Raw genomic sequence first — 1,153,433 nt, 5'->3', positions numbered from 1 at the left:
CTGCTATACAGGAGAATCACCTCTTAACTGTTTCAGTTGAAGGCTTTCGACAGTGTTGTGGTGAAAAAGAATATGGGCTTTTAGTGGTAAACATTAGGGTATACTTCCCAAGTCTATGATCTACATGTGACTTAACTTCTCAAAGGCTCAGTGTTATAATCTGTAAAATGAGTCTAGTAATGACACTTCCCCACAGGCGTTTGAATATGTTCATTATGTACTGTATACAGTGGGTGCTTAATAAATGTTTTTATCTTAGAGGGTTGTTATGGCTCTTTGACAGAAAGCAATTTGAGTCTAATTGATGCCTGAGAGAACAATTGCTACAGAAAATTGAGAGAACTCCTTTGCAAGTAAATTTTACTTCTGCAAATGAATTTCCTTTTATAAAGTTTTTAAAATATTATAGACAAAAACATGGCATGTGGAGGTAAGATTTGGGGTAACGAATGCAAACATTTCCATTCCTGGTGGTTTAATAAAGAAGTTCATGTCACAGAAACATGTAATTGGTATGGAGACGGGGAGCTAAAAAAAAAATCTGGCTTGGTGGAGTGTGGACTACATCCTTTTATGCTGATATTTTTCCACTAACTGTGCATTGGTGGGCCTCAAAAATTGCAAGTCAACAAAATTTGAGCAAATAGAATCTTCTTTTCCCTTTGAATTTACGATCAATATTCCAGCAAGGCACTTGAGCCTTTGCCAGACAATCTGATCACCCTTCCCATGGTAAAATTAGGCGTCTCTTCTCCATGAGGAGCCAGGTGCCTGAATTTTAGAGAGCAGAGCTACCAGCTCTGGCTGGACTCACTCTCAGACCTGGTGGTTGCATCAGCACACACCAGCGTAGCAGGCCTTCTCTTGAGTCCAGACAAAGCTGCAGAGCCCCAGGACAAGGTGAAAGAACGCAATTCACCGCTGGCATCTCACTGCTCCACTGGAACATCACTTCCAGATGTTGACTTTTATGTGAACGTTGAAGTGAAATCAGTCAGGGACCAAATAATGAAAGCACAACCAGCATTTATGCCTGCAGCCGAACTGCAGTGGCACGGATGTGGTAAAAGCAACACAAAAGGTCATATCAACAAATGTATTGAGGGCACAGTCTGGGAGTAGATGAAGAGAGAGCTGTTTGAAAACCCGGGGACAGGAAGTCCTGGGGCTCCCACGGGGGGCTGCAATATCTAATTGCAGAACGTCTGTTTCTCCTGGACTTGCAGAAGGCAGAGTTGATCCTTTCCTAGTACTTCACAAGGCGGGACAAAATAAATACTACAGTAAACGTCTGAGATTCTCTGATTCCTGGGTAATCTGAGGGGTGTCTTTTTGTTTCATTGTACTTCAGTCAACCTCACATTTATGCTTTGAAGTCTCACTTGCTCTCACCCCCCAAGATCGACTACACTAACACCTAATGTGTGAATGACACATCCTTCCTCATTTTCTCTCTCTTCTGATCTCGAGTCCTTGTTCAATCCAAATGAGGTAGATAACAGCACACATCCCTGAGAGAACCCAAGTAGCCAGACTTAGTGGGTTTCCCAGCTCAGCAAGGGCAGGCCCCAGTTAGAGTTTGGGATTCCTGACTCCCTAGGCCTGGGGCTTTTCCACTTAATTACACTCATTAGTGATTCTTAACACAAACAGCACAGTGGTGTGCATATATATCCACATGTGGTTAAAGGAGTGAATGTTAGGTTGTAAATATGGGAAAAGAACAAAAATTTTTTAAAAATCCATGGAACTGCACTGCACGTACATTGGGTACTAAATTAAAACAATGGGTAGTTAATAGCACAATTATAAAAATGTGTTTCCATTAATTGTAACATGTGTACCAACCACAATAATGCCAGGTGTTAATAATAAGGTGGTAGATGAGAATCCTGTATTTTATGCATGATTGGTCTGTAAACCCACAGCTTCTCTACTAAAATAAATAAATAAATAAATAAATAAATAAATAAATAAATAAACGTCACATTAATAATTCAGTGCAAACAAAGCATTGAAATGTCAACTTTGTCAGTTTGAAATTTCATATTGGACAAATATTTCAAGCTCCGGTAGAGGAAGGAATTCTTTCTTACTTCTGAAATCCTAAATTTTGGCTTTTAAAGTCTCCAACTGATTGGATAAGAAGATACCCCATATTGCTGAGGGCAATCTCCCTTGTTAATTGTAGATGCAATTAGCCATAGATGCAGTCAACTAACTAAAGTTGCAAATCCATCTATGAAATACTCTTACAGTAGCAATCAGGCCAGTTCTTGCTTGACCAAATAACTAGAAAACATAATCTAGCCAATATGACACTTGAAAATGCCCAGCACAGTAACCCTGAGCAAGTTGTTAAACTGGGCATCAGTTTCCTCACTTGTGGAATGGAATAATAGAACCTGCCTCCTATAGTTGTTTTGAGGGATAAGTTAGATGATATTAAGTTTTAAATTTTCTTATATAATGCTGGCTATGCTAATAAATATCTATTGTTATAAAACATCATTTTAGACATCCTCAGAAGTAACTTTCATACATTTTACTTATTAAAGTTAATGAATAATCTGATAGAGTAGCACCAAATCTAAAATAGAAATCATTCTGCTGCCCTCAAAGTGATATAACTAGCACTATTTGTTTAAAGCTTTTATATTCCTATAAAATCTGGTAGATATTCAAATAAAGCATTAGTGAGAGTCAGGGTGCCTAGAAATTCAATACTCCATTTCTTCAAAATAGAGTTTTTATGTTATTAGCATTAAACTGTACACAATTATATCTTTTGTAGAAAGATCTACGTCTTAGTTTTTTTTTTAGCCTTGTATCTCCATATCACCCTGTACATTATAATTTCTCAATTACATTTTTATAAATTAACTCAGATAATCAGAACAAAAGATCAAATATGTAGATGAGAAATATTTTTTTCTAAGTACTGTGCACCATCTCAATACAAATTACCTCTGTATCTTTTTACCTCCCCTGCATATCTCCAAACTTACTCCCGTTCTTACCTCCTGGTGGTTATTGTTTAAAAAAAGAAAAATTCCTAAAGGCCCACAAATGTTAATTACTATCCATCCAGGTTTGTTGGTTGAGGGCCCCATTCTTTATGCTTCCTTAGCTCTTTCCAAACCTTTAACATAGTACATGTCACTTGGAATTTTAAAATTTCATGAACTTTCCTGCCTCTCTGTCAGTTCGTCTGAGACTTGGGGTTTGGTTTGGCTCATCTTTTGGTCTCCAGTATCTAGCACATTGCCCACCCACTGTAGGTATGAAATGGAAGACAAAAGAACAGATGAACAAACATATGAATAATTACTTAGTGAAACTTGAAAGTGTGCCCTAAAATTTGAGATACCAAAAAACAGAGACCCATAGGTAACAGATAGACTCAGATACGGGATCACCATGTCTCTGTAAGGCTCGTGGACCGCCACACGCACACAGCATGATCAGTTGCTTTGAAACTATGTTTTTTGTGGTAAAATTATACACTATGGTCCACTGAGCCCAGAGAAATTGACTCTAAAATTAACTTTTTGGCTGACTCAACTTCGTTCAGTGTGAAGACTGAGAAGGTAGTCTCTGACATCAATTCCTTTAACACTAATTATCAGACTCTTACCAGATTAAATTCGCAATAGAGTATCCAGGTCAGGCAATCTACTTACACTTTAATAGAAGTTAATTATTCATTGACCAAACTCATTTATATCTAATTAAAGTTTTCCTGCATTAGAAAATACAAGGTAATAGAAATTACGTCAGTCTCCTTGGAGGTGCACCTGCTGCAGAAACAAATGAAAATGTTTATGACATTTATGGTCCATGAATACAGGTTTTGACAATTGAATTATCTATTGAAGGCATAATTCTTTTAGGTGACTTTACTATGTTAATACAATTTCCAAGATACTTCCAAATTTGGGTAATTTTTGTAGCCAGAAGAATACAGCCTGACTATAGGCCAACAAAGCTTATCATGCTGAAATAAAATCACAGGGACTGAATTTTATGTAGATAACTATTACAGTTTTATGAGGCATAATCAATTGTGCTCCCCATAAAGATTTATAACAGAAGACAAAACCTTAAGGTTAATATGGAACTGCAATTTTACAATTGATTTTCATGCCAACCCCTCCTAAAGCCCACAAAATGGCAAGACTGCCTACAAAGTGGTAAGGATTGGATGCCTTACCTGGCCAAGGAATATATGTTTATCCTAAAAAAAAAATTTCCTGTGTATTTCACTTCTAGAAATCATCAGTTAAAATACGCTTCTTGAAATATGTTGCTTTCTTTTACAGAGCATTTTCTAATATCGAGCACATTTCAAAGTTGTAGACTTTGGCTTCAGGGATGTAATTTCTTTTCTAAAGACATATCTTTGAATTTCTTGTTTTCTTACTATTGCAGGAATGACAACTTTATTTCCTGCCACTAAACATCCTCAATTAAATCACTGTCTGAAAATGCCGACAGCCATAAATAAGCCATTATAAATAAATTTCATTGAAGTCTGAATATTCTGAGGACTAAGTGTTAAATCTCTTTTTAAATCTGTAAAATGTTTTACTTTTGTTTTCATGCATAATAATAGGAGTGATCTTAGCTTTGAATTGAAACCCTCAACTCACTGCAGTCTTCATCTTTAGTGTACACAAAAAAGCCCCCACCCCATGAGTCTATAAATATAGTAAATGAGGGTGTCCTTCAGGCATTAATTTTTTTCCTTGGGAAAAAAAAAGTCGCTTCATTTTTTGGAAGGGACTATTGGCAGAGTAAGGTTTCCATGTTGCTGATTTGATACTTCCCATAGTTTTCTAAAATTAAATTGTCTTATAAATGATCTATTTTTATGCCTGTCTCCCTACCAAACTGTGAGTAATATATGTGTTTTATTTATTTTTCTTTGCATCCTAGAAATTAACAAAAATCTATGTATTGGATGCTTCCAATAAATGTTTATGAAATAAGTAAAATATGGATGGATGGATGGATGGAAGGATGGGTGGATGAATGGATGGATGGGTGGATGGATGGATGTATGGGTGGATGGATGGATGGAAGGATGGAAGGATGGAAGGGTGGGTAGATAGGTGGATGGATGGATGGACAGATGGAAGGACCGATGATTGGATGGATGGATAGTTGGATAGATGGATGGATGGATAAGAACACAAAATCACCAATTTGCTGCCAGATGCTGTTGACATATTGACTGACAGAGACGTTGGACCCTCCAGCCCTATTCCCTGTTTTAAGATAAAGACCTAAAATGAACATCCAAAAGATGTGGCTGTATGTTCTAATTTAAAGAACATAAGAGCTCTTAAAAATCTTCCTTGAGCCATACAAAATCCTTTCTTTGGAGTGCACAGCCATTGTTTCTCCCAAAGAACTTTCACAATCTTGAAGGCTATTATATTCCCTGTAGGTAAGCACAAATTAAATGCTTAAGAGTCATCGGCATTTTTTGATATTGTACCTAAATACTCACCTAACTGGCTAGATAAGGTAAGTAATTGCTTTAGTTAAGAAAGTAGTGTATTGGGGTTTTTCAAATACTTATGATCCCCAAATAACATATGCTTTTAGAAGCATGACGAGTGAAATACAGCTCTAACTAAACAGCTTCCAGACAGCCAATCTATGTGTCTGAAACAACTTTTGCTTGTGGCTATACACTCTACTGTCTTAATGGCTTTCCTATGCAATAATTTTTTCTCCACTGCTTCCAGATTTTTAAAAAAAAGGGGGGGTTAGTTTTCCAATTTGATGTCAATGAGTCACAGCCCTACCTTATTTTTCCATTAGCTCATTTTAAAATTCTTTTTAATCGGAAGCACAGAGCAATGCAACTTGGAACCAGTATAAGCTGTTTCACTGAACAAGCCAAGCAGAAAGATATTTTTCTCCTTCTGAAAGATAATAAACTTTATTTTGAAATAGCCTCAGCCTTATGTAGGCAGGCTGAGAGAACATCTTTCATTTCCAAGCCATCTTTTAATGAAAATAGTATCACATTGATTTGGTAAAGAAAAAGGAGAAGGCTTTTCTTTACTAGAAAAGAATTAGATATATAGATTTTAAGGAATAGAAACAAGTGGATAATGGCACTCAAGCACTATACTGCCTGGAGAATTGGCAATCAGCACCCAATTTTGGAAGAAGTAAAGGCACAATAAGTGGCAGCTATCACAGATATTTTTCTCTGCCAGCTAACATCGCATAGATCTTTCGTTAATTGGATTAAAGCCAGCTGCTGCACATCCAAAAACCTTTCCACACAGGGGAGCATAATGGTAATAGCAATGCTTACTCTGCTAAAAGAGTAGTGCACCACACTAGCGTTTATCACTCACATTTTGGAAATGGGATTTTCCTGTTATTTAAATGAACTGAACAGTACCATTCAGGAATTTTCAAAGAATTAAAATATAAATGACTATACTTTCTATTAGGCATGAATTTTGACAACTGTGGAAGATGGCCAGAAATCCAGCGAGATATGTGCATGAGGGGCAGAGAAGATGGGGTGACCCCTTGGTCTCCCTGGCCAGGTCCTTGAACCCCCTCCTAGCACATGATGGAGGACACAGATGTTGCAGTGACTTTTTCCCCACCTCCCACCTAAGTGTCTCCAATGCATTGCAGCAGCTCACAGGACATCCAAGTTATCCCTGAAAAGATCAACCTCTCCAATTCAGAAGGTAGGAGTTCAGATTACATTTTCACTCGTCCTAAAAAAGTTCTTTGGAGACTGTTTTTTAAATAAGTCCATTTGTTTTCTTTTGCTTTCAGCCTGTTTGTTGGATTTGCAAATAAGCAGTACACACATTTCCTGTGTTTTCCCACATGCTCTGTCACTTGCCCAACCCCAGACTGTCCTCTTATGATATGATATTCCTCTTTGGGAAAATCTTTGAGACAGGTGGAAGTTTTTGAAATAGTTTTAAAAGGGGAGAATTTTACTGACATTATGGATGCTGTGAGGTGACCTGAGGCAAAATTGCTAAGTATTTGGCTAGCACAGGTCAGAGAGTCATTTGATCATTAAAAAAATCATCACTGCTATAACTTATCTGCTTGTGCCCCCCATACCAGTTCATCTCATACCATAAAGAAACAAAGAAGAGCAAGGTGGAAAATAACTCCCTTGTGTTTTAGAATGCAGTACAGTTGGCAGCATCTACTTCATGTAAATACCCCCCAAATCCATCTTTAATATCATCAAGGAAATTGTATAGTAGGCTCAAATGTCACTCTTGATTGGCTATATTGTAATATTGTTGCTGTTAATAAAGACAAAAAAAAAATTACATTATTTTAAATAAGTTTCGGGAAAACATCCATCATAAGCCAAGAACGTTGGTACATTATTCCTCGTAATTTCTCATTAGCTTCCACACAATTAAACACCCCCTCCTTTCCGAAACTCTTCTCTAACCTTCCACGGAAACCAGCGCTCAGGTAACTCCTTCTCCAGTGGCTGCTTTTCCCCAGTTTTATTTGACAATAACTCCTCAATCTAATCATGAAATTTTAGTCAATACTCAGGACTCAGAACAAGGCCCATTCTCTTCTCACCCTATGCTCTCACAACCCATGCTTCTCCCCCCACACAAACCTGCTCCTTCAGTGCCCTTCCTCTAAATAGATGAAACCACCCAAGATTTTTATGCTAGAAACCAGGTGTCCACTGTCAACACTTCTCTCTTTCAGTTCCTATAGCCAATCAATTTTATCTCTGAAACATAGACACACTCTGTCGTCTTCTTTCTGTCTCCCCACATACAACTCATCTCCAAGCCTTACTTATCTCTCACCTAAATCTCTGAGATTTTCCACAAATGGTTTTCCATAGCCACTCCTGCCCTCCTGGACCTATCCTCCAAATGGCAGCCAGGGTAATATTTTAAGGCAAATGGGACCACATCATCTCTCTGGGTGATCACCCTTATCAAAGCCCTGAATCTTCTCGTCCCTGTCTACCTTCTGCAACTTCAGCTCATGCCCACTATCCATAATGTTTCTAAGACCCTACCACACTGTCTTCTTTTAGTTCCCTAAATGTACAAGGATCCTTCATATATGACTCTATCTAATATATTCTCTATTGTTGTTCTATCTAGTCAAGTCTTGCTCATTCTACAAGTATGAAATTCAGTAGTGCAACCTCAGAAAAGGCTTTCTTAACTTCAAGAGTAGTGACAATCCCCCATGATATGCCATCAAAGCATCCTGTGCTTTTCTGCTATTACACTTCACCACCACTGTACTTATTTGTAAAATTGTTAGTAAAGTGCTTAAGTGTAGAGTCCATGTCTGCCTTTTCACTACCTGACACTAGTGTACTACCTGGCATGTAGTAAATACTGATAGAAAGGAAGGAAGGAAGGAAGGAAGGAAGGAAGGAAGGAAGGAAGGAAGGAAGGAAGGAAGGGAAGGAGGGAGAGAGAGAGAGAAAGAAAGAAAGAAAGAAAGAAATAAAGAAAGAAAGAAAGAAAGAAAGAAAGAAAGAAAGAAAGAAAGAAAGAAAGAAAGAAAGAAAGAAAGAAAGAAAGAAAGAAAGAAAGGGAAAAGAAAGAGAGAAAGAGTGCTTCCTAGGAAAAGAACTGAGAAATAAGTAATTGCACCTTGCACCTTGATATTATGATATTCTGACAATTAATAGAGGATGTGATTGGAATGCATCAGTCTTGAATAATATGGAGAAATAACAATATGGGTTGAGACATTTTAAATGGCCTAAGTTAAATACATTACTTTAAAATGGAGTTTTTAAATATTAGTGCAGAATAAAGCGATAGTAAATGTATTATGTACTGAAATTTTTTTAAAGAATTTTTGTAGTACCTATTTTTTCAGATATTTGAAAATATATAAAATAGTAAGTAATGCAAATTAAAATTCAGGCTTATCAATGTTAGATCGTAACCTCTTTTTCTGTTCGGTCTGTATTCCAGCTGCACCTTTTAGTTTTATGAACAAGACAGAAAGTGTCAAAGGTCATTCCATTTCCCCCAACCTGAAAACCTTTAAAGGCCCCCATGGCCCCCAAGGTCTGCAGGATTCCCCTCTGCCTGACCCACTAATTATATGCTGCCTGACCCTTCCACACTGATCATTATCATTTCTCTCTTTACAGATTCTTAACACTTTTTTTTTGGTTTTTTTTTCAGGTTATCTTCCACTTTCTGCTCCATTCCCAGCATGTTGCCTCCACCCTGGTCATAATAAACCATTTTCCATGGCCTTCTGGTCAACCAGAAGAATGATGTGGCCAAGCTCCATTAATTCTGTAAGTAATTCCACACATATTAGCCTTCGCTTCTTAGTCCCTGCTAAAATCCTCTTCATTCCCCAAAACTCACATCTATAAACATGATCTGACCATCAATCTCTAGACCACTCATGCTTTGACACTTCTCTATTACAGCTCTTATAACACGATACCAACAAATATTTTAACTTACTTACCCTTTCAATAAATGATTACTCTCTTAGCTTCTCTACCAGCTTTTAGGTTCCCTTATGCCCTTATTTCTCCATGTCTTATGGAGCTTTATATTTTTCTGCTGGCTTTGTTACATTTTTGAACCTCATAGTAACTGCAATCATATATTCAAAAAATATTAAATAAGCATTTACTATGTGATAAGCACAGCTGTAGTGCTAATATGACCATATAGTAGACATGGTTTTGTTCTCAGGGAAATTACAATCTGGTACAGCAATAGGCAGTAAACAAATGATTGCATAAGTAATTATTCAATTGCAGTGGTGGTAGGAGATATGAAGGAGAAGAGCTAGCTATTTGGAGAGTGCAGAATTGAAGGTAAACTTTAAGTCAAAGAGTCAAGGATGTGTTTTACTTTTATCCTGTTGAGTTTTCCAAGGTAAGGGGTGCATATATGTTTCTCAATGTCAGTTTTACCTCTTGAGTGTAAAATCATTCGTGGATGCACATGTATTAAGGCACTGGAAATGGTCCTCATTCTCCCATCTCCAAAATTTTAAAACATAACATGCACCCTTCAAGCAACATCTTCCCCGCCAAAACATACAACCCATTCCTTGCCAATGGCTGCTGTTTTCCTCTTTACATTCTCCTAATGCCCTTTTCTTCTCTTCCCTTAACTTCCAACTTTCCTTTGACCTTTCTACTCATCCATTGCCTTATATTGAACCTGATCTTGTTGAAAAATTGTGCAAGTGAGAGAATTACTTTGAAAGATTTGGTTGTACGATATCCTTTACACTTCGCCAACTACCTCCTTCATTCGTGTTGTCCATGTGAGAATGAAATTTTCCAGAAAGCAGAAGGCACAACTTGGTTCTATTTGTCATGGTGTAAGTAACAGAGGTGTCAGGTACACCTGTCCCCCAAGTTGCTCCACATCACCTATTTATCCACATTGCTTTCAATGATGCAAATGCAGTATTCCCACTACCCCTGGCAAAGCATTCTGTGCAGCTCAATTCTTTTGCTACCACTCTTAAAATGATGTTTTGAGTAATAACTTTCAACAGTATATCATAATAAAAAGCAAACATTAAATCAATAGAAAGCATGTGAAGCTGAAAACTTCCTATGCCACCAAAATCTCATACCTTCCCATTTCTTTGACTCGTTTATAGCAAATGATGAAGTGGGACATTTTGGATGGCAATTTTCCCAGGGACCACTAATGCATCTTCTAGTTTGTGGCTTCATCTTGCCAAATTAACCCAAGACCTTGTTTTTTTGTTTTTGTTTATTCACTTCTGTTTTGTTTTAATATGAATGCATTGTGTCAGTCTTATTAGCGGCATTTTTTCCTCTTTTACTCTTATAAACAATACTGATGCATCTTATCAGTAAAGAGGTAGACACAATGAAGTACTGTGAATGTCCAGTCATTGATTTTGTTATCCTGTTAGCCTGAATATTTCAGCATGCTATCTTAAGAATGAGGACCTTCTCCTATAAAACTGAGGAATCATTATCACGTCTCAGAAAATTAGCACTACTTCCATAATGCCATATAATAGCCAGCCTCCAGCTGTAACAAACATGTCTTGAATAATATTTTTTCATAACTCAAATCCAGTCAAGATCCATACACTTCATGTGCCCGTAATTGCTATTATTATAAGTTCCGTGTTCCAGCTACTCAGTAGCAATAATTTAACTACAACAACAACCAAAAAAAACTCTCATTTTTTTAAAGGCATAGTTTCCCTCACTTTCATCATGTTTTTATCTTGTAGGCCTCTTTTAAAAAAAAACTTTATTGAAGTATGTTTTACATATTATAAAATTCACCCATTTCAAATGTACAATTATATGAATTTTAGGGACTTCACCAAGTAGTAAAACCATCACCATAAATCAATTTTAGAACATTTTCAACCCCCAAATAAGATCTCCCACATTCACTGACAGTTAATCCCCATTTCCAACCCTAGCTTCAAGCAACCACTTATATTCTGTCTCTATAAACTTGCCTTTTCAGGACATTTCATATAAATGGAATCATATTATATGTGGTCTCTTGTGTCAGACTTCTTTCACCTTGCATAATGTTTTTTGAGGACGACTTTGTTTTAAACTTTTACTTCACAGCCTTTTGAGCTCACCTGGCAATCCCACCAAGTCTGCCATATTCTCAGATATAAACTCAACTCACTGGTTACTGTGAGTCCAGCTACTCCCACGCCCATTGTCTGGTGGCGAAGAAAAGAGAAAAGCACACTTCCGTTTTCTCTCTGCCTTGACATCCTTTTCTCTGCGTCCAGATAGTGACATTTTGATCTTCTTCCATGGCTTCCATTGCTATGATTTTAGAAGGGTCTTTCTTCAATCCACTGTCTACTAGCTATTCCTCACACCAATATGAGAACATGATGTGTTAATTGAGATTCTTTACTTTGGAAGGATCAAAACCCAACTTAAAATAAGGTGTAGGGGAGTTCAATATGGCTGGATCCCAGGTGGCAGGCCATATTATCTGGACTTGAACTCTCCCAATCTCTCTCTCTCTCTCTCTCTCTCTCTCTCTCCCTCTCTCTCTCTCTCTCTCTCTCTCTCTCAATACTTGACTCTTCTTTCCTGTGATTAATTTCAATCACAGGCAGGTTCTCTTGAAATGGCAACAATTAGGTTATCTCCTATAAACCCAGCCAAAAAAAACAAAACAAAACAAAACAAAAAAAGAGCTCTCATATCTAGTGGAAAATTCTTCTATCAAAACCCTTGAATTGGACCAAAGTAAATAAAGACTCATCCCTGAACTAATCACCTGGATTCTGATTGCCAAAGTTGGATCAGGTACCCGCCCCTTCCTGGAACTGGTACATGTTGAACCCATGAAAGAAAACAGATTGAGAGTGTAAGAGGCTAGTTCCCCAAAGAGAAACCATAAAAAGGGGAAACTGGAAGAAGGACAGGGAAAAACAGTATTTTCCCACTGCTCATACTTTATGTCAGGGATGGCAAACTTTTTTTGTAAAGGGTCAGATAGTAAATATTTTGGACTTTGTGGTTGTATAGTGTCTGTCAAAAATATTCAACTCTGGCACTATAGTGCAAAAGGAGCCATAGACAATATGTAAATGAATGTGCATGGTTGTTGTTCTAGTTTGCTAATGCTGCCAGAATGCAAAACACCAGAAACAGATGAGCTTTTATAAAAGGGGGTTTATTTGGTTACAAAGTTACAGTCGTAAGGCCATAAAGTGTCCAAGGCAACACATCAACAATCGGGTACCTTCACTGGAGAATAGCCAATGGTGTCCAGAAAACCTCTGTTAGCTGGGAAGGCATGTGGCTGGCGTCTGCTTCAAAGTTCTGGTTTCAAAATGGCTTTCTCCCAGGATGTTCCTCTCTAGGCTGCAGTTCCTCAAAAATGTCACTTTTAATTGCTCTTGGGGCATTTGTCCTCTCTTAGCTTCTCTGGAGCAAAATTCTGCTTTCAAAGGCCATCTCCAAATGTTGTTCTGTAAGTTGCAGCTCCTCTGAGCTCCTGGGTGTTCTTCAAAATGTCCCTCTTGGCTGTAGCAAGCTCCTTCCTTCTGTCTGAACTTATATAGTGCTCCAATAAACTAATCAAGGTCCAAACTGAATGGTGGGGCCACACCTCCATGGAAATTATCCAATCAGAGTTATCACCTAAGTTGGGTGTGGCACATCTCCATGGAAACACTCAATCAAAGAATTACAATCTAATCAACACTAGTATGTCTGCCCACACAAGATTGCATCAAAGAACATGGCCTTTTCTAGGGGACACAATATATACAAACCAGTATGGTTGTGTTCTGATAAAACTTGATTTATAAGAATAAACAGCAGGCCAGGTTTGGCTGGCAGGCTGTAGTTTGCCAGCTCCTGCTCAATTTCATCAAAAGGTCCCATCCCCAGGGACAATACGCATGGTTGTAATTGTCTACTAGATGCTTTGTAATAAGTGAATTTGATCCAAATATTATTTCAAAGTCCAATTCAAAGTTCTCTTTTAAAAATTATCAATGAATAGGATGTGCACTAGTAAGCAATTACTACAAAAATAATAGCAATGACAAATCCCAAATTGAAAAGATTATCAGAAACTAAAGAAATTCCTTTAACATTACTCTTGATTTTTAATCTGACTTAAACAAGGATGGCACAGTTTAGAAGACATTGAAAGAAATTAAAATTTTATCTCATTTTATACTTCCGTATATTTAATTAAAATCATTGCTAGCATTTTCCAGCATTAATATTTCTTTTAACCAAGAAAACAATAGTATTTCAGCATTACTAATTGGGAAAGCTGGTAATTTTTAGAAAATATGGAAAATTTCATCCTTCCTACCTAAAATTAAAAAATAAGAGAACATTTTATGACTCATATTTCTAACACTTTCATGATGAAATACTAGATGAAAGCAGAGTTGTTCAAGTTTTTGAAACTTCACAGTTCAAACTAAGTGTAATTATCACAGTAAATACAAAATTTTTCATGGTCTATTATTTGTTTGTTATAGCCTCAAAACATGATTCTTTTAAATATGATTCTTTCATTATAATGAATTTGTGGACTGCCACTACTTTATAATAGTAGTTACTATATTCATTTTGACATCTCCTCCTGTATATCTGAATTTATTTTTTATTGCCTTTTCATAATCATTTGCAAAACTTTCATAATGAGCACTCTCTCCCAATCTACACAGATTCATTTCATTCCCACCTGTGATGGTTAGGTTCATGTGTCAACTTGGCCAGGTGACAGTACCCAGCTGTCTGGTCAAGCAAACACTGGCCTAACAATTGCTGGGAGGACATTTGAGGCTGTTTAATAAACCAACAGGCTGGTTTATTAAATCATCAGTCAATTGACAGCAGCTGTGACTGATGACTCACCAAAGGGCGTGTCTTCCACAGTGAGAGAATGCAATTGGCTGGATTTAATCCAGTTAATCAGTTGAAGAGTTATAAGCAAGACAGATAGAGGACCTTCACTTCTTCGGCTGCTCAGCCAAGCATTTCCTGAGGAGTTCATCGGACATCTTCCTTGGAGTTGACAGTTTGCTGACTGCTCCACAGAATTTGGGCTCGTGCATACCCACAGCTGCGTGAGTCACTTCTATAAATTTAATACACCTCTCATTGATTCTGTTTCCCTAGAGAACCCTAACTAATACACCACCCAAATCCTGTGTGGTAACTAGGTCAGAACCTCAGGTTTTCTTCTAGGAGAGAAAATCTGTTTCTTCTTTAGAGTGAGGGCATTCCATATTTGGGTGTCTTGAAAAGGCAAAAGTGAAAGTGTTGGCTCTTGTAGAATGTGCTCACATTTTCATAGAACTAGGAATAAAATAAACACCTCAATTTGCACACAGGTTAGTAGGTTCCACTTGGTTTCTGAAGGCACCAGTGAAGTTGGGCAATTTGTCCAAAGTGGCAAAGCTTATTCTTGACATGGTCTATCTCCCAAACTCAGGAACTGCCCTTCATACCACGGGTCCATAGCAACCTGTTAGTTGTTCAAAGTTAAGTTATGCAGATTGTGGGGAGTTTTTCTGCAAGACTGGGGCTTTCTATAACCCACCCCCCAACAAACATCTCCTGGTACGTAGCCGTGTGATGTTTATTTGGGTAGCTTCCTGATCCGCAGACAGTGAACTTTCTGGTGGCAATTCTTTGACCTTGGAAAGCCTAATGATGAGAAGCAGAGGAATAAAGCATCTGGAGTCTTCTGGCCCTTACTAAATAAATAACCACTCAAGTTAGCAAATGACTTTGTATTTAGTCTACTCATTTGCTACATGGGAAGAGTAACACTCATCAAACCTCACCTGAGTGTTGGAAAGCTCAAATAAAACACTTTAAAAGTATAAAGTAAGTTCTATAGTCTATAATAACAAAATTTTAACTATTGAAGGAAGACACTATAGCTTTCCTAGTTTCTAATTCCCTCTGAAACACTGCCCAGGGCCTTGACAAGTCATAGTTTGGATTTTATATAAAATATACTTCGTGTATGGTAGACAAGCCACTGTGTACCATGCCTTGTGAGGGTCAAGGAAGCAAAATCCATGGTCTTCGAAAATAGGGAGATAATCATTTTAATTGAAGAAATAAGACATATGAACAGAATATAAACAACATGATAAGCCATTGGCAAATGAATGATACAATGTACTTTAGGACTGAGTCCCCCACTACCACCCCACAATGTGTTCTGTGGAATCCTAATCCCATCTGTCAGTCCATGAAATCAGGATTGTTTACTCAAGTATAAATGTAAAAACCTGCCTACTGCAACTCCCACTAGAAGCTACCAAATGCAGATGAGGATATTAAAAGCTCTGAGAAATCCTGCAGTAAAGAAACCTAATTAGCTTCATTTAGATCAGCAACTCCCAAATGTATTTGACCATGTAACATTTGACCCTGTATTAATGAGAAAAAAAAAATCAAAATTCCAAAGAAAGAGTGTTCTGTAGACCAGACTTCAGGAAATGCTGTATTAGAGGTGTGAGGTAGGGGTATGGTGTGGTGAATAGGAATTAAGGAATTTTTATGGAGGGAAATATGGTGGAAAGTTTGAGAATCAGATAAGAAGAGAAAGGGGCATTCTGCCTTGGGGATGAGAGGTGGATGCCTGCCAAAGGCAGAGAGCATGAGCTCTCACAAAAAGTTGGAAATGAACCACGTACCCGTGTGGATATAAAAAATTCCATCCTGGTATCATCACTATGACAGTTATTCAATTTATGCTTGATTAATTAAATTCATGAATTAGGAAACTGGGATTCATACACTGCAAGTATGAATCCCATTTTAGTAGACTAAATCAATACAGCAAAGAAGTGGACTATATAGCCAGGAAGGAAAATAAAGGAAAGTACCTGGAAAGGAAGAAAATTAATTAAAATCCCATTATGGATTCATGAGCTGAGCTCTGTGTTACAGATATTTCATACATTGTCTCACCTAAACCTAGCAATCATCCTATGGTGGATTAGTGAATGATTAGATTTAAAGAACAAAAAAGAGGTAAAAAAAAAAAAAAGGAAGCAAAGGTTCTGAGGAGCAAAGGGTCAAAGGAATAGAAATTATGGTAGCAGGAGTTGGGAGAGGGAATGGAATCTAGACGTAGACAAAAAGTGCAACTTGATAAGAAAGGAGAACCAAAACTTTCTCTAGAAGAATTATCATCAACCTTTTAAAACAAAACTGATGAACTTTTGTAATACTGCCAGCAGACTTGATTCCTGAGCTATTTTATCTATTTTCTATAAAATTAGCAAGAATTATGCATTTAGACTAATTATCATTTATTCTTTCTTTTGTTAAAAAAAAAGTATCCTATTTCCTATTTTCTGATCTTCTGATACCTTCCCAGGTCTCTATTTTTGGATTCCAAAAATAATCTTTAGTAGTTGAACATGTTCCTTAGTTAATTCAGCTGTGGCACTTCATTTAATGCCATCTGGAACGACTAATTTTATTTTGTTCAAATTATCCAAGTGTTCACTTACTTACCTGAATTTCAACAGCAGCTATTTTTACAAAGTCTTCATTATTTTCCAATTTCCCAAACCACATTTCTTCTTTTCTGCAGTACTGTAAAAGGAGTGATTAAAACACTAAAAGAATTGAGGCTCTGGGAAATCTTCTTTGAGACATCTCTAGTTTAACAGCAAATGTCAATAAGATTTGGTTGAAACAATAGATTTTCATTCGTTAATTTCCTTTAACATGCTTAATTAAAAGCCTCTTCAAAGATTACTTTAAAAACCTTCATTTTCAAATCAACAGGATACTGATTTAATTGGCTTTGACAGATATTTAATAAAAAAAGAGTCATAAACAACTATTTCAATAACTAATGAAGCACAGGTGAGCTTGTACGACTAGAACGGGAAGCAATAAGTGACTTCTTTGATAAAGCTGTGTGCACTTTCAAGTAAAATCTACACTAGTCAATTTAACACAAGGCTCTCCAAGTGGTGTCTTGTCCTTACTCTGTTAGACTTGAAACTCTAATCCTCCGTCTGCAGGATCAGCTCCACCAGTCTCTATACCATCTCTGACAAGGAAAAGTTTAAGAAGCTTAACATTTTAGCCTTGTCCACCAAATCCTGCTCCTTCTAACTGCTACTCAGACCTTGCAACCTAATTCAGCTGACTGGGCTTCTGTCTTCCATCCTTATGCCTGAATCCTTGATCAAGTCAACTTTCCAATACCCTTGGTTCTCTGCAACTGGGATCCCGTCTTGCCTTGAACATCTACCTCCCACAGCTCTTCCTTCACCTACCAGTCCTTGAAGCCCTGCCCAAGACTGAGCTCGGCTGCTTGAGGGCAGTGTTCCCAGTACCTTCTATTTGCCTCCATAACCATCTGTCCTTCGTGTGACTTAGATTGCCCATTGCCTCATGCTCCCTGTGGGTGGACCCACCACTCTACCTTTTTGGCTGAATTTTCACTCATCGATTATCAGATCCTTTGCTTTAGACACCTCTGCTTTGGATTGGACCTTCACAGTCCTTCAGATGGCCACGCTAAGGAGCAAATTTGGTCTTGATCTTTCAGGGTCTACTTTAATCTTAATAACAACTGGGCCAGGTTTGACAAAATCTAAGCTCTAAAAGCACTTGTGATATCTGAATAAAAATTAAACTGGCAAACAGTAGAAAGTTATCCATTATTATACAATTATTAAAATTGCAATTATGTTTTAACAATTAATCTAATGATAAGTAACAATGGAATATGCAAAGAGGCTTGAACAAGGCAGTGGAGAGTATATTCTAGGCCAAATAGCAGCATGCTAAAGGGCACAGAGACTTGGAGCTTCAGATAGTGTTGCTGCAGTTTCAAGGGTGAATCTGAATGTGATCAGAGGTGAAGCTGGCCAAGTAGACAGAACTTGGTCAATGGCCCTGATCTCTGTCAATAGGCAGATTAAATTTTCTCCTGAGGAATTTTCTCTACTAAAAGATTTTGAGCAGAGAGTTAATTAATCATATTTTAAGTTATGAAGATCAATCTGGCAGTGGGATAGAAGAAAGATAAGTGGGTAGCAGTGAGATTGGCAGAAAGTAGACCAATAAGGAGGCTCTGAGAATTATCAAAGAAAATGGAAATGAATATTTGGGTATTTCAGTTTGCTAAAGCTGCTGGAATGCAATATACCAGAAATGGGTTGGCTTTTTCAATAGGGATTTATGAGATTGCAAATTTACAGTTCTAAAACCATGAAAATGTCCAAATTAAAGAATCAAGAGGTAGATACTTTCTCTGAGAAGAGGTTGATGGCATCTGGGGTTGCTCTGTCACATGGGAAGGCATGTGGTAACATCGGCTGTCCCTTCTCCTGGATTCTGGTTTCAAAATTGGCATTCTCCATTTCTGGGCTTTTTCTCTTTAAGCATCTCTGAGCTCTCTTGGTTTCATCTCTCTTTTATCCTCTCAAAAAGGACTCCAGCAAGGGGATTAAGACCCACCTTGAATGGGTGGGGTCACATCTCCATGGAAACAACCTAATCAAAAGTTGCCACCCATAAAAAGTCTGAACCCACAAGATTGGATTAAAAGAACATGGCTTTTCTGGGGTACGTAACAGATTCAGACAAGCACAATGGGTTATGAGTATGATTGAGGACATAGAAAGAGAAGCAAAAAATATTTCAGACAGATCATGGATAATATGAAGTGATTGTTTATTTGGGGAAGAAATGAGAAAGAAAAGATTGAGTGTCCAGGTTTCTGAAATGGGTAAACTTGTGAAGTTGATGAGCCCACATTACAGGAATCCATTCATTCATTCATCTCTTCTTTTAAGAAGCACTTAGTAATGCCTATGTGTCTCCACTATGAAAGGCACATTTGGAATATTCAGTTGGACATACGGCTCAGGGAGTCAGGAGGACAGCTGGACTGGGCTCCTCAATACAGAGGCAGAAGCTGAATGCTGTAAAAATCAAAGGAAAATAGGTGGGAAAAGAGAGTTTGTAAAACTAAGGAGAAAAGGGCAGGAGAATATAACTTTTAAAGATTAGATATATTAATACCTGGTTCAAACTGAACATTTTCTCAAGGAATAAAACTTAAGGACCTTATGGAGACAACTGACAAAATTTGAATATGGTCCATGGATTAGAGTGATAAATATCCTGATTTATTTTTTAGCTGCAATAGAAAATGCTTAATGGTTCTATTACACTCTTACATATTAAGTGTCTGGAGTGTGACAGGCATTAAGTATTTTTAGTAAGATATAGTCTTTGACTTAGGGGAGTTTTCAACAATGGAAAAAAATAGATTCATCTCTTTGTGCTCTATTCTGATATCGTTTACTGCAGAGTAAGCACTTAGAAAGACAGGTCATCTTGCACCTTCTCAAGAACCCAGTCGTATCTGCACTGAACATACGATAAGTGCTCAGTGAGTATATTGGTGAGTAAATATTAGTCAGTGATGAAGATTTTTTGTGCTTAAGAAGCAACGCTATTAAAGGACACTGCAACCTATACAAGTTCAATGAGAAAAGTCTGGTTTTTATATCACCTATTTTAGGTTCTCTCAATTGGATTATGAAGAAGAGTTATCTAGAAAGAGCACAGCATATGCTGCCAAATATATTTGTAAAGGGTTCCTTTGCAAAATGTATACATTCATGAAAAATATTCTTACTTTGATAACTGGGCTGTGGTTGTTCCCTTGTTCTTAGGAGATTCGTTCTGAAATATTTAAGGATAAAGGGCATGATGCCTGCCAATTATTCTCTAATAGTTCAGAAAAATAAGATTGACAGATGATAGATAGAAAGATAGTGTGTGTGCAGAGAGAATGTAACAAAATGGGCCAAAATGTAAATACGTGATAAATCTGGATACATAGGTGTTATTTATCTAGTCTTACAACTTTTCACAGTTTTGAAATCATTGCAAAATGAAGAGCTTTAATGACAACTTTAGGAAATGTGTTCATTTAGGAAAGGTTGAAAGGAAAGAAGAAATTCTTCCATAAACTAAAGTTTTAGGGGTTGTTTAATATGAGTGAAAAAAGAAGTCATTTAATCTAAGGCATGCAGGATCTACCCTACTGTGTAATAAGCATTCCTTAATCCAAAGCACAAGCTTTGATAAACAGAAAGGGTTGAGCTGGGCTATTAAAAATTTATGGAAAATCAGCAGGACAGAGAAGGTGGCCTGGGCATCAGACATTTCTGGCAACTGCATGTTAAAAATATGTGACATTTACTGTCTCTACTCAGATTACAGGAGGCTTGAGGCACTGGAAAAAACTTAGGAACCTGTACCCGTTTGTATATATTATGTTCCCCAGAAAAAGCCATGTTCTTTGATGCAGTCTTGTGGGGGCAGACATATTAGTGGGGATTAAGTTGGCACATTTAGATTAGGTTGTCTCCGTGGAAATGTGCCCCCCAAACTGTGGGTAATAACTCTGATTGGATAAGTTCCATGGAGGTGTGGCCCTGCCCATTCAGCATGGGCCTTAATTAGTTCACTGGAGCACTATATAAGCTCAGACAGAAGCAGTGAGCTTTCCACAGCCAAGAGGGACACTTTGAAGAATGCGCAGAAGCTGAGAGAGGAGCTGCAGTTGAGAGACAGTTTGAAGATGGCCATTGAAAGCAGACTCTTGCTCTGTAGAAGCTAAGAGAAGACAAACACCCCAAGAGCAACTAAGAGTGACATTTTTGAGGAACTGCAACCTAGAGAGGAACATCTTGGGAGAAAGCCGTTTTGAAACCAGAGTTTTGGAGCAGACGCCAGCCACGTGCCTTCCCAGCTAACAGAGGTTTTCCAGATGTCATTGGCCATCCTCCAGTGAAGTTACCCTATTGTTGATGCCTTACCTTGGACACTTTATGGCCTTAAGACTGTAATTTTGTAACCAAATAAATCCCCTTTACAAAAGCTGACCCATTTCTGGTGTTTTGCATTCCAGCAGCATTAGCAAACTGGTAATGCTGAGAGTTGCTAGATGGCTCAGTGTGCTCAGGGGCAGTATTTGGGCCATGTAAGAGTCTGTCTAGCCTTCACACTTTGTGGTATGTTATGTGATTTGACCATTCTGCCTTTGGAACATTCATGTGAATGTACATAAATATCCCCAAAGTAGGCCTAAATATAGTAAGTCAACAGTTATTTTCCTACTTTTTCATTTCTCTTGAGTGCTATGAAAGTACTGTCTTCAGGATGACACTCATTGATTGTGTAAAAGGGAATTCTATGAGCTGCAAGTTGAGTGGTACTTATGACGAGGATTTCAAGTATAGATGCATCTCAAGGAAACCCGGTGTGGAAATGTAGCTCATGTCCAGGACAGACTGGAAGTAGGAGCTCGTGCGGGACAAGGATTCTCCATCTCTTGCATGCTTTTCTTTTGTGTTTTTGTTTCAATATCCTCTCACCACAGACTTGCTTCTGCATGATCCCCGTTAGGATATGTTTACCCAGATCTCCTACATTTAATGGAAAGGGGGAAGAAAATCCAGTCATAAACAGAATGTATTAAAAATACAATTTTTTCTCACTTCAATTGCTGATTTGGGTCTTCATTTCCACTTGATAGTGGAAATGTCCACAACCATTTCTGGTTTAAATCTCACCATCTCTTGGTAAATCGTCTATTCAGTATTTTCAAGTCCATCCACATTTAAGCCATGATCATTTCAAAGATCCACCTCCTCCCACCTTATTCAGGGATGACTCTCAGAATGTCAACTTGGCATGGCAGAATGTGGGGCTCAGTGGAGAGATAGTCACTTCTTTACTGTTACCACTTGATATTGGTCACTATTGAAATGATGAGTTACCTGTTTTCCCAGCTCAGACAATGATAGTAAGTATTCTGTTGGGTGAAGATGGGCCACTTTTGCAGCTCCATTCACCCATCTCTCTGAGGTTCCAGCAGTGTTTCCTTCTTTCTGATGCTCAGACGGGTGACCATTCCACATCCTTCAATGAAATCTTCCCTACCTACGTAATGATAATTTAGCTCCACTTCAGTCAAACTCTGTGTCCCATCTGTCTACACGGGGACATTTGGCTGCCTTATATGCCACTTTGGGACTAGCAGAAAAGTTGGGGGCAAGCCTGTACCCTCTCCAGCCTGGCAGCACCATGCCATTCCCACCCTATTTCTTCTCTACCCTCTTGGTACAGAAGAGGTCCTCAGGACTGCTGTTCTCAAACTTCCTTTAGGAAGCCTACTGCCAATTTTCCCTGCTGTGGACAAGACTGCTAATTTGCTCCCAATAGTTATTCTTTCTCCATCCTCTGATAACAGCACCCCTAGTTTTCACCAGGCAAATTCTCTCGCAGCTAAAAGACATTCGCCAATCTCCCAAGCAGCTAGTTGTAGTCATGTGACTAAGAACTGTAAGATAAGATCCTAGCTAAAGTGTTGTGTGAAACTGTTAGATGATACCCTAAAAAGAAGTGGGCAAGCACTTCATCTGTCTTGATGGTTGAAAGGTAGGCATGAGAGCCAAAGCATCTTCTGTCAGTGGTGGCACACTATGCGGGTTTGCATATTTATGTCCCCCAGAAAAAGCCATATTCTTTAATGCATTCTTGTAGGGGCAGATGTATTAGTGTGGATTGGGTTGGAACCTATTGGTTCAGTGTCCATGGAGCTGTGACCCACCCAACTGTGGGTGATAACTTTGATTGGATAATTTCCGTGGAGGTGGCATCCTGCCCATTTTGTGGGGGATTTTTTTTTTCTTGAATACAGGTCATTTATTTACCTGAGGCTGTAATGTGTCACAGTTACAGTCTTCAAAAGCCTCACAGAAACCCAAAAGAGGTTTCTATTAGTGAGGACCCTATTAATATGCTCTCTTCCCTCATTGTAAACCGTATATCATCCTTCCCTGGTGAATATAGACAGATGGTAGTGAATGCAGACATGAAACCAAGCAGAGCAAACATCTAAACTCCAGCCACAACCCACAAGACACTGCCACAGTCCCCGCCTTAGCCACAGGGACATGCAGCGGGCCCATTCATTCTCGGTCTGTGGCCACTGTAGCTGCTGCATCTGACATTAGTATCCACCACGGTCCAAGCAGGAAACACAGCATCCACTCAAATGGGAAAAATGAGGAGCATTTAATAAAGGGACAATTTATAAAACTGCATAGAATTGAAAGGAAATCAGCGACGGATGACAAAGCATGTTGGGGTCAGCAACAGTGGAGAGCCTTTGCCACTCTGAGCCAGAAGGGAGGAAGGAGTTGCCAAAACCCAGAGACCAACATTACAGCTGAGCTCTCCAGCCAGGCCACGATGCAGCCAGCACCCCATGGCTGGCAGGGAGGGAGGCGTGGGGATAAAAAACACCATGACCTAATGCTCCAGTCTCCTCCTGGGGACTCTCATTGACCAAACCCAACTGGAAGGGAGAGTGCTCAGGCAAGGGTTTCATTGATACGGTCCTTACAGATCAGCCTCCTATGCCAAAGAAGGTAGAGAAGGAGTGGAGGGTGGATAGGAGCAGCAAACAGAAATTATGGAGAACTCAAACAGGCAATTGTTCTAGTTTGCTAATGCTTCCAGAAAGCAAAACACCAGAAATGGATTGGCTTTTATAGAAGGGGATTTATTTGGTTACACAGTTATAGTCTAAACGCCATAAAGTGTCCAAGGTAACACATCAGCAATCAGGTACATTCACTGGAGGATGGTCAATGGTGTCCTGAAAACCTCTGCTAGCTGGGAAGGCACGTGGCTGGTATCTGCTCTGGAGTTCTGGTTTCAAAACTGCTTTCTCCCAGGATGTTCCTCCCTAGGCTTCAGCTTCTCAAAATTGTCACTCTTAGTTGCTGTTGGGCCGTTGGTCCTCTCTTAGCTTCTCCAGAGCAAAAGTCTGCTTTCAAAGGCCATCTCCAAAATTTCTCTATAAGCTGCAGCTCCTCTCTCAGCTCCTGTGCGTTCTTCAAAGTGTCCGTATTGGCTGTAGCAAGCTCACTTCTTCTGTCTGAGCTTATATAGTGCTCCAGTAAACTAATCAAGGCCCATTCTGAATGGGTGGGGCCACACCTCCATGGAAATTATCCAATAAGAGTTATCACCTACAGTTGTGTGGGTCTCATCTCCATGGAAACAACCTAATCCAAAGGTTCCAACCTAATCAACATTAATGCGTCTGCCCCCACAAGATTGCATCAAAGAACACAGCTTTCTCTGGGGATATAATATATACAAACTGTTACAGCAATTCATGAACCTCTCTGAGTCTTTCTGCTTCTCTCTGTCATAGCATCATTTATAACCCCTTGAATTGTCCCTGTCTCTGTGTCACATGCCATATCCATACTGACCCATCTCCTTCCTCCTCCTGGCATGGAAGAACCAGTGGGGAGAAAAGGTCAAGGTCAAGAAAACCTGCTCATTCTCATGGCTCTTTTAAAGGGTCATTCTCAGTCTCCTAAAGGTCAAACCCTGGCTTTTGTTCATGGCTTGATTCCTAACTTCCTATTCTAATGAAGATGAATATTATACAGTCATGAAATGTGTACTGAGCTCATAAATGAATGAATGAAGAAATGCCTGATCTTTTCTCCCCAAAATGGGCATTGTCCAGAGTAATTGGATGCCACAGAATTTCCAGAAGCACTGTTATTTCAGACACACTTACCTAACATTCCCATTTAAGTACATTTACACTTGATGTAGCAAGTGTCCTGATTTTGTGCTCTGGAAACAGTCGTTGCAGCTATAGAGACCTGATTTTAGCATGCCAAATGTAAGCACTGAGGCAGAAATGGTAATTGATAGCCTGTGGAGTTCATGTATTATAGCTATCAATAGTCTTGCTCAATGGCACATGGTAATACACAGCCCTGAAACCAATTTTGTGTGTTCAAATGAAAGTACAAAAATCAATTACCAAAGAAGGATTATTTTTGTATTGCAACCTCTTTCCTTTTAGGGTAATTTGAAAATCGTTAGAGACCCCCACATTCACAGAAGCACAGTTCTTCACTTCTTTCCTGACAGATTTTTCATAACAAAAAAAGGAGAAGAACATGACAACCTGTTTATTGAAAGGTAGAAATGTCTTTGTTTTACTGTTATTTCAATTTGAAATCTCAGTGCATCTCTATCTCCATCTATACAAACTAAGTTGTCAAATTTAGTCAGTTTAAAAGATAAGTTAAGGAGAAGCTAGGGTTCTCACACGGATAGTTATAAAGCCATTTTTCTGCTTTATTAGTCACATTAGCATTTTATTTCCCTTTAAATGTCACAAGTTCAAAAGCACAGCCGTATGCTTCCTGGAAATACTTCTCATTGTAATAAAGCATGAAGACGCAATTTCCTGGGACTTAGACAAGATGACAGAGAACCAACAAAATGAGAATCAAAACAATTTGGGTGCTCTTACAGATAAGAAGCTGGGTTATTTTTTTCATTCAAAGCCCTGACATTGTTCTATCACTGATTTAGTCAAGAAATAGTTTGCTAGTTTGTTTACTGGTACTTGCTGTTTTTTGTTTTTTGTTTTTTTCTTTTATCTAAACCATGATTAGAATAATTGAATTGGTTCACTCTCAGATGTGCAGAAATTGAAGATGTGCTCCTTTCTGCAGGAGGGGAGCTCACTTCACAAAGTGCAGAATTCTTCTTTCAGAAGAGCTTCCAAGCTGGGCATTATTTCCAGTGTTACATCACTAGAGTTTCAGGTGAGCATATGGTTAAAGCATTCCCAATAATCTGCCTGGCACGGTGGGATGTGGCTCCTGGGGATGAGCCTGGACCCAGCATCATGTGATTGAGAAAAACTTCTGGACCAAAAGGGGAAAGAGAAATGAACCAAAATGAAGTTTCAGTGGCTGGGACATTTCAAATGGAATCTAGAGGTCATTCTGGAGGTAGCTCTCATGCATTATGTAGATAACCCTTTTTAGTTTTTAGTTTATTAGAAAAGTTAGAAGGAAATATCTGAAACTGTTGAACTGCAATCCAGTATCTTTCATTCTTGAAGATGAGTGTATAACTATATAGCTTACATGGTGTGACTGTGTGATTATGAAAACCCTATGGCTCACACTCCATTTACCCAGTATATGGACAAATGAGTAGAAAAATGGGGACAAAAAAAAAAATGAATAATAGAGGGAAAGAAGGGTATGGGATATTTTGAGTGTTCTTTTTACTTTTATTTTTATTCTTATTTTTATTTTTTGGAATAATGAAAATATTCAAAAATTGATTGTGGTGGTGAAAGCACAACTATATGATGATACTGTGAATGATTATTTTATACTTTGGATGATCGTAAGGTATGTGAATATATTTCAATAAAATTAAAAATAATAATAATAGAAAAATTCCCAATAGCTGAAAACTAAAGCAATCACAGCATCCTTATGGAAAAATAAGTGTAAGGAAAGAGCAAAGAAAAATGAATTCTGTTTTGTTTTTTTTTTTTTCCCAAATCCACATTTAGCCCATATAATAAAGGGGGGAAATGTGATTTCCTTCAATATTTTCATTGACTGATGCCCAAGAAAGTACATAAAAGGGATTTTTTTTTTCTTAATCCTACTCTCCCTATCACAATTCACAGCATTTTCTGCAATCTGTAATTGTTATTATTTATTCTTTCTTTATTCACCTACACCCAGGACCATTCAGTTTTCCTTCCAAAATACTTTTTAAATAAATCTTTTTTTGTTCCCCATCTGTTACAACTTTCCTGGTTTCTATTCATCATGATTCACCTGGATGATGAGACTTTCATCGACTTCTGACTCTTTCCTCTCTATTTCATCTACTACCCTGTGATCAGAATTATCTGTCTCAAACATAAATCCAGGCATGTACTTTCTTGGTAAACAATACTCTATGTCTTCCTTTCTCTTATCACTGATCCCAAAACACTGGCAAATATATGTGTACACATTTTCTCAATCAGCATGTAAAAAACAAAATCAGTCACTATGTGGTGGACAAATCAAAAGTTTCCTACTTCCTTGGGGGAAAAAAAAGCATAATTTGAATAAGCTTAACCAACAAAATAAATTTACTGGTTTAAGTATACAGGAAAAGGGGTAACTCGTCAAGAAGAAGGATCAGTGATTTCTCTCCTAAAGGATTCTTTTGTTCACTGTTTCTCACCCTCTGCAGGCTCACCTTTTCCTTCTATGAGCCTTTCTCCAAAAGCTGGTGGTTCCAAAAGTTTATGCACTCGTACGCTTAAAGAGTTTCACAAAAAAGAAAAAGATTTTTCTCTCTGGTTACGGTTTTTCCAATTCTGATTGTCCTGGCGTGGGGGCTGGTGCACGGTGACTGGCAGCTCTGCTCAGCTCTCGGGGCTCCCGCGGAAGTTGGGGTGCTTTCTGAGCCTCCAACTCTCCAGCCAGAACGGGGGGCTGTGTGCCTGTCAGTCAAAAGTGGGGGACCACTATCAGGGTCTCTGGGTTAAAAAAAAAGCCACTACAGAGGGATTTTCCTGTTCTCACCCCAGTGGATTAGTTTGTAAGTAACACTTCCGCAGAAAAATGCTTGGAAGCAATCTCAACAGAATTCAAATATTACTTGCCCTCCATATGCTTTCAAAAAGGAAAGGAGGCCACTGAATTGTACACTTGAAAGTGATTAAAATAGGAAGCTTTGAAATGCTGTATGTTACAATAAAAAGTTAAAAAAATATTGGTATTGACATCAGGATAAATATAGAGCTGAAGATATGCAAAATTTGTATTTTATTAACAAAAATCTGAGTATATTACAATTTTCCATTCTTGCTTAACAATAAGACATGGACAGTTTTCTGACTAGCACATATAGCTCTAACTCATTTTTTTGTAATAGTTATGTAGCAATCCATTGAAGAGCTGTGTCATTTCTCTATTAAAGGACACTTATGCTCAAAAAAAATTGATAAATAAGAAAGAAAAGGAGGGGGAGCACAACATAATTCCAAACCGCTACAAAAATTTTTAATCATTTTATTGAGATATATTTCATATATCATAAAAGTCCCCCATTTAAAGTGCACAATATAATAGGTTTTTAGTACATTTTACAGACTTGCACAACCATCACTACTGTCTAATTTTGGAACATTTTCATCACCCCCAAAAGAAATCAATACAGATATATAATATTTGGACAATGTGGTTAGCTAACTTGATCAAATTGAAAAAAACATAAAACACTGCATTCGTGAAATGCAAAATTCACATTCTTTTCAAGTACACAGTGAATATTTACCAATATATACCATATACTGGACCTTAAAGCAAATGTCAATAAATTTAAAAGATTGAATCTAACTTGAATCTAACAGGTTTTGTAATTAAGCAATACCCTATTAAATAATTCATGGATTATGAAAGAAATAGCAAGAAATTATTTTGAACTGAATAACTTTTAAAATGATAAATGCAGTTATGGATGATGCAGCTAAAGCAGTAATTAGAGAAAAAAAGTATAGCTTTAAGTATATATATACTGGGAAAAAAAGTTGAAATCAATTATCTAAGAGTCAATCTCAAGACACTAGAACAAGAACATGCAAATAAACCCCAGAAAGTAGATAAAAGGGAATGATAAAGAGTAGATATCAATGACGTAGAAAACCAACATATATTCTTAAAGGTTGGCTCTTTGAAAATATCAATAATGTGTATGAACCCAGAAAAGACATTTAGGAAAAATAGGAAGAACACAAATGACTAATGTCCTCATGTTTCTATCTGTATTTAAAAGATCGCAAGAGGACATTTTAAGCTAATTTAAACAAATTCGTGCCAATACGTTTGCAAATTTAGATGAAATGAACCAATGCCTAAAAAAGCAAAACTTACCAGAATGTATCCAAACAGAAATAGAAGATGTGAATAGCACCACTATGTTTAAAGTGAGTAAATTTGTAGTCAGAAACTTCAATCCTCAAAGGTTTTACTAATAAATAATTCAGACTTTTAAGGAAGAGATAATGGCACTCTTGTACAAGCTCTTCTAGCAAATAGTAAAAGGGGCACACACACCTCACCCCAAGCAGACAGTTGGCCCTAAATGGTAAGCTAACTATCCCCACCACCCTCGGATCCCCCTGTCCCTTTCCTTCTCAAGCACATTTTCTTTAAACTAACCAATCCTTGTCACCTGTGGTAAATCTACTAACCTGGATCTGAGCCAATTGCACTTCTGGTGGACCCCCGGTGACACTCCTCTCTCTCTGGGACCTGTAACTCACTATCTTTTTCTCATGCCTTGAGGCCTGGTTCTCCCATTGCATCATACCAGACCTCCACATGGACCCAAATTTAAAATCCAGCTTAACTAATTCAGAACAATCCTTGAACCTACTGGCAGCCATGGTCAACCCCACCAAGTTTTTCCACATGTCTGTTGACATCGAGCCCTTGGGCCACGTCTCCTTTGAGCTGTTTGCAGGCAAAGTTCCAAAGACAGCAGAAAATTTTCATGCTCTGAGCACTGGGGAGAAAGGATTTGGTTATAAGGGTTCCTACTTTCACAGAATTACTCCTGGGTTTATGTGCCAGGGTGGTGACTTCCCACACCATATTGGCACTGGTGGCAAGTCCATCTACAGGGAGAGGTTTGATGATGAGAACTTCATTCTGAAGTATACAGACCCTGGCATCTTGTCCATGGCCAATGGTGGACCCAACACAAATGGTGCCCAGTTTTTCTTCTGCACTGCTAAGACTGAGTGGTGGGCTGGCAAGCACAGGGTCCTTGGCAAGGTGAAAGAGGTCGTGAATATTATGGAGGCCATAGAGAGCTTTGGGTCCAGGAGTGGCAAGGCCAGCAGGAAGGTCATCATTGCCAACCATGGACAAGTCTAATAAATTTGATTTCTGTTTTGTCGTAACCACCAGATCATTCCTTCTGTAGCTGAGGAGAGTGTCCCATTTCCGCTGGTCTGCTCTTGTATCCTATTATCTTTGTGCTCTGGCTAGTTCTTTGGGTTCTACATTATCCTCCCCCTTCCAAGTCTATCTGGATTCCAGAATTAAGTTTATGATCATGAAATAAAAACTTAAATAACCAAATAAGAAAATCCTTGATAACAAAATCTGAGAAGAACATTTCAAAACATGGAACCCAGACCAATCATGAACATAGATGCAAAAATGCTACACAATATAGTAGCAAACTGAATTGAGCAACATATAAAAAGGATAATACACCAAGACACAACTGAATTGATTTGAAATGCAAGGACATTTGAATATGGAGAGTCAATGTAATTCTCCAAATCAATAGAATAAGTGGGGAATTTCATATAAGTAGATTAATAAATGCAGGAAACCATTTGATAACACGTGTATGCCTGAGAAAGATCTTTTGGATGCTAGGAACAAAGGGAAGGTAAATTATTCTGATAAAGTGTGTGTATAAAATTCCTTAGCAAACCATATGCAATGACAAAGTGTGAAAAACTTTCCCTCTGAGATAAGGTATGTTGCAAGGATACCCACTATCAACAGCATGCACAGGTCCTATAAGTCAAGAAAAAGAAAGAAGCATATGAATGAAAGGGAAGAATTAAATCTGTAATTATTTACAAGTGATATAACTATGTACTAGAAAATGTGTAAGAATATATAGTAATTTATTAGAATTAATAGGTATGTGTAGTAAGGTTGCTCTATCTAGCCACTTCACTAGAAATACAAAAATATAATAGTAAAGCTGCAAAATTCAAATACATTTTTTATACCAGCAGCAAACAAAAAACAGTATATCAAATGTACCTGTTCCTTTTACTTATTCTTCTCTTCTTGAACCATTAAGTCCCAAGGTCATCAGGTAGAGCAGAGCAAGGTCTGCTTTGGGGGAGGGGATGGCTTGGGGTGGCCTGTGAAAACCAAAGCAAGAGGAGGAGGGTATCCACATGGGTGAAAGGAAAGCATCCAAACATGGGGGACATCCTCCAAAGCAGAGGAGCAGGCTTCATGTAGGGTGGTTGATTACCAGCAGTGGTGGGCGGAGGGTGTCCACAAATTGGAGTGATGCACATTGGAGAGTCAAAAGTTGACTTGGGTGAGCAGGGAAAGTAAAGCACCTAGGCAGGTGGAACTTCCAGCCTATGATATCTGAGCCTGAATCAGGCAAGGAAGGCATCCATGCAGAGGGGAAATGGTGGTGGGAGTGAAGAGTTTAGTTTCACTTGGGGAATTGACCAAATAGGTAAATAAATTAAAGAAAATGACAGCAGTTTTCTTAACGTGTTATGTTCCTGACAAAACACAAATCCAGAATCTCATCCAGAGGAAACACCAGACAAACCCAAATGAGAAACATTCTATAAAACAATTTATCTTTAATCTTCAAAAGCGACATGTTATAAAAGTCAATGCTGTGGAAGTTTTCCAGGTGGCAGTGGTTTCAAGAAACACGACAACTAAATGGAATATTGAGTTCTGATCTGGATTTTTTGTGTAGGTGATCATTGGGACAATTAGAAAAATTTGAATGTGGTCTGATGATTAAATACTGTTACTATGCCAATATGCATTTTTTTTATTTAGATGGCTGCATTTTTTATCATGTAGGAGAATTCATCATTCATAGGAATTATATACTAAACTATCTTCAGGGTAATGGAGTATCAGGTTAGCATCCACTTTCAAATGGTTTGGGAAAAATAAATCCTTGTACTTTCCTTGCAAATTTTCTACAATTTTATGATTCTTTCAAATTTCTAAAAAAAATGAACAAAACTACTACACTCCTTAAAATAGCATTTCTAAAGTGATATGTATATATTTCTTTTAAAAATGTCTGTCATGCCATCAGTTTTCTATAGAGAAAAAGAAAACATCGGAGAAAAAAGTTACAGTGGGAAGGTATACCATGTGTATCAGTTCTCCCCATATTGTTACATAGATTTCATGAAATCTTAATAAAATTGGGTGGAAATTAGCAGCATGTTTCAAAAATTTACATAGGAGCAAAGAAACAAGATTATTTGAAGACAGTCTGCTAAGTGTCAAGAATTGTATAAAGCCACAGTTTAATTACTTAATTGAACTTGTGTTATTGATGCAAAAGTAAACAGAAATAAAACAGAAGAAGAATCCAAAAATAGAACCTCCCATACATGGACAAAGCTTGTACCACAGAGCCAAGGGAAAGAATAGCCTTTGCAATAAATTTTGCTGGGTCAATTGGATATCAATATGGGGAAAAGTTAAAAAATGTTCCCTACCTCACACCACAACTAAACATCTCTGCTTGGAGAGCTGCAAATCTAAATGTGAAAAGTAAAACCACAGAGCTTCTTGAACAATGCTGTCCAGTAGAACTTTCTGCAGTGACAACAGCTTTCAAAATTGCACTGTTCAATGGTGGCATTAGCCTCACATTGCTTTTGAACACTGGAAATGTGCCTAGTATGATGAAACAAATGTACTTTTTATTTTACTTAATATTTAAGTTTAAATATCCACATATGGCTAGTGGTTACTGATTGGACAGCCCAAGTTTAGATGATAATGAAGAGAATATCTTTATAGCTCAGGGTAGGCAGATATTTCTTAATAGAATACAAAAGATGACCACCATAAAGAAATAGAGTGATTAATGAGACCACATTTGAGTTAAGAACTTCTGTTCATCAAATGGCATCATTGACAGGGTAAAAGGTTAAGACAAGGAGATGGAGAAAAAATGTGCAACACATATACATGAAAAATCCTTGGATCCAGCAGATGTAAAGGCCTCCTATAAATCAATGAGAAAATGCCCAAACAAACAAGCAAACAAACAAAACCCTACAATGAAAATAGTGGACAAATGGCTTAAACAAGTATGATCCAATGAAAGAGTGCTTTATGTCATCAGTCATCAAAGAACGTCTGATTAAAGTCACAATCAGATACCTCTGCCCTCCCATCAACATGGTTAAAATAAAAAGACTAATAGGACAAGTGACAAAGATATGGGAATAACAGGAACCATCATACACTCCTGGGGGGAAATTGGAAATCACTTTGGAAAATAGGCATTCTCTACTGAATTTAATCAGAAACATATCTTTCAAAAAGCTCCACAACTGCACTCTAATGTCTGCCCAACATAAGTGCATGCCCATGGGCACTGGAAGTCCCAAACCAGACATGTCTAATGTTCCTCAATTTGGGTTTTTATGGATACATGTGTTTGTTACCATGTGATAATGTATTTAGCTTTGCTTACGATCTGTGCACTATATTGTGTGTTGTTTTTATGGCAATAAAAAATGCAAACTATTTATTAGGAATTAACAATCTTATAAATTTATAAACTTGTATGATTTCTTCTCTTAAACTAGCAATTCCAGTCCTGGTTTTATGAAAGCATAGGGTGTCTCCTGCAAATTGTTTCAGGAGCATGCTTCCTTGTTTCAAATATCCTCAAAATTAAATTAATTTTATTTCTTTGCAATTCAAAAAATAAATTTGATATTATGGCTTTAAGAGACAGAAAGTCACTAATTCCACAAAGAATTTGAATTTTGTTCCCCACCCTCCACAATAGTGGGATGTACTGCTTTAAATTCATGAATTGCCTTGTAGCAAATCTTGATGGAGTCAGTTCTAACTTTGCAGAGTGAATTTTTATGGTGCTAACAACTTCAGTAAATGATTTCTAGGCTAAAATATTGAATTAGTACTATTATCCTTCTGTGTGTCATTAGGTGTTTAATGAATGTTATTTTTACACAGATTACAATGGACACTGATATCCTGGTAGACATATAAAGGAAACTATTATCTCCCCACTTTAATATCCTTCTTTGCCTTAGTTCTCTTAAAATCCTTCCGGAAGAAAAATGCAAATATCTCTTTTCATTCTGTATGCCTCTCTGGGGTTTAGATTGTTTGCTAATTGCAGTGTCTTGTTTTATCTACTTGGGTCCACAGGGATCAAAGACCTTTTTGTGACTTCTTCTCCATAAAACCAAGCATAAATTGCTATTTATTATTAATGTATATAACATGCCATCATTGTCAAGGGGAAATTTCTCTTAGATGAGGAAATTTGCATAAAGCCAGATGTTTGCATTTTAATTTTAGAGGATATGGCTACTCTTATTCTTATCTGTGCTGGAAATAAGAAATAAAAACAGCAAAATAACTATGCAATGGAGAAAAACCTAAATCATATGCTAATATAACTACCATAGCTTCAGAAATTAGTAGTTAGATGAAAATGTTTTCCTAACTTTAATAGGTCCAAGAATCATTCATATGGAATCCAAAAACCTTGTGGGGAACCAAGTCTTTCATGTTACTTAGACCATGTCCGGGGTGGCGGCCTGGAATGCTGGGCCACAGGCCTGCATGGAATGCTGTGCAGGCACACCTTGTAAAGATATGTGTCTTGTGACTATGACAACATTTACCATTGTCCTGAACCTAGATTGTTCCTTCTGATATGCAACAGGATATAAACACAGGTATCTGGTGGGCTCTGCGTGCCTTAGGACACTTAGCACATACTCTCTTATCTTCTGAAACAAATAAATAGCTGGAGCACAGGTGCATTAGCATCCACTTAGCACACGATGCGGTGGATCTCCTGCTCCCTTAATTCTTAACTTTGTGTCTGTGTCTCATTCCTGCACCACCCTGTCAGCAACAAAACCTGAGGTTGTTTTTTTTTTTGTTTTTTTTTTTGTTTTTTTATGATTTTCTGGAAAACTTTACCTTAAATTTCACATTGTGGCATTTCAAAAAATAGTCTAATAAAACCTGGGAAGATTTATATTTTGCACATGCATTTGCACCTTCTCAATCCTTCTTACTTCCTCTGTTGGGAATCAAATCATGCTCCCCATAAGAGGTGTGTTCAAATCTTAACCTGCATTCCTGTGGGTGTGAATCCATTCTTAAATAGGAACTTTGAAGATGTTATTGTTAGTTAAGGTGGGGATTCATTTGCAAACAGAATCTTTGAAGATCCTATTTAGATGAGGCCAAATTGAATCAGGGTGGGCACTAAGCCATATGCCTGAAATCCTTAGCAGGAGAGGAAATCTAGACAGACACACAGACAACTGAGCAGGAGAAGCAGAAGCCAGACCTAAGCAGAGATGAAGGCCAAGGAACCCCAAGGATTGCAGATTGCAGCAAGCCGACACCAGAACCCTACAGGCTCTGGGTAAAAAACACAGCCTTTTGAGACCTCGAATTTGGACGTCTACCCTCCAAGCCACGAGGCTATAAATTCTTTTTCTTTCAACCAGCCCATTGTGTGGTATTTTGATAGCCACACCTGGCACACTAAGACACCCTCTCACTCTATAAACCCCCCATTCATTTGAAAAAAGGAATATTTCCTTAAAAATTGGAGGCTTCTCTCGTCTGCCAAGGGAACTACAAAAAACGAAAAAGGTATTTTTACTAAACAGTGTGTGACAAGTTAGTCTAATGCACTTTGGTGATTTTGACATACATCTGTGAGCCTGCTGAAGAGTTACCAGTTCATTTTATGGGCAAGAATTGCAGTCCTCTTGATAGAGTTTCTACTTTCCATAATAGCAACAAAAACCCAAATCATTCGATGTCGGAACTGCTCCCACATTGGGACATCCAACAGAATCCATTAATGTCATTTCACAGCTGCCACAACCAGGCTATGTCACAACCAAAGTATGTGTTTGTGTGCATGTGTTTTCTATTTATAGTTTAGAGGAGGGAAAGAAAAGAAATTTCTCCTCTTCTGATGTGAGAAAAACAAACTATGCTTTCCTTGAATACTTTAAATGCCTTTGTGCTCCTATTAAAACCAAAAACAAAGAAGCAATGTGGAGTATTTCATATGGCTTTTTTTTTTCTTTGGAGACACCATGATTTCCAACACCCACTGATCCCTGGCTGCTAACTCTCACACTTTTAAAAGAAACTTGATAGTTCTGCTCTGTTTCTCTGCCATGTCTTTATTTTTGTGAATTTTCATACTTGGTAAAGTTATAAAAGGAAAGAAAAATAGCACCTGAAAATAGTTTACCTCTTTGTGGACTGTCTTTAGGTATTATTTCAGCTATTTGTGTTTTGAGTAAGAGTTTTCCTCCCACTGGAAGTGGCTTCTCCATCTGCTTGATCTTCTGGAGAATAAAAAGTGAGGGCCCTGCCAGAGATTTAATAACAGAACTTCATTGTGGTGTTGATATGGCTCCAGTGTGTCCTAAGATAGGAAATAATGAGGCTTCTTTTGTTTTGCTTTGTCTTGTTTTGTTTTGTTGTTGTTGTGTTCATTGGCTCCAAATAGAAAATAGAGGCAAAAGAGGAAATGAAAGTCAAAGGAAATTGAGAATTTATTTTATATGATGACATATTTTTCAGCCTTTTCCCCAAGCTGGTTTTATTGTCTTTTTTTTTGTCTGTCTGTTTAGTTACAAGGCACAAAAATAGTTGAAATAACAAGAAAAAGGTAACATTGATTTAAATTTAAGGCCCTTCTGTTGAAACTTCAGAATAAGACCCTGTAAATATTTTAAAAATTCCACTATCTTGCCTATGAATTCAAGTTATTTTATGAATTAATCCTCCCAGAACATGACATTTCTTAGCCCTGCCAGCTTTTTCAGGCTGTCACTAAGGATATAAAATGAGGGTCATTACAGAGGAAGCACAGTCAGTGAAAAGATGAAATCTTATGCATCACAATAAAGAATTAAGTTTTCCAGCTGGGCCTTAGGTTTGCAGTTTGAATTTTATCAACAAGCTCAGCAATATCAGGCTACCAATGGAGACATTCTGAAAACAAGAGGAAACCAAAGTCTGTAGGAGAAGAAACCCAAACTCCAAAGTAAAATCTTAAACTATATCAGAATGTGGCAGCCTCTGGGTTTGTTCTTGGACTTTTTGTGGGATGGGGGCAGGGGTGGAGGGGTGGTGAGAAGGGGTCAGGTTTGCAGGTCCAGGCATTCTTCTTTTGAATGGATGTGAGTTGCTGTCACAGACCTCCATGGGTGGGTATTGTGTCTCCAACCAAAGAGCAGCATGTGCCTGGTGCTCCCAGGCAAGACGCTGTTCATGTCATCTGGTAGATTACCAGGATAAAGAGAACATTTCTGATTCAAAAGCCAAGCATATATACCAGTGCTTCAACAACTGTCACCCTCAGTTGCTCCTTAGCTTCCAATCCTCTGTGCCTAGAATTAGGTTTAAAGCAAGAGACAAACAGAGACAGAAAGAGAGGGAAGTTGGGGTGGGGGGGTGGCATTCCATATCTCACTAGCATTTAGTACACACGTGTGCTGGTTTGAATCTGTTATGTACCCCATAAAAAGCCATGTTCCTTAATGGAATCTTGCGGGGGCAGAACTATTGTGGGTGCAACCTTTGATTGGGTTATTTCCATGGAGATGTGAGCCACCCAACTGTGGGTGAGACCTTTTGATTAGATTATTTCCATGGAGATGTGAACTCGCCCATTCAGGATGGGTCTTGATTGGTTTACTGCAGTACTTAAGAGAGCTCAGAGGCCAACAGAGACCAAATGCTTGGAGATGCAGACAGAAGGACTTTTGGAGATGCTAAGCAAAGAGATGAAGCCCAGAGTGTGCCCCAGAGAAGCTAAGACAGAACCCCCAGACACTTAGAGAAATGCCCTGGGAGAGACAAACAAGGATATATGGGAGCTGAGACAGAGAAGCTAAGAGAGACAAAAGCCCAGAGACCTTTTGGAGGAAGTCATTTTGAAACCAGAACCCAGGAGCAAAGGACCAGCAGACACTAGCCATGTGCCTTCCCAGCTGACAGAGGTGTTCCAGACGCAATTGCTTTTATTATTGATTTGTATGAAGTTGGATCTAAATCAAAGTCCGTACTTTGCAGTCTGTCGATACCTTTTCATCTGTAAGTTTCCCCTCCCCACCCTCTTTTTTGTACTCTTTGAAGATATTGGATTATTTGCCCTGTTGAGTTTTCCACATCTAGATTTAAAGTGTAGCTCTACCCACACCCACTCCTTTATATTTTAGGACACTGGTTGTAGAAGATGCTATGGTCTAGCAAACTGATGAGAAGCTGAAGTGAGTTCTCCCCTTTTCTGGAGAATCATCCACAACCAACAGAAGCTGCCTTGTCTGGAAAACTCCTGTCATCCCACTCTCCCTCAAACCTCAAACCTAATGACCCCAAACCAATGACTGACTGCTATCAGAGTATAGAAGACTGGCTCATTTTCTCTAGTGGGGTAGGGGGGCTGGGGAACGCTCTACTCTGGTTAATGCTCCAAAGCCATCCCTCTGGATCAGGTCACAGCTGGACTTTACCTGAGACCTGTGCTCTCAGCTCTTTCCCCCATCCTGTCCACTTCACAATGTGCAGCTTTTTCTAAAGAACATTCTCACAATAAATCACACACACCTGAATCCCTGGGTTGGGATCTGCTTTTAGGGAACTCAACCTAACCCAGTTAGTGACAGTAGAGGTGCTAGGATGCAGACTCATTAGATGGGTTATGGAGTTGGAACCCTTGTCATCTTGATGACAATGAATAGCCATCATTGGTGATCAGTGAAATATTGATCCTACCTGGGAAGTAGCCATATGTCTGCTAAGATCTTTCCCTGTGATGAACTGAAAGAGGATAAATATAGAAGGGAATATACTAGTTATTACAATATCTCTGGCATTTGGGGGAAAAATGGGGGAAATGGGAATTATAAAGACTATGGATTTAAGCAGATATTTCAAAGTGCTGTGGATTCCTTAGAGAAAGTGACAAAGATCTATTCATCACAACTGCAAACACACGATGAAGATCAGAAAGCTCCTTAAGAACAGTTAAATAGACATTCATCCCCTGCAGTCAGAGATGGGCAAAGCTGAAGACCAAGCCTGGGCTCTAATTTTAAAGATGAAAAATTTTGAAGAAGGCTTCCCTAGCAGTCTGTGATAGCCTCCTTGATTTGTGGCACAACAAAATGTCTGGAGCATGTCCTGCACCTAAAAGCAGCCATTTCTCTAAAGAATCCTGTTTCCCTCCTTTCAGTGGGAAATGGTGTTTAAATTCCGCAGTCCAGATGTAAGAGTGGTCTGAATATGGATGGAAATGTGGAACCCAATAAAGTCATCCTAAAATCAGTTAATTTTTTATATGTGTCAGTGTTTATTTTGTAGGTTTATTCAAGATGAATATCCTTAAAATTTCATTTCTCAATGAGAAGCATTCGCACAGAAGTCATAGCTGAGTTTGAGACTTGACAGGAAACATTTTTAGTATAAAGTGTGTACCAAATATATTATTTTTCCTAACAAAGCCTAATAAGAGGAGGACTCAGGACAAGATCTTTTCTTAAAAAACTTGCATTAAGAAATGAAACTCTTTGAATCTGTATTTTGCATGGATGATTGAATGCAGTAACAGAAAAATTCACATATTTTATTTATTCTGACTTCTCTGTCAATTCTGAAATCTTGATGCTTTCATTATTCTAGATTAAGCCAATTAAGCAAATATTTGTTAAAGACCTACTATATACTTTATTGTATTGTACTTTGAGGAAAATTCAGGTGGAAATTGGGTTCCTTCCCTCAGGGAGATTTTTGCAAATTCCTATAATACAAGGCAATTGTGCTATGTGCTATAATAGAATAACACAAAATTTTAAGAGTATAAGTGCTGGGAAAATTATTTGTCATGGGCATTCCATGGAAGTATTAATGTAGGTAGATTCACCATGACAAGGGAATCATGCAAGGCATCCTGGAAGACTTTACGAGTGAGCTAGATCTTCTAGCTCAGATAAGATTGGAGAAAAGAATATTTCAGATAAAAAGTCAAAGAATGCAAAATTATAGGTCATGTTTGGGGAATGGCAAATGTACTAGTATTGCATGTTTGCACTATCTTTGATCTGACCTCTATATGCTTTATCATAAAGTATTCTACTTCCTGAAAGCGTTAAGAAGCTAGGGTCTGTGAATGAGAGTTTTAATAAAAATGAAAGAGCAAAGGCCAGATCATGAAAGACTGAAGGAAATCCAGGTAAGGGAATTTCATTTTATTATGAAATACGGAAATATTGAATATTTTTGATCAGGGACTAATTAGATCTAGACTGCTCAGAGGCAGGGAGAAGAGATCGGAGTCAAGAGATACTGCAGGCAGAACCAGTATCAGATTCCATCACTGAAGTGAAATGTTGCTAAAATGTGTTGAGAAACTACCCCCAGGCCAGGCACCAGGCTGAGCACTTGCAAGGATCTCCCTTTTCATCCTCATACTGTGAGGTCAGAAGAACTTTAATCATCAACGCAGTTTTACCGCCTGTGGAAGACACTGAAACATAGAACAAATAGCTTGCCGAAGTCACACAATGAATATATTGAGGATGCATAGCTCAAGCCTTCAAACACTAAGCTATGCTGCTTCTCAGTGAAGATGGCTAAAATATAATTAGCAGCATCTCTTCAAGGCTTTGGCCTTATTATCTTGGATTCCTCTAATGTTCTTCTCACCATATTTCCACAAGCAGCTTCAGTAATCTCTAGATAGTCCTTGTTACAACAAACATGATCTCAGTCACTCTGTACTATGTTATTTTCCTCCCTAAATGTCCCAGTGGGAGGTGGGATTCAACAAACTGTTGTTTGAATCTTAGATCTTTACCCCCTTCGTCCTTTCTGCATGTCAACCAATTGAACTCATTTCCTTGGCATCGTTTAACATGAATGATGAATGCTCCACTTTTTGTAAAAGAATATAAGAATCCTCAGTATCCTACAGTCAACACCCAGTCATCGATTACTTACTCAGTGTGTACTAAATGTAAAAACTGAAAAATGGTCAAAAAGAGGAATATAGCTGAAGACACAGAGCCTGCTCTTTCAATAGTCTTAATCTAGTTAGAAGGATAATATGGGTGTGCTTGAAAAATGAACACAAGATCAAAGGCACATAAGTCCTAAAGACGTCTGTAAAGGTAAAGCCAATTCTCAATGCCTTCCTCATTCATGAGCATCAAAATGTTAAATGGGAACAATATGGTAAGCAAATAAATGGATATTGTGGATCCCTAAATAAAAGATGGCAAATAGATACAGTCAATTCCAGCTGGTTGATTCTATCTATCTAGCCTTTTGGCCAAAATTAGAAGGTTCTGTGAACTGTTATAGTGAGCATAGAGGATGGTAGATTTGGGTTGTTTGAGTAAAAGATGCAACATATAGAATAATATAATGGTTAGAGGAACCAAGATGCAGATGCTTCATAAGTATTTTCTGGCAAAAAGAGAGTTTTAAGAGCTGTCTGAAGTATATGTCCCTTGCACAAAACCTTTCAATTATTTCCTGCCTGTTTTTAGCTAGTTGATTTTAGCTTAAAATTTTATCTCGCCTAAAAGAAAAGAGCTACTAAAAATTAATTTTCTAAGATCACCATTGAGATTAAGGATGTGAAAAAAATCCTAAAGGTTATTTTTCCAAGTTTTCTATGGGCTTAGCTAGCTTAATAATTCAAACTCCACTGCAAAAACTGGGTACTATATTTCTTCAGATTCTCAAGGGAGAATCTCTTCCATTATTTGTGGAGGAACTGAATAATCTCTCACACAACAATCACTCACAAGGGAAGGAAGCTAAGTGATGAAGGACAATAAAAAAAAAAAAAACTGGATTGTTGCTGAATAAGCAACTCTAAAAGCATGTATTGTGGATCTGAAGGAATGAAAAATATTTCCTCTCTTAAAAATGGCTTTATGACTAAACATCTCTAATATTTCCAGAGTTATAAACTGCCATATGGAATTTTAGAAAGCCAAAATAAATAATGTTTCAGAACATAAATTTTGTAATTAAGTTAAACAGAAGGTGTACTTGTCAGACACTGTTCTTGCTTGCACAGAACATAATCCACTCTAGCTGATTTTAACAGTTAGGAGATTTTAAAATACACTGAGGTTGACTTCCAGGTTCAGCCAGGTTGGGGTAAAAGAGATAGCATTTACCCAATAAACTGAAATGACTAAAAAGCTGGACAAAATATATGGAACAATTGATTTTCAAGATGTGGAACATCAGAAAAGTCAGGACAATGTCCCTGAAAGACAGAAAACAAAAATAAAAGTAAGCCCTATGATTACCCTGGTTTATTGACTTGAGACAGTTTCCAAGCCATGGGGAGGAGGTACAGGTGTAGCTGGTGGACTCCCTGAGTTGAGAATATGGAGCCGAGGGTCTGGGGAGAACTAGGCAGCTAGAGTCCACAGGGCAGGGTTCCAGAGGAGAGAAAGCTGCACAGAGAGATAACTCTGGGGATCTGCAGAGGATCCCCTCTAAGTCCTCAGCAGAGTATTGATTGACATGCTTGGAAGGAAATCACCTGCATCTGGGGAAAGAACCACTCCAAAGGGTTAGCAGGAATGCTAAGTGTAGGACTCTAGGGAACAGTGCTTTTCCCACCAGCCAGAATAAAAAATCTCATTATTAACAAGCCGTTGAGTAGAGTATCCGGAAGAATCATGCCTCCGTAGTGAGCCACATTAGCCCTTGATTAAATGCTGTTCTTGACCCACATAATGAAATCTTAAAAGGAAGAGTCAAAGGGATCAAACTATTTCTACATATCTGTGTCCCAGAACCAAGTCCAAGAATATTCATAAGAATAAAATATTAAGCATGCAACATAAAATCGTAATAGCTGGCCTCTAAAAAAATTATCGTACATGCAAAAGAGCAGGAAAATATGACCCACAATGAAGAGAAAAGTCAATGATTAGAGACCAACCCAGAACTGATACAGATGTTGGAATTAGCAGAGAAAAACATTACAACAGCTATTATAAACTATTTTCCATATGTGCAAAAAGTTAAGTAAATGTTAAACTATAAAATTTACCCAAATCAAAATTAAAGAAATGAAACTGCAATGTGTGAGATAAAAAGACTATGGATGGGATTAATAGCAGATTAGAAACTACAGAGTAAAAAAATATATAGTTATATTGAAAGCATAGCAGTAGAATAGAGCCTCACAAAATAAAATACAAGGAGAAAAAAAAAGTTCAAAAAACCCAAAAGAGTATTAGTGAGCTGTGGGACATTTTAAGCTGTTCTTAATATGTGGATAATTGGGGTCCCCTAAAGAAGAGGGAAAAGTAGTGACCGAATTATTTCCAAATTTTATGTTAACTGTAAACCCATAGATCCAGAAAACTCAATGAAACCACAAACAAAAAAACAAAACAAAACAAAAAAACATAAAGAAAACTACACCAAAGCGCATAATGAAACTCTTCCAAGCAACCAGAATAAAAAGATACGTTACACACAGAGGAACGATATACAGTTACAGCAGATCTGTTATCAAGAAAAAATGCAAGCATAAAGACAGTGGAGTAGCATCTTTAAAATACTGAAAGTAAAAATAAGTCAACCTAGAATTCTGTATGCAGCAGAGAACCTTTGTTCTTTAAAAAAAAACCAAGGTGAAATAAATATTCTTTCAGACAAAACCTGAAAGAACCCATTCTCAGCAGATATGTAAAACATGTTAATGAAAGTTCTTCCAGCAGAAGAAAACTGTTATAAGATGGCAATACAGATTCACACAAAGAAATATAGAGTGTCAAAAATGTTGACTACACTGGTATATCTGTTTAAAAAAACAGTTGGCTATTTAAATAAACATAATAATAGTCTAGGGTAGAGTGTATAACATAGGTAGGAGTAAAATATGTGACAATACACAAAGATTGGGAGATGAGAAATGGCAGTATATTATTTAAAGATTTCTATACTGTAAATGAAGAACTATAGCATCACTTGAATTTAGACTATGATAAAGTAAGGATGTTGCTTTAGTTTCCTAGGCTGCTTAAGCAAATACCATAGAAATGGTTCAGCTTTAAATGATGGGAATTTATTTCTTCACAGTTTTGAGGCCAGGAAAATATCCAAGCCAAGGCATTATCAAATCAATGCTTTCTCCCTGAAGCCTGAGGCTTTCTGGAGCTGGCTGCTGGTGATCCTTAGTTTCTCTGACATATGGCAAGGCCCATGGGGGTATCTCCTGGTCTCTCTGTTCCCTTCTAGTTTCCATAGATGCTCAGCCATTTGCTTCCTGTGGCTTTTTTTTCCCACTGTCTGAGTTTCACTCCACTTATAAAGGACTCCAGTATTAGAATTAAGACCCATTCTGAGATGGGCCACACCTTCTTAAATGAAGTAGCCACTTCAAATGTCCTACTTACAATGGGTCCACACCCACAGGAATGGATTAAATTTAAGAATCTTTTTTCCTGGGGTGCATTCAGCTTCAAACCACTGCAGATGTATACAGAAGCACTATACATAAATGCCAAAGCAACTATTAAAATAACAAATTAATAATTGCAGCTAACAAATGATAATAATAGGATCATAAAAATTGAATCAAAAAGATGGCAGAAAAAGAGGTAAAGGAAAGCAGATGGGACAATTAGAAAACAAATAGAGATGGTAGATTTATATTCACAATAAATGGAAATGGCCTAAATACTCCAACTCAAAGTCAGAGAAGAGACTGTCAAATAAATGAAAAAAAAAAAAAAAAAAAAAAAAAAAGCATGACAATTATCTGTTGCCGCTTTAAGTATAAATACACAAGTAGGTTAAGGATAAAAGGATGAAAGAAGCTATTCCATGCTAACACTAATCAAAAGAAAACTGAAGCTCAGAGATGTCGAGAGCTAGAAATAGTGTTGTTCCCTTCTTGCAAGAAAATAGCTGGACAAAGAGCAAATTAATAATATTTCTTGAACCTGTCAAAGAACTGAGGTCACAGAACAAAGAATCAATGCAAAGTCTTTATTGGGAGAAGCAGGAACTAATCCTTTGCTTAACTGATTCAGGAGCTCCTGGATATCAATATGAGCTGGTAGAAAGATTAAACTAGAAATGTTTAACAAATCTATTTATTTCTCTATTTAGCATGAGAGTATAAAGCTCCAAACATAGGCGGTTCCCACCCTCTTAGGGATTTTCCTCAAGGAACCCAATAAAGCTTTCACAGAGAAGATCAGGGAAAACCCAGAGAAAATGCCCCACTGGGGCTGACTGAGGGAAGGGAAAAGTAGTCACGAATGAAATCCACCCAGACCCACCTCTATTATCCCACTACAGAACAAAAGATCAATCTGCAGAAGAGGAGTCAACAAAACATGTAGCCTGAGAGCCCTGGTGAAATACTATTGCAAGGGCTGGAGAAAAATGGGAGGAAACAGTCAAATGCCATTGGGGACCATCCACTCTATCCTGAATAATAAGAGTCTTCATCTATACAGGGAAGAGCATCAAAACTGGAGCCTGAGGCCATTGTTGGAAACCCACTTTGGCTAGAGAGGGGAATGAGAGGCAAAAAGAAGCTCTTCTTTTCAGGGAGGGGCAGGAATATATTCTAGGCACAGCATTCCTCCTGGAGGAAGTTCAGGAACACTTGGGCAGGAAGACCCAGGTTCACCTTGCTTGGATAAGACTGAGGCTAAATCAGAGCATCAGAGAACGCTCCCATCCCTACCACTCCACCATGGTAACACTTACTGAGTAAAAACAACAGGGAATGTAGAGGAACATTTATCAGAGGTGCACAAACCACTAATTTGCAGAAATAGTGGCTAGTAATTTTCTAAAATTAGTGACTGACAACAGCTGTGGTGGTTTGGAACTGAATATACCCCAGAAAGTCATGCTCTTAAAGCAAAAAGAGATACCCTAAGCCAAGCAGGGAGACAAAAACGAGGTATCACTAGAGGAAGTTGAAGTCTCCAGTGCCCATTGCAAGAACAAATTTCAACACTGGCAACCCTAGCAAGAAAGGCAGCCAAAGCAGTCTAACTCCTGACTAGGTTAACACAAACCTCTATTTTAGAGGAAAGAATTCTCACCTCTAAATAGAGCAGTCTTTACCTCAGTATCTACTGTCCCATACATGTCTGGCTTTCAACAAAAATTGAAAAATTAAAGCACAGGATGACAAGACAAAGTAGTCACCTGAACAGCCTCATACAGGGACTCTTGGAGTTAGCTAACAAGAAATTTAAAATAATTATGGTTGGTATGTAAAAGGTGCTAAACAGTAGACAGCATGCAGTGTCAGATAGGTGATTTTAGCATAGAAATGGAGGCTCTAAAACAAGAATCAAATGAACATTCTAGAAATCAAAATCACTGCAATGGAAATTAAAAAAAAAAAAACCTTTAACAGGCTCCACAGTGTTAGGTTTTTCAATCGAGAAGAGACAAAACTTAATCAAAAGGAATTTTATTGTTCGGCCATGCTCAGGCAGGTTGAAGCCTAAGAAAATGGGAACAGAAGGGCTTGTAAAGGATGGTTGGCGGGAAGTTCTTTGTCTGGGGAAGGGGAGGCTGGCAGGTTTAGGTTTGCAGTCTTTCAGTGTCTACTTTGGGGAAAGGGGGTAGTTGGCAGGTTTCCATTGACTGGTTTGAGAGTAGGGGCTTGAGAGAGGGAAAGTTCAAAATTTTTAAGGTTATCAAAAGCTTTCAGAATTCCTGAGGGCAGGGGCGGTAGCTTACTGCACACCTGCAGTAAGGGTGGAGAGTGGTGGTAGATTTATCTCAAACTTGCAGAATTCCTAAGGGCAGGGGTTGGGTGAGGGCCCAGGGCCTAAACCTAACACACAGTACACTTGACACAGACAAAGAAAGAATCAGTCCACTTCAATATAGAAATTATCCAAATCAAAATGACAAGAGAAATAAATAGTGAAGAAAAATCAGAACAAAGAGCATCAAGGGCTGTGACACAACATCTAACAAGTAATTAAAATCCCAGAAATAGAAGGGAGAAAGAGGCAAAATAATTTGCAGAAATAGTGGCTAGTAATTTTCTGAAATTAGTGACTGACAACAGCTGTGGTGGTTTGGAACTGAATATACCCCAGAAAGTCATGCTCTTAAAGCTAACCCATTCCTGCAGGCTTTCATGAGGTTACTTCAATTAAGGAGTGGCCCAGGATGTATCTTAATCTACTTGCTGGAGTCCTTTGTAGCATAATGCAATTTAGATAAATAGAAAGTCACTGAAGTAAGAAGCTGAAAATAATGAAACCCAGAAGAGAAGGGAAAGACCAGCAGATGCCGCCATGTGCCTTGTCATGTGACAGAGGAGCCAAGGATCACAGGCAGCCGGTCTTCAGGAAGAAAGCATCATCTTGATGATGCCTTGATTTGGACATTTTCATGATCTCCAGACTGTAAGCTAATAAACGAATAAATTCACATTGTTAAAAGTCAACCCATTTCATGGTATCTGCATTAAGCAGCCTAGCAAACTAAAGCACCAACCAATTGATCCAAGAAGCTCAGAGAATGAACAAGTAGGATAAATACAATAGAAAAAAAAAAGGAAAAAATGTCTAGGCCTATCATATTTAAACTGCCAAAAACTGAAAACAAAGAGAAGATCAGGAATAATATAAACAGTTTATGCCAATCAACTCAACAACTTAAAATAAATGGACAAAATGACAATTTACACAATGGAAAAAATATTTGGAATCCACATATCAGAGAAGGATTTAATATCCAAAATATATAAGGAAATGCTACAACTCAACAGCAAAAAAGACAAAAAAAAAAACAATTTTAAAAAATGGGCAAAAGACTTAAATAGACAGTTCCCCAGAGATGATATACAAATGGCCAAAAAGCACATGAATGAATGCTCAACATCACCAGCTATTAGGGAAATGCAAATTAAAACCTCAGTGAGATACCATTTCACACCCACTAGAATGGCTACCATTAAAAAAACAAAAAATTTACAAGTGTTGTACAGGATGTGAAGAAATAGGAACATCATTCATTGTTGGTGGGGATATAAAATGGTGCAGCCACTGTGGAATATAGTTTGGTAGTTCCTCAGAAAGTTAAATGTAGAACTAACATAGGATGTGGCAATCCTACTTCTAGGCATATAACCCAAAGAATAGAAAGCAAGACTCAAACAGATATTTGCATACCAATGTTCATAGTGTACTATTCACAATTGCTAAGAGATGGAAGCAACCCAAGTGTCCATCAATCAATGAATAGATAAACTGTGGTCAATGCACACAATGGAATATTATTCAGCCATTAAAAGGAATGAAGTTCTGATACATGTGACGACATGGATGATTCTTAAAGGCATCTTATTGATTAAAATAAGACAGAACCAAAAGGATAAATATCGTATGGTTTCATTGATATGAAAAAAAATAGAATATGCAAATTCATAAGAGTGAGAATTTATAATACAGTTACCAGGGGCCAGGGAATGGGGAGGTAATGCTTAAATTGAACACAGTTTCTATTTGGGATGATGGAAAAGTTTTAATAATGAATTGTGACAATGGGAGGACCACACTGTGAACATAATTAACAACACTGAATTTTATATCTGACTGTGGTTCAAAAGAGAAAATTTGGGTTATATATCTATGTTACTGGAGTAAAAGCTTTTTAAAAAATAAAATCTACAGGACTGTACAACACAAAGAGTGAACCTTTAACTGAATCATGGACTACAGTTAATGGTACAATTATAAAAATATTTTCATCATTTGCAACAAATGCACCACACTAATGCAAGATGCTAACAATAAGATGGCATATGGGAACTCCATATTTAAGGTAGGCATGATCTTGCTGTAAACCTCCAACTTCTCTAATTCAGAAAAGAAAAAAGAAAGTGGAGCCTCATTCCCTTCTTCTTGAGTGTAAGCTGGACTTAGTAACTCATTTCTAACAGAGTGTGGCAAAGTGACAATGTGTAGCTTCCAAGACTAGGTCAAAAAGACAGTGTGGCTTTCTCTTCGGTCTCACTTTTGGTTCACCTGTCTGGTGAAAGGGGGCAGCCATGCTGGAGAACACACAAGCAGCCCTAGGTAGAGGCCCATTTGGTAGGACCAGAGGCCTCCTAACAACGGCCATGAGATCTGTGCCATCTTGGAAGGGGATCCTCCAGCCCCTGTCAAACTCTCAGATGATGGCAGCCCTGGCTGACATCACAAGAGAACCTGAGCAACCTCATGAGAAACCCTGAGCTAAAAGCTCTCAATGAAATCTGAATACCTGACTTTCAGAAACTAAAGTACATGTTTGTTGTTTAAGCCACTGACTTTGGGAATCATTTTTTTCATAGTATCCAAGAGTATACAGTTTAAAAAAGTATTATTCATTCTTATGATGTAATTTTATATGTGGAAAATGAAACAAAATTGTTTTCATAATACGAATAAAATATAAAGCTTGTTAAAGCAAAAAAAAAAAAAAAACTTCTGATAAAGAAAACGTTAATCAAAGTTGAATTCATTGGTCAATTCTACCAAACATTTAAGGAAGAAAGAATACCAATTCATTATGAGATCTTCCAAAAAATATTAGAAAAGGGTGCATTACCCAACTCATTTTATGAAGACAGCATTATCCTGATTAAAAAAAACCAGATAAAGAAATTACAAGAAAACCATGGATGAATGTTTCTCACCAACATAGGTAAAAAAAACTCCTTAGCAAAATTTTTGCAAATAGAATCCAGCAATATATAGAAAAAGTAAAACATAATCAAGTCAAGTGTACCCTACACCTGCAAAGTTGGGTTAACATTTTAAAATTAACCCATATAATTTACTATTTTCACAGGTTAAAGTAGGAAAACCATATGGCACCTTAATTTGTGCACAAACAGGTAAGTTTTATCTTGTCTTTAATTTCAGTAGTTGGAATGTGATATGCTTAAGTGTGTGTGTATATATATCTTCATGCTGTTTTTATTCTCTGGGCCTCTTAACTCTGTAAAGATGTCAGTTCTCCAAAAGTATTCTGTAAATTCCATGAAATCCAAAACAAAATTCCAGAGATTTTTGGTAGAAATTGATGGGCTACCTTAAAATGTATTTGGAAATGCAATGGACATACAATAGTCGAATTTTGAAAGAAGAATGAAGTTGAAAGTCTTAATTCTACCCAATTTTTAAGTGTTAGAATGATGCAACAGTTATCAAGACAGTGTGGTATTGATGTAAGAATGGGCATATATAACAACAGCATAGGATAGAGAGTCCAGAAATAAAACCATGAATATATATTCGAAAGATTTTTGACAGCATTGCCAAGGTGTTTTAATGGGTAAAGGATGGTCATTGCAGCAAATGATGTTGCAATATCTGGTTGTATATATGCAAAAAAATGAACCTCAACCCTCACCTTACACTATAAACAAAAATTAAATAAAAATAAATTATGAACCAAATGTGAGAGCTAATTCTATAATACTTTGAGGAAAAAACAGTCAAAAACCATTGTGACTACAGGTTAAGAATAAAAAAAAATAAAAGAATAAAAAAAAATTTCTAAGATAATCCATGAAAAGGATATACTGTAAAATAAAAAAAAATGAACATTAGATTACCTCAAAATTAAAATTTTTGCACTTGAAGAGACACTGTTATAAATGAAAAATTCAATCCACATACTGGAAGGAAATATTTTTAAAACATGTATCCAAATAAGAACTTGTATCAAGAGTATATGAAGAACTCTTGCAGCTTAATTGTAAGAAGACAAACAACCCAACTGAAAAATGAGAAAAAGACTAAAATAGACATTTCACCAAAGAAGATAGGTGAATGACTAATAAGTGCTAAGAAAAAAGCTCCAAATTAGTAGCTATTAGGTAAATGCAAACTAGCACCAAAATGAACTACCACTTCACAAGTACTAGAATAGTTAAAATTTATGTGTCTGATTTTACTACATTTTGGCAAAGATATGGAGCAACTGGAACTTTCACACATTGCCAACAGGAATGTGAAATGGCACAGCCACTTTGGAAAACAGTGTGGCAGTTTCTTAAAAGGTTAAACCATCTGACTCAGCAACCCCACTCCCATCTACCCAAGACCAATTAAAACTCATTTGCGCACAAAGACTTTATTCATAATAACTGGAAACTATCAATAACTGAAATTCCACCCACAGGTGAAGAGACAAATAAAACAGAAGACATCCATACAGTGGAATATTATTTAATAAGAAAAAGAAACACATAACTGATACAGGCAACATGCATGAATTGCAAAAATATTGAATTGCATTGAGATACATGTCAGAAAAAAAGAATAGGTGAAGTCATAATGACAGAAAGAGTATCAGTAGTTCCCCTGGGCTAGGAGTGAAGGTGATAGAAGACTGCAACACATCACAAGGGAAATTTTGGGAATGATCAAAGTGATTTATACAGTGATTGTGGTGGTGGTGCTGATGTGATTGTACATACTTGTCACAACTCATTGAATGGAAACTAAAATTGTTAATTTTTATATGGAAATACAAAAAAGCTTGATTTTTAAAATACCACCAAAGTTTGTGAGCACGGCACATGCAGAAACACAAACACAAGATTTGGCAACAATTTTCCTAGACAGCCTCCCTTTGGGTTCAGGCCTGAAGATTGAAAAAAGGCATGAATCCAAACAGAAATAAAATTACGTTTTTCTCAGCATGCTAAGAATCATTATCGTGATTTGATCTACGCACTGTGTTAATCTAGAATTTTACCATCCAATATGGTAGACACTCGTAACATTGGATCTATTTAAATTTTACATTTATTTTAATATTTACTTTTAAATAAACATTAAACAGGTCTAAAAGTTCAGTTCCTCATTCATACTAGCCACATTTCAAGCATCGAATGGCCACTGGAGAAAGTTTTATTGGGCAGCATCAATCTAAAATTATTCACAAGGAAAATTCATTGTTTTCAGATCCAAATGGAAGAAGATGCATAGTCTCCATTTTGTTCGGACCTGTACTGATTACAGTAGAAGTACAAGTACTTAAAATTAGTATATGTGGAGGCTGGATGGTGGAAAGTTAAAATTTTCAATATTTTGCAGTTTGAGAGAGAGAGTGATTATTTCAGGGGATTCTTGGTTATGAAACAAGACAGGTAATCACTGGAAGCAATATTTCTGTCATGCAAACTGACTAGAGCCTATAGTGAAGGTCTTTGAAGTTGTGAGCTGATTAAAAACTCAGCAAGTAATGTGCAGGCTGATACAAATGCAAGTGTGATGGACAGTTGTACTGTCTTCAAGCACCACCCCCTACTGTGCACTTGGCAGAGCTTTTCTGTAGGCAGAAGATCAAGTCCCCTCAGCCATCTTTTCCTTTACCTTTTTTTTAATGAATATACCTAGGGGACATGACATGCTCTCACCAGAAAATGTCTTTAATGACTCCCTATTGCAGTGACCTAGTTCATGGATAAGAATATTAATTTTATGCAAAAAAACACATATTTCGTATGGACTTTTCATGGATAAAACATTTTAACAGACTCTGGTTAATTAACAGTGTTTCTTGACTTTTGGGCTTCTAAATAACTATCATATAGTTCGAATAAACTTAACTGTAGTGACAAATTGTATATTAATGTCATAGGCTTGCACAGGATCTTTTTCCCATATTTCTTGGGGTATGAAGATGTTCCTGTATTTTCCATTTCTATGTGCCAGAAATTTTATTTAAAATATTAAGAAACAATTGCAATGCAGTTGTTTTGTTTTCTTAAAGAGATTTATAGTTTCATTATTCTGGAGAAATTCTATGAGACAAAAGTATGTTACTGGGAAATTTTTGAATTAAATATTTTATGTCTTTACATTCAAACTTGTAGAGGCACAGGGAATGAATGACTCTTCTAATTAGATGTCCCATCAGTTATGAGATGACGGGTCCCGGGGAAGACTGGCATTTCTCATGAAGTATTTATCAAGCTATGGTGGGTGTTTTCCATTTTTATTGTTGGTCATGCTCTAATGTGTCTGTAGAAGAGATAGCAAAATTGAAATTGGACCTGTCCTATCTCTCTATGTCAGCTGGGTGCTGGCAGTCTGGAGAAATTATAATGTGTAGCTCTCATGCTTTTAAAGCAATGACTAAAGGTATATTTAAGGGGATTTTTCTTTACTTCTGAAGAAAGATAGACTCCGCCACCTATTTGCATGTATTAAAAGGGCCAAACCCCTAGCATACTGTTGAATTCCCTCTGCCTTCTGACTTCAACATATTTTTCTAGATTCAACCTCAACCATGTAAGCCACATTTCCTCAATATCCCCTTATATATCCTACAGAGTCATGAGGAACTCTTGATCCTTTCCACCTACAACTCTCCCCTACCCATTGAAATCCTTTAAGGTAGAGCTCCAATACCTTGATCTCTAATAAATGTATTCAATAAATTATCAAAAATTGTCATAAAGGAAGAATTACTTAGTGAACCATTATTTATTCATGCATAATAACGGTCATCCATCAATGAACATTTATCAAAAATGATTTAATAAACAAGTATTCTGTACCATGCATTGGGCTGCACTTTCATCTAACTGCAGGTACAGCAACAAAAACAACAAATATCAAGCAATGACTTTAAAAAATAAGGGCTTATTTGTATAGGAATACTGACTGCAGGACTGATATGATGGTTCAAGAGATTCAGGCTCCTTATATCTTCCTGCTCTGCTGTCCTTACTGTGGGACTGTTGTCATCATGGTAATGAGGTCATGTTTCACCTCCAGATGTGTCTTCTACATTCCAGGTAAGAAGAATGGAGAAAAGGGTAGGCAACTTCTGGAATGATGGAGTGAGGATCACCAAAAATCTGCTCCTGGAAATCCCCACTTACAAGTCTTTATTTGACCTCACTCAGAACTCTCAAATTGCAAACACTTTTCCTAAGGGTATTTGTAGCACATAATAAGTGGCAATCGTTTAATATCACGGCTGCCTGAAGAGGGGATAACAGTTGAAGTAAACATTAGCCTGACTAAAAAACAAAAAGGAAAGCTGAGGAATGAGCTGTCCATAGAAGGCTTTGAAAAGCTCTTAAATATGCTGTGCTGGCTTGTATATATGATGTCCTCACATATTCTTTTTTAAAGAATATTATTTCTATTTTAAAGAAAAAGCCATATTCTTTAAATCTAATCTTATGGGATATTTGTATTAGGTTGTTTCCATGGAGAGGTGACTCACCCAACCATGAGTGATTACTTTGAGTAGATTATTTCCATGGAGGTGTGACCCTGCCCATTCAGCATGGGTCTTGATTTAATCACTGCAGTCCTATAAAAGAAATCACAAACAGAAGGACCTCAGGGTTGCTGCAGCTGAGACAGACATTTTGAAGATAGCCATTGAAAGCAGAGTTTTGCCGATACTGATGCTTAGACATGCTTGGTGATGCAGACAGAAGGTTTAGCTAAGAGATGAAGCCCAGAGTTTGCCCTGGGATATGCTAAGACAGGACTCCCAGGAGCCTAGAGAGAACTATCCTGGGAGAAGGAACCAAGAATGCACAAGAGCTGAGAGAGGAGCTGGAACACAACCCAGGATAAGCAGATACCAGCCATGTGCCTTCCCAGCTAACAGAGGTTTTCCAGATGCCATTGACAATCCTCCAGTGAAGGTACACTCATGTTGATGCCTTAGTTTGTACACTTTTATGGCCATTGGACTGTAACTTGTAACTTAATAAGTCCCCTTTATAGAAGCCAATCCATTTCTGGTATTTTGCATTATGGTAGCATTAGCAAACTGTAACATATGCATTGGAATCTAAAAGGCTACACAAATACACAGGGTTGCATGCATGTCAGGAAAGACCTGAGAAGGTACTCAGCTTTTACCTCCAACTTACCTTGAGTCTCTGTACAAACAGGAGATGAAAACAAAGGCAGAGTTAGAAACTGCAGAAGCATGGAAGATGGGCATCCAATATGAATACAGAATCCTTCAGCACAACCGGCACACTTATTGGTTCAAAGCCTTTAAGGAAATGTTGATCCAATCATTAGTTAACAACTAAGCTAACTAAGCAGAGACCTCAGTGGTTGCACATGACAAAGAATACAGACATCACAGAATTAGTCCAGGAAAGCCACTAAACAAGCAACAGCAACACAAACAAAAGAAAACAGGAACAATAGGAAACTCTGAATGGGAGAGAATCTGTTTTCCAGAGTCACCACATTATATTATTGAAATTCCAGTTTTATGGCCAAAAAAAACCACAAGATATACAAAACAGAAGGAAGTTGTGTCCCATACACAGGGGGAAAAATATGCAGTCAATATGATTTCCTGAGGAAGTCCAGACATTGGACTTAATAAAAAAATACTTTAAATCAGCTAATGGTGTGTTCAAAATCTCAAAGAAACTATGTCTAAAGACTTAAGGAAAATATGAGAACAATATCTCACCAAACAGAGAAGATAAAAAAAGAGGCAGAAAGTTTTTAAAAAAAAACTATATAGAAATTCTGGATTTCAAAGTATAATAATTGAAATGAAAATTTCACTAGAGCTCAACAGCAGATAGGAGCTGGCAGAATAAAAAAAAAAAAAAATCAGTGAACTTACAGATAGATGATTGAAATTATCCAGCCTGAGATACAGAAATTAGAGAGAGAGAATAAGAGAGAGAGAGAAATGAACCAAACTTCAGAGAACTATAGGACACCATCAGATTTTCCCATATATGCACAATGGAAATCCCAGAAAGAGAGGAGAGAGGGAAAGAAGCATAAAGAATATTTGAAGAAATAATAGCCAAAACTTCCCAAAACGGATGAAAAACACTATTCGTCACATCCTAGAAGCTCAATGAACTTCAAGTAAAAATAATGGTTGAAGCCTTCAGTTTCCCACTGTCAGTAATAGATGGAACAAATAAACAGAACATCAACAGAGAAATAGAAGACTTGAACCACACTATAAGTTAGAAAAATCTAATGTATATTGAATAGTGCATCGTTCTTCAGTACACAAGGAACATTCTCCAGGATAGACCATATGTAAGACCATGAAACAAACCTCAGAAAATTTAAAGGATTGACACCATGCAAAGCATATTCTCAGACTACAATGGAATAAATTACACATAAAAACAGAAGGAAATCTGAGAAATGCATAAATCTGTGAATGTAAACAACACACTCATTAACAATGGGTCAAAGAAGAAATAACAAGGGAAATTAGAAAATACTTTGGGATGAATGAACATGACAACAAAACACAAAAAATATTATGGAATGCACCTAAAGCAGAGCTTAGAGGGGAGTTTATAGCTGTAAATGACTATACTATAAAAGAAAATCTCAAACCAATAACCAAACTTTCCATCCTAAGAAATGAGGAAAGAGAAAAGTAAACCCAAAGCAGTAAGAGGGAATTAAACAATAAAAATTGGTGCAGAAATAAATTAGATAGAGCATAAAAAGCAAAAGAGAAAAATAATGAAATGAAAAGTTGGTTCTTTGAAATGAACAACAATATTGAAAAACCTTCAGCGAGAATGGCTGAGAAAGAAAGAATACTCAAACTACTAAAATCAGAAATGGAGGGGACAGCCCACCAACCTTGCAAAAATATGAAGGATTATAGCAGAATACTCTTAGCAAACATTTGTCAACAAATTAGATAACCTAGATGACATGGACAAATTGCTAGAAGGACACAAACTACCACAGTTGACTCTGATGGTTTGAAGCTGTATGGAACTCCAGGAAAGATCATGTTCTTAAAGCTAATCCATCCTGTGGGTGTAGAGCTATTGAGGGTGGGACCTTTGGATTAGGTTATGTCAGTTGAGGCTGCCCCAGGTGGGTCTTAATCCTTTTACTGGAGTCCTTTATAAGAGTTGCAATTCAGAGAAGCTGAAAGAGAAAAGCCAGAGAAACTGAGAAAGGACACAGAAAACAGAGAGAAATCACAGAAAGAGAGAGGAAGCCACTGAAGCCAGAAGCCAGAAACAACGAAACCCGGGAGAGAAGGGAGAGACCAGCAGACATTACCATGTACCTGGCCATGTGACAGAGGAGCTGAGGCTCGCCAGTAGCCAGTCTTTGGGGAGAAAGCATCACCTTTTGATGCCTTGATTTGGACATTTTCACAGCCTCAGAACTGTAAACTTGTAAGTTAATAAATCCCCATTGTGCCGGTTTGAATGTATTGTGTCCCCCAAATGCCATTATCTTTGTGGTCTTGTGGGACAGACGTTTTGTGCTGGTTAGATTTGCTTGGAATGTGCCCCACCCAGCTTTGGGTGGTGACTTCGGTGGGATACTCCCATGGAGGTGTGACCCCACCCATTCAGGGTGGGCCTTGATCAGTGGAGCCATATAAATGTGCTGACTCAAAGAGACTGAACAGAGTGCAGCTGTGAGTGATGTTTTGAAGAGGAGCAAGCTTGCTAGAGAGGAATGTCCTGGGAGAAAGCCATTTTGAAACCAGAACTTTGGAGCAGACGCCAGCCACGTGCCTTCCCAGCTAACAGAGGTTTTCCGGATGCCATTGGCCATCCTCCAGTGAAGGTACCTGATTACTGATGTGTTACCTTGGACACTTTATGGCCTTAAGACTGTAACTGTATAGCCAAATAAACCCCCTTTTTATAAAAGCCAGTCCATCTCTGGTGTTTTGCATTCTGCAGCATTAGCAAACTAGGACACCCATTGTAAAACCCAACCCATTTCTGATATACTGCATTTTAGCGATTTTAGCAAACCAAAACACTGACCCAAGAAGAGATAGAAAAATCTGAATAGTTCCATAATAAATAAAGAGATTGAATTAATAATAAAAAGTTTTCTAAAAAGAAAAGCCCAGGCACTTATAGTTTCATGGGTGACTTCTACCAAAATTGTATTAAAGAATTAACACCACAAAACATGGTACTTCCATGGAATGGAATATAATTTGCCAATAAAAAAAAGTACTGATGCATGCTACAAAAGGGATGAGTTTGCAAACATTATGCCAAATGACAGGAGCCAGACATAAAAGGTAGTTTATTTGTATGATTCCATATATATGAAATTCCCCTAATAGGCAAACCCTTAGAGTTAGAAAGTAGAAGTAGCGTCAGAAAGTAGAAGTAGATTAGTGATTGTCAGCGGCTAAAGGGCAGGAATGAATGAGGAGTAACTGCTTAATTAGAATGGGGTTTCTTTATGAAGTATTGAAAATGTTCTGAAATTAGATAGGGGTGAATCTAATTAGAAATTAGATTGCACAATTCAGAACATACTAAAAAAACACCGGATAGTACACTTTAAAGGGGTGAATTTTATAGTATGAGGATTATGCATCAGTAAAGCTGCTATTTTAAAAAAAAAATGGAGAAAAGAAACGTGCGTATTATGAGGCAAAGACCTGAAAGAGCATAGCAGTTAAATCTGTACTTAAACACATGCACGTGCACGCACACACACACACACACATTCCTAAGCCCCACCCAGCACAACCATTTGCATCTCGTTGGCCAGAATCAGATTACTTGACAACCCATAACCGCATATTGCTACTCCAAACAAGTTTGGAGTTAGATTTTCGCGGTAATAGAAAGGAAAAATTGGTATTTTTTGATATTTATAAAAAAATTGTATTTGTAATTGATTTTTATAAAAATATTTTATAAAATAGCTATTTTGTGCCTAGACCCCTCTAATAAAATATTCATTGCACTATGTATTCCTCTTTTGTTATATTTGCCTATATGGCAATTTTCTTTATTTTGTGAATTATCTGATTAATCCCTGTATCTCCTGTTACAGTCCTCAAAGACAGGAACTGGGTTTGTTTTTACCCCTATTTTATCCCCAGTGCTTAGATCCGTAACTTCACATAGAATACTCAGTTGATAAATATATGTTGAAATTGAACTTTAAGAATATGTTGACTGTCAGTATAGAAGAGATTTTAAATAGCCCCAGGGACTAAAACAACAAAAAAAGAGAATCTATAATAGAAATAATATTGTACACTTCAAAATAAATTTTATTGATATTTTTAAATTTGAAAATGTATATTTGTAAAGTACATTTTAAAATGTTTATTTTTAAAGATTTACTCAAATTATTTCTCTAATTGTTACTATTAGAGAGATGATAGAAATTTGTTCCAGTCCCTTTTCTCTGTAATATTTTTGTTACTTAATTTTAATATTTTCTTGTTCAGAATCTTACATCCATACTCCAGAATATCAATTCTTTTTGTTTTAAAAGCACAGGTACCATTTTTAAATTATATTTTCTATAGCTTTCATTATAGTGATAAAATATTTTGCTTTTCTCAAAATTAAAAGCCATTCAGTGAATTTTTGGAAACATAAAGGAAATAATAAAATTAAAACAACATTTCTAGGCCTTTAAAGAGATAACGGCTTCTAACATTTTCTTGTAATTTCTTCTGGTCTTTTGTCAGGCATACTTGTTTAAACCATAGCAATGGTCAAATCATTACTATATTCACAGGCTATAGGTGGGAAAGGAGTTAATGGCAATTTGGGATTAAATAATACTATCAATAATTGGTTTATTTGCATTTCCCTATTGAAAAATGTGCAATGATATAGATCATTCAACATGAAGTTTAAAGAAAAACAAAATTGTTACTCAAATTCTTTTATAAATGGTCATTTTGTTGTTTTTCAAAATTATTTGTTTGAACAGGTATTAAAATTTATTTTTTTTTTCACTAAGTAATTCTCCAGGCTCAGAAATCAGAATCCAAAAATGAGTGGTACAACCACTGAGGAAAACCTACCTTGGCTCAACTGCAGAACTTCAGAACACTCACAGCTCAACTGGATTCCAGAATCTAAGGTAAAACCTAGCATGGATGAATTGCAAGTCCTGTTTTGTTGTTGTTGTTGTTGTTGTTGTTGTTGTTGTTATTTTTTAGGAGTCAGCATCTCTGGATGAACCAGATCATACATGTGCAGAACCATTCTCTAATGATCACCGTCCTTGGAAGACAGAAAAATTGGACAAGTAAGTAGATAATGGCCTTATGAGAACACAGAAGCAGGAGGAGAGTGTGGGGATCATACCTCAAGTGTCCTGGAAAACTACCCAAGATCCCAAGAATAACAAATGAGGGGCCGTGTCCCTCAGTTTAGCCTTACATTGACTTTTAAAACCTTGCTTATCCCCGTATAACATCACACTCTTATACAGATTTAGGTAAGCAAGTTGCTTAGCTCTCGTGCCAATAATTCACACACTCCACTCCAGCCGTACACACACCCACACACACACACACAAAGCATCTGCACCTGATTTAAATAACTTATCAGTTATAATTCTTTTAAGAAAAAAGATCAGTCAGTAATAACCCACTGATTGTATATCTTTGCTCCCTCCAAATTGCCTTGGGAATTTTTTTTAATACTGTAAAACTATCCTTTGAGCCACCCATATAAAATCTGCTAGAGTAGGTAGAACCCTTTTACTAGAGTACTGAATGTCAGATATGCACGCAGAGTGGACCTAAATATTCTCTCTTTAAATACCAGACACTGTGCCACGTGGAAGTTGCCCTCCAAGTCTAGGATGAATCCCACATTCCCACCATCACCAAATCCTTGCTGTAGTTTGAAGCAAGAGCATATGTAAGTGCATAAGACTGTGGCATCCTATTGTGCACCTTTGTTGTTGTAAGATGTTATTGGTCATGTCTAGAAAGATTACGTTGTGACATCTCTTGAGACCAGTAATTAGCATTTGTCTCCTCCGAGAAGTTTTTACTCTTGTCATGCCATGAATTACATCCCCACACTCAAAGCTTCAAACTATTTATTTCCTATTTAAAAGTCAAAGTTTTAGCTCAGAACCACACCCAATGCTTAACAAATATTATTGGCTTGAGTTGAACACTTTTAAAAATAATCTTTGTTCCCTTAGATTTATTTATTGACCATTATCTGCAATTTTCTAGTATGTCAAAAATATATCTAAATTTGTTTTGCTTTAGGATCCAGCGTTTGCTGCTTTGTTAATCATCCAAGCACAAGTCCAAAAGGAGATTGTAAACACATTGAATTAGGAAAGGAGTCTCTCTATCCACCAGCATTCATTTAAATAATGAATTTTCCAATCTCAAGGTCATAACTGATACATCTTGGCGTTTTTTCAAGTTCTTCTTTTTCTCCAAGAATAGTAAATCAACAGCATATAGCCCAAGTCCTTGCATATCTAAAAATGTCTTTAATTCCTTTCTGCATAAAGGCAACTTCTCTGGGTATAGACTCATTGAGTAACTTCCATTCATCTAAACAATGTTGCAGATGGCTTTATTGTCTTCTCAACCTCAGAAGCAGAGGAAAAGCCTGAGGCCAAAAAGTTTTAATGTTCATACTTCTTAGATATTTTTGGAATCTTTTTAAATTCTTATAATTAAAAGGAAAAATACCTGCCTGAGTTTAAAAGTGAACCCCGTTCCATTTTTTATCTTGAAGTGCAGTCATCATTTTGGACAAGCATCTTTCAACATTGATTTAATTGTACCACTACATTTTTAAAATTTCATAGCATTCCTTTCTTAATTCATGCATCCCTATGCTGTCCTGTTGAGTTTTTATAATTTAATATTTTCTACTCTTAAATTTCCTCTCTGACCTCACAATGCTATTCACCTATTCTTATGGAATTCCTGCATAGAAAACACCTTAGTTTCTCTCCCTCTCTCTCTCTCTTTCTTCTGTAAAAAAAATCAACTTCATTAATAATTACAGGAATGCAATTTTAAACAATGATATATTATATTCATTTTTAAGCATCTCTAATCTTAGTAGAGATTTTTAAAGTGTAAACAGATTCTTTTGAATGTGCATTGCTGGCGAGAGTGCCAATCATTGCAGATTTTTTAAAAAAAGGACCATACTTTTTAAATCAGTAATTCTATGACCAAGAATCTATTCTAAAGAAATTATAATAAAAAATAGTATTTACAGCATTATTTTTAACAAAATAAAAGCACTAGCAACAGAATGGCTAAAATGCAAATCTATCATGATGTTTTATGCAATTCTTTTGCATAATGCTTTTTAAAAATTTTTGACAACATTTTTAAATGCTCATTAATAATGTTAGGTTGAGAAAGGATCCAAAACTCTGTTATATACCATACATCTTGTACAGAATTACTCAATTTTATTCTATACATGCATATGTGTGTAAGAAAGAAATGTCTGCCATATGAACATAAAGTTATATAGGTATATTTAGTTAGAAAAAGTTATTAGATATACATATAAAATATAATGATGATTGTTTTTGTTACAGTTTATAATTTTTTCCTCAACTTTTCCTGTTTCCTATAGACTTTATTATCAGATTATGTTTCTTTTAAAATTGGAATAAAAACAAATAGTATTTTAAAATATTTTTGATTTTTAAAAAAAATAATAGGTTAATGCCCAGATACAATATTTGGTATTTTTGTGCTTGCTATTAGTTATTACTTGGCCTCAAAATATTATTGTTTATGTGGCACAGAATGAGACATAACCATGTTTCTTCATTATAAAAATCACAGCAGCCCAAATAGTAGGAAAATGGATGAAACAATCGATCATGTTAAAAACTGCTTTAAGCAAACTGTATTCAGCATGATATGATTAAACTCACGGAGGACACTCTGGAACTGTTTACTGCATGAGGAGAAACACTTCATCAAACAGTCTCCTATATATGGATTAGAAATGATCAGTGCTTCCTTGCATTTAAGATAAAAGCGATCTGTGTGCGTATGTAGTACTAACAGCACAATTAGAAAGGGAACAGAAAAACAGTTAGTGGTGGAAGTTTTATTTACTTACTTAATTTGCTCATTTGTCATTATTATTTTGTCTCTTCTGGAGAAAGAATCAGAGTTCCTGAATCTTCACTCTCTGGTAGTCTTCTGTGGGCATATATAAACACAAAAGGCTGTAGAAAAAAGGAACACATTATAGATTATTAGACATTCAGCCTCAAATCTCTACAAACACTCTCCTGTGGTAACGTGGGTCAGATCAAGAAATCTTGGTTTTCTTTTTAGTTTAAGTGGCCTGTCCCTGCTTACTGCCTTCTAGGCGCTACCAAGTTCCAACTCCCTGGCTTTATAACTTGGAGGTTTGTAAACACAGGGATGGGAGAAGTATTTGCTCACAAGTTAGAGGAAATCCTGGACCTATATTTCATCACAATCCACAGGAAAGAGGAATACAACAAAAAAATGAGTATCTAATGGATAAAGAAATCAAAGAGGGGCATGGAAAAATTTAGCCACTTGGAGTTTCCAAACATAGGTTCCACTTTCTAACAATAGGGCCAGTTTTCCTTCCCATATTCATTTACATAACTCTCCCTTTGGGTGAGGTGCAGTGGGAAACTTTGAAACCCCCTTAGGGTGGTAGTTCTAATTATAATTATCCACTGCTTGGACTCTTTCTTTAAAAAGTAATAAAACAGCTAATATTTTATATTTCATTATATTCTGGGCACTATGCTTTATTATTTCCTTTTATTATTTCAATTATCCCATTGAAACCTCTAGAAAGTAAGTACTCTGACTGCCATCCCCATTTTAAAGATAGAGAAACTGAGACTCAAAGAGAGTCACACAGCTGGAAAGAGGCAGAGCTGGAATTCTTGTCCAAATCTATCTGAACCCAGAGCCTTTGTTTTTCATATCTCTGCTATACTGCCTAGTGAACTGACTAATTTAACTAAATCAACCTTTTTATTTTAAACCAGTATAAGCATGGTTGTAATGCATTCATGCTATACTTCATTCCAGGTTTTCAATATGGATTTTAAGATCAAACATGCTCTAAGTATCTGTACCTAGATGTCATCTGGTGTCTAATCCACTGCATAAACCCAACGTTTAAGCCTAATAGGCTTCTAAATTTATACAAGCACACACACACACACACACACACAAAAAAAAAAAAACACGAAATGTGTTGTATTCTTCTTTAAAGATTTAAAGGCTCCAAGGAGAGGGGCTTAAAGAACTAAAGCACAAAAGTTGACCCCCTCCATCATGGAAAGTACCATTTCCCTTGTTTTCTTTGTCACTGAATTCTGCTGGTTCTTACCCTACTCTAATAGCTTCTTTGCAACCTTCTCTTTCTTCTGATAATTATTCCTTAAATGCTGGTATTCTCCAAGATTTAGCATCTGTGTCAGTCTGCTAGCTGACCAACAAACCAGTTTTTTTCATATTTTAGGGCACAGTCAATCTGTATTTCCCAGCTTCATGTGGAGTAAGTAGAAATGATTTGTACAACACACAGGCCAAACCCATAAAACGATTCTATACATGATCTATCATATCTTTACTTATATGCTGGCTCACTTTTGGCAAGCTGTGTCACTGAGAAGTCAAGTTCTGAAGATGATAAAGCTGTTGACAGCCTGGATCCCTGAATAAAATGTAAGAAGCAGAATCCCCCACATTCGACCCGGATTGTCTGGTTAGATGAACAAGAAATACATTTTCTCTGTGTTAAACCAATGAAATTCAAGGATTTGTTTTATGCAGCAGTTAGCCTAGGCTAAGCAAAATAGAACAAGGTACTTCGATGTGGGGTGCTGCCCAAATGAAACCCTAAATATATGACATTGCTTTCACAGGCAGGCAACAGGTGGCAAGGAAACTGATCCAGGCTGGGAAACAAACAGAACCTTGTTATGCCATGGAAAAATATTTGGTTAAGACTCTTTCCTGCAGTAACTTGGCAAGCAGAGTAACTTCCAACTGAGCCTCTAGCTCTGGGGAATTTGATGGAGAAACACAGAGGGTTATTATGTTTGGGCAACTTGGGCTGCTCTTAGCAAGGTATAAAGTAAGCTTAGGCAAGCCGTGGATGGTTTTCAAGCAGAAATTAAACGAAATACAGAATATGTAAAAACCAAGACCTTCCAGGATTAGAAAAGCCAAGTTTTTCTGGCACTAAATAATAGGGATTATAGCTGATTACAACTTTGAGCAACAAAAGCTAATACGACTTCTCAGCTGAGTGAAGTGACTCAGAGTGATATTAAATACCAGACACTATCCCCAAGTCCAATATTTAAAATACTGTGGTGGTTTGAAGATGCACGTTACCTCAGGAAAACATGTTTTTAATTTAATCTATTCCTGTAGGTGTGGTAAGTGGAAACTTCGATGAGGTTACTTCAGTTAAGATGTGATGCACCCCATTCAGGATGGGTCTTAATTCAATTACTGGAGTCCATTATAAAGAGAATGCATACAGAGAGAGAAAAAATCATGGAAGCAAGAGGCTGAAATGGACAAAACCTGTAAGAGAAGGGAGAGACCAGTGGAGACCACCATGCACCTGGCCATGTGACACAGGAGCCAAGGATCACTGGCAGCCAGTCTTCAGAAAGAAAGCATCGCATCAATGCCCTTATTTGCATGTTTTCCTGGCCTTAAACTATAAGCTAATAAATTCCCATTGATTAACCTGACCATTTTATAGTATCTGCTTTAAGCAGCCTAGAAAACTAAAACAGCTACCATTAAATTGAGAGAAAGACGCATGCCTGCAGGAAGCAAAGAGTTATCTAGGAATGAACTTTGGGTGTGATTATTCCACAGGAACTGAGTAGAAATTAATAAAGCAGAAGGCTACCAGTTTATGAGGGAATGGTATTGCCAAAAATATCATAAGCCTGGTCTATAATAATCTTAGGATTGTTGGATGAGCCCTAAAACAACCTACTGGACCTGAAATTTGCACAAGCAATTAGAGTGCAAGTTACTCAGGCAGGGAAGAGAACATACTCCTCACAAACTATTTCAGGTATAGCCATGGAAAATAAAATCCTCTCAATTTCTGAGGTCGGGAATCCAGGAGATGAGAACCTAGGTATTTCAGGCTCAGGGTCCCTTTAGAGGTTGCTGTCCAATGTCGCCTGGGATCACAGTCTTCTGAAGGCTTAACTGAGGCTGGAGGATCTGCTACCAAAGTGGTTCCCTCACAGATCTAGTGTCTTAGTTTCCTAGCTGCTAAAACAAACACCATACAATGGGTTGTCTGAATGACAGGAATTTGTTGGCTCATGGTTTCAGAGGCTAGAAGTCTTGCTCCTTCCTGAGGTTGGTATCTTCTAGCCATCTGGCAATCTTTGGGCTTCTTTGGCTCTTCTGTCACATGATGATGCACACAGTGGCATCTCCTCCTTTTTCTTCTGGATTCTACTGACTTCTAGCTTCTGACTGCTCCCTGCAGCATCCTCTTTGTGTACAACTTCCTTTACACATGAGGACTTCAGCCATATTGGATTAAGGCCAACCCTCCTTCAGTTTGGGCACCTTAACTGGTAACATCTTCAAAGGTCCTCTTTACAAATGGGCTCACACCCAGGACCAGAGGTTGACACCTGAGCATGCCCCTCCTGGGGGACATGATTCAGTCCCAACACATCGCATGTTATTGTTGGTAGTTGGCAGAGACTTCAGTACCTCGGCACATGGACCTCTCTGCTGGTCTGCTACATGTCCCCATGACACAGCACCCTCTGTTCCCAGAGACAGAAATTCAAGGGAGGGCAAGATTGATGCCAGTGCTGCCCAGGTGAAGAGGGGGCTGTAAAACGGCCCCGTACACCAGGAGTTGAGAAGCACACGGGGCCATCTTGGGGGCCCACTACACAGCCCTTGGCTTAGGGTTTTCATTGCTAGCATTTGGGTTTTTGTTGCTGCTGCTACTGTAGCTGCTGTCGTTGTTTTTGTTGCTGCTATAACAGTTAAAGTCCTTTAATTCTTCCTTCCCTTCTCTTTTCACCCCACATATCCTCCCTTGGCAATTTCTTCTACTCTCAGGGCTTCAACTAGCATCACTGTGCTGTTGAACTACAAACCCCTGCCTGTACTTTGGATACATCTTCTGAGCTCCAAAACCACATGGTGATTTGCCCGATTAGCATCCCATCATATTTTCTGAATCCTAGCAGAGCAACATTTTCTAACCAGAATTTATCATATAATCCACTCCCCCATGACACACACACACACACACACACACACACACACACACAAGCCAAACTACTCTGATTCAAATACAATGGTACTGCCTGTCTTAACCTCCACTCCAGTCAATTATTAAATCCCTTGTCTTGCATCTACCCTTATGTTACTGCCACCACTGCCCTAGTTCATGCTTTGAATTTATGGCCCTTTGCTGCCATTCTTGCCTGCTCCAAATTTGTGTTATTTAACAACCATCGCCATCAGGCTTATGTCCATAAATATGGAGCAAATCATGCCTTCCCTTTATTATAAGAATTTGGATTTGGATTTGGCCAGGAATTCTTAGATATAATATCAAAAGCACCAGCAACAACAAAAATGGATAAATAAGACTTCATTAAAATTAAACATTTTGTGCATCTAAGGACATTTTTAAAAAAGTGGAAAGATAACTAAAGAACAGTAGAAAATAGTTACAAATCATGTATCTGATAAGGGTTTAATATCCAGAATTTTTAAAGAACTCATACAACTCAACTACCAAAAGACAAACAATCTGATTAAAAAAAAAAAAAAATGGCAAAGGATTTGAATAGACGTTCTTCAAAAGAAGATACACAAAGAGCCAATAAACAAATGGAAGTTTCTCAACATCATTAGCCATTAGAGGAATGCAAATCAAAGCCTCAATAAGATACTGCTTCACACCCACTTGGATGGCTATTGTTAAAAAAAGAATGAAATATAACAAGTGTTGGTGAGGATGAGGAGAAATTGGAACCCTCATCCATTGTTGATGGGTATGTAAAATAATGTGTGTGGAAAATAGTTTGGCATTTCCTCAAAAGTTAAACATGGTATTGCCCTATTACCTGGCAATTCTGTTTCTAGGTATATACTCCAAAGAACTGAAATAAGGATTCAAACAGACACTTGTACACCAATGTTGATAGAATTATGTATGGTACCTGAAAGGTGGAAACAACCCTGGCATCCATCAACAGATGAATGGATGAACGATGGAATATTATTCAGCTGTGAAAAAGAATAAAGTTCTTATATATGCTATCACATGAATGACCCTCAGAAAACATTATGCTGAGTGAAATAAGCCAGACACAAAAGAACAAATATTATATGATTACACCCATATGAACTATCTAAAGTAAGCAAATTCATAGAGTAGTAAAGTAGATTATGGGTTTTCAGGGCCTGGGAGAAGGGAGAAATGAGGAGTTATTGCTGAATGCGTACAGAGTTTCTGTTTGTGGTGATAAGAAAGTTCCCGTAGTGGAGGGTGGTGGTGGTAGTGGTAGCACAATAGTGTAAATGTAATCAATACCACTGAATTGAACACTTAAAGTGGTTAAATTTTATGATATATATGATATTACCAAAATAAAATTACCCCAAAAATTTTAAAAAGAAAGAAAGAAAATTAAAGGGAGAGCTAAGCTAGATCTGATGAAGCCAGCCTCAGGCATCATCAGGGCTACCGCCCAAAGGCATCTTCTTGGAACTCGGACACCAGCTGCATTGCCTTCCCCTGGGTCCCCCATGCTGCCCAGAGAAGTACAAGTGAGTTCATTATCATCAAGTGAACTTTTATTTCCACCAGATGTCTGTGGATCGTGCTTTCTGTGTAGAACACAGTAATTCATTCACACACGTCCATGCTGCTTATTCGGTGTTTTTGGTACTATCTTCACCCTGTTTTAATCATTAAAATTTTATATTAACTCTAAAGATCTAAACAAAAAACCCATTTAAGGCAGTGTGCCAGTTTGGATATAGTATGTCCCCCAGAAAAAGCCATGATCTTTTAATCCAATCTCATGGGATATTGGGATTAGGTTGTTTCCATGGAGATGTGACCCACCCAATTGTGAATGACACTTTTGGTTAGGATGTGACCTCTGATTGAATGTTTCCACAGAGGTATGGCCCCGCCCATTCAGCGTGGGTCTTGATTAGTTCACTGGAGTCTTATAAAGAGGCTCACAAACAAAAGAACCTCAGAGCTGGAGGTGAGACAGACATTTTGAAGACGGCTGTTGGAAGCTGATACTGACATTTTGGAGAACGCCATTTTGAAATGCAACCTGGGAGCCAGCAGATGCCAGCCACGTGCCTTCCCAGCTAACAGAGGTTTTCCAAATGCCAATGGCCTTTCTCTAGTGAAGCCAATTCATTTCTGGTGTTTTGCAGAATGGTAGCATTAGCAAACCGGAAGAGGCAGTTCTCCCTAGCTTTTCATGTTAAGGACTTTGAATGATTACCACTTAAGTTTCAAATGCTGGCAGTCAATTCAAGGATGAGAAAGAGGAAGAGAGAGAGGGAGAGAGAGAGAGAAAGAGAGAGAGAGAGCTAGCTTACTGTCTTTTAATCAAAGGGAAATATTGATTCCAAATCTTTATTTTGGAAACTCAGACTAAATGAGCATTGGTTTGCCTGGCTTAATCTAGTGATGTTTCTTCCCAAAATAAAAGTTAGTGGAAGATGTTTCATCAATGATGAGACAGTGGAAGTGTTTTCACTGGATGGGTCTCAGAGATTTCCCCATTTTCTGGGACTGTATTTCCCGTCGCAAGATGTATCCTTTCCCTTAGTCAACAAGGACATTGTATGCCACAGAGCTTGAATGCATGGCAGTGTCAGAGAGGCTTTTTTCTGTTTCTATGTTACATTTTTCCTGAATAAATATAATTTCACCAAAATCAGAAACCTTAGGACTAGATTTGGCCTATTGATTGGTGAGACTCATCTTGGTAAGCCACATAAATGCCTTCTGCTTTGAAATATAATTTATGCAACTTTGTATTTACTGAAATCATATGAAAACATGATCAATTCATCAATTTACCACCATTTTAGGAGGACAGAAATCATAAAGTAAAGATTCACTCTAAAGAGCAAGAAGTAAGAAAAGCTGCAGGCATTTGGAGAAGTACCTCCTTCATAAAATGAGAGGACTGGTTGTGATTATCTGTTATCAGATTTATGGCAAGAAACCAACGGTTGCCTTGTCTGTACTGGATGTATGATCTCACTCTTTATGTCCATGATTCCGTTTCGTCTACCTGGTTCACCCGATGCCAGAGAGGCCCTGGTCAAAACACTTACCCAGGCAAGCAACACATCTTTGGTGCTCTCTCTCTCCACAGCCCTGGCCACTTCTACCCAGCACCCAGGACATCCACAGTCTCCATATTTGTCCCTCTTTGGGCTTCCCATTCAAGTCCCTTCCCCCAAATGACTCCATACACTGGATACTTCAGTCCCATTATAATATAGGAACCCATAAGCATTGGAATCTTTGTCCATTTTTTACCCCGGACACATCTGTGCTGGTTTGAATGTATTATGTCCCCAAGAAAAAGCCATATTCTTTGATGAAATCTTGTAGGGCAGATGTTTTAGTGCTGATTAGATTGGAATTCTTTGAGTGTTTCCATGGAGATGTGACCCACCTAACTGTAGGTGATAACTCTGATGAGATAATTTCCATGGAGGCATAGCCCCACCCATTCAACATGGGCCTTGATGAGTTTACTGAAGCACTAGATAAGCACAGACAGAAGGAGCGAGCTTGCTTCAGCCAAGCAGGACACTTTGAAGAATGCACAGGAGCTGAGAGAGGAGCTGCAGATGAGAAACACTTTGAAGATAGCTGTTGAAAGCAGACTTTTGATCCAGAGAAGCTAAGAGGGAAAAAGCCCCAAGAGCAACTAAGAGTGACATTTTTGAGGAACTGCAGCCTAGAGAGGAACGTCCTAGGAGAAAGCCATTTTGAAACCAGAACTTGGAGCAGTCATCAGCCACGTGCCTTCCCAGCTAACAGAGGTTTTCCGGACACCATTGGCCATCCTCCAGTGAAGGTACCTGATTGCTGATGTCTTACCTTGGACACTTTATGGCCTTAAGACTGTAACTGTGTAACCAAATAAACCCCCTTTTATAAAAGCCAATCCATCTCTGGTGTTTTGCCTGCTGGCAGCATTAGCAAACTAGAACAACATCTTAAGTCCTTGAGCCTCTAGATCATAAAAAGTTTATAAGTAAACACTTGGTGCATGAAGGAATGACCCATCAGAAGCTCCAGAGTCTCAGAGGATGACTCAAAGGTGAGGGTTGGAGCCTCCTCCTGCTTTAGTTCTGTAACCCTGGATCCTGCAGTATAACATGACACAGCGAGGGCATCAGCTCCAGCTTCAGCAGAACGTGTTGGTGGTGATGGCCATAGTGACAGCTGGCAACCCCACTTCTCTGGCTTTAGTCCAGCGGACTGGCAGGGAAACTTTGCAGTGTTCTGTAGGTACTGGGAGCCTTTGCCACGTGTGGAAGGCTTACCGGGCCAAAGCAAATATGCAAAATCCTTTAACTATGTGTTTTTCTAAAATGTAAAGAATCAGTGATCCTTTGCTGTATGAAAACTACTTAGAAATTTGAGGCAGGCCACATAAATTTTATCTGTAAATATACTGTAATCTCTGCCAAGGTTTAGCATTTCCTCTTTTATTTATAAAAGGTAAGACGTGATGATGACATTTTAAACATTGAGCAGCCAGGGATCAATCTATGAAATAGAAGTTTTAAGTTTTCTAAACATTATCTCCCTCCCCTGAACATTTATTTCAGGACATAACTGCCTTTGCTCTGGAAGTTTTTATTTCTTATTCTTAAAATATATGATAATAATACTAATATATTCTTAACAGACATAATAATATATTATATATGCTGTTATATAACATATATGGAGAAGAATATTTTTCTTCTTAAAAAAACAAACATGGAAAACAGTATTGTAAATAAAGAAAACACACCATCTAGAGCTCTGACATCATCAGAAGGGAAACACACTTAGCAAGCATTAGAGTAATGCTACAATAAAGTTATAACCTTCCAGAAAGAAATACTGACCTCTCTCCTATGCACCATGAGGTGATAGCCTATGAGCTGATTAAGAACAGACTGATGAGAAAGTCTGAAGTACTGGCACTTAACATTTAAAATTCAAAATAAAATGTACATCTGGAATGCAGAGATCTTAAGAAAGTCAATGAATTTCTCAGCACTTCTGAAAAATAACTACTAAAAGATCACCTAAAAGAAATCCATATGTGCTGGATAATCTCAGCCCTAAGCTTATTTAGTATGGATAGACACCAAGTTATTTCTGAAAAACTGTATGTTTTCTCAGCTTTAGACATGTCGGAATGTAAATCAATGGTGTTAAATATTATCAGAGGAATCATTAGCCAGTGTGCTCCTTGGGAGCAAAACTCATCCAATATCCATAGCTATCTCCCCATACTGAGGAGAGTAGTTGGCTTCTTTTGTTTCTTGTTTTTTTTTAATTCAAAAAAGAGATCTGAAGTTCATTTGGAAACTTGACATCTAAGCTACTAGATTACAAACTAAGTAGACGATTTTCTAACATTGCTGCTTTATTTTGATAAAATATCTATAATTGGATTCCATTGGACCTAACTGCTATAGAATCCAACTTCTTAGTCCATGGAAAAATATCAGCAAGAACCAGTGCCAGCCCCTTTAGAAAAGCCTTCTTAAGTCAATAAGCAGCATTTAAAATCAAGTAGACTATTCCAAAAGAGATGCTAGATAAATTTCTGTAAACCAAAGCTGTTTATTTTTTTTCCTTTTTTCCTCTTCTATTTTTTTTACTTCTTTTGTCGAACCTGAAAAAAATTTAATGGTTAGAGTATCATTTTAAAATCTCTTTTCTTTTTCTTAATAATCCTAACTATGAACTTTGCACAGTGAACTTGTGATGTAAACACAAAAAATACTAATATAAGCACAGTGAGATGTAACTATTGACTGAAAGCTGCAATGCACAGCTACCCAGCATTAGCTGGAATTGGACAATGCTACACTACAGTTATGCTCCTGGGTTCGGAATCTATTGTACTCTTTTATGCACTCGCTCTTGCTAAAAATACAAGGAAGCTATCAAGTGCCATGAGAAAGCTCATGGAGCAGCAATTCAATCAATCGATCAATAATCACCCAGCACACATCCCTTGTAAGGCACTGTGCTATGACATAGAAGATAATATTGCTTATCCTCAATAACAATTAGTCTGTAGAGGAGGAGGATATAAATGCTTAAAAAGGTAATTTATGTTACAGGATGAGGAGAAAACATAAACAATGGGGAGAAGGAAATAAAATCCACATAAGTATGTAGTCCACTCGACTCCACTGGCTATCCCACCAAATTGTAGGGTCCAGCCAGGAAAGTCAGAGAAGCAGTAAATCCATGCAGTTCCGGCTGCATTTGAGCCCTCTGTTATCGTTGTCCACTCTGGCTTACTTGTCAATGGAGATCATTTTGAATCTTGTGACTGTCTGGGACTTCAACGGCAGTGGTGGAAAATCCAGCAATTCCCTTGTGATCTGGTACTTGCTTCCTTGACCTAATCTGGGGGACTTGGAGCAGTTGAATATCAAGGATGTGCATTCCCACCATCCATCCACTGCCCTACTTTCAGGGAGAAAGTTGCCCATTCTGTTTCCCTAACTCTTCAAAAAAGGAGCTGGGCAGCAGACAGGAGCCAATTGCAAATGAGCTGCATGTGATTTAATGTTGGTTGAAGTTACAGTGCTTAAAACAGTGCAAGAGCTCAATAAATGTTATTTGTTACCATCACAAAAATGTTTGACTACAATCATGTTCATAGTTACATAAACTTTTTCAAAGTGTTTGATACAAATATCTTTTTAGAAAGATTGTACCAATTTAAATTCTTACCAGCAGTGAATGGGAATAAACTTCTCTTATAACCTTGCAACATTGAGCTTCCAATTCAGTATTTGAAATTTTTAAAACCTTTTTTTATATGTATTTGAATATATGGTGAGGGTGACCTTTCTTTTCAGCAAATGACTAGTAGCCAATTGCATTTCCTCTGCTCTGAGTTAATTGTCCATGTCCTTTGGCAATTCTATGGAGGTTTTCCACTCAATCTGTTTTGACCTGGGAGAGACAAATTTAAAGTGGTGTGCAGAAATGAAGCAGGGACCTTTTGTCATTAGAGGATAAATAGGTGGTGGAGTTGACTGCTGCAAGAGTAAGCATTTACTGAGCACCTACAATGAGACAGACTCCATGATAAACAGTTCCTTAGTTAATATTCATAATACCCTCCTAGAAAGTAGGTGTATAACTTCACTGCAGTTTGATGACTAGATTGGAAGGAGGCAAAACTGGAAGAAAGAAAATCAATCAAGAGGTCATTATAGAATTCAAGTGTGAGAAAATGGTGGTTTGCACTAGACTCATTAGAGTAATGGCAGTGGGGACGGGAAAACATTTGAGCAACATTAATGTCTCTAAGATTCAGGATTCTGTAGTGCCCCATGGTTATTATTGTGAATATCCATTTTTGCTGTCTAGGTTGTGATCCAGGAAAGTTAAGTGATTGACTATATCTGTGTTACGCCCAGATTACCAGATCACACACTTTACATGTCCTCAATAAGCAAATCTTTATAAAGAATATTGTAAAAAAAAAAAAAAATTTAACAAGAGTCAAGTTCAGAAATAAAAGTGTTCTGGCTTTTCAAAAAATAAAAAATAAAAATAAATAAAAGAGAGAAAGAAAGAAATGAACCAGAGGGTCAGTGTGATGGAGAAGAAATCTAGAGTGTATTATCTGGCTGCTAAAGTGCCGTCAAATATTTATTTCATCCCTTACCAGTTTTTCAAAGATTTTATTTAACAACTGCAACAATAAAGATTGCAAATATAAGTAACAAATCATAAAATACACTGGACACAAGAATAAATTAAACCTTGAGTGTAAAATTTTATGGAATCTTCAAATATTCAAAATGTACTGTCAAATGGTCAAGTTAGGTATGGAGCCGGTTTGGGGACAATTGGGATGGGTTCTTGTGCTGCCTTAGCTAAGCACACCAAAGAGACCCCATTCTACTTCCATCTCAGCACCTCCTGCTCTGACCTCCATCGAAATATCCTCTTGGTGCCTGTTCCAGTTTACTAGAGCTACCATTATGCAAAATACCAGAAATGGATTGGCTTTTATTAAGAGAATTTATTAAGCTACAAGTTTACAGTCCTAAGGCCATAAAAGTGTCCAAACTGAGGCAGAAAGAAGCAGATACCTTCACTGAAGAAAGGCTGATGGCGTCTGGACCGCCTCTGTCAGCTGGGAAGGCACGTAGCTGGTATCTGCTGGTCCTTTGCTCCTGGGTTGTGTTTCAAAATGGCTTTCTCCAAAATGTCTCTGGGTGTCTGTCTTAGCTCCTCTCTCTCAGCAACTCTGCATCTTTTCTTCTTTCTCCCAGGATGTTTCTCTCTAAGCATCTGGAGCTTCTCCAGGGCAAACTCTGGGCTTCATCTCTTAGTTTAACTGCATCTCCAAACATCCTTCTGTCTGCATCTCCAAGAGTCTCCAAGCATCAGCAAGCATCTGAGTCTGTGTCAGCTCTTAGCTTCTCTCTTAAATACTCCAGTGAACTAATCAAGACCCACCCTTAATGGGGGGAGGGCACACCTCCATGGAAATAATTGAACCAGAGTTTCCACCTAACCAACAGACTAATCAGTCTGCCCCCACAAGAGTGCATTAAAGAATATGGCTTTTCTGGGGGACATAATATATCAAACCAGCACAGTGTCAAATGGCAAACTTTTTGGGTGTTTTCAAGTCAGGTCATGATGGCGAAGGTGAGGAAGGTTTAGTCCATGAGTTCAGCCAAGCATCTAATCATGAGAGCAGGGTCAGGGGTCAGGAGGATGAGGAGAACAGTTACGATGCTGAGGTTGCTGACAGTTATTTATGGAGACAACTATGACCCAAGCATTGAGCTGAAGTGTTTCCCATGCATCATTTCATGTACTTTGCAAATGGTAAGATGAAAACCTAAGTAACATAAATTATGTCAAGGTAACAAAATCACAGCTAAGAAGCCAAGTCTTTCTTTCTGCTTTCAGAACATGAGCTCAGGGCCCTTAAAAAATCATTTTAAGTAGCAAGATTAACATTAGCACATAATAGATACACTGAAAAGAAATTATAAAATCAATGTTGCTTATGAATGCTGATGAAAAATACTCAATAGCCAAGTTTTGATTGCTGGCTCCAGCACTTACTAGCTGTGTGCCCTTGGGCAAATCACTTAACCACTCTGTGCTCCCAGTGTCCTCATCTGGGAATCATAACAGTATCGACCTCATTGGATTATTGTGGTGACTAAATGTGGTAATGTATACAATGGGCAATGATCTATCAATTTCATATATCAGTTTATTAAGCTATTCTGCTATCAGAATAGATTTCTCAATGATTTTTATAATTCTACCATTTTTCTTTCACTTTAAATATTTTGAGGCTTTGTTATTAGATTAATGGGGCATGATATTTTATGTAATCTTAGTGAATTAATGATTTTATCATTAAGAACTGTCCTTCTTTGCTCTGGTTAATGCTTTTTGGCATAATTGTTTTTCTGATATAGCTAACATAGCTTTCTTTAGGATATCTCTGGTTTATCTTTTTCCATTTCTATATTTTCAACACTTCTGTGTTCTTGTGTTTTTGGTACTTTTCTCCTGTAAGCAGCATATAGCCCGATTTTCTTTAATCTAATCTGAGAATAATTGTCTTTTAATAGATGAAGTTAATTCATTTAGACTATTTTTAAGTCTAGTCCTATGTTATCTTTTTTGTTGATGTGTAAATGGAGTATTCTCTTCCATTATGTATTCTCATTGGTTATTTTTTCATTAAACCTTTTTCATTAAGGCTATTGATTTTTGCAAGTAAAGTTTATATCCTGCTACTTTGATGAGTTATTTTTATTGTTTGAGTTAGTTTTATTATTGATTCTCTAGGGCTTTCTGGGTGTATTATCATATATCAGCTATGAATGATGATTTTACTTCTTCTATTCTAATTCTTATGCCTCTAATTATTCTCTCTTGCTTAATTACATTGGCTTAATAAAGATTGTGTACACACTTTCCTTGCTCCTTACCCTGAAGGAAATGTTTCTAGACTCCCCATTAAGATTCTAGTATCAAGATTGAGGTATATATATTTTATGATGCTAAGAACACATCCAGTAATACCTATTTTCCTGAGAGTTTTTAAGAGGCTGAATATTGAATTTTGTCAAAACCTTTTGCAAAAGTCTTTCTAAACCATTTGGATATAATTATATGATTTTTCTTCATAGATGCATTAATAAGGGAAATTATACTAATAGATTTCCTAGACTTGCATTCTTAGTATAAACTCAAGTAAGTCATGGTGTACTTTCTTTAATGTTGTTTTTCAATTAGTTTACTAATATTTTATTTTGTTTTTCATTAATATTCATAAGTAACATTGACCTACCATTTTTCAGTGTATTTACTGGTGTTAATCCTGCTTCTTAAAATAAATTTAGAAATTTTCTCTCATTTTCTATGGCTTGAAACAATTTTTTGTAACAATGGGATTATCTGGACTTCTAATAATTTGGTAGAATTCCCTGTGTTAACCTCTAGGTGTGGTGATTTTTGGTGGGATATTGTCTTCTATTTTTTTCCCCATTTCTTCTATGAGAATTGTTTAAGCTTTTTATTTCTACTGGAATCAACTTGTACAATTTTCCTTAAAAAGTGTCCAATTCATCTAGGTTTTCAAATCGATTTGCATACAGGTGTGAAAATAATGTTTTATGTCATTTCAAATTTCCTCTGTAGCAATAGATATTTTGTATATTTCTGCAGTCTCCTATTTTGCTGATCAAATTGACCAGTTTTTTAAATATGTTTTTGAAGAACCAAGATTTTGAATGGTTAGTTTAGGCTATTATTTTTCTGTTTTCTGTCTTGTTGATTTCTGCCCTTAGCTTTATTTTCTTTTTGTGCTTTCATTTTGTTTACTTTGTTTTGCTATGAATAACTTTTTCAGTTGGAAATTCAATCCATTTATTGCCACTCTTTTGCTTTTATTGCTAGAGCTATTTAAGGCTCTGAATTTTTCTCTAGACACTGCTTTAAGTGTATCGTATTATTCTGATATGTAGAACTTTCGCTATACTTTCAAAAGTTCTGAAATTTCAATCATGTTTCTTCTTTCTTCCAAGAATTGTTTAAAAGAAAGTTTTAATTTTCCAAATGGAAGGAACTATTTGTTGCTTTATTTTTATAATTTCGTATTTAATTTCCAGATTATTTTTTGTATTTTGATCAGAGGTTTTTATTTATAATATATTCACTATATGAGATTTGCCATAGCTTTCTTGGTAACCTAATATATGATCAATATATAAATTTTGTGAATGTTCTCTGTGAAATTGTGAAAGAGGTATATTCTCTATTTTCATGGTATAGTGTGTGACATATATCCATAATATCTAGTTTATTCCAGATGTTTAAATCTTCTATATTCTTGATAATTTTTTATGCACTTCACTTATCTTTTTATGAGAATGATATTTTAAATCTCCTCTAATTAGTGTTTTAATGTCTATTTCTGTCTCCTGTAGTTTCTACTTTATGAAGGCATTGCTATGTCATTTGTTGACTAGACATTCATAAATTGCAAAGAGTCATTATGAAATTGGGCTTTAGCATTATAAATTGTCTTTCTCAAACATGCTGTAAGCAATGTAGTTATTTTAGGTTATTTGTTTTTCTTATTCCTTTGTTTTAGTTCTGTTTGAAATGTTGCTTTTTTATTGTTTGTGGGTTTTTTTAATTTTTTGATAAATAAAGTTAAAAAAAAAAAAGACAGAAAAGTAGGTTAAGTCCTGACAGCCTCACAGTGCCAGTTTCCAGGAAGCCTGGATGCAAAGTTGTTATTCTTATTCTTCAGATCCCATAAACTCACAATTCCCCTTTTTTTGAGCTGGCTTGAATGGGTCCAGAAGGGCCACAAGAAAATAGGGCATTTTATAGCTGAAAAACGAGTTCAGAGTAGTTAAGTGAATCTGTAGAAGTTACACAACTATCAAGTGAAGGAGCTATAAATATAACTCATAACTGAGCCTGAAGTCTATAGTCTTTCTACTATATCAGTATGATGTAACTTTCCAGCAAAGTGCCTACTATAGCAGAGAAAGTAAATATTTACATAGGAATCTAGAAGACATTGCTGAAGCAGCTTTCGATAAATACCCAATATTTCTTTTAAGTATCTTTTTTCCCTTAAAAATTTATGTGAATTTAAACTAAGCAATGGTACTGAGAGCCACTGATTGTAGACTTTGGATGGATTGCATTGTGTGTGAATATATCTCAATAAAATTGCATTAAAATTTTTTTTTAAAAAGTTTCCTACTCATTCAATGATTTTGGCTTGAATTCTTTGTCTGAATTCAGGTTTGTCACATGCACTTTCTCATTGTTTCCGTCTCCCTGATAAAATTTTGCCCATCTCTTTATCTTTAGCCTTGTTGAATCAATGTGTTTTAGGTATTATTTGTTTACAGCATGAAGTTGTGTTTTACTTTACGTGCCACTATGAAAATTGTTTTCTTTTAATAGATGAGTTGAGCCCATTCATCTTTATTTTGAAATGAGTGATACATTGGTCTCAAGTCTGTTATATAGTTTTATTAAAATAGCAGTAGGTATTATGTCATATGCACTGCATTTCTTTTATGGTGAATCTTCTCTGTTATCAATTTTCAATTATTTTGGTATTTGGGGAAGGCTTATAGTGTTGTCCCAGTGTTTAAATATATATTTACACTTTTTATAGGGCTGTGGTCCTCTTCTTTGTTTCTTGTTTAGCCATTTAATATCCGCCCTGTGAGGTTTAAAATGGTAGCCTTTAACTCAATCTATTATCTATATATGTTCAACATTCCCCTTTATCTCTTCATTGATTTTCTATTTTTATGTGTTTTATTTCTACTTTGTCAGGACCTATAACATCCTTGTTTTAATTTTAGCTCAACAGTTAAAAGTATTACATTATTACCATTGGTTCTTTAAGTTTCCCCAATTATCTCTTGCATGATTGTCATAGCCTAGTAGATTTCTCAGGAAGGTAATATGTGCACGGAATTCCCTGACTTCTGGCACATTCAGGACTTTCTCTTTTCTAAAACCTTGATACTTGAAGGATAGCTTGGTTTAGAGTTTGCCTAATTCACTTAACCTTATCAGCCATTTGAATTTTACTCCTTGAAGGACCCAATGTATACTTTTACTAGGCTAACTCAGAGTTAATTATTTCAGTACAGTTTTTCCAGGAAAACAATTACCATTTCTCTTACTTTTCCAGAAAATTTATTTGAATTTTTTCTTTAAATATTGGTCCTTCACCTTTATTTTGTTTTACTACTTCAGGGACTCCAAATATACCTATTTTGGACTTTTTTTGCCCGTCTTCCATTTCAATCGTTTTCCCTGTAGTCATTTTCATTTCTTTATTTCATTTTCATCCTCTTAGTTGTTTTCCTGTCTTTCTTCAGTCATCTTTATTAAATTTCATTCATTTGAATTGATTCACTCAGCAACACCTAATAACTGTTTCATTTCTGAGATGGTTTTTGACTTTTTTTTCCGTATTTTTCCTGATTTCTATTAACTAGTTGAATTGCTTCCTTGTTTGTATTTACTTGCTTTGTTCTCTTATTAATTTTGGAATTTCTCATCTTAAAGACTTTTGATGTTATTTCACTGTGTTTAGAGTGTTCATAACAGTTTTCTTTTGTTTCATGGTTGGTTTGTGGGGGGGGGGTGGCGGATTTTCATCAATGGAAATATTATTTCCATTTTCCATTTTATTCTTAGAGCATATTTACAAGAAGTTGCTTTGAATTTTTCCATTCCTAGGCATTTGTGGACAGTTCAGAAGCCATCTTCTGCATCAGTTTAGTGAAACACAATTTATTAATGAATGATGTTGGCATTTGTGGAAAGGGAGGGGTTGTTGTATCTTTCTTCTTCATTACTTCAAATAAGAAATTACTCCTCTTTTCCTTCTTCCCTTACACTGATGCCTCTCAGAGAAGCTCCATCCCTTGTATATCTGATTCTTCCCCAGAAGCAGCATTTCATTGAAGTGTCAAAATCCAGTGCTGCTCACTTACAATTCCCTGCTCTGTAGCCAGTTTCAGACTAACCTTAGCATTTTAGCTCTTGGTGTTGGACCTTCTCTTTCTGAGAGTGATTTTGCCTATATTTTGTTTTACTTTCCCACTCCCTTCTTCTATTTTTCTTGGAGGCTTTGAAGCTTTCTGCCTTCCTCCCACCCTCACACTCCAACTGCCCCGTTTTGTACACTCAATGGCTTGCAATGGTGATAAGATCTCTTGGAGATTTGGCAGTCATTTCTCTACTTTCAGGCAATTAAAATTTGTGGAACTCTGATCCTAGCAACAAGTATGATGGGGTTTATTGTGACTTTGCTTATGTTCTGTATGCTGGAGAGATTCTGATGCAAACCATTGTCATTCTCCCCCGAACCAAAGTTCATCCTTTCTATTTACTTCTGACATTATATCTACTGAAGAGTATCCCTTTTGATTGTCATTCATTTGTAGATGTTCTATCTTTTGTCTTTGGTAGCATTTTAAATATTTTTCTTCATATTTGATGGTCCAGTTTTCCAGTAATGTGCCTAGGTCTTTATTTGTATTTATTTGTTGTAATTAAGATGCGATATACTTTTTCATACTGAAGATTCATGTCTTGTTTCAATTCCAGAAAGCATTATACTTTTGAATATTGCTTCTTCCTCACTGCTTCATTGAGCTCTTTCTGGAACTCCTATTTAATATATGACGGAAATTCAATTTCTACACCAACATCAATTTTCCTCTCTTGCTGGAAACAAAACCTCAATTTTTATTTGGGTTCATGACCTTGTTAGTAAATTCTGGCCAATGAGCAGGAAACTTGGAAAACTATTACATTTCTGTTATCAGTTACATTAATTTATTCTCAGGGGTTAATAATACAGACAAATAAAAGTGTCACTTATTTTCAAATTAATCACTCTAGAATAATATAATTTCAAATATCAGTAGCAGACATTCCATCTGCATCACTTCAAATCATACCACATAATACTTTTTATGACTATCTGGGAAGCAACTCATTGGGATAACATTAATAAATGTTGGTCATAATCCAGAAGACAGTATCATGCAAAGTCAGAGATTTGGGGAAGCAGTGTTGGATCTGGAAACTTCAGATTTTATATTATATCCCAGCCCTGCCGCTCACCATTTGCGTGACCTTAACAAAGCCAATTAAATTCTCTTCCTTAGTTTCTTCAGTTGTTAAACAGAGAGAGTTATTTTAATAGAATAAATAATCAAAGTGCCTAGCACAGTGATTAAAAGAAAATATTTGTTGAATCTGAATATGATATCTGAAAAAATGAACAATGATTCTGTGTGATTCTTTACATCCTCTAGTTCATTAAACTTTTGTACTTCTTACATTCCAGTGACGTTACTAGGGTATGCAAACCTAAGGGAATGCTAGAACTCAGTACTTTAACATCACCCAATCCAACACCCTCATTTCAGCAGCAAGGAAAACAAGGTAGAGTGAGTGGCAGAATAAAACTATAAACAACCCAAGTCTCCTGACTTCCCTCCTTAGTTTTTGTTTTTTTTTTTTTCCGATATCCTACCCCACTCTGATTATTCTGGCTCAGAACATGCACTCACCTTAAAGACCCTGTATTTTCAAAGTGATTTTCCATGTTTGTTATATTTTAAATATCAGGTGTGTTTCATTCTTTAGGGGTATCCTAATTAGCTGTATGAAATTCGGATGGGAAATACCTATAAATGTTTAAATGACCCTCAAATATTTGGGTGCAAGATCAAGGATCACTCATTCATATGAGAAATAGGTGCTTATTTAGTTAGTTTCAAAGAAAGAGGGAAGCCAATAGGTCATCATTAACATTTTAGACTATCTTCATTTTTTATTTTATTATATCAAACTCAATGTTACTGTCAAACTCTTATTTTACTTTGAAATATCAGCATCATTCTGAACGTGTCCCAGCTGTCTTCAAAATAGACTGTGATGTAGACAAATAATGAAGTGGAGTTGAAATGAGAGTAAATTTACTCTTGTTTGTTGGAACTTTTTCTTAAAGTTCACATCATTCTTATTTTAGAATCTCTTGTGCAGTTTTTCTCTCCACATTACAAATGGAAAATTAGTGGGCAACAGATAAGGACCTGGTAATTATGTGACTGCAAGGTAGTAAGATTAGGAGTCTATAATTTAAAGCAATCACTGACTAAGCTTGCTAATTTGTAAAGGGTATTAAAAAGAGTGCATTTGTGCTGACGAAAACTTTTTTCAGTCCTCGTTTGCCATTATGCACAGACACCCACTTTTTCTGTGGGAAATGTGTCCTGACTCTTAAAATATGCAAGTGCAGTTGGCTGAGAATTAGTCATGATATAAAACTAGAACTCATCAAGAGAGAGCAAAACACTGTAACATTGTAAACAAAATTTTTATGGATTCTTAGATTTTTCTGGTCAAGAAAGTTCCTGAAAAGCTATTTAGTTCAATCTTCAGATGCAGTCCTTAATTCATTTTGTGGTGGGATTTTGTTTCTGACCTCTGCTATGAAATACTCTTCTCATTCTCAATTCTGGAGGATTAAGACCATTTACCAAAAGCTCTGGGGAACTGATTTAAACTAACCCGGTCATCTGGAGGCCAGTCCAGTGGATTACAACATAGAATGCCAATAGACTAGTTGATAATGATGAGAAAATGAACAACTTCCCAAAGACTAGCACAACTATGTTCAATCTCCAAGGAGACCCCTTTCCCAGAAAAAGAGCCTAGATGACAGAATTGGAGACATTACTCAATAAACATAAATAATAATGAACAAATGCTATGCTTTGGAAGATAAGTAAATTTAGATTTAGAATTTTAAAGGGCATTTAGACATATCCAAATGAACACTGCTATATAAAAGGGAGAAATTCTGTAAGAAATATTGGCATTAAAGTTCATGATTAGATGTTGTGGTGCTTTGAAGCTGAAGTACCTCCAGAAAAACATGCTATTAAACCTAATCCATTCCTGTGGGTGTGAACCCATTGTAAGTAGGGCCTTTTGATGAGGCTACTTCAGTTAAGGTGTGACCCACCTCAATCGGGATGGGTCTTAATCCTATTACTGGAGTCCTTTATAAGAGAATGAAGTTCAGACAGAGAGAGAGAAAGCCACAAAAGCAGGAACTGAAATGGAAACTGGAAGAGAAGGAAGAGACCAGGAGATGAATCCAGCTGCCCTGTCATGTGGCAAAGGAGCAAGATTTCTGGCAGACAATCTTCAGAAAGAAAGCATCACCTTAGCAATGCCTTGATTTGCACACTTTCCTGACCTCAAAACCATGAGTGAATAAATTCCCATTGTTTAACTTGACTCATTTCATGGTATTTGCTTTGAGTAGCTTAAGAAAGTAAAACAGATGTATATAGGGCTGCATACATCAGAATTTTTTTAAATAAGGTTGAATTAAAAAGTAAATGTCAAAAAATCAAGTAAAATTTGGTTCCTTACTAAGTTTCATGGATTTCCAAAAGTTAAAACTAAACCTAAAATACTGTACTTTTTTTTTTTTTCCTGTCTCTCCAATATCTATGCCATTAAAGCCATCAATGATACACATTTTCAAAAATCTGAGAACTGCACTGGTATATTTTCCATGAAGTTTGCATATTCTTGGCATTTTTACCATCAAAAGAATCCCTGGGAAATAATTTCTCTGGAAAAACAACAAATGCATAGAGTATGCTGAAAGCTTATGATCGTTGGAATCCCCATGATTATTACATAAATGTACCACGATGCAAAATTTAAGCTGGGTAACCTTAAAATACTAGGCTTAAGGTACAACCCTTGAAATTTTAAGTTCTGAGATTAGAGCTTCTTGCCTAAATAAAATTGAAAATAACAGATAAAGGCTTATCTTTATACTTTGCTTCTGTAATCCAGAGACTTGCTGGATCACTGGCTCCCAGGCTGATGGCTACAATTTTTGTAGCTGGAGAGAGAAATCTTTCACAAGACTTATTTTTTTTTTTTTTTTTGAGCTTTCCCTTTGTTCTTTATTAGAGAAGTTGTGGGTTTACAGAATAGTCATGCATAGAATACAAGATTCCCATATACCACCCCGACACCAACACCTGACATTAGTATGGAACACTTATTACAATTGATGATAGCACATTTTTATATTTGTACTATTAATTAAAGTCCATGGTTTAACTTAGGGTTCATTGTTTGTGTAGTGCATATTTTTAAAGTGTTTATTCAATCTACTCTTTTCCATTTTAATCATATTCCAATATATATTTCAGTACTATTAATTGCATTCACAATCTTGTGCTACAATCACAACTACCCGTTACCAAAACATTTCCATCACTCTCCATAGGAGCCCTTTGCATTTTAAGCCTTAACATCCCATTCCCTATACCAACTCCATCCCCTGGTAAAACATATTCTAGAATTGGACTCTATGAGTTTGCTTATTCTAATTGTTTCAAATTGGCAAGACCATACAATATTTGTCCTTTTGTGTTGGGCTTATTACACTCAATATGTTGTCTTCAAGGTTCATCCATGTTGTCACATGAATCATGTCTTCATTCTTTTTTATGGCTGAATAATATTCCATCATATGTATACACCACATTTTATTTATCTACTCATCAGTTGATGGCCATGGGTTGCTTCCATCTTTTGGCAATTGTGAGTAATGCTGCTATGATCATCAGTGTGCAAGTATCTGCTCAAGTCCCTGCTTTCAATTCTTGAGGGTATACACCTCATAGCGGGATTGCCAGGTCATGTGGTAGTTTTATACTTAGCTTTCCAAGGAACCACCAAACTGTCTGCCACAGAGGCTGCACCATTTTACGTTGCCAACAGCAATGAATGAGTGTTCCTATTTCTCCACATTCTCTCCAACACTTGTTATTTTCTGTTTTTTAAATAGCAGCCATTCTAATGGCTGTGAAATGGTATCTCATTCTCATTTTGATTTACATTTCCCTGATAGCTAATGATGTTGAGCATCATTTCACATGCTTTCCAGCTGTTTGTATATCTTCTTTGAAAAGATGTCTTTTCAAACCTTTTGCCCATTTTTTAAATGGGATTGTTTGTCTTTTTGCTATTAGATTGAAGGATTTATTTATATATGCTGGATATTAACCGTTCATAAGCTACGTGGTTTCCAAATATTTTCACCCATTGTGTATGCTGTCATTTTACTTTCATGAAAAATTCCTTTGAGGAACAAAAGTTTTTTATTTTGATTAGGTCCCATTTCTCTAATTTTTCTTTTGTTCTTGTGCTTTGGGTGTAAAGTCTAAGAAAGCATTGTCTAACACAAGGCCCTGAAGATGCTCCCCTATGTTTTCTTCTGGAAGTTTGTTGCTTCTAGCTCTTATATTTAGGTCTTTGATCCATTTTAAGTTGGTTTTTCTATACAGTGTAAGGTAGGGTTTCCCCTTTTTTTCTGTAAATGGTGATCCAGTTTTCCAGCACTGTTTGTTGAAGAGACTAATGACTAATATTTTCCCCATTGAGTGGTCTTTGCCATCTTGTCAAAAAACAATTGGCCATAAATGTGAGGGCTGATTTCTCAGCTCTCAATTCTATTCTATTGATCCATACATCTCTTCTGTGCCAGTATCATGCTGCTTTGATCACTGTAGCTTTGTAATAAGTTCTAAGATCAGGAGGTATGAATCCTCCAACTTCATTCTTCTTTTTCAAGGTGGCTTTATTTATTCAGGGCCCTTTACCCTTCCATATAAATTTGATCATTGGCTTTTCCATTTCTGCAAAGAAGGTTGTTGGAATTTTGATTGGGATTGCACTGAATCTATAAATTGCTTTGAGTAGTATTAACAATTTAATGATATTTTGTTCTCCAATCAATGAACATGGAATATGGAATATCCTTCCACTTATTTATGTCTTTGATTTCTTTTAGTAATGTTTTGCAGTTTTCTTTGTACAGCCTTGGCTAGATTTATTCCTAAATATTTGGTTCTTTTAGTTGTTATTGTGAATGGAATTGTTTCTCAGTTTCTTCTCCTGGTTGTTCATTGCTTGTGCAGAGAAAAACTACTGATTTGGGGCTGTTGACCTTGTACCCTACCACTTTGCTAAATTTATTTATTAGCTCTAGGAGCTTTGTTATAGATTTTTTTCAGAATTTTGTGTTTATAGGATCATATCATCTGAAAATAGTGCAAATTTTACTTCTTCCTTTCCAATTTTATTATTTTTTTCTTGCCTATTTTCTCTGGCAAGAACTTCCAGTACAATATAGAATAGCACTGGTGACACTGTGCATCCTTGTCTGGTTCCTGATCTTAGATAAAAAGCTTTCAGTCTTTCATCATTAAGTAGGATGTTAGCTGTGGGCTTTTCATATACACCTTCTATTATGTTGAGGAAGTTTCCTTCTATTCTTAGAGTTGGAAGTGTTTTTAATCAAGAAAAGGTGATGCATTTTGTCAAATGCTTTTTCTGCATCGATTGAGATGATCATGTGGTTTTTGTCCTTCATTCTTTTAATGTGGTATATTCCATTTATTGATTCATTATATTGAACCAATCTTGCATAACAGGGATAAATGCCACTTGATCACGGTGTATAATTCTTTTAATATTCTGTTGGATTCAGTTTGCTAGTATTTTGTTAAGGATTTTTGCAGCTACATTCTTTACAAGACTTTCACTTACAACTAAAATATCTATATCTATATCATTCATGCTCAGCATGACTTTAAACAGGTCAAATTGCATATCTAATCTTTAATTTCAATTCTGGTTGGTCCTTTCTTCATTGCTACTTTGAGGAAGTATGATACTAATAATTTTCATATTTTTGTAGGGGAAACAAGATGATGTGAAATTTATTTTTTGTACTTTTATATGTATTTGTTTCTGTATTTTTTCTACTTCATGATCTCAGAAGTCCTAGTACCCTATTTTCAATACTAAAGTTCCTGAATATTCTCTAGTATTTACAAACATAGGCCTGAGCACTGCTTAAAATGATTTTCCCCAGTACATGTTTGAGGTACTGTCACTGAAAAAAAAAGAGCACAATGGGCATAAAGAGAAAAAAAAAAAAATCCCAAAGTAATTTGGGCAGAGAACAAAATGTATTAGCAAAGCCTTCTTGGGGGACTGGGGAAACAAGTGGAAATATTAAACTTACCCACCTGGTGAATTCCTGATATTCTCACAAGCATTGGGGACTACCAATTGAGCAGGCCAAGGCCTCGATCTTAGGGCTTCTCCTTATGAAGCTTGTTCCTGCAAAGGAGAGGCTAAGTCTAGTTATAATTGTGCCTAAGAGTCTCCCCCAGAGAACCTCGTTGTTGCTCAGATGTGGCCTCTCTCTCTCTCTAAGCCAACTTGGCATGTGGACTCACTGCCTTCCCCTCTATGTGGGACCTGACTCCCAGGGGTGTAAATCTCCCTGGCAGCATGGGACATGGCTCCCAGGGATGAGTCTGGACCTGGCATCATGGGATTGAGAAAGCCTTCTTGACCAAAAGAGGGAAGAGAAATGAAGCAAAATGAAGTTTCAGTGGCTAAGAGATTTCAAATGGAGTTGAGAGGTCACTCTAGAGGCTGTTCTTATGCATTATATAGATAACCCTTTTTAGTTTTTAGTGTATTGAAATAGCTAGAAGGAAAGACCTGAAACTGTTGAACTGCAACCCAGAAGTCTTGATTCTTGAAGATGTTTGTATAACTCTGTAACTTACGTGGTGTGACTGTGTGATTGTGAAAACCTTTTGGATCACACTCCCTTTATCCAGTATATGGATGGATAAGTAGAAAAATGCAGACAAAAATTAAATGAATAAATGGGGGTGATGGGGGAATGGGAGGTTTTGGGTGTTCTTTTTTAATTTTATTTTTATTTTTATTCTTTTTGTGTTTTTTGGAGTAATGAAAATGTTCCAAAATTGATTGTGGTGATGAATGTAAATCTACATGATGATACTGTGACCAATTGATTATACACTTTGGATGATTGTAGGGTATGTGACTATATCTCAATAAAATTGCAGGAAAATTTTTTTTTAATAAAAGAAGCTGGCAAGTCCATGTTTGCTCCCAGCGTCTGTAGCATTCTGGTGATGATGGTCTCTGCCACATGACAAGGTCCTTGGTCTCCTCCAGTGGCTTTATTTAACTTCTTGCTTCTCCACTTTCTGGCTTCTCTTTATTAGATTTCCAATAATATGGATTAAGATCCACCCTGATTCATTTTGACCACACTTAAATAGGATCTTAGAAGACTCTTTTCACAAATGAGTCCATACCTTAACTGATAATACAGCTTCAAAGGGTCCTATTAACAAATGAATACACACCCACAGGAACATGGATTAATATGAAGAGCATGTCATTTGTTGGGAACATGATTCAAACTACTTCAGAGACTCTATCAGGTATACGTAATTTTTAAAGGAAACACATGTATTTTATGAAGTTAAAAATGTTTTTAAAAATTAAACCCTGTATTAGTCAGTGTTCTCTAGGGAAACAGAACCAACAGGAAATATCTGTAAATATCAGATTTTATAAAAGTGTCTCACACAAATATCGTGATGCACAAGTCCAAATTCCATAGGGCAGGCCATGAGCTAATAACTCCAATGAAGGCCTTTGATGAATTCCCAGGAAAGGCTGGTTGACTGAAGGAAAAGTGAAAATTCTCTCTTCTCCCTTAAAAAGTCTTCAACTGATTGGATTCAGTCCAACTGATTGGATTCTCTCATTGTGGAAGACACGCCCTTAGTTGATCCTAGATGTAATCAGCCCAGATGCAATCAATTGACTGATGATTTATTATGGTTTATTAACCAACCATGAAATGCCCTTGGAGTAATGGTTAGGCCAGTGCTTGATTGATGAGACACCTGGACACTATCACCTCACCAAGGTGACACATGAACCTCACCATCACAGACCCTATAAAATAAAATATATCTATAAATTTTATTATATATATCTATGAAATAAAATATAGATATTTTCCCATGAACTCATCCCCTAGATAACCACTTGTCACTATTTGTATCATATCATCCCAGACCTTTCAATCGTATACCATGTGCACACACAACATAAATATATAGCTTAAATTAGATGCATACAATTATATAACCTGCATGTGTATACATATATATTTACACACACATGTAACTATTATATAACCTGTGTTTGTCCTTACATGTGACAAAGATAGCTATATCCCTCCTCTGTGGTCTGGAGTTGTCACAGGGAAGTAAGTGACTGCTCACCCAGAGATTATGTGCCTTTGCACTCCTAGCATGTGTAGGACTAGTTCTGACCAGTGAAATGCGAGTGAAAGTGACGTGTGTGAGTTACAGGCTGAGGCTTTTAAGCAGCAGCAATACCTGTTTCACATGCTCTTATGTGCAGAGAACTGAAAGGACTCAGGTGGAGAAAACGTGGGTCCTTGAATCACTGCCTGGGAGAGGCTCGTCCCCTCGCCAAGAACAACCACCTGCTGACTATCAAAAAAGTGAGAAATAAACCTTGGTTTTGTTACACCTTAAACCATTTTTTTGATCTATTTGTTATAATGGCTAAGATGCAATATTACACGGAAATAATTTCAGAAGACAAATATAACTCTATCTAGTCATTTTTTATCATCACAAAATTCCATTGAATGAATTTACCAGAATTTGGTTTCCCATTCCTTATTTATAGTTGTATGGGTTGTTTCCAATTTTTGGTATTATAAATAATGTTACAATGCATATTACTATGGATGTATATACATACACACATATATAATTGCCATGGATATACATAATATCGTTTCCTAGAAATGAAACTTCTAGATCAAAAAGGGGAGGCAAATATTGACTCTTTGTTCTCCAGAAAATTTGTATAGATTTTCTTTCTCACCAAAAATATATGCAAGGATTATCAGTCTTTTAAAATTGTAAACTGAGAGGTAAAAATTACACTTTATTTTTTAATCTGTATAGTATTCCTATATTTTTATTATTTTCAGCATATTTTATTTGTTTATTTTTCCTTCCATTTTATTTCATTAACTCTAGAATATATATTTTTTCACATTTTAACATCTCTGAAATTGGGGTTTGTCTATAACTGATTATATCTTCCAATTAAAATTGACAGCATTTATTCATGTTTCATAAAATAATGGTGCATCTTAGAAATGATGATAGCTTAGATTTAATGAAATTCAATGTTGTGACTTATCTGATTATATCCTTTGACTTTTTTTTTTCTAGTGGGTTATTTACCTGTTTTGTATGGATTTATGAGAGCTCTTTGTGTACTAGAGATAGAAACCCTTTACATTTTATATGTAGGGCAAACTATAGTTTACCATTTATTTTTTATTTGATTATTTGTAAACTTTTTCCGTAAAGATATTTTAATTTTTATCCATCAGTCTTTCTCATTACTGTATCTGGCTTGGTGAATTCCTAAGAAAGCCTGCTCTCACCTCCATGATACTGAGCTTCTTTTCCCAGATTTCATTCTAGTGCTTTTATAATTCTACATTTTACAGTTATATTTTAATTTAACTGGAATTTGTTTTTTGCATGGAATAAGTTAAAGATCCAATTTCATCCAAATTTTAATCTAATCATGTTCAAATAATTTATTGAATAATTCATCCTTTCCTCACTGAGTTGAAACACCACTTTTAATATATATTTAATTCTCATATCTTTCTGGATCTTCTCCAGCCCATAGTTTTAAATATTGTAACCTAACAGCATGTATTCAGAACTGTGTAAGAGCAGAGCTGTCTTACAGCTGAACTGGAACAGCTCTGAGCTCACCTCTGGGGACACTTTGACTCTTGGCCAAGATACGGAGCAGACAGGGTAGTTATTTATAATGTGCTGTTTAAACTTTGGAACTTCCCTGGAGAGACTCCATATTAGTTTGTTTATCTTGTTTAGGGCTGATTTGCACCTGGTTAACCTGGCTACATACTCTAACTTTAGCCATGTGACTAGAGGTATAAAAGATACCTCAGTGAGTTTCTGCCCAGACTCCCCTTAAATCAAGATACGTTGCACATTTCTCAGTGGTTCATAATCTGAAGATGATGCATATCCTGTGACAGTGAGAATGAGCTGGGGCAGGGGAGGTGGCTGCACCTGGACATTTCTGAACCATGTGATGGTTATGATAACTGCACGATCTCCTGTTTGCCTGGTGCTTCCTTTATCTATCTGCATGGGTAGACCCTATGGAGTCTGTGAGTCCTTTCAGCTTTTCTACCCTGGGTGATTTTTGCAAAATCTTACATGGCAAATGATCCTACATTATTAATTTATACAATATCTTAATCTCAGATACTTCTGCATTAAGAACTTCAGAAAAAGACTTGTCAAATTCTAAAAGAAAACATATTAAGAATTTAGTTGGAAGTTTGCTAAATATATAGTTATCTCTATTGAGTTAGAATTGACAGTTTTACATTTCTGTCTACCTCTTATGTCCTTCTGTAAAAGAGGGGGATAAACATACATAATAGTGATAGATAAAAACAACACAACAGGGCATATATGCAGCTGCAAACATGGGCTATTTAAAGGGTGCCACTGACAATATTAAAAGCTAACACTTATTAAATGCTTTCTACATGCCAGACACTATTCTGTCCTTTGTACAGATTAACTTGTTTAATCCTCAAACAACCTCTGAGGTATGTAAAGATAGAGAGATGAGTGATGATAGATAGACAGACACAGAGATATAAATAGTAGATAGATAATAGATAGATGACAGAGAGAGATGATGATGATAGATGATTGGTAGATAGATATAGACAGAGAATACAGGTAGATAATGATAGAAGATTGGTTGATGATAGATAGAAGAAAGATGATTGATAGATAATAGGTAGATGATATGATATATGATAGGTAGATAGATGATAGATTAGAGAGATAGATAGATAGATGAAAGATGATTGATAGGTAATAGGTAGATGATATGATATATGATAAGTAGATAGATGATAGATGAGATAGATAGATGAAAGATGATTGATAGGTAATAGGTAGATGATATGATATATGATAGGTAGATAGATGATAGATTAGATAGATAGATGAGAGATGATTGATAAATAATAGGTAGATAGATATGATAAATAATAGGTAATTAGATATGATATATGATAGATAATAGGTAGATGATAGCATAGATAGGTAGATAGATGATAGATTAGACAGATAGATAGATAGATGAAAGATGATTGATAGGTAATAGGTAGATGATATGATATATGATAGGTAGATAGATGATAGATTAGATAGATAGATGAAAGATGATTGATAGGTAATAGGTAGATGATATGATATATGATAAGTAGATGATAGATGAGATAGACGAAAGATGATTGATAGGTAATAGGTAGATGATATGATATATGATAGGTAGATAGATGATGGATTAGATAGATAGATGAAAGATGATTGATAAATAATAGGTAGATAGATATGATAAATAATAGGTAACTAGATATGATATATGATAGATAATAGGTAGATGATAGCATAGATAGGTAGATAGATGATAGATTAGACAGATAGATAGATGAAAGATGATAGGTAATAGGTTGATGATATGATATATGATAAGTAGATGATAGATTAGATAGATAGATAGATGAAAGATGATTGACAGGTAACAGGTAGATGATATGATAGATGATAGATGATAGATTAGATAGATAGATGATAGATAGATGATAGAGATACATGATGTATAGATGATTATCTGATGATAGATGATAGATTAGATAGGTAGAAAAAAGAAGAAAGATGATAGGAAAAAGATGATGGAGTAGATAATAGTTGATAGATATAGATTATTAGATAGGTATAGATAGGTAGATATCCAATTTTCACCTGAGGAAAGGGAAGTACAGATGTTACACAACCCACTCAAAGTCAATCTGCAAATGGAGGCAGGATTCCGAAACAGGCAATGTGTCCCCAGAGCTGGAGTTCTTCACCATCGCTCTAGACTTCTAAGCACATCACGGAACAGTGGGCTAGGACACCACAAAGTTAGCAAGTTAGCAAGAAGTAGTTATACAGTAGTGACCCTGCTTTCATGGTGTGTGTGAGTGCACACGTCTGTCCGTCCACGCACACAAGCACTTGCTTGCACTACTCGCGGGGAGGAGCGAGATTTCTGGAAGGGAGTATTTACTATGGCTGCATAGGCCGGATCATCACATTTTAAAACAAAGACCCACTTTTTGGTATATATTCCCAATCAGGATGATACCCCTCTCCCATGTGGTGGAGAATCTAGAAAATAAACCAGGGTGTTCAGCCCAGAGAGAGAAGGCCTAAACCCTCATACCTAGTGGCCCTATTTCCAGGCTATTATGTCGCTGGCCTTTTCAGCACATATCAGAATACAAAACTTTGAGAGAAACCCATTACTAAAGACTGCATATCAAAGGAATTTTTGAGCAAAGCCAGAGGGCTTTCTGCAAGAGCCCAGAAACAAGCAGTACTTCAGTGCATTGGGCAGAAAAGCCTGAATGGTGGAGGGAAATTCAGCAGAACCTGAAGAAAGCTGAATTCAACAGGGAGAGACGGTTTCCCTGGCATTAGTTAAGCATAACTCTTAAGTCAGGTAGAAACTGAAGCAAGGTAAAAGCTCCACACATTGTTCTCAGGCACCGTCATAGGTAACTGTAACTAGCAACTGTACGTCATTCTTATTCCAGAATATGGGCCATGTCATGCTCAACAAATGCTTTCCTTTCTTCAGAGCTCTGAGGTAGAGTGGGCCTCCGTGCATTTTTCATAGTCTGGAATGGGTGGATCCAAGCTAAACCATTTGAGTCAAACAGTCAAACTCCTGGTGTCCCCTGTGGGTGAATCCAAGTTTGTTGCAAGCAGTTGCTCTTTTCAGGCTATGTTGAGTCATCTCATCTGAAACCTTTTAACAAGCACCAGCCACAGGCCAAGGCAAGCTGCTTTGTAATTCCATAAACAGTCCAAGAATTCTCATCACCCTTTTTAGATTCCAGATTCCTCGGGTTTGGAGAGGTTCTAATTAGCTGAAGTTAATAACGTTTACACAGATCTCCCCCGCTGCATAATTCCCCTACAGCCCGAGGATGGAACATAATCTTACATAATCACCAATCTTATCCTACAGTGGCTCTCCATCTCATTAGATGCAATTGCCCTATGTTGGTGGCAGAGCAGAAGCCAGCTCTGTGCGAAGACAGTAGCCAGAGACTGAATTAACCAAACTGGGAGAAAGTGCTTCAGAAAAATAATAAAAAGAATGACTCCCATGAATTTTCACCCAGACTCAGCCACAGGGGCCAAAGTTTATTTGCTTAGGAACAAGATTGGGATCCATTTTCCCCTTGACTTACTTGTAAATACTCTAGACTTTGTACAAGATTCTCTCTCTCCATAGCTGCTTGGACCCTTTGCTTGCTTTTCTCCACCATATGTACCTGCCAGAAATCAGTGGAAAACACACAAGTAGTGGATCTCATGCATTGCTTAATTATTTTGTTCTGGTCCTAGTATCTAGCTTAGAGAACATAGCTACAGTCTGACAGGTCCCAGCAATTCACATATGTTAGCTATGAGGGCTGGAGACAAGGAAAGGTCCAAGCTTACAAAAGCACATTTCATTTCATTAGAAGTCTTATAAAGTATGGTTGGCATCCTTTCTTAATATTGCTTAACAGGGCCAGAAAGGAAAACATAAGGGTCTCGTTTTCCAAATAAATTTACAGCCATACCTCACTGTACTGCACTCTGCAGTTATTCACTTTTTTACAGATTGCAGATTTGTGGCAACGCTGTGTCAAGCAAGTCTATGGACGCCATTTTTTCCAATAGCATGTGCTCATTTCATGTCTCTGTGTCACATTTTAAATAATGTGCATTGTGCTTTTTAAGACATTATGCTATTGCACACTTAATAGACCACAATAGAGTGTAAACATAACTTTTAAATGCTTTTAGATTGCTTTATTGCAATATCTGCTGTATTGTGGTGGTCTGGAATTGAACCACAATATCTCCAAGGTGTGCCTGTATATCAACTATTCGGAGATGAGACACAGCCTCCATCCTGTTCATTGCATTCCCAGTCACGTAGGCAGCCCCTGAGATGATGCCCCATGGCCCACCCACCCCATCTAGGGTGGGTCTGTGTGACCAATAGAATATGGCAGAAGTGATAATACATCACATCCCAGATTGTTATAAAAGACCCTGCCACCTCCATCCCCCAGCCCCTCTTTCTCTCACTGTTCATCAGCCCACGTGTTGAGGAACTGAGGCCTCTTGCCGACAGCCCTGTGAGCGAGCTTGGACGTGGAATCCCCAGCTTCAGTCAGGTCGTCAGGTGACTCAAACCCTGGCTGTCCACTTATCTTCAACCTCACAAGAAACCCTGAGCTGGAGTCACCCAGCTGGGCTGTTTCCACCACCCTAACTGTCAGGAAGTGGGTGAGATCATAAAAGGTGCTTTCAGCTGCTGAGTTTGGGGGCAATTTTGCTGTGTAGCAATACATACCCAATACCTCCGGTGATACCCAGGATTTCCGGAAGTATAAGAAACCCATCACTAAACCACATGCTGTGGGGCACTTGCCCTATAGTTATCTTTGCCACATTTATTCCCTGTGCTCAAATCCAAGAATTCTGGGAATTGAAGCATTGAGAAATATTAAAAATAGGTATTCTCCTGATACCTGTCTGTTTTTACCTCACAAAGTATATTGAATTTCCATATTCAAATGTTCTTTATAATGCATGCGTCTCTAATAGGATACTTTACTTTTCAAAGTAACCCAGCATTTGAATAGGTTTTAATTAAGTGCACCAGAACAAAAATCAATAAGAATGGAGTGTTTCCATCTAAATAAAATTCCAGATAACAGGAATTCTTAGATTCACCACAATATAAACCTAGATTAATACTTAATTAGGACTTGTAGATTTAATTCTAGGTTATTCCTCTTCTGTAGCCAATACCAATTAAGCAGATTCTCCAGGGGTTTGAAATCCACTCAATTTATCATGTTTAAGCGTAAACCTAGGTTTAATAGTCTCCTTTCTGTAAAAAAAAGAACTGATATGCCAAGAGATGGGAGGATTGAGAATGACCCAAAATCAGATTAACTCTACAGCCGAGTAATAATTTTCTTCCCTGTGTTAAAAATATAAAATAAAATCCTGCCGAAATGCTTAAAAGCAACAATGTGCCGTGAAACTAGACAATGTGGGAGAGTGGCCAGCAGGGGAGTGGCAGAATGGGGAACCACTTCTCTTCGGTTTGTGTTTGTCTGTTTTGTTCTGTTGTAGTTATTGCAATTGTGCATTACAGCACTTGCCAAAACTTTCCTTCTGTCACAGAAAGAGATCGGATTAACATGGCAATGTGTATTTTTCACAAAAACTGCAAAATTTTCCAGAGGTTTATCCATTCGACATTGATGCTCACAGACAGAATTTCACCAAATTTTTGAACATTATGAATATACAAAATCTAAGATACCAAAAGGCAAAGCACAGAGAGTGCTTTTTACAGAGCTAAGATTTTCAAGAATTTTTTTTTTTTTATTTTAGGCCTGGACTAAAAACAAGATTTAATATATTCTTCTAAAAAATAGAGTTTCCTTCTCCAAATGGAATGACCTGAAACAGAATTCTATTCTTGAACCCCACTCCAGGCTACAGAGTGGGGTGGGGGAGGAGAAAGGGGCAGTGATAAAGTAGCTGGCAAATGCCATTTAACAAGCTCTGGAGCACTCAAGTTTGAAAACCAATACTCCAAGAGGTGACATTTTTGGTGTCATGGAAGAAAATACATTTTCTGCATCTCCTGACATTATCTAAATGTTTAAATAGATCAAGTGGAGAAAATAAAAGATCTACATTTTATATTTTCAGACCACCTTAAAAAAATTGGGGTATCACCCAGTTGTTCATTATAGGGCCCGTATCATATTCAGTTTTTCAATCTCCATAGCATCTGCTAGAGCTCTTTAGATGAAGCACATGTTCAACATTCATCCAATAAATGTGTGAGTCAATGAGTGAGGGAGTGATGGAATCTTTTCCCTGTTCAATTCAGGCTATGTCTGCTGCCTTCAAGAATATCATAACTCTGATGATCTAATTGCATAACTGGACAGATTGGTGCAGAGTCTAAGAATGAAAAAATGCCTTCCCTCAGAAGGAGTCACAAAGAGAGTGTCATCCCACCAGCTAGCTGGAGAGGTAACTGCCTTAGGTTGCATCGCATCTCTACCTGCTCTGAGACGGTGAGATAACAAGACCCTCTTTTCCACCAGTTTGTAATCAATATCTAACACTGAGTGTTAGATGACTGCAAGCTTTGTTCCAATTCTGTCCCATATCCAGCATCTTAATTGCTTCTTCCATAAATGAAAACCACATGAAATCAGTGTTTTTAATCTGGGAAGTGGAAGGTGGCAGAATGAATTGTCTCACAATATCCAGTGTCAAGGCATTTAACTTCCTTAGGTGACAAGAAAAAAATAAAGAAAGGGTAACAAGAGCATGTATTTCTGTGCCCCTCTACTTTCCATGGTGACTACCAATTGGATCTCCAAGACTTCTCACTCTAATTAGCAGTGTCCATAGCATGTTAGAATCTCAGTATTTATTAACTATTTTAATGCAACTAAAGTAAACGTGTAAGGCACCTAATGCTGTGGTCATTTTACTATTTGTCATACGAAGCAAGTGTTCCAAACTCAATCCCAGCCTGTATTTCACACAATCTTCTTACCATAATGTTCATTTTTAAAAACTGGATAATTCCAGTGTCTTCCAGAAATGCTTATTTATATGAAGTTTGGGATGCTTCTTTACGTTTTAGGACATCCCTTGCTCTTTGTGTCCCTCATGGTTACTTGTCAACCAAATTCTGCAAAGCTCATGTCACCTGTCTTTGCTCATTGTCAGTTTCAGAAACCCACGCAACTCACTGTCATGAGTATCGCCTTTGATAAGCTGGTGGGGAAGTGATTTCCAAGAAGGTAATGCATAGAACACATAAATTAAGAAACCATACAGTCCTATATACTTATGGTACGACAGCTAAGAAATGAAAAAAAACAGGACTTTCATAAATACAGTTGGAAATTGACAGGGAAAAATATATTGAGTTACTATTTTCACTGTCTAAATGACCCTGCATTTTTTGGATCTATTATTAACTTGCTGTGTTGTCTTAGAAAAATCACTTCACGGCTCTGAAAACCAGTTTCCTCACTTTTCCCATGAGGGGATTTGATTAAATAAAGTGTTCAGTCCATTTCCTCTCTAAAACACTTCTAAAAAAAGCAGTGAATCCCTTTTCTTCTCACTTTTTAGTGTTCCCCATCCATACCCTGCCATTTCCAGGAAGATCTACTTCATTGGCTCAGAAATAAGCTTGGTCCACTGTGACATTATTCATTTCATAAATGGTTCTCGGCAGATCAGCACAGCTCACCAACAAAGCGTCTGTGGGCTGCTCCTAGGCATCCCGTGAAAAATTCTATTTATGCAAATTTGCAAACTGCAGATTGACAGGACGCTTTTTCTAAAAGATTCCTTATTCATGTCTACGAGCAGGCAGCTGACAGGATACGTTGTCAGGGCTCCTTTGTGAGACCTCGGGCTCCTTGACTGGGCAGCTTTTCTCCCTTTCTGAAGCACCGTGCATAGATGAGTAATGAGTGATCTGAAGGAAACCAAGTGGGAGCCATGTTCATGGCAACCCAGATCCGTCAACCAGCCCCTGCAACACTGGATTACACGTCACTCCCAGCACGAGCAAAGTGAGCCAGTTGGTCTCCTGGCCCTGTTTCACCTGAAGTCTTCAAATTAAGGGTGATTGTAAGAACATGATACCATGCTCCACAGTATTCAACCTCCTGCAGGTGCAATATTACCACCTAACTGAGAAAAACCTACACATGATTACACCATCTTTAAATATAACACTTAAAGGTGATAGGAAGGTTCAGAGAATCATAGATCCTTAGAATGGGAGAGCTCACACCTGGGTTGCTGATCAAATACAGGTTTGAGATCTGCCTCCCATGCACACTAGACCTCCAAACTCAGAATCTTTGGGGCACAATCAAGACAAGAACCCAGATCAGTGTGATGGTCTGTAGGTTTGGGAAGAGGAAGCATGAGTTCCCAAGACATTATCTGACTTGCCCAAGATCAGTTAATTAAGTAACAGAGATGAATTTAAATTTAAGGTGTCTTGATTCCCAAGCAAGTGGATTTTCTTACCATTGTCCAGCAAATAGAAGGAATTCAATGCCATGCAGACCATCCACTTTTTTCTAGATACTCTAAGATACATCCTCAGAGCTAGAAGATCCAGCAAGACACTGGACATCAGTATCAAATTTGTACACTGTAGAATTAGCTGTACTGAATTGCATTTTCTTTTGATGACATCAACTTGCACTGATGATCTTCACATTGAACAACTGTGTGAAAATTATTGCATCTCTAGGGGACCAATTAGAAACCCTCTCTTCCCCTATGCAAAAACTCAACCAGTTGAGAAATAAGACAAATATGCATATAGATGGCAATTCAACGTATTATCTTCTGACTGATAAACTAATGTTAAAGAGTCTTCAGACAATAGGATTACCAAGATTAATTCAAAGAATCAGGAGATGAGCCCAACTACTTAGGGACAATAATGGACTGGCAGCCCTTCCCATGATTTTTGTGACATTAAAATAGGTATAATGGAGATTCAAGTATAATAAATACCTAATAAATTAGAGGATCAAAGGAAAGCCTGAATCCCAGCAGGCAGCTCACTCCCAAGGAGACAATGGAGAAGTAGCTGTGCTATACATACCAAGTTTTGCCTTCTTCCAATTTCCAAAGGAAAAGAGGGAATGAGGAGAAATCAAGAGTGTTTCAGTAATAAAGCATCCTCCACATGAAGGGAAAACTCAGCTGTATGAGAAAAGCATTCCCTTCTAACAAAATTCACTGTTACTACTGTAAAAATATTGCTGAGTCTCATGTTATTACATTGCATAGGACGAAACATAATTCTTTATCTGATACTACCCCCAAAATAGTTTCAATTCTGAGTAATAGGTCAATTTCATCTCATGTACATAAGAATGTATATATATGAAAGTTGTCTTTGTCAGATGTGCAGGCAGAATGCTTTGGAAATCACTCATAGAATATATGCAGGCCTTCATAGTGCTCATTCTTAGCTTTGTCCTTGCCTTGAAATTTATTATCATTTTTCTTCTTCTTCTCCTCCTCCTCCTCCTCTGGCTCCTCCTCCTTCGTCTTCCTTGAAAGTCACCTGAAATTCTTTCTACAGCAAGATGAAGCTGAAAATAAATAAGTATTTGATTTACCTCATAAAATGGCTCTAGCCTGACAAATGATACATCAAAGACATGATGCATGCAATTCACCTCGAGAGCAGATTTTCTCACCTTTCCATATTGAAACCATCATTCTATAGAAGTAATCACTCTTCTTTCTCCACTCCCAAGGCATACAAATCTCAAATATATTTCCCCAGCTTACAAATCTTCTGGGGCTCCAGGTGACCTGGGTGTCAACAACCATCTCAAAGACAAGTTCTCGACTGAACTGACCATCTCCCTTCCGCATCTCTCCCCCTATAAAATTTCCTCATCATAGAACATAGAACTACCTCTTTAATGCACCTTACATAGAAATTTGGATTCTGTACCAGAGTCTTTTTTACTTTCAGCCCTGAATGCCATAAAGAATGAAAAGTAAACATTGTTATATAGCAATATATCCTAGGATATTTTTCAAAAATAAAAATGGCAAGCATTTTCTCCAGGTTTTTTGACTAGGACTCTCCCAAGATAGAATACAGGAAGGGGAATTTTTTAAAGTCCTCAAATTTCTAATGCAGTTGGTCTATAGGCTATGTTTGGAAACTCCCACTAGAGGTAACTGAGCTGTAATTTTTAATTTAAAAAGACTCCTTAATATTTTCTGTGTATATAGCTGAATAATCTGCAAACAACAAGAGATTTACATTTTCCTTCATGATCCCTATGACTTTTATTTCTTTATCTTTTTCATGCCTTCTTGAGTTTAACAAAGTCTCAAAAAACAAGGTGAACATGAAAAATCTGTTGTGTTCTGTGTAATAGCAATGAAGAGGAAATTAAAATTTGAAAAAATACATTTACAATAACATCCCAAAATGCAAAATTCTTAGGGATAAATTTATTAAAATATATGGAAGATCTATACCCAAAAAACATTGCTGAGAGAATTAGAGGAAAATTAATAAAAAAAGAAATATTCCACATTAATGGATTGAAAGCCTCAAAATTAAGATGAAAATTTTCTCCAATTTAATCTCTAGATTAATGCAATCACAATCAAAATCTCAGCACATTGTTGCATAAAATTTGACAAACATTTAAAAATTTATCTGGAAATATAAATGACCTTAAATAGCTAAAATATTTTTAAGGAGAAGAACAAAGTTGTAGTACTTACACAAACTGATTTCAGGACCCATATAAAGCCACAGTAATAAAATTGCATGGTATCAGTATATGAAGGTAGACAAATAAATCAATGGAACAGAACAAAGAGTATGGTCAATTGATTTTCAGCAAAGGTGTTATGATTATTCAGTGGAAAAGTACATTCTCTCCAACAAGTGGAACTGCAATTATTGGACATGCACAGGCCAAAAAAAATTAATAAATTTAAAATAAAACTCCATTATTGCCTAAAACCATCATACTACTAACTTAAAATGGATCATACATCCAACTATAAAATTAAACTACAAAACTCTAGAGAAAAAAATATTAGCTTAGGCAAAGATTTTGTAAGGGTACAAAAAAGCACAAACAGTAAAAGAAAAAAATTAATAATTAAAATGTTGCTTTTCAAAAGACACTTTTAAGAAAATGGAGAGAGGGAGACTTTTGGGAAAGATGGCAGAGTAGGGAGCTCCAGGACTCAGTGCTCCCACCAAAACAACTACTGAGCAAGCAGGAATTGTCTGAAAAAAATTATTTTTAAACTCCAGAGGACAGAAAATTGCTGTACAGCATCCAGGAAAGAGTGGGAGTAAGAGACAAATAAATTGTGCTAAAGAAATGTAAATTGCTCTCTCCGTGCAGTGGCTATTGACACCTGTCCTTCACTCTCATGGTAAGCTATGGTGGTGTCCAGTCCCTGGCTAGCAGCTGATGAAAGAAAGAGATCTAAAAATCTTCTTTGATTTGATTGCTGATCACAGGTTTTGGTTAGAAAATTTGTATTATTGGTCCCAGCCTGAAGGCAGCTATTGTTTCAACCCTCCACAGAGAGTGGCGGAGGTAGTGATGATTTAAAGAAACAGTGGTTCCTCAGGATTGTGGCCGACAGTTAGCAAAAGGGCTGCATTTTCTGGGCAGGCTAGGAAAGCTCAGCTTTGGGGAGCCATCAGAGAAGCTTCTGGTGCCCTTCCTGATCTCCTTCAAAAGGACACTTTGGAGCCAGTGTGCACCCCTTTCATGGATCCCTGACCCTGTTTGGGCTGGGAAAGACTGCCTTTGGGAAGTCCTTTCTGAGGTGACACTCCTTCTAGAATTTTCCCTCAGGCAAAAGCTGCATGAGACAATGAAAGGAGTGTAAAAACTCTACAGGTGGACAGTCTTGGACAAAGGGCTGTCTACATCAAATACACAGGAGAGGGAGATATGTGTCCTGGGAAACAGAGAAGACAATCAAACTCCTGTCAACAGGGGAACTCCAAAGCAACTGAAAAGCAAAGGCCAGGACAAGTCAAAGACCCAGAAACATAGGGAAAATTCTGTACACTACATTCACCTTGGGCAGACCTTCCTGATAGGAGGGCTGAAGCTAAAGAAAATCTGTCTTATCACCAGCCGGTTACAAAACCAAGAAGCAGACATCCCAGGGAGTAAATCCCAGGGTTAGCATTTTAAAATATTAAAATGTACAGTGTGCAACAAAAGTTTACAGGACAAAGAAAAAGCAAATGATGGCCCACCCAAAGGAAGAAGATAAAAATAAAAGAATACCAACAAAGAAGATAAGGATGTAGACATACTGAACAAAGCCTTTAAAAATGATTTTAAGAGAACTTCTGGGGAAAATGGTGGAGTAGGGATATGCAGAGCTCACTTCTCCTCCAGGGGCAACTAGAGAAGAGGCAACAACTGTCAGAAGCTACTCTAGGGCTCTCGAATATCAGGGAAGAGCAGGATGAAGAGACTGAGAAACTGCGGTGAAAAACTGTGATTAACTTGCTGTGCCACTGCTGCTGGCACCCATCCCCCACTCTCAAGGCAAACAGCCTCTGGTCCAGTCCTGGGCTGGCTGGCAGCTGCAGACAGAGAGGGACATGGATGCACGCTCCTTCCCAAGAATGTGGGGGTACATGTCAGAGTACAGATCATGGCTTTTGGTCCATGAATTTAAATCATTATGTCCCACTGTTTTTGCCCACCCAGGACTAGAGCTGCCACACCATTGTTTCAACCCCGCCTTTGGCAGGGGTGTTCTTAAGGCTTCAGGAAACAGCTTGCCAAAGAGTGCCATCTGCAGGGCAGGCCAGGAAAGCACAGCCTTGGGAAGCTGACAAAAAAGTTTTTTGGCAACTTTCCTGACCCTCTTCCCAAGGCCCTTTGGAATGCTCTGCAACCCTTTCATGGGTCCCTAGTGCTGTTTTGGCTGGGAAATACTGATGAACCAAGTGTCAAAGGAGAGCTTTAAAACAAAGCTCATCAACAACAAAACCCTTGAGAAGAGAGAGAAACTGACAATCATAGTAAACTTATCAAGATAATGAGATGACTAGACATCAGCAAAAAATTACAAGCCATACTAAGAAACAGGAAGATATGGCCCAATCAAAGGAATGAATTAAAAAATTGTAGGAGATACAGAATTTGGAATAATTAATCAAAGTTGTTCAAACAACTCTTCTAAATTAATTCAAGGAGATGAAGGAAAATATGGTTAAAAAGCTAAAGGATGTTAAGAAGGCACTAGCTGAGCATAAATAAGAATTTGAAAGTGTGAAAATCAGCATAACAGAACTTATGAGAATGAGTCATGATAGAAGGAATTAAAAATACTCTAGAGGCATACAGGAGCAAATCTGAACAGGGAAAAGTAAGAATCAGCAAACTGGAAGATAGGACATCTGGAACCTCACAGACTAATGAAAAGATAGAGAAAAGAATGGGGGAAAAAATGAGCAGGGTCTCAGGGAATTGAATGACACTATAAAGTGTATGAACATATGCGTGATGGGATTCCCAGAAGGAAAAGAGAAGGGAAAGGGGGCAGAAAGGATATTTGAGGAAATAATGGCTGCAAAATGAAAGACATAAATATACATGTCCAAGAAGTGCAATATACTCAAAACAGAATAAATTCTAATAGACCTATTCTGAGACACATACTAATAAGAATTTTAAATGTCAAATATAAACAGAAAATCCTGAAAGCAGCAAGAGAAAAGTGATTTGTCACATATAAGGAAACAACAATAAGATTAAGTTTTGACTTCTCAGCAAAAACCATGGAGGTGAGAAGTCAGTGAGATGATATATATTTAAGGTACAGAGAGGAAAAATGACTAGCCATGAATTCTTTATCTGACAAAACTGTCCTTCAAAAATGAGGAGGAATTTAAAATATTCACAGATAAACCAAAACTGAGTTTATCAAGAGACCTGCCCTACAAGAAATATTAAAGGGAATTCTCCAAGTTGACAGGAAGAAACAAGAGAGAGAGGCTTGGAGGAGAATGTAGAAATGAATATTATCAGTAAGTGTAACTAAAAGGATAAAAGGGAAAAAAATAAGATATGACATACAAAAACCAAGGAATAAACTGGTTGAGGTAAGTACCACCTTTACAGTAATAACACTGAATATTAATGGATTAAGCTGCTCAGTCAAAAGATGCAGATTGGCAGAATGGATAAAAAAGTATGATCCATCTATATGCTGTTTATAAGAGACTCACCTTAGACCCCAAAACACGAATAGGTTGAACGTGAAAGGATGGAAAAAGATATTCCATGCAAATAGTAACCAAAAGACCTGGGGTAGCTATAGTAAGATCAGACAAAAAAGACTTTAAATGCATAACTGTTACAAAAGATAAAGAAGGACACTACATGTTAATGAAAGGGGCAATCCACCAGAAACAACAAATATTTACACACCAAACCAGGATGCCCCAAAATACATGAGGCAAATACCTGGCAAGCTGAAGGGAGAAATAAACACTTCTAAATAATAGTTAGAGACTTCAATACACCACTCTCATCAATAGAACATCTAGACAGGGGATCAATAAGGAAACAGATACCTTGAATAATATGATAAATGAACTAGACTTAACATACATATTCAGAACCATGCACCCCAAAATAGCAGAATGTACATTCTTCTCAAGTGCTCATGTGTCATTCTCCAGGATAGACCATATGTTGGGTCACAAAACAAGTCTCAATGAATTTAAAAAGATGGAAATTATACAAAGTACTTTGAGGATAATGGAATGAAGCTGGAAATCAATAACAGGTGGAAAACTGGAAAATTCGAAAATATATGAAGGTTAAACAGCAAACTTAAACAATTAGTGAGTCAAAGAAGAAATTGCAAGAGAAATTAGTAAAATCTTGAGACAAATGAAAATGAGAATACAGCATATAAAAACTAATGGAATGCAGTGAAGGCAGTGATGTGAGGGAAATTTATAGCCCTAAATGCCTAAATTAAACAAGAAGAAAGAGCTAAAATCAATGACTTAATTGCCCAATGATCTAACTGGAGGAACTAGAAAAAGAACAGCAGACTAATGAAACAGGAAGCAGAATGAAAGAAATAACAAAAATTAGAGCAGAAATAAATGAAATTGATAATTAGAGACATTTAACAAAAAAAAAAGTTGTTTCTTTGAGAAGATCAATAAAGTTGACAAACTCTTAGCTTGAGTAATAAAGAAAAAAGAGAGAAGATGCAAATAAATAAAACCAAAAATGGGAGGGAGGACATTACAACTCACTCCACAGAAATAAGAAAAGGATCATAAGAGGACACTGTGAACATCAGTATGCCAAGAAATTAGACAACTTAGATGAAATAAACAAATTCCTAGAAACAAGCAGCCTACACTGACTTTAGAAGAAATAGAAGACCTCAACAGACCAATTATAAGAAAAGAGATTGAAACAATCATCAAAAACCTCCCAAAAAGAAGACCCAGGACCAGATGGCTTCACAGTTGAATTCTACTAATCTTCTAGGAAGAATAAATAGCAATCCTGCTCAAAGTCTTCCAAAAACCTTGAACAGAATCTGTGAAGCCAGCCTCATACTATGAAGCCAATATCAGCCTAATACCAAAGCCAGATAAAGATACTACAAGAAAATAAAATTACAGACTAATTTCTCTAATGAATAGAGATGCAAAAATTGAATCAACAGTATATTAAAGGAATTATACACCATGATCAGGTATGCAAGATTAGTTCAACACAGGAAAACCATTTAATGTAATATACCACATTAACAAATTGAAGGGAAAAATGCTACATAATCTTCTCAATTGATGCATTGCCATGTAATCCAGCAATCCTACTACTAGATATATATCCAGAAGAGCTGAAAGCAGGGATGTGAACAGGCATTTGCACATGTATGTTCATAGTGGCACTATTCACAACTGCTAAAAGAAGGAAAGCACCCAACTTGTTTGGATGATGAATTCAGCCCAAGATTAATGCATAAACAAAATGTGGTATATACATATGATGGAATATTATTCAGCTGTAAGAAGGAATAAAGTCCTGATGCATGCAACAGCATGGATGATTCTTGAGGACAGACATTATTTTGAGTGAAATAAGCAAGACAAAACAGGACAAATATTGCATGACCTCACTAATATGAACTGATTATCACAAGCAAACTCATAGAGTTAGAACCTATTCTTTCATCCATTTCTTAAGCCAAACTGTTTCAAGCAACTTCAAGTTTATAAATATCCAATGAGGAATAGAAGCCTAACCCGAATGTGGACAGAATGTGTTCCAAGTTCCTCAATGAGGTCTCCTATGGAGCACCTGTGCTCCACTGTACAGTTAAGGTTTTCTTTCTGCAGATCTTAATGTGATGTTTTAAATCATCTAAACATTGCTGGTTTAGCTCCTGATTCTAATGGTGACCTGCTTTGTTGTCTAGGAGGTTGCCTCTGGATGCCCCTTTGGTAGGCCTCCATTATTTAAGTATGAGACTCAGAAGAGCCAGCCAATCTGTAGATCTGTAGGCTGGCAACACTTACTGAAAGCAGTATCTACCATTCCAGCATAAACCTTTCCTTAGTCCTACTTCAGAAGCTGTTCTCTTCAGGGGATGGTCAGTCCTAGACGCAGATATCCTAAGTGACTTCCTTCGAAAGTTTATCCTTAACAGAGAGTTATGGCCACTTCTTTTTCATCATATTTCTAATAACTGCTCCATTTCCTCAAGGGCTGTTGTCGAATCACTTACTTGATGTGTTAATATGGTTTGCTGTTCTAGGAACTGATCCTTTCTTCATCTTACATCTTCAACAATATTTTGTAACTCCTGTAACTCCTCTGAATAATTTTTGGCTGTTTCATTAAGAAGTTTCAGCTCATCTTGCAAAGCTTCCAACAGCAACATATACTGCATGGGATCCATAGTGGATTCTTGTTGTGATACCAAGATCTCCTTGTCTAAAACTAGATCAATGCCCGTGCTCTCCAAAACTGCCAAACAGTTATCCTGAAACTTCTCCAGCAGCTCCACCTTCTACGTCAGGTCCTTCAGCTCTCCCTGAGTTTCAGTCAACTTCAGGTGCAATGGCTTCTTGACTGACTCTAAGAGTTGGTTCTTATTCTTGAGTTCTTCCTCTGATCTGCTTGCTCAATGGCTTGTAGCTCTTTCTAACATTCTTTCCAATGGCGGTGTCTGCAACTTTCCTCTGTCCATTCTCTCATCTTGGTTGGATGATTCTCATAACATTACACTCTGAACTTTCTGAGTGATGTTGTTTGGAAATGTCTACTTCTTTGGAGTTAACAGGTAATAGGCTCAGAGAAATGGCTCCCATTTCTGTGTCCACAGGCAGACTGCTGCTCAGCACAGAGGAGACTGCCAAGTATATGCTGTCTTCACCACACTGGTTATCATAACAAGGCCACACAGCTAGACCCCAAGCACCCATTGTTCCCTCCTGCAGTCCTCTTGGCCCTCATTTAAAGAAACTCATCAGCAATTGCCATCCCATAGCAAAATTCCTCAGAATAACCCAAAAGTGAAAACATCCTAAATGTCGTTGCTAGTTTGGATGTATTATGTCCCCCAAAATGCCATAATCTTTGATGCAATCTAGTGGGGGCAGACTTATTAGTGTTGATTAGGTTGGAAGCTTTTGATTGTTTCCATGGAGATGTGAATCAACTGGGTGAGACCTTTGATCGGATAGTTTCCATGGAGGTGTTATCCTGCCCATTCAGGTTGGGTGTTAATTGGATCACTGGAGTCATATAAAGGAGTTCACAAACAGAGGGACCTCAGAGCAACTGAGAGTGACATTTTGGAGAGCTGCAGCTGAGAGACACATTTTGAAGACAACCATTGGAAGCTGACACTGACATTTTGGAGAAAGCTATTTTGAAACCAGAACTCCGAGCAATGCCAGCCATATGCCTTCCCAGTTAACAGAGGTTTTCTGGACACCATTGGCCATCCTTCAGTGAAAGTACCCTATTGTTAAATGCCTTACCTTATACATTTTATGGACTTAAGACTGTAACTGTGTAACCAAATAAACCCCCTTTATAAAAGCCAATCCATGTCTGGCATTTTACAAATGGCAGCATTAGCAAACCAGAACAATGTCCATCAACTAATGGATAAATAAAATGTGGTTCATCTATACAATGGAATATTATTTGGTCATTATAAGGAATGTAAGACTGATGGATGCTACCACATGGATGACCCTTGAAAGCATTATGCTGCATGAAAAAGGCCAGACACAAAAGACCACATATTTTATTATCCCATTTATATGAAATGTCCAGAATAGGCAAATCCATACAGAGAAAATGTAAATCAGAAGTTGGCAGAGGTTTGGGAGAAGGAGAATGAGGTGTAATCACTAATGGGTATGTTTTTTATGGAAGTGATGAAAATGTTCTAAAATTAGATTTTAGTGATGGTTGCACAATTCTTTGGATATACTAAAAACTACTGAATTGGACACATGAAATGAGTGAATTGTATGGTATGTGAATTGTATCTCAATAAGCTATTTTTTAAAAGTTATACATGGTACTTATTTTTTTAACTTTCAAAAATTCAGAAGTATACAAAATAAAATGCAAAAAAAATGCCTTCTACCTCTCTTCTACCACCTTCTTGCTGTATGTTATTCCAATCTTTCCTTCAGAAAGAGACAGAGAGAATCCAAGAGATGGACTGAGAGAGTTGTAATTCAAAAACACAGTAGACACTTAATGTTTGTTGTTTTATCACAAAGCTCTATATTTATTTTTTACATCATCATATTACCAATCAGCGAGTGTGTCATATTACCAACCAGTAAGGGTGATATATTTAGAAATAAGATGGCCATTATGGTGGTTTGGAGCTGTATGTACCCCAGAGAAACATGTTCTTAATCCATTCCTGTGGGTGTGAACCCATTGTAGGTAGGACATTTTGATGAGGCTCCTTCAGTTAAGGTGTGACCCACCTCAATAAGAATGGGTCTTCATCCTATTACTGAAGTCTTTTACAAGGGAAATGAAATTCAGACAGAAAAAGAGAAAGCCACAGGGAACAGCCAGAAGCTGAAATTCAACAGAACTGGAGAAGAAGGGAGAGGCCAGGAGAGGCCGCCATGTGCATTGCCCTGTGACAGAGAAGCCCAGGACCAAGGATCACCATCAGTCAGCCCCAGAGAACCGGTCTTCAGGAAGGAAGCAACACTTTGATGACACCTTGATTTGGACTTTCTTTTAGCCTTAAAACCCTGAGCAAATAAATACCCATTGTTTAAACTGACCCATTGCATGTTATTTGTTTGAGCAGCCTAGGAAACTGAAATAGATATTAAAAAATAATTTTAAAGAAAAAAATATTTGCAGATTCTTAAAATAATATTTTTTATATAATGATTTTCAGGAATGTTTATGATAATATATCTAAAAACACTTGTTAGTCTATCTACTTTCCTCCAAATATGTTAGAAGATCCTTTTAGAATATATTATGCTTATCCAAGATTGTCCTTGGCAAAAATCGAGAAGTAAGAAGACTTTGCTTGAATAAAGGCAACCAGGGTTTCATGCGCCTTTCCCATGAGCCCACCACTGACACACTCTCTCTCTCTCAGCCTGTTCTCCTCAACCCTGGCTTCCTTCAAAAAGCTTGAAATCTTTCTGACTCCATCCTTCTCTTCACAACTTACTAATCCTCTGCCTCACCCTATGACGACTACATTTTCCAAAGTTATGACTAGCTGTGGTTCGTGTTAAGATATCCTTTGGGAAGGATGGCCCATGAGTCATTACTTGATCTATGATAACTTCATTAAATATAGAGGTGATACTTCCAACCAAAGAAAGGGTTGGGGACAGTGGTTTGAAGCAATCAGGGTGGCTGTGTGCTACCTTAAATCACATTTATTCTGCTGCCATTTGAACTGCTCCAGTGACAAAAGGAAAAAGTCTAGAAATAGAAAAAAGTGAGAAAATACACTCTTACAAGGATTTTCTGATATGTTCTTCTTTTAAACATTCTTTGACCCACATAATTGTCAAATTCTTTTCTAATGTTTTGCATTTGCTCCACATTGGTGGTGGCAATATGAAACTTTTACCATGTCTCTAACAATAGATATGAAGAAATTTAGTCAAAATTATTATCTATAATAGGAAACAGTTCAGGGTGAGGAGGGCTTGGTAGCTGGTGAAAGTTGCAGCTGCTTGAGTAAGCACATATGATAGCAAATTCTTTTATTGACCTCCTAAAACACTTTTGTAAGATATGGAGCATTTATTCTTGTGGCCAGGTCAGTTTTCAGTTCAGGTAATTTTCTTTTTGATGCCATTTCAATTTTAGAATTTACCCTTGACATCTTCACCTTGAGAAAAAATAACAACAGACAGCTGTGTTGTATTGCTGATACCAAGAGGCTCCCCACTTCTATCTTGATATGACCGACCTTCTCAACCTTGGCCAATAAATGATGAGTAATTAGTCAAGACACATTGACTGCTTGTCTGCAAGCTGTCCACATACAAAGTATCAATAATTGCCCCATAATAATTTGCTTCTATCTTACTTATAAGGCACAAAAATTCTCCATACCTTTATCTTTCACTTTTATTGTGTTGGTCTGCATTGGATGTGCACTGCATTAAGTAGACAATAGCATGGAAAAAAACATTTTGAAATAAATTAATTGATAGAGATTTCAGCTTGGCTTCAACTATCCTAAAAACTTAACTCATACAGACATTTCATTTTTCTAAACTGGACATTCTGCAGAGATAAATGAAGACAGATGGCAGCATCCAGAAGCTGGTTATCTGGGTAAAAGATCTCAGGGAATCACAGCTGTAAGCAACTGTGACCCTTTGCCATCTTACATGTAGACAGGTTTGGGGGAAGAGAAGAGGCAGTATGTTAGCACAGCTGCATCTCTGATAGGAATGCTGACAGCACTGCTGTGATTATTTTTGTTTAAATTCTGCATCCCATTAGCCCTGATACGAAAGGCTGATTGCGTGACTCTAATGTATTCACATTTCCACCATCAAGAAAAGTCAGAGTCTGGTTTAGTGATGCTAGAATCTAAACATTCAGTCCAAAGCAGATAAAACTTAAAGCCCAACCATGTCATGTCATATATTTCAAGAACCCAGTCAAGTTGGTTGTCGAGTAAAATTTAATCAACTGACAGTAAAAAATAATGAAAATGGGGAAATCTTAAAAAATAAAAGCAGCTGAATATCTGTAACTGTCAGGCTATTAAAGCAGAAGCCTGGGGTTGTTTTCCAATGGGCAATGATGAATTGGAAGATGAGGAAAAATCTCTTATCTCTACATGGACTACAGAGTACTTGACAACTATTCTCACATCCTCTGTGTGCATTCAGACAAAGAGTGTGTGATTAGTTTCCCTTGGAATCTTACACTGAGTGTTTCTGCATCATTCTGAATGAATATTTGTTCAGAGAGCTAAATACCATACGTAAACATCATGGAAATAGACGTATGTGGAAGATGGTAGAGTTGACAAGTGGGAGTCATTTTTGAAAGACTGAGGGAGAGAACTGGGAGCAATAGCACATTTGGATATTCCTATGAATTATTATTTTAATGACCCAGATTCAGGTAAAAAAAAAACTTAAATACATCAGGACTGGAATAAGCTAGAGGTGTCCATCCCATCAACATTTAAGAAATGTATCCGTCACCTGGTGGAGGAGAATTCAGTGCGAAATGAAACATGAACATTAAAGTAAGTAACATGTGGGACATTAAAGTTAATTATCATTCTACTCATTAAAGTGTGTATAATGAACAAAACTGTGTAATTAAAATTATTTAACAAATTGAACCCAGAAAATAAAATACATATTTGCTGGTTGCTAATATTTCCATCAATATTACCAATCAAAATATTGGTCCTTTCATTTGCCTAGAAAATAGTAAAAATAATACAACCAATGTAAGCCTGTGTTTCTTCAACTGTAAAATGAGAATAACAAAATCACAAGTCATTGTTGTGAGGATTAGACCAGCTACATGTCCTCTGGGTACGTAGCTGGTGCCCATGATGAGTTTCCGTTGACTCGTCCCCATCACAGTCCTTCTTCCCACATTCCCTTCCATGGTCCTGCCATAATAATCCGCCTAACCCTGATATTTTCAGACCATTCCTTCAACCTCTTCTGATGCTGCTTCCCTCTGTGATCATACCTGAGCTGCCTTTTAAGAAACTGTGCTGGTTTGAATGTATTATGTCCCCCAAAATGCCATTATCTTTGATGCAATCTTGTGGGGGCAGATGTATTAGTGTTGATTAAGTTGAAACGTTTGGATTAGGTTGTTTCCATGGAGATGCGCTCCACCCAACTGTAGGTGATAACTCTGATCGGATAGTTTCCATGGAAGTGTGGCCCTGCCCATTCAGCGTGGACCTTGATTAGTTTACTGGAGCACTATATAAGCTCAGACAGAAGGAGCGAGCTTGCTACAGCTAAGAGGGACACTTTGGAGAAAGCACAGAAGCTGAGAGAGTAGCTGCAGATGAGAGACAGTTTGAAGACAGCTGTTGAAAGCAGACTCTTGCTCCAGAGAAGTAAGAGAGGACAAATGCCCCAAGAGCAACAAAGAGTGACATTTTTGAGGAGCTGCAGCCTAGAGAGGAACGTCCTGGGAGAAAGCCATTTTGAAACCAGAACTCTGGAGCAGACGCCAGCCATGTGCCTTCCCAGCTAACAGAGGTTTTCCAGACACCATTGGCCAACCTCCAGTGAAGGTACTCAATTGTTGATGTGTTACCTTGGACACTTTATGGCCTTAAGACTGTAACTTTGTAACCAAATAAACCCCCTTTATAAAAGCCAATCCATTTCTGGTGTTTTGCATTCTGGCAGCATAAGCAAACTAGAACAGAAACTAAGATATTAGGCATGTTAAACAAGACTTTTCCAGTCAGAATTTCTGCTGAGATCACCAGATGCCAAGTATCCTGTGTTCCAAAGAGATGCACTCGCTAGTCCCAGCAGGACATAATGTAAGGTTGGAAAGCCCTTTGGGGACTGTACGTAGCCCACCTCCAGCCTGTACGCAGGTGACTCATCAGGGAGGGAGAAGACTGACAGTGAAGATTTCCCAGGGGAGAGTTTTTAGGAGCACTATGTGCTTCCCCTCCACCAGGCAAAGGGAGTATTTCCCCCTAATCCAAGTTAGTTAAAGGGGAGCATGACATTCATCCCACAAAGATTAAAAAGTATAGAGACTGAGTGCCTGACTCTTATCCAGAAAAATTCTACAAGCAAGAGGTTGGCTAGAGTTGTCGGTGATGGATGAGGGAGAAAAAAGTTTTTTGAGAGGGACCTGCCAAGTTCATTCCATGGGCCAGAGGTGACACCATGGAGAGCAGCCCATGAGCTCTCCCACATAACAGCTCACCGGGGAAAGGTGACCTCAGTGTATGTGAGGTGTGCCCCAAGATGCAGAAGGTGGAGAGGACCATTATCTGTACAGGAAACGATGCTATAGGAGGCCCCAAGTAGGGGATGGGTGACTTTTCAAAGACCTCACAAATGGACTCTGCTACACTTAAAAATAGCATTTTTACAACAGATGGGATCAATACCAGATTACAAGGGCACTGGTCAAGTGAGACCTTAACATTTCCCCATTACTTGCCAGCCTCTCTCATTCACCCTGGAAGCACCAGAAGAAGCAGAGATAAAAGAAGTAGAAGATATTTGCACACATTGTTTCTTAGCAACATTATTTACAATTGCCAAAAGGTAGAAGCAACCCAAGTGTCCATCAACTCACAAAGCGATAAACAAAATGTGGAACACAATGGAATATTATTCAGCCATAAAAAGGAATGAAGTTCTGACACATGCAACAACATGGATGAAACGAAGACATCATGTTCAGTGAAATAAGCCAGGCACAACAGGACAAACTTTGTATGATCTTGCTGATATGAAATAATTAGAATAAGCAAATTCACAGAGTCAGAAACTAGAATACAGAATTGCCAGGGACTGGGGTTGGATTAGGGAATGGGGAATTAATGCTTAATTTATAAAGAGTTTCTCTAAACCTTCAACATCTCCAATCAAAAAAAAAAAAAAAATCAAAAAGGGAGAGAAGCAAAAGAGCCAATAGAGAAAATCAAACCACACCCTCTCTCTCACTATATACTTCTGAGATTGGACGAGGCCAAAAGATGTGTGCAAAAGAGAGAAAGTTTAACTTGAATGAAAAATTAAAGCTGTGAGATCAGGTAGCCTGTTTTTAATATCTGTGCATAAATCTCTTTGTTAATATCTGAAATTGACTGGAAGTTTGTCAAAGACACTGTTCTGGGGATAGGATCCCACAGGGAGGGTTTGAAAGAGGGTTGTGTGAATCAAATAAAGCTGCTTCATTATTTCACTGCTCAGAACCAAGGTTATTGAATGCACCTGTTGCAATTGTTAATGTTTAGTATTTCCTTAACATATTATCCCTAACAGGGTGTTTTAAATATTAAAAGAGCTTTCTTGGAGGGATTATTGAGAAAGTCACTACCCCCCAGCAAGTACCCACTCAAAAAAGTTCTGCTGCCACATATTAGTCTTATGCATGCTTTTACTTATTTGTTCATTTAACAAATATTCACTGACGTCCTACTAGGAATACAAATAAGGCATATTTGTTAAAATTATGGAACATTGCAATCATCTTTTGCCTTGTTTGAGTCCCAGCTCCTCCGCATGCAATCTGAAAATTAGCAAGATACTTAACCTTTTGAGATCTCAATGTCCTTTTTTAATAAAATGTAAATAATAATGTCAGCATTACAAGAGATAACCCAAGAAAAAATGCTTAAAATGGTTCTTTCCTGGTCATAAAGGTTCAGCCAGCTAAGGCTGAAAATAAGCTAAACAGAGAACATTCTAGGGACAGCAGGTGAAAAGACCCAGATAAAGGAACTGGTTTTGCCTGTTAGAGGAAAAGAAAGAAGACTGGCGTTGCTGTGTAGCAAAGCACCACAAAGCATAAATGCTTTAAAACAACAACTGTTAGTCTGAACCCCAGTTCTGTGGGTCAGCAATTTGGGCAGCTTCAGATGTCTGCACCCCTGATCTCACCTGAGCTCACTGTTGCATCCGTGGCTGGCTGCTGGCGCTGCCAGGGGCACCTGGGTCTCGGAAAGCCTCAGCTGCAAGAGCTCATCTTGCTACATGTGCTCTCTCATCCTCCGGTAGACAGCCCACATGGCAACTGGGCAGTGACCCGAGTGCAAGCAAGAAGCAGTGATGTCTGGACTCAAAACCATACGACAGCACTTCAGCTGCGGCCTATTAGTCAAAGCTGATCAAAAGATCAGCCCAGACTCCAGGCAGAGAGAAACAGACTCTGTCTCTTGATGAGAGAAGTTCCAAAGTCACACTGGAAAGAGGAACGGGTATAGGAAGTGCCCTATTTGTCACCACTCTTGCAAGCAATCTCCCACAGTTGCAGAAGTGCAGACAGTGCAGTGTGAGAGAGAGACAGCAGGCAAACAGTTTAGGGCCTTTCAAGCCATGGAAAGGAGATGGAATCTTCTTTCTAAATTCAGTGAAAGTCACTGTGCTGCTTTGAGTCTATTATGTGCCCCAGAAAAGCCATATTCTTTTATTCAATCTTGTAGGTGTAGACTAATTGTGGGTGGGAACTTTGTTTAGATTATTTCCATGGAGATGTGACTCCGCCCATTAAAGGTGGGTCTCCATTAGTCCACTGGTGTCCTTATGAGAAGATAAAAGGCAGAGACATTTTGAAGAGAGCTTAGAGCCGACACAGACCCAGACTCTTGGAGATGCAGAGAGAAAGACGTTTGGAGATGCTAAGCTAAGAGATGAAGCCCAGAGTTTGCCCCAGAGAAGCTAAATGAGAACCCACAGATGTTTAAAGAGAAAGCCACTGGGATCAGAAGCTGAAAGCAATGCAACCCAGGAACAAAGGACCAGCAGATGCCAGCCACGTGCCTTCCCAGCTGACAGATGTGTTCCGGACACCATGGGCATTTCTTCAGTGAAGCCAATTCATTTCTGGTATTTTGCATAACAGCAGTGTTAGCAAACCAGAAGAGTCACCAAAAGCTTTTAAGTAATAAAATGATGCACTGTGGTTTATGTTTTTAAAATATTGCATAGAGATGCTATATGAGGTATGAGTTGTACAAGGCAAGAGAAGCAGAGTGATCAGTTACAAGAAACTGCAGTAATGTACGCAGTATTTGGTGGTGTCTTGAATAAGCAGCAATGAAGCAGGAATAACCTCAATTAAATCAAGAAATGTTACATAAATAGAGCAGATAGGACTTGCTGACTGTCAGAGGCTATGGAAAGAGAGGAATCAAGCATGATACTCAGAGGTTTACGATATCTAGAGCTTCACGAACTGGGTAAATGTGTGGTATTATTTACTAAGAAGTGGAAGAGTGGAGACGAAGCAGGTTTGGTGAACTGATTCAAATTCCATTTTGTGCATATTAAGTTAGTGGTGTCTGTTATTCATCCAAACAGAGATGTCAAGCAAACAATTAGATATATGAGTCTAGAGGTCACTGGAGTGTTTAGAGATGGATTGATCAGGATATTAAGAGTATTTAAAAGCACGGAAACATATTTGATCATCTATGGAGAGAATATAGATAGAGAATGAGGTCCAGAACAGAAAAGCAGGAATCAGAAAAATAAAAGGTAACCTCGATACCATTCACATTTTGAGTCAGCCTCTGTCCCCTATGACAGCATCCCCTGAGTTGTGACAACCTAAAATTTCTTTATTTTAGACAAATAACCCATGGGGAGACAAACTCATCCCCAGTTGAGAAGCCGTGCTCTCATTAAAAGGAGTTGCCAACTACATCAGATGCTGTTGTAGGGTCAAATGCAACGGGGAAAGAGAAGTGACCACTGGATTTGGCCATGTGGACACCACTGGTAATTCTCACAAAAGCCGCTTCCGTTGCGTGTTGGAAAATGAAACTGGATTAGATTGGGTTGAAGAGTGATACGAGATGAAAAAGTAGAGGCAGGAAATATAGACAGCTCTTTGAAGAATCATTGCCGTTACCAGGAGGAGAGAATTTGAGCTTTAACTACAAGGGAAATTGGGGTAAAGGGAGGGGCTTTTTGTGGGAGATAGTACAGTGTGTTTGTGTACTGACAGGAATAATTCAGCACAGAGGAAGAAATTAGTAATTCAGGAGACTGTTGTGAGTGGTACACAGAAAAGAGCAGATGGGGCCAGACCTCATGTCAGCATGATGGATGTTTGTCCCATGGTAAAAATGGGGATGAACAGAGGATACAGACATGCAAGCAGACACGTGTGTGGCTTTGTTTATGGAAAGGTGAAGGAATTCAGCAGTCTGCTGCTACACACAGAACCTTTCTTTAAAAGAAGGCCTGCCTTCAACTTAAAAGGCTGTGCCTGAGGTGTTCAAGGATTTTCCTCTCAGATACTACTCTACTCTGATTATATCAGCAGCAGCACAACATACGCAATATCTGTTTAAATGCACAATTAATTTCTTTACAGCATGAGGAATATTCAAGATATACATTCTATTCAATGTATTCTTTTACAAGCACGATTAATTTGGTACAGGTTTAAAACACCTAGGAGCTTCTATGTTACAGGGGATTGTCACTCTCCTTAAAGTTTCACAGGCTCACCTTCTACATTCCTCAATTCTGGTGCTACTTCATCCATAAATTGCAGTTTCCACCATTTCTTGGTGCTATTCCTTTGCCCTTCCCAGACATTCCTTCCCAATTCAAATCAAACAATAACTGCAAACACATTTGTATATTTTCTTAAGTTTTCTAATGAACACTATTAACTGAAAATTTGACTAGGACTTATTATGAATCCCCCCCAATCATAAAGTTTTACCCACAAATTCCTTCATGCAGTAGTAAACTGACATTTTTTTTCAGGTTTCATTTATTTTATTTTTTTAATTCAGTTTTATTGAAATATATTCACATACCATACAGTCATCATGGTGTACAAACAGCTTTTTACAGTTCCATCATATAGTTGTGCATTCATCACCCCAAACTATTTTTGAACATTTTCCTTACACCAGAGAGAATCAGAATCAGAATAAAAAATAAAAATAAAAAAGAACACCCAAATTATCCCCCCCATCCCAGCCTATTTTTCATTTAGTTTTTGTCCCCATTTTTCTACTCATCCATCCATACACTGGATAAAGGGAGTGCGATCCACAGGGTTTTCACAATCATACTGTCACCCTTTATAATCTACATTGTTACACAATTGTCTTCAAGAGTCAAGGCTACTGGGTTGGAGTTTGGTAGCTTCAGGTATTTACTTCTAGCTATTCCAGTACAATAAAACCTAAAAAGTGTTATCTTGGTAGTACATAAGAATGGCCGCCAGAGTGACCTCTCGACTCCATTTGAAATCTCTCAGCCACTGAAGCTTTATTTCATTTCATTTTGCATCCCCCTTTTGGTCAAGAAGATGCTCTCAATCCCACGATGCCAGGTCCAAATTCATCCCCAGGAGTCATATCCTGCATTGCCAGGGAGATTTACACCCCTGGTGTAAACGTACATTTAATTTTAAATGTATTGTGTGAATTAGATATGAATGGGGCTAGATCAAAGAAAGAAGTGTCATGGGAAACATGGATAAAACTGGAAAATAAAAAAATAAAATCCCAGGAGCACAAACTTTGCTACTTTAATGTCTCTCCTACTTAAACTTCAGTAGGGTTGACTGAGAGTTTGACCATGCAGAACACAACTGTCAGGACATAGACATTGCTTCAGACCCATCTAATTTTCATTCTTGGCTTATTGTTACATCCCAAATATTAAGGTGATTGGGTGTAAGCACGTTGTTATAATCACATAAACTTCTTCATCTATTCATAACATCAGCTTTGTCCCACAGAAACTTATGCTTCTACCCAGGTAAGTATGCCAGTTGATAACTCTGACATGGATGATATCCCCCAAAATAAACTCGTCTAAAAATAGACTGTCCAGAATAAATCTGATAAGGCTTTAGATCCCCTTTGGGGTCTACGTCTCTTAAAGCTTTTGCAACATACAATCATAATCTGAGCTTGGACATAAATAGTTATTGCTCCCTTATCTCACTGTATGACCAGATTTGCCTTTTATCCACCTATTTCAAGCTGTGGGCTCTTGCTCTCATCCTGCTCATGACAGTTCTTAGCTCCACACTCTTTTTCACTGACCAAGCTCAGACTCATCTTGCTTAACAATCCATTTGGAAACAATCCTCCAAGTGATTGATGTCAGCCCACGATAAGCTTAACTCAAATTAATTGCCTCCCCAGGTCATAAATATGAGGCTGAGAGTGAAAGATGATCCTCCTTGTTGACCAGGTCCAGTGGGACCTACAGCCACCCAGCCAACTTCATCAGGCTTCTCACTAGGGAAGGGATCTCAATATGAATATATTTCAATAAAATTACATTAAAAAATAATAATATATGTGCTTTTCCAGCTAAAGAGGGTTTTGCCACCTAATCCATACTCCTTGCCCACTTTCTCTTGTGATCATCTCTCAATTTCATCAGATGGATTCAGGCCATAGACTTTTGCTCTCTGTGGGAAACACTCTGGCTCAGATGACAACTGACAATTATGGTAATGTTAGACCATATTCTATCCAAAAATAGTCCACACTATGAAAAGAAAATGAATGCAAAAAATATATTTTAGTATCTATATTCTAGTCATTCATAAGAAAAATCCTAGAGCCACCTTGATGCCTCTCTCATTCCCCACATCCAATCCAGCTTACTCTTTATCTACTTTTTATCATAGCACTCATCATCTGCTAACATGCTATAATTTAAATATATCTTGTTTTTTGTTGTTTTTGTCTATCTTCAAATCTCTACCACCACCCTGGTTAGAATATAAGCTCCATGAGGGCAACAAACTTTGTCTGTTTTGTTCACTGTTGAATCCCAAGTGCCAAACAGAGTGCCTGGAGCACAACAGGTGTCTAATAAAGGATTTGTAGAATGAATTGGATTTCTTACAGTTTATGGGGATAGCAAAGACAAAGACTTACCCAATCAGTCCCCCAAGCTCTCCTTCTTTCCTCTTAAAGAGAAGCAGAAAACTAAGGAACTTCTTCTATTGCATTTCATTTGGCATTTTAAAATTTCTATTGTTTTTTTCATCACAATGAAAGAAAATCTTGGAACAAAGTATATACAGACTGGGGAAACGATGGAGAAACGATCTTATAGGATTTTTTTCATCTTATTGGAGGTGTAAACATTAATTCAATCTCTTTCAGGGTTTTCCTTTTCAAATCAATCATTTAATTATCATAGTGATAAAGAGCTCTAGGAAATTGAAAATATATTAAATATGGATTTTTGTCCTGAAGGCAGTTATACTTTAGTTAAGGGAATAAGATATGTTTCCATGAAAAGTTACCTTTCCTTGAACAGTACAAAACAATATACTATGATTCAGAGAAAAGGGGAAGATAATGTTAGTCTGAAATGATTCAGGGCAGGACAAGGGTTAATACAGCAGATGGGATGTTCCTTAAAAATTAGCTCTGGCTGACTAGATAGACCAGAGGAGGGCAAGTATGCAGAAAACAAACAGACATTTGACAGGCAGCAGATGGTTGGTTGCTGTCACTGGATTAATTCATTCATACATCAATCTATGAAATCAATAAATGTTTAGTGAATGTGTTTAATATCCTAGGCACAGTGCTGTATTAGTGCAGGGAATATAAGTGTAAAAACAGAAATAAGTCCTGCCCTCATGGAGCTTATATTTTAGTGGAAGACACAGAAGATAAACAAGGTTACTAACTGATAAACATTGTGTTAGGTGCTAGGGAGGAAAGAAGGAGGGTTCTATAAGATTGGAGGGTGGAGGGGCCACATAAGAATAGCTGGAAGGACATTAGCTGATGCAAAGCCTCTGAGGGGCAAAAAACTTTGATATGTTCCAATAATAACAGCAGAATAGTGTGACTGGTTATAAGTAAACAACGGTTAAAGAAGCATAAAGTGAGTTTGCAAAATCAGGCCCAGTCCAGGTTATATAAGAGGGTGGGATTTGTTCAACATGAAGAGGAGCTTGGCTTTTATTCTAAGAGTACTTGGGACACATTGGAGTATTTTACACCAGAAAGTGACAGAATGAATTTGTGCTTTAAAAAGATCATTAGTGTTGATTTGTGGGGAATAGTATGGACAGGACACAAATGGAAGGAAACCAATGGGGTAATGACATCAAAACACAGGGGAGACATGATGATTGTTTGGGGAGGGTTCTATGCTTTTCCACTCCATCACCATTGACTGGCACTGCAACAAGGTGGAGACAATCATGGGTTGTCGCAGAAGGTGTCAATATGTTAAAGGTTAATGGGCCATGATCATCAAGAATTTGAAGAGGATAATATCATCAGATGTTGAGGATTGTAAAAGAGAAAGAATTGTTGAGGAATAGTGGTGGGATAACATTCTAGAAGTACAGCAGAGAGCAGAGAGCCTGACAACTCCTCTCCTTTGCCAGTACATCCAGAAATGTGGAAAGGAGGAGCTCCATAAGAGAGCCACTCCCAACAGCAATGTCAGAACGTTCTGGCAAGGACTTACTGTGATACAAGCTAGAAATAGCAAATGGTAGATCTGAGATGCGAGTTAGGGCCTCTATCTCCAAATCTGGACTCTTTCCGCAAGGAGAGAGCTAGAAGAAGTGTATGCCTTGGGCAGTAATTTTTTTTTAAATTCAATACTTTTATTGAACCACATCATCTTAAATTTATAAATCTTGAAGTTATAATTAAATACTGTTAGGGACAAATTTTATTTGCACATATTACATAATGGGAAACATTCAGAAAGTGTCAATATCTACCTTGAGTTTGTTTCTTCCAAATTTTTTTGTAGATATCTAGAAATGTGTTACCATAAGCTGAATTCACAGCTTCAGAAAAGAGCTTGTGTTTCATTGTGAATTTCCTGAAATATATTTATCACTGTTGGCAATACTGAGCACTAGAATTTTAATTGGATGACAAATTTTAAGTGACTCTTGCTTAATTTTGTTTCTTCTATGATTCATTCAAATATCAAACCAAACTTACTTAACTTATAACTGAACCAGTTCTATTGTTTTCAGATATACACCTTCTGGAATACTCAAAACTAATCCCTCCCAAAAATATACCTCTATTTATGAACATAAGAAAATAGAGCATTCTTAAATATGGGGCAAATTAAGTTCCCTGAGTCTACTTAAAGATTGGTTTAAGTTGAGAAAAAAAAAAATTGTGTCTGCTTTCAGGAAAAAGCAGTAATTTTGTTCAATAGGGATGAGTGAGTCAGGAGATTTGGAAATAAACTGGTTTTAGTTTGGGGAGCCAGATGAGTAATTATGGAGAATTTGGCTATTGGAATTTATGAAATTGGCCATTTCTAAATTCCGTTTGGAATTTTGTCATAATTGCCTAAATAGGATTCTGTCTTGAGCAGTAGTTGGCCACTCTGACAAGAAAAAAATAGGCCAATCAAATGGGGGTTTCCAAAATTGTGTCCCAGTGCTGAGCTATTTATCTTTACCAGAGCTGGACTTTTCTGAGCTTTCACATACCAGTTTTTTCAAGCCGTATTTCTTTACATTTCCTTCCCCAACTCTACTATTGCCCTAAGAAACTGGAAATACCACATCTCTCCGGAGAGAAGCCAGATCCCAAAATCCTCGTTGCTGGACCACTATTTTAGAAAAATAGCACAGATGCAACTCAATCAAACTTCATTGCCCTGCAACTACTATGATTTGGGGGGAAAGGCGTTTTACTACAGCTTTAGCTGATGATCACTCTCAGTAAGGGGAAAATAAATTGGCTCAATAAAGATTTTTGAGCAAAAACCCTTGCTGGGATCATCCGGGCTTAACATTAAGGAAATAGTAGCTTAGGTCCAAAACGCATCAATTGGGACATCACCTAACAGAATGTCCTCTATTTAAGGCTTTATGGAGTCATAATATCAATTTCCAGTCTAGTTTATGCTTTGTTTAAGTCTTTTATGGTGTCTTTGGAACTTAGTCACTCTTACAATATTTCTACTTCATCTTCATTCTATCTAAAAACATGGGTTTTCTGAAATGTTTCAAGATAGTTCTGAATCAGAATGCTACAAGGGCAGGATGGAGGTTTTGGCAGTGTGAGGCTTTATTAAGTAGAGTCAATTTAGTACTGGATAAAGGAAGAGACTAAATTAGAATCGTGGTTGGCAGAAATAGTCTCCCATCTGGCACTGTAATTACATCCTACCTTGACTTGCAGCAGTCCTTGCTGTTCAATGCACAAAGATTCCTTTGGAGAGGAGGAAAAATAAACCAGACACAAGGTTGGGAACATGTATTATTTAGAATATCTTCTTTATCTTTTTCAGAAATAGATGGTGTGGTTTTTTAAAACGGCTATCTCCTTCGCATTAAAAGAAACTTCCAATTACCTAATGAGTGCCATCACTTTATGGCTGGAACAAACAGATGAGACCTGCATGCCCATTTTCCCCCATGACATCAGACAATATTTTAGACAACATTTTAACTGGGACACTGATTCAGTTCCCTCTTTGGTGTCCTCATTCCTGGGAATTTTTTCTTTTTTTTTTTTTTTAGGGTCAACCTTAGATGTTGCTGCCATGCGGCATTTTCAAAGACTCAAAGTGCTCTTTATTACAACCCTTGGCTCCACCTTCTATGCCAACGGGAAATTTTATACAACTCTAATCTCCCCTGTTACAACAGTGCCAGGAAGTTGTGCTCTGACATGGTTTGATATCACCATCTACTGGTCGAACATAGTCTGCTCCTCTTCTAATTTTTTTCCCTCTTTTAAGTGTTTCCATTAAATTCATAGAGATTTGGGTTTTTTTCTTCTACTTAAGCTATTGTTAATTGGGTTTAGAATCAAATAAAATCTGCATGTGTGTATTGGTTAGTCAAAATTTGTAAGACCTTACCCCTTAGAAGTGAAATCATCCAAGCAAGGCAGCCCCTTTTTTACCATGTCAAGTGCAACACTGAAGCAATGATCTCCTTATTTTCTCAAGCCTTGCCCTACAGGTTCATTCAAGCCAGCTAAATAGCCGGGACTTTCACCTCTGCCTTCTCTTCTAGACCCTCCAAGTTGCGCCAATCATAATTAGACCCCTGAACTAAGTCTTTTAATTCAAGACTCAAAAAGGCCACTGTACTTAGAGGCAACCAAATAAGTGGATTGCTTTTAAACAAAAAATGACACTGATTGTCACTAAATATAACAAGTGCCTTATGTACATTTCATTGGAACCACAAGCTCAAATTAGCCTGTCAGAATTTTACTATTACTGATGCCAGCGTGTCAAATGACACAATTATCTCAAGAGAATAAAGAAAAGCCTTGTCAAAGCCATCATAGCTTTTCTCATCTCTGAGTTCCATCCCTTTGCATGGTGCATGGATTTAACTCAAACTCTTTTCAAGCTTGAAGCTAGGTGTGTGTGGGGGGGAGGGTGTGTGTGTGAGAGAGAGAGATGTGTGTGTGTGTGTGTGTGTGTGTGTTTTACCCTTCAGACTTCAAAATGATCCACAGAGTTAGGGGGAAATCAGTATATTTTTAATAAGGCCCCAGATGCCTTTTTTTTTTTTAGCTTTCACTTCCCTTCTGCAAATAAGAATTTATCAAAAGCCAAATTCCACTCCTTTTTGAGATAAACAAAGTACACCAAAAAAAAAAAAAAAAAAAAAAAAAAGGTGTAAAATTCACGTTGTAAAAGGAAAGATCAAAGCTTTAAGAATACTTATGGTCCCAGCATGACTTTTTTAGTTTCCCACTTTTTTAGTTTCCTAGGCTGCTCAAGCAATTACCCTGAAATATGGGTCTGGATTGAAAACAATAGGAAATTTATTTGCTCATGGTTTTGAAGCAAAGAAAGTAAAAATGAAGGCATCATTAAGGTGATGCTTTTTTTCCCTTTCTTGGCATTCTGGGGCTGACTGCTGGTGATCCTTGGCCTTGGCCTCCTCTGCCACATGGTAATGCACATGGCGGCCTCTCCTGGCATCTCCAATCTCTTCTAGGTTCTTCTGAATTTCAGATTCTTGCTTCCATGGCTTTCACTCTCTGTCTTAATTTCATTCTCTTATAAAGGACTCCAGAAACAGGATTAAGACCCACTCTGATTGAGCTGGGCCACACCTTAACTGAAGTAGCCTCATCAGAAGGTCCTACTTACAGTGGGTTCATGCTCATGGGAATGAACTAAGTTTAAGAACATACTTTTCTGGAGTACAGACAGCTCCAAACCATCACACCCACCAAATCTAAAGACTTCGTGACTACCAAGAGAAGCTTTTTTCGGATGACAAGAAACAGAATTAAATTTATATTTAGTGCTGAATCCCAATAAGTGTTCCTCTGAAACCATGTCCTGCCTCCAGCAAGAGTAAGTGTGACATTTGTTCCTTTAGCGTAAACCATAAACACACACTACTCCAAAATGAATGTCTGGAGCAGAGCAAACACAACAGAGTTGACAGGTATTTGGGGATAAAAAGATGTACATCCAATCCTGCAGAGAGAATGAGGATAGTTTCAGATTCTAATACCAAGGACTGTGATTAAAGCTTTTTAAATGTTGGGAGAATGAGCCCCAAAGATACAGAAGTTGCTAAATCACCGAAGCATAAAAACAAGCTCCGCAGCTCGTTATAATATCTTGGGCTAGCACCTAAGTCAGGGGGCAGAGGGGCCCACCATGGTGTGAGAGATCTTCAAGACTCATGGCCCTGGAAGGCCTGGAGGATTGCAAATTCTCAAAAAGTGAAATTTACATAAGCAAAGTATAAAGATGCCTCCTTTTATCTTTAAAGTTTCCTTCTTCCATGCCATGCAAGAACTACAGTTTCTTCTCCTTTTTATTTAAGAAGGTAACTACTAATGATAAAACAATGCCTCTTTCATATCATTTAAGATTCTGTAGTATTTAGATCCTGGTTTAAAATATAACAGATCCATTCTGTCGTTTCCTTTCTTTGGCCTTTCAAACCCCCCACCCTCAGCTCCCACGTCATCCATTTTTATTCCCTCCAATCTGGCATTGGAATGGTTTGCGACACTTCTGCAAAGCAGAGATGCCGGCTTGACTTATCAGGAAGGCCCAAAGCTCTTACTTCATGTCCCACAGCCCTCGTAGTGCAGGGACCACTGATTTGGGACATTCTGCCTTCTTTCAAACCAGGTGTAGCTGACTGGGAACCAAGGTGTTCAGGACAGAAATCTCATCTCAGTCTGCATCTCCTCCACATCACAGAGGTAGCCAAATCTTGCCAACCAAACGCCAACCATGTGCCTTCTGGCAGATGATATAACAGTTTCTAAAGACAGAATCTGAATAAAAATCAGCAAGTATCTTCTTGGTCTATTTGGCTATATTTTTAAGTCCCAAGAGAAAAATAAACATTTATTTTCTCCAAATGTCTCCTACCAAGCGCTATGGAAAGATCCCCTTTGAGCGTCTGTCCCTCTCTGGTTCTCCAAATTGCAGGCAGCCCAGAGAGAAGCCCCAGCTCCTGGTAAGTTAGCCTTTTGGAGTAGGTGGCTGTGAGCTCCCTGCTAGGTTGAAAGCATCTCAGACGTCCCTCTGCTTCATTTCAAGTTGAAATCATGGGGGGCCGCAGGGAAGGGCTCCCACAGCAGGCTTTCAAGTTACAGGCTCATCACGGTTGGTAGCAGTCAGCTCCTGCAGAAGAGAATAAAGTGGCAGGTGTTTGGCAACCTCCAGATTGCCCAGCAGGCATCCATTCCCTGGTCTCAGACAGCCAGAGCCCGTGCCCAGTCAAGGCTGCAGAGAAACTGGCATCGGCAACCCTGCTGTTACTCATCCCTGAGAACTGCCCCCCACAGACCTCAGTTCAGAGGTTTCTCCGATGATATCTGGATGCCCGGAATAAGACCTGGTCACAACCACGGATGTTTCTCACTACCCTCCCCTCCCCTTCTCTGCCTTGCTAGAGCACAGCGCGATGGGCTCTCGTGTCGAGATTCCCCCCCATAGGACATGCTTCTTAAAGGACTGACTGGGGTGTGCTGCTGCTCACCCACCCTCTGAGAGGGGCAGTTAGTGCTTCTGGAGGGTCACAAAGCCTAAGGCAGATAATAACAGCAAGGAGAAGGAAAGCTGTAACCCTTTCTGCTTAAAAACTGCACTGCCACAGATTCTAGCTTTTATTTGGACCTGAGTGTGTGGCAGAAAAAGGGCTGCAGCCTGATCGGCAAATGTTGCAAAAGTGCATTCATTAAATAAATAAACATTGAAATTAGGTGCAGACAAAATTGGTTGCATGTATTTGATTTAAAAATAAAATTTAAAAAAAGCAATGGCAGACTCGTGCATTAAATTGGATGTATTATGTCCCATAAAACACCATGTTCTTTGATGCAATCTTGTGGGGCAGATGTATTAGGTTGATTAGGTTGGAACCTATTGATTGAGTGTTTCCATGGAGATGTGACTCAATCAGCTGTGGGTGATCAGTTTGATTAAATTGTTTCCATGGAGATATGGACCCCACCCATTCAGGGTAGGTCTTGATTTAATCACTGGAGTCCTATAAAAGAGCTCACAAATAGAAGAAGCTCAGAGCAGCTGAGAGAGACATTTTGGAGACAGCTGCTGAAAGCAGACTTTTGCTGACACTTTAGAGATGCTAGCCTAGTGTTTGCCCCAGAGAAGCTGAGAGGACAAAACACCTCAAGAGCAACATTTGAAGAATGCACAGGAGCTGAGAGAGGAGCTGAAACACAACCCAGGATCAGCAGATGCCAGTCACGTGCCTTCCCAGCTAACAGAGGTTTTCTAGACACCACTGACCTTCCCTCGGTGAAGGTATACTCATGTTGTTCCCTTAATTTGGACATTTTCATGGACTTCAGACTGTAACTGTGTAACCAAATAAACCCCCTTTATAAAAGTCAATCTGTTCCTGGTGTTTTGCATGATGGCAGCATTAGCAAACCAGAACACTCATGTATCAACAGAAAGAAGCAATGACTTCAGATTTCCTGGCTTGGTCCTAGGAATAAAATAACACCTGTAGTCCCTGGTCCCAGAGGAATCACCCTCTGTGAAGAGTGGCTGGTGAGGGGGACCCTGCTGGTAGAGCAGCAGTCGCATGGGCTAATATATGTGCAGACGTGAGAATGAGCAGACCTCGGGGTCTGACGTCTAGAAACCAGATCACTCTAGGTTGGTAAAATAGAGCCTTGTTTTGAGTTGGGTTGGGTTCCCCAAAAAGACACACTGAAGTCCCACCCCACCCCCAGCCCCATGACCTTATTTGGAAATAGGGTCTTTGAAATTGTGATTGGTTAACATGAGAAGAACTGGATTAAGGTGGGTCCCTATCCAGTATAATTGGTGTCCTTCTAAGGAGAGGAAATTTGAAGGCAGACGGAGACAGAGACATGGGATGATGGAGATTGAAGTGCTACAGCTGCATGCCAAGGAACACCAAGGATTGCCAGCAAACCACTGGAAATTCTAAGGAGAAGCAAGGAAGGAACTTCTAGAGCCTTTAGAGAGACTATGGCTCTGCTGATGTCTTGATTTAGGACTTACAGCCTCCAGAGAGGCTTACTTACTGACAGAACCATATGACAGTAAATATCTGCTATGTTATATCACCAAGGTTGTGGTACAGTGCTTTGTTACAGCAGCCCTGAGAAACTAAGACATGCATTATACCACAACGTTTCTAAAATTATTCGTATTTTTTATTTGGGGGTAAATAGAACCACATTCTCCAGTATATTTCAATTTTATTATTTTACTTTTATTTTATTTTTATTTTAATAGCTTTGTGGAGGGGGCAGACACACTTAACATTCAATGCACTGCACATATATAAAGTGTAGAGTTTGATACATTTTGGCAGGTTTATATACCACTGCCAAGATTATGAATATATACATGATGTGCAAAGTTTCTTTGTGCCCCTTTGAAATTTCTTCTTCCTACCCCTCCCATCTCTCTCCATCCCCAGGCAACCACTAATCTGATTTCTGTCATTATAGATTAACTTGGATTTTCCATAATTTTGCATAAATGAAAAAATGCAGTATAGACCCTTTCTAATCAACTTCTTTCACGCAGAATAATCATTTTGAGATTCATCCATTTTGTAACATACATCAATAGTTTATCCTTTTTCTTGCTGTGTAGTATTCCATTTTATGGATACATCACAGTTTGTTTATCCATTCATCTTTTGATGGAAATTTTTTTCCCAGTGTGAGGTTATAACAATTGTAGCTGCAAAATGAATATTCATGTGAAAGTATTTGTATGAAGATACGTTTTCATTTCTCTCAAGTAAGTAGCAAGGAGTAGTTATATCAGTGTCCTATGCCAAATTTTTTTCCAAAGCAATGCCCCATTTTATATCCCCACCAGCAATGTAGTCTCAAGTCTTCCACATTCTTATCAACACTGATATCTTTTTTAATGTTTTAGATTCTAATAGGCACTTCTTACTGTGGTTTTAATTTGCATCTCTCTAAAGTCTAGTGAGTATCTTTTCATGTGCTTATTTGTCATGGTTTTATTGATTTTTCTCATTGATGGATGCCCTAATCACCAAACTTTTTCCACATACAGGAAATAGATTTTAATATGGCTTCAGATAGTGAGCATATTTTGGCTTTGCTATTACAATTTGTCATTTATTTTGCCTATATGCCTATGGTGCAGTTTTCCTCCAATCTCTACTATTTACTTGCAGGACACACAGCATATCATTAACAGTAAATCAATTGTAAGACAACTCTTTGAAGTAAAAATGAACCAAAATATATTTTTAGAGTCTTATACCCAAATCTATTTGAAAGATAAACTTTCCATATACCAATTTATCAGAGAAAAAGATGTGCTTTCATTTGAGAAATCAATTCATTTTCTCAGTAAATTCAATATAGTTTTAATAAACATTAGTTTTAAATCATTTGAGGGAGGAGTTGAACAACTCTTATATTGCACCTATCTTTAAAAGTTATTTTCTTCAGAGTAATCTCTAAAAAGTTCAAGAATTTTTAACACAATTCTAAAATAATATTTTGCTGACAAATTTGTGCTTATATCTTGCCAACTTGTCACTTCTACAACATTTAAATGCTGCATTTAATTACTTTTAATAATTTTGAAGTCTTCCGAGGCTAATTTTATCAGAGTCTAAAAAATATAAATAAACGATTACCCTTTGGTTATTATTTATAAATATATATATCTCATCTACATATGAGTTTGGATATGTGAGAGACAGAAAAACAAGTAAAACTCTGTTTCTCTTTAAAATAAGGGAAATATTATGCTAATATAAAGAGCATATACTGACCAGAAAATAATTTCTACTGCATGATTTACAAACTTGGAATTCTCTTCTAGAACATTCTACCATATACACAATGCATTTTCCCAACCTATGACAGGTAACATACACATTTCTAATTGTAAAACTTCCCAGTTATGCCAATAATCTAACATGCAATAAATACTCACATTTCTGCAATATGCCTTTGACTAATCAGTCAGCTGTCATTTCTCACATCTAAACATGCTGTTTATAAATATAAATGCATATTGAGCAGTGCTCGGGTTGTTCATTTATTACGGCTGAATAATTTCATAATAGAAATGCGAAATGTGCTGGTGAGGTAGAGAAATGAACTGTTCACAAATGAAACAAATGGATGAAGTCTTCAGAGGAACACATTGAGGCAGTGAAAGAAAAAGGGATGGAGTAAAAGGAAAATAAGAGAAAAAAAGAAAAGAAAATACACTGTAGGATGTTGACAAAAAAAATGGAAATTAGATGAAAACTTGTCTGTGTGAGGAGACCTGTAGAAAGAAGTGTTCAAATAAACTTTGAATATTAGGCAAACCCCAAATATTAAAGACAATTTCTATCACCCAATTCTTAAGTTAGGAGAGTGCCCCCTCCCACAGCTGGTCAGCATCATTTTTGCACAGATCTATTGGAGGGCAATTCTCAATTAGTGCTTTGCCTTTGCCGAGACAAGTCTTTTGGGGACATCTGATGAATTATTTCTTCTCTGTAAAGTACCAAAGTGTGTGTGGTGGTTAGGTTCGTGTGTCAACTTGGCCAGGTAATGGTGCCCAGGTATCTGTTCATGCAAGCACTGGCCTAACCATTACTGCAAGGGCATCTGTGGCTGGTTAATAAACCAGAAGGCTGGTTTACTAAATCATCAATCATTTGCACCTGCGGCTTATTACATCAACAAAGGGCGTGTTTCCACAATGGGAGAATTCAATCAGCTGGATTTAATCCAATCAGTTGAAGACTTTTAAGGGAGAAAGAGAGAGGACCTTCATTTCTTCTTTGGCTAGCCAACATTTCTTGAGGAGTTCATCGAACACCTTCATCGGAGTTGGCAGTTTGCTGCCTGCCCTACAGAATTGGGATTCATGCATCCCCACAGTTGTGTGAGACGCTTTTATAGATCTTATATTTATAGATATTTCTTGTTGATTCTGTTTCCCTAGAGAACCCTAACTAATACAGTATGTGAATGTGATGGCAAGACAATTCTGCAGAAAGGAAGAAAATGAAATGCACAAAGAATAAACCAGCAGCTAAATATTAATTAGGTGTAAATAAAACATGGAAATACTAGAATAAATGCTTGAGGTGATATTATTAAATATTAACTTTCATGCTTTCCAAAGTGCTTTGTAGGGAAGTATGCCTGTTCCAGTCTAGGAAATAAACGTTTTTCTGTTGTCATCAAGTTAAATAAGTAAAAGATGTGATTGATATTTTGATTCAAAAAATACAAAATTCCTTTAAAACCTAATATTCTACTAAGCTCTTCAAGGATCTGAATCTGTTATTGTCTTTAAGTGCTTATTTTTTAACCAATTTTCTTTGACATCTTCAATTCAATCAAATTTTTTGTCTTTTGGATTCAACTCAGAAATGCAACACGCGTAAGTCTTGATTTCTTAACCTTGTAAGCTAAAGATCAAATTGGTGTCTAATTCTGGTTTAGGTTTTTGCCACAGTCCTTTTACATAATTACAGCAAACTTGGAAAATATTGAAAAGTAAAAAGAAAAACAAAGCTCACCTATAAGCCATCATTCAGAGATGGGAGTTTTAATTTTTCAACTATTATTTCTTCTTCTAAGACACGATTTTTTAATTGCTTCTTGATATTTTAATGTAAGAATATACAGGATATTTACTATATCTTGTTGTAGATTGAGTCATATCCCCTGTAAAAGATATTTCAAGTCTTAATCTGCATTCCTGTGGGTATGAACACATTAATATATAGGATCATTGAAGATGTTATTATTGGTTAAGCTGTGGACTCATTTGTGAATAGGATCTTGGCAGATTCTATTTCCATGAGGCTGATCAATTCAGAGTGGGCCTTAACCCATATGACTGGAGTTCTTATATGGAGAAGAAATCTAGACAGAGATGCAGATGAAAGAGCAGGAGAAATAGAAGCCAGAAGGAGAAGCCATGAAACAGAAGAAGAGATGCAAGTTAAATAACCTCAGGGATTGCAAATTTTGCCAAGCCAGCACCAGGATGCTACAGACTCCAGGAGAAAACATGGCCTGGTGAGACCTTGATTTTGGATTTCTAGCCTCCAAAACCATGAGTCAATAAATTCCTGTTGTTTAAGCCAAGCCATTGTGTGGTATTTGTCAGAGTAGTCCTCACAAATGAAGACACATTGCTTTAAAAGCATTTGGGGTATTTCATCATTATCTTTGCAACACAAGTGGCTCCATCTCTGATCATTCTTATAAGAGAAATTCCCAGAAGTGAATGTACAGAATCAAAGCTATGTATACTTTTAAGCTTTGCGTATATATTGCCAAATGGCTCACCAGAAAAATTGTACTACTCTACGTTGTTACCAGAAGGATTTAGTTATGCTCTTTTTAAGCACCTCACTGTATTGCTTAATATAATATCTTATGAACTTATATCTATAGCTCCAAACTAAATATATGTATATCTAAACTTGGAATTGCAAACACATAAGACGTGTGTTATCTCTATCCCACTCCTGCCCTCAAGGCAGAACTTTTTATCCAGCAGCTAACTCAAAGTCTTTCTCAAGATAGCTCTCCCAGTCAATGACAGCTCCAGATGAGACCTTGAAATTTGGTTCTTTTCCAGCACTTCTTCCAATGTGAGTTTTCATCCTTCCAAACAATCTAAGGCAAAGCTAGGAAGCACAAACTGAGCTGCCTCTCGCCTTTCCTGAATATTCTTTTCCCAAGTCTACCTTTCCTTCCCCCGGAAACCCAGTTCCCTTGTGTCATTTCAGGTTTTTCATAGCGGTGCCCATTTAAACCTGACCTCCTTGGTCAGAGCTCCAGGTTTCAGAAACACATCATTTAGCTGATGAAATTCTCCCTGAAGTAGTTACTATCCCTGCAGGTACTTGCCCTTTTAAATAGCAATTACCTCTACACATTAGATATTATCAAGGGCTAATGGCCTAATGTATTAATATTCTAGCAGAGGACTCTAAGAACTCCCAGGAAAAATAAAGAATCACCAATGCTCTAATTTTAAGTCCCTGCATGTCTGAGTTCTGTGTTAGACCAGCCTGGGAGATATGAATGTCATACTCAAATTGTTCTTTATCTGACTTGGGGACCATATTCTAAAGGTTGCCCATTTACCTGGTTTGTCCATTGTAGAAAACTACTACAAGAGTTATTTGTTTATTCCTGTTTGAGATGCATCTCCTGGTTGAGATAGATCAAAAGAGTCAGACAAAGATACTGTATTATTTGCATATATATAATGACATATAATATACCTATTAAATATATCTAATATGTTTTCACAAGTGCCTGTACATATGCATGCCTAATTACCCAGTATCTGTGATTAATATTCTGGCATTAACTACCAATTATTCCCTCCAAGAGAAAAAAGTAAACCCACAACTCCAAGAGCTTAAGGGTTAGGATCCAGCTCCTCTTTCTAATCGATGATTCTGGTTCTACACCATCATTTGGTTTTCCACCACCTATGAATCTGTTTGGGCTACTCTTACCAAACGATATCCTTTGCTGATTTACACTAGTCCCTGGTAAGTCACTTCTGAGATTGATGGGAATACATTAACTCCAGAATGTATTCAATCTTCATGTAATTGGCATAAGCTAATGCACAACCCTGAAGTGCATATATAGTAATATCTCTTCGAACTTTTTCACTTCATCTTTCTTAATAGCAGAAAGTTTGGTAACCCCAACTTGAGCCCCACCTCCTTTAATTGCCCCAGAACCCCAGGAACTTGTTGTGAAGCAGGGAGGGCAGAGAGGGGACATAAGTATTCTTTCTGCACTAGGTCTAGACAAGTGGGAGCCATTGTTTCTTGCTACTGAATTTTAAACTGACACAATGCAATTCCATTTGTCACTCCTGGGATGATCCTGCACAGCCACGTGGTTTCTGAGGGGACAAAGTCCCCATCCCCTGAGAGTCTCACCCCTGGGTTCTTACCAGCTGAGTCCCAGATCACAGCTCTAGCAGATCTTTGTGTTTACATGCAAAGCATTTCTCAGGGAAAAGGCCAGCCCTAAGAAGATGTGCCAAGACTGGATACAGTATCTGTCACCTCACAGAGCCAAAGCCTCTGTTTCTGTTTCCTCTTTAGTGACTGCTGTCCAAGGAATAAAACAGCTTTTCTTTTAAATCCTTGAAGATTTAAAAGAATATCAAGGATCCAGCACTGTCTCAAAACAGAACTGAACAATGTGAATTGAATTTTTGGAATGGCAGTGCTTCCATCAGGCATCCCACTCTATTAGCATCATTAAAATGAAGAAGAGACACTTGGGGAAATGTAACTGGGGGAATTCCTAGGAGCACATAGGCATGTGCAAGACAAGAAGCATGTGCAGAAAAGACCAGGGCTGCCTGATGTTTTAGCCTGGAGCTTTTCTCCAAACTCATTGTATGGATATGCCCTGAAGGAAAATACTTGCACAGGATCAATCTGAAAGACTAGGAAAGGTGTTTCATTTTTTCTTTCTTTCTTTCTTTCTTTTTTTTTTTGTTTGTTTTTTGTTTGTTTGTTTTGTTTTGTTTTTTTGTTAGCTTCTGGAAATCAAGGAAAGCTGTTTCATAATACTAACTGGGTACAAGCTTAAGGAACAGACAGCTTAAAGTCTAAATTCCAGCGATACCAAATTAAAATATAAAAATGTCCAGGTTTCCACAAAATATTACAATACATACAAAAAAGCAGGAAGAGAAGGCCTGTGCAAAGTGGAAGATTAGCGCATTAGAAAGCATCAATGAGACAATCAGACCCTGGAATGCCAGACAAAGGCTTTTAAAAAATGATCCTAAATGTGCTCAGAGCTAAAGGAATACATAAGCAAAGAACTAAAGGAAATCAGAAAAATAATAGATGAAGAAAAAGAGAAAACCAATTGAGAGATGGAAATTTAAGGCAAGGAAACGAACGGAGCTGAAAACCACAGTAACAGAAATTTAAAGTCCCCTAGAGGGGTTCAATACCATATTGGAGTTGGCAAAAGACAGAGTCATAAAACTTGAAGGTTAGAGAAGTGATATAATCCAGTCTGAGGAGCAGAAAGAACGAAGAAGAAAAGTAAACAGACCTGAGGAACCTGTGGGACAACATCAAGTATATGTGTGTGTGTGTATATATATATATGTGTGTGTATGTGTGTGTGTATAGTGAGGGTCCCAGAAGAAAAGAGAGAAAGGCGCAGACAGAATATTCAAAGAAATATGGCTTAAAACTTCCAAATTTAATGAAAGACATGAATATACACATCCAACATGCTCAATGAACTCCAAACAGATTAAATCCAAATAGACACACCATGACATATTATACCCAAACTTACCAATGCCAAAGATAAAGAGACAATTCTGAAAGCTACAAGAGAGAAGCAACATGTCACATACAACAGAGCCTCAGTAAGATTAAGTACCAATTTCTCAATCAGGCAGTGGGATAACATATTAAAAGTACTGGAATTAAAAAACAAAGAAACAAACAAGGAAAAAAAAAAAAAAAACGGCTACCAACCATGGATTCTATATCCAGCAAAACTGTCTTTCAATAAATGAGATTATACATTTCTGGATCAATAAAAGCTGAGGGAGTTCATCACCATACACCAGAGCTATAAGAGATGCTAAAGAGAATTGTGCATGAAAGGAAAGGACAATAGAAAACGGATTGAAGCCACATGAAAAAAGATCTCCAATAAGGGTAATGATATGGGTAAACATAAATGTCACTACTGTTGTAATTTAAATTTGTAACTCCACTTTTTACCTCCTACAGGTTCTAAAAGGCAAACACATAAAATGTAATGATAACACCAGTATTTTTGAACTTGTAGTGTGTAAACATACAAAAAAAGAAAAAGAATAATATGGCAAGCATAGCAAAATGTTACAATTCCTGGATCTTGGTATCTAGTGGGGTGGGGGTATGTGGGAATTCTCTGTATGAGGTTTGTATTATTTTTGTAATTGTCCTGTAAGTTGGAAGTAGCTCAAACTAAAAAATTTTCTTAAAAAGTAAAGTATTTCAGATACAAATGCAATAATTTTTATTTTCTATTGTGGAGCTAATTTACTTCTCTTTTTCTGCTTGTATGTTTGCTCATATGTTTTTTGGCTCATGTATTTGCATGGCATCTATAAGGAGGTCTGTACAGATCTCCTCCAAGAAAAACACACCCTGAAGAGTTCCTTTTACAAATTACTGTGGTGCTCTTTCAAGAAAGGTTTGGCTTTTTTTCTTTTTTTTTTTTTTAACCTCTTTGACTCAAGGTGACAAAGAATATTGAATGTGCCAATTTTTCATACCGGTTGTTTCCCAAAGCCATGCACTTTGAGACAGCCACTCTCCAGTTGAGGAGTTAGGGTTAAAAATTGTGACTCATGGCCTTATGTGGTCTGTTTTGGTTGTATTTTGTTGTTGTTTTCTGTCTAAAAATTTCATTCCTTCTCATATATGGGCTGGAGGTGAATGACTCACGATCGTGCAAAATCATGTCTCGCATGAGGACATCAGTGGCTGGCACAGGAAGGAGACAGAGGTTGGAGAGTTGGCATTGCCACTGCCCAATCTGACAGTGAGCCAGACGCAGGAATAAGGCATTACTGTGGTCACTGCCCTTCCCTTCTGCTCCCCTCCCCTCTCCTTGTGAGTAGAAGCAGGTGTGGAGGAAAGAACTTTAGGAACAGCAAGCTAGTGATCAAAAAATGCAAGATGGGATTTCAAGTACAATGTGGTTTCTTGACATGGCCTCTGAAAGCTACGTAACAACAGAGCTCAGTGTGCATTGAAAAAAATTATTACATACATCTCAAAAAACCCTGTTTTAATAAACAAGAAAAAGTATCTCCAAGTGCACCCCTGCTATTATATGATCGGTCTGCCATTGCACTGATGCTTGACGAGGAATTTGTTTGGCATTTCACACAAATAAAAATGCAAATCCAACAGAAGCTCGTTGTGCCCAGATCTCCAAATGAACAAAGCGTGGCTCGGAGTCACGAGTTGGCATGGGGTGGCTCTCCCATTCAGATTGCTGCTACCTAGAGGTTTTTGTCACTCAAAATGTCAAATATTCATTGTTAGAATCATAATAATACTCTTACGTATAACCCTGAACGTGTTAAAATGTTATTAAATGGGCTGCCTGCCATCTTGTGGCCATTATGAAGAAAGACACCCTGTTTAAAATTGACTCCCAGAATTTGATCTCTCTTGTTTAAGATGATGGTGTCTGTATTTCAAATGGAATGTTCTGAATACCCCAAAAAAGAGGAGTGATGGAAGAGGCCTTCAATTTGGCCCAATTTCAACCACCTCCATGGTGCTCACTGAACTTATTTGGAACTCCTAATAAAAATTTATGAGACTTCTTTTTGTTCATCAAATTTATTGATTCACATCTTTTGAGTGTACAGTTCAATGTTTTGAAAAATGTAAACAAAGTGCTACTGCCATTACAATAAAAATTTCCATCACCCCCAAAATTTACCTCGTGCCTTTTTTTGCCATAAAACCCCCAACCCCTGACACCAGCCCTAACCACTGCTTGTTTTCTTTCATTATAAATTAGTTTTGCCTGCTCTAGAATAGTATAAAAATGGAATAGCATAGTATTTCTCTTTTTTCCTAACTCCTTTTACTTACCATAATGATTTTGCAATTCCTTTGACTTACCATAATGATTTTGCAATTCACCATGTACTGGTAACTTAATCTTTTTTATTGTTGAGTAGCATTTTGTTGCATGGCTAGACTACAATTTGGTTACCCATTCATTAGCTGATGGACGTTTGGGTGATGGATATTTGAGTTTTTCCAGTTAGGGACAATTGTTAAATAAATCAGCTCTGAGCATTTAAATATAAGTCTTTTGTTTGCACTTATGTTTTAATTTCTCTTGATAAATATCTAGTAATAAATACACATCATCATATTATAAAAGTAAAAGTATGATAGCTTTATAAGAAGCTACCAGATCTTTTCCCAAAGTGGTCATGCCATTTTATATTCCCACCACCAATGTATGACCATGTTTGTTGCACCACATCCATGTCAACAAGTAGTAGTGTCAATCTATATAATTTTAGACAATCTAGTAGTAAAATCTCTGTGACTTTAATTTGCATTTCCCTAACAAATGAACAAATTTTCAGATGTGTATTGGCCATTTATATATCATCTCTTATGAAATTTCTTTTCAAATCCCTTTCCCATCATTTATTTGGGTAGATTTTCTTATTATTATTGAGTTGTGAGAGTTCTTTATATATTCTGGATATCAGTCCTCAGTCATATATGTGTGAGTGTGAGTGTGTATGTGTGTTGAGAGGATTTTTTTCCCAGTCCTTGGCCTATCATTTACTTTAAAGATTTAGAATTGTTATGTCATTTTGATGAATTGACCTTTCATTATTATGAAATCCCTGGTAGCATTCCCAGTTTTAAAGTCTACTTTGCTTCATATTAACATGACAACTCCAGCCTTTTTTCCATTGCATTTGCATGGGATATCTTTTTCCCATGTCTGTATGTTTAAAGAGGTTTCTTATAGACAGCATTTGGTTGAGTTTTGTCTCTACTCAATGTGCCTCTTAGCTGAAATTTTGGATCATTTATATTTATTGTGATTTATTATCTATATAATCAGGTTTACATCTATAGTCCTGCCATTTATTTTATAATTGTCCCATATATTCTTTGTCCTTTGCCCTTTCTCCTGTCTTTTCAGGGATTCATATTTTTTACCTCTGTGTTTTATATTTCTAGTAGTTGTTCTAGGGTTTATGATGTGTATCTCTATGTAATTATAGCCTATCTTCAAATAATAACTTCACTTACAACATAACAACCTTAAAGCAATATACTTCCATCCCCACTTTTTCCTTATGTTCTTGTGCTTTTGAACGTAGGCATATGTTTAAAACTCCACAATGCATTATTATTTTTGCTTTACAGCCAATTATCTTTTTCAATAGATGACAAAAGAAGAAAAAAATTCTAAATTCTAATTATCCAAGCTTTTACAATTTCCAGTGTTCTCCATTCTTTTGTGTGCATCCAAGTTACATATATGTAGGTTAGTATTTAGCAAAGCCTCAATAAATCTCTTAAGCAAATTTCTAGAACTTGTTCCCTGCACAGCTCCCAACTTGTCTATACTGTGTCCTGCAAATTTCAACCACCTTTGCCCCCTCACCTTTCAATTTCTGTATCTTAAACTCAACAAGATCACTGTTCTCTGCTTATGACATCCTTCCCTGCTAGAAGGACCATTTCATTTTTCCCCCTTTTCTCAGGGAATATTAAACTGCCTGTTGTCCAATGTCTGAAAACAGCTATTTCATTACTACTTCCAGTTCTGTAGCTTTGCATAGCATGAGGGTATATCTAATCCAAGTGAATCCATCAATAGATATAGTAGAAATTTCCAGGAAGTTATCTTTTGATATTCAGTGAACACATGGTATGGCAACTTCCAATCTTTGCTTTAACAAAGTAGCAAAAACAGGAATTTATTCTCTCACAGTTCTGGAGGCCAGAGGTCCAAAATGAAGGTGTAGGCAGAGCTGCACCCCTTCTAAGGCTCTCAGGGATAATCTGTTCTTTGCCTCTTCCAGCTTCTAGTAGCTGTCAGCATTTATTGGCTTGGTCCACATCACTCCAATTTCTTCTTCAGTGGCCATGTGTCTCCCCTCTGTCTGTGTGTCTCAAATATCCCTCTGCCCTTCTGTGCTGGTTTATATGTATTATGTCCCCCAAAATTCCATTATCTTTGATGCAGTCTTGTGTGGGCAGGAAAAGTATTGGTGTTAATTGGGTTGGAGACTTTTGATTGGATGTTTCCATGGAGATGTGATCACTCAACTGTGGGCAAGATCTTTCATTGGATAATTTCCATGGAGGTGTGGCCCTGCTCATTCAGCATGGGCCTTGATTAGTTTACTAGAGCACTACATACACTCAGACAGAAGGAGCGAGCTTGCTACAGCCAAGAGGGACACTTCGAAGAATGCACAGGAGCTGAGAGAGGAGCTGCAGTTTACAGAGACATTTTGGAGACAGCCTTTGAAAGCAGACTTTTGCTCTGGAGAAGCTAAGAGAGGAAAAAATCCCCAAGAGCAACTGAGAGTGACATTTTGAAGAGGAGCAGTGGCCTAGAGAGGAACATCCTGGGAGAAAGCTATTTTGAAACACAACCTGGGAGCAAGCAGACACCAGCCATGTGCCTTCCCAGCTAAGAGAGGTTTTCTGGACACCATTGGCCATCCTTCAGTGAAGGAGGATGCATTACCTTGGACACTTTATAGCCTTAAGACTTCAACTGTGTAACCAAATAAAGCCCCTTTTATAGAAGCCAATCCATTTCTGGTATTTTGCAGTCTGGCAGCATTAGCAAACTAGAACACTTTCTTTTATAAGGACACTTGTCATTAGATTTAGGGCCCCCTCACATAATTAATTACATCTGAAAAGACCTTTTTTTTTCCAAATAAGGTAACTGTGCCAGTTTGGATGCATTATATCCTCCAAAATGCCATGTTCTTTAAGGCAATCTTGTGGGGGCAGATGTATTAGTATTGATTTGGTTGGAATCTTTTGATTGAGTGTTTCCATAGAGATGTGACTCAATCAACCATGAGCAAAATGTTTGATTGGATTATTTCCATGGAGATATGGGCCCCACCCATTCAGGATGGGTCTTGATTTAATCACTGGAGTCTTATAAAAGAGATCACAAACAGAAGGACCTCAGAGCAGCTCGGAAAGACATTTTGGAGATGGTCATGGAAAGCAGACTTTGCTGACACTTTGGGGATGCTAGCCCAGTGTTTGCTCCAGATAAGCTAAGAGAGGACAAAACACCACAAGACCAACATTTTGAAGAAAGCACAGGAGCTGAGAGACGAGCTGGAATGCAACCCAGGATCAGCATGTACCAGCCAAGTGCCTTCCCAGCTAACAGTGGTTTTCTGGACACCACTGGCCTTCGTTTGGTGAAGGTATACTCGTGTTGATGCCTTAGCTTGGACACTTTTATGGCCTTAAGATTGTTACTGTGTAACCAGATAAACCCCCTTTCATAAAAGTCCATCCATTTCTGGTGTTTTGCATAGTGGTAGCATTAGCAAACCGGAACAGTAACATTCACAGGTTCTTGGGATTGAGATGTGAACTGTTTCGATTTCCTAAAACTGCTGTTATGCAAAATAGCAGAAACAGATTGGCTTTTATAAAGGGAATCTATTAGGTTACAAATCTACAAGTCTAAGGCCATAAAAGTGTCCAAACTAAGGCATCAACAAGAGGAAACTTTCATTGAAGAAAGGCCAATGGCATCCAGAATACCTCGGTCAGCTGGGAAGGCACAGGGCTGGCATCTCTGTTCCTTTGCTTCTGGATTATGGTTTCAGAATGGCTTTCTCCAAAATGCCTCTAGGCTTCTGTCTGTCTTAGCTTCTCTCTCTCAGATCCTGTGCATTCTTGCTTGTTCTCCCAGGGTGTTTCTCTGAGGTTCTCTGGTGGTCCTCTCTTAGCTTCTCTATAGCAAACTCTGGGCTTCATCTCTTAGCTTAGCATCTCCAAATGTCTGGGTCTGTGTCAGCTCTTAGCTTCTCCCCGGGGGAAACTCTGGATTATATATCTTAGCTTCTCTCTGAAATATCTCTCTCAGCTTCTCTAAGCTCCTTCTCTCCATGAGCTCTCTTAAAAGGCTCCAGTAAACTAATCAAGACCCACCCTGAATGGGTGAGGTCTCAGCTTCATGGAAATCATCTAATCAAAAGTCCCACCCACTATTGGGTGGGTCACATCTCCATGGAAACAACTTAATCAAAAGGTCCCACCCACAGTAGTTCTGCCCCTACCAGATTGCATTAAAGAACATAGCTTTTTATGGGGTACATAACATTCAAACTAGCACATGAACATACTTTTTTTTTGGGGGGGGGGTCACCACTCAACCCACTACAGTATTCCCTCTGACCCTACAAATTCACATCCATCCCATATGCAAACTACATTCACATACACCCTAACATCCCTAACAGTGTCAATCCATTGCATAATCAACTAAAATCCAAAATTCCATCTAAATGTCATAGAAATCTTCTAAATCAGGTATGAGCGAGACTGTGGAAATGATCCATCCTCGGGCAAAATTCCTCTCCATCTGTGGACTTGTGAAACCATAGAACAAGTTATTTGCTTCCAAAATACAATGATGGGAAAGTTAAAGGAAAACAGTTATGGATATTCTTATCCCAAGAGAGAGAAAATGAAAGGTAGAAAGGAGTCACTGGTCCCAAGCAATATCTAGATCCAGCATTAGATGTTGGTTTTCCACTAGACTTCAAGGCCTGAGAATAACACTCTGTGGCTTGATACTCCAGTTTCTTCACCCAAAGCCTCCCCGGTCTCTGCCCGAGCATCCTTGACTTGGTCCTCTGCCCGTGCACCTGCACCTCTTCCCCCTCCTCTCAACACTGCACCTTGGAGTTGTCCTGTTTCCTTGGAGGGCATCAAATTTGCAGCCAAGTTGCTCTATCAGCCCATTTCCTGCTTGTAGATTTTTTGTTTAATCTGACAGCCATCTTCCATATAGTCCTGCCTCTGTCTCATTCAGTTCTTGCTGATGGTGTTCCTGCTGATACAGTATTCTCAAAAACCTTATGAGTCTTCCTATATATGCCATGGGGGATCCCCACCATTAGACTTGATCTTTCCAGGATAAGTTTATCTAGTTCCTGGCTTCTGAGAGGGTTGAGTGGAGCTGCGAGTCACATACCTGATATCTTCAGTACAAAGGTATGCAGTTACACCCAGGCCTTTTTTCCAGATTGTACATCCCTAACAGTGAAACTTGTAATATTAGGAGCTCTGATTTAGTGACTTTGGACAAGGAGCAGGGAACCTGCATTTTCCAAAATCCAAAATCCAAGAAGATTCTGATTCAAGTGGCCATGAAACCACACATTGAGAAACAGCATCCAAAGGGTTCTCACCTGGAAATAAAGCAAACAGCTAAACCCACAAGCCAGAGGAGCGTGATATCCCATCAGAGTGGACAGCAAATTAAACCTGCAATGTCGGTGCCAATTCTCCTAGATTCTGCTACTTTCGTAATAGTTTACATAATATTCAACCCCAACCTCCCTAGTAAACTTAGCACTAGATATTTTTGCTTGAATCATATCAAAATGGATCCTGTCCTTCTCTAACGCTTGGGTCTCTAACAAGCTGATCCTAATAGAAAGTTATTGGCTCATGTTTGAGGATCTTTAGCACCTGTGACCTCACCAGGGAATGAAGAAACCCTAGAGCACAAGTTCTCCAGGACTTTCCCAATACAAACTCCATTCTATAGTCATAAGGAGTCTCCCTGCTGATAACAACCATGGAGTTACCACTAAAGACTTCCCAGAAAATAAGTTTCAAGTGGTCTAATGGCCTTAAAGAGAGAGACAAATTAAATTTAGGATGTGTCTAATTTACTCATTCATCCTTAAAACCATTTCCGTAGATCTCCATAGATCAATAGGAAATGGGAAAAAATTTCAAGAGAGGTCTACAGTGATCTATTTAAAATATTAGAGAATAATATATACATGAAAGTTTAAATGACTGACAATTTTAGCCAAAGAGCAGCCTGAAAATGATTTTGCCTATGTGTTCTCAGAGCCAAAACCACCAGTCAATTAAATCAATCCCAATGGAGAAAAAAGGTCAAACTGTTAAAGGATGAACCTAGTGAATACAAAGTTTCCATTTGAAGGGTGAGAAATATAAAAACACAAAGAAACTAATATTAAAAAGATTAATATTCCATGCATCATATGAACTCTTACTTTTATCCATTGCAGGAAATGACAAATGTGTGAAAAATTTACTTTGGACCTTTTATCATTCATGAAAACAACTTAGTGATATGAACATAACCTTGTTTGCCACAGTCTGTAGCTTATAGAAGAGGCTTAACAAATATTGTAATAATTCCATAGGAATGAGGCATATTTGCTAGAGTAGAAGGACCTTAAAGCTTTTGATAAACATGTTTTATTATGATGCTGAAAATAATATTGTATAGAATCTATGATGCTGAAATTGTTGCTACATGAAATTTAATACTTCTTTCTGCCGAGCTCTTGAAACTCCTAATCTGACAAAATCGAATAGCAATAAATATATATATTCCTATGTCTACATATTATATTTCATTTACACATGAGACTTAAACCAATTTACATAAAAGAAAATTGCTTTTTAAAAGTAAGCAATTATCTAATGGAAATCTATAAAATGTTCTATGCAAGTCACAAACATTCCAATAATACATAGTCATTATTTTAATCCTCAATTTTATTCCATCCTTTATACTTAAGTCTAGTATATACTCCGTCCATTGGTGGCCACAAAGATGACACATTGTATCACCTACAATATTTAATAGCAAGTGAGATCTGAAATTAATATTTCACTCATTCACTATAAATATTTCTTTATGTTTTCAAGTAAAGTGCCTCCATAGAAAGTCTTGGGAAGAAAATGGTAAGTGTAAATGGAACGCAAAATGGAAAATACTTTCTGATCTTGTAGATGACTAGATATTAGAATTAAAATGTTGAATTGGAAATAGGAAGCATGGGGTGGGTTGGGAGGGGATAATAGATGATCAAATTACCGAGAATATTAAGCTCCCGAAAGCTATAGCAGCATCTCCAAGCCACAGCTTTCAGCAATCATCAGCACAAACCATTAACTTGTAAGGCCCTTGCCTGACCACGTACATCCATGGTTGATATTTCCTCCTCAATTCCTAAGAGCTATTATACAAACGAGAGAAGTGGATCTGGAGTCTCCATATTTATGGAAGACATACACTGCAACCACAACCAGTTTTCAACAAATTAGAAATCTATAAGTAAAATAATTCCAAAGTAACGCTAGATAAGCGTTAGATTTTGGAATGATTCAGAAGCCTATCAAGAATTTCCAATGCCTCTGGATTATTTTTGTAAAAATTAATTATTCTATTGACAAAGTATATCAGAAGCCATTAATTCAGATTTGTTATTGAAAATAGGATAGAAAGAATGACTTATACTTCTGCTTAGAATGTAGAAAGCTGAAAAAGAGCCTTCCTCCCACCCTAAGAACAAGAAAACTATATGACTTCAAAAACATAACTTATTTTGAACCAATATGGGAGCTAAGATCACAGAGTAAATAAGTAGCCTGAAATCTAAAGAAGATGCCTCTCCAAGGAAATGAGATAGGACACTGGCTCACTCATAGAAGAGCCCAGAGGAAGAGATGTTGGGAACTACACTAGCAGACAGGAAAACTGCTTTAAAAAATGTGTACATTTCTAAAGGCCATGAGTGGGCAAGCAAGGGAATATAGAAGCTCTGGAAACTGCAAACCTGAGAGGAGTTCACACACACCCACAAGCTCTACTTTACATATTTCCACCAGGTGCTCACAGAGAGATCAAGGGCAGGATGAAAGAATAGGGAAAGCCTCGCATGGTGGGGCCAGAGGAGGGGTGGTTTGCTATTGAAGAAAAGGCACAAAGCAGATTCTGAACTCTTCTCTCTTATGAAAATAAAGCTTAAAATTACTAATAGAAGGGAGAGATAACACACTCCCCTTTCCCCCAAACCCCCAAGACATAGGAGCACAGGTGTTCCTGTTTGCTAGAGCTGCCGTTATGCAAACTACCAGCAATGGATTGGCTTTTATAAAGGGGATTCAATAAGTTAAACAAATGTACAGTTCTAAGGCCATAAAAGTGTCCAAACTAAGGCATCAACACAAGAATACCGTCACTAAAAAATGGCCAGTGGTGTCCAAACACCAATGTCAGCTGGGAAGGCACGTGGCTGGCATCTGCTGGTCCTTTGCTACTGGGCTGTGTTTCAAAATGGCTTTCTCCAAAATGTCTCTGGGCTTCTGTCTTTGCTCCAATCTCTCAGCTCCCGTGCATCCTTGCTTCTTTCTCCCAGGGCATTTTTCTTTAAGTGTCTAAGGGTCTTCTCTTAGCTTCTCTAGGGCAAACACTGGGTTTCATCTCTTAGCTTATCATCTCCAGAAGTCTTTGTGTCCACGTCTCCAAGCATCTCCAAGCATCAGCGCCTCAGCTCTCTTAAGTACTCCAGTGAACCAGTCAAGACCTACCCTGAACAGGCAGGGTCACACTCCATGCAAGTAATCTAATCAAAAAGCCTTGCCCACAGTTTGGTGAGTCACATCTCCATGGAAATAATCAAAAGTTGCCACCCTAATCAAAAAAACTAAGTCTGCCCCCATAGGATTGCATTAAAGAACATGTCTTTGGGGGGACATGATAGAGCCAAACTGGCACAATAAGGGAGAGCAAAAGCTGAGGATGGAGCACACCAGCCATCACCACAAATTCAACTCAATGTTCAAAGAATTTGAAGTTGGTTCTGCAATGGATGCAGCCATCTCAGCAACAAAACTAAATCCTCCTCCACTAGTGATGGGGTGGACATTTTTGCCATATTACCCTTATTTCAACTGTCATTTGTAATTGTCATTGTTGTTCCCAGAATATCTCCCGAATATCCATAAACGTCTTAAGCCACTGAGCAATGAGAATTAAATTTAGGCTTTTTCTCACCTGGTCCTTTCAAAAAGAGGCATGTACCACTTCAACTCACAAGATTCAAGCCACTCAAGGAAAAGACATTCTTATTCTGCCTTCCATTCTCCATAGACCTGACTGTGCTTTACACGTGGCAAGCCTCATTAGATGTATGTGGGATTTAATTGAAATTGTTCCTGCATTATATTGATTGCCTTATAATTCATCTCATACTTTTCCCTTCCTCATTCAATCTTTCCATAGTTATCTAATCATATTCCATATGTGTTCATTTTTACTTCCAAACTGAAGTAATCTAAGAAGTTCTGCAATGAGTTTTTTTTTTTTAATTAGAAAATATTGTGCAATTTTTTAAAAATACTTAAAATTTATGTTTGGATTGACAGCTTTACTAGGAAAAAAACAAGTTCCACATTTCTGTATATTTCATTTAATTATTGTGTTTTGCAAGGAGAGTTTATAATTAAGTTATACTAGGAAAAAAAAAAAGGGAAACAACTAACTAACCCTTTCAGAAAATCTTATTTGAAACTCTTCTGCATTTCGGCATAATCTTGACTTCACCTGTTAGAGGAATAATTGTTGACAAGTCAGAGAATTTTTGTTTTTTTTTTTTAATTTGGTTTGTCAAGATTGGGAGAGAAATTTGCCTTACTTCAGCAACAAATGTCATTGGAAATAAAGACCAAGCACACTTTAGTTACCAATTCATTCATTCATCATATATTTATTAAAAACATACTACATGCCAGGTACTATCCAAGACACGTGAGATGCATCTGTGAGCAAAATAAAAAATGAATGTTCCTGCCCTCAAGGAGCTTACATTCTAGCAAGAAGAAACTGAAAACTAAGTAAGTTATATAGTGAATAAGTAAAAAAAAATAATTAAATTATATTGTATGTTGGAAGGTGGTAAATATTGGGGGTGGGGCTTAAACAGTGGAAAGGGAGTACAAAGGGAGGGATGTGTCACACTGCAGGTTGAAAACAGAAGAGAGCAGAGAAAGTATAAGGAATTGGTTCAAGAAATACAATCAATCAACAGATCAAATGTTCCATACTTAGAAGCTGTATTAGTCAGTGTTCTCTAGGGAAACAGAAATGACAAGAGATATCTATAAATATTATGAGATTTTTATAAGAATTGCCTCACATGACTCTCAGGATGAGCAAATCCAATTTCCATAGCGCAGCCGCAAGCTGGGAACCCCAATGAAGGTTTTTGATGAATTCCCCAGGAGAAGTTGGCTGGCTGATGAAGAGATGGAAATTCTCTCTTCTGATTGCTGAAGTCATCACTTCTCCTTTTAAGGCCTTCAACAGATTGGATGAGACCTCTCTCACTGTTGAAGGCAATCTCTTCAGATGATTGCATAGATGAAATCAACTTGCTGATGATTTAAGTCCACGAAATGTCTTCACAGTAACACTCAGGCCAGTGCTTGCTTGACCAAACAAGCAGACGCAATATAACCTGACCAAGGTGACATGTGAACTTATCCATCACAGAAACCTTCCTATTCAAATTTGACTATTTCATCTACCTGATGTTTTCTAATGATTATTAACTGTTCATGTAGTTTATGCTTATTTTATGCTTGTATTATTATATTTGTGGATGTCAGCTGTGGCCCTTCCCTGAGACCCAAGACAAACCCTACACTCAGGACCGAATGTGTTGGCCTGTCTCCTGGGATGGGATGACAACTGTGAGCTGGCTCCCTTTGGGGTGTCTGCCTGTGCATTACTTCCCCTTTTGCCCTGAGCACATGTGAACCCTCCCAGACTGAGTGGATATATATATGTTTTATGGCACCTGGGCCACCCCCACTTCTACATCTGCTGCTAGCGGGGAGGGAGAAGCGTGCACAAGAGGGATGCACATAGATCGGATCCTCTCACTGTGTGGACCACAGGTAGAGATCCATTGGCCATGGAGACCAACTCCCACTAGTGACGTTGGCTTTGCCCTCTCTTCTCTCAGTACATGTTCTTTCATCGAGAGCCCGTGTAAGCTGTGCTTTGCTGACCACCCGACACCTCAAAAGCATGGAGTGTTTGGGACCCCAGAACTGCTGTTCCTGGTGGCAGATACTGGTATGTTCTTGCTACCCTCCATGCAGGGAGACCCCTCCCCTGGAGGTGATAACGGGTGTCTCTCTTTCTGACCAACAGCTGGGCAAGCAAGCAGGGTAACTTCAATAGCCAATACCTGTCCCCAACTAAATATTTGCCCTTATGCAAAATTCTGGTATGCATAAAGATATTTATGTGTATGTTCTCAACAATGGCAAGAACTTGAGTGTGTCCTGGGGATAATTAAAAAAAGAGAAAGCTGGGAGTTAGGTACAGAAATGAACCCTAAAGCAGGCAAAGCAAAAATCAAGGTGTTTTACAATCAAGTGTTGGGAGAAGTAAACGAAGTTAAGAGGGTATAAAACTAGGCCTTAGAGCCAACCTCTTCCATTTGTTAGGAAGGAGGAAGAGATTGTGAGATAGGCATGCAAAGGAGTCTTGTAAATATCCTTAATCTTATTTTTGTGTGTCTAGAGCAGACCCAACACTGGCTTGTGTCCACAGATGGAGGCACCAATACGTATTTGATGCAGTGAACTCAGCTGGAGCCAAGACCTCACCTCAGAAACAAGTGACTCTTCAAAGCAACAAGTATGAAACAGTTTTAGTTTCCTACGCTGTTCAAGCAAATGCCATGAAATGTTTCTGATTAAATAATAGGTATTTATTAGCTTATAGTTTTGAGGCCAGAAAAATGTCCAAATCAAGGCATGGTCAAAGACATGCTTTCTGAAAAATACGATGTTCTGGGGCTGGCTGCCAGTGATCCTTTGTCCTTAGCTTGTCGCAGGAAAATACACATGGCGGCATCTCCTGGTCTCTCCTTCTCTTCCAGATTCTATTGATTTCAGCTCCTGGTGGCTCTGACTGTGGCTTTCTCTCTCTTTGTCTAAATTTCATTCTCTTATAAAGGACTCCAGTAATAGGATTAAGATCCATCCTGAATGAGGTGGATCACACCTTAACTGAAGTCGCATCATCAAAAGGTCCTACTTAACAATGGGTTCAACCCACAGGAATGGACTAGATTTAAGAACATGTTTTTCTGGGGTGTCTACATCTTCAATCCACCACACACCACCCTCTGGACCCCAAAAGACATTCTTTATGTAAAACACATTCATTCCATAAAAATACCCCCCAAACCTTATATATTTGTAATTTTGTAAGGGAGAAAGGTTTATAAAAATGTTTTAATGTGTATGTAGTTTTTAAATAAATGTCAATGCCTTGAAGGCAAAAAAGAAAAGGAGAATAAGCAAAGCTATGCACAAAGTCCCATGAAAATTGGCTATGGGTGTGATCTGTTCCTGGGACAATCTCAGCCTGTGGACTTGTGAAACCTAGAAAACAAGTTATCTGCTTTCAATAGTCAATGGAAGGACAGGCATAGGATAAACATTCCCATTCTCATAGGGAGAAATTGGAAGGAAAACAGGGGTCATGGATCCCAAACAATTCTGAAACCCAGCAGGGCAGACAACATTATATTTCAAGGTCTGAGTGTTATTTATGGAGCAATATATTGTCCTCCGGGCCTGATGGAGCGGTAATCTCAACCCTTCCAAGTGCTTGCCCAGTGGCCATGCTCTCTTCTAACACTGGGGTGAAGCTTCCACTCTCTCCAAGCACTGGGATGGTGACCAGACTCTCCACAATCCCCAGGGCACAGCCTCCACCCTCTCCAAGCTTTGGGGTGGCAGCACTCTTCCTGAACAACTGGTAGATAGCCTGCCCTCTCCAAGTGCCAGTGCAGACTCAGACTTTCCACACATTACAAGGTGATAACTGCCTTGGGGAAGAACTAAGAAGGTATGCAGGGTAGGGGTGAGAGGTGGGGAGTCAGGGAAGGCCCCACTGGGGTGCCCAAGAGCACAGACTGTGCTCAGTCCAGGAAAGTGGGTCTTGGGAATTCGAGGAAGAGAGCATGTGCAAGTTCTCCAAGGCCAGCACTTATCTAGGCTGTTCTAGAAACTGTGAAGATGCTGATTTTTTTCAAGTGGACCGAATGAGGGGATGGGACAAGGAGAAGGGTCAATAACAGAGAGAAATGGGGAGGGAGGAGACCATGGGAAGCATTCTGGGCACTGTAAGGGCTTGGGTATTTCCCCGGGGAAGAGGGCTGTCATTGGATGAGAGCCTTGCCCACCATTTTGGGGGGCTCCCTCTAGCTGCTGTGCTTAGGGGTGGGGGTAGAAGGTTACCAAGATGGAAGCTGGAACACCAGCCAGGAGGCTATTACAATAATCCCAGCAAAATACAACAAACACTCAGACTACAATGATGCAAGTGGAGTTGGTTGGTGAATAGCAATGAGGTTCTGGATATACTCTATAGGGAAAGCAAGTGAAGCTAATTTCAGTCAAGAACATATTATCTGCCAATGCTTTCTTGATGAACTCATCACAGCTGGTGAGCAAAGATGGTGGATCATAGGGAGCTAGAAATCAAAATGCTTTTCATTGTCTTTAGAATATCTTGCTGACACAGCTGTTCATTTTCTGATTCTGCAGATGTAAAAGATCTGCTGTCCATGCTTCATGGCAATAATGTATAAATTTGGCAAAAAATGAGTTCGGTAAAAGTTCAATTGCAAAGTATTGATATTTTCTTGTAGTAGAGAGACTTATGAATGTGCACTAAGTCAAAAAGATAAAAGTCCTTCTGCAAATGGGTGGGCTGGAATAAAGCAGCAGACACCCACAGAGAATCTGTAATGAACACTCCCGAATCTAAATCAGCAGTGCGCCTATCATGTAAAACATATCTGCTCTGAAACAGCAATGTGCAATTTGTATCACTCATATCATTAGTCAAGAATTTATCATTTTGTATCCAATACGGAGCTTCATATTTCAGTAAAATGTAATGAAATGGGCATGGATTCAAATTGCTCATCCAGAGACAATTAAAAACAGGAGTTCAGTTCAAGGGCATCAAACATATTTTAGGTTCAATATTTGGAAGCACATTTCTTTAGATGGGTCATTATGTCTCCAAAAGGAGAGATGTCTTTCTCAGTGACATTTAAGAATTGCAAAGTAATTTTGTTTGGTAGCTTCAGGGCAGCCCCACTAGGATGCTGAAAGGTGACTTTGATGCAAGACAACAGGACTTGATCCCAAGAATCCTCCACTCAAGGGTGGTGGAAGCAGGTCCAGAACCTCCAACCCATAACCAATATGGGGTTGAAAGTCAAGCTGAGCCATCATCAGAACCAGAAAAAAATGAAATTAGGCAGTAGCGTGCTCTCTATTGAGCAAACAATGAACTAACTCTCCTCTAAATGTTCTCCTTTTCTAGGAAGCTAATCTGTAAACGTAAATTCCAAATAGATATGTTAAAATATTCCTTTGAATATTAAAAATCTCCTTTTCTTCAGAAGTAATAACTGTTTTCAGTTTAAACAGCTCTGCACAGTGGAAGAAACTCAAGACAATTTCTACATTTTGTTCGTTTTTGCTGCCCCAGCCCCAGGGCAATGGCACACCAAGAGTCAGTCAGCACTCCAAGTTTTATGAGCAAATGCTTGAAGGTATGAAATCATAAAGACACTCAGGTTGGGCACTTAGTAAGGGAGAGAAATCCATTCAGACTGGCCTAGGCAGAGGAGAGGTTTTGTAAGGCTGCAACAGGACATATCTCAGACATATAAGGCTAAAACCAAGCCAAGCCGGGGCTCCCAGGCTTGGATGTAGGGGAGCCAGGGACCCACTCTCACCTCATCTCTGCTTCTTTCTGCACACACACTTCTCTTTCTGCTTCTGATTGGCTTCCACTCAATGTTGACTAGCAGAATATTGTCCCAGCATCCCACACAAGTCCATACTCCCACCCTGGGTGTCACCTATTGCAGATCCCCTATGGTCTCCAAGGCCCAGTGTCCCTCTGCCTGTCTTCTTTCTCTGGCACAGAGGCCTGCTGGATCAGGCAGATCAGGCTTGAAAGGCTTGGGTGAGGGGTGGAGATAACACCCCAAGAGCAATCCTCGCAGGAGTTGGACAATTGCTCCCAACTTCTCACTTCTCCATGGGGCAATTCTGGGGTGTGTATTACACAGTTGCTCACAGTGGGCTGCTGGGCAAGCCTAGGATTCAGATGTCCATCCTGGAGTATCAAGGGCTGGTGCCCCGTAACCTGCTGCATACTCACAGGGAGTATTCTGGTTTGGTAAAGCTGCCAGAGTGCAATATACCAGAAATGGGTTGGCTTTTTCAATGGGGATTTATTAGTTTACAACTTTACAGTTCTAAGGCCATGAAAATGTCCCAATTATGGCATCAAGAGGAAGATACCTTCTCTGAGGAAAGGCTGATGGCATCCAGCATTTCTCTGTCACATGGGAAGGCACATGGTGATGTCTGCTGACCCTTCTCTCCTGGCTTCTGTTCTCTCTAAGCTCTGTGGGTCCTTTCTCAGCTTCTCCAAGGCAAACTCTGGATTTCATCTCTTAGCTTCTCTCTCTGCTCACTGAGTTTCATCTGTCTTTTAACCTCTCATAAGGAATCCAGCAGGGGGATTAAGACCCACCTTGAATGGGTGGGGTCACATCTCAATTAAAATAACCTAACCAAAAGGTCCCACACAAGATAGGTCTGCCCCCCACAAGAATGGATTAAAAGAACATGGTCTTTTCTGGGGTACATAACAGATTCAAACCAGCACAGGGAGTGTGGGGGATTCCCTGAGACAGTGATTGCTGCAATGATTGATCTCTCCAAAGCAAGCATCTTATTAGACTTGATCTTCACAACAGTTATTGTAATTATCATCTCAGGGTTTTGAAGAGGGAAACATGGGGAAGTTAAGATACTTGAAGAAGGTTGAAGTTCATCATTTGCTCAGAATCCTCTTACTAAGCTTTGACTTCCCTCCAAAGGCAAGTGGAACCATCGACACCCACGAGTAGTGTTTAAAGTTCACATGTATTATTAGTTTTTGCTTCAGTGATGTGAAGTTCACATCAGATACTTGGGGTTCTTCTTTGTAGTTTTCCACATAATGTGACAATTATCTTTGCTTCAAAAGTAGTGGTTCTGCACATGCTTAGGAAAATTGAAAGTTCATGATTTGGATGAGGGGAAAATCTAACCTTGCAGATAAGAAGGAAATACAATAGCAAAATGGGCCTATTTAAAAATGTAAAGCGTAATGCTCCAAGGAAGAATAAACTAAATGCTCCGAGGAAGAATAAACTAATGGTTATGGTTCTGAAACAATTACATAATAAATGTTCAACCATCAAATTAAAAGAGTAAAAATCTGTCTACATGTGTGCAAAATCTTTGAGACTTTCCAAAACAATGGAGAACAGTTTCACTGCACTATCAAAAGAGAATTTTACCATTATTTTGTCGTTTCCTCCAAGAACTCCAAGTTCAGTATGTATTGAAAGTAAAGGAAAATGTGCAATAAAGCATTGGCTGGAGCAGAGGGAAAACCTGAATTACTTTCAGTGAACTGAGAGGATTTGAAATGGAAAATATGGTGAAGCAAATAATTGCCTTGAAATAGATCTTAAATATGCAATTATTTATAAGATCATTTGCATTTCAGAAAATTCCAGGATAAATTGTTTAAAGAGTAGAGAGAAGAAATCTGTATAAAATTTAGATTCAATAATGGTTTCTTAACTTTAAAAGAGGGATCTGAATTCAGGTATAAAAAGGCACATCCAACACATCTGTACCATTCTTGAGTAAAGGCCATGTACACCATGCTCCCCCCACTCTGTGAGTATGATTAGAGTAGGGGTTAGAGTTTCATTCTGTGGGCTAGGGTTTGGATTCCCTGTTCTTTCATTTCCTCGGTTATCCACCATGCATATATTCATTCCTCACTAAAATGTATCAAGCATTATGAAGATATTGAAGGCTGAGACATGACGTTACAGCCCCCAGTGACACACAAATAGAAAATTACCAAATATACACGAGCTGGGGGAGGGGCTCCAAACCCTCTTTTGCAGGATCAAGAAGGAGGTGAACAACCGAGCTGATTCTCAAAGATGAACTCTATTTAATCTAACAAGTAAGAGGAGAAGGGTGCTATAGGCTGAAAATTCCCCAGCTGTACAATCAAAGTCACTGAGATGGTGTGATGGTGTGGATGGCCAAGACAATGGGTGCCTGTGACAGAGAGTGAGAAAAGGATGAACAGGTGAACTATAAAGAAGCAATCACTTTAGCAAGAACAGTGTCAATCAGTGCAGAGGACAGATGTCCGATGGAGGCACTCTTACAAGTAAATTGGAATTGAGGAAGTTGACAGGCCATGACTTAAATATTTAAGATGTTTGCTAGTGAAGAGGAAAGCAATAAGGAAAAGAAGGGTTTCAGGATGCTTTAGGCTTTGACTCAGCATGCCTTGGACGATACAGAGACATCACCTCATACGTTCAGAAGACCAGAGTTAGGTCATACTCAAAAGAACATGATCAGGGTCTTTACACCAATGCCCAGTCCTTCCTCCAATCTCTTGATTCCATTGATCTGGATTGAGGCCCAGATATCCATATTAAAAAAAAGAATACTCCCAGATGAGTCTAAGGTGCATATAAATTTAAGAATGACTGACAGATTAATTTGGGATTCACACATGAAGCTTAAGAGAGAGCCAGGACTGCTGCATTACAAGGTCTGTGAAAGAGGAGAGATGGATGTTGGGAAAAAATATTTAATAGAAAACATTATTTTTTTAAAAATGGATTCTTTTTAGGAAGGCAGAAGTAGATAATGAGCGTTGGATGAACAACCAACACTGGAGAAGGTTAAAGTCAAGAGAGGTATTTTTTCTCTTTGTTGAATGTTTGTAAGATGGGAAAACCTGAGCATGCTCATAAGTTAGGGGAAAACATTGAGGAGCGAAGGAGAGATTGAAAAGAAAAGATAGAGGGTGTAAGTGATGCGAGGATATTGAAGAGTCAGGAGAAGATACATGCAGAAACTTGGAGTTCACACCAAGTGAAACAAGCATAGACATGTATTAACACACCTTTGGGTCCTTTGCAAATAAGGGTAGACTCAAGAAAGAGCTGCTGCTCAGAAACAGGAGTTATTAGACAGTACGTAAATCAGGAAAAGAGCCTCTGAGAGCAGTTCTATGGGGCTGTCCCTAAAAACAATTGTCGTTATTTCCAGCTCTCCTCAGTGGGCAGGGCTCTCTCCTTCCATGGCTGATTGTAGCTCATGACAGTCTTGCATCATTTGACTGTATGAAAATTATTCAGAGTGCCCTAACTTCTAATATTCCTAGCAAGAAATAAGAGAACAAGTCTACAAAACACACTGATAGCAGAAACTGGAAACTGATCTTGGAATTAAAGTTCTCCTGTTAGACATCACAAGAAGAAAATATGGGAGAAACAGCATGCTCACAAACCAAATTGAATAATTATTGAGGTAATACACATTTTAAATAAGTAGATCCAAGGTATTAAGATATATTTGAACATAAAACAAAATACTTATTTAAATATAATAATTATAAGCCTGAGTGAGAACCAAAGCTGAACAAACCCTGATGATAAAGTAGTAGTTTTAGATCAGGTCTTTATAATAATGGTAAATGGAGACTGCAAAAAATTATACAGATTATTGTTGCAAAAATGTTCCTAGAAATTATTTCTATAGTGAATGGACCCAAGAGCAAAGTATACTATGGCAGTAAATCCAAGTTAATATAATGTCTTTATTTAGGACTTTAAAGATAAAGACATTCTTGAAAATAAATTTAAATGAGCTCACTAACTTTAAGTTCAAATTAATTAAGTTTTTAAAATATTTCACAAAAAATCTTATTTGATTAAAGTTATTTTTAGTTTACTCACTCTGCTAGTTTAGACAATTTTTTTATTACTAACATCAATGGAGGTTGTACCAGTGTACCCCAGAAAAAGTCATATTCTTTGATGCAGTCTTGTGGGGCAGATGTTTTAGTGCTGATTAGATTGGAATCCTTTGACTGTTTCCATGGAAATGTGACTCAGTCAACTGTAGGTGATAACTCTGATGAGATAATTTCCACAGAAGCGTGGCCCCATCCATTCAGCATGAGCCTTGATGAGTTTACTGGAGCACTATATAAGCTCAGACAGAAGGAGTGAGCTTGCTACAGCCAAGAGGGACACTTTGAAGAATGCACAGGAGCTGAGAGAGGAACTGCAGTTTACGGAGACATTTTGGAGATGGCCTTTGAAAGCAGACTTTTGCTCCAGAGAAGCTAAGAGAGGACAAACAACCCAAGAGCAACTAAGAGTGACATTTTTGAGGAACTGCAGCTTAGAGAGGAACGTCCTGGGAGAAAGCCATTTTGAAACCAGAACTTTGGAGCAGACACCAGCCACGTGCCTTTCCCAGCTAACAGAGGTTTTCCAGATGCCATTGGCCATCCTCCAGTGAAGGTACCTGATTGTTGATGTGTTACCTTGGAAACTTTATGGCCTTGGGACTGTAACTATGTAACCAAAGAAACCCCCTTTTATAAAAGCCAATCCATCTCTGGTGTTTTGCCTTCTGGCAGCATTAGCAAACTAGAACATATATATATACATATATATATATATACACACACACACACACACATATATATATATATACACATATATATATACACACACACACACACACATATATATATATATGCACACACACATATATATACATATATATATATATATATATACACACACTTCAGAACTATTTAAAAAAAATAGATAGTAATTAGGTATATTTTACCTAGTACAAATTATCCTTTGTGATAAAACATTATTAAATGCACAGTAGCCTTTTCAGATTCCATGCAGTTTTAAAGATTACCTAAAACTGTTGGCACTAACACAATTTTATTCTTCCTACTAGTCATGCAGTACCCTTGAACATTTTTCTGTTTCCTTGAACTACCTACTTCTTTTCTAATTCTGTTTCCCACATCACAGTGGCAGGAGAGGAACCCAAGCATTCAGATCAAGTCTTTAATTTGTTTTTATATGCACAGGTCCCAACAGATGCTCCAAAAACAAAGTTACATCTAGGAAAATACTGCATGGTCCATTTCCTCTTACAGATTGACCATATGCTGAAGGAATGGCTTGAAAGATTAGACAATTAGGTTTAATTATAAATTCTGATTATCCCCTTGACTTGTTGTGGAATCTTGGAAAAAATCCCTTAATCTAATTGCTTTTCTGTGCTTAATCTGTAAATGAGGGATTTGATTTAGATTCCACAGACTTATAGAATTGAAAGTTTAAAATCATCTGGTCTAATCAAATATATAATTTTTCTATTCTGTGTTCATTTGTACATAAATATAATGTAATAAATAGTTATATTTTCATTCTTATGAAAGGATTATTCAATAAATGGTGCTGAACAATTGCTTATTATTGAGAAGAGGTGGCATATTAAACAATGGTTTATGTAGAAAAATCCAGAAAATTTATTTTTATAAAGGGATGTTAAAAAAAACCTAAGAAAAAAGAAAAGATTGGCAGGAATAAATAAATATGCCAAAATATGAGCATTGGTAACCTCTGGGATATACAGCATTATGGACATTTTTCTACTTTTTAATGTATGCTGGTATTTTGCAAAATTGCTAAGAGAAGTAAGTGTTTTCTTTATAATAGTAAAACACATGCTCTCTGAAAACACTGAACATATTCTGAAGTTTTACCCTCATCCGCCTAAAAAGTCATCTTCCTTATTTCCTAACTAGGGGAGTGTAAGAGGAAAGTATTGAGTTAATGGCTTAATCCATTTGTCAAAGATTTTCAGGGATGGCTTAATTTATGCTAAAACAAAATAACCAGACTTATAAATATAGGTGAACCATCCTTGCCCTTGGGGATTTTAAATCGTTGGTTTTAATACCTGGAATAACGTGGAGGTAGTGAGGAAGCCTGGGGAATAGTGCTGAGGACCCTCTCTGGGTGGTACCTGGAGAGCAGAGAATCAGGAATCTGGGTCCCCTGGAGCCCGTCCGCATCCTCCCTGGGAGAACCGGGCCCCTCCCCATTGGCTTCTCCCTGCCCACAGCTCCATTCTCTGGAGCACTTGTGACACATGATTCCACTAATTTCCTTACATGTCTGTTCCTTACTGCAAATGTTGAACTTGAAAGAAGAGCCCATCATCTATGGAACATGGTCTCAAGGGTTTAAATAAACAGGATGTTTTTCTTCTGGGACAGGGAAAGAGGGAAGGTAGGAGCAGATACCAAAAAAGAAAAAGAAGAAAAGAGAATGAGAAAAGGAAGGCCAAGAGAGTTTGCATTGCACAAATAATTGTTAGCAAAATTGGGAAGAAGGGAGGGAAAGAAGGAGGGAGGGAGCAAGAGAGAAAAGGACTGAAAGAGCAGGGGAAGGTGAAAGAGAGAGAGGGAGAGTGAGAGAAGGAGCCGAGGGAGGGAGGGAGAGACAGATGGGGAGAGGAAGAGGAAGGGGACCTGAGAACATTGAGCCCTTAGGTTCTGTTCTGGTTTGCTAAAGCTGCAGGAATGCAATATACCAGAAATGGGTTGGCTTTTAAAATGGATACTTATTAGTTTACAAATTTACAGCTCTAAGACCTTGAAAAAGTTCCAGTTAAGGCATCAGCAGAACGATACCTTCTCTGAAGAAAAGTCGCTGGCATCTGGGGTTCCTGTGTCAAATAGTAAGACATGCAGCTGGCATCTAATGGTCCTTCTCTCTCGGGTTTCATTGCGTTCAGCTCCTGGCTTCAGTGGCTCTCTCAGCTCTTCTAGGGGCTTTGCTTTCCAAGTTCTCTTAGCATCTCTGGGTATTTCTCTCTCTGATTTCTCTTGGTGTTTTCTGCTTTTTATCCTTTTTACCCTTGATCCAGTAAAGGATTAAGACCCACCTTGAATTGGGTGGGTCACATCTCAATTGAAACAATTAGTCCTACCTAATAAAAAGTTCCCACCCACAATAGCTTTGTACCCACAAGAATGGATTAAAAGAACATGGCCTTCTAGTAAACATTTATTACCAATTGATCCTAGGGATAAATTGTGGTATTAAAATATTTTATAAATAAGCATACTTCTATGCCTCATCATTTTTCTAAATTCATTTAAAAAATTGATGGAAAAACATTTAGTCTCAATTTAGGAAGAGATCTAAATCTTTGCTCAGTGTCCAGATCACCAGTAAGTGAGTTTTCAATTATATTACTGGGGGTATAAACTCTTGGTTTGAGACTAGAAAATGAAAAAAAGGAAAATAGAAAAAAAAATCAGGATCTAGGGCAGGAGTTCATAAGCCTTTTTGTGACGCTGTTAGGTAAAATAAAAAGGCCAGGTGAATTCAATGCTGCAGGGAGGGAACATTACAAAAACAATTGACCTGGAGGAGTTTTTCAAGCAAATGGAACATACCCAAAAGGTGTGCTGATAAGCAAAATGTGGTGATAAAACTAGTTTTGGTGCTGTGAGATAGCTTATCAGAATGGACAAGTATGCCATACCAATCAATGTGTATCTTCTTCCCACTTTGTAAGACCCCTCCATGTAAAAAGGGAATATAATATAATGTCAACCAAATCCAAACATTTCCTCACTTGCCCCTGTGCATTCCCCCTTCATGAATCCCCTCGAACTTTCTGAACGGGATGCTGCCTGATTAATGTATTTCTCAGCAAATCGGTGAGATCCTAAATTGCATGAAAAGTTTTTCTTTTATCAAAGCCTATGAACTCCTTCTCAGCCTGTTTCTCATGCATAAAACAAAATAGACAGGATTTCAGAAAGATAAATTACGTTGAATTATAGTTAATAAATATTAAAAATGAAATTCATTATATAGTAACGTGTTTCTTTATTAACGAATCTACAAATAATATATTAAAATATATGCAAATTAATGTTTTTTAACTTTTCAGTTTGAATAAGGCCATCAATGTGTGGGCCAATACAATCCCAATATGTGGGATATTCATACTGACTATCCAATTAATTCTTATTTTTTCACTTTTATTTTTGCTTTGATGTTACAAGAGCAGAAAATATCTGTTTGCAAAGATATATTATTGAAAATGGAATTACAGCTTTCATAACCACCTTTACAATAAAAGGATAGCTTTTTCACAATTTAAAAAAAAAAAAACACAAAACATGGCCTTTTCTGGGGTACATAACAGCTTCAAATGAGCTTTCCCCTCCATCCTGCCCATTTTAACCCTCCACCTCCCATATCCCCACCCTCCCACCCACCATTTGAAGTCAAATACATGAACTTAACTATAAAGTAAGCCACTGTAATATCCTCATTTTTTTAATTTTTTATTTATTTATTTATTTTTATTTTGAAATAAATTCAAAGTTATAGGAACAGTTGCAAAAACAATACTAACCTCATACACAGAATTCTATCATACCCTGACACCCCTCCCCAATACCCCAATCCACCAACTTTAACATGCTGTCACATCGCTATTTCTTTCCCTCCCTGCCTCCCTCCCTCCCTATCATCCATCATCTATTGCTCTGTCTTCTGAACATATGAGAGCTAGCTGCTCACACCCTTGAACATACACTATAATTCACATATACACTTCCCATGAACAAGAACATTCTTTTATGCAATCCCATTAAGCACAGTTAAGAAGTACAAGAGATTCAACAATGATACAAAGCTTACATTCTATATTTCCTTTTCCTTATGTCTCAACTGTGACCCTTTGAGCCTCCTGTCCTCCATCCTCCAATCCCATCCAAGTTCATCCTTGGCATTCAATTGTCATCTATGTAGACTGTCTTTTTTTTTTTAATTGTGGAAACATATATACAGCCTAAATCTTCCCATTCCACCCCCTCCCTAGCCTTCCATTAGTGGGATTAATCACATTTAGAATGTTGTAATGCTCTTTCCCACCATCCATTACTAGAAATTTCCCTTCACCTCAAACAGCAACTCCACCCTCATTTCTTAACTTCCCATTGCCCCTTCCCCCATTTCTCTTAATCCAAACTCTACATTTCATCTCTATGGTTATATTCTCTGATAATTCCTTTGTGTTTGCTGTGGGAGTTAAAATTAACCTCTTAAATCCATATCAATCTTCTTTTTTTTTTTCCGATACCATCTTCACTTCAATAGGACACATAAACTATGTTCCTATACTCCTCCATTCCCCCATCTTTATACAGTTGTCTAAAATTATATATTTTACACTGAGTTCAAAACCACTGATTTGTCATTAGAGTTCGTGTAATTTATATCATGTAGGAAGTAAATAGTGGAATTACAGTTCAAAAATTATTGACTTCTATTTGTATTCCATTGTGGTTGGAGAATGTGCTCTGAGTTATTTGATTTTTTTTTTTTTTTAAATTTCTTGAGGCTTGTTTTATGTCCCAACTTATGGTCCCTTCTGGAGAAAGATCCATGATCACTAGAGAAAAATGAGTGTCCTGGTGATTTGGGATGTAAGGTACTACATATGTCTGTTAAAATTCTCTATATCTCTTTCTCCTTTCTTTGTTTCTCTGTTGGTAGGGCTCCCTTTAGAATCTGAAGTAGGGCAGGTCTTTTATTGGCAAAGTCTCTCAGCATTTGTTTGTCTGTGAAAAAGTTAAGCTCTCACTCAAATTTGAAGGAGAGTTTTGCTGGATAAAGTATTCTTGGTTGGAAATTTTTCTCTCTCAGAATTTTAAATATGTCATGCTACTGTCTTCCGCCTCCATGGTGGCTGCTGAGTAGTCACAACTTAGTCTTATGTTGTTTCCTTTGTATGTGGTGAATTGCTTTTCTCTTGCTGCTTTCAGAACTTGCTCCTTCTCTTCAGTACTTGAGAGTCTGATGAGAATATGTCTCGGAGTGGGTTTATTTGGATTTATTCTATTTGGAGTTCGCTGGGCATTTATGCTTTGTGTATTTATATTGTGTAGAAGGTTGGGGAAGTTTTCCCCAACAATTTCTTTGAATACTCTTTCTAGACCTTTACCCTTCTCTTCCCCTTCTGGGACACCAATGAGTCTTAAGTTTGGACATTTTATTTTATCTATCGTATCCCTGAGATCCATTTCGATTTTTTCAATTTTTTTCTCCATTCTTTCTTTTGTTCTTTCATTTTCTGTTCTGTGGACTTCTAGGACACTGAGACATTGTTCAGCTTCCTCTAATCTTGTATTGTGAATATCCAGAGTCTTTTTAAATTGGCCAACAGTTTCTTTTATTTCCATGACATCTTCTATTTTTTTATTTACTCTTGCAATGTCTTCTTTATGCTCTTCTAGGATCTTCTTTATGTCACTTATATCCTGGGCCATGGTCTTCTTGATGTCCTTTAAATCCTTTGCCATGTTTTCATTCCTCTATTGTAGTTCTTTGATTAATTTTGCTAAGTACTGTGCTTCTTCCGATATTTTGATTTGGGAGTTTGGAGTTGGATTCTCCATATCATCTGGTTTTATCATATGCATTAAGATTTTCTGTTGTTTTTGGCCTCTTGGCATTTGCTTTGCTTGATAGGGTTCTTTCAATTTTTTAAAAAAAAGATACTAATCTAATTTTTCAGAAACACAGTTTCTTGGCATACACTTTCTCTAATTAACCAGCAGATGGCATCTGCAAGTCACCTATACACCTCCAGTCAGTTCTCCCCAACTCTGTGTGGTGTGTGGGGAAATGGTTCTTGTGGGGTTCAGTTGGAGAACTCAGTTTGGGTGTGTTGCTGGAGCCGTCTGCCCTGAATGTGGGGTGCATGTACGGGTGGCCAGAGAGGAAGGGCAGCTTTAATATTCAAATCCCCCAGGTTCCCGGAGATGCAAGGCCACCACAAGAGTCTAAGCCTTCATTTCAGTTTTGCCCCAGATTTTCTGTCACTGACCCACATACCACTGGCATTGACGTAGCATCCCTGGGTTTTCCAAGTGCGCCTCCCTTCTCAGCTGTGATCTTCCAGGACCTCTGCTGAGGGAAGGCTGTGCACGTCATCCCTCAAGCTAAGCCCCGTGCAGGGAGGCTGTCTGCCTGATGCAAAGATTAGCCTATAATTCTTGACTGGTGTAAGTTCTGAATGAAAAGCAGGCAGTAAAGCTGGGCCCCATCCCTTTCCTTTTTAGAGAAGATGGATGCCTTAAGGGGAGGTCATTAGCATTTCAGTGGTCTCTCTCTGCCTGTGCCACGCCCTTGTCTGGGTCACAGAACTGGGAACTCAAAATGGCCGAGGCTTTCTCCACTGAGTTGAAAAAGGAACAGAGCTAGTCTGAGGAGACCCTCCAGTTTTCCAAGGTTAGTCGTCACCCAAAGCCTCTGTCTACTTGTTGGGGATTCGCACATCGTAGTGAGCAGTTCACACTCGCTACTTAAAACCCCAGTTGGAGCTCAGCTGAGCTATATTCGCTTGCTGGGAGAGAGCTTCTCTCTGGCACCACGAGGCTCTGTAGCTCGGGCTATGGGGGAGGGGTCTCCTGATTTGGATCCGCAGTTCTTACTTACAGATTTTGTGCTGTGATCTCGGGCATTCCTCCCAAATCAGGTTGGTGTATGATGACTGGACATTCACATCTGTCCTCCTGCAGTTATTCTGGATTGTATACTAGTTGTTTCTGGTTTTTTTTTTCGTTGTTCCAAGGGGACTACTTAGCTTCCACTCCTCTCTATGCTGCCATCTTCTATCCTCATTTTTTAATTATCCTGGTTTGAGTTGGTTTCTATCACTTGAAAAGAGTCCTCCAATCTAAAGATTTGTGTTCACAAACACAAATTTTCACAAAAACTAAACAAAGCAGTAATTGAAACAAAGGACTCCATACATATCCCTAGTAGATGTGATTTTGCTTCTTGTATTGACTTAGTGCTTGCTTCCTCTTTACCAAGAGGATTGAGATGGAGAAATAGCTGTAGCTGTGCATAGAAGCATAAGTGAGCCTTCTTTAATGAGTTGAAAACCCCTAGAAAATAGGCCTTTGCAATCACTAAAATATTTATTTTTGTAATTAGAGTTTGTATTTTGTGTAACTTGGTCTGTAAACCTTGCTTTAATGTAAATATAAAATAAAAGTTAATGCCTTAAGAAATCCATTCTTATCTCCAAAGTACACATCTTAGCTTCCTAGGGCTGTTGTAACAAAATACCACAAATGGGATGGTTAAAATAACAGAATGTTTTTGTTCCATGATTCTGGCAGCCAGAATTCCAAAATCAATGGTCAGAAGGAGCATGTTTCCTCCAAGTTCTCTGGGGAAGAATCCATTCCATGTCTCTCCCCTTTGTGTTCCTTTGACTGTGATTCAGTCTGTCTCTGTCTTCATATGGCTGTATTTTCTGTCTGTCTGTGTTTCCTCTTCCCTCTTATAAGGACACCAGCTGTATGGAATGAGGGACTCATCCAAACCAACATGCCTTCATTCTAACCTGCCCCAGTTAAAGCAGATGGCCAAACGGAGTGATGCTGTTAACCAAAATCAGCATTAACTTGCGCAAATGAAAACTGAAGTCTGTCTCTGATGTCGCTCTGTTTTACCAGTCTAACCACACTTTCCAGATTCCCCCAGTTAGTGAGTTCACTGGGTCACTATCAGACTTGCTCTCGGCATGTCACTGTTCCTCGCCACCCTACACCTTACCTTCAGGAACTCTAGTTTCTGAGGGAATTTCCTTTCCCTAGAATCTTCAGGGCTCCCCAGGGATTCTCAAATGTGTTCCTGAATCACAGTGCCCCTACCACCACATCTCAGAGGAGCCTGCACTCAAAAAGTGGGGTGTAGTGCTAAATGTCAAACCCACCCCAGAGTCACACCTGCCTGCACACCAGCTCCAGCTTCTGTCCTGGAAGCGTGGTTCAGAGGCCCCCGGAAGGCTTATTAAAATGCTGGATTGCTGGGCTCCTCACCCAGAGTTCCCATTTCAATAGGTCTGGGGTGGGGCCTGAGAACCTGCATCTCTAACAGATCTCCAGGGAGGCTGTGCTGGCTGTCTGAGGACCACACTTTGAGAATCACGGTCACAGAAGATGCTAGCACTTCCCACAGTGATTCTGACTTGAGAGCACTGGAAAGGGGGGAGCAGGTGAGGAAAGAGACACAATAAAAGAAATACACATGATGGAATACTACACAGCAGTGAAAAGGAACGAGGTCCTGAAGCATGTGACAACACAGATGAACACTGAGGACATACGTTGATTGAAATAAGTCAGACACAAAAGGGGAGACATTGTATATCACCACTAATGTGAACCCTTATTGTAGAATATGGGGAACCCATATTGTAGAATATGCAGTTAGTGAAGGGGGTACGATAATCTAATCAGAACAGATAAGATATTGAAGGTAATTGTAATGATATGGGAATGTTCAAGAATGATTATGGTTTGTTAATTTTCTTGTGGTATGGTAGGAGCATATTGGAAGCAATGAAGTTATTTCAGGAGTTTTTCCTATTCCTTTGTTTTATTTTATCTGGAAATGCTTTTTTTATTTTTTTATTTTTTGATAAAGTTAATTAAAAAAAAAAAGAAATACAATACTAGGCAGCCCTTACAATTTCAGTAGTCCAAGCAGTGTGTTGAATACTTAACCTTCATTTAAACACTCAATCTTGAAATAACTACAAGAAGGAGGAATTATTGTCATTTGACAGGTAGAGAAATTTACAGGGATGAAACTTTGCGTGATCACACAGCTCACACACAGTTGTGGCGAGTGTCGTTGCTTGCCTGCTGGACACCCACTTCTTGCTGAGTATCCCTTCTATAAGGGCTGAAAATGCTAGAGTCGCAGTTTCCCAATTGAGCCAGATGGCTTCTGTGTGCTCATTTAGATCCACCTTCTTCTCCCCACCCTGCTCTCTGCCCCTGAGGGTCAAGCCAGACTTGACTCTCCAAGTTGGGTTTGGCTGAGGGTGAGACCTGACAGGAGGTGAGAAGATGAGCATGAGGTCAGAACGTCTATTCCTGACTCCTTCTCCAGGGGTCACCTTGGGCTGGCTGTCCCCACTCCTCAAGGTGGTCTCCCTTCCATGACTCTCCTTTTGGGGTCCAGTCACTGGCTCCCTCCAGTCCATTTGCCCTGAGCATGCTAACACTCCAAAAACACCGGCCTTCCTTCCTCCACTCCAATGCCCCTGTATATAGTCTTCTGTAAATAAACTATTCTCAAATTATCCTAATCTGAGTTTGCCTCCTTCCTATTGTACCAGACTTCCTTGGAGCTAGAGATGCAGCAAATGACTCAACTCTGTCCTGTAAATCTGGTGCTAAGTCTGCTGATGGCTTCTGGGCAAACATTCTCCTCTCGGATAAAAGACACAGATAACATGAAATACCTCTCTCTCTTTCTCTCCCTCTCTCTCTCTTCCTCCCTCCCTCCCTCCCTGCCTCCCTCTCTCTCTCTCCCTCTCTCCCTCTCTCTCTCTCTCTCTCTCTCTTTCTGCCTCCCTTTCCCCCCTCTCTCTCTTCTTCTTTTTGGCTAATTTACCAGAAAGGGAAAAACCCAAATATTAAGACAAAATACTAAGAATGACAGAACCATGGGAAAAACTTCAATACTTGATGACATTGTCCAGCCATTGAATCAACTCTGAACCTGCCTACACATAAAATGATAAATGTCTCTGGTGGGTTTTTTTGTTTGTTTGTTTGTTTAACTTTTTACTTTGGAATCATTTTAGATTTACTGAAAACTTACTAAAGTAGTACAGAGAGTTCCTAAAGACCTTCACTCAACTTCTCCTAATGCTAACATCTTATATAACCATGGTATATGGTATAAAACTAGGAAATTAATATTGGCCCAGTACTATTAACTGAACAGTAGGATTTATTTGGGTTTTCAAGCTTTTACACTAGTATCGTTTTTTCTGTTCCAGGACCAAATCCAAAATACCACACTGCATTTTATTTTTTGTTTTCTGCTTTCTGTGCCCTCTCAAAAAATTCTTTGCTTGCCCCAAGCTCATGAAGATATTCTTCTATGTTCTCTTTTATGTTCTCCTTTAGCGGCTTCTATGTTATGCATATAATCCATCTCAAATTGATTTTCATGTCTGGTGTGAGGTAGGACTTGTAGTGTTTTTTTTTTTTTTTTCCTTATGTATATCATTATTCCAACACCATTTGTTGAAAATATTTTTCTATTCCCATTGAATTTCTTTGGCACCCTTTCCAAAGTTCATTTATCTCTATACGGGTGAGTCTATTTCTGAACAGTCTAGACCTGCTTCAAGAATCCATTTGTCTATAATTTCACCAATACCAAACTCTGTTGATTAACTTTATAGTATGTTTTGAAGTCGGGTAGGGTAAGTCCTCCATTCTTGATTCTTTGCTTTTCCAAATAAATTTTTAAATTGTCTTGTCAGTTTCTAAAAAAAAAAGTCATGACCAGAATTTTTATATCTACAAGAGAGAAACTTGAGAGGGAAACTCTGATAACAATTGATATTAGTTATCCTCACATTGGATGGATAAGAATCTCAGGCCAAATTCAATGTGATTCAGAAATAAGACAACATGGTCTTCGTTGCACGTTGTGGAGCAAATGATCCCTGTTGAATTTTAATTCTAACCTCCTAAACTAGACTCTCAAGCTTCTTGATGGCAGGAGAGCAGGGGGGAATATATCCCTTATGTTTGCGCTTAGCACCATCCCTGGCATACAATGTGCAAATATCTGCTGAAAGCAAAGTACTCATCCAAGAAGTTTGATTCAGAATTGAAGGTCTGTCTGTAGAGGGGGATAAAGGACAAAGGTATCTTTTGCTTCCTTTTTATTTTTAAGTAAGAGAAATTTAGACATCTTTTATCCATTTGTGAAGGAACTAATGAAAAACTGTAACCCAAGGACAGAGGAAAATATGAGGCTTCAAAGAGGAGAGAATTCCTACACACATATGAAGTGTCTGGGTGGACAGACTTGCCTTGTACAGAAAGAACATGGACTCCAGAGGTCACGGAGAAAAGTTCTTAAGATCATAGGCCCTGGAGCCAAACCACATGGCTCAGCCCCTTAAACACAAGTGACCTAAAGCAACAAATTAAGTTCTCTGTTTGTCAGTTTCCTTATCCGTGGAGTTGGGATAGTAGCAGCTCCTTCTGAGTCTGCTCAGCACAATGAGCATGGATACAGGCTATTATTATTATAATGTTATTTGGTAACTGCAAGGAGGGAGGCAAACGTGAATATGGATATAGATGGTTTTGTAGATGAACAACAGGAAAATAAACAGAGGGCCTCAGTGTCTGTTCATTTGTTTTGTGCACAACAAGAACAAAGTCATAGGAAAGAATGAGGCAGGCTAGATGAGGTGGGAGCTACGGAGGCAAAGGAAAGTAACTAAGGACAAATAAAGAGATATTTGATTCTTTGATTCTAAGTCAGATCCTGAGCCAACATATTTGTCCATGAAATTTCCAGCAGTAACCTTCCTGGGTAACATATGTGATCTTGATTTTCAGTAGCAGGTAAGAAGTTGCAATCACAGGGAAAGACCACCTTTCAAAAGTCTGGCTGACATCACTACTTTCCTTTGTAAAACGAGGACAAAACATAATTTTCCTTGAAGAAGAGCTACACATATGCTTCAAGAGGCTCTAACCAGCTGTGAGAGCAATGAGAATTTTGCATGTTGCTATTTTCTCCTTAAGAGGATCGGTATCTGTATATACCATCAGGCCAGCCAAAATTTAGGGTGCAATCAGTTGTGCTCCAGCCAACTCACCTGGGCAACCACACATGCAAACACCAATGCCCAAACATACTATCATAACACCACTGGAGCAGGTGTAAACATCAAGGGAAAACCTAAGAGGGTTTAATTACAAATAGAACACAATTTCATCTTTCTTGCTGTTTTAATTAAATGAATAAAATAACACTAATAGCATACATCTTGTATATATTATTGATGGGTGAATCAGTTCATGATTACTTAAGAGACTTGAATCCAATTATCTAATTGTTCTCATTCCAGATAGAAATCAATTCTTGGTATTTTTCAAATGCTGCACAAGGTATCCTATGTGAGCAGCACAGAATTAAGATGAAAAACCCATAAAAACAGGCATGAAAAATATGGGCAGTCAATAAACAATTAAAGTAGTGATTAAGTGTCTACTAGGAGCCAGAAAACTCACAGAAAGGAAAAAGGCAATAGTTACTGTGCCAGTTTGAATGTATTATGTCCCCCAAAATGCCATTATCTTTGATGCAGTCTTGTGTGGGCAGACGTATCAGTGTTGATTAGATTGTAATTCTTTGATTGAGTGTTTCCATGGAGATGCAACCCACCCAAATGTAGGTGATAACTCTGATTAAATAATTTCCATGGAGGTGTGGCCTCACCCGTTCAACATGGGCCTTGATTAGTTCACTGGAGCACTATAACAGCTCAGACAGAAGTCAGCCAAGAGGGACACTTCGAAGAACACACAGGAGCTGAGAGAGGAGCGACAGCTTACAGAGCAGCATTTTGGAGATGGCCTTTGAAAGCAGACTTTTGCTCTGGAGAAATTAAGAGAGGACAAATGCCCCAAGGGCAACTAAGAGTGACATTTTTGAGGAACTGCAGCCTAGAGAGGAATGTCCTGGGAGAAAGCCATTTTGAAACCAGAACTTTAGAGCAGATGCCAGCCACATGCCTTCCCAGCTAATAGACGTTTTCCAGATGCCATTGGCCATCCTCCTGTGAAGGTACCCAATTGTTGATGCCTTACCTTGGACACTTCATGGCCTTAAGACTGTAACTTTCTAACCAAAAAACTGCCTTTATAAAAGTCAATCCGTTTCTGGTATTTTGCTTATTGGCAGCATTAGCAAACCAGAACAGCTACCAAGCATCTTTTCACATGCTCCATCTTGCTAATAAGCAAAGAAATTCAAAAGATGAAATTACATATTTTTAAAAGCTTGAGTAGGAAACTAACAAAATAACTAAAAACTAATGATTCCCTCCCACCTCCAACCCCTTGGCCATCCCAAACCAGTACCTCCTGCAGTCAACTCCTTTTCAGGGGCTCAGAAAAAAAATCCCTAGCATCACCCTTGATTCTTTGCTTTCCCTCACACCCAATATCCAGACACAGACAGACTCCCATCAGCAAATTCTACTCCCATTTGCTCCCATCGGCAAATCCTGCTATCTCTACCTTCAAATCCTGCTCTTCTTGTTCTCTCCACCACAATCTGAGCACTTCTCACCACCCCCAAGGCTCCTGCCCTCGTTTAAGCCACCATCACCTTTCTCCTGGATTCCTGGAAAAGTCTCCCACTGGAGTCCCTGCTGCTGTCCTAGGCCCGTATCTTAGTTGGTGAGAGCTGCCATAATTAAGTACCACAAACTGGGGGGCTTAAAAACTACAGATGTCTGTTGTCTCACAGTTCTGGAGAACAGGATTCTGAAATCAAGGTGTCAAGAGGGCCAGGTGCCTCCATAACCTGCATGGGAAGAGCCTTCCCAGCCTCTTCCAACTTCTGGGGTTTGCAGCTATCCTTGGAGCTCCTTGGCTGGCACATGCAACCCTCCAGGCCCCACCTCTTCCATCATCACATGGCTCTCTCTCCCTGGGTCTATCTGCATCTGAGTCTGTGCCAGTTTGAATGTATTATGCCCCCCAAATGCCATTATCTTTGATGCAATCTTGTGAGGGCAGACTATTAGTGTTGATCAGATTGTAATTCTTTGAGTGTTTCCATGGAGATGTGACCCACCCAACTGTGGGTGATAACTCTGATTGGATAATTTCCATGGAGGTTTGCCCCCCCCCCATTCAATTTGGGCCTTGATTACTTTACTAGAGCATTATATAAGCACAGACAGAAGGAGCGAGCTTGCTACAGCCAAGGGGGACACTTCGAAGAACTCACAGGAGCTGAAAGAGGAGCTGCAGATGAGAGACAGTTTGAAGACGGCCATTGAAAGCAAACTCTTGCTCCAGAGAAGCTAAGAGAGGACAAACACCCCAAGAGCAACTAAGAGTGACATTTTTGAGGAACTGCAGCCTAGAGAGGAACATCCTGGGAGAAAGCCATTTTGAAACCAGAACTACAGAGCAGACGCCAGCCATGTGCCTTCCCAGCTAACAGAGGTTTTCAGGATGCCATTGGCCACCCTCCAGTGAAGGTGCCTGATTGTTGATGTGTTACCTTGGACACTTTATGGCCTTCAGACTGTAACTGTGTAACCAAATAAACCCCCTTTTATAAAAGCCAATCCATTCCTGGTGTTTTACAATCTGGCAGCATTAGCAAACTGGAACAGTGTCTAAATTTCCTCTTCTTATAAGGACACCCATCACACTGGATTGGGGCTCAACCTCACCCAGTTTGGTCTCATCTTAATTTCATCTTCAAAGATCCTATTTCCAAATCAAGTCACATTCATGGAACTGGGAGTTAGGACTTGGACATATCTTTTTGGGGGGACATAATTCAACCTGTAACAGACTCCAACAGCCCGTTCTCACTGCAGGGACAGACTGAGCCCAGCCCTCCTCTGCTCAGGACCCTTCCAGCACTGCCCATCTTGCTGACAGTAGAAGCCATGTGCTAACTCCCAATATCCTTCCCTACTGCTCTCTCCCTCGATCCCTCCTCTGCAGCCACAGCAGTGTCTTTAAGGTTACTCGGGCACACCAATCGTTTCCCCCAGTTCTCGTATTCTTGAGATTCTCTCTGCCCACAACACTCCCACCAGATGCCTGCACGCCTTGTCCCTCTCTTCCTTCAGCCTCTGCACGACGATCACGGCATCAGCATGAAAGAGCAATGCCCTCACCATCCTCCACTCTCTCCGTCTCCTTCACTCTGCTTTATTTTCACTCAAAGCACTTGCCACCAACCAATATGTTTACTGGTTTTCTGGTTTGATTGTCTCTTCCTCTCCCCCCAAATGTGATTTCCATATTGTAGGGAGATTGCACGATGTGTCCACTGCTGTATCTCCAATATCTGGAATAATGCCTAGTACACAAGTACTCAATAAATATTTTTGAATGGATAAATGAATTAGAAATAACAACTCCAACATGTGAACTTAGGAAGAATTGAAATGGGCACTCTCATATACAGGTGCTAATGGTGTAATCTGGTAGACCCAAATTACCACTTGACAATTTGTACAATTTGACAATATCTACAAAGAATTAACGTATCTACCATTTTACACAGAAATCTTTACTTTGGATTGTTTATCCTAAGAAACATTGGCTCAAATAAAGGATGTGCATTGCAATGGCAAATGTGAATTGCATTGCCAAAAAAAATTATTGGGTATGAGCTAAAGCCTAACAGTTATTCGACTAAAACCATGGTCAAATTGTTAAACGGTTAAATGAAATTGATATAGCGTACAATGTAGCACTCAAAAATAAAGCAGATTTGCACGCTCTTACTTAAAAAGGTACCATCACTATAACATTACATTAAAAGGGCCAAGCTATTATAATTAGATTCAATTTTGATTTTAAAATATGCATAATGCATTTATTCATATAAATCTACAACGCATATACATGGATATACACATACACAAAATACACATATGCATAGAAAGATATCTGAAAGTTTGAAACAATGATTATCTTTCAGACATATATCCTTGGGATGATATCATGAATTGTGCTGTTTCTATAATCAAGACACATTTTTAATGCAATTTTATTGAGATATATTCACACACCATGGAAACCATCCAAAGTATACAGTCACTGGCTCACAACTCACAGTATCATCACATAGTTGTGCATGTAGCTCCATGATCAATTTTAGAACATTTTTATTACTCCATAAAAGAAATAAAAACAAACCACAAATCCTCCCATACAGCTTAATCCCACCCCCCCCCCCAATTATTGACCCATAGTATTTGTATGGTACATTTGTTACTGTTGATGAAAGAATATTAAAATATTACTATTAACTGTAGTACATAGTTTGCAATAGGTACATTTTTTCCATATAACCCTCTGTTATTAATTCCCTGTAATAGTGTTGTACATTTGTTGTAGTTCATGAAATAACTTTTTTGTGCTTTAACTTCCAATATGGTATCATGAATTGTATTGTTTCTATAACCAATATAATTTTTTTAAATTACACAGGATGGAGTTTAAAAGTCAAGATCCTTGACGATTCCAACATGCAAATTAGACCTATGAGCAAACTGTAGTCTAGAATTTTGCCTCTTGCAGAAATGTAAATAAAGTGAATATGTATTGCCTAGCAGGTTTTTATCACTTCGCACTGAGGATCAAAAGCATTGCCCCAAATAAACTCACTATCCTTCCCCCTACATGGGACATGGGACATGACTCCAGAGGTGTAAGTCTCCCTGGCAATGTGGAACATGACTCCTGGGGATGAGCCTGGCCCTGGCATTCTGGGATTGAGAAAGCTTTCTTGACCAGAAGAGGGAAAAGAAATGAAATAAAATAAAGTCTCAGTGGCTAAGAGATTTCAAATAGAGTCGAGACATCATTCTGGAGGTTATTCTTATGCATTATATAGATATTCCTTTTTCTATTTTCTAGTGTGTTAGAACAGCTAGAAGGAAATACCTGAAACTGTTGAACTGTAATCCGGTATACTTGATTCTTGATGATGGTTGTGTAAGTATGCAGCTTTTATCATGTGACCATGTGATTGTGAAAACCTTGTGACTGACACTCCCTTTAATAAGTGTATGGGTAGATGAATAATAAAATAAAGACAAAAATATACATAAATAAAATTTTTTAAAAAAGCAATGTCCCTTAAGTGCTCCCATTACACAAAACATAAAACATGCCAGAGATTTTGGTTCCCACTTCCCCCTAGATTCTGAGAAGGCCAAGGTATTCTGGCAGCAGAGAAAAGCAGAGCTCAGTGGGAAACATGGAGCAAAGCATTTCTGCAGCATACTGGAGGTGCCCTTTGGCCCTGGAGATCCAGCCCTTGGGGTAATCCCTGTGGACAGTTACCCATGGGCTTCCTCTAGCCTAATGCACAGGATTCAGATAAATATCAACCAAAATAAATCTGTCGGAGGCAGGAAGCATGGCAAGGCATGGTGGCTGCACACATCTGGGCAGGGTCTAAGAGGGTGCAAGAGCCAGCCCAGTGCTTTCCACTCGGCTTTGCTGGAGTTCCAGGTGGGCCCTCTCTCCAAGAAGCTGCTCAGATTGAAACACTGACACATGAATTGATTAATGAAGTGGGGCACAGCATATCCTATCGTTGATGACATTCCTAAAATGACACCAAAGGCAGCTAGGATGACACATCAAAATAAGAAGCAAGAAGAAACAGAGAAGGACTAGATCATAATTTTAAATAAAATACATGCAACAATTAAATTCTGTTAAAGCTCTCTGTTGTAGTTTGCTAATGCTGCCAGAATGCAAAACACCAGAGATGGATTGGCTTTTATAAAAGGGGGTTTATTTGGTTCCACAGTTACAGTCTTAAGGCCATAAAGCATCCAAGGTAACACATCAGCAATCGGGTCCCTTCACTGAACGATGGCCAATGGTGTCTGGAAAACCTCTGTTAGCTGGGAAGGCATATGGCTGGCATCTGCTCTGTAGTTCTGGTTTCAAAATGGCTTTCTCCCAGGACGTTCCTCTCTAGGCTTCAGCTCCTCAAAAATGTCACTCTTGGTTGCTCTTGGGGTGTTTGTCCTTTCTTAGCTTCTGCGGAGCAAGCCTGCTTTCAAAGGCCATCTCCAAAATGTCTCTGTAAGCTGAAGCTCTTCTCTCAGCTCCAGTGCTTTCTTCAAAGTGTCCCTCTTGGCTGTAGCTCCTCTTCAAAATGTCACTCACAGCTGCACCGAGTTCCTTCTGTTTGTCAGCTCATTTATAGGGCTCCAGTGATTTAATTTAGACCCACCCTGAATGGGTGGGGTAACAACTCCATGGAAATTATCAAATCAGAGTCATCACCCACAGTTGGGTGGGGTGCATCTCCACAGAAACAACTCAAAGAATTACAACCTAATCAACACTGATAACGTCTGCCCACACAAGATTACATCAAAGATAATGGCGTTTGCGGGGACATAATTCATTCGAGCTGGCACACTATCTATCTTTTAAAAAGTCAGGGTGGTGGATAATAAGTGGGGAAAAGTATGTTTCTTGTCCAACATTGACTCTCCTTATTCCTCTGTTCTCTTTACAGGACTGCTGTATTCAGTCTTTCCACAGGGCTGCACCAGCACAACCAGCCTGTGCTTTTACAGTCTGCTCTTGCCAATTACCAGGCCAATTTATGTGTTCTCCCATCTTTGGACTTGGATGGTGTTCTGGTGAGTTCCAACTGGGACATGAGATTTCCACAGTTTCTACAAGCAGGAAATGTCTCTTTCACAGTCCACACTTCTAATCGACACTATCCCTGTGCTCACATCTCTCCTTACATAGGACATACTCCTAGTCTTTCTAAGGGAGACAATGCAGAGTCCCATCCCGTCACTCTGGGGACACACAGTGGTCTCTCCATCTATTGAGAGATAGGGTCATTGCAATACATTTCTATATGAATGTTTGCACAGAAAGGGCAAGAAAAGAAGACACAGACAGCAGTCTTTGATTCGTAGCAATTTTGAAACCTGCAGACAAAATATTTGTCTTCTACCCAAGACAAGAGGAGAGGGATATTCTTGATGAAGTCCCGATCTGCATTCTGGAAGGACCTCTTACATGAGGTTCCTGATTTCCGTGGAAACAAAACTCTCTCAAAACCCAGTAGACTTCTAATCCATTTGCTTCCAGTCAGTTCCACATGTCCACGGTTTGGTTAGAGATGCTCTCAGATCTTTTTTCTTTACTTTCTCACCCCATTGCTTCTCTATCATTCTCAATTCAAAGACAACGCCCTTGAGGATATGAGCTTTGATGAAAAGGCCATATCTGTAATCTATTCTCTACTTTTAGACATTCAGTTAGGTTATATATGTCCATAACGTCATCTTTTAAATTTGAGTTCTCAAAACAGTCAACTTTTCTACATTGAGAGCTCCAAATTTCTGAGTTCTCTTTATTCCTTTTCCTTTCTTTTTACAAAGTAGCCAATTCTTTCCAGAGCTTACTTCTTTCTCATAATACCTTGCAACAGCCAGTACACATTGATCCAAACAAATTGCATGGCCCTGATTAGATGCAAGGAGGGCCAGGATATATAACATCTCTCTCTCTCTCTCTCTCTCTGTATGTGTGTGTGTGTGTGGTGAGCCACACAACTCATTGCTAAATTGCTTTCCAAAACGTTCATATATCAATTTACACTTGAGCCAACAATGGGTAAGACTTTGCTTATCCACATCCTTGCATGTACTTAATCTTATCAAACTTTCTTGTTATTCTCCCCACGGTTCTGCACAACAAACTGTAAACTCCCTCAAGACTAGGATATGTCTTACTCATTTCGTACTCCCAGCCATCAGCACACCATCTGAAATGTACCCACATGATGATCTAGTGAATGTCGCTTGAATAAATGAGGGACAGGTAGGATTACTTATCTGTTTTGAAAGAAGAAATTTACCAAATCCCAGGAAGCACATGTTAAAGACATGCTATGAAACTTTGATCTTAACAGAGCTTTATCGTAACCTGCCTCCTTCCTCTTCAAAAGCTGTGTTTTTGTGATGTTAACCGGAATAGTGTCCAATTCAAACAAACCTTTCAGACTTAATGCAAGAACCACTCAACATGGAATAATACGCCCCTTTTTGCTTCCATTTCTAGTCTTCTACATTCAAATTGGGGACTCACTAAACTTTGTCTCTTAAGTGAAAGGTTCTCCCTTGCTTGACAAGCAAATAAACTCAGCTCTCTCTCTGTTTGTTTAGTTCTAGTGGTCTTTATGTCCTTTGGCAATGTATAAATTCATTTCCCTATATCTCTATTGGTGATGTATGCAAATGACACAAATGTTGCAGTATTAAGAGCTTAGGCTTTCAATCAGACAAATCTGGGTTGAGATCCTGCTCTACCATCCACAGTACAATTTGAGCAAATCAAACCACCATTTCAGTTTTCTCCTGTGTATAAAAGGAAATATGACACCTACTTAACAGGATTACAGTGGACATAAATAACCAATAGAAAGCAACTGGAACATGGAGAACTCAACAAACATTAATAAAATCCAATTGATTTCTAGATATGGTAACATTTTTCAGTTCCCATCCCATTTATCTCTAAAGCAGAATGAGCCATGCCACAGGAGGACATGGTTCCCAGCCATGGTTCTAATTATTCAAAGTTTAATCCTAACTCATGTTCAGACTTCATCCCATATACCTGATCTTCATTAAAACCCTATCTGTGGTGGCCCAAAGAAATCAGGACTTGTGCTTTGTCTAGGTGTTCAGACTAGCTAATAGGCAAATGGGGGATAATAATAATCTCCCAAGTCACAAGGTTGTCACGAGGTCCACGTCAGTTAAGATATGTGCATTGCTAAGCAGCATGCTAGTGTTGTAACATTTGTAGAGCACTGCATCATAGATAATTATTATTGATTATTTAATAACTGGCTATTAACTGGATTGCTACTAAATTTTATTAAACATCTATCTATATTTTTTTGTGTTATAGCAGAACTGAATTTCCTATTTCTCTCAGATAATCAAAGATATTTCTCCTATGAAAAAAGTAACAAATGAAAGCAGATAATGCCCAAAGAATTAAGATTGTTATGCTTTAGTTTATTAAAGATTAAAAGTTGCAAACAAAATGTATCTTCATTGATTTACATGTCTGCAAACATCCACACTATGTACACGGCAGTTCTGAATTTTCGTCGGTCATTTTTCCAGTCACTTGAGAGTTATTTTCTTTGGCTTCCAATTTAACAAATCCGTTAATAAATTCCCAAAGCTTCCTTGAAATACATAACAAATGAGTACAGCATGTTAGGGGAAAGTACACTAAGCATAAAAGCAAATTTCAAAATAAATATTTATCTTAAGGACACAAATATTGACTCCAAAACAGATGAAATGAGACTCGGCAACCCTCCACTTTTGTTTCCAAGGGTATTTTTAGTAGGTTTTTGGCCTTGAGTGTAGCAAAGATAATCTAAATACATGGATGCCTTTCTCTGATTATGCTTTAGCATTTTGCAATTAAAAATTCATAACTTAAGAGTGACTAAATCTCACTAAAGTGACACAAAGGATATAATAAGCCCCTCTCCCAACTCCATCGATCACAGCAATGTCACAAGGATCTCCCTTTGATTCACCTGGCCCCCAAAATGCTGCATACCCCAAAATATGCTGCACTTTAGTCTCTATCCTTGTGGCTATTTTTCTCACTAGTTCTGATTGATTAGAGGAAAGCCCAAAAGAAAAAGCGATCACCACTAAGGACATCTGCATGGGGGGAGTAAGAACACTAGTTTTAAATAACCTGCTATACCACCATAGTCAGCCTCAGGCCATACAGCAGATGCAGCGTTTTCCAGGCTAATTTATCCCGAGGCTGCAGAAGTGGATTTACCATGAAGATAAGATGTTTAAAGTCTCAGGTCCCTTCCCTGGCATGGGCCCTCGCCGAGGCTGTGGGAGCATCCTTAGGGATTTCATATTTGCCACTCAGGTTTCTTTTCCTTTAGGATGGCACCCAAAATGGATCGACCCCACAAGCCTGAGCCCACCGTGCACAGTGATCTGCAGCTCATTTGCTCAGCGCCCACCCAGCACCTTTCTGCCATGGCTTTCTCAGCCACTCGAGTTGGGAATGGAATATTCCATTTTCTGGTCTCCCTGGCAGCTTAGGGTGGCTGGCCAATGGGATGGGGGTAGAAGGCTCCTTCCTAATTTAAGGGGAAAGCCTCATGGTGAGCTTTTTGCCATTTGTCCTTCCACTTCTGCTTTCTTCCTCCTGAAAACTGCCATGTTGAGGTTCTGAGGGGGAAGCCCTGACTCAAAGGAAAACAGGGAAGGAAGACAGAAGACTCCTGGTTCTTTCATAGAAGCATCCAGCCCAGGCCACCCACACAAATCCAAGACACTCTTTCCATGTTTAAATCGTGGTGTGGTTTTCTGTTGCTACCTGAGATTCAAACTGTAATCCCAGCTCTAAGAAAATTAATTATATAACGTCTAAACTTATATCAGACAATATAAATCAACCATTTCCTTTTGAAGTGAAACTTTTCAGAGTTACAAAGCATGGGGTTGTTAAAAGATTTAATAGCACTAAATGCCATATAATTAAAAAAAAAAAAAAAAGCATTCCACAGCCACGTCTTCCCCACCTTTCTGATTCCTGTCCTTGGAGAATCCACCTGCAACTCTTCTGCTTTTTCTGAAAAATTCATTTCTATATTGCTAAATAATTTGTACAGATGGAGGTTTAAATCTTGGACTTAAACTAAGCATTCATAAGCACAGCAAAGGGTGTGGCATGTATGTTTAAAGTTAATATTCCTGAGCGTGAACACTTTGGGGGTATGGTCTAGTGTTGTAAGATATCGTCCCAGTTCTCTATGTTAATACTCACTGCTGCTCCTCTCTATTCATCTTGCTTTTCTCTATATTCTGCTTCACATGGTTTTCAGTAACCTACCCAAAATTATAAATCATCCGGTCACGTATATTGGCAATAGCAATGAATCCAAATTATTACCACTTCTATAATCAGACATAGCATCCTAAATCATACTGTACATGATATGTAATCAAAGCAGAACTAGCATCTGTTAAACAATGAATGTTGTATGTGTTTTAGAGGCATACCCTGCAAGTTCTTAGGGGAGCCAGTTAATTATAATCCCTTGTCATCTAATAGACCCGGTACGATTAATTGTAACGTCTGGAAGGCTTAGAAGCATGGTTGACATATTCAACCATTCAAAAATAATGTTTAATCTCTTTTCATTAATATATTAGCTTACAACTGCCCGGTTTTAAGCAAATGTCTGCATAGCCAGACACTCCTAACATTAGAGAAAGTTATCGTTTAGAAAAAGAATGCATATATTCTTATTTGGTTTATGACATAGGATAAAGAGTTACTAGAGTAAATATTCCTATTGATATACACTGATTCACAAAAACTTACATTTATTTTCTTCTGTAAAATCTTGTTTGCTGTCTCCAATTTTGAAGCCTCAAACTGAAAAAGAGATGGTTTTAAGAACAAGATACTTGATTAAAAATATTTGTTAACTATTTTCCCCTTTTATGAAACAAAAGGTATTATAGGATTGCTCCCCCAAATGAATCTATAAATTCATTGCAAGTCCAATCAAACCATCAATAATATGATTAATGGAACTTGAAAATTTAGTCAATAATATGAATGAGAATATCTAAAACAATTGTGAAAAATAAGATCGTTGGGCAGGGGGATATAAAGACTTGCTCTATGAGATATCCAAATATTAAAAAGGAAGATATCCAACAATTAAAACAGAGGCTGGACAACGTATTATTGAGAACCTAAGCTGCTGTGAATTCCAAATTCACTACCCGACAACTTAGCTTTAGTGACGTTACTTTGCATATTCACAGATCTTTCCTTACCTGCAGAAGAGGGTTAATAATCACAACTATCTCTTGGTTGCTGATTAAATGGAAAAGTATTTTTTAAATGCTCACCACAGTGTCTGGCACATTGTAAATCCTTAATAAATTTAGCTATTTTTTTAATATCTTCTGATTAGAAATGATGCAGAAACCAATTATTTAATAGGATAATAAATGCAATTTTACTGTGTCTCCCAGTCTTTCAATGAAGGAGCCAAACATAATTAATAAATAATATGATAGTGATAAATAATAATAATTATTAAATTAAAATAATAAAAGAAAGTGAAGTGGAATCATGATAGGGAATCATCTATTTCCTAGATTCAATCCATTTAAAGAGGTTCTAACTGTGAAAGAAATGCTTATGGTTTTGACATATTGAGCTTGCTATAACTTGTTCTTTTCACCATTTAAAAACTCAACTATAAATTAGTGTTGGTTCTCAAGCATTATTTAGCTTTGAAAAAGAGCAAACTCTCTAAACAAAAAACACAGAAGGAAATCTGAATGCATTATTTTTAAAGAGGAAGAGAAAGAAATCAAAATGAGTTTGAACCACCACTACCCTTCTACACACTTGATAATTCTGCTTTAAAAAGTTAGTGCTGGGAAAATTTATGTAACTATATAACCAAGGTTAAAAAGAATAATCACACATCATTTATGAACTCCGTAACTAGAGGTTGCATTGATTCAGATTCTGCATGGATAAAAATTAGGCTATAATATATAAAAAGTAGGCACCTCACCATGTCAAAAACATAGATTATAATTAACATTTATCTTGTTCATCAACAAAACAATAAGCAAAAATCATGAAAAGCGTTTACAAAAAACATTTTCTATACAAATTTTTAAAATTTTAAGGACACAGAAATCTACCTGAAAGAGATCCAGCTTGGACATTAACAGACATCTACAGAAGTTTTTGATGAGTTTGTGCAAGACCTTTGTAATTAGGCTAATTATTTGTTAAAACTTTTTGAAATGAAAATATATTAGGAGCCAATTTTATGATATTTTTACACTATGACAAAATCAAATTAATGTGTTTGCCGAGGTCCTTAAGAAAAAGAATAATCTAAACATTCATTAAAATAAATAAAACTGCATACCTCTATGCTCTTAATGCTATTCTCAGTGATGTCTGAAATTCCAGTGTGAATCAAAGTTGTTTTAATTTCTTTTTCAAGATCTTGAATTTCATCCCATTTATTGAGTATCTCACACCTCTTCTTTTCAACCTTCTCAATAAGAGTAAGATGATCCTCATCAAGTATTTTTTTCTCAGATGATTCTGGAAATATTTGTAAAATCAAAATATTGTGTTTAATATCAGCTCTTATTTTTATTGGTATTATTATTAAGAGTATTGTGTATGTTAAAATATAATTTTTTTCTTGAACATCAAGAGCTTCAAGAAAAATAGTCTGATCCAAGAATGCAGTTATTCCTCCTTTAATTAATCCATATAAACAATAAGTATGTATTCAGTATCTAATTTGTGCAGACACTGCCCTGGGTGGAAAGGTTCAATGATGAATTGGGACACATAGCCCCTTCCAGAGTTTACAGTCTAGCAGACCAACAAGCAACTACAAGAAGGTTACGGTAAGGGTGTAAGGAGAAGGTTCAATGAGGAGACAAAGCCAGAGTGCCCGGTGCAGGGTGGGGAGGTTTAAGGACGACTTTGCCAGAGTGATTAATTGTGACCAAGTGGAAACCCAAAGGGTAGGGAGATGATGGAGAGCTGAATTTGTCACATTCAGTAAAAAGGTGCCCAATAGATTCAGTTATTAAGGAAGAGGTTTTATGACCTGTGTTAAGACTCTTAAGATGGGAAGATACACAATCAGACCATGGAAACTCAATCTACAGTACGGAAAGTGGATCAGACAGGGCAAGACTGGGATTAGGGCGGCCAGTTCGAAAGCTACTGGAAACATTCAAACAAGAAGTGCAGCTCCACCAAATCAGTTGGTCCCCATGGCATATGATCAAGTGGAAAGATGCAAAAGCTAATTAGGAAATGGGAAAAAAAAAAAAAAAAAAAAAAAAAAAAAAAAAAACAAGGCTTGGTGATTGACTAGACCTGGGATATAAACAAGAGGTAGGAGTCAAAAATAACCCCTAGGTTTTAGCTTCGCTGTAGTGAGGAATGGATTTTGTGGGACGGAAATAATAAGTTCAGTGCAGGATAGAGGTAAGGGGCAGATTTGGGGTCAAAAGAGGTGGCTTCAAATGCCAACTTGGCCATTTACTCCAAGCTGTGTCAGAAGTGGTTGAAGGGCGAAGGATGAACGATGCATTTTCTGATGAGTGACATGTTTTCTGGTGTGAGCCTCTGTGTGTTTGGTGATGCCATTCACTGAGATAGCCAGGAAGATGTAAATTGAGGGTGGGAGATAGTGTACTTAATTGCGGACACGTTGAGTTGCGATGCCTATGGGACACTCAAGTAGACATGTCCAGTAGGCAGTTGGATATACACACCTCAAGCCTAAAAAGAGATTTCTTTTTTTAGCAGGAGATATAGATTTGGAATAAACAATGTGTAGATTGAAGGAAAGATACGCTAAACTCTAAAGCACATCAATATTTAAGGAAAACAGAAAGATGATGGAGACATTGAGTGTGCTAACTGCTAATAGCTACTTTGTCATCAAGCAACACAGTCAGATACCGATTACAATGACAAGGCATTTTTTTGAGAAGGAACAATTGCCCCCTTTTGATAGAAAAAAAATCAATTAGAAATATTGCTAATTGATTGATAATTGATTGGTTGATAATTAAGTGCAAATAAGAAACTAAATGGAAGTCATTGCTCTCCTTCAACTTTTCCAAGTTTGGAAGGAGGGAGAACTTTGTAGTTAAGTTTTTTAATTCTTGGGAATCAGTGAAGCAGATACGCAGTGAACGAGCTGAGGGGACGGAAACAGCCAAAGTTAAGCTTCCAGACAAATTCTAAGCTGAGAATTTCAACCTGAAACAATTAGCTGAAGACAAAGAAGGCAAAAAGACTGCGAAGCTATTTGAGTGACCCAGCTGCCACTCCTTTTCTGCCTAAGGAGCTTTCATAGTGAGGAAGAATGAGTATTCAAAAGAGCACAAATTTCACATAAAACCTGAGCCATTGGAGAAGAAGTCTCCAAAATGAGACATGTGGGAAAAGAATAAAGCAGGATAAAGAGAAATAATACTGAAGGAGAGCTGTCAGAAATAGTCAACTAGGATCAAATATTATAAGTTTATGAGTTCCAGAAAATCAGTAATTTTTGCTTGTTTATTATTTTTTTATTAATCTGCCTTTTTTTTCTGTTAGGGGTTAATAACAAAACTCTTTTAAAATTTGTGGGCTTACACCTCTGCAGGTGAACTCAGTGCCCTCCCCTCTCCACGGGACCTGACTCCCAGGGGTGTAAATCTCCCTGGCAATGCAGGATATGACTCTCGGGGGTGAGCCTGGACCCAGCATCATGGGATTGAGAAAGTCTTCTTGACCAAAATGGGGAAGAGAAATGAAACAAAATAAAATTTCAGTGGTTAAGAGATTTTAAATGGAGTTGAGAGGTCACTCTGGAGGTTATTCTTATGCACTATATAGATATCCCTTTTTCGTTTTTAGTGTATTAGAATAGTTAGAAGGAAATACTCGAAACTGTTGAACTGCAACCCAGTAACCTTGATTCCTGAAGATGATTATATAACTATATAACTTTTACGGTGTGACTGTGTAATTGTGAAAAACCTTGTGGCTCACACTCCCTTTCTCCATTGTATGGACAGATGAGTAGAAAAATGAGGACAAAAACTAAATGACAAATAAGGGGGGGAAGTGTTGTTTTGGGTGTTCTTTTTTACTTTTATTTTTATTTTTATTCTATTTTTACTTTTTTGGAGTAATGAAAATGTTCAGAAATTGATTCTGGCAAATGCACAGCTAAAATGATCATACTGTGAACAACTGATTGTACACGGTGGATGATTGTGTGGTATGTGGCAATATCTCAATAAAATTGCAGAAAAAAATTGTGGGCTTATTTTAAGAGACAGGAAAAAAAAAAACAGAGAGCCAGAAAGCTGGGGTCCCATTCCACAGACCATTGGTGAGAAGAACCCTAAAATATGAGCCATATGGGACAGGAAGAAAGGGAGCCAGACAAACTCTGATCCCTGATCTGGGGAACCCAGGCAGTAAGAAACCCCTGCATGGACAGCCAGCAGGGTAAATACACTCGTGTTGCTCATAAGAAGGAAAGCCAAAACAGGTGGAAGGATAGAAAATCAAAATATTGTGGCAAGAGCCTTTGAGGTCTGGCTCTGCTTACAACTGAAAAAAGTTAGATCTGTCTGAGGATATCCCAAAAAAATGCTGATAAAAAAAATAACTCCAGTATGAGTTAGCATTTATCAAATTTGGAAGAAAAAATGGCACTCAACTGATTCCTCACGTAAACATTAAAAAACAATGAGAAAGATCCTTAAGTGAACCTATATTGATTATTTAATCATTCTCAAAATTGCATATCTTTGAGATCACTTTAATATACATAAGCAAAAATATTCACAAAATGTTATCAATTTCCCATGAAATGTATATTCTCTCCTCACAAGTAGTAATGATTAATAATAAGAACTAATAAGCAGAAGAGGCGGGGCAAGATGGCAGACTGGTGAGCTGTATGTTTTAGTTACTCCTCCAGGAAAGTAGGTAGAAAGCCAGGAACTGCGTGGACTGGACACCACAGAGCAATCTGACTTTGGGCATACTTCATACAACACTCATGAAAACGTGGAACTGCTGAGATCAGCGAAATCTGTAAGTTTTTGCGGCCAGGGGACCCGCGACCCTCCCTGCCAGGCTCAGTCCCGGGAGAGGAGGGGCTGTCAGCTCCGGGAAGGAGAAGGGAGAACTGCAGTGGCTGCCCTTATCGGAAACTCATTCTACTGATTCAAACTCCAACCATAGATAGACTGAGACCAGACACCAGAGAATCTGAGAGTAGCCAGCCCAGCAGAGAGGAGACAGGCATAGAAAAAAAACAACACGAAAATCTCCAAAATAAAAGCGGAGGATTTTTGGAGTTCTGGTGAACATAGAAAGGGGAAGGGCCCTGAGGCGCATATGCAAATCCCGAAGAAAAGCTGATCTCTCTGCCCTGTGGACCTTTCCTTAATGGCCCTGGTTGCTTTGTCTCTTAGCATTTCAATAACCCATTAGATCTCTGAGGAGGGCCCGTTTTTTTTTTGTTTTGTTTTGTTTTTTTTAATCCTTTTTTCTTTTTCAAAAACAATTACTCTAAGAAGCCCAATACAGAAAGCTTCAAAGACTTGCTATTTGGGCAGGTCAAGTCAAGAGCAGAACTAGGAGAGCTCTGAGACAAAAGGCAATAATCCAGTGGCTGAGAAAATTCACTAAACACCACAACTTCCCAAGAAAAGGGGGGTGTCTGCTCACAGCCATCATCCTGGTGGACAGGAAACACTCCTGCCCATCGCCAGCCCCATAGCCCAGAACTGCCCCAGACAACCCAGTGTGACGGAAGCGCTTCAAATAACAGGCACACACCACAAAACTGGGCGTGGACATTAGCCTTCCCTGCAACCTCAGCTGATTGTCCCAGAGTTGGGAAGGTAGAGCAGTGTGAATTAACAAAGCCCTATTCAGCCATCATTTCAGCAGACTGGGAGCCTCCCTACACAGCCCAGCAGCCCAGAACTGCCCTGGGGGGACGGCACTCACCTGTGACATAGCACAGTCATCCCTCAACAGAGGACCCGGGGTGCACGGCCTGGAAGAGGGGCCCACTTGCAAGTCTCAGGAGCCATACGCCAATACCGAGGACTTGTGGGTCAGTGGCAGAGACAAACTGTGGAAGGACTGAACTGAAGGATTAGACTATTGCAGCAGCTTTAAAACTCTAGGATCACCAGGGAGATTTGATTGTTAGAGCCACCCCCCCACCCCGACTTCCCAGAAACACGCCCCATATACAGGGCAGGCAACACCAACTACACACGCAAGCTTGGTACACCAATTGGACCCCACAAGACTCACTCCCCCACTCACCAAAAAGGCTAAGCAGGGGAGAACTGGCTTGTGGAGAACAGGTGGCTCGTGGATGCCACCTGCTGGTTAGTTAGAGAAAGTGTACTCCACGAAGCTGTAGATCTGACAAATTAGAGATAAGGACTTCAATTGGTCTACAAATCCTAAAAGAACCCTATCAAGTTCAGCAAATGCCACGAGGCCAAAAACAACAGAAAATTATAAAGCATATGAAAAAACCAGACGATATGGATAACCCAAGCCCAAGCACCCAAATCAAAAGACCAGAAGAGACACAGCACCTAGAGCAGCTACTCAAAGAACTAAAGATGAACAATGAGACCATAGTACGGGAGATAAAGGAAATCAAGAAGACCCTAGAAGAGCATAAAGAAGACATTGCAAGACTAAATAAAAAAAAATGGATGATCTTATGGAAATTAAAGAAACTGTTGACCAAATTAAAAAGATTCTGGACACTCATAGTACAAGACTAGAGGAAGTTGAACAACGAATTAGTGACCTCGAAGATGACAGAATGGAAAATGAAAGCATAAAAGAAAGAATGGGGAAAAAATTGAAAAAATTGAAATGGACCTCAGGGATATGATAGATAATATGAAACGTCCAAATATAAGACTCATTGGTGTCCCAGAAGGGGAAGAAAAGGGTAAAGGTCTAGGAAGAGTATTCAAAGAAATTGTTGGGGAAAACTTCCCAAATCTTCTAAACAACATAAATACACAAATCATAAATGCTCAGCGAACTCCAAATAGAATAAATCCAAATAAACCCACTCCGAGACATATACTGATCACACTATCAAACACAGAAGAGAAGGAGCAAGTTCTGAAAGCAGCAAGAGAAAAGCAATTCACCACATACAAAGGAAACAGCATAAGACTAAGTAGTGACTACTCAGCAGCCACCACGGAGGTGAGAAGGCAGTGGCACGATATATTTAAAATTCTGAGTGAGAAAAATTTCCAGCCAAGAATACTTTATCCAGCAAAGCTCTCCTTCAAATTTGAGGGAGAGCTTAAATTTTTCACAGACAAACAAATGCTGAGAGAATTTGCTAACAAGAGACCTGCCCTACTGGAGATACTCAAGGGAGCCCTACAGACAGAGAAACAAAGAAAGGACAGAGAGACTTGGAGAAAGGTTCAGTACTAAAGAGATTTGGTATGGGTACAATAAAGGATATTAATAGAGAGAGGGAAAAATATGGCAAACATAATCCAAAGGATAAGATGGCCGATTCAAGAAATGCCTTCACGGTTTTAACGTTGAATGTAAATGGATTAAACTCCCCAATTAAAAGATATAGATTCGCAGAATGGATCAAAAAAAATGAACCATCAATATGTTGCATACAAGAGACTCATCTTAGACACAGGGACACAAAGAAACTCAAAGTGAAAGGATGGAAAAAAATATTTCATGCAAGCTACAGCCAAAAGAAAGCAGGTGTAGCAATATTAATCTCAGATAAAATAGACTTCAAATGCAGGGATGTTTTGAGAGACAAAGAAGGCCACTACGTACTAATAAAAGGGGCAATTCAGCAAGAAGAAATAACAATCGTAAATGTCTATGCACCCAATCAAGGTGCCACAAAATACATGAGAGAAACACTGGCAAAACTAAAGGAAGCAATTGATGTTTCCACAATAATTGTGGGAGACTTCAACACATCACTCTCTCCTATAGATAGATCAACCAGACAGAAGACCAATAAGGAAATTGAAAACCTAAACAATCTGATAAATGAATTAGATTTAACAGACATATACAGGACATTACATCCCAAAGCACCAGGATACACATACTTTTCTAGTGCTCATGGAACTTTCTCCAGAATAGATCATATGCTGGGACATAAAACAAGCCTCAATAAATTTAAAAAGATTGAAATTATTCAAAGCACATTCTCTGACCACAATGGAATACAATTAGAAGTCAATAACCATCAGAGACTTAGAAAATTCACAAATACCTGGAGGTTAAACAACACACTCCTAAACAATCAGTGGGTTAAAGAAGAAATAGCAAGAGAAATTGCTAAATATATAGAGACGAATGAAAATGAGAACACAACATACCAAAACCTATGGGATGCAGCAAAAGCAGTGCTGAGGGGGAAATTTATAGCACTAAATGCATATATTAAAAAGGAAGAAAGAGTCAAAATCAAAGAACTAATGGATCAACTGAAGAAGCTAGAAAATGAACAGCAAACCAATCCTAAACCAAGTAGAAGAAAAGAAATAACAAGGATTAAAGCAGAAATAAATGACATAGAGAACAAAAAAACAATAGAGAGGATAAATATCACCAAAAGTTGGTTCTTTGAGAAGATCAACAAGATTGACAAGCCCCTAGCTAGACTGACAAAATCAAAAAGAGAGAAGACCCATATAAACAAAATAATGAATGAAAAAGGTGACATAACTGCAGATCCTGAAGAAATTAAAAAAATTATAAGAGGATACTATGAACAACTGTATGGCAACAAACTGGATAATGTAGAGGAAATGGACAATTTCCTGGAATCATATGAACAACCTAGACTGACCAGAGAAGAAACAGAAGACCTCAACCAACCCATCACAAGCAAAGAGATCTAATCAGTCATCAAAAATCTTCCCACAAATAAATGCCCAGGGCCAGATGGCTTCACAGGGGAATTCTACCAAACTTTCCAGAAACAACTGACACCAATCTTACTCAAACTCTTTCAAAACATTGAAGAAAATGGAACACTACCTAACTCATTTTATGACGCTAACATAAATCTAATACCAAAACCAGGCAAAGATGTTACAAAAAAGGAAAACTACCGGCCAATCTCCCTAATGAATATAGATGCAAAAATCCTCAACAAACTACTTGCAAATCGAATCCAAAGACACATTAAAAAAATCATACACCATGACCAAGTGGGGTTTATTCCAGGCATGCAAGGATGGTTCAACATAAGAAAATCAATCAATGTATTACAACACATTAACAAGTCAAAAGGGAAAAATCAATTGATCATCTCAATAGATGCTGAAAAAGCATTTGACAAAATCCAACATCCCTTTTTGATAAAAACACTTCAAAAGGTAGGAATTGAATGAAACTTCCTCAACATGATAAAGAGCATATATGAAAAACCCACAGCCAGCATAGTACTCAATGGAGAGAGACTGAAAGCCTTCCCTCTAAGATCAGGAACAAGACAAGGATGCCTGCTATCACCACTGTTATTCAACATTGTGCTGGAAGTGCTAGCCAGGGCAATCCAGCAAGACAAAGAAATAAAAGGCATCCAAATTGGAAAAGAAGAAGTAAAACTGTCATTGTTTGCAGATGATATGATCTTATATCTAGAAAACCCTGAGAAATCGACGATACAGCTACTAGAGCTAATAAAGAAATTTAGCAAAGTAGCAGGATACAAGGTTAATGCACATAAGTCAGTAATGTTTCTATATGCTAGAAATGAACAAACTGAAGAGACACTCAAGAAAAAGATAGCATTTTCAATAGCAACTAAAAAAATCAAGTATCTAGGAATAAACTTAACCAAAGATGTAAAAGACCTATACAAAGAAAACTACATAACTCTACTAAAAGAAATAGAAGGGGACCTTAAAAGATGGAAAAATATTCCATGTTCATGGATAGGAAGGCTAAATGTCATTAAGATGTCAATTCTACCCAAACTCATCTACAGATTCAATGCAATCCCAATCAAAATTCCAACAACCTACTTTGCAGACTTGGAAAAGCTAGTTATCAAATTTATTTGGAAAGGGAAGATGCCTCGAATTGCTAAAGACACTCTAAAAAAGAAAAACGAAGTGGGAGGACTTACACTCCCTGACTTTGAAGCTTATTATAAAGCCACAGTTGCCAAAACAGCATGGTACTGGCACAAAGATAGACATATAGATCAATGGAATCGAATTGAGAATTCGGAGATAGACCCTCAGATCTATGGCCGACTGATCTTTGATAAGGCCCCCAAAGTCACTGAACTGAGTCATAATGGTCTTTTCAACAAATGGGGCTGGGAGAGTTGGATATCCATATCCAAAAGAATGAAAGAGGACCCCTACCTCACACCCTACACAAAAATTAACTCAAAATGGACCAAAGATCTCAATATAAAAGAAAGTACCATAAAACTCCTAGAAGATAATGTAGGAAAACATCTTCAAGACCTTGTATTAGGCGGCCACTTCCTAGACTTTACACCCAAAGCACAAGCAACAAAAGAGAAAATAGATAAATGGGAACTCCTCAAGCTTAGAAGTTTCTGCACCTCAAAGGAATTTCTCAAAAAGGTAAAGAGGCAGCCAACTCAATGGGAAAAAATTTTTGGAAACCATGTATCTGACAAAAGACTGATATCTTGCATATATAAAGAAATCCTACAACTCAATGACAATAGTACAGACAGCCCAATTATAAAATGGGCAAAAGATATGAAAAGACAGTTCTCTGAAGAGGAAATACAAATGGCCAAGAAACACATGAAAAAATGTTCAGCTTCACTAGCTATTAGAGAGATGCAAATTAAGACCACAATGAGATACCATCTAACACCGGTTAGAATGGCTGCCATTAAACAAACAGGAAACTACAAATGCTGGAGGGGATGTGGAGAAATTGGAACTCTTATTCACTGTTGGTGGGACTGTATAATGGTTCAGCCTCTCTGGAAGTCAGTCTGGCAGTTCCTTAGAAAACTAGATATAGAGTTACCATTCGACCCAGCGATTGCACTTCTCGGTATATACCTGGAAGATCGGAAAGCAGTGACACGAACAGATATCTGCACGCCAATGTTCATAGCAGCATTATTCACAATTGCCAAAAGATGGAAACAACCCAAATGTCCTTCAACAGATGAGTGGATAAATAAAATGTGGTATATACACACGATGGAATACTACGCGGCAGTAAGAAGGAACGATCTCGTGAAACATATGACAACATGGATGAACCTTGAAGACATAATGCTAAGCGAAATAAGCCAGGCACAAAAAGAGAAATATTATATGCTACCACTAATGTGAACTTTGAAAAATGTAAAACAAATGGCTTATAAAGTAGAATGTAGGGGAACTAGCAATAGAGAGCAATTAAGGAAGGGGGAACAATAATCCAAGAAGAACAGATAAGCTATTTAACGTTCTGGGGATGCCCAAGAATGACTATGGTCTGTTAATTTATGATGGATATAGTAGGAGCAAGTTCACAGAAATGTTGCTATATTAGGTAACTTTCTTGGGGTAAAGTAGGAACATGTTGGAAGTTAAGCAGTTATCTTAGGTTAGTTGTCTTTTTCTTACTCCCTTGTTATGGTCTCTTTAAAATGTTCTTTTATTGTATGTTTGTTTTCTTTTTAACTTTTTTTTCATACAGTTGATTTAAAAAAGAAGGGAAAGTTAAAAAAAAAAAAAAAAAAAAAAAAACAAGGAAAAAAAAAGATGCAGTGCCCCTTTGAGGAGCCTGTGGAGAAGGCAGGGGTATTTGCCTACCCCACCTCCATGGTTGCTAACATGACCACAGACATAGGGGACTGGTGGTTTGATGGGTTGAGCCCTCTACCACAGGTTTTACCCTTGGGAAGACGGTTGCTGCAAAGGAGAGGCTAGGCCTCCCTATGGCTGTGCCTAAGAGCCTCCTCCCGAATGCCTCTTTGTTGCTCAGATGTGGCCCTCTCTCTCTACCTAAGCCAACTTGAAAGGTGAAATCACTGCCCTCCCCCCTACGTGGGATCAGACACCCAGGGGAGTGAATCTCCCTGGCAACGTGGAATATGACTCCCGGGGAGGAATGTAGACCTGGCATCGTGGGACGGAGAACATCTTCTTGACCAAAAGGGGGATGTGAAAGGAAATGAAATAAGCTTCAGTGGCAGAGAGATTCCAAAAGGAGCCGAGAGGTCACTCTGGTGGGCACTCTTACGCACACTTTAGACAACCCTTTTTAGGTTCTAAAGAATTGGGGTAGCTGGTGGTGGATACCTGAAACTATCAAACTACAACCCAGAACCCGTGAATCTCGAAGACAGTTGTATAAAAATGTAGCTTATTAGGGGTGACAATGGGATTGGGAAAGCCATAAGGACCACACTCCACTTTGTCTAGTTTATGGATGGATGAGTAGAAAAATAGGGGAAGGAAACAAACAGACAAAGGTACCCAGTGTTCTTTTTTACTTCAATTGCTCTTTTTCACTCTAATTATTATCCTTGTTATTCTTGTGTGTGTGCTAATGAAGGTGTCAGGGATTGATTTGGGTGATGAATGTACAACTATGTAATGGTACTGTGAACAATCGAAAGTACGATTTGTTTTGTATGACTGCGTGGTATATGAATATATCTCAATAAAATGAAGATTAAAAAAAAAAAAAAAAAGACATAATGGTGAGCAAAATAAGCCAGGCACAAAAAGAGAGATATTGTACGTTACCACTAATGTGAATTCTGTGAAAAATGTACAATGTTTCATACTGTAGAATGTAGGGGACCTAGAGATACCAATTAGTGGAGGGGGAATGATAATCTAATAAGAACAGATAAACTATGGAGGGTAATCTCAATGTTATGGGAATGCTCAGGAATGATTATGGTTTGTAAACTTTCTTGGATATAGTAAGATCATGTTGGAAGCAATAGAGTTATTTTAGGTTTTTTTTTCTCTTATTCCTTTGTTTTCTTAGGGGTTGTTAATTTTCTTGGGGTATGGTAGGAACATGTTGGAAGCAATGTAGTTATTTTAGATTATTTGTTTTTCTTACTCCTCTGTTTGGACATGGTTTATTAATTTTCTTGGGGTATGGTAGGAACATATTGGAAGCAAAGTAATTATTTTAGGTTATTTGTTTTCCTTAATCCATTGCTTTGTTTGAAATGTTGTGGGGTTTTTTTGGTTGTTGTTTGCCTGTTTGTTTTTAATTTTTTGATAAACAAAGTTAAAAAATTGAAAAAAAATCAGTAGAAAAATGGGAGTAAAAACTAAATGACAAATAGGGTGGGATGGGGGGATGGTTTGGGTATTCTCTTTTCACTTTTATTTTTTATTCTCATTCTGATTCTTTCTGATGTAAGGAAAATGTTCAGAAATAGATTGTGGTGATGAACGCATAACTATATGATCATACTGTGAACAGTTGATTGTATACCATGGATGACTGTATGGTTTGTGAATATATTTCAATAAAACTGAATTAAAAAAAAAAAAAAAAAAAGAACTAATAAGCAGAGTGGCTTCAACGTGTCAAGCTATGTGCTCTCACTTTTCACAGAACATCACACCAGATCTTCACAACAAACCTAAGAGGGAGGTTCTATCATCATTCCAATGAGCAGATGTGCAGCAGAGACTAAAGAATTTTAAATAATGAAGCTCGGTCCCAAGCGATGTTGGGGATCAAGATCAAGATCAGGGGGAGTGCTGAAACGGACAGCGATTGGGAAAGTGTTTGCAAAGTAAAGAGCATCCCAAATTTGGACAGCCTTAGGGATTCATTGTTCTCTGTAAGAGCTTACTTCTTTGAGCCAGGGAAAAAATAATATTCTGAAAACCGTAATGGGCTGTGGTTTCCTTGTTGTTCCCCTGTTGACCACAAGAGGTCGCAGCTCTGCTTCCTCTATTTCAACCACGTGCACGTGCTAAAAACAGTTCTCAGTTCTGCTGCTGAATTCCTTAACATATTTAAGACATTTTCTTTAGGATAAACACCTTTTAGTCCTCCAGTTTTACCACCTGGGATTTAATTCCCATATTTTTATCATTTGGTCCAATTTTCTTGGCATCTATTTTAAGTGTTTTGATCAAAATGACACAAACCTCTCTATACACAGCCCTGAGTTAATTCAATGTTGCAATTAAAACAACGGAGACAGAGAAACTAAATAACCAAAGGTATCCCTAGTAATAGAAACTAGGATTGTAATAACCCTGGAAGGAAGCTCTAAAGAGATCCACTGCACTGTGTCTTTGTGTCTTTAAAGTACTTTGTTTAAAGGACTGCAATGCAAATGCAATGCAAACTTACCTTGTTTCTAAAGACCTTGCTGGGGAAAGAAATGAATGAATAAAATCTACTAACCCCTCTGAAAAACCCTTTCAAGTAACGAATGGCAGGTGGCCATGTACTCCCAGGGCTAAGTTTGAAGATTCTTTATGCAAAAGTCACAGCAAAACAGCTGTCAGAATAGCAACATCACACAAGCACTTGCCTGATTTTTCCTTAGCAATTTGCAGCAACGAGCGCTCCATCTCTAATTCATTTCTGAGTCTACAATTTGACAATAGAAAAAAAAAATACAGTGAAATAGTTGAACCTTATTTGTAACTTTTTCTTTTGACTATTTTATACCACAGGTCTTTTGTAAAAATTGAGAGATCGACTCTAATCTCCTTAGCTTCCAAAAACAACAAAAGTAATTTGAAATGTATATTAAATTAGAGCCTCAGTCAGTTCCATTAAATAAACAAAGGAAAATTTTTAGCAAAATTGCATGAACCACTAGTTAAAGGAGTTGGCTAATTTAAAATAAATTATTACCTGTCATGTTTATTGATATTATTTGGGAATTTGAATTACTAAAAAGGAAAAAAGGCAAAGAAAGTAGCACTTTGTACTCTGAGACAAGCCACAAATTGAGGGTGATGGAAAGATCTTACCGGCAATGAAACACACATTGCATCTTTCCTGTGCATTCTGAATCCCCCAGATACGATTTATAAATTCCACTATATGTGAACTAAAAGTAAAATGCAAGACATTTTAAAAAGAGGGAAAAATGTTCTTGTAATCTCTTTGCATCCTCTTCCTCGTTCAAAATAAACCAAATAGGCTTTATTATTTCTAATAGATTAGAGAGGAATTTAATAAGATATTGCATATAATGAGGGAAGTTCTATGACTTGATTAAAAACACCAACCACCACAAATCACTTAATGTCACATAATGTGCCTGATTCCTAATTCAAGGAAACTTTTTTGTCAGTGTAGCAAATTATGTTTTTATGTTGTTGGTATTCTTTTCTTTTGTTTCTGATTTTTGTTTGTTTGTTGTATGTATGTTTTTTTGTTTGTTTGTTTGTTTGTTTGTTTTATTACTGGATAGCTGTTCAGTTTGCAGGGAAGAAGAGAGGGGAGTGGAAAAGTGTTGTATGCCCTTTAATTTTCTTTTCTTCTACAGGAGTCTAAATTTCCCTTTCTTGCTTCATTTTCTCTTCACTGTTTGGTTCCAAAGGAAACTGCTCACTTTCTGTTCTGCTGTGTCCACCAGGACATCTTTGCAGGGTTCTCGCTGAGGGTTTACCCTTCCTCTCTGGCAGTGGGTTTAGGATAATCTCAAATCTTCCACTAGCTCCACTCCTGTCTCCTCCATGCACTTGCCCCCCAGCTGCCCTTGTTCTCACCAAGGTGAGCAAAAGGAGCATGGAAAAGTGTTCACTGGCACATGATGTTTACTTATTTTTTTTTTATACACGTATTTTGAACTTTGGATGTTTTCTGCCTTTAGTTACACTGGGGTCATCATCTTTGCTTTTTATTTTTTGTTTTCTTGAGTATGTTTTGGGTGTTTCAGATTTACATGGTTGCCATAGCTTTGCTTTAATCCTTTTTTAAAAAATCCTTTACAAACAATGCACCTTATCCAATTACGATTTAACCCTGGAGGACTATCCAGAGAGGTTACAAGATTTTTTACATTAAAAAAAAATGGAATTTATAAAAGGTGTTTTGACTCTGCAGCCTTCTCACCAATCAGTGCATCTTCAGGTGACTACCAAAGAAGAAATGAGATCCCTTCACAGAATCCTCTCCAACCCCCTCTGCAGAAACACCAGATGTAATAGAATATCCTACTCCTGTGGGGTGGCTTGTGGAAGATGCCAGAAGATGGGCATGAAATCAATAAGTGTAGCATGCCACACCCAATAGTACAGAGAACACACTCTAGGTCTGTGCTTGCCATGTGGTTTTAACAACTTGTAAAAGAAATGTAAGCCGTACAGAGATCAGGTCAGATCTTGGACACCTTACTTGTCATTCTGCTCCAGGGCTGCTTTGACGGCCTTCACCACCATCCTCAAGTCCTCCTTGGCCTGAGCCACATCGGCTGTCTTCCTGGGGCTTGTCTCCAACCCCTTGAGGTGAGCCAGCAAAGTCTAGGCACAACGAGACGTGTAAAGTGTGAAGTAAAACACAGAGAAGGGTGTGAGGGTTTCCCTTTGTTGTTATTGCAGTGTAAGAGGATATCCTAGTTGGGGATAAAATTCTAGTTCAATCACTGAATAGGAGGATTCCAGAGACGGAGGAATAAATTGGCAAAGAAATGGCTGGTCAAGTGAAGATCTGGGTAAAATTGATTTTATTTTCCTAAGACATTTCCTTAAAAGGTGGGGGAGCTTCAAGGTTAGTTTTCTTGGGGGGGGGGGAGGATATGCTGAATAATGTGCTTTGGACAAATTATGGTCAGCACCACAACTATTTCTTCCAAATCAATGAGAAAAAAGGTATTAATTCAATTACTATATGTAGATAGAAAGCAATAAATGTGGAGCAAAAAAGATCTCTGCCTGTCGGATTCGTGGGTAAAGCCAAGTTTCCAGGTTTAGAAGGAAGAATCTGGTGCCCTATTAGCTTGTCAATGTTTTCATTCTGATGTTTGATTGTGACATAGTTTCCTTCTTGATTCAACCTCAAAGAGTAAGGAGCAAGGTAGGCCTCCAATGGGAGTCTTTGCTTATTCCTGTAAAACAGAAAGCTTATTTTTCTGCGGCAATGGAAAGGCTCAAAACAAAGAAGATGATGCACACATACGATTTTGGATGGAGAAGGAAGTTAGGACCCACCTCCTGGCAATTCTGTGATTTTGTCATCTACAACGTAAGCAACTGTACTTCCTAATTTATCAGTTAGGAGTTTTAAACTTAATTGAATCACAAATGTCAAAAGTCATTTTAGCTACAGTATTATATTGTCTTGGTTTTTGAAAATGATAAGTTTATTAATGAAGCATATTTTTCCTCATCAGAACAATCACATGAGTAACCTAAACCTGGAGAGAATACCTCGGAAGTTGTCACCTGTTCGATGAAGGTGGGTTTATGCTTGCTGAACTCCTTGCACACTACCCATTCACGATGCAGTCTTTATTTTAAGCCCTAAGGTAACAACTGGACAATGATTTAGGACAGTCACTGACATAATACCATTTATATCCCAAGCCACTAAATATATATATATGTAATACAGTGTGTGTATATATATAATACTAAGAAATACATATATATTTATAATATATAGGAAGAAAAAATATATATATCAATATATGGTTCCCTTAATATATATATATTCTCTATATTCTTTATATATATATATGTACACTCTTAATTGTGCCATGTTACCCATTGTTATTGAAATTGCTGGGGTTTTATCCTCAAAGCTTTGTATTTCTGGAAATGCCCCATCTCTATAACTGACTCATGAGAAAGATCATAAGAGCACTTATGAGTTCTTCTGAGACACCCTGACATTTGAAAGCCAACCTCCACTGTCTTGTTCAGTCACTACACATCCTCTTTAAGAAGTCACCCACGCTAAAACTACGGCAAGAAGCCCTCTTATCCAAGGTGATGCTCATTTTTAAAAAGCTGGTCAAATCTGGGCATGGTTTATAAATGCAACTTACATACACACATTGAAGAGTATACTTTAACTTAAAGCCTGTATACATTCAGAAATGAAAAGGGGCTACAGAAATGAATCATGTCAATCAGGGAGCGAGTGAAGGGAGAGAAGAGGGCCAATTCTGAACAACAGAATTCTGAGCAACAGATTATTAGGATAATCCAGCAGATGTAACTGAGAATTTGTGGCCAGAGACAAAGGCAAAAAATAAGAAATGTGAGTGATCCTCAGCTCCTCACTCTGGACGTGAGCAAGGAAAGTTATTACTAGTAATAGAGTAGAGCTAGTATAAAGCTACCTCTATTGGAAGTATCAGCTGTTCTAAGCTATCAAGGCACAAGTAGGGTTTTATTGGATTCAGGATGTTTTTCTCCTTTTCACAGAATGCGAAGAAATAAACAGGCAATATTTAAGTGTTCCCATAACTGGTTTTACCTTATACTGCACTGTAGGCTGGGAGTGCAGAAGGATTGCCATGTAGAGCTCATATTCATTCTGTAACAACAAAAAAAATATTCCATTGGAAAAGTGTCATGAGATAATACTACTCAATATAAGTTTGTGTGTAAATCATATGGAGGTTAAGTATGTCAATTTGGATTACCTCAAAAAATATGAATGTTCTTACAAATTACTAAACAGTATAAATAAAATTTATAAAATCTGACTGTCTTGGAACCGTATTTCCATACTAACTATTGATCACCTCAGAATATTAACATAAAATACTTTGACACGCATGCAACAAATGATCCAGCAAATGGAAAGCTCAGTAGTTGTGGGTACTGTCCAACAATCAGAGATACACATTCCACTGCTAAGCACCTTTGCTGGAGAATGGGCGACTGTACTGCCATTTTTAAGTATTCCTTATCCTTATAGAGACAGAGAAAAGTAGGGTCTTTTAAGCAACCTAATTTTAACTCATCTTTCATATGAAAGTCACCATAACCATGAAATCACAACACAAAGCCCCGTAATGTTATAACTTGCTAAGGAGTCACATTACATTATGTACATACAATTATAAAGATTTATGTGTTGCATATGTATAATGTATAGAAGGTTACGTGAGTGTGTGTGTGTGTGTGTGTGTGTGTGTGTGTGTGTGTGTGTGTAGTGGAAAACATGTGGCTAAGGAATGAGCTAACTGCATTTTTTTGTTCTATATGACCCATTTATGGTTTGCTTGATTGACTTTGGGCAGATGACTTCTGGTCTCCGAGTTATTATTCTCAACTGTAGAACAGAGAACATATACTTGGCAGATTTTCTATGAGGCTTGAGATAATGTATGTAAAACATCTTGCATAGTTTTCAACTGTTATGTGGGAAATGTGTGTTTCTATTACCTTAATTTCTTTCAAGATATCACCAAATATAAAAGAGCTATTGCAAATATCTTCAAAGACTTTTCCAAAGACCTGAAGTCTGTTGAACTGTTGAGGGTTGCACGTACATATTTTCTGGAGCTCCTGTTGTGGGGAAAACAGAATTAGCCTGTTTCAGGATTTCTTGACTTTCCTTTCAGACCAGAGCTTCTCAGGCTGAGAAATCAAACAATGTAATCACCAGAGAGCATTTCATCAAAGTGTGCAGTGGGGGCACTACTACTTCAGAGTCTGTGCATGGCAGATGGGGAGATAAACCATGGTGATTCTATCTCACCAATTGCTGAGAAATGTGGCCATCCCTTGATTTTCTGGTCACTCAAGATTTTTTTTTTTTTTTTTTTTTTGCCTTTGTTTTTGTTTTTGCTTTATTCATTCTCTTACATCCTGCATTCAAGGATTCACTTCTCTGCCTACACAATATTCTCCAGGCCTTTTCTCTTTTCCATCAGTCCCCTCAGTCAAAAATCTCAGCAAGGTTTGGTTATTTCCTATACAGGCTGCTATTTTCTTTTCTTTCCTGGATTCTTTCCCTTAAAATGTCATGTCTCCAATCAACATATAAAATACAGCTCTAAGCCCTCAGCTGGTTGGCAGTAGCACTTAGATCACACGAAATCTCCTTATATGGAGATTTATGGCTCCTAGGCAGACTTCACATTCATGTGTAATTCATCAACTCACTCTTTGCCCTCACCTACGACATTCTTTTCCCTTGTTAGGCAAAACTTGCCTCAGTTCCTTCTGCTATCCCATTACTATCGCTGTTATGTAGAATCTACTGCTTTTGATGAAGAAATCCCCTCCAACTGAACCAGTTTCCAAACTTAGCCTTATTTTTATCTCCCCCTAAATGTTCTCAATACCGATCATGGCATACATCCTCAGCAACTGACAGCTTTGTTATATTCTACCAGGAAAGGCAGATGAAGCGTCTGCGAGTTTCTCAAGAGCACATGTTAGTAATATTGCAAAATTCCTTCCTTACCCGTTTCAACTTCTTTTCATGACACAGCGCTGCCTTGCTCCCGGTGAAGTCATTGTTCAGAAGATCTTGCTTTGCAAGCACATCTTTTTGGAAGTGCAAGAACTTCTTATACCTGTCAGTTTTAGTTACTCCAGCTAAATATGAGCTAATGTACCGGTACTCATCTTTGCCCGGGGGAGACATGACACACTGCCGACTGGATTCCACCAATTTGTACTTGAGAACTTTCATCTCCGGCAATCTTAACTCTTCTCTCCTTTGCCCTTCGGGAGGATACGCACTCACTTTCTCTTTCTGTTGTTTCAAAATTTCCTCTGGAATGGAATCCTCTTTTGAAATATAAGTGTGGGCAACAGGTGCCTTAGGATTCAGATACCTGAATAGCGGTGTGTTCCTGCTGTCATTTGGAAGCAGAGCAGTGTGGATGGTAAAATTAGCCAAAGCATCTTTCATCTTTGCAATCTTCTTATCGGATCGTTTTTTCTCTCTGGGGATTTTTTCAGTCTTTGGTCTACTGGCATTAGGCCAGTGATACAAGATGGTTTCAGGGGGCCTGTAGAGCTTATTGGGATTGAGGTGTCCAGAGGTATAAAGGCAGACGTCATCTCGGTGATCCTTTTGAAGTTTATTTAGAAGTTTAGTGAGATTGCATGAAGTTTTAACACCCGGCGTTTCACAGTGCTTCCACCTTAGGTAAACTGTTGAAAAAAGATAATGAGATCATTAAACTGCATCTTAGTTCCACAATAAAAAATTTGTGTGCATTTGCTGATCTGGCATGTTCCATATTTAAAGGAAAGGGTCTATACAAGAAGAAAGGAAAACGGTCCCTGACCTGGACTTTAAAAGCCAAAAGAACTTGTGCCAGGGCTAAGATCTAAGGTATTGGTCTTGAATATTGGGCACTCAAGAGGCACATAATGTACAATTCTGATCCAAAAGCCTAAAGTCCTGCAAAGCCAATAAGGAAGATTTTTTTTTTTCATTCAACAGAGTATTTCATACAATATTAGCAAAAGTCCTGGAAGAAAAGTTTTAAAATGTAATAATTCTTGATGATGTTTACGTCACATGATATGTTAGGACTACTGTTTAGTGTTTTTGAGAAAGGGCCATTTTTGAAGCAGGGATATAGATAAAATAAAGTGTTAGGGGTTATTTTAGGGTTTTTTCCTCCCTTTGTACTAAAATTTTTCAGGATTCCCTGACCAAAACTTTCAGTAACTGATGGGTCATTCACTTCTTTCCCTCTTGTCCCTGCTTGCAAGAGGATAAAGAGCTACACAGAGAAACATTCGGGGATGTTGACAGGGATCCTAGGTCTTTCAGCAAAGGGCTCCATGCTTCTCACATGTCCCAGATGTAAGGCTCCACCTGGGCACATGGCCCAAGACATAAAATAGTGGAAAAAAAAAACAAAACTGGATTTTGAATCAGCTTCCTAACTTCCTAACTATATAAGCTTGAAGATATTACATAATCTCTCAGAACCTTCATCTCCTCCCTGCAAAATCAGGATAATTAGTTACTCAAAAGGGTTGGCCGTCCACCAAATGGAATAGCTTTTGGGGAAGAAGCATTTGGCATAGAATAGATACTCAGAAAGTTTTCATCACTTTTATTGAAGGCCTGCTGTATGGGGAATGCCTTCCTAAATGCTTCTATTAGAGCATCAGAAGGCACATATTTGTCCCTTCACTATGTTGTGACATGTACTGTGACAGCCAGAGGGCAGGCAGCTCATAGCATAACTTTTTCAGAGATCCGGGGATGAATAGGTAAGCACACATCCATCCACTTGGCCACGCTGAGAAATAACATATTAGCAGGGCTGTGGGGAGCAGGAAGCAAGCCCCATCGGAGCCTCCAGTTCTGAGCACACAGGGGCCGAGGATCTGACCTGTTCTCCATGCTTCCATCTCACCATTGATCTCCATAACAATCCATTCTCTCACTATCATCATCCCCATCTTACAAAAGGGACGCTGACAAAAGTGCTGGGACTGACACAGGTTCAGACAGCTGGTAAGTGGCAGAACTGATTTCTGAGCACACGTCTGTTTTCACCCTAACCCTTGGATCGTTTCTCTTCTACAACTGCCTGAGCAAAAAGACTCAGGAGGAGGAATTTCTGTGACCCATACCACACCCAAAACAGTTCTGCAACCAATCTTTGTCTATAAATGATAACCGTGGGGTCAGGATGCATTTTTTTTTTTTTTTCATTTCCATCTAAGAGAATAAATAAGGGTCCAGAGAAAATAAGGGACTGTAAGTTTCCTACTACTGTGTAACAAATAAGGGCAAACTTCGGAGCCCAAAGTCATGGTCAGTTACTAACTCACACTTCTACAAGTCAGAAGTCCAGTTTAGTACTGCTCGGTCATCTGTCAGGTTATCACAAGGTTGAAATAAAATCTGGTCCAAATGAGTTTTCGTTTGGAAGCTTTGGGGGGAAATCTGCTTCCAGGCTCCTTTTCATTGTTGGCGGAATTCATTTCCTTGCAGTTGTAGGACCCAAATCCCTATTTCCTCACTGGTGCCAGCCTGGGGTCACTCAGCTTCCAGTGGCTAACCCTCATTCCTTAGCATGGGGCTCCCTCCGTTTTTAAGTCAACAACAGTGCTTCAAATCCTTCTCATGCTTGCAAATTCTGCCTTCCTTTCCTGAAAAATCTCTCTGCTTTTGAAAGCCTTGTGTGATTAGATCAGGCCTACCGATAGTCTCTCTATCTTAAGGTTAATTTACGCCATATAACATAACACAACCATGGGAGTGATATCGCATCGTATTCGCAGTTGCAGGGTGTTTTAGTTAGGTAAAGTTGCCGAAATGCAATATGCCAGAGTGGACTGGCTTTTACAATGGAGATTTATTTACTTACAGGCTTATAGTTCTGTGGCTGTGAAAATGTCCAAATCAAGGCATCAACAGGCGATGCTTTCTTCCTGAAGACCAGCTACCAGTGATCCTCAGCTCCTCTGTCAGACACATGGAGGCATCTTCTGGTCTCTCTCTTCTCTCCCGGGTTTTGTTGCTTCCAGCTTGTGGCTTCAGTGGCTTCCTCTCTGTTTTCTATGGTTTCTCTCTGTTTTCTGTGTGTCCTTCTCTCTCAGCTTCTCTGTGTGCTTCTCTGAATTTCATCTCTTACAAAGAACTCCAGTAAAAGGATTCAGACCCACCTGGGGAAAGCCTCAATAGAAATAACCTAATCAAGAGATGCCACCTACCATAGGTCTACACCTGCAGGTATGGATTGGCTTTAAGAACATGATCTTTTCTGGGGACCACGAAATCTCCAAACCATCACAAGGGGATTATGCAGGGTGTGTATCCCAGGGAGGAAGAGAACTTTGGGGGCATCCTAGAATTCTACCCACTCCAGGGCCATTGCCAAGTCTAGAACCCAATTTCCTCTTGAAAATGAAGACAGCCTCTTCCTCCCATGTCTACTGATGTGGTCAATTTTAGAGCAAATGTTTCTGGCAGTGGGGTTTTTAAGAATTCCCTCTATTTCAAACCACTTATGAAATATTAAAGTATTTACAGAGCTATTTATTGAGACAGATAATCATTATAATTCATCAAAGGAATTAACACCTAATGAAAGCACTAAAAAACGTATTATACCAACTCTCCGGAATTTGGGAGAAGGAGGGAATTTAATTGTTCTGTTCTTCTTTGTTTATTTTATTTCCAAAAAAAGATTTGACGCTACCAGCCAATTAATTAGCACAAACATTTTCCTACTTGGAATAATTTTGCCTTTGATTGCAATAAGACTTGCTTCACTGGACTGGATGACTATGCATTCATCTCTATCTGCAAAGATCTTCCAATATATACTGTGGCTCCCATCCTGGCAATGAATATTTAAATTAGTTTCCTAACTGAAACATTGTTTTTTTGCATATCCTGTTTCCTAAACCTGACTTCAAAAAAAAAAACAATTTAATATAATTCATTGGAAAATTGGGTCTTTATAAAGTGATCTGAAACAAATATTGCTTTACATATAACCAAACTGAATTTTTGAATATGTTGTTGAGAATTGAATCATGTCCCCACAAAAGACCTATTCAAATCTTAATCCACGTTCCTGTGGGTGTGAACCCATTTGTAAATGGGATCTTTGAAGATGCTATCAAATTGACTTATTTGCATATTGGATCTTCCAAGAGCCTTTGTAGATGAGGCCAAACTGAATCAGGGTGGCTTTAATCCATATGACTTGAGGCCATCTAAAGAGAGGAAATTCAGATGCAGTGAATCAACAGGGGTCAGAAGTCAGAAGAAGCAAGAAGTCGATGGAAATGAGAGGAGCAGACACCAAGAGAGGGGGTTCACCATGGGACAGAGGCTGAGGCGCAAGCCAAGGAACCCCAACGAGCGGTTGCAGCAAGCTAGCACAAGAACACTGCTGATGCTGGGAGAAAGCATGGCCTATCAAGAAATTGGTGGCCTTCTAGATTCCAAACCATGAGACAATAAATTCCCATTGTTTCAACCAACCCATCATGTGGTATTTGTCATAGCAGATTTTGCAAACTAAGACAATATGAATTATATAAAGAAGACATAGTCATAGGCTTTTGACTTAGCTTTGAACTAATACTTCCAACATTGTTAACATCTACCATTTTTAAACATGGGATGTTATTAGTCTTTTTCAGGAGAGAAGCAATAGGTCTTTAATGTCAAAATTATTACAAATCACTGTTCCACATTGTTTGGGCTAAAGCTGCTGGAATGCAATATGCCAGAAATGGGTTGGCTTTTACAATGGGGATTTATTCGCTTACAGATTTCCAGTTCTTAGGCCAAAGAAATGTCCAACTCAAGGCATCAACAGGATGATACCTGGCTGCAGCATCCTGGACTCTGCTGTCACATGGGAAGGCACATGGCTGGTGTCTGCTGGTCCTTCTTTCCCAGATTTCATTGTTTTCAGTTTCTGGCTTCAGTGGCTTCCTCTCTCAGCTTCTTTGTGTCCTCTCTTAGCTTCTCCAGGGCTTCTGTCTATGAGCTTCTCTTGGTTTCATCTCTTTGCTTCTGTAAGTCTTTTATCCTCTCATAGAGGACCCCAGTAAATGATTAAGACCTACATTGAATGGGGTGTGTCACATCTCAGTTGAAACAACCTAATCAAAATGTCCCACCTACAACAGGTCTACACCTGCAGGAATGGATTAAAAGAACATGGCCTTTTCTGGGGCATATAACAGCTTCAAACCAACACACACATTTTCTCATTTCTGGGAACCCTGGAATCCCACAGAGGTTCTCGCTAGTCTCTTTCTAGAACATTCTTATTTCCCCCGTTGCCTGCCTTCTGTCTCCCCTGCACCCACTATACTACAAGGGTTAACAAGCACCGTTAGAGTGTATTAGTGACAAGAACTACAGAGAACATAATAGACAGATATGGCCCCTAGACTCTCTCCCCAGGGGGCATGGTGTAGGCTGAGGAGGGGGTCAGCAGCTACACCTCACTCCGAGGCCCCTTCTTTCCCTGCATCCCTCCTTTAATAGTGTGTTCCCACACACAGAACTACTTTTAATACCTTACTAGAGCATCCTTCCACCTCTGTGCAGACCCCACTCCCTCTGGGGTTTTGTTGTTCCCCATCTTATCTATATTGGGAATCTTTTGAATTCGCTTTCCTTTCCTGAACCACTTGTGAAGAGTTGACTCTGTGTACTTTACCTGGACACACATCTGTCTGCCCCATCATACTCTTTTGCAATTATTTTTAAATATCCTTGAGGGAAGGAGCTTTGTTTCATTCATATTAGCATCTTCAGTAAAAGATAAGAATAACTGTTTTGTTTAATGAATAAATGTGCAAAACAAATTAACATTATTTGAATTGTGAATAATGGGTTGCATGAAGGCCAAATGGTGAGCTGGCTCCGGGAACTGTGCGCTCAGCCTGTCCACTAACCAACACATGAGATACACTAATATATACCTTTCAAAGTAATACATAAAATTTCTTTTAAAATATTTTAAATTCAGATTGTTTCGATCAATCCAAAAAGCTATCTCTCAATCCAAAATTCATCTGAATCAGTACTCCTGTTTTCATGTACAGTGTGTGGTAAAAGAAAACAATGGGTTGAGAGCCCCAACGGTGGATTTAAATCCCCCTGAACTTCCATGAGTAAAATTGCAATAATAAAACCATTCTTCAAGAACATGAAGACTAAATAAAGTAAGTAATGGTAAAGTATTTTGTATATGATAAATAGGGATGTTTTGTGGTTTGGGGTTTTTTAGTAAGAATCATATAGACTGGCAACATGGCATAGAAAATTTCCTGAAGTTTAGATTTTTTAAAAAAGTATCCTCTGTACTAGCATCTAGAAATACTCCCTAAAAAGGCTCATCCATCCTCAGTCTTTCAGAGAACACACACACACACACACACACACACATTTACCCTACCTCTTTACTTTGTGTACTGTTAGAGTTTCTGAGAAGGCAACACATCTCCAAATCCAATCCTAAATTCTGGTGATCCCGTACCTGATTTGATTCAGAGGAGCTAGGTTCCTAGGCAGTCAAACATCAAACAAACACCCAAAGCCAAACACAAAACCCTCTGTGTGTGTACTTACATTCAGGCTCCAAACCCTGAGCCATGCCTCCCGTCACAGGCAGCCACCTTGGCTGAGGCAGTTGAGTTACTAAGGAAACCGATAAACATCCTAAGTCCCTCCTCCACCACTGGCTTCTGTTGCTAGGCAACCAGGGCACACAGCCCCCACCATGGAATCTCTCCCACTGACCCCTCACCTCTCGTAGGCTCGCTTGTCTTCTCGAACAGGGAGTTGTACCAGGTGCTGGCTTGCATGTTCTATCTTTTAAAATAGAGCACATTTTTGTGATTTGAAAAACATCAAGTCCTTGGTTGGCATCTCTTATTGTGATTGTCCAGTGCACAACCTAATTAACTGAACCTGGCTCTTCTACCACATAGCAAGTGCCAGGCTCTAAAGTCTTATTTAGTCATTTGAGTGTTATCATTCACATATTTCTTAGGAGAAAATTGAGATACTATGACGTAAAGATCAGTTAGCTTTGTAAAAGAAGAATGTAAATGCACATTTGTTTGATTGCAGTCTGTACTTTTTTCTCAAGTTAATCCCTGTTTGAGGGAGGAAAAAGCCAAAAACCTCCACTCCTATCTTTTATTACTAATTCCGTTTGAATTTCTTTCCAGCCAGAAAGAATTAAGGTAGTGGAAGGATGACTATATTTGCTATTCAGGAAGCAAAACTTGGAAACCATCCCTTGCTACTCACTGGCTCTAACTGAGAAAAATAATAACACCTCATGGAGTTGTGAGAATGAAATCAGGGCTTGTGAAAATTTGGGGCATGTAATATTTTTCTTTCATTCCTGTTGATGCAGGTCTGATACTTAAATGTCTGCATTTTGGGAATCATGTAGTTGCCATGATTCCATCTTGGTCCAGGGGCCCCCAAGTCAGGTTAAATTTGAAATTTAATGTGGGTAAAAGGTGAAAAAGGTCCAACACAGTCAAAAAGCCCAAATGCATATTAATTTTTTTCTCCAATGTTAACAGAATTTTAGGCACCTAGCCACATCCAGGAATGTTGAAATGAGAATGCCCACAATATATAAGGGTATCTAAGTATTGCAACATGAGAGGAAATGTTTTGCGCTTCCCACATTGTTAATTATAATGTAGGATCAAAAGTGTGGCAACTCTGGCTTTTATAATGCCAACTGTTGAAGACTAGGCAATGAGCCTCTTTGCTCAGAACTGCTTAGAAATTTACAAAAATCACTGATGACTTTTACAGATTGTAAAACATTCCACAATTCTCCCATACTGTGCAGAAAGGCGGACGACAAAAGGCACTTTTCATTTTCCTTTCACAGAGGGGCCAAGAGTGACAAGAGCTCCACTGACTTTGGAAGATGCTGTGAGACAAGTATACGCCCCCCCAGCCCCCCACCCAGCTCCACGCTTCAGCACGTGCCACCTCCACACCTGCTCTCTGGCACAAAAATGGATTTGGCTCATTTTACGAGGAATTGCAGTTTGGGTTGATCAGAAAGAAAAGAATGTATTTGTATCTAGGACCCCAAATTCTCACAAGTCATCCCTCACAGTATAAGTTAAATATCATAAAGCCCAAATCAGTATCAAATCAATATCAGGCTTTAAAAACCTACTTGCTCTGCTGCTGCTAAATATTTCATCCAAGTGTTTGAGGTTGAAATTTGATTATTATGTCATCAGAGCAATTAATTTGATCTGCCAAAAACACGCTGACTCTTGCTCAAGATCAGACTTAGTGCTGACTTCTACATAGGAATCAGCAAGAACTGCTCACTATGTGAATTCTGCATGCAGACGTTTCAATTATTATTACTGCTATTTTACTTTTCAACTCTAGAGGGCACTTGGACACCTCTTAAAAAACTTCACTGACCAACTGAAAGCAACCGAACAACGAGCCTTATTCTAGCATCCTGCTCATTCATTTATTCTCCTGTTCTTTCATCCTACCCAGCATTCAGAAAAATGTATTGTCTACTATTATTACTTTGCTAAGAATATAAAAATGCAATATTTATTCCTTACCTACAGCTGCTTGCTTAAGAGGAAGGGACCAAAACTTTGAGTATTTAAAATTCAGTGTGGTATGAGCAGAAATAAAAGCATGAATAAACCAGCATAGAAGGGGGTATTTTCATTCACTAAAGTTGCTGAAATGCAAACTATCAGAAACAGGCTGGCTTTTAACAATGGAGATTTATTAGTTTACAAGCTTGCAGTTCTGTGGCCATGCAAATGTCCAAATCAGGGCATCACCAGGGGATCTGGTGATCCTGGACTTCTCTGTCACTTGGGAAGGTACATGGCAGCGTCTGCTGGTTTCCTTGCTTTCAGCTTCTGGCTTCTCAGTCTGTGGATTTCTCTCTGAGCTATGTGTGTCCTCTCTCAGCTCCTGTGTGTTTTTCTCTCTCTCAGCTTCTGTGCTTTCTCTCTATTTCAGGTTCTTATAAAGGGCTCCAGTAAGAGGATTAAGACTCACCTGGGACATGCCTCAAGTGAAATAACCTAATCAAAAAGTCCCACCCACAATAGGTCTACACCCACAGGAATGGATTAGCTTCAAGAACATGACTTTTCTGGGGTAAGTAACCAGCTTCAAACCATTGCAGGGGGCCTGTAGGAATCTTCTTCAGTGGCTTGGGGAAGACCTTCCAGAGAGTCATCTTGAAGGAGCTAATGGATGGTGAGCAGGAGCTCCCGAGTGAGCCCCTGGGGAAAGGTGCACCTCCTGTGAATTAATCAAACCAACAAATTGATCGGAAAGATGAGTAGGTCAAAAATAAACATTTCCAGTTACCACTTTTCAGCTTATTGAATGTGTTGTACACAGATGAACAAAATTGCAACAATGTTTCAATGTATAAGTCTTTGGGCTTTCAAGGCTCCGGAGACGTGAAACAGACTGATGTGTTTAAGGAATTTCAAGTGAATTGAAATTACACGCTGGCTTGAGAAAAGTGTGTAGAAAGTATGCAGAAATGCTAGGAGAGGTTGCTAGAATTGTACACAGTGGCAAAATCATGAGAGAATTTAAGTTTGGTCCTGAAGACACTTAGTAGTACTGAAAACTTTTTTAAATAGAGGGACTTTATTATGAAATTTTCATTTTAGAAAAATAACTGTTGCTACATTTGCCAAGGTGAATGGTGCAGTGGTAAGAGTCTAAAATTACACTTTCAATTCTACACACTTAAGTAATGGCCACCTGCAATTATACCTCAAATTATTCTCCTCCCTCCCTCCTGACACACTAGAAGAAAGATTTCTCCATCTACCAAAGACAGGAAGTGCAAATAGCTCTCCAGATCCTTTGTCTCCTTGCCTTTTCAAGGGCTTCACTCTATTGTTTCTTTTCTTCTCTTTCTCTTTCTCTCTCCCTCCCCACCCCTTCACACCTGCGTCATCCATCTTGGCTTTGCTATGGGAACAATTCCATCAGAGAGCAAATATGCTCTAGGGTGTCTCATCTTACAAAAAATAGAAAAATGAAAAAATATTTGAGTCCACATCTATCTAAAGCTACATTCCCATCATTGCCTTATTGCTGCTCAGATACCATTGCTACATCCTCACCCTTCCTGTCTTCCTCTGACTCACTCGGAGTGGGGTCCCCCCACCCACAATTTCAGTGAGGCAGCTTCTGACAGGTCCAGCTTCTGGTAGTGATGGATGTCTTTTTTTCCTTCTATTCTGAAATGCTCTCTTCTTTCAGCCACTTGGACGCCATTGTTTCCTGGTTCTCTTCTACATCCCTGGCCACTCTTATCTCAGGTCCATTTTAGTTTCCCAGCTGCTAAAACAAATAAACAAATATCATGCAATGGGTCGGTTTAACAGAGGAATTTATTGGCTCACTGTTTCAGAGGTTAGAAGACTTGCTTCTTCCCCAGGTCAGTAGCTTCTGGCTGGGTGGCAATCTTTGGGGTTGCGTGGCTTTTTCCTTCACATGGCAATGCACATGGCAGCAAGTTTGCCCTTCTCTTTCAGGTTCCCGTGAATTCCAGCTTCTGGTTGCTCCCCATGGTTTCTCTGTCTTGACTGTCACTCTGCTTGTAAAGGACTCCTGTAATCCAGATTAAAACCCAACCTGATTCAGTTGGGCCATCGCTTAACTGAAGTAACATCTTGAAGAAATCCTGTTTACAATGAATCCACACCCATGGGAATGTGGAGGAAGATGAACAAGTCCAAACCGGGGTACACAACCCAATCCACATGAGGCTCCCCGGCAGCTCCTTGCCCTCTACCTATTCTCTAATTTTGAGGTTCCTGAGTGTTCAGTCCTAAGATCTCTTCTGCTCTTTCTCCACTCTCTCCCTAGGGAACCTCCTCCACTAGGTAATCTCATCCATTCTCAAGAATTTAAATATTCTTTATTCTACTGACTCCCAAATCTGTACATCAACCCTCACAGCTCCTCCAGGCTCAAGATTTGCACACTCAAACACTTACATTACATTCCTTCATGAAGGTCTCAAAAGACATCTCAAATTTAACATGTTCAAAATTAAACTCTTAATATCCACTCTCCCCACTCCACTGTGAAATGTGTTTTTCTCTCTCTACCACCAGCTGCCAGTCTTGTCCAGATCAGCAAATGGCACCATTATCCAGCCTCTTATTCAAGTCAGAACCCTGGAGTCCTCCTTGATTTTTCCTGTTTCCTCACATGCAACATCCAATCCAACCAAAGAGTGTTCTTCATCCACCCCCATGGCCACCACCTCAGTGCAGATCACACCATCTCTCTCTCCTGCCTTAGTGTAAAAGCCTCCTGTTCTGGTTTGCTAGAGCTGCCATCATGCAAAATACCAGAAATGGATTGGTTTTTATAAAAGGGGTTTATTTGGTACAAATTCAGTCTGAAGGCCATGAAAATGTCCAAATTAAGGCATCAACAAGAGTATACCTTCACCAAATAAGGCCAATGGTGTCCGGAAAACCTGTTTTAGCCGGGAAGGCACGTGGCTGGCATCTGCTGATCCCAGGTTGTGTTCCAGCTCCTCTGTGTTCTTCAAAATGTTGCTCTTGGGGCATTTTGTCCTCTCCTAGCTTCTCTGGAGCAAACTCTGGGATAGCATTTCCAAGGCATCAGTACAAGTTTGCTTTCAATGGCCATCTCCAAAATGTCTCTCAGCTGCTCTCCAAAATGTCACTCTCGGTTCTCTGAGCTCCTTCTGTTTGTGAGCTCTTTTATAGGACTCCAGGGATTAAATGAAGACCCACCCTGAATGGGTGGGGTCTATTTCTCCATGGAAATAACTTCATCAAATGTTTCACCCACAGTTGATTGAGTCACATCTCCATGAAAACACTCAATCAAAGGATTCCAATGTAATCAACACTAATACATCTGCTGCCACAAGATTGCATCAAAGAATATGGCTTTTGGTGGGACATAGTATATCCAAACTAGCACACCTCCTATATGGGCTTCTTCCCCTCTGGCCCCTCGACAAGGAAATTTTGCTAAGACCCAAACTGGAAGTCTATTTCTTGTTTATGGTTTCTCTGCCTTGGTTTCCTTTTGTCTCTAGAATAAAATCCAAAGTTTTCCTTGGCCAACAAGACCATTAAAGATCTGGTCTATACTTATGTCTTCAACCTCATCCCACTACCCACTTCTCCTTACACACCACACTTGTCTGATCTGATGTTACACTCTGTGCCAGTTTGAATGTATTATGTCCCCCAAAAGTCATTATCTTTGATGTAATCTTGTGTGGGCAGACCTATCAGTGTTAATTAGATTGCAATTCTCTGAGTGTTTCCATGGAGATGTGCCCAACTCAACTGTGGGTGATAACTCTAATTGGATAGTTTCCATGGAGGTGTGGTCCCATCCATTCAGCATGGGCCTTGATTAGTTTACTGGAGCACTATATAAGCTCAGACAGATGGAGCGAGCTTGCTACAGCCCAGAGGGACACTTTGAAGAATGTACAGGAGCTGAGAGAGGAGCCGCAGCTTACAGAGACATTTTGGAGATGGCCTTTGAAAGCAGACTTTTGCTGTGGAGAAGTTAAGAGAGGACAAATGCCCCAAGAGCAACTGAGAGTGACATTTTGGAGAGAAGCTGAAGCCTCGAGCGGAACATCCTGGGAGAAAGCCATTTTGAAACCAGAACTCTGGAGCAGACACCAGCCACATGCCTTCCCAGCTAACAGAGGTTTTCCGGACGCCATTGGCCATCCTCCAGTGAAGGTACCCAATTGTTGATGCATTACCTTGGACACTTTATGGCCTTAAGACTGTAACCGTGTAACCAAATAAACCCCCCTTTTATAAAAGCCAGTACATCTCTGGTGTTTTGCATTCCAGCAGCATTAGCAAACTAGAATAGATTTTGGTACCAGAGAAGTGGGGAGCTGGTGCTGCTGACTTTGCAAATACCAAACAAGTTGGAGAAGCTTTTTAAATGGATAAGGGGAAAGTTCTGGAAGAATTCTGAGGAGCTTGATAGAAAAGAAGGCCGAAACTGCTTTGAAGAGACAGTTTGTGGAAATATGGACTCTAAACATACTTCTGATGAGGCCTTGAACAGAAATGATGAATGTGTTGCTGTGAACTGGAAGAAAGGTGATCCCTGTTTTAAAGTGGCAGAGAATTTGGCAAAATTGAGTCCTGGTGTCAGATGGAAGGAAGAATTTGAAAGCAACAACCTGGAATACTTAGCTGAGGAGATCTCCAGACTATGTGTGGAGGATGTATCTTGGCTTGTCCTTGTAGCTTATAGTAAAATGCGAGCAAAGAGAGATAAGCTTAGAACGGAACTCTTTGGTTCAAAGAAACCAGAAGCTGATGGCTTGGAAAATTATGAGCTTCCAGGGGGTGGAATCCCAGAAGCTACAGCCCAATGTGAGGATGTAACCAAACATGGAACCCAGCTGCCATTTCAGTACAAGCCAAGATTGGAAAAGGAGTTAAGCAGAAGGGATTTGTGGAAAGTCCTATTGTCTGATGGCTTTGACCCCTGCGTGCTTCATGCAAAGCCAACAGAATTTTTGCGAGATCTTTATAGATGGAGCCATTGCCAGTCGGGACTGGAGGAGAGAGACAAGGAACAAATTGAAGGAAAATTTTCTTCAAAGACAGAGCCATGGAGGTTGAGGTCTGGAGTCAAGAGGCCTTGGGCTGGGAGAGCGGAGCAGCCCACATACATGGAAAGGGTGAGTTTGTCCTGGAGGTCGAGGGTGGGCCTTCCACCTGGATGCTCTGGAAGAGTTTTGCCACCCCAGGACCCAGAAAGGGTGATGCACATTCCCAGGGAATTGGGGAGAGCCTGGCTGTCACCCCACTGTTCTGAAAGGGTTGAGTGTGTGACCCAGAGATGGAAGGGAATCCAGGTGCTGCCCCGATGTTTGAGTAGGGTGGGGCCGAGAAGGTGGTCTCCCCAATGTGTGGATATGTTGGAGAATTCACCCCAGCGTTTGTAGAGGAAAGGGCTGTGGCAAAGGCCTTTAGGAAGGGTTAGACTCCTGCTCTCTCAAGCCCCAAGGATGCGATGTTATTCTGTAAATGACTCTCAGACTTCGAAATGTAATGGAGTTTGTCCTGCAGGTTTTAGGAACTGTTTTGGTCCTGTTAACCCTGTTTTTCTTACAGTTTCTCCTTATGGCAATGGGAATGTTTAGCCTATGAATGCCCCTCCTTTGTATATTGCAAGCACATGACTTGTTCTAAGTTCACAGACCCACAGCTAAAGGAAAGTTATGCCTTAGGACTGACCATGCTTATAATTGATTTTGATGGAACCTTGTACTTAACTATTGCTACTGAAATGATTTAAGTTTCTGTGATACTGTGATGGGATGAATGTATTTTGTATATGGAAAGATAATGTCATTTTAGGGTCCAGGGGGTGGAATGTGACAGTTTGAATGTATTTTGTCCCCCCAAACACCATTATCTTTGATGTAATCTTGTGTGGGCAGATGTTATCAGTGCTAATTAGATCGTAATTCTTTGAGAGTTTCCATGGAGATGTGCTCCACCCAACTGGGGTGATGACTCTGACTGGGTAATTTCCATGGAGGTGTTGGCCTGCACATTCATGGTGGGTCTAAATTAAATCACTGGAGCCATATAAATGAGCTGAAAAACAGAAAGAACTTGGTGCAGCAAAGAGTGACATTTTGAAGAGGAGCTACAGCCAAGAGGGACACTTTGAAGAACACCCAGGAGCTGAGAGAGGAGCTGCAGATGAGAGACAGTTTGAAGATGGCCATTGGAAGCAGATTTTGCTCCGGAGAAGCTAAGAGAGGACAAATGCCCTAAGAGCAACTAAAAGTGACATTATTGAGGAACTGCAGCCTAGAGAGGAACGTCCTGGGAGAGAGCCATTTTGAAACCAGAACTTTGGAGCAGACGCCAGCCACGTGCCTTACCAGCTAACAGAGGTTTTCCGGACACCATTGGCCATCCTCCAGTGAAGGTACCCGATTGTTGATGACTTACCTTGGACACTTTATGGCCTTAAGACTGTAACTTTGTAACCAAATAAACCCCCTTTATAAAAGCCAATCCATTTATGGTGTTTTGCATTCCAGCAGCATTAGCAAACCGGAACACATTCCAAGGTCCAAAAGGCTGCTTGGCACATGGGGGACCCTCAGTATATATGCGGGGGGAGGTTATTATAGAGACACCGCAAACCAGAATTTCCTCTTCACAATAGCACTATGAGTAGGTATTCTTATTTTCTATATCTTAAGGATGAATAAACTGAGGTTTATGGATCATAAATAATTTCCAAAGATTGCCCTGCCAAATAAGTGATGGAACCAGATTCAAAACCAAGTTTTCAGAATTGAAGACCTGAACTCTCAGCCCAATCCAAGAGGATGAGAGAGAGGGGAAAGAAGTGTTTAGATTTGTGGATTGAATATTTAGTAGAATGATGGTGCCATTAAAAAGTGAGGGGATACCATAGATGTGGGGATAGGAGAAGGACCAGTTCGATCTGTGATATATAAATATTGAGGTGCCCAAGGAAGAGTGAGGTTGTCATTTTGGCCAACTATATATATATTCTAGAACACTGGAGACAGACGTGACCTGCCCACTCATAAGGACTGAAGAATCATTGCACGTACATGATACATATAGCTATGAAACTTGACATGCTTGGTAAAAGGTTGGGAAGATTCACTCAATGTTAAAGTTTGTCCCCATCTGTTCCAGTTTGCTAATGCTGCTAAAATGAGAAACACCAGAGGTTTATTTGGTTACACAGTTACAGTCTCAAGGCCATAAAGTGTCCAAGGTAACGCATCAGCAATCAGGTACCTTCACTGGAGGATAGCCAGTGGTGTCCGGAAAACCTCTGTTAGCTGGGAAGGCACATGGCTGGCATCTGCTCCAGAGTTCTGGTTTCAAAATGGCTTTCTCCCAGGATGTTCCTCTCTAGGCTGCAGTTCCTCAAAAATGTCACTTTTAGTTGCTCTTGGGGCGTTTGTCCTCTCTTAGCTTCTCTGGAGCAAGAGTCTGCTTCCAACAGCCATCTTCAAACTGTCTCTCATCTGCAGCTCCTCTCTCAGCTCCTGTGCATTCTTCAAAGTGTCCCTCTTGGCTGCAGCAAGCTTGCTCCTTCTGTCTGAGATTCATACCATGCTTAATCTTTTACCAGCTAATAAAGGTAAGTTACTTAATTTCTCTGCATTTCGTTTTCCTCATCTGTTTTTTCAGAAGGGGGCAATAACATGCATGATGCTTGGAATTGTGAAGATTAAGGGAGTTAATTCAAAGTGCCTAGCAAACAGCAAGTGCTTGAGAAATGTTAACCTCCGTGGTTTCAACCTGGGTGTGATGTTCATTACAACCCTATTACCAAAACACAGTGGGAGAAGAGAGAGTACGATTGGGAGGGGAGCACACTGCTGTTCGGGAGAAAGTTACAGATTGTCAAATAGAGAGGGATCATTTGAGATTTGGGGGATGAGTTGCCCAAGCAGAAAATGGAGAGTGGAGATATTCCAGCAGAGAAGACATTTAAAAGGACACAGTCTGCTTCAAATCTAGGTGTGCCCTCCTCCATGTGGCTGAACTGCAGGAGATCTGGAGGTTGCATCCAGAGTGCCCACTTAGGAAGTTTAGCACTTTAAAACTTTATTCTGTAATAAGTAAGGGTCCAGTAGAAGGCCACGGGCAGATTTCTGGGGGAAGGAATGTCAAGAATAGCACAGGCTCCTAAGTCAATTTATGTGAAAGCAAAACAAACAAAACAAAACAAAACAAAACAAAAGACCAGGTTGAGTATAAGGAGGCAACACAGCTCTTCTCCAAATATTTGAAAGGTTGTCTGATGAGAGAGGAAGTGGACTTATCTACATGTCTGCAAATACAGAACAGACATCTTGGAAAAGAAATTAACGGGTAACAAATTTCAGGACAACTTCAGATCGATCTTTCTGGCAAACTAGATCTGTCAAAGATGGTCTGATTTACATTATGAGGTAGTGTGTTCTCCACCACTGGAGTTCTGCTGAAGTTGGGTGACTAAATTATCAGAACTGCTAACTAAGTGATCTCGCATTTAGGTGGTGGAAGGTTTTACTAATGACCCCCAAGTCCCATTCCTAACATTCATGATTTGACAATCAAAATTTAATTACCTACAGGCTTAGGAAACGGGGTGTTCCGAAACCTGTTTTTTTAGCTAATGCAAGGTTAAGCAGACTAAAAAAATAGTTGTTTTCTTAATATATATTGATGTTAATGTGCTCTAGTCATCCTGTGTGGTAAAAAGCTTTGAAACTCCTTTTTCTTTTTTTGGATAACTGAGGATTTAATGGGTTTCAAGTGCATTGTTCTGAGCAAAAGTAGTTGCATTGACATTGTCACAAGGTTAGGTGTTATCTGAATGTAAACAATTACCAGGTAAGAATCTGGAAGATGATATTTCAATGAAATTCCTGATTTCAGTTTTCTTTCTCGTCACTTTCCTTTTTCTCTTCATCATCAGTCAAGGAAAAGTCTTAATCTCTTGTACAGTGGGCAGAGGGAGGGGTATTCTTTTTTGTTTTTGAGGGGGGGGAGTGGAGAGAAGCAGAGAGTGAAAGGAACCATGCTTCAGTCTGTTTTCTATTTAATCAAACTGAGTTTACTTTTGTGAACACAATGTCAACTGTGAATTATTTGGAAAATTAAAATAAAAATTTTTGGTACATGTCGGAGATCTTCAAGCCTATACAAGTGTGGTTTCCCTTTCATCTTTCAGTAACTATAATCACGAAGACAGAAGGCTTTGGTGAGATGGAGACATCAAATCCAAACCTATAGAAACACTAGGTCCAGCCTTCTATTTCTAATTTTCCTTCCTTAAGTTCCATTCACACAGTGAGTGTCCAATAAATACTTGTCAAAGATAAGGTTTGGTTGGAGGAATGTTTGCTTCTGAGGATTCCTTTTGCATCAGGAAACAGATATGGAGAAAGGTAACTGCTCATGGCTCTTGAATTACATTAAAGGTGATGGAAAAATCAAATGTATGCAAAAGTAAGATGAGGATTCAAAGTCAGATCAACTTTACAGGGTGCCAATTTGAAACCTGAATTACCAAATAACCTTATGGAATATTCGTTCATGAAATATATTTTAACACAATAAACATTTTATTCAGTTTCACAGGAAATGAAGTTAACAAAAATCCTGTCTGTAGTGTGTACAGTGCTGTGCATTCAGAGGTTGCTCGTTAGCAGTAGTTTGGTAGTGGGAAGAATTTCATCCTGACAGTTCTTTACATTTCCTTCCAATTAACAAGGCTATGAACTCTCGTAATGCACGATGCAGTGGGTCTTCATTCCAGTAAACGTTGATTTTTTTTTGCTCCTGAATTTAGTTATAATGTGTTTAAGGTCAGGGTGGTTTTGGGAATAAAACTGAACTTTAACTCATGGTCTTAAATATTTAACCACCTGCCTACCTGAGGGCAAGAAGAGATATCCAAAAAAATATATAACCCCTTAGGTAGAGTTTTAAAGATAAAGTCATAAGTATACTTATTACTGGGTACAGATTATGTGAGATTTTAGGCCCAAACAGTTTATTATAGCAGAAAGAATGCCAAAACTTACACATAAACTACATGTATCATTGTTTCCTTCCCAGCACTTCTTTATTTTTATTTTTTTATGAAGATGTGTTCTTGGTGATAGTGGATTTGGATTGTTCCTGGAAAAGATCCTGATCTAACGTAGCTCAGGAACGTTAGAGTAAGTGTCTAGAGTGTCATCAGCATTGTAATCTGAAGCAGTAATTTAAAAAAAGTTTCTTAAAACAGCCTTTGAACCGTTAAAATTTTACAACAGAGCTAATAAGTCACCTAATGAAATTGGACATTTTTATGTTGTCTGGTACTTTCAGCTAGAACATGGCTGAAGAAAACATATATTATCCTGCTGTTAACTTGATGCCTTCTGTGCTTCTCTCTAATATGCAAAATGCCTTTTATCTTCCCTATGAATGAGAGCAAATAACCATGAAAGATGATCTCTTGACAACTCTGCATTCAATTATTCACACCAAAGAATAGCCATTAAAAGTATGAACATTTCTAAATATATTTTATGTATCATACATATATATATACGTTATATGTATAATTACATATTGACAAAAGATTTCTTGCTGCTCTAGGCGTGTAAGTAAAACAAAGTTAGGCTTTGCAAATGTAACACCCATGTATGCATACAGGCTGCTGTTTGATTTATGAATTTATTTACAACTTGCCTATATAATAAATGAACACTGTCATACTGTACAAACATAACAGTAAAGGTTTCTTTTAAATACAAAGACTGCAAAGGAATACATGAAAAATTACAGACATATACAATATTTATAATTTATAAATGCAAAGTTAAGACCTCTTGAAGTTATTGCACTTGCTCATTTTACAAAGATTTTTATATGTCATAGATATAAAATTTTTTTTTTTTAGTTTACTAACTCATCAACTATTAACAACATAGGATATTGTTAACTTGACATTCTTTCTCCTTCCAAAAGAGCGCCTATCAGAAATTTTGGCTACAGATCCAGCAAGTCTCCGAATCAGTGTACAGTGAGCCTGGAGTTTTCCACGGCACATACAACACAGCCGTGTTACATGCCAGCACGGTTTTGGCTTAGCAGGGAGACAAACACCAGCAAACTCTTAGACGCCTTTGCTACATAGGGTTATAGGATCTTTTTTGTTCACATGGATGTGGAAAGAAAGTCGCCTTGTCTTTTGAGAAAGAATTACCATTTCTACAAATTTTGCTAACTGTCTCACAGTGTTTTGGGCAAGCACATTATTTCAAATGGGTCGGTGGATCCGGTGAATAGGTAGGGATATTGTACAGAAACATCTTCTATGGAGAAATCTATTGTAGTTTCAATTTGAATACTAAATGAGTACACAGCATATACACCATACAACAGATCACAAGGAGAAAAATGTCATTTACATAGGCTATTTCAGATAGCATGGGACTATAGGGGAAAAAAAAAACTGGAAGGCTGTGATGGCCATGATATAATTAGTATGATGTTTCAGGTGGGTGAGAGTACTAGATAAAACACTTGAAAAACTTCAGCTTACAACAGGAATAAAAACTTTCTGCTTAAACTTTTGCAAACATACAGTACCCCCAAAATATCAGCTGAAAACCAACATGTGTAGTGCCCACTTCTCTAGCTGACAAACTCTCTGGATTCAGCTTGTATGTTTTCATCTCAGCCGTTTAGAGATATTATTCCATGTACCAGCAGAAGCCATGCTTGGGGCTGAGTGCTTCGAGCTAGCATTTTTCCAATTCTTGCTGGAAAGAACAGTCAGATTATGTACAATATAAAAAGCACTGCTTTCCATCATCAGGTTGAGAAGAGGAAAAGATTAGAGTTTGAGTGAGGAGAGTAATATTCTTTGGATTATAAACATGTTTCTTGGGAAACATTAATGTCTTTCTTCTTGTGACGTCTTAATTTAAGACCAATAAGAAACCGCTGAAAGTTATCTGGTTTTTTTTTTTTTTGAGAATTCTTTTTTCTTTTTGCTGTTATTAACATCACATAAATGCATTCAATGTTTCAGACAACCAAATATCAAATAAAAAATAAACATGTGCACTGCATTGGGTATCACTAATTTAAACTTAGATAAATGTTTAAAGAAGTCAGCAAAATCTGTATCAGTATAAACAGTTATGCAAATGTAAAAATATAACAGCCTTGTGATACTGACAAGCATGGACAAACAACTGAGAGTGCATTCAACTAATTTACATTTTACTGTGATGTTTTAATTCAGACTAATATTTGCAAAGAGAAGGGATCGAATAAAGTGACTGAATATAGTCTTTAAAAAATTAAATCCTACATAAAATCAGCAAAGTGGAGAAAGCAAACATACGTTTGAAATATAAAAAGAGAGACGGGATCTTCAAGATCAAAATCATGCTTATGTACCCGAAACCCCACAAAATCACATCTAATCAGTGTTATAGTTCTTGGAAGTTCTTATTAAAAAAACTGAATCTGTACAGACCATTGGTTACAGAAAACAGGGTATGTGCAAATGAGGTTAAATAAAGGGTAGAAATCTGATGAGGTCCTGTTCGTTCAACTTGATAAAATTATACATGGGTGTGTCCCGTTACATGTTTTCAATTACAGTTAAGCAAGACAAGCAAAATAATGAACACATGAATGAAGAATTAAAATCGCAGTATTAAAAATAAAGGCACCGGCCAAGGCATGGTGAATAAATTAGTCCTATTAAAGCTTAAACCTTCATTTTGAGTTTGAAGACGATAAATATTATACCCTAAACTAAACCTATGAAAAAATTCAGGTATCTTGGGGTTTATGCATCTATGTATGTCATGTGCAAACTTATCTAGCGTACTTGCACATACCAATAAAGCAATAACTGAGTGATTGTACTAAATAAAAATATCTAAAGCGCATGCTCAGAAGAGGAAACTTCCTACACTGAACAAATCTGGTTTCAAATTAATTCTGTTTCTGCTGCTTTGAGAATGAGTCATTTCGAGTACCAGTAAGAATCATATGTACAAACCCTTTTTTAACAAGAGTAGAACCAGGAATATGGACAATTGTGTTTAATGCTCGGTTTCTTTTCCAAGATCAGTTTTTTCATACGCTTCTGAGAAATAACTAAAGCTGGGAGAGGGATCACAATTCCTGCCACTGCAAAAGGGCCATTTTTGAAAAATTAGCTTCCATATCCATTGCATTTTCTTTTAAATTTTTCTAATTTATTCACAGAGCTATGAACCAGTTACTAAGATGTCTGCATTTTTAAAGATTTTATCCCATGACCCAAGTTTAATACTTAATGTTGACATACATTTATGTTTCCAAGAAATTTTCTAGTTAAAAAAATATATTTCCTATGTCTAGAAAGATCATGGTAAAATGGCATGTGACAATAAAACTCTTACCTGCTATGAACCAACACAACCAATTTTTTGCCAATCTAACATTCTATGTATATTGATAGCTGATTACCAATTTTATACTGAAGAGGGAACAATCAGCCCAACATAAAATATCATCTCAATGAGAAACTCATAAAGACTTTTGGTAATAAAAACCATCTGCCTGGCTTCTGGTATCACACTGTCCTTTTAAGAAAAGATGTGGGAAAAAAGACAACAAATGGAACTGGAAAATTTGTCTGCAAAAGATAGCTGCCAAAATACATACATCCCCCTGACTGCATTTTTTTCTCCAAACAGATCATTAACTAAATATCACTGTATTCTGGGCCCTTTTATGTTAGGTGTATCTGTGATTCCTAAGCAAATCTTATACATGGTAAAGATAATATTAACAGTGTACATTAGAATTTAGTCCTTTGTTCAAACTTTGCTACATTTTGACCATAATTCACAAGAAATCAACCAACCAACAAATCCATACCCACTCTTCTTTGGAAAACTGTTCAAACTAGAGATCACATAATAATACAATACACTTTGACATATCAAATTAAGATAATTTTTTGTAATAAACTTATCAGAACAGCAACCTTAAAATGCAACGTGATTTCCCCCCATGTGTTGCTTTTCTACATATCAAGAGGCAGAATTCATGCATTCCTTTAAAATTCTTTTAATTAAACAACAATCTTAAATGATAACCCCCCGAACCAGCAATTCAATCTCCAAAATAAATATGACTAAATCAACTTTTGGAATTGAAGTTGAATTTGGTGGATCCAGTTTCATAAATCTGGGAGCATAAAAATATGCTGTTTTTTATAATTCAATTCTTTGAATAAACTAAACATGAAAAATAACACTTTCTGGTCACCTCCTCAAACAACATACATTTCTAACATGAAAAATTACTGTTTGTGAAGAGTGGTACTGATTTTAATTTTTTGTATATGTATTTGTTTCTCTCTCATTCTTTCTCACATGTATTTGTCTAACCAAGGTGGTATTGCTGCCTCTTCAGTTGTTACATTTTACCTCATATGGTATAATTACGATAGCAAATGGAGCTCAATGTAGGAAAGAAGATAACTTTTGAAAGCCCATAAGAAAACTGAACACATAGTGTTAAATTATAAAAAAAAAAGAACAATGTAGATGTACAGCTAACCATGTTGTAGAAACATCTGATTTAATTTTCTTTTTTGCAAAAGTCAAGCTCATATGAAGGAATAATTTAAAAATTTATTTTATTAGAAGTAATCTTCCAGTTTCCTGCCATGTGAAGGAGCTACTCATTGTGAATTGGCCCGTCATCTCTGGGACTCCAACTAATTCCTTCAGGTTGGGTGGAGGTTACTGTGTCATTGTGCTAAAAAATCTTTAAAGCATTAATATGCACCAGAAGTGGCTGGCTTATAATCCTGTAGGAAGGGGTTTTGAAACATTTACATTGTACAGTGATATTAGTCAACCAAAAAGTTTTAGAGAACACACCATCCAAATTGTAGGTTTCTATGTAGTATTTGATCTGTGAAAAGAGTAAAAGAGTAAAGAAGGAGGTTACAAGGTAACTGCACAGCTACCTTCGTGTCTGTCTCATGTCACGTACGTACCACTTAAGAAATATGACAGAGTAGCACAAGGAAAGGGATAAGTGAGGCATAAATGCAGGACATCAAAGGAAAATTACTGAAGACTTTAAATTTTATGGTTTAGTTTGATTCGGAAAGAAAATTTATGTTATTTTAATTAAATAATTTCAGAAGAAACCTCTTATTTTGAAAGTGAGTTTAAAATTTTGCAATGCTACTGAAAGTGAAAATATAAAAGAATCATTATTAAAAATTCACATTTTACTTTATTACTAAGGCTTGTCTGTTAAAAAAAAAATTATATGTCTTACTTTTATTTTGTTCTTTATGCAAAGGGTCCAGTATATTTGCAAAGCTAAATGAGGAAGAAAAATTAAAAAAAAAAAAACAAAAACACAAAACAAAACTATTCTTTGACATCTTTTGAACTGATACTTGGAATTCTGAGATTTACGATGATGTGTTCCTGTGTCTCTTTCTCATAAGGATAGAAAGTCGACATCTTTCAGTGTCAAATTTATTCATCTAAGCCCTTTGGTGTAACTTCAAGGAATACATTTTTGTCCTCCTCACTTTTAATTCATGGCGCTTTGAGAGAAGAATTTGCCTTTTTCCCCATCACTGACTGCAGAAAGCACTCCTCACACTGTAATGCCAGGGGCACTTGTCCTAAGGTTGCCTGACACAATCCTGATTAGTTATACAGAGGTCACACACAGACGTCCACAACAATGTGTACATTCCCTACTCATAACCAACAACATCGAAGCGACACTGGTGTTTAAGCCAAAACACAATACCAGATAGTACCATTTCACACCCTCGCTAGACAGGTACAGTGGAAAAGTAACCCCCTTAGGAATATTTCTGTCCGTTTCCATTAAGGCTTCAGCAACATTAGCCTGTTAGAAAAGTCCAGTTCACAAGTCAAGTGGCGTTCACTCGGACAGCAGATTCCTGACCCATGCGAGGGGGTCTGGGTTTTCATTGTCTATAAGACATTAGAAATAAGACTGGCAGGAAGTCATCTGGTTGAGATATCTACTTGATGGTACCTTCTTGAGTAGGTTTGTATTCCACTTACCAGGTGCAAGTTTTTTTCTCCCACAAAAATAAAAGGAAAAAAAAAAAAGGCAAAGAAGCAAGATGAGAATTTTTCAGTGAAAACTGCTGATCAGCGGTGGTCAGTCGTCGATCTTAACGGGCAGCTTTTCTGAGGTCCCTTGCGTCACTGGTTGTGATGAGATCCACACTGCACTTTCCTCTCCTCGAATCACTTTTTCCCACTGACTGAGATTATTCCTAGGGATAAAAGATGCAATCATAGGGGAAGCTTAAGAAAGGACTTTGGACTCTGCCTCAAAATTTAACTAACAACTTCTGTGGCTTAACAACATGTAATGGCTTTCCTCAGTGTCCTTTTGACTCAGAAGAACCAGGTCAATATCTGGGAAATTCTCATTATGCCTCCTTGACTTTCCATTGCAGCCTTAATTTCTTCAGGAAACGGCCTCACCATTGAAGCAGGGTGGATCTTGTCCTACCAGTCCCAGACTGCAAAGGCCAAAAAACAACGCTGTTGGGCTGGAATATGTCACTTGTTAACCAATTGGAGGGGATTACCTTGAAAAGGGGAATAAGTCTTGGGGTTTACTATTGAGGAATCGGCAGAAGAAATGGCAAGGAAGAGCTTTGATAGTAGCCAGAGTTTTGGTAACATCACAAACAGCCAGAGGAAGCAGGGGACCCAGCCCTGGGGGTCCTTAACCCAAGGAGACCACACTTGAAATGGGGGAGTATTCTTACTATGAACACAGGCATTTCAGAAAATCACCCCAAGTTACACCTGGCACAAATCTTCGGAAATTTCATTGTCATAGTAAAATCTTATCTGGTAAGTGCAGCTTCTTTTCCTCACCAGTCCTCTGATCTTTCTCTAGCAGTACCTCTAGTTAAACCAGGCAGAGAGCTCATCAGCAGGTCCCACTTGGCACCTTGTTTTCTTATAAGCAAAGTCAGAATCAGAAGAGGCCCTTGGCATTGGCAAAGACAAACTTCACACAAAGCACAATTCAAAATTTCTTCCCCTAAACTCCCTTTTAGTAAACATATGCTAAAATACCTTTGGAATGCTCAACATCACAAGCCATTAGGGAAATGCAAATCAAAATCACAAAGACATACCATTTCCCACCCATTGGAAAGACTACAATGTTTAAAAATCCAAAAATAAGTGTTGGAGAGCACATGGAGAAACAGGAACATTCACTCATTGTTGGTGGGAATGTAAAATGGTGCAGCTGCTGTGGAAGACAGTTTGGTGATTCATCAGGAAGCTAAGTATAGAACTGCCACATGACTTGGCAATCCCACTATGAGGTATATACCCAAAAGAATTGAAAGCAGGGACTTGAACAGATATTTGCACACAAATGTTCATAGTGGCATAATTCACAATTGTTGAAAGATGGAAGCAACCCAAATGCCAAATGTAGTATATGCATATAATGGAATATTATGCAGCCAGGAAAAGCAACAAAGTTCAGATACGTGTTGACAACATGGAGTAACCTTGTAGACAGTGAAATAAGAGAGTGAAATAAGCCAGACATGAGGACAAATATTGTATGATCTCCCTGATATGAAATAATTAGAATAAGCAAATTCATTTCAGAGTCAGAATGCAGGCTACCAGGGGCTAAGAATGGAGTAGAGAATAGAGTGTTAAAGCTTAATTGGTACAGTATTTCTGTTGGGGTTGATGGAAATGTTTTGGCAATGGATGATGGTGATGGTAACAAGACACTGTGAATATAATTAACACCACTGAATTATATATCTAAATGTGGTTAAAGGGAGAAATTTTAGGTTGCATACGTTATTAAAATAAAATTTAAAAAAATAAAAAAATAAAAAAAAATAAAATACCTTTGGAATATATAATCTGAAAATTGTAAAACTTTTCATTTTTAGATTATATCAACAGGTATCATTTTTCACAGAACCTAAAGAGTTTTTTTGATATAATAGGGAAAAAAATACACTGATTTTACTATGTATCCTTGGACATCAAGGATACAGATTCAATTTTTTAAACGTTAATGGTAAGATTAAAATAGCCTTTGAGAGATTATATGGCTCAGCCAAGGATAGTGAAGCAGGAATGCACCAAAGTTGCGTGGATAAGTGAATACAACATGTTACAGTTTCCCAAGTAAAATGACTCACTGACCTACTCCAGGGCACGGAAATCAGAGCATTCATTCTGCTGGTGTCAAAATATTTAGAATAAATATAGAAAATTTTTGGGTTGGAAAGGAATTTTGAGTATTGCCTAGAGTTTTTTTTTGTTTTTTTTTTTAAGAAAACATTGTTTCGACTTAGATTTAGACAGATGTTCCCATTTCTTTTCATTCACTTTTACCATCTGATTCTGCCAAGAATGAGTCCTAGCTCACACTTCTTACTGTCAGTTATGGCCTAGCTCCTTTTGTTATAGGATATCTGAATTAATTATGACCTACAGAGGGAAAAACTTGATCCTTTAATTTCAACAGCAAGAAGAGCTACAAGAAAGATTTTGGATTAATAACAAACTAATTTTTTATTTTCTTACAAAATATTTTTATTATTTTAATAGACTAACCACACAAATGGACATCAGTTATGGCTCAAAAATATAAGCTGGGATGTTGAGCACATTTCTCCAGGAATAAAGAAGAAGAAGACACCATTGCATAAATTAGAAGAAAAAAACAAAATCCCTTTTTTGTAATCTTGTTTTTTCTTTTTTTGTCTCTGTTGTTTTGCTTCTTTTCCTTTAAAAATATTATTCCATAAAATAAGTTACAAGGTATGGAAGGATGGGAGTACTCTATTTAAGTTTTTGGTTTGGTTTAAAACATTCTGGCCAAATGTCCGTCCTTCTCTCATCTTACCAAGGCACAGCCACTCCAACCTCAGTGTGTGGCGATGGCTGAGTCATTAAAAAAATCACCTCTACAACAGTTTATCTGCAGAAAATAAACACATGCAGCTTCTTCTCGTCACCCTGTGCCTTCCCTAGAGGGATCTTCTTTTAAAAATAAAATTAAAATCCTTAAAAAACGTCAGTCTTCTTAGTTGAGCTCAGCCCACAAAAAGGATGGAGGAAAAATCTGGAGCTATATCAGGAAACAGATGGCTTACATTTATTTTTAGAAGGAAATAAAATTTATGGAGGATGAGGATCCCCTTTTGAGTCTCACACTCTTCCATTTAAACCATAAACTGTGATTTAACTGACCCTCCTCACCTACTAAGCATTCCTGAGCAGACATGTCCATCCTGTCTTTTTAAAATAAACAGCCTGGGTGGGAGACCCTGGATCATAAAAAGCCTCTTAAACTTTTCTTTGGGGGAAATGAATGACTTTATGGAAAATACTCTAGGCACATCCTTGGAAACTATGCAAACACAACAGAGTATAAAATTGTAACATTTATTATAAACTGTAGATAAGACAGATATGCACATTGATAGAGCGAAAATCCTATACACAATTATTTTTTTGTAACAGTAAAGGTTGAACAATTTTACATACCTGCACGCTTTAAGGAGTGGCTCAGTTGGAGGGAAAATCTGGGTAAGTGTGGTGTAGCAAGGAATGGCTACAGCATTATAGAATCCGACCTGCCCCAGTGCAAAAAACACAGTCAAGAGACAGAAACTCACATTAGTAGTTCTAGTAGCACTTACATTTCTCAAGTGAATATTCTGTTTCTGAAGTCTAAGTATAAAATAAAATGTCCTAGTTTTTGCTGAGGATTTCATACTGTAAAATGCATTTAAAATGCACTAAAATACATTCTAGAAATAAAACATGAAAATCGAAAACATAAAAAATTAATATCCACTGAAATATAAAATCCCAAGTACAGTATTGAATGAGATTCTACTTGTAGACCTCTGGTCTAATTTAGTGCTCTATTCTAGACATTTCAAAATCAAATACACTATTCTATATGCATGATATTTTCAAGTTAATAGCTCAGGAATTATTACAGTTGTGTGTGTGTGAGAGAGAGAGATTGTTGTTTGTATTCTATCCTTGACTTTTACTACCTTGATCAGTCACTAGGTTTCTATCCGTCCTTACCCCTTTTTTTGACCTACCAAACTCATTAATTTTATTGTAGTAATTTTGGGTTGCAGTTTTTTCTGTCAGATTTCACAGTTGCAGAGTTTATATATTGAGGAGTTAACTTATTGTGTGATCCTTTTAAAAATATATTTAAAAATATTTTAGTAGGAATTCTGGGCCACTCCGCAAGTAAATGATGCTAGTTCAGACTGGACCACAGAGAGAATGATTTAAAAGAGCTACCAGGTCGTTAGACAGACAACACGGATTGTCTCGCTGAACGCAATTGCCCAAGTGTTGACAATACATACAAGGCAATATTAGTTCCCCGGATTAGGTGACCCCAAACCAGAGCTTACCAATTTCTTTAAAAAACTCAACTTCAAAGAGATACAGCCAAGGATGGGGGAGGATTGAACTCTACCTGGTTTCTTTCTCCTGGTGTCAACTCTATCATTACCGTAATCTTACTAGAATCAGGCCTACACATGTCAGCCTTTAACTTTATGGATTACGCAGAGACTTTCTTATCTTAATATGTAGCAGATGTCAGGGGGTAGATGATCCTGAGAAAGATATTAATCACTGGAGACTATTTTAGTAAGTATGTCAAAGAATAATTTCAGAGTAATCCACCATTTAGGAGCCAAACGGTTGGTAAAATGTTAGCTGATCAAAGGAATATTTTATTTAAAAAACCCTCTACTACAGTAAATGGACTTGGAATTTTAGCAAAATTAACAAACAAAAAAGGTGATTTGAAAGCAACTATTCTCTTAAGTAAATAACACTAGAACAGAGCCCACTCCGAGGGCATTCGTGAGAAATTGTCGGCTATCCTCTACATTCTGTTGGAATGACTGTTTATTTGGAAAGAAAAACTTGTTAGATCCCTATCTTAAACCATATAACAAGATCGTTTCCAAAGGAACCAACAAATCAAATGTAAAATAATGAAACATTAAAAAGGACTACAGGAAATATTGGTAAATTTTTATACAATTTCAGGGTGGGAAAGGACTTTTAAAATATGACATGAAAAGTAGACATGATAAAGGACAAGAGTGATGGATCTGAACACATATATGAAAAAATTCTCTCTTGAGTGGTAGAAGAAAACAATACTTCAATGCCATTTTTTTGTGTGCAACAAATAGCATATATTACGATCAATAATAAGCAAGTATTGGTGAAAATGTGGGGAAATCAGCTCTCAAGAGTGCTGGTATAAGTATAAATTGATACTACCTTTCAGAAGGGAAATTTGACAAACTGGGAGCAATAATAATAATGACAAAAGATAACAGTAACAATAACAGCTAACATGGGCCTGGTCGTGCTATGAAGGTTTCACTTTATCTGAATAAATTTGTTCCTCACACAAATTATGAGGTAGGTATTATTATAATCTGCTCTTACATGTGAGGAAACTGAGGCAAGAAAGGTGAAGTAATTTGCTCAGTTGCCCACCTAGTAAGTGGCAGAGCCAGGATTTGAACTCAGGCAGTCTGATTCTCCTGCACAGCCTCAGTCCATGTTCTCTACTGCTTTGGGGGCCATATACATGAATGTGGATCAAAGGCTTTAGAAATAAAAAGTCTAAAGCCTCTGAATCAGCAGTTCCACTTTTATGAGTCTCATTAAGGAAATAATCAAATAAATATACAAAGATACATGCATAAGCATTGTTTACAAGGGAAAAAAAATCTGAAAACACCATATGCCTGACCAGACAGAAGTGTTTAAACAAATTACAATATCTCCACTCAATAGGTAGCCATTAAAAGTAAGTCTGTATCCAAATATATTTATATAATGGGGGGGAGGGTAAGGGGTATGGGATGGTTTGGGTGTTCTTTTTTATTTTTATTTTTTTCTTTATTTTGGAATAATGAAAATGTTCTAAAATTGATTGTGGCAATGAATGCACAACTATAGGATGATACTGTGAGCCACTGACTGTATACTCTGGATGGATTATATGGTGTGTGACTATATCTCAATAAAATTGCACTTAAAAAAAAAAAAGTAAGTATCAACTGAACAAAACGTTTTAAGAAATGTGTCATTAAGTGATAGAAAACGGTTGCAAAACAGAATTTGGGGTATTATCCCAATTTGAATAAAAAAATAATTATGTGTCTGTGTGTATATACATACACAAAGAAAGTTTAGAAGGAAATATAGTAAAATTTTATAAGTATTATCTCTGAGTAGTTAGATAATAGATAATTTACCTGTATTTTCTAGTTTCCCTATATTGAGTACATATCTTTTCTGTAATGAAATAAAATTTATGTAATAAAATTTTGCCCCATGATAATAAAGTTAATCTTGGAAAAGAAAGTATATGCCTATGCAAATGGGTGATTCTTCCATAAGTAACTTTATACACCTAGTTTGCTCCATGGTAGAAAAACTAAAATGACCTACCTCAGATGATACACTAAATCAAGAGAGACAATATATATAATATTGCCTGATGCTTTTTTTGTTTGCTTGTTTTTTCTGCAATCTCTTGATAATTATTAATATCAAACACTGATATTTAAAATATAAAAAGGAAAAAAGCTCAATCTATGTTATTTGGGAATTATTTTTGTAGCAATATTAATTGAAGGGGGGCAAGACAAAAAAAAACAAACTTGTTTCACAGACAGGTGCAACAAACCCATTAAAATCTCCAACAAGAATTTACTGCAAAATGAAAATACAGCTATCAGATATTTGGTAGCTTCTAAAAAAGTATGCCTCCCGTTTTAATTTTTACTTTAACTATGTGCTGATTAAATATGTAAATATAATAATAAAATGCATATGGTTATAAAGATATATATGAAAAATATGGATAGAATTCTATATTAATTGGCACACACTCACACCTACAAACAAAATTTAAATTTTGTAAAATGTAAAATGTTTCAAGTGGTTACATTCATGGAAAGAATACGCCATTTGCCTTACTCTATTCAATATTCTGTCATATAATTAAATAATGGATACTATTTTATCACCTCATGCAAATTTTTCCGTGGCTTTTAGTCATGTAGGAGATTACATTAATCCTTAGCCAAAATATTAATTTCTTTTTAAAAATTCCATTTTGAGCTTCTAAAATGTAGACATTATTAACTTTCAAAGTAGTATGTTAGTGATATGAATATTACATGACAATTGCTTTATATTATATAATTACAGCTTAAATTCCTTACAGAAGACATGCAGTCATGTTTATATTTTGAGGTCTACTGTTCAGTCATTTACATTCATAGGACAATTATTGAGTTTTCTGGAACTGATTTACATCCCCTGAACAATCAATTCATGAGCGGCATCGGACTATAGAAAGAGTCTTGGCTTTAGAGTTACACAGATGTGGCTTGCTCCCTGACCCATATTAACTGTGTGACTTTGAGTAAATTACTTAACCTTCCTGGGCCTTCATTTCTTCATTTGTTCGGAATTGTTGTGAAGATTTAGGATAATGTATGTAAATCACCTGAAATAATACCAGGGACCTAAAAGATTCCAACAATGCTATTTTTATACTATGAGCCACAGAAGATAACCTGTTCGTAATTCTGTGAATTGAAGACAGAAGCAAGTTATAGGCTACACAACTCGCTAGGGATAACTCACAAAGAGAATTTATTATCAAGGACACAATTCATATCTGACTGTGATTCAATGTCTTTCTAACTGCAATTCCTTAAGTTTAGTGCCTACTGTTAACCATTACATATTAGGGTCATAGAATGTCCTGATAGAACTGCTGAGATGTGGATTCAATACTGAAACTTTCTTTCTTCTGGATCTGCAGAAATCCCTGAAATTCAGTGAGGCTTTACCAAGTATTCCTTACACAACTGGCTTCCAAATAAGGAGACAAGAGAGTGCTGTGTTGGTGACACACTATGAGCTGTGGATTTGCCTAAAATTTGTGTGTTAATATTTAATAACTTTAAATACAGTAGGGTAATTTAAGAACTTATCCAAAACCATCACCCTGTGAAATCTGGAACTTTTTTCTTCAACTAAATTCTGCGTTATAATTATTTTTCCATAAATAACTTCCTTATTACAGCATTAAAAGACTGTTAGTTAAAAAGACCCTAATTTGACACTACACATACATACAAGAAAAAAATAACAAGGCAAAACAGCTTTCAAAATATTAAAAATTAACAAAAATTATACAGTAAGACCCGGAAAGGGAATAACTATTGTCAAATTTTTGCTGAGACAAAATGCAAAGCGTACTAAAATAAATACTAAGCATTATTTGTTAAGAAAAATGTACCTGAGTCAACATCTATGCTGTTACTCTCTAAAAAAATACTTTTGCATATTCAATGTCAAAATATTTCCTGCTTGTTAAAAATATTAACAATTCGAATTCATTCATCTCCTTGTTTTCAAATCAGAAAAGAAAGCCACTTTACTTCAACTGCCTTTCTCCAGAGAGAAGTGATGACAAGGGTGAGTTCTTTAAATCCAAATGACTAGGATCTCCTGACCTTCCTCTTAAGATCCAAAAACTCCATGAAACTGGAGGCTCCACATGGTCCAGACCCCAGCCACAGATCACCACCTCTGCCCAGTGCACAGCACGGCCACAGCCTCAAGGCGTCTCAGTTTGACTCGCAGTCTTATGAACAAAATCAGAGGTCATAGTTGGCTGTCAAACCCAGGTCCCAAATTTCTCTTAAGAGTGTACTTTCCCATCAACACCACTGAGAAACCTAAGAATGTCTTAGCACGGGAAGGCTCATTTGAGGGGAGGAAGATTCCAAGTGCCAAGGGCTGCTCTTTTTCTATTTCTCAGCCCTGTTGGGATGAATCACTAAAGCTGCCACATCACTCACCAGACCTGAAATGACCCATCCTCTTATATAAAACATTTCATGAGATATCATATGCCTTTAATTATGTACGATTTTATGACCACCTTAAACTATTTAACTTTTAGCAAGATAATTCATACTTGGCCTTGTGGAACATCATCCTTTTTGTCTCTGTCCATCATAGGAATAGGCTGTATGCCCAATTTCTTCATTTCGTCACCCTGAGATAAAGGGGAAAAAATTATACTTGCTCCATTTACAAACAGTTATAAAATTTTGGTATTAATGAGTTGTTAGGAACCTAGCTGCCCCTTCCAGTTTCATTTGCAGAAGATAGTAAAAGTTACGACAAGACGACACCCATCGATGACGGGGAGCCAACACTAACCACAACAGAAACATGGAATAACCTCAAAGCCTTTCTCACTTTGCTTCCTTGAATTATTTTTCGTGTGCACTGAACTGGGTGAAGCTGGGCTCTAGAGGAATAGTGACAAAAACCACCACCAAAAGCACCAGATGAACAAACAATGGTCTGCTAAAATGTGTTAGGGAAGATCTAGTAAAATTGGCTATATCAGTACTATGAAATTTACAATTACAGATAATACTTATCAAGATTTATTATGTTGCAGAATCTGGCCTAAGTGATTTGTATACATTATTTCACATAATCCTCATGGAATACTATGAGAGACATTATCGCTGTTTTACAGATCTTGTAAAATATTGCTCTTTTTATTTAATTGTTAAAATTAAAGTTTGTTAAAATCTTCCTTAACATCTCCTAATTTCCCCTGATCCCCACTTCTTTCTTCATATGCCTTTATTATTTCGGTATTTTGGTTATTTTAATTATGCTTGTTTTCAAGAATCAGAATTACAGAACTAAAAAAAAAATCTTAGATTTACTGAGAGGGGCTAAAAGCAATTGTCCATAATCTTCATCAAGAATTTTTACATAAAAGGCAAAGACACTTGTTCTAATAATATAAAGACATTTCAGCTACAGCATTTGCTCTAGTCTTGCCACAAAAGTATTAAAATCAGTGGCTCTCAAACTTTTTTCTTTGCTGTCCTAAGAAAGTGAAATACACGAAGTCCTGTGCTCACAAGGATTTTACAAGTCCAATGAGGAAAAAAATTTTAAATAAACAGTGACATCAATATGTGCTTGTAAACAAGGAAAAATGCTAAAAAGGAAAACAACTGAGAACTATGGAATAGGTGTATAATGGAGAACGGGCCCAGGCTGTGGCTTTAGGAGACAGGGGGTTCCGAGAGGGTGGGCAAGAGTACCCTAGGCTGATGAAAACTCTCGGTGGGGAGATCAGGAGCGGGGAGCAGTCAGAGAACCAGAAGACGAGGAGAGACCGGAATGAAGACATGCAGAGGGCCTGGGACAGATCATGTGCCTGGAAGGGCAACTGTCGAGAGTCTGGTGATGTAGGGGTTCAAGGCCCAGTTCAGGATGTTGGTTATCATCAGGGCAGCAGTGGAGAAGCAGAGGATGTGAAACAGGGCATTGGAGTCATCAGAATCATGTTCATCCCTGTCTGGCAAACCAGGCAACTGAGGTACAGGGATAGGTCAGAAAAACTAGCCCAAGATCATGACCCCGTGCTACAGCAGGGGTTTAATCTTGAAGACAGGGTCAATGAGCAGGCTAGGAGCTTAACAAATGTTTGATGACTGAATAATCAATGGGCATATAAAGAAAAAAATCTGTATCTGTCATGTTTTGATTCATATTTTAGAATACAAACATAGATATTAAAGTAGTGAAATAGCTCATAGTTAAATACAATTATTTTCAAAACAATTAGCTACAGATGAATTTTCTTATGTCAAAATTATAGAATGCATTCTAAAGTTATTATTTTAAGAAACACATACACATTAAGTTGATTATAATAAAGTCAAATATAAGAGTTCAGATGTGTACATCTAAAACAATTTTCCTAAATAAGCCTGACAGTGACTAGGTTCTGACGACAGTACAACAAAGAAAAAAGTATGAGAAAATGCTGCATCACTGTTTAGTGAGTAAGTCACTGAACTCTTTCAGTTGAGGTCAGAAAATTTACACCCATATTCAAGTATGATGTAACAGGATGCTTATTCTTGCTTTGTATCTCCACTAATGCCAAATCCTGCACTGTATGTGATTCACTAAAAAAGTTTTGGAATAACTAGCAATGTGACAACAAAGAAGCGGTTAATAAACTGTTCACTTACTTGATTTCTCCTAAAATTTTCCCATTTCTTACTATTATCTATGGTCATATAAAGATCAAGGACATACCTCAGCCCAGAATTCTGCATATATATCATTTGCTGTCAATTTTGTAACTGGCCACAGTTTTGTCACAGAACAAAGATCACACGCGGTCATCATCAACCCAATTACACGGTCTCTAGAACACAAGAACATAAAACTGGTCAGCTCAACATTTGCATATTTATGATAAGGACTAAAAAGACTTCTATATTTTCAGGAGTAAGGTTTAAAGTATATTTTACTTCATCAAGGGGAAAAAGATAGTGTTACAGAGCAGATGCAAGAAGGCAGGATAAGTAAAATGGAATTAAACAATATTGTAGCCTTAATTGTAAGAATGTCTGTCACTTCTATTACTAATACTTTGAAATGAGTACATTACACATTCCTGTTGCCTCAACATTACTGTTAAACCAATTATAATCTGGGCCACAGCTAATTTATAATTTAACCCCCCTGATACATACTTTTACAGCCACAGACTAGATTTTCATTTTTAAGAATTCTGGAAATCTAGAGTGAGAAGGAATCTTAAGGGAAAATCTATCCCAATCATTTCATTTTTATATAAGGAAAATCTGAGTTGCAAAGAAATTAAGTGACTTCTTCAAGGTGATAGAAGCTCTTGACAAGGTCAGAGTGGAACTAAGGTTCCCAGCCAGAGAATCTGCATGATGGGACACTGTCTCCCAAGTGCTTCATTTTCCGTTAATCAAGGACTCCTTTTCAAATGTGAACTTTTCAACTGAAATGAATTTTACTTTCAGCTGCTTTACAGTCACATATCTGTGTTCCATGTCTGACCTTTCTGCTGTAAATAAGGTTTTTACCAGCTACACGCTGACGGATATATTGGGTTAAATATTTGGTTATTCTTTCCTACTGAAGAAAATGATAATTGCTTAAAGAATTCAAACAGACACAGATCCTATAATTTTAATAGGTTTCAAAGGACTGATGTTGGTCTAGTGACATGAGATTACCCAAAATGAAGTCAACACTTAACAGAAGAACAAACCATTAGTGACTAAAGAACTTCAGTAACCTAATTTTAATTTTATAAACCAGATCTTATTACATCGTACTTAACAAAGATACAAAACTCTGACAAATAAGCATTTGCCATCATTTCCAGGTCATATCTAAATTCTAATGGGGCTTATGAATTCACTGCTGCTGAAGACTGCGTGGCTTTTTCTAGGTCCACAGACATTCTCCATTTGTAGGTGTGCCCTGCCCTGGTTCCTGGGTCCCTGGCTGAGCAGATTAGTCGGCATATTAAGAACACACATCTGACAATGTGGTAGGCTTTCTGATTTACTTGTGCTCCTTAGCCAGGATTCCTGGGCATCTGGTAGACCCTGCTCCTCCTTCCTATCCACCTTGTCTTTGAATACAATCAATTGCAAAGTTTCTTTATTTTTCATCAGCTTGTTTTCTTTACCCCATTTGACTAAACTAATAATCCTTTGTTCAACCTTTTCATAAGGACACATCAAGAGAGTATTGTGTCTTTAACAAGGCAGACTAGATAACTTGAGAAAGTGCTGATTAGACTCAAGTATACCTTTCCTGTAAACCCAAACAGATGTTACATGAAGACCGAAATCCCTTCAGATGGCCAGGGAACTATAAGATTTTCTGGATGAGGTTGCTCACTAAGCTCTTTGTGGTTTGAAGGAAGTCTGTTAATTTCTTGATTCAGGCTTATAAAGGAAATAGTACAGTATCTGTTTTCTCAACTGGTAAATTCATTTAAACAGAAATAGAACATGGGAAAAAAAAACATTACTGGGCTTACAAATAATTATTTCACCCCCAAAATTCAACACATTTCCCTTGTTTAAATATTCAAATAAGATTTATCTCAAAAAAAAAAAAAAGCTTTCTTAGCTCATAAATTTGTGAAACAAAAAGAAATGTTAATGGAAGTGGCCATTGCAACACTTAAGGAACACTTTTCTCACTGGAAAGTGATTCCATATGTAACACTGCTACCAGTAGGGCTGGAAAGATTATGCACTGGTTACCATTTAGATTTCGCTGTCAAAATTACTTACACAAAACAACTTAAAAGTAGCTGTTTTACAGTTAAACAAAATATAAGAATAAAAGAGATTAGAAATTTGGCATTAAGCACCTGTAATATAATTTTTCATTTTTTACTCTCAATTACAAATCAGTTGGATGGTCATAGTGACCCACAAATGTTAAACATGAGTTGGAATTAACTTTTTATTTCTCTCCATGAAATGGAATGTAGACCTTATTGTATGGAAACCTCTAACCCTCAAGGCATTTTAATAACCAATTATGAAAGGGATTGTGTTTGTGCTAAACACACTCCTGGTATAATCCGGTATAATCCGGTCACTAAAAACAATGAAGTAAGAGCCTGACATAATGCCTATGTCACAAATGATTCTTAGGCAAGATAATTTCAGTGTTTCACTTCATTCGTTTGTTCCAGAAAGTTTTGAATACCCACATGTCTCGGGCACTGCTATAATAATGAACAGAATAAACAATTCCTTGTAGAACTAACATTCCAGCAGGGAGAAGCAGAAAATAAGCAGGTTAAAAAAAAATTAACACACTGACAAGTGCTATGTTACAAAATAGTTAAAGGAAGCAATCACGGGAAGATCTGTGCAGGGGAAAAAAAAAAATCCAGCAGAGAGAACAGTGCATGTAAAAGTTCTGATATGAAAACAAGCTCGGCAGGTTTGGGGACAAAAAGAAGCCCAGTTGGACTGAAATGAAAAATGGATGCGGTAGGTTTGCAGAGATGGGCTGGAGACAAGATGAGGAGTTTAACTTGTATTCTAAGCCTGATGGTAAGACTTACTGGAGTTTTGAGCAGAAGAGTGCCATGGCATGTGCTTTAAAGAGATCACTTGGGTTTGCCACAGAATTACAGGGGGGAAGGGAGGATGCAGAGGGAATATTAGAGTGGTCCAGATGCAAGATGACTGCAGCTTCAATTAGGGGGCATTAGCGAGACAAGGAAAGCGGAGGACGCTAGATGTTAAAGAGTAGGCTCAGGCTGGAGTGCGTTGACAGCCAGCCACAGGTGTCACAAGGGCAGAACATTTCCCTTGCTCTGCCTCCTCTTTCCTCCACCTCCCCTTCAGCATATCATCCCAGACCAGGCGGTATAGATAAAGCTCACAGAAGCTATCACAGCTGTGTAGACGTTCTGACCTGAAAGAAGGGAACATCTCTCGCCACGGTGCACCTGAGCCTTCTCAGTGCCATCTTACTTTAAAATCTTCTCCCAACATCAGAAGATCATAGAATCACAAGACTTTACAAAAGGGAGGGAAAAGTAATCATGTTACCTGCAGTATTTTATGTGGGTTACTGATTAGCAAGAAGAAAGTCCCAACTGTCACATACCGTCCCCTCCCCCATTTCACCCTGCACGCTCTAGAAAGTTGGAGTATTTTATTTGTTTAATTAGCCAAGGATATAATGTTTTATTGGAAGAGAACTGGAAACGTGGCAAGAGCAGACAAAACATATAAGTAACTTTCTAAAAGATTTCAAGATCCAGGATGAACTCTCATAAATTCTTTACACAATTTTCCCAATTGTGTGAATATCTATAATTTAGAAAGAGTAAATGCCTGACTCATTCTCCGCAGGTGAATCTGGAGATGTAAAATTCAAGGCTTTTAATCCTGTGTCCTTGCTGTTCATTAGACATGTAGCAACCTCCAGGGACATGATATATTCTAATCTTTCAAACATACACTCAGTTATTCCAGTTTTAAAATATAATCAGCTTACCTACTTTAACATGGGTGTATCTGCCAGGGTCCTAATACCAAACAGATGATAATCTCAGAATATGTGAAGGGACCACTTACGAATGAGGGTGCAGGGTGAAGGGACACTGAGGACCGGTGAGGGCCCCCAGGGTGGCAGCAGTGAGGAGGCTGCTAGGCTTAGGGCTGAAGGGGAAACGAGGGGAAAAGCTGGGAGAACTCAGCAAGGCTATAAATGGAGGAGGGGTCCCTCCCTGAGAAGCTGAGACTTTGGAAGAGAAACAGAGCCACTGCCAAACTCTGTCTAAACAGGGAGGAAATGAAGGGAACAAATGCCTGAACTTGCCTCCCACCCTCCGATCTCTTGGTAATGCCACCACTGGCTGAATCCAGCTGGAAGCCAGAGGGTGAGGAGACTAGCTCATTCAGTCCAGAGAGGCCCACGTGGAGAAGGACAGCTGCTGGATATGGGGCCAAACAGAGATCACCCTGCACACAGAGGTACCTCAGAGGCGAGAGCTAAAGAGCCATTGTTTGTGTTTTAGAAGTGCATCTGCACCTCTTTTTTTCGTGTATTAATACAGCACATAAACACACACACACACACACACAAAATGGTTATAAAGCCAAAATTTCTGCTATTCAAAGAAAATCCATGTCATTGGTCTTTGAGAACCCAGGTAAAAGTGTTTCTCCCCAAAAGCGGGAAAAAAGAAAATAAATGTTCAGTATATGTTCTATCATAGGATGCTCAAATACAAAGAGCTGATCAAAGATCAGAATTCTGTTACAGGGTAGTGTTAGTTTTAGTTGGTATAGTGGTTAAGTAAAGAGGTGCCAAGTGGATAAGTAAAAATGGAGCATTTGAGATATATACTACATTTTGTTTAGAAATTGTCATCCAGCCTTCAACTTAATTTCTTTATTTCATTTTGAAATAAGGTCATACATCATATTTTTAAGGAGACTAGGCTAAATCTCTTTTTCCCTTAAATTAATTGAATGATCTTTCTATCTTTTGTTCCTAACTCTTCTTCAAGGAATTTTAAATCACTGTGTTGAGGAACCTGAATCATGTAACTTACATCATGTCTATGGTAACTTCCGTACTTCACTCCAAATAGGATCTATTTTATTTGGCTAATTTATCAAACATTAAAGCAGACCAAGGATGATGCAGACTCTCTGAAAATATTATCTGAATAACTGCAGACTCCAAATAATATAAAAGAGTTTAGAATCTTACTGTTTCCAATGGTATGAACTAAGTCTTTCATGTAAGCATAAATATGGTTTAGTGATTATATCATTAAAACACAATTTAAATTCCCAATTATTGTTATAGGACCTTAAGTATACTACCTCTTTCAAATATGCTATTAGAAAAAGAAATTGCATATGAATGGAAAATGAGTCTTGAATAACTGTGTATCACAGAAGGGTTTATTGTTCTTAAACATATTCTAACTTAAAATTAATTTGCTTAGCTGAGGTTCTTATACACTATTTCTAAAGAGCTGAGAATCCTCACAAGATTTATACGAGTTACTGTGCATAATCTAAATCTACACATCTAAACAGAAAGAAACAAGAAGGATAAAAGATCCAGAGAGAGACTGGAGGAAGGCAAATGATAAGAATTAGAGATCAAGAGGCGGAAAAGGAAAGATTTTTAAGAATGGAAATGGTAAACTAAATCTACCAGTTGAGTGAAGAAATCAGTGATTTCATTTTAAAACTTAGTTACCCTGCATATCAGTATTCTTCAAGTGAAACATAAAATGTACATAACAGAATGAGGGCCCCACACATTTAGAAAGGCATGTCCAGAAAATGCTAGGAGTAAGGCATTATGATCTGAGAATAAAACATATCACACAGCTATATCTCTTGCCCTTCAAAGCACATTTGCAGTAGCTTTCATTCTTTCAATACCTTTTCTAATGCTCTCCTGAATTGTTAAAGAATTATTCAAGTGTTTATTATTGCACCTTTTCTTTGAAGTGTATTTAAATCTAAATTAAGGAAAGGCTTTGGGTGAGATGGGGCAAAGCAATTGCCTTTGAAGGGCACAAACATTCCCTGGGATTAAGAAAAGAAGCATCTGTATATTTCCAAGTGATTTTAGAGTTAACAAAATTGAAAATCAGTTTTAAAATACATGTTTCAGAAAGGCAATTTCACCATGTAATACAAGGAAGGAAAAATTACAAAACAACCCAACTCATATATGTGCCATTGCAATATTTAAAAGGAGACTTTAACTTGATTTCATAGCTTATTTTCTGTTTGCTGGAGGGATCCTTAGGCACGGTAATATGTTTCATACAGCAGGGAAAATCCTGCTATAATGTAAGAGTAACACTCTGATTTCTGTGGTTGTTCAGGTCATATTTAGTCATAAAAGAACCTATTATCGCTAGTTACAGAGATTTAAAAACAAAAAAAAAAGTACACCTCGCTTACACTTGGCCTGAGTCTAGAACTGATTTTCAATTGTGACAGTCTTTTTTAGTTGCAGTAAGGGAAACTGCTTTGAAGGCTCAGTGAAAACATCAATTAGTTTACAGATCATTTCTGCTTCTTTCTTAGGGGGGTCCCGTATTTTTCCTCTCCATCATTTATATCACCATCAAGTGCTCTTTTATAAGTTTGCTTAAACTAGTCCAATAACTCATTTCTGGGATCCCAAATCCACTTACAATTTATAAAACTTAAAGAACTTATCCATGATCAATTGTAAGATACTTGTGAAAACTAAACTGTATGTATGCCTAATGAAAGTCAATTATCCATTTGCATATGAAAGACACATGACAATGACTTTCATACATAATTGATCCTCTGATTGTTTCAATAAAAAAACAAATAATAAAAATTACCTAGTGTCTTTAAGTAGAGTTGTGGCCACAGTGTTATGTTCATACTAAGATATAATAGTAAATGTCAGGGGAAGATGGCAAGGATCATTGGTAATGACAAGAGATGAGGAATAAACATCAGATTTTAAGACTTTCAGCAATGATCAAGAGAAGAATGTAACTGACATTGAGCTCTGGATTTAGTAAAGGAAAAAAGCCTGTGAGAGGCCAAAAAGGAGTGAACAATCTGGGTAAAATCCAACAGACCCAAAAGGAAGAAAAGTCACAGTTGGGTGAACATAAAGGAAAACACACAAAAGGTACGATGATAAATATTTTATCTATCATGGTTGATGCATATAATATGGAAAAACTAAAGATAAGGGCTTAGGAAATAAACAGTATGGATATATGATGCTTCCATTTACATAAGCAACTAAAAGAATCAAATATCTAGGACTAAATCTAACCAATGATGTAAAGGACATGTACACAGAAAACTACAAAACACTGCTAAAAGAAATCAAAGATCTACATAAATGGAAGGACATTCCATGTTCATGGATTCGAAGACTGAATATCGCTAAGTTGGCAATTTTACCCAAAGAGATCGACAGATTTAATGCAATCCCAATCAAAATTCCAACATTCTTTGCAGAAATGGAAAAAGCCAATCATCAAATACAAATGGAAGGGTAAGAAGCCCTGAATAACCAAAGCCATGTTGACGAAAAAGACTGGAGATGGAAGACTCACACATCCAAATTCTAAAACTTATTACAAAGCCACAGTAAAAGAAACAGCATGGTACTGGCGTAAGGAGAGACATATAGACCAATGGAATCAAACTGAGAGCTCAGAAATCAGCCCTCATATGACAAGGGGGCAAAGACCACTCAACTGGGAAAGAATAAGTGGTTTTGGTCAAGTCTGCCACCAAAACTCCCAGACAAATTATATGACTTTTTCATGTTTTAATATTAACTCTAAGTATAAAAGGGAGAGGATACTGTCTGCCATTCTCAACTATCAATGGGAGTGATTACAGTTAATATCCCCAAAAAGACTGTCTAAGAAACCCCATCATATGTTTAACTCCAATGACTCCAACAATACCATATAAATTAATTTATTAAAGGTATAAAAGAAACAAAACTGAATTAGATACTAACCAACCTATTCAAAAAGAGTCATTTTGAAAATTACAGTTTCCCATAAGAAGAAACATTAGTGGGCCAAGATAAAGGCCCACATCAGAAATAGCACCTCACAGAAAAGAGACCTGACGCCATTTGGTGAATTAAGGACCCTTCTATCTATTTTACTTTTTTTGTGTGATTTCATTTAGACATATTGATGCAATTACTCTATCTTATTTAGGAACAAAACAAACAAAACACCTCAGATTTAATCAAATGACCAGATTTCCAAATTGTATTTTTTTGTTTTTTATACTTTAATTTAGGTATAATATCTATATAATAAAATTCATAAATTTGAAATATATACTTAAAGCATAAAAAACATATACAGTTCTGTAACAATCCCACCATAGATTCACAGAACATTTTCATCACCCCAGACATCCCTCATGCTTTTTGCCTGTGAACGTCCCTCCTCCAGCTCAGGCAAACTGCTGATTCGAATTCTATTGCCCACTAAAACTATCGATGCCTTCTGTCAGTACTACAACTTCATAAAAATGGTTTCATACAGTGTGTATTCTCATGTTGGATTCTTTTGCTCAGCATAACATCTGAGAAATTCATCTGTTGGCGCATGAATCAGCAGTTCCTACAATTTATACTGCTGAATAGCAGAGTATTCATTCCATTGTATAAAATGCTAGAAACTGTATCCATTCACCTGTTGTTGGATATTTGACCCACTTCTGGTTTGGAGCTAGCATGAATAATGCTGCTATAACATTTGTGCTTTCTTTTCTCTTGAGTAAATGCCTAAGAATGAACTTACTGGATCACAGAGTAAGAATATGTTTAACTTTATGAGAAACTTCCAAAGTATTTTACAAAGTGGTTTTAGACTCTCATCAGCAATATCTGAGCATTCCAAATGCCCCACATGCTCATCAACACTGGGTACTGCTGATCTTTAATTCTGGCCATTCTAAAAGATGTATCGAGGTATCACACTGTGGTTTGATTAGTGGATTTTCTTACTGTGTTGTGAGAATTCTTCGAAATTACATAAAACCTGTATCTAATATAGACACTGAGAATATTTTCTTGAATTCTGTGGCTTGTCTTTTCATTTCTTTAGAGGTATCTTTTCAAGAGGTTACATTTTTAATTTGATGAAGTCCAATCTATTATTTTTTTGTTTGCTTTTGTGCTTTTTTGTGTGCTAAGAAACCTTTGCCTACTCCAAGGTGGTAAAGATTGTCTTCTTTGTTTTTTCCTACAGACTTTATAGTTTTAATATTTACATTTAGGTCTATAATCCAACTAGAAATCCAGTTCTTCACAAACTACTTGTTGACACGAGTATCCTTTCTGCATTGCCTTGGAATCTTGCTTAAAAATCAACAGACTATATAATGTGAGTCTATATCTAGACTTCTGTAATGTTTCACCAATTTATTTGTCTAACCTAACACCAATATACACTATCTTAACAACTGTTACTTTATAGTAAGCCTTGAAATCAGATAGGGCTTAACATCCTCCAACTTGTTTTATTTTCTTTTTCAAATTATGCTTGGACTATTCTAGATCTTTTGCATTTCTATATAAATTTGAGAACAGCTTGTCAATTTCTACAAAAAAAGTTTGCTGGGATTTCACTTGGGATTGCATTAAATATAGATATCAAATTGAGGAGAACTGATACCTTAACAATATTGAGTTTTGCAATTCATAAACAGGATATATTGCTCCATTTTTAGTACCATATTTCTCCATTTATTTAGTACCATATTTCTCCATTTATTTAGTACATTCCCCATTTTTTAGTACATGATCTTGTCATTTAAAAACAAATGCAGATTTACTTTTTCTTTTCTAACCTTTATGTCTTTCATATACACTGTTGTGTCTTTTATTTACATTGTTATAAAATTTTACATCTGTGTTCATGAGGAATATTAATCTCTAATTTACTCTTTGTAATGTCTTTGTCAGATTTTGGTATCAGGATCATGCATGCTTCATAAAGTAAGTGGTCATTTTCTCAGGTTTTTGGAAAGATTTTTGTGAGACTGATATTATTTCTTCCATAAATGTTTGACAGAATTCACATGTGAAACAATGAGGATGTGGATTTCTCTTTAAAAGATTTAAATTTCTTTAATGGGCTATATAGATTTTCTGTTTCTGTTTGCATCATGCGTAGTAAGTTGTGTTTTTCAAAGAATTTATCCATTTCATCTAATAAATTCCAAATTTATTAGTATAAAAGTACTATAATTTAGTTTGAAATATTTACTGATTTCCTGTGTGATTTCCATTATGACCCAGGGGTTATTTAGAAATGTGCTGGGAGAACCTAAGATGGAGGCTAGGTGAGACAGGGCAAAAAAACACCTCTATGAAAAATACTAGATAAAAACCAGACGGTGACCCAGAATATCGGTTTCAGCGATGCACCAGCTGGACAAGGTCTGCTAGAACCACAGGGGATGTGCACTTGGTGAAATCGGGAGTCTGCATTCTGAAACGAGTGAGTAAGCCGGCTGAAAGACCCACGGCCGTGCTGCAGTGTGGGGAAGCCGGGGGTTGGTGTTTGGAGATGGACTGGTTCTTTTTTAAAAAAAAAAAAAAAAAAGGGAAAAACCCAGGAGTGGTTGCAGTTGCGACGGTGGGAACCGTGCAGTGAAGCATGGCAGGAGCGGGCTGAGCCAACCTCTCTGTGTCTGGCGTGGAAGATAGCCTGCTGCAGATTCCCTCAGGGCCAGGGGAGCAGAGGGGAGAGCCAGAAGGAGAAAGAAACCCTGCTGCTTGCAGCTGGCTCCCCGGTGGGCTGGAGACACTACTGCCCAGGGCTGTGCCCACAGCCCAGAGCCGCGCCAGTTGTCCCAGAGCTGGGAAGGAGGAACTGTGCAAAAGGCGGGGAGGGATTGAGACGCCCCATTCAGCCATCTTTGCATCAGGCTGAGAGTGCCCCTGCATGGCCCAGCGGCCCGGGGCTTCCCTTGAGGGATGGATGGCATGCACTTGTGATGTAGCACAGCCTTCCCTCAGCAGAGGTCCTGGAAGTTCACAGTTGAGAAGGGGGGCCCGCTCGGAAAACCCAGGGATGCTACGTCAATGCTGGTGGTTTGTGGGTCAGCGACAGAGAAAATTTGGGGCAAAACTATGAAGGCTTAGACTCTTGCAACAGCCTTGAATCTTTGGGAACACCTGGGAGGTTTGAATATTAAAGCTGCCCTGCCTGCCTAACCACCCAGACACACGCCCCACATTCAGGGCGGACAGCTCCAACAACAAACCCAAACTGAGTTTACCAACTGAACCCCACAAGAATCATTTCCCCACACACCACAAAGACAAAGTTGAGGAGATGTGACTTGAGGGGAATAGGTGACTTGCAGATGCCATCTGCTGGTTAGTTAGAGAAAGTGTACACCACCACCTTGTATTTCTGAAAAATTAGATTGGTATTTTTTTTTACAACTTGAAAGAACCCTATCAAGCAAAGCAAATGCCAAGAGGCCAAAAACAACAGAAAATCTTAATGCCTATGATAAAACCAGACGATATGGAGAACCCAATCCCAAACACCCAAAATCAAAATATCAGAAGAGATACAGTACTTGGCACAATTAATCAAAGAACTACAATTGAGGAATGAAAACATGGCAAAGGATATAAAGGACATGAAGAAGACCATGGCACAGGATATAAGGGACATAAAGAAGACCCTAGAAGAGCATAAAGAAGAAATTGCAAGAGTAAATAAAAAAAATAGAAGATCTTTTGTAAATAAAAGAAACTGTTGGCCTAATTAAAAAGACTCTGGATACTCATAATGCAAGATTAGAGGAAGCTGAACAATGACTCAGTGTCCTAGAAGTCCACAGAACAGAAAATGAAAGAATAAAAGAAAGAATGGAGAAAAAAATAAAAAAAATCGAAGTGGATCTCAGGGATATGATAGATAAAATAAAACGTCCAAATTTAAGACTCATTGGTGTCCCAGAATCGGAAGAGAAGGGTAAAGGTCTAGAGAGAGTAATCAAAGAAATTGTTGGGAAAAACTTCCCAAACCTTCTACACAATATAAATACACAAAGCATAAATGCCTAGCGAACTCCAAATAGAATAAATCTGAATAAATCCAAATAAACCCACTCTGAGACATATTCTGATCAGACTCTCAAACACTGAAGAGAAGGAGCAAGTTCTGAAAGTGGCAAGAGAAAATCAGTTCACCACATACAAAGGAAACAACATAAGACTAAGTTGTGACTACTCAGTGGCCACCATGGAGGCAAGAAGGCAGTGGCATGACATATTTAAAATTCTGAGAGAGAAAAATTTCCAACCAAGAATACTTTATCCAGCAAAACTCTCCTTCAAATTTGAGGGAGAGCTTAACTTTTTCACAGACAAACAAATGCTGAGAGACTTTGCCAATAAAAGACCTGCCCTACTTCAGATACTAAAGGGAGCCCTACCAACAGAGAAACAAAGAAAGGAGAAAGAGATATGGAGAATTTTAACAGACACGTACAGAACCTTACATCCCAAATCACCAGGACACTCATTTTTCTCTAGTGATCACAGATTTTTCTCCAGAATGGACCATATGCTGGGACATAAAACAAGCCTCAATAAATTAAAAAAAAAAAAAAAACAATTGAATATATTCAAAGCACATCCTCTGACCACAATGGAATACAAATAGAAGTCAATAATTTTTGAACTGTAACTCCACTATTTCCTTCCTACATGATATAAAATACACAAACTCTAATGACAAATCAGTGGTTTTGAACTCAATGTAAAATATGTAATTTTTGACAAGAACTATATAAAGGTGGGGGAATGGAGGAGTATAGGAACATAGTTTATGTGTCCTATTGAAGTTAAGTTGGTATCAAAGAAAAACAAGATTGTTATGGATTTAAGAGGTTAATTTTAAGCCCCACAGTAAACACAAAGAAATTATCAGAGAATATGACCACAGAGATGAAAAGTAGAGTATGGGTTAAGAGAAATGGGGGAAGGGGCAATGGGGAGTTAAGAAATGAGTGTAGGGTTGCTGTTTGAGGTGAAGGGAAATTCCTAGTAATGGATGGTGGGAAGGAGATAGCATTGCAACATTCTAAATGTGATTAATCCCACTAATGGAATGCTAGGGAGGGGGTGGAATGGGAAGATTTAGGCTGTATATATATTTCCACAATTGAGGAAAAAAAAAAAAAAAAAGACAGTCTAAATAGATGACAATTGAATGCCAAGGATGACCCTGGATGGGAACTGAGGATGGAGGACAGGAGGCTCAAAGGGACACAGCTGAGACATAAGAAAAAAAAAAAAAGGAAATATAGAATGTAAGCTTTGTATCAATGTCGAATCTCTTGTACTTCTTAGCTGCATTTAATGGGATTGCATAAAAGAATGTTCTTGTTCATGGGAATTGCATATGTGAATTACAGTGTATGTTCAAGGATGTGTGCAGCTAGCTCTCATATGTTCAGAAGACAGAGCAATAGATGATGGATGATAGATAGGGAGGGAGGGAGGGAGGGAGGGAAAGAAATAGCGGTGTGACAGCATGTTAAAGTTGGTGGATTGGGGTATTGGGGAAGAGGGGTCAGGGTATGCTGGAGTTCTGTGTATGGGGTTTGTATTGTTTTTGCAACTGTTCCTATAACTGAATTTATTTCAAAATAAAAAAAAAGAAATGTGCTGTTTAATTTACAGACAGTTGTGTCTTTACTAGATAGCTTATTGTTATTTCTAGTTTAATTCCATGCTGGTCAAAAATACCTTATGATTTCAATGTTTTTTAAATTACCTAGATTTATTTTATATCCATGCACATGGTCAGTCTTGTAAACATTCCATGTGCAGTTAGAAAGAATGTATATTCTATAGTTGTAGTGTTCTATAAATATAAATTAGATCATGTTATTTCATAGTATTGTTTAGATCTTTTCAGCTTTACAGATACTTTATGTACTTGTTCTATAAATTACTGGAAGAGGGATACAAAAATACTCCAACCATGATTTTGGATTTGTCTATTTCCCTTTTAAGTTCTGTCAGTTTTTCATCATGTGCTTTGAAGCTTTAATCGGTGCATATGCATTTTGGATTTTTATGTCTACTTGAAACTAATATTGTTCCAATTAACACTACTCTTCACCCTGCAGAAACATAAGAACCCTAGAACACTATAATCCAATATATCCCTCATCTTATTTTATATTGTTATCACATATTTAATCTTTACATATAATATAAACCCCATTACTATGACATTATTTTTGCTTAAACTACTCACTTATTGTTTAGGGAAATGAGAACAAAAGAAAAAGCAATCTGTTAATCTGTCATATTTAGCCACCTATTTACTATTTTTGGTGATTTTTTAAGTGTTTTGGTTTGAAATAATTTCTAATGCACAGTACAGTTACAAAAATAATACAAACCCAATACAGTGAAATCCAGCATACCCCTCCTCACCAGATACCCAGATCCACCAATTTTACCATTTTACTACTTTTGCCTTCCCTCCCTCTCTCTCTCCAACCCCCCTCTTTCTTTCTATACATCTTTTAATCTTTCTTCTTTCTTATCTATCTGCCTGCCTGCCTATCATTCTCATTATTTATCATCTGTCTCTATTTTCTTAACTTTTGAGAGCAGATTGCACACATCATACTCATTGAACACTTAATACTCCCATGTACATTTCCTATGAACAAAGATATGCACTTACATAATCACCTTAAGTACGGTTATCAAGTTCAAGAAACTTAACCATATAAAGCTTACATTCTACATTCCAATTTGTTTCTTACGTGCCAATAATATCCTGAGGCTTTTCTCCTCCATTTGTAGATCTCATCCAGGATCATGTAGTGCACTTAATTGCCATTATTTCCTTAATTTCTCTTTTTTCTTTTTTTTTTAAATTGTGAAGCATATATACAACATAAATCTTCCCATCCCAACCCCTCCCAAGCATACCATTCAGTGGGATTAATCACATTCATAATATTGCAGTACCCTCATCACCATCCATTGCTACAAGCCTTCCCTTCACCCCAAACAGAAACCCTACACTCATTTTGCATTAATTCCCTATTGACCCTGTTCCCACCCCTAGAAACCTGTATTCTTCTGTCTGTCTCTGTGAGTTTGCATATTCTCTGATATGTTCTTTATGGTTACTATGGGGCTTGAATTTAACATCCTAAATCTGTAACAAGCTCATTTTTTATACCAACTTAACAGCTTCAGTAGTATACATAAACTATGCTTCTATACCCCTTCGTCCACCTCTCCGACATTTATAAGTTCTTGTCACAAATTACATACTTATACGCTATGAATCCAAAACCATTGATTTATCATTACATTTTATGCATTTGCCTTTTAGACCTTGTAGGAAGCAAAATGTGGAGTTACAAATCAAAAATATAGTAGTACTGGTATTTATATTTATCCATGTCATTATCTTTCACAGAGATCTAAATTTCTTCATATGGCTTCAGTCAACTGTCTATTGTCCTTTCAACCTGCAGAATTTTCTTTAGCATTTTTTTATAGGGCTGGTTTAGTGGTGACAAAGTCCCTCTGCTTCTGTTTATCTAGGAATGCCTTAATCCCCCCCTCATTTTTGAAAGTTTGCTGGATACAAAATTTTTGATTGGCAATTTTTTGCTTTCAGCACTTTAAATATGTCATCTTTCACACCATGTTGCCTCCACGGTTTCCAATGAGAGCTCAGCACTTAATCTTATTGAGGCCGCCTTGTATGTGACACATTGCTCTTCACTTGCAAATTTCTGAATTCTCTCTTTATCTTTGGCATTTGACAATTTGATTATAAACTGGTGTGGTGTGGGTCTATTTGGGTTTATCCTGTTTGGAGTTTGTTGAGCATCTTGGGTGGGTGTGTTCATGTCTTCCATCATATCTGGGAAGTTTTCAGTAACTATTTCGCTCTGCCTCTTTTGTTCTTTCTTCTCCTCTGGGACTCCCACAATGTGTATGTTGGTAAACTTGATAGCATCCCACAGACTCCTCAAGCTCTGCTCACTTTTCTTCATTCTCTCCTCTTTTGCTACTCAGACTGGATGATTTCAGTTGTCTTATTTTCAGGTTCACTGATTCTTTATTTTGCTAGTTTAGATCTGCTCTTGAACCCTTCTAGGAAATTTTTAATTTCTGTGAGTGTGGTCTTCAGCTATTTGATTCCTTTATAAAATTTCAGTCTCTCTATTGATATTCTCTTTGTGTTCATCTATTATTTTCCTGATTTCCTTTAGTTCTTTGTCCATATTTTCCTTTAGCTCTTTGAACATATTTAAGACCATTTAAAAAAATCTTTGGTATGTCCTAAGTTTGACTGCTGATCTTTCTCATGGATGGTTTCAAATGCTTTAATCTTCTTCTTTGCTTGGGCCATCATGTCTGGTTTCTTTGCATGTTTTATAACCTTTTGTTGAAACCTGGACATTTTGATATTTTAATGTGCTGTGGCTGGATTGCAGACACTGAAGCATCTGTTCCTTAAGCTTGTATCCATCTAGTGTTATGAGAGGGCTTTCCTGGAATGCCAGGAGTAACAAAAAAAAGGGGGGGGGGTAGAAAACACCCTTCCTAATCTTTGCAGAATGACCTGTGGGTGTTCTCTGTCATGGATTATCCATATAGTAAGTTTGGAGAACAGATCCAGGCCAAAGCATAGGAGCTTCCCAGATTCTTTCTTTGCATGCTTCTTGTCTTGGGCATGTAGCCCTAGGAATTCCCCCTTTCACACAAGTACAGATGTCCCCTCTTCCATAGGAAACAGTTTCCTCAGTCCCAGGCATTGCACTTTATGTTCCACAGCCAGCAATCCCAGTTCCAGAAAGCACGACTTGACTGCTCTCCCACAGTGTTCTGTAGGAGAGCTCATTGAGCCACCTTTTACATGCAGGACAAGTTCTGGGATAGCGAGACCCTCAGGTCACCACCAGACAGACTGGGCCAGACATACCTGTGCCTAACATGTGACTGGGATAACTCTCTCCCCTTTTAATTAGCTTTTATCTTGATTTGGCACTTGTCCTGTTACTGCAGCTCTTTAACTATTTTCTGGAGTTTTTAGAAAGATTTTTCTGCCAGTTCTTGCTGGCTGTTATAAGCTTCTACGGAGGAACAAAGCTCTGAAGCATCTCACTCTGCCATCTTGATCCAAAAGCTCCATTTTTGATGATTTTCATACTTTCCTCTTTCTGATGAGAAACCTGTCATCATGCAAATGTTTGCTACCCTATTAAGTGCTGTGTCTCTCTGGTACTTGGCTGTTGTCAAATTTCCAGTTGACTCTATTTTATAATTCCCATTTCTCTGCTGAAATTCTGCATTTTCTCACTCATTATAACCAGATTTTTAAAAGTCTTAGCGCTGTTTTGAAGTCCTTGTCTGCTAATTCCAAAATCTGGGTCATCCTGTGATCTTTTTCTATTGACTGCTTTTCTTGATTTCAAGTCTCCTTTTCCTACTTCAATTCTCTAGGAATTTTTTTATTTTATGCCTCTAAAGGGACAGATGGTAAATATTCCTGGCTTTGTGAGCCATGTACGGTATCTGTTGCATATTCATGTATTTTTTTTTTCCATTTTTAACAGCTTTTTAAAAATGTAAAAATCATTCTTGGTTCATGGGCTACAAACAGAAAGACCACACATTGGATTTGTTCTTCGGGCCATAGTTTGCAGATCCTTGATTTAGACAGTATGTTGTAAAGAATTTGGATTATAATGTCTTCCTCTAAAGAATGTTGAGCTTTGTTCTGTCAAGCCATAAATTTACTAGGGCTTCTCCTTGATCACGTGGTGGCTTGGTTTGGGCTTGGATAAGGTGTATCTAGTGTTGCCTGTGTTTATGGCACGGCCCACACTTCTGAGATGGCCTTGCTGGTGCTCCTGCTTGCTGTGCTAACCAGATCGCTCCACTCAGGATGGGCTGGAAGTCTGTCTCTTGGCACAGTAAGATCCCTAAATTCTCCGTGCTGCTCTCATCCTTGGAGTAACTGCTCTCTGCTAGGGCTCACAGTCTCTCACCCTAGGTATTAGCAACCCAGCTCCAGCTAATGAGTCACGGGGAATCTCCACACATATTTCTAGTACTTCCCTTCACCAATTCCCATGTCTACACGACTGCTAAGTAAAAGAGCATTAAAATGGCATTAATGGAAAACTACAAGGAAAGCACCTTGGTCGATGAATCATATATACCCAGACTTCATGTTGTTTAAATGTGAAGGAAAAAAAAAGGTTCTTCAGACATTAAAATGAATAGTATCCATGTATTTTCTCTAAGCAATTTATTCAAGAGTACTCTGGTGAAATGAAAATTAAATTAAACCACAAATCTTGATACTATAGAAGAAAAAACTTCATAAAATATGTATCAGATATTATCTAAGTAGGTGATAGAATATGACTGAGAACTGTAATGTAAGCTTTAGTTAATGATTCTTTAAAAAAAATGAGGATGAATACACAGGGAAAATCTAAACATGGTTTGGAAAAATCTCAACTATACTAAAAGTCTACAAGGGTGCCAATATGACTCAATGGGGAAAATTAGTCTTTTCAACAAATGGTGCAAAATAACAGTTAGACCCTTACTTTTCAGCATATATAAAAATTAACTCACAGTGGATCAAGAGACATAAATGTTAGCACTAAAACTATAAAACTCTTAGAAGAAACATAGGGGTAAATCTTCATGACCATGGATTTGGCAATGGATTCTTAGATATGACACCAAAAGAACAAGCAACAAATGAAAAAAAAAAAAGGTAAGTTGGCCTCATCAAAATTAAAACCTCTTGCTTCAAAGTACACTAACAAGAATATGCAAAGAAAACCTACAAAATGGGAGAAAATATTTGCAAATCACAGAGAATTATATCTGTAAATATACAAAGAACTCTTACAACTCAATAATAAACACACACACAGAAAACAATCAAAAATGGGCAAAGGATCAGAGTAACGTTTCATTAAAAAAGATATACAAATTGACAATATTTACATGACAAAGTATTTAGCATCATTAGTCATCAGGGAAACATAAACCAAATCACATGAGATGCTACTTTACACTCACCAAGATGGCTTTTTGGGTTGAATTGTATTCTCCCTAAAAGACACAATTTTTTTTTTCAGTTTTCAAGACACAAGTCTTTTAGTTTTCAAGTTCTATCTCTGTCCTGTTAATGTGAGTGCAATTGTACAAAAGGGCCTTTGAAGATGTTATTTGTTAAGATGAGGCAAGCTAAATAACGGTGGGCCCTAATTCACTATGACTGGGCCCTAATTCACTGTGACAGATAGACAAACACGGGAGAATGTCATGTGACAAATGAGGCAAAGAAAACCATGGATTGCTGGCACACCATCGCCAGAAGCCAGGAGAGAGGCCCGGAACAGATTCCTCCCTACAGTCTTCAGAGATGAATCATGGCCCTGCTGACATTTGAGTTCAGACTTCCAGCCTCCAGCGATGTAATACAGTAAATTTCTGTTGCTTTAAGCCACTCAGTTCACGGTACTTTGGCTGGCAGCCCCTGGAAACTACCACAATGGGTATCATCTAAAAGTCAGATAATAACAAGCATTGGCAGGGATGTGGAGCTAATGGGAAAATAAAATGGTAAAGCCACTTTGGAAAACAGTCTGGTAGTTCCTCAAATGGCTAAACATATAGTTACCATATGTCCCAGCAATTCTACTCCTAGGCATATATCCAGGAGAAATGGAAAAATATGTCCACACATCAACTTGTACGTGAATGTTTATATCAGAATTATTCATAATAGGAAAAAAGTTAAAACAATGTAAATGTCCATCAACTCATGAATGGACAAACAAAATATGGTATATCCATACAATGGAATATTATTTGGCCACAAAAAATATTATAAGGACCACACACAAAAAAACACCATACCTTTTAGAACTACATTGCTCCAGTTTGTCTGCAGTCTTGTGATTTAAAATATCCCTGTTCTATTGAGGTATAAAGTCACAAACTTTGGTAAAGTCAGAAAAAAGCTAGAAGCACTGATACAACATTGATGAACACTGAAAACATGACAAGTAAAAGGAATCAGTCACAAAAGACCACAACATGCTATAGGTTTTCATTTGTATGAAATGTCTAGAACAGGCAAATCCAAATTTAGAGACAGAAGGTAGATTGGTGATTGCCTAGGGTAGAGGAAACAATTGCAGTAGGAGGTGACAGCTAAAGGATATGGAGTTCTTTTAAAGTGATGAAAATGTTCTAAAATTGAGTCTGGTAATGGTTGCATGTAATTGTGCATATACTAAAAACCATCAAATTGTACACTTTAAAGGGGTGAATTGTATGGTACCTGAATTATATTTCAAGGAAGTCATTATAAAAATAATGAGAGAGGGGAACATGTCTCCACTCATTTTGTGAGGCCAGCATTACTCCAATACCAAACACACACAAAGATGAAAAGGAAACTATAGATCAATATGCCACAAAGATACAGATGACAAAATCCTTAAAATATTAACAAATTTAATTTTGCAACACATGAGAAAGATTATACACCATGACCAGGTAAGGTTTACCCTGGATATGCAACATTGAACTTTTGAAAATCAAGGAATGCAATGCACCACCTTTAACAGAATAAAGGAGGAAAAAGCAGTATATTCACACCAATAGATACTAAAAAAGCTTATGAAATAATTTAATTTCCATTCATGATAAAAACAGAAACTTTACAAAAGAAGATATAGGAATAGCCTAAAATAATCACAAGAATAGATGCTCAATATCATTAGTCATCAGGTATATGAAAGTTAAAATCACACACCTACTAGAATGGCACAAATTAAAATGTCCGCTGTTGGGGACTGAATCATGTCCCCCACAAAAAACATGTTCACGTCTTAATTCACTTTCCTGTGGGTGTGAACCCATTGGTAAACAGGACCGTTGAAGATGTTATTATTAGTTAAGGTATGGACTCATTTATGAATAGGATCTTCCAAGATCCTGTTTAGATGAGGCCAAATTGAACCTCAAGGTTAACCTTAGACCATATGACCGAAGTCCTTATACAATAGAGGAAATTTAGACATCATCAGTCAGAGACCAAGGAGACAGATTACCACGTGACGGGGGCAGAAACGCAAGCCAAGGAAGCCTAAGAATTGTGGCAAGTCAGCACCAGAAGGCTACAGACTCCAGAGAAGCATGGCCTTTCGAGACCTTGATTTTGGACTATCTAGCCTTCAAAACCACGAGAAATAAATTCCTGTTCTTTAAGCCAACCTGTTGTGTGATATCTGTCATAGCAACCCCAGCAAACTAAGACAGCTGCTGGCCCTTCAGTTCCATTTCAATGTACTTAGTCATGAGAGAGGAAAACATATATGCTCATCAAGACTTGCACACACATATGTTAATAGCAGCATTATTCATAATAGCTCCAAAGTGGAAACAACCCCAGTGGTCCATCAACGGGTAAATGAATAAACAAATAGTGATATATTAATAAAATAGATACTACTTACCAATAAAAAGGAATGAATTACTGATAGATGTAACACCAATGAAGTCAGATACAAAAGACACATACTGCACGAGTCAATATATTTGAAACCCTAGATAAGACAAGTATAATCTATAAACACAGAATATATTGGTTCCTGGGTCAGGCATAGGGAGCTTTGATTAGAAAAGTGTAAAATGGTGATGGAAATTTTCTGTATCTTCCATATGGTAGCAGTTAAATTTGTCAAGACTTAAAATGGGTGTATTTTGTTATATGTTAATTATGCCTCAATAAAGTTTTAACAATAATCTCTCATGTCTTAGCCAGAAAGAAAATATTAATTACAAAATTTTACAATTTTACCTGTCATTTTCTCTTCACAATGCTCTAAAAGACTACCCCTAAAAAGCAAAACAAAAAATAAAACACACACACAAATCATTTGGAAATTAGGAAATCCCTTTAAATAACCTCTGAGTCAATGAGGAAAAAAAAAAAAAATCAGAAATTACACATTAAAAACAAAAAGAAAAAGAAAGTGCTTCATGAAAAACTTGCAGGGTATAGATCAACCAGTATTTAGATGACATTGTATATATAATCCAAGAATTCCACTTTTACCTAAATTTAAAAACAAGAAAAGGAACAATTAGAGTATAAAGAAGGAATAGATATGTAAAGTTAAAATGAATGAAAGAGCAAACACATGAGAAAGAAATGATAAATTTTACAAAAGATAGTTTGTAAAAATGGAACAATTAAAATAAAAATTCCAGACAAGTCTAGCTAAGAAGCAGAGAAAGAAAATACAAATATACGAACTAGAAATTAGAAACGACTAAAAATATAGCAGAATTAAATAAATTAAATGTTCTGTGCAAATACTTTTATATAAATTTTAACATTTAGGGTTTAAAGATGATTTTCTAGCAAAATAAATTGCTCAAGAGGTGGCATAAAATGTAGAAACAAAACAAAACAAAACAAAAGCCTTAAACCATAAAAGGCATTAGAAAGTTTGTTAAAGATCTTCCATTTAAAAAGTTGCCAGACTACAAATGGTTTTACAAATGCATACTAGTAAACCTCACCCAGATGGATAAATCTAGTTATTCAGACTCTTCCAGATCATAGAGAAAGACTGACAGCTTCCCAATTTACTTTTAGAAAACCAGCGTAATTCCCATAGCAAAATACAGTACTGATAATACTATAAAAAAACACAACTATATAACATCAAATAAATTAGATGCAAACTTTCCTAAAAAGGTAGAAAATAGATTTCCTCATTGACTTAAAGGAGTAATTCTACAAGAAAGTAGAGTTAAAGAAATTCAGCAGTAGCACAAAATTAGGAAATCTGAAAATCTATTAACAACAACAAAAAACGTAATTACATAGGATTTGAGAGGAAACTCTTATATCAACAGAACTTGGATATGAATTCAATAAAATTCCTAATTAAAAGTAAAATAAACAAGAATAGAAGAAAATTACTCATGCATAATGAAAATGACTATAAAAGATATCAAACATCTCACTAAAAATTAAAATTCTAAAACTATTGCTATTAAAATTGTACACGTATTAGATGTGTTTGCTTTCTCCACCAAAATCCATTATTTTGTAGGTTCCAGCTACACAGTCAAGATAAAGGAAAATGAGAACTATAAGTATCATAAAAGTAGAAAAATTATATTTATTTACAGATGACATAACTGTATGCCTAAAATCCAGGAGACTCAAATAATCTTTTCCAACTGATAATTAGAATGCAATTAAATGGTGAGATATAAAACAAATATTTAGGCTTCTGGTTATGATGAAATAACAATGATAAACTCCGGAAAAAATTAAAAACAACCCTTTGAAGGCACTGCAGAGCACCTAAATGCAGGGAGAAACAGGAGAGCACTGAACCTTTGAAAGAAGGAAAACACACTGTGGGAGAGCCAGTTTTATCTAGCTTTTTTCCCTGAGGGAAGTCAAAGTCTAAGCACATGGCAAATAAAAGCCAAAAGAAAACCACAGAAAGATCTGAGAGGCTGGAGCTTAGGGCTGCCAGAGCAGCTAGAAGTTGAGGAGAGAAATCCTGGAGAGGAAGGAATCACAAAGGCAGAAATCCCTAAATCAACACAGATATTCCCCTCAAATTCTTGGTGACCCACGAATTGCACTTGAGTGTAGCACCTTCTCACATCAGGAAACAATAAAATCAGTGTTCACATCCTGCCAACTCGGAGGGGTTTGGTAAACATTACTGGTTTCCATTTAACTCTAGAATCAAAATGCATCAGGAATAAAGATCACCCTCCAGGACTAAGGTATTTCTAGCCCAAGGATCAAGGCCAAAACAGACACAGACTCACCCAAACAAAGGTTAACGTTAAATCTCAGATTAATTTAAATAAATTTAGAGGGATCTGTGGAAAATTTAACTGGCTGCTAGGAAAAAACCTTAATTCTCTTCAGAGAAAGATAACAGAATCAGTCTCTACAGCAGATTTGCCACAATGTGGTGGCTAAATCCAAAAGTACCAGACATGTAATGATACAGGAAAATGTGATTCATAGTTGAGAGAAAGTGAGTCAAAAAAATAGACCCATAGAGGACTAGATGGTAGAGACACAGACAAGGATTAAAAAATAACTGTTGATAGATATAGTAAAGAAGATTTAGGAAAATATGGATATAATGGGTGAGGAGATGGGACATTTCAGGAGAGACACGGAAGTTATAAAAATGAACCAAAGCAAAATCCTGCAATGAAAAGTGTAATAAATAAAATTTAAAACTTCTTTGGATGAGATTAACAACAGATTAGACATGATGGAAGAAAAGAGCAGTGAAATTGAAGACAAATCACCACAAATTATCCAATCTCAGGCACAGAGAAGCAACAAATTAAAAAAAAAAAAAAGAAAAGAAAAAAGGATATGTCCTGTAAGACAGTATTAAGAGGTCTAATACATGTGTAATTAGAGTCTCAGAAGACAGAGACTAGAGCAGAAAAAATATTTGAAAAAATAATGGTTGAAATTTTCCGAATTTCATTAAAATCAGAAGCCACTGAACCGAGAAACCTCAGAGAACCCCAAGCAAGATAAGTATGAAGAAAAACACACACACACTTAGGCGTATTATAGACAAAGTGTGGAAAACCAAAGGTATAGAAAAAATCTTAAAAGCAGCCAGAGTTAAAAACACATCAGAAGAAATACGTTAAGAACAGCAGCCCTTTGCTAATCAGGAGTAAAAAGAAAATGCAGGCCAGATGAAAACTGAGCAACATTTCTAAAATTCTGAGGAAAAACAAAAACCAAAAAAACACCTGTCAAATTATAATTCTAAATCCAGAGAAAATATCTTTGAAAAATGAAGCCAAAATAGAAGCATTTTCAGATAAATAAATGCTGAAAGAATCTGTTGTCAATATCCTTCAAGAAATGTTAAAGAAAATTCTTTGGGCTTAAGTAAAATGACACCAGATGGAAATTTGGATCTACCCAAAGTTATGATGGTAAATATATGGGTAAATATGAAAGACCATTTTTCTTTTCTTTTTAAGCTCTTTAATAATCAATGAAGTATTTAATTTAAAACATTAGCAACTATGGTTGGGTATATAAATATACGGGAGTATAATGTATTACAACAAAGCCTAAAGGATGAAAGGGGGTAGGCATAAATGAGATTATGAGATACAACAAAACATATAAACAGGTATAACAAGAAATGTCAATAGAGGATAGAGAACAGAATACTAAAAAAGTCAACTCAAAAGAAGATGGGAGAGGAAGGACAAACAAAAAGGGGTCAAAGAGAAAACAAGTAAGCTACTTCACATAAATCCAACCATAAATGTAATTGTATCAAATGCACAGACTGAACAGTCCATTACAAAACAGAAACTGCTTAATTATATTCTACTTATCAGAGGCACGCTTTAAATATAAAAGACAGTAAAAGAATGGAAAAGAATACTCCACACCCAAAGCATAAGCAATCTGTGGCTGTTTTAGACACAGAAAACTTTAAGGAAGGGAGTATTACCAGAAATAAAGAGGGTATGTTTCATATGCCTGAGGGCAAATTTATCAAGAAGATATAAGAAATCTAAATGTATATGCACTTAAAAACGAAGTTTCAAATACTTCGTTTTTAAGTGCATATACATTTAGATTTCTTATATCTTCTTGATAAATTTCATGAAGCAAAATTGACAAAAATATAAAAATATAAACTGTACCTCCAGTTAGAAATGGGAAAAAAATTAAATTCACAAGTGATAAATCTCTAAAATACCTGGTATAATTTTTATCAAGAAAGCTTTAGGGACTAAGTAAACAATATAAAATTTAATTAAAAAAGTCAGGTGGGGTTTTTGAATAAGAAGACAATGTACTTTCATCTTCAAGTGAATAAATAAATGTAACATAACTGTAATTAGAATGCCACTGTAAATATTTTAAATTGAAAAACAAAACAAATAAAACAACCTGTTAGCTGAATGCTGTTTTTCTTAAGTATTCATGAAGGGAGTGAAGTGTCATGATGCCTGTAATTTACTTTGAAATTGTCCAGCAAAATAATAAAAATAAAAAGGTAAAGTAAATACAGTAAATTATTAATAGTTCTTGAATGTGGGTGGTGGGTGTGGCTGTACATTTGGGTATAATTTCTACTTTTCTGTAAGTTTGAAATTTTTCTCATAAAAAATACAAAAACTTACTAAATAATAACTTTCATGAAATTTTTGAAAAGTAAAATGGAAGGTGAGGATTAAGTATGCATGATAAATTTCAACATAGTTAAAGTAAACAAAACAGTAAGGTCTCATTTGAAGATTAGATAATTAGCAATTAAATGGCTTAAAGGATCTGAAGTTAACATAGAAATTTAATAAATTCAATTCAGTGGAAAAAAATGGATTATTCATTAAATGGTATTGTTATAACCCATCAGGAAGAAATAAACTTATATTCACAATTCACAATATAATTCCAGAAGGATTAAGACGCAAACATAAAAATTAAAACGATAAAAAATATTTAAAGAAAATTTAAAACAAAATTTATTTAACTGTGGGGATGGGAGAAGCCTTCTTAAGAAAGACAGGAAACCTAGATTTGATAAAAACAAATGACAGATTTGACCTCATGAAATTAAATTGTGTTTAAAAGAAAAATTGAATAAAATTTTTGAAAATCACCTACAGAAAATATTTGTAACACATACCAGAGAAAATTTTAACATCCCTAACTAAAATGAGAATGCAAACTAATGCATAAAAAGTAAATGACTCAACAGAAAATAAACAGTTATTAATAGAGAAATAGACACAAAAATAATATGTATTCAAGAAACTTGATACTATTTACATGATTCCTATTTATAACCTAAAAGAAATTTAGGGACATAGGTTTCAGAAAGCAAAATGATACTTAATCCAGGCTATACTTCCCTTATTTTATTATTGCAATTAAAAAAAGATATCTGTGAACAAACAGCAGTTTCTATAGCTCTTAGTACAAACAACTGCGTGTAAAACCTGTTGGAGGCACAGAAACGTTAACTATTGTAAATCATCCATATTTGAGTGAGGTAGAAACTAGCCCCTTCCAGGATCCTGGGAGGGATCTTTGCGACATGTTCCTATGGGAAAGTAAGATGTCTTTGTATTGTTTCTCTAAGAGAAAGCTCTCCAATTTGTGTTAAGTTTCAAGTTCCACAAAATCTGGATCTGTTGAATCACACACTGTTGCTTAATCAAAGGCATGGGCATAATTATAAAAAAAATGATAGTTATTCTTGAAGACATACATGTTATTATATATCTATATTCATTTGTAAAACTAATTTCTTGTGTTTGGGGTATGCAAGTGATTTGCTTCTAAGAACCTGAAAATGAGGAAAACAGAGATTGTCTAATTGAATGAAACATCAAGATCAGTGCTTAAAAGATTCTAGAGGAGCTATGCAAAGCACCTGAACAGAGAATAGCTCCAAGTTCAGCAAGAATGGCATAGACCTATGAATGTTCAAAAACATACAGAGAAAGAAAGAAGGCATTACTTAAGGTGGAGTTAGGCATGGAAACAGCTGAAAGGAAGTCAGAGCAACAGACACTGGTGGCAACCACTTCCACAGTGGTCAATGCTCTTCGACTTAGATCAAATATACAGATGGATGCACGAGTTCATAATGAACAGACCTGACATGGTTTTGAATCCACTAGCAAGACATCCCTTCTGAGAAGAGAGAGCATCAGACTAACTTTCTGCCTGAGGCCATTAGAACATCAGTTCACCATGATTCCCCTCGTTTGGATTCCACATCCCTGAATCAACCTTTGATTGCAACTTGTCTCCTTCCTAAATGATTCTGGTCACAAAGAATGACGATATTCCGATCCTTGTGACTGGAATACACATTGTAGGTAAATAAAAATGGAATTTTGGATTTACGGATCAATCACAGGAGCTTGGTTCATCACGTTTCTGAAAAATAAGCCCATTTTTCTTTTCTCAGCAAATCAGGCTTTTGAGTCTATAAGGCCCATAGCCAACTCCTGGACTACAATATATTCAGCAAAGGAACCCCTGGGAAACAACCTGCCATCCTCTTCCTTTAGTGTCCATTCCTGCAGGGCTAGTGTAAATTCTAATTCACATTTAAATTATTTTCATAACCCACTGTCAGCAATCTTATTAAGAAATGAAATACTCAAAGTAAGTATAGATAAAATGCACATAAAACAAACAAAAAACTATATAAAAGTTTTTTGCATTTCTTCTTTCAGATATCAATTTATGACAAATTATATTTCCGGATATAAACATATTTATTCCATATAACAATTCCTGAACTTCTAAACATTTAAAAATTGTTTTTACCTATGCGACTGATTATTAAGGTTTAGCGATCCAGTCTGGTACATCTCTTCCAACTGTTTCCTGTTTCCAAAGTACAAAGCGAGGTCGGTGGCAATGATGGCTTTGCGGATGATCTCAAGCACCTGTTCGTATTCGCTGGAGCTCAGGGTGGAGAAGATATTGTGCCCTTCCAACTATGGAAAAAATACAAATAAAAACCACCAATAAAAAGCACAGGCTCTAACCTTATGACATTCTCAGTTATATGTGAAACAATTGTCAATGCCACTTGGCATACTAATGACAGTTTTGGGGGGAACAAAAAATGGCTGGAAAAACTGTGATGAAATTAGCGCTTGGGTTTCTCTTCTGATAAGCTACAACAACAAAGATGCTAACCCTTAAATGCACTATTTTAACTACAGTGAAAATCATTAGCTACCACAAACCCCAGAGATTTAAGTATACCTAGTTTTCAGATACTTCTGGTAATTAAAGGACCAGAAAATGTAAAATGTTTAGGTTACAGACTTTTCCTCTTCAACTGATTAAAAACTTTAGGAGTTTTCATATTATATTGGAAATGAGTGGGCTGAAAAGGCCATTTATATCCTTATCCTCCACTTCAGGTTCTACTGGGCCACATCAAGCTTAATGAATAATATTCTATGTTTTATCCAACCTAGAGGAGAATGTTCCATAACCACAATATGAAATATATTCAGGCACATTAAAAACTCTCCCTACAGGAAAGAATCATTTTTACATAAAACACAAATCACTGATGGTGCAAAAACTATAGGGTCATCTCTTCTTCTGGCCTCATGGGATACGGGCAATAGCAAATCACCACCCTAAACAAGACCAAAACATCGGTAATTTGGTTCTATTATCTCAGAATATAGAATTATTCTTCTGTATATGAATCTTTGAAAAGATTCTTCTGAGAAATTTAAAGTTTTTAGTAACTGAGATAAAATGGGTCTTTTTGTTCAAACTAAAAAGCTTGAGATAATTAAGATGCATTGAATTTGTGGATCTGCCAAATTACTTTTTAATGATTCCATCATTAGTCCACATATTTCTACTGTAAATTGATTTCATTTGTCTTAATGTACACTTATTGATTTGTAAAATACATTAAAAACTTTAAATTATATATATTTCTTTACAAATTGAGACATTTCTCTAAGACATTGCCTAATTTAAATTATTCTGAAATAAGGCTGTCCTTGCACCATTTGTTTTTAATCATCAGAATACTTCTATATTATTTATTCTTAAGGCCTTATAAATATTTAAATTACCCATGATAAAATGCAGCAAATGGAGCTACTTCTAGCTGGTTATTTTCATGACAGTAATAATAGTAAGGCTTTACATCTGAGGAATGCTCTATAGTTGACAAAGCACTTTCAAACACAATTTCACTTTCAAATTGTAAAATTTAAATAGGTCATTGATATCTATCAGAAATCAAGTATCTGCTGAAACATTAACAAGACTTTTCTTTGTTTGCAAGAAAGTGCAGTTCTTATAAAAACTTGTAATTTTTAGTAACAAGCATGCAATCTTATTTAAAGCAGCTTTCATGAATATAAGTAGGGGCAAAGAGGCAGAAGTGATAATGATGGATTTCAGCTCAACACAAGGAGGAATTATCCAACTGTTCAAAGAGGTCAAATATGGAATATCCTTCTTCTGAGATGCTTTGGGTTGAAATGTTCCAGCACAAGTTGGTTGGTAATTGATGGGGACACGGGGGCAGATTCAAGCATTGGAAACATGGTTGAACTTCAACACCTTGCAAACTCCTTCCAAACTCAACTCTCCACGATTTTGTGTTATAAGAAGGAAATCTTTACTCTGATTACTGCTAAGAAATCTGCTTTGTTTTTATTTATCAGAATTCAAATGAAACAGCTGACCTTTGCTTCAACACTCAGTCTTTGTGACCCGTGCCTCTAACCTCATAAACATGTTTCACATTAGACCACGTTCAGTTTGCTCATATCGGCTCATGCCCACATCTGCCATAGGCGTCTTTAAGAGGAATCACATCAAATAAGTTTTTATACACTTTATTCTATTACCAATGCTTAGCACCATAATCCTTGAATAAAAGTATTCCAGCATGCTCTTGAAGTTTTTTTTTGTTTGTTTGTTTTAATCTCTCTAAAATAGGGACTTCTTAAGTGGGTTCTAGAAATTATTTCTCTAGGGGGATTAAAGAGTTATGAACTCCCTGCAAATAGATATAAAAAATTGAGTGTGCCACCCATGTTTTCATCAGGGCCTCAAAAGTGCCCATGATCTAATACAAATTAAAACCAGTTTTAAGGGATCTATGTTTTTCTGCTGGGTACTTCAGATTCATTGTTTCTTTTGTTACTTTTCAACCAAAAAAGGCAACCAGGCTGCAGAAGTTCAGTGGCGGGCCTTTACAATGAAAAGTTATTACCAGGAATCTTGTACTGTGACCTTAAATATTTCGCAAGAGTAAAGGGAATAAATGAATAAACAAACAAACAAGCAAACAGTAAATGGTCCCCTGCCTTCAAGAGAATCTAGGATATATTTTGCTCCTGGCAAAAAAAAAAAAAAAAAAAAGAAAAGAAAAGAAAGAAGATACAAGCAAATAAACACACCAGATAAAACAGCTTAAAATCCTTTTAAAGGCCCATTTTCACATTAGTTGACAACTAATAAAACCTCATAAGGTCATATAATACTTGTACGTACCAACTGACAAGTTTATTATAGTTGATGGCCCAAGTTACACAGTTTGAAGTCGATCTTGTTTCACATGAATCAAGTATGAAATAGCCTGCATTTTATACTCAGAAGTGTTTCTAAAATCCTAAAATGGGTGACAAAAAACTCTGATGTCTATGAAAGAATACACGTAGGCTCTGTTTGCAAAAACTCTAAGTAGCTGAGATGCTTGATGCTAATAAACCATTGGGAGACACAGAATGTAAACAATGCTGAAACTGGATCAGATGCTGAAAGACTACTCAGGGACTCACTCTGAATGGATGACCCTTAGGCTCCTTTTAGCTCTTAATCATGTTCAGTTCCATGGTTTCTTAGCATCCCAATTCACTGCTGGAGTATTAAGAAGCCACTTCCTCACTGGCACAGCCTTGACTTTCTCTTCACAAAATAAAGAATACATGTCTCCATTTATTTAGCAGACATTTAGCGTGTGGTGCTCCACTTTGTTTAAGGACATTCATTGATAGTTTAGTACCTACTACTTCTGAGGCCCTAAACAATGTAAGTTTTTTTTTTTTTAAGGAGTTCATCGTTTGGTGGGAGAGACAGGCCTAGACACACAATTAAAATAGAGGGTATTAGGCTCTGTGACTGAGTTAATTAAGTAAAGGATTGTGAGAGCACAGGAGAGGTTTTTTCTTGTTGAGGAAATGGATTCTAAGGGACAAGTGGAAGGTAGCAAGTGAAGAAGTAGGAAGGGCAGTCTACACAGGAGGAGATGACACCACAGAAACCATGGTGGTTGGGTGGGAGCTGCAAAAATTTCAGTATGGCTGAAGCAAATTGTTCAAATAGGGAAATGAAGAGAATCAAAATTAAAGAGTTAAAAAGGGGGGGGGCGGCTTTCATACAGAATGGAAATATTATTTTGAAGGTGATTAAGATTCTGTTTTACAACAATCACTCTGCCAACAGTGTGGATTGGAGTTAGGTCAGAATGGAGGCAGAAAGACAGACTGCCCAATCTTTACTCAGTAAGTTTTAAAAATGTTATTATTAGCCCTAAATAATTCCCCAAATCTCTGTAAATGAGATTCTCATGGAAGGTTGAAAGCTCAGGTTTCCATACCTGCATGCCAACCAATCCAGACCTCCCTTCCCACTAATCCTGTCCCTCACTGGGTTGTGAGTCACTTCTACAGGAAGCCACAGGTATGGACTGATCCCTCCAGTGCTTTGGTATGGGAGAAGTCAATGGAACTAATTGCTTCAAGCATTCACAACAGCAATACCTTCAAAAGATATAAAATACTTATTTTGAAAGCTAGTCCTCTAGTGCATCAAACCACATACTAGGAAGCATTATAATATTGCCATTAAGAGGACAGATTTTGGAGTTAAATAGTTTTAGTTTTTAATCCCATTCTGCCACTTACTAGTTGTGTGTCAACAGACCAGCTACTTAACCTTTTTGATGCACATTATTCTCATCTGTAAAATGAGAATAAATAACAGTACTTATCTCATAGGTTTCTATAAGAGTTAAATGTATTGATATGTACAAAATACTTAAGTTTAGGGCTCATTGTAAGCACTCAATAAATTATAAAATGATTATTATTGTTATGATGATGATGGTGGTGGTGATGGTGGTGGTGGTGGTGATAGTGATGGTAAAATCTACCAGACTAACTTCTTGGGTCAGACTTAAGCGAGAGAGAGAAGGAAAAATCAACAAAATGAATGAATACACTGATCAAACACCACTTCATTCAGAATACATTTGTAGAAAAGAATAGATTTAAACTGACTTCTGTGTCGTAAATTTTAAAGTATTAGTAAAGATAGTGTTGAATATAATTATACCAATTTTGCTATAATTGTGATGGAGCACAGTAATTTCAACCTAGTACAGACAAATTGGGAGAACTCTTTATATGAGTCAGAAAAAATGCTGTTGCTATAAAAATCAGTGAAAAGTCATGTGATCCCAAGATGTCTGGTGAAAAGATAACTTTCTGAAATCTGATTCTATCTCATAAATAACAAGATAATTCAAGATTACTGGAATAATGAGAAATTTTTCTTGGTAATGAGAATAATCATTCCTAATTGTTCTGTCTTCTAAAGTTTTGACTTTTGATTACTTAACATGGAGTATACACAGAAGGCAAAAACCAGAAAAAGGATAGCTTCACTATTCAAAATAATCATTAACATCTCATTAGGAAAGAGAATAAATGGATTTAATATTCCAATATTAATGGTTATATCACAATTACTGAAAAAATCAAGGTCAGTTTTTAGGTTAGAAAACAGGGCTCACCTACTTTCTTGGATGTCAATGTCTATAAAAAATAATCTACTTTACCTGAGGGCATTTCACTTACCTTCCACTACAAAGACCTCTAACCCTTTCTTTCCCCTAAATAAAACTTGCAGTTTCCTATCTCCCAACTTTTCATGCGCGGTTCTCTACTGAATTCTTTCTTACCCATATTTCTTATTCCAGTTCCCAGCTCTGCCCTTATCAAACATCATAAAGTGAGCATCTGCCAATGGCAGACTCTGAGATGGGTCTGCAGATCCAGAAATGAATAGATGCGGTGACCGTCCTCATTGGGCTTCTAATTCAGAGCAGGTGGAAGGCTCACAAGCAGAGACCTTCAATACCATGTGAAAAAAATCAAAGATACGTGTATGCTTGACGTACTCAGAGGTCATGGAAAAGGGGCTCACTGCTGTGCCCGGCTGTGAGGAGGCCCTAAAATAATTTTCCTAGAGGAGGAACCCTCAAGCTGAGCCTTAAAGATAAGGAGAAATTGACCACTAAAAGGGGACTGGGGGAATGACAAGTAGAGGGAATCTAAACAATGCCATGGAGATAACAGTCTGGATCAACAAGTATAGCGGTGATCTAGTTATGAAACAGGCAGAAGCCATTCATAAAAGACTTGTATACCAGTTAAGAAATTGGGAGTTTATTCTTGAGGCCACAGAGAACCGCTGATGGCTTTTAAACAGGAGAACAGCAGAGTCCAACATACGTCTGGAGAAAGGATGATCAACTGGGGGAAGGCAAGGGGGAGGCAGTAAAAACAGGGAAAATGTGATGAAGGTCTAATTCGGGATGTAAAATATGGAAGGTGTTTGACAGTTATGTAGGAGACAGTAGTGGTCAGAAGGGCCAGTTTAGCACTTACAGTGACTTCAATTTTCAATTTTCTCTCTCCTAAACATTCATCATGGCCTATGCATAGCAATGGACCCCAATCACTAGGAAAAATCCTGATGCTCAGTGCTAAGACATAATGAGGAACTCAGCAAAAGATAAGAATGGGAATTCCTTGTTTCTCTAGATGCTCTTATGGTTTTCCTAACTTTACTCACGACTCCAGGACTTCTCATTACCCAGTCAACAAGGAGAGCCCGCTGCATCCTTATCACTGTTTTGAAGTCAAGGCAAGCTTTGACCAGAATATTTTTCCTGCTTTGTTGTACTATGAATGTTTACATGTGTTTGTGTGTGTTAGACTGAAGGTTAGTTTCATACACACACACACATACATACACAAATATATATATTCTCTCTACTTTGATGTTCCTGGTGGTTAATCAGTAGTGAACTTGTCCATCCCTCTTTTGATTGCCTACATGATCCAATGGTTAACAACAGTGGCAGCCAAAGGGAAAATTAGCACTCAGGTCAATAATATGCAGACACACACACACACACACACACACACACAAATACACAACTTTGAAAAGGCTTCACTGGGGAACTATTCCCAACCCACGTATGCTGAATTTCTATCTTTTATCTGGCTCTGTTGCCAGAGAAGGGATCGGTGCAGTTCTACAATCATCTGTGCAGCAACGGAGATAAAGCATATCTGGAGAGATCAGGGAAGCAGTATGAAAAGTCTTTCAATACAGGGAATACTGTGGCTAGCCAGAGACATTCTTGATGCAATATATAGTTCTGTCTCATATTTTAATGACTGGATGTTAGAATTTGACTGTTATCAAAGGTTGATCATGTTTGGCAATGTCTTTCTGATGAGATATAAAATTGGCAGGTGAATGCACAAGGTGGGTGGGGCAATGGGAGAAGGAACAGAAGCCTCTCAGGTCTCCAGGCCTTATGACTGGGTGGATGGGGTGGACATCATGGGAGACATAAAACAGAGAAGGGACAGAAGGTGTGAAGGGGAAAGATGATCAGCAGAACTTGGGACATATGGAATCCCAAGTTCAAGTAGACAGAAAGAGTAAGCACTAGCCTGAAATAAAGGTTTGAGGGCCTGTAGTGTATGAATGTCAGTTAAAACCTTCAGAGTGGACCACAGGCTCAGCACGAAGAGTGGTGGGGGAGAGAACCCTGGGAGATACATTCTTCACTCCCGAATGCAAGCTGCATGGGGACCAGGGCTTTTGTCTGTTTTGTTCATTGCTAGATTCCCCAGGGCCTAAAACTAAAGTCTTGGCCAGTAGGAGGTGCTCAATAAGTGTTTATTAAATTGAACTGAATTTTAAGGGCCACTCAGATGAATTTGGGAAAAAAGAGAGAAGTGTCACGAGGATAGGGTGTAAAATAAGCCAAAGGCATAGAAATTTTCAGAAAGGAATGAAACTTTTCCTGAATCCTCCTGCTCATGGGGATGAGGCCCAATCCATTTACGGCCTGGATATTTCTCCACGTCGTAGTTCCTGTGGGAGGTTTTTGGTTAATCCAGTATCTAAATGCTTTTCAATTGAATCCACGGCAATGCCCCAGTTCTTCTTCCCAGTGTCCTATTATTGTAATCCATTTAATACCTTATCTTCTCTAAAGATGCATTTGTCATTATCACCTTGCTAGGGACTGAAATCCTATCTCTAATACTTTGACTCTAAGAAACAACTAATTAAAAGTTCTCCAACAACTTTGTGAATGCCAACAAGCTTGCCCATCTGAACTTAATTTACTGCCTGGAGTTTTCTGTTACTATGTTCTCATAGTAGGATCTACTATGTTCTCATTCTAGGAACTCTGGAAATCTGAAATCCCCATGACGCTGGTGGCCTAAAATAAGGAAAACCATCCAGAACCTTTATTGTTGGTGACAGCAACACGGAAAAGCCTTCCTAGCACTCGGGTAGATCTAGGCCATCTCCATTCCCATCTGCTTTCTGATAGTTGCCACGTTACATAGATTATTTTTTATTCCACTCAACAGCAACACCCATTGCAATTCCTGTCTACTTCACAACTGACTCTCTTATATTTAAAATATTTTTTTCCAAAAAAGCTTTATAAAGGCTTTGCATGTTTAACTGCGAGAGTTGTCATAGTCAAATATATGAATTCATTTAGGATATGAGATGCAATTCAGTGAGTACTAATTATTACCAAATGAAGGCATCCTGATGCGATTTCTGGCATTTATCTTTTTTCCAGTAAAAATAAATAGCCTCAAATGATAAGAAGTCAAAATAGACTTAAACTGCTATGAGGTTCTGCAATGATTGTTGTTCTACAAAAAGCATGATGTAGTGGGTGAGTGTGTGTGTGTGTGTATGTGTGTGTGTGTGTGTGTGTATCTCTATCCATTACATAGATCCATTAAAAAAAGGATATATGTAAGCCAAGGGAAAATTAGGAATGGTTATTACAAATTAATTTTAGGGTCAGAATTAGCATTGTTAGCAAGTAGAACATTCAGCTACCTAATGGATATTGCTTGGAAATGACTAAAATAGTCACATAGCTAAAATAACTCCCAGATTTCCTTAGCAGGTTCAAACCTGAAATTCCCATCATTAAATCTCCACTTTGAATCAAGGCCTTAGTTATTCCTGTCTATATTAACAAACAACTCTGAAATCTTGCACAATAGCACTTGCACCTCGGTAAGTTTATCATTTACCTTCTCAGTCAGAAAAGTCGTGAGGAAATGGGACCTGGACAGTTGAATTTTTCTGGAGTTTTGAAAAGTCTGAGCATGCAGTATGTGGTGGATTTGAGCTATGTACCCTGGAAAACATGTTCTTAAATTTAATCCATTTCCATGGGTGTGAACTGTTGTAAACAGGACCTACGGATGAAGTTATTTCAGTGAAGGTATGACCCAACTGACTCAGGGTGGGTCTCACATCTTATTACTGAAGGCCTAATAGGGAAAGCCACAGAGAGAGAGAGAAAGCCACACAAAGAGAGCAGCTAGAAGCTGACAGTCAGTGGAACCTGGAAGAGAGGGGAGAAGCCAGGAGAGGCCGCTATGTACACTGCCATGCGACAGAAAAATCAGTGAGTCAAGGATCACTGGCAGCCAGCCCCAGAATGCCAGTCTTCTGGGAGAAAACATCGCCTTGATGACACCTTGATTTTGGACTTCTAGTGGCCTCTAAACTGAGAGTCAATAAATTCCCATTATTTAAGGAAACCCAATGCATGGGATTTGCTTTGGCAGCTCGGAAATTAAAACACATACTAACAATCACGTGGACAGTTAGACCAAATGAGGGGTCACTAGGAAATGCCTTTGGGAAGCCAAGGGTCACAAACCCTGGCTGTTCCAAGGTAGGACTGGGTAAAAGAGGAGACAGCACCAAGTGGCAAAACTTCTCTGCTTCACAATATGCCAATAGCGGGCACTGCTTAAGTCTCTACCAGGGTTTTGTTATGGCAGTTTTGAGAAATCAACATCTTTCCCTTACATAATCAGAAGACCTAATGAAGGTTTCTTTACCTACATGAGGTTTTGACACTAAAAGGAAGACCCAGGGTCTGCAATTCTTAATTCAAATATGAATCATATCCTTTAAACAACTATGAGAGCAGTCAAACCATCACGATGTAATAATTACCTTGCTAGCATAAATTTGAGGGGAAAGGTTTAAAGTAATGAAGGAGTACATATATAACATATTGAAGTGAGATCTGTTACTGTCCAGATCAATCACCAAAAGCCTCTAACAGCAATGAAATACAATACAAAAGACAGAAAGGAAAACTAGAAGGACTTCAAAGCACTTAAAACCTTGAATTTGCCTAACTTCTAAGATTCACTGTTTGATACACTCTGATTCAAGAATATAATAATCCATATTATTAAATTAAACTATTTGAAACAAACTTTGGGTATCCTGTACTTATTGATATAATACCTAAAATTCTAACATGACTGCAAAATACATATATTCAAAATCTTCATAAAGCATTCTTTATCCACAAAACCACTATTATTTAATAGTGACCAAATGCAAGGCTCTACAATAAAACTTAGTGATTGTTTGTAAAGTAAGCCATCATGATTTTCCTCTTTCACTTATAAAGCATTAACGTCTCCTAAAAAAATCACCATGACAACGGCAAGGATGGCACCGGTGCACGTGCATACAATCATCTTACCTGAAGGATAGACACTGTCTGAGAAAAGTGGTGTTGTTCCATCGTAGACGTGGAGTAGAGGGCTGCTAGAGGGTGATCGAATTTCTGCAGGTAGCTGTTACTGAAGCCCCGGTGATCCAGGTCGTGACACAGACATGCTATAAGCAGTCCTTTGCGCTTTAAAAAATAATACATTGCACAGATGTTCAAGACAAAGAAAGAGGATAAAAAGAGACTGACAGCTTACCATTAATACTATGTTAACCTCTGCAATTAATACAGCCAACTCACTAAATAATTCACTCGTTTCGACTGTCCATTTTCAAATTTCAAATTTCAATGCTATTTGAAAATACAATTTTGAGAAGTTCTCAAACTCACAGGTTTTCCTATGACAATAAGAGACAGTGAGATCCCCGTCTTAAAAGGAATTAAATGTGAAAAATGCTGGCAGTCTCAAAAATATGGGGCTTGATGGGATAGAAAATTATTTAGACAAACAAAAAAGAACAGTTCTACTGTTTTTTTTTTTTTTTTATTTTGGTGATAAATAATTATTTCTTAGATCAAACTAAGTCTGGACTAAAGATTAATTTTTTAATAAAATGAACGTTTTTTACTTTCTTTAAAATGGCACTTTTTTTTTTTCCAGGAATGCCGTATCCAAGTTTCCTGCCTGGATTGTGCATTTTGTGCAATACGATGGAAGAAGGGTAGGACTGGACCTCACGAGTACCGAGTTCTAGTTGGAATGTGATCTTGAGAAAAGCACAATTTACTGATTACAGAGATGCCAGCTTCCTTTGCACGGCACTGGTCAGACTCCCTGGAAGTATATCAGTTTGACAGAGGGGAGAAAAGGGGCACTTGATTTGGGGCTTTAGCAGATCCTACTAGGACCACTGAGGTGAGAGAAGAACAGGAGAGAAATCAGTAATCTGAATTAATCCTTCCTGGTCAGAAATGCCTGGAGAGGAATTAAGAATCATTTGGAGGTGTTGACTAATGGGATTCAGACAGTGGTGAGTGAATGCACTAGACATTCTCCAAATCTTCTAACTCTGAGATTGGGAAAGCTTTGCATGTGTTGCCAACCCTGGTTATGGAAAGTCAAATAAATCAAACATCTCAGAGCCCCTGTTTCCTTATGCTCCAGGGGAACAAATGAGCATTTATGTTTTAACTGTTTTTAATGCACTGGGTTCTCAAATCAGTAGTATATGTGTACATTATTCAGGGCACAGAGACAATGAGAAAAATTCACTTTGTTTACATTCATTCAGAAGACATAAGCTTAAGTAAGAATGAGTACTATAAAACTAGTGAGTCCGTGGGGATAGTTTGGTGCCGTTGAAATTTCTGTATCTACATTTCTTAGACAAAACAAGATGCAAAATGGCATCTTTAAAAATGGGATTAAAAAATAGGAATCCAAAAAAATGTGCTTTCTGTTAATTTACTGAACCAATTTGCTCTGGAATAACATGTCCCATATCAGGTCATAAATGTGCTCTAACCATTAATATTTGGAATGGGGAGCAGGGGGGTGATGACAGAGCATATCCACGCCTACCTCCAGATCTGTGAATAGCCCTTGGTTGTTCTGGAGTATGGCGTACATGCAATGGGCCACGGTAACGGCGTGTTTCCAGTTGTGATAAGGAACCCTCCGGTAGTTTTTCTTAACAGACATAATGAAACGACACAACTTCTCGAGTTCAAAGCTGTGTGGGAAAGACATCGTCATAGAAACCATTCTGTAACTTTGAAGGAAAGGATCGATACATTCTAGAAGAAAGCTCTTGTTTCTGTCTGTATCCACAACACCGGGGACCCTTATTCCTCTTGAGACTGTAAAGAGGTCTATATTGACCGAATCCATAAGCACTGGATCTCAAGGAACCACTTCTGTGTATTTCTCTAGCCAGAAAGAAATAGGAGAATGGAGATTCCTTTCTAGCTTCCATTGTGATATATTAACTGACTCACCAGGGAGAACAATACCAGATTAGCATTATGGACCAGCAAGTAGTCACCCATCATTTTCCTTACCTCTAGAAGCATTTCTTACACCCCATAGTACTCAATAGGCAACAAAATAGCATCATCCTGCCAAGGTTATATTGAGCTAATATTATGCAAAAAGCATATTCAGATTCAGGAACTGCAAATATGTATACCATGAGACTTTTCTAGATGAAAAATCTAGATGACACATTTTCTAAGATTCTTTCAAAGTGAATCCAAATTATCACGGTCCACTCAAATTACCTGTTTACACAGTATATGAAATAGGATACATACTTTTATTATACTATATTGTTATTATACTTTATTTTTTGTATTTTATATTAGTTTTATGCAGTGAAACTTATTTATGCACTATGAACTCCATGAATGGATTTAAGAAAGCTTAGAACAAAATCACACCTATATAAAACAGGGCCCTTTGAAATAACAGAGACGAGAGCTCATTAAACTTTTAAAAAACATATAGCCTGGGTTTTAGTTCACTGAAAATTTTCAAATGTCCTCAAAGTATAAGATATAGCATTTTAGGCATTCCAACTGATAAATTCTCAATTGATAGCTAATAAATAGCTGAAGTTAGTTATAGTTATCTTATTGCATTCTTTGCAAACAGCAATTTTTAAAAAGTCACTAGACAAGTAAGAGAATTCAATAGGAAAAGAGTGACATTTGAGTTCTAGAAAAACTAAGTTTCTATAAGCCACTTAATGCCTAAATGAGTAAAATGAAAACAATAACTTGCATTTCAAGATTGTGTGTTTAAGATGTAAAATATCAGATATAAAATCATGAAAGGTGTCTAGCAAACCTAAAGGCAGGGATGGGGCTTTCAAAGCAAAGTTGCTGTAATTAAATTATTGACCAAGTACCAGGTTTTGAATTAGTCTTATTTCTTTTACATTTATTCTAGCCAGTATATAGTGTAACTTGAAAGTTGATGTTAAGATTTACAAATAGCATTTCAAAACACAATCTTTAGAAGTATGTAATTGTATTGAATAGTAACCCTCTTTCAGTTACGTAAGTGTAAGGAATTTTAAGCAATCTATTTAAGATAATCTAATTAGACATGTGATTGCTAGCCAAAGCACAGCTATATTGCCAGAGAACTCACAGCCTCTAAATCTAAAGGAAGTGTGAACAGGCTATGAATTTGTCCAACAATCTCAGGCCTATTTTATTTTAATACTTAGAAAAATTAATTCATATACATCACATCTCACTCATAAACCAAGAGGGTGGCAAGGCATAAAGATAAGGAGGAAGAGATCATATCACCCAAGTATCTCAAAAAGGAAGTTTTTGGGGAATCCATACCAAAATGTCCCACAGGACCGATGGAGCATATGGACAAAAATTCCAGGCCACATGTTTTCAAAAGGACCAATATCAAAGTGGAATCTGAAATTAAAAGAAGTCAGTTTATTGCTAAATGTAACTTGGATAACTATAGTTACAAGTAAAGAAACTAACTTTTTGTCTGTCAAGAAACTAGAGACATTACAAGTTTAGCCATTCCTTTTCCAGCCTCCTCAGTCACATCTCTCATTTATTAAAGGCCTCCAAAGGAGGAAATTGCACACATTCTCTTAGGACTTAAGTTCAATATTCATGTCATTGCTTAATTTTCTATTATATAATCTGCAAAAAAAAATAATAATAAAGGATATTGCAGTTGTTATCAGAACAATTAAAAAGTACAAAAGAACTTCCGTACTTTTTCTATAGCATTCATTATCATGAATACTACAAATGTATTACACATCTCATAGATAAGGGGGGATATCTTATTAAAAGTACTTTTTTTAGAGTTGTAAATTATTCTATGTCCTATTTAAAGGCAGAGAAAAATTTTAGAAATAAAAACATCAAAAATTATTACCTATTTTTCATTCACTAATTTAGTTTCTAACATTTAAACGGAATACAGAGAGACATAAAGTATTCATTGTATTTTCATTGTAAGGCAAATATCCGTTCTAGGTCACTTTTGAAGATTTCCTATGTAGTTGAATTGTGTTAGCTTATACTTACAATGGGCATTCAAATTATCATAGGTCCTACGACCAGTAACTTAAATATATTAGCCTAGAATTGGAAAACAAAGTGTAAAAGTTGAACTAAGCATTACCAAATTCTCGAATTTAATTTGGGAATTTAAATTTATATGGAAAGGAAAACTTTTAGTTAGCTGATATTGCCAATTTGAATATTAAATAGGATGTGGTGTAAGGTATACAGTAGATTAATAAGAAATGCTAACATTTAGGTAATTCATTCAAAATCGAGTTTAGATTTTTTTTTTTTTTTTAAGGTAGAGAGATCTGGCATTTATTTCCAAGTTCTATCAAAAGATGTGAAATCACTCAGAGAAGGGAAAATGTCAACACATGAAACTCCACATATATATATGACATTTGTGATTCTAATTCTAGAATCCATTTCACTTTATGTTCAATCCAGTTAAAAGTCTGTCCCCAAGGAAACTGAGGAAGCAGAATACTCACAATTCAATATCTTTGCAGAGCCGCACGGGGAGGGTGAAATGCATGAGGCCTTGCCACTCTTCAGCAGTGCAAATGCTATGATAGGATAGCTTTTCCATAGTTACTCGGTAAATGCACTCGGAATGACGAATCCTATGATACATCTGAAAAGCAAAGCCGATAGACAACAAATAAATTAAAAGAATGTTTCAAGTAGGTATGTCATTAAAATTCAGAATTTGGTATACAAGAACAAGAACTGTAATCAAAACTAAGGTAGACTCATTACTACCCTTTCCCTATATTCAGAAGATACGCACATATGTGGCTTTGAAGATATAAAAGTTTTTTAAAAATTGTATCTCTGTTTTAAAAGGTTTATTAAATTCTGTAACAAATACCTTTTCACCAGATATTATGTATGGGTAGTGAGATTGCTTGGTTTATATTTGTGTTCTTTAAAATCTTCTGTATTTCCAAATTTTCAGTAATAAAAATAATAAAAGTAGAACATGTTCCTTTTATTATCAAAAAAACAAAATGAATGAGTGCTTAATAATTTTAAAGAATATAAGACCTAAGGTGTTTCTAAATCTGTGAAAAAGAAATTTGATAATTAAGCTTCTCTTGAATATCAACTCTGCGCATCAAACCCAACTTCACTGGGAGATTTCATAATCAATTCTGTGCCTCTTCGTCAAGCCCTACCCCACATTTTTGTTTCTGTCCATAAAATCACTATCTTTCTAGCCACAGTAGTTCAAAACAGTTTGTTTTTTTCACCCCTTCCTTTCCTTGTTCCTCGAATCCATTAAGATGTGTCTTGAATTCTCTCTTCCAATAAATCTTCAAGATCTTCAGCCTGCATCAGTATTTTAATTGCCACCTATTTACACTCAATTCTATTTATACACTTGGACAAGAATCAGCTTTCTTAATGCCAATTCTCTATGCAAAAATGTGAGCTTCCTTTAATGAGACAGATGCTTCATGACAAACACTTTGTGACTTTTCCAAAAAAATTTTCTGTATCTAAAAGCCACAAACCAAAAACAATAGGCTGTTTATAAAATAATCCCTATATTTATGAACTCCTTTCTACATGTAAAGTACAGCATTAGATAGTAAGTACAAATACTCCTCACAACAATTCCTCCGTGTTTATCATAATCCCTATTTAAGAGAGGAGAAAATGGAGGTTCAGAATATTTAAATAGAACACACACTAAAATTAAGTAGTCAAATCAAGATTTAAACTCATTTCAACACAATTATAAAGTCTGTGTTACACGTAGTTACTATGCTTCACTGGCTGGGTTGAACGGTAGGCCTTGTTACGGAAAGATATTTCTTCTAACACTCCTTTTGCCAGAGTTAATGTATAAATTCAAGGCAAATATTCATCTTTCTTTGGTTTTGATTTAACTGTATATTTATTCTGTTCCTAAGGACTGGATTCAGGGTTTTGTTGTTACAGCAAAGAATTCAAATACATAATCCAAATGTGTCTGTATCAGTCAAAGTTTGTCTCTCTCTCATGTTAGCTGGTGATTCCTTTAACAGGCACTTTTCACCATCCTATTCAACTGAGGTCTCTGTGTATTTGTATGTGTGCACAAGCGTAGTTTTATAAGTAATCTGTAAACCATATGTGACATATATAAATTTCCATTTTCCCTACTATCACTCATTCGTTCTTGCAAATTAATCCATTGCATTTTTACATATTATCAAAACAGGTTCACAACCAATGAAACTCTTCATGGGAAAGATTTTAGTCAGTTAAAATTTTTGTTCCACAAAATGAAATCACAAAAATATTTCCAATTTTTTAAAAGGTAGAAAGAAAGGAAAAAGGAAAAGAAGAACTGATGGGTCAAATAGAAAACAAACAGTAAGATGGTAGACTTAAACTCAAATATATTAATAATCATATGAAATGTGAATGGTCTAAAGTCCCCAATTAAAAGGCAGAGATCATGAGACTGAATAAAAAGTAAGACCCTATTGTATGTTGTTTACAAGAAACCACAAAAAGAGAAAAAGTAAAAGGATAGAAAAAGATATCCCCTGTAATATCAGTGAAAAGAAAGTTGGAGTGGCTATATTGATATCAGGCAAAGTTGATTTCAAAGCAAAGACTATTACTAGGGATAAAGAAGGTCATTTCAAACCATAAAGGAGCTAATTCATCAAGAGAAAAGAACAATCCTAAATGTCATGCACCTAACAACAGAGCTTCAAAGTACAAGAAAAAACACTGAGAAAACTAAGTAAAATAAACAAATAGATGATTCCATGATTACAGTCAAAGACCTCAGTATCACTCTGGGGTTTGACCTATTGATTCAACAACTCAATCAAAATCCCAATAGGTTTTGGAGGAATTACACTACCTGAATCCAAAACTTGTAAAGTTACAGTAGTTAAAGCAGTTTGGTATTGGCCACAAGAGACACAGATAGATCAGATAGTGTGAACAGAGCTCAATAATAAGAAAACAAACAACCCCGTTAAAAAGGATGGGCAGAGGATTTGAGAAGATAATTCACTGAAGAAGTATGGCATGCAGATGGCAGAAGTGGAAGGACTGGATCACACGTATACTGATTGGGAATGTAAAATGGTGTAACTATTTTGGATAACAGTGTGACCAATTCTTAAACAGTAAAACATATACCTACCATCTGACCCAGCCATTCCACTTCTAGGCATTTACCCAAGAAAAATGAAAGTGCATATCCATGCTGACACTTGTTTATGATGTGCCTAGCAACTTTATTTGTATTTGCCAATAACTGAAAAAAAATTCAAATGTCCACAGACAGGTGAATTAGCAAAGTCCATGGACAGTAGTGTAGTGTGCCCATACCACTGAATATTACTCAGTAACAAAAAAGAATGAACTATTTATACATGCAACATCACAATGAATCTCAAAATAATTATTCTGAGTGAAAGAAGACAGACAACAAAAGAATAAATGCTGTACGATTCCATTCACATAAAGTTCTAGAAAATACAAAGTAATTTATAGTGACAGAAAGCAGGTAAGTGGGAGGATGAAGATACGGAGGCAAGAAGAGAAAGATTTCAACGGGACACACAGAAACCTTTGGGAGTGATACATTCTTTATCTTGATAGTGATGATAATTTCTTGAGTGTGTATATATACATCGGCATATATATATTAATACTTGTCAAATTGTACATCTTAAGTATTTGAAGTTTTTGTTGTATATCAATGCCCTTCATAAAGTCATTTTTAAAAGTCTGATCAGTCTTTTTAAGAGTACAGATGTGATAATTTGTATATGTGACATATAAATTTCAGCAAAAAAGGTCCTATAACCATGAAAATACTTCCAAATATCTGTTTTCCAAAATGCTTATTCATAGCATGAATTTATTCAGGAAAGTAAATATTTTCTCATTCTGTGTTAATGTCACTTGCAACCTGAAAGTTAAGATTAAATGATGTTTATTTCTTTAAATACATCTTCCAAGTAACACAACATTGACTGTTACTTGTCACAGAAAAGGTCAGAAAATTTGGAACATTTGTCTTGTGAAAGAAATGTGTATAATTAGTCGAAGGATTCAATAACTGTTCCAACTATTTTGCCACAAGCAGCAACTCTGTGCATAGAACAAATGAAAGTGGATATACATTTCAAGGCCATCTTAATTGTTTTGAATTACTTCAAACAACAAATAAAACAACCCCCCCTTTCCTAATATGGTTGAAGACGAGCTGGAATCAGGATTAAAAGTGTGAGCTGGAATCAGGATTAAAAGTGTAAGCTGGACATCACGGTCAACTTTTCCTGGTTGAAGAGGCCCACCCTACAGCAGGATACGCTGCATCCTGCACAAGACACGTAGCTGCCTGCTACATGACCCAATGGAAGCTCTATCCATGTATTAAAAAAACAACAAAATATCTTTTCTTTAACATCATTTAGCTATATACTCCTCCCATGCCATGATGGACTATCACTTGCCTTCCACTTCAGAGAGATCGTTGTACATTTATTGTAACTTGGTGTTACCTGTGATTCAGTGTGATTCCATGTGAAAACTTCTAGTAAACAAACTATATCACATAATAAAACAATCTTGCTGTTACAATTATTAATACCAATGAGCACTTACTACGTGTCAGGCGTGTGCTAAGCACTCTGCATGCAATATTTCACATAGTCCTCACAACAGTCCTATAAAGTAGTTATTCCTGTGATCCTTTCACAAGCTTATGGCTCCAATTAAAATGAATATTCTTATTTATTTTGAAATTAGCATACATAAGTTGAAAGCATATGCACTTCAACTTTATGGTGAAAATGAGGTTTGGCAAATTTTATAGCTATTTAGTTTCCATGTACTAGATGACTTTCAATATGAATAGGAGAAAATAATATGTTCTAGGATTATTAGTAAATGGTTTCAACCTTATTCATACTACTGAAAATTACTAAAGAAGATAGAAAAGGATGTTGCCTTTTTAAGTTCATTTTGCATCCATTATTTGTCTATGACAACTGAGGAATTAATCTTACACTCAGCATCCAATTAAAAAGATTGCCAGTCAACTTGGAATATGACTCCTGGGGAGGAATGTAGACCCGGCATCGTGGGACGGAGAACATCTTCTTGACCAAAAGGGGGATGTGAAAGGAAATGAAATAAGCTTCAGTGGCAGAGAGATTCCAAAAGGAGCCGAGAGGTCACTCTGGTGGGCACTCTTATGCACACTTTAGACAACCCTTTTTAGGTTCTAAAGAATTGGGGTAGCTGGTGGTGGATACCTGAAACTATCAAACTACAACCCAGAACCCATGAATCTCGAAGACAGTTGTATAAAAATGTAGCTTATGAGGGGTGACGATGGGATTGGAAAAGCCATAAGGACCACACTCCACTTTGTCTAGTTTATGGATGGATGAGTAGAAAAATAGGGGAAGGAAACAAACAGACAAAGGTACCCAGTGTTCTTTTTTACTTCAATTGCTCTTTTTCACTCTAATTATTATTCTTGTTATTTTTGTGTGTGTGCTAATGAAGGTGTCAGGGATTGATTTAGGTGATGAATGTACAACTATGTAATGGTACTGTAAACAATCCAAAGTACGATTTGTTTTGTATGACTGCGTGGTATGTGAATATATCTCAATAAAATGAAGATAAAAAAAAAAAAAAAAAAGAGTTAGGCTTTCATATGGACCACACTCCTCTTTGTCCAGTGTATGGATGAATGAGTAGAAAAATGGGGGAGAAAAAAAAAAAAAAAAAAAAACAGAAAAAAGGCACCCAGTGTTCTTTTTTACTTTAATTGTTCTTTTTCACTTTAATTTTTATTCTTATTATTTTTGGGTGTGTGGTAATGAAAATGTTCAAAAATTTATTTTGCTGATGAACGCACAACTATATAATGTCTATGTGAACAACTGAATGTATGCTTTGTATGATTGCATGGTATGTGAATATATCTCAATAAAAATGAATTTTTAAAAAATAAAAAAAAATAAAAAAAAAAGATTGCCAGGAGACACAACTGCTATTGGTCTAAAAATGCAATTTATTTTGATAGCACATCAGTCCTGGACACTAGGATATGGAAAACAGCCTATGTGGTCAGAAGACAGAATAATAAATACAACCTGAGATTGTGCATAATTTGGTAAAAATTATCTATTAATATTTTATAAAATGGCATCCCTTCTTCTTGCTAGATAAGGATATATGGTTAATCATTGTTCAGAATGTTTTTCCTGCATCTGTTTCTACAATAATCCTTGCTTTGTTTAGAAATGGTGGCATTTTGGAAATGCTCTCATATTATGACTGTTCATAGTAGGTCAAGAGTCATTTTAGGGCAATTCAACTATTAAGAACCTGGACTCTGGAATCATCTAGCTGGGTTGAATCCCTTTTACTAACTGAATAAATTGGAGCAAGTAAACTAATTCTTTGAACCTTAATCCCCCATCTGTAAATTGCAGTGTTGTAGTAGCTAACTAATGGAAGAAATGTGAGGGTTAAATAGGAAAACACACATAAAGGAGTTTTAACACACACTCGCCAGTGACCATCAAGCTCTGTGCTTTTAGATGTGACCATTCACTCATCCTCGACCCATGTCTGCACTTTGCTGCCATTCCTTTGGCTCTTTTATGTTTTATTTGGGTGATTTTCAACGTTTTTGAATATCATTAAATGATGTCAGTACAATTTTTTTTTTTTTGATTCTTTAAGTATATCCTAAAATTGGACACGTTCTACATAAGCATGGAAAGCAATGAGTAAGAAACTTTGTGGTATTTATTTGGTAGTAAAAGAATTACCATTTTGACTGCAACTACTACCTCAACTTTTCTCAGAAATTTCTGTAATTATTTTTACAGATGCAAATCAGACAAATGACTTCACATCTACGCCTTGGTAAAGAGGCTCAAAATAAAAGGCTGAGAATAGCAGTGCAAAGGGGGACTGGAAATGGCTAAATTCAAAGTCCTCAGCCAAATTTATCTTATCTTCTGTTAGCCTAAGGGCTATAATTAATTTAAAAAGAATAATTACAAAGAAAACAAAGAAATCAATAGAAAGCAAGTGTTTTCAAGAAGCATAAGATGGAAACATTGAATTTGTGCTACAGACATTACAGTCTATATATTTTGTCTATGTGTTAAATGAAACACTGTGGTGCACATGTAAACAACGAAATGGGTAAGACACAATACAAAGTTTATCAGTGGGTTTGAAGGCAGAAATTTTCGATGCCAGACTGATGCATTTAAGCAATTACTGGACCAGAATAAAAAAGAAAAGAATGTAAAAGAGAAATCTGTTGAACCAAATTAAAGAGGAAAAGTACATAATAACTGCCTGTAATGAGCAGAATTCACAGAAAAGTGAAATATCATGAATGTGGATGAAATTAATAATGTAGCAAGAATACAGCTGGTATTCAGCTCTGCTAAAAAGAACTGAGTGCCCTGGTTCTGTAATGTTATGACAGACCAAATATTTAAACAACTTAGTTGGTAAATAACAATACTGCTTTATGAAGAATGTGCTCTAAATCATATCACACAGCATTAATCTTGATTCAATTGAAGAAACATTCATGCTGTGATTATCAAAATGCACTTGAATAGGTGCATCATTCTCAAATATAATTAATGATGACAAAGACAAATGATGATTCTCTGCCATAAAGGGAAGAAAGGTGATTATAAACCAATACAAAAAAAGAAAAAAGTCTTCCATGGATTTAGAATTGAGAGACTAGAGAGATGGAAGTAATATAGAATTGCTGAATCTTATACTCAATGAAATAACCATAAATTTGGCCTCTTCATTTCAAGGCTCCCAATCTTCTGTTGACTGTCAGGCAACATGGCTCATGGCAGAGAAGAGACAAAAGTGAGCAAGGCATAGCCATGCTGAGTCTGCCCTCGCTGGTCCTTTGCCCTTTTACCTTCCTACAACATGCTAAATTCAGGAAGGTTTTTCTGCATTTTATCTTTCACAATTCAAGAAAGCTTTTATTCTGCTGCTACAGAATAACAAATCATCGTGTGAAATGTGGGGAACTGAAGAGGCTTCCTTCCCTTTAACAACTATCATTAGTGCTCTGAAGTTTCAAAAGAAAAAACAGGCTTAGAAATTAAAAAAAAAAAAAAGGAAGGACTGTACAGCCAAAATGGGATTTGCACAAAATAGTGCTGCAGTGTGCCAGGGGTGTATCAGACCCAGCAGAGGTTGTGGCAGCACCGTTCTGGTATCTGAAGGCCCATGTGGGATTAGAGACTTGGCTATATGAGAGGGGGAGTTGAACTGAGAAGGTTATAAAAAGAAAAAGGAACCTTGTATCTACTTAGGGCTGTGGGTGGCAAATAGTCTTCTTTCACTGAGTAACTGAAAACCCAGCCTTCACCAATATGTAGTTGTAGTTTCCAAATTTATATTACTGACAAACTGCAAGGATTTCAAGCTCAAAAATTAACAAAAACAAAAAAGTGGGCCCAAAGTAGTGAAAACCTGGGGTACATGAAGGAACAACTACACAAACCAGGGCAAAGAAGCTTCCATGGGGGAAATAATCTGAGATGAATTTGAACTTATAATTTTAAAAAATATACATAAAACCAAGGAGGAAAGGATGAATACAAGAACAAGAGGTTAGCACCCCTAAAAATTGAGTTGATGGAACACTCTTTCAGAACTTAAAAGCAAACAGGTAAATAGTTATAAATTAAAGACAAAAAGTGTATAGAAATAATAATGAAGGGATCCGAAAACAAAAAATAGAATAACTTTACAAAGAAAAACAAAAAATGAAAATATAGTTGATAAAACAAAAAAAGTGGATAAGTTAAACAGCAAATTAGATATAGTTGAAGAGGGAGCTAGTGAATTGGGAGATTCATTTGTAGAAATGACCAAGATTGAAACACTGGGAGATATAGTGACAGAAATCATGAATGTGAGACTAAGATATATAACCAAAATGAAACAACCTGGTATTATAGTCAATGGGAATTCTAAAGGAAAAAGAAGAGAGAGTTCGGAAAGTTAACATTCTGAAAAATAACAGCTAAGAATATTCTGAAATTAATGATAAGAACAAATAATCAGAATAAAGAATAACAACGGTATTAAAATAAATTCACACTTACACATATCACAATAAATCTGAAGAACAAGAGCAAAGCAGATGACAATAGGCTTTACAGCAATGCTAGAGGCTTAAAATACAATAGACAGAGGGGACTGGTGGTTTGATGGGCTGAGCCCTCTACCACAGGTCTTGCCCTTGGCAAGACTTTGGCTGCAAAGGAGAGGCTAGGCCTGCTTATAATTGTGCTAAAAGTCTCCCCCTGAGTGCCTCTTTGTTGCTCAGATGTGGCCCTTTCTCTCTAGCTAAGCCAACTTGAAAGGTGAAATCACTGCCCTACCCCTTACATGGGATCTGACATCCAGGGATGTAAATCTCCCTGGCAACATGGAATATGACTCCTGGGGAGGAATCTAGACCCGGCATCGTGGGACGGAGAACATCTTCTTGAACAAAAGGGGGATGTGAAAGGAAATGAAATAACCTTCAGTGACAGAGAGATTCCAAAAGGAGCCGAGAGGTCACTCTGGTGGGCACTCTTACGCACAATATAGACAACCCTTTTTAGGTTCTAATAAATTGGAATAGCTAGCAGTAAATACTTGAAACTATCAAACTACAACCCAGAACCCATGAATCTTGAAGGCAATTGTATAAAAATGTAGCTTATGAAGGGGTGACAATGTGATTGGGAAAGCCGTAAGGACCACACTCCCCTTTGTCCAGTGTATGGATGGATGAGTAGAAAAATTGGGCAAAAAAAAAAAAAAAGGCACCCAGTGTTCTTTTTTACTTTAATTGTTCTTTTTCACTTTAATTTTTATTCTTATTATTTTTTTGTGTGTGGTTATGAAAATGTTCAAAAATTAATTTTGGTGATGAACGCACAACTATATAATGGTAGTGTGAACAACTGAATGTATGCTTTGTATGACTGCATGGTATGTGAATATATCTCAATAAAAATGAATTTAAAACAAAACAAAACAAAACAATGGAATAACATTCAAAATGCTAAGAGTAACTACCAACCCAGAATTTTATAACCAATTAAAATAACATTCCAATGAGGGAGAACTTTCCATTTTCAGACAAACAATAACAGATTTTACCACATAGATTCTCACTGAATGTACTAAAACCATAACTAAAAAGTAGAAATCTTTTAAAATTGAATATTTAAAATACTATATTCCAAAACTTGGAAACAGATAAACCAATATTGAAAGGTACACATGTGTGTGTGAGTGTATAATATACATATTATATATATATTATATAAATGTATATACCAGAAAATGTTATTCTGGTGGTTTTGTTACTTTCATTATTGAAAAACCTAAAAAAACAGACAGACGGACAGCAACAACAACAAAATCCTATGGAAGTTGCTGTTATTCTTCCAAGACCACTGAAAAATAAGGAATATATTACGGTTTTCAACATATAAACAAGCTGCACTGTTTTAAAAATCTACTTATCTATCAGTTCTTTGCGGGTGAAATTCATTCCTTAGATGTAGTGTCCTAATGTAGTAATGCTAGCTAACCCTAAATGAAGACTGCTGGCAGTTACTGAGCATTGCACCAGCAGATGTAAACTATACAGCATTAGCCACAATTTATAGATGAAGAAATAAACGCTTTGAAAAGTTAAGACTTTACCTTCTACTTACTCAGGCGCATTGTCAGCTCAGTTTAAATCCTGAGAGAGACTATCTGTCCTTGGTTCTTCTCTCCTACCTGCCTTCACTGACTTTATATTTCCTTTAGTCCTGCCCTTAAGGATTTTCACATCCAGGTTCTTTGAGAGTGTCATGCTCCAAAATCACATACTCTCCTTTTTACCTCCAAATCTACCATCATCAATACAGACTCAAAAACAAACCAAAACAAAAACACAAATCCTCCTATTTGATCAGATTTGATCAGTGGAATTAACCTCAGCAAGGTGTCAGGAGGGAAGGAAGTTGGTTGTATAAATGAACAACTGGTACGAGAAAGAACGTATATGTTTCAAAGAGAAGCTTATTAATCCCTAAGGAAATTACATTGGTGGCAGAATACAGACAAGATAAAGAGAGAGAATTCTGTGAATGTGGGGAGAGTTAATATTACTATCTAATATTTGGATGGTACTTCATAATTTATACTGAGCACTCACGTACAGTACATTTGAATTGAGCCTAATTTCAGTCCTGCAGGTGAGGCATGACCTTTCACAGATGAGGGGACAGGAGTCCAGGAGTCTGTGAGTTGCCCGTGGTCCCTCAGGAAACGTGGACATCAGAACCTAAAGTCATGGCTTCAGACACCAAGTTCCGTGAACCCAGAGATCCCTACCCATCTTGCTTAAGTGTCAATCCCTGAGATCTGTACTTGTTAGAGTTTTTTTCCCTTTTCACAACTCCTTGTTTTACTCTAGTTCAGAATCTACAAATTTATAAAAAAAAAAAAACAAAGCAAAACATCAAAATCACCCTTGCCTCCACAAAGGACTTTAAGTCAGCTGGACTTCCGCTACTTTAGTGTTGTACTGGCCTGTGAATGGATAGTTTTACCTTCATTGTTTATAAACTGGGAATCGTTTATTACCCAGCAATATTGGATAAACTTACTAATGACTTTCATATTGCCTGAGAAAAAAATACTTTTAAAAACTATAGCATTTGCCATGTTATTTCTTATGCCTAAGAAGCTCTTCTAGTTTATAGGAATCACAGTACCAGAAAGCACAGGAATGATTGTTTTTTTGTTCCTTTCTCTCAGTAGATTCATATCCTTGACCTACTGCTACATAGAAGTGTTTAAAAAGCTCTATTTCTTAAAGACAGGTGGAGGCAAACTTATACACAATATCAAAGAGAATTCTTTTCATGCTAAGATTTGCAAATGTGACACTAATATTCTCTAAATCCTTAGCTTGATGTGAAACCAACTAGAACAAAAAAGAAACTTGTTTTGTTTTGCTTTTGGTGTTATCACTACTAAGAAGGAGATGGTTGGGTTTAGGAAAGAGCAAAGAGAGTGAAAGCAAGGGCATAAGAAAATTAATCCTCGAGCTATGAGCCCAAAATGCATTTCACTGCATGGAAAATGTTGATATTCAAGTAAGAATTGTGGTTAATTCTCACTTTTATATAAAGTTAGAAGTTTTATCTTAGGGTAGATGTCAAGGGTTACTCTGTTAGCTTTTTCTGGCTATTTTCCAGTAACCGAAAGAGGGAATCTCAATTTTTATGAAAAGCCAATTTAGCCTGTGGAAACAACTATCCAGCTATATACATAACAATGAATTGGGACTTGGAAGAGGCTGCAATGATAGGTCATAAAATGTCGACATTATGACTAAATTGAGTAAAAAGTAAAGTAACATTGAATATAAACTATGCATTAAGCACAGAACTAAGAATTTTATAGATTATTATTTCTTTCAGTCCTCACAGCAACCGTATGAGACTAGTAATACTGTCATTTATCAGTTGAGGAAACTGAGGCTCTAAGAGGTGAGGTAACCCACCCAAGCTCATACAGTGGGAATATGATGACTCAGGAATTCAAGACGTGTCTGCCTGATTTCACGTTTGAGTTGGGAGTGACACCCAGCATGCATTAGGAACTAAGAAACTGACCAGAGAAGGATTTGGAGAGGCAGAGAAAATTAGCTGAAGGAAAAGTGGCATTTCTTGTAGAGCATACATTTTCAGAAAAGATGGCTTTAAAGTCAACTAAAGAATGGAAAATTGCTTTGTACTCAATGCCAAAATGCATTTTTTTAAAAAAGGTATACAAATATGGGACAAGAAACCACTTAGGTTTTGAGCCAATTAATTCTGAATCTGTACCAGCACAGAGTCTAGCACTGAGCAATTAATTCCTACTTGTGGAATGGGCAAGTGATGATGTCATTTATAAACTCTGTGGCACTAGAACCAAAGAAAAATTTTAATTCAGGTAGGATTAGTTATTCTATATACTTGTAGATTTGGAGAAGGAATGAACATTTAACTTTATTCCGTTAACCAAAGTTGCAGTCTAAGGATTGTTACTCATTAATTTCTTCTAATAGTATTCAAATGAAGATGTTATAGGGGAAAAAAAAAAGAACATTTTAAAAGATAACTTCATAACATAAAATATTTATTTAAGATATTTCTCAAAAAGCTTTTGTTGGAGGATTAAGGGGGCAAGATGGCGGACTGGTGAGCTGTATGTTTTAGTTACTCCTCCAGGAAAGTAGGTAGAAAGCCAGGAACTGCGTGGACTAGACACCACAGAGCAATCTCACTTTGGGCATACTTCATACAACACTCATGAAAACGTGGAACTGCTGAGATCAGCGAAATATGTAAGTTTTTGCTGCCAGGGGACCCGCGCCCCTCCCTGCCAGGCTCAGACCCGTGGGAGGAGGGGCTGTCAGCTCCGGGAAGGAGAAGGGAGAACTGCAGTGGCAGCCCTTATTGGAAACTCATTCTACTGATCCAAACTCCAACCATAGATAGACTGAGACCAGACACCAGAGAATCTGAGAGCAGCCAGCCCAGCAGAGAGGAGACAGGCATAGAAAAAAAAAACAACACGAAAAACTCCAAAATAAAAGCGGAGGATTTTTGGAGTTCTGGTGAACATAGAAAGGGGAAGGGCGGAGCTCAGGCCCTGAGGCGCATATGCAAATCCCGAAGAAAAGCTGATCTCTCTGCCCTGTGGACCTTTCCTTAATGGCCCTGGTTGCTTTGTCTCTTAGCATTTCAATAACCCATTAGATCTCTCAGGAGGGCCCTTTTTTTTTAATCCTTTTTTCTTTTTCTAAAACAACTACTCTAAGAAGCCCAATACAGAAAGATTCAAAGACTTGCAATTTGGGCAAGTCAAGACAAGAGCAGAACTAAGAGAGCTCTGAGACAAAAGGCAATAATCCAGTGGCTGAGAAAATTCACTAAACACCACAACTTCCCAAGAAAAGGGGGGTGTCTGCTCACAGCCATCATCCTGGTGGACAGGAAACACTCCTGCCCGTCGCCAGCTCCATAGCCCACACCTGCCCCAGACAACCCAGTGGGATGGAAGCGCTTCAAATAATAGGCACACACCACAAAACTGGGTGTGGACATTAGCCTTCCCTGCAACCTCAGCTGATTGTCCCAGAGATGGGAAGGTGGAGCAGTGTGAATTAACAAAGCCCCATTCAGCCATCATTTCAGCAGACTGGGAGCCTCCCTACACAGAACAGCAGCCCAGAACTCCCCTGGGGGGACGGCACTCACCTGTGACATAGCACAGTCATCCCTCAACAGAGGACCCGGGGTGCACAGCCTGGAAGAGGGGCCCACTTGCAAGTCTCAGGAGCCATACGCCAATACCAAGGACTTGTGGGTCAGTGGCAGAGACAAACTGTGGCAGGACTGAACTGAAGGATTAGACTATTGCAGCAGCTTTAAAACTCTAGGATCACCAGGGAGATTTGATTTTTAGAGCCACCCCCCTTCCCTGACTGCCCAGAAACACGCCCCATATATAGGGCAGGCAACACCAACTACACACGCAAGCTTGGTACACCAATTGGACCCCACAAGACTCACTCCCCCACTCACCAAAAAGGCTAAGCAGGGGAGAACTGGCTTGTGGAGAACAGGTGGCTCGTGAATGCCACCTGCTGGTTACTTAGAGAAAGTGTACTCCACGAAGCTGTAGATCTGATAAATTAGAGATAAGGACTTCAATTGGTCTACAAATCCTAAAAGAACCCTATCAAGTTCAGCAAATGCCAAGAGGCCAAAAACAACAGAAAATTCTAAAGCATATGAAAAAAACAGACGATATGGATAACCCAAGCCCAAGCACCCAAATCAAAAGACCAGAAGAGACACAGCACCTAGAGCAGCTACTCAAAGAACTAAAGATGAACAACGAGACCATAGTACGGGATACAAAGGAGATCAAGAAGACCCTAGAAGAGCATAAAGAAGACATTGCAAGACTAAATAAAAAAATGGATGATCTTATGGAAATTAAAGAAACTGTTGACCAAATTAAAAAGATTCTGGACACTCATAGTACAAGACTAGAGGAAGTTGAACAACGAATCAGTGACCTCGAAGATGACAGAATGGAAAATGAAAGCATAAAAGAAAGAATGGGGAAAAAATCGAAAAAATCGAAAAGGACCTCAGGGATATGATAGATAATATGAAATGTCCGAATATAAGACTCATTGGTGTTCCAGAAGGGGAAGAAAAGGGTAAAGGTCTAGGAAGAGTATTCAAAGAAATTGTTAGGGAAAACGTCCCAAATCTTCTAAACAACATAAATACACAAATCATAAATGCTCAGCGAACTCCAAATAGAATAAATCCAAATAAACCCACTCCGAGACATATTCTGATCACACTGTCAAACACAGAAGAGAAGGAGCAAGTTTTGAAAGCAGCAAGAGAAAAGCGATTCACCACATACAAAGGAAACAGCATAAGACTAAGTAGTGACTACTCAGCAGCCACCATGGAGGTGAGAAGGCAGTGGCACGATATATTTAAAATTCTGAGTGAGAAAAATTTCCAGCCAAGAATACTTTATCCAGCAAAGCTCTCCTTCAGATTTGAGGGAGAGCTTAAATTTTTCACAGACAAACAAATGCTGAGAGAATTTGCTAACAAGAGACCTGCCCTACTGGAGATACTAAAGGGAGCCCTACAGACAGAGAAACAAAGAAAGGACAGAGAGACTTGGAGAAAGGTTCAGTACTAAGGAGATTCGGTATGGGTACAATAAAGGATATTAATAGAGAGACGGGAAAAATATGACAAACATAAACCAAAGGATAAGATGGCTGATTCAAGAAATGCCTTCAGGGTTATAACGTTGAATGTAAATGGATTAAACTCCCCAATTAAAAGATATAGATTCACAGAATGGATCAAAAAAAATGAACCATCAATATGTTGCATACAAGAGACTCATCTTAGACACAGGGACACAAAGAAACTGAAAGTGAAAGGATGGAAAAAAATATTTCATGCAAGCTACAGCCAAAAGAAAGCAGGTGTAGCAATATTAATCTCAGATAAAATAGACTTTAAATGCAGGGATGTTTTGAGAGACAAAGAAGGCCACTACATACTAATAAAAGGCGCAATTCAACAAGAAGAAATAACAATCGTAAATGTCTATGCACCCAATCAAGGTGCCACAAAATACATGAGAGAAACACTGGCAAAACTAAAGGCAGCAATTGATGTTTCCACAATAATTGTGGGAGACTTCAACACATCACTCTCTCCTATAGATAGATCAACCAGACAGAAGACAAATAAGGAAATTGAAAACCTAAACAATCTGATAAATGAATTAGATTTAACAGACATATACAGGACATTACATCCCAAATCACCAGGATACACATACTTTTCTAGTGCTCATGGAACTTTCTCCAGAATAGATCATATGCTGGGACATAAAACAAGCCTCAATAAATTTAAAAAGATTGAAATTATTCAAAGCACATTCTCTGACCACAATGGAATACAATTAGAAATCAATAACCATCAGAGACTTAGAAAAGTCACAAATACCTGGAGGTTAAACAACACACTCCTAAACAATCAGTGGGTTAAAGAAGAAATAGCAAGAGAAATTGCTAAATATATAGAGACGAATGAAAATGAGAACACAACATACCAAAACCTATGGGATGCAGCAAAAGCAGTGCTAAGAGGGAAATTTATAGCACTAAACGCATATATTAAAAAGGAAGAAAGAGCCAAAATCAAAGAACTAATGGATCAACTGAAGAAGCTAGAAAATGAACAGCAAACCAATCCTAAACCAAGTAGAAGAAAAGAAATAACAAGGATTAAAGCAGAAATAAATGACATAGAGAACAAAAAAACAATAGAGAGGATAAATATCACCAAAGGTTGGTTCTTTGAGAAGATCAACAAGATTGACAAGCCCCTAGCTAGAATGACAAAATCAAAAAGAGAGAAGACCCATATAAACAAAATAATGAATGAAAAAGGTGACGTAACTGCAGATCCTGAAGAAATTAAAAAAATTATAAGAGGATACTATGAACAACTGTATGGCAACAAACTGGATAATGTAGAGGAAATGGACAATTTCCTGGAAACATATGAACAACCTAGACTGACCAGAGAAGAAATAGAAGACCTCAACCAACCCATCACAAGCAAAGAGATCCAATCAGTCATCAAAAATCTTCCCACAAATAAATGCCCAGGGCCAGATGGCTTCACAGGGGAATTCTACCAAACTTTCCAGAAAGAACTGACACCAATCTTACTCAAACTCTTTCAAAACATTGAAGAAAATGGAACACTACCTAACTCATTTTATGAAGCTAATATCAATCTAATACCAAAACCAGGCAAAGATGCTACAAAAAAGGAAAACTACCGGCCAATCTCCCTAATGAATATAGACGCAAAAATCCTCAACGAAATACTTGCAAATCGAATCCAAAGACACATTAAAAAAATCATACACCATGACCAAGTGGGGTTCATTCCAGGCATGCAAGGATGGTTCAACATAAGAAAATCAATCAATGTATTACAACACATTAACAAGTCAAAAGGGAAAAATCAATTGATCATCTCAATAGATGCTGAAAAAGCATTTGACAAAATCCAACATCCGTTTTTGATAAAAACACTTCAAAAGGTAGGAATTGAAGGAAACTTCCTCAACATGATAAAGAGCATATATGAAAAACCCACAGCCAGCATAGTACTCAATGGTGAGAGACTGAAAGCCTTCCCTCTAAGATCAGGAACAAGACAAGGATGCCCGCTGTCACCACTGTTATTCAGCATTGTGCTGGAAGTGCCAGCCAGGGCAATCTGGCAAGACAAAGAAATAAAAGGCATCCAAATTGGAAAAGAAGAAGTAAAACTGTCATTGTTTGCAGATGATATGATCTTATATCTAGAAAACCCTCAGAAATCGACAATACAGCTACTAGAGCTAAAAAACAAATTTAGCAAAGTAGCGGGATACAATACTAATGCACATAAGTCAGTAATGTTTCTATATGCTAGAAATGAACAAACTGAAGAGACACTCAAGAAAAAGATACCATTTTCAATAGCAACTAAAAAAATCAAGTACCTAGGAATCAACTTAACCAAAGATGTAAAAGACCTATACAAAGAAAACTACATAACTCTACTAAAAGAAATAGAAGGGGACCTTAAAAGATGGAAAAATATTCCATGTTCATGGATAGGAAGGCTAAATGTCATTAAGATGTCAATTCTACCCAAACTCATCTACAGATTCAATGCAATCCCAATCAAAATTCCAACAACCTACTCTGCAGGCTTGGAAAAGCTAGTTATCAAATTTATTTGGAAAGGGAAGATGCCTTGAATTGCTAAAGACACTCTAAAAAAGAAAAACGAAGTGGGAGGACTTACACTCCCTGACTTTGAAGCTTACTATAAAGCCACAGTTGCCAAAACAGCATGGTACTGGCACAAAGATAGACATATAGATCAATGGAGCCGAACTGAGAATTCAGAGATAGACCCTCAGATCTATGGCCGACTGATCTTTGATAAGGCCCCCAAAGTCACTGAACTGAGTCATAATGGTCTTTTCAACAAATGGGGCTGGGAGAGTTGGATATCCATATCCAAAAGAATGAAAGAGGACCCCTACCTCACACCCCACACAAAAATTAACTCAAAATGGACCAAAGATATCAATATAAAAGAAAGTAACATAAAACTCCTAGAAGATAATGTAGGAAAACATCTTCAAGACCTTGTATTAGGCGGCCACTTCCTAGACTTTACACCCAAAGCACAAGCAACAAAAGAGAAAATAGATAAATGGGAACTCCTCAAGCTTAGAAGTTTCTGCACCTCAAAGGAATTTCTCAAAAAGGTAAAGAGGCAGCCAACTCAATGGGAAAAAATTTTTGGAAACCATGTATCTGACAAAAGACTGATATCTTGCATATATAAAGAAATCCTACAACTCAATGACAATAGTACAGACAGCCAATTATAAAATGGGCAAAAGATATGAAAAGACAGTTCTCTGAAGAGGAAATACAAATGGCCAAGAAACACATGAAAAAATGTTCAGCTTCACTAGCTATTAGAGAGATGCAAATTAAGACCACAATGAGATACCATCTAACACCGATTAGCATGGCTGCCATTAAACAAACAGGAAACTACAAATGCTGGAGGGGATGTGGAGAAATTGGAACTCTTATTCATTGTTGGTGGGACTGTATAATGGTTCAGCCACTCTGGAAGTCAGTCTGGCAGTTCCTTAGAAAACTAGAAATAAAGTTACCATTCGATCCAGCGATTGCACTTCTCGGTATCTACCCGGAAGATCGGAAAGCAGTGACACGAACAGATATCTGCACGCCAATGTTCATTGCAGCATTATTCACAATCGCCAAGAGATGGAAACAACCCAAATGTCCTTCAACAGATGAGTGGATAAATAAAATGTGGTATACAGACACGATGGAATACTACGCGGCAGTAAGAAGGAACGATCTCGTGAAACATATGACAACATGGATGAACCTTGAAGACATAATGCTGAGCGAAATAAGCCAGGCACAAAAAGAGAAATATTATATGCTACCACTAATGTGAACTTTGAAAAATGTAAAACAAATGGTTTATAATGTAGAATGTAGGGGAACTAGCAATAGAGAGCAATTAAGGAAGGGGGAACAATAATCCAAGAAGAACAGATAAGCTATTTAACGTTCTGGGGATGCCCAGGAATGACTATGGTCTGTTAATTTCTGATGGATATAGTAGGAACAAGTTCACAGAAATGTTGCTGTATTAGGTAACTTTCTTGGGGTAAAGTAGGAACATGTTGGAAGTTAAGCAGTTATCTTAGGTTAGTTGTCTTTTTCTTACTCCCTTGTTATGGTCTCTTTCAAATGTTCTTTTATTGTATGTTTGTTTTCTTTTTAACTTTTTTTCATACAGTTGATTTAAAAAAGAAGGGAAAGTTGAAAAAAAAAAAAAAAAGAAAAACAAGGAAAAAAAGATGTAGTGCCCCCTTGAGGAGCCTGCGGAGAATGCAGGGGTACTGGCCTACCCCACCTCAATGGTTGCTAACATGACCACAGACATAGGGGACTGGTGGTTTGATGGGTTGAGCCCTCTACCACAGGTTTTACCCTTGGGAAGACGGTTGCTGTAAACGAGAAGCTAGGCCTCTCTATGGTTGTGCCTAAGAGCCTCCTCCCGAATGCCTCTTTGTTGCTCAGATGTGGCCCTCTCTCTCTGGCTAAGCCAACTTGAAAGGTGAAATCACTGCCTTCCCCCCTACGTGGGATCAGACACCCAGGGTAGTGAATCTCCCTGGCAACGTGGAATATTACTCCCGGGGAGGAATGTAGACCCGGCATCACGGGACGGAGAACATCTTCTTGACCAAAAGGGGGATGTGAAAGGAAATGAAATAAGCTTCAGTGGCAGAGAGATTCCAAAAGGAGCCGAGGTGTCACTCTGGTGGGCACTCTTACGCACAATTTAGACAACCCTTTTTAGGTTCTAAAGAATTGGGGTAGCTGGTGGTGGATACCTGAAACTATCAAACTACAACCCAGAACCCATGAATCTCGAAGACAATTGTATAAAAATGTAGCTTATGAGGGGTGACAGTGGGATTGGGAAAGCCATAAGGACCACACTCCACTCTGTCTAGTTTATGGATGGAGGAGTAGAAAAATAGGGGAAGGAAACAAACAGACAAAGGTACCCAGTGTTCTTTTTTACTTCAATTGCTCTTTTTCACTCTAATTATTATTCTTGTTATTTTTGTGTGCGTGCTAAGGAAGGTGTCAGGGATTGATTTAGGTGATGAATGTACAACTATGTAATGGTACTGTGAACAATCGAAAGTGTGATTTGTTTTGTATGACTGCGTAGTATGTGAATATATCTCAATAAAATGATTAAAAAAAAATATATATATAGCTTATGATGGGTGACAATGTAATTGGGAAAGCCATATGGATCACACTCCAGTGTATGGATGGATGAGTAGAAAAATGAGGGCAAAAAGAAAAAAGGCACCCAGTGTTCTTTTTTACTTTAATTGTTCTTTTTCACTTCAATTTTTATTCTTATTATTTTTGTGTGTGTGGTAATGAAAATGTTCAAAAATTAATTTTGGTGATGAATGCACAACTATATAATGGTACTGTGAATAACTGAATGTACAGTTTGTATGACTGTATGGTATATGAATATATCTCAATAAAATTGAATTAAAAAAAGAAAAAAAAAAGAAAAAAAAAGCTTTTATTGGAGATACACAATATTCTTAAGTGTTTCTTTTCAGCAGTCACTTCACCATCTAAAAATATAATTTAATTTACATAATTCTCTTTGGAAGTACATGAATATTAAAGTTTCTATCAACCTACTCCAAACTATTTTATTAATCCTATCTTGGTCCTATAATCTATATTACCTTATCTATGAAGGTGTTTTCTGAACTTGTCTCTAATTTTGGTTAATTATCCTTATCCTCCTAAGTACCACCTACTCTATGTTGTATATACAAAACTTAAAACACTTAATGTTTGTCTCCCTTACTAGATCCTAAGCAACCTGAGGGAAAAACAGTGTCAAACAAGAGGCAGGATATTTCGGGGCTCTGAGCCAATCTACAGGTGCTCAAAACCTGACTCTATCGCGTACTTACTGTGTGATCTTGAGCAAATGATTTCAACTATTCGGATCCATTTTTCCTTGTGTAAAATGGAGATATTAACCTCACTCATAGGATCATTGTCAAAATAACTAAATAAGTTTTAGATGTAAAGTGTTCAGAGCAGTGCCTAGCCTAGAGTTAGTGTTCTATCAAATAAAAGCTGAAGGTCGTACCACTCATTAAATTTGCCTACAACCAAGAGGTATTCCTTTTAATAATTTTTTTCCTTATCCCTTTAATGTTAAATGTCTTTGGATTCAAAATGTAGTAGAGTTAATTTGCATTAAAAGACTAATTTTAATAGGTAAAAGATGCAATAGATATTACTATCCTGTTAGCTCTTTGTATCATATCAGATTGTTGTTGTTGTTTTTAATCATAGTACGTATGATGTAATGGTTAAGTTCATGTGTCAACTTGGCTAGGTTATAGTGTCCAGCTGTTTGGTAAAGTAACTACTGACCTGATTGTTACTGTGATGGTATTTTGTGAATTTAAATCATTAGCCAATTGATTGCATCTATGGCTGATTACATCTAAAACCTAAAGGAGATTGCCTTCAATAATGAGAGAAATCTCATCCAGTCAGTTGAAGGCCTTACAGGGAGAAGTTCACCATCTAAAAATATAATTTAATTTACATAATTATCTTTGGAAGAACTATCACATGAATGTTAAAGTTTCCATCAACCTATTCTAAACTGTTTTACTAATCCTATCTTGGTACTATAATCTCTGTTACCTTATCTATGAAGATGTTTTCTGAACTTGTCTCTAATTTTGGTTAAATTATCTTTACCCTCCTAAGTATCACCTACTCTACGTTTTATATATATATATATAATCAGCAGTCAGGAGTAAGAATTTCTATCTTTATTTCAGCCAGCTAGTTTCTTCTGGGGAATTCATCCAAATCTTCATCAGAGTTCCCAGCTTGCAGCCTGCCCTATGGAATTTGGACTTGCCAATTCCCATGGTCAGGTAAGCCAATGCTTATAATAAGTCTCATATTACTTATGCCCATGTATATCTTGTCCATTCTATTTCTCTAGAGAACCTTGACTAATATAGATTTTGGTATTAGGAGTGGTTCTTGAGAAACAGAATCTTAAGGAAGATATTTCAGAGTTGGTTCTGGGGCTTTTGAAATTGGTCTTCAAATCTGATTAGATTCAAAGGTACTAATGACCTTATTTCCAATGATCAAGATGCCACTTATAGTCAGTGGGATGAATTGGCAATAGAGATATGCAAAATATCACCACCGGATACAGCTACTCAAATACTTTTAAGCAGCCAGGTTCTAGGTAACAGTGTATTTGATATCTTAACAGCGTATTGTGGTTGTTCCACATACATTGGATAAAGCTGTTAAAGGAAGGGATGAGCTGCAGGCTTCGAATTTCCAGCTCAAGCACCACATGAAGGACATGAAAGTTGCTATGTGTGCCCTGATAGAAACCGACTCGAGATTTCTGAAAACCAGATCCAGAGTCTCGTTTGCAAATGGCTGAACTACAACATAAGCTGAATTCCCAAATTTGCAAGACGTCTGCAGTTAAACTGAGGGCATTGATTGGGAAGGAATGAGATACTGAAAATTGGAATGGGAACAGATAGGCTGCTAATGGTAGGGACATTGAAACCCAAGATTCTGCTGAGGCTTCTTTGCCAAATAAACCTGTAAAGGTCTGTCCTGAGGAATCAATCATCCAGACTCCACCAGAAGAGATTAACTCTGCTATAACAGCCTCCCCTGAGGAAAAAAGCCCTCATACCTGTTTAAAGAGATTAACCCTGTTTCACCAGATGGAAGTTCAATGGAATGTCCTGCTAATTCTTCCCCTGACCCACCACTAATTCCCCTCTTTTCTTCCAGACCTATAACTGGACTGAAGTTCCAACATGCCCGAAAAGGTAAGGTAAAATGTATAGTCTATGAGGAGGTGTACTACCCTCCAAAAGAATTGCATGCTTTTTCCATTTTATGTAGATAGAAATCAGGGGAATATATGTGGGAATGGACATTAAGGGTATGGGATAATGGCTGAAGGAACAGAAAGTTGGGTCAGGCTGAGTTTATTGATATGGGCCCATTAAGCAGAGATTGTGGATTCAATGTTGTAGCTGGAGGGGTCAGAAAGGGCTCTAACAGTTTTTTGGGGGGGTTGACTAAAGCATGAACCAAAAGGTGGTCTAATTACCTGATGTCAAAATGCCAGAACTGCCCTGGTATAATGTAGATGACAGGATCCAAAGTCAGAGATATGGGAATGTTACAGTGGACTTATCCTGTTAAGATACGTTCACCCACCCTAGGAATATCCAAAGGACACATCTTTCATGAGAACGGGGTGGAATAAATTTGTGAAAGTTCTCCATCATCCCTAAATTGCTATGTGGTAGCTCTCCTGTGTAGGTCAGATGTTATTGGTGGGAACTGCTACCACTGAACTGGGATCCTTAAACACAATGGGGATGATCTGATCTCAGGTTGGCAGGAACCAAGTGGTAGCACTTACTTGCCAAAGACAATGTGGGCATAACTACCCTAATGAACAGCAGACTCAAAGCAGTAATCAAAACAGTCTGAATCATAGAGACCTATGGAGTGGGCTAGCTGATCATGGGGTACTTAGAAGTGAAACAGATGGGCAGTCTACTAATTCTTATTTGATCTGTGTAAAGAGAAGTTTCAGATCAAGTGAACAAAAGTCTACCTTGAATCACAAAAACAAAGGGTCATGGCCCCTCAATCAATCCCCAGAGTCCCTTGAATGAAGGGAAAGTCTGGTCCTCTTAGGGAAGGACCCTGTTACACTGCCAAAAATGTATACTGTTAATCTTCCTCCCAGCCTTCCCCAAAGGGACCTATGGCCTTTTATAAAGGTGACTATGCATTAAAGAAAAGGAAATGATCAGACATTTGGGGGATTATAAGATGCTGGCTCTGAATGGACATTAATTCCAGCAGACCCTAAACACTGTGACTGACAAGTCTGAGAAGGGACTTATGGAGATCAGGTAATTAATGGGGTTTTAGCTAAGGTCTGTCTCACAGTGGGTCCAGTAAGTATCCAAACCCATTCTGTGGTTATTTCCCCAGTTCCAGAATGCATACTTGGAATAGACATACTCAGCAACTGGAAGAATCCCTACACTGGTTCCCTGACATGTAGAGTGAGGGCTATTATGGTGGGAAGGCCAAGCAGAACTAGAATTGCCTCCACCTAGCAAAAGAGTAAATCAAAAGCAGTAATATTTCTGGAGGGACTGTAGATATTGGTGCTACCACAAAGGTCTTGAAGGATACAAGGGTGGTGATTCCTACCACATTCTCTTCAACTGTCCTATTTAGCTTGTGCAAAAAATAGACAGATCTTGGCCATGACAGTAGGTTATCATAAGCTAAATTAGGTGGTGACTCCAATTGCACCTGCTGTTCCAGATGTGGTGTCATTGCTTGAGCAAATCAATACATCTCCTAGTAGCTGGTATGCAGCTATTGAGCTGGCAAATGCTTTTTTTCTCAATACCTATTAGTAAAGACCACCAGAAAGTTTGCTTTCAGTTGGTAAGGCCAGCAATTCATTGTCCTATCTCAGGTATATCAACTCTTCAGCTCTATGTCATAATCTAATCTGCAGGGACCTTGTTCACCTTTCCCTTCCACAAGACATAACATTGTCACACTGGTCCATTATATCGATTACATCATGTTGTCTATAGTGAGCAGGAAGTAGCAACTACTCTAGACTAATTGGTAAAATATTTGTGTCAGATATTGGGGGATAAATCCAACAAAAATGCAGGGTCTTTCCACATCACTGAAATTACTAGGCATCCACTGGTCAAGTTATCCCTAAGGATAAGTTGTGACATCTACCCCTTCTACAACCAAAAAAAAGAGGTACAATGCTTAGTTGACTTCTTTCTATTTTGGAGGCAATCTATCCTTCATTTGAGTGTCCTACTCTCACCCATTTACTGAGTGATCTAAAAAGCTGCTAATTTTGAGGGGGGTTAAGAGACAATGCTCTATAACAGGTCCAGGCTGCCATGCAAGCTCCTATGCCACTTGGACCATATGATCCAACAGATTCAGTGATGCTGAGAGTCAGTGGCAACCAAAGACACTGTCTGGAGCATTTGGCAGCTCTAATACAATCACAGTGCAGACCCTTAGGATTTTGGAGCAAAGATCTGCTAACCTCTGCAGATATCTACTCTCCTTTTGAGAAATAGCTTTTGGCCTGTTACTGGGGCTTAGAAGAGACTGAATGCTTAACCATGGGCCACCATGTTACTGAGACCTCGGTTGGCCATCATGAATGGGGTGTTGTCTGACCTACCAAGCCATAATATTAGGCATGCAAAACCACACTCCATCATCAAATCAAAGGGTAAAAATGAGATCGGGCCCTAAAGGCACAAAGAAGTCCTGCCACATTGCCTTCTCTTTCCCAGTCCACAACTATGGCCTCTTGGGGAGTTCCCTATGACCAGCTGACTGCAGAAGAGAAAACTTGGGCCTGGTTTATAGATGGTTCTGCATGATATACAGGTATCACCCAAAAGTGGACAGCTGCAGCACTATAGCCCCTTTCTGGGACACTCCTAAAGGACAATGGTGAAGGGTGGGTAGAACTTTGAGCAGTACACCTGGTTGTTCATTGGCTTTGAAGGAGAAATAACCAAAGGTGCATTTATATATTGATTCCATGGGCTGTCACCAGTGGTTTGCAAGGATGGTCAGGGATTTTGAAGAACATGATTGGAGAATTAGTGACAAAGCAGTCTAGGGGAAAGGTATGTGGATAGCCCTTTATGAATGGGCAGAAAACATGAAGATCTCTGTGTCCCATGCAAATGCTCACCAGAGGGTAATTTCAGTAGAGGAGGATTTTTAATAATCAAGTAAACAGGACGATCCATTCTGTGGATACCAGTAGGCCTCTTTCCTCTGCTATTCCTGCTGTCCTTTCCCAATGGGCTCATGAATGAAACCGTCCTGATGATAGGGAGGGAGGTTATGCATGGGCTCAGCAACATGGACTCCCACTCACCAAGACCAGCCTGGCTTCAGTCACTGTCAAGTGCCCAATGTGCCGGCAGAGACCAATACTCAGTCCCCAAAAAAGCACCATTCTCCAATGTGATCAGCCTGCTACCTGGTGGCCCCATCATGGAAGGGGCATCATTTTTTTCTTACTGGAATAGACACATACTCTGCATATGATATGCCTTCCCTGTGTGCAGTGCTTCTGCCAAAACTACCATCCATGGATTTACAGAATGTCTTATCCACCTTCATGGTATTCCATACAGCATTGCTTCTGATCAAGGCACCCACTTCATGGCAAATGAAGTGTGTGAAAGGGCACATGCTCATGTAATTCACTGGTCTTACCATATTCCCCATCATCCTGAAGCAGCTGGATTGATAGAATGGTGGAACAGCCTTTTGGAAAATCAATTGTGGTGCCAGCTGGGTGGCAATACCTTGCAGGGCTGTGGCAGTGTTCTCCAGGAAACTACATATGCTCTAAATCAGTGTCCACTTTATGGTGCTGCTTCCCCCATAGCCAGGGTTCATGGGCTCAGGAATCAAGGAGTGGAAATAGGAGTGGCATCACTATTACCCCTAGTGATTCACTAGAAAAAAATTTGCTTCCCAACACTGTGATCTTATGGATGATCAACAGGTTCCAAAGGAAAAGTGCTTCCACCAGGAGAAAAAACAATGATTCCATTGAACTGGAAGTTAAGACTGTCACCAGGCCACTCTGGACTCCTCGTGCCTCTGAATCAACAAGCAAATAAGGGGATTACTGTACTGGCTGGGGTGACTGATCCTGATTATCAAGGGGAAATAGCACTGCAACTACACAATGGAGGTAAAGAAGAGTTTGCAGGGAACACAAGGGATCTCGGTACTATCATGCCTTGTGATTAAAGTCAATGGAAAACTATTACAACCCAATCCAGGCAGGACAACTAAAGGTGAAGACCCTTCAGGAATGAGTGACTGGATCACCCCACAAGGTAAAGAAACATGGGTGGTTGAGGGTACAGGGAATGTGGAATGGGTAGGGGAAGAAGGTAAGTTATAAATTCAAGCTACATCCATGTGATCAGTTGCAGAATGAGTTGCAGAAATAAGGACTGTAATGGTTATGAATATTTCTTCCACATTCTGTTATGAATATATTTGTATATATACATAAAGCAAATATCTTTGTTTTCTTTCCTTTCTTATCCCCTTACCATAGAAAGTAAGTTGTACTGTTATAAGATATCAAGTTTAAGAGTGAGTATTACCAAAGGACTTGCATCCTCTTCTGGAGAAAGGGTTAGTGCATTTCTGGTTGTACACAGGGCAGCTGAATTACATGAGGCAAGCGTATGACTATTATTGATTTTGTTTAGAGATTAAGCATGGCTTAAGGATCTGTATATGGGTGCCATGTTGACAAGGGGTGGACCGTGATGGTTAATTTCAAGTGTCAACTTGGCTAGGTTATGGTGTCCAGTTTGGTCAAGCAAGCACTGGTCTGATTGTTCCTGTGAGGGTATTCTGTAAAGGGATTTAAATCATTAGTCAGTTACTTGCATCTATGGCTGATTATATCTACAATCAGAAAAGGAGTTTGCCTTCAGTGCTGAGAGAATTCTCATCCAATCAGCTGAAGGCCTTAAAGGGAGAAATGATGAATTTAGCAATCAGAAATAAGAATTTCTACCTATCAGTTATCTTTCTCAATAAATGAAACAGTGTTGCTGAAGTCACATGCCCCTTTAATCCAATAAAAAGGGAGAAATATAACTAAAGACAAACTAAAGCAAAATAATAACATAATGAGTGTTATGTTCCTTGCCTCTTAATCAAACAAGATCACTGGGTCTAACAATAATAGAATATACCGTTATATTGTCCAGTTCAGCATTAGAAGCAATATTTAGGTACGAAAATTAACCTATTTAGGAAATAATGATTTGCTTAAGAACAGAGATATCTCCCAGGATTGATCAATACATTTAATCTGACTTAACAATAGCCGGAAATTTAAAAAGCACTTTACACTACACAAAGTTTTTTCACATTTATGATCTTAATAAATATTTGTGTATGTTCTCTAGAAACATGTAGGAGAAAATTCAGGGAAAGTCAGCCAACCCTTGATTTGATTAACTGCTTAAGACAATGTTTATTCCAAGGTGTTTTTCTTCTTCTTCATATAATGCTTGGAAAACATGCTCAAAATAGCAAATCAAACTTGCACAAAAAGACATAATGTAAGTACCCAAGTCAAGACTAAACTCAGGTTTCCTGGCCTCTCTTCTAGTGGTCTAATGCACCAAAGTTTCTCAATTGAAGAAAGCTCTCAGAAATCCTACTTGAAAGAAACCTGTCGCTCTCTTACTGAACTGACATAAATGTGGAGCCACTTTCTTTTATGTTTGATTTAAAAGGAATCTTGTTTCAACAAAGTAAGAAGTATCAGTTTAAAGAACATCTTTTCAATTAAGTCTTCTTTTGGAATTGGGAGCAAGTTTTGAAATAAACCAGGCATAGACTTCATCTGATTGGGAAGTCCAGGCAAGAGAAGGAGAGAAAAGTGGGTGTGCCAGTTTGAATATATTATGTCCCCCTAAACACCATTATCTTTGATCTAATCTTGTGTGGGCAGATCTATCAATGTTAATTAGATTGTAATTCTTTGAGTGTTTCCATGGAGATGAGCCCCACATAACTGTGGGTGATGACTCTGATTGGATAATTTCCATGGAGGCGTTGGCCCGTCCATTGGGTGGGTAAGACTTAAATTACTGGTGCACTATATAAGATCAAACAGAAGGTGCTAGCTTGCTACAGCCAAGAGGGACACTTTGAAGAATGCACAGGAGCAGAGAGAGGAGCTGCAGATGAGACAGTTTAAAGATGGCTGTTGGAAGCAGACTTTTGCTCTGGAGAAGCTAAGAGAGGGAAAATGCCCCAAGAGCAACCGAGAGTGACATTTTTGAGGAACTGCAGCCTAGAGAGGAACGTCCTGGGAGAAAGCCATTTTGAAACCAGAACTTGGAGCAGACCCAGCCGTGTGCTTTCCCAGCTAACAGAGGTTTCCCGGACAGCACTGGCCATCCTCCAGTGAAGGTACCTGATTGTTGATGTGTTACCTTGGACACTTTATGGCCTTAAGACTATAACTGTGTAGCCAAATAAACCCCCTTTATAAAAGCCAATCCATCTCTGGTGTTTTGCGTGCCAGCAGCATTAGCAAACTAGAACAGGGGGCAACATGAGGCTTCAGATTCAGAAGACTAGTAATCTTTCTGATTGGAAAAAACTTCAAACATTTTTATAAGCTTTAGTGAGGAGGAAAAATATTGAAGTAAAAAAAATGGTGATGAGTTCTGCAGAGAGCTGAAGCTACACTCCATATTATTTTGAGCATGTATCTTCAAGGCAACCAATCCTGGGTCAACTGATCCTGATGACAAGAAAACTTTTTAAGTCAACCAGGTAACTGACGACTCATGTTACAAACACTGCTTGCCACTGCTTCACTGCTGGAAGGCAGAAACAGTTTTTGGTGCAATTTGAAGTGTTTAGAAAAATTACAAACCACATGCAATATAAATTAATTTCAGTAATTCTCTTAAATGATTACCTATGTAGTAAGGAACTTGGCCTCACTCAAAAGAGGTCTGGCCTTTGCCCTGGGCTCCTAGGGGTAACCTCTAAATCTTTGGAATCTTCTGGAAGATTTGTGATCAAAGTGTCTTGATTATCCATGGTGAGCCTCTCAGACCACAGCTGACAGTTTATGCTAGTGAGGTGGCTCCAGAGGGCACCCTCAGCCACGTGATGTCAGCCTGACTTCTGGGGGAGAAGGGAGTGCTGGAGACTTAGTTCAACAATGTGGGCAAATGACCCTATCAATCACACCCATCCAATGAAACCCCAATAAAAAGTCTGGACGCAGAAGCTCAGCTGTGCTTCCTTGGCTGGCAGTACCCACGCATACTGTCACATCTATATCCAGAGGGTACCACGTCCCCAAAGGACAACAGAAGCTTTGCCTACGGAACCCTCTCAGACTCTGCCCTATGCATCTCTTCCTTGGGCTGATTCTAATTTGTATCTTTTCTCTGTAATAAATGTAACTGGGAGTACAATAGGCTTCAGTAAGTTCTTTAAGTCTTTCTAGCAATCTGTACAATGTGAACGTGGTTTGAGGAACTACCTGGACTTGTAGTTGGCGTCAGAAGTCAGGGTGGTGTTAATGTGGACTCTTCCCTCTATGTTATAATTGTACCTTAACACCTTGCAATTGGGGTCGGAAGTCTTGGCAGCCTTGGAGTCTCGAGGTATGGAGGACTATGCGTTCCCTTGAAGTTTGACTAACTCCCAGTATTATCCCAAATAATTTATCCTAAATAACCAATGTAAAAATAGAATCACTGTCAACTTATTCACGACTTTTCAGGAGTTTTCTTTTTTGTTTTGTTTTGGCTTGGTTTGGTTTTAACCATGATTGAATCCAGGTTTTATGGTGCAATTGGTGGTTTATTAAAGATTTTTAACCCACTGGTCTAGCTCCTTAGAAAAGATGGTTTAACCAATGCAGAAGTCTTTAAACTGATGTGTATGTATTCTTAGGGGTTCAAAACAATTTTTCAAGGAATACATGGACACATGGATAGATTCCAAAGGATAAATTTCCCTATTCTTTACTTTCATGCAAACTCTCATGCAAATATGACTTCTTTGAAAATGTAGGTTCTCTTTTCTCACCTCCTGTTTTAAAATAGTCCCTCTCTCAGATTACCCCAGAGCAAAAACCTCTTAAAACAGAGGGGCTATTTAAAATACTGGTGTTAATGGGGTTTAATGACCACAAAATGTTTCCTTTTGCAACCCAGGTAGTTTCTGAAGTTTTCTTAAAATATTAAACATGGGCTTAAGAGTTTAGCTTACAGATCATTAAATATAATTATTGCTGATAGACCTTTCAGTGATTTTTGGTATCTTAGCTCAGCTGGTGCTAAAACAATTGCTACTCATTAAAAAAGCAATTCCTACTGCTTTCTTAAAATTAAAAGAGAGAAACAGGAATGAAATTGATGCTGAACAGTAGGAGTCAACTTTCTCATTGCCAGATGAAGGGAGTTCTACTCCCCTCTACATGGGACATGACTCTCAGGTGTATAACTCTCCCTGACAATGTGGGCCATGAGTCCTGGGGATGAGCTTGGACCTGGCACCCTGGGATTAATAAAATCTTCTTGGCCAAAATGGGGAAGCGAAATGAAACAAAATAAAGTTTCAGTGGCTGAGAGATTTTAAATAGAGTTCAGAGGTCACTCTGGAGGGCATTCCTATGTGCTATATAGATATCCCTTTTTAATTTTTAGTGTATCGGAATAGCTAGAAGAAAATACCTGAAAACTGTAGAACTGCAACTCAGTAACCTTGATTCTTGAAGACAATTGCATTACTATGTAGCTTACATGGTCTGATGATGTGATTGCGAAAACCTTGTGGCTCACACTCCCTCTATCCAGTGTATGGACAGATAAGTAGAAAAATGGGGACAAAAACTAAATGAAAAATAGGGAGGGATGGGGGGCTGGAAAATTTTAGGTGTTCTTTTTTTACTTTAATTTAATTTTTTTTTTTGAGTAAGGAAAATGTTCAAAACTTGATTCTGGTGATGAATGCACAACTATACGATGGTACTGTGAATGACTGTACACTATGGATGATTGTAGGGTATATGAATATATCTTCATAAAACTGTACTTGAAAAAAAAAAAAGAAGGGAGTTCCAAAGATGAAAATGGGGGAGGCTAGAAGGCATTCTATGGTATTTGACTGAGGTATCAGCATGGACCTCAGGGACGGAGAGAGAATAGGAGACTATCAAAGCAAATATGTTAAGTATATTAACAGTTGAGGACCATGGTACAAAGGTATGTGGGAATTCTTTGCATCACTTTTGCAATTTTGCTCTTCATTTAAAATTATTTCCAAAACAAGTTTTTAAAAAATCATGCTGAACCTTTTATTCTAACAACTAAAATTCATCCATGCATATATTAACTGTTTTTGTTTTAAGTGATAGCTATCTCAATAAATGCATTCCCAAAATATCTTGTTTATTTTTTTATAATTATTTATCAAAATATATAACATGGTTGTGTTTTTTATCACGTAATTATAGATAATACTAGTACAATTTAAAATTAATTTTTAACAGTTATAGACTGTGGAAAGTTTAAATTTCAATTAATTATACATGTCTGCTTTAGAATATTAGGATAATTAATAAAATACTTTAAAGAACAAAATATATTATATTAAGGTAAACTTTGTGGGGTAATAGAAACAGAATGGAAAAAGAATGAAGCAAAAATTCCGATCATAAAAGCTTGCCATGGTATTTTTTAAATTGACTATAATGGGTATTTTATTGCTATAGTATTTAGATAACATTGGATCCACTTAAAAATGACGAAATGGTCAATACTCACAATATCCCAGAAATTTCATTCTTTGCAAGTTTTAAACTAAATAAGACAATGTAAGCTGTCAATACGCTTATTTATGAGAGAAATAAATAGATACTAAAAAGTGAAAAATGTTTGATGACATGTGTACCAGAACATTCCTGAGGAACTAAGTAACGATACACGCCCCCACAACAGACACCCATGTCCTCACAACAGTGCACGGAGAGTGTATGGGTATTCTCGTTAAACAGCACTAATTAACTGTAAATGGTTATCCCAAGTCACCACAGTATTATTTTTGCCATTTTTGTTCCTAGCCATTTCTCAGCTGTTTCCCTTAGTTACATGGCTGCTCCTATGCAGCTCGGTCCTGTTTCCAAAAAGCAATTTCTTTAAACTCTCAAGGTGGTAACTCCCATTCATGTTGGTGTAACCTTATAAAAAGATTAAAAAGGTTAAGGAAACTTTCCCTATCTCCAAAATTCAAATAATGTTGCAAAAGATTACTAAAGTTTACAGAATACTAAATGTTCAACTTGCTTAGGATACAACAATGTAAAAGATGATGAATGCAACCACTTTAACGTGACACTCTAGAAAATACATGAAACTTCATTTTATTCTTCAGTTAACAGGGCAGGATTGTCGCGAGGATAAAGTGAGTTAACATTTGTAATGCATCTGATAACTGTGCTAAGTGTTTACCCCAATATCGTGGCAAAATCCCAGTTGGGGTTAAAACATGAGGTGTTACTATATTCCAAATGCTGTACACTGACAAACAATAGAGATGTAGAAAATATGACCTTATTCATTTAAGTTGACATCCTGAACTATACACTTGACCTTGAACATAATACCTTAAATTAACACCACTTTTCCTTTTAACAAATTCAACATGCTGAAATCAATGCAAAATATTAGGTAATTGTTTTGTTTTGTTTTTACTTCCAGGGCATTTCCTAAAAAATGTGCAACCAGGAATCACTCTTTCTCGTTTATAAAGAAAATACAAAATTAAAAAAAAAAAAAAACTTTAACTACTTTAAAGGTTTTAAAATTAACAATGAATAGTAAAAAAAGGTGTTTAAAATATTACTTACATTAGCACAGTGTAAGGCTAAAGCACAAAAGACTGCAAACATTTTAAAGTTGTTTTCATCCGTTTTAGAGAAGGCACTTCCACTTATTTTGTTCACCATCTGTACAACACCTATTACACTCCCTCGGCTCACGATAGGCATACACAAGATATTCCGAGTGGTATAACCTGTGTACAAGTCTACTTCTCTGCGGGGATGTTAAAAAACAAAACAACAACAACAACAAAAGAAAACAGGCAGAAGAAAATAAATTATACATTCTATCATCAATTGCAACTCAGTTTTGCAATTTATACACTTTTATTACAAATAACTGCAATGTAATTCTTAGCTTCTAAATTCAGGGACAGTGTATCTAAAAGTTTTATACAAACATTTTCAAAAATATTATAACCAATTGTTCCTTTGCTTTCAAAAGTTTTCTAGGAAAGTCTCTAGGAGACTTCCGGCTTATCATTTGGTTTCAAATATTCAGCATTACTAAAGTAGACACAGAAAAGCAATGCAGATTCAGAAAAAACATAAGAAGGTTGGTAAAAGAAATGTTCCTTTAAACTCATATTTATAAAAGACATAACTTGTTGAACCGACTAAAATGGGAGTTACCACCTGCATAAGTGAGAACAGGAGTTGGCAAACTACAACTCATAGGCCAAACCTGCCTGCCCCTGTTTTATAAATAAGGTTTTAATGAAACAAGTCTATATCCATTGGTTTATGTGTTGTCTATGGCTGCTTTCACAATCCCAGACAGAGTTGAGTTCTTGTGACAGAGACTTTACAGACTGCAAAGCTAAACATATTTATTTCTGGCCCTTACCAGGGAAAGTTTGCTGATCCCTGATTTAAAAAAAATTGCCTTTTGAAATTAGGACTGAATCCATAGAAGCAACCATACAACTAGTGGTTGGTAGTTATATGGTAGTTTTTCATGTCTGGCCTCTTTGATTTAGCATAATATTTTTGAGATCCATCCATGTTGTTTCATGCATCAGTGGTTCAGCCATTTTTTTTTCTGAGTAGTATTCCATTGCATGGTATATCTTACCCTGTTTATCCATTTACCAATTAATCGACATTATAATTTGTGAATATCTAGTGGCTAGCAACTAAAAATCACACTTCGAAGATTTACATACAAGTCTTCGTGTGGACATATCTTTTCCTTTTTCTTGGGTAGATCCTAGGAGTGGAACTGATTTTTCGCTATTATTGTAAGTGTATGTTAAACTTTTTAAGAAATTGTGAAACTGTTTTTCAAAGTGGCTGTACCATTCTATGTTCGCACTGACAAATCCATTTTCTTCACATCCTTGCCAACACTTGCCAATGTCTGTCTTTTTACTTTTAGCCATTCAAGTTGGTGGGTAGTGGGATCTCATGTGGATTTAATTTATATTTCCCTCACACTGAAAATCTTGCCATGTGTTTACTGGTCACTCATATATCTTTATTTGTTAAGTGTCCATAAAAATTTTTTGCCTTTTTTTTTTTGATTGGGATGCTTTATTACCAAATTGCAACAATTGTTCATATATCCTGGATAAATGGTTTTAAGGATATATAAATATTTTCAGCATTTAAGCACTGAAATAACAAGTGTATTTTCTTGGCAAAAATTAAGATTTTTCAGTGTACTCAATTTATTGATAAAACATATTACTACACTATAGCTGCGTTTATATATGATTTGTAGATATTTGACATTAATCGATCAAATACATAAAAAACTTCCTACTGCTTGTATTATCTATCTACTAAAGTTAACCAAATATTTGAATTAATTAAACAATGTTGTCAAAATATCTGAAATTGTATTCCCTAAAAGCCATGGTGTCAATCTTAAGACCTTCTGGTTTCCTGTTACCTCCCCAAAAGAAAATAAAAACAAATGAAACACCTTTATAAGCCATTTTAATAGCCTATTTTAATAATACCATGTAAAGCTATAGCTTATTGAGTACCTACCTTGTCTGGTAAAGGTAGCAGACCTTTTATGAAAATTATCTGTAATCGTTTTAAAAATCTGCAAAATAGGTATTATCATGCCCATTTTAAAGATGAGGGAACGGAGGCTCAGAGAGATTAAGAAACTGACCCCATGACACACTAGGGCTAATAAATGACAAACCAGGATTCAAAATTAGACCCGTCAAACTCAAAAATATGCAATTTTACCAGTCTATGTTATAGCCTTGTAGTAAATTATTTGATAAGAGGACATGCTTATGCCAAATCAACTAAACGTTAATGAAAAAAAACAAAAAACAAAACACACCATAGCACTATGAATTAAAAATTTTGCTTTTAAGTTGTTTTTATAACATTTGAAACTCTGATAGCAGGATATCGTCATGTATTAATGGCTAAGAAGCCGTCATTTTATAAATACTTGAATATACTGACTGATGATAGTAGAGTCGTTCAAACAAAGTATAAAAGAATGCTAAGGAGAAAAGAATTAATTGAGCTAGGGGGGTAGAGACATGGAGATGCGTGAAAGAGGTTCCAGTGTGTGGGACAAGGAGAGACATGGCTTTGACAGGGAAAGATTGATGGTGACACAAAATGCTTCTTACCTGTTAAAGCGTGGGTCTGCGTAGGCGTCTGGGATGTTAAGGACTTCCCCTGTTCTCGCTACTTGACCAGCTATTCCTTTCTCAATTGAAAATCTGCATATGTATATATAAAAGAGAGGAACATGCTAATTAACATACAGATGCTGCAAAATAATTTTGAAATATTTCACTACCACCAAATACTGAATAAAAAGCATTGTTCTAAATGGCTTGTATTAACTTTACATTTACTTTTTCTAAACTAATTCATTATTATAAAATATGTAAAGGTAAAGGGCAAAAACACAACATAGTTATCAGCTTAGAATCTTATTTTAAGACACATTCACAATATACTTTATACTGTGTGTATACAATCGTGAATATTGTGAATATTGTATTTACACAATATACACAGTATATACACAATTTCCTTTAAAAGTGAAATTTGAAATTTAAAAATTAACTAGTGCTCTCCTGCACACAAAATTAAGTAATATTAATAATTAATTTTATTGAGTAATATTTAATTAATAATAAAATCCCTGACATTTACAGAGTACCTTATAATTTACAAGATACTTAAGATAAATTTTCTTATTTAATTCTCACTGAGAAGTGAGCTGAGGTCCATATGGGTTAAGCAACTTGCTAACATTCTAATAACAGATTAGTGGAACAATAAACAAAAACTAAAACTCACGTCTGTACCAGCATACTTTCTACCATACATATAACCAAATCCACAAGTTAAGTCTAAACATTGAGATACTATTCAACATTGAATTTTTAAGGTGTTTGCAATAGAAGTATTATATGAAAATAACAAGTGTACAACTTCCATTATTTTTACTTCTCTGATATAAAAATAATAAAATCACAACATTATGTGGTTACATTTAATTAACTTTTGGTACTTACTGTCATTAATTTTATCATATTTATAAACTTTTCTTATTTTAATATAACCATCAGACATGCACTTATTTAGAAATTTAGCTAATTAAGAAAGATGTCTACAATTCACAGTATCTACAATTCTCAATAGTTCAAAAATAACTTTCATATAATACTACTTTTTCAACATTGTAAGAAAAAATTATTAGTGAAATCAAGCTTCACCCATAAACGATTATCAGGAAAGTTAAAACAAAGAATTGACACAAAAGAGAATTAACTTTCTTAAAACAACAAAAAGTGAACCCAACATTGCATAGAACTCAAGGTTATTTTCTTCATGTTTTTCTTATGCTTTTGAACAACATGAACACAATGAATTAGGTTGCCATGAGCAAAGAGTATCAGATTCCATTTCATGATTTATGCTTGATTTTCCTGGTCTGAGAGTGGTCTGAATGATAACATTTATTCAAATTCTCTGTGATTTGCTCTCTATAATAAGGCCCATAAGGAAGAAGCATACCCTCATGTAAATGGTTGGCATCAACCAGTAAACTGAGTGTTCCAATCACAATATTCTGTTTTCTTCAAACTTGTAAACACAGACCTTCAGTTATTATCTTCAAAATAAGATTAATACTATGAGTTTTAGGGTGACACTCAAATATTCAGCAAGAGAAATGGCTTTAACTAAGTGACTATATCCAAACTGATTTACTGAGATCTAAAAACCAAACAAACCAAAGAAATAATGACTGCCCCCCACCAAGAGCCCCATAAATGGAAAAAAAAAAAAAAAAGCTAACCCCTGTATAGTGGGTCATAATTACACTGATATAAAACACAAAATACTTCATCCTAATAGACGACACCTGAAAGTGCCGTGGCAGGCAATCTTGAGGCCTGCAGCAGGGGCACACTCTCTGTTTCCTTGCCATCAGGTCAGTTTTCCTTATAAGCTTTAGGGACAGGCTGCCCAAATGAATGGCAACTCAGAGTTAATAAGGCATGGCATTTTACCAAAATGCTGCAATCACCAAGGCATTTTAAAGCTATGTGGAAAAGTAGTTAAACAAAAATACGTAAAACAAAAGTACTGCAAATGTCAAAAAAATGTTCAATTTCTGAATGCTAAGTTTGATTCTTCAGTGTTTTGTGACAGTGCCCTTTGTAGGTTTTCAGATCATGTCACTGAATCGCCATGCCCGCACCAACCAAACTCTATTCCATTCATTCAGATGACAATGGTTACCACTTAAATAACACAGAAGGCTTTATCTTCCAGATGCAACAAAAATGTGCTATATCATTGATTAAATCAACTGATCAGTTACAGAATAATGTGATTAAGTCATCCAATAAACCAGATGAATTTCCACCATGGTCTGGTCTTTGAAACAGCCACACAGGTTGGGAAGGAAGGGACATGGGCAAAACTGGTTGAGTGGACTTTTGCCAACCATTCCCATGCTCCTAGACATGGGAAAGCCTGCAGACTCCAGGTGGACTGTACCTTTACCTACCTGGGAGCACTAGTAAGTTTTTCCAACATGATTTCCAAAAGGACCGCCTCCGGAAGACGGCATTTCCAGGAGTGACGTTAAAGCTTCATTGGCGCGGTTTCGCTGGCACTGCAATGTCATTCCCAGAAGTACTACCTTCAGGAGGCGGGTCCTGGTGGGAATGATATCACAGTATGACAAGAATTGTCAGCATACCTGTGAATAGGCACAGAAAAGTGGGTAACAGAATACCTGCATAGCTGCAATCAGAGCACAGTGACATTCTATTTCTACCTGTACCTTATTTCTTTGGTCTTCTTGAAGACAGGTTTTCCTTCCTTTTCCTCTCCAATATCAAAAAGGTCTGAATACAGCTCCTTGTTCTTATGGTCCACCTGGAAAAGTGCACAACGGTCGGCATTCACCAGGTTTTTTGCATATATCTAAAGGCAAATAATAAAACCAGAGTCAGCCAATAAGAAATTCAAAGAATATACAGATGAACTTAATCATGAAAAAACATATTAATTTCAGCTACTTTGTACTCTAATTGAGTGGGAAATCAGCATGACAAATCAATAAATATATAAGTTTATGCAAATATAAAATGCATTATACGTAAATCTTTTATAAATATTTACACATTCATAATTTATGTTTATAAGCACAAATATATTTAAACCTATAAATAAATACAAAGTGTAAGCATTTTAAATTCATTTATAAATATATACATTATATATTTCCATGAAAAATTGTTAAATCTTAGGGCTTGAAAAGCTATACTTCGGAAATATGAAAAATATTTTCCTATGGTACTGAATAAAGTGTTAGGATACACTTTTGCAATCCAAGATGATAATAGAATGGTAATAAGAAATAAGTAAACAGATTTAAATAAAGTTAAATGGCATTATGTAAATAGATATTTACTATCATAAATAAGATCATGCAAAATGGAGTTACATAAGCAGCATTATGGACATATACCAAGTACAGATGAGATCATTTTTGCTATCGAAAACTCATTAGAAGTTTAATATGTGGAAGTCTAATATGCAACCGAATTGACTCACTGCTTTGATATCAAGTAAACAGGTCCAGAAGTGATGATGTAATTAGCCAAGCAATATCATTTTATTATTCTGTGTCCAGTTCATACTGTTTCCTTTGCTATAAAATGAAGTCTAACCTTCCCACCTCTGCAGATAATATAGGCTCACTCCAGCCTCATTCAGGACTATACACCTTAAATTCAGCTAGATTGATTTTTACCTTTCATTTTCTACCTCATGCCTAGAATGCTTTAATGCTTTTGCAGAATTCTGGCTCTGCCCAGAATGCTTTTCTTGCCTAGCTGTCTACTAACCAACCTTCAAGACCCACACAAAATATCATTTCAGCAAAGTCTCTGGGACTCCCCCTAGCAATTATATGCTTTGCAGAAAGTGTCCACATAGCACTTTTTAAATCAGACCTCTCCAACTTTAAGGAATATATTTGATGTATTTTTTTACACATCTGTGTCCTAGCCTAGAAGTAAGATCCTTTATGATGGGAGTTGCATATTATCCTTTATAGTATTAGTGTTTCCTAAAGTAAAATGCTTAATAAATGTTTGCGAAATGAATGAATGAACCGAGAAATTTTAAAGTCCCTAAAAAGATTTACTGCTATTACAAAATAAGAGACGCCTTCAGTAGCCTCTTAATTCCAGGTCAGTGATATCCAACTAATTTTCCTGTGGAATGCTAGTGTTCTAAGAATAAAATGGAAATTATTTCATGATAAAAATGATATATCAGTGATCTTTTATTACTTTGAAGAAAAACATTTCAAGCATTTCTCCCATAAATTATTGTCACATCATTGCTACTAACAGATATCAACAAGAATAGATAAACAGAGGGTATGCATCCACACTGTTGTACCAGACGCTAAAATACTGAAATAATTCTGTCTCATTTGGTAAACAGCTACTGATCTAACCGTCCAAGGACCCTCCAACATCCTGCCCTCTGCCAGGACTGTAGACGTCTCCTTGATCTAAGCCTGTGTCTGCACTAAGGCCAATATCCATTTGTACTGCTTTGTGTCTGTGAAATACTAGGTATAAAAAACATAAACTATAACCTCTAAAGAGACAAACAGTTTTCATATTTGCATTAACTGCATTTTATTTGCTGCACTGTGTAATAATAATAATTTGTGACAATTATTAAGTGTTTACAATGGACCACTTTTCTATGCACTTTATGTGCATTTTAAATTCACTTAATCTTCATGTTAACAATATGAGTTAGGGACAATTTTTATTCCCATTTTACATATGAGGAAAACTGAGGCCCAGAGAGAGGCCCACTGTCACACAGCTAATAAATAATGAATCCAATGTTTGAACGCATACAAGCTGCTTCATGGACCAGTTATGCAAACCCATTTTGGAATGGAAAACTGTGTTCATTCATTTCTTTCAACAAATATGTCTAGACTGCCTCATGTATTCTATTGTCCCCAGGGTTTGGGCTATCATTACATCATAAATACAGCATTTACCTATATTGAGAATTCTGGCAACCTCATCATCCAGATCACAGCCAAGAAATTACTCCTCAGAGAAAACAATTAATTCTCAGAGGAAAACAGACATCACAAAGTCTGTGCAAGAGGAACATGAGCCACCTTGTGGCCAGGGGAAAATGTGTAATCTCGTAAAACTAGCTTAGAGTCTTAATAAAAAGAAGTCAGAGTGCTTTATGTACCCTCCTTCACCCTCCTAGGCCTGTGCTTACTAATATTACAGAACTGTATTCATGCACCCAACAAATTCTGGCTGGTCCCCCATGCGGCAGACCGAGTATACTGGAGTTTCTAGTTTACTTGTCTTCTCCATTAGACTGTGAGTTCAACAACAGCAGAAACTGTTCTTATTTCCCACAGTATTTCCCACAAATGTGTAGAACGAGGCCTAGAACAGAGGTTGGCAAACTATAGCCTGTGAGCCAAATCTAGCCCACTGCCTGTTGTGTAAATAAAGTTTTACTGGAACACAGCCATGCTCATTCGTTTATGTATTGTTCATGGCTGCTTTAATGCTACAATGGCAGAACTGAGTAGTTGCAATAAAGATCACATGATCCACAAAGTATAAAATATTTACTATCTGGTTCTTTCCAGAAAAAGTTTGTCAACCTCTGACCTAGAACATAGTAAGATCTCCATAACCTAAAAACTGTCAATAAATATTTGAGGAAGGATGAATGGCATGAAGATAAGGAGAGAATAATGGGTCTGGGTTGCTGGCAAGTACAGAAGAATCACCCGTCTATCTATTTTGAAAACTCATGAAATGCTGATTATTAAATAAAAATGATCCTGTACTATTAAATATTAAATTATATTCAATAAAATTTGCATCCTTAAGGCTTGATAAATATCTTGGCACAATTTATGCTAATACTTGTAAAAATTTGGATGAAATTGACAATTTTCCAGAAAAATAAAATGACTGAGCAGGAGTTGAAAAATCTGAATAGAACCAGAATCCTAAAGATGATGGAAAATACTGTTGCAGAATTATCTTCATAAAGGCACCAGGCCCTAATGATTTCAAATATAAATTTATTAAGAATCTTTAACAAATAAATTCCCAAACCATTTAAATTGTTAAAAGTTCAGGAAAGAACAAAACTTTTCCTGTTATTTTTAAAATTCCAGCTATGTCAGTGATACTGAAATTTGACATTGATACTATAAAAAAAAAATTGCCTAATTTACCTTTGGAAATGGAAGAAAATTATAAACAGAAATATTAGCAAATCAAATTAGGCAATAAATTAAGTATTACAACCTAAAAAATTATCCTTATTTAAGAACTGTTTAGTGTCATAAAGTCTATTATTATAATTCACAGTAGCAATAAGACAAAGGAGAAAAGTTATATATGATTATCTTCATGGTTTCCAAAAGGCAGTAGGGTTGTACTCAGCAAGAAATAAGCCAGTGTTTTTGACCCCAGCACTGGAGCCAAGCCCAAGCTCAGAGATCTGGGGGGAGAAGCAGTATGGAAAACAGAGAAGGTGAAACCTAAGGGCAGTCTCAAACACAGTGGAGGCTGTGAGGAAAGGAACTCAGAGACTGACAGATTCACTGCAGACAGAGGTAAACTAGGTCAGCTCATCAGCTGGAGAGAAACAGGGAAAGAGACATCTGAGAGGAGTTCTCCTGTGGTCAGAACAAACAGCAAACACTAACCTTGGGAGCTATCCCTCCAAAGGACCTCAAATTCGATTGTGAGCAATTTCTGCTCTGGGTCACTATTGGAAACAATAGAGCAATGAGGCAGAAATTATTGATGTTTAACAGCTGAGTGTGGCCAGGGAAGGGAACAAAGGAAGCCCCAACAAAACCACCATCATCCTAAGGTGACTGTGGGCATACCCAAGGCTGTGTCTCCTAAGGAGCAACATCAGAGCCTACAAACAGGGGTGTGGGGGGTAGCAGAGAGACTACACTTAAATAACACAGCAGGGACTAAACAAGAAAACAAGCAAATAACAAATCCCAGAGAAGGGGGAGGGAGCTCCCAGAATTACCATATTATCTAAAATATCCAGTTATCAACAAAAAATTATGAGAAATGCAAAGAAACAGGGAATATGACCTCCTACAGTGGAAGAAAAAAAGTAGGCAATAAAACTTGCCCAAGAGAGCAACCAGTAGCTGGATTTAATAGAAAAAGACTTCAAAGTAGCCATTATAAATATGTTGAAAGAACTACAGAAGCAAAGGCTGGTGTGATGACAATGCATCATCATATGGAGAACATCAATAAAGAGACAGAAATTTTAGAAAAGAATCAAATGGAAATTCTAGAGTTGAAAAGTACAATAACTGAAATGAAAACTCAATAGAGGGGTAATGAATCATCAACGTGGTATTAAAAACCTCCTCAGAAATACAGCAAGTAAAGGACAAATCCCACTTGCTTACAACTCTGAAGGGCAGTAGAGACTGGAGAAAAACTCCACAAATGCTGAATGGAAAAAACAAGAAAAATACGAGGTAAGAAAAATCTGTCCCAGACCCACTGGTCCATTCACTCTCCCTCACTAGGTCCCACACAGCATGGGAGTTGCTCAGAGGCAGCAGCTCAGATCTCTGCCACCTCACAACAGGGACACAGACTTTAGAGCCACTCACAACAGTGAGTAATAACCCCAAGCATATCCAGGCAAGGAACCCAAGTCCACAGAGACCCAGGGAAGAACACAAGCCACAGAGGAGTGCTGCATACAAAGGGCCCCCAAGGGAAAAGAGGGAGGGAGGGACACCACAGTACAGCTTTGGCTGTGAAGTTGCACTAACTCATTCTAGTTTCTGTTGGTGGGAGCATCTAAGTGAAGAAAGAACTTTTCTGGAGTGACCCACCTAACTGGATTGACCCCTTCTGGCTCCCTGGACTGGGAAACCTAATGGGGAAGAAACTGGAGGCAGAAAATCCTCACAGAGAGAGGGAAAAGGTGGAATTATACTGAACTGCCGTAAGACAGGAGGGCCTGAGAACTGAAAAGTTTAAGGAAAACGGGACACAGAGTGAGGCAGAGAATTTAAACAAATCATAGGAGCTGAAGTCAAAATTCTGCACAAAACCAAACAGGACAGACCAAGATTCCTCGAGAAATAACAGAGGAAAGGGAGCTTTCTCCCAGTACTGAAATGATTACACAAAAAGTGCAATCTGTAAAGCATATCCAGGGCAAGAATCCGATGAAGAAGAGCTGAGAAAATCTGATCAGTTAAACAGGAGCTTTTCTAAAGGTCTAGAATAAGTTGGACCAAGCATTAAAGGGATACTTTTAACACAAAGCCAATCAACAATAAAACCCTAGACAAGAGGGAGAAACTGACCTTCAGAATAAACTCATCAAGATATCTAGGTGCCTAAATATCAGCAAACAATTACAAGCCATACTGAGAAACAGTAAGACATGGCTAAGTCAAAAGAACAAATTAACACTTCAGAGGAGATGCAGAATTTAGAACTAATGAAACGTAACAGAAAAGCACAATAGTAGAGAATAAAAATACACTAAGGGCATGTAACAGCAGATATGAATAGGTAGAAGGAAGAATCAGCAAACTATTAGATAGGACAATTGAAATCATACAACCAGAAGAATAGACAGAAAAGAATAGAAAAATTGAGCAGTATCTCAGGGATTTGAGTGACAGCATGAAGCACATAAACATATGCATTATGGAAGTCCCAGAAGGAGAAGAGAAGGTAAAATGGGGAGAAAAAATATTTGAAGAAATAATGGACAAAAATTTCCCAACTCTTATGAAATACGTAACTATATATGTCCAAGAAGTGCATATACTCCATGCAGAATAAATCCTAATAGACCTGCTACAATGCATGTACTGATCAGAATGTCAAATGCCAAAGATAATGAGAAAATTCTGGAAGTAGCAAGAGAAAAGCTATTTGTCACATCAAGGGATCCTCAATGAGACTAAGTGCCAATTCATCATCAGAAACCATGGAGGTGACAAGGCAGTGGGAGTGTACTGAAAGAGAAAAATTGCCAGTCCAAAATTCTTTATCTGGCAAAATTACCCTTCAAAAATGAGGAAGACTTTAATATATTTACAGATAAAACAGAAACTGAGGGAGTTCGTCAACAAAAGACCTGCCCTACAAAAAAATACTAAAGGGAGTTATGCAGGTTAAAAGGAAAAGACAGGAGAGGGGGCTTAGGAGTAGTGTGAAGAAAAGAAGATCTTCGGTAAGGGTAACTAAAAGGGTAAATGCAAAACTCAGTAGTACTGTATCCTCAATATAGAACTCTACTTTTTAATTCTTATAAGAGTAAGAATACAACTGAACAAGAAAAAGGCATATTTACTGCTAATGGACATGAAAAGTGGGGAAAAAACATAAAGAGCATATGGGAACAGAGTGCGTATGCTATTGAAGCTAAGCTGGTGTCCCTTCAAATTAGTGGGTTATGGATGTAGACTAATCCCCAAGGTAAACAGAATGAAAGTATTTTAAAAATATATAGAAACAGAAATGAGAAAAGGATCACTCAAATACATCACAAAAGATCAACTATAAAGAACTATACAGAAAAGAAAGTTGCAATAAAGGAAAGAGAGACAAAGCAAAAATATAACACATAAAAACTAAATCAAAAAATGGCTGAAGTCCTGCCTTTACAGTAATAACACTGAATATTAATACATTAAACTCCCCAACTGAATGATACATATGGCAGAATGGATAAAAGAGTATGATCCAACTGTATGTTGTTTACAAGAGACTCACCTTAGACCCAAAGAAACAAATAGGCTACAAGTGAAAGGTTGGAAAAAGATATTCTAAGCAAATAGTACCCAAAAAGAGCTGGCGTACTGTGCTGGTTTGTATAAATTATGTCCTCCAGACAAAGCCATATTCTTTAATGAAATCTTGTGGGGGCAGCTTGATCAATCTTTTTGATTAGGGTGTGACCTCTTGATTGGATGTTTTTATGGAGATTTGACCCCACCCATTCAGGGTAGGTCTCGATTAGTTTACTGGAGTCCTTTAAAGGGAGCTTGCACAGAGAACAGAGAGATGAAAATGCCCCGGGATATGCTAAGCCAAGGCCAAGATGCTTGCTAATACTTAGAGATTGTTGGACATGCACACAGAAAGATGTTTGGAGATGCTAAGCTAAGAGATGAAACCCAGAGTTTGCCTCGGAGAAGCTAAGAGAGGCCCAGAGACATTTTGGAGAACACCATTTTGAAATGCAACCTGGGAGCAAAGGAACAGGAGACACCAGCCACGTGCCTTCCCAGCTGACAGAGGTGTTCTGGATGCCGTCGGCTGTTCTTCAGAAAAGGTTTCATCTTGTTGATGCCTTAGTTTGGAAACTTAGAACTGTAAACTTGCAACTTAACAAATCCCCTTTATAAAAGCCAATGAGTTTCTGGTATTTTTCATAATAGCAGCATTAGCAAACTGGAACAGGTACCTATACTAATATTGAACAAAACAGACTTCAAGTCAAAAGCTGTTATAAGAGATGAAAGGGACACCATATATGATTAAAAGGGTCAATCCACCAAGAAGAAATAACAGTCATAAATATTTATGCACCTAACTATGGTGCCCCAAAATACAGAAGGCAAATACTAGGAAAACTGAAGGAAGAAATAGACACCTGTACAATAATAGTTGGCAAACTGAATACACCACTCTCAACAATAGATAGAACACTTAGACCAAGGATCAATAAGGAAACAGAGAACTTGAATAATATGATAAACAAATGAGACCTAACAGACATATACAGAATATTGTGCCCCAAGAGCAGAAGATACATTCTTCTCAAGTGCACATAGATCATTCTTGAGGACAGACCACATGTTGGGTCACAAAACAAGTCACAATACATTCAAAAGTATTGAAATTATACAAAGCATCTTCTCTGACCATAATGGAACAAAGCTGGAATCAATAACAGGTGGAGAACTGGAAAATTCACAAATATAAGGAAGTTAAATAGTGCACTCTTAAACAGTGAGTGGGTCAAAGAAGAAACTGCAAGGGAAATCAGTAAATATCCTGAAACAAATGAAAACAAAACACAACATATCAAAACTTATGGAATGCCACGAAGGAAGTACTGAGAGGGATATTTATAGTACTGAATGCTTACTTTAAGAAAGAAGAAAGAGCTAAAATCAAACATCAAACTGCAAGCCAGGAGGAATTAGAAAAAGAACAGCAAACTAATCCCAAAGCAAACAGAAGGAAAGAAAGAAAAAAGATCAGAGCAGATGTCAATGAAATTGAGAATAAAGAAAAAAAAAAAATAGCATTAACAAACCTAAAGTCGATTCTTTGAAAAGATTAATAGAATTGCCAAACCCTTAGCTAGACTGACAAAACAAAGAGAGAAGATGAAAATAAATAAAATGAGAAATGAGAGGGGGGACATTACTACTGACCTCACAGAAATAAAAAGGATAATAGGATTCCATGAACAACTATATGCCAACAAATTAGACAATCTTGATGAAATGGACAAATTCCTAGAAACATACAAGCAACTTATACTGGCCAAGAACTAATACCAATCCTGCTCAGGTTTGTCAGGGCTTTTATAACAAACAACACAGACTTAAACAACAGCTTAAACAATAGAAATGTGGTGTCTCTCAGGATCAAGAACAGAAGTCCAAGATCAAGGTGTGAGCAGGCTGAGCTTTTTCCGAAGCCTGTAGCATTCTGGCGGTGGCTTCCTGGCAATCAATAATTCAATACCTCCTCTATCACACGGGCCTCTGTTTCCTTCTATCTCCTCCTCCTGTGTCCAAATTTCCTTCGTTTATAAAGACTCTGGTCAAATGGATTAGCGCCCATCCTGATTCAGTTTGTCCTCATCTTAATAGGATCGTTAAAGACCCTATTTACAAAAGAGTTCCCATCCATAGAACTGGGGATTGGGATTTGAGTGTGTCTTTGTGGGGAACACAGCTCAATCCATATGTTGTACTCAAGGTTCTAGCAAGGGCAATCAGATGAGAAAAGAAATAAAAGGTATCCAGATTGGAAGGAAGGAAGTAAAACCATCTCTGTTTGTAGATGTCATGATCTTTAATGGAGTCTTGCCAGAGGGCTTAAGCAGTAACATAAGAAATTACAAATACAACTCTACTTAAAGCTTAAACTTAGAGTGCCAGTTAGTCTTCTAGGAGAGAAGAATAATTAAGACTAAAACTAAATAGAATGAAGTTTAAGATCAGGAAGAATCAGTTGGAAATCCCTAATGTAGCCTATATGCAAAAGATATTTTGGAGAACATAAAAAGAAATTTAATGCCTTTTTAAAGTATCTCTCTCCCTCCCAAAATAAAGAAAAAGTCTGAGGTATTTCTTAAATGTTATCCCGAGAACCCCATAATTATCAGAAGTAACAAATAAATCAAGGTGATACCTCCAGATCACTAAGCAATACCTTTTCATAATATTTAAAAGAGCTTATTAGTATAATAAATTAAAATGTTACACCATGTACAAGGACCTTAGCTCTAAGTATTAGACAAAGTCATTTTCAAAAGAAAAGGCAACCAACCTACCATTATGTGTTCAAGTAGAGAATCTATTGCGACTATATTATCAAAATATGTTCTGAAAAAAAAAGGAACATACAACCTGTAAGTTATCTTATTTAGATTATAGCACTTATTAGACTTTGAATACATGTTAGTTTTGTTTACATTTAAATTACAAAGATACTTGTTTTTCGATTTTTCTCCCTTAGTGAAAACAATCACTAATATTATTTTAAAGAGATAAATGAAACTTTATCAACAATCTTACTACAAGAACTCCAATTCCAGAGGATTTGTTAAGTAATTATTATATTGGTAAGTATCAATGTCAGGAGTCTGCAGAATTTAACTGAAACTATACAGGAATAAAATTAGGCTTACCATATTTAATATTTTCATTAATAATTGTGACCCATAATAAAAATAATTAAATTTACTAAATCTCATCAATATGGTCAAATATTAACTATCACTAAAATATTGGAGAAATTTAAAATGTTGTTTAACTGTATGAGAAGAAATATCAATAAAAATAAGTATCTAATGACTTTACACAAGTAAAATATATATATATGTAAATTTTTATAAATGGCAAGAAATTTATTAGAGGTGTATGATGTGTGTGTCTATTTGTTGTATAATGTAAACCTGATGTAAAACAGATAAATCAGGCATATTGATTGATAGGGAAAATGTAAAGAAGTCCTCTTAATATAGGTGCTACTGGTTAGTTACTACTTTTGGTTTAAGTTCATGTAAATTGAGCAATATATTCACAAATAATGAACAAAGAATTTTATTTCAAAAATGAACTACTAAGTTTGAAGACAATAAAACTTAGAACACACTTAATTACAGTATACACTGAGGAATCCACTGCAAGGAAGTGGATGAGATAAACGGATTTTCCACTGGGAGAAAATCAGGAGGGAATAAATATAAAGCATCATATGAGGGATTAATTAGACTTTAGAAGATTTGGAAAATATTCAAAAACATCAGCAAGGGAAGGTTCACAACTTTCTTTTCTTTACCTTTACAAGTAATATTATCATGCATCCCTTAGACATTATGTTTAATTGTGTTTGAAAGGAGATAGCTGGCTTATGTGATCAGTCCTATATTTCCTTAATTTTATATTTCAGAAAATAAGTTTAACATGAACTAGTGTCTTCAATCTGATTAGTCATGGGATTACAATGCCTCTTAATGAATAAATTAAGTGCTGCCATAGTGACATGTGAGAGACAACATATTTTTTGCTGGAGGACATGGACAAACAGGTATGTTATTCCTTCAGTAAACTTGTAGGAGGACGTCAACCTGAAGTTACCATATCCTGGGGTATTTTTTGGATTTGAACAGTTAAGTTGATGGTTCAGATATATAGAAGATCTCTCCTGTAGCAGGCAAAACCAATATGTACCTGGTCTATAATAAATATCTGTAATTGCTTCCACTGCCAGCTCAAGGGAGGTTTGCTAGGTCAAACTTTAGGGCAGTGGAACATTTTCTGAAAAGCGATTGTTGAGTTACCGCCTTTGGGAAAAGTAAAATAATACTAATATTAATAATAATAGTGTATTTTAATTTATTGGCTGTGCTGGTTTGAATCCATTATGTACCCCAGAAAAGCCATGTTCTTTTAATCTAATCTTGTGGGTGCAGACTTATTGTGGGGGGGATCTTTTGATTAGGTTGTTTCCATGGAGATGTGACCCACCCAATTGTGTGTGGGACCCATTGGTTAGATTATTTCCATAGAGATGTGACCCTGCCCACTCAAGGTGGGTCTTCATTAGTCTACTGGCATCCTCTATGAGAGGATAAAAGGCAGAGACATTTTGAAAAGAGCTCAAAGCCAACACTCAGATGCTTTAGATGCTAGGCTAAGAGATGAAGCCCAGAATTTGCCCCAGAGAAGCTAAGTGAGAACCCACAGGTGCTTAAGGAGAAAGCCACTGGAATCAGAAGCTGAAAGTAACACAACCTGGGAGCAAAGGACCAGCAGACACCAGCCATGTGCCTTCCCAGCTGACAGAGGTGTTCCAGATGCCATCAGCCCTTTCCTCAGAGAAGGTATCTACCTCTTGATGCCTTAATTTGGACATTTTCATGGTCTTAGAAGCGAAAATTTGCAATCTAATAAATCCCCTTCATAAAAGACAATCCATTCCAGGTATATTGCATTTCAGCAGATTTAGTAAACCAGAACACTGGCATTTGTAGAAAATACCATAGACGACTTTCTGGAAAATAATAAACTAGAACACCTCCCCTCCCCTTTACTGCTGTCAGTTTTCTCCTACAAAAATAGAAATACTTTGTGTCTTTAACATGTTCTGAGTGAGTCTATTTAGAAAAAACATATCAAATTTCAAATCAATATCACATATACCTATGATATTCTTCACTTCTAAAGTGAATATGGTAGGAACATAACTCTAGTCCAAAATATGATCAACCATTCGCTCCAGAGTAGTTACACAGCAAAGACTGATATTTGATTTTGGGCTGCAGCAGATGTTAGTCTACTACTGTCAAGGCTTGCACTTAATTTAAACTACTGGTCAATAAGAGCTACTACATTCTTAAAAATGAATCCTTACTTTGATACGTCGAGTAGGAAGTCATTCAATTCAGTTTGTTTGGCAAGACCTCTGCATACCTGGTATACACAATAACAGCTATTAATTATAAGAGATTACTCCTTTTCCAACAATAAAACTTTCAGGATTCTATTTGACATATTTATTTAAAAAGGCCTAATGCAATCATTTGGTTTATAATGCAAGAATGATATCACTAACAAATATTTACTGAATGCTTAAATGTGCAAAGCTGTGTTTAAAGTGCTTTAGGTTTATTATCTTGTTTAATCACAATACTCTATGGGTTTGACATACACATTTTATAACTGATGCATAAGGAAACTGAGAACTTCACTCAGGTCCCAGAGTTACTACATGGTATAGAGTCAGCATTTAGATACAGGCAGCCCACCTCCAGTCACACCTGAACACCACTTTAAACTTAAACTATACCTTAAAAATTGTACTTGGGTACGTAGTTCACTATACTTGATACTGTCAGATCCAATGAAAGCCTTGCTGATCAGACTATTTTTTATGGCTCTATTGGAGTAAGAAAAGCAATAGAATAGAATAAGAGAGGATAGGATGGAATAGATTAGAACAGAATAGAATAGAATAGAATAGAATAGAATAGAACAGAATAGAATAGAACAGAATAGAAAAAGAAGAAAAGAAAGAAAAGAAAAGAAAGAAAGAGAAAGAAAGAAAGAAGCAGTGCTCTACAGCTACCATGTTCAATCCTTCACCTCCCCAAGGAAAGTTGCAGGGTTACCAAATTTGCTTGCTTCTAATAGTTGCCTCCTTTATCTCTCTGTCAGTTAATACTAATGGCAATCAATGACAAAGGAAAACTCTAGGCAGTTGATGATCTTTTAGATAATGTCTTTAAGAGAATCATATAATTTAAAGTTAAGATTAATACTTTCTTATATCATTTAGTATAGAGGAAGCTTTAATTTAGGAAAATGGAATAGTAAAAATATTAGTGCCCCTCCCAACAGGAGATTGTTCCTGGCATTTCATTGGAAAACGAATACCGTATTAAAATTAACATACACCATTTATTGCATAAATGATTTTCAACTACATATAAATACATATAGATTGCAAGACACAAGGCAGGCAGTAAGTAAATATAAGTGAATAAATAAATAAAAATTTAAAAAAAATTAATAAATATTCCAATATCCAAAAATAAAGCATTAGGTCACTTTTTAACCTTCACTCCAACCCCCACTGCCGCATTCTAAACAACTATTATCTCTCGGTAAGTCCATGTGAAAACATCATAAAAACTCACCTGCACTTGATGTATTGCTACTGAAGCCCAGGCAAGATTTGCTGTTGCAACCTAAAAAAAAAGATGAAACTAGTTTTTACTAGTTGCATGATGGTATCCCTACAAAGGGCTCTAGGATAAATGTATATGAAGAATTTTCTGTGGTCACTGAGCTTTCACCAAACACAAAGCACCAACTACTTACAAGGTTTCCCTTTTATATTGCTCATTTCTATCTAGTTGAGAGTTTAATGCTCTCCTGTTCCTTTTAATTTTGGACAAGAAGGAAGAGAAGTTGACTGTTAAGGGAGAAACAGAGATTCTACTGATTTTAAAGTAAAAAGATTATTTTTCAGTTTAACACAAAACACTACTGAAATGTCTGTTTTCACTTTAAAATGATAAAATATTTCCAACAAATAAAAATCCTTTGTAAATATTAGCTGGCTAGATAATAAAGTACTAGTTCTTTTCTATTTCCTTTATCATTTGGTCATTTAACAAATATTTTGCCGGGGGCCTTCTATGCACTTAGATGTTGGAGGCATAGCAGTAAATGCCACCATGACTGGCAAAAATAGAATAGCTTGTAGTCTACTATGAGGAAAGACAAAGACAACAGAGAAAATTAATAAGTAAAAGGTATAGTATATTAGATGGCGATAGATGCTAAAGCAAAAAGTAAAGCAGAACAGAGGGATAAGGAATATTGGGCAGGAGCCATTCAAATTGAAGTAAAGTATTCAGGGAAGACTGCATTGAGGAGATGGCATCTGGGAATATACTTGAAGGCAGAGAAGGACCTGTATCATATGGCTAACCAGGGGGCCGAGGGCAAACGGATTCCCAGCAGGGGAAGAACAAATGCAAAGACCCTGGAGGACAGCCTGCCAGCTCTGCTCCAGGAGTCCCATGTGGCTAAAGTAAGACAGAGCTAGAGAAGCCACAGATGAGGTCATCTAGGCAAATGGACAGGGTGCTAGCCAAGTCCACTGCTGGGACTTGGGCTTATATAGGGTGTGACAGAGATACTATTTTAGTACTTGGTGTTAATATTAATTGTTCATAGAATGACAGTGGGAAGGTGAACAAAACTAACAAGCAGTAGGTGGCTTGGTCAGCTTTTTTTTGCCTTAAAGTCTTGGAGAAACTCTGTTCTAACACAGCAAACTAACACTATAAGCCACTCTGATTCAGTGAATAGTCAATGGAATTCATTGTTTTCCCAAATGTGTTTGAACCTGGAATCCTTTTCCAGGCCGCTTTCTAGGAAGATGATATTTTTAAGAAACCTTAAGGAAAATCAGAATGTGAAAACTCTCCAAAGTCATCCTACTACTTTATTTGGTTTACAATGTGGCACATCTTAAAAATTTTTATTGGTAAAATGGATTCTTACTAAGAAAAATGATTATACTTCTAATTTAACCAGACTCCTTTCTGTGCAACAGCAAAAGTGTTCAAATCATTACTATTAGTATCAAAATATGGTTAACTGAATCGTGATTTCAAATATTCATTCATTCATTTAACAATATTAATGAGAACTTTCTATGAGCCAGGCGGAACTAAAAATTCTAACAAGCAATTTTTAAGACATCACCTCCTGATGGCTGAGACAGAAGGCTTCTTTGCCCCAGTGCCGATAAAGCTCAAGAATACCAATCAAATCACCAATTGCAGTGACAATTGGTAAACAAAGAACAGACTGGATACGAGTCCCTGATTCCAGTCCAGTGCCTCTTGGAAATCGTTCATCCTAAAAAATAAAAGGGAAAATGACATCAACTCAATTAAAGAAATGGAATCATTTAAGTTGTGATTCTTATTTCTATCATAAATTGCCTGCTACTTGTAATCAATAAAAAGCCATCCTTTTGCAAAGGAAAACCCAATGATGGTGGTCACCACAAGTTGTGTTTAAGAAGATGCATATCCTTAGCATCATGGAATCTACTTTACCTTATTCAAAGAGTGCTATAATGTTTCTTTATCCTTGTACACTAAAAATTCAACGAATTAATGCATATTAATTTCATAACATAATAATACAAGTAATTACAATGGATAACATTCATTCATCACCTTTTATGTGCCAGAACAGTTCTAAGGGCTTTATGGGTATAATGCCAAGATGAAAATTATTCCAAATGTAAATACCATATAAAGAAAATTACATGTAAAACTATTTTCTCTTCTACTTTTAGGGTTAGAATAACACAAAAGTGTATGTTAATAGTATTCATTCTAATTGAAACTCAAAGGCCTATATTGCATATTAAGTATTCAAATCACCAAATAGTTATTAATTATTCATCACAAGAAATGAAATTAGTAATCTGACTTTTAGTTTAATAATTTTCCAGCTTAGCAAAATCACTCAAAGGAAGTTTAGGAAAACAGAATGGATTAAGATAAAAAAAATTCTATTCATTTTGGATGCCTGTAAGAAGCTATTAGGCAGGAATTAGAAATATTCATGAATTAAGAATCATACAGATCTATGTTTGCAATTTACAGCATTTATGAAAACTAGCATATACAACAGGACATTTCCAAATCACAGCTTAATATCATCTACTTTTAACCACTGTTTTCTTGGATAAAGTTATCTGCTGTCTTCAAGATCATGCAGATAATGAATGGCAAAACCAAAAAGTAAAACTCAGGTTTCATACTACAGTATACTGCTTTTTAAGGCAAATTTATTATACTGACACATTTGTTTGCATTCTTGTTCCTTTTAAATCTGTGCTCTATTCAGTGAAATTTCATCAAAATGCCACATGTTTCGTGGAAGACTGCATTGCTAGGGCCCTGCCTTTCCAGATCTCCCTGTTCTTTGTTAGTGCCTTCCGAAACTGACTCTGAGCTTGGCCAGGTGATTATTTTCTGGCCAATATGAGGATAGCAAAGCTGACGTAAGCAGAGGCTGGAAAACTCACTTGCATGTTTCCACTTCTTCTCTTGGAGCCCCACCACCATTGTAAAAACATGCCAGGATAATCTTACTGGTGGGATGTAAGAGGCACATAGAAAGCTGAATCAGCCAAACTTGGGCAGTCTGAGACCAGCCAGCTCCCCAGTGACTGCCCGTTGACCTCAGATGCGTGGGCACGCCCAGCTCAGTCTAGCCCAAATCAATAGAGTGACACAACCCACAGATGTATGAGAAATAACAAGTGGCTGTTGTATTTCACTGCTAAGATTTGGGGTAGTTTGTCACATAGCAATAGCTAACTCATTGATACATATCATGCCAGGAGATGAAACACAAAAGTGCTGTCATATAGGCTGCATGGATATAAATGTGCACATTGATGTTTAACCATGCCGATGTGTCAAAATAAGAACCACTCAAATCTAGTTCTTAGTGGGTACATAAGGTATGATTCTCTGAGTACAAAAGATTAATTTACATAGGCGTTCATTTCTTTGGCATCTTGCTTTACTCCTTTTATTTTATAAAATGTTTTAACTTATAACATCAAAATGATGCCACCTTTTTTACTTAAATACTTCTGTACAGAAGCGTCATAAAGAGTGGAAAAGCCACTTACTCCCAGAATATCTTCCACTAGCAGTGTTTTTCTAGACTTGGCTACATAAGCAGATATCGTGGTACCCTGGGAAATTGGCCCAGCAGGGATGAGCCGTGGTTTTCCTTCTTTTACTCCAGGTGGTGTGAACACACAAAGGCTCTGAAAAGGAAAAGAAAATGTTTTATAGAGTTTTACAGTATATTTGTACTGTACAAAATAAACCTACACATAATTTACTGGTCAGAGGAAATCTGTAAGCCAAGTATAAATTAAGACAGGTGCTTTGCAATGATCAAACTGGACTATCTGAGATGAAAGTTCTCATATTCTCAATTCACGCAAAATACAGGTGACATATAGGTTTTCATTAACTTTCCAAGCACAGAAAATCCCTTTAAGTAGCCTACTATTTTGACTCATAGAAAATATTAAGATGAGAAAAATGAATCCCATAATTGGGTTCAAGATACTATGATTAAGAAACCAACATTAGATCCAATTACCCATAGATTTATAAATATATATGAACAGTAGCTATGAATCAAGATGGTTTTGTTATACTTTAAATTTTGTTAAAAATCTTTCTTTAGTAGAACTCTATTTTTCTTATTAAGATTCAGTCACTCACATTCCTTAAACTGGCTTGGTCATAAATTTTCAGACTTAGAATATTCTTGATAAACATTTTGCTCCTCTTGGAGCAAAAACTTTGAACAAATCTGGGTATATATTCCCCTTTTAAATGACTAAGTGGGAGAGTAAAGTTTTAAAACTATTTTTAAATTAATCAGTTGTTTAACATTATATCAATCGTTCTGACTAAATCCAATCATTTATTTTTTAAATAATTTTCTGCTGAAAAAGAAATACAATGAAAGCAATTCAACCAAGGATTGGGGCAATACTTTCACATACTCATATTATGATTACCTACCCTATTTTAAAATTATTAAAATTCAGGTAAATTCTCCAAAGACTTCAATTAATATTTTTTTCTTAAATTGCATTGCTGTAACTTAAAGATTGAAGACTATTAAACTATTAGGGATCCTTTTGAACTAAAACATACTTTTATTACTAAACCAATTCTAAGGCTGAGACAGTGAGTTGGATATATTTATTAACTTATTAGATAAGTGGTTTCCAAACTTTGTAAAGTCAGAGAACCCTTTCATCAACAAAATCCAAAAATCAAAATAATCCCTGTGCCTTAAGGGATAAGCTACTTGGCTTAGACAACTGGGAGGAGGGAGGAGGAAAACAGAGCTCTGGTTTACCCTTGACTGCTTGAAATAATTTACCACAATAAAAAGTTAAATTCTAATCTCAAAATATTTTTATTCACAAGTGTATCTACATCAATTAGGACCAGGCTCTTTGGTAGTATTTGCGACTATGTACAATGAATGTGAAATATATATTTTAAGTGTTTCTTTTAAAAAGGATTAAGCTTAAAATGTTTAAATGCAAAGCATATACATTTACAGAGCAAAAAATTAACTACATTCATATGAAACGACAGTTTTATCATACTTCTTAAAAGGCTAGAAATCAGCATCATTGTTCTTAAAGTTATTATTTTTATGTATTAACATACATATGGCATACATGAAGCAAGACATTCACTAGATTTAGTATTTATCAGTGTCAGAACACAAATTAGTGTGTCACCCTTTCTTAAGGAAGATGACAGTGAACTGGAAAAGATTAGAGAAAACTAGAAAATGATTCAAACATAGGAAGAAGAGATGACTACAAGAAAAATTTTAAGGATATAGTATATTTAGCCTAAAGGAAAATCAAAATGGACAATGATTCTTAAACTATGAGAAAGTTAATCATAAGACGGATGCTAAGCAACTGTTCCTTTCTCTACCAAGGACAGAATTGAAGGAAATGAACTTCAATTGAACTGAGTGGTTTAGGTAACTCTTAAAGAAGAACTTTCATGACAATAATAGGAAGTAAACTCTGGAACAAGCTCCCAACAGTGGCTTCGGATTTTTGGGGGGAATAGGGGCATCATAATTGTTGGCTCCATTTGTTTGAAGATACACAACAGACATCTTTGGTTGGCTGACTTAGCCATAGCCCTTAAAGACTGAGGAATATCTTCAACCTATACTCAGCTTCATAATGATGGAATTCTTATACTTTCCTGTATCATTAGATGAAAATGTATTTAATATTTGATATTATAAATCATTTATTGCCTCTATATAGGCCATTATGTAAAAATGATATGCAAGAAAAAAAAAATTATGTACAAATAACAAGCAAGTAATGCACCCAGAGTCTACAGAATGCTATTCTGTATCTTAGGCATGCTGAAAAAGAAAGGTTTAGAAATCTTTCAATTTCTTGATAGAATCTGAAAAACTTCTTGTGGATAATGAAATATTCATCAAAAAATTAAATAATTCTTTACATGGGTACTTCTTACTTGTTTTACTAATTAGCTCATGATTTTTATTCACATTTATCAAATAAAAATGTCTCCAAAGCAGAGCTGAGGGTAAGTGACAACAAAACGCTTAATAAACCATGGTGTGAAGGCCAAAACTGAGAAAGGAAGATTAAAAAGAGGACCCGCCTAAGAACAGGAATCTGTTTCTAAGATGTTTTCACTTAACCTCTCCCACCTCCTTATTAGAGTTTTCCTATATATTTTTTGCCTCTGTATGATTCACCTGTGCAAAAGCTCCCTTCAGTAACATTATTTATTACTGACTAAGGATCAATCCCTGGTTTCGACTGTGTGTTCTGTAACAGCATGTTTTTCTATGATCGTTGTAGTCCGAATGGATTGCTAAGTAGCTATTACTGCAAATAGGAAAGGTCAATATCAAACCTCTAAATTGGGGGGTGAATTTTATGCTTATTGAGAGATGGGAAAAGTTGATTAAATCTACCTTTATTTATTCCCCAGAAATAGTCAAATGGAGAGTAACTAATTGAATAGTCTAGTCTGCCTTTTTCCTACTTATTGAGTTGTCACCTCCATCATACACTAAATCCTCAAGTATACTTGGGTACATTTATGAACTCTCAATTGTGTAAAATTGGTTTATGTGTCTATCACATTGTTTTAATTACTGTAAGTTTATGGTACTTTTGTGATCTGGCAAGGCAAGTCTTGCCTTTGTTTTAATGTCTCAAAATTATAATTCATTTTTATAAGCTACCCTTTGCATTTTTCTCTGGTGAAGAGTGTGCTTTAATGCATTAACAAATACTGAATGTAAATAAGTTTACAGAAGTTTACAAAGGAAATAAGGACTATTTTTCAAAATCAAACATAAGGTTTGATACAAGGATTTGACTGGAAGTTTCAGATTAATAAGACAACAAAAACATTACGTGCACTTTTAAAAGAAGGATGAATGAAAACTGCTCTTTATAAAATATCAACAGAGACTACTTTAGAATTTATTAAGTAAGGGACTCCCATATAATGCATTTAATTTATCTGTGACATTCAGTGTTGAACTGAGTCTTCTTTCAATTAATTCCAGTTCTAACACCAATCTATGAAAATTTTAATTAGCACCAACATTTTTTATAGGCTAGAGATAAAACAAAACAAGGAAAAGATTCTAAGTTCTAAACCCAACCACCTCTAGCTTTCCAGGGAAGAAAATGAACTGTTTCCAGGACATGCTAATTCATGAATGTCTGCTTGTGGTGTCTCATCTGTATTTGAGAGCCCAAGGGTCAATGCAACTTTTAGTCTTCATGGAAAATAAACACTAAAATAGACTATTACAATTTATAAAAATAATTTTTAATTGTTTTTTGATATAATGGGGAAATCTGATTCATTGACATTGACCTAGAGTATCTGCGTCACTTGATAAGCACTTGTTCTCATCTTTCTTCCTGAAAGCTTCATTTTCATGTGAAGACCACTCACAACTGGCTCTATTTTAGATTGACTTTTTAAGAAGAGAAAATATTATTTGGGCTTAAAATTCCGTTATTTCCCTTATAAGCCACTAGATGGTAGTGCATAGTAAACAAACACACACCAAAATAGCTTGGCATGAGGAGATCTCCTGGATTCCCTTCAAACTTGAAATATGGATAATTCACTTTGTTTACATAATTCCTAAAACAATCCTACTCAAATTCATTTCACAAGTGAATAAATACATGAAGAAAAGTATCTTGTAAGAATAATCACCTACAAGAAATGAAAATTTAATTTATACAGGAAAATAAGTAAAACAGAGGATACATTACAAATGTCATTTTAAAAAATCACACAATTACTATAAACTGCAGGCTCTACAAAGAATGCACATTTAAGGCAGCTACTGAAGGCATATATATTAAGGAAAAAATGTGGACTTCTCTGCTTTTCTATTTTCCCACAATTCATATTCCAAGTAACAGAATTGTTTGAAATATTTTCTACACAGACTGTGGCTAATAAAAATCAAGTAATATGAGGAGAAGAAAACAATCTATGCCCTTAAAAGAGGTGGTGTAGAAAGAGGACAGCTACGCTTTGTAGAAAGCATAAAAAATTTGGATTGGAAGCCTAGAAAATCAGACTTGCAGAAAAGCTTTAGATTTTCCCTAGATATGTGAACTTGGAAAACCACTAAACCTCATCATTAAAATGGAATGATTGGGTTGGATAATTTTGAACTACCTCTTTTAGCTTAAACATTCCATTATTCTAGGTATCCTTTACTTCTTTGTTTTAGTCTTCTGGCTGCCAAAGCAAACACTGTGCAATGGGTTGGCTTAAACAATGAGAATTTATTGGCTCACAGTTTGGGGCTAGGAAAAGTCCAAATCAAGACGTCGTGAAGTTGATACTTTCTTCCTGAAGACGGGTATTACATGGCTGGCTGCTGGCGATCCTTGGTCCTGGGCTCCTTTGACACATGGCAATGTATACGGTGGCCTCTCCTGGCCTCTCTCTTCTTTTCCAGGTTCCACTGACGTATAGCTTCTTGCTTCCTGTGGCTTTCTCTCTCTCTGTCTGAATTTCATTCTGTTTATAAAAGACTCCAGGAATAGGATTAAGACCCATCCTGACTGAGGTGGGCCACACCTTAACTGAAGTAGCCTCATCAAAAGGTCTTACTTATGATGGGTTCACACCCACAGGAATGGATAAATTTTAAGAACATGTTTTTCTGGGGAACTTAGCTCCAAACCACACATGATTCTAGTCCTTCATTTTTATATCAAATAAATGTTTAAATAAGCTAATTTACCAAACATGTAAATTACAGAGTGGTTATTTTGAAGACAATCAATATAGGAAAAGCTATCTATATACATAATTTATGAACTAAAATTTTTTAAGTTTAGAGTTTATAAAGTTTTCAGCTTCTCTGGACAACTCATAAGAATGACAAGAAAAATCATAATTATATTATAAAGTATGTTACATAAAAGTTTAACATGTGACCAAGTATAAATGACTGAAAAATGTAATCACAGTAAATTAAAAATTAAAAATTTAATTATGAAAAAATTACTTTTGTCCAACAGACATTTCAAGAGCACCTGTATTTGTGACACTGCAATGTACCAGGATATAAAACTAGGTTGTTTCCTTTACAAGCCCCAGATTTCTCACAAATTGCTTCTTCTGTTTGAAAAAATTCCTTTAAAGGACTTTGAAGTCCTGCTCAAACATCAACTAAGCCCAACCTGGTTTGAATGTGTCCCTTCCCACCCTCCACCCAATTCAAGATCCCAGAGTGCCATGGGCTCCTCTCCATTAGCACTTATGGCCACAGATTATAATTAACTGTTGACTTCTCCATTTCCTCCGTAGGTTGTGTATTCCTTGATGACAGGAATGGGATTTTTTAAAAATTATCTTCATATGCCCAGAATTCCACACACTTTCTTTTGTAGCAAGTGTTCAAAATAGTTTGTTGGAAAGTAACTGACAGGACATCACCAAGACAACAGAATGAGAAAGTTTAGGGGCTCTGTCCCCAACGGAAGCTTTGAACGACAAGCAAATTCTGGCCAAACCATCTTTCTCAGAGATCTGGAGAACAGTTAAAGGGTTATTGTAACTGGGTGAGCACCAAATTAAGAAAAGGGCAACTAAAAAATGGTGAAAAACCTTGTGGCCCCCTTGCTGGCCCTTCCCCCACCCACTCCTTGGCTCAGTGCAGAGCGAGCCTGCACTCTCAGTGCAGGCCCCTTGATCCAGAGGGGGCAGAGTACGTAATGGGTGTACTCCTTGTGCACACACTGGGTGCATGTATGTCTGTGCCAACATGTCTGGTGGCACCCTTAAGGACTGATGTAGGACACTCATCACAGGCTTACTATCCCAAGTCCCAGTTTGCCCTGCACGTGAAGGCAGCTCACAGAGGAGAGTGGTCAACTCATGGAAGCCTGGGGCAAATAAGTGTTGGCCTTGGGACATGCATCGTGGCATGCGGGACAAAGAAGAGAGACTGTTTTCTAGGTGAAGGGGGACATTTGGATCTGAATGGCTCGGAGAATTTCTGGGACCATACATGCAATCACAGAACAAGCTGAATATGCAGGAAAGACTGGGGAGAAATCTACACTTTGGCCTTGGGCTGGTCTTTAGATGCATTGTAAGGCAGGCTAAAACTAAAAGCGAGAGCTCGCACAGGCAAATCTGCAAAGACTGGAAAGGTGTTTAGGTTTCTTTTTTTGTTAGTTCCTGTCATTCAAAGGAATTTCAGGTATAGCAATAGCAGGATACAGGCTTAAGGAAGGGACACCTCAGTGACCAAATTCCAGAGATAATACATTAAAATAATAAAAAATCTAGTACTCAACAAAGAAATAGTAAATGATGGTCCATGCAAAGGAGCAAGAGAAAGCATTAGAAAGCATCAAGAATGAAGATTAAATTTTGGACATGCCAAACGAAGACTTTCTTTTAATTATCTTAAATATGCTCAAAGACCTAAAGGAAAACATGGACAAAGAACAAAAAGAAGTCAGGAAAATGATAGATGAACAAAGAGAGAATTTCAATAAAGAGAAAGAAATCACAAAAAAGACTCAAACAGAAATTCACACATAGAGAGAGAAAGCCACAGAGAGGAGCTGAAAGCTGGCAGTCCCAGGAACACAGGAGAGAAAGGAAAGGCCATGGTCACATGACGGAAAAAACAAAGAAACCAATGACTGCCAGCCAGCCGGAGCAGTATGTACCCCAGGAAGAGGCAAGGCTTCCAGCTTCTGAAACCCTGGAGACAACAAATTTCCATTGTTTAAGCCAACCCACTGGGTAGCATTGGTCTTAGGAGACTAGGCATGATCTGACTGACACTCTTGAAAAAAAATTTTTTTTAACTATTTAAAGGTTGGGTAAAATATAGTTGAAAATTTTTAATAACACATTGCTAGGCTGGAAACAATGGAAGGAGACCACAGAAGCCTAAAGAGAAGTAAATAAAGAAACCTCGGGATGTAAGCAAATCCCAAGGCTGGTTTTTTCCTTGGAGGTGTAAACTAAATCTAGATGTATCAATCTTTCTTTAATGAAAGCTGCATGGTGGATAGGAGATAATAAATAAAGCCCAGGTCTCTCTGGGTGGGAAATCTAATAGGAGACCCCTGAATAGGACTAGGAGGCCCAAGAGTCATACCCTCATTTTAGGCTGAAGGGGAAATACACTTAACCCTGCAAAGTGACTGCAAGGAAACCAGATTTTCTTGAACTTACTACTGGAGGGAAAATAAAATCTCCTCTGAGAAATCATAATTGCACATCATGTGGATTTGAGGCTTGAATTCATATACCATTTTGTTGTCTGAAAAAATCTCAACCAGGCAATTTAATTTAAAAAGATCCTGGATTGGTGGTATCCTTAAGGTGACTGACAGAAAGAGATGCATGTCCTATCCCTGGGAAAGGAATTGAAAAGGAACTTCAACAAGAGCCTCTAGAATTTCCATTTAAAAGGGCCCAGAAAAGAATATGATTCACAGTAAAAGCAAAACAAAAGAAAACCATAACAGACACGAGCAAATAAGCTACCATCTGTGAAAGCCAAACAAAACAAAAACCAAGAAACTGTAAAATCTGACAAAATATAAAAAGGATATTGTTGAATATTCCACAAAGCAAAAAATGAGATTGAAAATATGCCCAGGGAATAAAAAGCAACATTAAGAATCACATATAAACTTTGAATAGGGAGTGAGATCTAGTTGTTGGCACAAGTCAGTGTGAAACCCTCATACATTCCAAAGTAATTTAGGCAGAGTATGAAAATGTGTTGGCACAGGGCCCAGCTCCAGCAGGTGCCACGGAAGTTAGGCCCACGGAGGTGGTGTCGGATGGTGGGGGCGACAGCCCTTCAGCTGATCCCAGTGACAATGGCGGTGTTTCAAGACAAGGTGGAGATTGAGGACTTCCAAGTATGATGAGGACACGGAGACTTATTTCTACCCCTGCCCAAGTGGGTATAACTTTGACATCACCAAGGAAGACTTGGAGAATGGAGAAGACGTGGCAACGTGTCCTAGCTGCTCTCTCATATAAAAGTGATTTATGACAAAGATCAATTTATATGTGGAAAAACAATCCCAGCACCTTCCACCAACAAAGAATTAGTCAAATGCTGAAAAAGCCTTTAAGAATCCAAATCTGGAACAGTTGAGAATGAGTCAAGATGGAAAAATCAAATGCAAAGTTACAGACATCTTAACAAGGACAACCTTTTTGTGGTTTGTTGTTCTGTTACAGAGTGTGGATTCTTTCCAACAACTGCTACGTTCACCTTCAATTAAAGAAGCAATCCACAACATGACGTACCTGGATTTCGTGCATAAAACTTTGAATTGCAAGTGTTCTTAATTTTCCATCCAAAATTTTTTTAAAAGATAATTTCAAATCAGTACATTTTTCCCTCAGTTTCATTATTTTCATATCTTAGACCTAATTACTTCAGTATTTGATAACAGAATCATCCACCTCAAAGTTATTAGTATTCCTTGACAAAAACGGGATTTATTTTTACTTGGTTATTAAGATTATTAACATTAGCCCCTCCTTTGAAATTTGACATAAACTTTGCTAAGAAAATTTGCTAGCTAAAATTTGCCAACTTCCTCAGTCTTGTCACTGTTAGAGTACTCATATTCTGTTAAGTATGTCTTTCTTGTTATGCTTCATGCATAGCGTGCTGGTTTTGGTGTTAAAGAGAAAATACAGTGAGGTCATAATTTCTCCAGAGCTAAAAGTTAGTGAATAAGAAAGAAAAGTAAAAAGTGAAATGGTGAATGGTCAAAGAATATCGAGTTTCCTTTTCAATATTCTGTATGTTCCTTGAAAATCAGGATAAGATAAAAAGACAAGCAGCCAAGGGAAGCAAAATTGATAACAGAATGAGAGGAGCCAAACATGTCAAATTAGTAAATGAGATGCTTAAATGATTTTGTGAGATCAAAGAAAATAACATCTCTATATCTGGGTTTTGTTTGTTTCTTTTTAGAAAAGGCTAATGAAATCATACTCCAGATGGGGGTTAATGTCCAGTCTTGATGGCTGAAGGGAATGCTTTCAGCATGATTACCATTTCATGCCCCTACTCCTAAAAGATGAAGCTTCTACAATGGCTTCTGTTTGCTGAAGATGAGCTTCAAAACTGGAGGTCTTTGCTGAATAAATATATCCATGGAGTCACATTTAATGTGCCATCACCTGTAACCAAACCAGATACACACTCTTTCTGAGATGTTTGCCTGCAGAAAAATAAATATATAAAGATAGGCCTTTTGTTTTTCTTTGCTGCAGTGCTGAGAAGTAGCACGAAATTAGAATCACTTACATGGAAATTCAAAATTTTCCTTTATATATACAACTTTCCTGCATATATATAAAGTTGAAAAAATGAACTGATATCTGGCAGGTTGTTTGGGAAATGGCTCCTAAGAGAAAACTGACTTGCTAGAATTTGAATATTCTATTACTGATTGATAAAATGTGCTAAACACACTCACTGGGAGTTTAAATTAAAACAAGTGTATAGCCTTTTGCCTGCTTGCAGCATAGCTACGTGCAGCCATTAGGCTGAGACATAATAAATCACCAGGGTACATCATGTGAAGCATTACATGGCATATTCTTGATGTGCTGAGAAATCTCATTGCCATGTGGGAGACTGACACCCCTGAAGTTAACCACAACTGCTTTGCAAAAACTGGTCTCAGAAGCAATGACTGTTCAAACGAACAGAGCAGGATTCGTGATAACTCTGACTGAAATGCCCCAAACTCAAATGTTGATGGTTTGGTAGACACTGATACCAGGTTAGCTCCCTCTGCTGATGTTGAATCTCAAACAAGAACAGACACCCTAGACATCTGTTATGAACACACAAAAATGGGAAGAAAAGTTGCCAAAGTTGAAACATTGCAGGAGAAAAGAAGCATAAACAAACAGCCCTGGCAATCAGTGATCCATGATATTGCAATAGTCAGAATGACTAAATATGTTTGTCAACTACAAGATAAGATAAACTATCAGGATAAGATAGAAACAGAACCATCAGAATTCAGTCCAATGTTAAACAAACAAACAAACAAAAAAACCAGGGGCGTTTTAGATATGACTAGAGTTCTGTGTGATAAATGTGCCTTATTTAGCCTAACAGACATTTCTGGAGCCTTTCTAAGATAGATTTGTAGTCCAGACTTTTCCTCTCATTAGCTTTTGGAATCTCTGACAATGCCAGTGGATCCCTTACCTGTACAATTAGGTGACTGGATCAGATGGTTCCTGAACCATCAGTTCTACAGTGTCAGGTTTAGTGGCTTGCAGGAACTGAGATGGCATCTGAAACCTTTATAAGCTCAACTATTTAAATCATGAATTACAGAGAAAGATTCCGTTCTTCAACAGTTTTTGTTGCCACCCTTCTGAATTTGAAAATTATGAAGACAGCTGTTTAAATGGTTCTACATACACTCCAGAAAGAAACATCTTATTTGAAAAGTACCCAACATTTTTTGATAACTGTATATATTATTACTAGGTGAGGTGTTCCTGTTTGCCTAGGCTGCCATTATGTAAAATATCAGAAATGGATTGGCTTTTAGAAAGGGGGTTTATTTGGTTACAAAGTTATAGTCTTAAGGCCATAAAGTGCCCAAGGTAAGGCATCAACAACAGGTACCTTCACTGGAGAAAGGCCACTGGTGTCTGGAAAACCTCTGTTAGCTGGAAGACATGTGGCTGGTGTCTGCTTGCTCCCAGGTTGCATTTCAAAATAGCATTCTCCAAAATGTTGCTCTTGGGGCATTCTGTCCTCTCTTAGCTGCAGCTCCTCTTCAAAATGTCACCCTCAGTTGCTCTCCAAAATGTCACTCTTAGCTGCTGTGAGCTCCTTCTGTTTGTCAGCTCGTTTATACAGCTCCAGTGATTTAATTCAGACCTGTCCTGAATGGGTGGTGTAACACTTCCATGGAAATTATCCAACCAAACATTTCTCTCACAGTTGATTGAGTCACATCTCCATGGAAACACTCAAAGGATTCCAGTCTAATCAACACTAATATGTCTGCCTCCACAAGACTGCATCAAACATAATGGCGTTTTGGGGGCCATAATACATCCAAGCTGACATATCAGGATAAACTATTGGTATGCTAAATAAAGTCAGATAATTAAAAAAAAAAAAAATGTATTGGCAAAGCCCCTCTGAGAGACCGGTGGGAAATGTGGAAATATTAAATTTCCCAACCTGGGGAATTATTGATATACTCACAAGCACTGGGGACTACCAATTTAGAAGGCCAAGACCTCGATCTAGCGACTTGTATTATGAAGTTTGTTACTGGAAAGGAGAGGCTAAACCTACTTAAAATTGTGCCTAAGAGTCACCCCCAAAGAACCTCTTTTGTTGCTCAGATGTGGCTTCTTTCTCTAAGCCAACTTGGCAGGTAAACTCACTGCCCTCCCCACTATGTGGGACATGACTCCTAGGGGTATAAATCTCCCTGGCAAAGTGGGACATGAGCCCTGGGATGAATCTGGACCCAGCATCATGGGATTGAGGAAGTCTTCTTGACCAAAAGAGGGAAGAGAAATGAAACAAAATAAAGTTTCAGTGGCTAAGAGATTTCATATAGAGTTGAGAGGTCCAATCCTCTAGTTCAGTAATCCTTTCTTCTGCCTGTCCAAGTCTGCAGTTGTATGTCTTCATTGTGTTTTTCATCTCTTCTATTGTGCCTTTCATTCCTATACATTCTGCCATTTGTGTTTTCAAGCTCCCAAATTCTTCCTTATGCTCACCCAGTGTCTTCTTTATATCCTTCATCTCATTAGTCACATGTTCTTTCAACTCACTGATTTGATTTGGAAGATTTGTTTGAAGATCTTTAATTAGCTGTTTCGGCTTTCAAATCTCAGTTGAGGTGTTAATTTGTTCTTTGACTGGGCCATATCTTCAAGTTTCCTGGTGTGGCTTGTGATTTTTTCTGTCCAGGCATCTGATTTTCTTGATCAGTTTATTCTGGAAGTTGTTTTCTCTCTGTTGCCTTGGGTTTTCTTTGATCTCCATATTTCTTTATTTCTCTCACTGGCCAGTTGTCAGATTGGCTCTGCCCCCGAGACTTCCCCCAAATCAGGCACCCACTGTGGCCTGCCACAAGGATGTTAGGTAGGCACTGGGAACCCATTAAGTTCACTGTGTGTGGTAATATAGATCTACTGGCTTCCAGTGGTGCTGTTTCCTGCTGGTCAGCAAGACCTGGGTTTGTTTTAGAGCTCTGCTTTGACAGTAGTGTTGTCTGTATTTCTCATCCAAAACCAGGCTGGGATGCTGTGCAGGGTGTGTAGACCAACTCCTGTGGTCCTAATAAAGGCTGTGAAGCATCTTTTTAAAAGGGCTTCTATTTCCTTGCACTTTCTGAACTGTCCAGCAGATGGCAATGTTCCATAACTTAATTGTCCTCAAAGGCTGCTTTGCCTTGGAGCACAGCCTGTATCTACCGAGGTGAGTTGAAACTGTGGGATTCCTATGCTCTCACTTGGCTGGCCAAGATCTGGCTCAATATGGGGCTCTCCATGTGACCAAGTTCACCCTCAGCTGACCCAACACTCCAGCTGTCTCCAAGGCAAGGAAGGGGCTGCTGGCTGCTGCTTCCGTCAAGGGTGGGGGAAGGGTTTTCAGACCCAGGGCTGGAAATGCAGTCTCTGTCCATGTTTTCTCAGTCTTTTTGTCCCTCACTGACCTGGGCCTTGAACTGTCCTCCCCTGTGCCCCAGGACTTCAAGCAGTGGAGGTATGTTTTACCTCTGTGAGAGATTTTAAAATCAGTGTCCCTGGTGGGAGGGTTCCCATCTGCCATTTTAGTGCCTTTCCTGCACTGAGCACGAGTGAGTGGGAAGGGAGAGGACTGGCTGGTCTGGGATGGGAGATTCCTACCTGATGTTTCTTCTCTTCAATACGGCATCTCAGGGTCCTTCTCCAGTCTATATCCTCTTCCAGAGTTTCAAACAAGTCAGAATTGCCCTTTATTTCATTGAATTACTGGAGAGGAGTTTTCAGTAGCTGTTTATGTCCCCATGTTTATGACACCACTCTAGCAGCCTTGATTTTGAAGACGACTGTATAACTATGTAGCTTCCACCTTGTGACTGTGTGATTGTGAAAACCTTGTGGCTCACACTTCCTTTATCCAGTGTATGGAAAGATAAGTAGAAAAATGGGGACAAAAAGTAAATGAATAATGGGGGGTGAAGGATGGGATGTTTTGTGTATCCTTCTTTACTTGTATTTTTATTCTTTTTTGGGGGGGGAGTAATGAAAATGTTCAAAAATTGATTTGGGTGATGAATGCATAACTATATGACAGTGCTGTGAACAACTGTTTGTAAACTGTGGAGGACTGTAGGATATGTGAATATATCTCAATAAAACTGAATTTAAAAAAAAAGAATCAAATATAAGGCCTAAAAATAAGAAAATTAAAATGAAAATAACACTTTGAAGCATAAAGCAAAGTATAACTGCTTTAAAAAAAGAATTGGTGATCTGGAAGACAGAAATATATTATTCAGAATGTAACACAGAGAATCAAAGAAATGGAAAATGTGAAGGGCAGGATAAGACACATGGAGTACAGAATATGAAAATATAATATATATACAATCAGAATCCTAGAAAGAAAAGAAAGGAAATATGGCAGAAGCAACATTTGATGAGAAAAATGGCTAAGAATTTTCAAGAACTGGTGAAAGTGTCTAAACTAAATGTTCAGTCAAATGATGGCCATGGATCCCAGATAGGATAAATATAAAGAAATCTGCAACTACTAAAATTTTAGTGGAACTGCAAAGTAGCAAAGGCAAAGAGCATTACCTTAAAATAGGTCAAAGAGAAAAGACAATATAATCCTCAAAGGAGTGACTAAGAGTTGATTCCTCATGGCAGTCATGGAAGGCGAAGACTAGAACAGACTTAGTGACTAAATTATAGTTAATATACAGAGACAGAATATTTATCAACCTGAATTCTAAATCCAGCAATGATTTCTTTCCAGAAAACAGGTGAAATGAAGACATGTTCAGGAAAAGAAAACCAAAGAGTTTGCCACCTGCAAATTCACTAAGGGAAATTCTAGTGTGTACTTAAGATGGAGAGAGATAATCCGAAGAGAAAGATGTGAGATGCAAAAGAAATGAAGAACAAACAGAGAGTAATTATTTACATACATGTAAAGAAACATTGACAAACATGCACTATCAATGCTGTATATGTTTTAAAAAACAAGAACGAATTAAAACATATGATCATAATTGCACACAATTTGGGAGGGTTTGCTGAACACATTTAAAATGCTTGATGATCCTCATAAGGTACAGAAGAAGTACTGACAAACTTTATATCCGATAATATAGATATGTGTGTTGTAATTACAACAGTATCCAATAAACCACTGGGAAAATAATATGTAACTTCCAAATTAGTTGAAGGAAAACACTGAAAGAGAAAAACATAACTACTCAAATTTTTAAAAGTATACAGGGAACAGGGGTGAGAAACAAGAGTAAAAAGTATAGAAAGAGAGACTAGGTAAGAAAAGAGAAAGCGCAGAATAAAATCATAACCCTACATCCAAATATCAGTCATTGCAATTACAGTCGTGCCAAGTAAAATAAAAAGGCTGCCCATGATTTTTTGAAAGTCTAATCATGTGTTAATAAGAGATATATCCTAAACATAAAGATAAAGTTATAAGTAAAAGGATGGAAAAAAGATATACCAGGTAAATAATAACCAAAAAAAAGTTAGAATAGCTAAATTAATAAGTCAAAATAAACCTTGAGGTAAAAGCACTCTAATACAGTGATTTCATTTTAATAAAAGTGTCAATTCACCCATAAGATATAAAATTTTAATCTGTATGTACCTACAAGCACAGCTTCAAAATACATAAGGAAAAAACTCACAGAATTGAAAGAAGAAATCAATAACAGGACAACTAGAGAAACTCCATATGCTTCTAAACCATCCATAGACGAAAAAGAAATCATGACAAAAGTTTTAGAAATGAATAAAAATAAAAATATTATTTATCAAATCTTATGGGATATAAAGCTAAAGTAACATTTAAAGGAAATTTTGAAGCCATAAATAAAGCTTTGGTATATATAAAAAGGATGAAAGTCAATGAGCTAAGCTTAAAATGTTAAGAAAGTAACAAAGAGTTATAAAAAAGCAACCCCTGGCGTCAGACAGATCTGGATCTGAGTCCTGTTTTTGGACAAATGATCTAAACTCTACAAGCCACAATATCCTCACATTCAAATGTAACAGTACTCATCTCAGAGGACTGCTGTGATAACTAAATGAGATATTGTATATCAAGTGTGTGGCACCAGAAAGCACTGACATGTAAAATATTATTTCTATGTGCATATCAAAACCCTACAGACAATTCTGGAAAATTTCACTATAAATATAAAGGTTAATGAATTAACATAACTGGGTCAAAGTTTTTTTTTCCCCCTTATTCAATAATCCTAATTATGATACCTACCAGGAAGTAATCATTAATTGCATTTATAAATATTTACTGAGCATTTACTACTGTGCCAGGCATTCTGTTATGACCTCAGAAAACACGGGTGAATTAAACAGATGAGGCAGCCAAGAATCAGTCCAGAAACCAATGTGTGAGGGGAAAAAAATCCAATTTCTTTATTTTTTCTAGATCAACGTAATTTATTCTTTAAGCTTCCATATGGGGGGGGGGGTTAAGGAACTCCATTTCAGCTATGAACGGAACTTTATAACCAGCCCCCTGCCCCCACACCACTCCCTTCCTAGGACCACACACATACACAGTTCTGTGCCCAGGTTCTGGATTTTCTGTAAAACCTCTGTGACAGTGACATTCCACTCGTCCTTTATGGTTCCACAGCGGTCCTGTCCAGCTTTTTGTTTCAGCCTTCATGGTTTCCTCAGATCCTATGATTCTTCTGTTTTTTTCTCTTCATGTGGAACACAGGAATCTTCCCGAAGTTGGGAACTCAAGTGCTCCAAGCAGCTCCCTCAATCAGGGAATGAGGGCCCTGATAGTTCTCTCCTCACTATCTGGAGAAACTCCTCTTCCACTCCCCTTCCAAGTCACCTCCTAGAGCAATCACCTGAGTGAATCTAAAACTTGAGGCAAGGCCTTGTTTCCCACTCACAGAAATTCTTGGGTTAAGGAAATAATAAGAGCCCAGTCAACTCCATGGAATGCAGGAAAGGAAAAATACAGTGAGCAAAGCATGGTAATTATCTCCAAAAATTATCTTCCCAGCCAGACGAGGTCCCTGGCCTTCTCGAAGTTTACATTCCAGTGAGAAAGCCAGATAAGCAAATAATCACAGATAAACAGGCAATTACGAAGTCGGTCAAGTTCTATGAATGAGAAATACATGAAATTACGAAAGCATCATATGTGAGGATTTGATTAGGAAGGTTAGAGGCTACTTTTTGCTGTTCTAGGGAGACACTGTTGAACAAGACAGACTCAGTCCCTGAGATGTGGGAAAGAAGGAGCAAGGCAATGACTCTAGAGAGAGTCATGTCAAATAAATTAATTGACTTTAGAAGTTTTAGACTAAGGAGCCACACTGAAGCCTAAGATGATAGGAGATCAACTCCTGCTTACAAAAGTGAGCAATAAGAAAAAGGAAAGCATTAGAATTGACACACATAGAATTACAGTTTAGATGTTATTACAGATAAAAAGCCTTTCATAAATCATCTATTCAAAGGAAGCTACCTCATGGCGGTCAGCGTATAAAGAAGTTTTTAAATGATGAAGAGACAATTGACCTTTGGGATCAGATAAACCTGAGCTCTAGAAATCAGGCCTGTTTTCAGTTACTGCAAGCTCATGGGCTACTGTTCTGCTTCTCTCTGCCTGCCTGCCCCATCTCTCCCTCCGCAGGCTCCCTCTCCCGATTCTCTCCGAAACACAGCAGAAGAGAGTTATTTAGGGTTGCCTCCTCAGGTTCCCATCACTTCTTGTCAGGTAAATAGCCCAAGATGCTAGAAGAGCTGAGTCCAGGATCCAGGTTTCGAAAGAGGGACAAGGCTATGCAACACACATGTGGCCTTGTGGCCAAGCCCTCCTGGTGCTTTTGGGGAGATCTCAAAGAAGCAGCAATGAATTAAGGACCATGGCTATTACACTTAGTAATACACCACATCAGCAAATTCTAAAAATAATTGCAAATTGTATAATAATTTTCTGAAAGGAATTCTGAATTTTTTAATAAACTCAAAATGCTAGAAATAAAGTTTTAAAATAAACAGAAAAAAAGTGGGACCCATTTATTATTTATTTTAGTACTTTAAACATTTAAAACTACTGCCAGCATCTAAAATGTAGTTCAAAGTATTGTGAAGTGTGAGTGGTATCCAAATAATTCAATTTCATAAACACTCTTTTCTGCCTATTTAAATGAAAGGTACTGTGAACGATTCTGGGGAAATATAAGAATGAATGAGAAAAGCTCTTTGCCCTAAAGCAGCCACTAATCTTGAGAGGTGACAAATATACAAGTAAGTGATCAGAACTCAAGGGAAAACAAGAGCTGTGAAAATGAAGAGGTTCAATTATAAGTTAATTAAATCAGTCAATAAGTATTTACTGTTAAACTTCTTTTGTGCTTTGCACTATTATATTATTCAAGAATAATATTAAAAATCTAGGAAAATTTGTGCATCTATTCCTATTAACCTTTTACATAATATAAATAGAACATATTTGATTAGATTAAAATTTTAGGAAAATCTGTGTGTCTATTCCTATTAACCTTTTATATAATTTAAATAGAAATTGATTATTTAAAAGTAGATGTATCGTAGTGCAAAAATAAACCCCAAATCTCAAATAACAATGTCCAACAGTTAAGAAATATATAGCAATAATGTGCCAAATAAATTTATAAGAGAATTTTATAATTTAAACTATGACTATAAGTATTACTGGTCCAGAGTATCATGCTAAAATACGTTTCATATATATATATAATTTTTTTTTTAGTACTATAACTATCATATGTCACCAATCATAAAAATCAAATGTCAGTGACTGAACATCAAAATATTCCCGAAGTGCCTGTTCATGTTGCATTTGACCAGTGGGCTGTGCTCTAAGTCTGGTACACCAGGAATTCTGGATCCGGTCTGTCCCACAGGAGCCTGGAAAAGGCACTCATGCAGCACCCCTACGAGCTGAAAGGCTCCAAGCCTGGGACACTGACAGTTCAAGACTTAACAACTCTGTCCCAGTACTGTTAGAGTCATCCTTTTCAAAAATCTTAAAAATCACATAGAATATGCTCAACTTTTGTTCTCATTTTATTCTACTGCAAATTGTATACAGAAAAGGGCAGAGACTCTCCACTCTGAATTCCTGCTTACACTGCTAAAATAATTTGTTTATAAAACAGTAGGTCTAGAAATGCCATTCATAATACAGGATACCTCAAGTCAAAATCTTCCCAAATAAATAAATTATATAAATTATGCTTAAGTTTTGATACATCAGTATAATTCTCAGCTGGGAATAAAAACATACAGAAACAAAGCTCACGAGGAATTTAAAGTACTCAATTATGAAATGTCCGTAAAGCTGTTTGTCACATAATAGTCTATTTAAAAAAAGCGTATAATATTTTCTAATCTAGAGCACGAAAATCTAAATTTAGATACTTACATTATTGCACTCTCCGAGGAAATACAGTGCAAATCCATCAGCTTTTGTGGCTGCCAAAGTAATAAAAAAGGAATAAACTATTCTCAATGGAAGAATCAAGCACATACAAATTCTCTAAGGTGAGATTTCAGATATGAGTCTTTTTAATGGATTTGTTAAACATAATCAATGGTTGTATAGTAAACAAAACAAAATAGTTTAGGGCTTTACTTGAAATAATTAGAATATTTTCATATATGTTTCATCAGCTATTGCAAGTTTTATGATGCAACCTCCTCAAAAGCATTTAGCAGTCAACATACTAAAGATTTTTGTCAAACTTTAGGTATTCAGAATTATTGCAGAATACTTTTAAAATTTGGAAATTGCATTTAATTTTTGAAGTATTAAATGCCAAAAGCGATATTAACAATATTTAATAAACTTAAAAATGCCAAAAGCGATATTCACAATATTTAATAACCATGATAATCACCAACCAATTTGAACAATATATACATCTAAATATCACCACTTAAGAGAAAGTATTTTAACAAAATGAAAATTGCTTCAGGGTCATCGGAAAGGCAATTACCACGGTAATTAGTAATATGAGTCTTGGAGGAATTGTCTGAATTTAAACCCCTGCTCAACTTCTTTATACCTGTGTGTCCTTGGGTAGGATATACTTAACCATCTGGGCCACAGTTTCCTCATCAGGAAACAGGTGAGAATAATGGTACCTAACTTAGATGGTTGCAATGAGAACAAGTGAGTTAATGGATGTAATATGAGTAGAAAAGTACTTGGGATATAGTTAAAATATGTAAAAAGAAATGTTACTTATTATCATTTGTGTCATGAGTATTTTGATTTTCAAATGAAACACCAAAAGCTACACTTGCCATAGTCAGTATCCTAAAAATTTTTGGTTGGGAAAAAGTACATCCTAAAAATTACTTTTCTGTTGTAACTTCCCCCATTCCGTTTACAATAATACCATTTATTTCTTACCTAGTATGTAAAGTTGGCATCTCCCCAAATAAATTTTAAATGCCTGTTTTTCCTCAAAAAAAAAATAATGCATTCCTTTTAAAGGTGTGATATGATTCAATGAACCTATACTTTTCAAAGAAAAGTAGGTATTAATTAGAAGGCACAGAATATTCCATTAATGCATTAGGCTAATACTTAGCGGGAACGCAATAAATTTAGGGATTTTTTAGTTTTGACTCAATCTGGTAGTTTCATAATAAAATATGTTCACATCAAACTTAGTCCAGCAATAGAAGTAAATAAATGACTTGCATTTGCCTCTTAGTGAGAAAATTATCTCTGACATTTTTTTGCAAAGGAAAAAAAGAATCTTTGCTCCAATTTTTCTAGTAAGATTAACAAAACGTTTCTTACCTATTTTAATGAGGCTACTCAATTCATAAAGGAGTAAATGGTTGTCCCCTCCTGTATCCAACCGCTGTTCTATATAGCTGTTGAGTTCATATACAACGCCCTGCATATTCGTATCTTGGTACTTTGAATTAGAAAACATTGAGAAAGCACATCGTTAAATATGATAAAATATAATAAAAGTTCCTTAAATGGTAAAACATACAATTATATATATGATTTTATATACCAGCTGTTCATTATGCTTTAATAGAGCATTATTTAAATCTGTTGTGAAAAAAACAGATTGATAATTAAAATTACTATGACTTTTTTTTTAGGATAAGCCATTGACTGCATATATGCTGTTTTTCTTTTTTTTTTTTTTAATCTTTTTTTATTGAGATACGTTCACATACCAGATAGTCATCCAAAGTGTACAACCAGTGGGTGGTTCACAGTATCATCAAATACTTGTGCATTCATCACCACAATCAATTTTTGAACATTTTCATTACTCTCTCTATATATGCTGTTTTTAAATATTAAAATATCAAAATATTACAAATCACAACTTTATTTCTGAAGTTTTATATATAATATACCAGGCAATCCTGGTCTCCAGTAATCTGTATAAAAGTTTGCTAACTGAATGAATGAAACCTTGTAAGATGGTAGAGAAGTCATGAGGGTGCATTTCATTGATGCAGTAAAGTTCCTTGAGGCATTACTTAGCACTACCCACTTATTTCCATCAATATGTCCACCACCCTAGTGCAATCTCAGCATGGCCTTTAGGGCAGAAACAAAGAGACCTGACACTGTAGCAGCAGTTCCACAGCAGGACGAGAGAACTAGGCTTCATGTGTAACCAATAAGGTAGGGATCTGCGAAGAAGGTAGAAGCTAAATCTTAGCTACAGCCCTAGTCTAAACCACCATTCTCTCTTTTCTACAGTTTTGGTAAGGAGTCTTCCAACTAGACTCCCTGATACCAAGTCTGCTTTCCTAAACCTATTTCTGCAAACAAATGTAAAATAAAATAAAATGTTGTCACTTTCTTGTTTAAAAACTTCTGGGGCTTCCCACTGCACTTGCAATAATAGACAAACTTCTTGCACAATGGCCTCCCACACATTAGAAGAGGTGGTTACAGACTACCTCTGGAAACTTCATCTTTTAATATACCCATTGTACCTATCCTCACTGCTCACAACCCTTGGCCTATTTCTTGAACACTCAGATATCTTTCACACCCAAAGGTCTATCATCTGTGTTATTCTTGAGCACTGTACTCAATCTATATCTGGAATGAACAGATAAATGAAAGAAGGAAGGAATCAAAAATTATCCAACAAAGATGCACTAACAATTGACTATATGTAGGCTCTCACTTAGATATTAGAGATACAACAGTTCCTCAGGGAACTTACATTCTACTTGGAAGAATGGTGACATGTGCTATGTAGAAAGACAAGTCAAGGAGTACTGATAGTGCATACTTTCAGAGGAAGACAGGTACAATTTTATGCAGGATGGTTGGAAAGCTTCCAACAGGTGGGGACATATGTATAGATTCCAAAGAAGGTTAATACCTTCACCACCTGTCTAGCCACCCTGAGGTAGTTGCCTTGTAGGGGACGGCGGGTCAACCACCACTTCTTTTTGCTTCTGACCTTTCAACAGACTAAAGGCCTAGCAGGCCTAGAAAATGCTCATCAGGAGGTGCAATACATACCAAAAAGAACTGCAAGTTTAGCCAATTTATAGGGACAGAAACTTAGGAAGCAAATAAGAATGGATCTCAAGGGTATAGGAAAAAGACAGAAGAAATATAATGTTCAATTGGGCCAGATTTGTTGATGGACATGGGTATGCTAAACAGAGATTTTGGAGTCAGTGTGACTGGGAGTAGCTCTAACAGTTAACTTTGTTGGTTGATTAAAATCTGTTCCCCAAAATGGTCTATACTATGTGAAACTGAAATGCCAGTTTCAGTTTCCTCTATATCCAAAGGCTCAGAGGAATTGTAATGCTAGAGTTGATTTACTATGTAAGACCTGTTTACCCATCCCTTAATTGTCTCCTACAGATAACTCCCTTCACCAAGGCTATGAGAAACACACATGTGAGGGGAACCCTGGCATCCTTGGAGAGCACTGTGCTGTGGGCCAGGAACCACAGTGGGAACTGCTACCATCAAACCGAGTCCCCAGAATTCACTGAGAAAATGGAGTCTTCGGACAACAGGGTCCAAGTAGCAGCAGGGACAAGGTGGACATTGGTAGTATAATGGGCAGTAGAATGGAAGCTGTAATCAGAATCATTTGACCCACAGACATCTTTGAGATCTTTGGGCTTGGCCACTTGATCACGGTTGTCCCTGGAGCGGAAATAGACTGGGTAGACTACTAAAGCATTTTTTGATTAATATCACCAAAGGAAAGTCAGGGTACCTCAAAGAATTCACAGACTTGAGTAGTTCATAGATGTAGAACCCCTAAAGGGAGGCCAAGTCTCTCTGAGGAAGGATCTTGATACACAGTCAAAAATGTATAGTGCTAATCCTCCTTCTACCTTCCCCAAAGGGCCTGGCAGCCTTTTATCTGGTAACAGTGCTTTGGAGGAAGGGTAATAACTAGACTTGGGAGGACATCTGGACACTGGCTCTGAACTGACTCTAAGTCTAAGAGCCCCAAAACACCACTGTGTTCCACCAGTTGAGAGAGACTTGTGGAGATCAACCGATCAATGGAGTTTGAGCTCAGGTCCATCTCAACAACAGCCCCAGAGGACTGGGTTCTGAAACAAACCCTGTGGCCATTTTCCCAGTTTAAGAAAGCACAGTTGGAAGAGTTACTCAGCAACTAACAGAATTCCCACACTGAAGGATCCCCACAATGGAAAGGTATGGGGAAGCGAGACTTGTAGAAATCTGAGAGTTTGCCAAGAAGAAAGAATCACCAAAATAAATGAGTAATTATAATAAAAAAGCGGCAAAATAGGAACCTACCAAGCAACTTTTAGGCTTCATCACAAATTTCAAAAATTACTGACGTGGCTATTAGGCTCTGACCTTTTGTTGCCATTCCCTGAATCTTTTCTCAAACCTGAAAATCTAGGTTCTGAAATTAGAGAGACTAGAGCACAAAGAGGTTCAACCCTAAGATCAGGTTCTCCTTGTCGTATGTTCTGCTCTCTATAGTTTCATTCAAAAATCTTTTAAATCTGCTGGATTCCTGAGCCTTGACTAACATACCTGAAGTCTGATTTCCCTCCTTTTAACTTTGGCAATCTACTTGCTTTGATGCACTCAACCATAATAAACCATGAGCTCCCTGACACACTTTTGTGACTTTTTATTACTAAAATTTTATCTTATTAATCATCACTCATAACTTCTCAGTTATTTTATAGCTCCAGATATTTTCCAAATCCTGTTCTTGCTCCAGTACCAGTACGTCAGAATTTGCATAAATGTCATGAACACTTACAATTCTGGTGTCTCCAAAACATGACAACATTGAATGAGCTCACAAAAGCTAGTGTTGTTTTTTGTTTTTATCATCTGTAAATGAGATCCCATTTGAGCTATTGCCAAGAGTTTTTAAGAACTTCCAGATAAAATATTCTACACTAACATAAATTCTCTTCCTTACCACTAATCAGAACCACTAGTTCTATAATTGTTTTTTTTTTGTTTTGCTTTGTTTTGTTTTTAGTTCTCATACCATGGACTCTTGATACCATTCCTATTCCAAAGTCCTGGGAAAATGCTTATCTGAGATCCAAAAGAAAGTTGAGCCAAGAGATAAAAGACAAAGTTTTAATGATAGATTTTGAAATCCTAGATCTAGCCATGCCTTCATGGTGAAGATCTATCTCCAGACTTTTCATTTAAGTTAATCATACCTTCTTTAACACTTCCTCTTTCTTGGGAAAGAGGGGTGCTTTAGCTAGTATGAGGTGGGCTTTTAGTCATTAAGAAGAGGAGTCCTTATTCAAATGATAATACAGGCTTACTCCGTCTTCTGACACCATAATTCTGAGATAAGGCCCTTTAATAATGACTACTATGCAGTGCTGAGATTAATGACCAACTGTTCTCCATTTCCTTTGGGCAGGAAATGGGTTGTCACACACAGTGAGAATAAGAAGGCATTCTGGGATATAGATAACATTATGAAATTTCATTTCATGTCCTTGGGCTTTAGGTTCCCACATTGGGTAAAAACATGGTTGAATTATACTATCTTTAAAATATCTTTCAACGCTAACTTTCCATAATAACCTAAGACCTAAGTTTTTAATTTATTTTGTCTATATTAACCTTCAAATTCTAATCTTTAGCCCAATAGGATATGTTAGGATGTCCTATTTACTTGCAAAAATATTACAACAGCAACATGTTTTATTATTTGGTTGTAAGGTCTTACAACCATTTGACTGCTCAATACTTTCATAATGAAAGGAAGGTCAGAGGAAACAAATGGACAGGAATGTCAAATCACACACTTCAAAGATGCTCTTATGCAAAGTACATAATAAAGAAAGCTTACTAAGGAATCAGATCATTCTACAAACTGGCTAATGGAAAATTACAATAGCAAACTAATAACGATGTTAATAACTTACATTTGTACAGCATTTTTAACTTTAAAAAGTTATTTCATGTGCCTTTATTATACGAGCCTATACAGTTTATACTGGTGTCACTGACACATTTGTGCTTGAAGATAAGTTAATGTTCTACGGTAGAATAATTTGTACGCTGCACAACCCCTCAAACACTGGACTCAAACTGACCACCACCACCTTCATTTTCTGTTCCACTTTTGGTTTTTCATGCAGTACTTGCTTTTCATTGGAGCAAGCACTGAAAGCCTAGCTTAGTGAAGATATGACCTCTTTGAAAGGACTGTAGCAATCTAACATTCAATCTGTATATCATATCAAGTATCTGAACGATGCCATTGTGTTTCCCATTAAATTATAATGTATCCTGCAAAACCCCCGAGAATTTTTTGTGGTGCCTGGGGGACATTTGGAACACAGTTTGGGAACCAGGTGAAGAGCCACTATAATCCTCCAGGGGGAAATAATATTTTATGAGATACAATGGTAATAAGTGGAGCAGTTTTAATCCTTGGCTCAAAAAGCAGACTGAAAGGTGATCCAGCCAGGAGATCAAATGCCCCCAGACTTAATAAAGTGAATTAGGGGTATAATCAGATTGAAAGACCACTTTGCCAGTGGAGTTTACGGGCAATTCAAGAATCATATTGAGGCCTGAACAAAGTGAACTGTGTGATCCCTGTGAGCTGAGAGTCTGGGATTTCAGGAAGGAACTCCAACATGATCTTACAGCAAGAATACACCAGGAAACATTATAAGCTGAATATTAAACTCGCAAATACTAACAGGGTGCAAAAACAGCACTCAGTTTTCAGCATAATCCTCAATTTGTGAATAATATTTTACATTAATTTTCCCTTCACCATTCTTCAGATTTTTCCTTTCTGTTTCTTTTTTATAACTTCTAATTTTGACATAACTTCAAACTTACACTAAATGTCAAGAATACTATAAGGAACTCCTGTATATTCTTTATCCAAATTCAACATTACATTTTGTCCCGTTTGCTTCATCATTCTCAGTTTTTCCTTCCTTCCTTCTTTCCTTCCTTCCTCCCTTCCTTCCTCTTTCACTCCCTCCTATCTAGCTACCTATACACATATATACACACGCATATATATAATGACAATAATAAATTTGTCCTGAATATTTGAGAACAAATTGTTATATCCCTTTATCCCTACATACTTCAATATGCATTGCCTAAGAAAAAGAACAACCTCTTACACAGTCACAGTACAGTTATCATAACCATAATCAGAAGATTTAACATTGCTACAATATTAACTAATTTAAAGAATCCACATGCAAACTTCATCCATTATCCAAATAATGTCCTTTAAGCTATTTTCCCTCATTTCAGGATCAAACCCCAGCTCCTGCATGGCATTTACTTGTCATGTCTCTTTAGCATCCCTTATCTAGAACAGTCCCTTCAGCCTTCCTTTGTGTTTCTTGAACTTGGTAATTTGAAGAATACAGGCCAATTTGGATTTTTCTGGTATTTCCTCAAGATTAGATTCAGGTTTGCATTTTGGACATCAATCTAATGAAATGATGGAGGTAGCATTCATTGTTCCTTCTGTATTTATTACTTGGAACTCTACCATGAAGAAGCATTTTCCATCTTCCCTCATTCACTCATTCATTCATTTATGAGTAGGGACACACAGATTCTTGTTTTATTCAACGAGGTATTTATTTTGATTGTCTAAGACCTGGCCAATGGGAGATCCCTAAGGATGGCTCCTGTGTCCATTTGACATGTCTTCATGATTCTGTCCCTTACTTCCTCACCTTGTATATTGCCAGCCATAGCCCTGGAATCAGACATTTCTATTCCTTAAAAAAAAAAAAAAAAAAAAAAAAAAAGCCCTGATCCCTTTTAATAGGGAGTGGTGTTTAAAATTCAAATCTGGGGCATATTGTATGTGCTCACTGCTATCATTGTTTCTTTCATGTATATAAATATTGTATGTATGAGAGGGTCACATATATATGGACCTGTATTTCTATATTTATTTATGCATGGATAGATATGTACAAATATTTCTATATTTTACATTTGTCTATGTGTGTATAAAATGATGATTTCATACTGTTACCTCTAATTCCAATCCAACACCACAGTGTACATTCTAGTATTCCCCATTTCTGTATTTGTAATTTCTTATTCCAACAGTGAGAAGTCTGGCTGTCATTATCCTGAACATATTTACATATTTTCTTAAGCCTAGAATACAAAGAAGTAGTTTGAAAATTGCTAACCCATGCAAACAGCAAGCAGACTAACTAGATTTCAATACATTCAATAACTTTTGTCAAAATTTCTATGCCTATATTAGAGTGAAATAGCAACCCGTCCCAAAGTAATTTGGGCAGAGAATAAAAATATATACGCAGGGCCCCCCTGAGGAGCTGGGGGAAAACGCAGAAGTGTTGGACTTCCTCACCTGGATTCTTGCTGATGTTCTCACAAAATTGAGGACTGATGGCTTGGTATGCTGAGCCCTCTGTCTTGGAGCTTGCCCTTATGAAGCTTGTTACTGCAAAGGAGAGGCTAAACCTGCTTAAAATTGTGTCTAAGAGTCTCCCCCTGAGTGCCTCTCTGTTGCTCAGATGTGGCCCTCTCTCTCTAGCTAAGCCACCTCGGCGGGTGATTTCACTGCCCACCCCCATGTGGGGCCTGACTCCCAGGGGTGTAAATCTCCCTGGCAACGCAAGATATGACTCCCGGGGATGAATCTGGACCCGGCATCCTGGGATCGAGAACATCTTCTTGAACAAATGGGGGATGTGAAATGAAATGAAGTAAAGCTTCAGTGGCTGAGAGATTTCAAATGGAGTCGAGAGGTCACTCTGGTGGACATTCTTATGCACTATGTAGATGACACTTTTTAGGTTTTAATGTATTGGAATAGCTGGAAGTAAATACCTGAAATTATCAAACTCCATCCCAGTAGCATTGACTTTTGAAGATGACTGTATAACAATGTAGCTTACAAGGGGTGACAGTGTGATTGTGAAAGCCTTGTGGATCACACTCCCTTTATCCAGTTTATGGATGGATGAGTAGAAGAATGGGGACAAAGACTGAATGAAAAATAGGGTGGGATGGGGGGGATGGAATGTTTTGGGTGTTCCTTTTTACTTTTATTTTTTATTTTTTTAATTTTTTTGGAGTAAAGAAAATGTTCAAAAGTTGATTCTGGTGATGAATGCACAACTATATGATGGTGCTATGAATTGTTGATTGTACACTGTGAGTGATTGTGGGGTATGTGAATATATCTCAATAAAGCTGTATTTTCAAAAAATTATATGCCTATAAGTATACAAATCTGAAATGTACAGTTCATTAAATTTTGGCAAATGGATAAAATCATGATAACATACAGCCCTATGTCAAGAGAGATTATTTTCATCTTTTTCATAAATTTCCTCTGTGTTCCTACCTAATCAATCCCTGTCCCCAAGGTAACCACTGTTCGTTATTTTTTTCCTTTTTTTCTACCATAGATAAGTTATACCTGTTTTAGAATTTCATGTAAATAGAATTATACAGCATGCACTCACTTGAACACTGCTTCTTTTGCTCAACATAGTATCTGTGAGAATTATCCACCTTGCTGTGGTTCAGTAGTTGCTTCCTTTTTATTGCCTGCAGTATTCTGTTCTATAAATATACCACAAATTGTCCATCTGGTCTACCACTATTGGCCATTTGGAATGTTTATGTTTCCAGTTTTGGGCGATTATGAATAAAGCTGCTATGAACATTCTTTTAGCAGTCTCATTGTGGGCACTGTTTTTCAACAACTTTAGGTAAATATCTAGGAGTGCAAATGCTGGGTCAAAAGGTAAATATATATTTAACTTTACAAGAAACTGACAACCCTTTTTCTATGCTACATATTTTTAAGAATACAGTTATCAAAATGAAGTAAGAATTTTAGAGGAACATAAGTTACAAGTAAAGGTCATTTATATCATTCAAATGCCATAGATGGCCAAATGAGCAATCCCAATTAATAGTGAAAGAAATTGATGTGTCTCAAAAGTATAGTGGCAGAAGAACAGAATAGAGGGTAGCAAAGAAGGTTGCTGCTCACCATCGGAAAAAGCTTTTAAAGCCCTAAACTGCAACCAGTCAATAGAGTGACCACAGCTTATCCTCAGGGTTGACACTGGACAGTGAATTCATGATAAAGAGCAGTGAAAAAAAGCTGGCACCATTCTACAAAGAAGTGAGGCACTTTCTTTTGAAAACATGTTATCAACAGGGAAAAAAAATAGCAATAAAAAAACTAAATATATATAATAACATTCCCAAAGAACTTTACACTTTCCAAAGGGCTTTTCATAATCAACCTAATACTAACTACTTTAATTTAGGACAACAAGGTGCATGAGATGAAAAGAGTTTTCATAATACTAATTTAATTTAGGAAAAAGAGGTCTGTGAAATAAAATAGTTTTAAATCATTGACTGACAGAGTGAACAATTTTAATAAATTAAGACTGAGAGGAGAACAGATTAAGTGATTAAGGCATATGAATAATGAGAAAGTTAGGAAACCAAAAATGCATTAAGTGCTTTACCCAATGGATATACTTCTGGAAGTCAGCCTGCAAACAAGTCTTCTGTAAATAACCATTTGTTCAGCAATGTACCAAGCATTATTATGAGATAAGGCTCCTAACTCTCATGGAGCTTAAACCCTAGTTGGGGGAAAGAGATGAATAAGAAAATATTGGCTAACAATAAAATCTATGACAAAAATAAAACATCTTTGAAGCCATCTTTAATCTTAAGAAATTGTAATCTAGGAGCAATTGGATCTATTACTTGATCACTAGTATATTCTTTTTTCACACAATGAAGACATGTGCCAAAGACAATCATCTTTAATCAGCCTTTGATTCTGTGGATGAGGACCAGCTATCTACATGAGCTTAATGCAGTTCTCCTCCTGATAATACTTTTCAAAAATCTATATTCTAACACAGAACTGTGGTTGCCAAGAATGGTCTCCTGAAAAGAAACAGATAATTTATACTCTCATGTAACAGTATGCCTGAGTTCCTGATTCTTAAACTTTTTATCATAATGGCTTGATACTTCTTTTTTTAGCTGAAATGACCACGTGTCCACTATCATAGTTATTAATAGAATATGTGTCTTTCTATACACCATCAATATCCTTTAACTATTATGGATGAGAAGTAAAGGTAAATAGATTGATGGTCTTTAAGAACAAGGAAGCAAAAACCAGTCCTTAGCAAACATTTTCCAATTGTTAAATGGTCAACAATAATACTCCCATAGAGCAGAACAATGTATTCATTTAGTGTGCTGGTTTGAATCTGTTATGTACCGCATAAAAGGCCATGTTCTCTTAATTCATCCCTGTGGGGGGCAGACCTATTGCTGGGTAGGAGCTTTTGATTAGTTGTTTCCACAGAGATGTGACCCACCCAATTCAAGGTGGGTCTTAATCCTTTACTGGAATCCTTTAAGAGGGCTCAAGGAGAGAGAAAGCTTAGAAAGAAAAACACCCTGGGAGAAGCAAGAAGAACCCACAAGAGAAGCAAAGAGAAACAAAAGCCCAGGGATATTTTGGAGAAAGCCACTGAAACCAGAAGCTAAACCCAGGAGACAAGGACAAGCAGACTCCAGCCATGGGCCTTCCCATACGACAGAGGAACCCCAGATGCCATCGGCCTTTCTTCAGAGAAGGTATCATCCTGCTGACGCCTTAACTGGGACATTTTCATGGCCTCAGAACAAATAAAGCTCCATTGTAAAAGCCAATTCATTTCAGGTATATTGCATTTTGGCAGCTTTAGCAAACTGAGGCAATAAGGGAAATATTTTCCAACTCATTCTCTCTGGCAGGCACATCAGGAAGCCCAGGTGCTCAGAACTAGATTTGCCACAAATGTTTTTCTGAGATTTCTAAAGCTACGGTTCATAACTGGCAACTCAATCTCTGGGAAGCAGGCTAAAACAAATAATGCCATACTGTATGATATGAACTTTTCTTTAGGGTTTCCGCAAAACACAAATACAAGTGCCTGAAGAAAATTTAAACTGTTTTAAAGGCAAAACACAGACTTGCTTGCAAGGATCATCTGGGAGTCTTCCTTGTTACACTGGTATGACCTTCCAAAGAGGTAAGAAATCTGTGGGCTCTTCAATTTTCAAAATTCAAAATTTCAAAACTTCACTTTGACTGGAACATTAAATCTATCACTTGTTCCTCTGGCTTCTAAATCTTACAGATATTTTGATAACCAATAGTACAGGGTATCTGCCCTCCGGAAACTTGTTTATACAGATCATGTTTAATTGTCCAAGGTCTCCTCTTGGTAAAACCTGATTAAAGGAAATCATATTTAGGGATTTTTTTAAAGACATGCTTTCTATACACTTCCCATATTTTAACTTCTAACCTCAGGCCATTCCACTTGAGCCCAGAGGTTATCAACTGGAAATAGGGCAAAGGTAATTTGAGAAATTATTCTAGGTTATTCTAATATGTGTTTGCCCTATTCCCAGCCATCTAAATACCCACCTTCGCTAACTGAACATTACACTGCATTTTAATACTATGCCTTTGAATTTCACTGAAAATTGCTATAAAATATAAACTTAGATGTTTGTTTTATGAAATTCAATATTAATAAATACTTTGTCCTGAAAAAAGAATGATAGGTATTCTTTTCTTAGAGAATAAGTGAAGCAACTTATGGTTCCCAGTTTGCTTTACCCAACTGAAAGTTAAAAGCCAGGGTTTCTGCTCATTCACAGAAAAGTACTGACTCTTCCAGTTGCTTTATTCTCTCCAAATATGCCTTTTCTATTTCTTCCTTTGTTTTATTTGTTGGACTGTACTTGTTTTCTGACAACCAATTAAAAAAAATTGGAAGACTGATAAACCCTTTCTCAGCTACTCAGTGACATTGCTTCGGTGATTCTCCCCTCTTTCCTATATCATTACACACACTTTAATCACTACAATGAAACATTTCTTATAGAGATTTCCGATAGCTACCACATTGCTAAATCCAATGATGAACTCTCACCCTTCAGCTTCCTTGACCCATTGGCAGCATCTGATATAGCCGATTACACTTCTTTTACTTAAAACAATTTCATCACCCCACCCTGGTTTTCCTCCTGCCTCTCTGGACACTGGTTTTCAGTCTTCTTTGCAAGTTCTTCCTCCTATCTCAGACTTCTAAATGTCATGTCCCAGGGCCGGTCTTTGGATTTTCTCTTCCCTTTTTGAACCACACTCACTTTCTAAGAGATCTCATCTAGCTCCAACTTTACAGAACACGTATATGCTGATGGCTCTTACATCACCCATACTACTAATGATTCTCAAATTTCTATTTCTAATCCAGACCATTCCACTCAACTCTAGGATCATATATCCAACCTACTATTTAGCATCACTATTTAGAAATCCAAAACTAGGCTCATTTCTTTTGTGCCATTCATCTGGATCATCAGCAATTTTTGTTAGCTCTACCTTCAAAATATATCTAGAATTCAATCTATGTGCTGCACATTAAATAAATAAATAAATGAAAATAAATAAAATAAAATAATAAAATATAAAATAAAATGACTTAGAATCCAAGTGCTGTTCCCTACCTTTATCACTACCACTGGTTCAAACTCTTCATCTCATACCAGAATCACCACAGCAGACTTCTACTTGCCATCACACTTGGCAATGAAGAGTATCCTTTCAAAGCACTGCTGAATTCATCTGACAATATTTTTCCATACGACTTCTGCATTTATGTTTGTGATTAGTAAAACTGTTCAATAACTTTTCTATTTTCTCAAGTAATTCTCTAATTTTTGTGTCAGGAATAAACAGCACTGTTGGGATGTTTATCTCTTAGCTTTTGAAATACTTTATATATTGTAGGAATTTTCTCCTTTGGAATGTTTGGTGGAATTAACCAGTAAAAGTTCTGGAGCATCATGCTTTTTTTGGTGTCATTTAATTTTAGAGTTTCTATACTGGTTAACAGTACATTCAGGTTTACTAAACCTTCTTCAGTCAACTTTTGTAAATTATAATTTCCTCTAAGCTGGCCATCTCATCTAAATGTTCAAATGCATTAGTATATAATATTCCCTATTAAGTCATTAATAATTGTTTTGTAGTCCATAGTTATACCCCCTTTCTCATTCTTAACGTTTGTATCTTATTTCTTGAACAGATTTGCCAAAGATAGTCTATTTGAACAGTCTATTTATAGAAACATCTTTTGCAACATTAAATCTATATTTTAAATTTTGGTTCATTAATTTCTTCTCATATTTTATTTAGTCCTCCCTCTGCTTTTTAAAGCTTCTTTTCATGATGTCAAGTTGATGTTTGGTTTACTTTTTAAAAATCTTTTTTGTTTTCTAATAAATGAATTACAGATAAAATTTTTATTATTTTGGCTACATCCCTTACGTGTGATACATTTGATACCCATTTTACATCTGAGGCTTTAAAAAGTTAATTTTTAAAAAGTCACTCAAATGAAGAGTGGAAAAGAAGTAATTCAAATCAAAGTTTGACTTACCACTCCATCAGAGAAGCTCTTTTAAATCTGAAACATGCAAAAGATATGGAGATGCTACAACTAAGTAAAGATAATGTGGGAAACTGTTTATCTTGGGACAGAATACATGTTACATAAATTAGGAACCCATTACTTAATAAATCAGGCCCTTGACATGAGGCATGCTTTTGTGAAACTTAGGGCTGTAAATGGGAGGCTAAACCTTCCTATAATTATGCCTAAGAGGTACCTCCAGAGAACCTCTTTTGTTGCTCAGATGTTGCCTTTCTGTCTCTAAGCCCAACTCAGCAAATAAATTCATTAACCACCCCCTGACACGGGACATGACTCCTAGGGGAATGAATCTCTCTGGCGATGTGGGACACAACTCCCAGGAATGAGCCTGGCCCTGGCATCGAGGGATTGAAAATGCTTACTTGACTAAAAGGGGGGAAAGAAAGGAAACAAAATAAGGTTACAGTAGCTGAGAGATCTCAAATAGACTCGAGAGGCAATCCTGGAGGTTTCTCTTATGCAAGCTCCAGCTAGACATCCCAAATAGCCACAGCTTGCCATGCCCTTAACAACAGTAGTTCCAAAATATTGAGGTCCCTATTTGAGATTCTATAACAGATTCACTCACTAAGCTTTATCTCTCAGAAACTTAAATCCACCAGAGCATTTCTACGCCAGACAAGTCCTAAAACCCAGAAGCAACAGTCTCTTTAAGAACAACAATCAGATGTGGTCCCCTTCCCCATAGTGTCATCACCCCCTTTCAATACAAACAAGTTAGGGTGGTCACTGCCTAGACATCTCTAAAGATCAAGAAAGTGATTAAATGAGAGGAAGGGGTAGCAACAGATAAGATAGCATTTAACAAAGGACTACGAATACTGAAACTTTATATAAGGATATTAGAAGAGCCTGAAGGAAATAACTGAAATTGTGGAACAGTAGCCTATAACATTGTTTGAAATTTGCTCTATAGCTAGTCACTGAACTGTGCTTTGAAAGTTAGCACCTTTCTATATATAGCCTATATTTCACAATAAGGATAGAACTGAAACTGTAACCCATAACATTTTTTGAAATTACCTATATAACTCCTTGTTGAGCTGCACTTTGAAAGTTAATACCTTTCTGTATGTATGTTATATTTTGCAATAATGGAAATAACTGAAATTTCCTCTCTGGCTGCTTGTTTGATCGTACTTTGAAAGTTATCACTGTTATGTATATATGCTAAAGTTCACAATAAAAAAAATTCATTAAAAAAAGATATAGAAGTGCAATTCACACAAAAGGAAGTACAGTTAGAGGGCATATGAAAATACACCTATCTGCTTTAAGTAAAAATTAAAACGTCATGCCATTTACACATTTTAATGAAGTCAAAAAATTTATAATTGCTAATTCAATGGAGTATTACAGACTGTATTGTGTCCCCCAAAAAGATATGTTCAAGTCCCAAACACTGGTCCTGTGAATGTGATCCTATATGGAAACAGGATCTTTGAAGATGTGATTAGTTAAGATGAGACCACACTGGAATAGGGCTGGCCCCAATCCAATATGACTGGTGTCATAAGGAGAGGAAATTTGGACTTTGGACACAGACACAGACAGACAAGTAGATAAGGAAGATGGCCTTATGATATAGTGACTGCATTATCCCACAAGCCAAACAATGCCAAGGATTGCCAGCAAATCACAGCCAGCACTCTATAGATTTTAGAAGGAGCATGGTCCTGCCGACCCCTTGATTTGGGACTTCTGGACCCCAGAGCTGGGGACAATAAAAGTCTATTGTTTTAAGCCATCCAGTTGCTTTGTTATGGCAGCCCAAGGACACTAAGATGGGGTTGGGGTTGGGGTTGTGGTTGTGGCAGGTGGGGAATGAAACAAACTGGAACAGAAATTTAATAAACCAACTTAGCGATGTGTACTAAATGCCATAAAATAATTAGGCCTAGTAACCTCAGGTCCTAAGCTTTTTCCTTAGGAAATAGTTCACAACAAGAAAACCATTACATACATAAAAATTTTGTGATACTTAACTTCATCAGTCAACTTGGGTAGGTTATGGTGTCCAGTTGTTTGGCCAAGCCTGGTTGCTACTATGAGAGTATTCCATAGATGGGATTTGTAGCTACATGATCAGTTGACTGCAACCACAATCAACAAAGGAGATTGCCCTTAGTGATGTGGCCATCTCCTCCTCTGATCAGTTGGTGGTCTCAAAAACCAGAAGTGATGGTTTCAGAAGTCAAAAGAATTACTGTCTTGGGTTCAGCACTGGCTCTTGCCAGAATTTCCAGCCATCCAGCTTCTTATGGGGAATGCTAAGTACTCTAACCTGACCTTTATCAAGTTTCCAACTTGCAGTCTGCCTTACAGAGTTCGGACTTGCCAGTCCCCACGGTCACATGAGCGATTTCCTTATAATAAATCTCTTAACTTATACGGACTGGTTCTAATTCTCTGGAGAACCCTGAATAATACAGACATCTAGTCTATGAAAAACTAAGAACTAAAGACAGTCAACAATAGGAGAATGGAAAAGCAAATTATTCATGTATATGCTTAATGGAAAATTTTTAGCCATTAAAGATAATACTAGACTGCAAAACAGCATGGAAATGTTTATAGATAATATAAAGTAGAAAAAATAGAAATCAAAACAGTATATGCACTGTAAGTATTACTATGTAAATATTCCAAACTGATACATATATATCAAACCAATATATACATTTCAAACTCATATATAATATTATAAAATATGTATATTCCAAACTAAAACTAAGGAAATATTCCAAATTGATATTATTGACTGGATTAAGGTGGTTTTCATATATTTTAGAGACATAGTTTCCATTTTTTTAAAAGCAAGTATAAATTATTTTAATTGAATGAGAGTAGCTATATAGAGGAAGTGAATGGGAACAGGGTTAAAAGCACAGGGGGTAGAAGTAGCCTTTGCAAGGTAAATTAGAAAGTGACAGCTTCCAACACAAAAGTAAGAGAGCAGCTGGAGAGCATTTTGATCTACAGACTAACAACACAAAAGAGGCTTATATCAGATGCCCTCAGTCTTCTCATAAATACAGCAGAGGCTATAATTTAAGAATGATGGAGAGAAGTGCTGGTTTGATGACTAAGAGGGAAAGGAAAGGTTTAGAACATCTACAATATAAAGAAATCTCATCAAGCCTATATTACCGAGCAAAAAGTAGACCCAATCAGCAAAAGAAGACAGGATTTTAATAGGAAAGAATAAATAAAACAGATGAAACCAATAACCACTAAACAATGGAGGCATTCAGAAGACAGGATTTTAATAGGAAAGAATAAATAAAACAGATGAAACCAATAACCACTAAACAATGGAGGCATTCAGAACTATGTATTGAGAATGCTTTTCCTGAGACAACTGCAATCTCCCCTAAGACATTCAATTCTCAGAAAAATTACTCATCTGCACAATAATTATCTGATCAGTGACTTTAATAGCTCTAACAAGGCTCAAGTAATCTTTTAATTTCCAAGCCCTTCATTTATCAAAGGGAATTATGTCATGTCATTTCTCAAACAAGTTCACATAGAAACTTTGGAAGTTCCAGACCCTGTATTCAATAACTTTGATTAGTCATGGAGCATAATTATTATGATGACATCTAATCAGGTGTGCTCAAGTTTTATTTACAATCTTATAATATAATGTTTATGTTAATCCTGTTGTTTGGTGTAATGCCCTTAACAGAGTTCACTCTTACCTTTTAATAGATAATGGACCTGAATGAGCTGAAGCAACAGAGCATTCCCTCTCTGCAACCAGAGGGCTCTTTAAAATCATTGTGACAGCAGAAGCTGGTATGGAGGTAAGGGCCCAACAACAGCCCCTCGGGGAGCTATGCACTTCATCAAAAAGGCTAAGCAAAAAAATTTTAAGTTGCAAAGCAGAAATAATATATGGTACAAATAAATACAAAGAATTTGAATAGCAGGAGAAAATAAGGTGAATATAAGTAAGACAGCACATTAAAAGAATTATATACTGTGATCAAGTGGGATTTACCCCAAGTATACAGGGGAGTTCAACGTAAGAAAAAACAATTAATGTTATACACCATATTAACAGAACAATGGGAAAAAGCACATGATCACTTCAATTGACACAGAAAAGGCATCTGACAAAATTCAGAACAGCTTCTTGATAAAAACACTTAGAAAACTAGGACTATAAGGAAACTTCTCCAACATGATTAAGGGCCTATATGAAAAACCCACAGCTAACATCACACTCAATGTGAAAGACTGAGATTTCCCTCTAAGATCAGGAACAGGACAAGGATGCTCACTGGCACCACTGTTATTCTACACTGTGCTGGAAGTTCCAATCAGAGCAATTAAGCAATACAAAGAAATAAAAGGCGTCCAAATTAGAAAGGAAGATGTAAAACTTTCACTTTTTACAGATGACATGATCCTATATCCAAAAAATCCTGGCAAACCCACAAAAAGTTCTTAGAGCTAATAAATGAATTCAGCCAAGTGGCAGGATACAAGATCAGCACCCAAAAATCAGGAGTGTTTTCTATACACTAGTAATTAATAATCATGAGAAAAGAATTCAATTTACAACAGCAACTAAAAGAGTCAGATATGTAGGAATAAATCTAACTAAGGATGTAAAGGACTTATACAAAGAAAACTACAAAACATTTCCAAAAGGAATCAAATAAGATCTACACAAATGGAAGGACATTCCATGCTCATGGATTGGAAGAATTAAATATTGTTAAGATGGCAATTCTAATCAAACCAATTTATAGATTCAATGCAATCCCAAGAAAAATTCCAACATTTTTGCAGAAATGAAAAAGCCAATCATTGAATTCATATGGCAGGGTAAGGGGCCCCAAATAGCCAACGCCATCCTGAAAACAAAGAATGAAGTTAGAAGACTCACACTTAGCAATCTTCAAACTTCTTACAAAGCCACAGAAATCAAAACAATATCGTACTGTCACAAGGACAGAGATATAGATCAGTGGAATCAAACTGAGGGCTCAGAAATCAATCCTCACATTTATGGCCAACTGATTTTTGACAAGGGGGCAAACACCACTCAATTGGGAAAGAGTAGTCTCTTCAACAAATGATGCTGGGAAAACTAGAATGAAAGCAGACCCCTACCTCACACCATATACAAAAGTCAACTCAGAATGGATCAAAGACATAAATATAAGAGCCAGAACTATAAAACTCATAGAAAAAAAATGTAGGGAAGCATCTTTAGGACCTTGTGTTAGGCAATGATTTCTTAGAGTTTACACCAAAAGCACAAAAAAAACAGAAAAAATAGAAAAACGGCGCTCATCAAAATGAAAAACTTTTGCACCTCACAGGACTTTATCATGAAAGTAAAATGACAACCTACATGTTGGGAGAAAACATTTGGATACACATATGCAATAAGCATTTACTATTCAGAATATATACAGAAATCCTTCAACTCAACAACAAAAATACCAACAAGCCAATTAAAAAATGGGCCAAAGATTTCAACAGACATTTCTCCAAAGAAGATATACACATGGCTAAATAGCACATGAAAAGATGCTCAGCATCATTAGCCATTAGGGAAATGCAAATGAAAACAACAATGTGATATCATTTCACACCCACCAGAATGACTACTATTAAAAAACAGAAAATTACAAGTGCTGAAGAGGATGTGGAGAAATAAGAACACTCATTCATTGCTGGTGGGAACGTAAAATGGTGCAGCTGCTGTGGAACAGTCTGACCATCCCTCAGAAGTTAAGTATAGAATTACCACATGATCCAGCAATCCTACTTCTATATGCCCAAACGAATTGAAAGTAGAGTTTCAAATGGCTATTTTCACACTGATGTTCATAGCGGCATTGTTCACAGCTGCCAAAGATGGAAGTAACCCAAGTGTCCCTCAACAAATGAATGAATAAACAAAATGTGGTATATACATACAATGGAATATTATCTAGCCATAAAAAGGCATGAAGTTTGGATACACATGACAACATGGATGATCCCTGAAGACGTTGTGTTGGGTGAAATAAGCCAGACTTATAAAAGGACAAATGTTGTATGATCTCACTGATACAAAAAAATCAGAATAAGCAAACTCATAGAGTCAGAATCTAGAACATAGGTTACCAGGGGATGGGGTAGGGATAAGGAATAGGGAGTTGAGGCTTAAAATGTAGATTTTCTATTTGGGATGATGGAAGAGTTTTGGTAATGGATGGTAGTGATGGTAGCACAACATTGTGAATGTAATTTACAGTACTGAATTATATATTTGAATGTGGTTAAAAGGGGAAATTTTGGGTTGTTTGTCTGTTGTTGGAATAAAAACTGAAAAAAGATAAAAGGATCTGGGGGCTGCACAACACAAACAGTGGACCCTAAGTTGGACAGGGACCAGGGAAGTGACTTAATGGTACAATTGGAGGGATGTGCTTTCATCAATGGTGGCAAAGGTACCATAGCAATGGGGTGATGTGTGGGAATCCATCATGGTTGTTCTGTAGACCCACAGCTTCTCTAATTAAAATAAAATAAAATAAGAAAATTAAATCAAGTTAATAGAATATAATAGCATAAGAAAAAAAATAAGAGTTGACGCTAATCAAAATGAACTCCAGGGAAGTACATCTTATAAAACAAAGATTTGTTTTCCTATTATATGCACAAATGATCTTTATCAAGAGAAGATGTGGAGGAAAAATAGGAAAGAAATAAATTTCTGACTTTTAAATTGAAAATTAATCAAAATGTTGGAATCCAAGAGGCTGACTTTTTATATGGCTTTGCAGGAACTACTCATTTCAGAACTTTTTCCTAAAAACCAAAATAAAGATTCCTTGTGTAAAATTGCCAAAATATTCCTCAAGAATTGGCAAATACTCAACTTTATACAAACTTTTTTCCTTCTATACAAAATTGAGCATTGCTCTCACAGTTCCAATTTTGAGAGAACACATTTTGAAGAAAGAAAGAAATCTATTTTACTCAATTTCTTGCAGGCTGAATGAAGTCCTAACTCCACTGTCACTGTCTGAAAATATTTAGACATACACCTTACATCCTGAACTTCTTCAGTGGCATAACTATTATATAGCAATATTACTTTAACCAAACAAAGCAAGTGTTCATAAAGAAAACCTTTAAATAAATCTCTTAACATTGGGATGGGAAAGAGAGCAAGTTTATATGTTTTCAAGTTACTGTTTTTACTGCTTCCATCTCATATTAGAAACATTGAGACCTAAAAATTGACTATGCTCGGGTGACCCCTTGTGCCATGTTGTTCTGTATATCCATCACTCTGACCCAGTTTCCCACTCCCCACTCCCTGCCCAACCATACCCTTCCATCGTGCCCCTGGAACTCACTATCATCAGCAAAACCCTTCCATTTTCAAGCTCCTCTGAAAGGAACAAGTTTTTACTTCTGCCCTAACTGAAACCTTCGTGCCCTCCAGACAATATTGACACCAATAGCAGAACTGATTATCACATAATGTAAAAATCAATCTGTGGAATGTATGGTCAAGGATATTAAGCCGATAATTCAGAAATTTCACAATAAATGCAGTAACAGATATATTTAAAAATATGAAGAAAAGTCTGACTATTCCAGGAAAGGCAAGTATATAAAAGTTAATCTCTATCACTTTCTCCCTCCCTCACTCTACTAAATACCCAATGAAATAGAAAATGAGGGGGAAGTGGAATTGGCTGACTCTGGCTGCTCCATGCCATGACTTTCCCTCACACATTCAGTTCAAGTCACAATAACCTCCCCACAAGGTCTTAAACACACCAGACCCACTCCTGTCCCAGGGCCTCTGCACACCCCCTGTCCCCCACCCCACGTTGTCAGCCTGATGCACTTCTTCAGTCTTTTCTCAACTCTCCTCACTGCACGCTCGCACCCACTTCCAGCCCTAACTCTCTTATCCCATCCCACATCCAGCCCCATCCCTGGCCGCACACTCACGCCCACCTCACATCCAGCCATAAACCCCTTATCCCACTTCCTGTTTGCTTTACTCTGCAGCTCCCATCACCACCGAACATACTGCACATGTTATTTAGTTATTTTCTGTATTGACTTTACTCCCACAGTAAGGTAAATTTCACGAGGGCAGAGATTCCTCCCTATTTTCTTCACTGATATATTCTAAGAACTTAGAACAGTGCGGACTCAATATTTGCTGCCTGAATGGGGATGTCTGATTAGGAAAAAAAAAAACGTATTAAGCTGGTTAAGATACACTGGATTCAATAGGCATTTGACACAGTCTCCCAACTACTCTTATGAGCTTTCAAAAAAAATATTGTAGTAACATATATAGAACATAAAACTTGCTATTTTAATCATTTTTGAGTGTACAGTTCAGTGGCATTAATTATCATCCACAATGTTTTTGCACAACCATCACCACCATCCACTGTCAAAACTTTTTCGTCACCCAGTGAACCCACTGAGCCATAACTGCCCATTCCCCTGCTCCACTCCCCACCCCAGCCCCTGGGAACCTCTAATCTACTTTCTGTCTCTATGAGTCTGTTTATTCTAAATATTTCAATATTACAATTTTTGTCCTATGGTGCCTGGCTTATTTCACTTAGCGTAATGTTTTCAGAGTCCATCTATGTTACAGCATGTATTAGAACTTTATTCCTTTTTGTGCCTGGGTAATATTTCATTGTAGGAATAGACCACATTTTGTTTATCTATTGATCTGCTGGACACTTGGGTTGCATCTACCTTCTGACAACTGTGAACAAGGCCACTATGAACCCTGTATACAAGTACCTGCCTAAATCCCTGTTTTTAATTCTTTGGGTTATACATGCAGGAAAGGAATTGCTAGGTCATATGGTAATTCCATGAAATAGATTATGTGTTAGATTGAGACTCATCTTAAGGGGATGACATGGGTCAAAACAAGCTGAAATATAAGTACAGCCTTACAATTAAAATTATAAAACAAAATTAGTTTTCAAATAACTTTTCTTGATTTTTCTCCTATTTCACTGTCTTCTCCTTAACCTCCTTTGATACCGTTTCCATACCTTTGCCACCACTGAACATCGGCATGTCCATATTTTAGAGCTCAAACCTTTTCCCTGCGGACTCACTTCTGGGTAATGACATTTAGTCTCATGGCTTTAAATACCATCTGAATACTCTAGACTCCAAAATCTCTATCTCTAGCTGGGAACTACCCTCTTAACTCTGGACCCATAGGAACACTTGATTTCTAAATACCTCCACTTTGACGTCTGGTAACTCAAATTTAACATGTCCAAAACTTACTGATTTCCCTGCCCTACTTAACTCCCATTCCTCCTGCAATCTTCCTCATATTAGTAAAGAGAAACTATTCTACCAGCTGCTCAGACTTACGAAGTTGGAGTCATTACTGATTCTTCTCAACCACCACACACAACCCAGGAGCAAAAAGCTGTCTCCTAACGTATCCGGCCTCTGATTATTTCTTAACACTGCATCATAGCAACCCTCATCTTAGCTTCCATCAAACCTTCCCTAGATTCCTAGACTCCTACAGTTTCCTCTCTTACCTCCCTGTGTATTTTCTTAGTGGCTAGAGTGATTCTTTTTAAATGTAAGTTAGATGACGTCACTTCTCCATTCAGATCCTCCAGTGGCTTCCCATTGTTCTCGGAATTAAATCCAAAAGCCACACACTGGACTACAAGGCTTTCACCACCCCTATTACATTCTAACCTCAAATCCTATTACTCTCCCCACCACGGCTCTGCTCCAGCCACAAGCATTCTCCTCCTCCCTCCGGCTGATTCTCTTATTCTCTTCAGGTCTCTGTTCAAACGCCAACTTCTCGAATAAACCTTCCGTGACCACCTAATACGTCAAATAAGCCAATAAACTCCCCACCCCACCACTAATACCACCATTCTCCATCCCCTGATCCTGCTTTATTCGTTTATGTATTTATCATAACACTTAAAACCACCTGATAAATATGCATATTTTTCAGCTGTCTCATCCAGCTCATCCCAGACTACAAGAATCAGAATATCATCTATTTTGCTTGCCACCATATCCCCAGCCTCATGACTTAATGACAGGAAGGAAAGAAGACAGCAAGGGAAGGAAGGTGAGAAGAAAGATGAACGGAGGAAGGGAGGCAGAGAGGGAGGAAGAAAAGAAAGGAAGAGAGAGGGAAGGTTATGAAACCTATAGATCTGACTTGACTTCATGTAGAAAAAAGAGCTTATCTACAAGATGCTCAACAACCAGCAACGTCCTACAGGTTTGCAGAAAAGCTAATTCTCCCATAAAATTGTACCGACAGATACAAAGTATCCAAACCAAGAGAGGTATTTGTCCCATCTAATTTTATCAGGGCCAAGCCTGAATTGGTTTATAGTGTTCCATTATGACAGCCACATTTTAAACAAATATATTGATAAAGTATATTTTGTTCAGAGAATGTCCAGATCCTAAGCAGTATGGGAAAAAAAAAGTTTAAATTATCAGTATGTTTTACTGGAAAAGAGAGAATACAGTCCCTGTATACACATAACTCTCATATGGAATGGGGTGCAGCCTTTTCTGAGTCACTCCAAAAGCCAAAACTAAGACTAGTGAATGGCAACTAATGGGAGGTTTTTTGGCTCCAAGTAAGAAAGTACTTCACAGTCATCTGCCTGTGAGTTGAACAGTCTATCTCCCTAAAGGGCATGCTTTTTTTGACAACTGGTGAGTTCAAACAGAAGCCCTGTGACCAGTCAGTCACATCATGAAAATGTTGCACTAGGCATTTCTAAAACAAAATAATAGTATACCACTTCATAAAGCAAATTCTGAGTACTAGTCAAATAAGCATCGAACAAGAAATGGGGAATACTCAGAAAAAAACTTTAAAAGCTTCTGGTAACTAGTATTATTCTTAGTTTATCAGCTCAGTCATTCAGTATTTCTCAATTAGAGATGAACTTTCTCCAAATTTTGCACAATAAAATCAAAGATAAATCACATGTATGGTGTTATATTGTTACCAAAGGCCTTGAAGATACTCTATGGTATTCTCAGTGGTTCCTCATTTCTTTTCACTAGAAAATAAGGCACTGGCCTTATTTTGCCTTTCTTTAGCCTTTCTGCTATCCCTAGTGGTGACCAAAATTGCAGGCTGATCCCCAGAATGTACTCCCCTCTCCCCTTTCATACACCTAGAAGCATCCAGACTTGGGAAGTCTGTAACTTTGAACTCTGTGTGACATTAATGGTGAAGGCATTTAGTAAAACCCTTAAAGAAGTCAATAGGCTGCTAGGGACAGAGGGAATTCTGCCCCATCCACACCCCCCAGCAAACGCTCCGGTCAGTTTAGAGATTGCTGTTTTCCAATGATCACAAATTGATACATTTGTAGACATGATTCCCATAACATTTGTTTAGTTGTGACTTCTAACCAAGAGTGATCACTTACATTAGACTGCATCAAGTACAATTCAAACTGATTATTTTTGACATATAATCCACGTTTAACAAGATCCTTATCTGTATACAGGAAATATAATTAAGATATTTTCCTATGTCATTAAATATAATTTTCTGTTATTAAACAGAGTATGCCAAATGCCTTCAGTGCTTGTCCCCTATAAGCTTTTACAACTGCTAAGTCTCTTGTACATTTAATATTTCTTAAAATGTTGATGTACTGTCTTCAATAAATGAGTAATCACCTTTTGTTTTCCCAAAAGAAAGTGCATGAACTCAAATGCACTAACTAGATGGGTAACGTCAAGGAGTAAAGCTGGCTGATGGGAGGACTGTGACACACTGGAGAACACATAATTTATCTGAAGGTGGCTTCTTTTTGGCCTTAACAGATTGTTACCAGGAAGGAGTGCTGCCTCAGGGTTGCCATATCTTCTGGTTTTTCAAGAAAAGCCAGAAACCCAATCTTTATATGCAGTCTCTCAATTTCTAAATGCTGGCAACAAATTCAAAACAAAAACCTGTAAGCATCGTGTGGGCCGAATAAAACGCATCTGTTGGCTGTATTCAGTCTTGAGGCCTCCAATTTGCAAACTCTCTCCCTACTGACATCATTCCATATTAATGAGTAATATTTTGGAGAGGGCACTCAGGGTTTGCCATTATTTTCCTAATGCTTTAACGCATTAAGAGTATTGAGGAAGTGTACAAAAGGATTTCTTACTTCCTATATTGTGGTGGTAGAAATTATTATTCACATTACTTACCCTGCTGACTTCCTTAGGAGCCGATTCATCTGGGGGATGAAGAAGGAAGGGGGGGAAAAGACAATTAGAAACTCTACAAAGGTTTGAAAATATAGAACATGTCATTTACTCTCAATAAACTAGAAGATTCTTTTGCAATTGTCTTACTAAATCTAAGAATCTGGTTTTCTAGTAAGTAAAGATTAAGCAATACATTTAGAGATAGAAGTGCCTATTAACTGTGGAAGGAGAAATGAAATACTGTTACAACTTGCTAACCATTCTCAAGATTATATGAAGTTCTAAAATGGTTCTTCCTGCAAATACGGCTACAGTGTGGTATATTCGAATATATAGATCTAGGAGGGTTTATAAGACTTGGGCGATTATTCTAAAAGATGCAATCCATCGGAATATCCCAAGTGATAATTAGCGCTGTGCTGTGAGGGTTCATGATAGCTATCTTGGAATTGGCCTGAGCTATTTTACTAAAAAATGCTGCACCTTCATAGCACTAACCCCTGTTTGAGACCTGAAGCACACTAATTAATTGTGCCACCTTGTACCACAGTCCCAGAAACATGGGAGCTGCTTGCACCAGCCTGTTGGAGCACCAGGGTCTTGGTGAGCTTGGCAGCCCCCCCCCATTCTGTCTCCCCAAGACTTCTACCATCGAGACTGGTTAGGTAGCAAGAAAATGCCTAGGAGACCAGCAGGTGTAAATACCATGGCCAAGACTCCACTTTGGGTTACCTGGTTCTGAGATGCCCCAAGCACAGGTCACTGTTTCCTGATCTGTACTAAGGGAGAGCAACTAGAGCTCAGGCCTGGCCTCTCCTGATCTCTTGCTCTGTCTGCGGTGGCCCTTCATTTAATGCTGTTGCTATACTGTGTCCTTGTCCTGTGTCATTTTGGGTTCTGGACTCATTAGCGATCAAACCCTAACTGCCACCATTAGTGCACCCTTCGCATGCCAAAAACTGAGTATGGTGTATTACTGCAAAATACAAAACACAGCTTAATTCGTCTTGCTATGGCCATAACCATGTCCCATGTGTCCCGCAAGTGCAGAGGGTACTGTGATTCTCCTCTCTCCTTCAATATTAATCAAATTACTGAGGCCTGATGTCTCCTCTTCTCGCTCATTTTTCTCAGAATTAATGCTTAACACCCATTTCTACAGGTATCACCCGATCTAGCCCCAAATCACATTCTGACCAGTACCCTCAAAACTGGTCTCTGAATTCAGAATCTGACCTGGGAATCATGAGTACACACACATACACACTCGCATGCACACCCAATTTATCTTTCAAATACATTCCATCTATCACGCCCCTCAGATGCTGGAGAACCTAACGTGACTATAAAACTTACCTTCAATACTCTGCACACTGACTTCACCTGAGGACTTTTTAAAAACACCAGACTTGGTGCTATCAGATAGGTGTTCAATAATCAGTACCTCCTTTTTGTATTTTCATATAATTGTTCCATGATGCTGACATTAGGTCAGCATGGGAATTGTTTCTGACTTCCCTAAGAAGAATGTAAGGGTGTTACTGGAAAAACATTCATTTTACTTTCTACCCTGGATCACTTCATAGAAACAGCTCCTTTATTCCTACCTCCTAATCCCCTCCTAAAGCCCTCCAAAGATGGTACAATTTAGTTTATTCGTAACAACATATTTATTAACAGGTTCTACTGCTACAGAGGCTTGTAAGCATCTCTTAAAAAAAAAGTTTTATCAAAGAAATTCAATGACAATGGTTGAAAAGGCCAAACTGTATTAAAAGACAGCAGTTTTGTGAACAGGCTTACTATTAAAAATAAATGGAGTTAATCAAGCTATTATACTTTGGAATTTCTTACCCTTCACTAATCATCACTACAGATTTGAAAGTTAGCTCCAGGGCAGAATAGTTTCAATGTCCAGACATCTGTAAATAAATGTTCCTGTTGTTTTTCCCTTTAGTCTTGATTAAAATGTTACTCAAACTTGAGAGTGTGTAACATACCCCACCAGTCTGCATTTACTTAAAAGTTGATTTCTGGATATTTCTTCTTATGCACTGATTTAGAAATGTATCCCCTATCTCCTCCTCCAAACCAGCAGCCAAACAATTATAGTAAATGAATGTCAAGCCCCTTATATTCAGGAAACATGGTATTATTGCTAACTGAGGAAATTAATTTTGTGTAGTTAAATTAGCTAGGATAAGGAAACTCTTCTTCCTATTTCTTTTATATGGAATAAAATAATTTCAGAAAGGAACTGTCCATGGTCATTTAAGGGAAATTTTTAAGAAAAAGATAAGGCACCTTCACTCCAACATCATTTTAATAATTTTTAAAAGCCTTAGCAAAAATAGTTCATGAAAAAAAATCCCCCAAGGTAGTAACTTCAATTTATGCTGAAACCAGCGTCTTAATTTATGTATGTACATGCATACTATATTATACATATTTTGTATATGCATATATAGCTTATGAAATGTGTATGCATTTATGCATTTATCAACTTCAGGAAAAACTCTGAGACGAGAGTGTGTATTTTTCTTGCCAAATAAGATAATCTCCTTCTTTCCAAATCTTGGAGTCTTTTAAGACTCAGCTCATATTCTACTTTGTCCGGAGACCCTCTCAAAAGCAAGAGGCCCACTGATCTCTTGTCCTTAGAATTTTTATACATTTCCTTTCTGTTAGGAAAACAGGGTGCTATAGAAAAAAGAGGATAAGTTTGGAGTCAGAACAGACCTGCATTCAAATCTCAGCTTCATTTACAAACTATAGTCAGGTTCTTCAATCTCTCCAAACTTGGTTATTTCATATTTATGAAATACTTTGAAATGCTGTTGGGATTAAATGAGATAATGCATAGAAAGTTCCTACACATAGCATGCTCTCAATAAATTTTAGTCTTTTTTCCCTCTCTCATTCAACTTGGTAGTAACTATATTCTGCCTTCCACTGGTAACCAACTGTACACATGTGAATGACTTAACTAAATGTAATTTCTTGGAGACAAAAAACCGCATCTAATATTTCTTGTACATTATCTGAAAAAAGAAAAACAATCCAAAAAAAAAAAAGCTTCGGCGAACATCTGCAACATCTGACTTGTAAATACTGGAAGATTGTTACTTTTGCCAGTGGTTTCAAATCTCTTAGTCTACCTATTAAATATAACCGTCAAATCATTTAATTTTTGTTGTTGCATTCTTTCTTACATTAATATTTTCTAACATTAAGAACCAATCATTTATGGAACCACATGAGTCACGTAAGCAAAAACTGGAGTAATGGTTAATAGGTTGTACCAACGAACTCTCAACTTCACAGGGTTACTAATGGGAAAACATGAAATAAACAAAACTGTAAATCACTAAATAACTGGAAGGTGTAGAGAACTATATACTTGTGATATTCTTGGGTCAGAAAAAAAGGGGGAAGAGGGTATATATAAGTTTCTAAGCTTTATCATAAAACAGGAAAAGCAACCATTTTTACCCCTGAAGAACTATGATTTTCAAAAACCCGTAGATCACATTCTCTGACACATGTCGTGGGCCTAATATTTTATACTTAACTCTACATAAACAAAATAGGATCATTCCTGGCAAGACTTAGTTCATGAAACTCTCCAATTCTTAAAAAGGCAAACTTGAAAAGGTAAACTACGGGTATCATTCTGACAGAAGAAAGTGAAGTAATTACATGTAAATTCTGTTGACATCTGGAGAATATTTATTCACTGTCTTAATGTGGAAAGTCTACAATCAATCATGTCTTCCCAAATTCATAGTTTCAAGTGGTCATTCTGAAACAGCCAAGAAATTTTAGAATTTATTATGAATCAAAATTACTGCGCCTTCTTAAAACTCTTACAATGTTTTGCATTTTTAAACATCGGTATTAAATTGCTTGATTCAATGTTTAGGATATAGGAAAAAGAGAATCCCATAGCTTTCCTGCTATGTTTATAAAAATAATAAACAGAGGAAGGGCTTTGCATCAAGTTCCGTGTATTTCTAGGAATTTTCTGAAGATGGAACAACCTCAGAAAGTACAGCTTACCTCCAGATTCCAAAGATTCTCTGGGGCATATGAGATTTAATGAAATCTGGCTATCACACATTATCACACAAGCAAAGATTTTAATTGGAAATTGCAAATAGTCGAAGATGCTGGCACTAAATAGACTATAAACATTAATAACTCAGGAAGAGGTTGAAATGTTGCTGAACCAATGATCTCATTTTGAACTACAATAACAGTAGTAATAAATAAGTCGAAAAATGCATTACAAAATTCCAACTTGTCTGAAAATTTTTTTTACTTTAGAAAATGTGCTTTTGTTATTATCAGGTCTGTTACTGCCCTAATTACTACTAATTGTATTTGTACATTTTTGAATTCCCAATCTAAAACTGTTGAAAGGGAAAATTAGAGGGATGTATGATATCTCTAGGAAGGTGTCTCATTCCATCTGCACTTATTGAACAGTATGTCAGATGCACAGCAGGTAGAGGAAGTTTCTAATATTGGTTCTTTTTTCCAGTTTTTGTGTACTGAACACTGAAAACAGTCCTTTCAATTTTATAAAAAATTCTAGTATGGACAGAAAGGTAGAGACTGTGAGTGGCACTCTTTTTGCTTCGGACCAGTTTACAAGGAAAACAGAAAAGAAATCCCTTAGGGGAGAAGATTCTGTTAACATCAAAGGGAGCAAGGGAATGATTAGCGGAGAAGATGACAATTTGCCACAAGGAAACGAGTAGTGAGCCTGCATGAAGTACACTTACGTCAAGTCAATCATTTCATTCTCTATGAACGGACACTACTCTATTGGACACGTGTTTTATTTATTATTGATACAGCCCAAAGGAATAAAACAGAAAGTTCCAAGCCAATGTCCAGTGTTCTCAAATAAATACTAACAAAAACCGTCAGAACTGAAAAAATAATAATAATAAATGTCCACAATATTCAGCATATTGCCACTTTCTTGTTTCCATCATGCTACTTCCTCAACATTTCTTGTACCAGTTAAGAAGTAATGACTTGTAGAAAATTCTGTATTAAGTCGTTTTTTACGTGATGATTTAAAATAACAGCAGCATATAGCAATGAATCATTAACACTAATTTTCCCTTTGTCTAACGTCTGAGAGGACTGCACTTTATAAAAGACAATTTTATTTATGTTCCGAGAAAAGACTAATTAGATACAGTATTAAAAATAATATTTCACTTTTGCCGGTGAAGGATTAACTGCTACAGAAATTGCCCTCCAGTTGTCAAAAATAAGGAAACTAGACAAAATACACAAAACAAGGGTGGTTTTAGACATTGGACATTGGGCTGTGGAAGATCATGATCCGAGAGAGAAAACGCTTTAAAACAAGTCAACAATCCCCCAGGATAAAGGCTCCCAGCTGCTGGGAATTTTAGGGGATGCTCTGACCCTGCTAAAGGACATCTACAAAAAACCTACAGATACCATCATACCTAATATATGGTGAAAAATAAATGATCTGCCCCTAAAGAGGGGAAGAAACAAGGGTGTCTGCTCTCACTACTTCTATTCAACATTATACTGGATTCCTAGGCAGCAAATAACACACACACACTAAGACACACACATACACACACACACACACAGAGATATAAAAGGCACACGTTTGGAGAGAAAAAAAGGATACTCTTTATTCACAGATGGTATGATCATGTAGGTAAAAAGTACTGAGCAATCTACACACACCAAAAAACTACTAGAATGAGTAAGTGGATTTAGTAAGGTCACAAGTTACAAGGTCAATAAGCAAAAATCAGCTATATTTCTATATGGGAGCAACGAACATTTTGTAATTGAAATAAAAAATAAATTCACAATAGTATCAGAAAACATTTAACAAAAATGTGCATGATCTGTAAAAGTAGGACTACAAAACAACTGCTAAGAAATTCAAGTCCTAAAATAAACGGAGAGATATGCCCAGGCCATGAATCAGAATGTTGTCAATTCTTCCCAAATTTTTTGGTAGAGCCGGGCACACCACACAAACTCTCAGCAGGCTTTTTTTTTTTTTTTAAATTAAATTCAGTTTTATTGAAATACATTCACACACCATACAATCATCCATGGTATACAATCCACTGTCCACAGTATGATAACATAGTTATGCGTTCATCACCACAATCTATCTCTGAACATTTTCCTTACATCAGAAAGAACCAGAACAAGAATAAAAAATAAAAGTGAAAAAAGAACACCCAAATCATCCCCCCATCCCACCCCATTTGTCCTTTAGTTTTTATCCCCATTTTTCTCTCATCCATACACTAGATAAAGGAGGTGTGATCCACAAGGTCTTCACAATCACACTGTCACCCCTTGTAATCTACATTATTATATAATTGTCTTCAGGAGTCCAGACTGCTGGGTTGGAGTTTGGTAGTTTCAGGTATTTACTTCTAGTTATTCCAATACATTAAAGCCTAAGAGGTGTTATCTATATAGTGCATAAGAATGTCCACCAGAGCACCAGAGTGACCTCTCGACGCCATTTGAAATCTCTCAGCCACTGAAACTATTTCGTCTCATTTTGCATCCCCCTTTTGGTCAAGAAGATACTCTCAGTCCCACGATGCCAGGTCCACATTCATCCCCAGGAGTCATATTCTGCATTGCCAGGGAGATTTACACCCCTGGGAGTTGGGTCCCACGTAGGGGGGGAGGGCAGCGAGTTCACCTGTCGAGATGGCTCAGTTAGAGAGAGAGAGGGCCACATCTGAGCAACAAAGAGGTACTCAGGGGGAGACTTTTAGGCACAATTACATGCAAGTTTAGACTCTCCTTTGTGGTAATAAGCTTCATAAGGGCAAGTCCCATGATCGAGGGCTTAGCACATCAAACCGCAAGTCCCAATGTTTGTGACAACATCAACACCAGTACAGGTGAGGATGTCCAACACATCCACACCTTCTCCCAGATCCTTGGGGCTGGGGAGGGGGAGGCTGTAAATATATTTTTTATTATCTGCCCAAATTACTCTGGGATGTGTCACTATTTCACTCCAGCCTATACTAACCTACCGTATCTCACTTTCTATTCAAAGTTCCATGCAATTGTGGTGTTTGAACAAATCGACTGTAGAGTTGTACCGTTTAGAAAATTTTGATCCTGTACCAAATAGATATCTCTTCCCTTGGTCTCATATGGAAGTTGAAGTTTTAAAACACAATCAGTTTCAACCTTTACCCTTTGCCCTGGCTTGCCCTGGTCTTAACCAGACCTGCTTCATTCATATCACTAATTGAAGTCTGGGCTCTTTTTCAGCTTTTTTTTTTTTTTTGACAGTGGCTGTATGCACTAATACTGACATTCATATCTCAGCAGGCTTTTTGTACAAGCTGAGAAGCTGTTAGCATTATATGATAATGCAAATGACCTAGAAAAGCCATCAGTTTTGAAAACTAAGGGAAGTTGGAGAAGTTGCGCTACATGATTTCAAGACTTATTCTAAAGCTATGTTAGTCAAAACAGTGTGGTACTGACATATGATAGATATGTAGGCCAATGAACCCCAAATGAAGCTCTAGAAATTGATTCATGACAGAGGGACTAAAGTAATTCACTGAACAAAGAATCATCTTTTTTAACAAATGGTAATGGAAGAAATGGATATCCATATAGAAAATAAAAATAAACCTCAACGCTTACCTCCTACCAAATATAAAAATTAACTTGAAATGAAGAATCACTGACTTAAACATAAGAGTTAAGACTATAAAACTTTTGTAAGAAAACAAAGAGAAAATACTTTGTAAGCCTGAGTTAGGGAAAAAGATTTCTTGTGCAAAAAGCACAAATCATAATAGAAAAAATGGATAAAATGTACTTTATCAAAACTAAACACTTTTTGACTTCAAAAGACAGTCAAGAAAATGAAGAGAAAGTCACACATTGAGAGAAAGTATTTACGAAATACACATCTGATAAAGGATTTGTATTCAGAATATACACAGGATTCTTGCAACTCAATAATAATGTCATTAGTGAAAAGACAAATACCCCGATCAGAAAATATTTGAACATAGGCTTCACAAAATAAGATATATGGATGGCAAACTTCTTATTGAACAAACTACTGATACATGCATCAACATAGGATAATCTCAAAAGTTTTAAGGTAAGTGAAAAAAAATACACAAATTACTTTGACATATGATATGAAATTATCACTTATATGAAATTCAGGAAACTATGGTGAGAAAAGGCAGATCAGAGGTGGCCAAGAAGTGGGCAGAGAGGGAAGATTAAGTGTAACGAGGCACGGGGGAAATTGTGGGGGTGACAGAAATGCTGGTTGCAGTGGTGATTACAGGGCAGTACGTATAAAATCACTGAACTATACATTTCAAATTTTAGATCAGATTTTTATACATAAATTATACCTTAATAAAGTTGGTTAAATAAGAATAAGTATGTCTTCCCCTTAGTACGTTAGCTCAGCTTGAAGCAAATACCAGGATTTCTTTATTCCATTCTGGTCTTTGTATTTCCATTCAGGATACCACTTTGACTTGAGTGTCCCCCTAGACCCAAACCTCAGTGCCAGTGGGGGCAGTACTGGTGAGGGACGTTAACATGCCCTTCATTCCCTCCATTCTTCTCACTGTCACCAACAGTTACTCCTCCATGCTCACTGAGAGGTTATTCCTCCATGCTCACCGGAAATCACATTTACTCCTTTTCCACACAACTGCCTTACATCATTCTACCTGCTTCAGCATCTACATAGAAGAACTCTGGGTGCTCGATGGCAAGTAAACCAAGGTTATCTCTACAGGCGATGGCAAAAATTACCCCAGCAATAGGCTGCTGGGGATTCAACTGGAGTTTCATTCAGGACTTAGAGGATGGCAAGGGACAAAGTAGAAGGTTGGTTAGCAAGTAAGACCCAGGGGTCCTTGTCCATCATGAGAAAACAGACCATGAGTTACAAGAGCCTTGGACATTTGAACTGTGGATTCAATAAGAACCCAGAGGATGGGATAAAAAGCCTAATGAGATAAAGACAAACATGCACTCTGGAAACTGCTCAGCCACCATCTACTTATATTTTTGTAGTTACTCTTTGATACCAGTTAAGGTGTTTGGCTGTTTCTCTATTTGAAACCATCAGAAATGAATGGTTTCCAAAAGGGGATGGGTGAGATCATTTAGTTGGAAGAATCAACAGCCTCAAGTGTGAGAACCTGGAGAAAGCAGTGGCAAGAGAGATTAAGAAGTGGTGGTGAAAGTTGTAGTGGTTTCTGGTATACCATAACACAATAAACCATCAAGGATGCAAAATACGGTATTTGAGAACCTAGAAGATGGCGGTTAGGTGAGACAGGGCTAAGGAACACCTCCGTGGAAAACACTAGGTAAGGACCAGAGAGTGACCCAGAATACCGGTTATAGCGATGTGCCAGCTGGATGAGATCTGCTAGTTCCCAGGGGCTGTATACTTGGTGAAACTGAGAGTCTGCATTCTGAAACGAGTGAGTAAGCTGGCCGGAAGTACCACAGCCGCGCAGCGATCTGGGGAAACCAGGGTTTGGCATTTGGAGACCAACAGGCTCTTTTAATAAAAAAAAAAAAAAAAAAAAGAAAAGAAAAAGGGGAAAAGCCAGGAGCAGCTGCAGGTGCGATTGTGGGAAACACACAGTAAAACACAGCAAGAGGGGGCTGGGCCGGCCTCTCGGTGTCTGGCCTGGAAGATAGACCACTGCAGATATCCCTGGGGCTGGGGGAATGGAGGGGAGAGCCAGAAGCTGAAAGAATCCCCATGGCTAGCAGCTCGCTCCCGGGAGGGCTGGATAAACTCCTGCCTGGGGCCGTGCCCACAGCCCAGAGCCCCGCCAGTTGCCCCAGAGCTGGGAAGGAGGAACTGTGCAAGGAGAGGGGTGTGGAGACGCCCCATTGGGCCATTTTTGCATAAGGCTGAAAGCAAGCCAGCTCGGCCCGGTGGCCCGGGGCTTCCCTTGAGGGACAGTGCACGCTGATGACGTAGCACAGCATTACCTCAGCAGAGGTCCTGGAGGATCACGGCTGGGCGGGGGGACCTGCTCAGAGATCCCAGAGACACTACGCCAAGTCCGGTGGTTTGTGGGTCATCAAGAGAGAGCGGCTGGGGCTGAAATGAAATGAAGACTTGGACTCTTGCAGCGGCCTTGAATCTCCAGGAACTGGGGGGATTTGAATATTGAGGCTGTCCCTCCTCCCTGACCACCCGCACGAGCGCCCCGCATTCAGGGCGGACGACTCCAGCAACACACCCAGGCTGAGTTCTCCAGCTGGACCCCACAAGAATCGTTTCCCCATATAACGCGGGGACAAGGTGGAGAACTGACTTGAGAGGTACAGGTGACTCACAGACACCATCTGCTGGTTAGTTAGAGAAAGTGTGTGTCACCAAACAGTGTTTCTGAAAAATTAGATAGGTTTTTTTTTTTTTACAAATTAAAAGAACCCTGTCGAGCAGAGCAAATGCTAAGAGGCCAAAAACAACAGAAAATGTCAATGCATATCATAAAACCAGATGATATGGAGAATCCAACTCCAAACACACAAATCAAGTTATCAGAAGAAATGAAATTCCTCGCAGAATTAATCAAAGAAACACAATCGAGGAACAAAAGCATGGCAAAGGATTTAAAGGACATCAAGAAGACCATGGCCCAGGATATAAGATACATAAAGAAGACCCTAGAAGAGCATAAAGAAGACATTGCAAGTGTAAATAAAAAAATAGAAGATCTTATGGAAATAAAAGAAACTGTTGGCCAAATTAAAAAGACTCTGCATATTCACAATACAAGACTAGAGGAAGCTGAACAACATCTCAGTGTCCTAGAAGTCCACAGAACAGAAAATGAAAGAACAAAAGAAAGAATGGAGAAAAAAATAAAAAAAAATCGAAATGGATCTCAGGGAAACAATAGATAAAATAAAACGTCCAAACTTAAGACTCATTGGTGTCCCAGAAGGGGAAGAGAAGGGTAAAGGTCTAGAAAGAGTATTCAAAGAAATTGTTGGGGAAAACTTCCCCAACCTTCTACACAATATAAATACACAAAGCATAAATGCCCAGCGAACTCCACATAGAATAAATCCAAATAAACCCACTCCGAGACATATTCTGATCAGACTGTCAATTACTGAGGAGAAGGAGCAAGTTCTGAAAGCAGCAAGAGAAAAGCAATTCACCACATACTAAGGAAACAACATAAGACTAAGTTGTGACTACTCAGTGGCCACTATGGAGGTGAGGAGGCAGTGGCATGACATATTTAAAATTCTGAGAGAGAAAAATTTCCAACCAAGAATACTTTATCCAGCAAAACTCTCCTTCAAATTTGAGGGAGAGCTTAACTTTTTCACAGACAAACAAATCCTGAGAGACTTTACCAATAAAAGACCTGCCCTACTTCAGATTCTAAAGGGAACCCTACCAACAGAGAAACAACAGAAAGAAGAAAGAGATATAGAGAACTTTAACAGAAATATATAGTACCTTACATCCCAAAGCACCAGGACACTCATTTTCCTCTAGTGATCACGGATCTTTCTCCAGAAGGGACCATAAGCTGGGACATAAAACAAGCCTCAAGAAATTAAAAAAAAAAAAAAAAAAAAAAATTGAATATACTCAAAGCACATTCTCCAACCACAATGGAATACAAATAGAAGTCAACAATTTTTGAACTGTAACTCCACTATTTACTTCCTACATGATATAAATTACAGAAACCCTAATGACAAATCAGTGGTTTTGAACTCAATGTAAAATATGTAATTTTATACAACTATATAAAGGTAGGGGAATGGAGGAGTATAGGAGCATAGTTTATGTGTCCTATTGAAGTGGAGGTGGTATCAAAGAAAAACAAGATTGTTACGGATATAAGAGGTTAATTTTAACCCCCACAGCAAACACAAAGAAACTATCAGAGAATGTAACCATAGAGATGAATTGTAGAGTTCAGGTTAAGAGAAATGGGGGATGGTGCAATGGGGAGATAAGAAATGAGGGTGGAGTTGCTGTTTGAGGTGAAGGGAAATTTCTAGTAATGGATGGTGGGAAAGAGCATTACAACATTCTAAAGGTGATTAATCCCACTAATGGAAGGATAGGGAGGGGGTGGAATGGGAAGATTTAGGCTGTATATATGTTCCCACAAAAAAAAAAAAAAAAAAAAAGTCTAAATAGATGATTGAATGCCAAGGATGAACTTGGATGGGATTGGAGGATAGAGGACAGGTGGCTCAAAGGGACACAGTTGAGACATAAGGTAAAGGAAATATAGAACGTAAGCTTTGTATCATTGTTGAACCTGCTGTACTTCTTAGCTGCGCTTAACGGGATTGCATAAAAGAATGTTCTTGTTCATGGGAAGTGTATACGTGAATTATAGTGTATGTACAAGGATGTGTGCAGCTAGCTCTCATATGTTCAGAAGACAGAGCAATAGATGATGGATGATAGGTAGGCAGGGAGGGAAAGAACTAGCGATGTGACAGCATGTTAAAGTTGGTGAATTGAGCTATCGGGGGAGGGGGGTCAGGGTATGATGGAATTCTTTGTATGCGGTTAGTATTGTTTTTGCAACTGTTCCTATAACCTTGAATTTAGTTCAAAAAAAAAAAAAAACAAAAAAAAGCCTAATGACTTCTTGTCATCCCTACCATGATATTGCTTAAGCTTCCCTATGTGTCCAATTGCCACTGGAAGAAAGAAGAGACAGGAAGAAGCAATCAAAGACTGGAACTCTTGCCCAGACACTCTGGAAAACAGTTTCTAAAATTCTAGTCTAAGGACACTAAGACTAAGTTTTCAAAAGACTAAGTATCCAAAAAAGGTTAAGTTAATGAAAAGAAAGCAAGTTTAAAATTAGAAATAACTGAGAAACCCTTAACCTGTAAGACTGCTTTCTACTGTCACCAGAAAAATGTAACCCAACAACAAGAGGAGAGCAGATAAAGGAATTAAAATTATATATTCTTTTGCATATTCAAATCAACCCCACTAATCTACTTCCACAAAGACAACTAAAATATTGTCTTAAAATTCATTACTCTTCACTATATATTGATTATAATCAATTACAACTGAAATAAAAATTTAGTTTCAGTAAAGACATTGTTACTTGTGGTTCCCTAGAAATCTATAAACTGCCAAGAGAATAATTCTAGAATCCTACTAAGTAGAGACAGGTAGAACAACTATGACCCAAGGAAAAATGTTTTTTTAGAATATTTTGGAAAATTAGAGAAGATAACCACAAAGCAGAGAAAAGAGGTAATATTCTTAAATTGCTTTAGAGATCAATTTATATGCATAGATAAGTCACTGAAAATAGCTTATTATCAAGTAGTTCTTATCTATCCAATCATTCATTCAACATTTAGTTACTGAGTCATCTACTTTGTATCACACACAGTTTGAGTCATGGAGGATACAGAATTTTACAAAAGAGATAAAAATTCTTGCCCTCACTAAACTTGCAGTCTAGAGAGGTTGGAGGGAAGGCAGACAAAAGAATACATAAATAAGTTAGCTTATTATATATTATGCTAGAAGTGATAAGAAGTATGAAGAAAACAAAAGGCAGGGGAAGGGGGAAGGAGAAGTGTGGGGAGAGGATATTGTAATTTCTTACACAGTGTTCATGGGAACAGATAACTGATTTACAGTAACAAGAAGCTGCTTAATAGATGATACTCCTGTATAATGGGAAATTCTAATAAACATTATGTTAGAACCTAAATAGAAACATATGCAAGTATATGCAATAAGAAATGAAAGAGCTAAAATGCTAAAATATTCAAACCCAAGGGAAATCTTTGGGGAGGGGAAGCTTGTGTATCCAGAATTAATGTAACGCTTCTTGTGTGCCTGAAGTTGGACTTCAAACATGATTATCTAGGCCAAGTGCCTCATGCTTGAACCCCCTAAGCTTATTTTATTTGAATTCAGTTCATCTTACAGATCAAATACAGCTATAAAAATATAAACAAATAGATCTATATCATTAAATATCTTCAATTATTTAAAAATAAACTATAGCATTATTTATCTGAGATAAATGATGAGACATTTTTCATCTCTACTGAAATCCTGGGCCAATAATCTGAGGTCTCTAAACAAGCTGTAATACTGTTGTAGCCCCAATGAAAGAGATTTTTATGGCTTCAAATCAAGGTACAAAGAGGTAGAGTCATTCAGCTGTTAGAGGATTTATAGTTTGGGGTACTGATTATTAAGATCTAAATTTTGGAGCTCATATCAGTGGTCTTCAAATTTTTTCTAACAGTTTTTTTTTTTCTCCAAATAAAATTTTATATGGAAACCCAATATATTAAATAGATTCAAAGAAATATGGGGGTAGATATGTCATTCATTCATTATCAAATCCAACCTCCTTTCAGAGTTCTTCCTGTTCTGATCTGCTCAGGCTGGAAAGCCAAAAATGGCATTTTCAGATTCCCTTGCCTCTAATCAAAACGTACTAAACTGATACGAATTCAGAACTGAGTGAAGTGGGACCAAAGGCAGGGAACAAGGAAGCCATTTTGCTGGAGAGGATGAAGGCAGACAGTAAGATGTACAGTCACCAGATTCCTGATTCCCGCAGCTTTCCTGTAGCTGAGGTGGCAAATTTACAGGTCACAGCAGAGGAGTGTAATTCTGAGGGCTACACGTTTTTTGGACACTCCCCCAAGAGCAGACGTCTTCAGCCCTTCCAATGGTGTTGTAAGTCACCTAATACATTTCTGTTTGACCTAGTTTAAAAATTGCTTTGTACTGTCTATAACCAAGCCCTACTAATATGTTCTATTAGTAAAAGTTTAACAGCTAAAAATCATGAACTATTTAACTATTAAAGCTATTTTTCTTCTTACTTTTTTTTACCTACACACACTCCATATCCACCACACACAAACTTCCCCTTCCTCTGTGCCCCCACTGCCTGGTAAACTCCAATGTGTTTTGTTTGTTTCTGTGAATTTCTCTCTATTTCTAGCCATCTCTCATAAATGACATCACATAAATTTTGTCTTCCTGTGTCTCACTTAATCCAGTGAGCATGATGTTTTCAAAGTTCTTCCATGTTGTAGCATGTCTCACAACTTCATTCTTTCTTATGGCCCAATAATATTCCCTTGTGTGTATCGCACCACATTTTGTTTATCCATTCGTTGATGGGCCCTTGGGCCTTTTCCACCTTTTAGCTAGCTAGTTGAATGCTGCTGCTATAAGCACAAGTATCTGTTAAAGACCCTGTTTTAACTTTCTTTGGGTATATACCCAGAAGTGGAATTGCCAGGTTATATGGTAAGGAACTGCCATATTGCTTTCCACACTGGCTGCACCATTTTATATTCCCACCAACAATGCCCTTGTGTTCCAATTTCTCCACTTCTTCTCCAACATTTGTTATTTTCTGTTTCTTTAATAATACCTTCCTTGTTGGTATGAAGTGGTATCTTATTGTGGTTTTGATTTGCATTTCCCTACTGGCTAATGATATTAAGCATCCTTTCATTTGCTTAATGGCCATTTGTATATCTTCTTTGAAAAAATGTCTGTTCAAGTACTTTGCCCAATTTTGACCTGGGTTGTCTTTTTGTTGTTGCATTGCAGAAGTTCTTTATATATTCTGGGTAGTAAGCCCATATCTCATATATGGTTTGCAACTATTTTCCCCCATTCTGTAGGCTGTCTCATTTTATTGATAACACCCTTTGATGCACAAAAGTTTTTAACTTTGATGAAGTCAAATGAATCTATTATTTCAAGAAAGTATTTTTGTTAACATAAAATTTTGAAACCTAACATTATGGATCACGTTTGTAGTCCTATGTCAGTCTCAGAATAAGCATCAGACTTATTTCTGGATTGTTCTGTTTTGTTTTGAGACTTACCTTGATTCATAAAACAAGATACACGAAGATAAAATATTGCTTTGGGACATTTTGCTGTTGGCATGTTTGTTTATTTTAATGATTTTCCTTAAACATTCAAAAGATTCTTCAATTAAAATGACTCAGAAGCTTAAAAGAGGTATATTTATAGATTTTTCTTTCAAAGTTGAATCATTCAATATATAAACAACTATTCACATTTCTTTAACAAGAGACACCCAAACATACAATAAGCCAGCTCTTATATAATGTCATGTGATTAAATATTCACTTTTTTTTTCAAATGAGAGCAGAGCAAAAACTTTACTAGTATGACACATTTATAAGAAGTTTAAATAAATATACAGATAGATCACAATAAACTTTATCTAAATTCTGCATAAAAATGAGTTGAACAAACAAGTATAAAATTCATCTGTTGGTGGTCTCCAAAGGAATAAAACTTGGTACATTCAAATATGTTTGTTATTTTATTATAATTTTAAACTGTTAAAATAGAGGTAAATTAAACATTTCCAGAATCCTGGAAGTACTACTGCAGAACCCTAGATTTCTAAAGAACACAGCATGAAAACCACAGTTCATGTGATTTTATTTCCTGCTATTTTCCTTTTGGTTTTATGCCAAAAGAAAAGAAGATTCTAAATCATAGCTGTATTTGATCTATAAGGTGAAATGCATTCAAATAAAATAAGCTCAGGGGGTTCAAGTATGAGGCACTTGGCCTGGATAATCATGTTTTAAATCCAACTTCAGGCACACAACAAGCATTACATTAATTCTGGATACATGAGCTTCCCCTCCCCAAAGATTTCCCTTGGGCTTGAATATTTTAGCATTTTAGCTCTTTCATTTCTTATTGCATATGTTTCTATTTATGATCTAACAAAATGGTTATTAGAATTTCCCATTATACAGGAGTATCATCTATTAAGCAGCTTCATCTTACTGTAAATCAGGTAAAGTGAGCCCTATCCCCATGAACACCTTATAAGAAATTACAATATCCTCTCCCTACACTTATTCTCCCTTACCCTGCCTTTTGTTTTCTTCATACTTATTACTTCTAGCATAATATATAATATGCTAACTTATTTTATTTATTATTTTATTGTCTTCCTTCCCCCAACCTTACTAAAATGAAAGTTCAATGAGGGCAAGAATTTTTATCTCTTTTGTAAAATTCTGTATCCTCCATGCCTAGAACTGTATCTGATACAAAGTAGAGGACTCAGTAACTATATGTTGAATGAATGATTGAATAGATAATAACTATTTGATCATAAGCTGTATTAAATGATTTACCCATGGGGTAAACAAATTTACTGATGATTACCATGAACACATATTTGCTCAATGTTTACTAGGTTCTCAGCTTGAAAATATTAAAAAATATATCGTCATCTCAATGAATTGCATTGCTTTAATTCAGTACTTTCATGTCTACCACAGCAACAAAAGTATAGAATAAAGATCAACAGACCAAGGCAGTAGAAAATTTTAAAGGTCAAAGAATTCAACTATAATGTGACATAAAAAATTCTTCCAGTTTATTACACAATATTTTCATAAAATGCTGATAAAAATTCAAATGAACATTTCAAAATATAAAAACTGTGCAACAATAAACTTCAGAAGGTTTAATGCAGCAGAATTGAGAGTCAGAGATTTAAAAGGAAAATAATCAGAAGGTTTAAAGCCAAAGTGGAACCTAATATTATGAAGGTAATAAGCTGCTTATCCCACCTTGAAAAGAAAATACAATGTTCACCAATTTATATGAAGAAAAAAATGACAACGGGTTTTGAGGTAGGTGGCTTTATTTTAATACTGTAAGAGTATAAAATAATAAATCTTGATATTTGTAGATAAGCGAATCAAACACAGATAAAACATCTCAGGACTTTACAAGGAAATGAAAAGATTTTATTTCCTGTTAGATTAATATGCTTTTTTACTCCATCACTATCTTCCATAAGTGAACGAAAATAGCAATAACAATCATTTCTTTTAAATCCCCTAGTCATCATCTGCAATCATTAAATCCTTAGACAAATAAAGAAAAATTAAATGTAGAGCAGGTAGGCCAAACTGTGCTTTTAACCAAAGAGAAATGTCACATTTCTTAGCTTCTTTGAAATGGCAATTTAGACAATCTCAAGTCTATTATTCTACTTTAAAGTGATTTACAGCACTTAAGGCTGCTCGAAAGATAAGGTAACATCTCATCCCTAGGACTTCACCCCATCTCACAGGTGACTTAAAATGCCTAAAAAGTACTACTAAATGAAGGCACAAACATAATTCTATGGCCTGTGGTGACTGGAGGTCAAAGGGGCTATGGAGAAATACACAAGTACTAGAATACTGGATGTACCAAAGCCTTCCGGATATAGATCATCATAATGGCAAGGGCAGTGGACAATCCATAAACAATTGTTAGCAAGGCCAGGATGCACCCTTTAAACACTTGTAAGACAAGAAATCAGGAATTCTCCCAACCTGAAAGTGTTCCTTCCCTTATATTTTCCCAGTTCTTTCACATCTTCTATAGAGTAACAAAAGTTCTTCTTTCTCCTTCAGACATACTCTTTCTTTTATCATTTCTGCTGGCCTATTGGGTACTGAATAAAACATTCTTTACTTGCATTAGTCTTGTAAAATTAAGCTATACCTCTTTATAGATTTGTCATAATAATGCTTAAGAGATTCCGTGACTTGGATGTTCACAGCAAAACGTCCGGCGATCCACATGATTCACAGATTCCATATTTGCAAATTCGCCCCCCCCCCAATTTACCTGTAACCCCTAAATCAGCATGCATGGCACTTTCATGGTCACTGGCCAACACGTGCAGAGCATGGGAAACTTTTAAGTTGGTGACTCGCAGGTTCCTATCTGAGGTCCAAACGTGTGTCTTCTTGTTTCAACTCTCATACTGTAAAAAAGTGTCCTTTACAGTCTATTTAGTAACACATTTTTCATACTTTTGTGCTTTTTACTGGTGATTTTTCTGTTTAAAATGGCCCCCCAGTATAGTACTGGTGTGCAGTGCAGTGTTCTAAGCACAAGAAGGCTGTGATGTGCCTTACAGAAAAAATACCTACCAGATAAGCTTTGTCCAGGATTGAGTTAGAATCCCGTTGGCCTTGAGTTCAATGTTAATGGGTCAACACCTTATTTCATGAGCTCCAATTACCTGCTCCCCAATGCAATTTATGATTAAACTTGCTTAAATTTATGTTCAGCGACTTTGTTTAAATGTTGCTCTAAAATGTTCTGAAGGCAATGATTAGGTGTTTTACATGGGGTTAAAGGGGTCAGTCTCTAAAAGGCTGGTGAGACAAAGAACTCCCTAGGGAATCATATGCAAATTTAAGTCGGAAACCAAAGATTTAAGGTGTCTTTCAACAGAAACACACTTAAAACAAGGTTTCATACTGATCAGCTGATGAAATGCTGCGATCAGAGGATCACAGGAACTCAACTCTGTATTTCTCCTCAGAGCCATGGTTAGTATTTGTTAATGCCGTGTCTGCAGCAACTTTATAGAACACAACTATCGTGAATAACAAGAATCAAGTGAATATAAATTATTTCTGAAAATGGGAAATACATAACAAGAAAACTATACAAACTACACAGAAGAAACAGTTAATGGAGGGCAATTATACAGTCCAATAAATGCAACACTGATCTGGAATAAAGCAAACTTCCATAGGCATCTATATTATTTATATATCTGTAAGACTGTGCTAAGTATATTGTAAATATCTGAAGAAATAAAATCATAATATTCTAATACTTTCAGTCATTCTGATAAATGTAAACTTTCATTATTTTATTTTATTATATAAATAACATGTAAAGGGTGGAAACACTAGAAAACACAAACAAAAAAATTAAATCACTCATTCTCATGTATAAATCAGAGTTAAACATTTTAGGTTATCTCCTGTATTTTTTCTATGCCTAAATATTGTATATAATTCATATTTCATAAAATTGTGTCACTCTACATAAACTATTTTTAATTTACTTTTTTGGAACCTTAAAATATATTATCAACATTTTTATATACAAGCAAATATAGGTAAAACATAATCACTTAGACTAATTTATTTAACTAATCACACATGCACATATACACATAAACTTTGGGGTAGTTTCCTGATGTCATACACAATGATCAAAAAAAACCAAACAGTTGTGTGTTTGTGTGTCAGGGTATATGTCTTTCATGAAAGATGAAGAAACCTGTGGAAAAAAAGTCAAGTTTACTTTTTCCATTCAAATCTGGGTGCCTTTTTTGCTTTATTACTCAAATTTAAAAGGTTCCTTCTAGTTTGTGGAAAAGTTTATTATCATGAATGGCTGTTGGACTTTTGTCAAATACTTTTTCTGCATCCATCAAAGTAATTGTGTGTTCTTGTCCTTTATTTCATTACTATGGTCTAATAAATTAATTGATTTACTGATGTTAAACTGACCTCTTTTTCCTGGAAAAAAATCAAATCCAATGGTCATACTATATGGTATTTTTCTCATGTTCTGGATTTGGTTTGTGTAAGGGTATTAAAAGTTTCTATCAGCAACTGCAAAATATGCAGCAACTCAACTCAATTCAATTCTGACTCTACCTGGGGTTAGGCCAGACCCCACAAATTCAGGGCAACCCACTACGAGGCTGTCCTATGGTTCCAGGAGCAAGTTTGGGAGCCCAGCCACCCACACTTCTGACCAACTGGTGACAAATTCAAGGGTTCCCCCCAACCCCCTTGGAGACCACAGTTCATAAGAATGACTCACAGAACTCAGTGAAAGCACTAAATTTATGATCATAGCTTTATTATAGCAAAAAGATATAAATAAGTCAAAAGACGAACACATAGGGCAAGGCCTGGGAGGGTCTCAAATTCAAACACAAGCTTCCATGTCATCTCCATCTGGAATAAGAAGGCAGCCCCCTCCTGGCACAGAGATATATTTTCTCAATTGTGGAAGGTTACTGGAGCTTTGAGTGTCTGAAGTTTATATGGGGTCTCCTTACATAGTCATGACTGACAGAAGCAATGTCCATGTGGTTGAACCGATCTCCAGCTCCCTCCTCTCCCAGAAGTCGGGGAGGTGGGCTGACTTAGTGGCTTGAAGCCCCAACCCCTAATCACATGGTTGATCTTTCTGGTGTGGATGCCCCCACCCTACGACTGCAGGTGTGCCTGGCCCATCTGTCATCCCCTTAGCATATGAACTATCAGGTGTGGTCCTGGGTCCACCTCGAATGACAACTATCAAGGGAAATTCCAAAGATTCAAAGATTGCCTTCCCAGGAACTGAGGACAAAGACCAGCCAAGTTTCTTGTTATATCACAGTGCAAATATTTTTAAGGATTATGGCATCCACGTTCAGGAGGCGCACTAATCTACAGTTTTCTTCTGCTGTCTCGGTCTGGTTTTGAAATCAGGGTAATACATGACTCATAGAGGAGTTACAAAATTCTTCCTCCTCCATTTTCTGAAACTGTGTGTGAAGAATTAAAATTACTATTTTTAAAAATTTGTAGTACAATTTACCAGTAAAGCCATCTGGGATCAGGCTTTTTGTTGCAGAAAACTTAATTACTATAGGCCTGTTCAGGTTTTCTATTCCTTGTTGAATCAGTTTTGGTAACTTGTGTCTTTCTAGGAATTTATCTGTTTCTTTCAAGCTGTCTAATTTCTGGCAAAAAGTTCTTCATAATATTTCTTTTAAATTCCATAGACTCAGCAGTGATACCTTCTCTTACATTCCTGATTTTGGGCATTTATGACCTATCTCAAAGGTTTGTGGATGCTGCTTTTCAAACAAATGCCTTTTTTGTTTAATTGATTTACTCATATCTTTTTCTATTTTCTATTTCATTGACAGCTGATCTAAATTTCTTTTCTTCTGCTTACTCTGGGTTTAATTTGTCTTTTTTAGTTTCTTAAGTTGGAAACTCAAGTTGTTGATTTAAGACAATTATTCATTTCTAAAGTAGGCATGTAAAGCTATAGATTTACCTTAAAGGACTTCTTTAAACATGGTGATATACTACAATTGTCCCACATGTCTCTGTGGCTCTACTTGTGTTTCATCAGTCCTTTTTCTTTCTGTTCTCCAGATGGCATAATTTCTATCTTCAAGTGCACTCATTCTTTCTTCTGCCTTACCAGATTTGTTGTTGGGTCCCTCTAGCCAATTTTTATTTCAACTTTTGTATTCATCAGCCCCCAAATTTCCATTTGTTTCTTTCAATAATGTTACACCACTATTGAAAATCTCTGGTGGTTGACTCATTGTTAACATACTTTCCTTTAATTCTTTTAACACAGATTCCTTTTATTTTAAATACATCTGTAAGAGCTGCTTTGAAGTCTCTGTCAGCTAACTCCAAAATCCAAAATGCTCAGGGATGGTTTCTTTTCACTGTTCTTTCATTGACACATCTTCTTATGGGTTCATAACTTTTTGTTGAAAACTGGACATTCTGGTAATACTTTGTAGCAAATCAGGATTCTGATATGTGCCCCCTGACAGCTGCTGTGGTTTCAGCCATCAAGGATATTGTTTAAGGGCTTGCCTATCCTAAATCTGTGAAATCCATCTTTCCTGCAGAGTATGACTACTGATGGCTCTGTTCAGACTTGGTTTTATTTCATATTTTGGTAATTTTTTTTTAATTCTTGTTTTCATTTTTAAGCCTTGCTTCCTAGAAGGTTTCCCTATATCTGGATAACTTAGTGCACTGTCAGGCAGAGGTTCTGCTCAAACACCTCCAGTCACCGAGGCTTCCACTTCTGCAGATGGATCTGTGCATCAGACTATTTTCAGGCTCCACCAGGGCCCTTTCCAAGGGTTGACGAGCAAGAGCACGAGATCAGATCGAGGGCTTCTCTAGTCTCCGCTGCTCATGTGCGCATTACCAGCTAGAAACACACTTGCCCCAATATTGACTGTGACCTCGGGGCAGTAGGGCCAAACGACTGGCCAGCCCTCCCCTGCTTGATGGCCCCAAAAATATCAAGTTGAAGGACCCCTTTCAACTGCGGCAGAGAAGTCACCAGTCTTCCTGGCCTGTCCTGCCTGCCAGAACCTTAGCACCAACCAACAGGGGAACAAGGAGAACAAACAGCTTCAGGCCATGTCACAAATTCCCACGGCTCTTCGCTTTCCAGCAGTTTCTAAAGCATATAACTGCTTTGGTTGTTGTATTCCTTGGATTGATTTCCAGAGCACAGAAAAATGGCTGCTGTTGTCAATTCTTGCCCGCTTTAAAACTGCTTCTTGGAGACAGGTCTTGCTGCTCTCTTCATTCAGTCACAACTCAAAGTCCAACCACCTGTTCAAACTCATTATTTTTACTTTGTAGTAGCTTGTGGTTTCAGGACCTCTGGGCATCCTGGAGACTCTTCCAGAGGGTTCACAGGTCAAACTTATTTTCATAATAATATTGAGATATTATCTGTGTTCTTCATTCTCATTTTTTTACAAATGTACACTGGAGTTTTCCAGAGGCTGTATGATAGTCTAACAGTTAACGGACTGCTGCTTTGCATTCTAATGTTTTCTAAAAGACGTTAAGGTCTTAAGTTAGGATATAAATGTGTGAATTTTCAAAGGTTAACCCTGGTGCTTACTTTCTATCTTTGATTACACCTGCTATAATATCAGCAGCTTCACTAACATCTAACAAATAGTAATTTTGAAATCTGAAGTTTGCTTTGTACCTACCCAGGAATGTAAGATGTATATTTTCTTTTATCTAAAACTATTATTATTATTTATCATTTAATATTTTATATTATTTTATCCCAAAATGAAATTTATTAGTAGTATATTGTTTATATTTAAGAATGGGCAGTTGTCTTTAAAAAGGGAACCTTGAAAACTCCTTTTCTTAACTTATAGCTGCACTGTTTATGCTGAAAGACACTAATAAAGATGAAACTGACCTATCAGAAGATTCAATGACTCATGGAAGAGTGGAATCTACTCCAAATAAACTGGGTGAAACTGTAAATAAGAAACAAAAATATAATGAAATATCATTCCCTTGGCTTTTTAATAATTTACCTTACTGTGTCTTATGCAATAGAATAATTTCTAATAGCATTATGGCACCAGTTGAGATGCAGTTATATCCTGAGATGCAATCATTCAGAAAATAAAGAAAAATGAACTGAATATTTTCAGTGCAGACATCATGCACTCTGGGAAAGCCAGAAAGTTTTTATCTCGGCTTTTGTTGTGTTGGCTATAGATACACACCCAATAGCCAAGACAATAATAATATGTCACATAATTGAACTTGCTGAATGCCTGCTAGATGAAAGGTCAGTAAGAGAATTCACAGTGTTGCCATTTTTCAATGACATAGTAATATTAAAGACTTCAAGGCAAACATAAAGAGTGAGTACCTCATCTGCAAATATTGTAACATTGCCTTACAATAAACAAATGTGGCCAGTTTTGTTGTTTTGCTTTGTTGTTTGTCTGAAATCAGCACATAATAATCTAGGAGATTTTCTTTCAGGTGACTTATTAGACAACAAACACAAGTAGTAGGTTTTTCAGTACCATGGTTTATTCTGGAACAAACACAAGTAGTAGGTTTTTCAGTACCATGGTTTATTCTGGTTTATGCTGACATTTTTTTCTGGTAAAACCACTGATGGTTTAGCACAAATCAAGACAGTGATGCCAAACTTACCAGCATTGCATTCGTCTCCACCAAGCACATACAAAAAAATATAGAAAGAAAAATCTTTTATGTGACTATTGGGCAAAAAACAAAAGTGGTGCGGAAATATTCAAAGGGTTGAATCGCTTCTTTGAATTTCACACACCTATAGAAAAAACAAGGTCAAGCTGATTGAAGAATGTCCTTGATGAAGCAGATCATCTCTGCTGAACTTGCCATCAGACTAAGCACAGGAGTTCACCAAGAGGTGACCACATGGGTCACCTCCATACCAAACACATTCCCCTTCACCCCTTTGGGTGACTCAGTGTCTTTTCTCATAACTGACATCTCTAAGACCACAGGCTATGCCAGGAAATACGGCCCAAGAGGGAGGGTCACTTGCATTGCAGTTGGGATCTGCTGGAGAGATCTTCCTCTTCTGGACACCACAGTCCAACCTTTTGTGTCAATGTAGAAAATTTTCTCAATGTAGAAAAAAGCACCCTCCAGAATCTGAAGCAACCACCAGAAGCTGTGCTTCCTTGTCTAGCAGTGGGAGATCCAAGATGTAGAGATTTGCATTTGGAGGTGATGATCCAGACGGCAGAACACCTAACAATTTTACTGAATTTTTAGGTCCTCTGGATCACTGCAGGGTTTTTCTCCACTGAAGTGCTGGTAAATGTTTAACAACAGCTTCCCTGGGGAAACACATTCTGACTTGTAGCATTTGCCGATTTCCATGCTATAAACAATCCAAGGGAGACCTGGAGACAGTTTCCACAGACTTGCAAGGGTCAATTATTAAATTTTCAGGAATTTTGTAAGCTGGTCATTAAAATATAGCTATTAATAAAACAGAAATTATATAAATTTAAGATTAAATATTTTTATATAAAGGTAACAAATCCTCAAAGTCTAACATTTTCTAATTATTTTTCTACATTTTACAGTTATCTATGTTCTATCTGTTATATATTGTATCTTAATGGTGAAATACTAAATCATGGTGTGCAACCGTGTTTCTTATTCCTAACACCACTTGGTGGCAGCATGTTGCTACCCTGAAATTGACAATGGATGGATTATTTAAGTGCCCTGATAGAAAATGTTTAAAAACCACCTCTCCCAGCGGGGGGAAATAATGCCTTGATTTGAAGAATTTGCCTATTTCTATAGTGCAAATACTCCTATTGAAGGCAGATTTCAAGCTGCCAACCTGACATCAACTGGCCCACAAAATTTCTGAAAATTGATCAGTTGTGAGCCAATACAAGCCAGTTCAACAGACAGACCCGTCTCTTTTTATTTTTCTTTGTCATTAATTTTCTTGTTTTGTAAAGTTCTCAGTTTTCAACACAATGAGATTATTCAATAAATTATTTCTGTTATTTGTATAGACCTACACCTATACCTTTGAAACACTTCACAATCATTTAAAATAAAAATCATTTGTTTTACAGATTTACTTGAAGAGGTTGAAGAAATGGTGATGTAGTTGTTAGGGGCCCAAATATCAGAAGAAGAGCTCACTTGTAGGAAAAGTGGACATTCCTTTTACATTTTTAAGTTTATTGACAGTAGACATGGAATAGAATCAGATTAGGTAGAGAAACACTGTATTCAAAATATAGCTTTTTTGCAATACTATTGCAAAATAGTGAAAATAATCAGGTAAGATAAAATTCAGAAAATACAATACAGCTGATACTCCTTTATTTTACTATGTCAAAAGGATGTCTAGTTGTGCTGGGTTTGATATGTTATGCCCCCTCTCTCCCCAACAAAACCCATGGTCTTTAATGCAATCTTGTGGGGGCAGACTTATTAATCTTTTGATTAGGTTGTTTCCATGAAATGTGACTCACTCAACAGTAGGTGAGAAATTTTGATGAGCTATTTCCATGGAAATGTGGCTCCACCCACTTAGGGTGGGTCTTAATTAGATCACCGGAGTCCTTTAAGAGCTGACAGAGATGCTTAGTGATGCTTGGAGACTCTAAGCTAAGAGATGAAACCCATAGTTTGCCCTGGAGAAGCTAAGACACCCCAGATGCACAGAGAGAAACGTCCTGGGAGAAAGAAGCAAGGACACACATGCGCTGAGAAAAGGAGCTGAAATACAACCCGGGAGCAAGGAACCAGCAGACGCCAGCTACATGCCTTCCCAGCTGACAGAGGTGTTCTAGGCGCCATCAGCCTTTCTTCAGTGAAGGTATCCTCTTGTTGATGCCTTAGTCTGGACACTTTCATGGCCTCAGAGCTGTAAATTTGTAACCAAATAAACTCCCTTTATGAAAGTCCATCTATTTTTGGTATTTTGCATAACAGCAGATCTAGCAAACTAGAACACTAGTGAATAAGGTGTTTTGGTAAAACTTTACAAAACAAGAAAATAAAGCTAAGGAAGTATTTTAAAACACATACTACAAGATTACAGGAGAGGCAGGCCATTTATAGGAGCAAGACTTTTAAGAAATGTATAAACTGTTTTATAGACTAGAATCTTTCCATAAAAAGACAAGAGAATATACATTTCCAGTCATATGATTGATACTAATTGTATAGCGATTGTATAGGGAGATTTGTGTTATATGAAAAAAGGACTCCAGATTCTATGCTTTGTAGAAACAGAATACCTTTCCCAAACTTGACTTCTTCCCTGATCTACCCACACACAGTTTATATTTGCATCCAAAATGTATGTCAAGATGGAAATTTAATGAATGTGAGCAAATGTATCAGCCTTTATTTTGGATTTAAAAAATGTCACCAATGTGTTGAACTGGCTTTTGATTCCAAAAGTGGCCTATTAATAAGTGATACATATCATATATGTTCAATAATATCATAAAATGAGATGTTAACATCTTAGAAAATGAAGAAATGAAATGAATACATACATTATAGATAATTGCCCTAAATAAAGTTCCTGTAGGAAGTATGCAGGATGCTTTTTTTAAAAACCATAATTCCTTTCTCTTTCACAAAAAGCAAATCATGCGTTACCAAGAAAATTGTTAAAGCAGTGGTTCCCAAACTTTTTGGTCTCACATCTCTTTACACTCTTAAAAATTACTGAGGACTCGAAAAAACTTTCATTTATATAAGTATCAATGTTTACTATATAGGAATTTTAAATGAGGCATTTTAAATATATTTATTTGTTCATTTTAAAATAACAATAAACCCATTACATGTAAACACACACAATATATTCATATGAAAGATAACTATTTCCAAAAACAAACAAAAGAAAAAAAAAATAGTGGCAAGAACAGCCTTGTTTTATACTTTTCCAAATCTCCTTAAAATCTGCCTTAAATTTAAGGCTGGATTCTTCTTTCTTCTACATTCAATATTTTGTGATGTGTTATTTTCACTGAGGTGAAAAAAGTCTGGGCTCGTAAGGATTGCAGTGGAAAAAGGAAGAGCCGTTCAGATAATTGTCGATATTCTCCTTGGATACTACAAAAAAAAACTTGGCAAGAGATAGTTCCTTAGAGACTGACTGAAATGTGACTTCTGAAATCATATTAGTGACTTTTATGAACCTCTTTACTGCGGTGGCTGCTGTGGTGTGCCACCCAGATCTCCCTGACATTCCTCAGTGCCAGGGAAAGTTACCATCTCAAAGCCCAGCCCCTGACCAGTATGGCCCCACTGAAGCCAGTGCCCCCACTCGAGCTCACACCCACTTCCAGTGGTAACCCCAATCCAATGCCTGATAAAGTGGGGGGGGTATAAAGATCCAATCCCCTCAGCCTAACTCAGGACAATGCTCAAGGGTCACCCAGATTCAGAACTCTGCGTAGGGTTCTCCCTCTGCCAAATGCTGTTTCTTTTGTTTCCCTTTTTCCTTCCCTTCCTTTCCACAGGTGTTGATCACCTGAGCATTCCTTAATGAATCTCCTGCACACTAATCTCCATTCAGTGTCTGCTTCCCAAGGTATCCATCCTGTGACAGGAGGTGTCAAAGTCTCTTGGAGAAGCTGAGGTGGGGGGGGGCAAGGAGCACAGGGTGGACACTATTTTGCAAAAATATTTCAACATTTTCATACCCATATGGAAATAATTGGCTCAAACAGGCCAAATAACAGCCCGGCCTACAATCTACAAAATCGCCCTCTTACTGTCCCCTTCTACCCTACTGTCCTCTCTTCCTAATCTATCTGGCTTACATTTTGGTCAGTGAATATAACCCTTCCCTTGCCTACACTCTTAATTCCCTTCTCACTCTCCATTCCACATTCCCTTGCCAAAACCTCAGCTATGGCTACATCCAAACTTTTGCCTACATTACACCTGCACATATACAGCTAATGCTGGTGGTAGAAAACACACAAATAAACTAACTGGCCTCAATTTAAAGTTATGACCTTGAATCTCAAAAGGACTCTTTAAGGCTACCAAGTCATCATATGATACATCCCTAGCAGATATAAAATCTTCCATACCCACCAACTGCTCTCTCCTCAAACTTCTGGTATCTCCTAGTTCCAATAATACCACTTTAAATCGAGAACTTTGAAGCTATCTGGGAAAAGGCCCATAGCCTTCCACCGCCACCTATGCCTACTGTTCTGGTTTGCTAGAACTGACATTATGCAAACACCAGAAATGGATTGGCTTTTATAAACGGGATTTATTAGGTTACAAATTTACAGATCTAAGGCCATAAAAGTGTCCAAACTAAGGTAACAACAAGAGGATACCTTCATGAAGAAAGGCCAACGGCATCCGGAAAACCTGTTTCAGCTGGGAAGGCACGTGGGCTGGCATCTGCTGGTCCTTTGCTCTCGGGCTGCATTTCAAAACGGCTTTCTCCAAAATGTCTCTGGGCTTCTGTCTCTCTTAGCTTCTCTCAGCAATCTGCTTTGTTCTCCTGGGGTGTTTCTCTCTAAGCATCTAAGAGTCCTCTCTTTGCTTCTCTGGGACAAACTCTGAGCTTCATCTTTTAGCTTGGCATCTCCAAACATCCTTCGGTCTGTATCTCCAAGAGTCTCCAAGTGTCTGTGCCAGGTCTTAGCTACTCCTGGGAGCAAACTCTGGATTACATATCTTAGCTTCTCTCCAAAATGTCTCTCAGCTTCTCTTAGTTCCTTCTCTCTATGAGCTCTCTTAAAGGACTCCAGTGAACTAATCTTTGGATGGGTGGGGTCACACCTCCATGGAAATGATCTAATCAAAAGGTCTCACCCACAGTTGGGTGGGTCACATCTCCATAGAATCATTCAATCAAAAGTTTCCACCCTCATCAAAAAACTAATAAGTCTGCCCCCACAAGACTGCATTAAAGAACATGGCTTTTCTGGAGGACATGATAGATTCAAACCAGCACACCTTCCTATCATCATCTATACCAATACACTTGGCTTTTCTCCTATTACGATGCACATGCTGTCCTTGCTCCTGCCTTAGGCCAATCCCTCCACTTGGGAGCTATATTCCATTCAATGTATCTGCAAGGACACCACTCTAACAATCATATTCTCTTCCAGAACTCCAGAGTCAACAATCATCTCTATTGAATCATTCTCACCAGCATACAAACAAGCTCTTCCTTTGCCTGTGTTAAAAAAGAAACCCCCCACTCCAGATACCACCCCAATTCTCTGCTCTCCTATACAACAAACCTTCTTAAAAGATTTGCACATGTGCTCCATCTCCAAGTCCTCTCTTCCCATTCTCTCTTAGATCCAGCAAAATCATCTCCACCACCACTCCACCAAACCATTCTTGGCCATGTCTCTAATACTTGCGTGTTGCTGAAGTTAATGCCTCAGTCCTCATCTCACCTAACCCGCCAGCAGCACTGCCATAGTTATCTGCTTTTGACTCGGTAGGTGTTTTGCACCTGGCTCCCAGTATGCCAAACTCTCCTGGGCACACTTCTCAGTTTCCATTGCTAAGACCCTTGTCTTTTCCCCAATTCCAAACTGATGTGCTTCAGGGCTCGGTCCTTGGGCCTCATCTCTTCCCTGCCTACATGCAGTCCCTTGTAATTTCACAAAGTCTCATAGCTTTAAATGTCATCTACATGTACAAGAGTCCCAAATTCGTATCGTCAGTTCAACCACCCCTCAGAACTTCAGGCCTGTGGTGGCTTGGAGCTATGTACCCCAGAAAAAAATGTTCTTAATCCATCCCTGTGGGTATGAATCTATTGTAAACAGGACCTTCTGATGAGGTCATTTCAATTAACATGTGGCCCTGATGAATTAGGATAGGTCTTAATCCTTTTAAGGATGGCCTTATAGAGAAGGCATGGAGAGAAAAGCCATGGAGAGGAGCCAAAGCTGGAAGTCAACCGAACTTCCTGAAAAGAAAAGAGAAGACATTGCCATGTGCACTGCCATGTGACAGAAAAGTCAAGGACCAAGGATCACTGGCAGACAGCCTCAGAATACCACAGTCTTCTTGGAGAAAGCATCACCTTGATGACAATTTGATTTTGGATTTCTCCTGGCCTCAAAACCATGAGCCAATAAATCCCCACTGTTTAAGCCAACCCATTGCATGGTAATTTCTTTAGCAGCTAGGAAACTAAAACAGGACTCATATATCAAGCTGTCTCATAAAAATCTCAAACTTGTCCTGTCCAAAAATGAACTACTGATATCCACTTACCCAAAACAATGTGCTCTATCCACATTCCTCCCCATCTTCAAAATCTTCTGCATTTCAAACAAATAAGGTCAAATTCATTCTTTCAAATTAAAAATTGCTATTAAAATGGGTTCATTGTATCTGCTGCTACAAAATAATTACATGTCCATTAAATCATAAATGATTTGTGTGTCCAAATTCAAATATGGGGAAACAACCCTCAACATCAGTTTAAACCACCCTTTATAAATTCATTTACTACTCTGCTTCCATTTTAAAAACTCTCTGATAGAAGAATATGGATTAGGCAAAGCCAATTTAAAACTCCATGAAACAAATTAAGGTATCTCAGGGTTCTAACCTTATTTGATAATTAAGTATAATACAACCTCAACTGCACCAGTCAAAAAGAGAGAATAATATTTATGAAATCAATTCCAACACTCGCCTTTGTAAAATGAATAGGCTGAACTGAACAAAGCATTTGCTTTCCCTACAAAAATTTAATTTCATTAGCAAACACACATTTCCAATATTAGATAGCATTAGAATATCTACCATAATTACATTGTGCAGAATGCACCTGGCTAGTTTTGTTTGCTATGAGCAGACAGTACGGGAAGAATAAATATATTTTACAATGATGATTTATTACCAAAGATACCTAACACACTCCAACTTTTCATCTAACACTATGGGCTGACATTTAAACCAGATAGCCTGACCATATATCAAATCACTTGACTGAGTTAAAACAATTGGTTCAAATTCATCTATAGTAAACACAAAAAAGAAAGAAAGAATGATGGATAAAATAGACTAACCATGCACGTGTCTAAATTGATAGTCCACTTATGCAACACATCTCACAGATGCAGTGACCAGTGCTAACTGACCTAGGTGTGCTGTGGTGACTGTCAGGAAGCAACAACCTATTCTTTCTGTATGTGGAAACTGAGTCTGCTTTAAGTCATTTCTAAGAAATCAGAGTAAACATGACTAAAAGAATAATGAAATGAACTGCAATTATTCAACATCACAAGAAATCATTTATAAAGTTAACATAATATACAAAATGATGTTCCTCCTAATTTTTAAAAAAATATACTCCCAACAGCATCATGGAGTTTTAAGAGTAGTCAAATTAACCCTTTCCAAGTAAGTTTATATATTGCAAGAAATACGAAAGCACAGTAGGAATGAAACACATGATCATTCCAATGCTACAAAATCTCCTGAGATGAAGCAGAATTGCACAAATTATTTGAATTCTGCCACTGTAATTCTATTTTATGACTGTAACTACCTGCAACCATGCTGCTTCCCTATTATAACCCCAATGCCCATAAGTACAATAAAAAAAAAAAACTGGTTAAATTAAAATTAATCACTGCTTAATTTTGAGTCACATTATTCCAAAAGATCTAAACACATCAAAAAAGAGACTTTTTCTGTCCCGTTTTTATTGTCCCAGATCAAAGAATCTGACCCTTGTCATACATGAAACTCACTTCATAGCAGCAACTCGACTGAAAATACAGAAGCACTTTGCAATCTGACACCACTTCAAACGTTAAGAGTGCAAGGATAAATTATAAGCAACTTTACATCTCCAAAAGGAATTTCCTTTAAGGAATGAAGAGTGAGGCTCACATGAGAGCATCTGCGTCTTTGCAATAGGCCACATGCTTGTACTCCATCATGTGTTCAAATAAAATCACTAGGGGGGAAACTCAAGCAATTGAAAAAAATATTTTAAAAATCATAAATAATAACATGCTTTCCTTTAATTATATACATAATTACTCCCTCTGCCATATTCTTATCAACAGCAAAAGGCCACAGCAGTGTAAAATAACAGCTACCTTTGGACAATGTATCCTTAGGTATTAAAAACTAACTAATTTTCTGTCATCAGCAATACACGAGTCCTCTAAAAATTCAAGCTTCCAATCAATATAAAGAACTCTATTAACACTGCTAGGAAATACAACTTACATCATTATCTTACCATGAATCCAAATTAATCTTATTATAGACATTACAGTGCTTTTGAGTTATTCATTCACTCACTCACCCTTTCATTCATTAAATGAGCACTTACTATATACCCCCCCCCCATTCCATGTGTTATATAAGACAGTAGAGACTTGGTCCATGCATACAGAGCCCCACCAAATGAGTCATTCTTAGAATATGAAACCCAGTAAATAAAATTTATCTCTACGTATATATGTTATGCAGCCTGAGTACAAAAGACAAGATTTTTCATGTTTAAACTCATCTTATGATAATAGTTTTAAATGCATTCAGAAGATGAACAGATCTTTGTCAGAGATGAGATTTACTGTGCTTCTCAAATCTCATCAAAGAGAAAAAAACATAAGATTACCCATAACATAAAATAACCCAGTAAAAGCAATTATTTCTCATAAGAGAAACCTCTCATTCTTGGGACTGATTTAAAATAGCATTAATACTACTCATAATAGACCAAACCAGAAACAACCAGTTAGCAGGTGAATGGACAAGCAACCTGTGATACAGCCATACAATGCACTACTACTCAGCAATGACAAGGAACAAGCAACTGATACTTGCAACAACTTGGGTGGATCAGGAAGGCATTATGCTGAGGTTATATAATGCCTGATTCCATTTATATGCATTCTAGAAAAAAAAAAAAAAAACGTGCTATGATAGGCATAGGATGAATAGTTGCCAGAGGCTAGGGGGTATGGGGAGGTTGTGACTTTAAGGGGATAGCCCAAGAAAGTTTTCTGGGGTAATGGAATTGTTCTGTATCCTGAGTGTGATGATGTTTACACAAATATATACATGTTAAAATTCAATGAACTGCACACCAGAAAAAAACAGTCTCTTGCAAACAAAAGGATTCATATACACAGCTATCATTTCATGAGTGACAGACATGTGACAGGTGCTAATCTTCATGTCATTCCTACGAAGCAGATTTCCTTCTCATTTTAGAGATGAGGAAACAGACTCAGTAACGTTAAGTTTAGGTAACTGAACAAGATCACTCAGTTAAATATGAAGTGGTAGATCCTAAATTCAAACTTCAAGTTGTCAAATTCCAAAGCCTGCACAAAATATTTTACTGAACACTATGGATTTTTCTAGAAAACATTATCTTCTAAAAACGGTGGCTTTATGCAAACCCACCAATTATAAGAAGAGAACAGGTTAATGAGAGTAAATAGACGGCAAGATTTAAAATGATAAAAATGAGTATGTGGGTAAAACGAAGAAACATATTTACTTACTAAAATGGAAAATACTTTAAATAAGAAAATTAAAGATGGAAAATGAGATGTTATACACTAAATTTCTGTACACCATCATGAAACTATCATTTCACTTGGGTATGTGAAAAGTTTGAGAATATAACATTTTATCTATATTATTTATGCCTTTTCTGTCAATGATATTTGCAAACAAACTAGAATAGGCAACAAGCATTGTGCATTTGATAGATGAAGGCAGATTCTCAAATTTCAATGAAGGCATTCAATGTACAATAATAAAAGTTCAAACTTAAGATAATAAAACTGAAGGCACTAACTATCCATAAGAAGGAATAAAAAGACCCAGGGGCTAGAGTTTTTGATAAATGTGGGTGGGTTCTCTGGTACTGGTTATGGCATCAGCTGGAAAGTATCACTGCCTACAGCTCTTCCTCTGGGAGGCAATTATAACTATATAAGTGAAGAAAATAAGTGTATATTCACATCAAGAAAAATTATTAAAATTAATTTTCCTAAAATAAATATATTTTTTAATGTAGGCTTATTACATTTGATGCTTTAGTAAAACTCCAATAGGATATGAAGAAGACCATTTTAAATGAACAAAATAAACAAACTCAGATATCATCAAACCAAGACCTAAGAAAGTGGAGCAATTTGAAGAAGGAAAGGAGTTAGGGAAATTAAAAACTCTAACACCAAATTCCTTTGTTTAAACAGGCAAATAGGGAGGTGGGGCAAGATGGCGGACTGGTGAGCTGTATGTTTTAGTTACTCCTCCAGGAAAGTAGGTAGAAAGCCAGGAACTGCGTGGACTGGACACCACAGAGCAATCTGACTTTGGGCATACTTCATACAACACTCATGAAAATGTGGAACTGCTGAGATCAGCGAAATCTGTAAGTTTTTGTGGCCAGGGGACACGCGCCCCTCCCTGCCAGGCTCAGTCCCGTGGGAGGAGGGGCTGTCAGCTCCGAGAAGGAGAAGGGAGAACTGCAGTGGCAGCCCTTATCGGAAACTCATTCTACTGATCCAAACTCCAACCATAGATAGACTGAGACCAGACACCAGAGAATCGGAGAGCAGCCAGCCCAGCAGAGAGGAGACAGACATAGAAAAAAACAGCACGAAAAACTCCAAAATAAAAGCGGAGGATTTTTGGACTTCTGGTGAACATAGAAAGGGGAAGGGCAGAGCTCAGGCCCTCAGGCTTATATGCAAATCTCAAAGAAAAGCTGATCTCTCTGCCCTGTGGACCTTTCCTTAATGGCCACAATTGCTTTGTCTCTTAGCATTTCAATAACCCATTAGATCTCTGAGGAGGGCCCTTTTTTTTTTTTTTTAATCCTTTTTTCTTTTTCTAAAACAATTACTCTAAGAAGCCCAATACAGAAACCTTCGAAGACTTGCAATTTGGGCAGGTCAAGACAAGAGCAGAACTAAGAGAGCTCTGAGACAAAAGACAATAATCCAGTGGCTGAGAAATTCCACTAAATACCACAACTTCCCAAGAAAAAGGGGGTGTCCGCTCACAGCCATCATCCTGGTGGACAGGAAACCCTCCTGCCCATTGCCAGCCCCATAGCCCAGAGCTGCCCCACACAACGCAGTGTGACAGAAGTGCTTCAAATAACAGGCACACTCCACAAAACTAGGCGTGGACATTAGCCTTCCCTGCAACCTCAGCTGATTGTCCCAGAGTTGGGAAGGTGGAGCAGTGTGAATTAACAAAGCCCCATTCAGCCATCATTTCAGCAGACTGGGAGCCTCCCTACACAGCCCAGCAGCCCAGAACCGCCCTGGGGGAACGGCACTCACCTGTGACATAGCACAGTCATCCCTCAACAGAGGACCCGGGGTGCACAGCCTGGAAGAGGGGCCCACTTGAAAGTCTCAGGAGCCATACGCCAAAACCAAGGACTTGTGGGTCAGTGGCAGAGACAAACTGTGGCAGGACTGAACTGAAGGATTAGACTATTGCAGCAGCTTTAAAACTCCAGGATCACCAGGGAGATTTGATTTGTTAGAGCCACCCCCACTCCCTGACTGCCCAGTAACATGCCCCATATACAGGGTGGGCAACACCAACTACACACGCAAGCTTGGTACACCAATTGGACCCCACAAGACTCACTCCCCCACTCACCACAAAGGCAAAGCAGGGGAGAACTGGCTTGTGGAGAACAGGTGGCTCGTGGACGCCACCTGCTGGTTAGTTAGAGAAAGTGTACTTCACGAAGCTGTAGATCTGATAAATTAGAGATAAGGACTTCAATTGATCTGCACATCCTAAAAGAACCCTATCAAGTTCAGCAAATGCCAAGAGGCCAAAAACAACAGAAAATTATAAAGCATATGAAAAAACCAGACGATATGGATAACCCAAGCCCAAGCACCCAAATCAAAAGATCAGAAGAGACACAGCACCTAGAGCAGCTACTCAAAGAACTAAAGATGAACAATGAGACCATAGTACAGAACACAAAGTATATCAAGAAGACCCTAGAGGAGCATAAAGAAGACATTGCAAGACTAAATAAAAAAATAGATGATCTTATGGAAATTAAAGAAACTGTTGACCAAATTAAAAAGATTCTGGACACGCATAGTATAAGACTAGAGGAAGTTGAACAACGAATCAGTGACCTGGAAGATGACAGAATGGAAAATGAAAGCATAAAAGAAAGAATGGGGAAAAAAATTGAAAAAATCGAAACGGACCTCAGGGATATGATAGATAATATAAAACGTCCTAATATAAGACTCATTGGTGTTCCAGAAGGGGAAGAAAAGGGTAAAGGTCTAGGAAGAGTATTCAAAGAAATTGTTGGGGAAAACTTCCCAAATCTTCTAAACAACATAAATACACAAATCACAAATGCTCAGCGAACTCCAAATAGAATAAATCCAAATAAACCCACTCTGACACATATTCTGATCACACTGTCAAACACGGAAGAGAAGGAGCAAGTTCTGAAAGCTGCAAGAGAAAAGCAATTCACCACATACAAAGGAAACAGCATAAGACTAAGTAGTGACTACTCAGCAGCCACCATGGAGGCAAGAAGGCAGTGGCATGATATATTTAAAATTCTGAGTGAGAAAAATTTCCAGCCAAGAATACTTTATCCAGCAAAGCTCTCCTTCAAATTTGAGGGAGAGCTTAAATTTTTCACAGACAAACAAATGCTGAGAGAATTTGCTAACAAGAGACCTTCCCTACTGGAGATACTGAAGGGAGCCCTACAAACAGAGAAACAAAGAAAGGACAGAGAGACTTGGAGAAAGGTTCAGTCCTAAAGAGATTCGGTATGGGTACAACAAAGGATATTAATAGAGAGAGGGGAAAAATACATATGACAAACATAAACCAAAGGATAAGATGGCTGATTCAAGAAATGCCTTCACGGTTATAACGTTGAATGTAAATGGATTAAACTCCCCAATTAAAAGATATAGATTCGCAGAATGGATCAAAAAAAATGAACCATCAATATGTTGCATACAAGAGACTCATCTTAGACACAGGGACACAAAGAAACTGAAAGTGAAAGGATGGAAAAAAATATTTCATGCAAGCTACAGCCAAAAGAAAGCAGGTGTAGCAATATTAATCTCAGATAAAATAGACTTCAAATGCAGGGATGTTTTGAGAGACAAAGAAGGCCACTGCATACTAATAAAAGGGGCAATTCAGCAAGAAGAAATAAGAATCGTAAATGTCTATGCACCCAATCAAGGTGCCACAAAATACATGAGAGAAACACTGGCAAAACTAAAGGAAGCAATTGATGTTTCCACAATAATTGTGGGAGACTTCAACACATCACTCTCTCCTATAGATAGATCAACCAGACAGAGGACCAATAAGGAAACTGAAAACCTAAACAATCTGATAAATGAATTAGATTTAACAGACATATACAGAACATTACATCCCAAATCACCAGGATACACATACTTTTCTAGTGCTCATGGAACTTTCTCCAGAATAGATCATATGCTGGGACATAAAACAAGCCTCAGTAAATTTAAAAAGATTGAAATTCTTCAAAGCACATTCTCTGACCACAATGGAATACAATTAGAAGTCAATAACCATCAGAGACTTAGAAAGTTCACAAATCCCTGGAGGTTAAACAACACACTCCTAAACAATCAGTGGGTTAAAGAAGAAATAGCAAGAGAAATTGCTAAATATATAGAGACGAATGAAAATGAGAACACAACATACCAAAACCTGTGGGATGCAGCAAAAGCAGTGCTGAGGGGGAAATTTATAGCACTAAACGCATATATTAAAAAGGAAGAAAGAGCCAAAATCAAAGAACTAATGGATAAACTGAAGAAGCTAGAAAATGAACAGCTAACCAATCCTAAACCAAATAGAAGAAAAGAAATAACAAGGATTAAAGCAGAAATAAATGACATCGAGAACAAAAAAACAATAGAGAGGATAAATATCACCAAAAGTTGGTTCTTTGAGAAGATCAACAAGATTGACAAGCCCCTAGCTACACTGACAAAATCAAAAAGAGAGAAGACCCATATAAACAAAATAATGAATGAAAAAGTTGACATAACTGCAGATCCTGAAGAAATTAAAAAAATTATAAGAGGATACTATGAACAACTGTATGGCAACAAACCGGATAATGTAGAGGAAATGGACAATTTCCTGGAAACATATGAACAACCTAGACTGACCAGAGAAGAAACAGAAGACCTCAACCAACACATTACAAGCAAAGAGATCCAATCAGTCATCAAAAATCTTCCCACAAATAAATGCTCAGGGCCAGATGGCTTCACAGGGGAATTCTACCAAACTTTCCAGAAAGAACTGACACCAATCTTACTCAAACTCTTCCAAAACATTGAAGAAAATGGAACACTACCTAACTCATTTTATGAAGCTAACATCAATCTAATACCAAAACCAGGCAAAGATGCTACAAAAAAGGAAAACTACCGGCCAATCTCCCTAATGAATATAGATGCAAAAATCCTCAACAAAATACTTGCAAATCGAATCCAAAGACACATTAAAAAAATCATACACCATGACCAAGTGGGGTTCATTCCAGGCATGCAAGGATGGTTCAACATAAGAAAATCAATCAATGCATTACAACACATTAAAAATTCAAAAGGGAAAAATCAAATGATCATCTCAATAGATGCTGAAAAAGCATTTGACAAAATCCAACATCCGTTTTTGATAAAAACACTTCAAAAGGTAGGAACTGAAGGAACTTCCTCAATATGATAAAGAGCATATATGAAAAACCCACAGCCAGCATAGTACTCAACGGTGAGAGACTGAAAGCCTTCCCTCTAAGATCAGGAACAAGACAAGGATGCCCGCTGTCACCACTGTTATTCAACATTGTGCTGGAAGTGCTAGCCAGGGCAATCCGGCAAGACAAAGAAATAAAAGGCATCCAAATTGGAAAAGAAGAAGTAAAACTGTCATTGTTTGCAGATGATATGGTCTTATATCTGGAAAACCCTGATAAATCGATGATACAGCTACTAGAGCTAATAAACAAATTTAGCAAAGTAGCGGGATACAAGATTAATGCACATAAGTCAGTAATGTTTCTATATGCTAGAAATGAACAAACTGAAGAGACACTCAAGAAAAAGATACCATTTTCAATAGCAACCAAAAAAATCAAGTACCTAGGAATAAACGTAACCAAAGATATACAAGACCTATACAAAGAAAACTACATAACTCTACTAAAAGAAATAGAAGGGGACCTTAAAAGATGGAAAAATATTCCATGTTCATGGATAGGAAGGCTAAATGTCATTAAGATGTCAATTCTACCCAAACTCATCTACAGATTCAATGCAATCCCAATCAAAATCCCAACAACCTACTTTGCAGACTTGGAAAAGCTAGTTATCAAATTTATTTGGAAAGGGAAGATGCCTCGATTGCTAAAGACACTCTAAAAAAGAAAAACCAAGTGGGAGGACTTACACTCCCTGACTTTGAAGCTTATTATAAAGCCACAGTTGTCAAAACAGCATGGTACTGGCACAAAGACAGACATATAGATCAATGGAATCGAATTGAGAATTCAGAGATAGACCCTCAGATCTATAGCCGACTGATCTTTGATAAGGCCCCCAAAGTCACTGAACTGAGTCATAATGGTCTTTTCAACAAATGGGGCTAGGAGAGTTGGATATCCATATCCAAAAGAATGAAAGAGGACCCCTACCTCACATCCTACACAAAATTAACTCAAAATGGACGAAAGATCTCAATATAAAAGAAAGTACCATAAAACTCCTAGAAGATAATGTAGGAAAACATCTTCAAGACCTTGTATTAAGCGGCCACTTCCTAGGCTTTACACCCAAAGCACAAGCAACAAAAGAAAAAATAGATAAATGGGAACTCCTCAAGCTTAGAAGTTTCTGCACCTCAAAGGAATTTCTCAAAAAGGTAAAGAGGCAGCCAACTCAATGGGAAAAAATTTTTGGAAACCATGTATCTGACAAAAGACTGATATCTTGCATATATAAAGAAATCCTACAACTCAATGACAATAGTGCAGACAGCCCAATTATAAAATGGGCAAAAGATATGAAAAGACAGTTCTCTGAAGAGGAAATACAAATGGCCAAGAAACACATGAAAAAATGTTCAGCTTCACTAGCTATTTGAGAGATGCAAATTAAGACCACAATGAGATACCATCTCACACCAATTAGAATGGCTGCCATTAAACAAACAGGAAACTACAAATGCTGGAGGGGATGTGGAGAAATTGGAACTCTTATTCATTGTTGGTGGGACTGTATAATGGTTCAGCCACTCTGGAAGTCAGTCTGGCAGTTCCTTAGAAAACTAGAAATAGAGTTACCATTCGATCCAGCGATTGCACTTCTCGGTATATACCCGGAAGATCAGCAAGCAGTGACATGAACAGATATCTGCACACCAATGTTCACAGCAGCATTATTCACAATTGCCAAGAGATGGAAACAACCCAAATGTCCTTCAACAGATGAGTGGATAAATAAAATGTGGTATATACACACGATGGAATACTACGCGGCAGTAAGAAGGAACGACCTCGTGAAACATATGACAACATGGATGAACCTTGAAGACATAATGCTGAGAGAAATAAGCCAGGGACAAAAAGAGAAATATTATATGCTATCACTAATGTGAACTTTGAAAAATGTAAAACGAATGGTTTATAATGTAGAATGTAGGGGAACTAGCAATAGAGAGCAATTAAGGAAGGGGGAACAGCAATCCAAGAAGAACAGATATGCTATTTAACGTTCTGGGGATGCCCAGGAATGACTATGGTCTGTTAATTTCTGATGGATATAGTAGGAACAAGTTCACAGAAATGTTGCTATATTAGGTAACTTTCTTGGGGTAAAGTAGGAACATGTTGGAAGTAAAGCAGTTATCTTAGGTTAGTTGTCTTTTTCTTACTCCCTTGTTATGGCCTCTTTGAAATGTTCTTTTATTGTATGGTTTTTTTTTTAATTTCTTTTTATTTGTTTTTTTTTTCATACAGTTGATTTTAAAAAAGAAAAAAGTTAAAAAAAAAAAAAAAAAAAAAAAAAACAAGGAAAAAAATATATATAGCCCCCTTGAGGAGCCTGTGGAGAATGCAGGGGTATTGGCCTACCCCACCTCAATGGTTGCTAACATGAGCACAGACATAGGGGACTGGTGGTTTGATGGGTTGAACCCTCTACCATAGGATTTACCCTTGGGAAGATGGTTGCTGCAAAGGAGAGGCTAGGCCTCCCTATAATTGTGCCTAAGAGCCTCCTCCCGAATGCCTCTTTGTTGCTCAGATGTGGCCCTCTCTCTCTAGCTAAGCCAACTTGAAAGGTGATATCACTGCCCTCCCCCGTACGTGGCATCAGACACCCAGGGGAGTGAATCTCCCTGGCAACGTGGAATATGACTCCCGGGGAGGAATGTAGACCAGGCATCGTGGGACGGAGAACATCTTCTTGACCAAAAGGGGGATGTGAAAGGAAATGAAATAAGCTTCAGTGGCAGAGAGATTCCAAAAGGAGCCGAGAGGTCACTCTGGTGGGCACTCTTATGCACACTTTAGACAACCCTTTTTAGGTTCTAAAGAATTGGGGTAGCTGGTGGTGGATACCTGAAACTATCAAACTACAACCCAGAACCCATGAATCTCGAAGACAGATGTATAAAAATGTAGCTTATGAGGGGTGACAATGGGATTGGGAAAGCCATAAGGACCACACTCCACTCTGTCTAGTTTATGGATGGATGAGTAGAAAAATAGGGGAAGGAAACAAACAGACAAAGGTACCCAGTGTTCTTTTTTACTTCAATTGCTCTTTTTCACTTTAATTATTATTCTTGTTATTTTTGTGTGTGTGCTAATGAAGGTGTTAGGGATTGATTTGGGTGATGAATGTACAACTATGTAATGGTACTGTAAACAATCGAAAGTACGATTTGTTTTGTATGACTGCGTGGTATGTGAATATATCTCAATAAAATGAAGATTAAAATAAATAAATAAATAAATAAACAGGCAAATAAGTGTCAAAAATATCTATCTCCTTTAAGACAACGGAGAAAGCCCTGAGGAGACCAGGGAGAGGAAAAATTTTAAAAGACTTTTGTGGAAGAATGGGAAGGCTGAGCAGAGGAGAGATGGAGGTGCTTTCCTGCTGCCTCACTGACTCCACGCCCTGGCTCACAGCAAGCCACTGCAGGCTGCTCCTTTTTTTTAACTGTTACCCACCGTGCTTCACAGAAGATACGTAAAAATACGTTTGGCGGATATGTTGTGTGTGAAAATAAAATTAATTTTTAAAAAATTTTTCCAAGATACAAGAAGAGTTACAGAGAAACACAAGGAAGGAATAACTCTTCTCTAAGTTTCTTTCAAGCTGGAAAATACTGCTGAAAGCCTATTTCATAAAATCAAATAAGTGGAAGGGTCCCAGTGATTATCACTTTGCTTTTGGTTGTCCCAAGTGCACATCTGAAGTGTATGAGCAGAATACTGCCTCCTCAGTTTTAAAAGACTATTCAAGGTGAGAACCACAATGCTCTGAGCCCATATCAATGCTGAATGGTAACTTCTGCCAAATGTTTCCTGGTGTAACTAAATACCCCTTTATTCAAGTATAATTCTTTTTTTATTTCTCATAAGGAGTTGAAGAAAAGTTTGCAAGCACATTCTTCTAATAAAACTCTCAAGAGACTGTCCTCATTTGTCAAAGAAATCTGAATTTTATGGGAACTCCCAAGATATAAATAACATGATCAACTTCATGTGCCCCTGTATTTTTAAAAATACTCCCAACTCTGTCAACCAACTCATTTTATAAACAATGAAGAGAATGCTTCCTAAAGTTTATGATATGTATAACACCTGAGAAGATGAATCAATCTCCACTACCTCAGGCATGAGGGCTGTGATGAGTGTGTGAGAAGAGAGAATTCAGGTTGCGGGATGGTGGTAGGAGAGCTGTGGAAGAGCCCCCAGTAAGTTTGATAGCGATCTGAGGGGAGTAGAGGTCACAGAATTTTTAGATCCAGCACTAACAGTCTCCTCTCCTCCTCTGTCATCCTTTGACTAACGTTGAGGGGCACGGGAGTGGCCATAGGATTTTCAGAGTCCAGCTAAGGGAAACTGAATTGGCAAAATATTTCATTTGGATGTAGTGGGGTATATTTATAAGGGGTCCAGTCACTTCCAACCAACCACTGTTCAACTCACCCAGTACAGTGACACTGGATATCAATGACAAACTGGTTAATGTGTGTTGGCAATTCAGAGCGTTGACCTTGGAAACAACAGAACTGAAAAGTGCTACAATATTATAGACTATGTATGAAAGGAATTTGATACAAGTTTTTCCAACTTTGTGAACAATCCTACAATTTCCTTGACACAACCAATAATGAATAATAAAACTAACAGAAAATGTTCTAAATTATCAAAAAAAATCGTTAAACAAATTTCTCACAATCAGGCTGGCAGAAAGACTGAATTTCTTTCTATCCTCTCTTTAGAGAATGATATTACAAAATTATCATATGGAAAAAGAATGCGCAGGTAAAATATGAAGCAAAAAAGTACAATAGGGATATTTTAGGGAATTAATTAGAATAGTACAGTTTTAATTTCTTGGCTACTAAAACAAATACCATACAATGGGCTGGCTTAATGACAGGAAATCAATAACAGGCAGAGAACTGGAGTGCTGCACTTGTTGAATTCAATTTCTGCAGGCTGGACCACCTAAAAGCAAAAGACTTTTCTGGAATAACTCACCTAACTTAATTTACCTCATCTGGCTCCCAGGATATCCTAAAAGAGAAGAAACCAGAGGAAGAAAATCTTCACACAGAAAAAAAATGGCAAGGGGGGGGGTAGGGTTAAATTGAAATGCTGCAAGATGGGAGGGTCCCAGAACTGAAAAGTGTGAGGAAAACAAGGAGCTAGGAAGAGCATTCAGCACAAAAACAAACAGAACACATCAAGATTCCCGGAGAAGGAAGAGGAAAGGAAGCTTTGCACTGGAGGGGAAACAAGTGCACTAAAAGTGAAATCTTAAAAATTATATCACATATCAAGGGCAAATCTGACGAAAAAGAGCTGAGAAAATCTGAACAGTTAAACACGGGCTATTCTAAAGACCTAGAATAAGTTGGGCCATGTGTCAAAGAAGAACCTTAACACAAAGCCAACCAACAAAAAACCTCCAACAAGAGAGAGAAACTGACTGACCTTCAGGATTAATTCATCAAGATAATCAGATGTCCAGAAATCAGCAAAAAAATTACAAGCCATACTAAGAAAAAGGAAGATACAGCTCAAAGGAACAAATTAAAACTTCAGAGGAGACACAGAATCTGGAACTGATCAAAGAAGTTCAAGCAAATCTCCTAAATCAATTAAAGTAGATGAAGGATACTATGTGCAAAGAGATAAAGGATATTAAGAAGATAAGATGTTAGCATAAAGAAGAATTCAAATGTATAAAAACAAACAACAGAAATTATGGGAATGAAAGGAACAATAGCAGAGATTAAAAATACACTAAAGGTACACGCAGCAAATGTGAACAGGCAGAAGAAAGAATCAGAGAACCAGAAGAGAGGACAATCGAAATCATACATCAAAAGAAAGGATAAAAAAAGGAAAAATGAGCAGTGCCTCTGGGATTTGAGTGACAGCACAAAGTGCACAAACATACACGTCATGGGTATCCCAGAAATAATGGCCAAAAATTTCCCAACTCTTTTCAAAGACATAAATATACATGTCTAAGAAGTGCAACATATACCAAACAAAATAAATCCAATGGACTTACTCCAAAACACATACTAATCAGAATGTCAACTGCCAAAGATAAAGAGAGAATTCTGAAAGCAGCAAAAAGAAAGGCTATTCATCACACACAAAGGATCCTCAATAACCCTTAAGCGCCGATTTCCCCGCAGAAATCATGGAGGGGAGAAGGCAGTGGTACGACATACTAAAAATACTGAAAGAGAAACACTGCCAGCCCAAAATCCTTCAACTGGCAAAAGAGTCCTTCAAAAATGAGGGAGAGGTTAAAATATTCACAGATAAACAGAAACTGAGAGAGTTGGTCAACAAGAGGCCAACACTACAAGAAATACTAAAGATAGTTCTGCAAATTGAAAGGAAAAGACAGGAGATCGGAGCTTGGAGTAGTGTGAAGAAACAAAGATCTTCAGTAAGGGTAACTAAAAGGGTAAATGCAAAACCCGACAGCAATGTATCCTCAATATACAACTCTACTCTTTGATTCCTATAAGAGTCAAAAAACAATTGAATAAGAAAAATTCATATTTCTGATAACAGACATGCAAAATATAAAGTGAGACAAAACCAACATAAAGAGAAGAAACAGAGGGACATGAGAACAGAAAATGTGTATGCTATTAAAGCTAAGATGGTATCTTTTCAAATTAAACAATTACGTATATAAGGTTGTGCCATATAATCCCCAGGGTAACCACAAAGAAAGCATTTTTAAATTATACAGAAACAGAAATGAGAGTGGCATCAGTCAGAAATATCACAAAAGATCAATGATACAGAAGAGGAGGTTGCAATAAGGGAAGAAAGACGGAAAAAAAGATAAGACATATGAGTGAATCTCCCTAGCGACAGGGAACACAACCCCCAGGAATGAGCCCAGACCCGGCATTGAGGGATTGCAAATGCCTTCTAGACAAAAAGGGAGGAAAGAAAGGTAATAAAATAAGGTTACAGTGGCTAAGAGATTTCAAATAGATTCTAAAGGGTACCCTGGAAGTTACTCTTATGCAAGCTCCACCTAGATATCCCAAAGGCTCACAGTATGACAAGCCCTAACCAACAGTAGTCCTGAATTCCCTAGGTCCTATCTGAGACCTATAGAAGTTTCACTCACCGAGTGTATTTTTCAGAAACTTAAATCCTCCAGAGTGTGCCTACGCCAGATAAGCCCCAAAACCCAGAAGCAACAGCCTCTTCAAGAACATTAACCAGATGCAATCCCCTGCCCCATAATGTTGACACTGCTCTTCAATATGAAAAAGTTAGGGTGGTCACTGCCTGGACATCCCTGAAGATAGAGAAAGTGATTAAATGAGAGGAAGAAGTAGCAAAAGACAAGAAAGTATTTAACGAGGGATTACAAATACTGAATCTTTATATAAATATTTTTTAGATGCTAGGGTATTAGAATAGCGAGAAGGAAACAACTGAAATGGTGGAACTACAACCCATAACATTCTTGAAGACTTACTCTATAGCTACTCATTAAACTGCACTTTGAAAGTTATGATATTTCTGTAAATAAGTTATATTTCACAATAAAAAAAAATCAAAGCATAAAATGGCTGAAGTAAGTAATGCCTTTACAGTAATAACACCGAATGTTAATGGAGGTTTGCTAATGCTGCCGGAATGCAAAACACCAGAAACAGATTGGCTTCCATAAAAGGGGGTTTACTTGGTTACACCGTTACAGTCTTAAGGGTATAAAGTATCCAAGGTAATGCATCGACAATCGGGTATCTTCACTAGAGGATGGTCAACGGCATCCAGAAAACCTCTTAGCTGGGAAGGCACGTGGCTTGTGTATGCTTGCTCCCAGGTTGTGTTTCAAAATGGCGTTCTCCAAAATGTCTGCATCAGCTTCCAATTGCCATCTTCAAAATGTCTGTCTCAGCTCCAGTTAGCTGTGAGCTCCTTCTGTCTGAGCTTATATAGTGCTCCAGTAAACCAACCAAGGCCCACACTGAATGGGCAGGGCCACACCTCCATGGAAATCATCCAACCAGAGTTATCACCCACAGCTGAGTGAGGTGCATCTCCATGGAAACAACCCAATCCAAACGTTTCAACCTAATAAACACCAATACATCTGCCCCCACAAGACTGCAATGAAGAACATGGCTTTTTCTGGGGGACACAATACAAACAAACCAGCACACTCCCCAACTGAAAGATACAGATTGGCAGAATGGATAAAAAAAGGCATGATCCAACTATGTGTTGCTTATAAGAGGCTCACCTTAGACCCCAAAACAAAAAGACATTGAAAGTGAAAGGAAGGAAAAACATATTCCATGCAAATGGTTAACCAAAAAAAAAAAAAAAAAGCTGGGGTAGCTATACTAATATCAGGCTAAATATACTTTAAGTCAAAAGTTGTTGTAAGAGACAAAGGACACTTTATATTAATAAAAGGGACACTCCACCAAGATGAAATACAAATCATAAATATTTATGTACCTAATCACAGTGCCCAAAATATATGAGGCAAACACTGACAAAACTGAAGGGAGACTCAAAAAATTCAGTTGGAGATTTCAATATACTACTCTCATCAATACACAGAACATTTACACAGATGACCAATAAGGAATCACATAACTTCAATAATAAGATAAATGAACTAGACCTATTGCACCCAAAAGAGCAGGATATACATTCTTCTCAAATGCACATGGATGATTATCCAGGATAGAACACTTGTTAGGCAACAAAACAAGTGTCAATAAATTTAAAAAAACTAAAATTAACAAAACATCTACTAGCTCCATAAATGAGTGAAGGCAGAAATCAATAACAAGCAGAGAACTGAAAAATCCACGAATATATGGAAGTCAACACACTCTTAAAACAATGAGTAGGTCAAAAAAGAAATTATGAGGGAAATCAGTAAATATCTTGAGGCAAATGAAAATGAAAACACAAAATATCAAAACTTATGGGATGCAGCGAAAGCAGTGCTGGGAGGGAAATTTATAGCCCTAAACACTTACATTAAAAAAGAAGAAAGATCTGAAATCAGAGACCTTACTGCACACCAGGAGGAACTAGAAAAAGAACAGCAAATTAATCCCAAAACAAACAGAAGAAATAAGAAAAATTAGAACACAAATCAATGGAATTGAGAATAAAAAGACCACAGAATTATTAAACCAAAAGCTGGCTCTCTGAAAAGATCAATAAAATTGCCAAATTCTTAAATATACTGACAAAAAAATAGAGAAGATGCAAATAAGTAAAACAAAAAACACAACAGGGGACATTACTATTCACTCCAGAGAAATAAAAAGGACCATAAGAGGATATTACAAACAACTGTATGCCAATACAAACTAGATAACCTAGACAAAATGGACAGATTCCTAGAAACACATGGACAACCTACACTGACTCTAGAAGAAATAGAAGACCTCAAAAGACCAATTACAAGTAAACAAATTGAATCAGTCTCAAAAACCTCCCAACATAGAAAAAGCCAGAACCAGATGGTTTCACAGGGGAATTCTACCAGTCATTCCAAGCAGAATTAATACCAATCCTGCTCAAAGTCTTCCCAAAAATTGAGCAGAGGGAACACTACTCAACTCATTCTATGAAGCCAACATCACCCTAATAACAAAGCCAGATAAAGATACAAGAAAAGAAAATTACAGACCAATTTCTCTTTTGAATATTGATGCAAAAATCCTCAATAAAATACTTGTAAATCAAATCCAACAGCACAGTAAAAGAATTAAACACCATGAATAAGTGGGTTTTATCCCAGATATGCAAGGGTGGTTAAACATAATAAAATAAATTAATACGCCACATTAATAAAAGGAAGGAGAGAAAATACATGATCACTTCCATTGATGCAGAAAAGGTATTTGACAAAATCAGCATCCTTTTCTGATAAAAATAACTAGAACATTAGGAATAAAAGGAAACTTCCTCAGTATGATAAAGGGCATATATGAGTGACCCACAGCTAACATCACACTCAATGGTGAAAGCCTGAAAGCTTTCCCTCTATGATCAGGAACAAGACAAGGATGCCCACTAACACCACTGATATTCAGCATTGTACTGGAAGTTCTATCCAGTGCAGTTAGGCAAGAAAAAGAAATAAAAGGTATCAAAATAGGAAAGGAAGAAATAAAACTTTCACTCTTCGCAGATGAAATGATCGTATAGATAGAAAGTTCCAAAAAATCTACAACAAAACTACTAGAACTGCTAAATGAATTCAGCAAAGTGCTAGGGTACAAGATCAACATGCAAAAATCAGTAGCATTTCTATACACCAATAATGAGCAATCTGAGGAGGAAATCAAGATTTAAAAAATTCATTTACAATAGCAACCAAAAGAATCAAATATCTAGGAATAAATTTAATAACAAATGTAAAGGACTTGTACACAGAAAACTGCAAAACACTGCTAAAAGAAATCTAAGAGGACCTAAATAAACAGAAGGATATTCTGTGTTCACGGATCAGAAGATTAAATATTGTTATGATGTCAATTCTATCCAAAATGATTTACAGATTCAATGAAATCTCTATCAAAATTTCAACAGCGTACTTGGCAGAAATGGAAAAGCCAATTATCAAATTTACTTGGAAGGGTAGGGGTCCCGAATAAACAAAAACATCTTGAAAAAGAAGAATAAAGTTGGAGCATTTACACTTTCTATGTTAAAGCTACAGTGGTCAAAACAGCCTGGTACTGGCAAAGGGACAGATATATTGACCAATGGAATAGGACTGAGAGTTCAGCTGTAGACCCTCACATCTACGGCCAACTGATTTTTGACATGACTGCCAAGTCCACGCAATTGGGAAAGAACAGTCTCTTCAACAAATGGTGCCAAGAGAAATGGATATCCTTATGCAAAAAAATGAAAGAAGACCCCTATCTCACATCATATATAAAACTTAACTAAGGGATCAAAAACATAAATGTAAATCAAAACCATAACGAGATACCATTTCATACCCACTAGAATGGCTACTAGTAAAAAAAAAAAACAAAGCAAAAAAACCAAACAAACAGAAAATACAAGTGTAGGATAGCCCGCGGGAAAACAGAAACTCATTCATTGCCAGCGGGTACGTAAAATGGTGCAGCCACTGTGGAAAACAGGTTGGCAGTTCCTTAGGAAGCTAAATATAGAATTAGCTAATGACCTGGCAATCCCCCACTAGGTACATACCCAGAAGAACTGAAAGCAGGGACTCAAATAGATATTGGCACACCTATGTTCATATTGGCATTAATCACAATTGCCAAAAGATGGAAACAACCCAAGTGTTCAACAACTGATGAATGGATAAACAAAATGTGACACATACATACAACAGAAGATTATTCAGCTGTAAGAAGAAATTAAATCCTGATACATGCAACAATGCGGATGAACCTTGAAGACATTATGCTGAGTGAATTAAATCAGATACAAAAGCACAAACATGGTATTATGTCACTGATATGAACTAATTATAATAAGAAAATTCACAGAGATAGAATCTAGAACGTAGATTATCAGGGGATGGATTGAGGGTAGAGAATTGGGGGTTGATGTTTAATTTGTACAGAATTTCTATTTAAGTTGATCGTAAAGTTTCGGAAGTGGTTGGTGGTGATGGTAGCACATTATTGTAAGTGTAATTAACAGTCTTGAATTATACGTGTGAATGTGGTTAAAAGGGGAAATTTTAGGTCACACATTTGTTACTAGAATAAAAATTAAAAGATAAAACATAGGACTCTATAACACAGTGAGCTACTGTAGACGATAGGCAATAGTTAACAGTGCAACTATGTTCTTTCATGAATTCCAACAATTGTTCGACACTAATAAAAGGTGTTAATAATAGGATGGCACATGCAAAAAAAATACATCTACTGTAAACTATGGACCATAGTTAATAGTACAACTTTAATATTCTTTCATCACTTGTAACAAAGGTGCCACACCAATGAAAGGTGTCGACAATGCGGGGGGGGGGGGTATATGCGAATGCTGTATTTTATATGATTTTCCAGTAAACCTACAACCTCTCTCATTAAAAAACAAAGCATTAAAATAATCCAGTTGCAAGGAGGGATGAGAATTTAAATGAAACAAAATTGGCCATGAACTGATAATTGTCAAAGTGGGTGACATGGACATGGTAAGTCTTTATATTATTCTACTTTAGTATATGTCTGACATTTTCAGTTCCATTAAAAAAGTTTAGCACAACACTGTGATCATAAATAGCAGCACTGAATTATATATTTGAATGAGGTTAAAAGGGGGTTATGTTGTATATATGGTGCTAGAATAAATTTCTTTTAAATCCATGGAACTCCACAATACAAACAGTGAACCCCAAGTTAAATCATGCTCTATAGCTAATAGTACAATTATAAAAATGTGCTTTCATCAATTACCACACTAATGCAAGGTGTTAATAATAAAGTGGTATATGGGAACCCGTATTTCTGAAAACCAAAACTTTTCTACTTAAAAAAAAAAGTTTATAAAAGTACTATAGGGAAGTGTTAAGGCATTAATTAGTAAAGTATCATTTTAATTTCTCAGCTGCTAAAACAAATATACAATGGGTAGACTTAACGACAAGAATGTATTGGCTCAAGGTTTCAGAGGCTTGCTTCCTCCCAGGGTCTGTATCTTCTGTTTGGAGGCAATCTTTTGGGTTCCTTGGCTCTTTTGTCACATGGTAATACACATGGTGGCATCTTCTCCTTTCCCTTCTGTTGACTTCCAGCTTCTTGCTTCTCTTGTGGCTTCTCTTTCTGTGTCCCATATCCCTTGCTTATAAGGACGTTAGCCACACTGGATTGAGGCCCACCCTCATTCGGTTTGGGCACACCTTAATAACATCTTCAGAGGTCCTAAGACAAACAGGTTCACACCCACAGGACTAGGGGGTGGGACCTAAACATGTCTTTTATGGGGGGCATGGTTCAATTCCAAACAAATATTTTGTTAATTTTCTGTACAGTGGTACATTGGTACTTGCCATTAATTGGTTCTGGGAGGTGCAATGAGTACCAAAAATGACAAATGCCTAACAGATTTTTCCCACAAGGAATAATGTGAGTAAATTTAATGCATTCCTAAATTAAAGACGATGCACATTTTTAAGGCAATACGTAAAAAGACATGGTTGCATATTCATTACTTTACATGACAAATAAACCTAAAAATTAATATTTAGATTAACTAAAATAAAACCTGCACTCTACCTGTACTGAGAAGAGCCCATGGCCTAATGGGATGGTGGGAGGAGAGTGGAGGAGGAGAGATTAGAGGGGGTGTTGCTTGGAAGGAGAGTCCCCTCCAGCAGAACTCTGGGCACTTGCACTTCAGGTGTTCTCTTTTCTGCCTTTTTTCAACTTGCATCGCAAGCTCTGACACACTCTGTCCTTTCACTAAAAACTTATCCAGTGAGGACTACTTCTGTCTTCTTTTCAGGATTCCTCAAAAATGTGAAACCAATGATTCAATAAATTCATATTTCTGCTTCTCAGAGCCTTGTCCAGATGGTACTTCTCCACAAAGTTTTGAACTTCTGCCCATTTTGCACACTTCTTTTATCAAGGAACTGGGGACATCCTCCCTTATCTCCTCCTCAGTGGTCTTATGACAGTTAAAAACTTGGTGGGGAATAAAGCCGTCAGCCTTTAAGTAGTCTTGAAATTCGCTGACAAATTCATCAGCAGCCGTTTCATTAGCACTCGCTGCCCTGACATGCCTCGCAACACTATGGATTCCAATCCTCTTTATAAAATTATCGAACTAGCCATGGCTGGCCTTAAAAACTTCAGCACTCTCATCACTGGGTCCCAGTTTGTTTTTCAAAAGATTGGCACGCAACACTTTCACTTTTTCACATATCATGTCTGCTAATACACTGTCTGCCGCCAACTCCTTCTCATTTACCCAAATTAATAACAGCTTTTCAACTTCCTCCAGTGTTTGGGAAGGCTGCTTGGTTACTGTTTTAACTTCTTTTGCAAGATTATTAGCCTCTTTTATCATTTCTTTGTTCTTGATGGTGGAGAACATTGTTCTAGGCATACCGTATGTGCCGGTTTGAATGTACTATGTCCCCCAAACGCCATTATCTTTGATGTAATCTTGTGTGGGCAGACCTATCAGTGTGAATTAGATTGTAACTCTTTGAGTGTTTCCATGGAGATGTGCCCCACCCAACTGTGGGTGATGACTCTGATTGGATAATTTCCATGGAGGTGTGGCCCCACCCATTCAGCATGGGCCTTGATTAGTTTATTGGAGCACTACATAAGCTCAGACAGAAGGAGCAAGCTGCTACAGCCAAGAGGGACACTTTGAATAATGCACAGGAGCTGAGAGAGGAGCTGCAGTTTACAGAGACATTTTGGAGATGGCCTTTGAAAGCAGACTTTTGCTCCAGAGAAGCTAAGAGAGGACAAACAACCCAAGAGCAACTAAGAGTGACATTTTTGAGGAACTGCAGCTTAGAGAGGAACGTCCTGGGAGAAAGACATTTTGAAACCAGAACTTTGGAGTAGATGCCAGCCACATGCCTTCCAAGCTAACGGAGGCTTTCTGGATGGCATTGGCCATCACCCAGTGAAGGTACCCAATTGCTGATGTGTTACCTTGGACACTTTATGGCCTTAAGACTGTAACTGTGTAACCAAATAAACCCCCTTTTATAAAAGCCAATCCATCCCTGGTGTTTTGCATTCTGGCAGCATTAACAAACTCGAACACCGTATTCCCCAGCAAGACCAGTAATGCAAATACCACTCTCATATTTGCTTATTATTTCTTTTTTTTTTTTTTTTCTCAATGGTGGTGCGAAGTAATTTTATTTTCTGCTCAGTGCTATCACTGCTCATTTTCTTAGGACCCATGATGAGAAAAAAAAAGCACAAAAATACACAAAATGACCACAGAAGCTAAGACTGCAAGGGGATTTGCACAGGGCAAGAGCTACCATGTGACTAATGCACGACCCTTTGTTTCAGCTGAAAAGGGGAGCAAGTCACAAGGCAACTGACACCAACAAGTTCTAGCTGGTGCGTCAAGTACCAAATAAACGACAAATAATGGGGCAAAATTTTTGAATCAAAATGAGTTGAGTACCAATTCAACAAGTTTCAAAACAGTCGAGAACCAGGGTATCACTGTATTTGTGTGTGTGTGTGTGTGTGTGTGTGTGATGTTTATGGTATTTTTCAATTTTGAAAAATTTATTACTAATGGCAACTTCTTTTCCCAATTCAAAGAAATATTCAGGTTTATACCTAATTTTGTATTATTTTTCCTAAAGAGAGTCTCTCCCTCAAGCCTAAAAAACCATGGATCTACTCCTATTTCTCATGTATCAAGAACTATAACAGTTAAACAGCAGATAGGATCATCTAAGTCAATCTGGGAATGTCCACAAAGGCCTCCAAGAAGATGTGATATTTGATTTGAATTTTTCAGGACAAGTATGGATAGCCAGAACAAGGCGGACATGGAGAAAAGGCATCCAGTTAGCTGGGCCAGTATGGGAGCATGAAACAAAATCCTGTTTTAATGGTTCTGTATGGATTGAGTGAAGGGTGTATGTAAAGAAACAGAAAGGCAGATGGGCAGGGTGATCTTGAAGGAGTCAGCCCCTCTTTCAGTCTGCTTGGCTCTAGGCTGCTGAAATGCAGACATATCAGAAATGGGCTGGCTTTTAACAATGGGGGGTTATTATCTTACAAGCTTACAGTTCTGAGGCTGTGAAAATGTCCAAATTAAGGCATCATCAGGCGATGTTTCCTTCCCAAAGAGCAGCTGCCTGTGATCCTGGACTCCTCTGTCACATGGCAAGGCACATGGTGGTGACTGCTGGTCTCTCCCTTCTCTTCTGGGTTTCACTAATTTCAGCTTCTGGCTTCCAGGGCTTTCTCTCTTGGCTTCTTGTCTTTCTCTGTGTTCATTCCATTTTTAAAGGTCTCCAGTAAGAGGATTAAGACCCACCCTGGACCATGCCCCAGCTGGAGTAACCTAATCAAAAAGTTCCACTACAGTAGGTTCACACCCACAGGGATGGATTAATTTTAAGAACATAATTTTGTGGGGTCCATCAAGCCTCCACACCAGCACAGCTCCTAAAGAGTCTTGGATGGTAAGCTAAGGACTTTGAATTTTGTTCCCAAAGTACTGGGTAGCCAATGCAGGGTTTTAATCATGGGAGTAATACGTGAAAATAATATAGTATAACACATTTTTAAATACCAGCTTTGACATCAGTTCAGAGGACAGATTTTAGAGAACTTCTTTCTATAGACTACCAAGAGTCCCATTTGCACCTCACTCAGGCCTGCGCCTCTTAAACTAGGTAGGATGATTCTCCTCTCTGGCCATTCCTTGCTCTTCTGCTACAGTTTGCTGCCTAGGCCCAAACACATCTTCCACTTCAGGTATCTGCTCTCAGCCTTCTTGGGAGAAACCCATCGATAAAACTCATATAATGAGGATATTATGACCCAGGAACAATTTAACAAATAAGCCTTCTAAGATACATCAGTATTTTCTAAAGTGATTTCCAGGTTAAAGAAAATGTCTTAAATCAATGGCAAACAACTTGTTTTGCATTATGATTAATGCAAAAATATTTTTAAATGTTTTTTAAAATTTTATATATCTACAGGCTTCATTTTACTGAAAAATGAGAACATTTCTAATCCAATTAGAGAAATTCTTCCTTGTGAGAAAATTGGCTCTATTTCTCAGGCATTAAAATATTAATATCTCAGCATATTTGAAAAGCAGCAAGATGAAGGCATCTTTCTAAATTTTTATCCTGAAATTAGATCATGAGATGAGTGGCAGATATTGTTACCCAAACAATCACCATTCCTTCTTCCTTACCAAATGTGCCACAATTTGTTCCCGAGTTCTCTGTCTGGTAACCCTGTGTTCATGGAAGGTGTAATTTTCCAGTCCTAGGCAAATGAATTTTGATTGATAAACAAATCATGATAATTCTGTTCTCCATAGGAGTGACAGACAGATGGCACAAAGCAGACCAAAGAGACATGGAGCAAATTAGGCAGGTGGGGGACCAAGAGATTATTCCCTTATCTGCTATCGTCTGCATGTGGTCCCCTGAAGGTGTGACAACTCTGTTGGGACCCATGAGGGAAAACTTTAAGGGAAGAACAAAGATTTGCACTTTATCACCCATGAATCAATCAGCTCTGGAATGTCAGGACTTCTTGCCTGTTTAATTCACGGCATATTTTGGGAGCAGAGGGACTCTTACTTGCAGCTAAAAAGCACCCTAACTGATAAAGCCACATGGGTTGCTCTTCACAGCTTTATGATAATGAATCTCTAATGACAGGATATCAGGCACACACACATTTTGAGTAAATAGATCTATGCAAACATGTATTGTCAGTTCTTCATCTGGCAGATAATGCTTTTTTGCATGACTCTAAAAGCTTTGTAAAGAAATGACCATACAGCTACTGCAGAATGTGAGCTCCTTGTCTGTGATGCATGGTCGAGATAGGTTTCAAAGGGAGAACCTCGGATGTGCTAGAGGAAGGACTTCTTCCTGTCTATACTCAGACAGATGATAGGCCAGAGATGGCAAAGGGGGTGCACGATTGTCACCATATCCCCTTTCCTCCACGCATGGCCTAAAGAATCAAACCTGGCATCGCTAATCAAACATAGCACTCTTTCTTCCCAAACACAGTGATAGTCTCAAAATCCTTATTAGTTCCACATTCCAGGCAGCTATTACCAATCAATGAATAGTTTCTATCCTGTACCCAGATAACACTTCTGAGAATCAGGGTCACATGATACTCGTGTCAGAATAACTTCTTCAGGAGGTCATTTTCTCAGCAGATTTCCCTACATGCTTATGCAAGGACCCTTGACCGTGGCTCTAAAACCAGCAGCACACCATACACCAGCAATATGGGATAAACTGGTGCTTTAGAGGGATGGCTTTGAGTACCCAAGGCTCAGAATTAGTCTCAAGCCCCATTCTTCCATATGTTGACTGAGAAAAGGAAAACAGCATAATGGTGAAGAGTACTGTAGCAGTCTGAAGCTGTATATACCCAGAAAAACATGTTCCTTAAATCTAATCCATTAGAAGTAAGGCCTTTTGATGAAGTTACTTCAGTTAGGTTGTGATCTACCTCATTCAGGATGGGTCTTGGGCCTACTATAAGTCCTCTATAAACAGAATGAATACAGGGAGGGAGGCAGGGAGGGAGGGGTACAGAGAGGTAAGGGGAGAGAGAGAGAGAGAGAGAGAGGCAGGCAAGAAACTGAAAAGCAACAGAACCTGGAAGGCAAGGGAGAGACCAGGAGACACTGCCATGTGTCAAGAAGAAAGCAATGCCTGATGATGCCTTGATTTGGGCTTTCTCAGGGCCTCAAACTGTAAGCTAATAAATTCCCATTGTTTAAAGCAAAGCATTGCATGGTATCTGCTTTAAGCAGCCTAGGGAAGCTAAAACAAGTACAGACCATGGGACCAAAATCCCTGTGTTCAAGTCCCAACTCTGATGCTTAACAGCTCTTTGCCTCAGTTTCTACATCTGTAAAAGGGGGTTGATGATAATAATATCCTTCTCATAACACTCTTGTGAAGATTAACTGAATTGACATACCTAAATCATACAGGATAGTACTTGGCAAATAAGTTCTATATAAGCATTTGCTATTATTAGAGGCAAAATTTAATTTTTATACAAATTTGATACCAACTCTTTTACACAAAATTTATAATGCTTTACTCTGAGATCTCTGCTGTTTCTTTCTGAGTAAATTAATATACTTTTAATAGCATCTCCTATACCTATTCTTTCCTGTTAAACTTCTCGCCCACCCCTTAATAGCATAGAAACAGAGAGAAATCTCGCCCACCCCTTAATAGCATAGAAACAGAGAGAAATCTGAAGGTTTTCTTCTTACAGAAATCACAGGGAATTGGTGCAACCTCATGGGCTTCACTTCATTCACTCACCTCATTCTTTACCTATTCACGTTCACTAGTCAGGTACTAATTTCATTTCATAAAGATATGACTGACATATTACTAGTAAACCCCAGTTTTACTGAAACTCTGTATGTCAATATTTAACTTAAGTGTATTCCATCATTCAATAAATATTTACAGAATTATATTGTGCTGGCAACAGATTTATAATTCTCAAATCAAAAATAATTTAAATATATGCTACATGTTACATTCTCAAATATGTATGGGGAAATATAATAAAATAAAATAATTCTTTTCAATATGAAGAAAAATTAAAAATTGACTCTAACATCTTTTCTCTTTCTAACTTCCCCTTTAGAGTATTACAAGGAGCTGAATATGTATACATAATATACATATATAAAACATCTTGCTAGTAATTTAACATTTCCTTTCCCTGTTTTACAATTTCATATAAAGCAGCTTATGAAGAAAGCTCTGATAGATCTCATTTTAGAACCTAATTTTCTTAGCCTCACAGTAAAAGGACATCCAGAAAGCTGAATAGGAACTATAGTGTAAGGACAAGTATAGGCCAAATAGAGGGTCCCCACTGATGTATTTTGAAAAAATTCAAGGCTGTGAGAACAGTCATTAATAAGTTCATATCAAATAATTTTCACACACATGTAATTAGAAAAATAAATATTGTTGTTCATATTCTTTAGATAAATTCTTTTAAAAAAATCATATAAATTCCAAAATAATGAGCTTCAACTATGATTCATCAAGGACCCTTGAGTTTTAAAACCCTTAACGGGAGATCATTTCTAAAATATCCCTAGAAATAATGGCTCTCTTTTTTGATTCCAAGTTCTGGGTGTTTATAATTACTCTCAGATAAATCATTCCCTTCATCATTTTTAGTATTCTGTGTTCAATTGTTTTGGAAGTTTGAGAATGATCACTGTTCTGTTGTGTCTTTGCTCAATGTTTTGTACCCAGTGAGTCATTCCCAATAGATAATGTTTCGTGATCTACACAGATTAAAGATGAAGGCTTTCCTTCTTCCTCGATCTTGGTCACCCAATGTGCACTTTTCCCCAAATACTTTCAATGTTTTGCTCTTAATTTTCAAATTGGGCCAAGACCCAAAGGAATGTTTATTTTTACCCACTTGAAAATATTAAAACTATGCAGGTTCTAAAAAAGTTTCCAGCAAAACATTATTCCTTGATGGTTCACAATCATAACGCAGATATGTAATGGTTTGGGCTTCAATTTCAAAAGATTGATCAACTGAGTTAAACTATCTGCAAGTCAAGTTATCAGTTGCTATACAACATACTATCAAACAAGCATGCCAGTGGATTTCTGGGAAGGCACCAATCTGTGCGAAAGACTGAAACTTCACTCCCTTCAATTTTTCAGACGCTACCGATTATGATGATTCATTCCAAATATATTTTATGAAATATCCTTCAAACTTTTGAAAAATTTCACATCTCTCTTAAGATAAAGCCCAACAACCTTAAACATGGCCTAAAAGGTCTTGCATGATAAAGTCTCTGACCAATTCTCCATCCTCTTCTTCCAAAATGCTCCAAAAAAGCCCTTCCTGCTTTGAGCCTTTCCATCTCTTTCAATCTTCCCTTCTATCTAGCCAACTCTCAGCTTAAATTTTACAGTCTTCTAGAGCCTTTTTGTAACCCCAGGTCAGATAAGATCCTCGTGTTACATCCATTCATTGTACATTGCCCTTTCACACCAGAACATCTTATAAGCGATTTAAATCATTTGGTCCAAATACCTGGTTACTATTTTCTTTTCCTGATTAGCTTGTAAACTCCATTACAGCTGAATCCATACTGTCTACACTGTTTATTATTTTATTCCCAATTCTTAGTAAATGCTAAGCACTTGGTAGATATTTGATAATTCAACTAAAGTGAATTAATTTTTAAACATATAATGATGACTCCAGGAACAAAAGTGAGCTCTGCACTTTTCTAGACCCCAATTCTGCCACCAACTTCCTATGCACAAAACTAAATGAGCAATGATGGTGTATTATCAGGAGGAAAAAAGAAAATGGCCTGTGACAGGCTATTACTGAGTATAGACTAAATTTTCCACAAAAATGGAAAATTAATCAAACAGATGAGGTGTATTAGGTTAAAAATGAATTTGAATTATTGACAGGTGGGGGAAAGACTTCATAATAAGAAAAATTCCAATGCTTGTCTTTTTTATGTTTTTGTGTTTTTCTTATTTAAAAAGTGACATATGGAAGAAGAATATATATATATATCCCCCCAAATCCAAAACCACCACAATAAAATATATCTCACTGTTTGTGGATATGTTAATGTGTGATAATTCTCTTGCAAAAAAGAGATTATATATATATTCTTTTGCAACTCATCACCATACTTTATTAAAGCTATTAATCAATTAAACATCTATTTTGGATGTTCATATTGTTTCCACCCTTCCTATTACAATCAAGGCAGAACACAAGTAACTAGCTAAAATAAAGTGGGAGTAGAAACAAAAATTTAGGGGAGAGGAACTAAGATGGTGGCATAGAGCGGAGTGGAAGCTAAGTAGTCCCCCTGGAACAACTAAAAAAAACCAGAAACAACTAGTAAATAATCCGGAATAACTGCAGGGGGACAAACGTGACCGTCCACTCATCATACACAAACCTGAACTGGAGGAATGCCTGAGATCACAGGATAAAATCTGTGAGTAAAAACTGCGGATCCAAATTGGGAGACCCCCTCCCACACAGCCCAAGCTACAGGGTCTCCTGGTGCCAGAGAGAAGCTTTCTCCCAGCAAGCGAATATAGCTCAGCTGAGCTCCAACTGGGGTTTTAATTAGCGAGTGTGAACTGCTCACTACGAGGTACAAATCCCCAGCAAGTAGGCAGAGGCTTTGGGTGATGACTGACCTTAGAGCTGGAGGGTCGCCTCGGACTAGCTCTGTTCCTTTTTCAACTCAGTGGAGCAAGCCTCAGCCATTTTCAGTTCCCAGTTCTGTGACCCACACAAGGGTATAGCACAGGCAGAGAGAGACCATTAAAATGCTAATGGCCTCCCCCTAGGGTGTCTATCTTCTCTAAGAGGAGAGGGGTGGGGCCCAGCTCTACTACCCGCCTTTCATTCAGAACTTACACCAGTCAAGAATTATAGGCTAACAGGCGCCACCTGCTGGGCAGAAAAGCACAGTGACCAGAGGCATCACAGGGTGTACCAATTTTCTAAGACACACCCTCAGGGAAACCAGATACTGAATATTTCTTCCTTGTGGGACCTTAGCCCATTCTGGTCTGGGGAGGCCTGACTGGGGTAACCAAGGAAACCATGCCTAGACAACAGAAAACTACAACCTACACCATGAAAAACGAGGTTATGGCCCAGTCAGGGGAACAAACTTGCACTTCAACTGTGATGCAGGAATTGAAACAACTAATAATAACTGAATTCAAAAAGTTTAGGGAAGATATGGCAAAAGAGATGAACCGTATAATGAAAACACAGGGTGTGCATAAGGTAGAAATTGAAAGTTCAAAAAACCAACTGGCGGAATCTATGGAAATGAAAGGCACAACACAAGAGATGAAAGACACAATGGAAACATACAACAGCAGATCTCAAGAGGCAGAAGAAAACACTCAGGAACTGGAGAACAAGGCACCTGAAAGCTTACACACAAAAGGACAGAGAAAAGAATGGAAAAATACGAGCATCGTCTCCGGGAACTTAAATACAAAATGAAAAGCAAGAATTTACATGTCATTGGTGTCCCAGAAGGAGAAGAGAAGGGAAACGGGGCAAAAGCAATAACAGAGGAAATAATCAATGAAAATTTCCCATCTTTATGAAAGATATAAAATTATGGATCCAAGAAGCGCAGCGTACCCCAAACGGAATAGATCTGAATAGGCCTATGCCAAGACACTTAATAATCAGATTATTAAACATCAAAGATAAAGAAAGAATCCTGAAAGCAGCAAGAGAGAAATGATCTATCACATACAAAGGAAGCTCGATAAGACTATATGTGGATTTCTCAATAGAAACCATGGAAACAAGAAGGAAGTGGGGTGATATATTTAAGATACTTAAAGAGAAAAACCACCAATCAAGAATCCTATATCTGGCAAAACCATCCTTCAGATATGAGGGAAAGCTTAAAATATTCTCTGACAAACAGACAATGACTGAATTTGTGAACAAGAAACCTGTTCTACAGGAAACACTAAAGGAAGCACTGCAGACAGAAAGGAAAAGACAGGAGTGAGAGGTTTGGAGAACAATTTTGGGAGATAGTAGCACAGCAATGTAAGTACACTGAACAAAGATGACTGTGAATATGGTTGAAAGAGGAAGGCTGGGATCACGTGGGACACCAGAACAAAAGACGAACGATAAAGACTGGGACTGTAACTCAGGGAAACCTAGGGTGTTCAATGATTGTAATAAAAGGTACAAATACGTTTTTACATGAGGTAGAACAAATGAATGTCAACATTGCAAGGTGTTAAAAATAGGGTGGGATAGGGAGAAAATACAATCAATGCAAACCAGAGTTTAGAATTAACAGAAACATTGTAATATGCTTCCTTTAATGTAACAAAAACAATATACCAAAGCTAAATGCATATAGAGGGGTGGGGAATAGGGGAAGGTTATGGTACTCCAGGCATTGGTGATGTTGTCTGACTCAATTTATTCTACTTTAGGTTAATGCTATCTTTCCTTTTGTCACCTTCTATCAAGTTTTTTTGTTTGTTTGTTTTTCTCTCTTTCTCTTGCCTTTTTCTTTTGCCTCTCTGCCTTCTTTGACTCTTCCTCCATCTTTGTGGAAGAAATATCCTTGTATAGAGAGAGAGGCGATGGTGCTCAATACATAAATACATGACTATACGGGGAACCAATGATTGTTTACTTAGGATGAAATGTGCAGTGTTTGAACAAAACCATCCTAAAAGAAATGGGTTGATGAAGAAACCTTGAGGGTACTATATTGAGTGAAATAAGGCAGACATATAAAGGCAAATATTGCAGGGTCTCACTGATATGAACTAATTATAATATGTAAACTCATAGACATGAAATATAAGTTACCAGGATACAGAATGAGGCTCAAGAATGGGGAGCGGTTGCTTATATGAGCAGAATGTTCAACTAGGGTGAACTTAAATATTTGGAAATGGACAGGGGTGATGGTAACATGTAAAGAGAATAACTAACAGTGCTAAAAGGTGTGTGAAGGTGGTGGAAAGGGTAAGCTCAGAGTCACGCATGTCATAAGAAGGAAAGCTGGAGGTTAAAAGATGGGAATGTATAAAACAGTGAATCTTGCGGTGGACAATGTCCGTGATTAACTATACAAATATTTGAAATCTCTCTCACAAACTAGAACAAATGTATGTCACTATAACTAGATGTTAATAATAGAGATGCATATAGGGAAAAAATATATACCTATCGCAAACTATATACTACAGTTAGTAGTATTTTAACATTCTTTCATCAACAGTAACAAATGTACTACACCAAAACTATGAATCAATAATGGGGGGGGGCGTGGTTAGGGGTATGGGAGGATGTGAGTTTCCTTTTTTTGTCCTTGTTTCTTTTCTAGAGTAGTGAAAATGTTCTAAAAATTGAAAAAAAAGTAATTGTGTTGATGGATGCACAGCTGTATGGTGGTGCTGTGGGAAACTGATTGTATACTTTGGATCTTTGGATAGTTGTATGGTATCTGAACAATCTCAAAAAAAATTTTTAAAAAATTTAACAGTACTTTCTTCCATTCTTAAAATAAGAAAAAATGTTTTCAAAATTTATAATCTGTTAACAAAACTGATACTCCTTTTATCCAGTATATGGACGAATGAGTAAGAAAACTAAGACAACAAATATTACCAAATACTACTAAAATTTTTTTAAAGGAGTGACTTAACATACTCATTTTAACCAAACTATTGTCTAAACCAAACTGTCATATTCGCCAATTTGCTTTAAACCAATCTACAGCTTTCAATCAAATTGCTTCTACACAGACTCCTCCCACCCCTACCACTCCACAACCTCCCATCTTGAGACTCTCCCAAAAGCAAATCATCGGAAGTCAGCAGCCTTGCTTTGGTTGATGTTGCTCCCCCATCCAACAGGAGCCCCGCATTTACTCTTCCACAGATTCCCAATGCCTAGCAGAAAGGTTTCCAAACTTTAGAATGCATTAGAATTGCCTGGAGGGCTTATTAAAACACAAATCACTGGACTCCACAGAAGAGTTTCTCATTCAGCAAGTGTAGGGTGAGACAGAGCAGTGGCACTTCTAACTAGTTCCAAAGAAATGTTCATGTGGCATGTCTCAGGACCACATTTTAACAATCGCATCCAAACCCAACTCCAACAAAAAAAAGACCTCCATTTTTATACCTCTTAATGAACTCAGTTCTCAGGTGCCTTGATGTCTTTAAAATATATACCACACCATTTCACACATGATTATATCCCCTCAGTGGCTGCTCTCTGATAGTTTCATATCTTCTTTCCACCACAAGATTATAAGCCCATCAAGAACAGTAAACACACTCCCAGGGGTGTAAGTCTCCCTGGCTATGTGGGACATGACTCCTGGGCAATGAGCCTGGCCCTGGCATCATGGGCTTGAGAAAGGCTTCTGGGACCAAAAGGGGAAGAGAAAAGAAGCAAAATGGAATTTCAGTGGCTGAGAGATTTCAGAGTCGAGACATCATTCTGGAGGTTATTCTTATGCATTATATAGATACCACTTTGTAGTTTTTGGTGTATTGGAATAGCTAGAAGGAAATACCTGAAACTTGAACTGTAATTCAGTGGCCTTGATTCTTGAAGGTGATTGTATAATCATATAGTTCTTAGAGTGTGACTGTGTAATAGCAAAAACCTTGCAACTGACACTCCCTTTATCCAGTGTACGGATGAATGAGTAAGAAAACAAAGACAACTAATAAATAAATAATATGGGAGGGTAAGGCGTATGGGATGTTTGGGGTGTTCTTTTTTTATTTTAATTTTAATTCTTATTTTTATTTCTTTTGAGTAATGAAAATGTTCAAAAATTGAGTCTGGTGATAAATGCACAACTATATGATGATACTGTGAACCAGTGATTGTTCATGTTGGATAATTATCTGGCATGTGAATATATCTCAAAAAAATGCATTAAAACAAAAAAGAAGAACATGAAATACTGCTCCTGTGACTTACAAAGACCCCAGGGTATGACAGAGAACATAGCAGGTACTTAATATATGAGCCCTGTAATGCTAATTAAAAGAAAACAAAGTTGATTTTTAAATCTCAAACTATTTTATTCTATTCAAAATCTCTATTTGCTAGACATTGTGCTAGATGTTTTCAAATATACTGGCACACAGTCACCAAATACTAAAATAGACTTATTCTTTTATTTGATTATGTATTTGTTTATTATTCATCCTCCCCTATAAGAAAGTAACCTTCTGGAGGAGAGTATGCTTATATGCTTTATTCTACAGTCATGTATTACAGTAGTTACTCAATAACTATTTGTTAATTGGCATACTGAATGACTAGCCTCAAAAAGGAGTAGTACCTGGTCACATTTCAGGTACAATCAGCCACTCAAATAGAAGTTTCTAGAAATGATTATCCAATCTTACATGAAATAATTCAGATAACCGTTAAATCTTCATGAAACTTTGCGAGAGATATATTTTTTAAAAAGAGAGAAATAGTTCTACCACTTATCTTTCACAGTTTTAACTGTAATTTTTAAAACTCTGTTTATGTGGAACAAATTCTTAAATACAGAAAAGAATTCTATTAAATAGACATACCTAATTTTACTAACCATGTTTTTTCTAAAACCTGTGCAACTAACAAACACAAATTTTATTAAAAGAAACATGAATGAAAACATGGTACTTTCACAAAACCCATAACTCACAACATTTTCATTATGGAGAACCTCTCCTAAACCAAATTTTTACTTAAGAAATGTAATAATGATTTTGAATGTATAAATAATTGCTACCATTGATAAGAACGTCACAGCTATTATAGAGTAGTGCTTCAGAAATCAATCTAGTGTATAACAAAGCTATTATATTTATTTAAATTAGTTCCATAATCATTACCAATATTTGGGATGATATAACTTAATCTTTAATACTATCAAAATCTCAATCAGCTTGCTGGGATTGCTGTCAAGCCTTAATAGTAAGAGACAACCCACTTCAGTAACCTGGCCAAACAGTCTCAAAAAGAATAAAAATTAAAGATACACCTTTATAACAATATGAACAAATAATTAATAGAATAATGGAATATATCAAATAACTCTTTGATGATGAAGTAATATCACTTTATCCCCCTTCCAGTTACCAGATGGTGGACTCCTATTTATTTATAATTCAGATCATTCAATACATTTTCTGGTTTCTTTAAACACACCCACACACACATACGAAAGTATCTGTGATAAAGGGGATTTTAAGAAAAAGAGATAAAGTGCTCAAAATTAAGTTCCAAGTAAACCATTGCAAGGATGTGTCATTTCTTCTTTTTCATGATATCTACTAATAGTTAATACACCACTCATTAGTTTCCCACTTACTAAAACCTTCCGACACTGCATGCTTTTGCAAAGTAATCCATGGCCCATTAATACAATATCTCACTACATTTCACGTAAGCATAGAAACTATCTGTTTCATATCAATCAGTGTAAATTCTCTTTAATCTACATTTTATGCTATCAAATAGTAAGGTTAACGAGGCATGATTTAAATTCCATTTACTCTAAGTATGAAATATCTAATAGTTCTTTTGAATGTAAAATTCAATACCATTTTCCATTTCTAAAATCATGAAAAGGAGGAAAACAACATGATGGAACTGCCTTCTTTGAGTGAAAAAGGAAGCAATACAGGTAGTTATTGAAAAAATATTTAAGACAATTGACAGCACCAATATTTTCATTCCTTATTATTTGAAGTTTATAAGATATAGTGATATGGCTTGCTAGTAAATATTTTAGACACAGGAACAGAACAATAAAAATTACCACCATAAAACATAACATTGCTACTCACAATTCCAAAATGATTTGAGTTCAATCAACTACCTTCCTGAGCAACACATAACTTCCCTTTAGGAAATAAATATTACAGTTATTTTGGTTTTTTTTTCTTTTTATTACTCACATATTTTAAATATTATTTTAATACCAATAGATGCAAAGTATAGTCACTCTGACTTCCAGTGGGTTCAAGTCTTCAAACACTCTTTCCAAGATCACCAACATTCTTAACTAATAATTTTTCACATTAAAAGCCAAAAAGGGGCATTGCTCACAATCATAGTAATTCATGCTTCTTTCTCCACATACTTGAAATATCAGAAGGGCATCAGGGGTGTGAAATTGTCTCTCATCTTAGAATGCTCTTACAAGCAATGCAAGGGGTTGGATCTTCACCATCTCCTAATGCTTCTCACTAGTAATTTTACATTTATATTTATTTATTTATATAAATGTTATAAATCTGATCTGAGTCTTGAAGAGCATACCCTGAGCCTGTCAAATTTACCTTGCACAAAAATTAGCATAAAAATATTTAGAGAGACAATTTATAAGCTAGATAATATAATTTCCTACAAGGTTCCCAAATGAAAGTATGTTTTTTTTTTTAAATAAAATCTGTTGAAAACTCTTTTTAGCAGTTGTACTCTGCTCTGAGGGTTTACAAGCCTTAATGCTGCCATAAGAGAGCACAATAGTTTATAAGCGGAACAGAAGCAATATCCACATTCCAAATGTCATTTGAAAACTGGCTCTTTGGAATTTAGGTTCAGAGATCAACCTTCAAAAGGCAATCTATCTCTCAACTATAGACAGAATTTTATGCATTTAAAAGAAAAAACGGTATGAAAGCAATAAAATTATACTGAAAATAATAACTCTAAAAATCTTTGAGGATATGTGCGATCTACCGTTACCCAAACTCCCTTCTCTTTGTCAACACAAAATATACAGTGATTCTTTTATCGTGGTTCCCTGCTGTCCACAAGACTACCCTGACATGGAAACTACAAGTTTACTATGTTTAAAGTCACTGTAGGACTAACTAGGAGGAAGTGGTTACTTATAACTCTTTTTTTTCTATTTGCTAGGCTATGAACTCCTTAAAAACATAGTAATTCCAGAATCTAAACAGTGCTTAGCACATACTTTCGTGAATAAATGAAAACACAAGGTGCCTTAAGGGATTTAAAATACATATTCTGGAGGCAAGGCAAGATGGTGGAGCAGGGAGGTGTGGAGTTTCGCTTGTCCTCTAGGGCAGCTAATAAATAGTCAGGAAATGTCTGCAACAACTGTTTGGGGAACCTCTGTGGAAGAGCAACAAACACAGCACAAAACTGTAGGAAAAGTCTCCCAATCTGTGGAGATGGGTGCCCACTTCTCAATGGGAAAAAGCAGCAGCCTCTACGAGAAGCAACAGAAGGTAGCTCAACCAATCTCCAAAGGGGTGATTTAATCAAATTTGGACTGCTGAATACAAGCTCCAAGAACATATAAACCTGGTGAAAGCATGAAAGGAACCCAGAAGTCTCTCTGTGGAAGAGAGGAGGCAAGGCTGACAAGAAAAAAAAAAAAAAAAAAAAAGAGGTGTTTGGAGTTCAATGAGTGCAGAGTACTAGAAAAGTGCTGTGCTCCAAGAAAAGGGGCACAAAGAGCCAGGTACCAACTCCTGCTCTTGATTAGCAAGCTAAGGGGCTGGGAAGTGGCTCTGAAAAGGATTTTTTATTTTCATTTTTTTTTTTAGCATAAAAAAAGCAGCAGGCTTTTTCAGTTGTCAGCACTGCCCCAGGCAAGGGCAGAGCTAAGGAATATCTGAGAGACAATGTAACAAGTCAGGTAAAGGAGATAATTCCTTGAAGGGCATATCTTCCCCCAGAAAGGGGGTGAGAGGCCGGGCCCAGCATAAGTGGTGGCTCTCATTTAGAGAAAACAAAATCCAGGGGCTGGAAAACAGAAACAGTTTAAGCCTACCCTCTGCCTCAGCCTCTGTCACCACAATACCCCTGGCAGGGACAGGGTCTGCTGAGAATTAAAGGCACCGTACCATTTTACGCCAGCAGGGAGCTGCAGGCTGACAAGTGCTACTTGCTGGGCAGGACAGAAAAAGCACAGAATCAAGAGGCCTCAAAGAAAAGACTGGCACCCTGCTGGGTCTCATCCCCAGGGAACCTTGAAACTGATCACAGCCTCTTCCTGAGTCCTGAGCCTGTGATCTCTGGGAAAATATGATTGGGGGTGATCCTATCTGGGGAGACCCTCCTCAAAAAAAAAATTGCGGGGGGGGCAGGTGGAACAGTAGCCTACAGTATTCTTTGTGATTTGCTCTATAGCTGCTCATTGAATTGTGCCTTGAAGGTCTTTATGTATTGCATAATAAGGAAAGAACTGAAACTGTGGAACTGTAACCAATACCAATTTTTAAAATTACCAGTATGACTGCTTGTTGAGCTGTATATCACGAGATAACACCTTTCTGTATGTATGTTATACTTTATAATAATGAAAATGGCTGAAGTTGTGGAACTGTCACCCATGACATACTTTGAAATTTGCTAATTACTTGTGAAATCATACTTTGAAAGTTATCATTGTTGTGTATATATGTTAAAGTTCACAATATAAAAAATAATAAACTGAGAAAAAGAGAAAAAAGTTTGCATCTCATTCATATTTCTGAAAATGTCAAATATCTCAAAATATTTTTAAGTTTCTCAGGCTGGGTCATAGTTGAAATATGCTATGCCAAGCATTTCTCTTGATAATAAACACTATAATTATTTCAAAAAGATAAACATGTCGATTCATTTATATTTTCCTCTCCTTTTTCCTGCCACTCTCCCTCTCAATACACACACACACACACACACACACACACACACACACGTGCTTGAAAAGTAATTTGGTGCTTTAGTGGTAAAGCCCTTTTATAAAAAAGTTTACTTCTTATTTTATTATGGGAATTATATAAGAAAATTTCAGAAACTTTAAAATGAGACTGAAGAAAATCAGTTACATCCCCAGCACCATAACATTTCAGATCACTTTTGCACTTTTCAGGTATAGCAACTTTGTTACACTAAAAATAATTCCAAACAATAGTACAAATTTTCTATACTTATAAGTGTAAAATTTCTTTAGATAGTTAAAATTATATACATATAAATGTAGTTACCATTGTAATGTCTATATAAATAGGAAGTCAATTTGGGCAAACACAAACTCATTTAAAACCAAACTTAAAATTATACTACAATATTCAATCAAATTTATTAATGTATGTTCAATTTGGGGAAAAAAATTATTTGACTGCACATCTCTTTTGAGTCCACATTTCTTTTTTCTTAAATGTAACGGCTTCTTAAGTTATCTCTGCTTTAAAAATAAATTCATTGTAAGGAATAAGAGAACAATATACAAAGGGATTGTAGAAAACAACTTTGCAAAAATTTTATAAGTCTGCTTGAGATCTAAGTAAGGAGCCCCAAAATGTAAAATTGTAGTTCTCCATTAATTTTCTTTTTTTTTTTTTTTTCATTTCTCTGTAGTTTAGATTAAAAAGGTACCCTCGGTCTACTACTGAAAGCTTTAATGACTTAGGTTCTCTGTAGAACTTACAAGTGTGAATGGGAATTCCAATGCAAAGTCAAAAGTTCTTTCCCTACTATGCACAAAGAAAAACGGTTTTTGCAGAATGTTGTAAATATATCTTTGAAATACATGCAGAGTATTTTTATAATCAATTAATAATGTTAAATAAAATCAAATATAATATTCAATTCTCCATTTCTCAATATAGTCATGTCCAAATCAATTGAATTTTCAAGATTTTCCTGGTGTTGTTTTTTTGTTTGTTTGCTTTCAAGGATCATTCTTTTGCATTCATTTTCCCTTATTCTAACTTAAAGATATCTTATTAAACAGAATAAAACTGACAGAATTAAAATGCCAACATCTGTCTAATTCAGATTTTACTTTCTAGCATGTATTAAATGCCAATATAAGCTAGAAGAAAACTTGACCTAAAATGAGTCATTACTTGATCTGAATGAAATCTTACCTTCTGGTTTGTTGTTTTTCCTCTTCAGCCATTTTTCTACAGTTTCAGCACTAACACTTTCAGATACAAATTCATCTAATACCTGGGGGTGAAGAGAAAGATATGCCTTCACTTTTTCATCTGTCAAACCTGTAAAAAAAAAAAAAATTGAAAGGAATAAAATTTACCTAAATGGTGTCTTCATATACATGAAAGACAGTAATGACAACATTATGCTGTGACTGATTTCAAACACTTAACTATAAAAATAAAAAGTTAGAACTTCAGCAGTCTTAAAATCCACATGTTACTGTGTCCAGGAGTAAATTTCAGGGTTACATTAGAACCCACAATGTGAACCAGGGTTATACAACATGGTCTTACAAAGTACTTAGATTTTTCACAAGTGGTTATCATAGATTTGATATTCAAAGCAAGCGAAACTCTAGCAACAGCAGGAAACAGGAGAATCTAACATTGATTCATTTTAAGTGCTAAAGAAATAAAGTTTAATGAATAATCTTTTCTTGTCACACAACACAAATTCTTCTTTTCTTCAGGGGCACTAATCCCAATGCTATAACTAACATTCCGTCCAGAACAATCCTGACATTTGTTCACTGGTTGTCTATGTTTGTAGTCAACTTTACTGAAATCATTTTCAGAGTCTAATAATAACTGTTGAATATTCACAGGATTTTCAAAGAAAGTACTTTCACATGTTTTTATATCGAACATATAAAACTATGTTTTCAAATTGGTGCTTCATACTGGTAAGCTACTAAATTAAACAACTTCAAGTAACAAACAAGCTATGAGTAGTTATTGCTTGCTGATGGCAATTATCTTTCACAGCTAGTACTATGGTATCCTCCCTGCGAATTATTTCAATATAACGACCCTCCTTGGGGATGGTTAGGTGAAAAGGCAACAGAATACTGCACTTCAAGATGCAGAAAAGAAGAAAAGGAATCATATCTCAATGACTCCAGGGAGGAGACTGCATGTTTTCACAAACAGACAAGGCATAGAATTCCTAAGTGTTAATTAATTCTGCTGGGAACTTAAAGTCACAACTGTTATGATTCTGAAACAGAGTGATAGAGTTGAGAAGGCAAATTATTTCTTTCAATGAAAGAAGTACTTAAACAGTCAGTTTAAACTTATATATAAAACAGCTGTATTAGAGAAAAGAAACATGAGGCCCCTCTCTACGTTCACTCAGCAAAAGAGCCCCAGGGGTGTAAAATTCAATTTGAGAGATTCTTCAAGGCACAAAAGATAAGAGATTCATTACTGTAACAGAGTGCTCTCCTGACAGAGCAAGTTATAGCCCCCAGGTACAAAGGACACATAATATTTAAGTTAATTGACAGCATCGTTCACTTTTAAGAAAACAGACGGTTCTACTTCATACTCTATGTCCTCCACACTTGTACACAGCTGACACTTGAATCCTTCTGGAAACTCCTGTGATGGTTAAGTTCATGTGTCAACTTGGCCAGGTTTATGGTGCCCAGTTGTTTGGTCAAGAAAGCACTGGCCTGATTGTTATTGTGAGGATAATTTGTGGACTTAAATCATCAGTAAGTTGACTGCATCTGTGGCTGATGACATCTACAATCAACTGAGGAGATGGCCTTCAACAATGAGAAAAGTCTCTTCCAATCAGTTGAAGGCTTTAAAAGGAGAAGTGATGATTTCAGCAATAAGAAGAGAGAATTTCCATCTCTACTTCAACCAGCCAACTTCTCCTGAGGAATTCATCGAAAACCTTCACAGGAGCTCCCAGCTTATGGTCTGCCCTACAGAATTTGAACTTGCCTATCCCCATAATTGTGAAACGATTCTTAAAAAAAATTTCATAATACTTACAGATATCTACTGTCGGCTCTGTTTCCCTAGAGAACCCTGACTGATACAACTCCCTTCCATTACTTCCATGTCACATATTATACAATACTTTTCCAAACTTTCTAACTGCTCTTTACTTCTGCTTTCTCTTCTACAATCCATGAGGACACCTAAATCTGAATCATTGATCCTAATATATTTTTGATCTCCTGTACTATCAACCCAATCAATTCTTGGGAATTTTGCCTTAGATATTCTTTCATCACTTCAAGCTCCATCTTGGGTCAAAACTAAATGAGTCAACTCCTTCTCATTTCATCCTAAAGAGATTTCAGCGTTCAATTTTCCTTTTTCTGATACTATCACTCTCTCTATATTTTCCCAGGAATCCAGGCTGAAAATATAAAGTCATCACTGACTCATCTTGCTCTTGTCATCTCATTTCATCATAGTGTAGTACCATACAAAGCCTATTTGCTACTAATGTGACTTTTTCTTTCCAATTACTTCTGTCTCCATGAAGTAGGCCCTCTTCACTATTTGGTGCCCTCTAAGTTAGTCTGTTATCTTCCAACCTTCAATCCATTCCTTTTTTGTTCTGCCAACATTTACTAACCAGTAAAACCCCTTGGAGAAACACTGTGTCAGTCACTAAAGATGCAAAGGTGAATCAAACATAGTCACTGTCCTCAGAAAGCTCACCTTTTTGCTAAAATCAAATTGCAATGCAGATGGGCACGTATCATAGCAAAGACAAGAAGTAGCACAGGAACACAGCAAATAAGACAAATAACTTTGCCTAGATGTTCAAGATGGCTTTTTCAAGAAGGTAACATTTTATCTGGATCTTAAAAGGTAAGCAGGAGCTTTCCAAGGTAAGATAAGATGTCAGGAAATAATAGGCCAAGAAAATAAGACATGCAAAGGTTCAGAGTCATGAAAAAAAAAGTAAGCAGAAAAAAAGAATGGCAGGGGTTGAAAGAGGGAAGACAGATTGGAATTAGACTGTGATAGAATTTAGATTTTATTCTTATGAATTAATATATAAATCAGGAATCATCAGCGTATAGATGGGCTATGGAATCATGTGATCAGTCTATCAGGGTTAATGTAACAGGTACCCAGAGAGAGCTAAGACTGCAATGCTAGAGGATGCTAATCCACATAACGTTCCCTAAAACACATTCGTCATGTCACCCTTCCTTCCACAGGGATTTCACTGTGCACGGTATCAAAACTAAAATCTTATACCCAGTGTAAGAAGACTACTGTCAACCACTTTCCAATCCAACCCCACTTGGACCCTTCACTTTGAACTAGCCATACATGTCCACTGCCTATGCTCCCCTGTTCTTTCCTTTTCACTTCAACTATCTCAATCCTAGCCATCATCTAATTTTTTTTAACATTTTTTACTGTGAAATATAACATATACAGAAAAGTGGTAACTTTCAAAACACGATTTAACAAGTAATTAGAGAGCAATTCAAAGAATGTTATGTGTTACAGTTCCACAATTTCAGTTATTTCCTTATTGTGAAGTATACCATATATACAGAAAGGTGATCTTTCAAAGTATGATTTAACAAGTAGTTATAGAGCAAATTTCAAAGAATGTTGTGGGTTCCAGTTCCACAATTTCAGTTACTTTCTTATTGTGAAATGTAACAATATATACAGAAATGTGATAGCTTTCAAAGTACAATTTAACAAGTAGCTATAAAGCAAATTTCAAAGCATGTTATATATTATAGCTCCACCATGTCAGTTATTTCCTTCTAGCCATTCTGGCACCCTAGAAACTAAAAAAAAATTTATTAAAAAAAATTGTAATCCTTTGTTAAATCCTATCTGTCTACTGCTACCTCTCTCTCTCATTTGATCACTTTTTCAATCTTCAGGGATATCTGGGCAGTGACCATGTAACTTATTCATATTGAAAAGGGGTGTTGACCTTATGGGGAAGGGGGATGCATTTGGTTGATCACCATGCACCACAGCAAAACTAAAATCCTATGCTCAATGCAAGCGGACTACTGTCAACTACTTTCCAGTCCAACCCCCCCTTGAACCCTCTACTTTGAATTAGCTGTGCATGTCCACTGCCTATGTATTCTCTTCTTTCCTTTTTACTTCAACTATCCCAACCCTAGCCATTATCTAATTTTGAGCTAAAAATCCATCCACTCACAATGCCTTCTCTGATTATCGTGATATCCAGTGAGTTGACTTTTCTTTAAACTCTTACAGTATTTAATAGACCATATGAAACAACTTACTTGGCAACTAGCACAATGCTTGGCTTATTAATATTGTACAAACCATAATGTTAATTAACATTTTTTAGCACTCAACCATGTAGCAGACTTTGCTTGGTTCTAAGCCCTTTACTCATATTTCTCTCATGTTATCCACCAATGTTATTCTTATTCCCATTTTATGAATGAGAACCTATGGCAGAAAGGAGTCAAGATATTCACCCAATGTGACAAAGTTATAAAGTGGAAGAGCCAACATTCAAAACCAGACAGCCTAACTTTAGACATTAAGCTGTGTTTACCCTGCTAAGTCATGCATGTAATGTGGTGCTTGATAAAAATGCATGTATCAGCTATATTTTTGAATTCTTCAATCTAACAGACTGTATTTTATGCTTCTGTACACCTTGACACTTAGCCTAAAACTTAAATATAAGGTAGACAATAAATTCCAATAGATTGCTGATACTGTATTTTTCTGTTATTATATTTTAATCGATATCTTGATATGGATTAAAAACTTCCATCAAAAAGGGATTTTATGTTGCTCTAGTAAGAAGTATTTAGTAAATAAACTTTGGGTAAATAAAGGGGCAAAAATTAGAAAGGTATCAGTAAGATATTTTATTGTTGAAAATATGTAACAACCACTATCTTTTATGTCTTCAATACAACACTGATTAAACGACTTGAAGGCTGTAGACAGCCAAAACAGATCATTTAGGCCAAACTAACTTTAATGCAAATAGCTCCATCTTCTAATAATACAAATTGTGCCAGTTTGTATATTTATGTCTCTGAAAAAGCCATATTCTTTAATGCATTCTTGTGGGGCAGACATATTAGTGTGGATTGGGTTGGAACCTATTCGTTCAGTGTCCATGGAGATGTGACCCACCCAACTGTAGGTGATAACTCTGATTGGATAATTTCTACAGAGGCGTGGTCACACCCATTCAGCGTGGGCCTTGTTTAGTTCACTGGAGCACTATATAAGCTCAGACAGAAGGAGGTCAGAGCGAGCTGGAGCTGAGACAGACATTTTGAAGACGGCCGTTGGAAGCTGATGCAGACATTTTGGAGAACGCTGTTTTGAAATGCAACTTAGGAACAAGCAGACGCTAGCCATGTGCCTTCCCAGCTAACAGAGGTTTTTCGGATGCCAATGGCCTTTCTCCAGTGAACGTACCCTTTGTTGATGGACACTTTATGGCCTTAAGACTGTAACTGTGTAACCAAATAAACCCCCTTTTATAAAAGCCAATCAATTTCTGGTGTTTTGCATTCCAGCAGCATTAGCAAGCTAGAACACAAATGAATGCCTAAATGAGTTATGGTTAAAAAAAACTGCTATATGAAGCAACATGTGCATCAGAAGATATTGAAGGAATGCAAATCTTAAGCGGGGGCAGTTTCAGCTGAAACACCTGAGATTATGAAAGAAACAATAAGTAAATGCAGATCTCCCCTCACCTCCATTTTAGTCGCCACCCTGATTCCCTCCTTCTTCCCTCACTGACAGAATCCGCTTCCTGACTGTGCACAGGATCACCCCAGATTCCAAACTGCCTTTCCTAACAACAGACTCCTGACCGCTCCCTTTTCCTACCCTCCATCAAAATGTACTTGTCTAATGGCATCAAAATACTTCTCCCTAAAGTACCATTAACTAGAGCTACAGACAGCTAATACACCCACACTAGATTACTCACTTGAATTTCAAAAAATACTTCAGGAGACAGAAAACCTTAACATAAAGGAATAACAGTAAAAGTGGAAGAGCAAATGCAGGAGCTACCAGGGAGTCGAGTCCAGCTCCAAAATACAGCATTTGGCCTTTCAGATGATCCTCCATAACAGACACTTAGAAAATAACAATAAAAGAATCACATACATAGAAAATTCCTAATAAATGCTCTGTTGACAGTTAACATTTGTGGTAAACTATTGGTGTGAAATATGCATTAGTAAAAGGGTGATTCAAAATGCGAAGGTACCCTAAAATCTAATTATAAAGCAGAAGAGATGAAGATAGTAATAAGATAATAATACCTATTTCTCAATTACTACTACTTGGAAGTAACTGAAATTTCCATCACCTAATACAAGAAAGTAATTTTGTTAACATTTAGACACTTTGAACAAATGTGTTAACTTACGGAGTCAAAAACTCACTATTGACTTCTATTTCTGTCCATGATAGAGTAACAAGAGTGGAATTACCTGACTGGTTGAAGTAATTTAAAAAAATAAAATAAAAAAAGACAACACCTACCAAATAGTTTCTGGACATGGGACAACACACAGGGCAGTGATTTCTAAGACAAGGGAAACGCTCCACTGTAGTCCCAGCTCACTGCCTAGAGAGAGTTTCCAAGCCATAGCACAGAGAGAAGGAACCTGAAAAAGAGCTCAACAGTTTACCCAAGTTAAAGAGACAAGAGTTGAGTATTTGAAGAGTCCAAGACAGCTAAAATTTCCCAAGCAGAGTAACGGAGAGGATGAATCTGCAAGGAGTGGAGAGAGCTGGAAAATCTTCAGCTGAGCACTGCTTAGTGCATGCAGGTGAGGAAATAAATGCAAGGCAGGGAAAGAACACCAGAAAGATGGCAAGAAAATAACTGGAGATTTTTTAAGACTCTCCCTACTAAATGGAGAGGAAAAATGGAGAGGAGCAGCGAATAAATCATTTTCAGCTTCTTAAAGTCTCACAGCACTTTTTATTTCTGACTTACCATCTTAATATCCACAGAAAATTATTTTAGAAAATTGCTTTCAAGTCAGAGGCTAAAGCACTGTTTTTTCTCATTCTGAGGAACATTTGTAAATTAATAATCATAAGTACTAAAGAATCTATTGTTAGAAACAGAAAGATGATTTTTCAAGTACTAATTCAACCATCTAAGTTTGTGGAGAAAACTCCCAAAACCATGTCTGTATTCTTTTAAAGAACCAGTCAAAAAAAATATAGGCAGCGTCAAGCACACCTCACGTCCCTGCCTTACACATGAGCACTGCTTCCCAAACTCCCACATCCACAGGGATCTTATGCTGAATAACCCAGGTCCTCTTGACCATAAAAGAATCCTTTCCTCCCAAACCTGGTGTCTTATCATCAAGCCCTTTGCCCCTCCCCTATCACAGAAAGAGGAAAAAACTAAATTCCCATTATCTCACCTAAACTAATCTCAGCTAAATTAAGGTATGTGTGACTAATATATTTTAGCCTACTTATATTTTATCTTATTTATCATAATATTTGTCTCTATTTTATCATTTCCTCTGTGCTTAGTCCTGCTGCGAGCAGTACATAAATCATTTTCAGCTTCTTAAAGTCTTAGTTCAATGGTAAGATAGATTTTGATAAAAAAACAAAACAAAACACTGTTTTGTGCTATTAAATATATTGTACTCTAATACAATAGTTCAATTGTCAAAGAACAACCTGAACAGTGAGGGGACTGAAATGCATGTCATATGAGCAATGGGAATGATTACAAATGTTAGTTTGGAGAACACAAGATTTGGGGGAAATTATTGCTCAATCTCTATGCAATTAAATTTAAAATTAAAGAAAAGTTAAGAGTTGCTTGGCTGTTCTTGTTTTGTTTTTCCATGTATGAATCCAGGGAAAAAACTAGAATTAACATTTTAGGGAGTCAGATAACAATTCAACTTCAGAAAGTATTTTTTTAAGAAACAAAGCTTCTAAAAACAGATCAGGCTACCTCGGCAGGCAGTGCATTCTCCCACAGCTCAAGGACACGACTGTAGAGACCCTTCACGGTCAGAGATTTCATAATATTTTCAAAGCACACAGGAAATAGGTGTTTCTACAAATATATTCTTAAAAGTCTTACCAGTTTCAACAAAACAGTTCCCAAAGATATATCAGAAGTAACTTTTCTAAACGTATAGTAATATAAATGAATGTTAGTTCCTTAAAACAAAATCTGTTATGCCAAAAAAAAAAAAACAACCAAGTATCTTGGGTCATACTGAGCAGTGTTGGACTGTCATATTTCTCAATGGCAATGTTCTTGCTAAGTTGCATACACACACACACACACAGAGACACACACGCTCTTCTATATTAAATATAATTGTTCTTCTAGGTTGCACAGTACTATATATGCTTGTTTATTTATTTATCCAAGAGCAAATGAAGGTTAGGAAGGGAGTAAATTTAAAATCAGTTAAATTTGCTCTGGGAATCCCAAAACTCAACATTATAAACCGTATCTTTACTGGGTATTGACCCTCTCCTGCACCTGTGCTTCAAGTATTTTACCTCTCTCCAAAACAGCATTTATTAATAACAGTTGGCCTTACTTGAATGCTTACTATCTCTAAGATTCTATGTGATACACTTTGCACGTATTAGTTCATTTAAACTCATTAATGGAATAAGCAAATTGTAATCTCCAAAGTATAAAAAAATAAAGTGAAGCACAGAGCGATTAAGTAACTGTATGAGTTTTCTATTGGTCAAAGGAGCAATAATTAGTGATAGAACAAGGATTCAAGCCCAAGAGTTCAGTTACCTCTGAAAGCCAAAACACCAGTTTCTTTTTCCATACATATTGTTGTCTGATCTTATACTTTTCAACAAGAATGTCACTGGGCAGTGTTAACTCTCAATTAGGAATTACGTTTCACACATTTACCTCAACTTATAAGTTGAAAAATCTGACCGCTACGTCTCAGGCTTTGATAAGGTGAGAAGACGTCTTTGAGACAGAGCTCCTCCGCTCTTCCCCTTGCCAGGAGTCAAAGGCTGGCCCTGAAAATAAAGATAACTGGAGGCTGAAAGGGAGGCGTCTGTCTGAATGACCCCACTTCACCCATGCTTTCTTCATTCATTTCCTCCAAGCCACACCGCTGCCCAACTGAGACTCTTCACTGCTACTTACCCTGCCTCTCCACCACTCTTCACCTGCCTGAGACATTCAGCAATTTAAAAGCAACTTCCTCAGAAATACCTTCACTACCACACCCTCTAAATTCAGTGCCCTGTTCCATTATTGTGCCCTGTTCTCACTGGGACCTATTCTTGCACTTTCAGCTGCTTATCACAAGTTGAAATCTCCTATTTAATATGCTCTTATTAAACGTCAGCCTTCCCAACCTGACTGCAAGCTCTGTGAGCACAGTAATCCATCTGCCCCGATCTCCGCTGTGCATGGGGCATAGTGGTGGGCACTGCAGGAAACAGTGGGCTTAGCAGGCCTTAGAAAGGTTGGTCCTCGACTGGCAGCTGGAACCTTGGCTCTTCGAGAGCTCCTGGCCAACAGTTATCTGACAAGGGGAGTTCAGTGTACCTATACTGTTTGTGCAGACAATATCATTTGTGTTAAATACCCAGGTTCTTTCTGGGAGTCAAATTTAGTACTGCTAGGCCTACGTGGCCAGACCCCAGAAGAGGTCTTGGGCACTGAACCTCTAATGAGCCTTCCTGGTAGGCAACAATTCACAATTTGTCCCAACTTGCTGCTGGGTGAATTAAACGTGCCCTGCGTGACTCCACTGGGAGAGGATCCCTGGAAGCTTGTGCCTGTTTTTCTCTGGACTTGGCCCATGCACCCATTTCCCTGTGCTGACTTCCCTTTGTGTCCGTTCACTGTAGTAAATCCTAGCCATGAATATGACTAAATCCTGGGTCCAGCAGAGTCCTCCTAGCAAATGAGCAAACTTCTTGTGGTCTTGTGGATTGCCAACCCAGGGACCGTAATCATTAGGTGAAGAAATAAATGAACAACCCTTTATCTTGCATGGTTCCACAGAATAAGAGACAGTGACGTAGATGTGTTTGCTGGAACAACTTTTCCCAGATTCTACACCATCACAGAGACGTTCAACAGCGATCCCATGTCCTAAAGCAAGTGCCCTTGAGTAGCCTCCTGCTGCTACTCAAACTCCCACTCCTGCCTGAGCCCAGAGGAGATTATTCTCATACTCTTACTTCTTCCTTTTCTCTTTTTGTTTGAATGTATATATAAAGTTTCCTGAAAATTTAGTATTTCTTTACATTTTGAGTAATAAACTTTCTGCATTCTGACATCCACCAATTCTGGAAATATGTCCTGACATATACTACAAAACTCACTCTTTATATCAAAGTTTTTCCCCAAAATGCACACAAGTTTCTGAACAGAAGGACTGGCACAGCAGTTCCTTCTAACCATTTATCAAACCAAATAACAGAGGGGATTAATAGGCTCTAAAATTCATTTCCTTTGTGGCTTCTTTATAAAGACAAAGTCGCTTATGTACAATGAACAGAGGTTACCATGTGACAGATGTTAACAGTTTTCAATATGATTAAAATGCCTCTGAAGTTACAACAGAAGTCTATAGATGAGATGCTCTCTTGTATTTTGTTAAACCCCACAGCCACTGATGGCATTCTTTTTAATCAACGAGGAAAAACAAGGTGCAAATTAAAAACAAATGCCTTACAATAAGTATCCCTGCTTCCCATACACATATCACCTAAATAATTTCTTTCCACCCAACTATATTTTAAGGGTTTGCTTATGACCTAAAAGCAGTCACTTAATGAACCTTGATTTAATATACTGCCAGTATTCTGACCTACATAATTTATCACTATTCCACATGAACTAACAGCTTGTGGGGTGTCTTCACTGCAGAGAAGACATTTTTTCCGAGATTCAAAATTTGCATTTATCAGAAGGTAAATCCCACACTGTTGTATTTCTAAACCTACTTAACTAGGTGCTTTCCCCTGCCTAAGAACATCAATGAAAATTTCTTTAACTGAGAGCGCCAACTAAAAACTTGAGCTGCTCAAAGTGATAAGATAAAGATGAAAACAATTTTTGAATAGAACTATCAAGAGGAAGCTTAAATCTTTACCAAAATTTACCCTCTCTATGACTCAGAAAAACTACACCTCTGAAGAGAAGTTTAAAACGAAGACAGTTATTCAGACACAGTTTATACAGTGAATAGATTCAGTATTCTCACCTCTTAAACTCAAATTCAGTTCCAAATCAAAAGTAACTTCATGAGAGACAATAATCTATCATGATATTTAAGGTTCTGAATCACCAAACACATGTTTAAATACATGAGCTTTTCCTTAAGACAGGCACCTACCCTTCAAAGACTCATTTTCCTCAAAATCAAAAGATAGAGCCAATAGTAGTACCTACTCCATAGGATAATAATGTGTGCAAAGATGGAAGAAAAAACTAAGTGATTAATAAAAATTTTTTTCAGTATAATATCCACCTTCATCAAAACAGTGAGCACTCTTACATCAAGAAATATGGTTAGATTTAAGATTCTGACAAAACGCCTGCCTGTTGGAAAAAGATGATGCTGTTTAAATGTAAATGTTTTTACAAAACCTATATTTACGTATATTTAAGCGACATTTCATCTAGGTGTGTTTCAGAAAAGTAATGCTTTAGACATATCCATAAGTGATTGCTTAAATTAAGAATCACTGAAGTCAGAGATCATCTAGTTAACCTTCATATTAACCAGAATATGTACCTGATGCAGCCAACTCCAGGCAGGACAACACAGGGACAAGTGCCAAACGCTATATTCAGTCAGTTAGTGACAGGGCAACACTAGAGGAATACGGAGTCAAAGGGCAAGTATAAAACTATACCACACACAGTGCTGAGGGTGAAGCCACCTGAAGGCTCATCTGTAATTAAACTCAAGGTGCACGTGGACCAACTTGGAAAGGAGTAAACAGCCCAGGGACAGAGGTGGATGTAACACAAGAAAGTCCGGGGCTTTTGCCTTAAAGAGAACTAGGGTGGACAAAGCTCCCTGTTTTGGATGCTGAAGACATGGCTCCCATGTGGGGCCAGCTGCTTTGGATTAAAAGGATAAGGATGGAGTGGTAACCAGCTTGGAAAATAACAGGTGATATAGACATGTTATAAACGTTATCCACATAGCAAGGTTCACCAAAAAAAAAAATCTGCCAAAAAATCTGGCACCTGAAAATGAAAGTCAGTTTTCCAGAACGCTATGTAGTTGGAATCATACAGTATGTAGCCTCTTCCAACTGGCTTCTTTTACTTAGCAACATGCATTTAAGGCTCTTCCATGTCTTTTTGTGGCGTGATAGCTCATTTCTCTTATTGCAAATATAAATTAAAGAAGACTTAAATGGAGCAAAAATACCATGCACATGGATTAGAAGATTCAATATCATTAAGGTGTTTACTCTCATACAGATTCAACACAGTCCCTGCTAACTTTTTTGTAGAAATTGATAAGCCAATCCAAAAATTTATATGGATTCAAAACAACTAAAATAGCTAAAACTGAAAATGAAAAACAAAGGGGCAGGAAAGACTTATATACGCAATTTCAACACTTACTATAAAGCTACAGTATTGTATCTCACAAGAAAATGAATTGATTATGGTATCACTGTCTACCTAGACTTGTTTAATTCAGGCATTTCCATAAGAAAACTTCTACAGAACATTTCTCTTTTACTGTCTTCCCCATCTCAGTAAATGAAAATTCCATTCTCTCAATTGCTCCAGTTCAAAATCTTTAAGTCCTCCTTGACTCCCCTCTCTCTCTCTCTCTCGCTCCCTATATCCAGGTGGCTCTAAATTTTGAATCCAAATATTCAATACCTTCTACTGTCATGCAGATTCTAGCCACATTCTTGCTCACCTGCATTATTTCAGTACACTTCTGTTCCTATTTTCAAATGCTGCCACTATGCAAAACACCAGAAATGGATTGGCTTTTATAAAGGGGGTTTATTTGGATCCCAAGTTATAGTCCTAAGGCCATAAGATTGTCCAAACAAAGGCATAAACAGTAGGGTACCTTCACTGAAGAAAGGCCAATGGCGTCTGGAAAACCTCTGTTAGCTCAGAAGTCATATGGATGGCGTCTAATTGTTTCCAGCTTGTGTTTCAAACTGGCTTTCTCCCAGGATGTTTCTGTCTAGGCATCTGGAGGCATATACCTCTTGGTTTCTCCCAGGCAAACTCTGGAGTAGCAAAAGTCTCCTTTCAATGGCCGTTTTCAAAATATCTCTCTTGGCTGCAGCCACTCTCGAAAATGTCACTCTCAATTGCTCTCAGTTCCTTCTGTCTGTGAACTCTTTTACATGACTCCAGTGGCTTAATGAGACCCACCCTGAATGGGTGGGGTAACACCTCCATGGAAATTAACCAATCAAAGGTCTCACCCACAGCTGACTGAGTCATATCTCCATGGAAACAATCAATGGGTTGCAACCTAATCAACACTAATACATCTGCCCCCACAAGACTGCATCAAAGAACATGGCATTTTGGAGGACATAATACATCCAAATAGGCACAACTTCTAAATCCTAAATGGTCTCCCTGCTACTATTCCTTGCTCCCTTCGTTAGAGTCTCTACACAGCATCAGAGTGACCCTGTTAAAATATGTCAGATCATGTCACTCTTCTCAAAGTCTCCTGAAGTCTTCCCATAGTAATCACCAGTCTCCCCAGTGACCTCCAAGGCCCTAAATGGTCTGAACCTTGCCCATGCTCACATTTCTACTTTCCCCTTTGCTCCCTTCCCTCCAGTCACACTACTCTTTTCCCTTAGTCACACAGACCAGGAATGCTACCTCAGTGCACTTGCATTTGGGGTTTCTTTGCCTGGAAAGCTCTTGCCCCAAAAATCCTAATGGCTCCCTTCCTCACCACCTTCAAGTCTTACCTCAAGTAACTGTCATGTTCTCTGTGAGGCCTCTCCTGGCCACCTTTTCTAAAACTGTCAATTATCCTTCTCAAAAATAAATAAATAAATAACCTCTTCCCTACTTTGTTTTTCCTTGGGTATTGTCTTGGTTTCCCAAGGCTGCAGTAACAAAGTGCCCCAAAACTGGTGGTTTAAAACCACAGAAATTCATTGTCTCACAGTTCTGGAGGATCAAGCTGTTGTCAGAGCCATGCTCCCTCTGAAACCAGTAGGGGAGAATCTTTCCTGGTCTCTCCCTAGCTTCTGGTAGCTTTCTGGCAATCCTCAGCACCCCTTGGCTTGCAGCTGCAGCACTTCAATCTCTGTCCCTGTGGTCACATGGTCTCCTTCTCCCCTGTGTCTGTCTATATGTCCAAATTTCCTCTTTTTACAAGGATACCAGTCATATTGCATTAGGACCCACCCTGATCCAGTCTGGCCTCGTCTCAATTAATCACAGGACCAGGGGTTAGGACTTGAACTTATCATCTGGGGGTGGAGGGGAGGCAACTCAACCTATAACAGTTATATATCTCCAGCATATCATTTCTGTTTGTGTTATTCACAGTTCTATTCCCAGCCTAGACTACTGCCTGGCACATAACAAATACCCAACAATTATCTGTTGTATGAATGTGTATATCTTCTGACAAATCATAATATAAAATCAGTAAGTTAATTTTTATACAATTAAACATGTGGTCCACAGCAAGACTAAGTTAAAATCACATAAGCCTTTGAAATTTGGAGAAAAGGGAAATACTGACAAAAGCCCAAGATTTCTCCTGTAAGAGAACAGCACTGCAGTTTTGTCTGATATAACAAATCAATGCATTTCAGGTTTTTTAGAACTAAATCTCTGAGAAGAATTATGATATCTACCTTTAATTGTAACCTCAACTGCTGCATATGTTGAAATTCATTTAACTTCTGCATTTTATTCATACCCCATATTTTTTGAAAAATCTGAACCATGGAACTAGAGAATTTTAATATTATTTTTTAAAAGTTACAAAGTTATAACTATGATTTAACCAAATTCTGCTGGAGAGATAAGAAGAATCTTTTAATCAATGAATTTTTACTTCAGTAATAATATGACCCTAATAACTAATATTCCTGGAAAAATAATGAGTTGTAATAAAAGTTTCCAAGTTGGTCTTTGACAAGTACATTAGAGAAATGCATTCGGATAAAAGATACTAAAAGTACATCTTACATTACTGCAAAAAATGTTCTTTATAATTTCTCTTAAAATAGAGAAACAGAAAGGGATTCATACTCCCAGGAAGGGAGAATTGTGAGCAATTGCACTTTCAGGAAGCTAAAAGGAAAAAAAAAAGAAAACTCTATAAGAAATACAAGTTCTCCCAGAGTATCATTTTTAAATATCTAAGACGCATCACACATGAAAGGAGTTCATTCATGACTACACTTTTGAAAAAATTATTTTTTTAACCTCTGTCTCCAAATCATGGCCTTCTCTCGTGCTCAACAAGTCTTCATCCAAGTATCTCAGAACTCTGGATTTTTTTTTTTAGTTACAAACATACAACAAGCTGTCCCCTCTGCTATGGAGATGCTTATATATTTCAATACTTCCTCTGTTTGCAAGAACAGAGCAAACAGCCAATGTAATGTGTGCAAATTCATGGCCACTGTGATGTCTGCATAGTCAGTAGAAAATCAAAACAAAAACTGCTAGGTCCATTTAAGGGCAATTAAAGTCAAAATGCCTCTGACTGGAAAGGCTGAAAGGGTTTTTGATGCTTATGAATAATGCGGTTTTAATCCCTGTAAAACATTATGTTGACAGCCGATAAATGAAATTAGACCAATAACCACTAATCTCACAGGAGATTACTCATTTTAACTTCCATTCGATATTTTTCCCCAGAAAATCCTTCCTCCCACATACGAAGTTTTACGAAGTATCAAAATTGGTGTATCATCTCTCCAACGATTAGTGTCTTAGCAGTGAAAGTGTTTCTTTCTGAGGGCAGAATATGTGACAGGCACGAGAAGTCTTATCTTGATTTATCTGTGGCTAATCTAATCTCTTTAATGCTCTGGGTATGAGCTCATGATGACTTGCCTAGAAGAGATATGAAACATCTTAGTTCAAGTTATAATTTGGACTTTATTAGGCTTTCTTGAGGATATTTTCCTCTTCAGAAAGACTGTAAAGTAAAACAAAATGGCTGCCTGCATGGGCACTGCCACGAGAAGACTTCTTTCCCAGAAGGGCTTGTCCAGAGGACAAAAACAATTGGCCTAGGGGGTTCCCAAGAAAAATGGAACACATCTTACAGAGTTGATGCTAAGACTAATTTCAGTCCAGTAGAGAGAGCTTACAAGCATGGACAAGCACACCACACTAATGGATGTTTAATTGTTCCCCACCTTGTAGGAATCCCCCTCCCAAGTAAAATGGAAACTCAATGTCAGCCAATCAGAGCATTTCCTCACTTGCTTCCACATCTGCATTCAGCCTCTATGAGCTTCCCGTCAACCGCCATGATGGAGCTCCCTTCTACTTTCTGAATGGGATGCTGCCCAATTCATGAATCATTCATTAAAGCTGTGAGATTCTAAAAAGGTTTTCTTTTATCAAGACAATATAGTATTTAGAATTTTATAGAAACATTCTAATAGGGTCATAGGGAGGTGGCCTAGAATCAGAAGTGCTCCCAGAATTCTCCCGACTCCCTAAAATAGTTTTTCAACCTGGTGTTTGTGGTTCCCATATGGATGAATTTCAAGGAGTCCAAGGAACTCCTTGAAATGTCTATGGAATTTTGTATTCTTGAACATATGTACATATTTCTGGGGAAGGGTCAATAATATTTAATCACTTTTTCAAAGAACTCTATTGCCCCATCAACTAACCTGGAATCTAATCCTTTTGCTTTAATAATACCCTAAAGTTCATATGCTGTACTTACAGAAATGCATGTTAAGGCACATTTCAGAAATTCAGGACATCACTTTCAGTTCATTTAAAAATGCTGTTTTGCCTCATATAATGTGGACTTTCCAAGGACAAGTGTATAAAATACTACAGTCAAAATAATTTCAGTAGTTACTACAAAAGTATAAATATCCCAAAACAAAACACAGGGAAATCTTACACATGATATATATGAGTCTTTATTAATGAGACTGGAGATGTAGATGTTAATTCCCTATGGCATTGTAGACATTAGTAAACTGAAGCAAAGACTATATTTAGTAAATAAAGAGCAAAAGAAGGTATTTACATTCAGTATCAATGAGAAAAAGGACATACACAGCCATTTGCATCCTACTGGGTAGCAAATGGAGATTATAGCTATGGGGCAGGATTTGCTACTCCTTGAATTTAACCACCACACCCTCTCAAAGTACCAACCCAAAAGGCAAAGAACCCTCTCACCACACTGAGCAGCTGCAGGCCACCCAAGGAGAAGGGATTGCCCTACCCCCCATACCCAAACACAGCTGGAGAGAAAGAATGAATGATAAAAAATGTGCTCCTGCCATCCCAGCTCTAATTCACAATGCACCATTCTATAGGGGGTGAAACACTATAACTAATTATAGTATAAATGTAAATTATTAGGCTCCCAGGCTGAACAACAATGAACAAAGTTTTAATAGCGAATGAAGTTTTCACAAATGGGGAGGAAGAGAGGCAGGAAGAAAGAAAATATAAAGGGACACAAGGAGCAGGACAAAAATCTAGGAGGAGGAGAGAGTGAACAGGGAAACTCCTCATCTACACATAATTTAATTTAAGGTCAGCTACAGCATACGTTAAAATATAATCACAATTTTTTCTTAATGTTCCCATGTGCCAAGCATGCTACTCTGCACTTTTACTCAATCAACACAGACATAGTTACTTCTATTTATTTCCATTTTATAGATGAGAAAACTGAGGCAGAGAAAGTTCAAGCCACAGAGCTAGTAGGCAATTTAGCCAAATTCCACAGTTAAGCTCACAGTAATGTTGTAGAAATACTGTAGAGACTCTTGTGTTTCCTAAGAACCTAAAAACCAGGATTTATAAAGGAAAATGTGTATTCTCAGTCCCAAATATTATAATTAAATGTTCAGTGCCTACTATATGTAGAACCCTCACAGAAGGAAAAAAATATATATTAAATAGGGTTTTTGCACCCAAAGAATCAATAATCTATTTATCTACAAACTCTTACTACCCAGCCTGTTTCTAAATTATAACCTTGGCTTATAATCACCATATTCATCAAACATTTTCCTTTGAATCTGAAGAGGCTAAAAAATGCATGAGAAAGTACAATTTATTACATATTGATTCATTCTAGTATATTCATAGAAGCCCTGTTAAATTGGTAAGCCCGCCTACTTGTTACCTACCTCTCCTTGCTCACCTCATCCTACCCTTTCCTATCCTGCTTCAGCCAATGTCTCATTTTCAGACGTATCCCCAGCACTAATTGTTAAGATACTGACTGGGAACTTGTCTGACACTTAATACAACTTATTTTAATCCAAACTCTTTAATATCCACTTATAAAATTGAAACAACACTAGATAAATCAGGACTTCTTCAATGGACAGAAAAATTAACTAATCCTCCTTAACTAAAGAAGTGTAATAAGAGATAGGATATACAATTATAAATAAGTGTTTGCATGATCTACTTCTAAGGTACGGCACTGGTACACAGTTAACAACAGAATGGTATATGGGAAAAAAGTACCTATTGCATTCTATGGACTATTCTTAATAGGAATACCTTACTAGTACCACACTAATACTAGGGATAAATAATTAAGGGGTGCTAAGAGCTTTGGGGAGTTGGGGGTTATGATAATTGTTTAAAATTGAGACTGATGAGTACTGTAAAACTAAGTGAAGATAATGTGAGACACTAACGATTTATCTTGGACAGAATATATGCTATGTGAAATTAGGAACCCCCTACTTTATACGTCAAGCCCTTAATCTTGAGGCTTGCTCTTGTGAAACTTACTGCTGTAGAGGGGAGGCCCAGCCTACCTATGGTTGTGCCTAACAGTCACTTCCAGAGAACTTCTTTTGTTGCTCAGATGCAGCCTTTCTCTAAGCCCAACTGTCCAAATAAATTCATTACCCTCCCCACTACGTGGGACATGACTTTCAGGGGAGTGAGTCTCCCTGGCGTGTGGGACACAATTCCCAGGGATGAGCCTGGCCCTGGCATCAAGGGATTCAGAGTGCCTTCTTTACCAAAAGGGGGAAAAGAAAGGTAACAAAACAAGGTTTCAGTGGCTGAGAGTCAAGAGGCTATCCTGGAGGTTACCCTTAGCAAGCTTCAGCTAAATATTCCAGATAGCCACAGTATACCAAGCTGAAATCAACGTAGCCCCAAGAATCCTAAACAATATCCAGGTCCCTATCTGAGACTCTATAATAAAGTTTTACTCACTAAGTTTATTTTACAGAAACTTAAATCCTTCAGAGTGTGCCTATGCCAGATAAGCCCCAAAACCCAGAGGCAACAGCCTCTTCAAGACAACCAGATGCATCTCCCTTTCGCATAATGTTGACACCCCTTTTCAGCATGAACAAGTTAGGATGTTCACTGCCCAGATACCTCTGAAGACCGAGACAGTGATCAAACGATAGGGAGGAGTAGCAACAGACAAAAGAGGATTTAACAAAGGATTACAAATACTAAATCTTTATATAAATGTTCTTGTTTTTTAGTCTCTGGAGTATTAGAACTAGAAGGTAATAACTGAAATGATGGAACTGTAACCCGTAACATTCTTTGAAAGTTGCTCTATAACTACTTGTTAAATCGCACTTTGAAAGTTATCACTTTTATGTATATATATTTCACACTGAAAAATATTTTAAAAAAAGAAAAGGGGTACAGACAGCTAAAGAGATAAAAGCATTCCTAAGGTATTCAAAATTTCAAAACTTCTTATGACATTTACAATGCAGTGTATTAAAATAAGAGGTAAGTTTACACCTACCTACATTGAGATGTTAGGAATTTCCCTAAGGAAATGAAATATATAACAATATTCCAGGGAAAATATGCAAAAAATTGCACTAAATTCTTGCACGATTACAATTAAGAATATCTAGTGACAAAAATTATCTTCTTGAATCAATCCTAATTCCAGGCTTTAAAAAGCAATATCTATATCTAGCATATGGGCTACCAGAGGATAGGGTGGAGGTAGGGAATAGAAGTTAAGGGTTAAAATGTATCGAGTTTCTATTTGGGGTGATGGAATTAATAAAACTGACATATATTTGAATGTGGTTAAAAGGAATAATTTTAGGTTGTATATATGTTACCAAAAAAGAATTTCTGAAATCCATGGAAGTGCACAACACAGTGAACCTTAGTTAAACCATGGACTATATTTAATAGTACAATCATTTAAAAATGTGCTTTCATCACCTGTAACAAATGTTCCACATCAATATAAGGTGTTAATAATACAGTGGTATATGGAAACCTTGTGTTTTATCACAATTATTCTGTAAACCCACAACTTCTCCAATTAAAAAAAAATCTATCCATAAAAAGACATAAACTCACAACAAACACCTCAAAGATACTGCCACAAAACTGTGAAACTTTGAACAGTCTCCTAGAAATCAGGGAACTTTAAAAAAAAATAAAAAAGAAAAGCAATATGTATGAAAATTCTGAGATCCCTCTATCAGAGTAATTTCACTGCTCAATATAGACATAGAACTATTTTGGATAAAAATCAATAAGGAATAGAAAGCCAGAACTAGAAGGAATTTTAGAAATCACCAAATTGCTCATTTATAAATAAGAAGGCTGAAGCCGGGCAAACTTAGTTAGGCCAGAGTAGTACTAGACCCCAGGGGTCTGCCTCTTACTGTAATATAGTTTCACTTCCTTAATTCTAAGTCATTGCTTTTTCTTAAAAAAAAAAAAAAAAAAAAAAAATTCCTCCTAGCCTTTCCCAAATCTATCCATGGCTTTCAAGCAACATGCTTAATTCAACAGTGTTAAAGGAAATAAAGAGATTTCCTATTTCTAAGACTACAAAATGCTTCTAGATTGTAGCAAACTATTTAGTCAAAAAACTACACAAAGTATTTCCAACAGAGCTAAGGATAGTCTTTAAAAATAATGAGTTGTTTACATCACTTGGATAATATATAAGATAAACACAGGGAAGCAATTGGAGGGGTACTTATCACAAAGACACTCAAGCCTAAGAGGTTAAAATCAAATCCATTCAGACTGAATTTTTTTATAGTGACATCAGCAAAAACGGAGGATGAGGGAGCTTCAAGGTCCCATCCCTTTCATAATAAAAAACAAGGAAAAATTTGTCAGAATGAACTTTGTCAGAACTTTGGAAAACAATCAAATGTTTATAAGCAAACAAGTGAATGCGGAATCAAGGAAAAGGTAAATAGTAGGAGAACTTTAAGACAGTTTTATTTGTCCTTCTCCCAATTCCCTCCCTGGCTCGGTAATCGTCTTCAAGAGAGCAGCCCACGTTTCCAATGTGCAGTCCAGGTCTCTGGCTCTGGAGGAAGCCAAGCAGACCTTGTTCTCAAAGAACTGTGTCTGTCTCTTTTGACCTATATGGAGGCTAGCTGAAGGACTGACCCAAGGAACTTGTCTTTGTTTCACTTAACTTGGAACTTTTTCAAGGAGAAAAAGCTTCTATGTGGAGAGCATTTCTCAAAAATGTTAAAAGGCAAAGGAATAACTTGCTGTCACAGGGGCCAAAAAGTTACAGTTGAGGCAAACAACAGGCATACTGAAAGCCTAGGAAGATAAGCTGGGGAAAGAGATTCTCTGGGGAGGTAGGGTATTCAAAAGCTCCCACTTATATCAGGAAATTTAGAAAGCTACGTGCATGACCAGGGCAGGATGGATGCTCAAAAAAGCATTATATCTGACTTCCAAGCACTAGAATGTTCTATCACTGAAGGAGATTCCCTGGAAGCTAGTATTATTGTGCAGGGGAAGATGGGATGGCATTATCACTGGTAATAAACAAGGTTTTCAGGGTTTTTTTTAACTCAGAAATAAGGGGATGACTTTTAAGGTGGATGACTAGTAGTCTCTGAAAGTGAAAATAATCAGAACAAATGTTTACTGAAGCCACTAAGTCCTCAGCAGAAAAAAACCCGGGAGTGTCCAGTAAATACAAGAGAAGCTGAAATTTGGGCATATATAAATCAAGTACATTAGGCAAAGAACTCTTGGATATGACACTAAAGACATGACCCATAAAAAAAAACTGATAAGGTTGATGTCACCAAAATAAAAAGTTTTGCTCTTCAAAAGAAATTGTGAAAAGAATGAATGACCAGCTACAGACTAGTAGAACATATTCGCAAATCACATATCTAAAAGAGAACTGTATGCAGGACAGATAAAGACCTTTCAAAAATCAACAGAAAACAAAAATTCCAATTTAAAAATGGGCAAAAGACTTAGACATTTCAACAGAGAGGGTATACCAGTGGAAAACATGCACATAAAAAGCTGTTCAAATCATCAGCCATTAGGGATATACAAATTAAAACTACTATGAGATATCACTACACACCTAATAGAGTAGCTGCTCTGACAATAACAAACACTGGTGAAGATATGGAGTGTGGTGGTTTGAGGCTGTATGTACCCCAGAAAAACACGTTCTTAAATTTAATGCATTCCTGTGGGTATGAAACCATTGTAAGCAGGATCTTTTGATGAAGCTACTTCAGTTATGGTGTAAACCGACTGAATCAGGATGCGTATTAATCCAATTTCTGGAGTCCTTTATAAGAGAATGAAATTTGGACAGAGAGAGAAAGTTCACCATGGAAGCAAAAAAGCAGAGATCAAAGAAACCAGGAAGAGAAGGGAGAGAGGAGCACATGTCACCATGCTGTGGCAGCCAGCCCCCGAACACTGGTCTTCAGGAAGAAAACATCGCCTCGATGATGCCTTCATTTGGACATTTTCCTGGCCTCAAAAGCATGAGTGAATAAATTCCCATTGTTTAACCTGACCCACTACATGGTATTTGCTTTGAGCAGCCCAGGAAACCAAAACACGGAGCAACTGGGACTCTCATACCTTGCTAGCAGGAATGGAAAATACAAAGCCACTCTGGAAAAGAGTTTGGTCATTTCTTATAAATGTAAGCATTCACTGACCATACGACCCAGCAATTTCACCTCTGAATAGCTACCTAAAGAAATGAAAACTTACATTTGTGCAAAAGTCTGTACATGAATGTTAAAAGCAACTCTATGCCAAAAACTGGAAACAATCTAAATGTCCTTCAACAGCTCAATGGATAAGCAAACTGTGGCACAGCCATATAAAAGAACCCTACTCTTCCAATAAAAAAAAAATACTATGATACACACAACTTTTAAGATTCTTAAAATCATTATGCCAAGTAAAAGATGCGAGTCTTCAAAGGTTATATACTGCACCATGTGACATTCTTGAAAAGACAAAACTAGAGTGACAGAGAACAGACCAATGATTGTCAAGGGTTAGAGATGGGTAAAACTGTCATTATAAAAAGGTAGCACATGGGAGTTCTCTGGGATTTCGGAACTATTGGGTATCCTGGTTGTGGTTGGGTTACATGAATCTATGCATGTTAAATTCATGGAATAATATGTACACACAAATAAAATCAGGGTGTAGTCTCTCTTCATTGTGATCAAGAAACTAAAAAAAAAATTGTGCATTAAATAAAGTGTATTAATATAAAAGGAAATAACTATATGATGGTTACCCTAGCCTCTATCTATCAAAGAGAAGTAGTACAGGAGTTATTCACCAGAATTTGCCTGGGCCTAGATGAGCTACCTCTCCAACTCTTCACATCTCCTTATTTTTATCCTCTGCTCACAAAGAAACATTTTGATGGGTAAAATGATTTATCACCTGGTCTGGTGACACTAGGCAGGGTTGCTCTGTTCAGCAAATACGAGCATCTGTGTAACTAAAAAGCCACATCTCCAAATGCAAATTAATAAATCAGCATTATTGTTAATTAATTAGAGTCTCATACAACTGGAGCAACATTAGGATGTATCAGACCCCTGGTGATACCACCAAGGCATTGTTACCGTATGATGCCTATCTGATAGCCAGATGTTCCCCAAAGCTTGAGCAAATCTAAACATAGCACAACATAACAACCAAAAAAGGGACAAGAGGACTGGTAAGACAGGAATAATAAACTGTTTTATTTCATAAAAGTAGGAATGCATCTCACTTCATATATTGTTCCAGAAAAGTTGCTGGTAAAGTGAATAACTATAAATCAAATACATTTTACTAATTATTTCCATCATAAAAATAGATCCATGTTTCCCTGGAAAAAATTCTGCCCAAAAAATCTTAAAGTCACATATTTAAAGAGTAATTATGATCTTGTCATAAAATAACAACTATGATATAAAGTCACACAGTAGAAGTTTTAAACACTGTCATCATTTATTTTTAATTCAATAGTGTACAGCTGAAAAGAAAAATGGTAGTTTGATTAATCAACTGAAAAATCATACACACCCTCTTTCTATCAAACTACTTCCCTAACCCTTTCTGGTTGCACAGATGCTCTTGATATTGTACACATGATTTACAAACATAACCATGCTGATCTGAACCAAAGGGTAGGAAAGAGAAAGGTAAAAGAAGCACTAATTCAAAATGTAGCAGCACTTCTGTCAGTGAAAGGGTATCTTCCATGGAGACAGAATAGTAGAAAACCAATCAGCATGCGTTTGAGTACATCTGTGTTGTTCAGCACTCTGCAAAACACTGCAAAAGATACTCTGCTCTCAATTTGCCAGCTTATTGCTACCTTTTAAGAATTTAAAAATATGAAATATTATGTTAAATACTCAACTCCATCTAGCAAGTAAATGTGCAAAAGCATTTCAGTGCTAATAGAAATTATAACATTTATATAGCACCCATTAAAAGTGCCAGCTCTATTCCTAAGTGCTTTGCCATACATTAATCTTCACATTTAATCCTCCTCCCCTTTTCTCTTTTCTTCCCCCTCCGATACACTCCCCTCCTTCTCCTCCTGCTTTTCCTCTCTCTTTATTTATAGATCAGAAAATTGAGGGAGAGACAGAAGAATCAACAAATAAATTCATCTATTCACACAATGAAATACCATACAACAATGGGAACATACACTTAAGAGGACACAAAACCATATGGATGAATTGTATAAACATAAGCCTGAACAAAAGAAGCCAGAGAAAAGAGAGTAAATACTGCATGATTCCATTTATAAAAAGTAAATAACTAACTAAATAAACCCCAGCTGTAAGAAGTCCAAAAAGTGGTTACTCTTAGTGGGAGTAACCGGCAGGGGCACGAGAGGGGCTTTGGGGGTTCCGGGAAAAAAAAAAAAGTTCAAAAGACAGCAAGAATACTGGTTCAAAAAGTACAAAGGCAGAGTTTTGTAAAGTGAACAGAAACAGCTGAATAATCAGTGTGACTACATTATGAAGTCTGAGGATTGCACCATTGACAGAACCTGGTCTTCAGATACTCACTGTGAAATCAATGCTCAAATGTCTGAACGCGTGAAGTCTCTAATACATAATGGCACATAAAGATCCAAGCAACTGAGTCACTTTTATTTAATTATATTACCTCTGCAACAAACTATTAAAATACTAAACAGGGAACATTTATATGCTACTTATAAGAATTTAAATAGAAAGACCATGAATAATGGTACTATCAGCTTTTCTCCGATTTTAGGTTTATTAGCATTTTCCTATTTTACTCTCTAAAACACATATAGACAGTTACCTACACAAAAAGCCACTTTCTTTCAAGGGTACCAGAATAACATTTAGTGCAACTGTTTAGGTATACTTAATGAAAGCCATGCTAAAGGGTTTTCTTGATAACGTATTGAGCAGTATCTTACTGGTGATAAGATTCAAGCACCTGAAAGGATCAAACTTGTAGCCAGTGTGGGGGTAGGGAGAAGATACCCACAGGATGTGGTCTAGGAGCAAATTTATGATTCCATGAATTTCTGCAGTTCTGCAATATTTAGAGGGAAGCCCATCTTGTGCCTCTCTCCCCATCCACCTCAGGGAGTTTAGTGGAAGTTTCTTGTTGTTGCATTGGTCCGACAAAATAAGGATCTTAGAAAACGTATTTAATTGATCAGAAGTTAAACTCTTGTTCCCTAAGGTCTTATTTCATTTGGTGGAAAATGTCAAATAAAAGCAAGCAATGTTTTTAGATGACTGAGGAATTTGTCGATACGAGCCAAAGAAATGATCACATACTCTTTTTTCTTAAACAACCTATGATAAAATGAATTGCCTCTAACAGAGATATTCAAACTTTTTTTGATCCCATGTCTTTTGTGGTACGTTGTTATGTACCCCAACAAACACACAATCTTAATCCATGTGCCTGTAGGTGTGAACCCACTGTGAATAGGACCGTTTGAAGACATCATTTTTAGTTAAGGTGTGGCCCAACTGAATGAGGGTAGGTCTTAATCTGGATTACCAGAAGCCTTATAGAGGGGACCCAGAAGTTACAGAAGAGAGAAAGGAGAAGACATTGATTGCCTTGTGATAGGAAGCAGCCATAAAAACCAAGGAACTCCAAGGATTGTCAGCAGCCAGTACCAGAATGTACAGACTTTGGGAAGAAAGCATCATTTTGCTGACACCTTGATTTTGGACTTCTGCTAGACTCAAATCCCTAAGCCAATAAACTCCTATGGTTTAAAGCATTGTAGTTTAAGGCAACATAGTGGTTGTTCTGGTTTGTTAATGCTGCCTGTTATCCAAAATACCAGAAATTGATTGGCTTTTATAAAGGGGGTTTATTTGGTTACAAAGTTACAGTTTTAAGGCCATAAAGTATCCAAGGTAAGTCATCAACAGTCAGGTACCTTCACTGGAGGATGACCAATGGTGTCCGGAAAACCTCTGTTAGCTGGGAAGGCACATGGTTGGTGACTGCTCCAGAGTTCTGGTTTCAAAATGCTTTCTCCCAGGATGTTCCTTTCTAGGCTGCAGTTCCTCAAAAATGTCACTCTTAGTTGCTCTTCGGGTGTTTGTCCTCTCTTAGCTTCTCTGGAGCAAGAGTCTGCTTTCAACGGCTGTCCTCAAACTGTCTCTCATCTGCAGCTACTCTCTCAGCTTCTGTGCATTCTTCAAAGTGTCCCTCTTGGCTCTAGCAAGCTCTCGTGCCTTCTGTCTGAGCTTATATAGCGCTCCAGTAAACCAATCAAGGCCCACGCTGAATGGGCGGGGTCACACCTCTATGGAAATCATCCAATCAGTTATCACCCACAGTTGGGCAGGTCTCATCTCCATGGAAACACTCAAAGAATTACAATCTAATTAACACTAATATGTCTGCCCACACAAGATTGCATCAAAGGTAATGGTGTTTTGGGGGACATTATACATTCAAACTGGCATGCAACTGTAGTGTTTGACAGAGCAGCTCTGGTAGACTAAGACACCATTCAAGGGCAAAAACTTTGCCTGTCATTAACATCTCTCCCTCTTCTTCAAAACTGATTTTCAATCAGGCAACCTTAACCAGAAAGAAATGAGCCCCTCTGTCACTCCAGGAAAGAATCACTGGTCTACAGGTTAACAAAAATGGCACCCACTATCATACACAAGCTGGGCCCACCCTACCCTTGTAGCCTTTGTTCCCACCATGTCTTCCCTTCCACTAACACCTCTCCCTTTAGTCTAGTAAGTGAAGGTGCTGAACAGAAAGAAGATAGCAGATATCTGCACTCTGAAAAAATGAAGCCACTATATATATTTTTTTTTAATTTTGGAAAAAAAATACCACCTATTGTTTTCAAAAATCAAACTTGAAAAAATAAAATGAGACCAAATTATCTTCTGTCAATCTGCTGGGGAGCATACTGGAATCTTGAAGTTGGGAAGAGATGGGTTGGAGCTTTTAACATTTATCAAAAGTAGCCACAGAAAGAGCCAGAAAATGGGATTTTAATTATGTTTTAATGATGTGTAATAACTGCTAACATTTATTGAGTGCTAACTATTCCCAGACATTTTGCTGTTTTATATGCACAACGAATAGAGAGTAAGAAAGAGTATATACTCTGAAGATAAACTGCTTGGGCTCATGTCCCAGTTCCACCACTGACCAGGTGACACTAGGAAGTAGTATGGCCCCTCAGTCTCAGTTTCACCATCTAGATAAAATATGGTGGTAGGTGGTACCTAAGTCTTGGGCTCATAAATTAATGAATTGACATGTCGGGAGGATGGCACTCAGAACAATGTCCGGGATTAAAACTTAGCTATTATTTTCATTAGGATCCCATTTAATCTTGGCAATAGCCTCATGCTCTAGGTATTATTACTATCATCCCCTTTTGGTAATTAAGGAAGCCAAGATTTAGAGAGGTTAAATTACTTACAGCTAGTTAAGTAGTAGAGCTGGCATGTGAAGGCAGGTTTATCTGATAAAATGAAAACGAAACAAAACAAAAATACCCATGGCTAAAAACCACTCAGAGAAACTGTCATAATGTTTTCCAATTAATGTTGATTGTCCTCCCTAGGGCTGTATCAACGTTGAGTCCATGGAGAACAGTAGCCTTTCCTCCCCCTTTTTCAGTGTTAAACATCTGTACATTATTCCCACTTCGAAACAATTACCCATCTTTCCCCCACACCCTCAGAAAAACCTGGTGGGTAGCTTTTTTTGGTATCCTAATACTCTTTTTTAATGATCGTTTATTGGGCACTTATTAAGTGCCAACCATTTTATCAGTCTTTTCTAAGGTCACATGGCTACCTAGTATTAAAACTAGTATCTAAACTCAAGACTTTCTGAATCCAAATCCAAAGCTCTTTCCACTGTATTGTTTCCACCTTTTATTCTCTCTTATTACTGATGATGTATTTATCTGTTTTGACCTCAAGATTCTAAGTTGTTTGAAAGCCAAGCATCTCTAAATTATTTATCTTTGTATCATCTGTTCTAAGTAGAGTGCCTAGCAAACAAAAGGTGTTCAACACAGGTCTTGGAAAGAACTAAGTAAACAAGACATGTAATTACCTCTAAAGATGAAGATAAAGGCTCTGTTACGAGTACAGAGATGCTTAATTCCACCAGGACCTTTAACCCATGCAAAAAAAATTCAGCAAATGCCTCCAATCAACTCAGGAATTTTGACATTTTCTGGAGAAGGAAAATGAAAAGGACACTATCCTGATTCTCACAAAAATATAAACTCTAGGGCTGTGCCAGTCCAAAAGAGTAGTTTTTAGCCACATGTGGCTGCTGGGCACTTCAAAAGCGGCTAATCCAAAATGAGATGTGCTATAAGTCTTAAAGTACACACCAGATTTCCAGTGAGAAGAATGCAAGACATCTCATTAAATAATTTTTTGTATTGATCATTTGATAAAATTCTATTTTGGATATATTGGGTTAAATAAAATTTTACTATTAAAATTAAGTTCACCTGTTTAACTTTTTTAATGTGGCCACCAGAAAATTTTAATTTTTTTTATTTAGAGAAGTTGTAGATTGACAGAAAAATCATGCATAAAGAACAGACTTCCTATATACCACCCTATTATTACATATTGCATTTGTGTGGTACATTTGTCACAATTCATGAAAGAGTATTTTTAAAATTGTACTGTTAACTATAGTCCATCTTTTAAATAGGATTCCCTCTTTGTGTTGTACAGTCCTATGTCTTTTTAAAATTTAATTGACATACGTGGGTAACATTCTATTTCTATTGGACAGTAGTGCTCTGAGAAATACAACTTCTTATATTTCCTTTGGACTATTTAAAAAAATAAAAACTTTTTTTGCTTCTTCAAGATCTTTTACCCCTAATTGAGACTCTTAAGAGAAGCAGTGGAAACTAACTGACAGCCCACTCAGCTGCTATCCTGTGTCCAGGTTCCACATGAAGAAGTGAATTTATAATTTTTCTTCTCTTGCATGTTTTCTTAACAGCTAGTCATTGTCATAGCAGAGACTCAAGCCAGGTTTGCATTCAGATACATCTGAGCTGTGTTTCACAATAAGCAATTGATTACTCTCTTAACTTCCTATGGCTGCTGATACAAACTGCCACAAAAAAAGGGCAGCTTAAAACAAAAGACATGTATTTTCTCAAAGTTCTAGAAGCTAAAAGTCCAAAATCCAGCAAGGTGATGCTCTTTCCAAGGCTCTTAAGGGAGAAACTATTCTTTGCTTCCTCCAGCATCCTTTACTTGTGGCCAAATCACTACAACCTCTGCCTCTGTGGTCACGGTGCCTTCTCCTCTGCTGTGTAATCTCCCTCCGCCTCACTCTTATCAGGATGCTTGTCACTGGATTTACGGCCCGCCCAAGTAATCCAGGATGATCTCATTTCAACTTCATTACCCACCCAAGTAATCCAGGATGATCTCCTCATTAACTTCGTTACAACAACAAAGACCCTTTTTCCAAATAAGGTCACAATTACAGGTCCTGACGATCAGGCCATGGACATATATTTTGGGGGGACCCCATTCAATCCATTACACTCTTCTTTATTACCCAGAGTTACTCCCCTGAACAGAACCCCGGCTCTGTCCTCCAATTCATGGGTTCTGGCTTTTGTGCCTGGGAATGACAAAACAAAACACTCTCATGAAAAAGTTAAGCATTTGGAGTCAGACAGCCTTGGACCCAAAAAGTGGCTCTAAAGCTTGGTAACTGTGTGACATTAATAAGTTATTTCATCTTTCTGGGCTTCAGGTTTATTTTTTGTTTGACCGAAGTAATAATACCTGCATGTTGGAGCTTTATGATCATGAAATTAAAAAAAACAGCAACAACACGTAAACCATTCAATGTGCAATGTCAACTTCTCAATGACCAAGTGCCATGTCAACTTCTCTCCCCCGACCCTCCATCTTCTTTTTCAGATTAATGCCTTCAAGTCAAATGATATTTGGAGTTACTTTTCAAATTTAATGATCTTTAGAAAGTCCACCACACATCTATTACACACAGCCTTAAGCAAATCTAGGGTGTAAAATCTCTAAATTTTCTAAAAGGTTCATGAGTGATTACGTGCTTTACACAAGGTTCCTTTGCTTTATAAAACAATTAAACACCCAGGTTTATTTTAAACACCAAATCAAATTGCAAATCTCTTTTAAAGATTACCTTGCTCTACATATGATTTATGCCTAATGAATGTTCTGACTCAAAAGAATGAGCACAGTATCTGCATAAAAGGAGGCAAACATGTGGTCTCTTGTTTAGCATACATCCTTGTTTCCCACTATAATTGATGCCACGAGTAATAATAAAACTAGATTTGCCACACTGGAATCACAAACTGATAATATAGGTGAGAGGAGTTTTCTTCAGAGAGCTAAAGCAGAAGAACCTCACTCTCTTGCAAGTCATCCTTACATGCTGTGATGGTTAGGTCCTTGTGTCAACTTGGCCAGGTGATGGTACCCAGGTGTCTAGTCAAGAAAGCACTGGCCTAATCATTACTGCAAGGACATTTGTGGCTGGTTAATAACCAGAAGGCTGGTTTATCAAATCATCAGTCAATTGGCTGCAGCTGTGACTGATTACATCCACGAAGGACATGGCTTCCGCAATGAGAGAATTCAATCAGCTGGATTTAATCCAATCAGTTGAAGACTTTAAAGCGAGACAGATAGACGACCTTCACTTCTTCTTCGGCTAGCCACCGAAGTGTTTCCTGAGGAGTTCATCGAAGTTGCCAGTTCGTTTCCTGAGGAGTTCATTGAACCCATTCATTGAAGTTGCCAGTTTGCTGCCTGAGGAGTTCATCGAACATCTTCACTGGAGTTGCCAGTTTGCTGCCTGCCCTACGGAGTTTGGACTCGTGCATCCCCACAGTTGCGTGAGACACTTTTATAAATCTTATATTTATAGATATCTCTTGTTGATTCTGTTTCCCTAGAGAACCCTAATTAATGCACATGCTGATGTTGATTATTCTTTGGAAATACTACTATATTGGCCTTAGTGATACTTTCTGACGCACAGTCAAAGTATTAACGTTATACAGCGGAGATAAAAATGCCATCAGAATAGTCTGAGAAGTAGTTTAGCTCAAGAAACAAAATGGACAGTCACTGACTCAGGACTGCATTTTACACGCTGGAAAACATTGAGAAGTAACAGGAGATAACGTAAAACAATGTGTAACATCCTCTCACTGATTCCTTCTCACTTTAAAGTTGTTGAACCTCACATCTGTGTGTTCTGTCAGACTAAAATAGATTTTTCTTTCATTGAAACCACATTTCCACGCTTTTTCCTCTCCAAACCTTAGTTCTGTTCCCCACAATCGGCCCACTCAGTGGAAACCCTGTGACCCAGTCCCAGGCCTGACCACTGGTGATAAAACCTTGTTCATCATAAACCACCCCACTATTGCATTTCTCATTTTAGTTGTTCAGGCTGTTCATTCAACACTCCTATTTACCCTGGAAATATAACTTTAAAAAAATGTATATTCCATCACCTTTGGCTTGATTCTATTTATAACATCCTCAAATTCAAAACTGCCTTTTAGTTTTCAGAATTCCCTCCTTTTCTGACTTCACCTTCCCCTCAATTTTCCCTACTCATTGCTAGTTCCTGAAGTTCTCTTCACAGTTGCGGGAGAGACAGTGGTTGCTGTATTCGAAGTGCTTGCCTCACATCTGTCTACCCTCTGTGAAATGTTTTCCTTTTCCTGCTGAACAAAGACTCATTTCCTCTTCTTAAATCTCATCTCCAACCTTTTAAATTTTTTTACCAAGAAGCCTGCTTCACAGGAAATATTATTCCCTCATTTCATTCTAGTCCATCTTTCCCTGTGTATCGGTGCTTTGAGGGTCTGAACATGATCATGGAAAGTAAAATCAAGAGAAAGGAGAGCAACATAAAAGTGCAGAGACCCATGTTTGGTTTTTTTTTTGCTGTTTGAGAAAAAGTAAGAAAAAAACGTGAAAGTGCCAAAAGGTTTTGTTTTCTAGGGAGGAAAAAAATTAAGTGAAAGGAACTTTCCATTGTGAACTACACATAATGACTTAAGTGATGGCTAGGCAAGAAAAGTTAGGACAGAGGCTAAATATGGGTTATTCTCTCATTTCTGAAAATCAGGTACTAATTCTAAAATTTTTTTAAAAGGGAGAATGAATCTTTTTAACAACTGAATAAATATTAATTATGCCAAAATTAATAAATGTGCAATAAAAAGAACCATATATCTAATGTGATATCTAAAATATTCAAATGTATGATCAGTGTTCCTAATGCTTAAATTTAATTGAACCCACCAGGTGAAACAATCGAGATAAATGGGACAATCCCGGAGTAAAAACTAACACAGTGCATATAATAATGTATTTTTCTATATACTTTCAAAAAGCACATCCTTGAATTTTACAATAATTCACAGTATTTTACTGTATTAATATTAGAAAAATGGCATATTTTTAAAGTATGACTGATGTTTTCAGTACCAAAACCACTCAAATACTGCTCAATTTTCCTTACTGAACTTAAAAACTGGAGTCTTAACACAAAAGAGTCTTCAAAGCCTTTGCTGGAAGACCCATGTAATAAAGGACCTTCTGTTATGTCAATTTCCTAAATATTTAAAGTCTCTCTCCACCATTAGCATGGTCTTTGAAGGTAGAGATTACATCTTATTCCTCTGTAAATCCCCAGATTGGGTAACTACTTGCAACAGTAGCCATTCAATGAACCTTTTAGAACTGAATGAATAAATGAATGAATGAAACCACTTTCACAATGAGATACCTCCTTTACTTTTGATCTCATTTAAGATATACCCAAATTACACTAACCTACCAGGTCACAAAGCAGTATATATTCTGACCCAAGCTATTTGTTAGCAGACAAGCAACCTAAGTCTCAGATTGTCTTCTGCCTTGCCTATCTAGCAAACAGGTTTTTTTCTGTTTATTTTACTAGCTCTTGGCTGATAAAAATGAAAATGTTGGAGGAGCACAAGCCATGAAGTTTTATTAGGAAACCCAGGTCCTGCCAACAGACTGAAAGAAGAAATTACACATCACTGAGGCACTGGATTAAAATATTAAAAACATTTCTATCTTTAAGAGTCACTCTCAGTGTGATGGATCATGTTCTCTCTGAGTGAAAGAAAGGCCGGAATGGCTGACATCCTACCCTAAATTCTTGTCACACATTGTTCCTGGAAACACAGTTCTCTAATTTGTGGCTTTAGCCATTTTAACACATCATGATACCCTTGAAACATCACACTTCACCTCTTAGGCAGAGATTTTGTTTAAAAAAAAAAAATCCCATTCCTAAGCGTTCAGTACCAATTAATGGGCCAGCTATGTTTATTTCTTCACAATACACTGTCATGCTATCATGTGGGAAGTTGTGCCATGAATATCTTAAAAGTTTTCATTCACTTGCTCCCACTCTATCTGTTCACTTCAGATCATTTGACAGCTGCTAACTACCCTGCTGTCAATCATCTTGCCCCTCAACCAGAAAAGCTGGTAACTCTTTCTTAACAATTAGAGAACCTAATTCTCCCTAGTGACAAAGAAACGCCCTGAGAAGGAATATAAACATCTAAACTTTTTGCTCACTAATATAAACATTAATGCACAGAAAAGCAGAATTGTGTTGATTTATGTCAGAGAAAAATTTAAATATGAACACAGCACATCTGCTTTCTGAAAAGCTTCATGAATATCACCTATCAGCTCTAAAACTTCAATTCTCTTTCCCCACTACTTTACCCTTAAAGTTGTAAAAGTTAGCAGCTGAAGAAAGAGGACTTTATTATTCTGGTCACGGTGGCACCGTTTAATTTAAAGCATAAAATTCTAGTTGTTAAAGATAGACTGCCAAGGGTTCTTCTCTCAGTTCTACCACTTACTGAGTTACCGAGCAAGTTAATTAAGCTTTCTGTGCCTCAATTTCCTCATCTGTAAAATGGAGATAAAAATAGTACCTATGCGTCATAGGTTTTAAGGATTAAATAAAACACATGAAAATTATTTAAATAGTGCTCAGTAAATGTTAGCTATTACTAGCACTTAAATATAAACATTAGTTATACAATAGTCAATAAAAGGCACCTACTACATTATAAAAGTGGCCTTGGTAAAATACCCCATCTTCAAAATGACTCTATAGGAATTAAGTGGCATCTCTAAATTCCCAAAACATTTTTTTCAGCTTTCTTTTGGTGACAAAAAGTAACACACACATTAAACAGTCATTCTCAGTTTTTCCATTTTCAACATAAGCATTTTCACCATTCATCGTGGTTCTAATTAGTTGTACATGCTTATTAGTGTGGTCCACAAGTCTCATTGCTAGCTTTATTCAACTAGTATATACGCTGCAATTTAAAGTTTAGATGATAATGCAAAAACCTTCTGAATTTCACTAATCTAGGCTGATCTCATAATTAGTCACTAGTAATTTTTAATATATAATGCACTTGACTGCTTAGAAATCCATACCTTCATTCTAATATAGGCCCCTTGGGCTCCTCTTCTTAATATAGCACCTATAAAATTAGAAGTCTGCAGTTGTCTTCATTCTTTAGTGTTTCATAATAAGCTATTAAAATAGTTAAGCAGACATCTTACAAGAAGAGGCACTACTCAGACTTTATTGTTACAAGGATGGTTTGGCTCTAGAGTATGTTCTGATGTCTGGACTTTTTTTTTTTTTTTCAGTAGCAAGAAAATGTTTGACATGTGCTTTAGTAGATCAGCACCAGTCTTGAACAATTCAATCTCATGAATCTAATTACTTCTCCATATTTCAGTATAAATGCTAACAAGTACAATGAAGTAAACAGCTTGTCAGATGTTAAGTGTTCTCGAAATGATCCTAATCCATATTCATTTTTTCCTCCCTCTTCAGAGATACATAAGGATGGGGGTAAGTGCACAAATAGTGGTGACAAAACATAATAGTTTCTTTATATGAGACCTACTGAACTCCCCCTTCATCAAATTCTCTCACTTCTTTTCTCACAAAAAAATACCAACGTGAAGCCTTGTAAGTGGCAACAAACACATCAGAGCATCATGCATAATGAATTAAACATATTTTTGCCAACAAACCTTTATTTCTGCCAAACAATTCAGAAATAATACTAAATCGTTTAAACAGACAGGAATCTGGCCGACAGTCAAGAAAAGTACTAAGATGTTTAATAAAAAAAAGAAAATAAACCTCAATAGAGCTGCTTTTTTCAGACAAAGAGCCTTTTCCCACTCTGGCACAAAATGTGGGAAAGGTGCCAAGGCGCTACTTATCAGCTGTCTGACATCAGGGGAGGACTGCGTGCGTCAGCCGGTCCAGTGGGGACCCCTGGCTTATGGCAATGGCCCATGTGCTTTCCATCTTATCAGTTTACAGTGTCTGGCACTTCAACCATTACAATGTGAACCAGAGAGGAAGGAAGGTGTGTGCATTTGTGAGGGTGTAGGTTAAAGCTGTGAGCTAAGCAGGTTTCAGTGACTTATTAACAAAACAAATTGTCCAACAGAGATCATTAATTACAAAGAAAGTTTCCACTCTCAAAACCAACTTTAATAGAAAGTGCTATTTTTTAAAGCGTGGTATAGCTACATATGACAACCATTTCTCCTCCAACTTATACAAATATATGTCAAAAGTTATAGTTTTAGAACAGTGACTGCAACATTCCATTTGGAAGAGTTAAGAAAAAGCAATTTGTTAGAAAATGTACCTATAACTCTTACATCAGCTCTATTAAAAAAGGTGTTTGGAGGGTGGGAATAAGGTCAAAAACTGCTTTCAAATATTTGCCAGTGTTCCCATCTCTAAAGACAAGATCTGGAAGACGGGAAAGAGGTACATGCAGTGTTCTGGTTTGCTAATGCTGCCGGAATACAAACCACCAGAAATGGATTGGCTTTTATAAAAGGGGGTTTATTTGGTTACACAGTTACAGTCTCAAGGCCATAAAGTATCCAAGGTAACGCACAAACATTCGGGTACCTTCACCGGAGGATGGCCAATGGTGTCCAGAAAACCTCTGTTAGCTGGGAAGGCACGTGGCTGGCCTCTGCTCCAGAGTTCTGGTTTCAAAATGGCTTTCTCCCAGGACGTTCCTCTCTAGGCTTCAGCTCCTCAAAAATGTCACTCTTAGTTGCTCTTGGGATGTTTGTCCTGTCTTAGCTTCTCCGGAGCAAGATTCTGCTTTCAACGGCCATCTTCAAACTGTCTCTTATCTGCAGCTCCTCTCTCAGCTCCTGTGCATTCTTCAAAGTGTCCCTCTTGGCTGTAGCAAGCTCGCTCCTTCTGTCTGAGCTTATATAGTGCTCTAGGGAACTAATCAAGGCCTTTCCTGGATGGGCGGGGCCACAACTCCATGGAAATTATCCAATCGGAGTTATCATCTGCAGCTGGGTGGGACAAATCTCCATGGAAACAACCTAATCCAACTGTTTCAACTTAATCCACACTAATATGGCCGCCCCCACAAGGCTGCATCAAAGGTAATGGCTTTTTTGGGGGGACAAAATACATACAAACCAGGACATGCGTAACCAGGTGTGACTCAAACAGTCACACCACTCAAACCAGGATTGAGGGACTCTAAGAAAGAGTTTCCTGAAGAGAAGAATTAACTGCCTTACAAAACCTACTTCACCCTAAAACTAATTTAAAAAAACAAACCTTTACCTGACTAAAAAATTTTTTTAAATTTTAATTATCTAAAGAAACTTTACACGTGCTAATTAAAAACTAATTTTGCCAAGGTAATAAACACTTATATTTTGAAAATCTGAAAAAAAGAATGTTTATTTACTATGGTCTTAACCCACTGAATATAACATTAAACATCAAAAAATGATAGTGCATGATTAATTACATATTTATCTATATTTATTATTATATGCTTTACAACTACCTCAGAAGTATCATATTTCACAAACTACATTGTCATCCTAGTTACACACTTAATAAAACAAGATTTAGGGTATTTCATTAAATCTACTGCTGGTTATTATTCCTTCAAGCTTACCTATTAAATTATAATAAATATCATTAATTTGTGCCTAGTTCCTACTCTATTATTGGTTGGAGGTCATACTATTATAAACCATGAGTAAGTAGAAAAATTGATCTCTCCCGCCCAGGATGAAATTCTCCTCTCTGACCATACTTTCCTATCCTTATTTCTTATTCATCTTTTTGTTCCTTTTGGGTCTGGTCTTTGCCTTCAACTGTATCCTGTGATCCCCATTCACCTTTTTATTGCCATCTGAATTAACTTTGCATCCCTATTCAGTTTGAAAACCCTTTGCCAGTCATTGCAACGATGCCTTCACTATCAACATAGAATCACTTGTTAATCCCCAACACTAGGTAGAACCAACCTTCCAGTTCTCCTTACTAGCATTTCTAATCAGTCTCAGAAAAACACATAGTCATGCCAATTCTCTAATCTCTGCCTAGATGACTCCCTACCATGATCCTACAGCAGATGAACCAAGACTATTCCATTACTCAGAAGCACCCGGACACAGTATTTTCTCCCTGACACATGACTTGACCTCCTTTTTTTTCTGGCAGGATTCTTCATTTTTCCTCTTTGACACTTCAACATTTCTCTGAATCTTTACTTACTTTCTGACTTCCCTCTGAACTCAGCTAGCTCTCCTTCTTTGCTCGATTCCTTCGTTGCTTTGCTTCCTTAATTATTCCCCCACTATATCAATATCTGCTCCCTTCCAACAAATTTCCACCAATGCTGAAACATCAATAACAAAGCATTCCTTCAGACCTAGTAACTCATACATTCTGTTTTCTTTCTAAAAGAATGGTCTAGTGCTTACATGCTGGTTTGAATAATTACGTCCCCCACAAAAGCCATGTTCTTTTAATCCAATCTTGTGGATGCAGACTTACTATGGGTGGGATCTTTTGATTTGATTGTTTCCATGGAGATGTGACCCATCCAACTGTGGGGCGGGACATTCTGATTTAATATTTCCATGGAGATGTGGCCCCACATAGTCAGGGTGGGTCTTAATTAGGTCACTGGAATCCTTCAAGAGAGCTCAAAAAGAGAAGGAGCTCAAAGAAGCTGAGAGAGACATTTTGGAGAGAAGCTAAGATATATAATCTGGAGTTTGCCCCCGGGGGAAGCTAAGAGCTGACAGAGACCCAGATGCTTGGAGATGCAGAGAGAAAGACATTTGGAGATGCTAAGCTAAGAGATGAAGCCCAGAGTTTGCCCTGGAGCAGCTAAGAGAAGGCCCCTAGATGCTTAGAGAGAAACACCCTGGAAGAACAAGCAAGGATATACCAGAGCTGAGAGAGAGAAGCTAAGGGAGACAGAAGCCCAGAGACATTTTGGAAAAAGTCATTTTGAAACCAGAACCCGGGAGTAAAGGACCAGCAGATGCCAGCCACGTGCCTTCCCAGACATCAGAGGTGTTACAGATGCCACTGGCCTTTCTTCAGCGAAGGTATCCTCTTGTTGATATCTTAGTTTGGATACTTTTAGGGCCTTAGAACTGTCAATTTGAAAACTAATAAATCCGCTTTATAAAAGACAATCCATTTCTGATATTTTGCAAAATGGCAGCTCTAGCAAACCGGAACAGCTTATTAATGTACTTAACTCTGATTCATGCTTTACTTGTCACTCCATGACTTCAAACCCCCAGTACTACACTGAAACCACATTTTGAAATAAAAGCAAACACCCTCTAATGGTTAAATACCATTATCTCAGTTCTTTTGATTATCTCCGTCTTCATCTTACTCCATCCCAGCAGTGTAGGCTATTATTAACCAATTCCTGACTTTACGAAAATTTCTCCGAAATAACATAGCAAAAAAGCAGGTCAGTTAGCCAACAATCAATTTACCTAAAGCATGTGTATTAAGCAGACTAGACCACCCTATGAAAACTAAAATTGAAAATCAGCAAACTAGAACTTCCCAGAAATCTTTAAAAGCTGTTAGAACTAATCCATCCAGCATGCAAATTTGTAAACTTTTAAACACAAGAAAACCCTGCCAATAATGCCATGGTGAGGGGGCAGGGGCCTGTCTGAAAAATTCAGTGTATGAATGAAGCAAGTTTTCAGTCCAGGGATAATTTTAATGAATTGGCAGATCAAGACTTAGAACTACAAAGTCCTGGTTTGCTTTCTATCTGAATGCCCCATCTACATTTCTTTTGCTGGTTTAGGGTCCTCTACGCACCTGACAAATGTTGGGATTTCCTCTCTTCTATCCTCATTCTACATTCTTTTCCCTCCAACTCTCCCCAGTCCCCATCTCTCCAATTGTAACATTTCTGCAGATGACTTCTATAACTATACTTTTAGCGTCTAAACAACAAAAATAAAATGTAACTATCAGATAATTCTCAGCATCACCATACTCTCCTGAATTTTTACAACCCTCTCTCCCCTGTAGCCCCTCTCTTTAAGTGAAATCATCCTCCTCCCCGTCATCTAAACTATATCCCAGCCATCCTTCAATCCACCATCTCTTTCAACCCCCAAATACAAATAATTGCTGAGTCCTGTCCATGCTACCTCCACAGTATTTCTATAAGCTTTTAACCTTTTCCATCCCCACCCTTACTGCATTTGTTCAGAACTCTGTTGGCCACCATTTTCCCCTCTGTCCATCAGGGAAGGCCATCATCCACCTCACCCTACCCCCTTCTTCAGAATAAATCCTGGTTAGCAAAAACAATGATGATAATAATTGGGAATAATAATAATAATAATAATTAAGTAATAATTCTTTCCCCAGCAAATCCTTTGTTTGGCTATCACTCAGGAAAAGCCACTCTTCTTCCAAGGTGTTAATGTGCATACCAGGCTTGTAGCTAAAGTGCTTTCTTGCTATGATGAAAACAAGGCCAATAAGCACAGTAGGAAAAGATAAATACTGGATTCTTAAGGAGGTCAGTGGCCAGCAAAATTGATTAATTCAGGAGCCCCTGGCCTCTGGGCTTTTTGTTTTAGCAGAAAAACTGTACTCATTGTTTAAGCAATTTGAAGTAGGGTTCCTATTACTTACAGGCAAAAGATACCCCTTAAATGGGGTTCACACAATCAAAGGTTCAGTCACATGAACAAGGGTTACAGACTCCTTCCTGAATGTGTGGCTTGAGTCACCTGATTAATCTTTCCTCACATTACCCTCAGAAGCACATTCGTGGAGAGAGAAAAGAGAAATCCTTAGGCCCAGAAGTCTGTGACTGGGAGATCTCTGGGGCCATACACAGCTCATGGACACCGGTATTCACTGGGCAGCCTGCCATTCCAGGCCACATTCCTTGCTCAACTAACTCAGGGCATTGGGGACATCAAGAAGCTATGTTGATCACCGACCACAAAGGGACGGCCTTGTCATAATCACAGACGGTGCAGCGCCTGAAATGGCTGTAAAAAACCCAGACCTATCAAGGCCACAGTAAATCTCGTTCCTGGGCGCCACCCCCAGAGCCTGCAGATGGGCTTCATGCCCTACTGTTCTGTCAGCGTCCAGACCCAAACCCCATCACTGTAGTTGCTCCCGTCCCCAGCCTGCCCGGTACACTCTGGTCACCTATGTCCAGCACTGAGCGCTGTGCCCGGCTCGCATGCAGCCACCAGCTGTCAGACGTCCCTGGACGCCGAGTCTCAGGCATCCCCGGCCACCGCCCGGTCCAGTAGGGCCGAGAACCGCCACACAGCAATCAGAAGACAATGCAGACAGGACTGCAAAGAACTTCCGGCCGGGTGTAGCGTGCCCCGGAACCAGCTGGGGCCCGGGCCTCGCCACGCACTTCCACTTCCGGGGCAATTGAGGCACCTGCAGGCCCAGGTTAAATATTCAACTCCACAATGCCCTGGGGCCTTGTCATCTTTTCCTGGCTCCCTCTCCTTATGAGGCCTTGCTGAAGAGAAAACGGGAAAGAGAAAACCTACTTTGGGATATACACTGCAATTCCATTCACATCAGCTGGGAAGTGCAGTTGAAACATGGCTGTAAGTACCTATTTCATTGAACTCCAGCTTACTTATTATTAATAGGTAGGTTCCTAATAATTGGCTGCATTAGTTCAGGGCAGAAGCCAGACATGCCTTGTAATTCAACTGGCTGCAAGATTTTTTCTTATCCCAATTGTTAAACTGTTAAGATAAATTTTAAAGGGTGTCTGTGTACTCTCGACACCCACCCACCCCCATCAAGAATCCAGAACGTGTTGTTGACTTTCACAGGTTATCTTTTGTAAATGCTACAAGCCAGTGAAACAATGGCAGTATTGTGGGATAAGAGCAGCGTGCACTCTAACCAAAAGAACAATAGTCTTTTAAATTTTTACTTAAAGAACAAAAGATATTTGATCAGAGCCTTACATCCTCCAAACAAAGAGAAAAACTCCTTTGAGTGTTGAAAAGCCTCCATGATCTGCCTCTCCTGTGCCCTCCATACTCCCATGAAAGCTACACTTGTTTCTCAGCTCTTTCCTACTAAATACTTTTGCCCTTCCTAGCCAGCATACACTCTTTTTCTCCTTTTGTTCTTATCTACATAATATACGGTCTCTGTCTCCAACTAGTTTCTAGCCATTTCTGCCTTAAAACCCCAATTACATCAACTAGACCTAACAAACAGACATAGAATACTTTACCCCACAACAGAATACACATTCTTCTCAAGTGCACATGGATCATTCTCCAGGATAGACCATATATAAAGTCACAAAACAAGTCTCAATTCAAAAATCTGGAACTAAAACAATGGATCTTCTAGAATGAAGCTAGAAAACAATAACAGAGAGAGAAATGGAAATTCACAAATATGTGGAAATTTTAAAACACACTCTTAAACAACCAGTGATTGAAGAGGGAATTGCAAGGGAAATTAGGAAATATCTTGAGGCAAATGAAACTGAAAATACAATGTACCAAAACTTATGGGATGCACCAAAGACAGTGCTGAAAGAAATTTATAATGCTAGATGCTTTTGTTAAAAAAGAAGAGGAATTCAAAACAGAGATCTAACCTCAAAGCTGGAAATCTAGATAAAGAAGAACAAATTAAACCCAAAGCAAGCAAAAGGAAGTAAATAACAAAGACTAGAGTGGAGATCTTTGAAATCGAAGATTAAAAAAACAATATGGAGAGATCAACAAAACCAAAAATTGGTTCTTTGAGAATATCAATAAAATTGACAAATCTTTAGCTAGACTGGCAAGAAAAAAAAAGAGGACACTAAGAATGAAAATCAGAAATGAAAAGGGGGACTTTACTACCAACTCCAGTGAAATAAAAAGGACGATAAGGGGATACTAGGGAAAACTGCATGGCAACAAATTAGATAACCTATATGAAATGGACAGATTCCTAGAAATACACAATCTAACTACATTGTCTCAAGAAGAAAGAGAAGATCTCAACAATCCATTTATTAGGGTTTAATTTCCATACTATATAAAGAAATTCTTCCACTCAACAACAGAAAGACAAACAACCAAAAAAAAACAAAAAAAAATGGGCCAAAGACTTCAATATACATTTCTCCGAAGATATACAAATGAACAAAAAGCACATCCCTAAAAAGGAATGAAGTTCTGATACATGTGACCACATGGATGGACCTTGAAGACATCATGTTGACTGAAATAAGCCAGACACAAAAGGACAAAATTGTATGATCTCACTGATAAGAAATAATTACAATAAGTAAACTCACAGAGTAGGAATCTAGAATATATGTTATCAGGGGATGGGGTGGGGTTAGGGAATAGGGAGTTAAGGCTTAAAATATAGAAAGTTTGTCTTTGAGATGGAAAAGTTTTGGTAATGGATAGTGATGATAGTAGAACCACATCGTGAACATAACAGCACTGAATTATATATTTGAATGTGGTTAAATGGGGGAAATTTTAAGTTCTATATAAATCCATTAGAATGAAAATTTAAAAATATCCATGGAACTGCACAACACAGGGAACGCTAAGTTAAACCACAGACTGTAGTTAATAGTACAAGTATAAAAATGTGTTTTCATGTATTGTAACAAATGTACCACACCAATGCAAGGTGTTAATAGTAGGATGGTATATGGGAACCCTGTATTTTATGCATGGTTTTTATGTAAACCCACTAATTCTCTAATTAAAAAAAAAAAGAAAAAGAATGCTATAATGAAATTTAGATTTCACAATGATCTGCTCTCCTGTGCAGAGAATTGCTTGAAGCCAGGAATGGTCATTAGGAAGCTATTGTAGCAGAGCAGTTGAAAAACAAGGGGATAAAGCAAGACAGGCAGGAGTGATAATCAAATGGTAAAACTGACAGGACTGGATTACCAGTTAAATATATAGCATAGAGGAGAAACAACAGTGAGGTTTCCAGCATCATCCGTACTCTTCTCTTTCCCCCATATCTCCCTTCCAGCCATGAGACAGTCCTGCTGTTTCAAACTACCAAATATATCCAAAATCTGGCCACATTTCATCTTCCTCATTCAAGTCATCATGTTTCATCTGGATTACTGCGATAGCCTCCTAACTGGTTTCTCTGCCTCTATGTATCTGTCAATACAACAACCTGTCAAAACATGTCAGATCATGTCACCCCTCTCCTCAAAACCCTCCATGGCCTCCCCATCTCACGCAGAGTAAAAGTGGTTTACGAAGCCTTACAGGTTCTGACACACATTACCTCTCTGACCACTGAATAGTGGTCTCTTTGCCATCTGTCTTGGAACAAACCACACATTTCCACCTTGAGGCCTTTGCCCTGGCTGGAATAATGGTCTATCCCCAGATTACAACGTGGACACATCGTTCACCTCCTTCAACCCTTTGCTTCAAATGTCACCTTCTCAATGATGGCTAGACTGACCATTGTGTTTAATACTGCTGCCTACATCCAGCCAACTCTTGATCCTCCTCACTCTAATCTCCAGATAGTCACTTTTGCCCATGGCACTTTACCACTTTCTAATATTCTATGTCATTTACTTTTTATTATATTTACTTTCTAATATCTGCCTCCCCTACTAGAATGTAAGAACCCCAAGGGCAAGAATCTTTGTTTTCTTCCCTGATGAATCCCAAGCACCCAGAATAGTGCCAAGCCCACAGTAGGTTCTCAATAAATAGTTAAATGAATGAACGTTTGAATAAATGAACCCAGTTCAGGAAGTCAGGAGAGAGGCAAGGCAGGAAGTGGGTCACTTACGTCTTCTGGAAATGACGCCCGAGCTGAATCTTAATGAAAAGGAGTTGACCAAACAAGTACAAGGTTTTGGAATTTCCAGACAGGGTCAGAGACCACATCACAAGAAGACACAGAAGGAAGGAGGGCAAGGGGCATGTGTGGAGCTACAAACAGTGTGGTGTTGCTGAAGCTTAAATAAGAGGCAAAGACGTAGAAAAGAGGCTGGTGCTGGTGAATTAGCCACAGGGCCAGATTACAGAATGCCTTACATTCCAGTTTGAATAAATTTACTGTGCATTTCTGAAACATTCATCTGGCTTTCATGGAGGCAATTAATATCAGGAAGAAAATAGTGTTTGTATTAGGCAGCAGGGATGCATTTGGGAAATATTTATGAAACATCACCAGCAGGAATTGTTAATTGGCTAAAAAGTGGTAGAGGGTGGTAGATGAGAATAAGTGTTCAAACTTGGGTAGCTATATGTATGGCATAACTATCAAAGGAAAAAGATAGTTTTGGACTGTTTACAATTTTTAGTACAAGTTAGAAAAATAAGTGATGAAAATAAATGTTAGTTTCCCATTTAGATCATTACAGTAACATCAAAGAGGGAAAATTAAGGTAAAAAAAAAATGTGTCAACTGTTTCAGTTCTAACTTGCCATCTGTCTTAACATTCATAAAAAAATATATACTCAGTTGTCAATTAAAACCATCCCAATTGAGAAGAACAGGTTGAATCTATTAATAGTAATTGTTGCATCACCGTGCTCTGATAGAATGATAGGTATAGAGCAAATAACTTAAAACTTACGATAAGCAGAAAAAACAAAACAGTGACTTTCTCAATAATGTACTTCTGTAGCTTTCAAGGCTTGAGAATTTTGCTCTGATTATTTTCATGAGCAAAAGTGCAAAATCCTACTTGGGTTGGGGAAATGATTTATTCAGTTTGACGCAAAGGATTCGAATATCTTTCCAACTGGTCTCATATTTAAGGCAGAGAATAGGAAATCAATCAGCTGTCCTGAGAGGAACACTGGAATTGAAGTTTCAGGACATGGATTCTGATTCTGCTTCTGCTTCTTTCACTCACTTGCCACATAAGCTTAGGAAAAATCACTAAATTAAAAAATAGTGATTTTTCATATCTTTCTCCATCTAACTATACACTGATTTGTACATTTAGCAACCATTTTTGTGCTAGATGCTAGGAATCTAAGAATGACAAAGACACAATCTCTGCCTCTTACTCAAGCTGAAGAGCTTAGCAGATAAACAATAAATAACACATGAAGATAAATGAAATTAGCTATGCCTGACCTACTGACTTCCCAGAGCTATTATGAGACATAAATAAAATAACATGAAAATGTTTTCAGAAATGTAAAAAACTACCCAGAAGTAAGGCGATAACAGTATTTTAAGATAGATGTTCACCATAACTGAGCAAATTTCTCCATCTGGACTCTTTAAACAGTCATTACTGAGCTTATTAAGTTGTCTGGAAGTACAGTGCCACACAGTAAAATGTCAGTGAATTGACAGCACAATGGCTACACAAGTGGTCATTTATGGTTTATGCAGGGTCAAAACACACAACCAATGGAAAAACAAAAATTATACGGTGAGAGCTCACTAAGTATATGTTTTAAGTCTTTATACTTCAAAATTTAATTATCTGTCTCAATTTAACAGCAAGTTTATTGTTATTTATTTATTATAAAGAAATATATTTCTTCAAATTAAGTACATTTTTCTTAAGTGGAGTTGTTCTGACAATGATCTAATTATCAAATCTTAATAAAAATAAGTCTATGTTAAAAAAAAAACCACACAAATGAAATTTACACAGAAGATTGTTGAGAAAGAATACTGAATATAAAACTGGATTCAATACAAAGGACAAAAATCATCATGTACCAAAGGAAACAATAGAGATTCATGAGTCATGGGAACAGACCAAAAAAAATTTTAAGTTTACTCTTGGGGGATTTTTATTAGGTATGTATTTAAGGCAAGTATAGATAATCTTCTCTGTATGAACTTTAATTTCTTGAACTTCCTTTATTTAGTTGTCATTTTCAAACTGTTGTAGATTCCAAAATCAAAACAATATTAAAAAAAAAGTAGACGTTGACAAGCCTCACTGTATACCACCCCTCACATGCACACACAACAATGATTTCCTGTGTATATTACCAGTGTTTCTTCATGTAACATAAAAGTAACTAACTCATAGATTTGCATAAATATGAACGAAGCACATCAAATGTGCCCATCAGCAGGTACAAACCTCCACAGCTGCTTGATTTATACAAAGCTTTTCCAAGCCAACTGCTTGTAATAATATTAACATTTGTTGAGCTCTGTGCCAGGAAGTATTCTAATCACTCCCTGTTTATTAGCTCATTTAATCCTCACAATAATCCTGTGATAAATCTGCTGTTATTATCCCCATTTCACAGAAGAGGAAAAGATCACTAAGAGGTTAATTAACAACTTACCCAAGTTTATACTCCAAATAAGTAACTGAGCCATGTTTCAAATTAAAGTAGTATAGCTGTAGGTTCCACATTTTTTAACATCTACTTTCTACTGCCTCTCAGCAGTTTAGCAGTAAAGAAGGCAGATGCTGAGGTAGGCCCCAAAATGCCCCCTTCCCTCCCCCACCCCCCAAAAGATAATCCATGTCAAACGCCTGGGAACTGTGACTGTTACCTTATATGTCAAAAAATTAAGTTAAAGATCTGGAAAGGAGGCACATAGCCTGGATTATCCAGGTGGGCCCCAAGTGCAGTCACTGTCGTGGAATTCCGCACACCACTGCATCTGATCATGGCCTTGACGTGCATGTTCATGGAATACACCAGCCTGACCATGTGCCTCACCATCCTGAAGCTGCAGGCTTGGTGGAAGAGGTGAATGTCCTTTCGAAGACTCAGCACCAGCTAGGGTAGCATACCTTGCAGAGCTGGGGACTGTTCTCCAGGAAGCTATATATGCTGTAAATCAGCATCCGATCTATGGTGCTGTTTCTCCTATAGCCAGGATTCTGGGGTACAGGAATCAAGGGGTGGACATAGGAGTGGCACCACTCACTATTATCCCCAGTGATCCACTAGGATAATTTTTGCTTTCTGTCCCCGTAACCTTAAGCTCAGCTGATCTAGACATCTTAGTTCTAAAAGGAGGAGTGCTTCCACCAGGAGACACAACAATGACTCCACTAAACTGGAAGTGAAGACTGTCACCTGGCCACTTTGGGCTTCTTATGTCTCTGAATCAACAGGCAAAGATGGGAATTGCTCTACTGTCTGGGGTGACTGATCCTCATTACCTGTGAATGTTACCTTAGATAGCCCAGAGAAGGTGATGAAGGATCTTGAGAGGGAGAATTTATCCTGGATTATCTGGGTGAGCTCTAATTGTCACATGCATCTTTATAAAAGACAAGCAGAGGGAGAGACACGCAGAGAAGAGAAGGTGATGTGGAGACAGAGGGAGAAGCTGGGGTGATATGGCCATAGCCAATGAATGCCTGCATCATCAGAAGCTAGGAAGAGCAAGGAACCAATTCTCCCCTACAGCACTGAACAAAGACTGAAATATTACATACTTCCACTAAGTTCCTGTACAAATAAAATTAGTCTTTAAAACTGATTTCTTAATCAGACATCAAATGTGAAGATGGTCTTCCTCCCCTCCCCTACCCAAAATAGGAATTCCAGAACTCCCCAATACTTCCTTTCCCATTTTCCCATTTCCCCAGGGCTCTGAACAGGTGTGGCAAATAGGCAATTCCCAGGAGACAGTTGATAGTTTATACAAAAAGGCCTAATAAAAGCAAAGCAAAGCAAAGCTCCAATTAAAAATTTTATTACCATCCAGAAGCCTAAAATGTAGTTGAAATACCTGAAATTCAATTGGAGAAATAATATTCTATCTGATACTACAGTGTTGTAGCTTACTAATGAATCTTACTGCAGGTAAGGTCTAGAAGCCTCCAGAAAGTGTGTAACTCTTAATGCTTGACCAACTTTTCCAACAAATGTTAATTGGCTTCAAAAGTTAAAAATGACCATTGACATCCTTGATTTGAAGTCTGCCATGAAAACCATGTCTAATGTGTGTGGAAAATTAACACGCAAAGACAATTTGGAAAGGTGGTGTCTTTGGAATCAGTTCCTTGCATATAGCGAGTGCCCACTAAAGGTCTGCAGAATGGAATCAGAACACTAACAGTATTTTAGAGGGAAATCCAATCTAAAATGGGAAAGGAGAGAGGGGAAAAAAGGCACATACAATGTCAGCTTCATAGAGGCAGAGATTTTTGTCTTGCTTGTAGTTGCTACATCAGCAGTGCATGAAACATAATAGGCACTCAAAAAATATTTATGGAACTGACGAATGTATTAAGTACAAGGGGAGGAAAGGAAAATGGGAAAAAAGAAATAGGAAGGGAAAAGCACAAACTTTAATTTAAAAGTACATATGGGGAGAAAGCAATTAGAACAATTAAGCAGAGAGCTATATACAAAAAATCTAGCTCTCAAACCTGAATTCAGAGGTTAAATTTCTCACTCTTAGTAACAGTTTAAGGAAAACAATATGGGTAATTTCTTTAGGCTCTCAGGTCTCAGATGTGGATAAGTTATTTTTTGCTATAAACTTTTAGCATTTATTCCCTAAATAGATTAAGGAATTCCTAATTGAATTCAGTGTCTCATTTTATTAACACTAACAGAACTGAAAGAAAGTTTAATCGTTGCAAGTCGCATCAAGTAAAAAGTGAAAGAAACTGAGCAATTAACAGATTCCTGACCCACCAAAGCCACTGAGGGCCACTTGGGGACAAAACTCCAGGCTCGGGCCTTAGAAGGAAGAAGACTCTACTAAGGGCATGGTGCAGGAGGAAAAGAAAAGAAGCCTTATTATCATAGGATACCTGAGAGCAGATTTATGAGGGAAAACTTTATTCAGACACATGCAAATCAGTTCAAAATGTATACGTTTTGCAAAAAGCAGCAGAAAATCTACTGAAATGCTCAATAATTCTTAGAAAAACAATTAGCAACATTTAGTTGAATCTTATCTAATACAGCTAAGCAAATACAGTACTAGACTTCATGTCCTTTCCTCCAAAAAGCCTTTCTGGGCCCAGTTTATTAGGTGATTCTGTATGCCCTTGGGTTAGCTGACTCTAAATCCATCAACCAGTATTTCAAATATTTTGGAAGTTTCTCCAAATATAAGATATCAATAATTAATTGTTCTCCAACTTAGCTGATTTATATGGTAAAAGAACTAAAGCACATAAAATTTTGAGAAACTATTGTTTGAAAAAAAAAAAAAAAAAGACTTAATTTTCCAGTAAAGAAGAACATTATTTTTGGCTTTTTAGAATTCAGGCTGCAAACTACTAAGGTTAAATGAGGTTAAACACCTCTAAAGGTCTCTGCACACAGAAAACACCCAGGAAATATTGCTAACAGACGACCTTTAGATCCTTGTAGGTATGCAGATCCAGCAACCAAAACCACATTTCATTACTCTCAGTACAATGCTTTTTGTTAAATTTGTTTTTGTTGCCACACCTAGATGACTAGGTGATTCTGTTCTATTTTAACTAATGTGGGCCTTTAAATTTTTCTTATCGTCAACCAAAATTTATCTTGTTTTCTTAAGGTAATTTATAAAGTTGGTAAACACTGCTCTAAGAAAGGATAGGCATTTTAAACTCTATATCTCTGCATTTCAACATAAGTTATTCGTACTGTAATAGACACCAAAACCAAAAAACAAAAAACCTCCCTTTAATATTAGAAAAACATTTTCTTGGTGGTATTAAACTATTAGGGAGTTAGGGAAATAGAGTTAGCTTTATAATTTTACTAGGTAAAATCATAGTACTTTCGGACTATTTCAAGATGAGTGGAAGTTGAATTTTCTCATCTGTTACAAGGAAAAAACATATGGTCGTTTCATAAATAGGAAAATGAGTCTCTGTTACTTCTCTAGTAAAACCACAGTTTTTTTTTTCAATTCCTGTCTTTAAGAAAAATAAAATGCTATATGTTCATGTTCCCAATCATTATTCCATGAAAAATATGCAAAATAGTGAAATTACACCAAATAAAGGATACAGGCTCTAACGCTTGTAAAATAGACTCTAGTTTCCATGTTCTGAAGTTTGTCTCTGCATCTCTATGTTCTTCATGTTGCTGCCAACTTCAATGATGCCATCCCCTAACTGAGCAAAATCTTTCAGGGGGATAAAGTAGAATAGGATGCAGCAAGCAGTAGAGTAGTTCCCTACAACATGAGAAATGTATGACTCATTTTATGACTAAATGACTCTCACTCTGCCACTTACTAATACCTAACTTGCATGTGAACAGTTTCCCCACGTACACTAGAGTCTCTGTGAATGCTAAGTGAGATAAAGTAAATAAAGGCTCTAGCAGAACCCTAATACATGGGAAGTCCTCAACAAAGATTTAAAACAAATATTCAAGAAAAAGGCAGCTCTTTATACATCTTTATATTTTCAAATATTCTATTACGTGATGAAGTCCTTAAGAAAGCGTGAATAAATTATACAGTTCCTTTCCAATCAGCCATGGCCACAGAAGTAACAAATTTAACACATTAATATACCACCAACATATGCAGACTCATTTGTGCATTTCTCATAAATTGCTGAGGTTGTAAACTAAAAATTTAATCAACTGCAAACAAAAGGGGCTGTATAATTAAAATATTGCAGCCCTCTATATACCTTTTAATACTGTTTGGTAGACAGGCACTGACAAAAAAAAAAGGTTAATTGGGTAAAAGTATTTAAAATAGAACCGAATTTCAGTTCAATGAGGTCTGTGTCTATTTGGCTCTGTGTACCCTATAGCATTCAGCACACATGACCTCTACAAGTGTGTGGATTGGATAATATTAAATTTTTCCACTTTCAGTTACTCTCTAAAGTTGCATTGCTTTACATTTAAAAATGTGATGAAAAATTAAGACAGATGTTTCATTTGTCACTTCATTTTAGCTTTAAGTAAACTGTTTGCCAAAAAATAAAGAAAATGAATACAGTATTTTTTTAACTTTGAAAATAAAGTTAGTATTTCTTAAGCTGGTTTGTGAGCACGTGGGTATTTATTTCATTCTCATTCTTTAAACTAATTACATTTATCCCCAGACACAGAACAGTGCCTGGTTCAAAGAATGTTTTGTTATTGGATGGATGGATGGATGGGCGGGTGGGTGGGTAGCTGAGTGGATGGATGGATGGATGGGTGGATGAATGAATGAAAAGTCAAATGGATGAATAGGAAAGCTTGTAGATTGGGGGGAAAATCATTAAGTGGAATTTTCTGCGAGTCACAGGCTAAATATCTTACCTGAATGCCATATGAATTTTAGGTCGTCTAACAAATTGCCAGTGAGGGAATAGTTTCAAACCTCCCAACTGTCCAGGTACATAAAAAAAATTCAGTTAAATTTAAAACTTTGTCATCTCAAAATATAAATTTAGAGTGCGAAGTAAAAGGTAAACACTTCAAAAGGCAAAATGTTAAGATTGACCATGCATACTACATTATTTCATTTTTTTAAACAAGCTAAGATAAAAAGTATTAAAAATAGTAAATTCTTCTGAAAGTGTCTTGAAGAATTTGGATTTTTAGTTATATACATCTGAGGATAAGGAAGGTCATTGGATTATGGGTATATATGCTCAAGTGATGTTTATAAAGACTAGAAGAGGGTCAGAAATTGAAGACTACTTGACTAACTTTTTAATTGTTAGCTTTTCATTTAAAATAACCAATATTAATTTCAAGAAAACTTATTTAATGGCTTTTTGTTTCTGCTTTGACTCATTATAAGGCAGTTAATATCCATTTACAGGAAAGTAATCATAATCGCAGCTAACATTAATTGAATGTTAAAATCACAGTTTTAAGTAAGTGTTTTGCATGTATTTATTCATCTATTCTTTATGGCAGTTTCATAAATAAAAATCATTCCCTCCATTTTACAGACAAGGAAACTCTTAAATAGCTAGTCACGCAGTTAGTTACTGGCAGAACTGGGATTAAAATCTAGTATCTGACTACACAGTCCACCTTCTTAATCACAAGAGTAGAAATGTTTACTGAATTAAACTGAACCATAACAGCAAGTTTATACCAAACATAAAGAGTTCTATCTGCTTTTAATTTTTACCCAATTTTGAGTACTTAATATGCCAGTTGCAAAATCAGAGCCTCCTTTTTTTTTCTTCTAACTGCATAAATTTATAATATGTCTGGATAGACACTTAAAAATGACTTCAAATTAAAGAAGCATCACTTTCAAAAAATAGTCTAGACATTTAACTCAATTACAATAGCCATGATGAAATAATACATTTGTGTAGTTATTTCCCCTCAATTAACAAAGTGTTTCAATAAAAATAAATTGGAAAATGAGACAGAGCTGCTTTGCCCAGATCCGTTCTCATTGTATCATATTAGTCATCTGGATTATAGAAGCAGCAAAGCAAGAGAAGTGGTATTTTTATTGGGAAAAGGAAGAGGAGCAGAGGGTGGAGTAAAAGAGGGAAATTAAAAGATCTTGCATAATTCATTGTGAATTAAATAACAGGGTCAAAAGGAATCATGTTGCAACCTTCCTGTCTATAAATCGTAATGGCCAGCACAATAGTGGTGTTTTTTCCTCAGCCCAGACAACAGCTAAATGCATTTCAAGTATTTTTCCTGAGCAGTATTTCCAATCTACCTTTGTCTGTTATCCTTTGAAGGAAGAAACAGGAGTGAGGTACAAGTTTTGCACTTGTAATAGAATTCCTCTAATCATTGTTGATGTCAATATAGAAATTATTTATGTATTGTTTTGTTTCACTTTGCTTTGCTCTACTACAGTAAACCTCTCTGTCCCCAGCTGTTGTCCCTCATTCAAAGTCCAGGTTTTCCAATAACTAGGAACCACAGCTGTCTGGAATGGTCCGCCCGAGATTTGAACCGCTACAAGCATTACTCATCTGATCCTGCCCAGCTCTGCAACTTTGGCCAAAAGGCAGTGTCAAGTTTGTTTCACACTTGGGACACACAAACAACCAAAGAGTTGAAACAACTTTTCAAAAGATATAATATTTTAAAGTAGGTGTTGAATATATATTAACCTGACATGAATTTAAAATAGACATTACACCTGACATTACCTTTAATGGCTTTTATATTGTTTGCTAGAAGAAAGCTAAAAACCAATAAAGTCAATCTATTCATTCATCAATGCTTTTTATTTAAAAGGCCATATCATGAGTTCATTACAAAAATATCAGATACCAACTTTAAAACAGAAAAAAAAAATGCTATACAAAAACCAATCCCCATAGCATAATCAGTTTTAAATTAAATCCTTATATATATGAGAAACCTAACAAATTAAAGCTTAAAAGGTCCTAATAAGGAAAACCAATACTACGATCCAATGTTCTCATATAGGCAAAAAGTACAAATATGGGGTATTATTATAAACTAAAACAGCCATCAGTGAACAATGCATATATCAAATCAGCAAAATCTACAACTCTATTAAAACATTACATTAGCCATATTTCAATTTCTTTAAAGTCTTATTTATATGTTAATGAAGACTTTTATTATATCTTGCTAAGAAATTAAATAATGGCAAATGTTCTACTAAATTATCCATCTCCTAAAGATACTAATATTATGAATAATATGGGTCAATGTGAATAAGTTAAGGATGCAGAAAGTATCAATTTGAAATTCCAAAAACAATGAAAACTTTCCTCAGATTTCTTTGAAAACTATGCTTTATCACAGCCCACAGCAGAAATTATTGTAAATAGCCAAATCACCAATATCAATATCCATACCATAGGACTAGATTGTTACTAATCACACTAACCTGTACTAATAAGCTTTCCAATAATTGCTTTCCATATATGTTTTTATTTATATATAAATTTATAAAATTATTTTTTTTAAATTGCCTTCCCTGGTAAGGAAAAACACTATGGTATTAATTCAAGTTGGAGATATCAGTGTAAACCCACTATTGAAATAGATATTTCCTAGGTTTATTTACTGGGGAAGGGGCCTACTAGGAGTGACACCCACATTGCAAATGAGCACACCTCATGCTCAGGTCTTGGCTACTAAACACCATAAGTGAGGAGCCTTGGAGAAATGGCTGATTCTAGGTTTGGGATAGGAAAGTATAAAGTAAGCATGGAAAATTTTGTGCCAGAAGGCAAATAAGTGTGGAAGGCTAGTGGAGACATGAAAAAGTTCATACTGACCAAATTTGGGGCAGCTTGAGAATCTAAAATAATAAATCCACTAACAGATTATAACATATCAACATACAAGGAAAAAGAACATACTAATGTTATTATTATAACATATGGAACATAAAAGGAATCCATGAGTTCATGATACCCAAAGCAAGAAAAAAATATAGAGAGAGGTGGGGAAGGAAATGAGGGGAGCTCTTTACTGAAGAATTCTAATCAATGGAAAAGTAATGGTAGAATTTTTTTAAATCATTTTGTAAGTCCCAAAGTAATAATTAATTCTGGCAAAGATCTCCAATGATTGCTAAAACCATTTAATGAAAGGGTGATGGGAAATAGGAAATTCAAACCCTCTCACAGTATCCCTTCACAGATTATTTGTACAAAGGAGAAAAGATATGTCTACACTGGAGATATCTGATAGATATCACCTGAGCAAATGAGGAAACTCAGCATCACCAAAAACAGAACTGATATTATGTGATGCAATGAGAATTTGCATGAAGCCAGAGAACCATAGACCCTCCTGTATAAATTGAAAAACAAGTGCATATAAAAGGATGGTAGGAGAAAAGGCTGATATGGAATATAAGATCTATATTATGAAGTTAGGATAATCACCAACCCACAGGTGTAAAAAACTGAACTTCAGAGAAATATTAGGTGACTTCCTCAAAGAAGCCAGTGATTCGCAAAGCTGGAATGTGAACCAACTCTGTCTGATTCCAAAACTGAGATTCTTTCAACTACCTGAGCCAGGCAACACCTCCCACCACTGGGTCTAAAGTCTAGGTATGGCCAAGCCAAGATTGCTCCCTTAAATACTGGCCATCTCCTTCTGGGACTAGCCCTCCAGCCAGGTCACCTGCCGCAGTCTCAGTCTTTCCTTTCCCCAACCTTCTTGTCTCTACAGCAGTTCTCCTAGGAGATTCCAACTAGTACAGCTCCCTCCCCACCAAAGCTTTGCAAGAGCATGCTATAGAAAAGACGGCTAGAAGTCTTTGCCTGTACTATACAACCAAAAAAATTGGCTCATTCATAAGGACAGATCCCTGCAAAATTAATAAAGGTAGGCCTTCAAACAACCACAATTTTAAAAACCACGATCATTTTGTTTTCAGGAACCTAAATGACTGGATTAAACAAACAATGAGACATACCATGAAATGCTTGCTCGTGGTCCCTTTTAACAGCTTCAAATGAAAATCAATGCTCATTTTAACACCCAGACCTCTTATCATAATATAGCCAAAGCCTACTGGATATCTCCGGTTAACATGTTCAAAACCAAACACCTGGTTTCTCCCCTAAACCTGATCCACCATTCTTCCACTTGCTCAGACCAAAACACAACCCACATCTGATCTACCAGGAAATTCTGTTGGCTGCACCTGTTAAATATATCCAGAAGCCCACCACGTGTCCCCATGTCCACTGCCTCCACTCTGGCCTGAGCTACCACCATCTCTTGCCTGGATTGTTTACAGCCTCCTAACTTGTCTCCCTGTTTTGGACCTTCTCCTTCTACAGCCTGATCTTATCACAGTCATCAGATGACATCATTCCTTTGCTTAGAGCCCTTCAATGGCTCCCATCGGCGAGTACAAGCCAAAGTCCCTCCTGTGGCCCCACACACACTGCGTGATCTTCACCTTTCTCCCTCCCACACTGGCCTCCTTGTGGCTCCTCCAAACCTGCCAGCATGTTCTCGAATCAGGCTTTTGGACTTGCTGACAGTCCCCTCTGCTTGAAACATGTCACCAAGCTCTCTGCAAGGCTCACTGCTCTAAATTTTTTCTCAAATTTACCTTCTCAGTACAGTCTTCCTTGACCATGTTAATTAAAATAACTGTACTCCATATCCCCCTTCACTGCTTTATTTTTCTCCATAGTATTTACCACCAATCTGACACACTAACTGTCTTACTTACTTGTTCATTTGTCTTCCCATCCCTTACTCCCATAACCTGAATACATGTATCTAGGAGGGCAGAGATTGTTTTTAAAATCTGTTTTATCCACTGCTATATTTCCAATACCTAGAATAGTGCTTGGCACACAGTAGGTTGCCTAATATCTGTTGAATAAATGAATAAATAAATGAATATATGATAAATCCACACACACAGAGCATGAATTAAGATAATTATCTTTAGGGTTTTAAGATTTTATAAAGCCATTTTATTCTGAAATACAGTACTAAAGCCAAATTAGATTTTACTCTTAAATTGCTCATGAAGTTATCTCAGTTATTAAAACTTTATTTATAACAATAAGCCAATGAGTCTTTGTTCCATTTGTCCCCAAGCATTTTCATATGCAGAACTTGGGTTTTATTAACAACGTTTTCTCCCTTAAGTTATCTGCACTGATTAAGAAATAGTATTAAGGCAACTTGTGCATGATATTAAATGCGACCAATTAATAAGAGAATATCCTGTCTCAAGTAAGTGCAGATATAGCACATGAATGAAGATTTGGAACAAATGTTATAGGACAGAAATAAAGTCAATTTAGACACAGAATGCCTATATTATGTGCTCCAGTTAATTCTTTTCCTGATAGCTTAATAGCTGTGGACAAGATCTTAGCAAGGTCAAACTAAAGCAGACAAGGGAAAACATGAATGTTATTAGGTTTACTTACAATTTTTGCTATGTCCTTCATACTCCCCTAAATTCCATTTATATAATAGAATGTAAATAGAGGGCAATAGAAAGAAGGGAAAAAAAAAAAAGACTAAGAAGCTAATATAATGGAAAAGAAGAAAGAGGGCAACTGTGGTCTGCTATGTGTGATTCACACATACGAGTGAAGTTAGATGTCATCTTACAACCAAACACTGAGGGCGACAAAACTACACTTGCCTAAGCAACATCTTCATACTGCAGCCCACTCAAGGCCGTGAGTGAGGCCAACAAGCTACCTGTTAAGGCAACTTGTGCATGATATTAAATGCAACAAATTAATAAGAGAAAATCCACGCTCTATAAGTGCAGATATAGCACATGAATGAAGATTTAGAATAAATGTTATAGGACAGAAATAAAGTCACTTTAGACACAGAATGCCTACATTATGGGTTCCAGTAATTCTTTTCCAGATAGCTTAATAGCTGGCCAACAAGCTACTCATAAGTGTACTTTGAAAAGACTTTTTTCCCACTTATTTTGTATTGAGGAAGAAACCCCAAACTGTCAATTTCCTGTTTACATCTTAAAATACCAATATACATTTCAGCAATTATTTCTAAGAATGACCAAACTTCTTGTCACAAAAGTGTGTGATTTGCACACTGAATGAATTATTTTGAGACCAAATTTTACTATACATATTTAATTTCTATTCTCCTTATTTCCAGATCTTGGAGTGAAATAGCCTCAAAAGACTATTAATATCAAGGAGATGTTAAAAACATAATTTTTAACAAGTAAAGTACAAATGATGGACAACTTATTGTCAAAATTTCCTTTGAAATGGGAAAATTAAAGGGAAAAAATACTTCATAGCAAAACTGTTTTTAAAATGTTCCAAACTCAAGACACTGATAAACAGGTTCTTCCACTGGATACTTCTACTTTCTATTAAGCTAAAACAACAGGTAGGGTCACAAGTCAATACCAAAGGGAAAAAAATCTCCCATTATACCCAGCCTTTTTCACATACATCAGGAAAACTTTAAACTTCCAACCTGGACAGGAGTTAGGAGACCTGCTTTGTGCTACAAGCTAGGAGTGTGACAAAAGGTCTAGACTTTTGTCTCCAATTCTTTCCTACAGAATGCTCTCCTTTTCTATTTTCTACCTTACCCAAATGCACCTCTTCAACCCTTCGGGAGAGTTCAGAAGACAACCCTACCATGAAATACTTCAGATTAGCCTTAATTCAATCCAGATTATACTTCACTCTGGCAATCTGAGAATTGCATGTCTTTGGAGAATAACAGGTGACATTGAAGGATTCGAAGAACTGTAATGAATGTTGTGCCACCACTGTTAATAAAGGCTCTACTGAAAACAAAAGCAGACTACAACAAGGAAACAAAAAGAAGTCGTAGCAAACTTAAACCCTCACATTCATAAGGCAAGCAAGCCTGCATCCTGGGGATTATGTGCAGTCCTTGCTTGGTTTAACTCATTCCCTTGCAACAAGAATGACTCTTTCTCTGTTCCACAAATGTAAAGAGCCACTATCATTTTCACTTTTCATCTTCAGTCCTACGTCTTTCCAAGCTTCATTCTTACAAATGGCATTATAACCAGTTTGGGGTTGGTTATTTTTTTTCCTCATCAGCTCTTCTCCTGACCTCTCATAGTAATGAAAAGCAGAGTAACCCTTGAGGACATGGCTTCCATCACTTAAGAAACCAGTTTAGGAAAATATTAGGTACATCTCAGTTCATGGCATAAAAAATAACTCCTTCAAGAATCTCAGGGTCTTCAGGCAGGCTTACCACAACACCTGGCAGGCATAAGAGTTTAACAAACACCAGATGCTATTATTATGTGAACAAGCACCCTCCTCACCATAGAATCTTGCCATGCCACAGTTAGCTGTCACTTCCTGGGCTTGCAGGGAGGACACGGAATCCGTCCTTGGCCAACAGCACAGAGCGTCTACGCAGACCTTCTGGCCATCTTCACCACCCCAACTTGTAGAACTGGCATCAGTCTTACAGCCTGGAAACATGGACCTGCACGAGCCCTTAGATTACTTTCTTTCTGGCTAGAGTCAAAACTGACATCCTGGGGGGCAGTCTTCCGTTGCCCAGTTCTCTCAGGCCGAGGATTGACCAACGGCTCTCCAACAGATTCCAACTGCCGATGGCTGAGGACAAGCCTGTTTCCTCTGGAGCTGCTGACATCACAGTCCGACCCTGGAGTCTTCACCTCACCACACCTCACACACCCCTCCCCAGCCAAAGGCTTTCACCTCTCTCCCATCCACAGCTCCCTCCCCTCCCAAATGAGAATCCGAGCCCTTCCAGTCAATCCCCCTCATCCTTCAGGAATTCTGTGGAAGACTCACTGAGTTTTCAGTACTATGTTGCCAAAATAACCTGCAGCCCTTCCAAGGCAGTGACCACTATCGGAGAGGGGAAGTGGCAAGCCAGGGAAGAGTTCTGAAGAAGGATTCTCAATGGAAACGGTAATGAATGAGCTCTCTGTCAAGGGAGGTTTTAAGATCTGATGAAAAAGTGCATTACCTTTTGAAGGTCGTTTTCAAGAAACCGAATTGTGTCTGTGTTGTGTACATATACACATACATACATATAAATTTTCTAATATTCCCTTTGATTTACAGTGTAGCAAATATTTCTTCCAAGGTTCATTCTTGCAAAATCAGAGCTCTCTTCCCCTCCCCCTCACTTTCACTAGAGCAGTATCCTGCATACTACCCCTTGACTTAACTTCCTTATTTTATTTTTCTCTTTAGATCCCACTGATCTTCCCCATGTATTCCCATATATTTATTCCCATAGATTTCCTCATCAAACCATTTCTCTCCCACAGTGTGTACTCTCCAACGATCTTATGACTATTTAATCAAGGACACACAAAAAAGTATTTGCCTACGTGACTGCATTGGGTATTTTCAAACTCTTGCCTCACAAATAAGGGCTTAACTCTAAGCATATCTGATGATAAAGGCAATATTAGCCAAATCTACTACTCAATGATGTATGTTATATATGATTTCAACATTTTTTCTCTAGCTATTCAAAATGTGGCAATATTAACTATTTCTTTTTACAAACAGTTGTGTTTTACACATAATTTGCTAACACGTATAGAGTGTTCGCTGTGTTATGTAGTGTTTTATGCAACTTAGTGGCATTGTAATATGTACTGCTTACAACAACTCTGTGAGGTAGATAATATTGTTAGAGTCCCAGGTTGAGAAATGAGGAAGGTGACACGCGAGAATTGGTAGACTCCGATACTTGAAGGTCCAATTGCCCTACCCTTCGATTTCATTTTGCTGGGTCATTATTTTCAAGATTTCCTAGTCTCTAAATTCTCCCTCCCTCCATGACATTTTTACATTAATAATTTGCTAATTGACTACTGCATCCTTCTGAATTTTTTCCTGTATTAGACAAGCAGGTTGCTTTCTGTTTTCTGATGTTTTTTATTTATTTTCTCTTAGGTGCATTAAATAATCAGCAGGGCCCTTCACACCTGTCTAATATACTAATGACAGTTCAGGATTATACTCCCCCTTCTCACAGTCTCTAAATATAGAGTCCCATAACTGAAGACCTTTATCTAGTAAGACAATATTTAATCTATCCCTATCTTGGTTTGCTATAATTATTGCTGTATACCCAACGTCAAAAAACAAAGGGGAAAACAGGCCTTTGAAAATCAATATTTGTTAAAACAAACATTAAGATCAGGATATGCTAAACGGAACAGGTTGGTAAGTCTGCCTTTGGGTCAGCCAGCCCTTTTCTTCCAAATCCACTGTTCTTTCCTCTCTTTACTACCCCACCCCCACCCCTCTTCTCCCAACACCCTCCCTAGGAGGCGAGTAATATAATGCATCAATAAAGCAGCTCACACTAAGGTATCAGGTAGTGGTAACAAAAGCTGTCTCCCCACCTCCCCTGTCCCAAGCCCCCACCCCATCCCCACTCCCTCTACCCCCGGTCCCCACCACTACCTACCGATCTACCTTACACCAGGTTGCAGCTACCAGACTGCCGTTTATTGGAGAATAAATTTAAATGCCTTCCATGGCTTAATTGCTTTGGTCTCTCTCAGGGGGATTTTCATTTTAATGGAAAAGTCCTAAGGAGAGAAACATACCACAGGAGTGCCCCTCCAGCTATGCAGTCTCAAACACTGCAGAAACTGAAAAATATGTTGGGGTAGGAGAATAGGCAGATTTAACACACAGCCAGTCAGCTTCCAAGCCCAACTCTCACAGTCCCTTTCCAAGGTCCTGGAAAGGACACCAGCGATGCGTTCACAGGATCAGATGTTTTTGTCAAATATGCAAAAGTGAGATATTGCCTTGTGCCTCTTCATAAAGAGGGCCCCCATATTATATAAAGTTCAAGCCCCACAAAAATCTGGAAATGCCTCTGGTTAAGACCTTCCCAGTGTTGCCAAACCTTGTCTTATGCAGGTGTGAAGTTCCAATGAAAAGATATACTGACTTACATGAAACCTAAGAGAGTTGTATTATATTTTATACAAGTAACATTGGAAGTTGTTTTCCCCCAATATGGAAAAAAATTAAGATTATTTTGCAGAAGCGGGAGATAAATAAAAGGCAAATTTCATTTTTAAAAGAACATAATTAAAATACAATTTATACTAATGATACACCTTCTTTTCAGAAGTATCTTGACCCAAGTTTGGAAACCCAGAAGCATATTTTAAAGAACATATGTTCTCTGGAGAGTCTGCATGACTCTAGCATGGACAGCTTGAAGCTTTTCCACCTGATCTGCTGTGCAGCCATGTTTAAGAACCCATGCAAAAAGTTGATGGCAACTACTTAAAAGCTCACTGATAATTTATTATATCTTAGTGTTATATTTTAGTGACATAAAGACCAAGGTAACTGTAACCCACATGTTGTTTGCAGGGAACAGTTAAAACATAAAATCAGGAAAATATCACTCAGCAGCAAAAAATAAAACTTATAACACCCTGTGGTGTAGCTAAAAGGCATTTTAGTAAAAGCACAGGAAATAACCTAGTACAAAAGCTTTTGAGTAACAGAAGAAAGTCTTCCAGAAAGCACTCAGTCTTTAAGATGGTACTTTTCTCTCCTAATGCACTAGAACTCTCTAAATCCACCTCCCTCACCCTCCATCCCCCACCTCCAGCACCCCAGCTGCACACTGCTCAGAGTGAAGGGCATTTGCAGAAGTGAGGGGGAGGGACAAGTGAGGACTCTTAGAGGAATTCTCCATCCTGAGGATAAAAGTGATGTTGCAGTAAGTTGTACAAGGGCACCTAGAAACAGAAATGGATATAGCCAATAGTGCTACAAATTTAGAAAAAGAGGGTAAGTTCAATTTTGCATCTGTTGTTTCTGAAGTAGCTATTTTTTTAAGGACTTGGTAATGGCCTAAATGTTTATCATCTGGGAAACGGATAAATAAAAGGTGTTCTAAGCAAACAATGCAATACTAGTAGACCCCAGTTAGGTGGAAGAAGTAAAACAAACTACATGATTTATCGTCTAAACTGGGAGAATTTCTACTTGTTTAAGACAATTCTTACACGGCATAGTTGTTCTAGAATATCAGGAAAGTACCATAGTATGATCGAGACATGTACATAAAGTAAATATTATTTAGGAATAACAAAAAAAAATTATGACAACAAAACAGGCAGGCTTTCTCCTACCACCAAATCTAAATATTAGGTTCCTTCCTTGTATCCATTTCTTCTCCTTTGTAATCCTTAGCAGAGTTTTTAATAATAAATTTATTTGTGCTTATTCATTTAATTTTCTTCTTCCTCACACTACAGTGAAGTCCAGTGAGGGTGGGGACTGTGGCTGTTCAGTTTGCCATTAGATCCCAAGAGGATATTGCAAGATCTGGGAAACAGCAGACCCTCAGTAAATATTCTGAATAAATGAATCACTGCGTATAGCTTCAAGTACCATGCACATTTTTTTAACTGCCTCCCAACAGCAGACATGGTGGCCGTCCGCCTTTGTGATGACTCAGTTATTCCGTTCCTGCTTCCACAATCTCTGCAGCTCCTTCAGAAAACTGACCCTCTCTGTGAATAATTCTGAGTTCCAACTCCCTGGAAAAATGTGATGGGCTCTGCCTATTTGGCAAATATTTTATGCCAGCCTTGAGGGCTGGGACCTGGTGCACCAGCTGCATTGTGGTGAGATCACCCAGAGCTCTGAGGGATCTCGGAAGATGGCAGGAGAGCTGGCCTACCTGGCGTTATTGATCAAGTAACCTGGTGGCAGGGGATTGTGGGTAAGCAGTCAGCTGGCCTTCAGAAGCTCATTGGCTCAATTCTACCATGGGCTATTCATTATTATTATTATTAATCTTTATCTACCAGCACCCTATACATGCCAAGCAAAAACTTCCCCTGTCCTCCCTTCCCCATCCCCTGGGGACTTTAAATGTACTTTCTGTTTCTGCAAATTTGCTATTTCTACATAACTCTTGTAAGTAACAATATACAATGTTTGTCCTTATGTGCCTTGTGTGTTTTCAAGGTTCACCCGTGTTGCAGCAAGTCTCAGAACTTCATTCCTTCTTATGGTCAAATAATATTACATTATGCATATGTACCACGTTCAGTTTACCCATTCATCTGTTGATGGACACTTGGGTTGTTTTGACATTTTGGCTATTATAAATAATGCTGCTATGAACACCAGTATATAGTATCTGTTGGAGACCCTGCTTTCAGTTTGAGGATATACCCAGGAGTGGAATTGCTAAGTCATACACCATTTACATTTTGATATCTTACAAATATTTAATTCCAGCTCAGCCCTCTCTCCTAAGCATCAGCCCTGCCTAGCAACTAATTAACTGACATCCACTCTACTGTCCATTAGCTACCTCGGAAGCCTCAGATACACAGTACACAGTTGAACCTACTACTTTTCTAAAAAACAAAAAAAAATCTCTACTGTCAAAAGTATTGGAAGACGTATACACAAGTATGTCCAGTAGAGCATTATCTGTAAAAGCAAACATAAAGAAATAAATGGAAACATCCTAAATAGAACAGAATACATTTTATCCCATTGCACTACTGAATAAAGTAGATCTATCTCTATACTTAAATAGAAAGCTGGACAGCTGCTCACACTACGTTATTAAATAGCAAAATAAAGCTGCAAATAATACCATTTTGTTTTAAGATAATCATTTTAAATGTATGGGAAAAAAAGCTAACGGAGTCATGTTCGGGGGAGTGGAATTCCTCTTTTTTCTTGGAACATTTTCCACATTGAGTTTCTAACGTGAATCGTCCCTACACAAAGAAGAAAATTTGACAGCTATAAAACCAAACAATCAAAAATTAAAGCTGTTTCTGTATTCCCAATCTTTATTACAAGCATCTTTCCGGTCACCAAATCAGGAACTTGGGAGTTCTGTAGGGCTCTCCTCTTTCCCTCACTCCTGAAATTTTATTAGGGAAGATATCTTGTAAATTTGAAATTTTAGCTTCTCTATCTGTTCTCCCATTCCATCCCGTGTCATGGTGTCATGATTTAAGCTTTCAGTCATCTTCCCTCTCTTTCTTCCTCTCTCTCTCTCTCTCTCTCTCTCTCTCTCCCTCTCTCCCTCCCTCCCTCTTTCCAGCCATCTACCAACTGCATTACCTCCCTCACCTGTGACTTCCACTAATTCATCCTTGACATTGCTTCCATGTTTCCAAAATCCATCATTAAAAAAAAAAAAGCCACACCACAGATGAAACCCTTCCAGTGGTTCTGTATGGCCCATGAAATAAAGTTCAGTCTGCTTAGTATGCCCATAAGATCTGCCAGAAATACCTCCACCATTTTCTCCACCATACTCCATATTTTTCTACCAATAAATTTCTTCTAGTTCCCCAAATGCTTCTTGAGTTTGTTCACACTATTTCCCTTAGCCTGGAATGCATTTGTCAGAATAAAATTACTTACGTTTAAGAACTCAGTTCAAGCATCACTTCCCCCATAAAACTTTTTCTGCTCTTTATCCTCAAACGTTGGGTTGTTTCCTTTATGTTCTCAGGGAATCTTCTCAATAAAACAACAAAATCAAAACAGAAACTACCATTTATTGTACACTATTGAGTGCCAGGAGTTTTAAATACCTTGACTCATTCAGTGTTCATGTTATTTTGAGGCAGATGCCATGACCATATAGAGAAAGAGACAAGTTTTGATTTCAAATCTTTCTAGCAGCCACTATGCTGAGTTACCTTTATAATATTTAATTGCAATTATTTGCTTAAACTTCTCCTCCTTCTTATAAGATCCTAATCTTGCGGACAAAGACTATATCTGATTCATCTCTTGATCTTCAGAGCTTATAGAGCTGGGTACACAGCAGGTGCTCATGGATATTTGTTGAATATTGAAGCCAAAGGAGACAGAGAAAGCATAGTAATAATTAGGAGCACAGGTATTACAGCATGACTCTGAACAAATTATTAATAACTGCAAGCCTCAGTTTCCCTAAAAGTGCAATGGTGATGAAAACAACTTTATATAGGGCTACTGAGAAGATTGAATGAGAGAACATAAATAAAGCACATAGCAGAAGGCCTGGGACATAGTAAGTTTTCAAAACTGCTATCGATAGTTGCCATTAACAATGAGGAAAGAGAAGTTCATTATAGGGGCATGCATCAGTCAGTAAGCACCAGATTTTGCTGCAGTAACAAATTATCTCAGAATCTTAGTAACTTAAAAGATGAAAGATTTATTTGTCACTCACTGTACATGTCCGAGAAGTTTGCAGGTTCTACGCTACTTTATTCTCACTCGGGTACTCAAGATGAAACATGACGTGGAACATCACTGGCTGCCACAGCAGGGGGAAGGGAATGTGGTAAATTGTGCATTGGCTATTAACGACTTCCGCTATTAAGTACATCCCTCACTTCTTTCCACGTTTGATTGATCAAAGCAAGTCACCTGATCATAAACTTGAAGAAAATAGAGAAAAGCAATCTTACTTCCTATCCCCAAGAAAACCCAGAAATGTCACATCAAAATGACTACCAGTGGGAAGAGAAGAACATTTCATAGAGTAAGTGAATATACCAGGTCCAGCGAGTGGGAGAAGGGCTTAGGGTAGACAAAAGGGAAAGAATGTGCCAAGGATGGCATATGAGACAGTAGGTCAGGTTTGGGGGAGGCATATATGGTTCAGTGTGGAGAGAACACAGAGTGTGTGGGGCCAAGGAAGGTAAGGTGAGTGAAGCTGTTAAGGGGCTTGATATTACATTAATCATTATAACAGTGGTGGGAACCCCCAGGGGACTGACAAGATGATATGTGTAATTATCACTCTGGCAACATAAGGTTCTTGAAATTCCAGTAAGAAGTACATTTATTCTTTTCTTACCTTAGCATAAAGATGCTCATGTCTTATCTATTTTCTTACTTCACAACTTGGAAAAAACAAACCCTTTTTCTCCCAAAATATTTTCTTCCACTTAGAAGGAGAAAAAAGTTATTTAACTTTTGGAATATCATTTAATATATGACCTAAAACAGCTAATGCATATTTCCCCATCTCCACAAAGAACAATTTTCTCCCTACTCACTGGAAGGATAAGGCCAGTTGTATATTATAATCCAATTCCTTGATTAAATATTGACAATAAAGTTTTAACTGTAATTATTTTGATACAGACTAAGATGACATGTTTCAAACATGTCAAAGAGTAGGTACAGCATGTAAAGAGGCTTAAATATGTGAAATTTATCTCTGACTGAGTTAGGTAACATTTTCATCAAATTATTTCAGAGCTTTAGTGCAGTTCCTAAGGATGGAATGCAGCATATTGGTAAGAGCATGAAGTTTAGATACAACTTCATCACACTTGTATCTGCTAAAATCCAGAATCCAAATTTGAGGTACAAAGAGACCTTAAAATCCCCGAGTTCAATGTCACAATAGCCCAGCAAAGTCCTCCAGTCTTCAGCTGAGTTCAAAGAGCACTGAAGGGAAATTACCCACATCACATTTGTGGCATCATTATAGGGCGAGTTATTTGTGGCGAGTTATGAGGTGTCTTTCCTGTCAAAGACTCACACTCTATTATTCGATGAACAGTTATTTTAATTCAAGTGTTGCTTTTGCAGCCATAAACAATAACTCATAGAATTTTTTTTTATATAAAATTCCCAACTTGTAGGCAATCCTCCTGTCATTTCGGCTAACTTCATATTCACCTCCCCCTTCCTTCAGATTTCGTTATGAAAGAACCTCTTCCGTAGCATAAATTCCATCTTTACTTGTGTGAGAAAGAGATCATAAAGCAATGGAGAGAGCATGGCAAAAGGAGTCAGAAAACCTGGTTTAAATCCCCGCTCTTAAATTCCTTATTTGACCTTAGCAAGAGGCTATGTTCTCTGCACGTTACCTCACCTCAGCTTTCTCCTCTTTAAAACAAGGGAAGGTTACTACTATAACTTTAGATTCTAACTTAAGAACCTTCCAGTGCAAGCAGCTGAGTGCCCAGATCCATGTAAGAATAAATCCTATGTCTTTTCCTAACCCTCGCTCTGCTTATATCTCTTTCCTAAGATGGAGTTCCTTTCCATTGAATTCTAATTTGTTTATTTTCCAAAGGACACTTTCAACTGCAAGAGACAAGAATCCCAAGTCACACTAGTTTAAGAAGAAGAAGGAAAAAAGATTGACCATAAAGCTGTAACAGATTCTCAACTAGCTCTTAGAATCGAGAATGGGGAACTCGGTGCCTCTCTCTCCACCAACCCCCTACCCTGAAAAAACTCCCTCTGGTTCCCACTTTTATGTTGGCCGCCTTCTTTCCAAATGCAGAGAGAGTCTGTGGTACACATCACAAATGTTCACCAATATCAGAATTATATCTTCCTGCCCCCTTAACACATTTGGTATACCCATGTGCCTAGTGCTGGCCAACAACATAGGAGCAGAAGTGACACATGTCACTTCCAGGGCAAAGTAGCTAATTGCCAGCACTCAACTCTCCAGCTTTTTCTTTCCCTGGCTCAGCTCTCTGGGAAGCATAGACCAATACGGAAGTGCAGCCTGGAGTTCTAGCAACCACATCAAAGAACACCTGGACCTATAGCAAACTGCGTGTATGGAAAAAAAAAATGTATTATTGCTGGATTAAGCCACTCAGATTTGGGTGGCATTTGTTACCACATTGTAACCTAGCGTGTCCTGACTGATACAAAGGCTTCTTTCACATGACCAGAAAGATACCCACTCCTGCTTAACAACCACAGGTAAAATAAGAGAACTGTTTCTCCCAGTCACTCTGATCAGCTTTGCTTTGGACAAATCACTATGTCTGGAAAATAGGGTGCTATGAACTGCCAGGGCCAAGCCCTGTGCCATTTGATGAGGCCAGGAGAAAAGGGGCTCCCCCCTCTCTCTGTCTATATAGTATGGTGGGGAAGCACTGGACTTTTGGTTATATACTTTTTTCTCTTGCTGATGTACCTCTTTAAAAAAAATTTTTATTGTAGTAATGTACATAAAACTCAAAATTTCCCACTTTAACCACTTTTGTATGTACAATTCATGGGCATTACTTACATACTCACTTAACGTGCTACCGTCACCTAAATCCATTACCCAACTTCTTCATCACCTCAAACAGAAACTCTGCAACCATTAAGCAAAAACTCCCCATTCCCCTCAGACCCCAAACTCTGGTAGCCTGTAATCTGTTTTTTGACTCTATGGATTTTCTTATTCTAGACATTTTATATGTGAGCGGCTAACATGTAAAACTAATTTAATTTCTGAAAAATTATCTGCTAGCCTATCAGAGTTATTAGTGTAGCCATTACACGTTTTCAGTTCCTTGAGTGCAACATGCAGAAAATTCTCCCTAAATGTAAATACAATTTTCTTTGATAAAGCCTGCTACAATGTTTGGATTCAACAAATTGTGTTTGTTTCATACAACCATAAGTGTAACAAAGATCATGTACTGTTTAGGTTATTAGAGCTCCATTTGAAATTAACTCTCTGGCTCAGCTACAAAGCAACTTGCCAAATACCTTTTGGTAATTACATTGTCATCAGTAATTATTGCAAACAGCCCCTTTTGTTGGTATTTGTTCCAGTCTGCTAATGCTGCCATTATGCAAAATATCAGAAATGGATTGGCTTTTATAAAGGGGTTTTATTTGGTTACAAAGTTATAGTCCTAAGGCCATAAGAGTGTCCAACCAAAGGCATCAACAGTAGGGTACCCTCACTGAAGACACCGATAGCGTCCGGAAAACCTCTGTTAGCTCAGAAGGTACGTGGCTGGCATCTGCTTGCTCCCACGTTGCATTTCAAAATGGCTTTCTCCCAGGATGTTTCTCTCTAGGCATCTGGGGGTATTCTCTTAGTTTCTCCCAAGCAAACTCTGGAATAGCAAAAGTTTACTTTCAATGGCCATCTTCAAAGTGTCTCTCTTGGCTGCAGCCAATGTCAGGGGTCTACAACTCCAAGCATGTCTGAGCTAAACCAGCTGCAATTGGGCTTGTGACTCTTTCCAAAGCACTCCAGCAAAAATAATCAAGACCCACGCTGAATGGGCGGGGCCACACCTCCATGGAAACAGTCCAATCAACGTCAATACCCACAGTTGGGTGGGACACATCTCCACGGAAACAACCCATCCTAAGATTCCAACCCAATCAATACCAATACCTCTGCCCCATCCAAACCAGCACAGTATATCTTACCCTGCTTTTTTTTTACACATATCCTATTTCCTCTTCTTTCTATCACTGAAACACATGTATTATCTACATGTAAAAGACAACTCAAATTTCATTTTGGATTCCCATAATCACTATTTACTGAGCAGTAATCATTAAAAGCAAATAACTGCACAAGAATATCCACAATAAGTTACCTGCATAACCTAAAAGAAGACTAAATGAAATTCACATGGCTCAGAGAATAATAGAAAGCAGTTTTTAGATAGGAAGCATTTGTTATTCTATTACTCCAAACTATGGACATCCTAAAGGGCGTTCTTTTCTTTCATTGTTTTCCCCAACCCAACAACATGTGGGCAAACATCAGGTACACCCTCCTGACCCTCAGACACATTTAAAGTGTTGTTCACGTCAGGAAATAATATGAGAAATAAACCTTATTATTTTGTCCCATAATGAGGTGAGTGCAAATGGAAATATATTACAAGAAACCATATTAAAATATCCCACAAAATATCTTATCCAGCAAGAGGGTCTCACCTCACTACACTTCCTTCATGAATAACTTTAAAAAATCTAGGCATCTACATATCAAGAACTAAAATCCCACCAATTTAACTACTAGGACATAAATTCAAACAGAATCCCCTTAGAACTGCTAATAAAGTCCCTGTTTACAGCTAAAATCAGAGACCATGTTTAAAGATGAAAATACATTCAAATTTGACACATCATAGTAAAAACAAAACTCAAAAAATATTTTCTCTATGTGCAAAAGAGTTCCTCTTTTATATTTGCTTATTTTGTTTTGTGGTTTTAAAAATAGACCTTCTTTAAGTTTAAAAACAAATCTCTTATTTTGCATCTATTCCTTGTATCATATGATGAAATAAAAGGCAATGTTAGTTTCCCAACAGAAGCTGCTTTGGGAAGAGTATTGCTATACATTATTTATGTGTTTGGGAGGTGGTTCCTAAATGTATCACACTCCATAATTCAGTATTCAATGAACTGAACATTTGGCTATAGTCAGGAAATTGCCTATTTGTGGGCACTAAGTGGAGGTTATAATAAAACTTACTATTATTCACAACTAAGTGTGAAATTATATAAGTGGCAGTCATATGTAGCACTGAGTTCCTCTTATGAATCGTAACATAAAAGTTAAGGACACAGGAATATTTTAATGTAACAACTACACTCCAGTCCTTAGTTCTCTCTCTCCAGCTACAGACCCCCGTATCAACTATTAATGCCAAATCGTTATCGCCGCTTGTCGATCCAACAAGTACTTCAGACTCAATAGGCTCAAAACCTATCAGCTCCCTCTCTAAATCAGCCCCTTCTGTGCTCTCTCATCATTGAATGTCATCATCATTCACGCATTTGCCCATATCTGAAATCTGAAGTCCATCCCTGAATTCTCGCCATCTTCCCATCCCTACCACATGCAACCACAAACACCATCATGTGCTAATGATACCATCCAAATAAGTCTCCAAAATTTTACATTTCCCACCCTCTCTATCAGTTCTTAGCTCCTAATTATTGTGCAGGATTAGTTTCCCACTCTAGGTACTATTCTCTGCCTTCAGTTTTGCCCCTCCAAAAAATTGTTCATACACACGGAAGTAATCCCTGTAAAATGCTAGTTGAATGTTACCCTCTGTTTTAGGTTCTTGGGCTGCTCCAGCAAATACCATGAAATGGGTTGGTTTAAACAATGGGAATTTATTTGCTCACAGTTTGAGGCCAGAAAAATGTCCAAATCAAGACTTCATCAAGGCTAAGGCGATGCATTCTTCCCAAAAACCAGCTGCCAACAATCCTTGGCTCCTCCGCCACGTAGCAAGGCACGTGGCGACATCTGCTGGTCTCTCCCTTCTCTTCCAGGTTTCGTTGATTTCAGCTTCTTGCTTCTGTGGCTTTCTCTCTGCATGTCTGAATTTCATTCTCTTATAAAGGACTCCAGTAATAGTTGATTAAGACCCATCCTGACTGAGGTGGATCACACCTTAACTGAAGTAACCTCATCAAAAGGTCCTACTTACAATGGGTTCACACCCACAGGAATGGACTAGATCTAAGAACATGTTTTTGTAGGGTACATAACGGCTTTAAAACACCAGACTTCCCAAACTTCTACCCTTGAAAACCTTTATTCATTCCTCAGCACTTGAAGATAAAGTCAAAAAATGTTACTATGACTCATAAAGCCTCCAAAAATCTGATTCCAATTATCTCTTCACTTCATATCCCACCATTCACCTCCCTTTTGGAAGAGTATTGCTATACATTATTTTATGTGTTTGGTGGGGAGGGGGGGTTCTAAATGTTTCACACTCCATAATTCAGTATTCGATGTAATTCAGTGTAATTGCCAACCATAGTGAACTTGTTTCAGCATCTTGAATAAGCCACACGACTTCTCATCTCTGGATCTCCCACGTGCTGTTTCTTTCTACTTCCTAAAACAATGACCCTTCCTCCTACCCCCACTTCTACCTCAATTTGATGAACTCCTACTTATCTTTTAAGCCTCACTGTGACAGGACTTATTCCAGAAGGCATTCCCCCCAACATACCAAGCCTGGATTAGGTGTTCTCCCTATATTTCTCTGGAAACTGGGACTATTTTTATTTTGTCCACTGCTGAACTTCCAGCATTGTGCAAGGTTCTTGGCACAAAGTAAATGTTCAGTAAATATCTGAATAACCAATTAAGTGACTTGAAATAGAGAAAATATCAAAAATCCCTAGGCAGGCTCACTAAGTCTTTATCAAACAGAAATAAGGAATGCTGAGTATGGATACTGTTAAGTGCAAAAAACATTATAAATTAAGAATTGAAGCAAATTTTAAATCATCAGACAGCATTTACAGAAATACATATAAAGTAAATATTTTCATTACATTCATTATTTTAAGATAAATTTGATAACATAAGCTAATTAAGGCATAACAATTACGTAAAACCTATCATTTTAAATCAGTCAATTTTCTAAAGGCAGGTTTTATTCAGATACTCTCAACAAGCTCTATCGAATGTTTCTGATACCAAAGTGATGAAAGTAAGTTTGGATTTTTTCCATGTGTGACAAACAGAGGCAAATGGCAAAGATTATCAGGCTATGATGAAAGCAAGCAATGGGATATTATCATTTTGTTGTTTTTTTTTAAAAGAAGGCTATTTCAAACAAAAACAGTGATAAAGCATTAAACTCTTATGAGTCTGAGGACCTAAACGTGATAGGTTTCAAAATACTTAAAGAAAATCTTTTTTTAAAAAAACTCATTTTGCAAACTAACATGGTATGTATAATAACAAGACTCACTTGGTCAGTTGAGACTAATTTCACAAGGTTACTACTCGATTTAGTCTACTAAAATTCAAATTTCTTTCCATATTTATGCTGCTCTCTCTCAGCCCTTCCCCCCATACCCACTGTGACCTTGATTTCCCCTATTTGTGGTCACTTTCACTTTCTGGTTCTTGTGATCTAACCCCATGTTCTTGCTGGGTTTGCAGCATTGCAGGGGAATGCATAAATCCACACCCTGAGGACCAAAACAGAGGAAAATAAAGCAAAATCCATTTTCATTGATTCCCATTTGAAATTTTAAAACCCCATTTTTACCCACAAACTTGAATTTTCTTCCCTTAGTTTTATGCCTGATTTGCAGGTTGGAAATGCTTTCTAGTAACTTATTTCAACTCAGCTTCCTCTGTTTTTCTTTCCAGCTGCACAGAAAGCATTTTTCAACCTCTGTTTGGCCCTATCCCCATGACACAGGAAGCAAGTTAGCAGAACTAAATGTAAGCAGTAGCTGTCGTATATTCCAGTGCCCTTACCCAGATCCTAGGAGGACCCAATTCATAAAATTATTCTGAAAATAAGCATCCCCTGTATTCCAAAGCGAGTTTTAAAGGGGTAAAATTCTCTGACCATATTTGGCAAAGAAACAGTACAAGCTCCCAGGAGCCAACATTCAGCAGTCATTGCATGATTTCATGAATTTAGCCACTCTTTGGCAAGGCAGTAGTAAAACACTTTAAAAATAAATATTCCGTTTTTATTCCCAAGTAGCTTTCACTCTTTTAGGGCAACATTTTCTTTAGGCAGACAGCCTCAAGGGGCAGGGTTTTTGTGGACTTTACTAAAGTTTCTAGATTTTACAATATACAATTGATACATATGGAGGAGTCTATCACTGCTAGGTGTATTTGGCTTGAATGCCAAATTAATACTTTACTAGCAATTTATTACACGGCCACTGAATTTCAAAGACTAGCTTCATTCTAGCACAAATGAATGATTTTGTTAATAAACAACTTATTCCAATCAGTCTCTCCTGACCTTAACATTCTAAATGTACTAGTTTCCTACACAAATAAAATTAAAAACAGACTTGACTTCTACACAGCAAACAAAAAGGCATGAATTATATTGTACGTTACCAGAGTTTTCACAAAAAAATTTAAAACTCTTTACACCAAAATTTGAGAACAGAGAATTTTGTAATGTGTTTACCTCTCGAATGGGTGCTAACGAATCAATGCTATTCCTGTATGAGATGCCTACAATCAAAACTATGGCTAGAAGTTCAAAAAGATACATTTTTAATACTTGAGACACTCTCAGTGACAAAAGATGGACATTTTCTCAAGTGCGCAATTGCTTTTAAGTGTGGTTAATACATTTATGTCCTTAAATTGAAATGTCAAGTGAAGCTTTGGGAAAACAATCAGTACAAACAACCCAGAGATGATCAAGTTCATTCCTAGAGAAGGAAGAGTTATGTTCATATCATATGACTCCATTAAATGACTCCTGGCAAAGGCAAAATATCCAAGAAAGCAGTGCCTAAAAATCAACCAAGAAGAGGTCAGCTTGAGGGACTACAATTTCTACTGCAGTGCCACACCTTTTAAATTCATAACGACCAATTTATAATAAGCCTTTACATCTGATCAGCTAGCAACTGATCTTACACAACCGATATTATACTCAAATGGGGAGTCAATAAGTGGAGTGCTTGTTGGAAAAACTGGTCCTGGAGGTAACAACTGCCCTGGTTTGCCAGGAACTGTCGGGTTTTCCAGGATCTGGGACTTTCAGGTAAAACTGGGACAGTCCCAGGCAAACCAGGACAAGTTGATCACCCGAACTGGTACAAATGTGAATAAGGCAGAGCGTTAGCAAAGACAAAAGGCAATCAAACAGAAACTCAATCTTAAGAGCAGGATACACCCAAGCCTTCTATTTTAAGAATCCACATTTATTTGCACAATTCTTAGTAATAAAGTAAAGTGTCCTCAGAGAAATGATCACATAGAAATTAAGGTTGCTCCCCACTCTCCTTTCCCCGTTAAAAACAAATTATGTATGTTAATTGAATGTTAGAGAAAAACTGGACAATAAAATAAGCGGAGAAAAATATATTGATTCTGCTTTTCTGAAGCAACACGTTTGTAGTTTAAATGCATAGTTGCTACATTGGTAAAAACTGGTGCAAAAGGAACATCACCTGAATCACTGTGAGACTGTGTAGTAATTTGGGTTTTTTTCCTTGCTCTATATTAGCCTAACAAAAATTAACTTGCAGGTTACACAGTTGGAAAAGAAAGAGAGGCAAAATCCACTCTCCAACCAAAATTCTGACACCCCAAAATCCACACACTCAGTGAACAAAGACAAAGGCACTCAGGTATGTCTCAGAGGTGGCAATTTATCAGCCCACCTCTATCAGCCTTGGTCTTCTCCCTAATAACCACAGGCTAGTTCAACATCAAACCTCAAACCAGTTGCAATTCACATAACAGAACTTTCCATACTTGAGGAAAAAGTGGCTTATATGAAGGAGGCAACAAAGATATCAAGAGGGAAAAAAACTGTCACTTGAGCCAGGGATCAAAGAATCACATGGTTTTCATATGGACAGCCATGGAACTTGGGTTCAGTCCCCCCCCACAACCGCCACCCCAATTTTTTCAGGGCCCCAGCAAGGGCAGTTTGATATGCAGCAAAGTGAGTTCTGCACTGCTACTTCCATCCCACCCATCCATCCCCACCCATCCACCACCCCCACGTCATCCCAGTGGCTGGGACTTGGTGATCTGTATTGGCTTCCCCTCTTCTTGTGATAAGACTTGGTCACAGGAAAGTTATAGCTAAGAGTGCAAACTCTCCAGTGGAAAATGAAAGATGAAATGGATTGAGAAAGCATTAAAAAAAAAAAAAATAGCCAAGTTAAATAGATAACAAAAAGAGCACTCAACCTTAAAGAGCACTCGTTGCTAGGGGCTAGCAGGCAGTTTGTCCCCTGGTTAGATCAGGGGAATGTGTGTGGTGTAGTGTGAACTCTGGAAGCAGACAAGCCTGGGTTCTAATCCACCACACACTCCCTTGAACAAGTTACTTAAACTCCTGAGCCCATGTTAGCATCTGGAATCCCTAGACTATAGGAGAATTGGGAAGATTAGATGCAATGATACCATTTAGCAAGCACTCACTAAATTTTAGCGTCCTCGCTTTCAAGATCTCAATCGGTACTCTAAGCGAATTCCAAATGAAAAATCTATTTCAAAAAACTGAAAAAATATTTCAGCCTTTCTTATCTCTTGACTCCCCTCCATTAATTGTGTTATTTTCCTATAAATTCCTATTCTTTATCTAATAAAAAATAAATAAAATGGGCAAGTCAACTACAGTTTTGAGCCAGGATCTTTTTTTTTTTTATTCCTAGGATCAGTGCCTACACTCACAGAGTAATGATAGCATAGAATTAAGCAGCATTTTGTTTTCTTTTGAGTCTCCTCTCCCACCCAACCCCACCCCAGCAGTGTCTCAATATGGGACGGTAATAATGGGCAATAGAAAGGAGTGAAGAGATGCTCCTTGTATGTGTCCAAATGAAATGTCTCGTGACACTACAAAGCTAATTTCCTCCTAGCTTTTCTTTACGGATAACAAGCATGAATAGCAGACCTGAGGGTCTGCAATCAGGTAACTTTGGAAAGCTTGGCTGTTCCCTAACTTAGTAACAGCCCAGGAAATGGTAAAGTGTTGAGCAGAGGTATTTAAGGCCAAAAGACGAGAGAAAATGTCTATATTGACAAATGGGTAAGGTGTAATGTTGAGGTGGCTGAAGGCAGAGGCTGAGGATGGGAGGGTGTTATTTCACAAAGTGGCAAGCATCATAGGAGAACCCAGAACTCTTCTGGGCTTAAATTTTTGGCTCCAGAACAGATTTTTCCATCAGGACAAAAAGGGTAGAGAAAGCTACAATTGCTCACACTTTTATCCTGTACCCCAGTTTTTTAAAAAGTGATTAAGCTTCCCACCATCTTATAGCATTAATTGCCTATCATGCTCATGATATAAGATTAGAAAAGCCAATGCCTATTATTTTTGGGATTTAAAAAGCCTTTTGCCTTTCAAAACAAGATCTCTGATAGGGTGCATACAATCGAAACTGTCAGTAAAGAAATACGGGTTCAATACAGAAAACCAATTCTCTGACAAAGAAAAGGTTTACTTCCCTTATTTTCTATCATATCCATTTTTTCCAACTGATGAAACAGATCATTTACCTAAACTGTTTCCTTTCTTCCTCTCTATCCTAAAATACCAAATACAATCCTTATGATAGAACACACACATATCACCATTCAACTATCAGAAAACATGTCGTGTTTGAAAGTTCATGCTAGAAAGAAACTCTGTAAATGAAAAATTGTTATAAGAGACAAAGAAGGACACTATACATTAATAAAAGGGGAAATCCACCAAGAAGAAATAAGAATCATAAGTATTTATGTGCCTAACCATGGTGCCCCAAAATACATGAGGCCAACATTGGCAAAATTGATAGGAGATATAGATGTCTCTACAATAATAGTTGGAGACTTCAATACACCCACCTCAGCAATACACAGAACATATAGACAGAGGATCAATAAGGAAATACAAAACTTGAATAATATGATAAATGAACTAGACCTAACAGACATACACAAAACATTGCACAACAAAACAGCAGGATATTTATTCTTCTCAAGTGACTCTTGGATCATTCTCTAGGACAAACCACATGTAGGGCCAAAGAGCAAGTCTCAATAAAATTTAAAAGATTCAAATTATACAAAGCACTTTCTCTGACCATAATGGAATGAAGTTGGAAATCAATAATAAGCAGAAAACTAGAAAATTCACAAATACATGAAATTTTTACACAACACATTCTTAAACAATCAGTGAGTCGAAGATGAAATTGCAAGAGAAATCAGTAAATGTCTTTAGATGAATGAAAATGAGAACACAACACATCAAAATTTACGGGATGCAGCAAAGGCAGTGTTGAGAGGGAAATTTATATGCCTACATTTAAAAATGAATAAAGATCTAAAATCAAAGACCTAACTGCATTCCTGGAGGAATTAGAAAAAGAACAGCAAACTAATCCCAAAGAAAGCAAAAGGAAAGAAAACACAAAGATCAGAGTGGAAGTAAATTAAACTGAGAATAAACAAACAATAGAAAAAATTAACAAAACCAAAAGTTGGTTCTTTGGGAAGATCAATAAAATTGACAACCCTTTTAGCTAGACTGATAAAGAAAAAAAGAGAAAAGATCAAGTAAAATCAGAAATGGGAGTGGGGACATTACTACTAGCCCCACAGAAATAAAAAGGATCATGAGAGTATATAATGAAGTGTATGCCAACAAATTAGACAATTAAGATGAAATGGACAATTTCTGAGAAACATACAACCTACACTGAATCTATGAGAAAAAGAAAACCTCAACAGACTGATACAAGTACAGAGATTGAATCAGTCATCAAAATCCTCCCAACAAAGAAAAGCCCAGGACCAGATGGCTTCACAGGGGAATTCCACCAATCATTCCAAGAATTAATACCAACCCTGCTCAAACTCTTCCAAAAAATTTAAGACATGGTAACACATGACCTAACTCAACCTAATAGTAAAGCCAAATAAAAGTACTACATGAACAGAAAATAACAGACCAATTTCTCTCATAAGTGTAGATGCAAAAATCCTCAACAAAATAACTTGCAAATTGAATCCAACAGCACACTAAAAGAAATATACACCATGATAAAGTGGGTTTTGTCCCAGGTATGCAAGGATGGTACAATACAAGAAAATCAAATAATGTAATACACCAAATTAACAAATTGAATGGGGAAAACTAAATGATCATCTAAATTGATGCAGAAAAGGCATGTGACAAAATCCAGCATTGCTTCTTGATAAAAACACTTCAAAAATAGGATTAAAAGGGAACTTCCTCAATATGATAAAGGACTAATATGAAAAACCCACAGCTAACATCATACTCAATGGTGAAAGACTGAAAGCTTTCCATCTAAGACCTGGAAAAGGCAAGGATGCCAACCGTCACTACGGTTATTCAATATTGCACTAGAAGTTCTAGCTAGAGCATTAAGCAAGAAAAATAAAAGGCATCCAAATTTGAAAGGAAGAAATAAAAATTTCACTATTTGCAGATGACATGATCCTATATAAAATCTCAAAAATCTACAACAGAAACTCATTCTACTGATTCAAACTCCAACCATAGATAGACTGAGGCCAGACACCAGAGACTCTGAGAGCAGCCAGCCCAGCAGAGAGGAGACGGGCATAGAAGGAAAACAACACGAGAAGCTCCAAAGTAAAAGCAGAGGATTTTTGGAGTTCTGGTGAACACAGAAAGGGGAAGGGCGGAGATCAGGCCTTGAGGCGCATATGCAAATCCCGAAGCAAGGCTGATCTCTCTGCCCTGTGCACCTTTCCTTAATGGCCCTGGTTGCTTTGTCTATTAGCATTTCAATAACCCATTAGATCTCTGAGGAGGGCCGGTTTTTTTTTTTTGTTTTTTTTTGTTTTTTTTTTTTAAATCCTTTTTGCTTTTTCTAAAACAATTACTCTAAGAAGCTCAATACAGAAAGCTTCAAAGAATTGAAATTTGGGCACGTCAAGTCAAGAGCAGAACTAAGAGAGCTCTGAGACAAAAGGCAATAATCCAGTGGCTGAGAAAATTCACTAAACAACACAACTTCCCAAGAAAAGGGGGGTGTCCGCTCACAGCCACCATCCTGGTGGACAGGAAACACTCCTGCCCATCGCCAGCCCCATAGCCCAGAGCTGCCCCAGACAACCCAGTGTGACGGAAGTGCTTCAAATAACAGGCACACACCACAAAACTGGGCGTGGACATTAGCCTTCCCTGCAACCTCAGCTGAATGTCCCAGAGCTGGGAAGGGGGAGCAGTGTGAATTAACAGAGCCCCATTCAGCCATCATTTGAGCAGACTGGGAGCCTCCCAACACAGCCCAGCAGCCCAGAACTGCCCTGGGGGGACGGCACTCACCTGTGACATAGCACAGTCATCCCTCAACAGAGGACCCGGGGTGCACAGCCTGGAAGAGGGGCCCACTTGCAAGTCTCAGGAGCCATACGCCAATACCAAAGACTTGTGGGTCAGTGGCAGAGACAAACTGTGGCAGGACTGAACTGAAGGATTAGACTATTGCAGTAGCTTTAAAACTCTAGGATCATCAGGGAGATTTGATTGTTAGGGCCACCCCCCCTCCCCGACTGCCCAGAAACACGCCCCACATACAGGGCAGGCAACACCAACTACACACGCAAGCTTGGGACACCAATTGGGCCCCACAAGACTCACTCCCCCACTCACCAAAAAGGCTAAGCAGGGGAGATCTGGCTTGTGGAGAACAGGTGGCTCGTGGACGCCACCTGCTGGTTAGTTAGAGAAAGTGTACTCCACGAAGCTGTAGATCTGATAAATTAGAGATAAGGACTTCAACTGGTCTACAAACCCTAAAAGAACCCTATCAAGGTCAGCAAATGCCACGAGGCCAAAAACAACAGAAAATTATAAAGCATATGAAAAAACCAGACGATATGGATAACCCAAGCCCAAGCACCCAAATCAAAAGACCAGAAGAGACACACCTAGAGCAGCTACTCAAAGAACTAAAGATGAACAATGAGACCCTAGTACGGGATATGAAGGAAATCAAGAAGACCCTAGAAGAGCATAAAGAAGACATTGCAAGACTAAATAAAAAATGGATGATCTTATGGAAATTAAAGAAACTGTTGACCAAATTAAAAAGATTCTGGACACTCATAGTACAAGACTAGAGGAAGTTGAACAACGAATCAGTGACCTGGAAGATGACAGAATGGAAAATGAAAGCATAAAAGAAAGAATGGGGAAAAAAATTGAAAAACTCGAAATGGACCTCAGGGATATGATAGATAATATGAAACGTCCGAATATAAGACTCATTGGTGTCCCAGAAGGGGAAGAAAAGGGTAAAGGTCTAGGAAGAGTATTCAAAGAAATTGTTGGGGAAAACTTCCCAAATCTTCTCAACAACATAAATACACAAATCATAAATGCTCAGCGAACTCCAAATAGAATAAATCCAAAAAAACCCACTCCGAGACATATACTGATCACACTGTCAAACATAGAAGAGAAGGAGCAAGTTCTGAAAGCAGCAAGAGAAAAGCAATTCACCACATACAAAGGAAACAGCATAAGACTAAGTAGTGACTACTCAGCAGCCACCATGGAGGCGAGAAGGCAGTGGCACGATATATTTAAAATTCTGAGAGAGAGGAATTTCCAGCCAAGAATACTTTATCCAGCAAAGCTCTCCTTCAAATTTGAGGGAGAGCTTAAATTTTTCACAGACAAAGAAATGCTGAGAGAATTTGCTAACAAGAGACCTGCCCTACTGGAGATACTCAAGGGAGCCCTACAGACAGAGAAAAAAAGACAGGACAGAGAGACTTGGAGAAAGGTTCAGTACTAAAGAGATTCGGTATGGGTACAATAAAGGATATTAATAGAGAGAGGGAAAAATATGGCAAACATAATCCAAAGGATAAGATGGCCGATTCAAGAAATGCCTTCACGGTTATAACGTTGAATGTAAATGGATTAAACTCCCCAATTAAAAGATATAGATTCGCAGAATGGATCAAAAAAAATGAACCATCAATATGTTGCATACAAGAGACTCATCTTAGACACAGGGACACAAAGAAACTGAAAGTGAAAGGATGGAAAAAAATATTTCATGCAAGCTACAGCCAAAAGAAAGCAGGTGTAGCAATATTAATCTCAGATAAAATAGACTTCAAATGCAGGGATGTTTTGAGAGACAAAGAAGGCCACTACATACTAATAAAAGGGGCAATTCAGCAAGAAGAAATAACAATCGTAAATGTCTATGCACCCAATCAAGGTGCCACAAAATACATGAGAGAAACATTGGCAAAACTAAAGGAAGCAATTGATGTTTCCACAATAATTGTGGGAGACTTCAACACATCACTCTCTCCTATAGATAGATCAACCAGACAGAAGACCAATAAGGAAATTGAAAACCTAAACAATCTGATAAATGAATTAGATTTAACAGACATCTACAGGACATTACATCCCAAATCACCAGGATACACATACTTTTCTAGTGCTCACGGAACTTTCTCCAGAATAGATCATATGCTGGGACATAAAACAAGCCTCAATAAATTTAAAAAGATTGAAATTATTCAAAGCACATTCTCTGACCACAATGGAATACAATTAGAAGTCAATAACCATCAGAGACTTAGAAAATTCACAAATACCTGGAGGTTAAACAACACACTCCTAAACAATCAGTGGGTTAAAGAAGAAATAGCAAGAGAAATTGCTAAATATATAGAGACGAATGAAAATGAGAACACAACATACCAAAACCTATGGGATGCAGCAAAAGCAGTGCTAAGGGGGAAATTTATAGCACTAAACGCATATATTAAAAAGGAAGAAACAGCCAAAATCAAAGAACTAATGGATCAACTGAAGAAGCTAGAAAATGAACAGCAAACCAATCCTAAACCAAGTACAAGAAAAGAAATAACAAGGATTAAAGCAGAAATAAATGACATAGAGAACAAAAAAACAATAGAAAGGATAAATATCACCAAAAGTTGGTTCTTTGAGAAGATCAACAAGATTGACAAGCCCCTAGCTAGACTGACAAAATCAAAAAGAGAGAAGACCCATATAAACAAAATAATGAATGAAAAAGGTGACATAACTGCAGATCCTGAAGAAATTAAAAAAATTATAAGAGGATATTATGAACAACTGTATGGCAACAAACTGGATAATGTAGAAGAAATGGACAATTTCCTGGAAACATATGAACAACCTAGACTGACCAGAGAAGAAACAGAAGACCTCAACCAACCCATCACAAGCAAAGAGATCCAATCAGTCATCAAAAATCTTCCCACAAATAAATGCCCAGGGCCAGATGGCTTCACAGGGGAATTCTACCAAACTTTCCAGAAAGAACTGACACCAATCTTACTCAAACTCTTTCAAAACATTGAAAAAAATGGAATACTACCTAACTCATTTTATGAAGCTAACATCAATCTAATACCAAAACCAGGCAAAGATGCTACAAAAAAGGAAAACTACCGGCCAATCTCCCTAATGAATATAGATGCAAAAATCCTCAACAAAATACTTGCAAATCGAATCCAAAGACACATTAAAAAAATCATACACCATGACCAAGTGGGGTTCATTCCAGGCATGCAAGGCTGGTTCAACATAAGAAAAACAATCAATGTATTACAACACATTAAAAACTCGAAAGGGAAAAATCAATTGATCATCTCAATAGATGCTGAAAAAGCATTTGACAAAATCCAACATCCCTTTTTGATAAAAACACTTCAAAAGGTAGGAATTGAAGGAAACTTCCTCAACATGATAAAGAGCATATATGAAAAACCCACAGCCAGCATAGTACTCAATGGTGAGAGACTGAAAGCCTTCCCTCTAAGATCAGGAACAAGACAAGGATGCCCGCTGTCACCACTGTTATTCAACATTGTGCTGGAAGTGCTAGCCAGGGCAATCCGGCAAGACAAAGAAATAAAAGGCATCCAAATTGGAAAAGAAGAAGTAAAACTGTCATTGTTTGCAGATGATATGATCTTATATCTAGAAAACCCTGAGAAATCAACGATACACCTACTAGAGCTAATAAACAAATTTAGCAAAGTAGCGGGATACAAGATTAATGCACATAAGTCAGTAATGTTTCTATATGCTAGAAATGAACAAACTGAAGAGACACTCAAGAAAAAGATACCATTTTCAATAGCAACTAAAAAAATCAAGTACCTAGGAATAAACTTAACCAAAGATGTAAAAGACCTATACAAAGAAAACTACATAACTCTACTAAAAGAAATAGAAGGGGACCTTAAAAGATGGAAAAATATTCCATGTTCATGGATAGGAAGGCTAAATGTCATTAAGATGTCAATTCTACCCAAACTCATCTACAGATTCAATGCAATCCCAATCAAAATTCCAACAACCTACTTTGCAGACTTGGAAAAGCTAGTTATCAAATTTATTTGGAAAGGGAAGATGCCTCGAATTGCTAAAGACACTCTAAAAAAGAAAAACGAAGTGGGAGGACTTACACTCCCTGACTTTGAAGCTTATTATAAAGCCACAGTTGCCAAAACAGCATGGTACTGGCACAAAGATAGACATATAGATCAATGGAATCGAATTGAGAATTCAGAGATAGACCCTCAGATCTATGGCCGACTGATCTTTGATAAGGCCCCCAAAGTCACCGAACTGAGCCATAATGGTCTTTTCAACAAATGGGGCTGGGAGAGTTGGATATCCATATCCAAAAGAATGAAAGAGGACCCCTACCTCACCCCCTACACAAAAATTAACTCAAAATGGACCAAAGATCTCAATATAAAAGAAAGTACCATAAAACTCCTAGAAGATAATGTAGGAAAACATCTTCAAGACCTTGTATTAGGAGGCCACTTCCTAGACTTTACACCCAAAGCACAAGCAACAAAAGAGAAAATAGATAAATGGGAACTCCTCAAGCTTAGAAGTTTCTGCACCTCAAAGGAATTTCTCAAAAAGGTAAAGAGGCAGCCAACTCAATGGGAAAAAATTTTTGGAAACCATGTATCTGACAAAAGACTGATATCTTGCATATACAAAGAAATCCTACAACTCAATGACAATAGTACAGACAGCCCAATTATAAAATGGGCAAAAGATATGAAAAGACAGTTCTCTGAAGAGGAAATACAAATGGCCAAGAAACACATGATAAAATGTTCAGCTTCACTAGCTATTAGAGAGATGCAAATTAAGACCACAATGAGATACCATCTAACACCGGTTAGAATGGCTGCCATTAAACAAACAGGAAACTACAAATGCTGGAGGGGATGTGGAGAAATTGGAACTCTTATTCATTGTTGGTGGGACTGTATAATGGTTCAGCCACTCTGGAAGTCAGTCTGGCAGTTCCTTAGAAAACTAGATATAGAGCTACCATTCGATCCAGCGATTGCACTCCTCGGTATATACCCGGAAGATCGGAAAGCAGTGACACGAACAGATATCTGCACGCCAATGTTCATAGCAGCATTATTCACAATTGCCAAGAGATGGAAACAACCCAAATGTCCTTCAACAGATGAGTGGATAAATAAAATGTGGTATATACACACGATGGAATACTACGCGGCAGTAAGAAGGAACGATCTGGTGAAACATATGACAACATGGATGAACCTTGAAGACATAATGCTGAGCGAAATAAGCCAGGCACAAAAAGAGAAATATTATATGCTACCACTAATGTGAACTTTGGAAAATGTAAAACAAATGGTTTATAATGTAGAATGTAGGGGAACTAGCAGTAGAGAGCAATTAAGGAAGGGGGAACAATAATCCAAGAAGAACAGATAAGCTATTTAACGTTCTGGGGATGCCCAGAAATGACTATGGTCTGTTAATTTCTGATGGATGTAGTAGGAACAAGTTCACTGAAATGTTGCTATATTATGTAACTTTCTTGGGGTAAAGTAGGAACATGTTGGAAGTTAAGCAGTTATCTTAGGTTAGTTGTCTTTTTCTTACTCCCTTGCTATGGTCTCTTTGAAATGTTCTTTTATTGTATGTTTGTTTTCTTTTTAACTTTTTTTTTCATACAGGTGATTTGAAAAAAGAAGGGAAAGTTAAAAAAAAAAAAAAGAAAAAAGAAAAAAGACAAACAAGGGAAAAAAAAAAAAAAAAAAAAACATGTAGTGCCCCCTTGAGGAGCCTGTGGAGAATGCAGGGGTATTTGCCTACCCCACCTCCATGGTTGCTAACATGACCACAGACATAGGGGACTGGTGGTTGGATGGGTTGAGCCCTCTACCATAAGTTTTACCCTTGGGAAGACGGTTGCTGCAAAGGAGAGGCTAGGCCTCCCTGTATTTGTGCCTAAGAGTCTCCTCCTGAATGCCTCTTTGTTGCTCAGATGTGGCCCTCTCTCTCTGGCTAAGCCAACTTGAAAGGTGAAATCACTGCCCTCCCCCCTACGTGGGATCAGACACCCAGGGAAGTGAATCTCCCTGGCAACGTGGAATATGACTCCCGGGGAGGAATGTAGACCCGGCATCGTGGGATGGAGAACATCTTCTTGACCAAAAGGGGGATGTGAAAGGAAATGAAATAAGCTTCAGTGGCAGAGAGATTCCAAAACGAGCCGAGAGATCACTCTGGTGGGCACTCTTACGCACACTTTAGACAACCTTTTTTAGGTTCTAAAGAATTGGGGGTAGCTGGTGGTGGATACCTGAAACTATTAAACTACAACCCAGAACCCATGAATCTCGAAGACAGTTGTATAAAAATGTAGCTTATGAGGGGTGACAGTGGGATTGGGAATGCCATAAGGACCAAACTCCACTTTGTCTAGTTTATGGATGGATGTGTAGAAAAGTAGGGGAAGCAAACAAACAGACAAAGGTACATAGTGTTCTTTTTTACTTCAATTGCTCTTTTTCACTCTAATTATTATTCTTGTTATTTTTGTGTGTGTGCTAATGAAGGTGTCAGGGATTGATTTAGGTGATGAATGTACAACTATGTAATGGTACTGTAAACAATCGAAAGTACAATTTGTTTTGTATGACTGCGTGGTATGTGAATATATCTCAATAAAATGATGATTAAAAAATAAATAAATAAATAAATAAATTATGAGATAACCAGGGACATTTGAACACAGGCAGGATATGTGATAAATACAGTTAATTTTTTAGGTGTGATAACAGTCTTGCATACTAAAATGCAGATAAAATGATGACTCATAAGACTTATAGGTTAGACAATAATTCTGTATCCATGGTGATTTCCTGACCTTGATATCTGAACTGTAGTTATGTAAGAGAAAGTTAATGTTTTTAGGAAGATTTAGAGGTAAAAATATACTATGATGTCTAGGATTTGACTCCAAATAATCTGGGAATAGATTATAGATGAAATAAGATTGGCCTTGAGTTGACAACTATTGAAACTGAGTGATGAGTACATAAAGGTTAACTATTCTCTCTATTTTGTATGTGTTTGAAATTTTTCATATTAAAATTCTTTTAAAAAAAAAAAAATCTACAACAAAGCAAATAGAACAAATAAACGAGTTTAGCAAAGTGGTGGAATACAAGGTCAAAATGGAAAAATCAGTAGTGTTTCTATTCACTAGTAATGAGCAATGAGGACAATATCAAGAAAAAATGTCATTTTAAATAGCAGCCAAAAAAATCAAATATCTAAGAATAAACTTAACCGAGGATATAAAGGACCTGTACACAGAAAACTACAAAACATTGCTAAAAGAAATCAAAGACCTAAATAAATAGAAATGCATTCCGTGTTCATGACTGGAAGACAAAATATTGTTAAGATGTCAATTCTACACAAAATGATTTACAGATTCAACACAATCCCAATCAACATTCCAACAGCTTACTTTGCAGAAATGGAAAAGCCAATTATCAAATTTATTTGGAAGGGTAAGGGGCCCCAAATAGCAAAAAACATCTTGAAAAAGAACAAAGTTGGATAACTCACACTTCCTGACTTTAAAGCATACTACAAAGCTACAGAAGTCAAAAGAGCATGGTACTGGCATATAGATAGATATAATGAACAATGAAATTAATTGAGAATTCAGAAAGAAGCCCTCATATCTATGGCCAATAGATATTTGATAAGGCAGCTAAGTCCACTAAACTGGGACAGAATAGTCTCTTCAACAAATAGTACTGGGAGAACTGGATATCCAAATGCAAAAGAATGAAAGAGGACACCTATCTCATACCTTATACAAAAATTAACTCAAAATGGATCAAGGAGTAAATATAAGAACCAGGACTATAAAACTCCTAAAAGGAAATGTAGGGACGCATCTGTAAAATCTTGTGGTAGGCAATGGGTTCTTAGACTTTACATCCAAAGCACAAGCAACAAAAGAAAAATTAGATAAACAAGACCTCCTCAAACTTACAAACTTTTGTGCTTCAACGGACTTTGTCAAGAAAGTGAAAAGGCAACCTACTCAATGGGAGAAAATCTTTGAAAACCACGTATCTGATATGGATTTAATATCCAGATTATATAAAGGAATCCTACAACTCAACAATAAAAAGACAAACAGCCCAATTTAAAAATGGGCAAAGGATATGAACAGACATTTTTCCAAAGAGGAAATACAAATGGCTAAAATCAACACCACAAGCTATTAGGGAAATGCAAATCAAAACCACTATGAGATATCACTTCACACCTACTAGAGTGGACACTATTGAAAAAAAAACAGAAAACTGCAAGTGTTGGAGAGGATGTGGAGAAATAGAAACACTCATTCATTGTTGGTGGGAAAGTAAAATGTTGCAGCAGCTGTGTAAAACAGTTTGGCGGTTCCTCAGGAAGCTAAGTATAGGATTGCCATTTGATCTGACAATCCTGCTACCAGGTATACACTCAGGAGAACTGGAATCATGGACTCGAACAGACATTTGCACACTGATGTTCACAGTGGCATTATTCACAATAGCCAAAAGATGGATGCAACCCAGGTGTCCCTCAACTGATGAATGGATGAACAAAATGTGGTATATACAGACAATGAAATATTATTCAACTATAAGAATGAATGAAGTCCTGTTGCATGTGACAACATGGATGAACCTAGAGGACACTATGTTGAGTGAAATAAGCCAGACACAAAAGATCTAATAATGTATGATCTCACTGATATGAACTATTGGAATAAGAAGACTAAATTCTAGAACATATGTTACTAGGAGATAAAATGGGGGTAGAAAATGGGGAACAGATAATTAAATTCTGCAGAATTTCTATTAGGTTGATTGTAAATGTTTGGAAATGGATAGTGGTGATGGTAGCACATTCCTGTGGGTATAATCAACAGCCCTGAATTACGTTTGTGAATGTGGTTAAAAGGGGAAATTTTGGGTAACATATATTACTAGAAGGAAAGTTCGGTTAGAAGATAAAACATGGACTGAATAACATGGTAAACCCTGTTGTGGATGATGACTGTGGTGAATAGTACAAATGTAAGAATGTTCTTTCATGAATTATAACAAATGTACATCACAATTACAAGGTATTAATAATATGGTGGTATAAGGGAAAAAATACACCTAATATAAATTATAGACTACAGTTAACAGTAATATTTTAATATTCTTCCGTCAGTTGTAACAAAGGTACCACACTAATGCAACATGTCAACAATAGGGGGGTATATGCAAACTTCGCATTTTTTACATGACTTTTACATAAACCTACACCATCCCTAATTTTAAAAAAATAACAATAATTTTTACAAAAACATTATGCTAAGTGAAAAAAACCAGACACAAAGTACTATGTACTGTATAATTCCATTTATATAAAATATAAATACAGATGTACCTATAGAGACACAATTAGATTAGTGGTTATGCAGGACTACAAAAGGATAGAGGGATTGAGAAGTGACTGCTCAGGGGTACTGGCTTTTTCTTTTTGGAGTAATGAAAATGTTCTAAAATTGATTGTGGTGATGAACGCACAACTCTGTGAATATATTAAAAGTCATTCAATGTACACTTCGGATGGATTGCATGATTCAAGAAGGTATCTCCATAAAACTGCTTTAAAAATGCTATAAAAAAAAAATAAAGCAGTCAGTGGAGCAGTGATGGACAGAGAAGGATGCTACCGTAGATCAGGTCATGCAGGAAGACCTCTGAAATAGGGGGACATCTTAGCACAACTTCCATGAATCTGAATCTTCTATGCAGAGCGCACAGTTAGTTACAAAGGTTGTGAGGTGGGAGTGTGCCTAACCTGCTTCAAAAAAGAGCAAGGGGTACAATTCGCTTGGCACAGGGAGAGAGAGAGGATCAGAGAGGTAGCCCCGTGCCAGAAGAAGTGAAGTCTTTTGGCTGTGGCAAGGACTCGGTCTGAGAAGGAAAGCTCCTGGAACCCAGAAGTGACAAGTCTGGCTTATATTGTAAAAGGTTTATTCTGGCTACTGGGCTGCAGATAGACAGGGAAGGAAGCAAGGCTGAAAGCAGGAAAATCAATTAGAAGGATCTTAAAATAGCTGAGGAAAGAGGTCATTAGGGCTTGGACTAGGATGACAGTGATGTAGACGGTAAAAACTGGTTGGAGTCAACAAGATTTGCTGCCAGCTGGGAGTGAGAGACAGGAGTCAAGAGGACTTCAAAAATTGTGGCCATTTTCAAAGGGAAGGGAAGACTGAAACAAGTTCAGGGTAAAGTCTTAGAGTTTGTTTTGAACAAGTGTGAGACACCTTCCTCTAAATGAAAATACTGAGTAAATATTGAATAAATGCTTGGATATGTGATCTCTGAGTTCAGGGGAAAGGTTAAGCTTGCAGATAAATTAGGGAGTTATCAGCTTATAGATAAACACTATGGGACTAAGTGAAGTCTGCGGTGGAGTAAGTCTAGAAGTAGAAAAGTTCAAGGACAGAGCCCTTTAGCATTCCAACATAGAGGTTGAGATGATAAGAAAGTGCCAGCAATGGACAACAACCAAACCAAGAATTGTCCAGAGTACCAAATAATGAAAATTATTTAAGAAGGAGGGAGTGATGAACTGTGTCAAATATTACTGACTAAAGGCAGAAATTACTTCTCTCCCATCCTAGTTACAGAAAATCTCTTAGATCAGGGAATCACAGATAAGAAACTACACCAAAGTCTAAAATGAATGTTGAATAGGTTTTAATGAAGCTGTTTGTTCCAGTTTTCTTTTTTGGATTAGATGTTAAGATTTCTATTCTTTGAGTACAGCTATTCTCTGATATTTCAACCTCAACACCTCCATTTTGGAATGGAGGCAGATTATTAATCTTAAATCTAAAATAAAACTTTTAAATCAATCTTGCCAAGTATAGTCATATAACCAATTCTCTGAGTTAATAATTGTAGATAATGTGATGTAACTATCCAAGTAACTTAAGAGAGAAAAGATTTGGAATACACAGTTGTCGAAAGGGGAAAATTATTTCTTCTTGACAGAAATCACTTCTCCAATCTTTCATAGTTTACCTAGAAATTTATAAGAAATACTATGGCTGAAATTATTTATCAGTTAGCTGTCATGAACTGAATCATGTCTCCCACAAAGACATGTTCCAGTCCCAATTCCCTGCCCAGTGAGTGTGAATTCATTTGTAAAGATCTTTGAAGATCCTACTAAGACGAGGTCAAACCAAATCAGGGTGGGCCATCATCCAACATGACTGGCTTCCTTCTAAGCAGTAGGAGTGAGGAGCAGACAGAAGGAGACACACAGCCAAGTGACGGAGGCAGAGACTGAGTTATGGATTGCTGGCAAGTCATCACCAGAATGCTACAGACTGTGGAGAAAGCCTGGCCTTGCCAGCACGTTGATTTGGGACTTCCAGCCCCCAAAACTGTGAGACAATAAATCCCTGTTGTTTAAGCCCACTGGTCTGTGCTATTTGTCATGGCAGCTGTGGCAAACTAAGACATTAGTAAAGAAGAATTTCTTATCACTGAGGGTTAAGAGACAAGCTAAAAGGTGTTTTATTGTTTCTTTCTCAGGTACTATTCATGATTATTACCACTCTTAATGATCAGAGGAATAAAAAAGAAGGAGCAGTGGGAGAAAGGGAAGGAGGGCAGTTAACATACAGGAATCATCCTGAGAGACTCCTATCTTGAGCAATAGGGATGAGTTCAGTGTCCTTCCTGGGTCCTTTTAGCCCTGTGATCTTATGATGCTAGTTACATTTAGTCTAGAGGTCTAGAAATCTGGCACATAAGCAACACTTTAAATTATAATCAAAACTTCCACTGCAAAAGCAACAACTCAGAGGCAGGGGAGAAAATGATATGCAACTCTAAATCTGTCCTTTTTGACAGGTAATGCTGGAAACTTCTAGGTAAGGTTATGACGTCCAGGTTCAAAATCTGTGAAGTTGCCTCAAGAAGTTCCCACAGAACTTCATTTTAGGCTTTATTTAGAATGTGAGCAATAAGTATGTTTTATCATTTTAACCATAAGTATGTTTTATTGTTTTTAACAAGCAATATTAACTCTTTGTGGAAGTTCTCATACAATATAAAATAACATGATGCTTTAAAAATGCATAGATTTTTTAATGATATATGTTGTTTGTACCTCATTTTTCCTTGAGAATACTCTTCAGCCATTGTTATACCATATGATTAATTCTGACATGATTTTTTTGCATGGATATTATCATGGCCCTATAGTTCAGAGACTACACCAGAGAACTAAGCCAACTTCTAACTACACTTTGGATGAAATAACCCTTCAAGGAAGAGTGCCAAAGGAAACTTTTGCCATGCCCTCAGAATTGATTAGAACACATGGGAGCTAAATACAAATGATACCACATTGCTCTAACAATAAAGATGATACCACATGGTCCTAAATGCCCCAGAAGTGCCTGGCAATATCACAAAAACCACTGCAGAAGACACAGTTCACTCTCACCATATCAAGCACCGGACATACCGAGACCAAGTTTCGTAGTTGTTCCGTTTTGCTAATGCTGCCATTATGCAAAATACCAGAAATGGATTGGTTTTTATAAAAGGGGTTTATTAAGTTACAAGTTTACAGTCCTAAGGCCAAAAAGGTGTCCAAACTAAGGCATCAACAAGATGATGCCTTCACTGAAGAAAGGCTGATGGTGTCCAGAACACCTCTGTTAGGTGGGAAGGCACGTGGCTGGCGTCTGCTGGTCCCGAGTTGTGTTCCAGCTCCCTTCTCAGCTCCTGTGCATTCTTGGTTCTTTCTCCCAGGACATTTCTCTCTAAGCACCTGGGGGTCCTGTCTTAGCATATCCCAGGGCATACTCGGCTTCATCTCATGGCTAAACATCCTTCTGTCTGCATCTCCAAGCACATCTAAGCATCCACATCAGCAAGTCTCTGGGCCTGTGTGACTCTGTTTAAAGGACTCCAGTAAACCAATCAAGACCCACGCTGAATGGGCAGGGCCAAGTCTCCATAGGAACACTCAATCAAGAGGCCACACCCTAATCAAAAAGATTAATCATCTGCCACCACAAGATTGCATTAAAGAATAAGGCTTTTTCTGGGGGACACATCCAAACCAGCACAGTGGCCATACTGCTGTTTCAAGGAGCCAATTGGCCAGCATCTCCGCCATTTAAGGGAAGAGGGACTAAAGAGACCCCCTGAGGGGAGAGTGACTGCTCCAACTGCTGACAGCACCCACAAAGACTCAGTTAACAGACTGCTGTGATTTTCATACAAGTTTTATAGCCAGACACCGTCAGTACTTTAACATGTTAAGATCTTGATTTTCTAGTGAATCGCCTTTCCTTTATAACTTTGCCATAGGCAACCGCACCCATTCAAGCAAAACTCTGGACAAGAATTACTCTGAATAGTCTGAAAAGACCCTGCACCTGTCACCAAGTCCGAGCAACAGGGCTGAAGCAGTTTACTAGTAAGGTTGCTTCACCATCTTTCACATGAAAGCAAATCGTACTTGCTTTACACACAATTCCAAAACCTTGCTTATCTGGATTACAAACCAGATAAATCAAGCTACACTAGTGCAAAACAAAAAACAACTATCAATTGTAATAATCTAAAACCATCAAAATTTAAGAGAACTGTGTAGAGTACTAGTCTGGGATCAAGTTGCCTGGGTCCGAAACTTCTGCGCTCACAGGCCGAGTTATCCATTCTCTGTGACACTCATTTTCCTTATATAGTCAACAGGGATAATAATCATTCCTATCTCTTAGGGATGTAGCAAGCCTTAAATAAAATAATCCAGGCAAAATGCTTAGCACACTGCTCGGCACAGAGTAAACATGTGATAACATCCATTATTTCTATCAAGAAAATGTCAAGTGATCTTAACTTGCTGTAATTTGAAAGAGTAACACCCATAATGCTTAAACAAAATTGAAGTGATTTCTACCCAAAATAGTTTTTTTTTAAAACATGGTGCTTTGAGAGATGGGTATCCATCTAAGATTCACTAATCCACCAAACTGGGCTATACCTCCAAAATTAGAACAGATTTTTGCTGCTGCATTTTTCTCACAGTAAAAAGAAATTAAATGCTCTGTAATCAAAGTTCTGCACACAAAAAATTAATCTACATGTTTAAAAGATCCTCTAATTAAACAAGAGCAGATTTATATGTTTTAAAAGCCCTGACTCTGGCACAGTTGTCAGAATCCCTGATTTCATGAGTTTCAATGTGTTTGTTTGTTTGTTTGTTTTAATGCAGAGATAAATGACTTTACACTATTTCAGGATTTTTGATGTGCAAGTGGGTAGACAGCAAGGGATGATGTGATACTTAAGAGTTGAACAAACTTCTGAAGGTCTCTAAAAGTTTCAGAAGTTAAGCTGTGCAGTGTGGGAGAAGTCAATACAGACTGATGTTTACTAGCATAGCACACAAAGGAAAAGGACCAAATCAGCTCCAATTTGGAGAAAACAATTACAAGTGATCCACTGCTAAATGTGTATTCCCTTTTCTCCTCAGATACCAAGGTGTAAATAGAACTGGGGAGAATTCCAAAAACTTGTGTGCCAACACAAGTTATGACTTTCACAGGCATGGATCCAAGGTTTCCTAGAAAACAATTTCCCCAACCTGGAGGTTTTAAATATCATAATTCTACATTTAAAGAGCCAGAAACAAGTCATTTGTAAGACATTTTCAAATCTAAATTTTTCTTTTCTCAAATAGATATAAATTAAGTTTATAAATTGTCCAATTAAAATATTAAAGATGATTAAACTAATTAGTCTGGCTTGAGTGACGAGATTTTTTTTTAATCAAAGGACACTAGAGAATTTTGATCAGCTGAGAAGTAGCATTGCTTTCAATTAAAAACTCACGAGAACAAATCAATATCGTAAATCATTTTTACTGTACTATTTTGTCTTTTCCCCATTAAACATTATTGTCAATAGAAAGATCTCCTACGTAAGTAGGAAAAGCGGCACATGAAACACTCATCATCTGAAACATCACTTCAAATTACTTGAAAGCTTCATAACTTCAGTATAAAAGCAGAGAATCCGACAAGTAAGGCTATTTCAGTGTTGATTTGAATGTACTTAAAGGCTGTAATTATGTGGAGAATGGATTTGGTAATTCTGTATAATTTAAAGCAGAGGAACTTGAAGGAATTACGCAGACTTGCACACTCTCTCTCTCTTTCCTCTCTCTCTCTCTCTGTTAAATAAATTATTAAGGGAGGCATGTCTGAATGTAGTTGAAAATTCTCCAGGTGAATGAAAATCTTTGAAGCCTTGTTCTGTTTGGGTCAACATTTAGCAAAAGCTTCCTACCACTTGTACTGCCCATTTTGCAGGTATATGGCTGAATGGAGAAGAATAAGAATTGGGTCAACAGGATCAAGCTTTTCATAAAAGACATTTGAATACTACCAGTTTTCTTTAATAACTAAATCAAATAACGTCAACATTAGGTCATTAAAATATTCATATTATTTGTTTTTTTTAACATTTTATTTTAAAATATTTAAAAACTTAACAGGATGGTTACAAAAATAATGCAAACTCCAAATAGAAAACCCCAACACGCAACTACCTTCCCACAGATACCCAGATCCTCCCATTTCAACATTTTGCCATATTTTCTGTATCATTCTCTCTCTTTCTCCATCTCTTTCTGTCTCTCTCTGTGTGTCCATAAATTTATCAATCTATTTTCATGCTCCTTGAACACTTAATACTGCCGTGTACATTCCTAAGAACAAAGATACTCACTTATGTAACCGTCTTGAATGCAGTTATCCAGTTCAAGAACCTCAACCTTGATATAGAGTTTACACTCCATATACAAATTTTTCATATGTCCCAATCATGTCCCTTTAAAACTTTTCTCCTCCCTTGCAACATCCTGGCCAACATCATCTATTACATTTATTTGTCATTGTCTCTTGACTTGCCTCTTCTTCTTTGTTTTTCTTTATTGTGGGAGCATATGTACAACATAAACTCTCCCATTTCAACCGCTCCCAAGCATATCATTCAATGGGATTAATCACATTCACAATACTGTGTTACCTTCACCACCTTCCATTACCAGAACTTTCCCATCTCTCCAAACAGAAATCCTTCACCCATTATGCATTAACTCCCAATTCCCCCTGCAACCCCCACCTCTGGAAATATGTGTTCTAATTTCTGTCTTTATGAACTTGCATATTACACAATATTTTCTTTGTAGTTACCATGGGGCTTAAACTAAATGTCCTGCATCAACAGCATTCCCATTGGCTCTGATACCAACTTAATTTCAATTGTATATACAATCTATGTTCCTATATTCCTCCACTCTCCCATCTTTATGTAGTACTTATCACAAATTCCATGTTTATATATTAAGGATCCTAAACCACTGATTTATCATTACATTTCATGCATTTGCCTTTTAGATCCTGTAGGAAGTAAAAAGTAGAGTTACAAACCAAAAATACGCTATTACTGGCATTTATATTTACCTTTGTCATCATCCTTACCAGAGATCTTTATTTCTTCAGGCATCTTCGATCAATTGTCTAGTATGCTTTCCTTCTAACCTGCAGAACTCTTCTTTAGCATCTCTTGTACAGCCAGTCTAGTGGTGACAAATTCCCTCAGCTTTTATTTATTTGAGAATGTCTCAATTGCTTCCTCATTTTTTAAAGATAGTTTTGCTAGAAATAGAATTCTTGATTGGCAATTTCTTGCTTTCAGCACTTTAAATGTGTCATCCCACTGATGGCTTCCCTCCATGGTTTCCAGTGTGAAATCGTCACTCAATCTTATTGAGGCTCCCTTGGATGTGACACACTGCTTCTCCTGCAGTTTTCAGAATTCTCTCCTTATCTTTGGCATTCAACAGTTTGATTTTAATATGTCATGGTGTAAGTCTATTTGGGTTTATCTTGTTTGGAGTTCACTGAACATCTTGGATGTGTACATTCATGGCTTGCATCAAATTTGGGAAGCTTTCAGCCACTATTACTTGGAATATGTTCTCTGTCCCATTCTCTCTTTCTTCTCCTTCTGGAATTTGCAAGATGCCTATATTGGTATGCCTAATGGTTTCCCACAAGTTCCTCAGACTCCGTTCACTTTTCTTCATTCTTTCTTCTTTCTGCTCTTTAGACTGGATGGTTTCAAATGTCTTATCTTCAAGCTCATTGATTGTTCTGCCAGCTCCGATCTGCTATTGAATCAATCTAGGGAATATTTAATTTCTGTTTCTATGGTGTTCAGCTCTTTGTGTTCACCTATATTCTCCTGATCTCCTTTATCTCTTTGTCCATATTTTCTTTTAATTCTTTGAGTATATTTAGGACAGTTTTTTTTTTTTTTTTAAGTCTTTGACTGATATGTCCCAGGTCTGGTTCTCTTCATTGATGGCTTATAATGCTTTAATTTATTCTCCTTTGTCTGCGCTCTGGTATCCTGTTTCTTTGTGTGTTTTGTAACCTTTTGTTGAAATATGGTATGGCTAAACTTTAGATGTCAGAGTGTTTGCTCCTTAATCTTTTATCTAGTTAGTATTATGACACAGGTTTCCTTGAAGTCCAGGAACCAAAGATAGAAAACAACTTTCCCAGTCTTTGCATATTGACCTGTATGCGTGTTCTCCTTGAGGGCTCATCCACACAATGAGTTCAGAGAACAGCTCCAGGCCAAAGCATAGGGCCCTCCTTGATTCTTTCTAAGCATGCATCTTGTCTTGGACATGTCCATGTGGACCTAGGATTTCTACCATTTACACAGTTCCAAATGTGCCCTTTTCCCCAGGAAACATTTTCCTCATGGTCCTGGGCACTATACGTTCCACAGCCAGCACTCCCTTGCCCCGGGGAAGCCACTTGACTACTCTCCCACCATGTCCCGTAGGGGAGCTTGATGAGCTGCTTTCTATGCAGGGCAAGTTCTAGAATGGCAAGTCTCTTAGGCCAACGCCAGACTTATGGGGCCAGACATACATGCTCCCAGTATGTGTATGAGGGTTACTCTGCTCCTTCTGGAACTGGGATCAGAGATCTGCACTGGGAGCGTGGGCCGGCTTTGTGCCTTACTGGTGATAGGTGAGTGAGGAGCCAACCAGGGCACCAGGAGATCCTACTGCTCTTAAGATTCTTTTTTCTTGATTCAGTTGCCATCCTGAATCAAAGCTTCTATAGGGGAATGGACCCAGAAGTGTCTCATTTTGCCTTGTTTATTAAGGCGAGCCCACATTATTTGTTAATGAAGGAGGTTTTTACTTTTCATTCTTTGCTCTCTTTCTCATTCTGCATTATACACTTACTTCTCTCTGATTCTGACCACTGTTTCTTATACTGGTAGGACACATTTATAGCACATATTTAGAAAAGAAAAATATTTCTACTGAAAATCTTCAAAGGAACTTATACTTGACATCCCTCTTATTTTAATATAATCAGGTAAATTTGAAGTAATCTCACAAAAAGAATGATAAATGCAGTCTAGGGAAAAAAAACACAAGATTTAGAACTTACAAAAATATTTTAAAACTACTTGCTGACATAAAGAGTTTTCTGAGTAGAAAGGTGAAAAGTAAAGGAAATCTTGGATAAAGCAAAAAGGACCCTCCCCAGGATCAGCAACTTCTAGGTAACAACATGGGGAAATATAAATGCCAGTACTATTGTAATTTTGGTTTGTAACTCCCACTTTTTACCCCCTACAGGATCTAAAAGGCAAATGCATAAAATGTAATGACTAATAAGTGGCTTTAGACCCATAATGTATAACATGCAATTTGTGACAAGAATGACATAAACATGGGGGTCTGAGGGATACAGGAACATACTTTGTGTGTACATGTACAATTGAAGTCAGGTTGGTATCAAAGCAAATGAGATTATTCTAGATTTGGGATGTTGAATTTAAATCCTATAGCAACTACAAAGAAAATATCATAGAATATGCAAACTCATAGAGATAGGGTACAGATTGCCAGGGACAAGAGGATGGGAAGGTTAATGAATAATGGGTACAGTGTTTCTGTTTGGGGAGATAGAAGAGTTTTAATAATAGAAAGTGGTAAGGGTACCACAACCCTGTGATTTGATTAATCCTACCGGATGGCTTGAATTTTAGAAGAAATAAACTAATCCTTATTCAACTTCAGATACTATTAAGATTATCAGTTTGGCCTAGGAGTCAATCTCTAATCTTTAAACAACATGACTGATGACAGTTTCAAATAACACGTGTACTAATTTTAATTGCTTTTGATGAGAATTGTTATATGCCCAAATTGCTATCTCCAAAAAAATGCACACACAATCCTTAGTCTACCCTGAGACTAGGGGTAGGGGATAAAAGAATCAACTCCCTTAGCATTTTTTTAAAGTGAGACAATTTTTTATAAAAGGAAACTGTCAAGAATTATTTCTGCTCTGGATTGAATTGTATACCCCAGTTTCAACATTTCTTGTTCTTTGTCTGTATTCTAGTTGGTATGGTCCCATTGTAAATAAGGTCTCTTCAGGATATTACTTCAGTTAAGATGTGGCTCAACTGAACTGTGGTGTATACATACGACGGAATATTGTGCAGCTACAGAAGGGAATGAAGTCGTGAGGCACGCAACAAGGTGAAGGAAGTTTGAGGACACTGTGTTGAGTGAAATAAGCCAGAAACAAAAGGACAAACATTGTATGGCCTGTAATATTGTCTGCATGTTAAAACTTCAACACCTGTGGAAGAGATGTTTATTTTGTTCAAAATTTAAATTCTCTGTGGCACACTACCTAATTTAACCTGCATGGTCAGTTTATTTTAACAACCTAAACACATGGAACCTAGAATAGGAAATGAAATCTTGTTATTCTGTACAAGCAAATGTAATACCCTGGTACATTCCAGAGTATTTTAGGTAGAAAATAAAAAAAGTATGTGCAAAGTCATTGCCTAGATATCCCTGGAGACTGAGAGAATAATCAAATGAGAGGGAGGAGTTGTAACGGAGAAATTAGTATTTAATAAATGAGTATGAGTGCTGACTCATTATGTAGATATTTCTTTTTAGTTCCTAGTGTATTAGAGTAAACAGAAGGAAATATGTATGACCTATGAAGTGTATTTTTTAAATTTGTAATGCAATTTTATTGAGATATAGTCACATAACATACAACCATTCAAAGTGTACAATCAGTTGTTCACAGTATCATCATATAGTTGTGCATTCATCACCACAATCAATGAATATTTCCATTACTCCAAAAAATAAAATAAATATTAAAATAAAAAGAATATCCAAAATATCCTATTCCCCTCCGCCTCCAATTGTTCATTTACTTTTTGAAATACAATTTTATTGAGATATATTCACACACCCTATAATCATCCACAGTGTACAGTTATTCACAGCACCATCATATTTGTGAGTTCTTCACCAGAATCATTTTTTGAACCTTTCCCTTACTCCAAAATAAAAATAAAAGCAAGAAAGAATACCTAGATAGATCTTTCCATCCCCTCCATCTCACCTGAATCTTCATCCAGTTTTTGTCCCCATTTTTCCTCTCATCTGTCCATACACTGGATAAAGGAGTATGAGCCACAAAGTTTTCACAATCACACAGTCACACTGCGCAAGCTACAAAGTTATACAATCATCTTATGAAGAATCTTTTAATATCTATTAGATATTCTATCATATACAAAACTTGGGTTTAATGAATACCCTTATACACTTATATAAGGAATATAAACAACAACCACCCAAAAAACAGTGACTAATACTCAAGGTGACAGTGACATCACCGAAATTTTTAAAAAATGATATTAAGAGGCTGAGATTGCAGAAGAATGGGGATAAATGCCTAACATAATCAGGAAGGCAAAGATGCTATGTTGGTCTTGAATTAAAGGATGAAAAGAAATTCTAGTTTGAGTTTAAGGCTCATAAGAAAGCTCAAATGTGAGAATGAGAAAACCTATGTCTAATGATGGGTATACAGAATGCCCTTGAGGACAGAAAATATTAAGACCTTCTCCCTCCACTTAGAAATTTCTTTACACTATAATTTTAACAAACTTCTTCCACTTCAGGGAATCACTAGGAAATGCAGTATTTTGAGACTGAGACTCCTGAGAAGATAAAAATCCTAAAAGAACTAGAACTGTAATCTGAATCGTATCAGTCAAGACACTATGAGAAAAGAGTTGATTGTATTTCTAAATAATATTGCAATTTTCAAGTTAAGAACAAAAAAAGATGAACTGATATGACTTTGACCAACATATCTTTGTAAATCTTGGTCTGAGAATTTTTGCCCAGATTATGCAACACTGTAGCACATCCATGGAGGACACTGTCCTTGCAAATGTCAGACAAACTAGATAATGGATATCGGAATCTTCTATTAGTGAACACACTCATTGAATGCAATAAGTTTAGTCACAAATACAGAATGAATGTCCATTGGGCATATAAGTTCAAAATAAAAAGACAATTTAAGGGCTCACGGAACACCAACTCCAAGCCATTTCTACTAATATATCTCTGTAAGATACGTTTTGTCTTTTTGCACCACATACCCAAGAATCACTCAGATTTGCAAGATGAGATGACAGTTCTCCCTTAAGCGTACAAAGCGTCCCTCCTCTCTGAGGCTGGGTGATTCTGGCATCATCACCACATAGTGTATTTTTAAGTAAACTGATATGCTGGAAGAGATTATTTCAGAACCCCTGTAAAGGACATACACCATTCTCATGTCTGAGAATAAAGAAAGTCATTGTGCAGAAAAACCCAGCTTTTGATCTCGTTCCGATTGTAATCCTGCAGAATAAAGCAAATGCCTTTGCAAGATTCACATCTCTCCATCAAAACAAAGCCACTTTAGAGACTTCATATTTTTGAAGCCTCAAAGCATTAGGGAGAAATTAAAGAATTAGTAATAAGGGAGCACAAACTGGCACACTCTTAGTTAATATCCCTGAAATATAGCTCAATAATGGCCACTCCACGCTAAGCGCACGGCATGCTTCCAGAGAAGCAGAACGTTGCAGAATGCCGAAGAACTCACAGGAATGGAAAGTCAACACATGTAGAAATATTAAAGCTGTCAGGTCCTTCAAAGGAGGGAAAGAGAAGAGGGATCACAGGCGAGCACTTAATGATGTCAATTAGCATTACAATCAAGTGCAAGTAATTAGTCTCATTATCTTAAGAAGGTAGTATTTCTTTACAGTTACAGAAATTACTGGGGACAGGGAGAGGGCTGGAAAACTCCTTTTGGAGGAGGAAGAAGAAGAAATAATTGATTAAGAAAAGAAACTAACCAACCAACAGTAAACATTTAAAAACCCAGCAATTTTATCTCCAGAGAAAATAGGGAAAGGGAGTTTGGAGGAGTTTTTGGAAACAGGAATAGCTTTCTTAGGTCATTTTTATTTTTAAAAATTCCTCTTTTCCTACAATACATATTTTCCTGAAACTATGTATAAAACTGAATTCTTGTAAATTGAATTCAAGCATAAATGTTCTGGAAGGATGCAGTATTTAAGAAAATCCTATTAGTAAAACTATTTTTTTCCTAAAGCGAACAATCTCCTGAGTGCATCAGAATCATCTGCAGTGATCCACAGATGTTGGCTTCCAACCTCCCACCATCACCCCAAATGTCAGATTTAGTTAGGTCTGGGGAGGAGCCCAAGAATTTGCATTTCTAGGGAATTTTCAACGGATAACACTTTGAGAACCAGGCCCTTAGATAAGCTTTGTAACCCTGGATTTTGTTTGTTTGCTTGTTTGATGACAGGGATGTATCTGCAGCCCCCTCCCATCCCCTCAGGCAACTGAAGTTCATATTTGTTTGTGGAGTAGCATGGGTTGCTACACAATATTTGCTGGCTTCTCTGCAAGACAACATGATTTAGTTAGTAGAATGAGCATAGACTTTATGCAGAGACGCCTAAGGCTAATCATAATCCTGACACTTATTAGCTGGGTGACCATGAAATCTGGTTCTCCTTATGTAAAACAAGGATAACACACTCTGCTATCTCAGGATTGGATTAAATAATGAATAACGGAAGATTATTTCCTTGTCTTGTTCCAGAGAGTATTTAAGAAAGTTTGCAAATATACATAAAATAGAGTGAGACAACAAGATAAAAAAAAATTAAACATAAATGCAAACAAAGAAAGCAAAAAAGGACAGGGTAAGGAAATCAAGGTGGGAGGGGGGATGCCAGAAAAACATATACCACCACAAAGAGTGACACTCTTGAGACGGACGAGCATAAATTTGACTATAAGCTTTCTGGCAATTGGGGCAAAAATGCAAATTGGTCATTTACTAAAAACAGATCACTTGTTCTGGAAAAACAGAACAATATTCCTGGTAGGAAGGAAATGAGCATGTCTCCCCAGTGTCAGTCTAGTCAACAGACTTTCTTAGACACAACCTTATGATAGCGTTTCCCAAACGAATCCACACGTCCCACTGATGGTTCAGTGTGACCAACTGGTCTAGCTGAGGCCACAAGACTCTGCTCTGGCTTAATTCAAGTATTTATGTGGCAATCATGTCTATATCATACTCCCTGAAAAGTGGCGGGAATAGAGCTGTTCCGTGCTGCCAGCTAAATACAGACAATTTGCCTTCATTGAGAGTTGAGACGGGGGAAGACGGAAAGTTCCTTTACTGAAATTGAGAAGCCACTCTGAACTCCTAGAAGAGAGCCCCTCAGCTTCCCCTCATCAGAGGCAATATTCTCCTTGGAAAAATGTTTGGTTTCACACTAATGGAGAAAAGACAAGGGAAACAAAATCAAATACTGTAAAGGTATACTCCTAGCGGGTATGTGCCCAGCATAAGGACTGGATTTATAAAAGGCACTCAGAAAAGGTTAATATCCCCAAGGGGATATTATTTATTATTATCATTTGTGGTGGTAGTGGCTGATATTTCTCATTTTATGATGCTAAATGCAGGTACCAGTTTAGTCTTGACATTCATATACCATCACAGCACAGATTGGATTTGTCTTTATGATGCAAGTCGTGTGTGTGTGTGTGTGTGTGTGTGTGTGTGTGTGCCCATTGTTAGGAAAAAGAAGAAGTTCCGTAACATACCGTCTCTTACTGAATGTACACCTCGAGCCAGCCCATTAAGTTGGTTAGGAGAAAACTAGCAAAATTTCTTAGGTAGTGAACATATGTGTAGGCAGTTAACTTAGGAAATTTCTGTCCAAAAAAAGTATCATACCAGATTTGGAATTATGCTATACAATAACACAAGTGGATGCTTTAGCTAGAGTATATTCTCATCTAACTATTTTTAACTTAGTACAAAAGGGATTGGTGGAAAGTTCTAAGCATTTTCTTACCTATGAATTTTGTAAAATTTACTTGGAGATTTAGGATTATTTCTTAGAGAGAACAGCTTCATTTATATCCCAATAAATGAATAGCCCTGTTCAAATCAAAAATTAAAGCCCAGAGTGAACACAAGCATTATCTTCGGTTTGAATGAGATACATAATTTGGGGCATTTAAGAAAGAGGATATCTTTGATAGCCACTTAAGGAAAGACTGTAAACAAAAATTAGTTAGGAATATTGTATTTTAATTGAATGAAAACTGAAAATTTCATATCCTGACAGAAAAAAAAAATGTTAAACCAGTACAATTACAGTAAACTGACTGTTTGCAATATGTCAAAGAGTAATCTTCAAAATTACTGCAAATATCACAAGCTAAGTGTTATCATTATGTAAATGCAATGCAAGCCATTCCCATGACCTCTAGTAAGTTCCTTCGCTTTGGTTCTTTATTTTTCTACAAATTTCAAATCTATAATTCTCTATAGGCAGACATTTAACTTTATGTGACAGATGGGAACAACTTGTGCATCCTGGGCTTATGATGCATATTATCAAAATAAGCCCATATTTCTCCTGAGAAATAGGTTCCATAAATTTGCCCCCAAGATTTTACCATTTTAGCAAACCCACAACCCAGTTCATTGGCTATCTGCAGCTCAGGTATAAAGAATTTTAGACATACACACATCTCTCAAAACAAAGTTATAGCAATTATTCTGAGGAGCAAAATTGAGGGTAAACACAGAGACATTTAATTTGTTAAATTGCATTTATGAAATGCATCCTCCTTCCACTGATCTAATCATAGAATGCTGAGGATTAAACATCAATCACTTAAAAGAGAGTGCTCTAATCTTATTACAATTCACAGCTTCTCAGAAAATCTTCACCAGGAAGAATGCAAGCAAAACTAGCCCCTACAGGAAACCTCACATTCCAGACGTTCCATCCCAAAGGCCCTAACCGAATCCCCAGAAACAGCAGCTGTCTGTTCGCTTTCAGCTTCCCACAGTAAATGCAACACTGACTATTCCGAAAGGGAAATCTGCTACCCAAGCAATTATTTTGCAAAAAATCTGGATAGACTGTTTATGCACCCACATGAACACATGTGTGAAAAATTAATTGGAAGTACAGCAAGAAGCCTCGTTTGGATTTAGGATGTTCGCTTGCTTTAATCAGGCATAATTCTATCTACTGTATAAACTTCCTGCTTCTCAGACCCAGTTACATCCACCCTTGATCTCGGAAGAGCAAGAAGGCGTAGTGGAGAGGGAATCTCTCTGCCTAGCTGAATGATCATAATTAAGTCACGTAGCACCTCGGAATCAATGTTACTATCAGTAAAATGAAGATCAACAAAGGCTTGCCTCTCTAGAAAGACACCTACTATTGTACCTGAGATGGTTAATGTAAAAGTCCTAAAGAAATGAAATGACAGCAGCTAATATGTTTTCAGAGCATTGACTTAAGTGCTTACTATTTAACTCACCCAATCCTTCCAACAGCCAGATGAGAAACGGCCTATTAGCTTCATCCCATTTGATAGATGAGATAACTGAGGCAGAAAGAAATTATGCAACTCATATGTCACAGACGGTAAGTGATGGGGACAGAAAATGAAGCCAAAGGTACACTGGATTCCATGCACTCAAACCACCATGCTACATAAGGATGACAAAACAGGAGGAGTCAGGTTGAAGCAAAGATCACTGCATCGAACACCTTGGGTCGTGGCTTGCACAAGTCTACACTCCATCGCTGACCACGTCTTCTCTTGCCATAGAAGTGACTGCACCACCCAGGGACCCTGCCTGAGTTTCTAGGGTGTGTGTTTGTCTGGATAGATAAACACACCTGTAACATGCATGGATTGTACCTGGCTGTGAAACAACTGTGTGTAACTGGTTCCATTCCCACAAGCTGAGCTTTATGGTAGAGGGTTTACATTCCAAGACTTTGGAAGATTCACCCACATTTGGCATGAGAAAAGAGAATGCACTCAGTCAACATTCAGTAAATATTTTTGGAGTACCAACTATGCATCCAGCAACATAATAGGGTCACAAAGACAAATGAAAATACCCATTTGTAACCAGGCATGATTTTTAATGGTATGTTAAAGCCTTTAAACCCAGTATTACTAAACTTTGTCCTATGTGAAGGGTGGGGAAAGTCCCCGAGAGCGAACTTCACTGGCTCAGACTGGAAGATTAGGTACTAAAAAGCCTTTAAGGAGTAATCACTGATTTCTCTGGAGAATATTTACAATAAAGGCAGCATGCCAAAGCAGAAGGCAAAATATGGCTTGAGTTTCCCCACAGCCAAAAAATAATTTCTAAAAATGTGCCTTGTCTCTGCCTTTTTAAATAAGAAAATGCTTTTGAGCAATTTGTCTCCACAGTCATGTTTTTCCGTAAGTTTTTTATTCCAGCCCCCATCTTGCATCCAAAACTTCACTCACTGTTGGTAAATGCTGTCAATAACATGTCTTTTAAAGATGGGTCAGAATTTCTTTATGCTGGGTGAAAGGGTACAGCTCAAAATGGGTCTGTAATCAGATTCTCAGGTACTGCCTTCTATGAAGTACCTCAGTGTAAAGCCTATTTTTCACCAAAAGAACCTATTTTAACTCTTCCTGAAGTTTAACATCCTACCAGAGGGTGGAAATCTTTCTATACCCACTTTACAGTTATGATTTCTTTAAACCCAGTAGGGGTCAAAACAGGCTGATAAAAGCTAAATGCAAATGCTTTTTAACAAAGAAGGAAAGAAACACAGAGAGAGGGGAGAGGGAGGAATTGGGAGAGGGGGAGAGAGAGAGAGGGAGAAAGAGAAAGGTGGAAGGAAGGAAAGTGAGAAGGGAAGAAGGAAAGAAAAAAGGACAGAGAGCGTGAGTCAGACATTTTTACAAAGAAACTCTAGCTTTAAAAGAAAAATAATTGAATTTTCTTATAGCAATCACTACCATTGTTTTGCTGTTATCCTTTTTTCAAGAGCTCATCATTTAATTTGCACTGGCTTTGAGATAGAACATTTAAACTTTATATTCTATATTGTTGACACAGATACTCAGATAAATGCAAAATAAAATTGTAAAAATGCATATAGTCTGAAATCTTAGACTTGATCATTTAAATTTATCTAGTTAAAAGAGGTAAAAGTTAAGTTCGTCATCTCAAGGTTAAGTCACCCACATGACGCCCACACTGTATAATAAGGTATGTATTTAGTTGCCTACCTAGCAATCTAAAATAGAGTATGTGAACAACAGTAGCAAATTAGCTACTATACTAAGAGAACTAGAGTTCCTAAGTACCTGGAACACGCAAATGACACTCAAACATTATATAACAATAAGGTTTATTAACTGTAATATTCTGTCCCACAGATTCTGTAATGATACCCTAAGAATGCATCAAAATTGTGCTGAAGTTTACAGTTTACAGAGCACTTTCATATTCATTTCATCTTTACCCTGACCGAAAAATAAGGAAGGAAGGAAGGGAGGGAGGGAGGGAGGGAGGAAAGTAATTCATAATTGAAGTGATTTACCTGGGAGTCCACCAGTATTCAAACTCAGTCATTTGATTCCAGATCTCACTTTACATTATTACTCTTTCATGCCTATATAGCTTTTATTGACTTATTGCTATATGACTTTTATTCATTACCATAGTTTGAAAACTGAGTTTGAAAACTCAGAGACTTTTTTTTTTTACAGGAAGGCATACCTATTCTAATTCCCAGCTGCAATTAATCAAGATAAAAAATGAAGGGAAACCTAAAAAAAACAGTCTATATAGCAGCAAAAGGAGTGAAAGTTCTTTATGTGGCATGCAACTATTCACCATGTTACTCTTTTCTTCCAGGGTACAAGACATGGAAACTTAACGTGAAATTTCTATATGCTGAAAAATGTTTTTAAACTGCTTTCAAGGCTTTCAAATCATAAAGACTCTGATGGCTCTTATTCATCATTTTTTTAAAAAATGCTTTAAAAATTGCATGTCTTTCTGTTCTGTATTATTATTATATATTACAGTTTTTATACCACTTTCAAATAACAAACCATAATAGATCACTTATTCAGCAAACAGATATTTTAAACAAGTATGTGTATGCCATTTTTCATCTGTTACGGTTTAATAGTAAAATGTTTATCAACAAGATTTTGAAATTTAAACAAGGTTACTCATGTAACTCCAAAATGGGAAGGAGAAGAGTTAATTACTGTAACTCAGAGGAAATATAAAGAATGTGAAAGCTAAATGAAAATCAAGGAGAATTTTTACTTAAAAATCTGTACATCAGATTACTGTGAAATAGCGACACATCCCAAAGTAATTTGGGCGGAGAATAAAAATATATATGCAGGGCCCCCCTGAGGAGCTGGGGGAAAATGGAAGTGTTGGGCTTCCTCACCTGGATTGCTGCTGATGTTCTCACAAACACTGAGGGCTGGCAGTTTGGTACACTGAGCCCTCCATTTTGGGGCTTGCCCTTATGGAACTCATTACTGCAAAGGAGAGGCTAAACCTGCTTATAATTGTGCCTGAGTTTTCCCCTGAGTGCCTCTTTGTTGCTCAGATGTGGCCGCTCTCTCTCTAATTAAGCCACCTTGGCGGGTGATCTCACTGCCCTCCCCCCTACATGGGACCTGACACCCAGGGGTGTAAATCTCCCTGGCAACGCAGATGTGACTCCCGGGGATGAATCTGAACCCGGCATCGTGGGATTGAGAACACCTTCTTGACTAAAAAGGGGGATGCAAAATGAAACAAAATAAAGTTTCAGTGGCTAAGAGATTTCAAATGGAGTCAAGAGGTCACTCTGGTGGGCACTCTTATGCACTATATAGATAACACTTTTTAGGTTTTAATGTACTAGAGTAGCTAGAAGTAAATACCTGAAACTATCAAATTGCAACCCAGTAGCTCTGACTCTTGAAAACGATTATATAGCAATGTAGCTTACAAGGGGTGACAGTGTGAATGCGAAAACCTTGTGGATCACACTCCCTTTATCTAGTGTATGGATGTTTGAGTAGAAAAAAGGGGACAAAAACTAAATGAAAAATAGGGTAGGAAGAGGGGGATGACTTGGATGTTCTTTTTTACTTTTATTTTTTATTCTTATTTTTACTTTTTCTGGTACAAGGAAAATGTTCAAAAATAGATTGGGGTGATGAATGCGCAGCTATATGATGGTCCTGTGAACAGCTGATTGTACACCACAGGTGACTGTATGATACGGGAATATATCTCAATAAAACTGAATAAAAAAAAAATCTGTACATCCATATTAAGCATCAGTAACTACCATGGTACTCTTCTACATCCACCCTTTCAAACTTTCCTATCCATAACAGCTGAATTTACACCGTATTCTTATCTGGACATCAAACGTGTAAAACAAAGTTTTGATAAATTATGACAAAGTCATTGCTATAAGATACAGATTTAGATCAAACACAGATTGCATAAATAATAGTTTGCAAATTTTTTTATAAAAATTGCTTTCATAATAGTTTATAAAATTGGCAGAGTATAATGAATTCATACAGTTAATACAGTAACCTTACATCAAATGCTATTTGCCTTAGCAACTGACCAGGAAACATTGGGAATACATGAAAAAATATACATATATATATGTATATATCACTTATCTGAGACCACTACTCCAATAACCATTCTTCATGTAGCCAGAAGAGATGTGACAAAGCCACGTATTTTATCCAGAAGCAAGGCCCTCAGTTCCCAAGTTCAGGGCTAGTAACTTACACGCAAATGTGGCTATCTGCTTGACCTGACTCTATTAAAGGATGCTGCAAACTGCCTGGGGCTGAGAGGACAGGAAAGGCTTTGTGAGCAGACATATGAGAACCAGCAAGGAATGACTGATGCCCATCAACAGAAAAAGAAAAGAAAAACTTAAAAGGTTAGAAGATGTGTAAAAATGCATGTGTGTGTGGCCACTTATGCAAACAGAATGATTAACTTTATGAGTTCTTTAAGGCATTTCCATATTGTAAGGGAACAATAATTGATGTTCATCAAGTTGAAAGATAAAAGATTGTATCCACTCTACTACATCCAAGAAGATAGGGACAGGCATCACACATTTCTGCAAGACTTCCATGCAAAATAATTTAAATCACTGGAAGTGGGTACTTTAAAAGTCACATTTCAGTAACCTGGAAAATATTTCCTTCACCCAAAAACCTAGATCCTCCAGCTTTTGTGCAATAACCACAAAAAGAGTCCATGACAACATGACAAACCAGAATGAGGGCGAGTGTCCACTCACCGAGCAAATATTTGTTAAGGGCATATGACATTAAGGCACTCAGCTGGGATCCAGGAGTACATCAAGGAGAAAGCAAACTTCCTTCCTGCCCTCACTGAGTTTACAGTTTTAGTTTCTGGGCCTCACTTCATTTACACTTCATCCTCGGGAAAACAACCAAACGAGCTAACAGATATAAAATAATTTTTTACACTGCATGTCATTACCTATCTGTAAAATATTGTTATTCATATTAACCAGTTCAGAACCTCTGAAAGCAGCACTAGGAGTTACCTAACATAAGGACATCAATCTCAAACTTCAAGGACATAGCCTAATATGAATTTGGTTTCCTTCCCCCACTGAGGATGTGTGATCATAAACATGGGTGTGTTTTTCATCTACTCCTTTTCTGGGGAATGTAACTTATGGCTTTGACTCCAGAAAAGCAGTACACCTTAATATCGTTGTCTTGAGACACTGGAAACAGCTACTCCTGGTTTCAAATGTGTGCACTTGGGCAAAAATCTGTTCTACCCTCCAGATGCTCTGCGATCGCCACTCCCTCCACCAGAAACACCTTCTCTCCCACAAGCCCCAGCCCTCCATCCCACCTCCATCCTGGCTCACTCAGGCTTTTCATTCTCCTTTATCACTTCCTCCTTGGGGAGGCTTTCCCAGAAGTCTCAGAGTCACTTAGCTCCCCTTCTATCTGTGTCACTAGCATGCTCTACTTGTTTAAGTCTGCCTCACGTACTAGACATAAGGATCTGCGCTTTCATTTGTTCATCACTCAAAAATCATTCATTCACTATAATGAATTGAATTCTAGTGGGGGAGACAGACACACAAACAGAGAAATTAAAACAAATAAAACATAACTAATTCAGAACTATCAAAGGGGGCAGTGCTCCAGAAAGTTCTGAGGTATGAACACACCCAAGTAATTGTGTGGAACAACTGTCCCTGGTGTTAACTGGTAGAAAGTAAGACGACTCTGTCCTACCATCCTCTCTAGTCTTGCTGAGGAGACTTATAAGCCAATCTCAAGTGCAGTCACATCTGTAATCTTTATACATTCTGGCTTTCTCTCTGTACCCACATGGCTTTCAAATACTCTTAAGTGGGTGACTGTCGTTCAGCCCAGGTAACTTGGTTACATCCAGTTTGTTAATTCAGATCTACAGAATCGTTTGCATTTTATTCACTCTTTCGCAGCACCCTTCCCAAAGAATATGTACCCCATCACACATTTTTAAGTTGACATATAAAAATTTTTATCACAATTTTAACTACTTGCGAATGACGTATGTTCCCACATAAATTTTTTTTACAGCAAATCTGCCTTAGATGTATTTCTGTCAAAACGTTGGAGCTAAGGGATAGTTCACCCGGCTTATGGAGTCTGACCACCACACATCCTGCTGGGCAAAGCCAGTCCTCAATGTCACATCCAATAGCTAAATCTGACCTAATTTCTGTTTGAAAAAGTTATTTTAAAATTTAAACACATGCTAATTTGGATACCTGTGACAACTTTCTCATTTCTGAATACTAATTCTAAGATGGATGGGTGGATGGATGGATGGGTGGATGGATGGATGGATGGATGGATGAATGGATGGATGGATAGACGGATGGATGGATGGATGGATGGATGGATGGATGGATGGATGAATGGATGGATGGATAGACGGATGGATGGATGGATGGATGGATGGAGACACAGATTTGCCATGAGTTTGTCAAATTGGTGAAGTAGAGTCTCTCACATTCACAGAAGCTTTCCTTTGTTTTGTTTTCCCTGAACTCTCCCTTGGGAGCAAATGAATCTTTGTTCTGTTGTTTAGTTCTTGAGAGATTTTTACACTTGGAGGATCACAGTAAGATTCTGGATAGGAAAGACATAAGCCTTTCTTCTTTTGGACGTGGGAAAATGATAACTGTGAAAGGGAAAGAAGAAAAGTAAAACTGGCAGACTTGTTGTCAGACAACTGTGCTCAGGCAAATTCATATTTTAAACAGAGTCTATATGAAGGATGAGAGCCTAGAAATTGATTTCTTTTAAGTGATCTGTGCCATACACACTCTTGAAAGTACAGGTACACCAGTTTGAAGACAGCTGGTGAAGGTTACCCATTTCAAGAGGTCCCATAGGATTTGGAATCTTCCTTTCATCTTCCCTGAGCAAAGGATACTTCTAATATTCGTACTTATTTACTTTTATCCCAGGGTATCATACATATGAAGGGAGATTGTAGTGATTTTCCCTCAGGTTTCTCCCTCTTTACTGTAGTCAAGTACTGCTAAAATTTTCCTAACGTATTTAAATGATAAATAACGGTGTATTATCCAAATCTTCACTAGGATCAGTAATTTCAAGAAAGAAAAGAGTGACTATACTATAAGAAAAGTGCAATGATTTATGTGAAATGGATTTCTTGACACACTGAGAATTCTGAATACTATGTCATCAACTTGTGTGTACATAAATCTAATTATTCACACACACACAAAAAAGGAAACAGTATTATCATCTCTCCAAGCCAGTAGTTCAAGCATACATAAAAAATTATTAAAGTGTTTTGCCAAAAGAAATTCCAAATACCTCATATGGCTCTCATGTGTGGGTACATATTTATACATGTGTTTCTTGATTTTTGTCTCATTCTTTATAAAAGGATTTAGGACTACAAGAAACTAAAAAACAAAACAAAAAACAACAACAACAACAAAAATGAAAATAAATGATATAAATTTTAGGCAAAAACCCCCAAAATTCCTGCTATGTAAAAATATTGTCCTTACAGTTCAGAGACAGAAAATAAATTACAGGTTACCAAGGACCTGGCAGAAGTGGGAAAATGGCGGGATTGGGGAATTATTGCTTAGTGGGTACAAATTTGGGGTGATGAAGAAGTTTTGGTAATGGATGGTAGTGTTGGCAGCACAACATTATGTGTGTAATTAATACCAGCAAATTGTTTACCTGAAGGTAGTTATACAGGGAAATTTTGAGTTGTATATATGTTACCACAATAAAAAGGTTTTTTGTTCTGCCTTTTTTTTTTAAATGTGGCCTTTATAACTTTCCGGAGAATCTGAATTATTGGGAGCAAGCAGAGTGCCCCTTCTCCACATGAAAATTAATTACTAGAGCAAAAAGTCAGTATGCCTCATGTGTTTGGTATACGTATTCACATACCCAAGTTATGAAAATGATCTAGAGACTATGATTCTGTTTCTATTTAAAATATATTGACTTTTTAGAGACCCAAAGGGAGAAATTTGTTTTAATCAAAAATAATGTGTTCTTAGGCACTAAATATTGAAAAGCATCTTGAAAAAGAAGAACAGAGTTGGAAAACTTACATTTCCTGATTTCAAAACATATCACAAAGTCACAGTAATCAAAATAGTGTGGTACTGGCACAAGTACAGACATATAAACTAATAGAATAGAATTGAGAGTTCAGAAATAAACCGTCACAGCTATGGCCATTTGACTTTTGTCAAGGCTGCCAAGCCTACTTGGTAATGAAAGAACAAACAGTGCTGGGACAACTGGATACTCATATGCAAAAGAATGAAAGTAGACCCCAACTTCACACCATATACAAAAATCAACTCAAAATGGATCAATGACCTAAACATAAGAGCTAAAACTATAAAACTCTTAGAAGAAGACCTAGGAAAATATCTTCAGGACCTCGTATTAAGCAATGGAATGTTAGACTTCACACCAAAAGCACAAGCAACAAAAGAAAAATTAGACAAACAGAACTTCATCAAAATTTAAAACTTCTGTGCATCAACACATACTACCAAGAAAATGAAAAGACAACCTATAGAAATGGGCAAAAATATTTGGAAACCATATATCTGATAAGGGTTTAATATCCATAATACATAAACTCATACGTTTCAACAACAAAAAGTAAAACAGCCCAATCAAAAAATGGGCAAAGAATTTGAACAGAAATTTCCCAGAGAAGATATACAAAATAGCCAATAAGAACATGGAAAGACGGGCAATGTCATTAGCCACTAGGGAAATGCAAATCAAAACCACAGTAAGATACTACCTCACACCCACTAGAATGGCTATTAGTTGAAAAAAAAAAAAAAAAAAAAAACAGAGAAAATAACAAGTGCTGGCAAGGATGTGCAATAGTCAGCCACTGTGGAAAACAGTTTGGCAGTTCCTCAAAAAGTCAAACATAGAGCTACCATATGACCCAGCAATCCCACTTCTAAGCACCCACCCAGTAGAACTGAAAGCAGGAACTCGCAGCAGCTTTATTCACAATATCCAAAAGGCGGAAACAACCCAAGTGCCCATCAACTGAAGGAAAGATAATCAAAATGTGGTATATATATGTGTGTGTGTGTGTGTATATATATATACATATATATATATACAGTGGAATATCATTCAGTTGTGCAAGGAATGACGTTCTGACACGTGCTACAACATGGACGAACCTTGAAGATATTGTCTTGAGTGAAACATGCCAGATATGAAAGGACACATATTGTACAATTTCACTTATATGAGATAACTAGAATATGCAAATTCACAGAAAGTAGAGTACACATTACAGGGGTGTAGGGAAGGGGGAGAGAAGAATGGAACTCAACACTTAATGGGTGTAGAGTTTCTGTTTGTCCTAACAGAAAAGTTTCGGTAATGGACGGTGGTGATGGTAGCACAACATTAGGAGTGTAATTAATGCCTCAATTGTATGTTTGGAGGTTGTTACAATGAGAAATGTATATACGTCCCCACAATAAATAATAATAATGATAAATTCTTCTAAGACAGAGAGTAGCAAACTATGGCACACTGGCCTGTTTTTATAAATCAAATTTTGTTGGAACACCAGAAAAATCTCACTCGTTTACACATGGCCCATGGTTGCTTTCGCACTACAACAGAAGAGTAACGTATTTGCAACAGGGACCGTATGCCCCCAGAGTCTAAAATATTGCCTCTCTGTCCCTTTACAGGAAATCTGTGCCCCTCTTCTAAGGCAATAATTTCACAATAGAGTTTTCATAGGATATCCTATTTTTACAATTTATTTTCAAATAGCCTCTTTGTCCTGTTCCTTAGTCTTACACAGTTACCACTGTAATAATTTAATCAATCACCTCATATAATTTTCCATTTCAGAAAAATGCAACAATTAAGGTATTTTCACTAAATTAAACCACACCTGTGCTCAACTTATAAGTAGAATTACATTCTTTAAAAGTTTGTAAAACCTTCTGGAAGAATCACCTTTAAAAGGCGAAGACCAGGAAACCAAAATGGTAGAAACTCTTGATAAAATGAGTGATCTCTGAGTAGGATGTTCTAGCTTATTTAACTTTCTCATTAATTGAGGGTTAATCGGAAAACCTTTTGTGTTTCAAATTTTTTGCTAAATCTCTTTAGAAAATGTATATGTTCACCTTCCTCCCTTACCAAATCCCATACAAGAATATAAATTATGCTTTCTTTGATTATGACATGCTTCTCCCTTAAGAAGCATAGTTTTACCTGGAAACCTATGTATGGGTAGAACAAACGCAATTGTATGGATTCATATCGACCGAGAAAAATTCTGGAACTTTTTTTAAAAAGTAATTCTTGATGCACACTTTTAAGGAAGTCATTTGCCTCAGACTCCTAAAGCGGCACGAGGACAATGAATGCTGTTTGATTTGCAGATTCTTCTAGTAGCAGTGGTCTCTGGTGCACTGGGTCACATCTTCCCAACCCACTTCTGATTTCTGCCACTGCAGCAGGGGCCAGTTCCTGGCACGGTCCGATTCAGCAGAACCCACCCTGCATCTCACTGCTTCCTCTCCAGTGCCCTTTGCAAGGCCACGAGAGCCCTCACACACAGCCTGGAGGTGCACAGTTAGGGTAACCCTCTCCAGGGGGGTGTCTGGTGGGTACTCTTGCCCGGAATCGAGCCCTCACTGCCCACGTGAGCCATTTCAACAACTCACCCTTCAGTTAGCTTTTCCTCCTTCCCTGTCGTCCTCACTTCACTCCCACTCTCCCAGCTTCTGCAATTACCTCCCAAATACATAACCCGTCCTCATCATCTCAGGCTTTGCTTCTGGGGAAACTCAAACCAAGAAATTCGAGTTCATCAGAAACTTTCTTCCAAGGAATCTGGGTAATTAAGTGATCCACAGAAGCCAGAGTTGCTCTGAAGATGATTTTACAGAAACACAAACGCACTCAATTCTGGTAAAGCCTACTCTTGCAGTCAACTGAGATCTCGTTAGAAGTTTCCTTCAGCCAATGACTTATGTCCACCAAAACAACGGCTAAACATGACTACAAATAGTTTCCCATATTCTGCCATTTGAGGATAATATCCTTATATAAGGTAGGAAACAAGGAGAAAATGAGGCAAAATAACCCAGCAAGCTAAGCAGTAGATCAAACATTAAAATAGGACCATGCTTGATTCTTCTCAAGAAAATGGGCCTGTCTGGCACAAATCAGGAAATGATTCTCTGGTGACATCAAAAAAGGGGGGATCAGAGGCTTTATTGTGGTCCCATCCCTCATACCCCACGATACTAGTTTGTGTTTCTTCTATTGCAGAAAAAGTACTGAAGGAAATGAACATTTTTGAGCACCAATTTATGACCCAGAAATGTAGCCTTATGAAGTTACCGAAGAAGAAGCTAGAATTCGGAGAAATAAAGCACAGTTGAGATGTGACGTCAAATTTTCCTCCAGAATATGTTTCCACAACACCATACTGCTTCTTAAGATTTCTTCATTCCCTATATACTTAGTAAATGATTCCTACTGAATATACTTCTAGTTGTCAGAGATATAAAAATAGTAAACTGGCTCCTGCCCTCAAGCTTGCAATGTTATGAAAAGACAGGTGAACAGACAATTCATTTTTATATCACTGCACACTTATTATCCTGATGTTGAATACAAAGAACAGAGGAAACCAAGAGAGAGAGCGCTTTGCCATGGCTGCACGGTTCAACACCAGACTGGAATGTCTTTTAATATTTATGAAAGAAAACTAAAAAAACAGAAGCCAAGGCAGTAATTAAAAAACAAAACAAAACAAACAAAAAAAAACTATACATGGCCATCCTAAAAGATTCCAAAATATTGGAACAGATAAAAGTGTAATTCCTCAAATTATTTGCAGAGTTTTAAATTAAAATAACATAATTTATTGAGAGTTTTGCTTCAGATAAATACAAACCAGATGTAGAATGTCTTTAAAAGGGGTTTCCAATATTAGCCTTCCCAAAATTCACCCGCAAGGAGATAACTGCTCAGAGCCCAGTCTCACTTTTCTTCCCAGTAGGGTGAATTAATTCACAAAAGAGAAATTTTATGCTGAGACCACTCATGCAGTTAACTTATAATACAGACCAACAATCTTCAAAATTCTAAAGTAAAGAAATAACCAGTTACAAAGAAAAGAATTATACATACAAAGCAAAGAAAAGCTGCAATGTCCACCTGATAATGGTCCGAGAGGGACGGTGGGGCTGCAATGTAAGAGGACAGTCTAGGTGAAGCCCACGTCTCACCTGAGTGACCCTCTGCTTCCAGAACTGCAACCTGCTGAGCATACCCATGATCAGCAGCAGCAGCGAGACCCAACAGAAACACTGATCTTTACTCAGAGCCAGGTGAATATGAAAAATTCCCAGGCAAGAGAGAATACAGGTCAGATCTGTTGGAGGTGCATCCGTTCCATAAATGGGGAAAGAAGACGGTAACAGCCTTTCAAAAAAATAAACTCCCCTAAATGGAAGAATTCTAATGGCAATCACTTTCTTTTAGTGCTTTCTCTTTCTGAAAATTCTTACTTTTTATTCTCAACACACATTGTCCTTTAATTTCTTGCCAAGAAAGAAGAATTGCTCCACACTCCAGCCATTTCCTGATATCGCTGTTTCCAGAAGCTGTACTTCCTGTAACTACAAAGAAACACCTTTCCCAGCCAAATGGATGCTTGAGACAGCCTTTTTCTCTTCATTTCCCTCTGCCAGCCAACCAAGCTTCCCCACCACTGCAATGGCAGGAGCAGGCCGCCATGCTGTCCCCCTCAGTAAGGACTGTCACACATTAAGCTCTCCCCAAAGCCAAAAAAATAATAATGCCTACTGTTTTTTTAAAACATGTATTCTGTTCAAGGCACTCTTCTAAACACTTGATATATATTATATCATTTCATCTCAAGCACAATCTCATAATTGTCTCAAGGAATGGACTTCAATTCAGATTTGTCTAACTCTGAAACCATGTTCTTAATTAAGCATTATGGTATACCTCCTCCTTGATATTTGCTTAACAAATATGGACACATACACATTTCACAACACACCACAGTCTCCACCTTTTCTGGCTGAAAAGTTGCCTGTCACAAAGCATTAGACAAATACTGAAAAGGCCAGCAGAGTGTGTCAAGAAAGAAAGAAAGAAAGAAAAAGAACCAGAGTAAACTCTTGGTATTTCTTTTCACAAACCCACAGGCACACACGCAAACACACACTCCACATGCCCTTTTTGAGAACGATCTTTTAATATGGCATTTAGAAAAGGTTTGGATCATCCAAGAACCTGAAATTTAATAACTTACTTAGCAATATATGGTACTTCCCACCAGACTGTAACCCAGATACAAATCATAATAATTTCAAATTTTAAAAATTGGGCCAGGATATATTTAAAAATGCATCCGCACAAAACAAAAAGAAAATTCAAAAATCACTTAGAAAAAAAATGACAGATTTCCTAACGATGGCTCATTTGACAAAAAGAACAGAACGGTTACAAAATGCACAGGGTGCCAAAACTCTACAGATATAAAAGAATCTTCTGAGAAATGAAATAAAACTGGGGTACTAATATTATTAATTAAAAAAATAATCTTTAACATAAAGACTGAGCCCTCCTACAATTATGCCTAAGAGGCACCTCCAGGGAACCTCTTCCGTTGCTCAGATGTGGCCTTTCTCTCTCTAAGCCCAACTCAGCAAATAAATTCATTAACCTCCCCCACCACCCCCCAGCGAGGGACATGACTCCCAGGGGAATAAATCTCCCTGGCGATGTGGGACATGACTCCCAGGAATGAGCCTGGCCCTGGCAGTGAGGGATTGGAAATGCCTACTTGACCAAAAGGAGGGGGGAAAGGGAAGGTAACAAGCTGAGGTCACAGTGGCTGAGAGATCCCAAATAGAGTCCAGAGGCTATCCTGGAGGTTTCTCTTATGCAAGCTCCAACTAGACATCCCAAATGGCCACAGTATGCCATGCTCTTACCAAAAGTCGATCCCAAATACCTAGGTCCCTACCTGACATTCTATAAAAGATTCACTAAGTTTTATCTTTCAGAAACTTAAATCCACCAGAGTGCTCCTATACCAGTCAAGTCCTAAAACCCAGAGGCAACAGCCTCTTTAGGATCAACTATCAGATTGGCCACTTTCCCCACACTGTCGACAGCCCCTTAATATGAAAAAGTTAGGGTGCTCACTGCCTAGACATCCCTGAAGATGGAGAAAGAGATTGAGAGGAAAGAGTAGCAACAAACAAGATTTAACAAAGGTCTATGAATACTGAAACTTTATGTAAATATATATATATATATATATATATATATATATATATATATTTTTTTTTTTTTTTTTTTTTTTTTTTTCGGATGCTTGGGTGTTGGAATGACTGGAAGGAGGTAAACGATGTGGTGGGGCTGTACCATATAGCAACCTTTGGGATTTCCTCTATATCTGCTCATTGAATTGTGCCCTGAAAGTCTTCACCTTTCTGTATATACCCTGCATTGCATAATAAGGAAAGAACTGAAACTGTGGGACTGCAATCCATAACAATTTTTGCAATTACCTATATGACTGCTTGTTGAGCTGTACATCAAGAGATGACACCCTTCCGTGTGTATATTTTACAATAACGGAAATGGCTGAAGTTGTGGAACTGTGACCCATGACATTCTTTGAAATTTGCTAACTACTTGTAAAATAGTACTTTCAAAGTTATCACTATTACATATATATGTTAAAGTTAACAATTAAAAAACGTAGAAGCAAATTGAAGGACCTTTAGAGAACGCTTCTCAAATGACAAAAAAAATAAAAATAAACCATGAAGATATCTCCCAGGGATCTGAAAAGCCTCTAAAGACATTTACCGCTTCAATGGATTGAAAGGAGCTTTCCCCTCTCCACCTCCAAGCCCCAGTCCAAGAAAAAAAAACAGCAATAATAATCAGGGCTTCCCCTCTGAAAAACCATCCACTATGAGAAAACAGTGCCTTCAAGAAAGCGGCCTAAGTATGAGCAATCTGACAACTTTTTCAACTTTTTGCATCCCCAACACCTGGGTAAGTGACAGGGATTAACCAAGAGAAGCCTCGAGAAGCATGAATGCACAAGCCAAAGTTTGCAAGGGTAGAAATGAAGGTTGAAATGTAAGTTAGGAAAGGGTTTTCACAAAATCCAGTAACCAGGAAGGAAGTAGCAGCTAAAATAAAACCAGTAGGTGGACTAGAAGGAAATAATATTAATAAGACAAAGAAAAATGTCAACATTAGGCACAAAACACAGGAAAATAAGCAGGGCTAATACTCACACTAACGCGTAAAGAGCAAGAATCAGCTAAGAAACCCACTTACTTAGACTAACACTGCATTTTTAACTTTAACCCCAAAATAACATCAGAGAATAGATCAAATGTGAGGATCAAGTTCCATGAGAAAGTTCCAAACACAAGGAAGGAATTGTTGGTCCTGATCTAGACCAAGTTCTCAAAAGGCAAAGACAATCTTGACTCGTGATGGTCCAGTTCCCAGCAGAGAACGGCTCCCATGCTAGCTCAACAGACGTTTGTTAAGGAATGAATGAATGAGTTAGCAGTGCCCCCTTTCCAAATTAATAACCAAACCACCATCACATTAGAATAAATTATAATAAAACGCTGTGATCTCTATTTAGTGGCAATACCCCTTGGGGCCACATTTTCATTCACTTGAGAAGTGCTGGAATGTAAAGCTCACATTTCCGCAAGGAAGACAGTCAGTTTCTTGCCAAACTGTAGTGATTTTTACCAGATGAAGCTGGCTGGGCCACTCTCCAATTGTTTAAACACTAGTTCAGTCTTAAATGTGAAGCCATAGACTGTATCAGAGTCAGAAAATGCATTAAAATGGAATTGTGATTTTTTTTTCCTTTTTCAAGTTTGTGCATGACGTAGAAAAGGAGTTGATAAGAAAGAAGAGGGATATTGATGCATGCAATTTTTTTTTTATATTCATGGCTTGACATTTTGGGATCTTGTGTAGGAGAAGTATGTGGGAGTCTAGAGGAAGACAGAAATTGACTGAACAAAGTTTAGGGGCTAAAAAATAAAACTATGATCTCGATAGGAAGACAAAAAATTGTGCAAAAAAAAGATTACATCAACAAAATAAGGGAACTGAAGATCAATTGCGTGACATTTCAGTAAATATTTGTTTTTAAATTTAATTTTTGAATAGATAATAAATTAAATTATTCAGAAATTTTAAAAATATAAAAAGGTTTACACTGAAAAGTCTCACTACAACTCTTGGTGGGCTCCCAACCAGTTCCCCCCTCTCCCGTTCTCCATTCCACATCGCCCAGTAAGTGTTCTTAGTTTCTTGTCTTTCTTTCCAGAGTTTCTTTATGCAATTACAAACAAAAACAGGTATATGTTTGTTATTCTTTCTAATATGAAAGTACTTGTATGTGTGTGTTGGTTTCCACTCTGCTTTTTCTACATATCGATTTACGTACATGGAAGATCTTTGGGACATTAGTTTTTTACTGCAGCAAATTTTATATTTAAACCAGGCCTCACTGATAAGCCTATAGGTTGTTTCCAATATTTTATTTCAAACAGTGCTGCAATATATTAATAACCTTGTTTATAAGTCATTTCAGCAACACGTGAGTATATCTGAATGATAAATTCCCAGAAGTAGAATTATTGGTTCAATTGGTACATGCATTTTTAATATTAATCAGTATTGCCAGACTTCTCATATTGTGTACCAGTTTATACTCCACCAGTTATGTATGAGACTACCTGCTTCCTCACAGAATTCCCAATTGCATGTGATAAAGAATATTAATTTTTGCAAATCCAATAGGTGAAAACTTGCGTTCATCTTACCATAAATGAGGTTGAGGGCCTTGCCATTTATATCTCTTTCTCTACAAACTGTCTATTCATATCCTTCTACTATTTTTTAGTGGACCATTGTTCTTTATCTTAACCATTTCTAGGAGCTCTGCAGTAGACTGAATTATATATCCCAAAAAAAAAAAAACACATGTTCTTAATCTGCCTTCCTCTGGGTGTAAACCTATGGTAAAGAGGTTCTCTTGAAGATGTCATTTTTGGTTAAGGTGAGGCCCAACTGGCTGAGGGAAGGCCTTACTACTCAGGTTACTGGAGTTCTTTATAAGCAGAAGAAATACAAACATAGAGAAAACCACAGGTTGCAGCTAGAAGCCAGAAGTCAACAGATACCAGAAGAGAAAGGAAAGGACATCCGTGCGACAGAAAAGCCAAGGAACCCAAGGACTGCCAGCCAGCCAGAACACTACCAACCCAGGGGAAAGTAAGCCTTTCAGCTTCTGAAACCGCGATACAATAAATTCTTGTTGTTTAAGCCAACCCATTGTGTGGCCTTTGTCATGGCAGCTGGAAAACTAAGATGGGCTCTTTGTACATTAAGACGATTTCACCTGCCCCCAACCAAGAAGCAGCAGTCCAGCTCCTTCTTCAATCTCTGGTTTGGCCCACCTGCCCAATTCTTCAGCCTCCTTCACATCCATCAGGGTCACCCAGAAATCCTACAAGGTGTCCACCTCTGGCCTCCGGACCTTCATCAGCTGCTCTTACATGAGCAGGCCCAGCACCTGCGTCAGTTCCTACTCTTGGGTGGGCAGTGGTGGGCAGCAGCTTCCAGGGCAAGCTGGGCACTGACATGGGTCTGATCGGGGGCTATGGAGGGACAGGGAGTGGAGGGGGCATCACAGCTGTCATGTTGAACCAGAGCCTCCTAAGCCCCCTTAAACTGGAGGTGCACCCCAACATCCAGGCCATATGGATGCAGGAGAAGGAGCAGATCAAGACCCTCAACAACAGGTTTGCTTCCTTCATCTTCAAGGCATGGTTCCTGGAGCAGCAGAACAAGATGCTGGAGACCAAGTGGAGCCTCCTGCAGCAGCAGCAGATGGCTGGGAGCAACATGGACAGCTTGTTAGAAAGCTACATCAACAACCTTCAGCAGCAGCATGAGTCCCTGGGCCAGGAGAAGCGCAAGCTAGAGGCAGAGCTTGGCAACATGCAGGGGCTGGTGGAAGACTTCAGAGTAAGCATGAGGATGAGATCAACAAGCGAACAGAGACGGAAAATGAATTTGTCCTCATCAAGAAGGATGTGGGTGAAGCTTACATGAACAAATAGAGCTGGAGTCCCGCCTGGAAGGGCTGACTCAGGCAGCTGTATGAAGAGGAGATCCATGAGCTGCAGGCCCAGATCTCGGGCACATCTGTGGTTCTCTTCATGGACAACAGCCGCTCCCCGGACCCGGATGGCATCATCACCACGGTCAAGGCCCAGTATGAGGAGATCGCCAACTGCAGCCAGGCCGAGGCCGAGAGCATGTACCAGATCAAGTACGAGGAGCTCCAGACGCTGGCCGGGAAGCACAGGGATGACCTCCAACGCACAAAGATGGAGATCTCCGAGATGAACCGGACCATCAGTGGGCTGCAGATGGAGATCGAGGGCATGCAGGGCCAGAGGGCTTCCCTGGAGGCTGTCACTGCTGATGCCAAGCAGCGTGGGGAGCTGGCCGTTAAGGACGCCAATGCCAAGTTGGCCCAGCCGGAGGGCACCCTGCACCAGGCCAAGCAGGACATGGCGCGGCAGCTGCGTGAGGACCAGGAGCCGATGGACATCAAGCTGGCCCTGGACATCGAGATTGCCACTTACTGTAAGCTGCTGCAGGACGAGGAGCCGGCTGGAATCTGGGATGCAGAACATGAGTGTTCATATGAAGACTTCCAGTGGCTACCACTCAGGTCCACTGAGCCCCATCTTCGGGGGCCTCTCAGGCACCGGCTACAACTGCTCCTTCAGCTCCAATAGGAGCCGTACCAGCTCCACCAAGGCCGCGGTTGTGAAGAAGGTTGAGACTCGTGATGGGAAGCTGGTGTCCGAGACATCCGATGTCCTGCCCAAGAGAACTGCCACTGCAGCCCCTCCCAGGCCACCCCCCTGTCGTGCTGCCCCAGAGTCTGGGGACAAGGAGCTGTGCAGAGGGGCATAGGCAACAGAGACCTGGGGTACCCCTTTTTGCCCATGTCCTCAACTGGTGGGAAGCCAGTTTTGTCTTTCTTTTCCAAAATGAAAGTCTCAGTTGGCTCTGCCAACCCAAAAAAAAAAAAAAAAAGATTACACTCATGCTAATGGTTTTAAGCATTCTTTCTAACACAGAAGCTGAAGAATTACGAGCAGTTTGTTGTTGCTGGAGCTTACGACACACAGTAGGAAGCAAAAGAGACATGGGGCAGGAAGGCAAAAGGGAGTCACAATGCAGAGCTTTAAAAGAAAACATCATAACTTTTTTACTTGTGGCATTTGGGACCAGAAAAAAGTGTTGCTGTTTTTTTAATGTAGATTAATTCATCTACTTTTTCTTTTATTACTTCTGGATTTTGAGTCATTTTTAAAGGCTCTCCCCACTCCAAAGGTAGAAAAGAATTCTTTGTTTTCTACTTTTTATGGTTTCCTTTTTCTCTTTTCTTTTCTTTTTAGCATTTAAATATTTGCTCCATTTGGGGAATTTATCCTGGAGATACAGTAAAACATATGATCTAATTTTATTCTCTAGATTACTACCTAGCTGTCTCCAAATCATCTTTTATCTGAGATGACACTTTCATTATACACTAAGTTCCATTATGTATCCGGATCTGTTTTAAGATTTTTGTTTGTATTTATATGCCAGTACCACATTATTTTAATTATTGAGGTTTTATAACTAGATCTTTAATCTACCTAAAAAAATTAGACTACATATTTAATCATGAGAAACAAAGCATATGACCCTTAAAAGGCATGATTAATGATTAGACAAGACTATTTTTAAAAGTAAACTTCTGGTCCTGGAACAAAAAGAAAATCTGAAAATGTACGTGACTGTAATAGCAACATATATACAATGTAATTACCAAATCCAGGAATCACAGTCATCGATCCCTTTAGGATATCCTTTCAGATGTTTATTTTGGAAGCTGTTCAAACTGTAATATAGGAACATATATAATTACTGCAAAGACAAGTAAGTACAATTTGAGTTCCATATAATCAATTTGCTTTCCTCCTTATTCTCGGTCAACCTCTACCCTCCCTACCTGCAATTCTGCAACTAACCTTCTAGGGTTTTTTGTTGTTGTTTTCTCAGCAAAGCGAACAGCTCTTCATGCACAATTACTTCTTACAAGATACTTACCAACTTTAAAAAGTCCCAATATGCTTGTATTTGTATAAATAATTCATCATATCCAAATAAGTGGCATTGTTTCCGCATGTTATCAGCGCTTTCTCTCTGCTAGTGTAGCAAATGTTTTCCTCAAAGTAAAAAGCTTTCTATCACTGCCTCAGGAAATGAAAGAGAGGCACTGAAAGTGCTCTAAACACTAATAAGTGGCCTGCTTCCCGTCACTTCCTGGTTGTGAGCTTTACCGTGTGGGATCAGCACCCCAGAAGTTTCGGTGTAAGCAGATCCCGAGCTCACGGTAACTCAGAAGCCCAGGTCACGGGTGCCACACAGAACATTTGGATTATATGAAAAATATTAACAGATCGAATGAAGTTTCAAGTAATGCTAGCAAAATTTAACAACCACACGATTCACTTCATTATTTCTTTCCTTTTAGGAAAAGTAATCTTTTCAAATGACCATTTCGATCACATCCTCCCACTTAAGCACCTTCACTTACTTATTCATTCATTCAACACACTCACTGTGCTTGGCAACGTGCTGGGCACCGAGGTTCAGAAAATGTTAGAACCTGCTTCCTGCCCTCTAAGAATATACAGGCTCGTGGAAGATAAACACAAAAGCAGGCGGTTATGAGCACCAGGCATTACAAAGCAGAGATGAGGGGACATGACCGAGACTAGGAAAAAGGAAGGACTTTCCAGGGACAGTCAAGAGGAAAGACTTCCCAGGCGGAACAGATATCATGGTCCAGGGCGGAATTTCAAGCATTACAAGCAGCTAGTGCTACTGGAGCTTAAAATGCACAGCTGGAAGTGGAAGACAGGTGGGGTGGAAAGGCGAACAGAAGTCATGACACAGCTTGAAAAGAACCTGTTAGGAACTTTGACTTCATCCTATGGACAATGGGATGCCCTACAGTGTCCTGTCCCCTGTGCTGTCCTCTTTCGATTGTTACTTTTTAAAACATATGTTGGCCTTTTATCTTGTCAGGATCCCTCATTAGACAGCAGCTCCTCAAGGCCAGGAACAAGTCTGCCTTGACAGATTTACTGCCAATGATTAAGAGAGTAATGGTGCTTAGTAGACAATAAATATCTGTGTGTTGCATTATCTCATCACACTGGCCTACCTTCTCCCCCAGTGTGAAAGCCTGCGGAAACCTTGGTCTTTCCTTGACCCACCCTGCCAGCTCTATCTCCCACTTCTCCCCCACATGAAGTCATCACCAACCATCAAGCCATTCTACTTGGAAACTCCCAAATAATTGCCACAAGCTCTTACCTTCCTGCCTTGCCCAGTTCCTCTCTTCTACCTCGAATATCTCTCTCATTCAACTCCATATATCAAAAACTCTTCCTCCCTTTAGACACCACTCAAATTTCATCCAGCTGGGCAATTTCTACCAAGGTGTACAGTTGAGAGCTTAAAAGTGTTCATCTTTCTGGTTCGGTATCTTATTTTAATGCAGAGAGTCTATCCATTCCCTCTTTGCCTGCTTTTTCTTAAATGAATTCACTTTATGCACCATTAATGGATACATCTTCCTAAAAGATTACTTTAGTCATAGAACTTCCCTTCTAAAAAGCTGTGCCTTCAGCATCCCTGTTCTCCTCTTTGTGACCCAAAGGAGGGGCATTTCCGTATCTTCACACCAAGCCGCTCACTCTCTGATGAACTAATGCTTTCCAATCAGGGAAAATAGAGGTAGTACCAGGTGAAACACATTAATTTCTCACTTTTTCCCCTCTATCTACCTGAAAATTTATGTACATTTGCACCCATCCTTTCCTAAATTCTCTGAGGAAGAGGTTTCCCTTTTGGTACCCAAAGCTGTCACATGCCTGCTCCATACTATTCCTTCTTCTTTAAGGCTTTACTCCATCCTCTTTCTCCTATTTCTCCAAATTCATTTTCCTTAGCAAACAAATACTTTTAGATCAGTCCTACGGGGAGAGGGGACATCTCTCATCCCCCTACAGCTACTGAGCTATCAACTTTCATTCACCGCTTTTTAAAAGTCAGATGCATTCATCCCTTATTTACTCCACATACCACTAAAATCTGGCTTCCTTCCCTACCACACCACTCAAGTCTCCGGGCAAAGGTCAGTGGTGCCATCCTAACTGCTTTAACTTACTGGGTCTTGGTGGCATCTGGCTTCCTCCTTGTTTAAATTCTTCCTTTGCCTTCCATGACACAGCCTGGTCCATTCCAACCCTTCTCCCTCAAATCACTCCTCCTTAGAACCTTCCACGATTCTTCATTCTTCTCCCTTCACATCTGTCTTCTCTCTGCTGGCTCTAACAACCACTCATTTCCCAGGCTCTCACTCAGTAACAGCTTCCACTGCTACCTTTAGCTCTGAGGATTCGCAAATCTCTTTCTCTGCTCTGCTTCACTCTGAGGATTTCGGGAGAGCCATTCATTCATTCATCAGACTTCTGCGTATCTACAGATTTCGGGAGAGCCATTCATTCATTCATCAGACTTCTGCGTATCTACAGTGCACCCAGCAACTGTTTATTAAACAACTCCATCTATAGTTGCCTCAAGAACCTCAAACTCTGAGTGAAGAATCCACATACTCTGCCTGAGGGGCACCCAAGCCTGCAATTGAAAACTTTGACTACAACTTTGTTCTCCTGACTTGTCCTCCAACTTTCAAACTTCCATTCTCCAACTGCCTGTTGAACACCTCTACAAGGTGTGCAGGGGGCAGCTCACACTTACCGCTGTCAAACAAAACTCCTGATTCCTCACCCCTAATCTTTCACCAGGCTTCCCGTCTCCATAAATAGTTCCTCTATTTACCCAATTCCTCCATCTAAAAACCTAGGACTGTTCTTGAGTCCTCTCTTTGTCTTTACTCCACATATCCTATCTGTGTTGGTTTGAAGCTGTTATGTGCCCCAGAAAAGGCCATGTTTTTTTTTTTAATTCATTCCTGTAGGTGTAGATCTATTGTGGGTGGGACCTTTTGATTAGGTTGTTTCAATTGAGATGTGACCCACCTCATTCAAGGTGAGTCTTAATCCTTTTATGGGAGTCCTTTATACGAGAATGAAGGACACACAGAAAACCCAGAAAAGCTCACAGAAAAAGCCCCAGAGAGGCTGAGATACAAGGACACACCCACAGAAGCCCAGAGAAGAGGCACCTGAAGCCAGAAGCTGGAAGCAATGAAACCCAGGAGAGAAGGACCAGTGGACATCAGCTTGTGCCTTGCTATCAGACAGAGGAGCCCAAGCTCACTGATAACAGGCCTTCAGAGAAGGTATCATCCTGCTGATGCCTTAATTCGGACATTTTCACAGCCTGAGCATTGTAAGCTTCTAAGTGAATAAATCTCCACTGTTAGAAGCCAGTCCATTTCTGGTATACTGCATTTTGTCAGCTTTAGCAAACCAAAACACCATCTATCTGCCAAGTCTTCTATATTCTACCTCCAAAACACCTCCAGAAACCATCCACTACATTTCATTCCTCCCCCTAATCCAAGGCATCCTCATTTCTCATCTGGACTGTCAGTTTTCCACTGCAGCTCCCTAAATTCATTCATCATACTACAGCGAGTATGACGTTTTAAGACCATTGACCATATATCACCCACCTGTTTACAGTCTTCCAATATAGCTTCTTGATGCCAACGGAGTAAAATCCAAAAATGCTTCTCTGACTTACAAAGCCTTCACCTGGCTCAGTTTGCCTGGGCAGCTTCATTTGCACCCACCATTTGGGTCAGTGACCATGCACGCTCCACAAACACAGCTTTTTGCTCCATTCCCCAAACATGTCTATGGGTCTTTCCTTCGAGTCTGGGCACTAAATGCTTCCTATCCTGGGTAGCTCTTCTTCCTGATCACTACATGGCTATCGGCTCTTTGTCATCTCGATTCTAGCGTCACTGTTCCTACTCACAGAGACCTGCAAAGACGACCCAAGCTAACAGAGTCAAACAGCCACTCTCTATTTTAATTCACTAGAAGTTACAAACAAAGCATACTGTAGGCCACACAGTATGTGCAAAATTCTGATAGTTCTTTACTCTAGAAATGGACCATCCCCACCTCCACCGCCAACTTTCCAATCCAGAAGCCAAGGAGCCACCCCTAACTCTTCTATCTCATCCTCAGTCACCAATCCTGCTAATATTACATGCTAAGTGATATTTCCATCTTTCCCCTACTTGTAATCTGTACCATCATCGTCTGGTTCTCCCTTGATTTCTCTCCTCATAGACCACCCCCTACCTCTGATCACACTGAACCGCCAGCTACTGAAGGTTGCCTTTCTACAGTGCAAATCTGATTTTTTTTTCCACCTCTCTATGTATAATCCCTCAAAGGGCTAAGTATAAGGATAATTATAAGATCTTTAGCACAGCACAGAAAGAATCTTCTTTCTCTCCAGTCTCAAGGAGTCCTCTCTCCCAGCCCTCTGCCTTGGGATGTGCCATTTCCTCTGCCTAAAAGACCCAGACTTCCACTCTCCAGCTCTCTGGAGCACTTCTGCATCCTCAGGGCTTAACTCGGCCACCACCTCCCCGGGAACCTCCTCGGGTCCATGGTTGGAAGGTACTCAGTTCTCTGCCCCCAAAGCATTCTCCACAACCTCTCTTTCGGTGCACTTGACATATTTTTTTTAACTCTTACTTGTTTGTCTCTCCTGGAGAGAACTGACATTGTCTTTGAATCTTGGGTCCCTAGAATAGAGGTGAACACAAAAGCAGAGCTTTCAATACATGCTTTTTAATTTTGAAGCCCCTTGAAGACAGGCACCATGTTTTGGTTTATTTGTTTGTTGTGTTGCTTTATCTTTGGATTTCCAACATAAGAATTGAGTTATTTTCCATAAAAGTATCTGTCACTGTTATCAGTCTCAGAGATAGAACCCAAAAAGACAAGCCCCTGACCTAGAGGGGAAAGCCAAGCAATAAATACACAAGCTGATAAGTGAGGAAGCTAACTTCAGAAAGTGGGCAAAATGCTACAAATAAAACAAAAGGCTGAATATCTTCTGTGTTCTTTGTAAGATATGAGTGAGCTCTGCTATCCCTGCTGAGTTTTCCTTTAAACAGGGAAAAGAAAAGATCTGCTGCAGGAGCTCGATTAAAATTTTAAAGAGAAATTAAAATGTTTTAAATTCCAACTAAGTTCTCCTTTTGAGGGAAAATATTCCTTTTCCCTGAGAATTATTTTTTCCTTCTCAGACTGCATGAGCTGTTTTTAAACAAACAAAAATTAACAATGTATTAAATGACTAAATGTTCACCACACTATGTTTAACCTGCTTTATAGTAAACAAAGTCCTCATATTGTTTGACCGACTGCACTGAAACTTTTCCCCTAATGGGGCAGAAAAAGTTTTCTGTTCCAAAATTAGCCAAGGCTAATATATCAAATTGAGATGGAAGGAGACATTAACTTCAACCATTTCTACTGCTTTACATTTAAAACTTAAAGGATTATCTTTGTTCACACAGGTTGTTTTTGTTTGTTTGTTTGTTTTAATTTGCCCAAAGTCTACAGAAACACTTGGTGAAATTACATAATTACTGAACCTAGATCATTCCACCCAGTTTAAATAGCTTTCCCCTTTGGACTTAAGCCATTTCTGATGGCTCCTGTCAGAAAGGATCTTATCCTTCCAGTGACATTTGATGACCCTCATCACCTGCCCCTCCCCCCCCCTCACCTGACACTTGAATTCACAGTTTTGCTTTGCTGGTTATACTAAAAGGTATCCCTATACCACTCAGAACAGTTGTCATTATATTCATCCCCCTTGAACAACTAGCATGGATGGGTATTCAATAATTACCTCTTGGTTACTGATTGATTTATGTCCATTTTTGTTGCTGTGCTACTCATCTTGCATTCCTCTGCTAGTTCGGCCTCACCAGGCCCATAAAAATAAGCTAAATGTAAAAGCCAGTGTAGCTAGTATGTGTTAACACATTTTCTCTTAAAAGAGATCATATTTTTCTCAGTTTGTTCAAGTGTTGGCCACGCAGCATCTTTCTTCTCAAGAAACAGAGCAATGGTAGTTAGTGATGGATGCAGAAGATATTCAAAGCCCTTAATTCCTGGAAATGTACACATTTTCTGCTTTGAATAAATGAGAAATAAACGGTACATTGGATCTGAAAGCATCTACAGTCTGCACTCACAAATATTCCCCACCTTATTTTCCTTGCTTTCCTTCTTCCCTCCTTGAGGAACTAGTGTTTTCCTTTTTTCCATGGATCTTTGCATCTTTCAGAATAGCTAAGGTGAAACAAACATTCTATGGAAAAATGTGGGACTATTGGTAAGGGGGAGAGAAGGAGGTGACTCTCTGACTTTTGACTCCTTAAAGCAGGATTCTCAAAATCAATCTCGAAAGTTCCTTTTTCCAGGAATTCCCACAACTGCAGCTCTTCCAGTCACATTACAACTGGGGCAGCCAGGTGTCTACTAGGTAGCAGTTTTTTCCCAGAAGATCGAATGCAACTCACATTGGCCTATCATGCAATGACTTCTTGACTTTCAATTGTACATAACTCAAGCCAAACTGTAAAGTGGAACTTCACTAAATTAGTTCTGGAAGGAGTTGATCTTTCCATGTGCTAAAAAACAGGGATTTTTCTTTTGTCTCTTTCAAACAGCAACTCTTCTAGCAATGAAGTGCTGAAACCGAGTGCCGGAGGAACAGTTCAGAGGTAAGTAATTAAAAGCAGATGGCAGGAAATGAGGTAAAATCAGACATGACTTGACAAAGGCTGAGAATGAGTACCACATATGGTTACCTCTGATGACTTGTGGTGCTGGAAACGAATGTTGAACCAGCTCTTTCTCTCTTACTAATTCATGATCTGCTTTCGGACAGGGACCCTGATTCTACCCATCTAGCATCTCTACAGCCTGGCTACGACAGTGCCTGGCAAATGATTGTAGCTTTTAATAAAAGTTTGTCCAGTGCAGCAAGGAATGAACCAATGAATCAGGTTACACTCAAATGTAAAGACAAAATGGACAGTAATGGAATTAAGATATTATACCTTCACCACATGACTTGCTCATTGACGATAACAAAAAATACAGCAGGCATTCTTTTAAAACAGTAATTGGACACATCAGCCTTTTATGTGACAGCCTGCATTTTAGACCAAGAGGAGATCAAACTGAAAGAAAAAAAACAGAAGAGTCTGGAATGTTTTCAACGACAGACATCAAAAAAATCTGCTGAGCTTGGGGTACTTTAGCAATGAAGACAAATGTGGCTAGTTTGCAGCAATAGATGGAATCGATGACCCAAAAGGTAGAGATGGAGAGTGTCAGAACAGAAACCAGTTATTTGCATTTGCACATCAGTATAATCCCTTCCTACCTTTGAGTGAGGAGGGAATAACCTGAGAATCCTACATTTGTAAGTAGGTGAAAGATTTTGTTTAAAAGCACCCTAGTACTTACTTTACTAATGTCCCAGATAAGATTTTGGTAGCCTCGTGCACCCCTCCCAACCCCAGGGGATATGGCTAGAAGGAAGAAAAAACCAAACAAACAAATCTGCTTGCTTGTATTATGGTGGATCTGACTTTCCCTTCACCTTCTCCCTGTGGGAAATTTTGACAGATTGGATCCTTCTAAAGGCTCTTCTTTTCCAGGTTCTCTTTCTTAATTGAAAGCCTGCTGGGATTCCCCTGGGACAACTTAACCATCCAACCTGGGCCACCAGTGGGTCTTTAATCTGTTCCATGACAACCCTCCCAGGTCTCCCCTCCAAACAAACAAGCAGACAAACATCAACAAGCAGCAGCAACAAACAGATGCCCCATTATTTTTGGAAAATGTGTTCTTGCCCAGTGCCTACACCCACTAAACCTCCCTAGCACCACCATCTACCCAAAACAGTTTTCACCACTGGTCAAAGTACAGCCACCCCCCTACCAGCTGCCAACCAAGAAAAAATGTTTGTTAGTGGTGGTGTGTGTGTGTTTAAGAAAGAATTTGCAAGTGAGCCAGGGAAGTAAAACGCGGGAAATCCCAGTCCTCTTTCAGGCCCTGGGCTTTCCCCAGCGCACTTCAAACCTGGCTAAGAGCCCCATGCTCTACGCCTCACCCTCAATTCCTGGCCAACCGAGGCTCTTTATAGAAAGTAAAAATGTCTCTGCTGACCACATCTGGGGGCAGGAGGGGAGGCCACTCACACAGACCCCCCACCCCCAGTCCCTCAACTCCAGCATCCATGAAAGAAATGGACACCCGTGGGGATGAGAGAGAGGCTGTGGGACAGTCGGGGTGCGGTAAAGGGGACAGTGTTTAGGGCTGTGGGACAGACCGCCCCTAAAACTGGGGAAGGCCACACAAGGGCGCGGGAAGAAGGGGCTGCCTGGAAGTCCCCGGCCACGCCTCGTCCTCCCATCAAGGCGACAAGCAAGGACGAGCAGCCACCTGGTCACCCGCTGCCGCAGACCCCAGGCGGGGAGCGAGGTGGCGGAGCGCAGCCCGGCCCCCCCGGCACGCGGCGCGCCGGCACAGCCCCGGGGCCGCGCACCCCCGGCGGCCCGGCCAAGGAAGCTTCGTTGGTGCCCGGAAAAACTCCCGGGCCTGGTCTGAGGGTCCCCGGGAGGACGCTGAGCAGGCGTGCCCGGCAGCTGGGAGAGGGAAGCAGGCGCAGCGCCCGGGAGGAAGCGCCCCGGAAACGCGGCGCCCGCAGGAGGATGAGACAAAGGCTCGGGTTTGCGCGCGGAGGGCGGCGGTGGCCAAAGCCCAGCACCCGGAGCCCAGAGCTCGCCGCGCCGCCCCTGTCGCCCGAGCCACGCCGGGCGCCCTCACCGGAGCGAGAGGAGACCCGCCCTCGGCCATCCAAGCCAGCCCGCCCGGTCCCCGCCTCCCTCGCGCACCCCGCGTCCTCACCCGGCTCGCCCTCCATCCGCCGCAGCGACCCCACACTTCTTTGCCTCCGGGACACCTCCTTCCTCAACATCTCCCGCCTCTGTCCTCCTAAGCCAACCTCTGCCTTTACTTTGCGCCTCGGCCTTGCCCCCCTCCCCCGGGGCACGCCTTCTGCCGCCCCTACCCCGGAGCCGCTCCCAACCCCGCGCCGGAGGGTGGGGGGCGCGGGAGAGTCCCGCGCTCGGTCCTGGGGGCACATCCAGCGAGCCCGAGCCGCGGCGCCTTTCTCCCCTACTCTGACCCCAGGCATGGTTCTTCTCCTTTGTCAACCAGAGCGCCAGCAAGCCTGCGGGCTCCACGGAAAGCGGGTCCCCAGGTGGGGTGTGTGTGTCTCCCATCAGAGTCCCTGTGACTTCTAGGTCCACGCTGACCGTCCCACGGTGCGGAACACGGTCATTTAGGGCCCACGGGGAGTAAGTAACGCAGGAGGCGCCGAGCCCGAGCCCCCGAGGGTGGTCGCGATTCAAGTGTTCTGCGGGTCTGACCACCGCGTGGGGCGCGGGTTGCAGGGCCGTTGCCTACCCTCGCCCCACCCAGGGGAAGCCCGGCGGTCGCGACACCGAGGTGGACCGAAGCACGGTGCCCTCCAGCCAAGTGTGTTCTCTGTCTAAAGAGAGGGGAGCCCTGGGGAAGTGGCCACGCGTGGAGAGTACGCATGGGTGCGGGGCAGTGCGGTCAGAAAGAGCACCCAAGGGACCCGAAGCGGGCCGCGGGTCCTGCTCTTGCAAACGCCCAGCCCACGCGCTCGGATTCCGCTTGGCCCGCGTCCCCCGCGCGTAAGCGGAGCCTAGGAATCCCGGTGTCCCCGCGCGCTCCACCGCGTGGCCGCTCGCTCCCCAGCCTGTGCCCAAGAGGTTCACCGGCCACCATGCGCTCGGGTCCTTCTCCGCCAGACACGCGGGACACGTGCGCCCTAGCCCAGCGCCCGTCCCCGGGGCCACCTCCCGTCCCACCCCAGCGGGGCTAGCCCCCCGCCCGTCCTCCAACGGGGCGAAAAAAATCGCCTCAGCGGCCGGTGGACGGGGCGCCAAACCACTTACTTGGGCTCAGAAGACACTCCGTAAACCTTCTGAAGCAGCCCGCAGGAGCAGAAGGTCCATCTCCCATGTCGGAGCCGAGGAGCAGCGGGGCCCAGGCGGCGAACGCGAAGCCGGCGCCTCTGCGCGGCCACGGACGGCGGCGGCCGCCGGAGCCCGAGCCCGGGCCTCCGAAGCCCCCGGCGGCGCCCAGGAACCCGGGAGGCCCCGGGCGACAGGCGGCCGGGCCGAGGAGGGGCCGGGGCCCGGCGCGGGCGGGCGGGAGCAAGCCCTGGAGCGCGGGAGCGAAGAGCAGCCGCCGCCTCCCGCCGCTGCCGGCGCGGTGACTGCTGCCGGGGTGGCCGCTCAGGGGAGCTGCCTCTCCTCCTCCTCCTCCTCCAGCATCGCCGCCTCCTCCTCCAGCCGCCGCCGCTTCGCCCTCCCTCCCTTGGAGACTCACTGGGAGGTGAAAGGAGGATGAGGAGGGGAGAGCCGGAGGAGGGGGCCGGGGGGGCGGCGGCCAGAAGTAGAAGGGAGATGGAGAGGAGGAGGGGAAAGGGGAGGGGAAGGAGAGGGAGAAGGGAGAGCGGGGGGCGCCCCGGCGGCCGCCGCTGCTCCCGCCGGCGCCGCAGCGCGCAGAGAGGCCGGCGCGGCCCGGAGAGGCTGGGGGCGGGCGCGCGGCGGCGCTGCGCTGGGGCTCCGGGCGGGGCTGGCCGGGGCCGGATCTGGGCTGCTCCCCAGCCGCGGGCCGGGGTGCCTGGGGGCGGGAGAAGAGCAGCTTCTCCGGGTTGGCCATGAGCCTCCTCCCTCGCCCGCTAGCCAGAGGCAGGACGTCTGCGGGGTGCGCGCAGGGCGCGCGGAGCGGGCCCGGACCCGCGCGATTGCCTGCGCCCCGCCGGGACCGTACGCCGCAGCAAATCGGCCCCGCTGCCCGGGCCGGGGCCTCCTCTCCGGTCTGCCGCTCCCCGCCGGACCAAGTCCTCACATGGTCCTCGCCCTTAGGGTCCAGAGGACGGGATGCCGGCAGCCAGGGTCCCGCGGCGCCCCTCTCCCCGCTGGGGCGCAGAGCCGCGGTCTTCCCGTGGGGAGGGCGCAGAGGGTGCGGGGACACCCTGCCTGTACGCCTGCTGCCTTCTGGCCGCCCTCCGGGACCTGTTCCTCGGCGACTGCTCGAAAGCAGCCGAGAAAATCCCCGCAGCGCGGCTTCCCATTGAGGTGGCGGCTGCGGCGGCAGAAAACGCCCACTGGCGAGCCGGGCGCCCCCCACGCCGCCGCCGCCGCCGCCGCCGCCGCACACGTAACGCGCGCCCGGGTGACACGGCCCAGAGCGCGCCAGGCCTGCCCGGTACCTGCGCGGTCACTCTGGGGACGCCAAGCGCCCCGGGGACTGGTAGGTGGGGTTGGGCCGCTGCTGCCGTGCGGGGCGGGATCTACCCGGGCGCCATCCTTAGGGTTCTGCACCCGCAGAGCGTCCCAGTTCAGGCTGCGCTCTGGGCCAGGGAGTCCTGTTGGCGGGCAAGCTGTGCCTAGGTCCCGGGTGGGGGGGGGGGGCGATTTCAGACTTGTACGTTCCGTTGGACTTGTTCGTGAATAAACGCGCACTGTGTGCGATAAACTTAAGGTTTGGAGAACCGGTTCCCCGGCAGGATGCCTTTTCAAATACCCACGTTTAAACATACTCCAAGCGCACAAACCCAAGTCACCCTTCGCAGTTTGCCCCAGTGGGATTTGGAGAATGGAAAGGGTAAACTTTGGCTCCAAAAGAAAAATGGTGAAAATCAGCGCCTTAAGGGCAGCCTCGTAGGCTGCGGCTTTCTTGGACCGCTTTCCCCAGCTGCGAAACCCCAGAGTTGCCCCGGAAGGGAGGAGATCTGCCTCCAGATGAGCGCACAGAAAAAAAGGAGCCGCCCGAAGTTTGGGAAGTTGGAGCGCCAGCGCGCAAAGATGCGCAGGTGTCTGTCTGGCGCCGCAGGCGCGCGGGTCCCGAGCCACCAGGCGGGCGGGTCCAATGAGGGGGCAGTGGCCCTGCAGTCCCACCGTGGGAAGGGCTGTCCGTTTCGTCTTGGACTTCCTGGACTTAGGACGCCTCCCCTGGAACTGGAGCGCCACTTTCCAGAAGGGCAAGGCGATCAGATGGAGCGCGCGACTAGTGAGCAGGGATGCAGCTGCTCCCGCTGACACAGGGCCGGCTGCAACAGGTGCACGGGTCACCAGGGACGTTTCTCGCCCTCGAGGTTTTCTTCTCTCTGTCCAGTGCTCACGTGTTTTTATTTTGAAGCGCGCTCCAGCTTCTTCCCTCTTCTATACTTCTTTGCTCGACTCCCATCCAAATCTCCTACATTGACAAAGGGGTACGTTTGCTTCTGCACCAAAACGAGCAGATTGGGCACCCGGGACATTGTGAGACTTCCCCTCCCCTAGAAAAAGTCCATTGGAGTTCCCTGGACTCCCGGACGGAGTGTCGCGTGTCAGGGGCGCCAGCCCTGGCACTCACCAGGTCGTGATCCCTGAATTTGAGGAACAAGAAAATGATTCCGGTGACTCTTACCTGACTAAGAGGGGGTTGCCGTTTGCGTTTACACTTTTTTTTTTTTTTTTTTTTTCACCTAAGGAAAACCTAGACACTCTGATGCTTTCTGTCCCGACGTAGGTTCCCGGAGTGACGCTCCTCCAGCAGCGCAGCCCCGACACTTGTAGCTTGTGCGCTCCAAGGCCGGAGTGTCGCGCCCGCTGCGAGCGCGAACTCCGCGGAAAGGGTCTCCAGAGGTGTCCACGGTTATTTAGAGAAGACGTATTTCCCCACGTCTTCGGGTTTTTCGTCCGTTCCTTTATATTTAACATGTTTCCCCTTGTCATTTAAGTTTCATTAGCTGCAATTTTGGAGTCATTAAAGTAATTCTCCCGTTACAAGAAACTTGGCATTTGAGTTGAAAACAAGCAACACTGCCGGCGCGCGCGGAGGGACGGCGGGTGGAAAACATCAAATATTTATTCTCTGAGTCTTTGTGAAAACAGGACGCAAACTTTAGACTTCTCGTTAACCCCTTTGTAGAAAAAACCTTCTGTCTTTTATTCGTCCTTCTTTTCTCCAGTTTCTTGCTGGAAGAGACGCATTTCCTGCACAAATTAAAAATCACAAACCATAACAAGGGAAAAGGAACAACTCGATGTGTTTACTCATTATCAATTACATTTTGCTACGTGTTCTTTCTACTTAATCATGGTATCCACGTTTGTTAGGAATTCAAAGACTTGTCCTTCTTGAAATATTGCTGAATCCAAGACTTAGATTACAAACACAAAGACGTATAGGTTGGTTCGCTCACCCCTGTGTTCAGGTGCTGCAGCACCTGTAGAATGTGTCTTTTGTGGATTCCTTTCCTTCCCTTTGCATTTCTTTAGCGATGTATCAGAAAGGGGAGGGGACTGGGTAACCAAACATTTATTAGCCCAAACCTTCTATGGATAAATGCACTGGCCCATGATTAATCGGACCCTGCATTCTGGTAGTCCCCATAAAGTTTTCAACATAGTTTCATGTCAAAGTGCTAGCGGATTAGAGTGCAATTCAAGCATAACTGAAATTACTAGTTGTGTCTCCAGGAGCAAAGAAAGAGCTGTGCCGGAAGTTCAGACCGCTGCAGTGCTCTGGTTAAAATAAATGATTTTCTTCAGCCTCGGTTGAGGAAATGCCAGCCTATATTTCAAAGAACAAAAACCTTGAAAGAATATTTAGAGAAAGTTAACACGAGTAAAGGCGCCAAAATTATGACCATTACTAATAGTTCAACGTTTTAAAAGTATATAAAGCAGATGTCTCTCCTACTTTAACAGGGAAAATGATGAAGCAAGAGTTTTATATTAGTAATGAAACCTTGTACTACTGGATCTGTGTGATCATAAGCATATTTAAATTCTTTAAACATTATTCCATATCTTGTTATTTTTAAATCAAGTCAATTCTATATTGGTTTTTGTATTTTATGCATAATAATTTATACACAGAGGAAACATCTGGCTGATTATTGTCTAATTGAATTATATGCTCTAAAAAACTTTCATGGGTCAAGGGAGAGTCTAAGAAATTCTTTAATGATACATTTTGTCACAAAATTATGATATTTCTGGGTAATTTAACCATGCAACCCAATTAACAACCCAAGAGTTAGGTTCACAAATAGTACGGTTAATATTTGATGAGCTTTTAGGTAAACATACATGCCTGTTTCTTAACTGATTTTATTTTACATTTGACCTTAGTGCTTACACCTTTAAATATTCCATGGGAAGCAGATTTTTGGTTATCCTGTTTTCTCTTGTAAAATGCTAGTAGCCTTTCTTTATAGAGATATGAAAGCAAAGGTAAATGAAATGTGAAACTCATGAACTCATATAGACACAGTCTATAAAAAAGGGCACAATCTCTTGACTTTGATTTTGATTTTGGTGACTTATTTAAAATAGATACCTGAGAAAACTACTACTTAAGCATCATTCCCAAGTGGCCATTTTTCCCAAGTTCAGTGAAAAGATGCTGGGTTTGCATATCAGTGTTTTCAACTGAATAATTTGTCACTCAGTTGTGATATGTTATATCACACAAAACTTTTGCATTCTATGAAGATAATTTATCCACTGTCTGGCATATTAAAAATGGAATTCAGCTGCTGGACACTTATTCACACCCTCCTAAGCCCACCGAATTCCTCACTACCAGTTCTAAATTTATGTCTTTCCAGGAAGCTTTTTTGACTTCTTCTCCACCCTAATCCATCATAGCTTTGTTGTATAGACACTTGGAAGTTGTCAATTTAATCTGCACGTTACCATGTTGCATTAAATCTCTTCTTAATAAGTTTAATGCATGTGTAATTTGCATTTACAATTATGTTTTAAACAGCATGATATCAGGAGTCACACTTCTTTTACTGTTCACAACCATTAATAAAGGCCAGCACACAGTTGACATTGAATAATTGCTTCCCTACCTGTCACCTGCACGCCAATGATTATAAATTTCTATGATTGTTGATGTTAGCAAATCTTGACTAAAGTGAGAAGTGCATTCTTACAGTATGTCATAGTCAAGCCTAAAAAGATAAACAACAAAACACAAGGCTGTTATCATTCTAGTAAGAAAAATATTATTATAAAGCCAAAACATTGAATGGGATAGTCCTGAAACCAGACCAAAGATGATAAAAAATAACTCCCTCAACACCAATATTCCTAGATCTTCAGCAAAGTTTCAATTAAATTATTTTTATGAATTCAAACATATTAACTATAAACAAACTTCAATTTTATCACTTTGGTTATGTCATTAAACGACTAAAAAACCAGTATAAGTTAACTTATGCTTTATTTTAAAAACGTCAAAATATCATTTAGCTTACAGATAAAATATTTTTGATACTATGTAAATGGTAGAATTTTCTGTGTGTCAGTGAAAGGAAATTGCCTTAGCTGGTTGAAGCATTATTATTATTCCAAGTGACTCTTCCTCAGTATCCACGCCTTCTAAATGGAAGTGTTTCTTGATTAATAATAAGATCCAAATGGAAATTTTGACTAATCAAAAGCAAAACATTTAATTCTCTCCTTAAATTTAGCTCTACACAGTGGCTCCAAATATATAGCCCAGAGTCTGCTGATTCTAAAAATTACTACGGAGGTTACATACTTAATAGTGAATTCTCATGATAACAATGTATTAATCCTCTTATATAACACTTTCATGCTATAACACAACTAAATTTCCATGATGTTGCCATTAAAAAATTATCACATCACATTAGAAACCCATTGGGAATTGCAGAATGCTGAAGCAGTTTTCATAAAAACAGAAATTAGAATACAACCATGGGTTCTATTTAAATAATCAACACTATCTCCAAACTTACACAAGTCAGATGTATCAATTTAGTTTGAGACTCTGTTTTACGAATCAAATAAAAGCGGTGTGAGAACTGCATCTCAAAAAGAGGGGAAGGGCACAGAGGTAAAGAAAAGAAAGTATTTCTTTCAAAGACTGAAAATCCATTTTAAGTAAAAAGTGAACATGGAAAGGAGTAGCTTTTTAGTATTGACTAGGGAATGGCTTAAATTATTAAGTAAGCTTTGTCCAGATTCCAATAGATACCTTAGTCGCAAATGAGGATATAATTTACGAAAGGCTAAAATGGATAGTCTCACATTGCTGAGTACTTTAGAGTCCACACAAATTGTTTTGTTATGTTTGAGTTGTATATTGTTAAAGTCGTTTGAATAAGCAGGCTTCTGTCTGTTGTTTGGGAATCTTTTTCTTGCAAACATTTTTTTTTTTCCTTTCAATAGCCAAATTTTTACGATGGGCCTGAGCATGTATGCTGATGCAGGGGTCCAATGCGGTTATTAGAAAAAGATATTCCAGATTTGTCTCAAGAATAAGAATCAAAATGGCTAATTTCATCCAAAGAATGTATTCTTTTCTGTCAATCTCAAAAACAAACAAACAAAACAAACAAAAAAAAAAAAAAAAACAAGGTACAACCGGGGCACAATTGAGGCACCCCAAATTTTGTTTCAGTCCAGACCAGAATTGGATGGACATTTAAGAACATAAAGCTGAGGCAGGGTTCATTCACATGGCTGAACTGTTCTGACATCAGGTCCTGACTTACAAAGATGACAGGTTTTAGAAAAGACAATGCAATGCATTTTCTCCCAGAGCTTTTCTTTTTAAAGTGATGAAAGGAAAAAGAGAGAGAGACAGAGACAGCGCACACTTAATCCATGATCTGGCTCCCTCAGTTACTGATGTACCTTACACTGTGTCAGACACATAGTGTGGCGAGGCAATTGTTTTTAAGGATTTGGATTTTACTATGTAGATGGTCCTAATTTCAACTATCAGCCTCACCATCCAGAGTCTGCAAAAGAAACATGCTGTAAGAGAGATGTAAGTAGTATTTCATATATCAAACCTTTTGAAATGGACCCTTATAAGAAAAATAACTGACGGAAGCCAAAAGGTGAGCAGCTTTATTTTTTTCAGGGGCATTTGTTATCTTGTTAGACAGCCACAGAAATCCATAAAAACTTTCAGATTGGTAGCTGAAGTAAGGGGAAGTTGAGATTCATCTTGTTTGCTTCAGAAATTGGGGTTTTGTAACGTTGGGTTCATCTGCTACACTGATATTACAGTCATCTACAAAGGCAAGGTCAATCAAAGGGGATTTTCTCCCCCTCTCAGGGACTCATTTGCATCCACATTATTCTCCTGACAATGGAGGAAACTTTTCAGCAGTAAAGTGACAGGGTTTCATTGTTTCAGAATATATCCTTGCTAGAGGATGCTCTCTGTCTCCGGAATTCAAATCACTTGTCTTTTCTCTGACTCCAGTTTACCTAGTAGATTATTTTGAGAGCTACTGGTATGCATGAGAACTTTATATTCTCAGTCTCCCTCCACCACTCCATTCGGGTAGAGATTTCCACTGGAAGTCTCCAGAAATCTCCACCCCAAAGAGCCTTGTGCCCCTGGCACATCCTCGCAGTCTACACCCATCAGGGTTCAAAGTAATTCTAAAGAGAATTACCCTTGCCCCACTCACACAACCCACCATCCTTGCTAAGGGCAACTCAAACCATTGCAATTTAGCATATCGACCCCTAGTTGAACAAAGTAGACTTAAAAGCCAAACTTACTCTCCTGACTTGAAATAGCATAAACCTCAGTTCTACTTTCTACTTATTATAAGGCATTGGGAACCCTTCCACTTTGGCAAGAAACACAGCTTCCACCTTTACAGAACCACACACCAAGGCAAAGTGGCATTAAGTCATCTGTTAGCTTTGCTTCCCAGATCCTAACCCTCATCTCTAAAAGGACCCAATTGGCTCAAGACCACGTCTATACAATTGTGGTTGAACTAGGCAGGAATGGGACATCTGGGTTGCTTCATTTGCTCAAGCCACATAAATGATATTGCCACGCGTGGATAGCTAAGATGGCTCCTGGGGAATCGAAGAGGGGAAACTGCCGATGGGCAGATAATTTGTACACAGCATGTAGAATGTGTCCATCTTCTCCTCCCCAAGAGTCAGTTGCTGGGCCCCCAGGCCCCGAAGGGAGCATATCATCCAAGGGCCTGTGTTTCATTGTATGTATACTGACATTTCCCTAATAAACTTCATAATGAGAATCACAACAAATGCGTTTGACTAAATACAGAAAACGGAGGATTGGCCTTAAGGGAATTACATCATGGTTACCATTCAGCTGCAGCTTTTTCTTTCCCCATCCAGAATGTAGAGACCTTACCACAGGTACACTGAGGAACAGGATGGAACATCATTTCCTCAGAGTTAATTCATTTGAAAATAGAAGTTTAGGTAACGTTAACATGTGCATTCCGAGCAATTCTTTTATTTGATTAAAAACGTAATTGAATAAATAAAACCAAGTTAAAAACGACTGCGACTTATACCTGATAATCATGTATAATTGGCAACTAAATCATGATCTAATCAACTTAATTAACCCGTGACTATTTCCCACGTCTGCCATTTTCCAGTTTCGGAAGTTGCCTACAAGCAGCTGCATTGTTTAAAGGGTGCTGAGCTTGTTAGGGGTGGTGGAGAGAGCTGAAGATTCCTGGAGTCTAGAACACATCAAACTGCCAGTGTTGGAGATGCTTTAGGTAAAGAACCAGAATGGGGATAAATGTGTTCTGACAAACTGAGAAGTTAAAGTGGGATGGGGAACCCCTAGATGAGTTGCTACAGTCTGGACTGTGAAGGACATTTGATCAGCTTCTCCCACCGGGGTGACGTGTCTTTTGAAGAGCCAGCCACTGCACTGCCTTCCCCCAAATGGACACTTTCTGCATCTACAGCCTGTGGTTATCTGACTTCTCAGAAGTCACTACAATAAGGAAGAGATTAACTTCATAGGTTTTTCAGTTTATCAATGTAAAATCCCCTTTTTGTCAGGAAGTTCACTATTTTTTTTTTTTTTTTGAAGAATCAAGAGTACATGATCCTTGCTGTAAATTACAAAAGTCTACTTGTTTTTGTGAATATCACCCAATGATAGCCTGAAGCGAAGCCCTCTTCTGTTCTTAACTGTTTTGATTAAATTATCCTAATCCGAATTCTAATGAAATCATTGGAATGAGCAAACGCACAGAGTCAGAATCTAGAATGTAAGTTACCAGGGGATGGGTGCAGGTGGGCAATAGAGAGTTAAGGCTTAAAATGTGCAGACTTTCTTTCTGGAATGATAGAAATGTTTTGTAATGGATGGTGGTGATGGTAGCACAACATTGTGAACATAATTAGCACTGAATTATATATTCAAATGGGGCTAAAAGGGAAAAATTTAGGTTGTATATATGTTACTAGAATACAGATTTTTTAAAACTCAATGGCATTGCACAACACAAATAGTAAACACTAAGTTAAACCATGGAGTATAGTTAATAGTACAATTATAAAAATGTGTTGCATCAATTGTAAGAAATGTTCCACTCCAATGCAAGGTGTTCGTTAATAATAGGGTGATACATGGGAGTCCTGTATTTTATGCATGATTGTTCTGTAAACCTGCAACTTCTCTAGTTAAAAATGACAGAAAGAAAGAGGGGGTGGGAAGGAGAGAGGGAGAGAAGAAAGATGAGGAGGAGGTGGAGGAGGAGGAGGGAGGGAAGGAAGGAAGAAAAAATTATCCTAATCTTTTTCTCCTGAAACCAGTAAACCTAATAACTTTATTTTTAAGGAATGAAATAAGCACAATCACCCAAATCTTGATCACAGAGTTAAATATAACCCTGAAGAGACTAAATACAGCCCAGGAACTTTTGCCCATTTAATCTGGAGGAAATAACGTTAGCATCATTTACACAGTCATTTATAAATCAGCCTAGGGAAAGAAAAAAAAATCACTCATTCTGCCACCCTCACACTGGCTATTTTGTATACTTCTCTCTGAATGTTTTCATTATGACTGCACTGAAAAAGATCCCGTTAGTTTACTCACAAAACTACTTACAACAGACCTCAGAGTTAACTTTAATGGCCAGGATTTAGGTCATTTTGTAGATTTTGCATACATGAATTGTAAAACTGATGAAAAGCAGCTAAAGAAGACTAGTCAGAGCTTTTGATTTTTCCCTTTAGATATATATTCTCAAAGATCTGCTGTTCAAGTGCAGTGTTCGAAGACTACTGTGTTTATTAAGGTGCGCTCATTTAAAGAGGGATCAATTAAAATGCTCTCCCCATATAAAGGCAAGTTTACATCAAATAGCCTATTTCACAGCTGGTTAGTTATGCAGTATATGCTATGAAAACCTAGACCATCTACGTGCCATTAAACCATTTTTTCTTAAGTTACTGTAAAATATAGGTAGGTTTGACTTTTTCTTTTGAACTCTAAATCCAATGTAAACAAGTTTTCAGAAGAGAGATCAATAAAAGCAGATAAATTGTGACTCACCAAAATATTCCTAATTAGGTTGTATATATGTTACTAGAATAAAATTTTTAAAAGAGCCTAAAGACTGTCTCCTGCATTTAGAACCTCATTCCATTTATAAAAAAAGATTTTCACAAAGTTTATCAGGACCTCATTCGTTGCACAAAAATTATAAAAAATATATATTACTAGTCACTGGTATAAAGCAATCTTTTTTAGTTGTTTCAAAGCCTTTGAAGATAATTTCAGCAGTTCGCTGTGGCTGATTGGAGTTGCCAGTCTTTACTGGATGTAAAAGAAGACTTCCCCACCCCCCTTTACAAAGGAGTCTCCAATGGATTAAAATAAGGTAAGGGCAGCGTCCACTCCTAGCAATTAAAGCTGAAATTAATCTGTCATTGCTAGGAAAAATGATCCAGAAACCGGTCACCAAGCTTAGTATGACTGTGAAGAAAATTAATTTGTGAAAATTTTAACTTTTCAACAGATGAACTGGAGTGAAGGAGGGGAAAGACAGATGCACCCTTACAAGTGAATATACCCCAGAGTTCCTTTTGGTGTGTAAAGATTTCCAGTGCATTGGTGGAGAATTTGATTTACATGAATCAACGTCATGAACAGAGGTTCTTTTGGGAGTCTATAAACCCACTTTGATGCATACTTCTCCAAAATAAAAAAAGCATAGTGGGAACATAATTTTAATTAATTAAATTAATTTTAATTAATTAAAAGGTTTGGATTTATGAGATCAATGTAGCTTCTCTGGTAGGATTTGGGAAGTCAAGGGTTAAAAGCTGGGAACCCCATTACTTCTTGGGGTGGCCCAGAAATAGGGATCTGCTCCTGGACCCTGAGTGCTTCCCCAACCCCACAACACAGGACTTTTGAGCCACTTCTGGCTTCCAAGAATCGGTTTACGTATTTATTTTTTCCTTTCTCTTTTATATTTTAATTCACCCTTCTTAGTTTCTTTGTTTGTTTTCCAATTTTTTGTGATGTGTATGCAACTCCTTTATTTTTGTCTTTCTTCTTTAATAATGAAGACATTTCAGGCCATACATTTTTTCCCTAGGTTGAGCTTTTGGTGGATCCCATAAAGTTTTGAAATAAAAGATTGCCCTTTTCATATGTTTCTGGACGGTTTTTAATTTCAGCCTTACTATCTTGGTTGATCCATGGGTTACAAGAAGTACGTTTATTAGTTTCCAACTTGTGAAGAATATTTTCAGCCATATTATTATATTTTAAACTTTGCATTATAGGAAAAGAGTGTGACTTGTAAACTCTCTAATTTTAAATCCTTCAAAAGTTTTCTTTAAGTCCAAGAGTATGATCAAACTTTATAATATTCAATGGGGAAGGAGAATCTGAGCTGGTGGGACTCATGCAGAGAAACCAGGACTCTTGACTTTGTCCTAGAGACAAATTACCCAGATGCAAATCTAACTTCTACCCCTTCCCAGTTGTGCATCCATGGGCAAAATAAATAACTTAACTGAACTTCATTTTCCATTTTTAAAATGGGAATAATAATATTCCCTTCCTAGTGTTGCTTGAGATTTATATGAGATTGCATGTGTAAATGCCTAGAACAATGTCAGGCATGTAGAAAGTACTCAAGAAACAGGAGTCTAGTACTTAAAAAAAAAATAAAAATAAAAATAGCTTGGTCTCTGGAGCCAGAACAGACCTGGTTTGGGATTCTAGATCTGCACTTCCAGGCTATTTGCATTGAGCAAGTCATTTCACATTGCAAGCTTCAGCTGTCTCACTTCATCCAATGAGGACACTAGAGAGAGCTATGAAAGCTCAAGGAGACAATGCCTGTCAACCCCTGGATCAATGTCAGGGGTCTTGACCAATAACTGGGACCTGCTGTTTTTATTAGGACTATCAGATGGGATGTCTTAGAGTTACTTGCGTTTTCTGCTAATGATTCTTTAGCCTAATTGATTATTCTTAAGAGCCTACACTGGCCAAAAGAAAACCAGTGAGCTTATCGCTAAAAGAGAAAAGCCACTTGCAACTCAAAATATCCAGGGCTTGCTCCTTCCATGCAAAAGCACAGAAGCAGAACCTGTAAACTATCACCTATGGGAGTTGCAACAATAACTTTCAACTTATTAGGTATATTTCATGTGCATCCCAGCCCTAATTCCTCAAGCTTGGGAAAACTTGCTTTGGATCTTATCCTCTCTATGTCTGCCTTCTCCATCCAAGCACACACCAATCTGTAGCAATCATAACCTTTTTTTCTTGGATAAAGGATCAAAGTTTTCAAGCTTGAATTTCTGGAATTTGAGTGATGAGAAAGGAGGAGATGTCAAGATAATTTGATACTGAAAAACTAATGTTTTTTTTTTTTTCCTACTCTCTTGTCTGCCCTCTTAATCTGACTAAATTGTCTCTTAGAACTATTTTAAATATAAAGTTGCTACTTTGCATATAGGCAGATCTTCACATACTTTTGAAAGCCTACTATTTATGCATCTGCTTCATTTGTTTGTTTTCATTTTTGAGGACAAGTGTTCAAGGAAAAAGACCAAAGCATAAAGCTTCACAATTCCTTTCGTCTGCACCCAACATGAAGAATTTAGATGTATTTTACTTCACATTTCAGATGAATGTACTCTGATCACATGAACTGGGGATTTGGGAGCAAATAAATCACTTTCTTTGCCAAAAAAAAAAAAATAATAATAATAATAGATAAATAAATAAAAGGATAATGATGTGCCCAGTGTGACTGATACAACAACAAAAAAAGATTCATTGTGAAAATATAAATAAAAAAGACTGTATATTGGCAAGCAGTGTTTCCACATGCATGAGTCAATAAAAAAGGTTTATTTTTATTTGCTCAGAATCAAGTATATTATTCTCCATGCATATTCTGTGTATTCAGAAGAGGTATCACTTCAAAATATCAAATTTTAACTTAATATTAAATTAAAATATCAAACTACAAAAATTTCATAGAAACTCTGGGTTTCATATTGAGTTAAAATCAGATTATCTTAAATCAGGTGTAAAAATATTCTCAAGGGTGTGTGGAGGCCCCTAGAAGGGAGCTGCAAACTGAAAACAACTCTGCTCTCTCCCCAAATCACCGCAGTCAGGCCAACGAGACAAAAGCAGAAGCGTTGCTACGTCGGGGGCGGAGGGACGATTAGTGCCAATCCTTACAGCACTCCAGGAAGTCGCTCATTCATCCAGCAAATATTAACTGGGTGCAGTGTACACTAGGCATCATTTGGGCACTTAGAACACACAAGTGAACAAAACAGACAGAAGTCCCTGCCCTTCTGAAGCTTTGATTCCAGAATGGAGAGGAAACAGCTATCAACGCGATAAAGAAGTAAATTATATAATGTGGTAGAAGGTGATGACTGCAATGACAGCACAGGGAGAGGTGGAATAGGGGTACTGGAGAGATTGCAACTTTAAACAGCAGGGCCAGGGGAGGCCTGGCTGGGAAGCTGATAGAAGAGCCAAGGTTTGAAGGCAGCCAGGGCAAGAGCCACACGGGGACCAGTTCAGGTCATTTTGCAAAACTTTCAGCCTTCATGAAATGGAAAAAAACATCAGTGGACCGACACGATCTGACTTTGGGTTTTAAAACTCTTCGATCTTTCATGTATATGTGTGTGTGTGTGTGTGTGTGTGTGTGTGTGTGTGTGTGTAATTTATTTTTTCCCCCTCAGGTTGCTCTAGAGACTGACAAAGCAAGAGCCCACATGTTTGTGTCCCTTCTTACATGTCAAGACGAGGCTGGTAACCTCGGGAATGAACAGAATCACAGATACTTCACAGTGAGGAGAATGTCTGGGCATATCCCAGGAGCCATCTCCTGGTCCCACATCATCCCCAATAAATAGAACAATCTTGAGAAAAACTTTCAAAGAAAAACTATGAAATCTTGCCTAAATTATCTACTTCCTTCCTTATAATTCTTTTCTGGTTTTCAAGAGACCATCTTTGTGTTTAGAAATTTTTTCTTCTGTATTTCTAAAAAATAAAATCCTGTGTTATCCTCTTAAGACATAATAACTTTCTAGCCTTTTGGGATTTCTTTTCTTTTCTTTTCTTTTCTTTTCTTTTCTTTTCTTTTCTTTTTTAAAGTAGAATCATGAAAGCTCAAATCCTTATGACCTTTTCACTTGGATTCCCAAATCAAGTTATTAAAAATTGGTTTCTCCCTTTCTTTTTTGTTGCCTTGTGACAAAATAGTGTGCTCTTCACGTTATACCTTCTGTGCCAACCACGACACAGACCAGTTTCTTTTACAGCATCCATCCCAAACCCTCTCACAGTGCTGATCACAACCCCCACCAACCTACAATTAGCTTCTGCCACTCTCTTTTCTCTTTGTGCTAACAGGTTTTGTACATTAGCTCTTACCAAAAAAGAAAAAAAATCCCTCTGAATGATAAATTAGCATGCACATTATTTTTTACAGGAAGGAAATTCTATCCTAGCAACAGCCACCAAATCAACTGTCATCTGGCCAGATCTCTGGGTCTGTGTTTTCTTCTAGAAAGAGATTTAAAACAGTCAGCCAGGCTTTTCCAGATTCTTTCATATTAAGGAATCCATTAGGAGATAAAAGAAGTTGGGACATTGTCTAGGAAAAAAAATCCCATTAAAATGATCTGTTTGGAGGTTATGTGTTTTCCTCAGGATATTTTGATAAAATATTATGCATGAAAGACATTTTAGGTGTGCAGCATGTGGTCTGAAATTGTTGGAAAGGTTTAGGAAAGTGTGGCCTGGGGGGTGTTTGTTATAAGGATCTGTCTTTTCTAGCATCATGATTTATTTTTGGAACAATCTCATTAGATGGATAAGACAGATCTAATCTGCATGACAGGTGAAGCAATAAGAGAAGTGGGGTTAGGAATTTTAGCTCTATTTAAGAAATAATACAGGCAAGTGGGGTTTAAGCCCTGACCTGATTGTGGTGTTGATGTTTCGTATGCTACAGCAGCATTGGATACTAGCAAAAAAATATAGCACCTCAAAGTTGTTACAGAAAAGTCGAGAACTTTCTTCCCAACCTTCCTGCCAATTCCAGAGAAGGAGGGTATTGAATGGAAAAATCTTCTAGGAAAGGGACTGTAGGCTGCTTCTCCTCCTGACAGTTACCTCCTAGAGATGCTACCGACAAAACAAGGCTGGGTTTCCAAAGTTCTCAGAGTACTTAAGTGCTGAGAAGATACCTCACCAGCTCCTTAAGGATAAAAGCCATTCTATTTCACAGTTTGGAGATAGACAGATAGGTAGGTAGATAGATAGATTAGATAGATAGACAGATAGATAGATAGATAGACAGATAGATAGATAGATAGATGATAGACAGATGATGGATAGATAAATAGAAAGATAGAAAGATGATAGATATAGATATATGTATAGGTATAGATGTTGTTCCAGTTTGCTAATGCTGCCGGGATGCAAAACACCAGAAATGGATCAGCTTTTATAAAGGGGGTTTATTTGGTTACACAGTTACAGTCTTAAGGCCATAAAGTGTTAAGTTAAGTCATCAGCAATTGGGTACCTTCACTGGAGGATGGCCAATGGTGTCCAGAAAACCTCTGTTAGCTGGGAAGGCACATGGCTGGCTTCTGCTCCAGAGTTCTGGTTTCAAAATGGCTTTCTCCCAGGACATTCCTCTCTAGGCTTCAGCTTCTTCCCAAAATGTCACTCTTAGTTGCTCTTGGGGTGTTTGTCCTCTCTTAGCTTCTCCGAAGCAAGAGTCTATTTTCAACAGCCATCTTCAAACTGTCTCTCAACTGCAGCTACTCTCTCAGCTCCAGTGCATTCTTCAAAGTATCCCTCTTGGCTGTAGCAAGCTCACTCCTTCTGTCTGAGCTTATATAGGGCTCCAGTAAACTAATCAAGCCTGATGATGAATGGGCGGGGCCACACCTCCACAGAAATTATCCAATGAAAATTTCAACCACAGCGGAGTGATCACATCTCCATGGAAACATCCAATCAAAAGTCTCCAACCCAATCAACACCAATACATTTCCTGTCCACGCAAGACTGCATCAAAGATAATGGCGTTTGGGGGGACGTAATACATTCAAACTGGCACAGATGCATAGATATAGATTTTAGATATAGATATAGATATAGATATAGATATACATATAGATATAGATATAAAGTAAAGTTGAACCATTTGAAATTGCTGGTTTTGGCCTACAGGAATGGTATCTTACATAGTAACATATATAACTTTCACTTTCCATTTAGGACACATGGCCACAAGATTTCATGTGTCCAATTTAAGGGAGCAGAGAGAAAAGGCTGGAAATGTCACATTTTGAACAGTCTCCATCGTATCGCCACATGTACACTGAGTACTGAAAGAAGAAAAGCAAAACATGGACCTTGTTCATCAGTTTTTCTCAGAAGGAGTATATCATCTAATTGGGGAGAAGTGAAGAAACACCATCCTGAAATTTCCTCTGTAAGGTTTTGGGAGTATTATAGGAAAGAGAGCTTTAAGGCCAAACATAACATTTTCCAAGTTCTAAAATTTAAGTATCTTTCTGCCAAAAGAGCAGAAAGGATTACCTTCATCAGTAGCAACCTCCACTGAGAAAACAAGGGGGAAAATTACATTTTCTCCATTTTACCTTAAAGCAAACCTCTTCCAGCAACAATCTGAGGTGCTTTCCCTGGGATAGCTACCACTCAAGTACAATAAAAGAAAAAGATGAATGGAGTCTTGTTTACATAAATTGACCTTGAACTTGAGTCATAATCTATAGACAATTTTTAGATACATATGAAGGAAACTTGGAAATTTTCTACTGCTGTGTAACATGTACACTCAAAAATACTTCCTTTCAAAAATATTCATTACCTTCCACCAAAATATATCAATTTCCTCCTATATATTATAGGGTGGCCAACTTGAAGAGAAAGCTTTTATGTGCTATTTTTTTTTTTATATAACTATGGAAACTTCAATTCCCTAGACTCTCAGCTTACTCTGGAAATTGTATTTCAAGTGTTCCTTAATTGAATATATGTGAGACTTCTCATATCAGCATGTTTCCACCCTGAGTTTTCTGTTGTTTTTTTTTTTTTTTTTATAATTGAGGAAGTTGTGGGGTTACAGAACAATTAGGCATAAAATACAGGATTCCCATACACTGCCCTATTGTTAACGTCTTGCATGGGTGTGATATATTTGCTACATTTAATGAAAGCACAGTTTTATAATTGTACTATTAACTATAGTCCACGGTTTAACTTAAGGTTCACTCTGTTGTGCAGTTCCGTGGATTTTTTTAAATTTTTATTCTAGAATCATGCAAACAAACTAAAATTCCCCTTTAATCACATTCGTATATATAATTCAGTGCTGCTGATCACGTTCACAGTGTTGTGCTACCATCACCAGCATCCATCATCAAGACTTTTCCATCGTCTCAAATAGAAAGTCTGTACACTCCCTACTCCCCATCCCATTCCTTGGTAACCTATATTCTATATTTGACTCTATGAGTTTGCTTATTCTAATTATTTCATATCAGTGAGATAACACCATATTTGTCCTTTTGTCTTCGGCTTATGTCACTCATCATGATGTCTTCAAGGGTCATCCCCATTGTCACATTGCAGGCCAACCTTTGAGTCTTCTCTTATTACAATAATTCCTGTATTTACAGACTACTGCAGGGATGCTAGTTTAACTCATTCAACATGACCAAGTGATAAATATAGGAACCTACAAAGTTAAATCAGTTTTCCAGATGACAGAGATATTTGCTGTACTAAAAAAAAAAAAAGGAACAAAAAAAGTTTCCTAATATTTCGTTCCATGTGGCTATAGAAAAAGAGACTATTTTAAAAACTTATTTTCAAAATTACATTTTCTTAGGCATCATACTTTTATCAATAATTGCTTTGGAAAAATACACATGTGTTTGTGTATGTGTGTGTTTTCCTTTAAAGCACTAGTTCAGAATTACCTGGAGGGATTCTTAAAACACCCCCAGCGTCTCTGACTCAGGAGATCTGGGAAGGCGCTGAGAATGTGCATTTCTGAGAAGTTCCCAGGTGATGCTGATGCTGCTACTTTAAAGCCATAAACAAATCCATAGTTATTTTCTATACTTCCTTTCTTCTTCTAAGAAGAGCAAATTGTGGACAGTATCTATGAGTGTTTTGAAATACATGATCATTTTCCTAGAATAAGGCTCTGTATTGCAATACATCATAAAACTTACAATCTTAGCAGAGTCATGGCAACTTTACACTGAACGAAATGCTTTTCCAAAAGCATTTTCCAACACTACGTATTCTGCCCTAAGAGCTGCTTGAGCAAATGAAAAGCTTAGAGGAGTTCATTGAGATCCTAAACAAACACAATGATGCTATATCCACCCATAGTAATGGTAATGATTTTAATTTTTCTGATGTTATCATCAAAGGAGTGTATAATGCTTCACAGAGCAGTGGGCATAATTCTGGAAAGTCTATTCCACATGGCCATAATGAAATCCCACTGAGTTGTCCTTGATCTAGTTTTTGACTTGTTGATTTTCCACCAATCCATTATATCAGCTAAATCTATCTATATACCATATTATGATCAACTAGGAACCTGAAGATCATCAACAACAAAGATCTGGAATCTGCTTAACCAAAACCTTGGATGCTGCTACTTCCAGCAAGCTGTGTGTGAACCTTCACAGGCAGGTTAGAGACCTCTCCTAGGTGCTTCCATAGTCATCTGTGGTGGTTGAAGCTGTACGTACCCCAGAAAAACATGATCATAAATCAAATCCATTCCTGTGGGTGTGAACCCACTGTGAGTAGGACCTTTTGATAAGGTTACTCCAGCTGATATATGGCCCACCTCAATCAGGATGGGTTTTAATTCCATTACTAGATTCCTTTGTAAGAGACTGAAATTCAGAGAGAGAGAGAGAGATGGAGAAGCCATGGAAGCAAGAAGCTGAAATCAATGAAACATGGAAGAGAAGGGAGAGATCAGCAGATGCCACCATGTCCTTTGCCATGTGACAGGGGAGCCAAGGATCACTGGAAGTCAGTCTTCGGTAAGAAGGCATCGCCTTCTGGATGTCTTGATTTGGACATTTTCCTGGCCTCAAAATCATCATTGAATAAATTCTCATTGTTTAACCCAACCCATTTCATGGTATTTGAGCATCCTAGGAACTAAAAACATCTAAACTTTTTTGCATTTTAGCATTTAACTTGAGTTAAAATTGTTTACTTCTCTGAATCCCCCACTAGAATGTAAAAGTGTGACCAGACCAGGCTGGGGGTGACCATCTATCTGTGTATTTAGCGCAGTTCCTAATACATAGTGTGCATTAGAAAAAGAAAACATGGTTGAATGAATAAATTGGAGGAAGAAAGGAAGACTGAAGATGCAGACAATAACTCACAGGGCAAATTCTCTGAAAGGGGTTGACTAACAGAGACCCACACATGTCTGAAGTAGCAGGTGGAAGGGTGCATGCAGTAGCAGCAGGGACAAAAAAAGAACACACTTTAGAACAAATTTACTGAAGACCCCTGGGTGGCGGTGGGGGCACTTTGCTCCCAGAATTTTTTAGGAAACAGCCCAGTCAACAGGCATCCCAGGAGGGAAAATCAGATAAGGGCTTATTTGAACCACACACACACAAAAAAAAGGCATGTGCACATGCACACACACAAGCACCCAATCACACATGTATCAGCAGGCTCCCTGATACTCAGTACCTGCTGTGAGTACCTGAGAGTTCAGCAGGGTTATTCCGTGTGCTGCGTTCGAGGTCCTGCATGATTAATTTGAGATGGCTTTTATTCTAGGTAACTGAAGCTGAAAGTGCCATGTTTTATTATAATTTGTAAAACGGCATACTTTCCAAAGTAAGTCACAAATGCCCCTGATTTTGTACAAGGACACACTCAACACAATTCACAATCTTCTTGACTCTAGGTTGCAGCACCGAGCTTCAGTAGGGTTTCACAGAATTAGGTGGAAAGGGCACAGAACTGAGTGTGTGTAGACTCCAAAGTGCCCTTAAATGTAATACATTGGAAATACTACTCATCAAGCTTTTGACCATTTTTCTATTTAATATTTTCTGCATCTCTGCACGAACTACATCCCATCCCGTGCAGCCCCCTTATTTAATTCTATCCCAGCTTCACTGGCCTCCTGGTTGTTTCTCAAATATGTCAGGTATTTGGGTGGAATCTTTAAGGCTTTGACTACTGCTTTTCTGTCTTTTTGGAGTGTTCTTTGCCCAGAAATCCATATTCTTCACTTCCTTCAAATGTTTTTCAAAGGTCCACACAATTTAAAATTCCAAGTCACTCCCCTCACCATGCTTTCCATCCCCTCCCTTGCATTATTTTTCTTCATAACATTTATCACCTGACAAACTCTATGTTTAAGCATTTACTTACTGTGTCTCTTCCCAGTAAGACCCCTGAGGACAGGGATATTTGTGTTTTGTGCACCGCTGTGTCCCTAGAAGGGAGAACAGCCCCATACATGGTGGATACTCAATAAATAATAGTTCCAAGGACAAATAACTCAGATATGAATGAGCACAATCCCTGCCATATAGCTGGCAGTCAATAAATATTTGTTCAAAGAAGAAATGACTGAATTAATGACTTCTCCAAAATAATTGCCTTGCACTACTATGGAAGCAGCCGTCTCCCAGATTTCCTCACCCTTTCGCAAGTCTTCTCCCCCAGTGTTGCTATCATTGGTGTTTGAGTTATGGGATGCATTTCAAATGTTAGCTATTATTTCTGAATTTCAACATAGCAGGCTTCAGGCACTTGGCTTGCTTGCTCCTACGTTACTGTCCAATCTGCACCAAGTTTTCCAAAGGTGTGAGATGGAGAACCTTCAAGAATCTATATTTAGACATTTGAGTGATGTTTCCCCAAAGGCCACATTCAAACGTTAAATGAATATAATGAATGAAGGAGTGAATGAATGAAATTTGACTTTTAACGGAATTTCTTTGATGTTAAAATTATACTGAAAGTTCTGTATGATGTTCGATATTAACTTTCTCTCAAAATCCATTCTCTCACAGCATCAGTATTTTAAAAAGCATTGTAATCAGTTGAATCAATGAAGTAATTGTAGAAATCAGGAAGGAAGCAATTGTAGAAATCAATTACTTGACTTCCTTTAAGTTACGTATGTAATTACCTAGAAATAAAATGCCTTCGTTTACTCCAAGGAATATATTTATGATTTTTGCAATTACTTTTTTTTTAGCTAAAGATACTTGCCAGGAACCTTAAGAAATAGCCCTATGTAATCTGTATTAACTTGCTCTTTGTAATCAATAAATACCTTTAAATGTGTAAATATTAAACTTCCCCACCTCAGAAATTCCTGATATTCTTGTAAGCATTAGAGGCTCCCAATTTAATAAGTCAAGCCCTTGATCTTGGGGCCTGCCCTTATGAAACTTATTCCTGCAAAGCAGAAGCAGAAGCTAGGCCTACTTATAATTATGCTTGAGAATCACCTCCAGAAAGCCTCTTTTGTTGCTCGGATGTGACCTCTCTCTCTAAGCCAACTCTGCAAATAAGCTCACTGCCCTTCCCCCTACAGGGGACATGACTCCCAGGGGTGTAAGTCCCCCTGACAACGAGGGACATGACTCCCAGGGATGAGCCTGGCCCTGGCATCATGGGATTGAGAATGTCTTCTTGACCAAAAGGGGGAAAAGAAATGAAACAAAATAAAGTTCAGTGACTGAGAGATTTCAAATAGAGTTGAGAGATCATTCTGGAGTTATTCTTGTGCATTATACAGGTACTTCTTTTCAGTTTCTAGTGTATTAGAATAATTAGAGAGGGAAACACCTGTATCTGTTGAACTGTTATCCAGTAGATTGGAATCTTGGTGATGATCATATAACTATATAGCTTTTATCGTGGGAACATGTGATTGTGAAAACCTTGTGACTGACACTCCCTTTATCCAGTGTATGGGTAGATGAATAATAAAATAAAGACCTCCCCCCCAAAAATAATGAGGGGGGGATAAGGGGTATTGTATGTTTTGGGTATTCTTTTTTATTTTCATTTTTCTCTTGGAGGAATGAAAATGTTCTAAAATTGATTGCGGTGATGAATGCACAACTATATGATAATAGTGTGAGCCACTGATTATACACTTTGGATGGATTATTTGGTGTGTGAATATATCTCAATAAAATTCCATTAATCACACACACACACACATGCACACACATGCATGCACGAAGTCCTAGAACAGTTTCCCTTCATCAAAGCTTTACTTTTATGGGTGTCTGAATCATCAGCACATGTAAGAATATAGTAAACAATCCTCCTTCTGTCTAAATCTTAAAGCAACTGACTCACCAACACCTGTTAACTTAGAACTTGGAAAATTCACCAAAACAGAACCACTTTATTGCCACCATGCAGATCAAAGTGATAAAGATTACGCTTGCAGATGAGTTAAATGAAAAAGCTTCTAAATGCACCCTTCAGCTTAGGGTGTGTATTTGGTAATCAACCTTCTTCTAAGGCCATGCTTCATTTCTATATTTCCAAAGCGAACCAAGAGAATATTGGACATGATGGTTAACTGTGATTGCAAATTAAGAAAGGAGAGTCTGTCTGTTCATAAGCATTGGCTCAGAAACAGGGAATCTCTGCTTTTTCTTTGCAGATATTTTACAGTGTATATTCTAGGAAAGCTTCTCCACCACAAGCTGTACTATTCTTCTATGTGTGTACTCAACCATCTAAGTTGTAATCCCCTTCTATGAATAAGTAAGCTGCTGCAGAAGATGTAGCCAAAATGCCTGGCATGGGGACAGAGGTGGGGAGGAAGAACTTCATCCTGACACTAACTAAATACATCAATATTCTTAGAGGATGCCAAAGTGAGAAGAGTGTTTCTCAAACTCATCCAGGTGGCAAAGCACAATATTCTGGGTGAACACTCTTAAATTTTGATATGTAAGATTTTAAAGTAGAATTTGTAGTACGATACCCATGATTTAGTGTCATGCCAGATTTCAGTATAGACAAGTGGTAACACACACCATTAAGAATAATAAAAAAAAAGATTAATATTTAAAATGGGGACATCCAGTCCATGAGCCCAGTTATTTTTGTGAACGGGGAAAGAGACAGCCATTATTCACTCTTAACCATGGCTTATTAGAACATGGGTTGAACATCACTGCAGTAGAATTCTGAGCTGACTTTTAGCCACATACTCTTCCCAATCCTAAATGTGGGTGGACACACACACATGTGTACATGGATGTGCTGTGCCTTTAGCATTAAATGACACACTAAAGTGCTAACAAATGCTACGTACCATTTCTTATTATTCTATAAATGGCTCTCTGGGACCCTGAGAGCTGATGAGTTTGGGGCCTCAATTTATGTAAAACTTTAGGCTCTTTTGTACTGGGCCCCAAGCCTGATGACTAATGGGGAACTCCATAAATATTTATTGATTTGATTTTTTTTAATTCATTTTTTATTGAGATATATTCACATACCATGCAATCATACAAAGCGTACATTCAGTTGTTCACAGTACCATTATATAGTTACACGTTCATCACTAAAATTAATTTTTGAACATTTTCATTACTACACACAAAGATAATAAGAATAAAAATTAAAATGAAAAAGAACAATTAAAGCAAAAAAGAACACTGGGTGCCTTTTTTTTTTTCTTTTTTGCCCCCATTTTTCTACTCATCCATCCATACACTGGACAAAGGGGTGTGTGATCCACATGGCTTTCCCAATCACATTGTCATCCCTTGTAAGCTCCATTTTTATACAATCATCTTCAAGATTCAAGGGTTCTGGGTTGTAGTTTGATAGTTTCAGGTATTTACTGCTAGCTATTCCAATTCATTAAAACCTACAAAGGGTTGTCTATATTGTGCATAAGAGTGCCCACCAGAGTGACCTCTTAGCTCCTTTTGGAATCTCTCTGGCACTGGAGCTTATTTCATTTCCTTTCACATCCCCCTTTTGGTCAAGAAGATGTTCTCCATCTCACGATGCTGGGTCTTGATTCCTCCCTGGGAGTCATATTCCATGTTGCCAGGGGGTGGGATTTACACTGATTCAATTTTCCTGAGATGCTGGCTCTCCTTGAAAGTCTGCTCCTTTTGTTCTCTTTGCTTCTCATCTTTGCTGCCATATTGGCTGTTTAATTCCATCTTTAAGTTTCAGCCTTGGTGTAAGCATCCTGATGCTCAGAGAGAAGCTGCTGGTTTGGGGTTTATTTTAAACATTATGGTGAGTTCTGAGTTCTTGTGATGGCAATATTTTAAATTACACATAAGGAAGGCATAGGACAACAACAAAACAAAAGAATAAGTATGTAGGAAGAAGACAGAGAGCAGGATTTCAATAAAATAATGTTATATTTACATTTGTCCTTTTGCTTCCAACTTTTTTGGGGGAAGTACTTTTTATAAAATCCTTAGAGTGCTACAGACTACCCATTTGGTTGAGAGCATAGATAGAAACATAAACACAATCAACACATTTGCCGACAGTGGACATTAGCGTCTTTGCACAATGACACATTGACAGCTTCCGGCGGACATTAGCTCGTGGCTAAACGTCTATATCTGTGCATTCCCTTCTCCATTAAATGCTGCCACGTATGCATCAGGCACGTTTTGGAAAATGTAAGATAGTTTGATGTGAAGGAGAGTGACATGAGTAACACTAGCTAAAACAATAGCTCTTTTCAATGACTCTGAAAATTAGTTCTATTCAAATTGTTCTGCTGAAGAACTGGGGAGAGGCATTTAAAACTCTGATCAGTTTGAGCACACCAAGAACAACTCTGAGCATGGCGGTTTCCCACCGCCCTCATCTTCCTTTCTGTCCACCCACTCATCCACCTACGTCTCCCCATTTGTGCTGGCAGGAAGGCTCCATCTTCCTTGTGTCTTTAAAGCACCTTTCATCACCGCAGCTGAACACTCAGAACAATGCCCAAAGGTAAGTGGCAGCCCACGCAGAGGAGGCACACTTTTTGCGAGAAAGGTTTATATCCACGTTACTTATGAAGGGTTCTTCATTATGGAATCAGAGTTACCAAATTGAAGGAACCCGTGGTGGTTCTTTAAAATAAAGAGGAGCTATCACTTATAGTGCACTTTGATAAGTACTGCAGAAGAGCCAAATTGAGAAGATCATGAAATAAAAGGCTTCAGTTCGGAACTGTCACCCTACATAGCGAGACAGTCTTTAAATACAGTCTAACCAATTTGATTTCTCCCCCTAATTCCATTACCAAGATGTGATTTTCAACATTGACTCTCCCTACTTTGATAGTGAGACCAAGGGACTGAATTAAAAATGATTCTTTTTCTTAATATTCATTTTATTGAGATATAGTCACACACCATGCAGTCATACAAAACAAATCGTACATTCGATTGTTCACAGTACCATTACATAGTTGTACATTCATCACCAAAATCAATCCCCGACACCCTCATTACCACACACACAAAAATAACCAGAATAATAATTAAAGTTAAAAAGAGCAACTAAAGTAAAAAAGAACCCTGGGCGCCCTTGTCTGTTTGTTTGTTTCCTTCCCCCACCTTTCCACTCATCCAAAAATGATTCTTTCTTGAAGACGATTGTATAACAATGTAGCTTACAAGGGGTGACGGTGTGATTGTGAAAACCTTGTGGATCGCACTCCCTTTATCCAGTGTATGATGGATGAGTAGAAAAATGGGAACAAAACACTAAATGAAAAATAGGGTGGGGGGATGATTTGGGGTGTTCATTTTTACTTTTAATTTTTTATTCTTATTTTCACTTTTTCTGATATAACGAAAATGTTCAAAAAATAGATTGGGGTGATGAATGCACAACTATATGATGGCACTGTGAACAACTGATTGTACACTTTGGATGATTGTATGGTATGTGAATATATCTCAATAAAATTGAATTTAAAAAACGATCCTTTCAACAAGTGTAAAATGAGGAGGCCAGATAACATTTGTCTGATGCATTATCTTTTATATGTTTTTTCTTACACATTTGATCTCACCAAGATCCTGTTTCTGTTTAGAGATTTACCGCCTTAGATTCAGAGCGGTCAAGGTTCTTAGAAGTGTTTATATTTTTAAAACCAACATTAGACAGTGCTTACTCTTTGCCAAATATTATTTTAACTACTTCCCAAATATTAACTCATTTAATCCTCAAACAACCTCATGAGGCAGGTACTAGAAAACCAAGAGGGCAGGGCTGGGATTTGAACCAGGACTGCTGACCCACAGCTCCTTCTCTGAACCACCATCCTGTATCAGCTTGTGAACACCACAATGCAGAAACCATATTATATCTTTTTAACCCAAGAAACTGAAAATGCAGAATTTATGCCACATATGAATATATATTTTCTTCTTCTAAGAGCATGACTTCAAGGAATTGTGAATCTTGCTTATCTCTCTTGCTCTTAAAAGTAATTTCATCTCCAGCCCTTACTAATGATCTGGTATTGGAGTAGGGTGACGGTGTTCCTTGAAGAAGCTTCCGAATGGATTTCCCTGGATGAGAATAAAACAAGCAGGAAGGCCCAGCTAAGAGCAGCCTCAGTGGGTCCAGTTGAGCATCATTTGAAGATGCTCTTAAACAGCTCATTCAAAATAAATAACCATTGGTACTGCCATACAATGGAATGGAATATGGACTGACATAGAAAGATCAGGAGGATAGCCAACAATTTTATTCTCAATATATACCCGGAAGATCTGAAAGCAGTGACATGAATAGATATTTGCACACTGACGTTCATAGCAGAATTATTCACAATTGTGAAGAGATGGAAACAATCAATGTCCTTCAACAGATGAGTGAATAAATAAAATGTGTGTATACACATTATGGAATACTATGCAGCTGTAAGAAGGAATGATGTGAAACATATGACAACATGGATGAAACTGGAAGACATAATGTTGAGTGAAATAAGCCAGGCACAAAAAGAGAGAGATTGTATGTTACCACTAATGTGAACTCTGTGAAAAATGCAAAACATATGTTTTACATTGTAGAATGTAGGGAACCTAGTGATAGACAGCAGCTAGTGAAGGGGGAACGATAATCTAATAAGAATAGATAAGTTACGGAAGGTAATCTCAACGTTATGGGAATGCTCAGGAACGACTATGGTTTGTTAATTTTTGGGGGGTATGGTAGGAACATGTTGGAAGCAATGTTGTTATTTTAGGTTATTTGTTTTTCTTATTCCTTTGTTTGGTTACAGTTTGCTAATTCTATTGGGGTATGGTAAGAACATGTTGGAAACAATGTAGCTATTTTAGGTTATTTCTTTTTCTTATTCCTTTGTTTTGTTTTGCTTGAAAGGCTATTTTTTATTGTTTGTTTGTTTTTTAATTTTTTGACAAAGTTAAAAAAAGAAAGATCAGTAGGATGTATTGTTAAGTGAAAAAAGGAAAGTGAAGAAGAGACAAAGTAGAATGTTACCTTTTATTGCAAGAAAGGAGGAAAATAATATGTATTCATATTGTCATGTATGCTATACAGAAACTCTGGAAAGCAATCAAAGAAATGAACAGGTTGTGTGTGTGTGCATGTATAAATGGAATTCTGGTAAAAGGTGGCATAGGTATAAGTGAGGTTTCTCAGTGTCTCTTTACATATTGTTTTCATTTCAAATCATATGAATTAAAAATTTAAAAAATGTTCATCATGTGCTAAACCCAAAACAGGAACAAAACCTGTTCTGATTTGCTAATGCTGCCATTATGCAAAATACATGAAATGGATTGAGTTTTATAAAGGGGGGTTATTTGGTTACAAATTCACAGTCTAAAGGCCATGAAAATGTCCAAATTAAAGCATCAACACAAGTATACCTTCACTGAAGGAAGGCCAATGGTGTACGGAAAACCTCTGTTAGCTGGGAAGGCACGTGGCTGGCATCTGCTAATCCAGGATTGTGTTCCAGCTCCTCTCTCAGGTCCTGTGCATTCTTCAGAATGTTGTTCTTGGGGCATTTTCTCCTCTCTTAGTTTCTCTGGAGCAAACACTGTCTGCTTTCAGTGGCTGTCTACTTGTGAGCTCTTTTATAGGACTCCAGTGATTAAATCAAGACCCACCCTGAATGGGTGTGGTCCATGTCTCCATGGAAATAACTCAATCAAACAGTTCACCCACAGTTGATTGAGTCACATCTCCATGGAAACACTCAATCAAAGGATTCCAACCTAATCAACGCTAATACATCTGCCCCCACAAGATTGCATTAAAGAACATGGAATTCTGGGGGACATAATACATCCAAACTGGCACAGAACTCAAACACTACCCCCCAGCAATTTTTTTATATAGAACAGGCATGAAACGTATATAGAATTTATATATGGAATTCATGCAGAATTAACCTAGCTATTAAAATCTCTCACACCTGGCTTTAAATAGAGGGCTTGCCACTAATTGTCTTTGGTCAAGGCACATACCCTTTGAGACTGAGTTCAGCTTCAGCATCTTTAGAATGGAGGCATCAGTACTAACCTCCCAGGGCAAGACAGTGTTTATACGGTGCCCCACGCATAATGCATTTCAGAGAATTCTCATTCTGTGGTGCAATTCCAAGTTCCGCCAACATGCAAGTTACACTGCAAATATTCATAATACAAGTTGACTCCGTATTTCTCTCATAAGCAGCATAGCATACTTTTGCCTTTCTTTTACCAAACACCCTCATGCATGACATGAATTTATTTGCTGGACAGGTTAATTATAAAATATTGACTGCCTCTTATGTGTGAGATTCCGCTGTGTTGGCAGAGGCAGGATTTGAATCAAGATCTGTCTGCCACCAAAGCTTGTGATTTGTCCTCCACACACTCCTTCCTATTTCACTTCAGTGTTGCACAGTTTCAGCCCAAGCCCCACTCTGCCACTCTGTGGAGACCATTACTAATTTCCCAGTAGGTTTTTAACCTCATCCTAGGCCTCCTCTTTTTTCCACCATTTCAACCCAATATGGAATGAACATTCTTTAGCTTTGAGCTGCTCGGTCACTTTTCTTCTGGGACATTTCTTCACAGAGTCCCACATCAATTTTTTTTCCAACGGCCATCTGTTTTCATTTCCAGTCTCCCTGCCTTCTGCCTTGCCCTTTTCCAATCCAGATTCTTCTGTCAAGCCAGAAGGACTTCTCTAACTGGCAAATCGGATCATGTCTCTCCCTTGCTCAAAACCCTTCCTTGGCTCCCTTTTGCTCTCGGGGACAAGCCAGACATCTTAGCGTGGCCTGTAGCATATTCACAAGGTGTCCAGCCTCATCTCCCACACCTACAAACCTACTTTCAGTGTCTGGATGCGCTTACCCCTTCCTGGTCTCCCCAGCATTTGCACAAGCTCTTCCCCTCCCCGTGCTCCCCACACTAACTTGGCCAACTTCTGTCAGGCCTCGGATTAGAGGTCCTCAGGAGTCTACACCACCCATCACTCCACAGTTCCCATCCTGGCACTCACTACAGGGTCATGAAACAACCTGGCTACTGGTTTACTTGTCCCTCATCCACACTGGATTATAAACTCTGAGTGGGGAGGCCACCACCTCTGTCCCGTTTGCGTTTTATCTTATGGTTTTAAAACAAGCTCCAAATAACCACTTATTAATGAATTTTAATGATGGTCTTTGTATTGCTTGCACGCATACTGAATGAATTGAAAAGCAGGCAGCTGCTATCATCCCTTGAAGTCCTTACAATGACTCGCCCCTCGTATGGGTGTCTTTTGGCTCGATCATTTTAAGGGAAAAGATTTGATTTTTCAAAGCACGTCGTTTGCAGCAATAGAGATCTGTTTCCTGGACCTGGGTGTCGTCTGTTCACCAGGCTACACTGACGCAAAGTGCAGGCAGCAATGCAGAATACAGAGAGGGTGGGGGGTGTAGAGCTGGGAACCTCAAATCAGTCTGCTTGGAAAGAAAGATGATAATAAATCCTAGCTTCGCAGAGCTGTTGTGAGATTATAAAGGAGACTGAGGCTAAGATAAAATACCTACTAAGTAATTATATTCAGACCGACAGGTTCTGCCAAGTGGGGATGCGGCAAATGGTCAGTCTGCACATAAGGGCATAAATTTGAACCTTGGTCTTCATAGTAAACTGCTCTGCTAGGATGAGTTAAACGCATTCCACATCTTTCAGGCATCTGTTAATGAGGACAGGATTATATTATTAGGCCCTCTGGAAAGCCCTAGTATATGATGATTTGGCCGTTTCAAAGACTTCTGCTCACCCAGGCAGGCGATGGGCTAAAGAGACAGCTTTCAGCCTTCTGGGTCACTAGTTCCCAGGCATCGCATCTATTTCCATTTGACACGCTTTATTTCCACCCGTCACAGGTTTCAGTGGCCTTCTCTTTTCAGCTGATCTTTCTGCCTGCCTCGTGGCTAAAACTTCCAGGGTCCAAGTCTATCCCGAGAAATGTTTCTTCTCAACTCTGTAGTCAGAATGCTTTTTCCTGGCAGTAATGCATCCTGTACATAAACAAGCCTTGCTTGCCACAGACAGTGGATTTTTCAGTTTAGGAGAATATTCGTATCTAAAACTTACCTAGGCACTTTTGGAGATATAGGATCAATCTTTTCCTCCTTTCTTAATAGAACGAACCATCTTATACAAAGGGGAAGTATTGTCTGACACAAGCAGGGGATTGCAGTATGGTGCTACAGAGATAAGCCTGCAACATTTTTATATTTTGCAAGAAACCAGAACTTCTCCAAATCTTCTGAACATCGCAGATGTGGTAGGATGTTCTAGTTAACCATCAATAGCTTAAAAGATGTATCAGTTCTGGCTGTTACATTTTAATTTTAAAAAGTCATTATGCCCTCTAATTTGTTTTAAGTGTTGAATCAGCAAATCAGTACTACACTGATTGGCCAGCTTTAGCAATTTGGGTTTCCCTATGGAAGGTGGATATCTGTCCAATGGTTCAGTGCAGGTACCTATTTGTATTGCTTCAGGGAGATATTGTGGGAAAGCATGAGTTAAGCGAAACGTTTACAATTGCAGTGAATTTTTTAGAATATGAATGCCAGGCAAGTATAATACTCCACGTCATCATCACAGTTTCCCCTTTAAACCTGGAACTATTAGTTGTTCAGTACTTGGTTTTTGAGGACATGATTTGCCTGAACAGTGTTCAACAACCTAAAAGGACAGCATTGTATTCTCCATATCCTGGCACCCAACTAGATTTATCTTGGGGTTAATTTTTCTCTGGGGGCAATGAACTTTAGACACAAAGGTGAAAAACTAACACATTCACAAGGCCTTAGTTAAGAAGTTTTCAGACTTTAGATAAATGCCTGCAATTTTCCTAAAGTGTTATGGAAGTGTTATGGAAGTCCTTTTTTTCCCCACTTAATACACAATTATATAAGCTCAACTTAGGACTTCATTTTTCTAAGATGTATTTGGGAGTTTATAATATCTGAGATGAAGTAAATATTTTACTTTGAATGGATACAAGTTGAAGCATCTCACAAAGCCACACAATACTTGATACACACAAAAAAAATGTTAGATAATACATGGTTCAAGCCACTAGAAATGTAACAACCTAGCACAAAAGGTGATTAGTTATATAACACACTGCCTTTCTTTAGGGGCAGTGCACAGGTAGATCTCATTAGAAGTTAATTAAATATAAACTTTCAAAATCAGAGAAATAGGGGATCTTTTTATTTATTTTTTTGACATCACCCGCAGCCTTGTAATTAAACAATTTTCAGGAGAAAATTCATATCTAAATACAAATGTGCCATGTTTAACTGTAGTAGCTGCACGCAATGTGAAGGCGCTCTACCACCTCAATGAGTGTGTTGTAAAAGGAGGAGGAGAATCAGCAGAAATTTGCCACAGCAGGGAGCAGAGGTCGGATGCATAAACAATATTATTGAATCATGGTGGTGGTAGAATATAGGATTCACTGCATTTCAACTGGAAGCCCCCACGTGATGAGGGGAGCAGAAGAGCTGCAGGTGGGGCTAGGAGACGGGCTCTTCTTTACTTTCCCACCCAGTGCCGAGTGCCAATCGTTGTGAACCTCATATCCTCATCTATAAACTTTGCAGGGATGTCACTCCATGGTGTCCAGCTGTCAGTCTATGTGAGTCAAAAAATTCACCCAGTAGGGTTGGGTTCTGTTTGCTTTTAGGCTATCTGGGACAGAGAGGAGGGGTGACAGGGGAATGTTGATGGCAAAGAGAAGATGCAAAATTAGAACCAAATCGGGCAACAAAACAAGCAAAGTAAACTGCTCATTGAGGACTTCAGTTCCCTAATAGCACAATATTAACACACTGGCAGGTTTTTCATACTGTAGTTACCATAAGCCTGAAATTCAACCAATTATGGGATTTTCCTCCCTAGGAATAAATCTCCCATTTGAAAATGAAGTCCATGGAGAATTACATTTTTTTACAGCCACATTTCTGCGGCACATTTTTCCCTCTATAGAGACAAAAATTAGATTTTTTTCCCATAAGATAAACGATATGCATTATATTAATAGTGCCTCATTTAGAGACTTCTGGTATTAGAACATACCCTGCATGCCCTTTTCCTTCTCCTTTCTGCAGATAACATTATACAGAATTTAAGAGCATTTTGGGGGAAAGAAAATCGAAGTGCCATTGATCACCCAATATACTGTGTAGACAAAAGATTGGGGAGAGTTAGTCATACTTAAATTTAAATTAACTTTTGTTGCCGACTACATGGTACCTCCCATGTAGTTTTATACCCAGTTTTATATGGATAATGCTTAGAGTTCCTTGTGCTTGGAACAAAATCATATTTTGCAGATGCCAATGGTAAGAGTCTTTATTAAGTACACTATCAGAGAAGTATTTCACCGTCATATTATCTTTAATTTCTGAATAACATTTAAATTATGACACTTATGAGGTTCATTGTATCCCAAGGAGAACCTCTGGGGAAAAAAGTTACTGTTTAACATTTATCTGACATTGTCTCTTGGATGAAGGATGAAATTATCATGCTGATGATTTTGTAGGTATCAGGGAGAGAAAATAAGCCATGTGAAGCATTCGTTAGTGGAGATAGGTTGGCAGCACTGGTTGGAAAAGTGATAGCTATTCAACTTATTATGACCAGTACCTGCATTCGGTCAGTATTTTAAAAATGAGAAGAAATGGAGATCCTATTGTAACATTGAATTATTTTGTGCCTGGTAGGTTACAGGGACTTAGAATTAAATGTCTGGTACAGTAGCCATGAAACAAACAGACGAATTACCAGTGTCCCGCTGTCCTATAGTAGAGCGAACGTCATTTTGCTAAAACAGAGGTCCCTGGCTTCAGAAACTGGGTGGGAATTTCTGGGAGAATAGGAATGTTTTCCAAGTTGCCCTTCCAGCCACCAACTAATGGAACACATCTGACAGTCCCCAGTCACTCATGATTTCCGCAATTATCCTTTGTCTTCTCCTAGTCTGCAGAACCAAAAGCCCAACTCTATAATTTCCCACTGTCACCATTCCTTGTACTTTTGCAGATCGCTGCCAATGCTGGCTGCCTGGCAGTACCTCGCCAACGCAAGCTTTGACTGTGCCATTTTCTTTGATTCAACAAAAACTATTTTGTTGAATTTCTAACACATTCCAACACGGTGCTAGGCACTGGGGATACAGAAGTATAGAAGGTGGTTTCTGCCGACAGGAAAGTCATGGACTGGAAGAGGAGGGAGAAGGAGGTGTTGCAGAACATGCAGAGATGTGAGGATAAGATGCCCTGGTGGGGCAAAGGGAAGGACCGTCTTCTCTTTGTGTGTGCATATGTGTGTACGAATGTGTATGTTTGTATAGTGTGCATGAGCGTGTACGCGTGAATGTGTGTATGTGAATGTGTGTACTTTTGTGTGCATGTGTGAATACGTGTGTACATGAATGTGCATGGTGTAGGATGTGTGTATGTGCCAATGTGTGTAGGTGTGTAGGTGTGAATGTGTGTATTTTAGTTCACTAGGCTGCTTAAGCCAATACCATGAAATGGGTAGGATTAAACAATGGGAATTGTTTTGAAGCCAGGAAAATGTCCAGATCAAGACAGCATCAAGGTGATGCCTGCCTCCTGAAGACTCTGGGCATTTGGGGCTGGCGATCCTGGTCACACGTGTGGTAAGGCACGTGGGAGCATCTCCTCGTCTCTCCCTTCTTTTCCCAGTTCTGTCGATTTCAGCTTCTTGCTTCCACGGCTTTCTCTCTCTCACTGTCTCACTTTTATTCCACTTATAAAGGACTCCAGTAATAGGATTAAGATCCATCTCCATTGAGTTGGGCCCCACCTCATCCAAAAGTCCCACTCACAATGGGTTCACACCCACAGAATGGATTCAACTTAAGAACATGTTTCGCTGGGGTACAGACAGCTCCAAACAACCACAGTGTTATGCGTCAGTGTGTGAACCTGTCAATTGGGGAATGTGTATATGTGTGTATGTGTGTGTGTGTCAGTGTGTCTGTGTATGCGTACATGAAAGGATATGTGTGTGTAGGTGTGTATGTGCATGTATGCCTATGTGTGCATGTTTGTGTGTGTATGTGCACATGTGTGCATATGTGTATGTGAATAGATATCCGTGTGTAGGTGTGTTTGTGTGTTTATGCATATGTGTGTGCATGTGTGTTTGTGTAATGAATGGATAAACGTGTGTAAGTGTGTTTGTGTGTATGTGCATGTGTGTGTATGTGTATATGAAAGGATATACGTGTGCAGGTGTGTTTGTGTGTATGTGCATATGTGTGTATGTGTGTGTGTGTATATGAATGTATATATGTGTGTAGGTGTATTTGTGTATGTGCGTGTGTGTGTGTGTGTGTGTATATGAATGGATATACGTGTGTAGGTGTGTTTGTGTGTGTGTGCATATGTGTGCATATGTGTGTATATGAATGGATATATCTGTGTATGTGCATATGTGTGCATATGTGTGTGTACGAATGGATATACATGTATGTGTATGTGCATATGTGTGTGTATATGAATGGATATACGTGTGTATGTGCATGTGTGATGTGTGTGTGTATGTGTATACGAATGGATATACGTTGTGTTTGTGTGTATGTGCATATGTGTGCGTGTCTGTGTGTATATGAATGTATATATGTGTGCAGGTTTATTGTGTATGTGCATGTGTGTGTGTATGTGTATATGAAAGGATATACGTCTGTAGGTGTGTTTGTGTGTGTGTGCATATGTGTACGTATGTGTGTGTGTATACGAATGGATATATGTTGTGTTTGTGTGTATGTGCATATGTGTGTGTATGTGTGTGTGTATGAATGGATATATGTTGTATTTGTGTGTATGTGCATATGTGTGTGTATGTGTGTGTATATGAATGGATATGCGTGTGTAGGTGTGTTTGTGTGTATGTGCATATGTGTGCGTGTGTGTATACGAATGGATATACATGTGTGTATGTGCATATGTGCGTATGTGTGTGCATATGTGTGTGTATATGAATGGATATACGTGTGTATGTGCATATGTGTGCATGTGTGTGTATGTATACGAATGGATATACGTTGTGTTTGTGTGTATGTGCATATGTGTGCGTATGTGTGTGTGTATATGAATGGATCTACGTGTCTAGGTATGTTTGGGTTTATGTGCATACATGTGCGTATGCACCTGTGTGTGTGTGTGTTGAGGGGATTAGGGAACTCTTCACAGACCTTAGATGAGTCTCAAAGAACAGTTGGTATAAAAACTATGTACCATGTGAAGTTTTCCAGTTTAGTACATGTGCTACGAGGCAGGAAAGTGTGTTGGGGAGCAGCAAGCACCGTGGTGCTGGAATGTGGGGTGCAGGAGGGTTCAGTGGGAAGAGGAATCTAGGGGGCAGGCAGGGGCCAGAGGGCCACGTCAGGAGTTGATTAGTTGATATTTTCCCTCAAGTGACCAAACCACGTTTGACTCCCTGGCAGGTCAGTGTCATTGAACCCCGGACGTTCCCTGAGATGGCTGACCGTCTGCTTCAAGGATAAACTCTGTTGGAAATAAAGTGCAAAAGAAAACCAGAGAACAGGTACGTTTTTGACGTAATTTTCTGAAAACACCCTGCCTTGTCTCCATTTCCTTCTGACAGTGACCACTTTTAACTTTACAATGGAACCAGACCCTGTTCCCGATTTGCTGACGTCAATGGGCGTCTCGCCTGAGTTGCAGAGCTGACCCTAAGGGCTTGATTCTAATCTTTGACATGTGGGCAGGTGGCATCTCTCCATAACCTGGATCGCCAGCAACCACACATTGCAGTGTGACCCTCTTCTAGGATATACAAGTGCATGCAAGCCCTGCTGAGAAGAGGGGAAGCAGTCACATTCTAGAAATCTGTTAGAAGGACAAGTAGTGGACTGTGAAAGTCATCTGATTTGCTGTGGGAGTGCAAGAGCACGTGGCACACTTATGAATGTGCTAAACCAAAACAGCATCACAAAGCTCAGGGAAACAAGAAGCAGAACAAGACAAAGGCTCCATTCGGTTATGCCCTGACTAAAGGTAGCTGGCAGCCAGCCTTTTGCCTCTGGAGCTAGCCAGTGTTTCCACGTCATCTGAAGAATGAGCTCTGCAAGTTTATGCTGCTCCTTACAATAAACTCTCTGAAATTATCTAATCTGCAGAACCAAGTGAACAGACGGGCTCCGATAAGTCTTAATACACGAGATAAGACTCAGAACCAGGAATCACTGTGGGAAAGGTAAAACACTGAAAATAAACTGGGCATTGGTAACCCAGGGAGGTGTTCTTTGATAACTGAAACTCTTTTGGAAGCCCACAACTCTTCCACGCAATTTGAAATATCTTAATAAAAATTAGATGGTGAGTTTTAAGGAGAAAGTGCACTTATTTCACATACTAAAAAACAAAACAAAAACAAAAACATCTAACTTTGGAGAAGTAAAGCTTGTGTTGCATTGCAACTTCAGTCATCCACAACTTTGCAAATAATTATTTTTAATAAGATGAAACTGTAAGCCCAATAATGTGATCTCAAACTCTGTAGTGGGGTTTTCCTGTAAATTGGTGTGGGGTACAGGGAAACAGACGTTGCCTCAGGAATTCCATTGACTAGAGTGTTTGGACACTTCAACTGCTGCTTTAGTCTCATCTGGGTGAAGGGGGTGGGCCAAAAACATGTGTATAATTTCACCAGGGCTTAGAGGAGTAAAAGAGTTTTGTGAGTAAAGCCTTTAAAAGAACACAAAGATAAGATAAAACCGGGCTGCCACTCACATTTGCTGCTGATTCACATTTCCCCCTTCATGGGTTCCAGAAGAAAAGGCAAAGCACAAACCTGGACCAAGATCAGCTCAAAGCTCAAAATAAGTTCAAAAGCTGTTTCAGACATGAAGTTAAAGGAGTGTGGTGATGGATCTGATGTACTCTTCTTAACATCGATAAGAAGCATTACACATTTCCATGCCCAGAAACTCAGGCCAATTCTCTGACTTTAGAGCAAGGATCATTCTGTACCTTCTTGTTTGCTCTGTAAATCTTGACCTTAGGACAAAAGCAATAAAATGTGACCTGGCCTTCCACACAACCTCCCTTCTCATCCCAGCCCCTTCAGCCCTTCTAACTTCCACCAATCCTCAGTCCTTCCCAGCAGCTCCCCCAATCACTCCCTACTTGGGTTTCTCCCTCTTGAGCCCACCTGACGATCAAAGGATGGTTTGGTGGATGAGAAGCAAACCAGCATCCACCCAGATCATCCCTTCTTGTTTTCTAGTTTCTTGAGATTATTTGAGAAGAAATATGGCCATGAAGACATGATTTCTCAAGTCCCAAAATTGGATCACAAAGATGAATGGCTGTGAGAGCAGGTCGAGTCATGGAAAACAAAGCTTCTAGTATTTTCCTTTCCCACAAGTTTTCCAAAGCTGCCGTACACACACCCAAATGCATTCACACACATTCAACGAGCCTGGAGTAGACTCAGCTGCGGCAGTGTTGCACACAACAATATGCTGTATCTTAACAGAGAAATTCTGTATACATTTGGGAACTGGCTCAAATTTTCAGGCTCTGGGCCAGCAAAAACCGTGGGTGGCATTGGCTGCCGTCCTCGACAATGCCCACAGGCAGAGGGACAGACTTGCACAATGCGACAGCTTTTTCGGAAGGTTCCACTCATGAGCCTTCATTAAAAGGTAAAGAAAGTAGCAGGGGCATGAAGAGAAAAATGAAGGAGGAAAAAAAGATGCCCTGGTACATTATAAACCAAACAATATTACTGCCTTGTATGATGAGGTGGGAACTGTGGCCAATCACAAGGATAAAAATTCCACTGCAACCTGGAATTTCTTTGCATGGCATCTTTTCCAAGCTGAGGTCACGGAGAGTTCACTCACATTATCCTGTTTGTTACCAAAGAGATATTTCAGCTTGTACCATCACACCTGCAAATGCACTAATATGTTGACCATTAAGAGAGAGAGAGAAAAAAAAAATCAATGAGATTTGATCAAAGCAAAAACCAAAAAGCTATCGATTAGGTTTTGTGAACAGCTTCTGCTGAATGGAAATACCGCTTTTTGTCAATCTCTTTGAGAAGAGTAAGAGATGAAAATAAACACACAAAGAGATAGAAAAGCAAAGAGATAAACAACACGTCTTTCCTGTTATGTCACTGATCATCTCATGCTTTTGGTCAATGGAAAAAAAAAGGCATACTATAAAAAAAATAACAAAATAAAGAACTCATTCATCAGTTGATAAAAGCTGATAGTCAAACACGCAAGTGTGGTGTATTTCAATGGTTTTCTCTCAATCTTGGCATCAGCCCATTTCTGTCTGCACCCCTTTGGACGATCTGTTTGTTGTCTCCTGTTGGGGGTCATCGCCTCTTCTCTGCAGATTCCACTGTCTTCAGATGCCAAGTTCCCAAGTCCAACCCTTCCTCGCAGAGCAAGTACCCAGAACAGGGCATGTGCCCCGCAGGCACCTAATAAAGAGTTATGAGATGAATGAAGAGTGGATGAGGGCAAGGCTTATTGACTCTGCTTGCTGGGGTTTGCATCCAAGTTGACTTCTACTCCTGAGATGTGTGAGGTTAAGAACTGGTAGAAACAATCTCAGCTGTGAACAACAGGCCAGATCATTTATAGTCCCCGGAAAAGAGAGCAATTCTGAAATTGAGGTCCTCTCCCCTCCTGCAGATGTTTGAGGTGCCCGTTGACCATTCTGATTACTGAGCCCTGCCCCACAGCTACCCAATCAGTATCCATGGAGACCAGACTCGGGAATTCTTCTTGTAAAGCTTTCTAAGACAAAACCTGTTAAAACTAGAGCTATGGTTTTGCACGCCATTATATTCCCCATAGCGTCTAACATGGTGCCAAACTCAGAGCAGTTCTTCCAAACAGACTGATCGGAGTGGTAAGGAAAATTCCATGAATACAAGGGATTATCAAGGTAATTTGTTGTAACAGAATGTGTTATCAAATTTAACTGGAAATATGTAGACCTTCAGCTGGGAAATTATTCATACACAGCTTTTGGTTGCAATTCTTTTGAGACAGAAGATGGTTATTGTGATTCACGTGTTAGATAATTTTGATAAGAGGCAAAATATGAAGTCTCTTTTTTAAAAAGATGTCACAACTTTAAAAACATTACAATTGCATGTGCACTATTAAGATGTAAGTAAAGCCATCATTTTCTAATGATGACGCCTTCGTTTAAATATTGGATGTTTTATTTATTTGTAGTTGACAATGCAAATTGTCCTCCCACCCCACCAAATTGAGATTGCTTACAATAATAACTAGAGAGAAGGAAAAGTGGATTTAAACAAAATGTGAGCTGATCTGGTTCCTGTTGTTTGTTGTCAATAAGGGACAGCGAAATGCTCCTCCAAGGACTTGCAGATAAACGAAATGCTTGCCCACTAAGTAGGGCGAACAGAGACCAAATACAGAACTGTTTTAAAAAATCAGTGAGTAACACATCTTAGGAAACTGCAGAGAGAAGGCTAGTGTCAGAAAAGCACTTTTTAGTAGTGTTTGACTTGGTAGTGGAGGGAGAAAATCTTACGATTTTTTTAACTGGGCCACAAGAATAGCTCAATACTATTATTGTAGTCTGGATGAAATATCCTACAAGGTGTTTATTTCGCTTTGCCTCACTCCTGTATTCTGATAGGAAATTTTAAATTAATGTTTTCCTTTTCTAGAGATCTCAATATCAGGAAAGAAACGTCTGTGGATCTTGGACAGGAGCATTCTGATTGCTACAAAGGGATTATTGTTTTCATAAATCAATAAATTCACTTTCTGATAAGTTCATAAGATAGCAGTTGATACTATGCAGGTTAATTGATGAAGTTCAATCTCTGGTCCTACAAAGCTACGGACAATCAAAATCACTATCCCTTTTCTCTCTAGCTAGCCAATCCCACCCTATAAAAAGCCCCTGGCTTCATTGCTAGTACTTGCTCTCCATTAAAACTTCAAAGGCTGTGATTAAATCAATACATTTTGCCAGGAGCTTCCAGGTAGCCAAGATGAAAAGGGAAACCTTGGAGGATAATTAATTTTCATTACCTGACAAACGGATCCCCGGGGAACCAATATGAAGAAAAATTAAATCCTAATTACCATCCAGACTTTAAGAGAAAAAAAGACTTATGAATTTTCATTCAAAGAAAAGCAGAGTTTTCAAAATAGTATTTAAAACATGATACACTCTTCTTCTTTGCCTTACCCCCGGTGCCATCCCTATCAGAATTTCAATGAACAAAAAGGCTTTTGGTATGATCAAGTTACAGTTTTGTGCTATGTAAGAAATAAAGGACTGAGGATTTACTTAAGTTATTGGAAAATGTTAACCCTGGAATCCTATCAAGGGATATTCGCATACCAAAGTTGAGATTCAAAAGTTAAATTTTAAGCTGCAGTTTTTAAAACTCAGCAAATGTTTCCCCTTAGAAACATTCTTAAAATCATGTGATTTCCTGGGGGAAGCCCAGAAAATCCAAATTGACTGTGCCGATTTGAATGTTTTATGTCCCCCAAAACGCCATTATCTTTGATGTAATCTTGTGTGGGCAGACGTATCAGTGTTGATTAGATTTTAATGCTTTGGGTGTTTCTGTGGAGATGTGACCCACCCAGCTGTGGGTGATGACTCTGATTGGATAATTTCAAGGGAGGTGTTACCCCATCCATTCAGGGTGGGTCTAAATTAAATCACTGGAGCCATATAAATGAGCTGACAAACAGAATGAACTCAGTGCAGCTGAGAGTGACATTTTGAAGAGCAACTGAGAATGAAATTTTGGAGAGAAGCTGAAGCCCAGAGAGTAACATCCTGGGAGAAAGCCATTTTGGAACCAGAACTTGGAGCAGACACCAGCCACGTGCCTTCCCAGCTAACAGAGGTTTTCCAGATGCCATTGGCCATTCTCCGGTGAAGGTACCCTTTGGTGATGGACACTTTATGGCCTTAAGACTTTAACTGTGTAACCAAATAAACCCCCTTTTAGAAAAGCCAATCCATTTCTGGTGTTTTGCATTCTGGCAGCATTTGCAAACTAGAACATTGACCCTTCCTGTAGCTGAAATGGTGCAAATCCTGATCAAACACGAGGTTTTGGTCTCTAGGCCTCGAGTCAGGATCTGCTGGGTGCAGGCTGTTCCAGGCTGGTGGGCGGCCTCAGCCCTGCTGAGGTCCTGCACCAGAGGGGCTGGCCCGGACCCCTGCACTGTGCCCCTCCACTGTGCTCATAGCCAAAGGCCCAGAGATCTGCAGACCCCGGTGGGGACCCAGTTCACAGAGCTGTTCCTGGAGCTCACTCAGGGAAGCATGGGAGCCTGGAGAAAGCCCTGCACCAGAACTCAAAAGATCTCTTCCAACTCCAACACGACAGGCTCTTTCATCTTTTAGGAAATGGTCATCTCCAAGCCTCCGAAGTCTCACCTCAAGGTGTTCATACCCTGACAATTCAGGGATGCTGTGGGATGGGGGATGTGCAAGTCCTCTTTAAATTTAAAAATGTCTCCATTTCAACACAACAGTTTTCTGAATTGGAAGGAATTCAATTACGAATAAAATTTTGAACTGTAATGGTTGGGACTCTATTATACTTTTACTGCTGCCTGGGCTCCATTTTTTTCCTCTTACTTTGAACTCTGGCTCATAGTTAGTTGTCAATTTGGGGTTCATTTCTTAGGTTCTCTGGGCAACCTATGATTTTGTGTTTCCTAATTCTTCAAATGGCCTCATCTTCCTTTCATTACATTTCTCTTAAATTTTTTTCAGGATTGACAAATCTGTTCTCAATTTACTTTGTCCCCTTCTCCAACAAATATCTCCTCTTCTCCTCTTCTCCTCCTGCTTCATAAATAAACTTTCCCTTAGGACTAGAGCAGTGCTGTCTGATAGAACTTTCTAGAAGGATGGACATATCTTACCTCTCTGCTGTTCGATCAGTAGCCATGCATCACATGTGGCTATTGAGCCCTTGACACTTGGCCATGTGACTGAGAAACTGATTTTTTTTTAAAATTCAGTTTTATTGAGATATATTCACATACCATACAATCACCCATGGTGTACAATCAGCTGTTCACAGCACCATCTTATAGTTGTGCATTCATCACCCCAATCTATTTTTGAACATCTTCCTTACACCAGAAAGAATCAGAATCAGAATAAAAAATAAAAATAAAAAAAGAACACCCAAATCACCTGCCCCCCATCCCACCCTGTTTTTCATTTAGTTTTTGTCCCCATTTTTCTACTCATCCATCCATATACTGGATAAAGGGAGTGTGATCCACATGGTTTTCACAATCACATTGTCACCCCCTGTAAGCAACATTGTTATACAATCATCTTTAAGAGTCAAGGCTACTGGGTTGGAGTTTGGTAGTTTCAGGTATTCACTTCTAGCTATTCCAATACATTAAAACCTAAAAAGTGTTATCTATATAGTGCATAAGAATGTCCACCAGAGTGACTTCTCGACTCCATCTGAAATCTCTCAGCCACTGAAGCTTTATTTTGGAGAAACTGATTTTTAAATTTAATTTCGTTTTAATTAAACAGAATTACACAATTCAAATTACAATAATCTCAGGTGGCGAGCGGCTACTTTATTGGACAGCTCAGATTAGAATTCTTTGTTGCTTTCCACATTGGAATGGATTGTGTCACATTTGTGTGTGTGTGGGTGCACTGTGTCCCTTTTTCCTTAATGTCCCTCGATACAGAGATAAACAGCCTTTCCCTAAAGATCAAGGCTGAAAAGAAAAGGTAAAAACTTGGCTCCTTCTCCTAAGGATAAGAAAAAAAATCTACAAATGTCTGTAAGACAATCACCAGTCAACCTGCTTCACCCCTTGTTGAAAAACAACAACAAAGAAACAGCAACAAACCTCTTGACCCTCCATCTCTCCTGCCAGCTATCATCCCACTTCTCTGTCCTTTAAAACAAAACTCATTGAAAGAGCTATCCATACTTCCTGCCTCCACTCATTCTCCCTGAACCCGCTTTCATCAGGCTTTCCTTCCTTCCACTGCATCGAATGGCTTTTGTCCAGACGGCCAGTGAATTCCACGTTGCCAATTCCTGTGTGTATTTGACAGATGCCTACTTCCTCCTTGCAACACTTCGTCCACCTGGTTTCTGAGCCACCACACGCCTACTTTCCCTCTTGCTCAGGGGAGTTTCCTCTCAGCCTTTGTTGGAATTCTCTTTCAGAATTCCAAAGGCTGAAAAGCTCCAAGGCTCAGTTCTCGGTGCTTTATTTACACCACCTCAACCAGTCTGATGATTTCAAATACCATATATCTTCTTATGACTCCCAAATCTGTGTCTTCAGCTCCTGTTGGTCCCCTCAGCACAAGAAGCATGCATTTCACTGTCCTCTCAACATCTTTGGGATATCTCTCTTGTCCAAAACACAAGTTTCTGTCACTTCCCAAACTTGCATCTCCCCTACCTTAGCAAATGGGCCCAAGTTAAAAAAAAAAAAAAAAATTAACCTAGGAATTTTCCTTGTTTTCTCTCTTTTCCTTGTACTTCCCCTCCAAACTATCAGCAAGACCTGTCAACTGTATCTTTAAAATCTTTACCCAGGTACCACATCTCGTTCTGTCACAATCACTCTGTCACAAGTCACCATCAGTTCTCTCCTCCATTCTTGTTCTTTTACAGTCTGTTTTGCAGAAGACAGACTATTTTTTTAAAATGATAAATCAAATGACCTCGCTCTTCTGCATCACGTTTTCTAATGGCTTCCCAACACTTGAACATGAAGCACAGTGGCTTCCAAGAACAATATGATCTTGACCTCATGGCCTACACTCTCCCTCTTTCTTTGTATATTCTGACCAAATGGCCTCTTTGCTGTGCTTTCAACATGCCTCTTTCCCACCTGCCTCAGTGCCTTTGCACATGCTCTTATCTTTGCAGGGAAGGCTTTCCCACCCAGATCTTCACACCCAGCATCTATGTCTCTGCTCTGAAGTCCACTGTTCTACAAGCCTCTACAACAGCTCCTGTGGGTCACCTGTACTTCCCACGTTCCTTCCCATACCCCGCTTCATTTTCTTCATGGCACTCATCCTCTGAAACCATATTGCTGATTTGCTTCCTTGACTCCTCTTCCCCAACTAGGATGTGAGCCCATGGAGGCAGGGACTGTAGCTTGGGCCTGATTGGAACACCAAGGCCCAGAATAGAACTTGCACACAGTAGGGGCTAAAAAACATTTATAGAAGACTAATGGACATGGCGATTCACACACCACTCTCAGCTAAACGACGTCCTCCTACTCGCCATGTGTGAGGTCCTTGTGGTTTTCGTGAATATACAAAAATAGACAACTAAGAAGTTACCAGTGTTTCCCTATTGTAAATATGCCTATATACACCAATTGATCAGTTTTAGAGATGGTCACCATCTTTTTGGCATTGGAAACAGAGAAAAAAGCACACCTGTGTTGTACATGAGAAAGTTCGCTTGTAAGTTTCTAGCAGCTCTATTTCATGGAAAATTTTCAGAGAAATCAGGAACTTTTGCTAGAAAATCATCAGGTAAAAATAATGTAAGTGATTTCTGCGTTAAAGTATCTTGCTTGTTAATGTGTAAGGATGTTATTCTTCATTGAAATATTAAATTACTAATTTGGCACTGGTATTTATTCAAGAAGATGCCTGACCTAATTTCAAAAAACAAAAGCAAAAAGAAAGACAAACAAAGCACATGGGAAGACTCATATAAGGCCACATCTGTATTCCCAGGGCTTTCCTTTAACTTTCAAGCCAAGGAAGGGTACCATTCTAACACTGAGAATCCCCATATCTTTTCCGATCATGTGCAATTTCCTTGGCCTCTCCATCCATGAAGCCCCACCTCAGAAAGAAGAAAGGATCCTAGGGAGGGCAGCCATGGTGCTAGAGGAGGTAGATCCTCATAGCAGAGATTCCCTTTTACCTGTTGCATTGTAGGATTCCACGGTGCCTTCTGCTGGGTCATTGGTTATGGTCTCCCGTGCATCCGTTTTGCTTCTCGGTGCCAGCAGAGCAGCCCCTTTGCTCCCACTTCTGAGTGTGAAGGCAGGGCAGCTGGCTGGAGAGAACAAGAACATGGTGTCACCATGAATTACTGAAAAAGCAACCACTATAACCTGGGCATCTGCAATATGGATAGATTAAGTGGAGAGGGATGAGGGTGCCAATTAACCCTCTGCTTGGGGGCCCTTTGGCACCAGCATGGATAGTGTAATCTGGGGTTCACTCAGTCAGATTTTTACCAGGATGTGGGTACACACACACAAACACAGCTCCAAACTCTTGATTCAGAGTTGTGGCGATCAGAAACTTACTCGAGCTAGAACGTTCAGCTTCTGGTCTTGTCCAATGGACTCTTTGAAGGGGTACGTTATTTGGAGGGACTTTCAGAGCTGTTTTGCCCTCGGGAGATTTCAGTTCAGCCCAGAGCCTTCACCCCAACCCAAACTGTAAGGAATATGAGTGTTTGTGTGTGTCTTGGTGGGGTGGGGGTGAGGAGAATAAGGTGAGAGGGGATATGTAGGGTGAAGAACTAAATTTCAACAGGCTTTTTTGATCCTTATATTCACCTATGTTTAGTTTAGCTACAAACCTCTTAAGGATAACTCAGGAATTACACTAGCTCGTTCATCAGACAAGGGATTCTCAAGTGCATTTTTTTGTGACACCCCGATGTCAGGTGTTGTATTCTGTGGAATTTACTTTAAACTTCTTTAGCTTGAGCAGAATGGCATATGAATCTGTTACTCAGTTTTAGTCTACATCCTAGGGGTGATCAGTTAGCATTTGAGACACCCTAACTGATGACATGCTTCACAACTGTTTAACATATGAAAGAAACATCAACATCTCGTACACCAAAGGTGGCTTTTAAAAATCCTCTAACTATTTTTGTTGCTGATTGACACTACAGGGTTTTTAATCAGCATAATGGATGAAGATGTGATTTTCCAATGTTAAAATTAGTGGTGTTCAAGAAACGTGGATTGACTTGAATATTTTATGGGATCTACCATGATGGTATAGAGAAGATACAGAAACTAACAATTCCACCCAGTTCTGTGCAACTGGTGGGGCTCAATGGTTAGCTAAATGCAGGTAGAATAATATTGACCTGTCCTGAGTGAACATTTCATCAGAGGTGATTATCAGAATGCCTAAAAGGACAGACAACAGCATATTCATCAAACTTACAGGCTGAAATTGTGCCTTTCGTCCTGCTTCCTCATAAATGTTTGCATGTCATGTAGGATTTGGTCTGAGACTTGCTTCATTTCATGGGAGTGAGGTTATAGGAAAAGAGGACTTTTCAATGGGCTCTAACTATTGGGGCCCACTGATGTCTTCCATTAAGAACCTAACATCTGTGAAATTCCCAAGGGGCTTGGGTCAGTTTGCAAATCCAGCTCTTCTGCTATTGGAAGTAATTTGATACAATAAACAGAAATTCAAATATTAAAGCATGAGAAATGTTTCACTTTCTCTTAAAAATATATTGGAATGAGTAGAATCGTATATCTCATTGGCAATCTGAAAGGCTCTCTAGAGAGAGGGAGAGAAGGGATGGCGTTTCAGTTATCTGGTGAGAATTGTCCATTGCCCTGGATATTTCCAAGAGAGAGTGCTGTACAAGCGAATGTCATCCATCAGGTTAAAGAAGCTTGAGAACCAGATAAGGGCTTCCAGGGAAGATGGCAGAGGAGGGAGCCCCAGGACTTGGTACTTCCACAAAAACAACTAATAAACAGGCAGGAACTGCCTGAAAAGAAACTATTTTGAGGCTCCAGAGGCCAGAAAGGCACTGTATGGCATCCAGGGAAGAGTGGGAGGAAGAGGCTGATAAATTATGGTAAATAACAGTAAATTGCCGTCTCTGTGCAGAAGCTACTGGCGCCCACCCCCCACCCTCGGAGCAGGCTACTGTGGGGTTCAGTCTCTGGCTAGCTTGATGATGACAGAAAGAGACATTAAAATCCTCTTCCCCAAGAACAGGGGGTGGGCACAGCTGATCACCCATCACGGCTATGGATTGGCGAATTCAGATCACTGGGTCATGCTCTGAGGGCAGCTATCATTTCAACCCACCCCAGACAAAGAAGGTGGCAGGCATTGTGTCAACCCTCCCCAGACAGGGGCAGAGGCGTTGGAGATTTAAAGATGCAGGGCCTCCTTAGAGGTGCAGAACACAGTCAGCCAAAGGGCTGTATTTGCTGGGCAGGACAGGAAAGCTCAGCTTTGGGGAGCTGTGTGAAAACCTCTCTGCACCCTTCCTGATACCCTCCATGGGGCACTTTGGGCTGGTTTGCACCCCCTTTGTGGGTGCCTGCCCTGCTTTGGCTGGGAAAGACCGAATTGAGAAAGCCCTCCTCCTAGAATTTGCCCTCCAGGCAAAAGTAGCTTGAGACAACAAAGAGTGTAAGAAACTATAGAGGCAGACAGTCTGGGACAAAGTCCTGCAAGTTTCAGATACCTGGGAGTGGGAGGTTTTTCCCCTGGGTACACAAAGGAGACAAGGGATTGCTGGCTGTACAACACAGAGTGAGGTGCCTGGGACCATGAGGAAACCATGCCCTAGGAGAGGAGATACTTCTATCAGCCTATATGGGGGAGTTCTTAGGGCCATATGCACATTTCCAAGACAAGACGCCTGTGCCAAAGTGACCCAGGAGACCCTATGCTTTGGCCTGGAGCAAGTCTCTAAACTCATTGTATGGAAGCGCCCTGAAGGAGAGCACTTGCACAGGTCAATCTGCAAACACAAAACAAACTCCAAACAGGACAAACCCCATAGACCCAGGCCACTGCATATGATAATCAGACAGTCAAATGCCAAAGATAAAGAGAGAATTCTGAGAACAACAAAAGAGGCAGTGTGTCCTGTACAAGGGAGTCTCAGTACAATTACATCCTGATTTCTCATCAAAAACCATGGAGGCAAGAAGGCAGTGGGAGGACATATTTAAAGTGCTGAAGGCAAAAAATTGCCAACCAAGAATTCTATATCCAACAAAATTGTCTTTCAAAAATGAGGGAGAGATTAAGACATTCCCAGAGAAACAAAAGCAGAGGGATTTTATCGACATTAGACCAGCCCTATGAGAGAAGCTAAAGGGAGTTCTGCAGGTTGAAAGGAAAGAATAATAGACAATAGATCAAAGCTGTATAAAGAAATAAAGGTCTCCAGTCAGGGTAATGATGTGGGTAAATATAAATGACAGTACTCTGTATTTTTGGTTTGTAACTGTTTTTTTTTTTTAACTTCCTACAGGATCTAATAGGCAAATGCATAAAATGTAATGATAAACCATTAGTTTTGGGCTCATAGTGTATAAACATATAGTTTGTGACAAGAACTATGTAAAGGTGAGGGAATGGAAGGGTATAGGAACATAGTTTGTGTATACCATGAAGTTAAGTTGTTATCAAAGCAAACTATTGTTATCAATTTAGGAAGTTAAGTCCCATGATAACCACAAAGAAAATATCAGAGAATACGCAATGTCATAGAGCCTGAAATTAAGAGTACAGTTGTCAGGGGAGGGGGTGGGAGAGTGTAGGGGGAATGGGGAGTTAATGCATAATGGGTGAAGGATTTCTGTTTGGGGAGATGAGTAAGTTTTAATAATGGAAGGTGGTGAAAGTAACACAATATTGTGAATGTGATTAATCGCATTGAATGGTACACTTGGGAGTGGTTGGGATGGGAAAGTTTATATTGTATACATGTTCCCACAATAAATAAAGAGCAACTAAGTAGGCAATGGCAATTAAATACAATATATGGTCCCGGATGGAATCTGGCAAGGGAGGAGCAAAGGCTCAGAGTGACATTAATAGGACATATGAAAAAATTGTAATACAGACTGTAAGCTTTATATCAAGTTAAACTGCTAGAACATGATGACTGCTCTTCAGGTGAATACATAAGTGAATATCCTCATTCTTAGGAAATGTACATAGCAGTATAAGTGTTCAAGGAGTGCGATGTATACAACCCACACTCAGGTGTTCAGAAAATGGATTGATAGATTGATATGGCAAAGGTGGCAAAAAGTTAAAATTGGTGGAGCTGGGTATCTGTGGGTGTTGGGGTAAGAATATGTTGGAGTTCTCTATTTGGGGTTTGTATTACTTTTGTAACTGCCTGTGAGTTTGAACGTATTTCAAAATAAAAAGTTATAACAAAACAAAACTTAAAAAAGGGTGCTGCTAAAAAATCAATCGATCAATCAATCAATCAATCAATTCAGCTTCTGAAAATTGCACCAAAGCCATAAAGGAGCACTCCAGGTGCCCTTTGGGTCAGAATTCTGGGTTCACCACACCTTCCTGGCAAACCTCCTGCCCCCAGGCCATCTCCGATGCTGGGATTACACAAGGGGTGGCGATTAGTCGACTGTTACAGGAAAAATTAGCAAATTCCACCCAGTCATTTGCTGGGCATCAGTAAGGTACTCATCCAAGTTTTACAGTAGCAACCACAAGAGAACAACAACAAAAAAATCCTTCAGAGGTGACCTGGGGTTTATGTCGGAACTGTCAAAGGGGAGGATGTGATGTGTCTACGGCAGTTAGCTTTCATAATGAGGTTCTGGGCTGATTATAGATCATTTGCTCTGGATTACGGGGCAAAGCTAGAACCTTGGCTATGCATATGTGAGGCAAAGGCAGAGAATGAGGAGAAGAACAGAGCACAGGCAAAGAATAAGGTTTAAAGAAAAAGAGATCATTTGAGGAAACAAGACGTGAATCCTCTCCCCTCACCCCACCCCCCTTCCCAAACATTAATCGTTTTAAAATTACCAATAAAGTGGGGTGGGGGGGGTGGGGGGATGGGTGCAGAGTAGGTGAGGAGCAAAATAGAACTTGTGTGTGAAATCTGTTTGAATATAAATATAAACCAGTGTTCACAGGGTTCTGTTTCTATACTGTCATATTTGACACACTATTAACAAAAGAAAGCCAAGATCACAAAAGGTTGAAGTAAAAAATCTTATGAAAATCAATTATAAATGATTTCTAAGTCTTACGTGCATATGTTAATGTGTTACACCAGTGTGAGGATGAGTTTTGATATTTGAAATAACCTTACAGAGAAACAATTGAGATAAACTGCACATATATAAAGAGTCCACTTTGACATATGTTGACACACGGATGCACCGTGAAACCATTGCCAGCATAATATTTTTACTAATTAGAGTTGTGTGGAAATAAAAAACAAAGCCAAGCCAAGCAAAAAAAAAAAAATTTGCTGGGAATCTGATCGTAGATATTCTAGTTTCAATTTTGATACTTCTTTGCCAGCACCGGACATTTGTCATCACATGCCTTGAGTATAAAAGGAAGCCATGGATTAGATCGAGGGCAGGGAAGATTTCCTATTTTAAGCCACCCTCCGTCATTTGGCAGCCGTGGCCCGGAGGCTGCAGAATGGGGGTGCCATTATCTAGGGCCATCTCCCCGTCCACCTTTCCTGACTGCTCCAGCCTACAATTCTGTGTGTCTATTCATATATATTCCTCTCAAATTTCAGTACATTCCAGTGAAATCCGAATCTCAAAGACCAAAGCCAAGGCCTCCTTTTGAACAAGAGGGATAGATATTGATTGAAATGCAGCTGTGAAATCTGCAGGTGGAAGTGGAAGCAAATTAAAGAGCAGTAAGAGGTGCAGCTCAGCATGAGATTCTGCAGGGTGGGGAGAGAACCAGGGGTCCCTCGTTACATGGACCCTGTCTCATCAGCCCGTTTATAGGAGGGTGGAGGGGTCTCCCTGGGACGGAACTGAGCAGTGTCAAGATCGAATTTCAGGCATCCGTGGGCCTATTTCCAGACAAGGGGAGATAGGGACAGAATGGCAAAGGGCATCTTTGGGGCTCTTGAGAGAGAATTCATTAATTCATTCATTGATCAAACAGGAACCTGGTGTGTCTGGCTGGATTTGGTGACAGAATCTAAGATTGGAGGGGAATAATTGTTCTGCACCCAAAGTGGTGAATGGTTTGCAAACCAGTCCCAACCCAGGGGTACAAAAGAACTGGCTGTGAGCACAAGGTTTAATACTCCGGGGCTCAGGCAATTCTCGGGTGCACCCCTTTCCCCAACCCAGCGGCCTGGTAAGTGCAATGCAGAGGGCTGGATTTTTCTCCCATTCTGCAAAGCTCTGCTGAGCAGACAACCCCTTGCAGGAACTGAGAGTCCTGGGGCGGGAGCAAGCAAATAGACCCTCCTGTGGCAGGACCCAGGCTCATACTGAGTGCCCGGGTACAGTGTGGGGCTCAGGGCAGCTGACGGCTGAGAAAGGGTGGAGAGTAGGACAAAGTGTTCCCCGAGAGAGTCTGTGGGTCTTGGAGAGAGTGAGGTTCATATATATACCCCAAATGCTACGGAACCTTTATTTATACTCCAAGCTGATGGGACTTGGGGACATACACATTACAAAAGTTCCCAGGATAAACAATCGTATTCAATACCAATGAAAATCAGGATTTTCACATTTGTAAAATAATGATATCCAAAATGTTAACCCTAGAAATATTCACTGTGCATGCACTCAAAACTCAGCCAAGAGAAACAGCATGTGCATCATCGAGCATCATCTAAATGTTGTATGTAGACATTTTCCCCCATGTCAACCATTCTGCAGATTCCAAGAGGTCTGGGTTTTGGGCCCCAGAAAAGACCATGTTTCTCTGAGAGAGAAAGAACTTGTTGGAAAGTAGTAGAGTCCAAGGGAATGAAGAGAGAAGGAGCAGAGAGACAGGGACAAGAGCTCTTGGGTACACACACACATACACACACACAAACACACACACACACGGAGCCTCTCTTCGTGTGTGAGAAGTTGGGGCTTTACGGATCAGCAGGACTTCAGCCTGCTTCACAGAAAGCACAGGATTTTCAAGAACTCTAACCTCGTGGAAGAACTTGGCTCCTCTGTACAGCTGTGTTCTCCACAGGCTCTGTGTCTCAAAAGGTGAAGGGCTCCAAACGAATTTTCCAGCTGTCTGGATCTCCCCGCTATGGAATCACGCAAGTTACTAAGACAAATTACATTTCTCCTCTTAGCCTTATTCTATTTTGCCAGAACCATCAGGTTTCCTTTTCTCCTACATACTATGGCTGGGAGTTCAATTTAATATTAAGTGCAGGTTTATTTACCAAAAAGAGGATGACATTCGATGCTGACGATAAACGATGAGAACGAAAGTGTTTTTACAGAAACAAAAGCACTAAAAGTTGCCAAAATATTGGGGTGGGATCTTTCATTCAGGCTCAAACCCCAGATCTCAGCCTCTGTGTCCAGAGACGTGGACACTAAGACTCCCCTCGAGTCATCACGGTTGGTGCGTGAACTTCACACCATAATGGCTTTATGGCAACATCTTCCTTTTTGTTTATTCTTTGATGTGCTCGTGCAGGTGGCATGAGAAGATCCGTGTAAGAAGGGATGTGCTTCAGGCTGAAACCCCAGCCATGTGCACTTCCCAAGGAAGTGTGTTCTGATGTGAAAAATCTGGAATTGAGTGTGTACTGTACACCTTATCTTTTAGGAGGAAGGTAAAAGCAATTGTACTATTTGCAGAGGAGGTTTCAAAGGACCAGATCTGAGAAAAGGATACTGGATCTGGAGATTAGATTCATTAGTGACATTTGAGAATACAGTTTTGATGGAGCATGGGGGAGGAGAGCCAGTTTAAGAAGAGCTGACTGATGAAGACGTTTGGAAGTAAGAGAAGGAGGGAGATCAGATTTTCCACAGGAATATGGAGGCCTGAGCCTGGTTTCCAAAAGGGAAGAAGCAGCCAATGGTGAAGGAGCCGGACATTTGTAGAAACGATGGATAAACAGATGGATCAAGAACCCGGCCAATATGTAAGGGAACTGGATGTCGGTCACACAGCCAGGAGAAAGGATGGATGGTACTTTCCCTTTGCAGTTAGGAAAAAAGGAGGAGAGGGGTGAAGATAAAGAGAATTTGCTCCTGTAGAAAAGTAAAAGAGAACAAGTGCTCAGGATGCTTTGAACGTCTCAGTGAAATGAAATGTCCGTTAACCCAAAGATTTGAAAGAAATGCACTAATATCAGTGTAGGAAAATAAAATTGTTTGTGACACGTTTTTGTAAGTGGTCTCACTTCCTAGTTGGGAATTGAACATGTTTTTTCTTCGGTCCACCATCTGTTTTAATTGTCACCATTCAAGCACACCTCTGCTTCTTGCTCTCTTCCTGTATCTTTTTTTCTCAAGCTCCTGACCGTGACTTTCTCTTATTCTGTAGGCATGTTGCATGTTTGGCCAATGTCTTCCCCACCTCAATGCCAAGCCAAAAGGGATATGGTGAAATTCTTAGGTCCCCTTGTCAGTGTTCTGTATTTCAAAGGTGAAAGCTTTAAGGGTTTTTTGAGGGTTCTGGGAGCATGTGCAGTAAGGGAACACAGAGCTGATAGAGAATGTGAAAAATGTGATTGGAATACAGAAGAGTACATATTGTTAACTCTGTGCAGATCTGCCTGAGCATTTGGGAAAAGGAAATTAGGTATAGCTTAAAAAAAACACTACTCAGAAGGAAAAACAAGGTTAATATTAACTGCAATGAAAATAAAAATTTTACAAGAGGAAAAAAATGGAATCCAGATACACTATTTAGCTCAGACATGAAGAATATTTACAGGAACTAACTTATGTCAACACCACAGCATCGTGCAGTAATTGTGACAATGATATATGGAAAGGCTGGGGGATGCAAAGTATTTGCACAGGATGTGTATGTGTGGGATGGGTGGAGTTTCCCAAGAGTATAATCCTCAGTTGCATAACAGAAACTCAATATATGATAGGAAACAAAGGAATCATCAATAATTGGCAATATAACATATTATTTATAAACAAAAAAATAAAAACCTTGAAAAACAGAAACAAGGGACTTAGAGGTGGTTGTCTATTGGCGGCAGGACAGAGGGTTGGAAAGTGTTGGAATAGAAGATGCTTTTGTATTTTTTAGTCATTTTTTATTGTAAAATATACCATATATACATAGAAGTGATAACTTTCCAAGTTCAATTCAACAAGTAGTTAGAGAGCAAGTTTCAAAGAATATTATAGGTTACAGTTCCACAGTTTCAGTTATTTCCTTATTGTGAAATATAACATATATATAAAAGGCAATATTTTTCAAAGTATAATTTACAAGTAGTTACATATAGGAAATTTCCAAAGTTGTTATGAGTTTCAGTACCATAGTTTCAGTTATTTCTTTATTGTGAAATATAACATATATACACAAAGGTGATAGCTTTCAAATTGCAATTAAACACTTCAGAACCGTTTGACTTTTTAAAAAAAAATGGTAATATATACCTTTGGGTTCCCTTGTGGACTTACCTAGACTTTTATGAATTTCTCCCATGCCTTATAATCAGGCCACCACTAGCTTATCAAGCCCCATAGTACAAAATAGGAGAACATACTGGTTCTTGGGCCAGAAGTAGCCCGATGTCAGTACACGTGGTTTGGTAAAGGCTGGATTTCAGCCAACCTTAACCTCCTAAATTGGTTGATCATACACACAACACAACTGGAAACTGTACACAGCAGCCTTGATCTAGAAAGTATGCACTATTATTATAACAGTAAAAAAAAAAAAATGACCAGAAAAACTGATCTAAAATTCTCCTAAGATCATGTCTCCTATCATAAAAAGCTCTGTGAGGTGGTTTTAAGCTTCTGGTTTGAGTATGAATATACCATAATGATTGAAATAAAGAAAAATCCATATAAAAACTCTGAAAAACATCCCTGAAGGATCCAGGACTTTGCTGATCTGATGAAAGAAGACTTAACTAGGCATTTTAGATGGTTTGTAGCTCAGTATGAGCCATGCTGGGATGTAACTGTAAGGGTAGGGAGCTCTACATACTGAAATTTCAGGATGTATATGTAGAAGTCCAAGACCCAACTATACTCTGCTCTGGTCAGATCACATATGTGGTTTTGTTCTCAGTTCTGGAGTCCTAAGGGTTTAAGGAAGTCATTGATTATGTTCAAAGACAAGGTCTATACTGGGCATGGATCTGGAAGTCGTTTTAAAAAAGGAAGACTTCAGCATGGCAAAGAGAAATCATATGGAGAGTAGGAATGGATAGTTATCTGCAAACAGTCTTGAAAATCAAGAACGTCCTACAGGATAGTAAAATTTTAGACTTTTTTTTTAACTGCAGAGTGTTAAAAAGAGTTAACTGGAGACAGAGGTTGAATTAATATAATAAAAGACTTTCTAATTCAAACTGAGCTATTAAAAAATAATAGCTTGCACTCTACCGATTACACCTGGGTCCCTTTAGGGTAAAGCAGGAGGACAAATTATGCAAGCTTCTCTGCCCTGGCTGAAAATAACTTCCAGTTTGAAGCATTTATGATTTAATGAATTTTTATCACTTCCCCTGAACCATGAGACTTGAAAGTACACTTTGAAAATATTTGATTTGGATGTTGGGTAAAGAATGATTCAATCTCCAGTCCAATAGATGACTTCTTAGCTTGAAAAAACTGTCTTGCTTTTTATTTGCTTCAAGGTAAACGATATTTTTAGGGCATGAATTAAAACCCAAGAGAATTCCCTAAGAAGGATGGTGGGCTTGAACTTCCCCCAAACAGTTTAGGAGAGTCTTTTTTTTAGTCCTTTCTCTTAATTCCTTTCCATATCCTAAGTGCCGCTTAAGGACTGTGACATCATTAAGTGGTTCCAGATTCCATCAGTGGTCCGTGATGAATGAAAAAGTAATAGAATCCAGATGCTTTTCCTGGTAAACACTTCCTTTGGAGGAAAAGTAAACGGAACAAGGATATTCACTGACTTCCCCTAAGGCATTCATTCACACATAAGACGGGTTTTTTTGCCTTCACACACTGTACGTGCTCAATTCCCATTTGGGGATTTAGTGACTATTCACATATCACCCATCTCATATATTTTTGCTCTCCTCCTTTTAATTAATTTATTGATTGCAACATTTTAAATTACATAAAGGAAACATGGTCTAATAAAAAAGATACTGATACATAAATTAAGAGAAGCTAAGGCTCTAATAAAATGCCTAAATAGGCTAAAAATTTCCTCTGAGAACTATTTATTATAATCTTGCCACTTCTAACTACAAATAGTAAGTGCTAAAATTATAGATTCCATGGTATTATACTATTTTCTAAACCCAGGGATTCCAACATGGTCTCTTATATGGGCAAAATCCACACAAATTTCTGTATTTAATCAAAGGTAGATTTTTCCCAAAACTTTTCAGGTGGCATGGAATTATTCAAATAGTTCTACCCAATTAACATGACTTTTCTTAATACTAGATAAACTTTATGGAAACCTGTCTCCAAGCCATGCTCTGTGCAATCGTGTAAAGCAAATTCGATGGGTTTCTTTTGCTCATTCACCATCACCTGTGGAAAACAGAAGGTGGGTCCCCTTTAACTCAATCCTGTTCCATAAATTTATAACTACGACACAAGTTTTAGGAGGTTAATTTTAACTCATATTCATGTTAGAACAATACCAGATGAGATATGCCTGGGATATACATATATGAGTGTCATCTATATCTATATCTATATCTGTATCTATATCTATATATATCTATGTCTCTATATCTATATCTATGTAACTATGTCTATGTCTATATCTATATCTGATATCTGTCTCTATATCTTTATCTATATCTATACCTACATATATCTGTAGCTATGTCTCTATGTCTATGTCTATATCTGTATATCTGTCTCTCTATCTCTATCTCTATATCCATCTCTACATCTGTCTTGATATCTACATCTATACCTATATTTATGATTCTATGTATCTACATCTATGTTTATATCTGTATCTATATCTGTATTATCTATATCTGTATCTGTATATCTGTTTCTATGCCTACATCTCCATCTATATCTATATCTATGTCTATTTCTAAGTCTATATCTGTATAGCTGTCTCTATATCTATATCTATATCTATATCTATATCTATATCTATGTCTATGTCTATATCTGTATAGCTGTCTCTATATCTGTATCTGTATCTATATCTATATCTATATATCTGTCTCTATATCTATATCTATCTATATCTATGTATCTATGTCTATGTCTATATCTCTATCTCTATATCTTTATCTGTATCTATACCCATATGTACCTGTATGTATGTTTCTATGTTTATGTCTATGTCTATATCTATCTCTATATCTGTATCTATATCTATATCTATATCTACATATCTGTATCTATATCTAAAGATTTAGAGTTTTTACTGAGCACTCTAAAAAAATCAGTTAACATTATGTTACACCTTTTCAGGTAAAACAATGTAAGAGCCTATTCATCTCAAGAATCCTTTTATAAAATTTGTTCGTGTGTGTGTGTGTGTGTGTGTGTGTGTGTTGCATCTGGAAGCTTAACTTGAAGTGTTCTTGTTTGAGTTTAGCATAATAATAATCATCTCATTCAATGCAACAGAACCACCATTTGAACACACCAGCCCTGAGCACCCTCTGCTTTCGAGTGTAAGGTAAAACAAGTGATTAGATCTTGGCTTCCCACCTCAGAATCTTACAGTCTGGTTGGGACATGAGACAAATACACGGCTAATTATTTCAAAGCAAAATGTGGTGAGAATCACAACATTGCCACGGTCTGTGGGGGTGCAGGAGAAGGGTTAAGTAGCACCAGCAGGCAAGGCTGTGACACTCAGACTCGAATCACAATTACAATTCTGAGATTGACTCTTGACAATCCCTAATAATTTCCTGTTTTTCTTAAGGCCCTTGCTTTCTCTCCCCTTTATTTTCTCTGTAGACTTGGGACAGTGCCTGTTATCATGGGTACATCGATCTCTGAGTCCTTTATTCTGATAAGCTAACATATGCTACAATAATAGTGAGGTTTCATTGTCATGTTGCCCATGAAATTCCACCTGCTCACTCCTAATGGAGGATTTGTTCACGATGACACAGCTAGCAAGTAGTGAAGCTGGAAACCCAACTCATATCGGTCACACTCCAAAGCCCATGTTAGACTGTGTGAGTTCTAAACCTCAAAGTGCTCAAAATAGAACATTCTTTTTTTGCTATAGCTGCTAAGAATTCTATACCTTAGAAACAGCAGGGGAGTGAATAACCCCTAGCCCAACCTTTTCCGGAGAAGTAAAGTAGGACATGGATTTCACCCATCTCATTTTGAGCTCTATTTGTTTACAACAAAAATGCTTTTTCTAATTAACTGCCTCAAAACGGTTCCTTAAATATTTTTAAGCCAATTTTAAAAGTGTGGGAACAAACAAGGAATAAAATAAAAGTTTGATAATTTCTTTATTTTCCCTTGGAGGTCAGCCTATGAATTTTGCTTAAGTCTGAGAGACGCCGGAGGTGGAGGCTGTTTTTGCCTTTATTTCACTGAGAAGTGCAGGCTATTTCAGAACCAGGACTTTCCAATTTTTCTGGATATGCCACAGGCTTAAAGTTGGCAGCAAGCAGGCTATCAAAATTAAGATAACAGGACCGAGTATTAGTCAGAAAAGTATTATATATGTGACCTTTGTTTGTGTATCTAGGCAGGATTGCAGTACTTCCACAATTTCAGTTATTTCCTTCTAGCTAATACCCTAGAATCTATCTATCTATCTATCTATCTATCTATCTATCTATCTATCTATCTATCTTATCTGTCTGTCTGTCTATCTAATCTATCTATCCATTTATCTAATCTATCTATCTATCATCTATTAAGTTATATATCGTAATCCTTTGTCAAATCCTATCTTGTCTGTTGCTACCCCTTCCTTTCATTTAATCACTTTCTCAATCTTCAGGGGTGTCTAGGCGGTGACCACACTAACTTGCTCATTTTAAAAAGGGGTGTCGACATTATGGGGAAGGGGGCTGCATCTGGTTGAAGCTCTTAAAAAGGCTGTGGTCACTGGGTTTTAGGACTTGTCTGACATAGGAATACTCTGGTGGATTTAAGTCTCTGAAAAATAAACTCACTGCGTGAAACTTTTACACTCAGATAGGGACCTAGGTATTTCGAGACAACTCTTGGTTAGGGCTTAGCATACTGTGGCCATTTGGGATATCTGGCTGGAGCTTGCAAAAGAGTACCCTCCAGGATAGCTTCTTGACTGTATTTGAGATCTTTTAGCCACTGTACTCTTATTTTGTTACCTTTCTTTTTCCCCTTTTAGTCAAGAAGGCATTTTCAATCCCTTGATGCCAGGGCCAGGCTCATTCCTGGGAGTCATGTAATTTAAAAGATTCTTTTATCATGTCTACCAGGTCCTTGTAATTTCTCTAAAATATGCTTACAAAAGTAATTAACGGAAGTTTGCTCACATTCCTGCGTTTACTGGGAAATGGCTATAATTAAATGAAGTTTATTTATATTACCAATACTTAGGTAGAAGGAAATACAGATGAAAATTCACTGGGTGCAGTCAAGCAGGTTAGATATTTGGAAATTGGGAGACTGCTGGCAGTTCATTTAGACATCGGCGTCCAATGTCATCTTTCTTATCAAAGCAGAGGAAGGTCCCATAATCATTCATTATAGGCCATTTCCTTGTGGTGAGTAGTTTCCAGAATTCATAAATTGTGTGGGATCAGAGATGAGGAACTGGATAATGTACTTTAAAAGCTCACGGCCATTTCTTGACTCACATCCCTCTTGCAGGTGTCATTGCCTTTTGCACTTAGAACTATCAACCCTTTTTATTTTTCTCTGCCTTGTAATGTCCTACCTCAGGGCTTTGCTTGCCACCACCTCTGTCTCCCTTTCCATTCTTCTGTAACTTTCCAGAAAGACAAATTCTCTCCTCTCTTGACCTACTTGTATCTAATTTGTCACCCTGGCATAATGCCACCATTCAAACATTCAATGTAGAAGTTTCTTCATCTGGAAAATGGAAGGGCTGGCTATGAGTCCAACAGCTTTGAAGGATTCTATCCATTTGCTGGGGCTCTACAGAAATTGAGTTAAATCACCAAATTCCATCCTCTTCAGAGGCTTACATCCATTGCTAGCAGAATACGGCTTCAAGAGGACTACAAGTTCTATTTCTGTCATATTTAATTGTAGGCAAGCTTATAATAAATTGCATTGTATGCACATACAAGGTAAGGAAAGGAGGAATAAAGAAGTTACATAGTTACGTAGCTAGCACAGTTAAAGGAGTTTTGAAAAGCAAAAGCAACTCCTCATCTCTCCAGAACTTTCAGATGCTGCATGTGCTAGTTAAAATTCATGGGTCACATTGGCTGGGTTATGCTGCCCAGTTGTTAGGTCAAGCAAGCCCTGGCCTGATTCTTACTGGGACTGAGTAATCCACTGCAACTGCCCCAGCTCTTAGTCAAACAAAGCGGGGAAAGATACAGGAATTCCAGCAGTTTCCTATTCCTCAAAATAAGCAAATAAGTAATCAGCAAAATATTTTACAGGGACTGGAAAACATTAGCAATGGAAAAATATATACTGAGGGGATATTGAGAATTATCCTCAGCAATCACATGGGATGCTTCAAATTTTTACATAAATGAGAAACATAGCTGTTCTTACAAGCAAGCAAAACGATGACTACACAGATAATTCAAGCAATGTCAGACAAAACTTAGCCAGGTGAGCAGGAGGGCTGGACATAGAGTGCGGGGAAGGTGGGGGAGTTGCAAATGCAGAATCCCTCTCTGCAGTTCCAAACCTACAGATAGGCATCAAGCTAGAGTGGGGTTTGGACAAGTAAACTTTGCCCATTCATTTTTCATCAGGGAGGAGGAGATCGTGGTTAGATCCCACAGAGCACTGAGTATCAGCATCCTTGGGCAGACTGTCCCTTCCCCGCCATCTGAAGGTGTCAGATAACACACGACGTCATGCGGTGTCAAACATGCAGTACAGTATTTTACAACAGTGATCTACCAAAAGAAAACAAGCTGAGCATTTCCTTTGGGAAAACCTCTCTACTTCACTCGTGACCAAAACTGGAGATTACAGAGAAGCCCAAGTGTGTTCCAAACCAACAAAACAGAAAACAATCCAAAGGGCAGCTAGAATAAAATGCAAACACACCGATTATGGCCACAGAGATCCCCCATCAAAAGGGTAGTCATCTAAGCACAGAAGGGGAGGGCACACCAGAGATGTGCTCTGTCACCCCACTCGCCCTGCCTGGTAGGTTCCAGAATCTGCTCTTGGCTTCTGTTCCCATCTGGGAGAGTTTTTCCCCAGCTGTAATGACTGCATGTTAGACAGAGCTCTGCGGAGAGCTGAGAACTTATTTCAAACAGAAGCACCCACTGCATGTGCTTAATGACTCAAGACGGTTGGAGAGTTGTTGAGAATTGATACTGTTTTCCTTCTCAGAACCAAGTACATAAATATCGTAGCCAAATTTTAGTGAACTACATGCTATGATTCTTATTCGGAAGCTTGCATCATAGTTCAGAGTGCCATGCTTGGTCAGACAAATCAAATAGCAATCCAATGACTGTGCAGAAAACATGCTTGCTGAAGGCAAGAAGCCTGCAAGGAGCTGAGGGCCTCTGAGCTTCCTTCAACAAAAGTCTTTCTCCCTCTGGCTGAAAAATATTCAGGGTCTTGGAAGGAAACACTTAAAGAGAGCTGACCCCCAAATGACAGGTTCCCCAGGGAGAGCTCTCACTGGGTCCACCAGCCCACTGGTTTTTTCTAAAAGGCTAAGTCACAGTAGCTAGCTCAAGAATTCAAAATGTCTACGGAAATTTGGAGGGAGTAGATAGAAGGAAGATGGCCAGAAGATCACAAATTATAAAAAAATGAATAAATCATTTGCTTTCATGTCCAATCACTTGAATCACTGCATGGAAAAAAAAAATCCTAGTATATCTGTTTATTTAATAAAACATAGCTTGAATAATCCATGTTTCCAAAGAAAAGTGAAGACATTTTAATTTGTTCAGCTGCTTTTCATCTCATAATGCTGAAATAGACCAAGATTCAAAGCTGCTTTATAAGTTGGCAAAAATGCAATGAGAGAGAAGGAAAATGAGAAAGGGGTTTAAACATTTCTTTTTTTTCTCAAGAAGACCTTGGTCTTTGATAGAAAACTAGCAAAAAAAAAGACCAACAAGTCAAGGAATATCCCCTCAACCCCCTTGTACAGAAAATATAATAGTGATGATATAGAGCAATTAGCAGGAACTCTACTTGTGCTTGTTTCCATATGATGCCTTGCACCCAGAAATGAAATTTAGCCTGATGGCAGAGCCTCTGAAGGCTGGGTCAAAGCAGCAGACATTCTTGAATCAATCTTCCCATTAGAGTCAACATTGTCACTTGTCGGTTTGTATATATTACATACCCCAGAAAAATACATATTCTTTGATGCAATCTTGTGAGGACAGACATATTAGTGTTGATTGGATTGGAATTCTTTGAGTGTTTCCATGGAGATGTGACTCAATCAACTGTGAGTGAAACATTTGATTGGATAATTTCCATGGAGGTGTTACCCCACCCATTCAGGGCGGGTGTTAATCGGATCACTGGAGTTGTATAAAGGAATTCACAGACAAGGACCTCAGAGCAGCTAAAAGTGACATTTTGGAGAGGAGCTGCAGCTAAGAGAGGACAAAACACCCGAAGAGCAACACTTTGGAGAACTCCGTTTTGAAACGTAACCTGGGAGCAAGCAGATGCCAGCTACGTGCCTTCCCAGCTAACAGAGGTTTTCCAGATACAATGGCCTTTCTCCAGTGAAGGTACCCTTTGTTGATGGACACTTATGGCTTTAAGACTGTAACTTTGTAACCAAATAAACCCCCTTTATAAAAGTCAATCCATTTCTGGTATTTTGCTTAACGGCAGCATTAGCAAACTGGAATATCACTCTTATTTATTCATCTGCTTTTTTTAAGCACCTTAGAAGCAGCTTCTAATGTGAAGAAAGAAACCTGCAGGTTTTCACCATAATGGTGGGATTACAGGGTAAAAATGTAAGTCAAGTGGAAACACTCCAAGCATCCCCCCCTTCAGTAGAAACACGTTGGGTGCAAAGTTTAGCCTCCCTGCTTTCATTTGGAGCTTGCCAGAAGTAGTACATTTTTCAAGAAATGTAATGGCATGAAGACAAAGACTGTTTGCAATGCTAACATGTTAATTATCTCTGTGCAAAAAAACACCCCTCAAGATGGTAATATGGTAATGATTACTAGGGCATTAGAGTTGGGGTAGTACAAACAGAGGATCTTATGGTAATATTTTAGGGCCCAAAATGCATTTTTATACCACCTACAATGTAGGTAGGATACCAAAATGTCTAAAGTAGCCAGGTATAAGACAAAAAGGAATGGTGGCTCTGGGTTCAGAGAGGGTACATGTCACACCCAAAGGCACTCACATCCCCCAAAAGAAATTCAAACCACTTTTTGGACCAAACGGAACATGTCTACAATAGGGCAAAAGTTGACCCTTGAGCCCCTAGTTTGAGACTTTTTTTTTATTGGTTAATTTATATTATATAGGAGTTACAGTATATACATTTAACATAAAAGAGGAAGACTTGTTATTTGAACTAAAATTAGTTAAGGAGAGGTTAGGAGAAAATGATATATTCAAGGCTTCTCAATGATATTTTTTTTTCAGTGAAATTGAATATTAACCATCTTCAGATAGAAAAATCCCCCCAAACAGCAGAGGTATCCTTTCATCCTGATTTTATCCTCTAACTTATGTACATTAAGAGATAAAAGAAAATAGAAAAATATTTGGTTATATATTTGCATTGGAAATCTGCAAAAATAGTATCGTGTTTGGAAACAAAGGTAATAACTAAATAATAAATAATCACTACCTGCTCCTACCACTGGAGGGCAGCATCCTAATACACTCCACCTGGGTAACTGGTTGGATAACCATGGGTAATCCATATGTGTTCAAAGTTTCTGTGGACCATTGTATTAATTGGAATCATAGCTTTAATAAACATTAGATTTAGACATTTTTAAGCTATATGCTCTGCCAAGCCTACAGTAATAATTACTTTGGAGGTGAGCCTTTAAAACAAGTGTGAGAGAAAGATAAAGCAAGTCTTGGAAGTCCTCATTTGTTACACATACTGTGGATTATTAAGAAGAAAAAAAAGACCCTGATCATTTTAAAGGGAGCAAAACCAGACTAGCTTCAGACGTCTGATAACATTGCAAACCAGAAGACAGTGGGGCAATTTCCATTGTTTGTGATAGGAGAATGTTCTAGAAGCCAAGTAGTCATTCGAAGGCAACTGACTTTCACGTGTGTATGTTCAGGAAATATGCCACCTGTATACCTTTCTTTAAAAAAATTACTAGAAGATGCATGCCAATTAAAGATAAAAAAAAAAAAAAAGAAAGCAAAAGAACGCAAGATTGATAGGGAAAACTGAGACCAGTTAAACATGGAACTAAGTAAAATAATTCCTTCATGGTATTTCAGCACGCTTCCTTTCATTTCTTCCAGAGAGAATGTCTTATTCTATAAGGCTGAACAGGAAAGTCACTTTTTCTCTGAAGTCGTTCCTTATTTGCAGGTCCCCAAGTTGAATAAATGACTTCCTCTGATCCCATAGTGTTTACTGTTGTGAACTATAGCATGCACACAAAATGCAAGCATATGTACAATTTAAAAAGATGACTGAAGTACATAATCCAAGTACCTGAGGCAAGAGATAAACTATCTTTCCCCAAAGGTAAGCAGGTCAGAGTAGAGAACATGAGAGCAAAACTGCTTCCGCCAGTAGACAGAGAACAAAGAAATCAATGAGAAAAGTACACAGTATGTGACATAGTGATACGCACTACAAAGAAATAAATGAGCAAAAGACACAGTATGTTTCATGGTGATGTGTGCTACAAAGAACTAAATGAGTAAAATACACCATATGTTATGCAGTGATGCCTGCCATGGGGAAGGAATAAAGTAGAGAAGAGGCCACTGGGAATTTTGAGGAGGCTCAGGAGAGTCTGCATTGAGAAGTTAATATTTGAATGAAGCCCTGAAGAAAATGAGGCAGGAAACCATAGATGAAGATCTGGGGAAGCAGAGTTCCAGGCAGAAGCATCAAGTATAAAGGAAAGGAGAGAGAAACCGAGGCAGCAGTTGGCTTGGCAGGTTGGAGGGACAGAAAACAGGCTAGGGTTGCTGGGGCAGAATTCACAACAGAGAAGCATGACTCCAAGGTTTCTGCATGAGTAAGTGGAAGAATGGAAAAAATGAATGTGGTGCCATAAATATGCATTAATTTTATAAAGAGAAAACATACTTATTTTAAGATAACAGTAAACAGATAAAATGTCATCCAGGGTCATCATTTGAGAGAGTGTGTGTCTTAGAGATAATTCTCTAAGCTCTAACCAAGATTTATCTATCCAGAAAATATCACATAGTGGGTAAATACTCAACCTCTAAAGTTAAAATTTCCGTGTTGGCATCGTGGCCCTGCCACTTTTAATAGCAGTGTGGTGTGGGGAGGTGTTTAATGGATCTGTACCAGTTTCCTTATCTGCAATATGGAGAAAGTGCAGAGTATTTACGCCGAGGCTTGTGTGAGTACAGGCAAGTAAAACATTTAGAACTGTGCCTCCTAGTCACTAAGTGCTCAAAAAGAGTTATTTTCTCTATATTAAATTAGATCAGCAGAACATGAAATATCTCATACTATGTTTTCACCTTCTTTCATGGATCAAGGTAAGAAGTACCAAATCAAGAAACCTTTGTATCTTTGGTAAAGCTGTTATTGAAGACAGGACCAAGATGTTCAGATCCCTAGAGATGAAATTCACAAAATTAATTTTTCTGGATTTAGTTTTGGCAGGAAATATATTAGCCTTCTTTTATTTGAAAACTATGACTTGCACCCTGCCGTAGCACAGGGTGGGCCATTAGTAAGAATTCAATTCATTTTCAAAGAACGAACCTACCTGTTCCTTCTTTCCTCCCTTCCTTCCTTCCTCCTTCCTTCCTTCCACCTTCCTTTCTCCTTCCTTCCTTCCACCTTCCTTCCTCCTTCCTTCCTTCCACCTTCCTTCCTCCTTCCTTCCTTCCATCCTTCCACCTTCCTTTCTCCTTCCTTCCTTCCACCTTCCTTTCTCCTTCCTTCCTTCCTTCTACCTTCCTTTCACCTTCCCTTCTTCCTTCCTTCCACCTTCCTTTCACCTTCCTTCCTTCCTTCCACCTTCCTTTCTCCTTCCTTCTTTCCACCTTCCTTTCTCCTTCCTTCCTTCCACCTTCCTTTCTCCTTCCTTCCTTCCACCTTCCTTTCTCCTTCCTTTCTCCTTCCTTCCTTCTGTCCTTCCTTCCTTCCTTCTTTTCTTTCTTTTCTTTCTTTTTGTGTCTAACTGGAAGCTTGAAGCTAAATTGTTTGCTCAGCTGAAGCAACTGTACCATCTGACAATACTTACTTTATTCCTTCTATTATTTCATGCTTTTTTTTTTTTTTTACTGCTTTACCATCTAGTTTGTCTTTTTCTCCCCAATGGTTTAAACTCGCTCAAAATGATATCATGACCATCATTCACGTATGTTGATGACCTTCTTAAACGAGCCTGTTGGTATGTTAGGAATCCAGACATGGAAACTACCCACCCTAAGAGGTGGTAGCAGGCCCTGGTGAGAGTATCAGGCTCTGCAGATGTGCTAACTTCCAAGATCATCAGTGAGCAACACAGAGACACGACTCTTCTTTTTTTCCCAATTTTTCTAACAGTTGGTGCCAGCACACAATTTCATACAGGTGACCTCAAGAATAAGAAAGACACGAACTAATCTGCTGTGCTTTCCCGGCCATCATGGCCAGCCCAGCGAATCACACAGTGTCCCTCATTGATTCTGGTTAGGGTCAATTAATCTCTAAAGATATCAACAATGAGAGAAAAGTCAGTTGCTGAAGTTATTATCCTTAAACTTTGCAAACTGCCAAAAGAGGCAAATTGGCAGAAACTGGAAAAAGACAATGTTAGATCCATTTGGTTTCCAGTTCCCAATCTAAAGCCTTCCAATAGTAGCAGCGGCTCTGGAGTCTTTTTCTGGTAGATCGGCCCAATTCTCAGCCCAAACTGCACCCAAGGTGGCGATTATTTAGCTAGCTGAAGCCGTCTCTCTATTCCGTTGTCCAGCCCCAAAATGCTGCCCTAGTTCTAAGTTCCAGACCAATCCTTCCCTGCCAGGACCTCCAGCCAGGCTTCTGCTCCAGGGCCTGACTCTTGGGCCTCGGTGCCCAGCGACAGTCTTCTAGGATGCCAGTTGCCTGTCTGGGTGGTGAACCACCACGTTCTCCCAAATCCCGAAAGTTCTCGTTGGCAACGGAGCCTGCATCACTCCAGAAAATGCAAGCTCTTAATATCCCCACACACATCCAGCTGCATTCTAGAACATCAGCTGCCACAACTTTCCTCCTATCTTCATTTCGCTGGAAACATCATTAGCCCTCCCCCAACACAACCTGAGATATAAAAAAATAATCAGTTAAGAACATATCACATTGAATCTCTTCCTTGAAGAAGATCTGGGATGGGGACTGACCTTTTAATATTTCATTTCGGAATAGTAACGGCTTGCTTTTGCTGGGGAAAAGGGGAAAGACTCTTCCTGTTGTTGTTGTTTTTTTTTTTTTTTGCTGTACTTGTGTGAAGTAACTCTTTTTTTATGCAATTTTGTTGAGATATATTCACATGACAAACAATCATTCAAAGCGTACAATCAATTGTTCACAGTATCGTCATATAGTTGTGCTTCATCACTACAATCAAACTTTGAACATTTTCATCACTCCAAAAAATGAAATGAAAATCAAAATAAAAACGAACATCCAAAACATCTCGTTCCCCTCCTCTCCCCATTGTTCATTTACTTTTTAAAGATACAGTTTAATTGAGACATATTCACACATCCTACAGTCATCTACAGTGTACAATCAATTATTCACAGCACCATCATGCAGTTGTGCATTCATCACCAGAATCAATTTTTGAAGCTTTTCCTTACTCCAAAATAAAGATAAAAGCAAAAAAGAACATCTAAATTGTTCCGTCCCCTCCATCCCACTCTATTCTTCATCTAATTTTTGTCCCCATTTTTCCACTCATCCGTCCATATACTAGAAAAAGGGAGTGCGAGCCACAGGTTTTTACAGTCTGTGTGAACTTACTCTTAATGTATGATCTGATATTCAGTTTTCAGGGAAGTCACAGTTGGACTGCCTGGTCCTCGTTTTCTGTAAAAACCGAGTTTTCTACTAACAAACTAGCAGCCACAGGATGCAGAGGTGCTGTAAGGATAAATGGCAATGTCTGTGAAGTGCTCAGAGTTCTCCGAATAAAAAGCACAGAGGAAGAATAGAGTATTAGCACATTATTATTCTCATAACGAGTGGGTGGAATTGCAAAGAGAAATCACGTCAAAGATGTAAGGAAACTTAAAAGTCTCAGACTTTAAAAGGCTGGGATTATTAAAATGCTCCAGTTGTTTGACAGGAGAAAATTAAACTGTTCTTCTGTCTCAAAAGACATAATGCCAATTTCTCATTACTTGCTGTACCCCCACACATTTCTTCTTTCATATGCCAAACTTCTTTCACCAAAGCCAAGAAAACTACACACACACACACACACACACACACACACACATATATGTAATAGTATAGATACACCATAAAATGACAATCTGGCCCAAGAAGGGAAAAATTGTGCCATTTTGCCAATTTCAACACTTAGAGTTACAGTTCTGTATAGGAACCCAAATGCAACATTCATGTACACAGGCAATTTTGTGTGTTTGTGTGAAATTTTTTTTTATTAAATTCAGTTTTATTGAGATACATTCACACACCATACAATCATCCATGATATACAATCCACTGTCCACAGTATGATAACATAGTTATGCGTTCATCACCACAATCTATCTCTGAACATTTTCCTTACATCAGAAAGAACCAGAACAAGAATAAAAAATAAAAGTGAAAAAAGAACACCCAAATCATCCCCCCATCCCACCCCATTTGTCCTTTAGTTTTTATCCCCATTCCTCCACTCATCCATACACTAGATAAAGGGGGTGCAATCCACAAGGTCTTCACAATCACACTGTCACCCCTTGTAATCTACATTATTATATAATCGTCTTCAGGAGTCCAGACTGCTGGGTTGGAGTTTGGTAGTTTCAGGTATTTACTTCTAGCTATTCCAATACATTAAAACCTAAGAGGTGTTATCTATATAGTGCATAAGAATGTCCACCAGAGTGACCTCTCGCCTCCATTTGAAATCTCTCAGCCACTGAAACTATTTCGTCTCATTTTGCATCCCCCTTTTGGTCAAGAAGATACTCTCAGTCCCACGATGCCAGGTCCACATTCATCCCCGGGAGTCATACTCTGCATTGCCAGGGAGATTTACACCCCTGGGAGTCGGGTCCCACGTAGGGGGGAGGGCAGTGAGTTCACCTATCGAGATGGCTCAGTTAGAGAGAGAGAGGGCCACATCTGAGCAACCAAGAGGTACTCAGGGGGAGACTCTTAGGCACCATTACATACAACTTTAGACTCTCCTTTGTGGTAATGAGCTTCACAAGGGCAAGTTCCATGCTCGAGGGCTCAGCACATCAAACCGCCAGTCCCAATGTTTGTGACAACATCAACACCAGTCCAGGTGAGGATGTCCAACACATCCGCACCTTCCCCCAGATCCTCGGGGCTGGGTGGGGGGGAGGCTGTAAATATATTTTTTATTATCTGCCCAAATTACTCTAGGATGTGTCACTATTTCACTCCAGCCTGTACTAACCTACCGTATCTCACTTCCTATTCAAAGTTCCATGTAATTGTGATGTTTGAACAAATCGACTGTAGAGTTGTACTGTTTAGAAAATTTAGATGCTGTACCAAATAGATATCTATTCCCTTGGTCTCATATGAAAGTTGAAGTTTTAAAACGCAATCAGTTTCAACCTTTACCCTTTGGCCTGGCTTGCCCTGGTCTTAACCAGACCTGCTTCATTCATATCACTAATTGAAGTCTGGGCTCTTTTTCAGCTTTTTTTTTTTTTTTTTGACAGTTGCTCTATGCACTAATACTGACATTCATATCTGCCGAGCTCTAGCTCTGAGTTTCAGGTGTCTCAGAGATATGCATTGTTCCAGAGACCAATCAGGTTCTACGCTAGGGGATCAGCATCTCAAAGTTTAGAGATAGGCCTTACAATTCAGGGATAGAGTTAACTGCTGTAAGAGCTTACAATCTAGGGACTATTACAATTATTGTGTCCACGTTAGGCTATGTTCTAAAATTCAATTCTGAGTTTACACATTGTAGTTAGTCCATATTGGTGAGGCATCATCCCTCTCACCATGTTTTCTCCAACACTTTTACTCCTATATATATATTTTCCTACAATTTTATTGAGTTATGTTCACATACCATACATTTATCCACAGTGTACAATCAGTTGTTCATGGTATCATCATAAAGTTGTACATTTATCACCACAATCAGCACTTGAACATATTGATTACTACAAGAAAAATTGTTTTTTGTTTTTAGCAATAAGAAAAAATGATAAAAAGAAAAATAACATGTCATACAATACAATATACTACTAAGGACAGCAAATAACACCACTACCAAGAATCCCATATTCCTCCCCTATATCCCCCTCTCATATACATTTAGCATTGGCATATTGCCTTTGTTACATTTAATGGAGGTATATTACAATGTTACTGTTGACCATCGACTCCAGTTTGCTTTATGTTTTTTCCTGAATACCATCCCTTTTTCAAATTTCTACATGGTTGACATTCATTTGCTTTCCCACATGCAAAAACATTTTTATATTTGTATATTTAGTAACAGTCATTGGCCACTCCAGTTTTTGCCACGTTATACAGTCCCAGTCTTTATCATCTATCTTTACCTCTGCTGTCATACATTCTCCTATCCCACCTCTTTCAGCTTTACTCACAGACATCTTTGTTCAGTGTACTTACAATACCGTGCTACCATCACACAGTATTATGCTATCTATTTCTGGATCTATGCAATCAATCCTAAACATTCTGTAGTCCTTCAGCATCAAATGGCTGATCTCTGCCCTCCTTCTATCTCCTGGTCGCCTACACAGGCAATTTTTAATTTCTATTTCTGGATATAACATGAGACTTTGGGTCCATGCATGATGGGGAGATGGAGCTGAGATATCTGCAAAGAATCAGGACACTTGAAGAGCTACATTCTCCTGGAAAAAAAAAAGGAACTAGAAAGAGTCATCTACTGGAAAAGAGAGACTGCAAAGGAACATAATTCTCCATGGTCTCTTGATGAAAAGAAAAATCATGAGAAATAAAAAAATGTGATACCTGCCCTTAGCATGGGTTTGGAATCTAAGTTTGTACTGTCTGTGTGGTGTGGGAACCCACAAGCTGGAAACAAAAAAGCCTTAGCATTGGTTTCAGGGAGGTGATACTCCTGGGCTAACTGTCAGAAGCAAAAGCAAATTCATCTGCAAGGTTACTGCCGCAAAAGAAACCGTAAACAACTCGTACAGGCAAACAAAACTCAAAGTACAAAATGACAAAATGGGAGGGGAAAATACCCATGAGAGAGACCCAGGAAATACAACAAACACAAAAATGAGGACTCTCAAAATTGCAGACACTAGAACAAGGAGAAAAAAAATAAAGATATTTGAAATGTTTGGACAGGAAAGAAGGATTCAAAACTGTAATTAAAGAATAAAACATTATGAGAAAAGGGATGGGCAGATTTGGAAAGAGCCAGATACAAGCATCTAGAAATAAAAATATAGTCACTGAAAAGAAAACTGGAGTTAAATAGCGTATTGGGTGAAGCAAATGAGAGAGAATTAGTGAATGGGGAGATAGAACTGAACATTACTTAGGATACAGCCCCAAGGGATTAGGAGCTTTAAATGTGAAACAAAAGTTAAGATACGTGGAGCACAGAATGCAAATATACAGCATATACTTAATCAGAGCACCAGAAGATTTATTAATGAGAACGACAGAAGAAGAGGTATTTTTAAAGAGATAATGGTAGAGAATTTTCAAGATTGTTGTAAGACAAGAACCGTCAGATTGGTGAAATGTAAGAGTTCTAAGCAGGATAAATATCCACACAGGGATTCCATTTTGGTGAAATTACAGGACACCAAAAGACAAAGGGGATATTTAAAGATAACCAAAGAAGAAAGATCTCTTTTTTGACTATGAAGGAATGAAATTGTGGCTTCCAGGGACTTCACAGACCAGAAAATGTTTGAATGATATCTTCAAAGTGCTAAGAAAATAAGTGTCAACCTCAGCATTTTATACTCAGATAACATTATTCAACAGCAAAGGCAAAATAAAGACTATTTCAGGAAAACAAGGAATAAGCAACTTTACCATTCCTGTATCAGAGCTGAAAGACGTGCTTTAGGAAGATGGAAACTGCACTCAGAAAGAAGAGGGTTGCCAAAGTAATGGTAGCAAACATAAGGGCAGACCTAAAGAAAGTGGCAAACATTTGGGTAAATCTAAAAAAAGAATTGCCTGAAAAAAATTATTGATGTAGTTGAGGGGAGAGGTTAAAAACAAAATTGGTTAATACAAGGACAAGATACCATTCTGTACTTATGAGGCAGAGAAAAATAAAAAATTCTGACAGATCCAAATGTTGAGAAGGATTTGGATTATCAGGAGCTGTTTGTAAAAGTTTAAATTGATGGAACTGTTTTCAAGAACAATTTGGCAGTAAGTCATAAAGGTGAATATAAGCATACCTTACTGTCAACAGTTCCACTCCATGGATGATAAACAAATAAAAAGGATATAATTTTATGGCATTTAAAGGTATGCACAAGATTACTACATATCATATAGGAAAATATGCACAGGTAGTGCAAAATCTAAAAACGTGCATGTGAATGAGAGGTGCTGAATTCAGGGTAGAGGTTTCTCTACAGAGAGCAAGAGAAGAAAATGGGATTGATTGTGTGTATATAGGAAGATTTATTTTTATCTGTAATGATTTACATTTCGAAAAAAATCAGTGGCATTTGACTTCTAAATTTACAAACCATGGACCAACGGCTTTTCCCTAGACATTTTATTTCAACTTCTCTGATATTTAATTTGCAAAGATGAACATATTGAGACAGTGGAAAAGCATAATGCAATTAAATGTTGGCAGTCAGGTTTGAACAAACAGCAGGATTTAAATCAAGTCACATATGTTTCCATGCAGGTCATGATATCCATCACAGTAATTGCCATTTATTGAATGTCTAAGTAGACTTGATGCATCACATCATTTGATTATTACCCCTGCGTTTAGGTAGCCTTTATTTCAGTTATAGAGAAAATAAAACCGAGGTTCAAAGAATTGACAAAAACTAAATTTATCCTAGTCTGCCTGCCTTCAAAATCTGTACTGACTTCTGAGTGCAACTGTACCCACCCCTAACTCAGAATTCAAAACTGGCTCTCCTGCAGCCCTGGTGCTTCAAATATTTATTGAGCACTCCGTCTGTTCCAGAACCTTCCATGTGCAATGTCACTCACTCACGACGGCTGCAATCATGCAAATTGCCACCCGTCTGCCCTGTATTCTAGATAATGTTCCTATTTCACTGATGAAGAACGAAGCATGAAGTTAAAGCAACTTTCCCACGAGTGGTGCAAATCTGATGGGAACTTCGGCACTTTGATTCCAAAACCATCCACTTACCCATTAACCATTTCCCTAGAGTCCAAGCAAAGTGTGAAAGAAAGCAGTGTGAGTACTGCAATTTACCTCTGGTGGCTGATTTTTTAAAAAACATACCTATGAGAAAATGGAATCAAGCGTGTACCTAATAATTGACTAGATCTGAATCTTGAGCCACTGGCTTGCTTGTTGGGGCAACAAAAGTGTTCTCGGGAAAGACCCTCTTCTGTGCAAGCCTGGTGCCTACTTTTTCCTGTGCTCATCTCTTCTCAGCCTCCCTCATCTGGGCTGTTCTCCCTCTTGACACACACACACACACACACACACACACACACACACACACCATTCCCCACTGTTGAAGAAGAAAGGGTTTGCTTTCCTTACGTCATGAACTGAAAACTAAAACTCAGATGCTGTCTGCTCACATTAACTGAAAGTAAATTCCATAATATACTGTAAGTAACAGCCAATGGCACGGTACAAAGAGGTGTACCAAAAAAAAAAAAAACTGATAGTAAATTGTTTCAGAGCCTGGTGACTCATTTTTCCTAGGAAAGAGTAGCCTCCTAACATCCTCATTATGTTGCATATCTGAGCTGACATTATTAGTAGAATGAATGAAGTAATTCATTCATTTGATAAGTATTTGTTGTGCACCCATGATGTGCAAATTATTATTATAAGCACATGGGATGAATTCCCTTACATTCTACTGGAATTATGGTTTCCAGATCTGTCACTTTTTAAAAACTTTTTATTTTGGAATAATTTTAGATGTAAGGAAGAATTGCAAACAGAGTACATAGTGTTCCCATATGCCCAATACGTGGTCTCCTTGGCTGTTACTTCATTTATCAGAATTAAGAAATTAACATTTGCACAATGCTATTAACTAGGCTACAGGCTTTGTTTGGCTACAACTTTTTTTTTTTTTTGAAATTCTGCTTTGAGGAACATGTAGAAAGTCTTTCTGATGCTTTCCTTTGTTTTATCATATGAGGGCTGGTGGCATTTCTATTCCTATCTGTAGAGTCAGAAGGTTGCTCTCCGAGAGCTTGGAGTCATCGTCTCACTTGAAGTTTGCAAGCCTCAGTTTTTTTAATCCATAAAATGGGGACATACCGCTTACTAGCACTCGTGTGAAAGAAAATGGATCAATGTCGTTATGCATTTAGCACCGAGATATGCTGGTTCTTCGTTAGCTCTCTCCCCTTCCCTTAAGAGATAAAAGACAATTAACATCTTCACATTGACTCATTTACTAAATTGGCACCAATCACATAGTCAATTGAGTTGGGAATCAAATCAAGACGGTCTGACCCCCTATTTAATCATCAATATGAATGTTAAGTAAATGTTCTTATCCTCATTTTATAGATTAAGGAAATAGAAGCTCTGGGTGAACACACCGACTTTATTTATTTATTTTTTTTCCAGTTTGCTTTAATTATATTTTTCCCCAATACCATCCCTTTTCCAACACCCTGCAAGACTGACATTCATTTATTCTTCCACATGTAAAAACGTTTTTATATTTGTACATTCAATCACCATCACTGACTTTATTTTTATTTAAATGAATATTCAAAAAAATGGCATGGACAAATAAACAGGCTATTATATATATTTCTAAGTTTATCACATGTAGGCAAACAAAACATGGGTAAATCCATAACTAAAGAGTTGATTATGGCAATTGGATTAATTAGGGTAAAACTGAGGTTTTAATTAAAGGTAATCTATTTGAAAGGGGTATTTTTTTTTTTTAACAATGGTTTTAATTTGCTCTGGGAAAATGGCAAAAATAACAAAAGACACTAGATTCATTATATAGTTCTGGTATAATTTATCTATTTTTATAAGTAGTAACTGTGGAGACACGGAAGTTTCCCTGGTTTGATAAGTTATACAGGGAGGCTGCTCCCAAGCCTTGGAAGCCTGAAGGCGGGCACCAGGCTGGGAGAAGGCCAAAGCTTTGCATGCCTGAAGGCAGGCACCAATTTAGATAAGGGCTCCTTGCTGGGCTCCTTCTGTGCTCCTGTCTCCTGCTCCTGCTGTCTCCCGCCTAGCCCCAAAGACATTGTCCCTTGAGATCAAAGACATGCAATCACACCTTATGGCTTTAGAAAAAACATACCCTCCCTGAAATACCTGAGAACAGTCACATAGGAGACTACCTTGTATGCTATAAAAACCTGTAGGAATGAGTAGAATAAAACCTTCTTTTGCATGAACACAGAGACAGAGTCGGCTCCCTTCTTTCACAAGTAATGTACACAGAAAAAAAGATATCAAAATTGGTCTAATTCTTATGGTGCAAACACCTTGGAGCAAATGAGGCAGGAACGGTTGCATTTTAGTCTCTACAATAAATAAGAACCAGATAGAAAGACTGAGCTGGTTGTGAATTCATTCGACCAACTCCTACTTTAGGATATTTGGTGTGGATATTTTAAAAAGTTTATCTAGGTTTTAAAGGGGAGAAGAGGGTGTCCTGATAAAATACAGGATGCCCAGTGAAATATGAATTTCAGATAAATAACAAATTAATTTTTAGAATTCTTATGTCCCATGCAGTATTTGAGACATACTTATACTACAAACTGGTTTGTTGTTTATCTCCAATTGACTGTTAACTAGGCATCTTGTATTTTTATTTCCTACATCTGGTAATGCTACTCTCAGACTACAGCAAATAAGAATGATATTTTTGAGGAGAAATAAAAAGGTTAAATGTATTTAATTTATGAAAAATGAGTTACATCACAATTAAAATCAACTTCACTTATTTAGTTCTAGATGATGATGATTATGATGATGATGATGATGATGAGCTGTATTACTGACATTTTGGGCCAGATAATTCTTGTTGCGTGGGGTGGGGGGAAGATTGTCCCATGCATTGTGGGATGTTTATCAGCCTTCTACTCTCCAGATGCCAGCCACACACACCTCCTCCCCAGTTGACCAAAAGTGTTTCCAAACCTCCCCTGGGGAGGTCTTTTGCACTTCAAGCACATGCTGTTACTGTTTGGGCACCTACAGAAATAAAGACATTCCTTGGAGTTGCAGGTTATTTGCATTTTAAATGTGGTTGTGGTTCTTATGTCATTGCAGTTGCTCCACTATGGCATTGACATGGATTTTCTTAGCTCTGTCACAAAGTCAGCACTTAGGAATGCCTTGCTTGAGATGTGCAGTTTGCCAACTCCTACACTGGTGGGCGGCCAAAGGAAACCAATGTCTCTGCTCCAAGTGCTTGGTTGTTTACAACCAGGTCCACAGAGGGGGAATGTCCCCCCACCCCGATTCAATCATCTCAGAAATATGCTTAGGTCAGAAAGACATAATTGGCCCTATGTTTATTATTCAAGAAGAAAGTGGAATAATTTGATTTTAAAGCCACATCTCAAAGTCGGTGTAAATTGTTAAAACCACCCCGTATTTCTAAATGAAGTAAATAATATGAAAGTATAGCCAGGAAACACCTCGTTTTCCATCACCAGAGTGAGCACAATCAACACCCTCCTTCGTTCCTAGTAGCTGTCTAATTTTTGTTTGCTGAGCTAGACTGTTTTTTCTTATTTTTAAGACATAAACCATGTGACAGCAGGAATTGGGTTTTATTGATGCTGTGATTGTTGTTTTAAATGTTCTGAGCTTTATACAGCCCGTAGAACATGATGGATACATAAACATAAAATTATTTTTTAAAAAGCCAGACATTTATGAGGAAGAATGAGATGGTATGTTTTCATGCCCGTATTGCATTAGTAACTACAGATGATTATGTAACGACCCATGAAAGAGCTTCTGTAGTTTGGAAAAGAAGCTTGAAAACAGGAAAAACACATTAAATAATTTTTTAGCTGTTTTCAAACGTGCAATAGGTTGTCTTGGAATGTCGTATGCAAACTAAAGTACAAGTATACTTCCTTTATAAAAGTAAATCCCCCTTTTTTTAAAAAAAATAAAAACAGAATTAAGGGAAGTTATAAAAGAAAACATGTCCCCCCATGCTTTACCATCCATCAGTTTGGTTTATGATTTCACATACATTTTTACAGTATTAGAATTAAAGGATATTATTTAATAGGAATTTGCATTTTTCTTTTCTATTGAGCATCATTGTACTTTTTATTCTACTTTTTCTGACTAACATCAGAACTGTTTTTAAACAGTTTTGCAAACTGGTACATAGTTTCCTTAATTTTATTTTAGTCTTCCTAGTATTTCACTGAGTTGATACATCAGCATTTGCTTAACACTTTCCATAATATTTAAATTTTAAATTGCTTTCTAATTTGCTTATATTCTTTGTTGACAGGATTTACATCATAAATAATACTGATACTAATATATCTTTGAGATATGTCATATGCATTTATGAAATAACAAAAGTGCTAAAAACCAAAATCTTTATAGGTGTAAAATAAAAAATTTAAATTTTTCTCGAGTTTCAATTCCAAATTCATTGGAGAACAACATGACTTGAACTGACATGGAACTATTTATAGTCTTTATATTGCTTATGGTATATCGTCAACAAGTTCCAGAGGAGAGAGATGTTTGTTTGTGAGGTGTTGCCACAAACCCCTGGGGACATAATGTAACATAGAGTATATGTACTATATCATCTTTCTAAAAATCCAAAATTGTGAATTCTGAAACACATTCAGCCTAGGGTTTAGGATAAGGGATTGTAGATCTGTGTTACCTTTTTATACTTTGAAATCATTTATTTATGATAAGTTTTTAGTAGTGAGATTCCTGGCTTAAAGGGTGTAGGGTTTTTATTTTAAAATACTATTCTCTTTTACAATATCATTAGTAATTTTTTAAGGATATCTATTTTCTTGCACTTCTACAACACTCAATTTAATTCTTTGGATGCCTTTTGCTAGTTTTAATAGGATTAAAATAGTACTTAGTAGGTGTTTTAATATGCTTTAATTTAGATATTAGGAGAGTGAACCATTTTGCATATGAGGAATTAAAAAAAGGATTTCCTGACATCAAGTACCAAGAGTAATTTGATTTCATGTTATAGGAGTCAGGTTTATCAAGCTTTTACTTCATAGTTCCTTAAATTGCTCCAATTATTAGAAAATTATCAGTTCTCAATAGTTAACTAATATATTTTCAGAACTAATTAAAAATAACATCATCATGTTCCTTGACTTAAAAATAAATAAATGCATGACCTAGATATGGTTAGCAAGAGTAGTTCTCAACCTTCAACTCACCATAAATGTGCTTAACTCAGCATACAAAATCTAGCTGAGTAATGTAAAAAATGACTAAAATCAACATTGACTTCACTTTTTTCTAATTCCTTTTATAAGTATTTTCACAACTTTGAGATTGTCTTATTACATTCAATCCTCTGTTGCAATCTCTACCAAACAGTCTAGCACGAATAGTGCTAGATATAACTATTTCTATATAATGCTTCCTAATTGAGTGTCAGAAGTCCAGACCATAGCTCAGGAAACATTGAAAATCAGAGCAAAATGTCACAAGCACCAAAATGAGTGATTTAGATTCTAAGAGTTTGGTTCAGAGAAGCTTAAGGACAGCATGAGATCTATCAATTAGAAGACCCTCCTCAGAACCATTCTTTAAATAGTTTTAGAAATTATTTTACAAAACACTCGCTAAAGCGGACCAAGATAAAAATGAATAGAAGGGGAAAATGCAACTAGGAAGTAATTTTAGTAACATAAAATGGAAGCCAGGAGCTAGAATATAAAAATATTCACCATACTTTCTAGGAAAGTGGCTACATGTGGGTACATTTTTGGAGTTTCTGAGCAAATGAATCATGGAGGAGATGTATACCCAACTCACAGCATACTTAGGATCAAAAAAGACCATTTGCTGGGAAAAATGGATTTTTCTAGGTCTGACATTTGATAAAAAGTTCTCTCACATGTTCAAAGCTCAAACTTATTCTCAGTAGTGCCCCTAAAATACACAGGAAGATGAGTATTCTCTCAAACCCAGGCAATAATGCAATGTCAGATGGCAATCCATAAAAGAAACTAGATGAGGAACAAATAGTAAGTGGGGAGCTAGTAAGCCAAATTTCTGATCATTTTGCTTGATCCAAGGACAATATTTTGAATTACTAATATGTGGAGACTAACTGCACAAGCATCGAGACAGAATCACCAGCACTGGAAAGGCTTTTTAAAAATTTGATTTTTAAATTTAAATTTAAAAAAATGGATTTTAAATTTTACTGAATGCTGTCTTATATCCATCAGTGTGATCATATGCTTTTTCTCCTCTAACATATTAATGTGGTAAATCACATGAACAAATATTCTAATGTTAAACCACCCATGGAACCTGATACTGATTAAAAAAAAATCAGTCAGATTCTATTTGCTAATATATTTTTAGACCTCTTGCTTCTATGTTCATAAGAGACATTGACTTATAATTTACTCTTTTTCCTATTGTCCTCATTGGGCATGTTATTTAATATCAGAAATGACACCCTGATATTTATTATCACTGTTATTATACAGCATAGTACTGGAGACAAACAAAAGAAATGACTTGAATAAGAATTGGAATGGATGAAATAAAATTGTTTTAATTCACTACTAACTGTTGATTAGATTGTAATTCTTTGATTGAGTGTTTCCATGGAGATGCGACCCACCCAACTGTAGGTAATAACTCTAACTGGATAATTTCCATGGACTTGCAGCCCCGCCCATTCAGTGTGGGCCTTGATTACTTTACTGGAGCACTGTGTAAGCTCAGACAGAAGGAGCAAACCTGCTGCAGCCAAGAGGGACACTTTGAAGAATGCACAGAAGCTGAGAGAGAAGCTGCAGATGAGAGACATTTTGGAGACAGCCGTTGAAAGCAGACTTTTGCCCCAGAGAAGCTAAGAGAGGACAAACACCCCAAGAGCAACTAGGAGTGACATTTTTGAGGAACTGCAGCCTAGAGAGGAACATCCTGGGAGAAAGCCATTTTGAAATCAGAAGTCTGGAGCAGATGCCAGCCATGTGCCTTCCCAGCTAACAGAGGTTTTCTGGATGCCATTGGCCATCCTCCAGTGAAGGTACCCGATTGCTGATGTGTTACCTTGGACACTTTATGGCCTTAAGACTGTAACTGCGTAACCAAATAAACCTCCTTTTGTAAAAGCCAAAAAAAGTCACTACTAACCACAAGGAAACAAGCCAGAATATGAGAATGAATTTCCAACTTTTGTTGGATAAGAGATCAACTGCTTTCCTGTAGCTAGCAACAACTATTCAGAAAATGTAGTTTAAATAATATATGGTTTTGATAGCAACTAAAACTACAGAGTAACTAGTACTAAATCTAATAAAAGATGCTCATTATCTTTAGGCAGTAATATGTGAACACATAATTGAAAACCTTAAAAAAAAGACCTAAATATCTGAGGAGGGATCTTATTTATGAGATAGGAAGAGTCATTGTCAGAAAGATGTAAATTCTTCCCAAATTAATCTGAAAGTTCTAAGAAATTCCAACCCTTATCTCAACAGGGTTTCTCTGATAAGATGACTCTAAAATTCCTATGGAAGAGCAAACAACAAAAAGCTGCCCTTTTTCAAGGAAGAAAAAGTAGGTAGGGACTTGCTCTACCAGATATCAAGACTGATTTTAAACTATAGGCTCAAGAAACAATGAGGTAATTGTACAGAGAGGACAAACAGACCAATAAAATAAGAGACGCAACCAAAAACAGACTCATGCACCAAAGGAAATTTAAAATATGACAAATGTAGAATACATTTTCCAATAAGTAGTGCAGGAATAATTCTTTTTCATAGTGAACAAAATAATAAAATTGGCTCCCTACGCAAAAATCAATTCAAGTGGAGGGGGGACCCTGAATACTAAAAGAAAAACTTTAGAACATTTAAAAGAAAATTTCGGAGACTATCTCTAGGATCTAGGAGTACAATTGATAAGAATAATTATTGATAAAAATGAAAACTTTAAAATTAAAAACTTTTCATAAAAATCACAGTAAATAACAAAACAAACAAACAACCCTCATTCTACAACATAAAGAGAAAGAAGATGCTTGCAATACATACAATAAGGAAAGGATAAGTATCTAGAATACAAAATGAACTACAAATCAATAGGGAAATCACCAAAAAACCCAATGGAGAGGAGGCGGGGCAAGATGGCAGACTGGTGAGCTGTATGTTTTAGTTACTCCTCCAGGAAAGTAGGTAAAAAGCCAGGAACTGCGTGGACTGGACACCACAGAGCAATCTGTCTTTGGGCATACTTCATACAACACTCATGAAAACGTGGAACTGCTGAGATCAGCGAAATCTGTAAGTTTTTGCGGCCAGGGGACCCGCGCCCCTCCCTGCCAGGCTCAGTCCCGGGGGAGGAGGGGCTGTCAGCTCCAGGAAGGAGAAGGGAGAATTGCAGTGGCTGCTCTTATCGGAAACTCATTCTACTGATTCAAACTCCAACCATAGATAGACTGAGGCCAGACACCAGAGACTCTGAGAGCAGCCAGCCCAGCAGAGAGGAGACAGACATAGAAAAAAAACAACACGAAAAACTCCAAAATAAAAGCAGAGGATTTTTGGAGTTCTGGTGAACACAGAAAGGGGAAGGGCTGAGATCAGGCCTTGAGGCGCATATGCAAATCCCGAAGCAAGGCTGATCTCTCTGCCCTGTGCACCTTTCCTTAATGGCCCTGGTTGCTTTGTCTATTAGCATTTCAATAACCCATTAGATCTCTGAGGAGGGCCGTTTTTTTTTTTTTTTTTTTTTTTTTTTTTTTAAATCCTTTTTGCTTTTTCTAAAACAATTACTCTAAGAAGCTCAATACAGAAAGCTTCAAAGAATTGAAATTTGGGCACGTCAAGTCAAGAGCAGAACTAAGAGAGCTCTGAGACAAAAGGCAATAATCCAGTGGCTGAGAAAATTCACTAAACAACACAACTTCCCAAGAAAAGGGGGGTGTCCGCTCACAGCCACCATCCTGGTGGACAGGAAACACTCCTGCCCATCGCCAGCCCCATAGCCCAGAGCTGGCCCAGACAACCCAGTGTGACGGAAGTGCTTCAAATAACAGGCACACACCACAAAACTGGGCGTGGACATTAGCCTTCCCTGCAACCTCAGCTGAATGTCCCAGAGCTGGGAAGGGGGAGCAGTGTGAATTAAGAGAGCCCCATTCAGCCATCATTTGAGCAGACTGGGAGCCTCCCAACACAGCCCAGCAGCCCAGAACTTCCCTGGGGGGACGGCACTCACCTGTGACATAGCACAGTCATCCCTCAACAGAGGACCCGGGGTGCACAGCCTGGAAGAGGGGCCCACTTGCAAGTCTCAGGAGCCATACGCCAATACCAAAGACTTGTGGGTCAGTGGCAGAGACAAACTGTGGCAGGACTGAACTGAAGGATTAGACTATTGCAGTAGCTTTAAAACTCTAGGATCATCAGGGAGATTTGATTGTTAGGGCCACCCCCCCTCCCCGACTGCCCAGAAACACGCCCCACATACAGGGCAGGCAACACCAACTACACACGCAAGCTTGGGACACCAATTGGGCCCCACAAGACTCACTCCCCCACTCACCAAAAAGGCTAAGCAGGGGAGATCTGGCTTGTGGAGAACAGGTGGCTCGTGGACACCACCTGCTGGTTAGTTAGAGAAAGTGTACTCCACGAAGCTGTAGATCTGATAAAGTAGAGATAAGGACTTCAACTGGTCTACAAACCCTAAAAGAACCCTATCAAGGTCAGCAAATGCCACGAGGCCAAAAACAACAGAAAATTATAAAGCATATGAAAAAACCAGACGATATGGATAACCCAAGCCCAAGCACCCAAATCAAAAGACCAGAAGAGACACACCTAGAGCAGCTACTCAAAGAACTAAAGATGAACAGTGAGACCATAGTACAGGATATGAAGGAAATCAAGAAGACCCTAGAAGAGCATAAAGAAGACATTGCAAGACTAAATAAAAAAATGGATGATCTTATGGAAATTAAAGAAACTGTTGACCAAATTAAAAAGATTCTGGACACTCATAGTACAAGACTAGAGGAAGTTGAACAACGAATCAGTGACCTGGAAGATGACAGAATGGAAAATGAAAGCATAAAAGAAAGAATGGGGAAAAAAATTGAAAAACTCGAAATGGACCTCAGGGATATGATAGATAATATGAAACGTCCGAATATAAGACTCATTGGTGTCCCAGAAGGGGAAGAAAAGGGTAAAGGTCTAGGAAGAGTATTCAAAGAAATTGTTGGGGAAAACTTCCCAAATCTTCTAAACAACATAAATACACAAATCATAAATGTTCAGTGAACTCCAAATAGAATAAATCCAAAAAAACCCACTCCGAGACATATACTGATCACACTGTCAAACATAGAAGAGAAGGAGCAAGTTCTGAAAGCAGCAAGAGAAAAGCAATTCACCACATACAAAGGAAACAGCATAAGACTAAGTAGTGACTACTCAGCAGCCACCATGGAGGCGAGAAGGCAGTGGCACGATATATTTAAAATTCTGAGTGAGAGGAATTTCCAGCCAAGAATACTTTATCCAGCAAAGCTCTCCTTCAAATTTGAGGGAGAGCTTAAATTTTTCACAGACAAAGAAATGCTGAGAGAATTTGCTAACAAGAGACCTGCCCTACTGGAGATACTAAAGGGAGCCCTACAGACAGAGAAACAAAGACAGGACAGAGAGACTTGGAGAAAGGTTCAGTACTAAAGAGATTCGGTATGGGTACAATAAAGGATATTAATAGAGAGAGGGAAAAATATGGCAAACATAATCCAAAGGATAAGATGGCCGATTCAAGAAATGCCTTCACGGTTTTAACGTTGAATGTAAATGGATTAAACTCCCCAATTAAAAGATATAGATTCGCAGAATGGATCAAAAAAAATGAACCATCAATATGTTGCATACAAGAGACTCATCTTAGACACAGGAACACAAAGAAACTGAAAGTGAAAGGATGGAAAAAAATATTTCATGCAAGCTACAGCCAAAAGAAAGCAGGTGTAGCAATATTAATCTCAGATAAAATAGACTTCAAATGCAGGGATGTTTTGAGAGACAAAGAAGGCCACTACATACTACTAAAAGGGGCAATTCAGCAAGAAGAAATAACAATCGTAAATGTCTATGCACCCAATCAAGGTGCCACAAAATACATGAGAGAAACATTGGCAAAACTAAAGGAAGCAATTGATGTTTCCACAATAATCGTGGGAGACTTCAACACATCACTCTCTCCTATAGATAGATCAACCAGACAGAAGACCAATAAGGAAATTGAAAACCTAAACAATCTGATAAATGAATTAGATTTAACAGACATCTACAGGACATTACATCCCAAATCACCAGGATACACATACTTTTCTAGTGCTCACGGAACTTTCTCCAGAATAGATCATATGCTGGGACATAAAACAAGCCTCAATAAATTTAAAAAGATTGAAATTATTCAAAGCACATTCTCTGACCACAATGGAATACAATTAGAAGTCAATAACCATCAGAGACTTAGAAAATTCACAAATACCTGGAGGTTAAACAACACACTCCTAAACAATCAGTGGGTTAAAGAAGAAATAGCAAGAGAAATTGCTAAATATATAGAGACGAATGAAAATGAGAACACAACATACCAAAACCTATGGGATGCAGCAAAAGCAGTGCTAAGGGGGAAATTTATAGCACTAAACGCATATATTAAAAAGGAAGAAAGAGCCAAAATCAAAGAACTAATGGATCAACTGAAGAAGCTAGAAAATGAACAGCAAACCAATCCTAAACCAAGTAGAAGAAAAGAAATAACAAGGATTAAAGCAGAAATAAATGACATAGAGAACAAAAAAACAATAGAAAGGATAAATATCACCAAAAGTTGGTTCTTTGAGAAGATCAACAAGATTGACAAGCCCCTAGCTAGACTGACAAAATCAAAAAGAGAGAAGACCCATATAAACAAAATAATGAATGAAAAAGGTGACATAACTGCAGATCCTGAAGAAATTAAAAAAATTATAAGAGGATATTATGAACAACTGTATGGCAACAAACTGGATAATGTAGAAGAAATGGACAATTTCCTGGAAACATATGAACAACCTAGACTGACCAGAGAAGAAATAGAAGACCTCAACCAACCCATCACAAGCAAAGAGATCCAATCAGTCATCAAAAATCTTCCCACAAATAAATGCCCAGGGCCAGATGGCTTCACAGGGGAATTCTACCAAACTTTCCAGAAAGAACTGACACCAATCTTACTCAAACTCTTTCAAAACATTGAAAAAAATGGAACACTACCTAACTCATTTTATGAAGCTAACATCAATCTAATACCAAAACCAGGCAAAGATGCTACAAAAAAGGAAAACTACCGGCCAATCTCCCTAATGAATATAGATGCAAAAATCCTCAACAAAATACTTGCAAATCGAATCCAAAGACACATTAAAAAAATCATACACCATGACCAAGTGGGGTTCATTCCAGGCATGCAAGGATGGTTCAACATAAGAAAAACAATCAATGTATTACAACACATTAAAAACTCGAAAGGGAAAAATCAATTGATCATCTCAATAGATGCTGAAAAAGCATTTGACAAAATCCAACATCCCTTTTTGATAAAAACACTTCAAAAGGTAGGAATTGAAGGAAACTTCCTCAACATGATAAAGAGCATATATGAAAAACCCACAGCCAGCATAGTACTCAATGGTGAGAGACTGAAAGCCTTCCCTCTAAGATCAGGAACAAGACAAGGATGCCCGCTGTCACCACTGTTATTCAACATTGTGCTGGAAGTGCTAGCCAGGGCAATCCGGCAAGACAAAGAAATAAAAGGCATCCAAATTGGAAAAGAAGAAGTAAAACTGTCATTGTTTGCAGATGATATGATCTTATATCTAGAAAACCCTGAGAAATCAACGATACACCTACTAGAGCTAATAAACAAATTTAGCAAAGTAGCGGGATACAAGATTAATGCACATAAGTCAGTAATGTTTCTATATGCTAGAAATGAACAAACTGAAGAGACACTCAAGAAAAAGATACCATTTTCAATAGCAACTAAAAAAATCAAGTACCTAGGAATAAACTTAACCAAAGATGTAAAAGACCTATACAAAGAAAACTACATAACTCTACTAAAAGAAATAGAAGGGGACCTTAAAAGATGGAAAAATATTCCATGTTCATGGATAGGAAAGCTAAATGTCATTAAGATGTCAATTCTACCCAAACTCATCTACAGATTCAATGCAATCCCAATCAAAATTCCAACAACCTACTTTGCAGACTTGGAAAAGCTAGTTATCAAATTTATTTGGAAAGGGAAGATGCCTCGAATTGCTAAAGACACTCTAAAAAAGAAAAACGAAGTGGGAGGACTTACACTCCCTGACTTTGAAGCTTATTATAAAGCCACAGTTGCCAAAACAGCATGGTACTGGCACAAAGATAGACATATAGATCAATGGAATCGAATTGAGAATTCAGAGATAGACCCTCAGATCTATGGCCGACTGATCTTTGATAAGGCCCCCAAAGTCACCGAACTGAGCCATAATGGTCTTTTCAACAAATGGGGCTGGGAGAGTTGGATATCCATATCCAAAAGAATGAAAGAGGACCCCTACCTCACCCCCTACTCAAAAATTAACTCAAAATGGACCAAAGATCTCAATATAAAAGAAAGTACCATTAAACTCCTAGAAGATAATGTAGGAAAACATCTTCAAGACCTTGTATTAGGAGGCCACTTCCTAGACTTTACACCCAAAGCACAAGCAACAAAAGAGAAAATAGATAAATGGGAACTCCTCAAGCTTAGAAGTTTCTGCACCTCAAAGGAATTTCTCAAAAAGGTAAAGAGGCAGCCAACTCAATGGGAAAAAATTTTTGGAAACCATGTATCTGACAAAAGACTGATATCTTGCATATACAAAGAAATCCTACAACTCAATGACAATAGTACAGACAGCCCAATTATAAAATGGGCAAAAGATATGAAAAGACAGTTCTCTGAAGAGGAAATACAAATGGCCAAGAAACACATGAAAAAATGTTCAGCTTCACTAGCTATTAGAGAGATGCAAATTAAGACCACAATGAGATACCATCTAACACCGGTTAGAATGGCTGCCATTAAACAAACAGGAAACTACAAATGCTGGAGGGGATGTGGAGAAATTGGAACTCTTATCCATTGTTGGTGGGACTGTATAATGGTTCAGCCACTCTGGAAGTCAGTCTGGCAGTTCCTTAGAAAACTAGATATAGAGCTACCATTCGATCCAGCGATTGCACTTCTCGGTATATACCCGGAAGATCGGAAAGCAGGGACACGAACAGATATCTGCACGCCAATGTTCATAGCAGCATTATTCACAATTGCCAAGAGATGGAAACAACCCAAATGTCCTTCAACAGATGAGTGGATAAATAAAATGTGGTATATACACACGATGGAATACTACGCGGCAGTAAGAAGGAACGATCTGGTGAAACATATGACAACATGGATGAACCTTGAAGACATAATGCTGAGCAAAATAAGCCAGGCACAAAAAGAGAAATATTATATGCTACCACTAATGTGAACTTTGAAAAATGTAAAACAAATGGTTTATAATGTAGAATGGAGGGGAACTAGCAGTAGAGAGCAATTAAGGAAGGGGGAACAATAATCCAAGAAGAACAGATAAGCTATTTAACGTTCTGGGGATGCCCAGAAATGACTATCGTCTGTTAATTTCTGATGGATGTAGTAGGAACAAGTTCACTGAAATGTTGCTATATTATGTAACTTTCTTGGGGTAAAGTAGGAACATGTTGGAAGTTAAGCAGTTATCTTAGGTTAGTTGTCTTTTTCTTACTCCCTTGCTACGGTCTCTTTGAAATGTTCTTTTATTGTATGCTTGTTTTCTTTTTAACTTTTTTTTTCATACAGTTGATTTCAAAAAAGAAGGGAAAGTTAAAAAAAAAAAAAAGAAAAAGAAAAAAGACAAACAAGGAAAAAAAAAAAAAAAAAAGATGTAGTGCCCCCTTGAGGAGCCTGTGGAGAATGCAGGGGTATTCGCCTACCCCACCTCCATGGTCGCTAACTTGACCACAGACATAGGGGACTGGTGGTTTGATGGGTTGAGCCCTCTACCATAAGTTTTACCCTTGGGAAGACGGTTGCTGCAAAGGAGAGGCTAGGCCTCCCTGTATTTGTGCCTAAGAGTCTCCTCCTGAATGCCTCTTTGTTGCTCAGATGTGGCCCTCTCTCTCTGGCTAAGCCAACTTGAAAGGTGAAATCACTGCCCTCCCCCCTACGTGGGACCAGACACCCAGGGAAGTGAATCTCCCTGGCAACGTGGAATATGACTCCCGGGGAGGAATGTAGACCCGGCATCGTGGGATGGAGAACATCTTCTTGACCAAAAGGGGGATGTGAAAGGAAATGAAATAAGCTTCAGTGGCAGAGAGATTCCAAAACGAGCCGAGAGATCACTCTGGTGGGCACTCTTACGCACACTTTAGACAACCTTTTTTAGGTTCTAAAGAATTGGGGTAGCTGGTGGTGGATACCTGAAACTATTAAACTACAACCCAGAACCCATGAATCTCGAAGACAGTTGTATAAAAATGTAGCTTATGAGGGGTGACAGTGGGATTGGGACTGCCATAAGCACCAAACTCCACTTTGTCTAGTTTATGGATGGATGTGTAGAAAAGTAGGGGAAGCAAACAAACAGACAAAGGTACCTAGTGTTCTTTTTTACTTCAATTGCTCTTTTTCACTCTAATTATTATTCTTGTTATTTTTGTGTGTGTGCTAATGAAGGTGTCAGGGATTGATTTAGGTGATGAATGTACAACTATGTAATGGTACTGTAAACAATGGAAAGTACAATTTGTTTTGTATGACTGTGTGGTATGTGAATATATCTCAATAAAATGATGATAAAAAAAAAAAAAAAAAAAAAAAAAAACCCAATGGAAAAATGTGCAAAAGAAATGAAAAGAATTTTCAAAAAAAAAATGAATGCCCAATATACACACAAAAATTGATTCAGACCCACTAGTAATCAAAATACAAATTAAGACCAGCAAACGCTATTTCTCATGTAGCACATTGGCAAAAATTGAAAATGCCCAACATTGCTAAGTGTTGGGGGTGATAGGGATCCATTCCTAATTACTTAATGACTTTGGAAAGTGAGTTAGCAACATCTGGTAAAGTTTAAGGGGCATATACTCTCTGGCCTAATGATTGAACTCTTATATATCTGTCCTAGAAAAAACTCTTGCATATATGCACAAGGAGATGTGTATCAAAAAATTTCATGGAAGCATTTTTTAATAATGGAAAAAAACAAATGAAAACCAGAACCAAACAAAAAGGAATCAATACAATCCTTCAGAAGGACAGTAGATAAATAAATTTGGAGCACATCTATATAAGTGAATAGACTAGAGCTTGTATATCAATGTATGAGAAGAATAAGTTGCAGAATAAATACAATGCTGTTTATATGTAGTTTTTACATTTGCAAAATAATACCAAGTATTGCTTAGATAGGTGTTTATATGCAGTAAAAGTATATATATATAACATATAAATTATTTATAGATACACTGATACATGAATATATAAAATATATGTGTATATACATGCAAATGTATAAAGATAATTTTGAATATATAAAACATGTATATATATAAATAAATCACATATATATTAATTATTACATATATAAATATGTATATATGTTATAACATAGGTATAAATTACTTATATATACTAATAGATAGCTATAAAATATTTAAGTATGTATACTAATATATAAATATACTATATAAGTATACAAAAATATATTTTACCCACAAATAACATGTGTGAGGATAAAAACCCCCAAATCAGTACAGGATTACCCTGATACAGAAGGAAGGTGATGAGATGGGGGAGGGGGTACACAATGGGTGTATGATTTTTCAACTGCATTGATATTTTTAGATCTTAAACCTGGTAGTAGTTATATGGATGTTCATTCTTCATAAATATCTTTTTTTGCACCTGAAATAATTCACAATGCATTGTGTGGCTGACAAGCATGCACTACATGTTTATGTATGTTTTTTTCTCGGGCCCTGCCCCAGTGATTTTAAAAGTCATGTCAGAGCCCAGGAATCTGCTATTTTAATAAGCATCCCAGGAGCTAAAGCAAGAGATAATCTGAACGTAATGAGTAACGAACACAGTGTATGTCCTTGTAGACCTTTCAGCCTAGTAAGTGAGTAAATATTAATAATGACCAAAGAGATGTAAGTAGAGAGTAAAAAACAACAAATGCAGTAAATATGCACTTGGGTCGAGGATGGGACAGTGTTTAGACCTAGTGGGGCAAATGGGTTTGTGCAAAACCCAGGTCCTTTCCACAGCTGTTTTGTGCTGGCTGTAGTACTGAGCCCTGGTGATACAGCATTGGATGAGATCACCAAAGGCCCTGCCCAGTGCAGTTTTTATTCTTACGTGAACAAATATTCAAATAAATATGACATGAAGGAGCTTGTTTCTGCAGACAATTCAGTGGGAGGGGACCTTTTCTTAGCTAATGGCTAAGTGTATTAGGTGTTTCTTCATTCAATCAACAAATGTTTATTAGACTATGAGTATGTGTCAGGAATGCCAGAGATTCAGCAAAGAACATCAATAGGCATCATCTTTGTCTGTTTGGGTTCATGTTTACTGAAGAGCAGGTGAATTTTGAAACAGCAGATATCCTAAAAGTGGTAATGGATGATATGAGCGGTTAAGTCATCAGAGACTAAATAGTGGACCCACAAAGTTCTCCCAATTTGCCTCTCTTTGATGTAAAAAAAATTAGGAGCTTGACAAGTTATCCATATATTTGATTGCCATCTTTCAAAATAAGGATATATATATATATATATAAAATAAGGCTTAGCAAATTTAAGTTTTGACATATCTGTAACATTGGCTGTGAACTCTTTGAAAACCCCACATGATTCTAGGATGTATTAAAAAACTGCTTGCAAGAAGTTTACTTTCAAAAGTGCTTCTTAAAAATTTAGTGTTTTTTTTTAGGCAAAGGACTTTAACAGACATTTCTTCAAAGAAAATATACAAATGCCAATAAGCACATGAAAAGTGCTCAATTTCATTCACCATCTAGGAAACACAAATGAAAGCCACAATGAGATACCACTTCATATACACTAGGACGGCTATTTAAAAAAAAAAAAAATTGAAAAATAACAAGTGTTGGTGAGGAGGTGGAGAAATTGGAACACTCTTGCATTGCTGAGTGGTACAGCTGCTGTGAAAAAGTTCGGCAATTCCTCAAAAAAAGTTCAACATAGAATTACCGTGTGACCTGGCAATTGCACTTCCAGGTAAATACCCCAAAGAATTAAAAACAGGGACTCAAACAGATACTTGTACACTGATGTTCATAGCAGCATTATTTCCAATAGCCAAACGGTGGAAGCAACCCAAGCATTCATCAACAGATAAATGGATAAACAAAATATGACACATCGATACCATGAAATATTACTCAGGTATAACAAGGATTGAAATTCGGATACATGCTACAACATGGATGGATCTTGAAAACACTAAGCTGAGTGAAATAAACTGGATACAAAAGGAAAATTATTGTATGATTCCACTTATATGAAATATCTAGAATAGGCAAATTCACAGAGACAGAAAGATTAGAGACTATTGGGGTGAAGGAGGGGGTGCAATTGGGAGTTGTTGCTTAATGGGTATAGAGTTTCAGTTTGGGGTGATGAAAAAGTTTTGATATCGGAATGCGATGATGGTAACAAAACATCATGAATGCAATTAACGCCACTGAATTGTACACTTAAAAATGGTTAAAATGGGAAATTTTCTGTTACGTATATAACCTCAACAACATTTTTAAAATAATTTAGTGGTTTAAAAATAAATCTTATAATTGCAAAAATCATTTTTAACCTTACTATAAATCTTGCTCTAAGTATTTTCTATTATTCATTTCTGATGAGAAAATGCTGTGAATTAATTATACAAAACTTAGAAAATTCATAAAATTGTAGAAGATAAAAGCAGTCGGCACAAGACCAGAACCCAGAGAAAGTGGTTGATAATATTGTCTATTTCCTTAGTGTCCTTTGCTTCAAATAGATATTTCAAAAATTACTGTCATTTTTAAATTATAAAGGAAACACAAGCTTCTAGATGAAGATGTCAGGCTAAGCACATGCATCTGTCTTTATGCTCATGAGGCTCCACTAAAATTGCAGACATTTATTTGTGCATCCTGAGTGTCAGCTGGTGTTCCAAATGCTTTGTGTCCACGCCCTTTTAACCTTCATGACAGCCTTGAGTAGTAGCCCGCTATTCTCCCATTTTTCAGATGCGGAAACTGAGATAAAGTCACACTGCTAGTGTGGAGTTGCTATTTAAACTCGTGAAGGAGTCAATATTTAAACTCAGGCAATTTGGCTCAAGTCTGTCAAAATGGCAGTAAAGTGATATTTTTAATGTGTGAGGTAAATGAAACCATAACATCAAAAAGAATGGAAACAGGGCCATCAGCTGAAGAGAGAGTTCAGCAAATTTCTAGAAGGCAGAAAGAAAATGAAGTCTGTGAGTGGACAAAATCCAAAAGGACATGGCCGTCTTACAGGGCATAGCAACAGGTAGTGTCTCTCGGAGGCGCTAGGCTGAAAATCCACCAGTTAGATGCAAAGTGTGACAATTGCTGCATGGGTTGACTTGCTTCATGCTCTTCTGATGTTTCTGTCCCAGTAATAACAGAGCTTAGGTGGCTCAGCCTTTACTATGGGACAGAAAAGTGGAGGACAATTCTCTAAAGAAACACAACAGACCCAGGAGGGGCTGCTATCGGGAGTTGGATATCACTGGTATAACTATTAGCACTGCAGAAGTAACCCCACTCCAAGCTGTCTGTTCAGCCACTACTTCAGCTCTGTGCAAACTACCCTCAAATAAGCAATCGGATGGGAAGTTCTGCCCATGTCCGTCAGTCTTCCACTGAACCTTCCTACTCATGATAGAGACCTGGCAGACTAACAGACCTTCAATCGTAGAACAAGAGAACCCACACCATGTATGTCCTCTTTCTTAAATATGAAAGTTTTGGACAAAAAAGGCCCATTAGCATTTAATTGTCAAGTCTGCTTTGATTTTTGTATGATGATTAGATACTTGGAGCACAGGAAGATTGTTAAGAGATGGTTCTTTCCCTGGAAATGGATACATGAAACCATTAGAAAATAAGTGCTGAGCTGCCTAAGGCTTTAGGATAAAAAGGAGAGTTTTGGTTTGGGTTCTGTACTTTTATTTCTATGTTTGATTTCAAACAGCATAATATAAATGCCCAATTTTCCAATCTAACGTCCCCGTTGAGACTTCCAGTTCTATCTTCAGGTCCAAGGACTCTATGAGGCACCCCCAAATCTTTATAATACGTCCACGTTTTCTGCTACCATCTTGTGAGCTGCACATGGAGTCACCAATGTGGCAAAGGGACTGGCAAGCAGCCTGTGAAGCACTGAATCCTGCCATCATCCACGTGGGTGAGCTCACCCTTGTGAGAAGGGTGCCTGGGCTCCTGACCCACAGAAAATGTGAGAGCAAGTGTGCATATCTTTAAATTGCTAAGTTTGGGGTACTGTGTTACCCAGCAATTGATAACTGATAGAATTGGTTCTGTTGTTTGTGCCCCAAAGAGTCTTGATATATTGATTCTGGAGGAGTACTTAAAATTCTCACTTAGCATTCCTTGGATTAGAACAGTGTAGGGCCCTGTCCAGATGGAAATGAATGTTATCTGGATATCTGATACATTATCATTGTTCTATGCCAACTCAGACATAAGGAAAGATCCTTTTTTTAAAAAGATTCAATTTTATAAAGATATATTCACATACCCTACAATCAGCCACAGTGTATAATCAACTGTTCACAGTACCATCAGATAGTTTGGCATTCATCATCCCAATCAATTTTGAACATTTTCATTACTTCAGAAAAATAAAAATAAAAGTAAAAGTAAAAAAGAATACCCAAAACATCCTATCACCACCATTATTCATTTAATTTTTGTCCCCATTTTTCTACTCATCTATCCAAACAGCGGATAAAGGGAGTGTGAGCCACAAGGTTTTCACAATCACACAGCCACACCGTGTAAGCTACCTAGATATACAATTGTCTTCAAAAATCAAGGCTACTGGGTTACAATTCAACATTAGGAACGATCCTTTCAACACCCTATTTAAAATATGACCTATGTTACTTAGAGGTATCTGAAGCTTTTCTTTTATTCTTGTGGAAAAGTCAACAACAAAATTATATCACACTAGGGAATTGTATGTCCAGTTATTTTGCTGTATATCTATATACACATATTTGTCCATAATTCCGTGTATGATTGTAAAGTATTTTTAAAATGCAACTCATACTTGACTGGAGAGAAATTTTGATACCATTTGAAGTTATTATTAATCAAATGTGTTTTGAACAATATGTGAAACTAAATTACCTAAATTTTAGGTGACCAAAACAATTTAGAGTCATTAGAAATGTGGGCAATAAGTCCGCTTCACATGACGTGTTTAACAAATTAAATAATGTACTCACAAACTCAAGGAGTTTGTATGTTAGAAGGTGAATGGAATGTTCTTTACTATGGGGTAGAGCTGGCTGAAAGTGGGTAGAGTCCATTGAAGGAATTCAGGCACTACATTCTGAGAGGGTAGACCTCCCAATGATGGGGATAACTGATGGGGTGGCCTCATAACACAAATTCTAAGGGAGGAATTTTATTTCACATTATGGAAGGCTTAAGGGAATAGCCTTCCCTCTGCAAGAAATCACCCAAGTTTTCCTAAGACAAAGGTAGAATTTTGTTGTTATTTTAAGTAAATGCAAATACTCTCAGGTTTCACTTCTTAAAAATAGACACAGTTTTGTTTGCAGTATTTAGGTGTTTTATTTTTTCCCCACTACAGATGCTAACTTGCTTAAATTTCAATGAAATGACTTTTGATGATTTATTATAAGCTCACTACAATTTTGGATAACTTCTAAGTGACAACATCTCATTTAATCCAGAGTAAGAAAGAATTCCTGGAAGTTATAATGTTGCCATACTTAGAAACGCTGATGTGTACACACTTTTTACCCAATTGGAATAAGCATGTTAACAACTAGTTAGAAATATGAAAAAATGGATGATGATTCTTGCATGATCATTTCTTCACTCTTCCTAAATTTCTAAAACCTGAACATGTCACACTACCATGACGCATGATTTTAATTGGCAGCCCCTTTGTCAACTGTTTCACATAAGGTATTCTTGATTAGGACTCTCTTTTTCTAGCGCATACAAAATGTGTGTTAGCGAGATGTTGCCATAAGAGGGAAAAAAACCCAAGAAACATTAGACATACAGTCACTGAATGTGTATGTGTTCACCTGCTGCGGGTTGTTTTCAATAAATAGCAGAAAATCACCTTTCTTTGGGTGTCTATTAACTTTTCTTTCTTCTGCTGGATACTGGGTTCACCTTGTGCCTGGTATACAGTAGGTGCTTAATAAGTGACTGTGGAACTGAATCTCCAACGCCCAGTTAACACATGAACTTAACCATCACACACCCCTTTCCCCTCTCCAACCCTCCACTTTGAATACAGTTCCATTGAGGACAGGGTAAAACAGAAATAAATTTCCCAAAATATTGTTATTTTCCTATTAAACTTCTCTTAAGATGTACTTGTATTCTCCATTCCAAGAAAACAAAACGAAAGTGACATTTGGAAACATTGGATATTGAACTATAATCGGGAGGAAGGATTATTATTTCAAGCCAATACCGCCTCGATTCCCACATAATTGTAAAGTAATAATTGCACTTATATTTATTTATAATATTTATAAAAGAAACAGCTGCCCTAGGGAGATAAGGTCCCTGAAATTATCACATAGCACAACATCTGAAGAACAGGCCGTTTGTTTGAAAGTCTGAGAAGCCTTCTCTCTATAAATATCATTCTACCGTCACTCAAAAACATTACCATTAGAATCACTCTTTTCTTTAAAACACAGCACAAAAAGCAGGATGTCTAGTCTTAGCAAACAGACTTCAAAGCTGTTCTTTACCTAGTAATTTGAAAGAATGACTGATAAACAGTGATTTAAATCAAGGAAACTTAGGGTTTATAGTTTTGGAAAGACTGGAAAGGGAAAGAATTGGGGCAAGGGATATTTATAGAAAATGGAACAGGAAAGAGGAGAATTCAGCAAATTTGGTCAAAAGGTAGGACAAAAGGCCCCTGCTGTGCCAACAGCTACAAGTCTCTGGGCTCTCAATCAGACAAATCCAGAATTTACACATAACTTGGTCATGCAACTCACAACAAGACCCCACATTCGATCATTTCTGAACAAGCAAGAGAGAAGTAGCAGAAATAATGTGCATTTGAGATGTCTGGAGCATAATTTCCTAACAATTGTGTTTCTGCTACTTAATTTCTCAGTGTGAATGTGTAAGACTGACTTTCTGCAATATGTGAATCACAGTGTAGTGTCAAGGCCCAGGGGAAGTTGACTCTTTTAGGATACTGAGAACATGATTTAAGGTCCCCAAGAAATAAAGCACTGAGTGAAACCTGACTGACTAAAATAATACCAGATTAGCTAGACTCTGGTGCTATTTGACACAAGGATAATGCTAGAATTATTGGACAAATTTTAAATATCAATAAGAAAAAGACTGGGAAACTTCCTTTGGGAAAAGTGATGTATCCAGGAATTCTTTTCTCCAGTTGATTTCTGGTTTTTTAAAAGCATGTTTAAATTGTTTTGAGAAGATTATGCATTCACATTGTTCTAACACTGAAAAATGATTTAAACAAAGTTATATATGAACAGTCTCTGTCTGCCCATATCTCCCATTCATTTGATTCCTTTTACTACCCAACACCCCCAAACAGGTAAACTCTGTTATAACTTTCATTCATCTCCTTCCAGTTTTGATCTACCATCCATTTCTAGGCTAATTTATAAAAGGATTCTTACAGGTTTTTTCAAATATTTTTATGTCTTAATTTAATTTTCATTCTGGGATAGGTCCAAAGATAAATTTTAAAGAAGATTGTGCCTAGAACAAAATCCTATAAATGGGGAGAGATGATGGACTCTAAAATCTCACAATTTGTCTCCTTCCATTGTAAGAAAATGTGGCTTTTTTTCTAAGGTTAGGAACCCCAATATGCGAATCTACTCTCATTTTGAAGAAAAGAATATTAAAGGTTAACATGTCACAATAAATAACCTTGCTCACCTGTTTCTGTTGACAATTCCCAACTTCTAATATTTTCCGTCTGTATGATAGATCATGAACTAGCAAGATCAAAAAGAGCTTTCCCTAAAGTCGAGCTAGTCAAATCTCCTCATTGAAAACATGTGGAAAATCTTATATAAAGTAATTTACAGATATGCTCCAGTCATGTAAATCTCTGGGCCTACAAATTGGGCTTATTATTATTATTATTATCATTTTTATTAGTTTCATGTTTCCTTACTGTTCTTGTTAAAGTGTGTTTCAAGTGGACTGAAAGATGAGCTCTAAAACCCTTTGAATTGGCGGTATTATTTTTGTTTCTCTTCTACTTCACCCCACATAAACTTACTTTGTACTCAATTGCATGTATTCTTTAGCATCAATATACTGAACCTCTGCCAGCATCAGGTTTATAATTTTGCACATAAAGTAAAACCTGATGCTAGAATAAAATGTGTGGTATTTAATCTATGATCTTATCCAGAAATGATTACTTTTGCAAAAGAGAAATCTCCCGAGTTATTTTGCATTCTCCTCCTACCATGTCCAGTTGATACAGCAAAAGACTTCTCTGCCACAAAGGTTTTTTTTTTTTGTCCCAAATTATGGTGAAATTGTGATTTGATTTATTCTGCCTACACTATCTCACAGCCTAGAATTAAAAGTTGTTTGAGGGTCAGCCAACCTCCACCTGCTGCTCCCCAGAGCCTTCTCTGCAGCCCCTGAGAAAATAAACACACGCACCTCCGCACAGTGCAGATCACTTAAAACTTATTTTCAAGCTAATTTTCCCCAGACAAGGAATGGCTGCTCATCAAATGCCAACATTAAAGAATAAATATACATGATTATTGCATTTTCCCCTTGGATGTTTATCACCATCTTTCAGCTTCTGATTACTGTACTAGATCTGCTACTTAATAGACTGGGTTTTACTTTATTTCTAGGCTTTTATTGGTAGCCATTTTTCATCCTGTTCTTTAAATACTATTTTCTGAACCAAAGTTCATGTCTAGTAAAAGTTTTATCATATGTAAAGGGAGAGTGTACTTTCTATGTCTTTTTGTGCATGCATTTACCAGCAGTATGAGAGCATTTGTGTATCACAGGCAGTTTAGTGGTGCCCGTTATAGTGATATAGCAACCATGACTACTGTTATCATAACTGACATTTCATGAGCACTTTCTATATGCCAGGCACCTCTCTTAGGACTTTGGGTGGTTTTGCAGTGGATGCACAAACTCACACTATCCATTGTGCCCATCACTTGGCTCTTGTCCTTGACACTAAATTCCAAAAGGGCATATTATGGTAACCTTATAGATGTTCTTTCAAAAAAAAATTTTTTTTAATCTTTCTTTTCTTTAGAATTATGAAATTATGAAATAGAACTTAGAAATGCACAGTTTCATATAGATTAACTTTTTGCTCAGCTACATTCTGAAATAAAAGAACAAATATTTTTTCCTTTTGGGACTCTGAGTTATAATAAACCATTTATTTTAACTTTGGCATTGTTTCCTTCCCTCCTTGCTCCTCTCTAGTCCTCCTTTCTCTCTACTTCCATTCCTCTTTTCCTCCTTCAAATAATTATTGTTCAGTTCAACTATCAGACATTAAAGACGGAAAAATTGAGGTCTGGGGAAAGTTGATCCAGTCTCCTAATTGACATAGCTGTTTAGTGGCAGAACTTGAGCAGATTTTCTGTTTTCCATTCCCATGCTTTCATCACTAAATCAGGCAATAGGGTTTCAGCAAATATTTATTGAATGAATGAATAAATAACTTACATATGGATTCAATAGAATAAAATCTTCCTCCTTCTAGAGTGGAGGGGGATTAAGAGCTAACTCTTACTGAACTCCTACATTGTAATGGTGTTTTACAGAAGTCAGCTTAGATAATCCTTTAATATTCTAAGATATAGGTATTATTCACATTTTAAAGATAAGAAAATCGAATTCATTGAAATGAAGTGACTTGCCCCAGGTCCCACAGTAGGTAAGTGGCTGAGAAGGGGTTCAAGTTATGAGTTAGGGATTTACGGCAGCTCTGACTGGCTTCAAAGCCTCTCACTGATCTGTCCCTAAAAAGAGTTTACAGAGAGAGGAATGTGGGGACATGGCAAAGTAGAAAGCTCCAGGAATCAGTCCCTCCACCAAAACGACTATTGAGCTGGCAGGAACTGCCTGAATCAACTATTTTGAAGCTCTGGAGTCTACTGCAACACTGCGCAACACTCAGGGAAGAGTTGGAGAAAGATGCTGGAAAACTGCAGCAAACACTGTTGAAGTTCACCCTCCTTGAGTGGTTACCATCTCCCTTTTTCCATCCACTGGCAGGCAGCAGTGGAGACTGCAGCCTGGGCTTGCTAGGACCAGGGTGGGCTATAAGGACCCAGCCCTCCAAAATCTGTGGGTGTGTATGTTTCTGTGCAAATGTGGTCTGATCTGGTCTGATCACTGATCACTGCTAGGAATTAGTTATTTTGGATTGCTGGGAGACTGGGTCTGAGAGCAAACACTGTTCCTACCCCACTCAATGAAAAGCAAGAGGAGCTTAAAGAGGCAGTGCTTATCTTTTTTCTGCTCGTGACACTTTCCATTCCCAGTCTGGGAGCAAAAATAGATTGGAAAAGTAACAAATTTATAGCTGCAGTCTTTAATAAGAACAACAACAACAACAACACACTTGAAATCCCAGAGGCGTGAGGGATCTAGATTTCCAGAGTTATAACATAATACTCAAAAATGTTGTAAATTGGAACTGTTAATCCAAGACTTTAAATCAACCATCTTAAATAAGCTCAATGAGTTATTTAATACAATAAACTAAAAGAAATTATGAAAACACTGCCTGAATGAAATAAAGAGATGGAAATTATAAAAAAGAACCAAACAGAAATTTTGGAGTTGAAGAAATTGAAATGAAAAACTCATTAGACAGATCCAATAGCAGATTTGAACAGACAACAGTAAAGATCAGTGAACTTGAATGTAAGATAATATCATTATCCAGTGTGAGGAGCAGAAAGAAAAAATAATGACAAATGATCAGAGCCTGAAGGACCTGTGGGACACCATCAAGTGTAAAAACATACACATCACACTGCAGTTCTAGAAGGATGAGGGGGGGTGGGGCACAGAATATGTATCTGAATAAATAGAAATAATGGCAGGAAACACCCCAAATCTGTTAAATGACAAGAATATACACATCCAGGAAGCTAACAAACTGCAGGCAGGATAGACACTAAGAGATCCACACCAAGACATGTTATAGAGGAATTGTCAAAAACAAAAACAGAGAGGATTTTGACAGCAGCAAGAGAGAATTGACTTGTCACATACAAGGGATTTCCAATAAGAATAAGAGTGGATTTCCTGTCAGAAACCAGAAGACTATGGGAGGGCATATTTAAAGTCCTTAGAGAAAAAAAAAAACCCTGTCATCCAAGAATTCTATATCTGGTAATACTAGCTTTCAAAAATGAGGAGAAATTAAGACATTTACACATAAACAAAAACTGAAAGAGTTCATTACCAGAAGACTTGCTCTACAAGCTAAAGGAAGTCCTTCAGACTGAAATAAAGGAACTCTAGACAATAACGCAAAGTCATAAGAAGAAATAAATAACATTGGTAAAGGTAACTACATAGGGAATTATAAAATCCTGCATTATTGTACTTTTGATTTGTAACTGCTTCCTTCCCCTCCCAAACGACTTAACACGCAAGTGTGTAAAATAACATTATAAATCTTTATTAATAGGAAGAAAAATATAAAGATGTAATATCAGACAGTTACAATATAATGGAGGAGGGACATAAATACATAGGAGAGTTGGTATACTAATGAAACCAGATTGGTACTAGCTGAAACTAGGTTGTTATTAGGTTAACATGTCCATTGTATTTACAAAGGTAATCACTAAGAAAATAACTAAAAATGTAGAGTAAAGGAAGAAAGAAGGAATCAAAATGGTACACCATGAAAAAGCAACTAAATGCAATAAAAAGTTGGTAATGGAGTAATTGAGGAACAAATAATATGCAAGCCATCCAGAAAACAAATAGCTAAATGATAGAAATAAATTCTTTCTTCTCAATTATGACCTAGGTGTCAGTGGATTAAACCCCTATTAAAAGGCAGAGATTGACAGATTGGATGAAATAGCATAATCCATCCTTATGCGTCTACAAGAGAATCACTTGAAGTACGGCCACAATGAGGTTGAAAGTAAAGGGGTGGAAAAAGGTATTCCATGCAAACAGTAATCGAAAGAGAGCTGAATGGAGATATTATTCTTGGACAAAATAAACTTGAAGCCAAAAGAGATTACAAGAGATAAAGAATGATATTGCATATTGATAAAAGGTTCAATCCAATGAGATGTACTGCTTATAAACATACATGCACCTCACGACATAGCCCCACAATGCATGAAGCAAAAATTGACAGAATTGAAGGAAGTAACAATACCTCTAGAGTAATAATTGGAGGCTTTAATACACCACTTTCAATAATTGATAGAACATCTAAGCAGAAGATCAATAAAAAATTGGAGGACTTGAAAAACATTATTAACCAATTAGACCTAATTGACATACATAGAACACTAGACCCAACAACAGCAAAATACATATTTTTCTCAAGTGAACATGAAACAATTTTTCTGCATAGACCACACATTAGGCCACAAATCAAATCATCATAAATCTAAAAATATTAAATCATAAAAAGTATCTTCTTGGACCACAATGGAATAAGTTAGAAATGAATAACAGAAGGAAAACTGGGAAATTTACAAATAAATGGAAATTAAATAATACCCTATTAAAAAAACCAATGGGTCAAAGGAGAAATCACAAGGAAAATTAGGAAATGTTTTGAGATGACTAAAAAATAAATAAACATACCACATGCCAAAACTTAAGGGATTCTGCAAAAGCAGTGCTAAATGCTTAGATTTAAAAAAGAAGAAAGATCACAAATTATTAGAAACATACAAATTACCTAATCTGATGTGAGAAGAAATAGAAACTCTCAACAGACCTATTACAAGTAAAGAGATTGAATCTTTAATCAAAAACCTCCCCAAAAAGGAAAAGCCCAGGATCAGATTGTTTCACTACTGAATCCTATCAAACATTTAAAGAAGATTTAACACCACTTCTTCTCAAACTCTTCCAGAAAATAGAAGAGGAGGGATTACTTTCTAACTCATTCTATGAGGTCAACATTACCCTGTGAACAAAGCCAGATGAAGATTGCACAAGAAAAGAAAACTACAGACCAATTTCCTTTATGAATATAGATGCAAAAATACTCAACAAAATATTGACAAACAAAATCCAACAGTTCATTAAAAGGGTCATACATCTGACCATGTGGAATTTATTTCAGGAATGCAAGGAAATCAATCAATATAATACACCATATTAATAGAATGAAGGACAAAACCCACATAATCATTTCAATTTACTTAAGACAAAATCCTATATCTTGTCATGATAAAAACACTCAGAAAACTAGTAATAGAAGGGAAATTTCTCAACATGATAAAAGGCATTTATGAAAAACCCACAGCAAATACCATACTCAATAGTGAAAGATGGAAAGCTTTCCCCCTAAGACCAGGAACAAGACAAGGATGCCCACAGTCACCACTGTTCTTCAATATTGTACTGGAAGTTCTGGCCAATCAGGCAAGAGAAAGAAATAAAGAACATTCAAATTGGAAAGGAAGAAGTCTAATGATCCTTATTCAAAGATGACATGATCCTATATATACAGAAAATCCCAAGGAATCTACAAGAAAGCTACTACAACTAATAAATTCAGGAAAATTGCAGGATACAAGTGGCAGAAGCCACTTGAGTTTCTGTACACCAGTACTGAATAATCTGAAAATGAAATCAAAAAAACAATTCCATTTACAATTGCATCTAAAAGAATAAAATACCTAGGAATAAATTTAACCAAAGAGGTGAAAGAGTTGTGCACTGAAAACTACAAAATATTGCTGAAAGAAATTAAAGAGGACCTAAATAAATGGAAAGACATCCTATGTTGATGGATTGGAAGATTTAATATTGTTGACATCTCAATTCTGCCTAAAGCAATCTACAATTTCAATGCAATCCCTATCAAAATTCCAGCAGCCTTTTTTTTTTTAAATTAGAAATGAAAAAGCTATTTCTCAGATTCCTATGAAATTGCAAGGCACCCCAAATAGTCAAAACAACATTGAAAAAAAACAAAGTTGGAGAACTCACACTTCCCGATTTCAAAACTTACTACACAATTACAGCAATTAAAATAGCATGGTATTGACATAAGGATAGACAAATAGACCAATGGAATAGAATTGAGAGTCTAGAGTTAAATCCACACATCTGTGGCTCATTGATTTTTTTTCTTCTTTTTTCCTTTGAAATTTTATTAAGATTGTGTTAAATCTACAAATTAACTTGGTAAGAACTATTTTTTAATTCAATTTATTGAGATATATTCACATACCATACAGTCATCCAAAGTGTACAATTGTTCACAGTACCATCATATAGGTGTGCATTCATCACCCCAATCTATTTTTTGAATATTTTTCTTGTACCAGAAAAAGTAAAAATAAGAATAAAAAATGAAAGTAAAAAATAAAACCCAAATCACCCCCCTCCCCCATTTTTCATTTAGTTTTTTGTCCCCGTTTTTCTACTCATCCATCCATACACTGGATAAAGGGAGTGCCATCCACAAGGCTTTCACGATCACAGTCACCCTAAGCTACATTGCTATACAATTGTCTTCAGGAGTCAAGGCTACTGGGTTGCAGTTTGATAGTTTCCGGTACTTACTTCTAGCTATTCCTATGCGTTAAAACCTAAAAAGGGTTATCTGTATAGTGTGTAAGAATGCCCACCAGAGTGACCTCTTGAATCCATTTGGAATCGCTCAGCCAGTGAAACTTTATTTCATTTCATTTTGCATCCCCCTTTTGGTCAAGTATCGCCCACTGATTTTTGACAAAGTTTCCAAGTCGACTTAATGGGGAAACAATAATGTCTTCAACAAATTGTGCTGGGACAACTGGAAATCCACATGCAAAAGAATGAATGTGAATCTCTATCACTCATCATAAACAAAAAATTCAAAATGGATCAAATACCTAAAAATAAGAGCTAACAAAATGGATCAAATACCTAAAAATAAGAGCTAACACTATAAAATTCTTAGAAGAAAGAATAGGGAAAGATCTTCAGGGACATATAGTAGACAATGGCTTTTTAGATTTTACACCAAAGACATGCGTAACAAAAGAAAAAATAGATAAAAAGGACTTTGTCAAAATTTAAAACTTTTGCACATCAAAGGATATTATCAAGAAAGTGAAAACACAACTTACAGAATGGGAGAAAATATTTGGAAACCATATATCTGATGGGGGTTAATACCAGAATACATTAAAAAAAACACCTAAAACTCAACAACAAAAAGACGAACAACCCAATTAAAAACCAAGCCAAGGATCTGAAGACACATTTCTCCAAAGATGATATTCAAATAGGCAATAAGTATGTGAAAAGATGCCCAACACCATTTGCTATTAGAGAAATGCAAATTAAAACTACAATGAGCTACCACATTACACCCACTAGGATGTGTATTTTTGAAAAACTGAAAATAACAAGTGTTGGCCAGGATGGGGAGAAATAGGAGTCCTGTACATTGTTGGTGGCAATGTAAAATGGTGCAGCCACTGTGGAAAACAGTTTGCCGGGTCCTCCGAAAATTAAACAGGATTACCATATGACTTGGCAATTCCACTCTTACGCATATACTCTAAAGAACTGAAAGTAGGAATTCAGACAGATATGTGCACACCTATGTTCATTGCAGCTCTATTCACAGGAGCTGAAACACTAAAATAACCCATGTCCATCAACAGAAGAATGGATGAACTAAATGTGGTCTACCATACAATGTAAAAAGAAGTGATGTTGTCGGTGCAACATGGATGAACCTTGAAGACATTGTGTTAAGTGAAATAAACCAGACACAAAAGGACAAATACTTATGATTTCTCTTATATGAAATACTTAGAATAAGCAAATTCATAGAGATAGCGGAATAGTTGTTACCAGGGATGGCTGAAGGGGGGAATGGGAAATTATTGCTAAATGAGTATAACTTTTGGTTTAGGATGATGAAAATAGTCTAGAAATAGTTAGCGGTGAAAGTTGCACAGTATTGTCAATGTACTTAACGTCAAAGAATTGTCCACTTAAAATGTTTAAAATGATTTTTGCATTATGTATATTTTAACACAATTAAAAATTTAAAAAGAGCTTACACTCAAGCTAGTAGTTATGGCCAAAACCACAAGAAGCTCATACAAAATGATATTAAATGTCTTATTATTGATAGAGAATTAAAATGCCATATATATGAGTATAGACCTTGGGAAGTAAAGAATGTACTGAAGTCCAGTTAACAATTGTTCACCTTTCAGTTGATTCTCTTTCCTAATCAGGCTTTATTCTATCAGTCCAACGTTCCTTTCATACTGGTCACCTGCAAAATCTGTTGGCCCCATTGCAATTTTGCAAGGATATTTTAAAATTTCCCTTTTCTTTTGCTTGATATACAAGCCTGGCTTTTCCTTTTAAAGGAAAAATCTAAAATGATCATCATGAGGTTGATGATGATCAACACCTGCTTAGGAATAGCAGAGAAAAAGCAAGCTCAGTTACTATCATCAATTCTAATTAAATTGTTAAATAAAAAAAGTCTAGTGTGTTGATGCAACTTATTAATATACTACAATCTTTCAAATTAATATTTTTATATATACCATAATTGATATACTATTAAAAGAAATATGACTTTTCAAAGAAAGTAAGACATATGATTTTAATATTAATAATTTCAAAATGCAATCCTACATGTGGCTATAGTACTTCTTTCTATATAAGAAGTAACTACCTGACTATTAAATGATCACCTCTGAAGTTCTGCTTAATTGAAATACATTGAATAGTCTTTTCTAAACAATGCTTTTTTAAAGGACCTTTGCATCATACTCTATGTTAAAGATCATCATAACTTTACATTTCATAGATCATTCAAAAATAAGTAACATTGAAAAAAAGATGGTAGTAATGGGGAAGAATAACTTTGCCAATTTCCAATTTTGTAGATCTATATTCTTTAATTACATCTTATAGTCACATTATTTATTTTGTGAAATAAAACGGGGCATCACAAGTGAAGCAAATTATAATGCAAATATATAATGATGGCAAATCAAATACGGATAGCTGTATAAAAATTGCACTACTTTTTTTTTTCTTATGTCTCCATAGACTGGGAAAAACTTTGTTACTGACAAACAATTGTCCTCAGGCCAAAACTGGGCACTGCTTTTCCTTGTAGCATATATTTAGCTTTCTCCAGCCCATCTCTGTGACAACATTCACTTTGGCACTGTATTCAAACAGAAATGGCCTTTTCACTCCTACTTCAAATATTTCAAGCACTTAAAACTCTCCAACCACACACACACACACACACACACATACACAGCATTCAAACACAGAAACAAAGGAAGGAAGAAAGAAAAGGAAAGAAAAAGAAAAAGAAAAACCCAATTAACAACAAAAACGTTTGAAAAGTCCAGGAACAAGGAAAAAGGAAATTATTCTTAGTGAAAATTGGCCACAGACTAGTATGTGTCTTGGTCTAAAACTTTGTGAATTACTGATCCTTGTGTGGTTAGGATTTGTCAAGGCACAGTATTCATTAGCAGATGGAAGGTTTTCCTTTCTGTTGATGGTGGGCGACATAATAAATGTCACATTGTGTCATATGTATTTACAAAGTTTTCCTTTATTTGCATTTATATACCTCATTCATCAACCCTCCTTGCCCGCCCTCAGCTTACCCAATTTTTTCTCTCTCTAAAGATAGCACCGTCATGTTTTTCCTGCCACTCCCACCATGATATTTCTTTGAGGTTTGGAATTCTGTTGAAATGTTTATGTCACTTATCATTTCATATGTTTCTGCCATGTCTTTTAACAGTAGCATCCAATCATGCTTCCATGGCTTTGTATTATTTACAATATATTGATCCTCGTAGGCACTTAAATTTTTTGTGGATTTTCACTTAATCTGGCAATGAGCTGCAGACACAGAAAACTTTGCCACATAAAAATAGCTACCATATATTGAAGACTTACTAAACCAAGGTGCTTGTGGGGATTGAATCATATTCACAAGGCATGTTCAAGTCCTAACTTCTGGTTCTGTGGGTATGAACTCATTTGTAAATGGGATCCTCAAAGTCCCTCCTGTTAAGTAAAATAAAATCGCTGCCTGCATTGGACATTGCTGGGAAGGACCCCTCTCAGGGAAAGATCCAGAAGATGTAAACAATTGAACACAGCCTGCAGAACTGCAGATAAGCTACCCCTGGTGATAAACCGGTTTTGGTCCAGGAGAGACAGCTTGTCAGATTGGACAAGCATACCTTACTTATCGGTGTTTATCTGCTCCCCACTTTGTAATACCCCACCTATATAAAATCAGAACATTTCCTCACTTGCTTCCACATTGGCTCTCCATGAATTTTCCCTTTCCACTCCCTCATTGGAGCTCCCTTTCATTTCTGAAAGGGATACTGCCCGATTCAGGAACTGCTCACTAAAGCTGTGGGATCCTAAATTGCATGGACAGTTTTTCTTTTAACACTATTAGGATGAGGCCAAATAGAATCCGAGTAGGCCTTAATTGAACATGATTATAGTCCTTGTAAGAGGAAATTTGAACACCATAGCAAAAGTCACAGGGAGAGACCAAAGAAGACAAATTGCCATGTGAACGAAGCAGGTTGATTCCCAGGAAGTTACACCCAAATGCTACAGAGTTAAGACAAAGCATGGCCTGGCGATGTCTTGATTTTGGACGTCCAGCTTGCAAAACTGTGACACAAAAAATCCTCTGTTGTTCAAGCCAACTAGTCTTGTGGGATTTGTTCTAGCAACCCTGGCAAACTAAGATGACGCTACTCTAAGCAAGGCCCATGTAAAATTCATTTACTCTTGGCAGCAACCAGGAGACAGGAGTTATCTCCATTTTATTATTCCTGATTTGCCCATAAGGGAACTGAGGCCCAAGATCACTCAGCTTGTAAGTGGTGGAGTAAGCAGCATGCTTAACAACTATCAGACACCACCTCTACATTACAAAATTCAATTTGGTGTACATTACAGGAGAAAATCCAGGAGAAGCTCAAGGTCCGATTGTGGTGACAGAGCATTTAAGCAGAGGGATCAAAAGTTTTGATTCTGGCATATAAACACCAGGTGCTAGAATCCTTGTTTTGTTTATTGTCATTTATTAGCTGTTGCCCTTGGCCATGTGAGTTAATCATTTTGCATCTTAATTCTACCACCTGGACTATACGGATAATATTAGCACTTTCTTCACACATATTCCAGAAATACTATTATAAACTAATTTAGTAAATCTCATTGGTTTTAATATCTTCTAATGTTCAAAATCTCTTCGCAAAAAAATCAAACCCAGGGCTTCGGTGATTATTATCCCTTTTGGAAGAATTGACAATGTTCACATAGAGCGTTTGCCATATTCTATAGCAATTAATTTAAACAATGAAACAATCAGTGGAAATTTTCCATTTCCATTTTTTTTTAACCCTAGGGCATTTTTGGAAAACATTACCTCTGATACCTTGAGAAATATTTTTAAGGAGGACAGAGTCAGTAAAATATAAATAGGTGAACCACAACAATAACCCCTTTTATTACTTCCTAACAATTGGTGAATTTTCCCTCTCGTTTTGCTGCTCCTGCAGCTACTCTCTCTGTAATAATACTTAGGTGAGGGGTAAATTGTGTGGCAGAAACAATGGGTGTTCATGATAAGAACCATGAGAAAGAGATTTATTTCTAGGGGCTTTTGTACACACTATGCATGGACTGGCATTCATTAATATTTAATTGAAATAAAAGTTTAGGATAGAAACAGTGAGTGTTTCTTGATCAGAAAGACTTTATCTTTATATATGATTATCTTATGTAGCACAGGTTGCTTACAAGGCCTTAGCAAGAATTTTACTTTAAAGTTCTATTTGTCTTCTTATCCTCACTCTTAATTTGGCACGATTTAATGCTGCACTGAAAAGCTCCATATAAAGTTTAGACAATGAGCTGGAAACCTTATCAGATCATCTGAAGGCTTTTGCAAATTGAGGTCAACTCTCTACGCAATTGTTTTGTTTTGCAAACTGCTCAAGTTTTTTTTTTTTTTTATCCCCCCCCCCCCACCTTTTATTGTTTATTACCTGTGTGGAAAACACTTCCTGCAGACAATTTGTCCAGAGGTTTGGATTTTATATAACCCAGGAAATGAAGTCACCTGACGTGCACACTGCCTGCAGTGATTCAGCCTCTCTTTCCTGAAAGTAGCAGGCGCTTCAGGGATATTTAAATAAAAATGCAAAGTCTGTGACAAATACATCAAAATAAAATGTGTTTAATAGTTGGCAGGTGCACTCAAAGTCATTCCATTTATTTAAAACTTTAGGGACGTGTGAAAACCCTATGTGGTTCAGCGCTCTTCTTTTTATATAGCTGTGGAAAGATTATATAACATGCAATTTTGACTAAAAAAGACGCGAACTACTTGAGTCTTTCAAAATTTCCATTGTTTAATAATTTTTTTTCTGATTGACAAATAAAATGTTCCACTTTGAATTTATACTTTTAGCTAAAGCAAAAAGAGATGGCTTCTTATGTTTCTACACAAAACCATGAAATTTTAGATCTCACTATTCTCATTTCACTCCGACACACAATCAAGTCAGAGCGGTTTTTTGTTTTTTGTGGATTTTTTTTTGTCTTAAATTCTCTAAACGAGTGGATTAGATGGCAGAGAAAAAATTACTTATTAGATTAGGTGGTTAAAAATAACAACCAAGAAGTATGTTCATGTAAATATATTTTTTATTGAGATGTAATACACATACCATGAAATTCACCCTTTTAGTGTGTCTAATTCAGTGGTTTTAGTAAATTCAGAGTTGTGCAACCATCACCAATATCTAATTCCAGAGCATTTCATCACCCCCAAAAGAAACTCCAACCTTTAGCAGCCACTTCCCATTCTCCCCACCCATCAGCCCTTGGCAACCACTAATATACTTTCTGTCTCTAATGATTTGTCTATTCTGGACATTTCATGTAAATGGAATCATTTGCAGTCCTTTATATCTGGCTTCTTTCACTCAGCATAACGTCTTCAAGGTTCATCCATGGTGCTGTGTGTATCAGTACTTTGGAATCCTTTCTTAACTGAAAAATTATTTTATTAGAGAAGTTGTAGGCTTATAGAAAAATCATTCAGAAAATAGAGTTCCCATATATACCACCTAACACACACAGTTTTCCCTATTAACCCTTTGCATTAGTGTGGTACTTTAATACAATTGATAAAACAAAAGTATTGTGATTATACTATTAACCATAGTCCACAGTTTATATTAAGGTTCACTGTTTGCATTGTACAGTCCTATGTTTTTATCAAAAATTTTATTCCAGTAACATTTATAAACCTACAATGCTCCCTATTAACCACATTCAAATATAGAATTCAGTGATATTAATTACATGCACAAGGTTGTGCTACCATCACCACCATCAGTTACCAAACTTTTCCATCACTAAAGCAGACGCTCTGTACAATTTAAACATTAACTTCCCATTCCCTACCCCCACCCCAGCCACTGGTAGCCTCTATTCTAGATTCTGACTATATGAGTTTGCTTATTTTAATTATTTCATATCAGTGAGATCATACAATATTTGTCCTTCTGTGTCTGGCTTATTTTACTTAATATGATGTGTTTGGGGTTCATCCATGTTATCACATGTATCAGAACGTCATTCCTTTTTATGGCTGAATACTATTCCGTGGTATGTATAGACCACATTTTGTTTATCCATTCATTTTTTGGTGAACACTTGGGTTGCTTCCATGTTTTGGCGATTAAGAATAAGCTGCTATGAACATTAGTGTGTGAATGTCTGCTGAGTCCCTGCACTGAATTCTTTGGGTATATATGTAGAAGGGGCATTGTAGGTCATATAGTAATTTTATACTTAAACTTCCTGAGGATCCACTAAACTGCTTCCCGCAAATTTCATCCCTTTTTATGGTGGAATAAAATTCCATAGAATGGATATACCACACTTTGTTTATTCATCAGTTGATGGGCATTTGGGTTTTTCCACTTTTGGGCTATTATGAACAATGCTTCGTGTTTAAGTTTTTGTGTTAACATACATTTGCCAATTCTCTTGGGTATTTACCTCCCTAATAGTGGAATTTCTGAGTCAAGCGGTAACTCTTTAACTTTTTGAAGAACTGCCAGACTCTTTTCCAAAGTGGCTGCACCATTTTACATTCCTAGCAGCAATGTATCAGGGTTCCAATTTCTCCATATCCTCATCAATATTTGTTATTATTCTTTTTGATTATAGCCATCCTATTGGGTGTGAAATGGTGTCTTCTGGTTTTGCTTTGTGTTTCCCTAATGACTAAATATGCTAAATATCTTTTTATGTGCTTATTGTCCATTTGTGTATCTTCTTTGGAGACATATTCATTAAAATCCTTTGCCCATTTTTAAATTGGGTTACCTGCCTTTCTATTGTTGAGGTGAATGAGTTCTTTATAAAATATTCTGGATACTAGGCCCTTCTCAGATATAGGATTTGCAAATATTTTCTCCCATTCTGTGGATTTTCTTTTCTCTTTTATAATAGTGTCCTTTGATGCACAATTTTTGAAAAATTTTGATGTCCAATGTGCCAGTTTGAATGTATTATGTCCCCTCAAATGCCATGATCTTTGATGTAATCTTGTGTGGGCAGACCTATCAGTGTTGATTAGATTGTAATTCTTTGTGCCCCACCCAACTTTGGGTGATGACTCTGACTGGATAATTTCCATGGAGGTGTTGCCCTGCCCATTCAGGGTGGGTCTGAATTAAATTACTGGAGCACTATATAAGATCAGACAGAAGGAGCAAGCTGCTAGAGCCAAGAGGGACACTTTGAACAAAGCACAGGAGCTGCAGATGAGAGACATTTGAAGATGGCCATTGAAAGCAGACTCTTGCTCTGGAAAAGCTAAGAGAGGACAAGCACCCCAAGAGAAACTAAGAGTGACATTTTTGAGGAGCTGAAGTCTAGAGAAGAACATCCTGGGAGAAAGCCATTTTGAAACCAGAGCTTTGGAGCAGATGCCAGCCACGTGCCTTCCCAGTTAACAGAGGTTTTCTGGACGCCATTGGCCATCCTCCAGTGAAGGTACCCAATTGCTGATGTGTTACCTTGGACACTTTATGGACTTAAGACTGCAACTGTGTAACCAAATAAACCCCCTTTTATAAAAGCCAATCCATCTCTGGTGTTTTGCATCCTGGCAGCATTAGCAAACTGAACATCTAATTTCTCTAGCTTCCTTTGACTGTGGTTTTGGTGTCATGTCTAAGAAACCATTGCCTCATCCAAAGGCATAAAGATTTCCACCGATGTTTTTTTTTAAGAGCTCTTACATTGATGTCTTTGATTCGTTTGAGTTCATCTTTGTATGTGGCAGTATTTTTATTTTTAAATGTCCTTTACTTAGCTCTTAAAATATCCCATATTTATAGGAAAATGGAAGGTTGTCTTACACCATTCATAGTACTTGAGCAGCTAGAGGAAGAATTCTAGACCATAGTATTTCCAAGAAATTCTGAAGCTTAATATATTATATATAACAAAAACAATGACAATGATCTAGGGTTAGAAATCCAAAGAGTAGTAGGAAGAAAAGGCAGGAAGTCTTGGCCTCTTAAATCACTTTTCCCTGAATGTCAGTTAAGGGCAATTAACGTCCATAACTCCACCCAAAGCTCTTGACTGAGTTGGATTCAGATCTTGCAGTATTAACCCAGGGGAATGTTGTGACTGCAATCATCTTTGTTATGCTCAAACTTTTCTCTTTGCCTAACAAAAAGGCATATAAAACATACTATAGCACTGATCTCCACAAAGTCAATTGTTACACTAGTGGTGAAAATAGTAAAAAGTGTGGCTACTTTTAAAATGTAAAATATCCTATTATGTAAAAAATACACATGAAATTGCATTTCCCCTTTCATTATACATTACAAATTGTGGCTGAAGCTTTTTCCATTTAAGCTGTTTTCATTAAATATATGTATTCTTCACCAATGTGATCCAATAAAACTTTCAGTGGTGGTGGAATGTTCTAGAACTGTGCTGTCTCATACAGTAGCCTCTGGCCTCCTGCTGACTACTGTAAATGTGACTAGTGCAAACGAAGAACTAAATTTTTAATGTTATAGAATTTTTTTTATATTTCTTTTTTTTTTTAAATTAAATTCAGTTTTATTGAAATACATTCACACACCATACAATCATCCATGGTATACAATCCACTGTCCACAGTATGAAAACATAGTTATGTGCTCATCACCACAATCTATCTCTGAATAATGTTACTGAATTTTAATTGAGTTAAATTTAAATCACCATGTGTGGCTGTTGGCTACTATGTTAAATAAAGTTTTAGATAATCACAGTGTGTCCTTTGGTAGCTACTAATCTGCTTGAAAAAAATATATGAATTTTAGAGTAGATGGGGCAATCTATCTAAATTATAATCTATTACCAAAAAGTAAAAAAGCTGAGATATGGCCCTGCGGTGATTTGTATTGGCTCATTTAAACAGTGATGCATATTGCTACAATCATTTCCTCTCTGTATGCCAAAGAAAAGAACGTATGCAAAAATTTGGCTGAATATTTCCTATACTCTGCCAAGCATGTAACTAAAATTAAACAAAAGTTTAATTGTTAATCTTTTTTTTATACGCTCTGAAAATCTTAGAAAGCACATAATCATGGAAATGACATTCGGATAGAAATTTACAAACATTAATAAATTTTCCTGAGAACAAAGAGGCAGTGTCTGGTACCTAAACAAAGATTATAAAGTATTTTGTAACATGGAATATAGGAAAGAAAGGCTCCTTGGTGCTCTATCTTAAGAACTAATGTATCTGCTTACTTAGCACGTCATTCTTAGAGAGTTTGTGTGTACAAGACAAATAAAATAAATAATTTCCTTATGCAACATGCTATTTTAAGAATTGGCAGGACTCTATAGACATGAATTTCTTATAGATAGAAATCACCCTTAATCTATTACATAATTCTGATTTTTTTCCTGTAACGTACTTCCAGAAGAGAAAATATTAACAGGTGTATTAATAACTAAAGCAAACAGCTTCTCTGCTCTAAAAGGAGTCCTGGGAAAATCCAATTTCTGTCTCTATTCCTGAGTAAGATACAGAAATGCAAGCATGACAACAGAAATATTACCAAATGAAAACAAAGAAACATAGCAAGCCAACATGAAAATTGAGGCTCTTTTCTCTCAGGACTGAGAAAGGGGTTCTATGAGGGTTCTCCAGCTATGAATCAAAAACATCCGAACAAAATGACAAGTCATGATTCGTGGTGAACTAGGATTTTGGAATATGTTATTGTAAAGTAACATATAATCTATTTTTAAAAAGAAATCAGACATGCAGATGAGTGTAAAATAGAAAATCCAAGTCTCCCTACTAAGCCCCAACTTCCATATCCATTGCCCAGATAAAATCAAGGTTAACACTTTCTCTTGCATCATTCCAGAACATTCTCTGTATATAGACTTATTTAGCTAGTAACAGGTAATCTTCCATTTTAAGAAGTTATATAAGTTTCAAGAGCTGGAAGAGGTGCTGTGAAATTTCCTCCTAGGAACAATTTCCCACTTTCTCCTCCGTTACACAATGGCACACAGCCCATTGCTCCTGACTCAGAAACAACTCTACAATCACTTTCCTCCACCCAGGAGCCCATGTCATTGTCATGGCCAAGGAACTTACCATCCTTGGTCTAAGTGTCTCTAAGCCATCTTCCATATTCCCCCAAGAAAGAGGTCTCTAAAGCACAGATCTGATTTTGTTCCTACCAACCATTTCGTGTCATGACTTCACCCAGAGGGTGAAGTTCAGGGTCTAAGGAACAGAGCATTGAAGATCTCTCTCTCTCCCCCATTCCCAGACACACCCAATGCCCTTTTGCCTTGACAACACTGGGCCTGGAATTCCTTCCCCCCCTCTCTGATTGGTGAGTCACTCTCATCCCGCAAATGTTCTCTTTTCTGGGGTTCCCTGAGCCTCTCCAGTTTGTCAAGTCATCATTTTCTGCTTAGGGCTCTCTCACTCTTTGCCCAAACATCATGTTGCTTGAAGACTCTTATTGCAGTTAATTAGCAGAATTTGATTTGTAGATTGGGGTTCTCCACAGCAGGGCCCAGGTTTTATTAATACTTGTTTGTATCTGAGGTACCAAGTACCATCTATGACTGAAAGATGGGACCCCAAATATTTGCTGCATCCAGATTTACTAAAATGTAAGGAGACCCAGAGAGCTGGTAGGTGGGTGTGGTAGAAGTGTAAAGTTAGAAACATCAAAGCTGAACGGACTGCCCTTGACTTTGTCTTGTTTAGTTCTGCAGAACACTTTGGGTCCAGGCATCAAGTTCTGGGAGGATGTCACCTAATCACACATGACACCAACCTCTAAACCACACAGGAAACATTTCACAGCCATGAAATGCTCTTTCCAGATAGCTTTTCCTATTAAAAAGAGCCCCAGTGACATTTCTGTTGTTGCAACATTACCAATACTTCTAATGCCATCTGTATAGCCAATATTTCACCTGCCAGCGACCAGGTTTTCATATGGTGGAGCAGACAGAAAGAGATGACTCCCAGGAAGTACAAGAAAATTATATATATTTCCTCAAAATTCAGGTTCCTAGACAACTCGATAAATAAAACAAGTAATACATTTGTGAAAATAGCACAACGCTTAGTTCTCAAATCCTGAAGTTGGGTTGTAGACTTGGGAAGTGGCCCTTCTGGCTACATTAGAACAAAATCACCAGCATAATCGTGGTGATACTTAGATTACTACTATATATATTTAATTGTATATTCATTGTATATATTTAAATATATATATATATATATATATATATATATATATATACACAATACCCTATGTATTGTACTATGTTTGAAATATTTCTTTAAAAGATACACCTTAAATAGTCACATTTCTGTGACACTAGAGTAATGTTTAACCCTGATAATACCCTGTACTTTTAGGCCCATCAACAAGTACGAAGAATAAAGAATTGTGCGGTTTGAAGGATGTCTGCCAAGAAAACTGCAGTATCCACAAAAAACAAACTTCAAAAGGATTATATTTAATAAGATGCACTTCTGATATTAAATGCAGTATAGTTAGACTAAGTGTTCTTTTTTCTGTTTCTCAACATTCATATCAAGTTTTTTTATATATCTTTATTATATTTGTAAAATGATACATATATTGATATCATTATGATATATTTATATTATCTTTTTCATAAAAAAAATTCCTAACAAACACAGGGGAAAAAAAGCCCAACACTACCTTAACTCTCCTTTCAAAATTCTATTGCGTTGGAACAAATGGAAAAATTTGAATAAGGCCTATGGATAAGTTAATCGTATTATATCAATATTAATTTCCTGGTTTCTGTGACTGGACGATGATTATATAAGCTGGTATTATTATGGGATAAAGTATACAGCAGAACTCTGTACTATTTCTGCAACAGTTCTGAAAGTCTAAAATCATTTCAATGCAAAAAGGGGAAAAAAAAAAAACCCTCAAGTTTCCTGGTGCATATTTCAAATGTCATGTGCAACTTTTCAACCATTCATGGAAGGTCCTCCATCCTGTTTCCACTTGGTCCTTCTGCTTTCCCATTCATTCCTGAGAGAAGAAACTGGGCTTTGCCACTGGAATGTAGCGTAACTGGGAGGAGCCATATCCCATTTTGGGGTGTCTGCTTCCCCATTTATAAGAATGAAGGGTTGGATGATCCTTAAGACCCCTTTCAAACTCTATGATTCTATGATTATGATCATCACCTCATTACATAGTTTAATTAGGACTATATATTCTAAATGAACCTAGCTGGGAAAACAAATTCTTGAGGGACAAGCACTATTTTTTTTTTTTTTTTTTTTTTTTTTAGTATAAATAAGGAAAGCTTGTACTTGATATTTTTAGTGGGAGCAAGGACATGTGACAGCATGAAAAATCTGAATGACAGAATAATTTAGAAGAAGCAATATTTTAATACATGGAAGTACATACTATGAAAGGGACTAACAACTTCCACAATCTTGCAAAGTTCAAACACTCCTGGACTTGTGTTTGAACAAAAACTATCATTTTTGTAGAACTCATTTATTAGTAAGTTCTTTACATAGGTTCCTTGGATAAATGATTTTTTCTAAAAAACATTTTTATCATTTCCTGAAACCAAGTCTTTTTTTTTTTTTTAATAGAACAGCAAAACTATCTGTGAAAGCATGTATTCCTCTGAATTTCCATTTTACGTTACTTCAGGTCGAAATTGAGTTTTACTTATTTCTACTCAAACCAGACAAATGATTATTTTAATATATGCACATACATATCTGATCTCTTCTATCTTAAGCAGAAGAAAAATTCATTTTTTTTCTTGAAAATACAAATTCTATTGCTTATTTATCTGGGAAATACACATTGACTTTGTGAATTTTCTTACATATGTCCACATCTGAAATAATGTTCAACAGAAAGTTTACCATATATTTCTGTGAAAGGTTGTATTTGAAATGTTCTTACTTATATTTTATGACGACAGATTGTCTTCTATTGGCTCATTTTTTCCTATTCTGAAATAAAAGAATATTTTTCTAATATTTTTCTAATTTCTAAATATTTATTTCTTCTGCTTACAAGTTCAATTTCAGAAAAATCCACATCTTCAAGTTCAATTATTATGACCAGAACATAGCCAAGAATGGAAAATAAAGAAAGAAAAGGTCTCTGAATCAAATTTATGCATTAAATGAGTTTGCCACTGACCAAATGTTAGCTTAGTCTAATTAGTTTATTGTAAAAGTTTCTGGTAACAGTGTACTAGAAGCAGCAAAGAGAAGGAAACAGGGGGTTTCCAAAGTATTAACCATGGATGAGAGCAAAAAATGACTTTGTCAATCTTACAGCAAGTATATGGACAGAAAATTTATAAAATCAAGATATAAGAACTCAAAAGCCACGTGGGGCTATTTACAACAGGGAAAAATAGCCCTAAACCTTGGATACAAATCACATTGTATTACAACCAAGCATATGATTTGAAGAAGCATGATCAGCATTTTTTTAAAGTCCAAGATGTGCTTAACACATTATTTCAGAAAGAATTCCATTAAAATTTATAATCAAAAAAAAGATCTAGATTTCAATTGTCTGGGAAAGTCACTTAGAAGTAACACACATTATCTTCAGGAATCCCCAATAATTTGAGTCCTTTCAAATTCAAACACTAGCCCCCTCTGAAAACCAAAAAGGGAAAAAAAAAAATTTTAAGTAAAAAGTCAATGTAAAGTGAAAGAACATCTAAAAATGTGAAGTTAAAATGAATGGAACTCCAAAGTGATTTTTTTTGTTTTGTGCTTTCTTTTCATTTTAGTTCCACTCTGAAAATGACTATTAACTAGCAGATGTCCTAGAATAGATTAGCAGGAATAGGATTCTGTATCTTTCGAGGTAATTTTGAAGGAAGGAAGCCAATTACAGGGATATATAGAAATGAAAACATACATATTTTGCATGTATTTTTAAAAACACACATAAAATACCAATAGTCCTTATTCCTGGAGAGTGAGAAGGGGAACTGGGACTGGGGATCAAAATATCTTCCACCTTATCTATAAACTTTTCCTTTCCTGAAAAGAGTTGAAGCCGATATAAAAAGTCATAATTCTCAACTCTAGATGGTTGGAATGCAGCTCTGTGTTTTAGAACTCTCTTTATTTCTTAGTATTTCCTTTTAGTACTCCTCAAAAAAAAAAAAAAAAAAATCCCCCAAATACTCACTAAGCATAAAAGCACTAGCTCTGGATACAGATATATTTATTTATTCCTACACAACCTAGCAGACAACGATTTTTGAGAACTTTCGGAGATTGGTAACTTTGCTTTCCGCATCTTCCTACACCATAGTTTAGAAAAGAACTGTGAAGGCAATCAGGAGATTCTATGAAAGTTGATGTTTGTCCCTGGTGTGATATCTCTGGAAACAATCCATTCTGTAAAATAAAAATGTGAATATTTCCAACTGACCAAGGGACGTATCTTTGTTCAAATTTATCCCAGTAATCTCAAGGATACAGACAACGGGGAAAACAAAAGCAAACCATTCAAAAATATTTCTGGGGATCATGGTGGAGCTGCCAGTTTCTCCAGAGAATTTGGCTGTAACGTGTATAGAAACAACCACTTTTCACTCACAACAGTGTCCACTGTAACACTTCCTTAGCAACCCCCTTACCACTCTCACTTTGAAATCATCTATTATTTTAGCCACTGGACGAGTATTTGCTGTGCGTAAACTTTTAAAAGGTCATCAGATGAAAATAAACTTACTTTGCTTTCTTTGGCCCACTTGCCCATTTGTGTTCTGTACCTCTCTCACTGTAAGACATAAAAACTAATTTGTTGAAGGAAAAAAAAATGCATTTTTACCTTTTTCTAACGTGAAAGTGAAATTTCATTTTGGAGATATTAAAAATAAATGTTTTATAATACATACTTACAGTGTTGCTTGCCCGTATTTTTATTATTCTGCTACTAATTAACAGAAAGAGTGAAACTTAAAATAATTCATTTTGCTTAAGCAATTTTAAATGTTTTAAATTTCTTTGTAAAGCTGTTTATTAAGGTATACCTGTAATACTCATATTTAGCAAAAATACGAACAATTGATATTCAACTTTTATCTAGTATTAGAGTTTAAAATTTACACATAATTTTCAGGGATAAAACATGGCCAATGACTGTATTGCTTTCACAAAAGGGATTGCTTCATATTCTTTAGAACTCAATTAATAATAAATTTAATCAGTTTCCACATTACCAAAGTCTTTGAATAATTTGACTAGATTGGATTACTTGAAAAGAAATGAGGGAAAATAGCCAATGGTAATGGGCTGATTTTATTTTTAACTATATTCAAAACATTCCACTTAATGAGAAAAAAAACAAAAAAAAACAAGAAACTGCCCCTTCACAAAGATTTTTAGCTGTGAAATTCACATGAACTAATTAAATGAACTTATTTTTAGACTGATACTTGTTCCATAAATCAAGTAACTTTTTCTTTCTAATTATGCATATGTGTAACACCTTTACATTTTTCTAAATAAAAGGGCTATAAATAAAAGAAAATTTGAGAATATCCCTACAAAGAACTTTCTGCCTCCTTTTTGCCTCTAATGAATTACAATAATGTCCCAAAAGATTTAACAAGTTCATAAGTTGATACCCTCATTAGCCATTTTTGCTCATCAATATGAAATCAAACCCACTGCAGTAGAATATACAAGACAAATTGTTTTATAAATACCAATGAATTGCTTTCCCTCTACCTCCTTCCAAAGCAAGTTATTTTTTATCTATATGTATGTATGTCATCATTACCAGTCATTGACCTTAATAATGCATTAATCATTTTAAATTTGTATAATGCTCTCTAGAGATCACAAAACCTTTCCGTGTACTGTATTATTTGACATAGTGCTGTGGTTGAACCGCCTTCTTCTTTCCCATGAGGGCAATATTATTCAGCCTTGAAAGAGATGAAGGTTTGGACTCTGCTCCTTGAAAAACTCACCATTGACTCAGCTGGAAAGGGAGGATTGTGAAAAATACCATCATGCCCATTGTAGAGATGAAACAACGGAGGCTCAGAGAGGGTAAAAATTGCGTGTGCTGGTTTGGATGTATTATGTCCCACAGAATGCCATTATCTTTGATACAATTTTGTGGGGGCAGATTGGTTAATCTTTTTGATTAAGGTGTGACCTTTTGATTGGATGTTTCCATGGAGATATGACCCATCCAACTGTGGGTGATGACTTTGGATAATTTCCATGGAGGTACGGCCCCACCCATTCGGCGTGGGCCTTGGTTGGTTTACTAGAGCCCTATATAAGCTCATACAGAAGGAGCGAGCTTGCTACAGCCAAGAGGGACACTTTGAAGAATGCAAAGAAGCTGAGAGAAGAGCTGCAGATGAGAGACAGTTTGAAGATGGCCTTTGAAAGCAGACTTTTGCTCTGGAGAAGCTGAGAGAGGACAAACACCCCAAGAGCAACTAAGAGTGACATTTCTGGGGAACTGCAGCCTAGAGAGGAACGTCCTGGGAGAAAGCAATTTTAAAACCAGAACTCTGGAGCAGATGCCAGACATTTGCCTTCCCAGCTAACAGAGGTTTTCTGGACACCATTAGACATCCTCCAGTGAAGGTACCCAATTGCTGATGTGTTACCTTGGACACTTTATGGCCTTAAGACTGTAACTGTGTAACCAAATAAACCCCCTTTATCACAACCAATCCATTTCTGGTATTTTGCATTCTGGCAGCATTAGCGAACTGTAACAATTGCCTAAGGCTAGATCAGCACCAACCCCGACACGTAAGTCTCCTGGCTGTTATTCCTGCAAGCTTTTCTCTCCATATGTAGCTGCATGCAACAAAATCAGCCATATATAGTTGTGTCTTCAGTGGATTTGACGTATGGGGCAGGGGAAAGGGGAATCTGAATCTTGCTCTCCCTATTATCTTCAAAACCTTAAAAAATTACATTAATATTTGTTATTCTCATTCTCACTGACTGAAGAACAGTGTTTGATTCAGAAATAGTGTTTCAGCTTAGTCTCAATGTTTAGCCATAGGGTAGGTAGTTGGGCTGGGGTCAGGGGTGGCAGAGTGGATGGAGGCAGAAGTTTGTTGGAAATTTAACTTCAAGCTGGATTTGGGCAGCCAGAAAGCTTTTTTGTTAGAATGTGTACTTATTTGAGGTGGCTCACACAGATCTACTACAGCCAGAAAGCTCCTTGATTGGCATTAGTAACTGTGAAATTTGAGTTGTCCACAATTGCCATAATTCGGCAAAACTGTCGTTTCCACTGAAATAATCATTGGGAGATGGATTCGGGTTTGAGCAGAGAGAACTGGGATGCCATATGAATTCTACCACTGACCAGCTGTAAGCTTCTGGATCCTCACGAGGAGAACGAAACTGATGGACCTGCCTTCCTCACAGGTTCGGCGAGTACCAATGAGGAAATCATCATGATACTGTTGTATGTGAGAGTAGCATTTGTCTTTATATGTCTCCCATAAACGTATTTTTCCTAAATCCTCCTATGGTGGTTTAGAGCTGTATGTGCCCCAGAAAAACACATTCTTGAGATTAATCCATTCCTGTGCGTTTGAACCCATTGTAAGTAGGACCTTTTGATGAGGTTGCTTCAGTTAAGGTGTGACCCACATCAATCAGGATGGGTCTTAATCCTACAACTAGAGTCCTTTATAAGCAGAAATTCAAACACAGAGAAAGCCATCGGAAGCAAGAAGCTGGTCAGTGGAACCCGGGAAAGAAGGGAGGGGCCAGGAGAGGCCACCGTATACATTGCCATGTGTCAGAGGATCCCAGGACCAAAGATCGCCAGCACCCAGCCCAAGAACACCAGTCTTTGGGTAGAAAGCATCGCCTTGGTGACACCTTGATTTGGACTTTTCCCCAGCCTCAGAACCATGAGCTATTAAATTCCTGTTGCTTAAACTGACCCATTTCATGGTATTTGCTTGAGCATCCGAGAAAATTAAAACACCTCCTTTGGATGAAAAAAAAATCCAGAGTACAGGAAGACTGATTTGCCAAATCACAACTTCTTTATAATTTAGTCTTGAGAATCCATGCTTTGCGGTGACACCATTAGCAAGAACCCTGATAACATGGTTCTTGAACATCCATCAGTGGGTACCACTGAGCTAGGTATTGATCATTAGGGATACACAGGACACAGAGCTCGCCAGCAAGTCACGGGGGACCCGAGCTAAGAGGCAGGGACAAAAAAAAGATTAAACTATATGGCGCAGACTATATATATATATATAAAATAATATTTTAGAAAATTACATTGAAGTGGGCTGGAGTATACAAGGGAAGGATGCTTTGTGGGTCTTGTTGAAGTCACTGTTGGAAGATAAAACTGGGTAGGAGAGATGTAATGATGGAGGATGGAGAGAGAGGTAATTGCAAGGCAAGGCAAATAGTGAATATTGTGGATTTTAAATATTAACAGAATTATACTTTTTGCATTTCCTTTCAAATGTTATGTTCCTGGAAGTGAGGTAGGAGAATAACTAAAATGAACTTCTAGTTTCATGAGAAACAATTAGGAGCAGTGTGTTGGCAAACAGTTTCAAATTTATCCCAACTGGCACAATATTGTTAAATGAGGTATTTATGTTTTAGCTCTTATAAAATATCACAGTATCTGTCTGTTTCAGTTTGGTAATGCTGCCATTATGCAAAATACCAGAAATGGATTGGCTTTTATAAAGGTGGTTTATTTGGTTACAAAGTTACAGTCTTAAGGCCATAAAGTGTCCAAGGTAAGGCATCAACCATAGGGTTCCTACACTGGAGGATGGCCAATGGTGTCTGGAAAACCTCTGTTGTCTGGGAAGGCACATGGCTGGTGTCTGCTTGCTCCCAGGTTGAGTTTCAAAATGGCGTTCTCCAAAGTGTTGCTCTTGGGGCATTTTGTCCTGTCTTAGCTGCAGCTGCTTCAAAATGTCTCTCTTAGCTGCTCTCCAAAATGTCACAACTGCTCTGAAGTCCTTCTGTTTGTCAGCTCAATTATATGGCTCCAGTGATTTAATTCAGACCCACCCTGAATGGGTGGGATAACACCTCCATGGAAATTATCCAATCAAAGGTCTTGCCCACAGGTGATTGAGTCACATCTCCATGGAAACACTCAATCAATAGGTTCCAACCTAATCAAGACTAAATACGTATGCCACCACAAGATTGTATCAAAGAACATGGTGTTTTGGGGTACATAATATATCCAAACTAGCAAACTGTCCATCTGAGAAGCCCCAGTATGCACTGTGCACATATGTATCATTTTTAATGGAAGGACAAGACAATGTATTTGCTTCATTCCCTCAGGTAAAGATCTAAAACTTATGGAGAATTGGAAATTTACCTTGTATGAGAGATTTCATATGGTTTGGAAAAATTTCCTTTTCTTGGGTCATAGTCTTTCTTTCCTCAAGTCTGAATTTTTTGTTGCCTTTTATATCCTCTCCCTCTCTATACTTCTTTTTTCCCTTATTGGATTATTCACATTTGTCTATTTAAGTGGTCCAAGTTTGAATTCAATTGTAAAGTGCCTTGACTTCTGAGAAAACAGAAATTTAACAAGTAATAAAAAGAATTATGACTAGTAAATTCTTTTTTGCCTAAACATTTGGCTTCAAACTGCAATAAAATAATCTTTAATATTCAACAAGCCCAGTCATTTTCTTTTGAAATGTAAATTAAAATTTTTCATGCTTAATAAAATCTCAGCATAAAGTAATAAAGATGCTGAATCAAGTAAAGTGACAAATATGAGTTTATAAGAATTATCTTCCACCCTCAACCAAAATGAGCATCACGTAATAGAAATTAATAAATCTTAGTGTGATTAATTCTTAAATGCTGTACTTCCAAATGATATGTTAGAGCCTTGTTATATAGGATGAGAGTACTCATAAAAATGATAGATGAAAATGGCAAAGTAAAATAGTATACTCATGTATGTACTCAACAAATACTCTGCCAAATACTGAGTATCTGGATAACTCAGGACTGTGTCTTTGAGAGCAAGCATGCCTGAAAAAGCAGATCCACAAGGATTTAGCAAAATCTAAGCACGAAGAAAGCATCCTGTAAGATAATTTATTTGGACCAGCTGTGTGCTCTTTCTGGTTACCAAATCCTCATCCAATAAATTATTATTGAGCTCCTATCATGTGCAAGCCACTGCATCGGGCATCATCTTCCTGAGGTTGTGACCACTGTTGGCCTTGAATTTGCCTGACGTCTCAGAGGCTCTCAGTTTTCTGTTGTACTGAATATAGCATCTGACCTTGACAGTGTCCTTCTACTCAACATTTGCTTCATGAATATTTGACTTTCTCTGTTCCTTTGGTGTCCAATCACTGGCTGGTTCAACTCTGGTTTGGATGTCTGTGGTCAATGAGTGAAAGGGATTCAAAGAGATGGAAAGGTAAGAAATGATGCTTTCTACCCAGGAGTTCATCTGGTAGAGAAAATAGTGTGCCTATACACAGAGCATCATATCATGACAAGTACCAGACGAAGGCCTGTGGTCTCATAAAGATGACAGCATCCTAAGCCCTGGAACCCACAAATATGCTACCTTACATGGCAAAAGGGACTTTGCAGATGGGAGTAAGTTAAGGACCCTAAAATTGGGAGATTATCCTGGATTATTCGGTTGGGTTGGATGAATTCACAAGAGTCCATAGTAATGGAAGGGGGGAGGGTTGGAAAGTGAGGCAGAGAGAAATCTGCCTTCAGCAGAGGAGGTCCAAGTGCGGCTATTTGAGGAGAGGGTCTAAATCAAGGAATGAGAGAAGATTCTAGAAGCTGGAAAAGACAAACATTGTTTTCCAGAGCCTCCAGAAAGGAATGAAGCCCTGCTAGCACCTTTGAGACCATGTTGGACTTCTTTCAGAACTGTAAGTAATGTTTTTGTTGTTTTTTTGCCACTAATACAATTTGTGGTAATTTGCTATGGAAGCCATACTATGTCACAGACAAGGGCAAAAGAATCTAGAGAAGGGAGAAACACCCGAGAATATGAAAATGAAGACAGTTGATTTACTGCCTAAGCTAAATATGATCCAAAAGTTCCAATTAAAGTATGTTCACCTTGAATTCCTTAAATCAAAAAGTTTCTTAATAATTCAAAATTTAATCACGAAGTTCCCATATAGCTCAGTAAAACGACTAAGTCATGTGAGTCACTGACAAGTTAATTGTCCTCTGGGATGTTACTGTCATCCTCCTCATGAATTTGATTTATTGTTTCAGAGAAATCCTAGTACCTATTTCGGGAGGCCCCACAGGTATTGCCATAGACACCCCTTTCTGTACTTAGATTTACAGAAATTTATTTGGCCAGCTTAACTGAAAAAAAATCACCCTATAATCTAATCAGAAAGTCAAAAAGAGAGCCAAGGTGTGTGGTACTTGGTTAAGTGTATTACAAACTGCCTAAAAAAATTGGTTGTGCTCAGTGGCAGTCTGGTGTGTACAAGTGTCCCATTCTAAGTTACAGATCAGTATGGTTTCACGTTTTTGACATTTGGCCTTCAGAGATGAACATTCGACCCCTATTATCCAACACTCCCAAGACATTTCATGTGGAGCTTGGAACTCTGCTAACTCCATTCATCGTAGTTCCCTTGGGTCAACCTATAACGTCATATCCACCCTATAACGTCATATCCGTCATCATAAAATAATTCTGAAACTAAAAAGCCTAATTAGAAGAACACCAAGAACTACATCTTACTGTGTACCCTTGTGATGTATTTAGTGGTTTAACAGACCAGTTTTTGCAGGTGCATCATGACTTAATTCATAGGCAATGCGTGGAGCAGAAAATCATACAATGAGGTTTCAAAATCCAAGTTCAATTTTTGGGAGTGAATTAAAGAAATGAAACCTTTTAAATGCTGCTACATATAAAGGTAAGAAGAAAAGCAACCCTATAAAATATAGATTTTTGTACGCTGTTTCCACACTACTGCAGTTCCATAGCACTTACTTTGTAGTACAAATACTTTCTTGCCTTAGGAGATAATTAATATATGATTGGCATGCTCTATAAAATTATATAATCCTTGGAAGCCATAACTATTTTATGGCTACCTAGCCATCTGAAATAGTGTTTAAAATATAGTAAGCAAATGTTTTTGAATAGATGTTATTGAATCCCTTTACTGGAGCTATTAACGTTATAATAGAGAGTGAGAGGGTGTCTTTATTACTTTTGTCCAGTTGCACATACCCAGATAGCTGTTACAAAATATAATGCACATTACTATCACAGTCTTACTCATAATTTTGAATATGTTTCTTAACAGTCCTACTAGGCTAGATGCTTTTTAAAGTTTACATGCTGATCTTTCCCATCTTTATCCACCACCGTAGTATATAATGTGGCACAGTTTTACCCATTCATACATACCATTTCTGCACCATGAATATGAATAAAATTAAGATACATAAATGTGTCCACTGAAAAAGAGACCACTTCTTAAAATTGAGGATTTTTAGTAGTTTGATGATTGTATTTTAAGCCTGGTTATAAAATTAGTGATGGACTTTAATCACGGAAGAGAGGAAGATTCGTTCTGAAGGGAAACTAATCAGAAATACAGAAGGAGAACTTTAGGGAACGGAAAGATTATTGATTCAGGGAAATCTCAGATTCAGAGCTGATGTATCATAGAGTGGGTGACTCCCAAATCTTTGTCTAGCTGTTGATGGATTCTGAAAAAAAACATTAATTTTGAGATCTAGGAACGATGGTCAAGTCCTTTTACTTCAATTCCATCTGTTTTAGAGAATAACTTAGAGCCAATGGGTTGAGTGACTAATCAAGTTTAGACTGCTAGTTAGTTTGAAAGCTAAGAGTAATTCAGGTTTGATAATGTAAAATGCATGAGCTGGTGTCAAAGGCAGAAAGTAAGAAGAGGTTGTTGAAGTTTAAATTTATTTTGATGTGGTGTTCCACTACAGTATTCAATAAAACTTTATTATTGAATTTCCAGGCTATTAATCAATCAACCCACCTAACATGTACCTTCTTGGTATTTCCTTTCTTATTTCTTCTTTTGTACATTAATTTCCTGCTTTTTTACTTTCCAACTTGCCTTCCTATTTGATGATTAACTCCTTTCTTCTTTTCTATATTTACCCCTTTCTACCAAGGAAAGAAAATTAGGACAATTGAAGACATTTAAATAAGTCAAACTTCAAACCTTAAATATGGTAAAATAGGGAGTAATAGACAAAACAACTTATATCATTTCTTATTTTTAGTAAGAGTTAAACAAATGCAAATAATAGTAAGCAATGTACACTTGAAACTTAGCATCCAAACAGCAACCTTCTAATGGAGATTAACTCTCTACAATACCTTTTACTTTTGTTTTGTTCTTTTTTGTGCAAGCCAAGTCCCAATGGGCTGGTCAGAGGGTGAAAAACATGATGGAAATTGGGATAGCAGAGGTATTGGGATAAGGCGGATTGAATTCAGATGCTCATAACTGTAGGCAGGATTTAGATGGAAAACTGTGTACAGACAAGCTGGAATGAAGATGTATAGAGGGACCTGGTGGAATATAATTGTCTTAGTAAGACAGTTTCCATTAAAATAAGATAAAAACGATAAGGTAGAGTTGGACTGCAGTACTCAAACCCAACTTTTTAGTACCAGGGAGAGCTCCTGGGTTATTATGGGGAAGGCTAGGGACAAATGTTGCCCATTGCCCCCCAAATGTCGCCCTTTGCCCCCCAAATGTCTCAAAGACCCTCCACTGTTGTAAATCCTAACCAGAAGAAGGAGGATGGAGCAGCAGCCAAGAACCAAAATTTAAAAGTCAACGGGAGAATTCAACTTCTTTGTTAGCTTCAAAGTGACTAATTCTTCTATCTCTGCTTTACTTCTTATAAGGCAAGTTTCTTTGAACAGTTATAGAACCCCAGTCTCCTAATCTGTAATGTAAGCATACAACACTTACCTTCTAGTGTTGTTCTGAAAATGAGGGAGGTTATTTACATTAAATGATTAATACAATGTTTGACATATAGTAACTACTCAGTAAATCATGACAGTTGTTTCCGCTGCCTTTTTAATTTTTTTGCCATTTGTTCCTTTGCTAAATCGGGGACAGAGATGCTGATAAGCAGAGAGTTTAAATCTACTTTATTTTTTGAGTCAATATTTATCTATAGTTGAGAAAATAAAATTTAGTTTCTAACTCAGGTAAGTGTTGGTTAGTATCATAAATATTCTCGCAAATACAATTAAACTTAAGTTTAAAATGTCTTAGTGCTAAAAAATATTACTGTTCTTATCATCTTTTTTTGTGTTAAACCAAATTCCCATCCACTTGTAATTATCAAAAATTTTCAGCCTCTATAGCCATTGCCCCATGGGGAAAAAAAAACCTTTTATCACATTTCTGGACCTTGTAAAAGAGTATTTCTAGATGAAAGTACTTCATACATCTTTGAAAACAGTTTTCTCTCAGAGAAGAAAAGGAGAATGAAAAGACTTCTGGGTCAGTGGTTCCCAAACATGATCACATTATAGCCTCACCTATGGAGATTTCAAAAATACCAATTCTTGATCACATTGTCACAGCACCAACCCTGTCCCACCACACACCTGCAATTTATATCATAACAAAGAAATTCTAATGTGCAAACAAGTTTGGGAATGATTGATAGAATCCAGAATAAGCACCTTTAAAACAATGGTTTCGGTTAAAATTTTTAGAACACCTATTTTCATAACTTGTTTCAAAACAGGATTAGTGGTCCCCTTTAATTAATGTTCACCATATTCCTTACTAAGGACACTCATCGACTTTCACAATTAATCCCAACTTTCTAAAATATAGACCTGAGATATATTCCAGAAGAATGTTTTAGTCAAGTAATCAATCAATTGGGAATCTGCCACAGGGAGTAAAGAGAAGTTGTTTAAGACATATTCTCAGCTATTAAAGAGTGTACATTTAGTAGAGTCTTCATTTCCCTCATAAAGAAACAGTGGAGAATTGAAAACAGGGGCTCGAATACCAATGTTCATTGCAGCGTTATTCGTAATAATTCGCAATAGCCAAAAGGTGGAAGCAACCCAATTGTCTATCAGCAGATGAGTGGATAAACAAAATGTGGTCTGTACACACAATGGAATATTATTCAGCCAAAAATGAAGTTCTGATACATGCTACAACATGGATGAATGTTGAAATAAGCCAGATGCAAAAGGACAGATATTGTTTGATTTCACATATGTGAAATAACTGGAATATGCAAATTCATAGAGATAGAAAGTAGATTACGGGTTACCAGGGTGAGGGGTTAAGGGGTGGTGAGGGAGGATGGGGAGTTAATAGTTAATGGATTCAGAGTCTCTGTTTGGGGTGATGGGAAAATTTTGTAAGGGATGGTAATGGTAACACAACACTGTGAAAGTAATTAGTACCACTGAATTGTATACTTGAAAGTGGCTAAAATGGGAAATTTTATGTTGTATATATATATATATGTCACCACAATAAAAACAAAAAGAAACAGTGGAAAGCCCAAGGCAGTCCATGATTAATTTCAAAGTGTGTAGTACATACAATGAGTGTCCCAAGAGACTCAAAGTTGGGGGGGAGGCAGGTGTAGAGAGATCTGGGCATAATACAGAGCTAACTGCTTTCAAACTCACTACTCGCCATAGTGAGAGAATAATTATAAAGCCCAAAATCAGAACATAGCAGTGCTTTTTTTCTAAGGTATTCTTAACTTACTTTGAAGATGAAGTCAACTTTATATCGACTCAATATCAAAATGATTTGAATTTATATGAGGAATAGAGGAACATTTTTCCTTCACATAAAGAAATCATGCTGTCACAAAATTATTTATGCAAAAACTAGCAGGGTATTTTCCAGTGGCTTCTAGAAAACAGAGACATCAAATTGGCTCTTCTATATTAACGAGACTGACAAATCTAACCATATGGAGCTTCAATATTTTGTTCCTTGATTTCAGTGATATTCTATGGAAGTGAGATCACATTTCTCTTAATCAGAAAAAAAAGAGATGGAGGTACTTTTTCTATGCCTGACTTTAGAAAGACTAAAGCAATACAAATTGGATGTACCCATGAGTCATAAAATCTTGATTGTAAAACTGTACATTTAAAGATAGATACCGTTCCATTTTTTAATACTTTGGACATTTAGTAATGGATTTTTTCTTATTTCAAACTAGGTTACTAATTTTAAATCTCTCTGTAAAATAACACTGGCAACTATATTAATGACTATTCTATAGCTAAAATTAGTCTACATTAATATTTCCTCATTCTAGAAAGTATAAATCTTAATAATTGCTTATAGTATTTCTTCATTTGGAATTCTTCTGAAGGGATATTTTAAAACTCGATTTAATAAATAAGACTGCATAGTTGATCGCATAAAAGATACAACCATAATAAAATATAATTTACATCCTAGAAGTAAGCAATAAATGCTCTCAATAGAAGAATAAACAAAGGGCTCATTTTAAGTTCCTAATTAATAGCCATTACTACATAACCTATGACAAAACAAGAGAAATTCTGAAGACAAAAGACCCAAAGGGCTTTGAATGGTAATACATACTGAATTTTTTTAAAGAAATAAAAGGAAACAATAATGTTTACCAGCATTAAGGACTAAAGATTGGGCACTACTTAGGATGACATTCCAGACAAAATGAGAGTCTGTCCTGTTGCTTGGGGTCTCTTCACGTTATCTTTGTATTTCTGGATCTAAGTATGGTGAGCACATAGAAAATGCTCAAAAATCACTGACAGCCTAAATACATGAAATTCAAGATGCATAAGTAATCAGAAAAAGGGAGCGTCGTTTTCACCATCTCTCCATTACACCAGAAGTTTAAACAAACCTGGGAGTAAAACATAAACAGGGATGTCTGTAACATTGTCAGGACCTATTCAGAAGTAGACAGTTAAATAGAAAACTTCATACAGAGAGTCAGTACCCAGCAAAGTAGTTACACTCTCCATTTCTCCAACTACCTTTCCCATCACTTTTTCCTTCAGCCATTTATCTATTCAATAAGTATCTATTGATCTATACTATGAGCCAGGAACTTGCAGGTATCCTGTTCGGAGAAAAGTGTCTGTTCATCAGAGGAGGTGCTAAAAGACCACCATCTTCTTCATCGCTAACTCAATCTGGAACACTAGGTCTAAGCATTGAGGTTTTAGGAAAATCCATTTCCTGATCTAAAACTGTAGGAATAAATATATAAAAGCTCTTACTATACACCTTGACCTAGCAGTTCCAAATCTTGATCTTATCCTCTTAATGTATATAGCATAGCAAATCAGAGACCGCCTTCTGCTCGTTAAGGAAGGTTAACACATAGATACAATGTACCAATAGGCACCCATTTAATATGAAAATTGAGATGTGTTTTCAATAATATTATGTGGATCTATCTTTACTAAGATGTAAAAGCATCCTTACTATATTAACTGAAAAATGTTATAACTATATGAGTTATTGCATTTTTAGTAGTAACATGTAACCTTTTGTATGTGTGCATATATTACATACAGTCTGGAAGGAAATGTAACAAAATGTAACCTCTGTGTGGAGAGTTTGGGTGACTTTAATTTTGTATGTTCTTTTCTAACATCTTCGGGGTGACCGTCTACTACTTTTGTCATCATAAAGAGAACTGTTTGATTTTTTTTTGAAATTAAGACAATATTACAATAATCAATGTGTAACTTAAAATTATATTTTGGAGAATCTATCAAATATTATGTTTCCCTTTCATGAACATTCCTCTTTCCTAAAGAGTTGTTCTGTTTCTGTAAGCGTTCAGGATATATTTCATCCACAAATCCTCAAATTCGTCTTCTTGTAAGGCTTAAACCTTTACTCATATTTGAAAAAAAAATAATTCAGGAATATTGCTGACCAATTGTAGAAGAAATTAATCAGTTTTGGAAATTAAAAAAGGGATGTGATTTAAACATTTTACTTATCATTTTATAAAACTTAGACTGCTGTGTAGTATACAAGCATCTCTCAATGGTTGAGTGAGGAAGGAAACCTAAGGTAGAGTAACTTAACAAACAGGAAAAATAGGAAACCTAGTTTGCACATCATCCCCTCAGAGAGGAGGCAGGAGAGTGGCGGGGGAAGGAGAGATTGTGGAAAAAAGAGAACAAATTGGGCAGTTCAGAGGGCTCATCATGAAGAACATAGTGGTGACTGCTATTCCAGCTGGGTGAAAAAGGAAGGAGGTGGGGAAGGATTAAGAGGCAGAAGGGTAGAGCATTTGTAGGAATTTGCAGGAGAGAGGGAGAGTGTAAGTTACCTCTCATGCAGATGGCAACACTGTAGGGTCTGGAGTTCAGAAGGAACTCATTCCCTGTTCTAGGCTCATGTGCTACAGCTACTTGCTGGTTGGCTTTTAACAATGGGGATTTATTAAGTTACATGCTACAATTCTAAGGCCATGAAAATGTCCAAATTAAGACATCAACAAGAGGATACCTTCTCTGAAGAAAGGCTGCTGGCATGGGGATTCCTTTTTCACATAGGAAGGCACATGGCAACACCTGCTGGTTCTTCTCTCCTGGTTCTGGTTTCAGTGCTTGTCTCCAAATGTCTCTGGGCATGTCTCTTGAAGCTCTGTGGGTTTTTATCATCTTTTATCCTCTCACAAAGGACTCCAGTAAAGGATTAAGACCCACCTTCAATTGGGTGGGTCACGTTTCCATGGAAATGACCTATTTAAAAGTTCCCACCCTCAAAAGGTCTGCACTCACAGGAATGTATCAGAAGAACATAGGCTTTTCTGGGGTACATACATAACAGATTCAAACCAGCACACACAATATGTAGAATTCCCAAGTCTTGTATTTTACCCCAGATAATCAAGCTCAGCAAACATTTCAAAATGGAAACACCTTTGATCAATTCATGAAATTTGATTTAAATTAACATTTAGCCTTTGAAATCAGATCATAAGCATACAACTTCATAAATTTGCTAATTGTTTCCTGGGGCCTTGGTGCAAAATGGAAAGCTTTATAATTCAAAGGCCATAGTCTTTTATTTCTGGTCATGAGTGATTTTAATCAGGATGGATTACTTTAAGACAAATAATTACATGACAAAACAGTAAATATGAATTGTGCTAATTATTGTCAGAAATAATAGTAATCCAGTAATATCAAGAAGTATGATGAACTCGCATGCATAGAACGTATACTCTGTGATGAATTGAGTTTGCTTTTGTTTTCAGTCTCTGAAATGTAAAAATTCATACCTTCATTATTTATCACAAGCAAATTCTCACTAACTTTTTTTGCATATATAAATTTTGGGTATATTCAAACATACACACATGTGAACATGTGCAGACTCATGCTGGTTGTGGTTTTACTCATGCATACTATAAGACTGATAACACTGATAATTTGAACAGATAATCAATTTGTGTGTGTGTGAGAGAAAGGGGGAGAACATATTTTTGGGAATTGTCAATTTTCAAATAGCTTAATCTGTTGGCCAAGAGGCAGGTGAGTTCCATGATATGCAAACTAATTCTCACTGCCACTATATCAGTACTTTTGCCACCAAAGGATTAAGAATCTTGGTTTATTTTATAAATATTTGGAGAAGTGTTCTAACTTTTAGCAAAAGTTAAATTATTTTGTGACAATGTTTGCCTTTCGTTAATGGAAACAAGGTGAAGATGGCATTGCACTTAGCAAACATTGCAAGCAAAATACTTGCTTTATAAATATGTGTGTAATTCTTTCTTGTTACATGCTCTAAAAGATTCAGGAGAAAGAGAGGAGGTGGAAATAAAATGAGCTAAATTACAAATTAGAAAAGATTTTCTAACTACTGCATGGAATATTGCTATGAAAACATCAGTGGTCAGTTTTGAACACTTGCTTGGGGGGAGAAGAACATTTTAGTTTTTTTCTATTCTAATCAAGAGAATTTGGATAAATATAAAACTGTAATAAGCTAATAAGCACCCATAGTATTCTTAACATTAAAAATATGACAAACGCAGGATTAGAAGAAACAGAAAGGACAGCTTTGTCCAGTATAGTCTTTTTTAATCAGAGGGTTATCAAGGCTAGATTTTAATTTTTCTTAAGCTCTATGCAAGGAGCTTTTTAAAGAAGCAATTTTGGAATTTATTATTCTTTTGTAGGCTTCCAAGCACCAATTAAAAAAGGTTGACAAAAACAGCAATTCTTAACTGGAAAAATGAGAGCTGCATCCTCTACTTCCCACGCCCCATGGTTAAACTTTGTTAAGTGGAGCTGGGCTTTCTACACTGATTCAATGCAGACTCACAGACTCAAGTTCATTTTTCAAAAATGATAAACATCAAGCAAATTCCATACTGACTTACAGCTAGCTATCCTTAATAGTTAACATTGTTTTGTGTCCTGTTACCTGGTCCAAATGTATATAACCATCTAATACTATTAATCCATTATATGGGTATGATAATGTATCATATTTAACAGCTGCCCTTTTTAATGCAATTTTATTAAGATATATTCATTGTACTGGTTTGTATGTATTATGTCCCCCAGAAAACACCATGTTCTTTGATGCAGTCTTGTGTGGGCAGATGTTATTGGTGTTGATTAGGTTGGAACCTATTGATTGAGTGTTTCCATGGAGATGTGACTCAATCAACTGTGAGTGAAAGCTTTGATTGGATGGTTTCCATGGAAGTGTTACCCCATCCCTTCAGGGTGTGTTAATTGGATCACTGGAGTCGTATAAAGGAATTCACAGACAGAAGGACCAGAGAGCAACTGAGAGTGACATTTTGAAAAGGAGCTGCAGCTAAGAGAGGACAAAACACTCCAAGAGCAACACTTTGGAAAACTCCATTTTGAAACGCAACCTGGGAGCAAGCAGACACCAGCAACGTGGCCTCCCAGCTAACAGAGGTTTTCTGGATGCCAGTGGCCTTTTTCTAGTGAAGGCACCCTACTGTTGATGCCTTATCTTGGACACTTTATGGTCTTAAGACTGTAACTTTGTAACCAAGTAAACCCCCTTTGTAAAAGCCAGTCCATTTCTGGTGTTTTGCCTAATGGCAGCATTAGCAAACTGGAACATTCACACACCAGCTAATCATCCAAAATGTACAACCAATGATTCATGGTATCATTATATAGTTGTGCAGTCATCACTACAATCAATTTTTGAACATTTTCATTACTCCAAAAAAATAAATAAATAAATAAATAAAAAATAAAAAAGAACACTCAAAACATTCCATACCTTTCATCCCCCCTATTATTTAGTTTTTTTTTGTCTTTTTTTCTTACTCATCTGTCCATGCATTGGATGAAGAGGGTGTCAGTCACAAAGTTTTCACAGTCACACAGTCACACCATAAAAGCTATACAATCATCTTCAAAAATCAAGGCTACTGGATTATAGCTCAAAAGTTTCAGGTACATTCTTCTATCTATTCTAATACACTTGAAACTAAAAAATGATACCTATATAATGCATAAGAATAACCTCCAGAATGACCTCTTGACTATTTGAAATCTCTTAGCCACTGAAATTTTATTTTGTTTCATTTCTTTTCCCCATTTTGGTCAAAAAGGCATTGTCAGTCCCATGTTGCCAGGGCTAGTTTCATCCCTGGGAGTCCCACATTGCCAGGGAGACTTACACCCCTGGGAGTCATTTCCCACATGGGAGGTAGGGCAGTGAGTTTACCTGCCAAGTTGGCTGAGAGAGAGAGAGAGAGAGAGACCACATCTGAGCAACAAGAGGTTCTCTGGGGGTGACTCTTAGGCATAATTATAAGTAGGCTTAGATTCTCATTTGCAGGAATAAGTTTCATAAGGGCAAGGGCCAAGATTGAGGGTTTGACCTATTAAATTAGTGGTCCCCAATGCAACAACCCCTTTTTAAATGGATACTTAATTTGTTTCCAGTTTTCACTATTATAAATAACTTGTAGTGACTCTTGGTAAATATGACTTTGCATATTTGTGGCATTTTTGCACATTTGTGTGCTTATCTCTGTGGTACAAAATCTGAAGTTAGAGAGTTGCTTGATTAAAATTAGTACACATTTTAAAATCAGATATTGCCAAGTGGCTCTCAAAAAGGCTGACCCAGTATATCCTCCACTTTCATTGTATAACACTTCCAACCTCCCCACCGTGGTTCCAACTCTGAAAAATTTGAATAAAACTTTTTTAAAATGTGAAAAAAAATGACAGTACTCTGTGCATATATGTATGCATATGTGTGGATATTCTACTTCTTTTTGGGGGTGGAACTGAATGGGGTAAATTTGAGAAAGGAGGAGGGATGATTGAAAAATGTGCAGATTTTTCAGGTTGTAGTGAATAGACATAGAAGTTTAAAAATATGGTGAAGAGAATTATAGAAATGAAGAGACCCATGAAAAAGCATTTTAATCCATACCATTTTAATTTAAACTTTATTAGATTATTTGGAAAAAACTCTGACTACCGCGGGCTTTCAAAGCTGCTTCCCCTGAGTTATTGAATGAGCTTCTGTAATTATTGCGACATTTGCACCCATATTAAATATCTTCATGCCCCTGCTCCCCACCTCACAATTCCCCATGTATGTATTAAAGGAAAAATTATTTCATAAAGCAAATATCTTATTCCAAAGGCTTAACCACAAGTTTTAAAACAAGCTGATGAAAGTAAACAATTCTGTCTTGCTCCTGGCAGGGGCAATCAATATTTAGGTGGGAATCTTTAATATTTGGGCAGGAATCTTCAAGTCATCTGCAAATAAAATGTAGTTTCATAACTGAAAGGGAAGGGAGCTTATAAGTCACGTAACCCAACAGTTTCATTTTATTTCAATATAGGCAATCATTTGGAAAGGTTTTGGGTGAAAAGTTTATTATGTTCTCAGCATGGTGCTAGGGCCTGTGAATGGAATATGTAGATAATAGATATGAAAAATAATCCCCTTTCCTACAATGCAGGAACTTTAAAATTAGGTCAGTACTATGTCACCATCACCATCATCCATTACCAAAACTTTTCCATCACAATATTGTGAACATAACTAACAGCACTGAATTATAGATTTGAGTACGGTTAAAAAGAGGAAATTTTAGGTTGTGTATATGTTACTAGAATAAAATTTTAAATAAACAACATGGGACTGTACAACACAAACAGTGGACCCTAATGTAAACCATAGAGTATAGTTAATAGTACAAATTATAATAACATTCTTTCATCAATTGTAACAAAGATACCATACTAATGCAAGGTATTAATAATAACGGGGGGGAGGAGTGATATATGGGAATTCTGTATTTCTGCATGATTTTTCTGGAAACCTACAACTTCTCTAATTAAAAAAATATGTATTATTTTAAAAAAGGAGGGCAAGCTCTGGACATGATAGAAGAAATATTAGCCTGTGTTCTAAGTGTGCAGAACCAAAGCCCATCATGGCTGGAACTGACCTAAAAAGTTAGAAGTCCACCATTTACTGAACACTTACTCTGGGCCTGGCATGCTCCCAAGCTCATTTACAGACATGCTCTCTTTTAATTATTTCAACAACCTTGGGAAGTAGGCATATTGGTTTCCATTTTTAGGGATGAGAAAACAGCATCGCGTCCGAGTGGGTAACTGGATCAATCAAGGGTACACAGCGGGTCACTGAGGCTGGGGTGACTTCAGCGACCTCATTTTCCAGATAAAGATGCTGATGCCAAAAGAGAGGTCACACCCAAGATCAAGCAGCAGCAGCAGGACCAGAAACCATGTCTCCCGAGCCACAGTCCCACCCACGCTCTTTCCACTACATCACCCCTTATTAACGAGAGTCTTCAGAATGGTTTACAGCCCCTGTGCATGGACTCCAGATGCTACCCAGGCTTAATCGGCCCCCAGAGTATTGACCATTAAAAACACATGCAGCAAGCCTGAAGGTCCAGAGGAATTGCTACATGGAGGATCGTTCCCATACAGCAAATTAGCTGACAGTATCTGATATGCAATCCTCTTGATTCAAAGTCACTTGCTTTTTGTTTTTATTTCTTGCAGTTATTCTTTGGGGGCTCTGGATTTGGTTGCATCCCAATAATTTCACATAGGATCATCCTTGGCAAGAAATGTCGGTTGATTCAATACCCTGTGTCCTGTGATGTGTCTTGCACAGAGCTAGTATTTATGACCTCTGTGGACCGATTTTGATGTTCTGATGGTTTATTTTCCTTGGCATGACTCTCCGTGTTTTCCATCCTCTCCTGCTTCCCGTTCAGACTTTCTGAGACTGCTGCTGAAAGTGAGACTGATGGGTGTTTTGCTGTAATGAGTTCCCCACTGGGGTTGAGCAGGACATCATTAATTTCTAAGCAAGGATTAGCACAGTTTCACAGCTCCTCAGTGCCAGGGTCCCTCCCAACCTTCTTGCATTTCATATTGCAATCCCGAGATTCTCCAACTGCAAGCTAATAACATTTCCTCCCCAGTCCATTCTCATAGTCTAGGAAATGTACTTTTTCTTCTCACGTTTAGCTAGCTAGCAGCCTATCCTAACTACACATTGTGTGATAGCATAGCCCTCCCACGACAGTTGACTGCCACATCTCACCGAAAGGTCAGCTCCTCACATGCAGGAACTTTGTCTTTGTTGACTGATAGAGACAGAGAAGTAGGATCAATTGAAATGTGTTTTCCCCCCCAAGACAATGGAGACCTATCTGTGTACAAAAGTATCAGTAGAGAAGAGGATGCTGATGCAACTAGAAAATGGGAATAGCTGTATCAAAACAAGATCCTGCAGGAGTTCAGGCACATGAGGTAAAGGGATCAGCTTTGGCCAAGAGGTAGGGTGTTCTTGATTAATCAGGGCTTGGGTTAAAGAAGAGCCAAGCAGGTATAATTGGAGTAAGACCCCAGGAAGACTGAGGTTGTGTAAGCGTGACAATCTAAGCTTAGGGGTGCCTAAAGAAACATGCTGCTCCAGGGATGGACACACATGGATGAGTTTAAAAACTAATATAGTCTTTCTACAATCATTTTTTAAGAACCATATCCAAGTTGGGTGGGTGTGTGGGGGATGGAAAGAGAGGGTGGAATTCGGTGTGTCCTCTCATCATCTGCAAAAGGAGTGCAGACAAAAAAGCATTCCCAAGAGTGGGGAGGAGCACTATTTTTAAGTGATTATCATGGCATCATGTATTAACTCCACTAATATACTTTACTGATAAACATACGTTCAAAGGCCTGAAGTTCTTTTATTTTCTAATTGGTACACTCCCATTGAATGAAAATGTCTCTGACCTTTTCCTGTGGGGGCTTTAGTTGTCTGACATGCCACAGCAGAATGAAAAGTGGGAGCGGACACTAATCTAAGGAAAACCCAAGCAGGCACAGCAGAAGGAAGATGGGGGCCCCTTTCCCAGGGCTTCCCTTTAAGTGGTAGATTTTCATATCATAACACAAATTTAAATGTCCAAAAATAGCACCATGGCTAACAAAACCCTCAATCTGTTTTATAGAATAGACTATCTGGGGCCAAACAATAATAATAGGCTTTGTATGAGAATAATTAATCATGTACAACATTGATGTTTCAGCTAGAAAGAATTGAATATTACCAAACTGCTGAACCAAATAATCTCTGTCCTTTCTTATTGTTTTTTTTTTCCTTACTGTTTGTTGTTGTTGTTTTTATATCTTAACTGTAAAAAGTCATGGGCCTTATAAGAAAAGCAACAATTCATTCTGAAGAAGATAAATTCCAGATTCAAAAATCCTGTTATCAGAAAAAAAATAATGAAATGCAAGATCTTGTCAGAGGAAGTTATTTTGCCAAGCAGACAGAATTCCCCTTGATAGTGATAACACCATTTCATACCTTCTCAGCTAAAGCTTCCCAAGGGGTTAGGAACAAGACAAGCCAACATTTATAGGAGCTCGCTAGGCACCAGGACCTGCTCTGACGACACTGTGTGCGTTAGCTAAATCGATTCTCTGAGCAATCCTGTCTGATAAGCATTCTTAGCATCTACAGTTATGGATGGAAAACCAAGACCCAGGGCAGCTGAAGCAACTACAAATCATTTGCACCTTGCAAAAGATGCTCTCATCCCACCTTCTGCTGAATCTTCTCCTCCCAGGTCCATATCTAGTCAACTTACCAAGGGTATATAATTTATTATTAATGATGTTAAGTAAAGTGGACAACTCTCCCCACTTCTGCACTATCCAACCCCAACTAACTTGCAAACATGGCAAATGATAAGCATTTGGATAAATGGTCCAAAAGGCTGGCACTTTGCATTTTTACTTCTGCACATGGCTCTCCAATATTAAAAAAGAACAAAGACCCTGAGAGATTTTGACATTGAAGTACATCTAAGGAAAAAGAAACATACACAAAATACACAAAAAAGCAACCACTTGCATTTATTAGAAGCATTACGTGATATGCATTTTACTCACATCATCTCATTTAATCTTCACAGATATCCTGCAAAATGGGTATTATTATTTTTATAGCTCTAGAGACAGAGTCTCACAAAAATTAAAACATGCTCAATGTCTAGCATTCAAAACCTGACCTGAGTCGACATCTCAGTTTCTTGCTTATGATTTATGCAATATTGGTACACACACCACACAGGACTATTTTTTCTACTTTAATCCAAAGTGACATAATATTGAAACAATTAGATTCCCTGAGAATTAGCCTCTTGTGGACACAATCACACTTTAAAGGGCAAGTCTAAGATGAAGTGATAATTTTATCACCGAATTTCATAAATCATTGGGAGTAAGTGAAACTTTCTCAAATAAGGAACTTACAGTACTGATGAAAAAGATCTACAAAATTATTAATGAATAAACATGAATGTACCTGTTGTTTTGTGCCACACGCAACCATATAATTGAAAAAACTGGAATCATATAGATACTCTATTATAAAAGAAAACCTTATGTGACATGGGCTTATTTTAGAGCTCTGTCAAAACAGAACTGTCATTTTAATGTCAAAAAGGGAGTTCAATTTTCTGCATCTACATACCCCACTCGTCCCAGTTCTTGTTCCTGTCATCTCAAAGTACCTGACTTGACTTTTCTGGAGGTGGTTCTGAACAGAATAAAACAAGGCAGCACCTCTGGAATGATTTGCCACCACCTCTGTATCTCGTTTGCTCTTCTCTACTTTTTGTCTTACTCTTCCAGAAACTCTCTCACACCTTTCTTGCCCATTTCACGGTCAGTTTACCATCAAAGTCTCTGCTAGAGATTTTAACCAAGTCTGGTTATGCTGTTGCGTGTGGCTGTGTGGAGCCTTGTGTCAGACAGCCTTCTTGGGGTGCAGATGGATCAGCTCTCAGCTTAGAGACCTCCATTCATCACTCTTCTTCCTCTGTGAAAAGTTTATTACTGGGCGTACACTGACGGGGTCAGAAAGATATGTCAACTTGCTGTCCTCTCCACCGTCCAAACCCATTGAGCTTGTCCTGCCACAACAAGATGCACTTGGCTTTGTGAAAAACATCTTTTATTTTCCCATTGATCATCTTACTAAAAGTCACTGGATTCAATGCAGTCAAAACAACGTTCTTGCCAGGGAGATATTGTGCAACTAGATTTCCTTTAAACATCTCTCTTAAATTCATCCATAATTTGGAAAAGAGACTTCTTCATGTCTTGTGGGCCATTGTTTTACCCTTTTGGGCCAATGGAGCTTTTCCCCAAAATGGCAGAAGCCAATACACCTAGTAGTTCTTCCCAAAGAATGAAATATTTAGGTGGCCTACATAAATAGATAAGGCCATGTCTGAGAATCAAATGGCGAATTATCTCTACAGAAGTCAACAAGACTCTCCTCCTTTCACATATATTTCACAAAGTAATAATAATTCCACCTAGACTCAAATTTCCACAATTATTCCCAAATATCTTTTATTAAAGTTTATATATATATATTTATCATTCTAAACCAAGATCCAATCACAGTTTATGCATTGCACTTTGTTACGTGTCTTTAGTCTTGTTCAATGCATACATTGAAGCTTTGAAGAAACAAGGCCAGTTCTTTGGGGAGGATGCTCTACTTTCTGGATTTCATTGATTGTTTCTTCCTGGTATCATTTACCTTTTTCCTCTGTCCCCGGTATTTCCTGTAAACTAGAAATCAGGTTTAAATAAGGTAACCATTAAGTTTATTATCTAAACTGGAATATGTTTTAAGAGTGAAAAGGAGACTTAGTAAGAATTTTACCTCGATAAACAGTCATGAAGTAGGACCGTCCTTGGTCAATGGGATGCCTGGTGACCCTGGGTCTAAAGGCTTGGCTAAGCTCACATTAACACTTAGGAAAGAACCCTTCCTGGTTGATGGTATTTTCTTCCCTGTTCATCACGATAGAAGGCACATTATCAATGAGGGTGGGTTTGATTACTTGGCTAGGTGGTGATCATTGGATCTCCCTATTGTATAGGTATGGGTTTTCCATTTGCAATTAGTAAGTAATTTGTGGGGTGACTTTTTCTGGCACCTTGACAATAGCTGGTTCTCCAACAACTTTTATTTAATTGCTTTAGAATCCATTGGTGATCCTTGTCTGACTCTATCATTTTCTTGGTGGTTGCAAATGGTAATTTTCTAAGCCTATCATTTATTCTATATTTATTAGCTTGCATTTTTTCATAAGAAGAGCTTTCTTTCATTATCTGGCGTAGATTACAGTCCTTCCCACAAAGGCTGGGTAAATGCTTAATTCTTTGCCTTTAATTTACAATTGTTAGAATGAAGACTTGGAGTAATACTTGCTTCAAATAGGGGTGCAATGAGTTTTCTCTTTCTCTTTTTAGTACAATCATTGCCTCCAGATTTTAAAACCTATTCAATGGTTTACAATCATTTATAAGAATTATCCTTTGTGATGCAAAGTACATTTTTTAATTCAATTATAAATTTAGGTGGTTTATAGACTGAAAATTTAGCAAATGACTAATGAATAAAAGTTATTGGAGAACCAGCTAATGTAGTGAGATTTAAAATTAAGGTGGGAATATTTAGAATATATACCTAAGCTTTGATCTGGAAATAATGGAAGAATAACATTTTATTTACACACCAAAGACTTGTTTGTAATCAGAGAGAAAACATGTTCTTAAAGGTCCATGGCTGTGCTAATTTGTTCTGGCTTTTCTTGTGTTTTATTTTCTCTCCTCTGAGTAGAGCATATAATATAATTATCCTCTGAATATAGCAGACTAGGTAGGGTAATGGTGCCGATAAATTCAGATCATATTCAATTATTGGGCAAAGCTTGAATTTAAAGGTTTATAGGGTTAGGAATTTTGTCCTTTGTTTCCACTCAACTAAGAAACTTTTATTGACGTTCTGTAATAAGTCAGGCATTGTCCAACCCTTTCAGGCAATCATCCTGAATATATATATCACAAGAAGAAGGATGTGTCTGTGCTTGGTTGACAAATCAGGTGGCTCTTAAAAGTTAAGATTTTTATTAACACTACATTTCTCAAAAAATAATAATTATAAATGCCAATTATAAACACAGTAGAGTTCCTAATTCTATTCTGCCTGTTTGCTTAAGTGAGAAGTGAATAAAGGTAGATTTTGTGAAATTGGATCCTTGTAATAGAAAATCAAGATGAAAACTGAAGCAATGATACAGACTCAGATGGGCATTTTAAATGTTTGATGTGTTTCTGCTGCCCAGCTCCAGTGGGACCCAAGTTTAAGCCATTTTGTCTTGTACACGTCAGGACGTGGCCATTTTGATCACTTCCAGACCCTGTAAGAAGGCAGAACCCAAACACTTACATGCTTGCAGAATCCACAACCATTGTCTAAAGTTTCAAAACAGCACTCATCTCTTTAAATAGGAGCTAAAGGAAGAATGCAGTTGGGGAGAGAAGAATTGGGAATCCACTGCCAAATATGAAACTGCCTCATTATCATTATTAGGAAAATTTGAAAATAGTCTTATGAAAATACAATGTTCAGTGAGGTTAAAAATCAAAGTTAAATATAAACTAGTAGCCTGCTAAGAGGTATTTAATTAATTTGAATGAGGATTTGATTCCTAATTAGATTATAAGATTAAAGCTATTGATAACAGACTCCACGGAAATATTAGCCAATCCAATTTAAATTTTGGCCAAAAAATAAAAAATTCAGTGCTGGAATTCCCACAGTAAGCTGCAGAGCCTATCTCCGGTATGGAGCTCAAACCCAGCATCTGCTGTGAATGAAAAACAAGCCAAGGTTTCTAACCACACAGTGAAAAAGGATGGGTCTGAGTATCCACTAATTCTCACTTTTACCTTCTGCTAGCTTCTAGGTCTTTTTTCTTGTTTGTTTTAGAAGTGGTATAAAATCTTACAAAAATAAATGACTATTTGGGTAGAATATCTCAGCTGGATAGGAAAGCAGGGGTTAGAAGTAACATTCCTTTTTCAAAATGTAAGTAAGTTTTTAAGGGTAACTTTTTAAATTCCTCTTCTTGGTGACAGCTTAACTGTTCTTATTTCTTTCCCCCTCACCTAAAAAAGTAAACAACACTCAATAAAGTTCTTTCACTACTGAGGATTGTCTACTGTATGGGATGTATTACATCCCCTATCCACAAAACATTGTTTTACCCATCTGTTAATGAGTTTGTTCAGCCAATAAATATGCATTAAGCATCTATGTGCCTAGTGTCACACACCAGATTTGAACACATTTTCCCCCACTAGTCCACTTACCAGGAGGTCAACCAATTAATCTTCAACAGATTTCAAAAACTGAAGGTGCTTTTATTTTTAGGTTTGCAAAAATAAAATCAGTAAACTCACATGAGCCCAAACACTCCCTCCCCCCATTTACAGATAATATTATCCCTACTCAATAGATTGTAACTCGGGGGAATATAAGCATTAAAATTCTTGATATTGGAAACCAATACCCCACAGCATGCTTTCATGCTTTAACTTGTTGACCAGTTCACCTGGATCCCATGCATCGTGGCTATTCCTGCCTCCGTTCTTGCAAGCACAGATTAAAGACAAATAGTGCAGTTACTGGAATTTTACATTTCCCCAGGAGTACATTTCAGTCACTCCTTGTTTGCAAGCAAGATGCTGGTGCTTTCTTTCTAAACAGATGTGCCCAGAATCGAGGATTAATGGTTTCATAAAAGAAGTCTGAGAAATTTTTAAAAAGTAAATAGATTCATGCGATTCTCCAAACAGGGAAATATCATTCTGCCAAGTTCTGAGCAAGAGAAAGGGAAAAGAAATTTTGTATTAAACCAGGTCCTGTCTTCTTACAATGGGCTCTGTTACATCCCAAAACCCTATGGACCAACTGCCTAGAAAGGTGAAAGGAAATTGAGAAGTGCCACCTTGTGGGTTGGGGAGCTTATCTTCTGAGATGACGTGCAGACAAGACAAAGAGGTAACTGCAGTCAACTGCCTGAGTGCCCGTGGGATTCTGGAAGCAGGAGCTTCTCTCTGGCCTCAAGGACACCCGAAGTGCCCAAGGAAACCTGGCACAGTGTGCCCAGTGATGTTTCCCCAGAGCCTCCCACAGAATTGGGGGATCCTAAGGTAGACCGAGAAAGCCAGAGGGTCCCTGGGAATCCATAATCCCACCCCGATGTTTTGCAGTTGAGGGAACTGTGCTGCCATATGATAAATGACTTGCCCAAGGCCAAATGAAATTCATACCCATGTGGCACCCCTAGAATACCACACCCACATTGGGAAGCAGTCAGTAATGATGATTCCCCACATCTGTAGAACACATTGCCACTTTAAATCCATTTATAAAGCATGATCCAGCGGAGGACACTGGAAGATAGTATTGTTCTTAGGGCAATAATGAGGTGGCCGGGTTTTGGAGAGGTAAAATTCCTCTAGGGATGGAGATGGGATTGGAATCACCGTCTCCTGGTTCCTGGTCTAGAACTTTAGGTACCATACCAGATCAAAGACTGTGATCATAAAGCCATTATTTGTAGCTGTTGGCCGGTCTCCTCAAATCTTACAAACCACTCCGTTCCATCAATGCCTCACAAATTGTTCTTTGAAATCATTTAACCAGAGGTCACTTTCTGCAGGGAACTTAACTCGTGGAGATGTCCATAGCAAGACCGGTATACATGAAGATCACTGAAATGAACAGTGATTTCAAAAATGTCACACCTTTTTTTTTTCTCAGTGGTTCACTCGTTCACTCCACCCAGGCTAAGGAACACTTTTGTCTTGAGATAAAGCAATTTCTAAATTATTAGGACCTATCAATTGTGCTGATTCAATGATCCAAGAAGCCATGAGTTTAAACCCATTTTCATGCCAAATCAACACTATGTTTCTAGTTAATTCTTGGAATATACCTCATTAAAGAGCTGTGGAGATAATGATTCCAAGGTTGGAGCTTTGTGTTTTGCAAGTTTTCCCTATAAAAGATCAAACTGCAAGCTTTCCAGGATTGGGAGTATGGTCTACGACATAGTGATTTCTGATTTTGGCATGCTACAATGGTCCCATGTCCCAGTGTGGGCTACAGGTCTTGAAGAAGATGGCTTTTTCCACAAGTGGCCCAGTATGTACCACAGGTGAGTGGCCCCTGCACAAACGATGGAGGAGGGTTGCAGATCAACATGCAGCTGTGATTTTTTTAAGGCAAAATGTGAGAACCTAGAGTTTTTCTAGTAAAGTGAGAAGGGAGAGACGAATGAGATTTTCATGGTCACTGATAATCAGGCTGCAGAAAAAGACTTGTGCTATCTGAAACCAGAAGTCATAAATGGCGATGGACTCCACAGAACGGCCACTGCCACTCAACTGTACTGGTTGAGTTTCTCTTCTCCTCCCATCTGGAGGACTGTAATGTCCAAATAATAGTCTCCCAGCCTTCAACCTCTTCCTCCTCTGTTCTGTTTCCATACTGCTGTGAGATTCACCTTCCCCCTCCAAGATTTCCACTCCATTCTCAGCTTTTCAAAATGAGCCCCTCCATCCTACTACGTCAGGCCTGATCCCCAACCCATGTTACACTATTATCCAACCTTGTTTTTCAACATTTCATAGCTCAGACCTGCCTCTGTAGTTGGAACTGTGTCTTCCAGGCTGAATTACCTATTTACTGAACTCCTACAACATATCAGTGTTATGGATACTACCACGGTGAAGCAAAAACCTCTGCCAACAGGGAGACACAAGCACGTGAATAAAGAAATTCCAATTTGGTGTGGGAAAGGCTGAGACAAAGTGGGGTCATGAACAGATCTAGGTGGTGTGGGATCCGGAGTTTACACAACTGTAGCACCCTCTTTAAGAAAAATATTATAAAATTTATTGCAAAATTATGAATACAAAATTAGGCACAGGCCTTGGAAGGCAGATGAGTTGCCAAAAGTGTAAGCTTTGCTAGCTTCATAGACAATCTGCATCTTGGTGGGATTCAAGCATGGGGGGATTACAAGGTGGGAGCCCCCATTATCCATCACTATCTCTAACTTTGGTTTGATTCAGTGTGTTCTATCCGGAACATCTTCTGCCTTTCCAAATTCTATCAACTCAACCTGAACCTCACTCATTCCAATTTTCCCATGAAGACTTCCTGATTTTGTGGTTTCACTTAATTCTTCAATGTGTCATTATAGAGTGTATGGTGATACTATACCATACAGAGAGTCTCATATAATTTTTCAATTGTATCAAGTTAGATTTCTTTCTGCAAATAAATTATAAGCTCAGAGAGGGCAGGGATTTTTTTTTTTTTTTTTTGTCTAGGTACCATGGTGTCTAACATAATGTTGAACACATCATGGATGCTTAAAACTTGCTTAACTCATAAATGGAAGGAATGATTAAACTTGATCTTTCCATCCTTTGAAGCAAGTGTTTAGTACTACCTAGGGGTGTGTTTTTTTGTAGTGTGGCCAATCTCTCCAGATGAGTCACCTCTGAATACAAACTGGTATCCTCCCCAAATTCATTTTTCAGACACTTAAATTCTGGGGAATTACATCCTTGCTCTTTTCTCTTGTCGTTCTACATCTTCTCCCTGGGGAAGCTCAATTCTCCCATGATTTCAACGTTTTACTATGTGCGGAGGACCTTCAAGTACATGTTTTTGGTCCAGAACTTTCCCCTGAGCTCCCACCTCATCCAACTGCGTCTTCTTGATTCTGAGGAACCTGTATTCATTTGTGCACAACTAGACATAGGAGGAAAGAAAAAATTTAAACCTTGTAACTGTTTTTATGTCTAGGTCCCTGTTTTGGTTTCTTACAGTTGCCAAAATGCAATATACCAGAAACGGACTGGCTCTTAACAATGGGGATTTATTAGCTTACAAGTTAAAATTTTAAGGCCATGAAAATGTCCAAATTAAGGCATCAACAGGACGATACTTCTCTGAAGAAAAGCTGCTGGCATCTGGTAAACCTCTGTCATATGGGAAAGCACATGGCTGATGTCTGTTGCTCCTTCTCTCCCGGGTTCCATTGCTTTCACCTTCTGGCTTTAGTGGCTCTCTCAGCTCTTCCAAGGCTTTTTCTCTCTGCTCTTTCCAAACTTCTCTGTGTGTTTCTCTCTCTAAGCTCTCTTGGCTTTTCCTGTCTTTTATGCTCTCATAAAGGACTCCGGTAAAGGATTAAGATCCACCTTGAATAAGGTGGGTCACATCTCGATGGAAACAACCTAATCCAAAGGTCCCACCCACAATAGGTCTGCACCCACAGTAATGGATTAAAAGAACATGGGTCTTTTCTGGGCACATAATAACTTCAAACCAGCACAGACCCTTTACTAGATGATAAGCTTCTTGAAGACAGAAATTAAGTCTTTTTCATTTTGCAGAGACCACACTTAACCTAATCCAAAACAATGTAGGAATTTAATAAATGTTTGAGTAAATAAATGATGTATAAAAATATGAGATTTTTCCTGTGGTGAACTGCTAAAAATGGATATTATATTTAAAGCATCTACATAAATTCTTCTTGGGTCATATGCTCTATAATATCTGTAATAATCTCTCACAAGATGTTTTTGGATATTTGGATTTATCCCCTCAAGCCCACCCCATAGATTTTTCCATACCTGTAGGCACTGTTATTAGAATTAACAGAAGCCTTTATCTCCACATTTGGAAACCACTTGGTTTAGGCAGGGCAAAAGCAAGCTGAAAATCTGGTTTCCACCATCCCCTCTTACCTTTGCCCCTCACCCAGGACTCTGTACTTGTCCCACAAGTAACAAATCTGGTTGTGTTTATTTTTCTTTTCTTTTCTTAATGAAAGACCCATAGTTTTTGACCCTAAGTGTGAAAAGATGGATGCTTTTGAAGAAGGAACCAAAGAAGGAAAGGAGGAAACAAAGCTATGTTTAACCAAGACCTATTCTTCTACTTAATAAGTGAGAACACTGTTGTTTCTTTTTTTAAAAAAGCTAAATACTAAGAAGCCACAGAAATAGGTATGTTTGGAGGGTGGGCTGATGGGCAGATTGATGGGAAAGATTTAGTGGGAAATGTTTTATGAAAACAATGACTCATTCTACATTCAAAGGTCCTCAAATTGTAATATTTTCTCCCAAATCCATGTTAAAATGTTGACAGCTGCTAGAGGAATGTGCTTCAAATTCCATTCTGATATTATAATTTTCCCACTTTCAGTCATTCATTTGCTTTCGTTTGTTATTTTGTCCCCTGTGCTTCCTAAGAAAGAAGGATGTCAGTTGTATCAAACGGGAGGCGACCTTTGGAAGGATAATCAAGGCATTTGAACCCCAGGAGAGCAAGGAAGGCACGGAAGAAAGGGGGTCTTTGGCAAAGCAGGTCACAGGTCAATTTCCCTACGAACAGCCAAGAGGCTTTAAAACAGCAGAGGTTTTTTTTTTTTTTTTTTTTTTTTTTCTGTTGGTTGTTTTTAACAAAACGAGGATGCACAGAGCGTGGGGGTTGTGTCCCATGTCTGCGAGTGCAATTCAAAGTGAAGGGGCCGGGAGGGATGCAGGGCTTGTTTTGCAGAAGGGCTCGTGCGCGTTGCGCGCTGGGCTTATGGGCGCGCTGCAGGGGACCCGCCCCAGCGCTGCCACCAGGGGCGCCAAGCGGACCGGTGGGCGCTGCTCCGGCAACACGGCGCGGTGCTTTCTGTGCAAGTGGGAGGTGGGGGTGGGGGTGGGGAGCGCTTTCCATCCAGAGCATCAGGGTGCCCAGGACCCGGGCGTGCCTGTGGTGCAGGAGAGCTCCAAAGGGGGAGCCGCGGGGCGCGGCGCCCGGGGAGCGCAGCCGAGGCGCCCTCTCCCGCCGGGGTCTGGGACGAGCTTGTCCGGCAGAGGCGGCGCCCCCGGACCCCACTCCCCATCCGCACCCCCATCCATCCGTATCGGGGACAGAAGCCCTGGCCCCAGGCTTTTGAGCTTAGGAGGCTCGCGCTTGTCTTCCGGGGAGGCCCGAGGGAGCTGGGAGAGGGTCGAGTAGCCAGGATCAGGAAAATAATGAAAAGAAAAGCAAATGAATGAATGAACGTGGGAAAGCCTCCCAGTGAAAGGGGGTGGAGGTGGGTTCCTGCAGCCCAAATTGAGGATGAAAGGGGCATTTTCCCCAACCATATTAGAAGCCAGTATTGCTTTCTGATCACCACTTTTTGGATCTTCTCCCAAGGCTTAAACTACTCTTGTGATCATCAACGTGAATTCCCAGGGGAGTAAATTAACATTATATCCTTATATTCCTGTTCAATTATGTCTTATTTGTCAATAATATTTACAATATTATTTTGGAATGCTCCATCTTTATTATACTTTGAAGTCTTAAAAATCTCTTTAAAATGAGAGTCTGTGAAGCAACACTTAATCAGTGAGGGAATGCAGGGTCCAAGTGTTTCTGTATCAGACCAGATAGTGCATAAACGACGGGTTTTGGAATCTGATCCATTTGGATCCGAATCCTGGAACCAGTCCTTGGTAACTGCACAAAGTACGCACACAATTTAGTTTCTCTGAGTCTCTTTCTTCATCTAGAGATTAAGGATCATAAGGTATCTTTTAGGCTTCTTAAATGAGTGAAATGAAAAAAGCATGTTCCATGCATGTTCAGCACAGAGTTTAATGTATAATTATGATCGACATCATCAGTTCTCATTTCTGTTTCTCCAATCCTGAGGCATTTTGTCAGGGCCATGGTTGGCTGCTTGGCAAAGATGGATCACACACTTTCCAAGCTTTCCTTAAACAGCGGGAAATCTCCAAAATACCCACCGCTACCCTGCAGTCTTCTCCATGGAAACTGTGTGCCTAGGTTGACTCTCCAAATATGAATGAAACGCGTTCCAACCGAAAGGTTGAGCCCACTTCCAGAATTTTGAGGTATGATGAAAAAGAAAACCCACACTTGTATCATTTAAAAATGGTGCTATCCATAACTGTTTATATTTTTCCAAAATGAAGTATTCTGTTTTAGTCTGACCCAGGAAGGAAGTCTTTCCTCTCTTTGATCATTTCAGTTGTTCATTTCCATCTATTGAGTCTTTCTTCAGGTGCAATAACATTGCATGGAAACAGTCAAGATCTTTCCTCTGGGGCCTGTGATCGTTTGGAGGTTTTATGACCCCAGAAGTTCATGTTCTTAAAGCTAATCCACTCCTGTGGGTGTAAACATACTGTGGGTGGGACTTTTTGATTAGGTGATTTCAGTTGAGGCATGCCCTAGTTGGGTCTTAATTCTCTTCTTACTGGAGCCCTTTATAAGAAGATGAGATTCAGAGAAAGATACAGAAACAGAGAGGAGGCCACTGAAGCCAGAAGCTGGAAATGAAACCTGAAAGAGAAGGGAGAGACCAGCAGACACCACTATGTGCCTTGCCATCTGGCAGAGGAGTCCAGGATCTCTTTGGGGAAAAAGCGTCATCTTGATGATGCATTGATTTGGACATTTTCATGGCCTCAAAACTGTAAGCTTGCAAGTTAAATCCCCTTTGTAAAAGTCAACCCATTTCTGGTATATGGCATTTTGGCATTGTTAGCAAACTAAAACAAGGCTGTCTATGATGTTATCTAGATCCCTTTCCAAGGCCATGACTCACAGAAAGGATAGTTATAGTTTGTGGTTCATTTCCCTAATGACCTGCTCTTACAGATGCCCACACTGAAACTCACTTGTTGTTTCTTTATCGTCATTCATTACATCCCCCGTATACTGGAAGATTAGAATGTGCCACTGCCAATCAAATGACCTTTCTCAGCAGGCACCTTTGGATATGGGAAATATGCTTATGAAGCTTGGAAATTTGATCAATAATATATGTGCGTTTATTCTCTTGATCCAAATATGAATTTTAGGACTTTTTTTTTAAATTTAGGTCTTAAGCCTCTTCAGTAGCAGTCATTACTAAAATAAACATTATCAGTTTTAGAATATAAATGTCAACATGGGCCAAACTAATTAGCTTTTTTTTTTTTTGGCCAGATTACAGATTTTACTTTCCATCCCTTGCCCACCCCAGGGGTTCTATTCTTGAAATCTTCCATGGTTGATAAAATCCAGGCCACTGAGCACAGAGGCTCATAACAAAATGAAGTACCAGAGGAAACTAGCAAAAATAGCATCAAGCTTACTTTCATAAAGAGAAAAATTACATTTCTAGTGGCACCTATTTCCAAAATAAAACAAATTCTTTGGTGTTAAACCTGACTCTAGCAGGTAACCCTGTTTCTCCTGGAACATGTCTGACTATTTCTGATGGTGTGGGGTTGATTCTCCCCCGACATTGTATATTAAAACAGATTGCATTTGAATCAGCCCTTATGGAGTTGAAATTTTATGCCCTTTTCACTTTCATTATCCCCTGTTAAAGAGTTAAAGGATTGGCAAAATGGATGTGTGGCAACTTGGCCTTTTAGAAAAAGGATCAACGGATTAAGGATGTCTTTTTCTAAGCCCAGTCTTGTATCTATACATTCCATGGTCAGAGGATAAACAGTATAACTATGCCTGTTCTGGTTTGCTAATGCTGCTGGGATGCAAAATACCAGGAATGGATTGGCTTTTATTAAAGGGGGTTTATTTGGTTACAAAGTTATAGGCTTAAGGTCATAAAGTGCCCAAGGTAATGCATCAACAATCAGGTACCTTCAAGGAGGAAGGCCATGGCGTCCAGAAAACCTCTCTTAGCTGGGAAGGCACATGGCTGGTGTCTGCTTGCCCCCAGGTTGCATTTCAAAATGGCATTCTCCAAAACGACTGCATCAGCTTCCAACAGCCGTCTTCAAAATGTCTGTCTTAGCTACAGCTACTCTCTCAGCTCCTGTGCATTCTTCAAAGTGTCCCTCTTGGCTGTAGCAAGCTCTCTCCTTCTGTCTGAGCTTATATAGTGCTCCAGTGAACTAATCAAGGCCCATGCTGAATGGGTGGGGCCACACCTCCATGGAAATTATCCAATCAGAGTTATCACCTACAGTTGGGCGGGTCACATCTCCATGGAAACACTCAAAGAATTACAATCTAATCAACACTAATACATCTGCCCACACAAGATTGCATCAAAGATGATGGCATTTTGGGGGACACAATACATTCAAATACATGCCAAAATCACAAATGATCAGGGATCACTGCCTAGGATAATCGCCATTTTATATTGACCTAGTGCCTCTGCTCAAGGATGCCGTGTTCTTGTCCCTTACTGCAGGGCCGGTTTAGCTCCAGGATTGCACAAGTGCGCCAAGCACAAGCACCACCTAAAAGTGGGTCTCTACAATGAGATACCATCTAACACCGGTTAGAATGGCTGCCATTAAACAAACAGGAAACTACAGATGCTGGAGGGGATGTGGAGAAATTGGAACTCTTATTCATTGTTGGTGGGACTGTATAATGGTTCAGCCACTCTGGAAGTCAGTCTGGCAGTTCCTTAGAAAACTAGATATAGAGTTACCATTCGATCCAGCGATTGCACTTCTCGGTATATACCCGGAAGATCGGAAAGCAGTGACACGAACAGATATCTGCACGCCAATGTTCATAGCAGCATTATTCACAATTGCCAAGAGATGGAAACAACCCAAATGTCCTTCAACAGATGAGTGGATAAATAAAATGTGGTATATATACACGATGGAATACTACGCGGCAGTAAGAAGGAACGACCTCATGAAACATATGACAACATGGATGAACCTTGAAGATATAATGCTGAGCGAAATAAGCCAGGCACAAAAAGAGAAATATTATATTCTACCACTGATGTGAACTTTGAAAAATGTAAAACAAATGGCTTATAATGTAGAATGTAGGGGAACTAGCAGTAGAGAGCAATTAAGGAAGGGGGAACAATAATCCAAGAAGAACAGATAAGCTATTTAACGTTCTGGGGATGCCCAGCAATGACTATGGTCTGTTAATTTCTGATGGATATAGTAGGAACAAGTTCACAGAAATGTTGCTATATTAGGTAACTTTCTTGGGGTAAAGTAGGAACAGGTTGGAAGTAAAGCAGTTATCTTAGGTTAGTTGTCTTTTTCTTACTCCCTTGTTATGGTCTCTTTGAAATGTTCTTTTATTGTATGTTTGTTTTCTTTTTAACTTTTTTTTACATACAGTTGATTTAAAAAAGAAGGGAAAGTTTAAAAAAAAAAAAAAAAGAAAAAAGACAAACAAGGAAAAAAAAAAAAAAAGATGTAGTGCCCCCTTGAGGAGCCTGTGGAGAATGCAGGGGTATTCGCCTACCCCACCTCCATGGTTGCTAACATGACCACAGACATAGGGGACTGGTGGTTTGATGGGTTGAGCCCTCTACCATAAGTTTTACCCTTGGGAAGACGGTTGCTGCAAAGGAGAGGCTAGGCCTCCCTGTATTTGTGCCTAAGAGTCTCCTCCTGAATGCCTCTTTGTTGCTCAGATGTGGCCCTCTCTCTCTGGCTAAGCCAACTTGAAAGGTGAAATCACTGCCCTCCCCCCTAGGTGGGATCAGACACCCAGGGGAGTGAATCTCCCTGGCAACGTGGAATATGACTCCCGGGGAGGAATGTAGACCCGGCATCGTGGGACGGAGAACATCTTCTTGACCAAAAGGGGGATGTGAAAGGAAATGAAATAAGCTTCAGTGGCAGAGAGATTCCAAAAGGAGCTGAGAGGTCACTCTGGTGGGCACTCTTATGCACACTTTAGACAACCCTTTTCAGGTTCTAAAGAATTGGGGTAGCTGGTGGTGGATACCTGAAACTATCAAACTACAACCCAGAACCCATGAATCTCAAAGACAGTTGTATAAAAATGTAGCATATTAGGGGTGACAATGGGATTGGGAAAGCCATAAGGACCACACTCCACTTTGTCTAGTTTATGGATGGATGAGTAGAAAAATAGGGGAAGGAAACAAATAGACAAAGGTACCCAGTGTTCTTTTTTACTTCAATTGCTCTTTTTCACTCTAATTATTATTCTTGTTATTTTTGTGTGTGTGCTAATGAAGGTGTCAGGGATTGATTTGGGTGATGAATGTACAACTATGTAATGGTACTGTAAACAATCGAAAGTACGATTTGTTTTGTATGACTGCGTGGTATGTGAATATATCTCAATAAAACGAAGATTAAAAAAAAAAAAAAAAAAGTGGGTCTCTGCACCCTTGGGTTGTCTTTGGCTCTGACTCAAACTACTCATCCTTTCCTGTTTCACACTCCGCTTCCCAAACTATTCCAGGTCTTCCCAGTTTCTGACCCCGTGGCTCAGTTTTCTAATTATGAACCTGCCTCATTCCCATGATTTACTATTTTAGCTGTCTCCTCTACTAGGAACTGGGCTTTTCTGTGGCTGTTTCTTTGACCACTCTGGAAATGCCACATGCCTCGCCCCCCAGGACCACATTTAGACTTTGAAGTGGATCTTCAAGGGCACCTCTGTGAGTTACCCCCAGCCTGCTCACTCAAGGGCATGGTCTTGGTTTGCTGTGCCATGAGATATACGGCACATCACTTGATTTAGCAACAGGAACTCATCCTCTCAAGATTTCCCGAATCAAGGCATCGGCAAGGCTGGGCTTTCTCCCAGGAGTCTGTGGGGCTCAGTGCTGGCTTGCTGCAGTCTTCAAGGCTCATTGGCTTGCATCGCAGCCTCCCATCACATGGCGATGTCCTTGGCCTCCTCCTGGATCTTTCTCTGACTTCTGGCTTTTTATAAGGTCTCTAGTAACATGCATTAAGTCCCTCCCTGATTCAGTTTGGTCATAACTAAGCAGGATCGTAGAAGATCTGTGCTGGTTTGGATGTAGTTTGCCATCTTCTTTGATGCAATCTTGTGGGGCAGATATATTAGTGTTGATTAGGTTGGAATCCTTTGATTGAGTGTTTCCTTGGAGGTTTTCTGGACACCATTGGCCTTCCTTCGGTGAAGGTATACTTGTGTTGATGCCTTAATTTGGACATTTTCATGGCCTTCAGACTATAAATTTGTAACCAAATAAACGCACTTTTTAAAAGTCAATCCATTTCTGGTATTTTGCATAACAGCCACATTAGCGAACCAGAACAAGATCCTACTCACAAATGAGTTTCCAAAAGGGTCCAATTTACAGATGGGTTCACACCTACAGGGAGGGGGATTAAGATTAAGAACATGTCTTTTGAGGGGGACATAATTCAATCTAGCACAGGAACCCAGAACCTTTCTTAGTGGCAGAGAGATTCCAAAACGAGCCGAGAGATCACTCTGGTGGGCACTCTTACGCACACTTTAGACAACCTTTTTTAGGTTCTAAAGAATTGGGGTAGCTGGTGGTGGATACCTGAAACTATTAAACTACAACCCAGAACCCATGAATCTCGAAGACAGTTGTATAAAAATGTAGCTTATGAGGGGTGACAGTGGGATTGGGAATGCCATAAGGACCAAACTCCACTTTGTCTAGTTTATGGATGGATGTGTAGAAAAGTAGGGGAAGCAAACAAACAGACAAAGGTACCTAGTGTTCTTTTTTACTTCAATTGCTCTTTTTCACTCTAATTATTATTCTTGTTATTTTTGTGTGTGTGCTAATGAAGGTGTCAGGGATTGATTTAGGTGATGAATGTACAACTATGTAATGGTACTGTAAACAATCAAAAGTACAATTTGTTTTGTATGACTGCGTGGTATGTGAATATATCTCAATAAAATGATGATAAAAAAAAAAAATGTCCCATTATAATATTTCTCTGCATTTAAAGACTGCATCTATATGGTGAGGCCCATTTTCAAATGGCTAAAAAAAAAATCAGCATTAGATTTTGCAAGTCTTTTCATCACACAGAATTCTTTAGGACCAGTGTAATATCTTGCAGCTCTGCCACTTAAGTCATATCCTTGTCCAAATGTAAGAGAAACTTGAGATGAAGAGCTAGGGAGAACATTCCTTCAGTTTGCTACTAATTTTTTTTTAACTCATGCATTTGATTCTCTTTCTCTCAAAAATAATAAAAAAAAATTCCACAGTATTCATAAGTCATATGTACATAGAGGATGCAGGCTTGCCTGCATGTTAGTCTTTCTTAATATTAGTAGGATGTCTTGTTGACAGCAGCAGGGATACAATCCCATTTGGAGCTCCACTAAGAGAGTTAGGCCATCATTTTCTCCATTGGCGCACCTTCCTGGTTTGCAAGAACCCAAAAGATGTACACTCCTGAATGAACACACAGTGCTCTGTTGATCACCCCTTGTTTTTTGGCTCTCATCAGCCGCCTTGCAATCCCACCTGCAGCCCGGGTTGGATTCCAACCCGTTTTCTTGGTGGAAAAGCCATGATGACAGCAGATTCAGGGTACAGTAAAAAGGGAAATTTGGAGAGCAGAATGGGGACCTGGTATGGCATCAGTCTGAGCGAGTGCTTCTGGATCATTTCCGTAAGTGGAAAGAAGGAAAGGGCACGTTCAACGTCAACCCCCCGTTTATTTCAAGCTTTAGAAACATTTGCAAGGAACATACTTGAACTCTCCAAAGTCCTCTTAGAAATTCAGACGCAAGCTGAAGATACGAAAGCAGGCTGCACCGCTGGCAGCTGTGGTCCCCCAAACATGTGGGGAGCTACCCTTGCATGGGGGACGTCAGTGATGATCTCTTTCTCAGCTTGAAGTGCGTCTTGTGTTTCAGAGTTAGCAATGCCTCCTGCCTGTCTCCATGTGTGTCTGTAAAGCTACATTCACATTTTTTTCTGCCACTAAATCCAGGGTGCCAGCATGTTGAGAACTGAGAACTTCTGCAGGAGGGAGAAAGAAGACGGTCACAATACAAAGGGAAGGATTCACATTTCAAAAACCTTTCATAAAGCCTTTTGATGAAAGCCTAAAGACTCTGCTGTGTGCAGCCAAATTCTCATTGCCTCATTTTTGCTGTCTTTCTTTTCTTTTCTTCCCCCCCCCCCTCACTTTGTAGTTGAGTTGCTGAATGTTTTCATGTTCCCTTTCTAGCTCATTTTTCCTGGGAAAGCTTTCAGGAAACATTCATTACAGATCATTCTGGATCCATCTGTCACTTTGAGTGTGGACCCTATTGTTGGCCAGGGTCATAACCTTCAACGTGATGAATTCCATCTTTAATCATTGTCAGTTGCCTGGTTCTCCTCCCAGAAGTTGCAGACATTTGCTGAAATGGCTCCCCGTTCTGGCGCAACAAGCCATGGGGTATGACAATACAGGAGTAAAACAAATCTCGCAGATGGTGTGCAAAGGAGAGGGAAGTTCATGACCTAGGATTGTGGAGACCTGGGTGCCAGCCCTAATTCTGCCACTACTTCCTTCTAGAAGTCCTTGAACTGGCCCAAGACCTAGTTACCTTCTCCACAAAATGGAGAAAGTCAGATTAGATGACCTATCTTTTCCAGCCTATGATTCTATCATATTTTTTTTTCTCCTGCTAGGATTGCACTTGTGTCATTTCTCATACCTTACATTTTTGGAACTTGCAATTATGTACAACTCTAGATAAACACAGGTACTCACAATTCCTGGCATAGCAGAGATCCCTTTCATATTTACTTGTCTAAGACAATCAAAGCACGAAGCCATCACTTATGGCAATTGATTTAAATTATGGCGTCTGCATGGGTCAAAACAGAAAGCACCCTTTGAATGCATTTGAAAACACTCTCCTCAACTTAAAATGATGTGTATTAAAATGGCAGGCTGCAATTTTTCTTTCATATGAAGTAAAAGACATCACTGCAGACATTACTGCTTGCTAATACTCTTTGACATATTACTGGCAATGTGGCTATTAGATATAATTAGAGCATTCTACATCAAATATTTTGCCAACGTTAGGCACAATTAAGGAAGTAAATACCTCCTGGCAGTAAATCATCCTGAGTTCCAGCACACCACAAACTTTTAAAACACATTATTTCACCCTATGTAATAGCTGGCACAGGACTTAAATATAATTGTACACAGCTTATGTAGTAAGGAACCATATGATCTGAACTCCGAGTCCCGAGAGTCTGCCATCCCATTGAGAAAATTAAGCTTTGTTCATCCCTGAAGGGGCAAACTGATTTGTCAGCACATCCCATTTTGCTTTTGCAGCTCTGGGCTAAACTTTGTGCATTTAGCAATGTCCCCACATGCCCTGCCTCTGAGTTGTGCACTGTTCCCAATCAACCAACCCCCCAGTCTCTCTTTTGCTTAGAATCTTTTCACAATTCCCACAGGTCTTGGAGTAAAGCTCAAATCCCTGAATTTAGATCCTTCTTTAGCTGGCCTTTGCATTCCCCTCTAGTTCCTCCTGTGACTCTGCTACATGTGCCTTGGTAGTTCATGCCTCTGAGCCCCCCACCTGCTTGCAGATCCCCCTGAGGGACTAGCATAGCCAATCCAGCAGACCATTTGCCAGCAGCCCCGGGTTAGCCTTTCTCCGGAGGGTCCTCAGTGCCCCGTGCCTGTCTCCTTTCACAGCCGATCACACACCAGGCTGCAATCGCTGGTTCAGGGGCTCAATTCACCACGAAACTGTAAGCCCTCTGTAGGGGGTGGGCATGGGGGCATGTGGATTCCTCTGCCTTGCAGACGCAGAGCCCAGCACCCAGTGGGTGCTCAGCGAAGGCTCCTAGGAGGTTTGTTGCATGGCTTTGCAAAAGTTCCTACAGCTTGGTTCACTCAGCCCTAAGAGCTGGTGAAATGAAAAACAGACTCAAAGCAAACAACCCTATAGTAGGGGTACAGGGGTCTCCACATGAAGAACTAGTGATGCCACCTAGGAAACGAATCCCGTTAGTTGAAAGCACGAAAAGATCTCCAAGGAAACCAGACTTGATCTTTGTCCCCTCAGACAAAACAAAATGAATTCACTCTCTGTGCACGCTGATGGAAAATGCTGGCAGAACATTTAAAATGCTTGGCAGGTGAGTCTTCCCATGGGCTTCTCTCAGGGACATCCCCTCCGCCCTCCTGGACCGAGGCCGCCGTCTGTCACCACCGCCCCAAGCATGGATTTTCCTACATCAACAGTTTCTGGCCCAAGACTTGGTGAAGTGGGCAGTTCGAGAGGTAACTAGTACTATTCCCCCTTCATCTATTTCGAAAACACTCAATTCTCAGACGCTAGGAAAGCGAGCACAGGCTCATTGTGAGCCGCTAACTATTTCAGTTCTTTGGCTTATCTGACATTTTCTCTTTCACTTTTGTACAAACACTCCAAAGTTCATTCCGATGCAATGAAATCATTGGGTATGTGACCACTTGTTGAATATTTCAGGCATTTTGCCTCTCCTCTACGTGAGGAAATGTGGATGAGACTTTCCCCTTCCCCCTGGCTGGCTGCACTCTCTCATGATATTTATTACACACGTTCCGGAAGTTTGGTGTTTTGCTCTGCTTTAGTCACTCTATTTTGTGTCCTCATGGAGCTGAATTCTCACTGACTGACTGTCATTTCCATGTGGATTATTCCTAAAATATATTTCCTATTGCTAACCACGTTCCAGGACATCTGTCCTCTGTCTCCAGGAAGCCATGGACGCTCAACCCACCATCACTCCAAAGTCAACGTCTCCAAAACTAAATTCTTTCCCTTCCACACACACACAAAAAATCTGGGTCCCCTTTCATCTCTCTATGGCTTAGCAGAGGTACAGCGTGCTGTAAAGGTTTCTTCTTTTCATTTATATCTCTCCCCATAGCCATGAAGCCTGAGCAACTGGTTTCCTCTGAAATGTCTCTCACATCACCCTCTTGTCCTTCTTTCTCCCTACTAGCCTTTTAGCACACCACGATCCAATCGCTCAGAACAAGGGCTGGTCTCTCTTCTTCAAGTCTGCCCCTCTCATGATCATCTTGGAAACTATTACTAGATTCATCTTTCTGGGGTATTTTTTTTTTCATTTAGCATTTTTCTGGTAATATTAATAATAATATTAATATTAATAATAATAACTGAAGGCTCTTACTTCCTAGAAGCTAACATCCAAACGGCTGAGACTAGAATTGAGGGTCCTTAACAATTCCACTTCAAATCACCTTTTCAACTCTACCTTTCACTTGTCTTTATCACAAAATCTTTATTCAGGCAAGAAGGGCCCTTGCCCAGGCTGTGTTATTCTAGAAGGTCCACTGTATTCGCCAACCCTTTATATTCAGTCCATCAGCTGCTCAGTCCCTGCTATCTCCCTCTCCTGGGGCTTTCCATGCCCTGTCTGGGTCTAATGAGCACTGTAAGCTGAGTTCCAACTCCCTGAGGGTGAGGTAAGCCCAGCTAACGATCCCCCCAGTGGTCCAGTGAGCTCCCTGCTCCCAACACCTGAGGATTCTGAGCTGGATCTTGTGTTCAGCTGCTGGGTGTGTTCTGAGCTGGAGCATCTTGATATATTGGTCCATTTCACCACTCTTATTTATTAATTTCATTTTAGTTTTGCTTTATGCTAATGGATTTGGGACCGAACGAGTGAATGTGTTTATCGTAAACCACCTCGCATTCTTTTGGGAAGTAGGAAAGGTCTAAATATATCATACCTCTGTCATCTACCCATTTTCTAGCCACTCAGATATTGTATTATATATGCCATAGGTACCAAATGCACATTTTTCAGGAGGTAGTAAAAGATTGTCCAGAGAACGTATGTTATTTCTAATCTCCAGGTCCAGTGTTGTAAAGAAAAATTATTTTAAATAATTGTAGCAAAGTCGATTTGTGGTTAAGCAAGGGATATTGAAGATCCTGAACATATGGTCCTCTAACTAAGTAAATACCCTACAACTGTAGGTTGTAGGAAAACTGACTGTTTTTCACACTGACTAGCACTATTCATGGAGTACAAAATTGAAATTGATCAATCTGTGGAGCTAGTCTTAAAATGAGTAGCAACTTTCACAAAAATTTCCAGTCACTTCAGTAAAGCACCATAATTAATGATTGTGTAGTGAAATAAAAGCAGGAAATCGAAAATTGAAAAAAATAATAATAAAAAGAAATCTTTGAAGGTCCATAATATATTTTCCCCAAATAATAATACCCATTATGGATGACTTATTGATTACCTACAGATTCTTTATATTCATGTCTAATCTCTACATAACAACCTGCAAAGAAGCTGTTATTATCGTCATCCTTCAAGAGAAGAAATTGAGTCTGGAAGAGGGTAAGTAAATTTTCCACTCCAATACTGCTGGTAAGTGCCAGAGTGGGGATTAGATCAGGTATATGAACTGGAAATCCCAGGCTCATTCCAGTGTTCTACAACGCCACCCCCAAACAAAAGAGGAATGACAAGAAATATCCCAAGTGGAATCATGCCTAAAATAAACATTTATTGAGATTTATCCCTCCATACCCTAAAAGGATGAGCTTGGCATAATGATATTTGATGCAAATGTAATTTAAAATTGATGCCTACATTCAACCATAAGCCAAAGATGCAGAACTGGAGACATTTTCCATTTAAAATAAGTATTAAACAAATTTCAGTCTATTTTAACTATGTTTTTCTCCGTTTAAAAAGTAAGCAAATAACCCACATTTTCTTCAGCAGATCTGAATTGAATGTGAAATTGTTTTCTTCTCCTCTCAGGAGGTTGTGCATGATTCCTCTGATTTTATCATTTAAATGTGATGATGGACAGACTGGGACTTTCAGAGATGACTCTTGAACTCCCCGTGCTGTTTTGGATGTATTATGTCCCCAAAAATGCCATGTTCTTTAATGCAGTCTTGTGGGAACAGACGCATTAGTCTTGATTAGGTTGTTTCCATGGAGATATGACCCACCCGACTGTGGGCCATACCTTTGATTAGATTATTTCCATGGAGGTGTGGTCCCTCCCATTCAACATGGGTCTTGATTAGTTTACTGGAGCCCTATAAAAGCTCACAAACAGAAGGACCTCAGAACTATTGCAGCTTAGAGAGATATTTTGGAGACGGCCATTGAAAGCAGACTTTTGCTGACACTTTGCTCTGGAGAAGCAACATTTTGAAGAAAGCACAGGAGCTGAGAGAGGAGCTGGAACACAACACTGGATCAACAGATGCCGGCCACGTGCCTTCCCAGCTAACAGAGGTTTTCTGGGCACCATTGGCCATCCTTTGGTGAAGGTACCCTATTGTTGATGTGTTACCTTGGACACTTTATGGCCTTAAGACTGTAACTGTGTAACCAAATAAACCCCCTTTATAAAAGCCAATCCATTTCTGGTATTTTGCATAATGGCAGCATTAGCAAACTGGAACACTCTCCTTTCCTAATAGAATTTGATTGGATTCAGTGAAACTGGGGCTACCTTATCACACATGGCCCTCTCGCCCATATAGTGGCGAGTTACCAGAGAACATTCAGAGCCACAACTCCAACTTCTTTCTAAACACAATGACTCCCGTATATGCTTAGAATTTGAAAGAACACTTGGATGTAGGGTGAGTAAAGCTATTATTTAATTCAATGTTGGGAAGAGGAGACAGGCAGTCAAGGCACGAATGCTGTTGCACTTACATGACTTACTGTATCACCCAGTGGCTCTAAATGGGACAAAGTGATCCCTTTCCTGCTTACCACCTAGGATTATTATGAATATCAATTGAAATATCAGATATAGAGCCTATAAAATGAACCACAGTTTTTTTGGAGGAAACATTTCATCCTAAAATCAAAATATTGGATCAACCGGAAAAACAAGGAGTCATATTTATTTTTGATAAATGATTTTATGGCCATTTCCCCCATGATTGCCGTATTCTTGGAATTCTGGTTCACTCAACATGATTTAAGAATTCCTCACTTCTTTATGGAGAGACACAATGAAGTAAATTTGAAATCTAAAATTTTCTAAAAACCTGTTTGTATAATCATATTCCTTAGCTCTTATTTGCTACAACCAAAGAAGAAAACAGACAAGAACAAAACATGTCTGGAAAATTATTGTTGGATGAACAATAATCCAGCTCATGACAGATAGAAAGTAGACAAATGTCTTTAATTCCCCGGGTCCCCAAGATGTCACTATATCTTATGCAAGGGCTAGCTATGGCATCAGTTCTATTCCTCTGCTCATGCCCCAGTAAATCAAGCAGTACATGGTAGCTGATAAATCAAATCTTGAGGCTCATAGGGCTGCTTCTGCAGGTGACCGTTGGCACTGAAAAGAGGAATGAATCCTTGATGAAAAATGGATTCTCTGTGCATTTATGATTCTAAAAGATCGAGCATATGATTTTATCTCTGGTTGTCTGTTCAAACAAAAGAATAAACACCACCAGGGTCAATGTTGCATGCAGACGTCAATAAAATAAGCCATGCCCAGCATCTCGCTCCTTAAACATTAAACATGCTCAATAAATATTTGGTGACTGAATGAATCAATCAGTCAACAAAAACAACAAAATCTCTTTCCTGCTGCTCTGCCCCACAATGCATGAAATCCACAGCATTTTTTTTTTTTCTTAAGGGGCCAGGCATGTTAACTGAGCTTTGGAGTCCTGTGATGGAAATGTACACCTCAGATTTAGCAGAGACCAAGGACAATGGTTTAACCCATCATTGACCCTGTTGTGTAGGAAGAAACAGCCCAGAAGGAAGAGATTACAAGATCAGTCATGAGTGATTGGGTCAGGGTGGGTGGAAGGGGAGATGTTAAGAGTCCTGAGTCACTAGCTTGGGGCTTAGAGATCATGAAAGTATTCCACTCAGAGTGAAGAGGCTGCATGCATGCGGTGGGTGAAGTTGTGCATCCAAAGAAGAAGGGACAAAGAGATGGTGCCGAGGTCCTGGCTGAGTGGTCCCATCTAGCGATTGGTCTTCTTTGAACATTGGATTTGGCTTGCCAACTTCAGGTCCTATATTCTTTTGCTCACACACTGATGGAAGCCGTGCACTTGTATCCAATCATTGCTTCCACCAGCCCATTCTGTTCTGTTCAGACTGTCCTTTGGGCACAGCTGTGATCCACGGGACGTGAGGGATGATTCAGCTGGAGTGTTTCATACGCCATTTATGGGCTGAGCTATTCAGCCGAGCTGCCTCATTACCTCGCAGTCCTCTTCGTGCCTGCCACCCACAGCTTCATCCCCTCCCAGAGCTGTCTGTTCACAGAGGCCAGTCAGCCCCTGATAAAGGAACTCGAGTAACCACTCAGCTTGCTATTTATTGATTGATCTCTCTTACCATCCTTACTCTGCTAGTTCCCATAGAGGATTTTATTGAAAGGCTCTGATAGAGTCTCAGGGCTTAGGAAGGTATGTTGCTAGAGAGGCAGTCAGGAGCAGGTGCTCTGGAGCCAGAAACCCTTGGCTGCAACTTACTAGCCGTGGGAACTGGGGCTCTGCCTCAATTTTCCTACCTGTGAAATGGGCATGACAATAGGATTGTCACGAGGATTAAATGAGTTAATATTTGTCAAGCTCTTAGTCTGGTAACTATTAAGCACTATATTAGTGTTTGTTAAATAAATATGTCTAAAATAGTCAAATTACAATCTAAACAGCACAAAATCTAGTGTTAAGGCCATGACTGTAAATCAGCACCAGTCTCCATGGTATGGAGGGCTGTGGGTTCTCAGAAAACAGAGAGAGAGAGAGACAGAGAGAGAGAGAGAGAGAGAAGGTAACACAGCCCAGGGAAAAGATCTGTGGAGGGAAGGGGCAATGTGGAGCTCTGGAGTGGAGCTCACTGCAGTTGTGATAAGAGGTTGGGAATGAGGCACTTACAAGGGTGCTGATAAGAGAGCCTGTGGAAGGGGCAATGAATGTGGCCTGCTACAGGGTAGTGAGAAGCCCAGCAGAAGACATGCTGTAGTGGTTAGGGTAGTTTCAGTTGCACAGGGTAGGAATGCAGCAAAAACCAGTGTTAGGAAAAGAAAGAGAAGAAACCTAGAGGGAAAATTCAGTGCCCAAGCTACCAAAAGGGCAGGATAAGGAATCAGAACTCAAAAGCTGTCTAGATGCTCTGCCCATCTCTTCTTTCTGCTTCTCTCTGCTTGATGGTGGCATTCTTCTTCTCATAGTAGATCAGAGCTCTTCATACAGAAGAGAAAGGATTACTAACAGTGCTAGCTTAGATCTAACAGCTTCAGCCACTAATGGGGGTTTGTCCTGGGAAAGATATTCATTGACCCAACAGACGCTAGGGACAGAAGGGAAGGCTGTGCTTTCCACTGCAGCCTGCTCTGGGCATCCACCCATAAACACCCACCCACCCCCCTACACAAACACACACTCAGACACACCAGGGATGGGATAAATGTGGAGAAAATGCTGATTATTAAATGTTAGGTCAGCTCCAGAAAGGGGTGAGTGCCAAGGTGGGCAGCTGACATGAAACATGGTGTACAGGACTCACAGGTGTGTTTCTTATCTAGGGATAAATTAAACTATAGACCCAGTCAAAGTAGACGCACACTGCTAGTACTTACAACAGAACCCCACTATGACCCTCCCATCTTGTGCAAACCGAGGGAGAGCAAGCAGAGGGGGCGGAAACTGGTTTTGGAAATGGGAGACCTGGATTCTAGTTTTGACTCTGCCAGTGAGTTTAGAAAAATAATGTCAACTCTCAACTTCCAATTCCTGACCTGGAAAGTAATATCTGCTCTGCTGTTTATCTCACAGGGTTTGCTGTCTAATGAGGCAACACACACAAAATTAACTAAAACATATCATAGAATTTTAGTATTTGCAAGACGAGGACTAGAATAATCTTATCTGGCCATATCTGCCTCCAACCCGGGAATCACACTTCTCAGCTATTGAACTTTTGCCAGGTACTGACAGAAACACTTCAGAAATTAATTTCTTTTAGTTATCACACAGGCAGTCTGAGATAGGTATTATTGGCTCCATTTTACAGATCGGAAAACTCAATTGCAAAGAGGGTGTCACTTGCCCAGTGAAGGGAGAAGTATCTTCCTTTACTGTCTCTTGTTTATTGAAAGCTTTCCCTTGCTCACACAGTGGTCACACTTGCCCCATCTCCACTTTTCCTCCCAAACACACCTTTTCTCCTGTACTCCCCCTTCCAAGTAAGGAACAAAAGAGGAAAATGAAAAAGGAGGAGAAGGAGAAAAAGAAAAACAAGAACACTAAGCTTAAACAAAATAATGGTATGAGTTGGCAAATTTGGTTAGCTAGGTTTGTTTCCTTTGTGCTAATTTGTTGGTAACAAAAAGGAAATAGAATGCTTCTCTTTGGGGAATTGTAAAAAAAAGGTCAAAGATGAATTTTTTTTTTTTTTTAATGTGCTGTTGGATTCAGTTTGCTAGTATTTTGAGGATTTTTGCATCTATTTTCTTTTTTTCTTTTTTTATTTTTTTTTAATCTTCACTTTATTGAGATACATTCACATACCATGCAGTCATACAAAACAAATCGTACTTTCTATTGTTCACAGTACCATTATGTAGTTGTACATTCATCACCTAAATCAATCCCTGACACCTTCATTAGCACACACAAAAAATAACAAGAATAATAATTAGAGTGAAAAAGAGCAATTGAAGTAAAAAAGAACACTGGGTACCTTTGTCTGTTTGTTTCCTTCCCCTATTTTTCTACTCATCCATCCATAAACTAGACAAAGTGGAGTGTGGTCCTTATGGCTTTCCCAATCCCATTGTCACCCCTCATAAGCTACATTTTTATACAACTGTCTTCGAGATTCATGGGTTCTGGGTTGTAGTTTGATAGTTTCAGGTATCCACCACCAGCTACCCCAATTCTTTGGAACCTAAAAAGGGTTGTCTAAAGTGTGCGTAAGAGTGCCCACCAGAGTGACCTCTCGGCTCCTTTTGGAATCTCTCTGCCACTGAAGCTTATTTCATTTCCTTTCACATCCCCCTTTTGGTCAAGAAGATGTTCTCCGTCCCACGATGCCGGGTCTACATTCCTCCCTGGGAGTCATATTCCACGTTGCCAGGGAGATTCACTCCCCTGGGTGTCTGATCCCACGTAGGGGGGAGGGCAGTGATTTCACCTTTCAAGTTGGCTTAGCTAGAGAGACAGGGCCACATCTGAGCAACAAAGAGGCATTCGGGAGGAGGCTCTTAGGCACAACCATAGGGAGGCCTAGCCTCTCCTTTGCAGCAACCATCTTCCCAAGGGTAAAACCTATGGTAGACGGCTCAACCCATCAAACCACCAGTCCCCTATGTCTGTGGTCATGTTAGCAACCATGGAGGTGGGGTAGGCGAATACCCCTGCATTCTCCACAGGCTCCTCAAGGGGGCACTACATCTTTTTTTTACTTGTTTTTCTTTTTTTTTTTTTTTAACTTTCCCTTCTTTTTTAAATCAACTGTAGGAAAAAAAAAGTAAAAAAGAAAACAAGCATACATACAATAAAAGAACATTTCAAAGAGACCATAACAAGGGAGTAAGAAAAAGACAACTAACCTAAGATAACTCCTTAACTTCCAACATGTTCCTACTTTACCCCAAGAAAGTTACCTAATATAGCAACATTTCTGTGAACTTGCTCCTACTATATCCATCAGAAATTAACAGACCATAGTCATTCCTGGGCATCCCCAGAACGTTAAATAGCTTATCTGTTCTTCTTGGATTATTGTTCCCCCTTCCTTAATTGCTCTCTACTGCTAGTTCCCCTACATTCTACATTATAAACCATTTGTTTTACATATTTCAAAGTTCACATTAGTGGTCATATAATATTTCTCTTTTTGTGCCTGGCTTATTTCGCTCAGCATTATGTCTTCAAGGTTCATCCATGTTGTCATATGTTTCACGAGATCGTTCCTTCTTACTGCCGCGTAGTATTCCATCGTGTGTATATACCACATTTTATTTATCCACTCATCTGTTGAAGGACATTTGGGTTGTTTCCATCTCTTGGCAATTGTGAATAATGCTGCTATGAACATTGGCGTGCAGATATCTGTTCGTGTCACTGCTTTCCGATCTTCCGGGTATATACCGAGAAGTGCAATCGCTGGATCGAATGGTAACTCTATATCTAGTTTTCTAAGGAACTGCCAGACTGACTTCCAGAGTGGCTGACCCATTATACAGTCCCACCAACAATGAATAAGAGTTCCAATTTCTCCACATCCCCTCCAGCATTTGTAGTTTCCTGTTTGTTTAATGGCAGCCATTCTAACCGGTGTTAGATGGTATCTCATTGTGGTCTTAATTTGCATCTCTCTAATAGCTAGTGAAGCTGAACATTTTTTTATGTGTTTCTTGGCCATTTGTATTTCCTCTTCAGAGAACTGTCTTTTCATATCTTTTGCCCATTTTATAATTGGGCTGTCTGTACTATTGTCATTCTGTTGTAGGATTTCTTTATATATGCAAGATATCAGTCTTTTGTCAGATACATGGTTTCCAAAAATTTTTTCCCATTGAGTTGGCTGCCTCTTTACCTTTTTGAGAAATTCTTTTGAGGTGCAGAAACTTCTAAGCTTGAGGAGTTCCCATTTATCTATTTTCTCTTTTGTTGCTTGTGCTTTGGGTGTAAAGTCTAGGAAGTGGCCGCCTAATACAAGGTCTTGAAGATGTTTTCCTACATTATCTTCTAGGAGTTTTATGGTACTTTCTTTTATATTGAGATCTTTTGTCCATTTTGAGTTAATTTTTGTGTAGGGAGTGAGGTAGGGGTCCTCTTTCATTCTTTTGGATATGGATATCCAACTCTCCCAGCCCCATTCGTTGAAAAGACCATTATGACTCAGTTCGGTGACTTTGGGGGCCTTATCAAAGATCAGTCGGCCATAGATCTGAGGGTCTATCTCTGAATTCTCAATTCGATTCCATTGATCTATATGTCTATCTTTGTGCCAGTACCATGCTGTTTTGGCAACTGTGGCTTTATAATAAGCTTCAAAGTCAGGGAGTGTAAGTCCTCCCACTTCGTTTTTCTTTTTTAGAGTGTCTTTAGTAATTCGAGGCATCTTCCCTTTCCAAATAAATTTGATAACTAGCTTTTCCAAGTCTGCAAAGTAGGTTGCTGGAATTTTGATTGGGATTGCATTGAATCTGTAGATGAGTTTGGGTAGAATTGACATCTTAATGACATTTAGTCTTCCTATCCATGATCTGTAGATGAGTTTGGGTAGAATTGACATCTTAATGACATTTAGTCTTCCTATCCATGAACATGGAATATTTTTCCATCTTTTAAGGTCCCCTTCTATTTCTTTTAGTAGAGTTATGTAGTTTTCTTTTTATAGGTCTTTTACATCTTTGGTTAAGTTTATTCCTAGGTACTTGATTTTTTTAGTTGCTATTGAAAATGGTATCTTTTTCTTGAGTGTCTCTTCAGTTTGTTCATTTCTAGCATATAGAAACATTACTGACTTACGTGCATTAATCTTGTATCCTGCTAGTTTGCTAAATTTGTTTATTAGCTCTAGTAGCTGTATCGTCGATTTCTCAGGGTTTTCTAGATATAAGATCATATCATCTGCAAACAATGACAGTTTTACTTCTTCTTTTCCAATTTGGATGCCTTTTATTTCTTTGTCTTGCCGGATTGCCCTGGCTAGCACTTCCAGCACAATGTTGAATAACAGTGGTGACAGCGGGCATCCTTGTCTTGTTCCTGATCTTAGAGGGAAGGCTTTCAGTCTCTCACCATTGAGTACTATGCTGGCTGTGGGTTTTTCATATATGCTCTTTATCATGTTGAGGAAGTTTCCTTCAATTCCTACCTTTTGAAGTGTTTTTATCAAAAAGTGATGTTGGATTTTGTCAAATGCTTTTTCAGCATCTATTGAGATGATCAATTGATTTTTCCCTTTTGACTTGTTAATGTGTTGTAATACATTGATTGATTTTCTTATGTTGAACCATCCTTGCATGCCTGGAATGAACCCCACTTGGTCATGGTGTATGATTTTTTTAATGTGTCTTTGGATTCTATTTGCAAGTATTTTCTTGAGGATTTTTGCATCTATATTCATTAGGGAGATTGGCCGGTAGTTTTCCTTTTTTGTAGCATCTTTGCCTGGTTTTGGTATTAGATTGATGTTAGCTTCATAAAATGAGTTAGGTAGTGTTCCATTTTCTTCAATGTTTTGAAAGAGTTTGAGTAAGATTGGTGTCAGTTCTTTCTGGAAAGTTTGGTAGAATTCCCCTGTGAAGCCATCTGGCCCTGGGCATTTATTTGTGGGAAGATTTTTGATGACTGATTGGATCTCTTTGCTTGTGATGGGTTGGTTGAGGTCTTCTATTTCTTCTCTGGTCAGTCTAGGTGGTTCATATGTTTCCAGGAAATTGTCCATTTCTTCTACATTATCCAGTTTGTTGCCATACAGTTGTTCATAATATCCTCTTATAGTTTTTTTAATTTCTTCAGGATCTGCAGTTATGTCACCTTTTTCATTCATTATTTTGTTTATATGGGTCTTCTCTCTTTTTGATTTTGTCAGTCTAGCTAGGGGCTTGTCAATCTTGTTGATCTTCTCAAAGAACCAACTTTTGGTGATATTTATCCTCTCCATTTTTTTTTTGTTCTCTATGTCATTTATTTCTGCTTTAATCCTTGTTATTTCTTTTCTTCTACTTGGTTTAGGATTGGTTAGCTGTTCATTTTCTAGCTTCTTCAGTTGATCCATTAGTTCTTTGATTTTGGCTCTTTCTTCCTTTTTAATATATGCGTTTAGTGCTATAAATTTCCCCCTTAGCACTGCTTTTGCTGCATCCCATAGGTTTTGGTATGTTGTGTTCTCATTTTCATTCGTCTCTATATATTCAGCAATTTCTCTTGCTATTTCTTCGTTAAGCCACTGATTGTTTAGGAGTGTGTTGTTTAACCTCCAGGTATTTGTGAATTTTCTAAGTCTCTGATGGTTATTGACTTCTAATTGTATTCCATTGTGGTCAGAGAATGTGTTTTGAATAATTTCAATCTTTTTAAATTTATTGAGGCTTGTTTTATGTCCCAGCATATGATCTATTCTGGAGAAAGTTCCATGAGCACTAGAAAAGTATGTGTATCCTGGTGATTTGGGATGTAATGTCCTGTATATGTCTGTTAAATTTAATTCATTTATCAGATTGTTTAGGTTTTCAATTTCCTTATTGGTCTTCTGTCTGGTTGATCTATCTGTAGGGGAGAGTGATGTGTTGAAGTCTCCCACAATTATTGTGAAAACATCAATTGCTTCCTTTAGTTTTGCCAGTGTTTCTCTCATGTATTTTGTGGCACCTTGATTGGGTGCATAGACATTTGCGATTGTTATTTCTTCTTGTTGAATTGCCCCTTTTATTAGTATGTAGTGGCCTTCTTTGTCTCTCAAAACATCCCTGCATTTAAAGTCTATTTTATCTGAGATTAATATTGCTACACCTGCTTTCTTTTGGCTGTAGCTTGCATGAAATATTTTTTTCCATCCTTTCACTTTCAGTTTCTTTGTGTCCCTGTGTCTAAGATGAGTCGCTTGTATGCAACATATTGATGGTTCATTTTTTTTGATCCATTCTGCGAATCTGTATCTGGGGAGTTTAACCCATTTACGTTCAACGTTATAACCGTGAAGGCATTTCTTGAATCAGCCATCTTATCCTTTGGTTTATGTTTGTCATATTTTTCCCCTCTCTCTATTAATATCCTTTATTGTACCCATACCGAATCTCTTTAGTACTGAACCTTTCTCCAAGTCTCTCTGTCCTTTCTTTGTTTCTCTGTCTGTAGGGCTCCCTTGAGTATCTCCAGTAGGGCAGGTCTCTTGTTAGCAAATTCTCTCAGCATTTGTTTGTCTGTGAAAAATTTAAGCTCTCCCTCAAATTTGAAGGAGAGCTTTGCTGGATAAAGTATTCTTGGCTGGAAATTTTTCTCACTCAGAATTTTAAATATATCGTGCCACTGCCTTCTCGCCTCCATGGTGGCTGCTGAGTAGTCACTATTTATTCTTATGCTGTTTCCTTTGTATGTGGTGAATTGCTTTTCTCTTGCTGCTTTCAGAACTTGCTCCTTCTCTTCCGTGTTTGACAGTGTGATCAGAATATGTCTCGGAGTGGGTTTATTTGGATTTATTCTATTTGGAGTTCGCTGAGCATTTATGATTTGTGTATTTATGTTGTTTAGAAGATTTGGGAAGTTTTCCTCAACAATTTCTTTGAATACTCTTCCTAGACCTTTACTCTTTTCTTCCCCTTCTGGAACACCAATGAGTCTTATATTCGGACGTTTCATATTATCTATCATATCCCTGAGGTCCATTTCGATTTTTTCAATTTTTTTCCCCATTCTTTCTTTTATGCTTTCATTTTCCATTCTGTCATCTTCCAGGTCACTGATTCGTTGTTCAACTTCCTCTAGTCTTGTACTATGAGTGTCCAGAATCTTTTTAATTTGGTCAGCAGTTTCTTTAATTTCCATAAGATCATCCATTTTTTTATTTAGTCTTGCAATGTCTTGTTTGTGCTCTTCTAGGGTCTTCTTGATATCCTTTGTATCCCGTACTATGGTCTCATTGTTCATCCTTAGTTCTTTGAGTAGCTGCTCTAGGTGCTGTGTCTCTTCTGATCTTTTGATTTGGGTGCTTGGGCTTGGGTTATCCATATCGTCTGGTTTTTTCATATGCTTTATAATTTTCTGTTGTTTTTGGCCTCGTGGCATTTGCTGAACTTGATAGGGTTCTTTTAGGATTTGTAGACCAATTGAAGTCCTTATCTCTAATTTATCAGATCTACAGCTTCGTGGAGTACACTTTCTCTAACTAACCAGCAGGTGGCGTCCACGAGCCACCTGTTCTCCACAAGCCAGTTCTCCCCTGCTTAGCCTTTTTGGTGAGTGGGGGAGTGAGTCTTGTGGGGTCCAATTGCTGTACCAAGCTTGCGTGTGTAGTTGATGTTGCCCGCCCTGTATATGGGGCATGTTTCTGGGCAGTCAGGGAGGGGGGGGTGGCTCTAACAATCAAATCTCCATGGTGATCCTAGAGTTTTAAAGCTGCTGCAATTGTCTAATCCTTCGGTTCAGTCCTACCACAGTTTGTCTCTGCCACCGACCCACAAGTCCTTGGTATTGGCGTATGGCTCCTGAGACTTGCAAGTGGGCCCCTCTTCCAGGCTGTGCACCCCGGGTCCTCTGTTGAGGGATGACTGTGCTATGTCACAGGTGAGTGCCGTCCCCCCAGGGCAGTTCTGGGCTGCTGGGCTGTGTAGGGAGGTTCCCAGTCTGCTGAAATGATGACTGAATGGGGCTTTGTTAATTCACACTGCTCCACCTTCCCAACTCTGGGACAATCAGCTGAGGTTGCAGGGAAGGATAATGTCCACGCCCAGTTTTGTGGTGTGTGCCTGTTATTTGAAGCGCTTCCATCACACTGGGTTGTCTGGGGCAGCTCTGGGCTATGGGGCTGGCGATGGGCAGGAGTGTTTCCTGTCCACCAGGATGATGACTGTGAGCAGACACCCCCCTTTTCTTGGGAAGTTGTGGTGTTTAGTGAATTTTCTCAGCCACTGGATTATTGCCTTTTGTCTCAGAGCTCTCTTAGTTCTGCTCTTGTCTTGACCTGCCCAAATTGCAAGTCTTTGAAGCTTTCTGTATTGGGCTTCTTAGAGTAATTGTTTTAGAAAAAGAAAAAAGGATTAAAAAAAAGGGCCCTCCTCAGAGATCTAATGGGCTATTGAAATGCTAAGAGACAAAGCAACCAGGGCCATTAAGGAAAGGTCCACAGGGCAGAGAGATCAGCTTTTCTTCGGGATTTGCATATGCACCTCAGCGCCTGAGCTCGGGCCTGAGCTCTGCCCTTCCCCTTTCTATGTTCACCAGAACTCCAAAAATCCTCTGCTTTTATTTTGGAGTTTTTCATGTTGTTTTTTTTCTATGCCTGTCTCCTCTCTGCTGGGCTGGCTGCTCTCAGATTCTCTGGTGTCTGGTCTCCGTCTATCTATGGTTGGAGTTTGGATCAGTAGAATGAGTTTCCGATAAGGGCTGCCACTGCAGTTCTCCCTTCTCCTTCCCAGAGCTGACAGCCCCTCCTCCCACGGGACTGAGCCTGGCAGGGAGGGGTGCGGGTCCCCTGGCCACAAAAACTTACAGATTTCGCTGATCTCAGCAGTTCCACGTTTTCATGAGTGTTGTATGAAGTATGCCCAAAGTCAGATTGCTCTGTGGTGTCCAGTCCACGCAGTTCCTGGCTTTCTACCTACTTTCCTGGAGGAGTAACTAAAACATACAGCTCACCAGTTCGCCATCTTGCCCCACCTCCGCATCTATTTTCATAAGGGATATTGCTCTGTAATCTTCTTTCTTGTGATATCTTTATCTGCCTTTGGTATTAGGGTGATGTTGGCGTCCCAGAGTAAGTTAGGGAATGTTCTCTCCTCTTCAATTTTTTGAAAGTATTGGTGAATGTTCAGTGGGATTGAAATGTTTGGTAAAATGCACCTGTGAAACCACCTGGTTCTGGGCTTTTCTTTGCTTAGAGGTTTTTGATGACTGATTCAATCGTTTTACTTGTGATTGGTTTGTTGACGTCCTCTATTTCTTCTTCAGCCAATGGAGGTAGCTTCTCCATTTCTTCTAGGTTATCTAATTTGTTGGCATACAGTTGTTCATAGAATCCTCTTATAGTCCTTTTTATTTCTGTAGGGTCAGTGGTAATGTCCCCCTTTTCATTTCTGATTTTACTTATTTGTATCTTCTCTCTTTTTTTTCTGTTAGTTTACCTAAAGTTTTGTCAATAATTATTGATCATTTCAAAGAACCAACTTTTGGTTGTGTTCTATTGTTTTTCCTCCTTTATTTCATTTAGCTCCGCTTTAATCTTTGTTTTTTCCCTCCTTCTGCTTGCTTAGGCTTTAGTTTGCTCTTCATTTTCTAGATCCTCCAGTTTTGAGGTTAGTTCTCTGATCTGCTATCTTTCTTCTTTTATAATATAAGCATCTAGAGCTTTAAATATCCTTCTCAGCACTGCCTTTGCTGCATCCCATATGCTTTGCTATGTTGAGCTTTTATTTTGATTCCCCTGAAGATATTTCCTATTTTCCCTTGTGGTTTCTTCTTTGGCCCATTGGTTAACAGTACTTGGTTTAATTTCTACATATTTGTGAATTTTAAATTTCTGTTATTGATTTCTGACTTCATTCTATTGTGGCCAGAGAAGAAGCATTGTATGATTTCAGTATTTCTGAGTTACTGAAACTTGTTTTGTGAGCTAACATATGGTCTATCCTGGAGAATGATCCATGTGCACTAGAGAATAATGTATTCTGCTGCTATTGAATGTATGTGTTAGTTTTCAATACATGTCTGTTAGCTTTAGCTGGTTTTGAGTATTGTTCATGTCTTCTACTTCCCTGTTGATCTTCTGTCTAGATGTTCTATCCATTATTGGAAGTGATGTATTGAAGTCTCCTACTATTAACTTAGAACCATCTATTTCTCCCTTCAAATCTGTCAATATTTGCTTCATGTATTTTGGAGCTCTGCTGTTAGTTGTATATATATTTATAATTGTTATGTCATTTTGTTGAATTGACCCCTTTATCAGTATATAGTGCCCTTCTTTGTCTCTTGTAACAGTTTTTTGACTGAAAAGTCTATTTCATCTGATATTAGTATAGCTACCTCAGCTTTCTTTTAGTAACTATTTGTGTGGTATATATATTTTTTCCATCCTTTTACTTTCAAACCACTTATGTCTTTGAATTTAAGGTCTCTTGTAAATAGCATATAGTTGGGGCATGCTTTTTTGTTCATTCTGCCAATCTCCACCTTTTGACAGGAAAGTTTAATCCATTTACATTTAAAGTAGCTACTGATAATGCAAGACTTTCTTCTGCCATTTTGCTATTTTGTCTTTTTAAGACTTATACCTTTTTTGACCCTCAATTCTTCTGTTAATGCCTGCTTTCACATTTATTTGATTTTTTGGATTGTACCATTGAGTCTCTTCTTGTTTCTTTCTGAATATATTTTTCACATATTTTCTTTGTGATTACCATTGGGTTAAGATTTAACCACCCAAATCTATAACAATTAAATCTGATTTGGTACCAACTTAACTTCAACAGCATACATAGACACTTCCCTATAACCCTTGGCCCCCCTACCTCTTTTCTTACTTGTTACAAATTATATCTTTGTACACTGTGTGTTGAAAAGCATTTGCATTTTAGCACCTGCGAGGAGTAAGAAGTGGAGTAACATGCCACAACCATATAATTATCCATATGGTCACCTTTACTGGAGGTATTTATATCTTTATGCCACTTTGATCCACTGTCTAGTGTCCTTCCCATTCAGTCTGCAGAATTCCCTCTAGCACTGCTTGTAGGGCAGGTCTAGTGTTGACAAATTCCCTCAGCTTTTGCTTATCTAGGAATATCTTAATTTCTTCCTCATTTTTGAAAGGAAGTCTTTGCTGGAAATAAAATTCTTGGTTGGCAATTGCTTTCTTTCATCACTTTAAATATTTAATCCTGCTGCCTTCTTGCTTCCATGGTTTCTGATGAGAAATTGGCACTTAATCTTATTGGGGCTCCCTTGTCAATAACATGCTGCTTTTCCTTTGCAGCTTTCAGAAATCTCTTCTTGTCTTTGGCATTCAACAGTTTGACTAGTGTGTGTCTGAGTGTGGTTCTCTTCAAGTTCATCCTGTTTGGGGTTTGCTAGCGTTCTTGAATGTGCATATTCATGTCTTTCCTTAATTTGGGAGATTTCCTGCCATTATTCCTTTAAATATTCCTTTTGCTCCTTTCTCTCTTTCCCCTCCTTCTGGGACTCCCATAATGTGTATACTGGTATGCTTGACGGTGCTCCACAGGTCTCCTAGGCTCCATTTGTGTTTTAAAATTCTTTGTTCTTTCTGGTCTTCTGCCTGAATCATTTCAGTTACCTTGTTTCCAAGATCACTGATTCTTTCTTCTGCCAGCTCCAATCTGCTGTTGAAATCCTATAGGGAATTTTTCATTTCAATTGTTGCGGTCTTCAAGTCCAGCATTTACTTGATTCCTTTCAAAAATTTCTATGTGTTTATTGAGATTCTCTTACTCATTCATTGTTTTCTTTCTTTCTTTCTTTTTTGCAGGTGAAACAATTTTATTTCACAGTTGACCTTAAAACCACAATGACACTAGGTCCTTCATATAAAAACAGCAGTACAGATACCCTACACTTTCTAGAAAACTATTATATAGTACCTCTCAAAGGAAAAAAGCACCTCATTATATAGTTTTAGTTAGGTTACTTAGAAAAAAGTTACTTCTGGACTGATTCCTAAAACATACCATTCTACCACTCTGCATCTTTTGGTTTGAAGTATAGATTATTGTCATTCCAGTACATGTTCCTGCATTGTTACACATTTGATAATACACATATAATATGGTTTATCACTTAATGTTCCGTTGGTTCATCATCCTTTTCTGCAGGTTCATGAGAAGGTTGAGAAGCCTGTGCCCTTCTCTGTCATCTTTCTTCAAGACCTTCCAGGAAAGGAGACACATCATCATCATCATTATAGATCATAAATTCCAAGTCTTTACCAACAATTCCAATGGAAACATTCTTTGTAGTCAGGTCCTGCTCTGCAGGAAGTGTCTCTCTTAAGGCATGCAGACCATGTTTAACCAGTTCATTCACATTATACTCCATAAACTCAGACATGTGTCTCTCCAAGAAAGTATGAGCTGATTGAGAACAGGCTCCAGTCAAAATAGTTTGTAGATGGACAGGTTTGGAAAATATGAGGGCCCTTATCATCATAACCACAATGAGCAGGCCCACACCATATGGTCTTTGGCCATACCATTGTGTTGGTATCTGGGTCTTGCTTCCAATTAGAGATACAAGACGAGGCATGGGAAAAGGTCTGCCAAATACAAATCTGGAATCCAAATACTCCTGGCACATGAAATTACACAACAGTCTAACATCAGCAGTAAGCCCCACAACTGAGATACCAATATGGCTGTCAACATGGAGAATTTTTTTTTTTTTTTTGATAGGCTGCAAGCTCTGATTGTGCCCTCGTCAATGCAACCAATACTGCATAGGTTTTTGATTTCAGCCCAACTGAACCTTGCTTGACAGCTTCCACTGCATATTCAATTCAATGAATCCTGCCCCGTCATGTCATTCTGGTTGCAAAACACGGTTCCAGCATGGAACTGGCTGCAGGCTCCTACAAAGTTGTGGATTAAAGTGTCCAATCATTGCTTTCTTGATATCCTTTAGTTCTTTCTCACATTTTCCTTTATCTCCTTGAGCATATTGAAAGTCATTTTTTAAAAGTCTTTGACTGGTATATCCCAAGTCTGGTTTTCTTTGTTGATGGTTTCTGGATTTTTATCTTGTTCCTTTGGATGGGCCATTTCTTGTTTCCTTTTCTTTGGTCTTGTAATCTTCTGTTGCATGATGTACATTTCAATATTTTAAAGTGTTAACACTGTCTGTTTCTTTAGTTTGTATACATCTAGCGATGAGATTTCCTTGAGTGCCAGGAGCTAACAAAAACAAACACTCCTATTCAAAAAACCACCTTTCACAGTCTTTGCAAATTGGCTCTGAATTGGCTGGAGCTCTCTTTTAGATTTTAGCCCTTCTACCAAGATCTGCCCGAGGTGAATGCGAAGTACAGGGTTCTCTCCGTCTTTTCCTGAATGTGAAGTGCTGGGTTCTTTCAGTCATTTCTAAGTCTGAGTCTTTCCTGGGCTTGTGCTTCCTCATGGCCTTAGGAATTTCCATTTACAGGAATTCAATGCCTCCTCTACATACTATGAAATGCACTTTCTCTCCATCTGGGGTGCTCTATTGTATAACTTATAGCAGGTGATCCTTTGCCCCAGGCCACTTTGACTTGCTTCTTACACTGCCTTAGGTGTCTGCAAACTGCTTCTGCCTGCAAGGCAGGTACTGGAAGTTTGAGCTAGAGAGGAGTGTCTTGGCTCAGTCTTTCAGGCTGACATCTGATAGATTGCAACTGACATACAGATGATACTGGCATTCCACTATGTGCACAGGGTTACTCTGCTCCCTCCAGAACAGGACCAGGGATGCACAATGTGGGCACAGGCTGGCTCCACACTGCATTGAGGAGAAGGGGAGGGAGAGGCCCTCGAGGGCACCACGTGCTTCTGCTACTGTTTTCACAGCTTTTTATTGATTCAGCACTCACCCATTATTGCAACCCTTTAACTGTTTTCAGAGTTTTGAGGAAGATGGCTCTGCCAGTTTTTGCTAGTTATTCAAAGATCCTATGGGGGAATGGCCCCCTGGAGGTTCTTATGCTACCACTTTGGTTGACCAGAATCCCCACTGTTTAGTTAACTTACACGTATTCAATATATTTGAAGTGAGTTCCTTTTAGTGAGCATATATTTAGTTGGTTCACATGTTTAAATTCATTATGACAATCTCTGTGTACTTACACAATTTGCATTTTATCTAAGTATTGATAAGTTTGCATTTAAGTCTATTTTTTGGTTTGCATTTGTTTCCTCTATCTTTCATTCCTGTTTCCCTTTTCCAGCTTATTTTTTTTGAGTTAAACATTTTTTTTAGTATATTTCTGTGTTTTTTTTACTATATTTCCTGGCATAGTTCTTTTAGTAGTTGCTCTAGGGTTTAGAATATACACACTTAGCTTCTCAGTCTACTTAGAATCAATATTTTACGACTTTAAGCAGAATGTAGAAATCTTTACCCTCCGCATTTGTTATTGATGTCCTATATTATATCTACATACACTGAAATTGCATCAATGTTATGATTTTTCATTTAATGTTCAAACATATTTTTAAAGCACTCAGGAGAACAGTGTGTTCTTTTTACCCACATAATTACCTTTTCTGTTGTTCTCCCTTCATTCCTGAATGTTCCATTTTTCCTTATGGTTTCATTTCTCTTCTGTCTGAAGAATTTCTTTTATAATTCTTTTAGTCTAGGTCTTCTGGTAATGATTCTCCTTGCTTTCTTTCATTGGAGAATGGTTTTATTTCACTTTCATTCCTGAAGGATATTTTCACTGGATATAGAATTCTGGGCTGACAGTTTTTTCCCCCAGCATTTTAGAAATGTTGTACCACTTCCTTCTGGCCTCTTTGGCTTCTGATGGGCAATCCATTGTTTATAGCATTTATTTCCCTCCAGATAAGGTGGTGTTTTTCTCTAGGTACTTTCCAGCTCATTGTCTTTAGTATTCAGCAGTTTCATCATGCTGCGTTTGGGCACAGATTTCTTCGGATTTATCTTGTTTGGAGTTTACTGACCTTCTTGAATCTGTACATTTATGTTTACACTAAATTTGGAAAGTTCTTAGCCATTATTTCTTCAAATATCTTTTCAGCACCACATTTTCTCTTCTTTGGGTACTCTGATGACACAAATGTTAGACCTTTGTTATTGTCCCACATGTCTCTGAAGTGATGGATGATTGGGTTCTTAAACCCAAGCATCTTTCAATCACGGGGAAGGCTGGGCAAACACTAATACTAAAAGCAAAACAGAAACTAATTTATATAGAAAAAATTACAGATCTACTAACTGTGATTTGCCTTTAGATTAGAGCTGTGAAGGTGGTCCTATTTAATCAGTTTGCCTGTGAGAAATGAAATTCAAATACTTAAAAACAAAAAGCATATTATTTTATGAATGATTATTTCAGACTAAAAGTGGAGCTGATTTCATATTTTTTAAAATAAGAAACTTTAAAATAATGGGCAACATTATTAAAATATGTTGATAAAACCATATACAGTATCCAGATATGGTTGATAAAAGTTCTTACTAATTTATTTGGAACATGTCCATAGCAAATGAGGTTACAGAAACTTCTTTCAAAGTGATAAGCAGAAGAGGACTAAATCTTGCTTCCTTCAGCTCTATTGGACAGCATTAACTTATGTTTATTGGATGTTGAGTTTAAAATTACTCCAAACTCTTGAGAAAGGGCCAATTTCATGATTTCTTTCTTTTTAGGTTAAAATGCCAAATATATATGAAATGTATAGGACTGAGCAAGAAGCTTGATGTTTGGCTGAAAAAAATGTACATCTTTTAATGTATACTTAGGAAGCCTCCATCTTTCCTCTAAGCTCGAGTCCTGTATTTTTCCTGGTGATTGCATGTCCTGAAAGCCTCTCAAATACATTTCAAAAATCAAGTTCATCTTTTCCTCTGAATCTGCTCCCTCTCCTGTACCCCTTATCATTATATGCCCAATAAACACAGTTGGGAACCTTGGTGTTAAGTTTTTATTCCTCCCTCTCTCTGTCCACATTTACTTAGTCATCAAGTCTCATTACTTCTACCTCCTAAATGTTTCTTGAATAGCATGCTTCTTTAAGAATGCCACTTGGGCTGCTAAATTCAGTTGTTCATTATCAGCTTGCATTGGCTCCTGCAGCTGTCTGCTGCTCCACACTCCAAATCTTTCTCCTGTCTACTTCTACCACATCCATCCATTCTCCACAGTGCTTCCTGCACGGTTTCTCACAGAGACAAACCTAAATCCTGAACAATCTCCCACCTGAAGCAGGACATGCAGAGCCTCCTTAGACACCCGAGGAGTACTCCTCCACTTGCCCTGTAGTGCTAATGGGCTCGTGACTTCTCTTCTGTGCTCCTATAGCATTTGTCCCAAAGCTTCACTAAAGCTCTTACACTAAGGCATTTCAGGGAAGTGTTGGCATTTTCTACTTTTCCACCCCGGGCTGGGAGCTCCTTCACGTCAGCATCTAAAACTAGCCCTCTCCACATCCTCAGAGCCCACAATAATGCCTGCAACGCAGCAGATTGCAAGAAATGTTTCTTCAAATGAATGAATGAATGAATGGTAGATTGAATTAATAATAGTAAAGATGTTTACTAGGTTGTTTAAGGTTTTCAGGTCTATTTATATCTCCTAATCTGTGGATAATGCTGTATGCTGCAGCACTTACAGAAGCATTATTTCTTAAAAAAAAAAAACTTTTTTTAATGCCCAAAACACAAGTTAGCAATATAAAATTTGGGAGGGATTTTTAAAAAGGAAATATCATTTGAATACTGCAAATTATACTTGGCAAACATGTATGTCTTACTGTAAAAATGCAACCATTGAAAATAATGACTTCTGATCAAAAATAATGTTTCTGATACATTAAATGAAAATTAGGTAATAATAATATGTATATTTTGTATTAATTCTTGTTTGAAAAATACAGCTGTGAATGAACCACAAAGATCTATAGCAAGATGTCCTAACAGGATTATTATCACTGATAATAGGATAAAGGATGGTTTTCATTTTCATTTTTGCTTGTTTATATTTCCAAAAAATCTTCTATTGTGAACATGTATTAATTTTCAAGAAAAAGGAAAGTGGGTTTTTTTTACAAGCTTATGTCACTTATTAGTAGGAGGCAACATAATTTATAACTATCAGGGGCCAAAAATTTGCAACTGTGCTCATTAGAAGTCATCATCCCAGGAAACAAATCTATCCTACACTAATCCCTAAAACTTTCCCCCAAAAGCTCATCCTAAGTAATAATTTCTTTCCTCATACTCACTGAGTTCTATATTTCTCTTCATGCTTCCTCCAAATGAGTTTTATCAGCTCTGTAATTATAATTTGCACTCTGAATCTTCCTGGTTTATTTAAATTTGAGTATGTAAGCATGCGAAAATAATTTCAGTGGCCTAGAGCATCATGGAGAGAAAATGTTGCTCGACATGGGTACAATAATGGAAAACCCAGTATGTTTGCCCTTTTGTAGGTTGAACTTCATGGAATGCTTCATTTGCACAAGAAATCACTTTAGTAAAAGCAAAAAGTAAATTGTTATTTAGCATAAATGAAGCCGAACGATAAATTCATGAACATCATTTCTTTGACTAATTAATCATCAGCTCACATTTTTAGATGAACTTTAAAATAGTCTCTCATAAATGTGCTACATTGTACAAAGCCACACCTTTAATATTCATAGTCATTGCAGTAGCATTCAAAAGTCTTAAAATTTGGGTAAGTACAGTATTAAGATAAGGGGAGTGGGGAAGTAAATTTAAGATGGGCCATCGTTATTTGTAATCCATACCCACTATAATATTTTTCTGTTAGACTAAAATCAAACTAATTGTGCCGTCAATAGTTTAACCTCAGAGACTGCTCAATGGCTAAAAGCTATTTATGAAATGCTAATCACCTCAACCTGACTGTAATGAAATATTTATCATCTATGGTATTGTAGATCTATTCAAGCGTTTGACAACTAGAGAGTAGCTAAGACTCTAGAACTACAGGTAGTTGTATGCACCCTAAAAGATATTAATGAGTGGCTTTTGTAGGGAACAGAATCTTGGAATCACCTTCTTAAAAGGAGGAAATTTACTTTAGTATCACAGGCAAAACAATTTACAACTGTGCTCATTAGAAGTCAACAAGGAAACAAAGCTGTCCTGCACTAATTCCTAAAGCTTTCCCTGTTTCCAGGCAGCTTATTGAACTATTAATTTCTACAGTTAAGTCAGTTAATCCTCAAAAGATTCTAAACATCCTCATAGAAAACGTAAGTGTGTGACCACGTAGAGCAAAACTTCAATGAGATCATTCAAAAACAGGCTTTTGAGTTCCACTGACTTTATTGAACTTTAATTAGTAACCAGACACCTCATGACAGCTTCACATTTGCTAAGTGCTTCTGTCCCATTTGTGCATCTCCCCAGCAGACTGCAAGCCCCTCAGAGCGGATCTGCTCCTACTTGGCAAATTGTGTCTCCAACACCTTGCACAGTTCAGAGTTTACGCTCAGTAGATTATTGAATGAATAAACGGTAGCACTGGAAGTTATTTTTAAAAAGATTCAGGTGTTTCATGAAGACTTCAGGGAACTGGTGAATATGGGAACCATCTGGAGGATCTGTTTTCTTCTTTTTTTTCTACTTTGGAAATCTGACATAATGTCATTTTCATTATGTCAGTGACTTTATAACCCGTATACTACCATTCATCAACTTTCTTTTCATTCTACTGCAAAGCAGGACCTAATTTTGCAGTAAGTCTGTCCAAAAGGCAAGTCAGGATAATACCTGGGATGAAGACAGACACCTTCCACTTCCACTGCAGAAACTGCGCAAACAAAACGAAGCAACAGAAAAACGAGGATGTGCTTGTCGTGCTTCCTAACTTGCTCTATGATAAATAAGTAAATAAGAAAGAAAGAAATAAATAAAGCAAGCAAGTGGGAGCTGAGTTTTGCACGTTCCAAGTATTTAGAAGGGTACACACTGTTACACGCTCAGTGACCTCACGTAGAAGAGAATTTGGCAGATAGAGCTCAAGAAACACTGTTGAAGGAGTGAATGGATGCTGTAGATTTAGATGGCTTGATTTGTTGGGCAAACTCACGATTTCCCCATCCTTCTCTCTCGTCCTCAGAAATGGGAATCTCTGCTTGGCAGAAGGAACAAAGTAGTGGTGAAATGCACGGCTGGGGTGGAGGGTGGTGGTTGCTGACAAAATTAAAGCTATTCCACAAATCAAAGATTGAATGACTGTTACCACTCAGTCAGTTCCCAGAATTGAAAGGGAAGGCGTCAGAGTGGCAGCATCTAATTTTACTAACAGGCCTCAGATTCTTTTTTTTTTTTTTATCTTCATTTTATTGAGATATATTCACATACCACGCAGTCATACAAAACAAATCGTACATTCGATTGTTCACAGTACCATTACGTAGTTGTACATTCATCACCTAAATCAATCCCTGACACCTTCATTAGCACACACACAAAAATAACAAGAATAATAATTAAAGTAAAAAAGAGCAATTGAAGTAAAAAAGAACACTGGGTACCTTTGTCTGTTTGTTTGTTTGCTTCCTTCCCCTATTTTTCTACTCATCCATCCATAAACTAGACAAAGTGGAGTGTGGTCCTTATGGCTTTCCCAATCCCATTGTCACCCCTCATAAGCTACATTTTTATACAATTGTCTTCGAGATTCATGGGTTCTGGGTTGTAGTTTGATAGTTTCAGGTATCCACCACCAGCTACCCCAGTTCTTTAGAACCTAAAAAGGCTTGTCTAAATTGTGCGTAAGAGTGCCCACCAGAGTGACCTTTCGGCCTCAGATTCTAAAGGTAGATCCTGACCAGGATTTACGACCCAGGCTAATGGAGCTTAAATAAAGTTGAAATAGCCCCTCACTGTCATGTCTTTATGTTCAATTACCCTACATGCTTCTCGCCAACGCAATCTTACCTTCACTTTTCCCCTTCAGAGCTAAAGCTAAAAATCATTATCTTGACAACATAGAGAAAAAAAATGAAATCATCTCAACGATGAAGCATTTAATATTTTAATTAATGATAATTATGATCCTAGAGAAGAACAATAGAAGATGGCATTATTTAAATGTAGGAGACAAGTTTAAACTATGCTAATGCATTTTAACTTGTCTATAAATTTTATTTTATTTTTGACAGAGTATAAAGATTCAGAGTCAGTTAACGGAATTGAGTGAGTTGCTGGATTTTTTTCTTTGCCTGGTAATTGGAAATGATTATGGGGAAGTGGAATCATACAAATTCTGGCCAAGCAGCAAGATAATGTCAGGAAGGTCAACTATGAGCCAGTGCAAACCTGAGGATGCTCTCCATTTGAAGCTTCTGATCTTGGCAAACACTTTTCCTGCTAATCACTCACTTTGAAACTTAAATATTTATGTTTTAAAAGATATGCACACATTCTACTCTTTCCTGATTCACAGATGGTGAGCTTTGTGAAAATTCTTTGTTGGCTTGCCTAGTTTAGAAGTCCCAGGGTTTTGACTTCAGAAATACCAGGATTAAAGCTGTGATTCTGCTATTTAAATGCTTGGTGAGCTTCAGAAAGTTATTCCTGGTGACTCAGAAAAGTACCTCCCTCACAGGATCATTGTGAAGTGTCATGAGGCCACATATAGAAAGTGCCTGACACATAGGTGTTCAATAAATAGGAGCTGTCCTCACCTATAATTGATTATTTTCAATAAAACTTAATTTTTGATTGTCATTCAATTTTCAAAAAGTCTGAGTATCTCCCCAGAGAATCACAGAGTCTAGAGTAAAGATAAAATCATAACAATCACTTGCAACAAAAAGTTCAAACTCAAAATAGCAGAATCATGATCAAATTTTAAATAATCTTTTGATTAGAGTAAGATGGCTTCTAGAAGCTTTTACTTTTGGCCAAAAAAGGATATAACTGTATATGATTCATATGCACAAGCATTAAAAGTGCGTTTTCCTTACAACCTATGTTGTCATCTCAGCAAAATCTTCTTTGTCCACATTTCCAATGGCTTTTTCATCTTATTTTCCAACAATTTGTGATCCTGACATGGCACAGGTCACTTTATCTCAGTTCATCTTCATCTCAGAACAAAGAGTGACTACTGTTTTTATTTCCAGATAATGAACTGGCCCTGATACAGTAAATAACATGTCAACATCACACAGGTAGCTGTTGCCATCTTGATTTTTCTTAGAAGGAGGTTTTTTGGCAGCTTCATGTCTTGAATTTTTCAGGACACTCTACTGTCTTCTATTACTTGCAGAAATTTTTATTCCTTATTCCACGTTATTTAATTCTTGTGACCCACCTATGAGGTAGGCACTGTTATCTCTTCCTAAAAGAGGAGAAAATTGGGTTTTCTCCAGTCAAAGTCAAAGTCAGCAGCTCAAGTTTATTCCGCCTTGCGGCCGGAGGGTTGTAATGGAAATCCGGTTGTCATGAAAATCCATAATATTTGGGCCGAGGTCCCCTTTGCCATGGGAATCTGCTTTGCCCAAGCTCAAAGGGCCATGTTTCAGTTTCCTAGGTTGTTGAAAGCAAATACCATGAAATGGGTTGGGTTAAACAATGGGAATTTATTTGTTCAAAGTTTTGAGGCTGAGAAAATGTCCAAATCAAGGCATCAACAAGGGGATGCTTTGTTTCTGAAGACCAGCTTCCAGAGATCCTTGGCCTCTTTGCCACATGGCAAGACACATGGGGCATCTGCTGGTCTCTCCCTTCTGGGTTTCATTGATTTCAGCTTCTTGCTTCCTTGGCTTTCTCTCTGGTTGTCTGAATTCATTCTTTTACAAGGGGGACTCCAGCTAGGGGATTCAGACCCATCCTGATTGAAGTGGGCCACACCTTAACCGAAGTAGCCTCATCAAAAGGTCTTACTTACAATTAGCTAGAAATAAATACCTGAAACTATCAAACTGCAGCCCAGTAGCCTTGACTCTTGAAGACGATTGTATAGCAATGTGGCTTACAAGGGGTGACAGTGTGATTGTGAAAACCTTGTGGATCACACTCCCTTTATCCAGTGCACGGATGGATGAGTAGAAAAATGGGGACAAAAAACTTAATGAAAAATAGGGTGGAAGGGATGGGATGATTTGTGTGTTCTTTTTTACTTTTATTTTTTATTCTTATTGTTGTTCGTTCTGGTACAAGGAAAATGTTCAAAAAATAGAGTCGGGTGATGAATGCACAACTATATGATGGTACCATGAACAGCTGATTTTACACCATGGAGGACTGTATGGTATGTGAGATATCTCAATAAAACTGAATTTAAAATAAAATTTAAAAAAAGTCCTTAAGGCAATAAAAAAAAAGAAATGGTCCTCCTTACAATGGGCTCACACCCATAGGAACCCATTAAATTTAAGAACATGTTTTTCTGGGGTACAAACAGCTTCAAACCACCACAGGCCCTGACAAGTACATTGGAATATCCTGATAAAGAAATCAGAATCTATGGTGGTCAAGTGTCTCTTTCTCATTTCTCATGATAAAGTGATTTTTAACCACACAAAAAAGAATAAAGGGATTTGAGGCATCTACAAGTCATCACTTCTTGCAAGTGGGCCCAAGCTGTGTGGTCCCCAGACCCCAATTTAGATCAACTGAAAACCAACGAACCACAATGCGGTTCGCCAGGATTTGAGGAAAGAAAACACAATTTAGAGTCCCATCTTTGGAATCTAGTCTAAAGAAGATTCCAGCTGGGTTCCTCAAGCCATCTGTGCAGCCGTCGAATCAAGGAACAACAAAAAACAAATTGCCCAAAATGTTGGACTGAAGCCCACTGTGAAAATAGCACTAACCGCGTTTAAACCCCCACGTCCATTCTCTCCTTGGTGTCTGCTGAGCCTGCCTCCGACGAGATCAGTTAGCTGCGTTTCCAGGATGGCTCCTGGGATGGTTCCTGGGATGTGCATCTCCAACCTGTTGGTATTGATTCTGTCAGGAGTCAGAAACCTGAATGAAATGAGCCTGATTCCTGCCTCTCCACTTCCAGCCAGCTGCCGCTAAGGAAGAAATGTCTTTCAAACTCCTAATCCTAAAATTAAACCTTAAATCATAAGTTAAATACAGCATTTAACCAATCCCAACTTCCCCAGTCTTTCTATTATTCCCTATTTTTTTTTTCCACAATTTTCCTAATAGGACCATCCTTTAAAAATTAATGATATCAAAAACTCTTTTTCTTCCCCTTGGAGGTCCTAAACTATTATAGTCATAATGTTGATCAATAATACAGTTTCAAAAGAAAAAAAAGCATTCCGGAACAGTCTTCTCAAGCGTCTTAGAAATGAACCCTCCAGCACCTCAATTCCAATTCCCTATAACCATAGGATTACAGAATAAACATTTTCCATTGTGTCGGCCTTTGAAATTTAGTGTTTTTCTCCTAATCTTGCTAACGGGGCTGTGGGTCTTTATTCACACCGTTGATACTATTTCCTCGCCTTCCAATTTTTCCTCACAATAAAGCCCGTTGCTGAAGACGCCTGCGTAACCGAGCGCGGGGGCGCTGGGAGCCGCTGTCCCCTGTCCCCGGTGCACCGGGCGCCCCGCGCGCCGGCTGGCGACGCCCCGAGGTGTCCACGCCCCCGAGCCCCGGCTCTGCCGCTCCGGCCGCGGCTCATGCGGTGGCAAAGGCTGAGGGCACCAGCGCCACGGGACCGGGTCGTGGTGGACCGGGGAGGGCCGGCTGCGGGCTGCGGGCGGGGTGCGGGGCGCGGGGCGCTTCAGGGCAAGCTCAGCCGCAGCAGCCCTGGGAGAGCCCGTTGTCTGAGCCAGTCCCCGCAGCCAGCGAGTCACACCAGTGCAATCCGTGTGCGGGGAGCGGAGGTGGGGGGGCTGGAAAGAGCACGGGAGGGGGCACCTGGAGGGGGGCTACGGAGAGGGAAGGTGGGGGGCGCATGGAGAGGAAAGGCAGAGAGAGGGGGACACGGTGGGGGGGTAGGCAGATGAGGGGCGCAGAGGGAGGTAAGGAGGAGGGTAGGTACGGAGGGGACACAATGCGGGGGGGGGAATGGGAAGACTCGGATGGGTCTACACTGATGCGCGTTGTGGGGAAGGCACGGAGGGGGTACAGCGTGGTGTAGGTACGGAGAGGGACGCGATCGGGTAGGAATGGGGGGGCCTGGAGGGGGGAGGCAGGGAGGGGGACACAGATGGGGGTCGACGGAGTGGGGGGCGCGGAGCTCCGGCGTCACCCGCGCCCCGCTGCGCGCGCCCTCCCCGCGCTCCTCCACCTGCCCGGGAACCGCGCGCCCTGCAGTGAGAGGACGCCAGGACCCGGGAACACCTGGGCGAGAGCCGCACCCAGGCTCGGCCCTTTTGTTCTCCCATATCGAGGGGAACCCCGCTTTTCCTCCCGTTCCGAGAGCCGAGCGGCAGATGGAGAGCACAGTGGCCGAGTTCTGCTTTGACTCCCTTCATCAAGCAGGGTGCATGGGTTACAGTATTTGACGTTCCCAATTCCCCCACCCCTACCCGCGCTCTGTCCATCAGAGAACACGCATCAGAGCCAGGCGGGAACCCGGAAAACGGATCCCCAAGGAGCTGTCCCCAACCGCCAGCAGGAGAAATGGATGAATGGCGTGATGACATGCGCATCCCGCGCCCAAAACACACACGTCACAACTGTCCAAATTGATTTGTTGGGACAAGCATCAATTTGGTAGCATGGGATATCCTAATGATAACAGAAATCTCCACCCTGAATTCCTCACTAGAAAAAATTTCCAAATAATTCCTGGAAGAAAATGTTCCTCTCCGTAACCCATATAAACCAAACACTCCCCTCCCACTGCCACGTCCCCACTAATAAGGACAACTAAACTAAAACTAAATCCACCCAACTACAGAAAAATTTAATTTGAGAAGCAGATTTTCAGTTATTAAGTGGATCCAATAATGTTTGAGTGGTTTCTAAAAATTAAGATGATAACCATCAAACCCACATTACTTATTTTGATACATGACTTTAAGTCTATTTTCTTTTTATTGCATTTGAAAGATTAATTAAAAAGAAAATGATTGTTCATTAACCCCATCAGTAAGGAATCTGGCCCAGACTAACACAGGCAGAGTAAAGAACTCATCTCAAAAGGACTATATTTTGGTCAATGAATTTGAACTCGTTCTTTGACTCTTTATTTGTCAAAAAGAAAAGGTAAAAACTTAGCATTAAGATATGGAACCCCAAGGAGAAAGAAATAGATCTATTTAGAGAAAATGGTTTATTCTAAGGCATGCTCCTTTGTTAGACATTGTACACATTGTAATTAGAAGTACACATTATTCTTTATATTTATTGAACACCTAATTTATAAACTAGACTCCATCATAGGTGTGGATTATAAACTGAAAAAGAGTAAAGTCCATGCTAAGAAGAATTTCAAAACTCCAGGCATGGAAAATAATTCAATACCAACTTGAAAACAAGTCTGAAAGATCAAATATATTATATGGGGGTCATGGAGAAGAAGTTAAGTAAAGTACATTATATGTAAATATATGTGTACATTTATAATTGGGTTTATTTATGTGGGTATGAACGTGAGTATTCCTACATTAACTCTCAAGAACGGATGTTAATAGTCCCATTTTAAGATGAAGAGATTGAAGTTCTGAGGGATTAGGTAAAATGTGCTAGTTTGCATCACTGGCAAGAGCTGGGATTTGAGAATTTGAACACAGGTTTGTTAGGTCCTTACAGCTGTTCTCTTTTGACTAAGACCCTGCCGATACCTGACCTAAACCTCTGGCAGCCATAACCCACATCCCGTTGGGGCAGAGGAGCCTCTGAGATCCTCACGGTGTTCAAATCACCCTAAATACCAGCTCAGTTTCCTATTCAGGACTAGTCAGCTCAGGTAACTCTACCTACTAATGCCCGACAGCTATTTAACAAAGAAAAAAAGTTTTTCATTCTTCAATGAGAGAAAAGGCTTATTTAGGGCAACATCAATGAAGTATTGTAAAAATAACAGAAATGTCAGGTCCTGACTCCATTAGTTTTGATTGGTTTGGTGAACATCAGAGAAGAGGTAGGGAGCTGAAGTTGGGGTCCCAGGGAGAAAAGGTCCAGAACGAAAAGACCAAAGACACATAAAATATAATAAGCTTCATTCATTACAGCCCTTGGGACCCATGTCCTTTCGTTCGGAACAGGCCACACAGAAGATCTTTGTCCCTTGTTAAGAGCCCACGAACAGGCAGCTCTCATTTCCACTGCTCGCCCCATCAGGCTGCTACCCAGGCATGTTTGCTAGATATTCAGATGCTCAGAGCTGAATCTTTTCCCCTTTGTCACCAATAATCATCAAGTGGTTAGCATTTCCTTTCCATTAGACATGCACTCACACTGTGATATCAAATACCATATCACCCCATGCAAAATTAAGAATTCTGTATTTTGCATTTATTTTTTTAAGTGAAGCGATACTCATAAATTGACATTAAATTGGTTTCAGCCTTGGCAATGAGAAGCATCCTTAGTTGCTTAAGACACTCACAAGCTGCCTTCCAGGGTGATTTCCTAAGACAAGTTCCCACAGTCCCAGGGAGGGGCATATTTTTTAGCTGTCATAAACGTGATATATGAAATGTGATACATAAATCACAAAACAACAGCCTGCTGTCTCTGCAATAGCGTAACATGGCATTTTCTCTATCAAGATAATAATCAAAATCAAAGATGAACTATGAGTTTCATCTTCTGGACAGATCCTACTCTACCATTTCCAAACTTTTTTTTTTTTTTTTTCCCCCTGAACACTGCCTTTGCTGGTAGACCAGATGCACCTGTTCTATTGCTATCTACTATGGAGGAGATACAGTTGATTCTTGTTATTCACAGTAGTTTCGTAGCTATGTTCTATAAAGTTGCCTTGAAAACCAAATTAGCAATTAATGAACCGTTGCTCCCAGGGGAATTATGGATTCAGTCAAGCCTCTGGTCCTAACATTTTCATCAACTGATCAATACAAAATTAATATATATCGTTGATTCCTTAAAACTAAACTCACGGCCAACAGCACTATAACTCATGCTGGAACACAGTTTATCTAATGCATGTATTTTCTCCATAAGGTACATCATGACCTTCTTGGTCTTAGAAACGCCAGCCGGTACTTTGATCCTATGCTTGGGCGTCATTTTAAACAGTGAAATCACCAACAGGCACAAAAATGTGATAAGCATGGTACTAAACATACTGTGAAAAAGACGCTTGTTTGCAGTAGGAAAGCTGAGACAAGAAGACAGGGTGTCACTTTGTTTGACCTTGGCTAAGACCATGCAGGGCAAAGGGGAACTAAAAATTTCTACCTCTCTCTGCATGTCTGTGAATGACTGCAAAGTATGCAAGTATTGATTTGGGGGTTACAGATAAATTCTAGTCAGTAGGTGAGTTTGCCAATACAGAATCTGAGAAAAATGATGACTGACTTTTTCTTGCTCTTTAGCAAAAGAATAATCATCTTTGTCCAACATTTGTAGAAAATCACAAACCTTTACATGTGAGCAATTCAGAGACCCAGCCTTATACCTAGCAAACATTGGAAGAAAGGTGATCCTTAATACATTAGCAGGTAAGCAAATTAATAGAAGAAATGCTGCGCATGGACTATATTAAACATGAAAACTTAAAGTTAGGGTCTGCTTCTTTGGCAGTGGTAATAAACTGAAACTCTAAACCTCTCTTAGATATTCTGGAAATCTTTTTTAACATATGAGTGCATGAGACACAGAATTTGGTATCCTAACATATAGTTTAAATATTGATGAGTGTTGTATAGACCAAAAATGCTTTTTCATGTTTGGGGACAATGAAGTAAATTTATTGACATGTTATAAAGAAACACAGAATAATCAATTTATCATATTGCTTTCAATAGTAAATGCTTTGGGGATACTTCACTAAGGCTCCTCCATCCCTAACTTGGTCTCCAGCAAGGCTCTAATCCTGCCACTCCACCCTTCTTTCCTTTGAGTGGGAGCTATGCTACCCAAATAATGGAGAAACAAGCACAAGCAGGAACAATTCTCCAAGGAAGTCAATGTCGATGCTGCTGTACCTGGATGTTACAAAGCTATGCTAAATTGTGTGACCGTTACACTGTGGGTAAGGGAAAAGGTCATGCCTGCCGTTCTCCAAATGAGAAATGTGAGGAGCATAAATTATCCGTACAAAACTGAAACTGCCTCATCTCTAAAATTAGCAAGTTGGCTTAGTGACTTCAAAAGGTTCTGGTTGCCTTTTAAAGTTCTATCCTTCCATGGGGATTAAAAGGAAGAGCCGTTCAAAGCCTTCTTTGTGAAGAGAGAAATTGAGCACCTAAGACCACCAAAAGTAGGTGAAAGAGCTCTTTGATTTCTCAGTTCCTTGTGCCTATAATATACACATTCTTACCAGTCAAATTGATACAGATTGATGAATTCTTACAAAATCCAAAAGTTAACATTTTAAAGTTTTAATCCTTCCTGGGTTGAACCTGTGACATAATTAATATCCGTTATTCTATTCAAACTTAAACAAGCAACTCTAAACTTTCTTTAAGAAGGAATTATAGAAAGGCATCTTGACTTATTTTCCTTGGAACTGGCCGCTAAAGCCCCAGGTATGTCAGTTGGCTTATTGTTGCCACAAAAATCCAGAACAGAGACCTGTGCATCTACAAACTCAGAGTGTTCTCTCCTTGTCAAGCAGTGTCCACTGCATTCAGCAGTTCTCCTTGGAACCAAGTTTCTTACTTGCTAATAATTGGAAACTTGGTGAACATTTTGCGGGTCAATAATACTCTTTTTTTGAAAATAAAGAATTAAATATTCTGATGAGTTATGACTGTAGAACAGAAATTTATCAACTTACCATGCATATTTTTCTCAGAGTAGATGCTTTGGGGATTATATGGTTCCACTAACTCATTCATTTACAGTCACAATCTCCTGAAGGCTGGGCTGAAATTCTTCAGGTGATTGCCTTTTGTATTTTGCTTGATCTTTAAAAATAAATGAAAAAACTGCAAACGTTTGTGTGATTTTCATTTTCTCTGTAAACCTCCAGTGGTCACTGATCCTATCTGGCTACCAGATGACATTTTATTTACGTAAACTAGCTTAACATAACTTTGAAAACAGATTCCTATCTCTCAAAATAGTAACTAGCTCCTTTTGCCAAGAAATGATTGCCTAGGATAGGAATTCGCACTTAATTTTACCTTGAATATTTTATGCTTTAAACTTCCAAGAATTGTTTTCTTTTACTAAGATTATTAAAACATCTTTTTTAACATCTTTTTACTGGTTTCCTGGATATTTATTGACATTTTATACTATGTCCTTTTACACCTCATAATTTTCTCTTCCACACATCATCTTGTTGTTTGTTTGTGTGTGTGCCTAAAGATGAAAGCAAGCAAACAAACAAAGAACACTCAAAAACACCCAGTACCAGGGCAAAAGGGTAGTAACAAGATGCATCAAAGAACTATTTTTGATTCGTCTTACAATGGAATACCATGGAGCACTCAGATGCTTTAAGAAATTGAATGCATTTTAAAATTATTTTCAGCTCTCTAGGATTTTGCTTTAGAAGAAATATATATATTTTGAAGCCCAAATGGGAAATACCTAGTTCATGTCACAGGAAACAGCAGCTTTGTCACGTTGGACACAAGCAATGGCGATGGGAGGTTGGATGGAGTGTTCTAGATGAAGGACTTAACTGCTGTTCTAATCCACTCTCCTAACTTTACCAAAAATGAAATTTGGATTCAAAGAGGGTCACTAACTTGCCCAAGTTTACAAAGTAAATTATTTATAGAACTAGATTAAGATTCCTGATTTTTTGCTCGGTTGTTTTTGTTTTTTAATTTCAGCTTCATAGCCTCTCTTTTACTTGAGTTGACTTTTTTAGGAGTGCATTGAGCAGAACCTGCTCTAGCACCTTGGGATAAATAACAAAATATAATTTATCAAGAGGATGCTCCTGTCTCCTGCCTTCCCAGCCCATTCCAGGAACCTTGGGCCACTCGCTGAGTTCCTGTTGATGTTTCTGTGATCCCCAACAGCACATTTACCTTACCTTCCTGCTCATCCTTGCTCAGAAGTCCTCTTTCCTCATTGTGGACAACCTCATCCAAGAAAGGGGAACCAAGTTGCTCAAAATTATTCAACATCAATGGCTGGCATGCTTACCCTTGCTTCAAGCAGGAGCGTTATGTATTTTTTTATTAGAGAAGTTGTGGATTTACATAACAATCATGCATGAAATGCACAATTCCCATCTACCACCCTATGATTAACACGCTGCAATGGTGCGGAACATTTCTATCAATCGATGAAAGCTACGTTTTTATAATTGTACTAAGTTAAGTCCACAGTTTAACTTGGGGTTGCTGTTTATATAGTGCATTTCCATGGATTTATTTTTTAAATATTTATACTGTTACCATACATACAACTTAACATTAAGATATATATATTTCAGTGACATTAATTATGTTCACAGTGCTATGTAACCATCCATTATCAAAATATTTCTGTCTTTCCAAATAGGAACCCTGCACATTTTAAGTCTTAAGTTCCCATTCCTTATCCCCACCCTATCCCCTGGTAACCTATATTCTAGATTCTGTCTCTTTGAGTTTGCTTATCCTTATTATTTCATCTCAATGAGATTATACAATATTTGTCCTTTAGTGTCTGGCTTATTACACCCAATGTGATGTCTTCAAGGTTCATCCATGTTGTCGCATCTATACGACAATCTATGTGATGGGAGAAAATATTTGGAAACCACATATCTAATAAAAGCTTAATATCTAAAATATATTAAGAAATCCTTAAATTAACAACAAAAAGACAAACAGCCCAATTAAAAAATGGCCAACAGACTTGAATATCCCTCTCCCCAAAGAAGACATACAAATTTCGAAAAAGCACATGAAAAGATGCCCAACATGATCGGCCAGCAGGAAAACGCAAATCGAAACCACAACGAGATACCATTTCCCACACATTAGAATGGCTGCTATTAACAAAACAGAAAATTACAAGTTTTGGAGAGGATGTGGAGAAATAGGAACACTTATTCATTGCTGGTGGAGAAGTAAAATGGTACCACTGCTATGGAAGACAGTTTGGTGGATTCTCAGAAAGTACAGAATTACTATATGACCCAGCAATCCCACTGCTAGGTATATACCCAGGGGCATTACATTTTAAAGAGGCTTTGAGGCTTGAGAGAATCTCCTTGACAGACTGTGCTGGTGAGAAAACCTTGTCTGCATCCCCTCCATAATCTGGGTTACCTCTTCCCTGCACAATTTAAAGTCATAATAAGGTTGGCGACAATGCTTCTAAAAGTCTGGGCTCCTGCCCTAGCTGCCCAGGCTTAATAACAGCATACAGTATGTGTTGATTATTTGCCCACACAATTCCAAGCCGTATTAGAAAGAATTAACACCATCGATAATAATAAACAATAGAAATAATCAGCTTATTCTGATTTTCATAGTCATGTATCATCTTTTTCCCATCTATTTCATCATAGGATTTTCAATTTATAAAGTGACATTAACAGATGTCCCTTTGGCTCATTCTTCTCAGGATATTAAGCCACAAAATTCAAGTTATCTTTGCAAGAATCACGAGAGATCCTTTTCCTGGTTGGGTGGGGCTCAGTGGTCCTTGGCGGGTAGCAGAGGATTGCTTGTCCAGCCTTCCTAGTGACACCCCAGCTCATGCAGATTGTGCAAATAATAGTGAAACTATCTTCATTAAGTCCCTAATGTTCTTAGTGTAGTAAGGTGGGTCAGAAGGGAGGACAAGCTAAGCTCATATCCTGGATGAGATATACGAAGCTGTCCCAGAGAAGAGCAAGGAAAGCAGTAAGAAAAGCTTGCTCCTTGCAGAAAGGGGAAAATTTTAGAACCTTCCAGGGCCTCAGGCAAAGAAATCTTCAGCAAGAGGCAACAAACAATCTTCAGCAAGTCTACCTGAACCCTGGGATTCCTAGACTAGAGGCAGCTGACAGCGCCTCGTAGCCTACCGGGTGGAGGGGGTCCGTGTGTCCAGGAGGTGAACAAGCAGGTGGAATGGGACATAAGGTGACAGGAGTGAACTGCTGTTCTGAGGCAGCCAGTGCCCAGAAATTTCTCCTGACTGAAGCGTTCTTCATTAAATTACATCATACATATCTTAGTTGGTCCAGCCTAGTGAAGGCTATGATTTCCCTTCCAGGGGGACCTGTAGTGCCAGAGAAAATCAAGAATCAGGCCATGGAAACAAGGCCAAGAGACCATTCTCCTGGGGAAGGTGCAGACACAAGACAAAGGCGGGTTGCAAACCAGGAGCCCAAGATGTGCAGGAGAAAAGGGCAGGAGGAGGATGTGCCATTAGCTGACAGATTTAAACCAGATCTAAGATTCAGATGTTACCCTGATGAGATCAGGTAATTTACTGCAAACTAAATGGAATGGTAGACAATTTGTCGAAGCTTCCAAAACAGAAGCAACAAGAGTTGGTTCCCTTCCCCCGAGCACCACGTGCAATGTTAGATGCTGGGGCAAAGAAGGTGGAGAAGACTCACCCGGGGTCTGGAAAGCACAGGAGTGAAGAGGTAGATGCCTTCATGCCTTGTGAAGCAAGAAGTAACAGAAGCCCAGATGGGGTACAAGGACAATTCAGAGATGGGAGGGCACATATAGGTGGGGATGAGACATCCTCGGCCTCAAAGATTCTAGGATGTGTCAGAAGCTAAACGAGCCATTACTATGCTAACTCCAACTTCCATCCGCCATCCCTAGAGACCTGAAGTTTATTTGAACAGTTATAAGTCTGCAATGCTCTTCCTTCACTTTGTTTCCCCAGTGCCTTAGGACATCCCATTGGAAGACTGAGCTTTGGCAGTGCAGGCTGCTCTGATTTCCACTCCACTGGTTTCCATCCAATATTTTTACATATATATCCTCATCTCCTTTCTCTCTAGAGCCACCATATATCAAGGGTACTTTTTTGCTTCTTGTGGCAACGTCAACGACAGTTACCTGCAGCTCCTGTGCTAATCCATCCTAGCCATGAGGAGCTGCCTTCTTCCTTGGCTGGGCTAAGCCCTAGGACTCCAGGAGAGCCCTGTGAAAGCATGAGTGCAGAATTTGAGGCTGGTTCTCGCCATCCTTCCACAGTCTGCCGTTCTTACTCTTGGTTGGCGGAACCAATGTGAAGTCCCTGCACCGCTGTGACATCCGGGAGGCATCAGCAGGTGTAGCTGGGGAGCGGCAGGCACCCTGGGAATGGGGCTGCCTGCTCAAAACCACAGCAGGGATGTAGCTCATGAGGGGTGACAATGTGATCGGGAGAGCCATATGGACCACACTCCCCTTTGTCCAGTGTATGGATGGATGAGTAGAAAAATGGAGGAGGGAGGGAAAAAGGCACCCAGTGTTCTTTTTTACTTTAATGGTTCTTTTTCATTTTAATTTTTATTCTTATTATTTTTTTGTGTGTGGTAATGAAAATGTCAAAAATCAGTTTCGGTGATGAATGCACAACTATACAATGGTACTGTGAACAATTAAATGTATGCTTTGTATGACTGCATGGTATATGAATATATCTCAATAAAGATGAATTAAAAAAAAAAAAAACCCACAGCAGGGGCACAAAGCATAAAAGAGGAGGAAGTGGAGGAGAGTTTGCCCCGGGTAAGGGCAGGAATGAGCTAAGGAAGGAAGGGTAGAAGCAGATAAAGAGTGTCCATTCTAAGACAACTTTCAAGGACAAAGTCTCCTCAATGACTTCAAAGAATGATAATGTATAATAGCTACCCAAATAATACAAATCAATAAAGTCCAAATTCTTTGGCCTATTTGACATACTAAACTGAGCTATATGAAACTGCCATTTTTGCGAGTCAAATAATGGTCAAGTATTCGCAATTTCGTGTGGTTCAACCTAATACAAGGCCACTCCCAATGTCAGGACAAGCTTTGTCCTCACAAATGGGATTTCCTCCTTATGCAAAGTGATTTTCTCCCTCTCAGGGAAAAACTTCAACCTTGTAACCTTGCTCAAAGGATCTTTCCAATCCAAAATATAATGTAATGCGTTCCCTCATTTTCTCTACCTGTCAAAGCCTTCACATTCTGAACTGATGGGAGCCACGGAGTTTCCTGTGAGCTGGTGGTAGTATTTTTTTGGTGGTTGTCACAGATGAGACTCAGAACAGAGCTGTGGATTTCCCAGGACTTTCTTTCTACTAGATCACACCACTAGGCATAGGTCTTATTTAAAAATAATTGTTTTCTGAAAAAATCTAGGGCACTTTTAACCTCTCTTCCAAGTGTGCAAAAATCTAGGCCCATGACATTTATTTCTCAAAGTTCTGAGCAGGTCTAAAGTCAGTGTAGCACCTTTCCAGAGCCTTCCAGAACTTCTACTAACACAGCATAAGCCCTTTGATCTCTACAATTATCTTGATTATCTTCCCATGCTGAAACTATCTTGCAGTTCTTATATCCTTAGCAACAGTGTTCTTTCTGCTTCTGATTATTCTAAAAATATTTATCACTTTATCGTGGATTACCTGTTAACACTAACCTGCTAGATTGTTTCCCAGATGTGCTATTGGCTACTGTCACTGATACCCTGGGGCCCAAGTTTGAGATGAGAAGTTTCTGACTTGCTTGATCCTTAGGAACATGCTGGCTTCTGGAAATTTTGGGGAAGTGAGGGGTATGGCTGGAGGATGATGGTGAAACTCTCATCCCTCACAGAAGAAATATGAAATCCTCCCAAATCTCAGTAGTAATGAAAACTGAAAACAAAGGACTGAAGGCTTGGAGAAATGGAAGACAATAAGAAAGAACAAGATTTTAATGCTTACCAGGTAATAAAAACAAATCTATTTCAAGCTGATTTGGAAATGATCTGCAATTCTGAGATGCTGTCATTTGCATGGCCATGAACAGCCACAGAGTTAAAATGCTTTATTTTCTTACTTTGGAATTTCTTTTTTTTTCCTTTTTATTTATTGCTTGTCTCACTTTCTTGGCTTCAAACATTCCTTCACTTGCTGCATCATAAGCTCTGTTGGTTCTTTGTTTAATCGTTTGCTCAAGTTTTTCGTTTGAAAATATAAGTAAACACTGGTTGCCAGAGGTTCTTTTAGAAAAACAAATTGATCAAGATCACTTCACTGGTTGTGAATAATGTTTAACTCAAGCAGTCCTTCCCCAGATAATCTACTAAGTTAGGTGTGTCTTACATCTCTCACATTTTAAAAAACAGTGTGCTGCCAGCAAACTCGGGGAGGGAAGGAGATGAAAACATTTCCAAATGTGCAAGCTTCTTTCTGCCCGTGAGCTATGAAAGCGAACAAATGATCTAAACCTAGTTTAATTGTAGGGTTCAAGTAACATCATAAAACAATTCCGTTCCCTTGCCACAATTTATAACCTCACTTAAACCCTTTGGGGGAACAACTTTTCACTTTAAACTCATACCATCCCATTCATCATTTCCTATAGTTACTGAAAAACCCACATTAATGGAATGCCTTTTAGATGAAATGAAATTAAGCCAGGAAATGTTGAATATAAACTAAGGTTTTCTAAGATTTTTTTTAGACTCTTGTTATTACTATGTATAAAATTCATTAGTTTTTTTTTTTTTTTGACCTTACATTTCTCCCACTTATTTTTATTGAGATATAATTCATATACTGTGTGTGCTAGTTTGAATGTATTATTTCCCTCAAAACGCCACTATCTTTGATGCAATCTTGTGTGAGCAGATGTATTAGTGTTGATTAGATTATAATTCCTTGATTGAGTGTTTTCATGGAGATGTGACCCACTCAACTGTGGGTGGTGACTCTGATTGGATAATTTCCATGGAGGTGTGGCCCCACCCATTCACTGTGGGCCTTGATTAGTTCACTGGAGCACTATATAAGCTCAGACAGAAGGAGACAGCTTGCTACAGCCAAGAGGGACACTTTGAAGAATGCACAGGAGCTGAGAGAGTAGCTGCAGATGAGAGACAGTTTGAAGTCGGCCATTGAAAGCAGACTCTTGCTCTGGAGAAGCTAAGAGAGGACAAATGCCCCAAGAGCAACTGAGAGTGACATTTTGAAGAGGAGCTGAGGCCTAGAGAGGAAAGTCCTGGGAGAAAGCCATTTTGAAACCAGAACTCTGGAGCAGATGCCAGCCACGTGCCTTCCCAGCTAACAGAGGTTTTCCGGACACCATTGGCCATCCTCCAGTGAAGGTACCCGATTGTTGATGTGTTACCTTGGACACTTTATGGCCCTAAGACTATAACTGTGTAACCCAATAAACCCCTTTTTATAAAAGCCAATCCACTTCCGGTGTTTTGCATTTTGACAACATTAGCAAACTACAACACTCCGAAATTCACCGTGTTAAAGTGTACAATATTCATATGTTCACAAGTTTGTGCAACTGTTACCACAATCTAACTCCAGAACAATTTCATTGGCCTCAAAAGAAGCCCCATCCCCATTTGCAGTCACTCCGCATTACACCCCCACCCCTACCCCAGCCCTTGGCACCAGGAATTTACTTTCAGGACAATTTGTTTAAATTCAGCATTTCTTCAGGAATATTTTGGATGCTTTGGACAATACACAGTATCAGGAAATAAGACTTTTGCCCTTGACTGTACATGGTGTAGATATGAGGGCTGGAAATTCTGTAGCCATTTGGGCTGTGATGTTGGAGACAAAGTTTACTCAGAAAGGTGGGAACAACTGAGACATCTGCTGAGAAATGGATCTTGAGCCATGATTAAACAATTCGGAAACCCATACTACCTCCGCACTTTTCAGTGAACCAATACATACCCCTCCTTATTTTTTAAACCAGTTTGAGTTGTTGCAATAGCTGTTTGATGTGTAAGCTTGACCAGACTGGACTATAGCCCCAAGTTATTCAATCAAACACTAAGTTAGATGCCCCCATGAAGTGATTGTGCAGATGTGATTAAAGACTCTAATCAGTTGACTTGAAGTTAATCAAAAAAGCCACTGTCCCGGGTACAGATCTAATCAGGTGAAGTCCTTTAGAAGAGTCTTCCCTGAGATCAGAGACTCCAAAACCTCAGCCTGCTGGCATTTTCCATTCATGACCATCTATGCTGCAGATTACAGTCTTGCTCTAGCCAGCTCCCACAATTGCATACTGCCATTACGACCAACTCGGAGTAAGAAGTCCCTTCAAACATATACATGTGCATGTACAACTCCATGTACAAATTTATATAAATAATTTCCTACTGGTTCTGCTTGCCTGGGTGAATCCCGACTAATACAATTGGTTATCAGCTACATCTACCAAGAGCCTTCTACCTGGTACAATGGGAAAATGCCTGCCCCTTATCCAATGGGGGAGTAAGAAACACAGATCTTCCTTCTGGTGGGCACATCAGACTCTCTTCTCTGCTGCACCCCAAGACTTTGGGGTCACCAGATTGTTCATTCCCTGATTTCATTGCCAACCCTTCATCCTAACTTGAGTCACAATCCTTTGGAAAATAAACAAGATATCTTTGCCTCATTAATGGGTTGAATTGTTACTACACTATTTTAGACCCTAAAGACTCACCAAAGAAGAAGAGAAGATGGAATCAAGTACCAACACTGCAATCTGGTAGTCAGAAAATGAGCCAAGCTGGCTCAGTTTCTTCATAGCTGTCCTCTGCAAGGAATCCTCAAACAGCATCGGAATGAACCAGAAACACAGCAGTGTAGCTAACTCAAATCCCTTCATGTAAATCCTTACATAGCTGGCGACATATAAAGTGGTTCTACACCACTAAAGGAGTGAAAATGTTAAAACGTTCCTTGCCAATGTATCTCAATTGAGAATTTAGGCAATGAGCAAAATCCAGTTTGCAGAATTGGCCCATGGCCAGACTACTGGCTCCGAGACCAGTCTGCCAACCCTCTGCTGGAGTCAGAAACCACATTGCTAAGACTTGGAAACCCAATACCTCTGGTGCAGTCATTTTCTGGGAATTCCATTAATGTACGTCTTTTCTTACTTTGTCGTAATCCATCAACCCTCCCTGTGTTCTCTTCCTTCTAACCTAGGTTGGATCCCAGGGCCAGAACTGTGAACTCCTTTCCCCCTCTCCATTTCTGTCACAATCCCCTAGCCAAATCCCTGCTCCAAATGACTCCAGCATCTGCTTTCTCTGGGTCAGCGCAAGGCAGCGGAAGACTGATATAAAGGCACAACACAGGCCCGAAGTTTTATGCGTCATTTATCATCTCTGACTTTGAGTGGACCTTCACACCACCTGACATTTTAATGCAGCTTCTCAGGTCTGCTTGCTGTCTCATGTCTGCAAAGCTCTCTAACTTTTGATCCTTCTCAAATCTACTCTCTCAGTGTCACAAGATGATGCCACGTCCCACCTTCCAGAGAAAAAACAAAAACAAAAAGAGAAACACTGACTTCATGAGGCATAACCTCCTTCAACATCTTGATTCTAAATCATAAACGCACCTGGATCTACCCCCTTCTCCATCTTCTCTCCTAAAGGAGACGGTCCCCTTTCGATTTAAGAGAATCTCTGTGGTTTGTCTAACATGCCTTTCATCTGCTCAGAAACTTAACACCATTGGTTCTCTGCCTCCAGACTACTGCACCCCTCCTGCTCAAATGGATCCTTCCATCCACAGATAAGTATACTCAAGTCACTCCTTAAAAACAAAAACAAAATAACAGACCAAATCCTCCTCCTGATCCCATATTCCCCTCCAGCTCATTCCCTGTCGTTCTCCACCCTGTCACTGCCAAATTCTTAGAAATTTGTCTAGACTGGCTATCTCCACTTCCTCATTTCCCATAAACAGTCTATTTGCCTGTCACTCCACCAAAACAACTCTTGTTCCTAAGTTTAGTGGACACTTTTGAGTCCTTATCTTACCTGACCTCTTGGAAGCAGGGAAACTATCACTCCACCCCTGCCTCTTTAACTCTCTCTTCTGATTGCTTCTATGACACACTCTGCTTCAAGGCTCATGCCTGGGTCTTCTCTCCTCACTCTCTACTCTCGACCTGGCCATCCTAGCTCTACTCAGTTTCAGCTTTATATCTCTAAGCCAGACCTCTCCTCTGAACACCAAGCTTGGCATCCCCATGTCTGCCTGACACCTCCACCTGCAGGTCTCAAAGCCACCTCAGCTTCAGCAAGCCCAAGCCCAGCGTCCTACATGTCTCCCCTTTCCCAGGACACCATCCATCCATTTGGGTGAGCCACGACCCCTCCATCTGTAGCATCCTTCCACCTCATCCCACATTGAATCTTGCACTAAGTCCCGTTGATTCCGCCATCTAAACATCTCAAATCTGTCTACTTCTTTTAAGTCACCCCCCCATCTTTTTGTCCAATTACCATCAATTACCTGTCTTCTAGTTTTTCCAAGGCCCACTACCCACGGGTCTTCCAGCATTCCCTCCCAAGTTGCAGTGAGTAAGCTTTCCAAAATGGAAATCTGATCCTGTCACCACCACCCTCATTTAAAATAACTTTCAATGGCTTCCATTTGCTGGTTGGATCAGGATTAAAATCCTTGTTGTGGCTAAGTGCACTGCAGGGCCTGGACTCTGCATTCTCCTCCACGGTGCACATCACTGTCCCTCATCATCTGTGTTCTAGCCACACTGGCCTTCTGCTGGTCATGCCCCACCCCCACCCATGTGCCACCCACATTTCACCAATGGGATTTTGCACTCTCTGTTCCCTCTGCCTGGAACACCCTTCCCTCTTCTGTCCATCTTTCAGATCTTGCTTTAAGCATGCCTGCCTTGGAGAATTCTTTCCTGACCTCATGCCAACTCAGTTCCTCTAATGGCAGCTCCTGTGCATTCAGTGTTGAGATTTTTTTTCACAACTCTCACCTGCCCAGCGGGCAGAACTCACAGCTCATTTTCCTCATTGGTCTCATTTGCTAATGCTGCCATTATGCAAAATACCAGAAATGGATTGGCTTTTATAAAGCAGGTTTATTTGGTTACAAAGTTACAGCCTGAAGTCCATGAAAATGTCCAAATTTAGGCATCAACACAAGTATACCTTCAGCAAAGGAAGGCCAATGGCATCTGGAAAACTTCTGTTAGCTGGGAAAGCACGTGGTTGGCGTCTGCTGATCCCAGGTTTTGTTTCAGCTCCTCTCTCAGCTCCTGTGCATTCTTTAAAATGTTGCTCTTGGGGCATTTTGTCCCCTCTTAGCTTCTCCAGAGCAGACACTGTGCTAGCATCTCCAAAATGTCAGCAAAAGTTTGCTTTCAATGGCTATCTCCAAAATGTCTCTCTTGGCTGCTGCTGCTCTGAGGTCCTTCTGTTTGTGAGCTTTTACAGGGCTCCAATAAACCAATGAAGATCCATGCTGAACGGGCATGGCCAAGTTTCCATGGAAATATTCAATCAAGAGTCACACCCTAATCAAAGGTATCACTCACAGTTGAGTGGGTCACGTCTCCATGGAAACGCTCAATCAAAAGGCTCCAACCTAATCAACACTAATGCATCTGCCCCCACAAGATTGCATCAAAGAACATGATGTTTTGGAGGGCATAACACATCCAAACCAGCACACTCATTGTCCCAACTCCCAGCTCTGTGCATGCCTGTTGTAGGTGTTCAATAAGTATCTGTTGAACAATGAATAAGTTAACATAAGTGATTAACACTATCCAGTTATGAGTGATAGGAAAATGCTCATGAAAGATATTTCCAAATAAGTGATAATGTTTCATCATGTTCAGCAAATAGGGCACAGCTCAATATTTGAACTGTCTAAAGAGATATACTGTATCTATTTATAGAGTAAATAGACTTCACTGACTTCACTACATAAATGTTGAACAGATCTGTCAGTGATACCAGATTACTGGCCGCCGAGATTGGGGTTCGAGTATTGGTAGCTGACAAAGGTCTCCATCCAGCCTTGGTTGGAACACTAAACTCAGGCAACACATTCCAGGTGATGAAGCTTCAAGGAAAGGAAGAGAAAGAGGGAGTGTAGAGTTGAGGAACGAGCTCTGGCGGAAAGATTTAGTGCTGTCCCAGCTGCATCACCCCAGTGGGGTGAAGCCAGGCATCTCTGGGTCTCAGTTCCCTTCTCTGCAAATTGCAGAGTGGATTAACTGCCCTTCAAAAAGAGGAAAGAGGAATTTGGAGCAGAGTAGTAAGGCTGGGCTTTATGAAGGAAGTGGGACTTCAGCAGAAAGTCGGATGGTTTAGGTAGGCAGAGATGGAGGAGGAGAGAATTCTAGAAGAGAGAATCAGCAAAAGATAGGGTGAGCACTACAAATGTGAGGGGAATAAATAAATTCCTTCCTTCTGCCCTAAGTCAGTGAATCAACCAACACTGTGAATCTATATTGGCCTCCAGGAACATAAAACTGATTAAAATCAAATTGTTTCCTTAAAGGACCCAAAATGTCTGTGGAAAAATTATTCACTTAGAAGAGATCATAACAACTCAATGTGGTAAGTATAATGAAGAAAGCAAGCCCAGAGCACTACGGGCACCCAGATGGGGAGCCCTGGGAGGTTTTTTGTTTTTTGTTTTTTTGTTTTTTTGATATGGTTTTATTGAGATATATTCACATACCCTACAATCATCCACAGTGTCAATCAATTATTCACAGTACCATCATATAGTTATACATTCATCTCCAGAATCAATTTTTGAACATTTTCAGTATTCCAAAAGAAATAAAAACAAAAGTAAAAAAGAACACCTAAAACATTCCATCTTCCCAATCCCCCCATCCCACCCTATTTTTAATTTAGTTTTTGTCCCCCTTTTTCTACTCATCTGTCCATATACTGGATAAACAGAGTGTGAGTCACAAGGTTTTCACACTCACACAGCCACACCATGTAAGCTACATAGCTCTGTAATTGTCTTTAAGAATCAAGGCTGCTGGGTTGCAGTTTGACAGGTTTAAAGCAAAGGGTTTGCATTTTAGAAAGAGTAGTCTGGTTGACAACCATGCTACAAGTTGGAATTGCCTGATTTGTCATCACCAAGTAGTTCAGATGGGCTTTGGGTTTAGAAAGACTGGGGTTGCATTATGTTTGAGCTCTGTTTCCTCAGTCCACCTAACTTCTCTAGCATAGCCTCTGTTTTCTTTCTTATCTGTGAAATAGAAATAAGAATAGTCCATACCTCATTGACTTGTTGTAAGAGCAAATGGGAAAAAATATTTTAAACACTTAGAACAGTGTCAGACACATAAGGAATATTCAATAAATGTTGGCTGCTATTATCGACACTCCTCTGTGGAGCTCCTGAGAACCTCCGGCACAGCTTGGAGGACCTTGTGGGGAAGCCAGTGGACAGGCTGAGGATGATCGAAGGGGCAGCTGCCACTTGGATTCTCATTCAGTATCTCCTGAGGAAGCCCCAAAAGATCCAGGCCCCCAAATTAAATAGGAGAAGCAGGGAGAACTAAGCCTCCTGTGCTAGTTTCAATCTATTATATCCTCCACAAAAGCCATGTTCTTTTAATCCAGTATTGTGGGTGCAGACATTATGGGTGGAATCTTTTAATTAGGTTGTTTACATGGAGATGTGACCCACTCAACTGTGGGTGAGACCTTTTGATTAGATTATTTCCATGGAGGTGTGACCCCACCCATCCAGGAAGGGTCTTGATTAGTTTAATGGAGTCCTTAAGAGAGCTCAGGGGCCAACAGAGACCCAGATGCTTGGAGATGCAGACAGAAAAATGTTTGGAGATGCTGAGCTAAGAGACGAAGTCCAGAGTTTGCCCCAGAGAAGCTAAGAGAGAACCCCTAGATGCTTAGAGAGAAACACCCTGGAAGAACAAAGAAGGATACACAGGAGCTGAGAGAGAGAAGCTAAGAGAGACATAAGCCCAGAGACATTTTGGAGAAAGCCATTTTTAAACCAGAACCCAGGAGCAAAGGACCAGCAGACACCAGCCATGTGCCTTCCCAGCTGACAGAGGTGTTCCAGACACCATCGGCCTTTCTTCAGTGAAGGCATCCTCTTATCCTTAGTTTGGACATTTTTATGGCCTTAGATCTGTAAATTTGTAACCTAATAAATCCCCTTTATAAAAGCCAATATATTTCTGGTATTTTGCCTAATGGCAGCTTTAACAAACCTGAACATCTCCTCATTACTAACCCAAATAATGATGGCAGCTAGAAACACCAGGCAAGAAGGTTAAGAAAAATTATAAAGTAACAACTCAGAGGGAAATGAAGGGAAATGAAACCAGGCTTCCCCAAGCTACTTTGTAGTTAAACTGCTATCGTCCTACTACCAGTTGCCACACACATCCATTTTTGCAATCTAATTTTGGTAATGTACATTTGTTTTCCTAGGGAAAAAAAAAAAAAAATTGGAGAATTTGAAAATGACTATTGTCCATTGAAGGCCTGAATTAGAAAACAATCTGTCTGCTTCAATGTTTAATTTTAGGTTGTTTTATGGAATAAAATGTGCTTGAGAGATCTGAAAATAGATCTGGCCCTTACTGAAAAGCAAACAAAGCAAAAAGGCCACCGAAATGATTCTTCGAGATATAGAAAGTCTCCCGAGTCAAACAGAAATGGTGAGACAGGGCAGCATCACCAGTACTGAACATGACTGATCACTCCTATAGAGGTAGGTCTATTGGGTTGCTCCAAGAGGCTGAAGATAGCAGAGAAGAAGGACAGTGCTGAGGGCAGAGAAGTTGACAGGTGAATTTGAGTCACTGCAGTTATGAATATTTAGTTCACAAAACACTTGAGTTTTATGGTTGATGTTTTTCTTAAGTCAAGGCTAGAGAGGTGAGCCTCAGAGATTCAAAATTCAGCCATTGAGTTGAGTTAAAGACTGAGCATTTGTTCTTAAAATGTTGGTTCTTCTTCTTATTATTATTATTATTATCATTATTACTATCATTATTACTATTATTATTATTTTTTACTGGCTATGGTAGAAAAAATTCTTCCATTCACTTAATGAACATTCATTAATCTTGTGCTAAGAACTAAGCCTTACACTGGGCAGAAAGAAGTGGCACAACCCATGCCTTCAATTACCTTCAAACCTTACTGTAGCATCTCCTGCCCCAGGAGATACTGCTGCTTGACACCCTCCCTTTCTTCTGCAAAGCATATGCAAGGAAGACAGACAAAGGGAGAAAGGCATCCCGGGAACAAAGGAAGAGCACAAGCAAAGCCTCCAAAGCTAGACAAATCACCACGAGCTTGAGGAAGTCATGGTTCAACCAGCTCCTCATGAGTCCTCTAATTCTCAACTCAAACTTCCTCACGTGGTTCTTAACAATACCTTGAGAAGCTCTACCAAATTCCTTGCTGCAGTAGTCTTTCATGACCCCCAAATTTCCAGAAAACAGTCAAGGGGCTTCAGTGTAGTATACAAGGCATTTTCATTCCACTTCCAGCTTACCTTTCCCACCCATGCCATGAGCTCACGCTTCAGTGACACAGTAAAGCTCACCTTTGCCCTGTGTGATATTTATTGCTGCAGAATACGCCATTGCTTCTGCCTGAAGAAATTCCTTCAGCCCTTCGCTCCACTTCTGCATGATCAGATGTGATCCTTCAAGACCTCAGTTAAATCTCACCTCCTAAGGGAAAGCCTTCCTCAACTTCCCGGAACCCAACATTCAGTCTCTCACTTCTCCACTGTGGCCGGTAGAATCACACCCTCTTTCCTCCTCTAGGTTTGCCTCCTCTGTGTGTGCCTGAAGTGCTGGAGAACACAATCTACCTTTTCTTGCCTGTGGCTCACCCACTACCTCGGACAGTGCCCAGCAAGTGGGAGATGCTGCCTGCTTTTCAAATGTCTTCTGCTGTTGTTTTGGTTGGGGTTTTCCAGAACCCACTCCTGTGTAAACTTAGCCAATGGGATGTTTCCCCTGGAACTTTGAATGGCTGATGCAAAAGGGCAGACAGTTTAGGATTTATTCAGTACCAACCAGAGTTCCCAAGGTCCAGACTGGACCTGCTGCGTTCTCTTCAATCAGTATCCCAGCCTCCCTTTGCCCAGGTCCATTTTCTGGGCTGGTTCCCAGAACCTTCCATGACACTATGAGGTAGCCCACATCTTCCAGTAAGTTCCTCTTCTGCTCAAAATAGCTTGAATTTGTTTCTATTGTTTGCAAACAAGAACCCTGTCTGGAATGTGGAATGAATGAAAGTATTTAACATCTGTGGCCTCCACTGATTTTCCAGTCTGCTAACCTTTTCTCAGTTTGATGACTAGTTTAGCAAAAAGAACACTTCCAAAAAAGTCCAGAAAGTCGTCTTCCACATGCCAAAAGTCTCTGTCATTGACTTAAGATGACCTTGTATGAGTCACTTTGCCACCTACCTTCCTTGCAAGGGTGTTAGAATTAATGAGTTAATGTTCAGAAGTTCTTTGTGCTTTAAATAGCACCTTTCAGCAGAGGAGCTCAAAGAATTATCATCACTACAGCTGCACAATAAATTATAAAGGGATTCATTAAGAGTTATCATATTTAGCTCAAACTTCTAATGAGAAATTGACTATAAAATTGCAAATAGTCCCTCCAAGAAGTGAGTCTAAAATCTTAGGGAAAAAAACACACATAAATAATAAATATTAAATTTATTTTCTTTCAACCCTATCTATTCTCAACAAGTTGATATTCCATACAAGCTCTCCACTACTTCTGGAGACTTCCCCAATTTATGGGGAAAAACAATTCTGAAAAGGTGAGAGGACATTCCATACCCAGGTCCACAGGGAGCCTAGAATTTGGGGTCCTTGGCACAGCCCCTCTTAATTCTCTAAGCTCCTCGATCCTCTTCACCAATCAGGCACTTCCAGACAAACTGGGCAAGCAGGAGCTGGTGTGTTGTACTTAGCTCAGGAGTCACTTTTCAAGAATGACAGGAATATTGTAAGGCATCATTTTAAGTTTTACTCAGCAGGAATTTCATCTCGTTCCATTCTAGAGCTGATCTATCTTTCCCTGAAGTATGCCTTGCTTTTGGTTTTCCTCCATGATTACTTTTAGTCACTAAAATATAAGAAAAAGCAGATGTCTGCTTGAGTACCACTGAGCTGGTTGAAAACGCTGGGTGTTTTACCCTACAAATCACACATCCTCACAAGTTACTGAAATGGTGGGAGAACGGTGTAGAAAGACGTGGAGGCTGTTCTGTAAGTGCTAGTTGTACATTTGCAGTTCTAGCACATTCTAGAACACAGTAGTCTAAATACACATCCCTATCAGTAACACATTTTTAAGACACACTCCTATCTCTGTCTTCTTTTTTATCAATTATGTGCAATGGAAAGAACCAATATAGTAATATAGCATGTACATTATAAAATACACACTAACATCAGAAATTAATCCAGGACAATATAAAATAGGTACATAGAGGCCTCCTGTTTTCTTCTCACACCCCAGGCAGTGTTCTCTGGATTAAGCATGCCCCAGTTTGGAGATCGCCCTTCTAGAGTTTCATTTGGAGAATATCTGTCCTCACTCTTTCTTATTGCAGCAACAGGTTTTATTCGCATTTATAGACTTTGCATATCAGCGTGGTACTTTGGAAGCAGTAGGTGTCAGTCAGTGAATTTAACGTGAGGACTTTGAACAGCTGTTTCTCCAGTTTGCTTTTAGGTTTCAGAACTTGTCATCCTTGCAATACCTCCTTCAATCCTGTTCTCTTTATCTTACTGGTGAAAATCAATACTTATAAGGCAACAAGTGGTTTCCTTCACTTAAAACATTTAAAAACTGTGGAAAACCACCCAAATCCCACAGCTTTATTCCACCTTGTGTAATCTCCCACATTGAGGCCAGAGCGTGCTCAGAAATGGAAGGATGGTTAGCAGGGTTTGAAATGTTTTAGCCATAGGTCTCTGCAACTGCAGGTACAGGGCAGAGCCCTCCATGGAGCCCTATTACCTGCCAGGTGTACGTGCCCCTGTGCAGGGACCTACTGCTCCCAGATGGCTCAAAAGGTGCCTGTGGGTGAGCCTCCTTGGGTGGGAGGAGTAGCCGCCCCCTCGAACCCTTGGAACAGTCTACAGGGTCCATTTCACCACCCTGGCTGGCCATTCGCACCCACAAACTTTCGAGCATGGTGTCCACGACTGGCCTCAGTCCACCTGGGGCCGGTGCACCTGCTGATCTGCAGGTTCCCCCCTTGGGTTCTCTCCCCACTGGGTTCATCCTGGCTTGCTCCGGGCAGAAAGGCACCTAAACTCGGCCCAGCAGGGTGAGATGACTCCTTCCTGGCTGCTGTCTGCATAAGGAACGGAGGATGGTAATATGGCCAACTGCTCCAAGCGGTTCACGTGGAGGGCTTGCAGCAAGCTCTAAGTCTCCCCTGGGGTTTGCAGGTCCTTACTAAAGCTTCCAGTGTTCTCTGTTGTGGAGCAAAGACACCCTATAAGGAGAAATCTATTTTATGATGCTTTCCAAGTGAAGAAAGCTGCATAGCTCCTTGCATAAGAGGGAGTATTCAGTAAACAGTGGTTGAGGGAACGAGTGATTTACCACTCAAAGGCCCATATCCAGCTCATTCATCTTTGTGTTTGGATGGTCAGAGCAGAGAAGAACATCAGTGGACTCTTGTTGAGGGATTATGTAAGTAACGACACAGTTGCTTATTTTAATGTGAAAGCAATTGAAACACAAACCGGAAAATATTTAAATTATGTATATGATATAAATTGTGCCAAGGGTTCTCCATCTATATTGTGACTTTTGCCAAATAATATTGCTGCTTCACAGTATTCCCCACTTCCACGTACTTACTTTAGAAAAACTTTGCAAGGAAAAAAAAAAAATAGAAAAAACAGAGATGCACAGTTTCAGAAAAAATTTTGTAGATCTGCTTAAAAAAAGTGAACTTGTATAATATAACAAAAGTCCTTTTTGCCCGAAATTATATTTATTTGATAGCTTAATTTAAACAAAATGTTATCGTGCTTGTCTTTGACATATTAAAAACTGGAAAGTTAACATTACGCATTTTTTAAAATGTTAAGATTGTCACAATCAATCAACCAGACAAAAGCCAGGTAACTCAGAGCTAAAGTTGACAACGTTGATCTCTATTTTCATCCAGCGTTATGATGTAGCTGCCTGAATTCCATTAAATGAGCCACTTACTGCCACAAATGTAACCATTAGAATCCCTCAACAGTTCTCTAATTACTATCTTAAGGAGTTAGGTAGTTACATCTTTGCATGTGTTAAAGAAACACAGGCATTTGTATTTTAATCCATGTCCTCTGCATAAATGCTACCGCAGCTCAGGAAACATCCACCTGCTTTAACTCTTTAAATGAGTTCAAATGAGTAACACAGAGACTGGAAGTTTACTTCTGAAATTCATCCAGGCCTCCTCCTAGTTGGGCTTCAGGGACGGTGGATGATTTCGACTTTAATCATAGTCTGTCAGCTCACGTGTGCCCAGTGCTTCCTCGGAGCCAACGACAACTTTACGCACTTAGCCTGGATCGTGTATTTCATCCTTATCACAGTCTCACTCAGCACAGAGAAATGGAGTAACCTGCCCATGGTCACACAGCAAGTGCATGGGGGAAGAGGCGAGATTCAAGCCTCAGAAGTCAGGTACTATCCCGTGCAATTGATGGCTTTGCTGGTTTATGCTGGGCACAAAAAGATGAGGTGGTACTATCAAAAGACAACAGGGAAGTCACAGCTCCCACCTTCTCCTGGTTCTTTCTCTGAAACGTATTAGCCTAGCGAGTGGTCTTGCACAATTCATTTAACTTCTCTGAGGCTTGAGCGCTTCCTCAATAAAACTGGAATCACGACTTCTGCCTTGTCGACCTGAAAAGGTTGCCATGGAGATTGAAGAGACCCTTGAAAATTGAGACATGGCAGACAAACCCAAGTCCCAGCTCCCAAGGAGTACACCTGAGTAAGGCTAAAAGATGCCTTCCCTGATCAGGTTACAGACCCACATGCTGATTGAGCAGGGTGGACAGAATAAGCTACAGGCATGTGAGGCTGGAAAAGATCACTGTGGGCTCGAAAGGTGGGACTTCAGCTGGCCCTGCAAAGATGGACAGGATTCTGAAAGACAGAACGGAAGCCATGGAAGGAACGAATGTGAGAGAGAAATGCGAAAGTTAGAGACAGAGCTGAACACCACGAGAAAGGAAGCATCACTGTGCTTTCAGGACAAGTTGCAGAGATTTGGAAATGGGGAGTGTCCAGTGAAAAACTAGAGAGGCAGAACCGCCAGACAGAGGAGGTTCCTATGGAATATGGTACAGGTGGAAAATATTCCAGGGACAGGACAAAAGCGAAGTTTAGTTTTAGTGGGTTTGATTTTCTCAAACTAGGTTATAGGGGTGGCAAAAGCTGACAGGCCATTGGCACCGGGGGCTGGAGGGCAGAAGGGGGCAAGGATTGGAGTTCATTCATTCCCAAGTCACAAAGCCTTAAGGCCCCAGAATCCTGAAAGGATAAAGAGCAGAATTAAGGGTGGAGGAAAACAGAACCACTGTGGATCCAGATTCAAGTTCTGTAAGCAACCCTCTCTGCAAACTTTTCTTATGAAAGCTTATCATTAAGACTTCAAGAAAAGAAGCTTACATAATATGCAAAATGCTAATTGGTGAAATTTAACAGGGAGCAACTAAGGTATTCCAAAGCATACAAGTTTCCATTTTCAAAAATGAACATATGACATCTAACACCCTCTAACTGAGACTGAGTTTTGGAAATGTCTAATGAGTTACCATAAATCCAGAATTTTAAGTCCTTTATATAAAAGGTAACCTGAAACTTGACTATGTTTTAAAACCACAAGTCAGGAAAGAAATAGCTTTCAGACCCTGTTGGTTTTGACCTAATTAATTTCACTTGTTCCTTCATTTTCCTCAATTCTTATTTTTACTCTTCAATCACAATTTAAGGAGGTTGAAAAGAATATTAAAGAAAAAACAGTATGTTGATACCCACATTGTTAGGTAGAGAAGGGAATCCTAAATGTCAGTATAAAAATTGCCTGAGAAGCTAAAATATTGATTCATAGTCATACCTCTCGGATACTGAATTAGTATTCCTGGGTTGTGGTAGAAAAAGCTTCGTTTTTCTTTTTAAACAAAATGCAAACGGTGATTTCCATCAATTAGCCTTTGGATCACACTTTTTGGCAGACTTCTGTATATTCTCAGTTTCCTATTTATGGGAGTATTAGCTGTTATGTTTATTAACATCAAGGAAGCTTCTTTAAGAGTTACAAAAAATATAAACAAATGATACTGAAAAGAACATCAAAACATTGACAGATTTTAAGCATTCTTGTTATTTACTTGATGGGCAGTCTAGCTCTTTGAGAGTCACTGTAATTTGCTGTAAATACACTTTTCTTTCTGAGAGAAGAGCATGTGATCAGAAGTGATTTAAATATTACAGGCTTTGCTCTACAAGTCTCCAGTGAATTCGAGATACAAAAGTAGGAGGTAGAATTGCGCAGATTTAAATGTTTTGTTGTGTGGACTCAGCAACAAATTTTTATTTTTTATATTTAAATATTTATCACAGACAGCAGTCCGATCTAAACCCTTTCTCCTAAAAGTCATTAAATGAGAGGAAAAAAATAGATTCTTACATGTTTTGCTACAATTTACACCAAAAGGTCAAAAGTCAAGGTTATGGATGCTATATTAATAGAATTCTAAATGAGGACACTTTATAGGAAGGAAGTTAACAAACCACATTCTCAAAAGAAAACAGAAAAGAGAGAACGTTTGAGCAAATGTGAGAAAGGATTGAGAGGAAATAAAATTAGGATAATGAAAGATAAGGGGATTACGTGGGAGAAGTCAGCACCAGGCTGTATAAAAAAATTCTACCCACATCCATTTTGCTAATCACATCCATTTTGAAAGCAAAGGCGAAAAAAAAAAAATCAGAAAAGTCACATTTTAACTGGCTTCACTCGCATGATTGCAGGGGCAAATCATTTAACACACTTACTTGGAAAAATAGTGCAAGAGCTAATCAGAACTGCCAGGATCGAATAAATATGTTTCAAACAGCCATAGTCAGTTCAACAAGGGTTGTGTTTCTCTTTTAAAGTTAAAGGTTGCTTGTGGGGTATTATTTATGTGCTGTTAAACCTCGTAAGGAAAATATTAACGTTATCTGGAAATCAACTGAACATACAAACAAGCATTAAATTGTTCCATTCGATATACAACTTCCTATAGCGCATAAATCTGCCAACATGGGCTAAATATATAAATGATTTATTATATTCTCTTTGGTGTGTTTAATAAGGAGATTGTATGTTTGACCAATCACTAGGAATGAGAACTCCAAGTACTTCCTTAATTAATTAAATAGGAATGTCTCAAGACAAATATGTGTGTATATATATTCTCCACTGCCACTGCCTGCAGAATGCAATGATTATAACAGTGAGTGAGGAAATAGAAAGGTGTCTGAGTTTAGAGAATAAATTTGGGAGAGGGCTAATCCTTTAGGCCAATTTTCAGAATGCATGACAGCCCGTAATCAATTTTTGTCATTTTTTTGGCTTGGCTTCTGGAATCCAACCAAAAGTAGACTTTCTGTGCCTTGCTGGCCATGAGCTGTCAATGCTTGTGAGCAGATCAGACTTGTTAAAGTAAATGCTCTAATTTCACCTAAAAGCCCAGGAGAAAGCTGGATTGTCTAGAACAGGGGTCTCAAGCTACACCCCAACACTTTATAAATCTAGTCAGCGCCGCCGAGTTTTGAGAGAAGCCTGTGATTATTTATTCCATTTCCCCCTCCATCAGAAGCACTGTGGAGTAGATGCAGATATAATAAGTAAATAAAGTTGTGTCACCTAAGGAAATCATCCTTAAAGGAGAATCCTCGCAAGTGATGAATTACTGTGTTTGCAAAAGCACGAGAGTTTTGACTGACCCTTTGCTTGTGTCATGACAGGGTGAGCTCATTTCCAGAAAACAAGCTGAATGTTCAGGAGAGAACAGCTCTGTGCATCAAGACACACGAGGTTTCTTTTCATAGCACTCCCTCTCACCCCTTCTTATCACAGCGTGCACTGCCAGTGCCCAGGTTTTGCTAAACCTACTTCCAATTCAAAAATTAGGGAAAGAAAATTCTCTGAGGAATTCCAAAAAGGAGAGTTGCTTCTCCTTTAAGTGGTTTGTGGAAAGGGGAAATATGAGCAATTGAGACGAATGATTTGGAAACCATATAAAAGCAAAAATGGACAAGAAATGAATGCCACAAATCCTGTGGGAGTAAAGCAAAACTATGCATTCTTTCCTTTCTTTCTTTCCCTGGGAAGAAAACACTGATGCTTGAAAAATCTGTCATATGAATTTAAGATACTGCAGCCCCCTCTCACAGAGTTCTGAGTATTTTTTAGGTGTGGGATGTGGTATTACTACATCTGAAGGACTTTCCAACTCGGTACAGGTAGAAAATGTGTGATGGGAGTGGCTGACTCTCGGAGAGGATAACCCACCCCAAGATACACCAGCCCAGGCTTATTTTCAGAAAACCGTGTAGTTCTCTGCCAGTACCAGTGCTGCATGCTTGGACTGGATCTTCCCAAATAAGTAATTATCATCTTATTCTACCATTTAAATCTAATCATTGCAGATAGAGCCAGATGCATTTAAATTCACTTCCTGCCTTTTAAGTCCTTTTAAGTTGTGCAGGCTCCAAAGAATTGCCATTTACACAAAGGCAATGGCAACACACGAGCAAGTAAATAAAGAAAAACTGCAAATAGGTGGGCAAGAAGTCAAAAAAACTTTTTGGCCATAATCAGGATTACTATAAAAGCATAATCATTCTTTAAGCTGACACAGTAGCTATAAATAAGCTGATGCAAGTAACTATGATTTATTAAAATTCAATGTCCTCTGATTTGTTTGCTAGATTTTTATAATTATTAAGAACATTTCTCTTGCATTGTTATAATACATGTGATGGTCTGAAGCTGTATGTAGCCCTGAGAAGTATGTTCTTGAAGCTAATCCATTCCTGTGGGTGTGGACCCATGGTAAGTAGGACCTTTTGGTGAGTAGGATCTTAAGTTGGGATGTGACCCACCTCATTCAGGGTGGGTCTTAATCCTCTTACTGGAGTCCTTTATAAAAGGGTAAGAGACAGAGAGAAGACACAGAAAAAAGCCAGAGAAGCTCAGAGAGAAAATCCAGAGCAGCTGGGAGAGAAACACACAGAAACTCAGAGAGAAAGCCACAGGTAGAGCAGCCAGAAGCTGAAAGCAACGAAACCCTGGAGAGAAGGACCAGCAGGTGCCACCATGTGTCTTCCCATGTGACAGAGGAGCTGAAGATCACAGGTAGCCGGGCTTTGGAGAGAAGGTGTTGTCTTGTTGATGTCTTGAGTTGGACATTTTACAGCCTCAGAACCATAAGCTTGTAAGTAAAATAAATCCCCAGTGTAAAAGCCAAACCATTTCTGGTATACTGTATTTCATCAGCTTTAGCAAACTAAAACAACACCTAATACAATCAACCTTTATAATGGTACGAATGTATGGCAAAATTGCTGCTTTACTTCAGTGGCAGAGAGATTCCAAAAGGAGCCGAGAGGTCACTCTGGTGGGTACTCTTACCCACAATATAGACAACGCTTTTCAGGTTCTAATGAATTGGAATAGCTAGCAGTAAATACCTGAAACTATCAAACTACAACCCAGAACCCATGAATCTTGCAGACGATTGTATAAAAATGTAGCTTATGAGGGGTGACAATGTCATTGGGAAAGCCATATGGACCATACTCCCCTTTGTCTGGTGTATGGATGGACGAGTAGAAAAATGGGGGAAGGAAAAATAAAGCAAAACAAAACAAACAAAAAAAGGCAGCCAGTGTTCTTTTTTACTTTAATTGCTCTTTTTCACTTTAATTTTATTCCTATTATTTTTGTGTGTGTGGTAATGAAAATGTCAAAAATTAATTTTGGTGATGAATGCACAACTATATAATGGTACTGTAAACAACTGAATGTATGCTTTGTTTTGTATGACTGCATGGTATGTGAATATATCTCAATAAAATTAATTAAAAAAAGAAAAAAGAAAAAAAATCGCTGCTTTATATAAAAACAATCTGATAGAAAGGTCATGAACAAGTCATCACTAAAGCACATAAAAAACATATCAGAAGATAACTTTGTGATCAAACAAGAAAGCTGTAACCTAAATAAATTTTATAAAACTCAAATGCAAACTAACTGGCTTCCTCAAATACATAGGCCTGCTTCTATCATCATTTCTGATGATAAGCATCTTGCTTTGAAGCAAACAGACCCTTATACTGTAAGCCAGTGCTTTTGTTTGTGTTTTTGGCAGCAACTGAGGGAAAAAAAAAAAGCTGATTTTTGTAGCTACCAAAGAAATGAGAATAAAATTAACTTAAATTGAACCATTAAGATGTGAATCACCATATTTGTTTGAAGCTAAACAAATTTGTCTGAACCTAAACCTTGATTTCATTTTACTGATCATTTTGAATGCACATTGTTGTATTCAATCAAAACATATTTTTCAGTAGTGTAGTTCAAGTTTGTTAATGTCTCATGGACCTTTCAAGGGAGCTATGCAATACCGATTATCAAAACATTTTTCTTTCTTTATTCCGCCAGCCAACAACATATTGCTGTATTGAATTTTGCCCAGAGTCTCTGAATAAATTTCCATCTGATAGCTATTTTACTACTTTTTTCTCAAGTTCACACTTGGGAAATAAAAGCACTGTATGGTGAAATCACCCAGCAACCGGCTTAATCCTCTTCTGATCCATTCATTCAACACATGATTTCCAGGGGCCTCCTAATGTGCCAGAAACTGTCCCATGAACTGGGGATTTAGAAGCAAACAAAAGGGGCCAAATTCCCTGCTTCCTGCAGTTTTCATGGAGGAGGTCAGCTCCAAATGGGGGAGAGTGTCTCATGGGAAGGGGAACATAGGGTGGGACTGGGGGTGGGGAGGAAAAGAAGGGAGCTTTGCCATTTTAGATTGTGTCCTTAGAGAAGGTCCTCCAGAGATGTAACGATTGAACACACGCCTTAAGGAAGTAGGAGTGAGAAACATACCTGGTATGTTCAAGGCAAGCAAGGAGACCAGTGTGGCTAGAAGGTAGGAGATGAGACCAGAGGGGTCATGGAAGGTGAGTGGAATTTGCCAAAGAGGCCTTTGTAGGACTTTAGACTTAACTCTGACTGAGAGGGGTTTTGAACAGAGGAATGACACAATGTGAATTATATTCTAAGGATCATCCCTACTGTTGTGTTGAGAATAAATTGTATAGGGCCAAGAGTGAAAGCAGAGACCAGTTAGGAGGGGATTGCAATAATCCGAGAAAGGGATGGCAGTGGCTTGGATAACAGAGTAGCAAGGGAGGTAGTGAGATGTGGTTGGATTCTGAATATATTCTGAAGGAAGAGATAATGGGATTTGATGCTTTTGGGATGTGAAACTATAACCAAACCCTTATAAAATTAAGCTCTGTTTAAATAAAATCTTTAAATTTATATATCCTCATTTTCAATGTCCTTGAAATTCTTCGTTGGAGGTGATTTTCTTTAACCTAATATCATTTTTTGTTGTCCTATTTAAAGAGACATCTCTGATCTGTAGCTATTCTTCAACATCATCCTTCCTTACATGACACGTTTAGGGAAGTGGCCAATGGTCCAAGCTAAATTGAATCAGAAGGACCTGAGTTCAAAGCCAAGCTTTAGCCCCTTGCAAATTACTTAACTGCTAGTTAGCCTCACTTTCTTCTTCTACAGGATCAGGATAATTATGGTGGTTGTAATGACTGCATGAGATAACACAAGTAAAATGTTGGATCTGGTGTCTGGCTTAAAGTAAACTCTCAATGAATGTTGCTATTATTTTCGTTATTAGTTTGTCGACTGTTATCTGCAACTTGCATTTAGTAAGCACAGTGAATTTATACTGACTGTCTGTAGCAAAATTTTGAGACTCGTCTTCCAGTATTTTTCTCATAATGTGTTTTGCATGTTCAAAAATGAGGACCAAAGTTACATGATGCTTATCAGAAAACCCCACACCATGATCAAGGTGGGGGACTACTTTTCTGGGTTTGTTGCCGAGTCCTGGTAGCAGGCTCAAGCATCGTTTCCTTGGCTCTACACAAAGTAAACTCATAAGGGATTGTGGTGGGCAGACTGATGTCTCCCTGCAGATTTCCACATCCCAAACCCCAGAACTTGTGAAAATGTTGCAAACATGTTGCATTACATGACGAGCAAGAATTACAGACACAGCATCTCAGCAATCTCAGCATCAGGGAACTAAGAGGAAGTGGGTAGACTAAAAGAATTAAAGACCCTTTCAAAAGGATTAGCCACTGAATAAGTCAAAATGCTGTGGCCAAATGAGAATAGAAACCAAGAGATAGCTCAACCTCTCAATATTCCACAAACCTAGAAGTACCAGTATCTATAATATTTCCTGCCTTTTAACAGTCAGTAGCTAATCACAAATATTTTAAGACTACCTAATGCACATCAACTGGGTTAAACAAGAACACATCCAATCTGTGTCTTCTTAAACCCTGGCCTTGGTACCTCTGTCTGATATTATCACTTTATACTGATGGTAGTCTTCATCACCTTCATCATTCTACATTCCCTTAGTCGATGATCTTATGTTTTTGGTGGGTTGACTGTACTTGTAGGTAAACTTGGCAGAGTGTCTGTGTATTGGGGAAAGAGCTTCTGTGAGACTGTGGGGGATGATGGGAGGCCTGTGAGGGAGAGGTAGGGGGTGACATATTTCTTGTTAATTAGCATAAACCCCACCCCTGCCTGTTTCTCTTTACCTCCTCAAGCGTAGCTTCCAGAAGGGACTCATTCACTTCTGGTCCTGCCAACTCCCTTGCCCTGAGATTTATCTGTTCCAGTTTAGCCTCTGTAACAGCCCTGGCACACCCATGCCAATGGGCAGCTGCACAGAATTAAGTAACAACAACTCAGGATCAGCAGAGCCTTTCAGTCCTCATTGTACTATTTGTTGTCTGACTCCCTATGGAACCCACATGACTTTCTATCTAGGCTTGGCCTCTTTGGGATTTTGGAACCTGGAATTCCATTGTTTGCCTTGATTTGGAATAGGGATTCCTGTCTACTCCCTTTGACACTAAATACTCCCTAGTAAATATGTCACCATTCAAACAGCTTTCCCTGTGTCTTCTGGTGGAGCTCACCACTTCTTCTTTTGATCACCAATCCCACACACACTTTCTGTGCCCTGTACCATCTGCTGTCAAACTTCTTGGTCTCGAGACCCTTTTTACATTCTTAAAAATTATTGAGGACCCCAAAGGGCTTTTGTTTGTGTGGGTTATGTCAATTATTAACCACATCAGAAATTTACACAGAGGAATTTTAAAAATAACTTATCCATTCATTTAAAAGAAGAATGATAAAACCATTATATATTCACATATACATATTTTCATGGAAACCGTATTTTTAAAAACAGAAGACAATTTAGGGGAAAGACTGACATTGCTTTACATTTGGCTTCTCTCTCTAATGTCTGGTTTAAAAGAAAACAGTGAATTTGCGTATGTGACTCTGCATTCATTCTGTTGAGATATGTTGCTTTGATTGAAGTATATGGAGAAAATCTGGCCTCACTGAGACAAGTAGTTGGGAAAAGGAAGACTATTGCAATGGCCCTTTCAGAAAATTTGGGACATTCCTCTTTGATACTATGTAAAAATGTGTAAAATCGTAGCTCTTTATAAGTTATCTGCAACATGGAATCTGAGACTGAATTATTGACCATTTATATTCAGGTCCATTAAAAATAGAGCTTTTACTCATTCCTGATTTTGTAACATCACTTATTGGTCATTTGGAACATACTGGTTCACTGAGTCATACGACATTTAAAAAAGTTCACGTTTATTATCACCACAACCAATCTCATCAGAAAATCTTTAAGTACTGAGAAGTTCAAGCTCACAGTGGCTGATACAAGGCTCCAAAATTCTAATTTGCACTTGAAAGCTTGAATTTTCTCATTTGCAACAAGCACTGTCATTCCTTTTCTTTGAAGTGACAGACTCACTTCATTCTTTTTCGAGAACTTATCTGCCAAATACCCACGTCTGAATGACTACAGTTTGTCAGTTATCTTTTCAAGTAAAAATGGTGTTTCAAGAAAAACATGGCTCATTTCAAGAAAAACGTGGCTTGTTCAACTTGCACTTCGAAAACTGCGCAAGTAGTTTCCTTCGAGACAACCACCACAGCCCGATCAATAAGCCGCAGAAGTGCTTTATGTGCAGTTCTCAGCTCTCCATGCAGAGGGGTCAAGATTGAACAAAATTAATCATTTTCTGTGCTGCTCCAAGAACACTCTCCAGTGAGATTGTGTTTTGCTTTGTTTCGTTGCTGCCAGTGCCTGCTGGTGAAGAATGTGACACTGCTGGTGAGCTGTGTCACACAAGGCCCCCATTTGCTTTTACACAATCAGGACAAATGTAAACACAGTGAAAAGGGCAAAAAAAATCAGTATTTTTTATGAGAAGACTTTTGACCTTCCAAAGGCCTGAACATGTTCTGGGAATCCCCAGGAGTCTGTGGGCCACATTTGTAGATCTGCTAACCTGCACCCACATCCAGCATTGCCAACTATACTTTCCTGTAAGAACTTGTCTTCTGCCTTCTACCTTCTGCACTTAACACAATGGCTGGTGCTTTGGAGTGACACAGAAACATCCTTATGGATGAAATGAATGAACATCTCTTCAGCTGGATGAGGAAGGAGCTGGGGAAGGCAGGGACACCCATGAGCCCACCTGGGCCTCATAGATCTGCCTTTTAGGCCTCCAAGTTCTGCTGTTTATACTCTTGCTTTGGTTTACATTTTCCATCCCCTGCTCCTTCTTGTTGTATTGCTGGACCATTCATTTCTCTTTAGAGCAGCTCAGCACGCTGCTGAAAACTTGAAATTCGTTACTGATCCAGGACCTGTGTTTCAATCAGTCCAGATAAAATTGAGTGCCTAGCATGTCTTGGGAAAAGGCTGCACATGATTGAAAAATTTTAAAAATAATCAGCAGCAAGTAAGGCTGTTGCTACATTAGAAAAAGGAAAGTAGAGTAACTGGCCATCTTGTTAAAAAGTCAGAAACAGCACGGGTCAAGATGACAAATATTTTGAAAACAGAGTCTGAATACAAATGACAAATTACAATTCTCAATCAAGAATCCAGAATGGGCCATCAGATAAGTGTTTTGTTTGAAGTTGAGTAATTTATGGAAAAACAAAGTTCATCCCTTAGCAGACTCTGTTCGCTTATTGACTATGAAGTACAGTGAAAATGAAAGCGAATAAGTAGTAGAGGAAATTTAATGCAATCTTCTGGGGCGAAACTGGCTAACTTAAAAAAATGGTGACTTAAAATGAAAAGATATAGAATGGAATCAAACTAGAATAAACTATACAGTTCGATTTAATATTGGCAGCCCAAGAGGTTTAATAGTAAGACCTAAATACTGAAAAGCTATGTGCCCAGGAATTCTCTGAATAGTTTCTTATCATCAATAGATACGTCTGTTATAAAACTTACATACTATAAAACCGTATTAAAATTAATTGACTTGTTATGTTTATTCATAGTGGATTCAGCTCTGATTGAACACGCCAGTACCTGGAGGTTGAGTGCCCTCTGCTGGTCACCATGGGAAATGCGATGGCTACAAAGAGATTTCAGAATCCTCTAAGCTCAAGGACACTAGACAATTAATGACTAACGGTCCAGCTTCTTTTCAAAGTATCCCTTAAGAGGTAGAAGCAGATCCAAGGTATTCAAGCTTTTTCAATCACATGCTTTATTTAATTTCAATAATTTAAAAGTTTTTTGAAAACCAAGTTTATTCTATTGGAGTCTAACGTGATTAAAACCAGTTGGTGATTTTCCAATTTCTGTAGCATGCCAAGCTAGACTTATTTTGGGTGGGGTTTTTGATTGGGTTATTTCAACTCAGGCGGACCCCAGGTGGGTCTTAATCCTCTTACTGGAGTCCTTTATAAGAGGATGAAATGCAGAGAAAGACACAAAGAGAGAAAGACAGGAAGCTGAGAGAGGAAACCACTAAAGCCAGAAGGTGGAAGCAACGAAACCCAGAAGAGAAGAGAGAGCAGCAGACGCCACCATGTTCCTTGCTATAAGTCAGAGGAGTCCAGTTATCATCTTGATGACATCTTGATTTGGACATTTTCACAGCCTCAGAATCCTAAGCTTACAAGCTAATAAATTCTCATTGTTAAAGCAAGCCCATTTCTGGTATATGGTATTTCGACAGCTTTAGCAAACCCAGACAGCACGTAAGCACAAGCCTTATGTCAGGGATATCCTGGATGTATTCTGGAAATGAGAGCAACAAAACATTACCTTTTAAAAATATATAGCAATAATTGATAAATGACGGTTACAGAGAGCAAAAGTAATGCCTGACAGCCAGCAGAAGTGGGGGGTGGGGTGGCATGGCCAGTCCTAGGTTTCTCCAGGAACGTGAGGTGGCTGAGCTGCCAGGATTTGCAAGAACATGGGGTTTACAGGGCCATGCACAGGCAGGTCCAAGAACTAGACAGCAGGAGAGCTTGTTTTCAGAGAGGCACACTGAGACGTGAGTACTCAGCAAGACGGCCAAGTTGGGTGTGAAACTCACTGACTATGTATAGCGCGTATTGTACATAATTTGTCTGCTTTTCTTTCAAAGGCCACTTTGGTAGCTGTGGGAGGATCTGCTGCTTCTCGTCTCTTCCACTCAAATACATTCCCTAAATGCTCTTTGGGCGGCTGCTATGCGTCAGCAAGGCCTGGGGGCTCTTTGGAGGTGACAAAAGTAAAGCAGATGGGACTGCTGGCCTCCAGGAGCTTACTGTCTAGGAGGAGAAGTATCAAGTATCAAATAACTGACCTATAAGAAAGGGAGACTGAAAGCAGAGACAATAAGGGGAAACGGCATCTTCTCAAAGGATCAGGAAAGGTTTTAGGAGGTGGTAGCATTTGATGTGGGCCTTGAAGGAGAGTTGGGATTTTGAGGAGAAAAAGAAGGTAGAAGTGCAGGAATCTTCCAGAAACCTTGGGTCATCCAGTGATGGCTCAGAGGAGAACATATTTCCAGCAGGAGGAAGGATAAATGAAGAAGAGAAGGCCCTGGCTAAAACCTCTGAGACGTAAGAAGTCAACGAGGGAGACTGAGAAGGAACGTCCCATGAGGTAAACTTAGATTCAGCAGGGCAAGGCAGGAAGCAGGGATGCTAAAACTGGGGTGCTCAAACAGGGGCTTCACAGAGGGTGCAGAAACGATCTCTGATTTGTTATCCGAGGCATCCCCAGCACCCAGCACAAGTTGTTCTCAGGAAAATTCTGCTGTATGAATGGATGAATGAATGAATGAATAAGCACTAAGGAATGAGTGGATCTGGCTGGAAGCTGGGGAAATTGGGACCCTCTTGTGAAGAGTCCTGATTGCCAAGGGGAGGGCTTTCTGCTTCCCGAGGCGGGTGGGCTAGCCGCTGGAGCAGCACCCTGCCTTTGAGGAACACACATCGGCTTTGATCCCGAACCCTTTCCAGCATAGCCCAGCATACTTTCCTGCTTGATACAGGGCAGTCTTTTGCAACCAGCTCATCCCACGGTCTCATCCTTCTGGTTTTCCATATAGGAAGTATTTCAGATGTTGTCACCACCCATGTCCTCCTAGGCCCACTTGTATATGTTCAAATCAGCATTCCTCATGACAAAGGACCAAAAACAGATATTGTGCTGATTTGAATGTATTATGTCCTGCAGAAAAAGCCATATTCTTTGATGCAATCTTGTGGGGCAAACATATTAGTGGGGATTAAGTTGGAATGTTTGGATTAGGTTGTTTGCATGGAAATGCACCCCACCCAACTGTGGGTGATAACTCTGATGGGATAATTTCCATGGAGGTGTTACCCCACGCATTCAGGGTGGGCCTTGATCAGCGGAGCCATATAAATGAGCTGACAAACAGAAGGAACTCAGTGAAGCTGTGAGTGACATTTTGAAGAGGCGCTACAGCCAAGAGGGACACTTTGAAGAAAGCACAGGAGCTGCAGATGAGAGACAGTTTGAAGAAGGACACCATTGAAAGTAGACTCTTGTTCCAGAGAAGCTGAGAGAGGACAAATATCCCAAGTGCAACTAAGTGACATTTTTGAGGAACTGCAGCCTAGAGAGGAACATCCTGGGAGAAAGCCATTTTGAAATCAGAACTTCGGAGCAGACGCCAGCCACGTGCCTTCCCAGTTAACAGAGGTTTTCCGGACGCCATTGGCCATCCTCCAGTGAAGGTACCCGATTGCTGATGTGTTACCTTGGACACTTATGGCCTTAAGACTGTAACTGTGTAACCAAATAAACCCCCTTTTATAAAAGCCAATCCATCTCTGGTGTTTTGCATTCCAGCAGCTTTAGCAAACTAGAACAGATATGAACTATAATCTATGAGGAAGGGATTGATTATCTCACAAACGCCTCTCAGAAATTGGGAGACGGTGTCTCCTGGGATCAAGAAGAAAGTAAGTTAGGAATGAATTGCATGAGCGATGGCCCACAAAAACATGTGGACTTTCAAATGTACAAATTAAGCATTTGGAATTTCAAACAAATCAATGAAAGCACCCCATGCCTTTCTTAGGCCAGCAGCTGACAGCTAGTACCCCAGCATGCATGAGGAGGGGTCAGTCAACTCAGCCAGTCTTTGTATGGAAGAAATTTCTGCCTTAAGAAAATCTCAGAGACTCCCATCTTCTTTCTGCTACCATGTTTTCTCTGAGTTCAATGTTTCTATTGATTTAATGCCAACTGACATTTCAAATGTAAACACAAATCCACATAGTTTTACACTACATTCTATATAAACTTTTCTGTTACTTCAGGCTTCCACGAATGTTTACTTGGTATCAAGGACTCAACATTGCAAAGGGCTCAGTGTGGTAGGGCAGCAAACGTCCAATAATCCCAGATTCTTGGGTTAGGAAGTTGTCTTAGAGAACTTCTAATTCAGAGCTTCCCAAACCAGTGATGCAGAACACAAGCCACCCTGGAGAGAATTACAGACGCTTACACCGTGTGAATTTAAATATCTGAAAGAAGGGTCTGGAAATCTGGGTTTTTTAAGCTCCCTGGGTAATTCTGAGGAACAGCCCAGGCTAAGAAAAGAAATGAAAACTCTCTTCTGGCAGGTGCTTGGTCTCTGCAGCCTCCTGCCACACTTATGCCCAGCTCTGTCTGGAACCTCTGGTTACAAGGGCTGCAGGACCTCCAAAAACAACTCTGTTCATCATTAAACACTTCAGTTAGAAAGCAATCCCTGGCACCCCACTGAAATCTGTCTCCATTTAGTTTCCAGCCATAGGTCCTGGTTGGCTTTCCAGCTACCAAAGAGAATAAAGCTTAGCACATGGTCTCAAGTTCTGGCAATGAGCTTTTTGATGCCCATGAATGGATCATTTTGTGTTCAGGAAAGACTATTTGCGACTAAATACCCAATTTATAAAAACTGCACAATTAGAAAATGTAATTTCCCTTGTGTTTTTGAGATCAACATACAAATCATTTTTATTCTTGTACATGTTTTTTTTGTGAAATGTCCAAGGGGTCTTTGATTAACCCTCCCTCAAAGGAAGCTGAGCAGATGAAACTCCCTTAAATAATCAGTCCCATTTATGAACTTGGTTAAGTCTCTGTTCTGGTTTGCTAACGCTGCCGTTGTTAGCAGAAATGGATTGGCTTTTATAAAGGGGGTTTCTTTGGTTACAAAGTTACAGTCTTAAGGCCATAAAGCGTCCAAGGTAAGGCATCAACAACAGGGTATCTTCACTGGAGGACGGCCATTGGTGTCTGGAAAACCTCTGTTAGCTGGGAAGGCACGTGGCTGGTGTCTGCTTGCTCCCAGGTTGCGTTTCAAAATGGCACCCTCCAAAATGTTGCTCTTGGGGTGTTTTGTCTTCTCTTAGCTGCAGCTCTCTAAAATGTCACTCACAGCTGCTCTGCATCTGGGCCTGTGTGGCTCTTTTTAAAGTACTCTAGTCCTCCAATAAAGACCCACCCTGAATGGGTGGGGCAACACCACCATGGAAATGATCCAATCAAATGGTTCACTCATAGTTGATTGAGTCACATCTCCATGGAAACACTCAATCAAAGGATTCCAATCTAATCAACACTAATACACCTGCCTCCACAAGACTGCATCAAAGATAATGGTGTTTGGGGGGCCATAATATAACCAAACCAGCACAGTTTTCTTTAACATATTAAGCTGCATTCATAAACTTACATTGCTTTATTTTTCTCAGAAGCACTTGAAGTGTGGAGCTGACAGGCACTACTTTCCTCAGGACTTTAAACAACTCTAGTGAATCAGTGAACATGACTGGTGAACATGGTGAATCTCATGCTCTCTTGATATCCGAAAACTCTTTAGACCTTGTTAAGTAAAATTCACAGTTGTAATTTAAAGTAGATTATTCGGCCCAGAGCATTAATCTGCCAGAGTCTCTAATTTATCAAATCTTCTACCGAAGACAAGCACAGATCATTCCTGATGGTAAAACACAAGTGTGATGGTGAGGGATCTGGTGAACTCCATGATTTTGGCATTTAATTCTAAGCCTTCCAGAGATCTTGCCTACTAAGAGAATACTCTGTATTTGACACTAGGCAAGCTTCCTGCCCCAAGCAAATTAGAGTTACCCTCCCCCCCCCCCCAGGAAAACTGGGGCTCTATTTCACTGGGATGGGCTTGCATAGTCACTGGAGAGTTTTGAGCAGACCAAGGTGTGGTTTGCCCCACAAGAATCAAGACTTTCTTATAGCAAATAGAACCATCCAACCATCTAATCTGACAGCCAGCAGTTCACATAAGGGTCCCATTCCTTCTACAATACTTGGATTCTTTTTGGGGGTAGGGAGAAAAAGAATGCCTCTTGTAAGGTCCTTCAATATTGCATAACCTTTCATTGTACTGATTTCGCCCTAGTGCATGCCAAACGTGGGGAAATGTGAATCAGTCCCTAGTAACAGGCCCCCGCTGTGAAGGCTGCCTCCCTTTTGGGGGAGCCACATCATTTGGGGTTGCAGAGGGCAACCCAACTGGAGGAAAAGAAGTAGCTGAGGACAAGGCACTCTGTAATAAAACGCTCTTTGTATTTGTAGCCCTGCTCCTGCCTTTGCAGTGTCATTTCAACAGTTTTGCATGTGTGTAAAGAATGATTGTGTTCCCAGAGCAATACTATCAGATTAGAGGAATTCATTATGGGGACCTTGCGGTCTTTGGAGCAGAGCGTGTGTGGGGGGGGGGGGATGGGGTGGGGTGGGAAGGGCCAAGGGTCCAAGATAGGACAGTGTGGAAGTAAGGAGAGGGGGCTGACAGCCAGATTTTGGAGGACTTATAGAGCAGGGTAAAGGCACCAGCTTTTCCTGAGAAAAAATGGGCAGCCTGCGATGGGTTTTGAGGAGAGAAGTGATATGAATTCCTGCTTCCATGACTGGGGCAGAATGGACTGCAGGATGGGGTAATGGCAGGGCAGGAGGATGGCAGAGGCTACCGTCCAGCCCAGGCCCAAGAAGACAGGACTTGGAGCAGGATGGGACCACGGGGTGGTGAGACGTTATCACATTTGGGAGGGATTTTGATAATAGAGTTGACAGAATTTGCAATTCCAGAAATAGGAACTTAAAATGCATTCTTTATGGAGGGATATTTTCATATACAAAAAAAAAAAAAACAAAAAACAAAATTAACATATCAAATAGACTGAAAAGGTTTGGGTGAGGCAGAAAATCTTTAACTCCCCTACTCTACCCATTTCCATATTCCAGTGGAAAAAGGAATTAGTGAGCAAAGAAGAATGAGAAAGTAACTAAATAAATACAAGTCCAGATGAGCTTAGACACATGATTTTATGTTCTAAAAATCTTCCCTAAGGAATTTGGAAGTAGTCCAGGGATTTCCCTCTACTAAGGTTGTGAGCATAAGTTGTTGAAATGGCACAAATTCACAGGCAGCAGAAGAGTAAGGAAGGATCCCTGTATGAGAAAATTTGAGTTTGAAGAGAGGCAGAGTTATAAATGCATCTGCTTTAGCAATCTTGGAACGTCTGGTTCCTATTTGAACCGCAATGCATGCTTGCCTACTTCAAGATTAGTTTTTGGTTAAAAATCTGTTGATACACTATGCATTACCAGACACATATATGGCCAAGCAAACCTTCCCTAACAACTAGAGTGATAGTGAAGACAAAGTAAAAGCAATTTATAATGAAGATGCCAGAAAAAAGCATAGTAAATAAAATCAGGAATGAACTCAAGACCATACCCGTGGGTGCACAATTGTCACGCCCGAGAAATTTTGCTGCGTTGCTAAGCACTGCGAGTTAGCAGGCTTCTTAGCCCAAATTAGATCCTCAGTGAACTCTACTAATACACATTCTCATTGGTAAGTTTTCCTCACTCTGAATAACTCCTAAAATGCCTCTAGTAATATGCAAACTGAAACTCAAAGAACTCTTCATCATCTGCCCATGGTAGAAAATTAAAATCAGACTGCGGTTTGAGAGAAATTTCTGGCATCTCGAGGACGGCTGGACATCACCTTTTGAGGAACCCCTGCTCTATGTGTGCTAAGTTTTAGGACCACATTTTTCCAAATCATCAGCAAGTGACGTGTGTGGACCCTAACATCTTGTCCTCTGCCCTCATAGACTTGTCTCCACGGAGTTGTATTCAGGGTTTTAATACTCTTAGCTTTCGTCAAGGAACACTCTAAGAAGCAGCATTCTGAAACCCATCTGGTATTTGATAGGGATGTTTTGGAAAACACTGTCTTTCTTGCGTAGAAGTCCTTTAATGAAGTCCCAGCTGAAAATTCGTTTTGGGCACTAAAGGCTAGAAAATAGACTTTGCTTTATTTGAAAGAAGGGGCATAATACAAACTAGGTACTAGTCTATATGTACCTTTTGGCATTGGCAGCAAATTAAGAGCCTAATTTAGCTGAGGCTAAATATACAGACAGCCTAATGTGGCACAGTATAGCACATTTGTGTCCTTCCTCCCCTTTGCATTCATATTCTTTTACTATTCATAGTTCCTCTGCTGTGCATTTTTAAGTTCTTATTTATATTTCACAATTACTTCATCGTATGAGCTTTAGTCATCAACCACCTCACCATCCATCAATAAACAAACAAAAATAGGCATAGATGTTATGACACACATGCACTCCAAATAGCTCTTAAAATAAAATGCGGATGAAAGACATGACACAAATAAGCAGGTATTTATGGCAAGGAACTTCCGAAATTCAGAAACAAAACGAACCTTGGGGAAATGTGATTATTGAAGAGAAACTTGAAGCCTAAATGAATGGGTGGCCCCAACCAAGAGACAAGAAGCAGCCTTACTTGAAGTGTGTCTGCATCAGCGATATCTAATGTCATGGAACACAGATCTTATTGACTGTCTAAAGAGAAAAATGGTCCTCAAGAGGTAGGTAAGATTTGAAATAATTGGGCTGCAGGTGAGTTGGGCGGCTGTGTGCCCTGTGCAAGGGGTCAGGCTGCCTGTCTTAATTTCCCAGCTCCTATGGCAAATACCACACAGTGGGTTGGCGCCAACAACTGGAACTTATTGTCCCCCAGTTTCAAAGGCTAGAAGGCTTGTTGCCTCCAAGGGTAGGCAGTGTTTTGGCTGGCCAGTGATCTTGGGGTTCCTTGGCTTTCCCATCTCATGGCAATGTCCTCTCCTTTCTCTTCTGGGTTCCGTTGACTTCTGGCTTCCAGTTCCACCCCATGGCTTTCTCTCACAGTGTCTGAATGTCTTCAGCTTATAAAGAACTCCAGTAATCTGAATTAAGATCCATCTTGATTCAGTTGACCACACTTTAACTGAAAATAATGTCTTCCAAAGGCCTTATGGACACTGGGTCCACACCCACGGCAATGAAATTAAGATTAAGAACATGTTTGTTTGTTTGTTTGTTTTTTCTGAGGATACATAACTCCGTCCGCCACACTGCCCTACTGCCTTTAAATAACCTTCTAAGTGTTTACTCCAAATCTATGCTTTCACTTTTCCAGCCCATTCTATAAATACCAGCCAAAGCAATCTTTGTCAAAAGAAAATCTAAACTTGTCACCATCTGCTTAAAATATTTCAAAACCTTGCTATTGCTCTTAAGATTTGTCAGGAAAACTTGTGAGACCTTGAAATGGACAAAAAAAATATTGCTGGGTCTCATGTCTGGTGTCTCCTTCTGGGTTATCCCTGCCTTTCACCATCTTGGAGCTAATTTACAACTCAGTGACTTGTAGAAAACTGATAATAATGCAAATTCTTCTTCACCATAGAAATGAATCCTGTCCAATGAGACGCAATCAATTTATTGCTCTGTGGATATTGATGAGTTTTGCATCTATCTGTAAATTCACCTCGGCCTTCCTGATTGCCGATATAGGTTTCCCTTAAGTTCTCCTTTGAGCAGGTTATAACACTGTAATGATTCCCACATTAATTAATGCATCATATAAACTCTTTGACACATGTTCATTTATATACTTAGGGGTGTGATGATTTTACCTATTTTAAAAAAATGATCATTCTACCAATTAACGGCCAAAATATGTCATGTTGACAATGAACCCTTGCACGGCGTGACCCCTGCTTGCTCTCTGTTCCAGATTCGGTTTCCTAATGCTGCCATTATGCAAAATACCAGAAATGGAATAGCTTTTTAAAAGGAGGTTTATTTGATTACAAATTTACAGTCCTAAGGCCATAAAAGTGCTCAAACCAGGGCATCAACAAGAGGATACCATCACTAGAAGGATGGCCAATGGTGTCCGAACTGTCAGCTGTCAGCTGGGAAGGCACGTGGCTGGCATCTGCTGGTCCCAAGTTGTGCTTCAGCTCCTCTCTCAGCTCTTGTGCATCCTTAGCTTAGCATCTCCAATCATCCTTCTGTCCACAATTCCAAGCATCTCTGAGCATCTCTGTCAGCTCCCAAGCGTCTCTCCAAAAGTCTCTCTCCACTGTTCTGAGTTCCTCTGTCTGTGAGCTCTCTTAGAGGACTCCGGTGATTTAATTAAGACCCACCCTGATGGGCAGGGCCCATATCCCCATGGAAATAATTCAATCAAAGTTCTCACCCCCAGTTGATTGAGTCACATCTCCATGGAAACAATCAAAAGATTAATGTCTGCCCCCACAGGATTGCATTAAAGAACATGGCTTTTGGGGGACATAATATATCCAAACTGGCATACCCCAAGCCTCCTCGGGCAACAAGCTCCCCTCCTTCCCTGTCTCCAGGTACATCAGCCCTTTTGCTACATTCCCTCAAGCCCTACAGCCTCCATACATGCTGTTTTCTCCAGAAGGGCAGGCAGTCTTCCTCAGCTCACTCAATCTTTCTCATCCTTTGGATCCCAGTTCGAGTTGAGGGGAGACCTTCCCTGGCTACCCAGTCAGATTCCTTTATTATAACCTTCTATAGGATCACATTCTTTCTCTCCTGAGCACATACCCGCTGTTAGTGGGAATATTTCTGAAATGCTGGCTTCCTTAATATCATATTCCCCATGAGAACAGCCAGTGGCTGCTTTTGCTTCCTTGTACATCCCTGGTACCTACCTCACTCTATGTTGTCAATTAATATTTGCTTAATGAATGAGAGAATCACTGGATTAGGTATTTAAATAATTAACAAACTATAATAACAAAATCATGAACAAAAAAAAGCATGGAATTGCCTCCAAATATTGTAAGCCATGGTACAACTATAATCAAAAAAATTATAAACAAAATTATGAGAAAAGAACAAACTGGGAAAATGCATGGACTATAAATATAGTGAAGGGTCCTTGTCTAAGAAGCTCACACACCCTAATCCACCTTTCCCACAAGAATGGTTAAAGGGCTTGAACAGAATCACTAGTCTATATAGAAATATTGAATAAAAAGGATGAATAAGCACTCAACCTCATTGGTCAAAGACTAAGACTTAATAGAATTCAATTTCCCACCAACAAATTAACAAGGAATTTTGAACAACAATACACAATGTTAGAGAGGAAGAGACGTAAGTAAACTCTCACACACTGCTAGTAGGGTCAAAACCAGTTTCACCTTCAAAGAGTTGAAAGCTATGGAGACAATGCATATTAGGAGCCCTATAGGATGTTTCTACATTTTGATCTATTAGTTCTATTTCTAGGAATCTAGCCTAAAAAATTCAAGATGTGGACAAATATTTAAGTTTAAAGTTGTTCACTGAGTACTATTTCATAATGGCAAAAAAACTTTAATGTCCAGAAATAGGGAAATAAACAAGTTATGATAGAATATTATGGGACCATTAAAAAAGTCACATGGAGAAATTTCCATCACATGTTAAGTGGAAGGAAAAAAAAAAAAAAACAACAGCATGGAAAAGTCTCTGTACAGCATGCTCCAAGCAAGTTATAAAATATTGATGGAGATTATATACTAGTTGTGACATTTGAGTTTATGATTGTTTCTAAAAAAATTTTTCTGTATAGTCTCAACATTTTTAAATATGCTTTGCTTTTTAAACTAGAACCAAAACCATGAAGGCTGCCTGAAGTAGGGCCATGGTGAAGGGATGTAGAGAAGGAGGGGCTTTTGAGCCATGCTGAATGTAGGGAGATGAGAGAAAGGGTCAAGTTGAATGTAACTCACAGGTTTTTACACAAGGATTGCGTGACTCCAATAACCAAGAGAAAAAATTCAGCAAAAGACGTTTTGAGGACATTAAATAGAGTAAGGCCAGTTTGGGAAACACTGACTCTGACGTACCCTAGTGATTTGAGGTGGAGTTGTAGGGTATGAAGCCGGGTTTGGGTGTCCACAAATCAGGCAGGAGTTTGTGAGGCATTGGCAAGCTGGCAGAGGGTGAGAACAAGCCGTGCAAGTACCAGGAAGAGAATGCATGAATGAAAAACTCAAGGTAGTATGTGCCAGCTCCAAGGGTGTGCACAGTGAGCTGGCACAACTGGAGGTAGCATTCTGGAGGAAGTGGGATTTGATTCAGGGGAAGGTTCTCATACCTGCACAGGTTTGAGAAAACAGAGCACTCTGGGAAAGGAGAAGGGGTAACATAACCAGAGGTGGAGATCAGAGTGTTTTCAAGATGTCGGAAGAGTCTGACTCTGGTGAAGGTTCTCAACATAGAGCAGTAAATCTGGAAAATTCAACTGGCCCAAGAGTGCAGAGCTTTTGAATGGCAGAAAGAACTGCTTTATAATCATCTGGGGTGCTTTTTCCTCAATTCAGCACTTTTGTGCCCTTGCAAAGTCTCAAAAGAGGGCAGGCACAAAGCAGGCTCAATGATGTCTTTATGAAATAACTTGGTAAAGTGCTTCTGTTGGTGTTATTACTCCCTTAGCTTTATCAATCTTATTATATTTGTAACATTCACATTTCAGTTGTAATAGTCTATTTTCCATATGTTCAATTAATGAAAGCAAATAAAAAAATTTTTTTAACCAGTAGTTAGAGAACCTACTGAAAAACATTAGCCTTGCAACAAAGCGGCCCCTCAGTTTCACAGGACTGAAGGTTTTGGATCTTGATTATCATCTTAGGGTGGTGTTTTACTTGGCTGGTTGTACCCAAGTTTCACCGAATCTATCAATAAGGACCAGGAGCATGTATTGGTTGTCTCTTCAGCACTATTCCTCTTCTTCTTTCTAGAAAGAACCTGAAGTTTCCCACCCATGATCCCCCCATTATCTAATGCCATTCAGCACATTTCATTCTTTTAGCCACAGGGAGTGGCTGGGGAGACCCAGGGATGTAAGAAACATGTTCTGGCTGAAACGATAAAGGAGCTGTGTATTTTAAAAGAGATGAAAGATTTCCTAGAAAGGAGAGGAATGCAATTTAAACCCCACAAAAATTCATCAGCACTACTTCCATGGGGCAGAGGCTCATATCCCGAGATCGCACAATGGTGGAAATCAGTACCCTCAACACCACCATTCAGAAAGGCAGATCTCATATAGATGCACGTGGATATCCCAAATGGTGGATTTTACTGAATAAGCTGGTAAGTCAGACCCCACGAAGTTCAACTGAGATGACTCGGCGAACCAGACCTCGTGGTTTGAATGGAGTTTGGGCTGGTTTGAATGTATTATGTCCCCCCAAACGCCATTATCTTTGATGTATTCTTGTGTGGGCAGATGTATTAGTGTTGATTAGACTGTGAGTCTCTGAGTGTTTCCATGGAGACGTGCCCCACCCAACTGTGGGTGATGACTCTGATTGGATAATTTCCATGGAGGCGCGGCCCCACCCATTACAGGGTGGGCCTTGATCAATGGAGCTGACAAACAGAAGGAACTCAGTGGAGCTCTGAGTGATGTTTTGAAGAGGAGATACAGCCGAGAGGGACACTTTGAAGAAAGCACAGGAGCTGCAGATGAGAGACAGTTTGAAGATGGCCATTGAAAGCAGACTCTTGCTCCGGAGAAGCTGAGAGAGGACGAATATCCCAAGTGCAACTAAGAGTGACATTTTTGAGGAACTGAAGCCTAGAGAGGAACGTCCTGGGAGAAAGCCATTCTGAAACCAGAACTTTGGAGCAGACGCCAGCCACGTGCCTTCCCAGCTAACAGAGGTTTTCCAGATGCCATTGGCCATCCTCCAGTGAAGGTACCCGATTGTTGATGTGTTACCTTGGGCACTTTATGGCCTTAACTCTCTAACTGTGTAACCAAATAAACCCCCTTTATAAAAGCCAATCCATTTCTGGTGTTTTGCGTTCTGGCAGCTTTAGCAAACCAGAACAGAGTTTCAGCACCGAAAGAGGAAATGTCTTTAATGAGGGTAACACCCAGTGGAGGAAGCTAACGAGTTCAAATTCTTCATATATTGGGAAATGGAGATTTTTCAGCCATTATTTGGTAAGATTCGCTCCTTGGCCTCACGCCTGCTGGAAAGGGAAGCAAACACGCTCAGAAGAAAGAGTGAGACCGTGTCCTCCTAGCAGAAGTGCCCAGTTCCCTGTGCTTAGGAGTAAGTCTTTAATTTGAAATGAATAGTCCAGAAAGATTACATCCAAATAATCCTCTTTGCTTAAAATCTCTTTACCTCAACCACTGATTCTTTGAACTCCTTAAATGGTGAATTCTCAACACATTCAAAAGCAAAAATACTACTACTAGAACATTTCTGGGAGGGAAAATGAAAACCTGAGCTGCTATGAGGGAGCCTTGCAAAGGTTTCTGGCTCCTCCAAACTTGCTCTGTGGGGAGGGTCAGTTAACCTTTCTTGTTTTCTTTTGAACATCTGCAAAATGGTGACAATTTATCATTTCGTATTATGAATTCGGAGCTTGAAAAGCAATCATTTTCTTTAACTCAACACTGCCCACTAGGGGAGAGCAAACATCTGCTGATCTCATTTTTTTAAATGAGCTTTGTATTCCAGATAGCCTTTAGTTTAGAATTTGCTATTTCTAGATATTTCATTTAAATGACACCATTCAATATTTGTTCTTTTAAGTAAAGACCTTTACTTGACTTTAGAAAAAAAAGATTGGGGATTAAGGTCAATATTTGAACTTGAAATAAAATTCTTGCTATCAAGTTCCTGATGTCACACACATTTTGAAAGGAAATGGGAAGGATGCATTTTAAAACTTAAATCAGATGCAAAAAAACACAATCATTTGCCTTAATTTGGATGATGAAAATATAGTTGATTTCCCTTTTTTATTTTGCTCACTATTCACTGAAACACCTATTTTGAAGGAAAATATGTAAATGCCTGAAAATAAGTTATTCACTCACTAAAGGATTTTTTTAAACTGATGATTTAGGAATTCAAAATATGTGTGTGTTTTAAGAGACTGTTAAGAATCATGAAGAAAATTCTGCTCCTTCTTCCATAAATGGAAACATAATACAAAGATAGGTTCCTATTATTACCAGCTTTCCCAAAAGAACTGTGGCTAAAGCTTTGTTCTCAGACCCAGGGAACAACATTTTGTGGAAAATGAAGCCTTACATGGTATTTCTGAAATGGCAAACATATCAGAAAATAAAAAACAGCCAGAACTGATCAAGGCTCAGTGGACAAGGAGGAGGATTTACTCAAATTTATAAAACTTGTCTCAATAATCACATTGCACATACACACATCAAGTTTTCTAGTTCACAAGTTCACATAGCATTGCATTTTCTCATTTTGTCTTTACACAACCCTATTTTACAGATGTGGACACTGAGATTCAAAATTGGGAGCTGTAACTAATAAACCTACTTGCTTCTGGGAAAATGTCCAGTGTTTTTCTTGATAGCCTATTTGCCCACATTGGGAAAGAGAATTTATTTTGCACTGGAAAGGAAAATTTACCTTGCATGGGTAAGCAGGTTGCTTTACCTCAGATCTGAGATTCAATTCCTGGGATACCCTAACTCACCCTAAAACCACATGAATTTGTTCTACAAATTCATTCCTCCCTTTGTGTAGGATAAGAAAGATGACATTCCTAGGTGTGTACAAAATAGCATTATCAGAAATAATCATTAGATGACTAAAAGACAGTTCTAAAAATCAATACATTTTAAGTAAATGAGAGTGTATAAAAATATCAAGCATTTTTATATACTCTCCCATTATTCTTTGCAAATGTCTGCACAGCCCAAAGTATTCCCGACAGAAATGATGAAGAGGAGGAAAACTTAAAATATATTTCAAACCCACTAAAAAATTCCATTAAATTCTCAGTGGCGTATCTGACTTCCAATGTGACGCACTTACTCCACGCTGGGATGTCAACATGTCTTTGGTTAGCATACCCCAAATTCCCAAAGGCAGCTAATTAGCCCTGTTTGCTTCCTCACCTCCCCAGGGCTCACATTTAGATAAAGAATTTAGTCCAAGAAAGGACATTGGTCAAGGTCAGTAGAGACATTGGTCTTTTAGTTAATATTAAACTGGTAATCAGTTTTCTAGAGGGAAACAGAGAACAGAAACAAATACATATACATGAAGCCAAGAAATGTCCCTAATTTTAAAGAGAATCACACAAAAAGGTAAGGGAATTCAATCACTAAGACAGGCTCAGGGCTTTATTGGATTGGGTTGGGTTGGCAGTCTTGCGTCAAGATCTAGCACTGCCATTCATTCACTACGTGAAGTGAGGCAAGCCACGTCAACTCTCCTCCATTTTAGCCATCTGCGAGAGTGATCAGATGATACTTGCCTTGTCTGGTTGATGGGTTCATTCTGCACACAAACAGACACGATGGATGTTGTATAAAACATACAGCTCTCCAAAAATGTAGGGTACTCTTCTCTTCTGAAGGGAAGTTACCAAATCAGCTCTGGCTGCCCTGGATCCTTTTTGGGGCAGGCTCTTTTACCATCCCCTTTGCTAATTGATTCCTATCACAATTCCTAGGCTGTAACTTAAGAAAAGAGATGGCCAACACTAAATTCAGTTTGAGAATCAGTTAAGCTAATTATCTGGAATAATGCTGTCTGCAATTCAACTGACCAATTAACAGAGTATGCACTTTAAAGCCATTTTTTAAAATTAAAAAAAAAATTTTTTTTATTTTTGCCTTCCAACTCCAACCTTACTTCACTCTTCTTCTCTGGATACCTAGTGCCTCCCAGCCTCACAGGCTTCACATTGACTGTTCCCCCCCACCGTAATGCTCTTCCTACCCCCAGTCTTTACCCTGCTCCCACTAACTCTGGGGGTCCCCACCTAAATGCTATTCCCCTGAAGAAGACTTTCTTGTCCTGCCCTCCCAGGTGAACCAGGGTACCTCGTCTCACCTATAGAGAGCGCCCCCTACTGGTCCTTCACGAGCACTTCACCGGGGATGCTAATTGGGTATTTGGGGCTTAAATAAATGCTTCCTCTCGCACTGCCCTGTGAGCTCCCTGGCAGCAGGGGGCAGTGTCCTACTGTAAACCTCTCCCCCAGCCCAGAGCCTGGTGTGGATGCGCAACAAAGACCCCCTGAATAAATAAATGGGTGACAGCGTGTTTCCAAAACCAACCAACCAAACTAAACCAAAAGAAGAGGGCAGTCCTTGTTTCTCTTACTCCAAATCTGAGTTAGGGGTTCAGGTGACTTCTGCTTTCTCCAGTTTAGCCTAACCACTTAAAGCGCACTCCTTCCTCCCGCCACTTTTGCAGACTGAAATATGAAACTCCACCAGATTTGGGGAGGCATGGCTCTGAGTGCAACCGAGGGGGCTCCAAGCCTGGGCTCTGCTTGATTTTCTTGGGCAGTAGCCACAGGCACCTGTCACCTCCAGGGGACAAGCCCTGCTGCTGGGGTTTCAATGAAAACTGCGCTTCCTGTTTTAAAAGACACGTGAGCCAAACCCATCAGATCTTATACTTAAAATTGGTGAATTCTACTGTACAGAAATTAAACCTCAATAACAGAAAAAAAATCTGAAACAAAGACACATTCATACTCGCAAATATCAGATTAAATCACTTTATTCTTTCTGAAGGGAGAGGACCAATTCTTTGTCATTCCATTAAAAAGCATTTGGAATGTAATGAGAATGATTGTCTTAGAGTTCATTTATTTTTATCTGTGGTGTCCTTTGATGTCTATCTGGCATTTTACAGTAATATACTTTATTGAACTATCACAGTTTATTTTTTCTATGTTTTCAGGATCATTAGAAAAGTTTACTAAAGTCTATAGGGGTAAAATGAAAACAGGTAAAACAATCAAAGTTCCTATTTTTAAAGATCTTCCTTCTCATTTACATAAACTTTCTATTTTTTAGAGAAAAATTTTAGAACATGAAAGAAAATAAGTCTACATTAGAAGATCTTCTCTACTTCTTCCAAAATAACAATATTGGCACATATTCATAAGTGTGAAGCCTCGATATTATAAAAGCAACATGAAGAGAGGTAGTGGCCATATCTGCCAGGTTGTATAGACATGCCTGGTATAAAGTAGAGCTCAATAATTAATATTACTGATCAATTCTGTGTAGGGATATCTGATAGTCATTAAGGATGATTGGAGCACTTCAAAAGGAGTTACCTTACTAGTCTCTGAAGAATCAAAAATTGAAATGCCTTTTGATCAACACAAGATGAAGCCATTAACTTTAGACTTTTTTTTTACCCAGAAAAACACTCAAGTCATAGACACTGGCACAAGTTCTGATTTTCAGCCCTTCCTACAAATGGATATTTTGTTCTTCTTTCTGTACCTGTCATCACCAGAACCATGACAATTCACTGTGATTGTTTTTCAATTTCTAGTAAGAGCTCTTTTCTTTTGCTCCTTTTTTTTTGTTTTAACCCATCCTTGGTTCCTACAGATATTCAGTTTCCACTTATAATACTCTGCTGGCTTCCTTTATGGGTTTGAACTTTGGAGAAATTAAATGATTCATTTATAGTCAAGTAGATATAAAGGCAGAACAGGGATTTGAATGTGGCATTCCTGATAACTAGCCCAGGACTCTTGGCTTTTTGGAGAAGCTTTTATGGATAACATGAGGTAGGTGATTGGGCTTGACATCCACCATCAGAATTTAAAATGACCGACATATTCTAAAATTGTTTAGGAAGTCATGAATTAATTAACAACATAACCATTTATTCTGTGTCTGATATGTGCCAAGTGCCACAAGGTGCACTGGGGCTTCTAAGACAAATTAAACACAGCGTTCCCTTCCATGGCATCAGGAAACCAGTCTTTGGACAATGACACGGTAGGGGTACAGGAGAGTGGCCTACTGAAAAATAAGCACATGCAGTCTATATACAAAAAGCACAAGCAGCCTGTGATAAATACAACAGCTCATCCTAGATACTGTCAGATGAATAATGAAAAGAAAATCTAAACTTTTCTTAATTCAGGTGCTGGAATGTTTAAAATAAAGAAGTGTGTCATTCTAATTTCAAAACCCACTTAGCCCTACTTAGTCAAGGGAAGTCCAATGTAATGAATTAAATACTTAAACTGTCACCTCAAAGAGTGAAACTCTTAGGCACCTGAGAAAGCAAACAAAAATGGAAAAAAGATTCTTTGGAATGGTGTTTCCTTTTGCCTGTTCCTCTCTAAAAACTGAAAAGCACAGAAATCAGCAAAGTAAAGGAAGATATCACTCCCAAATATTTCATATGCGATTTCTTTTTCCCTTCTCAAAGTTAGAAGTTGCCATTGCATGAGACATTACTTTTTTTGGGCTCTTCAATAGTTAAAAACCAACTGCCTCCCAGATCTCTTTAAAGAGTTGCTGCCAAGCGCCTGTGCGTCATGGAGCAGAAAGGCTGCAAATGATCATAACATCCCACTGAGAATACTTTGGAGACTAAATGCTGAGCTGCAATCTGTCTGCTGGCCCTTCAGAAATCACAGTTTGAGTTAGCTTTGCTTTGAGGTCCAGCTCAAGTCCCAGATCAGGAAAAGGGCAAAGGAAGGAGAAATCAAAAGAAAGGCTAAAAGTCACCCTGCACACATTTTTCTTACTAGTGTATGCTGAATGCCAGCTTGATGTATGTAACCTCTCCCTGCAGATTTGAAATTTATATTTGAAATACCTGCATTTGGAAAGCTAATAGCCTGGATTCTGTAGCATTTATGCCTGATGTTTGCAGTTGAAGGAAAAGAATTAGAAAACCGTGACTTTTGTTTCTTCCTTAGGCAGTGTCTGCTTTCAAAATGAGTAATTGCTTTGACCCATGAGTGGCTCTCAAGTCTTACAACTCATTGACAAGCTCTACCATTTAGTCTCCTTTCAGTGATGATGGTTTCTTCCTGTTCTGGTTTCTCCTTTATGAATTCCACCTGGAGTTTTCCTCTTCTGCTTCCTCCTCAATTTTTTTTTTTTTTTTTTAACCCATAGAGTTGTTCTTTTGTGGAATGGTAACCACAGACCTATACGTTAGTTTGCTCCTGCCCTGAAGGAGGCGGCCTCTGGGCCATATGTCCCCTCTTGGTATCTTCCTCTCCTAGTACAGGGTTTGGCACAAAACATGTTGCTTTTGAGACCTAATCAAGACTGGAACAACTAGATCACTCATCATTCTGTTTCCGGGTTCATCCATGTCGTTGCATGAATCAGGACTTCTTCCTTTTAGCGGTGGATGTAGACCACATTTTCTTTATCCCTTCGTTGGCTTGATGGGCACTTGGGTTGCTTCCACCTTTTGGCAATTGTGAACAATGTCGCTATGAACCTCAGTGTGCAAATGTCTGTCCCTGAAATCCTCTTCTTGTTTCCAGATATGTTACAATATGTTATGACTCTTTTTAAATAATCACATTTGGAATTAGAATATTTTTCAGCACCCAATTAAAAATCCTATCTACCTTACTTGTTCATAATCATTTTCATAAAATTAAATATAATAATAATAATACTTAAGATTCTGTAAGAACTTTCTATTTGTCAGTCACTGAACTAAATGCTTTGTCTCATTTAGTTTTTATCCAACAACTTCCTGATGAATTATTCCCCTTATTTTATGGAAGAAGGTAAACAGGCACAGAGAAACTAAGTAATTTGCCTAAAATCCCATATTTATTAAGTGGTGGAGCAAGGAGCTAAAGAATCTGTCTAACAAAAAATACAGGTTCTGATTCAGAGCTTTATACTGCCCTGATGATCAAGAACCCAAATCATAACACCAATAGACATTTAAAAATATTTATCAGGAACAAAAGTCCACCTTGAATTATATTTGGACAGAACCCATCAGACATTGTTGACCTGTTTACCACACAATAAATCTGTCAATGGGTGGAGAAAATCAGAAACCAAATCAGAGATGCCTCTATTCTGCGTGCAGCAAGAAGGAGTAGTAGCTTCGTGTGTGTGTCTTTGTTGAGGTTTTCCCACCTCCAAACCATTGGACTTCAGAAGTCATTTGTGGTCAACAGATTTAGCTAGCTGTTTTCAGAGGAAGAGTTAAGTCAGCAGAAAGCGAGCTATCACCAAGGAATTTTTTTTAAACACCACTATTTATAGAGTCAGGAAACACATAAAACCAGCTCAAAAGCATCAATCGTTTCTGCACTAACCAGTCATCACCATCATTCAGGATGTTTTTCTTAAAATATCGTGGAAGCTTCAGGCTTCAAGGGCTGTCCCTATGTGGATGTGACATACCCAGAAATTTTGAAGAAATAGTGAGATTTTTTTGAGTTTACAAAGACATGTGGTAGACGGAATAATGGATCCTGAAAGCTGTTTTCATCCTTGTGTCCAGAACCTTGGAATTATGTTCCCTTACATGGCAAAGCAGACTTTGCAGACGTGAGTAAATTAAGGATCCAGATACAGGGAGATTAAACTGGATAATTCTGGGCTGATGTAATCACAAGTGTCCTTATAAGAGGGGAGCAGGAGAGTCAGAGTAGAGGAAAGACCCTATGACAAGAAGCAGAGATTGGAGTGATGCACTTTGAGGCTGGAGGAAGGGGACACGAGCTAAAGAATATGAGGGGCCTTTAGAAGCTGGAAAAAGCAAAGCAGCGGATTCTCCCCTGGAACTATGAGAAGGAACACAACCTTTGTGAAACATTGATTTTCGCCCCAGGAGGCTCATTTCATAATTCTGACCTCTGCAACTATAGGATAATGAATTTGCATTGTTTTAAGCCTCTAAACTTGCAGTAATTTGTTATAGCAGCAATAGGAAACTATTATGATGTCAACTTGGAATGTCACCTTGGGATTTGGTGGTGAAATCGAACTTTCACAGATCTCAAATCACTTGGTTATCTTGGGAGCATAAAATCACATGGTGTGTAACTTGATTCCCTCATGCAGTGTCACATTAGGTACTCAAAGGTATAATTTACTCATACAATGGTTACAAATGTGTTGATTGAATTTTAGCTTAAAATGGTTACTTTCATTAAAATTGCTAATTGAGTACAAGCTGCTGAACATTCAAAATCCTAGCTTCCCTGTATTTTGAGCAACTTTTGAGGATCAGGAAAATATTTAGCAGCAGAAGAAACCTTCAACAGCAGAGAAAACCAGAAGATTCTGCTGCTGGCCAAGCTGTATTTACCCCTGAAGTCAAACACACACACACTGGGAATGAGTGGATAGGCTCACGCAGCTCACAGGAATCTTTCATACCCATACCATCTTATCACCCTGGCAAGCACAAGTATCCTACTGGTCTCCTTTTCCAAAAAGGATTAAAAAAAAAAGAAAATCTCCCATGGAAATTTCTAGGAACCATTCTTATTTCTGGAGCTTGACTTCCCAGTGTATAATAGTTTCTCTTTCTTCGGGTATTGATTTTTATGGGGCTGCATGGATCATAACGGAGATAAGCTTGATGTGATGTATTTCCCAACCCAGACCAATTTATTTCCACACACTATAGAGATCGGGAGTGTCACATCAAGTGCGAAACAAGACACATCAGCGACTGAGTTCAGAGAGGCCCTGGACCCTTCAGGAGAAGGCCCCTGGATCCCCTGCTGGACGTTAGGCCCGAGGGTTAGCTGAGTTTCCAGCATCGGTGAATCTTTCTGACTTCCCCCGGTGCCCTGCTAGTCCTGTGGCCTAACCAATGCAACATCACAGCCAACACTGTTTAAGGACTGCCCTTGAATACAGGCCTACCTCGTTTTAATGCACTTTGCTTCCTTGCACTTGGCAGATATTTTGTTTTTAACAAATTGAGGGCTTGTGGCAAACTCCTCACTGGACAGGCTGGATCTTCACTCTGTTGATATCCTTATTTCCTAGTATGGTACTTGGCACAACTGTGGTCCTTTTGAGATACGTAATCAAGAAGGAGGAACAAGTCTTTACCGGGAACCACTGGATCAAATGTCTACTATGGAGGATTCCCTCAAGTAGAGAGAGAAGATACTAATATTTTGATCATCTACCATGTTTGGGCCATATATTAAATACATAGCACATGGCATATTGTTTAATCCTGACAATAAGCTTGTTAGTTAAAAATTTGTATCCTTGTTACAGATGAGGAAATTAGAGTGCAGATGGGTTAGTAACATGCTCAAAGTTAGAGATTGCAGGAGGTAAAGCCAGAGTTTGAATAACAGTCTACCACTTTTTCTTTAAGTCATGAAACACTCTGCATAGATTCCTTCTTGCATCTCAGGGGAAAATGATAGGAAGAAATCATATTCAAAAATAGTCATTGCATGCTTACCTTTGGTTTACAGTAATTGACATGATCTGAGACTGTAGTAAGTTTTACTTTAAAGTTTAAACTTTAAAAATTTTACTACTTTTTATACATATATCTAAACACTTTTATGTATAATGAGATGAAGACAATTTGGTTCACTAGAATTCTAATGAGCAGGGCTGGGGAACCTGGTAGGACTGCTTTACACTAAGGAGGTGGCTGGAAGATGGAGGAAGGTTGGCTTAGTGCCCAAGGGGTTTCACTGGTAGAGCTGTAGAAGAGAAGGTGGTCTAGTTTGAGATGTACACGTGGTTGAATTTCTTACAGAAAATGGCAGAGGAGAGCCAGGTGTGCACACTAGCTGCAGCAGATACAATCCAGACTGTGCAGAGACCCAAAAAATGGGGGGTTGGGAGCTATCATTGCATGGGATAGAGGGAACCTGAAGGGTCAGGAATTTCACTTGTGTTCTGAACCCCAAGGAGCAGACAACGTAATTACATCTGAGATATATACATTGAATCTCAAATAGACAGGCAAATGTTTAAAACCCTCAACCTTCCCGCAGGAAAACAAATTCCAGGTCTTCTGCCTCAGTTCTTTTGCAACTTTCTTATCATCAACAATTTCCAAAATCAGTCTTAAAGTTGAAGGCAGCTTGAAGTTTGGTGTTGAATGGTGACATTTTTTTTTTCTGAGCATTTAGCAGTTAAGCTTGGGTATCACATTGATGACCATGCTTAAAAAATACCATTTGGATTGATGATTGTATGGATAGGCAATAAAAGACAAAACCAAAGGCTTACTTTGTTTGCTATAAATGTTATTCTGCCCCCCAACCCCAATCTTCTTCTTGAAAACAACTATGGTATATGGAATCTTCAGAATTCTTTGCCTTTCTTGACAATGTCATTGGAGGAAAAAAGAAAGTAAAATGCTGAAATACTCTATCTGACTTCCCGACTCAAAAAGCTGGGCAATGCTATCATTATTTGAGTATATTTCCCAGGACCAATGCTTTACGAAATTGTGAATTAATATTGGCATTCATAGGCTAGTTTTTACCTGATTTTATAATCCCCTTCCTCCACTACCATCATCCCCATCCCATAGAGGTTCAGGGCCCACTTTTAGCTTCACAACATAGTAGAAGGCTTTTATATATAATAATCCATATTAAGGAGTAAGTAACTCTTGGTGCACTCATCCTGGGGGGTGGGGGAGGGGTTGCATTTTCTTTTCATTTTAAAGAACAAGATAATTTCTATTTTTTCTAGTTTTTCAAGACTTGCTTTTGAAAAACAAAGTGACAAAGGCAATACTTAGAAATAAACGATGAAATTTAATGGTGGGTGGGAGAGTGAAGAAAATATTTAATTTTTTTCTGTTATCCCCTAAATTAAGCAACTGGGAAGCATCTACTCTGCCTACAGGTAAAGTGAGGCCTGGATGGTCCAGTCTTCATCAAAGCCGATTCCTGGTTTAGTTAGGGATATGCTAGACATTTAGAAAAAAATAATAGTAGCAACACTTACTGGGTACTTACTGTGTACCAGGCATTTTTCTAAGCATTTCAAATAACCACCACAACAACTCAATACAATGATTAGGATTATTACTCCCATTTTATACTCAGAAAGAAGGAACATTTCATTCTAAGGTCTTATTCTGGTGAGTGGGTTATAAACTCAGACTGATGATTCTGAGCTCAACTCTCCTAAACATTATGCCATACTGTTCCAGTTTGCTAATGCTGCCGGAATGTAAAACACCAGAAACAGATCGGCTTTTATAAAGGGGGTTTATTTGGTTATAAAGTTACAGTCTTAAGGCCATAAAGTATCCAAGGTATGTCATCAACAATCGGGTGCCTTCACTGGAGGATGGCCAATGGTGTCCAGAAAACCTCTGTTAGCTGGGAAGGCATGTGGCTGGCATCTGCTCCAAAGTTCTGGTTTCAAAATGGCTTTCTCCCAGGACATTCCTTTCTAGGCTGCAGTTCCTCAAAAATGTTACTCTTAGTTGCTCTTGGGGTGTTTGTCCTCCCTTAGCTTCTCCAGAGTAAGAGTCTACTTTCAATGGCCATCTTCAAACTGTCTCTCATCTGCAGCTCCTGTCTCAGCTCCTGTGCATTCTTCAAAGTGTCCCTCTTGGCTGTAGCAAGCTCGATCCTTCTGTCTGAGCTTATATAGTACTCCAGTAAACTAATCAAGGCCCATGCTGAATGGGCAGGGCCACACCTCCATGGAAATTATCCAATGAAAGATCTTGCCCACAGTTGAGTGATCACATCTCCACGGAAACATGCAATCAAGTCTCCAACCCAATCACCACCAATACGTTTCCTGCCCACACAAGACTACGTCAAAGATAACATCATTTTGGGGGACATGATACATCCAAGCCGGCACAAATATCATGTCTGTGGGTCATTTGACCTCATGATATGACTCCTTGGGAGGTCACAGTAGAGTCAAAACCAGTCAGTGTTCTACCAGGTTCCAAGGTCAATAACCATGCTTGTGAATTAGATCTTTAAAAAAATGTTTCTGTGGTTTAAATTTTCCCTGTTCAAATTATTATGTGGTTTCTCTTTCTTGATTGAACCCATACTGACACACAGTTGGTACCAGGAGTGGGGTTTGAAGGCATATGGACATATGTCCCTGTTCATGGTTGGAATGTATGTTTTGAGACTTCAAAATACAATGGTATTGCACCACCTGCTGGATGCAGGGAGCTGGATCTCATCCTGGCATCTTCATTTCTCAATGAGGTTGCAAACTTAAGAAAAACTCCTTTCCTGGACATGCATATCTTGACCCAAATAAGTCTTCATTCATTTTGAAGGTTTAGGTCCTCCATATGTTCATCAGCTACTCCACAAGTTTCTCTCTCTCCCCCTTGGTTAAGGCCTGTGATGGGCTGTGATGCCATTTTTCTCTGGTATTAAGTGTTATTAGTTTCTGATCATGAAATCACACCACAAAATTGGACACTGGGAATGGACTCAGCTGGCAGCTATTAGGTTCAGCAAAATGCTAAAAGCCATTCATCAAAACTTCTGGGCCCAGGAAACCCTACGCACTTCTTGCCAAGCACTTTTTCCTCCTTATTTTTAAATCTGTGTGCATTTCAAGGGAAATTTAATCTGTATGTTTCTCATTCATTCACACTTAACACATAATTCTGTCATTTCACAAGAACTTTTGATGTTTAAGAAGACTTCTGTATAGTTTCATAAGCCTTTGTTTGTTTTTTTAAACCACAAACACATTTTTGAACAAAAAAGAAAAATAACAAACAAAACAAGAGTTTAAAAAAAGCTCAAGATCAGCAGTATATTCAGAATATGTAAGAAGCTCAAATGGGTTCCAGTCTTGTCCAATTGTTTTTACCTTCTTTACTAAACCTGAACATTGGGAAATGCCCTGGCTCACAGGAATGGAAATTTTCAACAAAATTCAAAAGAGCCAGCCCTGCAAAACCAGAAATGTTTAAATGAATAATATTCTAAACTCCATCCAGCAAGACAGTTAAACAGTCTCTACAAACAAAGCACATCCTTTGTGGATAGCTTCTTAGCTGCGGACATAGTAACAAACAATTTCTTTAGGCCAGCTGCCCCAAGACGGTGGAAATGTATTTGACTAGAAACACAGTGTAAGGGAAATAATAATTGCATTAATCCAGACAGCCATAAGTGAATTAGTTTTTTCTCCCCCTCTGTCTATTCAGCTGCCCCCACCACACATCTACACAAAATTTCTAACTGTTGCAAAAATACAAGTCACCTGGAAAAATACCAAAATAACATCCAATAATAATAGTTATATGTGTCAGTTTGAAACAGTTATGGACCCCAGGAAAGACTATGTTCTTTAATGCAATCTTGTGTGGGCAGTCATTATGGATGGGATATTTTTATTAGGTTGTTTCCATGGAGATGGGACCCACCCAGCTCTGGGTGAGACCTTATGATTAGATTATTTCCATGGAGGTATGACCCCACTCATTCAGGGTGGATCTTGATTAGTTTACTGGAGTCCTTAAGAGAGCTCAGGGGCTGACACAGACACAGTCACTTGGAGATGGAGACAGAAAGATGTTTGGAGATGCTAAGCTAAGAGAAGAAGCCCTAAGTTTGCCCCAGAGAGGCTGAGGACCCCCAGATGCTTAGAGAGAAACACCCCGGGAGAACAAGCAAAGATGCACAGGAGCTAAGAGAGAGAACCTAAAAGAGACAGAAACCCAGAGACATTTTGGAGAAAGCTATTTTGAAACCAGAACCCAGGAACAAAGGACCAGCAGACAGCAGCCATGTGCCTTCCCAGCTGACAGAGGTGTTTTGGATGCCATCAGCCTTTCTTCAGTGAAGGTATCCTCTTGTTCATGCCTTAGTTTGGACACTTTTTTGGCCTTAGAACTATAAATTTGTAACCTAATAAATCCCCTTTATAAAAGCCCATCCATTTCTGGTATTTTGCATAATGGCAGCCCAAGCAAATGGGAACATTGTACCTCATGCAAAATAAACCATACAGGCAGAAGGGTTGATCAAGTGACTTGCAGTGATCCATAATGTGGCACTCCCTGCTGATAACAGCCCATCAAGTGCACCTCCCATGAACTCTTCTGGGGACTTTACCTGCATTATCTCATTTCATCCAATCAATGATATTGATCATGTGAGATCCAGTTTTCTGGCCAAAAGAACTGATGATCTCAGTGTCTTCTAGAAGGTTCCACTCCTACTGCTATCATAGACCTTGTCAGAATAGCAACCCTTGCCTCAGTTCTAACTGTCATTTGACAGAACTGTCATAGAAATTATTCAATTTTCTGATACTCATTTGCTTCCATGTCTGTCTCACTAATTAGACTGCGAGTTCCTCAAAAGGCATCTTTGACCCCACCGTACTCTCCAAAACCTGATGTGTACCACAGGGTCTAGCATGTGATGGGTATGATATTGATATGATGACGTTGTATGAATGAATGAATAAAAGATGATCATGAATATCCTTGAGGTATTATGAAACCAAATATAAAAATTAGTTATTAAATAGATTTAATTTAAATGAATGTAGACCTAGGATGAATATTTCTGACTTTGACTTAGAAAGGAGAACATGCTACACTGTTTTCCCCTGAGGTTCTATTTAGGTTTAATATGACCGTGTGATGTAGTCCCACCAGAGTTTTGCTTATAAATTGCCTGTGGAGGACCTTTAAAAACATACCAGGACAATGGCATTTTTACATAGCATTAGTAAATGCACATTTAGAAATATATGGTATTCTATCATTAATGGCATATCCAACCTTCCAAAATCTTTTTCTAGCACCTAATAAGCATCTGAAAAAATCACTCAGGAAAAAAAAATGTGTCCCCTTTTGGAAGACTGTGATGATGGCTGGCTATTAAGCAAATTCCCAAAGTGTGTTTCCAAGGATGATTCTAGGAGAATTTACTGATAGTTTGGTTTATTGCATCTCTGTTCTTAACCCCAAAAGTCAAGCTCCAGAAGGAAGGGAAATTCAGATATTACCTGCCCAAGGGAGGGAGAAGCGATTTTTCAGTTTCCAAAAGTTTTGTATTCAGTGGGCAGAAGGAAGGGTCAACTGTGGGATCTGGAAGGAGGCAAGGGGAGTGGCAGGTGCAACCAGAGAGGGTTCCAGAAGCCACGAGCCACGGTGAGACAAGGGCCCTCTGGCCACCTCCACACGTGGAAATGTTGGCGAGCCTCCACAAGTGAAAAAGGGGTCATCTGTTTCTCAGCAATCCCTTGCTCTTTGGTTTTGAATAATCAGCATTCCAGCCAGCCTTCCGGAGAGCCATGATGCGTCTTTGATGGAATATGGAGTGAGGTCCCTGATAGAAATTTGTACTTGGTACCTAGTGCATTCAGCCTGTGAAAGGGTTATTTTATGTGAGAAATTAAAAGTTATGATCCGGCACTATATCAACCCTAGACAACATGTTAAATGTGAAATGAGGTTTAAAAGGCTCCGTCCCAAATGAGGGAAAACTCCAGTACTTTGCTCTAATGGGCTCCAATTCAATGTCTTACTCAATTTTTTAGTCTTCAAGGGGAGGCTCCATTAAAAAAATGTGCATATATATATGAATGAAGACCATGAAGAGAGAGCTGAATAGATCTTAGAGCAACTGTGCATCCGAACAAAAACCTCCCTCGAGCCCAAACATGCTACAGACACATAGCCATCAAACAAGGTAAGAGAGAGGAGATAGAGGGGGTGAGGATGGGGGAAGGCATGGGGGAGAGGTAGTGTGCAAACATAAAATCACACGTATGTCCTAACATGACAGTCATTAGGGAACCACAGAGAAAATATAAACATTCAAAGATAAGCTACTTTTCCAAGAAATAAAAGTTGTGCTTCACAGCACACTAGACATCTGTTTTCTTGGCATACAGCAAAAGGAGAGGGTAGGGGAGAGGTCTTTGGGGCATGCATTTTAAATATTGCATTTCTTTCCACAAGTTTCATAAAACTTTCATGGAAACTTTGCCTCATTCATCAATTTCTGACTCCCAGCTTTGATTCCCATCTTATTTAGTGCTAAAAGAACACAAAGAAGTTGGTTGCCAGGGGCTCTGGATTCCATTCAATAGAAAACATCCTGTTTGGAAGATACAAAACAGTGAAGCAACTTGTCCGAAATCACAGAACTAGTTAGTGGCCGAGTTAGAATCAAGAGCTAGATAGCCTTTATTTTTCCAAAGCTCACATTGACTTCTCTCTGAAATTTTCCACCATGTTATTTTTCTAAAAGTGCAATGCACACACATAATTTCAAGCAAATTGCATCTCAAGGATATGTTTGATCACACAAAGAAGCCTAAAGTTGATATAAACTATTGTCTTGATATTACTGAAATGAATTTTATGTAAAATATCCTTTCAAACATGTGAAGTGGCATGCAGAAATTAACTTAAATGAAGCATGATTGATTTCTTTTTTATAACAACCACGATAATGGATCAGATTAATCAAACACTGAAAGTGTGCTAGGCTTTATTTAAGAAGTGGCTTCCACTGTGGGAGCTTAAGGGTTAGTTGGACACAATCCTGGAAAGAAATCCTCCTAGGGAAAGGAGACAAACACAAAAGGAGGGGAGATGGGTGACAAACAGGGCATGCATATTTGCAAGGTTTATATTCTTAGTTGTGTGGGTATAATTACAGAATTCTGCCGAGACGCTATGCAGTGAGTCTGTAACCTGTGAGCTTATGCATCTGTTAACCACTAGATGGCAGTATACACCAAATAAAGAAACCAGATCAAAAACGCTTGTTAATAACTCTTTAAAATCCATTTGAAACATAGGTGTGGATAAGATGGGGACTGCAGCAAAGGAAAGTAAAGTTCATTGCAGGTTGTTAAATAGTACGGGCCTACAAATGAATAGGAAATGTGTTTCTTTTTTATTTTTAAGTTTGATTCACACCCCATACAATACATAGTTATGTATTCACCACCACAATCCGTATGAAAACATTCCCATTTCTTCCAGAAAAAAATCCCAATTCCCTCTCTTATATCCCCCTATTATTGACATTTAGCTTTGATATAGTGCCTTTGTTACAATTAATGAAAGCATATTACAACGCTAGGGTTAACTATAGAGTTTAGTTTGAATTAATTGTATTTTTCCCGTATATCACCCATTATTAACACCTTGTGATAGTGACATATATTTGTTCTAGTTCATGTAAAAACTGTCTTATATTTGTACAATTAACCATTGTCATCATCCACTCTAGGTTTAGCCAAGTTACACAGTCCCAGTTTTTATCCTCTGTCCTTCCTTCTGGTGACAAACACAGTCCTAATCTTCCTCTTTCAACCATACTCCCACTCAGCTTTGTTACTTACACTTACAGTATTGTGTTACCATCACACAGTATCGTGCTATCCATTCCCAAACCTTTGCAATCAACCTTATTAAACATTCTGTACTCCTTAAGCACCAATTGCCCAATCTCGACTCTCTTTCTTTCTCTTCATGACCTATGCTTTCAAATTTACTCTCAGAGTTTGCTCATTGATGTTAGTTCATATCAGTGAGACCATACAGTATTTGTCCTGTTGTTTCTGGCTTATTTCTCTCAACATAATGTCCTCAAGTTTAATCCATGTTGTCGCATGTATCATGACTCCCTTCCGTCTTACAGCTCCATAATATTCCATTGTATGTATACACCACAGTCTGCTTATCCATTTGTCAGTTTATGGACATTTGGGTTGTTTCCAACTATTGGCAATTGTGAATAATTCAACTATAAAGATCAGCATGCAGATGTCTATTTATGTCCCTGCGTTCAGATCTTCTGAGTATATACCTAGTATCATATGGCAATTCTATACTTAGCTTCTTGAGGAATTGCCAAACTGCCTTCCAGAGTGGTTGCACCATTCTATATTCTCACCAACAGTGAATTAAGTGTTTCTATTTCTCCACATCCTCTCCAGAACTTGTAGTCTTCTGTTTTTTGTTTTTTGTTTTTCGTTTTTATAATGGCTGTTCTAGTATGTGTGGGATGGTATCTCATTGTGGTTTTAATTTGCATTTCTCTAATAGCCAGTGATGTTGAACATCTTTTCATATGCTTTTTAGCCACTTGTATTTCCTCTTTGGAAAAGTGGCTGTCCATGTCTTTTGCCCATTTTTGAGCTGTTTGTCTTTTTGTTGTTGAGTTGTAGAATATCTTTATATATTCTGGATATTAACCCCTTATTGAATATGTGATTTCCGAATACTTTCTCCCTTTGAGTAGGCTGCCTTTTTATTTCTTGACAAAGTTCTTTGATGCACAAAAGTATTTAATTTTGAAGAGATCTTATTTATCTATTTCTTCTTTGCATTGCTTGTGCTTTGGGTGTTGGGTCTAGGAAACCACCTTCTACCACGAGATCTTTAAGATAAGGAAATGCATTTCTGATCTTTCTGTCTGACACCCACTAGGCATGCCCTCTTTCATACCTGAATCAGAAAGGTATATGGTGCTTTCGATGATGGTGGTTTGGGGAGGCTGGTCTCTCAGAATCACCTGGAAGCCCTCTTAAGAGAAAGAAGGTTGGCTATGAATTATAAATCCATGGGTCCAGAAGGACGGGTAACAGGTATAGTTTTATGAACCTCTCTGGTGATTCCAATATGCTCTGTGCCCTTAGATTGGATCCATCAGCAGAAAGAAAATACTAAATGAAAATTCTGCTCTATTCTCTTTTAGACTTATACATCTATCATTTATGTATATGTGTGTGCATGTATATTTGTGTATGTGTGTATGTATATGTTGATCTGATGGAGATAGATGATGATAATGATTAGATAGATAGATAGACAGACAGACAGACAGTTAGGGACTGAATCATGTCCCTCACAAAAGGCAAGTTCAAGTCCCAACTCCTCATCTTGTGAGTGTGAACCCATTGTAAAAAGGATCTCTTGAAGACATTACTTCGATTAAGATGTGGCCTAAGTGAATCAGGCTGGGCTTTAATTCAGATTAATGAAGAATGAAATTCAAGCAAAAAAAAAAAGAAAAAAGAGAGAGAGAGACAGAAGTCACAGGGGGCTGGGGGTGGGGAGGGCAGCCAGAAGCTAGAAGTCAATGGACCCAAAAGAGAAAGAAGAAGATGTTGCCATGTGCATTGCCATGTGACAGAAAATCCAAGGAACCCTGAAGATTGCTGGCCAGTCAGAAGATACCAACCAAAGAAGGAAGCAAGCCTTCCAACCTCTAAAACCATGAGCCAATAAAGTCCGTGAGCCACATATTGTTAGCCAGCCAATTGTATGGTATTTATTTTAGCAACGTGGAAACTAAAATAGAGATGATGGATATAGATGGATAGATAGATAGATAGACAGACAGACAGAGAGATGATCGAGATAAAGAGAGAGGGGAAGGTAGAAAGAGAGGGAAAGCAAGAGAGAGCATGAGGCAAAGAACTATATAGATAAAGAAGTGTAAATATGGGATTTTACGCATTTTATGTAGCTTTATGTTGTGTATCTATTTATTCATTCATCCTCTCAATGAATATTTCTTGAGTGCCTATAATAAACAATACACCATGCCAAGGAAACTATAAATGTCAATGAAATTGCATCCATCTCTGGAAATCATTTTAGTGTAGATAGCCTGAAAATCCTTGCCACAAAACAAACATAAAATGTTAGATGAAATGTTTTCAAACCCTTTTAAATGTATGACTGAGTTGACAAATCGGTAAAATCCTAAGTGGGATGGTGGATCCCAGCATGAAGGCGTGTGCAGAAACTAGAATACAAGTTACCAGGGCCCGGGTGGGTTAGGGAAGGAAGTTAAGGCTTAATTGGTAGAGATTATCTGTTTGGGATGACAGAAACATTTTGGTAATGGATGGTGGTGATGATAGCATACATTCTAAACGTAATTAACACAATTGAGTTGCATATTTGGGAAATTTGAGTTGTATAAAAGGGAAATTTTACATTATATACATGTTAACAGTGTTTAAAAATTGTAGAACCATACAATACAGTGTGGCCTAGTGTAAACTATGGACTACACTTAATATTATCATTACAATAATATTGTTTCATCAATTTTAACAAAGATACCATACGAATGCAAAGTGTTAAAAATGGGGAAAACTATGTGTGAGAGAGAAGCTATATGGGAATCTGTACTTTTTGCATGGTATTTTTTTCTGTAACCCTACAACTGCACTAATTAAGAAAAAAGAATAAAGAAACAAGAAAAATAGAAAAAGAAAAAATGACACTACAAGCACCAATGGAAAAATCTGAACAGGGAAAATGTTTTAAAGTATTCCAAAATTGGAAGCACCAACAAGCATTTGGAAAAATCAAATGAAGATCCTTTTTGCAGAAATACGTCTTTAATCCAGATCTCCTGGCAGTTGCATAGACAAAATCACACTAAGCATGAGCTCATGTATGGAAGTGTTCTATTTTGGGTGAGAATCAGCAGAAACAAGAGATAGCAGAATCTGAAACACCCCAGTATTTTAGATAATGGAATTATAAAGTACAGAATGCAATAGATTTTTAAATAAATAAACATAGGTTTGCAATATTTAAAGAAATAAAAAAGGAGCAGGAAAACACAAGCAAGGTACAGAAACTATTTTAGGAGATGAGATTAAAAACAGGATAATTTAAAAACAAATCAAATAAAACTTATAAAATGGAAAACAATAATCAATGGATAGTGTTTTAGTTTCCTAGGCTGCTTCATTGCAAATTCTATGAAATGGTTTGGCTTAAACAATGGGATTTTATTTGCTCACGGTTAGAATGCAGGAAAATGTCCAAATCAAGGCATGAGTTAAGTAATGGTTCTGTTCATTCAGTTCTTCCAAAAAACTTGTTGGTTTTGCATGTAGTACACAGGGGTCCAAATCACCAGATAAAAGAACATTCTACAGATCTTTCCAGGTTTCCAATCCTGACTTGTACTGAAATGCTTGGCTGGATCCATGTTCAGCTAACACCTATACTCTGGGGATTCATTTTCCGTAAGCTCAGAATTTTGCAAACTGTCAATTTCTGCTTCTTTTTGCTCTGCATATCCCTTCCCACCAGCATTTTACTATAAGCTTCAAGGAGAAACCAGGCTGCACTTTTCACACTTAGTTTGGAAATCTCCTCAGCCAAATATTCAAGCTCATTGCTTTCAAATTCTGCCTCCCATCTGGCATCAGAATGCAATTTTGCCAACTTTTATGCCACTTTAAAACAGAGATCACCTTTCCTCCTGTTTTCAATAACACATGCATCATTTCCATCGAAGGCCTCATCAGAATTACTTTCAGCATCCATTTCCAATAGTCTCTTCAAAGAAATGTGGGCCTTTTCTCTCAAGCACCTCACAATTCTTTCAACCTATACCTATTACCTAATTTCAAAGCAGTTTCCACATTTTTGGTATTTGCAATAGCAGTGCCCCACTCTCCTGGTACCAAAATTTGTTTTAGTTTCATAGACTGCTTCAATGCAAATACCATGAAATGGTTCAGCTTAAACAATGGGAATTTATTTGCTTATGGTTAGAGTACAAGAAAATGTCCAAGTCAAGCCATCATCAAGGCGATGCTTTCTTCCAGAAGACTGGCTGCTGGTGATCCTTGGCTCCTCTGCCACATGACAAGGCACATGATGGGATCTGCTGGTCTCTCCCTTCTCTTCTGGGTTTTGTTGCTTTCAGCTTCTTGCTTCCATGGATTTTTTTTCTCTGTATTCATTCTATCTATAAAGGACCCCAATAATAGGATTATGACTCATCCTGGTTGAGGTGGAACACACATTAACTGAAGTAATCTCATCAAAAGGTCCTACTTACAATGTGTTCACACCCACAGGAATGGATCAGACTTAAGAACATGTTTTTCTGGGGTACATACAACTCCAAACCACCACAGATGGGTTAAATAGTGGATTAGATACCACTGAAGAGAGAATTAGTGAATTGAAAGATGGAAATGAAGAAAGAGGAGACCTGCACTCTGGGATGGAGATCATGCTTTCCCTAGACCTTCTTCTCTCATCATCAGGGTTGAAGAAAGAACTTTACAAGCCCACCCTTTCCCACCCACAACACTCACACCCTCATTAAAACTACCTTCCTTAAATCTATTGTGAAAACTCTCATTATTCCTTAATCCATGTTTATGACAGTGCCAGAAGAGCTCCCAGACTCTCAGGTCATCCTTCACCTCCTGCACTTTTATTCCCCCAAAATTTGTCTATTCCCTGTTCTGTTCTCTTTTCTAAGATCTCCCCAACTCTTTAAGCCTTTCCATTTTTTTTTTTTTAATTAGAGAAGTTGTGCGTTTACAGAACACACATGCTTAAAATACAGGATTCCCATACATTGCTTCACCACCAATACCCTGCATTGGTGTGGAACATTTGTTACAATTGATGATAGAACTTTTTAAAATATAATTTTACTAATTTTTAACAGTAGTTACCTTTGTCACAATTGATGAAAGATTAAGAGAGTACTATTAATTATCATTCATAGTTTGTATTAGGTGTATTTTTCCCAAAATACCACCCTATTATTAAAACCTTGTATTAGTGTTGTACATTTGTTATAATTCATGAGAGAATACTCTTATACTTGTACTATTAACTATTGTCCATTGTCTATAATAGGGTCCACTGTGTTATGCAGTCCTATGTTTTATCTTTTAATTTTTCTTGTAATAACACATATGACCTAAAGCTTTCCTTTTTAACCACATTCATCTATATAATTCAGTGCTGTTAATTACACTCACAATATTGTGCTACTATCAGCACCATCCATTTCTATCAATCAAAATAGGAATTCTGTAAAAATTAAGCATCAAATCCTCATTCTCTAAACCAAGTATATCCCCTGGTAACCTATAATATATATTCTGTGTCTATGAATTTGCTTATTATAAATAGTTCATACCAGTGAGATCATACAATATTTGTCCTTTTGTGGCTTATTTCAGTCAACATGACGTCTTCAAAGTTCATCCATGTTGATGCAGGCATCGGGACTTTATTCCTTTTTATGGCTGAGTAATATTCCATTATATATATATATATATATATATACATACATGTTGTTTTCCAATCATCAGTTGATGGACACTTGGGTTGCTTCCATCTTTTGCCAAGTATGAATAATGCCACTATGAACATCGGTGTTTAAATATCTGTTAGAGTCCTTGTTTTCAATTCTTCTGGGTATATACCTAATGGCAGGATTGCTGGGTCATATGGTAATTCTATACTTAGATTCCTGAGGAACTGCCAAACTGTCTTCCACAGTGGCTGCACCATTTTACATTCCCACCAGCAATGAATGGGTGTTCCTATTTCTTCACATACTCTCTAACACTTGTAGTTTTTTGTTTTTATTTAAATAGTAGCCATTCTAGTGATTGTGAAATGATATGTCATTGTGGTTTTGATGTGCATTTTCCTAATAGCCAGTGATTTTGAGGAATTTTTCATGTGGTTTTTAGCCTTTTGCATACCCTCTTTTGAGAGGTGTCTATTCAAGTATTTTGCCCATTTTTTTTTCACCATTTTTGTCTTTTTATTGTTGAAGATTTCTTTATATATTCTGGATAGAAAATGCTTACTGGATATGTAGTTTCCAAATATTTTCTCCCATTAAATAGGTTGTCTTTTCTCTCTGTGACAAAGTCCTTTAAAACATCAAAGTTTTAATTTTGAGATATCCCATTTATCTATTTTTTTCTCTCATTGCTCTTGTGCTTTGTGTGTAAAGTCTAAGAAACCATTGCCTAACAAAAGTCCTGAAGATGTGTCCCTACATTTTCTTCTGGGAGTGAAACCATTCCATTCCATAATCCACAATTCATAGATACCTTTCCATTATTAGCCTATTGTCTGAACCATAACTTTATCTTCTTGCTGTAGGTAAACCAAGCTCTTTGCTGAGGACAGAGCTGTTCCTGCAGTCTTCTCAATCAGTAGCTCTCCCCAAGCTTTGTACCAGTATCTTTCCAGTTGCTGAGACCAAAATCCTTGGTAATTTCTGTACAAGTCTGTCTTTCTCATCTCATATCCATTCTATTATCAAATGCTGTTGATTAGTCCTTCAGGGTAAATCCAGAATCAAACTGCTTCTCACTACTTCCACCTTTATTCTTATTTGCAAACCACTATCAATATGCACCCAGAATGCTAGTAATAACTCCCTGATTGGTCTCTCCCCTCCTACTCTCAACCTTTTACAGTGATGGTAGCCAGAGTCATCCTTTAAAAATGCAAATCAGATCATATTAGTCCTCTGCTCAAAACATTCCAATGGCAAAAAATTATAACCAGAGGGAAAAAACAAAGTCCTTACAATGTCTCAAAGGACCCTACATGATCTGCATTCCCTCATCTCATGGAATCACAACAGCTCCACTGGCTTCCTTGTTTCTCAGACATGCTAGTTGTGCTCCCTCTTTAAGGTCTTTGAACTAGGTCTGCCTGAAATACCCATCCAGCAGACATTCGCTTCGCTAATACACTCACCTTCTTAAAGTCTTTGCTCAAATTTCCTCTTCAAAGACGTTGCTTTGACCACACTGGTATGCTCCACAAACACCTCCAATGCCAGAATTCCCAACCTGCACACCTGACTTGACATTTTCTATAGTCCACAGCACTCATTACTTTCCAACATTCTATATAACTTACATATGTTTGCATTTTATTGCCTGCCTTTTCTGTTGGAATATATATAAGTTCCACAAGGGTTGTGATTTCTGTCTGCTTTGTTCACAGATCTTTCTCAAGTACCTTGAAGACTGCCTGGCCCAAAGCGGTCACTCAATAAACATGTGAGACTAAGAGATGGAAAACATTAAAAGACAAATTAAGAATTATGGAAGATAGAGTGAACAGTCTAACAAATATTTAACTGGAGTTCCGGAAGGAAAGGGGCATTACTTAAAGACCAACTAGTTGACTATTTGAGAGGCAAGAATTCTCAGATTTAGGAAATATAATGAACCTCAGGCAGAATAAATACATAATTAAAATAGCCATCCCATAAACATGGCAGAAGATTGAGCATTTGATCAGAAGTCCTCCAAACATAGTCATCTATTCACCATAGTTCTGTAACCCTGATCTTGCATACATTTTGCATGTATTCAATGTCAGTGATGCCCGTGTGATACCCAAGAAAACCCAAAGAGAGAAATTAAATACAAAGAAATTACATTTTGATGGGTAAGGTTGAGCTACAAACTATTGTAATATCTAAGATTTCACTCCTCTTCCCCAAATCAAGTTTTGTGTATTGCCTACTGAGAAGCATAGACTATAGGTACCACTAAAAAGGAGAGAAAACCTTAATTAGATGATTGTTTGCAAATATGGTTATTTATACAAACACACTGTTGCTGTTTCCTAATTTGTACACTCCTGTGCAACACAGACCAAAGCAACAACATCATCACATCTTCTTGGTGAAATATTCCAATCACCCTAATGGAAAAACAAATACTACTGGCCTTAGCATTGGGTTTTACGTGGGCTATGTACCTGGAATGGAAGCACCATCAAGCCTTCTGAACTGGAATTGCCTCACTTCATGAGATATTTTTGAATTGCTAAATCCATCAAGGCACGTATTAATGGATCTACGTTTTTAAGAGTCACCATTGCACTCACAGTTTCCACAGTTGTTGTCCTAAAACCATTTTCTATAATCTATTTGGCACTTTACTTTTAAGAGTCCCCAATTTTTCAAGACTGTGACCTTCTGAACAATTTCTGTGTTGTGCCCTCCTCTTGCCCCATCAGCCCAAGACAGAAAACTGGGAATCCCCAGGCTTCTCCCATTCTCACCACCAGTAAATAATCTCAGGACTGTTCTCTGCCTGAAACAACCATCCAAGTGTCTTCCATGTTAGGGCAACATCAAGGCACCAAGAGGCTCTAAGTCCCCTCTAGACTCAACAACCCAGTGTTCTAGTTTGCTAATGCTGCCGGAATGCAAAACACCAGAGATGGATTGGCTTTTATAAAAGGGGGTTTATTTGGTTACACGGTTACAGTCTTAAGGCCATAAAGTGTCCAAGGTAACCCATCAGCAATCGGGTACCTTCACTGGAGGATGGCCAATGGTGTCCGGAAAACCTCTGTTAGCTGGGAAGGCATGTGGCTGGCATCTGCTCCAAAGTTCTGGTTTCAAAGTGGCTTTCTCCCAGGACGTTCCTCTCTAGGCTGCAGTTCCTCAAAAATCTCACTCTTAGTTGCTCTTGGGGTGCTTGTCTTATCTTAGCTTCTCCGGAGCAAGAGTCTGCTTTCAATGGCTGTCTTCAAACTCTCATCTGCAGCTCCTGTGCTTTCTTCAAAGTGTCCCTCTTGGCTGTAGCTCCTCTTCAAAACATCACTCACAGCTGCACTGAGTTCCTTCTGTTGGTCAGCTCATTTATATGGCTCCACTGATCAAGGCCCACCCTGAATGGGTGGGGCCACACCTCCATGGAAATTATCTCATTGGTGTTATCACCTACAGTTGGGTGGGGCACATTTCCATGCAAATAATCTAATCCAAACGTTCCAACTTAATCCCCACTAATATGTTTGCCCACAAGGTTGCATCAAAGAATATGACTTTTTCTGGGGGACATAATACATTCAAACCAGCACACCCAGGAACTTTCCCTTGCAAGGGATCCAAGAGAGCAACGTTATTCTTATTCATTCACTCACTCACTCAAAACATACTTCCAGGGCTCCTTGTTGTATGTTAGATGCTGGGGTTTGTCCTTGGTATAGAGGCTGTTACATCCAAAGACACGTTAGCTAGCAGCAACGTAGATGACATCTCCTTCAGATAGTGAATTCAAACCACAGTTTCCTGTGGCTTTAACTGAATGTAAATTTAAAGAGCCATTTACACAGAAACTAGCGGGACTCTATGTCATCATTATGCAAATAATAAATCATCCCACAAACTTAATTCAGCAAATTTCAAAGGCTGCTGTCTCTTTCTTCTCCACTGGATGGCAGAAAATACTGGAAAACTTTGAAAAGCACCTGATAAGTTGTTCTGTGGCATTTACTTTTTAAATGGGAAGTTTTTTTAGGTGAGTAGATGTGGAGAGAGGGAAAGAAGATAAATAAATTAATAGCCTCTGAAATGATCGCTTTGCCTATTTAATTCAAGTCCTAAAGCCTCAATATTTTTTTTCTACTGGGCTTTATTCAGACCTCATTAGAAGTTAATGAGTTTTGTCAGTAGTCACTTATCTTCTTCTCTTGTTATCACAAAACAACAAAACCACCCTTGCAGACAGAGCAGATCTCCATTTTGTTTCCACTTTTCTGACAAGACATAAGAACCTTCCTGTTGTTTGTTCACTTAGATATTATGGTATAAAAAGGTAAAGGATAGAGTACGGCTGCAAATGACAAAAGTTAAGAGAATGAATGGGGACATGAATCATGATATAATGATATCAGAACCCTATTACTGTAGACATAACTCCATCTTAAAGTGAAGAGCTGGTACTATTTTCAGGTAAAGAAAAAGACAAGGAACCTCACCAATGTATTGCAAAGGGTTGCTCACCCTGTACCAGTGGAGAATGCTTCTAAATAATAGTTCTGTTTTTCTTATTATTCCCCAAACCAGTCTCATCTCCTTCCAGATTTTAAAAGAAAACAGAAAATTGACCCTTTCTTCCCCCACATATAATTTTCTTTCTAGATGATTGCCTTTCTTAAAATAGCAAAATCTTAAACCTGTTACATTGTAGAGCAGCCCCTTTTTACATTCTGATATTGTGTCATCCACTGTATTCCATAAAAGGGTAGTGATTTTCTGTCCCATTTTAAAGATGTGGAAATGGTGGTTTTGAAAACAATTTCAAAGTAGCTCTAAGTCAAGGCAATGGTACACTGAAAGCAGCTTTGTGTTTTTCTGTATTTGTATCTCATTTCGGATGTAACTGATAAATCTGTGGTTGGGGCTTTGGGCGTGGATCGCTATGGGGCTCAGGAGAGTTGCCAGGACAGGGGCTCTTTGTCTCTCAGCTTTGTCCCCACGTTATGTCCATCCTGGGGCAGGCTCTCCCTGGTAACTGCTGGACAAGTACCACAGCACCAGACCTCTCAGCCTTTCCAGAAGGCTCAGCAAAACATCGTGGGATTGAGAACATCTTCTTGACCAAAAGGGGGATATGAAATGAAACGAAATAAAGTTTCAGTAGCTGAGAGAATCAAATGGAGTCAAGGGGTCACTCTGGTGGACATTGTTCCACACTATATAGATAACACTTTTTATGTTTTAATGTATTGGAATAGCTAAAAGTAAATATCTGAAACTATCAAACCCCAACCCAGTGGCCTTGATTCTTGAAGACGATTGTATGACAATGTAGCTTACAAGGGGTGACAGGGTGATTTTTGAAAACCTTGTGGATCACACTCCTTTTATCCAGTGCATGGATGGATGAGTAGAAAAATGGGGGCAAAAAACTAAAGGAAAAATAGGGCGGGAGGAGGGGGGACGATTTGGGTGTTCTTTTTTTACTCTTTTTTTTTTATTCTTATTATCACTTTTTCTGGTACAAGGAAAATGTTAAAAAAATAGATCAGGGTGATCAATGAACAACTATATAATGGTAATGAGATCAACTGATTGTGTATTTTGGATGACTGTATGGTGTGTGAATAAATCTTAATAATAATAAAAAAGTCACGTGGCATCTTAGGGTGAGCCTGTGGTGGGGCCCCCTGCCCAGCCCCGGATAGTCGCTACAACCAGATCTCAGTTACCTGTCCCCACTCCCCACCTGGGGACCCAGTGACAGGAGTCCCCAGACAACAAGCCCACACCGCTGCTTTAAGGAATGAGACTGAGGAACGATGACAGAAGAGTGGCGCTTTGATTATTCTCACTCCTTCTTATTTTGCCTTCTTCTCTTTAGTTGAATGAAAATAAAATTCAACTAATTGCTCATGTAATTCTAGGCTAGTTAATAAGTGATCAGGGGGCTGAAATAATACTCAGAGGGCACATCTGTTCCAGGCAACCAAAAGCACAATCCTTATTCCTTCTTATTAGTAAATTTCGTGATCTATCCCAGCAATTACAGAGACTCTAAGGAAATCTGTTGTACTTATAAGGAGCAAATCCACCCTGAGCCTTTTTACATCCATGTCTGGTGCTGCAACTGGCACCGTTCACCCAGCTAAGGTTCAATTAAAACACAGTCCTCCTGCACTACTCAGCCCACATGTCTCAGGCATAGAATACCTGGGGGGAAAAAAGGAGGAAAATAAATGAGAAAAAAAGTGCCCATACATGTTTTGAACAAAAGCTGTTGGGGGCTTGCCCACTGCAGAGTTCTCATTCCAAGCTCCTTGGTAGTGCTTAGAAGTGACTGAAGGAGACAGGAGATGAAAGTGGAGAGAGCAAGATCCCAAGACCACAAGGGGTGTGCCAGTTTGGATGTATTATGTCCCCCCAAAACGCCATTATCTTTGATGTAATCTTGTGTGGGCAGACATATCAGTGTTGATGAGACTGTAATTCTTTGAGTGTTTCCATGGAGATGTGACCCACCCAACTGTGGGTGATAACTCTGATTAGATAATTTCCATGGAGGTGTGGCCCTGCCAATTCAGTGTGGGCCTTGATTAGTTCACTGGAGCACTATGTAAGCTCAGACAGAAGGAGCGAGCTTGCTACAGCCAAGAGGGGACACTTTGAAGAATACACAGGAGCTGAGAGAGGAGCTGCAGCTTACAGGGACATTTTAGAGACAGCCTCTGAAAGCAGACTTTTGCTCCAGAGAAGCTAAGAGAGGACAAACACCCCAAGAGCAACTGAGAGTGACATTTTTGAGAGCTAAAGCCTAAAGAGGAACGTCCTGGGAGAAAGCCATTTTGAAACCAGAACTTTGGAGCAGACACAAGCCATGTGTTTTCCCAGCTAACAGAGGTTTTCCGGACACCATTGGCCATCCTCCAGTGAAGGTACCTGATTGTTGATGTGTTACCTTGGACACTTTATGGCCTTAAGACTGTAACTGTGTATCCAAATAAACCCCCTTTATAAAAGCTGATCCGTTTCTGGTATTTTGCTTAGCAGCAGCATTAGCAAACCACAACAAGGGGAAATGGTGCTGCTGATGTAGGGGGTTGCAAAGAAGAATGGAACAAAAGAAACCTCTTCATGTGAAATTGAACACCCTAGCCTCTTAATTCCCTGACACATCTGAGCAAAGGTGGAGATGGCCAGATAGAAAAACAAAGATCTGATGGATGAAATCACACCATGGGGGCTCTACTCAATGTCTTCCGTGGTAAAAAAAAAAAAAAAAAAAAAAAAAAAAAAAGGAGATCAAGGGAAAAATGAGCCCAGGATGCCCCATGCATACCCTACAAATGTCCTTTTTCATTAGATGTTATCCAGTTGGTGTTAACCTCTTTCAGCATGGAGGAATCTGAGATCAATCAGCAGCCTCTTCCCCTCTGCATGGGGGTACAGACTCTTCTTGGACTGGCACTAGTTCCTCTGTTGGGGGGCTTAGAGCGTCCCATTTCTGTGTCCCTGCCTCCTCTGTCCCCTCCTATCTACACCACCCAGCTGGCCGCTTTAACTGCTCACCACCTAATCCCTCAAGCACTGTCCTTGCCCTCTTGTCTCCTGAATGTCCTGCTTTGTCCCTCCCCACGAATCATCCAGGGGAATTGCAGTGCTGTCTTCTTCATGTCAAAAATGATGGCCCGTTCCCATGGCAGGGTCTCAGACAATGGTTTTGTTCTAAGAAAGGCTGACAGTGAACTTGAGAAGAATCTTGAGGCTCCAAACAGGGCAGCTGTAGCAGGTTTATGAGTTACCAATCTTGGTCATCTGTAGCCTTCTTAACCCATGTGTTTGTGTACTCAAGCACCTACTCTTCTGTATTGTTCTCTAATTGTCTCATGTTTATGTCTCGTCTTCCACCTGGATTTTAAACTCTTTAGGTGTGGGATAAACACACATGTTAAAAGAGTTGATGTTTAAATTTTTTAACTTCATTTTGAAATAATTGCAGACTTACAAAAAGGTTGCAAAAATAATATAAGGCATCCCCATATGGCCTTTACCAAGTGTCCCCAAATGTCACATGACCACAGCGCAATGTTCAAAATCTGAAAATAAACATTGACGCAATATTTTTTTTAACTAACCTATAATCACTACTCAAATGTTGCCAGTTGTTCCACTCATGCTATGTGTCTGGTCTAGTTGTAAGACCTTAGAAGAGTTGATGTGTTCTAACTACTTACTATGTGCTAACTAGTTCTATTTACTCAGACACTCTCCTGAATTACACTCTTGCTACACATCTCATTCAATTCTCACAATCTTGTTAGGGCCCATTTCTATGATTGCTAATATTTAATTGATGGTTCAAATGAGGCTCAGAGAAGTTAATTAACTTGCAGAGATCACACAGCCAGTGAACTGCTAGCACTAGTATTTGTACCAGACCTGTCTGTCAGGAGCCTGAACTGCTAACCTTATGTATATACAGCTGGACAACCAGATCTCCTCTAATCTCCCCCACCACCGTGTCTTTCTCTTTTCCCATACATTCATATATTAATATATCCAGACCACCTACCACCTGAACATTCCAGGTATTTTATAGAACTTAACTAGGGTTTGTAATTGCAGCAATATTAATATGACACTTCTGCTTCCAGCTTCAAAAATCATGCTGTGTTGGTCCTGTGGATTTGATGTCTCCAAATGTGTTCACTTGGTGGTTGGTTGACTCAGATATTGCTTTCAGTTCAAAGCAGGCAACGAACGTTCTTTGTTGGTGACTCGAGTCTTCTTGGTGTGGCCAGTTGTATTCACCGTCTTGGTCAATCTTGCTGCCACTCTTTGGTCCTCTTGTTGTGTCCCTCAAGGATACCATTAAGAATCTGCAGCAGAGTATGACTCCCGGAGATGAATGTGGACCCGGCATCGTGGGACTGAGAGTATCTTCTTGACCAAAAGGGGGATGCAAAATGAGACGAAATAGTTTCAGTGGCTGAGAGATTCCAAATGGAGTTGAGAGGTCACTCTGGTGGACATTTTTATGCACTATATAGATAACACTGCTTAGGCTTTAATGTATTGGAATAGCTAGAAGTAAATACCTGAAGCTACCAAACTCCAGCCCAGCAGTCTGGACTCCTGAAGACAATTATATAATAATGTAGATTACAAGGGGTGACAGTGTGATTGTGAAGACCTTGTGGATCACACCCCCTTTAGCTAGTGTATGGATGAGTGGAGGAATGGGGATAAAAACTAAAGGACAAATGGGGTGGGATGGGGGATGATTTGGGTGTTCTTTTTTCACTTTTATTTTTTATTCTTGTTCTGGTTCTTTCTGATGTAAGGAAAATGTTCAGAGATAGATTGTGGTGATGAACGTATAACTATGTTATCATACTGTGGACAGTAGATTGTATATCATGGATGATTGTATGGTGTGTGAATGTATTTCAATAAAACTGAATTTAATAAAAAAAAAAAAAAAGAATCTGCAGCAGTTCCTAGATGATCAGAGTTTCAAAGAATTCTCTGAGAATAAAATATGGCTTGAACAAGATTTGGTGCAATACAACAGCTGGTTTGGGAGGCCAGTCTCTGGAGGACTATCATACTTTTCTATCTTTGACTGCATTGTGTTTAACATGTTTTCCAGCAATTTGGGAGAAGCCAAGAAAGCCATGTTTATCAAGTCTGCGGATGACAGACTTACGAGATGCCGCCAACATGATAAACGACAGACTCAAACTACAGAAGGCCCCAACAGGTTAGAGCACTCGACTAAAACCACAAGATGAAATTAAACAGAGATATGTGTCAAGACCTACATTTAGGTTCCAAAAATCAATGGCACAAGTACCAGAGAGGGGAACTTGGATTTATAGCTGTACTTGTGAGGAAGAGGTGGAAGGAGTTTTAGTAGACCACAAGCTCCAGATGGGAGCCAAGAGTAGATCAGGCTACTGTAAAAAGTATCACAACCCTATACTACATTAACAGAAGAATAATAAACAGAATAAAATAAGGAATTGTGGTTGATGCTGGCCATACACTACCTTGGGGAATGTGTTCAATTTGGAGTGCCACATTTTAGGATGGAAACACTAGAGAACACTCAAGTACGGCTGTTCAAACTAGCAAGGTGTCTAAAAACTGACGTCATACAAAGGGAAACACGTTCACTAAGTCCTTGTCATCCAGAGCAGTGGCTCTTAACCCAGAATAAGTATCAGAAACACATGGTGTTATGAGTTGAATTGCATCCCCCTAAAAGAGATGTTGAAGTTCTTACCCCAGTATCTTAGAAGGTGACCTTCTTTGGAAATAGGGTCACTGTAGGGGAATTAGTTAGTCATGCTGGAGTAGGACAAGCCCTATTTCCACAGGACTGGTCCTTATAAGAAGAGACAGAGGGGAGAAGGCTATAAGACAATGGAAACAGAGATGAAAGTGCTGCAGCTGCAAACTAAGGGACACCAGGGACTGCTGGCAAACCACCAGAAGCTAGAGGAGACAAGCTTTCAGAGGCAGCATGGTGCTGCAGACATCTTTTTTTTTTAACGTAATTTTATTGAGATATATTCACATACCATACCATCCATCCAAAAGCAAACAATCAGTGGTTCACAGTATCATCACATATTTGTGTGTTCACCACCATGATCAATTTTGCTTTACTCAGAAAAAGAAATGAAAAGAAAAAAGAAGGCCCCACACATCCCATACCCCTCCCCCTCCCTCTTATCAATCACTAGTATTGCACTCTATCCAATTTTAAGACTCACAATAGAGGTAGGTTAACTAAGACAGTGTAGCATTGTTAGAGATAGATATATAGATCAGTGGAACAGAATAAAACATCCAGAAGGAGATCCACAGGAATACAGGCAAATGACATTTTTTTTTTTTTTTTTTTGCTATATAGTTATACAATCATTATCAAAGATCAAGGCTACTGGATTTCAGTTCAACAACTCCAGGTATTTCCTTCTGGCTATTCTAAAGCACTAGACACTAAAAAGAAGTATCTATATAATGAGTCAGTATTGGCAGCCATTTATTAAATCCAAACTTCTCAGTCACACTTCCTCCCTCTCATTTGATCTTTGTCTCAATCTTCAGGGGTATCTGGGCAATGGCCCTTTCAACTTCCTCATGCTGGAAAGGGGTGTTGACCCTTATGGGGCAGGGGCATGAAACTGGTTGATGTTCTTGGAGAGACTGGGCCCCAGGGTCTAGCTAGCATAGGACCAACCTGGAGGCCTTAAGCTTCTGAAAAAATAATCTTACTAAGAAAATCTTTCATGGAAACTTAGATACAGTCCAGGGCACTCTCTAGGGTTTTCAGGAATACTGTTGATTGGGGCTTGGTATACTGTGGTAGTTTGCAATATCTGGCTAAAGCTTGCATAATAGTAACCTCGAGAATGATCTCTCAACTCTATTTTAAATCTCTTGGCCACTGAAACTTTATTTTGTTCCATTTCTTTTCTTCTTTTTGGTATAGAAGGCATTTTCAATCCCACTGTGTCAGAGCCAGGCTTTGGGGAGTCATGTCCCTCCTTGGCAGGGAGATTTATACCCCTGGGAATCATGTCCCACATAGGGGGAGGGTAGGGAGTTTATTTGCAGAGTTGGCTTAAAAGGGAGAGGCCACGATGAAGCAACAAAGATGCTCTCTGGGCATGACTCTTAGGCATAATTACATGCAGGCCTCGCTTCACCATGCTGCAGACAGCCTCCATAACTGTGAGACAAGAACTTTCTGTTGTTTTACACCACCCAGTTTCTGGAACTTTTTTTTACGACAGCCCTAGGAAACTGAGACACCTAGACAGCTTCAAAAAGTCATATCCTAGAATGAGTCATATATTCAGCTGGTTTGGTGTGCAGCCTGGGCATCTGCATTTTAAATAAACTTCCAGATGTTCTTTTGATCAGCCAGGACTGGAAACAAACAGTTCAAAGAATAAATAAACAGTTCAATGAATTCCTTAACCTGGTTTCCAAAGAAATATAGGCCAAGCTCTTAGACTATCGTTCCTACTTCGTCTCCACACTTTACAAAGCTGGACCACTCGTTACCCTCTGCTCACGCCCTGCTGGCTTCCATCTCCTTGCCTTCGCTTACACAGTTCTCTCAGCCTCCCTTAGCCAACAAATTTTTGGGTCCTACATACGCTTCACGATCCCACTCAAATGTACGTCCTCCATGAAACTATAAGAAAGTTCTATTCCACCGAGCCACAGAATTTTGCCTACAGAAATCTTAGAGCACTTACCATTTTCATCCTGAACTTGTATTACGGCTGTTCTATGGTGGAGATTACTGATTCCCCTCCCTCAGTTTCTGAGCACACAGCCAGGCTGTGTTCCTCAGATGTGGACATTTGACTAAGTTCCAGACAAAGGAACGTGAGCAAATGGGGCGTGTGTCACACATGGATCCAAACCTCCCCCAGCCCCTCTTTTATGATTTCCCAGCAGCTGAAATCCTGCTGTGGTAGAGACCCACATCACTTACCTTTAACTAAAGAGATGAGGATAACCCCGTACCTGGGTGATGGCAGACAGTAGGATGGCGAGAACCTGGGTCTTTGAATAATCACCCAGGGCATTGCCACCTTCTGACCTGAATACCCTCCTTGCACCATCACTATGTCCTACTGTAGTCATTGCATATTTGGGTCTCTTTGTTGCCACAGTCTAACTTCATCCTAGCTAATGTAGAACAAATCTTGCCTTCCCTGCTGAACCGTGAGATACTGAGAATCAGCTCCACAGTCATTGTTTAGTAACCGAAATATCTGGCACATTGTTTGGTGCATAATGGATTCAGTGCACACCAATCAAATGCCTGAAAAGTCATGAGAATATTTACAGAGAACTAAACAGAGATATCATAATTATCTTGAAATATTTAACCATCCATTGGACAAGAAGGTGGGGTTTTGTCTAGTCCAGAACCAAAAGGAAACATGGAGAAGCAAAAATGAACTTCCTAAAATTTCAGAGTGCCCAAGATTTAAGCAAATTGCCTAAAAACAGGATGAACCCAGTGACCTTTGGAAGCAAAGAAGTTGCTTCCAAAAAAGAAGTAGACATTTAGCCAGGACTTCTGGCATTTGGATTTATAAGTTGGAGTTTAGAAGAGAGTTCCAGAAGGATAATATAAATTTGGAAGACTCTTGTTGTATGGATTGTGTTTAAAGACATGAGACTGGATAAAACCATCTAGAGAGTAATACAGACAAAAGAAGAGAGGAAAAAAAAAGTGATCAGAGAACATAACCTGGGAGGCTTCCAGTGTTTAGAAGTGGAAGGATAAGGAGGGAATGGCAGAGAGTGTCTAGGGGTGAAGGAAAATCCAGAGCGTGAGGTCCCCCGTGGGGAAAGAGTGATCAACTCTGTCAAATACTGTTGAAAATTAATGATTGAATTTGTCAACATGGCCATCGTCTTGGCAAGAGCTGTTTTAACAGAGTGGCGAGGGCCATGTCAGTGAGATAACCACGATTGGAGCTCTAATTTCCTGGCTTCTCTCTTTGCTCTACCCTTCTTTCTTCATTCTGTTGCATGGCTACCAACTACATCTCAAAATTCCATCAGCCAGTAGAAATTCCACACCACTTCTGCTTTCTAGCTTTGTACCCAAGGAAACCAGGCAAGATGGTGCTCCTGAATCTGTGCATGCTCTGAAGTAACTTGTCCATCTTAGAATTCCTATGTGTGATTGCTGCTTCTTTGAGAATCCTGCCACACCTGGTAAATTAGTTTATGATGTGTGTGTGCATGCATTACTTTCTCTTCTCTATGAGATGAGAGATGTCTTTCTTACATATCTTTAGAAGCATCAGAATAGCTTCCAGAACACTTCATCTCAGTGATCCCTATCCCCTTCTTTGGTTTGCTCAGGCCAAAACCCTTGGAGTCATTCTTGACTCCTCTGTCACCCCTGTCCAATCTGTGAGCAGATCCTAAGGGCTCTCCCACCCAAACGTATCCAGTGCTGTCCTCTGCTTGCCGTCCCATCAGTCCAGAACACCCCACATCTCCCAAGTTCCAGCCACCATCACCTCTCTCCCAGATTATTGCACAAGATCCTACTGAATCTCCCTGCTGCCCCCTTTGCATCTCCAATAAGATCCAGAGTGATCCTTTAAAAATATATGTCCAATCATCTTACTGCTTTTTCTCAAATCCTACATTGCTTTTTCCATCTCCTTCCAAGGAAGAATTCAAGTCCTAACGATGGCCCTCAAGGCCTTCCATGACTGGCCTCCATTGCCTCCTCCATCCCCAAGCTCTGTGCCTGGCTCAGTCTACCAGACACACTGGCCTATGTTCCTCTCACAGCCAAGCTCACCCTACCTCAGGGCCCCTGCATTTCCTGATCCCTTTGCTCAGAAGATTCTTCCTCTGGAGATCTGCCAGGATCACGCCCTCACTTTCTTCAGGTCTCTTCCCAAACATCATCAGATTGGAAAGTCTTCCCTGACCCCACCTTAGCAGGACATCACAGACGGCCCCTCCCAATCCTGGGCCCCTCATCTGCTTCTTTTCCTGCATAGCACTTACCAGCTGGCTGCTTATACATGCGTTTGTTTATTTTCTCTCTGCCCCTGCAGCTGCATGAGCTCCATGAGGACAGGGACTTTGCTAATTTGTCATAAGAAGGTGAGCAGTAAATTTTGGTGGTATGAATGAAAGATTTGCTAATGGGGAATAACCCTTAATTAGTAGCTACCAGAATCCAGGTACTTTATTGCTGAAAAAAGACTTCCATTAGCAACTTAAAAAAAAAAAAAATCACTGAAGAGATCATGATACTCTTTCCCACATTTTGCCTCAAGTTGACATTTAACAAAGATCTGATCCAAGACACTATTCATTCATAATTTTCATTCATTCACTTATTCATTCTGCGAATGTTTATTGAGTCCCACGATGAGCCAGCCACAGCGATGGGTGCTGAGGATAAACAGTGGTAAAGAGTAACAGATACTGCGCTCTGACTCTCAAGGAGCTTACCATCTACTGGATAGAGAGCTATTTTTTTTAGATTACAAAAATATATTTATGATTACAAATTTTGATGTGTGCTATGCAGAAAAAGTATAGGGTACTCGAGGGACATAACGTAATGGGGGGGGTCCTTCCTGAAGAATCCACATTTTAATCCGAGGCCCATGGGGTGGCACCTGGAGCCTGCATAGCTGGTGACCTGTATTTAGCAGGTTATACCAGGTCACAGAATCACTTGGCTCGTCCTTAGGTCTTCAGGATGTCATCCTACCAGCTAAGGCTGGTGACTCTGGTCTCATAGGAGTTTGCTACAAAACAAACTGCAGCCACCTTCTTAGTGTAAAAATAGCATTTCCTCTGCTGACGGAGTTGGGTTGCTCAGCAACCTGGCTTTTTCCTTCTTCTTTTTGAATCTCCTCATACACAAATTTTTCATTGGTCCTTGCGGTCATTAGCTTGGGAAGGCTCATTGGTCAATCAGGTAAGCTATGCCAGCAAGAGCTGGCGGGAGTGTGATGCCAAGGGGTTGGGTGGGGTGGGGAAGGTGGACAGAAAGAACTCCTCCTTGCTCACCTGTAAGATGGACAATTTGCACAGCCTCTGATGGGGCTTTCTGCCCATCCCTTATGGAGGTAGAGAGAGGTGGGGAGAAAGTGGCAGGGAGGTGTGCCCCAAAAGACACCTGACCAGTTGGGCATAAATTTCTCTCTCTCTCTCTCTCTCTCTCTCTCTCTCTCTGCCTCATGTTCACACATAACTAAGTGGAAAGGATGAGAAATTGAAGTTGGAGAAGATCTAACCCAGTGAGTATTGGCTGATAATGGAAAAGGCATAACAGGGCAAATCAAGAGAAAGTTTAGTTTCCCCTTCTCAAGCTCCATTCTCAAGGCCAAATTCAAGAACTGATCTATAAAGCAAATCTATGAACTTCACCTTTATTTACCACACTCTCAATACATACAGTTGATTACTGAAAACACTTCTCTTTGCCTTTGGCCCAATCTGGTTTTCTTTTTAAACCATTTATTACATTCCGGAGCAGAAAAGGGGAAACCCCTACCATTCCTCTACAGCTCCAGCTTTGGGTAAATGCCTCCCCATTTGCCACTTGACCTGGTGCATTATGGTACCAGATACCCTCTAGCTCTAGCAATCTGAGAGTCATCCATTTACCCCCCCTTTTCCTTACTCCTACCTCCCATCCACCCCAGAATCCTGTCAGTTACATCTCCAGATTCCACTTCAAAGAAGTCCACTTCTTTCCATCTCCATTGCTCCTGTCTTCAGTTCAGGCCATCAACATCTTGCTTGGACTACTGCAACTGTTGCCTAACAAACAGGTCTCCACCCTTGCTTTCCCCTCTACTTTATTCAGCAGCCATGACCTTCTTAAAATGTGAATTAGACCAGGCCACTCCCCTGCTTGAAGTCCTTTACTGTTATTGCTTTGATCTTAGAATGAAAGTCAACACCTTATCATGGCCTACAAGAGCCTGCAATGTATCATCACCCCCTGGTGAAGGTCCTTCTCGACCACTGTCCCTCCCATGCATTAGATTCTAACCACACTGTGGGGAGCTGGTGCTGTGAGTCTGTGTGTGATACACACATCTTTCCTCAGACTCCCTCTATGGAGACCCTTTCCGGATTCAATGCCCATCTCAGCCTCCTCTACCACCCTTCCCCTCTCTTCATCTCTCCTAATACCCACCTTGCCGGAGACAGTGATGTAGAATGTCAGTAGGACTACAGACTTGATACGAAAGATCATCTAGAAAAGTATTTCATAAACTCCATGTTTCAACCCATTAGTGGATCATGAAATTAAATTAGTTGGTTCTAAGCAGAAATTTTTATAACAAAACAGAAAAGAATAAAGAATGCATCACAGATAGTAAGAAGCAGCATTGTTTTATGAAATTATTTCAGTTGTGTGTATATACATGAGAGAGAGAAAGAGGGAAGGAAAACTGGGTCATAATACAAAATTAATTTCTTAAAGCAATGTTTTTTGCCTCCTGTATAAGGCCACGTTTCAACTCCCCAGCCCCCACCCACGTAGCAGTTCTTATACCACCACTTATGTCCCCACTGTAGGATGAGCAGAATCATTCCAAAATATCTAAACAATTTATTCCACTTTTTAATGAAATATAGCTACATCCTTCTACTAAATTGTAAGTTCGATGACCATGATTTGTTCATCTTTTTTTCCTTTTCTTTTCTCCTGGAATTTGGGGCAGAGGGTTGAGTTAAGCATATTCTTAGTTTATGACACATTCACTCATGCATGGTCTCCATTCATTCATTCATGCATGCATGAATTTATTTCAAAATGAATTTCTTACATGGGTCTCAGTGAATAAAGTGCTAATCTAAAATAAACACTCTAAACTGGACTGCTGTTGACATACTATATCTGAAAGAAATATTTCATCAGCTTATATGACAGTGAATAATCTGATTGGGTCAATTTTTAATTACGACTGAGTCATACAAACCAAGGGAACTGAGACCCCCGACAGAACTCACACAGCACATACTTGCTAACCAAGCATCGAAGTCTCCTGTTTCAACAATCCTAGGCCCTGTCTTTCCTTCTGCTAACACACCAAGCTAGCAATGACTCCAAAACAAGATTCTTATCTGAATTCCAGAGAATGATAAACCAAGACCTGGGTACAAGCTGCACATAAATTTTATAAGAAAGGCGCTAACGTCTTAGAATAAAGCCATCCATGCACTTTTCTGAAAGCATCAGACCATAAATGAATCATTTTCGTGACCTGTCCAGATACAAATACTCTCCTCTCAGTCTTCCTGAGATCTCTGAAAATAGTTTTGGAATTTATTTAATCAGGTTCAGCGGAGAGAGGTGGTCTGGAGAGTTTAAAGGCAGCCCTTCATGTATTCCTCATCAGATGATTAACTCTTGGGAGGCAATCTTAACCTGCCTTTGTACACTTTGCAACACCTGCCCAGAAGCTAGCAAAGAAAAAATGCTCCATAAAAATGAGTTTTCTTCTCTTAGGGATCAGGATGTCCTGAGAACCACTGACTAAGACCAATGCTCTCATTTTACAAATGAAGAAACTATGGCCCAGAGAGGCGAAGTAACTTGATCAAAGTCACACAGCTAAGTAAATAAATTAGTAGCAATGATGGGTCTAGAAAAATGATGGCTCTGAAATCCCAATCCATTAGTGGTATTTTATTATTCTTTAGGTGCCTTCACCAAATATTTGTTTTATTATACTTTGGATTATGCAGTTTTGTTTCTAGTATTATCATATACACTCATCTTCTCTCTCTAAAAGAGTGTATACTCTTAGAGGCATGGATTTCATCTGGTGCGGTGAAGCCAGTTGAGTGTCCTAGGGCCCTGTCTGGACTCACTGAGGAAGGATGTCATTACTGCTTGGCAAAGTCCCTGTGCTGCATATTTGTCATGCCTGCAGTGTTTGTTCCGGTTTGCTAATGCTGCTATTTTGCAAAATACCAGAAAGGGATTGGCTTTTATAAAGGGAGTTACAGCATCAACAATAGGCTATCTTCACTGAAGAATGGCCGATGGCATCTGGAATACCTCTATTAGATGGGAAGGCAGGTGGCTGGTGTCTTCTTCCTTTGTTCCAGGTTGTATTTCAAAATGGCATTCTCCAAAATGTTGCTCTTTGGGTATTTTATCCTCTGTTAGATTCTCCAGAGAAAACTCTGTGCTACCATCTCCAAAGCATCAGCAAAAGTCTGTTTTCAATGGCCGTCTCCAGAATGTCTCTTAGCTGCTGCACTGAGCTCCTTCTTTCTGAGCTTATACAGTGCTCCAGTAAACTAATCAAGGCCCATGCTGAATAAGCGGGGCCACACCTCCATGGAAATTATCCAATCAAAGGTATCACCTACAGTTGGGTGGGGCACATTGCCATGGAAACAGCCTAATCCAAAGATTCCAACAAAATCAACACTAATACATCTGCCCCCACAAGACGGCATCAAAGAACGTGGCGTTTTGAGGGACATAATAAATCCAAACCGGCACAGTGTTTAATACAGACTGATAGACCAGTGTGGGAGAGAGTCTGGAGTGGGCCACACATTTGAGTATCTAGGAGAAGAGGCTGGCTACCCACCCCCAGTCCCCCCACTCACTTAAACCCAGGAGAAAGGGCTGAGGCTAACACGGACCGTGGAGGTAGGGGTGGGGCGTGCTGTGGGAACGAAGAGGTTACAAGCTCTGTCATTCATGTAGAGGGTCCTCGTTGGCTAGATCTCTCTTGGGGACCACAAACCTCTCTTTATAGGTCAAGCAATCCTCAGAACAGGGTCTTGTATTAGGATGATTCTCTGTACACTTAAAATTGTGTTTTAAATTCAACGAGAAAAGGAGCTCTTTTGGCTTATACTTAGTGGGAGACTATTAACGATGAGGGGTGAAAGCCCTGGCCAAAAGTGGGGTGTGATGTTGCCTGGAGTATCCTGTAAGGCAGGCAGATCTGTGACCCCATAATCACACAGGTCTGCTGAGAGTGGATTTGGAGATTTGGGATCTTAGCCATTCCAAGTCTGTTTAATCAGAGACAGGGCTAACATTTTCCCCAGTTTGAAAGAACAGGAAAGAAAATATGGACTGGCAGCTAAAATGTAAAGGGCAGATCTAGTTGAGGCCACCTCAACTAGTAAGAGCAGCTACTTGTCACTTGGGCCACACGTTGCTGTACCCACACTTTGGTGCAGATAACTTTGGAAATATTCTCCACTGTGGTAGCTGTCCTCTTTCTAACCCTCTCTCTCTCCCTCTTCCCCTCCCCGTCCCCTTCCTCTCTCCCCCTACCCCTCTCCGCCCATCCCATCCTCATGATGTGAAGGCAAAATTAGCACTGTGGGGCAGGGAACTGTTTCTAGGCCAGGGAAAGTTTATACAAAAGCAGGTGGAGCTCTGATGTTCAAAGTCATTGATTCTCAGGGGCACCAGTGTTCGTTGACTCAGCTTCTTTTTTCTTCTTCATCTGGGGTCTTAAGCAGGTATAAGGGACTGGTTTGTTACCATCTGAGAGTAATCATGATTTGTGGGGATCCAGAAGGTAGGTTCAGCCACAGGAGAGTGGAACATATATCAATTAGGAACAGAAGTCTCCACACATAACTGATGATGGAGGTGCAAGAAATGCCCAATGGAATCATTCTAAACCAAGATGCTAAGAAGGAGCTAACACAGGCTGTGCCTGGAAATATCTCATTCAGGAATCAAGTTTGCTCAGAGGCAGAGGGAAAACCACAGCCAACTGGTTATTAAAAAACAAACAAAAAAAAAAAACTTCAGTTATGATTACTTGAACAATATAAACTAACAAAAACTACCAGTTAAGTTTTGGAACAACATGAGAAACCCAGAGAAGAATAAGTTAAACTGTTGAAATAAGTTTGGTCCTGGATTCAAGGCAGTAACAAAAGGAAATATTTCTAAGAATAAGGAGGAGGCCCCTTATTTCAGCAAATACTTGGGGGAGAAGGAACAAGAATGATTTGGAAAGCAAGATTAAGTTTTGCAGCACCAGAATAATCTTCATGAAAATTATTGGGAGAAAATGAGGGGGGAGGAAATGAAGCCACTAGAGGAAGAAATTGGTTCTGTTCCTATAGGAGGAGAGAGTGTGGAAGGGGCTTTTACGTTATGGGTCTTCAAAAACTGGATGAAAACCTCTTTTGTGTGTGTGTGTGTGTGTGTGTGTGTGAGATTGTGTGTGTTTTGGTGAAGCATATGGCAGGTGTAATACAAGTCACACTGGCCCCAGAGAGCACAGAAAAAAATAAACAAACCAAAAAAACACACTCATCAACAGCAGCTTCATAGCTTTAGGTAAGAAATGGAAGGGAAAAAGTCAGCTTCTCCATTTGCAACAAATGAACACACCTTAGGAGGCAGTGTTTCCTGAGCAGAACTCAGAAGCAGCACCCACGATGGCAGTCTTAAAGTGGCTCGGGCCACTACTGGGTTAGAGGAATTCAGAGAAAAGAGCAAGTGATTATAAGGAATAGCAGAAATTGTTAATTCTGCTTGGGAGTTGTTTATTTTGATTGTGCGTTTAGAGTCTGAGTTTAGAGTTTTAATTACTCTGTGAATAGAAGGCTTTAAATTGATATGAGAGGGAGTTGGGTAAGGAATTTTACAAAGTGATAACAAATTTTCAGGATTTTACATTGCTCATCTTCTTAGTTGCCTGTTGAACTTAGACAATACAGGTCAATGAAAAAAAGAAATAAAATTGAAAATGGCTTCCAGGGTTTGTGTTTATTATGGCTTTGGGATAAAACTATTGAACTACTGCTTTACAGAGGTGCCTGAGAGCATCATTAAAAAGACATTTATAAAAGTTTTGGGGGATATAACCAACTGCCTCATCATTCCAGATAGAAGCACCAGAAAACAGAGGGCTTCTCCCTTGGGCTAATGCTGAGCAGACACGAGCAGCCCAGGCCATGGCACTGCCCTCTACACTTGCACAAATGCTTCTGGGAGACAGATCTAAAGAATCAGAAAATCTGCAGAAGTAGCGGTCTAGTGGAACTTCTCTGCTATTCCAAAGATCTCACGTGAGGAGAGCAAAACCCATGACTGCCCACAGGTTTACTTGATAAGTTTCTCAGGGTCATCAGGAAAGACAAAGGTACAAATGGGGTTAATGGTAGGTTCAGAGAAACTTGGGGCTCTTGTCCCTTTTACCCTCTTCTCAAAGACGGTCTGGAAAATACTGGTTCAAAGTCCAACTGGATGGAGCTTTTGGTGGTGGTGATGAGGACCACGAGATCCTCTTGAGATCCCTTCCTCTTGCACATTGTCCTTTGAGCATCTGGATCTTGTACATGACTCCCTGTTCTCTCCTCTCTTGGTGCTGGTGATTGAGATGAAATGACTATCCACGGGGCTCCCCATCCATCCAGCCCTGGAAGTGCTGGCAGACTCAGGAAGGAAAGCAGTCAAGAAGGGGTTGGCTCCAGCCAGCTCTCCTCTCAGCCCTATTTGCCTGGAGCCCATGCCGTGGACATCACATTTTTGGGGGAACCTGTGTGTGAAGAATTTGGCTTAGAGCCTCATCCATCCTCCATCTCACCATCCATCAGCCCTTTCAGTCACCCCAGAACCCTGTCTAATACAGTGATTTTAGACTGAGTGGGGTGAGATGAGACAGTTGGTTTTGTTTTATTTTATTTCTCAGGCTGTCAATCCCAGCAGGGTGACTGGGCATGTGGACTCGGGCACGCCTGCCCGCCCACTCCTCCATCGTTGTAGAAACTTGGGCAGATTACTCAAACCCTGTGTGCCTCAGTTTCTTTATGTATAAGATGAGGATGATGACAACAGTATTCTTCTCATTGGCTTACTGTAAGGATGAATCAATGCATGTTATATGATGAAAGCAGTACCTAGCTCACAGAAAGCTCCAGTAAATGTCAGCAATTATTATCCCAACGTTAATAGCAATGGTTTCTCATCTGCTCCTATCTTCTCAGAAATAACTTTGTAAGTCCGACATAATTGTGATCCATTTGAACAACCCCCAGTTTATCCCCCCTCATTCCTCGAAGAGTTTAGCTCCTGGCTCACTATAAGTCTTTCAAATATGACCCCTTTGAAGACACTTATGATTTCATTATCCTTATAGATGGTTCTTTTAATACTCTGGCTTCTGAGTTGCTTGATCTCTTCCCTTCCTCTGGTCTTGCCCTCCACCCTACCTCCAACATTAATTCTCATGGTAACTACCTTCCCACACCATTACCCACCTCTCCAGTTGACTCTCTCTAATATTAGGAATTCCTCTAACCCCATTTCTCTCCTTACCATCTTAAGTTCCATGCCAGTCTCTGGAGTCACTGCAAATATGCCTTTCATTCCCCTGTCCCTCCATCCCTTTGTTCTGACCCCTTGCCAAAACCCCAAGCACGGTTCTCCAACTCTCCACTTTGTTCTGCGGAATGGAGTCACGGCCCTGGTGTCTAGTATCTAAGCTCAGGGTCAGCACTTCTGTGGGCCTTTGCGCTGCCTGTAGTCTTTCGCTCTCCCACCCTCCCCGATGATTATTTCATCCTGTCCTCTTTCCCTCCTTGTCTAACACAGCTTCCCCATCCTCTTCCTCAGCTGGTGGCCTTACTTCCTGCCCCTCTCTTGTGCTTTCCCTATCTGGTTTTCATTTTCTCACTCTTCTGAAAGTGCCCTTCTCAGGGTTCCAGTGAACTCCACTTTGCTGAACCCATAGTTCACTGTCAGGATCCATCCTACTTGGCCTTGCAGCAGCCGTTGGCCCCCAGCCTAGCACACTCCCCTTTGGAAACACAATCTTCAGTCGCCTTCCAGGATTTCATACTTCCCTTTTATTTCTCCTCTTTTCTGGTCACTCCTTTCCAAGTCTCCTTTATGATTTATCCACTTCCGCTTGACTTCTGAGACTTGGACTGAGCTCAGCTTAACCCTTGAACCTGTTCCCTTTCCTATACACCTCCATCCCATGGCTTTAAATAACACCTGTGCTGAGGATTCCCACATCTAACCTTTGGCCTGAGCCTCTCTCCTGAGGCCCAGACACAGATACCCAGCATTCCCCCAACATCTTCAGGCATAGCAAGACCAGCTGTGTCCAAATCCAGCCCCCAATTCTCTCCTCCTTCTCCCAGGCTTCCCCACCTTGGTAAATGGGAAATCTTTTCTTTTAGTTTCTCAGGGCAATCATCTTGGAGTCTTCTTTGACCACCCCCTTGTCTCAAACACACCACATTCCATCCACTAGCAAATTTTTGTGGCTTTACCTTCAAAATACATCCAGAATCCAACACTTCTCCCCACTTCCACCACTAATGCTCACATGCAAAAACTATCCTGTCTCCTGTGGATTGTTGTCTTCCAACAGGTCCCCCTCATTCACCATCAGCTCTCTTTGGTATCTTTCACCTCAACAACCAGAGCAATCCTGTCAAAACACCATCTACTCAAAACCTTCTGTTGACTTCCCATCTTGTTGATAGTAAACGTCAAGACCCTTCGTGGCCCCATGCAACCTGCCTCCCGAGCTCATCTCTGACCATGCTCCCCTCTCTTGCTGCTCTCCAACCACAAGGGCTGTGCCAGTTTGAATGTATTACATCCCCCTAAATGCCATTATCTTTAATGCAATCTTGTGTGGGCAGACCTATTAGTGTTGATTAGATTGTAATCCTTTGATTGAATGTCTCCACGGAGATGTGACCTACCCACTATAGGTGATAACTCTGATTAGATAATTTCCATGGAGGTGTGGCCCCATCCGTCCAGCTTGGGCCTTGATTAGTTCACTGGAGCCCTATAAAAGCTCTGACAGAAGGAGCCAGCTTGCTACAGCCAAGAGGGACACTTTGAAGAATGTACAGGAGCTGAGAGAGGAGCTTCAGCTTACAGAGACATTTTGAAGATGACCGTTGAAAACGGGCTTTTGCTCCAGTGAAGCTGAGAGAGGACAAATGTCCCAAGAGCAACTGAGAGTGACATTTTGGAGGAGCTGCAGTTTACAGAGACATTTTAGAGAACAAAACCCAGGAGCAAGCAGATACCCAGAGAGGAACATCCTGTGAGAAAGCCATTCTGAAACCAGAACTCCAGAGCAGACTCCAAGCACGTGCCTTCCCAGCTAACAGAGGTTTTCTGGACACCATTGGCCATCCTCCAGTGAAGGTACCCAATTGTTGATGCCTTACCTTGGGCACTTCATGGCCTTAAGATTGTAACTGTGTAACCAAATAAACTCCCTTTATAAAAGCCAGTCCATTTCTGGTATTTTGCAAAAGGCAGCATTAGCAAACTGGAATGAGGGCCCTTGCCGTTCTGCCCACATGCCAATCATTTCACCTCAGTGCCTTTGCTTGGCCTTCCTTCTCTCCACAGTGCTGCTCACCCAGATGTCCACATGGTTCACCCCCTCCCTTGTTTGGAAATTTAATTCCACTTTCTCAGGAAGGCCCTCCCGGGCATCCTATCCAAATTTGAACACTACCCCTCTCCAAATACATACTTCCTACTCCCATTTCCTGCTTTATTTCTTCTTAGCATTTATCACTGCCTAACATATTATTCATCAGTTTATTTATCTTGTTACTTTTCTGTTTTCTCCACTAGAATGTAAGCCCTGCGCAATAATGTTTCTTGAGTTTGTTCTTTGCTGTATCCTGATAGCCTAGAATAGTGCTGAGCCTAAACTAGATGCTCGATAAATATTTGTGGAATGAATGATGTGAGTTGATTATATAGAAAAATGACCCCTTGGATTGGGGATGTGGAGAGGTAAGCAGCAAATGGCAAGCATGACTCAAAACAATGTTGATACTGTAAAGAATAGGATGCTGGGTGATGAGGTAGTTAGCATGGCCAGTGCTTTAGTTTCCTGTGCTGCTCAAAGCAAATACCATGATGTGGATTGGATTAAACAATGGGAACTTATTTGCTCCTGGTTTTGAGGTCAGGAGAATGGCCAAGTCAAGGCATCATTAAGGCGATGCTTTCTTCCTGAAGGTCGGCTGCCGGCGATCCTTGGCTCCTCTGCCACATGGCAAGGAATATGGCGGCATCTGCTGGTCTCTCCTTTCTCTTCCAGGTTTCCTTGATTTCAGCTTCTTGCTTCTTTGGCTTTCTCTCTCTCATTCTCTCTGCTATTCATTCCATTTATAAAGGACTCCAGTAAGAAGATTAAGACCCATCCGAATAAGGTAGGTCACAACTTAACTGAAGTTGCCTCATCAGAAGATCCTACTTACAATGGTTTCACATCCACAGGAATGGATTAGATTTAAGAACATGTTTTTCCAGGGTACATACAGCTCCAAACCACCACAGCCAGAAAACTCAGGAAGTTGGAAATGGTGCCTGGGAGCTCAACAGTGGAGACTACATGTTTACATTCAAACTCTCTCCCTGACGAACAGATGGGAATGTTTTGATTGCTCATCAGATAGTCAAACTGCATCTAAATAAATTGCTGACAAATTTGCTAAGAACAGTTCTTTCTGTTTGGAAGATTCACAAGACAATATATATAGTGTGTACCAGTTTAAAAGCAATACTGTCAGAATAAAAACTTGACTTCAAAGTTTCTTTTAATAACATCTTGGGGGTGTGAAAAGCAAGGATTTTTTTTCTGGAAGTCTAATTTGGTTCTGAAAAGGGGGTGAAGCCTCAGTTCCTAGTAAATGAATCTACTCCCTCCATTTCCTTATTCCCACCCCACCCCTCAAAACACAAGATCCTATAACCCTGCTGGAGCTCAAAACTGAAAATCATCATCATCATCGTCATCATCATCATCATAATCATTCAAATTATGGGAGTAACCACTAACATATACTTACAGCTTTATATGACAAAGCCAAATAAAAAGAGTGCAGCTCTTGGAATCAGCCACTTCTGGATTTGTATTGCTGAACCAACATATAGTAGCTATTCTGAGCCTTGGTTTTGTTATCTGAAAAATGGGATCCTAACGAGCACTCTGCAAGGATATTGTAAAGATTAGAACTGGTATAATTAAAGTATTTAGCAGAATACTCAGCATGTAGTAGATGCTCCAAAGTGATGGCAAACAATTTATGCTTCTTCAGGTACTAAAACACCAACCACAAAACAAAACAAAAACAACAAAACAACCCACCCAATCCTGATGTTACAATGGGATTTTTTTAAATTCAGTTTTATTGAGATATATTCACATACCATACAGTCTTCCGTGGTGGACAATCAACTGTTCACAGCACCATCATATAGTTGTGCATTCATCACCCCAATCTATTGTTTGAACATTTTCCTTATATCAGAAAAAGTAAAAAATAAGAATAAAAAATAAAAATAAAAAGAACACCCAAATCATCCCCCCATCCCACCCTATTTTTCATTTAGCTTTTGTCCCCATTTTTCTACTCATCCATCCATACACTGGATAAAGGGAGTGTGATCCATGAGGTTTTCACAATCACACTGTCACCCCTTGTAAGCTACATTGCTATACAGTCATCTTCAAGAGTCAAGGCCACTGGGTTGCAGTTTGATAGTTTCAGGTATTTACTTCTAGCTATTCCAATACTTTAAAACCTAAAAAGGGATATTTATATAGTGCATAAGAATGCCTGCCAGAGTGACCTCTTGACTCCATTTGAAATCTCTCAGACACTGAAACTTTATTTTTGTTTCATTTTGCATTCCCCTTTTGGTCAAGTTATTCTCAATCCCACAATGTTAGGTCCAGATTCATCCCTGGGAGTCACATCCTGCATTGCCAGGGAGATATACACCCCTGGGAGTCAGGTCCCACGTAGGGGGGAGGGCAGTGAGATCACCTGCCTAATTGGGTTAGCTAGAGAGAGAGGCCACATCTGAGCAACAAAGAGGCACTCTGGGAGAGACTCTGAGGCACAATTATAAGCAGTTTTAGCCTCTCCTTTGCAGTAATGAGCTCCATAAGGGCAAGCCCCAAGACAGAGGGCTCAGCATACCAAACTGCCCGTCCTCAATGTTTGTGAGAACATCAGCAACAATCCAGGTGAGGAAGCCCAACACTTCTGCATTTCCCCCTGGCTTACAATGGGATTTTTAAGGACTGTGGTGCTATTACAGTCAAAAATTTTTATAACCTTAAAAAACACAAAACATCAACATGAGCCATAAACAAATCCTTACAAAATATAATCCTTTCTATTAAAACTAATTCACTTCTTAATGAAGAACATAAACCATATTTACCACATTGTGCCCTGAGCACTTTCACAAAGGGCAGGGTTGCTAAAATGGCATGCAAAAACTTTATTGCATAACTCTGAGTTTCTCAGAATTACAGAATTTTTTTAAAATGTCTTTTAAAGAAGGAACTTTAGAACCATAGACTCTCCCTACACAAATGATTGCATTCTATAGATGAGGCCCTCGATGCTTATCCAGCAATGGATTAGCAATCAGGAAATCAGTTCAAGTCTTGCCTCTCCACCAGTGAAAGTACTATGAGCACTTGGTCCTCTGGACTGTAGCTGGGTCAGACAGTAAAACAGAAAAAAAGAGACACCTGCCTGCTAGCACCTTCTAAACTGAGCCTTTGCTCCATCCTCATTGCACTGACATTAGTGTTTCTTTTATTCTTAGCTCCCATATTTCAGTCATTCAGCGTGCACAAACCAACAGGTACAAAGAAATGTCCAGGCAAGCTGCTATATTTGAGATACTCTTCCTGTCCCCAGAACTATCAGCCTAGAAGGACTCAGAGAAACCATAGCACCAGACTGCGTACAATGTGTCATGGGTGTAGGATAAAAACAAGTGCTTTAAGAGCCCAGGAGAGGAGAGCTCATTTCCAGCAGAGCCATGAGAGGAAGTTTTCAAGGGACAAGGCAGTGTGTTGTGTCTTCTTTCCAACCTTGACTTTCCAAATGGCTCACCAGTAAGTCTTCAAGTGGAGAGGAAATGTTGAAGACCATATAGAGATAGATAAAATCTTATGTAAACATGCATGGAAGGATATGGCAAATGGTGCTGGCTGAGGTTTCATAAAAAGAGACCCCCACGATTCAACAACCTGTAGAGTGAAACCAGGGCACAGAAAGTACAAGCTAAAAGAAATGCACCAAGTGTATGTGTAGAAACCATTCCTAGTTGCTTCAAATTCAAGACATGCATGAGATGTGCCATCCTACCCTTCTGTGGCTCTTTTAGCTCTTGAAAGAGATTTTATGTCTTATAACAACTTTGACTTCACAAGGCCTGTAAGAGTTCCAGCACACAGCACTTTTTTAATGCAGCCAAATGGTAATAATTTTCCAAAAATTTCAATACTCTAAACATTTTAAGGGTGACAAAGTGGTTTATATTAACAAACTGTACATGCAAATATTTTAAACAAAACACCAAACTCCAATACACACACCCCTTTTGGCTTGCATTACAGGAAAAAAGGGGGCTTTTTCCAACTGTCAACATGTTGAAGCTGTGTTATAATGTGGCTTTGAGGTTGCTATAGCAACAAGCTCCATTACCTAGGTGACGGGACCTTATGACGTCACCCATGAGCTAAACTAACTTAGAAGACACGTGGACGTTTCCTCTGGGGCACCCACATCTTAAAGTTGCCCTCCAAGTTTTATAGGGTCAATGTGCCAAGTGCAGTTTTATGAGGAGCTTTCGTAAACATAGTTCCACAGTCTTGCCTTTTAAAGGACTTCATCTTCAAGGGCCTTACAAACACTCATCAACATTTTCCTCATGCTGTCCCACTGGGATTTTTCACAGCTGCATAACAGATGCCAAAACAAAGACACAGCAACTTGGGGGGAAATGCAACAGCTGTAAAAAAGCATTAAGGGGGAAGGGTAAAAAAAAATGTCCAGTTATATTGTCACCGACTCAGGCAGCAGGAAACACTCTGGAAAAGTGGATGAGATCACATGCATGCACAGATGTGCAGAAGACATGGTTATATGAGTGTGGGGTGTTTTAAAGTGAATCTAAGACCAGAAACTTAGAAGTAGAAAGGGGACACCATGTCCTTTTTCAGATCTTCTCAAAATTGATTTGTTTGAATGACAGATGTGGTACAGGATGTTTCTAGAAAAATCATGAAATTTAGAGAATGGATTGGTATTCAGCTGGTTTCAAGTCACAGAAATGTTGACCTAAAGCATATGTGTGTGTGTGTGAATACATACATATACATATTTTTTTTTTAATTAGAGAAGTTGTATGTGAGTATATAAAACAATCATGCATAAAATACAGGATTCCCATATACCACCCCAACACCAACACCTGCATTCGTATGGAACATTTGTTAAAATTGATAGCACTTTTTTTTAATAACTGTATTTTTTTAACATTAGTTAACTTTGATACAATTGATGAAAGATTATTAAAATATTTCTATCATCCATTATTTATACTAGCTGTATTATTAGCACCCTGTATTAGTATCATACATTTCTTATAACCCGTAAAAGAACATTCTTATACTTACATTATTAACTACAGTCCATTGTCTACAATAGACTGTGCTGTACAGTCCTACATTGTATCTTTTAATTCTTATTCTAGTTATAGATTCATCCTGAAGTTTCCTCTTTTAACCACATTCAGTGCTGTTGATTACAATCACAATAATGTGCTACCATCACCACCATCCATTTCCAAACTTTGATAATCAACCTAACTAGAAATTCTGTACAAATTAAGCATCACCTCCCCATTCTCTAACCCCAATCTATCACCTGGTTTCCAATATTCTAGTTTCTACCTCTACGAACTTGCTTGTAATAATTGGTTCATAACCATGAGATCATACAATATTTGCCCTTTTGTAGCTCATTTATTTTACACAGCCTCTTGTCCTCAAGGTTCACCCATGTTGCCACATGCATTAGGGCTTCATTCCTTTTTACAGCTGAATAATATTCCATAATGTGTATATGCCACATTTTATTTATCCATTCATCAGTTGATGGACACTTGGGTTGCTTCCATCTTTTGGCAATTGTGAATAATGCTGCTACGAACATCAGTGTGCAAATGTCTGTTCAATTTCTGCTTTCAATTCTTCTGGGTATATACCAAGTATCAGGATTGCCTGATAATACAGCAATTCTATACTTAACTTCCTGATAAACTGCCAAACTGTCTTCCACAATAGCTGCACTATTTTATACTCCTACCAGCAGTGTAATGAAATTCCTATTTCTCCACATCTTCTCCAATACTTGTAGTTCACTGTCTTTTTTTTAATAGTGGCCTTCTAGTAGGTGTGAAATATATCTCATTGTGGTTTTGATTTGTATTTCCCTAAAAGCTACTGATGTTCACCATCTTTTCATGTGCGTTTTTAGTCATCTGTACATCCTCTTTGGAGAAATGTCTATGCAAGTATTTTGATCATTTTTTTTATTGGATTTTTTGTCTTTTTATCATTGAGTTGTAGGATTTCTTTATATATTCTGGATATCAAATGCTTACCGGATATGTGTTTTCCAAATATTTTCTCCTATTGAATAGGTTGTCTTTCCACTTTGTGACAAAGTCCTTTGACGCTCAAAAGTTTTTCATTTTGAGGAGGTCTCATTATCTATTTTTTTCTTTTGTTGCTTGTCTTTGGGCGTAAAATCTAAGAAAATATTGCCTACCTCAAAATCTTGAAGAGGCTTCCTTACATTTTCTCTAGGAGTTTTATGGTCCTGGTTCTTATATTTAAGTCTTTGATCCATTTTGACTTAATTTCTTTATAAGGTGTGAGATATTCTTTTACATATGTATATCCCGTTCTCCCAGCACCATTTGTTGAAGATACTATTCTTTCCCAATTGAACAGGAGAAAAATTTTGACATTAGACTTTGTCAAAAATCAACTGACCATGGATATGAGGGTCTATTTCTGAACTAGAAATAGAACGATTCGATTCCATCGGTCAATATATCTATCTTTATGCCAGTACCATGCTGTTTTGACCACTGTAGCTTAGTAATATGCTTTAAAGTCAGAAAGCATGAATCCTTCAACTTTGTTCTTTTCAAGATGTTTTTGGCTATTTGGAGCACCATAACCTTCCAAACAAATTTGATAATTGGCTTTTCCATTTTTGTAACATAAACTATTAGAATTTTGAATGGGATTGCATTGAATCTGTAGGTCAATTGGGTAGATTTGACATCTTAACTATATTTAGTCTTCCAATCCATGAATATGGAATGTCCTTTCATTTATTTAGGTCTTCTTTGATTTCTTTTAGCAATGTTTTTTTTTTTTTTTTAATTTTCTATGTACAAGTCCTTTACAACCTTGGTTAAATTTATTCATAGATATATGATTCTTTTAATTGTTATTGTAAATGGAATTTTTTTTTATTTCCTCCTCAGATTGTTCATTAGAGTGTATAGAAACACTACTGATTTTTGCATATTGATCTTTGTCCCATCACTTTGCCAAAATCCTTCATTAGCTCTAATAGCTTTGCTGTAGATTTTTCAGGACTTTCTAGTATAAGAGAATGTCATCTGCCAATAGTGAAAGTTGTATTTCTTCCTTTCCAATTTGGATGCCCTTTATTTCTTTTTTCTTGTATAATTTTCTTGCTAGAACTTCTAGCTCGGTGTTGAATAACAATGGTGACAGTTGACATCCTCGTCTTGATCCAGATCTTAGAGGGAAAGCTATCAGTCTTTCATGACTTAATATGATGTTAGCTGTGTGTTTTTCATATGTGCCTTTTACCATGTTAAGGAAGTTTCCTTCTATTCCTATTTTTAGAAGTGTTTTTATCAAGAAAGGATGCTGGATTTTTTTTTTAATTTTAAAATAAATTCAAAGTTATAAGAACAGTTGCAAAAATAATACTAACCCCATACACAGAATTCCATCATACCCTGACCCCCCTCCCCTGATAGCTCAATCCACCAACTTTAACATGCTGTCACATCGCTATTTCTTTCCTTCCCTCCCTCCCTATCTATCATCCATCATCTATTGCTCTGTCTTCTGAACATATGAGAGCTAGCTGCACACATCCTTGAACATACACTATAATTCACGTATACACTTCCCATGAACAAGAACATTCTTTTATGCAATCCCATTAAGCACAGCTAAGAAGTACAAGAGATTCAACAATGATACGAAGCTTGCATTCTACATTTCCTTTTCCTTATGTCTCAGCTGTGTCTCTTTGAGCCACCTGTCCTCTATCCTCCAATCCCATCCAAGTTCATCCTTGGCATTCAATTGTCATCTATTTAGACTTTTTTTTTTTTTCCAACTGTGGAAACATATATACAGCCTAAATCTTCCCATTCCAACCCCTCCCTAGCCTTCCATTAGTGGGATTAATCACATTTAGAATGTTGCAATGCTCTTTCCCACCAGCCATTACTAGAAATTTCCCTTCACCTCGAAGAGCAGCCCTACACTCATTTCTTAACTCCCCATTGCCCCTTCCCCCATTTCTCTTAACCCAAACTCTACTTTTCATCTCTATGGTTATATTCTCTGATAATTTCTTTGTGTTTACTGTGGGGCTTAAATTTAACCTCTTAAATCTATAACAATCTTGTTTTTCTTTGATACCACCTTCACTTCAATAGGACACATAAACTATGTTCCTATACTCCTCCATTCCCCCACCTTTATATAGTTGTCTAAAATTACGTATTTTACATTGAGTTCAAAACCACTGATTTGTCATTAGAGTTTGTGTATTTTGTATCATGTAGGAAGTAAATAGTGGAGTTACAGTTCAAAAATTATTGACTTCTATTTGTATTCCATTGTGGTTGGAGAATGTGCTTTGAGTATATTCAATTTTTTTTTTTTTTAATTTCTTGAGGCTTGTTTTATGTCCCAGCTTATGGTCCCTTCTGGAGAAAGATCCGTGATCACTGCAGAAAAATGAGTGTCCTGGTGATTTGGGATGTAAGGTGCTATATATGTCTGTTAAAATTCTCTATATCTCTTTCTCTTTGTTTTTCTGTTGGTAGGGCTCCCTCTAGTATCTGAAGTAGGGCAGGTCTTTTATTGGCAAACTCCCTCAGCATTTGTTTGTCTGTGAAAAATTTAAGCTCTTCCTCAAATTTGAAGGAGAGTTTTGCTGGATAAAGTATTCTTGGTTGGAAATTTTTCTCTCTCAGAATTTTAAATATGTCATGCCACTGCCTTCTCGCCTCCAAGGTGGCTACTGAGTAGTCACAACTTAGTCTTATGTTGTTTCCTTTGTATGTGGTGAATTGCTTTTCTCTTGCTGCTTTCAGAACTTGCTCTTTCTCTTCAGTATTTGAGAGTCTGATCAGAATATGTCTCGGAGTGGGTTTATTTGGATTTATCCTATTTGGAGTTCGCTGGGCATTTATGCTTTGTGTATTTATATTGTGTAGAAGGTTGGGGAAGTTTTCCCCAACAATTTCTTTGAATACTCTTTCTAGACCTTTACCCTTCTCTTCCCCTTCTGGGACACTAATGAGTCTTAAGTTTGGACATTTTATTTTATCTATCATATCTCTGAGATCCATTTTGATTTTTTTGATTTTTTTCTCCATTCTTTCTTTTGTTCTTTCATTTTCTGTTCTGTGGACTTCTAGGACACTGAGATGTTGTTCGGCTTCCTCTAGTCTTGTATTGTGAATATCCAGAGTCTTTTTAATTTGGCCAACAGTTTCTTTTATTGCCATAAGATCTTCTATTTTTTTATTTACTCTTGCAATGTCTTCTTTATGCTCTTCTAGGGTCTTCTTTATGTCACTTATATCCTGGGCCATGGTCTTCTTGATGTCCTTTAAATCCTTTGCCATGTTTTCATTCCTCGATTGTAGTTCTTTGATTAATTGTGCGAGGTACAGTGTTTCTTCTGATAACTTGATTTGTGTGTTTGGAGTTGGATTCTCCATATTGTCTGGTTTTATCATATGCATTAAGATTTTCAGTTGTTTTTGGCCTCTTGGCATTTGCTTTGCTTGATCGGGTTCTTTCAAGTTGTAAAAAAAAATACCTATCTAATTTTTCAGAAACAGAGTTTGGTGGCGTACACTTTAACTAACCAGCAGATGGCGTCTGTGAGTCACCTAGACCCCTCAAGTCAGTTCTCCACCTTGTCCCTGCAGTGTGTGGGGAAATGATTCTTGTGGGGTTCAGTTGGAGAACTCAGTTTGGGTGTGTTGCTGGAGCCGTCCACCCTGAATGTGGGGCGTGTGTATGGGTGGCCAGGGAGGAAGGACAGCTTTAATATTCAAATCTCCCAGATTCCCAGAGATTCAAGGCTGCTGCAAGAGTCTAAGCCTTCATTTCATTTCAGCCCCAGACCCTCTCTCTCACTGTCCCACAAACCACCAGACTTGGCATAGTGTCCCTGGGTTCTCCAAGCAGGTCCCCCCACCCAGCTGCGATCCTCCAGGACCTCTGCCGAGGGAATGCTGTGCTACGTCACCAGTGCACGCCATCCCTCAAGGGAAGCCCCGGGCCGCTGTGCCATGCAGGGGTGCTCCCAGCCTGATACAATGTTGGCCGAACGGGGCATCTCCACACACCCCTCCTCGCACAGTTCCTCCTTCCCAGCTCCGGGACAACTGGTGGGTCTCTGGGCTGTGGGCACGGCCCCAGGCAGGAATTTATCCAGCCTTCCGGGGAGCCAGCTGCTAGCCATGGGGTTTCTTTCTGCTTCCGGCTCTCCCCTCTGTTTCCCCGGCCCCAAGGGTATCTGGAGCGGGCTATCTTCCAGGCCAGACACTGAGAGGCCGGCCCAGCCCCCTCTTGCTGTGTTTTACTGCATGGTTTCCACTATTGCTGCTGCAGCCGCTCCTGGGTTTTTCCCTTTTTTTTTTATTAAAAGACCCAGTCGGTCTCCAAATGCCAAACCCCGGCTTCCCCAGACTGCCGCACAGCTGCGAGTCTTCCAACCAGCTCACTCACTCATTTCAGAATGCAGACTCCTGGTTTCACCAAGTATACGGCCCCTTTGGAACTAGCAGACCTCGTCCAGCTAGTGTATCGCTGTAACCGATATTCTGGGTCACCCTCTGGTTTTTATCTAATGTTTTTCATGGAGGTGTTTTTTTGCCTTGTCTCACCTAGCCACCATCTTAGTTTCTCCAGGATGCTGGATTTTGTCAAATGCCTTTTCTGTGTCAAAGGAGATCATCATGTGGTTTTTCCCCTTCTATTTGTTGCTGTGGTGTATTACATTAATTGATTTTCTTGTGTTGAACCATCCTTGCATACCTGGGATAAAACCCACTTGATCATGGTTACAATTCTTAATGTGCAATTGGATTCTATTTGCAAGCATTTTGTTGAGGATTTATGCATGTACATTCATTAGAGAAATTGATCTGTAGTTTTCTTGTAGTATTGGTATCTGGCTTTGGTATTAAGGTGATGTTGGCCTTATAGTGTGAGTAAGATAGTATTGCCTCCTCTTTAATTTTTGATGAGTTTGAGCAGGATTAGTATTAATCCCCCTTGGAATGATAAGTTGGGAGGTTTTTGATAACTGATTCAATCTCTTTACTTGTAATTGGTCTATTGAGGTTTTCTATTTCTTCTAGAGTCAGTGTCCATTTCATCTAAATTGTCTAATTTTTTGGTATACAGATTTTCATAGAGTCTTCTTATGATCCTTTTTATTTCTGTGGGGTCAGTAGTAATGTCCTCCTTCTCGTTTCTGGTCTGGTTTTATTTATGTGCATCCTCTCTCTCTCTCTCTCTCTCTCTCTCTCTCTCTCTCTCTCTCTCTCTCTCTCTCTCTCTCTCTCTCTCTCTCTCTCTTACTCTCTCTCTCTCTCTCTCTCATCAGTCTAGCCAAGGCTTTGTCAATTTTTTTATCTTTTCAAAGAACCAACTTTAGGTTTCATTGATTCTGTTCTTTTATTCTCAACTTCATTTTTTTCTATTCTAATTTTTGTAATTTCTTTCATTCTGCTTGTTTTGGGATTAGTTTGCTATTCTTTTTCTATTTCCACCAGGTGTGCAGTTAGGTCCTTGATTTTAGCTCTTTATTCTCTTTTAATGTAGGAGTTTAGGGCTATAAATTTCCCTATCAGCATTGCCTTCACTGCATCCCATAAGTTTTGACATGTTTTGTTTTTGTTTTCATTCATCTTGAAATATTTACTGATGTCTCTTTGCAATTTCTGCTTTAACCCACTGATTGTTTAAGAGTGTGTTGTTTTAACTTCCACATATTTGTGAATTTTCCAGTTCTCCACCTGTATTGATTTCCAGCTTCATTCCATTACAGCCACAGAAAGCACTTTATATAATTTGAATCTTTTTAAATTTATTGAGACTTGTTTTGTGACGAAGCCTGTGTCTATCCTGGAGAATGATCCATGAGCACTTGAGAAGAATGCATGTACTTTTCTGTCATGAAATGCAATGCCGTGTGTATGTTTATTGGGTCTATCTCCTTTATCATATCATTTAAGTTCTCTGTTTCCTCAGTGATCATCTCTCTAGATGTCCTACTTATTGATGAGAGTGGTCTATTGAACTGTTATTGTAAAGACATTTATTTCTCCCTTCAGTTTTGCTAGTTTTTGCCCAGGTATTTTAGGGTGCCATTATTAGGTGCATAAATATTTACAAATATTATTTCTCCTTGGTATATTGCCCCTTTTATTAATCTATACTGTCTTTCTTTGTCTCTTATAACAGTCTCGCATTTAAAGTCTATTTTTGTCTGATATTAGTACAGTTAACCCAGTTCTTCTTTGGTTACTCTTTGAATGGAATATCATTTTCCAGCATTCCATTTTCAACCTACTTGTGTCTTTGCATCTAAAGTTAGTCTCCTGTAGACAGCATACAGTTGAAGCATACTATTTTATCCATTCTGTCAACCTGTGTCTTTTGATTGGGCCATTGAATCCAATAAATTCAGAGTTATTACTGTAAAGGCAGTGTATTTCAGCCATTTGTCCTTTGGTTTTCAATATATATAGTCTTTCTTTATTGCAATCTCCTTTTTGTATAGTTGATCTTTTGTGATGTATATGACTGGCCCATTTCTCATTTCTGTTTTGTTATTTTTTTATCTGAACATATTAGATTATCATTGCCCCTCACTAGCTTCCATCTATCACTGAGTCCTCAGTATTCTACATTATATGACATTGATTTTAGCTTGTTTGGAGAGTTCATAGAAGTGGTAACATACAATATCTCTCCATTTGTGCCTGACTTATTTCACTCAGCATTATATCTTCAAGGTTCTGCTTATTTTTAAAATACTTTCTTTGTTGTTACCATAAGGTTTACATTACATGATCTACATCTATAACCTACTAATTTGAAAAAAAATCAACTTAGCCTCAATATCATACATATTCTCTGCTCCCATATCCCTCTGCTTCCCCTCTTTATGTTGTCTTTGTCTCACTTTACCACTTTATATTTTGCAGGTCAATTATCAAGAAATATGCCTTTTTCTTGTTCCACTGTATTCTGACTATAATAGCAATTGAAGAGTAGCTTTGTATAGTGAGGATACAGTACTATTGGATTTTGCATTTACCCTTTTAGTTATCCTTAGTGATGCTCTTCATTTCTTCACACTACTCCAAGCCACTCTTTCCTGTCTTTGGGTCCAAAGTGAATCACTTGTAGACAGCATATAGTTGGATCATACTTTTTTTATCCATTCTGCCAATCTGTGACTTTTGACCAGGGCATTTAATCCATCAACATTCAATGTTATTGCTGTAAAGGCAGTACTTACTTCAACCATTTTATCCTTTGGTTTTTATATCTTATCCTTGTTGTCTCTCTCTTTTTTTTACATTTTTAGTTACCCTTACGGACAATCTTCTCTCTCCTTTCATTTCTTTTCAGCCATCAGAACTCTCTTTAGTATTTCTTGTAGGGTAGATTTCTTGTTGAAATACTCTCTCAGATTCCGTTTCTCTGTGAATATTTTAATCTCTCCCTCATTTTTGAAAGACAGTTTTGCCAGATAATTCTTGTTGGCTGTTTTTCTCTCTCAGCACCTTAAATATATCATACCACTGTTTTCTCACCTCCATGGTTTCTGGTGAGAAATCGGGACTTAGTCTTATTGAGAATCCCTTCTATGTGATGAACCACTTTTCTCTTGCTGATTTTAGGATTCTCTCTTGATATTTGGCATTTGACATTCTGATTAGATTAGTATGTGTCTCCAAGTAGGTCTATTTGGATTTATTCTGTTTGGAGTATGCTGTACTTCCTGGACATGTATATTATGCCTTTCATAAGAGATAGGAAATTTGGGGCCACTATTTCCTCAAATATTATTTCTGCCCCTTTTCTCTTTTATTTTCCTTCTGGGACACCCATGATCCATATTTTCATGCACACTGTACTGTCATCCAAATCTCTGAGACCCTGCTCAATTTTTTTCCATTCTTCTCTCTATTTGTTCTTCTGTCTGTAAGATTTCAATTATCCTGTCTTCTAGTTCACTGATTTTTTCTTCTGCCTGTTCAAATCTGCTGTGTATGCCTCTAGTGTATGTTTAATCTCTTCTCTTATGCCTTTCATTCCCATAATTTCTGTTATTTTTCTTTTCATATGTTCAAATTCTTCTTCATGCTCACATAGTGTCTTCTTAATATTCTTTATCTCTTTAGCCAAATTTTCCTTCATCCATCTTTTTTGGTTACTCTTTCCATGGAATATCATTTTCCAACTTTTCACCTTTCATATTTTAAGATCTTTGATTACTAGTTCTAAATTCCATGTCTCCCCCAAAGTTTTAATTTGTTCCTTTCATTTGGCTATATCTTCCTGTTACTTTGTATTGCTTGTAATATTTTGCTGACATCTAGGCATCTGATTATCTTGATGAGTTTTCTCTGAAGGTCAGTTTCTCTCTCTTGCTTAGGGCTTTATTGGTGATTTGCTTTATATTAAGGCTGTTCTTTGATGCTTGGTTCAGTTTATTCTAGAACCTTAGAATAGGCCATGTTTAACTAATCAGATTTTTTGGCTCTTCATCTAATTCTTGTCCTAATGTGTGGTGCAGTTTTTAAGATTGCACTACATGTGCAATTGTTTCACCACCAGGAGAAAGCTTCCTTTCTTCTGGTCCTTTCCTGGGATAGTTCATATGTTCTGTTTATCTTTGTTTGCCTGTATAGTTTTTTTAAACACTCCTTTCATTGTCTCTAGCTGCTTTTGCCTGGAGGGCAAATTGTGGGAGGAGGGTCATCCCAGGGAGCACATTCCCAAGTCAGTATTTCCCAGCCAGAACAGGATCAGGGACCCACAAAGAGGGTACAGACCAACTCCAAAGTGCCTTGGGGAAAGGGTCAGGAAAGATGCAAAAAGCCTTTTGATGGGACCCCAAAGCTGCACATTCCTGGCTTGCCCAGCAGGAGGCACCCTTCAGCAAATAGTTCCCTTCAACCTTGAGAAGGCATTATGTCTATGAACCTCCACCGGCTCCTCCCCTGTCAGGGACAGGGTTGGAACAATGACTGGCTGTCCCTGTCTGTGTGTGTGTGTGTGTGTGTGTGTGTGTGTGTGTGTGTGTGTGTTTGTGTGGGGGATGGTTTGAAAGAGCAGTTCAGAGCCAGGACCCAGTGATCCAAATTCACCAATCAAAAGTTGTGATCAGTCCTCAGTCATGTCTTCTCCCCAACCCCCTTCTTGGGGAAGAGGACTTCCGTGTCCCTCTCCATCCACAGCAGCCAGCCAGGGCTGGATCCCAAGGTGGCCCTCCCTGAGGGTGGGGGATGAGCACCCACAGCTGCCACGCAGAGAGAGCTACTCGCTGTCCTTTACAGCAGTTTATCAGTCTCTTCCTCCTGCTCCTCACTTGATGCTGTACAGTGTGCTTCTGGCCACCGGAGCCCCAGAACAGTTGTTTCAGACAGTTCCTGCTGGTTTACCAGCTGTTTTGGAGGAAGGAGTGAGTCCTGGAGCTCCCTACACCACCATCTTCCCCAAAAGTTCCTTAATGCATATTTTGCCTCCAGAAAAATCAAATATCATTTAGGAACTTTAACCCAAAGGGGGATTTTAGCAAACAGCATAGAGCTCTACCTTGAAAATGCATGATTACAGAGCATGTCCAAAGCCAATTTTCATTAGGAAAAAAAAAAAATGTGCCATCTAAGTGCTTGTGTACAGCAAGAAGTGTAATAATCCAGGCTTCATCTCTTAGCCTGGCTCATCAGGGGCCCATCCAAATATTAGGGTGAACAAACGCAAGGCCGAGAGTGCTGAGAAGGAACACAAAGCAAACTGATGGCAGGGTCCCGTCTCTCAAATTGTAATGATGAAAAAAATCAGTAGGTTGAAAAACTTGTAATAATAAAATGAGAAATCATTTAAAATGAGACAAAAATATAATGAAATCCAAAAACCTGATATAGACAACATGTTCCACCTGAAGGCTACAATGAATAGTTACAAATCAGAGGGCTAAAGATGAGGGGGCGGCTTTTCCACACCTGCTGTGATGTTCAAAATCAGCCCATGTTTTCTCTACACCATAGATGCAACACAATGGGAGAGGGGGAAGGGGTTAGGCAACTCGCCTGCCTGATATGGGGCATGTGTCTCGGCTCTACTATGGCTTCCTCACTTTCTGTTTCCAGCACTCTGGCGCACCCTGCAGTATCACACATCAACTCAGAATTATGCAACACTGCTTCATTTGACCTGGTGGTCCAACGTCCTCTGCTACCATTTTCCAAAAACCCAAGGTGAGCGTCACAAGCCTAAATCATGGCCATATGGACATCTCCATGCTTCCTCAAGTTCCCTGTTTCTTTTGCCACAGCCAACTCAAATTCAAGAGTTCAAATATAGGAACATCTTTGAAACGTCAATGATCATTGCTTTTAAATCTTAATTTTGGTTGTGCATTTGAAAAATCTGAAGTCTGAGACCATCCTGGAGTTAAAATGTTATGAGCCCACCAAGCAAAGGGCATTCTGATATGAAGGCAGTCCTAAAAATACTAAATTCTACCACATCATTAGCTCTGGACGCTGAACTTTAAATTAAGGTTTAAACAGTAACAATCAATGAGTAATTACATCTGCACGATGTGGTTACGTTAACATTGCTATGGGAACATTAATTCTGGAATGCATAATTATTCTACTTTAAATATTCTTTTTTTAAAAAAATCTGTCAGCAACTGTTGGAACTAACGCCAGTTCCTAAATTTCCAATCTGTTGATCCAAACATGTTTCTGCAAAACCCGCCAGTACCACAAAAGGTAAATGTTTGTCAGTATCATGAGATTCCATGACCTAAATCCACGTTTGACCTCCACATGTGCTTTTCTTTGAGAATTGGGTCAGTAAGTGCTCATATTTAAATCTGGAATTTAAGGTCAAGCCTTATTATCGGCTACATTTTACATGACAACACAGCAGCTAAAGTTAATAACAAAGGTGAAAGGGAAACAACGCTGTTCCTTTCCTTCTACCATCTCTTTTCCCATTCTTTGCCAGTTCAGTATGTGTCAAAACTCTCATTTACATGGATTCTGATGTTACATGACTCTGAGTCATAAGAATAGAAAACAAACACAATGAAACAAAAAACTGATTACTTTGGGTCTTCAACAATTACCAACAATTCTGTCTCTTCCATGTGATTGTTATATAAATTAAATTTTAACATGCTCTGAGGGATGTGGATGCACCATATTGTCATTATAAGAAATTAAAATACAATGTCTGTTAACTAATGTTGTCCACTTTCCCCTCCACCATGTGTAGACCTTCAAAAAGCGTCTTCTCCCTTGTCTAAATTCCATGTTGGCGTGACATTCTCAGTGGCGGGCAGCAGACCATACAATGAAAAGTTGATTTCAATCGTTGGAATTTAGAATTTCACACCAAAAGCCTTTGGGTTGGTAGTTCTAGACTTGGTTAACTCAGCAACTCAAAAACATGAGGGCTCTGGGTCAGCTTTACTGGAATTCCCTTGGGTTTCCTTCAACTGTACCAACATGGCTTTGGTAATTCCAAGCCCAGAATTGAGACAACACCCTCAGACATGGGAAAGAAGACAGTCATTTTCCCACCCCGAACCTCTTTTATTTTGAAGTCTTCCAGCATTCTCCTCCTTACGGAGGCCAGGATTAGGTCACATGTCCATGCTGTACTATGGCTGATGCGGGCAACAGAATTAACATGATTGTTTTAGATCAGTTATGATTTGTGCCAGTTTGGATATATTATGTCCCCCAAGGAAAAGCCATGATCTTTTAATCCAGTGTCATGTGATATTGGGATTAGGTTGTTTCCATGGAGATGTGACCCACTTAACTGTGAGTGATGCCTTTGGTTAGGGTGATAACTCTGATTGAATGTTTCCATGGAGGTGTGGCCCTGCCCATTCAGCCTGGGCCTTGATTAGCTCACTGAAGCACTATAAAAGCTCAGACAAAAGGAGCTCAGTGCTGGCTGCAGCTGAGGGACACATTTTGAAGATGGCCATTGAAAGCTGACACTGATATTTTGGAGAACGCCATTTTTAAATGCAACCTGGGAGCAAGCAGACGCCAGCCACGTGCCTTCCCAGCTAACAGAGGTTTTCTGGATGCCAATGGCCTTTCTCCAGTGAAGGTATGCAATTGTTGATGCCTTACCTTGGACACTTTATGGCCTTAAGATTGTAACTTTGTAACCAAATAAACCCCTTTTATAAAAGCCAATCCATTTCTGGTGTTTTGCTTAATGGCAGCATTAGCAAACCAGAACACGATTCAACCTAGGATAAGAAAGAGAGGATGCATTGGAGGGTAAAATCTTGGAGAAAGTTGGGATTCCAGTAGCGTGGAAAGGCTGAGAGAATGGTTGAGAACAGTGTCTACTACACATATCTAGCACAACACCCACACCTAAGAGATGCTGACGTCTATAGCTTAGTTCTGAGACAGAATCAGGACAAATTTAGGAATAAGGGTAAAAAGGAAAAATTAACTGAGTGAAATAAAAGGAGAAGAAAAGCAAGTCAGATGTTTTATGGATCACTGCAGCCAAGTAGTATAAGTAGAAAATCTTCCAGGAAAGGATTTCTTCCCCTTCCTGGTCATCTTTCTCCAAGTTTCCAACACATTCAGACCCTCTGCATCTTTCAAACATTGAACACTACTTCCTCCTCTATATCCCAGGAGCCTGACATAACTTGCCTTCTAAATTTTCTGATGTCCCTCTCAGTCCAGGCATCACTTCTAACTTGTTCTTTCTTTACGAAGGCACCTTACCATACTGTGTTCCTTGAGTACAGAGACCAAGTCTGGATGTCCCCCATAGGGTCTAGCCAGTGACTTGGCTCATCATCCCCCAATAAATGCTTGACACACATAGAAAGCCCACCACAATTAACGCATTTAAAACTCAAAGAAGGAAAATAGTTTCATAATCTAATAATACCAGGGTGGCATAAGAAAATGTACTTTAAATTCAAATACCACATGTTGGAAACTATAAGGATTTTTTAATTACAAAAGTCTCATCAAAGATAGAATTCTCTGCAAGGTTGGGTCAAACTTGGGTGTATTCTTAAATTACCAGTAGGGCTTGAAAATACAGATAATCGAAATACAAGAAATATTTTCAGGTTTGAAGAAAAAAAATGAATAAAATATTTTAATGTATTTTCCATTCAGAAAATACCTGAGACTATGATTAATTTCTGTGGAAATGAGATTTAATGCCAATGATATTTAAATGATTTTAAATTGTCTTCAGGACCAGTATGAGAACTTCTATCCAGATAGTAATCATTTTAGTAGCCTACAGTTTGATTGAGAGTGACAACTTTTTTGCCATAGAATTTCTTGAATGATAAACTGATTCTTGCACTTAAACTATTTGCCTTTTGAAAATACTCCATTTTTATATTTATCTATGATACATAAAATGTATTTATGTATGTATGTATGTATGCGTGCATTTATTTTTCACCAATTTAGCTTTGCTTTCAGATTGCAGAAACACATTTTTTCCCAAAAAATATGCCTAACGAGACACTATTTCTTCTTCTCAAGTTTGACCACCCCTGTAAAATCCTCTCTCTAGCAATTGCCACTGTGAACATTTACAAATGATACAAGCTCTGAGACTCTCTTCACTGATGTGCTTCCAGCCTTCTCATAAGTCAAGGAGAGCTGTTTTTAATGACAGAGGACAGGAAATACGCTCTTATCACTTGGCAAGAGCACAGATGTCAATCTTATTTTTCAGGGAAAGGCTTTGCACCCATAGTCGTGGCAAATTGTCAAGGTTTAAAAAACTGACTCTATCCTTGTAGAAACATTTAAGCAGTAAGAGAGTTCCTGAACCTTCCATAATTGCCCATTTTAATGACTACAATCTTTCTCTTTATGTATTTGTCAATAAGCAAAGCTGGTTTGACACCTCACCGAATTGAATAGGTTCAACTGGAAAACAGATAGCCAGATCCTTGTCACTGCTGCCATATCCCTTACAAAAACCACATCCACCCACCCCGGGTATGAATACCGGCACCCTCCCTTGGGCTAGGGCACCCAGGCAGCCATCCTGACCCAACGCCTGAGGCTTGGGGAGTGCACGCTGTGCACCCTATTTAGACATGTGCATAGCGTGATGAAGTGGCCCCAAACTCTTTCTTCCTAGGGATGCCCTTGCAGCTCAATTATCAACTGCAAGGGCTTCTTTATTCCACAGATTAAGATTCTTCTATGATCTGTTCTTTCCATTCTCTCACCAGGGGTGAGCAAACTGGTTAAGACAAGTGAAGGCCATGTCTTAGTTTCCTAGGGCTGCTAGAATTAAGTCCCACAACCCAGGTGGCTTAAAACAATAGAATTGTATTGTCTCATAGTTCTGGAGCCCAGAAATCTGAAGTCAAGGTGTTGGTGGGGCCGTGCTCCCCCCGAAAACCGCAGGGAATCGTCTGCTCCGTGCTTCTCTCCACGTTAGTGGTGGCCGGCAGCCCTGGCATTCCTTGGCTTGTGGTGGCGTAACTTCAGTCTTCACGTGGCCCTCTCTTCTCTGCGTCAGTCTGTGTCTCCTCTCCCCTACTTCTAAGGACACCAGCTGTATTGGTTGACAGGCCCACCCTATTCCAGTATGACTCATTTTAACTAATTCCATGTGAATTGACCCTAAACTAAAGTAAGGTCACATTTTGAGGAACTGGGGGTAGGACTTCAACAGATCTTTTTAGAGGACACAATTCAACCTATAACAGGCCAGATATTAAATAGTTTAGGCTTTGTGAGACTAAACCATGTGATATGGTCTCCGTCACATCTTCTTCTTGTTTTTTCAAATCTTAAAAACAGAAAAACCATTCTTAGCTCAGCAGGCAGTGCAAAAAGAGGCCATGGGCTGGCTTGGCCTGCTCTCCGCAGTCTGCCAGTGCACACACACCATTCTAACTCATCTTTTAAAGCCTTATTTTTTTTAAATGACATTTTTTAGATATATTCACACACCATACACTCATCCAAAGTGTACCATCGTATAGCTGTGCATTCATCATCACAATCAATTTTTGAACATTTTCTTTACTCCAAAAAATAAAAATAAGAATAAAAATAAAAATAAAAGTAAAAAAGAACACCCAAGACATCCCATAACCCCTATCCCCTCCTATTATCCATTTACTTTTTGTCCCATTTTTGTACTCATCTGCCCATACACTGGATAAAGAGAGTGTGAGCCACAAGGTTTTCACAATCACACTGTCACACCATATAAACTATATAGTTACACATTCATCTTCAAGAATCAAGGTTACTGGCTTGCAGTTCAACAGTTTCAGGTATTTCCTTGTAGTTGTTCTAATACACTAAAGACTAAAAAGGGATACTTACACAATGCATAAAAATGACCTCCGGAATGACCTTTCAACTCTATTTTAAATCTCTCAGCCACTGAAATTTTATTTTGTTTCATTTCTTGTCCCGTTTTTGGTCAAGAAGGCTTTCTCAATCCAGTGATGCCAGATCTAGCCTCATCCCCTGGAGTCATGTTCCACGTTGCCAGGGAGATTTGCACCCCTGGGAGTCATGTCCCATGTAGGGGGGAGGGAAGTCAGTTCACCTTCTGAGTTGGTAAAGCCCTATTTTTAAGAACTATAATCATTCCCTACTACTATTCAATCTGATTTTCCTAACTTGCACTGAACTTCACTGTGCAGACAAAAGGAAACCTAGGGCTCTGATAAAAGTTGAGCTAAAGCAGATCCCCTTACCAATAACTTTCAGAATCCTCATGTACATGGAGAGCCCTTCTTGAGTCTCCATCATCTGCCTTCCTTAGAGTTCCTGATTTCTTTTACAGGTATGGCTTTATCATAGATACACTTTAATTGCCCTAAAAACAGCCTGTGATAATCTAAAGTGCCAGCAAACTACTGTTTACAGAAATGGCCCTATCCCTGTTCTGTAAATAAAGTTTTGTAAACAAAGTTTTAGCAGAAGGCACACTCATTGGGTTATGGATTGTCTGGGGCTGCTTTTGTGGCCTCGTATGGCCTAAAATATTTACTGCTGGCCCTTTGGAGAAAAAAGTTTCCTGACCCTCTATCTAAACTAAAAGCAAGATCAAGGACATCCATTTAGCATCTTTTCAACTGATGCTCTGCTATCCCATTTGCCCATATATTCTTGCACTTACTCCTTTCTTCAAAAATTTGTATTGATCACCTTCTAAGTGCATGGCACTTTATTAGCCTGGGGGAGGAATATGGTGTAGTAAAAGGGTCTTAATCTTTAAGAATGAGATCACTAGTCTTCTGACATTCATACAATCACAGTGAGTGACTATCAAAATGCTTGTCTTCCAGATGCTCAGCTGCCATGCACACACGTGCACAGGTGCGCGCACACACAAACACACACACACACACACCACCTGCTTATTATAAATTCCAGAAGAGATGCCAAAGTCAGCAATGGGTCATGGTCAACCTTAATCATATTTTGAAATTTATTAAAGAAAATTTTCACCTTCTCCTTTCTGTACCCGTATCCTCTCGGTATTTTCCCACCTCATTATTTCTATCTAATATTTCCTGAAATATTTGTTTGTTTGCTAATTTACTTATTTTATTCTGAGTAACCCATGAGAATATATGCCACGGGGCAGGGATCTCATCTTATTTGCTACAATATCCCCATCATTTGGAAGAAGACTTGAACCACATTTGGTGCTCAACCGATAGAAGTTAAATACATGAATTTTCCAGACACAAACTGCACTCTCTCTAACTTCTATGTCATCAAACTTTTCTCAGAGGAAGGATGCTTATATACTCACCAAATGTGGAAATAATCTAAAGGCTCGTTGGTGCTTATGCCAAAGGCCTGAAAGGCCTGGAGTGAAAACACTGCATACTGACAAGCTCCGTGCAGCACCAGCAGATCTGTGACCAACTCCCAGGGACACACAGGGCAGATGACCTTGATGTCTAATACACAAGGGGCCACTTGCTCCTCAGAGTGGCTCTGAAGCAAGAATTCTCCCAGCTAGTTTTCCCCAGGTCCTGCTCACACACCTCACCACCATTCTGGAACATCCCCCAACTGCTGAGACTTACAAGTAGCTAACTAAGTAATAAGTAGGTAACCAGGTTTCAGCTGCCAATAGGCTGTGCATAGAAACAGACTTAAATCTGGAGAAAGGGTAATCCTATATGGTCAGTTTTTAGAGTGCAAACAAACAAAAAACAGCAAAGCAATGACCCGTTTGTGGTTGATTATTTATTCAAGAAATGTTTATTGTCCATTTAGGGATGTGTCAGGGAACACAATGACAAAGATCCCTGCCCTCATAGAACTTACATTCTAATGTAATGATGTAAATGTAATATATAAATAAATAATCTGTTGGATTAAACAAATGCTATGGATGAAAGAAGAGAAGGCTAAGTAATACCAGGATGGGGGTATGGATTGGAATTTGAATAGGGCAGTCAGGGTAAGTCTATTTAGAAGGATAACAATTGGGCATAGATTTGAAGGAGGTGAAGGAATGAGATTTGGGGATACTTAGGAAAAGAGTGCTCCAGACAAAGGGACCAGCCAGTGCTCAGACCTAAGATGAGAGTCTTAGTCTGTTCAAGGAACAGCATGGACACCAGCTGGCCAGAAGGGAGGGAGCCGGGGGTGGGGGTGGGGGACAATAATAGGAGGTGAGATCAGAGAGGTAACGTCTAGGCCATATAGGACTTTGAAGGACTTTTGCTTTTACTTTGGGGTGAGGGAGGGCATTGACATGCTTTGAGTTGACGAGTGAGATGTGATTTATGTTGTCGGCAAATCACTCTTGCTACTGTGTTAAGATTAGAATGTAAGGAAGCCGGAGAGAATCAGGGAGACCAGAAAGGAGGGTATTACAGCTAAGCCAGGTGCAATATGCCAGTGACATGGATCAGGGTAGTAGCAGTAGAAGTAGTGAGATGTAGTAGGATACTAGATGTATTTTGAAGGTAGAGCCAGTAGGATTTTCTGAGTAGATCAGTTATGGCATGTGAGAAAATGAAAGGAGTCAAGGATGATGTCAAGATTTGGTGCCCAAGCAATCGAAAGGATGGAATTAACTTCTGCTAACATGTGGAATGCTGAAGGTTGAGAAAGTCTTTGGTTGGGAAGGATCAGGGGTACAAATTTAGATATATGAATTTTGCGGTGTCTATTAGACATCCAAATGGAACTGTCAAGTAGACATATGTCTTCTGAGATCAGGACAGAAGTCTGAACTAGGGATATAAATCTGGTAATTGCTGGAATAGAGATATTATTTAATGCCAGACATTTGGGTAAGATCACCCAAGAGAGTGACTATAGATTGAGAAGAAGAGACAGGAGGGGAACTTGGAGCTTTCCTACACTGGGAGGTCTAGGGTGGAGGAGGAACCAGCAAGAAGCCTGAGGAGATCAGTGAGTTTGGAGAAAAACTAAGACAGTGTGGTGTCCTGGTCCCAGGTGAAGAAAGTACCATATATCAAGGAGAAGGATGGGTTAGTCAACTGCTAAATGTGCCTACAGATTAAGAAAGATGAGGTTGATAATTAATCATTGGATTTAGTTACATGGAGGTCACTGTTGACCCTGCCAAGAGTAGTTTCTGTGGAAAGGTGGGGGTGAGTCTGACTGGAGTAGATTTAAGACAGAAGCAATGGGAGGGGAGAGATCAGAGTCAGTAAACATAGACAGATCTTTAAAGATGATTGGCTGCAGAAGGAAAATAAAGAAAGAGCACAGAAAATAAGTGTAAAAAAATAGCGCAAAAAAAGTGAGATCAAAGGAAAGTTTATGGTGTGAGCAAAGCCAGTATATTTGTATGCTGATGGGAATGATCTATCCCAGAAAGAAAATCGATGATGTCAGAGAAAGGGAAGAAGAGTTGTTTGGAGTGATGTCTTTGAGTAGGTGAGAGAGGATGGGAGCAGATGCACACGTGGAAGAGATAGTTCATGAAATGTTGGCAGGTGGTTAGATGTGGTGGTAGGAGCTTGCAACAAGTCTTTTCAGATTGGTTCAGCTTTTTCAGTGAAGGGAAAAGCAACATCATCAGCTGAGAGTGAAAATGGTGAAGGTACGTGGGTTGGAGGAATAGGAGGTGTGAAATAAATGTTTATAGAAGTGGATATGGAATGGACTTGCGATTTACCATAATGAGGTCTGCGGTCACGAATTGAAAGTGAGCCCAGATTGTGCTCCAGCAACCTTCAGCTGTTTGGGTGCAGCCAAGGAGATTGGATTTAACCACAATCATAGTTCTGCCAAGTGAATACAATGGAGTAAGAAAGGAGCAAGGTAGTCAAAAGTGTAAGCAAGGAAGTGATTAGAATGATGGACAATGGAATTTAAGCAGGTAAGGAGCAGAGAGAGAACTTGAGGGGGTGAAGGGCAGTGTAAAGGAATTAAAATCAATGGATCTTGATTGTCACCAGGGTCCCCCAAGAAAACAGGAATAATGTGATTAAGCCTGACCAATTTACTATAAACAGATAGTCTATTAGTGATTAGGGTAATTCCTTCATGGTTTGACTTTCCCTTGTTGTCAGTTTCTCTCAGACAAAGAGTTGCCAGTATTACTGAAGAGTTGTTGGAAGTTGGGCAATGAAACAGAGTGACCTGGACAGATAGGAGTTGTTTTGATTTAAAATTAATTTTTCAAAGAAGACCGAAGGAATTTTATTAAAGTTTTGTTAAGAGTTTGCTGCCACAGTTAGAAGAATTATGTTATTTCCCATTTATACCATTATGTGCATAGAAAGAAGCATTAAAACTTTAGTTTTTCTGTATTTTTGTCCTTAACTTGTCTGGAGATTAGACACAGTTGCATCATGTACACAGAAAAACACAGACATGACTATTTGCTGGCCTTGAAATATTAAAAAACAAACCATAGAGGGACAAATAATGAAATCAGCGTATCTTAAGCTTATATGACATTACAGCTTTAACAATGGAAGGAAATTTAATGCTCTATTCCTACACTCCTGTGTTGGTAAAAGTCTGATTGCTAACCAGAAAAATTATAGAAAGAGGAAAGAGGAAATCGGTGTTGTTGCATATATAGACGTTCTATCACTAGGGAAGCTTCACCTTGATTGTCATCAGTGTCCCCCAAGAAAACAGGAATAATGTGATCAAGCTCAACCAATTTGCTGCAGACAGATAGTCTGATTAGTGAGTAGGGTAATTCCTTCAAGGTTTGACCTTTCCTTGTTGTCAGTTTCTCCTAAACAAAGTAAGTACAAGCCCATGTGACGTATGCAATAAATGACTCTTGCTAGTACTATTTAGCTTAGTTTGCATGTCGTAAAATTAAAAAGCAAAATAATAAAAGCACTCTTCAATATTTTATGTTAAGGTATTCTTATTGGAAATGACCCATTTTCCTCTATTTTTAAAATTCTTTTTTTAAGTAGGATGATCTGCTTCCTCTCCAACTGGTCAAGGGTTGACCCTGATTTTCAGCAATAGCAAATCCCTCTGGGTGCCACTGTGAAAAAGCATAGGTGATTACAAAAATGTAAGGATTAAACTTAAGCAACCCAAGCCCCTCCTGTGAACCCCACAATTTATTCAGAGTTGTAAAGATGAGTCCACTGACAGTGTCATTGTGAATACACAGATAATGTTTGTTTTGTTTGTTTGTTTTTGTTCTTATGTGATTTTATTGAGATATATTCACATACCATAAAAGCATCCAAAGTGTACAATCAGTTGTTCATGGTATCATCATAGTTGTGAATTTGTCACCACAATCAAATTTTGAACATTTTCATTACTCCAAGAAATAAAAATAAGAACAAGAATAAAAGTAAAAATAAAAGTAAAAAAGAACACCCAAAACCTCTCATACTCCTTCCCCCCACCCTATTATTCATTTACTTTTTGTCCCCTTTTTTCTACTCATCTGTCCATACACCAGATAAAAGGAGTGTAGGCCACAAGGTTTTCCCACATAAGCTATATAGTTACATGATTGTCTTCGAGAATCAAGGATACTGGATTGCAGTTCAACAGTTCCAGGTATTTCCTTCTGGCTATTTTCATACACTAAAAACTAAAAAGGGATATCTATATAATGCATAAGAATAACCTCCAGAGTGACCTATTGACTCTATTTGAGATCTCTTAGCCACTGAAACTTTATTTAGTTTCATTTCTCTTCTCCCTTTTGGTCAAGAAGTCTTTCTCAATCCCATGATGCCAGGTCCAGGCTCATTCCCAGGAGTCATTTCCCATGTTGCTGGGGAGACTTACACCCCTGGGAGTCATGTCCCATGTAGGGGGAAGGGCAGTGAGTTCACCTGCAGAGTTGGCTTAGAGAGAGAGACCACCTCTCTCTGAGCAACGAAAAGAGGTTCTCTGGGGGAGACTCTTAGGCACAATTATGAGTAGGTTTAGCCTCTCTGTTGCAATAACAAGCTTCATAAGGGCAAGCGCCAAGATTGAGGGATTGGCCTACTACAATGGTAGTCCCCTAGATAATGTTCTTAATCTTGGAAACATTTTGGTTGAGTCTAGTGAATGGATAACAAAACGTGGCTTTGTCCAAAAAGGTTCGGTCTGTGGTACTATGCAAAGAAAGTCTTAAACCATCTTATAGGAGTGCATCAGAAGTATCTATCCATGCCATTAATCATGGCTTATCAACTCTCATTTCAGACAAGGTTCTCAGCACATCAGATAGACCAAATATTGACTGGACTTTATATATAAGCCTTTGTTTCTAACATAGGTAAAGCAGATAACAGGGAGCAAAATATGAAGTCAATCCCAACTCCCTGAAACAGTTAATATTAAAAAAAAAAAATTGCTCTAAGAAGGAGAAAGGAAACCATGAGATTATACTACAGCTTGGGATACAGATGGGATCAGAGATGCATAATGAAAGTAAAAAATTGCTTTTACCCTCAATTATGTTACAAACTAGATGCCCCTTTTTATACTGTTGGGGAAAAAAAAGTATCACATAGAAGCAAAGTCTGTATTGATCTTGTTCACCACAAGAAGGAAGAGAAACTTCATTTCAACTTTCCCGGCAAAAGTCCTGAAATTTACTCTGACTGGTCCAACTCAGGTCATGTGGTCACCTCTGAACCAATCATGGCAGCCATCAATGCACTTAATCAACCAATGTTGAGCATAATTTCTCCTTGGAAATAGACTTTTCAAAGCATAGAAAATTTCCTAAAACAAAACCTGCTGGAAGGGGAACTAATCTTATTCCACCCATTTGGAGCAGCAAACATAATGGCTGGTGGAAAAGTTCTGATAAAGCAGATGGGACATGGCCTATGCCAAGATCACCTGGAGCAGTTGCTTTCTTCTTCGTTCTGTGTCAGTCAGGGAATCTCCAGGCTTGGAGTCAATTTCCAGTTCTTGACTTTCAGTTTTAGAGGCAGCAAGATCATAAAATCTTAGCTAGTTCTAAACGCTGGGTGTACTACCACCTGACAAGCATCTGCTGTTGGACCAGAGTCTCAGCTCTCCCTCATCACTCATTCATTTCATTTGCTCTGTCAGTAATGTGTGCAAGGCCCTGTGCTATTACCCAGAGTCCAGAGCATTACAGCGTTCAGCAGAGATTTACTGGGGATTTCCTTGCACAGACCCCTCTATGTGCTCTGCAAGGGAGACTAAAGAGCCAAAGTGTCTTTGAAACCGCTTTCCTCAAAAAGTTTACATCCTGCTTGTAAGATGTCATAAATATGTGAAATAATTAACAGAAACAAGGGACAGTACATAACTTCCTGTTGGCTGCAGAAAATTCTACAGGTTTTCTGAGGTGATAAGAATTCATGGCGTGTGAGAGGATGCAAGGTGAGCTCTACAGAGGAGGCGGGGCTTGACCTGACTCTAAAAGATGAGGAGCCAAAAGGCAGAGAGAAGCTGGACACTGTTTCTGGCATGAAGGGGAAGCATCCCGAGTGAGAATGAGCTTGGCACAGTCAGCATGTCTCCTGGTAGCAGAGGGGAGTTGTTAAGGTCCACGGGGAGAGAGTAGCTTTCAGGTGTCTCTCTCTTCGTTGGTTTGTGAAAAGATTCAAGAATAAGTACCATCCAATGGAAGAAGTCAGAATGGAGGATACAGAAGTCAGAATGGTGGATTAAAGTAAAATTTTGCACAGAGAAGAGTGCTGGGGATGAGAGGCTCATGTGAACACATAAATAACAGGTAGTCTGTGTAGAAAGACGAGACTGAGAAAAAAATCATCTCCCACCATGCCACTTGGGGCCGGGGTTCAGACACGAAGCAATTCACCCTGTGCTGGTTTGGATGTATCATGTTCCCCCAAATGCCATTATCTTTGATGTAATCTTGTGTGGGCAGAGGTATCGGTGTTGATTAGATTCTAATTCTTTGAGTGTTTCTGCGGAGATGTGACCCACGCAACTGTAGGTGATAACTTTGATTGGATAATTTCCATGGAGGTGTGGCCCCACCCATTCAGTGTAGACCTTGATTAGTTTACTAGAGCACTATATAAGAGCACAGACAGAAGAAGTTTGCTGCTGCAGCTTGCAGAAACATTTTGAAGATGGCCGTTGAAAGCTGATGCTGACATTTTGGAGAACGCCATTTTGAAACACAACCTGGGAGCAAGCAGATACCAGCCACGTGGCTTCCCAGCTAACACAGGTTTTCTGGACACCATTGGCCATCCTCCAGTGAAAGTACCAGATTGCTGATGCGTTACCTTGGACACTTTATGGCCTTAAGACTTTAACGGTCTAACCAAATAAACCCCTTTTATAAAAGCCAATCCATTTCTGGTGCTTTGCATTCTGGCAGCATTAGCAAAGTAGAACACACCCTCTGGATGTTTTCATCACTGTTTGGAACTTGATGAACCATCCCTGTCATCAAGAAGGGAGTGCTGTCAGCGGAAACCCAGTGCCAGGCAAACCACTCTCCTTCCCTCAGCTGACACATCTGCCTGCAATCACTTTGGACCAGGTCTGTCTCTTTGAATTTAGACATGCTCATAATTTCAGTATTAAACTTGTTAATCTGTCCAAAGAGCAACTCTGACTGCTCGTGAATGGGTGAGGGGGGCACTTGGGAGATAAGCTTTCATGGCAACTCCAGAAGGCTGGAAGGAACGTTCTGAAAACTCAACTTTCAGAACCTCAATTCAATATGTATAACGACTAAGTTATCTGCATCCAGTTAACCTGAGAGAGGTTAAATAGTTCCTGGCACATCCAGTGTTTTTTGGCCTTTTCAAACCCATAACATAATTTGCTCTTCACAATCTGTCTTTCAGGGAGGTGGGGCAGATATTCCGAATCCCTATACCACAATGGGGAGAGGAAGACAAAGAGTTTAAATCACTTCCTTAACTCTCTCATGGTATTGGCATCAGCTAGGCAACTAGTTTTCTATTTACGGGTATTAGAGAAAGGGCCCAATAGTGGTAGGGATTGGGGTAGAGCAGGGCCCTGGAGTGAAGAAAAGTTTCTCCCCATATAAAAAGCACATCCTGAGCACCCATTAAGCAAAAATATGGACCTTGACTTAAACCTCACATCCTCCAGAAACATTTACTCAAATTGGATTGTGCACTGAAATGTAAAATGCAAAACTATAGAACGTTTAGAAAAAAACAAAGGAGAAATAATTTGGGATCAAGATTTAGGCCAAGACTTCTTAGACTTAAAAATGAATGCATGGTCCATAAAAGGAAAAACGGGCAAAGTGGACCTCATCAAAATTAAAAATTTTTGCTCTGCAAAAGACCGTGTGAAGAGAATGAATGCAAAAGACCTTGTGAAGAGAATAAAAAGACAAGCTATAGACTGAAAGGAATTATTTGCAAGTCTCATATCCAATAAAGGACTTGTATTTAGAATATATTTTTTAATGAACGATCCAATTGAAAAATGGGCAAAAGACATGAAGAGACATGTCACTGAAAAGGATAAACAGATGGTAAGCAAGCATATGAAAAGATGTTCAACACCATTAGCCGCTAGGTAAATGCAAGTTAAAACCACAATGAGCTATCATGATACACTTATTTCAATGGCTAAGATTAAAAAAAGAGTAATAACACTAAATACTGGTGAGGATTCAGGGAAACTAGATCCCTCATACCTTCCTGGTGGGCCTGAAAAATGGTACAGCCACTCTGGAAAAGACTATGGCAGCTTTTCTTTACCAAACTAAATATATATGCATACCACATGGCTCAGCAGATGCCCTCTTGGGCATTTATCCCAGAAAAGTGAAAATAAAATTATATTCACACAAAAACCTGCTCACACATGTTCATAGCAACTTTAATTGCAATAGTAACAAAGTGGAAACATCCTGAGTGCCCTCAATGGATGAATGGTTACACGAACTGTGGTACATCCACACCACAGAATACTAATCAGAATAAAAAGTAACAAACTATTGATTTGCACAACAACTGGGATGGATCTCAAGGGAATTATGCTGAGTGGAAAAAGCTCATCTCAAAGATTACATAATGCATGATTCCATTTGTCCAACATTCTTGAAACGACAAAATGATAGAGTTAGAGAACAGATTAGCAGTTGTCAGCAGTCAGGGAGGATCTATGAAAAGGTAGCACAAGGGATCCTTGGGGCAGAACTGAGCACCCATAAGCAAAAATATGGAACTTACTGGCCTGTATCTTGATTGTGATGGTTTTCCAATGATTCTACACATGATGAAATTGGATGGAACTAAACACACACACATACACACAAGCGAATGTTAGTAAAACTGATGGAATCTGAATAAGGTGGATAGATTACATCAATGTTAATTTCCTGGTTGTAACAGTGCACTATATTTATGCAAGGAGTTACCACTGGGTGGAAGGAATACTGTAGCTCTCTGTATTATTTCTTACAGCTGCATGAAAATCTACATTTTCTCAAAATAAAACATCTTTAAAAATCTGATCTGAGCAACAGTGTGTAGTGGTGTTTCCTTGGGCAGTGACAGCTTTCAGAACAACAGTTGCCCAAGTGAATCCTGCCTTTGGTTTCCACCTGGAGCCCTTCTTGGCAGAGTGGGGTAAAGGAAGGATCAGTGGCCATGGCTGATGGTGGTGTCCTTGAGATTTTGACTGAAAGAGCCAGTTATGATGAGAAGTCACTCAGTACTTGCTCAGGGCTGTATGTAAATCCATCCCATCTCACCTGGCTAAAGAAATCCTTCTAGAATTAAACATGCATACCCCCTTTAGTGTTGAGGAGTCACTCCTATTTTGACTTCTTCCATAGTATTTCTATCCATGTCTAAATTCTTTTCAAACACAAAAGATCTATTTTAAATGGAAAATTCAAACCAAAAAGATGGGGGGTGGGGGGACCCAACCTTTTTCCAAGTGGAAATCTGGGCTGTTAGACTGGACACACTCTCCCAGCAAGCCCCTTCACTGTGGGACAGAAAAGAGAAAAACAACCCAGGTTTCCAGCCATTGGCAATCAGAACATAGCATCCAACCTGAGAAAAAATCAGACTTTCCACACAATCCCACCCACTGCTAACCATGAGCAACGTGTCAGACAGATTCGGCTCCCATTGTCCTCGGATGACTTTATGGGTCATTGCAAAGATGTTAAACCTCAGGGCTACTGAAAATAATTCTGTTTTCTAATGAAGATATTTTACTTAACATCAGAAAGACTTCAGTTTTCTAATAGACTTATGCTGCATTTCTACAACCGGACACAAAGAATGGGGTCGGGCTCAGCAAAAGTTGTTGAATTTTTCTCTAACAAACTTATTGGACATATATTAAGATTTTTCAAAAAGTGCATGCTGGCACTTCAACTACCAGGAATTCATCCTAAGAAAATAATTAAGGGTGTGCATAAAGAGTTGGCTCCAAGGATATTCATTACACTGCTGCTAGAAAGAGCCTAAATCCAAGAATAGAAGATTGGTCAAATAAGTTATTCACATTTATATATAACAGTATTTTACTGGCATGGAAAGATAATCATATTTAATAAGTTTAAAAAGGCAGCTTACAAACAGTAACTACAAATAAAACATTATTTTTGGAAACAACAAATGTATAAATGAATATATGTGGACAATTTGGAAAAATATACACAAAGGTATTATATGTGTTGGTCTATGGGTAAAATTGGTGAGGTCTTATGTTTTCCCATTTGTTTCTGTATTTTCTGATTTTTCTTTTATGAACATTATTAACTTAAGCATATTACAGCCCTAGCATTGCCACACTCAGAAATAGTGGGGTGTGGGTTGGCGTTCACTCAGACATCTGTTTAAGGGTCTGAGGCAGAGATGGAGAGTAATAAATGAGATCTCAAGGTGCTTCTGCATAAGAATCATTCTTATTCGTGCTAGGTGGAGAGTGGCCAGAGGATGACACTGAAATAGGATTCTAGGAATCCAACAGAGGCCGAGGGAGGAGTGGGTTGTAAGTGATTGCCAAGAAGAGCCTCCTGGGGGCAACTCTGCAGATGTGCGTGGGCCCTTAGGAGAGCACGGCCTTGGACATCCACCATCCACCTGGCTGAGCGTGGCCAACGCCACTGGCCATGGAGAGAGAAACCACTTCAACCCCTCACTCTCAAATTAAAGTTGGTCCCTCAAACCTTGCTATTCTTCTGAAATTAAATAGAAGTGTTTTAAGAACAACAGGGCAAAGGGGAAATCACTCCACGGAGAAAGGAAGCAAGGCTGGTGCTTCATTTAAAAGTCCTAGGTGGTGCCATCATTATTCCAGGGTCTTGGCTGTTGAGCACTAGCTACCTCTGCCCCTCTCACAACCATTCTATACCCAGCAAACACTTATTTAGCACCTTCTTCTAAGTGTTGGACACCATGGTAGTCTCTGGGACTACAACAAAGCACGCAGTTTTCCCTCAACAAGCAATTACCCAGCCCCTAGTATAATGAGTGCCAAAAAAGTGTACTCAAGGAGATGGAGAAGTGGAAAATACGGTCCTTGTGATTAAGAAGCTTCCGTTGAAGGCTTTTTAGGAACTTGGATGAAGAATGAAGTAGTGGGAAGAGAGCACCTTGGAGCCATACAGGTCTAGTTTCAAATCTGAACTCTTCCCCTTGAAAGGTGTGGGTCCTTGGGCAAGTGAATCAACAACCTCTTTTAACTTCTGATTTCTCCTCTGTAAAGAGTTCCTTCCTCACACAGAGCTGTCTGGAGAGCAAAATTAAATCATGCCTGTGAGTTCAGGCACATGATCATCATTCACCAAGAAATTAATTCAATCCACAGCATTGTTCATTGTGGGCACTCAATAACTACTGTTAATAAAATGATCAGTATAGGAAGCAAAATTAAATTAAAGGAGATGTTTGTAAAGCACATTGCAGTTTCCTCATCTGTAGATTAGATTTGATGATGGGATGATAGGTGGCTGGCTGGAATTCGGGAAGGATAAAGGTTGGGGCAAATGCATCTTCCTTCCCCTCATTTATTTGTTTGTTTTTGGGAAGGGCAGAGCTGATATTCATTCATGGAAAATCATTTCTCTTGCCCTGATATTATGGATGAGTTCCATGTTTTTCCATGGAATTACACCAACATACGTGACCATTTTGAGGAGCTAGAGCACCTCAAGCAGGGAAATGGGAATATGTCTTGAATCTGCTATTAGAAAATCATGACATCAAAAAATCCCTTTTTTAGCAGGATGCATTACCATAAATATGTATAATTTCATGGTCCCCTATTACCATCCTAGTGGCTAAACTCACCCACACAGGGAAAAATCTGACACAACACAGTTGGCCTGAAAATCAGAGCTGGCCCTGTCACTTAGCACTGGCAGAGGTAGGAAAAAGGATGCTCTTCAGAGTCTGGGAAACCACATTAAGGTGGCAAATGGGGAAGCTCCAATATCCATGAGTCACTTGTTAATGAAATGAATCATTATTCTTCTCGTGCTCTCCAGGAAGCCTGGAGACTTACGAGAAGGAAAAGCATTCACAGCCCAATTCATCTCCAAGGAGGCACCAGGGAGGTCTGCAGGATGTCTCCATGAAAAAAAGAAGTCAAGGAGAAGTGGAGTAAGAGAAGAGAGAGGAGACGGGTGGCCACCGCGCATTCGGGAAAGAAATTGTTCCCAGTCTAGTTACCTTTTACTGCATGCATTGTTTGGGGCTATTAGCAGAACCAACCTGGTCAAAGAAGAAAAACGGGAGAAATTAGGAGAGGCGATTAATAACGTATTGTTTTTCCCTCCATTGGCATGTCACAGAGTTGCCTCGGCACTCCATAAATCATATTTTTCTTCTTAAAAATAAGTATTTCCTCACAAGATACTCAGGATTTACTTTTCATCAATATTCACATAAGCATGTGCTGAGCATTTCTTACCCAAATACTGCTGATCAAAAAATGATGACTGTACATGGAAATGAACAGCAGAAAGAAACACTCCTATTATTTTAAAAAGTAATTTGCATCATCAAAACACCTCAAGTGAAAAATCCTGAGCACTTTAGTTATCCACTATAATAACAGCCATTGATTCTTGGAGATGGAGCCATGGTGCGTTATGGAAAAGAGCTCACACAATTCACTGACTCGCCAAGATGGTGGCTCTCCATGGCTCTCTGTGGGACTGGGGCAAGCATTTAAGCCTGATCCAGTCCAGGGTTTAGAATCAACTGTGGAGCTGACTGTACCCTGAGTAGAGCAGGGAAGGACCATCCAGCCTCATCAGAAATGGCCAATACAGACGGACCATTGATAATACCTGTCATGGATCACTGTACACGACTGTGGGGGAAAATGCTGCCGCTTGCCATTAATATCGATGGTTATCGCACACATTTTAAATATGATTTGATTTTACAAAATCAATTTCTCATAGCCTCTTCCCGTCAATCTTCCCATGGCTGCCTCCTCTTCATTTCAGTCTCAGCTCAAACGTCTCCACCCCAGAGGGTTCTTCTTTGACGAGCCTGACACCTCTGCCCCAGTCCCTCTTCATTACCTGGTTACATTTGCTTCATTGCACTTTTTACTATTTGAGCTTAGGATTCAGAGAATCAAGGAATCAGGACAAGATCATGGAAAATGGAAATTTGCTGCCGTCCCTCCCTCCATTCCCCTTCTCACTCCCACAAAATATCCTGACCCCAGTGATAATTTAACCTGGAGGGAAAGAGGGATGAGCCCCCAGTAAGTTCTGGAAAAAGACTTTCTCTCCCACGGCGAGTTCTTCTCCAGGGAGACTACAGAAGTGATAGAACTCCTTCTTAGATCTGGGGATCTGAGGATAAGACTGTTCTCTGGTGAAGACCGAGAAGGCTACAGCCTTATGTGAAGCTCCCTGCACCAGCATGTTTGGGTAACAATGGACAATAGACTTTATGGGGTCCCTAGATGTGAAAAGGCCTAAAACAGCCCCTAAGTTATCAGTGGGCCCCAGAGAAAGGAGAAAAAGTAAGAGGTCCTGGTCCCCAAGAAGACAGAGAATTGACTGAGCAAATCTTGGTGAAACCAGAGGAGACAAAACCCACCTCCAGAAACTGTGGGGGGTGGGGGTGGGAGGTCATGGATGCAATATGGATAGGGTCTGATGATCAAAGAACAAAAGGGTCTACTGAGAACTTGAGCAACCATGGACCAGAACGCCTCTCCCAATGCCAAGGTGCTTCCCAATTCCCCCTGGAACTGTGCCACTCAGGGAGAAGGAGGGAAAGGAGAAATCCCTGCATTTGACTGTGATTAAATATACAATGACTTGGATTTGTCAGGGTGTATCTGGAGGTGACTGGATTAAGTTTTTGGCCATCAGGTAGAAAAGGGAACTCAAGATCATATTAAGTTCAGTTATCAAAATACAAGTTATAATTTTTGCATGCTTGACTTTTGTGAAATTCCTACTTGCTGCATATCAATCCTATCCTATGGATCTAGAGTTCTGTGGGACATGGGAAAGACTGCCACAGCACTTTCATATACAGTCCCTCATTGGATGCTAACACAACCCTATGTGTTAGCAAAACAAAGATTAATGTTACCAGATTCAAAACATAAGAGAGTATCTCCAGAACAAAGTACAACAAAGAAAGAGTAGCTTTCCTCTGATTAGACAGAAAGAAATGGCTTGCACTCAATAACATAATCCAATGCACCAATTTGCAGAATGCAGAAAGACTAAAGTGAAGAAAAGAGAAACAAATAAAGAGCAGCCATGGCCACAGTTAACACATGGAGTCATTTGTTTCCTTCTGTTTCTCAGACATTTCATGGTTGTCTTGTCACCAGGCTTTCGTACTTTCTCTTCCCTTTGTATATTATTTAGGGTAGGTTAACCTGCTGTAACAAATAGGCCCAAAAATCTAATGGTGAACATAAATCGACATTTATTTCCTGCTCACGTAACAGCCCTGGGCACACATTGAGGTCCATATGGCCACCCTCCTTCATGCAGTCTTGCAAGAACCCAGGCATCTTCTGTCTTACAGTTCTTCATGCCCCAGAGTTTTCCAGACCCAGTGGAGGAGAAAAGAGCATGGAAGAGGATGAGGTGGAAAGTTTCTAAGGTCAGACCTAGATGTAACGCATATCACCTTCACCCACATTCTGTCAGGTAGAACTCACTCATATGCCACACCTAACTGTGAGGGAGATTGGGAAATGTTGTCTATCTTCACAGCCTGGAAGAAAGAGAGAATGAATTTTGCTGGATACCTAGAGGTCCCTGACAAACTCTGCCAGGAACCCCTTAACCCAGTTCTTTATACTGTTGGTTCCCACTTGCTGTTTAGGTCTTAGCCAAAGAGCTTGGCTCTTGGCTCTTGGAAGCCAAGCTGATCACCCAGTCGAAAACAGTGCCCTCATCACATTACCCTCTTTCATTTTCTTTATACCATGTATCATGACCTGAAATTATCTCATATATTTACTTTTTCATTGTCTTTCCCTCCTTACTTTCTCTTCCCAACGAGACTGCAGGTTCCATAAATGTTGGCACTTTCTCTTGTTCAGCTAGGAAAGTGACTGCCACATTGTGAGTGTCCTGTAACTCCTGGTTGCATAAATAATAGAAAGTGGCCGTGAGTCAATATTGATATGCTAGCAATACTTGAGACTGGAATATTTGAGACTGCTCTGATTCACAAATAAAATAAGCAGTTGTTCTAGTTTGCTAATGCTGCCAGAATGCAAAACACCAGAGATGGATTGGCTTTTATAAAAGGGGGTTTATTTGGTTACACAGTTACAGTCTTAAGGCCATAAAGTGTCCAAGGTAACACATCAACAATCAGGTACCTTCACTGGAGGATGGCCAATGGCAACCAGAAAACCTCTGTTAGCTGAGAAGGCACGTGGCTGGTGTCTACTCCGGAGTTCTGGTTTCAAAATGGCTTTCTCCCAGGATGTTCCTCTCTAGGCTGCAGCTCCTCTTCAAAATGTCACTCTCAGTTGCTCTTGGGGCGTTTGTCCTCTCTTAGCTTCTCTGGAGCAAGAGTCTACTTTCCTCAACTATCTTCAAGCTGTCTCACATCTGCAGCTCCTCCCTCTCTTTCTGTGCATTCTTCAAAGTGTCCCTCTTGGCTGTAGCAAGCTCACTCCTTCTGTCTGATCTTATATAGTGCTCCAGTAATTTAATTCAGACACACCCTGAATGGGCGGGGCCACACCTCCATGGAAATTATCCAATCGGAGTCATCACCCACAGTTGGGTGGGGCACATCTCCACGGAAACACCCAAAGAATTACAATCTAATCAACACTGGCACGTCTGCCCACACAAGATTACATCAAAGATAATGGCGTTTGGGGGGACATAATACATTCACTGGCACAGCACTCAAATAGGATTATTTATAAAACAGAAATGTGATCATATCACATCTTTCCTTAAAAGACCATTAATAGCTTCCATTGCCAGTTGGGTGAGTAGAACAAGTCCAATTGTTAGCCGTGTTTATGGTCTGGAGACTTTGATAATCTGACCCCAGCTAAAACTTTTCACTCAGCAAATATTTATTGAACACCTACTTTGGGTTGGGCACTGAAGCAAATACTCGGATGGGCTTGGGGGAAGATTCAGACAAGCAAAGAGACAACTACAAAACTGTGTGTTAAGTGCTATAACAGAGAAAATACTGCTTGCTGTGGAACTATCCTTCGGAAAGCCAATTTTATCTCTCGCCTTCCCCAGAAATCTTCCCTTTGTCCCAGCTGTGCTCCTTCCATTGCTTGAAGCACCACATTCTCTCAACATCTAAGATTTTGCAGTGTGTTTTCCCTCCATCTGCAATTATTTTCCCTCCCAACTCATCCTTCAGATTTCAGTTCAAATGCCCCCTCTTTTGTGAAGCCTTCCCTGATTGCCCGTGGGAGAGTTAGCTGTTTCTTCCTTTCTGCCCCCATACAATATGACCTAACACATATTTATTAAGATATTTTTTCTGTTAGAAATTGTGCCTTTATATGGATATTACCAGCAGATGCCAATCTTTCACATCAGCATTCTAGACACTGTGGGGTCAAAGGAATTTAGAGCAAGCTGATCTCTTGAAATTATTTCCTAGAAAATGTGAGTCAACTTTTAATGAAAGAATTTTTTTTTAAAGAAAGGAAAAAGCATCACTGCCCATTTATATGGACATTCATACAAACGCCCATGAAATGCATAGACCTAAAATTCATTTTAAAATATAATTAAAGGCATAGTCCTAAAGAACATCTCCCTGGTTAATATAGTGTCAGTAGAGTGCTTCTTAGCTTTTATAGCTCAAACTTCACAGAATGTACAGATCTTTCAGTACATTTTTTATGCTAGTATTTTTATAGGAAAAATTCATACACAGCAAAAATTCAACACAGCATTTAAAATTAAGATGGTATGCAGGGCAAAAAATCGCAGGTTCCATTCTGTACAGTTGGTAGAAGGTCAAATCATGATAGCTGATCTGAAAAACATTGAGTGTCAATGTGTAACGTCACATGAGGACATGTATGAACATAAATTTTGGGACTACAAGCACAGCTCTGTCTTGCAATTTTTCATCCTAAAATTTCAATCAGCTCCTTTGAATATTTATCATTTCTTTACTGTTCAGGTGTCATTCGCCACATGAAAATGTAGAGATTTAATACACATTTCTTTGAGTTTTTAAAATTTTGCTTGGAATTGAAACTTCATCACCCAACTCGTCTACACCATAAATTTTCACAACCAGTGACAGAAAAATGACTCTGGGCCATCTTTATAAACTTTATTTTCCCTTTGCCCCACTTTTCTAATTAAGTCTGCATTTATTACATCTCGCTTTACTTTATGCATCTCTGAAAGCTGCCGTAAACAAGTGATCCCTGAAACAAATACCTATTTGAAAGCAAAGAAAATATGCTACATAGGTTTCATGTTTTCCTGGACACACAGCTAGTTCTCAGGAATGTTGGACTTTTGGGCATGACTTTTACTCTGTCCCTTTCTACAATGCCACGACTGCCTCCCAATGTAGTTTTGGGTCCAAAACCATTAATTTGGACAGAGTAATAACAGGAAAAAAAATAATAATATCTTGCTTTTGCATAAAAACTTCAGTTTGAGAAACATTTCCATACACATTACCACATTTTAGTATCACAACAAATCTGTGACGTTGACAGGACAAGGAATATCTCCATTTCCATTAAGGTGGATAACTTGTACCCCAGTCACTCACCCAAGGTGAAATATCTAGAAAGTGGCAAATCTGGGAATAAAAAAGATTCCTATGGGTCAAGCACTACATCTGTAAAGCTACACTGATGCATAAGGAGTTATTCCCTGCCTCAAAAAGCTCACAGTCTAGTAGAGGAGACAGCTGTGTAAACCAATAAGTGTAAGAGTCTGAAAAGAGCCAAAGATGCAACTAACTTTGCCAAGGAAAGAGGGATGTAAAAGGCTTTGGAAATGAGGTCATATTTGGGTTGCTTTTTTGAAGGACAGAAAGAGTATAATCAGAGTAAGGGACAGGGGAAGGGGTGGGAGGAAGTGATACAAAAGGAAGAAAATGTATGCACAAAGGTATAGAGATACAAAAAGAAATGCAATATGTTTGCATGTGAGGGAGGGACAGGAAATGGGCTGGGAAAGTAGGGGGGCTAGATAATAAAGAACATTTTATATTATGCTGAAGAGTTTTGGCTTTCTCTTAAGGGAAGACATTGTGGAGACACTGAAAGTTTTAATCAGGAGAAGACAAGTTCAAATTTGAATTTGGAAATATTTTGACAGTAGAGCAGAAGATAGATTCTAAGGAAGGGGAGCAGTGGCAAGAAGCCCATGCAAAAATTATGAGGACCTTAGCTAAACCAGGGATAGGGGAATGGATAGTTGGAGAGATTTTTCTATGGGAGGGAAGTTAGGGTCTGATAATAATTTGGATATAGGTGATGAGTGAGAGGAAGAAACCAGGACAGTGTACAGGTTTTCTGTTCATAAAGGCTGGAGGATGGAAATGCCTTTAATACAACACAAAAAGAAACAGATGGGGTAGGGAAGTGGGGAAAGGATGAATTGGAAAGATGAGGTAATGCATTTAATCGCGAACCATCCAAGTATTCTGAGCCTTTGGCAAATTCAGTTGGAGGCAGGGACACAGAATTGGGGTTAATTGAAGTCAGGGGGATGGATGCAATCAAATATGGAGAGAATATAGAGCAAGAAATAACAGACGGTAGAGGATCCTGGATATCACCTCCATCTAAGAGATGAGGAGGAAAAAAATAAGCTGATGAACGGCAGAGAGGGAGAAAGAGGACAGGAGAAAGTGATGTCAAGGAATCCAAGAGAGACTTTTGAGAAGGAAGAAGGAGGAAGAAGAGATGGTCATGAGGATGAAATGCCACACAGAGGTTAAACAAGTATTCCTAGCAACTAGATTTGGCTGTGTCTTTGCCAACCACTGGTTTCATGGAGTGATGGTGAGTCTGGAAGGCAGTGTGGTTGTCTAGGAATGAATGCAAATTATTGGAAACAGTGAGAGTCCTGGATGGGAAAGAAAGCAGAGATAGGAATGCAATGCAGGGTGAATCTACTCTAAATTCCAACATAAGAGAGAGATTTGACTGTGCTTATAAATTAAGCAAAACAGCCAGTGGTGATTGCCAATGGGGAGAGATTGACAAGTAAGATTCTGACTGGGGACCTCACTGTTTCCCCATCTTCTCTCTTTTCAACCCGAGGGTTAATTATCACTTCTCTTCTAAGGTATTTTCATTCAGAACTTTTCCTGCTGGAGCTGAAAAACAAACAAACAAAAAAACGTATCTGTGCTTTGATAGGAATCAGCAGATAGAACAAGACTCCTGGCAGGCAACTGAGAATTAGCTTGGGTAGGGCTAAAAGCAGCCGATATGGTAAGGAATTTACTTGAGCTGGGACTTGGTTCTTTCACAAAGTTAAAGAGTGATTGCAAAGATTTTTTTTAGCCCTCTCTGAGGTAGTGATGCTTGGGTCATATGTAGTATATCCCGGAATCTCAGAAACCCCTCAAGAGACAGGAGAAAACCCAACCTTTTAGCCTGAGTTGGTGGCTCATTCAACAAGCACCACATTCCACCCGCTCATCTAGTCCTGAATATGGAATGGTCCAAATGGCCCTACTTGTGACTTACTAAACCCTGTAGTTGCAATTTTTTTTGCCAAAAGAAAAACTGTAGGAGATGAGAAGATATCACCTTATCTTCAAATTTTGTTAGCTTCCCTTTTCAATCATCTGCCTAGCCCACAATTAATTCTCAGAGTAACTTTCCTTCTAAGTCATTCAAATGGTGGGATTTGCACATTCTCTTAAAATAACTGTGCACTGGAATCCAGTCTCATATTTCACCCAAAATAAACTTAACATATTTAAAAAACAACTCTTACTTAATAGACCCCTTCTTAGATTTATGTCTCTGAATAAAAAGTTTTCACAACTTTAAGAAAGAAATATTTACTGGAAGAGTGGGCACAGTCCATGTTCAGACAACTTTATAGGCTAGACAGAGGCTGGCACATAGTAGGACTTAATAAATATTTGTCAACGAATGAAGAGTCAACAGGGATTATGCAATGCATGAACAGTGAACGTTTTGGCAAATGAGTAAAAACAGACTGAGAAAGGGCTGCTGTCAAGTTACTCACAGCTTGTCACAGGGTAACAAATCAATTTTTAAAATAGATTATGCAAGTTTTATATAGTATACAAGGTTTTAGAGAGGCTTGACTAAGGATTTACTTGCTCTAAGCCAAAGTGGCCTTATAATAAGTGCTAATCAAACTGATCTGGCTAATTTCATAGATTCTCACCCATCAAAGTCTCAACTTAGGGCTCTATAAACCAGCACCTGCTTTATGAGGTCTGACAATAAATATTTAAAAATTGAGACATTAGAATAGACCCCACACTGTAGAAGGGTAACATGTCTGTCTCTCCCTCTTTCTCTCTATAAAGTTAGAAATTGAAAAAAAAACCCTGGACTGTCAATATCAAAAATATAAAAATATTACACTCTTCCCTCCAAAACAAGTCAAGAATCTTTGTATACTGAGCAGCTAGCTTTGGCACTCTTGAAGTACAACTGTGAACATATCAGTAACTCAAAGTAAAACATCCAAGATGAAACTAGCTCAAAACCAGAACCTGAAGGCATAAACAGAAGAGCTCGTTGTTGGTAAAAGCAAAGAATGTTTTATAATACCATGGAATCTGGTTTGAATACATTATGTCCCCCCAAACACCATTATCTTTGATGCAATCTTGTGGGGGCAGACGTATCAGTAGGGATTAAGTTGGAACGTTTGCATTAGGCTGTTTCTATGGAAATGCGACCCACCCAACTGTGGGTGATAACTCTGATTGGATAGTTTCTAAGGAGGTGTGGCCCCACCCATTCAGCATGGGTCTTGATTAGTTTACTGGAGCACTATATAAGCTCAGACACATGGAGCAGGCTTGCTACAGCCAAGAGGGACACTTTGAAGAATGCATAGAAGCTGAGAAAGTAGCTGCAGATGAGAGACAGTTTGAAGATGGCAGTTGAAAGCAGACTCTTGCTCTGGAGAAGCTGAGAGAGGACAAACACCCCAAGAGCAACTAAGAGTGACATTTTTGAGGAACTGCAGCCTAGAGGGAATGCCCTGGGAGAAAGCCATTTTGAAATCAGAACTTTGGAGCAGACGCCAGCCTCGTGCCTTCCCAGCTAACAGAGGTTCTCCAGACACCATTGGCCATCCTCCAGTGAAGGTACTCGATTGTTGATGACTTACCTTGAACACTTTATGGCCTTAAGACTATAAGTTTGTAACCAAATAAACCCCCTTAATAAAAGCCAAAAAATAATAATAATAATAATACTATGGCATCGACTCCATTGAAGATTATGTGAATTTCTGAATTAAATGTACAAATAGGTTTCCAACTTGAATAAAGAAAATGACAGCCCATATATCTTGATGCTTACATCAAAATGGCTATTCTGTAGACAGCTTGCCTATTCTGTTGAGATGAAATATTGTAAATGAAATAATGCCACAAAGCTGACTTCCACCTAAAATGTTATAAAGCTTGGGAGAGTTCCACCCAGGGAGCTCCCATTACAATGTGCAGCTCATTCCTAGGCTATACTATCTGGTCTCCAAGGGGATCCCCAGAAAAGCCACCTGGGCGTTATTAAGCAAAGGAGCCCTGATATTTCCCCAAACACTGGTCACTGGGCCCTTTGTCAAGTACTTATTCAAGAAACAGATAGAAAAAAAGTCCTGAAGTATTCAGAGTCTAGCAGAAACCCTAAAATTTCATGCTTACTATGAATATCTAGATTGAATGTGTATGGAAATGGAAGGGCAAATTGGATAATTTGGAAAATAAAAAGCTATTTAGAGATGTTAAGATCATCAGTACATCAGAGGTATGAACAAGGATATTTATTGCAACATTGTTTGTAACATTAGAAAACTGGAAACAAAGTAAACACCCAACTACAGGGGAACAGTTGAATGAAATGTGTACATCTACACGGTGGAGTATTACGCAGCCATGACAAAAAATTAATTAGAATGTACCAATTGACCCAGAGACATTTCCAGGAAGTTCTGCTGATTGACGAAGAGCAATAGTGGATAATATTATAATATCCTTCATTTGTAAGACAGACAATAACTAAATTGGTATGTATGCAAATGTATATACAAATATCCCTTCCTTTCCAAATCCTCTTGGTCTTGAGTTCAGCTAGCAAATTCACATAACAAGATTTCATATGGTGATGGATACCTGCATATGCATAAGCATATGTATACGTATTTATATCTGTAAATCAATAAACAGAATTATGTTGGTTCACATTTTTGTATTTATAAAAATAGTTGTTTAAATATATGTATTAGTTTCCCAGGCTGCTTAAGCAAACACCATGAAATGGGTCAGGTAAGGCAATGGGAATTTATTTGCTCACGGTTTTGAGGCTGGAAAACTGTCCAAATCCAGGCATCAACAAGGTGATGCTTTCTCCCCAAGACTGTGGTGTGCTGGGGCTGACTGCTGGTGATCCTTGGTCCTTAGCTTGTCACATGTCAAGGCACACAGCAGAATCTCCTGGTCTTTCCCTTCTCTTCAGTTTCTGTTTCAGCTTCTTGCTTCCTGTGGTGCACGCTCTCTCTCTCGCTCTCTCTCACTCTCGCTCTCTCTCACTCTCGCTCTCTCTCACTCTCTTGCTTGCTCTCTTCATTCCTTTTATAAAGGACTTGACTAACAGGATGATGACCCACCCTGATTGAGGTGGGCTACGCCTTAACTGAAGTAACCTCATCAAGAGCTCCTACTTACAGTGGGTTCACACCCACAGGAATGGATTAACTTTAGGAACATGTTTTCCTGGGGTACATACAGATCCAAAGTACCACAATACATATAATAAGGTTTTATACAAAATTTTGTATTAAAGTGTTGGGAACTTTATTTGCATTGCATTGTCTTCATAATAACTTTCAGAAGGACACATAGGTGAGAAAAACAGTGTTCCTTGAGGTTGTCACTTGCTTCAGCTTACCTAATAACCAGTGGGACAAGACTTGTAGCCTGAGTCTGCCGAATGCCAAAACCTTTTTTACCACTCACAGGATCCTCCAGAAACCCTTATTTCCTATTCCACAAGGGCTGCGTGGGGAATCGGACAAAATCAAGCTCCAGCAATGGAAGCCGCCTTTGCAGCTGAAGGCTTTGATTGCTCCAATTAGCACTCACCCCTGGGTTCTGGGGCAGGAAAAGAGAACTGGTATTGAGGAGGTCCTGGGATTCCCAACTCTTAACAATCCCACATCTCTGCAGTAGAGGCAACTGGTAAACCTTATCCAGTGACAATCCTTTAAGTTGGAGAATTCCCAAAACTGGGCACATGAACATCAGTTGTTTTATTATTCAAGAATTATTTACTAGGTGTCTACTTTGCACACAGGATAAAGACTCTTTCAGTGACAGGTTATTGCATCTTTAGTACATTTCTAGTCATAGCAGCTGACTCAAATTTTTATTAGACTGAGTCTTTGCAGACAGGGTTGGCCTGAATAGATGTGGAAAAAGGAACACTGTATTAAAACTCACTCAGTGGAACGTAATCAAAGAAACTCACAGACTTGCTGGCAGTTACTAGCCAACAACCAGGCCAAGTGTAAAGTATAACCAGGAAAATCAACCCAAATCATTTCATATTTGAAGGTGGAACCAATTGGAAACAACGGATATGCTCAGAAGGTTCCTGTGCAGTTTTCCGCTGCAATGTACCTGCACGACAGCTGACCTGCTTGCACTCCTGTTCTAACTGACAGCACTTACACACTTGGGTGCAAAACTTGAGTATTCACCATGTCAATTTCTGCAGCCTGGTCAACACACCCCACAGAGCACTCCCTTCTGGGAAGCTGATCCTTTCTTCAGAACTGTATTAGTTTTCTAGCTGCTAAAACAAACACCATACAACGGGTTTTCTTAATAACAGGAATTTATTGGCTCCTGATTTCAGAGGTTAGAAGGCTTGCTTCCTACCTGGGTTGGTATCTTCTAGCTGACCATTCATCTTTGGAGTTCCTGGCTTTTCTATCACATTGAAAGGACACCTACAACTGGGTCTCTCAGTTCCCAGCTTTGATGATAGGAATGCTGTGTTAATCTTTGTAAAAGCCCCCTATAATTAAGTTTCCTAGTCCTTAGCAAAGGTAATAACAGTATATTGCTATCTGGAACTTCTCCCAGCTGCACAGACCTTTTCTGACAAAGGGAAGATCGGTCAATTTGAACAGTAAACAGACTTCAGGCCTCGATCAAAGGTTTCCTGACCAAATGTTTACCCCATGCCTCTTAGCTACAGTTTAGCAAACCCTAATAGGAAAAATTAGATTGCCCTCCTAAAACTTTTGATTACAATCCCTAACTTTTCTCATTTCCTGAAGAATCTATAAACGTCATCTCCCTGATTTTCCTTTTGTCTTCCCCAATTCTCTTTGATCCAAATAATGCATATAAACCTGGTTCTTGCAGTCCTTTGGGGAGGCAGGTCTTAGACCATGAGGTCCCTGCCTCTGCCAGCTATTAAATCATTTTTCTCTGCCATCAAACCAGCATGTCATGTCAATTCAGCTGTGCCAGGCAAGGATCCTATTCTACTTTGCTAAAGATGCTGGAATGCAGAATACCAGAAAGAGATTGGCTTTTATAAAAGGGCTTTATTAGGTTATAAGTTTACAATTCTAAGGCCATAACAGTGTCCAAACTAAGGAATCAACAAGAAGATACCTTCACTGAAGAAAAGCTGATGGCATCCTGGGTTCCTCTGTCACATGGGAAGGCACATGGCTGGAGTCTGCTGGTTCTTCTCTCCTGGGTTCTGATTTCATAATGACTTTCTCCAAAATGACTCTGGGCATCTTCTCTCTAAGTGTTGTGGGTCCTCACTTAGCTTCTCTGGGGCAAACTGTGGGCTTCATCTCTTAGCTTAGCATCTCCAATTGCCTGAATCTGTATTGGAGCTTGTGGGTCCTCCTTGCTTCTTCCAGAGGCAAAATCTGGCTTACCTATCTTAGCTTCTCTGAGTTTCTGTCTCTGTGAGCAATCTTAAGGACTCCAATAAACTAGTTAAGACCCACCTTGAATGGGTGGGGTCACACCTCCATGGAAATAATCTAATCAGAAGGTCCCATCCACAAATGGGTGTGTCACATCTCCATGGAAACAACCTAATCAAAAATATCCCACCCACCATAAGTCTGCCCCCACAAGAGTAGATTAAAAGAACATAGTCTTTTCTGGGGTATATAACAGTTTCAAACTGGCACAGACCCCAAAGATCCATAGGGTTCCCTTCAACGTGGCAATACACATGACAATGTCTTCACGTTTGTCCTCCAGGTTCCATTGATTTCCACCTTCTGGCTGCTCCCTGTGCCTTCCCCATCTCTCCGTCTGGATTTCATTCTGCTTAACAAAGACTCCAGTAATCCAGATTAAAGCCCAACCTGATTCAGTTTATGGGACACACTTAAATGAAATAATATCTTTAAGAGACCCTATTTACAATGGATCCATACCTACAGGACCAGGGGTTGGAACCTGAACTTGCCTTTTGTGGGGGACATGATTCAGTCCCCAACAAAGTATCTTCTGGCCTGGGCCTTTCTGTGGGTTCTCCCCAGAGCTCCAATCCATTTCATCCTCAGCCCATAGCCCCCAGTTTTGAAAAGGTCTTGAATAAAGTGAAATGTGTTCAGGAAGGAACTAATGATATACATGAATGAGTAACCTTCATCCTTGATTAAATACAGGAATAAAAGTCATTTCCTCCAAATTTTTGATTCTATAATAATAGCCCATTTTTAAATGGAAAATAGGGATAGAACTTAAATTGTTTCATCTTCATAGTGTCTTTTCAAGAGACATAAACCACCATCCGCTATAGGATTGCCTGCCTACAGATGTCAACACTTCTTAATATAAATCACAATAGAGGAGGTAGGGGACGAGGAATTTGAGAGCCCAGACTCTGAAGTCAGTCTGGGGTTTGCATCCAAATCTGGAACTCAGTGGCTGTGTGAACTTGGGCAAGTTACCTAAACTCTCCTTGCCTCGGCTTCCTTATATAAAATAGAGATAACATTACCTACCTCATAGGATTATTGTAAAGATTGAATGAGAGGAAACCTATAAAACACTTAGAAAGATCATCAGTAAATGGAAGCTGTTAATAATACACTAATAGTAAATTAGTAATAAGGAAATTGGAAAAATTTCTGAAACCCAGAGATATCTCCTTGTTTCTATAGCAGTTCAGGCACTGTCTTCCAGGAGGTGGAAAATACCCTTTCATAAGCCCTCTGCCCCCACCAAATTTATTCCAGTCCTTTGGAAACTCTCCAAGTTTTGCTTTCCTTCCATCTGGCAGTCAGTCTTCCAAACATCTGTCTCTTGTCTTTTACTTCTTCTTGAAGGCCAGACTCAGACATCACCACATCAGAGAGCCTTCTCTGAGCCCTCCAGGTTAAAAGAGCTTTTTCTAAATCACATGACCTTTTTACCTTCCCCAGTCACATAGCCTTCATCACTTTCTTTTGGTGTACAATTATGAATAAGGTTTTACCCCTCATACTTGATTGCAACATCTTGAAAACTTGTGCATTTTGGTTTTCCTCATAAAAACTTAGTTCAGTAAGTGCCTGAAATTGCCTCATTTGTTAAATATCCCATTTGGGCTTGCCAACACCCCATTGTAATATATCATATAAGCGCTGGAATTAACAGGAGACTTAAAAATATCAATTTGTAAGAAAAGATATATACACTTTTACAAAATAATTGAAGTCTCACTGGAACTTATTATCACTCCCTGTTTTGCTTCCACCTTGAAAATAATTATAAAATATGCTAAGAATGTGTGATACATTACCCTATATTGTCCTTTGGCACCCACAGAAGGAGACTGTAGAAATAGATGAGTTCCATACTTCCTGTTTTCCTTCTTTGTCTAAAAGGAGGCCCATCTATTGTTGGCAGATCTTTTCTAGTTTTTGGCCTCTGCCCACCTGCCTCAGCTTTTTTCCATTCCCCACCTGATTTCTACCCGGAAAATGGGCTATTACTGAACATTTAGTAGGCATTTATATACCAGCCACTGCATAAAGTGATTTAAAATCAGCAGCATGAGAATGACATTACCAAGATGGTAGATTGATGCTTCAGGATTCTGTCCTCCAACAGAATATTTAAACAACCAGCAAAAATTGGTAGAAACATCTTTTTCAGAGCTTTGGAAAACAGTTAAAGGTTGCAGTAACTGGGTGAGCACAATATCAAGAAAAAGCCACTTAAAAAGAGTAGAAAAACCTCATGGCAGCCTTGCTGGCCCTTCCCCCACTCCATTCCTGGCTCACTGAGGAGTCAGCCTGTGCCTGCTCTGTGAGGCCCTGGTCCTGGTTTTGAAGAGAGCAGTGCCCCTATGTGCTTACTGTGGTGCATATATGTCCATACCAGTTTATCTGGTGGCAGCACGAAGGACTGAACCAGGAAACTTACCTCTGCCTTGCTGTCCCAGAGCTTGTCCTGCACACCAAAGCAGCTTAGTAGCAGCTAAATCAATGTGAGAAACAATAAAATCATAGCAGCCTGAGACAAAGGATTACTGGCTTTAAGACATACACTAGAGCAGCTGGGACCAAGAGGAGAGACTGTTTCACAGGGAGAAGACAAGTCATTCTGATCCCTGAAAATGAGGGAATTACTAAGATCACAAATGCATGCCCAGGTCAAGATGCATGCTCAGAAAAGACATGAGAGCACCCTACACTTTTGCATCAGGCTGTTCTTCAGGTCCATCGTTAGGAGGACTAAGCTCTGAAGGACAGCACCTGCCAACCCAGAGTCCATCTACAAAGACTGTGAGAGGTGTTTTTTTGTTTGTTCCTTCCTGGAAGTCAATAAAATATCTGTTATATCACTAGCTAGATACAAACCTAAGGAACAGACACCTCAGTGACTAAATTCCAGATTTAACACATTAAAATATTAAAATGTCAAATGTGCAACCAAAGATTGCAAGGCATACAAAGACAATGATGACCCATCCAAAGGAGCAAGATAAAACATCAGAAACCGCCAACAAAGAAAATCAGACTTTGGACATACCAGACAAACACTTTAAACAAATGGTCTTAAGTATGCTCAAAGAGCTAAAGGAAAACAGAACTAGAGTCTATCAGTGAAATGATAAGTGAACAAAATGAAAGTTTCAATAAAGAGGTAAAAATTATTAAAAGGAACCAAACAGAAATACTGGAGCTGAAGTCCAAAATAACTGGAATAAAAGAAATTTCCCTAGAGGGTTTCAACAACAGATTTGGAGCTAACAGGAGAAAGAACTAGTGAACTTGAAGATAAGACAACCGAAATTATTCAGTGTGAGAAGCAGAAAGAAAAATGAGGTAAAGATTAAGACTTCCCAGATAAATAAAAGCTGAGGGAGTTCACCACTAGATGTGACCTATAAGCAGTGCTAAAGGGAATTCTTCAGATTGAAAGGAAAGGACACTAGACAGACAGAAGCTGCATAAAGAAGTGAAGATCTTCATTAAAGGATCCCATCCAGGATACCACATTACATTTAATAGTCATGTCTCTCTAGGCTCCTCCGGGCTGTAACAATTTCTCAGATTTTCCTTATTTTAGAAAATGTGACAGTTTTGAGAAGTACTGGTCAGTATTTTGTAGAAGCTTCCTCTATTGGAATTTGATGTTTTTCTCCTGATTGGACTAGGTGTTATGGGTTTAGGGAAGAAAGACCACATAGGTTAAATGCAATTTTCATCACATGATATTAAGGGTACATGCTATCAACAAGACTTATCACTATCGATGTTTACCTCAATTACCTGGCTGGTGAGGTAGTATTTGTCAGATTTCTTTCTTCATCCTCTTTCCACATTGTACCCTTTGGAAGGAAGGCACTACACTTAGGCCACATTTAAGGAATGGGGCAATAATAGAATTTTTAAAAAATATTATTGAATTCAGTTTGCTAATATTTATTCTAGGATTTATGTCTCTATGCTTATATGTGATGTTCACCTACAATTTTATTTCTCACACTATCCTTTTAAAGTTTTTAAGTCAAGGTTATACCAATCTTATACATGAGTTAAAGAGTGGTCTCTTCTTCCTAATCTCTAGAACAATAAGCATAATTTTGGATTTATCTGTTCCTTGAATGGTGTAGTAGAACTAATCTACTTAACCACTGAGGCTTTCTGTTTTACTTGTGTATATTTGGGAGTGGGGGGTGGGGGGTGGAGACAGCTGGATTTTTACCCAATAGATTCCTTAAATGGTCATAGGTATATTCACATTTTCTAAATCTTCTTGATCAGAGTTGGTTATAGCTTCCTGAAAATCTGAATGAGTAATCTAAATTTTCAAACATATGGGCATAAAAGTGAAAAAAAAAATAGCAGCAATGTGCTGGTAAATACTTAACAACTGGCTGTGTCCAGGGGGGAATGTCCTGACTTATAATGTTTGCCAGTTTCCATGGTGTAAACACAGTCAATTCTGCTATAACACTTGTTCTGAAAATGAGAATTTTCCCCAACATGATTGATATATCAGAGAACAATCTGAGCATATCATGAATTTCAGTTTGCTCATGTACTGTTTCATCCTTGAGAAACCAGCTGAATGCAGACTATTGCACCCAGCTGAACTGAGCCATGAGGGGATACACAGATTGCTCACACTCACATATCTCACCAGGACAATGAGCCACACCCGTCCACATCTGGTGTTTCAGCCTTCTGTGAGATTCCAGAGAAGACTCCTTCTAGCACTTCACAATAATGCAAGCCTTTCAATGGCCAATCTAGCCATACAATCTTGGGTCCTTCCCTCTTGTTAATTTTACCCTCTGTTCTGAGCCTTTTTTTATATTGTTCCTCTCTGTTTCTCTCTCTCTCCTCTCTCTCCCTCTCTCCCTCTCCCTCTCTCTTTTTCTCTCTCTCTCTGTCTCCCTCCCTCCTCTCACTCTTTTTTTTTTTTTTTTGTCTCTTTCTCTTGCTCACAGGGTCACAGGTATGACAAGACAACAGGAATGTGGGTACCCATTTCCCCAAGCAAACTCAGGACTTTTTCTAGGTGACTTTTTCAAAGTGAAATGGTCATTGTAGTATTTATGTATTCCTTAACCAATAAACATATACATAACCATGCTACCACTTTTATTTGGTCCCTTTCCTTTTTCTTTCTTTTTGCATCACTAATAAAGTTTTATGGAGTGTTATGCTCTCCATCCCATTTTCCCACCAGCCCCGTGGTTTATAATGCACAATTCTGCATAATGTGTTGACTTTTAGGGATACTTATGTTGCATGACAGCAGAACTAACTCTGCCAGCAGGATGTTGGAGCCAGTTCACTTTCCCTTAAAAGAGCCAATTGTGTGTATCTATTCCCAGCTCTGTGTTTCATGATGTCACACTGGTATCTTGAAATTAGACACAAGGGGAGTACTTGGGGGACGGAACCCAAAACTGTTCATTTCTAACAAATTCCCAGGTGTTGCTGAGGCTGCTGTCCCGAGTTGAGAAGACTCCTGCTTAGAGATCTAGACCTGCCGACTGGTTTTCCTTGTGGGGGTGGGGACGGGGAATGAACCACAGCCCCTTGTCTCCCTCCTGGGTCTCCAGTCTGGTGCATTTACCAATGGGGAGGGCTTAGCTCTCCCTCCTCTCATTCCAGAATGGGTAGATGCAGCACCATCTTCTCCCTGGTGTTCAGGGAGTAGGAAATGTCCCGATTGCTGTAGTTGAGAGTTGGTTTTGGATTCATATAAATCTGGGTTTACAACCAAACTCCTCAGCTTGATAGTTGATGAGTTCAATGACCCTGTCAACTTAATCAATCTTTCTGAGCCTCAAGTTTTTTCATCTGTACAATGAAGATAATACTTCAATTGAAGTACTGTTGTGAGAATAAAATGAGATGATGATTGTTAGAAACTCTGGGGTTGGGGGACAGCCATCAGTGTTTTAATAAGCCTTCCAGGTGATTCCGAGAACCATGATTCTGCTGGTCACACATTTAATCATCTGAAGAGATTCTTGAAAAACAGAAAACAAAACAAAACAAAAAAACTATGCGTAGACCCCATTCTCAGAGACTCTGATTTAATTGGGTGGTGGGCCCAACATTGTGTGTCTAACACCAAGCCCTTCCCATGAACACACAGTACTAGCGTTGTCTGGTATCTTCTCGGGGATCAGGAGGAGTCCACAGAAAGCAGCTGGAGCCCAAGAGTGGCAACATAAGAGGACTCTAAGGTATTGCTACTCAAAGTGCAAGGCTTGCAGTATCCATATTATCTGAGAGCTTGTTAGACATGCAGAATCTCCCCTTCCCAGCCCTACTGAATCAGAATCTGCATTTTAACAGGATCTCAAGGTGATTGTTTGGCACATGAAAACTTGATAAGCACTGGTCCACAAAACATTTATACAGACAGGGAACTGGTGAGGAAAGAAAGCATAAAGAAATCATTCAATATGAAAAGGAAGCAAAACTCCAGATCTTAGGCTTAAATTCAGGTCCACTGATCCCAGCCCTTACCCTCTCCCCAGATTGCCCTTGGAAAATGGATTCCTTAGGTCTCATACATGACGGATCTTCTGAATTGGGCTGATCTCTCTTCTAGTATAAAATTGACTCATTTATAGCTGAGGTCCCAGCTTTCAAATTCATTCCAAGTGAAACTCTCTAGAATTCAGTATGTCATACCCCTAGTGACAAGATTGTGTAGGGAAACTAAGGTAATCATAACACAAACATGTTCCCTAATGAATTGGATACTAATTTACTCCCCACTCCAACTTTCCTCATTTAATAGAAAGATCTATCCCAGATCTTTACATCCCTGTAAATGCATTAGGACAAAATCAGTACAAATCAATTGCAAATCTTTCCAAAGATGAAAGATTTCAGGAAATCTATGAGAGTGATGTCACAGAACTGCTCTAATCAGATGCACCATTGACAAATGGAAACCTGACAGACCAGTTAAAGGGAAGAAGGAATCAACAAAGATGAGGACACAGTAAGTTCTTCAAAAGAAATATTCTGAATAGCAAAGGATTATGAATAGCCCTTTAAAAAAGTGATAAACCCTAAATTATTTTTACCAAAAAGACCTTATACGACTACTGGGAAAGTCAGATGCTGCCCTAAAATTTTGTTGAAAAATACTAAATAAAAATGATGAAAAATTTATTTCATGTGTTGTTTATCCTAAGAATGTACGGTAATTTTGTTAAAAGAAAATAATTTTTTTACAAATAAAAATAAACATTTTCAGAATTTTTATTTTCACTATAAAATCTTAATAAAATATTTTCTGATCTCTCTATTAGGAAACATAGTCCCTACTCTAAATGTATTTGGTTTAAGTAGTCTTTATTCTCTACTGATTATCCTTAGAGAACAAAAACCTTCTATACTTAGAGAGGTTTCGCCCTTTTATGGAGAGTCAATGTGGGGTGATAATCTATCAGCCTGTGCTTAAGACGTGGGTTCAATTTCTAGCTCTGACACCTTGTATGACCTTGAATGTGGTGGCCAGCTTCCTCCAATGATCCCTGCCTCCTGGTAGTCACACTCTCGTGCAATCCCCTTTCACATTGTACTAGGATTGATCTATGTGACTGCGCCAGTTTGAATGTACTATGTCCCCCAAAACGCCATTATCTTTGATATAATGTTGTATGGGCAGACATATTAGTGTTGATTAGATTTTGTTGTACTTTGCTAATGCTGCCGGAATGCAAAACACCAGAGATGGATTGTCTTTTATAAAAGGGGGTTTATCTGGTTGCACAGTTAGTCTTAAGGCCATAAAGTGTCCAAGGTAACACATCAGCAATCAGGTACCTTCACTGGAGGATGGCCAATGGCGTCTGGAAAACCTCTGTTAGCTGGGAAGGCACGTGGCTGGCATCTGCTTGCTCCCAGGTTGTGTTTCAAAACGGTGTTCTCCAAAGTGTTACTCTTGGGGCATTTTGTTCTCTCTTAGCTGCAGCTGCTCTTCAAAATGTCAGTCTCAGTTGCTCTGCATTGGGGCTTATGTGGCTCTCTTTTAAAGTACTCCAGTGATCCAATAAAGACCCACCCTAAATGAGTGGGGCAACACCGCCACAGAAATGATCCAATGAAAGTTCTCGCCCACATTTGATTGAGTCACATCTCCATGGAAACACTGAACCAATAGGTTCCAATCTAATCAACACTAATACATCTGCCCCCACAAGATTGCATTAAGATAATGGCATTTGGGGGACATAATACATCCAAACTGGCACAAGGAGTTAAACCTCTTGGGGAAAGTGGTGTTGGGGAAATGAAGACAGTATAAAAAAAAACCCAGGAAGGATGCAGGGGAAACTGAAAGCAGAAGAAGGTTGCACTTAATTCCCATTGGGAAGACTCCTGGAGAAAACACTTGCAGAGTGTTCTGCCACCGCATGATATGTCTACAGCAAAGAAGAAATGGTGGTGCAGCTTCAGACATCAGACACTCGTGTGTGTTGGGGCACAGAAGGTGATCAGTGCTCTGGTGAGGAAGAAACAGTAGAACTGAGGCCAGTCATGGGGCCACCGAGGTGACCTCAGAGCCAATGCTGCACTGGGCAGACAGCCCAAACCACAGTCAGATGGAAGACGTGCTTGACCCCTACAGGGTCGACAACTCCAGTGGGTGCCAAGGTGGGGCAAAGCCAGAAGGGGAAGCTCAGAGGAGAGTACATGAGCTCATTAAGCTCTCGATCCTTCCACAGTAGATGCAGGAAGGAACAGAGCTGGTGACCCAGGAGAAACCACAAGTCCACTCAAGGCTAGACAGAGTGGGCAGAACACAACAGCCCTCAGGCATGATCCCTTCCCCTTACCCCAGGAAGATACCGATTGCCTTCTAACCAGACACCAACTTGGGCAAAAGAGGGGAGGACACTGCTCTAGTAAAGCATTTGAGCTTTGAATTGACTGATTAGGAAATGTGATTTAACAAAAAGAGGCAGTTCTGATCTAGAAGAAACTGTTAGCTTTAACCAAGAAGAACATATTATTCTCCCACCACTGATGGGAATATGGACTTCACGGCAAGATGAGATCAGTCTTCCTATAAGAAAACTGGATGAGTTGTACCAGTCAGTTTAGAATGTTTTAAATTTCAAGCCATCTGGCACACAGCAGGGCTGAATTCATGGCAGTTATTATTACAACTATGACCTAATTTCTTGCACTGTGGAAGAGAAATCAAATGGGCTGAAGGGGGTACATTTAGCAGAACCCCCTGAGAACCTGACATATAAGTGGGGCAACACCACAGCCCAAATCACAAAACAAAGCCTGTGCAAAACCTTAGATAATTATTGGAGGAGGCAGCAATAGACATGAAGCGTGGTCTCTCCCTGATAGGCACCCGAAAGGAAATGCTGGGAAATAAAAATTTTAAATACCTTTTTAAAAGAAATCCATTCACATCATAAATATGCTATCCAATTGGGTATGTGTGCCGGTTTGGATGTATTATGTCCCCCCAAACGCCATGTTCTTTGATGCAGTCTTGGGGGGCAGACGTATTAGTGTTGATTGGGTTGGAATCCTTTGAGTGTTTCCATGGAGATATGACTCAATCAACTGTAGGCAAGACCTTTTTTTTGACTGGGTAATTTCCATGGAGGTGTTACCTCACCCATTCAGGGTGGTTCTTAATTAAATCACTAGAGCCATACAAAAGAGCTGACAGACAGAAGAAACTTAGTGCTGCAGCTTAGAGAAACATTTTGGAGATGGCCATTGAAAGCTGATGCTGACATTTTGGAGAACGCCATTTTGAAATGCAACCTGGGAGCAAGCAGACACCAGCCATGTGCCTTCCCTGCTAACAGAGGTTTTCCAGATGCCAATGGCCTTTCTCCAGTGAAGATGCCCTATTGCTGATGCCTTACCTTGGACACTTTGTGGCCTTAAGACTGTAACTTTGTAACCAAACAAACCACCTTTATAAAAGCCAATCCATTTCTGTTGTTTTGCAAAATGGCAGCATTAGCAAACTGAAACGGTATGTTCTTGGAAAATTTAGGAGGCACAGTAAAAGAAAATACTTATCTTGGTGTTTTATTAGCAGTGTCCGGAAAATCACCAAACAGGGGGATAGTGAATTCAGCCAAAGAAGAATAAATTTATCATTTTTGTGGTTACTTTCGGAGTTTCAATATTATTCTAGTCATTTTGTCATTGATAGGAAGTAAAACTGACCTAGGGAAAAATGGAAAATCAAAATATAGAGTATTATATAATTATATAATAACAAGAGCTGAAATATGAGGAGGTACACAATAATGTTGAAGCCAGAAACTTCTTGGAAAATAACAATTCTTTTTGCATGAATTTAGTCAAATCTCATTCCTTTTTCCTTGTTAAGTTGGACTTCCTCATTCTTTTTGTGCTATTGTCACCTTTAAAAATGAAGTTAGACTGACCTGAACAGTATGAACTATTTTTAATGCATCTTAAATTTCTAAAATAATAATGAAATGCAATATACCCTATGACCTGAGTAGAATTCCTCAGAAAATGCTACAATATTTATACCACCTGCATGCACAAAAATTGCAATGATTACTAAAGATTTTAACAGGCCTACCTGGCTTGACAGTTAGAAGTTTTAAAACCAACCTAATTCACTCATATTATGGTCTATAGTAGCATTTAACATTTTCTCTTTGCACAGTGAGAGCTCCTGTAATTTGTACCTTATAATTTATTTCAAAAGAATGAGAGATGAGCTGGCTTTCTTTCAAGCCTATCTTAAGGTATGAGCTTAATCTACCTGTTGAGCGTTTGTAAGTGCCCTAGAAAGGATTCCCTACCAGGAGTTCCCAGATGTAAAGGCTTTCCCCATAGACCTGCGTTTTCTTCCTGCAGTCTGCTTTTGTTATACACAAAGCACTTTCTGCAAATGGGCATTCACCGGAAACCCTAAATACCAATGAAAACCATGTCTATCTGGGAAGCAAAAAAGGTGCCTTTTGAGCCAGGAGTAAAGCAGCTGACTGAGGCAAGGTTACCAGTGCATTATGAGAACAAATTTAAATCACACCAGTCCAAAGCACTGACATTACGGGATGATTCACACACTGATCTAGTTAGATCCCCAGACACAAAGCAGAACTACATGTAAACACAATTAATGGCAAAAACTCAATAAAATGATGTAAAACTGGAACACAAGTTAGAAGATCTAACCTCTAATCTGGATTTAATAAAACATATGTGTGTTCCTTGGAAAGTCACTGACTTCTTTGGACATTGTTCTCTCGTATGGGTTGAAACCATGTATAATATGTGCTTTTTCTCTTACACGTTGTATGTCTCTTCCAACTAAAAGTCAATTTGTTAATGGGACAGGCAACGGGCCTACAGGCTGACAACAGCAATATTCATGAGTTACGGAGGACCAGTAGGTTGGAGACGGGTCTAAAAAACCATCTTTTAAGCTGACACAAAGTCCCACTAGATTTACCAATTCTGTAAAGTGATAAATGAGATCACGTACAACATAACAGACGTCAGTATGTTAATCCATTTCCAAATTTATTCTGAGCCTTCTCCAAGAGTATTATCTTTGTATTTTTTTCCTTTACAAGGCTTTGTAGAAATTTAACTTGGGTTAATTAGCTGTACCAAATGTTGTCCTGTCCAACCTGAGATCCATTTCATGGAACCTTTTGGGATCTATTGGCCGTCCACCCTAGTTTCCATCTGCAATATTGCAGAGGTGCATTGCCACAGCTTTCTGGTTGGTTTTCCCACCAACAGCAGTTGGTCTTCCAATTGAATCTCACGTGTGGTGCTAAACTAATCATCCTTACACACCACTTAAATTTAAATGATGTGAAATGCATATCCTCATCTGCAAGGTCCTTTTCAATCTGGTTCTGATCTTTCTTTCTAGTTTGGTCTCCTCCTAGCACTCATCCATGAAAGCACTCTTCCATTTAGATGGCTCTGATCACTGTCCTGCATTGTCCTCTGCCTGCTGTTCATTTAACTTTCCATTCTCCTCTCCCACAACTCTAAATCTTTGAAATCCAGGTCAAACCATACCTTCTCCATGCAAGCGGTGATCTTACTCTCCTGTAATGAATGGATCTTGTACCATTTATTCACTCAACACACTTTTATTGTGCCAGATACTATTCTAGCTAACTAGTCAAAACACTTTGATTGGGATTTCATCAGATACTTGCTTCAATAATTTACAATAAATCAGCTAACCTTCATCAAGAATGTACTGTGCCAGGCAATGTTGTAAACACTTTCCAAAACATGTGTTATTTCAGCCTCCCATAACCTCAAGCAGGTGCTACCATTATCCTCAATCTGTCATATGAGAAAATAAGTGATTTTTCCCAAATCATGCATGGAGTACTTTCCTTCCCAAAGTTCAAACTCTGGACATTCTGGTTCCAAACACTTTTAGCCATGATGTTACCCTGCCTCCCACCAGTGGCTCCAAATGCCTCTACCATTGATGGTATGTTTCTGTTTTCAATTTTCCACATGTGTATCTACTCTCGCCCCAAGTTTATTTTCATATATTGCTCATCTCTCATTGAGCCTCACTCTCCATACAGCTCCTAGTGACATTATTTTTACATTTTGTGTCATCATTATTAGATTTTGCCAAAAGTCAATGACTGGGTCATTGTAATAAGGCTATGACAGGCACATTTTATGCTTCACAGAGACTGGGGAAAAACACACACTGGAAAAGAATAAAACTCACCCATTGAACACACACACACACACACACACACACACACACACACACTTCCAACCTCAACTCTGAGACTCCCCCACTTGATTGGGATTTATTCCTAAATACTACTTTTGCAAGAAAATGTCCCACATTTTCCTCCTAGGTTTTAATTTTGTTTTCTTAAGAAGTGGGGAAAACACACCAGAGGCCTAGGAAATTTGGGAGAGGCAGGAAACTACACCCCTTTAACTTCCTGACTCAGCAAAACAGGCTTCACTTGGGGATGTTTTAACTGCCGCGGCCTAAAACCAGCCTCGCCTCGCAGCCTGCGAATCCACCACAATTTCCACCTGTAAATGCTTCGCAAATGCTTAAGTTTTCCTCACACTTGGCTTCAGTTCACGTCTCTAAGTAAATCTTTAAAGTGTATTTCCTCAGTCATTTTTATTTTTATAACAGCGAAAAATGGCCACAGCGCATTTCTAACCAAAAGTTGTGGTTTTCCATTCTCTTATAACTGTAAAATGGCCAAGGAGCATCCCTCCCCTCTTATTTTCAACACCTCCCTAACATTAAGTTTCAAAACCAGCATTAGAGGGGATTACAAATTGAGATGGGGGACACGTAAAATGAAAATCTGTTTTTTGAGCTGGCTGCTGGACTACCATTTTTGTATCAGTTGACACTTATTAATCAAAAATTATGCATGAGATTTTGCTAGCATTTCTTGTCTTATGATTGTGACCCTTCAGCTCCTCTTTTCTTGTTGGAAGGGCTCTTAACTATTTAGTTCATGGCAATCTCTATCTATCCTTTTCAATATTTGATGTACGAAATGTCAATTTCTGAAATATTTTTTGCTCAAGGAGAAAATGAAGGAAAATTTTTAATTAAAATTTTTTTGATGAAAGTATTAAACTGTATGCTACTTCTGACATTATGACTACTGCTAGTTCCTGATATTATTAAGATTATATTATCAAACCTGAAAATAACAGCAGTGGCAACAAGACAACTGAAGCATATTTCATTGATTGTACATTTGTGCAGTGACACTTGATTTGGTTCTAGATATTCGGAGCCTAACATCTACCTACTGCTAGGAAACCCTCAGCTCCTTAGGAAGGAGGAAAGAAGGTAAAGTGGATCTGTTGGGAACACATTTTGCACAAGTAACATAAAACCCAACAAACAGAGCTTAAAAAACAAATAGATGTGTGTTTTTCTAAGATGACCAGAAGTCCAGATGAAGGTTACTGCTGGTGTTGTCTTCAAAGCCCTGGGATCTCCCCAACCTCCTCCCCATCATCTCCCCAACCTTCTCCCTGCCCTCCTCATTACTAGCTCCATCTTTTTCCCTGTCTCAGGGTTGCCATACACATGGAGTGAGCAGACAGGGAAAGAAGAAACGCCAGCACACCTTTCACCAGGAAGCAAAAGGTTTTTCCAGAAGCTTCTCCAGTAGGCTTCTGTATGTATCTCTTTGGCAGTCAGTGAGATGTGACCACCTCTGGATGCAGGGAGGTAGGAAAGCAAGAATTCAGTCTTTCAAACTTCTAAAGAGGAGGAAATTAAGGGAGGAGGGCAGCAAGGGGAGAGGTGGCTTAGCTAAACCAAAAGGATTTGCCATTGCAAAGAATAAACAGCAACAACGATAAGCACAAACCAAACAAATGCAACCTAGCTATCTGCCTTATAACTCCACAAGGATGTCCCTGCTGCCCACCATGATGTCTACTCCGAAGGGAAGACTGAAATTGGTTGACGTTTTCCATGACACCTGCCTTGGCCGCCATCACGGTCATATACCCCACCACTGTTCACTAATATATGTCAAAGTTGCCTCCTATTTTACTAGTTTCTGGGCATATTACAAGTCCCAATTTTTCCTCTTCTCCTGAGGTTTCAGGTATGTATGTATGCAGGGTTGGAAATACATGTAGGGTTGGAAAGGCATGTAGGTTTGGGTTGATATATAAGGTATGTGTGTATGTAAGGGATGCATGTATGTAGGCTTGGAAATAAAAGAGGTAGTGGTATGATGTTTTCTCATTCATTTTCACTTTCACTGCTTTAATTCAGGCCTTGTTACCACTCGCTTCACCTTTGTGATAATTTCCGAATTGGTCTCCCTCTGCTAGTCTCCCCTGTTATTTCCAGCTCAGTCTTCCTGAAACACAGAACCAGTGGGGTCTCTTACTTGCCCACAAGCCCTTCTGTCTCCCCAGCACCCACTGAATAAAGCCTAGCATCCAGCATCTCCTGCCATCTGTCTTCTATCTTGCTACTCCCTGTTCTGATTACATCCTCTGCCTCTGACATTTGCTAATACTGTTCCCTCTGCCTGGAAAGCATTCTTCTTATAAAAGCCCTATATTCCAATGGAGAAAACATAGAAAACCAGAGACTAATCCACAGTGGATAAGTTCACTATGGGACACATTTTGAAGCATTTTAAATGCGAGTATACAAACAATTTTTTAATATAGCTGTGCTTTAAAAACTATTGCCTAGGAGGAAAAAAAAATACACAAGAGCAGAGAATTTAAAGAACCCACATCTTGTTAGCATGTCAGTGAGTAGTACTAACCAAGTAATACAACAGAAGAAATAGGAAAAGCTGCCTTTATCTGCAACTATTTGGCTAGTTTCCACGAAATAACAATACATATTTTGATGCATACAAAGATCCCTAAAGGCATGTTGAGTAATGCATATTATGCATTTTGTTTTGCTACTATTTCTGTGCATATTCTTTCATCTGTTTTAAGTCTCAACTGTCACATCTGGAAGATGGGTATATTCATGAAATGACTGAACAGAAGATAGGGAGAGAGACTGGAAAATTTGTTGAAGGACCTTCCAACTTGAAAGTTCCTGTTCCTATTAGATTTTTTTAAAAGCACATAAAATAGCATTTTAAAAATAATTAAAATTCATTTCATAATAATAGCGTCTTATTTTCAGCATTCTCTCCCTAATTCATGTAAGCACGAGACTAATACACATTACACAAAACCATACTTCTCACCATATTTTAACAAAGAGTAATTACACAGTCACAGTTCTCATACCTTTTGGATAACATGACATTTTTTGTAGAACCCTAATCATGTAAGATGCAGAACTCTCCCAACGTTGATAATTACAAGAGCTGATATTTCTTGAGCTCTGGTTATCTGCCAGATGCCATGCTAAGTGCTTCACCCAAACTAGTTCACATGATTATCAACACAACATTGTGACGTTAAGTACTCTTGTCACCCCCATTTTGCAGATGAAGAAACTGAGGCTGGGGTAGTTTAAAATGTCCACAGTTACATAGCTTATAAGTCTTGCAGGTGGGACTTAGACCCAAGACATCCCAAAACCTGATCCCAAGCTGTTACCACCATGTTCTACTATTCAACTTGCATTTAAATTTCTTCTTTTTGAGCCAGGCATCTGGTAGATGGGTTTGTTCTGGGTCCAGCTCAAAGGAATCGTGGCCCATCCCTGTGAGTTTTTAGTTTCAACTTACCAATCAACTTCTGGGTTACTTTTCACTCTGCCAAACGCTCTAAATTGATGGAAGTTGAACAATGACTCACACAATTAATCACTCTTCAGGAAATAAATCACCTATGGCCGTCGTAAGGTCTACTGGCCAACCCTTTGATTCCATGACATGATTTGATTTCCATAATACAGTAGACATGTGTGCCGATGTGCTCAGTAGAAATGGAAAGATGTCAAAGGGAAAACCCTATAATTCACTAATTGTTTCCTTGTAAAAATGGTTATTTTCAAAAAATCAAGTGAGACCCTTAAGAAGTAGGAGAATCTGGTGAATCTTGCCAAAGTTTAAATAGAAAGATTGAAAATATTTCTCACATTTGGTAGAATTGTAAGTTTCTTAGCTCACAAAAATAAGAAGAAAATCTCCTGGGTCCCTTGGGTGATTATCACAGGATTTTGCAAGTTGACCGTGCCAAAATTGCATAAGAATTGCTTTTCTTGTGCAGTTTTCATCATTCTTGGTATGTTTCTAGAGATACTTGTAAATTGAGCACTGTTAGAACTGCTTAAAAGCATTAAGTTGCAAGAAAACCACAGAACTGAGTCACCCACACAGGGATTTTAGTAAAGGACTTGGTAAAGTGGAGAGAAACTGGCATGCGTAGCAATTCCTTCACTTGAACTCCTTAAAAACAATGTTGAGAAAACAGTAATTGACATAGTTCTTGTGTTAATTGGTGCCTCTTCCTCCAGACTATAGAGGCATGGAGATGCATGTTAAGAAATACCTAAGTGAGAGCAAGGGGAGAAGCCAGAGCTGCCCACCCCTGCAAAAATATTTGCAAAACCAGTCCATAGTGCCAGAGGACCTACACTGATCCGAGAGTGAGCTCAGCAGGATGCCAGAAACGGGGAGATGGGAGAGACAGAGGGGTGGGATGGGGTGGAGGGTTCTCCAAGGAGTATTTATTATTAATAATAATCATAGCTAACATTTACCAAGTGGCCCCTCTGCTAGTCACTATGCTAAGCTTTTCACGTAAGTTATTCTAGGCAATTAGGCTCCAGAGCCCCTGGGGTCCAACTCCAAATCACTTTGCACTACAACCTCCCTATTAATTGAGCAATTACTATGCTCGAGGCCCTGTGCTTAGGCACGGGGAACATAAAATGAGTAACATGTAGAAGATACAGTCCCTAGTCTCTAAGAACTTAAAAGTTTTGAAAGGAGGCAGAAGGGTACAGAGATAAATCATAATACAAAAGCAGCCACTATCTTTAAAATATAGATTCACTCTATCTTAGTTTAAAACAGTTTCTTTTGGGGGAGTCCCAACAAAGCTCGTGCCATCCTAGAAACTCTAGCTTACAATCTAATTATTTATTTCAGTATTGTACTTCTCAGGGGATGGAGGGCAAAGTCGTTGAGGGGGACAGGGTGTGACATGGGTTGGCAACGGTTTGGATTTCCAAGTCTGGTGCTACAGGTCTTTCCTCTCAACTCAGTTTAACCCAGCGCCAGCCTCAGCTCCAGTAGAAAACCACTGAATCATTCATTTCTGTCCTTTTTCTCTTCCCAGAAGTCAGAACTCAAATGGAAAGGTTCTCACTTAACAAGAGGGGGAAAAAAAAGCTGGATCCATGCACTTACTGAATAGACACCCACCATCTCCAGGAATGATCTGCTACATTTATTCAAGTAAGTCTCTTTGAGCTTCCACTTGCACAAGAAAAAAAACCCTGCCAAAGCAGGAGAGCAGATGCTCGAATGCACACAGAAGGGCCCAAAGAGGAAGAAAAGCAGAAAGAAACACTTGTTCTACAGAAACAACTCATTGCAAATAATTACCCCTTTGGCCTATAATTTTAAAAGAAAATGTTTCTCCTCCCTACAAATGTCTGGAGAGTTTTGTTTCCTAATGCTTCTCTCATCACTGTCAAGATTCCAGTTGAACTGGAAAATCTAGAGGCTGTAGTATTTCTGGGAGAGGAAAAAGGAAAAGCTGAATGCAAGTCCTCACCAACAGGCATGGTGAATCAAATTAGGAATGGGATCAGGGTGATGTATGAAGTGGTGACATGTTATGGTTTAGTTCCAAACATAGCACCGAGTTTTAGGCTCAACACCTCTGCCTCGAGCTGTTCTTGGCAAACCTCACACATATAGAACAGAGTGAAAAGTCTGCAATATGCTCAGTGGAATTGGAAGCCAAGGTGAAGCCATTCTCAAAAAATGTTCAGCTCCCCAATTCCAACCAATGGTTTCCATATTGGTGGGTGAGAAACTGCTTACTCTTGGAGCTGTGTGGAATGGGGATGGGAGGAGGTAAGGGAGGGGCAGGGTGAGGAGGAAAGGAGAGAGGTTCTTGGCTGTTTTTTTCTCCCTTCTAATGAAATTGTTAAGCTATAAGAAAGATCATGAATGCTTCACCATAAAAAATACAGTGAGACACTTATCTACCACCAAGATATTACATAAATGAAATCTACCAAGATTAAATCAGAGTGGCACAGTAACTTATACATACTTTTTGCATTCATTTCAGGAGATGACATGGAAATCAGCCTAGGAAATCGACTCCTTAGGTAATAGGTGATCCAGGCACTCTCTTGTTGAGGTTTTCCTTATGGCTAAGGAGAAAAGAAACTGAAGAGGGGAGTGAAAGTCATGCTTGAGAGCGGACTGAGGTGCAACCCACAAGGAGAGGCTGCACAGCCTGGTGGAACCACTGAGAAGGTCCAATGGATCACTTCCCCCATCATACCACTCCCACCGGGTGGCTGCCTCCTGGCATGGAAGCCTGGGGATTGACAGCTGAGGGGGTGATCAAAAGCAGCCAGACCCAGAAGTTCAGCCACCAAGGCTCCCTACCAGGCAGAACATCCTGACCTTTCCCAACTCACACTGAAATCATGAGGAGCATACACCCAGGAAGTTACTTCCTCACTCCCATCCCGTGCCCCAGCAGCCAACCTGCAAAAACAAAAACAAGGGACTGCCTAGTAAGGAATTGTAAGATTAAGTTCCTGTGTCAAGTTGGCTAGGTTTATCGTGTCCAGTGGTTTGGCCAAGGAAGTTTTGGCCTGATTGTTCCTGGGAGGGTATTTGATGGCTTTAAATCATTAATCAGATCATTGCATCTACAGGTGACTGCATCTATGACTGATTGTATCTACAATCAACAAAGAGGAGTGCCTGCAGCAATTGGAGAGGAGTCTACTCATCCAATCCATTGGAGGTCTTAAAGCAAGAACTGATGATTTCAGAAGTTAGAAAGAAGAATTTCTATCTGTACTGCAGCCAACCAGCTTTTCCTGGGGAACTCAATGTCATCTTCACTGAATTTCCAACTTGCAGCCTGCCCTACAGAATTTGGACTTGCTAGTCCTCAGTCATGTGGGTCAATTCCTATAATAAATCTTCTCATATTTACATGTATAGGTGGACATAGAGACAGAGATAGAAATAAAGATAGAGAGAGATAGAGATATCCCATCAGTTCTGTTTCCTGGAGAACCCTGTTGAATACAGGAATCATAAGTGTTGAAACGAAAGCAAGACAACCAACTTAACACACATTAAAAAGATGTCAGAACTCACGTCTAACAGAGTTAGAGCAATCAAAAACTAAAACAGAACTTTTATATAAGTATAAATATACTTAGAGATAAAGCCAGCTATTGCACCTCTAAAAACTTTTATGGAGGTTAGAAAACAAGGACAGGAAATAAACAAGAATCAATGAAAAACATGGAAAGAAAACAGAATGCTTTAAATGAAAAAATAATTTAATATAGGATGAATAGCATGCAAAGACCAAATCAATGTGGGGAAATGTATTGCAAAGGAATTTTCCCAGAACACAGCACAAAGATTCCAAAGAACACACCATGAAGAGATGGACAGTGCAAATAAAAGTAAACAGTCATGGAGGAAACTGATCAGACATTCACCAATAGGAGTTCTAGGAAGAGAAGAAAGAGAGAATGGAAGTGACACAAGACATAAACAAACAGCACCACATTTTCTTAGAATTAAGAAAGATAAGCCCTCTAATTAAAAGGACCAGTGACTTCCCAATAGGATAAACAGATAAACTCACATCTGGACATGTCATAATTAAATTTCAGAACACTGAGGACAAAGAGAAGCTGGCTGGGAATGAAGGGAGCAGGTGAGGCAATATCTAAAGAGGGCTGCAGAAGCAAGGAAACTTTTTAAAAGCAGAGAGCAATGAGGCAGATTTATATAGCATTATGGGACATGAGTCAATAAATGGAGAGAAAAAGAATAACTGACAGCACAAGATCCCTGAGGCAGTGGAGGACTGTAGAGCACACAGGAGCACATTAGCAGTGAGAGAATGCACACCTAACTATCGTGCAGAATGCAGAAGTAAGAGAGGATGGTGAGATCAGTGTAATGGAAGACAAAGGGCAGGAAGCAGGAAGTCATGCCTGAGGGCCCCAAGAGATAGTAAAGCTATCACTCGGGGTGAAGATGGGTGAGTAAGGTGGGGGGATGAATATTTGGAATTGCATCATGCAGCACAAAAGTAGTCTAACGCAGCAGCCTCCAATTGCTTTCCATGGGTCTTTTGCATAGAAGAAGGGAAGAAAGGAATGGCATTGCGAGTGGGGCAGAAGGTGTCAGAAGCCCCAGGCTGGGTCAGAGCCATATCTATCTGTGCTATACAAATATTAGGCGTAAATTATCATAACAAATAACTAGAGGGAAAGGGGCTAGGGACATTGCTAGTTACCCACAAAATTAAAGAGCAAGACCCAGAACGCTGGACGTTAGTGTAGGCTCCACAATCAACAATGCTCCACTTAACTGATACTCGGTTCAAGAAGTCTCTTGACAAGCCTGGAAAACGCTCCTGTAAATTTGATCTCTCACCATCAGAACTCAGATCCCTTCTAATATGCTAATCTTAAACTCCATGAGTTTCCCAGCCCGTGAGACTATCTACAAAGCATGGGCTCAGACCACATTGGAGAACCTTCAAGAAGGCACACCATCTTCAGAGGAAGCCCCAAAGGAGCTTTGTTCCAGTATGCTAAAGCTGCTGAAATGCAAAATACCAGAAATGGATTGGCTCTTACAGTGGGGGTTTATAAGTTCACAAATTTACAGTTCTAAGGCCATGAAAATGTCCAAACTAAGGCATCAACAAGAGGATGCCTTCACTGAAGAAAGGCTGATGGCATGTGGGGTTCCTTTGTCACATGGGAAAGCACATGGCAACGTCTGCTGGTCCTTCTCTCCCAAGTTCTGTTGCTTTCAGCTTCTGATTCCAGAGGCTTTCTCTTTAATTAACTGCCTTGGGTTCTCACATAGCTTCTCTGGGGCAAACTCTGGCCTTCATCTCAGCTTAGCATCTCCAAACATCTGGTTTCAATGGCTGCCTCTAAAATGTCTCTGGGAGTTTTCTCTCTAAGTGTTTCTGAGTCTCTTCAAAATGTCTCTGCCTTTTATCCTCTCTTAGAGGATGCCAGTGAGCTAATTAAGACCCACCTTGAATGGGTGGGGTCACATCTCCATGGAAATAATCTAATCAAAAGGACCTACTCAAAATTGGGTGGGTCACATCTCCATGGAAACAACCTAATCAAAAGATCCCACCCACAATAGGTCTGACCCCACAAAAATGAATGAAAAGAACATAGTCTTTTTCTTGGGTATGTAACAGATTCAAACCAGCATAAGCCCCAAAATGAATTCTCCCTCCCAGAAATCCCCAGGATTCTTCTCAACCCAGATCCACCTCTTCTCTATCTGGATGTGGTCTGTGATTTACAAAAAAAAAAAAAAAAGTCTTTTGTGAGCATGGAAGGTAAGATATCATTTGCAGCCCAAGACGCTAATTGGCATTCATGCCTCAATACTCTATTCTATTAAGTATGTCTGCCGCCAAGCCCGTCACTGAACATTTCACATGTGCAATTTCAAATCCTTACAACAACCCTATGGCCCAGCATAGTATCACAGTAATACTGGATATATAACTACACAAAGAAACTGAGGTTCATAAAGTTGCTTGAGTTGCCCGAGGTTATCATGCTAGTAGTGCTGCAGCTGAGATTTGAACCCAGGCTGACGTGCCACCAAAGCTCCAAAGCCTACGCCTCTCCACTGGGCATGACCGCCTCTTTCAACATTCAACTATTTAGCTAGTGGCAAACCTCACAAAGAAAAACAACCAGATATTTGTGTATCCCTTGGGGTCCAGCCTTTAATCCCCGCCTCAAGTCTTAAAGACATTAGGAGCCACATCAAGGAGTGCTGGCCCTGAAACTCAGACTGTCCGATGCTAACTGGTGGTCAGAGCGGGTGGGGATGGGAACGGGGCGCCAGGCACGAGAAGCTCCAAGGGCTGTATCCAAGTCGACCGTGCCATTGACACATCTCATCTGCAGGAGCTTGGACGCCCAACACTGAATCATTTTTCATCACCTGGCTATACATTCAGTTTTGCTCCGAAACAGAATTCAGATGGGAATGAATATTCTGACAACATCAAGGAAAAATATGTTTTTTCGTTGGGTCTGGGGAGAGGATATAAAACGGTCCAAGTTTCTGCTTTTCCAGACTAATCGCCTGCTACAGGATATCAGCCATGCATGTGCAATAAGTTTTACAAAGTGTCTAGAAGACACCAGTCAGAATTTGAGCTCTTAAATGGGCTCTGTGTTGCATCATATCAAGTCCTAATACCGAGATAGCGGAGGCAAAAGATTAACTGTATTCACCATTAAGTTTATAAATTCAGGTTCATAAAACCAATAAGATGCCCCAGGTAATGAATATCAAGACCACTGTCGCCCTGCTTGGGTGAATAAAGTCCATCTGCTTTTAGACAAGCCTTTATATCATCATCAGAGGCACATTTTAATGACCAGCAAATTTAAGGTTTGAGCTTATTCTATACATTCAACCTGATTATTTTATGAGTTAAAATAAGAAATAGGCACACACACAGCCATGCACACGCACACATTCACACACACTCATGACTAAGTTGTAATTACCATTCTAACTATCCAATTTTAGAAATATATTTATACTAGGGATGGAAATCTGTCAGATTTGGGGAAGAACGCAACCTTTTTCCACCTTCTGAAATAAAAGTTTTTCAAGTATTTAATCAAGATTTGTGTCAGTTCTCGCTTTCCTTCTCTCCCTCTCTGTTCCCTCCCTTCTCCTTTCTCTGTTTCACACTCAAATATACTAATCTACTTGTATGTACATGTAAACACATACACACTTAAATGAGGCAAGAGCCCATAAGACCCCATCCAGATGGCTGAAAATGTCTGACTGTAAAACAAATGTCTCATTTAACCATCCCGTCTATTTGAAAGTGCTTCACAGTTTTCAAAATATCTTCTCAAACATTCTCTTATTTGATACTCATACAGGCCTCATTTACATAGAGGACAACTTTGGATTTTTTTTTTTTTTAAGTATGAGATTTTTAGCGAAACGGTTCTTAGTTCAAATCCCAGCTTCACTACCTACTAGTACATGAGCTTTTACAAGGTATCCAACATCTTTGAATCATGATTTCATCTACAATGGGAGGGCAATATCTATCGCCAAAGAACTGTGGTGAAAATTTTATTGAAAGTATCTGGCATGTATTTAAAACTAGACACACAATTTTACTAATACAGAGGGGCCCAAAGTGGGTAGATGACTGAGAGTCATACCACCAACCAAAAGTCAAAACTGAGCTAGTACCCATGTCTCCTGAATTCCAAGTGTAGTCCTATTATACTTTGACTGAAGCACTAAAAATGAAAATACAGACTGATGCTAATTTGTGGTTTAAAAAGCATCAGATTAGAAGGTTCTGTTGATTCAAGACAAAAAAACCAACCAAACAACTGCTTGCCTATCCTTCAATAGGTCATAAGTGTTGCTGCAAGGTGAAGTAAACGTCATGCTCTCCTGCCTCTGGGCTTTTCTCTCTTCCCCACTTTTTTCTAACATAGTAACTCCTGCTTGTATGTCCTCACTCAATGGAAGCATCACTCCCTTGACCACCGGGCAGAGATAATAGCTCCTCTCGTGGGCTGCCTCCACGCCTGCTACCCACCCCTCTCTCTGCAATGCCAGAGTGGTTATCACCCCTGACTCTGAGGGCAAGACCTGTGTTAAACAGTTTAGCTCTGGATTCATAACCTCAGGATCACACAGTGTCATCAATGTCAGAAGGAAGACTAGAAATCCTAAAGCCACAGTGTTAGCCACAAAATCAAGACTATTTGGTTTCCTGGAAGGTAGAATCCCAAGCTATCAAAAAGTGACTTCTATGTTTAAAATCAACAGACTCTAAGACTTCTCGTAGTCAACTATTTCATTGTTCTCTCTCTCTTATTGCCAAGAAATTCTTTAACTATGAAGCCTCCCTATTAAATTTAACTCCTATCCTCATTATCAACCTTGGAGCAATGGAGCAAATTGTCCATGTCTACTCAAAAGAACTCAAGTTCCCTTATCCTCCCTAAGCCAACCTGCTTCCATTTAGAATCAGGATACTTGCAAACTGGAAGAGTTAGACTTACAATAGTTCAGCTGTTCCTTTTGTAGATGGCAAAAGTAAGATCCAGAGACCTTAAGGGATACCCAATGACTATTTTTTTTTAATCTCATAGAACTTAATTTCTCTAACTCTTTAATCATATTTTTTACTCCTTTTGCATCTCTTTTATTCTCTTTTGTGTACCAGTTTCACAACATTGCTTGTAAAATGTAGAAATGAAATATAGGCATAATATATCTAAAAATTCACAGTTTCTTTAAAAAAAAAACTGCCTAATCAATTCCACTTGATTGATCTAATGGAATTTACCATGGGATCACTCTCTCATTCATCAAAAAGGCAATGGAATATCTACTAGGTGCAGCTATTGGTACAAATGATAGAAAGGTTTATGACGTGGTCCCTGTTATGAAGCAATGCACAATTTAGAAGGGGCAGAGCCATGTAAATAAATACTTACTAGAGAGATTTGTAAATGAAATAATAGCTAAAATATTTCTTAAACATTTACTTTGTTCCAAGCACACAGATCCACTCATAAAATAAGAGAAGTGTATTAGACACAGTGTTATGTAGAAGGGAGTGAAAACCTCTGCTTGGGAAATTCAAGGAAACCTCTACAAAGGAGAAGACACTACAGCCGTTATTCAAGGAAGAGTGAAAAATCACCAGGCATATAAAGAGAAGGAAAGAATAGAAGAAAATAGTGCTAAGGCAAAGAGGAATGAAAGATGGTTAGGGTGGAGGTGGTGCTAAGTGCTAAAGTGTTTTAGTTTCTTGAGCTGCTCAAAGCAAATACCATGAAATGGCTTGGGTTAAACAATGGGGATTTATTAGCTTTACAGTTTTGAGGCTAAAAGAAAGTCCAAATCAAAGCATCATTAAGATGATGTTCTCTTCCTAAGACCGGAGTTCTGCCTAACTGCTGGCAAGCCTTAGCCCTTAACTTGTCAAATGGCAAGGCACATGGCGGCATCTTCTCCTGGTCTTCCCCTTCTCTTCCAGGTTCCATCATGTCCAGCCTCTTGCTTCCTGCGGCTTTCTCTTTTTGTCTGTGTGACTTTCACTCCACTTATAAAAGACTCCAGTAATAGGATTAAGACTCATCCCAATTGAGGAGGGCCACAATTTAACTGAAGTAGCCTCTTCAGAAGGTCCTATTTACAATGGGTTCACACTCATGGAAACGGATTCAATTCAGGAATATGGTTTTCTGGGGTACATACAGCTTCAAACCACCAAGTAAGGTGAGGAGTGGGCAAATGACATTTATCAGACTTGACCCTGAAGGCCATCCCCTAACGTGTTTAGCAAGGATATAATACAGACTTGTGTGCAACACATGTGAAACCAAACTGGGAAACCAGAATCTTCCAAGTGAGTTGATGAGACATGGAATTAAGATAATTGAAATGAGGACAATGTAAGTGATTAGATGAGAGAGAGACAGAGAGAGAGATGTTAAGTAGAACTTACGCAACTGTTAAGAAAAGCGATGTCTCCAAGTTTCTGATTTGTGTGGCATGGTGAGTGGGCAACCATCACCTTCTGAGAGTTCAGGAGGCAATCTGAATGGACTTGACATGTATTGTGCTTCTCATGAGACTGAGATTAAGTCTAGGTGGAAATATACATTAGGGCATTGAACATGGGAATACAGTGCTGAAGAGATGGTTCTAGAGAAGAGAGCCCATAGTTCTAACAAAATGAGGTATCACTACATTCTAATCTAGATTCTAACCCTTTTCTGGGGTTTGATACCCTGTATGATACTTTGCCCAGCCCCTTACTACTAGAGTTTTAAACTCTTTATCTCTTTGTCATTCAAAGAATCTCATGTCTGGACATGATGCTGTTTAGAAAATAGAGCTTTATGATGGCTTTTGAATTTGTGCTCTGAACTAAAAATGTGTCTCTCTTACAGAAGTTTCCTGGTCTAGGCCAGTCTGAATATGCTCTTAAATAGTAATTGTGATGCCTTGAAGCTGTATGTACCCCAGAGAAGCATGTTCTCAAAGTTCATCTACTCCTGTGGGTATGGATCCATTGTAAGTAGGATCTTTTAGTGAGTAGAATCTTAAGATGTGACCCACCTCATTCAGGGTGGGTCTTAATTCTCTTTCTGGGGTCCTTTATATGTCAATGAAATTCAAGAGAAGAGAGAGGGAGAGCCACAGAAGCAAGAATGAAGCAACAAAACCCAGAAGAGAAGGGAGAGACCAGCAGATGCCACCATGTGCTTTGCCAAGTGGCAGAGGAGCCAAGGATCACCAGCAGCCAGTCTTCAGGAAGAAATCATCACCCTGATGATGCCATGATTTGGACATTTTCACAGACTCAGAACTGTAAGCTCGTACGCTAATAAATTTCCATTGTTAAAAGCCAGTCCATGTCTGGTATATTGCATTTCAGCTGCCTAGCAGATGAAAACAGTAATATAGAGCTGTGTGCTGACTTTGCAAAACTCCACAATGAATACATAGTTGTACCTGATCACAGCAACCAGCGTTGAAGAGAACCTCAGCAGCTGGCCAGGTGACTTAGGCTGGGGTATGGAAGAGAATGAATAACAATGCTTCTGGGTCCTTTTTTGGGTTTGGCTTATAGCTAATAAAATATTCAGTAAACTACATTAACTATTATGAATCATGAACCCTGCTTCATTGCATTTGATAAGTGGATATAGGAGAATTGTGGTCACCAGAAATCACTGCTAAACATCTACCCACACATATTACTAGAGAACTACAAAGGTAGGTCCTTGTTTTCAATGGGATCATAACCCAAGACAGCTGAACTTCAATAATACCTCTCACAGTCAGCCAAGCATTTGGTGAAGTGGTAGAGCATTCAGAAATGAAACGGCTGCCAAAAGAGTAAGCAATTTACCTCCCACTATAACTCTAAGTGAAGGCTTAAGAAAATTAGGGTCACTGTGAGTTACTTTTAGCAATCCATAGACCCTTGGTTTCCTATATATTTCACAGAGGGGGCATTCAAATGGAGAAAGTGAGGCTTTTCCAGCCTACCTGGAAATAACATTACACCCCACACCCCATCCTCTCCATTGCATTTTGCATCCATTCTCTATTTGTTTCTCATTGTAGTTTCCCACTTTTTCAAGTGTTTATGACTATAACTATTTCTGTGGACCACTAGAGGCCAGGGACTACAACTCAATGCTCCAACCCTCACAGGCCAGCACACAGAAACTGCTCGAGAATTATCCGATGTTTGCTTTCTACTCACTTTCTCTGCTGTCATGTGATAAATATCAAGTCTGCTGTTTTTTTTCATGTTGACTATAACTCTCACAAACATTCCTTTACATTTATTCAAACATTTATAGAGCCCTCGATATAGTTTTTGAAAGGCACTGTAGCCATGGGAAGATACAAAGACAAAAAAAAAGAAAAATCCTTGTCCCTGACCTCAAGGTGCACACAACTGAGAAAAAGAGGTGCACCGTGTTCCCAAATAATAATGTATTTACTTGCTTCATTGTAGTTATGGTTTCATACATTTATTTCAAAAGGGATTTCAGCCAGCTAAGAAAAATACACACCATAGAGCAAGACAAAATAAAATTTTAAAGAAACAGAAGAGAAAAACCAAAGGAAAACTAGAGGAGAGATAAGCCAAAACCGGAAGTGAGGGTAATATGCTAAATGGCCACCATGAGATTCTCTAAACTTTAAAGAAGAGCCAGAAATTTGGCTCCTAAGCCTCTACAAACTAGTGAAAGAGAGACCATTGTTATTAGGGGCACAAGGTGCTCGCTGTACACCAGAGTCCCAACGTACACCCGGAGATGCCGGAGACTTGGGATCTCACTCCTACATCTATGGCACAAACTGAAAAAGATAAGCGAAAAGGAATCCTGATTCAAAAAAAAATACTTAGCCATCAGAAATTTTGAAAACTACCAGTATTGATATTTTTTGCCTAGATAAATACAAATCATTTTAAAAATGAATATGAGGAAAAGAGTGATTTAAATTAAGAAATTGCATGCATACATTTTCCCTAGACAACCCTTGTCCATCTTATAATTATTTAGCCTGGATTTCACCTTTGCATACGAGGTGGTCCAGGGATGGCTCAGTATTATTTTCCCACGGTCTCATCTAGCTATCATGCATTTATGTGTAGGTCAAGTGGTCCCCTTGTTTTATTCAATGTAAAAATACATGGGTCACTGCTTCCTCCACAACTATCTCTGCCTGGGTTTCACAATAACATTCATCAGAATTACATTCTGCAAACCTTTCTCAAATGCATAATATATATGTTAAAATTAAACACGCGGAGGCGGGGCAAGATGGCAGACTGGTGAGCTGTATGTTTTAGTTACTCCTCCAGGAAAGTAGGTAAAAAGCCAGGAACTGCGTGGACTGGACACCACAGAGCAATCTGTCTTTGGGCATACTTCATACAACACTCATGAAAACGTGGAACTGCTGAGATCAGCGAAATCTGTAAGTTTTTGCGGCCAGGGGACCCGCGCCCCTCCCTGCCAGGCTCAGTCCCGGGGGAGGAGGGGCTGTCAGCTCCAGGAAGGAGAAGGGAGAATTGCAGTGGCTGCTCTTATCGGAAACTCATTCTACTGATTCAAACTCCAACCATAGATAGACTGAGACCAGACACCAGAGACTCTGAGAGCAGCCAGCCCAGCAGAGAGGAGACAGGCATAGAAAAAAAACAACACGAAAAACTCCAAAATAAAAGCAGAGGATTTTTGGAGTTCTGGTGAACACAGAAAGGGGAAGGGCAGAGATCAGGCCTTGAGGCGCATATGCAAATCCCGAAGCAAGGCTGATCTCTCTGCCCTGTGCACCTTTCCTTAATGGCCCTGGTTGCTTTGTCTATTAGCATTTCAATAACCCATTAGATCTCTGAGGAGGGCCGTTTTTTTTTTTTGTTTTTTTTTTTTAAATCCTTTTTGCTTTTTCTAAAACAATTACTCTAAGAAGCTCAATACAGAAAGCTTCAAAGAACTGAAATTTGGGCACGTCAAGTCAAGAGCAGAACTAAGAGAGCTCTGAGACAAAAGGCAATAATCCAGTGGCTGAGAAAATTCACTAAACAACACAACTTCCCAAGAAAAGGGGGGTGTCCGCTCACAGCCACCATCCTGGTGGACAGGAAACACTCCTGCCCATCGCCAGCCCCATAGCCCAGAGCTGCCCCAGACAACCCAGTGTGACGGAAGTGCTTCAAATAACAGGCACACACCACAAAACTGGGCGTGGACATTAGCCTTCCCTGCAACCTCAGCTGAATGTCCCAGAGCTGGGAAGGGGGAGCAGTGTGAATTAACAGAGCCCCATTCAGCCATCATTTGAGCAGACTGGGAGCCTCCCAACACAGCCCAGCAGCCCAGAACTGCCCTGGGGGGACGGCACTCACCTGTGACATAGCACAGTCATCCCTCAACAGAGGACCCGGGGTGCACAGCCTGGAAGAGGGGCCCACTTGCAAGTCTCAGGAGCCATACGCCAATACCAAAGATTTGTGGGTCAGTGGCAGAGACAAACTGTGGCAGGACTGAACTGAAGGATTAGACTATTGCAGTAGCTTTAAAACTCTAGGATCATCAGGGAGATTTGATTGTTAGGGCCACCCCCCCTCCCCGACTGCCCAGAAACACGCCCCACATACAGGGCAGGCAACACCAACTACACACGCAAGCTTGGGACACCAATTGGGCCCCACAAGACTCACTCCCCCACTCGCCAAAAAGGCTAAGCAGGGGAGATCTGGCTTGTGTAGAACAGGTGGTTCGTGGACGCCACCTGCTGGTTACTTAGAGAAAGTGTACTCCACGAAGCTGTAGATCTGATAAATTAGAGATAAGGACTTCAACTGGTCTACAAACCCTAAAAGAACCCTATCAAGGTCAGCAAATGCCACGAGGCCAAAAACAACAGAAAATTATAAAGCATATGAAAAAACCAGACGATATGGATAACCCAAGCCCAAGCACCCAAATCAAAAGACCAGAAGAGACACACCTAGAGCAGCTACTCAAAGAACTAAAGATGAACAATGAGACCATAGTACGGGATATGAAGGAAATCAAGAAGACCCTAGAAGAGCATAAAGAAGACATTGCAAGACTAAATAAAAAAATGGATGATCTTATGGAGATTAAAGAAACTGTTGACCAAATTAAAAAGTTTCTGGACACTCATAGTACAAGACTAGAGGAAGTTGAACAATGAATCAGTGACCTGGAAGATGACAGAATGGAAAATGAAAGCATAAAAGAAAGAATGGGGAAAAAAATTGAAAAACTCGAAATGGACCTCAGGGATATGATAGATAATATGAAACGTCCGAATATAAGACTCATTGGTGTCCCAGAAGGGGAAGAAAAGGGTAAAGGTCTAGGAAGAGTATTCAAAGAAATTGTTGGGGAAAACTTCCCAAATCTTCTAAACAACATAAATACACAAATCATAAATGCTCAGCGAACTCCAAATAGAATAAATCCAAAAAAACCCACTCCGAGACATATACTGATCACACTGTCAAACATAGAAGAGAAGGAGCAAGTTCTGAAAGCAGCAAGAGAAAAGCAATTCACCACATACAAAGGAAACAGCATAAGACTAAGTAGTGACTACTCAGCAGCCACCATGGAGGCGAGAAGGCAGTGGCACGATATATTTAAAATTCTGAGTGAGAGGAATTTCCAGCCAAGAATACTTTATCCAGCAAAGCTCTCCTTCAAATTTGAGGGAGAGCTTAAATTTTTCACAGACAAACAAATGCTGAGAGAATTTGCTAACAAGAGACCTGCCCTACTGGAGATACTAAAGGGAGCCCTACAGACAGAGAAACAAAGACAGGACAGAGAGACTTGGAGAAAGGTTCAGTACTAAAGAGATTCGGTATGGGTACAATAAAGGATATTAATAGAGAGAGGGAAAAATATGGCAAACATAATCCAAAGGATAAGATGGCCGATTCAAGAAATGCCTTCACAGTTTTAACGTTGAATGTAAATGGATTAAACTCCCCAATTAAAAGATATACATTCGCAGAATGGATCAAAAAAAATGAACCATCAATATGTTGCATACAAGAGACTCATCTTAGACACAGGGACACAAAGAAACTGAAAGTGAAAGGATGGAAAAAAATATTTCATGCAAGCTACAGCCAAAAGAAAGCAGGTGTAGCAATATTAATCTCAGATAAAATAGACTTCAAATGCAGGGATGTTTTGAGAGACAAAGAAGGCCACTACATACTAATAAAAGGGGCAATTCAGCAAGAAGAAATAACAATCGTAAATGTCTATGCACCCAATCAAGGTGCCACAAAATACATGAGAGAAACATTGGCAAAACTAAAGGAAGCAATTGATGTTTCCACAATAATTGTGGGAGACTTCAACACATCACTCTCTCCTATAGATAGATCAACCAGACAGAAGACCAATAAGGAAATTGAAAACCTAAACAATCTGATAAATGAATTAGATTTAACAGACATCTACAGGACATTACATCCCAAATCACCAGGATACACATACTTTTCTAGTGCTCACGGAACTTTCTCCAGAATAGATCATATGCTGGGACATAAAACAAGCCTCAATAAATTTAAAAAGATTGAAATTATTCAAAGCACATTCTCTGACCACAATGGAATACAATTAGAAGTCAATAACCATCAGAGACTTAGAAAATTCACAAATACCTGGAGGTTAAACAACACACTCCTAAACAATCAGTGGGTTAAAGAAGAAATAGCAAGAGAAATCGCTAAATATATAGAGACGAATGAAAATGAGAACACAACATACCAAAACCTATGGGATGCAGCAAAAGCAGTGCTAAGGGGGAAATTTATAGCACTAAACGCATATATTAAAAAGGAAGAAAGAGCCAAAATCAAAGAACTAATGGATCAACTGAAGAAGCTAGAAAATGAACAGCAAACCAATCCTAAACCAAGTAGAAGAAAAGAAATAACAAGGATTAAAGCAGAAATAAATGACATAGAGAACAAAAAAACAATAGAAAGGATAAATATCACCAAAAGTTGGTTCTTTGAGAAGATCAACAAGATTGACAAGCCCCTAGCTAGACTGACAAAATCAAAAAGAGAGAAGACCCATATAAACAAAATAATGAATGAAAAAGGTGACATAACTGCAGATCCTGAAGAAATTAACAAAATTATAAGAGGATATTATGAACAACTGTATGGCAACAAACTGGATAATGTAGAAGAAATGGACAATTTCCTGGAAACATATGAACAACCTAGACTGACCAGAGAAGAAATAGAAGACCTCAACCAACCCATCACAAGCAAAGAGATCCAATCAGTCATCAAAAATCTTCCCACAAATAAATGCCCAGGGCCAGATGGCTTCACAGGGGAATTCTACCAAACTTTCCAGAAAGAACTGACACCAATCTTACTCAAACTCTTTCAAAACATTGAAAAAAATGGAACACTACCTAACTCATTTTATGAAGCTAACATCAATCTAATACCAAAACCAGGCAAAGATGCTACAAAAAAGGAAAACTACCGGCCAATCTCCCTAATGAATATAGATGCAAAAATCCTCAACAAAATACTTGCAAATAGAATCCAAAGACACATTAAAAAAATCATACACCATGACCAAGTGGGGTTCATTCCAGGCATGCAAGGATGGTTCAACATAAGAAAAACAATCAATGTATTACAACATTAAAAACTCGAAAGGGAAAAATCAATTGATCATCTCAATAGATGCTGAAAAAGCATTTGACAAAATCCAACATCCGTTTTTGATAAAAACACTTCAAAAGGTAGGAATTGAAGGAAACTTCCTCAACATGATAAAGAGCATATATGAAAAACCCACAGCCAGCATAGTACTCAATGGTGAGAGACTGAAAGCCTTCCCTCTAAGATCAGGAACAAGACAAGGATGCCCGCTGTCACCACTGTTATTCAACATTGTGCTGGAAGTGCTAGCCAGGGCAATCCGGCAAGACAAAGAAATAAAAGGCATCCAAATTGGAAAAGAAGAAGTAAAACTGTCATTGTTTGCAGATGATATGATCTTATATCTAGAAAACCCTGAGAAATCAACGATACACCTACTAGAGCTAATAAACAAATTTAGCAAAGTAGCGGGATACAAGATTAATGCACATAAGTCAGTAATGTTTCTATATGCTAGAAATGAACAAACTGAAGAGACACTCAAGAAAAAGATACCATTTTCAATAGCAACTAAAAAAATCAAGTACCTAGGAATCAACTTAACCAAAGATGTAAAAGACCTATACAAAGAAAACTACATAACTCTACTAAAAGAAATAGAAGGGGACCTTAAAAGATGGAAAAATATTCCATGTTCATGGATAGGAAGGCTAAATGTCATTAAGATGTCAATTCTACCCAAACTCATCTACAGATTCAATGCAATCCCAATCAAAATTCCAACAACCTACTTTGCAGACTTGGAAAAGCTAGTTATCAAATTTATTTGGAAAGGGAAGATGCCTCGAATTGCTAAAGACACTCTAAAAAAGAAAAACGAAGTGGGAGGACTTACACTCCCTGACTTTGAAGCTTATTATAAAGCCACAGTTGCCAAAACAGCATGGTACTGGCACAAAGATAGACATATAGATCAATGGAATCGAATTGAGAATTCAGAGATAGACCCTCAGATCTATGGCCGACTGATCTTTGATAAGGCCCCCAAAGTCACCGAACTGAGCCATAATGGTCTTTTCAACAAATGGGGCTGGGAGAGTTGGATATCCATATCCAAAAGAATGAAAGAGGACACCTACCTCACCCCCTACACAAAAATTAACTCAAAATGGACCAAAGATCTCAATATAAAAGAAAGTACCATAAAACTCCTAGAAGATAATGTAGGAAAACATCTTCAAGACCTTGTATTAGGAGGCCACTTCCTAGACTTTACACCCAAAGCACAAGCAACAAAAGAGAAAATAGATAAATGGGAACTCCTCAAGCTTAGAAGTTTCTGCACCTCAAAGGAATTTCTCAAAAAGGTAAAGAGGCAGCCAACTCAATGGGAAAAAATTTTTGGAAACCATGTATCTGACAAAAGACTGATATCTTGCATATACAAAGAAATCCTACAACTCAATGACAATAGTACAGACAGCCCAATTATAAAATGGGCAAAAGATATGAAAAGACAGTTCTCTGAAGAGGAAATACAAATGGCCAAGAAACACATGAAAAAATGTTCAGCTTCACTAGCTATTAGAGAGATGCAAATTAAGACCACAATGAGATACCATCTAACACCGGTTAGAATGGCTGCCATTAAACAAACAGGAAACTACAAATGCTGGAGGGGATGTGGAGAAATTGGAACTCTTATTCATTGTTGGTGGGACTGTATAATGGTTCAGCCACTCTGGAAGTCAGTCTGGCAGTTCCTTAGAAAACTAGATATAGAGTTACCATTCGATCCAGCGATTGCACTTCTCGGTATATACCCGGAAGATCGGAAAGCAGTGACACGAACAGATATCTGCACGCCAATGTTCATAGCAGCATTATTCACAATTGCCAAGAGATGGAAACAACCCAAATGTCCTTCAACAGATGAGTGGATAAATAAAATGTGGTATATACACACGATGGAATACTACGCGGCAGTAAGAAGGAACGATCTGGTGAAACATATGACAACATGGATGATCCTTGAAGACATAATGCTGAGCGAAATAAGCCAGGCACAAAAAGAGAAATATTATATGCTACCACTAATGTGAACTTTGAAAAATGTAAAACAAATTGTTTATAATGTAGAATGTAGGGGAACTAGCAGTAGAGAGCAATTAAGGAAGGGGGAACAATAATCCAAGAAGAACAGATAAGCTATTTAACGTTCTGGGGATGCCCAGAAATGACTATGGTCTGTTAATTTCTGATGGATGTAGTAGGAACAAGTTCACTGAAATGTTGCTATATTATGTAACTTTCTTGGGGTAAAGTAGGAACATGTTGGAAGTTAAGCAGTTATCTTAGGTTAGTTGTCTTTTTCTTACTCCCTTGCTATGGTCTCTTTGAAATGTTCTTTTATTGTATGTTTGTTTTCTTTTTAACTTTTTTTTTCATACAGTTGATTTGAAAAAAGAAGGGAAAGTTAAAAAAAAAAAAAAAGAAAAGAAAAAAGACAAACAAGGAAAAAAAAAAAAAAGATGTAGTGCCCCCTTGAGGAGCCTGTGGAGAATGCAGGGGTATTCGCCTACCCCACCTCCATGGTTGCTAACATGACCACAGACATAGGGGACTGGTGGTTTGATGGGTTGAGCCCTCTACCATAAGTTTTACCCTTGGGAAGACGGTTGCTGCAAAGGAGAGGCTAGGCCTCCCTGTATTTGTGCCTAAGAGTCTCCTCCTGAATGCCTCTTTGTTGCTCAGATGTGGCCCTCTCTCTCTGGCTAAGCCAACTTGAAAGGTGAAATCACTGCCCTCCCCCCTACGTGGGATCAGACACCCAGGGAAGTGAATCTCCCTGGCAACGTGGAATATGACTCCCGGGGAGGAATGTAGACCCGGCATCGTGGGATGGAGAACATCTTCTTGACCAAAAGGGGGATGTGAAAGGAAATGAAATAAGCTTCAGTGGCAGAGAGATTCCAAAACGAGCCGAGAGATCACTCTGGTGGGCACTCTTACGCACACTTTAGACAACCTTTTTTAGGTTCTAAAGAATTGGGGTAGCTGGTGGTGGATACCTGAAACTATTAAACTACAACCCAGAACCCATGAATCTCGAAGACAGTTGTATAAAAATGTAGCTTATGAGGGGTGACAGTGGGATTGGGAATGCCATAAGAACCAAACTCCACTTTGTCTAGTTTATGGATGGATGTGTAGAAAAGTAGGGGAAGCAAACAAACAGACAAAGGTACCTAGTGTTCTTTTTTACTTCAATTGCTCTTTTTCACTCTAATTATTATTCTTGTTATTTTTGTGTGTGTGCTAATGAAGGTGTCAGGGATTGATTTAGGTGATGAATGTACAACTATGTAATGGTACTGTGAACAATCGAAAGTACAATTTGTTTTGTATGACTGCGTGGTATGTGAATATATCTCAATAAAATGATGATTAAAAAAAAAAATTAAACACGCAGGAATCTTGGTGCAGTGCTTGGCAGTAAGAATTTCAAACGGAGAAAGTCATGGCTAGGAGGAAATGTGGGTAAAATTGATTGATCATCATCCAAAAATGATAGGGCCTGGAGAATACCTAAAAAAGTGAAACTCGTCAAGATGCTCTGTGGCAGTGTCCCAATTCCAAAAGGAAATAATGGAGAAGGAATGGCAGGTATCTGCTCTGAGCAAGGTATCAGAGAAAATGCAAAGCAAAGATGACTCATCAAGATGGATAATACTAGTGGGGGGTATCCTGCAGAATTCACAAGGTTTACCTGCATAAAAATCAGATTTAAATAAAACAAATACATAGTCACTGTTGTGTTTTATAAAGTACTAAGCTCCAGACCGATTGGACTGTGGTGAATGGAATCACTCAAATGGATGAGGTATGAGCAGAAAGCCTTGTTAAAATACCCAAACAACTCACAATCACAATGGGAGTCCCCTTACCCAAAGTGGATTTCTAAATAATGAACCAAAGACACTCAACACACTAATTTTTTGAGGGATGGGGAGAGGGTAGGAGGGAGCAGAATCAGACAGGCAACTGTGAGATGTTCATCATGGTGAAGTTCATGATCAAGAGAGAAAGAGGAGGTGGATGTAGGGGATAGATGAGACAAATATATCCAACTCGATGTAATTCCTTAGGTGACCTATCTTGACCAAATGACTTGGGAAATAATAGTTATATTTAAACTGGGGCTTCTAAACCCATATTCTCTAGCTCTCCCCAATGAGATGGTCTGCAGGCAGTGATACCCCTATACCAGTGAAATACCCAGCACCCAGATCTTGGCTTCTAAATACCATTCTTCATTCTTTGGAGAAAGGGCTAAGTCCAAGATTAGGGTGGGGAGCATCCAAAGTGAGCCTGGGTTATCCTCTTGTGCCAGAACTTAAGGAATTGCTCCAAGAATGATGAGGCATGTCAAAAGACAGAGAAGCCTCCCTGATGAGAAATCTGGGAAAATTTGAGCTTTACAATCAATAATAGTAGTAGTATATTATAATCTGAATAAAATACAGAACAATGACTCCATACTGATATAAATACATAATAATTGAAAATTTAAAGAGGAAGAGACTATTTACATAGTTTCAAAGTACCTCCCCACAAATCACTTATGAAATACAATGAGGAAGAATGTAACTTTATAATAGAGAGGACTATAAGACACGACCTTGATCCAGAGATCAAAGCAAACAGCATCAGTGACACGACAATTTAATTTGTGTGCCACCTGTAAGATGCAATGAGGAGAACTCCTCAGCATCATTTCTAAGATATTCTTCCCAACGTGCATAACCTGAATCTAATCAGGAGTATATATCAGAACAAAGACAAATTAAAAGACTTTCTACAAAATAACTTGCTTATAATTTTTCAAAAATTCTAGGTCATGAAAGTCTGAGAAACTTCCAAATTGAAGGAGACGAAAAAGACAAACAAATGCAATGTGTGATTCTGGACCAGATCCTTTTGTTTTTAAGGATGTTATTAGAACAACTGACAAAAATCAAGCGGAGTCTGAGGATTAGATAGTATAGATGTATCAATGTTAATTTCCTGATATTTGTGGTTATATTATGGTTATGCAAGAGAAAGTCCTTGTTTGGAGGATACACACACTAAAATGGTTCAGGAAAACATTATTCTTTCTATTGTACTTGCAATTTTTTTGTAAGTTTAGGACTTTCAAAATTTACAGATCATTTTATAGAAATATCTACAACTTTGAGTATATACAAAAATCTACTATTTAAAGAATTTTGTAAAAGAAATTATTCCATTTATACAGCGCAATAAAAAAGATTACCAAACTAAGAATAAACTTAGAAGAAATGGGTAATAGTTACTTGAAAACTTTGAAACACTACTGAGTGACACACAAAAAAAAGACTTATTTTTCTCATATGCTCTTTTGCATCTTTTGGATTTTACCAATTGCATGTATTTTTAGTCAAGACTAAATTACTGAAATAGCAACAACGGTACAGTGAACTGGGCAGAACATGAATTGGACCCCACAATAACGGATATTCTGCAGTCTTTATTAAATCTAGCAGAAGTTCTTACGGAGAAATCTCTTTAAAACAAAGAAAAAACATTGCGCAAAAATGGATTCTGTGAGTCACCTGCTTAAAAATGACAAATGGCTTCTCACTGCCTAATGAGCACCATAGGCTAGAAATTCCAAGTGGTCCATGACACAACTCAACCACACCTGGGATAAATAATTCATTCCCTTCTAGAAGCCTCTATATTGCTTTGGATGACTCACAGCAAGCCACTCACTTAATGGCTTCTGCCTACATTCTTATCTTCCTTTCCAGATTGAAAACTGAGAAAGAGCTAGGAAAATAAACCATTACCCATCACCCCTTGCAATTCTCTGGTGCTCTGCACATAGTCAACACATGGTAAATATTTGCATGAAAAGGAAGCTTTAATTTTCTCTTCTTTCTCTCTTGATCAAAACTCAGACCCAAATTGTTAACGGTGCTTCTCCAAATAAGAAACAAGACACACACACACACACACACACACACACACACTTATTAAATTTATTGAAGCTGGAAGAAAAGGAGTTGAAAACAATAGTAATTTACTGCTTCCAATTTTTAAAAAGAGAACTGAAATGTTTAAATCAGCAGAGTCAGTCGTTGAGGAACTATTTGAAAACCACAGCTCTGCCAGACATTTCCAAAGATTAGTTGGAATTAAGTTTTGCAAATTGGCAAGAAGGCAGCCACAAGGCTTCTATTTATTTAATTATTTTACTTCTTTACCTATCGGATCTGCACCAGTCAAATTTCACACTTGAAGGGGGGAAATGAGGAATGATATGTCCCCGTCACATTGTGTTGATTCCAATTTAACTTGAAACATTTTAAAGCATAAAACAACAAGTGACATCTGACAAAGCAGCAATCAAAGCACAAATAACGGAGGCAAAGTCCAGCTTCCTGGGGTGTGAGGGGGTGAGGGGGAAAGGAACACTCTGTAACAAAGGAAACCTAAAAGCATCTCACTCGCAGAAAAAACAGAAAACAAAACAGATAATTACTCCCCAAGCACATTTGAATAAAGATTGTGAATTAGGTGTGAAAAGTTTTCAAGAGCATAAAATGATTTTAGAAAGGAGAGTGCTTCTTTCACTCTACCATGGAAGGTGGGATATTCTGCCCCCCGCCCCCCACCCCTGCCCGGGAGCACGAGGCATTGGGAAATCAGAATTCTAGTTAAGGGCAGGGTATTGCCACATGCAAAGATGGAAGCACATTCTTCTCCAGCAGTCTAAGCCCATGCAGCCCTGCTGTCCCTTCCAGCTTGCCCTGGTCTCTTGGGCACTGGCTGTTTGGAGGTGCCCTGGCAGCAGCCCCTCAATGTGGACATCCCGACTCTTCATTTCTCTCTCTCTTTCCTCTCACCTCTCCCCGCCTGATCTTCTGTCCCGTTGTTGAGGTGTGTTCCATTCACTAAAGAAAATAATAAATCCAGTGTTCTGGTTTGCTAATGCTGCCATTATGCAAAATACCAGAAATGGATTGACTTTCATTAAGGGGGATTATTTGGTTACAAAGTTACAGTCTTAAGGCCATAAAGTGTCCAAGGTAAGGCATCAACTGTAGGGTACCTTCACTGGAGAAAGGCTGATGGTGTCTGGAAAACCTCTGTTAGCTGAGACGGCATGTGGCTGGCATCTGTTGATCCCGGGTTGTGTTCCAGCTCCTCTCACAGCTCCTGTACATTCTTCAAAATGTTGGTTTGGGGACATTTTGTCTTCTCTTAGCTTCTCCAGAGCAAACTCTGGGTTAATATCACCAAAGCATCAGCAAAATTCTGCTTTAAATAGCTGTCTCCAAAATGTCTCTCTAAGCTGCAGCAGCTCTGAGGTCCTTCTGTTTGTGAGCTTTTATAGAGCTGCAGTAAACTAATCAAGACCCTCACTGAATGGGCGGGGCCACACCTCCATGGAAATAATCTAATCAAAGGTATCACCCACAGTTGTGTGGGTAGCATCTCCATGGCAACAGCCTAATCCAAAGATTCCAACCTAATCAACACTAATACGTCCGCCCCCACAAGATTGCATTAAAGAACGTGGTGCTTTGGGGGACATAATATATCCAAACTGGCACACCAGTGAACAGCTACTCTATGTTCATCATGGAAGAATAATTGGAAATGAAGCCTTGATCATGCTCTTAAACTATTTCAGTCTAGCTGTGGCATCAAGGCTCACACAAGAAGCATCAGACAACAGTAAAGCAGAGCACATCCAGTGAGCTCACCTGGTGAGTGGACTCTAAGGGGGATGTTTGGAGGATGGGACTCAAGGAAGCTGTCTCCTGACAGGTGACAGCAAGGCGGTAGCGGGGTAAATCACCTGGAGCTGAAGCCTTACAGATGCCAGCAGGTTAATGTATTCCTCTTTCAGTTAACAAAGACTTTCAGTTAGAGTCCTTTCAGAGGCAATGCTTAATCTGAAGAGACTGCTTTACTTTATTATTTTTCACCACGAGGACACAACCATTTGGGTTTCATGGGTTTTGTGGTCACTTGGCCAAGACAACCGTAAAATGTGGTCTAGACCTAAGTTTTTTAAACTATGTCAACTCAAAATTAGAAATGTATTTTACGATAGGACAAATCGCTTGCACAGAAGTTTCACTAAATAGTATCTGCTTATAGAACTGGGTTCACTCAGATAGTCCCGTCTTCCCTTCTCTTGACCTTTCCTCTCCTCTCCCCTCTTCTCTCCTCTCTTTTCCTTTCCTTTTCCTCTCCTCTCTTTCTCTCTCCACTCCCTCCTCCTCTCTTTCTTTCCATTCAGTTTTTTAAAATATGGTTAAGGATCACTAAAAAACTGGATTTCATGACCCACAAATAGGTTGCTACCCACAGTTTGAAAAACACTGGTTGAGGCCATTCCAAATATTAGGGAATTGAAGTTTCTAAGGATTCCTGCATAGGTTTGTGAGTGAAAACTAAAAGGAATTTTTATTGAAGGTAGTTGAAGTTGACTAAAGAATGTATTACATTAGTAAAAGCTTAAAATCTTTTAATAAAACATTCTGAAAGACTTTCCGTAGTCCTTGGCAGTCTACAGGTGTTTGTGGTGCCCTACAGAAGCCACTGGGAAGGTAAAGACTGATGAGCAACATTATGTGCCCAAGACCAGACTATACAAAAAGATGGGTGAGAACAGAACTTGGGCAGTAATTTCTGAATAAACGTGGAAAGACTGGGCATTCATAATTTTAGGTCATAGACACATTAAAACAGTTTTCTGTGCAAGTGTTTTTTATTCTTTATCCCAATTCATTGCCTTTGATACCGGGACAAACTCCTTCCTCAGTAACATGACAGAATTTCTAAACAAAATAAAGCAGTTTGATTTATAAATTACCCACCTTGTAAGCCAGTCATTGTCTGAAGCAAAAAAAAATTGTTTCACTCTCATGTAGTATAATGAAAAACTTGGCTGGTCTTTGACCCCAGTTCCTGGGGAAGTAACCTCTGAGGCTTTGGAATTTCCCATTATAGAAGTGTCTTTTTCCTTCATGGTGGACCCAAGACCACACCTGATAGTTCATACGCTAACAAGATGGCAGGGTCGGGTCAGTCACACCTGTAGCATCAGAGGTTGGGCAACCACCCCAGAAAGACAAACCATATGATGGGGGTGGGGGCTTTGAGCCACATCACATCAGCCTAACCTCCTCAGCCTCTGGAAGTGGAAAGGAGCTGCAGGTTGAGTTCAACCATGTGAACGTTGATTCCACCAATCATGCCTATGTCATGAGACCCCATAGAAACTTGGGATATTTGAAGCTCTGAGAAGCTTCCTTGATCGGGAGTGAAAATAACATCCCAGTGCTGGGAGGACTGTGCAATCTTCTGACTCCATGTAGGGAGGACAGCTTGGCTTTGACACCTTCCCAGACTTCAACCTGAGCATTGCTTCTATGGGCTTCCAAATTGTATCCTTTTACTACAATAAAGTTATAATCACAAATATAGTACCTTCTGTGAGTCACTAAAGAATTATGGAACCCAAGTGGGTGGTGGGAATCTGGGGTTTATAGCTAGCTGGCCAGCACAATCTCATCCAGTATTGCTCGGAAGCTGCAGGGTCTGGCTTAACACTGAGTAGAGTCAGAAAAGAAATGATTGTGTTATGGCAGTCTGCAGTTGTAGAGGTTTTCATAGCAGTTGTAGAGGTTTTCATAGCCATGTGCCTTATATTTTCTATCATCTACAAAATGACACTTAAGTCAGTCTATTAAAAATCATCAAATAATTCTTAAACAATGCTAAAAAGTTTTATAGTTTGTTCTAGTTTGCTAATGCTGTCGGAATGCAAGACACCAGAGATGGATTGGCTTTTATAAAAGGGGGTTTATATGTTTACACAGTTACAGTCTTAAGGCCATAAAGTGTCCAAGGTAACACATCAGCAATCGGGTACCTTCATTGGAGGATGGGCAATGGTGTCTGTAAAACCTCTGTTAGCTGGGAAGGCACGTGGCTGGCATCTGCTCCAAAGTTCTGGTTTCAAAATGGCTTTGTCCCAGGACGTTCCTCTCTAGGCTTCCGCTTCTCTCCAAAATGTCACTCTCAGTTGCTCTTGGGGCAGTTGTCCTCTCTTAGCTTCACTGGAGCAAAAGTCTGTTTTCAAAGGCCATCTACAAAATGTCTCTGTAAGCTTCAGCTCCTCTCTCAACTTCCATGCATTCTTCAAAGTGTCCCTCTTGGCTGTAGCAAGCTTGCTCCTTCTGTCTGAGCGTATGTAGCGCTCCAGAAAACTAATCAAGGCCCATGCTGGATGGGCAGAGCCACATCTCCATGGAAACTATCCAGTCAGAGTTATCACCTACAGTTGGGTGGGTCACATTTCCATGGACACAACCTAATCCAAATGTTCCAACTTAATCCACACTAATATGTCTGCCCCCACAAGATTGCATCAAAGAACATGGCTTTTTCTGGGGGACATAATATATACAAACCGGTACATAGTTCCACTCCATACCAGTAATTAATGCAGATCTTCTTATCAAAGCAAATATGTATGGTTTTTTTGTCTTCACATCTTTCCTCCTCTTTGGTAGGTACATTTTGATAAGTGACAACTTTCAAAAACATATCTCTCGGAGAAGAACCTACGATGGCAGCTAGGTGAGACAGGGCAAAAAAACACCTCCATGAAAAATACTAGATAAAAACCAGAAGTGACCCAGAACACCAATTCCAGAGTAGCACCAGCCAGACAAGTTCTGCTAAATCTACAGGGACCGTGCATTTGGTGAAACCAGGAGTCTGCATTCTGAAATGAGTGAGTGAGTCGGCTGAATGTCCCTTGGCCACGCTGCAGTGTGGGGAAACGGTGGGTTGGTGTTTGGAGACGGTCTAGTTCTTTAAAAAAAAAAAAAAAAAAAAGCCCGGGAGCAGCTGCAGATATGATAGGAGCGGGCTGGGCTAACGCCTTGGTGTCTGGTGTGGAGGATACCCCTTCCCACACCCACTGCTGATTGTCTCAGACCCAGGGGAGCAAAGGGGAGCCAAAAGGAGAAAAAAACGCATGAGTTGCAGCCATCCCCCGGCGGGCGAGGGCACTCCTGCCCGGGGCTGAACCCACAGCACACAGCTGCGCCAAGAAACTCAGTATGACATGGAGTCTTTCCTGCAGCACTGTGCACAAGCCACAATATCCACCATGGACAGTAGCCTTTAATACACCCACGGCTGATTGTCCCGGAGCTGGGAGGGCAGAGCTGTGCAGAAAGGGGGAAGTTAACGCATCCCATTCAACCATCTTTGAAGCGGGCTGGGAACACCCCTGCATGGCCCGGTATCCCAGGACTTCCCTGGAGGCTGGTGTGCACTAGTGATGTGGCACAGCCCTCCCTCCCTCAGCAGAGGTCCTGGAAGAGCACAGCAGGGAGGGGGGAACCACTCGGAAATCCCAGGGAACCTATGCAAATACCAAGGACTTTTGTGTCAGCGGCAGAGAACAGCCTTAAATCTCCAGGAACACCTGGGAGGTTTGACTACTAAAAGCTGCCCTTCTTCCCTAACCACTCAGACACACACGCCTCATTCAGGGCAGACAGCACAGACAACGCACTCAAATTAAGTGCATCAAGTGGACCCCACAAGAATCAGATCCCCACACACCATAAAGACAAAGTTGGGGAGAACTGACTCGAGGGGAATAGGTGACTCACAGACGCCATCTGCTGGTTAGTTAGAGAAAGTGTACGCCACCAAGCTGCAATTCTGACAAATTAAAGACCAAGTAAAGCAAATGCCAAGAGGCCAAAAACAACAGAAAATCTTAAAGCATATGATAAAACCAGACGATATGGAGAACCCAAAACCAAACACCCAAATCAAAAGATCAGAAGACACACAGTACTTGGCACAATTAATCAAAGACCTACAGACAGGCAACAAGAGCATGGCACAGGATATAAATGACATGAAGAAGAGCATGGCACAGGATATAAAAGACATAAAGAAGACCCTAGAAGAGCATAAAGAAGATATTTCAAGAGTAAATTAAAAAAATAGAAGATCTTATGGAATATAAAGAAACTGTAGGCCAAATTAAAAAGACACTGGATACTCATAATACAAGACTAGAGGAAGCTGAACAACAACTCAGCCTCCTTGAGGACCCCAGAACAGAAAATGAAAGAACAAAAGAAAGAATGGGGAAAAAAATTAAAAAAAATCTAAATGGATCTCAGGGATATGATAGATAAAATAAAATGTCCAAATTTAAGACTCATTGGTATCCCAGAAGGGGAAGAGAAGGGTAAAAGTCTAGAAAGAGTATTCAAAGAAATTGTTGGGGAGAACTTCCCAAACCTTCTACACAATATAAATACACAAAGCATACATGCCCAGCGAACTCCAAATAGAATAAATCCAAATAAACCCACTCCGAGACATATTCTGATCAGACTCTCAAATACTGAAGAGAAAGAGCAAGTTCTGAAAGCAGCAAGAGAAAAGCAATTCACCACATACAAAGGAAACAACATAAGACTAAGTTGTGACTACTCAGCGGCCACCATGGAGGCAAGAAGGCAGTGGCATGACATATTTAAAACGCTGAGAGAGAAAAATTTCCAACCAAAAATACTTTATCCAGCAAAACTCTCCTTCAAATCTGAGGGAGAGCTTAAATTTTTCACAAACAAATGCTGAGAGATTTTGCTAATAAAAGACCTGCCCTCCTTCAGATACTAAAGAGAACCCTACCAACAGAGAAACAAAGAAAGGAGAGAGAGAGATATAGAGAATTTTAACAGACATATATAGAATATTACATCCCAGGTCACCAGGACACACATTCTTCTCTAGTGATCACAGATCTTTCTCCAGAATGGACCGTATGCTGGGACATAAAAACAAGCCTCAATAAAATAAAATAAAAAATTGAATTTGTTCAAAGCACATTCTCTGACCACAGTGGAATACAAATAGAAGTCAATAACCATCAGACACTTGGAGAATTCACAAACACCTGGAGATTAAAAATGAGGGAGAGATGAAAACATTCACGGATAATCAAAAGCTGAGGGACTTCATCACCAGTAATCAGTCCCATAAGGAATGCTAAAGGGAGTTGAGCAGGCTGAAAGGAAGGGACACTAAACAATTGACTGAAACTACATGAAGAAATAAAGATTTCCAGTAAAGATCACATGGTAAATATAAATACCAATACTACTGTATTTTTTACTTATAGCTCCACTATTTACTTTCTATAGGATCTAAAATACATAAACTGTAATGATAAATCAGTGGTTTTGGACTCAATGTAAAATATGTAATTTTTGACAAGAACTACATAAAGGTGGGAGAATAATGGAGTATAGGAACATAGTTTATGAGTCATATTGAAATTAAGTTGGTATCAAAGAAAAACAGGAATGTTATAGATTTAAGATATTAAATTTAAGCCCCATGGTAAACACAAAGAAAGTATCAGAAAATATGACCATAGAGATGAAAAGCAGAGTAGGGGCTCTGAGAAGTGGGGGAAGGGGCAATGGGGAGTTAAGAAATGAGATTAGGGTTTCTTTTTGGGGTGAAGGAAAACTTATAGAAATGGATGGTGGGAAGGTGATAGCATTACAACATTCTAAATGTGATTAATCCCACTAATGGAATGCTAGGGAGGGGGTGGAATGGGAAGATTTAGGCTGTATATATGTTTCCAAAATTGAAAAAAAAAAGAAAAGAAAAGACAGTTTAAATAGATGACAATTAAATGCCAAGGATGATCCTGGATGGGATCTGAGGATGGAGGAGAGGAGGCTCAAAGGGACACAGATAGGACACAAGAAAAAAAAAAAAAAGGAAATACAGAATGTAAGCTTTATATCAATGTTGAATTTCTTGAACTTCTTAGCTACGCTTAATGAGATTGCATAAAAGAATGTTCTTGTCCATGGGAAAGGTATATGTGAATTATATTGTTTGTTCAAAGATATGTGCAGCTTGCTCTCATATGTTCAGAGGACAGAGCAATAGATGATGGATGATAGATAGGAAGGGAGGGAGGGAGGGAGAGAGGGAGGGAAAGAATGAAACGGTGGTGTGACAGGATGTTAAAGGTGGTGGATTGGGGTAGCAGGGGAGGGGGGTCAGGGTATGATGGAGTTCTATGTATGGGGTTTGTACTGTTTTTGCAACTGTTCCTGTAAGATTGAATTTATTTCAAAATAAAATTTATTAAATTAAAAAAAATAAAAGAATAAAGGCTAGTGGGTTGCAGTTCAAAAAAAAAAAAGTATGTCTCAATTCCATCAAAAAATGAACACTCTCATCACTGCAAGAATGTGTATGAAATACATTTGTCTCCTCAGGAAAATTAAGGCTAACGGAGAGAGCAGGATCCTAAGACCCACTGCCTAGGACTCAGAAAGGAAAAGACCACACCCCCTGGTGGAGAATGGCGGTAATACTGCAGAGGAGGTAGAAATTCAGAAGGGCCTTGTAGTAGTTAGGGTTCTCTAGGGAAGCAGAACCAACAAGAGATATCTATGAATATAAGATTTCATAAAAGTGTCTCACGCAACTGTGGGGATACACAAGTCCAAATTCTGCAGGGCAAGATGCACGAATCCAGGCAGCAAACTGGCAACTCTGATGAAGGTGTTTGATGAACTCCTCACGAAATGCTTCGCTGGATATCTGGAGAAGAAGTGAAGGTCCGCTCTCTCTTCCTTAAAAGTCTTCAACTGATTGGATTAAATCCATCTGATTTCATTCTCTCTTTGAGGAAGACATGTCCTTTGTTAATGTAATCAGCCACAGATGCACTCAACTGACTGATGATTTAATAAACCAGCCTTCTGGTTTATCAACCAGCCACAAATGCCCTTGCAGTGATGGTTAGGCCAGTGCTTGCTTGACCAGACACCTGGGTACCATCACCTGGCCAAGAGGACACATGAACCTAATCATCACATATGCCTACACCACAGTTCATCACTCTGTTCCTCAGTCGATGTATCCTTAGGCCACCTCAATCCATTGCAAATCATTAATACTGCCTCCATAGACACTAGTGTGCAAATGTCCATTCATGTCCCTGCTCTCAGATCTTCCAGGTATATACCCCATAATGAGGTTGCAGGACATTATGGCACCCACATACTTAGCTTCTTGTGGAACCACCCCATTGTCCTCCACAAAGGCTACACCATTCTACTTTCCCACCAATATTACCACCTAGTTTTGCAAATAAAATTTTATGAAACACGGCCATCTCCATTCATGTGTGAAATGTCTGTGACTGTTTCTTACTACAATGGTAGAGAAAAGCAGCAGAGAGTGTATTGCCCACATGCATAAACTCTCTATTATCCAGTCCTTATAGAAATCCGCAGCCTAGACCATTTATAGTCACCGTGATTGTCAATATGTCTGTTTAAATCTATTACCTTAGTATTTGTCTTGGTTGGTTTCACCTGTTGTTTATTTATTCCCTTCTTTTCCTGTCTTCTTTTGTATTAATTGAATATTTTAAAAATAATTCTATTTCATTGCCATAACTGACTTATTAGCGATTCTTCTTTGGTGTGCTTATGTGGTTTGTGCTGGGTTTTTTTTTTTTTTTTTTTTTTTTTTTTTTTTTTTTTTTTTTGAAATTTTACATAAGCTCCCTCCTCAGTTTTTTTTTTTTTTTTTTTTTTAATCATCATTTTATTGAGATATATTCACATACCACGCAGTCATACAAAACAAATTGTACTTTCGATTGTTTACAGTACCATTACATAGTTGTACATTCATCACCTAAATCAATCCCTGACACCTTCATTAGCACACACACAAAAATAACAAGAATAATAATTAGAGTGAAAAAGAGCAATTGAAGTAAAAAAGAACACTAGGTACCTTTGTCTGTTTGTTTGCTTCCCCTACTTTTCTATACATCGATCCATAAACTAGACACAGTGGAGTTTGGTCCTTATGGCATTCCCAATCCCACTGTCACCCCTCATAAGCTACATTTTTATACAACTGTCTTCGAGATTCATGGGTTCTGGGTTGTAGTTTAATATTTTCAGGTATCCACCACCAGCTACCCCAATTCTTTAGAACCTAAAAAAGGTTGTCTAAAGTGTGCGTAAGAGTGCCCACCAGAGTGATCTCTCGGCTCGTTTTGGAATCTCTCTGCCACTGAAGCTTATTTCATTTCCTTTCACATCCCCCTTTTGGTCAAGAAGATGTTCTCCATCCCACGATGCCGGGTCTACATTCCTCCCCGGGAGTCATATTCCACGTTGCCAGGGAGATTCACTCCCCTGGGTGTCTGATCCCACGTAGGGGGGAGGGCAGTGATTTCACCTTTCAAGTTGGCTTAGCCAGAGAGAGAGGGCCACATCTGAGCAACAAAGAGGCATTCAGGAGGAGACTCTTAGGCACAAATACAGGGAGGCCTAGCCTCTCCTTTGCAGCAACCGTCTTCCCAAGGGTAAAACTTATGGTAGAGGGCTCAACCCATCAAACCACCAGTCCCCTATGTCTGTGGTCATGTTAGCAACCATGGAGGTGGGGTAGGCGAATACCCCTGCATTCTCCACAGGCTCCTCAAGGGGGCACTATATCGTTTTTTTTTTTTTTTTTTTTTTTCCTTGTTTGTCTTTTTTCTTTTTTTTTTTTTTTTTTAACTTTCCCTTCTTTTTTCAAATCAACTGTATGAAAAAAAAAGTTAAAAAGAAAACAAACATACAATAAAAGAACATTTCAAAGAGACCATAGCAAGGGAGTAAGAAAAAGACAACTAACCTAAGATAACTGCTTAACTTCCAACATGTTCCTACTTTACCCCAAGAAAGTTACATACTATAGCAACATTTCAGTGAACTTGTTCCTACTACATCCATCAGAAATTAACAGACCATAGTCATTTCTGGGCATCCCCAGAACGTTAAATAGCTTATCTGTTCTTCTTGGATTATTGTTCCCCCTTCCTTAATTGCTCTCTACTGCTAGTTCCCCTACATTCTACATTATAAACCATTTGTTTTACATTTTTCAAAGTTCACATTAGTGGTAGCATATAATATTTCTCTTTTTGTGCCTGGCTTATTTCGCTCAGCATTATGTCTTCAAGGTTCATCCATGTTGTCATATGTTTCACCAGATCGTTCCTTCTTACTGCCGCGTAGTATTCCATCGTGTGTATATACCACATTTTATTTATCCACTCATCTGTTGAAGGACATTTGGGTTGTTTCCATCTCTTGGCAATTGTGAATAATGCTGCTATGAACATTGGCGTGCAGATATCTGTTCGTGTCACTGCTTTCCGATCTTCCGGGTATATCCCGAGAAGTGCAATCGCTGGATCGAATGGTAGCTCTATATCTAGTTTTCTAAGGAACTGCCAGACTGACTTCCAGAGTGGCTGAACCATTACGCAGTCCCACCAACAATGAATAAGAGTTCCAATTTCTCCACATCCCCTCCAGCATTTGTAGTTTCCTGTTTGTTTAATGGCAGCCATTCTAACCGGTGTTAGATGGTATCTCATTGTGGTCTTAATTTGCATCTCTCTAATAGCTAGTGAAGCTGAACATTTTTTCATGTGTTTCTTGGCCATTAGTATTTCCTCTTCAGAGAACTGTCTTTTCATATCTTTTGCCCATTTTATAATTGGGCTGTCTGTACTATTGTCATTGAGTTGTAGGATTTCTTTGTATATGCAAGATATCAGTCTTTTGTCAGATACATGGTTTCCAAAAATTTTTTCCCATTGAGTTGGCTGCCTCTTTACCTTTTTGAGAAATTCCTTTGAGGTGCAGAAACTTCTAAGCTTGAGGAGTTCCCATTTATCTATTTTCTCTTTTGTTGCTTGTGCTTTGGGTGTAAAGTCTAGGAAGTGGCCTCCTAATACAAGGTCTTGAAGATGTTTTCCTACATTATCTTCTAGGAGTTTAATGGTACTTTCTTTTATATTGAGATCTTTGGTCCATTTTGAGTTAATTTTTGTGTAGGGGGTGAGGTAGGGGTCCTCTTTCATTCTTTTGGATATGGATATCCAACTCTCCCAGCCCCATTTGTTGAAAAGACCATTATGGCTCAGTTCGGTGACTTTGGGGGCCTTATCAAAGATCAGTCGGCCATAGATCTGAGGGTCTATCTCTGAATTCTCAATTCGATTCCATTGATCTATATGTCTATCTTTGTGCCAGTACCATGCTGTTTTGGCAACTGTGGCTTTATAATAAGCTTCAAAGTCAGGGAGTGTAAGTCCTCCCACTTCGTTTTTCTTTTTTAAAGTGTCTTTAGCAATTCGAGGCATCTTCCCTTTCCAAATAAATTTGATAACTAGCTTTTCCAAGTCTGCAAAGTAGGTTGTTGGAATTTTGATTGGGATTGCATTGAATCTGTAGATGAGTTTGGGTAGAATTGACATCTTAATGACATTTAGCCTTCCTATCCATGAACATGGAATATTTTTCCATCTTTTAAGGTCCCCTTCTATTTCTTTTAGTAGAGTTATGTAGTTTTCTTTGTATAGGTCTTTTACATCTTTGGTTAAGTTTATTCCTAGGTACTTGATTTTTTTAGTTGCTATTGAAAATGGTATCTTTTTCTTGAGTGTCTCTTCAGTTTGTTCATTTCTAGCATATATAAACATTACTGACTTATGTGCATTAATCTTGTATCCCGCTACTTTGCTAAATTTGTTTATTAGCTCTAGTAGGTGTATCGTTGATTTCTCAGGGTTTTCTAGATATAAGATCATATCATCTGCAAACAATGACAGTTTTACTTCTTCTTTTCCAATTTGGATGCCTTTTATTTCTTTGTCTTGCCGGATTGCCCTGGCTAGCACTTCCAGCACAATGTTGAATAACAGTGGTGACAGCGGGCATCCTTGTCTTGTTCCTGATCTTAGAGGGAAGGCTTTCAGTCTCTCACCATTGAGTACTATGCTGGCTGTGGGTTTTTCATATATGCTCTTTATCATGTTGAGGAAGTTTCCTTCAATTCCTACCTTTTGAAGTGTTTTTATCAAAAACGGATGTTGGATTTTGTCAAATGCTTTTTCAGCATCTATTGAGATGATCAATTGATTTTTCCCTTTCGAGTTTTTAATGTGTTGTAATACATTGATTGTTTTTCTTATGTTGAACCATCCTTGCATGCCTGGAATGAACCCCACTTGGTCATGGTGTATGATTTTTTTAATGTGTCTTTGGATTCGATTTGCAAGTATTTTGTTGAGGATTTTTGCATCTATATTCATTAGGGAGATTGGCCGGTAGTTTTCCTTTTTTGTAGCATCTTTGCCTGGTTTTGGTATTAGATTGATGTTAGCTTCATAAAATGAATTAGGTAGTGTTCCATTTTTTTCAATGTTTTGAAAGAGTTTGAGTAAGATTGGTGTCAGTTCTTTCTGGAAAGTTTGGTAGAATTCCCCTGTGAAGCCATCTGGCCCTGGGCATTTATTTGTGGGAAGATTTTTGATGACTGATTGGATCTCTTTGCTTGTGATGGGTTGGTTGAGGTCTTCTATTTCTTCTCTGGTCAGTCTAGGTTGTTCATATGTTTCCAGGAAATTGTCCATTTCTTCTACATTATCCAGTTTGTTGCCATACAGTTGTTCATAATATCCTCTTATAATTTTTTTAATTTCTTCAGGATCTGCAGTTATGTCACCTTTTTCATTCATTATTTTGTTTATATGGGTCTTCTCTCTTTTTGATTTTGTCAGTCTAGCTAGGGGCTTGTCAATCTTGTTGATCTTCTCAAAGAACCAACTTTTGGTGATATTTATCCTTTCTATTGTTTTTTTGTTCTCTATTTCATTTATTTCTGCTTTAATCCTTGTTATTTCTTTTCTTGTACTTGGTTTAGGATTGGTTTGCTGTTCATTTTCTAGCTTCTTCAGTTGATCCATTAGTTCTTTGATTTTGGCTCTTTCTTCCTTTTTAATATATGCGTTTAGTGCTATAAATTTCCCCCTTAGCACTGCTTTTGCTGCATCCCATAGGTTTTGGTATGTTGTGTTCTCATTTTCATTCGTCTCTATATATTTAGCAATTTCTCTTGCTATTTCTTCTTTAACCCACTGATTGTTTAGGAGTGTGTTGTTTAACCTCCAGGTATTTGTGAATTTTCTAAGTCTCTGATGGTTATTGACTTCTAATTGTATTCCATTGTGGTCAGAGAATGTGCTTAGAATAATTTCAATCTTTTTAAATTTATTGAGGCTTGTTTTATGTCCCAGCATATGATCTATTCTGGAGAAAGTTCCGTGAGCACTAGAAAAGTATGTGTATCCTGGTGATTTGGGATGTAATGTCCTGTAGATGTCTGTTAAATCTAATTCATTTATCAGATTGTTTAGGTTTTCAATTTCCTTATTGGTCTTCTGTCTGGTTGATCTATCTATAGGAGAGAGTGATGTGTTGAAGTCTCCCACAATTATTGTGGAAACATCAATTGCTTCCTTTAGTTTTGCCAATGTTTCTCTCATGTATTTTGTGGCACCTTGATTGGGTGCATAGACATTTACGATTGTTATTTCTTCTTGCTGAATTGCCCCTTTTATTAGTATGTAGTGGCCTTCTTTGTCTCTCAAAACATCCCTGCATTTGAAGTCTATTTTATCTGAGATTAATATTGCTACACCTGCTTTCTTTTGGCTGTAGCTTGCATGAAATATTTTTTTCCATCCTTTCACTTTCAGTTTCTTTGTGTCCCTGTGTCTAAGATGAGTCTCTTGTATGCAACATATTGATGGTTCATTTTTTTTGATCCATTCTGCGAATCTATATCTTTTAATTGGGGAGTTTAATCCATTTACATTCAACGTTAAAACTGTGAAGGCATTTCTTGAATCGGCCATCTTATCCTTTGGATTATGTTTGCCATATTTTTCCCTCTCTCTATTAATATCCTTTATTGTACCCATACCGAATCTCTTTAGTACTGAACCTTTCTCCAAGTCTCTCTGTCCTGTCTTTGTTTCTCTGTCTGTAGGGCTCCCTTTAGTATGTCCAGTAGGGCAGGTCTCTTGTTAGCAAATTCTCTCAGCATTTCTTTGTCTGTGAAAAATTTAAGCTCTCCCTCAAATTTGAAGGAGAGCTTTGCTGGATAAAGTATTCTTGGCTGGAAATTCCTCTCACTCAGAATTTTAAATATATCGTGCCACTGCCTTCTCGCCTCCATGGTGGCTGCTGAGTAGTCACTACTTAGTCTTATGCTGTTTCCTTTGTATGTGGTGAATTGCTTTTCTCTTGCTGCTTTCAGAACTTGCTCCTTCTCTTCTGTGTTTGACAGTGTGATCAGTATATGTCTCGGAGTGGGTTTTTTTGGATTTATTCTATTTGGAGTTCGCTGAGCATTTATGATTTGTGTATTTATGTTGTTTAGAAGATTTGGGAAGTTTTCCCCAACAATTTCTTTGAATACTCTTCCTAGACCTTTACCCTTTTCTTCCCCTTCTGGGACCCCAATGAGTCTTATATTCGGACGTTTCATATTATCTATCATATCCCTGAGGTCCATTTCGAGTTTTTCAATTTTTTTCCCCATTCTTTCTTTTATGTTTTCATTTTCCATTCTGTCATCTTCCAGGTCACTGATTCGTTGTTCAACTTCCTCTAGTCTTGTACTATGAGTGTCCAGAATCTTTTTAATTTGGTCAACAGTTTCTTTAATTTCCATAAGATCATCCATTTTTTTATTTAGTCTTGCAATGTCTTCTTTATGCTCTTCTAGGGTCTTCTTGATTTCCTTCATATCCCGTACTAGGGTCTCATTGTTCATCTTTAGTTCTTTGAGTAGCTGCTCTAGGTGTGTCTCTTCTGGTCTTTTGATTTGGGTGCTTGGGCTTGGGTTATCCATATCGTCTGGTTTTTTCATATGCTTTATAATTTTCTGTTGTTTTTGGCCTCGTGGCATTTGCTGACCTTGATAGGGTTCTTTTAGGGTTTGTAGACCAGTTGAAGTCCTTATCTCTAATTTATCAGATCTACAGCTTCGTGGAGTACACTTTCTCTAACTAACCAGCAGGTGGCGTCCACGAGCCACCTGTTCTCCACAAGCCAGATCTCCCCTGCTTAGCCTTTTTGGTGAGTGGGGGAGTGAGTCTTGTGGGGCCCAATTGGTGTCCCAAGCTTGCGTGTGTAGTTGGTGTTGCCTGCCCTGTATGTGGGGCGTGTTTCTGGGCAGTCGGGGAGGGGGGGTGGCCCTAACAATCAAATCTCCCTGATGATCCTAGAGTTTTAAAGCTACTGCAATAGTCTAATCCTTCAGTTCAGTCCTGCCACAGTTTGTCTCTGCCACTGACCCACAAGTCTTTGGTATTGGCGTATGGCTCCTGAGACTTGCAAGTGGGCCCCTCTTCCAGGCTGTGCACCCCGGGTCCTCTGTTGAGGGATGACTGTGCTATGTCGCAGGTGAGTGCCGTCCCCCCAGGGCAGTTCTGGGCTGCTGGGCTGTGTTGGGAGGCTCCCAGTCTGCTCAAATGATGGCTGAATGGGGCTCTGTTAATTCACACTGCTCCCCCTTCCCAGCTCTGGGACATTCAGCTGAGGTTGCAGGGAAGGCTAATGTCCACGCCCAGTTTTGTGGTGTGTGCCTGTTATTTGAAGCACTTCCGTCACACTGGGTTGTCTGGGGCAGCTCTGGGCTATGGGGCTGGCGATGGGCAGGAGTGTTTCCTGTCCACCAGGATGGTGGCTGTGAGCGGACACCCCCCTTTTCTTGGGAAGTTGTGTTGTTTAGTGAATTTTCTCAGCCACTGGATTATTGCCTTTTGTCTCAGAGCTCTCTTAGTTCTGCTCTTGACTTGACGTGCCCAAATTTCAGTTCTTTGAAGCTTTCTGTATTGAGCTTCTTAGAGTAATTGTTTTAGAAAAAGCAAAAAGGATTTAAAAAAAAAAAAAAAAAAAAAAAAACGGCCCTCCTCAGAGATATAATGGGTTATTGAAATGCTAATAGACAAAGCAACCAGGGCCATTAAGGAAAAGTGCCCAGGGCAGAGAGATCAGCCTTGCTTCGGGATTTGCATATGCGCCTCAAGGCCTGATCTCCGCCCTTCCCCTTTCTGTGTTCACCAGAACTCCAAAAATCCTCTGCTTTTATTTTGGAGTTTTTCGTGTTGTTTTTTTCTATGCCTGTCTCCTCTCTGCTGGGCTGGCTGCTCTCAGAGTCTCTGGTGTCTGGCCTCAGTCTATCTATGGTTGGAGTTTGAATCAGTAGAATGAGTTTCCGGTAAGAGCAGCCACTGCAATTCTCCCTTCTCCTTCCTGGAGCTGACAGCCCCTCCTCCCCCGGGACTGAGCCTGGCAGGGAGGGGCGCGGGTCCCCTGGCCGCAAAAACTTACAGATTTCGCTGATCTCAGCAGTTCCACGTTTTCATGAGTGTTGTATGAAGTATGCCCAAAGACAGATTGCTCTGTGGTGTCCAGTCCACGCAGTTCCTGGCTTTTTACCTACTTTCCTGGAGGAGTAACTAAAACATACAGCTCACCAGTCTGCCATCTTGCCTGTGCTGGGTTTTAAAATAGGTACCTTAAATTTGTCACAGTCTCCCTTCAAATAATATTGAACTATTAGAGTAAAATATTATGCATAATGTAGGAAATTCATGATAGTTTACTTCAACTTTCCCATTTCTGCCCTGTTTGCTCTTGTTCTCATATGTTTTACTTCTACGTGTTATAGCCCCCAAAATATGTTTTTTTTTAAAGTCCATATCTTATAGTCACTTTAAAAAATGAGAAACATATTTTGTCCAACATTTTAGTTTTCCAGGCAGAAGGGTAAAAGTAGTATGTTTCTCCCACTGTGATCTCTAACAATTAATTCTGAAGATATTTCAAATTCAAAATCCACAAACGAAAATTGATTGTAATATTCAGGTACTTTCTGGGTCTTTTTCCAACAGCAGTGTCTCATTCAATCCTCCTATGAAGATTAAACTATTATTCTTATTTTATAAATGAGGAGACAGAGGATCAAAGAGTTGAGAACTTACAAAGTCAGTCTCACAAGAGAACAGAGATTTGAAAAACTTTCCAGGAAGGAGAAACCGATGAATCATTATCACTGACAAAATTAGCTATTCCTAGAAGCAGGCTATGGAAATCCAACCTTCAATCAGTGAAGTCCAGTGCGAAGAAATGTGAAGGGTCTGGGAGTTCCCCTACCTGCAAACTAACAAGTTAACCTGCCTCAGCTCCACGGATGCTGGTGGAGGTGAAGGATAGTTTAATACTCACCACATTAACAGAAGCCAGTAGCTTGGTTCCCCCAAACACCAATTCCCATAAGCAAGCACAAAGAGTACACTTAAATTTGCTGTTATTTGCAATACAGGGATCCCTGAACTTAGGGATCCCAAAACATTTATAACGGGCGGTAGGCAAATGGGCCATTTGATTGGTGGGAGATGTTATCTTTACTATACTGGAGAGCAAGCATGCCTGCCCTTTGTTCCAGAGGGACGTACTATCTCCAACTTTCAAAGCTCTTCGCTACACAAACATCCTTGAAAACATCCTCCTTGGTTCTGCCCTCACACCCTCTCCCCTCTTCTCCTCTCTCCCTCATGCTGTCTTGCTCCACTCAGCTACTCTCTCCATTACCTGGACAACCAAAATCCTTGGTACCTGGAGCTCCGGGGTGTTATTTTCCACTGGCAGCATGAGTTTTAGTTTCCTGGGCTGCTTGAGCAAATATCATGGTTGGATTAAACAATGGGAATTTATTAGTTCACAGTTTGGGAGTTAAAAGAAAGTCCAAATTAAGGCATCATGAAGGCAATGCTTTCTCCCCGAAGACCGTGGTGTTCTGGGACTGGCTGTTGGCAATTCTTGGTCCTTAGCTTGTCACGTGGCAATGCACATGGCGGCCTCTCCTGGCCTCTCTCTTCTCTTCTGGGTTCTGTTGACCTTCAGCCCTAGCTTCCCATGGTTTTCTCACTCTGAGTCTGAATTTCATTTTGCTTATAAGGGACTCCAGTAAGAGGATTAAGATCCATCCTGATTGAGGTGGGTCACACCTTAGCTGAAGTAGCCTCATCAAAATGTCCTACCTACAATGGGTTCACACCCACAGGAATGGATTAGGTTGAAGAACATGTTTCTCTGGGGTACATGCAGCTCCAAACCAGCATGTATGAAGGGATTTTTTTCAAGCAAAGGTAGTTTCCCCCAGGAGAGGTCCTCTTGCCAAATGACAGGATAATTTAAAGTACTCTACCTTGTTACAGTACCTGTTACTGAAATAAGAGTTTTATTCTTTAGGAGGGAGAATAATAACCTGAAAGAGTCTTCTGACATTTAATCCCTTGGAAATTACACTTCTCCCTCACTGGTAACCCAGGAAAGTTGCAGATAAGACAGGCAGGCATCTGCTGTGTTTATCTTAGATGTAGAGGAATAGAGGGGCAGAAATCAAAATCCCAGCAGCACTGAAGAGGGGTCTGGGAAAGAGAACAGAGCCCTCCTGATTATTCTTACTTATTATCACTTCTCTTCTGGAGATGAACTTACAGACTTTCCCAGGCAGAGATTCCTAAATCTGTTTTCACCCCCTAAACAGAAGTAAATGATTCTAGCTTATAGGCAAACTATACCTCAAGGCTTTTTAGCATGTTGATATTCCCTCTTCCTTCCAAATACTTCAGCAAAGCACCACAAGGTATTTTATACAAATACAAACAATTACACAAATAATTTAATATCCATGCTGGAGAGGAATACTTACATTTGTGAATCAAAATTATGGCTAGAACTCTACTATTAATATCTTTTGAGTTTACCAAGATCCTATATCTTGATTACAAATGTTACCATGTGAAATTTTGTGAACCATTATCAAGGGTTTTTCTCATGAATAATAAGTTTATGCCATCCAAGCACATTTATAGAAAATCAAGCACCTTCACTGATGGGCTTCAATGATTCTGATAAAGAATATTAAACAAATGATTGAATTAAATATTGGTGTGTAGGGTATATAGTTTTAAAAAACAATGTTTATGGCCACTAAAAAGCATATACAAAAATGTTTGATGGCAGTTTTGTTTGTAATAGCTCCAAATTTAAACAACTAAATAACCGTCAATGGCAGAAAGGATAAGTAAATTGTGGGATATTCATACAATGTAATACTTCTTAACACTCAAAAAAAACAAACTACTGCAACAATGCAGCTAGATGCCAATGAGATAATGCTGAAGAAAAGAACACACATGAAAAAAAGCAGACTGTATGATCCCATATATATAAAGTTCCTAAATAGGCAAAACTCATTGATAATGATGGGGTGAAAATAGTGAATAGAGTTACCTTTAGAAGGCGTTTGACAAGGAGGGAGCAGAAGGGAGCCTTACTTGCTGGAAATGCTCTATATTTTCATCTGGATGGTAGACACAAAGATGTGATTATATGTAAAAATTCATTAAGCTGCTCACCTAAGAAAGTGAACTTTCTGACAATGTCACAGCCCAACAAAAAAGAAAATATTGATGTATAAACAAAATTCAAATACATATAGTTATGAACTGGTTTTTATTACAGATGGTAGTGTTCAACATTTTACACTTTTAGGCAGAGACTTTGCTATGGCATAAGCAATGAATATTCATCATATGCTTCTACTTCTCTTTCAGTGGAGAAGTCTGGCGGATATCACCTTAACTAAATAACCAGACTTAGCATTGCCAAAAGTCATGGTGCAAAGACACCATTGTCACCTCTGTAGTATCTACCCAAAATCTGCAAACTGAATCTAATCATGAGGAAACATCAAGCAGACCCAAATTGGGAATTCCTGCAAGAAAACTGACCAGGACTCTTTAAAAATGTCAATGTCATGGAATTACTGAAAAAAAAATCTGCAAAATACTAATTAAAGAAATATGAACACATGTTAAAGAAATTAGAACACTAAATTAAATAAATAAGACAAGTGAATGTAAAGTGTGAGTCTTGATTAGATCCTAGATTGAGGGGGGGAAACCAGGATGTTATGGGGGAGGTCTGAAGAGATACTCACATTAAATATTTTAAACATCTGAAGTGTGGTCATTGGATTATGGTCATGTAGGAGAATGCTTTGCTCTTAGAAAATAAATCTGAAGTATTCAGGGAAAAGCAACAAGATGTCTGCAAATGGGGGATCCAAGATGGCGGATTAGGAGAGGCAGAGCAAGATTCTCCTCCATGAAAAACACTAGGTAAAGGAGAGAAAGCACCCCAGAACAGCAGTTCCAGGGTTCCACTGGCTGGGCAGGGACTTCTACACCCATAGTGTGTACGTGGAGAAACTGTGAGGCTGTGGTCAAGACAGGTGAGTATTCAGCCTGGAAAGCCGCTGGGGAACAGGTGGCTGGAGCCAGTGGACGGTGTAGAGCGGAGTGAACTTCTGCACCCTGGGCACCCTCCTCAGTACCTGGCTGAGGTGATAACCCCTCATAGAACCACAGCCAAGAGCCCCCATGCTAGGATCTGGAGGTTTGGTGCAGGCAGACAAGCACAGAAAAGGCAGCTTTCTATGCCCTGTGCAGCCATCATTACAGCTGGCTGGGAGACAACCCATCACAGCCCACGGCCAAGAGCTTCCTTGAGGGAATTTGGGATTAGGCGAGCTTGTGACAGCACCCACCCTTCCTCCATGGAAGCCTGTGGTGTGCACAGCCTAGAGGCAGGGGTGCCACAATGAAATGCCAGGAGCCCTCCCCTAATAGCTGGGACTTGTGGGCCTACAGCAGAGAGGGACTGTGGGGCATTTGAGCTGGAAGGTGAGATGTGCAGCTCTACAGCCCCATAGTGCTCCACCCACAGCCCTGGGAATGGCCAGGACCACTGTGTGCTGGAGCAGACTCCCTGCCCAACTGCACAGGGCATGCCCCTCACCCACAGGGTTGGCAGTCCCCAATATACATGGAAAATTGGTGCGATGGTTAGGACCCCCCCTCAGTGCATAGACGAAGTTGGGGAGAACTAGCCTGAATGTTAAGAGGTGGCTCAGGAGCACCACCTGCTGGTAGGTCAGGGAAAGTGCACTCCAGCAAGCTGCAGCTCTGTCAAATTATAGATAATTGTTCAAATAATCCTACATATCCTAAAAGAACCCTATCAAGACAAACAAATACCAAGAGGCCCAAAACAACAGAAAATTATAAAGCATATGAAGAAACCAGAAGATATGGAAAACCCAAAAGTCCAAATTAAAAAGCCAGAGGAGACATAGAACTCAGAGCAATTAATTAAAGAAGTACACATAAACATCAATATCATGGTTCAGGATATACAGGCTATGAAGAAGACCCTACAAGAGCATAAAGAAGAATTTCCATGAGTAAATGAATAAATAGCAGATCTTATGGAAATAAAAGATTCTGTTGCTCAAACTAAAAATATTCTTGAGACACATAACACCAGATTAGAAGAGGCAGAGGAACGAATTAGCAAACTCAAAGATATGGTGATGGAAATTGAAAACACAAAAGAACAAATGGTGAAAAAAATAAAAAAAATTTGAAATGGATCTCAGGGAAATGATGGACAACCTGAAGTGCACAAATATAAGAATAATTGGTGTTCCAGAAGATGATGAGAAGAGTAAAGGGCTAGGAAGTCTATTCAAAGACATTGTTGGGGAAATTTTTCCAACTCTTCTAAATGACACAAAAATGCAAATCAGAGATACTTAATGAATTCCAAATAGAATAAATCCAAATAAACCCACTCCAAGACATATTCTGAACAGATCGTCAAATGCTGAAGGGAAGGAGAAAGTTCTGAAAGCAGCAAGAGAGAAGCAATTCACCACATACAAAGGAAACAACATAAGACTAAGTACTGACTACTCAGTGGGCATCATGGAGGCAAGAAGGCAGTGGTATGACATATTTAAAATTCTGAAAGAGAAAAATTCCCAGCCAAGAAATTTTTATTCAGCAAAGCGCTCCTTCAAAATTGAGGGAGAGCTTAAAATTTTCACAAACAAATGCTGAGAGAATTTGTTAGCAAGAGGCCTGCCCTATAAGAAACACTAAAGGGAGCTCTACCAGCTGAGAAAAAAAGAAAGTAAGGAGAGGTCTAGAGAAGGGCATAGAACTGAAGAGTTTTAGTAAGGGTACCTTAAAGGAAATAAAGGGAGGGGAAAATGATACATCTGACAACTAAAAATGAAAGGGCAAGATGGCTGATTCAAGAACTGCCTTCACAGTAATAACATTGAATGTGAATAGATTAAATTCCCCAATTAAAAGATACAGATTGGCAGAATGGATTAAAAAATATGAACCATCAATATGTTGTTTATAAGAGACTCATCTTAGACTGGGTGACACAAAGAAATTCAAAGTGAAAGGAAGGAAAAACATTCCATGCAAGCTACAGTCAAAAGAAAGAAAGGATAGCAATACTAATTTTAGATAAAATAGACTTTCAATGCAAGGATGTCATAAGAGACAAAGAAGGACACTATATATTAATAAAAAGGACAATTCACCAAGAAGAAATAACAATCATAAATGTTTATGCACCTAATCAAGGTGCCCCAAAGTACATGAGACAAACATTGGCAAAATTGAAGGAAGCAATAGATGCTTCCAAAATAATTGTGGGAGACTTCAATACATCACTCTCTCCTATAGACAGATCAACCAGAGAGAGGACCAATAAGGAAACTGAGAACCTAAACAACGTGATACATGAATTAGATTTAATAGACATATATAGAGCATCACATCCCTAATTTTCAGGTTATACCTTCTCTAGTTTTCATGGAACTTTCTCCAAGATAGATCATGTGCTGGGGCATGAAACAAGCCTCAATAAATTTAAAAAGATTGAAATTATTCAAAGCATACTCTCTGACCACAATGGAATGCAACTAGAAGTCAATAACCATTAGAGATCTAGAACATTCACAAATATCTGGAGATTAAACAACATACTACTAAACAATCAGTGTGTCAAAGAAAAAATTGAAAGAGAAATTGCTAAATATCTAGAGACAAATGAAAATGAGGACACAATATATCAAAAATTATGGGATGCAGTGAAGGCAGTATTGAGGGGGAAATTTATAGCTCTAAATGCATACATTAAAAAGGAAGAAAGAGCTAAAATCAAAGAACTAATGGAACAACTGAAGAAACTAGAAAATGATCAGCAAACTAATCCTAAAGCAAGTAGAAGAAAATAAATAACAAAGATTAAAGCAGAAATAAATGACATGGACAACAAAAGAAATAGAAAAATAAATTAAACCCAAATTTGGTTCTTTCAGAAGTTCAACAAGATTGACAAACCCTTAGCTAGACTGAGTAGTCAAAAAGAGAGAGGACCCAAATAAACAAAATAATAAATGAGAAGGGGGACATTACTGCAGATTCCAAAGAAATTAAAAAAACTAAAATCATAAAAGGATACTATGAACAACTGTATGCCAAAAAACTAGAGAATTTAGAGGAAATGGACAATTTCCTGGAAACACATGAACAACCTAGACTGACCAGAGAAGAAATAGAAGACCTCAACAAACCAACCACAAGTAAAGAGAGCCAATCAGTCACCAAAAAGCTTCCTACAAATAAAAGCCCATGGCCAGATGGCTTTATAGGGGAATTCTACTAAACTTTCCAGAAAGAACTGACACCATTCCTACTTAAACTCTTTCAAAAAATTGAAGAAAATGGAACACTACCTAACTCATTTTATGAAGCCAACATCACTCTAATACCAAAACTATGTAAAGATTCTACAAGAAAGGAAAACTACAGGCCAGTCATCCTAATGAATATAGATGCAAAAATTCTCAACAAAACACTTGCAAATCAAATCCAAAGACACATTAAAAACATCATAAACCATGATCAAGTGGGGTTCATTTCAGGAATGCAAGGATGGTTCAGCATAAGAAAATCAATCAATGTAATACAACACATTAACAAACCAAAATGGAAAAATCAAATGATCATCTCAATAGATGCTGAAAAAGCATCTAACAAAATTCAGCATCCTTTTTTTGATAAAAACACTTCAAAAGGTCAGAATTGAAGGAAATTTCCCCAATATGATAAAGGGCATATATGAAAAACCCACAGCCAGCATAGTACTCAAACGTGAGAGACTGAAAGCCTTCCCTCTAAGATCAGGAAAGAGACAAGGATGCCCGCTGTCACCGCTAGTATTCAACATTGTGTTAGAAGTTCTAGCCAGAGCAATCTGGCAAGACAAAGAAATAAAAGGCATCAAAATTGGAAAGGAAGAAGTAAAACTGTCATTATTTGCAGAAGATATGATTTTATATTTGGAAAACCCAGAGAAATTAATGACAGCTACTTAAGCTAATAAACAAGTTTAGCAAAGTAGCAGGATACAAGATTAATGGACATAAGTCAGTAACGTTCCCATACACTAGAAATGACCTAACTGAAGAGACACTCAAGAAAAAGATTCCATTCTCAATAGCAACTAAAAAAATCAAGTACCTAGGAATAAACTTAACTAAGGATGTAAAAGACCTCTACATAGAAAATTACATAATGTTACTAAAAGAGATAAAAGGGTCCTAAAGAGATGGAAAGATATTCTGTGCTCATAGACAGAGAGGCTAAACATCTTAGATACCAATCCTACCCAAACTGATCCACATAGTCAATGCAATTCCAATCAAAATTACAACAATGTACTTTGCAGACTTGGAAAAGCTAGCTATCAAATTTATTTGGAAGGGAAAGGAGGCTCAAATTGCTAAAAACATTCTAAAAAAGAAAAATGAAGTGGGAGGACTTACACTGCCTATGGAGCTTACTATAAAGCCACAGTAGTCAAAACAGCATGGTATTGGCATATTGGCACAAAGATAGACATATTGATCAATGGAATCAAATTGAGAATTTGGAAATAGACCCCCAGATATATGGGCGACTGATTTTTGAAAAGGCCTCCAAATCCACTGAACTGGGATAGAACAGTCTCTTCAACTAATGGGGCTGACAGAACTGGATAGCCATATCCAAGAGAATGAAAAAGGACCCCTACTTCACACCCTATAAAAAATTAACTCAAAGTGGATCAAAGACCTCAATATAAGAGACACTACCATAAAACACCTAGAAGATAATGCAGGGAAACTTCTTCAAGACCTAGTATTAGGAGGTCACTTGTTAGACCTTATACTCAAAGCACAAGCAACAAAAGGGAAAACAGATACATGGGAACACCTCAAAATCAAAAGCTTCTGTACCTCAAAGGAATTTGTCAAAAAAGAGGCAGCCAACTCAATGGGAGAAAATATTTGGAAACCATGTATCTGATAAGAGACTGATATATTGCATATAAAAAGAAATCCTGCAACTCAATGACAATAGTACAAACAGCCCAATTACAAAATGGGTAAAAGATATGGAAAAAAAAAACATTTCTCTGAAGAGGAAATACAAATGGCTAAAAAACACATGAAAAAAAATGTTCATCTTCACTAGCCATTAGGGAGATGCAAATCAAGAACGTAATGAAATATCATCTCACACCAATAAGAATGGCTGCCATTAAACAAACAGGAAACTACAAATGCTGGAGAGGAGATGGAGAAATTGGAACTCCTATTCATTGCTGGTAGGACTGTATAATGGTACAGCCACTCTGGAAGATAGCCTGGTGGTTCCTGAAAAAAACTAGATATTGAGTTACCCTTAAATCCAGCAATTTCACTTCTCGGTGTACACCTGGAAGACCTGAAAGCAATGACGTGAATACAGATTTGCACACCAATGTTCATAACAGCATTATACACAGTTGCCAAGAGATGGAAACAACCAGATGTCCTTCAACAGATGAGTGGATAAACAAAATCTGGTATACACATACAATGGAATACTACACAGCAGTAAAAATGAATGAGGTCATAAAACATATGGCAACATGGATGAAACTTGAAGACATAATGCTGAGTGACAAAAAGCCAGACACAAAAGGAGAGATACTGTGTGCTACTAGTAATGTGAACTCTGTGAAAAATGTAAAATAAGAATCTTATAAGGTAGATATATGGTAGAATACAGGGGACCTAGAGATAGACAGAAGCTAGTGAAGGGGGAATGATAATCTAATATGTACAGATATGATAACGAGGGTGAACTTAATGGTATGGGAATGGACAGGTGTGACTATGGTTCATTAATGGGATTATAAGTATCAGTGACACATTGAAGGCAAACATGTTTATAAATGGTTGTTTAAAGGCTTGTAACCCACAGAGTAACACCTCAAACCTAAATAAGTGTTAGCATGATATACTATATAAGTGAAGATAATGTAAGAAACTGACCATTTATCTTGGGACAGAGAATATATTAAATGAAGTTAGAAACCCACTACTTAATAAATCAAGCCCTCAACTTGAGGCTTGCTTTTGTGAAATTTAGGGTTGTAAATAAGAGGCTGAGTCCTCCTATAATTATGCCTAAGAGGCATCTCCAGGAACCTCTTTTGTTGCTCAGATGTGGTCTTTCTCTCTTTCCCTAAGCCCAATGTGGCAAATAAATTCATTAACCTTCTCCACCCCCACCCCCCACCTGCCAAGGGACATGATCCCCAGGGGAATGAATCTCCCTGGTGATGTGGGACATGACTCCTGGGAGTGAGCCTGATCCTGGCAGTGAGAGATTGAAAATGCCTTCTTGACCAAAAGGGGGAAAAAGAAAGGTAACAAGCTGAGGTCACAGTGGCTGAGAGATCCCAAATAGAGTCTAGAGGCTATCCTGGAGGTTCCTCTTATGCAAGCTCCAGCTGGACATCCCAAATGGCCACAGTATGCCATGCCCTTACCAAAGGTAGTCCCCAAATACCCAGGTCCCTACCTGAGTTTCTATAAAAGATTCATCACTAAGTTTTATCTTTCAGAAACTTGAATCCACCAGAGTGTTCCTATCCCAGATGTCCTAAAACCCAGAGGCAACAGCCTCTTTAAGATCAACTATCAGATGCAGCCCCCTTCCCCATATTGTCAACACCCCCTTTAATAAGAACAAGTTAGGGTTCTCACTGCCTAGGCACCGCTGAAGATGAAGAAAAAGACTGAGAGGAAGGAGTAGCAACAAACAAGATTTAACAATATCTTATCTTATGCATCAAGAGTGCATCTACATGATGCTTACATTGTATAGAAAAAGGGATATTACATATGTGGGCTTGTACGTGTACAGGATTTTCCAGTTGGCTACCTAACAACCTTATAATATTGGTGACCCTTGGGGAAGGTGAGTGGGGTTGGAGGAGGACTTGCCTATGAATGCTAAAACTTCATCTAATTATATATATGTTTTTGGATGCTGGGGTGTTCAAGGGTTGGAAGGAGGTAAATGACATGGTGGGATTGAAGCCTATGGCATCCTTTGGGATTTGCTCTATTATTGTTTGTTGAATTGTGCCTTGAAGGTTTTTACCTTTCTGTATATACCTTGTGCTGCATAATAGGGAAGGAACTGAGACTGTGGAACATAACCCATAACAATTTTTGAAATTACCTATAAAACTGCTTGTTGACCTGTACATTGAGAGCCGACACCTTTCTGTATGTATGTTATATTTTACAATAATAGAAATGGCTGAAGTTATGGAACTGTGACCCATGACATTTTTTTAAATTTTCTCTCTAACTACTTGTTGAATCATACTTTGAAAGTTATCACTGTTATGTATATATGCTAAAGTTCACAATAAAAAATGCAAAAGGAAAAGAATGTCTGCAAATCACTGCCAAGCAGTTGAGTGAAAAATAGTAACAGTGGTGAAAGAGAGAGAAGAAGAGGAGGAGGAGGAGAAGAGACAAGGAGGAAGAGAAAGAAGGAAAAAAATACAGCAAAATATTTGTTCTGGTCTCTCTTCAAGGGTAAATAAACTCCCCACTTAAAATTTGGTTCAGATGTTGAGAGGGATGCCATCCATGCATCAAGAAGGCGTGAAAGGATGTGTTATTCACATAACGAGGCTTTCTGAGAAGAGCAGGGAAGGTTCTCAAGAACGTCTGAAAATGGCTTGAAAGGGCAGGGGACTGGCTTGGGCTTTCTGGTGATGAGAGGGTGGGACTGGGTGAGAATTCCCAAGCAGGAGCTTGAACCTTCCCCCTGGCACTAAGGGAGGGAATGCGTGGACTGGCAGAGGGCTTGAAACACCAGAGATGGTGTCAGACTCCTTATTAAAAGGTGACAATTGGTAAACTTGGGTAAAGAGTACAGAGATGTTCATTGCCCTAGCCCTGCAACTGTTCTGTAGATTTGACATTTCTTCAAAATTAAAAGTTGGGAAAAGAAGAGATTATGTTTCCAGACCTCTCTTAGGCATTCATGCCATGCTTTTAAAACCTCGAAATTAAGTCCTAAGGAAAATTTTACAAATTAATTAAAATTAATCAAGGTAAGCCACACAATGGAATACTAGGCAGCCAGTAAAAAGAAAAGCTATGCATGCTGATAAATTTCCAAGATACAGGTAAGTGAATAAAGCGAGGTACAAGAAGAGTGCATCTATATGATTCTTACATTTACATAAGAAAGGGATATTATATATGTAGGCCTGTACATGCACAGAATTTTTCAGTTGTCTAGCTAAGAACCTTGTAATATTGGTAATCCTTGGGGAAGGTAAATGGGGTTGGAGAAGGACTTGTATATCTTCTCTATATATCCTCTTGTAATATTTGACTTTTTAAAAACATGTCCATTTATGTGTGTGTGTGTGAATGTGTGTGTGATATTATGATATTGGTAATTGTGACTGCTACCTCATATTCATCAAGAAGGAAAATGGAAAGCAAAAGCACTCTTCACACAAATTTCATGTCACAGTTGAGTGGTTCTTTTATTAAAAGTTCTCTTTCAGCTAATGAGGTGAAAATAATTTCTGCTTACCTGGGAAGCAATGTTCTGTTTGTATTATTCAGTCTAGCCATAAAAGTGATTGTATGGAGCAATATTGCATAACTTTTACCTCCATGTATTTGCAATCCTATTTCTCTACCGGAAGGAAGCGAGAAGGTGTGTGCTTGTGGGGAAACGGGGAGAAGGTTGGCAAATGGGAGCCGAAACATTCACTATTTACAATGTAGAGGAAGCTCACTACTAACTTGCAGGTCAAAAAGTACCCACTGTTAATATCCCAGGATGCTCAGAGCTTCTGGTGGAACTAGAAAGATGGCAGCCCTCTGGCTACTGGCTTTTCCAAATTGTAGTTTTAAGTGCCTTCCTCACCCCACCCTTTTAAGAAAGTTAATTAGTGCCCTGCATTCAATTCCTTTGTGAGTCACCGTTTAGATTACAGTTCGATCATGATTTATGCATTTCTTCACCCAATCATAATCAAAGCCCTAGACATTGGACCTTCAAAAGCATCTAATTCAACCTTCCAATTTTACAGACAAGACACAAAGGGGTGGTATTCTTTTGCTTTGTTTTGTTTTGTGTTTTTATATACATAGCATCCTTTCTGGTTGGAATAAAAAAGGCTTCGTCCAAGTACAAAGAGTAATTTCTTGATTCCATTCTTCATTTCTTGTACTTTTCCCCTAAACTCTCCTCTCTGCTCCACTTTCCTTGGTCCATCCCATGGCAATAGCCTTTCTATTTGGGAGCCAGAGAAACTAATATGAGAACTAAAAAAATTATCCGGATTATAACTCTCTTTGTCATCAAGCTTCTGTAGAATGGGTACTTGTATGATTGTGGGGATGTTTTTATTTCTCCTTTTAATAATCATGTCCACTCTTTTATATTAATAACTGTGAATCACCCTTTATGAGGTTTTTCATAATTATTTAAGAAACAGTTCTATTAAAAAGTCCTTAATTTGTTGGGAAAAAAATGTTGATCCAGCTGATGTTAGGGGATCATATAGATATAGGTCAGTTGATATTCTAGATCTTCACTTTCAAATAGTTTTAGAGGCATGGAATTGACCCATCCCCAGTTCCAGAGTCTCCCAAAGCCAATGACCATCCGTTAATAATACAGAAGAGTCACAAAACTCAAGTGTCATTCTGAAACAAGAGAGGTACACAGTTATAGGAAACCACACGTTTACGTCAGTCACTAATTCATCAGACAAAGGAATAGTTACCCACTGCCGTGAAAACGTCCGTGGACTGTAAAACATGAACAGATCATGTTCAGAACTCCCCTGACATTCACTCAACACTGAAGGTCACTTTAAACACCATGGTGCACAACCCAGAAAACTTCGCTGGATATGAGCTTAACCAATTTAACTAAAAATAGTTTTTTTTTTTAAGACACTCATGAGATTAATTTAACATAAAAATATACAATTGACATTGTATCACATCTCAATATCATCTTGAAAAAAATGGAGGTTAAAACTAGAAGGCAGAGCAATATAGAACAATTGGTGGGGGGAGAAAATGGAAACGAATTTCAGAGAAGCTACTAGGCCCAAGAGAATAGGTTTCTAACTAGAGTGTAACTGAGAAAATAGGGTTTATTGGTACATCTAAGGTTAGAGTAACCAATAAGACATCTTGTGATTAAACCAAATAATAAATAATAATTATTATTATTCCTAGAAATGATCCCTAATAATAATTCCTCGAAAAGAGATCAATATGAAGAGAATGAAAGAAATTAAAGTGCCTTCTTCTGTTAAAAAAATGAATAAATATAATTCTTCAGGGTTTCTATCAGAGACTTTTTCCTACAGTCTCGGACATCCGGCACCTTCACAGCTACTAGAAAACTGTGACATACTCTTAATCCTAAATTCAAAGCAATGAAGAAAAGTAGAAACAAAGCAAACCAAAAGTTGTGACTGGCATTACACATTTGCATATCAAATTTCTCTAAGTTGTAAAGGCAAAATCTTTGCACGTTTAACAATTTATGCAGATGCCTTGCATCAGCACAGTCTGCACATATGTGGGACAGCAGAACCAGCAGGGGCTCACCAGAGGACCACATTCTGACCAGATGTCACACAGACACACGTGCATACACACACACATGCATGTCAAATAACGTCACTGGACACCCAAAGAAATTTTCAATCCAAGATAGGAAAGTACCCTTCATTTCCCCCTTTACCTAGTTAAATAAAATAGGAGATAGTGGTCAAGGCCAGGAAGAAAACCAAAACCATACACTTGTGTTCACAATGACCCATTTAGTTCTTACCTCCATCACCGTAAGGAACTTCCTGAAGAACCTACTAACAAGACAAGTACCATCACAACACAATGAGCAGAAAATAGCTCGCATTGGCTCCGAGGTGTACACATCTATCAGCCACTTCTGAGGATCCTATGTGCCCTGGTTTATATGAGTGGTAAGCAAGGACATGAAAGGAAGCAATAGAGTTTTGTTCTTATGTTCACTAAGTTCTTACAGCATCTCTCTCCAGGCATCCCATATGCTTATGGGCCCTGTAAAATTTTATCTCAAATCAACCTGCTGACAGACCGTCTCAAAATCAGTGGCTATCACCGGAACTTAATTTTCAACTGCCTTAATTTAATACTCACTATAATACACATTCAGTGGTTGAAATGAACAAACATACAGGCCTTTCCAAATTGTTGAAACTTTAAAGAAGCCCCTTTTGATTTTCAAGGCCTGCAAGGCTGATGTATAGACTTTTCTTTATCCTTCAGTGTGCATATTTTCAAATTTGGCATAGAGAACCAAAGGGGGAAAAACAACATTGAGTCTAAGAGGTAGAAGACACTCACTTTCTTGAGCATGTGTACGGGGCCCTTTCACCTTGCACTGCTTGCTACATAACCATCTGTCACTCAAGCACTGGTTTTACCTGGAACTCTCTATTTCCCACTACCTGAGTGTGCATAGCACTATGTTCTACCCTATGTGTTTCTGCTATTTTCAGTGTGTGCCATGGCTACCACTACACAAAGAAATACACTCACAATAACACAGTAATTGAGTGCCCACACCCCTGATGATTTCTACAGTTGCACAGTCATGAACAGTTAACAAGCAGAGTTTTATTTGCCCAATACAACGGATGGACTAAAATCACTAGGCATTTCAAACACGAAAACTAAACCAATGTGTGCAGACATGTCATTTCAAATTTATAACTTGTGAATAATATGGCTATAGGAACTTAATGTTGCTTATTCTGACTTGCACAATATCCTCTGCAAAGTCTTACTCCACTATAGAATGTAGGAATTATTTGCTGCCGGTAGAACAAAATCCCCATAGCATTGCTTTATAAAAATTCTAATACCACACCTTTCCACAAAAAGAAGGAGAAATAGTTATGAAAATGCAATTCGTACTGCTTTTTGCGATGGGCGGCCATTCTTTCATTAATTATTATGAGAATAAGATGTATCCTCCTTGTTATTTACCATAATAATGATGTCAAATTCCCTAGAGTTCATCAGTTACTTACCCAAAAGAAAATGATATGTAAACTTTATAGATCAACCCTCAGGTCAAAACCAAATGCTCCCTTTAGAGCTGATGAATTTGGCAGACCCTCGGGGCAAAATTGCATTATGCCTTCCAGAGATGGAAAAATACCAACCCTACAGACAAAGTCATTTGCAATACTTGAATTTCTTACCAAGCACCTTTTTCCAGAAAATTAATTGAAGAAATGCACTGATTTTTGCTTTAAAATTTGTAACTGAGCAAAGAAATTTAAAACATGGACAATCACCAAATTCAGCCTCTTTTGAGGGAAGGCGGGGCATCACTGCTGTTTGAAAACCAAAATGCACGGTCCAGGGACACCTGAAACCAAACCCTTTGTTTTAAAATGCATACAAGTCATGCAAAAGGTTCCCAGGGGAGGCTGAAATTCATGCTTTCTTTGCGGAAGGGACTTTCGTGACTTCATGTTTCTTATGACGTTAAAGGAAAAGGGCCATGGGCTCCATTTTGAAGACAGACGTCTACCCCTCCTAAGCTTTGCTCAAATCTGCACCTGCCACAAAACCCAAGACCACAAGTCTCCATTCTAGAAAGGAAAGCAATCACCCAAAATAACTCCTCCACCTACTTGGGGCCAGATTATCCTACCACTTCTCCTTTCACCTGATTTTCCACAGTTTCACCAATAACAAAACAGTTGCATCTGGTTCATTTTTCTTTTGTTTCTTAACCACAGTCCAGAAACAGCTTGATTGGTTCATTCAGGCCTACTTGTAACCAAATCCAGAATGCTTTAAGTGAAATAAAGGTGCCTGTTAGGGTTTCTTTTATGTGGAAATCAGATATCTGAGGATCACTTTTTGTTTCCCCAGGAAAATTTCCATCTTCACTTTTTCACTGGCATTATCCTAGGCAAAGTACTACCTACCCAACTGCTTTCCCCACTCCATCTCTCCTTGAAATCCTAGCACATCACTACATTTGCTTCAAACCTCATCACCAACTTGAGTAGGCTGCAAAGAGCCCTGCCTGTGCAAGGGACGAAGCTTCAACATGACGCAATTCAAAACATTTCTGGATTGGAGAGGCACTGAAAAAGCCAAGGTCCCTGACTGCTTTCCCTCATCAGTTACAACACTAGGTGGACATCACCGTCACCCCACCCTCCAGACACAGGTCCTGCACACAGCCACTGATACAGGCATTAAACCAACAGGACAGCTTGTCCATCCCAATGCAAATGACAACAAGACATGCAGAGAATGGGAAACCAACCGGCCAGTAAACCCCTACTGGGTACCACTCCCATCCCACCCCACCCCACCGCCACTTAACTGCAAGTTCATGCAGATTTCCTTCTCCAGCATCCCTAATCAGCTCATGCCCAGCCCCACCCCCCATTTTCTGAAGACACTTGAAAATCCCATTGGTGAGGGGGGGGGAATGAAAAGTCTACTCAAGTTGTCTTGCTATAGGGAGCTGTGACGAAGGTTAGCTAGTGCATTCCTATAGAGGGATCTCAACTCCCAAACGTTTTCCTGTGTGTGCAACTCTCCCTTTCCTCCTCCCCTCCTCCCCTCCCCGCCCCCTACCTTGCTCCTCGCTGCTGCCCCCAAAACAGGCAGTGGGTCCCTCCTCTGGGAGCCGGGGTTCTCCACCACCTCCTCCACCCTCCAGGGCTTTGCGTTTCTTCGACATCTCTGGCCAGGGCTGGGACTTTGGGGGTTTTCTTTCCCCACCCCTCCCCCTCCCCCCTCAGAGAGAAGAGTGGAGGTGGGGCGAGGTGGAGGGGAGAAGGAGAGACAGAGGAAAGGGGTGGGGAGAAGAGACAAGGGAGGGAACCGGAAAGAAATTACAGCTTAAAGAGGGGAAGGGACTTTGGAGTGGCAGGAGAGGCAGGAGGAGGCAGGACCTGAGGGCAGAAATCCTACAATCACAGTTCCATCAGTGTGGCCCTACGTCTAGGGGGCTGTTTGCTCGTGTTCCTCCCTCTCTCTCCCCCCCCCTCCCTCTCCGTCCTCTTTTTTCTTTCAACTAGAAGGGTATGAGGGGAGGGGAAAAGAGATCAAAAGCCCGGGAGGAGAGGCTCCTTGGGCATCTCAGCTGATTTCTTTCTAATCTGGGAGGGGGTGGGGTGGGATGCTATATATTAGGACTCGCCCCTATTTATTTATGAAGGCGTGATGTCCTCTGAGTGGGGGTGGGGAGCAGTGCTTGGGGAGTTTGGTGTGGGTGTCCTCATGCATTGCATGGAAAATTGGGTGGAAGGAAAAAAATAAAATAAAATAAAATGCTGCAGAATGCTACATGGTGATGCGTTCAGTTGCGCGGGACTCCGGGCCCCCTCCTCGCCTGTGACATCATAGGAGCTTTTGCAGTAAAAAAAAAAAAAAAAAAAAAAAAAAAAAAGGCTGGGAGAGGTGGGAGGACAGAGGAGAGTGGAGGCTCAGGAAAAAGAAAAAAGAGGAGGGGGAAGTCCTTGTCCCCATTCAGAACTGGAGAAGGGAGGTGCGGAAGGAGGGAAGGCTGGAAGCTGTGCGCGCCAGCAGCTTCTCTTGGCCGCCTCAGGAGGCACCTGCCGGGCACGCATCGCAGCCGCTGCGCTCTGCAGCTGGTGGGTAACTCGGAGCTCAAAAACTCCTCGTTTCCAACCGCAGCCCCGGGGCAATCACTGCGGCGCTCGGGTGGGGGCCAGTCTCTCTCACCTCCTCTGCCAACCCCTTGAGTCCTCCGGCTTTATAAACTCCGGTTTCTACTTTCTCCACTCATCACTCCTCCCCCAAACAGTCATGTCCCCAAATACAGCACACACCTGTATCTTTTCTTATTGTCAGAAGGGTGGAGGAAATGATGGGAAGTTAAAATTAAAAGTAGGAAAAGCTCGGAATTAAGTTTCTCTGCACTCTCTGGGGTTAAATATTAGGTTAAAAAAAAGAACTATCAACTTACCCGCCAAGAGTATGATGAGGCAGTATATCTGCTTTCTGCTTGCTTCCGAGTTCGCGCATTTGAGCAGGGGGGAAATGCCAGGCAGCCAGGGGTCGGGCGGCTCTCCCGCTCCATTGAGAGAAGCGCGCAAAACAAGTTGCAAAGCGGGCCCAGGTGATCAAATTCAGGACCTCTCCAAGAACGCTCCCAGGTGTTCATTCAGCAGGCACACTCCCGAGGCACCCTAGATTTCGTGCTGATCTCACAAAAGAGGCAAGACAACTCTAAACGGTGCATATATCTCTTTCCCTCCTTTCCATTTGGGGGTCTTGAGGAAAGCAGAGCTGAGCGCGCTAGCAACCGATGCAGAGCAGTGCATTTCAGCTCCCGGTCCCAGTGGCAGCAACTTTGGATCCGCACACCGGAATGCAGAACCTATGTAAGAGTGTGTGTGAGTGTGTATGAGTGTGTGCGTGTGTGTGTGTGTGTGAGCGTGCCCGCGCGCACTTAATATTTGGGTGTATGTACTCTCCGGATCAAGTCTCCCCCGGCTGCCTAGAACTCAGAGAGTTTTCCTTTAAGCCGGGAGATGCTGCCCGGTCCCCCCTCCTCCCGCGTCCAACAGGAGGCAATGACGTCTGAGCCTCATTGCCGTAACCGTCCCCGGGTGCCGGGGCGCTCAGTGACAGGAGCGCGGCGCTCCGACGTCAGCAGCCGGACCTTTGGCTCCGCGGCGCCCGCGGAGACGGCTCCCACCCCCGCACCTGCCAGCCCGCCCCCCTCTCCCCCCCCCAAAGAAGGGATCAGGCAATCAAAGCCACCCGGCGGAGGGAGGGAAGGAGGGTGGGGGTGGGAGTTGGAGGGGGGACGCTCTGGGGCCGAGGTGGGTAGGACATAAATAGTGCAGGCTCCAGCCAGCCGGTCCCCCGCGCTGCGCCCCCGCAGGGGCCCCTTCGCCCCCGCCTTCTGTCAATTTCTGTCGGGATGACTCTGCTGCGAAGAAGGGGCGGGGGAGGAGGGAGTGGAATATACGTTTTTTCTCGTTCCCTTCTTCATTCATAGATCAGGTTAGACCACGGAGAGCTGCAGCCCCCACCCCCCACCCCCGCCGGGTAGCCCAGCAGCTCTGCGGGCGCGACGGAGAGCGGGTCTGCCCGCGAGGACCCGGCCGGCTGGGGGTCGCGGGTGGGGGTAGCTGGGGGTGGGGGTAGCTGGGGGTGCTGTCCCACTCCCACGCCTGGATATGCTGCAGAGCCACGCTGCCACCCCCGCGCGGGGGCGGGGACCCCAAACACCACCCTGAAGTGGACCAGGCGCCTGCCTATCGCGCCCCGCTCCCTCCCCAGGGGTCTTTTCTGCCCCTGAAGGAGAAAGATCGCAGCCCCTTCCCCCGCAGGGAGCGTGGATGGGGAAGGAGAGCAGGGGCCTGTGTCTGCGCCCAGAAGGTGGCATCAGGGCGCACGGGGAGGGCTGGGGCGAGGGGTGTCGCGGCACCCCTGAACGCTGAACACCGCTGGACCCTGCTCTCCGGGTCCCCTCCCGCCTCTCCCCGGCGTGTGCTGGGGGTGCGGAGCGAGAGGACTGCAGAGCCTGTTCCCGCGCCCCAGCCTGGCTCGCCAAGGAAATCAATGGTCTCGCTCTGCAGGGAGCGGCCGCGTGGTGAGGCCAGAGCCCCCCCAAATGCGCCGCCCGCGCTTCTAGCCGGTGTTCAAAGGGAGAGAGCCTGGGAGCCCACAGGACTGAATTCTGAGGCGCCCCCAACCCCCCAACACACACTTAGGTGCAGCAAGCCTTCAACGGAGCGCGCTGGACACTGGCGAGATTCGCGCGCCCGGGCCTGGGGATAGCAAATGGCAGTGGCACAGTGGCCAACTTTCTCCTGCGGTCTTTGCAGGGCGAGAACTTTGCCCAGGGCTTCCAGGGCCAGACTCGGCCATCGCCTCACAGAAGGTGCTGAGAGAAGTGTCTGTTCACTGGGCTCGCTCTGCAAATAAAGCTCCCTTCCACGGTGCTAGGGATTTGCACTCATTCAGTAAATTCATTCAGCGATTTTCTTAGCTTTCCCTTGTAAGTCATCCACTGGATCTTCCCCATCATACACACATGCTGTCCTTTCTCACATTAAAAAAGAAAAAAAAATTCTGGACCCCACTTTCTCCACCCACCACCCGGTGTCTCTCCTTCTCTTTTAAACCATTGCCTATATGTTCTGTATACTCTTGTCTGGTTTCTTTACTCTCATTTGCTCTTGAACCCACTCCAGTAAAGCTTTCTTAGGACTTTCACCTCCACTGCCCTGCAAAATCCTGCTGTCACTGAATTCACAAATCACCTCCAGGTAGCTCAATCCAGGGGTCCTCATTTTATTTAACTTGTCAACAGCATTTGACAAGAATTCATTCTCTCGTCTTAAGCTGAAACACATCCTTCACTTGGCTTTCAAGACACCGCCCCTCCTGATTTTTATCCCACCTTTCTGGATCTTTCTTCCTGATGGCATTTGTTGAACTCCTCCTTTCCCCCATCCTTGCTATTGGAGTGTCCCAGGGCTTACTCCATGGATCTCTTTCATTCCTATCAATAATTACTTCCTTGATAGAGTGAGAACTCAGTCTCATGGTTTTAAATATCCACATACTGATGACTTCTGCACTTAGATATTTAGCCCACACCTCTCCTCTAAACTCTGGACCCTTAGATCTAGCTACCATCTCCACTTGGCAGTCTAGAAGGCACCTGAAACTTAATATAACTATACCCCGGGCTCTTGAACCTTGCCCCACCCCAAGCCTGCTCCTCCCACACTTTCGCCATCTCAATAAGTGAACACATCACCCTCTCAGTTACCCTTAGACCAAACACGTTGGAGTGACATTGGTGCCTCTGTTTTTCATAATGCACATTCAGTGTGTCAGCAAAATCTATCCTCTCCACCTTAAAACATACCCAGGCTCCAAGTAATTTTCACTATCTCCATGGACACTACCCTGATCCTACACCCTTCATATCCAGCATGGATTATTGCAGTCACCATCTAACTAGTCACCTGCTTCTGCCCATGTTCTCTTCAGTCTATTCTCAATGCAGTAGCTAGAGGGAGCCTGTTACAATGTGAGGTCATGTCAGTTTCCACCGAAAAACCCTCCAGTGGCTTCTCAACTTCCCAGAGTAAAAGCCAAAGTCCTTATAATGACCTGCAAAATACTCCTGCATCTCTGAGCTTGATTCCTATTACATCCTCCCCTTGCTCACTTATCTCTAACTACACTGGTTTGCTGCTTCTAGAACATTTTGGACACTCTCCCAATGCAGTCTTCCTACCTGCTATGCCCTGTCCGAAGCCCTCTTTTGTGGCTCTCCACGGGGCTTGTTGTCCCTTCTCCTCGATTCCTGTGTTCAGGCCCCTTCTCAGCAAAACCTTCAACACCACAGCCTCTGAGCCCTCCCATCCCCCTTCCCTGCTTTTTTCCCCCTTTCTTAGCGCTTACTTATAGTCGCCTTACATGCCTCGTTTATTATCTGTCTCCCCACTAAAATGTAGCTTCGTGATGGCAGGAATTTTTGTCTTTGCTTGTAATGCTGCATAAAAACTAGACTTAACTTCACTAAAATTCTTTGGCCCTCACCACAGAATCGAGGAGATGCTTGACAAGTAGAAGAAGTTGAGCTTGGTGGCTGGGGGACGCCTTTTCTGGGCCAAATTAAAAATAGAAATACATGAGAGCCTCTGCCCAAGACTACTGTTCAGTCTTCAGGTGACTCCTGGGAAATCCAGTGGCATTCTCCCCACCCTTCTCACTTGCTTTGGTCCCTTCTTTCTCTTCCCTTTTCTTCTTTTCTCCCTGTTAATCTTAATTTCTGCCCAAGTTGAAAGACTGCAGAGGGCTACAAAGGGGCATGCCTGCTTCCTCGGTCACACTCAGAAAAAGGGAGACCTCTGAGCCCCCTTCAGTCCTACTTTAGTGTATCTGTGATAGAGTTCCAGCCTCTGGCCTTACAACTTCCGTTAATATCCAGCAAGTAATTGTTCCATTTTCATGAACCTTTGGAGTGCTTAAACTAAGTGGGAAATACTTTCATTCATTCAATAATCGCTAAGCTCTAGGGCTTCAAAGATGAAAATCCCTGTATCTCCCTTTGAGGACCTTGCATTCTAGTGGAGGAGGGAGATAGGACCACAAAAAGGGATGAGGCAGCATGGTGAGGCTATAATGAAGTGAAGAGCATGCACCAAGGGCCTCCGACTGCAAGGAGAAAGGTGGGTCAGAGAAGACTTCAGCAAGGAGGGAACATCTGAGCTGGGTTTTGCAGGCCATGTAGGAGTTCCACAGCAGAGTCTAGGCACACAGAATATTTGAGCAAAGACCCAGAAGCACAAGAGAGTGGAATGATTTTGAAAAACTGCCAGGGAGTTCGGGCTGCTTCGGTTCAAGAGTCAGGCTGGAAAGTAAATAGATGATGAAAGATTTCATTCTGAAGGAGAGGAAATGGTATCCTCCATGTTTTAGAAAGCAAATTCTGTCAGCAGGTTGGGGCCAGAAGGAGGTGAGACAAGAGATGGCAGAAGCAGCCAAGAGGCTGTTACATGGGATGAGGAGCCAAAGGCAGGAAGAGAGTTGGCCATGCCTGGATGTGGTAAGTGAGGAAGATGGAAATGATTCTTAATGTATTCTGTGATTGCCCATCTTCTGAAAGAGTATCTGAAAATGTTTTAAACTTTCCTATGGGTTACTGAATTGATAATTAACATTAGAGAGGCAGATGGGCCACTTCAAGCAGAAATTGAAGGTCTGTCATCAGCTTTGCACATCCAGAAGCTCCATGTTATCAATTTAACCTGAGCTGATCAGGGTCAGAGGTGTTCATATGAAGACTCACAGGAGCCTGATGTATAAGCCGGAGAACCACTTTGTTAACTTGCACTGGGTGTCGAGATGCCTTTATCATGGCTAAGTACTTTTTTTTCCTATATTCAGGCCACTTCCTTCCCATATCAAGGTAATGAACAAATCAAATTGCCCGGTATTTTATGGGCTTCAATGCCATCTCATCTAAGCTATGGGAAAGGGTAATGAATTAGTCGTGCAATCTAGAAGAGATAACGCGGTTCTCTGAAGAAGTTTCCCACTTTCCCATGCCAGGATGTCCACCATGATTGTGTGTGGCTGGCTTTAACTCGAACCCTTGAGTTGCCTTCTGGTCCATTTCTCCCTGCTTCCTTGACCCTGCGTTATTGCTTCCAAAATGACTAAAATCTTAAAGATTTCTTTAAGAATGAAAAGGCAACTCTGAGAGACACGCTTTGGGGAGTTCTATTCTTGGCTTTAGGGGGAACTGTTTCCCACAGTCAGATCTTTTCCTCTCCTCTTTTCTTGGAGGAGTGCCAGTATTTTCAGGTTCTCCTCATTCCAAGAAGAAACGAGATTTTCAGATAAATGGGGTGTTAGTAGATGGGGAAAAAGTGTAGAAAAGAAAAAAAATGAGCAAAATCAAAGCCAACCCGGATGGATTAGCCTACTTAATTACCACCCATATTTATATAAAAACAGCAACCGATACTTCCCCTGTTCCCCTACACATTTTGAGGTTTTTATATCGGTCGATTGAGCACAGTGATTTCTATTGTGTCTAAGTTCGGGGGCACTGTTTTGAAATGAGTATAGGAGACATGGAGAGTCCTATTTAAGCTTATTTAAAGTTGTGACTGGATTAAATCTGAAAATGAAGATTCAGAGTCTGATCACTGATTCTTAGAGCTAAGAAGAACACTACATTATCCGATACTGATCTCCCAACCCCCAAATTCTCTAGGTTATAAATGAGAAAAATGAGAGTAAACAATATAACAGCAAATCAGTAGTCAGCCCGTAAGTAGCTTTTTGAGAGGAAGGATGTTATTGTTACGCATTATATTCATATTTTAAAACATATCATATAAATTCAGTAATATTAATCACATCATATCTCTTCCGCTTCTTCTGCTACAAGCAGCATAGCTTAGTTATACTAAATATGTGCATCTGTTTCGACTTCATCGCTTGCCATTATGGAGGTCACCTGATAGTATATTTTTGATAAATGGAAATCTGCCCATGTCATGCCCTAGCTCAACATAATTGAATAACTCCCTTCAAGATAAAGTCCAAACTGCATATTGGCCTCAGAAAGCCCTTTAGAGCTGGCTCTTGCTACCTCTTCAGGCTTGCCTTGCTCCACCCGTCTTGTGCTCCTTATTTTTCAGCCACACTGACCACCTAAGTTTCTCAATCATGCCATGCTCTTTCATCCCTCTCTCACTTCTGCTACACCTTACCCTCTGCCAGGACTTCCCTGCCCGGACTCTTACCCCATACCAGGATCTACCTGGGGGACTCTGGTTCTTCTTCAGGGCTCATATCGAAGGTCACGTCTTGCTAGAAGTTCTCCCACACTCTGTCCTCCTTCTTGGAATGAGGTTAGGTTCTTCTCTCTGCTTTCACAGCACCCTGGACATATCTGTGCTGGGGTATATTTTGTCCCATTGCTTTATTGCAATCAAGTTTGTGTGTGCACATGTGTATCAGTAAGAATGTGTTCTGCTATAACTAAATGAAAACCCAACTTTTTTTTTTCTTTGGGGGCCTGGCTGTGTGCTGGGGTGGATGTGGGAAACCCTCACACGCCTTCTACTTTCTTCCAGATAATCCCGCTGCTGTCTCCCAGAGCCCCTGCTCCCCAGAGGAAAATTGAATGTCTGTGCTGAAGAACCAACTTCCTCTCTCCATTCTTTCCACCCCCTCCTCCTCTCCTCCCCTCCCCTCCTTTTCTCTTTCTCCCAAAAATGATTAGGCACGTTCTTTTGTTGGCGTCTGTCTGTCTGCTTCCCCATCAGAAAATAAGTTCCATATGGCCAAACACATTTCTTCTTGATCTTTGTTTCCTTATTCCTAACATAGATCCTGCCCCAGAGAGGATTTTTTTTTAATTATTTATTTTACTCATTTATTTTTTAGTTTTGCAAACAAATATTCTACCTTTCCTTTTCCCTCCACTCTCCCCTCCCCCAGTAACTTCTAATCTGCTTTCTGTCTCTGCAAATTTGATATTTCTAGGCATCTCTTATAAGAGATACCATACAATTTTTATCCTCATGTGTCTTGTTATTTCACTGAGCATAATGTTTTTGAGGTTTTTCCACATTGCAGCAGTCTCATAAATTCATTTTTTCTCATGGCTGAATACTACTCCATCGTATGTGTGAACCACATTTTGTGTGTGCATTCATTTGTTGATAAACACTTTTGTTGTATCCAGCTTTTGGCTATTGTGAATAATGCTGCTATAAACATTGGTTTACAAATATCTGTTTGCAAACCTGTCTTCATTCTCTTTGGGTGTATACCTAGAAGTGGAATTGCCAGATCAAATGGTAATTCTATACTTAAATTTTTGAGGAATTGCCCTATTGCTTTCCACAGTGGCTGCACCATTTTACATTCTCACCAACAATGCATTGGAGTCCCAATTTCTCCACATTCTTTCCAGCACTTGTTATTTTCTGTTTGTTTGTTTTTTAATAATAGCCATCCTCATGGCAGTGAAGTGGTATCTCATTATGGTTTTGATTTGCATTTCCCTGAAGGCTAATTATGTTGAGCATCTTTTCATGTGTTTATTGGCCATTTGTATATTTTCTTTGGAGAAAGTTCTATTCAAGTCCTTTGTCTTTTTAATTTTTTTATTGCAAAGTTTCTTTATATATTCTGGATATTAAACCCTTATCCAATACATGATTTGAAACTGTTTTATCCCATTCTGTAGGTTGTCTTTTCACTTTCTTGATTATATCCTTTGATGTACAAAAGTTCTAAATTTTGATAAATCAGATTTATCTATTATTTCTTTTGTTGCTCATGGTTTGGTGTCATATCTGAGAATCCATTGCTGAATCCCAGGTCATAAAGATTTTCCTTTTTGTTGTCTTCAAGATTTTTATAGTTTTAGCTCTTACATTTAGGTCCTTGGTCCATTTTAACTTGATTTTTGCATATGGTGTGAGATAGGGGTCTACCATCATTCTTCTGCATGTGGATGTCTAGTTTTCCCAACAACATTTGTCGAAGAGACGATTCTTTTCTCACTGCATGAACTTAGCACCCCTGACAAAAATCAGTTAGCCACAGATGTGTGGGTCTATTTCTGGACTTGCAATTCTGTTCCACTGATCAATTTGTCTATCTTTGTGGCAATACTATAGTTTTGGTTACTCTCATTTTGTAATACCATTTGAAATCAGAAGTGTTCTGTCCTCCAACCCTGTTGTTCTTTTTCAAGATTATTTTGGCTATTGGGAGCCCTTGCATATAAATTTGTTCCCATGTAAATTTGAGGATCAGTTTTTCCATTTCTGCTAAAAAGACTGGAATTTTAGTAGGCTCTGCACTGAATTTATATATTCCTATGGGTAATACTGACATATTAACAACGTTAACTTTTCCAGTCTATGAACATGGGATGTCTTCCCTTTATTTGGGTCTTCTTTGACTACTTTCACCAGTGTTTTGTAGTTTTCAGTATATCAGTTAAATTTATTATGAAGTATTTTATTTGTTTAGATGCTATTGTAGGAATTATTTCCTTATTTTCCTCTTCATATTGTTCATTGATAGTATATAGGAACACAAATGTTTTTGTGTGTTGATCTGGTACCCTGCCACTTTGCTGAATTCATTTATTAGCTCTAATAGTTTCTTATGGATTTCTTTGGGTGTATACACACACACACACACAATTAATGTCATCTACAAATAAAGATAGTTTTACTTCTTCCTTTCCAATTTAGACATGTTTTATTTCTTTTTCTTGCTTAATTCTTCTGGCAAGAACTTCTAGTATAAAATTGAACAGCAGTGGTAAAAGTGGGCATCCTTGTCTCATTCCTGATCTTAGGGGAAAGAATGTTTTCACCATTGAGTATGACATTACCTGTGGGGTTTTCACCAAAAGCCTTTATTGTTTTGAGAAAGTTCCCTTCTCTTCCTACTTTTCTGAGTCTTTTTATCACAAAAGGGTGTTGCATTTTCTTGAGTGCCTTTTCAGCATCTATGGAGAAAATCATGTGGCTTTTTTTCTTTCTTTCTTCTTATGTAGTGTTGTATTGATTGGTTTTTCACATTGAACAACCCTTCCATTCCTGGAATGAATCCCAGTTGGTCAAGATGTATAATCTTTTCAATATGCCATTGGATTTGGTTTGCTAGTATTTTGTTGAGGATTTTAAAATCTATATTCACAAGAGGAATTGGTCTGTAATCTTATTTTCTTGTGCTGTTTTTACCAGATTTTGGTATCAGAGCAATGCTGGCTTTATGGAATGAATTCGGAAGTATTCCCTCATCTTGAAAGAGTTTGAGAAAGATTTGAAAACCCAACTTCTTGTTCTCACATAGCAGCAAGTCTGGAAGTAGGTGGCTGGTGCTTCTATTTAGAGGCTCATCGATGCCAAATCCAACACTTCTGGGAGGCTGTTGGCTTTTCCTCTTTCTTGTCTCTTTATGGGCAAGATGGCAACAGGTATCATTTTGTGTTTAAGGCACAAAGATGAGGGAAGAAAGACTGACATCAACAGACATCTGTTCCTTTTATCAGAGAAAATAAAACCTTTCTCAGCAGATTGCTTACACTGATGTGTAAATCTTACAGATTTGCCAGGCCTATGTCATAGATTACCAATTGCCATAATAACACGGGATGAACTGACTATTTTTCGTGGGACTGAGCTCAGAACGAGAGATCTTTTAGACGGGCATAATGGGAGACTAGAGCTTGGAAACACAGTCAACAGTGTCTGTCATATTTCTTTCACCATAACTCAGTGCCACGCCCAGGTCTGTCTCCTTCTGTCTCTAGCATTCAACACAGTGCCTGGATCCTTATATATAAGGATAATATTTGATGTATACTCAAAATTTTTCAGATTGAAGTAAAGGGGGCTTCTGGTTTTACCATTGATATTTTCACCTATCTTAGCATCAAATAATTTCCTGATGGTTAACAGGCAGGAGCTAAATATACTGGGTATTGTTCTCGGCATAGTGAACACGTTTTAATTTGCTATAAAGTCTTTTTTTCCCTCTACCACTTCAATGACCATGGGAAGATTTCACTCGTTACCCATTAGTGACTGCAGATTTTGACCATTTTGTGAAAGAGCTATGATATATCAAAATATCTTGAATATCTTGATTTTAGGATAGCAACTGATGTGCTTTTACAGAAACAGAATGGACAAATTAGAGGCTACAGCTCTTTAAGGAACAGACATAAGAGTTGTCAACAAAATAAAAGAATTCCTAGGCCAAACCAAGTGCCAACCATAACTGTGCCCAGAGTTAAATTGGAATACCTGGTGATCAGCTACATACCTTTGGGAAACAAAATGTATGCACCCTATTCAAGTGAGACTGTATCAAAAACCAGAGCTACTTGAAAACATGTATCATGCTCTGTCATGCTCTAAATGTTCACCAACATCCTCCTCCCCGTGCCCCATGCTATTTGCAACAATTCAACATTAGGGTTGTCTTACAAGTTAAAAATAAAGAAATTCCATTTTAATTTGTGATGCTTCTCTCAGATTTGAGATAGTTCTCAACATTCTTACTAGGGTTTGAAATGGTAGAGATTCTCTTGCAAATCTGGAATCTTCCACTGAGAATTGCTAGGCTTTTGACTGATGTACAAATGAAAGAACACGCTGTCACAGCATGTAGCCCACTTATAATTTGATCTTTGATCAAAAGTTTTTTCCAATTATTTCTTTTGGTAACCATGGTAATGTTACCATAAAACATAAATGTATATGAGTGTGCATGAGGTTTATTATACACATGTTCAACTTGAAAAAAAATCAAATATGGAAAATTATATCTAACCATGTATCTGAAGAAATTCTATATGAATCGAAGAAGGATGGCAATAAACATCTTTAGTTCATTTTGAATTCTTTTAGGTTCTTTTAAAAAAAAAAAAAGAAGGAAAGAAACTACAGTCGTTCCCATCTACCAATTGTCTTTTATATCTGAAACATGCTGGAAATAGCTAATAAAATATTTCAAGTGCAAGCAATTGTAAAAGGAAACTATATAATTAGCAGAGTTAATAGATGACAGAAAATGGGAAACACACTGCCTGTGGGAAGAAAAATAAAGAAGAAAAAAGAAAACCAGAAGTACAACTGGGGAGTTCATCAGACCATATGAAAATGCATGTAGGATAGCTCCTTCTGTGGTCCCCACCCTTCCAATAACCATCACTGTAATGAAAAGTTAGGATCTGGACATCACACACAGAAACAAACACTCTGCTATTATCTACATTGTAGCTCATTCGAGCGCCTATGAATCTCTCTTTCATTTGCTTTATCAACCAAAACGTATTTAGAGCACACTGCGCAGGTGCCAAGCACGTGCTTGCCCAGTGTAGCATGACTGAGCCTAAACAGGCTGGGTCAGAACCCAGGACAAAGCTTATGGTGTTGGGGGAGGGTAGGGTGGGGGAGGATGCAAAGGAAACAAAGTCAATACGTAATTATGAGTTGAACTACGTGCTGTGAAGGAAAATGGCACAGTGCAACCACAGATCATAATAAGGCAACATGTTTTGGGTTGGGATGGAAAATGGCAAGAGAAGATTTCTTTGAAGTGGTATTTGTGGCATGATCTAAAAACCGAGTGGGCGTTAGTCAGGAGAGAAGAAAGTGGGGGAATGTTCTAGATAGAGGGATCAGGTGTGAGACTGCTCAAGAGAGAAAGAGCCTTTCAGAGCCTCTAGAGACTCTAGAGTCTAGACAGAATGTGAGCAGGGGACAAAGCACAGAGTAGTATGAATTGGGGCTGAAGGAATGGAAAGGACCAGATAACATGGGACCCATAATCTTTAAGCAAAATTAGATTTATTCTGAGACAGCATGTAGTCATCAAAGAGTTTTTTTAATACAGTTTTACTGAGATATATTCATACACCCTACAGTCATCCACAGTGCACAATCAGTTATTCACAGCACCATCATACAGTTGTGCATTCATCACCAGAATCAGTTTTTGAACCTTTTCCTTACTCCAAAATAAAAATGAAACCAAAAAAGAGCACCTAAATCTTTCCATTCCCTCCATCCCACCTTATTCTTCATCTAATTTTTGTCCCCATTTTTCCACTCATCTCTCCATACACTGGGTAAAGGGAGTGCCAGCCACAAGGTTTTCACAATCACACAGTCACACATCAAAGGGTTTTAAGCAATAAGGTGATACAGATTTACTGTCTTTTCTCCAAAAGGCCCAGCAGATCTACTTCTCCCCTATCCATTCCATTGATCCAATATCTCCTTTGCAAGTTTTTAGATCACTAACTGAGAACATGCTGCCATCTCCCTGCCTTGCACTAAAACTTAGAAAAATGAGAAAATACATTTCGAAAAATGAATTGATTTCAGACTTCACTAGAGGAAAAGTCTCTTGGGGTTCCTTAAGAGGCAAAGCAAATGGGAACGGGAAGAGAATCGGAGCACAGGGCTGACAGAGGACGAGCACGGCCAGAAGGACAGACCCAGGAACAAGATGGGCTGATGGGAACCAGCAGGGAAGGGATGAGGTGGATAAGACCTTCCACCAAAACACCCTCTGTCTCTCTTCCCCATCAAAAGACACAGAGCCCTGTATTTCCCAGTCTCCCTTGCAGTTACAATGGCTCCACGATGAGTTCTCTTGGGTCTTGTGAGTGGAAGTTGATGCACTCACTCCCTGCCCTTGCCAAAGTCCGCCAAGGACCAGGTATATCTGCTCTAGGCTCTTTCCTTTCCTTGCAGCCCAGAACATCAGTGACCAGTGCAGCCTTGGAAACCACCAGTCGCCAGCCTGAAATACTCACTTCAGGACTGTAACCCGAGAGAGAAGTAGGCAGCTTGGGCTTGTTGGATGGCTTGTTACAGCAGCAGAGCAACCCTGCTGATGCTGCATCCTCCACAGCTCTACGTCACACCCTTCCCAGGAACCCCTGGACTGTCTCCGGACAGGAGCTGTGCTTGGGCAGAGCACGACGGGGCAGTGTACTGGCTGCTCAGGATGCCCAAGGACAGAAAGACTCCCGGCCAGGCAGTGTGCCCTATCGGCCCAGGACTGGCTGGGTAATTTGCGCGGCCAAGTGCAAAATGAAAATATAGGGCCTCTTGTTCATTAGTTGTTAAAAATTTCGAGAAGGTGACAGCTGAGTCAAGGCCCACTGGAGCTCAGGGCTCTGTGTGACTGTGCTGGCCTGAAACCCTGAGCTCAAGCCAGATGATGGTGCCTGGATATCTGGTCAACCAAGCACTGGCTTAACTGTTACTGCAAGGACATTTTGAGGCTGGTTAATAAACCAGGAGGCTGGTTTATTAAATCATCAGTCAGTTGATTGCATCTGTGGCTAATCATATCCACGATCAACTAAGGGAATGTCTTCCACAATGAGAGAATCCAATCAGTTGGATTTAATCCAATCAGTTGAAGACTTTTAAGGGAGAAGAGAAAGGTTGAAGACTTTTTCTTCAACCAGCCAGCCTCTCCTGGGGAGTTCATCAAAGACCTTCATCAGAGATGCCAGCTTGCAGCCTGTCCTACAGAATTTAGACTCATGCATCCTGCCCTATGGAATTTGGACTCGTGCATTCCCACGGTTGCATGAGACACTTATAAAATCTCATATTTACACATATCTCCTACACAGTCTCTAACCCCAGCAGGCTTTCCATCCGGCTTCTCGGTTACAGAGATGAACCCCCAGACAAGACCCACCACTCACTGAGAAGCACTACCACTGTGAAAGGAGGGACAGACACACAGAAAAACATACTTGGTGGGGTGCAGAGATCACAGAACAATCACCCCAACCTGTAAAAGAAGAAGCAATGAAAAGATTCCAAGAGGTTTATGAGAGTGTTTCCTCCATGGAGCAACGCAATGGTTATGAAAAACGAACCAATCGATGAGATTAAGATGAACAATTTAATCATGACAATTAAAAAAGGTGGATCTCAAAGGCTAGTGAGGAGAATGGACAAAAGAGGAGAGCAACTTACTGAGCCAGTCAATGGGGTCAGGGATACTCCAAAAATGTCAAAATGGAGAGTCTGAAAGACAAATTAAGAGACACAGATTATGGGTCAGAAGTGCCGACATCAATCTAACAGGAAATCCTCAATGAAAGAATAGAAAACAGAAGGTAAGCAATATTACAGAGCTTTAAAGAAGCTTTCCTTAAAGAATTTTCCAAAAGACAGAAGGCAACCTCTGTCAGAAAGCACCCACAGAGTGTCAAGTGGGGTCCATGAGAAATAAACTTTACTGCAACCTGGAGTGCCGAAAGCCAAAAGGTCAAGGAGAGAAACCCTAAAAGCTACTGGAGAAGGATAAATATAATAAACAGTGGTTGAGCAGGACTCCAAATTGCACAATATGCTTTCCATTGCTTGCCTTAACAGCTTATTAGAGCTGGCACAGCACCCTAAGATGAAGACAGTGAAGCCAGTGGATATGAAATGATGGGTCTGAGCTCATAGCACGGTCAAGAACCCATGTTTCCTGACTCTCCGAATGGAATGGAGGGTTAAAAAGGCATGCATCTTTTTAAAATGATGTCCAGGAACCTGTATCAGCCAAAATGATTAACAGGCCTGTGAGAGAATATGTTTCAAATGGAAAATCTTGCTTCTGTGGGGACTTAGTATGTTTATGGGAATGAATGTACTGACTTATCTATTTTCGGTGATTAGAGTGGAGCTACCAAAAAGAGGTCACACAAAAGAGCCTTAGTTTCTCCACCGAATATTTATAAATTTTGAGCCAACTGGCTTGAAAGCTGGAGTTTGCATAAAGCAATAATCCTTAAAATAAAATCATAAACTATAATAGGGTACTTGATCTGGTGGGCAGAATAACAGCCCCCAAAGACGCCACACCCTAAACTCCAGAACCTATGAACACGTCACCTTACGTGGCAGATGGGTCCTTTAAAGTGGAAAAGTGTTTGGGGATGTGGTCAGAAGAAGATAGAAGAATGGTGGTTTTGAAGATGGAGGAAGGGGCCGTGACAAGCCACGGAATCTAAACCAGCTCTAGAAGCTGGAAGAGGCAAAGAAACAGATTCTCCTCTGGAATCTCCAGAAAGGAGCACAGCCTTGACCATACTTTGATTTTAGCCCAATGAGCCCCAGGCCAGACTTGTGACCTCCGTATTGCAAGATAATAAATGTGTGTTATTTTAAGCCACTAAACGCACCTTGCTCTGTTTTGGCAGCAACAGAAACCAAATACACTTAAGTTGGCAGTCACCAAAGATGGTGAAATTATTTTTCTTCCAAAAAATCCATGATATGAACATGGAGCTGCAGCAGTGTTGAGGGGGGTGGATGCCATGGGATACTCTTTGGTGAGACGCTATCAAAGATGAATTCCGGAGGTAGGAGGTAAGAACTGAATCCACTCCTAAATGTTCTCTAAGAGGTATAATGATCTCTTTCATTTTGACAAAAGTTGAAAGAGCAAGACAGCCCTTAGACACTTTCGTAGTCTTATCTCATTTCAGTTTTTAGGGGAGCTGGATGCTCTTGACAGTTGGTGTTTTCCTTGGGGCTCCTGTCTCAGGGTTGGCAGTTGGAAGGGTAAACATGGTTGAAGTAGCATTTCTAACAGACATTCGTGTTTTTTTATTAGGGTTTACTAGAAATGAGCAGGAAATTATTCACAAGAGTCACTGCAGGGTGGGGGATGCTGTAGCACTGCTGTGGAGTTGGGCCCATCCCCCCACCAGGTAATTTTAAATACTATTTCTATCACCCCAAGCGAAGGATAAGGGTAGAAATGTGAGAAATTAAGGCAAGAGCTAAATTATGGCTGCCAAGTCCAGGGCTAGCCTATATGATTAGTTTTCTAGCACCTTTAGAAAGGAGTCTATGAATCATTTCTAAATCTAGCCAGGGTTATTCTGCTCTGGAAAGTGTGAGAAAACCCATTGGTCTGGAAAGCCAGCTTTTCCTTTGCAGGCCTTTGCTTGTTTTGCTTTATCACCGAGAAGTAGCATTGCCTGCTGGCTGCAGCAGGGATCTCCATCCCCAAGATTTCCACTCTGGGGGCATGTCTGAGGGTCCAGCCTACCCCGCGTCTCCCCAGAGCTTTGGAGGGGAAGACACCGGTGGACAGAGCTTATGATAAACCGGCCAAAATCAGACACATATATACACACAGTACACACCACTAATCTTTTGTCCTGGACGGAAAATTCCTTTTGAACAGAAAAATAATCCTGACTCTAGTATGTTCTTTACACTATGATCAAGAGGCTCTTGCCAGGGACTGGACCGGACGGGGGCATGTGTGTGTGTGTATGTGTGTGTGCAAGGGCCAATAGGGCTGTGGGTCTGCAAGGAGGCTGACATAATGGCCATGCACCGGGGTCGCCCTGTGTCGCGTGGGCAACGTGCACCCACTGCGCACCCAGCCTTACTCCTTTTGACCTTCCCTCTGGGGGGCTACCGGCCGCGGCTCTTTCAGCCTCGATGCCCCCAGCTCTGCCCCCCACCCTCAATCTCCTGCGCGTGCACAGGGCTCCGCTGAGGGCAGCTGAGGGGAGACGGGGCATGGGAGGGGGCAGAGGGAGGGGCGGGGGAAACGGCAGGGTGGTGATGGGGAGAGTAGGGGAGCCCGGGGGCTGCAAGGAGGCGCGGGAATCGCAGACCCGGGGGACCTCATGGGGGCGGGGGGCCGCAGAGGAGGGGGTAGGGAGGCAGGGAGGCTTCAGAGGGGCCCGGGGGCGTCCGAGGGGCGCGCGGATCGCAAAGGGGTAGGGTCCGATCGGGGTGCAGTTAAGGGGGTGGTAGGGGGCAAGGGGACTGCAGGGCCGGGGGATTGTTTGCAGAGGGGTCCGGGGGATAGCAGAGGGGCGGGGGGCTGCAAAGGAGCCCTGGGGCGCAGCGCCCTGGAAGCGCGGCCCGCGCGCGCCCCTCGCGGTCCCCCTGCACCCCCGCCCCGAGCCCCGCTGCTGCTGTCGTCAGAGCTGCTTGCGTCAATGCCGCCGGGTGACACGCTCAGCTTCTTTTCTCCTGCTTCTTTTTTCTCAATGAGAGGCGCCTAATGGGATTTTTATTATCAGGCTCATAAATCAAACCGTTAGACCGTCACGCCTGGCACGTGTACAACACCCCCCTCCAGCTCCCCGGCGCCCCAGCCAGGGCAAAGCAGGGGCACTGGAACTGCCTTTTCTCCTTTACAGGAAAAAACTTGCCATTTTATCTTTGTGTTTTGAGAGATGCAATTATGCACAGAGCACGGCTTGCTTTGGTTTATGCAGTTAAAACATGGATGTAGAACCAACTCTTGCAGCCAGTGGAGCCATCTCCTCGGTGCTTCTTGACGAATGCCTCAAAAGCACGGATTTAGAGTTAAAAATGGGGTTTTGCAGGCAAACAGGGTGGTTGGAAAGGTCTGACATTTAAGCTCCTGCAACACAAATTGGTCAAATGTTGCATGGGTGGGGGTGGCTGGTATATATTTCCCTGCACCTCCCACCAGGGTTTTTTCTTTGTGTGTGTGTGATTGACACAAAACAAAACACTGGTTAGGAATGCAAATCAAGGGGCAAATGCGTCAGCAGCCAAAGCAGTCTGGAGTGGCAGGAATTCTTAATGCTGTGGGGATTTTAATACCCCGATGCATGCAGATTTCTAATAAGATAAATATGCTCTGATAAATGTAATTAATGGCTGTCCTCTGGCTAAATAACCTAGTTGGTTGGCCCTTGTTGCAACCAGGGAGGTGGGAAGCCCGGGTGAAGTCCCAGGGGTTCAATGATAGCACAGCTCACAGTGGAGGCCCAGGGCAAGCTGCACAATGAGTCCTGCCCCAGGAAGGGGTTCCATCTTGGAGACATGCACACCATGGGAAGATGTTGTACCTCTCTGGAAACCACCCCTCTGGAGCAACCACATATATTCAGAACTATAAAGGTTCTGCTAGTTGATAATTGGTGGCTCTGAAACCAGGACCCCAAGGGCTTTACCATGTGAGCTGCCCCCCAAGTGTGATCCTGGGGTCCCCTGGGAGCATCTCCAGACCACCACTGCTGGCTCAGATCAAACTTTCACAGAGCATGCCATACTACCTCCAGTTTGCAAGCATAGGCTGACTTGTCAGGTGCACAAAGCACAGCAGCCTCAGAATAAAGTGGTTACGGAGAGCATGGCCCAATTGTTTTTTGTTGTTGTTGTTGTAAATCCTTAATAATTTTAACTTCTTTTTCCCAGGCTGTGGCCTCTATCCCCCATGCTGCCAAATTACTTCAAAGCCTGTAACTGATACTAAGAAGCAGCGTGTTTGCCCATTCTTTCAAATTTCAGAAAGTTTCATGTCTAGGGCCCTGCTTTTTCTTGCTGCCAGTCAAAACAGCAAAGTCCCCAAGCCTGGAGATCCGAGAATGGGAACTGTGAACCGCAGCTGTAGGCTCCTTTGCTTCTCTGCCGCCCCAGCTACCCAGATCACTGCTGGAGTTCAGTTGGATGGCTTTCAACACGTCATACTACTCATCCATCCATACACTGGATAAAGGGAGTGTGATCCACAAGGCTTTCACAATCACACTGTCACCCATTGTAAGCTGCATAGTTGTACAATCATCTTCAAGAGTCAAGGCCACTGGGTTGCAGTTTGATAGTTTCAGGTATTTACTTCTAGCTATTCCAATGCATTAAAACCTAAAAAGCATTATCTATATAGTGCATAATAATGTCCACCAGAGTGACCTCTCAACTCCATTTGAAATCTCTCAGCCAGTGAAACTTTATTTTGTTTCATTTCACATCCCCCTTTTAGTCAAGAAGATGTTCTCAATCCCATGATGTCAGGTCCAGATTCCTCCCCAGGAGTCATATTCTTGCATTGCCAGGGAGATTCACTCCTCTGGGTGTCAGATCCCACGTAAGGGGAAGGGCAGTGAGATCACCCACCAAGGTGGCTTAGCTAGAGAGAGAGGCCACATCTGAGCAACAAAGAGGCACTCAGGGGGAGACTCTTAGGCACAATTATAAGCAGGTTTAGCCTCTCCTTCGCAGTAACCTGTCCTCACTACCTTTTAACAGCAGGAAAAGTTTTCTGGATTTGTGTGAACTTTTTTTCAGGTAGTTACTGAGTGAAGTACTGCTAAAGGGGGCAGGTTGTGTATTTGAAGCAATAACATCACCTCCCCACCCATTCCCCACATTCCTTCTCTCCTGCCAGGAAGGAGAGAGGAAATACCCTGGGGATGGGGGTGGGTGGGAGGGGAGGCTTAGACGGCAGCCTCAGGAGGGGCTGAAGAAGGGGAAAACTGAAAAACGAAAGCTGACGTCTTTGCCAGTATCACTAAAATGTGACCCATTGATGCCGAGGATGATGTCTTTGATATCGAATGTAATCCCGAGCACTTTGGGCAGTGCTCGATGAAAAGGAAATTGGCACTAGCACATGTGGACTTGGGGCACTTTTTCAAATATACTCTCTGTCGTTTTGTGTCCAACCCCATGTTCTGACATGCATGAGAACTGAGCTCAGCAATGAGGATTAAGCACAATAAATATAAAACCTATCTTGAAGGATTGGTAGGTGGACTTCAGTGCAAGATCTCATTTTGGGTAGCCTGTTTGTTGCCCAAGATAAGTTAAAATCGGTCCGGCTGCAAAATGATTTTTATACAAAGTAAAGAGGCAGACACGATGCCATGCTCCTGGAAAATGATTGGCTCATTTTCTTGCATCCAAAGAAGACAGAAATGATACATTTTGCAAACATGCAAAGATACCAATGTGAATGGGGCAGAGAGGGGCAGGGCTCTGTTTTGAGGGGGTGGGGGATGGGCTTGGTGAGGTGGAAGACTGTGTCGTGCCCCTGCCATTCATCAAGGACAAGATGCAGTAGGGACCGCCTGCTGGTTGGCTGACCCCATCCCTTTGGGCTCACAAGTGTGTCACAGGGAACACTCCCTGATCCCTGCCAGGGGAGTCACATGCTCACCAGGCTCTCTAAAGAGCTAGGCAGGGAAAACGACCGTCTTCGTGGAGAGACAAGGAAGAATGAGTGCAAAGCCTGGAGTATCTCCTCCTGCTGAGAAACGAAGGCTCCAGCAGAGAGCTGGGAAACTGTGGATGCAGAGTCTTGTGGATGTATACTAAATGACAAACGTCATCTGTAGGACAGCCAGCAAGGGAGAGAGAACTTACATGAAGACAGTGCTGTGTATAGTCTGCAATGGAAAAGTTAGATAGGTCACTCCCCTCCTTTTCTCTTTTGGAGGACTGTATAGTGTGTGTGTAAGCACATCCTCCACACATGCACACTCACAGGAACAAAAGGTAATCTTTTTTAAGGTCTATAAGTCTAGCAAGCATGCATTGCCTATATTTTATTCTTACGTGCATATGCATCTGTTATACATTTCAGTACACACTATACATCTTCATGTTTATCAGACTTCTCAGTGTGTGGAGGGCAGAATACAGAAGGAAGAAATGAAATTTGTAAATTAGGAAGTCTCTGTTGCAGCTCCACTGACGTCTGCAAGCCCGTGCTTTGTTCTGCTGCAATAAATCAAAATGACGGCATCCTCCCAAATCTTTTTGCTTTAATATGCATGCACAGCTATTTGGAAAAACCCTCAACCCTATCATGACTCTAGATAAACAATCTTGATATATTTTAATTCTATTAATTGAAAAGAAGGGCTGAGGAGGAGAGATAAGCAGAGAAAATCTTAAAAGAGTTTACAATTTTTTTTAAATGTCTTGCTTATATAAAAGATTGAGATAGTAAGATTAGAGAGGTTTCATGTCTGCAGATATTGATGTTCTTTTTTCTAAATGAAGAGTCAAATTTAATTCTGTGGAATCGTGTTGGTATTTCCTTCCTAGCAGATATGCATCTCTTCTTGGCACTTCCTCTCTTCTAGTATGTCCTTGTTTAAAATATTCAGGAAGTTTTTTTGAGTGCAATATCCATCCTTACTTTTATTACCCTCAATTATTTTATAAGGGGTCATCAATTAACTTAAATTATCTTCTAATGTATCTATATCTATATCTATATACATATATATGTTGTGTATGTGTGTGTATGTGTGTATATATATATATATATATATATATATATATATAGTCTTCTAATGTATTTCATTGTATAAAGGTAAGGAGAGATATGACCTATGTATGAAAATAGTCATAGTGTACCATATGTAATATTTACAAGTTCTTAACCAGCTCTAACCACCTTGGGCACACAGTAGGCCTTCTAGAAGTCATCATCAGTTCTACTTTAAGAACTGCTCATGGGGCCTGGTACCCTGGGATCAATACTCTTGATTAAGTAGAGGCAACAGACAGTTCCTTGAATTTCTAGAAGTTTCCAGGGGTAAAGATGAGAAGGTGAGAAAATCACCCCGTGAAAGGAGAATCGGGGTGTCTGGACTCTCTTGGGTTATAATTAATATGTGGAAGTAAAGGGATGCTTTGGGCGGCCTCCGACTCGGTCCATGATGAACTTGTCCTGAGTGTCTCAAAAGAGGGGATATAGAGTCACTGAGGAAATAAGAAAGACCAGGCGTCTCACGCTGTCTAACATTCCAGGATTACACGCCAATGGCTTTAACAGCTTTGAGAAAGCTCAGGCCGGCATTAGAAGCTATTCGGAACATGCCAACAGTGTCAAGTGATGCTGTGGTGTCAACAGGGCAAGTCCCCTGGAAGTGTAGGCTGGTTTCTCACAAATGCAAAGGAAAATATTGGGGACCACTGAGCCCACCCTAGAGGAGGAGAGAGAACTTGTGGGTTTTCAGGTCCTGGTGTTTCTACCAGATGGGGCTCAAAGCCAACAGTTTTAATCATCTTTGCCATTACTCCTCGTGTCCTTCTCCACCTGGTGAGGTCTGAGGAAGCAAGTATGGAAAATTCATATGCTGAGTGTCAGGTTCACCAGACGATCAGAGAATTCACTGAATCTCGTATTTCATCCTGGTGTATGACACACCATGTAAACACTTCCATGGATGAGTAAGATTTGTGTTTGTTAATGAAAATAACTTGCAGCTTCAATGCATCGAGGCTGTGGTTTTCCAGCTGCTTTCTGTGGAGCCCTGGAGGTCTGGGGAGGTTCCTGAGGGAAGAGGGCAAGGATGACGGAGAGACCAAGTGGGTTGGTGGTTGGAACCCCCAGCTCAGGGCCAAAAGCAGCCACTTCACTTTCATTAGTTCTGTATATTGACTATATACCAGAATTTTATAAAGTTCTATACATTGACTATATGAGTGAATTTGAGTAAAGGATTGAACAAATTAAGTAACTAACAAGTACATTTCTTCATCCAACAAATACATAAAGTGCCTACTAAGTTCCAGGCGCTGTTCTAGGGGTGTGGAGCATCCATGAATGAAATAAACAATAACCCATGCCCTTATGAAACTGCTATTCTATTGAATGGAAGGGGCATACAAGTAAATATAATAAATTTTAAAAAAATAGATTTTATGATAGCAGGTGATCCTTGCTCTGGTAAAAAAAATAAATACAGCAGGATAATGGGATAATGGCATAGTAAGGAGGGTGGGCCTTATTGAGAAGATGGCATTAGAACAAAGATGAAGTTGGTGGAGCAGTTAATACTGTGACATCTGTGCAAAGAATGTTCTGGACAGAGGAAGGACATGGTGCAAAATCTCTAAGGTGAATGCATGCTCAGTTTGGTGAGGAAATATCAAGGAGATCAGTGTAGTGAAAGTATAATTGACTAGGAGTTGAGTAATAAGAGATGACGTCATACTTGGGGTAAGATTTTGGGGTTTTACTCTGAGTGAAATGGAGAGCTGGTCATTTCTCTGTTGCTCGGAGGAGAGACATGATCTGGCACACCTTATGAAAGGATCTCTCTTGCTAGAAGTTTGAAAATGGACTGGAAGGAGACTAAGGGTGGGAACAGGGGGACTATTGAGGAGAATGTTGCAGAAACCCAAGTGAAAGATGATTCTCAGAGCAGAGTGGTAGTAGCAGAAATGGTAAAATATCAACATATTCTGAATACATTTTGAAGATGGAGCTAACAGGATTTCCTGTGGATTCAAAGTGGAGTGTTGCAAAAGAGAGGAGTCAAAGATGATGCCAAAAACATAAAATCTAAGCCTGAACTGAAAACTATAAAAAGTAACGTAGAAGATTTGAAAATGAAGCAAAAATAAATTCTCGGATTAAAAAAAAGCAATAATCACAAATAAGTCAATGAATGAGTTTAAAGTGTAAAGTCAATGAATAGACACAGCTGAAGAGAAATTATTAAACTGGAAGATACATCAGAAGAAACTATCCAGAATGCAATATGAATGACAAAATAGGGCAAAAAGCAGGAAAGGGTAAGATGCATTGAGGAGGTCTAAGATTTGCTTATTTAACATCCTGAAAAGATAGAAAAGATCAATGGGGTAGAGGCACTAATTGCGAGATTACAGATGATAATCTGCCAAAATTGATGAAAGAAATCAATCCACAGATCCACAAAACCCAAAGAATCTCAAATAAGAGAAATTAAAAAAGAATCCACACCTACACATATCATAGACAGAAAAGGTAGCTAGAGACGAAAGATAGAATATCTTCAAAGTGATAGACTGACAGCTGAATTCTCAAAAATGAGAAAGATAGCTTGTTAGGGGATGCTATGTTTGATGAATGGGCTGAAGGAAAATAATGGCCAACCTTCAATAGTGAGGTAAAACAGAGACATTTCCATTCAAACAGTAATTGAAATTATTTGTCTCCACAGATTCAAACTAAAAGAAAGTTTTAAAGAATGTACTTTAGGCAAAAGGAAAATGGTCCTAGATGGAAAGCCAGAGATGGAAAAAGCAATGAAGAACAAATAGATAAATACATAGGTAAATCTAAATCAACTTTGACTTTGTAGTATAAAAGATGCATGATAAGATAAAAATATAGAATTAAAATTCATGAAGACAATACCATGTAAGTTGAGAGTGAGGTAAATGAAGTTAAGGTATTCTAAGGTCCATCTGCTTTTCTAGGGAAGGATAAAGTTATCAATTAACACTAGACTGTGCTTAGTTGAGGATGCATTTTGCCATATGTAAGGGGACTCTTCAGGGTGGAAAGCTTTAAGTGGAGAACCACATACTTGCTCTAACAGTTTTCCACCCGGAAGTGTTATTCAAACAATACTGCAGGCATTCCTAATCACCTTCAAACTAATGTTTCTCTAAAGAGGCCACAAATTTCTTCTTTGTTAGCCATTACATCTACGCAGGCACTTGGGGGTTTAGAAGAAAAATTCCAATCCCAAACACTAAAATATAAATTGGAGAAAAGTCTTGGAGGGACCAAAGCCAATTAAAACTCATCTTTGTTCAATAGTGAAATTAAGGTTATGGCTTATTGTTAAAACCTCTGCACAGATGAAGTTGTCTCAGCTTAAAGTCTGGCTTGACATCCAACAAATCCTTTCAATGAGACACAACGGTAAAGAGACAGGAGACTAAGGATGTGACTTTCCCACCAAAGTGTGATAGCTTCAAACTCCCTATGATGAAGTTGAAGGGAAAGGAAGGGGGAAGAGAAGAAACTGGCATGGTGGAGAGAAAGCAAAGAACTATAGTAAATAAGAATCATGTAGAGCCTTACAGTCTTTTCAAGTCCTCCAACATTAACACAGAGCCAGCTGTTAGAGAGTATGGGTTGGAGGAATGGTATGATCTGATGCACGTTCTTAGAGAATCTCCCTGGTCACAGTTTTGAGAATAGACTGTAAGGCAGCAAGGATGTGACTCCATAAAGCTGACTGGAGTCAATCAATACAAAGCTGACTAACATTTTGTAACCCTTAATCTGGGTAACTATTTCAAGGTGTTTTTCTGCCATTGCAGTTGTGCCACCCTACCCAAAATTTAAACTACAAACCATATTGTTGAAAATATAAGCCTTTATAATGTTATGTTAGTCCAGAGCTAGCTATGTTTGCTGGAAATGAAGCAGACTAAGAGAATTCCTCTTTAAATGTCATCATTACACACAAAGTGAACAGTTGCTTCGTTGGCACAACAGGTGCACATGTCAACTTGCCATGAAAAACAATTTTATTTCTATAGCTGGTTTCCCATATCATTAGCCAGTTCCTAAATTCGTCAAACTATGGTGTATTAGTTAGGGTTGTCTAGGGAAACAGAATCAACAAGAGATATCTATAAATACAAAATTTATAAAAGTGTCTCACGAACTGTGGGTATGCATGAGTCCAGATTCCGTAGGGCAGGCAGCAGACTGGCAACTCCGATGAAGATGTTTGATGAACTCCTCAGGCAGCAAACTGGCAACTCCAATGATGGTGTTTGATGAACTCCTCCGGAAATGCTTCACTGGCTAGCCGAAGAAGTGAAGGTCCTCTCTCTCTCTTCCTTAAAAGTCTACAACTGATTGGATTAAATCCAGCTGATTGCATTCTCTCATTGTGGAAGACATGCCCCTTGTTGACATAATCAGTCACAGCTGCAGCCAATTGACTGATGAGTCCATAATCCAGCCTTCTGATTTCTTAATCAGCCACAAATGTCTTTGCAGTTAACGGTTAGGCCAGTGCTTGCTTGACCAGACACCTGGGTACCATCACCTGGCCAAGTTGACACATGAACCTAACCATCACGTATGGGATCACTGGAAGTTGGAACATGAGCCACTTTGTTCTGTACAGATTCACCCAACAACATTTCCAAACAAACGTCTTCGATACAGTTTTTCACTAGTGTACTAAGTTCTCAGGGCTGCCATAACAAACTACCACAAAGTGCATGGCTTCTCTCACAATTCTAAAGGTCAGAAGTCAGAAATCAAGGCATTGGCAGGGATACATTCCCTCTGATGGCTCTAGAGAAGAATCTTTCCTTGCATCTCCCTAGGAGGCTCTCAGCATTCCCTGTCATTCCTTGGTTTGTAGTTGCTTCGCTCCAATCTCTGCCTCTGTTGTTATAACATGACCTTCTTCCCTTGTGTCTCTGCATACAAATATCCCTCTCCTTTCTCTTTAGACACCAGTCAATGGATTTGGGGCCCACCTTAATCCAATATGACCTCATCTCAACTTGATTACATCTGTGAAGAGGCTATGTCCAATGTAGGTCACATTTGGGAGCATATCTTTATGGGGATACAATTTAACCCACACAACTAGTATCTTAGCAGTTGTATATGATATTTTAGTGTTAGCCATATGAAGTGCTCCTTTATAAGAATCCCCACAACACACCAATGTTTATGAAATATCCAACATCTGTTTCTCTTGTGTGTGTGTGTGTGTGTGTGTGTATGTGTGTGTGTGTTTAATTTCAGTACTCTTTCTTTCAAGGAATTCTTTTGGGGTATTTTAAACTTACTGCTTTACGTTTTGTATGCAAATACCACTAACTTCTTGATAGTTTCTTTATTTCTTTAGCCATTACATCTCTTCAAAAGCAGTCTCTAATTTGGCTGCCTCCCCAGTGATTTTGACTATGAGACCAAAGTCAGGATATGAAAGAACATAGGTCCAAATAAAGCTAGTGAAACTTTTGGTCTTCATTTCTTCATCATAACTTCCATCATCATTACTGGGGATACTACCACTGCATTCAGAAAAGGCACACTGGACTTGACAAAAAGTCCAGTGAAGCGTGTTGTATAATCAATAAATTACGGATAAAAATAAGTAATATAAATTTTATTCTTTTAATTTAAATAATAATGTTAAACTATACATCTAAAATTTAGAATTAAGAATTGAAGTGATTATAAAAATAAAAGCTATAAAAGTAAATAAGTGTTTACTTTTATTTGCTTAGATTTTTCATATACTCTTTTGGTTATAGTTGACAGATTAACCTTAAAAAGTCACACGTAGTAAATGTTCCAGTTGCATATTACTAACTCACAAGTAGGAAGTCAGGTTAACAAAAAACTTTTCAGAAATATCAGTGACTGCACAGTGCAGAGGTGACAGATGGCATAGTTTAAGTCCAGGTAAGCGAATTACCTATGAAAGCAAAAAGCCAACAACCTTCAGAAGAACAAAACAGAATCCAGAATTGTTGGAACGTATTATCTACAATGTCCAGTTTTCAACCTAAAATTGTTAGGCAAAGAAACAGAACAGTGTGACCTACATTCAGGGCAAAAAGCAATCAATAGAAATGAAAGGATCCAAATGATGGATTTAGCAGAGAAAGATTTCAAAGCTGTCATAATAAATATTTTCCAAAGACACTAAAAGAAAATATGGAATTAAGAAAGCAATAGAGAGTCTCAACATAGAAATGTAAGCTATTAAAACATAGAAATTCTAGGACTTAAATGTGCAATACTGAAATAAAAATTAAAACAGCAAATTGAGAATGGCAGAAGAAAAGAATCAGTGAACTTAAATATAAATCAATAGAAATTATCCAGTCTACAGAACAGTGACGAAAGACTGAAGATAAACGAACAGAACCAAGCAAACTAACATAGGTGTAATTTGAATCCCCAGAAGGAATTCTTCCTATTAGAATAAATAATAGCTAAAAAGTTCATTTTATGAGACTGGTATTATCCTGATAACAATACCAAAGTCTCTCTCTCTCCCTCTCTCTCTCTCCTGATCTGACACACACACACACACACACACACACACACACACACACACACACACTAGAAACCAATATACTTCTTGACTATAGATGCAAATTAAAAAAAAAAAAATTAGCAAGTAACAAGTAAAATCAGTAAAAAGATAATGCACTATGACCAAGTGGGGTTTATCACAAGAATGCAAGGATGATTTAAACCATATTAATAAAATAAAAGAGAAAAACTTTATCATCTCAATAGAGGCAGAGAAATCATTAGACAAAATCCAATACTCATTCAAGATTAAAACATACCTCTCAGTAGCATATTTATAGAGGAAAACTTTCTCAACCTAATAAAGCCAATTAAAAACTTAAAGCTAAAAGCATACTTAATGGTGAAAGACTGGATGCCTTCTTACTAAAACCAGGATAAAAACAAGGATGTTCTTTCTACCATATTTCTGTGAACACTCTACTGGAGGTCCAAGACAGTCAGTTAAGGAAAGAAAAAGAAATAAAAGACATACAGATTTCTAAAAAGAAATAAAACTTTCATTCTCAGATAACATGATTGCATATTTAGAATATTCTAAGGAATCAACCAAAAAAAGTCTCCTCGGCCTTCCACTTGGCACATCATTTTTAGGAGAAAAAGTAAATGAGGTAGTTAACAACAAAACATCCACTTTGGGCCCATTTCTGCTCACTTAAAAATCATTGAATATGTCCCCTGCTTGGGAATTCCTCATGATATAACATCAGTCAAAAGGCAGCCAGTGGATGAGAAATAAAATAATGACAAAAATATATAAATAATAGAGGGAGATAAAAGGTATGGGATGGTTTGGGTGTCCTTTTTATTTTTTTCATATATTTTTTTCTTTACTTTGGAGTAATGAAAATATTTGAAAATTGTGGTGATGAATGCACAACTATGTGATGATACTGTGAGCCACTGATTGTATACTGTGGTTGGATTATATGGTGTGTGAGTATATCTCAATAAAATTGCGTTAAAAAAGAGGCAGCCAGTGAGAGGAGGGGTGGGTCTACCAATTAGAAGGAAAACTGCACCTTTTGTTTACCTAGTCAGTTAACCATCATCTCCAAGGTAAGCTTGGCTCTGTTGCTTCTCTTTCCACAGACTTTTAGTTTTTTTCTTTATAGCTTTGGGTATTCATAGCTGTAGATGCCCCAAGCCACTAAGTAGCAAACATATTAAAAATTCACCCCATCCCATATTGAATATAGTTAAATATATATGGGCTTAGTTAAATCGAAAGTAACTGATTGGTATAATGGTACATCTTACGGGCATTTAATTAAACTATTATTTATTTCAGTTTTCAGTGGGGTTTTCTGGCTTCTTGGGGGAGGGCACAAATTGGAGAAGAAAATGGAAAAACCTACAATTTTTTTTTTCCTTTGTAGGTTCTGGAGAATCTAAAAACTTTCATACCTGCCATGTCTACTATGTAAAATGGTCTTTCCCCTTCCACACCCATGTTTTGGCTGCCTTTTTAGACTTTTTTTTTTTAATTGAAAGTTTCTCTTTCATTTAAACAGAGAACTAAATGGATGTGGGGTGAGGGGGAGCATGTAAGGTGTCTGTCTAGAACCCTGGCAACGCACACATTTGCAGTGACAATAGGTCTCCCCTAACTTCCGAGCACAGCCTGCCAGCCCCATCTCTCTAACTTCACTGTGGGTACAAGTCACCTGGGGAGCTTGTTAATCTCAGATCCTGAATCTATAAGTCTGGGCTGGGGCCTGGGATCCTGCATTTCCCACAAGCTCCAGGTGAGTCCCTGATAGACAGAGCCTGATTCCTCTGAGGATTTAATAAGGAGTTAATTGAAGAAGTTTCTCAGAAGGAACTTGTAAGGGAGGGAAGGAAGCAGGGGAGAGCAGAAGGGTAAAGCAAAGACGTGAGAACAGCTGGTTGCAGCTCTGGCCTGAAGCCCTGGGGAGATGTGTAACACGAATTCCTCCAGTTCATCCTGTCTGTCCTGAGGCCATCCTTGTTGTCCCCGTATCCCACCTTGGGGGAGAGCTGCCTGACCACGCAGGGCAATATGCACAAAGGTGTGCAGTTTGGAGTCCCCAGGCACCAAAATTCTCAGTGGCTGGGACAGGAGCCATGGCTCAGAAAAGGAACTGTGGGTACCAGCTGCTCCTACCCCCCAGGGCCTCTTCTCTAAGGGTCACACTTTGAGGACAGCCTCATTTCCTAAAGCTTTTCCTTATGCTGGTTGCATCCATCAAATAGGGGTGGGGTGGGGGTGGGGGGTGTCTTCCTACAACCACAGATCTCCAGGAACCCACCAAGAGGAAGGTAATTTCCCAATGTTTGGAACGCACTACGTTTTAACTAGAGTTTTATGGGCTTTAACTCCCACGTCGAATGAATGCTCCCAGAGACTTTCTGACAGCCCTCTCGGGCTCAGGAGTAGTTAGGTCAGTTGCCATACGAGGCCTGCAGGCTTGCCGGGCCCTTCTGCACCATTGCCCTCAGCTGCGTGCTGTGGACATTGGACGCCACTGATCACTGCTGGCTGGGCACCACGGCCCTCAGAGCCAGGGCAGCAGGCCCTTCACCCAAGAGAAGGACCCTCCCTGCTTCTTGTAATGCACTCTGCAAAGCAGAACTCTCCCTGGACCTACTTTTTACATCAGTTTTTTTTTTAATTTAGTTTTATTGAGATTGTTCACATACCATACAATCATCCAAAGATCCAAAGTGCACAATCAGCTGCCCATGGTACCATCATACAGCTGTGCATCCATCACCACAATTAATTTTTTTTCTATTTGTAGGGCATTTTCATTACTCCAAAAAAAGAAATAAAGACAAAAAAAGGAAACTCAAATCCTTCCATACCCCTAACCACACCCCCCATTATTGATTCATAGTATTGGTAGAGTACATTTGTTACTGTTGATGAAAGAACGTTAAAATACTACTAACTGTAGTATATAGTTTGCAATAGGTATATTTTTCCCTATATACCCCTCTATTATTAACTTCTAGTTATAGTGTCATACATTTCTTCTAGGTCATGAAAGAGATTTCTAATATTTGTACAGTTAATCATGGACATTGTCCACCACAAGGTTCACTGTTTTATACATTCCCATCATTTAACCTCCAGCTTTCCTTCTGGTGACATGTGTGACTCTGAGCTTCCCCTTTCCACCACATTCACACACCATTCGGCACCATTCACCATTGTGTTATTCTCACAATAACGTGCTCCTGTCACCTCTGTCCATTTCCAAACATTTAAGTTCAACCTAGTTAAATATTCTGCCCGTAATAAGCAACCACTCCCTATTCTTTAGCCTTGTTCTATATCCTGGTAACTTATATTTCATGTCTGTGAGTCTACATATTATAATTAATTCATATCAGTGAGACTACGCAGTATTTGTCCTTATGTGTCTGACTTATTTCACTCAGTATAGTGCCCTCGAGATTTCTTCATCGACATGTTGTTTTGTTTTGTTTTGTTTTAAGATGCTTTTGTTTACCACCATACATTCCATCCTAAGTAAACAATCAATGGTTCCCTGTACAGTCACGTATTTGTGTATTCACCACCACCACTATCTATATAAGGACATCCTCATTTCTTCTGCAAAGAAGGAGGAAGAGTCATCCTGCACATGTAAGTGTTCATTGTGGTTGCCTCCAGGCAGGAAGATTGTGTGGTGTGTACGTCTGTATGTACATGTGTGCACTCTTTTTACTTTACACTTTTGTGAATCATCCAAATTGTCTATAATGAAAGAAAGCGAGCTTCTGTCTATGAAGACAGTGTGCACATGATAAAGGTTATCTCTAATCACAAGGGCTAAGTGAGAATAGCTACATATAAGGCATCTATTGACCTCCATTCTGAGGTGTATGTGAGTCAATTCTTATGAATGATCCACTTATGAAGTCTTTCCACAAGTGTGAATGGAAAACTAACAGCCTGGGTAATAGGAGGTCTTGTAAAAACATTGTTTTCTGTGTTCAGCCTGCTGCATTTGCTGCAAAAATCACAGTATATGAAAACTTCAGAGCTAGCCGGTGAGCTGTTAGAAGACTTTAATTTGCAATTATCATGCTAAAATGAAATTTCTTGTATGATAGGAATTTATCATGCTGCTGAATATCCATTGGCTATCTGTGATTTCTCCAAACATTCTTTGGAGAAAGACCAAGAAAGGCAAAGCAGGCTGGTCCCATGGGTTCTCCAAATTGTTCTATAATGTTAGGGCTGTGTTTGATGCTGATAATTTCATACATAGTAACTCAAAATGCAAGCCTGTTTTGTCACAGGGAGATACAATAAGTATGTCCAAGTAACAAGATGAGAACTGGAGGTTCAGTTCTTATCATGTTAATCTCACCAATGTAGACATTAAGCTGGATGGTTAAGGTTAAAAGAAAAAAATCTATAGTTTATAGTTCAGCTTCTTCATGAATCAGATTGAACTGATAGTTGTGAGTCTGGATGTTGCTTGCAGATAACAACAAATTATCTTCTGTTAACATACAAAAGAGGAGACAGAGTGTGAGAGAGGAAGGACTAAGTTCCCTAACCTGAGATTTAAATTGACCTCTATCTCTCTCACTTTCTAGCTGTGTGCCCTTGTGCAAGTCACATCATCGTCAAAGAGTGGGTACGGACAAACTGTGAGAACACTTTCCACTTCTAAAATTAATCCTATGGAATTCTTATCTTGAGAATGTGGCTTGTTTTGTCAAAGGTAAATCCAAAATAAATTTCAATGGAAAAGGACAGTTTTATGGAAGCAGGAAGTTGTAACAAATTTAGAAATAAAGCATATCCAACTCATCTGGATCCTTTTCTTACTACTTTTAAAACGCAAGACAGATGCCTGCCCTACGTAAGAATTCCAGCATTCATATATAGAAAATAGCTGTAATAATGAAAAAATGTAAATCCCCAATGTGTCTTAAATTTTTTAGGAGCTGGATGTTGGGAGACAATTCTCCATGTGTCTTTTGCAGTTCAGGACATCTTGTATGTAAGGCATTGATTCTCTTTGTTCTGAACTATCTTTTCAAGGATGTTTGTGTAGCGAAGAGCTTTGGAAGACAGAGATAGTACGTCCCTCTGGAGCAAAGCGCAGGCATGCTTGCTCTCCAGTATAGTAAAGATAACATCTCCCACCAATCAGACGGCACTCTTGCCTACTGACCGTTACAAATATTTTGGGATCCCTAAGTTCAGGGATCCCTGTATTGCAAATAACAGCAAATTTAAATGTTCTGTTTGTGCTTCCTTATGGGAATTGGAGTTTGGGGGAACCAAGCTACTGGCTTCTGTTAATGTGGTGAGTATTAAACTATCCTTCACCTCCACCAGCATCCATGGAGCTGAGGCAGGTTAACTGTTAGTTTGCAGGTAGGGGAACTCCCAGAACCATCACTGGACTTCATTGATTAAAGGTTGGATTTCCATAGCCTGCTTCTAGGAATCGCTGATTTTGTCAGCAATAATGATTCATTGGTTTCTCCTTCCTGGAAAGTTTTTCAAATCTCTGTTCCCTTGTGAGACTGATCTTATAAGTTCTTAACTCTTTGGTCCTCCATCTCCTAATTTATAAAATATGAATAATAGTTTAATCTTCCTAAGAGGATTGAATGAGACACTGCCTTTGGAAAAAGACCCAGAAAGTACCTGTACCTGTTTGCATATATTATGTCCCCCAGAAAAAGCCATGTTCTTTGATGTAATCTTGTGTGGGCAGATGTATTCGTGTTGATTAGATTGTAATTCTTTGAGTGTTTCCATGGAGATGTGACCCACCCAGCTGTGGGTGATGACTTTGATTGGATGGTTTCCTTGGAGATGTGGCCCCGCCCATTCAGCGTGGGCCTTGATTAGTAGAGCACTTTATAAGCTCAGACAGGAGCTAGCTTGTACAGCCAAGAGGGACACTTCGAAGAACACACAGGAGCTGAAAGAAGAACTGCAGATGAGAGACTGTTTGAAGATGGCCATTGAAAGCAGACTTTTGCCCCAGAGAAGCTAAGAGAGGAAAAACACCCCAAGAGCAACTAACAGTGACATTTTTGAGGAGCTGCAGCCTAGAGAGGAACGTCCTGGGAGAAAGTCATTTTGAAACCAGAACTCTGGAGCAGACGCCAGCCACGTGCCTTCCCAGCTAACAGAGGTTTTCCGGACACCATTGGCCATCCTCCAGGGAAGGTACCCGATTGTTGATGCATTACCTTGGACACTTTATGGCCTTAAGACTCTAACTGTGTAACCAAATAAACCCCCTTCTATAAAAGCCAATCCATTTCTGGTGTTTTGTATTCCAGCAGCATTAGCAAACTAGTACAGTACCTGAATTTTACACTCAATTTTCATTTGTGGATTTTGAATTTGAAATGTCTTCAGAATTAATTGTTAGAGATCACAGTGGGAGAAACACTACATTTACCTTTCCACCTGGAAAACTAAAATATTGGATGAAATATATTTCTCATTTTTTAAAGTGAATATAAGATATGGACTTTAAAAAAAATAACAGAGATATATTTTGGGGGCTATAACATGTAGAAGTAAAATGTATGAGAACAAGAGCAAACAGGGCAGAAATGGGAAAGTGGAAGTAAACTATCATGAATTTCCTACACTATGCATAATATTATACTCTAATAGTTCAATATTATTTGAAGGGAGACTGTGACAAATTTAAGGTACCTATTTTAAAACCCAGCACAAACCACATAAACACACCAAAGAAGAATCGCTAATAAGTCAGTTATGGCAATGAAATAGAATTATTTTTAAAATAGTCAATTAACACAAAAGAAGACAAGAAAAGAAGGGAATAAATAAACAGCATATGAAACAAACCAAGACAAATACTAAGGTAATAGATTTAAACCCAAACGTATTGACAATCACAGTGACTGTAAATGGTTTAGGCTGCGGATTTCTGTGAAGGACCAGATAGTAGAGAGTTTTTGCATGTGGGCAATACACTCTCTGCTGCAACTGCTTATCTCTGCCACTGCAGTAAGAAACAGTCACAGACATTTCACACATGAATGGAGATGGCCGTGTTTTATAAAATTTTATTTGCAAAACAAGGTGGCCTGTTGGTGGGGAAGTACAATGGTGTGGCCCATCTGGGGACAATGTGATGGTTCCACAAGAAGCTAAGTATTTGGGGGCCATAATGTCCTGCAACCTCATTATGGGGTATATACTTGGAAGGTCTGAGAGCAGGGACATGAACGGACATTTGCACACTAGTGTTCATGACAGCAGTATTCACGATTTGTAATGGATGGAGGAGACCTAAGGGTACATCAACTGAGGAACAGAATGATGAACTATGGTGTATGCATATGTTATGGTTAGGTTCATGTGTCATTTTGGCAGGTGATGGTGCCCAAGTGTGTGGTCAAGCAAGCACTGGCCTAACTGTTACTGCAAGGATATTTGTGGCTGGTTAATAAACCAGAAGGCTGGTTTATTAAATCATCAATCATTTGCACCTGTGACTTATTACATCAACGAAGGGCATGTCTTCCACAATGAGAGAATTCAATCAGCTGGATTTAATCCAATCAGTTGAAGACTTTTAAAGAAGAAAGAGAGAGGACCTTCATTTCTTCTTTGGCTAGCCAACATTTCCTGAGGAGTTCATCGAACACCTTCATTGAAGTTGCCAGTTTGCTGCCTGCCCTACAGAATTTGGACTTGTGCATCCCCACAGTTGCATGAAACACTTAAATAAATCTTATATTTACAGATATCTCTTATTGGTTCTGTTTCCCTAGAGAACCCTAACTAATACAGCATACAAGAGAATACTGAGCAGCTGCAATAAGGAATAAAGTTGTGAGACATGCAACTGAGTGAATGGAGACTGAGGACAGCATTTTGAGTGAAGTACACCAGAAACAAAAAGACAAACATGAGAACCCCTCACTAATATGGACTAACTATAATGTGTAAACGCTGAGAATTCATCTTAGAGCACAGGTTAGCAGGGGAACACTTATTGTAATGGTCTCTGGATTGTAAGCTCTTACAGCAGTCACATCTGTTCCTGAGTTGTGATGGTTATCTCCAAATTCTGAGATGCTGAGTTCCTTGTGTATAATCTGGTTGGTCTCCAGAAAATTGGGTATCTGTGTGACATCTGAAACTCAGAGGTACAGCTCAGCAGCTATGAATGTCAGTATTACCTCCTACAACTGTTGAAAAAAAAAGCTGAAAAAGAGTTCAGGCTTCAATTAGAGATATGAATGAAGCAGATCTGGTTAGGAACAAGGCAAATCAGGCCAAAGGGTAAAGAAAGATACTGACTGTGTTTTAAAACTTTAACTTCTGTGTGAGACCAAGGGAAGAGAAGTTTACTTGGTATAGGATCTATATTTTCTGTAGCACACTAAATAATTTAACTTGTATGGTCAGTTTAATCAAACAGCATAACTACATGGAACATTGAATAAGAAGTGAGATCTGGTTAGTGTGAAATCCCAATACACCCCAAAGTAATTTGGGCAGAGAATGAAAATATATTTGCGGGGCTTCCCTGAGGAACTGGGGGAAAATGCAGAAATGTGGGACTTCCCCACCTGGGTTATTACTGATATTCTCACAAACGTTGGGGACCACCAATTTAGTAGGCTGAGCCCTCCATCTTGGGACTTGCCCTTATGAAGCTTGTTGCTGCAAGCAGAGTCTAAGCCTACTTATAATTGTGCCTCTTTGTTGCTCAGATGTGGCCTCTCTCTCTAAGCCAACTCGGCAGGTAAACTCACTGCCCTCCCCTCTACGTGGGACATGACTCCTAGGGATGTAAATCTCCCTGGCAACACAGGATATGACTCCTGGGGATGGTCCTGGACCTGGCATCATGGGATTGAGAAAATCTTCTTGACCAAAAGGGGGAAGCGAAATGAAACAAAATAAAGTTTCAGTGGCTGAGAGATTTCAAATGGAGTTGAGAGGTCACTCTGGAGGGCATTCTTATGTGCTGTACAGATATCCCTTTTTAGTTTTTAGTGTGTTGGAACAGCTAGAAGGAAATACTTGAAACTGTTGATTGGCAACCCAGTACCCTTGATTCTTGAAGATGGTATAGCTATGTGGCTTACATGGTGTGACTGTGTGATTGTGAAAAGCTTGTGGCTCACACTCCCTTTACCCAGTGTATGGACTGATGAGTAGAAAAATGGGGACAAAAATTAAATTAAAAATAGGCTGAGATATGGGGGGTGGAAAGCTTTAGGTGTTCCTTTTCACTTTTTATTTTTATTTTTTGGGAGTAAGGAAAATGTTCAAAAATTGATTGTGGTGATGAATGCACAACTATATGATGCTTCTGTGAACAACTGATTGTACACTGTGGATGATTTATGTTATGTGAATATATCTCAAAAAAACTGAATTAAAAAAAAAAAAAGTAGGTCGTTTGGCCCAGGAGCCGTAGTTTGCTGATCTCTTATCTAAATAGTCAAATCAAAAGACAAAGATATAGATGGATAGATGGATAGATAGATATAGATATAGATATAGATAGATACAGATAGATATAGATGTAGATATAGATATAGATATAGATAGATACAGATATAGATATAGATATAGATGTAGATATAGATACATAGACACTGAGAGGCTAATAGTGAAATTTTGGAAAAACACATATATAAAAAAGCAAAAGCATGCTGAAATGGCAAGAGTACCATTTAGATAAAATAGATTTCAGAGCAAAGAATACCACCAATTCTAAAGAAGGACATTTTATAATGAGATGGGTCAATTCATTTTGAGGGCATACTAATCCTAAATGGGTATGCACTTAATAACAGAGCCTCAAAATTCTAGAAGCAAAATCTCAATAATTGATAAAACTCAGCACACATAAAATTAATAAAGATATAGAGGACTTGAACACTATACATCAACTTGACTTAATTGACAGCTATAGGATACTACCCCCAAATGCAGAATGCAATTTCTTTTCAAGTGCACATGGACCTCATTTACCAAATTAAAGCTTATCCAGGGCCATAAAACAAGTGTCCATAAATTTTAAAGGATTGAAGTCATGCAAAGTTTTATCAAAAAGACATCCTGTGGCATAGATTTCAGAAGTCACTTTTGGACATGAGAGAACTCCTAGCCATTCATTTAATAATAACAAAATTTTGAGGACCCACGAGGTGCCTGATACTTTGCTAAGGTTCGGAAGGATGGAAATGAGTTATACACATGGTAAGTAGTATATTTCAATATGATTTTATTCACCTTCTTTAAAATATATTTTTGACCTTCATCAGATCCAAAATCTACCCAACCAGTTTTCCCATATCCTGCAGTCTTTCAAAAGCTGAAAGGTCAATCGTCTCTGATGACTGTTATTTCCATGTAGAAATCCACGACCTCTTTAGTCAGTTACTGCTTTCTTGAGTGCTCATTGAGTACCCAGCTTTCTATTGTACATTCTATCCATTTCACCTTCCAAATTAGCATATACTATTTTGAGCAGATGTTAGAAGGTGAATGAACATAATTTCAAGCTTTGGAAAAGCAATGAAAGAATCAGTGGTTATTTGGGGATATGGGAAACAGGAGAAGGTGTGTATGGGAGGAAATTTGTAACCCTTCCTTCTGCAACATTGCTTTAATTACTAGACAGTTTGAATCTTTCCTCATATGTTCATTGGCTATACGGCTTTTTTGAAGTGTCTTCATATTTTTACCCATTTTCCTACTGAAGTATTCATGATTTTCCTATTAATTTGTAACAGCTTTTAATGGCTTGCATTGCTGCAAAATTTCTTAATTTATTTGCTTTTAATACTATTTATGATGTTAGTTTATGCATACAAAATTAAAATTTTATGCTGTTATATCAAAAAAAATATTTCATTTTGAATATTGAAAATATTTGGGGGTAAAATCTTTCTTACCCCCAAGATTTCTTAATAATCCATTTTTTTACTTTTAATGTTTTTTATCATATTTTTTATTGTAGAACATAACATATATATAGAAGTGATGATTTTCCAAGTGAAATTTAACAAATAGTTAGAGAATAAATTTCAAAGACTATTGTAGGTTACAGTTCCACAGTTTCAGTTATTTCCTTATTGAGCAATATAACATATATACAAAAGACGTAATATCTTTCAGAGTATGCTTTAACAAGTAGTTATATAGGAAATTTCCGAAGTCATTGTGAGTTATAGTACCATAGTTTCATTTATTTCCTTATTATGAAATATAACATATATACAAAAAGGTGATAGCTTTCAAATTACAATTTAACAAGTAGCTATAGAACAAATTTCAAAGGATGCTATGGGTTATTGTTCAATCTCTACCTCATTGGTTTGATACACATTAAATTTTTACATCTATAAATGTATGTTTCAGGACTATCCATTTTCTAGTGCTCTTTCTACCAATTCACATGTCAGTTCTAGTCTATTTTATTTGTTTTGCTTTTATAATACATTTTAATTATGATAGGACAAAAATAACCTTCATTGGACTTACTCTTCATATTTTTCTTAACTATTTTGACCATTTATTCTTCCAAATTAATTTTATAATAATTTTATAAATAATAATTTTATAAAATTACTCTCCCCTTTTGTTTTTGGTTTGTTAAAGCTGCTAGAATGCAATATACCAGAAATGGGTTGGCTTTTACAATGGGGATTTTTTAACTTACAATTTACATTTCTTAGGCCATGAAAATGTCCAACTCAAGGCATCAACAGGATAATACCTGGACTCTGAAAACAGCCTATGGCATGTGGGGCTCCTCTGTCACATGGGAAGGAACCTGGCTGGTGTCTGCTGGTCCTTCTCTCCTGGGTTTCTTGCTTCCAGCTTCTGGCTTCAGTGGCTTCCTCTCTCAGCTTCTGTGGGTGTGTCCTCATCTCTCAGCTTATCTGGAGCTTCTCTGAAGCTTCTCTGAGCTCTCTGGGTGTTTTCTGTCTTTTATCCTCTTATAAAGAATTCCACTAAAAGGATTAAGACCCACCTTGAATGGGGTGGGTCACATCTCAGTTGGAATAACATAACCAAAAGAGCCCACCTACAATAAATCTGCACCCACAGTAATGGATTAAAAGAACATGACCTTTTCTGGAGTACACACAGCCTCCAAACTACCACACCCCTGAAACCTAATGGTACTTTCCTGGGAATCATATTAAACACAATTTCAGGAAAGTCAACACTTATTAATTATTTGTGAATATTTATTTGAAATTTCCCTGTATGAAATAAAAATACTAACAATCGCTTAAAGTATTAAAAACTTAATATACACCAGGATCGTGTTGTGATTTGCATGTATTATTGCATTTAAACTTTACACTGCCCTTTTAAATAGGAAAAATTTATTTTATATACATTGTTTTTTTATCATTTATATTCTGATCATAGATCCTATGGTCTATTTCTGAACAAATATCACCTTTCAAATATTGTAGCTTTAAAATACATTTTAAAATAAGATAGGATGGGAAAGCAAGAAAAGGAAAACAGAAAAATGAAAAGAGAGAAAATGACCAGAAAATAACCAAGTGGCAGGTTTCAGCCTTAATATGTAATTATATTACACTAAATATAAATGCTTTGAAGTCACCAATTAAAAGGCAGAAATTCGTGAAACAGAGATTAAAAAAAGGAACCCGACACAACCATATGCTGTCAATAAAAACTAACATCAAATATAATGATATAGATAGGTTGAAAATAAAAGGGTGGAAAAATATATACCATGTAAACATTGATAAAAAGAAAAGTAAAGTGACTATATTATCAGGTGAAGTATACTTAAGAGCAAAGAAAATTAGCAGGGATAAAGAGAGAAATTACATAACGACAAAAGTCTAATCTACCTAGGGGACACACCAACCCTAAATGAGCAGAAAGGAGAAATAGAAAAATCCACAATTTTCGTTGTGATTTCATCACCCTTCTGTCAGCAACTGATAAAACTACCAGACAGAAAGTCATCAAGGATATCAATGACTGAACAACACCCAAAACCAATAGGACCTAATTGACATTATGGAACACTCTGCCCAACAAAAACAGAATCTGCATGCCTTTCAAGCGCCCAATGAACATTTGTCCGAATAGCTCATAACATAAAACAGGCAAATTTAAATGAATCTAAATTATACAGAGTATATTTTCTGACCATAATGGAGTCAAACCAGAAATCAATAGCAGAAATGTACCAAGAAAGTATCCAAATACTTGGAAATTAAACAACACACTTCTAAGTAATCCATGAGTTAAAGAGGAAGTCTCAAGGGAAGTTTTTAAAAATACAATGCGCTGAATTCTTCTTATATATAAGAAGAATTACTGCTTTGCTGGCCATGAATTCTCTCACATTTAAAATTTTTGATAATACCTATTTTGTGGGAATTGAATTCTAGAATTTTTTTTTAATTTCAGTACTTTAATTATATCATCCCATTGTTTTCTGGCCATTATTGTGTGATGAGGAGACTGCCGTGATTCTTATTTTTGTTCCTATGTATGCAATGTTTCTTTTTTCCTGGGATGTTTTGGAGATTTTTCTCTTTAAAACTGGTTTTCAGTAATTTGACTATATTGTGTTTTGGTGTTATTTTTTTCAGGTTTCTTCTACTTTGGATTCTTGAGTTTCCTGCATCTATGGGTTTATGGCTTCCCCTAAAGTTAGAAAAATTCTGCATTATTTCAACAGATATTTGTTCTCTATATCCCTCTTCTTCTACAATTCAAGGTACAGATAAGTTGACTTGTAATGACTTTTGCTGGTTACGCTGCTCATTTTTCTGTATTTTTTCCTCCACCTTCCTCAAACAGTAGACTGTGGTTGCTTCTTTGCCATGCTACGCTCATCTCGTGGGGGCAGCGGATCCCTCTCTTTTCTAGTCAAGTCTCAATGTTAGATAAGGCCCGTGTGCCAGGGCTTCGGAATGGAACTTCCTCAGCATGCCTGACTCTTCTCCCTGTGACAGCTAAACTCTGCCTTGTATCCGTGGAAGATCTTGGCTAGGAGTGAGCTCCCTTACCCACTGGTAGCACATCTCCCCTTGGTATCAGTGTAGCATCCTGGGCCCAAGACAAGTTTCTACCCCTTAAGCAGAAGTAGAGAAATTTTCTTCTACCCTTCCCTGAGCCACATGGATCTTTTCTTGTATCCTGGAACTGACAGAGTTAGCTGCCACTCTTCCAGGAACTTAGAACTTTAATTTCCACATATTTGTAAATTTTCCAGGTTTTCTTCTGCTGCTGATTACTAGTTTCTTCCCACCATGATTAAGGAGGTTACTTTTTATGATTTCAATTTTTATTGAAAATAAAAAAATTGATTGAAGATTTTCTTGTGCCCTAACATGTGATCTGTGCCAGAGAATGATCATGTACACTTGAAAAGAATGTGTATTCTGCTCTTGTTGGGTGATGCGTTCTATAGATGTCAGTTAGAACTAGTTGGTTTATAGCATTGTTCAGGTCCTCTATTTCTAGTTGATCTTCTATTTAAATGTTCTATCCAGTTTTGAAAGTGGTGTACTGAAATCTACAACTATAATTATAGAACTATTTCTCCCTTCAATTCTATCAATGTTTCCTTCATATATTTCAGTGCTTTGCTGTTAGGAAAATATTTGTATAATTGTTAGATCTTCTTGTTTAATTGACTCTTCTATCTATCTATATTTATACAATATCCTTCTTTGTCTCTTGATTACTATTTACATGAAACATTTTTTCCACTTTTTCATTTCCAATATATTTGTCTCTTTGGACTAAGATGGATCTCTTGTAAACAGCATCTAGTCGGGTCATGTTTCATTATCCTCTGTCTTTTTATTGAAGAGTTTAATCCATTTACATTTAAGGAAATTATTGATAAGGCAAGATTTACTTATGCCCTTTTGATAATTGTTTTTTTGTAAGTCTTATACCCTTTTCACTCCACCTTTCCTCCATTTCTGCCTTCCTTTTTGTTTATATAATCTTTTTTAATGATCTATTTTGAATCACTTATTCTTTCCTTTTGTGTAGAATTTTTAGATTTTTTTTATGGTTGCCATAGGGATTATATTTGCATCCTGAATCTATTGCAGTTTAGTTTGTGTTGATTCCAGCTTGACTTTAGTAACCTACACATACACTGAGCCTATATCCCTTTGTCCCTCCCTTTTACGTTGTTCTCATCACAAATTGCATCTTTATGCATTATGTGCGCAGTAACAAAGATTTATGCTTGTTTTTTATGCATTTGAATATTAAGCCTAATAAAAGTAAAAGATAGCATTACAAACAAAAATGAAATAATACTAGCATTTATATTTACCCATATTGTTACTAACAATGGAGATCTTTATTTTTTCATCCAACATTGAGCTACTAGGTAGTGTCCATTCTTTTCAACATGAAGCATTTCCTGTAAGTCGGGTCTAGTGGTAATGAACTCCCTCAGTTTTTGTTTGTCTGAAAATATCTTAATTTCTCCCTCATTTTTGAAGGACAGCTCTGCTGGGTAGATTATGCTGGGGTAAGAGATTTTTTTTCTTTCAACACTTTAAATATGTTCTCCCACTGCCTTCTGGCCTCCATGTTTTTTATTGAGAAATAGGATGATAATCTTACTAAAGATCCTTTATATATGGCATGTCGCTTCACTCTTGCTGTTTCAAAGATTTTTGTCTTTGTTCTTGGCATTTGACAGTATGATCATGATGTGTCTTGGTGTCAATCTGCTTGAGTTCATCCTGCTTGGCATTTGTTGAGCATCTTGGATTTGTAAATGCATATCTTTCCTCAGATTTTGGACATTTTCTGCCATATTTCTTCAAATATTTTTTCTCTTTCTTCTCCTTCTGGGACTCCTGTGGTGTGGATTTTGGTACCCCTGATGGTGTCCCACAGGTTTCTCAGTCTGTGTTCTTTTTTGTTTTGTTTTTATTCTTTGCTTTCAGCTCCTCAATCTGGGCAATTTCAGTTGTGTTTGGGTTTGCTGATCCTTTCTTCTGCCTCCTCCAATCTGCTCTTGGGCCTTTCTGTTGAATTTTTCACTTCAGTTATTATACTTTTGAGTTCCAGAATTTCCATTTGATTCTTCTTTATAATTTCAACCTCATTATAAATTCTCATTTTGCTCATATATTGTTTTCTTGATTTCCTTTAGTTCTTTGTCCATGTTTTCCTTTAGTTCATTGATTAGTTCATTTATGAGCATTGTTCTAAGATCTTTGATTAGTAATTCCAGAGATATACTTCCTCTGGAATATTTTCCATTGAATTCTTTTTTCCTGTAACTAGCCTATACTTTCCTATCTCCTTGTGTGTTTTTTCAGTTTTTGGTTGAAAACTGGATATTCTGAGTATTATATTGTGGTCACTCCGAAAATCTAGTTTCCCACTCTTCAGTCTGTCAGACTAAGAATAAGAATATAAAAGAAAGGAAAAAAAGGAGGGAAATAAAGAGAGGGGAAGAAAAAGTACTAGCAAACACACAGTACATCCACAAAAAAAGAGAGAAAAAATACAAATAACAGTGACATATACTACCTCTCCAAAGCTCTTGTTATGTGATGAAGGGAAGCCAGAAGTTGCTGTTGTCGAGGACTAAACTTAAGCCATCGTCCTGCTCATCTCTCAGGGATCTGTCAGACCCAAAATACAAAACAGAGAAGGAAAAACAAACTAAAGAAGAAAAGGAGGAGGAGGAGGAGATGGAGGAAGAAGAAAGAGAAAAAGAGGTGCACTGAGGCTAGAGTCTGCATAGGCAATCAGGGATCTTTAAGAACAAACTACTCAAGAGTAAGAAAAAACACAACCACTGAAAAAGTGCACTGGGTCTTTTAATCCTGGTGGTTACTGGTGTGACACCAGAGTTGCTGCTGCAGAGAGGACTAAAACCAAGGCCATTGTCTAGGCTGTACCCTCAGGGATCTGCCAGACCAGGAAACACCCACACATGGTTAAAGAAAAACAGCTGAAGAAAGTGCACTAGCTCTTTGCATCCGGGTGCATCCAAGTGGACACTGGTGGGAGGTCAGAAGTTGCAGCTGCCCAGAAGGCTGAAACTGAGGCCAGTTTCCATGCTGGTCCCTCAGGGGTGCCCTAGAGAGACCTCAACTTTCAATCCTAAGTTTTAGAGGAGGGGGCTTCTCTGCCAGCCCTGGCCCCGGCCAGTCACTCCTAGGATCCAGTCCCATTTTTGCAGCTACAGCTGTTTCTGCAATGGCTGCCTTGGGGCTGAGCAATGGGGGTGGTTACTGCTTTGAGCTTTCACTTACAAAAACTGAACCCTCGGTGGCCTCTCACTTCCTCTGGTCCTCTTGTACTTGTTCTGAATGTCCATTCTGGTTCCAGAGTTACCAGTTAGTTAATTCCAATCTCTTTTCCCAGCTCTTTCATTTTTCTAGATAAGGAATCAATGTGTAAATCCTCTCTGCCGGTTTGCACTTGTGTTCTCTCAAGTTTTCTTGTTCAGAGAAAAGGTTCGTGGAAGGAGGCAGGGCTTAGTGCCTTTCTCATATGTAGCAGCTGCTAATCAACTCTGGCATGCCTACTTATCTGCACCACTGAGGGGGCTTCTTCTCTCCTGCCTTGCCCCCAATCTTTCCTGGGAGCATACAGTGGAGCCCATGGAAAAAACTTGTGAGTGAGGGACAACTCCCTTAGTGTCTAGAGTCCCCAGCTATTTCAAACTGTCCCACTAGCCCATGCTTGACCTTTAACAATCTGTTGAACTTTTAGGTGATTTTTCCTTACCCTTTATATAGCAAATACCTCTCTCACTCCTATTCTGCTAAAGTGAAACAGTTCATGCATCCATCTCTCCTCGGAAGAGTCTGTCCCTCTTTGGAATTTAGGTGACTTGGTTGCCTTGCAAGCTCAGCCTAATGGCAAGCTCAAGAAAAGTTATGATTTTGTAGATTATCCAGATTTTTCCTGTTATTAAGTTGAGAATGATGTTCTTTGCCACTTTCTACTTCCTGCATGGTAGCCATCTAGGGTGGATATCTAAAAGTGGAAAAACTGGGTCACATGAAATGCATAACTTTAATAGATAGAGACAAACTTGCAATCTGAGTGTTTGTGGATACTCTTTTCCCAATAATGCACCCTTACTGAAAACTTAAGTTATTCTTGTCATCCCTCACTTACATGCCAAGGAGCTCTTGTTTTCTGGCATATATAGAGGACACTATTTTGCGTAAGCCTGTGGAATTAACTGTTCAATCAGAAAAGTTATCAAAGCATCAAGGGTGAAGGGAATCCTCTACAGGAGGAAAATCTGATGACAATAAAGTGTTTAACAAAGGATTTTTTTGGTATAAGGTGTAGAGAATTTTTGGGGGGGAGAGGGGCCTATAAAGATTGCCCTGAAACTTCCAACTGTGATGGGATAGCCAAGATTGAGGCAGCCCTTCCAAGATTATTTCTGATTAAATTACTTCAGAAAGACTGATGAATGTAAGGTCAGTTTTTCAGAAGCAAATAGACATGAGAAGCCCTTGTAATTGCTTTAGTAGTAAGGGTAATTCAGCAATGGGCTCAAGGTGTCATTATCCTTGTTTAATGCTTGATGAACAAAGGACTAGAGGTTTTCTACCCATTTTGGTCAGCTGCACTCTTTACAGTGTAAATCAGATGCTATCAAGAGAATCTCAGATCTATTATTTGTTTGGGTACATTCGGGGTAAAAGAGACCAGGGGACTTAGTGTAATAAAAAAGGAGAAGAGTGTAGGGCTCTAACCAAATGAAGACTAAGGTCGTGAAGGTTTAGTGGGAGGAAAGTCAAATCCAAATTATTCAAGACAGAATCCTAAAATTATGACATTATTTCAACAGGAAGTTTTTTGTGGCACCCTTGGTTCTACTTAAGAGAGAAAGAACTACAAATAAAGAGGAGTATAAGCCAGGGAGACAGAGGAGAGAAAAAGAGGGGAAAGGAGGGAGGAATGAGAAAAGAGAAGAGGACAGAAGTCTTCCATGACTGTCACTTAAAGGAGTTGCTTGTTATCTTTGGGATTTGGTTTCAAGATCTGTAAAATGAAGCAGCTGGACCTTCTCATAGTTAAGGTTCTTTCTGCCTTTAAAATTCTATTCCTTTCCCTATTTTATTTATTTTTTTTTCAATATTTAAAAACAAATTTTAATAATCAGTGAGTCAAAGAGAAAATGCAAGAGACACCAATAAATAAATAAACACAAATGAAAATGAATATAAAACATATTAAAATTATGGTAAGCTCTGAAGGCAGTGTTGGGAGGGAAATTTATAGTTCCAAATGGCTATATTTTTTTTTTAATTCAGTTTTATTGAAATATATTCACAAACCATACAGTCATCCATGGTATACAATCAACTGTTCACAGTATGATCATATAGTTATGCATTCATCACCATAATCTATTTCTGAACATTTTCGTTATATCCGAAAGAATCAGAATAAGAATAAAAAATAAAAGTGAAAAGAGAATACCCAAACCATCCCCCCATCCCACCCTATTTGTCATTTAGTTTTTACTCCCATTTTTCTACTGATTTTTTTTCAATTTTTTAACTTTGTTTATCAAAAAATTAAAAACAAACAGGCAAACAACAACCAAAAAAACCCCACAACATTTCAAACAAAGCAATGGATTAAGGAAAACAAATAACCTAAAATAACTACTTTGCTTCCAGTATGTTCCTACCATACCCCAAGAAAATTAATAAACCATGTCCGAACAGAGGAGTAAGAAAAACAAATAATCTAAAATAACTACATTGCTTCCAACATGTTCCTACCATACCCCAAGAAAATTAACAACCCCTAAGAAAACAAAGGAATAAGAGAAAAAAAAAAACCTAAAATAACTCTATTGCTTCCAACATGATCTTACTATATCCAAGAAAGTTTACAAACCGTAATCATTCCTGAGCATTCCCATAACATTGAGATTACCCTCCATAGTTTATCTGTTCTTATTAGATTATCATTCCCCCTCCACTAATTGGTATCTCTAGGTCCCCTACATTCTACAGTATAAAACATTGTACATTTTTCACAGAATTCACATTAGTGGTAACATACAATATCTCTCTTTTTGTGCCTGGCTTATTTTGCTCAGCATTATGTCTTTTTTTTTTTTTTTTTTTTTAATCTTCATTTTATTGAGATATATTCATATACCACGCAGTCATACAAAACAAATCGTACTTTCGATTGTTCACAGTACCATTACATAGTTGTACATTCATCACCCAAATCAATCCCTGACGCCTTCATTAGCACACACACAAAAATAACAAGAATAATAATTAGAGTGAAAAAGAGCAATTGAAGTAAAAAAGAACACTGGGTACCTTTGTCTGTTTGTTTCCTTCCCCTATTTTTCTACTCATCCATCCATAAACTAGACAAAGTGGAGTGTGGTCCTTATGGCTTTCCCAATCCCCTTGTCACCCCTCATAAGCTACATTTTTATACAACTGTCTTCGAGATTCATGGGTTCTGGGTTGTAGTTTGATAGTTTCAGGTATCCACCACCAGCTACCCCAATTCTTTAGACCCTAAAAAGGGTTGTCTAAAGTGTGCGTAAGAGTGCCCACCAGAGTGACCTCTCGGCTCCTTTTGGATTCTCTCTGCCACTGAAGCTTATTTCATTTCCTTTCACATCCCCCTTTTGGTCAAGATGTTCTCCGTCCCACGATGCCAGGTCTACATTCCTCCCCAGGAGTCATATTCCACGTTGCCAGGGAGATTCACTCCCCTGGGTGTCTGATCCCACGTAGGGGTCCTTTCCCTATTTTAGATTGAGCTAAAGTAAGACCATGTTGTTCTGTCCCAAACACTCAGTGTTTTGGTAATCTGGACTCAGACACTGGAGATAGACAGTAGTATAATGTCTAGAGAACTAAGAATCTGTAGTCCTGGCCATGACACTTGGGGTGATACTGGGTATATTTCCATTTGAATCCAGTAAAATGTCACTTGCGCTTAACACTACCTGTAAAGAGCTTAATTTTCTCAGAAGGAAAAATAACATAATCTCCATCATCCTCAACATTTTTTCCCAGAAAGAAGAAGAGTTTAAATAGAAATTCATTTTTTAATCCACCATAAAATGGCAAGGTAAGTTGTGCATCCATTGAATTTTGTTTAAGGAGAAAAGAAATATCTCCATCATTAGTCAGAAAATTAGCAATGCACAATTTGAGGCTGGGACAAAATGTCAAATATTATATAACAGTTGCAAATCACCTTTCATAATATTAGTAACAATGACACTTACATACAGATTAGCAGAATAACTGTAAATTGAGAAGTTTCAAATAATTATCTATTTATTTTCTTATTTTTCTCACTATACCCCTTTGCAGAAGAGTATTGCATTCCACAGAATTATAAAATAAGGGAGTGGCACCCTGAATGAATGGTGGGCCTAGAGGGATTGCCAACATATGATTCCAAATCTGGGGCTTGGTTCCCAAGACAAGACAGCATCAACTAATGAGGCTGTTGGCATTGGGAATTCATCCAAGCCATGTAGCCCATTGTTTTCCCAGTGTTGCTTCTCATCTCCTCTTTTTTTCTCTATTTTCTATGTACTCATTAGAATGATCATTTACCGACAGTCACAATCAATGCTTAATTTTTCAATGCTTAATATTTCTAGCAACTAGCACAGGGTCTTTACATAGAAGGTGTCCTATAAATATTTGTTGACCGGCTGATGGATTAATAGACACACAGATAATTGAATGTTTATGGTGCCTCTGAAGCTAAAAAGAGAATCTGTTGTATAGAGATGTGTCCTGGTCATATAGTTTTACCCGTTTGTATAATTAAAAGTTATAAAAATGTACAGTGTTACCCATTTCTTTTATTTTATCCCTTTTAATCCTCACAAATGTCATATATGATTGGGATTCTTAATGGCTAATCACAGAAACCAAGTGGCTAAAGTATGCAGAAATGGAATATTTTGGAAGCATATGGGGTATCTTATAAAATTTATGAGAGGATTGGAGAGCAAGGCTCAGATAATGAGCAGAAATCAAGGGAGGTAACGTAGTAGGAGCAAAGCTCAAGGTGACCTTCAGGATGGATGTCCCCTCTGCTGCCACTGCTATGATAAAGAACTTCCCAACTCTCCTTTCATCATGTGACTCTCCCTGGGGATTCCGTGTTCTGGGTAAGAGCATCTGATTGGTTGAGCCCAGGTCACATGTTCATGTCTTAGCTGCCAGGGCTGTAGGGATATTGTTTATTTGTCCCCTTTGGTTTCTCTAGTGGGAGATAGGACAGCCTTTCACCATGATTCACAATATGAGGCATTACCCACCCCACTGCCCAAAAGGATGCGTGTTCATCTTCTGAGGCAGCCAAAAGAAAACCACAGAAGTAAATTACAGGTAGATATTGTTATTATTCATACTTTACATATGAAGAAACTTAGGCTCAGAGAGGTTATGCAACTTATCCAAGGACACACAGCTACTGAAGTTGGTATTGCAATGTTAAGTGATGAACAAAGGCACAAGGAAATAAGTAAGTCCTGCCTCTTAAATGATCCGTTAATATATTCAACAAATATAGATTGAGAAATACTTTGTGCCAGGAAGTGTTCTTCATGGTGAAAATACAGTGGTAAACAACACAGACATGGCCTCTACCCTCTTGGTACTTATTTGGGATACAGACATTAAACAAACAAACAAACAAAAACATGAAATGAAATATACAACTACCAATTTGTTAAGAATAAAAAGAAAAATTACAGAATATAATGTGGGAACCCAAATTGTATATGGTGTTATTTAAGTCCCCTGAAAAGGAAGATTTAATCTAAATAGGGATTATCCAGATGAAGACTGGGGAAAATGGTGTTCCAGAGAGTTCAGGAAGTAAAAATCCCCGAAGAATGAAAGCGCTTGATGTGTTCAATGTGATATCATGCTCATCTATTATTTTTTTATGAATAGTTTTCATTAAAGTCAATTAAACCCACCATTTTTACAAATCCAGAGAAAACGTGTAATTATTAAATGCACATATAAAGTCTTGGATTATTGATTATTTTGTGACGTGATGCATTCTTTTTGAATATTTTGTTTTAAAGTAAAAAAATTACTCAAATTCATTGGGTGATAAGAAAAAGCATGTCTGCAATATGCCATGATAGTCCTCTAGCCTCTGGCTTCAGTGAAGCCTACTGCCTTCCAGAATTGTCCTCAGTTGTGCAGTTTCTTTTGGTTCTAGTGTGGAGGCCAGGTACGTAAAGAAGAAAGAGGCAAACCTGCAAGAGGCGAGAATTCCATCACTTAAATCAAAGGATTATCTCACCAAACCCTCTGATGTGTTAACACAAAGTTATACAAGAGACTTGGAGCTGGTTACCTGCTCTTTCAACTGTTGACAGCTTTAACTGCTGCATATTTTTGAGAAATGTGAACACTCTGCATGTAAAATGTGCAAAAACCAGAACAAAAAAAAAATCCACCTCCAAGGAGCTAAGGTGGATGGACAGGAAGTATGTGTCAACTTTGCAGAGAGAGAATTTTAAATATGAAAGTGCTTTCTGCAGCCCAGCCCAAATATACTATTCTCTGCAGATGAGCAATCCTTGGGAAATTACAACTGAGGACCACCAATGGTGTTCATTTTTAGCTTATGAGTGAGGTTAGTCTTGGTTATGCTACAGGGACAAACAGCTCCCAAATCAAAGTGGCTTGAAACAGCAATCTTAATTTCTTGCTCATGCTGCATGTTCAGTGTGGGTAGGTAGACTATATTGATTGATTCACTGTAGTCACTTAAGAATGAGGCTGATGGAGGGCCCACCTTGATATGTGCTTCCCCAATAGCCAAGGTAGAGAAAGGAAGATATGGGGAGTTGTGCACTGACTCTTAAAGCTCCGCCTCAATGTGATGCATGTCTCTTGTCAAAGCAAGTCACGTGGTTGTTCCTAACTATGAAGGGGATGGAAAATACAATCTTTCCTACTATGCTTAAAAAGAAGGGGGAACTAGGATTTTTAATTACAAAACTACTGAAAACCACAGGGGCAAATGAAAATATCACAGTGAAAACTTTACTGTTTTATCAGCTAGGATCCATCAGAGAAACAGAATCTCCTCTAGTTGTCTCAAACCTGGAGGACACTGGTTACAGTTACACCGTGTAGAAAGAGCCAGGAGAGGAAAAGGGAGAAGAGAGCTGGGGAAGCAAACATGAAGAAGTGATTCCCAGAGGTGAGAGACGCTGGGCTGGTTCTGCCCTGCTGGAGACCCCATCACAGTTGTTTCTGGATCTGCTGCAAAGATCCCACCTTGACTAGAGCTGAAACTGTTGGGAACAACACCGACGCAGCTGCACGGTCTCCACTGGTGGAACTTGAATGGGGTCTGAAGATTAGAGGGTAGTAATGGCCACGGATGTTAGCTTCTTGTGCTTACGGAAAAAATGTCCTTATCTTACAAAATGCACACTAAAATATTAAGGAGCGTTAAGGCATCCATCTAGCAAAGTATTCTCAAAAGATTCAGGTGAAAATAAATTCTTTGTCTCTTGGCAACTTTTCTGTAAGTTCGAGATGACTTCAAAAACTTCTTAAAATTAAAAACTGAGCCTAGAAGTACTAGTGGATCAACTGAAGAAGAAGTGTCTTCATGGCTTTGCTCACATGAAGCAACAGTTTTATTTATTCCTAAAAGTCAGAATCAATGACCCATGCCAATACGGCTACTCTTTCCTTGCCTGTCGTTCTCTTGGGATGAGGATCCTGAAATGGGTGGCAGCCATAGCTTAAACTTTAATGGGATTCTTCTGGTGTCTCCAAATGGAAGTGTGGAAGTATTTGCCCTCTGGGGTCAAGGACTGCTAGATTTGCAGAGCCTGAAGTTGCAAGCATGCATTTCATCAGGTGATTGGGTCATTCATGGAGATCACTGGGGTGCTGGTAAGCAGGACACTCTTTCTTCCACTCTTGTTTCCCAGACCTATATGTTCTTCCTGTTGGGGATATAGCACCTGTTTTAGTTTTCTAGGCTGCTCAAGCAGATGCCATGCAATGGTTCAGCTTAAACAATGGGAATTTGTTTCCTCGTGATTTTGAAGTTCAGAAAAAAGTTCAAATCAAGGCATCATCAAAGCAAGTCTCTCTTCCTAGGACTGTGGTATTCTGGGGCTAGATGTCAACAATCCTTCATCCTTAGCTTGTGTACCAGTTTGTATATTTATGTCCCCCAGAAAAAGCCATATTCTTTAATGCATTCTTGTGGGGACAGCCGTATTAGTGTGGATTGGGTTGGAACCTATTGGCTCAGTGTCCATGGAGATGTGACCCACCCAACTGTAGGTGATAACTCTGATTAGATAATTTCCATGGAGACGTGGCTCCACCCATTCAGCGTGGGCCTTGATTAGTTTACTAGAGCCCTATAAAAGCTCAGACAGAAGGAGCTCATAGTTAGCTGCAGCTGAGAGACGCATTTTGAAGATGGCCTCTGGAAGCTGACACTGACATTATGGAGAACGCCATTTTGAAACGCAACCTGGAAGCATGCAGATGCCAGCCACGTGCCTTCCCAGCTAACAGGGGTTTTCCAGACACCACTGGCCATCCTCCATTGAAGGTACCCGATTGTTGATGACTTCCCTTGGACATTTTATGGCCTTAAGACTGTAACTGTGTTACCAAATAAACCCCCCTTATAAAGGCCAATCCATCTCTGGTGTTTTGCAAATTGCAGCATTAGCAAACCGGAACAACTTGTCACATGGCAAGGCACATAGTGGCATCACCTGGGTTCTCTCTTTTCTTCCAGTTTCCATTGATGTTAGCTTCTGGCTGTTGCCTCTGTGGCTTTCCTTCTGTCTGAATTTCATTCTGCTTGTAAAGGACTCCAGTAATAGGATTAATACCCATCCTGATTGAGGTGGGTCAGACCGTAAATGAAGTAATCTCACCAAAAGGTCCTACTTAAGACATTTAGAATGTGTTGTCTGTCTCTAAACATTTGGAGATCTTCTAGATATATTTTTTCTGCTACTGATTTCCAGTTTTATTCTGTTGTGAAAGGAGAATATACTTTGTATGCTGTCACTCCTTGTAAAATTACCCTCAAATAATACTGGACTACCTTACATATAGTGTAAGAACCTTACCACAGTCTACTAACTTATATTCTTTGGGCTGTTTTTTTCCAAACATTTTACTTCTACATATGCTATAAACCCTTCAGCCCATTCTTGTTATTTCTTTCTTTAAAGTGTCAATGTTTCAAAGAAAAAAAATTGAGAAAATGTCTCATACATACTATGCCAGTTTGGATATATTATGTCCCCCAGAAAAAGCCATGTTCCTTAATGCAATCTTTAATGTAGATGTATTAGTGTTGATTAGGTTGAAACCTTTTGATTGAGTGTTTCCATGGAGATGTGATTCACCCAACTGTAAGTGATAACCCTGATTGTATTGTTTCCATGGAAGTGTGGCCCTGCCTGGGTGTTGATTAGTTTACTGGAGTCCTTTAAAAAGAGCCACACAGGTCCAGACACCTAGACATTTGCTGGTGCTGATGCTTAGAGATGCTTGGAGATGCAGACAGAAGGACGTTTGAAGATGTTAAGCTAAGAAATGGAGCCCAGTGTTTGCCCCTGGATGTGCTAAGACAGGATCCCCAGGCACTTAGCAAGAAATGTCCTGGGAAAAAGAACCAAAAACACGCAACAGCTAAGACAAACATTTTGGAGATGGCCATTGAAAGCAGACTTTTGCTAATGCTTTGGAGATGCTAGCCCAGAGTCTGCTCCAGAGAAGCTAAGAGAAAACAAAATGTCCCAAGAGCAACATTTGGGAGAAAGCCATTTTGAAACACAACCTGGGAGCAAAGGAAGAAGACTCCAGCCATGTGCCTTCCCTGCTGACAGAGATGTTCCAGGCGCCAATGGCCATTCTTCAATGAAGGTGCCCTATTGCTGATGCCTTAGCTTGGACACTTTTATGGCCTTAGGACTGTACCTTTGTAACCAAATAAACCCCCTTTATAAAAGCCAATCCATTTCTGGTATTTTGCATAATGGCAGCATTAGCAAACCTGAACATATACCCTCATCTTTACCATTTTGGGCACTCTTTATTATTTCATTTATATCTAAATTTTTGTCTGGAATCATTTTCCTTCTTGCCTGAAGAATTTCTTTTAATATTTCTTGTGTTGTTTCTCTGAAGATGACTACTTTTCTCAGTTTTTGTTTGTCCAAAAAAATCTTTAGCATTATTTTTTTTTAAAATACCTTCACCTTGTAAAGAATTCTAAATTGATAAACATTTTCATTATTTTAATTATACTTTTCATTGTCTTCTGCCTTGCCATAGTTTCTGACGAGAGGTCAGATATTCTTAGCGTTGCTGCTCTCTGTGAAATGTGTCTTTTACACATGGCTACTAAGATTTTCTCTTTAACTCACAGATGTTTAGCCATTTGATGATGATGTGCTTCAACATTGTTTTCTCTTTTTCTCCTTTTCTTTTTGGCTTGGAGTTCATTGAGTTTCCTGGAATTTGTGGGTTTGTAAATTTTCTCAAATATGTAAACCATTTTTCTATTATTTTTTCAAATACTTTTTCCTGCTTCCATCCTATATTCTGGGACTCAAATTGCTTGTATATTAGACTGCTTGATATTTTCCGCAGATTTAGTAATGCTTTGTTCCCTTTTTTTTTTAAGTCTTTTTCCCCTCCCTATCCTTAATTTCAGAGTTTCTTGTGCTGGGTCCTCAAATTCCTTGCTTTTAATCTGCTGTTAATCCCATCAAGTATATAGTTGGTTTTAGATATTGTGTTTCTCTTCTCTAGAAGCTACATTTCAGTTTTTTTAATATGTCCTAATTCTTTCTTCATCATATTTTTCCTCTTCTTTTATGAACATATGGAGCATATTTATAATATTTTTAACCTCCTTTTCTGCGAATTCCATCATCCTTTCATTTCTAGTTATGTTTTTATTGATTGATTTGTCTCCTGGTTTGGGGTCATATTTTCCTGCTTCTTTGCACATCAGGTAGTTTTATCCTACATCTTGGACATTACAAATTTTACATTGTTGGTTTCTGGATTTTGTTGTATTCTTTTAAAAAATTTTTTTTTCATTCATGCAATTACTTACAATCTGTTGCATCCTTTTGAAGCTTTCTTTAAAGCTCCATTAGGGTTAGGGTAAATCCAGAACTGTCTTTAATCTAGGGCAGGTATAGCCCCACTACTAAAGTAATGTCCCTTATGAGGATCTACTTGACGGCCCAAGAAATATCAGTTCTTTCACTCTGTCTAGTGAGTACATTAATTATTTCCAGTCCTGTGTAGGCTACACAAATTGTACTATCCCTTCCCCTGATCTTTTTTCCCCTTATCCTGGCCTTATATAATTTCCTCTCATGCATGAACAGATCAATATTCACTTGATGACTTATGGGGTCTCCTCTGCAGATCTTCAGCACAATCTCTTTCTTTCTCTCTGTAGTTGCATCCTCTCTGGTATTTTGAACCTGCAAATTTTAACTACCTTGACCTCCATGAAGTCCAATCTATGTCTCTTCAACTTTACCCAAGACTTCTGGGCTCTGATGGGTTTTACCTCCCTGCCCTGCAGCCTGGAAACCGCTTCCAGGCAGGATGCTGATGCAGTCATACAGCTCACCTTCTCTCAGCAAAGTCTTTCCTGCATTGACTGTTATCCAATGCCTGTAAACCATTGTTTTAGTTTTATATCTTTTGTCTGTTTTTATGGTTGCTTAAGGTAAGAAGGTAATTAAATCCCCTTTCACTCCATCAGGACTGGAAGTAGAAGTTCCCAGCACATTACCTATTGATGTAGTAGATGAAGTGCCCTCTGGGTCCTTCCACAAAGCATTGTCAGCTTGTGGGTGTTCTGAGCTGTTTAAGTTTCCTAGGCTCTCAAACAAATACCATGGAATAGGTCTCCTTAACCAATGGGAATTCATCCACTCATGGTTGAGGTTGGGGAAAAGTCCAAAGCAGGGCATCATAAAGGCAATGCTTTCTTCTAGGAGACTGCGGTCCTGGAGCTGGCTGCTGGGGATCCTTAGTTGTGGGGTCCTCTGTCACATGGCAAGATACATGGCCGCCTCTCCTAGTCTCCGGCTTTCTCTCTCTGTGTCTGAATTTTATTCTCTTATAAAGGACCCCAGGAATAGGATTAAGACCCATCCTGATTGAGTTGGACTGCACCTTCACTGAAGTAACCTCATCAGCTGCTTAATGATGGGTTGACACCCACAGGAATGGATTAGATTCAAGAACATGTTTTTCTGAGGTCCATACACCTGCAAACCAGCACTTGCACTTACACTGTACAATCATGAACATTCCTCTCAGATCCCTTCCTTCACCATCTACCACGGCAGTTTTGGCATTTTTACTTCATCTAATAGAAAAAGTCATCACTTTTCCAAAATTTCAGGTCAGCCTAAGTATATGTTTACATGTCTTCCAGGGTGCTTGCCAGGGTGTTAAATCCAGTGTCATAGGAAAGAGGTCCTAGGAGAGCAGGACTTTATTAGGGAGGCATTCCCAGAAAAGAAAACAGGTAGGTGACCCAGGCTGATCTCTTTAACCATGATGATAAGTAAATCTCCTGACACATGGAATTTTCCAGAAGAGTCCTTATCTATTGAATGTTTTTAGATGAATGTAAACTTATGGTAAACAAACTTAGAATCAATGGATTTATGGTGCCTAGTTCCCCGGAACATGTCACACAAGCCATGCAACTATCTGTGCATGGAGATGTTTCATAACATGCATGCACCTCACGTGGAGACCTCACGTATTACTCTGGGCCAGAGTCACGTGTTCTTCTGTGGAAACCAAACACCTCAAGAGCCACATTTGAAGTCTGAGAACACTCCCTGGTTTGCATGTGTCTCAGGACCCTGCCCGTAGATTTTTGCTAGATCCTGTTTCTCTTGCCACATCTACATACATAGTCCCTCTATATTCTTTTCAAGCCCAGCATATCCTCAGTTGGACTCTACTGGGGTTTGACCCTTGATATTTGTCTAATTTCCAAAAGAGGAAAGAGGCCCCAGCCGATCCTACGGGGAGCCCTGGAACTGGGTTGATCCTTCCAGGGCTTGCTGGATTGAAGTCAAGAGGTCAGATCTATGTATCCACATCGGCCTAAGGCAGGACAGTTCCCCATGGTCACAGCCATTCCCCAGTGTAGACTGCAGCTCTATGCCAACAGCAGCTAATATTTGCAACTCCCCCTTATTGCATTGGTGGAACACCGAAGTAACCACAACATCACTGTATCTGATTTTTGTAAAATTGTACTTGAGAATAACTCAATTGCAGCTCTTTAATTGGTCATGATCCAAAGTTGGGAAAATCCTGACCTAGCTCCTGCTTGGGGAGTTAGGGCCCTAGCACTATGCTTAACACTCTGGAGGTGACAGAATAATCCTTTGAAAAGTTCTCCACTTCAGTTAATGGAGATTCCTCCTCTCTAGGAGTTCAGGCCAAAAATTTCGTTATGCTTGGCTCATCTTTTTCTCTCACATCCCACATCCACTCCTTTATTGCATCAGTTGACTCCACCTTCAAAAATACAAAGTCTCCAAACTCTGAACACTTCTTTCCCCTTCACTGCTACTGTCCTGGTGGGATCCACTGTTATCACTCACCTGCATTAAGGTATAGCCTCCAAACTTCCCCCAGATTGCTCCTTGAAAAGTGTAAATCAGATGATAGCAGGCTCTCTCCTTTGCTCAGAACCTCTGACCGTCCCCCATGTTACTCAGAGGAAACAGGCTACAGGGTCACGGTGACCTCCAAGCCCCTGTAGAATCCCACTTCCCATCAGATCACATCTCTGCTTTTCTCCACCGGCTCACTCTGCTCCAGCAACACTGGTCTCTGCTGTGATCCCACGAATATAGACAAATGGTTCAACCTCAGTGCTTTGCTTGGGATGCTCTTTGCCCCTAGATATCTGCAGGGCTCACTTCATTCCCCTTCTTCAAGTCGTTACTCACAAAGTCATTTTCAACGAGGTCTACCCTGACCATTAAAAACTGCAAACTGCTCCCACCTCTCACCAGTACCTCTTCCCAATCCCCTTACTCTTCTCCATTTTATTCATAGCAATGTCACCTTATAACCTATTAAGCTATTTATTTACTTATGACTATTTTTTTGAATCCTTTGTCTCCCCTACTAGACTGCCAGTTTTATGAGGGCAAGGAGTTTTGTTTGCTTTGTTCACTGACGAATCTCACATACCTAGAGCACTGCCTGGTCCACCATTGGCACATAATAATTATTTGTTGAATATATCAATGACTGACTTAGAGATCTTGGCCAACTGGGCTTCAAGTTCTCTTTTCTTGAAGTATTACTCCCAGTTTTAAAAACGTCCTGAATCTCATGCACGTAGTAGAATGTCCCGCTCTTGATTCCTAAACCAAGAATTTGTTTTCAACAGCTATTCAACTCATTGATCTATATTACTAACTTCACATCTGATTTGAAGCCATAGACATACTTTGGAATTTTCCTTCTTTATGTAACTGACAAAAATGAATTCAGAAGAATATTCTTTCTCATGGGAATTTAATCTCTGAGATTTCTGCTACCACTGAACAGTCTATGATTCAAAGAGCCAATTCATTCCCCGTAGCTGTGTCCAAATATTTCAACACAGATCCCTCAGACTGCACAGTTGGCTGGCCCAGCTGGTCTGCAGAATCTGGGGGTGGCAATCGGCAAGATGACGTCAATCGACAGAGCCCAAGCCTGGAAACAGCTCACGCTCAGCCTGCCTCCCACATGCTTCTCCCTCTTCCATCCAGCCTTATCAGCACAATTTTGCTTCTCAGTATTCAAATTCACCCTCTACAATTTTTTTCAACAAGGAAATCTATGGCTTTTATACACTCTCTGGTCATGTTATTCCTGACCTGTAGCCATGCCAGTGGAAAAACTTAGGAGTTAAGTGTGTGAATTGTTCCAATGAATGGCACTTTTAGTTATACATTTATTTCTCAAGAGCTTAATGTTGATTTAACAAAAAATGCCCAAACTCCCTCTGATATGATTTTACATTTTTTTAATATGAAAGGAGGCTGTCATGCAAAGCAGAGCAGTTGATTGTAGACATGAAGACAATTGATTTTTCGATTTTCTTGATAAGATCTATGAATTTACCTTTTCTTTTTCAGTTTGTGTGTGACAACTAATAGTTACCTTAGTTAAGCTTATTAAACAATACACCTCTTTGGCAATATGGTATGCAAATAAACCAAAAAGAAAAAAAAAGAAACATAGCCAAGCTCATGATATTTTAGCGTATAATTGAGTGGTGAAAGCACAACTAGTACAATTCACGATATAAATAGGAAATGTTTTCTTAAACTAAAGAGCCTCATTTATACTAGTACATACTTTAATCTGAAATGTCTCCTGTTATGTTGCAATCTGATTTAATTATAGGATATGAGTGCCTAAGTCTCCAAAAATAAAAGTAGGGAAAGGAAGAGTGAAGCTGGTTCCATAAAAAAAAAAAAAGCCACTTTGGAAATGAGGCCAAGATCTGGGTTCTTGTATTCCCATCATTCTTATACTGTTAAGACATGAAATATTCCTCTTTATAAATCCTCTTGCCCATATTCTAAGGGACAACTCAATACAGTGTAATCACTCCCTCAATTTCCAGATCTTCCTCCATTCTCACCCTAATCTGAGAATCTCACACGTATTTGCTAACCCATTTTTACATTGGAGAGTAACAGTCTATCTTCCTTAATTTCCTCTGTCTTCTTCTCTTCCTTCTTCAATTATAAGTTCTCCCTTAGACTCACCTCCTCTCTATGCTTTTTCATCCATTCCCAGTTTGTTCTCAACTTCTAAGAACACTCACACCAACCTTCATAACTTTAAAGTCTCTTATTTTAATCAGCTTCTATTTCGTTCCTCCCCTCTTCATTCGCTTAAATACAATACCTACCTTAATCGTCTCACATTATCCATTCCTAAACTATGTTCAGTTGAAGAAGGGATTGAAGAAAGAACATTATCCAGAACATTAGTTTGAACAATAGTCACTGGGCCTAATGGGGGCAGAGTAGTAAAACAGGTCATCCTTTCATTCACTTTGGAGCTGACCAAATGTACCTTATGTTGCTAATTCTTCCTGCTCCTTCTGGGGCTTTATCAATCTGACTTTCATTTAAACCATTTCATAGCAACAGCTCTACAGTTTCCCACAGTGTTCCCTCATCCAAATTTATCAGCACGTCTTCGTGTGTCTTTGTCATTTGATCACTCCAGGAAGAGTGTCTGGTAGTGAAAGTTTATATATTGAGTCACATTTTCTCATTGGTTTGCATTTTAGTTTCAGAGACACACTTCTATAGAGATAAAAAAATTTCCTAAGATGTAATAAAATCACATTAAGTGCACTTTACTGCACTATCCTTATTGGAAACCATTTTTATAGAGGTTGGATGATTGTAGGATCAGATGGATCCTCAAAAGTTTCAGTGGGCTGATTAACAGAATAACAACACCCTGGAAGGAGGTCTCCAGTGGAATGCAACAGGATCCCAATACTGTCTTAGAAACAAGTCTTAAAGGATGATGGTCTGCTTGTCCCATTCATTTAAGATAGAAAATTGCAATGGCAATAAAGGTGTAGGTTGGATTAAAAACAACAACAAAAACCCTCAGCAATCAGAAATTATGGTCTAAATTCAAATAATGAGAAGTAATAAAGTGTCATATTGCTGTGTACTATGTATTTGACTTCTCTCCCAGAAGAAGTGGAGAAGTCAGATGCACATAATTAAAGTATTTTAAGATTTTTTAAACTTTAAACTTCCAAAGGAAACTGTAGGCCCATTCATTGACCAGAAGTCAAAGTGAGTATGCTATTGGGTTACATTAAAAGAGGTTCAAGAACAAAGGGAGACACCAGTTCTAATGGATCCAGCTTTGCTTGGTCCCCACCTACATCTGCAGTAGAGCCTGTAGCCACACTTTCAGAGGAAGAGTGGCAAACTTGTACTAGCCCAGATACGGGCAACCAAAACACTCCAGAGTAGAGAGGGGCGTGGGGTGAAAAATCATTGTTTATGGAAAAAAGTTCAAGGAACTGGGGATGTTCAGGTTAAAGAAGGAGAAGGGAGACATAATAGCTGTCTTGAAAATCTAAAGATTTAAATGCAGTAAAAGGAATAGGCTTTTAATTACCTCCAATGTCAATGCAATCTGACACAAATAGCCCCAGGTTATTAGTTTCCTGGTACACGGCTCCCAAGTTAGTGCATCCAGCACCAACAGCCAAACACACATTTCCCCACTACTCTTGGGAACACTTAAACTCTAAAGAGGTCCTCTAAACTTCATAATTGTATTATTAAATACAGTTACCATTTTCAAATATTGTTAAATCAGTGACTGGCATGTGAAACTTTTATACAGCCTTTCCCCTCCGTGCTGTCACATACTTTCATATGAAATGGATGGACAATTGTCTGCAATACTTGTAGAACTTTAAAATCAGAAAAGAAAATGCAAATAGCTTTTTTGTAATTTTCAAAATGGACAAACAAAAGGTAGATTTATAGAGTAGTTCATTTCAGGCCATTGCCCTTCTGTGCTATTGTAGTATATATCCAAGTCATATACAGTAATATGCTATGCCATGCAAATTTCATTTCCTTTTTGGATAGGATTGGTATAAAATGGAAATTCTTTAAGAGCCTACCACCATTCCCTTTTCTTGAGGATGTTAGGAGCAGCTAAAGATGGTTCCCACCAGGTGTAGCATATTTTTTACTAAGATCAAAGCATGATGTGTGTGTGTGTGTGTGAATGTTGATTTTAATCTAATATCTAGGGGTACTTACCCAATCAAAACCCATACTTCAGAGGTAGCTATAGTAAGAGTTTGAAGACTAGCTACCTAAATCTCCCCTAGAAATTTCTTTAATTAGCAAATTTTCATTGGTGAAATGAAAGAAATTCAAGAAATGCAATTAAATACAAAGACCCCTTAGGTTCTATTACCCTTGCATGAAGGTATAAAAATCTGGTAAACCTGGTAGCTTAACACATATGACGTGGTTTTCTAGATCTGGAGTTCTCTTTGGTTTTGCATCCGTCCACTTAACGAGGACCCTGCCGTTAAAGACACCAGTTCTCTGCAAGAGGCTTAGCTGACTCTGCCATCAGGGTCTGACTGTGTTCACTACTTGTACCCAAGGACACATAAAAAAGGACTTGACTAAGACAAAATTCAGATATATATCTGCTTTGGGCTCTCCTTGTTAATAAATGTAAGTGAGGCAGACTATCAGACTACTTTCCTTGTAAAGACCCATACGTGTCAAAGTTGTTTGGAAGTGACCTGCCTCTACTTACCAGTGGTTAACAATTTTGCTAAAAGGATCCAAAAGCTATAGACTGGACACATTTACTTATTCTGTTTTCTATACCATGCTTTAGTCCATACACCTCCAGCACCCGGCCACAGCTAACTGGACCAAAGATCGGCACCTGAATCAAAGGCAGACTTCTATCAGGAGTCCTGGTTCCAAGTCACCCAAAGGGGCCCCCAGAGGGGACTTTTTCCTTGGGGAATAAAAATATGAGGCATACAAAGCAGTGGGCAGAAGCAGAGCTGTAACGCAGAAGAGGACAGTGAGAAGAAGGCATGAGGCAGTGGAGAGAAATGGAGTTCATTGGTAGCAAGAAAAGCAGTGGAAGTGAAGATGGAGATAAGGAAAGGCACAATTATGATGAAGTCCCTGGAGGAAGCAACATGGGTTCCTAAGCTACTGGGAAACTAGCACTGTTGCCAAAGAGCTGGAGCTCTGACTGGATTGTAAGGTTCTCAGGCCATGAGATGAATGATGGGGCAGGATGTTTGACCCCAATGTGGTGATGATGGACATGGTTTCCCCACAGAAACCATGACTTCAGGTCCATAGATCCAAAATATGCAGAAATACTTTGTTAAGATAATTTAGAACATACTTACATTCACATGCAAGTTGGAAGGGAGAATGATACGAATATGTTTAGCAGCCTGATGAAATAGTATAGCAAATCTCTCTCATTTATTAAATACCTAAATATTCTCTCCAAGAAGCTTTCTCTATGTTTAGGTGGAACCCAACCTGCTTGCAACTCATCTCTATGAAATAAGAATCACGTAAAGGGGAATTTTTCAAATACCAATGTTTAAAACAGAAGAGGGGTTGGAGAACATGACAATGAATTCATTCATTCATTACACAAACATGTATTGAGTGCCTCTATATGAAAGGCATGTCAGTTGATAAAAAATGGTGCACCATGGCGCCCTCCCCTAAAAGGCTCTCAGTTTAGGGGAACAGACAGCCATATACAGAGCTTTTCATGACAAAAGACAGTGTGTGATTTAATAGAGGCTTGACTAAAATAGTTAGACAATGGATAGAGTCATGCCAATGTTCTCATACAAATCTGTCCTTATTCAGGGAAAAGTTCTTTCTTAAACTGCTTGCAATTCACCTTTCTCTCTTGCTTTAATGAGAATTGCTGCCATGAGAACTCTATTTGGCCAAGACTTTAGAGTTGATGTCTACTTTTCCTGCATCTTTACCTCCCACTTGGTGTTTATCATGACCAATAAGCAGACTTCAGAAGATTAAAACTGAAGTTTAGTTCCTAACTTGAAATGTAACATTGGGATGGATGGTTTTCAGAATAAATGTTTTCTCTTGTAGAATGAATTGGATAACTGACATATACATAGAGAGAAAATTAGTTTTTTCTTTCAAATGTTCTCTAATCAGTTTGGGCTTCCTGATTTCCCTGCAAGCAATACTCTTTGACAGAATCAGAGGTAGACAAGCATAACCCATATAACGCAAGAAGCTTGGAGAAATCCCAACGATGCTAGGTACAAGAGCATGAAATTGAGGACATCGGTTAACATTCTGTCATTTTGCTTTATCATTCCCTTGCTAACACACACATATACTCACACACACACACACACATATACCATTATTATTTGCATGAACCCTTTGAGAATAAGTTGCTGTATTAGTTTTCCATTGCTGCCGTAGATATTACCACAAACTTTGCTGCTTCAACCCAGCACACAGTTACTCTCTCACAATTCTCTAAGTTAGAAGTTTGGGTTGGCTTGGCTGGTTTCTCTGCTCTGTATTTCTCAAGGCCAAAATCAAGGTGTCAGCTAGCTGGGCTCTTCTAAGGAGGCTCTGGGAGAAGTCCATTTCCAAGCTCGCTCAGGTAGCAAAACCCAGTTCCTTACAGTTGTGGGACTGAGGTCTCTGTTTCTTTGCTGGCTGTTCATAGAGAGCTCCCTTAGCTCCTACAGCCTTTCTCTAGTGCTTGCATGTGGACCCCCAGATCTCAGAGCCAGACTTTAAATCCTCCTCATGCTCAGATCTGTCTGTCTTCCCTTTCTCTAGTATCTTTCTGATGGACTGTTCCACTTTTATGGCTCACGTGACCACAGTGGGCCCACCCAGATAATCCAGGAAAATCCCCCTATTTTTAGGGTCAGCTGATGAGTCAACTTATTTCCAACTGCAAAAAGCCTTCACAGAAAGACCTAGATAAGTGTTTGACTGAATAACCAAGGGATAGGATGTTTAGGGGACATCTTTAGAATTTTGCATGCCATGGTTGTGGGCATAATGCAACTTTTACCCATAAGTACCCTTCCTCAAAACAAGACCATTCTCTTACTCAACCGCAGTGCAATGATTAAAAAATCAGGAACACACATTGACATAACACTGACATCTAACCCACAGATCTTTTCCAAAATTTGCCAAATGTTCCAACAATATTCTTTATGGCCAAACAAACAAGCAAAACATCCTGGCTCAAGACCCTGTCCAGGACCCTGGGCTACACTTGGTTTCCATGTTTGTTTTGTCTCCTTTAACCTAGAACATTTCCTCGGTCTTTCTTTGTCTTTCGTGACCTTGATATTTTTGAAGAGTGTTTGGCCTGTGAAATTTTTTAAAAGACATGTTTTAAATAAGATGCTTGACTTGAAAAAGAATTTATTTAGGATCAGTTTGGCTTGAATAATTTATTCCTATTCAAAGACCAAAAATGCCTTACAAATGGCAGGTATTTATAAAAACATGATTAAACAAAATATTGAAATTCTATAATCAAAGAATGTATGCAAGGTTTTTATTTTCATTTGCTTTGTTTATTGTTAAACTTTGAGATCAAAATAATGTACTGAAATATAAAGATTAAAAATTTGAATAGGCATGTCACTACCGAAGAAAAAAGTATATTTTTTTAAGAACCAATTTTTCTCCTCACCTCATTTTGTTTTGATATTGATCCAAACATACAGTCAACAATTTAGGGGATAAAAAGAAAGCATTGTGCCTGCACACATACACACCAGTTGTTTTATGTATAATAGAGTAATAAGGAAGGTGCTGAGGGCAATCAAAGACTAGGAAAAACCACTGTCATAGTCAGAATATAGGGATACTTCAGAGATAGTGCGGTTCTGTCCCAGTCCACTACAATAAAGTGAGTATCCCAATAAAGTAAGTCACACGAATTTTTTGGTTTCCCAATACACATGAAAGTTATGCTTACATGATATTGTAGTCTAACTGTGCAATAACATTATGTCTAAAAACCAATGTACATGCCTTAGTTAAAATGTGACACAGGCATGGAAGTGAGCTCATGCTGTTGAAAAAATGGCGCCATATACTTGCTCAGTGCAGGGTTGCCACAAATATTCAATTTGTAAAAAACACAGTATCTGCGATGGTGATAAAGCCAAGCACAATCATATAAGGTATGCATGTATAGTGCAACCCACTGATGGTGTTCTGAGAGAATATATTACTGTCCATGTATGCCCAGTTCTGGATAAGAGAGCAAGTTTTGTTTGGTTGGGTTTTTTTTTGGTTTCAATTTGTTTTCTGATATGGAATGCAGCAATCTTATCTGCATTCTCTATTCCCAAATGTGAATGTTTTACTTTGCTAAAGCTGACGAAATGCAATATACCAGAAATGGGTTGGCTTTTACAATGGGGATTTACTAATTTACAACTTACAGTTCTGAGGCTGTGAAAATGTCCAAATCAAGGCATCAACAGATGATGCTTTCTCTCTGAAGACTGCCTACCGGTGATCCTCAGCTCCTCTGTCACACAGCCAGACATGTGGTGGCATCTGCTGATCTCTCCCTTCTCTCCCACATTTCATTGCTTCCAGCTTCTGGCGTCAGTGGCTTCCTCTCTGTTTCTGTGGTTTCTCTCTGTTTTCTGTGTGTCCCCTCTCAGCTTCTCTGGGTTTTTTCCCATCTTCTGTCTCTCTTAACTTCTCTGAATTTCACCCTCTTATAAAGGACTCCAAAAAGAGGATTAAGACCCGCTGGGACAGTCCTCAACTGACATAACCTGATCAAAAGATCCCACCCACAATAGGTCTACACCCCCAGGAATGGATTAACTTTAAGAACCTGATCTTTTCTGAGGTATATACAGCTTCAAACCATCACAGTGACTTTTTTTAATTGGCTGCTCTGACCCAACTGGATTTTGATCTAACTTAGTAGATTCTCTTTCAGGCTTTCATCAGTTTGCTTTGTGGTACTGGCTCTTCATAAACCCATGCCACCCATTGCTTCCAAATTAATGTGATCATTGTCTTCCATTTCAACTCCTTCCTTGAGCTAAGTGTCAGCCCTATGGTCAATACGGATCTCCCTGGATCCGTAGCAGCACGAGGGAGACATATGTTGTTACAGTGTCTCCTGTACATTTTCCAACTTTTCCAAATTTTTTTAGCTTTTCTTTCTAGTATAACATGATAAAAATCGCAAATCTTCTTTGAATCCTGAAATATTTCCATGACTATAGTCACTTTGAAAGTACAGAATTCTATTATCTGTGTGTATATGCATGTATGCATTACCATCCTTAATAAATATTTAAATCCTCCAATTAGCTAGCAAGCCTCTTTCTTGGGGAGATTGGGAGGAGTGCTACAATGTTGTTTCATCGTTGTATTTTGTTTTCTCGTTGCTCTAATCTCAGTGAATCCTTTCAGTGTACATTCAGTTTCCTTTCCATTAAGGAAAGTTTTCTTATAATTGCCTTGAATTCACTAGTCTTTTTTCTTTTGATCAGGATTATCAATAAGTGGTTCATAAGTTGGTTTATTTGGTATCATAAATTAGTCCTTCTCTTTCCATTTCCAATATTTATTAAATCGCCTCTTGTCTAGTTCATCTTTATCTATTTTCTCTAGATCGTGGGAGAGCTCTTCTGTTGCAACCTCCATACTACTGATTTATCTTCCCATAGTTTCACTTCCAATCTTTTACTGATTCTAGTGTGGATTTTAATTCTGTAATTGTGTTTTTAGCTGCTACAGCCTTTTCACAATAGCTCACCTCAGTTGTAAAAATCTGATATTTTGTTTTTACATCACTGCTTTTCTTTTCAACCCAGATTGTTCTTTCTAAAGACTTTCTGATCTTGAATCACATGGCGTTTGCCTTCCCACATATGTAAAGGAAAAAATTTTTTAAATTTCTTTAGAATCTTGGAGTAGATCGTTTTTAGATTTATCCAGACTTTATTTTTCAGCCACAAAAAACAAACAAAAATGCCTTGATCTGGTTGCCATCCAAATAACATTTTGGCATCTGCAGCTGGAAGACAAGTCACCACGCAAAGCCAATTTCCAGTTTCTCCCTACGTGCAGCCCTGCTCCTCTCACCAGGCCCAGTTCTGCAATTCCTGGTACCAGCACGGTCCTTGAAAACTCGTTTCCTGAACTGCTGTCCCCCTCCATCGATGGTGCCCTCCTGGTGGAGACCCGGCTTCCCCTCACGCTCTGTGATGCTGCCAGCCCCTCCCAGCTTCCTCGGCCTTTGTCTTCTGGAAGTTGCTACAACTGGATGGACACAACCATAGGACGGTGTGATGGGAAGAGATTGAAGGGATAACACAGTTCTCTGGCTGCCTCAAAAAGTCGTTTTCACACAGTAGAAGGCCAGCTGCCCAGTGTGGATGAGACAAACCTCTGAGTTGGGGGCCAAAGTTATGAGGAGCCACGGATCTTCATTCCTTTTCCAGTGGTGTCTTTCATGAGTTGAGGCAGGGGTGATGCATCTTAAGCCCAGCTCCAGCTTTTTTGCAGTTATGAGAGATTCTCTCAGATGCTAGCTATGGGTTTTCTGTCAGTTAACAGAGGCACTGTTTGTGCAGAACTTGTCAGAATGAGGGGATAAGCCTTGCTTAGAGTCCTTTACATGCATCAGGTGGGCATTTCTGAGAGACAGAGGGAAAGAGACTATTCAAAAGGTTTTACTCTTCTTTTTACTTCAGTCAAGAGATATAAAGTGATATCCATTCAATATTCATACCTTTATTGCCTTTGAGATTTCTATTCATGTTGGGATTAATTTGGTTCTCTGAAGTGGGCAAGGAATAGAAGGGGCAGAGTTTCTCCAAACAACAGACAGACACACCTTATGGACCCATCAGCTAACTTCACGAAAGGGATGAGTTTACACTTACCCTGAGAAAGAAACGGTGGTACGAGGTGACTCTCACTTTATATGAGACTCTAAGGGGCAGGTCTTGCTATCCTTGAGTTGAAGCATTATGCCACAAGCAACACGCTTTCAGGACAAAGAGAGTTCTCACCAACATTTTGAAAATATCACACATTTTCTTCCCTTGGTGCAATATGTATGTGTTACTGTCTTAGAAAGAACACACAGATCTTGGACTAACCTCCATAACAGATAAAGTTTTTAATCCCATTTTATTTTCAAAAGAAAGGGAAACAAACCCATCAATTATGTGATCCTTAAATAGGACCCCAAAGAAGAATTTTACCAAGACTCTCCCAACCAGAATTATTTTCCCTATCTGTATCTAGAAACTGAGAAATATCTGCAACCAGCCAGGTGACATTTTAAATGCCAGAACAAGTTACTATACACGCTGATGATGAAGTCTCCTTACCTTTATTTCCTTATATTTTGGAGATAATTAGTTTGTCAAACTGATATCTGATATGAGAGTCAGTGGCTGGGACAATTCCCAAGAGTTGCTGGAGAAGAGGTGGCGGTGATGCAAACCATGGGTGGCCTCATCTCTTCATCCAACTTTCTTAGTTTAGCAAGAACCATTGTTATCAGCACCCAAATCTGAAGAAATGTCTACACAACTTTCTGAATTAAAAATGAACTCAAGTAATGAATGTGTTCAAAAATTAACTGTGGTGATGAATGCACAACTATATGATGATACTGTGAACAATTGATTGTACACTTTGGATGATTGCATGGTATGTGAATCTGTCTCAATAAAATTGCAAGGAAAGAGTATTTTAAAAAATGAACTCAAGGAGGCACTCTTTTATCTATAGACACAATAGAATGTCAAGGAAGGAAAGAGTAGGTCTGGGAGATTATTTTGCCCAATCTCAAATGAACCTGTTAAAACTTGGACCAAATAATAGAAGTCTTCTGTAATTTTTCTACATTATCCATTACAAAATACCGGCTGTCTACATGGCTGTTTTTGGTTTTATGTTCTCTTTTAGAGGTGTTTCTTGCACAAATTCCTTGGAATTTTGATACAAATTAAAAACTCCAACACTTACCATTATTTTTAAAATTAGGCCTTTTTTGTGTGTTTTTTTTTCCTTTCTTTGTAGAAAATGATCTCAGAATGTACAGTCTGAAGCAATTTTCAATAATCATCTATATGGTACTATGAAGTACTGTGAAACTCAGAATATTTATCAAAATCATAAGGGCATAGTTTAAGAATGCTAAAATTTCAACCACCGAGCCCATTTTTCCACACAGATTTTTCTAAGCCAAACTTCTATAGCTGAAATAACCAGAATCATATGTACTTCCATATGCAGTATTTGAAGACCAATATTTTATGAGAACACATGAAAATGTACTGAATATGGGAGGGATGTGTAAATGTTCTTGGATTACGGATTATAACCTAGATGTTATATTCCAGTACCATATGGAAATAAGTAGTTTAACAAATATTACACTTTCTACAATCTCAGCATTTATGCAGGAAAGAAAGGGGTCAGAAGCAACTACTGAAGCTCTTGGAAAACTCACGGCTACCAAGCAATATTGCACTTAAAGGAGCCACACAGCCAAGAGCAATTTTTGGGATTAGAAATCCAGAGGCTGTTCATTGAAAGTTGTCATAAATTCCTTTAAAAGTCTTCTTTTTTATAATTTTGTTCACAATTTTAGGTTATAATACAAAACAAATAAGTGCTGTAAATGGCTTCTTGGGTAAGCCTAAGTCTCTGTTTGTAGTGAGTTGACATAAGTGTGGACATAGTATGGGATTTCCTCGTTAAAATCTGGGAGGATTACTGGAGATTTGGTGAGTTATGTAAGGGGGAGTCAACAGGTGCTATTAAGAGTGAAAAAGAACACTCACACCCCTTGTGTGAAAAGTAGATCATGTCTAAACTGCAGTCACTAAAATTGTGATCACTCAATTGTTCCTTCAACAATATTTATTGTGCAATAAATATGCACCAGGCATTTGGGCTGGGGGCTAAGGAATGAAAAATATATATGAGAACCTAGGGAAAAGAGTATCTAAGTTTCCCTGAAAGAGCTGAGCAGACGTCACAGAGGATAACTTCACTCAGTCTTTGAACTGAGGCTTGAAAAGTGATTAGAAATTTTCTAGGCAGCTAAGCAGGAAGAGAATGTCTCTGGCAGAAGAGAATCTTTTCTGGCACACCCTGGTAATGTTTAGGACACCAAACTTTCAATAGCCAATGAACATTTATAATTAAATGTCTAGGAAATAACACTAGAGGAGGCGGGGCAAGATGGCGGCATAGAGAGGAGTGGAAGCTAAGTAGTCCCCCTGGAACAACTACAAAAAACCAGAAACAACTAGCAAATAATACAGAATAACTGCAGGGGGACAAACGAGACCATCCACTCATCATACGCCAACCTGAATTGGGAGGAATGCCCGAGAACACAACATAAAATCTGTAAGTAAAACCTGTGGATCCAAGTCGTGAGACCCCCTCCCCCATAGCCCAAGCTGCAAAGCCTCGTGGTGCCACAGAGAAGCTCTCTCCCAGCAAGCGAATATAGCTCAGCTGAGCTCCAACTGGGGTTTTAAGTAGCGAGTGTGAACTGCTCACTACAGGTACGCATCCCCAAAAAACAGACAGAGGCTTTGGGTGACGACTGACCTGGGAGAGCCAGAGGGTTGCCTTGGACTGGGTCTGAAGGGGACTATCTGCTTCTTTTTTGGCTCAGTGGAGAAAGCCCCAGTCATTTTCAGTTTCCAGGGCTGTGACTTGGGGAAGTGTGGAGACACCACAAGCAGAGAGGGAGACCATTGAAATGCTAATGATCTCCACCTGGGGGGTCTGTCTTCTCTAGGAGGAAAGGGGTGGGGCCCTTTCCATTCAGAACCAGACCCCAGAGCCTGGGGGAACACACCATACCTCCTCACACCAGTCAAGAATTATAGGCTAACAGGCGTCACCTGCTGGGCAGAAACGCACAGTGACCCGAGGCATCAAAGGGTGGAGCAATTTTCTAAGACACACCCTCAGGGAAACCAGATACTGAATATTTCTTCCCTCTGGGACCTGAGCCTGTTCTGGTCTGGGAAAACCTGATTTGGATAACCAAGGAAACCATGCCTAGACAACAGAAAATTACAACCTACACTAAGAAAAACAAAGTTATGGCCCAGTCAAAGGAACAAACGTACACTTCAACTGAGATACAGGAATTTAAACTAATGCTAAATCAAATCAAAAAGTTTAGAGAAGATATTGCAAAACAGATAGAGGCTGTAAAGGAAACACTGGGCATGTATACGGCAGAAATCAAAAGTTCAAAAAAACTGCTAGTAGAATCTATGGAAATGAAAGGCACAACACGGGAGATGAAAGACACAATGGAAACATACAACAGCAGATCTCAAGAGGCAGAAGAAAACACTCAGGAACTGGAGAACAAAACACCTGAAAACCTACACGCAAAGGAGCAGATGGAGAAAAGAATGAAAAAATATGAGCAACGTCTCCGGGAACTCAAGGATGAAACAAAGTACAATAATGTACATATCATTGGTGTCCCAGAAGGAGAAGAGAAGGGAAAGGGGGCAGAAGCAATAATAGAGGAAATAATTAATGAAAATTTCCCATCTCTTATGAAAGACATAAAATTACAGATCCAAGAAACACAGCATACTCCAAATAGAAGAGATATGAATAGGCCTACGCCAAGACACTTAATAATCAGATTATCAAATGTCAAAGACAAAGAGAGAATCCTGAAAGCAGCAAGAGAAAAGCGATCCATTACATACAAAGGAAGCTTAATAAGACTATGTGCGGATCTCTCAGCAGAAACCATGGAGGCAAGAAGGAAGTCGTGTGATATATTTAAGATACTGAAAGAGAAAAACCGCCAACCAAGAATCCTATATCCAGCAAAGCTGTCCTTCAAATATGAGGGAGAGCTCAAAATATTTTCTGACAAACAGACAATTAGAGACTTTGTGAACAAGACACCTGCCCTACAGGAAATACTAAAGGGAGCACTACAGGGTGATAGAAGATAGGAGTGCGTGGTTTGGAACACAATTTGGGGAGATGGTAGCACAAGAATGGTATTAGAAAAGCTGGAAGGAAAGAATTGAAATGATGGAACTGTAACCCATAGCATCCTTTGAAATTTGTTCTATAGCTACTTGGGAAATTGTAATTTGAAAGCTATCACCTTTTGGTATATATGATATATTTCACCATAAGGAAATAACTGAAACTATGGTACTGTAACTTATAACAACTTTGGAAATTTCCTATATAATTACTTTTTAAATCATACTTTGAAAGATATTAACTTTTTGTATATTTGTTATATTTCACAATAAGGAAATAACTGAAACTGTGGAACTGTAACCCAAAATATTCTTTGAAATTTGCTGTCTTAACAACTTGTTAAATTACGTTTGGAAAGCTACCACTTCTATGCATATATGTTATATTCTACAATTTAAAAATGATTTAAAAAAAAAAGGAAGACCTGGAGGACATGAAACCAGCCATGCAAAGATTTGGGGAGAGAAAAAATATTAAAAATGCAGAAGCCCTGAAAGAAGAATGAATTTGGCATTTTCTAGGAACAGGAAGAAGGCCAATGTGGCTAGAGGGTAGACCGAGGAGGGCAGTAGCTAGTTAGGTCAGAGAGGAAAGGTGTCGCCAGACCACGGACAGATATAAAAGGCCCAGCAAAAATTTTCTAAATGGTACAACTCTACAGTCGATTTGTTCAAACACCGCAATTGCATGGAACTTTGAATAGGAAGTGAGATACGGTAGGTTAGTATAGGCTGGAGTGAAATAGCGACACATCCTAGAGTAATTTGGGCAGATAATAAAAAATATATTTACAGCCTCCCCCTCCCCAGCCCCGAGGATCTGGGGGAAGGTGCGGATGTGTTGGACATCCTCACCTGGACTGGTGTTGATGTTGTCATAAACATTGGGACTGGCGGTTTGATGTGCTGAGCCCTCGAGCAAGGAACTTACCCTTATGAAGCTCATTACCACAAAGGAGAGTCTAAAGTTGTATGTAATGGTGCCTAAGAGTCTCCCCCTGAGTACCTCTTTGTTGCTCAGATGTGGCCTCTCTCTCTCTAACTGAGCCATCTCGACAGGTGAACTCGCTGCCCTCCCCCCTACGTGGGACCCGACTCCCAGGGGTGTAAATCTCCCTGGCAACACAGAGTATGACTCCCGGGGATGAATGTGGACCTGGCATCGTGGGACTGAGAGTATCTTCTTGACCAAAAGGGGGATGCAAAATGAGACGAAATAGTTTCCGTGGCTGAGAGATTCCAAATGGAGTCGAGAGGTCACTCTGGTGGACATTCTTATGCACTATATAGATAGCACCTCTTAGGCTTTAATGTATTGGAATAGCTAGAAGTAAATATCTGAAACTACCAAACTCCAACCCAGCAGTCTGGACTCCTGAAGACAATTATATAATAATGTAGATTACAAAGGGTGACAGTGTGATTGTGAAGACCTTGTGGATCACACCTCCTTTATCTAGTGTATGGATGAGTGGAGGAATGGGGATAAAAACTAAAGGACAAATGGGGTGGGATGGGGGGATGATTTGGGTGTTCTTTTTTCACTTTAATTTTTTATTCTTGCTCTGGTTCTTTCTGATGTAAGGAAAATGTTCAGAGATAGATTGTGGTGATGAACGCATAACTATGTTATCATACTGTGGACAGTGGATTGTATATCATGGATGATTGTATGGCATGTGAATGTATTTCAATAAAACTGAATTTAATAAAAAAAGAAATAACACTAGAAGCTATGAAAATAAGAAGACAAAGAAAAATATACAGATATTAAGAAACTAATAGGAATTTGTGAAAGAAGAAAATAAGAGAAAACATAAGATAAAAAGGGGAAGAGGTTAGTATTAAAAACACATACCATATATTGCTAATCCCTTGGAAATTTGGGTCCATACTTCCAAGCAGCCAATGAAAAGAAGAAAACACAATCAACTGTCCAAGTGATAGTGCAAAAAAATAAGAAAAATTAGTTGTTCCAGCAAAGCACAGATTAATTTCATTGAGCTCCAAAATCTATTTCTCCAGTTATAAAGGGGATTCTTTTTGATGTAGTGAGCACTGTTTTGACAACATCTGTACATTAAGACAAGCTTTAATGAAAAATGCCTCCATTTAATTTAGATGTAAGGCATGACAACCAAAGCACAGTTTAGTAAAATAAATTCTATGTGGGGTCAAAATTACACAACCCAAGCCTACAGTTCTCTGGGGATCTGGCAGGAGGAAATGGACTCCATATGCAAGACGATTGTCATCTTCTTTTGACCATCCAAAGGCCATTTCCCCTCCACCAGGAGTTCTGAGGCAGTATCTAAAGGCAGATTCAAGGATTTCCTCAGAAAGTAACTCCAAGTTAATTTCAATACAGAATGGTCAAAGTGATTTTAGCTTAGTAAACTAGTCTGTACCACAAAGTCTAGTCTGGGTTCAAAGACTGGAGAGAATGAAGATTTGGCTCAAGTTTGCTTATACTCTACTTTACTCCCAAACCAGCAAACAGCAGGATACATACCATCTAACAATGCAATGGAGTAGATGGATACAGCTCCTAAACCCTTTTCAGTTGCTCCGTGAGGCATAACCGAAGTCTAACACCCCGTTAAGAGGTATGTTTGCCATGTTGGAGAGGCCTCACAGAGAGAGAAAGACGTCTGCCTACCTCCATTATTCCAGCCATTTCAGCAGAAGCACCAGATATGTGCATAGAGTTATCTTGTAGCCACATGACATGAGATTAGCAGAAAAACCACCAAGCTGAGCCCAGCCCAGATTGTGGAAGTGTAAGCAAATAAATACTTGCTGGTTTCAGTCACTGAGTTTTGGGATAGTTTTTCAAATAGCATTAGGTTACTAATACTCTTATGCTTTGAGAAAGCTATTAAAGTCTAGGTTTTCTTTAAATTATTTTTGGTTGCTAGATTGTGCTTCTTTGAATACAAATGGACCATGTGAATTTAAAAGTTATGTATATATACCATATATAAAAATTAAAACTACTCAAGAAAAATACTGTTTGGTGGAAATGTAGGTTTTCTTTCTTCCTTTTACTCTTCTGAATTTTTTAATGAATATCTTCACTTCTATAATAGAAATAAATAAGCATTAAAAGGGAAAAAGAAAATAATTTTGACTTTGGGGTTTTTACATCCAGACTTGACTCTTGACTCAGCATCTTACTAGCCAAGTGAGGTTGTATTGCTACATTATCATCTTTGCCCATATCCATAAATAAGGATAAAAATACCATCTATCTCCCAAGATTGAGTCCCATATTAGATCCTGAATGTTCAATTGCCCAGCACAATGGAAATGACAATATGTGAGGCACACACAGGAAGTTATCATTTCTTTTTCTCTTCATGAGAAGCAAGTCAGTACAAAACATATGGACCCTTTGAAATGTCCCCTAACCTCTCCAGTGAGGTTTGAACATGGCTAATTTGTTGCCCAAGATGCCCCCTTCATAACTCTAGGACAGCAACTTTCACCCACTGACTTGATTTACAGGCCTGTTTTCCCACTAGAATACTGGCTCCTTTTGAGGGTATTACCTGCATGTTCATCTTTATGTCAAGCCCCCCTACAACAACTCATAGCTTGTAGAAGGGATCCTATACATTTCAAATGCATAAATGAATTTTTAAAAGCATAGATCTTTTCTTTAATACTGCTTTACAATTTTGAATCCTAACAACATATTTAAAACTCAACTCTCCAAAATTATTATGAGAATTTGAGTTTCACATGGATATAGGGAATATAAAGACTGATATCTGTTACCTGAAATGATCAAGTAGTTTACCTATTTTTCTTAAAAAGTGTAGGAAAAAATACGTAAGGACATGTAAAGGAAAAAAACTAATTTTTGGCTAGCTCCTCTACCTTGAGATGGTCTAAAGTCTGGAAACACACAAAAGTAAATATATGCATTCTATGTTCCAATTCTCTTGGAAAACATCAAAAGGATCCTTCTCACCATGTTATTGTAAATGATGTTTTTAGCATGAATCAGTGGTGTTTTAATGGCCCCATAAATAAATACCCACACTCTGCAATTACTTATAAACTTATTTAGAGAGCACAGGGCAGCACAGATATTAAGGCACCAACTAAGAGATGAAGTCATGTCAACTACACCAAATGAGCGCCTTAGGTTTATGGTGCTCTGCCAAGTGGCAATAGCCTGCTGAAAATTGCATTTTTAAATTTTAAACAAATTAATCCTAGATTGTAAGTTCTTAAAACAGTTACCTCTATTCCTGAGTTGTAATGGTTATTTCTAGATTCTGAGATTCTGAGCTCTTGTGTATAACCTGGTCAGTCCCTGGAACTTCGGGTATCTGTATGATATCTGAGACTCAGAGCTAGAGTCTGGCAGCTATGAATGTCAGCATTACCCCATACAGCAAAAGTTAAAAAAGCTGAAAAAGAGATCAGAATTCAATTAGAGATATGAATAAAATGGAGTTGGTTAGGCCTAAGGTAAATCAGACTAAAGGGAAGAGGATGATATTGACTATATTTCTAAACTTCAACTGCTATCTGAGACTATAGGTAGAGATGCTTATTTAGTGGAAAATATTTATTTTCTGTAACACACTGTATAATTTAACTTGTATGGTCAGTTCATTCAAACACCATAATTGCATGGAAACTTGAATAGGGAGTGAGATCTGCTTTGTTTGTACAGGTTAGGGTGAAGCCCCTATGCATCCCAGAATAATTTGAGCAGAGGATAAAGAAGTATTTGAAAAGCCCCCTTGAGGGACTGGGGGAAAATGTAGAAATACTAAATTTACCCTTCTGGGGAATTCCTTATATTCTTGCAAACATTGAGGACTAACAATTTAGTAGGCCAAGACCTTGATCTTTGGGCTTGCCGTTATGAAGCTTGTTACTGCAAAGGAGAGGCTAAACCTACTTATAATTGCGCCTAAGAGTCACCCCCAGAGACCCTCTATTGTTGCTCAGATTTGGCTTCTCTCCCTAAGCCCACTTGGCAGGTGGACTTGCTGCCTTTCCCCCTACATGGGGCAGGCGTAAATCTCCCTGCAATGTGGGAAATGACTCCTGGGGATGAGTCATTGTGGGATTGAGAAAGCCTTCTTGACCAAAAGGTGGGAAGAGAAATGAAACAAAGTAAAGTTTCAGGGGCTCAGAGATTTCGAATGGAGTTGAGAGGTCATTCTGGAGGTTGTTCTTATGCATTATATAGTGTTCCAGTTTGCTAATGCTGCCATTATGTAAAATACCAGAAATGGACTGGCTTTTATAAAGAAGGTTTATTTGGCTACAGATTTACAGTTCTACAGCCATAAAAGTGTCCAAACTAAGGCATCAACAAGAGGATACTTTCACTAAAGAATGGCAGATGGCTTCCAGAACACCTCCGTCAGCTGGGAAGGCACGTGGCTGGCATCTGCTGGTCCCTTACTCCCGAGTTGTGTTTCAGCTGCTCTCTTTCTCAGCTCCTGTGCATCATTGCTTTTTTCTCCCAGGGTGTTTCTCTCTAAATGTCTGTGGGTCCTCTCTTAGCTTCTCTGGGGCAAACTCTGGGCATCATCTCTTAGCTTAGCATCTCCAAATGTCCTTCTGTCTGCATCTCCAAGCATCTCTCAGGATCAGCAAGCATCTGTGTCATCTCCTGAGCTCTTTTAAGTAATCCAGTGAACCAATCAGACCCAACCTGATTGGGCAGGGTCCACATCCACACCTCCATGGAAATAATGTAATCAAAGATATCACCCACAGTTGGGGTGAGTCACATCTCCATGGAAACACTCAATCAAGAGGTTCCACCCAACAACTTTGGATTAGAAGATAATGACTTTTATGGGGTACGTAATATATGCAAACTGGCACACATAGGTATCCCTTTTTAGTTTTTCAATGTATTAGAGAAGCTAGAAGGAAATATCTGAAACTGTTGAACTGCAACCCAGTAGCCTTGTTTCTGGAAGATGAGTGCATAACTGTATAGCTTATACAGTGTGACCATGTGATTATACAAAACCTTGTGACTCATACTCCCTTTATCCAGTGTACGGACAGATAAGTAGAATGATGAGGACAAAAAGTAAATGAATAATGGGGGGGGATGTGTTGTTTTGGGTGTTCTGTTTTACTTTTACTTTTATTCTTATTTGGGGGAGGAGGGTTAATGAAAATGTCCAAAAATTGATTGTAGTGATGAATGCACAACCATATAATGATACTGTGAACAACTGATTGTACATTGTGGATGATTGTATGGTATGTGACTATATCTCAATAAAATTGCAAGGGTTTAAAAAAAACTAATTAATCTCCACAGTAGTAAGGATTTTAACTTTTGGTAACTTCAACGTGCAAAGATTCCTTCTGTGTGCACCATTTCAAAAGTGAAGGAGTTGTTTTATATACTAAATATTTATTCTCAGGCTTTCAAAATCAATAAAAAGAATTTTACTTTTAATCACACCTTTAATCACAGCACATTCTCTGAAATGAAAAGGGGAATTAAATTTAATACTGTTAAGTAGCAGAAGAGTAACACATACATTTGAGTAAGCAGTCATTTTTACCTATAGCAAGCATTAAAAAATCTAAATGCTAAAGAGCATATAAAATACTCTGCCCCTGTATTTTCTGGAGCCATGCCACGTGTGTGAAAATAGGCAGACTCATAGCAGTCTGGGAAGAGTGACAGCTTATTTAAAACCAAGGACTTTTCCAATAACAAGTGTGTATCCAGACTTTGCCACTTACAGTTAGACAAACCATTATCTTACATGAGTTGGTTTCCTCAACTATAAATTTAAAATAGCAATTCCTCACTTGCAGGGTGATTTAAAGGATTAAGAACAATGAATGCAAGGGCAATTTCTGCATTTACAATGCTATACAATTACATGCCCTATCATTACAGATGTTAGTCTGGGAAATAAGTAACAATACAATTAGTGTCATGTTATTCCAAAGTCTCTTCCTGCACGCTATCCTAAATTCAAGAGCTTCAAGTGATATGTTTGCCCCAACCCTTCCTTTTTTTTATCCTTCTCTTCCTCTTTTGTATCTGTCTTTAAAAGAAGATGAAACCCTTAAATATGTTTAAGAATACCACCAGGCTGACCAATTTTATTGACTGTTGAGACAGCTTAGAAAAGAAAACATCCGAGTTTCAGAATCAATACTACAAAATGCATTGCCTTGCCAAAACTTTGAAAGGTTGTCCATAGCTATTACGGTTAGTAATGTACTGATTTACACCTGCTTTGTAGGAAAAAGGAGGTTCTGGGTTTTAAGAAACACTGTTATCAGATTTTTCCATACATGTGGGTAGAATCTCCATTTGGAAAACCAAACAACCCAATTTCTCATGAAACCAGTCATGTCACATGATTTGTCATTGTTACAAGCCTCCAAATATCTTGTCAGGGCCAGGTTAGCGTTGCAGACCTACTATTGGTTAAATTGTTTGATAACCTTTTCTTTAATGGCAATTTAAAGCAGAGAAAAGCAACATCTGTCTTCAAGCACACATGTGGGTCATGCTAACACACTTAGTAGATCCCAGCTCTTCTGGGGGGTCTCGTACAAGTTGCAGCTGCCCATGGGGACACACAGGGACTGGAGCATAGCAGGTGCTGACACAACAGCTACATTTCAGGGTAGCCTAATGGTGAGTTTTGTGGTTTCCAGACTGTTCTGGGAACTCATGGAAAGAAGCAGACATCAAATCGTTCCATGCCCAAGCTGGGTGACAGAGATGTGTCAGAGAGGCAGACAATAGGTGACGAGATAATGGTGAGCATCAGAATAAAAATCAAATGGACTTCCAGCAGTAACTAAAACTCCCAAGTACTTGCATGTTGGCCTTATATATTACCTCAATATTTTTTATGTCTACCACTTTTATATTTGAATGTACATTGAGAGTTGATTCAAATCTATGTCAATCATATGATCTAATAAAGCAGGATATATAGATATAAATATAGATATAGATATAGATAAATAGATATATAGATACATTTTTAAATCTCAGGATGTTGAGTCCAGGGATCAGCTCATACTCTTGGGAGGAAATATATGTCCTAAATACTTCAATTTCCTAGTTCATAAAATGGGTGACCACAGGCCACCACCTTAAATACATATATATATATATGATGTACCAAACCTTTTCAAATGTAATAGGCATACAAATCTACAAAACACCTGAGAATTTTGTTTAAATGCAGATTCTCTGATGATTCTGATTCAGTAGGTGTCTGGGGTGAGAGCAGTTTGTGCATTTTCTGAGAAGCTCCCAGGCAATGCTGATTCTATTAGTCTGTGGCCCACCCTTCTTGAGTAGTGAGGTAAAAGCACAAGGATGCTATTCCTAGACAGTACAGCTTTTAATGCTGGGTTACCCAATCAAATAAGTTGGGAAAAGAGGATGCATATACATTTTAAAGTGAAACATACTTTGGCAAATGCCAAAATGGCTATCAGTCATCAAGATTCTGTGCCCCAAATTCTATTATTAGAAATAAGAGAAAACAACAAGGACCCGTGGAGCTACATCAGTTTACCTTACAGGGTTTCCTAATGATCAACCTTTGACTCCTTCCTTCTGGCTGATTCCAAAGTTTTATCTCACTGTTCCTTTAGTACATTTATCTCTGTGAGTTCTTAAATCCTTAGTTTTGATTCAGAAAATAGTCACCGTGTTGGTGCTGGTAGGCTAACTGCTGGATCAGAGGCCATTACTAGTTAGCATGGAGTTGAGGTGTTGCATGACATCTTTTGGGGACCAGGTTGCTGCTCTCTCATGGCTACACTGCCCCTGGAGTGCCAGGCCCCTGGGCTCCCTGGGTTCAGGTGGCAGATAACAGAAAGCGGAAGAGTGTGGCATTTCAGAGACCAGGCTGGACGTGGCGTATGTCACACAGGCTTATCTTCCATTTGTCGGCGAGAACCAAGGCACGGGCCCCCTAACTTCAGGGGGTGCTGGTTTATCCACGTGACCAGGAGGAAAGCAAATGGGATTTGGTGAGCATAGAACATTGCCTCCACCACTGCAGCTGAATTGATTAACAATAATTGCTGAGTTGGTCTGCACAATGACAGAATTTACTGGACTTGAAGATCATGAATGCAGACGGTAAAGGGAAGTGTAGCAGCATTGGAGATGTTCTCCACTCCCACCTCCTGCCCAGTGCTGAAGGCTCCTTGACAGAGAAGATAGATAGTAGAAGAACTCTTCTCTCACTTGGGCCAAACACATCCCAGCAGTACAACACCAAGAAACCACCGCAGCCCACGAGTGAGGTCCAGGGAGGGTGGCGGGAGCGACAACCTGGTATTTAGCAGATAATCTTCACAATAGTCTGTGAGGTCGATATGCTCCTCATTTTATAGTTCAAGAAATTAAGAATCAGAAAATTGATTCCGTCACTTGCTTAGGAACACAGAGCTGGAAGAGGGGCAGCCAGGATTTCAAACAAAGCTCTGTTTGAGTTCAGTGCTTAACTTATGCTTCTTATGTAGAGGTAATTATTAACCACAGCCTAACTAGACTGCTCAGGACAGCAGAAGGGGTGTGTGTGTGTGTGTGTGTGTGTGTGTGTGTGTGTGTGTGTGTGTGTGTGTGTCCTGGAGGGAAAGGAGAGGCTGAAGCTTCTCAACATGGGAAATCTAGCCAGATGGAAATATTTGTTGACAGCCCCAAAATGTTTCCTAGTCATTTAAGGCAAATGTGTCTTATGAATACCATCTAACAGGAAGTGATTTCCCAGCTTAAATTCAAGTGAAAATTACTGGTTTGTGGTTTCATGCAGAACTTTATGCCAGTCCCTTCAGAGGAGGTAAGTGGGCCTTGATTTCTTACTTAAGTTTTAAATTGAAACTGATTTTAATTATGTTTTCAGTCTATGTGGTTTTGTGTGCGAAATAAAAGCCCTGCTATAAAAAAAAAAAATTACATGGGCAAGCTAACAATGATTTTATTTCTTTGAGTTTGAAAGAATTGGGCCAATTGGAAATCAAGTTTATATCCTAAGGAAAATCAACTGCCTCTTGGAAAATTTCAAAAAGGAATTGGCAAATGGTCTAATCACAAACAGACAGCAAATAGACATGCCAGAACAGGCAAAAAACAAACAAGCAAACAAACAAACTTGAAAGCCTGTATCACCCACGTGTGGCTTTGCTCATCCATCACCCACAGAACCACCTTTCTGGGTGACCCTTCTCTCTATCTCTAAAAACTGAGAGGTAGTGCAGAATATTTTAAGGTTTATATTGAATTTGCATGCTCTCATTTGACAAAACTTTGGAATTGTTGTCCCTTTTAGTTTTAATGTCTTGTCATGACAAATACAGGCTTAGAAAAATTTAATAGGCTAAGAGATGGGTAGAGATTTAAAAAATAAACTATAGAGTCAGTATCCAAAAAATGAAGTTTCTCAAGGGTCCCGTTAGCTTACACAGAGAAGTAGCTTTGCTGCAGTGAAGTTGGTAAAAAAAAGAAAGAAAGTGAGTGGGGAGGGATGCAGGGAGCGGGGAGAGAAAAGAAAGGAAGGAAGGAAGGTAAAAAGAAAAGAAGGAGGGAGGGAGGAGGGAAGGAAGAAAGGAAAGAGGGAGGAACAGAGAGAAATCATGAGTTCTGGTATATTTTCTAGAGATCACTCAAATCACACACATACCACCTCAACATTAGCCTGATTTTACTCATAAAGCACCTTAGAATTAAGTCAGAGTTGCTGTAGGCTTGGAGGAATATTAAAGGGGGAATTAAATGCATGCAAGTTGATCTTTTGTTGTTATATTTTGATACTCTTTTAGTCTAAACTTTCTACACATTCTGATCTCAAATAAGCAAAACTACTTCCCGTCTACCGAAGCTCTGATTTCAGGTGTTCCAGCTCCTGTCACAATCTTCCACAGAAATACGCAGAGGCTAGTTCACTCAGTCATCTTAGAAAACATGAGCAAGGTCCCAATTGGAACTCCTTTATTCTTTTCACTGAGGCTGGGCAGGAACTCCCACCCAGCTCACGTGCCGGTAGTTGGTGGGGGCAGTGGGGAGAGTTCCTCTGCAGTCCCCATCACCATTACTGAGAAGGCTCAGAGTGGGGCTATATGGATGGAATGTTCACCAACAAAGGCCGTAACATTTGTAGGGCATGACTCTGTTTGCAATATGTGAAAAAAGCATTCGTGTGGGAAAACTGGTTTTGCATCGTGTTTTACAGACATAAGTTTGGGCAAATTCTTTAATCTCTTTGGATGTCAGTTTCTTCATCAGTAAAAAGGGCATTATGAGGAGGTGGGGCAAGATGGTGGCATAGGGAGGTGTGGAATTTAGTTAGTCCCCTAGAGAAACTAGTAAATAGGAATAACTAGAAAAAAGTCTGGAACAACTGATGGAGGGACATCCATGACGGAACACACATTATGTACCAGTCTGGAATGGGTGGAATGGCTGAGATCACAGCATAGAACTGTAAGTAAAGCTCTCCAAACTGCAGAGCAGGCGGCCCTCCCCCACCAGCATAGCAGGCTGAGTTGGAAAACTTCACTGTGGGAATAAGAAGCAATCCCTTCTGGGAGCAAGGGAATGTAGCTCAACCAAGCTCCAACTGCAGTTTTAATTAACAAATTTGGACAACTGAATACATGCTATGAGCACAGATACACCCAGAGCAAGCAGGAAAGGAACCCTGAGGTTTATCCTGGCAGAGAGGAGTGGGGATAATGGAAAAAAATACATAAGTAAATAAAAACAGAGGCTTTTGGAGTCTGCTGAGCTTGGAATACTGGAAAAGTGCTGTGTCCCAAGAAAAGGGGCACACAGAACTGTATACTAACTCTGGTTCTTGCCTTGTGAAATGGAGGGCTGAGGACTGGCTCTGAAAAGGGGACTTCTTTTCTCTTTTTTTTTTACTCATTCTAAGGACCTCATTAGAGAAAGCCAGATGCATTTTCAATTGTCAGCACTGACCAAGACAAGGGTGGAGTTAAGACAGAGAGTCAAAGGAAAAACTCAAGTGTAGAAGATAATTCCCCAAAGGGCTTATCTTCCTTAAGAAAAGAGGGGGATAGGGCCCAGCTCAAGTGGCTGCCCTCCCTCAGAGAACTCAGACCTTAGGGACTGGGGAACAAAAACAGAAACAGCTTAAGTTTGGATGCTGACACACTCAGTCCCTGGCTGGGACAAGGTTCACTAAGAAATAAATGCACCCCAACTCTTTACACCAGTTGGGAGCTGAACACTGACAAGCACCGCCTGCCAGAAAGGATGAGAAAAGCACAGAGTCTAGAGGCCTCATAGAAAAGTCTGACAATCTGCTGGGTCTCACCCTCAGGGAAACCTGATACTGAAAACGGTTTCCTCCTGAGACCTGGGCCCATCTGGTCAGGGAAAATCTGATAGGGGTAATCAAGGAAACCAGAGGCCTAGACAACAAAAAATTACAAATCACATGAGGAAAAATGAAAATATGGCCCAGCCAAAGAACACACTTACACTTCAAATGAGATATAGGAGTTGAAACAACTAATTAAAGAACTTCAAACATATATGCTAAATCAATTTAAAAATCAAATCAATGAGTTGAGGGAAGATATGGCAAAATAGATGAAGGATATAAAGAAGACATTTGGCAAACATAAGGAAGAACTCAAAAGTTGAAAAAACAATTGGCAGAACTTTTGGGAATAAAAGGCACAGTAGAAAAGATGAAAAACACAATGGAGAATGGAGACACACAGCAGCAGATTTGAAGAGTCAGAAGAAAAGATTCAGGAACTAGAGGACAGGACATCTGAAATCCTACACACAAAAAACAGACAGGGAAAAGAATGGAAAAGTATGAGCAGGGTCTCAGGGAATTAAATGACAATATGAAGTGCATGAATATGTGTCATGGGTGTCCCAGAAGGAGAAAAGAAGGGGAAAAGGGGCAGAAACAATAATGGAGCAAATAATCACTGAAAACTTTCCATCTCTTATGAAAGACAAAAAATTACAGGTCCAAGAAATGTAAAGTACCCCAAATGGAATAGATCTGGGTAGACCAAGTTCAAGACACTTAATAATCAGATTATCAAATGTCAAAGACAATGAGAGAATTCTGAAAGCAGCAAGAGGAAAGCAATATATCACATACAAAGGGAGCTTGATAAGACTATGTATGGATTTCTCCATAGAAACCATGGAGGAAAGAAGGCAGTGGTATGATATATTTAAGATACTGAAAGAGAAAAACTGCCAACCAAGAATTCTATATCTGGCAAAACTGTCCTTCAAAAATGAGGGAGAGTTTAAAATATTTTCAGACAAACAGACACTGGGAGTTTTTGTACAAGAGACCTGCTCTACAAGAAATACTAAAGGGGGTACCACAGGCATATAGGAAAAGACAGGAGAGAGAGGTTTGGGGAAGAGTGTAGAGATGAAGACTATCAGTAAGGGTACTGTATAGTCTCACTAGTATGGACTAGCATTGATGAGCGAAATTTGAGAGTTGAGAACACAGGCTATAAGGAGATCGAAAGAGGTTAGTAATTGCACATTTGATGCTGAAGGAGTACAGAAGGTTCAGCAGGATTGCTTGTATACATTCAGAAATGGAATGGATAGCATAATAGTGTGTGATGGTAACACAATATTGTAAGTACTCTGAACAAAGAAGAGTGTGAATATGGCTGAAAAAGGAAAGCTAAGGGCATGTATGATAAAGACTAAGATTGTATAACTTAGCAAAACGTAGAGTGGTCAAATATAAGAATGTTTTTAAATGAGTGAGAACAAATGAATGTCAACCTTGCAAGGTGTTGAAAATTGGATGGTATAGGGGAAAAAATACAATTAATGCAAACCAGAGTCTATAGTTTATAGTAACATTGTAAGATGCTTCCACAAATTGTAATGAAGGCAATATACCAAAGCTAAATTTCTATCAGAGGGGGATATAAAGGAGTGCTGATGGTGTTATTGTCTGTTTCATTATATTTTCATTATATTTTCTTTTTTTCCTCTTTTGTATTTTTATTCATTTTTTTCCTCCTTTTCCACTTTCTTTGGGGAAGAAATGCAAAAATGTACTCATATAGATTGTGGTGGTGAATGCATAATTATGTGATTATACTGCAAATCACTGATTGTTTACTTAGGATGGATTGTGTGGTGTGTGAATAAAACTGTTTAAAAAATTAACAGGAGGATAAAAGTGCTGGAGAAAATGTGGAGAGAGGGATGTACCTATTCCCTGTTTGTAGGGAGGTAGAATGGCACAGCCCAGCTGAAGGGCAGTGTGGTGGTTCCATAGGAAGCTAACTATGGGTTGCCATATGGTTCTGCAACCCCAATATTAGGCATATTCTTGGAAGAACTGAAAATAGAGTCATGAGCGGACATTGCACTCTGGTGTTTATGGCAGCATAATTCGTGATTCACAATGGATGGAAGTGGCCTGAGGGTACATCGACTGGTAAATGGAATGGTGAGTGGTGGCAAGAAGAAATGAAGTTGTGAGGTATGCAACTAGGTTAATGGACCTTTAGGACAGTATGTTGAGTGAAATAAGCCAGAATCAAAGAGACAAACATTATAATGCCTCATTAATATGTACTAAATATAATGTACAAATTCTGAGAAGTGAATCTGAGAGCATAGGTTATCAGGGGAAGGTTAGGGTAAAGGTCCCTAGATTGTAATCTCTTACAGCACAAACATCTGTCTATTCATGAGTTGTAACAGTTGTCTCTAAAACTAAGATGCAGAGCTGTTTCTGTATAAGCTGGTTGGGCCCTGGAATTTCAGTTATCTGTGTGACACATGAGACTCAGAGCTAGAGTTCAACAGCTGTGAGTGTCAGCTTTACCCTGTACAGCAAATGTTAAAGAAGCTGAAAAAGAGATCAGACTTCAATTAGAGATATGAACAAAATGGACTTGATTAGGACTAAGATAAACCAGACTAAAGGGAAGAGGATGATATTGACTGTGTTTTAAAATCTCAACTTCTGTGTGAGACCAAAAGAAGAGATGTTTATTTTGTGCATATCTATATTTTCTGTAGCAGGCTATATAAGTTAACTTGAATGGTCAGTTTATTAAAGCATCTTTGTTACATGGAACCTTCAGTAGGGGTGAGATCTGGTTGGTTTGTACAGGTTAGTGTGAAACCCTGATACATCCCAGAGTAATTTGGGTAGAGAATAAAAAGTATTTGCAAAGTCCCCTCGAGGGCCTGGGGAAAAGTGTGGAAATATTAAACTTCCTCACCTGGGGAATTCCTGATATTCTCGCAAGCACTGGGGACTACCATTGTAGTAGGCCAAGTCTCAATTTTAGGACCTGCCCTTATGAAGCTTGTTACCACAAAGGAAAGGCTAAGCCTACTTATAATGGTGCCTAAGAGACACCCCCAGAAAACCTCTTTTGTTGCTCAGATGTGGCCTCTCTCTCTCTCTAAGCCAACTCTGCAGGTAAACTCACTGCCCTCCCCCCTACATGGGACATGACTCCCACAGGTGTAAATCTCCCTGGCAATGTGGGACATGACTCCTGTGGATGATCCTGGACCTGGCATCATGGGAATGAGAAAGCCTTCCTGACCAAAAGGGGGAAGAGAAATCAAACAAAATAAAGTTTCCGTAGCTGAGAAATCGCAAATGCATTTGAGAGGTCATTCTGAAGGTTATTCTTATGCATTGTATAGATATTCCTTTTTAGTTTTGAGTGTGTTAGAATAGCGAGAAGGAAATACCTGAAACTGTTGACCCACAATCCAGTATCTTTGATTCTTGAAGATGATCGTGTAACTATATAGCTTATATGGTGTGAAGGTGTGATTGTGAAAATTTTGTGCCTCCCACTTCCTTTATCCAGTGTATGGACAGATAAGTAGAAAAAAAGAGTACAAAAGCTAAATGAATATTAGGTGGGGAAAGGAGTATGAGATATTTTGGGTGTACTTTTTTACTTTTATTTTTATTTTTAGTCTTATTTTCAGTTTTATTTTTTGGAGTAATGAAAATGTTCAAAAAATTGATTGTAATGATGAATGCACAACTATGTGATGATACTGTGAACAACTGATTGTACACTTTGGATGACTGTATGGTGTGTGAATATATCTCAATAAAATTGCACTAGGAAAGGGCATTATGGTCAACCATTGAGGATTGCTTTTAGACTTGGACTCACTTAGTATTCCCTTACTCACATTCTCCAGGACTGTGGCTCTGTGACTTCATCTCTCTCCTGCATCATCAGTTTCTCTTTCTACTGGATAATTCTTATCAGGACATTCTCTAGTATACCTCATTTTAAAAAGCTGGCTTTCATTTTGCACCCCCATTTCTGTTTTCTTCATAAACTAACCTTTCTAAATATTTGTCTACACATTCTGAGTTTGTTTTCCACCTCACATTTATTCTTTTTCTCCCTTCAGTCTAGCTTCCACACCCCAACATGACACTGAAATTGCTCTTGTAATTGTCACCTACTCTCCCTTTTATTAGATTTATATCCTGATCTTACCTCGAGTAGCCTTCTTTGTAATTTATGCTCCATCCTTCTGGCACTACCCTTCTACCTTGGAGTCTTCCATATTGCTCTCTTCTAGTTTTTCTCCCATGTGGATAGAAACTCCTTCTCAATATTCTTGGTGAGATTCTCCTCTCCTCCCTGAGACCTAACCATTATGTGGTCCTAAGCCTTCTTCTCATCTCTCTTATGAATTTAACTATCATCTTGAAGCTAGGGACCCCAAATGCAGATCCAGACTTTCTTCCAAGCTTCAAACTTGAATATTCAACTGGTATCACAGATGTCTCAAACTCAACCTGTCTGAAAAGGAATCTCTTTGATTTCTCCCCCAAAATACGCATGATACACCATTCTTCTCGAGTCAGTAAATAGCTCTGCCATTACTCAAGACACAGACCTGGACATTGATGTCAACCCTCCTTCTTTTTAGCACTCATGTCCAATTCATAAGCAAACCCAGCCAAATAAATTTCTAGAATGTATGTCAATCCATCCTCTCATGTCCATCTCAAGTTCTTCAACCCTGGCCAGTCATCTTTCAATTGTGCCAATGTCAACATCCAATAAGTCTTCAGTTGCTATTGTCCCCAGCCCCTCACCAGTCAACTAGTTTTCTTTTCTAAAACCCTTCACTGGTTTCCTAAGTTCCTTATCATGGCTTTCAAAACTCTGCAATTCTTATGGGCCCTTAATTATCTCTCCATCCTCATCTAGATTTACTATTTCTCTCAGTCATATAGTCTCTTGTTTAAAATGTGTCTTTTCTTTTCTTTTTTACTGAAGGGTACTTTGCACATCTTTTCTCTGTCTGGAACTCTCATATCTAAATTATTTGTATAAGTATCCCTTCTCGTGCTTTATATCTTAACCAAATACCACATCATATGAAGTTAGTCAGTCCTCCCACACCATCCTATGAAAGTTTTGTTTGCTTTAGAGCAAGTTTTATTAGGATTGGTGTGGTGGCTTGGAGTATGTACCCCAGGAAAACATGTTCTTCATCTTAATCCATTCCTGTGGGTATGAATCCATTTAAATAGGTTCTTTTGATGAGGTTACTTCAGTTAAGGTGTGGCCCAACTGAATCGTGATGGGTCTTTATCCTATTACTAAAGACCTTAAAGGGAAGGCCTCAGAGAGAGAGAGAAAGAGAAAGCCCCACAGGGAGCACCCAGAAGCTGGAAGTGAATGGAAACTGAAAAGAAGGGAGAGGCCAGGAGAGTCCGCCATGTGCATTGCCATGTGACAGAAAAGCCGAGGACCAAGAATCTCAGCAGCCAGCCCCAGAACACCATAGTCTTCTAGGAGAAGGGGTTGCCTTGAAGGAGACTTGATTTGGGCTTCCCCTGGTTTCAAAACCATGAGCCAATAAATTCCTATTGTTTAAGGCAACACATTGCATGGTATTTCCTTAGCAGCCAGGCAACTGAAATAGTTGGACTAAGACTGCCTTACTGAATATTACATCCCAGCACCTAGCACAGTGCCTGATATATAGTAAGGACTTGGTAAATAGTTGAATACAGAATGAAAATCCTTTTCTTTCATAATAAAACGTATGCTGCAAACTTCATGGAGTAAGGCAAATCAAATTAAACAAAGTTATTGGAAAACGCTTTGTAACTGTAAAACAATTCAAGTAAGATCAAGTAAAAATTAACATTCTAACTACTATGCATATATATTGGTAAAAGTTTAATATGTAAGATGTATGATCCAATAAGAATAAAAATCACTGAAAATTTTTTTAAAAGAACACACAAAGATTTTTAAAAATCCTCTTTGGCAGATTAACTTTAATCACCAATATCATTTTTGTGGGAACATTCATTTATTCATCAAAAAATATACTTATCAACTGTCAATTTGGTATTAAGCTCTGTTGTCACAAATAGGATGCTTTTGGCTGCAAGTAGCAAACGAAACCCCAACCCAAATAATAACAGCAATAAAAATAACAACAACAATATGACTCAACTAAGCTTAAAATAATAAGAGAATTTATTTCTCACATAATGAGAATGTCAGAGGAAGTTGTACCTCAGGGTTGGTGAAAACCGTCTATTGGAACTTCACTTTGCTATCCTTGATGTTGGATTTCTTCTCAGCTGGGCAGCATAATGGCTAGAGCAGTTCTACTGGTCAGATCCTGTCATGGCAGCCCTCTGATAACAAAGAAGCTGGTATCTTTCCTGAGAGCAAGGGTACTTTCCCTAAAGCAACCCAGCAGGTTTCCCCTCATGTCTCTTTGCACCAGATGGGGCCACAGCCCATTCCTAACCAAACACTGTCAATGGGCCAAACACTGTCAATGGGCTTGAGATCATCACATCTGGCTTAGACTCATTATTTGGGAGAAGAATGGTCATGAGGGGAGTTTGCCGCAAAGACCATTACAGATCTGCCGTGGATGCAACAGAGAGCAAGACAGCTGGCTTCCCTGTGACAAAGAGCATGTCATTTGAGAAATTACCTTAATGCAATGGCAGCCTCCAAGTACATTGCAGGTGAGCTACGCAAGGATCACAGAACAGAGCAGAGATGCTCAAGTTACATAGGTTGCTAGTTTCAATTTGAAATGCACAGCAAGAAGCAAGTGGAAATACATGGGGTAAGTTAGCACACTTGGGCTAAGGTACAAGCAGAACAGAAGGAACGCTCGATCTGAATCCTGGGATTTACAATGTTCATTTGTACTCCCTCCCCTCTCAGTCTCTCTCCTGCATCAAACTTTCCCAGTGATGATGCAGTTGCAAGGTCCAAAGTTGGGGTTTGATCAAGGAGGTCCACAGTCAGAATGCTGCCAGAGACCAATGACACACACTCGTTCTATCAGACAACCCCAGGGACAAGTATCCTTGGCCAATGACTATACCTGTCCAATTAGCCTAATGAACGAATGTGGGTTTTATTTGTGTTTCTTGGGAAGAGGACACATGTGCCAAATGGGTGTCACCAATCTGTGGCTGAATTATGGTCTCATGAATCTGAAGTGCTTGTGTATATTTATCATATCATGTATATTGTGTATATTTATCATATCATAAATATTCAGTGAATCATACATTTTGTCATGTATATTTGTATATTATTACTTTGCAAAATTATTGTGACTATTTAGTACCTTTTATGTATCTAATGTATATGAATATTTAGTCCCAAAGTGCTTCATAACTATTAAGGTTCTATGTTTCCCATCTCTTCCTAACATACGATACTATTTTACCTTTTTTTTTAGCAAAACCTATAAACTCTGCCTACACTGACAAGCTTTTTGCTTACTAGCTCCTATTCTACACTTAAAACAGCTCAAAAGTTTTCACCTGTATTTTACAAATGTTTCATCTTATAAAGTACAACTAAATATCCTTCTAGTAATTCCAATGAACAACAACAAAAAAATAACCAAGCAGAGTAATTGCAGATTGTTTTGATCATTGTGAGGGAAATAAGCAGGTTCTGATAGAGAATAGAATACTCTAGATAGTGTGGTCAGGCACGTGTTTCAAGGAAGCCTGAAGATGAGTAGGCACAAGCCATGCAGTGGGGTAGGGGGCACTCGAGAAAGAGGGAAGAGTTGGCTCTAAAGCCCCACTGCAGGACAACATGAAGCAGGTTCTAGAACCCGACAGAAGTCTAGAATGACTGATGTTAGTGAGAGAAAGGGAGAGAACCAGGAGCTGTGGCTGAAGAGGTAAACAGGGACCAACTTTAGCACTGGAGGCCATTGGGGAACGTTAAGAAGGGGAATTGTGCTTGTTTGGATATATTGTGCCCCCCAGAAAAAGCCATGTTCTTTAATACAGTCTTGTGGGGGGCAGACGTATTAGTGTTGATTAGTTTGGAACATTTTGATTGATTGTTTCCATGGAGATGTGACTCACTCAACTGTAGGTGATAAATTTTGATTAGATTATGTCCATGGAGGTGTGGTCCCACCCATTCAGCATGGGTCTTGATTAGTTTACTGGAGTCCTTTAAAAAGAGTCACACACAATTATATAATAATGTACATTACAAGGGGTGACAGTGTGATTATGAAGACCTTGTGGATCACACCCCCTTTATCTAGTGTATGGATGAGTAGAAAAATGGGGATAAAAACTAAGGACAAATGGGGTGGGATGGGGGGATGATTTGGGTGTTCTTTTTTCACTTTTATTTTTTATTCTTGTTCTGGTTCCTTCTGATGTAAGGAAAATGTTCAGAGATAGATTGTGGTGATGAACACATAACTATGTTATCATACTGTGGACAGTGGATTGTATACCATGGATGATTGTATGGTGTGCGAATGTATTTCAATAAAAGAGTCACACAGGCCCAGATGCTTGCTGATGCTGATGCTTAGAGATGCTTGGAGACACAGACAGAAGGATGTTTAGCTAAGAGATGAAACCCAGAGTTTGCCCCAGGAAATGTTGAGACATGCATAGAAAGAAATGTCCTGGGAGAAAAAATCAAGAATGCATAGGAGCTGAAAGAGGAGCAGAACACAACCCAGTATCAGCAGACACCAGCCGTGTGCCTTCACAAGTAACAGAGATTTTCCGGACACCAATGGCCTTTCTTTAGTAAAGGTATACTCATGTTGATGCCTTAACTTGGACATTTTCATGGCCTTCAGGATGTACATTTGTAACCAAATAAACCCCCTTTATAAAAGCCAATCCATTTCTGGTATTTTGCATGACAGCACCATTAGCAAACCAGAACAGATTTTGTTACCAGAGAAGTGGGGTGCTGCTGAATTTGCAAATACCAAATATATTGGAACAGCTTTTTAGATGGATAACAATTGTGAAGAATGTGACAGAAAAGGCCTAGACTGTTTTCAAGAGATTAGTGGTAGAAATATGGACTTGAAAGATACTTCCGACGAGGCCTTAGACAGAAATGTTGAATGTGTCATTGTAAACTGGAAGAAAAGCGATCCTTGCTTTAAAGTGGCAGAGAATTTGGCAAAACTGAGTCCTAGTGTCATATGGAAGGCAGAATTTGAAAGTGATGAGCTGGGATACTTAGCTGAAGAGATTTTGAAACTAAATATCCAAGACACAGCCTGGCTTTTCCTTGCAGCTTATAGTAAAATGCGAGAGGAGAGAGATAAGCTAAGAGATGAACTCTTGGGTTCAAAGAAACCAGAAACTGATGGTCAGGAAAATTCTGGGCTTCCAGAAAGTGAAACCCCAAAGGCTACAGCCCCATGTGCAGATTTAACCAAACCTGGAACCAGCAGCCATTTCAGTACAAGCCAGGATTGGAGATGGAGTTATCCAGAAAGGATTTGTGGAAGGTCCTACTGTCTGACAGTTTTGACCCCTGTATGCTGCGTGCCAAGCCAACAAATTTTTTGCAAAATCTGTATAAACAGAACCACTGCTAATCTGGACTGGAGGGAACAGAGAAGGAACAAATTGAAGGAAAAATTTCTCCAAAGACAAGACCATGAAGTTTGAGGTCTAGAGTCAAGAAAACTTGGGCAAGGAGAACAGAGCAACCCATGCACATGAAAATGGTGAGTTTGCCCTGGAGGTCGAGGGCAGGCCTTCTGCCTAGATGCTCAGGAAGAGTGCTGCTACCCCAGGGCTCAGAGAGGGTGGAGCACATTCCCCGGGGATTGGGGAGAGCCTGGCCTCCACCCCACTGTTCAGAGAGTGAAGAGCCTTTGCCCTGAAGACGCAGAGTCTGGGTGGCACCCTGATGTTTGAGGAGGGTGGGGCTTTGAAGAAGGTGGATATGTTGGAGCACCCACCCCAGCATTTGGAAAGGAAAGGGCCCCTGGAAAGGGTTAGACTCCTGCTCTCTCAAGCCCCAAGGATAAAACATCAATCTATAAATGACTGTCAGACTTTAAAATCTAATGGAGTTTTCCCTGCAGTTTTTAGGAACTGTTTTGGTCCTGTCTGTTTCTCCTTATGACAATGGGAACATTTATCCTATGACTGTCCCTCCTTTGTATATTGGCAGCAGATAACTTGTTCTAAGTTTCACAGGTCCACAGCCAGAGGGGAATTTTGCATTAGGACAGACTATGCCTTTAACCGACTTTGATAAGATCTTGTGCTTACCTATTCATACTGAAATGATTTACGTTTTTTTGATATTGTGATGGGATGAATGTATTTTGTATATGGAAAGAACATGTCTTTTGGGGGTCTGGGGGTGGAATGTGCTGGTTTGGGTATATTATGTCCCCCAGAAAAAGCCATGTTCTTTAATGCAGTCTTGGGGGGACAGACGTATTAGTATTGCTTGAGTGTTTCCTTGGAGATGTAACTCACCCAACTGTAGATGATAACTCTGACTGAATTATTTCCATGGAGGTGTGGCTCCACCCATTCAGCATCGGTTTTAATTAGTTTACTGGAGTCCTATTAAGACAGCCACACAGGCCCAGATGGCTGCTGAAACTGATAGTTGAAGATGCTTGGAGAGGTAGACAGAAGGATGTTTGGAGATGTGAAGCTAAGAGTTGAAGCCCAGTGTTTGCTCCAGGTTATGCTAAGACAGGATCCCCAGGATCTTAGAGAGAAACATCCTGGGAGAAAGAACCAAGAGCACACAGGAGCTGAGAGAGGAGCTGGAACACAACCCAGGATCAGCAGACACCAGCCATGTGCCTTCCCAGGTAACAGAGGTTTTCTGGACACCAACGGCCTTTCTTCAGTGAAGGTGTTATCATTATCATGTTGATGCCTTAATTTGGACATGTTCATGGCCTTCAGACTATAAATTTGTAACCAGATAAATCCCGTTTATAAAAGCCAACCTATTTCTGATATTTTGCATAATGGCAGCATTAGCAAACTGGAATAGGCATGTCATAAAATTTTATTCTGCCTACTATTTGAAGACTGTTTTGGTGGAAAAAACAAGAATGGCAAGAGGTAAGTGAATCAGGAAGCTGTTGTAGTAATCCACCAGCTCCAGAGATGCTGGTAACTTGAACAAAGGTGGTGGCAGTGGAGATGGAGAAGAGTGGATGGTTTTAAGATAAGCAACAGGACGTAGGATGACAGAGAGTGGAAGAGGGGAGTCAAGGAACACCTTCTGGTTTGAAAAACAGATGCGGGTGCTATTTACCAAGATGCAGAGCAACTGGTTTGAAAGGAAGGATCAAGAATTCCATTTTAGATGGTTTATATTTGAGATGCATATGAAACATCCAGGAAGAGATGTTATAAGACAAAGTAATAATCAGACTTGGATTTCAAAAGATATGTCTGAGCTGGAGACATAACTTGAGACTTCTCAGCGTATCAAGGACATTTAAAGTCATGGGAGTGAATGAAGCCACCTAAAGAAAGAGTATAGATGGGAAAGGAAGGGCGGTTAACAAAGAGTTGTGTATGAAGTTAGCCATTCACTTCCCATGTGACCCAGCAATCCCACTTCTAGATATTTCTCCTAGAGAAATGAAAAACTTATGTTTACACAAAATGTATGTGAATATTAATAGCAACATTCTTCATAATCACCCAAAACTGAAGCAACACAAATGACTTGCAATGGGTGAACGGATGAACAAATTGTGGTACATCCATAAGACATAATACTACTCAGCAAAATAAAGGAATGAACCATTGATCCAGATACCAACATGGATGAAGCAAAAATGCAATATGATGCAGGAAAGCAGTAAGGCTCAACAAGTTACCCAGTGCATGAGTCCATCTACGTGGAACTCCAGAAAGGAAAGGGATCAGGAGTTCCAGGAATCAGGGGCAGGGCAGCCCGAGAGAATTCTTGGGGTGCTGGAATTGCCCTGTGTCCTGTTTGTGCTAGTGGTTACAAAAATCATGTATGTGTTAAAACCCATTAACTGTAAACTCTAAAAGGTGAATTTTGCTGTATGTAAAATTTTTTGAAGTATGCTTTAAAAATAGTCAATAAGATCAATCCTAGGAGGCTCTATCTGACTTCTACTGTCAAAGAACCTCAATTTGTAGGCAAGACAGAGCGTATTACTCTAACCTCCGTGCATTATTCTCTGTGCGTTATTTCTTTGTGCATTTGCTATCACCTACCATTAAGAAAATAAGCAGAGAATACACTTTAATTCCCCAGAAGAGGAGATTTCACATCTAGAGATGTGAAACTAAACTATAACTAATGATGGCTTCAGGACTGCTCTAAACCAATAAAATACAAGTGGAAGAAAAATAGTGTCCTTCTCCCTTTATTCTGATGAGCATCAGGCTGCATAGACCCAGCAATAAAACTTTGATACAATCTCATTAAAAAATACTGGGCAAGCTCTTCCATTTAAAACATAAGGGAATTTAAGAAATAAAGGCACATTACGTACATCAACAAAGTACAAATCATCAAGCAAATTCAATTTGTCTTCACTCAACTTTTCCCTTTAAAGCCAAATTACTCATGCAACCCTTCCTATAAAATAAATAATTTTGCTCCAACTGAAAAATGCAATTAGCAATTCTATTTGGTAGTTTAAAATAATAATAATAATAATGTGGTGCTTTCATCTTTATACCTTGGAAAAAGCCATTGCAGATGATTGCTCTAGGAAAGTAAATTCTGAGCCTGGTCCTAAAAGCTATGACCAGGGCATGAGCCAGAACTTGGGAATAGAGAAGCAAGCTGGGGCTCCTTCCTGTGCTGATCCATGTGTCTGCTTTGGAATTATGCTGTGGTCCAAGTTACCTTATCAAACCAACAAAAGCAGGGCCCCAGATGGAAGCAAGGAACCCATCTAAACCACTTTGGACAGAGCTAGTCACAAGACAAATGCTGGCATGAAGAAATAGCTCAATAAGTTTTTTTTTTTTTTTTGCCAATTGACCCCTTAGAGGGGGTAAAACAGCACATCTCATTTTGATAGATCTAGTGATCAGAAAAACGGGGATCCAGAATCTCTACAGTCCAACGCAGCCCAGCCTGCAAAACTCCCTGGCCAGAGACCTCTTCTTGCTACTTGTCTGCTCTCCTCACGGAGCCCCCTCTTTTTCTCCAGCCATTCCTCTACATGAGATTCTGTATCTGTTATATCACTGAAGGAGAGTAGAAGCAAGAAAAACTAGTTACCAACTAGTAAGAAGTCTCCAGGGCCACTAGATTTTTAAGCTCCTCTGGGAATGAGACTGTAGATTTTATTTGAAGTACTTACTGAATGCAAAGATGGTAAAGCAAAAATGCAATGAAAGTAAAAATCTCCCTACTAAGCTTACACTGACATTAGGCCTACCCATTGCCTTCTTTTCATGTGTTTAACTATTAAGAGTAAATCCAGTAATTTACCAATAAGAGAATCAGACGAAAACAAAGATACATGTGCAATGATATTCATCTTAGGATTGTTTAAAATAATGAAAAATTGGAAATAAACTCATACCCATCAACATGGGACTGGTTATTACCAGTAGGATATATCCATACCGTAGATTATGGCACAGAGAAGATTGATTCTCATCTATAACCACTGACATGGCAAGAACTTCATATATATTGTATCATGAGAAAGCTGATGTGCAAAGTAAGACACAATTGGTATCAGCTAGTCTGCATTTGTTCAAAGAGAAATTTGGGAAAGTAAGTTTACTGAAATATTAACAGTGGTTACGAGTCCTTAAATTTTAATTTCTTTAGAATTTTCTGTTTTGCTTGAATTTTCTACATAAATATGTGCTATCTCTATATTTGGAAATAAAGTTGTTTTCATAACTTTAAAGTAAAAGGACAGATTACAGTTTTGATAAAGTACCTCCTAAATGTGTGGCAGGCAGTAGGACAAAGTTCTATGGAAAACCGCAAGGATGGTTAGTAATTTTAGGGGAATTCATGGAACTAGATGAATTCTAGTTTGTATTCATCTTCCTTGAAGATCCCAAATAGTAACCTGCTGAAGAGACCACTGGGGAATAAAGTAAGCACCAAAATGAAGAGCAGGACTTCCAGAAATATCAGTTAAGCTCTTCAACAGATTTCAGATCAATTATCACTTCCTCCAAAGGTTGATCTCCCTAATGGAATCAAATCCCACCATAATTAATACCACTGACCTCTGTGTCTCTTTATATAGCTGGTTAAAATTGCAATGTTACATTTCTTTGAGAGATGTTTTTACTAATATTGGCCAACCCCATAAGAATGTGAGCTTTGTGATGATGTGAAATATTCGTATTTGTGCTCACCATTTCATTCTTCTCATTGGCAAGGTGTTTGTCTCATGCATATTAGGAGCTGAAAAAATATTTTTAATAAATGCATAAAAGCACTGGAACATACATTTTTAATTTAATATTAACACTAGGTTGTGGAAACACAAGATAAATTACCTATTTAGCTTAAAGTTGGATTGTGTACTATTTGATTTGGTTGCATATTCTATAGCAATAAATGACTTAAGATTTTTTTTCTTGACAGTTGTCTCCATTCCCCTGGGATACTCCAAACACTAGAGGAAATACCAGAACACATACAAGGATGTTTCAGACTAAGAAAAGGTAAAACAGCAAAGTCCCTATATTTGGAAGTTTCAGTTTGTTGAGGGTTTTTTTCCCCCACAAGGCACATTGCACATGTGGGCTAACAAATTAGCGTGATTCCAACTGATTACTCATGAAAACACAGTAGGATATATCAAGGTTATTTAAAAAGAGACAAAAGCAAAGCCATGAGAAGGAGTTAGACAACCAGAAATGGTCTCACTTGAGGTTTTCCAGCATCTGAGACATTTTGTCTGCGGCTCAGAATACAGAGGCTTCTAAACACAAGAGTCAATGTGATAGGCATATGTTTTTCCTGCTTTTGAATACCAGGGAGGAAGAGAAAGGGGCAGAGGTTAAATTTGGCTGGTTTTCAAGTACAGAGATGAAGCCTTAGGGAATAATCTTAGAAAGAAGGCTATTATATTGCTAGATGATTGGAAGTATAAAAAACAGAATCAAACAAATTGGGGGAGGATGCAGAAAGTCTGCAGGTTAGCAGTAGAAAACTCTTTTCAACTTAGGGCACCTCACCTCATCTGGTTTGTTTTCTTGACTCCTCTTCCTGACTTCCTCAATTTCTCTTAAAAATCATAGAATTTCAAGATGGTAAGAGATTTCACAAGTTATCTGGTTCAACCACCATCTACTGTTCAAGTGTTTCTACCACCAGACTCAATGTCCCTAAATGCCATTCTGTGCTTGTGCAACACTGGTGCTGGGACACACCTCACCTCATTTGCAGCTCAGCACAATTTAACTAACAGCACAGGAAGACCTATCGTTTATTCCATCAAAGCTGAATTCCTACAGCCTTTTTCAGTTCTACCCTTTGAAGTCACGAAGAATTAGCATCTTCCCTGGTCCACAGGAGTCACCCCGTTCTGAAGCCTTTTGCTTCTCCTTCATCTTTCCCCACAGCCCTTAGTTTCTTCTCTAAGGTAACAGCTCAAGTTTCTTCCATTGCTCCTCATAAACTATGGGTTTTTGTTCTCCACTCTCTTGTCACTGAGCACATCCCAATTCACCTATATTTAAACTCTGAATTTTGCTTGCCTCAGAGGATCTGTACAAACCACAGCAGGATGCTTAGTTCTCTAGTCCTAGAGAAGATGCAGGCTGGAGGTAGATTCTATGCTGAGATCAGACCCCAGGAGCTAAGCCAGTGGGGAGCTAATGAGGAGAAATATTAATCTGAAATAGATAGATGATAGATCGAGAAAGAGATAGATAGATGGTAGATTAGATAGATAGATAGACAGACAGACAGACACAGGCAAGAGAGAAAAAGAGAAGGAACTGTATTCATAAGAAAAGTCAAAATTACCATATCACAGCTAGGAAAAAAAATCCAAGAAACTTGGGGTTCCAGTGCTGAAAGATGACCAGAAGCAATCAATCTGTGATCCAACCCAGATGGTCAAGTACGTGCATGGAGCATGTCCCATAGCAGTTTATGAGTAAGAGATCCACTTCTATGTGCTGCTGATCACGTAATTTGGTCTGGGAGTTTTAGTGACAGTCTCTGCCTCTGTACACACACCCAAATTTCTCTCTAGAAGTTTAGCTTCCCTTTCCTGGAAATGAAACTCTTTTGTTCACAGCGGCTGTCCAGGTTCCTGACACACAGTAAGCACTCAATAAACGTTTATTGAACAAATAAGTGGTTTAGTCAGTAAATGAATGTGTTCACACACACAAGAGGGTGCACTAATGCAAGCAGGACTTTACAATTCAAGGCTTTGAGAAACTTTGACAATGTTGTTTCGCCATCGTGTGGCCTTTTAGGGTATTGCAGCTGAAGGCATGTGGTTGTCCCGTACTTTCAGAACTGTTGGTCATTGTGTTTTCCAATGCAGCTAGCGAAATTAAGTCAGAGACTAAAATGACTTACTCCCCTCGTCCGTTTCTCTCATACCTAACTCTCTGTTTCTTTTTACTCACCTAAGAGTTAGTGCTTCCCTGAGTTTCCCATTTGGTCCTGTGCTTTTCTCATTGTGAAGGTTTTGTTGATCCATTTAACCTGTGTGCTAACAACTCCTAATTCTATATCTCAGTCATAGATCTCTTCTCCAAGCTTCAGACTCTTCATATAAGCACTTAAAGCTACAAGCTACTCTAAATTCTGCTTTAGCCACCTCTCACAAATTTTATTATTATGGCTTTCTTTTTTGTAATACCGATCAAAATATTTTATAATTTCCCTCTTGATTTTATCTTTGGCCCATGAATTATTTAGAACTGTGTTGTTTAACTTCCAGAGAGTTGGGGGGGGGTGGGTTTCCTTTGTTTCTTAAAGTTATTTATTTCTGATTAAATTCCACTGTGTTCATACAGCACCTGTTGCAAGATTTCAGTCCTTTTAAATTTATTGTCTTGTTTTATGTTCCAGCATATTGCCTCTCTTGGTGAATGTACCATGTTCACTGGAAAATAATGTATATCCTGCCATCACTGGCTGTAGTGTTCTGAAAATATAATTAGATCGAGGTGGGAGATAATGTTCGGATCTTCTGTCTTTACTGATATTTTTTGTCAATTTGTTTTATAACGTGCTAAAAGAGGTATGTTAAAAACCCCTACTACAGAAGTTTAGAGTCATGTATGTCAACAGAAAGAAAGTTGGAGGTTAAACATGAGAATGTATAACACAGTGAATTTTATGGTGGACAAGGTCCGTGATTAACTGTAAAACTATTTAAAAGTTCTTTCATGAACTAGAGCAAATGTACAACACTATTACAAAGAGTTATTAACAGAGGGCTATATGGAAAAAAATTTTAACTATTGCAAACTATGGACTATAGTTAACAGTTATATTTTAAACTCCTTCATCGACAGTAACAAATGTACTCACACCAATACTATGGGTCAATAATGGAAGAAGGTGAATAAAGGGTATGGGAGGATTTGGGCTTTTTAAAATGTTTATTTCCTTTCTGGAGTAAGGAAAATATTCTAAAATTGATCATGGTGATGTATGCACAACTATGTGATGATACTGTGAGTCAGCGATTGTATACTTTGGATTTTTTTGTATGGAGTGGGAATATAGCTCAATAAAATTGCATTTAAAAACCCTAATTGTGGAGATGTATAGACTACAAGTCCAAGTGAGGTTGAAACTGTCCACGTTCAAACTTTGGCTCTGTTTGCTCCTGGGTTCCCTCCACAATCTTGGCCCCAGGATCTTCTTTTGTTGGTTCCTTTGGACAATAAAAAGAAATGTCTACCAGCCACTTATGCTACTGCTCCACTATGCAGCTCCACAAGTGAACCCATACTTGGAAGAGAGCTGCCAGAGAAAAGAGAAAAAAATTTAAAAGGAAACTCACTCAATTTCATGTAGTTTTTCCAAGTTATTTTCCCCTTCACAATCTACCTATTTTTTAAAAGTCGCATACACACAAGTCAAAAATTCCCATTTTAACCTCTTCCAAATGTATGGTCCAGTGGTATTCTCAGATGCCTATCTTTTGCATTTTCTCAGAGGTTTTAGATTAAACCATAAGGAGAATAGGGTGAGTAGTTATGCCCTGATAAAGCAGAACACCCATAAAGAGATCTATCCTAAGAGAATTGCCACTACAGGACTTGTTTGGGAACTCCCTGGAAAAGGCCCATTCACAGGGCTTATCTTTATTTGACCTTACTGAGAGTTTCTCAATGAGAATAACCCTATATTCAAGGTATTTGCCAAAAACAATCAACAAACAGTGGCAATTGTTTAACATCATAACTGCCTTAGGTGCTAACACCACTTGGAGAACACAAGAGCCTTGCCAAAAAAATAAAAAAGAAAATCTTGGGAATGAGATTTTTTATTGGACTTTGAAAAGATCTAACATATTACTGAGAATCTTGAAGCTCACATATAGGTACAGAGCTTGTTAATGTCAAAGAAAGAACTGTGAAGGCCCTAATTGCTCACCTTGGTCTGGTTTTCAAGTTCTGTACAAGCAGAAAATGAAAGATAAGGCACAATTGTAAACTACCAAGGTGTTGAAGGCATGCCTCAAAACACACAGAACCTCGCAGCAAAGGTCGAGAGACTTACTGACTCAAGATTTTGAAAGGAGTTTCAGTTCAGTCATTGGTTAAAAACTAAAATAACAGAGCAGAGACTTCAGTGGCCTCAAACAGCAACAAACCCTGGAACAAGAGAGGTATCTGATTATTAGAGTTGCCAAATTATATTTAAAATATCTAGTTTTCAAGAAAAAATTATGAGACACACAGCAAGAAGAAGAAAGTATGGCCCATACACAGGAAAAAGAAATCAATAGAAATTGCCCCCAAAGAAGCCCATTTGTTTAATTTACTAGACAAGGTATTTAAATATTGCAAATATATTCAAAGAAGTAAAGGAAACTATATTCAAATAACTAAAGGAAAGTATGAGAATATGTCACTAAATAGAGAAAATCAATAAAGATATTGAAATTACACAAACAAACCACTTAGAAATTCCAGAGTTCAAATAGTGCAAAACAAAGAAAAAAAAATTCACTTGAGGAGCTCAATATCAGATTTGAGCCGGCAGAAAAGAGAATCTGTGTATTTGAAGATATGTTCATTGGGATTATCCACTCTGCAGAATAGAATGATAAAAGAATGAAGATAAATGAACAGATCCTCAGAGACCTGTGGGATGTTGTCAAGAATAACAACAAAGCATAACAGGAGTCTCAGTAGTAAAGAAGAGAGAGAAAGGGAAGAAAGAATATTTGAGGTATTAAAGACTAAAAATTTCTCATATATGACAAAAAATATTAATCTCCATATCCAAGAATCTTAACAAACTCCAAGTAGGGTAAACTTGACTACATCCACACTGAGACACATCATAATCAAATTGTCAAAAGACAAAGACAAATGGAAAATCTTGAAAACAGCAAGAGAAAAACAATATATCACATACAAGGGATCCTCAGTAAGGTTAACAGCTAACTCTGTTCAGAAACTGTGGGGACCAGGGAGCAATGGAATGACCCATTCAAGGTGCTGAAAGACATGCTAATCAAGAATTCTATAACCAGCAAAACTATCCTACAAAAGATGAAGGGAAAGTTAAAATATTCCCAAAATAACTGAAACTGAGAAAAATTATCATTATCAGAACTGATCTACACAACATACTAACAGGAATTCTTTAGGCTGAAGTGAAAGGACAGTAGATAATAACTCAAATCCACACAAAGCCAAAAAGAGCACAAGTAAGGGTTATGACATAGGTAAATGTAAGGGACAGTATGAATACATTATTGTCCACATATCACTTTTTTCCTCCTATCTGATTTAAAACACAATTTCAACAAAGCAATAATTATCAAATGGTGTTTATGGATTTATAATGTATAAATATATAATTTGTATGACAATAATAGGACAAAGGACAGGGAAGAGAATGGAACTACATTGGATCAAAGTTCTTGCATATTATTGAAATTCAGTTGGTATTACTCCAAACTCAATTGTTTTAAGATGTCAATTGGAATCACCAGTGCAACCACTAAAAAAAAACTCAAAAATATAATAAAAGAAACAACATGGGAATTATAGTGGTGCAATAGAAAATATATATTTAACACAAAAGAAGGCAGAAATGGAGAAATAGAGAAATAAAAAGGATATGTGGAACAAAAGCAAAATGTTGATATAAATCCTCATTTCAATTTCAGTAATTTCATGAAACATCAATGAATGAAACTCTTCAATCAAGAGGCAGAGATTGGTAGAATATATATAAACACAAAATATGATCCAACTATATGCTGTCCACCAAAAGACACATTTTATATTTGAAGACACAAAAAAGTTGACAGTAAAAGGATGGAAAATGATATAACACGAGACCAGTAACCAAGATAGCTGGAGCAGCTGTACTAAGATCAAACAAAATAAACCTTGAGGCAAAAAAAATTACTACTAGAAACAAAGAAAGACATTTATCATGATAAAAGCTGGTCCATTAGGAAGACACAGTGATTATAAACATATGCACCTACCAACAGAGCCCTCAAATACATAAAGAAAAAACTAACAGAACTGAAGGGAGAAATTAGACAATTTAACAAAAATAGCTATTGTTTTAAATATTCCACTTTCAATAATCAATAGAACAACTAGCTAGACAGAAGACTGATGAGAAAACAAAACATTGAACAACAGCATATACCAAGTGGACCTAACATACAAGAATAGAACAATCTAACCAACAACAGAATACTTATTCTTCTCAAGTACAATGGAACGTTCATAAAGTATGTTCTCTGAACACCATGGAATTGAATTAGAAATTAATAACAGAAGGAAATGGGAAATTCACAAATATGTGAAAGCTAAACAACACACCCCTAAATAACCAATGGGTCAAAAAAGTGCTAATCACTTAGGAAATTAGAAATTACTTTAATATGAATGTAAATGAAACACAACATACAAAAACTTTGGGGATGTAGCTAAAGCAGTGTAAAAATTCAGAGTAAAAATTCAGAGTTTTTATATTTTTTTTAAAGATTTCAAATTAATAACATAATTTTTCACCTTACAAAAAAAAAGAAAAAGAAGAGAAGAGCAATCTAAGCTAAAATCAAACAACAGGAAAGGAATAATAAAGATTATATATCAGAAATAAACAAAATTGAAAATGGAAAAATAACAGAGGAAATCAGTGAAACCAAAGTTTGTTCTTTGAAAAGATTGACAAAAATGATAAATCTTTAACTCAAATGACCAATTAAAAAAAAAAGAAAACACTGAAATTCCTAAAATCAGGAATTAAAGTGGGGACATTACAAGTGACTTTCAGAAATAAAAAGGATTATATAGAAATATTATAAACAGCAATATTGCCACAAATTGGGTTAACTAGATGAAATGGACAAATTTCAAGAAAGGCACAAACTACAGAAAGTGACTCAAAAAGAAATGGAAAATCTGAATAGACATAAAAAGGAAAGAGAAGAAATTAGTAATTTTAAAACTACCCACAAAGAAAAGCCCAGGCCCAGATGGCTTTACTAGTTAATTGTACAAAGCATTTGAAGAAAAATTAATACCAACCTTTCACAAACTCTCCCAAAGAGTTGAAAATGAAGGAACAGTTCTCAACTCATTATATTAGACTGGAATTATTCTAACACCAAAATCATACAAAGACATCACAAGAAAAGAAACCTATAGACCAATGTCCTTTTTGAATATAAACATAAAAGTCCTCCATAAAATTCAGCAAACCTAACACAGCAACATATCAAAACAATGATACAACATACCAAGTGGAAAGTACTCTAGGAATGCAGGGTTGGGTTAACATCTGAAACCCAATCAAGGTTATACACCATATTAATAATATAAAGGACAAAAACCACCTGATCATCTCAATAGACACAGAAAAACATTTAACAAAATTCAACACCTTTTCCTGATAAAAACACTCAACAAACTAGGAATAAAGAAGGGAACTTCCTCAACTTGGTAAGAGTCAACACCATATGTAGTGATAAAAGACTGAATGTTCTTCCTCTAAAAGATCAAACTGAGGATGTCCAATCTCACCTTTTCTATTCAAGATTGTACTGGGGGTTCTAGCCAGATCAATTAGGCAAGAAAAAGAAACAAACAGTGCCCAGGTTAGAAAGGAAAAAAGCAAAATTATCACTATTTGCATATGGCATGATTTTGTATATAGAAAATGCTAAGGAATTCTCATAAAAACTAATAAGCAATCTGCGCAATGTTGCAGGATACAAGATCAATATGCAAACATAATATTTCTAAATTAAATATTGAATGTTAAAACATATATAATAAATACGATACAAAAAATCCTATAAAAATATTCGATATTTCTACCAATGAGCAATCTGAAAATGAAATTAAGAAAGTACTTCCATTTACAACACTGTCAGAAAGAATAAAATACTTAGGAATAAGTTTAATAAAAGAAGTGTAAGACATACACTAAAAACTACAAGACATTGTGGAAAGAAATTGAAGAAGACCTAAATAAATGAAAAGAAACCCGTATTCATGGATCAGGGTCTTAATATTGTTAAAATTACAATTCTCCTCAAATTAATATAAAGATTTGATGCAATCCCTATTAAAACCTCAGCTGCATTTTCTGGGTAGAAATTTGACAATCTGATCCTAAAATTCATATGGAAATGCAAGTGTTTTATTTCCTAGGTTGCTGAAAGCAGAAATCATGAAATGGGTTGACTTAAACAATGGGAAATAATTAGCTTACAGTTTGGGGGGCTGAGAACATGTCCAAACCAAGTCATCATCAAGGTGATGCTTTCTTCCTGAAGACTGGCTGCTGGTGATCCTTGGCTCTTCTGCCACGTGGAAAGGGCCATGGCAGCATCTGTTGGTCTCTCTTCTCTTCTGGGTTCCTTTGCTTTTAGCTTCTTGCTTCTGTGGCTTTCTTTTTATCTCTCTGTATTCAATCTGTTTGTAAAGGACTCCAATAATAAGATTAAGACCCATTCTGACTGAGGTGGGTCATACCTTAACTAAAGTAGCCTCATTGCCACTTACAATGGGTTCTCACCCACAGGAATGAATTAACTTTAAGAACATGATTTTGGGCACTACATACAGCTTCAAACCACCACAGCAAGTTACCCAGAATAGCCAAGCAATCTTGAAAAAGAAGAACAAATTTGGAGGGCTCACAATTCCCAATTTTAAGACTTACTGAAGAACTGCAGTAATTAAGACAGTGGTACTGGCATGGGATAAACACACAGTAAATGGAATAGAATTGAGAGTCAAGAAATAAACCCTTACATTTATCGTCCATTGATTTTTTTTTATTGAGATTGTTCACATACAATACAATTATACAAAGATCCAAAGTGTACAATCAATTGCCCCGGTACTATCATACAGCTGTACATCCATCACTATAATTAATTTTTTTTTCAATTTTTAGAACATTTTCATTGCTCCAGAAAAAAATGAAGACAAAAAAAGGAAACTCAAATCCTCCCATACCCCTAACCATCCCCCCTCCTTGGTTGACTCACAGTATTGGTATAGTATATCTGTTAACTGTTGATGAAAGAATGTTAAAATACTACTAACTGTAGTATATAGTTTGCAATAGGTATATTTTTTCCCTATATGCCCCTCTATTATTAACTTCTAGTTATATGTCATACATTTGCTCTAATTCATGAGAGAGATTTCTAATATTTGTACAGTTAATCACGGACATTGCCCACCACAAGTTTCACAGTTTTATACATTCCCATCTTTTAACCTCCAACTTTCCTTCTGGTGACATACATGACTCTGAGCTTCCCCTTTCCACCACATTCACACACCATTCAGCACTGTTAGTTATTCTCACGATGTGCTACCATCATCTCTGTCCATGGTCCATTGATTTTTGACAAGGATTCCAAGACACCGAAATGTGGAAAGATTAATGTTCATCAAATTGTGCTGAGATATCTAGCTATCCACGGGAAAAAGAATGAAGTTGGACCCCTACCTCCTACCATTCACAAACATTGACTCAAAATGGATCATAGAACTAAATGTAAGTATAAAACCCTTAGAAGAAGAGATAGAAGTAATCTTCATGGCTTTGGCTAGCCAGTGGTTTCTTAGATGTGACACCCAAAACACATGGCCAAATAAAAAATGCATAAATCAGACTTCATTAAAATTAAAAACTTTTGTGCCTTAAAAAAACAACATCAAGAAAGTGAAAAGTTAATCCACAGAATGACAGAAAATATTTGCACATCATTTATCTGATCAGGGACTTTTATCCAGAATATAAGGAGAACTCAACAATAAAAAGACAAATACACCAATTTAAAAATGAGCAAAGTAATTGAATGGACATATCTCCAAAGATATAAAAATGTCACACATTAAAAGCTGTTTAACATCATTAGTCATTAGGTGAATAAAAATCAAAAGCAGTTTGAGATACCACTTTGTATCCGCTAGGATGGCTAAAATAAGAAAGAGAGACAATAAGAATTGCTGACAAGGATGTGGAGAACTTGGAACCCTTTTACACTGCTGTTGAGATTGTAAAATGGTGCAGCAACTTTGGAAACCTTTTGGCAGTTCCTCAAAATGTTAAATGTAGAGACACCATATGACCCAGCAATTCCACTACTAGGTTTGTATCCAAAAGAAATAAAAACATATGTCCACACAAAAACTTTTACTTGAATGTTCATATTAACCAAAAAGGGAAACAACACAAATGTCCATCTACTGATCAATGGATAAACAACATGTGGTATAGACATATCATGGAATAGTATTCAGCATGCTAAAACGTGGATGAACCTGGAAAACAGTTTGCCAAGTGAAAGAAGTCAGTGGTAAAAGAGCATAGATTACATGATGCCGTTTATGTGAAATGTCCAGAAGAGGCAAATCTATGAGACAGAAAGTAGTTGCCTGGGGCAAGGTGGAAAGGGGATGGAACTGTTGGTTTAAGGTTTCTTTTGGGGCTGATGAAAATATCATAAAATTAGATAGCTGTGATGATTGCACAACTTTGCAAACACTGAAAACACTGAATATGCACATTAAAAGGGTGGAATTATGATATGTTAATTTTATCTAAATAAATATGCTATTTAAAAATTAGGTAGCATTTTTTTGACCTATCAGACTTGTACAAGTTTGATAATATATGTGCTAATGAGGGTGTAAGTGCCATCTATGCTGAAGATGGTTGTATAAATTGGTACAACCTCTTTCAGGAAATATTTTACAGCTTCTGTCAACATTTAATATGCATATACCCTTTGATCCAGAATTTCCAATTCTAAGAATATGTTCTACCGGTATATTCAAATAGGTATCCAAAAGAGCTGGTATGATCTATCAGGTATATTGTTGGGCTGGCAAAATTTGAATAAGGCTTATGGAAGATGCTAATATTAGGATAAGCTTGGAGAAGAATGTATGGGAATTCTCCATACTATTTTCATAGCATTTTTGTTAAGTCCAAAATTATTTCAAAAAAAGTTAAAAAAAAAAGCAATATCACATATAGCTTTGGAAAAAAATACATATGCTGCCAAATATAGTTCTGTCTAGAAATAAACACCAAATTCAGAAGAATGATTCATGTGGTCATGAGAATGCAAAACAGAGAGATATATGTGTAGAGATGACTTTAACTATATTTGCCACATTTGGTTTTTTTAAGCTAAGTGAACACTATTCATATGTTAGTCACATTATTCTTTGAAATTTTTATATAACATAAAATAAAAATATTTATAAATATAAATAAAAATTTATATATAATAAATTATTAAAAGGAAAATGCACAGATAAAATACAATGCAAAAAAAATGTTACAGTCGATTTCACGAGTCTGTGAATTCTCCCTGAAACCATCTGTGGACCCAGGGTTAAAGCCTTTGGCTTCCAGGATTTTCTAGTATTAGAAAACCCATTGAGTCCTCAGAGATACTTTTTACTCCACCTCTGGGGATTGTTTACAAAGACACAGGAAGGTATCTCTGCCAGGTTGCTCATCTGCCTCTAGGATGGAAGAGATTCCAATAGAATAGCAAAAGAAGTAGAATCCTTCAAGACCCTTTGTCCCGAGGCGAGAGGTGTTCTCCTTTTTCACAGAGAGATGCCCATCCACCAGGTGAGGGAACTACAGTGAGTGTCTCCGTGGGCTTTGGCACAACTGTGCAAACTATTTTTGTCAGCATTGATGACTCATAGCTTCAGCTGAAAACAGTGGCCAGTCCCTAGCAACGATGCATCTTTTTTTTCCCAAATATTTCCAGCTTCTCTGGATTCCTATGGAGACTGTTATTTTCTTCTTGCTTCAATCTTTATGTAACAGAGCACAAAATCTTCACAGCTTTTGCTCTATGGAATCGAAAAGGGTACATGTGGATGGAACCAAAATAAAAGCAAAGAAACACTTGTGGCCCCAGATGTTACAAGTAGCCAGATCACGTTTGTGCTTTTTTTGAACCATAAGGGAGAACTTACCAGGAATAGTCTTAGCTTCGTCTCAGCTTTTATTAATCTCTTCTTGTTCTCCAAAAAACAGCATAAGGTCAACATAGTCTCCTGGGTCTTGATGCTAATAGAGCAAGATTACCAGAGACAACTACTTGGCAGGTGAATGCAGACAAGCAGAAGAGAACCAAAGCTGTTTCCTAGCAATCCTTCTTTATCTTTGATTATATGGATTTGCTTCCACACTGAGCTCTCACCTTACTGAGCAGCATTCTGCTCGATGGGCCGTTGCCCCCAACTTGAAGTACTCTCTCTTCCCTTGTCTGTTAGTCCATCAGCACTGATTTATTTTCTCTCTGCATGCCACTTCTCTCGGCTCCTTTGCTAAGTGCGCCTCCTCTTTCTGATCTGTACATGCCTCTGATTTCCGTACTGGGCCCTCTTACCTGCTTTTTTCTCACCTTCTGCCCATCTCACCTCATTCTTTGACTTTATGTCCCATCTATGTCCAAACAATTCCCAAATTTATATGTCCACCCAGACTTCTTTGATTTGACTGGTTATTTGACAAATCCATTTAAGAATTGCACAATTAAATCAAATTTTTGTAGAATTCTTTTTAGAGAAGCTGTAAGTTTACAGAAAATCATGCATAAAATACAGAGCTCCCATATACCACCCAATTATTAACACCTTGCATAATTGTGTCACATTTGTTCCAACTGATGAAAGAACGTTATTGTAATTGTACTATTATCTATAGTCCATGGTGTACATTATGGTTCACTGTTTGCATTGTACAGTACTATGGTATTTTGGTTTATATAAAAGTGTTTATTCTATAAATATATATTCAATCTAAAAATGCTTCTTTTAACCTCATTCAAATATATAATTCAGTGCTGTTAATTACATGCACAATGTCATGCTATCACCACCATCCATTCCCAAAACCTTTCCATCACCCCAAAAACTTTTCCATCACCCGAAACAGAAATGCTGTTTAATTTAAGCATTAAATTAGTACTTAAACTGTATAGAGTTTTATCATACTTGATGTCTAAAATGAAGTCTTGTTCTTTCCCCTAATCCTTTCTCCAGCAGTGTTCCCTATCTCAATAAATTACGCGACTATCTATCTTCTTGCTCAAACAGAGAAGGGTGCTATTCTTAACTCTTCATTAGCCCCTGCCCCTCATAGCCAGCAAATCTTGTTCATTCTGTTGCTGAAACAGATCTCTCTTATTTTTCTGGTGTTCCAAGATTCCTTGGTACAGCAGACGTAGATAACATCGACACCTGAGCACCAAGCAGAGAGTTCATATGGTGTGGGAGCACAGAGGAATATTTCCATTCACGTCACTTTACTACAGAGAGCAGAGACTAATGACTATGGTGGCAATATCTAAAAGTCATCAGTGGCATTGAGAGTGGGGTGGAGAACAACTGTCCATGGGCTACAGTTGCAGGCACCATTTGCCCAGGTAGACTGCCAAGAGCTTGACTCAGGAGAGTTGATGCGTCTTTCTTCCTTAGCAGTTTACTTAGAGATGAATAAGTAGAGCGAACAGAGAGGGAAAACTGGGGTTCCTGGAGCAGATGGGGCTTCAAGAAGAACTGCGTTGTGTTGTCATGGAGCACAACATCCTTCACTGTCTTCCCCCAAGCCCAGGGGCCTGGGAGACAAGTGTTGCAGCTGTTTTTCCAGTTACTTGGATCAACTTTCTACCTCCTCCCCTTGCCTGGAGCATGAGGGCTCTGTGAAAATCAACACCTTCCTTAAGCAGCTCCATTGAATAAGTCTCCTCATGATTTCACATCTCATCATACAAACTTTTCATAGGAGCAAAGGAACGTGAACAATTTAGAAATGAAATATTTCTACAACGTTCCTAGGCACAAAATTGGAAATAAAAAAAGTTGAGTCATGGCTAGAAACACAGTGATACATGACGTATACCAAATCTTAAGGAAGAGAGAGAAGCAGTAATTGAAAACAGGGGACTCTAGGGCTGAGGACAAGGGACAGAAACAGCAGGCTGGGTGAGCACTGAGACATGGGAAGTCACCCCGATGGTCTGTCTTTGTGGGTTATGAGGTCCGTCAGCCTAGAGGATACATGGTAGTTAAAGGATCAAGTTCATGCGGTGTCAGAACTCTCCATACTTGCTGCTTGCTAAACATTTTCCAAAGGGAAGCTTTAGGTTTAGAGAAAGAGGAGATCAGGACTGCATCTATTAGGTGTGTGACCTTAAGCAAATGACTTGCTATCACTGGAATGTGTTTTCCTTATTGGTAAAGTGGGGCTGAGGAGAGGAAACACTGAGTTCTTACCTCGCGAGGTTCTTATAAGGATCAAATACACTTGCACTCATGCAAATACACACACATATGTATATGTGCATGTATGTAAATGTGTAAGTATATGTTTATGTATATGTATATGTTTATGCATATGTATATGCACATGCATATGCATATGTAAAGTGATTATCCCCTTGTCCACTTCCTTAGCCTCCTGTTTCCCACGATGTCAAGTTTCACCCAGTCACCCACATAAGCATAGTTGGAGAAGAACAGCCCCAGAGGCTCCTGCTCCATCCTGACTTAAGGGAAAAATCCTCTGAAAAGGCTTCACCCCCCGTTAGTTGCCACACCACCCACTGTGGGTGTTAAAAGAAATAAAACAAAATAGAATTGCTATTAAACAGAGTAGGGAGGTCATTCTGGAAGTTACTCTTAGGCAGATCTCAGCCAGAGATCACAAACCACCAAAGAATGCAAACCCTCAAGCCACAATGTTCCTCAAAAACCCAAGGACCTCTGGACCATAAAACAAACCCCAAGATAAAGAACTCAGTTAACTATCTAACCTGAAGGACAATCAGAAGACCCCAAGTATCCAACAACTACAAAAAAACTTGTCTAATCTTTTCCTTTAAAAACCCTTGGCTGGCTTCTCTCTCTAACTAAGCCACCTCAGCTGGTGATCTCACTGCCTTCCCCCCTACATGGGACCTGACTCCCAAGGGTGTAAATCTCACTGGCAATGCAGGATATGACTCCTGGAAATGAATCTGAACCCGGCATCGTGGGATTGAGAACATCTTCTTGACCAACAGGGGGATGTGAAATGAAACAAAATAAAGTTTCAGTGGCTGAGAGATTTCAAATGGGGTTGAGCGGTCACTCTGGTGGACATTCTTACGCACTACATAGATAACACTTCTTAGGTTTTAGTGCATTGGAATAGCTAGAAGTAAATACCTGAACCTATCAAACTGCAAACCCAGTAGTCTTGACTCCTGAAGACGACTGAATAACAATGTAGCTTACAAGGGGTGACAGTGTGATTGTGAAAACCCTGTGGATCACACTCCCTTTATCCAGTGTATGGATGGATGAGCAGAAAAATGGGGACAAAAACTAAATGAAAAATAGGGTGGGATGGGGGGATGATTTGGGTGTTCTTTTTTATTTTTATTTTTTATTCTTATTCTGATTCTTTCTAGTATAAGGAAAATGTTCAGAAATAGATTGGGGTGATGAATGCACAACTATATGATGGTACCGTGAACAGTTGATTATACACCATGGATGAATGCATGGTGTGTGACTATATCGTAATAAAACTGAAAAAAAAAAAAACCTTGGCTGGAAATGTCAAGATGGGACATGATTTGGGTTGCTCCCTGAATCTGAGCTACCCAAATGGCAATTTTAAGACCCCAAATATATGCCTTTGTTGCCTGGCAGCTGAGTTTGTTATTTCTTGGTTGACATAGGGAAGAACAGTTGACAGTGTGTCCACACCATCCAGCTTGAACTGACTGCCCACCTTCCCCTGATAGGTGATCATAACTAGTCCTGTCATCACACATGACCCGGTTCACTCCAGTCACCCCATATCATCATCACAACCCAGACTCAGCTCTACCCTCTTCTATGCATTCCTCCATCTGCCCTAGTGTAGCATCCTCCCAAACTCTCTCACTGTGCATCTGAAAACTCCCTTTTTAGTTGGAAATTTCCCAGCATTATTGAACTATAATTAACTTCTAGTAAACTGCACATATTTAAATTGCGTAATTTGATGAGTTTTGACATATGTGTACAGGCGTAACTCAGAGATATTGCAGGGTGGGTTCCAAACCACCACAATAAAGCAAGTATCGCAATAAAATGAGTCACAAATTTTTTGATTTCCCGGTGCATGTAAAAGTTATGTTTACACTATACTGTAGTCTATTAAGTGAGCAATAGCATTATGTCTAAAAAATGTATATACCTTAATCTAAAAATACTTTATTGCTAAAAAAAATGCTAACCATCATCTGAGCCTTCAAAGAGCCATAATCTTTTAGCTGGTGGAGGGTCTTGCCTCAATGTTGATGTCTGCTGACCGATCAGGGTGGTGGTGGCTGAAGGGTGGGGTGGCTGTGGCAATTTCTAAAAATAAGACAGCAATGAAGTTTGCCACATTAATTGACTCTTCCTTTCATTTGAACACTTAGAAGCAATTGCAGTGTTATTAACTGTACTAATTTCAATGTTGTTGTGTCTCATGGAATAAGGAGGTCTGAGAAGAAGGAGAGAGATGGAATTGCCAGATCAAGTTCACCATCTTATATGGGCGTGTTTCATGGTGGCCGAAAACAATTGCAACAGTAACATCAAACATCACTGATCACAGATCACCATAACAGATATAGTAATAATGAAAAAAGTTTGGGATATTGCAAGAATTACCAAAATATGATACACAGATATATATGAGCACATCGGTGTTGGAAAAATGCTGCCAACAGACATGCTCAACTTGAAAGGATTGCCACAAACTTTCAAACTGCAAAATATGCATTATCTGCAAAGCTCAATAAAGCAAGGTATGCCTATACTCCCCTGAAATCATCACCACAATCAAAGTAATGAACATATCCATCATGCCCAAAAGTTTCCTCATGCCCTTTTGTGTTGCATCTCTCCTTCCTAACTTCCATTCCATGTGCAACCACAAATGAGCTTTCTGTAACTATATATTAGTTTGTATTTCATACAGTTTAATATAAATGGAAGCCTGCAGTATGTACTTTTTATGGTCTGGCTTCTTTTACATGGTGTGATTATTTTGAGTTTCTTCCATGTTGTTGCACTTATCAGCAGTTTGTTCCTTGTTATTATTATTGAATAGCATTCTGTTGAGTCAGATATACCAAAATGTGCTTATCCATTTATGTCTTGATGGACACTGGACTGTTTTTAGTTATCGGATATTACAAATAAAGCTGCTATGAAGTTTGTAGGTGAGTTCTCCTAAGTTTCTAGGAATGGAAAGTCTGGGTCATATGGTAAAGCTCTGTTTAATTTTTTAATAAACTACCAAAAGTTTTGTAGTTGTACAATTTTACATTCTTACCAGCAGTATGTGAGAGTTCCCAAGTTCTATGTCTATGGTCAGTTTTTCACTTTTAGCTGTTCTAGTAGGTGTGTAGTAGTATCTCATTATGGCTCCAATTTGCACTTTCTAATGATTAATGATACAGAGCATCTTTTCATTTGCTTATTTATTTATAGGTCTGATTTTCTCAAATGTGCTTTCAAATCTTCTGCCCATTTTTATTTGGCTGTTTGTATTCTTAAAATTGGGCAGTAAAAGTTCTCTATATATTGTACGTATAAGCCCTTCATTGAATATATATTTACAAATATTTTCTCCCAGTGTGTGGCTTTCCTTTCCATTTCCATAACAGTATATTTTGAAAAGCTAAAGTTTTGATTTTTGAGGAAGTCAAATTTACTATTTTGTCTTTTATTTGTTTATGACTTGGGGTCATTTTAAAGAAATTTTTGCCTAACCCAAGGTCACCAAGATTTTTCCTCTGTTTTCTTCTAGAAGTTTTATAGTTTTATCTCTTACATTTGGATCTATGATCTATTTCAAGCTGAGTTTTTAAATGGTGTAAGATAAGAGTATAAGTTCATTTTGCTTCATATAGCTATTAATTTCTAGTAGATTGTAATAAGTTAAATATGTGTAGTAAGAAACCTAGGGAAAATACTATATAAATAAAAAATAAGTAACTTAAGTCATTAGAATGGATAAAACAGAATTTTTACTACATTAAAAATTAATCAAAATAAGACAGAAAAAAGAGGAAAAGAGAAGGAAAAATAGTCTACAAGAAGGCAGATTTAATCCAATATTTCAATAATTACATTAATGAAATGTCTCAAACATTTCAATGAAAACGCAAAGCTTGAAAGATTGGTTTAAAAAGCAAGACAATGATATTCTGTATACACTTTAAATATAATGAAATGGTGAAATGTAAAAGAGTGGAAAAAATACAGTACGAACAGTAATAAAGAAGGAGCTGGAATAACAATATTAATGTCAGATAAAGTAGGTTTCAAAAAAAGAAATATGACTGAGGATAAGGAAGAATGGTATATAACAAAAAGTGGGTCAAATCATCAAGAAAACATAACAATCTAAAATATATCTAAATACAGAGTTTTATCATATAAAATGAAAGTCATAGAATTGAAAACAGGAATAGATATATCCACAAATATATTTGTAGACATTGAGGCTCTCTTCTAGTAACTGATGGAAAAAATACTATCAAACAAAAAATCAGTAAGGATATAAATTATCTGAACACCATAAAATATTGACCTAATTAACCTGTGAGAAAAGCCCAACAGCAGCAGAATAACCAGTTTTTTTTTTCAAATCCAAACAGAAGATAGTACATATTTTATGCTGAAAATCACATCTCAAAATATATAAAAATGATAGAAACAATAAGAGGAAACTAAGAATCTACACAGAAAGATATCTGGAAAGTCCTCAAATATTTAGAAGTTAAATGGAACACTTCTAAATAAAATATGAGTAAAAAAAGAAATTACAAGAGAAATTAGAAAATACTATGAATTGAATGAAAAAATAATTACAAAATGTCAAAATTGTGGGATGCAGCTAAAGTAGAGCTTAGGTAGAACTTACAACCTTCAATGCTCACATTGTAAGAGAGAAAGTTCTCAAATTATTAGTTGAAGCTTCTACCTTTAGAAACTAGAAAAGGAAGAATAAGATGAAGGAAACAAAAATAAAAAGAAGAGCAGAAATAAATGAAATAGGAAAGAGAAAAACAATAGAGAAAATAAAACCAAAATATATGGTTTTATGAAAAATTCCGGTAAGTTTATAAAGCCCCAAACTGATCAAGGAACTAAAAACAACAGAGAGAACACAAGTCAATGATATCAGACATGTAAGAGGGGCTGTAATTACAAATCCTACAGACATTAAAAGGATCATAAGGGAAGCATTAACAACTCCATGCCAATAAAGTAAAAAATGTATGAAATTGACAAATTTCCTTTAAAGAAACAAATTGCCAAAGCTAACTTAGGAAGAATTAATTAACCTAAATAGGTATCTCTTAAAGAAATTGAATTTGTGGTCTAAAACCTTCCTGCAAAGAAAACCCCAGAACCACATAAGCCCACTGGTGAATTCTACACATTTTAAAGGAAGAAATGATACCAATTCTCCCTAAATTCTTGCAGAAAATTGAAGATGAGGAAGTACTTCCCAACTCATTCTATACAACCAATGCTACTTTGACACCAAACCTAGACAAAGGCATTAACATGAAAAGAAAACTATAGGTATCATTCTTGGACAATGACACAAAAATATTAAAATTTTTAGCCAATTGAAACCACAAATATATCAAAAGGATATATATTCTGACCAGTGGAGTTTATCCCAGGAATTCAAGGTTGGCTTACAATTCAAAAACCAATCCATGTAATTCAATGTCTGAACAGAAAACAAAGGAAAAGCCAGAGCACAATCTAAATAAATGCACAGAGAATTAGGCAATTCTAACATCCATCATGTTTTTAAAAACTTGTTACCAAATTAGGCATAGAAGGGAACTTCCTTAACCTTTATTTATAGCAAACATGATTTTCTACCTAGAAAATACCGAGGAATCTATGGAAAAATCTAAACTAATAAGAGATTTTAGTAAGGTTAAAGAAAACAAGAACAATATTAAAAAATAAACCAAGCTGACTTTCATGGACTAGCAATAAAACTATTGCAAATTGAAATTTTAAAATTAGTATTTGTGGTAATATCCAAATTATCAAATATTTAGGGGTAAAGTTGACCAAAAAGTTTCAAGGCCTATAGACAAAAAACTACAAAATAATGCTAAGAGAATTTTTTTAAACTATGTGAAAGGAGAGATGAACAGTCTTCATGGATCAGAAGAATGAATTCTGTTAAGGTGTCAATTCTCCCCAGAATGATATATAGATTTTTAAAGTAAGCATATATAAAGCTTTTAGCAGAGAACTTAAACAAATAAAAGTTTAATAAAAGTAAATAAAAATAGTGTATAATAAATACATGAAAATTAAATGAACTTGCTTCAATAGGTCTTAATTATTGAAAGAAACAAAAAGGCTTGAATTGCATGGTTTCTTTTATTTAAAGTGATATCCTAAATCACCAACAACCATAAATCTGTTCTAGTTTGCTAATGCTGCAGAATGCAAAACACCAGAGATGGATAGGCTTTTATAAAAAGGGGGTTTATTTGGCTACACAGTTACAGTCTTAAGGCCATAAAGTGTCCAAGGTAACACATCAGTAATCAGGTACCTTCACTGGAGGATGGCCAATGGCGTCCGGAAAACCTCTGTTAGCTGGGAAGGCACGTGGCTGGCGTCTGCTCCAAAGTTCTGGTTTCAAAATGGCTTTCTCCCAGGACGTTCCTCTCTAGCAAGCTTGCTCTTCTTCAAAACGTCACTCACAGCTGCACTCCGTTTCCTCTCCTTGAGCCAGCTCGTTTATATGGCTCCACTGATAAAGGCCCACCCCAAATGGGTAGGGCCACACCTCCATGGAAATATCCCATCAGTTATCATCTACAGTTGGGTGGGGCACATCTCAAAGCAAACAACCTAATTCAAATGTTCCAACTTAATCCCCACTATTCTGTCTGCCCCACAAGATTGCATCAAAGAATATGGCTTTTTCTGGGGGACATAATACATTCAAACCGGCACATTCCACCCCCTGGACCCCAGAAAAACATATTCTTTCCAAATACAAAATACATTCATCCCACAATACCACAGAAACTTGAATCATTTCAGTAACAATAGTTAAGTACAAGATCCCATCAAAATCAAATATCGACATGGTCAGTCCTAAGGCATACTTTTCCAATCTGGCTGTTTTAGCTTCTTGCGCGGTTCAAGCAAATACCACCCAGTGGTTCAGCTTAAACAATGGGAATGGATTAGCTCACAGTTTTGAGGTGGGGAGAAAGCCAAAATCAAGGCATCATCAGTCTTTGGTCCTTGGCTTTTCTGTCACGTGGCAATGCACATGGTGGTGTCTACTGGTCTCTCCCTCCCCTTCCTGGTTCCACTGATGTTCAGCTGCCGCTGCCCCCCTCTGTGGCTTTCTCTCTCTCTGTCTGAATGCCATCCCACTTATAAAAGACTCCAATAATAGAATTAAGACCCATCCTGATTGGGCTGGGTCACATCTTAACTGAAGTAGCCTCATCAAAAGATTCTACTTACCATAGGTTCACACCCGCAGGAATGAATTAAGTTTAAGAGCATGTTTTTCTGGGGTACATACAGCTCCAAACCACCACACCGGCTCACTCCATTCCTCTCCTATGATCACTAAGAGGAGAGTCGATCTGGGGCCAAAAAGCAGAATGAAGCTGACTGATCCATGACCTTGGTCTTATCAGATCTAGTCAACAAGAATTTCAGACCCTAGACTTGAATGAAACCAGGTGACTTTGTAAATTCTCCCCTAGAGCTAGCAATAATGTATACAAATGTTGGCCGCTCACTGTACATTCAAATCTGTTTCTAGAAGGCCTATTCCTATGACAGTGGTCCTGAGAGGGACAAACAGGTGCTGAAGGGCGATGGAGGAGCTACTGCCCTCTCACACCACCTCCAGGGTGGCCTCCCAGGCCACAGCTGCTGTGCTATGTAGACCTCGAGATGGGAATGGGCAAATGGGAAGTTGTGATGTTTTACCATTTCTAGCCATTTCAACAGATGAATGCACATAAGTGAGAGGATCTGCATAATGTATTTTAAGCTGGAATAGATCTTAAGGAAATGACTTGTTCTAACCCCCTCACTTTCAGATGGAGAAATTTAGATCCAGAGAAGGGGAAAGAGTTTTCCAAAGCTACATACAGGTCATTGTTAAACCTGGAACTAAAACCTGGGGTTCCTCTTTCTCAGTCAATGACAGACTATTTACTAGGAAAAGATAATTGAGCTAGAATTCCCAAAACAGCCTTCCCTGCCTGTGTTTTTAGGAATGCAGCTCTCGTTTAATTGACGACGCATCCTAACAATCTCGCTGCTTGGCTAATGTCCTCTCCAAGCCCTTTACTGGCACTATATGTTTGGCATCGTGCTGAGTCATTTACATGGATTATCTCACTTGGGGAAATGCAGTTCTTATTATCTCCATTTTACAGTGGCGGAAACTGAGACATGGAGAAGCGAAGTAACTTTTCCCAAATCACACAGCTCTAGAGAGCTGAACCCCAGAGTTCACCTTCATAACAGCTATACCATTTGGCTTCTCATGAATACACTGGAATTTATGAAATATTGAGATATATATTTCTTGATGTTTCTTCTCAAGACTTAATATTTACCGTTTATATTTCCAGTTAAGCCAGAATTTAGACCAAAATAAAAGGATTCGTGCCCCATGCTCCAAGCTCACCTGCATGGTCACGACATCTTACCCCCAACCCTCCATCAGTTCAGAACTGTAATGTTTCCCTTTGACATGATAAAGCATCCAGAAAAAGGTGGCAGAAGAAGAGAACCACTATTAACTTTTCACAGTTACCTTGGCAAACTACTGAACCAACTATTTGCCTTAAGAGCCCTCGGGTCAGATGTATTTAACTTCATAAATAACCAAGCGTCCCAGGACACACACAGATTCTGTTTGCATCATCTGGAGGGAATGTTCTCAACCACGTATCACTCTCCTCCCCTTAACATTTTTTTTTTTTAAATCTCCCACCACCTTGTCCACCCCAGCAGACAGATCTCTCTACACTGCAAGTTGAGTCTCATTAAAAGTGATGGGAGCCTAATGACGTTTGGGAAACACACAGAAAAGCCATCTTAAGGCTTAAGTTATGTACACATTTTATTTTTAGAAATAGCATCAGAAATTGTTTATGCAACTCACAATGACATGGGGCAAAATATCCACATCAGTGTCATTGATTTTTTGATGAAAAATTTTATGCCTACCCAACTTTCATTTATCAGGTTGGAAAGTAGGGAGTGAACAGCGCAGGGTCTAGAGCCTTACACCATTATACCCAGAATGTAATAAAGCCACAAACTCTGGAATTTAGTCAGACTAGTGAAGAGGGACCAAGTTACAGGGTTACCATTTTGTTCTTCCTGTAAATATCCTTGGCCATGGCACGATTACCAGAAAGATGGTGACCATTATAAACAGACATTCCTGGGTTTTATTTTAAGCATTCAACTACTTATGCAAACTTGCGTATGCAACTGAAACCTCTAAGCTTCACCTTTTAATAAAGTAGAGCTATATAATACCTATTGCATCAAAGACGTGGTGGTAAAAAAATAGCTATGTGAAAGCATTTAATTAAATGGTATAAACTTGGCCCGCTGAACAAGTTCACAGAAATGTTGCTATATTAGGTAACTTTCTTGGGGTAAAGTAGGAACATGTTGGAAGTTAAGCAGTTATCTTAGGTTAGTTGTCTTTTTCTTACTCCCTTGTTATGGTCTCTTTGAAATGTTCTTTTATTGTATGTTTGTTTTCTTTTTAACTTTTTTTTATACAGTTGATTTAAAAAAGAAGGGAAAGTTAAAAAAAAAAAAAGGAAAACAAGGAAAAAAAAATGTAGTGCCCCCTTGAGGAGCCTGTGGAGAATGCAGGGGTATTGGCCTACCCCACCTCGATGGTTGCTAACATGACCACAGATATAGGGGACTGGTGGTTTGATGGGTTGAGCCCTCTACCATAAGTTTTACCCTTGGGAAGACGGTTGCTGCAAAGGAGAGGCTAGGCCTCCCTATATTTGTGCCTAAGAGTCTCCTCCTGAATGCCTCTTTGTTGCTCAGATGTGGCCCTCTCTGGCTAAGCCAACTTGAAAGGTGAAATCACTGCCCTCCCCCCTACGTGGGATCAGACACCCAGGGGAGTGAATCTCCCTGGCAACGTGGAATATGACTCCCGGGGAGGAATGTAGACCTGGCATCATGGGATGGAGAACATCTTCTTGACCAAGAGGGGGATGTAAAAGGAAATGAAGTGGGCTTCGGTGGCAGAGAGATTCCAAAAGGAGCCGAGAGGTCACTCTGGTGGGCACTCTTACACACAATTTAGACAACCCTTTTTAGGTTCTAAAGAATTGGGGTAGCTGGTGGTGGATACCTGAAACTATCAAACTACAACCCAGAACCCATGAATCTCGAAGACAGTTGTATAAAAATGTAGCTTATGAGGGGTGACAATGGGATTGGGAAAGCCATAAGGACCAAACTCCACTTTGTCTAGTTTATGGATGGATGTGTAGAAAAGTAGGGGAAGGAAACAAACAGACAAAGGTACCCAGTGTTCTTTTTTACTTCAATTGCTCTTTTTCACTCTAATTATTATTCTTGTTATTTTTGTGTGTGTGCTAATGAAGGTGTCAGGGATTGATTTAGGTGATGAATGTACAACTATGTAATGGTACTGTAAACAATCGAAAGTACAATTTGTTTTGTATGACTGCATGGTATGTGAATATATCTCAATAAAATGATGATAAAAAAAAAAAAAAAGAAGGGAAAGTTAAAAAAAAAAAAAAGAAAAACAAGGAAAAAAAAAATGTAGTGCCCCCTTGAGGGGCCTGTGGAGAATGCAGGGGTATTGGCCTACCCCACCTCGATGGTTGCTAACATGACCACAGATATAGGGGACTGGTGGTTTGATGGGTTGAGCCCTCTACCATAGGTTTTACCCTTGGGAAGACGGTTGCTGCAAAGGAGAGGCTAGGCCTCCCTATAATTGTGCCTAAGAGCCTCCTCCCGAATGCCTCTTTGTTGCTCAGATGTGGCCTCTCTCTCTAGCTAAGCCAACTTGAAAGGTGAAATCACTGCCCTCCCCCCTACGTGGGATCAGACACCCAGGGGAGTGAATCTCCCTGGCAACGTGGAATATGACTCCCGGGGAGGAATGTAGACCCGGCATCGTGGGACGGAGAACATCTTCTTGACCAAAAGGGGGATGTGAAAGGAAATGAAATAAGCTTCAGTGGCAGAGAGATTCCAAAAGGAGCCGAGAGATCACTCTGGTGGGCACTCTTACGCACACTTTAGACAACCCTTTTTAGGTTCTAAAGAATTGGGGTAGCTGGTGGTGGATACCTGAAACTATTAAACTACAACCCAGAACCCATGAATCTCGAAGACAGTTGTATAAAAATGTAGCTTATGAGGGGTGACAGTGGGATTGGGAATGCCATAAGGACCAAACTCCACTTTGTCTAGTTTATGGATGGATGTGTAGAAAAGTAGGGGAAGCAAACAAACAGACAAAGGTACCCAGTGTTCTTTTTTACTTCAATTGCTCTTTTTCACTCTAATTATTATTCTTGTTTTTTTGTGTGTGTGCTAATGAAGGTGTCAGGGATTGATTTAGGTGATGAATGTACAACTATGTAATGGTACTGTAAACAATCGAAAGTACAATTTGTTTTGTATGACTGCGTGGTATGTGAATATATCTCAATAAAATGATGATTAAAAAAAAAAAAAAAAAAAAAAAAAAAGGAGCCGAGAGGTCACTCTGGTGGGCACTCTTACGCACAATTTAGACAACCCTTTTTAGGTTCTGAAGAATTGGGGTAGCTGGTGGTGGATACCTGAAACTATCAAACTACAACCCAGAACCCATAAATCTCGAAGACAGTTGTATAAAAATGTAGCTTATGAGGGGTGACAATGGGATTGGGAAAGCCATAAGGACCACACTCCACTTTGTCTAGTTTATGGATGGATGAGTAGAAAAATAGGGGAAGGAAACAAACAGACAAAGGTACCCAGTGTTCTTTTTTACTTCAATTGCTCTTTTTCACTCTAATTATTATTCTTGTTATTTTTGTGTGTGTGCTAATGAAGGTGTCAGGGATTGATTTAGGTGATGAATGTACAACTATGTAATGGTACTGTGAACAATCGAAAATGCGATTTGTTTTGTATGACTGCATGGTATGTGAATATATCTCAATAAAATGAAGATAAAAAAATAAATAAAAAAAAATAAACTTGGCCTACTGGTTTCCTTCTTCCCTTCTCTAGTTTTCTGAAGTCCATATTTGGAATTTGGGAATGGTGTCTACTACTGGTTCCAACCTTCTGCTCTGTGAAATGGGTATAGCACCAGCATCTGTCTCCAAAGGGTTACTGGGGGGTTAAAATAAGAAAATGTTATTAGGTATAATTCCTGGCCCAGAATAAGTGCCATTTAAATGGCAATTATGATTATCATGCTTTTTCAAGATCCCATCAGGTTTGTTGAAGTGTCATTATCCATAACAGAAATGGAAAATGAAAGTGTGGGGGGAATACATTGGAAGGAACGGGTGGTGAAAAGTTAGTAAGAAAAATAGAAGAGGAAACTATCCACATTCTGAAAAGAAACTAATTCAGACCAAGGTATAAGACAAGAAAGGAAACCACAAAAAGACAGACACCCAATTTAAAAAAATGGTCAAAGGACTTGAATACACATTTCTCCAAAGAAGATATACAAGTGGACAATAAGCCCATGAAAACATGCTCAACATTACTGGTCATCAGAGAAATGCAAATTCAAACCACAATGAGATACCACTTCACACCCACAAGGATGGCTGTTATTTAAAAAACAAAACAAAAGAAAATAAGAAATGTTGACAAAGATGCAGACAAATTGGAACCTTTATACATTACTGGTGACATTGTAAAATGGTGCAGCCACTGTGGAAATCTGTTTGGTTCCTCAGAAAGTTGAACGTAGATTTACCATATGACCCAGAAATCCCACTTCTTGGTGTCTACCCAAAAGAATTGGAAAGCAGGGACTTGAAAAGATATTTGTATACCAGTGTTTATAGCAGCGTTATTCACAACAGCCTAAAGGTGGAAGCAACACACGTGTCCATCGACAGATGAATGGATAAACCAAATGTGACCCATACATACAATGGAATATTATTCAGCCATTAAAAGGAATGTTCTGAAGCATGCATCAGTATGAATGAAACTTGAAGATACCATTTTGAGTAGAATAATTCAGACACAAAAAGACAAATACTGTATGATCTCTCTGTGTGAAATACCTGGAATAAGCAAATTTCATGGAGACAGATAGCATATCAAAAGTTACCAGGGGAGAATAAGGGGGAGTTAGTGCTTTAGTTATTGCTTAGCAGAGTTTCTGCTTGAGGTGATTAAAAAGTTGGGGAAATGAATGTTGGTGATGGTAGCACAATTTTGTGAATGTAATTAAGGCTACTGAATTGTACACTTGAAAGTGGTTAAAATGGGAAAGTTTGAGTTATATATATGTTACCAACAATAGAAAATTTAAAAAACAAAAAGAAATGAGGGGAATAACTACAAAAAGTAGAATTTATGCTAGTGCACTTACTTTACTTATCCTTGATGGTGCTAATACAAACATGAAACAAGGCTCGTGAGACAATTCACTTAGGACTTAAGCTATTATGCTAATATACTTAGTAAATTTCTTGAAAAACTTACATACGTACATATATATATATGTACCCAAAATTGGAATTAAATAGTACATCAAAATATTTGATTTCTGACAGTACAGAAAACTAAAAATTGCAATAAATAATTAATTTGCAATGAGTGATCACAATGTCCTTAATGCAATTTTTTGTGACTTGTGATTTTTTTAACTGCAATTCCTTCTTGCTTTTAAACATTCTCATATAGTAGCATTCTTTTGAAAAGGAAATCTAGGTTGATTCTAATCATAAAGTAATTTAAATGTGAACTTTAATCTCATCTCAATATTTTGAATAATGATATAAAATCACATTACAAACATTCTTATTTCACAAAATACTATGCTTTTGTAAACTGAAAGTTCCTAAAAACATTTTCCTCATCAGTAAAGTAAATGTTCAAAAGCAAGTCATATGATTACCAGTTGTAGTTTTTTGTATAAAGTGTGCATTCAAAAGAAAGGGGACATTTTATGAAGTCAAGTATAATTCATGGTTCAAACCATAGTTAATTATCCATGTCAAAAATAAATCTTTAAAATACTATTAAGATTTGCCACTTTCTTCCACAAACTACATGTACCATTTAATTAGAATACACACAGCCTCCTCTTTCTCAGTACATCTTCCATCAATCATTCAGAGCCAAGGAATTTTCTTCAATGTTGTCTGAACTATGTGTTTTCATGATGAGAAAATTCCCCTACATCGAGAGTAGGTGAGGAATGGCATTCATTTCCAACACTTGGCCTCTAAGAACAGAGCTCATAGAAAAAAATTTGGATGGAGACCCTGTCTGCAGTCAAAGAGCCAAGGCACCTGCATTCCCCCGTGAAAGAAAGAAGGACCAAACTAGTCCCAGTATCTGCCCATTTTAGAACAACCCTTTTGATTCACACCAAAGAGTGGTATTTTCTCTGTATTTGGAGAAGTGCGTTCTTAAACCTGTGTAGCACACACCAACAAAAATGAGTTCAATAAAAATCTCAATCTTTGACAAGTAAGTAGTATGTCCAAATATTGCCATAAAAATGACATGTGCTTGACATAAGGGAAGTTGCCTGGAAGATCACAATACATTCAGGTTATTATAGAAGTACTTCCTGGAGAGAGGAAATTATTTTGAGAGCAAGGTCATTGAAGAAAACTGTCTTCACACGTCATGTAATTAGTTTGGCAAACTTCTTTTAGGTTTGTTTGCTGGTATATCATTTTGCAAAGTTACTACGTGGAAATAGTAGGTAGAACACTTGATTTCAGAAAATTAGGTATAATTTCAAAGCAATGAAAAAGATTGAGGATTAAGCCTCACTATATATTCACACCTCAGTAGAAAGCATGAATGCAAGTTGATATTTATGAGTCGTATTTATGATGGGCTCTGAAAGGTGCACCCTTATTCATGACCACTGCATTCAGCATTTCTGTCCATATGATCATAGAAGTTGCATTAAATAGAGAAGCTTCAATAGTACAACATGGAAGAAAGATTATCTCAACCTCTTGCAACCGTCTTGTATCATAGAGGCCATAAAAGCTAAAACCTGCTTTTTCAGCCTTCCATTTAGCAAGAAGAAGCCACATGACATACTTGCAGACTATGGTAGCTTGAAGTTGAATGGACCCCAGAACATTATGTTCTTCAAATGAATCCATTCCTGGGGGGTAGGGGGGGGGGGTGGTGATGAGTAGGATCTTTTGGTGAGCAGCATCTTAAGTTAAGATGTGACCCACCTCATTCAGGGGTGGGTTGTAATCCTCTTACTACAGTCCTTTATGAACAAGATGAATACAGAGAAAAACACACAGAGAAGTAGAGAGACAAAGCCACAGAAACAGAGAGGAAGCCACAGAAGCCAGAAGCTGGAAGTAGTGGAACCTGGGAGAGAAGGGAGAGACCAGCAGACACCACTATGTGCCTGGCCATGTGACAGAGGAGTCCAGGATCACTGGCAGCCTGTCTCTGGAAGAAGTTATCATCTTGATTATGCCTTGATTTGGACATTTTCAGAGCCTCCAAACTGTAAGCTTGTAAACTAATAAATCTCCATTGTTAAAAGCCAGCCCATTTCTGGTATACTGCATTTTGGCAGCCTAGCACACTAAAACACAGACAGTGAAACACAGGAAACTGCTTTACCTTTTCTCTTTCATCCTGCCTGAAACATGGACTGAAAGCCTAGAAATACAGCAGCTGTCTGACAACCATGAGGTGCGAACATAAGGGTCCCCCCAAAAGACATGCTCAAGTCCTAACCTTTGGTGCTGTGAATGCAACCTATTTTAAAACAGGGTTTTTGAAGAGGTGATTAGTTAAGAAGAGGTCAAACTGGATTAGGGTGTGCCCTAATCCAACATGACTGGTGTCCTCATAAGAAGGGACAGAGGAGACACAGACAGACAAGGGGAGACTGAAGAGAGGCCACCATGCTTTCCAAGAAGCCGCCACCAGAAGTCACAAGAGGAACATGGAGCGGATTCTTCCCCACAGACCTCAGAGGGAGCACGATTCTGCCGACAGTTGATTTTGGACTTCTGGACTCCAGAGCTGGGAGGCAAAAAGTTTCTGTGGTTTTAAGCCACCCACTTTATGGTGCTTTGTTACAGCAGCCCTAGGAAACTAAGACAATAAAGATAAAACCCAACATCTTAAGGATCACAGCAGAAAGAAAGAAAGAATCTGTGTGCCTAATTGCAGCACTAAACCTCACCCTAAATCCTCTCTATGACCAGCTTCTCACCACATAAAATGCAAAGAAAGCCCAATTTAACACAGTATTAATTGTGGTCAACTGTTTTTTTTAAGACTCATACCATTCTCAAATATAAAAAATGGACAAGTGGATCAGAGGCTCAGATCCCATAAAATAAAACAGGAGTCATTAAATGCCCTCTCAAAGTACAAGTATTCATGGAGCACTGAAGACTTAGAATTTTGATGGGCTGCTGTTGAAGAAACAAGAGAGGTAGATATATAGGACATGATCCCAACCTGCACCCTGGCTTCCGTAGATTTCAAAGGTAACACTGTTGCAGGGATCCTGGATTGACACACGAAGTCATGTCTAACTGCATTCATACATATCTGAACCTGTTAGTCAATGATAAGACAAATCTATTCAAAGCTGGTTTGTACACGGATTGAAGGCGCAATGAGCTGGACCCAAGAACAAGCTGTCAACTGTCAATGGGATAAAGTAACATTTTATATACTATGGTGGATGTCTGTCCCCATAACCATGTCATCCTAATGCCTAGATCTTAGAGAGAGGACAGTTGTAATCATTTTTCAATTTAGCAAATACGATTTTGATAAAAACTGTTTTAATCCATTAGGGACAAACTGAAATGATTTGTAATTCCTCTTCTAGAGTGTAATACAAAGAGGAGAGACATATGCTTCCCCAAATACACTAATCATTCTTTGTCTTTGGCACTGATGGGCTCCAAGGCAACTATAGTGGCTCCCAAGAGGGGCAGCTCCCAAAGGGTTGAGTCTGCTAGAGATGACAAAGTAGGTGAAACACTTGACAGAAACTACACTCCCCAAGATTGTTAAGACTGAAAATACAGAAGTCTCCAGTCTACCATGTAATATGTATAACTGTGCAAGTTGTGCCACCTAAGAGTACCCAGAAGGGTGGACATGGCAGCCAGCATTCACTCCTCATTTACCCGTCCAACACAACTGCATCAGTCCAGAGGAGGTGTCTTATTTTAATTGAAAAGCGTTCCAATAGGTTAAAGATAGCCCCAGAGAAGTCTTTCAGTGGAGAAGGAGCCCTGCTTAGGGACTTGTAGAAATATGATAAAGAAATTTTGAGGACTTCAGAATCCTACGTCAGTAACTAGGCACAAGAATCAATAGTCCCTGGGTTATAATGATGATAAGGTCTTAGAAACTCAGATAATGTGGTTAGTACAGCATATGGAAGTCTTACTACAAACCTATGTATATTTAATTGCATGATGAATTGTATATTTCAGAAGCAAGTGTTATAAAACTTCAGAAAAAGGGATAATTATTAGGACTTCAAAAATCAAGGAATGCTATTGGAGATGAGGATACATAGAGACAGGCTATATTTGAAGGAATAAGTCTTTCATAGAGATGGGCAGGGGTGGTCGGTGACACAGCATCATGAGCAGTTCTACATTTGCCCATCTCCAGTGGTGATACACGGATATACATACACATTCTGGGGAATAAGGGAAATTCCTGCCAGCATAAAGTATGGCCTCTTCCTCTCCTTTCAATAGCTGGCCTGGAAACAAAGTTCACCTCATTCAAAGATGAGCAATGAAAAAGGAACCAACTTGGGACATAGATGTTTAAATCCTAAGAAAAAATCAGAAGAAAGGAGAAACACTTAATAAGTGAGTAACACATCACAGGACTTTTTGCTCCTGTTTCTGATTTTTTTTAAGTTGCAGGAAAGCATTGCTTTTTTTTTTTAACTAAATTCAGTTTTATTGAAATATATTCACATACCGTACAATCATCCATGGTGTACAGTCATCTGTTCCCAGCACCATCATATAGTTGTGCATTCATCACCCCAATCTATTTTTGAACATTTTCCTTATACCAGAAAGAATCAGAATAAGAATAAAAAACAAAAGCAGAAAAGAGTACCTAAATCATCCCTACATCCCACCCTATTTTTTTCATTTAGTTTTTGTCCCCATTTTTCTGCTCATCCATCCATACACTGGATAAAGGGAGTGTGAGCTACAAGGTTTTTACAATCACACTGTCACCCTTCATAAGCTGCATTGTTATACAATCGTCTTCAAGAGTCCAGACTACTGGGTTGGAGTTTGGTAGTTTCAGGTATTTACTTCTAGCTATTCCAATACATTAAAACCCAAAAAGTGTTACCTGTATAGTGCATAAGAATGTCCACCAGAGTGACCTCTCGACTCCATTTGAAATCTCTCAGCCACTGAAACTTTATTTCTTTTCATTTTGCATCCCCCTTTTGGTCAAGACGATATTCTCAATCCCATGATACTGGGTCCAGATTCATCCCCGGGAGTCATATCCTGTGTTGCCAGGGTGATTTACACCCCTGGGAGTCAGGTCCCATGTAGGGGGGAGGGCAGTGAGTTCACTTGCCAAGGTGGCTTGGTTAGAGAAAGAGAGAGGGCCACATCTGAGCAACAAAGACGTACTCAGAGGAGACACTTAGGTGCAATTATATGCAAGTTTAGCCTCTCCTTTGCAGTAACTGAGCTTCATTAGGGCAAGTCCCATGATAGAGGGTTCGACACACCAAACCGCCAGTTCTCAATGTTTGTGAAAACATCAGCAACAAACCAGGTGAGGAAGCCCAGCACTTCTGCAGTTTCCCCCAGCTCCTCAGGGGGGGTCCTTCAAATATATATTTATTCTTTGCCCAAATTACTTTGGGATGTGTCACTATTTCACTGTAACCTATACAAACCTACCATATCTCACTTCCTATTCAAAGTTCCATGTAATTGTGGTAAAACCATTGCTTTTAACCTAACAAGAAAAAGAGTGGGATAAGCTATAAAATCACAGAAATTAAAAAAAAAATTAATCAGATTGCTAAGAACACAAATTAGGTAAATGAACCATATTCTAAAAAGTGACAAGCCTTTAATGGAAGAGAAGATACTCAAAAATGCTCTTATCCTTGGCAGAATGACAAGAATAGGATCAATTTACTATAGATGAAGCTAAGGAGAAACCAGTGAAACTTTTTGAACTGTCATGTGAAAAGGAGTGACTAGTTAAAATCTTCAGTAAAGCTCTCTGCTCTTGCCTTCTCAACAGACAGCTGCATCTTTTCATGCAATGCCAGCTGCATCTCTGAGACAGGATGGTGAAAGTCAGAATACCCAGATTTGGCCGTATTGGCTGTAAACTCCAGCAAAGTGCAGGTTGTTGCCACCAAAGACCCCAACAACAAGGATGAATAGATAAAAGTATTATGTGTTCAAGGCATAGGATGTTTACATCAGCTTTCAAATGTTCAGAAAATAGACAGACAGACAGATAGATATTAGATAGAGAGAATGATATGTCAAAGGTGGCAAAATGTTAAAAATTCATGGATCTGGGTATATGGATGAAGGTTGTAATTCTCTTTGTGGGGTTTGTACTATTTTTGCAAGTTTCCTATTATTTCAAAACAAAAAGTTAAAATAAATGACTGTGACAAAAATGCTAAGAGATCCTATGGGAAAAAAGAGGTAATGTGGGAAGAGAGAGCAAAATTCAGTAGACACATGAACACTATGAATTCAATCCAACTGGAAATGCTAGAAGTAAAAAAGATAATAACAGAAATAATTAATTAGAATTAATAACAAATTGGTCACTGAAGAGGAAAGGATCATTGAGCTTGAAAACAGGTGAACACAAAGAATTCAAACTGAATAAAAAGAAAAAAGAATGGGAGAATATAAGACAGGAAGTTTCAAAATTTGTAAGACAATATCAAACAAATTAGTGTCCTAGTAGAAGAGGAGAGATTAATGCAGCAGAGGAAATATATTAAGAACTTTCCAAAACTGGTGAACAACACCAGCCCACAGATATAGAATCCTCAGCAAATGCTAAGCAGCATAAAGGCAAGGAAAAGCAGACCGAGGAGCACATACTGAAGCTGCTGAAAACTGAAGATAAAGAACAGATCTTAAAAGCAACCCAAGATATCAGTCGATAGAAAGAGAGCAGAGGTTGGGCAATCAGTGCTTAAGGAATGCAGAATGTTTAATACAGCTGATTGTAAAGATTCAGAAATGGATAGCACAATATTGTGTGATGGTAGATCAATGCTCTAAGTGTAATTAACAGTACTGAGTGTGAGTATGGTTGAAAGAGGAATGCCAGGGTCATGTATGTCACCAGTAGGAAAGCTAGATAAAAATTGGGGCTGTATAACTTAGTGAAACCTAAAGTGGACAATGATGGTGGTTAATTGTACAAATATAATAAAGTTCTTACATGAACTAGAACAAACATGTCACTATTACAAGGTGTTAATAATAGGGTGGTATATGGGGAAAAATACAATTAATGCAAACTAAGATCTATAGTTAACAGTAACATTGTACTATTCTTTCATTAATTGTAATAAAGGCACTATACCAAAGCTAAATGTCAATAATAGGGGGATATAAGGAGTATGGAATTTTTTTGGAAGAAATTAGAATGTTCTCTTATTGATAGTGGTAGTGAATGCATGAGTAGGAGATTATACCAAGAGCCATTGATTGTACATTAAGGATGGATTGTATGGTGTATCAATACAACTATTTTTAAAAAAGGGAATGGGGGGGCAAGGTGAATGGGATATCTAGAGTTTTCTTTTTTATTTTTATTTCATTTTTGGAGTAATGAAAATGTTCTAAAACTGATCAGGGTGATGAATGCACAACTATGTGATGATACTGTGAGCCATTGATTGTATACTTATGATGGATTGTATGGGGTGTGAATATATCTCAATAAAATTGCATTAAAAAAGGCAACTAGAAGGAAAAAGATGCATTACATATAGGGAAACAATGATGTAAACAACAACTGACTTCTCACCAGAAACAATGGAAGCCAGAAGATGTAAAACATAAGACAAAAGACACATATGGACATAAAGAGGATAAAAGCAATTATAATATTGTAAGGTTCATAGAACATTTGCGAAATAATGCAATCCTATTGGAAGGTAGATTGTAACAATTAAAGATGCATATTAGAATATCAGAGCAAACAATAAATAACACAGAGGTACAGCTAAAAAGTAAATATAAGTGATAAAAAAAATTTTGTTTATCTCCAAAAATGACATAAAAGTAAGAGAAGGGAAGAAAGAAGAAATAAAAAATAAACCCCAAGTTGAGAGATGAAACCCTATCATGTCAATAACAACATGAAATGCAAATGGACAAAATAATGCAATTAAAACCAGTGATTGTCAGATAAATAAAATAACACTACTGAACTCAAAGCTTTTGACAAGGACTATCCTTTACTTATAGACACAGGCTGAAAGTAAAAAAGTGGAAAAAGATATAACATGCAAGTTCTGTATAAGATAGATGGTATGTCTATTTGAATATTGGACAAAGTGAATTTCAGGAGAAAGGTTTTACTAGAGATTCAGCCACACAGTTTATAATAGTAAAAGGATGACTTTATAAAGAAAACCAAAAAAAAAAAAAAAAAAATGCAAAGGGTGTATACACCTAAAAGCAGAGCTTCAAAATACGTAAGGCAAAATATGGACAAAACCAAAAAGAAAAATAGAGGAACTCAATATAACAGTTACAGATTTGAACATTCCTTTCTATGTAATTGATAAAACAAATATACATAAAGTCATTATAGCTATAAAATATTTGAATAACACTGTCAAACAACTTGACATGCTTGACATACATAGAACGCTGCTCCCAACAGCTGTAGAATACATGTTCTTTTTAAGTGCACATGAAACTTTCACAGACAGTGATCGTACAATGGGCCATGAAACAAGTCTCAGTAAATATCAAAGAATTGAGCTATTTCCAATTACAAAAATCTCTGATTACAACCATAACAAATTGAAGTCAATAAAATAAATATGTAGGAAACCCCCAATTCCTTATAAATTTGCCAACACTCTTCTAAATAGCTTATGACAAAAGAGAAATAACTGGGAAATTATAAAGCATTTTGTAGTAAATGCTAAAAACACAGCAAACCAAATTTGCATTGTGCAGCTAAAACTATGCTTACAAGAAAATGTATAAAATTAAATGCTTGTGTTAGGAAAGAGGAAAGTTCTAAAGTCAATGACTTGAGCTTCCATCTTAAAAACAAAGGAAAAAAAGACATACTCACTGTAAGGTAAGTAGAAGTTAGAGAATAATAAAGATAGCAATCAATGAAATAGAAAATATACAAATAGAGAAAATTAATGAAAATAAAAGCTGGCTCTTTGAAAAGATCAATAAAATCGATAAGCCTCTAACAGTACTCGTCAAGAAAATAGGAGGGAACAAACAAACTGGCAAGACTAGGAATGAAAGAGGCAACATCACTACAAATCCCATATTTATTAAAAAGAACAAGAAATTTTATGATAAACTTTATGCCTATAAACTTAAATGTTAGTCTATATGTCTTAGATTAAATGGACTAATCCCTTAAAATCATGATTTACCAAAAATGACCACAGAAGGAACAGAAAATTTAGATAGACTTATATCTATTTAGAAAACAAAATTATCAATGAAAACATTCCCATGAGGATAACTCCAGGGCCAGGTGGCTTTACAGATACTTTTTACTAAACATTCTATGAGAACAGCAGTATCCTGATAATAAAACTGAGTGACATGATGAAAAACACTTTATTGCCCAGATCCCTCAGGAATATATACGCCAAAATCCTTACCAAAATATTAGCAACCTGTATCCAGAAATTTATAAAAAGTGTACTACATTGTGACCACATGGTGTTTAGCCAAGGAATGTAAGGTTGGTTTGACATTTGGAAATCAATCAACACAGAAAACATTAACAAGAAAAAAAAGAAGAAAGATTATATGATCCTCTTAATAGTTGTGGAAACAGCACTTGATAAAATCAAATATGCCTTCATAATAAAAACTCAGAAAAACATAAATACAAGAGAATGCTCTCCACCTGATAAAAATCAACAGCTAATATCTTATGAAATGGTAAAATAATAAACCCTATTCTCTTAAGAAAAAGGAAATGATGTCCCCTCTCACCACTTATATTCAATATAAGTCCATGTTACTCAAGGTTCTCTAGAGAAACAGAACCAACAGGATCCATATAAACGTAAATATTTTGAGATTTATTATAGGAATTGGCTCACGTGACTGGGGGCATTGGCAAGTCCAGATTCTATAGGGCAGGCTGCAAGTTGGGAACTCTGAAGAAAGCTTCCGTGAGTTCCCCAGGAGAAGCTGGCTGGCTGAAGTAAAGGTAGAAACTCTTCTTTCTAGCTGCTGAAATCATCAGTTTTTCCTTTAAGGCCTTCAACTGATTGGTTGAGACTTCTCCCATTGCTGAAGGCAATTTTGTTGCTTGTAAACGCAATCAGCCGCAGATGGTAATCAACTGACTAATGATTTAGATCCAGAAAATACCCCCACAGTAACAATCAGGCCAGTGATTCTTTGACTGAGCAACTGGACACCAGAACCTGGCCAAGATGACACATGAACTTAACCATCACAAGGTCTTCAGAACTGATGTAACACAGGGATATGCACTGACTGGCATATCGAGTGGCAAATAAGAAGTATAATTCTCATAATTCACAAATAATAAAAATGTCTATGTAGAAACCCCCCCAAATGACTAGAACTACTAAGTGACATTATTAAGGTCACAACATACACAGCATATACAAAAATTAATTGTATTTCTTCATACTAGTAATAATCAGAAAGTGATTATGTTATGATGTCCATATCCTTAAACTGACCTGTAAGTTCAGTGCAAACCTCAACAAAACTACCATGGGTTTTTTGAAAAATTAATTTCAAGAATTATTATAAAGCAGCAGTAATCAAGACAGTGTGATATTTATATAAGGGGAGGAAGTAGCTCAATGGAATAGAAGAGAGTCAAAAACAGACCCACACACAAATGGTCAATTAATTCTCAACCAATGTGGAAAGTAACATCTTTTTTACAATCATAGCTAGAACACTAGATGTACATATGGGTAAAAAAAATATTATTTGCCCCCATCTCACTCCATGTTCAGAAAATAATATGTGATCGATCACAGACCTAAGCATAACACTGAGAACCACAAAACTCCTAGAAGAAAACGGGAGAATACCTTCACAGCTTTTGATTGAGCAAATATTTCTTAGACAAGACACCAAAGCACTAACCTTAAAAAGCTAAATTGGACTTTAAAATTGCTGCTCATCAAATTATATCATTATGAAAATGAATATAAAAGCCACAGATTGAGAACAATATTCACAGTACATATATCTGAAAAAGGATGCATATGCAGAATATGTGAAAACCTCCTACAAATCAACAGTGAAAAAGACAATCCAATTAAAAATGAGCAAGACTTGAATATTCACAAAAGATATATGAATGGCCAATAAGCATATTAATAGCTGTTCAATGTCATTAGTTACCAGACAAATGTGAATACCATTTCATACCCACTAAAATTAATAAACTCAAAAGCAACACTAAATATTGGCCAGGAAATAGAATAATTAGAACTCTGATACTTCGCTGGTGGGAGTATAAAATGGCATAAACATTTTGGGGGAAATGTTTGGCAATTTCCTTTCAAGTTAGACATTCACTTACCCAATGATCCAGCAATTTTCGAAAGAGATGAAATTTCAAAAGAAATGAAAACATGTTCCCAAAAAGACTCATGCAAGAATATGCATAGTTACCTTACTCATAATTGCCAAAAACTGAAAACAATCCAGTGGTCTAACAGGAGAATGGGTAAAGAATGGACTGCCGCTTAGCAATATAAAAGAACAAACTAATCAGAAAAGGACATTAGTAGGATGGTTGGAAAAATTTGAAGAAGGCATGTGGTAATTTAATAATTATTTAATAGTATTGTATCCAGGTTAATTTTCTGGTTTTGATCATTTGACTATGGTAATAGAAGATGTTAACATATGGATATTTTAATACTATTTTTACTGAAATTACTTCAGAATAAAATGTGAATAAATAAACAACCAACCAATATATACAAGAATTAAACATAAAAAGCCAAACACTAGAGTATGTATTTATGGGTTCCTTTATGTTAGGTACAAGAAGTCTGTAATGACAGAAATTAGATAGCTTTCTCTTACAGCATCAGCAGTAGATCGGGAATCATAGACTATTTTTAAAATAAATGTGTGATTCTTTTAAGAATCTTGGGGGGCACTGACCTTTCTTCTCCATTTTTTATTTGTCTATTTGCATCTTACAGCATCTGCTCTTTCCCTCCCACTCACAACCTTCCTGACACAGCTGCTTTTGCAAAGCCATGTCTTAGTTCGCCAGGGCTGCTATGACAAATACCACACAATGGATTGCTTGAACAATAGGAGTGTATCTTCAGGGTTTGGAAGGCTAGAAGTCCACCATCACAGTGTTGTCAGGGCCTCGTTTCCCCCAGCATTCTTGTAATTCTCTCCCACATGGCGTTTCTCTCTCTCTTCTTGTGTCTGCTCCTCTGATTTCTGCTGACCTCTGGGTCCAATTTCCTTTGCTCATAAGGACTTAAGCCATATGGGATAAGGCCTGCCCTATAGATCCTATTCAGAAATGAGTCTACACCTTAATTAACAATAGGATCTTCAAAGGTCCTAGTTACCAACAGGTTCACACCCTCCAGACCAGGAGTTAGGACTTGAAAGTGTCTTTATGCAAGACAAGATTCAATCTCCAGCACCATGTCTAGCTGCTCATAGAATTCATTACGAAACTCAATTTCCAGGTGCAGGGGTTTCCAATCATTTTCCAGGTGAGCTTTTACCAGTTGAACAGAACACGATTCACATTTCTCTCACCTACCTGGACCTTTTCTAGCTCAGTTGCAGTTGCACATTCTCTCTAGCTTCTTCTATTGTTAATTGCAAGTTTACTTAGAAAAGATTTATTACTTTTTCTTTTTTTGTTTGTTTGTTTTTGCACTCCAGCAATGAGCCAGTTCTCCATTACACTCCATTCCACTACTTTCTTTCTTTTCATTATTTTTTGCTCCGACAATGAGAATCAAGATCATGCACAATCCACTTTTATCCACAGAAAAGGAATAGGTTCTTCAAAGTCTTCCTGGGTGGTACAAATTATCTGGTCTGTTCTCTGGGCTCTGTGTGTAGCTTATTCACCTTTCTCTTCTTTATAACAAAGGCTCCATGGTTTTTATAATCTGACATTGTCTTGTGAACACAGAGGATTTCATACTTGACCTTCTCTTCTCTTAGTTAAGATATATTTACTACTTTAGTTAAAAGGATATTATATTTATATAGATTTCTGACCTTTTCAATATCATGTCCTTTATTATTATTAGCTGTTGATTCTTAGCCTCAAAAACAAGCATAACTTTTACTAATTTCAGATTGGTTTCTTCAAGCTCTCTGACTTCTATCTGTAGAGATTCGTTTCTTTTACATTTTGCCAGGCTCTTAACATTTAACATCAGGTGCTTTAAAACTTGATGGCTCTCTTCTATTCTGCTTCCATCTTCTGATTTCTCTACTATCACATGGAATCAAATGTTGTGCCCCTTCCAACATTTTGAAATCCTTTTCAGACACTTATACTTCTACCAACTTCCACTTCTCTGTTCTCTAGTGGCCCCTTTTCTTCCTCCGGTATGAAACAATCCTTTTTTACTTTGTCCACTGTTGATTTCGATTTCTGGTGGCTTTTAGATTATGTTTCTTCCTTTTGAATAGATCTTGCAGTTATTTTTGCAACTGGCCTAGCAATAGCCAGTGAAACAATCTGCTCCATGGAAGATGCTTGTTCTGGACAAAACAGATTCATTTTGAACATCACTCATTTCAACTCAGCCACTCTGGAGTTTACTATTTCCTCTGCTACATCTGGGCCATGTGGCTTGGAAGAGAGAACAACTTAATCTGAGACTTGGTCCATAAAATGCTCTACTCTCCCTTTTAATCAACATCAACTTTGATTCAGTGATAGGCAATAGAGATACTTTTTGGAGGTCTTTATCTCATTAGTTTCTCTTTCTTTCTTTAAACTTTGTGGATACTTCTATACAACATAAATATTCCCATCCCAACCCCTCCCTAGAGTACACTCCAATGGGATTAATTACATTCACAATATTGCAATACTCCTAGTGCCATCCATTGCTAGAACTTTCCCTTCACCCCAAACAGAAACCCTGCACTCAACTTGCATTAACTCCCCATTGCCCATGCCTACACTCACCCCTTATCTGTACTCTATTTTCTGTGTCTGTGAGTTTGCATATTCTTTGATATTTTCTTTATGGTTACCATGGGGCTTAAATTTAACATCCTCAATCTAAAACAATCTTGATTGCTTTGATAACTTAAATACAATTGCATACATAAACTAAGTTACTATATCCCTCCATCTCCTCACCTCTATGTAGTATTTATGCATTATGAGCCCCAAACCATTGATCTATCATTACATTTTATGCATTTGCCTTTTAGATCCTACAGGAAGTAAAAAAGTGGAGCTACATGCCCCGGACAACCCAGTGTGACGGAAGTGCTTCAAATAACAGGCACACACCACAAAACTGGGCGTGGACATTAGCCTTCCCTGCAACCTCAGCTGAATGTCCCAGAGCTGGGAAGGTGGAGCAGTGTGAATTAACAAAGCCCCATTCAGCCATAATTTGAGCAGACTGGGAGCCTCCCTACACAGCCCAGCAGCCCAGAACTGCCCTGGGGGGACGGCACTCACCTGTGACATAGCACAGTCATCCCTCAACAGAGGACCCGGGGTGCACAGCCTGGAAGAGGGGCCCACTTGCAAGTCTCAGGAGCCATACGCCAATACCAAAGACTTGTGGGTCAGTGGCAGAGACAAACTGTGGCAGGACTGAACTGAAGGATTAGACTATTGCAGCAGCTTTAAAACTCTAGGATCATCAGGGAGATTTGATTGTTAGGGCCACCCCCCCTCCCCGACTGCCCAGAAACACGCCCCACATACAGGGCAGGCAACACCAACTACACACGCAAGCTTGGTACACCAATTGGGCCCCACAAGACTCACTCCCCCACTCACCAAAAAGGCTAAGCAGGGGAGATCTGGCTTGTGGAGAACAGGTGGCTCGTGGACGCCACCTGCTGGTTAGTTAGAGAAAGTGTACTCCACAAAGCTGTAGATCTGATAAATTAGAGATAAGGACTTCAATAGGTCTACAAACCCTAAAAGAACCCTATCAAGTTCAGCAAATGCCATGAGGCCAAAAACAACAGAAAATTATAAAGCATATGAAAAAACTAGACGATATGGATAACCCAAGCCCAAGCACCCAAATCAAAAGACCAGAAGAGACACAGCACCTAGAGCAGCTACTCAAAGAACTAAAGATGAACAATGAGACCATAGTACGGGATATGAAGGAAATCAAGAAGACCCTAGAAGAGCATAAAGAAGACATTGCAAGACTAAATAAAAAAATGGATGATCTTATGGAAATTAAAGAAACTGTTGACCAAATTAAAAAGATTCTGGACACTCATAGTACAAGACTAGAGGAAGTTGAACAACGAATCAGTGACCTGGAAGATGACAGAATGGAAAATGAAAGCATAAAAGAAAGAATGGGGAAAAAAATTGAAAAACTCGAAATGGACCTCAG

The 1,153,433-nt window shown here is 38.6% G+C and overlaps 3 protein-coding genes and 3 pseudogenes across 8 annotated transcripts; 2 read left to right on the top strand and 4 right to left on the bottom strand.

Annotated features, from left to right (window-relative positions):
- The first annotated feature begins 29,865 nt into the window (after positions 1–29,865).
- Positions 29,866–30,360, top strand: LOC119520125 (peptidyl-prolyl cis-trans isomerase A-like). The gene has a single exon (XM_037817873.1). It carries the CDS (start codon positions 29,866–29,868, stop codon positions 30,358–30,360), a length of 495 nt encoding a protein of 164 aa, XP_037673801.1.
- Positions 30,361–108,933: 78,573 nt separating this feature from the next.
- On the bottom strand, positions 108,934–169,637 carry LOC119519914 (annotated as a pseudogene).
- Positions 169,638–181,238: 11,601 nt separating this feature from the next.
- Positions 181,239–210,920, bottom strand: C24H6orf118 (chromosome 24 C6orf118 homolog). Of its 3 annotated transcripts, none has more exons than XM_037817876.1 (10): positions 210,862–210,920; positions 204,241–204,938; positions 203,214–203,336; positions 202,297–202,356; positions 200,212–200,336; positions 198,392–198,450; positions 185,207–185,388; positions 183,622–183,675; positions 183,061–183,122; positions 181,239–181,435 (listed from the first exon to the last, which is right to left on the bottom strand). In XM_037817876.1, exons 1-10 carry the CDS (start codon positions 210,884–210,886, stop codon positions 181,327–181,329), a joined length of 1,497 nt encoding a protein of 498 aa, XP_037673804.1. In that variant the 5' UTR covers positions 210,887–210,920; the 3' UTR covers positions 181,239–181,326. The 3 variants fall into 3 exon arrangements, with proteins under 3 accessions (XP_037673804.1, XP_037673806.1, XP_037673805.1); XM_037817878.1 differs by lacking the exon at positions 210,862–210,920 and adding an exon at positions 207,125–207,182; XM_037817877.1 differs by lacking the exon at positions 183,061–183,122 and having other exon boundaries at positions 181,282–181,435.
- Positions 210,921–223,701: 12,781 nt separating this feature from the next.
- PDE10A (phosphodiesterase 10A) lies at positions 223,702–1,009,990 on the bottom strand. Of its 4 annotated transcripts, none has more exons than XM_037817809.1 (23): positions 1,009,836–1,009,990; positions 641,083–641,217; positions 457,556–457,684; positions 385,512–385,540; positions 360,007–360,127; positions 358,618–358,667; positions 339,440–339,580; positions 337,483–337,638; positions 335,901–335,951; positions 334,616–334,674; positions 332,031–332,082; positions 322,195–322,337; positions 319,514–319,606; positions 316,935–317,121; positions 282,990–283,132; positions 281,800–281,883; positions 280,025–280,175; positions 278,473–278,628; positions 268,383–268,555; positions 240,149–240,260; positions 237,984–238,064; positions 232,460–232,548; positions 229,062–229,179 (listed from the first exon to the last, which is right to left on the bottom strand). In XM_037817809.1, exons 5-23 carry the CDS (start codon positions 360,110–360,112, stop codon positions 229,062–229,064), a joined length of 2,145 nt encoding a protein of 714 aa, XP_037673737.1. In that variant the 5' UTR covers positions 360,113–360,127; positions 385,512–385,540; positions 457,556–457,684; positions 641,083–641,217; positions 1,009,836–1,009,990. The 4 variants fall into 4 exon arrangements, with proteins under 4 accessions (XP_037673735.1, XP_037673737.1, XP_037673738.1 ...); XM_037817810.1 differs by lacking the exon at positions 1,009,836–1,009,990 and adding an exon at positions 1,008,479–1,008,542; XM_037817807.1 differs by lacking the exons at positions 641,083–641,217; positions 1,009,836–1,009,990 and adding an exon at positions 595,066–595,837 and having other exon boundaries at positions 223,702–229,179.
- Positions 347,768–348,016, top strand: LOC119520057 (annotated as a pseudogene).
- Positions 776,677–777,833, bottom strand: LOC119520058 (annotated as a pseudogene).
- Positions 1,009,991–1,153,433: the final 143,443 nt, after the last annotated feature.

The sequence above is a fragment of the Choloepus didactylus genome, chromosome 24 (assembly GCF_015220235.1).
Source record: "Choloepus didactylus isolate mChoDid1 chromosome 24, mChoDid1.pri, whole genome shotgun sequence".
Lineage (NCBI taxonomy): Eukaryota > Metazoa > Chordata > Mammalia > Pilosa > Megalonychidae > Choloepus > Choloepus didactylus.
Note: the sequence above shows the minus strand (reverse complement) of the source record. Positions and strands in the feature narration are given on the sequence as shown.

Coding starts and splice junctions, on each gene's coding strand:
- LOC119520125 (XM_037817873.1), top strand. CDS start 29,866: ATGGTCAACCCCACCAAGTTTTTCCACATGTCTGTTGACATCGAGCCC.
- C24H6orf118 (XM_037817876.1), bottom strand. CDS start 210,886: ATGGCTCAGGGTTTGGAGCCTGAAT. Junction 200,337..202,296: donor AGCCTACAGTGCAGTATAAG/GTAAAACCAGTT, acceptor CGTTGTGCCTAG/ACTTTGCTGGCTCACCTCAA. Junction 183,676..185,206: donor ATAGCATTAAGAGCATAGAG/GTATGCAGTTTT, acceptor TCTCTTTTTCAG/TTTGAGGCTTCAAAATTGGA.
- PDE10A (XM_037817807.1), bottom strand. CDS start 595,837: ATGGCCAACCCGGAGAAGCTGCTCTTCTCCCGCCCCCAGGCACCCCGG. Junction 360,128..385,511: donor CTCCTAAGGAAGTCAGCAGG/GTAAGTAATGTG, acceptor TCTAATTCAAAG/TACCAAGATACGAATATGCA. Junction 238,065..240,148: donor ATGCAGAATTCTGGGCTGAG/GTATGTCCTTGA, acceptor CCTTTATCTCAG/GGTGACGAAATGAAGAAATT.